The sequence below is a fragment of the Sciurus vulgaris genome (assembly GCF_902686455.1).
Source record: "Sciurus vulgaris genome assembly, chromosome: X".
Lineage (NCBI taxonomy): Eukaryota > Metazoa > Chordata > Mammalia > Rodentia > Sciuridae > Sciurus > Sciurus vulgaris.
In genome coordinates, this window is record NC_136471.1 from 36,737,800 (window position 1) to 37,891,232 (window position 1,153,433).

General features: G+C 36.5%; 3 protein-coding genes, 1 long non-coding RNA gene and 3 pseudogenes across 15 annotated transcripts; 2 read left to right on the forward strand and 5 right to left on the reverse strand.

Annotated features, from left to right (window-relative positions):
* Window positions 1-13,716: 13,716 nt before the first annotated feature.
* IL13RA2 (interleukin 13 receptor subunit alpha 2) lies at window positions 13,717-83,631 on the forward strand. 7 transcript variants are annotated; one of them, XM_079124481.1, is made up of 12 exons: window positions 13,717-13,845; window positions 14,203-14,256; window positions 63,562-63,715; window positions 67,344-67,470; window positions 69,911-70,062; window positions 71,539-71,692; window positions 72,253-72,373; window positions 75,270-75,454; window positions 76,402-76,547; window positions 78,138-78,285; window positions 82,112-82,227; window positions 83,306-83,631. In XM_079124481.1, exons 4-12 carry the CDS (start codon window positions 67,377-67,379, stop codon window positions 83,354-83,356), a joined length of 1,167 nt encoding a protein of 388 aa, XP_078980607.1. In that variant the 5' UTR covers window positions 13,717-13,845; window positions 14,203-14,256; window positions 63,562-63,715; window positions 67,344-67,376; the 3' UTR covers window positions 83,357-83,631. The 7 variants fall into 7 exon arrangements, with proteins under 7 accessions (XP_078980607.1, XP_078980611.1, XP_078980608.1 ...); XM_079124485.1 differs by lacking the exon at window positions 63,562-63,715; XM_079124482.1 differs by lacking the exon at window positions 13,717-13,845 and having other exon boundaries at window positions 14,141-14,256.
* Window positions 83,632-243,710: 160,079 nt separating this feature from the next.
* LOC306651733 lies at window positions 243,711-739,391 on the forward strand. 2 transcript variants are annotated; one of them, XR_013761192.1, is made up of 3 exons: window positions 243,711-244,329; window positions 244,375-245,759; window positions 739,286-739,391. It is a non-coding gene; the product is annotated as an uncharacterized lncRNA (long non-coding RNA). The 2 variants fall into 2 exon arrangements; XR_013761193.1 differs by lacking the exon at window positions 739,286-739,391 and adding an exon at window positions 738,596-738,663 and having other exon boundaries at window positions 243,732-244,329; window positions 244,375-245,054.
* On the reverse strand, window positions 258,327-259,167 carry LOC306652016 (cyclin-dependent kinase 4-like; annotated as a pseudogene). Its single transcript has one exon. The product of its transcript is annotated as a cyclin-dependent kinase 4-like (transcript).
* Window positions 275,439-522,566, reverse strand: HTR2C (5-hydroxytryptamine receptor 2C). Of its 2 annotated transcripts, none has more exons than XM_079124478.1 (6): window positions 522,023-522,566; window positions 500,737-500,794; window positions 394,390-394,503; window positions 390,000-390,313; window positions 313,603-313,803; window positions 275,439-278,916 (listed from the first exon to the last, which is right to left on the reverse strand). In XM_079124478.1, the coding sequence occupies exons 3-6, from the start codon at window positions 394,422-394,424 to the stop codon at window positions 278,084-278,086; spliced, it is 1,383 nt and encodes a 460-aa protein (XP_078980604.1). In that variant the 5' UTR covers window positions 394,425-394,503; window positions 500,737-500,794; window positions 522,023-522,566; the 3' UTR covers window positions 275,439-278,083. The 2 variants fall into 2 exon arrangements, with proteins under 2 accessions (XP_078980604.1, XP_078980605.1); XM_079124479.1 differs by having other exon boundaries at window positions 278,731-278,916; window positions 313,698-313,803.
* On the reverse strand, window positions 595,598-597,022 carry LOC306650630 (DNA-directed RNA polymerase II subunit RPB3-like). Its single transcript, XM_079122740.1, is given in 2 exon segments — window positions 595,598-596,591; window positions 596,594-597,022. Coding segments are annotated over 2 exon segments (825 nt in total). The 5' UTR covers window positions 596,988-597,022; the 3' UTR covers window positions 595,598-596,160.
* On the reverse strand, window positions 674,244-674,880 carry LOC306650888 (rRNA-processing protein FCF1 homolog; annotated as a pseudogene). Its single transcript has one exon. The product of its transcript is annotated as an rRNA-processing protein FCF1 homolog (transcript).
* Window positions 739,392-976,648: 237,257 nt separating the features above from the next.
* On the reverse strand, window positions 976,649-977,669 carry LOC306651351 (transcription elongation factor SPT4-like; annotated as a pseudogene). Its single transcript has one exon. The product of its transcript is annotated as a transcription elongation factor SPT4-like (transcript).
* Between the last annotated feature and the right edge of the window lie 175,764 nt (window positions 977,670-1,153,433).

Genomic DNA, 1,153,433 nt, shown 5'->3' on the forward strand with positions numbered 1-1,153,433 from the left:
TGAATGCTAATGAAGGATTTTAAGCAAAGGAATATTTAGATTGCATTTTTAGAGAGATGGTAAATGGCAGTGTGGCAGATAGGTTCAGAGGGAAGAGGCAAAGAGGAAATTTGGGAGATTAAGAAGTTTGGCAGTGGGGTGGGAGAGGAAGGGGTGGAGTGAGGGATTTCTTCAGAGGTGAAATCAATAGAACTTGATAAATGACTGGCTACATGTGGGTGTGGGAAGAGAAGTCAAGATTATTCTGGGCTTTTTGATTTGAACCATATTGATGGTGATGACATTAATTATATAAGGAAATTAATAGTAGATTCAGATTTGAAAGTGAATTTGCATGAACTAAAGAGTATAATTTTGAGCCGGGCTTGGTGACCCAAGCCTGTAATCTCAGCAGCTTGGAAGGCTGAGGCAGGAGGATCACAAGTTCAAAGCCAGCCTCAGCAAAAGTGAGGTGCTAAGCAACTCAGTGAGACCCTGTCTCTAAATAAAATACAAAATAGAGTTGGGGATATGGCTCAGTGGTCTAGTGCCCCAGAATTCAATCTCCGGTACTCACCTCCCAAAAATAAGAATATGATTTTGTATTTGTCGGGAGCAGTGAGTAAGAAAGGAATCAAGTTTGGTCCCAACAAGTGGATTTTATTCATGCAAGACATGCTCAATTTAACATTCCCAATAATAGCAAGTCAACTTAACATTCCTAATAATAGCAAGTAGCGAGCTGGTAAGCATGTCCTCCGACGCCGCCAGGCCACCGCGGTCCCCGGACGGTCGGGGAGGAGCCGCGGTGGGGCCGCAGAGCTCTGACCCCGCGCCCCGAGGAAAACCCGACGCGGACGCCCCGCCTCTCGCCTGCGCCCCGGGCTCGTACCCCGCGAGGGCCCGAGGCGGCTGCCTGGACATCCAAGGACAGGGCCCCTGCTTGCCGCAAGTAGTCCGCGATCTTTGCTGCAGTGGCCAAACTTGGAGCGGGTTCCGCAACTTGGAGGGCGGCCCCAGCGGTGGCCTGGGCTTTAAGTGCCCCCACCTCCATAGTAATCTTCATCAGCTCGCTCCCGTCCTCAGGCACCCAGACATTTGCTGTGAGAGTTGCCAGTAACAGTTCAGTATGGGGGATATTCTGGCTCATGAATCTGAATTCCTTGGACTAGTACAGGAGTATTTAGATTTTGCTGAATTTGAAGACACCTTAAAAACATTTTCAAAAGAATGCAAAGTTAAAGGAAAACTGTTATGTAAAACAGCAGGTGGATCTTTAAGGGACTCCAAATCATTGATAATTCAGAAGGATCTCGTGGCTGCCTTTGACCGTGGAGACCAGGCGGCGTTCTTGGATTTGTGGGAGGAGTATGTTCCCATCTCCAACCGAGATGGTGACTCCCTTGCTCAGAAGCTGGAATTCTACCTTCACATTCATTTTGCCATTTATCTTCTGAAGTACTCCGTAGGGAGGCCGGAGCTGGATGAACGGATTTCCTATTTCAAAAACTACCTGGAGGCAAAAGGGGCAGCGCTGAGCCAGACCACTGAGTTTCTTCCTTTCTACTCCCTCCCTTTTGTGCCCAACCCCATGGTGCACCCGTCATTCAAAGAGCTCTTCCAGGATTCTTGGACTCCAGAGTTAAAATTGAAGCTGGAAAAATTTCTAGCTTTAATTTTTAAAGCCAGTAACACACCGAAGCTTTTGACAATCTACAAGGAGAATGGACAAAGTAACAAAGAAACGCTGCAGCGGCTGCACCAGCAGTTGGTGGAAACCGAGCGTCGGTCAAGGACATACCTGAAGCGGTACAATAAGATCCAGGTCGACTACCACAACCTCATTGGAGTCACAGCCGAGCTAGTGGATTCGCTCGAGGTCACTGTCAGTGGCAAGATTATCACCCCGGAGAACCTGCAGAGCGTCTGCATCCGCCTCTTCAGTAACCAGATGCGGCAGAGTCTGGCACACAGTGTGGACTTCACTAAGCCCGGGACGGTGAGGCTCTGCCTGGGAAGAGCACCCCTGCTCTGTCCCCTAAATTTAAAATGAATGTAACTAAAGAAAAAAAAAATAATAGCAAGTAGCAAATACATTAAAGATTCACCCTCTTATTCGTCTAGAGTCCAATCCCCCTATCCCCATGGATTTATTCAGTGCAACGCCTCTTAGCCAAGAAGTCAGTCAATAGGACCAAAGGAATTCGTCTCAGCCGTAGTCTCTCTCAGCTCCTTGAATGTCCACATATGTCCTCGGATTGTCTGATGAGTCAGAGGCTGAATGTTCGGGATAGCAGTCATCATCGCTGGAGCAGTGGTTAGCCGTCCAGGCTCGTGGTCAGCGATAGTGTGGACAGCAGACGGGGCAGTCAAGTGACAGAGCAACGTGGAGTCCTCTGGTCGCGGTGCTGCTGACCATTTGCTCCAAAAGTCCAGGGGCTTAAGTAGTGACTTTTAGTCTAGTCATGTTCTGGTCTCATAGACAAAGATTCATATCGACATTGGTAAGGAGTATTGGTCAAGGAGGTGCCTTATCAACCTGCTACACACCCACCACACTTGCTCCATACGGCCAGTGTGTAACAAGTTGACAAGGCATCTGCTACGTTTTATGATTTAATTTTACAAGTCCAGGCAAATACCAAATACAACTTATTATTACTACATAATTCAGAACTATAGCAATTCCTACTATTTTTTCTTTTCTCATTACAGTATTGTAATTTAATTTATTTGTGTATGTGTATGTGTGTAGTACTAGGAATCAAACCTAGTGGTTTCTACCACTGAGCTTAATCCCCAGTCCTTTTTATATTTTTATTTGAGACAGAGTCTTGCAGAATTTCTCAGGCTGGCCTTGAACTTGCAATCCTTCTACCTCAGCCTCCTGAGTCTCTGGGATTATAGGTGTGCACCACAGCTTCATTTGATTTTTTTCCCCCTCATTTTCCATGAAGTCCCAGCTTCCATTTTCTTATATATTCCTACTGGAATGATATGAACAACACAGAAGTTCCAGAAGGGCATGGCAGCAAACTATTTCAACCTAGTGATAATCAGTAATCAATCATTTCCAGGGCTACACATTGACAGTCTGGTTTTACAGTATCTGAGGAAACATGAATTCAAACTCCAAGGAAGACCTGTTCCTGACATGTTTGGGCGCCTATTTGATAATTTTTATGAACTGACTTGAGCCATTTAATTTCTCAAAGAAGAATAATCAACCCCCAGGGTTTACTCTTAAGTGTTAAGGATTTGCAAGGGTTAATTAGACAAAATGTTTCTCTTTCCTTGGAAACCTCCGGTTTGTTATATGAGTCTCAGCAAAGATAAATCAATTATTTCCTTTTTCTCAAATTTCTCGGTTTTTATGTCAAAGCTGTTTTTATTTATTACACCAAATTCCACTGAACTCCTTAATTTCAATGGGTTCTAAAAATAAATCCCCTAGAGGAGGAAAAATAATGAACAAAGGAAGAAAATAAGCCTATGATATGACATTAAGCAGCGTGCACAGCTGGCTATGTACTAATAAACAACACCCAAGAAAACTCCGTGTTCTTAAGAACATTTCCTTAATTATAGTCATGATCTGTGCCTTCCAAGAATAATATCGAATGTGCAGTATTTCAACAACAGTAGAGAAGACATTGGTAACAAGATCGCTGTTTTCATCAAAGTTTTTCAGGTCATGAGTTGTAAACAAAGATGTGTATCTTAAATATTCCTAGGAAAGTGGGATATGAAGCTGCGAAGTGTTGATTATTTTGAAAAGTTTTTAACAGAGATGACAGATTTATGAAATAAAATTTCAGGAGTTCTAGGATACTTGGTGATTTTAAGGAATGGGTGTTCTCCACCCCCCTAATCCAAAACAAGTCCCTTCTTTAGGAAACTCTACTGCCAACTTCTTCTTTGTTTATATGGTGGGCAGGGTTTATAATCAGTCTTCCCAGATGCTTTTCTTTTTGAAAAGCTTCTCTCCCTGAACTATCTCCTGGTTTCTCTTATTCTTTTTTTTTTTTTTTTTTTTTTTTTTTGCAGGAGGAGGGGGTACCAGGAATTGAACCTAGGGGTGCTTAAGCACTGAGCCACATCCCCAGCCCTTTTTATGTTTTCTGTTTTATTTTGAGACAGGGTCTTGCTGAGTTGCTCAGTGCCTCACTGAATTGCTGAGACTGACTTTGAAGTGGTGATCCTCCTGCCTCAGCCTCCGGAGTTGCTGGGATTACAGGCATGCGCCTCTGCACTCAGCTTGATTTCTCCTATTCTAAAGTTTGACCAGTGTGATTTTGATTCTGAAGATCACTTAAAGTGAGAAAACGGATTGAGATTGAAGCATTCCAATGGGAAAAAGATAGACATAATAACTACTGAATAGTATGAAATACTTCATATTTCTCTTCCTTATGACTTGGTTTTCTGTGCTGGTTTCTTTCCTCTATTTGTGCCCAGAAATGTCACACTACATCTTCTTTCAATGTGCTAGATCCTTTAATCTTCTTAATCAACTCTGGATTTGGAGAACAGAGATGGCACAAACAGCAAGAATAGCACAGGGAACTGCAGAAAAAGAAAAAGCAATAGGGAATCAGAAGATCTGGAGTTGGATCCAACCAAATTCAAACAACTTTTTTCTCTTTTTTAATTTAATTTAATTTTTTTTTAAATCATAGACAGACACGTTATTTTTACTTTATTTATTTATTTTTATGTTGTGTTGAGGATGGAACCCAGTGCCTCACACGTGCTGGGCAACTGCTCTACCACTGAGCCACAACCCCAGTCCCTACCTTGTATTCTTGTTGAGCCTATTTCTACCTCCACCATCCTTCCCTTGCTCTTTCCTCTCCTTTATGCCAGCCTGATCTTCCTTTTTATAGAACCTTTGCTTAACAAGGAGGGTTTTTTTTGTTTGTTTGTTTTTTGTACCAGAGATTGAACCCAGGGCACTTAACCACAGAGCCACATCTCCAGATTGTTTTATTTTTTATTTTGAGACAGGGTCTCACTAAGTTGCTCAGGGCCTCACTCTTGCTGAGGCTGGCTTTGAACTCATGATCCTCCTGCCTCAGCCTCCCAAGCTGCTTAGATTACAGGCATGCACTATTGTGCCCAGGTCCACAGGCATTTGTATTTTACTGAATGCTTTCTAGGCCCAAAGAATGAATTCCTAATGGCTTAATGGAATTTGCATCACTATTTCTACGAGGGCATTCTTGGTATCCTCTCCTTCAATATTTTCATATCTGCCTTCCTTCCAAAACTCCTTCTGCCAGCTACCCCCACCTGACCAGACTTTGTTAATGGTCACTTTTCAGAAGGTATTAGCACTTTCAGCAGGATAGTCAAAGTGAAGTGTGGCAGATGTATGGGGGAGGTGTAATACCTAAGTGTACACACACAGATTCAGGGATAGGTGTGCAAACTTCACTGAGAGCTATAATTCCAGTCTCAGAGGAAGACTCTTCCAATTGATATAAACAACCCATCTCAGAAGGGACCCATCTCAGAAGCTTTTCCTCCAATCAGCAAAGGAGGATTTTAGTTTATTTCCGGAAATTCTTCTTGTATCCATGATCACCTAATTGCTAGCTTATTCTCAGATTCTTTTCCAGTGAAATATGACTATCAGATCTGTGATACAGGCTTGAATAAGTTTTTTTAGTTACCCAGAAACTGACTATTCAGTGAATGTCTTTGTCTCTGTGGGCGTTCTCCCTTTGAATTGGTTTTTCTCTGCTATTGCAAGGGAATAGTGTTTATTTCAGGGGCTGATACTTCTGCTTTATTCTCTAAAGAACTGTAAGAAGCAGCCAAGATGGCTTTGGAAAACATGGGAGAAGAAAAAGAACACATAGAGGCTTCATTCTTTTTAAGGACAACCTGATCTTAAAGATGCTCTGGATAAAAAAAAATGAGTCTCGAAAGTACAGACCTTGCCAGACCATGAGAAAATCATCTGCTTTAGCACGAAGTTCTTTTGTGACCCCTTTGGAAAAGAACAGTTTGAATGAATGAAAATGCAGATGTGATTTGTGTTGTGAGACTTCCCTCCAATAGTGGAAGTATGAGTATATCCTCCAGCCTTTTTATAAATTGGTTCACTGCACACAGATATTGTGGGCTCTCTTGTGTTTCTTTTGCAAAAATCAACTGCAGACTGCAAAAATCTACCAATTTCTGTTCTCCCCTTTTCCTTGGCACACAGCTAGACTACATTTCCCCTTCCCTTGCAATTGGTTTAGGCCATTTGACTAAGTTCTCTCCAATGATGTGATACCAGAAGTGACATGTGTCAATTCCGGGACTTGCCCATAGAACCTCCACACATACACTTCCAGACTCCCCATGGAAAGGAGCGCTGACAACCAGCGCAACATCGGAAACTAGGATGATCATAGATGGCTATCAATGATCCCAGTACTCATCTGGACTGCTAATAAGAACTAACCTTCTGTTTTATTGGAACCATTACATGTTGGGGTTTATATGTTAAGGTGGTTTAGTCTACCCTACTGCATTTCTTAAAAGCACTGCATCCCCCATAATATGTGGCACTATGCTTGGCATAGAGTAGGTGCTCAAAAATAATTAATGAATGAGCCATTACACTAGCTCATTCATGGAAGAGCTCCTAGAAGGTAAAATTTCTGTGGAATGCTAAACTAAAGAATTCCCCCCTTTACACATATTTTTATTCATTTTTTGTGTGGTGTTGGGGATTGAACCCAGCGGTGCTCTATCACTGAGTTACATCCCCAGCCCTTTTTATTTTATTTTTTAAATTTCGAGACAGGGTTTTGCTGAGTTGAGCAGACTGGCCTCAAACTTGCAATCCTCCTGCCTCAGCCTCCTAAGTAGCTGGGATTACAGGTGTGAGCTACCATGCCCAGCTTCATTTTCCATTTTAATTAATATTCAAGTACCAAACACCTAACTGCTGTTTTTACAAAAAAATTCTGATAAGGTGGAGTGTATTACTTCCATTTAACACATAAGAGAAACTGAGGCTCAGAGAGTTAAGCTACCTCCCCAAGGTCACACAGTTTCTTTTTTTTAAATATTTTTTTAGTTGTAGATGGACACAATACCTTTATTTTATTTATTTATTTACTTTTATGTGGTGCTGAGAATCGAACCCAGTGCCTCACATGCGCTAGGCAAGCGCTCTACCACTGAGCTACCCCAGCCCATAAGGCCACACAGTTTCTAAACAGCTGGGTCAAGACTCAAATTCAAGCCTATCTGACTATAAAACTTTCTAATACAGAATGCCTCTTTTAAGATGTATTTGATTTAATATGCTATGCTTGTTTACACTTGAATCTTGAAGTTATAATGTGATTCATAGTGAAGTGTAATTACTCGGAACTCAGTAAATCCCCCAATAAAGTCATACATAAGCTATTTAACCTTAGTCAACTATTAGAACCACTTCATTAGTCTTGCCATCAACTTATGACCTTCTCTTACACTCTAGGTCATCTCTAAAAATATAGAGCAAATAGAGTAAAGCTTAACGAGAAGTCTTGGGGATTGAATTTGAGACATCATGGTTTGATGATTTTCCGGTTAAGGATCAGAAAAAAAATGGAAGCAAGATTTGTATTTTTTTTTTTTCTTTCCCTTCTTTCTTTTCTCCTTCCCTCCCTTCCTTTCTTCTTTCCTTTCATTCTTCTTCCTCTTCCTCCTCCTCCTCTTCTTGTTCTTCTTCTTTTTTGTTTGTTTTGGTGCTAGGGATGGAATCCAGGGCCTTACACCTGCTAAGCAGGTACTCTACCACTGAGCTACATCCTCAGTTCAGTCCTTACTTTTTAGGGAAATCTTTCAAAATTTAGAAATTCACTTTCTGACCAAAGAGACTGTTATAGTGATATTCAGAACTAGAGATAGGTACTCTAGGGGTTGTTTTATATGGGCATTGAGGTCATGAGTAGAAATATAAGAGTGTCTATTTATATTACTTTTATAAAAATAACATATCTATGTTTTATTGCACATAATAACAAAAATTAAACAACTACACACACATAAACACTTTTATGTTATATATAAACAAGGTTACCATCACATGACCTGTTTGATGATTGAGGGTCACCTGGGAAGTCATATAATGTTTCTGGAATATCCTAAGGCAAAATTCTAGAGGGAACCATACACCACAGCCTGAAATCTCAGCGACTCTGGAGGCTGAGGCAGGAGGATCATAAGTTTGAGGTCAGCCTCAGCAATTTAGTGAGGACCTAAGCAACTTAGCAAGACCCTATCTCAAAATAAAAAAAATAAAAGGGGCTGCAGATGTGACTCAGTGGTAAAGCACCCCTGGGTTCAATCGCCAGTACACCTCCCTCCCCCCCAAAAAATCTAGAGGAATGTACAAGGACACATTTATTAGTTTATTTTCATCTTATTGCAAGATATTTACATGTCCCTGGTTAGATTTCCCTATCTCATTATCTAGTTAGAAATAAACTAACACTCAGAAAATGGTTCTAAAAAATTCTTGCAAAAAATATTGAAGGTATTACTAGTAGTAAGCACAAGTGAACAACAAATTGATAGCATTCTTGGTCAGACACATCATTAGAATAAATACAAAACAAATCCAAAGCCATGCTGATCTAATCATTCCTGCGAAAATGTCCTTCAAATTTAAAAATTAACAAGAAGGCTGTGACATATAAAATTAGTATCTCGGGGGGAAGGGAAAAAATAACAGAATGAATCAAACAACATTACTCTATGTAAATTTATGATTACACAAATGGTATGCCTTTACGCCATGTACAAACAGAGAAACAACATGTATCCCATTTGTTTACAATTAAAAAAAAAAAAAAGAAAAAAAAAAGAAAAAAAAAGAAAATTAGTATCTCGTATAATAACAGTAAACTCCACCATAAATGTTTTATGCCTTAAGACATTAGCTCATTAGGAGCCTGCATGTACGTGATTTCTAAATTAGCATACATCTATGAGGGGATATGTTCAAAATAAGAAAATGCAGTGGGGTATATCAATGATAAACTTTGGAGACCACTCTCTTAATATAACCCCTCATCTTACAGTATTATAATATATATTTATATGTCCTTCCTCTGTACTAGATACTAATTCCTTGAGGGCAGAGAAATGGCCTTATGTTTGTACCTAGAGAATGTAACTTTGGGGTTGTAAGTCAGTTAATATATGCTAAATGAAAATAGAAATTCAAGTCAGCAGGGGATAAGACATCCTGAGTTCTATTGCAAAGTGGACAATTTTTGGTTCATATTCCTAAAAAGTGTACTTTTATTTTCTTCATCTAGAAAAAGAGGTGAATAGTTCCTGATCTAGTTAATCCTGTGGCTTCTTATGTAACTGAAATAAAAATAAATATAAAATTTAAAGCCATAAAAAAATAAAGCTCTGCTTTATTCCTATTATTTTCCAAATATAAACTACTCTGGAAGCTTAATATCACGAAAAACCAAGAAAAGAAGACAGTGATAGCTATGAACTGGACATTAAAATAAATGTCTTTTGGCATGGTTCCTTTGCAATTGCTGACTCTTTCCTCCAATTGTTTGAGCAAATAAACTGTTTGAACACAGTATAAAGGTTACAGGATTTTTTCAAAAGGGAGATGTAGAAATTTCCAAATGCCTCTTAGAGTCCAAGTGGTGTCAGCATTTTCTTTGTTCTTGTTTTAGTCCATTCTACTTTAAAAGAACTCATTTAGAGATAAGAATTAAAGTGGAGAACACAAAGGGGAAATCAGAGGGGCAGCTCCCCTGTTCCGTGTGAGACCTCATTTCCTGAAATGTGGAGGCACGTGGTCACAGGGCAGTTCAAGTCTAATCCTTCATTTCTATTTTAAGTCAAGTAACTGAATACTTGTCTTTCCTTTTAGTTTCAGGAATACACTCTAGCAGTTTAATAAAGCCAGAGATGTGGTGCCTTGGGAGAAAGGGGATTGGTATTAAAACCTCAGGTTTTAGTAGGTGGGGAATCGTAGGACAGGAATGAGGTTTATGTGAAGAGAGGCTGACCTGTTCTGCCTGATCAAAGTTAAGGTTCATGAAAGAACCAGGTGAGATGTTTTCTGATCATGATCTGATATTACCTCTCAGTTTTTTTCCCGAACATTTTTGTACTGTCCCTTCACAAAACAGCCCATTTGATTCTCACTTTCTTTCTACTATGCTCTTTTTCTCTCCTTTGCTTCTTGCATGTGTGCTCTTGTTTAAGTGTTTATAAATAATACGTATGTGATCATGTATGTCAATATATATAAATCTATATAACTCATGATAAAGTACAGCTTGTAAGCACTGAATCAATGTTTTGGCAACATTTTTATTTTTTGGTACTGGGATTGAACTCAGGGGTGCTTCACCACTGAGATACATCCCCAGCCCTTTTTGTTTTTTATTTTGAGACAGAGTCTCACTGAGTTGCTTAGGGCCTCACTAAGTTGCTGAGGTTGGCTTTGAACTTATGATCCTCTTGCCTCAGCCTCCTGAACTGCTGGGATTATAGGTGTGCGCCACCAGGCCCAGCTTGGCAACATTTCTAAATAAATGAAAGCAATCTCCAATTAGAACTTGTAATTGAATGAATTGTGCTTGGTATTTCTGTTTACCACTTTGTGATTTAACCGATTGCTGGCTTCACTAGTTTATCAAAATAGAACATGTCTGACGAAACTCACTATTCTGTATAATTATTATGCACAAATTAAAAAAATAGAGCCAGGCGGGGTGGCACACACCTGTAATCCCAGGGACTCATGAGGCTGAAACAGGAGGATCACAAGTTTGAGGCCAGACTCAGCAATTTAGCCAGATCCTAAATAACTTAGTGATACCTTGTCTCAAAATAAAAAGGGCTGGATGTAGCTCAGTGGCAAAGTGCCCTTGGGTTCAATCTCTAGTACCAAAATAACAAAACAAAACATGTCACAGTGTCATCTGATATACCAGGTATTCTTCATAGTGGTTGTTCAATTCATTCATTCATTTAGAACATATTTATTGAGCACTTATATCTCTGGCACTGCTTTAGGTACTTAGGATTCAGTCGACGAACAAAATAGATCAAAATATCAGCTGCTTAGAGCTTAGAGTCTAAAAGAGAGAGGCAATAAATCATAAATAAACTAATAAGCAAATAAATTAATATTAGATATTAGAAGGAAATATGTGCTTTGAAAAAATAGAAATAGTAGGTATTTGTTCAAATGGCTATTCACAAAAAGATAAAAGATAAAAAGTGCTGGTGAGGATTTGAAGAAAAGGGAACTCGTGCACAAAGTTGGTAGGAAAGCAAATTAGGGCAATCCTTATGGAAAACAGCATGGCATTTAAAAAAAAAAAAAAAAGCTAGAACTACCATATGATCCAGCTATACCACTAATGGGCATAGATTCAAAGGAAATTAAATCAATATTTTGAAGAAGCATCTGCATGTCCATGTTTTTTTTTTTTTTTTTTTTTTTTTTTTTTTTTTTTTGCGGTACTGGGGATAGAACCCAGGGCCTCGTGCTTGCAAGGCAAGTACTCTACCGACTTGAGCTTTCTCCCCAGCCCCTGCATGTCCATGTTTATTGCAGCACTATTCACAGTAGTGAAGAAATGAAACAACCTAAGTAAGTGTCCATCAACTGATGAATGAATAAAGAGAATATGGTACACAATACACAATGGAAAACAGTTCAACCGTAAAAAAGAAGGAACTTCCGTCATTTGCAACAACATACTGAGAGTTCAGGCATAGAAAGAAAATTACTACATACTCTCACTCATATGAGGAATCTAAAAAACTTGGAACTCTTAGAAGCAGAGTAGAAAGGTGGTTACCAGGAGGTAGTGAGATGTTGGCCAAAGTATACAAAGTTTCAGTTAGAAAATTGATAAGTATGTGAGATAATGCAGATGTTAATTAGCTTGATTTAACCAATACCCAATGTATGTGCATTCAAAAGAGTATATAAAGACACAATAAGTTATACACAATAAATATTTACTATTCTATTTGTCAGTTAAAAATTAAATTAAAAATAATAGCCAGGCACTGAGGCACATGTCTGTAATTCCAGGGGCTCAGGAGGCTGAGGCAAGAGGATTTCATGTTCAAAGCCAGTCTTAGCAACTTAGAGAGGCCCTGAGCAACTGAGCGAGACCCTGTCTCAAAATTTAAAAAATAAAAATAAAAAGGGCTAGGGATGTAGCTCAGTGGTAAAATGCCCCTGGGTTCAATCCCCAGTAGCAAAAAAGAAAAATAAAAAATAAAACAAAAAGAATAGTAGGTGTATTGCTGGGAGTGGGGGTGGTGGTGGAGTTTGCAATTCTAAATAGGGCGACAACAAGGTAGATATTATTGAAGAGACAATTGAGAACCCAAGGAGCAAGTCAGATCCTAAATTAGATTGACTTTTCTTTTTCTTTTTTTTTGTATGCTAGGGATTGAACTCAGGGGTACTTTAGGTAATGCTGAGCTACATCCCAGCCCTTTTTATTTTGAGACAGTCTCATAAGTTGCTGAGGCTGGTCTTGAACTTGCAATCCTCCTGCCTCAGTCTTCCCAAGTCACTGGGATTGCAGGTGTGTGCCACTGAGCCTGGCCTCTAAACTGATCTTTTAGGGATCGTTCAAGCTCATTACAATGGTGATATCTATTCTGCCCATGTTATGGTTGGTCCCCGTGTCAGCATGAAATCCAGCCAACACCATTTCCTTTCCTTGTGAGAATCTGATTCAGCAATGGAATACAGAAGCCCTAGAGAATTATTAGTTCTCATGTTCATGAGTAATATGTTATGAAGACAGTCTTTATACCTTCATAAATTCCAAAAGTTCAAATTTCAAATTTATAACATATGACAAGGAAACCATAGAAATACACCTTGGAATACCCTATGCAATTCTCCAAAGAACCTAACTTTACAAGCTGAAGTGGACTGGAAATAAGGACAGGGATCTAGTGTTCAGCCAAAATATTTCTCTGGTGACCTAAGAATTGGAGAGCCAAGAACCTCATCACCACTCCAGCTTTCTGGCTTCCTTCCAGGCGTCTAAACATTTGTTTCCTGAGAAATACCACTTGAATAATTTCTTGGCCTCTGGACAGGATACCACAAAGTAAAACTGCATTGCCCTTGTTTTCTTTTGTGAACGGGAGCCAGGACTTTTTAATTTGTATTTTTTTTTTTTTTTTTTTTAGCACTGTCGTAATGCAGCTATATTTTTGGTAAATCTGAGCAATATTGCTTAATATTATTCTAAAAAGATAATGTTAAGGAAGGAGCAAATACTGTAGACTCCATCAGAATTATAAATACCAAATTTAGAGTACAAAACACAGGAAGAGAAAATCAAATCCAGGCAGATCTTACCAGAATCCTGAAGTAAGACATTTATCTAAAGAAACAGACACAGAATATAAGAGATGCTTTCTGAGGGAAATATTGAAGGAACTGTATTCATTGACCCAGAAGAGAAGCCTGAGGTATACTTTAATAATTGTCCTAAAATGTACCAATGACTCAGATGCAGGGGAGGGTCAATAAATATTTCTTTTGTTCTTAGATGATTAAATAGACTTAAGAAGGGCCATGGAAGATTTTGGTTACACTTCAAGAGGAATCTTGATTGCGAAATATTGGAAATGGTTCTTGAAGAAATTTGTGGAATCTTTTCTCTAGAGAGGTTCATAAAAAGGCGAGTCTTATCTGTTCGTGGTAGTTTGAGTGTAGCAGCAAGACCCAGTGACTGTAAGGTTTCTTCTGTATGACTCGATTTGGTGCACCAGCACTTTTGGAACCACATTGTCCTTAGATAATGCTGTAGTACACTGGCCTGCTTTGCACTTCAACTATTGGTTAAGTGAAATATTTTTTAAAAAGGATATCTTCTATAAAATCTATAACCTTTAGTTATCTCCTCTCACTTCCAAACATAATATCATGAAAGTCTGAGTAATATGCTCAGAATATTTATTGTCTAAATAATTCTCAACTCATCTGTGATAATTAGTATTAATGTTACTCATTCTCTTTGAAAGGAAGGAATGCAACATGAGCTACACCAGCCCACACAAGTTAGATTACCTTAAACATTTTACAAAAGAAAACACTGTTTATTTGACTATTTTCTTTTCCATCAGAAATTTTACAGATTAAAATTTCTTTTCCTGTAAGTTGGTTTGCCGTTGACCAATATTGCTCTCTTTACATAGGGCTTGTAGAGATAATTCACAAGAACTAGCCGGACCCCATGCACATTTGGAAAGGTAAGTTTTAATTTTCTTAAAATTTATAACAAAATTGTATAAACTAAATGTACTTATCATAAAGTAAAATTTACTTAAAGGTATTTTGTGGAGAGTAATGAGAGTTGGATTTGACACTCAAGGTCATCTAGCTTACATTTTTATTGATGAAAGTCATTGCCTAAGCTAATGGTAGTAGCATTGAGGCCCAAACTCGGGTCCCTTAACTCACAATCTAGAGTTCTTTAAAATGCATATCACTGTGTCTTGCTCCATTTTGATGGTTATTTATCTGGTGAAGTAGCATGAGTTTGTACATGTCTGTTAGGACTAAAAATCCATTAGTCCACAGAAGTGTCACAGTCATATGGAAGTGAGAGATGATTCAGAAGAGGGACACAGGAAAGGTACCCTCTCAACAGGAGACTAATACAGGAGGTACTTCCTGTGACTTTAAAGAGAACCTTTTCCTTTTGGAATTCTGAAATATCTGCAGGGAGAAGGAGAAGGGAAAGATATTGGAAATAGAAACAAATGCTTGGTATAATGAGAATTTGCATCCTATTAAATACCATAGATGATAGTTAAGAAATGAAATGTGGCCTATATTGGCCACAACAAAACCCCATCAAACCTTATTAAAAAGAATGTTCACAACTAATGAATTCTTTTCTAAAATGTCCATTCTAAGTAGCATCTATGCAGCTTAGAGTTAGAGAATCTATCTGTATAATCAAGTGTTTGGGCAACAAAGCAAATGAGATTTGTTAAGCAGTGTGGTGACCTAAAGGGCTCAGGATAATGTGAACGGCTTATGTCATTGATACATTAGGTGAAGAAAAAAGCAGATAACCCAAATTTACACATCATCATTGACTTTTTCCTGAAGAAAAACTATGTTTACTGGACTCATCTCAAATTCTGCCTTTTAAGATGACTCTAGCTCTGTCTACTTTCTTCTCTGACTCATCCTCCCTGGCTCCACCAGATATGCACTAAAAGAACTCAAACATAAATACATATTTCTTATCCTCAAGAATCTCACAGTCCAGTTCCAGTTCAAGAGATAGAGAGATAAATAGACAATTACGATATAGTCTACTAAATAGAAGAAAGCATTTGTTGGTGTTTTTTGGTTGCTTTTTACTTTTGTTTTGTTCCTTTGTTTTGGTACTGGGTATTAAACTCAGGAGCACTCTGCCACTTCCCCAGCCCTTTTTATTTATTTTTCTAAATTTTGAGACAGAACCTTGCTAAGTTGCCCAGCCTGGCCTCAAACTTGAGATCCTCCTGCCTCGGCCTCCAGAATTGTTGAGGTCACATGCGTGCGCCAGGTGAGGAAAGTATTTTTCCGAGAGTCTATGGAAACCCAGCATATGGGTTTCAGAAAAGGGATCATGTCTGAGTGGAGTTTTGAATGATAAATAGGAAAATCTCTTTATCGTCTCCTTTGATTATTAAAAGTATTCTCTAACTAGACTTCTTGTCAATATACTTATCCTCCTATTTTTGTGTGTGTGTGTGTGGTTCTGGGAACCCAGGGCCTTGTGCATGCAAAGCAAACACTCTACCAACTGAGCTACATCCCCAGCTATCTTCCTATATTTTGAAGGAGGTTCTAGTTCAAAGGTAATGGGGCATAAGAAATTCACATAATATTTAGGGAAAGGCAAAGTGTTTAGTATGACTTTATTGAGGCATGAAAGAATTTGAGTAAAGATAAGCAGAGGCTTACACATGAAGTGCTTTGGATACCAGGCAGAAATTGAAAACTAGTTGAATGTGTTTTGAGCGGAAGACTAACCCAGTTCAATTTGCATTTTAATCTGTGGTTGCTAAATGGAGATTGCATTGGATTTGGAAAAAATGACAATGCAATACTAATTAAAGAGTACAAAGACTATTTAAGTCTCTATAAACACCTCGAGAGCAGGCAAAAATCAAGTTAACATGTGTGACTAATTTTACTTAAAAAAGTTGTGGGATTTTCTCCACTACCCTCTTTCCCTAATTTGGTTTTTCAAACCTTTGGAAAGAAGTGGAAATGATCACTGGTTTTCTTCACTGGCTTCCTTAAACTTCTTTATTTCATCTTCTCTATTCCTGAAATTCTGCGACCCATTCTGGCATATGGAATTGATGAACCAGGGAAGGGATCTGGTCCTTGTTATTTGATGTTTGGGTACTTCGAATTATCTACGGATGTCTATCCTGAGATACTCCCTGCTTTGTTTACTCCAGAGGAGGAACCTCATGTTTCAACGGTGAGACTTGAGGAATTTCTGTTAAGCATTTACAGAAAATGGTTCATTTGCTAAGGAAAAAAAAAATATTCAAGAGGTTTCTGCACAGTTGCCAAGTGTGGCAATGAGGTCTTGTGGTGATTTGGCAATTCCCTATCTCCCTCCCTTTTGTTATTTCATCATTATGTTTAATCTCTCTTCTGAGAATTATTATTTCACGCTAACATGCGTTCATGTATTCATACGGTTATTCATTACACATCATTAACATATACCAGTCCTAGTCCCCATCCCTGTGTGGTGCAAAATCCTTGAGACAAGAATCAGTCATGCTGTGCAAATGTGGGAGAGTAACAAGTGCCTTCTTCCTCCCCACATAGCCCTCTTGAGGACTTTATGTGAATATTAACGAGGTTTTTTTCAGAGCAAATAATTCCTCCTTTGGGAGCCTGATACAAAGAAGGGATGCCAGTATTGGGATATACCCCAGTCACAAAGGGGTAAATCCTGGCAAATTAATGGACAGATCAATTTTATTTCATTCACCCTGCTGCCCATGCTTTCAATCAAAATTTTCAATTACATAATTCACACATAGGCTTACTATGTTCCAGGCACATAGTAGGTGCTTTACACACATTAATTCACTTAGTTCTTACTACAATCTTGTAAAGTAAGCTCTATATTATCTATCCCTGTTTTAAAAATGAGGAAACTGAGGCATAGAGAACTTTACTATATTCTCCAGGGTCATATGGTTAGTAAATGATGGAACTGAGATTCAAGCCCAGGCAGAGTGGGCTCTAGATTTAAGGTTCTTAGCCAGTATACCATGGGATAAAACAGGTTTGATTAACTTAGTGTGTACATCTGTAATTCTGTCAGTTATTCCATATCTTTGAAATTTGGACTACATGTATGTGCTAGAAAGCAGCACAAAACCAAGGAAAGTAATTTGCAGCTCAGCTTTCAACATTTTGTTTAGTTTTGTTTTGTTTGTGGTGCTGAGAATCAAACCCAGTGCCTCACACACGCTAGGCAAGTGTTCTACCACTGAGCCACAACTTCATCCCCCTAATATATTTTTGTTTGTTTGTTTATGGTCTATCTCCATTACTAGAATGTAGGCTCAATGAGTGCAGGAATTTGTTAATTGCTGTATCTCAATTACCTAACACAGAATTCAATAACTATTTATTGAAAAAAATAACTGACTACATAAATGAATGAATCACTAAATGGCAGTAACTAGGGAGACAGTAGATCTCAGTCTGAGCAAAGAACTAAAAGATTTCTTCAAAGACATACTGCCAATCTAAAATAGTTAATGAGATCATCCTAATATTAACAGTAAACAATTTATCTGTTCTCTTTTCTGGCAATAATACTACTTCAAAGTCAGTGTTAATATATAGTGAATATGATTTCTAAAATTTTTTTTGTTCTAAATTACATGAAAGATTTGTAGATGAACCTATTAGTAACCCATCTAAGCAGTTTTTAAAACCCATATGCCACTAATAAAATGACAACTTGAAACAATTAATATGCATTTTTGATCTTTTTTTTTTCCTGAAAATTATGGTGTATCCTGGCTGTTAGGAATTTTCTGCTGGTTGTTCAGTCTCCAGCTGGGTCTTAACTTTCCAATTTTATTAAGACTTAATCCTAGGACACACTTGTGTACACTCTGGTTTCCTGTTAATAGTTCATTAAAAACTTCATGATGTGTTTTTTCCTGTCTCAGGATTATCAAAGAGAAACCAAGAAAGATCATGGTATTTTGGTCAAATTCTACACAATTTTTTCTCGGAACTCTTTTGATTGAAAAACTGTTTTATAATACCTTTTAGAAACTAAAAAGGATCAATGATAAAAAGTTGTATTGCAATTTCATATTCTTGGAAAACATTTTTAGGTAGGAAAAGCTCATATCTGCAATGCTGAAGGATAACCTAGTCTGTTTTAATGAATTTGTAGAGAAAGCTTTTACCATATTCTGTGAATTATTTTCAGATGGTTTAAAAAATTAAAGAATATTTAATACTAAATAGTAGTGTGATATAAAGAAAATGGATTTTTATATGGACTTTGTCATCAACTAGCTTGGTTAGATCTCTCCTTTTAGGACCTTCAGCTCCTTGTCTGTCAAAGAGGGAGCTAAAGTGTTTAGATTGTTTCAGTCTTACTAGTTTAAGATTCTGTGAATATGATAACTTCCTGTTTTGTTTTTTTTTTGTTTTTTTTGGTGGTATTGAGGATCGAACTCAGGGCCTTGTGCTTGTGAGGTGAGCACTCTACCAGCTGAGCTATCTCCCCAGCCCAAGTTCCTGGTTTTTGAGAGGAGGTGTAAGAACCCAGAAACCACTCCGGACATGGGAACTCACATAAGAGAGTTTATTAAGCAAACAGGGAGAGTTCTTACCCCGCAGGGTAAGAGAGAAAATGAGAGGAAAAAAGAGAATGCGCACGCGCAAGAGAGAGAGAGTGAAATGGAGGAGAGAGCATGAAAGGAAGGAGGAGAGAGAGAAAATGGGGTGGGGGAGTCATTCTTAAGCAGTGGAATTCTGCGGGCTAACACGGGACCAATAACAGAGAAGGATACTTGCAAGCTGACTGATGAACCAATAGCTAGCTAGGATGTTCACAGATTGACAAGCTAGGTTGTAAAGTCGGGAGGCGGGGAAATGACTGCAGTGGAAAGGGCGTGGAGCAGCTTTATATTATATTATAGGAGGAATATCAGTTCTCATTTCATAATAGATTAGTATTTTGCTATCTTAGTAATTTTGAATCTAGATAATGGATGTATGTAATTTCGTTGTACAAGTTATACTTCTGTGTTTAAATGTTTTCACAATAACAAATTTAGAAATAGAATTGATTAATAAATTATCTGATAGATAATTTACTATATTCAAACTGATCTTCTGAAGCCTATTTTATGTCTATAATGTTTTCCTTCATTGTCCTCTGAAACATTTATAGAACATAGTAATACAACTTGTGATCATTCCAGGACAGCATTCTTCAATTTTTAGGTAGCCATGTCAAGGCTCAGACCAGATTAAGATTTTTTCCTGTGTTCAGATTTTCAAGGCAAAGGTATTCATTGATTAGGAAACTAGCAAATTTAAAAAAAAGATACAATTTGTGCTGATTTGGAAACTCACAACATGTCATTTAGGTTGACTTCATTATAACTTTTTTTTGGTAGTGGGTATTGAACCCAGGGGCACTTAACCACTGAGTCACATTCCCAGTCCTCTTTATATTTTATTTAGAGACAGTCTCACTGAGTTGCTTAGTGTCTCCACATTGCTGAGGCTGGCTTTGAACTCTGGATCCTCCTGCCTCAGCTTCCTGAGCTGCCGGGATTACAAGTGTGTGCCACCACACCAGGCCCATAACTTTCTTAAACCTAGGATCATAGGTTTTTTCCCCTAGGTCATCCTACACATTTCCAGGCTGCTTCTGTAAGAAAATATGGCAGATTACTTTGTAGCTACAGAAAGTTCTCTTTGGATGACAAGCAATCCTGGGTTCAAATCCCCATTTCAGGCATTTCCTAAATGTGAGACCTTGGGAAAGTTATTTAATTTGCCCAAACCTGAGTTTTCTGTTGTGTAAAATAGGAATGTAAATTACAGTAGTCCTTTCCTTGTCTGAGGTTTGGCTTTCCATGATTTAAGTTACCCATGATCAACCGTGGATGAGAAGAAGTGTGAGAATGTAACTGAAAGCTTGGTCCTTGTGCCCAATGCCAATTAATGTCAATTTAATAACGAGATCACAGTTTTGAGAAAAAGGAAAAAGAAGTTTTACTGCTTTGCTGGCAAAGGAGATACACAGGGGACTCCTGTCCCAGAGGCTGTGATTCTGCCCATCAGGGAAAACAGAGGACTTTAAAAGGAGCTATTCAAAGGCTACATTCCAGGTGTGGTCTGGTGGGGGTCCCAGGACACCCTGATGGTGTGTTAGGATTCACTTGTTAATTTGGGAGATATTCACTTCCTAGATCCTGTGGCAGACATCTCCTTCCTGTGGGGCAACAGATAACTCAAGGTAATCTTGTTCCCTGCCCCCAGATTAAGGAGAGGGAGAAGAGGAAAAGAAAAACATGACCCCTTTAAAAATAAGCCTCAGAACTATGTTCAGAAGGTGAAGTGGACCACTGTTACAAGAAAGGTACAATAAGAGTGCATAGCTTTAATTACAATGTATTATTGTAATTGTTCAATTTTATTTAACTATTGATAATCTCTTGCTATACCTAATTTATCAATTAAACTTTATCATAGATATATATGATAAAGACCTCGACGAATTCAGAGAAGCTTTTATTCCTTCGCAGATTCAGGAGCCACTTTCCGGATGGATAAATGGCCTTTAGTTACAGAGGGGATTTTGGTTTTATAGGGTACAATGATGTAATCATTGGGAGGAGTGTACGTGCAGTCTTGATAGTCAGGGGCTAGTTGAACAGGTTAAAACTTTAATTTAGGAAGATAGTTGTAAAAGGGTTGAAACTCAGTGTTGTCTGGGGAGAAAAGAGTCCAGATCCCTGGGATGAGTACTCAAATCTTGCCCATTAGTATTTGCTGTGCTTCCGATTTGGACTAGTTAGCCATGGGGGGAAGGTCATGGTTTAGGGCCCAGCATTCAGTATCTGCCCCTTTCCTCCAGGGACCATTGTTCCTCCCTCCTCCTGAGCCGCACCTCTCTCCATTTTTCTTTGGGGGCTATGTTGCAGGAATATTATTTTCCATAATCCCTCAGATATATACAGGGTTCAGTACTATCTATGACTTCAGGCATCCACTGGGGGCTCTAGATGTATCCCCTGCTGATAAGAGGGGACTACTGTAGTAGTATTTGCATTACAGGATTGTTGTGAGGACTAAGAACTGAGTAATCACTGAACATACTGCCTGACATATAGTTTAGACTAACAATATCAGTCTATTCTGTTATTATTATTGCTTTCCTTTATTTACATTATTAGGATAAAAAATGTGTCCAAGAACTAAAAAAAAAGTGGAATATTGTTGCATTCAATGAATATCTTGCATTATTGAACATCTTCTGTACTCTAGGAACTAGATTTATAAAGGCAAATAAGGCACTATTCCTGCACCTAATGGAATTAAATACTAAGGTGAGAGACATGTGAAAGTTTAGTCAGTGTTGAATTTAAAGGAGTGACAGTAGGCAATTACTAGGATTTAAGGGGAAATCAAAGCAAAAAAATAGAAAACAAACTCCCTGTTATGGTTTATATATAAAGTATCCCCCAAAAGCTCATGTGAGACAATACCTGAATTTTCAGAGGTGAAATGCTTAGATCAAGAGATATAATCCAATTAGTGGACTAATCCACTGATATGGTTTAACTGGGTGGTAACCGTAGGCAGGTAGGGTATGGCTGGAAGAAGCAGGTCACTGGGCGGGACGGGTGCCTTTGAGGTTTATATTTTGTCCCTGGTGAATGGAGTTTTTTCTCTGCTTCTGGTTGCCATGTTCTGAACTGTTTTCCTCCGACATGCCCTTCTCCCATGATCTTCGGCCTCTCTGGGACCCAGAGTTATGGAGTTGGCCCACCATGGACTGAACCCATGCAACCATGAGCCAAAATAAACTTTTTCTCTTCTACGTTGTTCTTGACAGGTATTTTGGTCACCAACAAAAAGCTATAACTGGGTTTGAAACATCATTAACACATTTTTTCCCCCTTTAGGTTTGGTGCATTGTTTGATTTTGGGATTCCATGTATAGATATCCTTGTGAAGAAGAACTCTGTAATATCAGTTGGTGCTTTAATGAAGATTTTATTCTCTATTAGGGTTAAGGGTAAGCTGCTATAATCAAGAGACTTCAAAATATAATGACTTAAGCAACAGACTAAGAGGTGGACAGGCAGCACTGGTACAGGTCACCTAAGGCCCAGGATCCTTCTGTCTTGTTTTTCTGCTATCTCCTAGTTTGTTGACCTTGTGGTCAAATAAGGTGCCCACTTTCACAGCTGGGTTATAGCTTGCTGATTGGGTGGGAGGAGGGAAAGAAAAAGACAAGTATCTTGCTTGCCAAAGCACGACAAGAAAGTTTGCACACATCACTTTTTGCCTATCATTGTCCAAGTTTTAGTCCTCTCTTCAAACCAAGCTGCAGCGAATTCTGCAAAATGCAGTCTCTAACTGGGAGGCTGTGTCCACAGCTAAAACTCATGAGTTCTATTACTAAAAGAAAAAAGAGGAGAATGGATACTGGGAAATAATTAGCAATCTCTGCCACAGTTTTCCAGACAACTTTATCTTAACTTCCTAAAAGATGTAGGCCTTTGCAAAAGGTAGGCAATATGACTGATAAAGAAAATGTTATAATAAAGGCTGACTTCTCTAGGGTATTTTCTGACACCAACCAATTCTCCAAATCTCAGATTCTCTGATATCAACTTGGGGGCCCAACAATTGAATTCAATTTTGATGTGAGCTATGCTTCGTGAACAAAGGCCCCAGAGATTAAAGGCTCAATCCCACAAGATTGCACCTACCTCAGATGTCAATAGCAAGTCCAAGTGTTTCTGCCCAACTGGCTGTAATTTGGGTGTTCCCCACCCACCCCGGGTTCAACAGTTTACTAGAATAACTCCAAGAACTCAGGAAAACGCTTTACTTACCACTACCAGTTCATCGTGAAGGACACAACTTGGAAACGGCCAAATGGAAGAGTTGTATGGGATAGAGGAGTATGAAGCTTCCATGTCCCCTCTAGGCTCATGCCATTGTTCCAGCACTTGGACATGTTTGCCAACCTGGAGCTCTGTGAGCGCACTCTCATTTACTTTGTTTGTTTTTTAGTTTTTAAAAAATTTCCTGGGGCTGGAGCTGTGGCTCAGTGGTAGAGGGCTTGCCTGGCATGTGCAAGTCCCTAGATTCGATACTCAGCACCACATATAAATAAATAAAATAAAAGATCCATTGACAAAAAAAAAAAAAAAAAATTCTAACATCATATTTGTATATATTTATGGGGTACAATATGATAATTCAGTGCATGTATTCAATATGTAATGGTCAAATCAGGGTGATTAGCATTTCCATTTCCTCTAACAATTATCGTTTCTCTTTGTTGAGAAACTTTGAACTCTTAGTTATTTGATTTATATCATAAATCACTTTTAACTATAGTTACCCTTCTGTACTGTATAGGACATTAGAACTAATTCCTTCCATTTTTTCATATCTGTTATCTAAACTCTCTCTCCTCCCCCTCCCCACTCCCTTCACTAGGTTCTAGTGACCACTATTGTACTCTTTTCTATGAGGTCAACTTTTTAGCTTCCACAAATGAGTGAGAATATTCAGGACTTGTATTTCTGTGCCTGACTTTTTTCACTGAACATATTGTTCATTAGTTCCATCCAAGTAGCTGCAACTGACAGGATTTCATTCATTTTTATGACTGGATAGTATTCCTTTAGGTATATTTTCTTTATCCATTCATCCTTTAGGTATATTTTCTTTATCCATTTCTTGGCTATTGTGAATAGTGCTACAATGAACATTGGAGTGCAGATGTATCTTGAACATGGTGATTTCATTTCCATTGACTATAGACCAAATAATGGGATTATTGAATTATATGACCATTCTATTTTTAATTGCTTCAGGAACTTCCATACTGTTTTCCAGAATGGCTATACTAATTTACATTCCCACCAGTGGTGTGCAAGAGTTCCCTTTCCTCCACATCTTCATGTGAGAAATAGAAAGTGTGGTGGTCCATTTTCAGAATATAGTATTTATCCTTAATTGGGACATAAGCTTTGACCATAGCCAGTTTAACTATAGACTTTGTCTTTGTTCTCCTCAATTTTTAAATTAGCTAGTTGAGTAGATTGTAGCCCTGAGCTCCTCCTATCAGAGCAAGGGGCAATTCTGTGTTAGGGATGAAAACAGGTGGACTGCCTACCCAAGTGTGTTTGCTTGCCAGGTTTGCTAGTACACCCTTCTGCAGAAGTAAACTTTGTCTTGCCGAGCTACTTCCGATTCCTTCCAGCACCCCAGTGTTTCTAACACTGGGCAACATTTACCTTTCATCTTTTTATGGTAGTCATTCTAGCTGAGATGACATCTCATTGTTTTTTTTTTTAATTTGCATTTCCCTAATGAATAGTGACATTGAGCATTTTTTCATATATTTATTGGCCATTTGTAGTTCTTTTGAGACATGTCTATTCAGATCACTTGCCCCTTTTAAAACTGGGTTATTATTTTTTTTTTTCTATTGAATTGTTTTAGTTCCTTATATTTTCTGGATATTGATCCTTTGTCGAATGGTTAGTTTGTAAATATTTTCTTCTGTTCCGAAGGTCGTCTTCACTCTGTTAATTGTTTCCTTTGGTGTGCAGAAGCTCCTCAGTTTCATATCCCATTCATTTTTGCTTTTATTGCTGTGCTTTTAGGGTCTTGTCCAAAAAATCCTTGTCTACACCGAAGTCTTGGAGTGTTTCATTTAGGATTTTCATGGAGACTCCATTATGTACACATGCTTGATCAAATCACTGGCTCATGTTGATGGCGTCAATCTGCAGCCCCTCTCCTTCCCTGGAGGTCAGGAGTGAGGCTGAAAGTTGTAACCCTCTGGTTGGTCCCTGTGGCTCCCAGCCTCCATTTTCCTGAGTAGCAGGTGGTAGGTCTGGTTTAAAGGGACTCCTTATGAATAACAAAAGGCATTCCTATTACTCCAGAAATTCCAAGAGTTTTAGGCATTCTGTGCAGGGAACCAGGGCAAAGGCCAAATGTATTTTTTAGTATTATATAACTTGATATTATCAGGAGCTAGGATGGCCCACCAAACCCTCTCTGTCTGAAAATATTTACTCTTTTCACTATGTCACAGGAAATCAGGGAGCTGAAACTCCAAACCTCAGTTCTTATGTTCCTATGAAAGAAAATGTAAAGTCAGACACCAAAAGCCATACAAGAGAACTTTATTATAAGTGGAAATAAAGAGAAAGTGAGGTGAAAGTAAAGTAAAAGCGAAGTGAGGCTCAAGCAGAGAGCACTCTCAAGAGAGAGAGTGGGTCCTGTGAGCAGAGAATGACAGAGGAGACAACACTGTCTCCACATTTATTACTGTTTGAGGTTTGCCTGGAGAGCGGGGGACCACCTTCTGTACTCTTTGCCAATTGGGTGTTCAGCTCCTCCTTCACGTTGGGCGGTGGGGTTTTTGACCTTAGTTGGTGCTCTCTGGAACTGTCCTGGTGGCTGTCCTACTTAGGGGGACTTCATCTACAAGTCAATCCCATGTTCATGTGGGCACTGGGGTCAATAGCCGGTCAGAAGCTACCTTAGTGCGCCTGCGCTACTAAAGGAATCTTCCTTCCCAGACAAATGGAGGCACCTACAGCATAATTCCTAGCTTCAAATCAACATCAACGGACCCTGTCAAGAGTTAGTCCCATTAATCCTTTTCTCTTGATCTGATTTCCAACTAACTCCCTTGCTTCTGTTTATTTTCTACAAATTAAGTACCACCCTTTGCTTTCTCATCTACTTTGGAAGTAGTTTAAAGAAGACCCTAAAGTAATTTAAAGAACACTCTGCAACCTTATCATGCAATTCGCTGCTCATAGCTAGCTACTACCTAACAACTACACAGGGTAGAATTAGTTGTTCTCGCCTCTGAACTCTCTTAGGTGCCAGTGATTCCCTCTGTTATGGAGTATTCTTCTCAACTCTACTGTAAATACTCAATAGCTTCTAGTTTCTATCCCTCTTCCTAGAATGTGAGTAACATGAGACAGCTTTGAACTCATCTTTGTACTCTGGCATCTCTCTTGGTGCTTGGCACATCGTTGCCGTGTGAATGTCCAATGGAAAACAGTGCGACTCTGCTGACCGGTATTCAAGCCTGTTTGGTGTTAAATCCTTATTTTTTGCGGTACTAGTGAATGAACCCAGGGGAACGAACTCTTACCACTGAACTACATCCCAAGCCCTTTCTGCAATTTTGTTTTTTTTTTTTAATTTTGAGATAGGTTTTCACTAAGTTGCCTGGCCTTGAACTTGTGATTCTCCAGCTTCAGCTGCCCAAGTAGCTGGTGGGAGCCACCCTGCCTTTTAGTAATATTTGAATTTTTATTTATTTATGTGATGCTGAGGATAGACATCAGGGTCTCTTGAATTCTAGGCAAGTGCTCTACCACTGAGCTACATCCCTGACCTGTTTGGTGTTAATTCTTACTCCAGACAAGCATTGGGAGACTGCACCCTCATGTTGCTAAGTGTAATCTGCCTGGATCCTGTGGGTTTCTTGGGATTCTTATCTGTGGTCTCCAGACGTTGAGTCTGTGCTAGTCTGGAGAAGATTTTAGAAATTATAAACTGGTTTTGACAAAATAAAAACTGGATTTTGGGGAAAGCAGGCAGACTTTATGCCCTCCATCTCACAGAGTATGTTCTTTACAGGACACTTCTGTTCTGTATAATACGCACCTCTACCGAATAACTTTTCATGTCAATTTTCTGGGAATGTTATGATTTAAGGCTTTTGGAAGTTGGGTGCAGTGGTTTAAGACTGGAATTTCAGCTACTTAGGTGGCTGAGGTAAGAGAGTATCACAAGTTGGAGGTCAGCCTCTGCAACTTAGTGAGTCCCTCAGCAACTTAGTGAGACCCTGTCTCAAAATAAAAAATAAAAAGGGCTGGGGATGTAGCTCAGTGGCATGGCCCCTCTGGATTCAAACCCCAGCACTACAAAAAAAAAAAAGCAAACAGGGCTAGGAATATAGCTCAGTTGGTAGAGTGCTTGCCTTGCAAGCACAAAGTCCTGGGTTCAATCCCCAGCACGGCAAAACAAAACAAAACAAAAAAAAACCCCACAAGCAAAAAATACCCTTGGAATCTCAAAAGTGTACATCTACGTGAATGCTTTGAAATTGCTACCAAATTAAGAATTTTCTTAAAAACCATGTGAGTACATGTATATATACATATATACTAAGTAATCAATGATTGTTTATTTTTCTTGTTTTTGTATATTTAATACTCTTTAATCTCACAAAGGAAATAATAATACCTGTAGGGTGTCTAGTTGGAGTCCAGGTTCCTGGTGTTTCTAATAAAGAACTGAGCAAGAGCCAGGCCTGTGGCACATACCTGTAATCCCAGGAGGCTCAAAGCTAGCCACAGCAACTTAGCCAGGCCCTAAGCAACTTTTTGAGACCCTGTCTCAAAATAAAAAATAAGAAGGATGAAGGATTTGGATTGTGGCTCTGTAGTCAAGCCCCTCTAGGTTCAATTCCTGGTACAAAAAAAAAAAAAAAAAAAAAAAAAAAAAAGAGTAAGATACACCCAAGTAAGAGGCAAAGCATAGATTTATTGAAAGTGAAAAAGAAAACAACACTCTGAAAAGCAGAGTGGGGAAGAGGGAAAGAGAGGGAGAGAGCCTCAAGGCCCCAAGTCTGTCTTTTATATGCTGAACTGTACCATGTTCCTCTCCCCCCAGACCTGACTGAAGGCCTTGCCCTATTCGTTCCCATTGGTTACTTGATTTTCACCTAATTAGAATACAGAACCTATGGCAGAGTTGCCATGGTGTGAAGCCCTTAATGGTGGGAACTCTCATGGTAATAGGACTGTCTTAAAACAGGGACATGATGACTCATCTCCATCTTGTACTCCAGCTGGCCTTTTTCTTGTATCCTGCCTCCACCATCTTGCTATTCCTCAACTCCTACCTCAGTGACACTTTGAGGAGTTAAATATAGTTGTCTCCACCCCTGTATCTTGGATTCCATATCTATGGATTCAAACAAACCTGAATGGAAAATATATTTTTTTAGTTTAATATTGGGTCTGTGCTGAACCTGTATAGACTTATTTTTCTTGTCATTATCCCTTAAACAATACAGTAGAAAAACTATTAGCATAGCATTTGCATTTCACTAGGATAATAAGCAATCTAGAGATGATCTAAAGTATGAGGGAGGATGTATATAGGTTTTATACAAATACTATGCCATTTTATGTAAGGGATTTCTGCACCTTCGATTTTGATATGGGAGGTGTCCTGGAACCAATCCTCCATGGATACCAAGGAACAACTGTATTGGCTCTGCTGATTTCTTCATTTGAACAACAGTTCAGAAATACCTATTTCCTATTCTGGTGATCAACAGAGTACTCAGTGTTATAGAGCTTTTACACAATGAAAGAGATATCATGACCCCTAATAGTCAACAATTTTAGCTAATGAGGGGTCAGAAAAAAATTTGACAGTGTAGTGACCTTGTAGGAAAGCAAAAAACTAGGTGTCAAATCTAGGTGACCTGGATTGTTATGTCTTCTGAATTTTTGACTTTTGGAGAATAACTTAACCTATGGAAACTTTATTTTTATTTTTTATTTTTTTTAATGATACCAGGGTCTCACACTTGGTAGGCAAGTGCTCCACCACTTAGTTGTTTTGAGACTTGAGTTATACCCATTTGTAAAAATGAAGTAGTACCTACTTGGTTATCTGAGGGAGATAATGGATAAAATAGTTTAGATGTTCTTGCTAGAGAAGTCATGGAAGGTACTTGTTTACCCTAGCCCAATCCTAGCTGCACTTAATGATGTCTGACTTAAAAGCATCAGCATTGACCTGATCCAATGAGAACCATTCTCTGTAAGCAGGAAGAAATCTGGAAATGGCCTAGGGTGTGCTCTACCTTTGGAATTGATTTGGGCTCATGGGAACTGTTAGGGTAACTAGCGCAAATATCCACCGGAGACACAGCTCTGAGTTCCAGCAAAGTTTTATTGACAGAGAGAGTCTGCCAGGCTGCCCTGCTGCAAGGCTCAGCAGCCTGCAGGAAAAACTTCTAAACTATACAGTCATGTACAATGGAGTAGATAAAAAATAATCGGTCTGGCCCTGTGACTGTTACTTGACGTCTTTGCTGTGGTTTTGGTAGTTAGGGACTCTTTTGGGGTGGGCCTACTGGGAAGGTCATGCCTGGGTGGGCAGGTGCTGGTTTTCAAAATGGAGTCATTTTGGCCTAAAGACCTAAAAGGAACCTTTGTGAACATCATGCTTTAACTCTGACCCTTTTACCCACCATTTTTGTTAATTGATTCTGATCTGAAATTGGGGCTCAGGTCTATATCTTTTTCCTAGTTTCTGCTGGCCCCTTTCCAGGAATTGTAGACTACTTTCAGAACAATTTGTATCATCTTGCCCAGTTCTAACAAAAGAATGACTTGATCCTAATTGTCCTGGAGAATTTCCCCACCCTGAAGCATGTATGGAAGTCTTCATTCTGGGTCTCTTGAAACACTGATCCTGTTGCATCAAACTTAGGTTTATACTCTCTCTCTCAGCCTCCAGCTAAGGAGGGGCTTCCCCAACTAGTCTTGTCCAGCCTCCTTTCTCTGCCTTATACATGTTACTCCTAAATCGTTTTCTTAGGTGTTACAACATGCCTGGTGTGTGGAGCAGAGATTAATGAATGTGGAGAACCAAGTATAGAAGTATCATTGGCAATTCCAAAGCTAAGAATATATTTTTGTTGACTCCACTAGAAAGCATTCAAATAGGACTTTTAGTAAATCAAAATGAATTGTCTTTTTAATGTATTTCTCTCACCAAGGAGCAAAGTTTAGCTTATACTTTCACTGATTGAGTTAACAAATCAAGAAGAAACTAATGAACTCTAATAACTGAGACATGGTGCATAATAAAATTGTATTTTATTAACTAAATTTAACTTATGGCTTGCGTATCTACAAACAAAGGCATTGTATCATTCCAAGACATTATTATGCTTACATTTCTTTGAATGGTACCTCTCCAAAATTATAGATATAATAAGAATACCATGAAACTGGATCTACAGCACTGAAAGGTATGTAAAATATTTACAAGTGACAGAAGATTTAGGAAAAACAAGAAGCTCGAAGAAAACTTCCTGGAGTTTTTCTTGTTTGTTGGTTTTAAATATTTTTAGTTGTGGACGGACACAATATCTTTATTTTTAATGTGGTGCTGAGAACGGAACCCAGTGCCTTACATGCGGTAGGCAAGTGCTCCGACACTGAACCACAATCCCAGCCCTGTTTGTTTTTAATAAAGAAGACAAATGAGTTCATTGGAATTGAAATTTCAGGAAAAGGAATGAATATTTTGAATCTAGATCTCCTTTTTCTTACTATGGTGTCAGCAAATTTTGATGATAAAATCCCTTCTGTAGGTCTGATAAATAATTTCTTACAAAAATGATTACAAAAGAGCCAAACTAGCTGCTATGTGAAAAGCAAATGCTAAACTCCCTAAACTATTAGTTTCTTCCCACCTTCCCAAGTTCAATTCAGGGAGAAGCATTAACTATGGAAATGAATACAAATGAAGAGACAGGGTAAAAATCATCTTGGGGTAAAGCATGAAGTTCATAATGGAGAAAAGAATGTATATATTTCCCTTTTCAGTCAGACTTCTTGCTCTTTATTTGTTGTTTGCGTATTTAATATAAAATACAGCTTTAGAATCTGAGAAATGATTACGTCTGAACCTGCGTTATGAAGCAAAGGAGATGATTTTTATCCTTTGGAATTTTAGGTGGTATGGAGACTGGATCTAATCTCAAGTCACTCTTATTTTGAATAGACATTTCATCTATTCTAGAAAAGCATCAAAAATGCTCTGATTTCTTATGACTTTGCATGGTTCCTGGGCCTGGAGATTAAATCAGGGGCTGAAAAAATATCTCTCTGGAGACTTGAAGAATGAAAGACAATTTGGTGATGGCCTGAGTCTCTTAATTTTATCTAGGTTGAAGTAAAATATTGTCAGGTTATATAAAGAAAGATTTAATAAACTTTCAGTGGAAAAAGAAATGTATATGTGACACTGAATTTTAATTATTACACCAAGGATTTGGGAAATCAGAAGAAATTTAGACATTATTTAGTTCTTCCAGCTCATTTTACATATGAGAAAGCTGACCATTTCTTAGGCAAAGTGCAGAAGCAACATTTTTGGGGAATGGAAGGTTAGAATGGATGACTTCTGAGATTCCATTCAATAATTTTTATTATCATAATTATTTTTTGTGGTGCTAGAGATTGGAACGCAGGTCCTTAAGTATGCTAAGCAACCACTCTACCACTGAGCTACATCGTCACTCCTACAATGTAAATATATATTTCTTCAAAAGAGTCCCAAAGAGGCTAAGGAAATTGTCCAAGATCATAAAGTTGACCGTGGGAGCCAGCGCCTAGAGGAGAATCTGTGTTTTGGGACTTGTCTGTTTATGACTCTTCATACTTCAAGATATTCGAAACATAAAATGATGACGCCTTGGGTAGTATACTCTGTAAAAACATAAATCTGGCACTCATATACTTACCTTTGGATTATCTTTTAATTCCCAATGTGGTGAGTCATATAGTAAAATAACATTGGCACACCAAGAGGCCATATCAGGAACTAATTAAAAGGGAAAGGAAGTCACTCAGATGAACTTTATAATTTCCTCTGAATTTTTTGCAAATATAACCTTGAATGCTGATCTGCTTTGAATGCAATTTTTTTCATGACAGTTGGTACTTTTCTTGGACAAAGCAAAGCTCCTCCTACATAAAATAAAAGCTTAAGTTGTAGGGTCATTTAAAACCCTTTAAGCAAAGAAGCTGTTTGTTGAGGCAGACTTTAGTGGCATTGCAGAAGAATTTGATTACAACTGGACACATTATTCTCATAGAGTAAGTCTGAAACTTTAAATTGGGGGAGGAATTTTGGGATGAGAGCTAACTTGTTTTGAATAATTATTTTACTTGCTTCATCTTTGCTTAATATGAATCCTTTTTGTGGCAGAAATTATTTGATTTAATATAAAAATAATTTGGGGAAATGCTGCCTATTTGCATTAAGCTATTTTAATGGTTGCTAGACCATCAGTGTAGACAGCAGTATTGCTTTAATTTTCATTTCCTTATTAGTCTTTATTTACTATGAAAATGATACTTCTTTTAAGCAAGTCTGGTCCCTTTTAGACGGTAAGGTTAGTTGCATTTTACAATTCTCTGAGATTATTTTCTGTGTGATTTTTTTCCCTGTAAATGGGCAAGTTCCACTTTGTAATATCTTTTCTCTTTTAAGCCTAGAGATAACCACGGAGCTCCTCTAAAATGAATGATTTTATTTATCTTTGCATGATGTTTTGATTTTGATTTAACTTACAGAACACACATGTGCTCTATATGTATGATTTCACTTGTTCATATATTATGATGATGTATATTGTAGGGTTAGTAAAATAAAATTGCAGTTTTCATTGCTTTTACTCTGAAATGTACTGGCATCTTACACCTTTGATACTTGTTTCCCTCTGAAAGAACACATAGTTAACACTTAATATGACCATCACTTTTACACACTTCACTCACTCTGGATGTTTCCAGATTAGTTTTCTTCTATTAATATATAAGAAGGTATATGAAACCAGGACATCAACACCAAGACTTACTGCCTGTTTTTGATTGAAATTTTATTTAACTATAGAATAGTATAGAGAGTTCCAGACTTGAGTAAATTACATGGATGATTTATTATTATTATTATTATTATTTTAAATGGGAAAAGTACTAAACTAAGGACTAAGAGATCTGGTTTCCAGATCTCCTCCATATAGCTCAGCTAGCTTGAAATAGACACCCCACCCTTCCCTATCTTACTTTCTTCAGCTGTAAAAGAAGCCAGAGTCCTGATTGTGCATAATGTTATGAAAGACCGCAAAACTGTTAGAAAGGACTAAATAGTGGGAGCAAATAAAGGAGAGGCGGAACACCTATAGGATTGATTTGTTTCTTTTCAATGCTAAGATCTTACCTTATGACGAAAAGATGATTTGGTGTTAGTTTTTGAAAATCAGAGAAATATATCACCTGCTACAACTAGGAGGCGCTGAGGCGGGATGGGTGGCTGTTCCTTCAGGGTCTTCAAGGAATTCTTAGGAGGTGGCCCGTGGTTATGGAAGCAGAAGGCAGCTAACAACGGGATTCTTATGCTTACTGTGCCAAAGGCATTTTATGTGCTTCCTTAGCTGTATGGTGGCAAGTGTTATTGCCTTCATTCTATTGATGAGAGAATTGAGGATAGAGCGCTGAAGTGTGCATGTGGGCTGTTTCCATCATTCCACACAGCTTCTACAGTCACGCTGCGGTAATTCCGAGAAGACAAGCTCTGTGGAATTATGTTTCAAATTCTGTCTGTGGGGTCAAGATTTATGCTGGAGGGGATGGGGGTAGAGCCCAGTTGGTAGAGTGCTTGTCTCGCGTGCGCAGGCCTTGGGTTCAATCCCCAGCACCACAAAAAGAAAAAAAAAAAAAAAAAAAAAAAAAAAAAAGATTTATGCTGGAGAGAAGGATAATGTACAGGATCACATAGAGTAGGTTGGCAGGTGCCCACGTGGTATGATTGGGGAGGCAGGTGACAGGTGCCTACCCATAAATATTATCTTCATTGTTCTGTAACAGTCACTTTGCCTGAGAATTTGCCACTGAAATGATTACTTTGGATGTGGACTATTTTTGCCTTTGTTCATTTTCTGTTTCTTTGCCGGTGGGGACACTGAGGAGGGGACTTTTAAATGCATATACCCCTAAGATGGTTTATATACGAAATCTTTTATTGCCTAATCCCTTAGGAGACAGTGTAAGAGCTCAGACTTTGGAGTGAGACAAAACTGAGATTGAATTCTGATTCCACCACTTACTAACTTTTGAAGTTGCGCATGATAACTTAAATCTCTCAGAGCATCACTTTCCTCTGGAGTAAAAGAGATAATAATGCATGTGCATAGGCCCGAGCAAATAACCATAATGCACTGAACATCTGCTATGTGTAGTTGTGCTAGGGTGAGAGTCAAGAGACTCGTTGTTCTGCCGTACCATTCATTTGGGTAAATATTCATGGAGTTTCTACTGTATGTCGTGCCCTGAGTCACTGTGGAAGGCACTGAGGAAACAACAGTGAAAATGTGAAGTCCCTGCTTTCTAATATTTTAAATTTTAATCTGGTGCTAACCTAACTATAGCCATCTCCTGGTCTTGTAGGGAGAATATGTTCTTCACATTTTAGAATTGTGAAACCGTTACTGAAAGCTCGGTCCTTGTCCCCGATGCCAATCCAAGGTTTTGACAAAAAGGAAAAAGTTTTATTGCTTTGCTAGCAAAAGGAGAAATACAGGGGCCTGTGGTTGTGCCCATCAGGGAAAACAGAGGGCTTTCAAAGAAGCTATTCAAAGGCTGCATTCCAGGTGTGCCTGGCAGGCGGTCCCAGGTGCGCCCTGTTGGTGTGTTGAAATTCACTTGTTAATTTGGGAGATAGTCACTTCCTAGATCTTCTGGTGACATCTCCTTCCTGTGGAGGACAGATAACTCTAGGCCCCCAGGTTAGGGAGGGGGAGAGGGAGAAGAGAAAAAGAAAAACTTGTCCTTTTAAAATAAGCAGCAAGGGCTACATTCAAGAGGTGAAGCGGACCACTGCTACAAAATTTAGAGTTGAATGATAGGTAGTGAGCAAAATATATGCTCCCCGGTCCCAGGACCTCAGTGAGTATAGTCTATAGGAGCAGAACTTAATCAGATCATCTCATGGTGAGTCTCTAAAGGAGAGGTAGTCAGGGCTTTGAAAGCATGTGACAGGGCCTCCCACAAGCTCTGAAGAATGAGTCACTGCTAACTAGGTCATCTTCTATGTGTTCTTACTCAGATTCATCTGGATATCCTCAGCTCTTTTACAGCATCTTGGGTGATATGGCAAAATTTTTCTTCTTTTTTTATTGGTGGCGGTGGGGGATCTTTTTGCTGTGCTGGGCGATTGAACTTAGGGCCTTGTGCTTGCTGCCACTGACCACATGCCCAGCCCCCTCTGTTTTCTTTTTAAGCCTCCTACTCAGCTGCTACCATTTATTCTCTGGAGGTGAGCTCATCTCCTACTTTGCATAGAAAATAAAAGCCACGGGGTGTGCCTGAACCTCTTATTCATCCACCTTCCTGTGTTTTACAAACACCTTGATTGGCATCTTCACCCATGCTGTTGGCTTGTCTCAGAGGAAAAACAGCCCTCCCTTAGTCCAAGTTGAATCTGTTTTTGAACCCATGCCCTCCTCTGGTTTTCTCAAGTATCCCTTTTCAGAATTACTCTCTTCCTCTTCTGAATATTTGCCTCTTCCTCTGAGTTCTTTTCACAGTCAAGAGAGAGGGGAGAGAGACATCTTTTCTTGATCTTGACTGTACAACCAAGTCATTTACAACCTATATGACCAAGCTTCAATAGAAAAGGGGTCCATGACACTTCACAGAAGAAATGCAAATGGTCAACAAATATATGAGAAAATGTTCAACATCTCTGGCAATTAGAAAAATGCGAATTAAAACTACACTGAGCTTTCATCTCCAGTCAGAATGGCAATTATCGAGAATACAAATCACGATAAATATTGGCAAGGATGTGGGGAAAAGGTACACTCGTTGCTGGTGGGACTGCAAATTGGTGCAACCACTCTGGAAAGCAGTGTGGAGATTCCTTAGAAAACTTGGAATGGAACCACCATTTGACCCAGTCATCCCACTCCTCACTCTATACCCAAAGGACTTAAAATCATCATACTGTGGTGATGCAGCCACGTCAATATTCATAGCAGCTCAATTCACAACCGCTAAGCTATAGAACCAACCTAGGTTCATGCTCTTCAAAAGATGAATGGATAAAGAAAACATGGTACATATACAAAATGGAATATTACTCAGCCATAAAGAAGAATGAAATTATGGCATTTGCAGGTAGATGTATGGAACTACAGATTATCATGCTAAGTGAAATAAGTCAGTCCCCCCAAATCAAATGTTCTCTCTGATATGTGGATGCTGACACCCAATAGGTGGGTGGGTGGGGGAGTGGAGGTTCACCAGATTGGATAGGAGTGAGGGGAAGGGGTGGGGGATGGGATTGGGAAAGACAGTAGAATGAACAGGACATAACTTTCCTATGTTCATATGTGAATATATGACCAGTGAAACTCCACATCATGTACAACCACAAGAATGGGAAGTTATATTCCATGTATGTATGATATGTCAAAATACCTTCTACTGTCATGTATAGCTAAAAAGAACAAATTTTTTAAAATGGGGAGTCCATGGGACTGGGGATGTCGTTCAGCGGGAGACCGCTTGCCTGCATTGCGGGGGACCTTTTGGGTTTGATCCCCAGTGATGCCAAACAAACAAAAACTGGTCTATACATATAACTGCCTTTACTGAAGTCACCAAATTACTTCTTATTTTCAAATGCAACAGACACATTTCAACTTTTATTTTCCCCATGCACTCTCCCTACTGCTTTGTCATGCTGAGTACTCAGCTGTTTAATACTCTCTCCTTGAAATTTTTTGCTTCATTAGTTTTCATGATACCAGCTTCTCCTGTCCTTTCTGCGTTTTTGGTCACTAGTCTGTCCAGTTGTCTTCTCCATTTCCAATCGGTCACTAAGGCCTGTTTTACTTTCTTACAACATATAGATTCCATCTTTTGTGTGTGTGGTACAGAAGACTGAACCCAGGGGTGCTCTACTACCGAGCTCCATCTCCAGCCATTTTTATTTTTTATTTTGAGAGAAGGACTTGCCAAATTGTTGAGGCTAGGCTCAAACTTGCAATCCTCCTGGTTCAGAACTTGGTATCCTTCTGCCTCAACCTCCTGAGTCACTGTGATTATGAGTTTGGTCTTCTCCTCCCCGCTGTGTTCCATCTTTTTTGAAAACACTATTGGTATCATTGCATGGGCCTTCATCTTCTCTATCCTGAATTGCTGAAAAAGGCTGCTAAGTTGTTGTTTCTCTCTTCTTGCCCCTCTCAGATCTGTTCTCCTCAGGGTGGCAAAAGCCATCTCCCTAAGATTTGTTTATCTTTTAAGCTGAGCTATTACATATAATCTTCAGGTTTAAAACTCCTATACACTTATTTATTTTAATATATATTTATATATAGCTGTCAATGAACCTTTATTTAATTTATTTATTTTTATGTGATGCTGAGGATCGAACCCAATGCCTCACACATGCTAGGCAAGCGCTCTGTCAGTGAGCTACAACCCCAGTCCTTCAGTCCCTATTTATAACTCTCTTGATTAAGTCCAAAATGTTTTAAAGTGGTTCAGAAAGCATTCCTATGTACATCTCACGCTGCAGCCAAGGCAAATGACTTGTAGATCCCTAAATGAGCTAAGCTTTATCAATTCTCTGTATTTGCTTAATCAATTCTCATTGAGGAGAAAGCCTTCCCTCAAATTCTTCATCACCTTCTTTGGCAAATACTCTGTCCTTATGGGTGAGCTAGCAGAGGTCCTGCTTTCCATAAGGACTCTTAACTGACCACCACTCCCACGATCCAAAAGTACCTGTCCTCTGCGCTTCTAATTGCTTGCCTCCTTCCTGGAACTTAATCACATCTTATAATTGACATTAGTGTCAATCTAGTCCACAAACTTGGGTCTGCCAGAAATTCCACACTGCACAATGTTCTTTAAGTTGTCTTCTATTCAATATTCTTCCTGGAAAAGTAAGATATACAATTTTAGTCAACATTGGAGCAGCCTGCTGGGTTATGCAAATATTTGAGGACTTGGGCAACCCCAAAACACCAAGGAGTTCCTTTTGGTTTGATTATGAATCCTCTGTCAACTTCCTAATATACTCTCTGATACGCCATTTTGTCTTAACCTATAAAGGTCCTTTCATATTTGCTGCTCCTGTTCCTGTGCTATGCTTGGGGCACTGGATCATTACTTGAGATGGGGTCACCTTGTGCCTAGGGCCTCGAACATCCATTGAAATGCCTTTGAGCTTCCTCTCCCTTCCTAGGCATGGATCATCAAATGTTGAGCTTTTCCCTGTTTTCCCTGCCACCTGTAAGCTTACCAGACTCATGAATTTTTTTTTTTTTTTTTTTTATCTGAAGCGTGTGTCCCTTCCCTTCCTTTCAATACCCTAAAAGGAATTTCATCTGTTCTCTTGAGACAGTCACTGACAATTCCCAAGCATTATCTCTCCCATGAGCTTGGGTTTGGGAATTTTTGCTTTTGGTGCTGGCAACAGGGGAGCGGGGATTCCATTATATTATGTAAGGAATATAATTATGTAAGGAATATATATTATGTAAGATTGCCCAGCAATCTTCTTGAAATGGGAAGAAAAAGAGAAAAAACTTAAGAGCAACACACAAGGCTTAGCTAGAAATGTTTCCTCATCTTGTTTTTTGAGATTGTCCTCTTTACTAAATGGTGAGTACCTTTATTTCATTTATTTATTTGGTACCAGAGATTGAACCCAGGGTGCTTCACCTCACATCCCCAGCCCTTTTTATTTTGAGATAGGGTCTCATAAAGTTGTTTAGAGCCTCACTAAAGTATTGGTGCTGGCCTTGAACTTTTGGTCCTCCTGCCTCAGGCTTCCGAGTGGCTGGGACAGGCCTGCTCCACCACGCCTTGTGATGAATGCCTTTTAAAAATGTTGGTTTCAGGGGCTGTGATTGTGGCTCAGTGGTAAAGCGCTTGCCTGGCATGCGTGAGGCGCTTGGTTCGATCCTGAGCACTACATAAAAATAAATAAAATGAAGGTATTGTGGTCATTTACAACTAAAAAAAAAGAAATGTTGGTTTAATTCCCTAAAATTTCAGTAGAGAGTACAGAGAAGGAGACTCATACAATCCAGTCTGGAGGAGCTAGCATTGAGAATATGTAGATGGAAATACTACCTGAACAAAATCACAGTGACAAGGAGTGATCCCAATGATTAGGCTATGTAAAGCCTTGGTCCAGAACTTAAACAGGTCCCACTTTACAAGACCTATAAGGAAGAGATGAGTGTGAAAGTGTTAGTGGGCTCCAGAGAGTGAGAAGTTTTGATTGCCATGCTAAAGGGTTTGCATGATATTTTATGAGAGATAATATAGTATAGAGGTTAAAGTCACAAAGTCTGAAAAGACACCATCTGGCTTTGAATCTTGGCTCCATCATTTGTAGTCTTTCAGTGCCTCAGTGACCTTATGAGTAAAATGTGATACCAGTATATGTCTCATGATGCTGTAGTGGAGATGAAGTGATTTAATACCATGGGGTGCTTAGAGAATCGCTGGCACACCATGAGTACATTTAATTGTGAGTTATCATTATAAATTATTCTCTAGAGGAATGGGAAGCCAGTGAATACATTTGGACATATTTGAGTTTTCAAGGTTACAACAGCTACGGTGTAGAAAATGGTTGAGCCATGCTCACTGTAAGGTGGAAAATGCATCTGCAGGTTATTGCAGTTAATCCATTTGTAACCCCAAGACTCAAGAGGCTGAGGCAGGAAGATTGCAAGTTCAAAGCCAGCCTCAGCAACTTATTGAGGCCCTAAACAACTTTGTGAGATATTGTCTCAAAATAAAAAAATAAAAAGGGCTGGGGATGTGGCTCAGTGGTTAAATGCCCCTGGGTTTAATCCCTAATACAAAAACAAAAACAAAAACAAAACAAACAAACAAAACCGCCCCCCCCCCCAAAAAAAAAAAAAAAAAAAAAAACAGAGAGAGAAAGAGAGAGAGAGAGAGAGAGAGAGAGAGAGAGAGAGAGGTGGTGGCTAGGATAAGGGTAGTGGCAGTAAAGATGGAATGCTTAATCAGAAGGGATGGATGTTAACCTAATAATCACAAGAGTAAATAAACAATTATAAATTCTACTATGAAGGAAAGTTTTCCAGTGGCAATATATTATAATGTTTAAAATCATAGGCTATAGAATCAGACTGATTGTGTTTGAATCCTGTTTCTTTCCTTTTACTATCTGTGTAATCTTGGGCCAGTTACTTAACTTGTCTGTCTCAGTTTCTTGTGTAAAATGGAAATAATAACATGAGTTGGCATTAACTAGTCCAAGAGATAAGAGTACTCCAAGTAGATGGAGAACAGCACGTACACAAAACCTGTGGTCAGAGTGCAGGACGGAAAAAGGACAATTCCTAAGAAGCAGCTGAAGAAATAAGTGCTACAATATTTATAACCTTGAGGACCAAGTCAAGGATTTTCATCTTTATCCAAAGATAAGGAAGCCATGATCAATTTTGCATAATTGATTTGCACTTCAAACACCTAAGATGTACACTCTGCCTGCAGTGTGGAAATAGATGGAATGGGGCCAGAGTAAATTCAGGGAGATGTATTAAGAAGCTGTTGTAGGACTGAGGCTGTAGCTCAGTGGCAGAGTGCTTGCCTAGCATGTGTGAGGCACTGGGTTCCATCCTCAGCACCACATAATAAATAAGGAAAGAAAATAAAGGCATGCTGTCCATCTACAACTACAAAAAAAAAAAAAAAAAAAAAAAAAAAAAAGATTTTTTAAAAAAACAAGCTACTGTAATCATCCTGTAAGGCCCCCAAAAAGGAAACCCCAACTCTGTCCCATGGATGGATGGCAACCCCAATCAACCGCAGGAGGCGTCACTTGATGCAAACCGCAAGAGGTGTTTATTCCAGCGTGCTGGGACCCAACTCGAGGAGTCGAGTCCCTAGCAGAAAATCTTGTAGGTTTATAAAGGCAGAGACCACACATTGGGAGGGGTCACACATGAAAGGGAAAAGGGGGAACAAAGCTGCCAGGAAATTTCAAAGGGGGTCTGGGTTTGCTGACAACATGTTTCACAATGTTTTACAACAGGGTGTAGATTCTGGTCAATAGTTTCTGGTAATCCTACTGTTTGAGCACTATCTGGCTATCAGGCTCAATTTACTCTTTTACTCTCTGTTTGGGGCTGTTTCCTGGAACAGCTTTAAGGGCTTTGTTCCCATTACTGGGAGGGAAACCTTAGGGAGTTGAGATAAAACAGACAGCTTAAAAAAATGTCCATTCTTTCATTTCCCCATTTTCTTTTCTGGTAAGTTCTAATCATGGCACTTCTGTCTCTATATACTCTTCTCCAAAGCTATTTCCTTGGCGGAGGGACTGGTATTGTTGCCTAAGCATTAGTACCTGTACAGCACTTACTCTTTCCCTGATGAAGGTGACTAGGTGATTTCAGGCAGGTAAGAGCCGAGGGGGCGGGCCACCAATTAGCAGCCCCTTGTTTGCAGTCCTTGATAAACAGTCCTTGATAAAGGCAGGTAAATTTGGTAATCAATGGCCTCCGGAGATCCTTGACATTCCATTCTTCCAGGAGCAGTCTCCAACTTGCAGAGGCAGATGATCTCATGGCTTCATTTCCTCGATTTGACCCGATCCCCTATTTCTACACTAACTACCTGCTCCCAATTCTGGCCTCATTCCCCCCTTTAGCTTTAGGAACCCATAACTGCTTGTTAAGGAAATGAAAAGGGGCGTCAGTCATTCTGGCTGCTTCGAAGCTGAATGGGGGCAGCGAGGGGCAAGCAGTTTGGAGTTCCTTCTTTTTTAAAAAATCGGGTCAATCGAGGGGTCCCAGGAAAAAGCCTGGTTGGGGAAGAGCAGGTTGTAAAGTCATCTGGGGGTGGCTGCTTCTATGATAGAAGAACAAAAAGACATGAGTACTGAAAGGAGATTAGTACAAAGTAAATGTTGCAGCATCTGAAACATGTCACTGAGTATCATGAAAATGACAGAAGTTAATCTCTCACCAGGAGGTGAAAGAACTGAGAAATTGTTCCCATAACTAGGCCTAGCAAAGGCTGGAGAGGACAAGGCCTTTATTTGGGGACTTTAACATTGTCATAGATGTCCCCAGAAAATATAGTTAAGCTACTTAATGTCATCTGATTTTGTAGAATATCCCTTTATTGGTATAACCTGTGTTTACTAGAGATCTCTATACTTCTGTTACTTAGGAATAGATAATCATACTAGCTAAAAGATGGAGACGGTTGGCAAGTCACCGGAGAAGTCCGCTTTATTACAAGATGAGGCTTACATATATACTCTTGGGGCTTCCGGGTTAAGGGAGAAAGTGACGTGTGGGTTTCTGATTGGTCCGGCTTGCCGCCAGCGGGAAAATAGGTGGCGGGAAGCCGAGACTTATGGGAAGAAGAAGCCGCTCAGGGGCCATCTTTGGTGTGGATCGGACTGCATATGGAACCTTACATTCCCCCCTCTTTGGTTTATGGGAATTCGGGACGTTGATTTTCAATCTGGCTGCTTCCTGCTGATCAGGGGCGTCGTCAAGGGGCCCAGGCCAGGGGGGGTTGGTTGTGAGGGGAGAACAAAGCATTGGCTATTATATTGTATAATAAGCCATGTCAGATCAGAGTAATATATTACTTAGTCCCCCGTAAAGTCCATAAAACTCCCTTGGAGCCATAAGTCCTCAATTTGGTCTAGGAATTCATTGTAGTCATTAGTCGGGTGGAGGAGCCATGCATCAGTGTCCAAGGTCCGTAGAAAGGATATTAGCCTTGGAAGAAGTTGGGGGAAGTCCATCATAGCAGGACGTCACCAGGCGTTGTTCCCAGTAGGTAGCAGTTGATAGTTCCTGAGGAGAAGCTGGTTAAAGGCTTGGTTAGAAATTTTTTGTACTTGGTCTCTAACGAACCTTATGAGACAGGGGAGGAAGAAAATGATGCAAAGAACTCCAATAAGTGGACCTAATAGAGGGAGGCAACTACATAATTTTTCCCTGTGGTGGTCACTGCTCCCGGGGTTGAGGCCCCTTTGCAAGTTGCACAGGGTTGTCCATATAGGGTTTTAATGAGTTCCAGTTTGTTGACAGGTGGACCAAATCCAACTAGGGTCAGGGAAAAGAAGGGGAAAAAAGCAGAAAGGTAGGAAGTTATCATTCCTCCTGAATGGGTGAGAGACGGAGTTTCAAAGGATTAGAGGGATCCACGGAACTGGTGTAGATGTTCGGCTTGCCCGTATTTATAGGGTCAGGATTCAGAGGAGTAGGGGGTGAGTCTCCTTGGTCAGCCGGGCAGGGTTTTAACCTGGAAATATGGATCCAAGGAGTGGTCTCGTTATTAGGTAGGATGAGTTTAGCTGCGGTGGGGGTACTAAGGATTACTGGGTATGGTCCCAGCCATTTAGGAGATAAGGGTTCAGGTGTGGTTGGTGGAGTATAATAGGCAAGATCCCCTGGGTTCAAGGAGGGAGGAGGGGAGGTTGCAAGAGGACGGGGAAGTAACCAGTCTTGATGTTTCCAAAGTTCAGCTCTAAGGTGAGAAAGGAGAGGAAGGCTGAGGGTATTTGGGATGTTTAGGGAGGTAGGAACGATTCCGGGGGATACAGGAGATCTTCCATACATCACCTCAAAAGGGGACAAATTGGTAGGTTTCTTTGGAAGTAAGCGTACTTTAAAGAGTGCCAGAGGGAGGAGGCGAATCCAGTCTAAGTGGAGTTCTAGGGAAAGTTTGGTGAGAGTCTCCTTTATGGACCGATTTGCTCTTTCAACCTTACCTGAGGCCTGAGGATGATATGGGCAGTGTAGATGCCAGGGTAAGGCTAGAGATTGAGAGAGAGATTGGATTACTTGAGCTGTGAATTCCGGTCCGTTGTCCGATTGAAGGGAGGTAGGCATTGTATGCTAGGAGATCCTTTAGATGGTGTGGAGAGCATATAGTTAAGGGGGCTCCAAAAGTAAGTTTAAAAGTTACTGTGGGATCAAGTTGTTTTGATAAATAGGCTACTGGGGCAAATGTGGGGCCCTGCATTTGTCCCAGTACCCCTAGGGCCTGTCCCTGATTTTCATGAACATAGAGAAGAAAGGACCTTGTTAAATCTGGTAAGTGTAATGCAGGGGCGGATAGGAGTTTGAGACGTAGGTTATTAAAAGGCGTTTTAGGGGAGGAGGGGAGTGGTTCTGTCCAAATAGATGTGGGCTGTCCCTAAAACCCCGAGGAAGAACCGTCCAAGTGAGCTGTTCGGAGTGTCGTGTGTGGGGGTCGGTCCATGTGAAGGCAAAAAGGTCCTGTGGGGAAGGGTCTAGAGGTACGGAAAAGAAGGCATCCTTCAAGTCCAGAGCTGAGAAGTGAGTGGAAGAAGCTGGGATGAGAGAGAGTAGAGTGTAGGGATTGGGAACAAGAGGGTGGATGGGTATGACAGCGGCATTTATGGAGCGGAGGTCCTGTACCAAACGGTAGGAACCATTGGGTTTTTTTATACCCAGAATGGGGGTGTTATAGGGGGACTGAGTGGGACGTAGATATCCTTTGCGAAGAAAGTCAGAAATAATGGGAGAAAGTCCGAGAAGGGTAGAGGTGGTTAAGGGATACTGAGGCTGATGAATAAATTTGGTAGGGTCCTGTAATTGGATGGAGACTGGGGGGCACTGAACTATGGAGGGATTGTCCGTGTCCCAACTGAGGGGTTAACAGGGTGGGAGATACCTGGATGTGAGGAGGTAGGATCCTGCAATAGGGCCATAAAAAAGGAAGTGGAGGCATCGAAAAGTGGGAAGGAAATAGACGCCTTGAATTGGGAAAGAATGTCCCGTCCCAACAAGGGAATTGGGCATTGAGGCATGACTAAAAAGGAGTGGATAAAATGTGAAGAGGAATTCTTAAGGCGGCACAGAAGTGGGGGAGTTCTGAGTGGATATATGCGTTTCCCTCCTACCCCGACAATAGGAGTGGAACTAGGAGTGGTGGCACCATGGAACTCTGTCAAAAGTGAGAAGGTTGCTCCTGTATCTAATAAAAAGGTGACAGACCGGCCATCCACTACAAGGGTTACCCTAGGCTCGCGAGTGGTGATGGTAAGGGTCGGGTGAGGCCCAGGGCTCCATCAGTCCTCTTCGGCCAGTCCCACTACTGAAGGACAAGAGGGGGGCATTTTAATGATTGGCCCTTCACCGCTCCGGGAGAAGGGGCAATCGGAACCCCAATGTCCTGTTTGTTTACATTTGGGACAGGGTTTATTGGGGGGCCGTGGCTGAGGACAGGAGCGTGACCAATGACCCTCTTTTCCACATTTAAAGCAAGCTCCAGGAGGGGCCCTTGTAGGGATCGGGAATTTCTGTGAATGGGGAACAGGATGAGGAGTCCCCCTGATCATTTGAGCAACCATTAGTAAATCAGTTTGCCTGGCCTTATGCCTTAGACGTTCTTTTTCGTCACCTGGTCCATGGAAAACCTTAAAGGCCAGCGACAGAATCTCACTTTGAGGAGTTACCGGTCCATGTTCCAATTTTTTTAATTTGGCCTTAATGTTGGGGTAGGACTGAGCTAGGAAACTGGTCATAAGGATATGACGGCCCTCATCTGTGTCCGGGTCCAGTGTGGTATATTGCCTGAGGGCCTGTGTAAGCCTCTCTAGAAACTCAGTGGGGGTTTCATCCTTTTTTTGGATAATTTCCTGGACCTTCTGAAAATTAACTACTTTGCGGGCTGCCTTCTTTAGGCCCACAACAAGACACGAGGCAAACCTATCTCGGGCTTGTATGCCTTGATTTGTATTGTAGTCCCATTGTGGATAAAATCCATTGGAATTCCTTTATGTAAGTGGTAGGATCGGAGGAATAGGAGCCCAATTTACGCTCCATCTGAGATAAATCAGCCAGGGAGAAGGGGACGTGGACACGGACAATACCTTCAGCTCCAGCTACCTCCCTTAATGGGGCCATAAAAGTGGGAGGGGCCGGAGGGGGTCCATGGGAGCGCGTGAGCGGCGGGCTGAAGGAAATAGGCGGAGCGGTGGGTGTAGGAGCTATGGGCGCGGGAGCCAAGGGGGGGGGGGAGAGGGGAGGAAGGTGGCTCCGGGAGTATAGGGTTGAGAGGAGGGGCCCTATAAGGGGGGGGCTCATTGGCCGGGTCAAAAGAATCAAGAGAGGAGGATGGGGGAGGGGAGGACAATGGGGAAGACATGCCAGAAGAGCCTGGGAGGGAGAGCAAGTAGTGCAAAGTGAGGGGTTTTGGGATAGTAACCTAAAAGCTTAGACATAAGGGATCTCCTTCCACTTGTTCAGGCGCTGGCAATAGTTGAAAAGGTCCCTTAAAAGATTTGGATCTAAAGAGCCTTCAGGGGGCCATTTGTTCTGGTTATCTAGAGGGTAATGGGGCCAATCCTGAGTGCAGAATTTTGTCAATAATTTGGGTTTGATGTCAGGCTTAAGGGAAAGAGGTCCTAGATTTTTGAGGAGACACTGGAGGGGCGTGTCTACCACCGGGGAAGATGGGGAGGTCCCCATGGTTAGAGGGAAGAAGGGTGTAGGGAGCGGAAGACCTCGGGCGAGGAGGGAGCAGTCTGCGAGGTAAAGGGCGTCCCCAATGCCTCGAGAGAGACCCGGAGGGGGATCAATCTACAAGGTAAAGGGCGTCCCCAATGCCTTGAGAAGGATCCGGAGGTTCCGGAGACGGAACGGAAGGGAAAGTGCGATGGAGATCGTCACCTCGATCGCTATTCCCAAAGGGGTAAGGAACCCGGATGGCCACGAGGTTACCAGTACTGGATTTAGGCAGTTGGAGAGGAAAGGTGACTGGGGTTCCCCGGGGGTAGATTAAGCTCCTCACTCCTCATAAAGTGTATTGGCCTCTTTTGTGTTCTGACGGAAGGGCACAGGGGTCCACTGTGACCATGAAGGTCGTGGTGGGAGGTTGTCCCCCCTTAACTCAGCGTCGGGAGGCTACCGGACGGTCACGGCTAGTACTCCCGCGTATAGCTGAGGTAAGGTGTGCTCTTCCAGGGGGAAACTTACGAATTTTCGAAGCCGGTGTTGAGTGTCGAGAGCCAGCGCCGGAGCAAGAGGACGAGGGTGGCCTGCCAACAGAGGAACGGAGTGCCGTTGAAGGCTAACTCCGTCCCGGGTTTCGGCACCAATAAAAGATGGAGACGGTTGGCAAGTCACCGGAGAAGTCCGCTTTATTACAAGATGAGGCTTACATATATACTCTTGGGGCTTCCGGGTTAAGGGAGAAAGTGACGTGTGGGTTTCTGATTGGTCCGGCTTGCCGCCGGCGGGAAAATAGGTGGCGGGAAGCCGAGACTTATGGGAAGAAGAAGCCGCTCAGGGGCCATATTTGGTGTGGATCGGACTGCATATGGAACCTTACACTAGCAAACATAGATTAAGTCTACCTGTGTAGCTTAGGAAGGTCTTAAACTGACTAAAAACTTCTGACTCTGGCAGTTTCTTTTGATAGTTATCAGGCACATTTGCTGAAGAATCTTTCTTTCATTTGTAGCTTCCAGCCTTTATTATAGTGGGCTAGTACAAGTGTACATCTTAAGTTACATTTAACTATTATTTCCTTTAAATGCCCAAGAATGGCTATATTTTGGTTTTAACTGTTTTGCTGGGTATCTAAGATCAAGCTGGTCAAATTGACCTGGTTCCTGTCTTGTTAAAGAGTCAGCTGAGTTCCCACAGGGGTCACTCGTACAGAATTTAAGAGCGGCTCCTTAGCTCCACCAGTGACTTTGATTAGGCAGGGTCTCTTGATGAGGTGACTTCCTTTAGAAACATCAAGGGATGTTTCCCCTTTTCCATGACCCTCCTCTGCAGCAGATGCACTGGATAATTTTTCATCCTCTAGTCTCAACAATCTCCTTGATCAGGAGGTTGTGTGACCCAGAGTTGCAACGCTCCTTAGAGAAGTTCTCTTACTCCCTGGGTTCAGGCTAACGTTGAGGGCAAGACCCAAATATGGACTTTTCTTGACCTCTGTATTTAACTCCAATTTCTAAGTTTGATCTTAATTATCCAGCAAGCCAGTCTCACCAGTCATAAATTAAGAGTAATGGGCTTTAACTTTAATGTCCATAACTTTACAGTTTTTTACCCTTTTATCTAACTGGAGTCTGCATTAGTACTGGAAGTTACCACTATCTATTCTATAGGTGATGGCTTATTATCTCAAGTTACCTAGGTTGTATGTTCTTGGAGCAGCTACTTCTGCAAAACATTAACAGGTAACAGATTTACAAAATGAAATTAGCAAGAGTAAAAATATATTCAGCTTGTATAATAGCTATCTTGAATTTTGATTGAGAACTACATTCTATCCCCTATTTGAGATCACAGTACTTTTACAACAAGAACCAATCTTTTGACTATAACTTTAAATAAGCTGAAGTCTAGCTTATTTTGGAGTCACTCTAACATGCAGTAAGGTGGGAGGCAGAGCCTTATCTCAGGTAAGGCAGGGCTCTTTACAGATCTTAAGTGTTCTAATTCTGATGTTGATCTTTGCTTCTTCCTTAAATATCATTAAGTAGTTTACATATACTGTTTCCTGAGTCTATATAAACTTTATAATTAACACAATTTAACATAGTGTCTAAAACATGAATCAAAGAAAGGCTGAAAGAGCTTTTGTTATTTTCCACAATCCGAGAGTGCTGGGACTCGAACCCAGGCCTCCCGCTTGAGAGTCAGGAACTCTACGAGATGAGCTAAATGGCCTGCACTGAGAGAGCTTTTAACTTTCCTTTTGTGATTAAATGACAAAATGTTTTCATGTTTCTTTCATGTTTCACAATATTAACCTTTAAACAAATCAGACTCTAATGTTTAGAAATACATTTACATTTGAAATTCTTTATCCCAGTGTAAAAAGTAACAAATTTTACACATACCCTATTGATAGCAGGTCCTATAATAGAACATTAAATGATAGAAATAAATCCCCAATAAAATTTACTCTTTATAAGTTTAAGATTACCATTACAGACAAGTTTAATCTGGAGGATAGCAGAGCTTAATAAATTCCTTGCTTTAAAAACTTGTGGTCCTGAAAAATATGAACACATTTAATATACAACTAGTGACCATTTCACAATTACCTTGACACTTTTATCTTACCAAATTTAGTTTTTAAAGAAAAATGTAGACTCTGTAACAAAGTACAATACTCTATAACAGTTGTTTAACCATAATTGTATATACCCCAATTTTTAAGATTAATTGTTCTAAAGAATAAAACTTAATAGACACAAAGTTAAGAGTAAATTAGTGTTTCAAATCCTTGTCATTTTACCATGTCATTCTACCATATAGATGAAACTTTGGTTTATATCAGAACGTTAGTATTTCACCTTAGGAAAAACCTTAAATAGTTTTAGCTGTCTCACATACATATAACCAACTTAGTTACACACAAACTTGTTGAAACTTGCCCTTTACTTACACAGACTTTCTTAGCACTTACTTAGACCCTCATGTATTTCATCACACAAGCACTTTCTTACCCAGAAACATTTCCTTTTTCCTTTTACTAAATATATTTCCATACCCAGAACCTTTTATTTTCTCTTTCCTATTCGTTGACCCCTTTTTGTTCACATTCTGAAACAACTCTTATGAAATTTCTGAATTTAGATAAATTACTCTATTTTTATAAGATTAAATATTTTGTTGTTTATAGCACTCTAATTGAAACACAGTGGAAACTTTTGGGACCCTTTGTATATAGAATTATACTTGTTAGGACATAACTCTTAGTAACCTTGTTTTTAGTTTAGTGATGACACAAAGCAAGTTTAAACCCTTTTATTTACCAACCTATGAAAACACCAATATGTTTAAGTATGATACCCCATGGAATTTAAGGAGTTAAAAGTTCTCGATGTTGTTTAACAATTAGCATTTTAACTTTGTAAATTAATCAGATGTCTCTACAAACACATTAGAGTAATCCCATACATGTTAACTCTAATTCACTTATTCTGTAAAAACCAAGATATCAGACAAGTGTCCTGTACAGTATTTGCTGTCTCTTTCCTGTTGAAGAAAAGTCCTAGAAACAATTGATATTAGACACTTTATTAACATCAATATTTTATTAGCTTGACCACCTAGAGACTTGCGAGTTATTTTCAAAGACATTTTACTTTTATTAGTTTACCCAATTTGAACCTTTTTTAAATCACGTGAATTAAAAGTATCTGGATCCATTTTTAAATTTTAATTTTAGAAGCGCTCAGTTTTGATACAGACGAAACATGACATCAGACAGCACAACATACAAATAACACAAAATCAAGCCCTTGTAACTTTATAGGTGAATCTCCATTGCAGTGTAACAGATGTTCAAAAACTCTAGTTGAATAAAAAATAGAACTGATCAAAAAATCATGAGCTCAAAAAAACATATAATTAAAAAAACCCGAGTCCTGGAAAAAAATCATACGGCCGTTAATTACTTTAGTAAAGTACCATAAAATTTACTTTGCTGGAGTTTTAAAGACTCTTTTTACCTTTTCTTTTCCTGGGTTTGAGACCGGTCTCCTACTGAGCCTTTAGGCTTCTTTTATTTATATTTCAATGTAAGCCTGGACTGAGATCTGGAAGGATCTAACAGGTTTTAACAGAAACTCTGTGTCTAAGGCATTTTAGCCATCTCATCCGGACAGGTTGGATGTTAAAGAAAATTATGAGACCTTATTTTTCATTACTTTTGAGACTGAAGCTACTTTGCTAAGTTACCCTTCAGGGCTGTCAGGAGGGGGAGTCCAGAGAAGGAACCTTTGGGGTCCACCCGAGAGTAGCCCGGGCCGAGAACCCGCAGTTGTTCCAACCCTTCCTCCACCTCCGCCACAAACACACAACAGAACCAGATACAGACGGGCGCCAATCTCTGATCCACCAATTGAACCCCATCAGCGCCCTTACCGACGGAGACTACCAGGCGTCCCTGGCTGTCCTCCACCCTTAGGGCGTCCCCCAGGGCTGCAACCTGTGGCCCCCCAGGCACGTCTACCGACCACTGTCCGGCCACTCTCATGAGTCACCGAACGGCTGCCACCGAAACCGAAAGCGCGCTCACAGAACCAGACCAACTAACAAAACACAAGACAAAGACAGACAACTTCGGGGTACCCCTTCTTACCTCCAAGGTCGACTCCGCGGATGAGGGGGGCCGTCTTATCCCGGACGAGCCCCCAAAATGTAAGGCCCCCAAAAAGGAAACCCCAACTCTGTCCCACGGTTGGACGGCAACCCCAATCAACCGCTGGAGGCGTCACTTGATGCAAACCGCAAGAGGTGTTTATTTCAGCGCGCTGGGACCCAAATTATGAAATGATGGTGGAGATTTGGGTTAGTATTGAAGAGGAATTGGACATAAGTAGTTGCAAGGGATATTTAACAAATGACTAGGACTTGATTATGGATTGGATTTGAAGGATGTAGATGTCTAGGGAAACTCTGGTTTTTGGCTTATACTGGTGCATGGATGTTGCAAGAGCACTCATTTTCAGATGGAAGGTCATGATTTTTAAAAGCTTGTTCTTGTTAGTTATATATGCTGGTAGAATATATTTTGACATACATAAATGGAGTAAAACTTCTCATTCTTCTGGAGTATGTGATGTAGAATTACATTAGTCATTTAATCCTATGTACATATAGGATAGTAATATCCGATTCATTCTACTATCTTTCTTATTCCCATTAACCCTTCCTTCCCTTCATTCCCCTTTGTCTAATCCAAAGTACTTCTATTCTTCCCTACCTACCCTCTTATTGTGAGTTAGCATCTGCATATCAGAGAAAAGATTTGGCCTTTGATTTTTCAGGATTGGCTTATTTTGCTTAGCATGATAATCTCCAGTTCCATCCCTTTACCAGCAAATGCCATCATTTCATTCTTCTTTATAGCTGAGTAATACTCCATTATGTATATATACCACAGTTTCTTTATTCATTCATCTGTTGAAGGGCACCTAGATTGGTTCCATAGTTTAGCTATTGAGAATTGAGCTGCTATAAACGTTGATGTGGTTGCATCACTGTAGTATGCTGATTTGAAGTCCTTTGGGTATAGGCCAAGGAGTGGGATAGCTGGGTCAAATGGTGAATCCATTCCAAGTTTTCTGAGGAATTTCCATACTGCTTTCCAGAGTGGTTGCACCAATTTGCAGTCCCACCAGCAATGTATAAGTGAACCTTTTTCCCCACATCCTCACCAACATTTATCATTATTTGTATTCTTGATAATTGCCATTCTGACTGGAGTGAGATAAAATCTCAGTGTAGTTTTAATTCGCATTTTTCCAATTGCCAGAGATGTTGAACATTTTCTCATATATTTGTTGATCATTCGTGTTTCTTCTTCTATGAAGTGTCTGTTCAGTTCCTTCTGTCCACTTGATTGGGTTTTTTTAAATTTATTTTTTCAGCGTTAAGTTTTTTGAGTTCTTTATATATCCTGCAGATTAATGCTCTATTTGAGGTGTAGGTGGCAAAGCTTTTCTCTCTTCTGTGGGTTCTCTCTTCACATTCTTTCTTTCTTTCTTTCTTTCTTTATTGGTAGCTGGGATTGAACTCAGGGGCACTCGACCACTGAGCCACATCCCCAGCCCTATTTTGTATTTTATTTAGAGACAGGGTCTCACTGAGTTGCTTAGCACCTCACTGTTGCTGAGGCTGGCTTTGAACTTTCTATCCCCCTGCTGCAGCCTCTTGAGTTGCTGGGATTACAGGTACACCTGGCATTGTTCACTCTTGATTGTATCCTTTGCTGTGAAGAAGCTTTTTAGTTCGATTCCATCCCATTTAGATTCTTGATTTTACTTCTTGTACTTTAGGAGTCTTCTTAAAGAAGTCAGTTCCTAAGCCAACATGATGTAGATTTGGGCCTGCTTTTTCTTCTATTAAGCTCAGGGTCTTTGTTCTAGTGCCTAAGTCTTTGATCCATTTTGAGTTGAGTTTTGTGCAGGGTGAGAGATAGGGGTTTAATTTCATTGTGCTGCATATGGTTTTCCAGTTTTCCCAGCACCATTTGCTGAAGAGGCTATCTTTTCTCCAATGTATGTTTTTGGCTTCTTTGTCTAGTATGAGAAAACTGCATTTATGCGGGTTCGTCTCTGTGTCTTCTATTATGATTTTGGTATTTGGCATTTTGCATTTGAGGTATGTTTGAGGTTTCCAAATGAAAATGTTGAGGAAACAATGGAATATAAGACTCTGGCACTGAGGATAGTAGTTCAGGTGAGAGATATACATTGGAAAATCATTGGCATACAGATAATAATGGAAGCTGTAGGGATGGAGAAAATTACCCAGGGAGAATGTAGAATAAGAAGAGATGAATATCTTGGACCAAACTTCAGAAAATTCTGAAATTTACTATTAGGTAGGTAAACGATGAGCCTGAAAATGAAATGAAAAGAATGGCCAGAGAAGGAGAAGGAAAACTGAGAAATTGGTGTCTGAAAAACCAAGGTAAGAGAGTTTCAAGAAGGATAATGGCAAACAGGTGAGTGCTATGAGAGATTAAACAAGATTGGAATAAAAAATATTGATTGGATTTAGTATTGTGGAGGGCATTAGTTATACTGGTGAGACCTGTTTCATGAGAATCCTGGATTTGTGGTGAGATGAAGGAAGAACCCAGAAGGGAATGGAGTGATGAAGAACGAGAAGGTTTAATTAAAAAAAAAAAAGCAAGGACAACTCTTTCTGGAAATTTGGCTTTCAAGAAGATGGGAGTATTGGGACAGTAGCTGAAGGTAAATATGTGGGTAAGGTAGTTTTTATTTTTCAGATTGGGGAGAAGTGAGCATGCTTAAATGTTAAGGGGATGTATCCTGAGATGTGTATATTCATACATGCATTTTATGTATGTTGAAAACATATAAGAGAAGAAGAAAAACTGTGAGATCCCTGGAATTGTAATTAGGGTTAGAATTCAAAATACATATGAGGGGCTGGGGCTGTGGCTCAGTGGTAGAGCGCTTGCCTAGCATGTGTGAGGCACTGGGTTCCATCCTTAGCACCACATATAAATAAAATGAAGATATTGTGTCCACCTACAACTAAAATATATTTAAAAAAATACATATGAGGATGTAGATAATAGAAAAATACCTCCTTTATTATAGCAATAGGGAGGAAGAGTGGATGTGGGAAGGTTCTTGCTTCAAATCAGAAAGATGAGGGAATTTCCATCTGTTATTTTTCAGTTTGTTTTTAAAGTCAGAGGCAAGGTCATGCACTAAAGTGGGGGACACGGAATGAGACGTTAAAGAAGGGGAGAGGTTTGTCATTGTCAGGAAAGGAATGAATTTCCAGTCTCAACAACCTAGCGAGGCTCTAAGCAACTTAGGGAGACCCTGTCTCAAAATAAAAAAAAATAAAATAAAAAGGGTGAGGATGTGACTCAGTGGTTAAGCACCACTGGGTTCAATCTCTGGCACCAAAAAAAAAAAAAACAAAAACAAAATGAAACAAAACAACCCCGCCCCCATGCAAAAAAAAAAAAAAAAAAAGTAGGCAGATTGGCAAATGTAGTAATGTAGTTTGGGTGGAATAAAGAAGTGAAGAAGGCAAAATCTGGTTGATGGATTCTGAAAACAACAGACAAGTCTGTGAATTGAAAGTTTTGCAAAGCAGGAAGATGTTCACAGTGGTAATACTTGAAAAACAGAAGCCAGGATCAAAGGAAGTTGTGGGAACATCATTTACCTTCCCTGGCCTCTGTGTCTGCATCTTCAGATAAGCTATGGCAATAGATGGTGAAGGCCAAGTGTGTTTGGGTTTGTACATTTGTATATATACCTCCTGTCTTTGGGTAGTAAGTATCAAGAAAACTAGGAGGGCTAAGGAACTCCTAAAGAGCATTACACCTTCTTCTAAGGAGTGGAGTGCTGGGTTTGCTGGTGCGTGCCTGCAATCCCAGCGGTTCAGAAGGCCGAGACAAGAGGATTGAGAATTCAAAGCCAGCCTCAGTCACTCAGTGAGACCCTGTCTCTAGTTAAAATACAAAAAAGGGCTGAGGATGGGGCTCAGTGATTAAGTACCCCTGAGTTGAATCCCAACTTAAAAAAAAAAAAAAAAGAAGAGTGGAGTGGTTCTGGAGGGTAGGAGGTACTAGTCATTCTGAGAACCCCGTGGATGTTCAGTCAAGGGGAGACAAAGCCCTGCTTTACAGCTGTGATACTTCAAGCAACCACTTCTCTTTTCCCTAGGCATGATTATCTTGCTTATCCAGCACGGATTGACCTCTAATTGTGGAATCAGCTATCTTCTTTAGCACTTTTGCAGGAAGAACAGTGTTCACTGTTGATACACTTAGCATTGATTTAGTGCAAGAAAACTTGAACTCCAGGGCATTCTGACAATAACCAAGCATGTGGGGTGAGCTGTCAGCCACTGGAAAATGTGGAGACAGCGTAGGACTCAAACTGTTTTAGCACACCGTCAGAACGTCATTCAGAAAACTGTGGCAATAGCTGTTGATGGAAGAAGTGCTGCGACACCTGTGAGCAGCTCATAGCAGCAGAACCACCAGGGAAAGGCCAGGGAAGGTTCTCCAGGACTAAGATCCTGGAGAATAGTGAGCACTTTAAAGGCCTCAAAGGAGGACACTGAAGTGATATATCACATTGTATTTTGTCCCCTTGGCATTTTGTGGTTACAATATTTACAAGCAGGGTAGTTCCATATGTTTTATTTCCCAGTTACTTGATCAGAGCTTTAACCAACGAGGTGCTAAAGAGGCTATAATGTGGCCCTGTGCAGAAACGCTACAGGAGCTTTAGACTCAAAGTTAGGTAGATGCTCGGGAGGCTGGGGCAGGAGGATCGCAAGTTCAAAGCCAGCCACAGCAATTTAATGAGGCCCTAAGTGACTTAGCAAGGACCTGTCTCAAAATAAAATATAAAAAAGGGCTGAGGATGTGACTCAGTGGTTAGGCGCCCCTTGGCTCAATCCCTGGTACTAAAAAAAAAAAAAAAGGTCATGTAGAAAAAGATGGGTTGGACCAGAGAAGTGTATTCTTTGATGATTTATAAATCTTGGGGCAAAAGGATAAAAACTTTTAAAAGATTTTGATACATAGTGCTAAATACCCCTCCAATTAGTTTTAAGTTCTGCTTTGATGAGAAAGCAGGTTATTTTGTTCTCACTTAACTGCCTGGGGGCCAGTTGATCTAGGGCCGAGTTTGCAGTTTACTGCACGAGGTCAGCAAGGGCTGAGGGCTGCTCCGAACTTCTTGTTCTGCCATGCCTAGGGTATTTCCCTCATCTGCTTGATCAAAGGTGGCGCAGTACCAAGGCTACATTCTAACAAGCAGGATGGAGGAAAGGGGAGAAAGCCGTAGGGGAGAAAAGATCCATTCTCTTTAAAGACCGACTCAGAGATTAGAGATAACCCTTTCATTTGCATCTCTTAGGCCAGAACTTAATCACATGCCACGTGTGTCCCAAAAGACATTCAGAAACTTGGTGGTCATTTTATGTGGCTATGTGCCCAGCTAAAACTTGGAGGTTCCATTACTACTGGAGGAGAGAAGAATAAATACCAGGGGGCAGCTAGTAATCTCAGCCATAACATCTCCCAAAGTGATTGCATCAATTTACATTTCTACCAGTAACTTGAGAGAAGACACACACTTTATAATAACTATTTTTTGGTCTGTCCCGCCAGAGAACATTGTGTTTTGCTTGTTTTCCTATCTTCAGCATGGGGTACAAAATGGAAGCTTAGGAAATGCCTGAGAAATGAAGATCTGGATGGATCCTGTGACCACATCAGCACTAATACAGTAAGCAGAGGTGAAGTTAGGCCCCGGTTATAAAAGTAGACTCTGAGGCTGTTTTGCTGAGAAGACTCTAAAGTCACTGAGAAAACATTGTCTAACTAGACTCAAAAGAGAAAGTGGGTTGAAGTTTTAAGAAGTTATAAAACAACAAGCCTCTTCAAGCAGGAAATCCACTTCTGTGACAGATGATCAGTCCGCTGAAAAACAATGACGCTCTGCCCACATATGAATAGAAAAGACCTTTTCATCATCACTTTAAGAATGTAAGCTTATGTGGTTACAAGATGGGCTTAGTCTTCAAGTAATGTATGGAATACATTGTTGGAAAGCCAAGAACAAATGAAAAACATATCAAGAAGAGAAATTGCCTTGGTATTTAAAAAATAAGGATAGCCAACAATCCAAAATATATTAATTTCTACCTAGTGGAAAAGAGGAGCATAGGTTAAGGAAAAGGACAAGAGGGGGAAAAACAGGAAAAGAAATGTTAGAAAGAAGAAAAGATGAGAAATAGACCTGAAGAAAGACAGACCGGAAGGAGAAGCAGAGAGCAAGAGACTGAAAAGATACAACTCTCTATGGTCTCCATTCCGAATAGCCTGCCTCTCTAAACCAAAATAAAAATAATCTGCCTTGAAAGCACAAGGCCTTGGGTTCAATCCCCAGTACCGCAAAACAAAAACAAAAACAAAAACAACCCTAAACAACAAAAAACAAACAAACAAAAAACTTGCCTGCAGATAAGCACTTACTAGAACTCATTAGGGATATGTTCAGTTATGTTGTTTGATCCCTCAAAGTCTTAAAAATGCAATAAAAGCTATATGTTCCTATCCTGCATTTCAAAATCAGAACTAGACCCAGAATTTCTAAAAACATAGTTAAAGTTGTTTCTGATGACTTTTACTGCAGAACACAAATTTAGAAAAAAAAACAAGCGAAACTTCAGATTAGAAGGAGAAAGGAGAGGTAGAGTGTGGAGGAAGGACACGTTTCAAAAGTTATATTTGGTTAAGAATGCAAGAAGTTGGAGATAACTTTGTAAAACAATTTGAGCAGCTGGAAAGTATTTATTTAAATAATTACTGGTAAAAGTAAATTTTGGTAGTCTCTAATTTCCTCAGAGAAATGCTTTTCTTGGCATGGTACTCTTATAAATTACTCTGACCTGTTTCCCTCAAATAAGAATACCCCATTATTAAAGAGGAATGGCAACAATCCAAGTGTGGGCAGAATTCGGCCTTCATGTGAGATATTCTCCATATGTACTCATATATATTTTATATATATTTTGTGGCGTTGGAGTTGGAACCCAGGTTCTCACACATGCTAGAGATTTGCTTTTCACTAGCTATAGCTCCTTATGTTCCTTCATAGAAAATTTCTATGAAAAATTTCCTATTTCTAGGAGATGTAGTGTGGTTTGGAAGCCTGCAAACCTCCCCTGGGAGACATTTTCAAGTGATGTGATGGTGAACTGAACTAAGTTGGGATTATAATAACGTGCCCGTATCATTTGACTTATGTAATCATTTTTTGGGGTAATATTTTTTTTAATATATATCTATTCTAAAAATTTAATTATTTATTTATTTTTAATTTTTTTACAGACTGCATTTTGATTCATTGTACACAAATGGGGTACATTGTTTCTGTGGTTATACAGGATGTAGATTCATACCATTCGTGTATCATACATGTACATAGGGTAATGATGTCTGTCTCATTCCACCATTTTTCATAACTCCCCTCTAATCATTTTGAGGTAAGGAATCTGTGTTCAAAAACTGGTGGCTCATTTCTGTGATCCCAACGACTCAGGAGGCTGAGGCGGGAGGATGGCCAGTTCGAGCCAGCCTCAGAAACTTAGTGAGGCCCTATGCTAGTTACCAAAACTGTTTTTTTTTTTTTTTTTTTAAAATTAAAAGAAATTAATTAAAAAGAACTGGGGATGTAGCTCAGTGGTAAAGCATCCTTGGGTTCAATCCCCAGTACCAAAAAACAAACAAACAAAAAAAACCAAAGACAGGGATGAATTGTAATATTGTGAGTTATAAGATTTTTATTTAGAAGTTTGGCCTTTGTCCAGTTTCCTGGCACATACCTCCTAAGACCCTTGGAATCTCTTGAGCAATAAGTGTCTATGTTAATGATATGGCTACTGATGGTTGGGGGCTCCCGATTAGCCTTGGGATGGGGGGTGTTTGCCATAGGAACCAAATATGTCATCAGAGACTTGAAATTTCCAGCCTTTTCCCCATTCCCTCATCTCCAGGGAGAGGAAAGAAGCTAAGATTGAGTCCATCACCAATGGCCAAGGATTTAATCAGCCATGTTGCTGTCACTGAGAAGCAGTCCCATCTTTTCTAAAATTAACCTCCATTGCCTTCTTTCTTGTTATCCTACTTTGCTTTCCTTTACACAACTTATGATTATCTGATATATTTATTGTCTGTCTCCCACACCAGAAATGAGGGTAGGTACTCTGTGTTATTCACTGCTGTAGGCCCAGGACCTATGACAGGGTTTCACATACAGCAGAATCCCCCAAATAACTGTTGAATAATGACAGAAATATTTGTTTTTATTAACATTCTTTTCTATAACTGAAGGTCCTAGATGTAATATAACACCATATTTCCATGTTCTTACAGTCTATACTTTATGGACATAAAATGGCATATTTGTGGACTAATCTCAAAAGATGATAAAACCTGCTATTGCACTTTTTATATTCTGTTTTCACCGAGTGTTGAGAAAGTGGAGCACACCCTACTAGTTACTTTTGAAGTACTTACATGATGTGAATGTTTTGGGTACAGTTCACTGTTGCTCCCTGTCCGGCAACAAGGTCCGATGTACCTCCTCAGGGCCCGCCTGAGGAGAATAGGGGACCGAGCAGGATGATGAGTGTCTCCGGCAAAGGAAACACACCAGAGCCGGGAGGTCTGTCAGCCTACGAAGCACAGCAGGAATCTCGTTTATTGAGGAAGTCACACAGCTTTTATGTAGGGTGGAGGCTAGATGGGAACCAATCAGCTTAAAGGTCAGCAAGGCATGGGGGTCACGCAGGTGAGAGTGCTATGTGGCAAGCACGAGCTGATCATGTTCGAGGAACTGTTGTTAAGCAATCCCTGACGGTGGTCCCATTTATCGTCATTAACTTTTGAAACCGCCTTTGAGTCCTTGATCTTGCTCACCCGCCAGGGAGTAAGGAGTCAGCCTGAGTTAGTTAATGTGTCATTAGTCCCAACGGTACACACTGTCTGCAAACTAGTATTTGGGAGCATCTGGGAGTGTGGAGGAGTGTTGAACAAAAGAGATTGTTTTGCTAGTTCCAGAACAGTGATGCAGGACAGTGAGTGCATTGGTCTTCAGCCGGGACTTCATGTGGATCGAATGTAAGATATATTAATAATAATTTGCTTTGTTCTAAGGAATATTTACTAAGTGATGACTTAGTTTTGTTTTAGGGTCATAAAATTTTTTTAATGGACTGTTGGTGATTTATTAGGTGGCAGATAAAATAACAAAGCTCTGATCTTCTTGGAGTAAGAACCAATTCTGAAATGTATAAATTGCTTCAGGAATTAACACTGTAAAACTGGATGTTGCTATGGTAGATCAAAATCGAATTCTCTAGCTTTGACAGTACCTCAGGAAACTTGTTAGTTGGATGAATTCAGGATATCAAACTAGAAACCATCTAAGCAGTTATGGAACAGAATGACTACTTATGTTTTACAAGATTTATTGAACATATTCCATAAATATCAATAAAATATCGAGTTAGAATACAATCTTAGCAGTGGTGCAAATATAATCATGTTATGTATAACTGGATGTTAAAGTGATATTTGTTAAAAATAAACCCTATGTGTATTTTATTGTCTACACTTACTTTTATCTTTCGCATGTGCTTAAAAACCTGTGTCTTTTTGTAAGAAATGACTTATACTACTTGACTAATGGCAAACATGATGAGTCTGTCTGGTTTAATACCCTTTTGTGTTTGAATGTACGTAAAAATTACCTTCAGTGTTCTTTATAAGCTACTATACTGCAGGATATGTTATTTTAAAAATTAAATTAGGTTTGACTCACCACTAGGTCATAGGCTGATGATTGCCATGTATTGATCTCAGCACGTTGTTAGACCTCAAGACCCGGCAGGTTCCAGACTCTTTGATTATGAGACTGAGTCACGGCCATACTCCAGAAGCTACAAATAGACATTAAATGTGTTGGATGGTCTCCCTGAAGCAAGATTTTTTATCCAGGAAGCTAGTGCTCTTGAGTCACATCCTGAAACCGTAAATGGATACACAGCAGATTAGCAGATGAAATTGAGAGTGTTATCCCAAGGATAACTTATATGAGAGAAAATTGAGACTGGCTGAAAGACAGTATTATATGTTAAAGGAACATGGTCTTTAAAATATGATATCGACTTCTTTTCTTGTTTAAGTTATATGAACTTGAGAAGTTTACTTAAATTTTCGGAACCTCAAATGCCTCATTTGTAAACTTGTAATATTAAGAGAATAATATCCGTGTTCTGGAGACTTAAATGAGCTAATCCATATCAAGCATCTAACACAGAGATGGATACCTAACAGGGACTAAATAAACTATGGTCCCTATTATAATTTTCCAAAGTTGCTTGGCAAAGCTGATGCTAGAGCCCAGGTCTCCTAGTCAATGCCTTCTCATGTGAGAACCTGTTGGTTGATCATTTCACCTGCAGATGCCAGTTAAGTATGCAATCAGCCGGGCAGGAATGTAGGTCAGGGGAAGAGCACCTGCCTAGCATGTGTGAAGTGGTGGGTTCAATCCCTAGTACAAAAAACCGGAAAAACCTGGTACACAATCATGGTACTTTTCCATTTCTCTCTCCCCAAGTTCTACTTCTTTTCTATTTTCCTTTTTTTTCTCCCCAAGTTCTATTCTAAATGTTTTGGTTGATATTTTTAGATACTTTGAAAAATGTGAATGGAAAGTATCAAATTTTGTAACACTTTTTTTTTTTTTTTTTAACTTAAAAGTAGCAGAAAATCATGCCCATATCATTTTTATTTTTATTCATTTGTGTGTGGTACTGGGGGTGAAACTCAGGAAAGTTTTACCACTGAGCCACATCTTCAGCCCTTTTTGTTTTTATTTTTGAGACAGGGTCTCACTAAGTTACCCAGGCTGGCCTCAAACTTGTGATCCTCTTGCCTCAGCCTCCCCACTAGCTAGGGCTCTAGGTGTGTGCCATTGCTCCTGGTTTATGTGCCCCCCTCCACTTTTTAAAAAGAAATCACTTTAGTGACATTGCAAAATTCCACTTATCATTTTCTAATAATTATTTATCTCTGCCACTTGGTCACTTCCTTTAAAATCAAACAAAACCAAAAGCCTATGATTATTTCAGATACTTCAAAGGAAACTTTTTATTTTTAAGCGATATAGAGAAGGAATGTTTCTTAAAAAAAGAAAAAAAAAAAAAAAAAAAAGCATATTGCCAGGTGTGGTGATGCATGCCTGTAATCCCAGCAATGTGGGAGGCTGAGGCAGGAGGATTGCAAGTTCAAAGCCAGCCTCAGCAACTTAGTGAGGCCCTCAGCAACTTAGTGAGGCCCTAAGCAACTTAGCAAGACCCTGTCTCAAAGTAAAAAATAAAAAGGTCTGGGGAGGTGGCTCAGTGGATAAATGCCCCTGGGTTCAATCCTTAGTACAACGAAACAAAACAAAACAAAACAGTGTATTATACAGTATTACTCTTAGAACATTTTTCTGTGCCTTGTTTCTCTTTCTTTTCCTTTTTGTATGGCTTCTACCAGCTGTGGGAGCCTGTGTTAGTCTGATCATTCCTCTAAGTCCTAGTTTTACTGTTCATAAATATTCAATACCAATCTTATACACTTACAGATTAAGAGAGTTCAACAAATTCTTTATAAATTATGCAAAGCTCAACAAATGAAAGAAATTATTGTTATTAAGACAAAGATCAGGAGCTGGGAATACAGCTCAGTTGGTAGGGTGCTTGCTTACCTTGCACAAGGCCCTGGGTTCAATCCCCAGCACCACCAAAAAAAAAAAAAAAAAAGACCAAGATTAATAAGGGCAGAAGAATAGGTCAGCAAGGATGGTGGAAATTGGAGATTAATAATAAGTGCCTGGTTATCAACAGTGGAATATAAAACCTGAATTGTTAGGGACAGATATGTAGGGTAAAACTTATTTTCCAGTTTTACTTAGTGACAAAGTTCTCAGAAGCAAACCTTTAAGTAGATAGAGTAATTTACTGTTCTCAAAGCACTTTCACATACTTACTTAATCTTTAAGACACCCCATGCCAGGCATGTGTCATTACCTCCATTTTATACCTGCAAATTGAGATATAATTTGCTTCAAAGCAAAGTAGTTGAGGCAGTATGTGCCACTGGGCCTTTGATTATAACAAGCTCCTCAGCCATAAATCTGTTACTTTATCCAAAGAATACTTAGTCCCGTCAACTTTTGCAACACCTTGCTGTGATTCTAAATTTGCTTTAGATGTCTTTTAGCACCCCACATAAAATCCTCATCTTGTAACTTGTGGTGTCTATGTTCTGGCCCTCTGGCTATTTCAGGAATACCTGTCTAATTTTTTCGGTGTGCTTGGTTATGAAACAGGAAGAAAAATAGTAGAGATTCTAATGAATGTCTCTGAAGTGGAGAGGAAAGAAAAGGAGAGCCTGTGATAACTGCTTATCATAATCTACTTCTTGAGAAACCATATTATTGGTAAGTACCTGGAGTTTCTCCAATAATGTAAGGATTATCCGGCCAAATTTTTTTTTTTTTTTTTTTTTTGTAGTGCTGGGAATGGAACCCAGGGCCTCTCACATGCTAGGCAAACACTCTACTACCGAGCTACACAGTCCCAGACCCAATCAAGTCTCAAGTGAGGGGATTATGTTACATGCCTTTGAAGAGGTGGGGAAGCATGGCTGAAAAGAGAAAATTGCTTTAGGCTTGCCATTCCAAAGGACATTGACATTGGAAAGCTGTCAGCAATAGTATTACGTGAAACACTATGTTGAAAATATGAGTCTGCTCTTCATATTTAGCCTCGTGTAGTGATGTTCATCTAGGGCTCTGGCACTAGTCTAGATTCAAATCCAAACCTCATCCTTTATGGCCTGTGTGACTTGAGGGAAGTTGTTCACCTTCTCTATCTCCCAATTTCCGGTCTTCGAGATGAAACTAAAATTGTGCCATAATGTCCAAGGCTGACTGAACATTGTATGACATTGTCTGAGTTAATGTGTGCAGAAGGCTTAGCACTGAACAGTGCTTCGGATACTGTGAATGCTGAATAAGGGCAGGAGGTATTATTATCATTCTAGATATTCTGAGTATTGCCGTTTAATCTTGTACCCTATGCAAGATTTATCTGGAATAGTATGTGGCCAAAAAAAAAAAAAAAGGCACTCGAGGCACTCGATTCATTTGTATTGAATTATTCCTCTGCCAGAAATGTCACGATGATAAGTCTGGGTGGTTTGGCAGATTGAGGAAGTTTGAATGGGGGGATGCTTTGGGTAAATTAGGACAGACGCCTCAGGACAAGAAAATTTGTTCTTAGTGCAAAGGGTTCAAGAGACCTGGTTTTCAGTCCTAGCTCTGCCACCAATAAGTTGTGTGTGCTTGGATATCTTATCTTCCTTTCTGGCTGTTATTTCCTCACTTTTAAAAATAAGGGGGCTGGGGAGATAGCTCAGTTGGTAGAGTGCTTCCCTTGCAAGCACAAGGCACTGGGTTCAATCCCCAGCACTGCAAAAAAAAAAAAAATAATAATAATAATTAAAAAATAAATAAATAAATAAAAAATAAAACTAAATAAAAAATCTAAAAAAAAAAATAAAATAAGGAGTTAAGACCAGATGAATGGTTCTTAACTATGGACGGGGAGATACGGAATATACCAGAAAACTGCATTTCCTTCTCCATCTTCCCTGTGTCTTCAGGTCTACCTCCCTTGCTCCCAGAAAGACTCAAGTCTTCTTGATAACCGTACAATACATAAAGCCCCTCACTGTACTAGTGACAACTCCATAACCCAGAAGCCAATGATATAATTTCCTTGAGTTCATTTGGGAAAGTCTAGGTGGGACTCTAGATGTAACTCAGGAAGTCCTTTTGTGGATCTATCCATAAATGACTCCAGAAGCCAGCTATCCTATTTCCTATGCTTTAATGCGTTGAGTGGATCCAGGAAGTGCTTTTTAATAGTCGTAGTCAGATTTCACTAGCCTCTATAAAACAGAAACAAATGACTTTTTAACTCTCTACTTGGCATTTATGCTGTACATTATGCAGAGGCAGGAAAATTTTAAGAACAGCTGGATAGAGCACAGAGAACTTTGTTAAGCTCTCTTTGATAGCATTTTAAGGGAAACTTGAATATATTAGTCCTTATAGGTGATGGAAGGGTTTCTGTGTCAGATCTAATGCCTTGGGACCAACAGAAACCAGTGCGTTCATCTTGATCTCTGGGAGTAGCTCTGGGGAAGAGCTATAATCTTTTGGAAACCAAATCCATCTAGTACTTACAGATGAATTAATGGGTAGCTAGGGGCTGGTGAATGGGGAGGAAGGAATTGAGGAGAGTGATATTCATTGGATCTCAGTAAGAGAAATGGAATCCTCTTGTGCTTCTATGAGGCTTAGAATAAAAAAAACAATAGCTCAGTGTTGCTTCAGTCTGGTTAGGTAATTGAAGGAAAACTTAGACACTGTGGTCCCAGAGGAAAAGCATTCATAACTCTGAATCAAGCATGGGACCAACATGATAAGGTGGAAGTATTACCATGCTGGGAATCATAAGATCTCTGTTGTACATCCATCTCTGTTACTAACTTGCTGTATAATCTTGGGCAAGTTTGAATTTTACTTCCTGTTATCTAAATAGGAAATTGACTATCATTGCCTCAAATGTACCTGCTAGCTCTACCACGTGGTCCCAAGATCCTATTATGTAATAATTGAAGCTTACCAATGTTAGAATAGTATAGATGGACCAGGTTAAATGAAGAGATTGAATCTATGTAGGAGAAAGGAAAGGTAGACCCTGAATGTTGTGAAAGATGACCACTAATCCTTTCCTTTCTGTGAAAATCATTGGTTCCAGGGGTACAGACTCAAAAAGAAGTGTGTGGCACTGGGAATAGTAATTTTTCTTTAAAAGCAGAGCATTTGCTGTGCTTGGTGGCGCACACCTGTAATCCCAACAACTCAGGAGGCTGAGGCAGGAGGATCTCAAGTTCAAAGCCAGCCTCAGCAGCTAAGCCAGGCCCTAAGCAACTTAGAAAGACCCTGTCTCAAAATAAAAAAATACAAAAAAAAAGGGTTGGGGATGTGGCTCAGTGGTACAGTGTCCCTGTGTTTAATCCCCAGTAACCCCCCCCCAAAAAAAAAAAAAAACAAATAAACAAAAAGCAAAAAGAGAACATTTTTTTGATTAAGTAGGTATTTGTAGGCATGAATCCTTTGCATTTTGATCACAGAAACAATATTCTTCAAGGATGAAAGGATGATTATCTTGTATTCTGTGGCAGTGAAATGTTATTATTCTTTTAAAAAAGATGCCCTTCAGAAAGGCCATCCTTATTGTGGGCTGTGTGGACAAGGGACTAGAGGCAGGAAAGACTGGACAAGGAGATCTTTGATGATAAGATCCTCAAGTAATAGTAATTACTTCGTAATTACTTAGCACTTAGTAATAGTGCTAATTGAGTGGATGGATTTGAGGAAGACTTTCAAGTTACTGATTTGGAAAACTGGGAGGAGGTGATACTATTGACTGATACAGGAGACAAAGGTAAAAGTGGAACAGGTGTGAGAGAAGAAGATGATGATTTAATAGTTTGGAAGAAATAGAGCAAAATTCTGAATTATCTAAGACTTTCTCAGTAGTCAGATAACTTCCAATTTTTTTTTTCTTTTCCTCAAAAGAGTGTCAGTGTATTTTCTCTGTTGCTAGGGGAGATGGTTGCTATGGAGACCCTGGGCGCCAATAAAAATGCTCTGGTGGGCCTAATTCCTTCAGGATGAAGGCTATTTGAAGTCATCTTAAACTGTCCATAACATGTAGAAAAGTATGCATGTATGTGGGTGAGGGGTTGCAGGTCTTTTTGGGGTTGTTTTGCTTTGCTTTTACTCTTATTAGAAAGATGAGGCCAGAATTCTCCCATCCCAGTTCCATTGGTGACAGACTTGATTATATCCTTTCCACAGTTCAAGGGGTGGGGGGCATTTTTCCCAATTCTTGGTAAAAAGTACACAGCTCCCCAAAGTATCATTAATCATATTAAGTCACTTGATTATTTGAAATGAAATAAAGTTGCAGTTCTATAATTTTCCTTCCTAGAGAGAAGATTTCAAGATACTAAATCTTAGAGAAATGGCTTTCATTTGTTTGGATATCAGATGCCTATTTATCTTTCTAATTTGCACAGAATTTAGCTATACTTTCTCTTCAAACACGGAAATAAAAGGTAAACCAACAAATGAAATGGATTTTAATGGAGTTGTTTTAAAATCAGGGATATTAACTGTCCTTTCAGTCTGTCTTATGTAAGTGCATAACTGATAGATGGATTATTCTTAAAAATTATTTCAGGAAACCAGGTATGGTGGCCCACACTTGTAATCCCCACTACTCCGGAGGCTATGACAGGAGGATTGCAAGTTCCAGGCTGAGGCAGAGGATCGCAAGTTCAAAGCCAACCTCAGCAACTTAGTGAGGCCCTAAGCAATTCAGCAAGACCCTGTCTCAAAATAAAAAATAAAACAGGCTGGGGATGTGGATCAGTGCTTAAGCACCCCTGGGCCAGTCTCTAGTGTCCCCCCATTTCTTATACAAAATTTCTTATACAAAATAAACCAAATTAAAACACACACACACACTTTTTATACCTCTTGTATAGTCTTTTCTAAAAAAAAAAAAAAAAAAAAAAAATAGGTTACAGATCTGAAAACTTAATGCCTGATATTCAACAACTCCTATCTTTCCTTGATAATTCTCCTCACCTTTTATGAAAATTAGATAAATTAGAACAAATATAACACTTTAAAGTGAAATGTAAAAATAATCACAACACTATTCAACCATGTTTAATGGACTTCTCTTATTGATGAAGATAATTAGAACAATGCACTTGATGAAAATTTCTAACCCTAAGGATTGAAAGACAGGATTGTCATTTCATCCTTCATAAAGATCTTCTTCAGAGAATGGGACTGGGGGGCAGGTCCCAGGTCAAATCATAATGCTTACAACAATTTCTTCCCATGGAATCATTTCCTCACTTAGATATGGATTATAAAGTGAGGAATTAAAATGAATAGCATGGAAGAAATGAGAGGAAATAATTAGCAAAAAGGCCACATGAGAGCACTATTATAGTACTACCAATTCACTAGTAGGAAAGTTTATAGCATTCTTTTATTTAAAAATTTTTTCCTAGTTCTGGATGGACCTTTATTTTATTTATTTATTTTTATGTGGTGCTGAGGATCGAACCTAGTGCCTTGCACATGCTAGGCAAATACTCTACCACTGAGCCACAACCCCAGCCCAAAGTTTATAGCGTTCATGAATGTGTGTGTACATGTGTGTACTACTTTTTAAATCACTAGAAGGGGGAGTCATTGCTTTCCAATGTCTTCCCCACACATCCCCAAATTAAACAGGCTGATTCCTGAAGTTACTCAACTGCTTGCCATTTTTTCTTGAGTCCTTCCAGAGTGCCCTTGTATATCATTTTTGGGATAGCTCTGAAATTTCATTAACTAGAGGATTCAATTAACCAGAAATTGCCAGTAAGATCTGTTCTCCCAATTCTTAAGGCATTTAGCCATAGAACACATATGTTCTATTTTTATATTCCTCTTTTTTGTGTCCACAACAATATTATATGCATACACTAAACATTGAATTAATACTGATTAATTCTTTCTATTAGAGAGATTTATGTAATAAACTGCTCCCATCCTAGACCAAATTCTGGTGTACATGATCACTGAGAAAAATCCATGTTGAATTTTTTATTTCTGAAGAAACATAGTTTCTAGAGAAGCAAAGTTATATTTTGGAAGGCAGCTATACTCATCAATATACTACCAATGCCACCCGGCAAGGTCATGTGTTGCTTATGTGATTTTTATTTTTGGGGGGGTCGAGTACCGGGAATTAAACTCAGGGACACTCAACCACTGAGCCACATCCCCAGCCCTATTTTGTATTTTAGTTAGAGACAGAGTCTCACTGAGTTGCTTAGTGCCTCCTTTTTGCTGAGGCTGGCTTTGAACTTGAGATCCTCCTGCTTCAGCCTCCTGAGCCGCTGGGATTTACCAGCATGTGCCACCACACCCAGCACTTAATGTGGTTTCTTAAAGAGAGAACAACTATATAGCAGCGATTTACATTTTTTTAAAAAACAGCTTTATTGAGATATAATTTGTATAGCACAAAACTCACCTTTTTCAAAAGTACTGTTTGGTGGTTTTGAGTACATTCACAAAGTTTTGAAATAACTGCCACTATCAAATTCCAGAATATTTTCATCACCTTCCAAAGAAACCCATTGAATAGTTACCTTGTATCCCCCTCCCGATAGCCTCTGACAACCACTCATCTACTGTCTATGTCTATGAATTTGCCCATTCTGAATATTTCATATAAATAGAATTATACAATATGTGGTCTTTTGTGACTACCTTCTTTCACTTAGTAAAATATAGATTCTTCCATGTTGTAGCATGTATTAGTACTTCATTCCTTTTTATGGCTAAATAATACCCTCATTGTATACATGTACTATATTTTGTTTATCCATTCAACATTGATGGACATTTAGAGATAATTTGTATTTAGTAATCTTTGTCATAAAATACAGGAAAAAAAGTAAAACTATTTCATTGATTTTATTTTAGTTAATCCTCCTCGGGATTTTGTGATAGTGGATCCGGGATATTTAGGTTATCTCTATTTACAATGGCAACCTCCGCTGGCTCTGGAAAATTTTAAGGAATGCACAATAGAATATGAATTACAATACAGAAATATCAATAGTGAAAGATGGAAGGTAAGTAAAGCATGTACTTGCAATATCAGAGTGGTCATTAGGTATTTTCTTGTGATTCTTCTGACTTCTGTGTCTACTTTAATTCTCATATCTCAGGGGTTCTAATTAGCATAAAACATGCTGCTGTGTCTGCTTGTCTCTCCTATTCATCCTGCTAAATGTTTTCACCCCATCTAGCATTAAGACTACCATTGGAAGTACAGGAGGAAAGATACCTGTTTCCATGGAATATGGACTTGAAGAGCACTTCTTTTACCATATTTTACAATTACTTATTAATTTAGTCCATTTTAAATTGCCGTAATAAGATACCTGAGGTTGGGTGATGTATAATGAAAAAAGGTTTATTTGGCTCACAGTTGTGGAGGCTGAAAGTCTAAGATTGTGTGGCCCATTCATTCAGACTCTGTTGAGGGCCTCATGGCTGATGGCATCACAGTGGGAGCATGTGTGAAAGAGACAGGAAGTCAGACAGTGAGAAGGAACCAGTCTTAATGTTTTATAACAAGTCACTCTTACAGGAACTAATTGGCATCTCAGGAGAATTACATTACTTCCTTCTGAGGGCAGTGACCCAATAACCTGAATTTCTCTTAGACTATACCCTTTAAAGGTTCCACTACCTCCTAATATTGTCACACTGGGGACCAAGCTTCAAACACATGAACTCCTGGGGGACACACTCAGACCATATTTATCCATGGCGCTTATAGATTTAGATATGGGTTTTATATATGTTACCATATTGTAGGCTTTTTCTCTGTAGGAGTCAAGCACTATTTATCTTTTTAATCTGCCCCACCAAATACAACATGGTTCTTTGCACATATTGTAGTAAGTTCTCAATGAAAGTTTATTGAATTATAAACTATTTACATACTCGGCTGTCATGTACATTTGAAAATTCCCGTTGTAGAAAGTCATCCTGTTACTCCCATAATTCAGGTGGTTTCAAAGGACAATCCAAATAAACATTTATTTAGCAACTTTTTGTACTACACACTCTAAGATATCATGAATATAAGAATTAAATAATATATGATTTTCATCCTCCAGGAGCTTATGATTTGTCCATCTTTCTCCAGCTACCTCCAGGATTTTACTTTATGTGATTCCTGAAGGCTTCATATTATATTTGAAGGGTCAAATCTTTTGCCATGTAATATACATATGGTATGTGAAAATTCTCTATTTGTTTCCAAGATGGTTATAGGTAGAACCTTTTTTCCCTTCCAGAAGTTTTTGTTTAGGTTTTGAATGAGATGCTAAGATCCAAATAATCTTATCAAATGATATGATATACAGAGGTGATCTCTGCCACAGATGTATCTGGGGCAGCAGAGCAGATAACCATGAGGAATATCTTAGATATTGTGAACTTTCCAAGGTATTAATAACCTCTTAGTTTTATTAGTGTGGTTCACTATACCATGGCTGTTTCTAAGTTTGACTTTGTCTTGTCTTTTTTTCAAACAGACCATTATTACTAAGAATCTATATTATAAAGATGGGTTTGATCTTAACCAGGGCATTGAAGCAAAGGTACACACACTTTTGTCAAGGCAATGCACAAATGGATCAGAAGCTCAAAGTTCATGGTCAGAAGCTACTTACTGGACATCAGAACAAGGTTAAAACAATGCTCTCTTTTTATATTTAATATTACTAGAACAATCTATGTAGGGAGTAACTTCCTTAAATCTCGGGCACTAGAATGTATACATAATAGATCTGGTGACTGTGGCACAAAATAGAATCCTTCTTAGTAGGGAGTAACTTGCCTTTTTGAATCTTTTAATTCAGCAAAGATGTTTGGACTGGGGTTGTGGCTCAGTGGTAGAGCGCTTGACTAGCACGTGTGAGGCACTGGGTTCTATTCTCAGCACCACATATAAATAAGGAAAGAAAATAAAGGTCCGTCAAACAGCTAAAAACTGTATATTTAAGAAAAAAAGATGTTGGTAAATGTGTATTTGCTCAACTCCTCAGAGCGGCCTAGAATTATCAACTTAATACTTCGACATCTATTAGTGTCCGTGATTTCCAATAACTTCCCTTTGAAATATTCCCATTATGTTGATTGCTAAATGAAGTAGTGAGGCCAAAGGAAGTGAAATAAAATTGCATAATGAGTTTGCAAATAATTCATCATCATGTCTTTCAAGCATTCACAGTTCATTCATTTCTTAGGAAGTCTGGAAACTAAAATTCAGGACATGGATTGTGTATATTACAACTGGCAATACTTAGCCTGTTCCTGGAAACCTGGTATGGGTGCCCAATTTGACACCAATTACACCTTGTTTTATTGGTAAGTATTTTTATACTTGGAATTCCATGTTAGTAAAGTATCTACCAAAATCAGTCTGCAACATGTTTTACTCTATTTCCACTAAATTAAATTCACTGTATTTATTTATCAGATTTGCATTTCTGATGGTGTTAATGATAATTTCTTGGGGTCTTCAATGGGAGTAAGTGGATTTAGGCTGCAGATTCTGTAAGGCAGATTCTATGAGTGAGCTCAGGAATACAGTTTTTGCTTCTGTACTAGATTAAATTTCATATCCTTTAGATAGATAGAGCTATAGTCTAAAATGTTTGGGTGTATTTTATATTCTTGCCTTTTTATTTTACTTTTTATTTATTTATTTATCTTTTGGTACTGGGGATTAAGCCCTGGTATGCTTAACCACTGAGTCACATTCCCAGCCCCCTTTTATATACATACATATATATATATATATACTTATATTATTTAGAGGTTGGCCTTGCTAAATTGCTTAGGGCCTTACTAAGTTGCTGAGGCTGGCTTTGAACTTGGGATCCTCTGCCTCAGCCTCTGGAGCTGCTGGGATGACAGGTGCGCGCCACCATGCCCTGTATTCTTGCCTTTTTTTAAAAAGAAGTTATTAAATGGGCTCCATTTTCTGGTTCCTTACGTTTGTTAATGGTCACTGAGGCTTTTAAATTTAAAGCCATCTTGACTCTTCTGTTTCCTGTATTCCTTGATTGATTCATAGTCGTACGATCACCAAAGTACTCCTTCGCAAAGTTGCACATCTCTCTTTTACTTCCCGTCTACCATAAGGAGCTCACTTTAGGCTCCCTTCGTTTCACACTTGGATGATTGTCGTAGCCTCCCAAATGATGATGGCTCTGCTTCCAACCTCACCCCTTCCAGTCTCACTCCTTGCTATTCGTTCTGCACACTGTAGCCAGCTTTATCGTCCTATATTGCCGTTTTCATATGCCATACCTGTGTTCAAAAACCTCTGGTGGCTACATTTGCCCCAGGGTGAATTCTAGGCTGCCATTCGCGTCTCTGCTTCCCTGTATCACTGCCTCTCCAATAGTACTTTCTATTATCAGCAATGTGAATGTACCAGTCTATTTAGATCCATCTCGACACTGCTTTCCCACCCATGTTATGCCCTTTTATGCCTATGCATGCATTGCCATTTGGAATGCCCTCTGGCTGGCTCTCTTTCACCAACTCCCATTCATCCTTCAAAGCCTGTCTGCCCTCCAATTTCATTGGCCTTTTACAACTTCCATTCAGGTTTTTTCTCAGAACTATTACTTTTCATAGCTCTTAATTATTTATCATTCAGATGGTATTTAAACTTGTATGCATGTACTTTGTCTCTTCAAATTTTTTTGAGTTGGTGGGCATAAATTATTTCTTATGTTTCTTTTGACCACCTCCAGAGTGCTATGCCCACAGTAGATTATCACTACATATTAAACAAATGAAGGAAACAAATGATAGCATTGGTAAATTGGTAGGTAAGTACCAGAACTTATGCATTTACTAAATAAAGTTAAAATCAAGAGAGGACAGAGTGCTGCTATTTGTGAGCTTTAGGCTTAAATTATCATGGCATCTTTCTTTAGAAAACTATATATGTGACTAGGTATAAACTATTAATACTCCTGAGAACTAGGTTCTAATCCCTGCTCTGCCATCATTTAACTTGGTGACCTTGGGTGAGTCATTTCTCCTTGGGGGAGTCTCAGTTTCCTCCCCTGGAATTGAATGGGTAACTTCTGAAGGTCTAACTTATTTGTTCATTAATTCAACAAATATTAAGCATCTACTAAGTGCCAGACACTGTTTTAGAGAAAAAAAGATGAAAGTGTGAATAAGACAAAGGACCTACTCTCATGTACACAGTGGCTCATATTTAATGTAACTTTAACCTCAGTGAAATGGGGGAATAAATATTAACAGTTTAGAGAGTGGAAAAAAGTGGTTTTCCTGGTTTCTTGGTGGGCACAAAGTAAATCTGTAAAAAGTCAAGCCCAGAATTCAAGTCTTCCACTCTAATCAGATGAACTAACCATAAGACTGCAATTTTGCAAACTCTGCCTAAAGTAAATATTTAGCATAAAATTAATTTAGTAGAGTCCAGATATTTTCACTAGTACTTTATCAGCTGCTCTACTGGCTTAATCTCAAAAGACTGTGGCTGCTTTTAAAGCACATGTCACATTTTGCATTGCAAGCTATTTTTTAGGAAAATAAACCAGGCATTTGTTGCTTTAGAAATCAGTAAGGAACCACCCGTTCCTAATTCCCATTAACTGTATTACCGGAATGAGGTTAACTTTAAATGGTATGATAACATTTCTTGTTTAGGAGAATGGGAAAATTAGACATCTATTTGCCAAATAACTTCTCCTTTTCTTCCCCCCGCCACAGTTGGCTTTTGAGATTTATTTCTTAATGTGTGTTGTATATCCAGAGGATTTTCATTCATTTTGTTAAAATAACAATATTTGTAAGTCTACTTCTTGATGTGTTTTCTTCTATAGTAACTTTCCCAGAAAATATAAAAAAGGCAGTATCACGCATGATTATCTATATAAACCCTAGGATTTCTTAGTAGGAATCTTATTCTTTGATTCTCAAGCCCTGTTGGTGAGTCAACATAACCTAAGTACATGAGTAAGAATCCTTGTTTTATCTTTGAGATTGTGTGCAGACTCCCATCAGATTGTAAAGTCCATGAAATTATAGACTTTGTCTGCTCTCCCTACTGTTGTATAGTTAGTACTTACAGCATGCAGCATATAGTAGGTGCTAAATATTTTGTTAGTAAATGATTTTTTTATTCACACAGTATCTTAAGATAATTGAAAATGGAGCACCATGTACTAGCTGATAGTGTTAAACACAATTCTTGCAATACTTCTTTTTACAGGTATGAGGGATTGGAACATGCATTACAGTGCGTTGACTACATCAAGTCTAATGGAATAAATATTGGATGCAGGTTTCCCTCTTTGGAGTCAGCAGACTATAAAGATTTCTTTGTCTGTGTTAATGGATCATCAGAATCCAAGCCTATCAGATCCAGCTATTTCATTTTTCAACTTCAAAATATAGGTGATATAAACAAACAACTTCAAATTCTTTTTTTTTTTTTTTTGTAGTTTAGGCTATTTCTAACCACTTGGGGGGAGAGAGAGACAGAGATAGACAGAGAATGAGAGAAACAGAGATGGAGAGACTCATGGAAGTGCAAAGTCAGAAAAATCAAGGCAGTCTATTGTATGAGAAAGTATGGAAAATAGGAAATGGAAAGAAGTATACAGCATCATTTTCATTTAGAAATCATAATTTATTTCCCAGCATCAAAGAGTCTGTATATAGTACTTTTGTCTAGTGTTAGTGACAGAGTAATTTTGGAATCTCTTATTCCCAGGCCACAATATGCAAATGGTTGGATATTTTCTGAGTCTGTGTCCTCAGTTCTAACAGTGACAAGAGTATTACAGGTTCTTGAGTCACCCAGAAGTAGGTTTGAATCTTGGATTCAACTTTCTAGTTGTGCAACTTCGGGCAAGTTGCTTAACCTGTTTCAATTTCCTTATCAGTAAAACGAAAATAACAGAGGACTACCTCATAGATTTCATGTGAGACATAAATGAGATTATGTTGCAGCATCCTTGGTATAGTCCCTGATGTGTCATGAGCCCAACATCAGGATTAGCATTTAGTACAAGTTGTAGTTGTACTGGTTGTGGTTGCTGGTTTAAAGCTACAAACTGGGAAAATAATCACAATGGTTTGGATCTTCTAACTTTTCTCTTGGATTTAAATATTTATCAGTGTAAGACTTATTAAAAAATGAGTTCCAAAATAGCCAAGTTTCTCAATAAACTCATCTTGGTTGGCAAGTGATTTTGATTTTAATTCATATCATAGGCAATAATCTTGAACCATCTCCTTTATCCCTGGAAGTTTCTGATACTAGATGTCCCTGCTTTTGGATAAGGTTACTTCTAATTTTAACAACCTCCCTGTTAAAATGGCTTCCTTCTGCTTTTCAGTTAAACCTTTGCCACCAGACTATCTTAATCTTACTGTGAAGAATATATTTGAAATTAACCTGAAATGGAGCACACCTAAAGGACCCATTCCAGCAATATGTTTCATATATGAAATTGTGCTCACAGGAGATGATACTTCCTGGATGGTATGAACATTGCATTTATTTGGGAAAGTCAAAACATAGCATTTTTACATAAATTAGGAAACTTCAGAACCCAGATCAGTTACTATCCACATAAGGAATGAAACATGACACGTATCTTAGTTTAATTTCCAGAAACTCAAATCTAGTGGACAAAGGAAAGATATTTCCAGTCTGAAAGTACAATCAATCATACCAATTTTAAAGCAATATTGGACCCAGGAGATAATCTAGTCACTTGTTTCCAATTTTGTGTCAATAAATGAAAGTTGCCAAGGGACTAAAATGGATTGTGAAGAGGCGGCAGGTAACAACAACAACAACAAAAAACAACACAAACAAAAAAGCAATTCTTTTTTTCTTTTTGTACCAGGGATTGAACTCAGAAGCATATAACCACTGAGCAACATTCTCAGTCCTTTTTATATTTTATTTAGAGATAGGGTCTTGCCAAATTACTGAGGCTGACTTTGAACTTGCGATCCTTCTGCCTCAGCCTCCCAAGCCACTGGGATTACAGGTGTGTGCCACCGTGCCTGGCACAAAAGCAATTCTTGAGGAACAATCGTGACGTCAAAATTAGATTATGGCACTGCTCCAAGAGAATGGTTTAACCAGGGAAGAGGGGCTTATCACAGGGGAAGTAGGGAATGGTTCTAAGACTAACTACCCGACAGCATCAACTATGTTATGTTTGTTGCCTAAACCCACATTGTTATATGTTAATTTTATTCATTAGTTTCCAATTTAGAGAGTGGTGGGAAAAAGGAAGTAAGCCACTAGTTCTAATTAATTCATTTCGTATACAGAGGAGAAAACTAGTTGTTGAATTGACTCACAGGTCCCAGAGAGGTGACTTGATGTCACAATTAAATTACACAGCTAGAACTGTAATCAAGATGTGATTCCAGTCGCCTTAAGCCCACACTACATTATGATGGTTCTCACATTATGATGGTTCCCAAGATAAGTTAAAACAAAAGAAAAAGTTGTTTGGGATGGGAAAAGCTTTCAGCTCTTTGAAATGCAAAATTGAAATAATTGCTTTAGTGATTTTTTTCCCTGTGAAATCACCCAATTTTGTGATATTCTTATATCTGAAGTGGTAGTTTCATGTCAATTGGAGCACTATTACACAAGTCTTACAGAGGTTAACCAAAATAAGAAAAGGGGAAAAAAACCAGCTTTCTGTGTATGACCTCTATAGTTTCCATAGAAACAACATTTGCATGATAGTTCTGTCTTTTGGGAACTCAGTGTATATAGCATCTTCCAGTTTATAGGAACAGGGGAATTTGACACTAGTCCAAATACTGGACATTATAAACACCAAGGAATTTTGCCCTGTCACACATGCTGCCTTTATTATCACTATAGCAAAAAATTAAAATACAAATAAGGAAGGGAAGAAAAAAATGATTTAAAAAAACACCCCCCATACAGAGAGATCATCACTGCTAGGATGATACCTTTCTATTCTTTTGATGTATATACTTTATGTCAAAAAAAAAACCCACGTTGAAAATGACAGGTGGAATTTCTTTAACTGCAATTAGATCAAATAATGCATCTCAGTTTTTCCTTGGCTTTTAGACTACCACAGTTGAAAATGAAATGTACATCACAAGGACATCGAATGAAAGCCAACAATTCTGCTTTTTAATAAGAAGCAAAATGAATATTTATTGCTCAGATGATGGAATTTGGAGTGAGTGGAGTGATGAACAATGCTGGCTAGTAGGTATGAGCTAAAGTGACAGTAAGTAACTGGAACTATTTGCTAGCAAAATTAGTTTTCTCTCAGCATATTTTGTAATTATGGAGATCAACGTCTCTCGCATGGTCTATTGATGGAGAAGAAAAGTTAGCAAACACCTTGCCTGAACACAGATTTATTGAAAGTCTAATATTCATGTAGAAATAGAAGTCTTGCTGTGCCTCTGTTATGCACAGTCTTGGTTTTTGGTTGTTGGTAAAGAGAATATGATAGTTCTTTTTTGGTGGGGGAGGGCAGGAACCTATAGTAATCAATATTTTCTTATGCATTCAGATTTCAAGAGAACAGAACTCTTAAAGTAAGAATAGGTCACCACGCACTAGTTTCCAGGTGCCTAGTACTATGCCTAAGAGATATTTTCTAATAAGAAGTTATGATTGGTAAAATACATATTCCAGTCACTAATTTAAAGTGACATGTTGAAAAATTCAAATTATGTAGCAGTATAAAAGAAAAAACTCAAATTTATAGCAGTATAAAAAAATATAGAGAGTGAGATAAAATATGGTCGTGGTTCAGAATATATTAACTTTTTTCATACGAATTACTAATAATGATTCAAAATTGAAGGAAATCAACTCAGCATTGCTCTTTCAGATATATAAATGTTGATGCAGCTATAAATACATACACAGATACACTGACCTTCCTATCGAAATCATACGTTTCCCTTCATGTGGTCCTTCTATAGTGGAATCTCTGACTATTGTCTCCTTGTGAATATAGTGATAGTATTGTCCCTTGTTATTCATCAAACTTATTAAGCAGCTATTGTGAGTCAGATTCTTTGGAACCATTTGAGGTATAGCAGTGAAGAAATCTGTATATTCATGGAATTTATATTTTATTCCCAAGTTGGGTAGACAAGCAATAAATAAAGAAGCCAAATACATAATCACCAAGGGTTATAGAGAAAAAATAAGCAGGACAGGGTAGAGTTCAGTTAACCAAGAGATGTATAGAATCAGAAAGAACATTTCTGTTTCTACATTTTTCATTTTGTCACTGTTGTAAGAAATCTGAAGACTCTGTAATATTATGTTCTGAATTACATCTTGTCATTAGTCAGTGTGTTGTATAAAGTGGATATGGCAAGTTTTTAACCATATCCCTTATTTTTATTTTTGGTACTGGGGATTGAACCCAAGGGCATTTAACCACTGAACTACATCCTCAGTCCTTTTTTGTATTTTATTTAGAGACAGGGTCTTGCTAAATTGCTGAGGGCCTCACTAAATTGCTGAGGCTGACTTTGTACCTGCCATCCTCCTGCCTCAGCCTCCCGAGCCACTGGGTTTACAGGCATGCACCATGGCTCCTGGCTTGGTAGAATCTTTTTGAACTTAGGAACAAAGAATTTCTTGAGTTCCATGTTGTCTTAGTTCTTTAGGATTTTTTTTTTTTTTTTTTTTTAAAGTACTCAGGATTGAACCTAAGAGTGCTGTCCCACCGAGCTACATCCCCAGATATTTTAATTTTTTTAAATTTTGAGACAGAATCATACCAGGTTGCCCAGGCTGGCCTTGAACTTGATTCAACATGGTATAAATTACTCCAAAACAAATGGGAGATTCTAGTTTGGGAAGGACGAACTGATTCCTTTTGAGTTTGTCTAGTGATTCCTTGCTATTCAGAACCATTAAAACCTCATTCCTAAAATAATAAAACAGAAAAAAAAAAAAAACAAAACAAAACCTTGGCTCCCTGTAGTCTCTAAAATGTGAGATAACTTTAAAAACAAGGAAATGTAACCTTGAACAAGATACAAGCACAGGCATGGTGGGCCTGTGCTTGTATCTTGTAAGAAGTTGGACAATTAGATGTCTTCTCATTTAAAGAAGAAGAGGAAGAGGAAGAGGAAGAAGAAAAAAGAGGACCTTGAAAGACTAGCTCCCAAAGCAGAAGTTTGGGGAGGGAGGCAGTTTGTAGGGAGCCGAGCGACCAGCAGCTGTCCAAAAGGGACTTTAGCAAGTTTCAGCAGAGCCACAGTTCAGTAGTTTCTTGAAGAGCATAATGTATTAGGAAACACTGAAACTGTAGCCAAGACCGCTAATAAGGGCCATTTGGTTACAGCCTATAACCATCTTTTTGAAAGTAAGCATTTCAGTGGTGCCAAAAATAAAAGTAAAACGTTCCCGTGAGGGAATAATGTAAGCTTAACTCCAAAGAAACCAAATGTGAAGAAACTCCAGATGAGGGTTCACCCAAGTTCGAAAATCTGTTCTAAAAGAGACAGATAGCTAGGTGTGGTGGCACATGGTGATAATCTCAGTGACTCAGGAGGCTGAGGCAGGAAGGTCTCAGGTATCCAGGCCAGCCTTAGTAATTTGGCGAGACCCTGTGTCAAAAAGCCATAGATGTGGCTCAGTGGCAGCAAGGGCCTGGGTTCAATCCCCAGTACCGCCCAACACACAGAGGAGGAGGAGCAGGGAAATAAAATCAATTTTTCTAAAAAAGGGAGATGTTCACTATTGGTATAGTAGAACACTATAGGACAGGACTGTTGTTTTAGTCAATATTCAAAGGAATCCAAATAAAAAGAAAAATGTCAAGCCTTCAAGGTTGGAATAGTCAAGTTATCAGCAGATGAGATGAATCACTTCTGGCCATGAGTAAAGGAGAAAAGGCTCTCCTGGAAATTGAACCAGAATGGATTTTTGAAAAGAAAGGGCAGCCTGATGCTAAAATTCTACCAAATGCAAAACTCGTTTTTAAAGTAGAATTACTGAATGATGATTGAAATAGCAGCGTTTCAGCAACAATGAAAAAACTTGGTCCTAAAATTTCTATAACTAATTACACCTTGTTACTTGTCCCCTGGAAAATTCAAGGAGTTAAAATTTGTTTACTGTATCCCTACTTTTGAGAAATCTAATCCCTTATAAATTCCTGAAGTTTAAAATAGTTTATTATTTTAGCTTTGTAAACTATTGATTAAGGAGAACTGTTTTTCCTTTTACCTCATGCTGTGAACTAAAAGGCTGAATAAAAAATGATCTACTGTTAAAAAAAAGACTAGCTGCATTACTCATGCACACATATATTTTTATTGAAGACCAGTTCTTGCTCACTAAATCAGGTGATATAAATAAACATTTGACTTACTGAGTGTTAAAAGATATACAGGATATGTTTGTTTAATCACTTGACTAATATTTTATCCTATTTACTTATTTAGTACTGGGGATCAAACACCAGGGCATTCTACCACTGAGCTCAATCCCCATCTCTTTTTATTTTTTATTTTGAATTTTAAGACAGGGCCTCGCTAGGTTACCCTGGTTGTCCTCGAACTTTCGATCCTTCTGCTTCAGTCTTCTGCATTGCTGGAATTACAGGCATGTCCCACACGGTGCTATTTTTAAATTAAAAAATTCACAAGGTCAAATTTTAAACAAAATTATATCAGGAAATAAGAAATGTGTTTAGGGGAGTTATTTTTCTGATCGAAATTAAGAGAAGTCACGGTTCAGGGGCTGGGGATGTAGCTCAGTGGTAGAGTACCTACCTAGCATGCCGAGGCCCTGGGTTCTAGCCCTGAGAGCAGCCAGAAGAAAAAAAAAGTTACAGTTCAGTAACGTAATTGTTCTGTATAAACAACTGGTGCACAAATGAATGGAATGACATATACTCAAATATAAGTGTGGCATCTATGCACTAACAAATACAGCAGAGGCTGCCAGGTTGCCAGGTTTAGTGCAGTTCTTCACCATTTCTAGGACCTTATTCATAAAATAATCCAGTTATAAGCCTCTAACTGTCCCCCTCTATTTGTGATTTTTAATCCTAGATGACGTACGGACGGAAACGATGATATTCTTTGTGATACCATTTACTTTTGTTTCATTATTTGTTTTATTAATAACTTGTCTGCTTTTGTATAAGCAGAAAGCTGTACTGGAAAAGGTAAGTTGTATAATATATTGTTTGGATTGAAACAGTGGATAATAAAAGTAGTCCTGTATTTATAACTGATGGGCCTACATTTTATAGTTTTGCCTCCTCACTGTGGGTGCACAATTGATGCTGTATGGATTACGATATCTTCGGAAAATATAGTGATTAAAAAAATTGACCTATAAGGCTACATTTTGGAATTTGGTGTGGGGGGGTTAGTTTTATCAAAATGGGAGAATAATGTTTTAGAATGTGAAATACTATTTCCTTCTACATTAGAGAACAATGAAAGAGTTACAGGGGAAAAAAGCAGGATTAGGAGAAAGGAGAGGGATGGAAAATGCTTATAGAGTGAAGTATGCTACCAGTGTGGGTCCAGGCACAAGACACAGCCAAGTAATAAAGCATGGAGCCTGCCCTTGGCACTCATGCAAGAATAGGGGGAGGCAAAATCCACATAAAAACATAACCTGTGATACTTTTTTATTTTTATGGTATTGAGGATTGAACCTAGGGATGCTTTACCGCTGGATTCTATCTTCAGTCCTTTTTTTGTAATTGTATTTCACTTGATTTTTTGAGACAGGGTCTAAGTTATAGAGGTTCTTGCTAACTTGTGGCCTCGAATTTGCAATTCTCCTGCCTCAGGCTCCCTAGTTGCTGGGATTATAGGTGTGAGCCACCAGGCCCAGTCTCTGAGCTGAGTTTAAATGATTGCTATTTGAGATGGACAGATAATGTTATAGAATTTCAGAAGATGAAGGGATCACTATGGGGTGGTGGGCTTTAAGAAGTTGTAAGTTGGAGAAAAAAAATCTTAATACCATGTCTTTTAAAGATAAAAATGTGGGGGCTGGGGTTGTGGCTCAGTGGTACAGTGCTTGCCTAGCATGTGCAAGGCCTTGGGTTTGATCCTCGGCACCACGTAAAAATAAAATAAAGGTGTTGTGTCCACCTACGACTAAAACAAAATATTAAAAAAAAATAGCAGTGTGCATGAAATGCTTCACTTTGCTGAATGATTTTTTTGGTCTTTTTTCTGAATTATTGATGATTTGTTAATAACAGAGCTCTTTTTAAATTTCAGATATTTCATACGAAAAAGGACGTTTTTTCTCATCAAGAGACATTCTGTTGACTTACCAAGTTCCAGTCATATGAGTGAAAGTTAAAATGAGTTTTATGAAATAGAATTTTGTCTTCAAATGTTGAATACATTTTAATGTAAAACACTGTTGCATCTAAACAAGTTTTAGAGTACTCAAACCCTCAGCTAGTAGTAAATTTACTGGATTTTATTAAGTTTTTGTTTTCCTCATAAATCTGTAGTAGTGATAGTGAAGCAATAGAGAAGCCAAGGGATAGGTTAAATTTTATTCAATGATGTATTAATGAAATGATGTGATTTTCCAACTTGTACTAAGTCATGGAGATATTACAAAGTCTTGAAAAGAAGATTGCAGTGTTTTTGTTTTTTCTTGTTGTTTGTTTTAAATTGCACTGTGGACGAAAGTATTTACCATTAATAAGATCATTCAGCTTTAAAACTTGAGAAATGGAGTAGTAGGAAGCAAAAAGTTTTAAATACATTCATAGTCCTAAGTATGTGCTTCACATTTCATGAAAAAAAAAAAAAAAAAGTGGGAAGAATGTAGTGCTTGAAGGCTGAAAATAAATGACTAGGGACCACATGTGAGAAATTCAGAGGTCATGAACTACACAGAAAAGCTTGGGAGTTTCCTGTACACGGAGCAGACAGACTTTGCTAATCTCTGATGGTGTGGGTTTTTTTGTTTGTGTTTTACTTTGGTTTGCTTTGGTTCAAGGACAGAAAGGCAAAAGCCTGTGAAACTAGTTTAAGAATCCTTTTAAAAGTACATGCAACCTTCAGAGGCTACCTCGGTGTAGACTACGTAGGTGTAGGCGGTTGCTTTAAAACTTAGGGAATAATGGACTACATATTACAATCAAGAGCCAGGTTTTGGGGCTGGGTTATAGCTCAGTGGTTGAGCACTTGCCTAGGATGTGTGAGGCACTGGGTTCCATCTTCAGCACCACATTAAGCACATTAAAAAAATAAATAATAAAATAAAGGTATTGTGCCCATCTACAACTAAATATATATAGATATATAATTTATATAAATATAAATATATATGTATGTATATATATATATTTTTGTTAAAGAGCCAGATTTTAGTTTGGAGTATTTTCTATTTAATATTATTCAGAGTAGGCATCACCCGGGAGCTTATTAGAAACTCTTTAACCAAGATCTACTCAGCAATTTGCATTTTAACTACATTCTCCAATGATTCATTAGCATATTCAGCTTGAAAAAAACGGATATATAGTAGTATTTTAGGATGAAAATCGCTAAAATAATTTAATGGAGAGATAAGCTCATGAGCAGGGCAACTTCAATTGTGAATGTCATTGCCACTGATCATCTCCAAAAGGAAAAGCTACCTAAAACTGAAGTATAAACCGCAATATTATCCTTTAACTATCACTTGTCATCAGTGATAGAATGCACTGATCTTTCTGTAAGTAGACCTGTCATTGTTAACATTAAAACTCCTATGGTAATACGAATTAAGATATGACATGATAGGCAGTTGCTGTCAAACCAGGACTTGCCAAAATTGTTCTTGGTGTGCGGAGAGGGTAGTGGGGAGGAGGAAGGAATATGGAGGGGAGAGGTCAAGGTGAAGCAGGGAAATGGCAGACAACTCCATCCTGGGGTGCTGAGTAGATTTTGGAGAGCTAGTATTCTAATTTCCCTGTTTAGAGCTTGCATAAGTAATCCTGCTAATCAAAGGATTTTTGGAATGACTGCCATATTCCTAGAAGCCCCAACCAGAATTGCTGCCACCAAAGTGGATATGAGAATCAATATCTACTGAATCTTGGAAAAGTTTCTCCGGAATTCCTGACCTGCTAGCCTTTGTACGTTTATTAACCTTACAATAATGTGGCCCCAAACTTAACGAAGTTGAATTTTGTGAACTGCCTTTTTTATTGCATTATGATGGAGTTTTAATGTATTGAAATTTCCCCAAATGCTGGAGACACAGACTGCCTTAGGTTATGGCCTCTCTCACCCATCTGTCTTCTGCTACCTGGGGCTGCCTCAACCCCTCACTTGGGACCCCCTGATCCTAAGACCTCCCAGATCCGTCAGCTAAGGTACAACACCTATCACAGCAGGACCTTACTCCAGGGCTGAAGTGAGCAAGGATAGTTTCATGGGTATGTGTACTGTGAAATTACACGAGGCCCTGTGCTTGGAATGACCCCAAACATGGCTTAATGATCTACTTTGCCATCTTGAAATTATTAATAATTTTTGAAGAGAAGTCCCCATATTTCTTTCTCCACTATGCCCTGCTAATTATGTAGCCACTCCTGAGAGCATTAGTTCTGATTAGACTGTTAAAACTATACCATTAAAATGTGAACATCACCCATATTTTTTCTATTGATAAATTAGAGATTGCAAAGTTAGAAATCACGCTGATAATTCATTCTTCCATTCATCTCCATCCTTAAATTCAATTCAACATTTATTACATATGGGCTATAAACCAGACACTCTGCTGATGTAAACCAGACACTCTGCTGGATATAGCTATCCAGACTGAGAGTCATCTGCATAACGGGGAGAGACATGACATTTATCACGTGTCGGCTATGAGTCAACTCTGTGCTAGGTGCTTTATATATGCTATAGTCATGCACCACATAACAACATTTCAGTCAATGATGGACCGCATATATGATGGTGATACCATGAGATTCTATGACCTAGTGATATTGAAGCCATCTTAGTTTGTGTAAATGCACTCTATGATGATTGCACAATAAAAAAAAGTCACCTGATGATGTATTCCTCAGAAGGTATTCCCTTTGTTTAGTGACACATGACTGTATTTTAACAATCTTTTGATTCTTACCACAATCTGAGTGGTGTTTAGTGCTCATATTATAAATGAAGGAAAGTACAGTTTAAAAAATGTATCTGAAGTATTGGAGCTAGAATGGGAATTCATTATTATTTTCATCCTTATAATAGTCCCAAGCCATTCTCTCTAAGAAGAAGTTATTTGAAAAAGCATTTTGAGATTGGTGATCTGATGATCTCTGTTGATCCTATTTGTCAGAAGAATAGCCATAACTATTATTTTTTTTTAAAACCCAACTAAATATTTAAGTTCTCTGGAAATTGTCCCCAAAGCTTCCATCAAATAGAGGAGAATTTTAGTAAGAACAGCTACTGAATCTTAGTAAGAACAGCTAGAGTTTATGACATTTGAGCCATGAACTGCTCTCTTCTCCAACTCTTCCAGCTCAGTGAAATGGAACCTACTCTAGGTAACTGTGGCCAACAGCGCAGGGCTCCATCTTTTTCCAGCTTCCAGTAGAAGGTATGGTTTCTCTCCACAAGGGGTTGGTTGCCGACTTTCCTTATCCCTCCCCAACTCTATACTGCAGAAACTGTATTCCAGGAAGAGAAGTCTGAGTCTCCCTCTACCCAGCTACCACTTGTAGGACAGAAATTTATCCCATACACAGCAGGCCAAGAAAAGTGGACCCCAATAGCCCTCACCTCAGCTTTCTTGTAGGAAGAGGTTCCACACTGGGAGGTAAGGACAAGCCAAGAAGACCAGGGATGCATTTCATGTCCATAATCCTGCCTGTAAGAGGTGGCACTGCAAGTGTAATAGATTCCTGCCCCTATCAACAGAGCAACAGCACAGAGTTTCTGCCAACGGGGAGATGAGGCCATAAGAACAGAAAGCTTTGTGGCTGTCCTTAAGGGAAATGACTTTGTTTGCAGTAGACAGTGGGGGTAGTTCAAGTGTAAGAACTCTACTTAGAAGAAGCAGATGTTTCTGGTGAGCAATTAGAAGGAGACTGGTATTCCCATGATGGCAAATGAGAAAAAAAAAAAAAAAAATGTAGAGCAACTTAAAAGAGAAAATACAGCTAAGAAAAGTCACCTTGGTATTGGGAGTAAACCTCAAAGACTGTTCTAACAGTGGGATAACATTTAATTGGACTGCATCATGGAGCAATTTATGCTCCAGGTCATTGTGGAAAATGGAGTAAACAACAAATAATTAGTGTAGGCTAACAACTGGGTATGAGGCAGGCCAACTTGAAACTTAACAGGGAGATCAAGGAAAGAGAGTGTTTTAGTCAGCTGTTTTGCCACTGTGACAAAAATACCTGACAAGAACACATAGAGGAGGAAAAGTTTATTTGGGCCTCACAGTTCAGAGGTCCCAGTCCATAGATGGCTGAATCCTTTGCTCTCGGCCCAAAATGAGGCAGAACATCATGGCAGAAAGGCATGGCAGAGGAAAGCAACTCAGGACGTGACAATCTAGAAGGAGAGAGAGAGAGAGAGAGAGAGAGAGAGAGAGAGAGAGAGAGAGAGAGAGCGCTCTACTCGCCAGGGACAAAATATAAAGCCCAAAGGCATGCCTCCAATGACCCATGTCCTCCAGCCACACCCCACCTGCCTTCAGTTACCACTCAGTTAATCCCTATCTATGGATTAATCCATTCATTGGGTTACAACTGTCATCATCTAATTATTTCACCTCTGAACTTTCTTGCACTGTCTCACACATGAACTTTTGGGGGACATCTCATGTTTAAACCATAATGGAGAGTAAAAGAGAGCTGGGGATATAGCTCAGTGGTACAGCATTTGTGTAGCATGTGCAAGGCCCTGGGTTTAATCCCCAGTACAGTCAAAAAAATATAGACTGTTGGGGAAGGAGAGGTCAGGGCAAGCGCTGCCCTCTGAAGAGCAACATCGGAAGCCACACTTAGAGGAAGGAATATACTATTAAAAAGTAAACAAGTACCTAAACAAATTAAACACGAACATTGAGAGGATCAGAGTAACTACAATATATTATCTAAAATGTCTGGCGTTCAACAAAAAGTTATAAGATATGCAAAGAAACAGGAAAATGTGACCCATACACAGAGAAAACAGGCAACAGAAGCTATAGCTACCTTTGAGTGGTTCTAATGGTGAATTTAATAGACGCAGAGTTCACTGGAGCCATTATATATATGTTCAAAAAAACTAGAGGAAAACTTCCTTAAAGGAAGAAAGGAAGATATGAGGATACTGTACCATCAAACAGAATATAATAAAATGACTTTTTGAAATAAAAAATGAAAATTTTAGATTGAAAATGAATAACCAAAATGAAAAATTTACTAAAGGGGCTAAACTGTAGATGGAAATTTACAGAAAATTTAGTGAATTAAAAAAGGAGAGAGAGAGAGAGAGAGAGAGAGAGAAAGAGAGAGAGAGAGAAAGAGAGAGAGAGAGAGAGAGAGAGAGAGAGAGAGAAAATTTAGTGAATTTGAATGTAGAAGTTTCTTTTGTTTTTTAATTACCTTGAACTCAGGGGCAATTCACTGCTGAGCACATCTCCAGTCAATTTTTAATTTTTTGTTTTGAGACAGTGTCTTGCTTAATTGTTCAGGGCTTTGATAAGTTGCTGAGGCTGACCCTGAACTCATGATCCTCCTGCCTCATCCTCCCAAGTTGCTGCAATTATAGGCATGCACCCCTGGGCCCAGCTGTAGAGCTTTATAAACCTGAAGAACAAAGAGAAAAAAGAAAGAAAATGAACAGGACTTTAGAGAAAAGTGGGAAGCCAATAAAAACATCAGTATTCATTCTATAGGAGTACAAAAAAGAGAGAAGAAAAACAAATGTTGAAGAAATGATTGAAAACTTACAAAATTTGATGGAAAATGTTAATGCATCCAAAAACTCCAAGTAGGATAAACACAAGACATTTATATATAAAGGGAACTCTAATAAGAGTAACGTATGACTTTTAATAAGATAAAAATGAGAACAGAACAGAAAACAGTGGTATGGTATATTTGAAGTACTGGAAGAAACAAAAATATCAAATAAGAATAATCTTATATCCAGCAAAAGTATCTTTCAAAAGTGAGGGCAACTGCACCTACTTGAAGAAAATGTAGGTTCAACACTCCATCATGTCGACTTGGAAACCAACTTGCTCAACAAAACTTCTAAAGAGCAAGAGGTAAAATCAAGAATCAACAAATGAAATGGTATCAAACCAGAAAGTGTCTTCACAGCAAGGGAAACAATGAGGAATGTGAAGAGGGCCCATAGAATGGGAGAAAATCTTTGTCACCTGTAATTCAGCTACAGCAGTAATCTGTAGGATATATAAAGAACCCAAAAAACTTAACACCCCAAAAACAAACAACCCAACCAATAAATGGGCAAAAAACTGAACAGACACTTCACAAAAGAAACTTGAATGGTCAACAAATATTTGGAAAAAATGTTCAGCATCTCTAGCAATTAGAGAAATGCAAATTAAAACTACACTGAGATTCTGTCTCAGTCCAGTCAGAATGGCAATTATCAAGAATACAAGGAACAATAAATGTTGGTGAGGATGTGGGGAACACATATATTGCTGGTGGGACTGCAAATTGATGCAACCACCATTGAAAGCAGTGTGGAAATTTCTTAGACAACTTGGAATGGACCCACAATTTGACCCAGCTATCCCACTCCTTGGCCTATACCCAAAGGACTTAAAATCAGCATACTACAGTGACACAGCTACATCAATGTTCATAGTAGCTCAATTCACAATAGCTAAACTATGGAACTAACCTAGGTGCCCTTCAACAGATGAATGGATAAAGAAAATGTGGTATATATACACGATGGAATATTACTCAGCCTTAAAGAAGAATGAAATGATAGCATTTGCCAGTAAATGGACGGAGCAGAGAATATCATGCTAAGCAAAATAAGTCAATCCCAAAAAATCAAAGGTTGAATCTTTTCTCTGATATGCAGATACTAACACACAATAAAGGGGCAGGGAGGGAAGAATAGAAGTTCATTGGATTAGACAAAGGGGAATGAAGAGAAGGGATGGGGATGGAATAGGAAAGACAGTAGAATGAATCAGACGTAATTTTCTTTGTTCATATATGAACACATGACCAGTGAGACTCCACATCATGTACAACCACAAGAATGGGATCCTAATTAGAATAAGTTATACTCCACATATGTATGTAAAATTATACTCTAGTGTCATGCATATCTACAAACAACAAATAAAAATAAAATTAGAAAAGAAAGAAAATATTTTCTCAACTGTTTTGAAAAACAGTTATATAAATTAATAATTACAGCAATGTATCATTGAGATTGTAAAATATATAGATCATGTAAATAACAACAGCACAAAAAAGGACCAGAACTACAAAGGAATAACATTTCTATATTTTACTGTCATTCAGTTAGTATAAATCTGAAGTAAATCTGATATGATATGATACTGAAAATCCTAGAGTGACTATTAAGAAAATAAACTTTAAAAATATACTGAAAAAAGTTAAAATAATTCAAACGTTACACTAAAAATGTTTCCTTAACCCAAATGAAGGTAACAGAGGGGAAAAGAATAAAATGACTTGTCATAGAAGTAAAATGACCCTTGTAAATCCAGTCATAATAATAATGTGAAATGTGAATGAATTATGCTAATCGAAAAGCAGGAAAAAATTTTTAATTTGCTCTAATTAGTTATACATGACAGCAGAATATAGAAAAAGCAGAAATTTTGAGACTGGATTAAAAGCAAGATCCAATTATACGATATCCATAGAAGACATACTTTAGATTCAATGATATTTGTTTTAATTGAGAGGCATGAAAAAGAGATAGCATGCAAGTATCAATTATCACAGAGCTGAACTGGCTCTGTTAATGTCAAACTAAAAAGATTTTAATTAAAAAGCAACTAAGAATAGAGAGACATTTTATAATGATAAAAGGATGAATCCATTAGGAAGACATAAAAATTATATGTATCTAATAAGTCAGTCCCAGAATACAAGGAAAAATACCTGAGAGAATGAAAGGGAAAAATGGCAATTTAACAATTACAGTTGGATTTCTATAACCTACTTTCAAAAATGGGTACAATAACTAAAGAGAAGATCACCTAGGAAATGCAATACTTGAAAAATAATTTGAATCAACTACACCTAACACACATCTATAGAACCATTCATCTCTACCTAACCAATGGATCAAATAAGAAAACACAAGGGAAAATTAAAAATGTTTTGAGAAAAATGAAAACAAAAACACAGTACATTTGAATTTATGTGACGCAGTCAGAGAAGTGCTGAGCAAGAAAACTATCAAAACTTATTTGTGTATTTAAAAAGAAGAAAGCTGGGCAAGGTCAGGCACACCTGTAATCCCAGTGACTCGGGAGGCTGAGGAAAGAGAATCACAAGTTCAAGGCCAGCCTCAGCAGCAATTTAGCAAGGCTCTAAGCAACTTGGCAAGACCCTGTCTCAAAAAAAAATAAAAAAAAATAAAATAAAAAGGACTGAGGATATGGTTCAGTGGTAAAGTGCCCCTGGGGTCAATCCCTGGTGTCAAAAACAAAAACAAAACAAACAAACAAACAAACAAACAAAAAACCAAAAAACCCTTCTAATTCAATAATCTAATCTTTCACTTAAGATATTAAAAAAAGCAAACTAAATCAAAGTCAAGCAGAAGATATAAGTATTAAAGAATAAAACAAAATAAAGAATAGAAAAACAGCAGAGATAATCAACAACCCAAAAGTTTTATTTGAAAATATCAATAAAATCAACAAATCTTTAGTTAGAATAACCAAAACGGAAGTGAAAAAGAGGGGATGGGGGAGATAAAACGGCGGGGCGGGGTGGGGGGAGACTGAAATTGTTATGGGGCGCAACTTAAGAACAGACCAATCACCACTGAGAAGTCCAAATTTGAGAGTCTTTATTAAGCCGGCCGGCTGACTGTCTCACACAATGTCTCAAAAAATGGCTATTGTAGGGGTTCTTACACCAAAAATCACATCAATCATAAGTGTCTGTTGCTATGATTCGAAATTACAAACTAACATCATGAGATCATCGACAGAGGGGGAAGTGGGTCAAAATGACCCTTTCCTAGGTACAAACTAAAGAATGGTTACTAACATCCACACAATCACTGTTCACATGGTACATTGTTTAGGAGCAATAGGAATCAAAAGAGAGCAATTCTTTACTACATAGGAGTTGCCATTGTATATTATTAAACATGTCACACTAAGTAACTGATGATGGGCACAGAGGTGAGGTGTTCCCATGGGAGAAGCTTATTTCCTACATAAGATGGAGTCTCAGAGCAAAATGGAGTCTGTTTAGTCATTTCCCTTAGAGTCTGGCCTATAACGTTCTCATGGAGTCAGATCTGTCAGCCCATCACAAAATTACTAAAATCAGGAATGGAAAAAGGAAAAACTGCTACAAACTCAAGAGAAATAACCCTTATTAAAGGGAATATCATACCACAAATTATAAAACCTCACCAAAGTTGCCAAATTCCTAGAAAATACAAATGACTCAAACTGACTCAAGAAGAAATAAAAATTCCGAATAGTGGGGAAAAAAAGGAGATTTTATCAATTTAACTCCTCCCGCCCCCCCCCCTCCCCGCCCCAAAAGGCCTGGGCCCAGATGGTTTCACTGGCAATTGATTCTACCAAACATTTAAAGAAGAATTCATACCATATTAGTAAGCTTTCTGTTGCTAGGACAAAATGCCTGGAAAAAAAAGAAAAAGAAAAAAACAGGGCAGGAAAAATTTAATTTGGTTCATGTTTTCAGAGGCTTTTAGTCCATGGTTCTGTCCTTTTGACATGTCGCATTGTTCTTTGACACTTCCTTGCTTTGGGTTCAACAAGATATTCTGGGTCCATGTTGTACTTTTCCCTCCCCAATCATAGAATTAGTTTTTTCTCCATGAATTATCAATTTCTCTCTTTTCCTTCCTTCCTTCCTTCCTTCCTTCCTTTTCTTCTTCTTCTCCTTCTTCTTCTTCTTCCTTCTTTCTTCTTTTCTCTCTCTCTCTCTCTCTCTCTCTCTCTCTCTCTCTCTCTCTCTCTCTCTCTCTCTCTCTCTCTCACCAGGGATTGAACCCAGGGGCACTTAACCACTAGCCACATCCCCAGCCCTTTATTTTTTTTTTAGTTTTTTATTTAGAGATAGGGCCTCACTAAGTTACTGAGGTTGGCTTTGAACTCGAAATCCTCCTGCCCCAGCCTCCTGAGGGATTACAGGCTGCACCACCATACCGGGAAGAATTCTCCATTTTTTTAAGCATAAAATGGAATTTAAAAGCTGCTGTATGTACTCATTATTTTCTAGACTCTGTCATTGGACAGTGTGGGAAATTTATATATAGGTGTGTGTGTGTGTGTGTGTGTGTGTGTGTGTTCTCCTCATTCTACTCAGGCTCTGATGTGACATAAGGCTGGACTGCGTCCAACCCAAGTGAATGCCTTCCTTAACATACTCAGACTGGAGCACCCACACCTGTCCATTCTTTTATAAATATATGTCCCTACCCCTGTTAGCCTTTGACACCCAGCCTGCCTCCTCCTTATAGATTTTCTCCTCAAGCCCTCAAGCTCCGACTCTCCATACCAGGTCAATTTCGCATTGGATACTCCTGACTGAGCTGAATCTTTGCATCAGGCTGCTCCTCTATGGGGCTGACTTCCTAATCCAACGTGGTCACTGACAGCCCATGCCAGTGCAGATTCTAGCATGGACACTCAATTTACTCAGATCAGACCATGACATCTCCTCAAAACCTGCCTGGTCCCATCCACCCTCTGCCCATCTCATCTTGCCCTGAGTTCTGATTGCCCTCATTAGGCTGCTCCGACTGCATGGGTATTCACCTCTAACGTGTCACTCCAGGCCACTATGGGTCTACTCTCCCACTCCCATCATGGAGACCTGCCTTGATCTTTCCCACCTGATGACTTTATGATAAATTGTTCAGCAAGAGGAATAAGAGGAAAGGGGTGCTTGATTTGAATTTTGAAGGACGAGTGCCAATCAAAGACAGATGAGCATAGAAGAATAATTTCCTGTTTGTATTTTTCACCAGTTATCCCACATTTACATCATGATTTATTGAACTGTCTTTTCTCCCATTTGAAATACCTTCTACCTTTTATCATATATTTCATTCATGTGTGTGTAGTTGAGTTGATCTAGACTTTCTTTTCTTTCCTTTTGAACTAGTCTAGTCATAAAGCAGTATCACTCCATTTAATTATGAAACCTAATAGTACACTTTAGTATCCATAAGGATAGCCATCCCTCTTCTTTTTCAGAAATCTTCTGGCGTTCTCTCTCTCTCTCTCTCTCTCTCTCTCTCTCTCTCTCTCTATTCATGCAGTACCAGGGTCTGAACCCAGGGGTGCACCTCTTACTTTTTTTTCCACATATATTTTAGAATTAGCTTGTTTTATTCCCTACCCCAATCCTACTGGTATCTATTTCTTGATAGGCATTGTAATTACAGAATAACTTGGTACAAGACTGTGTTTTCCTACCTAAGAAAATGGATGCCTTCCCATTTTTTTCAAGTCCTATGCTGTGTTTTTTTGGTAGCATTTCAAAGTTGTCTTCAAATAGACATTGCATGTTTTTGTTAAACTTATTCCTAAGTAATTATCTGCTTGTAGCTGTTGCAAATGGTATCTTTTTTTCCCATCATAAACATAATTGGCTGTTAATATACAGGAACATTATGTATTTTTTAATCTTGCCATTGAGTTCAATTCTCTTAAAGTATGTAGTAATTTTTTCTATAGATTCTCTAGATATAAACTTATCTCATCAGCAAATAATGCAGACATTGCCTCTATGACTCTATTTTTTAAAATTTTTTCAGAACTGAGGATTGAACCCAGGGGCCCTTTACAACTGAGCTCCATCCCCAGTCTTTTCAATTTTTAATTTTGAGACATGGTCTCCCTAAGTTCCCCAGACTGGCCTCAAACTAAAGATCCTCCTGCCTTAGCCTCCTGAGTAGAGTCACTGGAATTATAGGCATGTGTCACCAGGCCTGGCCTTCACTTACTTTTTAAAAAATAAATTTAAAATCTAAAATAGTTTTAGATTTACAAAAGATGCAAAGATGACAGGCAGAGTTCCCATATACCTCACACATTATTATTTACTAAAGTCCATACTTTATTCTGACTTCCTTAGTTTTTACCTACTATTCTTCTGGTCCAGGAACCCATGTAGAGTAAAATATTACATTGTTTAGTTGTGCTTCTTTAGGCTTCTTTTGATGATAGCAATTTCTCAGACTTTCTTTGTTTTTGATGGCCTTGACAGTGTTGGAGAGTACTGCTCAGGAATTTTAGACTGTGCCTTAGTTAAGATTCTTCTTATTTTTTTTTTTTTCTCATGATTAGTCTGAGGATATTTTTTGGGGGGAGGAAGATCATAAAGGTAAAGTGGCATTCCCATTACATCATATCGAAGCTCCATAGTACCAGCATCACTAGATCACTAGTCACTGTTGATGTTGATGGTATACTGGTGGAGACCATGTCTGCCATGCTGCTTGACAAGGTCCAAGCATGGGGAAGGGCTCAGCAAGGACACCATTCCAGGAAATTGCCGCTGTCATCTGTCCTAGGAATTGGGTGCTTTTTGTAATTATCATACTTACAACTATGCAACTGCAAATCATATTCCCTGGATTGTTGTAATAAGAATTCAACCTCCATGAGTCTGCAGAGCTTGGAGGAAGATGAGGATGCTTTAAAAAAAGTACCAATATCACACATAAGTTTAAAAGTACAGAGTTTGAGGAGTTCAGAAAACTACAGTTAAAGGAATTGCTTGCTCCTATGCTGACCACACCTGCCCCAGTTAATGCTTTACAGTAAATAGCCTAACAAACACAAAAGGAGATTTATTGTCCCCACAGTACTAGGACTGCCCTACTTAGCTTACAAGACTGGGGGACATTTGTGGTATCCACCTAGAGGGAAACCAGCAAATAAGTATAAGGACACACCTCTCACTCCATTTCTTCTCTATACAGGAGTATACACTGAAAATGATGAATGAATAATTAATATTAATGGTAAATGGACAAACGTCCGATATTTGTCTTTCCTTCAAAGGCTTAGACATCAAGGGACATCCTGGAAATGTAGGACTAAAGAGCAAAGAAATAGCATACACAAACAACTAGAAAAATATTATCTTAAGATCAAATGTCCCTGTTGCATGTTAACTGGTTAAGTAGTTTATGCTGGCTTAGGTCTCACATTTGTATTACAGTAGGTAGAGGATAAGTCAATAACAAAGAATATTAGGATAAAAATTAAGCACTCACACTGATTGATAGTAAATAATCTAATTTAGTTTTAATTGACCTTGTTTAGGTAATAGAGTAGACCTTTAAGGTTAAATAAAAAATATAATAATATGAGCTAAAGATTAGTGCATGTTTTGCTTAGCAGTTTAGTAAAATTAGCTTAAAACGAAATAGAGTCGTTATACTGACAATAGGTCTGATACCAAAGGGTAAACAAAGGCCAGTAGGGTGAAAAGAGGAAAATATCTTTCACTCTAATATGCTTATATGAGTAGTTTTAAGTAAATATAGGAAGTTGGCCTTAATGTAGCCTCTATGTGTTAGACACCTGCTGGAAAGTGTGGTTAATGACAAATCTTGTGGTAATTGCTCTATAACTTTTATCTTGTTTAATCCTACTTTACTTAATACTATAAAAGAAGAGCTAAAATAAATCTGGGCAGCACTTGCTTCAAGTTGCTCCAGGGATTCGCATTATTCCTCTGCGCCGACTCCACCCATCCTTCGGGGACCCTCCGAGTTGCTGGGGGCTGGCTCCCAGCAATATACATAAAGGTGAAATTCACTGTGGTATATCCATATTCATATATGTACATAGCATAGTTTGATCCTTTTTTTTTTGTACTGGGAATCAAACCCAGGGCCTCATGCGTGATAGGCAAGTACCCTACCACTGAGCCACAACACCAACCCCAATTTGGTCAATTTCATTGTAAAGTTCCTCCCTTTTCCCATCCCTCCCCTTCTTTCCTCTTCCTCTACCCTTCTTATCTCCCTTGTTGCTCTTATTGTTGCATTTTGACCGTTGGGAACTCTTTTCTATCTTCTTTTGACATATTCCCATCATTGTGGGGCTCCCTCCCAGTATTTCCTCTTCCATGTTTCTTCCCTAAATCTTGGAGGTAATCATTTCTCTGAGGAATCTGGTCCCTTTTTATTAGAAAGGGATATTAGAAACCAAGATCTGGTCGTTAGATGCATTTGTTGCTACCTGTTCATTTCTTTTAGTTTTTTGAGCGTGTCATTAATTTTAGGCCCTTTCAGATAATACCATGAAGAAATATATGCATGTATACATTTTAGTATATATACACAAATATTTCTATATGCAACCATCTGTGTCTATAAAGGCTAAGCACACATTCATATTGACATATACCCAACAGTAACCTCTCACCATGTGGATCATTCGTACCTTTTCCCCTTGTTTATCTGCAGCCTCCCACACCAACTGTGAGGAACCTGTCCTCCACCATTTGCTGTCTACTTAACTGTTCAGATACAAACATAGTGGTATCAGCATGGAGAACCCATACCCCAAAGAGAAACAACATCATCAGCTACAGTGCTTATGTGATGGCAAAACCAGACTTGTTGTAAATGAAATTGTAAAAATGTTAGGGTAAGAAAACAATGCCTAGGGAAGGGGTCAGTTACCCTCCCCTCTCTCAGCCTTTTTCCAGGGAAGCCATATTGACCTTGGGTCCCTAACCTTTGGGTTGTAGATAACTTCCCCTGGAATTCTGACTACTCTCCTTTGAAGTGTAAAATGCACCTGTGGAGGCTCAGGCCTTATAAGAGGTGCCTTTTCTTCCCCTTATCACACTCTGCTTCTGTAAACATGCTTCCCGCTAGAAATCCTGTGCACAATGCTATATCCGGTAGACTAGAAAATTTATGACACCAGATATCCTATAAATGTTGTGAGAAACTGTGGATAGGAGCTCAGAATTTGGAGTTTTGTTTTTCTCTGGGCACTCTGGCATAAAATAAAGTTTGGAGTTCTCTGATTGCTGCTTGCTGCTTCTTGACCAGTCTGTTTCCCACAACACTTAGATTCCACTCATTTCTAGTTATTTAGGTCAGCCATGTTATTTCCCACTCCCTTCAGTGAGATTGTTTCATACATTTATAATACAGACATATTGTGTTGTCACATTCTGCATTCCATTTTGAGAGTCCCCCAACCTCCTAAATAATTTCTTTAAATGTGCATATATTAAGGTTCATATTTTGGTCTATAAATTTTGACAAATATATAGGGTCATGTATTTACTGTAACAAACTCATACCAAATAAGTTCACTGCCCTAAAATTTCCCTCTCCTTCACCTATTGAACATTCATCCCATTCCCTTTGGATTCCTGGCAATTGCTAATATTTTTATTCTATGGTTTTACCTTTTCCAGAATGTCACAAAAGTGAAATCGTGTCATATGTAGCATTTTCAGACTAGCTTATTTCACTTAACAAGGTACAGGTGAGTTTTACCCATGTCTTTTCATGGTTTGATAGTTTATTTCTTTTTACTGCTGTATAATATTCCATTATATTGATCCACAAGAGTATTTATCCATTCAACTCTTAAAGAATACTTGGTTGCAGTAATCTATAGTAATGACTGTGTTGACTTCAATATTTGGAGTATAATAGCTATGTTAAACATTAACTATTTGGTCTTATTGAAGCCAACACAACTTGTTGCTGTATTTTTTTCTTCAGTGATAAATAAAATACTTAGAGGAAAAAAATAATACTTGGTTGTTTCCAGGAAGGTTTCTTTTCTTTTCTTTTCTTTTTTTTTTTTTTGCATGTATGAATAATGCTGCTATAAAATTTGCATGTAGGTTTTTGTGTGGACATAAGTTTTTACATTAGTTGGGTAAATACCTGTGAGCATCCTTGCTAGATCAAATGTTAAGAGTATGTTTAGTTTTATTAGGAATTGCCAAACTGATTTCCAGAGTGGTTATACCATTTTGCAATCCTCATCAGCAATGAATGAGTGTTCCTGTTGCTCTGTATCTTCACAAGCAATTGGTATTGTCAGATTTTTGTATTTGGATAATTCCCATAAGTATTTAGTAGTGTCTCACTGTTTCAATTTCATCTGTATACTTTTTTCATTGGTGTACTATAATTATACGTAATAATGGAATTAGTTGTTACATACTCATTCATGCACATGATATAATAATATAATTTGATTAATATCATTCCACTTGGCCTCTCTTCTTCTCTCCCCCTGGTCTCTTCCCTTTACTCTACTGATCTTTCTTTCACTTTCATGAGATCCCCACTTTTCTCATCACTATTCTTTTAAAAGTTATCACTTCTATATTTCCATTTCCTGTAGCGTTTGCATTGTGTTTTATTATCATAATTTCAACGACTGCCTTATAATTACTTCTATGTTTAAATAGATTCAAGGCTTACCGGAACTTTTTGATACTATTTCTTTAATTAGTTCTTGGTTTGCTAAATTAATCTTTTGCTAAAATTAATTCATTTTTCTAAGAAGGACTCATTCCTTGAGTTCATGTGTATTTGAAGATATTTGTCTTTCTGATTACCGTATTTTCCTTTATGGAATATTTCTTTGCTCACTAATGTTTAGTGCGTCAATGTAAAAATTTAAGGGTAGCATGATCACCTCCCTTTGTTAGGGAGAACTTGACTTAAGGAACACTATTTTGAAACATATGTTCAATCTTAGAACAACTGTCACCTCAGGGTCACTTTGACCCAGAACAATGGTCAGCCTGACCTAAAAGGCAGATAATACTCTGTAATAAGAATTGTTATCTGGGAGTGAAATCTTTTATTTATTTATTTATTTTTTGTGGTGCTGGGGATCAAACCCAGGGCCTTATGCTTGCAAGGCAAGCACTCCACCAACTGAGCTATCTCCCCAGCCCTGAGAGTGAAATCTTAAGAAACACCCTATTTGACATGGAACAGTGACCACCACAAAGAGACCCTTCCCTGACAATCCCCTAGCAATGGTCAAATTACAATAATTCCCCGACTCCTTCACTCCCCTATAACTTTCCTAGGCTGTAAACAAAAGACCGCTCCAGTCTCACTGGAACCCCCTCTGCAGGTTTGTCCTGAATAAACCTGTGTTACTCTTGAGTCTCTCCTCTCTATTTCCCTCATTGGGTTCTTTCTTTACACCCTTCTTTGCGTGTGCTTGTTTTTTCCAGAGTGTTCAAAGGAGTGTTTCTGTATCTTTGAAAGCCAGGAACTTTACTAGGATATTCTTATTGTTGTTCCTGGCATGTCATGTGTCCTTTCACATATAGGTTCAAATATTTCTTTGAGTTTCAGGAAACTTTCTGAAGGGATAATGCATTAACAAGGCTGCAGCCATTTACTGCTCCCCCGCCATTTTGCTGCTGCCATTATTCTGCCCGCCCCCACCATTTTACCACCTAGATTGTTAGCCCATGAACTTCCTCGTCAGTCATGGTCCAATCGTTATTAGCCTGTGAACTTCCACTATTTAAGAATAGCTCTCCCACCATTGTCTCTCTCTCTCTCACCCTTGAGGGCAGACAATGTTCATCTGCTTAATAAAATCTCTTGTGTGAGTTCCTGTGTCTGGAGTGATTTTCTGGGTACTTTCATTGGTGCTGTGACTCGGATGGGCTCTTCTACCACCACTTAGGCAAGTGGAATCCCATCTGACACCCCAGATCCCTGGACGTTGGTCTGACCTTCCATTTGCCCATATGTTCTATCTTAGAACAACTGTCACCTCAGGGTCACTCTGACCCAGAACAATGGTCAGCCTGACATAAAAGGCAGATAATACTCTGTAATAAGAATTGTTATCTGGGAGTGAAATCTTTTTTTTTTTTTTTTGTGGTGCCGGGGATCAAACCCAGGGCCTTATGCTTGCAAGGCTTGCCTGGCTCCACATCCACCACCAGCCTTCAGATTGGTGAGTTTTCCCCTAGGTTGACTTAAACACTCCTCTGCTGACCTGAGACATGACCACTGATTGCCTGGCACCCTCCAGGTCATTGAGGAGTGGGGGTTTCCCCAGCTACGACTTTTAGTTATGGCTGGCCCCCTTAGTTGGCCTTATCTGATTGGTGGGTCCCCAATCTTTATGGTGGAGATTCTCTCTCAGTGTTGAGGCTCCTCTTCACTTTCTCTCTTGAAAATCCTGGCATCAGGTCCTCAACCCCCTCAGCTTTTTCCCGGCACACACTGATGGGGGTGAAGACTTCCATCATCGTGCTGCCTCTTCATCTCCAGCCAACTAGTCTGTGACCTCGGGATGCCTTGGACACTGACTCAGCTGTTTATTGGTCTCCACCATGGGATCTGGATCCTCCATTCTGGCAGATTCACCCCTGGGGTGTCTACTAGACAATCTTAAACCCCTTCACCTGACCCTCGACCTAAATTCACCAAAACTGATTCATTTGCGTAATGATATTTGGCCACAGGATGGCCAATCTAGATGGCCACTTAATGGCACCCTGGATCCCAATGTTCTATGAAACTTATACAGCTTCTGTGAGTGAGTGGGCAAATCAAAAGAGATTCCCTACATTCAAGCTTTCTCCTTGCACACTAAACCTGATCTTTGCTCTTCCTGCAAACCCAAACACCTCCTTTTGGCTTCTTCCCCCTCCTAATCCCTCCTCCTCCTCTGACTTTGACCCAGCTGACGAACAACCCTCATACCAGTCTCCTGTGGCAGAGCCCCTCTGGCCCCTGCTCCTCCATCTCCTTTGCCCTGTTCTGTTTCTGCTTCCTCCCCCCAACCCCTGCCCCTCCAACCCAGTCCCCTGCCACGCAGTCCCATGCATATGTTCTAGCCCCCCTACAGGAGGTGGCTGGTGTGGAGGGGTGGTCAAATCTATGTTCCTTTTTTGCTCTCCGATCTTTCCCAGATAGAGAAGCAGCTAGGCTCCTTCACTTCCAACCCTGCAAACTTTATTAAGGCATTTCAGTACCTTACCCAGTCTTATGACCTTAACTGACATGACATTTATATGATCGTGTCTAATACCTTGGCTCCCAAGGAGCATAGGAGAGTCGGGGAACAGGTGCACAATTATACAGATGAGGTTCACCAATCGACCCTGGCCCAACCCATTGGGGCTGAAGCAGTACCTGCTAGGAAGCCCCAGTGGGACTATAACACGGGGGTCAGGCGCCTGTGGTGGGACGAGTTCCAAACTTGCGTCCTTGCAGGCCTTCGACAGGCTGCCATTAAATCTATTACAGGACAAAACTGAAAACCCATCCGCCTTTCTGAGTCACATCACAGAGGCCATGCGCAAATATATTATTGGGACCCTGAAACTCCATGACAGCTACTCTTGACTTATTATTTTTCCCAAAGTTACCCAGGCATAAAGGCTAAATTGAGGTGGTTGGACAGAGGACCCCTTATCCCACAGCCAGAGGTTCTAGCAGTGGCATTCAGGGTGTATAATGGAAGGGAAGAAAAAAACCAAAAACTCAAATACCTAATGCTAGCCAAAGCCTTTCAGTCAGCTAGACCTGCCAGCCAGCCACCACTAGGGGCACTCTAGTTCCCAGAAGACCTCCAGACCCATGCTTCAAGTGTGGAAAAGAGGACCACTGGGCACCAGCCTGCCCCAACCCCCAGCAGTCCCCAGGTCCTTGTCCAAAAATGCCACCAACCAGGACATTGGGCAGTGGATTGCCCTGGTGCTCAGAGAAGTGCCAGGTCACCCCATCTCCTTCCCCCAGTGACTTACTGGGATTGGCAATGGATGACTGAAGGGTCCTGGGTCTTCTACACCCCATGACCATCACTGTTCAGGAGCCCCAGGTGACCCTTACAGTGGCAGGCAGGCAGCTCCCTTCCTTATAGATACTGGAGTCACCTTTTCAGAGCTGTGGGAATTTTGGGGACCCACTTTCTGTGCCAAATCCTCTATTGTCAGGGTAGAGGGAAAACCATACCATCTCCTAAAAGCCCCTCCAATAAGTTGCCATATCGGACAAATCTGCTTCACTCATTCCTTTTTAATAATTCTTATGTGTCCCATTTCCCTCCTGGGGAGGGACATCCTAACTAAATTGGGTGCCTCTATTTCCTTCTCACCCACCATGCACCTCCACCAAGACTCCTCTGCTGTTCCTCTCCTCATGACCTTGCAGGAATATACAACCCAATCTGAGTCTTCATATCCCCTTCTTCCCTCTCTTGTTGACCCCAAGGTCTGAGACACCCACGCACCCTCTGTAGTCACATGCTTGCCTATATTCATTCACCTGAAGGACCCAACATCTTACCCAGTCCAGGCCCAATATCCCCTTCAAAGGAACTTCTTAGGGTTTCAACCAGTCATCCCATATTTAAGGCAAAAAGACTTCTCGTACCCCACCAACTCACCTTATAACACTCCCATCCTTGCTGTTAAAAAGCCTAATGGGTGCAAGATCTCCACATCATCAACTGGGCAATTGTCCCCATCCTCCCCATTGTGCCCAATCCCTACACCTTGCTTTCCTCTATCCCCTCCTCCACCACATACTTCTCTGTGTTGGATTTGAAGGATGCCTTTTTCACTATCCCTCTTCATCCTGACTCACAGGATCTCCTTGCTTTCACCTGGACTGTCCCTCTCAGTAAAATTTCTTCTCAGCTGACCCGGACAGTTCTCCCACAGGGATTTTGGGACAGCCTCACCTCTTTGGTCAAACACTGTCTCGTGATCTTGCCTCTCTTACTTTCATTTCCTCCTCTTACAGTATGTTGATGGTCTTCTTCTATGTCTCCCTCTCTCAAGGACTCTCAAGAAGACACTATTAAGCTTCTAAGTTTTCTGGCTGACAAAGGGTATAGGGTCTTTCTAGAAAAGGTGCAGCTTTCCCAATCTTGGGTTATTTACTTAGGAGTCAGCGTCTCACCTGGATTTAAGGCCATCACTGTAGATAGAAAAGCATTGTTGCAGGACATGCTCACTCCATCTACCAAGGAAGAAATCCTTTCCTTTCTAGTGTTAGCAGGATATTTACAATCCTGGATCCCAAAGTTTTCCATCCTGGTGGCCCCTTGTATGAGGCTTCAAAGGGCGCTCCCACTGAACCTCTCCTCAACCTGGTAGAAGCCCCTTTCCAGACCCTAAGGAAAGCCCTTCTTCAAGCCCAAGCTCTACACCTCCCTGACATCACCAGGTTATTCTACCTGTTTGTCTCTGAGAAAAGTGGTTCACTCTGGGGGTCTTAGGGCACATGTTCAGCCCCACCTTTGGCCCAGTGGCATACCTATCAAAAAGGCTAGACCCTGTTGTGGGGTCAGTTATTGATGCATAGTGAGACCACCAGAAATTAAAGTAGGAAAAAAGTTTATTTTGGGAAAAGAGAAAAGAAAAAGAAAAAGAAAACAGACTGACATGTGAGGACCACTACTCCAAGTGGGGCAATAGTGGTGGGGAGTGACTTCAGCAAGCTCGTTTTTAAAGTGAAAACCATAAAAACATCCTGGCAGGCTGACGATAGGGGACTTTTCCCTTTCCCCCTCAAGGAGTGCAAGCAGCCAGCTCCAGCTTATCTATTTCAGGCTGCACCTGGTGGGTTAGCCGGGTCAGCTAGGCGTGGGAGCCAGACTACCCATATCTGAAACGGCAGCTTCTGGGGCCGCTGAAGGGATGGGTTGCTTCACAGAAATGGTCACAATGTCCTTAACTCATGGCCACATTATTTTATCTGAGGTACTATCCTTGTATTTACCACAGTCAGCACAACTCAATGATTTTATTTGCACCCATTTTGGTTTGGTCAATCTTAATTAGATATACTTGTTTTATATCAGAGGGTCTCTACCTTTTTCCTTTTTATAAGGGGGTCTCTATTCTTTTACAACCCCACTGTAAGAGGCTGGGCACCATGACTTAGGATATTGGCTGCAGCATTTTTTTTTTTTTTTTTTTTTTTTTTTTTTTTGTGGTGCTGGGGATTGAACCCAGGGCCTTGTGCTTGCAAGGCAAGCACTCTGCCAACTGAGCTATCTCCCCAGCCCCTGCAGCATTTTTCTTAACCCAGGAATCAAAAAAACTTTCCTTTGAGGCTCCAACTGAAGTGCTTTCACCTCATTGTCTGAGCTTCTTACTTATAAGGGTCTGCAAACTCTACCATACTGTCGGGTGTTAGCTTTGCAAACTGTTCTTGTTGAGGACTCTTCCATTTCCTTTAAGACATGCCCTCCTTTAAATCCAGCCACCCTCTTACCCCCACCTTCTGACATGCATGCTTCAGCAACCCATAGCTGCCTTGAGACTCTGGAAGAGTTACTCCTCTGCCCCTCCAAGGTTCAGGAGGGGGCCTTACACAACCCTACTTTCATATGGTTCACTGATGGCAGCTCTTTTCTTCATGAAGGAATCCGATGGACTGGATATGCCATTGTCTCCCTGGAAAAGCTTGTAGAGTCAGGACCACTACCTAACACCACCACCAACCATCAGGTGGAACTAACCGCTCTCACCTGCACATTCACCCTCGCAAAGGGACAACCCCTCACAATCTACGCTGACTCTAAATACACTTCTCATATTATCCTCTCCCAAGCTGCTATTTGGAAAGAGAGGGGCCTTTTTACCTCAAAAGGGAATTCCATCACCAACTCTAGCTACATCCTAAACCTCCTTGAGGCTGTTCACCTTCCAGCAACTATAGGCCTTGTGCAATGCCGGGCCCATCAGACAGACCAACCATTCATCTCTTCAGGCAACAACAAGGCAGATGAGGAGGCTATAAGAGCGGCCCTACCCTATCATTCACACCAGCCCCCATCATGACTCCCCATGATCCCTTACCTCCACCGCCCCTCAACAGGGAGATACTTTCCCACTTCCATCATCTATTCCACCCCAACCTTTCTTCACTCTCACAATTTGCTAAGACTCATTTGCAACCATTCTCCTCTGACATCTCATTTCTGAAGGAACTCTCCTCCACATGTGAAGTTTGCCTATGAACCAATCCTACTGTCGTCAGGACCCCACTTTTCCGACTCACCAGCCCCATAGTGCCATTCCAGGGATAGACTGGCAACTTGACTTCACTCACATGCCCAGAATAAGAAAATCTAAATATCCCTTGGTCATGGTAGACACCTTCTTGGGATGGGCTGAGCCATTCCCACCTCCAACAAAAGGGCACTAGCTGTCTCTACCTTCATCCTTCATGAAATCATTCCTCGCTTTGGAGTACCTACCTCCTTCCAGTCAGATAATGGACCTGAATTTATCTCTCGAGTTTCCCAACAATTTGCCAAGGCTTTTGGGGTCCCTTGGCATTTCCACATTCCCTTTCATCCAAAGTCATTGGGTAAAGTAGAACGAACAAACAGAACTCTTAAAAAGTTCATAACCAAATTTTGCCTTGACTGGGTTAAACTCCTGCCTCTTGCTCTTCTGCATCTTTGCTCGTTCCCAAAGAAATCTGCCAATATCTCCCCTTTTGAGCCAATGTACCGTTGTCCTATCCTTCCCCCTGGGATAACGCCCCTTCCTTCCCCTCTTCCTTCTCGTGTATTCGTTCCTCTCCTAAGCCACATTCAGGCATTCCTATGGGATTACGCCAACTCCTCCCTGCCTAGACCCTTGTCTGGCCCTCTGACTCAACCTCTTCAAATAGGAGTCCAAGTTCTTATCTCTCCTCAGGAGGCTAGAGCCCCTCTATCTCCCAAATGGCAGGAACCCCATACGGTGATCCTGTCTATGCCAACTGCTGTCAAGGTGTGAGGTTTACCAGGATGGCTACACATTTCTTGGGTTAAGCTCTACTCTCAATCCACAAACTCCTCTCCAGCTTCTAACCCACAGGTCTTTTTCAACCAATACTCTGTCACCCCGGTGGGACTTCTCCACCACAGGTTGAAGGCCATCAAGTCCTCTGCCCTTCTTCCCATTCCAGATGTCAAGGACCAGAACAAGGAGGCACCAGACAACCATGCCCAGCCATGAGGATGGACTGCCAGCTACCTTCTTGCCTTCCCTGCCATTTGCCTATCTGCCATTTTCCTAACTATTGAATTTTTCCCCAGTAGATCTGTCTAGGTGCCAGCCATTTTCTCCCTCCCAGACATGGGATAAAAGCTGGAATCCCCACGCCTACTGTTGGTCCTATCAAACCCACTGGGGAGTATGTCAGATGGACCAAGCATGCCATAAGGAATTGTTCACAGAAATACCCCAGATCTTACACAACCTGTTTCATTCCACCTGCCATTCCCTCAACCTCTCCATTCACTGGAAACCAGTCCTAGAGGATCCACTCTTAACACAGATAGTTACCACCACACGCCACATACTCAATTTAACTAACCCTCTCATGGCACAGGGATGTTGGAAGTGCATGAGAGCAGGGTTCTCTCATCTCCTGGCTAGTGCCCTAGACTTTAACAACTCTTTGACTTTCAACAGCACCCCCTAGGAGCAGGCAGATCTCACCCCAAAATTATCAGGAGTGCTTCTCTTCCAATTTGATATTCCAGGTGCATATTTGCCAATGGAAGCCACCCTGTGGGTTCACTAGAAAAAGGGAAGTGCTCTCAGGAAGAGTGCTGCTTCTATGTCAACCAATCAGGTGTTGTTAAGGACAGTATCAAACAACTGCAGGAGGACTTGGAGAGGAGAAGGAACAAACTTACCCAAAGATCCTCATGGTTGATTTCAGGCCAATTATGGCTACTTATTCTCCCACTTATATCCCCACCCCTTGTAATTGCCATCACACTGGCTTTTGCCCCCTGCTTGTTGAGATTTGCACAAAATCAGATTCAAAAAATTTCTAATCAGACTATTAATCAGCTTGCATTACAGGAATATCAGGACCTCATAAAGGAAGAATTGGAGCCTGGCTACAAGTGCACTCCACAGGGGGACAATTCAGTTCCCAACCCCTGGCCTACTGAGTCAGCTCTATGCCCAGGCCCAGCAGGAAGCAGCTACTGAAGATGGATCTTTGCTCATATGCCCAAAAGGGATCTTCTTATAAAAACCAAAATGGGAGAATGAAGGGACAATGGGTTAACAAAGTTGCGGGCATTTACTGCTTTCCAACCATTTTCCTGCTGCTATAAGGCCCCCAAAAAGGAAACCCCAACTCTGTCCCATGGATCGACGGCAACCCCAATCAACCGCAGGAGGCGTCACTTGATGCAAACCGCAAGAGGTGTTTATTCCAGCGCGCTGGGACCCAACTCAGGACTCACGCAGGAGTCGAGGAGTCGAGTCCCGAGCAAAAAATCTTGTAGGTTTATAAAGGCAGAGACCACACATCGGGAGGGGTCACACATGAAAGGGAAAAAAAGGAAAAAAGGGAAACAAAGCCGCCGGGAAATTCCAAAGGGGGTCTGAGTTGGCTGATAACATACAACATGTTTCACAATGTTTTACAATAGGGCGTAGATTCTGGTCAATAGTTTCTGGTAATCTTACTGTCTGAGCACTAGCTGGCTCAATTTACTCTTTTACTCTCTGTTTGGGGCTGTTTCCTGGAACAGCTTTAAGGGCTTTGTTCCCATTACTGGGAGGGAGACCTTAGGGAGTTGAGATAAAACAGATAGCTTAAAAAAAGTCTATTCTTTCATTTCCCCATTTTCTTTTCTGGTAAGTTCTAATCATGGAACTTCTGTCTCTATATACTCTTCTCCAAAGCTATTTCCTTGGCAGAGGGACTGGTATTGTTGCCTGAGCATTAGTACCTGTACAGCACTTACTCTTTCCCTGATGAAGGTGACTAGGCGATTTAGGATGCAGGGCCCAAAAGTGAGGAGTAAAAGAAGTATAACAAGGGGACCCATCAGGGTGGACATGAGGGTTGGGACTACTCATCGGCAGGAGGTGCGTCAACAGGAGCAGGAACATGGTGGATGCGGAGCTTGAGGGGGTTGTCCAATTTTTCCACGTTTGTTGGGTCTGGTGGTGGTGCAGGCTTGACATGCGAAATGTGAATCCAGGCGGCGATGCCATGGACTTTTCAGGCAGGCAAGAGCCCAGGGGGCACCAATTAGCAGCCCCTTGTTTGCAGTCCTTGATAAACAGTCCTTGATAAAGGCAGGTAAATTTGGTAATCAATGGCCTCCGGAGATCCTTGACATTCCATTCTTCCAGGGGCAGTTTTTTTTTTAACTTCCAGAGGCAGATGACTTTATGGCCTCCATTTCCTCTATTTGACCCGATCCCCTATTTATACACTAACTACCTGTTCCCAATTCTGGCTTCATTCCCCACGTTAGCTTTAGGAACTCCTAACTGCTTGTTAAGGAAATGAGAAGGGGTGTCGGTCGTTATGGCTGCTTTGAAGCTGAAAGGGGGCAGCGAGGGGCAAGCAGTTTGGAGTTCCTCTTTTTAAAAAAAATCGGGTCAATCGAGGGGTCCAAGGAAGAAGTCTGGTTGGGGAAGAGCAGGTTGTAAAGTCATCTGGGGGTGGGTGCTTCTATGATAGAAGAACAAAAAGACATGAGTACTGAAATGAGATTAGTACAAAGTAAATGTTGCAACATCTGAAACATGCCACTGAGTATCATGAAAATGACAGAAGTTAATCTCTCACCAGGAGGTGGAAGAACTGAGAAATTGTTCCCATAACTAGGCCTAGCAAAGGCTGGAGAGGACAAGGCCTTTATTTGGGGACTTTAACATTGTCCAGGTTATGAGGAATGTAAACACAACATTTAACTCTTAATGTCATAGATGTCCCCAGAAAATATAGTTAAGCTACCTAATGTCATCTGATTTTGTAAAATATCCCTTTCAATAAAGGTATAACCTGTGTTTAGTAGAGATCTCTATACTTCTGTTACTTAGGGCTAGATAATCATATAAGCAAACATAGATTAAGTCTACCTGTGTAGCTTAGGAAGGTCTGCAGGCCTTAAACTGACTAAAAACTTCTGACTCTGGCAATTTCTCTTGATAGTTATCAGGCTACATCTTAAGTTACATTTAACTATTATTTCCTTTAAATGCCCAAGAATGGCTATACTTTGGTTTTAACTGTTTTGCTGGGTGTCTAAGATCAAGCTGGTCAAATTGACCAGGTTCCTGTCTTGTTAAAGAGTCAGCTGAGTTCCCACAGGGGTCACTCATAGAGAACTTAAGAGCGGCTTCCTAGTTCCATCAGTGACTTTGGTTAGGCAGGGTCTCCTGATGAGGTGACTTCCTTTGGAAGCATCAAGGGATGTTTCCCTTTTTCCATGACCCTCCTCTGCAGCAGATGCACTGAGTGATTTTTCATCCTCTAGTCTCAACAATCTCCTTGATCAGGAGGTTGTGTGACCCAGAGTTGCAACGCTCCTTAGAGAAGTCCTCTTATTCCCTGGGTTCAGGCTGATTTTGAGGGCAAGACCCAAATATGGACTTTCCTTGACCTCTGTATTTAACTCCAATTTCTAAGTTTGATCTTAATCATCCAGCAAGCCAGTCTCACCAGTCATAAAGTAAGAGTACTGGGCTTTAACTTTAATGTCCCTAACTTTACAGTTATTTACCCTTTTATCTAACTGGAGTCTGTATTAGTACTGGAAGTTACCACTATCTATTCTATAGGTGATGGCTTATTATCATAAGTTACCTAGGTTGTATGTTCTTGAAGCAGCTACTTCTGCAAAACATTAACAGGTAACAGTTTTACAAAATGAAATTAGCAAGAGTAAAAATATATTCAGCTTGTATAATAGTTATCTTGAATTTTGATTGAGAACCACATTCTATCCCCTATTTGAGATCACAGTACTTTTACAACAAGAACCAATTTTTTGACTATAACTTTAAATAAGCTGAAGTCTGACTTATTTTGGAGTCACTCTAACATGCCATAAGGTGGGAGGCAGAGCCTTATCTCAGGTAAGGCGTGGCTCTTTACAGATCTTAAGTGTTCTAATTCTGATGTTGATCTTTGCTTCCTCCTTAAATATCATTAAGTAGTTTACATATACTGTTTCCTGAGTCTATATAAACTTTATAATTAACACAATTTAACATAGTATCTAAAACATGAATCAAAGAAAGGCTGAGAGAGCTTTTAACTTTCCTTTTGTGTGATTAAGTGGCAAAATGTTTTCATGTTTCTTTCATGTTTCACAATATTAACCTTTAAACAAATCAGACTCTAATGTTTAGAAATACATTTACATTTGAAATTCTTTATCTCAGTGTAAAAAGTGAAAAATTTTGCACATACCCTATCGATAGCAGGTCCTATAATAGAACATTAAATGATAGAAATACATCCCCAATAAAATTTACTCTTTATAAGTTTAAGATTACCATTATAGACAAGTTTAATCTGGAGAATAGCAGAGCTTAATAAATTCCTTGCTTTAAAACTTGTGGTCCTGAAAAATATGAACACATTTAATTTACAACTAGTGACCATTTCACAATTACCTTGACACTTTTATCTTACCAAATTTAGTTTTTAAAGAAAAATGTAGAGTCTGTAACATAGTACAATACTCTATAACAGTTGTTTAACCATAGTTGTATACACCCCAATTTTTAAGATTAATTGTTCTAAAGAATAAAACTTAATATACACAAAGTTAAGAGTAAATTAGTGTTTCAAATCCTTATCATTTTACCATGTCATTCTACATATAGATTAAACTTTGGTTTATATTAGAAAATTAGTATTTCACCTTAGGAAAAATCTTAAATAGTTTTAGCTGTCTCACATACATATAACCAACTTAGTTACACACAAACTTGTTGAAACTTGCCCTTTACTTACACACAGACTTTCTTAGCACTTACTTAGACCCTCATGTATTTCATCACACAAGCATTTTCTTACCCAGAAACATTTTCTTTTTCCTTTTACTAAATATAGTTCCATACCCAGAACCTTTTATTTTCTCTTTCCTATTTGTTGGCCCCTTTTTGTTCACATTCTGAAACAACTCTTATGAAATTTCTGAATTTAGATAAATTACTCTATTTTAATAAGATTAAATATTTTGTTGTTTATCATACTCTAATTGAAACACAGTGGAAACTTTTGGGACCCTTTGTATATAGAATTATACTTGTTAGGACATAACTCTTAGTAACCTTGTTTTTAGTTTAGTGATGACACAAAGCAAGTTTAAACCCTTTTATTTACCAACCTATGAAAACACCAATAATGTTTAAGTATGATACCCCATGGAATTTAAGGAGTTAAAAGTACTCGATGTTATTTAACAATTAGCATTTTAACTTTGTAAATTAATCAGATGTCTCTACAAACACATTAGAGTAATCCCATACATATTAACTCTAATTCACTTATTCTGTAAAAACCAAGATATCAGACAAGTGTCCTGTACAGTATTTGCTGTCTCTTTCCTGTTGAAGAAAAGTCCTAGAAACAATTGATATTAGACACTTTATTAACATCAATATTTTATTAGCTTGACCACCTAGAGACTTGCGAGTTATTTTCAAAGACATTTTACTTTTATTAGTTTACCCAATTTGAACCTTTTTAAATCTCATGAATTAAAAGTATCTGGATCCATTTTTAAATTTTAATTTTAGGAGCGCTCAGTTTTGATACAGACAAAACATGACATTAGACAGCACAACATACAAATAACACAAAATCAAGGCCTTGTAATTTTATAGGTGAATCTCCATTGCAATGTAACAGATGTTCAAAAACTGTAGTTGAATAAAAATAGAACTGATCAAAAAATCATGAGCTGAAAAAAACATAATTAAAAAAAAACAAGAGTCCTGGAAAAATGATATGGCCGTTAATACTTTAGTAAAGTACCATAAAATTTACTTTGCTGGAGTTTTAAAGACTCTTTTTACCTTTTCTTTCCCTGGGTTTGAGACCGGTCTCCTACTGAGCCTTTAGGCTTCTTTTATTTATATTTCAATGCAAGCCTTGACTGAGATCTGGAAGGATCTAACAGGTTTTAACAGAAACTCTGTGTCTAAGGCATTTTAGCCATCTCATCAGGACAGGTTGGATGTTAAAGAAAATTATGAGACCTTATTTTCCATTACTTTTGAGAATGAAGCTACTTTGCTAAGTTACCCTTCAGGGCTGTCGGGAGGGGGAGTTCGGAAAAGGAACCTTTGGGGTCCACCCGAGAGTAGCCTTGGCCGAGAACCCCGCAGTTGTTCCAACCCTTCCTCCACCTTGTCCACCACAAACACGCAACAGAATTAGATGGGTGCAATCTCAACCCGATCAGCGCCCTTACCGATGGAGACTACCAGGCGTCCCTGGCTCTCCTTCCACCCTTAGGGCGTCCCCCAGGGCTGCAATCTGTGGCCCTCCAGGCACGTCTACCGACCACTGTTCAGCCACTCTCACAAGTCACGGAACGGTTGCCAAATCAAAACCGAAAGCGCGCTCACAGAACCACAGAACCAGACCAACTAACAAGACACAAGACAAAGACAGACAACTTTGGGGTACACCTTCTTACCTCCAAGGTCGACTCTGCGGATGAGGGGGGCCATCTTATCCCGGACGAGCCCCCAAATGTAAGGCCCCCCAAAAGGAAACCCCAACTTTGTCCCATGGATCGACGGCAACCCCAATCAACCGCAGGAGGCGTCACTTGATGCAAACCGCAAGAGGTGTTTATTCCAGCGCGCTGGGACCCGACTCAGGACTCACGCAGGAGTCGAGGAGTCGAGTCCCGAGCAAAAAATCTTGTAGGTTTATAAAGGCAGAGACTACACATCGGGAGGGGTCACACATGAAAGGGGGAAAAGGGGGAACAAAGCCGCCGGGAAATTCCAAAGGGGGTCTGAGTTGGCTGATAACATACAACATGTTTCACAATGTTTTACAACAGGGCGTAGATTCTGGTCCATAGTTTCTGGTAATCCTGTTTGAGCACTATCTGGCTATCAGGCTCAATTTACTCTTTTACTCTCTGTTTGGGGCTGTTTCCTGGAACAGCTTTAAGGGCTTTGTTCCCATCACTGGGAGGGAGACCTTAGGGAATTGAGATAAAACAGCTTAAAAAAATGTCCATTCTTTCACTGCCATTATTCTGCCCCTGCTCCACCATTTTACAACCTAGATTGTTAGCCTGTGAACTTCCTCTTCATCCATTGGTCCAATCGTTATTAGCCCATGAACTTCCATTACTTAAGAATAACTTCCCTGCCATTGTCTTTCTCTCTCTCTCTCTCTCTCTCTCGTTCCCTCACTCTTGAGGGCAGACAATCTGTCCACTTAACAAAATCTCTTGTGTGAGTTCCTGCATGTGGAGTGATTTTCTGGGTGCTTTCACTTTCTAATATGATTTTGAATAAGTTTTCTGTTCTAATTTCTTCTTGTCTCTTTTTGGGGGAAATCAATAATGTGTTGAAGCTCCTATTTATGTCTTAAAAAGTCAATCATTTCTTCCTAGTTCTTTTGTGTTCTTTCTGAAATACCTTGGATTACTTTTCTCAAGCTAATCTTTTTTTTTTTTTTTTTTTTTTTTTTTTTTTTTTTTTTTGTGGTTCTGGGACTCAAACCCGAGGCCTTGTGCTGGGAAGGCAAGCACTTTACCAACTGAGTTATCTCCCCAGCCCCAAGCTAATCTTCTTTATCCCATATAGTGGTTTCAATGATGTCTCTTCATTCACTGATTCCATTATAGTCTTAATTCTTGCGATAACTTTACTTTTCTCTTTCACTTCTTTCCTGATCTCTTCTGACTATATCAAACTTTTCTTTTGTCTTAGTTTTTCTTTCTTAAGCACTTTTGTGCTGAGTTCTTGTTTTGCATGTGCTTTTTAAAAGGTAAGGCAATTTTCCCCATTAAGTTCTTTGAATTCTTAGCAATATGACTGATCATGTTTTGCCCATTTCCCAGAACAATATATTCTAGTGAGCACTCTTCATCTGTTATTTCTTTATCTTTTTCTTCTCTCTGTTTTTTTTTTTTCTGGTAGTATATTTACATATGCATTGATTCCTTTTAAATTACTCCTCTTTAAATAAGATAGTTCTTCCTGGATCAGCTATTTGGGGGAGTACACAATGGTGCAGAGGACAGGGAAGAGCTCTAGGCCAGCCGTGAATAAGAATAGTCAGTGATGGGCCCCAATTGAGGTCTTATTCAAATACAGAAGCCACAACAGGAGGCTAAATGGGTAGACATATTAAAGAGCACCATCAAGGCTTATTTCAAATGTAAAAGACCTTGAGGCTCACCTCCTGCCAACTCTATTGTCCCGGAGGTGGGGGAAAAAGGGAAGGTGGGGGTGAGCCCAGACGGATGTTATAGGAAGAGATAGCCTTAATACTTTTTCAATGCCTGTTTTACATAGATTTTGCTCCAAGCTCTACCCAGAACCATGTATAAACTCCTAAGCTAGCACAACAAAATGGGCTTTTCTGCTATCAGGTCCCTTCCTGCATGGAAGGAGTTCTCTCTTCTCTCTTAAATAAATTCTATGATGTTTACTGTCCATGGATTTTATTCTTCAGAATTTATGAACCCAGAGGAAATTTGCCCATTTATGGCAAAATGGGGATTCTAATCTCATCTTAAAACTCCAGTTTCAGCAGGATCCTCCAGACTCAGAGTGAAGCCCTGGAAGGCACAACTTTTTGTGTTAGTGGGTGTGTTTGATCTCCTTCTGGTACTCAAGCACCATTCTTGCTCCCTTCCATGACCTCTGTATATTGTGGGTGCTGGGAACTTGGGAACAGTATTTCCCATTTAGTTGAGACTTTGCTTGTAAAAAGCACCTGCATGAGATATGAAAGGTGAAAATGTAACAAGTAGTTATTGTTAGCACCAAAAGAGGGCAGGATGCAAACCTCACGAATCATCTCAGCTGTTTGTTTCGGGAATGAAGTTCACACAGGAACAGGGGATGCAGGTCTGAAATAGCATCAGTGGACCCACTTTCCTGGTGGAAAATGAATCAGTGAACAAAGAAAGGGACTGGGTTTATATAGCTTATTTTGAGAAGTGATCTAGTGAGAGTATCAGTTTCCTTGGGCACTCAGGAATTTGAACTTTTTGGGTCGGAGATCTGTGGACAGTGTCTGGAGAGACTTTACTTTGAAGGAGATTAATGCCTCTTAGAGACTGTTACTCTAGGGGTGATAAAACACCTCCTCCCTGTCTGCAGCAAGCACCTGGGACACATTTGTCTTGGGAGATAAAGTCTGTTAGTGCACGGCCTTCTTTTTCACTCCCTTTTCCCAGGCCACATTTCCCACATCTATTCATTATTCCTTTCTTTTGATATTGATAATTCAGTTGAATAGCTTGGGAGAGGTAGGTTTACATTCTCACCCAACTCACTCACCTCAATGTTTCAGCTAACTGTGACCACTGGTAGTGTTCTTCTCATTTGCTCATTTGGATGACATTAGTAACTTACTGATTTCCTGGAAACAAGTGGCAAAAGTAGGAGCTAGCTATTTCTTTCCTTTACCTGTGCTCCTCCATTGTTTCCAGTGTTGTTTTTTTTTTGTTTTGTTTTGTTTTGTTTTTTTTGAGGGAGGGAGCAGTATCAGGGATTGAACTCAGTGGCCACTGAGCCACATCCCCAGCCCTATTTTGTATTTTATTTAGAGACAAAGTCTCATCAAGTTACTTAGGGCCTTGCTAAATTGCTGAGGCTGGCTTTGAACTCACAATCCTCCTGCCTCAGCCTCCCAAGCTGCTGGGATTACAGGCACGCGCCACCGCACCTGGCTACCAGTGGTTTTATAAGCACCCAACTGCCCTTGAAATACTAGGGTGCTTTCTCTTTTTTTAACCAAACTCTGTTTGGCATACTGTCATCTGGTTTAAGCTTCTTTTCCCTTTAGTAGACAAAGATCAACAACTGAAATGCTTTTTATCACTCAGAATTTCTTCCATCTTCCATCACAATTGCAAATATTATATGTGTTACCATGTTTTCTTATTTAGTCTTGTCTTTCTGCTACTCTCTAATGCTTATAGAGTTTAAGAAGTCTTTATTGATTGGGAAATATTGACACTCTGCACACTTCAGGCTGGTAACAAGCAAGGTACACATGGTTTTACCCTTCATATGCTACTTGTAAGGAATTCCCGGCTTCCCCCACCACCTGTCAATCTGTGTTAGCCCGCCTCTCACGTTACATGAATTTCCGGCTTACGTTGCTGTAATCTTCCTGCCTCCCATGTTACTTCCTAATATGTCATTGGTCCGTCAGTCAGTCTGTAAGAATTCTCCTCCGTGATTGGTTCCTCTCAGCCCACGAAATTCCTATGTCTGAGAGGAACCGTGCTCCATCTTTCTTCTTTTCTTTTCCCCCTTTCCCCTGCAGACGTGAATTCGTCTGCGCAAAATAAAGGGTCTCATACAAGAAACCCTTTATTTTGTGCAGACGGCTAGCGATGAACCATAACTGCCCCTTTTTTACAACCTAACACTACTGATCCTGGAGACCTATTTGTTCTGTTGGCTCTGCATGTGATCTGCAGCCAAGGATATGCTTTCTGCATGTCCTCTGTGATCACAGTCCAATTTTCAGTACTTATGGAAACACTTCTTTAAGTTCATTTGTTAATTTAACAAAAATAAAATAAGTACTTATATGTATTCTGCAATTTTAAAGGAGATGAAGATATTTAGGTCTTCTTTAATTTCTAAGAAATTGTATACTTTATTTGCTTAATCTATATTCATATGTTCAAGTATCTCTTTGGTTTATTAAAGTATATTAATATTTGTATTGTATTTCATATTTCATATCTAATAATTCCAATGTATGATGTTCTAGTTTTCTATTTCTTCTGATTATCATCTTTGGTATTTATTGATCATGGTGCTTTATTTTGTAGACTAGGTTTGTGTGTGTGTGTATGTGTGTATAATCTGCTTATTTGTCTCAGAAAAATTTCTGTGGAAAAATTTTTGAGGGCTGGGAGAAAGAGCATTTCTTCAAAGGAAGACTAATTTTGTCAGGTTGGAATCATTATAAATTAAATTCTTTCGAGTTTTGTGAGACAATTCAGTTAATGTGAAAAGAAGTTACTGACCCATATGAAAGCTGGCTATAGTTATGAATTCTCAGGGAGTTTTCTCTTTTCTACTCATGATCAAAGTTCAAGGTCGATAATTTAACTTGTAGTCCTCCCAACTTTTCTCTCCAGGAGTTGGGATACTGGGGTAAGTTTAATTCTAGTTTTTCCTTAAGTGATTTTTACCACTCAGAATATTAAGCAAATAAAGAAAACTATAAAATTTCTTGGAAATTAAATAAGAAATAACCTCATCATCTTCAAAATTGTAGAGTACATACTACATACTTATTATATATTTGTTATCCTTATACTGGAGATAAAGTTTGCTATCCTTGTTTTATGTGGGGTCTTCTATTGACCTGTAGCACTTAGATTTTCCCATGAGTCTGCAAGTAAGCTTGATATCATCAAATTCCCTTGAGATAGTCAATTTCAGTGTTCTGGGGTTTTACTTTAATTTATTCCTTAACCCAAATATTAATTAATATTTCTTTAAATTTATGAATATTTGTGGAGGCTTAACTAGATCTTTCCCAAATTGTTTACATTTCTCATTTGAAGAGCTAGCCAGTTTACCTATTTCTCTACAAATGACTTACACCTGTTTATCTGTACCTTTCTGTATTCTCTCAATCTTTTTCACTAATTTACATACAATGAAATTCATACATTTGAGCATCAATTTGCATTCTTTTGAAAAAAATGTAAATACTCTGCAGAAGGTTTCCTAAGCATCTTGCCTTGCCTTTGGTATCTTAGTATTAATTAACAATTATTTTAATTATTTTCTCCTCTCCTTAGCAGAGACTGTACTGAAGGAAAGGAAAATTCAATTGATGGATAGTAAATATAGGTTACCGTGGGGCACCAGGCTGGATGTTTCTAGATATTTATCAGGTAGTATGTGAACCTTATGCTTGTAGAGGGAGTTATGTTTAGAAAACAAGTGGGAGGTGCACACCTGTAATCCCAGCGTTTCGGGAGACTGAGGCAGGAGCATTTCAAGGTTGAAGCCAGCCTCAGCAATTTAGCAAGGTCTTAAGCAACTTAGTGAGACCTTGTTTCAAAGTAAAAAATCAAAAGGGCTGGGGATGTGACTCGGGGTTAAGTGCCCCTGGGTTCAATCCTGAGGAACCAAAAAAAAGCAACAAAAACAACAACAACAAAAACACTTGGTAGGGTTGGGCACATAGCTCAATGGTAGAGCCCTTGCCTAGCAATGAGAGGCCCTGGGTTCCATCCCCAGCACTGCAAAAAAAAAAAAAAAAAAAAAAAAAAGCAGGATAGTTTGTACATCTTGCTCACTGAGTGACTTGGAACAAAAAGTTTTACTTCTTAGTGAATCAATCCTCATGAAGATAACAGGAGACTGATGATAGTTTAGCAGACAAATTCAGGAGTAGCTCATCCAACTACATAAAAGTAGAAATCAATAGTTTCAATCCATAAATCTTCTTAAGTCTGAGTCAATAGACAGGGTACTTGCTGCACAGCAGGCCATAGGAATTGCTTGTCCTCAGGGAAACCTAGGGCCAGAGAAACAAGAATCGAGGCAACTGTGCTTGTCTTTCTATGACATAATAATTCAGGTTAGACAATTCAATTATTTATATTATGGGGAGTGATAATAAAAACTGCTGTTCTTTTTTTTAAAAGCGACATCCTGAATCATCTTTTACTGAACTTTGTTTTTTTACATTGAGTACGAAACTCATGAAATTCCTAGGAAGTCGTAAAATATGAACAATCCATATATGCTTGTTTTGTATTTACTTTTTTGCCAGAGCAGATTCCAATTATAATTATACAATTTTTTTACTATGTTAAATGTAAGTAGAATAATGAAAGAATTTACTTATTATTTTTCACAACTTCAACTTATCTTCTGTATTTTGGTGCACAGTATTCAACTATTCTTTGCTTTTTAATATACCAGACACTACATTAGTTTTAAATGTTCAAATTTTAGTGCTTGTTCCAAGACAGGGAAGATTACCCTTTACACATATTAAACAATTCAATCTGATTTATTTTAAATAAATCTGCATTTCTGTGGATAAATTCACAGAAAATTTGTTTTAATTTGTTATAAATGACAGTAGAATGCACTGTTCTACTCTAGCCCTCCCTGCTTATTGCGAATTAGCATCCACATATCAGAGAAAACATTCCATCTTTGGTTTTTTGGGTTTGACTTATTTCACTTAGCGTGATATTCTCCAGCTCCATCTATTGACCAGCAAATGCCATAATTTCATTCTTTTTTAAGGCTGAGTAATATTCCATTGTGTATATACACCATATTTCTTTATCCATTCATCTGTTGAAGGTCAAGGACTGTTGGTTTTTATATACTTACGATATTTTGAAGTGAAATCAGATCTAGACTATTGTTATCCTTTTTAATCCATAAGTGAGTGCTTAGTTTTTGAGAAGTATCATCAAAAAGCCCATCTTATCAGAAGTTCTCTTACCACCAGAATATTAAAACTTGTGAAAGATTTACCCTTAGTTCTTTTCCTCAGGAGAAAGACCTCATTAAAGAGACACATTTTTATTGAGTTAATACCTCCTATTCTGTGGCAGGAGTAACTCAATAACTGGTAGTGTGTTGATAGGTATCGGTTTATTATATAGATAAACTAGTATCAGATAGTGCCACTCAGAAAACAGTGCCATAGAAGAATAGAAACCAAGAAACCAAGTCAGCATTTTTTTAAAAAAGAATTTCACACAAGTATCAGAATTCAAAGACTCTTTAATGATTCTATTCCAGTTCAATTTCTGTCTGTTAAGGATGGGAAAATTGAGGTTCTGAAGTTGGAACCGATCAGACCAAGTTCATCTAATCAGTGAAAGTACTAGAATAAGATCCCCATTTGTGTATTCCTACCCCATTGTTCTTTATACAGCCTAAGTTGCTGAGGCTGGCTTTGATCCTCCTGCCTCAGACTCCAGAGTTGCTGGGATTACAAGCATGTGCCACCATGCCCGGCAAGATTTGACTAGTTTTATGTGCACGTATGTGTGTGTGTGTGTGTGCGCGCAGACCACAATCAAGATATCTGTTCTGTTTCTATAAGGATCCACTGTGCTGCCCATTTGTAGCCACACTTCCCCTCCCCCAAGTCCTTATCCTGAAGCATGCCACTAATCTCTTCTCTAGCTTCATAATTGTAAGATTTTGAGAATGTCATATAAATGAAACCATATGGCACATAAACTTTTGAAATTGACCTTTTTCACTCATTTAGAATAAGTCCCTTGAGATCCATCCAAGTCGTATGTCAACAGTTTGTTCCTTTTTATTGCCAAGTGGAATTCTGTAGCATGAATGTACCACAGTTGTTCTATCTGCTCTTCCATCAAAGGGCACTAGGCTGATTTCAGTTCTTGGCTATTGTGCAAAAAGTTGCTATGAATACTTGTATAAAGTAGTTCCCTCTCACTGACCCTGGATCAACAAGAAAAAGGAAGAGGATGGTACAATGATATATGGAGAGAGAGAGAGAGAGAGAGAGAGAAACATTCATATAACTTCTATAACAGTGTATTGTTACAGTTGTTCTAGTTTATTAGTAGTGATTGTTAGTATCTTACCATGCCTAGTTCATAAGTTAAACTTTATCATATCTATGTATGTATAGGAAAAATGTAGTGCAGTGTATATAAGGTCTGATATTATCTGTGGTTTGAGGCATCTACTGGGGGTCTTTAACGTATACTGTATGGATAGGAGGGAACTACTATATGATTTTGTTTTTTTTCCCTCCATTCTGGAGATTGAACCCAGGGTGACTATACTACTGAGCTACATCCCAAGTCCTTTTTTATTTTGAGACAGGGTTTCAATAACTTGATAAGGCTGACCTTGAACTTGCAATCCTCCTGTCTCAGACTCCTAAGACACTGGCATGCACCACTGTGCCCGGCTCTTACTGTATATTTTAAATTTTATATTTTAAATTTATACCTATAATTCATCTTCAGTTAACTTTTGTCTAAGGTGTTTAGTTTGAGATCCATGGGGTTTGTTTGTATATTTTAGGGAAATGTGTCTCTTTTCAAATTTGTGGATGCCCTAGGCCCTTCTTACTGTGCTAACTGTATAGAAAGCATGCTAGAAAAGAGTGATTTAGCAATGTCAATTTCACAAGGGTTATACTGTGAGGAGGGAAAAATTTGAACCCCATTTCCTCTTCATAAGAGAGCACCAATTTTTGTAGATGGCCTAAGACTATTTTAGGCTTTGATTGACCTAACCTGTGCTCATTCTCAGAATTTAATAAGTGAGGTAGTTGAAAGAACGGGTTGTAGGATTTAAACTCTTCCTAGAAACTTATGGGTAACATAGCATTTGAGAAGGAGTTTGGGACACAGCAAGGTCAACCAATTTCCAAGAATTACCTAGTAAATCCGTTGTAGGGAGGTACAGAAGCAACTCCTCTTTAGACCTGTGTCCATTATATTAGCCTAAAGGAAATGAAGAGGGACTTAGTAAGAGTTAAAATTCTTGGAGTATAAAGGAAGACATAATGACATGATTCAAGTGCTTTTTCATTCATGCCCTTCTCTTGGTAGGAAGATCTTATGATTTGTTTTCTTAATGTGCCACATTGAGCAATTGCCTGAAACAATAATTTTAAAGGCTCTTAGTCTGCAAGTTGTTTACTGTGGGCAAATATAATTCTGACCTAATAAAACACTTTTGAGGCAAATATTTGTGCTGAAAATATGATAGCAGCTGTCTTTTTTTTTCAATTTTTATATTTTTATTTATGCTATTTTTTATTAAAATATTTTTTATTTTTACAGACACATTTTTATTCATTGTACACTAGTGGGGTACAGCTTTTCATTTCTATTGTTGTACACAATGTAGATTCACTCCATTCATGTAATCATACATATACATAGGGTAATACTGTCTGTTTCATTCTACTGTTTTTCCATTCCCACCCCTCCCACCCCTTTTTCCCCTACACTATCCAAAGTTCCTTCATTCTTCTCTTCTCCCCACCAACCCCCTTCGTTGTATATTGTCATGCACTTATCAGAGGAAACATCCGGCCTTTGATTTTTTGGGCTTGGCCTATTTCACTTGGCATGGCATTTTGCAACTTCATTCATTTACCAGCAAATGCCATAATTTTACCATTCTTTATGGCTGAGTAATATTCCATTGTGTATATGTACCAGTTTCTTTATCCATTCGTCTATTGAAGGGCATCTGGTTTGGTTCCACAATATAACTCTTGTGAACTGAGCTGCTATGAACGTTGACGTGGCTGCATCACTGTAGTATGCTGATTTCAAGTCCTTTGGGTATAAACTGAGGAGTGGGATAGCTGGGTCAAATGGTGGGTCCAAGCTTTTTGAGGAATCTCCATACTGCTTTCCAATGTGGCTGCACCAATTTGCAAGTCCACCAGCAATGTATGAGTGTGCCTTTTTCCCCACATCCTTGCCATCACTTACTATTGCTTGTATTCTTGATAATAGCCATTCTAATTGGAGTTAGGTGAAATCTTAGGGTGGTTTTAATTTGCATTTCTCTAATTACTAGAGATGATGAGCACTCATCTCCAAAGTTTTCAAAAAAACTTTACCCCCAAAATACAAAGAACCCAATCAATAAATGGGCTAAGGAAATAGCAGCTGTCTTAATCCTCTCAGGTTGTTATAACAAAATATTATTGACTGGGTAGCTTATAAACTAGAGAAATTTATTTCTCATAATTCTGGAGGCTGGAAATTCAGGATTAAGGTGCTGGCACATTCAAGGTCTGGCGAGAACCCATTTTCTGGTTCTTAGTTGCTGCCTGCTTGCTATCTGGTACAGGGCAAAGACTCTCTCTAGGGCCTATTTATAAGGGCACTAAAGCAATTTGGGAAGCCTCTGCCCTTCTTACCTAATCACTTTCAAAAGGCCCTACCCCCTAACACTATCACACTGAGGATAAGGGTATGATATTTGAACTTGGGTTGGGGATTCACAAATATCCAGACTATAGCACCAGCTAAGAAAGAGGAACTAAAGTACAGATTTGTACTTTTTACAGGACTAATTTCAAAGTCTGCCAGCTTTTTTCTGCAGGAGACACCATCAGTTTGCAAAGTAACTTTCCAAATTTATAAGAGTTATTCTACTCAGTAATAATAACTCCAATGCTTAAAGAGCAGAGGTCACTGGGGGATTGCATATTGCTGAGGTATGTATTATCCTATCTGAGGTTGGTTTGTTCAGCTGTTGAGAACATGCTATTAATGAGGCTAAAGGCAAAAGTCATATTCCCATATAGGCTAGGGAACTTCACTGTTTTCCATAACAGACTTTCCCTCACCTTCCTCTGCTATCTGGCTGGTATGTGCCTCTGACCTTATTATACAGCTGGATTTACTACCTTGCAGTCTCATGGAAATGAGAACTATTTTAAGGGCAAGATTAGTTCCTCCATTTATAACATGGATATTGTGGTAAGGGGAGAAAGGGGTCTTCAGATTAATTCATGTACATGTGCTCTGTGGAACAAAGTTCCTCTGGATTAGTAACTGTTCCACGGAAAAAGGATTCTAGGATCAAATAATTGGAGTAATTCTAGGTTAAGTGAAATCAAATCTTCTATTTTTTTAACCAAGAAATTGGCAGAACCTTTATACGAAGTAACTCTCAGAAAATGGCTGTCAGCATTTTTCAAAATTATTTGGGGAAAAACTCTTTTCTTTCTTTCTTTTTTCTTTTACCACAGCTAACTACATCTTCCAAGAGAGTATTCCAGGGACAACACAGTTCAAGATATATTAATGGCTCCAAGGTCCTTTCACCTTTCACCTCAAAAATGAAGTGACACTAACTTGAGGATGATGTCTGTGTGTCCTGGGCTTAGATTTGTCTACCGCCAATTTAACCAAAAATCTGCAGTAGAGTCTGATGCTGAATGAGAAACAAGATATCCTTTACAATGCTCAAGGATGAAAAATAATTTCAGAAGTGAGATGGCAGTCATTATATGAGGCAATAAAAACAGATCATTGGTCTGGGAGTTTAGCCCCTTGTTTCGGGAACAGTTTTGATCCTTCAGTCTGATAACCTAATATTAGGTTAACTGAGTCATGATGCAGTCCATGGTCAAGAAGAAGCAAGCTAGGGGCTGGGGACATAGCTCAGGGGCAGAGTGCTTACATAGCAGTCTAGCATTTGTGAAGCTCTGAATTCAGTCCCCAGCACCAAAAGCCAAAACAAAACTGGAACAACAATGGTGGAATTCCTATTTCTACTTCTTCAAGTGCTGATAGGACTATGGACAAAGAGCTAAAGTGTGATAGACATTTCATCCTTTAACTTCCCTAACAAATTCCCCCCGGCCCTTGGCCCTTCTGTTACCAAGTAGTCAGGCCCCAGAACTCTGTTCTGAACATCTCTTCGTCCTTTCCCTCCCCCTTCCTTCTCTTTCTTTCTCCTTCCATTTTGTATAATTTCATCCATTGTCTTGACCTTGGTGCCCACTTCCCATTTCTATGTCCTCAACTTAAAGCTCTTTTGAATCTCAGATTTGATTCTCCACCTAGATGTCTCACAGATTTCCCAAATTCATCCTCTCCAAAATCTAACCCCTTGTTCCTTCATATTTCAAACTGATACTTGGAGCATTTCATATTTCTGCTTGGGGTTGTGTGAAAGGGTTGTTCCTGGACAGCAGGTGGGATGGGTCAGTGTAGAAGACATCATCTAAGAGTGTGAAAACAACCATCTCCACCTTTCTTTTCCTTTTTCCTCTCTAGCTTGCACATACGAAAGAAAACATATGACCCCTGACCTTTTATGTTTGTCTTATTGTGTTTAGCATATATTTTCAAGTTCTATCCATTTTCCTGCAGATGCCATAATTTCATTTTTCATTATGGTTGAGTAATGAAAATCAAAGGGAGATCAGTAGAATACAGAAAAGGAATGGGGGAGGAAGGAAGGGGGGATGTGCTGGGGAGTGATATTGGTCAAATAATATGTATGAATATATAGCAACACATCCCACCATTATGTACAACTATAATGCACCACTAAAAAGTGTAGAAAGAAAAAATAAAAAATGGAGAAAGGAAAAGATATTTAACTATCATCCTCAGCTTATATATGTATAAAATACACACACACACACACACATATATATACTGAGTAGTGTGTATATATACTGAGCATATATATATATACACACACACACACACACACTGCTCAGTAAAATAATAACAGAACAGTTAGCAGAACTGTCAAACAAACAACGACAACAACAAAACATCTCGAGGCTCCCTTCTTGATGATGCTCATTTAAAAGAGAAGTGGAGAACTAGTAGTCCCTGGCTAGACACAGCACAGGTCAGAGGTCCTATGACTTTCTGTTTTGTGGGATAGAAACGGGGTTAAAGGAGAGAAATATAGTTGAGATGTAGGCCTAGTTTTGTTAACAGATGGGCACCCCTGGAAGGCTGGGGCTCAGGTACCACATCCTTTTCCTCAGAACACAGAATAGAGAGTGGAGCCTGAGCCAATCTGCTACCCAGAGACTGCTGCATGACAAATATTCAAGGAAGAAAGAGAACACAAATGCCCAGGCAAAGTGGACCTTCCTTATAGACACAGGATCTGATTTGTTGAGTTTGTTTTTCTAAAAATATTTTTACACTAAAATCTTAAGTACTAAAAACACCTGTAACTCCAGCCACTCAGGAGGCTGAGGGAGGAGGATTGTAAGTTTGAGGCCAGCCTCAGTAACATAGCAAGACTTTGTGTCAAAATGAAAAAAAATAGGAAGGACTGGAGATATAGCTCTGTGGTAGAGTGCCTCTGGGTTTAATCCTCAGCACCATGAAAGGAAGGAAGGAAGGAAGGAAGGAAGGAAGGAAGGAAGGAAGGAAGGAAGGAAGGAAGGAAGGAAGGAAGAAAAGAAAAAGAAAGAACAAATGAACTTTTCTTCCACCATATTTTTATGATTTATGTTTTATCATTGTCGGCAGTTGCAATGCATTTTGGGGTTTTAGGTCAGTAAAACTAGTATCAAATAGGCCAGATTGTAAACACTCTGGGAGGGAAAGGTTTCACTAAGCCAAAGGTGATGGGGCACAACAGGGTTTGTCAATCCAAAAAATGAATGCCCAGATAACAACCGTATAAGCAAATTTGTGACATGTATTATTTAAACTGCCACTAAAGAAATGTGTTCAGTGAAGGAGTTCATAAGCTAAATAATAGTCATCAAAATAATAATCATAACTATGACTAACATGTGGTTGACACTTATATGCCAGCATGCAAATCATATTATATCTATTATGTTGTTTAATCCCACAATAATTCTATTTGGTAGCTACTGTGATTATATACGTGACAGCAAAAGTTTTATTATCTCTTGATGCCCTTTGAGGTTGAAACCTGTTATGGTTGGATCTGGAATGTCCCCCGCCAAAGCTCATGTGTTGAAAGCAAGGTCTCCAATGCAATAAGAAGTTTAGAGGTGGGGATTTTAGGCAATGTTTGAATCAGTGGAGTGAATTAATCCATCAATGGATTAATCTGTTGAATGCTGAAAGTACTATTGAGAGGTAAGACCTAGTTGAAGGAATTTGGGGGAGGGCCCTGGAAGGGTTCATCTCTTCCCTGGTCCCTTGACTCTGTCTGCTGGTTGCCATGAGTTGAGCAGCTTTCCTCCTGATGCCCTTCCACCATGATGCTCCTCCTCACCTCAGGCCCAAAGCAACAGAGTTGGCCGACTATGAACTGAAACCTGAAATCATAAAGCCAAGATAAGCTTTTCCTTCTCTAAGTTGTTATTGTCAGGTATTTTGGTCACATTGACAAGAAACTGATTAACACAGAGCCTACTAATAACGGATGGGTTTAACTGATGGGTTCTTTGTTTGTTCAGTAGATTGCTGAGTTCGGGTATGTACGTTTGGAAGACCTTAGACAGAGATAACGCACTTTGTCTAAAAATGTGATAGAAAGAGAAGGAGGATAATGGTGTTGGAAGACAGAAACCAAAACTTGGAAGGCTGAGCATAGAAAGCATAGAAACGGTGTTCTGAGTCCTGCTTTATACTTAGTGCCATGGCAAAAGGAGATGTTTCTTGTTGGTGGGGCTGCAAATTGGTGCAAAAACCCTGCAAAGCCATATGGAGATTCCTCAAAAAACTAAGAATGGAACCACCATATGATCCAGCTATCCCACTCCTCAGTACATATTCAAAGGACTTAAAATCAGCATGCTACAGTGATGTAGCCACATCAACATTTATAGCAGCACAGCTCACAATACCCAAGCTATGGCGCCAACCTAAGGACCCTTGAACAGATGAATGAAGAATATGTGGTACATATTACCAATGGAATATTACTCAGTCATAAAGAAGAATGACTTTATGGCATTTGTTGGTAAATGGATGGAACTGGAAACTATCATGCTAAGTGAAATAAGCCAGTTCCAAAAAGCCAAAGGTCAAATGTTTTTTCTGATAGGTGAAAGCTAATCCAAAATAAGGGGGATAAAGGAAAAAAAATAGAGAAAAGATCAGAGGAGTAGACAAAGTGGAATGAAAGGAAGGGAGAAGGAATGGGATAGGGAAAGACAGTGGGATGAATCTGCCCTAGCATTCCTATGTACATGTATGAATACACCACAGTGAACCTCACCATCATGAACATTTTGAAGACACCAATTTAAAAAAAGTATAAGTGAATAGTGGTAAGATCAGTAGTGCAGAGGGAAGGGAAGGAGAAGGAAGAGTAATGGGGACTGAATTAGAACAAATTATATTCCATGCATTTATAATTATGTCAAAAAGAATTCTATTGCCATGTATAACTAAATAAACCAATAAAAGAGAAGTTATTTCTTATACATACTGCTAATGTATAGTTTATACCATTTCACAATTACAGAAATTGAGTCTTAGAGAGGTTGATAAAATCAATAATAAGGAAGTGAAGGAGCTAAGATTGAAGCGCTATAACACCCTAATGTCTATGATTATTAAAATAGACTACATTTCTGAATGTTAGTTTTAAATGTTTTTATTTATAATCCCAGACTGTAACTTTTAAGGCCCATTATATTCTTCCTGCTCCTGGGAAGTCTATACTGTGACCTCTTTGGCCAGGGTGAAGGGGTACCTTTTGACTTCCCTCCTTTCAGAGAAACTTTGGGAAAAGAAACAAGAGTGTGATCCTCTTTGGAATAAATTTTGGAGTCCTGGCTGTCAAGAGTATAGCTCCTGATTTCAACTGAAGAGCCAAACAGGACAAAATGATCATTGTGAAATGGATAATACAGTGTGAAAGCATATGGCAGGACACTAACCTATTAGTCTGTTTCCTTACTTTAAACATTGAAAAACCATTTCTTTTTCCTCCTGAATAGAAAATGTGGGAAATTTTCCCGTGTTTTCCTCCCAAGTAATTTTCTTCCTTCCATCCCTTTTAATCACAGAAAATTTCAAAGCAACATTTCTTTCTTTCTTTTTTTTTTTTTTGCACTGTGTATTGAACACAGGGGTGCTTTACCACTGTGTTACAACCCCAGACCTTTTTAGTTTTTTCTTCTTTTTTCTTTTGTCTTTTTTAAAAATTTTTACACACTGCATTTTGATTCATTGTAAACAAATGGGGCACATATTTCCGTTTCTTTGGTTGTGCACGATGTAGTTTCATACCATTCATGTAATCATACAAGTACATAGGGTAATGATGTCTGTCCCATTCCACCATCTTTCATACATCCTTCCCTCTCATTTCTCTCTATATAATCTAAAGTTCCTACATTATTCTCTCATCCCCCTCCCCCCATCCCCATTATGTATCATCATCCACTTATCAGAGAAATCATTTGGCCTTTGGTTTTTTGGGCTTGGTTTATTTCACTTAGCATGATATTCACCAATTCCATCCATTTATCTGCAAATGCCATAATTTTATTCTTCTTTATGGCTGAATAATACTCCATGGTGTATACATGCCACAATTTCTTTATCCATTCATCTGTTGAACGGCATCCAGTTTGGTTCCACAATCTAGTTATTGTGAACTGAGCTGCTATAAACATTGGTGTGGCTGCATTACTGCTGATTCTAAGCCCTTTGGGTATAAACCGAGGAATGGGATAACTGGGTCAAAAGGTGGGTTCATTCCAAGTTTTCTGAGAAATCTCCACACAGCCTTCCAGAGTAGGCGCACCAATTTGCAACTCCACCAGCAATGTAAAAGTGTGCCTTATTCCCCACATTCACACCAACATCTATTGTTGCTTGTGTTCTTTATAGTAGCCATTCTAATTGGAGTAAGATAAAAATCTTAGAGTTGTTTTAATTTGCATTTCTCTAATTACTAGAGATGTTGAACACTTTTTCATGTATTTATTAATTACCTATATATCTTTTTCTGTAAAGTGTCTGTCCAGTTTCCAATTAAAATCCCAATGACATTCCTCATAGAAATAGAGAAAGCAATCGTGAACTTCATCTGGAAGAATAAGAGACCTAAATAGCCAAAGTATTCCTGTGCAGGAAGAGTGAAGCAGGAGATATCACAATACCAGACAAAGTATATTACAGAGTTATAGTAACAAAAATGGCATGGTATTGGCACCAAAATAGACAGGCAGACCAATGGTACAGAATAGAAGACACAGAGACAAACTCACAAAAATACAGTTACTTCATACTAGGCAAAGGTGCCAAAAACATACAATGGAGAAAAGCTAGCCTCTTCAAGAAACGGTGCTGGGAAAACTAGAAATCCATATGCAGTAAAATGAAACTAAACCTCTATCTCTCACCCCACACAAAACTCAACTCACAATGGATCAAGGACTTAGGAATTAGACCAGAGACCCTGCACCTAATAGAAGACAAAGTAGGCCTGAATCTTCATCATGTAGTCTCAGGACCAGACTTCCTTAACAACACTCCCAAAGCACAAGAAATAAAAGCAAGAATCAATAAATGGGATGGATTCAAACTAAAAAGTTTTTTCTCAGCAAAGGATACAATCAATAATGTGAAAAGAGAGCCTACAGAATGGGAGAAAATCTTTTCTACATGCACTTCAGATAGACCACTAATCTCCAAAATCTGTTTTTATTTTCTAATGAGCTCAAGTTCCTCAAATGTCTTTTTTTGTTTTTTGTTTTTTGTTTTTATTTTTTGGTACCAGGAGTTGAACCTAAGGGCCCTTAAGCACTGAGCCACATCTCCAGCCCTTTTTATTTTTTATTTTGAGACAAGGTCTCACTAGGTTATTTACAGCCTCACTAAATTGCTGAGGCTGGCTTTGAACCTGTGATCCTCCTGGTTCAACCTCCAGAATCACTGGGTTTATAGGCATGCACCACTATGCCCAGCTCAAGTTCCCATTTGAATCTGACCCCTTTCCAGGTACATTCTGTGGAATTATTGCGCTAACTTAATCTAGACTAACCAAAAGTTATCTGAGAATCGAGTCCTCAATTCAATGGCAAGGATCTTTGGAAGGGAGTATTTGCTGTTGCCGGCGGTAAATACAGTACCTGGAGTTACGGCATTTTCTGTTTTCCGAATGTTTCCACAGTTAAGTGACTGGAATTGCTGGTCAAGATCTGAATCAAGTGATAAGGAGCTTGTGAAATAATATAGAGACTTCCAATGGGTCTACTATAGTTTATTTGCCACAATGCATTTTATAACTAAATGACTTCTAAATCCTTTTATATATATTATATATAAATATATATTAAATTATATATATATACATTTGGTACTAGAAACCTAGCACATACCAAGCATTTCATGCTTGGCTTGCCCACATTGGCAGAGATTCTGGCTGTCTCTGCATTGGCTTCCATAGCGCAAAGCAGAACTCCTTGAAATACAGTTTTGGAAATCATTGTACTCAGTTAGGAAATTTTCTGAAAATAATAATAATAGTCCAAGACAAATTAAGAGCGGATTTGAGGCCAGGCAGTTCATCCCTCTGTCCCCTCTCTTTTCTGTTCCCTCCCCAAGTTCTGGGTCAGGAGATGTAGATATGGAAAGGATCTAACGTTTACCTACCGCTCTCCGCTCCCCTCAGTTGGAATGTAGGTCAGTTATTAAGCTGCTCTGTCCTTTATCTCCATTTCCACATTCCTGGAGATGCTGAGCCTGGGATCTACAAACCACATGTAGCCTTTGCTTGCTTCTATTACGTGCTGCCACAAAAGGGAACTAGAGCAAGCTGGGAAAGGGGACAAGGAAATTGCTCTGTCCTGTTTTGCCTGTTGCTCCTGTCATCATTACACCAGGAAGTGTTCCTCATGGAAGCATCCCAGTCTTCACTCTGTTTTGGTACCAGAGATTGAACCCAGGGGCACCTAACCACTGAGTCAGAACCCCAGCCCTTTTTATATTATATTTTGAGACAGGGTCTCGTTAAGTTGCTCAGGGCCCCACCAAGTTGCTGAGGCTGGCTTTGGAACTTGCGATTCTCCTGCCTCAGCCTCCTGAGCTGCTGGGATTACAGGCGTGCGCCACCATCCCTGGCTAGTCTTCACTTCCTTTTAGTACTCCAGAGCCATCCTCTCTGTGCCCCTCCCATGAGCCAGAATCATGCGGGCAGCATGTCTTCTTCAGAGGGTTGAGGCCCAGCTCAGCCAGGCCTCTCTGTTACCTTCATGTTTCCCTTTTTGCTTTTTCAGCCTTCTGCTGCCTATTTAACCAATTCCTTGTATCAGAATCTATGCTGAGTGTGTGGTGGTGCACGCCTGTAATCCCAGCAGCTCAGGAGTCTGGGCAGGAGGATCGCGAGTTCAAAGTCAGCCTCAGCAACGGCAAGGCCCTAAGCAACTCAGTGAGACCCTGTCTCTAAATAAAATATAAAATAGGGCTGGGGATGTGACTCTGTGGTCAAGTGCCCCTGAGTTCTATCCCTGGTACCAAAGAAAGAGAAGAAAGAAAAAAAAAAAAAAAAAAAAATCTATGTTGAAATACCTAATATGGTTTCTGTTTTTCTATGAAACTGTGTCTATCTTATTTATTTATTTATTGCCATACTGGTGCTTGAATTCAGGGCCTTGCCCACGCTAGGCAAGTGTTTTACTATTGAGTTATACCCCTGGCCCTTTTCATCAATATCTTCATGTTAGAAATAGTTTATTATCTGATCAGTTGGGAGAATTGTGTTTTTCATTATTTTTTCAAGATCTTTGACACGGATCCAAATCCTGGGAACAAAGATCCAAGAGATGGCTAAAAGGAAAAACAAACAAACAAACAAACAAAACAAGCAAACAAAAACCCTGTAAGTCCTCCATTGCCTTCACTTAACTTAATCATCTGCAGTCGGTCTTCAAGGAAGAGAAACGCATGGAGGTCATTTGTGGGTGTATTTTGGTCTATTCACAACTTTCTGACCAAAATAGGTCTCAGAGGACTGCAGGAGTGCTGAGAGGGTGATTCAGCAAACACTCCACTTCTGTGGCCGGTCCTTCGCGGCTACTTGGACCCTCATCCATTTACCTCCCAGTGCCTCAAAAATATCAGCAATTCCCTCTTCTGTGTGGGCTGACAGGAAATGACTGAGAAGCATTGGTCTATTACATTTCATGCAGATTCTCCTAAGACTAGGGATTGAGGATCTTATGTGACGCCCAGATCCCTTTTTTTTTTCCTCTCCCATGTGGTGTTTAATGTTCCCCAAAGTATATTCTGAATGTTGGGACTCTCATGATGTTAGCAGGTATTTGGGTTGGTCAAATCAATTTGGAAAGTTGTGGGCTAAACAGCAGATTAAATACAGGTCCCATTTGCCCAGGACATTTCTGGTATATGCTTATTGCCTTAGTGTAATTATTCATAAAATCTCTGTTGACATTCAGAAATGGTCCAGTTTGAATGATTAATTATAGATCTCATTGTCTTTGAGTCACATAGCTTAGGCAGCAATTCCAACACTGACTTGTCTAGGGAACTATTTTTTCAAGGACTTTTCTTAATAGGCACCATGGATAATATTTAGGAAATATTGTCTTTGGCTCTATGTGATTTCTATGATGTAGGCATTTTGAGGTAGAGTAAAGGACATTTAATTTTCACAAAGCTCATCCCCCTATTTCTGGGCAGAATGGAGGAAGTGTGACCTAATTATCCACCGGAGGGGCTTTCATGACTTGGAATCTGGAGTGAGACATTAGGAGACAGGAAACTTGGCATTGTGACTGTAAGCAGAGGATGCTTCTTTTTTATTTTTTAATTTTTTTGTAGTTGTAGATGGACATCATGCCTTTATTTTATTTGTTTATTTTTATGTGGTGCCAAGGATCGAACCCAGTTCCTCACACATGCTAGGCAAGCACTCTGCCACTGAGCTACAGCCCCAGCCCTGAGGATGCTTCTTTTTGACTCATAGAATTGAACTGTAATCACCACAGAAGAGAGAGAAAAAAGGAATCTGTGCATCCTATAAGATCCCCATCCCTAGAGTTCCTTGACAGATTCTATACCTGGTCTTCAGAGATGTGCTGATCTCAGAGTCATTCTGAATTTTTATTTTTAATTTTTTTGGTAGTTGTAGATGGACAGCATGCCTTTATTTTACTTATTTATTTTTATGTGGTGCTAAGGATCGAAACCAGTGCCTCACATGTGCTAGGCAAGCACTCTACCACTGAGCTACAACCCCAGCCATTCATTCTGAATTCTTATTCCCTAGTCTTATGAGGAAATAATTGTCAACTAATCTCTATTAAGGTACTGGTGGATAAGAATGTGTAGCAAGGGATTTATAACTTGTAAAAAATGGTGAAATAAAACTGGGTGATGTGATGTACACCTGTAATCTCTGTGATTGGGGAGGCTGAGGCAGGAAGATCTCAAGTTCAAGGCCAGCCTCAGCAACTTAGCAAGATCCTCAACAATTTAGCAAAACCCTGTCTTAAAAACTAAAAAGGACTGGGCATGTAGCTTACTGATAAAGCCACCCCTGGGTTCAATCCCCAGTACAAAAAATAAACAAATAAATAAAAAAAGAAAAAGGAAAAGAAAAAGAAATGCTTTTTTCCTTTGAAATCTTAAACACTGAAATATGAAACAGAAAAAGTAGAGTTATACCAGTTGAAGTATAAAAAGATGGGAAAAAAGGTATGCCTTCTCAGCCTCCCTTCTGTTCCCCTTGCTAACTCATCCCTCTACCTTCGTGACCCTTGATCCACAGCCTCAGAATCGTGGAGTTCTATAGGAAATTGCTAGAAACTGCTAGAAATTACCAACTACTAAACGCACAGATTTAGAATCAGGCAAATCTGGATCCAAATCCTCCCTCTGCTTTTTTCCATTCGCATAACCACTGGCAATTTGAATAAAAAAAATTGAGCTTCAGTTTCTTCATCTATAAAATATGAATAATGTTACCTTTTTGATAGGTTAGTTTGAAGGTTAAATGGTATAGTGCTTACAAATTGAGTGTACAATTTCCAGCAGATAGTAAGTAGTATGTGTGATGACTGTGTGACCAGGGTCAATTTACTATGGGTTAACTTCCTTATGTGTCAAACTGGGATAACAGCAGTATCTAACTCATGGAATTTGGTAAAGGATTTTGTACGTACATGAGATAATGAATGTAATGTGTAACACAAAGAAAGTACTACATTATTTTTTGTTTCTAGTATAATTATTAATTATGTTTCTGTAGGGACTCGTTAACAGAGCATTTAAGGCACCAAAGAATGATCGTATGGCATTGCAGTTATATAGGTTCTGTGGCAATTAAGTGAGACAAGGCCTTAGATGGTCGGGTGTTTTCATTGAAATAAATCCTTATGAAACAAATGCTGTTCAGGTAGATTGACTACAAGGATCTTCAAAAAAGTTGTGGTAATGAACTTCCTCAATGTAAGTCCTAAAGTGAGAGAGGCTGACACAACTTCTTGGTGGACAGTTGATTCCATGATAATGATGAGTTAGGATAAATTATGAAAGAAAATGTAAATGTTTCATTTCTACAATTGGAACATTACAAATGTAAACATAGTTTAAAAATAAAATGTCTCCACTGAATCTACTGTCTTACAGAAATGACAAGCATGAGTTTCCTTAGGAACTATACTCTTGGTGATCCCAACTGTGAAATACTTATTGATTTCAGCAATTTATGTTATTGCTTATAAGTCACTGCACCATTTTGGTGTATTAACTTTATCACATTAATTCCTGAGTGATTCAGATCGTCAAAATCTCTCTTTAGACCCTGTAGATTAATATTCAGCACCTGTAGCAGAGATCACATGAAGACAGTAGAAATTAAGCAATAGAAAAATGTGAGCATAATTAAAACTTCCTTTTGTGAGAAAATGTGAATTTTTTTTCCCCTGAGGATTTTTTTTCTTTTTCTTTTTGGTACCAGGGATTGAAACCCAGGGGCACTTAACTGAGCCACATCTCCAGTCCTTTTTATATTTATTTAGAGACAGGGTCTTGCCAAGTTGCTAAGGACCTCTCTAAGTTGCTTGAGGCTGGCTTTGAACTTGTGATCCTCCTGCCTCAGCCTCCTGAGTTGTTGGGACTATGGGTGTGTACTACCATGCCCAGATCCCCTGAGGAATTTTTCTGTAATACAAATCTCATTATATGACTTTCCGACATAAACTTTCTATTGCTGTCATGATAAATTTCATTTCCACCGCATAGAAAACAAGCTTCCATGATCTGATCCCTTGTTAGTTTTTCACTAAGTTGCTTGTTTTTGAGTGTATATGCTTCACCCTAGGCCTCTCTCTCTCTCTCTCTCTCTCTCCCTCTCTCCCTCTTTCCCCCCCTCTCTCTCTCCCTCTCTCCCTCTCCCCCCCCCCCCCCTCTCTCTCTCTCTCTTGCGCGCGCGCTCTCTCTCTCCCTGTCTTCCCTAATGTTGGGACTAATGAAATGTTAACCAACTCAGGCTGACTCCTTACTTCCTGGCAAGTGAGCAAGATCAAGACCTCAAAGGCGGTTTCAAAAGTTAATGACGATAAATGGGACCACCTTCAGGGATTGGTTAACAGTTCTGTGAATGTGATCAGCCCTTGCTTGCCATATAGTCCTAGGGGACTCTCACCTGCGTGCACAACCCACCCCCTTGCTGACCTTTAAGCTGATTGGTTCCCGCCTAGCCCCCACCCTACATAAAAGCTGTGTGACTTCCTCAATAAACGGGTTCCTGCTGTGACTGGGTCTCCCTGATGCAGTCTGATTGTCTTCCCCCTAGAGGGCTGGGTGCGGGTGGTCAGTTGGCCCTACCTTTCCCGGTCTGGCCTTGTTGGGGAGTGTCCCCTTCCCTTGTCACTGGTCGAGAAGAGCAAGGGGGCTAAAGACCCCAACACCCTAATCCCCTCTTTGCCATACTGAACTACTTGTAGTTTAATAGTCATGACATGATCTCTGTTGCCTCTAGTCTTTAAAATGTACTGCTGTTTTTGCCCAGAACGCCCTTCATGCACTCCTGTTTTGACTTGGCTGGCTATTGTTTGTTCTTCGTAGGACTAATGTTATTTCCTTCAGAAAGCCTTGTGTAAGCTGTTATGTTCCTTTCATATATTGTATTTTCCAATCTTTAAAAATCTATACCCGTTTTAGGTGAAGGATGTCATTTTTCTCTTTGTAATTTAAAATCAGGAATAATGTTGGTTGTCTGTCCTTTCGAAATAAAAAGGTATATTTTAAGCTAGATGCAGTGGTGTATACCTATAGTCCAAGCGACTTGGGAGGCTAAGGCAGAGGATCACAAGTTTAAGGCCAACCTCAGCAACTTAGCCAGACCCTGTCTCAAAATAATAAACAAATGGGCTGGGGATGTAGCTCATTGGTAGAGTATCCTTGGGTTCAATCCCCAGTAGAGCAATAAATAAATAACTTAAAAAGGGTATTTTGACATTGAATGTGCTTTACAATACACCCCTGCTTACTCCAGAGACTCCATCAACATCCATCTGGTTGCAAATCACTGCTATAAGAAGGTAAATTTTCCTTAAAAAGGAATCAAACCAGTCATGGAGGAGTGACTCAGGAGGCTGAGAGAGGAGGATACAAGTTCCAGGTCAGCCTCAGCAACTTAGCAAGGTCCTAGGTAACTTATCAAGACAGTCTCAAAAACTAAAAAGGGCTGGGGATATGACTCAGTGGTTAAGTGCCTCTGGGTTCAATCCCTGGTACCAAAACAAAACAAACAACAACAATAATAGCTGCAACAAAACAAAGAGGGAATGAAGGACAGCACCAAGAGCTAATTTGTGGCTATGTTTGAAATGACATCTTTCCTCACAGATTTGGGGACACTAAAGGCAGAAAAGAAGAAAGCTCTAGACTTACAATCTGGTGTAATTAATGCCTGAGTTGTAACCTTAGCTCTGTCACTAAGTTTTGTTGACTTAGGCATTTCACAAATACTTTCGGGTCTTTTTGTCCCCTCATCTTTAACATGGGAGAATTCAACTAGGTTAGTGCTTCTTGAGTATTCCTTGGAGTATGTTTGAGCTGCACTGATATTTTGCTAGATGTTATTCAAAAAGCTTGGTTATTGCTGGCTGTGTTTGGCATGACCAATGAAGCAATGCCGAACAGATTTCTTTTACTCATCCTGTAACATATTAATGTCATTATATAACTTCTCAGCATAAACTTTCTAATGCATTGTTATTGCTGTCATGATAAATTTCATTTCTTTTAAAGTGGAATTTAGTACCAGGTGTTTTTTTTTTTTACTTGTATTAACTATGACTTCCCTCTGATTCAAAATCCCTTTTAGGACTAATATTTTTTTAGTTGAAATTTTTGGTGTTCTTTTCTTTCTCTGCTGGGGACTAAACCAGGAACTCACTCTCTATCACTGAGCTACAACCACAGCCCTAGTGTTCTGCTCAATACAGTTGGACAATGTGATCCCTAGAGAGAGTTTCCAGTTCTGACATATTTTGATTCTTCTTTTTTTAAAATTTTTAAAATGTTTTTTAGTTGTCAATGAACCTTTTCCTTTTTTATTTATTTATATAATATGGTGCTGAGTATCGAACCCAGGGCCTCACACATGCTAGGTAAGCGCTCCACCTCTGAGCCACAACTCCAGCCTCTATATTTTGATTCTTTTAATGAAATTGGTTGCCACTCTGCCCCTGCATTTTGTTTATACTCTTTTCTAAAGCAGCCTTAAGCATTTGTCTCTGATTCATTGATAATTCCATTATTGACACACCCTATAAAGCTGCTGATATAAAATTTTCATAATTCAACTTCTTATGTCTTTTCAAATGACTTGACATTCTTGGAATGCAGAATTTAGAGGATGATGACTAGCTTTGACTAACTGCTTGTCTTTACATAAAAGGCTTTAGGGCATACATGCTTGTAATTTGTTATGCAATCAAGGGGGTCATGTCGAAAACTTTCTGGAGAAAATACTTTGGGAAACCCCCTACAGAATTGTGGAAAAGTCCTGTTGCCTGAAGGCCATGTGTTCCCTTTCCTAGGTTTAGAAAGATTAGCTAGAACAAAACAAAACAGAACAGGTCTCCCTCTCAAACAGTGAAGTGCCTTTTCACTGGGAATAATATTTTTGAAGGATTAGAGTTGAGCAGATTTATTAAATGTCCTGAGGTGACCAAAGAAATTCTCACCTTGGAAGGAGAATTAGGCCAGATTACATTCTTCTTGAGATCTAAGAATGGTCTGCAGTGATGTCCTCTCATTATGAACTGTGATTGAAACTTTTGAGTCTCTCCTATAGATTAGTCTCTAGAGATCCAGTTTAGAAATGGACAGATAACGCTGGGAAATGTGTCCTATGGATTTTCCTTTAGTTTTTAATAGAACTTAATTTTTTTATTTAATCATTCCATCCTAGAAATTCAGGCCATGAAGGAATGGGATATGGGACTATTCAGAAATGCGACAAGATGATCAAGAGTGGTTTATGAAAAAACATGGTGTGGATGAGGAAGACACTGTTACAGATATGTGAATGTCACTTCACATAGCTAGAGGGGAAGAAAACTGGTAGCTGTCAGGAAAGAACACTAGAGTGCCAAATCAAGGGACAAGCAAAACTTGCCCACTCCTTCCTGGGATTCTCTCTTCTCTTGTGTGATTTTCAGTTATCATGTGCCTGGGGAGGGTGAGGATGAAATTCATGAGATATAATCTACATCCAAAAGTAGCTAACAGTGCAGTGGAGTACAACAAGTCAGGCAGTTATAATCATGATAATCATGTAAAATGAGATGCAATAAAATTTTGGAAAGAAGGAATAAGTGTGATGGTTGCTTTCTTTCTTTCTTTCTTTCTTTCTTTCTTTCTTTCTTTCTTTCTTTCTTTCTTTCTTTCTTTCTTTCTTTTTTTGATTTTATTTAAGAAACCATCCCCTAGCCTAAGGTCATAAGAGCATTCTTTTTATAGTTCTTTCTGGAAAATATAAAACTTTGTCTTTCATATTTAAGTCTTACTGCATCTTGCATGAAATGCTGGCTATCGTGTGTGATATCATTCCAACTTTATTTTTCTCTAAAAAGGCAACAGATTTATCCCCATATATCTTATTCAACCATCGCTCCTACCCCACTGATTCACAAGGAGCTCTGCCATATATTGTTTCCGTGGATGAATGAGTATGTGTCTGGGTTTCCTATTCTGTTCCATTCATCAGCGTGTCTCTCTGGTAAAACCACACTGTCTTCATTTCTCTGGTTTTATAATCAGGCTTGAGATCTGGCAGGGCAAATTTTCATACCATGTGGTACCCTGTTTCTCCTTCTCCTCTTTGTTCTTCAGAATGTCTTAACTATTCTGAACCTTTGTTGCCACAAATACATTTTATAATCAGTTTGCCAAGTTTCTTAAGGAAAAAAATAAAAAAACCCTGTTGGGATTTTTATTAAAATATCATGACCCAGGCATAGCGGATCACACCTGTCATCCCAGCGACCCAGGAGCCTGAGGCAGGAGGACTGCAAGTCGGAGGCCAGCCTCAGCAACTTAGCGAGGCCCTAAGCAACTTAGTAAGACACTGTCTCAAAATAAAAAACAAAAAGGGACAAGAATGTGGCTCAGTGGTAAAGAACCCCTGGGTTCAATCCCTGGTACCCAAAGAAAAAAAAAATCATTGAATCTATATGTGCATTTTGGTAGAATTGATATATTTATAATTGAAGACTTCTATCCACAAAGAGAAATATGTCTCCAGACTTCCATCTTCTCTCAATAAAATTTCACACTTTTCTATATACAGATCTTTCACAATTTTATTAGTTTTATGACATTATAGTTTAATATTTTGTCACTATTCAAACGATTTTTTAAAAAAAATGTATGTTTTCTGTTTGCTTTTGGTATAAAAAATCCATTTTTAAAAAAATACATTCACTTGTTTTTCTGTATAGGTTTTATTTCTATTGATTTGTAAGATCTTCACATTTTGTATATTCCTTTCATTTTCTCTATAGGTAATTATGAATGTATTAATTAGGAGTTGCTCTTCTGAAAGGTATACACATAAATCTCAGTGTTCTAACACTGAGATTTGTTATTAATGTAAAGTCTAACGGGCACATTCACGGATAAGTCAAATACAGACACCTTTTTTAAAAAATGTTTTTTAGTTGTTGATGGAATTTTATTTTTATTTATTTATATACAGTGCTGAGAATCAAACCTAGTGCCTCACACATGAGGGGCAAGTGCTCTACCACTGAGCCACAACCTCAGCCCCAGGTAGACACCTTTTTTGTTTTGAAGCTTTATCATCTCTTAGGCTTCTGGAGTCCTTGTTTCTAGGTAAAAGAGTATGCAGAAATCACACCTACTATGTTGACCAAGAAATGACATTCGTCATGTACATGTACATTCTGTTAGTGAGAATTAGTTCCTTGGTCCCACCTAATTGTAAGGGGACTGGGAAAATTCTTCCCTATGGAAAACAAGCATAGATCTTTGTCTGACAATGTTCTAGTGAATACTAGCAGTTACTACTTTTGTTAACCTCATACATTTGATTTGTTTCTCTTGCTTTATTGCTTTGGCTAATTTACTGCATTGTCGAATGGAAGCAATAATAAGAGTGTCATTGTTTTCTATTTGATTTTAAAGGGAGTGTTTTAGCCAGGTGCAGTTGCACTGGCCTGTAGTCCCAGTGGCTCTTGAGGCTAAGGCAGGACAGTCAGAAGTTCAAAGCCAGCCTCAGTAATTTAGCAAGACCCTCAGCAATTCAGCAAGACCCTGAGTCAAAATAAAATACATATATAAAAAGGACTGGGGATGTGGCTCAGTGCTTGAGTGCCACCGGGTTCCACCCGCAGTACCCCCCATCCCCGCCAAAGGAGAGTTTTAATCTTTTATGTATTAAGAATATTAAGAATAATACGTATTGCTGGCCACAGTGGCATATTCCTATAATCCCAGTTACTCAGGAGGCTGAGGCAGGAGGATCACAAGCTCAAGGCCAACCTTAGCAATTTAGAAAGACCCTGTCTCAAAATAAAAAAAAAAAAAATAAGAAGAAGAGCTGAGGGTGTAGCTCCAATGGTAAAGCTCCCCTGGGTCCAATTCCCAGTACCGAAAAATAAAGATTTTTTAAATAGTTTTTTGGTAGTTACTTATTATAAGGTTATCAAAATTCCATACTATGCTTCATTTGGTAAGGTTGAAAAGTTGTTTTTTGAAAACTATTGAATATCCAAAAGTGTGTAACTCTTGAGGTTGTTGTATATGTTTTATCTTTTAATGTATTAAAAGGGTGAACTACATTTATGGGTTTGCTAATGTTAAAATAGACTTCTTTTCTTGACATAAACCTGAATTTAATACTATATTATTATTATTATTATTTTAACCACTAGCTTCTGTTTGCTAATTTTTTTAAAAAGAGTTTTGCATCTATGATCATGGGTGAGATTTGTCTACAGATTCTCTTATATTTTTATTTTCAGATCAGAAATAAATTAATACTGTATTTTCTCCTCTTCTGGTCCCTGGAAGATTTTGAGTATCAATTCAATAATCTACTCCTTGAAAGTGGAATATTATGCACCTATAAACCATCTAAGAGTAGTATTTACTTTCCTTGAAAACCTGAAACTATTGTTTCAGATCTTTAATAGTTACTGGACTATTCAGACATTTTATGTCTTTTTTTTTTTTTTTTTTTTTGGATGGTGCTAGGAATTGAAAATTGAACTCAGGTACTTATGTGCTGGGCAATCACTCCATCACTGAGCTCTATCCCTAGCCACCTTTGACATGTTTGGTCAGTTTTGCTAGGCTATATTTTTGTAAGTAATTGCTCAATGTACAATGTCACGATGATTGTCATAAGTTGGTTCATACTATTATGTCTTAAGTCTTGCTTGTTTCTATAGATATCCACATCTTTAATTGTTTTAAAACAAATTTTAGATTTTTTTTTCTTTTGTGATGCTGGGGATGGAACCCAGGGTCCTGTGCATGCTAAGCAAGCACTCTATCACTGAGCTCCATCCCCAGCCCTTTTTATTTTTTATTTTGAGGCAGAGTCTCGCTAATATGCTGAGGCTGGCCTTGAACTTGTGGTCCTCCTGCCTCAGCCTCCTGAGTAGCTAAGAATACAGGCATGTACCACCTTGACTGACTGGATGTTTTTTAACATTGAAATTATACTAATACATAAACTACCTAGGATAAGGATCACATATCTAAAATGTATAATTCAGTAGTTGTTAGTATATGTACAGTGTGCAACCATAATGTCTAATTTTAGAACATTTTTGTCACTCTAAAAGTAATCTCTTACCCATTATCAATCACCCTTCATTCTCCCTCCAATCTGTCCTTCATTCTGCCCTATATAAATTTGCCTATTTTGGACATTCCATATATGTGATATCATCTAGTATGTGGCCTTTCATGTCTGGCTTCTTCCAATTAGCATAACAAAATAGATGTTACAACTATGTTATAGCATGAATCAGTCTTTCATTCCTTGTTATGGCTTCATAATATTCCATTGTAAGGATATACTGAATTTTGTTTATATATTCATTTGGGCTCTTTGTTTGTTATAAATGATGATGCCACGAATGTAATGCTATTGTTTTTGTTTGTTTGTTTGTTGTTGTTGCTTTTTTATTTGAAAAACTACCAAATTCTTTTTCAAAGTGGTGGTACCATTTTACATTCTCACCTGTAATGTATGAGAGTTTTGATTTCTCTACAGCCTCATCAACAATTGTTATTCTCTGCCTTTTTGAGTGTAGCCATCCTACTGGGTATAGAGCATTCTTACTGTTTTTATTTGCATTTCCCAAATGCTTAATGATGTTGACCATCTCTTCAAGAGCTTGCTGGCCATTTGTGTATCATCTTTAAAGAAACATTTATTGCAGCCCTTTGTCCATTTTTTTAAATTGCTTTTCATATTATGATGGAGTTGTAAGTTTTCTTTAAATATTCTAGCATGTAACCCTAGGTATATACCCAAGATAATTGGAAATAGACGTTGAAACAGAACATGCATTATTTGCAAAAGTTTTTTCTAGGTGGGTTGTCATTTCACTTTGTCAATGGTGTCTTTTAATGGTGCCCTTTAAACCTTGTTAATGTGGATGAAGTTAAATTATCATCAATCACTTATCACTTGTGATTTTGGTTACAAAGATTGACTCTAATGTTTTCTTCTCAGGTTTTTATTTTTCTAGCTTTGTTGTTTAGGTGTATGATTGATTTTGAATTATTTTGTGTATGAAGGAACAAATTTTATTTTTCCCACGTTGATACTCATTTTTCCCAGATTTGTTTGTTGACAAGGCTATTCTTAGCCTGTCGTGGTGGCACAGGCCTTTACTCCCAGCGACTTGGGAGGCTGAGACAGGAGGATTATGAGTTCAAGCCAGCAGGTAACTAAGCAACTCAGTGAGACCCTATCTCTAAGTAAAATATATATTTAACAAGAGGGGGATGGCTCAGTGGTTTAGTGCCCCTGGATTAATCCCCAGTACCAAAAAACGCCCCCAAAACAAAAATCCATTCTTTCCCTATTGAATTATCTTGACTCTTTTGTTGAAAATCAGTTGACCTTGAATGTAAGATTTATTTCCATTTTATCAATTCTGTTCAATGGATTTGTATTTCTATCCCTATACCAGTACCACGTTACCTTTATTTTGGGTAAGTTTATAGTTTTCAAATTAGGAAATGTGAGTCCTCTCTTATTCTTCAAGTTTGTTGATTCTTTGGTAGTTCATATCCACTGTTGAGCTACTTTTGTGAATTTTTAAATTTCAGTCATACTTTTCACTTCCTTAATTTATGTTTGGTAGTTTTATAATGTTTATCTTTTTTTTTTTTTTTTTTTTTTGGTACCAGAGATTGAAACCAGGGGTGCTTAACCACTGACTATATCCCTAGTCCTTTTTATTTTTCTATTTTGATATAGGGTCTCACTAAGTTTCTTAGGGCCTTGCTAAGTTGCTGAGGCTGGTCGTAAACTTGTGATCCTCCTGCCTCAGCCTCCTTAGCCACTGGGATTAAAAGTGTGTGCTCTCTCTCTGCTTCCTGATCACAATGTGAGCTGCTTTCCTCTGCCATACACCTTGAGCCCCGAGGAATAGAACCTGCTGTCTACAGATTGAGACTTCTAAAACCAAATCCCAGTATCCTACCGGATCTCACAGCCTACAGAGACCCTCCCTGGGGGTTTTGGCACCATGTTTTGGCCTTCAAGGAACCAGTCCATGTGAGTAGTAGAGTACACATTTGGGAAGTTTTGGCAAGTTTTCTGCAGCATCTCAGAGAGGTGCTGGGAAGGCAGCAGCTCATCTCCTCACCAATGGCAGGGAACTGCCCAGTGTCCCTGTGTCTCTCTTTCCCTTATCTAGTTGTGGCTTTCCCAACACTTTCTGGGTGTGTGGATTTACTTATCAGTCTTCAGAGTACAGAAACTTGTTCTCCTGTGATGTGTCTAGTTTTATCTGAAAACATGTTTATACAAAGTTATTAGACAAATTGTAAACCAGGTTCTCTTGAAAATAAGAACTGATGTTCGATTGCTATAAGTAAAAGTGTGGTCAGTGGAAACAACCAGTTCCTTTTCTTCCATTTTCTTCTCCTTTGCTTTTGGTACTGGGGATTGAACCCTGGGGAGCTTTACCACTGACCCACACCTCCAACCCATTTTTTATTTTTTGAGATGGGTTCTTGCTAAGTTGCTGAGGCTGGCCTTGAACTTGCAATCCTCCTGCCTTGGCCTCCCCAGCTGCTGGGATTACAGGCATGCACCACCATGCCTAGTGCTGCGACCAGTGCGGCCAAACTTGTGGTTCTGGTGAGGGGTCCTGGGAGCTTAGAAGAATAAATATTCACAAACGCAGATTTTGATGATAAAGCTGGAATCAGGTGGAGTGCTGCTCTCTGATGGAGAAACAGATTTAAAGAGTTACCCCAGCAATCTTTACATATCTCATTTTCAGGTTAAATACTATGCAAACATTATTCCTTGCTCTCTGAAAGTTACAGGACTAGAGATATCTACACAGCCTTTGTGCAGTTGCAATCCACAGTTGCAAAGGTCAATGTTAGGAGCTCTCAAGAAGGTCCACTGTTTAAAGTTACTGCTAAGCAGGCAGGAACAGGAGTAACAGAACTGGTGAAACACTGTGGTTCTCTAGCATGAGAATTCCTCTATTCCCAGGACCTGTGTGCCTGAGATCAAGGTCAAAGCTGATAGGACTCTTGCACAGAGCCTCCTCAATCAGAATTTTACCACAGCGGCTAGGCATCCTGTGCCCTTGCACAGAAACATTTCCAGGCACAAGGCGCGTCACAGCCATGAGGTCATATAGCCATGAGGTCATCAGAGACCCCCATTCTCTGTCACTGCTCTCCACAGCCTAGCTATTCTGTTTTCTTGAATCAACTCTAGCAGTATCTCTGAGCCCAATTCTATCTCTGTGGTAAGAAGAGTTCCCCCACTCTACTACACACCCTGTCACTCGAAGTGTGTGGGGTCCTGCCTTGAATAGTTTTCATCCAGGCAGGGGATGCACTGGGGCCTTGCCTATTTATGTCAGGGTGGCCACCCAACTCCCATAGTTATGGCAGGAAACTCAGCCCCTGAACTGGACAGGGACAGTTTCCCTGTCCTCCCTCACAGAACTCACCGTGAGGGAGCAGAGTCTTCCCAGGACCAGCTTACTGACCCTGTGGTGAGTCTGGATTGCGGGACCCTGCCGTCATTTGGTGGCACTTCAAGGCACAGAGGAATGGAAGTGGGAACTTGTGGTTGACTTTGATTCAATTCTAACAGCTGCTCAGGTAGGCCCACAGGAAGTGAAGGGCAGCCGGGAGAGATATAAGTGGGAAAGTGGGGAGTTGGGGATATAGCTCAGTTGTTAGAGTGCTTGCCTCACATACGGAAGGCCCTGGGTTCCATGCCAGCACCACCACCACACACACACACACACACAAATGGGAAGATCCCCAGCACCACCACCACCACCAACACACACACACACACACACACACAAATGGGAAGATCCCCAGCACCACCACCACACACACACACACACACACACACACACACACACACACACACAAAAGTGGAAAGGTGAAAAGTTCACATGGTATCTGAACACCTCTCCTCTGCACCTGCACACGAGAAGCCCTTTCTGTGCCTCTTCATTTAAGATGTCCTTCCACATGAGCGGAGCTTTTAAAACATGATATCTTTTAATTCTTTCATCATATTTAAAAGAATAGATTTATCACTTTTATCTAAATAAAAATGATTCCTTGGGAATCATTTCTATAATTTCTCATTTTTTTTTTCCTGTGTACAGAATGTATTTTCTTGTTTCTTTGTGTGTCTCATCAATTCTTTTTTCAAAACTGGACATTTTAATTAATATAATGTGTCAGTCCTGGAAATCAGACTCTTGCCCAGCCCCAGTGTTTGCTTTTGTTTTTATTTTTAACATGGTTGCTGATTATTTCTTACTTTACTCAACTCATTCTGCAGAGTCTATATTCTTCTTTGTGCATAGTCACTGAAGTCTCTGCTCTTGTAACTAATTTAGAAACTGATGATTTGACAGAAATTTCCTTAAATACCTGGAACCAATTAGTCTCCCAGTAGAGGCTTTGTTTGCATTCTGGGGCACACTAGGACACTTGGCTAGGAAATTGACAACACTGCTTAAGCCTTTACTTCTTTTTTGTGTGAGTTTTAAGATCAGCCAGATGTGACAGCTTATGGCCATTTCAGATCTTTCCTGAGCATGTTCATGTCTCTGAGTATGTGCTTAGCCCAACACATGCTTGTGGTTTTCTGAATTCCCAGGAATATGTTAGAGGTTTTCAAATCCCCTTTTGGATATGTGGTTCCCCAGTTTTTCCTTTTTAGGTTTTGGTTAGTCTTACATTTGCCCCAAGTCTTACCAACCTCCTTAGGTAGCCTCAAATTTAAATTCAAACAACAACCTCTGAATGCTTCCATCAAACCCAGCGTGGTGGTGCATGACTGTTCATCTGGAATCCCACCTACTCTGGAGGCTGAGGCAGGAGGATTGCAAGTTTGAGGCCAGCCTCAGCAACTTAGTGAGACCCTATCTCAAAATAAAAAATAAAAAGGGCAGAGGATGGAGCTCTGTGCCAGAATACCCCTGGGTACAATCTCCAGTACTGCAAAAACAAAACCAAATAAACAATAAGCTTTCATCAAATTTTCCCAGGCTTTCGGCATTTGGCAAGCTGTGAGTCAGGTCCAATAAAGACAGTCTCCAATTAGACTGTTCTAGGGAATTACCCAGTTATGTAAAGTAATCAAATTTCTCTGGGAATGAGGCTTTAAAGGACTTCACGTCCTGTTCTGCCCCTCCAGTGGTTGCCAGGCTGCTGATTTTCACCATAACAACAAGCTAATAATTTTCAAGGTTATTCCAGAGCTAGAGAGGGGAATAGGTATATTGCAAGTTAAAACATTCGAAAGTGCTTACTTTCTCAAGCTTTAATAAATAAATAAATAAAAATTTCCCTGGATCGCTTCAAACTTTTGGTTGGTTTGCAGAGTTCTGAAAATGCTGATTTTGACCAATTTTGTCAGTTTTCTCATTGCTTTTACAAAGGAGAGAATTTCTTTTTTATCACATCCCCTTGCTATTTTTGTTTTACAATTATTTTCTTCCACAATGTGCCCCTTGCCTCTTTAGCCTATTAATTTAACTGCGTCTTTGTTTGTTTCTTTGTTTAAACAGGCAGGATCTCCCTGCATTGCCCCGGCTGGTCCCAGATTCCTGGGGCTCAAGGGATCCTCCTGTCTCAGCCTCTGGAGTAGCTGGGGGAGAGGAGGCAGGACTGCATCATTGTGCTTGTGTCTTTGATGAACAGTTATTATTTTTTTCTCTTTTGGAATATAATTTCATTCGCTTAAACTGATTGTTTCATTGCTGATTAAATAACATTAAAATCAGAATTTCAATAGCTATTAGCTTCTTTAGTACTTTTAAATTTAGCTTTAAAGAATGTACAATTTAAATTTCAAAAAATTACATTTTCACTGTTGTCAAAAAGAACAATTTTATTATAGTTTAATTCACATACAATAAAATGCCCCCTTTTACAGTATACACTAAGATGAGACTTCAAATATTCCCACTTATGTAAATGTCACCGCAATTAACATTCAGAATATTTCATGACCCCCCAAATTTTCCTCATGATCCTTTTTATTCAAACTCATTTCCCTACCACTAACCTTTAACATTCACCAATCTATGCATGGTCCCTAGGCTTCTTCTTTTTCCAGAGTGTTGTTTTAATGGAACCATTGAATATGTAGGCTTCTGAGTCTGTACTCTTTGAGTTTGCTTAATGGTTTAAGAGTTCACCTCTGTTGTCATATGTGCAAGTAGTTTTTTTCTTTTCATTTTTAAGTGATCTTCAGTTGTTTGCTGTGTTAGTCAACTTTCCATTACTATAACAAAATAACTGAGATGATCAACATATAAAGAGGAAAGGTTTATTTTGGCTCACCATTTTGGAGTTTTCAGTTTATGACTGATTGGCCCTGTCGTTTTGGACCTGTCATGGCACATCATGATAGGAGCCTGTGGCAGAGGAAGTTCACTCGCCTCATGGCTAGGTGCAGAAAGAAAAAGAAAAAGAAAGTGAAGAGACCAGGATCTTATAATTCCTTTCAACAGCATATCCTCAATGGCTTAAAACCTTCCACTAAGTTTGACCTCCCAAATTTTCCACCATGTTCCAATCACTAACCTGAGGACCAAGTGTTTAAACACATGAGCCTTTGGGGGGACATTACAGATCCAAACTATCATAGATATGCAATGTATTCATCCATTCATTGATTAATGAATAGTCAGGTTGTTTTCTGCATCTGGCTATTATAGATAAAGCTGCAATGAACATTAATATCCAATCCACTTATATATATATATATATATATAATTATATATACATAATGAAAATATATATAATATATATTAAATATATATAAATATATATAATATCCAATATTATATATATAATATCCAATATATTATATATATCAAATATCCAATTATATATATATATAATATCCAATTATATATATAATAATATCCAATTTATGTGCAGACATATTTTTGTTTCCCCTAGGTAAAGATTTTGAAATGAATTTTTAGTCTTATGGTAAATGTATGCTTAAATATACAAATAGTCTCTTGCTGGGCATGACACATGCCTGCAATCCCAGCAACTCAGGAGGCTGAGGAAGGAGGACCCCCAACTTAGAGACCAGTCTCAGCAACTTAGCAAGTCCCTGTCTTGAAATTAAAAAAATAAAAAGGGATGGATATGTAGCTCAGTGGTAAAGCACCCCTGGATTCAGTCCCCACTACCAAAAAACAAAAACAAAAACAAAACAAACAAAATCCCAAAGCAAAAGATCAAACCAGTCTCTTTTTCAAAGTATTTGTAACATTTAATGTTTCCACCAGCAATATAAGAGTTCTAGTTATTCTACATAGTCACTCACATTTGGCATTATCAGTCTTTTTAATTTTTCCCATTGTAATGTTTTTGTAATTATATTTCATTACACTTTTCTCTTGCAATTCTATTATTAGTAGTGAGAATGAGGATTTAATATATTTATTAGCCATATTCTTTTGTAAAATACTTAAAGTCTTCTGCTTAATTTTTTAATAATTAGATTGGATTATCTATCATTTTTATTGTTTTTTTTTGAGCTCTTTATCCGTTATGGATATAACTTGTTTACCAGTTATGTGTTTTGAAAGCTTCTTTCACAGTGGATGAGTTTTAGTTTCTTGGGTATGATGTCAATGAACAGAGATCCTTAATTTTAATGTGTTTCACAATCATTTCCTTTTTGTTTAGTATTTTACATGTCCTCTTTAAGACAACTTTTATTACCCCAAGGTCATGAAGACATATTTAATATTATCTTCTCCATAAACTTTATTGTTTTACTATTTACATTTAGATCTATAGTCCACATAGAACTGACACATGTTTCTGGTAAAGTCAAAATGCTTTTTTGTTTTTCATATAGCTAATTGATCCAGTACTAATTATTATTTTTTTTAAGTTCTTTTTCCACTTCTCTTCATTCATTACTACCAATTTAAGTGTTTGAATAGGGTGTGAATCTATTTTGGACTCTTCATTTAGTTCCAGTGGTCTACTTTGCCATCCTTTTGGCAGTGTGTTAATTACTATAATTTTATGAGTTTTGGGGGCTGATTGTGTTAAGTTCTCAAGCTTTCTTCCAAAAATTTGTCTGTATATTCTTGGACCTTAGCATTTTCACATACGCTATAGTACTGGTTTGCTGTCTTCCACAAAAAAATTGCTGGAATTTTTATTGAGATTGCACTGAATATAGATTACTTTGTGAGAGAAGTGTTATCGTTATGATATTATCTTCCAGTTCATTAATATAGTATAACACTCCTGTTTTCTTTCATTTCTTTCCAAAATGTTTTATAGTTTTCTATGTGAATTTCTTACATATTCTTCATGAAATTTATTAATTGGTATTTGTTAACTCTTTTTTTTTTTTGGTGGTCGTAGGGATTGAACCTAGGGCTGCACACACTAGACAAACAGCTCTACTGCTGAGCTACATCCGCTGCCAGTATTGCTCAACTTTTAATTGTCATTGCAAATGGTATGCATTTGAAGCCTTCATAATCTGTTTGTTCTGGATATATAGAATGCATTTTTTAAAAAAGATTGATCATGTGCTCAGCTGTGGTTTAAGGACTAAAATTAAGGCCCAATATTATTTGCTGCCTCGACTTCAGGTAAAACCGGAGGGCCTCTAATGGCCTGACTGCACGTACTCTTCCCGGTTCTGCTCTGTTTTGGATAAGGATAAGTTCCCTTGGATAAGATCCCCTAGCCAAACAACCCTCTCCATCAAATGTCCCAGGCACAGCGGAGTGCATTTTAGTTTCTTGCCCATCTGCAGAATTACTGAAACAAGACAGTCGCTTCCTCTTAAGGAATCAAGTCACCTCATTCTCTTGATATTCTAAAGCCTGCCTTGACAGCCCCGCTGTTCACTCCATTCCTAAGTACAGCTCCATGTGGCCTTGTGTGATGTGCAGTGTTTTTCCCATTGGGCTGTGAGTTCATGGGACCAATAGCCTGCTGTGGGTCTCATCTATCCAGTGTGGATATCACCCGTTGAGCAAATCCCATAATAACTCTAGGATGGGAATCCCTCCCTCACCACCAGGGTGAAAAGGAAGCAATAAAAACAGCTGCATGCTTGCTAAACTCACTTACCTAGTATTTTATCTGAATATGCTTTGGATTTTCTGCATACAGAATCATGTCTTTGAAAATAATGTCAATTTCATTTCTCTCTTTTCAATTCTTATACCAATTATTTATTTTTCTTGAATTACTGAATTCTTTTTTTTCTCTTTTTTTAATTTTTATTTTTACAGAGTGCATTTTGATTCATTGTACACAAATGGGGTACAACTTTTCATTTCTATGGTTGTACATGATGTATATCTATACCATTCTTGTAATCATACTTGTACATGGGGTAATGATGTTTGTCTCATTCCACCATCTTTCATATCCTGGCCCCCTTCCCCCTCTCATTTCCCTCTATGAAATATAAAGTTCCTCCATTCTTCTCTTACCCTCAACACCCCCATCCCCATTATGTATCATCATCCACTTATCAGAGAAAACATTCAGCCTTTGGTTTTTTGGGATTGGCTTATCTCACTTGCATGATATTCTCCAATTCCATCCATTTACCTGCAAATGCCGTAATTTTATTCTTCTTTGTGGCTGAGTAATATTCCATTGTGTATATATACCACAGCTTCTTTATCCATTCATTTGTTGAAGGGCATCTAGGTTGGTTCCACAATCTAGCTATTGTGAATTGAGCTGCTATAAACATTGATGTGGCTATACTACTGTAGTACGCTAAATTTAAGTCCTTAAAAAAAGGTGGGTCTACCAGCTGTCCCACTCCTTGGCCTATACCCAAAGGACTTAAAATCAGCATACTACAGAGATACAGCCACATCAATGTTCATAGCTGCTCAATTCACCATAGCCAGATTGTGGAACCAACCCAGATGTCCTTCAATTGATGAATGGATAAAGAAACTGTGGTATATATATACAATGGAATATTACTCAGCCATAAAGAATGATAAAATTATGGCATTTGCAGGCAAATGGATGAAATTGGAGAATATCATGCTAAGTGAGATAAGCCAATCTCAAAAAACCAAAGGACGAATGATATCGCTAATAAGTGGATGATGACACATAATGGGGGGAGGGAAGGGTTAGTGTTAGGGTTAGAGTTAGGGTTAGGGAGGGGGGCAAGAATGGAGGAAGGAGGGACTGTATAGAGGGAAAAGAGGGGTAGGAGGGGTGGGAGGGGTGGGGGGAAGGGAAAAAATAACAATGAATCAAACAACATTACCCTATGTAGATTCATGGTTACACAAATGATATGCTGTTACTCCATGTACAAACAGAGAAACAACATGTATCCCATTTGTTTACAATAAAAAATAAATAAATAAAATGCCATGCCTTTGGGGGAAAAAAAAAAAAGGTGGTTCCATTCCAAGCTTTCTGAGGAATCTCCACACTGCTTTCCAGAGTGGCTGCAATAATTTGCAACCCCACCAGCAATGTACAAGTGTGCCTTTTCCCCCCACTTCCACGCCAACACCTATTATTGCTTGTGTTCTTAATAGTAGCCATTCTAATTGGAGTAAGATGAAATCTTAGAGTTGTTTTGATTTGCATTTTTCTAATTACTAGAGATATTGAACACTTTTTCATATATTTGTTAATTACCTGTATATTCTCTTCTGTAAAGTGTCTGTGCACTTCCTTGGCCCATTTATTGATTGGGTTCTTTGTATTTTTGGTGTAAAGCATTGTAAGTTCTTTATAAATTTTGGAGATTAGTGCTCTATCTGAAGTGCATGTAGAAAAGATTTTCTCCCATTCTGTAGGCTGTCTTTTCACATTATTGATTGTATCCTTTGCTGAGAAAAAGCTTTTTAGTTTGAATCCATCACATTTATTGATTCTTACTTTGATTTCTTGCGCTTCGGGAGTCTTGTTAAGGAAGTCTGGTCCTAAGACTACATGGAAGATTCAGGTCTACTTTTTCTTCTATTAGGTGCAGCTTCTCTAGTCTAATTCCTTGGTTCTTGATCCATTTTGAGTTGAGTTTTGTGCAGAGTGAGAGACAGAGGTTTAATTCCATTTTACTGCATATGGATTTCCAGTTTTCCCAGCACCATTTGTTGAACAGGCTAGTTTTTCTCCATTGTATGTTTTTGGCTCCTTTGTCTAGTATGAGGTAACTGTATTCATTTGGGTTTGTCTCTGTGTCTTCTACTCTGTACCATTGGTCTTCCTGTCTATTTTGGTGCCAATACCAAATTTGCTGGTTTTTGTTTTGTTTTTTGGTGCCAATACCAAATTTGCTGTTTTTGTTACTATTGCCCTGTAGTATAGTTGAAGGTATGGTATTCTGATACCTCTTGCTTCACTCTTTCTGCTCAGGATTGCTTTGGCTATTTGAGGTCTCTTATTCTTCCAATGAATTTCATGATTGCTTTCTCTATTTCTATGCGGAATATCATTGGGATTTTAATTGAAATTGCATTGAATCTCTATAGCGCCTTTGATAGTGTGGCCATTTTGATAATATTAATTCTGCCTATCCAAGAATGTGGAAGATCTTTCCATTTTCTAATGTTTTCATTAATTTCTTTCTTCAGTGTTCTGTAGTTTTCATTGTAGAGACCTTTCACCTCTTTTGTTTAATTAATTCACAAGTATTTTCTTTGAGATTATTGTGAATGTAGTGGTTTTCTTAATTTCTCTTTCAGAGGATTCATCACTTATGAATAGAAATGCATTAGATTTATGTGCATTGATTTCATATCCTGCTACTTTGCTGAATTCATTTATTAGTTCTAGAAGTTTTCTGGTGGAGTTTTTTTGATCCTGTACATATAGAATCATGTTGTCAGCAAATAGTGACAGCTTGAGTTCTTCTTTTCTTATTCGTATCCCTTTAATTTCTTTGGTCTGTCTAATTGCTCTGGCTAGAGTTTCAAGGACGATGTTGAATAGAAGTGCTGAGAGAGGGCATCCCTGTCTTGACCCAGTTTTTAGAGGGAATGCTTTCATTTTTTCTCCATTAAGAATGATGTTGGCCGTGGGCTTAGCACAGATAGCCTTTACATTGTTGAGGTATGTTCCTACTATCCCTATTTTTTCTAGTGTTTTAAGCATGAAGGGGTGCTGTATTTTATCAAATACTTTCTCAGCATCTATTGAAATAATCATTTGATTCCTAACTTTAAGTCTATTGATGTGATGAATTACTTTTATTGATTTCCGGATGTTGAAGCAAACTTGCATCCTTGGGATAAACACCACTGGATCATGGTGCACTATCTTTTAAATATGTTTTTGTGATTTGCCAGGATTTTGTTAAGGATTTTTGTGTCTATGTTCATCAGGGATATTGGTCTAAAGTTTTCTTTCCTCGATGTGTCTCTGTCTGGTTTTGGTATCAGAGTGATATTAGCTTCATAGAATGAGTTTGGAAGGATTCCCTCTTCTATTTCGTGGAATACTTTGAGGAGTATTGGTATTAGCTCTTCTTTGAAGGTCTTGAAGAACTCAGTTGAGAATCCACCTGGTCCTGGGTTTTCTTGGTTGGTAGGTTTTGGATGGCTTCTTCTATTTCATTGCTTGAAATTGATCTGTTTAAATTGTGTATGTCCTCCTGATTCAGTTTGGGAGGATTATATGTCTCTAGAAATTTGTCAGTATCTTTGATATTTTCTATTTTATTGGAGTATAGATTTTCAAAGTGGCTTCTAATTATGTATTTCAATGGTGTCTGTTGTGATTTTTTTTTCATCACAAATTCTAGTAATTTGAATTTGTTCTCTCCTCTTCAATAGTGTGGCTAAGGGTTTATTAACTTTGCTTACTTTTTCAAAGAACCAACTTTTTGTTTTGTCAATTTTTTGAATTGTTTCTCATTTCAATTTCATAGATTTCAGCTCTGATTTTCATTATTTCCTGTCTTCTACTACTATTGGTGTAGATCTGTTCTTTTTCTAGAGCTTTGAGATGTAATGTTAGGTAATTTAGTTGTTGACTTTTCATTCTTTTAATGTATGAGCTCAATGCAATGAACTTTCCTCTTGGTACTGCTTTCAGAGTTTCCCAGAGATTTTGATATGTTGTATCAGTGTTCTCATTTACCTCTAAGAATTTTTTTAAATCTCCTCCCTGATGTCTTCTGTTATCATTGCATTATTCAATAGCATATTATTTAGTCTCCAGGTGTTGGAGTAGTTTTTGTTTTTTATTTTATCATTGATTTCTAATTGCATTCCATTATGATCTGATAGAACACAAGGTAGTATCTCTATTTTTTTTTTTTTGTATTTACTAATGGCTGCTTTGTGGCATAGCATATGGTCTATTTTGGAGAAGTATCCATGTGCTGCTGAGAAGAAAGTGTATTCACTTGATGATGGATGAAATACTCCATATATATCCATTAAGTCTAAATCATTAATTATATTATTTAATTCTGTAATTTCTTTGTTCAGTTTTTGTTTGGAGGATATATTCAGTGGTGAGAGCAGTGTGTTAAAGTCACCCAGAATTATTGTGTTGTGGTCTGTTTGTTCCCTGGAGTTGAGAAGGGTTTGTTTGATATACATGGATGAGCCATTGTTTGTGCCATAAATATTTCCAATCATTATATCTTACTGGTTTATGCTTCCCTTAAGCAGTATGAAATGTCCTTCTTTATCCCTTCTGACTAGCTTAGGTTTGAAGAACTCTTCATCTGATATGAGGATGGAGACCCCTGCTTTTTTACCGAGTCCATGTGCATGGTATGTTTTTCCCCATCCTTTTACCTTTAGCCTGTGGGTATCTTTTTCTATGAGACGAGTCTCTTGAAGACAGTATATTGCTGGGTCTTTCTTTTTAATACAATCTGCCAGTCTGTGTCTTTTGATTGATGAGTTTGGGCCATTAACATTCAGGGTTATTATTGAGATATGATTTGTATTTCCAGTCATTTTGGCTTATTTTTGGTTTTTAACTTGGCTTGGTTTCTCCTTTATTTGACTATTCCTTTAGGGTAGTTTCTCCCTTTGCTGACTTACATTGTTGTTTTTCACTTCCTACTCATGGAATATTTTGCTAAGAATGTTCTGTAGTGCTGGCTTTCTATTTGTAAATTCTTTTAGCTTTTGTTTATTATGGAAAGATTTCATTTCATCATCAAATCTGAAGGTTAGTTTTGCTGGGTATAGGATTCGTGGTTGGTATCCATGTTCTTTCAGAGCTTGAAATATGTCGTTCCAGGCCCTTTTTGCTTTTAGAGTCTGGGTTGGGAAATCTGCTGATATCTGTATTGGTTTCCCCTTATATATAATCTGGTGCTTTTCTCTTGCAGCCTTTAAAATTCTATCTTTATTTTGTATGTTAGGCATTTTCATTTTAATGTGCCTTGGTGTGGATCTGTAGTAATTTTGTGCACCTGGTGTTCTGTAAGCCTCTTGTATTTGATTTTCCATTTTATTCTTCAGGTTTGGGAAATTTTCTGATATTATTTCATTGAACAGGTTGTTTGTTCCTTTGGTTTATGTCTCTGTGCCTTCCTCAATCCTGATAATTCTTAAATTTGGTCTTTTCATGATATCCCATAGTGCTTGGAGGTTTTGTTCATGATTTCTTACCATCTTGTCAGCTTGCTCAACTTTATTTTCAAGGTGAAATATTTTGTCTTCATTGTCTGAGATTCTGTCTTCCATGAGATCTATTCTGTTGGTGATGCCTTCTATTGAGTTTTTTATTTGGTTTATTGTTTCTTTTATTTCAAGCAATTGTTTGTAGTCTTTTTTTCAGAATCTCTATCTCTATTGAAATATTCTTTTGCTTCCTGCATTTGCTCTTTTAACTGTTTTTTGGAGTAATCATACATTGCCTGAATTTGCTCTCTTATCTCATCCTTTGCCTCATGGATCATTTTAATTATGTACATTCTAAACTTCTTTTCTGTCATTTCCACTGCTGTGCTGTCATTGGATTCTATCAAAAAAGCATCTTGCTTTGTGAAGGATACTTTCTTCCCCTGATTTTTCATGTTGCTCCTGTATCTTCCCCTTTAGTGGTGAAGGTCTGAGGTACTGATGTTTCCCCTCTGCAGGTTTCCAATACCTCTCCTTTGAGGGGGAGATCAATATTAGCAGCACCCAGTACAGACAATATGCAGTCCTAAACCAGATAGCTCCTATAAAGATATTAATAGTATTGTAATAAACAGGATGAGTTCAATTATTATCTACAGTATGGCCAATAGGCTTGCAATGAGCTTTACAATTTCTAATACTGGCCAAAGAGGATGGGAAGGGGTGTAGGATGTAACCATTAATTGGATAAGAAGTGAGTATATAGAGGTACTAGATCATGGGAAGAGTGAGAGCAGGATCAAAAGAAGTAGGTCTTTAGTATGAGAAAAGGGAGAAAGAGACTTTGAGGAAAGAGGTAAATAAAAGGAAAATAGAGTGAGAAAAAAAAAGAAGAAATAAAAAAGTAAAAATTAAAAAACAAAATAAAACAAAAACCTGTGGTACAGTCATCCACCACTGAAACCTCCCAGTCCTCAGTATCCTGATGCAAGTGATGTACCCATCAAAGAACCTCCAGTCTGCGGCAGCCATCTCAGGATGGGAGCTTCCCCACCCAAAGATAGTGGCCACCCCCTCAGGGATAATACAAGATGTCTGCACCAGCTCCAAACACAGTGGGGAACTGCAGCATGGGCACTCAGTCTGCATGGGGTGTGGGTGGTCCAGGGTTCAGGAGCAGCAGGTGGTCATGGTCTGGATGCCTTATTGTTCTGAATTACACTGCTACTTATATATTATAGACCTTTGGACCATTTTGGGGGTCCTTCTCAAACTCACGGGGCAAGCTTTCAACATTTGACATTTATTCTTTTGTCTGACATGCATATGTATGCATGTATGTACTGTATATCTGTATGTATGGTTTTTTGGTGGATATCATTTATTAGACTATTTTCCCTTCTATGTCTAGTTTTCTAAGAGTTTTCACTATAAATGTGAATTGAATCTTCTTAGGTATTTTTTAGCCTCTGTCGAGATGATCACATTTTTCTTCCTTTGTTCTGTTAATATGATAAATTATAATTTCCCTTTAAGCTGGAAGTGATGAGTACAAAACGAGAGGAGTATTTTTATTTTAAATTACTCTTATAACCATGCACAGTGCTGCGTGCTTGTAATCCCAGTGATGCAGGAACCTGAGGCACAAGGATCACAAGTTCAAGGCCAGAATCTTCAGAAAACTTGGAATGGACCCACCATTTGACCCAGCTATCCCACTCCTTGGCCTTTACCCAAAGGACTTAAAATTAGCATACTATAGTAACGCAGTCACATCAATGTTTATAGCAGCTCAGTTCACAATAGGTAGATTGTGGAATCAAAGTAGATGCCCTTCTACAGAGCAATGGATAAGGAAACTGTGGTATATATACAAAATGGAATATTATTCAGCCATAAGGAAAAATAATATTATGGCATTTGCAAATAAATGGATGGAATTGGAGACTATCCTGCTAAGTGAAATAAGCCAATCCCAAAAAACCAAAGGCTGAATGTTTTCCCTGATAAGTGAATGATAATATATAATGCGGGGTGGGGGAGTTGGAGAGGGAGAGAAGGCTAGAGGAACTTTAGATTATGCAGAAAGAAATGAGAGGGAGGGGGTTAATGAAAAATCATGGAATGAGACAGACATCATTACCCTATGTACATGTATGATTACATGAATGGTATGAATCTACATTGTGTACAACCATAGAAATGAAATGATATACTCCATTTGTACAATGAATCAAAATGTAGTCTGTAAAAAATAAAAAATAAATAAATAATAAAAAGGTAAAAAAAAAAAAAAAAGGAAGTTGAAGGCCAGCCTCAGCAAATTAGTGAGACGTTGCCTCAAAATAAAAAAATAAGAAGAATTAGGGATGTAGCTCAGTGGTATTGCACTCCTGAGTTAAATCCCCAGTACCAAAATATTAATTAATTAATTAAGTAGATAAAATTATTGTTTTATTGAAAGGCAGTTTCAGAGTTAAGAGACTGAATTTGAATCCTGGGACTGCTACTTATTAACTGTGTGAACCTGGCCAAGCCATTGAGCATTTCTGTGCCTCAGTTTCCTGACCCATTAAACTGGGATAGTAATAGTACCTGTGTCATAGACTTGAGGTATTGAGCAGCAATTGTGTGCCAGACTCAGAGCTAAGCAAGCACTGGAGGAATATATAGGTTCTTGTACACTTTGCACTGTGCGCTGGGATCTTTACCTATACCTGTGTCACAGAGTCAGAATTCAGACTCACATTCCTGCTGGTTAGCATATAGCTCCTCTATACCTCCCCAACTCACATTGGCTGAAAAGTTTGATTTCTGGCTCAAGCTTTGAAGAATGATAGACCTCTGGGGCTGAAGGATTCCAATTGCATATAAGGTGTACAAACAATTCTTATCTGGGAGGTTATTTCTCCAGTGTTATATAAGCCATATTAACAAAGTAATATTTTGGAGACCAAAGAGCCCTTTAATTTTTTGTTGTGCAACCTAATGAGTTTCAATAGCTATGTCATTAGTTTATTGTTATTCAACTGCATAAGCTGGCTCTTGTGAGCCATTGAACAGGACCTTCTCCCAGTCGGCCATCACTTGGGGGCTGGCCTTAGTGCCTCTACCTGGCCTGGACTCCCTTTAGGGTGTGAATTACCCAGGGATGGCATATATCTTGGGTGAAGCAAGCACTGCACCAGGATCAGGTTACCTGGGTCCTGGCCCTGACTTTGATATTCATGAGCTATTTATCTACTTTGGTAGTATCTTTTTTTAAATCTCAGTTTTGTTCATCTTTGTTGATATGAATTTGTAACTTTTATGTACCTAGACTATTAAGTGAAGAAAAGCTACAGTTCAAGTTACATGTCCATTGTCATCTATTAAGAATAAAGACAGGAGCTAGGGTTGTGGCTCAGTGGTAGAGCACTTGCCTAGCATGTATGAGGCACTGGGTTCCATCCTCAGCACTGCATATAAATTAATGAATAAAATAAAGGTCCATCAACATCTAAAATAATAATAATAATAATAAAGACAGGAGAAGATATTCCCGATGCCAAGGGTGATTATCTCTGGGAGACAGGATTACTGGTGACTTTAATTTTCTTTATATTTTCTCACTTTTTTCAGACTTTCAACAATGAATCTGTATTACTTCATAACCAGGAAAAGAATGATTAATCGGCATGAAGTTCACCAGTAATAGAATTTCCTCATTGGTAAAACAAAAAGATTGGATTAGATTTCAAAACCTGGCTCTGTTCTAGAATCCCCAGCAGGGCTTGCCAAAAACACAGATGACGGGGCCCCTTCCCAGAGAGTCTGATCCCATAGTTTGGGTTTGAGCCCAGGAATCAGCATTTTGGCGAGCACTCCTGGAGGTTCAAATGTGCATCTAAGGTTTTGATCTCTGGATAAGACCTCTTGGGCCCTTACTGCTGTGATCATTTCATTTGGATGTGTCACTTTTACTTTAATGTGAGGTGGACTCAAGGGTTCTGTAACTGGCTATTCCTCTGATTTATGGGAGTTTGTGTATGTTTGTGGTACTGGGGATTGAACCCAGGGATGTTTTGTCACTGAGTACATTCCCAATCCTGTATGTTTTTTGAGACAGGGTCTCTCTAGGCTGCTGAGGCTGGCCTTTAACGTAGCTTCCAGAGTTGCTGGATTACCATTATGACCATTTTTTTAGAATTTTGGTTACTGTACTCATGAGCAATTTAAACATTTTCATTATGGAATATTACTCTTTATATCTAGTGATGACGTTTGCCTTAAAATCTAATTTTTGTGAGATTAATTTTACCACAGTTTTCTTTTTATTAGTGTTTACATTCTATAACTTGTTCCATTCTCTTACTTGTATTTGTCTGTCTTTATATTTAAAGTGGTTCTTTATAAAGCAACATATAGTTGTTAGAAATAACTAGCTTTTAATTGTAGCATTTGGTATATTCTTGTTGATGAACTTACGGATATCGTTTAGTTTAAATCAAACACTTTGCAGCTTGCTTTCTATTTATGCTACTTTTTTGTATCCCAATTCCCATATTTATCTCCCATCATGCTTTAGTAACGACATTTCACTTTGGGCAAGCTGGACTAATTATCATTCTCTATATATATATGCTCTATGCTCTATGTGTTCATTTCTTGATGTCTTTGGGGATTTTTTACCCTCAGTCACAAATGCATCTGCAGTAAATTGCATCTCCTACATTACATTAGTAGGATAATAACTATCTTTAAGTATATGCAATATATCCTGGTCCCAAGGCAGATCACATCTTTTGTAGTCTTTTGCTTTCATCCACCAAATTGTTTATTCTTCAGATCAGGTCAAAATGAATAGTGCCATTTCTTTGAGAGAGAAGTCACCTAACAATGACTTCAAATTTGGCAGAGAAATGCAATAGAAAGGAGGGACTGTTATGCTTAGACTCATAAGACTTTTAATAACCTCCAGGTGAGAAAACTTTGTCTTCAGAGTTGGGAAAACTTCCAAAAAGAACTTGTCACCAAGGCTGCATTATAAGTCAGTGTTCAGGCTGGTTAATAGCAAAATTGAAGTGTAGTTACTAGGCAGAATCCCTTTTATTTTGTTTTTGTCTAATAGACTCTGAAGAAAATCCTAAATGATTAGTTCCAATTATGTCTTGAGCAATAAGGTCATGAACGAAATTATGGTGTGCACCCTCAGGGTGTCTACTTTAAAAAACAGCTCTACTTTGACTCCAAACTTACCCTGATTCTGTTGAGCTTTGTCCTCTCACTTATGGTTTTTCTAATCCCCAGTACCACACTCTAATTTTGGCCCCTGAAATCTTACCACTCCTTTAAGAAAAATTATAGCCACTTTATTTTGAACAATTAATATGAGCCTAATGTGTGCAAAGTAGTTTAATTATACCAATTAATGCTCACAAAACCCCTGTGAAATAGGTTCTTTTATTTTTAAATATATGGGGAGCATTACTGGGTCACCTCACTACTGAGCCACATCCCCAGCCCTTCTTTATTTAGAGAAAGGATCTCGCTAAATTGTTTAGGGCCTTGCTAAGTTGCTGAGGCCTACCTCCAACTTGCAATCCTCCTGCCTCAGCCTCCTGAGCCCCTGGGATTACAGGTGTGCACCACCACGCGCGCGCAGCCTTATCTTTAAATTTTTAAGCATAAAAAGCTAAAATCTTGGAAAGTTTCAATGACCTGCTCCTGGTCTCTCAACTTAGTAAGAGGTTGCGGGCTCCAAGGTCTTGATCCTTAATGACACCAATAAATAAACAAACAAATAAATAAATACTTAACCCCCAAAATGTGCTCATATGAAACAAACACATTTTGTCTAAGCTATCCAATCTTCCTTTCTTTTGGATCTATCCTTGATGGGTCTAGGTTTCTTGAGAACGGGCTTTCAATGGTCCAACATATTGCATAGGTTTTCCAGAAAGACTCTTTAGAAAGAAAACCCCCAAGGATAGAAACTTAAAGGGATCTTCCACATGGAAACAAGAGTTCTTAATCTCAGTGCTCTCCACACTGAAAAATCCCTCTCGGTAGCCCTATTGAGTACTAATATCTTCTCGATTCTGAAGGCTTTATGGAGTTTGCAATGTGCAAATAGTATACTATATGTCTGTGTATGCTGCTTATCTTTAACCACATCATTAACAAATTGATTATGAATATTCAAAGTCACAAAATAAGTAGAAATAATATATTAAATGTTTTGCTCCTCTTTAAAAAATCTTTCTTTTTTTAATTAAAAAAAATTATTTTTAAAATTTTTTCCAGACTGCATTTTGACTCATTATAAATGATATAAGCAGACAAGCAGGCTTGGAACCCATAGCCTATTCTCTACATCTATGTTGAAAGCAGAGACCAAATATTATTTACTTCTTTATATTGTCCAAAATCAGTAGCCCCATGCTTGCACAAAGCAAAGCAGTGCTCACTGAGCAAAGTAGGTGCTTATTTATGGTTCCAGCTATGGAGGATTGGTTGGTTCAAAATGAGAGATAATGTAACCTCATGCTTTGAATATAGACCTTGCTGTTCTGCCACTGAGGCTTATTTTAAAATGAACATTTTTTCTTTTCCTCTCCTCTCTCTCTCTAACCTGGGGGCAGGAAACAGGATTAATTTTTTCCCATCCTAGGCTGAGTTATCTGTCTTTGAACACATACCCACCACAGGAACCAAGCAATTCAGACTTCAGGGATGGTGTCAGAAGATCTAAGAAATGGCTAGCTCCCAAATTAACAAGTGAATCACAATCTCCCACATCGAACACCTGGAATGAATCACTTCTTTAAGAGGAAGTGTTCTCCCTGATGGGCAGAGTCACAGTCTCTGGAACAGGAATCCCTTGTGTTTCTCCTTTGTTAGCAAAGCAATAAAACTTTTTTTTTTTTTCCTTTTTCTCGAAACTGTGTCCTCATTATTGGGGGGATGGGGAAAGGACTGAGCTTTTGGTAGCAATAATTTTTTGCTGTGACATGGTAATAATTTAAATTTGTATCAGATATATTCTCCTCTAAATGAAGTAGAAACAAGGCAACCAACTCTCCTATTTCTACTCCCTGGAAACCACTTGTAAGGTCACTAGAGATGTGGAAGTTTATGCTCTTTGCTGATGTCCTAATCCAAATGTAGCCAACTTGTGTAACAGAGGTCCACTTTATGCTTTGAATATAACGCTTGCTGCTCCGCCACTGCAATTTATTTTTTAGATGGACATTTTTTTTCTCTTCCTCTCTCCGTGTTCCTCCCTAATCTCAGGGGAAACAGGATTACCTTTCTACCCCATCCTAGGCAGAGTAATCTGTCCCTGAGAACACACCCACCATAGGAAGGAAGTAGTTCAGACTTTGGGGATGGTACCACAAGATCTCAGAAATGACTTATCCCCCTAATTAACAAGTGAATTACAACTCCAGACAGAGAACATGTGGAATGTAGCCTTTGAGTCACCTCATTAAGAGCCCCCTGTTTCTGCTGATGAGCAAAATCACAGCCTTTGGGACAGGAGTCCCCTGTTCCTCCTTTGCCAGCAAAAGCAGTAAACCTTCTTTTTCTCAAAAGCATGTCCTCATTATTGGACTGGCATCAGGGACAAGGACCAAGCTTTTGTCATCATTTTACCTATGAAAGCAAAGCAAATGAAGTATTGACACCCAGGATGATAGCATTTGATCAACACTGCAAACTCTGGATTCAAATTCCTTGTGTTCAGATATTTTCTTGACCCTTTGCCAAACTTACTTAACCCTCTGTACTTCAGTTTTCTCAGCCACAGTATTGGAGCTTATATTAGTTCCTACTTCATACAATGGTGAGAATTAAATGAAATGGTGAATATGATGCACTTAAAGCAGCTCTTTTCAAAATAAGAAGTGATGATTTTTTTTAATTTGTATAACTTTTTGTAACCAATGAAGAATTTTCTACATAGTTCTCAATTTCCATATAATTTTGATCCCATTCCCTAAAATACACACTTTGGTAAATCAAACAACCTCTCATAGAGGCCACATTTCCTACATAGCGACGGCAAGATTTGACAAAGTTATTGTAGAGTAGAGGTCTCCAATTGCCGGTACTTGACTATATTTTCACTAGTCTGTGAAAAGTAGGGCAAATAAAATGGTGTGGTTGTCAATTGTCATTTTGTCACCAAAAACTCGGTCTTTGTCCCTGATGCCAATTTGATAATGAGATCACGGTTTTGAGAAAACGGAAAAAGAAGTTTTATTGCTTTGCTACCAAAGGAGGAGCTCAGGGGACTTCTGTCCCAAGAAACTGTAATTCTGCCCATCCAGGATAACAGAGGTTTTATTTTTATTTTTTAAAGCAGTACTGGGGGCTAGAACCCAGAACCCGGAGCATGTGCTACCACTGAGCTACATACCGGCCCCCAAGGAGGTTTTAACGTTGCAGGTGTTCCTTGTGGGGAGGATTGAGATTCACTTGTTAATTGGGAAGAGGAAGAAGAGGGAAAAAAAACACTGTTTTGAGATAAGTCTCAGTGACCAGATCACCAAGCATGAAGCGGACCACTTTTACAATTTCCTGTGAAGGATTGCCCTTGAGACAGATTATTTCATTTCGTGAGAAATAGAAAGTTTGGTGGTCCATTGGCAGGATATAGTATTTCTCCTTAATTGGGATGTAGATCCAATCACAGCCATTTTGAGATCCAATTGTGACCATTTTAATTATAGATCGTCCCTTCACCCACCCCAGTTTTAAAATTAGCCAATTGTGTAGACTGTAACCCCGCGCTCCTCCTATGGGAGCAAGGGGGCGTGCTGCAGTAGGGACAAAAGCAGGCGGACTGCCTGCCCAAGTGTGCTTGCTTGCCCAGACTTCCTTCCGAGCACACTCTTCTGCACAAGTAAAGTTTGTCTTGCCAAGCTACAGAGCACTTATTTGATTCCTTAGAGCACCCTGGTATTTTTAATACTTTCCACATTTGTGGGACTTAAGGATATGACAGAATGGCTAGATAAGTGATTTTAAAAATCGCCATACAGATGCTTCTTGACTTAGAAGGGAGGGGGGGCCCATATCAATAAAGGTATCATAAATGGAAAATATCCTAAATTGAGAACACATTTAATACACTTAAGCTACCAAACATCATAGCTTAGCCTAGTGTACCTTAAATGTATTCAAAATGTATTAGCCTTTGGTTGGGCAAAATCACTTAACACAAAACCTATTTCATAATCAAGTGTGAAATAGATCAAGTAATTTATTGAAGACAATACTGAAAGTGAAGTGATTTTTACTGCATGTATATTGCTTTTACAGCATTGCAAAGTTGAAAATCATGTAAGTCAGGGATCCTCTGCATTTGAAAAAGAAATTTTAAATGTGTCAAACCTATATCAGAACTCTGAGGGTTTTGAAATTTTACTGCTCTGTGAAAAACAACAGTTTAAGAACCACTGTGCTAAGACCTATGATCACTAAAGCCAAAATATCAAAGCCAACGTTCTTGTTTCCTTTGGCTTCCTACCAGTGCAAATACACATTTCTTCCAGCTGTCTTATGAATGTGGTTTTGGTTTTCAGTTGACAGATTTCCTAAAACAGCTGCTGTCTTGACATTAAACACAGCAAAAGACGTTGCTCAGACCTTTTGCAATGGTGACAGTGCTCTCCAGTTGTCATGGTTTCCTTTTTTTTTTTCTTTTCTTTTTTTTTTTTTTTTTTTTTGTACCTGAGATTGGACCCAGGGGCGCTTAACCATTAAGCCACATACCCATGCTCCTTTTTATCTTTTTTATTTTGACACGGGGTCTTGCTAAGTTGCTGAGGCTGGCTTTGAACTCCTGCCTCAGCTTCCTGAGCCTCTGGGATTACAGGTATGCACCCCTGTACCCAGGTTTTTTAGGAGTTTTTATGTACTTCACAAGCAACAAAAGCACTTATTATATGCTTTTAGTACCTAAACAAGATAAGAGAATATTAGAGTGGACTATTGATTCTGTTATTGAATGTTTGCATGCTTATTCTATCAAAAAAAGGAGACAACTTGTGTTGCATTGAAGTTTCATGTAATGTACTTAAAATGTTTTGTGGGCTGGGGATATGACTTAGTGGAAGAGGGATTGCCTAGTATGTGTAAGGCCCCAGCACACATGCACAACCTCCAAAATGATTAAAACACTAGATAAATGCAAAATATTATTATTAGATGGTACCCACATGAAAATGACTTCCTCCACTTTTCCATTTGCCTTCTTTATGGTTTTAATATTACGTGGCTATACCTTCCCATGTGCAAGAGAAAAAAACCTAGCAGTGTATTTGGATACCAAAACACTACCGTTATGATGTCAGTTATGCTAAAATCGCACTAAAAATATTGGAGCTGTTGCTTCCCCCTACCCCCTAGTGCTAGGGGTGGAGTTTTGTTTCCTTTTCTTTTCTTTCTTTCCTTTTCCTTTTTTGTGGTATGGGGATGGAACACAGGGGGCTCTACCTCTGAGCTCCATCCCTAGCCCTTTTTATTCTTTATTTTGATGTAGGGTCTCCCTAAGTTGCCAAAGCTGACCTCAAATTTGTGATTCTCCTGCCTCAGCCTCCAGAGTTCCTGGGATTACAGGCATGCACCACCATGTCCGGTTTATTTCTTAATGACAGGTTAATAAACAATGTTTTCTTAGACATTTCTGAACTTTACCTCAAATCATTAAATGAATATTATGTATATAAAATATAAAAAGGAAAACAAATGTGCCTAAGAGAGTAAAATCACTCACTATAGTTGAAAATAAAAATCACTATATACACCAAGCTTGCTTTTTATCTGATTTCCACTGGGTGTCAGCAATGTATGACTTTCTACCCACAATCTCTTTAGAATAATAGTCCTAGAGCTTATTTTTTGTTAGTATTTCATTTTTTTCTTAGTGATTTTTATTATTGAACTACTCTTTAGCTATCTATTATTAACTGTTTTATTCTCTGGCTAATGATGCTTCATAATCAACCCAACATTATGAGATACGTAAAAATGACACTTTCTTATAATCTGAGAAAGCAAGACAGTGAAAACCTCTAGTAGGTAAAAATAAAAGCATAGTCAAGCTGTTAAAAGTTTTTTTCTTTTTCTCTTTTTTCTTTTGTGGTGGTTGTTGTTGATTTAAGCCATCTAAGTGCTAGATTGAGCAGGACTGCTTAGAAAACACATTAAAGAAGCTATTCATAGCCTGGGTCCAGTGGCACACATCTGTAACCCTAGCCTTTTCAGAGGTTAAGGCAGGAGGATTGCAAGCTCAACAGCAATTTAGGAGGTCCTGAGCAACTCATCAAGACTCTGTCTCAAATGAAACTGAAAAGGGCGGGGGATGTACTCAGTGGTGGAGTGCCCTGGGTTCCACCCCTAGTACCACTCCCCCAAAGAGAAGCTATTCATTGATTCAATCCCACATTCAGTAAATGTGTGTTAAGTACCTAAGTGTTAGGAATTGTTCGTGTGCAGAGGATAAAGTAGTAAACAAGATAGACATCATCCTTGCAAATTGTTCAGACTAGTTGGGAAGACCTAAGTAAAATCACAATTATTGGGAATGTGGTATATTACGTGGATTTTTTTTTTTTTTTTTGCTTATTTGTTTTGCTTTGTTAGAGATGGGTCCTTGCTTTGTTGTTCAGACTGGTCTTGATCACCACTTTGTGTATCCACCAGTGCCATGGGAAAGCCCAAGGCATATTACACATGGACCTTAATAAAGTCATAGTCCCACCAATCCTCTCTCTGACTTGCTTCTCAGCTTCTTGTTAAGATCCCAGTCATCTTGGGACTTCCTTCCCTCACTATGAACTTCTCTGGAACCTATGACTAATAAATTTCATTTGTTTCATGCATTTTGAATTTACCTCCTCATTGTGTCTCACCTAATTAACATACCTGAATCTAATCTTCTCCTGGTCATCTCCTAGAGAGTGGCTATCTTGACTATAGCCATTCTCAACGTAGAAACTCCAAAATTGAATTGGAAAGAAACCACAAGAAGAAAAATCACAACAATGGAGACTATTGAGTCTGAGGAACAGAGCAGAAGAAGAGGAGGAGGAAGGGGGGGGGGGAGGAGGAGGAGAAGAAAGGGGAAGAAGAGGAGAAGGCGGAAAACCACCACCATGACTAGAGGACATAGCCTCAGACACTTGTGTGACCCAATCAAGCCTATTAATATATGCATAAGGGAAGTATTAGAGGACAAGAAGAGAGAAAAAAAGCAAAATATACTCAACAAATAATGGTGGTGCAGGCCTGTAATCCCATCTGCTTGGGAGGCTGAGGTAGGAGGATTTCGAGTTCAAAGCTAGCCTCAGCAACTTTGTAGTGCTAAGCTATTCAGAGAGGCTCTGTCTCTAAATAGAATACAAAATAGGGCTGGGGATGTTGCTCAGTGGTTAAGTGCCCTGGGTTCAATCCCTGGTACCAAAAATAAAAAAAATAAAAATAAAAATAATAAATAAAAGGAAGAATGGTTGCACACTCTCCAAATTTAATGAAATACATTTTTGTACCAACCCAAAGGCTCAACAAACTCCAAAGAGGATAAACTCAAGGAAATTTAGACCTAAAACTTAACTGAACTGTTGAGAACCAAAGACAATAAATCTCGAAAGTGACAAGAGAAAAGTGGCATAGAAGAGATCCTTGTTAACATTAACAACTGATTTCTCTTGAGAAACCATGGAGGCTGGCAGGAAGTCAGATGACATAGTGCTGAAAGAAGAAACTGTCCACTAAGAATTCTGTAACTGACAAAACTGTCCTTCAAAAATTAAGGGAAAATTAAGACATTCCCAAAGAAGGAAAAAACTGAGAGTATTAGCCCCTTAGACTTGACCTATGGGAAATAGTAAAGGAAGTCTTTCGGGTAGAAGTGAGAGGCTACTGGACAGTAACTCAAATCTACATGAAGAAATAAAGAGATCAACAAAGGTAACTACAAAGATAAATATAAGTGACAGACTAAATGTCATTTTTTTTTTGGTTTGTAACTTTTTTCCCCTCTTTTTTGATTTAAGACAACTATAAAATCAATAATTACATAACTATATTTTGGGGGCATAAAACCTACGTAGATGTGGTTTATATGACAAAAACAGCACAAAAGAGGTGGCAACATATTGTATTCTGTTAAAGTTAACATGGTATTTATCTGACTTATTATAATTAACAGTACATAATTATATGTATATAATTATAATTAAGATTATAAAAGAGATGTTAATTGTAATTTCCAGAGCCACCACTAAAAATGTAACTAAAACAAATTATAGTAAAAGAAACAAGGGAATTAAAATCTTACTCTAGAAAATATCTATTTAACACACAAAAAAGGTAGTAATGGAACAATAGAGAAAAACGACATAAGACAAAAAAATGGCAAAATGACACCTATATAGTCTACCTTATCAATAATTACATTAAATGCACATAGATTAAGACCAATTTACACATTGACTGAGACTGACAGAATGGATTAAGAAAATGATCCAAGTCTGTGTTTATAAGAGACACTTTTAGATTCACAGACATGAATAGGTTAAAAAGCAATTGAGTGGGAAAAGATATACTATTTAAACTGTAAGAGAGTGGGAGTAGTTATATTAAAATCAGACATAATAGACTTGGGGTAAACATTATCTGTCGCAAATTCACATCCAAGCAGAATTTTTGAGTGTAGTCTTATTTGGAAATTGCAACTTTGGAGAAAAAATAATCAACTAAAAGCGAGGCCATACCAAACATAATGACCAAATGTCCTGTGGTGTTCTGATTGAGATCCTGGAACAGAAAAAGAACATTAGGTAAAAACCGAGGAAATGGGAATAAACTGTGGACTTAAATAAAAACTACATTTTTTCATTAGTTGTAACAAATATATCATAATAACTTAAGATGTCAATAATAGAAAAAATTGGGTGGAGTTTTGAGAAATCCTGGTAGACAAAAGTCTGTTCTGGAATTTACTAGCGATGTGATCTGACAGGTCCTTTTCTTTCTCTAGCCTCACTTCCTTTCCACTTGTATAACAGTTCCACGTGTTTTGGGGAATTTAAAATGGATAATGTAGGCTCTTAGATATTTTGTAATCTGTATGTTACTACTATCTGTACAGATCTAGATTTTAAAATTTTAATTGTAGAACTGTCTTAGGTTTACAGAAAACTTGCAAATACTGCCGGATGTTGCCGTGTATCCATACCCAGTTTCCCCTATTACTAACATCTTAAGTCATTTGTTACAAATAATGATCCAATTTTCATACATTATTATTAAAGAAATGTCGTACTTTATTCAAACTTCCTATTTTTACTTAATGTTCTTTTTCTGTTCCAGGACCCCGTGCAGAACACCACATTATTAAATACATATTATCATTTAATCACCATGTCTGCTTAAGTCCCTCCAGGCTATTGACAATTTCCATGTGGTTTTAAGAAATTTTTATGGATGTGGAAATTTAGCTTTCTTTTGACACCGGTGATCTCTTTGAAATGAATCAGCACAATCTGATTACTGTTTAAAACATTGTTTCCCAGTTTGGCTGATTATCAGAAACATGAAAAAGAGTTTTTTGAAACACAAATTCCTTAGTGCTATCCAACTTTAGTAAGTGAATACTTCCTGGGTTGAGTGATTAGTGTAGAAATCTTTCTGTTGCTCTTTTTAAAACAAATTTCCCTGTGGTTACGAGACCATTGATCCTGCACAGCTTGTTGACAGGCCTTTGAGATTCACTGCTCTAGAGGGCTTCAATTGTTCATCTCGTTGTTGATACCTAAGTAGCCAGGCGAGTTCTGCAGAAGCTTGCAGCTTGCTTATAATGATATAAGATTCTTGCTGGATAAAAGGGAAAAGTGCTTAATTCTTTCAATACCTATGAATGGAATCTCCATCAATTCCTACATAATAGGGTATCTGTCCATACAGTAAAGAAATAATTCAGTCTGCCAACTAAGTTGGGATCGGTGTTGTCAGACAGAGAAGTGTTTTCCTGTCATTCAGCAATAGTGTGAAATGATAGATTAGACAAGGAGGGCAAATTGTCTTACTTGATGAGCAGTATTGAAGGTGCAGAACCTTGAAAATAAAATATTGTTCAGGCAAGTTCCTAACCAACTTAATGCTTAACGATAAACACGGATGAGCTGTCTATCCAAACTATGCTTCAGACAAAATGAGATGTGTGTCAAAAAGCTTTGGCAAGTACAAACACATAAGATAAGCCAATTTAAACTAAGGCCTTAGGGATCTTCATTCTCTGATCAGTCACGATCATTCCTTTTAGGGAGGAGAGGTTAGTTTACATTTGAGAATATAGTAATTCAAGGACCAGAGCAATTCCCTCAAAGAATTAAGCCAAGAAAATAAATTCTCCTCTAATGACATATTATGCTGAAATAATTTCTCTTCTTTCTTTCCTTTCTCCAGTTTCTGTTTTTGCATTGAAAATTTGAATGACAATTTTAATTCCATAATTGTTAGAACTTGCAAGGATTGTAATATATGTATTTCCACCTCTAAGACATTGTCTTTCTGGTACCAAGAATTTTAAAAATCTTTAGAACAAATTTTTTAAAAATTTAAAGAAAGAAAAAAAAGAATTTTAAAAAAATCAAAGCATGAAGTAGAGTATTGATCTATAAATGTAAACTGAGAACTAATCAAGTTATGAGAAAGTTGGAAAAATTCTCCATTCTCCATATTTGTGTACAACTATCCCTTAATTGGACTATTTACCTTGATCTCTGCTCTGAGTAATTATTTGTTTGCTCTATAGCAAAACAAGTTGTCTTTCCTGGATACCTTTGCCCTTTCCTTTCTGAGCAGATTGGGCAAATTTGAGGCACGGGAATATATTGGAGGGCATTAGGAAGAAATAAGAATTTCTTTTCCTTTCTCTGCTTCCTCTACCATCCCCATCAATGGTTGATTCCCTTCTCTGGCTTCATCTCCCACTGAAGGGTCTCCACTTCTATGGTACCAGCTCTAGCCTTGATTCTAGGTCCTGCGATATTGTCCCAGCTTCTGGGCTGTGGTAATAATAGTTCCTTATGCTTTGTTACTCCTCCATAGACTGAGCACGGCTTCCGGTCATCGCTCATCTCGGAGTCGCCTCACTTCACCTCTTTGGCTTCTCAGCACATCCATCTTCTAACAAAGCTCAGTTTTAAATTGCTTTAATTTGGAAGACCTTTATCCTGGTTGGGCTGTGATATAGTCAGATACACTGTCTCTTGGTTGATGTTAGAAAAACCATGAAAAATTCTTTCTCTCAAGATAAATATTAATAATAATGAGAATACTGACGAAATGGTTGTGGAAAACACACAAAATACAGCCCCAAATTGGGAGGGTACGGGTAGAAGTATGTGCACTGAAGAATTATTTTAACAACAACAACAACAACAACAAAAAATCAGTAAACTACTTAAATGCTGATCAGCCGGGAAATGCTTACTTTACGGTTTATTCATACTGTGGAATATTATGAGGACATTATAAAGAATGGGATTTATATTTATGTACTGAAGTGAAGAGCTTTCTAAAATTTTGTGAAGAGCAAAACACAAAAGCAAAGATCCAGCTATGTTTCAAAACATCTAGATGTGTGTGTGTGTATGTGTGTATATGTGTATTTGTATGTTTATGGATGTGTGTATAGTTTTATACACATGTAAATTAAAATATTTAAATTAAATTTTAAAAACTTTTATTAGAGCTTATAGTTATACATACAAGTGGGTTCATCCTGACAAAATCATACATACATGGAATTCAATTTCAGTTCCTGATCCTGCCCTTTTCCCTCCTGTCCTCACTCCCCTCCCCCCTTTTCCTTTCTCTAGTCTGCTAGACTTCCTTTCACTCTTCTATTTATTCATATTTGATTGGTTCTTTTTACTTATGCATAAATTTGAAAGTCCATGTAGTATATTTATATATGCACATAATGTGATTTTTTAAGAATTCATTCCACATTGCCTCCCCTTTCCATCCTTTCACTCTGGCCTTTTGATGTCCTTCTTCTATCCTACTGATCTTCCCTATATCTTTATGTTATCCTATCCTTCCCTCCCCCTTTCCTTTGTTTTGCTCTGTCTTATGCATATGAGAGAAAACATTCAACCTTTGATTTTCTGAGTCTGGCTGATTTCACTTAGCATGATGTTTTCCATTTCCATCCATCAAATCCAATTATTGATTCCTTTACGTCTAACCTGAGATGAGTGTTCTGTATCTCAGTAAAATACAGTACTATTGACTCAGTTAGTGAAATATAGAATTATTCTTTTGTCCCTGTCTCTCTCACCTGATATTCAATCTATTAGCACATCCTGTTCGATTCGCCTTGCAAAATATATTCTGAATCCAACCACTTCTCACTACCATTAAATTATCTCCCTCTGGAAATGGCCTGCATTCTTCCTTGAATGTGTGCTTCTTACTTTACCCCATAAATATCTCTTACCTAAGATAGTCCACATTCTCCCTGAAATGCTTATCTGCCCTCCTAAATAAGTCTGTGTCTCTTAAAAACAAAACAACAACAAAATAATTACACTAACCCCTAACTGGTATCCTTGCCTCCTCACATTCTATTCAACACAAAAACTAAAATTATCTTTTAAAATCCGTTCTTATCATTCTCTTGTTCAAAACCTTCAAATCTGGAAACCCTATATGATTGTCACTGGTTACTTCTCCAACTTTTTCTCCTAACACTCTCTGGCTGAAATACTGTTCTCCCAATACATTTATATGGTTCACTCCCTTGCATTGTTTAGGTCTTTGCTAAAATATGACTTGTCATAGCGAGAAAGGTCTTGACCATTCTATTTAAAAACCAAAATATACACCAGAGCAGTCATTTGTTTTCTTCCTCTTTCTTCTCCACTAAAATGAGAGGTGTATGACAGCAGGGGTTTGTGTGTACATATATTTGTGTATTGTACTAGAGCTTTATAGTTATACATAGAAGTTGGATTCATCCTGACATAATCATACTATGTATTTAACATAGTTGTAGACCAATGGGAATGAGTAGATAGACATATTTTTTATGTACTTTGGCAATGTCCTGGCAGTACTTACATCATAGGGTTAATAGGTTATATTGAATGGAGGGATAGGGTAGTTTGAGAAGAAAAATTTTTGGCTGGGGCTGTTAATTAGAGAGATATCAGAGGAGGGGTGATGGGGGAATCAAGAAAAGACAAAAAGACAGGGAGAAAAAACTGGGGCCAGGTGGGTAGCCAAGCCCTGGTGAGGCTTGACTGACTCCAGAGCTAGCTCAGCAAGTTAATTATATAGGTTTCATCCAAAGGTTATTTGTGAGAAAGTTTCAGCAAAGTAGGCAATCTGAAGGATGCAGGCAGGACTGGAAAGACATTAGAGTCATCTTTTTTGCTCAGAATTTGCGATCCCTGGGAGAAGGTGCTGAACTCAAGGCTTTGACTGATAGAGCCTGGCGCCTTTGCATGTAGCCACCCCTGACCAGTGTTACCATAGCAACTGGGGCGTCTTGACCTACACCTTTGCACAGACAGGCCATGATTTAGATTACCGCTCTCCACAGAAGTGATTAAAAGTGAGGGATCTGAGACGAGAACGCTTCAATCACAAGGCAATTCATCATCAGGATACTGTCATCCTTACAAGGTAGTAATATTTCATAGTAGCTTTTTCCATTTCTCCTTAATAAAGAGTAGCATAATGCTATGGGTTAGAAGTTGACTTTCCCCACAAACTTATGTGTTACAAGCTTGGTCTACAATGTGGTGCTATTGTGAAGTGGTAGATCTCTTGGAGGAGGGGCCTAGTGGGAGGTCCTTAGGTCATTCGGTGTTGTACCCTGAAAAGGTAGTTCTCATAGGACTCCTTGGTAATTTTCTTGAGAGGATTGTTATAAAAGCCTGAGTTTAAACTGCGCACAGTGATACACACCTATATTCCCAGCTACTCAGGAGGCTGAGACAGGATTCCAAGTTCAAGGGGCCAGTCTTCACAATGTAATAAGACCCTGTCCTGAAATAAAAAATAAAAAGGCTGGAGATGCAGCTCAGTGGTAGAACTACCCAGAGTGACAGAACAATTCCCAGTATTGAGGGAAAAAAAAGAAAAAGGAAAAAGGAAAAAGAAAAAAGCCTGACTTTTGTCCCACCCAGCTCTCTCAGCTCCTAGTTGGAAATGTCATTGCCTACTTGTTTGTGCATATGCAGCGACCATTGCTCTCTGGGCCACGAACTAAAGCAACCAAGAGATGGTCACTGAGCCTGAACTATGCCATTTGCACTTTCATCCTCCAAAACTGTGAGCTAAATAAAATTTTTCTCTTTATAAAGTTAGCCACTTCAGGTATTTTGTTGTAATGAGCCAAAACGGATTAATATATAGAATAATTAAACTCCATTTCTATGGAGTTGTGAAACATGGGAGGTTTTTTTTTCTTTGAAATTTTTTATTGATATGAGATAATTTGGGATTCATTGTCACATATTTGTACATGCACATAACATAATTTGCTCAATTTCATTCTCTAGCACCTTCCCTCCCATCCTCTCTCCCCCAGTCCCTTTTCTCTACTCTATTAATCACCCTTTGATTTTCATTAGATACCCACCTTTCTTTTCCTTTTTCTCTCTAGCTTCCAAATTTAAGAGAGAACACATGACCCTTGACTTTCTGGGTCTGGCTTATTTCACTTAGCATCATGTTCTCCAGTTCCATCCATTTACCAGCAAATGACATAATTTAATTCCTTAAAATTGAATAAAGGCCATTTTGAGACAACAGCCAGGCCCCATAGGACCCCTGGCCAGACTGACTGAGCCCTGTCTAGAGGATCCCTCAGCCCGACCAATCACTCCCTGCCTCTGGGGCCCTCACATCGACTGACTGCTCCCTGCCGCCAGGACCCCCAGACCGACTGACTGCACCCTATCACCGGGGCCCCAGTCCGACTGATTGAACCCGGATTCCAGGATCCCGCAACCACACCAAACACACCCGACCTCCAGGACCCCTGCCTGACCAACCACACCCCGCCTCCAGGACCTCGAGCTGACCATGTCCACACCCTGAACTGCAGCTTCCCATTTGCCAACACATTTCGAAGCCAGAACAGCCATCTTGGATAATCCTGGAAGCTGTAGCTCCGATCTTTAGGTGGGGCAAATCCCATCCTGAGACACCTGCTGGAGACATGAAGCTCATTGTCAGGTACTTCTCATGCATCAGGCTACTGAAGACTGGGAGGTTTCATTACTATATGACTGTTATACTGTGGATTTTCCTTGTTCTCCTTATTGAAAAATTTTAAGTTTTTATTTCTTTACTTTTCTTGCTCTCTTTTCTTTTTGTTTACCTGTTCCCTCAGAGTCTCTCTCTCCCTTTTTGCATGCTAGCATCCAATTTCTTTTGATCACACTCTCACCCTTTCTATTATCTAGGACTTCTGTATATTCTTTTCTTATCCCATTAGCAGCTACATCCTACATCCCTCTGCATCTTCTTTGTCCTCCATTAGAAACTGCAGACCTTATTGAAAATCTGTTTGTTTTACTGAAGATAATAGTTGAACACATTCTGTTTATTATGACAATTTTGTTATTGTCCTCAGAGGAGCTATTTGGTCTAGGATTGCATAGTGTCTGAATTGGGCACTGCTAATATGGATCTCCCCTTAAAGAAAAGGTTTTGGAAACCTATAGGGCCACTATAAGCCTATAGGGGGAAATCTGTAATACCCCAGATCTGCACTGCCAGAGGGGAAGATACATGAACAACATGAAAAAACAAGGGAAGAAAATGATCCAAACAAATCTAGATTAAATATTAACAGAATCCAATGACAGTATGTTAGAAGAAATGTCAGAAAAGGACTTCAAATTATACATGATTAAGATGATTCACGAAGCAAAGGATGAGATAAGAGAGCAAATGCAGGCAATGAATGATAATACCAATAAGCTGAAAGAGCACCTGCAGGAAGCAAAAGATCATTTCAACAAAGAGATAGAGAGTCTCAAAAAAAAAAAAAAAAAAAAAAAATGGAAATCCTTGAAATGTGGGAAACAATAAACCAAATAAAAAACTCAATGGAAAGCATCACCAAAAGACTAGACCACTTGGAAGACAGAACCTCAGACAATGAAGACAAAATATTTAATCCTGAAAACAAAGTTGCCCAAACAGAGAAGATGGTAAGAAATCATGAACAGAATCTCCAAGAACTATGGGACATCATGAAAAGACCAAATTTAAGAATTATTGGGATTGAGGAAGGCACAGAGATACAAACCAAAGGAATGAACAACCTATTCAATGAAATAATATCAGAAAATTTCCCAAACCTGAAGAATGAAATGGAAAATCAAATACAAGAGGCTTACAGAACACCAAATGCACAAAATCACAACAGATCCACACCAAGGCACATTATAATGAAAATGCCTAACATTCAAAATAAAGATATGATTTTGAAGGCTGCAAGAGAAAAGCATCAGATTACATATAGGGGGAGACCAAGACGGATAGCAGCAGACTTCTCAACCCAGACTCTAAAAGCTAGAAGGGCCTGGAACAACATATTTCAAGCTCTGAAAGAACATGGTTGCCAACCAAGAATCCTATACCCAGCAAAACTAACCTTCAGATTTGAAGATGCCAAATTGTTTTTCACAGTGGTTGTATCATTTGGCATTCCTTCAGGTTGTGTTTGAGAGTTCGAATTGTTCTACAGCTTTGCTAAAAGTTGGTGTGATTGGTCTTTTACATTTTAGCCATTCTAATAGGTGTTGGGGGTATAGATTCTGTTGTGATTTTAACTGGCATTATACTAGCACCTAGTAGTCACGTGTTTATCTTCTTTAATTAGGGACCATTTAAAGCTTTGTCTTTTTAAAAATTAAATTGTTTTTTATTGAGGTTTTAGATTTTTTAATGTATTTTGGAATCAAGTCTTTCAACAGATTTGCGATTGGCAAACCTACTTTCCCATTCTATAGCTGGTCTTTCCCTTCTCTTTAACAGTGTTTTTCAGAGGTTGGGGTATAGCTCAGTGGTAGAGTATGTGCTTAGAATGTGTGAGGCCCTCGGTTCAACCTCAGCACCAAAAAAGAAGGAAAAAAAAAAAAAAGAAAGAAAAAACAGTATGTCTTTCAATGTATATAAGTTTTTAAAATCATTGGAGCCCAATTTGTCTTTTTGTGGATCATGTTTTTAGTGTTGTATCCAAGAAGTCTTTTCCTGAGGCAAAATTGCAAATGATTTCTCTGATGTTTCCTTCTAAAACCTTACAGTTTCAGGTTTTAGACTTAATATTTATATATGATGTGAATTACAAATTGAGGTCATTTTTTTCTATCCAAATATGTAATGATTCCAGTATGGTTTGTTTAAAAGTCTATTATTTCTTAAGTAAATTGTTTTTGAACCTGCATCAAGAATCTGTTGCCCATTTATGGATGTTTACTGAACTTCCTATTCTATTCCATTGATTTGTTTGCCTATCTTTACAATAAAGCCTGGAAAACAGGTAGTATCAGTTATAATTTTGTTCTATTTCAAAGGTTTTTGGCAATTCTGGATTCTTTTCATTTCCATAAGAAATTTAGAATTAGCTTATGACATTCTAAGGAAAAGCCTTTTGAAATATCATTTGGGAGTATTATAAGTACATATCAATATGAAAAGAATTAACATCTTTATAATTATGTATCTTCTTAACCCATAAACACAAGATATCTCTCCACCTACTTAGGCCTTCTTTAATATTTTTCAGTCATGTTTTAAAATAAGCAAATGCATATATAAATTTGTCTTTCCTTTTCCTTAGAAGGAAACATACACTCTGTTTGTTGCTTTGGTGGTTTATGTTTTTGTTTTTGTTTTGCTACCAGAGCTTGAACTCAGGGACACTCAACCACTGAGCCATATGCCCAGCTCTTTTTTGTATTTTTTTTAGAGACAAGGTCTCACTGAGTTACTTAGTGCCTCGCTAAATTGCTGAGTCTGGCTTTGAACTCAAGATCCTCCTGCCTCAGCCTCCTGAGCCGCAAGGATTACAGGCGCGCACCACCATGTCAAGCTTGTTGCTTTGGTTTTTCCGTTTAACAATGTGTCCTGGGGATTCCTTCATTGAAAGGAGCTCTTCTCTTTTTTTTTTTTAGTCTGTCATGTGTGTATTATTCAAGTTGAGGTGATGGATGTATTAATTAGCTTGATTTAGTCATTCCACCTTCCACACACACACACACACACACACACACACACATACACACACATCAGAACATCACACTATACCCCATAAATGTCTACAATTATTTGTCAATTAAAATGATATTAATAAAAAGGAAATAAAAATCCCTTTATTTATGGATACTTGAGTCCTTTACAGATTTTTGCTATTATAAATGGAGATACAGGGACTGAGGTTGTGACTCATTGTTAGAGCCCTTGCCTAGAGTGTGTGAGGCACTGGGTTCAATTCTCAGCACCACATATAAATAAAGGTCTATCAACATCTAAAACTTTTTTTAAAAAATAAATAAATGGAGCTGCAAGGAATAAATTTGTGACAGGTGTAGTGGCTCACTTCTGTAATCCCAGAGACTCAGGCAGGAGAATGGCAAGTTCCAAGCCAGCCTGGGCAATTTGGGAAGACCGTGTCTCAAAATAAAAAATCAAAAAGGCTGGGAATGTAGTTCAATGTTAGAGTACTAGTACTGAAAAAAAAAATAGTCTCGTGTACATATAATGTTATATTTTCAGTTTATCTTTGAGATAACTTGCTAGGGCTAGTATTTTCTGTGTTGAGTGATAAATACATGGAGAATTTTACCAAATATTGTCATTTCCTCTCCAGATGAATTGTACCATTTTGATTTACCACTACCATTGTATAATATCCAATTTCCTTTACATCTTGCCAAAAGAGTATGTTGTCAAAATTTTGAATTTTTGCCAATCTGATAAATGAGAAGTGGCTTCTCAATGTATTTTGATTCATATTTGTTGCAGGTTGGTTCCCCAGGAAACAGATTCTGAATTGATAGGAAAGGGCTGGGCAGAGGAAGAAGCTATACTATGATGCTTATGTAACAAAGGCCTCAGCAATTCCCAGGGAAAACTCTGGAACTGAGCTTACATTTAAGGAGTGTTCTGACTTGAAGCAAGTAGTCAGAAGTTTTTATGTGCTCATTGATCATCAATGAATGTGGGCTGTTCTCAGAAAGGGTGTGTTAGCTGGAGACAGGGGCACACACCTATAATCCCAGTAACTGGGGGAACTGAGGAAGGAGAATTACAAGTTGAAAGCCAGCCTCAGCAACTTAGCAAAATCTTAAGCAACTTAGTGAGACTCTGTTTCAAAACAAAAAGGCCTGGGGATGTGGCTCAGTGGTTGAGTGCCCCTGAGTTCAATCCCTGGTTCCAAAAAAAAAAAAAAGGAAGGAAGGAAGACAGAAAAGAAAATGGGTATGACATTAGATAAGGCAACTTTCTTAAACTGAGGTCAATTCCTGGAAAGGGACTCAGTTTGCAGTTATCATTTCAACCAGGGCTTGAGTCCTGAAATTGAAGGAGTTTTAATTTGGATGGCACACTTTAGTGTATACCACAGCATTTCTCTTAATAATTTTTGAACCTGAAAAATGGATACATTGGTGTTCAGTATATATTATTCTTTCTATTTTGGTATATGTTTGAAATTTTCCATAAGAAAAAGTTAAAATATAGTTTTCATTTCTCTTAATATTAGCAAGTTGGTAATCCTTTTTATATGGTGAAGGATCATTTTCATTTCTTTTTCTGTGAATTGTCTCCTCATCTATCTTTTTTCTGTTTTTCCATGCAGTCATTAGTTTTCTTTTCAGTACTGTTTGTATATTAGAGATGTTAACCTTTCTTTGTGATATACCTTGAAAACATTATTTCCAGTTTTTCATTAGTCTTTTATAAATTTTGCTTATGGTTCTCCTTTTCATGTAAAAAAAATTTTTTTTGGTGGTGCTGGGGATTGAACCCAGGGCCTTGTACATGCTAGGCAAGCACTCTACCAACTGAGCTATATCTGCAGCCCCCTAAAATACTTTTTTAATCAAAATTATTTATTGTTTTGAGATTATGATTTTGGGAAAATGTCCCTATTTCCAAGTGACAGTAAAATTTTTCTGTATTTTATTTTAGTACTTGTGTGCATTTTGTAACGAGAACAATTTTGTTTTCCTATGGACATTGAGATGTACTAATACTAATTTTTAAGAAATTCATTTTTCCTCTCTGATTGAAATGCCATCTTTATCATATAGCAAATTTCCACGGGCAGTAGAGTCTGTTTCAGGGTTTTCTATGAAGTCCACTGTTCTACTTCTTTTTTCCTATACCAATTTAAACTCTTATAACTATATAGAGTTTAATGAGCTTTACTATCTGACAAAACTTAAGGGTAACCTTAAAGTCAACTAACTATAAATGTTAATGATATCTACAAAATATCTTTTCAACAACGTCTAGACTAATATTGGACTAAACAACTGGGTAATATACACTGGTCAAGTTGTTATATAAAATGAACCACCACAACCTGTTGAAGGCATTGGGATCATTTCTTGTTTCTAGCTGTTGTGAATAAAGTTGTTACGAATGATCTTATACAAGTTTTTGGGTCATGTGGTAGAGTGTTTAGTTTTATAAGAAACTGCCCTAGTGTTTTCCAGAGTAGCTATACCATTTTACATTCCCAGTGGCAATCCATGAGTTTTCCACATCCTCACCAACATTTACTATTATCACTATTTTTCATTTTAGTCATTCTGAGAGGTGTATGGATATATCTCATTGTGGTGGTTTTGTTTGTATTTCTTTATTTTTTTTTTCTCTTTTTTTTTCTTTATTTTTTTATACAAAAATTTTTCCCATTTTTTATTGATACATTATTATTTGTATTTCTTCAATGGCTAATGATATTGAACATCTTTGATGTGTTTAATTTCTATCTGTACAAGCTCTTCAGTGAAATGTTTCTTCATATATTGTGCCCATTTTCTACTTGAATTCTGCTATGGTTTAGATGTTGTATCCCCCAAAAGCTCATGTGTGAGACAATGAAAGGTTTACAAGTGCAATGATTGGGTTAGAAAGCCTTAACCTACTCAGTGCATTAATCCCCTGATAGGGATTAATTGAGTTGTGACTGTAGACAAGTAAGGTGTGGCTAGAGGAGGTAAATAATTGAGGGCATGCTTTGGGGGTACATATTTTATCCTTATTGAGTGAAACTCTCTCTCTCTCTCTCTCTGTGTCTTAGTGCCACGTTCCCAGCTGTTTTCCTCCACCACACTTCCGCCATGATGTTCTCCCTCATCTTAGCCCTGAGGAATGGAGTTGAACATAGATGGACTAAGACTTCTGAAACTGTGAGCCCCCAAGTAAACTTTTTCTCCTGTATGTCATTCTTGTTAGGCCTTTTGGTCATAAAAATGAAAAAGCTGACTAAAATAGATTCTTTACTTTTTGTTTTCTTTGCTCTCAAGTTGCAGAGTTTCTTATTTATTCTAGATACAATTCTTTGTCAGAAATGTAATTAGCACATATTTTCTCCCAGTCTGTAATTACTCTTTTTTATCCTCTTAACATGCAGGATCTTCTGCAGAGGAAAAGTTTTAATTTTGAGAAGGTCTAGTTTATCAATTTTTCTTTTTTTAAATTTTGCGTTAGCTATCAAATACGATGTTTTTGCCTAACATGAAGGTTTTCATCTATTTTTTTTTAAAGTTATAGTTTTAGGTTTTACATCTAAGCTCCTGATACATTTTGAGTTAATTTTTGATCAAACTGTGAGGTTTAGGGTAATGTTACCATTTTTTACCTGTTGATGTTCAGTTGCTCCAGCAAAATTTTTTGGAAAAAATTATCCTTCTTCCATTGAATTGCTTTTGCACTTCATCAAAAATCAACTGGACATATTTGTGTGGGTCCGTTTCTGGTCTCTCTATTCTGTTTCACAGGGTCCATGTTATCCGTGTGCCCACACTCCACTTTTTTGATTATCATAGTTATATAGAAGGCCTTAATATTAGGGGGAATCTTTCCTTCCACTTTATTCTTTGTTGGGATGATTTAGCTAGTCTAGGACTTGTCAAGATTGTTTTAGCTATTCTGGTGCCTCCTTATACCCTTACATATAAAATTGTGAATAAGTTTGTATCTATAAGATTAAATTTGCTGGGATTTTAATAGGAATTATATTGAATCTGTATATAAATTTGGGAAAAATTCACTTTTTCTTTCTGTTGAAGTTCTCAATTCATGAAAAGAGTATGTTTTTTTATAAGTCTTTTTTTTTTTTTCTACCAGTGATTGAACCCAGGGCCACTTAACCACTGAGCCACATCCCCAGCCCTTTTTTATATTCTATTTAGAGACAGGGTCTTGCTGAGTTTCTTAGGGCCTTGTTAAGTTGATTTCAAACTTGCACTCCTCCTGCCCCAGCCTCCCAAATTACTGGGATTACAGGTATGCACCACCATGCTCAGTGAAAAGCATATGTCTCTTTACATCTATATGGCTTCTTTCATTTCTTTCATTAGTATTTTATTATTCCACCATACAGATCCTGTCCATATTTTATTGTTCATACCTAAATATTTTATTTTCATTGCAGCAATTTTACTTGATATTTTATGTATAATTTTGGTTTGTGCATGTTCATTGCTAGTATATAAAAATGTGGCTGACTTTTTGGTGTGTAGTGGTCTAAATCCTGTGATCTTGACTAATGCTCTTAGTAATTCTAGGAATAACTTTTTGCTAGATTTCTTGGAACTTTCTATGTAGCAATGCCATCTGCAAGTAAAGACAATTTTGGTTCTTTATTTCCATGTACGTATTTCTTTTTAATGCCTTAATGTAGAATCTAGAACTTCAATGATACTAAAATAAGAAAGAGAGTGGAGCTGATAAAGTAGTACACACCTGTAATCCCAGTACCAGGAAAAAAATGGTGAGAATGATCAATTTTGCTTTGTTCCTGATTTTAGAGATATGATGTTAGCTGTATGTTTTCAGTAGACTTTTTCTTTTTTTGTACTGGGAATTGAACCCAAGAGAGCTTTACCAAAGAGCTACATCTCTAGTTCTTTACGTTTATCTATTTTTAAATTTTGAGACAATGTCTTCCTAAATTGCTGAGGCTGGCCTTGAATTTCCAATCCTCCTGCCTCAGCCTCTGCCGTTGCTGGGATTATAGGTGTGAACCACCACAGCCAGCTGTAGATGCTCTTTTTAAGTTTATTAACTTGTAGTATTCCTCTACTTCTAGCTGAAAGTTTTAAAAATATAATACACAAATGTGTATTATATTTTAAATGTTTTTATGTATGAATTGCATAATGTTAAACAAATTATAGGAATATACCTATTGTCCTTGAGAACATCTTTATTGCCTATGATATTGATTTATGTGGTATGTAAAAGGAAGATGTGGGCCAACAGCTATACTGCTGTGTGAATGTATTCTATGGCTTCTGATAATGGATCTATTTGAGTCCTGCAGGAAAAACTATGTTTGAAATGTATATCAGAATGTTGTCTGTGAAGTATATTCCATTTAGAGATATGTGAGATCTTAAGTGGAGAATTCAGTTCTCATCAACACCTAGTTAGATCAACATTGTTTTCTGTCAGGTATATACAAGATAATCCAGTAGAGAAAATTAGAAATGCACTGTATGTTTGTTTGGGTTTTTTTAGATGCAATCAATAAAACATAATTTATCAGAATTTTTGTAGGGCACCAACATGTAACAATTATGTGTGTGTGTGTGTGTGTGTGTGTGTGTGTGTGTGTGTGTGCATCTGTGTGTATGTATGTATTTGTTTTTGGTTTTGGGTTTTTTTTTTTTGGTAGCAGGAATTGAACCCAGGGGTGCTTAGCCATTGAACCACATTTCCAACCTCTTTTTAAAAAATTATTTAGAGATAGGGTCTTGCTAAATTGCTTAGGGCCTTACTAAATTGCTGACGTTGCCTTTGAACTTGCAATTCTCCTGCCTCAGTCTCCCGAGCTGCTGGGATTACAGGTGTGTGGCACCATGTCTGGCTAATAGTAATATTTTTGAAGATAAAGACAGTAAATTTTAAAATGTTGCCTACTTTATTCATCTTAACATTGGGTTATCTTATGTCTTATGCATTGTATCTTAGAGAAGTCTGTCAGTGACAGACAAAATAATACAAAAATTGTCAGGAAGCCAGTAAAGTAGCCTATAGGATCAAATGTTCCATTGATAAAATTTCCTTTTGATAAAAACTCCTTTTCATCAATTATTAATGTATGTAGTATAAGAGTTATTTGATTGCATAATTGTGGAACTCAATCTAGCAGAGCAATGATTTTGAAATGCTTGTGAATTGTTCTGAGTAATTAGTTTTGTCAGTTCAAATAATATTAAGATTAGTTAACATGCAAGAAAGCTTCAGATACCCTAGAATATTACAGTTCATACATAAAAGAGACTTTTAGAAATTTCTTAAATTTGACAGTGATAAAACTTACATGATGTTACTACATTTGATGATGAAGCTATAAAGAAACTTTTCTAGATAATCAGTGATTTAAAAAACATTTTTTCAACCATACTATGACTGAGGTATCTTTCTATACTCTATATAGAAAACAATATTATAGCCAGGCATGGTGGTGCATGCCTACAATCCCAGCAACTCAGGAAGTTGAATCAGGAGGACTGCAAGTTCCAGGTCAGCCTCAGCAACTTTGAGAGATTCTCAGCCAATTTAGCAAGACAGTCTCAACATAAAAATATATAAATAAAAAAGTTGGAAATGTAGTTCAGTGGTAATGTACACACACACACACACATATATACATATAGCAAATTATTGTCATACAAAAGGTTGATCAAAGAATATGAGATAAAAAAGTAGCTGAACACCGGGGTCTGCCCGGAGGAGGAGGAAAAGCATGGCAGGTCGCTTGGACTCGGAGCGACTGTACCAGAGCTACAGGCGGTTACCAGAGGAGGAGCTGCACAGAGAGCTGTTTGGACTCAGAGCGACCACCCCTGAACACCAGGGCCTGCCAGGAAGAGGAGGAGGAGGAGCACGGTGGGTTGCTTGGTCTCAGAGTGGCCGCACCAGAGCTCCTGGCGGCTGCTCGGAGGAGGCATGCAGCGGGTAGCTTGGACTCAGAGAGCCTCAGAGCGACCGCTCCTGAACATGCGGGGGGCTACCCGGAGGAGGAGGAGAGACGGGGCAGGTCGCTTGGACTCACAGTGACTGCCCAGGGCTATGGGCGGTTGGCGGGAGGAGGAGGCATGCAGTGAGTTGCTTGGACTCCTAGTGACCGCACCAGAACACCAGGCGGCTGTCCCGAGGAAGAGGTGTGTGTCGAGTCGCTGGGAATTGGAGCGATTGTATGGGGCTTGAGGTGGCTGCTCAGAGGAGGGGCTGCATAGCCAGGCGATTAGGTGCAGAGCAGGGTCCCAGGACCTAGGCGGCTTTGTGGTGGAAGAGCCGCACAGAGACAGGCTTAGGGGCAGAGCGAAGGTTCCAGGACTGCTGCCAGATTCTCTGAGGAGAGGCAGCCTAAGGAGACTCGTCTGCAAAGGGTGAGGCTCCCAGGCCCAGGAGGTCTGAGCCCCTGGGAACATTGCAGAGGAGGCAGCGCAGCCCAGGCGGTAGTTGTAGATTGAGGGGAACCTCTAGGAGGGGAACTGACCAGCGAGACCTCCCCACCGGGTGAGTCTTCCCTTCTGGGTGAGGTTTTCCCACAAGAACGGTAAAACCAGTGACTCAGGCCCAAACAGGCCTTGCCTCAGCCCACAGCCTAGTTCCCCTTTGGATGACCATTGGTCAACAAGTGGAGGCACCTCTGCCCACTAGCAGGGAATATACCCCACCTGAAGGCCACCACCTCTAGAGAGGCAGTTTCCTTGTGGAGCACCACACTATCAACTTCCTCCAAGACTTCAGCCTACGGAAGGCTAAGAGGGGATATACTAGAAATCTTCAGGGACATTATAAGTCAATAGAGGAAATCTGCAATATCTCAGTGGTCCACTGATACCAGAACAATATGAAAAAACAAGGGAAGAAAATGCTGCAAACAAATCTAGATGTTACATCAATAAAACCCAATGACAGTGTGGCAGAAGAAATGACAGAAAAGGAGTTCAGAATGTACATAATTAAAATGATCAGGGAAGCAAACAATGAGATGAAAGAGCAAATGCAGGCACTGAATGATGAGATGAAAGAGCAAATGCAGGCACTGAATGATCGCACCAATCGACAGTTAAAAGAGCAAATACAGGAAGCAAAAGATCATTTCAATAAAGAGTTAGAGATATTGAAAAAAAACCAAACAGAAATTCTTGAAATGAAGGAAACAATAAACCAAATTAAGAACTCCATAGAAAGCATATCCAATAGGATAGAACACCTAGAAGATAGAACCTCAGATATTGAAGACAAAATATTTAACCTTGAAAACAAAGTTGAACAAACAGAGAAGATGGTAAGAAATCATGAACAGAATCTCCAAGAACTATGGGATATCATGAAAAGGCCAAATTTAAGAAATATTGGGATTGAGGAAGGCTTAGAGAAACAAACCAAAGGAATGAACAATCTATTCAATGAAATAATATCAGAAAATTTCCCAAATCTGAAGAATGAAATGGAAAATCAAGTTCAAGAAGCTTATAGGACTCCAAATACACAAAATTACAACAGACCCACTCCAAGGCACATTATAATGAAAATACCTAACATACAAAATAAAGACAGAATTTTAAAGGCTATGAGAGAAAAGAACCAAATTACATTCAAGGGAAATCAATACGGATATCAGCAGATTTTTCAATCCAGACCCTAAAAGCTAGAAGGGCCTGGAACAACATTTACCAAGCCCTGAAAGAAAACGGATGCCAACCAAGAATCTTATACTCAGCAAAACTTACCTTCAAATTTGACGATGAAATAAAATCCTTCCATGATAAACAAAAGCTAAAAGAATTTACAAAAAGAAAGCCAGCACTATAGAACATTCTCAGCAAAATATTCCATGAGGAAGAGATGAAAAACAAAGAAGAAAATCAGCAAAGGGAGGAATTATCCTAAAGGAATTGTCAAATAAAGGAGGAACCAAGTCGTGTCAAATAAATGAATAAATAAATAAATAAAATAAATAAAATGAGCCAAATGACCAGGAATACAAATCATATCTCAATAATAACCCTGAATGTTAATGGTCTGAATTCATCAATCAAAAAACATAGACTGGCAGATTGGATTAAAAAGAAAGATCCAGCAATATGTTGCCTGCAAGAGACTCGCCTCATAGAAAAAGATACCCATAGACTAAAGGTGAAATGATGGGGAAAAACATACCATGCACATGGACTCAGCAAAGAAGCTAGAGTATCCAACCTCATTTCAAATAAAGTGGACTTCAAGCCAAAGTTAGTAGATGGGATAAAGAAGGACATTTCATACTGCTTAAGGGAAGCATAAATCAGCAAGATATAACAATCATAAACATCTATGCCCCAAATAGCGGCTCATCCATGTATGTCAAACAAATCCTTCTCAATTTCAGAAACCAAATAGACCATAACACAATAATACTAGGTGATTTTAACAAACCTCTCTTACCACTGGACAGATGTTCCAAACAAAAATTGAACAAAGAAATCACAGATCTAAATAACACAATCAATAATTTAGACTTAACGGACATTTATAGAATATACCATCCAACCAAGAGCGAATACACTTTCTTCTCAGCAGCACATGGATCCTTCTCTAAAATAGACCATATATTATGCCACGAAGCTAATGTTAGCAAATACAAGAAGGTAGAGACACTACCTTGTATTCTATCAGATCATAATGGATTGAGGTCAGAAATAAATGAAAGAGTACAAAACAGAAACTACTCCAACACCTGGAGATTAAACAATATGCTATTATACGATGAATGGATAGCAGAAGATATTAGGAAGGAAATTAAAAAATTCTTAGAGGTAAATGAGAACAAAGAAACATCATATCAAAATCTCTGGGACACTATGAAAGCAGTACTTAGAGGGAAATTTATTTCATGGAGCGCATTTAATAAAAGAAGTAAAACTCAACAAATAAACGACCTAACACTACAGCTCAAAGCCCTAGAAAAGGAAGAACAGACCAGCACCAAAAGTAGTAGAAGACAGGAAATAGTTAAACTCAGAGCTGAAATCAATGAAATTGAAACAAAAGAAACTATACAAAAAATTGACAAAATAAATAGTTGGTTCTTCAAAAAAATAAACAAAATTGATCAACCTTTAGCCACACTAACAAAGAGAAGACAAGAGAAAACCCAAATCACTAAAATTCGGAATGAACAAGAAAACATCACAACAGACAGGATGGAAATACAAAACATAATTAGAAGCTATTTTGAAAATCTATACTCCAACAAAATAGAAAATTTCGAAGACATCAACAGGTTTCTAGAGACATATGAATTGCCTAAACTGAACAAGGAGAACATACACAATGTAAATAGACTAATTTCAAGTAATGAAATAGAAGTCATCAAAAGCCTACCAACAAAGAAAAGTCCGGGACCAGACGGGTTCTCAGCCGAGTTCTACAAAACCTTTAAAGAAGAGCTCATTCCAATACTTCTCAAAGTATTCCATAAAATAGAAGAGGAGGGAACCCTCCCAAACTCATTCTATGAAGCCAATATCACCCTGATACCTAATCCTGACAGAGACACATCAAGGAAAGAAAATTTCAGACCAATATCCTTAATGAACATCGACGCAAAAATTCTCAACAAACTTTTAGCAAATCGCATACAAAAACATATTAAAAAGATAGTGCACCATGATCAAGTGGGTTTCATCCCAGGGATGCAAGGTTGGTTCAACATCAGGAAATCAATAAATGTAATTCACCATATCAATAGACTTAAAGTCAAGAATCACATGATTATTTCAATAAATGAAGAAAAAACATTTGATAAAATACAGCACCCCTTCATGCTCAAAATACTAGAAAAATTAGGGATAGTGGGAACATTCCTTAACATTGTAAAGGCCATCTATGCTAAGCCCATGGCTAATATCATTCTAAATGGTGAAAAACTGAAAGCATTCCCCCTAAAAACTGGAACAAGGCAGGAATGCCCTCTTTCACCACTTCTATTCAATATCGTCCTTGAAACTCTAACCAGAGCAATTAGACAGACCAAAGAAATTAAAGGGACACGAATAGAAAAGAAGAACTCAAACTATCCCTATTTGCTGATGACATGATTATATATTTAGAGGAACCAGGAAATTCCGCCAGAAAACTATTAGAACTCATAAGTGAATTCAGTAATGTAGCAGGTTACAAGATCAATGCTCATAAATCTAATGCATTTTTATACATAAGTGATGAATCTTTGGAAAGAATAATTAGGAAAACTACCGCATTCACAATAGCCTTGAAAAAAAAAAAAATACTTGGGAATCAATCCCACAAAAGAGGTGAAAGACCTCTACAATGAGAACTACAGAACACTAAAGAAAGAAATTAAAGAACACCTTAGAAGATGGAAAGATCTCCCATGTTCTTTGATAGGAAGAATTAATATTGTCAAAATGGCCAATACTACCAAAAGTGCTATACAGATTCCATGCAATTCCAATTAAAATCCCAATGACGTACCTTACAGAAATAGAGCAAGCAATTATGAAATTCATCTGGAAGAATAAGAAACTCAGGATAGCTAAAGCAATCCTTAGCAGGAATAGTGAAACAGGGGGTATCGCAATACCAGATCTTCAACTCTACTACAAAGCAATAGTAACAAAAAATGGCATGGTATTGGTACCAAAATAGACAGGTAGATCAATGGCACAGAATAGAGGACACGGACACAAACCCAAATAAATACAATTTTCTCATACTAGAAAAGGTGCCAAAAATATGCAATGGAGAAAAGATAGCCTCTTCAACAAATGGTGCTGGGAGAATTGGAAATCCATATGCAACAGAATGAAACTAAACCCATATCTCTCACCATGCACGAAACTAAACTCAAAATGGATTAAGGACCTCGGAATCAGACCAGAGACCCTGCAGATTATAGAAGAAAAAGTAGGCCCAAACCTTCAACTTGTTGGCTTAGGAGCAGACTTCCTCAACAGGACTCCCATAGCACAAGAAATAAAAGCAAGAATCAATAACTGGGATAGATTCAAACTAAAAAGCTTTCTCTCAGCAAAGGAAACTATCAGCAATGTGAAGAAAGAGCCTACAGAGTGGGAGAATATCTTTGCCACTCATACTTCAGATAGAGCACTAATCTCCAGAATCTATAAAGAACTCAAAAAACTCTACCCCAAGAATACAAATAATCCAATTGACAAATGGGCTAAGGAAATGAAGACACTTCACAGAAGAAGATCTACAAGCAATCAACAAACATATGGAAAAATGTTCAACATCTCTAGTAATAAGAGAAATGCAAATCAAAACCACCCTAAGATTTCATCTCACCCTAATTAGAATGGCAATTATCAAGAATACAAGCAACAACAGGTGTTGGCAAGGATGTGGGGAAAAAGGTACACTCATGCATTGCTGGTGGGGTTTCAAATTAGTGTAGCCACTCTGGAAAGCAGTGTGGAGATTCCTTAGAAAACTTGGAATGGAACCACCATTTGACCCAGCTATCCCACTCCTTGGCCTATACCCAAAGGACTTAAACTCAGCATACTACAGAGATACAGCCACATCAATGTTCATAGCTGCTCAATTCACAATAGCCAGACTGTGGAACCAACCTAGATGTCCTTCAATTGATGAATGGATAAAGAAACTGTGATATATATATATATATATATATATATATATATATATATATATATATATATATATATACACACAATGGAATATTACTCAGCCATAAAGAATGATAAAATTATGGCATTTGCAGGCAAATGGATGAAATTGGAGAATATCATGCTAAGTGAGATAAGCCAATCTCAAAAAACCAAAGGACGAATGATATCACTAATAAGTGGATGATGACACATATTGGGGGGAGGGAGGTGTTAGTGTTAGGGTTAGAGTTAGGGTTAGGGAGGGGGGCAAGAATGGAGGAAGGAAGGACTACATAGAGGGAGAAGAGGGGTGGGAGGGGTGGGGGAAGGGAAAAAATAACAGAATGAATCAAACAACATTACCGTATGTAAATTTATGATTACACAAATGGTATGCCTTTACTCCATGTACAAACAGAGAAACAACATGTGTCCCATTTGTTTACAATAAAAAAAAGTAGCAAAGAGGAATTATAGGATTGGGTCAAGCAGTTATTATTAAAACATTATATTTTATTATGAGTTTTATAATGTCAGCTTAAGTTTTGAAAAGTCTTTCGATTTTTCTCATTTCATATAAATTTTTGTTTCCATCCCTAATTTTATATTTCAAATAAATTATTATCATTCTGAAGTCCCCCTGTTCCCCATGAATCTTACAAGCATAGTTCTAAAACACCTATATATTTCTTAATTACTGTAGTTTTGCTATAAGACTTGATGTCTTGTAGAATGAATACTAAAAATTTATTCTTCTTTAGATATTTCTTATCCATTTTTGACTCTTTATTCTTCTGCATTAATTTTGTTTTATTTATTTTTTGGACTGGGGATTGAACCCGGGGGCACCTTACCACTAAGTTACCTTTTTAGTCCTCTTTAATTTTTATTTTGAGACAGGATGCTGCTAAATTGCTTTGGGTCTTACAAAATTGCTGCGGCAGTAGAATCTGGAACTTTTGATCCCTCTGCCTCAGCTTCCAGAGTTGCTAGAATTACAGGGTGCACCACCACGTGGCCTTTAACATCAATTTTAGAATCATCTTGTCTTGTTGTATAAATAATGCTGTTGGGATTTTGATTAGAAGTGCTTGACTCTGCAGATCAATTTGGGCAGAACCAAGCTCTTTGTAATGTTTTTTTCTGTATTTATTTGTGTTTTATATATTTCTCAATGAGATAATTTCCTCCATACCAGACTTGCACATTTTTTGTTAGATTTATTTATAGGTACATCATATATTTGGTATAATAGCATTATTATAATGCATTTAAATTATTATAATGCATTTAAAGATGCATTATAATGCATTTAAATTATTATAAAGCATTTAAAGATGCATTATAATGGCATCTTTTTAAACAATTTATTTTATTAAGTTTTTATTGCTGCTAGAAATAAGTGAAATTTATTTGGATTTATTTACCTTGACACCTTGTTAATTCCTCTGATTTCCAAAACTAATTATTTATGACTTTGGGTTTTTATTGTAGAAATCATATTGTTCCAAATAATAATTTGTTCATTTCAGATATTATAATTATTTCTGTCATATCATGCTGGTTAAGACCTCCTGATTTATATTAAATAGAAACAATATACATCCTTACTATTTTCTTGACCTTAAAGGGAGTTATAGTCCTGATATTTTCTATAAATTTTTGGTAGACATGCTATCAGTGGGGTGTCCAGTTGCAGTCCAGATCCTTGGTGTCCTGAACAAAGAAATAAGCAAGACACGCAGAAGTAACAGACAAAACAGATTTATTGATGGTGAAAGTGAAAGTAGCACTCCATAAGATAAAGTGAGGGGGATGGTTAAAGGACACGATGTCTAGGAATTTTTGTTTTATATGCTGAGCTGTAAGGCAGTTTCCTCCCGGCATGGACCTGATTGAAGACCTTATCCCATTTGTTCCCATTGGTTACCTTATGATATCGATTAGAATACTGTCCAATTTTCCCCATTGGTTACTTTAAAATACGTAATTAGAATACTATTCACTTTATCCCCAATGGTTATTTTAGAATACCAAAACTGTGGTGTGCATTGTCATGATAATGGGACATATAGTAAACAGGGACATAATGACTCATCTCCCTTTTTGGTCCTCCAGTGGCATTTTTCTTGTACCCTGCCTCCACCATCTTGGTGTCCCGAAACTCCTAACAGATATGCTTAAGAAGTTAAGGAAGTTTTCTATAGGTTGCACTTTACTACATGTTTTTTTCTTCATTGACTGAGATTATGGGAGACCAGAATAAGTCACCCCAAAACATACTTCTTTAGCATGAGGATCGTTTTGAGCTGAAGACAATTGAGAAGAACTAGATGGATGAAAACTCCCTGTCCTCTCTCTATTGCCTAAAAGCAGAAGATAAATGTACAAAGACAGGGCAGGGGATGTAGCTCCTAGGTAGAGCACTTACCTGGCATGCAGGAGGCCCTGAATTTGATCCCCAATAATAATTTGTTTACAAAAATAAACAAATAAATAAACAGATAAATAATTTAAAAATTTTCCAAAGTAAAAAAAAAAATCCTGCCTCTCCTCTCTGCCAGGGTGGACAAAGACTAATCACTGAAAATAGCTTTAGACCTTCATTAGCCTGGAGATGGCACCGGAAGGATTTCTATTAGCACACCTTACCAACTAACCTTCATCTACTCTTTATTTGCCTTCCAACAATTTGCTTCCCCTAGATACTCTGAGTCCTATTTTGTCTTGTCAGTTCTCTAAATACGTACTGTTTTGGGCTGGGGTTGTAGCTCAGTGGTAGAGTGCTTGCCTAGTACGTGTGAGGCATTGGGTTCCATCTTCAGCACCATATAAAAATAAATAAATAAAATAAAGGTATATGGGTCCATAAACAACTAAAAATATTTTTTAAAAAATGTATTGTTCTTTGTTGATGATGCTATATAAGCTGGAACTCAAAGCCAGCTCTTCGTGAATAACTCCCTTCTTGGTTGTCTTCCGTGTATGTCTTAATTATATATGTAATAAACTTATTTTCATTTTCTCATGTTAATCTTTCTTTTGTTACAGGAGTCTTTTCCAACTAAGAACTCTGAGTGTTGAGGAAAAAGTCATTTTCCTCCCTTAGAAGATGATCAAATTTGTTCATTCCTTCAATCCATTAATATAGAGTCATATTTATCTGAGACTGGGCAAAACTATTTTAAATTCTCTCAACTTTTCTTATAATTTGGCACATAATCAATTTTATAAATATCCTACGTATGTTTTAGAAGTTATATTCCATATTTTTGGAGTGTTTAGTTCTGTAGATGAACACTGAATCAAGACTGTTTCTAGTGTTGTTGAAATCTTCTCTATTACTATTTTTCTGCTCAATCCATCAGCCATTTAGAAAATCATTTTGAATTCTTTCACATGACTGTGTGTTTTAGTCAGTTTTTTCACTGCTGAAACCAAAAGATCACACACACACACACACACACACACACACACACACACACACACACCAAAAAGACAAAATATATACTTCCAAAAGACCCACTTCCTCCAGTCACATCCAACCTGCCCACAGTTACCACTCAGTTAATCCCTATCAGGGGATTAATACACTGATTGGATTAAGGCTTTCATAACCCAGTCATGTCTCCTCTAAACCTGCTTGCATTGTCTCACAGGTGAGCTTTTGGGGGACACCTCACATCCAAACTATAACACTGTGTTTTAGTCAGCTTTTTTGCCACTGAGACCAAAAGACCCAACAAGAACAATTTTAAGGAGGAAAAGTTAATTTGGGGGCTCCCAGATCTCAGTCCACATGATAGTGGACAAATAGATGTGAGTGGTAAGAACATGAGGTTAAAGGAATAATTCTATAAGATGGACCCACTATACTGACCCCCACATGCTTTCTTTTCCAAGAAGCAATTTTCCTACAAACCTGCCTGGCCTTAGTGGACAGGATGTGTCACATTATAACACAAAGTATGGATGTCAGGTGTGTTCTTTGTCTCATGAATTTGAAGAATGAAATCCAAGGGTGAGAGCAAAGTAACAGGATTTATTAGAGTAATAGGAACAAAGAAAGCAGCACTCCAGAAGAGGGAGGAGGTCCCAAGAGAGGGATGCCCATGGGTGTCTGTTGTCTAGGAGTTTTTGTGGACTTGACCTGTCCTTGTAGATAACTGGTGGGATATAGGATTCTGTAAGGGGGCCAAGCAACTCTCTCTATTTTGCCTTCCTCAGCAAATCTGGAGAAAAGTGATTTCCAAGCCTTAATCATCACGAGTGGGGGTGAGGGTCTTGTGGTCCAAGAGGAAGTATCTTTTGCAGTTGGTCTTATCTAGGGGTTTAGGAACTATCCTTTTGACTAGGAATAGCTGAGGTCAGAAGCTTGACTTCCCTATTCTTCTCTGAGACCCTTTTCCGGGCTGCCTATGGATGATCTATCCTTCTGTTTCAACATGCCTCAGTAAACTACCTATAATGTGCAGGTGAAATGCAGGACCAATATAATGTTGAAAAGAACAACCCAATTTACTCTGAAGGGGGAGACTTTTTTGACTCTTCATAGACCAGACCTCAAAACTCAGGGAGATAAGGATGATTCCTCCTAACCATAAAATATGTAAGAATATATGGTTAAGAATCCAATTAGAACCAGTTAGCATGGGCCAAAGTGACCTAGAGTTGTGGGGAATTGAAAGTCTAATGTCATTCTACTGTCCATCAAAAGTCAAGAAGTAGACCTGGTGCTACTCTCTGGAAACTTGTTGGTACTAATGACACGTTAACTAACTCAGGCTGACTCCTTACTTCCTGGCTGGTGAGCAAGATCAAGGCCTCAAAGGAGGTTTCAAAAGTTAATGACGATAAATCGGACCACCATCAGGGATTGGTTAACAACAGTTCCACGAATGTGATCAGCCCGTGCTTGCCATATAGTCCTATGGGACTCTCGCCTGCGTGAACCCCCTGCCTTGCTGACCTTTGAGCTGATTGGTTCCCGCCTAGCCCCCACCCTACATAAAAGCTGTGTGACTTCCTCAATAAACAAGTTCCTGCTGTGACTGGGTCTCCCTGACGCATCTGATTGTCCTCCGCCTGGAGGGCTGGGAGCGGGCAGTCAGTCGACCCTATCTATCCCTGTCTTGCCTTGTTGGGGAGTGTCCCCTTCCCTTGTCGCTGGTCGAGAAGAGCAAGGGGGCTAAAGACCCCAACATTTGGCGCCCAACGTGGGGCCCCTCGAGGCTGATTCAAAGAAGCCATGGCCAAAGCGAAGGAGCAGCTACAAAACCGAAAGTACTGGCGGATCGGGCTAAGCGAGTTCCGAGGTAAGGGCATCCCTGAAAGGATGGGGCAAACGCACACCACATAGGATGACCCTGCACTCAAGGCTCTTAAGCTTATTTTGAAGAGTGGGGGCCTTGAGTGGTCTGATATACAGGCAGAAAAAGCCTGGGACACCATTACTCGGGTGGCCCCTTGGCTTCCTGCTGCTAATCTTTTTGACTGGTCCACATGGGATCGTGTAGAACAACTTGTTAGGAAGAGGGAAATCAATTTAGGGGAGGGTCCTCCATTGGGAGTCTGCCCTACATTATCCGCCCTTAAGGCCTGCTTCTCTCCAGGACCTCCCAAAGGGGGCTCCAAGTTTCTCCCCAAAGAGTCACCACCTAAAGAACCGCCGGCTCCTCCCATTGCATCTCCTTCCGGAAACCTGCCACATAGTAAACAACATTGGGAGACCTTTAATGAGGAGCCCAATCCATCTCCATCCGCTCCTCCCAAGGTTGAGGATCTTAAAGGAGAGCCCTTCGACCACTCTGATATCATTTTTGGTGCTTCTAACATGCCGGTGGCCACATCTGATTCTGGGGCCACATCCAGTAAAAGCCCTTGCCCTCCTCCTTATTGCCCATCCTCACCTGGGGAACAGTTACTACTGCCCCAACCAAAGGAACCACAAGGGCAGCCGGCCTCTACACATAGTGAGGGCCCACTTCCGCCACGGGGAGGCTCATTGCTGCCATCTTGTCTGGGTGGCGGGAAATCTTCCTGGCAGCCATTTTATGATACAAGGAGAGAACTCACTGACTCTAACCTCCCCCCTTCCCGGTAAATGCTAACCCAGGGGGTAACCGGCCTGCTATATGGTACCCATGGGAGGCACAAGATTTAAAAGAACTAAAGAAAGCTGTTTCAGAGGATGGGCCCAATTCCCCTTGGGCTGAAACCATCCTCCAGGGCCTCACCCACTAGCAGTGCACTGCTCAGGATTGGAAGAACCTAACTAAAGCTGTCCTTCCTGGTCCTTTATATCTAAAGTGCTGTGCCTTTTTAAATGAAGAATGTCATGCTCAGGCTGAATGGAACCAGGCCGCTAACCCTCCTGTCCCAGTTACTTACAGGATGTTCTTGGGGTCCAGTGACCAATTCTCTACTGACCTCTTACAGGCTGCCATCCCGGCCCCATATCAAGAACAAGTAAGAGCCCTAGGGTTAGTGGCTAGAGGTGGGCCCCTCAGAAACCCCCATCGCAGGGTTTACCCAGAAGGCAACTGAGGACCTAGCAACCTTCACTGAAAGGGTAGAAAGAAGCCTTCAGAGAAAATTTCCTCCGGGGCCCCTAAGAGATCAATTTGTTAAAATGTTAGTTTGGGAGGGAATGACTACTGATCACAAATTGGCCTGTGCAGGGATGAAAGATCGCTCCATGGGCAGGTGGATTGTGGCTACCGAAGATATTGGCATGCAAGTGCACCAGTCTCAATCCTTGGTCGCAGCCCTACAGGCCCAACCTGCCTCACTTGCTGAGGGTCTCACGGCAGCCTTGTCATCAGTTGCAACTAAGGACAAAGGAGTATGTTACGGCTGCGGGCAACCAGGCCACTTCAAGAGGGATTGCCCCACTTGTCGGGTGCATTCTGAGGCTCCGCCCGGACGCTCTATGGGTTCAGCTCAAAGGCCAGCCACCCCGAAGACGCCTTGCCCAAGATGCAGAAAGGGATTCCATTGGCAGAGGGATTACAAATCTAAATTTGACATTGAGGGGAAGCCTTTAAACCAATCAGGGGCCACCCTCCAGCCCCCGTCACACAAAGGAGGTTTCTCCCCTGATAGCCTCTCTGAGGCAAATTAGACTGTTCCCATTGTCCCTGGAGTCAGGCCAAAAATGGACATTTGTATAGCGGGAAAGAAGTTCCGTTGTCTCATCAACACTGGAATGGATAGGACTGTGTTAAGAAAGGAGGAAGTTCCACCTCAATGGAGGTTTGTTCCTGACCCCCAGTTGCTTGGGGTAGGAGGTGATACAAAATCAGAAGAGACCAAAGATTGGCTCAAGTGGCAGGATGTGGACGGTGCCCAGGGAGACGTGTGCCCCCTCATAGCCTCAGGTCTTACTGCAAGTCTATTAGGACAAGATATTTTGGGGGAAGCTGAGGTCTATATAATGAGTGATCACAAGGCAGTGTATGATGACCTCCTTGAGCAGGAGGAATATGAACAACAGTTTAATCTGCCTGTCCCTTTTAGCAATTATAGAGGGGACCCTCTTTTGGAGGCATCTAGGCAAAAGGCCCCAGCCCCCCGGGTAAGGCCACACCCCCAATCCTAAAGGCCACTGTTCCAATGACACCAGCCATCCAATGGCTCCCAGGCCCCCCAGTAGTGGCCATTACCCCAAAATAAGCTCCAACATTTAAGAGATATTGTACAAGAACAACTGACCATAGGTCATATCAGACCATCTCTAAGTCCCTGGAATAGTCCAGTTTTTGTCATCCAAAAAACATCAGGAAAATGGAGAATGCTTCAGGATCTCAGGAAAATTAACAATCGTATGGTTCCGGTAGGAACCCCTTTAAGGGGTCTTCCCTGGTTCCCCTCTATCCCAAGAGATCTCTTGCTTCTTGTTACAGATATCAAAGATTGTTTCTTCTCAATACCACTCCACCCAGACGATTGTGAGAAGTTTGCTTTCTCAGTGCCCTTTACCAATTATCAAGGACCAGATGAACATTATGAATGGGTGGTTCTACCCCAAGGCGTGGCTAATAGCCCTGCCTTTGTCAACATTTTGTTTCTGAGCTCCTTCAATCCCTACAAAAAAGGCCACAAATTACCTTGTATTTTTATATGGATGATATTATTATAGGAGCTACTAATGCCTTACAACTAAGCTCCACATACAAGGAACTCCAAGGCCTTTTGGAGAAAGGAGGACTACATGTATCTAATGATGAGGTCCAAACTGTCCCTCCCTTCAAGATACTGGGAACTGACCTCAAATTGGATTCTCTTTGTCCCCTTAAGCCTCAACTATTCCTCCAATCCTCCTATTCCTTGGTTAATTTACAAAAGTTATTAGGGGAGCTTAATTGGTTGAGACCATGGCTTCCTATCTCTACAGAGGACATCCTCCCTCTCTTTGACCTGCTACAGGACAATGATCCTACAGACATTGTTACCCTAACTCAAGACCATCAACATATACTCCAGAAAATACAAGTAGCCCTTAACTCTACCTGGTTGGCTCGATACCGGCCTGAAGACCCCCTTAACCTCTGCATTCTCCCCAGTTTTCAACTATCCACCACAGCCCTAACTCAGTGGGGAGAGCCCCTTCAATGGATACATGCAGTCATGGGGGGGTGCTCCTAGGTTCTACGCTCACCTTGACCAATTGGCTGACCTTATAATTAAAGGCAGGGATGCCACCCTTAGGCACTATGGAAAAGAGCCTGATGCTTTCACAGTGCCCTATCACCTGTCAGATTTTGAATGGGTTCAAAGGAATAACAATAGGGTATCCTGTGCATTGGAGGGCTTCTTAGGGAAGATTGATTGCCATTATGGGTCAACCAAATGGGTGTCCTCATTTTCCCACTGAAATGGGCACCCCCCTATACTTTTTTCCACTAAACCCCTCCCTAAAGCTGTAAATGTATTCACAGATGGAGGAAAAAAGGGATCTGCTGTTGTAATTTACACACCCCCCCCCATTAGTGAAAGAGGAAGTGATCACCCATTTTGAACCAGTTATCAGGTCAGCACAATTTAAGGAGTTATATGCAATTGCGATGGCCCTAACTCAAGTACAAAAACCCATGAATCTTTTCTCAGATAGCCTATATGTGGTAAACCTGCTACTCACGTTGGTCTCTTCATATATCAAGTTAGATAAAAATCCTATTACCCCCTTGATGATCTAGGTACGGTCCTTGTTAAAGGAGCATGCTGAACCCATATTCTTACAGCATCTAAGAGGACATTAAAATCTACCCAGCTCCCTTGCACAAGGCAATGCTGTGGCCGACCAGTTAGTCACATCAGGGACCTCAATAGCTACGACCCAACCTCAACAGGACTTACAACTAGCCCAAGGCCTTCACGACCTGACCCATTTAAAGTGGAGAGGGTTACATCATAAGTTTCCTTTGGTCCCCGTAAAGGATTTTAAAAAGATTGTAAGAACCTGCAAATCTTGCCTACCTTTCTTACAGATTCTACCTCTCCAATCCCCTGGGGTAAACCCCAGAGGCTTACAACCTATCATTATCTGGCAGACTGATGTGACTCATTATGAACCATTTGGAAAGTTAAAATATATATTTACGTCTTGTTACCGCCCACAGCAACAATCCCGTGGTAATTTATGGGAGGTGGACTGGAACTGAACTACTTCTATTTTCTTTATCTGGGCTGCTGAAGAGAGTGTCGGGGTCTTAAGCCCCCCTGCTCTTCTGGACCAGCGACAAGGGAAGGGGACACTCCCCAACAAGCTCAGACTGGGAAAGGTAGGGCCGACTGACCGCCCGCTCCCAGCCCTCCGGACGGAGGACAATCAGACGCATCAGGGAGACCCGTCACAGCAGGAACTCGCTAATTGAGGAAATCACAGCTTTTATGTAGGGTGGAGGCTAGGTGGGAACCAATCAGCTTAAAGGTCAGCAAGGGGGGTGGAAGATTCATGCAGGCGAGAGTCCCATAGGACTATAGGACTATATGGCAAGCAGGAGCTGATCAAGTTCGCGGAACTGTTGTTAACCAATCCCTGACGGTGGTCCGATTTATCATCATGAACCTTTGAAACCACCTTTGAGACGCTGATCCTGCTCACCTGCCAGGGAGTAAGGAGTCAGCCTGAGTTAGTTAATGTGTCATTACTCCCAACACATCCCCCTTTTTTGTTTTATAGTAAGTGTGTGTCTGTCTTAGGTTGCCCCTGGGAGGGTCTTACCCATCATGGAACATCACCCTAGCAGTTTGGGGGTCCACCTTACTCGAAGGTGTGCCTGTCTTAGGTTGTCCATGGCAGAGCAACATCCTTACCCGTCATTGGACAATGAGGCTCTAGCCCTCATTTCCTGTCTTAGGTCGGTATGAGCTCCCCATGAATCTTACCCGTCATTGACTACCACCTTAGCACTTCAGGTGGGCCCCTCAGGAGGAGCAGGGCTTAAGGGAGAGACACTTAGGCCCCAGTGTCCTGATACCAGTGATCCATGATCCTATAGGGCTCCCAATCATCATCATGAAGGGCGGTATAATGCTGTCGGACCACCATGAGCTGCACAGACTTAGCCTGGCTTTTCAGGAAATGGATAAGCTTATTGATTATGCAAGGCCCAAAGGTGAACACAAGGATAATGGTGATTAGCAGTCCTCTAAGCGGGAGGAGGTAGGGGAGCCACCCGTGTAACCCAGCCCAGAGGAAATTAGAGTGGAGCTCACTCCTAGGACGTTCCAGATCTTGTAGGTTTTTGATTTTATCTTGTACAATGCCAGAGTGGTTGGCGTAGAAACAGCACTCTTCACCAAGGAACAGGCAATGCCCTCCTTCCTTCGCCATTAGAAGATCCAAACCACGACGATTTTGCAGGATGACAGCAGCCAAGGAATCAAACGGCCTGTAAATCTAAGATGGTAGAGCTGCAAAGTGCAATGTTAGGAGCTCTGTGTAGCTCTCAAGGAAGTCCACTGTCCAAAGTCATGAGGTCAGAGACCCCAGTCTCAATCACTGTTGTCCCATTTTTGCTACTGCGCATTACACTCTTTCTTAAATGTCATTTTAAGCAGTTTACATATATTGACTCCTGAGTCTACATGAACATTAGTTAACACAATTTAACATTATATCTAAAACATGAATTAAAGAAAGGCTGAGAGAACTTTTAACTTTCCTTTTGTGTGGCAAAATGTTTTCATGTTTCACAATATTAACCTTTAAATAAATCAGGCTCTAACCTTTAGAAATACTTTTACACTTAAAATTTTCTCAGTGTAAAAAGCAACAAATTTTACATATACCCTATTGATAACAGGTCCTATAATAGAACATTAAATGATAGAAATAAATCCCCAATAAAATTTACTCTATAAGTTTAAAATTACCATTACAGACAAGTTTAATCTGGAGAATAGCAGCTTGATAAATTCCCTGCTTTCAAAACTTGTATACCTGGAAAATATGAACACATTTAATATACAAAGAGTGACCATTTCACAATTACCTTGACACTTTTATATTACCAAATTTAGCTTTTAAAGAAAAATTTAGACTCTGTGATGTAGTACAATACTCTAACAGTTGCTTAACCATAATTGTATAAACCCCAATTTTTAAGACTAATTGTTCTAAAGAATAAAACTTAATAGACACAAAGTTAAGAGTAAATTAGTGTTTCTAAGAAATCCTTGTCATTTTACCATATAGATTAAACTTTGGTTTATATCAGAACATTAGTATTTCACCTTAGGAAAAAAACCTTAAATAGCTTTAACTGTGTCACATTCATACAACCAACTTAGTTACGTGCAAACTTATTGAAACTTGCCCTTTACAGACTTTCTTAGCACTTATTTAGACCCTCATGTATTTTATCACATAAGCAGTTTCTTACCCAGAAACATTTTCTTTTCCCTTTTACTAAATATATTTCCATACTCAGAACCTTTAATTTTTTCTTTCCTGTTCACCCCTTTTAGTTTACATTCTGAAACAACTCTTATGAAATTTCTGAATTTAGATAAATTACTCTATTTTAACAAGATTAAATATTTTGTTATTTATAGTACTCTAATTGAAACACAGTTGAAACCTTTAGAACCCTTTGTATACAGAATTGTACCTGTTAGGACATAACTCCTAGTAACCTTGCTTTTAGTTTAGTGATGACACAAAACAATTTTCTCTACACATTTGAGTAATCCCATGCATGTCAACTCTAATTCACTTATTTTGTAAAAACCAAGATATCAGACAAGTGTCCTGAACAGTATTTGCCATCTTTTTCTTGTTGAAGTCCTAGAAAAATTGATGTTAGACATTTTATTAACATCAACATTTTATTAGTTTGACCACCTAGAGACTTGTGCGTTATTTTCAAGACATTTTACTTCTATTAGTTTACCCAATTTGAATTGAACCTTTTTAAATCACATGAATTAAAAGTAGTTGGATCCATTTTTAAATTTTAATTTTAGGAGCGCTCAGTTTTGATACAGACAAAACATGACGTCAGACAGTACGACATACACATAACACAAGATCAAAGGCCGTGAAACTTTATAGGTGAATCTCCATTGCAATGTAACAGATGTTCAAAAACTCTAGTTGAATTAAAAAAATAGAACTGATCAAAAAAGTCATGAGCTCAAAAAAAAAAAAAAAAGAAAAATGTAGAATTCAAAAGAAAACAAGAGTCCTGGAAAGATGATACAGCCGTTAATTACTTTAGTAAAGCACCATAAAATTTACTTTTGCTGGAGTTCAGGTAAGACTCTTTTTGCCGTTTTTTTTTTTTTTTTTTTTTTTTTTTCTTTTGGCTTTGCAGTCTCCTACTAAGCATTCTGGCTTCCTTCATTTACATTTCAATGGAAGCCTTGACTGAGATTTGGATCTGAAAGGGGCTAAAATGCTCCAGCAGAAACTTGATGCCTAGGTCATTTTAACCCTTATTCCTGGTTAGTAATCAATTCAGGTTTGGACGCAGAAAATTGTGAAACAATTATCTCCCAATACTTGTGGGGACTGGGGCTGCTATATCATACTCCTTACTAGGACATGCCGCTGATGGTTGGGCTGGTTACTCCCTCCACACCGGCGTATGTGGGACCTCATGGCAGGAGGACTAGGTGGGCTGGGTGAGGCGAAGTTGGAGGAGGAGGAGGAATTAAGAGGGGGAGAAGGAGGAGGCGTTTGCAGGAAGAGCAGAGAAGCGCAAGAAAGAAGAGACTTGAAGATAAGGACTCCCTTTCCATCTGCCTGCTCGCTTGCGGAAGCTGTGTGCCAATATCTTTGGTAGCCACAATCCACCTTCCCATGGAGCGATCTTTCATCCCTCCACAGGCCAATTTGTGATCGGTAGTCATTCCTTCCCAAACTAACATTTTACCATTTACCGGGAAGGCCGTACAGGGAGGGGGGAGGTTAGAGTCTGTAAGTTCTTGCCCAGTATTATAAAATGGCCACCGGGAAGATTTCTGGCCATCCAGAAGGAGGAGGGTGAGGGCTTTCATTGGAGTCTGATGTGGCCCCAGAATACAAGATGGCAGCAATGAGCCTCCCCGGGGCGGTAGTGGGCCCTCCCTATGTGTAGAGGCTGGTTGCCCTCGTGGTTCCTCAACCTTGGGAGGAGCGGATGGAGATGGATTGGGCTCCTCATTAAAGGTCTCCCAACGTTGTATATGTGGCTAGTTTCTGGAAGGAGATGCAATGGGAGGAGCCGGCGGTTCTTTAGGTGGTGGCTCTTTGGGGAGAAACTTGGAGTCCCCTTTGGGAGGTCCTGGAGAGAAGCAGGCCTTAAGGGCGGATAATGTAGGGCAGACTCCCAATGGAGGACCCTCCCCTAAATTGATTTCCCTCTTCCTAACAAGTTGTTCTACACGATCCCATGTGGACCAGTCAAAAAGATTAGCGGCAGGAAACCAAAGGGCCACCCAAGTAAAGGTGTCCCAGGCTTTTTCTGCCTGTGTATCAGACCACTGAAGGCCCCCACTCTTCAGCATGAGTCTCAGAGCTGAGAGCGCAGGGTCACCATGTGTGGTATGTGTTTGCGCCATCTTTTCGGGGATGCTTTACCTCAGAACTCGCTTGGCCCGATCTGCCGGTACTTTCAGTTCCAAAACTGCCTCTTCACTTTGGCTGCGGTTCAGCCTTGAGGGGCCCCACGTTGGGTGCCAGATGTCGGGGTCTTAAGCCCCCTTGCCCTTCTCGACCAGCGGCAAGGGAAGGGGACACTCCCCAACAAGGTCAGACCGGGATAGGTAGGGTCGACTGACCGCCCGCTCCCAGCCCTCTGGGCGGAGGACAATCAGACGCGTCAGGGAGACCCAGTCACAGCAGGAACTCATTTATTGAGAAAGTCACATAGCTTTTATGTAGGGTGGGGACTAGGCGGGAACCAATCAGCTTAAAGGTCAGCAAGGCAGGGGGTTCACGCAGGCGAGAGTCCCATAGGACTATATGGCAAGCACAGCTGATCACATTCGGGGAACTATTGTTAACCAATCCCTGACGGTGGTCCAGTTTATCGTCATGAACCTTTGAAACTGCCTTTGAGACCCTGATCCTGCTCACCCGCCAGGGAGTAAGGAGTCAGCCTGAGTTAGTTAACGTGTCATTAGTCCCAACAAGAGAGGCTTTGAGAGGAAGAGATACTTTGCTTAGAGGAAGAGAGACTTTGCTTAGAGGAAGATAGACTTTGCTTAGAGGAAGAGAAACTTTGCTTAATTTTGGAGGTGCTACTCTTTCAAAGAGGCTATGCTTATCAAAGGTCTACTGCTTTTTAAAGGTCAGCTGCTTCTTCTTAGAGGTGCGTGCTAGAGGTGAGTGCTATCAGAGGTGCTTTCTATCAGAGGTGCTTCTTAGTGGTTCGTCCTGTGACCTACAATCTGCGACCCCCACATTCTGCCATCTCCTCCCAGGTGAAGAGAATGTCTTATATGCCTAAGGCAGCCAATCAGCTTAGGATTAAGTAGCACGGTTGGAGCATGCGCCACGGTACCAATCAAGAAAGAATGAGGAATATCTGTTGACCACTAGTGCAGAGGAGACATTAACTAATCAGGCAAAAGTAGATCACGCCGTGTTAACACTAACTATGCGCCTCCTCTTGGCTCAACGCCAGGCGCCATCCTAGGGCTACCCAAACATGTCTCTGCAACGTCTATTGATACTTACTCCCATGCCTGCTGGGCCACTGCTCACTCTGGTAAAAAGACCAAGCATGCTGAAAGCCATTTATTACAATGTTTTGCCATTTTAGGCTTGCCTCAACAGATCAAAACGGATAATGGACCCTGTTTTACAAGTAAATCATTACAAGAATTCTTCAACAATTGGCATATTAAACACACCACAGAGATCCCACATAATCTGAAAGGGCAAGCCATAATTGAAAGACATAACAAAACTTTAAAAGATCAACTAATAAAACAAAAAAGGGGAAATAACCCCCATGATCAATTAAAAATAGCAATGCTTACAGTAAATATTTTAAATTTTTCAAAAAATCAACTCTTAACTGCCTTCCAATGACACTGAGCTAATCAAGTACCTTACCTTAAGATTGAAGTTCAATGGGAAGATCCATTAACTGGATGCTGCCGTGGCCCTGACCCACTCATAAGTTCTGGCAAAGGTTTTGGATGTGTGTTACCAATTGGAGAACTGAACCCTATCTGGGTGCCCGCCAGGAACCTCAAATACCATCAACCAGAACAATATAATTCACCCAAGAGCATACCCTCTTGAGGTATAATATTCCTTCTTTTGGACTCTCTGCCTCATTGTTACTGGACTTATCATCTCTCTTCTGATGTTCGCAGACTACGTTTCAGCTTTAAATCTCACTAAGCCCCCTCTTGCAGAAGACTGCTGGCTTTGCTTTCACAATGGACCCCTTAGGGTCACAGGTCTTCTGCTAACCCCTAATGAAACCATAACCTTCTCCTCCAGTTGCTCAACCTCTAATCAAACTGAGGACATGGGATCTTTGAACCCTAATGTATTCGGGAAAAACATCGCTATTCCCGCTGCAAATACACCCCTATGTGCCCCAAATGGTACCGTCTTTTATTGTGGAGGACCAGCATCCAATGTGCTCCCTGGTAACTGGACAGGAATATGTGCTCTTGTCCTCTTATTCCCAGAGGTCACAATCCTCCCAAATAATCAGTCCCTACCCATACCATCTGTGCAGCACTCCTACCCATGAGCAAAAAGGGCAAAATAGGAGTGGCCACAAGAGTAGGGACAGGAATTTCAGGCATAAGCATGTCTTTCGCTCTCTATAATAAGCTTTCTCAACAGATAATTGATGATATGCAATATGTTGTCAGTACCATCTTAGAACTACAGGCTCAACTTGATTCCTTGGTCACTGTCATCCTGCAAAATCATTGTGGTTTGGATCTGCTAATGGCATAGGAAGGAGGGCTTTGCCTGTTCCTTGGTGAAGAGTGCTGTTTCTATGCCAACCTCTCTGGCATTGTACAAGATAAAATCAAAAACCTACAAGAAGATCTGGAACGTCGTAGGAGTGAGCTCTACTCTAACTTCCTGTGGACTGGGTTACACGGGTGGCTCCCCTACCTCCTCCCGCTTAGAGGACTGCTAATCATCATTATCCTTGTGTTCACCTTTGGGCCTTGCATAATCAATAAGCTTATCCATTTCCTGAAAAGCCAGGCTAAGTCTGTGCAGCTCATGGTGGTCCGACAGCATTATACCGCCCTTCATAATGATGATTGGGAGCCCTATAGGATCATGGATCACTGGTATCAGGACACTGGGGTCTAAGTGTCTCTCCCTTAAGCCCTGCTCCTCCTGAGGGGCCCACCTGAAGTGCTAAGGTGGTAGTCAATGACGGGTAAGATTCATGGGGAGCTCATACCGACCTAAGACAGGAAATGAGGGCTAGAGCCTCATTGTCCAATGACGGGTAAGGATGTTGCTCTGCCGTGGACAACCTAAGACAGGCACACCTTCGAGTAAGGCGGACCCCCAAACTGCTAGGGTGATGTTCCATGATGGGTAAGACCCTCCCAGGGGCAACCTAAGACAGACACACACTTACTATAAAACAAAAAAGGGGGATGTGTTGGGAGTAATGACACATTAACTAACTCAGGCTGACTACTCCCTGGCGAGTGAGCAAGATCAAGGCCTCAAAGGTGGTTTCAAAGATTAATAATGATAAATCAGACCACCGTAAGGGATTGCTTAACAACAGTTCCTCGAACGTGATCAGCTTGTGCTTGCCATGTAGTCCTATGGCACTCTCGCCTACGTGAATCTCCCCCCCCCCCCCCGCTGACCTTTAAGCTGATTGGTTCCTGCCTAGCCCCCACCCTACATAAAAGCTGTGTGACTTCCTCAATAAACGAGTTCCTGCTGTGACTGGTCTCCCTGACGAATCTGATTGTCCTCCGCCCGGAGAGCTGGGACCCGACCTTTTGGCCCTACCTATCCCGGTCTGGCCTTATTGGGGAGTGCTCCCTTCCCTTGTCGCTGGTCGAGAGGAGCAAGGGGGCTAAAGATCCCAACAGAAACTCCTATGGGATCCCCAATAAAACTGGAGTACAGAAGAGGCACACTGTCCCTCTCGTCTCTGAGAGGACCTACTCTTTCCCTTGAGAATGTCCCTTTTCCCTTTTTAATTGATAAAATGTTTAATTGCCAATCCCTTCAATAGACTCATGCCTATTACTCTGAGCGGCATTTCTGAAATCTTTCTGACTTGATCACAAGAATTGGGATTTGAAGTGTTGGGGAGGGTCTTTGTACTGCCTCAGTTCCCTAAAAGGCCCCAGTCCTTTAACATAGAGTTGACTGACTCTATTCCTTGGGAGCCGAGGTGAGGCAGAACATCATGGCAGAAGACTGTGGTGGAGGAAAGTAGCTGGGATCATGGCACCAGGAAGCAGAGAGAGAGAGTGAGCTCCAGTCAACAAGGACAAAATGCAAACCCCCAAAGCATGCCCCCAATGACCCACCTCCTGCAGCCACACCCTACCTGCCTACAGTTATCACCCAGTTAATCCCTATCAGGGTATTAATGCACAAATTAGGTTATACCTTTCATAATAAATCATTTCACCTCTAAACCTTCTTGCATTGTCTCACACATGAGCTTTTGAAAGACACCTCATATCTAAATCATAACTGACTGCAAATTTATTAGTTTTTTTTCCCCATAGTTCTTTCAGTGGTGCTAACATATTTAGTCAATTTCATTTGGTTCATACTGCTTAGGATCATTATGTTCTCTGAGTCAATTAAATATTTTATCACTATGTAATGCCCTTTGTTATCTTTAATAATGTCTTCTTTTTCTTTTCTTTTCCTTTCTTTTCTTTTATTTTTTTAGTACTAGGGATTAAATCCAGGGCCTTGTACTTGTTAGGTAAGTGCCTTACCACTTGAGCTCTACACTCAGCTCATTAAAGTATATTTTGTTAGCTATTAATATAAATATTATAAAGGAGACAAAGTTGTATCTTTTCCTCAGCCCTCACAAAGTTCATGGCCAAAGTAACTATAATAAACAATTATTAAGAGAAAAGCATACAACTTTATTTAATATAAAATTACAATGACATAGAAGCCATCAGAAACGAAGACCCAAAGAGACAGGAAAGCCTGTGTACTTTTGCGCTTAGGTTTTATGAAGATTGTGTAATAGAGCTGGGGATTCCAAGAAACTGAGGCAGCGCAAAGACACCCCCCCTTTTAACCCCAATTCTTGTGATAAAGTCAAAAAGATTTCAGATATATCACTCAGAGTAACAGGCATGAGTTTATTGAAGGGATAGGAAAAGGGAAAGGGGACACTCAAGGGAGAGTGGGTCCTCTCACAGAGAGGAGGGACGGTGTGTGTCTCCTGCACTCCAGTTTTATTGGTGATCCCAGGGAATTTTCCAGAGAGTCCTGCCCATGTCCACTTCTTGACTTTTGGCTGACAACAGTTTGACATCAGATTTTCAAGTATCTGTTGCCACGACAACTCTAGGTCACTTTGGCCCATGCTGACTAATTCTAATTGGATTCTACACCATGCATTCCTACAGGTTTTGTGGTTAGGAGGATTATCTTTATCTTCAGGGATCTGGTCTGTGAAGAGGGTCACAAAGTGTCTCCTTTCAAAGTAACTTGGTTTCCTGCTTTCACTTCCTTGTAGATAACAGGTCATTTGCTGAGGAATGTGACATATCCTGTCCACTTAGACCAGGCAGGGCCACAGGTTAATTGCTTTTTGGCAAAGAAAGCATGTGGGGGTCCAGAAAGCATGTGGGGATCAACACAGTGGGCCCATTTTATAGAATTGTTCTCTTCACCTCATGTTTCCACCAGCTTCATCTGTCTGTCCCCTAACAAGTAGACAGATGTGTATTCGTATGATTGAACAGAAGGTATGATCCAATGGTAAGCACTGGGGGAAACATAGCAAGGTCTTCTCATTCTGATTCTTCTCTGCTCCTGTTTCTTCAGAGATAAAGGTGTTTCCTCCAGATGTAGCATGGACACCTCCAGAATAAGGGTCTTATTGATAGAGAAGATGGGAACTTTTGACTTGGTGTTGATAAAAAATGAACACAAAGTCAAGAGAGTATGAATATACAGGTAAAGTTTCAATCTGAAAAAGAAAAGGAGGAAGAGGGCTTCTTCCAGTGAAAGGGACAGTCCAGACTGAGAGAGTAGTCAAAATTGTCCCAAAACAAAAGAAAAAAAAGGATGGCCCAACCTTTTATTGAAAGGCTGGGGTAGGAAGGGTCCGGTATTTTGATAATTCCTTTAAGGAATTTCTTTCCAGTGGAAGAGACTCTTTTGTGTCTTTTGGCAAGGCTCACACCTGATGTTTATGGTTGATTTAATTAAGAATAGGAGGGTAAGAAGAGGCACTTTCCACACACAGTGAGTGTGGGGGAGTAGGGGAAGATGTTGAGTAGGTAGATTATGAATGAAGACACAAGAATTTGCTATTTTGTCTTATGTCTGGTCCCTGTCTCATGACCACGTCCAAGGAAAGTCTACTTCAGGAAAAAGCACATTGAAAAGGTTAGAGACCTTTTCAACCTCTATGACTCAGAATTTCATCTTTAGCTAATTATTATTCATTTCTTCTAGCTCATATGTTCAAAAATGATATATAGTATATATATATACACTCATGTATATATACACACATATGTGTATACACACACACACACACACACAAAATTTGTTTAGTTATAACAGTTGTTTTTCCTGTTTTTGCTGTTTCCTCAAATCTCAAGGTGTAGTGTGTCCTGAACACCATTGAAATTGCTTAAGGCCTGGACACACCCAGACTCAAATCCCTTAAGTTGTCTTCCAGGAAAAGTCTCCAGGTCTTTCACTAATGATTCTTACTGTTTGGAACCCAATTTTCAAGAATGGATATGAAGCCAGATGGGGCAGCACATGCCTATAATCCCACTGAGTCAGGAGGATCACGAGTTCGAGGCCAGCTTCAGCAACTTAGCGAGACCCTAGGAACTTAGTGATACCCTGTCTCAAAGTAAAAAAATAAATAAGTAAAAAAAGGTTGGGAATGTAGTTCAGTGGTAAAGTGCCCTGGGTTCCATCCCCAGTACCCAGCCCCCCAAAAAGGAAATGAACAGAAGCCAGGTGTCCCAATCAGTGATGTCACAAGCTCAAAATCCCCTATGCAGTACATAATTCCCCCTTGAAAAGAAACATGCACCCCTTCTTGTCACCCAATAAACAAGCATCTTTCCCCCCTCTTCCTTCCCCAAAACTGCCCCACTACCAAGCAGTCATGGAGGAAGATTTGAGCTATATAACTCCTGATCTTCTTACCAGTTGGCTGCACAATAAAAAATTTTCTTTTTGCAAAATCAGGTGTCTGAGTATTGCCTTCTATGCCCATCGGGCAGGAAGTCCTTGTTTAATAACACCATCACTACCCAAGATAGGGGTGTGTGTGTGTGTGTGTGTGTGTGTTGGTCTGTCTCTCTGTCTCCTTGTGTTTTAGTTAGTAAACACTTGGTAAACTTCTTTTTTTACTGTCAATCTTTTCTTGTCTCCCCACCTTGTTTTTGACAAAGGCATCATCTATCTCCTTGGTAGCAGGATATTTAACATGCAGGTTTCATAATTACAGCCATGGAGAGGGCTCCCAGGGAAGCCACAGGTCCCAGTTTAAGGTAGCACTTTGGTTTCTATCTTCCTTTTTGTTTCTGGCTTTGGGAATAGTTTATCTTTTGTTTTGAGTGCTGTTATACATTTGAAACAGTTGTTATCAACACTGGTAGTGTGTTTTGAATCATGCGATGAGTTTTTTAAAAATCCTAATATCTGCCCCCCCCCAAACTAATAAATTCCAAATGTCAGGGACTGAGAACAAGGAATTCATCCTTATTAAAAGCTTCCCACATGATTATAATAAGCAGCCAGGTTTAAAAACTGCATAATTAAAAGGATGTTTATCATCTTTTTTCTAAGATATTTATATGTTGCATTGTTTTTTTAAATTACTGTGTTGTTCTGCCAGAAAGATTTATTAAATTCAAGGTTTATGTTTTAAAAACTGTAACCTTAAAATTTGAGTAGAGATTCTGATAAAATATTTTCGAGTACTTTTAGAGGGCAGATGGCTTTTGTTAAAGCACTGACATCTCAAAAGCTAATAAGTAATGAAAATATCTTTGATCATAAAAGTTAAAAATTTCTTTGGACCAAAATCCCATTAAAAATGCAATTTAAATATAAAATTAAGGAAAAAATTTGGGGATGAGCATGATAGAAAAGAGGCCTACAGATAAATATAAACTAATATCCTGATTAAAAAAAAATGAATGGTGTCATCTGAAGGGTTATGGAACATAACATTCCTATAAGACAGCTTCCCAAGAAAAATGGAGGGACAGTGTGACTTGGAATGAGGGAGAGAAAATTGGTCACCATTAAACCTCTCCCACTGCATTCTTTCCTGATAACAATGGGCCCTGGGTGTCTTGAGCAGTGAGTAAGAGAGGAATCAAGTTTGGTTCCAACAAGTGGATTTTATTCATGCAATGCACACTCAACTTAACATTCCTAATAATAGCCAGTCACAAATACATTGAAGATTCACTCCCTTGTTCACCTAGAGCCCAATCCCCATGGACTTACTCAATGCATCGTCTCTTAGCCAAGAAGTCAGTCAGCAAGACCGAGGGGATTCTTCTCAGCCGTAGCCTCTCTCAGCTACTCGGATGTCTTTGAATGTCCTTGGGTGTCTAATAAGCCGGAGGCTGGGTGGCAGTCATTGCCACGGGAGAGGTGGCCTCGGTGACAACAGTCGATCAGCAATCAGCGATAGTGTGGACAGCAGCTAGGGCAGTCAAGAGACAGAGCGACATGGGGTCCTCTGGTCACGGTGCTATTGAAAGTTTGCTCCAAAAGTCCAGGGGTTTAGGTAGTGATTTCCAGCCCAGTCATGCTCTGGTCTTCATTGATAAGGACCAGAACTCGACTAGACTAGGAGCCACCACTCAAATCATAGATAAAGGTTCATATTGGCATTGTTCAGGAGTGTCATCTTGCCACACAGCAAGTTTGTCACCAGGTGCCTTTTATGATTTTAATTTTACAAGTCCAAGAAAGTACCAAATACAGCTTATTATTACTACATAACACACACACAACTATAGCAATTCCTATTATTTCTTTTCTCATTACACTGGTGGAACGGGGCGGATACAGAATGCTGGGCCCTAAACCTTGACCTTTCCCCATGGCATATTAGTCCTAAATGACAATGGGCAAGATGTATACTCATCCCTCAGGGTCTGGTTTTAACCTGTACAACTAGCCCCTGACAGTCAAAACGGCACGTGCACAGCTTCCAATGATTACATCATCCTCATTGTACCCTATAAAACCAAAATCCCTTCTGTATCTGATGACCATTTTTTGCATCTGGAAAATGTGTCCCTATGGCTCCCAAGTCCTCAAATGAATAAAGGCTTCTCTGAATCCATTGAGGTCTGCTTCCCGGCCTTTTGTGCTTACATCATCTTCATATCTGAAAATTCAAATAAAACATAAATGAAATTATTACAGGGCTTGGGCCTTCTAGGAAACTGAGGTAGTGTGTAGAAGTTCCTTCAAACCCTGATTCTTGTGATCGAGTCAGAAAGATTTCAGACATGTCTCTCAGGGTAACAGGGATGAGTTTATTAGAAAGGATAGGAAAGGGGAAAAGGGGTGCTCTCGAGGAAGAGGGTGGGTTCCCTTTGAAAGGAGAGGGACAGCGCACCTTTCCTGCATTCCAGTTTATTGGGGGGTCACAGGGAAGTTTCCAGAGAGTCCCTCCCAGGTTCACCTCTTGACTTTTGACTGACAGCAGGAGGACATTGACTTTTAAGTCCTCATTGCCATGACAACTCTAGGTCACTTTGGCCCATGCTGACAGGTTTATGGATAGGGGGAATTATCCTTATCTCCCTGAGTTTGGGAATCTGGACTGTGTAAGGTTCCTAACCACTCTCCTTCAGGATTGTGTTCAGGTCTGCATTTCTCCTGCAGATAAAAGTAGTTTGCTGAGGAATGTAACATATTCTGGCCACTTAAGCCACGCAGGACTGAAGGTAAAGTGAAGGCAAGCTGAGGACAATGATGCACACCTGTAATCCTAGCAACTCAGGAGGCCAAGGCAGAAGGATTCCAAGTCAGAGGCCAGCCTCAGCAAAAGTGAGGTGTTAAGCAACTCAGTGAGACCCTGTCTCTAAATAAATTAGAAAAGAGGGCTGTGGATGTTGAAAGAATGAACATTTTTTTAAGCTGTTTTAAAGAATGAACATTTTTTAAGCTGTTTTATCTCAACTCCCTAAGGTCTCCCTCCCATTGTCTTAACTCCCTAAGGTCACCCTCCCAGTAATGGGAACAAAGCCCCTAAAGCTGTTCCAGGAAACAGCCCCAAACAGAGAGTAAAAGAGTAAATTGAGCCAGATAACTAGATAGTGCTCAAACAGTAGGATTACCAGAAACTATTGACCAGAATCTACACCTGTTGTAAAACATGTTGTATGTTATCAGACAACTCAGACCCCCTTTGGAATTTCCCGGCAGCTTTGTTCCCCCACTTTTTCTTTTTTTTCCCTTTTTCTCCCTTTCATGTGCGACCCCTCCCGATGTGTGGTTTCTGCCTTTATAAACTTGTAAGATTTTCTGCTCGGGACTCGAGTCCTCGACTCCTGCATGAGTCACGAGTCGGGTCCCAGCGCGCTGGAATAAACACCTCTTGCGGTTTGCATCAAGTGACGCCTCCTGCGGTTGATTGGGGTTGCCGTCGATCCGAGGGATAGAGTCGGGGTCTCCTTTTTGGAGGTCCTTCAATGTGACTCCATGGTCAAGTGCTCCTGAGTTCAATCCCTGGTACACAGCCCACCACTTCCCTCAAAAATAAAAAGAATTGAAAGGGCTGTGGATGTAGCTCAGTGGTAAAGTGTCCCTGGGTTCGATCCCCAGTACCACAAATTGTACAAAAGAAGAAAAAAAAAAAAAGAAAGGAAATGAGTGAGTATATTCTAAATAAAACTGAATAGGGATGCAATAAAAGTAAAAGAAGAAATCAATAAAATATGTAATAAATGTTCAAAAGATAAAATTAATAAAGATAAAAGTCACTCAATTGAAAATATTAATACCACTAATCCTACAGAAAGTAAAAAAAGAAATTTTTTTACATAAATTTTCTATACCACACACTAAAGAGGTGACTCGAATTTTACCAATATAAATATTGAAGAGAATATTTTTAAAAAATTGTACCAACAATTTTGAGAATATGGCTGAATGGAATAATTCTTTTTTTTTTTTTTGTACTGGGGATTGCACCCAGCGGCGCTTTCCTACTGAGCTACATCTCTTTTTAGTTTCTGAGACAGTCTCACTAAGTTTCTTAGAGCCTGGCCAAGTTGCCTAGGCTAGCCTAGGCAATCCTCCCGCCTTAGCCTCTTGAGCCACTGGGGTTATAGGCCTGCGCCAATGTGCCTGGCTCAGAATAATGCTTTTTAAAATGAGTTAATGCAATTCACTGTATGACAGGAAAAGGATAAAAATCATAGTCTCCTCTCAATAAGTTAAAGAAAAGAACTTGAATAATTCTAACTCGGAATACAAAAGAACTTCCTTAATGTGATGAAGAATACCTATTTTTAAGGGTACAGCACTTCCTATTTCAGCTTTAATACTGCTCTGGTTTGGATATAGTTTGAATGTGTTCCCCAAAGGTTCATGTATCGGATGCTTGGTCTACAATGTTGTGGTGTTGAGGTGGTGGGCTCTGTAAGTCATGGGGCCTTGTGAAAGGTAGTTACATGAAGGGAACTTTATCCTTGGAAGAGATATAGTGGTTGGGAGACATTGGTTAGTTTCCTTGAGAGTGGGTTGTTATGAAAAGTGTATGTTTGGCCCCTGAATCTCTCTGGCTTCCTGTCTTTGCATATGATCCCTTCCAAATGTTCTCTCACCATTGTGATGCTGCCTGTCATGAGGTCCTCCCCAGAGGTCATATTCATAGGGCTTCCATCTTGGCCTTTCAATCTTCAAAATCGTGAGCTAAATAGACCTCTTTTATAACCTTGGGTAATTTGTTATAACAAGAGACAACAGTACTGATATGTAAACAACTTAGAAGCTATCATACCCAACCTTACACTACAAATAAGCTGGACAATAAAAAATCAGTGACTTTTATTGGCTCTGTCAAAGAGTTGGGGTTGTAGGATGAACTGTCATCTTGAAAGCCATAGAAACAAGAAGCTCCGGCTCCCTTACCTGGAGCAGAAGTAGCCAGAGACATAAAAGCCAGTAGGAACATTACACTTGTCAGTTAATTTAACAAAATCTCAAGGTTCAAGGTCAATACACAAAAATAAATTGTATTTCTGTATATGAAAAACAATAAAAATTTCATGGAATGACATCAGTGGCAACAATATAAAAACACATGTACAAAACCTTTACAGAGAAAACTACAAAATGTTATTTAGATAAATCTAAGAAGACATGTTCATAGATTGTTGTTTCATCTGGTCAAACCTGGGAATGGAGTCACTCTCAAAGCAGTGGCAGAAAAGTTCTCAGAAGGGACTGCCCCAAATCTGTCTGAGACAAGGCTATTTGGGATTCCAAAGGAGAAGCATTAAATAGCTGGGCATGGTGGTGCATGCTTGTAACTCCAGGGATTCCAGAGACAGAGGCAAGAGGATCAGAAGTTCAAGGTCAGCCTGGGCAATTTAGCAAGACCCTGTCTCAAAAAATAAAATGGACTAGAGATGTAGGTTAGTGGTACTAACCTGGGTTCGATCCAGTACTGGGAGAAAAATTAAAAAGAAAAAAAAGGAAGAAAAGGGTACAGAGTTTATGTGAATGTTTAGGGAATTTGGCTCAGAGCTGGGGTAGTGTCATTCAGTAATTTAGATAAAAATTTAAACACCGTTTCAGAGCCTGGAACTGTTCAAGGTCTGGCTTGGGCTCAAGCCTGTAGGACAAATGTAAGTTGTTAGCTCATGAAGCAGTCAGGGTATCCTGTTTCTCAGTTAGGACAACAGAAAAAACAAGAAGACTTGGAGCACCTACAGCTGAGATGTAGTTTCTCTTGTGCCAGGCTAGCTCAGATGTGGGGTAAGGGCGCCAAGTCAAGACCCAGACTCTGGGAGTTGGGTGGAAGCAGGCTTGTGGCGAACAGCCTGCAAACTTGTTTATTGCGGGAACAGCTATACATTTTATAGGTTTCTTGCCCAGTCACAATGTGCCATGTGGGATCAGACCACCAGGCTCCTATACGGGTTCCCTTGGTAACACTGAGTGAACTTGGGGCAGTTGTTTACTTTCCTAGGTAGCCGAAAGGGAACGCTCCTCCCTGCAAGTTTTCCTTTCAGACTTGAGACGTTTCCTGCTGCCAGTCCAGGAACTAGGATTTCTCCCAACACTGAGTTTCTTGGCATTGTAGACATGCCAGTTCTTTTCATATTAATCTATAGATTCATTGCAATTTCAATCAAAATCTCAATAGAATGTTTTTTTTTGGGGGGTGGGGGCAGAAATGGAAGTGCTGATTCTAGTATTAATATATTATTAGTTCCATTAGTATACATTCCAGTATCCTGCCATGGTTTCCATGTGGGTAGGTCCCCAAAAGTTCATATGTTAGAAGCTTGCTTCTAAATGTGGCAATTTTGAGGTGGTTTAGCTTTCAGAGGTAGAGCCAAGTGGGCAGTTTTACTGGACCTTCCCTGTTCTGGCTTCCTGTCTGGCAATGTAATCTCTCTCTCCTGCATGTGTTCCCACCATTATGATACCATTTGCCATGAGGGCTTCACCAAAGTCAAGCCACAGCATCCTGTCCTTAAGCCTCCAGAACTGTGAGCTAAATAAACCTCTTTACTTTATGAAGCACCCATTATCAGGTATTGTGTTACATTAATAGAAAACGAACTAATACAGATCCCTGATGGATGTCTGAAACTACACATGGTACAAAATCCTATAATTTAATTCCCTTCCATGTTAAGTAATCATCACACAGTGTGGCTGTAATTTTTGCATTTTGAGGTATAATAGCAAAACCACTAAGAATGTCCTCCTTTTCCTCCTCCTCCTTTTCTCCTCCCCGACCCCCACCTGCTGTCAGGGTCCTCTCTGCCATGTCCTACATGGAGGGGGAAAGGGTTGACCGCTGGAGGAGGATGTTGGTGGTTTTTCCATCTATTACCCAAAAAATATATCTACTCAATAAACACATGAGAGCCAATACTCTTTTTATGAGACGGGGTGTGATGGGAGTCCATGGAGTCGCCCAACTCTCCTTTATTTATAACATACAGGTAAAGGGGACAAGGACCAGGAGGAGCTTCTTCTGTGATGGACAGGATAGGGTAGAGTTAGGGAAGCCATCCTTTTAGGGGGAAAATTCCAGAAGGAGACAGGGAACCACTCCCACACAGCATCACATACTTCCCGCGTATGATTCAACCTAGTCTGATTCTCCTGAAGAAGAACGGCTTCCCACAACCTGCAGCCTTTTTTATTTTTTTTATTTTGAAACAGGTCCTCTCTAAGTGACTGAGACCAACTTCAAACCTGGTGTCCTCCTGCCTCAGCCTCCTGAGTCACTGGAATTACAGGCACACACCTCTGTGCCCAGTTTCTTTTTTCCTTCTTTACCATTCTACTGATAATTTGTTTTTATGGTATGTCTTGGTGACCTCCGCATGATTTTTTTTTCTTTCCTTATTAAGTACAGAACTTTCACCTTTTTACCTAAAGGAAGTACTTTGACACGTCCAAATTGCCAGCATCACTATTTTTGCACTTGATGCCATTTTTAAGTAAAATAGGGTTACTTGAACACAAGCACTGTGATACTGTGATAAGTGATGTGATAACTAAGAAGGCCACTAAGTGACTAATGGACAGATATCATTTACATTGTGAATATGCTAGACAAGGGATTATTCACATCCTGGGAGAGAGGGAGCAGGACAGTGTGATATTTCATTATACTACTCAGAATGTCATGCTGTTTAAAACTGACAAATTGTTTATTTCTGGAATTTTCCATATAATATTTTCAGACTGCAGCTGACCACAAGTAAAATGAAACCATGGATAAGGGTGGGACCACTGTATTGAAATGTCAAGTTCCAGCTGGGCATGGTGGCACATGCCTGTAATCCCAGCCACTCAGGAAGCTGAGGCAAGAGGATTGCAAGTTCAAGGCCAGCCTCAGCAACTTAGCGAGATTGCAACTTGGTGAGACACCGTCTCAAAATAAAAAATAAAAAGGGCTGGGGATGTGGCTCAGTGGTAAAGTGCCTCTGGGTTCAATCCCTGGAACCAAAAAATAAGCAAACAAAAATAGTCAAATTCCACAATAGAGATATTGAAAAAGAACAAAGTAAGATGAGTTATACTTCCACATACTAAGACTATCCCAAAATACACATACTATCCCAAAGCTATAGTAATAAAGACGGTGAAGTACTAATCTTAGTAATCTGAGATTACTAAGGGAAGAAGCGATTTCTAAAACAATCCTCTTGATTTATGATAAAGATCATTTGTAGTGCACTAGGGGATGGGATGGTCTTTTCATTTTTGTAATGGAAAGAACATATTTTGGTTCTTCCTTCACCAACATACCACAACAAATTACGAATGGTTTTCAGACCTATATATGAAAGGTTAAGCAATGGCTTTTAGGATGAAATATAGGATGATGTTTACTTTGAAGTAAGCAAAGATTTCTTAAAGAGCCTGTGAAAATTACTAACTCTGAAGAAAAAGATTATTTGGATCACATCACTCTGGAGCACATCTCATGAAAAGACAATATTAACAGAGTGAAAGTTCAGCCCTATATTTTCATTTAATTTATTTGTTTGTGGTACTAGGGTTTGAACCCAGGGAAGCTCTCCCATTGAGTTACACCCCTAGTCTTTTTTTATTTTTTATTTGGAGACAGGGTCTCATTAAATTGCTGAGACTGACCTTAAACTTGTGATCCTCCTGCCTCTGCCTCCCATGTCACTGGGACTACTACAGAAGTGTGTCACTGTGCCTGGTCAAATTGGATGCCTTATAATCCATTTTCCTCTCCCTGTCTCATTTGTCCACTACCCTATATTTTCCTTCTATATAAATTATATGATGGGAAAATATCCTGAGTTTGCACATCTCATAAAAGGTGATATGTGAAATATTATATAGAGTTTTCCTATTAATAATGTAAGGGACATTTAAAAATTTTTCATTATGTATCAAGTATGGAATATTTTATAATAAATAAATATTAGGGTTATATTAAAATATCAATATATTTTTCACAAAGAATAAAAAGAACATGCATTTACTCTAGGCAAATATTTTGTATTTATATAACTAAGTATTACGGGGAAGCAGTTTGATGCATTTCTAAATTTTCTTCTGAGTTTTCAAAACAAAATATGAGTTCACTACTATTAGAAAAATACAGTGTGTGTCAGCTCTTCATCACCATAACATATACTTGAGATAAACAATTTATAAAGAGAAAAGTTTTATTTTCTTAGAAGCTTTATTTTCTTTTTTTGATTTTTATTTTTTACAGACTGCATTTTGATTCACTGTACACAAATGGGGTACATCATTTCATTGCTGTGGTTGTACATGATGTAGATTCACACCATTCGTGTAATCATACATGTACATAGAGTAATGATGTTGTCTCATTCCACCATTTTTCATACCTCCTTCCCTCTCATTTCCCTCTACATAATCTAAAGTTCCTCCATTCTTCTCTCACCCCCCACCCCCCTACCCCCATTATGTATCATCATCCATTTATCAAGGAAAACATTTGGCCTTTGGTTTTTGGGGATTGGCTTATCTCACTTAACAGGATATTCTCTGACTTCATCCATTTACCTGCAAATGCCATAATTTTATTCTTCTTTGTGGCTGAGTAATATTCCATTGTGTATATATACCACAGCTTCTTTATCCATTCATTTGTTGAAGGGCATCTAGGTTGGTTCCACAATCTAGCTCTTGTGAGCTGAGCTGCTACAAATGAGGCTTTATTTTCTTAGAGGCATTCTTAAAGGCTTCCATCCATTATTGATTAACTGCCTTACTTTTGGAGTCTGTGGTGCCATAGCACCACATCATACTACATACTACATAGCACATGGCAGACCCAAACTGCTCACTTCATGGCTGGGGAGCAAAACAGAAAAAGAAGAAGAAATCAGGGACCCATAATCTCCTTTGAGGGCACACCCACCATGACCTGAATACCTCCCAGTATGCACCACCTTGTGAAGTTTCCACCACCTTCCAGTATCACCAAACTGGAGACCAGGCCTTTAATACACAGGTCTTTGGGGGAATATTCCAATCCAAACTATAGGATAGTGCAAACAACACTGTTATTTATTGTTACTTCTTTCTTCCCTCTTGGCATGGTTATCTTTATGTCATGAAAAATCTCTCCCTATAAAATGTTTTAAAAGTATTGATATCAAAACATTTTATTTGAGGATAGAATGAACACCAATGTTTGATAATATTTACTTATTCATTCATTTATTTCTTGCAGTGTTGAGAATCAAACCTAGGGCCTCATACACGCTAAGGGAGCATACCACCACTGAGCTATATCCTCAGCCCTTAAATAGTATTTAAGTACCACAAACTTAGTCTACACTTGTTACACTCTTCCCAATAGCAGACACATTGCATGTATTATGAGTGCATTTAGTTGTATGAAGTACACTTTCCCTTGCTTTTCTTAACTATCCCCCCTTTCCATATTTCTATCTTCATATTTTACACAAAACATATGTTCTATATGTCTCCTAATTCCTAATGCAAATATTGTCTGCTTCTTATTACTGTCTTAATGTTAACTGCATTTCACATGGATGAATTGAAGGTCCAGAGTGCCCAGAATATCATAAGCTGTTGGGTTTTGACACAGTTTGAATATGAAACTGTGTTCTTGTTCACCACTGAGGAGGGAAGCAAACAGACAGATGCAACTTATGTTAGTTCTATGACTTCTTTTGATTTTTTTGTCTAGATTTAAGACAGTTCTTTATGGGCTGATTTCATCTTAAAATAACAATATTAGTGATTTCTTTTTGTAATCTGCACACACGGGGACCAGATAATAAAAACACTTCTGTGAGCAAGTCAAAAAGCATGTATTTGGTACTTCATTTGCTTTTGCAGAGAACAACCTACACACAAATAAGTGAATGTTGATTACAATAATAAATCACATAAAAATACTATTTTATCTTTTTTATGAGCATACTGACAGGCTGAAGAAAACATATTTTAGGATTGGGATTTGGAGTTAATATTAAAGAACAAAAACCAAATATTAGGTCAAATTTCACAAGACTGTATAGGGGAGGAAAGTTTCCTCAATCCTCCTAAATTTCCCAGCTAGGTCTGAAATAAAATTGACAAAGAAGGTTAACAGGAGAAAACATACAAATGCTTGTATTCAAAATTTTGTGTGACACAGGAGCCTTCAGAAATGAAGACCCAAAGACCCAGGGAAAACTGTCTATTTTTATGCTTAGATTCAGTAAAGAATGGACGGCCATGTGGAACTGTGATTATAGAAAAGGGTATGTTTTGATGGCAATAGATTGGGGGGGGGTAGACAGAAAAGGACTGTCCAGATTCTTCTTGATTTCCCTGTGTAGCATTGTGTTTTGGTCAGCTATTTCCCTGTTGTGACTAAATGAACTGATTGGCACAATTATAGAAGAGGAAAGGTTTATTTGAGGGCTCACAGTTTTAGAGGTCTTAGTCCACAGAAGGCCGGCTCCATTCCTCAGGGCTCAAGGTGAGGCAGAACATCATGGCACAAGAGGGTGGCAGAGGGAAGCAGCTCACATCATCAGGAAGCAGAGAGAGACTCCACCTTCCAGATACAAAATATATACCCCAAAGCCACGCCCCAATTCTCACCTCCTCCAGCCACACCTACCATTTCAATTAATCCCATCAGGGATTACTTCACTGATTGGCTTAAGACTCTTACAACCCAAACATTTCTCCTCTGAACCTTCCTGCACTGTCTCACCTGTGAGCTTCTGGGGGACACCTCACATCCAAACCATTACACATTCCTTCCTCCTGGTTATAAGGCAGAATGCTTTCAGCAATAAAAACCTTATGATCTTCTCTTATACAAAGTGTAGTTCAGAGAATTTCTTTCTGACCAGCTCCTATGCATTAAGGTGGAGGTAAGTTAGAGTAATAGTTCTAGGTTTTATGGCCGTCTTTGGGTGAGAAGCATTTTAGTTCCTGTCCTAGAGAAGAGGTATTCTAGTTTCTATGGACTGCCTTGGGAGAGAAAAGAGGGACAGCAGCTGGGCAAGCTGTGCACAACCGTAATCTCAGTCACTCAGGAGGCTGAGGCATGAGGATCACAAGTTCAAGTCCAGCCTTGGCAATTTAGTGAGATCCTATTTCAAAATATAAAATAAAAAGGGCTGGAGATGTAGCTCAGCGGTAGAGTGTCCCTGGGTTCAATCCCCACTGCCAAAGGCAGGGAGGGCAAAGGGTGGGAGAAAGGAGGATGGGAGAAGGCCAGATTGATCTTGCTTCTGATACCCTTTGAATCTACTTCAATTCAAAGTACTCTGATTGACAAGGCAAAATACTTTGAAGTTTCATGGTGTGAGCCCCAATAGCTGTAAACCCCTGAATAAGATCGAGGTATTCATTTTACTGATTATGAATAAGTATCTAGCTTTTTAAATGACATCAGATATCATAAATTCAAGGACATAGGATTAAAATTCACCTTCATGATAATTTATCCATTGATTTTACAATTATTTTTAAGCTTCTTCCATGTGCCAAATTCTCTTCTAAGCAATGTGGTGAATACAGCAGCAAAACAGAGAAAACACTTTCTGGACCTCAGGTAGCTTATATTCTATTGGGGCAAGGTTCAAGGGTAGTTAGTCCTGAACCTTCTATTTTCTCAAATAAATATGAATCAAAGTATGAGGAGAGAAGGGGAAATTTGAGTATTTAAGAAATGAGAAAAATGAAATAGGGTAGAAAACATACAGGGAAAGCATAGTTGGCTTATTAGATATTATGGATAATCCATTTGAAATGCAGTCATAAATTTAATATGATCAACATTGTTCATTCATTCAATAAGTACTTATTTAAGTATTTACTCTGTGCCAAGCACTGCTTTAGACCTATATTATATTAGAAAGAATTGCACAATAAAAATATTGGTAAATACTCTTTTATGTTATAGGATGATCCATGCTACAGAGAAAAGGAAGCAGAACAAAAAGATTGGAAATGCAGGGTTTCATTTTAGGGGAGAGGTGATACACAACTTGCAATATAAGAATATATCTGGTAGTGGGGTATGGTGGCACACATTGGTAATCCCAGTGACTTGGGAGACTGAGGCAGGAGGATCACACATTCAATGCCAACCTCGGCAACTTGGGCCTCAGCAACTTAGTGAGATTCTGTGTCAAAATGAAAAATAAAAAGAACTGGGCTGGAGATGTTGCTCGGTGGTAGAACTTTTTCCTAGAATGCATGAAGGCCTGGATTCAATCCCTAGTACAACACACATACACACATTCTCTCTCTCTCTCTCTCTCTCTCTCTCTCTCTCTCTCTCTCTCTCTCTCTCTCTGTCTCTCTGTCTCTCTCTCCCTCAAATATTGTTTTCTCTGTTTTTTGAGTTTCATCCTGTTCTAAATTATACCCCTTATGGGGGTGGGAGTGCACTCCTATAATCCCAGGGACCCCAGAGGCTGAAGTTGGAAGATTGCAAGTTAGAGGCCAGCCTTAGCAACTTAGTGAGATCCTGTCTCACAATAAAATAAAAAGTGCTCTGAATGTAGTCCAGGGGCAAAATGCTCTTGGGTTCAATCCCTAGTATTGTCCCCTCAACACATACATTGTACTCCTTTACCACAACCCTCTATATTCCTCTTTATTTTTAAAATAATACTCACACTTGTCATTATATAACATGCTGTGTAACCTAGCTAAAAATGTCTTGTATGAATATGCCACAATGAAATCTATTGCACAGTGTGATTAATATGCACTAATAAAAAAGTATGAATCCCACGGCTAGGGATGTGGCTCATCGATAGAGCACTTGTCTAGCATGCATGAGACCCTGATTCCATCCACATTACCATGAAAACGTCTCTTCTCAATGGCATGTACAGACTACATAGAATTCTTTTTAGTCTGTTTCATTCACATTGTATTCCTACTGCCTTAATAAGTGCCAAGTAAGTAGTAATTGTTCAACAAATGTTTGTTGAATAGAATAAATAAATATATGATGATTGAGTTAAAGCTAAATGTGAATTTTTAAAAATAGTTGATTATCTTTGGATATGTCTTGTGAAGTAGAAAATAAACACCTACCCTTCAAATACTGGAGAGTAGTTCCAAAGAGGAAATTGACTGTCACCTCATAAAATGTGAAACAGCAGTTTTTGTGAGAACTTGAACATTAACATGCAAACCTCATGCACTTGACTGTTTCAAATCTCTTACATAGTGAAGCTGATTACATAAAAAATGTACTTCTAATATTTAATTTGAATTTTTACTTATTGGTATGAACTTCCCTAACACCTCATATGGACGATGTGTGCACAATTACAGAGGTTAGTGAAATCAACTTTTAATTACTAGTGAAAATGTTATGGTTTGGATATGATGTGTTCCTTAAAAGTTCCTATTAATGCAGGAATATTCAGAGGTGAAGCCATTGGACTGTGAGACCTGTAACTTAATCAGTTCATCCTAGTTTGAATGGACTGACCGGGTGGTAGCTGTAGGCAGGTGGGGCATGGCTGGAGGAGGTGGGTCACTGGGGGCGTGGCCTGGAAGGGTGCATCTTCTCTGTGGCTCCTCCCTCCTTCCTTCTCTCCTCTTGGTCCATAGATGTCCGACTCTATTGGTCTGGGCCCAAAGAGAGGCAGCACATCATGGGGGAAGGGCATGGTAAAGGAGAACTGCTGAGCTCATGGGCCCAGATAAATAGTAAGACATCTATGGACAGAAGTCTCTGAACTGTGAGACAAAATAAATTTTACCTCCTCTAAGTTGTTCTTGTGTCTTTTGGTCAAGGTGAAGAATAAGCTAACAAAAACAGTCTTGAAGTAGTCTGAAGATAATTTAGACAAATTGGTCCAAGAATTCCAATAGTTCAGCAGGTAAGGGAATAGGAATCTGTACAGTTTGTCACGTCAAATATTTTGGGTAATCCTATATTGCATTGGCCACTTTGCATAATAGGCTATTAGTGACATAAAGAATGAAAAAAAAATGATCATCCAAGTACAGGATTTAGCACTACATAATAGTCCTTTCTTACAATTTTGTGTGTGAGTGTATGTGTGTGTGTGTGTTTGCTACTGGGGATCAAACCCAGGGCCTCACACATGCTAGGCAAGTGCTCTACCATCAAATTACATCCCCAGTGTCTGTTCAGCTCATTTTTATATCAGTACTCTAAAGTATATATTTATTGTGTTTATTTTAAAAGGTATCAATAAATTTCCTATAATTTCTCTAATTGTTTTATTTATAATATGTGATCAAATATATTTCATTTTTTGATGATTTTTTCAATGATACTATACTTGATTGGCAGGAATGTATTTTGAATATAATTCATAGGCAAACATTATTTAGTGATTATAATTTCTGCAGTTTATTTCTTATGCACTCTATTTGTGGCTTTTTTTTCCCAGGGGGGTCTACCAGGGATTGAACATAGGGGCACTGGGTCACTGAACCACATTCCCAGCCCTTTTTATTTTTTTATTTTGAGAAGGGTCTCTCCAAGTTGCTGAGGACTGAAGCTGGCTTTGAACTCATGAACCTCCTGCCTCAGCCTCCAGAGTAGCTGGGATTACAGGCGAGAGCCAGTACACCCAACATATATATGGCATTTTAATAAAAGTCACTAGGATGTCCTGTTCAAGATGAAAATTATAGCCTCATATTTAACATTTCTTCCTCCTGAATTCTTATTAATGAAAACAAATTCTATATAAGTACTTAAGAAAGTAAGGAAGATGTATAAAGGATGTGAGCAAATATAGGGGTTTTGTCATTACCTTGATATTCCAAGCACACAAAAGAAAAAATTTACAAAGGAGGCAATTACAGGGACTGACTAGGAGAAAGCAATAGGAGCTGATTGGGAATAAGAAATCTATGTGTATTAGCATCCTGAGGAGTTGGTCCCATCCTCCAATCTGACTTACTCTTTCAGATAATCTACTTAACCTTTACCAAGGGATTTTTGGAAGTTGGTTATGTGAAAGTTATTCCTTCTCCTAGTAAGAGATGACAGTGAGAAACTGTCACTATCATTTCCAGTGCATAATATTAGAAAACTCTGAGCATTCAACTCCAAGAGATGATTTCTATATGTTGAAAACAAGGGCAAGAAATGGATCCACATTAATATGCAAACATCCCAAATATCTCAATCTCCAAAAGTCATGTATGCATACAACTTTTTAGCATTTCCGCTATAGAATAGGAAAAAAAATACTTGCCTCATGTGTGTCTGTGTTACCGGCGATTGCCCAGGGAGCACTTTACCACTGAGCTACATTCCCAGCCCTTTTTAATTTTTTATTTTGAGGCTGGGTCTCACTAAGTTACTTAGAATCTTGCTAAGTTGTTGAGGCTGGCCTCAAATTTGCAATCCCCCTGTCTCAATCTCCTATGTCACTGGGTTTACAAGCATGTGCCACTATTCTCAGTTGCCTGCCTTCTTTGAATGAAGATAAGATATGTAAAAGCTGAAGTTTATTATTTTCAACCAATCCTGCCTCAGTTTAGAAAAGTCAACATCAGAATCCTGTCCCTTCAAAGCAGTTACCAGCACAATTTGTCTATGAAGTCTGACACTGGGGCTATCTTTTACAAATAGTGAATGAATTAGATGGATCCAACATAAAGTTGGGAGGCATTCCAGATTTGGGCAATATATTCAACTATGGGAACTCATAATAACTAAAGTGAGATCCTCAGTTATAATAGATTCCCAATTACGAACAAACATGCCAATTAAATAGAAGGCTTACTGCCATAGACATTGGAGATGGGAACTCTGACCCAATGACAATAGAAATGAAATCCAGTCAAAGAGTATGAATACAGGCAAGGCATTAATTGGGAAGAGAAAGGGGAAGAGTTCACCTTGAGGAGAAAGGAAACAGCCATGATGGAGGAAAAATTCATGCTGGGCCTTTAACAAAAGAAGGGGTTAGCCTTTTATTGAGTAGCTGAGGTGGAAGAAGATCCTTGGAGGCATCTTGGTGCCAACCCACACCTGGTCTTTGTGGTCAACTTGACTAAAAATAGGAAAGTGAGGAAAGGAACATTTTGTAGACTGTTCAAAGAGTCGAGAGGGTAAGGAAGATTTTCAGAGGGTTATAGATTATGAATTAGGCCTGAGAGTTTATTTCCCATTTTGTCCCTGATTGTCTCACCATAGCCATCATACCTGACTCAGCGGTTTTGCAGTCATGCAACTTTGTGGCCTTGTATACTTTCTCAGTTAATTCAGGGCTATCCTAGAGAACACGTGTCTGTCCTTGTTGTGTATCCTTAAACAGATAGGTCCCCCTCAAATCCAATCAAATTAAATTACAGGATATACATTTTGATATAATGTGATATATGTATTAGCTAAAAATAAATGTCACATACCACACAGTTTTGTTTTCTTGTTACTGAGGGTTGAACCTGAGGCTTGTACATGCTAAGCAACCCTCTACCCTGGAGCTGTATCCCCTGTCCCAAAGCACAATCTTTCACTAAAAATAAATTATTGTTGAATAAGGTAGGAGCAGGTGACTAAACATTTTTACAACAATGTAGCTAGTGTACTCACTAGTTAGATAACAAGTCTAATAATTCTGTGTAGTGTAGCACAGTTAAAGCCAGCAAGAGAACATTGCATCGACAAAAAGGGATCAGTTTGAGATTGGATAATGACATTTAGATAAAAAACACAAAAATTTTAAAAATACACTCCATAATACATTGGTTAATTCAGAACTTAAAATCAGTAAATTGAAGTTCAGTTTGAGTAATTAGGGAAGCAGTCAGAAAAAAATAGGATGTATAAATGAAAATCATGAGTAAAAGGATGAGACATGAGAAATTATTCAGATCATCTAACACGCACATTATAGGCATCCTCGAAGTGTAAAACAGAGTACATGACTCAGAAGAAAGTAAAAAATAATGGAAAATTTTTTCTTGGCAATAAAAATGAGGTAAGAATTTAGGGATACAGAGAGAACACTGGGTCTCAAGTGTCCATAAACCTTTGGAATGAAAAACTGGTGAGCAATCAGCCTATGTCCTTGTACTCACATTGTCCCTGTTTAAAAAAAAAAAAAAAAAAAAGCAACAAAATCAAAGGATAACTACAAGGCATCTGGATGGAGGAACCACTCCTTTAGGGAGCATGCGCATTAAAGACTTGGGTGATAGAGAAATAACCCCAGCCTCATTATAATAGTAAGACCCCACCCCTGGGGTAGATCTAAGATGCAGGATTAGAATGTGCCAGGGCAATGTAACAAACATAAGGAAAACTGGTACAAAATTGCATAACCCTGTGCGAATTCCACTCAGTTCAGACTCTTAGCTATCTAGCTATTCTCCCTCTATAAATGTTAGAACCCCGGAAGAAGACTGGGCGGCACACATGCTCTCTTTCTGACTGCATTCCCATTTCGGAGTGTGTATTTTCTTTTTATAATAAAATTCTCTGCTACTCATACTTGATATATCCTTAAACTTTTTCCTGCTTTGTAGAAGGTCCAAGTAGAGGTCTCCTTCGTTCCTGGAGACCTCTTGGATGCACCTACAATGACATATTCTAAGTAGAGGGCTCTTCCACTCCTGGCTACTTCTTTGGATTCCCTCTATGGTGACACAAACACTTGTGTTTACAGAATGTAAAGTCTACTGCTGGCTGTGGTGGCACATGCCTGTAATCCCATGAACTTGGGAGGCTGAAGAAGGAGGATTGCAAGTTGGTGACCAACCTGGGCAATTCATTGAGACCCTGTATCAAAATAAAAAATAAGAGTGTGGTGGGAACACGGTGGTAAAGCACCTCTGGGTTCAATGCACAGTACCAAAACAAAAACAAAAACAAGAACAAAAAAACTTCAGAAAACTGAAAATGAAACTAAATCAAGATCTTCAGAAATAAGGACATAGCTGAGTACGGTCGCATAAACTTGTAATCCCAGTACTTGGGAGGCTGAGGCAGGAGGATGGGGAGTTCAAAGTCAGCCTCAGCAAAAGCAAGGCACTAAGCAATTCAGTGAGACCCTGTCTCTAAGTAAAATACAAAATAGGGCTGGGATGTGGCTCAATGGTCGAGTGCCCCTGAGTTCAATCCCCATAACTCCCCCTTCCCTGCCCACCCACCGGCCAAAGGGGAATAAGGATTTAGCATTAAAGCAATGGCATTGGTCACTACAAATAGTAAACTTTAGTATTAATGGATAATGTATATAAGGTTATGAAAATTAATATGAATGATCCAAACACTTCAAAACAATCTATATAATTTACAAGAGAAAAATTATAATATTGTAACAGGGCCCCTTTGAAATTAAAAGCCTCCAACTGGTCTTTGTTCTTTCATTTCCTGGTTGTTTTTCTCCATCCCATATTCCAATCTCACCATAGTGAAGCCAGAATTAAGGACAGGTAGTTAGTGTAGAAATAGAGAATCGGGTCAAATCCAGGAAATAAAGCCATCTGCCTCTGGAAGTTGGAGATTGTTCCTGGAAGAATGGAATGTCAAGGATCTCTGGAGCTCATTGATTACCAAATTTACCTGCCTTTATCAAGGACTGCAAGCATGGAGCTGCTAATTAATGCCCCCTGGGCCCTTGCCTGCCTGAATCACCGTGGCCCTCCCCCTGCCCATGGCTTCTCACTTAATGCAAAAGCAGGCCTAGTCATGTAGGCAGGAAGGAGAGATAAGGGGGGAGAGAACTGGAGAACCAAAGAGAATTTAACCTATAAAAGATGTAGGGGTGCACTCACTTCTTGGGACTTTAGAACATCAGCCATGGCCCCCTTCTTCCTGCCGGGAGAAGTCTGTATTATTACCTTTAAGTAAAACCTGCTTAATCTGCTTGCCTTGGCGTGCTTCTCTAGTGTTCAAACTTCAACATTAGAAGGAGCAGAACTCCTCACCAGTAAATGGCGGTATCAGATTTGGAGGTCCCACAGAGATTTACGCCAAGGTAAGTAAGCTTCTCTCTCCATGCACCCCACATCTGTTTGAGGTGCATCTTTCTGTCTCTTTATTTATTTATTTATTTATTTTTATTGTAAACAAATGGGATACATGTTGCCTCTCTGTTTGTACATGGCGCAAAGGCATACCATTTGTGTAATCATAAATCCACGTACAGTAATGTTGTTTGATTCATTCTGTTATTTTTTCCCTTCCCCCCACCCCTCCCACCCCTCTTTACCCTCTATACAGTACTTTCTTCCTCCATACTTGCCCCCCTCCCTAACCCTAACTCTAACCCTAACATTAACACTTCCCTCCCCCCCTTTATGTGTCATCCTCCACTTATTAGCGATACCATTCATCCCTCGGCTTTTTGAGATTGGCTTATCTCACTTAGCATGATATTCTCCAATTTCATCCATTTGCCTGCAAATGCCATAATTTTGTCATTCTTTATGGCTGAGTAATATTCCATTGTGTATATATACCACAGTTTCTTTATCCACTCATCAATTGAAGGGCATCTAGGTTGGTTCCATAGTCTGGCTATTGTGAATTGAGCAGCTATGAACATTGATGTGGCTGTATCTCTGTAGTATGCTGATTTTAGATCCTTTGGGTATAGGCCAAGGAGTGGGATAGCTGGGTCAAATGGAGGGTCCATTCCAAGTTTTCTAAGGAATCTCCACACTGCTTTCCAGAGTGGCTGCACTAATTTGCAGCCCCACCAGCAATGTATGAGTGTACCTTTCTCCCCACATCCTCGCCAACACCTGTTGCTTGTATTTTTGATAATCGCCATTCTAATTGGGGTGAAATGGAATCTTAGGGTGGTTTTGATTTGCATTTCTCTTATTACTAGAGATGTTGAACATTTTTTCATATGTTTATTGATTGCTTGTACATCTTCTTCTGTGAAGTGTCTGTTCATTTCCTTAGCCCATTTGTCGATTGGATTATTTGTATTGTTGGTGTAGAGTTTTTTGAGTTCTTTATAGATTCTGGAGATTAGTGCTCTATCTGAAGTATGATTGGCAAAGATATTCTCCCACTCTGTAGGCTCTTTCTTCACATTACTGATAGTTTCCTTTGCTCACAGAAAGCTTTTTAGTTTGAATCTATCCCAGTTATTAATTCTTGCTTTTATTTCTTGTGCTATGGGAGTCCTGTTGAGGAAGTCTGGTCCTAGGCCGACATGTTGAAGATCGGGACCTACTTTTTCTTCTATAATCTGCAGAGTCTCTGGTCTGATTCCAAGGTCCTTAATCCATTTTGAGTTGAGTTTTGTGCAGGGTGAGAGATATGGGTTTAGTTTCATTCTGTTGCATATGGATTTCCAATTCTCCCAGCACCATTTGTTGAAGAGGCTATCTTTTCTCCATTGCATATTTTTGGCGCCTTTGTCTAGTATTAGAAAGTTGTATTTATTTGGGTTTGTGTCCGTGTCCTCTGTTCTGTACCATTGATCTACCTGTCTATTTTGGTACCAGTACCATGCTGTCTTTGTTACTATTGCTTTGTAATAAAGTTGAAGTTCGGGTATTGCGATACCCCCTGCTTCATTTTTCCTGCGAAGGATTGCTTTAGCTATTCTGGGTTTCTTATTCTTCCAGATGAATTTCATGATTGCTTGCTCTATTTCTGTAAGGTACACCATTGGGATTTTAATTGGAATTGCATTGAATCTGTATAGCACTTTTGGTAGTATGGCCATTTTGACAATATTAATTCGGCCTATCCAAGAACATGGGAGATCTTTCCATCTTCTAAGGTTTTCTTCGATTTCTTTCTTTAGTGTTCTGTAGTTCTCATTGTAGAGGTCTTTTACCTCTTTTGTGAGATTGATTCCCAAGTATTTTATTTTTTCCGATGCTATGGTGAATGGGGTAGTTTTCATAATTTCTCTTTCTGAGGATTCCTCACTTATGTATAAAAATGCATTGGATTTATGAGCATTGATCTTGTAACCTGTCACTTTACTGAATTCACTTATGAGTTCTAACAGTTTTCTGGTGGAATTTCCTGGTTCCTCTAAGTATATAATCATATCATCCGCAAATAGGGATAGTTTGAGTTCTTCTTTTCCTATTCGTATTCCTTTAATTTCCTTGGTCTGTCTAATTGCTCTGGCCAGAGTCTCAAGAACGATATTGAATAGGAGTGGTGAAAGAGGGCATCCCTGTCTTGTTCCAGTTTTTAGGGGGAATGCTTTCAGTTTTTCACTGTTTAGAATGATATTAGCCATGGGCTTAGCATAGATGGCCTTTACAATGGTAAGGAATGTTCCCACTATCCCTATTTTTTCTAGTGTTTTGAGCATGAAAGGGTGTTGTATTTTATCAAATGCTTTTTCTGCATCTATTGAAATAATCATGTGATTCTTGACTTTAAGTCTATTGATATGGTGAATTACATTTATTGATTTCCGGATGTTGAACCAACCTTGCATCCCTGGGATAAAACCCACTTGATCGTGGTGCACTATCTTTTTAATATATTTTTGTATGCGATTTGCTAAAATTTTATTGAGAATTTTTGCGTCAATGTTCATTAATGATATCGGTCTGAAATTTTCTTTCCTCGATTTATCTCTGTCTGGCTTGGGTATCAGGGTAATATTGGTTTCATAGAATGAGTTTGGGAGGGTACCCTCCTCTTCTATTTTATGGAATACTTTGAGAAGTATTGGAATGAGCTCTTCTTTAAAGATTTTGTAGAACTCGGCTGAGAACCCATCTGGTCCTTGACTTTTCTTTGTTGGTAGGCTTTTGATGACCTCTTCTACTTCATTACTTGAAATTGATCTATTTAAATTTTGTATGTCCTCCTCGTTCAATTTAGGCAATTCATATGTCTCCAGAAACCTGTTGATGTCTTCGAAATTTTCTATTTGGTTAGAATATAGATTTTCAAAATAGCTTCTAATTATGTTTTGTATTTCAATCGTGTCTGTTGTGATATTTCCTTGTTCATTCCGAATTTTGGTGATTTGGGTTTTCTCTCGTCTTCTCTTTGTTAGAGTGGCTAAGGGTTTATCAATTTTGTTTATTTTTTCAAAGAACCAACTATTTATTTTGTCAATTTTTTGTATAGTTTCTTTTGTTTCAATTTCGTTGATTTCAGCTCTGAGTTTAACTATTTCCTGTCTTCTACTACTTTTGGTGTTGGTCTGTTCTTCTTTTTCTAGGGCTTTGAGCTGAAGTGTTAGGTTGTTTATTTGTTGATTTTTACTTCTTTTATTGAATGGGCTCCATGAAATAAATTTTCCTCTAAGTACTGCTTTCATAGTGTCCCAAAGATTTTGATATGATGTTTCTTTGTTCTCATTTACCTCTAAGAATTTTTTAATTTCCTTCCTAATATCTTCTGTTATCCATTCATCATGTAATAGCATATTGTTTAATCTCCAGGTGTTGGAGTAGCTTCTGTTTTTTACTCTTTCATTTATTTCTAACTTCAATCCATTATGATCTGGTAGAATACAAGGTAGTGTCTCTATCTTCTTGTATTTGCTTACATTAGCTTTGTGGCATAATATATGGTCTATTTTACAGAAGGATCCATGTGCTGCTGAGAAGAAAGTGTATTTGCTCTTGGTTGGATGGTATATTCTATAAATGTCCGTTAAGTCTAAATTATTGATTGTGTTATTGAGATCTATGGTTTCTTTGTTCGATTTTTGTTTGGAAGATCTGTCCAGTGGTGAGAGAGGCGTGTTAAAATCACCTAGTATTATTGTGTTATGGTCTATTTGGTTTCTGAAATTGAGAAGAATTTGTTTGACATACATGGATGAGCCACTGTTTGGGGCATAGATGTTTATGATTGTTATGTCTTGCTGATTTATGGTTCCCTTAAGCAGTATGTAATGTCCTTCTTTATCCCTTCTGACTAGTTTTGACTTGAAGTCCACATTATCGGAAATGAGGATGGATACCCCAGCTTTTTTGCTGAGTCCATGTGCATGATATGTTTTCCCCCATCCTTTCACCTTTAGTCTGTGGGTATCTCTTTCTACGAGGTGAGTCTCTTGCAGGCAACATATTGTTGGATCTTTCTTTTTGATCCAATCTGCCAGTCTGTGTCTTTTGATTGATGAGTTCAGGCCATTAATATTCAGGGTTATTATTGAGATATGATTAGTATTCCCGGTCATTTGGTTCATTTTATTTATTTATTTATTTATTTATTTATTTATTTATTTATTTATTTATTTATTTTGAGATGACTTGGTTCTTCCTTTATTTGACAATTCCTTTAGGATGGTTCCTCCTATTGCTGATTTGTTTCTTTGTTTTTCATCTCTTCCTCGTGGAATATTTTGCTGAGAATGTTCTGTAATGCTGGCTTTCTTTTTGTAAATTCTTTTAGCTTTTGTTTATCATGGAAGGATTTTATTTCATCATCAAATTTGAAGGTAAGTTTTGCTGGGTATAAGATTCTTGGTTGGCATCCATTTTCTTTCAGGGCTTGAAAAATGTTGTTCCAGGCCCTTCTAGCTTTTAGGGTCTGGATTGAAAAATCTGCTGATATCCGTATTGGTTTCCCCCTGAATGTAATTTGATTCCTCTCTCTTGCGGCCTTTAAAATTCTGTCTTTATTTTGTATGTTGGGCATTTTCATTATAATGTGCCTTGGTGTGGGTCTGTTGTAATTTTGTATATTTGGAGTCCTATAAGCCTCTTGTACTTGATCTTCCATTTCATTCTTCAGATTTGGGAAATTTTCTGATATTATTTCATTGAATAGATTGTTCATTCCTTTGGTCTGTTTCTCTAAGCCTTCCTCAATTCCAATAATTCTTAAATTTGGCCTCTTCATGATATCCCATAGTTCTTGGAGATTCTGTTCATGATTTCTTACCATCTTCTCTGTTTGTTCAACTTTGTTTTCAAGGTTAAATATTTTGTCTTCAATGTCTGATGTTCTGTCTTCCAGGTGTTCTATTCTATTGGTTATGCTTTCTATGGAGTTCTTAATTTGGTTTATTGTTTCCTTCATTTCAAGGATTTCTGTTTGGTTTTTTTTCAATATCTCTAACTCTTTATTGAAGTGATCTTTTGCTTCCTGTATTTGCTCTTTTAACTGTCGATTGTTGCGATCATTCAGTGCCTGCATTTGCTCTTGCATCTCGTCATTTGCTTCCCTGAGCATTTTAATTATGTACATTCTGAACTCCCTTTCTGTCATTTCTTCTGCCATGTTGTTGTTGGGTTTCATTGATGTAACATCTAGATTTATTTGCAGCATTTTCTTTCCTTGTTTTCTCATATTGTTCAGGTATCAGTTGACCGCTGTGATATTGCAGATTTCCTCTATTGTCTTATAATATCCCTGAAGATTTCTATTATATCCCCTCTTAGTCTTCAGTAGCCTGAAATCTTGGAGGAAGTTGATAATGCAGTGCTCCACAAAGGAGCTGACTCCCTAGGGGTGGTGGCCTTCACGTGGGGTATATTCCCTGCTCGTGGGCAGAGGTACCTTCACTTGCTGATGAATGGTCATCCAGAAGGGAAGTAGGATGTGGGCTGATGCAAGACCAGTTTGGGCCTATGTCTCTGATTTTACAGTCCTTTTGGGAGAACCTCACCCAACAGGGAGGAGTCACCCGGTGGGGAGGTCTCGCTGGTCGGTTTTCCTCCCAGAGGTTCCGTTCAATTCACAACTACCGCCTGGGCTGGGCAGCCTTCTTCTGCAATGTTCCCAGGGACCCGGACCTACCTCCTGGGCCTGGAAGCCTCACCCTTCGCAAACGAATCTCCTTAGGCTGCCTCTCCTCAGAGAAGCTGCCTGCAGTCCTGGAGCCTTCGCTCCGCCCCTCAGTTTGTCTGTGGTGCCCTTCCACCAAGAAGCCGTCTAGGACCCTGCTCTGCACTTTTCGCCTGGCTATGCGGCCCCTCCTCTGAGCAGCCACCTGGAGCCCCTTACAATTGCTCCGAGTCCCAGTGACCCGCCACACGCCTTTTCCTCCGGCAGCCACCTGTTGTTCCGTGCAGTCGCTCTAAGACCAAGTGACCCACCGTGCACCTCTTTCTCCACCAGGCAGACACCCAGAGATCTGGTGCGTGGGCCACACAGTGCACAACACTCCCGCACATCCACTCCCTCCTGGATGCTCCTCTTCCCTTGCTCATCAGACATTAGGAATTCAAACTATAAGATTAAGTAAGGCCTGGGATGATTAGTATGAAAATGCCCAGGTTCCCTTTGTTCACATAGTTGGCAGTCACTAGTCTAGACATCTAGAGTCTCCCCTTACTGTTCCTGTGCTTAAATGTGCTCACTGTGTTCTCTTTAAGCTGCAAGAGGGAGGCATTTAAAAACCCCTCCCGTGAGACCCTCCAAGCAAAGGGCGTTATATGTCTAACCACCAATAGATGTCCCCTCACCCTCCGGAGATTCCTTTAGTCTACAGGGCAAAAAGATAGGCAAAAGGCACACGTTTTACTTTTGTCATCGTTTTTCATAATTAGGAGTTTATAGTGGCAGGAGGAAAGCAGTAATGCCCTTAAGTCTGAATCCTCCCAGGGTCTCTAGCACAGGGCAAACTAGGACCCTAGCACTTTTCCGAAGAAGGACAGAAATAACTTTGGCAAAGCCAGGTAATGAGAGACCAGTTTTTCTGGACTGTAAGGAAGCTCAGAGTTAGGGAGACATCCCTAATACTTCTAACTCAGAAGGGAGCTTCTCTCTCAACAGTATTGCCAGGTTCACCACTAGCCTGCATACTGCTAAACTGCAAATGATCAAGAAAAGTGCCTTTCATATGTTACATGCTTGACATCAATAATCTCTACCATGAGAGGAGAAAACCTTGAGGAATTGCCTACTAAGGGAGGAAAATCGAGGGGACCCTCCCAACTTAAGACAGACAAAAATAAATTTAAGGAGGCTTTTGGAGGATCCTAATAAATATTGAGATGTTTCAAAACTTATGCCAGGTATTTGACTTCACCTGGAAAATTATGCTATTAACCATCTAGAGAACAGGCAGTTCCCAGAAGCCATCCTAACTGGGATTCAAATGATGAGTAGGATGCCTAAAAAATTATTATGTGGCCTTCAGGAAAGTCCTGCTATTTTCATGGAGAGACTTAGGAAAGCAATAAGAAAACACACCACTCTGAATCCTGAATCCATAAAGGGCCACCAACTTTTAAGGTACAAATTTATGATTTAGTCAGCCCCAAATATTTAGAGGAAATTACAAAAATTGGCACGTGGCCCTGATCAATCCTTAGATGATCTTCTCCAGCTTGCACCTTCCATTTTTAATAGAGATCAAAAGGAAAGAAAAGGAAACATAAAGACAAGAAAAAGGACTTATTAAAGATCATTCAAAATGACAGAAACTTTTAATGCCTTGCAATAGCCCATGCAATTCACCCATTTTAGGAGTTAAAAAGCAAACTGCCTAGTCCAAAACCTTAGAATAATGAAGCAGTAATTTCCCCCACCTGTAGTTCTTAATCCATGCACTTTTATCTTGAATTCCAACTGCTGCTTTGTTTACTAAGTTAGATTTAAAAAATGGCTTTTCCTGTTTATGCTAGATTCTGAATAGCAATTTCTGTTTGCCTTTGAGGAACCAGCTACTGTATCTCAACTAACCTAGACAGTGTAGGCTCAGGATTTAGATGGCCCTCACCTGTTCCGGACAAACCTTAGCTAAGGACTTAACAAAATTCAGAGATAAAACATCTGTACTTGTTCTCCAGTAAGTAAATGACATCCTTTATGTGCCTCCACCCAGGAGGAATATCAAAAGGCCATTGCAGAACTCCTAAACTTCTTAGCTAATAGAAATTAAAAGATCTCAAAAAATAAAGCTTAATTATGTCATCAACAGGTTCAAAACTACAGGAAATAGCCACCATAGGACAATATTCTGCCCCAGGAATATCAAGAAGGGTCCTCACTTCAAGCTCCTTCCTCAGTTTACCTATGAAGCAAGATTTAACCTGTTTGTCACAAAGGGGAAAATAAATCCTGGATAAGCAGCCGTAGGCAGCTCAATAACCAATGGCATATCTCAGTGAGGAACTTAGCAAAGTAGCTTCATTCTCAAAAGTAATGGAAAATAAGGTCTCATAATTTTCTTTGACATCCAACCTGTCCTGATGAGGTGGCTAAAATGCCCTAGGCACAAGGTTTCTGTTAAAACCTGTTAGATCCTTCCAGATCTCAGTCAAGGCTTACATTGAAATGTAAATAAAGGAAGCCTAAAGGCTCAGTAGGAGACCGATCTCAAACCCAAGGAAAAAAAAGGTAAAAAGAGTTTTACCTAAACCCCAGCAAAAGTAAATTTTATGGTGCTTTACTAAAGTAATTAATGGCCGTATCATTTTTTTTAAATTCTATATTTTTTTGAGCTCATGATTTTTTTGATCAGTTCTATTTTTTATTTAACTAGAGTTTTGAACATCTGTTCCATTGGAATGGAGATTCGCCTATAAAGTTACAAGGCCTTTGATTTTGTGTTATTTGTATGTCGTGCTGTCTGATGTCATGTTTTATCTGTATCAAAATTGAGCGCTCCTAAAATTAAAATTTAAAAAATGGATCTAGATACTCTTAATTCACGTGATTTAAAAAGGTTCAATTCAAATTGGGTAAACTAATAAAAGTAAAATGTCTTTGAAAATAACTCGCAAGTCTTTAGGTGGTCAAGCTAATAAAATATTGATGTTAATAAAATGTCTAATATCAATTGTTTCTAGGACTTTTCTTCAACAGGAAAGAGATGGCAAATACTGTTCAGGACACTTGTCTGATATCTTGGTTTTTACAAAATAATTGAATTAGAGTTGACATGTATGGGATTACTCAAATGTGTTTGTAGAGACATCTGATTAATTTACAAAGTTAAAATGCTAATTGTTAAATAACATCGAGTACTTTTAACTCCTTAAATTCCATGGGGTAACATATTTAAACATTATTGGTATTTTCATAGGTTGGTAAATAAAAAGGGTTTACAATTACTTTGTGTCCTCACTAAACTAAAAACAAGGTTACTAAGAGTTATGTCCTAACAAGTGCAATTCTATATGCAAAGGGTCCCAAAAGTTTCAACTATGTTTCAATTAGAGTACTACAAACAACAAAATATTTAGTCTTATTAAAATAGAGTAAGTTATCTAAATTCAGAAATTTCATAAGAGTTGTTTCAGAATGTGAGCAAAAAGGGGTCAACAAATAGGAAAGAGAAAATAAAAGGTTCTGGGTATGGAAATATATTTAGTAAAAGGGAAAAGGAAATGTTTCTGGGTAAGAAAGTGCTTGTGTGATGAAATACATGAGGGTCTAAGTAAGTGCTAAGAAAGTCTGTGTAAGTAAAGGGCAAGTTTCAACAAATTTGCGTGAAACAAAGTTGGTTGTATGTATGTGAGACAGTTAAAACTATTTAAGGTTTTTCCTAAGGTGAAATACTAATGTTCTGATATAAACCAAAGTTTAATCTATATGATAAAATGACATGGTAAAATGACAAGAATTTTTTAGAAACACTAATTTACTCTTAACTTTGTGTCTATTAAGTTTTATTTTTTAAAACAATTAGTCTTAAAAATTGGGGTTTATACAATTATGGCTAAACAACTGTTAGAGTATTGTACTATGTTACAGATTCTAAATTTTTCTTTAAAAACTAAATTTGGTAATATAAAAGTGTCAAGGTAATTGTGAAATGGTCACTCATTGTATTTTAAATGTGTTCATATTTTCCAGGTATACAAGTTTTTAAAGCAGGAAATTTATCAAGCTGCTAATCTCCAAATTAAACGTGTCTGTAATGGTAATTTAAATGTATAAAGAGTAAATTTTAATTGGGGATTTATTTCTATCATTTAATGTTCTATTATAGGACCTGTTATCAATAGGGTATATATAAAATTTGTTACTTTTTACACTGAGATAAAGAATTTCAAATATAAATGTATTTATAAAAGTTAGAGCCTGACTTGTTTAAAGGTTGATATTGTGAAACATGAAAACATTTTGCCACTTTGACACACAAAAGGAAAGTTAAAAGCTCTCTCAGCCTTTCTTTGATTCATGTTTTAGATACAATGTTAAATTGTGTTAATTATAAAGTTTATATAGACTCAGGAAACAGTATATGTAAACTACTTAAAATGACATTTAAGAAAGAAGCAAATATCAACATCAGAATTAGAACACTTAAGATTTGTAAAGAGCCATGCCTTACCTAAGATAAGGCTCTGCCTCCCACCTTACTGCATATTAGAATGGCTCCAAAATAAGTCAGACTTCAGCTTATTTAAAGTTGTATTCAAAAGATTGGTTTTTGTTGTAAAATTACTATGATCTCAAATAGGGGATATAATGTGGTTCTCAGTCAAAATTCAAGATAGCTATTATACAAGCTGAATATATTTTTACTCTTGCTAATTTCACTTTGTAAAACTGTTACCTGTTAATGTTTTGTAGAAGTAGCTGCTTCAAGAACACACAACCTAGGTAACTTGTGATAATAAGCCATCACCTATAGAACAGATAGTGGTAACTTCCAGTACTAATACAGACTCCAGTTAGATAAAAGGGTAAATAACTGTAAAGTTATAGACATTAAAGTTAAAGTCCAGTACTTTTTCTTTATGACTGTTGAGACTGCGTTGCTGGATGATTAAGATCAAACTTAGAGACTGGAATTAAATACAGAGGGCAAGATAGACCAGTATTTGGATCTTTCACCCTCTGTCAGCCTGAACCCAGGGAACAAGAGAACTTCTCTAAGGAGCATTGCAACTCTGGGTCACACAACCTCCTGATCAAGGAGATTGTTGAGACCACTAGAGGATGAAAAATCACTCAGTGCATCTGCTGCACAGGAGGGTCATGGAAAAAGGGAGACATACCTTGATGCTTCCAAAGGAAGCCACCTCATCAAGGAGACCCTGCCTAACCAATGGCACTGGTGGAGCTAAGAAGCTGCTCTTAAGTTCTCTACAAGTGACCCCTGTGGGAACTCAGATGACTCTTTAACAAGACAGGAACAGGTTAGTTTGACCAGCTTGATCTTAGACACCCAGCAAAACAGTTAAAACTGAAATATAGCCATTCTTGGGCATTTAAAAGAAATAATAGTTAAATATAACTTAAGATGTACACTTGTGTTAACCCACTAGAATAAAAACTGGAAACTACAAATGAAAGATTCTTAGGCAAATGTGCCTGATAACCATCAAGAGAAATTGCCAGAGTCAGAAGTTTTTAGTCAGTTTAAGGTCTACAGACATAAGTAAGTTGAATCTATTCTTGCTAGTAACAGAAGTATAGAGATCTCTACTAAACACAGGTTATACCAATAAAGGGATATTTTACAAACATCAGATGACATTAAGTAGCTTAACTATATTTTATGGGGACATCAATGCCATTAAGAATTAAATGTTGTGTTTACATTCCTGATAACCTGGGCAATGTTAAAGTCCCCAAATAAAGGCCTTGTCCTCTCCAGCCTTTGTTAGGCCACTTTATGGGAAAAATTTCTCAGTTCTTCCACCTCCTGGTGAGAGATTGATTTCTGTCACCTTCATGATATTCATTGGCATGTTCCAGATGCTGCCACACATACTTTGTACTAATCTCCTTTCAGTATTCATGTCTTTTTGTTCTTCTCTCACAGAAGCACCCACCCCCAGATGTCTTTACAACCTGCTGTTCCCCAACCAGACTTCTACCTTGGACCCCTCGATTGACCTGATTTTTTAAAAAAGGAACTCCAAACTGCTTGCTCCTCGCTGCCTGCTTCCAGCTTTGAAGCAGCCAGAACGATTGGCACCCCCTTTCTTTTCCTTACAGCAGTTAGGAGTTCCTAAAGCGAAATGGGGGAATGAAGCCAGAATTAAGGACAGGTAGTTAGTGTAGAAATAGAGAATCGGGTCAAATCCAGGAAATGAAGCCATCTGCCTCTGGAAGTTGGAGATTGTTCCTGGAAGAATGGAATGTCAAGGAGCTCCGGAGCCCATTGATTACCAAATTTACCTGCCTTTATCAAGGACTGCAAGCAAGGAGCTGCTAATTAATGCCCCCTGGGCCCTTATCTGCCTGAATCTCCTTGGCCCTCCCCCTGCCCATGGCTTCTCACTTAATGCAAAACCAGGCCTAGTCAGTAGGCAGGAAGGAGAGATAAGGGGGGAGAGAACTGGAGAACAAAAGGGACCTTAACCTATAAAAGATGTAGGGTGCGCTCACTTCTTGGGACTTTAGAACATCAGCCATGGCCCCCTTCTCCCTCCGGGAGAAGTCTGTATTATTACCTTTAAATAAAACCTGCTTAATCTGCTTGCCTTGGCTGCTTCTCTAGTGTTCAATCTTCAACATTAGAAGGAGCAGAACTCGTCACCGGTAAACGGCGGTATCAATAGTCACTCTGAGAATGGAAGTTGAGGAACAGTCCCCAAAGCCTGGTGGGGCACCAGAAAGGCTGGAAAACTGGAATTATATTCTCTGACTGGCACAGTCTGCCTAAATATACATATGTGTCTTTCCTGCCTTTTGTTCCTCTAAATTTTAACATTCCTGTAGGATGGGCAGAAGCAAGTTAGCTGACCTTTCCAGTTTTGGCCAAACTCTGATTAAATTCATTTTTCCTTTTTTTTTTTTTTTTTTTTATGTCATTTCTTCTTATTTCTAGTGTGGGCTGCCAGCAAAATCCAATCCTGGGGATCCCTAGCAGTGCCTCTGGCCTGGGGTGCCAATAACAATATGTATAACACGACTCCTTAGAATATTAAGAAAGCTTGCTAGAAAGCAAAAAAAAACCAAAAAACAAAAAACAAAAAAAAACGAGAGACTAAAAGTCTAATTTGCATCTCATGATGTGGGTGACAAAGGGAAAAGTATTCTTCATGTCATGAAAGAAATACACATTAAAATTTAAAAAATTAAAATAAGCATTAGGAAATTAAACCAACTCTCATAAACACTGAAAAAGAGCCCGTGAATTAAATCAATGTATCAAGAAATATAATTTGTTAAATATGGAAGTAGCTATCTGTCTAAAATTGTCAAGAAGTTTATGGAGAAAGCATAAATGTAATTTGAACCAAATATGGGGAAACAATTATAGAGAAAAATTTTAAACAATTAGATTGTACTTTATCACATTTAAACAAATGTATTTGAAAGTAAGATGAAATTAAAGATTTGAAACTAAAATTGTCTCAAGAAGAGATAGCAAATAAGAAGAAACAAATTTCTATAGAAGATAATTGAGAATGTTGTCAAAGAGATTTTCCTTTGACCTCAAAGAAAATCCCCAGGGCAAGATTTTAGAGCCCCAAGGATAAGATTTTATAGGAGAGTCTTTCTTCAAAAAAATGTCGTAGGGCTGGGGCATTCTGGGAAACTGAGGCAGTGTGAAGGCTCCCCCTTCAAACTTAATTCTTGTCATCAAGTCAGAACGATTTCAGACAAAACACTCAAGAGTAACAGGCATGAGTTTATTAGAACAGTAGGAAAGGGGCAAAGGGGACACTCTCAAGGTGGAGAGTGGGTCCTCTCAGAGAGAAGAGGAACAACATGACTCTTCTGCCTTTCAGTTTTATTGGGGCTCCCACGGAAGTTTTCAGAGAGTCCCACTCAGGTCCACCTCTTTGGCTTTTGACTGACAACAGGATGACATCAGACTTCCAAGTCCCCACTGCCATGACAACTCTAGGTCACTTTGGTCCATGCTGGCAGGTTCTACTTGGCACCTGTTCTTACAGATTTTATGATTAAGGGGGATTATTCTTATCTCCCGGAGTTCTGGCATATGGTCTGTGTAAAGGTCCCAAAAGTCCCCTACTTCAGGGTAACTTGGGTTCCTCTTACTGGCATGATTATTTTGGGCCTGCATTTCTCCTGCAGATAGCAGGTAGTTTGATGAGGAAAATAATATATCCTGTTCACTTAAACTAGGCAGGGCTGCAGGTAAATTGTTTTCTAAAAGGGAAAGCATGTGGGAGTCAACACAGTAGGTCCATTTTATAGAATTTTTCCTTTAACCTCATGTTCTCACGGCTCATGTCTGTGTGTCCCCTGTCAAAAAGGCTATACTTGTGCTATTTGAGCTATTCTAGAGATGTATAGTTCAGGAAGAAGACCACTGAACTCATTAAACGAAATACTGATAATAAACAATGAGAAAGACAATATACCAAAAACTAAGTATTGGTTTTATTTGCATCTGACTTCCCTGACATTGCTGAATCACCCACTTTTTAAAAATACTTTTGTTTTATTTATTTATTTTTATGTGGTGCTGAGGATTGAACCCAGTGCCTCACATGTGCTAGGCAAGTGCTCCACCACTGAGCTACAACCCCAGCCCTGAATCACCCACTTTTATAGTCTCATAATGACATGCACTTCTGTTACACACAGACACACACCCCCTACATGCACATTCACACATATACTCTGGTCTCATACTACCATATGTGTGTGTGTGTGTGTGTGTGTGTGTGTGTGTATCCAAATATGCCTTCTTTCATAAGGATTATTTTGAGGTAGTTATTTTGAGAAACAAAAAACATGGGAGAAACTCTGAAAACAAGATCACTAACTACCTTTTTGTAAGAGAAATTTACTTCTTTAAAGGAAATCTCCACTTTTGTCTGTGCCTCTAGCTCTCTGTACCCCATTGAAAATGCTGACTATAAATCACTAGGCCCTCAAGAATGGAGAAGGTACTGGCTTAGTCTGCATTGAATACCTTTCCCTTTTTTATCCTGCTTTTCCTGGTCACCTCTCCTTTAATGGTCTCTCCAATGCCCTTTTATTCTTTCTTTCTTTCTTTCTTTTTTTTTTTTTTTTTGACTTAATGGGGGGTCTCTTTTCATTTTATTTTTTTAATTTATTTTCTTTTTTTATTGTAAACAAATGGGACACATGTTAATTCTCTATTTGTACATGGAGTAAAGACATACCATTTGTGTAATCATAAATTTACATAGGACAATGTTGCTTCATTCATTCTGTTATTTTTCCCTTCCCCGCCACCCCTCCCACCCCTCTTTTACCTCTATACAGTCCTTCCTTCCTCCATTCTTACCACCCTCCTTATCCCTAACCCGAAACCTAACCCTAACCCTAACGCTAACCCCCCCACCCCCCATTATATGTCCTCATCCGCTTATCAGCGAGATCATTTGTCCTTTAGTTTTTTGAGATTGGCTTATCTCACTTACCATGACATTCTCCAATTTCATCCATTTGTCTGCAAATGCCATAATTTTATCATTCTTCATGGCAGAATAATATTCCATTGTATATATATGCCACAGTTTCTTTATCCATTCATCAATTGAAGGACATCTAGGTTGGTTCCACAATCTGGCTATTGTGAATTGAGCAGCAATGAACATTGATGTGGCTGTGTCTCTGTAGTATGCTGATTTGAAGTCCTTTGGGAATAGGCCAAGGAGTGAGATAGCTGGGTCAAATGGTGGTTCCATTCCAAGCTTTCTGAGGAATCTCCATACTGCTTTCCAGAGTGGCTGCACTAATTTGCAGCCCCACCAGCAATGTATGAGTGTACCTTTCTCCCCACATCCTCACCAACACCTGTTGTTGCTTGTGTTCTTGATAATCGCCATTCTAATTGGGGTGAGATGGAATCTTAGGGTGGTTTTGATTTGCATTTCTCTTATTACTAGAGATGTTGAACATTTTTTCATATATCTGTTGATTGCTTGTAGATCTTCTTCTGTGAAGTGTCTGTTCATTTCCTTAGCACATTTGTTGATTGGATTATTTGTATTGTTGGTGTAAAGTTTTTTGAGTTCTTTATAGATTCTGGAGATTAGTGCTCTATCTGAAATATGAGTGGCAAAGATATTCTCCCACTCTGTAGGCTCTCTCTTCACATTGCTGATAGTTTCCTTTGCTGAGAGAAAGCTTTTTAGTTTGAATCTATCCCAGTTGTTGATTCTTGCTTTTATTTCTTGGGCTATGGGAGTCCTGTTAAGGAAGTCTGATCCTAAGCCAACAAGTTGAAGGTTTGGACCTACTTTTTCTTTTATAAGATGCAGGGTCTCTGGTCTGATTTCAAGGTCCTTTATCCATTTTGAGTTGAGTTTGTGCAGGGTGAGAGATAGGGGTTTAATTTCATTCTGTTGCATGTGATTTTCCAGTTTTCCCAGCACCATTTGTTGAAGAGGCTATCTTTTCTCCATTGCATATTTTTGGCACCTTTGTCTAGTATGAGAATATTGTATTTATTTGGGTTTGTGTCCATGTCCTCTATTCTGTACCATTGATCAACCTGTCTATTTTGGTATGAATACCATGCCGTTTTTGTTACTATTGCTTTGTAATAGAGTTGAAGATCTGGTATTGCGATACTCCCTGCTTCGCTCTTTCTACTGAGGATTGCTTGAGCTATTCTTGGTTTCTTATTCTTCCAGATGAATTTCATAATTGCTTGCTCTATTTCTGTAATGTACATCATTGGGATTTTAATTGGAATTGCATTGAATCTGTATAGCACTTTAGGTAGTATGGCCATTTTGACAATATTAATTCTTCCTATCCACGAACATGGGAGAAATTTCCATCTTCTAAGGTGTTCTTTAATTTCTTTCTTTAGTGTTCTGTAGTTCTCATTGTAGAGGTCTTTCACCTCTTTTGTGAGATTGATTCCCAAGTATTTTATTTTTTTCGAGGCTATTGTGAATGGGGTACTTTTCCTAATTTCTCCTTCTGAAGATTCATCACTTATGTATAAAAATGCATTGGATTTACGAGCATTGATCTTGTAACCTGCTACTTTACTGAATTCACTTATGAGTTCTAAAAGTTTTCTGGTGGAATTTTCTGGTTCCTCTAAATATATAATCATGTCATGAGGAAGCAGACATAGTTTGAGTTCTTCTTTTCCAATTTGTATCCCTTTAATTTCTTTGGTTTGTCTAATTGCTCTGGCTAGAGTTTCAAGGACGATGTTGAAAAGAAGTGGTGAAAGAGGGCATCCCTGCCTTGTTCCAGTTTTTAGGGGGAATGCTTTCAGTTTTTCACCATTTAGAATGATATTGGCCATGGGCTTAGCGTAGATGGCCTTTACAATGTTAAGGGATGTTCCCACTACCCCAATATTTTCTAGAGTTTTGAGCATGAAGGGATGCTGTATTTTATCGAATGCTTTTTCTGCATCTATTGAAATAATCATGTGATTCTTAACTTTAAGTCTGTTGATACGGTTAATGACATTTATTGATTTCCAGATGTTGAACCAACCTTGCATCCCTGGGATAAAACCCGCTTGATCATGGTGCACTATCTTTTTAATATATTTTTGTATGTGATTTGCTAAAATTTTGTTGAGAATTTTTGCATCGATGTTCATTAAGGATATTGGTCTGAAATTTTCTTTCCTTGATGTGTCTCTGTCTGGTTTAGGTATCGAAGTGATATTGGCTTCATAGAATGAGTTTGGGAGGGTTCCCTCCTCTTCTATTTCATGGAATACTTTGAGGAGTATTGGAATGAGCTCTTCTTTAAAGGTTTTGTAGAACTCGGCTGAGAACCCATCTGGTCCTGGACTTTTCTTTGTTAGTAGGCTTTTGATGACCTCTTCTAGTTCATTGCTTGTAATTGATTTATTTAAGTTGTGTATGTCCTCTTCGTTCAGTTTAGGTAATTCATATGTCTCTAGAAACTTGTTGATGTCTTTGAGGTTTTCTGTTTTGTTGGAGTATAGATTTTCAAAATAGCTTCTAATTATGTTTTGTATTTCACTCGTGTCTGTTGTGATATTTCCTTGTTCATTCCGAATTTTAGTAATTTGAGTTTTCTCCCTTTTCTCTTTGTTAGTGTGGCTAAGGGTTTATCAATTTTGTTTATTTTGTCATAGAACCAACTATTTATTTTGTTAATTTTTCCGATTGTTTCTTTTGTTTCAATTTCGTTGATTTCGGCTCTGATTTTAACTATTTCCTGTCTTTTGCTACTTTTAGTGTTGGTCTGCTCTTCTTTTTCTAGGGTTTTGTGCTGTAGTGTTAAGTCGTTTATTTGTTGATTTCTACTTCTTTTGTTGAATGTGCCCCATGAAATAAATCTTCCTCTAAGTACTGCTTTCATAGTGTCCCAGAGATTTTGATATGATGTGTTTTTGTTCTCGTTTACTTCTAAGAATTTTTTAATTTCCCTCCTGATGTCTTCTGTTATCCATTCATCATACAATAGTGTATTATTTAATCTCCAGGTATTGGAGAAGTTTCTGTTTTTTATTCTGTCATTTATTTCTAATTTCAATCCATTATGATCTTATAGAATACAAGGTAGTATCTCTATCTTCTTGTATTTGCCAACAGTAGCTTTGTGGCACAAAATATGGTCTATTTTAGAGAAGGATCCATGTGCTGCTGAGAAGAAAGTGTATTCGTTCTTTGTTGGATGGTATATTCTATATATGTCGGTTATGTCTAAATTGTTGATTGTGTTATTGAGATCTATGGTTTCTTTATTCAATTTTTGTTTGGAAGATCTGTCCAGTGGTGAGAGAGGTGTGTTAATATTGCCTAGTATTATTGTGTTGTGGTCTGTTTGATTTCTGGAATTGAGAAGGATTTGTTTGATGTACATGGATGAGCCAATGTTGGGGCATATTTATGATTGTTATGTCTTGCTGATTTATGCTTCCCTTAAACAGTATGTAATGTCCTTCTTTATCCCTTCTGACTAGTTTTGACTTGAAGTCCACATTATCTGAAATGAGGATGGATACTCCAGCTTTTTTGCTGTGTCCGTGTGCATGGTATGTTTTTTCCCATCCCTTCACCTTTAGTCTATGGGTATCTCTTTCTATGAGATGAGTCTCTTGCAAGAAGCAAATTGTTGGATTTTTCTTTTTAATCCAATCTGCCAGTCTATGTCTTTTGATTGATGAGTTCAGGCCATTAACATTCATGTTTATTATTGTGATATGATTTGTATTCCCAGTCATTTGACTCATTTTTGTTTTTCTGACATGATTTGGTTTCTCCTTTATTTGGCTATTCCTTTAGGCTAGTTCCTCCCGTTGCTGATTTGCATCGTTGTTTTTCATCTTTTCCTCATGGAATATTTTGCTGAGAATGTTCTGTAATGCTGGCTTTCTTACTGTAAATTCCTTTAGCTTTTGTTTATCATGGAAGGATCTTATTTTGTCGTCAAATCTGAAGGTAAGTTTTGCTGGGTATAACATTCCTGGTTGGCATCCATTTTCTTTCAGGGCTTGGTAAATGTTTTTCCAGGCCCTTCTAGCTTTTAGGATTTAGGTTGAAAAATCTGCTGGTATTCTTATTGGTTTCCCCCGAATGTAATTTGATTCTTTTCTCTTGCGGCCTTTAAAATTCTGTCTTTATTTTGTATGTTAGGTATTTTCATAATAATTTGACTTGGTGTGCGTCTGTTGTAATTTTGTATATTTGGAGTCATATAAGCCTCTTGTACTTGGTTTTCCATTTCATTCTTCAGATTTGGGAAATTTTCTGATATTATTTCATTGAATAGATTGTTCATTCCTTTGGTTTGTTTTTCTAAGCCTTCCTCAATCCCAATAATTCTTAAATTTGGCCTTTTCATGATATCCCATAATTCTTGTAGATTCTCTTCATGATTTCTTACCTTCTTCTCTGTTTGATCAACTTTGTTTTCAAGATTAAATATTTTGTCTTCAATGTCTGAGGCTCTGTCTTCCAAGTGTTCTATCCTATTGGTTATGCTTTCTATGGAGTTTTTAACTTCGTTTATTGTTTCCTTCATTTCAAGGATTTCTGTTTGTTTGTTTTTTCAGTATCTCTAACTCTATTGAAATGATCTCTTGCTTCCCGTATTTGGTCTTTTAACTGTTGATTGGTGCGATCATTTAATGCCTGCATTTGCTCTTTCATCTCCTCCTTCAATGCCTGCATTTGCTCTTTCATCTTCTCATTTGCTTCCCTGATTGTTTTAATTATGTACATTCTGAACTCCCTTTCTGACATTTCTTCTGCTGTGCTGTCATTGGGTTTTATTGATATAGTATCTAGGTTTGTTTGGGACATTTTCTTTCCTTGTTTTCTCATATTGGTCAGATGTCAGAGGGACTCTGAGATATTGCAGATTTCCTCTATTGGCTTAAAGTGTCCCTGTAGTTTTCCAGTATATCACCTCCCAGCCTTCAGTAGCCTGAAGTCTTGGAGGAACTTGATAATGCAGTGCTTCCAAAGAAAGCTGCCCCTAGCCCGCTACTGGTTCCATGGCTTGGAGCTGGCTCTGTGTGGAAAGGCTCTCACTGGGCGGTCTGCTCCAAGAAGCTAGCCTAGAAAGGCGCTTCCCGCCAGAGGGAGCAGGGCTGCTTGGGGAAGTCCCTGCGTGCCCTGTCCTGGTCCCTGAAGCTGCCTGTGGGCCGGAGCTCGCCGCTGGCTCCGGGACTTGGAGCTGGTTCTGTGCAGAAAGGCTCTCACTGCGAGGCCTGCTCTGAGAAGCTGGCTCTGTGGCAGGAGCCCACCACCAGAGGGAGCAGGGCTACCTGGGAAAGACTCTAGCTGCCCTGTCCTGCTCTGTTAAGCCCTATCTGGGCCTGCTGCCCAGGCCGAGCTTCACCCGGTGGGGGAGACTCACCCCGTGGCTCTATTTTAGTCCGAGTCTCTCAATGCCTCCCTTTCTTGGATCGCTCCCCCCCCCCCCCGTTTTATTTTTTATTTTGGTTGAAGATGATATTTTAGCTTGAATTCCAAGGCACCACTTTGAGGTTTTACTTATTTCCCTGGGTGTCTTTTATATTTACATTAGCTATACATGTTAATGAACTGCTGTTTGTTTTTTTATTTTATTTATTTTATTTTTTATTTAATTTTTTTTTTTTTAGTGGTCGATGGACCTTTATTTTATTTATTTTTATGTGGTGCTGAGGATTGAACCCAGTGCCTCACACATGCTAGGCAAGCGCTCTACCACTGAGTCACAACCCAGCCCTGCTGTTAGTTTTTGTCTTGTTCATCTGCTTTTATTACAGAGGTCAGTCACAACTAAGGACTATGAATGTTAGTAAGAAAATTGTATTTTCCTTCTCTATTATGTATGTGTGAATGTGTGTGTGTGTATGTGTGTATGTGTTATAAATTGGGTAAGTTGTTAGAATCATATGGGCTCACTTATGTCAAATTATTACAAAATGAAGTTGGGAGGCCAAGAAAAGAAGTCCTTATGCATATTTGTTTGATAACAAAAACTATCACAAGATACTGCCAAACCACAGCTTTGTAAAAAATCCACCAGAAATAAAACACTTCTTTGAGCGTGATTACCCAGAATCTGCTTGTTCCACTTTGGACTTGTTAGAAATACTGGTGCTGCAAGGAATCAAACACTGTGCTTGGAATTAGCTCTGGGAACACAAACTTTACTACTTCTGTAGAAAGGTGTGCTACTGACTAAAGTCTGGCAAACAAACATGCTTGACCTGGTGGTTCGCCTATTTTTATCTCTAAGGGCAGCACTGCCCCCTAACCCTGATAGAAGGACCTTGGTGTTACAATCTATGCAATTGGCTAATGCGAAAATTGGGGCAGGCAATGGGAAGGGCTACAGTTAAAATGGATACAATTGGATGCAAGCTGGGAACATGAAAATGGCTACATTTGGATACATTCAGGCCATCCTCTGGAGACTGGATCCAGGAATTTAAATAGACTATACAGGTTGCCTTTCTTCCATCCCAATTTTACATTTAAGGTTAAATACTGTATTCTGAAAATGGACCACTGAACTTTCCATTTCTCACAGACTGACCACTCTTCTTATTGATCTTGTAGCCAAGGATTATTGTTTCATGATAACTTATGTAACATTCTTATTCTACCTTTAAAAAAAAATTGCCTTCTTTTGCCTTCCTGGATATGTCCATGACCCACCATGGCATCCCTTGCCATTTCCAAATTAAATCTTTTGTTGTTGTTTGGTACTGGGGATTGAACCCAGGGGCACTTTACCATTGAGCCGCATCCCCAGTCCTTTTTTTGTCTTTAATTTTGAGACAGGGTCTTGCTATGTTGCCCTGGCCAATCTCAAACTTGCAATGTTCCTACTTCTGCTTTCTGAGCTGCTGGGATAATCCACATGCACCACTGGGCCTGGCTTAAATCTTCATTTTGAAGAGTTGCTCTCTTTGCTCTTCATTTTAGGTTGACAAAATACATGTATATTTTAATAGCTTTCTTGAGTTTTCATTATATACATAAAATTCACCATTTGCCTGTTTTAAGTATACAGTTGAATTTTTTAGTTTTTTAGTTGAATTTTTTATTTGTCCTGATAAGATCTCACATTTCCATTTATAATTAATTCAGGTTCCTATCCTCAGCCCTAGTCAACAGTTAATCCACCACAAATATGGTGGGGGTTTCTGCTTACTTATGGTAAGGGTCTTCTGGGTGGGGGGGGGTCTCTGATCTGCTTCAATTCCTTTTTATTGCCAAACATTTCATTTTATAGATATAACACAAGCTACTTTTGCATTCATCAGTTGAGGGACATCTCGATTTTTTTCCACTTTTTGGCTAAAATAAGGTTGCTATGTATGGTCATGTGGTCACTCTGTGTTTAATCTTTTAAAAAACTGCCAAACTGGCTTTAGTGAATGTTTTATTTCAGTTCTTGTATTTTCAACTAGAATTTCTCTTTGGTTCTTATTTGTAATTTCTATCTCTTTATTAACTTTCTTTTTTCAGAGCAGTATTATTTTTTTAAAGTCCATATTTCTTTGTCTTGTTTTGTTTTCCTGTATAAAAAATGATCCCAATATCAAGGTAGGGAAAGGGAGTAGAGATAGACCCCCTTAGTGTATAGGAATAGGGGAGTAGAAGGATAAGCCTCCAAAGGAGGGATGGGTGGAAAATGTCTTTAAGGCAGCCAAATAGTCTCTGTAAAAAGTTGGAGCCTTCACAGCCTCAGAGAGAAAGGCAGAGGTTGCCTTGTTTCTCAATGGGGTTCTCTCCACTCAAGTGTCCAGAAGAAGGAGAAAGACAGCATCTCTTCCTTCTGTGGCAGCCACTCCAGAGCTCACTCAGGATCATCTTATGTAGATGAGTGTTGCAGGGCTCAGAAGGCAAAGATTCACTTGTGTGGATTAAAAGTCAGCATTTCCAGCAGTAACTGAGCTCCAGACTCCTCCATTTCAGGCACCACCAACTGCACCAGGTGAGGTCCTCTGGGGGAAAAGGGTCCTAGTGGGTAGAGATACATCTCAGGGCCAATCATCCTCTGGAGGCCTCCCAATTAGGTAAAAGATTTTGCCCAACTGGTCAGCTTCAGAGTTTACACTGAAGAGAGGCTCCCTGTGAAACATCTCCGTGAAGACACAGCCAATACTCCACGTGTCCACAGGGGTTGCATATGTAGACTGTGGAAGAACTTCGGAAGCACGGTACCAGAGTGTGATACCCACGGGTGTAAGGGCCATCTGGTAGCTGTATATTCTGGTTAGGCCAAAGTCTGCCAGCTTGACCGTCCCACCACTTGTCACCAGAATATTCTCTGACTTCAGGTCTCCATGAATGATGCAATTGGCATTAAGGAAATCTAGTCCTCTTAGAAACTGGCATCAGATCCTTGATGGTCTCAGCTGGAAAGTCTGGTGATGGTGCCTGCCTTGTCCTTAGGTCTGAGTCAATATGCTCAAACTCTACGGTCATCTTGATCTTCTCATCAGTCTGGGAAGTAGCACAGACATCCATCAGCCAGACAACACTGGGATGTTCAAAAGCCTCTAGGCACCTCAATAAGGCCACCTCATGATCTGTGGTGATGGGGAGGCCCCCTCCAGCTTCTCCTTGGCTGGGATCTCTCACACTCTTGAGGGCTACAAAGTGGCCACTGTGGAGATCATGTGCTTTGTACACTGTCCCATAGGCACCACACCAATTTCAGCCACTGGCTCATATAGTGAGGTAGCCATTCTCAGATCAGGGGAGACTCTCATGCCAGACCAAGAGCTGTGAGGACAGGCCCGTTATTGGGATTCCAGAGCGGGTTCCTTTGGCGCCATACACTTGAGGTGGGTGGGGGCTGGGTCCAGGGCAGCTGGACTGTATGGGTGGGACCATAAATACAGACTATAGGCTAGAGACCCCCTCAACCGAATCCTCACCAGGTGACCAGCTGTAGAGCAGTATTATTTGTATAGTTTAAAAATTTGTAGGCATGCTTTTATTCTAGCAAACTTCAAAGTTTATGGGATTTTTGTTTGTTTTGCCCTTTGACTAGCACCTGAGCCCTCACAGTTAAATTCTATTACCTATATTTTTCCTGACCACGGAAATATATAATTTTTTTTCAGTCTATTTCCATACACACACAAACACAGACACACACTCCTTTTTTTAGTACCAAGGATTGAACCCAGGGGTACTTTACCACTGAGCCACATCACTAAGCCCTTTTGATATTTTATTCTGAGACAGGGCCTTGCTAAGTTGCTGAGGTTGGAACTTGCCATCCTATTGTCTCAGCCTCTTGAGGCCCTGGGATCACAGAAATGTGCTACTACATCTAGCCTGGATTCCATAATATATTGTGGCAACTCTGCATTCTAATAATCCCCTAGGACTCGAGGGATTTTTTCCTTTGCTTGCATGCAAACAATTTTTCTGAATGGCTTATCCAGGCTTTTTCTGTGAAATCAATTTTTCCCACAGTGTGCAGCCTTTGATGATGCAACTACAGTTTTTTCCTCTTATCTTTATTATTATGCCTGGTTTCATAGAAACCATCCCTAGGGTCAATATAGCTGAGTGTTTTGCCATTGATCTGTCATAGTTGTTGCTCCAATTCCTTGAGCCAGTAAAACATCTACCCTTTATAGAGAGATGTGTGTTTAGCTTGGGGAATTCATTTATGTCATTTATGTGTGTCCCATGTTGACCAGGAGGCTCTCAAGTGCCTGCTGTAGTCACTCCTGAGTTGATACAGCCTACCACATGTGAGTAGCCTTCCAAAAACTCCAGATGAGTGTAATCTTAGGGCCCTTTTTTGTCTGTTTTTCTGGTTCTGTCTGTTAAACTCTATCTGGACTACTATTTCTTTTGTTGCTGCTGGTTTCATTTAGTTATCAACTTTTTCTAAACAGTTGGCCAGCAAAAAAGACTTCTGTGTAAATTCAATGACCACATCTTGTTATTAATGTGTAAGTAATATACTATTTTCTGTTCTTCAATCACTTAAGGGAAAGTGGTGTACATCTGGGAGCAGAACAACTGTTGATTGACTTATAGCAGAGAAATGAGCCAAGACATTCACAAATTGAACCAAAAAGTGTTCTCTACAACAATATGAAGGACTCAGTGTTTTCTCTTGAGATAGTATCTCTTTGAGACAGCTTTTGTCCCATGATATCACTTGGAAGTCTAGGAGAAAGGACTGAGAAGCTGTGTAGAAATGTAAGTATGTGCTTTTCAGCTACTTTTAGTGAAAGTTCTTCCTAGGCACTTGGTTCTCACTCCAGTTGTTAAAGTCACCATATTCCTGAAGTTTTATTTCTGAATTGAACATCAGAACCAGAAGGCAACTGGTTGGTTTATGTCTATTTTAAAAACCCTGAAGACTGGAGTGCAGTAATCTAGTGTAAAAAAGTGAAAATATTTTGGAGAAACCAACAGAAATGCTAAAATCTTTGGTCTTGATTTAGATAAGAGATCCAGGTTGTCTTGAGGGCTATTTCACCCAAAGTTTGCCAAAACCACTATGGTTGTGTCTTTGGATTCAGTACTTAGCATAGCGTGTTGCTCACAGAGCACTTACTCAAAATATAGACATAGTTCAGCCATTTTTAGTAGATTATTAGAGTTGTGCTGCCATGACCACAATCTAGTTTTAGAACTTCTCCATCATCCCCCAATTCCCTCATACCTATTTGCTATCTATCTCCACTTCTGCTGTTAGCCCCACACTTACAGACTATACCTCAATAGAACTATGAAAAAAAAAACTAAATAAAATACTGTCATGTATTGCTTCTTGCAATGTTGCTTTTATTTGTTGCTAAAAAATAAAATTAAAACAAAACTGTGCTACAGATTAAAAGGAAGAAAAGAGTGAGCATTTGTGGGTGAGTGGAACTTACAGATGTTTGAAAATGGAGTAGTCCACATTTTAAGGATGAAAAGGCAGAGGGTATCTCCTGTCATCGTAATGGTCATAGCTGATAACTGTGACAAAATGGAGGTTAATAAGAGAAAAGCATAACAGATTTGTTTAATCTAAGTTTTATATGATGCTGGAATCTTCAGAATGAAGATATAAAGATATAGGGGGAAATGGCCTTTTTATATTTAGGTTCAGTGAAGCAGGTACAGCTATGTAAGAAATGTGATTGAGTCTCTAGTTTTGTTCACATACCGTGTGGGTGAGGGAAAGGGTTTCTGTTGGAGGGATGGGCTGCCTGTAAATTAATGGCTAAAAAACTGAACCACAGGAGACAATTATCTCTTTTGATTCAGGGGCATGACTGATTGAGCCATGCTAATCTAGCTCTAATAATTGGAAGAGCCCACCTGTCCTTTATTTATAATCATACAGGTAAAAGGGAGGACAAGGAGGAGCTTCTTTTGTGAGGAACAGGATGGAATGGAGTTAAGGAAGCCATTTGCTCTAGCGGGTTGTCCCAGCAGGACCTGCAAATTCCAGTCAGTGAGCCACTGCATGGATACCACAAACTCCAGGCAATTTGGAACTATCTCTTAAAGCTTGCCAGTTCCTGGGAGCCAGATTTCTGGATCTGACAGCTCACTGAACCTGGTTTCATTTATTGGCCATGGATGGCTTCCTGCAATTGGACACAAAGGATCAATCTTTCTTTCTTTCTTTTTAGTACTGGGGATTGAACCCAGTGATGCTTAACCACTGAGCCACATTCCCAGCTCTTTTTGTTTTTTTCTTTTGAGACAGATTCTCACTGAATTGCTTAGGGCCTCACTAAGTTGCTGAGGCTGGCCTTGAACTTGCCATCCTCCTGTCTCAGCCTCTGGAGCTGCTGAGACTATAGGAGTGCACCCTGGTGCCCAGCACAAAAGATATAATCTAATAGACTGGGTGGGGAAACCCAGCAAACCTTGTCTGTTCAGATTCTTCTTGGCCTCTTACTTGTAGCATGTTTTCCTCCCAAGTATGAGGCAGGACACCTCTGGAAAGAGGGTCTTCTGGCCTACTGCCAGAGAAGAGTAGGTCAGAAAATTTCATTATTGCAAGCTCTTAGACAGAAATGTGGGGAAGATTAGAATGATATTTTTAAGCTTTATGACTGCTTTGGGGAAAAGGAGTTCTAGTTTCTATGACCTGCCGAGGGGAAGAATAATTCTGGTTTCTATTGTTCACTCTGGGGGAGAATGAAGGGTTTCACACAGGAGAAAGAAACCTTGAGTCTAAGAATGCTTCTGAGGCCTTTTACTGTTCTTTTTTCCTTTTTGGGACTGGAGATTAAAACTAGGGACACTCTACCACCAAATATATCACCAGTCCTTGTTATTTTTATTTTGAGTCAGGGTCTTGCTAATTTGCCCAGGCTGGCCTTGAACGCGTGATCCTCCTGCCTCAGCCTCGCCAGTAGCTGGATTACAGGCATGCACCACACCAGGCAGTCCAACGCCCTTTAAACAACATAAAACAGATTAACAAGAGAAAAGTATGAAAAAATTATTTAATAAAGTTTTATATGACATGAGAGCCTTCAGAAACCAAGACCTAAAGACCCAGGAGAAGTTGTATACTTTCATGCTTAGCTTCAGTGAAAAATGGAGAGCCATGAAGAAATGTGACTGTACAAAAATGGTATGATCTAATGGTAATAAACTGGGAGGAACTTTAGCAAGGCCTGTTTCTTCAGATTTTTCTTGACCTCTCTAGTACTCCTTCTCCTCTGGGTGTGGGGTAAGGCCCTTGTGAAATGAATGTCCTATATTCTGTGTTCAAAGGAGGTGGATCAGAGAGTGACCTTTCCAGATTTTATGGCTGGTTCTGCAGGAGGGAATTTCTAGTTTCTATGATCCACTTTGAGAGAGGAAAGAGGGTCAGAGAAGGTCAGAGGGAACTTCCTGTTTCTAAGAACTTCTAATCTCATTCTATTCAAAGTACTTAGCATGCTAAAGTGCCATACTTTGGAGTATAATTTCTGAACTCCAACAGAACCTAGACCCCTTGTAAGAAATAGAAAATCCCAGTGGTCCAATTTCAAAATGGAGTATTTAGCTTTAAATGTAAAATGACATGGAACATAAGAAAGGCAACTGGAGGGGACAGCAGAATAAAAAGTTACAAACTGTTAACACCAGAGTGTAAACATTTATAGCCCCTTAACGAACAGGAGGTGAGAAAGAAGCACCCACCCCTCACCTCACCTGACCCACAGAGATAAACTCTGCACATGCCAAAGGCACTCAACCCAGGAGGACTTTCCGACCACAAGGGAACAAAGGTAGGTGGGGACAACTAAAGGTATATTTCTTTAAATAACACAATAGGAGACAGTAAAACCTAGGTGATGTTCAGGAAGATTGTGCATCCCATAGTACTCGTCCAGTGAGGAACCCAAAGAGTAATCTTGCACTTGAGGGTATAAAACACATGTTGTTTCCAATCTGGAGCTCCCTGACCACCCAATCATGCAAGACTCATTAAAGTAAATCCTTGCTTTTTACTGTTCCTTGTGTATTTTAGTTCCTTCTTTGGTTTTGGACAAGTGAGCATGTTTCTCACACCCTGACACTTATTAATTTGTTAACTTGTCTTTAAAACCCTACAGTGGGTCTGGGCATGGTGGTGGACACCTGTAATCCCAGCAGCTCCGGAGACTGAGGCAGGAGGATAGTGAATTCAAAGCCAGCCTCAGCAACTTAGTGAGGTACTGAGTGAATCAGTGAGACTGTTTCTAGATAAAATATTTTAAAAGGGCTAGGAAAGTGGTTCAGTGGTTAAGCACCCCTGGATTCAATCTCTGATTAAAAAAAATACAGTGGAGTGGGGCTGTAACTCAGTGGTAGAGTGTGTGCTTAGCATAAGTGAAGCTCTGAATTCAATCTCCAGTACCAAACAAAAACAAAGCAATAAAGAACAATGATGACAAAACCCCTGACCATGCAGTAAAGACATCCAAATTAGACTCTAGAAGCACGTTTCATGTAAATAATTGCCAACTCCATAATCTAATGTTCTAGTAGGTTTTAGAATTGAATGTTTCATCTGTATGTTAGTTTTTGATTGCTATAACAAGGTACTGGAGATAATCAACTTACGAAGACAAAAGGTTTATTTTGCCTCACAGTTTTGGAAGTTGTAGTCTATGATCAATTTGCCTCATTGTATTGGTCCTGTGGGGGAAGCCTATAATGAAACAGAACTACTCGTATCATGAGCTAAGGATCAAAAACAAAGAGGAAGAAGCCAGTGTCCCACTATCCATTTCGGGGGCATGCCCCCAGTTATCTAAGGACCTCATACTAGGCCTTAACTCTGAAAGTTTCTTCAACCTCCCAGTAGTGCCAAGTTGGGTCTAAGACTCTTAGGATCTTTGGGAGACATTTCAGATCCAAATTATAGCATCTTGGTTTCTTTTTCCCTTTGAGTCTTTACATTGACTGCCTCTGTTATAGTCTTCTACACAGAAAGAGTACTCCAGTTAATAGGACTTAAGATTGTTTTATGCATAAAAGTATATATTTAATTAATGAATTAAACATTTAGATAATGTATTAGATTTTTTATTCATGTTAGAATAAATTTGTTGAAATAGTAATGGTATTTTCTTTTATGTTAGAGCAGCATTTACTTCTTGATATATATCATCACTATTATTTTACTGTGTTTCCAACACAATAAAATTATCTTTCATCTTAAGTATAAACAAGTCTCTTCTGAGAGTGGAGTCTTTCGGGGATTTTATAGTTGCCTTGTTACTGTGAATCTCATGTTACAGCAGTTCAGTCCTTGTCTCTGTTTCTGACTTCTTTCAGGGCAGGTCCTCTTCAAGATAGGATTTACAGTAAGATACACATGATCATTTATTAATTTTAGTTGCAGCAGTGAATGAATTTTAAAAGGCTGATTTCTCTCTTCTACACTTAGGTACTTCCTCAGCCCATTTTGCAATAGTAATACTTGGTAAGATGTACTCTGAGATAGTTACATTTTCTGTTCTGGGAAAGCCAGTTTTGTGTAAGTGACACTAAGAAAGACACATACCAGACTAGGAACAGCATGAGCTTAGAAATCAGACAGTTCCACCTCTGTTCCTTTCAGCAGTATGACTTAGGCAAAGTATCTTTACCTCTGTGATCCTCAGTTTCCCCAGTAATGAGTCAAGTGGAAATTTTAAATGTACCGAGCTATCTACTTAAAACAAAGCATATTTGTGTCTGGTACATTGCCAGTGCTCAATAAATGACAATTATTATAAAATTAATAATAAAAGGATATTGTGTTTTGGATCACAGAACCAGGGAACAGGCCAAGTGAAACTGGTTTTGGTGTAATTGTTTAAGACAGAAAGGTAAAAAAGGGATCATAAAGTTTCCCTCTGTGTGTTTCAGTCCAGCTTCTCAAGATCTTCACACTTGAGAATCATAGACTTTGGGACGGGAGTCCCCTGTATTTCTCCTTTGCTAACAAAGCAATAAACCTTTTTTTTCCTTTTTCTGAAAACTGTCTTCATTGGATTGACATTGAGGACAAGGACTGAGCTTTTGGCAACAAATTCAGTGACCATAAAGGGACCCAAGAGCAGTCCCCCACTGCAACTTTCTTGGACAGGCCTGGCTCTCCAAGGAACCCCACTTCCATGCTGAGGATTCATGGTGCTGGTGAACTTGATGAGAGCCAACTTCTGGAGAGTTAGAAGACAGGGGAGTTTGCCTATGGTCTAACCAGAGGAGCTATTCCTGTGAGTAAAGGGAGGGACTGAAGGAGCATCCCAGCAGTTGCTGAAGCTCTTTTTGCTTCAGAGAACTCCCGCCTTCTCTCCCTGAATGGTACAGGTTGCTCCATCATAGTCCACTTTGAGAAAAAGGAAACTGAACTCAGTAGAGACACCCATGGCCATTTGGTAAGTCCCCCAGTGTGCATACCAAGACCCTTGGTTCCACATATCTGATTCCTCTTTGTGGGACCATCTGGTCCCTCTTTCTGGGGACATCTGTGGCACCACTGGTGTAGGAGTCATGGTTAAGTGGGACACAAGAACCTAGGGATCCTTCTTATTTGTTCTAGGTTCTTATCTGTTTGTTGGCCTTGGGTTTGGGAATTCCTTCTGGTTGTCTTTTTTTTTTTTTTTTATCTTTTACTGCCCCTTTTAAGACATGACCAATACTACATTGATCCTGTAGGAAGTCTCTTGGGAAAGATCTTGACTGATAAATGTAAAGGTGTCTATCTGTTGGTCATGGTTTTGGGGCTTCTCTCTGGTTGTTTCTGTGTTTCTTTTTTGTATAATCTTGCAATTAGAGTTGGTGTGTCAGAGGTAAAATGAGTTGAAGAGCCACCTATAGGTATAAACCTGTCTAAGATGTTTTACTGTAATGATCTGGCTTTCAAATAGCTTTCTGGATTATTATACAATCTTGCAGGTGGAGTTGGTCTGGCAAAGGTAAAGTAAGTGGAAAAAATTTGTATGTGTAGGTCTGTCCGTTTTAAACATTCCTCTCTGTTAGCACTGGTTTTGGTGATCCTCTCTCATCTGTGTGGTTGGTGTGTGTGTGTGTTTGTGTGTGTTTGTGTGTGTGTGTGTCTGTGTGTGTGTGTGTTACTGGCCCTTTAAGACATGGGCCATACTGCATTGATCTTACCAGTAGGGTCTTGAGCAGAAAGATCTTGACCAAATGGGCCACTTATAGGTATAAGCCTGAATAAGAGAAAGACAGTTTACTGTAACAATCTGACCTTTGAATGGTTTTTCTGGATTATTATACAACCTTGATGTTGAAGTTGACCTGTCAGGGTTAAAGTATACGAAAAAGATTTTGCATGTACCTTTATGCAGTTGCATGATAAGGGGTCTGAACTGTCAGGATGTTGAAGGTGCCAAAAGGCACTCTGCCTCTGGTGTGCAAAGATTAGCAGGACACCAGAAGAAAGGGTTAAAAAGATCTAAAAATTTTAAACCCAGTGCTGGCACTTCCAGCGGTTTTTCAGCCTGGCCCCAGGAAGCTACTGAAAGAATGGACATTTTTTTAAGCTGTCTGTTTTATCTCAACTCCCTAAGGTTTCCCTCCCAGTAATGGGAACAAAGCCCTTAAAGCTGTTCCAGGAAACAGCCCCAAACAGAGAATTAAAGAGTAAATTGAGCCAGATAGCTAGATAGTGCTCAAACAGTAGGATTACCAGAAACTATTGACCAGAATCTACACCTGTTGTAAAACATTATGAAACATGTTGTCAGCAAACCCAGACCCCCTTTGAAATTTCCTGGCAGCTTTGTTCCCCCTTTTCCCCCTTTCATGTGTGACCCCTCTCGATGTGTGGTCTCTGCCTTTATAAACCTACAAGATTTTCTGCTAGGGGCTCGACTCCTCGAGTTGGGTCCCAGCGCGCTGGAATAAACACCTCTTGCGGTTTGCATCAAGTGACGCCTCCTGCGGTTGATTGGGGTTGCCATCCATCCATGGGACAGAGTTGGGGTTTCCTTTTTGGGGGCCTTACACTACAGATCATTCCACTGTGGTCAAGAACAATAGCCCTAAACTAAAAAACAAACAGCAAACAACAACAACAATAGCAGCAATCCCCCAAAAGTTGTCTAGCTGTAGGAAAATGGCTAAAGAGAACTTGGTCTCTGCCCTGCCTTCCAACCCCTTTTGCCCATGGAGGGCGGTGACTGCCGGCCACAAAGAATGTGGTAATAGGTTCCAGAATTGTCGGTTTATGACCTGGGCATAGGAATAGTTTCTCCTTTAAAGATCTTGCAGGACACCCCATTTGGCCAGGGGATGTTTATCACTAAGGCAAAACAATTCTTGCTATAATAGTATCCCATCAAACTAAATGCCTGGGGAGACTGGCAGAATAAATAACTGTACCCAGAAGAGAAAAAGACAGAAACAAAGGCCAAGTCATGTTTTGTAGGCAGCATCTGTAAAAGGATCTTCAAGGAAGCCCAAAGTAAAGGATGGAAAGGGCCTCCTCCGTTGTATATCAATATTCCTAGTATAAGAAAAAGCCCCAAGAAGCCTCTGGATACAATTGACAGTGGGGAACTCACTAAAAGTCGATGGCATCATAATAAAGATAAGGCAAACAGGTCAGGCTCAAAAATATCCAGTGTTCCAACCTCTTGGATGCTACCTGTGAGAGAAAAGATTAAGACACAGTTTTTGTATATGTCAGATTGTCTGATCCCTCTCCTGGGATAAAATTTGTTGTGTAAATTAAATGCACAGATAACATTCATAAGGATTATTTCAGAATATGAATTTAAGAAAGGATCCAAAACTAGAACATAAAAAAGAAACTTATAGGTATCAAAGTAGATTTTAGTTTGGAAAATTAGAAGGTAAAAAAAAAAAAAAATGTTTCTGGGTGAGAAAGTATTTTGTCTGGTAAAGTAATATTCTTGGGCTAAAGTCCAAGATGAAAGAAGATGATAAAACTAAGTATGTAAAGTTGTGAATGTCTAAGTTGCAGAAGGTTTGAGGAATGTAAATCTTGAAAAGTTCTTGTTTATGATTAAATTGGCTATAAGTAGCATAGTCAAAATTATTTGAACTTTGATGTACTGATATGAAACAAAGTTTGAAACATTGATCTGCTTTTATCTATCAAAATCATTTTCTTGTATTTGTTAGGTTTTATTACTTGGGGAAACTAAGTCTTAAAGGAATTATGGCTTGTACCCATTTTAAAGTCATGAATGATTACTTTGTAACTGGTTAAATAACTGTTTCTTAGGTTATAATAATATAATTGACACCCTAAATATATGTGAGTAGGTATATGTATGTATGTGTGAACTCTACCTAAGCCTCATCTAAGTGTTATGTAAAAGTTTATAAAATGAAAATTTATGTAAGTTTACTGGCAAGATAACCAATAAATGCTTTTATACATTATATCTGACATAGAAGGGCCACATTGTCATTTGAAAACCTGTCTTATATCTTTTTACTTTGTGTAAGTCAATTTCTGATCATTAACACTATTTTCTAAATGTATAAGAGATTTAAGACTATCCTTTGATTTTTTTGTTAACCCATGCAGACCTGTGATTATTGTTACCATACATTATGGATTCTAAATTATACTTTCAAAGTTACACTTAGTTAAATGTAAAGTTTAGGAGAGCATTTTGCTAAGTTGGTGTTCTCCAAACTAAAATCATCTGTAGCAAAAGTCTCATATTTGTAGAGAAATAACAAATTTGATTGGTATTTATTTGTGTTTTTAATATTTTATAACTGGATAAAGTAACCTGTTGTCAACACATTATATATACAATTTGTGTTACTCTTCACACTGAAATTGGAATTTAAATACATTTTTGGAAGATAAAGAGGAGAGCCTGATCTGTTTAAAGGTGACATTGTGAAACATGGAAGCATTCTGCCATTTTTTCCACAAAAAGAAAGTGAAAAAAATCTCTCTTAGCCTTTCTTTGATTCATGTTTCAGATATAATGTTGTATTGTTATTCATGAAAAGCCTCACCTTACCTGAGATGAGCATCTGCCTCCCACCTTACTCCATGTTAGAATAACTCCAAAATAGGCTAGACTTCAACTCATTATAGTTGTGTTCACAAGATTGATTTTTGTTGTAGAAATTACTGTGTTCTCAAACAGGGAATATAATATATAACTAAGCAAATGTTCAAGATTATAAAAGTTGTTTTTCTTCCTTCATAGCTATTACACAAACTGAATATGTTATTGCTCTGTTAATTTCATTTTGTATTTTCCTTGTAAACTTTATAACTGTTGCTCGTTAGTGTTTTGCAGAGGTACTGCTTAAAAAAAAAAAAAAAAAAAAAGACTACCTGGTTAATGTGAGATAATAAGCCATCTTCTACAGGACATATAGTATATAATGTCTTCCAGTGCTAATACTAACCCCAACCCCAATTAAATCCAATTAAATGAAAGGGGTAACTGTAAGATTATAGATATTGAAGTTATAACATGTTACTTCCTCTTTAAGACTGATGAAACTGGCTGGGTGTTTAAAACCAAAAATGTGGAGACCAAAGTCAAGGAAGTAAATGGGCTAAGGAAAAAGCAGCCAATATTTTGGCCCTTGCCCTCTAAGTTCAGCCAGAGTGCAGAGAATGATGGGACCCCTCTCTGGGCCCTGCAACTCTGGTGAGTCATCTGATTTGCTGATCAGGAAGATTGAGAGGACCCTAGAGAACAGAAAGCCAACCAGTGCACATTCTGCAGAAAGAAGGTCGTTGGAGAAGGAAATGCCCCTGATGCTTCCAAGAGAAGCCACATATGATCAGATGACCCTGACCCATCCTGGCAGATGGTACCACTGTTACAGGAAAGCTAAAGGAGCCAGGACACTTCACACACATCCCCAATAGTGATCTCTGAGGAATCTCAGCTGACACTTGAGTAGACAGGAACAAGGTCAGTTTTGACCAACTTGGTCTTAAACACCTGGCAGAAAGTATAGCCTAACCACAGTCCTACATAGACATTTAAAAGGAAAAACAATGTTTTTTTTTTAAACTGTAACTTAAGATGTACACTTGTGTCAGCCCTTCCAAAAGTAAGTAAAGTTGGAGGCTATAAAGGAAGTGTTCTTGTGTGGAAATGCCTAATAATAATGATCACAAAGGACTCCAGAGTCACAAGTTTGTCCTGAGTTAATTTGAGCCTGATCTCATAGACCTACAAATTTTCCTAATCTCCTACATTGATAAACTTGATCTGTTTTCCACTGATATGAGTTACTGTCTTCATGGTTTTCAGAGACTGTCTGAAATACTAATTGTTTTTGTGCCAATTGTTTACAAAAGTGTAATGTTTTGCTATCTTGTTTATTGTTGTCTTAGCATGATCCCTGCCCTATGTATGCCCTGTCCAGTCACCTGCCATCTGCCACTGTGGACCTCTGGACTGTTCTGATGGTGAATACCCTTAACTGTCCATATCCCACCTGATAGAGAACAAGGACCTTGGATTACTCCCCGCCAGGTTTGTCCCCTTTCAGTGGGAAGCAGTTTGGAGATGTCATCATCCATTTTTCCATAGAAATGGAATGTAGAAAATGACAGTGGGGAAATGTAACAGTGTCCACTCTATGCTTTGAATATAGCCCTTGCTGCTCTGCACTGCAACTCCTCCATAAAATTCCTAAACCATAAGATTCAGAGAATTCTAGATTGGTGAACTCATACATGGGTCAGGAGGTTGCACCCTAATTCCATGTAGATAGAAATTCTCACACTTGGGACCTTTCCAGACCTTGTCCTGTATATCTCTCCATTTGGCCATTCATTTGTATCCTTTATAATAAACTGGTGAACATGATTAAAGCATTTCAGTGAATTTTATGAGCTATAATAGAAAATTATAAAACCTGAGGATGAAGGGGTTTATGGGAACCTGCAATTTGTAACCAAGGTGGATGGAAGTGTGGGTAGCCTAGGTACTCAATATTTGCAAGTGGTATCTGAAGTGGGAAAGAGGCAATCTTGTGGGACTGGGCCTTTAACCTATGAAACATGTGCTGACTTCAGGTAGTGCGAGAAATTTCAAGGAGGAAAAAGGGTTAGTATTGGTTTGGGGCAATTAAAATGGAGTTTGGGGGGCCACTGTTAATCAGATCTCAGACTTCTCTGCAGCTGAACCTTTGAACTGGGCTACAGATATTTATCACCCCACTTCCATGCAGGTTGACCTTTGAAACATAGCTTACCACTGCTGGCTTTCTGTACAGTGGTCCCTTTCCTCCAAACTACCCACAAACTGAAACCACACTCAATCCTGTTCTTACAAATTGGCTTAACTTTTGCCAGCACCAATCAATTCCTGACTAACAAGTTATTGTGTTTGGATATGAAGTTCTCAAAAGCTCCTGTTAATGCAGGAGTGTTCAGAGGTAAAGTGATTGGATAGTGAGAACTGTGACCTAATCAGTCCATCTTAGTTTGCATAGACTGACTAGATGGTCACTATGGGCAGGTGGGGCATAGTTGAAGGAGGTGGGTCATTGAGGGTATGCCGGTGAAGGGTGTATCTTCCCTGTGGCCCCTTCTCACTCTCTTACTCTCTGTTTTCTGACCCTGCCTTCAACTGAGCAGCTTTCCTCTGCTGGGCTCACCTCCCATGATGTGCTGCCTCACCTCAGACCCAGAGCAATGGAGTCAGCTATCTATGGAATCAAATCTGAAACCATAAACCCCAAATAAACTTTCCCTCCTCTAAGCTGTTCTAGTCAGCTATTTAGTTCACAGCGATGAAAAGTTAACTAGAACACAAGTGATGTAATTTCCAACCCCTCCTGAGGTTTAAAGCTATAAATGCAGGTGCCATTTTGTAAAACCTCAGAGCATATTTTCAAAACCGCTTGAGTCTGTGTTTTTCCATATGGTCATCCCAACTAGCCCAAAATAAATGTGATTTTTTTGTTCTTTGATAGATTGATTTTATTCTTTTAATTCAGAAATGAAGTAAAATGTAGGCTATCTAGTTAGTATATATGGAAAATCGGAGAATTATTTGGTGGGAAATACCACACTTTTGTTGTCAGAAGTCAAGTCTTTCAAAAACAGACCATGGTGTGATGAATCATCTTCTACCCAATAAATACCTCGTTTGTCATGGATGCTGTGATTCTCTGCCAGGATGTCACCTAAGTGCTGCCATGGTTATGGGCTGACAGCTCTCAGTTATGTCAAGTCCTCTTTGAGAGTTGCCACTGATGAAGAGCCTTACCTAAGGTTTCACATTTCTCTTAAAGACAGTGGCACCCTTCTGAACCTTGTCCTCTGTACCTCTTATTGTGGCTATTCATTGGTATCCTCAACTTAGAAAGACATCGAGAGGATATCCTCAATTCAAAGCTTCTCAGGGAAGCCAAGCATGACTGTTTTTGTTGTTTATATTTCTTAATTGTCCAACTTTTCCCCAATGAATATCCTTCACACTTTTCTTTACCTCAGAATTTTTATTTAGGGACCCAACTTACATCTTAAGAGTTTACGGTGGTTTGGATTTGAGGTGTCCCCCAGAAGGTCATGTATGAGGCAATGCAAGAATGTTCAGAAGTGAGATGATTAGATTACGAGGGCCTTAACCTCATCAGTGGACTACTCCATTTAATGGAGGTATATATATTTTTTTCTTTTTTATTTATTTAGGTCCCAGGGATTGAACTCAGGAGCACTTAACCACTAAGCCACCTCCTCAATACCCTTTTTTTTTTTTTTTGTATGTGTGTGATGCTGGGGGTTCAACCCAGGGCTTTGTGCATGCAAGGTAAGCAGGTAAGCACTCTACCAACTGAGCTATATCCCCAGTTCCCATTTTTTTGTATTGTTATTTCGACACAGGTTCTCGCAGAGTTGTTGAGGGCCTTGCTAAGTTGCTGATGCTGACTTTGAACTCTCCATCCTCTGGCCTCAGCCTCCTGAGCTGCTGGGATTACAGGTGTGTGCCACCATACTCGGCCTGGATTAATCATTTGAATAGACTACTGGGTGGTAACTGTAGGCAGGTGGGGCATGACTGGAGGAAGCGGTTCACTGGGGGCATACCCTTGGGGATTATATATCTTGTCCTTGGCTTTTCTCTGTCTCTCTCTCTCTGCTTTCTGGGTGCTGTGAGCTGAACATTTTTCCCCTGGCATGCCCTTCCACCATGGTGTGCTGCCTCACCTCAGGCCCAGAGTGATGAGTCAGCTACCCATGAAATGGACATCTGAAACCGTGAGCCCAAAATAAATTTTTCTTCATTTAAGTTGTTCTTGTCAGGTCTTTGGTCACAGTGATGAAAAGCTGACTAACACAGAGCTATGTATGCTTCAAGTGTGTCTTACGGATTCCATGATATTTGGGAACGACCATGATGCTACCTATTCTCATTGATAGGCAAAAATACCTCTTTTAAATATATTTAGCTCTCTAGGTGATATGTTAACACATGTGCAGGTAAAATATACAAGGAGAAATGGGTCTCATCATTGGAAATTGCACTGGACTAAGTGGGAGATGAAAAACTGTATATTAGAAACCCACTGCTAAGTGATGCCAAGAAGCATCTTTCTCCCTTTCCTCAGACCATAAAGACCTTCCAATGCCATGGATGGAGGTGTCCACCCACCCACATTTTCTTTCAGTGGTGGTACTGATCCATTAAGTACAAGGCCCATCGAGAAATTTCAGCCCCTCTCCATTGCCTCAGCTGGGCATGGGTAGCCCCTAGCTACCATGGTACAAGATATTTCTGGCTTCAAGTGACCATTGCTTCAAGTGTCAGTTCAGTCTTTATCTCTTGACCTTTCTGGGAACCAAACTACTCAAGGTTACAAAGGAATGAGATATTGGTGTTTTTTTCTTAGGACACAATCGTCACACCAGCCTCACAGAGGCTCACCCAACACAAGGAAGGTATTTACCTTGAGAGAAAAAGCCAACATATTTTTTCATCCCTGACTCAAGATACAGAGGGAAAGAATTGCCTAACACTGTGGCTCTGATTTCAGAGGTGTCCAAAGTCATCTGAGAAAAGAACTCATTTAAAGTGATTGTACCACACTGCGTGATTGAACAGTGGGGAGTTGTAAGACCAATTTTAGCTACAGGAAGAGGTTATACAATGCCTGCCCATATTACTGCTCAGTGCATATCTGGTAAATGTAAAGTAGCTGCTAAATGTTGGAGATAAAACCATCAATAAGACCTATTGCCCTTTCCACCCTTGGAGACCTTAGATTCTGGTGGAAAGACAGTAATGATACCTACAGCAAGGAGAGGATGTGAGCCACCCAGCCTCTGATCAGGGAAGGAAGGTAGGATAATTTGGAAGTGCAGCTAGTTTCCTCATGAGGAATTGGAGATGCTCTTTTGATATTGCTTGTGTCGGTCATGCCTCTTAATTTTTTCCTCTGATCTTGAGTACATACAATAATGGTGTTTGTCTTGGTGAACGTATTTTATAGGGTTTGATTTTATTTTCAAGAAATTGCAGTGAAGGGGTATATTTTATCCTTGAATGATTCGGAGGGAAAAAAAGACACACGACATCATAGCCAACATTTAATAAATTTAATAAATTAATAGGAAGTATCACAAAAACTTGGAGTGGATAACATACAGGAATCAAGAATAAGACAACACTTTGCAACCATTCACAAAAAGTACCATTTGACAAAGGAGAAGAATTACAGGAAATAATATAAGGCAGTCTGTTGCACGTGTCTTAACAGATATACATATATAATAGTACATCAAAATGATTTGACAGTAAATTCACCACTTTTACATTTATCACTCAGACTTTTATTTTAAAACATTTATAAAAGTTTGTAGATTTAACATTGAACTGTAAGATTTATATCCAAATGAGTATATTTGTTTCATACCAAACTGCACAGAACTTACGAATAGCACACAATTTGAGGATAATTACTGTGTTGGGTACTATTAAGTACTACTACTCGATGACATAAGAATTATTAACAAATGTGCTATAAGCTATTACCATCCAACTTATTGCTAGTGCTTTTAGAAATCCATGGTTTATATTTCAATTCTCTGTAAAACATGTGCTATGAGCTTGCCCTGATAGTTAAGAAATCAGATGTTTCCAATTTTCTCTCATACTCACGCTACTTTAGATCTGAATGCATGGTCTTTGTAAGGACTGCTGGAGGATTTTCTTCAGTCCTTTTTATATCAGCTACTCTGCCCTACTTTAATACAAATCAATGGATTCATGCAACATACATGGCATTCATGCAGGGCACCAACTGTATGTGCAGAACTCATGCTGGATGCATGCGTGTCTTCAGACAACTTCATTTCAGTAAGAATTAGATCACCTCATTCAATTTCAGGTAATGTTTTAACATGCAGTTCAACTGACCTAACAGGCAGGTAGACTTTGCTTTCATGTTATATTTGGGCATGCTCAAGCAATTGATTGACATCTGGCAGTGTTGTAAATCAAATAGAGACTGTATGAGTTTGCTCGAATACAGCCGCTCTCCACTGCCCCCGTGGCAGACTGTTGGATTTATCTATGCTGTGTGTTGAGGACACAGACCAGGGGTTTTGGAAATTCAGATTCTGCATTCGCCAATGTTAAGAAACTAAGAGGCACACTCCAAGGTGCACAAGTAACTGTCAGGCATAAGAAATAGCATCATGAATTCTTCGGAAGTTTATCCACAGTTGTGTAAAATGGACACACATGGAAACACAGTTACTGGAAACACGTGTATACTCTGCACACAGCATAGACTTAATGGTCTGACTTTAGCAATGCTTGAAAACCTTTCACGGTTTACAAACTACTAAAATGGTACTGAATTCTTAGAGAGCAGCAGGCCCACGAATGAAACGATGGCCAACACTTATTGTAACACAACACTATATTTGAACAAAGATTTAAGTTTCTGGCACGGAATTGCAGTACAATGAAGAGCTTGCCACTTTCACAAATAAGCTGCAGCCTTTTCCTGCACTAGAGAGTTTGGAAGGATCTGAAAATGAGATAAATTTTGTTTAAAATCCCAATGGAAACTCTGTATTTCTGTTATTCCCAGAGTTCAGTAAAAGCGTCTTTTTAATTACTTTTTTCACATTCTAAGGGCCTAATTCGGTAGTCCTTGATCAAGTAAAACTTCCTAGGTTCTCAACATCTACGCTTCCTATCCAAGTTTTACTTAAAAACGGACTGCTAAGTTAGGTCCTATAGATAGAGGTACCATAATTAAGAAAATATTTTAATAAGGCTCAAAATACTAATTTCACTTTGTGTGTAGCACACGAATTTCCAGAATTCTGAGATCAAAACCCAATTGATGTTGAATCCTGGAATGGGAAATAACTCTGGGGTCTCGTTTCCCAGTTTCTTTACGGAATTAGGTATTTACTAAGGACCAGAATGAAAACACTAATTCCAGTTTGCTTGTCATAATAATCAGAATTTGAACATTGTCCTTAAGAAGTGAAAAGCTTTTTGGTGTATATTTCTCTTTATCATCCTTCCACTTCTGTAGTCCTGGTTAACCAGCTGCTGTGTTAAAATACCACTATGTTTGGGGACGGACATTGCAGCAAAATACCGACACAACATTCCGACAATGTCAAATTTTGCCCCTATATGTAACATCAAGGCTAAGTTCTGCCTTTGACTCACTGATGGATGTTGCACTAGGCAGAACCTATTTTACTGTGTTTATGTGTGTGATGAGCAGAGCAAGAGTTTAAAGTGTATATTTACTGTTAACCCGGAAAGAGATTCCACTGAATTTGTCAATTTAGGTGTGGTTGAAATGTAACCACTGTCACGTGCATCATTCTGGTCTCCTGCAAATGCCACCTGAGAGGAACATCAACGTTTCCACAAGCACAAAGGAAACAGAGAGAGAGAGAGAGAGAGACAGGAAGGAAGAAAGGAAAGAAGGAAGTAAGGGAGGGAGGGAATGGAAAACACACACACTGTGTTCATCAAAGAATCAAAATAACTTAGTCTCCATCTATATAAACAGTAAATATAGAACCCTAAATCTCACTGTGGTAGGCATGATTGTAAAGTACAGGGTTGCAAAGCTATATATAAAACACTCTTTTAGACAGCAATATTTACATTAGTTATGACCGACAAAAATTAAAGAAGAAATTTTTCCTACACGTGTAGCCTCACTGTAGGAAGACTGTGCTGCTCTTTCTTACACACTGCTAATCCTCTCGCTAACCACATTGGAGGGATTTTCTGGGAGCTCCAGATTCTCAACTTGCATCTCTATACCTGGCTCGCTGTCATTAGCTTTCCTAACGGCAGGTTCATTGGTATGCCGATAAATGTTAACGTTAAGCTCCCTCCCGGACAAAGCAGTGGCGGCAACTCTCGGTATCTGTCTGACAGGAGGCTTTTTGTCAGCCTTATAATTGCAGCGCAAGTAGTTGGAGAAAGCCCTTCGGTAAACTTTGTTGAACAGAGTGTACACCAGAGGATTAATTCCTGAACACACATAGCCAATCCAAACAAACACATTCAGAAGCTTTTCCATGAGCTTTTGGTTACAGGCTTTCCCGCAAAGAACCGACAGAATATTGGTAATGAAAAACGGGCACCACATGATCAGAAACACAAAGAACACAATGCCAAGGACTTTCGACGCCTTCCTTTCATTGTTGATCGCCTGCATGGTGCCCCGGGGACGCCTTTCCTTCTTCTTTCTTCTGCGCACAACATTCGCGTCGGGGTTGGGGTTTGCCGGGTGCTCTTCCTCAGCGGTGTTCCTCGTGCAGCACTTCAATAAATTCAGACTGATTCCCGCCAGCTCCTCCTCGGTGTGGCCTTGCAGTAGCATCTGAGCTTGTCTGCGCAGGACGTAAATCGTCAGGCAATACGTGATCACCATGATCGTCAGCGGTATGAAGAACGCCACGAAGGATCCGATCAGAACGAAGTTTGGGTCGTTGAGCACGCACGTCGTGTTGTTCACGAACACTTTGTCTTCATCCCTCAGTCCAATCACGGGGATGGGAACTGAGACACCTAAAGGAATAAGAAGGTGGGCCGTTGTTAAAGCATCTGGAAGGATTGGAAGGATTTGTGCATCAGCGTACATTCATTTGCATTTTACCCAAGGCGATTCAGAGGTTGTTTGTTGAAAGCATTATTCATAGTCGCCAGAAACGGTAGCAGAATGATAACACAAAATGATAGCTTTCTTCTTAGGATTGCCTTCTCCTTGAATTTCTGTAGAAGGCGCGGAATCACCATTATTGACATAAGGTATTAGATTGAGTCTGTTGTCTTATTTCCATTTCTTAGGACTGTCCCAGCTCAGAAGGCACTCAATAGGTATTTGTTGAAACTAGGAATAAATTTGCATCTGTCCACAATGACATTACTAAGGCCGATCATTCTTTTTTTAGGATACTGTCTTCTAAATTTGATAAAAAAATGATATGTTTATCATCTATAATAGCCTAAAAGGGTTGACTGGACTGTGTCTGACCATTATGCTCAAATGTAAGCAGAAACCAAAACGATTCTCTTTTTAGCAAGGTTTTTTGTTTGTTTTTGAGTATAAGGGCATAAGCAGCATTTGTGTCAAGGTCAAGAGACAGAGAGAGGCTGGGGTATAGCTCAGGGGTAGTATAAGTTAATAAGAGGCCCTGTGTGCAATCCCTAGGGGGGTGCGGTTGTGTGTGTGTGCTATGGGGGTGGGGAAAGGGAAAAGCCCAGTTGGGAGAGATATGGTTCTCCCATTTCAAGGTTGAATTTTGAGCATTTTTGTTCATAAGAATACTGAGAGATAATAAGATTGCCTTCAGTAAATACACAGAAAATATCAATGAGGCCGTTGGGACATAAGGTGATCCTGTGCCTAGGCCTAAGTATGAAATTTACAAATTTTCAGAAATAACTATGGTAGATTTTGAAGAGGTCCTATATTAATAAGTAGCAATAACTTGCAAGTGAAATTCAAATTTTACTGATAATTTACCCTATCTTGTGCCCACAGGAAGTTGTGGGTGGGCAGGATTCAGACTGCACTTGTGGGATGCTATGACAGATCCTTAGGAATCCTGGGATGTTGGGTCTCCACATCATGAACCGTGGCAGAAAACAGAAACAACATGTGCTCACAGAGATAGATGCTGACTTCAAGGAACACAAAAGACAGTTGGAGGAACCTGGTGCTGAAAGGCCCTACTTGTTTTTACACTTCTAGTTCAATCTCGAATGTCGGGCTGCATGATCCAGGAGGAACAAATGGTCAATATTTCTTTGCTAGAGCTTGCTGAGGATGTTGGTGTTTAATCCCAGCAAGATATAAGAAAGTGTGTTGGGATAATGATCTTTAAGTCTTCTTCCTCAGACACTGAATTTCTAGACAAAGTGTGAGGAGGAGGAGCAGCAGATGTGGCAAGAATCCTTTGAGTATTAGGGTCCATGCCTACCTACGACTCTGAACCTAGACATGCCATTCAAGAAAATAAGACCATAAGTCTCTGGGTGACCCTGCAACACAGTGCCGCACACCAGTAAGGAGACCTTCGAATCCTGGCTGGGAAGACTGACAGGTATCTGAAGGGGAATAGAAAATATTATTTTTCACCAAGTTTGATAAAATACCTGCGAGAATATCAGCAGGCATTTGGGAATATAAAGTACAGCAGAACCACATGGGTTATATTTCTTATATTTCTTAAGGTAAAAGAAGCAGGTAAGAACGCTACCAGCTGTATTGCTACATCCTATATTGAAAAAGTCATAAATGTAAGATAGTCTCTAGAAAGAGTATAGGTCAAACTTGCCTGAAAGAAGTCAGTATTAGCTTATCCTTAATGAAATGTTTTAGCAAAGGGTTAGGTTGCTGGAAGTTTTCTGGAGTTAAGGAAGCTAATTTGAGATTAAGAGAAAAGGGATTCTCAAAAACTTTAGAGGAGAAAAACTTGGAGAACATACAAATTAAGACATACTTAAAAAGATCTACTGAATAATTATTATGTGGACCTGCTTGGGATCTTGATGCAAAGAGAAATTTTCAAAAATATCATGACTTTGAACAATTGATCTTTCATTAATACTCTTAATCGTTATCATGCATTAGTTTTTAGGTGAGATGTTGATTTTACACTTGTTTAGAAAAAAAAAGCTTTTATATTTTCAGGTAGACATATTGAAATATTTAAGAATGAAGTATTTTGATGTCTGAAATTTATTTCAAGATAATGTGGGAGGAAGAAATAGACGGGAGTATGGATGAAACATGATAGTCCATAAACTGATAAACTAATCCTGGAACTGGATGATGAGTACTTTATTATATAATTCTACTTTTGTAATCTTTGAAAATCTCCATTACAAAATGATTAATAATTTTTTAAAAAGTAGAAAAGTGGTAAGAAGACCTGGAGGTCTTTTCTGAGACAGATAATATGTCTATTAAGACTTTGGACCAAGATGTCCCCAAGACTTTGTGACCACTGCTACCTTTGGAAGTGATGACATGTGGAGCAAAAGACTTGGACTCCTGAGTAGAAGCACTTAACATTTCTGTAGAATCATAGGGAAGAAGGCTACTTTGTGTGTGTGTGTGTGTGTGTGGTGCTGGGGATTGAACCCAGGGCCTTGAGCATGCGAGGCAAGCACTCTACCACTCAAAGGCTATTTTTGACAAAATGTTTTTGGAAAACTATTACACCTTCCCAGGATCCTCCAGCAAGAGCATCAGAGTGTGCAGAAGAGGCGATTCCCCTCTCCAGTCCCTGCCCGCTCCTCTCTCCCAGCAATGTGGAAACTATAGCCTGAGGCTGAGAAATTTGCCTTCACTCTGGAGGAATCCTCACCAGAGTTAATACACTGAGATGTGGAGATTCAACTTCCCACAGGAAATGCTGCACAGTCTTCTAGGTATTCCTAGAGACACCTGAAGTCTCTGGGGGAAGGCTTCATCTACTGGCTGTAAAATCTGGAAGTCAGCATCACTCAGAGCCCAGCTCCAGAATAGTGTTAGCTTTCTTCTATTAGATTTACTCACTTTCTTTTTTTTTGGTGGTGCTGGGGATTGAACCCAGGGCCTTCTTCATGCTAGGCAAGCACTCTACCAACTGAGCTATATCACCAGCCAATTTGCTCAATTTCATACAGGACTCTTGGGCCTGAAAGTAGGCCTTGTCAAAGAACAACAGAAGAGGGGAGCACAGCTGAAGCTGTTACTGGATATGTCAGGCCAATTTTATCCCTGGCATGTATTTGTATAATTTTATGTACATTGAGGAAAGGGTGATTCTTTTTTCCCCCCTCAGTACTGGGGAATGAACTCAGTGGCGCTATACTACTGAGCTATATCCCCAGCCCTTATTTTTTATTTTGAGACAGGGTCTTGCTATTACCTAGGTGGTTCTGGAATTTTCAAGCTTCCTGCCTCAGGCTCCCAAGTCATTGGGACTATAAGAATGTACTACAACGCCTGGTTGAAAGGGCAATTTTAATAGTTGCCATTTATTAAGTCTATCTTCTGTGCCAGGCACTAAGCCAAACATATTATGGACAACACAGAATTAAATGTGTTATCTCAATTTGGGTAAACACACTATGTGACAGATAATATTTGGTAAGTAACTTAACCACTTTACCAAGTCTATACCATCATAAGTTTTGTTTTTAGAAACCATGTATGCAGTCAACAAACATGAAAAATTCAATATCTTTTGGCAATATCAGATTATCAATAACGAAAATGACAATAGAAGCAGTATTAATAATAATATATCATGCATAGACTCTTATGCAATACTCTAAAAAAACTTAAAAGATAAGTACCAGCAGTTCTCAAACTGTGGTTCAAGAACCTTGGGGCCTCAGAGATTTTCAGAAAGTTTTTTAGCTTTTGCTTTTCCAGCCATTTGTCTTTAAAACAGCACTTTTTTCCCCCCATAAATTTCAGCCAAACAATGTAGCATAATAGGTCCAATGCATATGCATATATGAATCCAGATCTCTTTGTATCAAATTAGACATTAAAGAGATGTTCAAAGATATAAAACAAGGCCTGTCTTCCGATTTTTTTTGAAATTATAGTTACCTTTCATAAAAATGTTAACGTTAACCCGATTATTATTGTTATTATTTAAAATAAAATGAATTATCAAAATTTTAAATATTTCTCAGTTTTAATTTCTAATACCGTAATAGACAAAACCCATGTAAAAATAAAGCTCTTTGTAGTACTTAATTATTTTGAAGGGTATAAAGGGGTCTTGACACCAAAGAGTTTGAGAACTGCTGTTCTTTGTCAATAGATAAAGTTATTCAGGCTCTGAAGAATCCACCCAGCAAATGTGTAAAGTCTTCCTCAGCATTTTAAATTCAAACAATAGTAATTCATGTGCTATGATAGTATCAAACAATAGTCATTCACGTGCTATGATAATATCAAATAATAGTCATTCATGTGCTATGATAATACCAGGTAAGTATAACCCACAGTGATACTAGTAATAAAACACTTTAAATGCATTATCATTCATTTTCATAAAATTTTGAAAGGCATATATTATTTGATGAAGTTAACTTCAGAAAAATTAGTAAATTAAGCAAATACAATGGGGTATTTTTTTGATTATTTTTAGAAATACTTGATTTGGCCAAGGAGGAAAAGTAGAAATGAACTACCATCGAAAATACCATGTATCAATAACAACAATTGGAATACTTATAACTACTTTTTATTGAGTAATTCCTATTTGTCACACACTGAGCCAGGTATTTTATAATTGTTGTATACTTTCATGAACTATTGTATTCAACCCAGACAAAAAACACACTAAGAATTAAATGGAATCACTTAATGTTTCTGAGATTAACTTCAATAACTTCTATTACCATCTTCCTTATAATGTTAGAAACAATAAAACAAGTCATAATTCACATCCCGCTGCAAATATCAGGTACTACTTCAAACCATAAACAGTCAAATATCTGCATGCATTATCTTATTCAGTTCTTGCAAAATCCTGAAAAAAGGTTAGTATTTATTAAGGTCACTTAAACTCGGAGAGAAAAAGTATCTTCAATAAATATATAAGATCTTACTTAGCACTTTAAAAACATTGAATTCAGTAGTATATAGTTCAAATTTTATTGAAAGTATCTCATGCTACTGCTACTACTATTTTATTGAAAATATGATACATTAGTACTACTACCAAAACTACTTCTGCTACTACTGCTACTACTACCAACTGTCATTCATTGAGTGCTTATTATGAGTGTTTATAGTTAAACTTTATCTGCACTACATACTTTACATGCATTATCTCACATACTTTACATGCATTATCTCATTCTAATCTCAGCAAAAGCTCAGTAGTCATTATTCAATGAAGTTATTTTACTGCAAAGAAACTAAGTTCTGAATATATATAAAGATGTTCCTATTGTTTCCTAAAGCCTTGAATTCAAGCAACACAGATTAGTTTTCTTCAAAACATCAGATGATAATACCATTTGCTCATGATTTTAAAATGCACATTTCTTGCAATTTTTAATATCTTTGAACTTAGGATGCATCTTACAGTGGTAGTGTCTAGCAAGCATTGTTGGCCAGGTAGCTGTCATTAAATAGCTGTCATTGTGAATAAACTTGGGCTGAAAAACTTCTTTTGATATCTTATGGTAAGATCAAAACCACCTGTAGTAAAATTTGCAAAATGGGTATCAGTAGCATGGTAATAATTCTGTGCAAATGAAAAATTATGTCGTAACAGCCAAAGGGAGGGAGGGTTCTGAAGAAAGTCCTTAACAGCTTCAGATGCCACAGAGAGGTCTAGAATTTAAAACATTTCCTCTGTCTTTGAATATGAGAAGGTAACTGTTGATTATAGAGAGAACAATTATGGTGGAGTAGGAAACATTGCCAAGGAATAAATAATAAGAAAATGGTGATATAAAAGGTAATAGAATAAATTTCCTAGGACATCTTAGCCAACATCAAAATGAAATATAGATTAGGGAAATTATTGTTGACCTGCAGATATTTCTCAGAGGAATCTGAGTTGTTTGGCATAGAGAGGAATTTTTCTCAAAGCACCTAGGAGGACCATATGATATCAGGCTGGCACGAGTGGTCCCTTGCCTCACAGAGTCATAAATGAGTCCCTTGAACATAGTAATTGACAGCAGAAGATGAAGGACTACTTTCAGGGAACAACACAGAAGACAAAACAGACAAGTAGGCCTATCTCAGTTCTCAGAAGATAAAGTGTTATGAAAGTTGGAGAAAGAAGCATTTTGTATGCTTTGATAAAGAATCTGGTATCATGTTGGTATGGCGAGAATTTTGAGGAATTCAGACTCTGAACCTCAAGAATTTTTAGTTTGGGAAAAGTAGGAACATTAGGCATGCATGAATAAATGACAGGGACCACTATAAACGATAGTGCTAAGTCCTTAAATAACTTTGAGGAATTTGACCTAAAACAAGATGACTATAACAAGGAAAGTATGAGAAGTCAATTCATGAGCTGATAAGAGAAATGTCCAGGGATTGTAAATATGCTCGGATAGAAATTTGTGGGAAAGTGGGTGAGGTTCTGGTACTCAACCACAACATGGCTGAGGGCATGAGGAAGTGAAATTGGAAATAGCACTGAAGGATGGCCACACTACTACTCACAGCTAATGAAGATTGAGGGAAGTTTGTATTTAATGTGCCACAAGGAGCCCACTCCTTAAAGATAATAGAGGGGAAGAATTTAAAAATAGAAAAGAAAGTTTACAAATGATGGTTGAAGGTTCCCTGAGGAGGCAAGTTTAGAAACAATGGGAAGAATTACATCAGGACGGAAGAATGGCTATTACTTTCTATGAGAAGAATTGTTCCAATAGGTAGCGTGAATGGGTGGTAGGAGTTATCAGGGTTTATACAGAAAGGTAAGAAAAAGACAGAGATGAAAATTAAGTGGCAAAATTAGCAGAATTGTTAACTGGATGCACAATGTAGTTGAAATGGATATTTGTTTTTTTCCTTTACACCACCAGAAATAAAGTGAGTGAATACAGAGCGATGGTTATGGATAAAGAACTTTTCTTGAAAATAAAATTAGATCATCAGTAATTCAATTGATAATTCATATGCTACAGAGAAAATATTCAGAAGAGGGATTTGAAGACTTAAGAGAAAAAGACAATAGACAATGGAGCAAAACCCTGGGAACCTGAGAAGAGATGGGATGGACTCCGGGGTGTAGGTAGAAAGTAAAGCATCAGGTAGAAGGGTGGCCTCAACTCTCTTATAATAGGTTTAACAAAATAAACGCTTATTATGCAAGGGAAAGGAAAAGTCTAAATTAAGGGAAGAGTAGAAGGGATTATAAAAGGAATGGATGGGTTTCTGAGATATTTAGGAAGTTCCATTGTCAGTCCACGGTGATTGATTGGATGTGGCATGTGAGGGAGAGGGGACAGTCAACAACTAATGGCAGACTTCTAGTTTTTGCTGTGAGAAAGATGGGATTGCCATCAATCATTAACACGTAGGTAAAAGAGTGGACTATAACAGAAACTGTAACTAACTCACTTTGAGCTGTGCTAAGTTAGAGGTGCTTGGGGGTGTCAATATGGAAATCTAATTGGCTCCAGGTGTTTGAAATTTCAGAGACAGGTATGGGTTGGAGACATAAGGGGAAATCTTAAGGTCATTATCTTCTAGGGAGAACTTTTATGGAAAAAAAGGAGGAATGGAAAATGAATCTAAGGTAAGGGTTCTAAACCTTTTTGTACCTATGGGTATCTTTTCAGAATAATGATTTTGAATGCATAAAATGATATACAAGAGATTGCAAAGGAAACAAATTATTCTGACATTCTGAAATTAATTCAAAATAATAATTTTAGAAATGATTATATATGTGTTTTGTGTGTGTGTGTGTGAGAGAGAGAGAGACAGAGAGAGAGAGAGAGAGAGAGAGAACATGTTCAGGATTAGGGTCTCACACACTAGACAAGCACTCTACCACTGAGCTAAAATTTCAGCCCTATATATGCTTTTCAATTAGCATGTTAAATAACAAGTTCTAGTAGTGGATATAATAACTATTGAAATTTGGAAATAGTGAAGAATATCTGTCATATGTCACTATATCAACTGCAACTGAATGTTTCGCAAATACCTGTGATTCCTGTTGGTGACAGTAATATAGATACTTCACATTCTGTGTTATTGCCTACATTTGTAGTTGAGGCAAGTCTCACATTTCAATTATTGCTTACACACGAACTCTCAGTTATAGTCATGATGCAGTAGCTGGTGTCAAAATCAGGTTAAATTTCCTGACATAAGCAATTCTAAAAACTGGTAACGGAAGGCTCTCATTTTCTAATGATGGTGGAGGAACTTATGGAACAGCAGCACTCACACTAATAACAATCATAAACTCTGAACAAACTTTAGAACAACAACAACAAAACTATTTGAAGGTATTGAACGTGAGCAATAAATGTTACATAATTTACCAGAAAAGACATAGTGGTTGTAGAAATGAAAATCTATAGAGGATAGATGTGGAAACTAAAGAAAAAAGGAAATTTTACAACTGCAAAAATATATTATTTTAAAATTTAAAAAAAATGGATGGAGTTAACAGTAGAGGCAATGATCAGTGAATTTGAAGGTCAGTGGAACTCATTCAAAAGTAAGCACAATGATAAAAACCATTCTAAAAAGTTGGATTCATGTTTCTAGCCATGGTATCAGACTTGGATGGAATTACGAGACAATCTTTTCACACAATTGGCAATAATTGGAATAGAACTGTGATTTTAACTATAAGGGGAAAACATGAAACTTATGTTCACCCCACTCTTTCTAACTGGAGGTAATTTCTTGACCATCATAACAGGGACGTGAAGCCTAAGCAGGGACTGGTTGTCCTACTGAATACCGAACCCAAGAATCACTAGACGACATAATTGCAGATTTTGAAGACCAAAAGAATCAGTGAATAGACAGTGAAAGGAAAAAGAAAAATACAACCTGAGTGCCAACATATGTGTAACTGGGGTCCCAGACAGAGAGGAGACAAAGGGGCAGCAAAACAATTTGAAGAAATAGTGGCCAAGAATTTCACAAATTGGTGAAAAATCTCAATTCACATTTCTTAAAGCTGAATGAACCCTGAATATATCAAACAAAGACGTCTATGGCCATACCACCCTGAATGCGCCCAAACTTGTCTGATCTTGGAAGCTAATAAACAAAGAAGTCACACCTAGAAGCATCACAGTTTACTCAATTTAAAAGACAGTGAGTGAGTTGGTGGTATAGCTCAGCAGCATGGGACTTGCCTAGCATGTGTGAGTCTCTAGGTTCAATCCTCAGCATTGCAAAACAAACTAATGAACAATCAAACAAAAGAGGGTGAGAAAACTTTGAAAGCACCAATAAGAAAAGATATATTGCATTCAGGGAAACAATAATTATCAGCTGACATCATTAGAAAATATGAAGGCCAGAAGTCACATGCATGTCAAATTCAAAGAGCTGACAGAAAATATCAGTCAATTGATAATTCTATATCCAGTGAAACTATCCCTCAAAATTGAAAGTGAAATGAAAACATTTTCAGATAACGAAGAAAGACTTACTGGTTGCAGATCTGCACTATGAGAAATGCTAAAGCAAGTCCTTGAGGATAAAAGGCATGACATGAGCAAGAAATAATGAAAGGCGCAAGAAATAATGATGGCACAAGAAATGGTGAGTGAATATGTGATTATGTGTGATACAATCTTTTAATTTTACTATTACTTTTACAAAGACATTGTTTAAAGTAAAATTTATGATATTCTATAAGTGGGTTTGTAACATATACACGTCATTTATTTGACAACATACAAATGATGGGGATAGTTAAATGTAACTATACTTTTGTAAGTTTACTGTATTTCTCATTCTGGGAAGTAAATCAAGATGAATATTTAGTAGATTCAGGTAAATTAAAAAGTTATGTTGCATTTCCTAGTATAATGATTTTAAAAACAATGCAGACAAATATGCCTAAAAATCCAATACTGGAATTCAAATGGCTTACTAACAAATGTATTTAAAGTAAAAGAAAACTAGGAGAGATGTCTATGAAAATGGCCGAGTTAGGATCTCCAAAACTTTGCTCCTCCCAGAAAAACAGCTGAAGACATGGAAAAAACGCCAACATTTTCAGAACTATGGAAACTAACCAAAGAGTTGCTGCAACATAAGAACCATTCATTCAAGAAAAATGTCTCAATATTGGTAAGAACGAATCCTTTTCTTATTGCCTGCACAAGAAATGGTGAGTGAATATGTGATTATGTGTGATACAATCTGACATGCCTGATATCAAGGGAGGCAAAATGGAGTAGTTGATCTTTCAAAGTCATGAACCCAAATAATTGTCATTATTTGACTTGCCGGTAGTATCCTCAAGGACCCAGCTCAAAAGGCTTGTCTTTTTTGGACATGATTAGGAGTTCAAGCAGGCCTTAAAACCTGTCCCTGAGGACAGTTCTGAGAAAGATTTACTGGCAAATATTTTAACACCCCAGCTGGCAGAAGCAATGATAAACAATTGGGTAGAACAATAGACTATGTAAAGTTGGGGGCGGAAAGCCAAGGAACAACATGTCCATAAAGGCGTTATTTAGATCAAAACCTATGGGTGTGGGTGTAGGGTGCATTCCTAAGGAAGGCTATGAGATTGCTTAGTAAAGACCTGAGGAGGCCCTAAACTCTCTGGCTAAACTGGAGGCTCGCTGCAAACAGGAAGTGAGGCCATAGCACATTTGCAAACTGCCTGAGTGAGTGCCAAAGATGTGCCCCAACCACAATACAGCTTTTGGCAAACACTGGGGAGTTTATTGGTTCCTGGCATTTAAAAGTAATCTCTATCCAGTAATTAGCTGGTTATTAAGTTAAGGGAGTAAAGGCTTCACTGACTAAGAATGTATACTTTGTAAAATTATTTCAGAGAAGTTATGAAACGAACAATAAGTAGTGGAAACAAAAATCTTGGGAAATGGGGAAAATCTAATTTCCAGTATTGCTGTGGCATAACATTTAAAATGTCCAGATTGCAAAATAAAATACAATAAAATAAAAAGAATTTCAAAGAAACAAGCAAGTATGACTCATACATAGCAAGAACAACAATCAATAGAAACTATCCCTGAGGAAGCCCAGATATCAGACTTATTAGGCAAAGACTTTAAAAGAGATTTGTGTGTGTGTGTGTGTGTGTGTGTGTGTGTGTGTGTGTATGTGTGTAGGCAGGACTGATAGGGATTGAAGCCAAGTCCTCACACATGCTAGGCAGGTGCTCTACCTCTGCGCTACATCCCCAGCCCTAAATAAGCTATTTTTAAAGTGTTCAATGAACTGAAGGTAAGTATATATATCCATAGAATGGAATATTATTCAGATATAAAAAAGAGTGAAATAAGATCCATTTTTGGCATGATAGCATGAGTAGTTCCACAGATTTGCTCTCCAGAAAAGTGGTGAAAATTACAAAAGGACAATTGAAAGTTTCCAGAAATGGTACAACATATGGAAAAACATTTGTTCAAGAAAATCTACTAGAGTTCTCTAAGAATGGTGAGTCTAGTGTTCCATCAATGACCTATAATGTTTCTCTTCGCTTCCAATTCAGTGAGACAGAAATTCTATTCAGACTTATGTAGAGAATTCCCCCACCCCCGGTTTCCAGTTAAAATTGTACTTATACTAGGAGTTTTCGATATTAAATTCTAAGAAAGTAATAGAATGAATATATAGAAAAATAGTAAATGTATAATGATCCTGAATTGTACTATGAAGCAATTGAAAACATGATAGAAATCATATTCTGCTGTTGTGTGCAATATTTTATAATTATTAATTTCTATTCAAGTGTCTATGCAATACTAGTCAGGAAATACTGCAACATGTCTCAAAAAATTTCATGGTACAAAAGAACTGAAATCAAGTAAAGCCTGTTCTCTTACCACTGTGGAATTTTGTTAAAAATTAATAACAAAAGATATCTGGCAATAACCCACATATTTTCAAGTGCCCAGTGGAATATTCTGTTAGAGGGATCTTTAACCCAGATATTTAAAAATATCAATAAAGATAAAAAGATTGAAAAAATACAGAATGTATTGCAGACAAGAAATAAATAAGGCAAGATAACTTGGAAAACTCCCATATACTTGGAAGTTGAATGCCGCACTTTTAAATGATCTATGTATGGGCCAAAGCAACAATTAGAAGGGAAATTTAAAATTATTAGGAACTAAATAAAAACAAAAAAATTATCAGAGTTTGTTGAACACAGCTGAAGCTACTCAGTGCAACTAAGTACAATGTGCAATCCTGGGTAAGGTATGGAAACAATGACCATTAGTGGAAAAATTAGTTTCCATTAATGGAAACTGTAAAAATTAAAGAAAATTTTCATTTTAGTTAAAAATATCATACTGTAATATTGTTTTCTGGTTTTTCTTTTTCTTTTTCTTTATTCTTTCCATTTTCTTTTTCTTTTTCTTTTTGTAGTGCTGGAGAATGAACCCCGGTTGCCTTACATGCTGCCTTTCATCTTCAACCCTACGTGAGTTCCTATCTTGCCAATTGTCCTACAGATATGGATATATAAAAAATTTAGTAAAGATGGATAAAGGATGTAAAGAGATTCTATAGAATTTTACAACTTTTCTCTAAAATTAACTCAATTTTTAAAAAATCTGTCACAAGAGGCAAAGATCACCATATAATGACAAAGTTCATTAAGAGGGCATAATAATTATAAATATATGTAACCCAATATTGGATCACTTAAATATATAAAGTAAATATTAACAGAATTGATGGGAGATGCACAGCACAGCAGATATATAATAATAGCAGGGAATTTCAATATCTTACTTTCACAATGGATAGATCAATGAAGCAAAATTAATAAGGAAATAATAGACTTGAACAAAACTGTATACCAAATGAACCCAATAAACACATAACACAGAGTGCTCCATTCAATAGCAATAGAATATGCATTCTCTTAGGTATGCATGGAACATTCTCCAGTGTAGACTATATGTTAGACTTCACAAATTTAAGAAGATTGAAATCTTATCAAGTAATATTTTCAAACCAAAGAGTATGAAGACTGGAAATCTATAACAGGAAGAATTTTGGAAAATTCACAAACATATGGAAATGAACATATTTCAGAACAATTAAGAGGTCAAAAAACTCAAAAGAAAAAGAAAGTATCTTGAAAAAAACAAAAATGGAAACACAGTATATCCAAACTATGGGATTTGGAAAAACCAGTTTCTAAAAGAAAAGTTTACAGTGAGAAGCATCTATAAAAATAACAAACATCTCAAGTAAACAATTTTATATCTCAAGGGATTAGAAAAAGAACAAACTAAGCCCAAAGTCATCAGAAGGAAAGAAATAATAAAGATAGAAACATAAATAAATGAAATATAGACAAGAAAGACAATAAAAAGATCAACATAACATGTTAATTATTTGAAAAGATAAGCTAAATCGACATACCTTTAGCTAGAGTAACCAAGAAAAAAGAAGATTCAAATGAATAAAATAACAAATGAAACAGGAGACACATACAGAAGATCATGAGACTCATGAACAACTTATATGCCAACAAATTGAATAACTCAGAAGAAATGTATAAATTCTTCAAATGAAACAACCTACCAAGACTGAGTATTGAAAAAATAGGAAATCAAAATAGAACAATAATTAGTAAGGTGATTGAGTCAATAATGGAAAATTTCCAATAAAGGACAACCTAAACACCTGATGGTTTCACTGATACATTTTACCAAATATTTACAGAGGAGATAAAGATAATCCTTCTCAAACTTTTCTCCAAAACTGAAGAGCCAGGAATATTTCTAAACTCATTTTGAGAATAGCATTACCGTCATACCAAAGCCAGATAAAACGAGTATGAGAAAAAAAAGAAAAAAAAGAAGAAGAAGAAATAAATTAGTCCTCAAGAGAGCCAGCCTGGTCCTACTCTGACTTCTCTTGCGTTGTGACAACTCTTTCTTTCTCTTTTTCTCTCAATCTTGTACATGTGATGCCATCTATCATGTTTCCATGCAGTCCTGGGGCCCTCACCAGAAGCTATAACCATGTTGTTTTCTAGTCACCAGAATTGTAACGCCTAATAAATATTCCTTTCTATATAAAAAAAGAACAGTATGAGAAAAGAAAACTACAAACCAATATTACTAATGAATATAGATTTTAAAAATCTCAATAATACTCAAAGAGCAAATTAAACATTTATATTAAAAAGAATCATACATCATGATTAAGTGGGGTTTATCTTTGGGATGCAAGGAGGGTTTGATATATGTGGATTGATAAAAGTGATATACCATATTGACATATGAAAGATAAAAAGTATATAATCTCAAGAAATGCAGAAAAAAACATTTGACAAAATTCAACATCCTTTCATGATAAGAAAAACTATCAACAAATTAGGTATAAAATGTATGTACCCCAATATAATAAAGGCAATATATGACAAGTTCACAACTGACACCATGATCAATGGTGAAAAGCTGAAAGCTTTTTGTTTAAGTTCAGGAGCAAGAAAAGCATGCCCCCTCTCAAGGCTTCTGTTTAATATAGTACTAGCTATCCTAACCAGAGCAATAAGGAAGGAAAAGGAAATAAAAAGCATCCAAATTACAAAGAAATAAATAAAACTGTTTGTTTGCAGATAGCATGATTTATTTATAGAAAATGCTAAAGTCTCCACCAAAAATCTATTAGAACTAATGAACAAATCCCATAAAGTCACAGAACACAAAATCAACATACAAAAATTACATTTCTAGATATCCACAATGCACTATCCAAAAAACAAATGAAGAAAACCATTTACAACAGTATAAAAAAGAATAATATACTTAGGAGTAAATTTAACAAAGAATGTGACATATCTGTACACTGAAAGCTAAGACATTGACAAACAATGAAAAAAGAAGGAAAGACAAAGATAATCCGAGGAAGCAAAATCTGAGGACATTTATTGCCATCAGACTTATTCTACTGGAAATGCTAAAGGGAGTTCTTCAAACTGAAAGAGATGCTAATGAGTAAGAAGAAATGATCAGAAGGCATAAAATTCATTGATAAGAGTAATTATATAGGCAAAGTCAAAATGCTCCTGATATTATACATATGGTGCATAAACAATTCATAGCTTTAATATGAAGGCTAGAAATAAAAACAATTAAAAATAATAACAAATATGTTAAGAGGTAGGCAATATATAAAGATGTAAAATGAGATATAAAAAATTCAAATATGGTGAGGTTTGGAGTATATGTGTGCAGGGTTTTCTTAATATTTTTTAATCTCTTTTTTTGTTCTTTCCCTATTTTTATGATCAATGTTAAGTAATTATCATTTGAAAATAGCTTATTATAAACAAGAGAGTTTTTTTAAGCCTCATGGTAACCAAAAGCAAAAATTGATCATCTGCATCAAAAACAATAAGCAAGGAATAAGACACACCTTGATAGTAAATTACTGAACCACAAAGGAAGACTGTAAGAGAGTGAGAAAGGAACTACAATAGAACTAGACAAGAAGTAGCAAAATGGCAGCAGTACAACATCATCTATTGATAATTACCTTAAATATAAATGGATTAAATTCTCCATTTAAAAGGCATAGTGTGACAGAATAGATTAAAAAATATCCGACTATATGCTTTTTACAAGAAACTCACTTCATCTCTAAAGACACGGACAGACTGAAAGTAAAGGGATTGAAAAAGATTAACCCCAAAAAAAGATTAGTCACACTTATATCAGATAAAATACTCTTTAAATCAAAAATAGTAAAAAGAGACAAGGAAAGTTATTATGTAATAATAAAGGGACAAATTCAGCAAGACAAAATAATAATTATAAATATATATGTACTCAATATCAGAATACCTAAATATATAAAAGTTCTAAATATATAATACCTAAATATATAATAGTTCTAAAAAGAGAGATAGACTCCAATACAATAATAACAGAGGACTTTAAGGTCCCACTTTCAATGATGGACAAGTCATGCAGACAGAAAATCAACAATGAAACAGCAGAGTTAATCTGTACCATGGACTATGAGGAAAAAATTTCCAAATGGAACAATAAGAAGTTACAAGAATGAATCATTAATAAGAAGTTTCCCATTAAAGAAAAGCCTAGGACCAGATGGTTTCACTGCTGAGTTCTAACAAATGATTTTTAAAAATACTAATAATATTGGGGTGGGAGAGTAGGAGAAGGAAAGTGGAGGTATTGGGGAATGAAATTATGTTGTGTACATGTGTTAGTATGTAACAAAGAGTCTCTGTTATGTGTAATTATAATGCACCAATACAAAACTTTTAAAAGAACTAATACCAATTATTCTCGAATTATTCTAAAAAAATGAAGATGAGAGAATTATTCCAAACTCATTCTATGAGGTCAGAATTACCTAATTCCAAAATCAGACAAGAATGTATCAAAAAAGAAAGAAAGAAAAATACAAGCCAATAGCTTTGATGATTATAGATGCAAAAATGCTCAACAAAACATTAGCAAACTGAATCCAAAAGCATATTAAAAAGATTATTTGCCATGATTGAGATTCATCCCTGGAATGTAAGGATGGTTCAACATGTTCAAATTTATATGAAACACCACATCAAGAGGATGAAGAGGTAAAATTATGACAATGTCAATAGAAGAAAAGGCATTTGTTAACATTCGGCATCCCTTTATGATAAAAACACTCAATAAATTAGGTATAGAAGGAATAAACCTCAACATAATAAGTCCATATATAGCAAGCCCACAGTAAACACACTGAATAGGGAAAAGCTGAAAAACTTCCAAGTTTTGTAACGAGATAGGGTGCCCAGTTTTATTACATTTATTCAACATACTACTGGAAGTCTTAGTGAGAACAATCTGGAAAGAGAAAGAAATAAGGTGTATCCAGATAGGAAAGGAGGAAGTCAAAATGTCTGTGCAGATAATATAATTCTATATACATAAAATCATAAAGGTTGACAAAAGCTATTCAAACTTGTAAAAACAATTCAGTAAAGTTGCAGGATACAAAGTCAAAATATGAAAATCAGTAATGTTGCTAGACCTCAACAGCAAATTACCAAAAGAGATCAAGAAGGCAATTCCATTTTCAAGAACTATGAAAAAATTAAAACACCTAAGAATAAATTAAACCAATGAGGTGAAATATATCTACCAGGAAAGGAAGAAGACACATACACACACACACAAATGGAAAAATATCCCATGTTCATGGATTGGACAAATCAATATTGGTAAATGATCACACTACACAAACATGACCTTTTAACAGAGTGAAGGGAAAACCTACAGAATTAAGGAAACCATTTTCACACTATACTTCTAATGAGGGGTTAACATCCAGAATATTAAAAAACAAAACAAAACAAACAAACAAACAAACAAACAAAAAACCCTTAAATAATCCAGTTTAAAAGAATGGGCAAAAGACCCTATACAAATATTTCCCAAAAGAAGACACGTGAATGAACAGCATGTATATGAAAACAAAATGCTCATCACCACTAATCATCAGGGAAAAACAAATCAAATCATAATGAGATATCACCTTACTTCATTTAGATGGCTATTATCAAAAAGAAAAAAAGGATAACAAAAGGTAGTGAGGATATGATGAAAGGAGAACAATTATGGATGTTATGTAAATTAGTGCAGCCATTATAGAGATTAGTATTGAGTTTTTTTTTTTAAATTAAAAGAACCATCATATGTTCTAGTGATTTCACTACTGAGAAGATATTCGAAGGAAGTGAAATCAGTATGTCAAAGAGACATCTGCACTCCCATGTTTACTGAAGCACTCACTGTTCACAATGGCTAAGACATGAAAACAATCTAGATGAATGGATAAGAAATATGTGGTACATATATAGTGGAATACTATGCAACCATGTATAAAGATGGAATCGTGCCATTTGCAGCAACATGAATGAAACCAGAAGTCATTATGTTAAATGAAATAAGTTAGGCACAGGAACATAAGTAACACATGATCTAATTCGTATGTGGGATCTAAAGAATTTGATCTCACAGAAGTTCAGAGTGGAATGGTTGTTACCAGAGGCTGGGGAAAGCAGACAGAAAGGAGAGATAGGAAAAGGTGAATCAATGGGTTCAAAGTTATAGTTATATAAGATAAATAAGTTCTGGTGTTTTATTGCATGATTAAATGACTACAGATAATAAGGTACTATATATTTAAAAAAAGCTAGAATAAAGGATTTTAAATTTTTTGTACCACAAAGAAATAAGTGTTCGATGAGATAGACTTAAACTTGATTTCCACATTGCGGAATGTACACATATATCAAAACATCATATGGTGCCCCATAAATATATGCAATTTTCATGTATCAATTAAAAATATACAAATAAAAATCAAAAGATAAAGTACAGGTTGCTGAAAAAATTATGAGACATGCTACAAAAGTATGGCCCATACAATGGAAGAAAGCAATCAACAGAAACTGTGAGGAAATCTCAGACAATAGACTTATTAGACAATGACTTAAAGGCGTTTAAAATGTAATTAAAGAAATAAAGGAAGCTTTTCCTAAAGAACCAACAGAAAGTATAAGGATGATATCTCACCAAATAGAGAATACCAACAGACATAGAAATTATAAAATTATGTGAAGTAGAAATTCTGAATTTGAAAACACAATAACTGAAATGAAAAATTAACTAGAGGCTCAATAGCACAAGTGCAATATCATGATAAACTGGGTGTGGTGGTACATGCCTATAATCCCAGCAACTTGGGAGGCTGAGGCAGGAGGATCACAAGTTTGAGGCCAGCTTCAGCAACTCAGCAAGACCCTAAGCAACAAGTAAGACCCCGTCTCAAAATAAAAACTGAAAAAAGGGCTGGGGATGTAGCTCAGTGGTAAAGCTTCCCTGGGTTCAATCCCTAGCAGTGAAAAAACAAACAAAACCAACCAAACAAAAAAACCCAAAACAACAAAAAACAAAAAACTGAGAATAAGATCTCCAGCCAAGCTATTTTTCAAAAATGAAGAAATTAGATGTTCCTACCTAAGTAAAAGCTGAGATAATTTGTTCCTTTTTATACTGATAAAAGCATCTTTCCATCAAGATGATATACTGAAGACAGAATCAGCAAATGCAAAGATAGTTCAACTGAGATAATGCATTCTGATGAACAAAAGGAATAAATAATGAAGACAAATCAAGAGAGCTTCAGAAACCTGTGGAACACCATCAAGTGTAACAAAATATGCAAAATGGGTGTCCCATAAAGAACGTCAAAGACAGAAAGGGGTGGAGAAAATATTTGAAGAAATGATTACCAAATAATTGCCTAATATGAACAAAAACATTTTTCTATGAATCCGAGAAGCTCAAGGAAGCTTCATTTTTCTATGAATTCAAGAAGAATGAAGTCAAAGAGGATCACATGTAGACAAAGCATAAGAAAACTGTCAAAATCCAAAGACGATGAGCAAATCTCAAAAGCAGCAAGAGAGAAGCAACTCATTATGTATACAGAATCCTCCACAAAATTAACTGATTTCACAGGGGTATCAGAAGGCACTGAGAGCCAGGCACAATGGCACACACCTGTAATCCCCATCATTCTGGAGACCGAGGCAGGAGGATTACAAGGTAGAGGCCAAACTTAGCAACGCAGTAAGACCCTGTCTCAAAACTAAAAGGGGCTGGGATGTAGCTAAGTGGTAGAGTGCATTTGGGTTCAGTTCCCAGTATTCAGGAGGGAGGAAGGGCAGGGAGGCAAGGAGATGATATATTCAAAGAATTGAAATGAAAGTGCTCTAAATCAATACTACTGTATCCAGCCAGGCTATTTTTCAAAAATGAAGAAGAAATAACATGTTCCTAGCTAAACTGAGCTGAGAGAATATGTAGTTTTTTATATTGATAAAAGTGGCAATCCATTAAGATGATATATTGATTATAGATACACATTTACCCAATGAGAGAGCCACAAAATTCATGACAAAAAACTAACACAATAATAGTCAGAGACTTTAATACTCAACTTTAAATAATAGTTTGAATAAACAAATAGAAAATTAACAAGGAAATAGAGAACTAGAACTGTATTATAAATCAACCAGACCTAACAGATATTTATAGAATATTCCACCTAATAATAGCAGAATACATATTCTTTTCCAGTGAACCTGGAACATTTTCCAGACAAGACCATGTATGTAAGTCAAAAACAATTCTCAGTTAATTTAAAAGGATCAAAATTATTCAAACTATGTTTTCCTACCACAATGGAATGAAAGTAGAAATCAGTTACAGGAAATTTGGAAATTAAGCAACACAATTCTACAAAACTAATGATCCAAAGCAGATTAACACAAGAGATATTAGAAATATTTTGAGATAAACAAAATAAAACACAGCAGAAGAAAACTTATAGGACGCAGTGGAAAATGTGCTTAGAAGATATATCCCATAACTGTAATACTTATCCTGAAAAAGAAGAGCTCAAATTAATCCTGATCTTCCCCTTTCAAAAAGTGGAAAAGGAACAACAAACTAAACCCAAAGCAAGTAAAAGGAAGAAAATACCAAAATTGAATCAGGATGAATGAAATTGAGAAAAACAATAAAGGAAATCAATACCAACACAACATTTTTTCCCCTGTGAGAGATCTCTAACATCAATAAATCTTTATACTGACCAGAAGAAAGAGTGAACACACAAATTATTATAAACATGAATAAAGAAGGGGACATGAGCAAAATAAAGTGGACTATAAGGGAATACTATGAATAACCAAATACCAAACTATTAGAAAATCTACATAAAATGCACACATTTTTAAAAATGCAAGCCACTGATTGAATCATTAATAAATACAAAATCTGAATAGATCTATAACAAGTAGAGTTTCAATTTGTCATAAAAAGTACTTTCCCACAAAGAAAAGCCCAGGCCCGGATTGCTTCTTTGGTGAATAAAGTGTCTAAAGAAAGATGGACACCAATCATTTTAATACTTCCAAAAAATAGAAAAGGACAGAATGTCTCCCATCTCATTCTAGGAGACCAGTATTATCCTGATACAAAAAATAAAGACATCCCAAGGGGGGGAGGAGAACACAAAATGATAACTTTTATTAATATAGACACAAAAATTCTCAACAAAATACTAGCTAACCAAATCCTGCAACATATAAAAATGATTATACATCATGTCCAAGTGGGATTCATCCAAGGAATGCAAGGTTGTGTAAGCATGTGAAAATTAATCAGTACAATATGCCACATTAATGTGATAAAGGATAAAATACAACACGTTTTATGATAAAACACAGGAACATGCTAGAAGGAGTGAATTTCCCAATCCTAGAAAACACATTTACGAGCCCATCTTAATGGTGCTCACCTATAATTTCAGTGACTCTAGGGGCTAAGGTAGGGGGATAACAAGTTCGAAGTCAGCCTAAGCAACTCAGTGAGGCCCTAAGCAATTTAGTGAGATTCTAACTCCAATAAAATACAAATAAAATATTTTTAAAAGACTGGGGATGTAGTTAGTGGTAAAGCACCCCAGGGTTCAATCCCCAGTACCAAAACAAGACAAATCTACAAAAGACCTACATCTAATAGCATACTTCATACTTGAAAGATTTCCTTCTAAGATAGGAACAAGTCATGTTTCTTTGCTTTGACCACTTCTCTTCAATATTGGACTGGAGGTTTTATGTATGGCACGTAGTCAAGGAACAGAAACTTAAGGGATCTTGATTTTAAAGGAAAAAGCAAAACTATTTGGAGATTGCAATGATTTTGTACTAGAAAATGCATTCAACAGTTGTTAGGACACAAGATCAATAAACAAGAATCATTTATATTTGTATATGCTAGCATTGAACCTCCAAAAATGAAATAAGAAATCACCTTCATTTATGAGCATAAAAAAATAAAATACTTAGAAATAAATTTAATAAAAGAAATTCAAGACCTAAATATTGAAAACTACAGTTTTTGAAAGAAATCAAAGAATATTTAAATACTTGGAAAAGTATCTCCTGAATTGGAATGGTTAATATTGTTAAGATAGAAATACTTTTGAAATTAATCTAAAGATTGAACTAATTCTTATCAAAGTTCCAGATACTTTATTTACTTATTTTGAAATTGACAGATTGTTTATGAAATTCACATGGAACTGCAAGGAACCCAGAAAAGTTGAATCAATGTTTACAATGAAGAACAAATTTGGAGTACTCATGCCTCCCCATTTCAAAATGCACTATGCAGTTGCAGTAATTAAGACTATAATACTGAAATAGAATCTTACAGATCAATAGAACAGAACTGAGAGTCCAGAACTGAACTTCTTTTTGTCAATTATTTTTTGACAAGAATGCCTATATAATTCAATGGGTAAAACTGTCTTTAACATTGTAAAGAAAGTTTCACCTTTTCCACACAATGTTTATAAAAACAAAATAAAATGAACGAAAGACTGAAATTAAAGAGCTAAAGCTGTCAAAACTCTTAGAAGAAAACATAGCAGTAACTATTTCTGATCTTGAGCCAGATAAAACCTTCTTAGATAAGTCACCAAAAGCAAAGTCAGCTGAGGAGAACACAGGAGATAATTTGACTTCATCAGAATGAAAATCTGTATGGTACAAATACCAACATGAAGCAAGCGAAAGGAGGCCTGAGATGTGGCACAGAGGTTGTGAAAAGATAACTAATAGACTAGGAGAAAGTATTTGCATGTATCTTATGCATCGTATATCTTTTCAACATTTTTTAAATCTAGGACTTACAAAGAAGTTTCACAATTCTATAGTTAAAAGATGAATGACCCAATTGAAATTAAGCAAAGAATCTAATGATACATTTCTCGAAAGGAATAAAAAATTAACCAATATGCATATGAAAATATACTCAATATATTAGCAATTAGAGAAATACACATCAAAATTGCAAAATGAGATATCACTTTACATACACCAGGATGAAAATAATTATAAGGACAGGCATGGTGAGGATGTAAAAAATTGGCATCTCCTGCGTGATTGATGGGAACTTAAAATGGTACAACTGCATTAGAAAATGGGGTGGCATTCCTAAAAATATTAAAAATATAGTTATCATCTAACCTTGGAATTCCACCCACGAGAACTGCTAATATTTCAATGTCTATATGCCTACGCAGAAACTTGTAAATGTCTGTTCACAGAAGCATTATTCATAGGAAGAAAACAATGACAATAATCCAAATGTCCATGAAAAGAAGAATGCATAAATTGTAGTATATTCAAAATATAGTATTCCATTATTCAGAAGAGCCATAAAGACAAATGATAAAGCATGAATGAGTTTTGAAAACACTATGCTACTTGAAAGAAGTGAGAAGCAAAAAGACTACACAGTATATGATCTTTATAGGAAATGCACAGAATAGAGTCACTCATAGAGACAGAAAATAGACAAGTATTTGCCTAGGCCTAGGGAGAAGGTGAATGAATAGTAATCACTAAGAGGTAAGTAGTTTCTCTTTGGGGTGATGAAATGTTGTCAGGTGGGCTAATGGTGATGGTTGTACAATTTTGTGAATCTTATACTTTAAAAGTGTGAATTTAGGGCTGCAGTTCTGGCTCAGTGGTGGAGTGCTTGCCTAGCATGTGTGAGTCGCTGGGTTCAATCCTCAGCACCACATATAAATAAATGAATAAAATAAGCGTCCATCAACATCTAAAAAATATTTTTTAAAATGTGTGAATTGATGTGAATTATCTCAATTAGAGGAAGGTAAAGGTTGAAAAAATTTCCAGAATGTTAACACTAATCAAAAAAACCTGGAGTGGCTATAGTAATATCATAACATCTCAACTTGTCAAGAATGTATGTGAGTTCTAACTATGCACCTATTGGTATAGGTTAAAAATTCATGAATCTGGTAGAACTGAAAGCAGAAATAGAAAAATCCACAGATACAGTCAGAGAACTAAATACCCCTCAGTCAGCAATTCATGGAATGAGTATAAAGAATCTAATACAAAAAAAGAAGACTTTGACAACATGATAGGACAACATGTATGATTGATAAGTAAAGAATAATCCATCCAAATGCAAATTATTTGTCAATTTAAAAAATACAAACCAATCCAAAATAGGAAAATTCATTTTTTAGGGGCACATAGGACATTTAGCAATGTTGACCACACTCTTGACTTTAATAATTATCAACCGTTTTCTGAATTAAAATCATACAAAAGTTTTCTAAGGATAGTAGATTTAAGTTGAGATCAGTAAGGAAAATACATAAAGAAAATCTCCAAATATTTGGAAACCAAATAGTAGCCTTATGACTACTTGTAATGTCAAAGGAGACATCACAAGAGAAAGTATAAATTTTAAATGAAAATATGCTGTCGCAAGATGTATGCAGTTAAAATGCTGCCTAAAAGGAAATTCATTGCATTAGGTGCTTATATTAGTAAAAAGAAAGGTCTTAAATAAAAGATCTGAGCTTCTATCTTAAGGACCTAGATAAAGAATGGCAAATTGTACCCAAAGTAAGGCAGAAGAATGGAAATACTAAAGACAAAAACATAAAGCATTGAAGTATATAGAAACAATAAAGTCAATGAAACCAAAAGATGGAGAGAGTTGATAACAATCCAGACCGATGTGTACAAAAGTAGATGTTACAAGGAATAAGAGAGGAGAAAGTACTACCGATCCTAGAAATTTTAAAACAAAATACTAGTACGAAAACCTTTAAGTCAACATGTTTGACAACTTAGATAAAATGGAAACGTTCTTTAAAAGTCACAAACTTTTAAAAGATCACAAGAGAAGTTATAGAAAATCTAAATAGCTCTATTCCTATTGAAGAATTGATATTATAATTCAATAGCTTCCTACCAGGAAAACTCCAGGCATGAATGGATTTCACTGTCGAATTGTACCATACTTTAAGAAAAAATAATTATGATTATAAATTCTTCCTGAAAACAGAAGAAAGAGCACTTTCCAGCCCACTCCATGAAGCCAGTATTATTTTAATTCCAAAATTTACAAAAAGGTATAAAAATTGTAGCCGTGTCCTTTATGATCTCAGGTATATACAGTTTAAATAGAAAATTAGAATTAGCAAACTCTAATCTAAATCTATCAATAAATAAAAAGTTAAGACATCAAGACCAAATGCAAGTTTCATTAACTTTCAAAACTCAACGGATGGAATTTTCTAGTACAAGACATGAAAGAAGAAAATCCACATGATCATCTCAGGGATACAGGAAAAACCACATTTAAAAAAACTCAACACATATTCGCGATAATAACTCTCAAAAAATAGGAATGGCCAGGAACTTCTTTACCTTTTCAAAGAACATGTACTAAATCAGACAAAGAACAAACAAAAATATATAGCTACCATCATACTTAATTGTGAATGCCTTTTTTCCAGTTAAAGAATGAAGTACGTTTGTCTGTCTTCACCATTCTTTTTAACATTGTATTAGAAGTGCCAGTTAAGGCAATAAGCCAACAAATAGAATTTTACACAAATTGAAAGTGAAGAAGCAAAATTGTCTTTATTTACAGATTTCATGATCATCTATCTATGTCCAAAACTACAAAAGTACACAGAAAGCTGCTGGAAATAGTAAATGAGCTTAGTAAGTTTGTAGTATAAATTTAATTATATTTCTGTGTAATAACAATGAAAAATGGGGGCTGGGGTTATGGCTCAGTGGTAGAGCACTCTTGCCTGGCATGTGTGAGGCCCTGGGTTCAATCCTCAGCACTGCATATAAATAAATAAATAAAATAAAAGATCTATTGACAACTTAAAAATATTTTTTAAAAAAGAATGAAAAGTTGGACTTTGACAGTAACAAGAACTAGGAATAAATTAACAAGAATTTAATAATTTAACAAGAATAAAGTAACAAGAATTAGGAAAAAATTTCAGCACAATATGTGAAAAAATATGAGCCACAAAACAATGCCAAAAAAGACATTAAATATACTGTGTTCAGGGATCAGATTATTCAAGTCTCTTCAAATCGAATCATAAATTCAATGCAATCCCAACCAAAATTCCACTAGGATTCTTATTGAAGAAATCTACTATGCAATTCTATAATTTATATGGAAATGCAGAGGTCCAGAATGGTTGAGTTTTGAAAGGAACAAAGTGAGAGTCTTTATGCTATATAATTTCAATATTTGCTATTGCTACATTAGTCAAGAAAATATATAATTGGCATGAATGTAGACATAGAGAGTATAGACACAGAGAATAGACAGTTCAGAAGTAGACCAAAATGAATAGGGCCAGTTGATTCTTGACAAATGCAACATTGATTACCCTTTAATTCAATGTGAAATGGATAATCCTTTCAACAAAATTTGCTAGAAGTCCTGGATAGTCACGTGCATAAAAATGAACCTCAACCCTTACCTCATACCCTTACCTCATACAGTTTTACACTTGAATCATAGGCTCAAATATTAGAGAAAATCTTAGTGACCACAGGTTTTGCAAATATTTCTTAAATATGACTAAAAGCATGAAATAAGAGAAAAATCTTAAAAGTGTGGATCATATGACAATTAAAAATACTACTCTTCCAAAAAGACTATTAAAAATTTAAAGCAAAGCTGCTAACTGAAAGAAAATATTTTTAAATCATATGTAATAATTTTACCTAGAAAAAGCAATTAAAAGTCAATAGTATGAAGAGAAACAATCTAATAATAATGGGGAAAAGAATAAAATAGACATTTCACCATAGATTATTAAAAATGGCCAATATACTCATGAAAATATGTTCAATATCCTTAGTCATTTGGAAAATACAAATTAAAACCAGAATAAGATATCCCTACACACCAACTAGAATGGCAACAATTTTAAAGAATGATCATACCAAATTTGGGGGATAATATAGAAAACTGTAACTCTTTTTTTATTTTATGGTACCAGGGATTGAACCCAGGGGCACTTAACCACTGAGCCACAACTCCAGCTCTTTGTTAATTATTATTTTTATTACTTTTACTTTTTATTTTGAGATAGGTTCTTGCTAAGTTTCTTATGGCCTTGCTAAGTTGCTGAGGCTGGTTTTGAACTTGCAATCCTCCTGCCTCAGCCTCCCCTGTCTCTGGGATTACAAGTGTGTGTCACCATGCCCAGCAAGAACTGTAACTCTTATGTGGTGCTGGTGGGAATATGAAATGGTACAACCACTTTGGAAAACCTTGGAAGTTTCTTAAAATTCCACACTTAAGTTATTTAGCCAAGAGATTTGGAAGAATATGTTCACCTAAAGACTTGTGTATAGATTTTTCAAAACATCCAAAAACTAGAAAGAAAACAAAGGTCTATAAATAGTAGAATTTGTGAAACAAATTAAACATCCAAAAATGGAATACTACTCTACAATAAAAACAAACTAATTATGGATACACACAACATTGATTACTCTCTAATAAATTTCACAAATGAGGATATATTGTATTTTAGAAAGTACAAACACATATGGTGACAGAAAGTAGAGAGCAGTAATTGATTGCCTAGGGACAGTGAAGTGAGTGAGGCAGGAATTCTACAAATGGGCCCAAGAAAACTTGATGAAGATGGATACCATTCTAATCCTGAGTGTGGTGAGTTTTTAATGGATTTATACGTATCTTAATACTTATTAAATTGTACACTTTTAAAAAGTGCAGCTACTGTACATGAAACATTGCAATTAAAAAAAGAATAATGAAGAAAAAACAAGAGACTTGTGGAAAACAATAGCTATGGATTAAGTGTATCATTTAAAGAGTCTAAAAATTCCAACTAAAAACTAAATATTTTCGGATTATATTAAGAATTAGAAATAGCCATATTCTATTTATAAGTGATTTGCCTAAGATATAAGAACAGAGAGTTTAAGAATAAAATATCAAAAGATGATATGCTACAGGAACTAGCATAATTAACTGACAAGAAGTTGGTATATCAGAAAAATTAGATCTTAGGAGAAAAAAAGTATTAGGAGGGATAAAAAGAAACATTACTTAATGATAAGAACCTTAATCCTATAGGAAGACATTTCTTAAAGAAACAAAATAGCATTGCCTCCAAATTTATAAAGCAAATGTTAAAAGAACTAAAAGCAGAGATAGACAAATCAAGGATGGAAATTTCCCCACAACTCTTGAAATAACATAAGAAAGGCTAGAAAGTCTGCAAAACACCAATTCTCTTACCACATCCATCAACGTCAGAAAACACTATTTTGATGCATAATGAAGAGAATTTATCCTGAGAATCTATATGCTGGGTCAAAATGACATTGTCAATGACAGTCATATAATAGAAACATACTTTATAGATACAGATAGAGATATTCTGACCACTGTGGAATTAGCGACAACTCGGTAAGAAATATGTCTTAAAGTTTTCCTCAAATATGAAATTAAGCCATTTACTCATAACCTAAGGATTAAAGAAGAAATCATTAGGCAACTACTAAATATTTTGAATCAAAATGAAAATGCATGGCAAAATCTGTGGGTTGTAATTAAAAGAGAATTGAAACTGCTGAATGGGTTAACTTGTCCCCAACAAATCTTTCACTTTGCTTTCCTTGTGCCTTATCCCTAAATAATTGACTGCTAGAGTCAGCTTTGTCAGAAAAAGGGCAACAAGAAGGACAGCAGTCCTAAGAACCCTTGATCAGTAATCCTTCTGTAGATTTACAGGAACCAGGAAGGTCCATGACCTTTAAGATAACATCAAGACATCAGAGTTGCTGGTTGCTGCAGAATTAATTGACTATCCTGGCGCCCTCCTGGCTATGGCTAAAAATATACGTCTGCAAAGTCCCTTTATAAGCTTAGCACCCATGACCCCTAGGCGAGATCAAACTTTCAGGAAAGAGACCTCCATTTTCCAACTTGCTGGCTTGTTACCAAAGAAGTTTCTTCTCTTATCACCGTATCTCACGATGAAGTCATCAGCCGCATCTGATGGCAGCGTAACCGAACCTTTTTTCACACTTACAGAATTTCGAGGAAAATTTACAGATTTAAGTGTTTGTACTAGATAGTTTAGAAAGGTCCAGGGTCACTGAATCAAATTTTTTCCTTAAAAATTTAGAAAAAAACCAAATTAAGCCCAAAGTAAACAGAAGGAAATAAGAGCATATATAAATAGTATAGAAATGGACAATGAAGAAAGTTGATGACCAAAAGGTGTTTATTGGAGAAATTAAATAAAATTTACAAACTCTTAGTAAAATTAAAGAAAAAAAGAGAAAAGTGAGATACCCATTCTCAGGATGAAAGAGGAAGTCATTACATATTGTAGAGACCTAAAAGGACAATTTATGATATACCACTTTATGCCAATAAATTGGAAACTTTAGATGAAAATCCTTGAAAATCACAATTTACCAAAAGTGAAATGAAAAGAAATAGAAAATGGTAATATTCCTATTCATTCTGAAGAAATTAAATCAATAATCAAAGCCTTTTACATACACATCTTACACACACACACACACACACACACACACACACACAGGACCCTGCAGACTCAGATGGCTACACCATTACATGATTATATTTATTAGTTCTTCCAAACATTTAAAGAGGAGAAAAGACCAGTTTTATACAAACTTAGAAGGTGGGAAAGAGGAGGCAGTTTAGAATTCATTTTATGAGAACTGTATAATCCTGAAACCAAAAACCTGGCGAGAATACTACCAAAGAAAAACCTGGCAAAATCTTTCATGAGAATGGAGGCAAAAATCCTAATTAAAACAAATAGAATCCAATGATACAGAAAAAAGAAAGCTCTCATTATCCGGTGGGATTTATTCCAGGAATGCAAAGATTGATTGCAACTTAAAAATTTATACAAAAATCTCAAGAACTATACTCCAGAAATTAGTGAATGGGTTAACCAAGGGAAAGAGGAGGACTGACATTTCTATCTCAACTATTTGCTTAGTTTTGACTTTTAGAACATCATATGAAGAGGCTGGGCATGAGAAAGAGAGAGGGAAAGATTATGAAGTTCAAGGCCAGCTTGGGCAATTTAGCAAGATTCTGTCTCAAAATAAGAAATAAAAAGGGCTTGGTACGTAGCTTAGTTTGGAAAACCTGAGTTCAATTCCCTGTATCAAAAACAAAAACACATGAAAGAAAAAGAATTGAAACTAACGCTAACATTTTTGAACATGATGCTTTCACTATAAACTCTCAGTGCAAAACATTTTGTAGACACACACACATACAAATTCCAAGGAAATTTTAGACACTTTTTTTTTATTGATAGTGGTATGGGTATATTAATTCTAAAATGCACTGTGGGCTTTTGAAAATAAATGAATAAGCAAATGAATGCTTTTGCAATCAGGTTTTTCCACTATGAGAAAAATGAGGGAAAATAAGGAATTGGGAATTAACAGAAGAATCCTGTGTTAGTGGATTGTGATTAAAGGTATGGATATAAAGGAGCAATAATATCCCAATAGCAACAAGCATACCTAATGTTCATATCCCAGATTATAAATCAATTGCCCACTAAAATGGTTCCTTATAAGAAATGGCTAATTTTAGGATTGGAACATGGGAAGTGAAAGGTAAGCCTGGCATAATTTATGTCAGAAAGTAAGAAAGCACTCAAAAACTGATGGGATATATCAAAAGGAGTTCTCATTGGGGAAACCTGGGCAGTTTGAGCATAAAAATAATTAAAGGCAATAACGAATCATATATGCTACATTGAATCAAAACAATCCAGAAATCCCTACTAATATGAATAAATAACAAAGAATTAGAGGTAAAAAAAATTCTTCCTTGGAGTACAATGCCAACTAATAGTAGCAGAAAAAATGATACATTGTGAAACATTATCACTATTCAATCACCTTAGTAATAAATAGTTCAGGGAAAAATCATCAATGAATTCTAAAGCCATGTGGTCAGAGTTTATTGAGAAATAATTTCTTAATTTACAAATACATGGAGATTTTCTAGTTATCTGCCTGCTAGTCATTTCTATCTCATTTGAATTCCAAAGAAAATGCACTTTATGATTCCCACCCTTTCAAATTTATTGAGGATTTACTTATGACCAAATGTGTTGCCAATTTTATAAGTATGTTGTATGCAAATGGTGGGAATATGTATTTTTCGCCTGGAAGTTCATGTTTGCTCACTGTCCTCATATAATCCCTGAGAAAGTTTTGTTAAAATCTTATACCATGACTTAGAGATTGTAGATTCGTTTATCTGTCCTTGTGGTTCCGTCTTTATTGCTTTCTAAATCTTGAAGCCATATTATTATGTACTTATAATTCATTCTATTTTCCAGGTTAATTTAAATCTTTCATCATCATGAAGCGACCTTCCTTCTATAGAATAATTCTCTTGTCAAAAAGTCTATTTTCCATTGGGTGGAAGACCTTTGTCTCTTATTGCCCCTCAATATCCTTAAGCTTTTATTTACCTTATGTTTTAAATATGTTGAATTATTTCTTTTCAAATTCTGACAGTCTTAGAATATTTAGTTAACTTATAATTAATATAATTAGGGATACATTTGGTTTTAATTCTGCCATTGAATATGTGCTTTCTATTTTCTATCCAGCTCTGTTTCTTTTTTTAACTTTAATGCTTTCTTTTGGATTTGTCTTAAATAATTTTAAATTTGGAAGTTAAACGTTTCTTTCCTACTGTTTTAGAGGTTGCCCTTCAATGTGCAAGTTATACTTTATTCATTAAAGTTTAATATTAAATATCACTTTTTCTTTTTCTCCTGGACAATGAAAGAGGCTTATTTTCGATGCTCTTTACTTATTTGCTTTTATTTTATGCATTTAGGTCCATAAATACTTTGAAACCCAGAAGACATTATTGTTATTGTACTCTACAGTCAATACTTATTTATATTTAAGAACACATTTACCATTTTCACTGCTCTTAATTGCTTCCTCTATATCTGATCTTCCGTCTGTGGCCATTTTCCTCTGCTCTAAGAACACCCATTAGTATTTCCTTAAGTAGGAGTCTGCTACTGGCATGTTCTCTCAGTTTTTGCTTGTGTGATACTGCCTCCATTTTACTGTGATTCTTGAGGCCAAATCTCCTGCATATGTAATCCTAGCTTAATATTCTTTTTTCTGTGCATTGGCACTACGATCCCAACATCTGGCTTTTATTGCTGCTTATTGAGAAAACATTTGTCCATCTTGTGATTGCTCTATTGAAGTCAATCTCTCTTTTTATTTTATTTTTTTTTAATCTAAGGCTGACATTAATTTTTTTCTCTTTTTTCATCAATATTAGTCTGATGGTTCTAGATATTGATGGCTTTTTGCCCATTGTGTTTGAGACTTGGTGAGCTTTTAAATATGAGAATCGATGTCTTTCATCAATTCTAAAAACCATTAGCTCTTCTAATATTGCTTTTCTGCCTTCTCTCTCCTTGTGAAACTCTTCTCATTCTGTACTGTATGTCCACTATCCTCTAGTACTCTAATTTCTGTTTTCTATCCTTTTCATTTTCCATGCTTCATTCATCAGAGTTTCTTCTTGCAAATCTTTAATAGTTCTCTCTCTTTAGCCATGTCTAATTGGCACTGAATTCTTAGGTTTTCATATTATGCTTAAGCTCCAAATTTTCTAGTTGTTTCTCCGATTTCAATGTTACCCTTCCTAGTTTCTTGCTGAAAGATTTAGGTTTAGCTTATAATTGCTATGTTCACCTTACAAATGGTCATTTAAAGTCTATGTCAGATAATTCAACCATACCAAGTACCTTTAAGTTCATTTCTACTATCTTTTATCGTCCCATGTGTAGTTCATTTATTGTTTTTCTTTTATATCTGCTTATCACTGTATTTCAGTGACTACATTTGAAAATTATTGAAAGAAGTAATTGGAGTTTAGAATGATTTTTTTTTTTTTTTGCTTACACCAAATAAATTGTAAACATGGACAATATGAAAACATGTTAATCCAATTTCAAGGTTCCAGAGTTTTCTTGGTTATATAGATGACTTGAACCAGGGTTGAATTCCATGTCACAGGTGATTGATCTTTCATCTTTATTCCTTGACTACAGGTCTTTGGGATCACGAAATTAAATTCAGGTTGGCTGACCCTTGCCAAACTCTGTAGTCTTACTTTGGTCCAACTTTGTGTATCAAAGATGAGGCAATGAAATGTTTCCCAATCTGTCGGTCATATCTTCAGATTGACAATTACATCTTTGGCAAAAGTGAACCAAACATCATAGTTATTCCTGGACTTCTGTCTTTTTCTGAATCTTGGACGCATAAACACTACTATTTTATTAGATTATCTGGGCTTTTAGTATTTTATCCATATTTTTAGTTGTCTTTGTCCCAAGAGTCATTGCAAAATACCCAGTCTGTCATTTCTAACAACTGATGATCTTAGTATTCTAATTTCACTTACATGTGTATTTTCTTTGTAAGTACCATAAGAACTGGATTCTTTTTAGATGAGCCCCTTGGGGGGCAGGCAGAGAGATTAAAATCTTCAAACCCTTAAAATTTTAAGTCAAATTGTATATATAGAATCCATTTATATTTGGGAAAAAATTTCATGGCTTCTTATCCAAAGGTGTTTGTACGTGTATACTGATAGAACAATCTACAAAGAACAATGTTAAAACTTAAAATGAATAACTTAAACAAATTAATTTTATCATCAATAAACCCAGAGACAAATCTTCTGAAGATATCAGTGAAAATTGTGGAGAAGTCTTAATCTTGTTAGAAAATTTACCTAAATCTTTTACAGAAACATGAGTTTGAAGAGAAATTATTTAATGGGACATAATGTAAGCTCAACCGGAAAGAGGAGAGAGAATTGTAAAAACCCTAAATCCAATGAATTAACTTTCTTGACTTTACTATTAGCAGTTATAGTATTTATGAATCTTAAATATTAGCAAAAAATGGTCATTTTTGTCTCTTTAAATTTCCCCAGATCTCAATAAAAAATTCGCCCAAATCCTTAAAGAAATCAATAGCTTTCTTAGAATTCAAGAAGACAAACTTAAGGAGAAATAGTATATTTTAGGTTTAATAAATTTAGCAAAAATTTCCATGTTTTCTTCATAAAGATTCAGATCAAATTTTTAATTTTCCACTGGAATGGATGTGGAATTAGAATTAAAATATTACGTCTAATATTATAGGATAGATATATCTTTTCCAAGATTTAGATTTTTTTAAAATTTAGACTTTAACTTATATCTTTGTAATGGTCAACACATTTTCAATATCTCAAAGGTTCTGGATCTGTGTTGCAGAATTCGCTGGCATACTAACCTAGCAGGATAAATGAAAACTTTGCACCTATGTATTCATATCTGTCATGTTGGTTTCATTATTGTTAACCTAAATATCAGATAAATAGGTTAAGAATAATTACTAAACAATCCCGATTAAACGCAAAGTTACCAGTCGACGTCTGTACGTTGTTCACAGTACATAATCCGAAGGTATTGAGCATAGCCGCTGCAATTCTAATGGCCAAAAGCATAATTACCTATCGAAATTGCCCAAACAATAGCAATCTTCATGATGGCCTTAGTCCGCGAATTGAAACGGCTATGCTCAATAGGATTACGTATTGCTACATACCGATCCAGCGATATAGCGCAGAGGTGCATGATGGACGCTGTAGAAAATAAAACATCCAAAGAAATCCAGACGGGGCACAAATACCTAGGTAATGGCCAGACATAATCTGAAAGAGAACAGAGAGAAGAGGAAAAAATGTTATTCAAATGGTACTAAATCTACTTTTCAATTTTAGCATTCTAATTTTTTATTCTTAATTTCAGCATTTTAAAGAAAGTGAAATTTCAGAAGCATTAATTTTTGTAATGATGACCACGATGATACTTTGCATTGCATGAATTTTTATTGTCGTAAACTTTATACGACATAAAACTGCCAGGCGCTGTGGCGCTTGCCTATAATCAGGAGGTTGGGTCAGGAGGATCATGGAGGCCAGCCTCAGCAATCTAGCTAGACCTTGTCTCTTTTAAAATAAATGAATAAATAAAAGAGGTGGGAATATAGCTTAGTGGCAAAAGGCCCCTGGATTCAACCTCCCTCCCCAAAATGAATCACTTAAAGTGTATAATCCAATGGCATTTAGTACATTCACAGTATTGTATAACCATCACCTCTTTCTAGTTCTCAAACATTTCATCACTCGAAAAGGAAATCACTTCCCATCAACCATCAGCTCCCTCCCATACTTCCTTTAGCCAGCCCAGGGCAATCTCTAATCTGTTTTCTGTTTTTGTGCATTTACTTAATTTAGATATCTCATAACTAGAATTTGTAACCTTTCATGCCAGCTTTCTTTCACTTAGCATAATGATTTTGAGGTTTATCCATTTTGCAGCATGTATTAGTACTTCATTCTTTTTTCTGAATTGTTGACTGCCGTGTATATAACTAGATCTGATTTCTGATTTTCATGTGTAAATCTTGTCTCCTGTGACTTTGCTGAATTCATCTATTATGTCTTTTGTTTTTTGGGGGTTCTATACATAAGATCATGTCATCTGAGAATAAAGATCCTTTTATTTCTTCTTTTTCAATTTTCCTCTTTTATTTCCTTTCTTTGCCTAATTGCTCTTGATACAATTTCCATTACAACACGGAATAGAAGTAATGAAAGCGGGCATCTTCTCTTTGTTCCTGGTCGTAGAGGGAATTCTTTCAGCTTTTTTTTTTTTTTTTTACTACTGATTATGAAATTATGATATTTGCTGGATTTTTTTTAATCCCTCTTATCATGTTGAGGAAGTTTTCTCTTTAATTTGTTGAGTTTTTTCATCATAAAAGAGTGAAGGATTTTGTCAAATACCTTTCTCTGCATCTATGGAGATGTGGGTGTGGCTTGTTTGCCTCTGCTCTTGCATTCCCTCTTAGGAATGGTGCATAATATTATGCTGAATTGAGTTTATTGGTGTTTTGTTCAGAATTTTTGCATCTATATTCATAAATGGTCTTGGTCTATGATTTTCTTGTGATATCTTTATCTGGCCTTAGTATTAGGATAATGCTTGTCTCATAAATTGTAGTTTGAGAATGATTAGTGCTGATTTTTTATATGTTTGATAAAATTCACCAATGAAGCCATCTAGTCTTGTGTTTTCCTTATTGGGAGGATTTGGTTACTGATTCAAGTCATTACTCGTTATAAGCCTCTTTAGATTATTTCTTCTGAAGTCAGTCTTTGGTAGTTTGTATGTTTCTAGGAATTTGTTTCATCTGGGTTTCTACTTTGTTGGAGCATGATTGCTCTTTGTATTTTTTTTCTAATTGATTTAATTTCAGTAGGCTCAATAGAAATGCCCTTACTGTAATTTCTGATTTTCATAATTTGTATGCTCCTTTGTTTTGCTTAGTCATTCTGGCTAAAAGATTTGTCAACTTTTTTGAAATTTTCAAAGAATCTCAACTTTTAATTTTGGTAATATTCTTTATTATTTTCCTACACTCTGTTTTACTTGTCTTTATCATTTTAGTTCTTTTGCTAGTTGAATCAAACTTACTCTTCTTTTCTAGTTCTTTTTCTACTTTATATCTTTTTTTTTTTTTTTTTTTTTGCGGTGCTGGGAATTGAACCCAGGGCCTTGTGCTTGCCAGGCAAGCACTCTACCAACTGAGCTATATCCCCAGCCCTTACTTTATATCTTAAAGATATAAACTTATCTTTTAAGGGTATTGGTTTGAGATCCTCCTTCTCCTTTTTTTTTTTTTTCTTTCTTTCCATTCCTTTTTTTTTTTTTTTTTTTCTTTTGTGGTGCTAGGGATGGAACCCAGGGACTCACACATGGTAAGCACATGCTGCACCATTGAGCTACACTCTCAGCCCCTTTCTTCTTTATAAATGTAGCCATTTGGAGCTATAAATTTCCCTCTGAGCACTGTTTTGCTGTATCCCATAATCTTTGGTAAGTTTTTATTTCACTTTTTTCAAAAGATTTCTAAAATTTCATTTTTAATTTCTTCTTTCACCCATTAGCTGTTTAATAGTGAGTATGTTATTTAATATTTACATATGTCCAAATTTGTCAATTTTCTTTCTAAAGCTGATTTCTAGTTTTACTCCATCATGGAGAATATACTTTGAATGATAATAATATTTTAACTTATATTTGTTTAGTAGCCAAACATATGGTCTATCTCAGAGAACAGTCCCTGTGTTATTAGATGGAGTATTCTCTAGGTCTATTAGAATTATCTGCTTTAGAGTTTTTGTTTTGTTTTGTTTTTGTTTTTGTTTTTGTTTTTTTCCAGTAGTGGGGATTGAACCCATATATGGTAGGCAAGCCTACCTTACCACTGAGCCACATTCCCAGCCCTTTATAGAGTTTTTCAATCCCTCTATCTTTATTGATCTGTTTTGTTGGTCTGTACATTGTTTAAACTGGGGTATTGATGTCTCCAAGTACGTATGTTTTTTTTTCTTGTTTCAATTCTTTTACTTTTTGCTTCCTGTATTTGTTGAGCTCTGTTGTTAGGTGCATATATGTTTATAGGTTTTGTATCTTCTTGGTGACTTTATCTTTTTATGAATTTGCAATGTCCTCTGTCTCTCATAATAATTTTTTGTCTTAAGTTCTATTTTGTTTGATATTGATATAATTCTCCTTTTGTTACTATTTGCATGCAACATTCCTTCACTGTCAATATACAGGTGCCCTGAGATATTAATTGAGCTTCTTATTGGCAGAATATAGTTGGATGATGTATTTATGTTCATTCTATTAGTCTCTGCCTTATAATTAGAGTTTAATCCGTTTCACATTTAAATTAATTACAATTAAGAAAGGACTTACTTCCATCATTTTCTCTGTAATATATACCATCGTTTCCTCCATTAATGCCTTAATTTGTTATTAACTGACTCTTTTATAAGATACTACTTGATTCCCTTCTTGTTTTTTTCCCTGCATAATGTTTTAGATTTTTCCTTAGTGGTTAACCTGGGGATTACAATTAATATATTTTCCTTATAAAAATCAAGTTTTAATTATGTATACTTTTAATAGTGTACACAAATTTTATGGTCCCTCTATCTCTAACCATTCCTAGATACTCCCTCACCTTTCAGTTTTGATATTTCCTCAAACTATTTTCTCAGGTTTTTAGGCCACAAAAACTGAAGATTATTTATTGGATTTTAGCCATCTATCATGGCAGACTATGTCTTCAACTTAGGTTATAGTCATGAAAGTGGGAAACTCAACTAAGGTTGTGACTTCCAAGTGTTGGACCCTCCTCCCAAAATTCTGTATTGGGTTATTCTCCAGTACAATCAGATAGTTTGTTTTTGTGTTTTATTCATTTATCTGCTGAAAGGTTGATCCAAGAGAAGCTTACCTGGCCATAACATAATCAATAGGATTTAACTAGTGCAATAAAATAAAAGACATCACTAGAAATTCTTTGGACCAAATGTCTTTGTGAATGCTCATTATTGATCATTATTTTCTTTTACCTTCTTCATATTGTATCCATCATCAAAGTTGATTGTGTTGAAGATTTGGATACTCTACTCAACATGCTTCACCTGCAAAATTGCTTTCCCAATTGTGCACAAGTATCTCTTACTATGTGGAAGAATTCTGTTGCCATAATCAGTAGAATATAAGTTCCATTGGGTGACCAATTAGTGTCTGTTTTTCTGCTACTCAATCCATACTGCTTCAAATGATGGGTAAATTTATGTGATCTGGGTATATTTCAGACAATGAATGTATGGAAAGTTTGGAAGAGTTATGTAATGAAGAGAATGTTGCACATTTTCCATGGGGCAAGTAAATTCATAGTTAGATGAGATAAAAATCTGATTTTCAGAGGAAAAAGTTGTGCACAGTATTTCAGAAGATATTTTATATGTTCATTCATTAATTTACTCAAAGATTACATGATTTTTAATGACTTTAGAAATCACAAACATATCCATCAATATTGAAAAAAAGTAAAGATGGAGTAAATAACACTCTCATCTTTCATTTCTCTTGTTTAAAGGAAATATAAAAGGTCTTATTTCTATGAAGCAATGGAGACAATCTTTGCCTTGGAGAAAATAACAGTTCAGTAGTCTGACGATATGATTAAGAGGTATAGTACTTTGGGGAAAATTGTGAAGTAACACCAAAGCAATAACTTGGAAATTAGAAATAAAATTAATTTCTCTAAGTTAATATGCATGAAAAGATGAGTGACCATAACAAAGTTTAAAAGTTCCTCAGAGTATTTCATAAAACAATATATTGTCAATAGCAAATCTGAAAAGCACTTAACAAAGGTTAGAAATAAATAGCATTCATTGATATAGATTCAAAGTTCCAAATAAAATATTAAGAGTCCATTAAAATAACAAAGAAATAATACATCATGAAGAAACAAGTTATTCCAGAAATTCAAGGGTGATTTAGTGCTACAAATTTACTAATATAATTCCTTATGTTAACAACTGTGAAGAAATTTTATGATCTTTTAATAGGTATTGAAGAATAATTTGGTTAAATGGAGAAACTACTTCTAATTAAGATTTCAATTACAATTTATTTATTTATTTGTTTTGATTCATCATACACAAATGGGGTACAACTATTGTTTCTCTGGTTGTACACGAACTAGAGTCACACCATTTGCATAATTATACAGGTACATAGGGTATTGTCTCATTCTATTATTTTTCCTTCCCCCAGCCCCTCCTCACCCCTCATTTTCCTCTGTGCAATCCATCCTTCCTCCATTCTTGCCTCCCTCCCACCCCCCATTATTGATCATCATCCACTTATCAGAGAAATCATTCGGCCTTTGGTTTTTTGGGATTGACTTATTTCACTTACCGTGATATTCTCCAACTCCATCCATTTTCCTGCAAATGCCATAATTTTATTCTTTTTCATGGCTAAGTAATACTCCATGGTGTATATATACCACAATTTATTCATTCATCTATTGAAGGGCATCTAGGTTGGTTCTACAATCTACCTATTGCGAATTGAGCTGCTATGAACATTGATGTACCTGTGTCACTATAGTATGCTGATTTTAAGTCCTTTGGGTATAGGCCAAGGAGTGGGATAGCTGGGTCAAATGGTGGTTCCATTCAAGTTTTCTAAGGAATCTCTATACTGCTTTCCAGAGTGGCTGCACTAATTTGCAACCCCACCAGCAATGTATGAGTGTACCTTTTTCCCCACATCCTCGCCAACACCTATTGTTGCTTGTATTCTTGATAATAGATATTCTAGTTGAGGTGAGATGAAATCTTAGGGTTGTTTTAATTTACATTTCTCAATTACTAGAGATGTTGAACGTTTTTTCATATATTTGGTTAAATGGAAAAGCTACTTCTAATTAAAATTTCAATTACACAGGGATAAAAGGAGATGTCTTATAAATATAATGAAGATAATTTATCAAAAACCAACAACAAATATTAAAAACAGTAATGCAGTCAATACACATTAATTACATTAAATTTGGGTAATGGACAGGATGCCAACTTATCCTATTAACTCATTATTATTAATTTTTAATTTTTAACAAAATAAATTGTGAACAATTCATATAACCTTAGAAAGCAAGGGATAGAATTATCTGTTGTCTATTATTGGTGTGACTGTAGGCCTAGCAAATCTCACACTCTTTTAAAAATAGTACTGAATTTACTGAGTGAAAATTACATGATATGAGATAAATATAAAATAATCTAGAGGTTGAAATAGTCCAAGAACAAGGGCTAGAAATGAAATAAAGGCAAAATAGTCCATTAGTAATAGTGAGAGAATTCTTAAAATATCCTACTAAAACTTTGATAAGATAAATTCAGGATTTATATTAGAAAATAACCTTGAAAACTTAGGGAAATATACAAATTTACATCTAAACAAATAGAAGGGTATAATACCTTTTTTTTTTTTTTGCATGGGAAAACACAGATACAAATCTATTTACTTACTGTACCAAATGTACATGAAAATAACATTGAAAATATACATTCTTTGGGTAAATATGGGGATTATTATTACTTCCCAGTGGCATTCATGAAGCAAGACTGACCTCGAAAAGAAAGCTTGAAAGTGTGTCATTTTAAATAAATGAAAATTATCCTGTGAATAATTCAATATATGCATATTTTTTCCTTTTCCTATTTTAATCTGTTTTCTATTCATTCATTTTTACTGACTGTATATTATATTGACTTTACCGAAGGCTGAACTTCAATATTCATGTGCTTCTTCCATGTTAAAAATTATATGTTATAACTGTACTGGCATAAAGATAAGTAGTGTGCTATATTAAAATATTTTCATCAAAAAAATAAAGATTTTTTTGAACCCTTCTACTTGAGTGAGTTGTAGGGACACTGTACACTGTACCTACTTTTTTTTCTTTATATGTTCTTTATAGTTATACATGACAGTAGAAAATATTTTGACATTTATACACACATGGAGTATAACTTCCCATTCTTGTGGTTGTACATGATGTATGCATATTGTTTTCTATAATTCAATGTGATTCATGATAAAATCAATTTCAGGAAACTAGATTGAGTCTTAATTCTTATTCTCCTAAAGAATATTCACCAAATATTTATAACATATACTATCCTTTGTAGTTAAATGTCCAAGTCTTTTCTTTGAGTTTGCAAAGAGATAAGAATGTCCACTATCACAACATCCATTCTGCACTGTACTAGAGTTACTTATTAATGTACTATGGTAAGTAAAAGAAGTAAAAATATTGAGGATTTAAGCAGAAAAATGAAAACATGATTGTGTACATAGAAAAATGAAACAACTCTGCATATAAGTCTTGAGAATTAATAAGTAAATTTACAAAGATTGTTAGATAAAAAGCCAACATGTAAAAAAACCAATTTTATTTTCATAATGCAAAAAATAAAATGATAAAATGACTTTTTAAATTTTTAACAAAGTTGCCCATTAAAAGTCTTCCATTTCTGGCAAAATTGGAGTCAGCACATTCAGCCTGATCTCTCCTACAGAATAAAACTAAAATCTGTGGGCAAAAATCAAAGAACAATCATTAAGAGTGATTTTCCTGTTCCCTCCACCTAACTTATTTCCTGGACTTAGATTTTAATGCAGCCAGTATCATTAGAATTATGCAGATGTGAAGAAAGAAACCTCCCAGAAACGTGCTCTTCCCAGAGAACAGAGAAGACAATACTACAAAGCAGAGAGATTATTTAGAGGACAGAGAATGCAGGTGTACGACAGAGAGATTGTTTTCTTTACTTTTCTTTTTCTCTCTTGGCATGAATGGCATGCATCAATCACTAAGATGCCCACCTATACTGGCAACACCAGGAGGAGCTGTGCAGGTAATTAATCGTTTGAGAGGAAAAAAGTCCTTCCCTTCAAACACATGAACTAGAAAGACCACCAAGCTCTGAAGACTGTGGAGGTAATACCCAACTATTTTTTTCTCTTTCATTTCCCCTGAGTTTGTCCCTGAGGCAGACTCTATAGCAATAAATACACAATATATGAAGAATCTAAAAATCTGACTTTCTCACCAGAGTTCCAGGAAATGTGAACTGTACAAGGAGATGAAGAGGCTTGAGAATAGGTCACCTAAATCCTGGGCTCATCTATCAGCTACACATATGTAAAAATGACCCAAAGCCATGTAACAAAAGACTGAAAATTGGACTAGGATGTATAGCACTGTCCAGGTCCCATATGGGACCCCTAAATAACGCACATGGGACAGATTCAAGAAGCATTCCAAATGCTTTGAAAATCAAATTGACATTGGAAATAAGGCCCACAGAAAGAGGGCTGAGACTTGGGTTCTAAATCCGATGAGGCTGATGACCTATTACAATCCTAAAAACCAACATTCTCAAGAGAATGTTTGAAAGATTCAGGGGTAGGAGAGGAAAGATGATGTAATAGGGAACTCTGGGGGATGTCTATTCCATCAAACACCAAAGAAGGGACAAGACTGTCAACATCCACCTTACTAGAACTCTAATTGTCAAAGGTTTATAGCAACCAAGGAAACATGTAGCAGGGGGAAAGCTAAATGAAATATCATATGGGGGTCTTTGAAGTAATTTACTTATGGTAATCCACTCAATTCCCTAGTGGGGGACAGTCTTGAGATGGCAGTCTATATGCCTCGTTCTAGAGGGAACACGATGCACATTTTGGCCAAGGATATGTCTGTTTTGATCTTACTGTGGTTTCTCTGAAGGACTGCTAAAAAGGACTTCCCTTTGTTTCACTTAGCCTATTAAACACACACACACATACACACACATATTTGGGAGCAAAAAATAGACATGCTGAAAGCCTGGTAAGAAATTCAGGGAGTGACATTTTGAGGGTATGAGAGCTTTGAAAATTTCCTCCATATTCCAGGGACTCTTAAAAACCATGGGCATGTTCAGACAGGATATATTCTTGCCAAAGAACTGAAAAGATGCTGAGATTCACCTATGACAGATATTTAACTTCGGTGTATGGAAGATACGTAAACAAAGACAAAGTTTTTAAAAGCCCAAGTGTAAGGATTAACTTAGAGAAAATCTGAAAAGACCTGGTACTATAGTCTGAATATTTTTCCCCCCAAAGTAATATGTTGGATTCTAATCACCAAAGTGATGGCATTAGGAAGCCGGGCCTCTGGGAGGTGATGAGGTCATGGGGTGGAGTTTTCGTGAATGGGATTAGTGGCCTCATAAGTGAGACTTGAAAAAAGACCAGGAAATGGACCTTCACCAGATGCCAAATTTGATGGTGAGTTGATTTGGGATTTCCAAGCCTCCAGAATTATGAGAAATAAGTTTCTGTTGTTCATAAATTCAAAGCAATCTACAGATTCAATACAATCCTTACCAAAATCCCAATGACATTTTTTATGGAAATAGAAAAAAAATCCTAAATTTTGTATGCAACCTCAAAGAACTTCTAATAGTCAAAGCAATTTCAAAAGTATAAAGTTGAAAGATAAATATGTCATGATTTTAAAACATATTACAAAGCTATAGTAATCATAGCACTATGATATTAGCATTAAAAAAAAAAAAAAAAAAAAAAACCAAATGGTTTAACGGAATGGAATAGAGGGCCCAGAAATGTATGGTCTTCAATAAGGGTGCCAAGATAATTCAATGGAGGAAAAGACAGTCTGTTAACAGTGCTGAGAAAAATGAATAACCATTTGCTAAAAGAATGAAAATGCATCCATATCTTTCACCACATACGAAAATCAACCCAAAATAGATTAAAGACCTAAATGTAAGACCTAAAACTGTAAAACGCCTTAAAGAAAACATAGGTGAAAAGTTTCATTACATTTGACTTGACAATGATTTCTTGGAATGACATCAAAAGCATAGGACACAAAAACAAAAATAGATAAAAATGACTACATTAAACTTTTTGCATCAAAAGACAACAGTGAAAAGTCAATCTGTAAAATTGAAGAAAATTTTGTAAATCATATCAAAGGGATTAGTATTCAGAATATATAAATAATTTCTACAACAACAACAAATAATCAAAAAACCTGATTCAAAAACAGGCAAAGGATTTGAATAGATATTTCTCTGAAGATGATATACAAGTGGACAACAAGCTCTGATGATCACTAATTATGAGAAAAATGAAAATCAAACCCATTGAGTTGGGTGTGGAGGTGCACGCCTATAATCCCAGTGACTTGAAAGGCTGAGGCAGGAGGATCACAAGTTCAAACCCAGCCTTAGCAATGGTGAGGTGCTAAGCAACTCATTGAGACCCTGTTTCTAAATAAAATACAAAAAAAAGGTCTGGGGATGTGACTCAGTGGTTGAGTGCTTCTGATTTCAATCCTGGGTACCACCCCCAAAAAATTGGGATATTGCCTCATGCTAATTAAGTTGGCTATTACAAAAGTACTTAAAACTTAACAATGTCTAGAAAACTTGGGACACTTGCGCAGTGTTGGGATTGTAAAATGGAGCAACTACTACGGAAAAGAGTATGGAAGAGCCTAAAGTTTAAAAAATAGAACTATCACATAATCCAGTAATCCCATGTCTGGATATATACATATCCAAAAGAATTGAAAGCAGGATCCCAGAGGTATTTGTACAATATATTCATAGCAGCAGTAGGTCATGATAGTCAAGAGATAGATACAATCCAAATGTCCATTAATTGATGAACTGATTAAAAAATGTGGTATCTATGTACAGTGAGATAATACTGGATTAAAAAAGTAATGAAATATTGATTAATGCTGCATCGTGAACAAAGCTTTAAGATATTTATGCTATGCTAAATCAGTCAGACAAAAGAAGATTAAAAATATGCAGAGTTAGTTCTTAGACACTGATAGGAGACTAGTGTTTTCTAAGGGTTGGGGAATAAGGCAACGTAGAGCAACCAATTAATGGATATGGAATTTTGGGGAACAGTGATAAAAAATTTCTTGGAACTTGTGGCTGGGGAGGTAGCTCAGTGACAGAGTGCTTCCATAACATGTATAAGACCTCAGGCTTAATCCCTAGCACTGCAAAAACAAAAACCACAAGACCACACACACACATGAGTGGACATTGCTGTGAGTGTATTAAGTACCATTAAACTGTACACTTCTAAGTGGCAATGGTTAATTTATGTAATGTGAGTTTCACATCAATTAAAGAAAAAAGACCAATGATCTCAAAACATAATACTGAAAGTATCAAGGATACAATATATTTTACTCAGATATCATAGAACTAGAAAAATCTCAAAAAATTTGAAGGAAAAAGAGAATTTAAAAAACAAACAGAAAGAAACAACTCTAAGATGGCCCAAATGTTGGACTTTACAGACAAAGATTTTTCAAAGCAGCTACCATAACCATGCTTACTGAAGGAAGGGAGAGTTTCTCTTCAAATGAATAGGAAGATAGGAGTTCCTAACTAGGAAGAATTTTAATGAGAACCAAATGGAAACCTTAGAGCTGAAAAAATGCAATATTTGAAAGAAAAAAAATCATTGAACAAGTTCAATAAGAGAACAGAGACAACAAGAGTCATGGAAACTAAAATTAGATCAATATAAATTATTGAATCTGAACAACAGTAGGAAAAAAATTTTAAAAAATGAACATATTAGGCACCCACAGGACAATATCTATGCTTAATATTTGTGTCATCGGAATTCTATATGAAAAGGAAAAAGATTGGAAAGAAAAACTATTTAAAGAAATAGTGGTCCAAAGCATGCCACATTTGGTGCAAAACAAATTGACAGATTTAAGAAGTTCTGCAAAACCGAAATAGTTAAATTCAAAAATTCATACCTGGATACATCATGATACAATTGGTGAAAACAAGAGATAAAGAAAAAATCTTGAAAGCAGTCTGAGAAAATTACCTATTACATACAGCGAAGCCATGATTTGAATGACTTCAGCTTTTTTATCAGAAAATATGGAAGCCAGGAGTCAATGTAAACATAATTTTAAAAGGTTGAAAGAAAGGAACTACCAATTTAGAATAATATATCCAGTGGAAATACCTGTCACAAATGAGTGTGAAAAAAGAAATTCTCAGATGAAGGGCAACTAAGGAACTCACTGTCAGAAATTTACTCAGAAAAATGTTAAAGGGTGCTCTATAGGCAGAAGAAAATTATACTAGAGAAAAACTCGAAAATTTCAGAAAGGAAGGGGGTCAAATGAAATGGTACACATATGGGAAAATATAATAGACTATTTTTCTTAAGTCTTTAAAATACATATGGCTGTCAGAAGCAAAAATTATAACATTGTCTAATGAGGTTCTCAAAGTATATGGACATAGTCCATATTACAACGAAGACAAATCAGGGAAAGGTAAGGAAACCTGTGATTGTAAGTTTTTTATATTTTACTCACAATGATAAAATATTAGCTATAAGGAAATTGTAAATCATTATATATATCTTTACATAATATATATGTTTGTTTTGATCCAGAGCACAATTACTACCAAAATATCATCAAAAATCCAATCAATCAATGACATGGAATATTCAAATTAAAAAAACACAATTCAAAAGTGGGGAAGAAAGCAATCAAAAAAGAAGGGATAAATAGAAAAGAAATTTTAAAGTGGTAGAAATGAGTCCAAACAAATCAACAGTTTTATTAAATGCAAACAGTTTAAAAATGACAATTTAAAAAAAGAAACAGCCATCCTGGATTAAAAATGAGAATGAAAATAAATAAGACACAATTATATGCTATCTATAAAAAAACTCTACAAATGTGAATATAGTCATATAGATAGGTATATAGTAAAAAGATATAAAAGGTGTATATTGCATATACTAATCAAAAGAATGCTGGGATTACTATATTAATAACAAAAAAGTAAATTTCAGATCAAAGAATATTACCCGGGATAACAGACAATTTTATAGTGATAAAGTTGTCAATTCATCAAGGAAACATAATAGTCCCAAATATGTATGCACCTAATAACTGAGCTTCAAAATTCATGAAGCAAAAAGTGATAGAACAAAAGAAAATCAAAATTACAATCACAATAATACTTCAAGATTTTAACTCCCCCCTCAGTAATCGAAGTACAAAGATCAAAAATTACCAATGATATAAAAAAAGCTGAAAAACATTCACAACAAAATTGATCTAATTGATATAACACTCTGCCCAATGACTGGAAAATATACAATCTTTTCAAGATCTCATGGAAAATTGACTGGGAAAGACCATATTTTGGGACATTAAATAAACCTTAAGAAATTAAAATGATTGCAATCACACAATATTAGCCTGACACCAATAGCAAAATTAGCCTGACACCAATCACAAAAAGTCATTTTAAAAACATCAGAAAATTTGGAAATCAAGCGGCAGGCACACTTCTCAATAAACCATGTTTCAAAAGGAAGAAGCAAGTAAAATTAGAAAGTAGTTTGAAGTAAAAGAAAATGAAAATAATGTATATCAAAATTGGTGTGGTGGAATTAAAGTAGAACTCAAAGGAAAATTTCTAACATTAATGGCCTATTTAAAAAACAACAACAACAACTCAAATCCATGATCTAAGCTTCCAAATTAAAGTCTAAGACAAATGGGGACAATTAAAGCCAAGTACTTGGAAGAAAGGAAATAATACATATAAAAGCAGAAATCAATGAAATTGAGAAAATACACTAATACAAAAAGTTCAACGAAATCAATTTTTTTAAAAATCAACAAAATTGATAAACCTTAACATAGATGGACCAAGAAATAAAGGCAGAAGACACCAATGACCAATATCTCTGGCCAAAGAGGGGTTTCTCTATAGATTCCACAAATATAAGACAATATTTGAATTTGCACACATTTGCATGGAATTTGGGGATTTTTCGGTAGGAAACCACAGATTTTGGGGCTGTGCACTAAGCCCAGAATTCAGTGGAAATTCTGTGCTACTGAGGAAATTAAAAGAATATAAATGTTCTAAATTCCCGAACTTGAGTCAGTCTTTCTGGGCATAGGATTGGCCTGCTTTCCATCCTTTAAAGAGTGCCAAAACCAGGGTAGTTGACTAGAAACTTAATCCAGATTTGAAGGCACAGCAGATAAATACTTTTTAGAACTCCAGAGTCTTTGGAAATGGCCTTGTTAAATGATTGCCTGCATTTTTCTTTATTATTTTATTCCTGTCCCCATGTTTTTGAGAGCTAGTCCCTACTCTTGATATTTCCTGTGACCTTGCCCTTGACAGGGTTCCCTGAATTTGATTGGATACTACATCTAACATGATTTGGGGGACATGTCACTAACTTTCTCCCTTGCAATCAAATCCACTCCCACCCCTTGTAACGATTCCTGCCTGAATTAGGTTCTACCCAATTTAGAACTATTGGGTCCTCTCTGGACTACTGCTCCCAAATAGCCCACTTATGACTTTGAGGCTCATTTCATTTTCTATTTCTACTTTTCCATCTATAAACTTTCTTTCTTCAAGTAGGATTTCGATTCTCTCTTCCTGTAGCTACTCTGCCTCTGGCCACCTTAAATTTGTGTCCCCAATTCCTAATCTCCCAAAGATGATATAGTGCAGAGAATACAAGGCACAGCTCTGAAGACATTCCCTGTGTGGCTAGAGGTAATTGATAGCTTGCCATCCCTTTGGCCAGCTAATATTGTTCGGTGCAGACCTGCTGGCCCCAAGTTTACAGATTCACACACATATTCATTGCTTCTTATGATCCAAAGTCATAACACTCAGTGCTATGCCCTCTATTAAAATACATTTATCTGAGTACCTTTCTACTCATGTAGCTCAACATCACTGTATCCTTGACTGGTGATTTTATGGTTCTTCAGTGAAGCAGAGTGATGTTTCTGGTGTCTGTCACGATGAAGTGGGCCGGGAGATGGGACATCCTACATATGCAACCAGCTGGCCCCCTCTTAGTATGGAATAGGGATTTCCTGGCAGCACTATGCAGGATGTTCAACCTCCCAGCCCATGGGAAGATCAACTGCCGCACCATGAAGTTGCTGTTTCTGTTGAATGACTTGCCGTTGATGGATGCTCTTGTGTGTGAATGACGTTGCAAGGACTCCTTATGACCTTGTCTTCTGTTCCTGGTGAACTGGCTGTGAATCGCCAATATGATCTAGAAGGCTGGTAACTAATAAGCCACCTCTTCCTCAGATTCCAACCCCGTAACTCAAAACTAGCATTTCTCACCGATCTAAGTAAAAGGAGAAAATCCTCCAGACAGTTTCAGGTGCCAAGATATTTCATGGGTTCCCTTCTCCAGCTCCACTCCCAATTTGGGCACCCCAACTGCTTGCCTTTCTAAGTAATATACACAGAGGTGTCTTACATGACAGCAAAGGCATTTCTATTGCTGGAAGACTCTAGATGGCTGTACACACTTTTTTGTCAAGTCTATCCCAGTTGAAACAAACCATCCCACAAGCCCTTTCTTATATTTTATATAGAGACAGGTCTCGCTGAGTTGCTTAGTGCCTCACTGTTGCTGAGGCTGGCTTTGAACTCGTGATCCTCCTGCCTCAACCTCCCGAGCCGCTGGGATTATAGGTGTGTGCCACTGCGCCCAGCAGAAATCAAGTTTTTAGATCACTCAATGTAGTGTTAGTTCAAAAACACCGTCTACAACCTTAGATTCCCTTATTAGTTGCTGTTTATTATCTCGTAACTTATATTCACATTATTTTTCTCTAGTTAGTGATCCTGTTGTTTACTCGTAGTAATCATCAAAGGCTTGGAAATACATCTTCTAATGAGCCCCAATTACTCATGAATGTTCCCAAGATCTCCTATCTTTTGCATCATGGGTTGAAATCAATGCTTCTTAATTAGTTTTCATATGTTCAATTTGCAAACATTCACACATCCTAAATTTTACTAATGTGTTATTCTTCTACTCTTTTAATTTATTCTGTATTCAAACAGTTCATTCTGCAGAATGAAAATAGATTAAAAGTGACTATGAAATTTTAACAGAATATAGAAACTCCTTAAAGCTTCTAAAAGGGACCAGAAAGTGATAAGTGATATTGATAAACATTTTCATAGAGTATTTCTAGATATGCTGTGTGTGTGTGTGTGTGTGTGTGTGTGTGTGTGTGTGTGTCTAGTTTGAGGGGTTTTATCCATGTAACTTTAATTTACGCATTTAATATAGTTAATTCTTAATATATACTAGATAGAGGGAGATAATGATCCAGATGGTTAATGTTATGCTTATTATCATGGTTTTATAGTGAACAGTATTAAGTAATAAAAAATAAATCAGGCAAAAGGAAAGCATACATGGACTAGAATAGCATTTTTTAAAAATTATAGCAATATAGAGAGAAGAAAGCCAAATGAAAAGCAAAACAAAATGAAACAAGCAAACAAAAATGTTGAGATTCTGGAACTTCATCTTAAACCAGAGAATGACAAATGTTTTCTGTAAAAGGCCACATGGTGTAGATTTTGTCTTGCTAGTCCATATGTTCTCCATTGCAACTATTTAACCCTACTGTTATTGGGTGATAGCAACCATAGACAATCCTCAAAAGAATGGGCGTGGCTCTGTTCCAATAAAATTGTATTTATCAAAGCAGGCAACCTGAAAAATTTGGTCCATTGCCCTTAGTCAACCACTGACCTAGAGAGCTAGGAAAAGAGGTGACATATAGTAGAAGGATGGATTCATTGTGATGATGCAATCTTATGTTCAATGCTGTTGCTTGAAGGTATCAGGGATGGAATTAACACTGGGAATTGAAACAAGAATTCAGATATACAAAAAAGTTTCTATTTTAGCTATATAAAATAAGCATATTAGTAAGAATAGCCATTAGCTTTCTTGAAAGACATTGCTATTCAGAAGAAAAAGGGATTTAAAAAGCATTTCACCCAAGCCACTAAAAAAATTTCATAGAGAACTTGAACATTTGGAGTTTAATTTCATTAGGCACTGAGATACTCTATTTTCAATAGGAAACATGAGTCTCTAATACAAATAAACACAACAAACCCATATGCACACATCCCTCACTTGACACAAAGCTTCACTTTTCACAAAGTTTTTTATCAGGTTGCGGAACTTCTCTTCTATTTTTAGTATGTTGCTTTTATCACGGAAGGGTCTTGAATTTTTGTCAAATTTTGTATGAGTGTGTGTGTGTGTGTGTAACAGATAGTTTTTTTCTCCTTTACTCTTTTATTTATTTATTTATTGTACTGAGGGATTGAACCCACGGGCACTTAACCACTGAGCTACATCCCCAGCCCCTTTTATTTTATTTTTTTACCTTGAGATTGCTTAAAGCCTTGCTAAATCCTTTACTCTTAATATGGTGCATTATATTGATTGATTTTCATATGCTGAGTCAACATTACATTTGAGGAATAACACCATTGTTATGATGTTCAATCTTTTTTATGAATTGCTAAATTCAGTTTGCTATTACATTGTTATGAATTTCTGCATGTGTAGTTGTAAAGGGGTATTGGTCTGTGGTTTTTTTGGTGGTATCTTTGGTTTCGATATAGGATAATACTGGCATTATAAAGAGTTTGGAAGAGTTCTCCCTTCTTTTATTTTTTGGAAGAGTTTTGGAAGGACTGATGTTAGTTCTTCTAGGGAATTTGTTTGACTAGACAAGTCAAATAATGACTATTTTCTGGGAATGAGACTCTGGAGGAGTGGCAACCCCTTTCTCCCCGCTCTAGTAGCTGCTAGGCTTCTGGTTTTCACCATGATTGCAGACTGGTTGGTTTTCAAAGCTACTCTGGAACCTGAAATGAGGAATGGGAATAGAAGTTAAAAACACCATAGAGATTGATAGTCTTGCCAATATTCAGGCATTTTTCTTAAACACTCTCTGGGTTTTCAAGCTTTTAGTTAATTTCCAGAGGCCTGAAAAGATTGGTTCTTGAAAATTTTTGTAAATTGACTTGTTGTTTTGTGAGTGTGTTGTTCAGGATTGAACCCAGGGCCCTGCTCATGCTAAAGTGCTCTACCTCTGAGCTCCATCCTTGGCCCTCTTGTTGCTTTTATGGAGGAGAGAATTTTGGAAGTCCGTAGTCTGTGATTTTTTTGCTGATATATCATAATAGTCTATAATCTCAGAGTTTAGAAACTACAATTATAGAAAATTCTGCTCACTAGAATCATATTACTAATATACAGAGTAGAGATGGTGATTCAGAAAACAAATATGAAGGAAAATATGGAAATACCATATATATGAGATTTTAAGAAGAGTCTCCAGCACTTTGCATACTCTGTCACTTTAAGTTAATGCAAAAGGAACTGTTTTAGTTGTGCTCTGGTACTAAGAGAAAGGATCAAGGAAAAAAGGATACCTAATTGCTAGAAGTAGTATCATCTCATTTTAGCATCAGGAAAATATCTCTGACTTTTCTAAACAGGATACATTGGTTTCAAAAGGGGACAATGAAAACTTACAGTCACATAGACTGAAATAGGCAGTGCAGACAAAGAGAAACAGAAATGAAGGATACACAGAAAAGACAACTATTAGCTGATATTCTTTGAAAAACCTGACAGGTTGGTTAAAACTTTATTTTAGCAGAGGGAAAATGCCTATGAAGTAGAATACTATTTATTACATGAGATTACATGTACATTGTGTATGTTACATATTACACATATAATGCTATATATTATATGTTCTGTGGAACTTAATAAATGGGCACAGATTTTTCTTTTAGTCAATAATTTGAACAACATGGCTCCAGTATGGATTAGGATGATTTATGGTTCATTAATATTTGTCATTCTATTTATAACTCCACAACATTATAGATGTTGATTACTAATATTGTCCTGTTTTCATAGTAGTACTCAAATCACATTTTGATTTCTTACTTATTAATCTCTCTCTCTCTCTTTCTTTTTTTTTTTTTTTTTTTTTTTTTCCAGTGCTGGGGATCAAACTCAGGGCCGTGTGCTTGTGAGACCAACTTAAGCTATATCCCCATCCCCTTATTAATCTCATAAAGTGGTCTGCTGTCTTATAAATTTCTAATACTGCCTAGGTACATACTAAGCATAGTTTTAGGTTCCAGGACTTTATAGGAAAAGTCCCTATGATGATTACAAGTGTTATGAAAATAAATCAATAGAATTTCATTAGTTTGTGTTGCTTACCTTTTAAGGAACTACAACATTGATGATGGCTTACAAGTATCCTTACGCAGATATTTCTTCAGTTCATCAAGAAAAAAGTTTGAGTAAAGAGGTCATCATAAGCCATAAAGAATTAGGCTACTCTGACTTCTGATATTATTCAGATTTCATCTCTCCTACAATCTCCAATGTATTCCAATCTACTCCAATCTCATCTCTAGCCATTTTCCCCTTTCATCTTTTATATTTTGTCATTTTTACCCAGAATGACACAAGTGTCATCTCTGATATTTTGCCCCCCCAACACCTACCTGTGATTGAAGACCCAGTTGAGGCAGTATTGCACCTAGGAAACCATTTCTAAAACTCCACAAATATAGTTAAGTACTTATTCCTAGGTGCTTCCATAGTTCGCTCATATTTGTGTCCTGTAATTTTGTTTATATCTCCCAGTATACTATAAACTTTTTGAGGTTACATCCTGCCCTTGCGTCCTATGTAATGTTTCCCACTGGACAGAAAATACCATAGATATCAGTATTTGCATGCCGTGATGACGTCACAATTCACTTTACTATTGACATCATCAGCCCCGCCCAGACTCTCAACCAATGAGAGACAGACCTAGTAGCATATTACCGACCCCTGATAACCAACTCTCTTTCTGTGGCCAGGCTACTTAGTAGCCTTTCTCACCACATAAATTCTTGGTTGCCTTGCTCTTCTAGCATCATTGCTTCAAAAAGAGATATTTGGGTGACCAGAGTCATAATTTGTTGTTCTGCTTGGAGGCAGAGTATCTACTTTTGACTTTTCACATCTCATCTCAGTTCCAGATTCTTCTGCATTCACATTTTTTGCCTGGGTTAAATCTTCTCTCAAGACGGAGTATCAAAAATATTGAAAACACATGATGTGACATCACAGCCAGCTCCCTTGGACTGTCCAGATACTCCAAGTTTCAACTGTACACCTTTGCCTTAGATTGGCGAATTTGGACTCAATCTGCTGAACCAGACTTCCAGATGGGGATAGGATTTTTTGCTCGTCTATTTTATCCTACTCTGGAAGAAATTTACGAAGGTATTAATGGACCACCTCCACCAAGATTTCGTCAAGTATTTCCAAATCCTTATTTCCTGAGCCTGTTTCTGACAGTATTTAATCACCAAGGGCGAAGTTTCAAATGCTTTCATGCATTAATAAAGGAGATTGTGAAATATATTTTGGGTAAATATAAGTGTTCATTTTTGTTAGATTTTCATCTGTGAGGTGGACTTTCTATGAGTATAAAGAATTTAATTAGATGAAGCTACTTTTTGACTTCATAAGTCTATAATGTGTTTTTAATCACTAGTCTTAAATTTAAATGCTTAAGAATTTCTTGTCTATCATATGCAAATACTTGTTATACTATTTGATATTTTTATTTTTACTTAAAATATCAACTAGTGACCATCATTATTCAATTTGTATATTGGTATTACTCAGGGAAAGATTGAAAATTAGGATCAGCTAGTTCAGTTCACTACCAGGTCACTGGGGTTTAACGATACAGCCTTCCCATCATTTTATTTAAACATATTCTGAGTCTGAGATATTAGAGAAGATCTTCATAGGATACAGCCTGGTTTCTAAAATGTAGATTTACTAAATGTATAAACCAGGCATGGGGTGGGGAAACAAAACTGGGATAACCAACAATTTGCTGGAAAGCAAATGAGATGTGTCAAAACGCATTCACAGACCATCCTTCCTCCATTCTTGCCTCCCCCCGGCCCCCGTTATGTACCATCATCCAGTTATCAAAGAAATCATTTGGCCTTTGGTTTTTTGGGATTGGCTTATTTCACTTAGCAGGATATATTCTCTAACTCTATTCATTTACCTGCAAATGCCATAATTTTATTCTTCTTTATGGCTGAATAATATTCCATTGTATATGTATAACACATTGACAGAATAGCAGGGGAGCAGCCAGGCACTGTGATGCACACCTGGAATCCCAGTGGCTTGGGAGGCTGAGGCAGAGGATCTTGAGTTCAAAGCCAACCCCAGCAACTTAGTAAGTCCCTAAGCAACTCAGTGAGACCCTGTCTCTAAGTAAAATATAAAAAAGGACCAGGGATGTGGCTCAGTGGTTAAGGGCCCCTGGGTTTCAATTCCCTGTACCAAAAAAAAAAAAAAAGGATGGGGGGGGGGACAGGAAAGAAGCTTGTGGGATGAAAAATGTCTCAAATTTTGTGTCTGTGTGGAGAAGTAGAAAAAAAGAGGACACTAAGAAAAAATGGTTGTCTTACCAGAAGGAACCCTCAAGGTTGAGAGGATGAGCTGGTGTTTGTAATGGATTTAATGAAAGCACATGCTGGGTACAGGTAGTAACTAATCAGAAAATAACAAAGTTTCCCATGAAGATGCTTCCAGCAATATCTCTCTTCCTATCTTCTATTTGAACTATGGATTTAGAGAAACACTGATACAACATTTAGTTTTGATAGGCAAATGGAAGATTTAATATGATAGTATATTTCTCAGTGAACTAATCTTTATAATGGATGCCTGCAATGGGGAAATATTATCATGACCTTGTCTTTGCCATATGGCAGATATTGCCAGGAATAGTGGAGGGAGAAATGTCATGTAAAGGTAACACAGGAAATGTGTAAGAGTTTCCCTGATACAAGTGTCCCATAAGTATATTTGACATCTGTATGCTCTTTGAACATCGTACCATATTACTATCACTGTAAAGATTCTTTTGTTATTAAAAAATTTAATGCTTCACAGCAGTCTATAAACATTAATGTGTTAACTTTCTAGAACACACGTGGGATAGCGTTAGGAAAATTATGAAAAGATGAAATTGGTCTTTGGGTACTTTTAAATTTCTTTCTCTCATTACTAATATCTATATTTTAGTTAGACATTTTGAATTAAAATCAAATTTCTATTATTTGAAATTGTAAGGGACTTGGGATAGAGCTCAGTTGGTAGAGTGCTTGCCCCACATCTACAAGGCCCTGGGTTCAATCCCAGCACCACAAAAACACAAAAACAGAAAATGAAAAATAAAAAACAAAAAACAAACAATTGAAATTATAGGAATGACAGATTACAGGGGACATTTTGGTTGGCATGGGAAGGCAAGGCACCTTTAGCAGTGTCACTCAAATCATACCCACTCAGAGGCCTACTTTGAACTTCAGGAATACTAAGGTTTCCAAAAACATGCTTAGCCATTCTATCTAACATCTACAAAAGAAGTTTATTAGTCTTTATATTATATTTTGTCCACTTAAATTGACTCATAGTTTATCTATTTGTTAAGGTTTGAATCTGAAGTGTCCCCCAAAGGCTATGTGCAAAAGACTTGGTCCCCAGCCTGTGGCACTATTGGTAGGTGGTTCATCCTTTGGGAGGTGGGACCTAGTTGGAGGAAGTGAGCATTGTGTGTGTGTGCCTTTGAAGGATATACTGTGCCCCCAACTCCTTCCTCTCTATTTCTCACCTGCCTTGAGCTGAGTAGCTTTGCTCTACCACATGGTCCCCACCATAACGTTCTGCCTCACCATAGGCCTAAAAGCCAGTCAATTATGGACTGAAACCTCTGAAACCATGAACCAAAATAAGTCTTTCCTTATTTTAAGTTGATTTCCATCAGGTATTTTGTCACAGTAACAGAAAGCTGACTAACACTAATACACAATTTAAATATTTACATAAGTTTGTTTTAAAAATCAGAAAATATACATTTTAGCTGGAAAATCACTATCATTTAATCACTTTGTGGTGAGGCATGTGGGAAGTCATACTTATCTAGCAGAATCAAACAAGATTGAGCCACAGGACACAGAGGCCTGACTTCTCAGAACTGGCAGACACAGAGGTCTGTCCCAGGTTGCCAGGGAGTATGTGGTGCTGTGTGGGAGTGGTTCCCTGTCTCGTTCTATGATAGTTTCCCTGAGAAAATGGCTCTCCTAATCCCACCCCATCCTGTTCATCACAGAAGAAACTCCTCCCGGTCTTGGCCCCCTTTACCTATGTGTCTATAAATAAAAGAGTGGTGGGCTACTCCATGTTGTTAGAGTCCAGATCTGGTATGGCCCGACCCATCACACCCCCTCTCATTTAAAAAGAGTATTGGCTCTTGTGTGTTTATTGATTAGATAAGTTTATGGGTAATTGATTGATTTACAGCCAACATCATCCTCTGACAGTTAACCCTTTTCTCATCCATGTGGGACGTGGTTGAGAAACCCCCATAGAGGCACAGAAATTTTTGTAAATTTTTTTGGTGGGATGAAATTCTTGCTTCCAAATTGAAATTGAGGACAGGAAATGACAAAATAAAAAACAAAAAAAAAAGAATGGAGACAGATACAGGATTGCAATAATGGATTGACTATGGCACTATATCATAAGCAAGGGCCTTAGTCCAACAAAGTATAGCCAGGAAATGAAGCTGTATTCAATATTTACAGCTGGAGAAACAGAATAATCATATGAAAAAGTTTGAGAACCAGGCAAGCAGGAACCAAAAGAAAAACAGATTTTTAAAATGGCTGTGGAGATGGGGGTGGTGGCTCATGCCTATAATCCGAGTGACTCTGGAGGCTGAGGCAAAGATTTTGAGTTCAAAGCCAGCCTCAGCAACTTAGCAAGGCCCTAAGCAACTTAGTGAGACCCTGTCTCAAGATTAAAAAATAAAAATACAAAGGGCTGTGGATGTGGCTCAGTAGTTAATTACCTCTGGGTTCAATCCCTGGTACCAAAAAAATAAATTAATTAAAATTAAAAAAAAAAAAATCAAAGACCAAAATGGCTATGGAATAAAATTGAACAATCATGATATCCCATGAGACACACTAAGATAAATATAACAGGAAAAATTCTCATTTAATCCATTTGGATTTATGGTGAATCCCCCTTTATGCTCTGTTTCCTTTAGATTAAATGATTTGGTTACATAACTAACTCGCAACCTTTATATCTTGTTCCCTGGATACTGACCAGCTTCTTTTGTCTTTGACATGCTTTTTTCATAAACAGATAAGCCTTCTTCTTGGCATAAGGTCCAAAGTTAACGGACTCAAAGTGTGAAAAAAAACTTGTGGCCTGGATTTCAGATTTGAGTGTCATCAGCAGAGAGTAGAAAATATGAAAGTAATTGGATTGCCTCGGGAAAGAATGGAGGGAAAGGAGACGCCAGAACAAGGACTTTGAGAGTTTTCTGGATTACTTTCTGTCTGAAATTTATAGCCACAAGCTGAAGGCATTAAAGGGACCACTAGCACAGGACACTGTGGGACAAAAGGTGAGATTACTTGCCACTTCAGATGACTGAAAAGTGATTTTATAGTCCTTTAGTGTAAGCAATCATTTGAAAAGTCAAAAACTTTATACTTTTCTCCTAAAAAGTAGTTAATAGGAATTTGATCCAGCATCCATACACTAAAGCTGAAGGACTTTATGTTTATATTTTATTCTTTTTGATCACTTTGAAGTGTCTTAACTTTTGAAACTTTTGCAAAGACAGGAAGTAATCATATACAATGTAAATACTTCATCATTTTGGAGGGGATGATTTCTTAATGATTTTCATTCTCCCTATTTCTACAACTTTATGGCCACCACGGCTGGTCAAAATATTTTCTTGCTGGAAAAATTAACATACTGAAAATAAAGCTAAAAGTTTTCTGCCCCTGAAATTTACTAGTTTCAACTTTGAGCTTCAAGAAAATATCTTTTGAAGTCAGGTGCAGTGGCGCATGCCTGTAATCCCAGTGGCTTTGGAGGCTGAGGCAGGAGGATTGCAAATTCAAAGCCAGCCTCAGCAATTTGGTGCGGTCCAGAGCAACTTAGTGAGACCCTTTCCTTAGATAACATATTTAAAAGGGCTGGGATGTGGCTCAGTATGAAAGTACCCCTGGGTTCAATTCCCAGTACCAAAAAAAAAAAAAAAAGAAAAGAAAAGAAAGAAAGAAAGAAAATGTCATTTGAGTTTGCTAATGTCTCAGTAAGATCGTCTTTGACCACTAATCTTAAGCCATTCCTTCATTCTCTTACCTCACATGACACTTATTGTACATTTGCCATTTGATCTAGACTATTCTATGTTGTTTTGTTTTGTTTTGTTTTACATCTCTTTCTGTACACATCCAGGGTAAGAATCATGTCTTATAACACTGTCACTTGTGCCTGACACCTAAATGAGTATGTATACACACACACCCACCCACTCATATGCGTGCCTGGCACCTCGGGTTACTTAACATCATGTAAATGTCTTTAGCAAAATACTTCATTTGGTAGTTACCTACTGAATTCAAACAAAATGGTTTCTAATTTTTAGGAGTCAAGGATTTAGAAGTGTAAGATAGAAATGTAAGGCAGATAAGTGCTAAGATAATACATTAGGGCTGGGGATGTAGCTCAGTTGGTAGAGTGCTTGCCTTGCAAGCACAAGGCCCTGGGTTCAATCCAAGCACCGCAAAAAAATGAAAAGATAATACATTATCTTTACCATGATCAACAACATCATAATATGGTTAAGTAGTGTTTTTATGTGATAACTGACATCACAGCATATCTGACTTTGTATATATAGAAAAGATGGGTTTTCATTTAATTGACTCTAAAGAACATGAGCATTATTTGACATTTCTTCTTGTTGTAAGCAACAATTCACTGGCCTGAAACATCAGTCAAATCCATTAAGTTACTCTTCTGTTCACATTCCCATTTAAAAAATCGTCACATGCAGCTAAATGCTTTAGACACTGAAGTCCCTATGCCTAAATATACACATACTATGGAAAGTTAAGAATTAGGTGTTTTCTGACATTAAAACCCAAACATTATGAATTTGTCAGATTTGTCAGTTCCTGGCAGAACCAAGATCAACTATGTTTGGGAAGCCCTAACTGCCTTGTACTCTTTTAATTTTAAAAGTCAAGTTCAATGGTTAGACCCTGGATATGGACTTCACTCCTAGTTCAATATTTAGTTCTGTCATTCATCAATTCATCTCACTGAACCTTAGTTTCCAAATCCGTAAAACAAGGGAACTGAAATTTGAATTTTAAGTTCTCTTCTAGTTCTCAGACCTTGCTTATAAACTCATAGTTACCTTCCCAATTATCTGAGGAATATAGAGATGTCCAAATCATTGTTACAGTCTCAGTGAAATTACACTAACAGGCAATGTTTATATTAATAATATTAATCTACAGCAAGATTTATACCTAGACCTGTTTGAAACTACATGAAGAAAGCAAATATTCTGAACAGAATTTGGCTGAGGATTTCAAATATGTAATTTCCAAAGAAATTCTAGTACATACACACCATAACATCTGATATATGACAAGTACATAGTTAATTTTACTATTTTGTCCCAGAAGCACATTTTCTGTCCCTGTTTTCCAATTGCTGATGATGGCTCAGTCTTCCTATTCCAGCAATTATCTTTTTAAATTTATACTGTTCTGTGCTATCTCTATTTATGAGAACAGATCTCATTCCAGTCTGACTAGGGGTATTTCAGTCACACACTGTGTGCTTGGCAAAATTGTCTTTAACTTGATTAAATACTTATTGCCAACTTCCCAAATGAGAACATTCATGGAACAATGTGCTCTTTCAAATCCACTAGCCCTATTTAACCTTGATTGCACAATAATTGATTTAATTCTTTAATTAATTTAAGGCTAAGAAGTAAAATCTGAAGTCACTTTTGTTCCCAGAGATGTTTAACTTGTACATTCTATAGCTTAGGTTAGAAACATAAGACATAGTGCCGCCCAATTAACTAAACTTTTGTTCCATATTTTTATTGATACATTATAATTATACATAATTGTGGGATTTTTTGTTACATCTTTGTACATGCACAGGATATAATGATACAATTTGGTCAATAACATTCCCTAGTATGCCCCTTTTCTGTCCCCTCCTCCCTCATCATGGTCCCTTTCCTCTACTCTACTGATCTTCCTCCAATTTTCATGAGAACCTCCCCCACCTCTGGCTTCCACCCACTTATGAGAGAAAACATACAACCATGTACTTTCTGATAAACTCAGCTCTTAATAATCAGAAAATCCTGATGGGAATTTACCACAGGCCAAATACAAGTGGATTGGAGTTTAGCGGGCCACAACTTGGCAGAAAGACTATCTCTAATGATACCCTCCTGAAAATCTGGGTTGGGTTCTCATTCCCCCAGTGCTGAAGATTAAACACCCAAGAAATGCCAAGGCAAGAGTAGAAAGCAAGTTTTGTTTAAGAGAACAGAGAGAGAGGGAGAGAGAGAGAGATTGATTCCTCTGGAGAGGATCCCAGGACCCAGAGCTGCAGAATAGGGTGGTCTTGTCTTTTTATAGACCCCAAGTTTTCTTTCTTTCCATTCCCCCTCATCCTCCTATCTTGCCTATGTGACCAAAAGGTGGGAAGAGAGCAGCCCAGGGGGTACCTCTCCATATCCTCTATAACTGCCCAAAAAGCAAGAAAAGACCCTCCTTGTGTTGGGAGGAGTGTTTCCCTGGAGGTGTTGGTTACCTTGGTAACCAGTTGAGGAGGGGGGAGCACTCTGGAGATGTTAGCATTTTATTTCCTCTTCTTTGAATGAGTCTCCCTCTTTCCTACCCCAATCACTTATTATCTATGCTATCTGTCCTTTGCCCCTATCTCACTAAGAAGCTTCAAAATTCAAGATATAGGGAAACAAAAATAGTACCATGTGAATTTAAAGTGACAACATATTAATACTATCTGAACAGGATTTTTTAAAAGTATCTTGCTTAATTGAAGTCTCATAATTTGCAACAAGCTGTAGACAGGAAAAAATGATAAGGAAAGTAAGCTACAGGAAGTCAACTAACTTTGGCTTTTGCATCAATACGATGGTCTTCCTTCAAGATGACCTACTTCACCACAACCATTTCCTGGCTGTTGATTTGCAAAAACCTAAGTATTTGGAATAGAATTCAATGAAACTAACCTTGCAAGCATGAATTGCTTTAGGAACATATCACATTTATCTGAAGGGCATAACCCAATTCGGTGGACATTCTCCTAAGCATATTTAATACGCTCTTTCACCAGATGAGAGTCACATTTTGTTGGAGTGTTCATCTGAGAGACCAGGTACAACTAAGTGAACACTTATTCTCAGTAGATTTTGCCATTGTATATGATCACTGGGTGGTGGAAGGTGAGGCACAGAAGGTAAGGAGTCAAGAAATCAGGTCTCGGTAAATCAGAGAGCTAAGATCAATTTGCTGAATGGGAGTCGTATGGCATTATAAAGAGCTAACAGAAAGAAACAATTATAGTCATATCTGAGGAATTTGTGAGATAGTATCATTGTGTTAAACATGTAATGCTTAATAACTAAATGTGGTTTGTCTTCTTTGGAGTTTATAGAATTTTTTTAAAAGGTGAGGTTTATAGAAGTTTATTTTTGTGGCGTTGGGATTAAACCCAGGGCTTCTAGCATGCTAGGCAGGTGCTCTATCACTGAGTTACATCCTTGACCCCTACACCTGCTTAAAATAATATAATTATGCAGCAGGAATTAGGACTTGAATCCGGGAATACCCATCTCCAGGTGTAACATTCTTAACTGTCCATAAATGCATTCATACTACTGTAACAGTGGTCCACTTCACCTTTTGAACATAGTTCTGAGGCTTATTTTTAAGGGGATCATGTTTTCCTTTTCCTCTTCTCCCTCTCCTTAATCTGGGAGCAGGGAACAAGATTACCTTGAGTTATCTGTTGCCCCACAGGAAGGAGATGTCTGCCACAGGATCTAGGAAGTGAATGTCTCCCAAATTAACAAGTGAATCCTAACACACCATCAGGGTGTCCTGGGACCCCCACCAAACCACACCTGGAATGTAGCCTTTGAATAGCTTCTTTTAAAGTCCTCTGTTTTCCCTGATGGGCAGAATTACAGCCTCTGGGACAGGAGTCCCCTGTGTATCTCCTTTGCCAGCAAAGCAGTAAAACTTCTTTTTCCTTTTTCTCAAAACTGTGACCTCGTTACTGATTTGGCACTAGGGACAAGGACCGAGCTTTCAGTTATACTACCAGGTATAGGAGATATAGGTGTAGAATATGCATGTGAATTTATTTTTCATTTTCATTTGTTCTGAGTTGTTTCAATCAATGTTCACAGACGTACTTTTCTACAAATCCAAGAAATTTCCTGTGATTTTTCAATATCTAACATTTAAGATTTCTATGAATTAGAATTTTGAAAAGTGTCAGCAATTAGCATATCAGCATTCGTTCCTTGTATCTTCCAGATGTTTGCAACCACTCGCCGATAACCACAATTCTCTCATTGCAAATAAACATCTTAAGATCTTGGCATGAAGGTATTAAGGTGGCTCTCTCCAAGCTAGAAAGCATCTTTCATCTTAAGAAGAAAATTCAAGGCAAAACAACATCATTAGCTCTGAGGCAATGTTATTCTACAGTTCTGACACCCAGGGCTCTTAGCTGAGACACAAGAGCTCTTTGTTAGCAAGACAAACATGAGAAATACTCTTTCAGTCTGTAACAGAGATCATTGTTCCTGGTGAGTGGCCTGTTTGATGTGGGGCCAGAATAACCTCTTACATTTCAAAGAAATGTGGCTAAGATAGACAGCAAATAGAAGAGGAACATATCTTTAGAATATTACCTGACTCCATTCTGCTGCTTAAAAGACACAGCCCCAAAGTAGCAAGAACAAACATGAAAGGTGCTGATTATTGTTTGCCTCTTACACAAGCAACAAAGAATCCATCTAGGAATAAGATGTAGACATTTTGGTTATATAATTTTGGTTTTAATCCATCAATGAGTCTTCTTTAAACTTTTGCTAACTTGAGAATCATGGAAGAAGGATAGCATAGTTTAAATTGTCATAAACATAAACCTAATGCTGAAATTACTGATCAGGATCATGTAATCTTGCACAGGCTCCATTAACAAAACATGGTACGCGTATATTTTTCTCTCTCCCTCTCTGATTTTCCCTATTAACCTCACCATTTTATTTTACTTCATAAAATTGATTAGCACCTGACCTACTCCACACTTCACTCTATTTATTGTTGATCTTTTCCCATCATGTAAATTTCATGTCTGTTTGTTTTCCCTGCTTCAGCCACAGTGCATATATGAATATGTCACAATGAACCCTGTTATTGTGTACAGTTATGATGCACTAATGACAACATAAAAATAAAAGTGTCTGATACAAAGTAGGCGCTTGGCCAGGCATGGTGGCTTACATCTGTAATCCCAGCGGTTCAGAGGCTGAGGTAGGATTATTGTAAATTCAAAACCAATCTCAATCTCAGCAATTTAGCAAGGTCCTAAGCAACTTTGAGAGACCCTGTGTCAAAATTTAAAAAATATATATTAAAAGGGCTGGGGTGTGGTTCAGTAGTGAAGCACCCCTGGGTTCAAGCCCTAGTACCAAATTAAAAAATATATATATATCTGATACAAAGTCGGTGCTTAATATATATTGGTTGAAGGAATGAATAGATAAATGGATAAAGAATAAAGGAAAGAATAAAGACTAGGGAGTTGTTTATTGATTTGCTAGTGTTTATGCATCATTCAGTAGTAGAGAGAGATCGAGATTCCAGATCTTCTAACTTTCAACCCTTACTCCTTATCAACGAAAGAGAAAGGTAACTAAAACTCTATAATTGCCTACTGAAGGAGGATGGGAATGGGATGATACTGGTAATGAAAAGTTTATGCTTTGAAGACTATGTGATTTGAACTTTAATTAATTCATTTAAATTACCTAGTAATATTTATCTAGTAAAATTTGCTATGAAAAGTAATTTAATTTACTTTATTAATTTATCTAGTAAACTTTCCTATGACAAGTAAATTGTCCTAGACCCAAGGGACAATGAGAAGCCAGTAATGAAAGTTTGTATAACTGAAGTATGGAGATGTGTTAGGTCACTAACACATCAATATCTTCTTAAGACCTTAAACTTTAAAAACTTTTTAAAAAGGATTATGAGAATTCTCACTCTTCTATATATGCTGAGATGACTATATTACTCTATGGGATCTTGGTCAAGAAGATAATAATACAAAGTGACCCTTAGGCTGAGTGCAGGCATACATGCCCATAATCCCAATCACTTGGAAGATTGAGGCTGAAGAATTGCAAGTTGGAGGCCAGACTCAGCAACTTAGCAAGACTCTGTCTCAAAATTTAAAAAGACAAAATGAAACAATAAAAAGGGCTGAGGATGTAGCTCAGTGGTAAAGCACCCCTTGGTTCAATCTCCAGTACCAAAACAATAATGGATAGATCTTGCAATTTAGTAGGAAGTGTCTTTATAATGAGTGCATGTAGCTCAGTGGTAGAGCACATGTTTAACATGCACGAGACACTGGGTTCAACCCAGCATGGCTGGGAAAGAGAGAGAGAGAAAGAGAGAGAGAGAGAGGGAAAACAAGCAAGAAAGACAACAAAAAAATGAAAGGTCACATACATCAGTGAGTCCTGAATTTTAAAATGCATCATAATGACCTGAGGAGTTTTTGAAAAAGTTAATTCGGACAGGTGTGGTAGTACAAGCCTGTAATCCCAGCAGCTCAGGAGGCCGAGACAGGAGGATTGCGAGTTCAAAGCCAACCTCAGCAAAAGCAAGGCACTAAGCAATTCAGTGAGACCCTGCCTCTAAATAAAATACAAAACAGGGCTGGGGATAAGGCTCAGTGGTCAAGTGCCCCGAGATCAACCCCCAGTACCAAAAAGAAAATGTTAATTCAAATACCAAGTAATCCTGATGCAGATGGCACATTCTAAGAACTGTGGCTACAATGAATTAGAATGACCATTTAAAGATCACGGGTCAAGGTTAAACACTAGAAATAGAGGCTGGTAAACTCAAATCTTCCAAAATTCCTTAGGTGCTTCATAATAATTTATTCAAAACATTAGCTCATACTTCCTTTGCACTATGTGCACCTATTTCTATTTATGTGTGTTTCTAATGTCCGTGCTTCTCTACAAGATTTTCAACTCCTTAAAGTTAAGGACAATGTTGGTTTTGTTCAGCATTATAAACCAAGCACCTACTGTAGATACTCAGTAAGTACGTGAAGGAATGAATGAATTCGCTATCCATCTCTAATTGACAGATCCTGAAGAAAATTTGACTCAAGCTATCCCATTTTCTCACTTATAATCTGGACATGAAACAGCCATAAATTTGGGAGTGGAAAGAAAGCTTTCCAATGTGTTCTGGGATGAGAGGAAGAATTTGTTTCTTCTACCCTATGCCCTCCATCTTTCACTTTAATGCAATGGATTATCTCTTCTTAGAGTAATTCTACTCTGACTTCCTGTGCACTAAGGAAGAGGCTAAGAAGCTGGGCGTGGTGGTACACACTTATAATCCCAGCTGCTCATGAGGGTTTGAGGCAGTAAGATCACAAATTTGAGGTCAGCCACCACAATATAGGTAGATCCTGTCTTAAAAAAAAAAAAAAAAAAAAAAAACTGGGGATGTAGCTCAGTGGTGGAGCATCCCTGGCTTGAATCCCTAATACTGAAAAACAACAAACAAACAAACAAAAAAACACCTGAGAATTTTTTGTAGACTGTTCCGTCAATTTTTATTTATTTGCACATTTTCTGTAAGTATGCCCTCCTACACGCAAGCATATGCTCATATGTAAATATGCATAGCTGTGTTCAGATTAATGTACTGGAACATGATAAATGTGTTTAGCTACTTAATTTTTCTGTCAACCTTATGATCATATCTGCAATGTGACTGAGTTCTTATTATGTGCTATGCAGTCCCATTTATGGGTATGGTTCATGTGTTTGTGTTTGTGGTTTGTTGATTGTTATAGTCAGAAAGCTATAGCTGGGGGCTGGGGTTATGGTTCATTGGTGGAACGCTTGCGGTGAGGCACTGGGTTCGATTCTCAGCATCACATGAAAAAAAAAAAAACTAAACAAATAAAATAAAGTTAAAAAAAAAGTGATTCTGTTCAGAAATTCACAGGGTACTGGCAATGTCTTTTTATTGCTATTGCTAGAAAATTATATTACACATTTTGTTTGCTTATTTAAAAAATTCCAAACACTACATGATAAACCAAGTAAGCTTCAGTATGATGAATATTTCTTATTGTTTCTATCATAAAACTTGTGATTGAGAAGAAATTTTTCGTGATTAAAGCTTCAGCTAGTTCATTAATGCAGATAAATGAGAGTCATAGCCTGTTCAATATATTTGTGGGACAGTAAGTAGTGTTGTATTCTAAATGGGAAAAAGAAAATAAGTTTTCATTTTCTACCTTGTATCTCTAATACTTGTTTATATTGGTTGGTGTGCTTATGTTGCAACTTAACATCCAAAATGAATTTTATAAGTGCAATACAAAGTCTATTTATCTACCTTCCTATCTTTATCTATTAATCATGTATCCTATTATAATGAATTGCCATAAAATAAAAATTATTTTTGCTATAATGACGTGGTTTTAACTCAAGTACTGCCTAACCTATATGGTTCATTGGTTGGGACTTGGAAGTTTTTTTGATTTTGCAAAATATTTCACTGTAATGGTATTCTTGGACCTCTTTCCTTTAGACATTTGATTTAATACTTATAGAGGTCTATGCAACTAAATATATCTATATCACAGGGAAATATTTGCATGTAAAACTCATTATTAAGACAATAGAATGGCTAGAAAGAGTTAGGCTTTGGAAGGATATAGATGTGAATATTCTCATTTGGACTGATTGTGGAACTTTTTCAATACCACGAGGTCTTTGATTATCCTGAAGAAAAACAGCAGTGGGGTGGACTCTGTCCCTAGATAATTTTAAAAAGGGACAAACATCTAACTACTTGTACTATATAATATTTTTAGGTACTAACATGACTGAAGAGCAAAAAAGTAATACAATTCCATCACCTACAGTATATTGAAGGATAAACTAAAGTCATTTTATGCAAAAGGTAACTGGGATATAAACAATTCAAAGTGCAAACCTAGCTAAGTATTGTTGGAAAGACATGTTAAGGACCTGTAGATGAACATAAAAACTTGATTGTAACTATAACAAAATCCTTAGAATGCTAAATATAGTATTTTACAATTAACAGTAAGCAACAGTAAACGTGTGGTTTACTATGTGTTAGGCACTGTTCTAGGTGATTTTTTTTATCACATTGCTTACTCCTCACATCAAGTGAGGCACATACTTTTATCATTTCCATTGTACAGATGAGGAATCCAGTGTGTACTCGAGCCACTGGAAAAGAGACAAAGTTCTTCCCTCCTTTCTTCTTATCAATATTGTCCTTGGTCATGGGCATGTTAGTATTATTTTCTTTTGTGACCTTTATGGTGTCTGCGCTCTACTCAAAACCTACTTTTCAAGTTCTTAGAGGTCTCTGCCTTTTTTTTTTTTAAACCTAAACATTTAATATCACTTCTAGCTGGGCAAAGTGGTAGATGCCTGTAATCCTAGTGACTCAGGAGGCTGAGGCAGGAGGATTGCAATTTCGAGGCTAATCTCAGCAATTTAGCAAGACCATCTAAAAAGACAAAATAAAAGGGGCTGGGTATGTAACTCAGTGGCAAAGCACCCCTGGGTTCAATCCCTAGTACCCAAACAAAACAAAAACCACTTCTAATTATCCATAATTATTCTTTCTGAGAAAGGTATGGAACAGATTAGCCTTCCTTCAAAAATCACTTCCTCCTTGCTGGGCACAGTGGTGCATGCCTGTAATCCCAGGGGCTCAGGAGGCTGAGGTAGGAGGGTCATGAGTTCTAAGCCAGGCTCAGCAAGTTATTCAGTGCCACTGAGTTCAATCTCCTGTATCCCCTGCCAAAAAAAATCAATTTTTCTAACGTATATATCTAAAGAAAGCAAAATCAGTTCATCATACATCAAAAGAGACATCTGTACACCATGTTCACTAGCACTATTCACAATAGCCAAGAAATGAAAATAGCCTGTGTCCGTCAAGTGATAAATGGATAAAGAAAATGTAGTCCATATACACAATAAAGTATTAATCAGTCATCGAAAGTACAAAATCCTGTCATTTGCAACGATATGGATGGAACTGGAGATCATTATGTTAAGGTACAGGAAGACAAGTACTGCAGTATCTCACTCATATATAGAATCTTAAAAAGTAGATCTCATAGAAGTTGAGAGTAGAACGGTGGTTACCAGAGTCTGGGGAGAGTGGAGGGTGGGGATGGGGAAAGGGGATCAATGGGTACTGTTAGTGCTAGATAAGAACGACAAGTTCTAATAGGCGTGCTATTACACAATAGGGTCGCGACAGGTAGCAAGAATGCACTGCATATTTCAAAAATTGGAAGAAAAGATTTTAAACATTTTCCCCATAAAGAAATGATAAATGTTTGAGAACATGGGTGTGTTTAACCTCATCTAAACATTATGTAATACATATAAATATTGAACGTCGCAAGGTACTCCATTAACATGAACAATTTTTATGTTTTATTTATCTATTAAAAATAGTTTTAATTTTTTAAAAAGATGAGCAAAATATACTCAAATAAATTGGAGGGGGAAAACAAAAAAGAATTAAATGAAAGAATTAACAACACTTTGGAAGATTTTTGCTTCCACGAAGATGCTGAAGCCCTGGCAGATCTGACTCAACATTTTATGGGGGATACACCTCCAATTAATGAGAGCCCCTGGATATTCTGGTCCTTTTAAGTGTTAAGTACAGAAAACATGAATCATAAATCTTTATTGGGGGGAGATACTAGGGATTGAACTCAGGGGCACTCGATCACTGAGCCACATTCCCAGCCCTTTTTTGTGTTTTATTTAGAGACAGGTCTCACTGAGTTCTTAGGGCCTCACTTTTGCTGACTCTGCCTTTGAACTCGCCATCCTCTTGCCTCAGCCTCCCAAGCTGCTAGGATTATAGGCATGCACCAACCTGCATGACGTCAAAATGTATATTTTCAATATATTTCAAATAGCAGTTAATGTATTATTTTCAGATTTCAGATTTAGCTTTAATTTTTTTTTATTCATGAAAAGAAAATTCAGCTTTGAATCCTTCCAAAAAGGAACTCCGTTTAGACCAAAATTGAATGCCATTTTTAATCTTTCCATATTAATTTAATTCAATCTTTGTACTTAAGAAGTCTCCCAAACATTTAAAACTTTTAATTCATTTTTCTCCTTACCCAACAGATAAATATTCCTGACCTGTTAAATCATAAAGACTTTCTGTGACCAAAGTTTTCATGACCTGTTTGTCATCCTCTTTTATGTTCTACTATCTTCTTAAAACTTTAAAACACAATCCTGAGAGAAATTTCTCTGTGGTGTGTTTATTTATTGGCTTTCACGAAATTTGAAAAGTTCCTTTCAGTTTCATTGGTAGGTTTTTTGTTGTATGAGGTCATGTGGGGAACCAGGCCCAAGGATAGGTTATTCATTCTCATTCGGGATACAGAACCACCCAGAAGAAGATTCTTTGGGTCCTTGAATTTGGAATTCTCAGCCGCCCAGAAGTAGGAGACCAGTACAAATGCATGCCAAAGACTGTATTTTTTGCAGATGTAGAAAATTCTAGTTGCTGCCATCATTTCCATTCCTTTTGGTTAATGTTTTGTGTTTTGAGCCATAATCACTCAGAAAATAAAACCAGGATAAAAAAGTAAATAAACTTTTTTCACTGCTGAAAGACAATTCAGAAAAGTCATATTAAGTGAGAAAGCTAGAGAGAAGTAGACTGCTTTACTAAGTTAAGTGTTTTCAGGCCAACAGGGCTCAGAACTTGAAGAGAACTATCAGAATATAGAAAGTTGCTAATATTCAGCTGCATTGACCTACAAAACATCATTTCAACCTGATTTTATTCCTTTCCTCCAGAACAAATTTAAGAAGGTAGTAGAGTATAATAGCTAAAGGCTTTAGCATTAGATTACTTGGAAGTAACGCTACCACTGCCACTTAAAAATCTGTCATTTTGAGTTAAAATTTGCCCTTTTTGCCTCAGTTTCCTCATCTGCCCAATATTCAATTGTACTTTGCTAAAGACATCAATTTAAATATCCTTTTTACTGCTGCTTATACAATTTATTTGGGGTAATCACTAGCAATATGGCTACAAATAATTGTTATATGTATCTTGCTGCTGGGGAATAAGTCTTTCCCTAGGCTATATGCCCAAGAACGGAATTTCTAGACCATTGGGTGTATACTTTTCTAACATTATTATATTATGCTAAGTTGCTTTTCAATATAGTTGTATCAATTTACATTCCCCTGGGAAGTATATGAATTCCTCTTACTTTCCATTCTTGCCAACCCAAGTATTGTCACACTTTATTTTTCTGTCGATCTGGTATTGAGTGGTATTTAATTGTGATTTTAATTTATCTGATTACTGAGAAGTTTGAGCACCTTTACACATGTTTATTGACCATTTGGATTTCTTGTCTGAAATAGCTCTTCAAGTCTTTTGTCTTTTTCCCAATTATATTCTTGCTATTTCCTTATTAATCCATCAGTGTTTTTTTTATTTACTTTGGTTACTAGTGGTGTGTTAAATATTTGTACAATGAATATGTGGCTTATGATTTGATTCTGCCAGGTGGCACGGTATATATATTTTCCCCATGTTTATTGAGATATAGTTTCCATAAAAAATTCACTTTAGTGTCTTCCGATGAACCAAAGTTCTATATTTTAATGTAGTTAGATTCAGCATTTTTTATAATTACTGCTTTCTATGTCTCATTTAGTAAATCGTTCTTTACCACAAGATTATGAATATATTCTTCTACAAGATTTTCTGAAATCTGAATAATTTTGCATTTCCACATTTAGGTTTTTAATGCAACTCATTTTGTGTGTGGTAGAGGGAGTGATCTAATCTTAGTTTTACATATTGATATCTGATTTTTCTAGCACCGCTTATGAAAAATTCCATCCTTTTCGTAACAATCTGAAAATCGAGCTATATTCTATATCAGTTTATATTTTTGTACGTGGATCTGGATACCTGTGCTTTGGTTCTGATGCTTGACTGTTTGGCTATTACTCTACAATATCACATTGACTTATTTATTCTAGGTTTATAGTATGTCTTCCATTTCTGGTAAAACAAGTCCTCCTATCTTGTTCTTCTAGTTAAGGAGTGTCTGGAATATTTGGAGTCCTTTTGTATTGTCACATACCAGCACAGTCACAGTTAAGACTTTGATTACAATTATGCTCCATCTATGGATCAATTTAGGATAACTGGAATCCTTGAAGCATTAAATTTCCCATCTGTAAGCATGGGATATGTTCTCACTTATTTAAGTCTTCTTTACTTGTTCAATAAATGTGATGAGTTTTTCCAGAGGTCTTGTATAAGTTTTGTTAAAATGACTTTTAGGAATCCAATTCAAACTTTAATGTTATTGCAAATGGAATCATTTTAAAATTTAATTTTCTTATTTTAATTTTTTATTAAAATGCAATCGATTTTATAAATTTATTTTGTATTTTACAAATTTGCTACATGTTCTGATTAAATGTCATAATTTCTCTGTAATTTTGGGGTTTTATATAACTAATGTATCACATGTGGGTTTTTTGTTTTTGTTTTTTGTTTTTTGTTTTTTGGTACTGGGGATTGAACTCAGGGGTCCTGCATCACTAAGCTACATCCCCAGTCCTTTTAGTTTTTATTTTGAGACAAGGTCTGACTGAGTTGCTGAGGCAGGCCTCAAACTTGTAATCTTCCTTCCTCAGCCTCCCCAGTTGCTGGGATTACAGGTCTGCACCACCTCAGCCAGGTTTACCTGAGATTTTAATAGTATTATTTTCTTTTAAATCTCTGTGTATGTATCTATCTAAATTTCTTTCCTCTCTCTCTTTACCTAATTCTATTGACCAAGGCAATCACTAATATAATATTGAATAGCTGTGTCATAGCCAGAGTCCTTACTGATGGGCAATCTCAAAAAGAAAGGTTTCCCCTATCTCTCACCCTTCACAAACTCAACTCAAAATGGATCAAGGACCTCGGAATCAGACCAGACCCTTCATCTATAGAAGAAAAAGTAGGTCCACATCTTCAACATGTCGGCTTAGGATCAGACTCCTTAACAGGACTCCCATAGCACAAGAAATAAAAGCAAGAATCAACATCTGGGATAGATTCAAACTAAAAAGCTTTCTCTCAGCAAAGAAACTATCAGCAATGTGAAGAGAGAGCCTACAGAGTGGGAGAAATATCTTTTGCCACTCATACTTCAGATAAAGCCCTAATTTCCAGAATCTATAAAGAACTCAAAAAACTCTACACCAAGAATACAAAAAATCCAGTCAACAAATGGCTAAGGAAATGAACAGACACTTCACAGAAGAAGATGTACAAGCAATCAATAAACATATGAAAAAATGTTCAACATCTCTAGTAATAAGAGAAATGCAAATCAAACGACCCTAAGATTCCATCTCACCCCAATTAGAAAACCAATTATCACGAACACAAGCAACAACAGGTGTTGGTGAGGATGTGGGGGAAAAGGTACAGTCTACATTTGCTGGTGGGGTTGCAAATTAGTGCAGCCACTCTGGAAAGCAGTGTGGAGATTCCTTAGAAAACTTGGAATGGAACCACCATTCGACCCAGCTATCCCACTCCTTGGCCTATACCCAAAGGACTTCAAATCAGCATACTACAGAGATACAGCCACATCAATGTTCATAGCTGCTCAATTCACAATAGCCAGGCTGTGGAACCAACCTAATGTCCTTCAATTGATGAATGGATAAAGAAACTGTGATATATATATATACAATGGAATATTACTCCGCCATGAAGAATGATAAAATTACGGCATTTGCAGACAAATGGATGAAATTGGAGAATATTACGCTAAGTGAGATAAGCCAATCTCAAAAAACCAAAGGAAAAATGATCTTGCTGATAAGTGGAATATGACACATAATGGGGGGTGGGAGGGGTTAGTGTTAGGGTTAGGGTTAGGGTTAGGGTTAGGGAAGGGTGGCAAGAATGGAGGAAGGAAGGACTTTATAGAGGGAAAAGAGGGGTGGGAGGGGTGGGGGGAAGGGAAAAATAACAGAATGAATCAAACAATATTACCCTATGTAAATTTATGATTATACAAATCGTATGCCTTTACTCCATGTACAAACAGAGAAACAACATGTATCCCATTTGTTTACAATTAAAAAAAAACATACAAAAAAAGAGAAAGGTTTCATTATTATCCCATTAATATGATACTGGTCACATGCATTTGAAGATGTCCTTTATTAAATTAATGAAATTCTCTTCCATTTCTTATTTGCTTAAATATTTTATCATGGGAAGATGTTGAATTTTATCAAATCCTTTTCTGTATCTATGGATCATCATTGGTTTTTATTCTCTAATCCAATAAAGTTGTGAATCCATCAATTGATACTCTGATGTTAAAACAACTTTGCAACCTAACTTGATTGGGATGTATTTTCTCTTCATAGTTTCCTTCTATTTTATGAATTAGGTCATTGAGGCTGGCCTCCAACTTGAGATCCTCCTGCCTCCACATCCCAAATTACTGGGATTATAGGTGTACATCACTGTACCTGGCAATTTGTATAATTTTTGACACAAAATTATTTATCTTTCTGTTATATTTAAAATTTCTGTAGCATTTACAGTGAGATCCTTCTTTTATTCCTGATATATCTTATACTTTCTCTTTTAAGCTTTGCTCATTAATTTTCAGCTTTGTTTTTTATAATACATGAGTTTTGTCTACATATTCTATTATAAATATTTTAAATTTATGTCACAAATTTGATATCAAATATTTTGTTATGTTCAGTTTATAATTATTTTTCTAATTTTCAATATGATTTTTAACCCACAGGTAATTTCTAAGTGTTTATTAATTTCTAAGCACAAATTTTCTAGTGATTTATATTGGGTTTTTAGCTTATATGCTTTAAGTCTGAGAACAGGCTCTGTATAAATTCTATTTTCTAACTTGGTTGAGTGTAGAAAGCAAGCTGTGCCCTGCTCTGAATTACTCTTTGTATATAGAACAGCTGTTTTTCAGGTTGTGCCTAACCCTGAGTTACTCCACTTTGTAAAGCAATATATTGCCATGAACTGCTCCATTTTTAATACATGTGTGCCAAGGTAGAATGATTCCATACCTTGTTGTACACGCAAACAATCCACCATCTGCCTGGCACCACCATAAGGCACAGATTGAGAAATAAGTTCTGCGTGCCAACTATCAAACTACATCAAGGAGTACCTGCACATGGTACATCCCAAGCATGCCAGGAACACCAGGCATGGAAGTTTATCAACCTCACCAGATGAGGACCCCTCACTTGAGATCCATAAAAGAAGGAGCACACCAAGATTGAACATGGTAGCAACTTGACCCTGTCAACTGTCACTCATCACAAACCTTCTCCAGGAAATTGGCACAGTGACAGACCTCTGATTTTCTGTACCTGCCAGGCTTCAGTAAAGGTGGTTTTCTCCTGCCTGTGATGACGATGCACAGCTCACTCCAAGCTGACACCTGGAGCTGACACTCTGAAACTGCCATCATTCTATCTGGACCCTCTGTTTGGGCAACTCTGTGGAACTGGTTCCTTAAAATCCTTTCTGACCACCTACAGCAACTCTTTGACTCTGCATTCATATTTCTCTCTGCCCATGTTCTTGGCATAGCATCCTGTAACCCTGTGCCTGCTTAACCTTTCTTCGTCTTTCTGCGACCTATTTATATTTCCTAGTGTGAAGCAAGTGTGACTTGGGGTGTTGTAGATGTTAGAAATCAAGATTGAAATAAAAGTTGTGTTTGCCAGCATCTGACTACCAGTGACCCACAAGTATTCAGTGAACTGCCACTGATGAACATGGTGTAGCCTGTGAATTTTATTGTTATTCAATAAATTCTGAAATCCTGGAAAGACACAAACATGTTTTCATCTATGTTAATGACAGCTTGCTCCTGACATTGAGACTTTCAAAATGATCATTAGAGAGTAGTGCAGAGAGGCTGGGCACAGAAGCTAACACCTGTGATCCTAGCAACTTGGGGAGGCTGAGGCAGAAGGATCACAAGTTTGAGGACAGCCTCAGCAATTTAGTGAGATCCTGTCTCAAATTAAAAAAAATAAATCAAAAGAGCTGGGATGTAACTCAGTGGTAAAGTGGTAAAATACCCCTGCGTTCAATCTCCTGCAACTAAAACAAACAAAAAAGTTAGAGGAAGGGGATAGAGAAGGAGGGAGGAGGGGAAGAGGGGGAGGACATGGAGAAGTACTAACTACTGGGGAATGAATTACCAACTATGCTATGACCATGACCATGCTATGACTATGACCATGTATGAAGACAGCACAATGAATCCTGTTTATATATATCTATATATATAATGCACTAATTAAAGTAATAATTATAGAAGGGAGATCAATAAAGTAGAGCAAGAGGATAGGGTAGGGGAAAGGGGGAGAAAGTGAAGGAACTAGGGAATGAGATTGATCAAATTTGTTATGCATGTACCAGTGTGGCATAATAAATCCCCACTATTACGTATAATGATAATGTACATACTGTATATATAATATATATTTTTAAAAATTTTAAGGAAGATACATTAAGGAGTCAGCTTTGTTAATATTCCATGTATGTTAAAAAATAATTAGTGTTCTGAATATGGGTGAAGTATAGGCTAACATTTCAAAACTCAGATCTTTGTCCCACTTGTTCCATCCATTAGTGAGACTTTCTATATTCCTGTGAAATTTTAATTTAAATATTCTGTGGTCATGCTATAAGTACATTCAAATTTAAAATTCCACACTTAAAAAAATTTTCTTTTTTTAATTTGAATTGTTTTCATACAAGTATATAGGATAATGTCTGTCTCACATCTACTCTCTTCCCATCCCCACCACCTGCCCCTCCTCCTCACTCCCTCTGCATAATCCAAAGTTCCTTCATTCTTCCCCTACCCACACCCAAATACGGATCAGCATCCACGTATCAGAGAAAATATTTGGCCTTTGGTTTTTTGGGATTGACTTATTTCACTTAGCATGCTATTATCTAGTTCCATCCATTTACCTGCAAATGCCATAATTTCATTCTTCTTTAAGGCTGAGTAATATTCCATTGTGTATATATACCACAGTTTCTTTTATCATATTCATACTGTTGAAGGGCATCTAGATTGGTTCCATAGCTTAACTATTGTGAATTGAGCTGCTAATAAACACTGATGTTGGCCTGTGTCACTGTGGTATGCTGATTTTAAGTCCTTTAGGTATAAATCAGGAGTGGGATAAACTGGGTCAAATGGTGGTTCATTCCATTCCAAGTTTTCTTAGGAATCTCCATACTGCTTTCCAAAGCGATTGCACCAATCTGCAGTCCCACCAACAATGCATGAGTGTACCTTTCCCCCCACATCCTCACCAACACATTGTTGCTCGTATTGTTGATAACTGCCATTCTGACTGGAGTGAGATGGAATAAAATTCCACATTTTTTGGTAAATAAAACCTTGTATAGCTATAAAGTGAATACCTGAATGTCTAATAATGTCTTTTACTCTTAGCTTTTTTACCTCTTTATGTAGCTATATCATCTTTTTTTAGCTATTACTTGTGCGATATGTATTTTTCTATATTTTTAATTTTAATATTATATATCCTTATGCTTTAAATGTATTTTCTGATAGACAGAATAGTCGCAGATTTCATTTGCATTTTGTTTTAACCCAGTTTGACAAGCTCTACCTGAACTCTTAGATCACTAATATTTAAATCGACCATTGACATGTAAATAGTGGTTTATTTGCCACTACCTTACTTAATGCATTTTAGTTATTCAGCTTATTTTTGTTTCATTTTTGGTCTTTTTTTTTTTTTAATAGTGATCACTTTCAACATCTCAATTTTTCTGTCTACCTCCCTTTCAAAGTCATACACATTTTATTCTCATTTTGCTGATACCTTTATAAAGTATTATTTTTAACAAAGTCTAAAGTTAATAGCACCTTTATTCTTCTCCTGGACAATATAATGAATTTGTGACATTTATACTCAATATTTTTGCCTGGTTTTTTATATTGGGGATTGAACCTAGGGATGCTTAATCACTGAGCCACATTCCCAGTCCTTCTTTTTTTTTTTCTATTTTTAATTTTGAGATAGGTTCTCGCTAAGTTGCTTATGGCTTCATAACTTTGCAGAGGCTGGCTTTGAACTCGCAATCCTCCTGCCTCAGCCTCCTGAACTGCTGGGCTTACAGGCGTGAGCCACTGCACCTTTCTGGAGTTTTTATTTGAAATAGCTGCTAGTGTTAACTATAAGCACACCCCACTAGTCTTCTAGATCAGTGGTGAAGTGAATGTGAACGAGCTCAGGGCTTCCCTGTCCATGTGAGGCAGTTATCCTGTTTAAGGAATTTTTGCTTAGAATAAATAACTGGATTAGAGGTGTTATATGCAAAATATCAGTACTGATCAACAGGTGTTTAACTCTGCCTCCACCCTGAAAGAGAGGAAAAAAATATTCTGTGGTTCTAATGGGACGGGAAGAAGATGACTTGTTTTAGTACCTGCTCTGATATATACTGTCAATTAAGAACATGACATTCATACACAAAACTCTAATATTCTGCTTCATCATTTGGCCATACATACTCTCCATTTCTTCTGTTTATAAGGAGTCTGAAAAGATAGTAAAGAGAATCAAGACAGGAAGCACTACCAGCCTGGAATTTGAAGCATTCCTTTGTTGATCTGGAATAGCAGTTTTTCTTTACTGAACAGAACAGTCTTTTATTTATTTATGTCCCAGAGAATAAGTCACTGTCTCTCATGGTAAGGGGTGGAGGGGTGGGGGTGAGGGTAAGGGTCAGGTAGGAGTGGGAGCGTGTGGGAGTTATCAAGGTAGCTCTGTTTTCAAAGTGAATGGCAGACATAAACTTTTTAAAATAGCAAAATGATAGAAAAGATATACGTGAAAGGGAAAATGAAGTATGTATGACCATTACCCTCTAAATCAAGGCATATATGTTACATATCAAAATATTAATCAAATACCGTTCAGTAGATTGGAAGGCATTTCCATTTGCAAGTTGACTTATGAGATGTTTTCCTTGTTCCCTTTTTATTTTTTAAGTATTGATTTTTCTTTTTTCTTTTCTTTCCTTATTTTTCTTTTCCTTTTGGTTAATACTGGGGCTTGATCCCAGGAGTGCTTGGCCACTGAGCTATATCCCCACTGCTATTTATTTTCATTCATCCCCATCTTTTTTATTTTTTTAATTTTGAGACAGGAACTCAAAAGGTTGAACTGCTGAGGTTGGCCTTGAACTTATTGATAGATGAAATGACAGATGAATCTTTTCGGGAAAGGAAATCTTTTTGGGAAAGGAAAAATATTAATTCCCACATTAACAAATGGTTATAGCACTTTATTTCCTGCCCAACATTTTCTGTCACGTAAACATGCATTATGCATTTCTGCAGGAATTCATCTTGTCCACTAAGGAATGTAGCAAAACCACTATCTGCCTCAAGGATTTTAGTTGGAACTGGACATTTTAGCTGTCCAGTAGCTCCACTGAATGTAATCATAGCTGATTTTGAAAATTCTTCAGAAGTTATTAAAGACTGATGTTGAAATCAGATGCTCTACCTGAGTTAAGAAATTTAACACTATTGCAATGTTTTTAAATTATTGGAATATTTTCCTAAAAGTGAATAAGTCTCTTGGGGGACAGGGCTCTTGGGATTTACCTCTGCATTCCTCCAAGCACAGTACCTAACCATAGAGTGGCCATTCATTCAATATTTGGTGAATTAAAATACTGACACATGATCCAGGAAAGTTCCTTCAAAGGCCATTTACCCCTTAGAACCTTTTGAACTGCTCAGAGTAAGGTATATCTTAGAACATAAACAAAACTAACTGGACTAGAAGTAGAGAACTATGAATGCAGAGAAGGGCAATCAAGAAAATTTCCAGAGAAGGTATGGAGAACAGTCAACTTTTTAGTACCTAGATTCTACATTTCTTAATTGTAATTAATAGGATAGAGCTTAAACATAATTAATAGGGACTACAGTCCTTGGAAGGACCTTGGTATATTTATTTTTCATTTTATCCTTGGTCATTTTACATAGGTTTTGGTGTCTTTTTTTTTTTTTTTTTGGTGGGGGGGATACCAGGGATTGAACTCAGGGGCATTCGATCACTGAACTACATTCCCCAGCCCTGTTTTAAATTTTATTTAGAGACAGGATCTCACTAAGTTGCTTAGGGCCTTGCTAAATTGCTGTGGCTGGCTTTGAACTCAAGATCCTTCTGCCTCAGCCTCCTGAGCTGCTGAGATTAAAGGCATGCGCCACCACACCTGGCATGGTGTCATTTTTTAATGCAGTAGATGGTAGTTGAGGTAATATTTTTACCAATGTATTTGGTAAATTTTATCATAATGTTCTTGCTATCATTTTTCTGTTCCATAGTATTTTTCATGACATTTTAAACTATACTAACTTTGCCCCACAAGAGGTAGATAACATTGTGTTAAGGATGTATCTCTAAAAGTTAAAGATATAAGTACTTATATTTTTCATAAACTTTTGGTAGAAATCTTGAACATATAATTAAATTGAGTTTCTTTATTTCCCCTCACAGTTGGGTTGAGTTTATGATATATTTAGCAAGTATGAAAAGAACCATTTCTGTGGTCATTTGGGGACTAGAAAAATGTTCCTGTACTTTATTATAGTCATTTAAATACTAGCATTGTGAGCCTTATTTTCATGGATTGACAAAGTTTTTCCTCTGAACTTCTTGACCACCATTAGCATATAAAATTACATTATTAATCATCTTTTTATATAAATTTCTGCCTCCATCCAATACACAGAGATATACACACAAGAACATATCTAATATTATAAACTCCCTAGTAGGCAGGGTTAAGATTAACACATTATGATATACCACTATGTATTTTTCAGTTTGGGCAAAAAGCAGATAGTATCTTTATATTGATTATAGCTTGACTTGTGAGTTACAATAGTTTGACAATAATTTTTGGATATTATTAGGATATCTGCATCTTGATGGCTTTCTAGTTACTTTTGAGTGCATAAGTGTTAAAGATGGTGGAGTTTGGGCACAGGGTGGGGTGAGGTGAGATGAGAGAACTCTGGGTAAAATAAATGCTGTGATTTCATTTAAATATGTCTTTCAGAAAGCATTTAAGAAACCCAATCTAAGTGAACAGGGCAAAAATAATTTTGGGATTATCTGAGTTATTTAATCAGTTTATAAAGAAAAATAATTAATTCCAGTCCCTGGATAGATTCTGTGGTTGTAGTTATCTGATTTGGCTAAATAAAAAGTGTATAAATGAATATGCAATTGTAATTCCAGTTTTTGGTACGGACTATCATATTGTTAATCAAAAAATGATCTCTGAAATATTTGCTCTATATCCCAAAAGCACACTGATGAATAGAACTTTTATTGTTGATAAAAGATATAACTGTGTAGTATCTGCAAAAGTATTTGTTTTGAGAAGATTTAAGAGTCCATGTTCCAATTTAAGCAAGATTAATCTAGAATTTAACATTTGGAAAACTGACACATAAACTGAACATAGATATTCTGAAGCACAACACATTATTTTCCGACTCTCTCAAAAGCTGTTTGTTGAGATAGTTTCACTCATGAAAGTAGCTCACGCTACATAAACCAAGTGCTGCTTAGGATAGCAAAATGGTTTGCTTCAGGGTTGAGTAGGATGAAGGGTGATATTTCTGTCTTACTAATATATAGCCTATACCAGTTTTAATTTGGATTTAAGATTCTTTCCATAAAATAGGTTTTGATGGCAAAGGGAGAAAGAAAGCTCTTGGGTACCTGATTTTCAGGATAAGGAAAGCATAAAGGATAAGCTCAGCATTGAAGATAATCTTTATTACATCTACCTGCCAAAGGAAACCTTAAAATAATCATATTTTAGAAGCAAAAGCAATAGCAATTGTAGAGACATCTAACCTAAACTTCTCATTTGAAAAATCAAAGTAGGATCAAAGAAGCCAAGTCATCCAATGTTGACCACAGTTACTCAACCTTGACACAGGTACTGGCAAAAGCTGGAAACATATTGTTCATATGTGTATATTTCTGTGTATTTGTTGGAGATAGACATTCCTATAGAAAGATGATCTTTCTACTATCATTAAGGATTAACCAATGGAAAGAAACTGCTAAAATGCAACATAAAGAAAGTTCACAAGAAAGTGTAATCTGCCCAGGGTCTGGCATTCCAAAGTAAACCCAAGTTACATTATTGATGATTTGTTCAAGAAATTTATATTGCAATTCCCCTCTCCAGCTCTCCTGTCTGACCTGTACCTTTTAAAATGAATCATTTTCATGGTTAGCTTTTGCTTCTCTTGAATGCCAGGCTAACCTGAAATTAACAGCTGTTGTTAGACAAGACATGAATAAGTTTGTTTTGTAAGTCAGAAACTGTAGTGATTTCCTTGGGACCTATAAACATGCACAGCTCTCTTTCACAATTAAAGAACTTCATTGAGTTGTGTCTCCTTCTAATAAATGTTCCCACTTTGAGGGCCAGAATCAAGCCCATCAAAAAATGGCTCCATAGAAACCCAATACACACAATGGAGTTTTATTCTGCCATAAAGAAAAATGAAATTATGTCATTTATAGGAAAATGGATGGAACTTGAGAATATTGTGTTAAATACAATAAACAAAACTCAGAAGGTCAAGGGTTATGTTTTCTTTCCTATGTGGAAGAAAGAGAGGAAATAGGAAAAGATGTGTGTCAGGGAGAATCTCATAAAAATAGAAGGGAGATCAGTAGAGAAAAGGGATTGGGGGAGAAAGGAGGCAAGGGAAAGGGATATACCGGGGAATGATATTGGCCAACTTACACTGTGATATTGTGTGCATATATGAATATGTAACATCAAATTCCACCATTATGAACAACTATAATGCACCAATAAAAACATGGAAAAAAAAATAAAAACAAAATTTGCTCTCTAAAGAAATTCTTCAAGGATCTGTCAAATTTAGGAATGCTCTTCAAATCTGAATTAGATTATAATTTGATGAATTTATTACTTTTCTAACAATGATATGGAAATTATTGGACTGTAGGCAAATACCAGATAGAGAATTTTCTAAAACTTCTTAACTCTCTAAAGTGGGGTTGAGATAAGCATGAAACATTAATTCCAGAGAACTGTGACATTTAAAATGGAAGAAATATCTAGAAAATTGGCTGAAGCAGATGTCTTAGTAATTCTGAATAACACAACTGAATATCTGTTCCTAAAAAGACCATAGGCTACAGGATTGAGTCAATCCTACTTTTGGAGAGAAGAAGAATGATCTCTTGAAAGATAAGGACAGTAAATTACTAAGATTTGAAAGAATACAGGCAATTGCTCTTTTTTTTCTGTAAGTGACACTATTACTTGCTAAATGAATTTTGAAATTCAATCTTGATAAGGGGTTAAAGGAAGAACACTGAAGATAATAGAAGCTTTTCTCTGTATTTGGAATATGTCTTTCATGTTTGTTTATGATATGTTAAGTCACAAAATTTTAAATAAAGCAACCAGAGTTCAGAGCCAAGTGGAGGAAATATGTTAGCACCTTTCTTCTGCAAATGCTGACCTCAATAAGTGGGGTTTATTAAAATTCTGCATATTGGAAAAACTAATCTTGTCTAAAATATGTACTATTTGTACTATTTTACTTTTCTAACTTGTCCTCTAGCTTTAGATTGTATAATTTTTGGCCCATCTTCAAGTGTACTGATTCTTCTAAATTGTTGTCTACAGTTTTCTCTTAATCACATTTATAAAATTTTTAATTCCACAAAAAAACAAAACAAAAAGGAGAAAGAGAAAGAAACCAAAAGCAATGTGATAACCTTCTTTGAATCATACATTTAATTGAAGCCAATTGTTTAAGTCCTCAAGTCAATTGTGAAAAGTGAATACAGATTTGGTAGTAGATAATATTAAGTAACTACTTTATTAGATAGGATAACTTTATGATATTGCATTTAAAATGTTGTTGTATTTGAAGCTGGATAAAGAAGTATTTACAAGAGCAAGACTTCCAAGATAGCAGAGTGAGGACCTGAGTGAATCCTTTCTCTCACAAAAGTAATAAAAATGTTTGCAAGTACAAAAACCAACCATTTTAGAATTCCAGAAATTAATCAAAGACACAGAAAAATATTCATTGAAAAAGCTCCTACTGAACATTGGTAAGAAAAGCGGGGTTTGTATTATTTTAACTTGGGTATATTTCCATTCTTTCACCAGAGCAATGGAAGACAAGGCTCTTGAAAAGTTGGCAGCCAGTAAGTAGAGTGGGGGCTGATTTGTTTTGGGACTCCCACATAAAAATGCCCCTCCCCCAGAATGCTCTCAATATTTGCAATATCTACATCAGTTTCTTTAAAATCATCCTATTCTTCCCAGGGCACTGGGCTATTTGACCTGACTCTGAGTTCAGTTCCTTAGAAAAATCCTCAGGGTATTATTGAAACAGTAATAGTAAGCTGAATTTAGTAACACTGCAGTTTGCCTAAGACTGAATTTAGTTGGAATGTAAGACATGCTGGCTAACAGTTAAAAGAAAACCTTGGTAATGGGAATAGACAAAAACATAAAGGAATTTTAAATGCTCCAATATATCCCAGGAGATCTAAAAAGTCATGTAGCACATGTCTGGGCACATGGCCAAAAAGTTCAAAGAAGACACCAATAAACTTATGCCTTGATGTTCTTGATGTTCTGCTCAAGCGGGCAATAAAAGGTAAGACTGACTCTAACATCTGAAAGTTGAGGGTGTGACTTCTTATAAAAGTCCCATTGGAACAGGGGTGGAAGAAGAAATTTCCAGGTGTCGTACAACATTGAATAAAGTATTCTGAACAACCATTGGTTAACCACAACTATGCTGATTCAGGGGGCAACTCTTACTACACAAGCCTAAAAATTTAAAACAAGAATTAAAGAAAAAACTAGGAGAATAGCAGCCAAGGAATACCGAACCTACTGAATTATTCTTGGAAGGTCCCACCCAAGTAAGCAGCAATGAGGGGAAAAGCAAATAAAAAACAGTAGCAATAAGAACACTGAGGGGGAAAATGAGATCTGATTCCAAAGTCACCAAAATATATTACTTTAAGTGTCTCAGCTGTCAACAGGAAATTATAGGACAAACAACAAACAAACAACAAAAAAAACGGGAAAATGTGACCCATAGACAGGAATGAAAGCAGTCAATAGAAAGGTATGGGGGTGGGGGCAGATGTTGGACTTTTGGGCAAAATTTAAACCCGCTAACTAAATGTGGTTCAGAAGAATTAAAGAAGGCCATGTTAAATAACTAAACTCTGATGATGATGCTTTGCCAAATAAAGAAAATCAATAGCAGATTACAAATTAATATGATATTTTATTTTAAAAATAAAACAACTAAGAATGCAGGAGTTGAAAAGTACAATGGCAAATTCATAGATGGGCTTAATAGTAGATTTCAGTTGGTAGAAGAAAGAACTAAAATGTGAGTCAAAAGAGAGATTATATCAATATGAAGAACAGAAGAAAAAAGAAGTAAAAAAATAGAGCCTTAGAGTCTGTGGGATTCTTTCAATGTATGCAAAAATAGAATCCAAAAGGACAGCAATAAAGGACACAGAAAAAAATTTAAAGAAATAATAACTGAAAATTTCCCAAATTTTATGGAAAACATCAATTTTCATATACAAATCTCAATGAACATCCACTTGGGATAAACTCAGAGATACATACTGAGACACATCATAGTCAAACAGTAAAAAGATAAGGACAAAGAGCAAATTCTAGAATAAGTAACAGATAGATGACTCAGTATGTACAAGAGAACCCAAATAAGATTAACAGCTGACTTCTCATCAGAAGCTATGAAGGCCAGAGGTATTAGGAAACATATGCAAACAACCAATAGACAAAGTCGGTTAACAAGAATTCTGGTGCTGACGATATAACCCATCTCGTAGAGTGCTTGCCTAGCATGTGCAAGGCCCCGGGTTCGAATCCCCAGCACTGTGGGATTTCGGGGGGTGGAGAAACCCAAAAAACAACCAATTCTGTATCTGGCAAAATTATCCTTAAAAATGAAAGAGAAATGAAGACATTTCCAGACTTTAAAAAAAAAAAAAAAAAAAAAAAAAGCATAAATTTGTGACCAGCCTACTGACCTATAATATCTACTGAAGTTAAAATCCCTAATATTGCTTGAAATGAAAGGCTAGATGGCAACATAATCTACAAGAATTAAACTTTTAGCCTCCTAAATGTTTAAAAGACATAAGTATTTTAAAAGTTGCAAAATTATTTTGTGTATCATAATGCATAAAGATGTAATTTATATGACAATAATATCACAAAGGAGAGGTAAAGACTAAGTATATTGGAGCAAGTTTCTATGTACCAGTTGAAATGGCGAGTATTAATCTTAAGATTGTTTTAAGAACTATATTTGGGGAATGACTGCTAATGGCTCAGGTTTCTTTTTTAGAGTGATGGAAAATGTTTCTGGAACTTGATAAAGTTGATTGCCTAACTGGGTGAATGTACCAAAACCATGGATGTGTACACTTCAAAGGGTGAATTTCACAGTCTATTAAAATTATATTTCAATTTTAAAACTAATAAAAATTAGTTGGGTGTGCTGATGCCACACCTGTAATCCCAGCTTCTAGGGAGGCAGATGCAGGAGAATCACAAGTTCAAGGTCAGCCTGGGTAACTTGGTTGAGATGCTGAGTCAAAATAAAAAAGGCTGGGAGGTAGCTCAGTGTTAGAACACCCCTGGTTCATTCTTCAGTTACCAAGGTGGGTGGGATGAAAATTTAAAAGATTATATTGTAAACCACAGAGTAAAACCATTAACAACAACAGAACATTAACAAATTTAAAAATCCAACAAACAACTTCACTGGTACCCTAGAAAATATCCCTATCATCTCCATTGAGTTGACAAGTGGAAAAAAAATTATTAAGAATTTTCTGTGAGTAAGAGTAGAAGGTCTTTCAAAATCCATACAAATGTTGCTACAGTGGTAAGAAATTGTGCAGAAAAAGAATGACTTTTTCCCCCCAAAATGTGGTTAGTCTTTATGTCAGGTTGTTGACTTCTTTAGGGGAAAAAAATGTTTTGAAACTCTTGTATAATTTTTTACATACCTATTAGCACACTGTTTTCAAGTCACCACCTATACCTTTTTCTGCCAGATTTAAAAATTATGGGATAATAACACCTGTAACAAATGACTTCTCTGTAGTTTTGATGAACAATATAAAGGAAAATGTTAATCTCAGATACTGCTGTTATTTGTGTGACACAGCTGGGCAGGTTGGAGAAAGTTGAATCTACATTCCCCAGTGTACAACCTGAAGCTAGGTTTCCTCATCCTGTAAAAGATGGATAATAACACCCACCTTATGTAATTGTGTTAGGGTTAAATGCTTGGCACAGAGCAGGTTTGGGATATAAAGTACTATTAACCTTATTTTTGTTATTGCAAAAAATAGCATACAATTTTTTTTTTTCTTAATGCCATAGCTTTGCTCTAGTTGGCACTGAATTAAAAAAAAAATGTAAGGAAGTAAGGTGACTCTAGGATTAACTCTGCTTTCTTAATATTTTTCCTTCCTTTACTCTTCTATTTTTCCTATTAACTATCACTTTTGTATACATTTAAGCTAATATTTTAAAAGTAATTCCACATCTAGAAAAAGCTGACAAGGAATATCAGGTAGGTCTAGAAGTATCACATAATGGCAAATGCAATATCTTCTGAACTTTTCTGTATATTTTGAAATCTAAATTGAACAGTTCTTAATTGCCTTGTTTTAATATTTTGCACCAGAATTAAATGCAGTCTTGGACTCACTACATTTACCTTCTTTTGTTCAGTCACTTACATAACTAATGTAACATTTGGTAATTATGTGTACAATAATATCATGACTTCCTTAAAAAGAAATTTTAAGGAAGATAATTCACAGTAAAACCTAAGTGAGTAAGCTGTCATGGTACTGCAATGTAAAAAATTTATTTGAGGGGCTGGGATTGTAGCTCAGTGGTAGAGCATTTGCCTAGCATGTGTGAGGAACTGGTTTGATACTCAGCACCACATATAAATAAATCAATAAAAATAAAGGTCTATCAACATCTAAAAATATATTTTAAAAATTTGTTTGAATGTTGATCTTCAAAAATTGCCTTAAATTTTTTGAATGAAATAAAGTTAAGGAAATACCCATTTAATTTTTCTACTCTACTTAAATATAAGATGCTTAACTTACTTCACCATATTTAAACTGAGAAGATATGTTTCTATTATGTATATTTAAACCAAGATACTCTTCCAGATGTTGTTTTAGTGCATGTGGAAATGCATAATTTATATTTTTATATGTGTGATATCTTTCTGCTTTCAGATAGAGGTTGGTTTCTTCTAACGTTAAAAGTAATAATAAAGTTATATAGAGAATTTATCATTACATAGAATAAATTGTATAGAGAATAAAAGTTTTCTAAATATTTTACTTTCAATCTTTAGTATTCACAAATATCTGGGAAGTACATGCTAGGTAGGTTAAAATACTTACTTAGCATGAAAATATACAACAAAAGCTAGTCATTAGACATTCTAGTTCTTAGAGATAACCAATGAGCTGCCCCAAAATCACAATCTTATATGGCATTATTTTAAGAGTCATTTGATCAAAAAGATTTAATTAAAACAGAATTTCGTCACCAACTTTAAAGCTAAGGACTATGAAACTATCAAAATTCAAGTAGATATATGATTAACTTATTAATGTTTTAGCTTTTATGCTATTTTTCTACTCACAAGTACCTTTTTATTGGTGACAAAACAAACTACACTACAATGATAGTGAAAATAATTTGTCCTCTTGATTTTTTTGTCCCAATTGCCCATCTAGAGAACACAGAGGCTGATTACCACGGTTTATATGTGCCACCCACTGGCCACATTCATGTATTCACAAAGATTGTAATCAGGTTTTTGAGGAATTGGAAATTGTAGACTTCCATTTCTCCCATCAGGAGAGACACTTCAAAGAACACAAGAAATTTATTTTTCATTATTTATATTACATTTTGAATACATTTTTTCATTTGAAATTAAACACATGAAAGTTAGCTATAGCTATCAGTTCAATAGCACATATTCCTCTTCTTCCACTGTACTTGTTAGTAGAACAAAAAATCCATGCATATTCCTTCTCCCTATAACTGTGAAGGGGATATTAAGCTGAAAGTGTATGAGATGGGCTTAAGCTAACAGAAAAACAAAATGCTAATTAATGCTGAATGCCTTTACTTTAGTTGCCCTTTAAAAGTTTTTTTTTCTACTGAATTTAAAACAGAAAGTATGGCTTTTATCAGCCTCTGTAATTCTTTTGGGGTTCTAAAAATGATCTTAATCTAGAATAAGGAAAGCTCCTACTCTATAAAAGATAGCTTGACCTGGCTCTCCCATGTGTACTAAAAATACTAATCAGAAAACTTTTTTCTGCTCCTTTCTGAATAAGATCAAAATTCAGTTTTCTGTGATCCTACAATTACTTTGAGAAGAGCAATATGGAATCTACAATGCCTTGGCTGATTTGCAACTGTATACATTTCCATAAAGACTCCAAATATCCAATCACATGTAATGAAGAATAAGAATAGAGATAAATAGAGCTGATAATTATTCTATCTTTACTACCCTATTTATTAAATATTTCTCAGTGAGTAAAACTGGAAGAAAAAAAAAAAAAAAAACTCATTTAACCTTTCATTGTCTTGTTGATGATCAGGCACTCAGATCATGGAAAAACCGAATTCATTAAGTTGGATTTTGGGGACTTAGTGTTTGGTGAACTTTGGATGAATGACTTGTCTCTGCGATTTTTTGAATGCAGAAATGTATTTATTTGTTGTTTGTTTGTTTGTTTATGGTACTGGGGATTGAACCTAAGGACATTTTACCACTGTGTTACATTCCCAGCCCTTTTTATTTTAAGACAGAGTCTCACTAAGTTGTTTAAGGTTGGTCTTCAACTTGTGATCCTCCTCTCTCAGCCTACAGAGTCCCTGGGATTATGGGTGTGCACACCATGCCCGGATGAATGCAGAAAAATTAGACAGCAAAGTTTTAGGATATTTTTTCTTTTTGTAGTGCTGGGTACCAAAACTCAGGGCCTTGCACAATGCTAGTGTAGGACTTTTACCACAGAGTTACACACCTAGCCACATTTTAGAATTTTGATGCTTTATTCAAAACCCAAAATACATTTCAACACTCAGTGAATATAGAAATTTGACTAAAGAGTAAAAGAAAGAAAACTTTTGATGGTCTAAGGATCCCCCCCAAACCACAGTTAAAGCACTAACTTAGGAGTTTATACAGATAAATGTGGAATTAAGATTTGTAGTTGTAAGAGGTCTCATTTAGTGTAAGGAAGGACAACTTTCAAGATTGAATTATTGCCCTTTGAAAATTAAGGCTTAAGGACTGTTTTTATTTGTCTTAGAATGTTTAGAGTAAGGATTATGGATATAAAGTCCATTCATTCTAAGCAAATTTTCTTTATGTTCACTTTAATGGTAACAAAAGATAAAATGTCTTCTGAGTTATTAAAATAACATATAATTAATGAGTAGGTTTTTCATCCAGAGCTAACTAAACTGATTATGCACATATGAAATGTAACACTATTATATGAAATAGTAATTCTTCCTTTCATCTCCTAATCTTTTACAAAGTCATTGTATATCTATCTTTATAATGCTGATTTCAGACTCCAAGCAACTTGTTCTAAGTCACATAACTAGGTAAATTATAGAATACAGAATTTTAAGGCAGTAGAAAATATCTAGTTCAACCTCCTATCCATTTCAAAAGTTCCTGGCATAACTCTAGTGATGGGAGAGTTTCTCTCTGTGAAAGATACAGTTTTTCATTTTATTGAACTCTAATTTGCTTCTTTCTGTATCTTATCATTTATCATGCTTTTGCATTCTGAAGCACAGGAAGGTGAAATATCTGTCCATTACTGAATATATATTACATCCCCCACTTGGTCCTTAATTCTATTTTCCTGATCACACGGCAGCAGAGGCATTGAAGCGTAGGCCTTTAAACTTTGTCTTTAAGGGGGTGGTACCAGAGTCTGATTCCGCACTAAATGAAATCATTTTTAATAAAGCTATGGTTCTCAAATAATGAAGTAAAATCAGAATGTGTCAGCTCAAAATCTGCCTCTTTAGCCTAATGCCTTTAAGTAGAAGTGAATTGAAATGTTGGGGAACGCTGTCCCTTCAAAAACTGTTTACCTAAAAAATTGGGGAAAACAAGTATACAAACAGAAGGTCTTTTTATTTTCCTCCTCCATTTGCCCACCTAAAGACAGAGAGAACTTCTCACTTATCATTTGAGAGACAGTGACAGAGGAATCACTGTCTTTCTTCAGATAAATTTACCTTCCCACAAGTTTTTCCACCTCTGAAGCTTGAGAGTGCTTCCCCATGTACTGCCATCTCTCTAAAACGTTGGGCTCTAGTAGGGTTTCCAATGGCAATGGCAGGAAGTGTGTGGCAGAGCAAACTGCTTATCTCATGACCAGGAAATAAAAGAGAAAGAGGCCAAGTTTCCATCATCCCCCCACAGGGGCACATCCACAAAGCCCCTCTTCCCGAGGGTTCACAGTACCAATAGGGCACCTTGGGAGCCAAGCCTTAACACACAGACCTTTGGGGATATTCAACATCCAAAACTACAGCATCTGATATGACATTTTTCCCCTGTAGGTTAAAGAGTATGTAGTGAAATGGTTAAGTGTGTTGATAGAAGGAAAGAGGATATTAGGAGAAGGCATTTCAACCAAAAAATTATTATTCTCAAGTATAGACGTGTGGTGTTGGGAAATCCAAAGTATCCAACTTCATAATTGATTTGCAAGAGGAAAGGATGCTTTTGTTCAGTTATCAAAAATATTAGTGGCCAGATAAAGGGCTAAATGCTAGTTATACAAATACACAAGATTAACAAGGTCCTCCAATTGACCTTCAGAGGGAAAGTTTTGTTTGAATGCCCAAGGACGGGAATTAAGGCCTCAGTACATAAACTCTAGATCAGTCTAGAGTGATCACCCAATGTGTAATCCCTGAGGAGATAAAGTAAAAAAAAACAACAACAACAACAAAAAAAAACACAGAACTGTTTTACAGAGAAACTTTGTGAAGGGAGAGGGACAATTTTAAAAACTTTTAGATAGCAAAGTGTGCTATAGTTAGTTATAGGGGACATTTTTCTAATTTGTGCAAGAAACATTGCTGAGTACAACAAAGACTGAGGAAAAATGCAGCACCGTGGTATCTTGAAGATCTGTAGATTTGGCAGCACCAGGTGACAGCACCTTGGACCTGTTAGCAGCATTCTCATGGAAGTCACTGGTGGTGAAATGGCAGAGTATCAGCAGAGACCACAATGCCTGGTGGGAGACTGTGGATGCCCAACAGACATAGCGGTACTCAACAGATGCCCAGCAATGATGATGGATACCCAGTCGCCCATGATGGAGGCCCAGTGGGAGATGATGGAGGCCCAGTGGGAGATGATGAATGCCCAATGGGATATGATGTATGATCAGCAAATACTGTGAATGATAGTAGGTGATAGTGGATACATATATGCTCCATGAAAACCCAGAAAAGTTGCAACAGTGTGTGATACAAATTAATTTATTCATAATCATGTGAGATCACTCCTCAAGTACATGGGGGGATTGGTGTATTTTCTATAGGGCTGGAAGACCTTTGTTGGCATATGGAGATTAGAAGGGGATCAATATCAAGTTTGTCTCTTTTGGGCTCACATCTGTGAGGCCTCTCATAAACTCAAATGCTTTTAGAGGCTAGGTAGATAATATCAATGAGTAAGACAGCTAGATAAGAGAAGATGGTGAGTGGTAGAAAACACAGCAAAATTGGAACCCACACACTATTAAAAGAGATTCAAATTACAAAGTTTAAAAATTGTTGGCTAAGCCAAAACAAAAATCATTTGTAGGCAGAAGTCAGCCAAAAGGCAACAACTTGCTGATCTCATTCAGATGAACAACCACCAATGTCCTAAAGCAGCTTGCTGTATCACTTATCTAGAAATGTGGTACTACCTTTATACAAATAAGAACAATGTTTCATTCAGAGAATGAACTCTAGATAGACAAATTTTAGAGACATATAACATAAGAGAAGATTGTCTTCTGTCATTTGTTAATCAAGTCAAATAAGTCAAGGGGATTCTATTTACCATGTTTTGTTTTAATGAACTACATATGTTTTCAGAACAGTTAAGACAATTTAGACTCCACTCAATGACTTTTGATGTAATTCCTAAAAATGCCCAGGAACGACACTGAAAAATAATGAGAATAGATCTCTACTTTTGATAATTATTCCCAAAGCCACTTTCCCAAGTAAGCATATATTATATTTTAATGTAATAATTAACTGCCAAAGTTATCTATCTACATATACATATATATACATGTGTGTATATATATATGTGTGTATACATATATATAGTCATATGTATATGAAACAAGTAGTAATTTTTTATTAGGAGGGGCTGTGGCTAATTTAGAGGTTCCATGTTTTAATATTCATTAAAATAATGCTCTAAGTGACATATCGCATGAAACAATGATAAAGAACAAGGACTTTGGAATTTGTTGGATCTGTGTTTAAAAATTAGTTGTGCCTCTGCCAAGTTCTGAAGTCTTGGGCACATTACTTAACTTCCCTAAATATTAGTTTCTTCATTTTTTCAATATAAAAAATATTAATAGGTATTATTTTATGAGGAGTACATGAGTTAACACACACAAACTCCTTTGCAGAATGCCTGGGGAAATAGCATGTTCTCAATTAAGCCTACATATTATGAATGTGAAGATGAAATGAGGAGATTATAGTCTAGGCCTTTATAGAGTTACAAGTCAACAACTAGTAGTTTTCTCCATTTCCAGTCCTTACATCCTTCTCAATTCCTATTAATGTACTTAAACAGTTGGTTAATTTTCTTGTACATAGACAATCCTATATCTTGGTAAACACAGACACTTTAATAACTTTTATAGGAATTTTAGCCACTAGACTTATTTCTGATTAATAGATTTCTTGACTCGAGTGGAAAAAAAACCAACTAAACCTAATACACTTACTTTCTCAAAGAATTCAAATTTAAGTAATTATTACTACTAGCCCTAATTTAGAAAGATAAACAAAAAAACTATAAGGAATTTTAAAAATTGTGAAAAGAATTACATTGGTGCTTCCTTAATTTAGTTCATTAAAATGGCTGTATATAAATTATGTTGTTTTCAAGTTATGAAAGTACTTCCCTTAAATAAGGAAAAATTAGCCAAGTGCAGTAGCACATGCCTGTAATCCCAGTGACTCAGGAGGCTGGGACAGGAGGATCAAAAGTTCAAAGCCAGCCTCAGCGAATGAGTGAGACCCCATCTCAAAAGAAAAAAAATATAAAGGGCTGGGAATATGGCTCAGTGGTTCGTGCCCCTGGGTGCAATTCCTGGTATTAAAAAAAATTACTAAACTAGATAATGCATTTCCTCACTAAATAACCTAGAATCTATTTTTGTACACAGACATGTGATTTCATGAGTTAAATTCTAGTAGCGCAGTGAGAAACCTATTTCCCCAATGTGCCTAGTTTGGTTGAGCTCTTGCAAATAAATTACAAAGACAATGCTACCCGAAAAGAAATAATGGCTATCAGAGGGAGGACCTGGAGTGGTATAATTCCACTGTGATAAATAAAATATATACATCTTAAAGCATCATGAGTGCCCAGTGGCAAATATTATGATAATGTCTGGATAGAGAATCAGAAATTCAAGACTGAACTCTCTGTACTTGTATAAATTCATCCAATGACTTTAAAGGATACTCCTATCAGGGGACCCCAAATATTGGTAGGTGAAATCATCCAAGAAGAGGGCTGACCTGTGGGAACTTGGCTGAAGATTCTTTCTTTTGGAGGATATCTATTTCATAATCACAGAAATTTGTAATTAAAAAAATAATGATTCACAGTTTAAACCTGCAAAGCTATGTAGACCTGCAAGTATATTATTTAAATAACTAAAATTTTCTTTTTGCCTGTTGTTGTGGGAAGAGTATTTTTCCCAGTTGTCCCCCACTCCTTATTAGCAAAGTATATGTGCCTTTATGAAGTAAGTGTGCCACCCAGATCTTTGCTTACTGTCCTGCCTCTACTTCACCAACTAGATTGTAAATTCCATAATATCGTGTCCTTATTTATTTTTGTACTGGGGATTGAACCCAGGCTTGCTCTACCACTGAGCTACATTCCCAGTCCTATCTTTATTTTTTTATTTTGAGATAATGTCTTGCTAAGTTGCTGAGGCTGGCCTTGAACCTGCAATTCTTCTGTCTCCATCTTTCATGTCACTGGGATTATAGGCATGCGTCCCAAGCCTGGCTCATATCTATTTTCTGTTCTTGCTATATCATATTGTCTAGTAGGCACCTGATGTATAGTGAGTAGTCAAAACTGATGAATGAATGAATGAATGAATGATTGTGTTGAACCGATTGCCACTCAATCTGAGTGGATGGCAATAGGTAGGTTGAGGACAGCCATGGGTAGAGAACGAGGTGTTGATTTCTAATGCTCATTGAAGTGCGCTAGGAAGTTGTTACTCCATAAAGTGCAAGAGAGAATGTAAGCAAGGTGCCAGAGAGCATGACTCCATTTCATTCATCAATGACTTCTTCCTAAGCACTAAAAATACAGAAACAATTCAAGGAGTTGAGACTGACAAACTGGGACCCTGTATTAAATTAAGTATGACTTAAATTTTGAAACTTAGTGAAGAAAATCAAGGGTAAGGATCATTTTAACCATGCAAGATCTATGTTTAGGTTCAGTTTTTCAACCAGTTTTCTTCATTTAATATTTTAAATTTTATATGCAGTTAAATTTAAAATATATAACCTCAATACATATTTATACACATATATGTTTTAATTTTAAATAAATATAGGGAAGATTGAGTCTAAACATTAAAATGTATTACTAGCAGGGACCTCACAAAATTAGAGGGAACAGCCAGGCGCATAGTACAGGCTTGTAATCTCAGTGATTCCTGAGGCTGAAGAAGGACAATCACAAACTCGAAGCCAGCCTCAGCAACTTAGCAAGACCCTCACAACTCAGCAAGGCCCTGTCTCAAAATAAAAAATAAAAAGAGTTGGAGATATTGCTCAGTGGTAGAATTCTTTCCTAGCATGGGTTCAATTCCCAACATGACACACACAATTTCAGAGGAAGGCAATGTGATCTCAGAGGTAGAGAGTAGAGACATGTGGTTACAAACCAAGAAATACTGGCAGCCACCAGAAACTGGGAAAAAGCATGTTTCCCTAGAGTCTCTGGAGGAAGCATGACCTTTCAGTCAACTTGATTTCAGCCTAGCCGTACTAATTTCAGACTTTTGGCCCCTGAACTATGAGAAAATAAATTTTTAAATTACTAACCTCGTAATAATTTCTTCCAACAGCCATAGGAAACTAACACACTGTTCTTTTGTTGGCTACATGGTTTACAAATATTTCTCCTTCTCTGTAGATTGTTTTCTTAAAGGGTTGGTTAGGACAGCAAAAAATCTTAATTTTCATTAGGTCCAATTTATACATTTTTTTTTAAATAATGGATTGTGCTATTGTGGTCAAATCTAAGAACTCTGCCTAGCCCTTAAATCTGCAAGTATTTCTATAGTTTTTACCTAAAGTTTTATAGTTTTATATTATCTGTGGCCATTTTGTGTTCATTTTTGTATGAAGCATAGGGTTTAGATCAAGGTTTCTTTTATTTATTTAATTTTTTGCCTATAGATGATCAGTTTCTTTGGCATCGTTTGTTTATCCAATGAATTATACTTCAGCATCATTTTTGTCTCCAGAACTGTGAGAAAATAAATATATTTTTTAAGACACCTAGTTTGTGGTATTTTGTTAGAGCAGCTCTATCAAACTAATATAGGATGAAGTGACATGTTTACTATGTTGAGTTTTCCAATCCATGAACAGATTATGTCTCTTGATTTATTTAGGTCTTTGACTTCTTTCATCAGCATTTTAAAATATTAACTATACACATTCTGTATGTATTTTTTTCACATTCAGACCTGAGTATTTTCCTCTGAATGACAGTAAATGATACTGAACTTTAACTTTTGTTTCCATATAATCACTGTTACTATAAAAATGTGATTGATTTCATTGTGTTCTTGTATCTTGTGACCTCGGTGGAACTCACTTAGTTCTAGGATTTTTATTTTATCTTTTTTTAAATAGATTCTTTAGGATTTTCTACAAAGATAATCTTCATCTGCCCATAGGAATAGTCACTTCTTCCTTATCCATCTATATGCCTTTCTTCTTGGCCTTATTACAATAGCTAGAACTTTCTAAGCAGTACTATGTAACAAGTGGTAAGAGCAGATACCCTTAGTTTATTCTTTTTTCTTTATTTTTGAAAGGCTTTCTTTGCATATGATTCATATAACATAATTACATTTAAGCTAAATTAAATTTATTTAAACTAATATATAAAAATACAAAAACTGTATATGGGGTGTCATGTGATATTTATACATGTATGCATTGTATAATGTTTCAGTCAGATTAAACACATTTATCTCTTCAAACATGTATCACCTTTTTTTGTCATATTTGGGGTTGAACTCAGGGTACTCTATCACTGAGCTATATCCCCAGCTCTTTTGTTTTATCTTTCTGACAGAGTCTTGCTGGGTCTCCAAGGATGTTCTGGAACTTGAGATTCTCCTGCTTCAGCCTCTTGAGTAGCTGGGATTACAGGCATGTGGCACCACATCTGGCAGGTATCAGTTCTTTAAGGTGAAAACATTAAAAATTCTTTCCTCTAGTTTTTTGAAATCTATAATCAACCTATTGTACAATAACAAACCAGTATTTCTCACTTCTATTTAATGATATTATTCTTAATCTTAGGGGGAAAGCATTGAATCCTACACCTAGGTTCCACTATTTCCATTGTTGTGACCAGATGAGCCTACCCTGTCACCACTACAGAATAGTATGACTATTACTATTACTACTACTAAAATCTTCTTGAATACTAGTACTACAATATATTATCAGGCCAATTTATAACTACCTCATCTCTTTTCCCTCCACATGGAATATGAGATTTTTAAAAATTAAGAATCATAAGCATAGCTGGGCACGGTTGTGCATGCCTGTAATTCCAGCGGCTCAGGACACTGAGACAGGAAGATCTCAAGTTCAAAGCCAGCTTCAGCAACTTAGAGAGGCCTTAAGCACCTCAGCGAGACCCTGTCTCTAAATAAAATATAAAAAAGGCTGGGGATGTATGTAGTTCAGTGGTTAAGTGCCCATGGATTCAATCCCTGATACCAAAAAAAAAAAAAGAATTTGTTGATGCCATTATGTACCCATTCCCAGGTCTCAGTCTGGCATCTCTTCAATTTAATGGTCCTCACCTCTTTACAAGAAGTTCCCTTTCATTATGAAAGTAGAGTTATTACCATAATATATCTTCCCAGAAGTTTTAAGTGAGTGGTAGTTTTGAGGGAGGAATAAGAGTATAATAATAGCTTAGCAATTATAGCAATAGTAATATTTTAAAAGTAGAGACCTAAGGTCATCATTAAAGTATACAACTGAAAAAAAAATTCTTCATATGATTACAAGGATAAATATTTTGAAGCATACTGTGAACTAAATACCTTAAAGACACCCCAAGGCCTTAGACACCAAGACTACTTTCATTTCTGTCAATACCTGGAGGCCGATTTTTAAACCATCGGACTTACCTTCTTGGCATTCTGGGGTACAACTTGACTTCGAATTTTCTTCCAATTTAGCTTCCATCCATGTCCTTTATGCTCCCAATAACCGACCCCCCCCCCCCCCATTTTTTGGCAGTGCTAAGATCCTGGTGCATATCTAGCAACTGCTCACCCACTGAGCTATACTCCCAGTCCCTTTCCTGACTTTTTAAAAGTAAACCATGAGTATCAAAATGATATAATAAAAATACAAATGATGAGTGTTAGAATCAGCTAGATCCAGGTTCAAATCCTAATTCTCCTATCTGCTGGTCTCTTCATGTGATGTTGAGCAAGTCAGAGCCACTATGTAAGCCTCATGAGGCCAGGAATTTATTGTTACTATTTCATATGCCAACCACAGTACCAGGAAGTGTGCTTGGTATACAGGAGGTGTTCAATAAATCTCTGCTCTACAATATCCTAACTATGTGACCTTCTATGAATTAATAACTTCATTCCTCTGTTCTATCATGTATAAACTAAGGATGACAACAGAATCTAAATCTTAATGGTTTGTCAGAATTAAATGATTTCATACATGTAAAACAGTACCTGGCATATAGGATATACTCAACAAATATTATATGTGATTATTGTAGCTTCCTGTAAGGCTCCATACACTTAATTATATGCTCTGCAACTTGCATAAAGAATTGCTTCTAGAGAGTGTCAATGAGCTGAATAACAAACCTTTTTATAATAAATTCACATAAACATATATTGGGTATATATTCTAATTTCTTTAAAATGATGGAAAACAACACATTAAGCATGATAGCTCAAGTATACACACAATGACAGGATAACAGGATGTGATATGAAAGCCAGAAATTATTTGAACAATGACAGGACAAATATTACAAATTCAGTGTCTTCAAGTTTTAAGAGTTCATTGTGAGTTGAAATGCACGGATTCTGTGAATAAAAATACATATAACGAAATATCATGTAAAAGTAAGAAGTAGTTTGAGGTTGCATTCAATTTTTTATGAAAATAAACTTGGGGCCAGTAATGATTTTTTCTTAAATAATGTATGATTTGCTATCTTTTTGGTTAATGACTATAAATGCTTTCTTTGACATTTTATTTTTATTTGATATCTACAAATCCTTCTTAGTGAAGTGTCTGTTCAGATCTCTTGCTTATTTTTTATTAGGAGTTTATTTTTCTTGAGTTTTGAGAGTCCTTTATCTATTCTAGATACAAATCCTCATTAGAAATGTTATCATTGAGTAGTCTGTACCATTCTGTGGTTTCCCTTTCATTGACTCAAATGTAATTCAAGGAGCAAAAGCTTTTGATTTTGATGAAGTCCAATTTAGCCATTATTTTCATGGCTCATGTTTTGTGGAGACTTAGCTAAGAACTATTAGCCCAATCTGATATCATAAAGATTTTACCCTATGTTTTCTTCTAGAAGTTTAGTAGTTTGTATTTCACATTCACCTCTATATTCCATTTTGAGTTAATTTTTAAGGTGTGGAATACGGATTGAGATTCATTTTTTACATATGATTGTCCAATATTTTAAGCAACATCTGTTGAAAAGACTACTTTCACCATTGAAATGACTTTGCCATATTTATCAGTTCTGGATCTTCTATTCTGATCCATTCCTATATGCATTTGCCTTTCCAAAATACCATTATTTTTGATTACTGTAGCTTGACTGTATGTCCTCAAAGGAAGTATTATAAATTCCCCAAATTTGTTTTTTTCAAAATTGTTTTGATTATTATAGTTCCTGTGCCTTCCCACATAAATTTTAAATTAGCTTGCTTTCTACAAAATAGTGCTAGTATTTTTATTGAAACTGTGTTGAATCTACAGATCATTTGAGGGAGAATTGATATCTTAAGAATATTGATTTTTTTTCCAATTCACGATCAGGGTATATCTCTCCGTTTATTTGGACCTTCTTTAGTTGATTTCTTCAGGGTTTTGGAGTTTTCAGTGTATAATTCCATCACATATTTTGGAAGATTCACACCTAAGTTTTGCATGGACTTTGATTATATTAAAATAGTACTCTTTAATTTTGCTTCCAATTTCCTTTGCTAGTTTATAGAAACACAATTTGTGTATATGAGCATTGTATGCTAAGGTATGAGTTTAGGCAAGCTAACCTCACTTATTAGTTGTTCTAGTTATCTGTGAACACATTTTGCTGTCTTAAACTTTTCAATTTTTTTATATTTTCTTCTGTTTTGCTATTGAGAACTTGCATATTTCTGTTAATTTCTATTAATTACTACATGGAATATTGTTACAGTAGCTGCTTGAAAGTTTTCGTCTGATTATTCCAATATCTTGGTAATTTGAGTTTGCGATCTGTTGATAGTTATTTCCTTTAAGTATTTTTTCACATTTCCTGAATATTTTTTATGTCAAGCAATTTTAGAATAGTTTATAGATGTTAGGTCCTGTTAAAATCCTTCCAAGGATAGTGATTTTGTTAAATTGCTTGTTTTAGTTGGCAATGAATCCAGGTAGGTTTCAAATGAAAGTTCAGTCTTGCCTGTATGGACAGGGGATTCACCGTCCTATCTATTTTCCTAACCTTGGCTGTGCTGCTTGAGACTGTCATGCCAATGAAGGCATGGTCTGAGACTTGAATGATTGTTCAAATATATTTAATTTTGTGAAGTGTTTCTATGCTTTCTTGGGGTCTGTTTTGTTTATGTATGTCAGAATTGACACTGGTACCTATTTAGGTTCTTACACAGAATTAAGGAAACCTTTCTTCAGCTTTCTACTCCACAGGATTCCCTCCCATAATTTTTGGCCCACAAAGGCCTCCTTTCCTGGTCCACTGGCCAAAAAGTAAGGTATCAGGTTTTCGTTTGTTTGTTTGTTTTCAAATATTTGTACATGTGCTACCAAAGCATAGCTCTTTGACTAGAGTCTTCCCTCGGTCCAAAGAAAAAAAAAATGGAGGAAAAAGAGCCATTTCCCCTACATCAGGGAGACTACAGAGGCCCCTTTGTTAACTCGGTCCAGAAAGACTGAATTTCTCTAAGAGTTTCAGCCACTCCTGAACAGCCAGCCATGTGACAGTCCTGCCCTCCCCGGAAGGCTACTGGAAAAAAGAGGGAGAAAAAATGGAAACCTCATTACCATATAAGTTATTTCTCTAAATTTTTATTTCTCTCCCTCTTTGCTATTTTGTTTTAGTTCTAGTAGTTGTTTTGATTTTTTCCAGAGTTACTGATTAAATACCCCAGAAGAGACAGTCTTCAGCACACTTAACTCTGTTTTTGTTGGCATTAGAGCTTACATTATCAACCTTAATCTTGAACATTCCCAGATTTGTAGGGGTACTGCTAAGTTAGATCCTGTGTCTTTCTGAAATGTTCCTGTTACTCTGTGAGTACTTCCTTACTTTTTAGCTCAAAAGATGTTCTAGTCTGATGTTATAGTCTTCCTGCCCCATTTCTGGAATTAACCTTTTCTTCAAGGAGTCCCTGTTTCTGTTTGTGCTCATTCTATTTATGTAACGTTGTTCTATGCCCCACAGTGGAAAGAGCTAGGAAATAATTCAAAGTATGCATACATCTACACACACATATGTATATTTATCTATCATCTATTATCATCAATACTATGTAGCCCATTATTTCCTTTCCCCCTTTCAAATTTCTAACTCCCTTATGCAACAGAGACACACCTGGCTTCTTTCATTGTTAATATGTTTGCATACTATAATTCTAGATCACACAAATAATCATTTCAGAATTTCTATTGTATACCACTGATAAAATCAAACAGTATTTAGAGTTTATTTTCAGTTTTCTTTATCTTTAAACTGAGTGTATACAATATGAATATTGTATTTTAAAGTTATTTGGATTAGGTTTTTTTGTACTGTTCATTTCAGTAGTTATGTTATTAATATCAAATAGGGTTAGGTTCTTTTGATTCTGTTAACAATCTGTGTCAGTTAATAGAGAATTTCCTTATTCTTTCAAAGTTTCATGGTACTCCATTACATATATTCTGGAATATACAGTCATATGGCACATAATGACATATGGATCAAGATGGACCACATATATAACGGAGGTCTCCTAAGACTGTATAGCCTAGTGACATATGGCCATCTTCGTTTGTATAAGTATATGCTATGATGTTTCCATGATGAAATCTCTCCAGTGTCTCATTACTCAGAATGAGTCTCCATCATTAATCAATGCATAACTTTAAGTAATCTCCTATGTATGGAACATGGGTTGTTTCAAATATTTTGCAATTACAACGCTCATATGAATTACTCTATAGAGTTTGATATTATCAGAGGTTTGTTATCCAGAGTAAATTTATATAAGTTAGCTTGCTGGGTTAAAATGCATATGTAGTTTTATTCAGCATTGCCTAATTAAACTTCATAATAGTGGCACCAATTGACATTACCACCAGCAATATGGCAGTACCCATGTCCCAACAGCTTTGACATAGTGTGATATTAAGCTTTTCAAACTTTACCAATTTAGTAGGTTAAAAATGGGTATCACAGTGTCATTTATTTTGCATTTCCTTTCTAATTACTGAAATTAAACACATTTGCTTCTACTTACAGATTAAATATATAAATGTGTGTATATATTCTAATAGTCACAAATGTTTTTAAGAATATAAAATACAGTTTAAAGATCATGAATATACCTACTCAGAGTTTTAGCTCATTTTTTTCTATTGAGTGTTGGATTTTCCTCTCAATTTTAAAGAATTCTTTATATATAAAGGGTATTAGCCCTTTATGATATATGTAGCAAATATTTTCTGTGAGTTTGTTTTTGAACTTTGCTATTGTTAGTTTTGCCATGTATTATTGTTTTTATTGTTATTATTGCTATGTCAAAGATATCAATCTTTTACTATCTCTTTTTTTTTTTTTTGCGGGGGGAGGTACCAGAGATTGAACTCAGGGGCACTCGACCACTGAGTCACATTGCCAGTCTTATTTTTTGATTTTTTAAATTTAGAGACAGGGTCTCACTGAGTTGCTTAGCACCTCACTTTCACTGAGGCTGGCTTTGAACTTGCGATCCTCTTGCCTCAGCCTCGGGATCCGCTGGGATTACAAGCATGCGCCACTGCTCCAAGCTCAATTTCTTACTATCTCTTTTAGATGTGTTTTAATATTTTTCTTGGATGAGTTTTATACATTTTTTTCCTTGTAGTCTCTTTCATTCTATTTTATTTTCTAATCTATTTTATCTTCTATTTTTGCAATGCTGAGATCTAAACCAGGGTCTTGAACATGCTAGGGAAGCACTCTAGCATTGAGCTACACCCCAGCTCTTTTCTTGCTATTTTAAATGTGGTTTTCTTTAACTGGTTATTTTTGCATATTAATGTTACTGACTTTTGCATGATAATGTTGCACCCTGTTATCTTATTGAATTAGTTTTAGTAGTTTTATCCTTGATAACTTTATTTCTTCTGCTGACATTCTTCTGTTTCTTTCCATATCTAAAGGAGTCAATTTTGTTAAACTGAACTTCCCTGAGAAATTATCTATGGTTTTGTTTTCAATTGATATGAATATAAACCTACAAAGTAATTTCATGATTTTAAAAATTAATTTTACTTCAATAGTTGTTCCCTGTCATTTCTTCTTTTATATATTTACGATACTTCATTTTTCCTTGTTTAAATTGGTTAGAGATTTTCCATTTTGTTAAAATCTTATTAAAAAAAAACAGATTTGGTTTACTAATTAGATCTATTGTTCTTCTATTCTGTACCTAATAACTTATTATCTCTTTTTCCTTTTTCCCTTTTTCTGTCTTCTTTGCCTTTCTTTTAGTTCCTTTTGTAGATTTTATTTTGTAGTCATCCAATCTTTCTTGTACTATGATATCTAAAATCTCCCATTATTTTAATGTGTCTCTAACCGTATCCTTCCACCTTTGAATGTTTGCTTTATAAAGACTACTGATGTGTTCTTGAATGCATAGATAATTCTTTTATTTTGTACTGGAGGTTGAACCCAGGGGTGCTCTGCCACTGAACTATATCCCCAGTCCTTGTTATTTTTTGAGACCTTGTCTCACTAAATTGCTGAGGCTGGCCTCCAACTTGCAAACCTCTTGCCTCAGCCTTCCCAGTCACTGGGATTACAAAATGGGCCACTGTCCCTGATAAATGCATAGATATTCTTAACTACTCTATATTTGGTATTATTGTGGCTTTTATTATTAATAGGCATCCTTTTTCATTCTTGTTGCTTTTATCATTTGAAATCTACTTTGTCAGACACGAATATTACAGTTTCTGTTTTCTTGTTACCATTTTACTGGCACACTTTTACCTATCCTTTTATTTTTAGCTGTTACGAATTACTGCATTTTAAGGGTTTCTTTCCCTCTTTCTTTCTCTTTCTTTTTTTGGTAGCAAGGATTGAACTCAGGGGCACTCAACCACTGAGCAACATCCCCAGTCCTTTTTATATTTTATTTAGAGACAGGGTCTCACTGAGTTGCTTAGCACCTCACTAAGTTGAATTGCTCAGGGCCTCACTTTTGCTGAGGCTGGCTTTGAACTCGCGATCCTCCTGCCTCAGCCTCCTGAGCCATGGGATTAGAGGAGTGTGCCACTGCACCCACCTTAAGGGTTTCTTTTGTGAAATGAATATGGTTGGGTCTTTCTTTTTAAGCCAAATTGAAAATATGCTCTTTTTAATAGTGTGCTAAGTTCATTCAAGTTTATTTGTTGTCATTAATGATAAGTTTGATTTCAACTTTATCATATTATATCATTTTACAATGTAAAATGCATTGTTTTATTTTCTTCTGTTCCTTTCTCTAGTTGATTGGTTTTGACTCACTATTAATTATGTTTCTTTGGGTATTTAGGAAGGTTTGTATTTTGTTTCCAGTGATTAACTTTGTATTTATATCATGTTTAATTACCTTCTACCAATGCTTTCTTATCAATTAATTCTATTTCTTGGTTTGTCAGATTTTCTTATGGCATTATTTAACTTCAACTTTTTTAAATTAGAAAATTAATTCTATTTTTAGTTTTCGGGCTTACTACTTTAAGGTACTTTCTAATACCTTAACATGTTCATTTGAAGTATCTTATAGTTTCCTTTTGCTTGACAATTCTTTATTAGTAGACATTTTCATCAAATGTCTTCATTTGTTTCCCATATTCTAATTTCTTTTTTAAAAATAGAAACTATAGTATAGATGGAGATTGGTTGTATCTTCGAACTTCTTTGAAGATGGCTGGTAGCTTGTGGGTAGTTTCCTAGATTTCAAGCTAAAAGAACATCTTTTTCTCTCAAGTTATCAAAGTGTGGTTTGTTTACCGGAGGGCTTTGAGAGTGAGAGACCATAGTGGGAGAGGTGATGAGTCCTCACATGCTGATATTTTTTTGTTTTGAAACATAAAAAGAAAATTTCAAGACTGCTGTCTTAAGATTTATGGACACTTCAAAGTCCCTTACTTAAAGTCTTATATTTGAGAGAAACTTTTCAGTAGTTTCATATCTAGAACAGACTTTCTTTTTATCTTTCTTTCTCTTTCTTTAGAAAAAGGAAAAAAGTTTTATTGCTTTGCTAGCAAAAGAGAAACACAGGGGGCCAGGTGCAGTGGCACAGGCTGTAATCCCAGCAGCTCTGGAGGCTGAGGCAGGAGGATCTTGAGTTCAAATCCAGCCTCAGCAAAAGTGAGGTGCTAAGCAACTCAGTGAGACCCTGTCTCTAAATAAAATACAAAATAGGGCTGGGGATGTGGCTCAGTGGTTGAGTGCCCCTGAGTTCAATCCCTGGTACCAAAAAAAAAAAAGAGAGAGAGAGAGAGAGAGAAACACAGGGACACAGGGGACTCCTGTTCTAAAGGCTGTGATTCTGCCCATCAGGGGGAATAGGGGATTTTTAAAGAGGTGATTCAAAGGCTACACTCCCTGAGTTCTCTGTTGTTAATTTGGGAGATAGTAATTTTTGAGATCTTCTCAGTCATCCCCAAGTCTGAATCACTTATTTCCTCTGGTGGGTGTGACCTCAGGAGAGATAACTCTTCCTAGGATGGGGAAGAAAGGTAATTCTGTTTCCCATGAGATTAGGGAGGGGGCGAGATTAGGGAGGAGCAGGGAGAGAGGAAGAGGAAGGAACATGTTCATTTTAAGAATCAAAACTACCCTAAGATTCCATCTCACCCCAATTAGAATGGCGATTATCAAGAATACGAGCAACAACAGGTGTTGGAGAGAATGTGGGGAAAAAGGTACACTCATACATTGCTGGTGGGGCTGCAAATTAGTGCAGCCACTCTGGAAAGCAGTGTGGAGATTCCTCAGAAAGCTTGGAATGGAACCACCATTTGACCCAGCTCTCCCACTCCTCGGCCTATACCCAAAGGACTTAAAATCAGCATACTACAGAGATACAGCCACATCAATGTTCATAGCTGCTCAATTCACCATAGCCAGATTGTGGAACCAACCTAGATGCCCTTCAATTGATGAATGGATAAAGAAACTGTGGCATATATATGTACAATGGAATATTACTCCACCATGAAGAATGATAAAATTATGGCATTTGCAGGTAAATGGATGAAATTGGAGAATATCATGCTAAGTGAGATGAGCCAATCTCAAAAAACCAAAGGACGAATGATCTCGCTGATAAGTGGATGAGGACATATAATGGGGGGTGGGAGGGGTTAGCGTTAGGGTTAGGGTTATGTTTAGGGTTAGGGATAAGGAGGGTGGTAAGAATGGAGGAAGGAAGGACTGTATAGAGGGAAAAGAGGGGTGGGAGGGGTGGGAGGAAGGGAAAAAAATAACAGAATGAATCAAACAACATTCCCCTATGTAAATTTATGATTACACAAATGGTATGCCTTGACTCCATGTACAAACAGAGAAACAACAGGTATCCCATTTGTTTACAATAATAAAAAAAAAAGAATAAGTCCCAGTGGCAGAGCAGTTAGAGCTATATTCAAAGCATGAAGCAGACACTGTCACATTTCCTCACTGTGAGTTTCTACGTTCCCTTTCCATAGAAAAATGGGCAACTAACATCTCCAAGCTGCTTCCTGCTGAGAGAGGCCCGAGTTGGGGGAAGTCCCTGTTTTCTATCAGGTGGGTCATGGACAGTTAGGAACAGACTTTATAACAGTGATTTTATATCAACCTTAGACTTCCCAGTAGCTTTCCTTTAGCCTCTGTCACCCAGTTTTTCCTGGAATGGTCCTCCCCTATACAATAGCCTGCAGTAGGACACAAAATGTAGCTCAGTGTGATTTCTTGCCTGTTTTTGTTCTTAAGGATAATTAAAAATTGGATAGTTCTCCAAACTTGGTGGTGGCGCTATGTACTTTTATTTGTTCTTGCTGTTCTTTATGGCTTTTGGAGGGGTGGGGTGGGGGGGCAGCAGGTAGATGTGTTATGAGATTTGGATTTGGGTTAATGTCATTATTTGGCTTTCCACATATTTTTTTAAGGGAGAAATTTGCAAAATGGAACAGACACCATAGGACAAAGTCTACCTTTTAAATCAACAGTTTTGCTTCATTCCCATCACCTTTTCTCACTTAATTTTGGAGCTATAGAGTGGAAAAAATGCCCACTGAGCAGGTCAAACAGTGATGCTTTGAAGATAATGCATTATTGAAATAGTAAAGATAAGAAAAGCCTATTTTCCAAGAATTACTTTATAAAATACCTATTAAGAAAATGCATTTCCGCTCTATATTCTTTGTATTTAGAGCAAGCTAATTCAACTTTAAGTTTCACAAAAGATGATTTTCTAGGTCCACTGAACTTCCTTTTTAGGATTGGAGAACTTTCAATAATATTCTTTCTACTCTAGTTCCTTTAGAAACTCCAGGGAACTGGAAGTCTGTTTTACTCCATTGGAAGATGAACATATCAGCAATTAAATTCATACTGGGCTCTCCAACGTTTTAGTAAAGATATTTATAGAGAACTGAGCACAGTGGTGTGCTCCTAGGGTCCCAGCTACAGAGGAGGCTGAGGCAGAAGCAGGATCCCTTGAGCCAAGGGATTCAAGGCCAGTCTAGACAACAGAGCAAGATCCTATCTTTAAAAATATATTTTTTTCATTTAAAAAACACTTGTAGATTGTATGTAATTTTGATTGTTTATTGTCAATATTAGCCAAGCTAATATTGGTGGTGCACACCTGTAATCCCACAGGGAGGATCACAAGTTTGAGGCCAGCCTGGGCAACTTAGCAAGATCCTGTTTCAAAATAAAAAATAAGAAAAGACTGGGAAGGTAGTTCAGTGGTACAATGCCCTTGGGTGCAGTATCAAAAATAAATGTTAGCCAAAGAACAAAACTTAGGTTTAAATGAACACAACAAAGAGCAGAAGAATCAAAAGAAAAATTTGAAACCTCTCTACAATCAACACACTAAATACCCAATGCCTGAATCTTTATGGTGATGATGTGAACTTATACCTATATACTTAGTAAATAAGTTTGTTACCCCTGTCTGTTTGTACAAACATGAATTATAGACCTCATGAAGAAGAATAACAACTATTGTTAAATAACCATTTGGTCTGTCTACACTTAAAAAGATCACTCAGATCTACAGGGAAGCTCAGTGGTAGAACACTTGCTTAGCAGACCCCAGGCCCTCAGTTCTAGCTCCAGCACTGCCAAAAAAAAAAAAAAAAAAGATTACTTAAAGTATATTTTTAAAAGATGAGCTTGTTTTTCTTTTCTTTTTTTTTATTGAAGATGGTACTTACAGTTTGGGTACTGTCCAAAGCACAGGTGTGGAGGATATTTGTCACTGCCCCACTGTGTACATTGTAAGGCAAATACACATTCATATTTACAAATGACATTGAAGAATAGAGCATCTATGTATAATTTTACCATGTTATAAAATGTCTATTTTGTTTTTTGGAGACTCTACTACTGATTTAATAAATCTAAAGACACACAATCGATTCCTTCTGTCAGGCAATTTGCCTTTCTCTTCATTTTCCAAATGCCACAGGTAAAATAAATTACTATATCAGTGTTTACTATGCTACTTGACACAAATTTACACTATTAGATTTAAAAACTAATAGATTAAGAAACTAATTTTAATTAGATTAAAAACCTATAGAACCGTACTTACCGTAAAGGATTGCAAGCAGAGACAGTGGCATGACAAGTAGTCCCACTAGCATATCAGCAATGGCTAGGGACATTAAGAAGTAATTGGTGGCATTGTGCAGTTTCTTTTCCATGCTAACTGCCATGATAACGAGGATGTTGCCACCTATTGTCATGATTATTATTACGACGATTGAAAGTGCTGGCCAGTTTTGTACCCCGTCTGGGAATTTAAAGCGTCCACCATCGGAGGTATTGAAAATGTCAGTTACTATAGCAGCTACTGGACTCACAGAAATATCAAATTGCCAAACCAGTAGGCCAACCAGGTGCACACTGAAAATTAAGGAGAGAAAACCCCAATCAGTACATATTGTATTGCTTATATATGGATTACCTATATATAATATTTATACTCTAAAATAATACATATGCTTAACAAAACAGTTGATTCTCCTTCACCATCCATGATGATGAAGAGTTCCGCTCTCCTAATGAAGCCTCTATTTCTTTCTATTCAAAGGATAGTTTTACTGAGTGACTATTGAGTTAGGCACTTTGTTTACCAAAATACATATAGATAGCTCCTTTGATTCCTTATAACAACCATATGAGCTCAGTACTGATATAAATCCATTATGTAGATGAGAAGACTGAAGTTAAAAGAGGTTTAGTAACTTTTTCAAGCCAATTCAGCCAGTAAACAGCAGGGCCAGGGCCCACTGCAAGCTCTTATTGATTTCAAAGACTTTTTAAACTTTTACTGCAATCCAAAACCATAGTATTGTTTGCTTTGTAGTGATGATTTACTCTTTATATTTTGTGAAATTAATTTTTTTGAGATATTCTTTTAGATAGCTGGTAAGACAATGAAGGGAGATTTTCTTATAGGGTCCTGTAACTGACAAGAAAATTAGAAGTTGCCTTCTTTTGATCCAAAGCTAAGAAGGAATAAGTTGTCATCAGATCAACTTCGGGAAGGCGTTCGAAAGAGACACAGTAAGTGGGTGGCACAGGTCTGTAATACCAGTGATTTAGGAGGCTAAGGCAGGAAGATTGTTAAATTTGAGGACAGCCTCAGCAACTTGGTGAAACTCCGTCTCAAAATAAGAAATAAAAAAGGGCTGGGGGTGTAGCTAAGTGTAAAGTATCCCTGTGTTCAATCTCTAGTAAAGAAAGAAAGAAAGAAGAAAGGAGATAGCAAAGTGGGTTTTGACAATAGTACATGTTGATTTCTTTTTAGAACTCTCCCTATCCGCTCACATTTGCAAAATGACTATGTTGGTCAGCAATCTGATCATATCCAAACTACTTACCCATGCACATGTGATTGTTGACCAACATACAGTTCAGGCAATCGAGGCCAGCCTGGGTAACACAGTGAGATGCTGTCTCTTAAAAAAAAACTGTGTGTTATAAACTGTGATTGATATAAATTAAAAATTATTGAAATGGACCAAATAAATCGAAGGAAGTTATTTGCTGTCAGCTTTGGTTACTCTGTCACTATATTTGGAATGTGGCCAATGTCCTGGTCATATGACCTCCAGGATTTTTTTTGATCAGTCACTTAACCTTTCAAAATATCAGTTTCCTCATCTGTACAAGGATGATCTCTATCACATGGTTGTTGTGAAAATTAAATGACATAATATATGTAAAGTCCTGAAAACACTACCCAAGTCACAACAGGACCTCAGTAAACATTAAGGCTTACCTTGTTCCTGCTTTCAAAGTGGGATTTTTGTTTTTGTTTTTGTTGGTGCTGGGGATTGAACCCAGGGCATTGCACATACTAACCCTACATTCCACTACTGAGCTATACCTCCTGCCTGCCTTCGAACTTGAAAGTATTTTATGATTGCTATATGCCAACTCTTGTATTTCAAAATATGCCAAAAATTTGTCCTTATTTTATTTCAAGATGACATCTATCTATGCAGAGCTGGTCTCAGATTGTTTTTATTTATTTTATCATTGCATTGTATTGTGTTTTGGTGCTTGAGAATTGAATCCAGGAATTTGCGTATGCTATAAGCACGCATTCTACCAGTTAGCGACACCACCAGTCCCTTTAGGCAGTGATTTTAAATCCAGTGTCTTTTTCATGATCTTTTCTGGCCTAGCCAATGAAATACCTGCCCTACTGAATTAAATTTTTTTTTTCTCATGTCAATTAGCTGATGATCATCTCAAGTGCTCTCATGTGACAGTGTGCTCAAATAATATGTTGTATCTTCAGTGTTCAGTTGTAGAACCACAAATATATTTATCCTTAAACCCAGGAGAATAAGGTCCTAGGAAAATATGAAGTCCAACTTCCAATATTCTGTCAATTTTAAAAAACATCTAAATATTTTCACATCTCTAAAAATGGTAGAGGAGTAGAGGACACAATTGAACATGAAAAAAACCACATTCAATTTTGAATTTTGTAATCTGAGTATCTTAGAATTAGGGGTTGAAAAACACTTCAAGTAGTTATCTTGCCTATCTCTACTGATCAGAAATACTTTTTTATATTAAAGAGTCCATGAAAGAAATACTGAATTACTGAGAAGTCTTATAGAATTTAAATATATCTGGTGTACATTGCAAAATAAATTGATGGTGCTGGGATAGATTTTGAAAGAACATTTACTTCAGTTTCCTGGTTTCAATTAAATTCAGTTTAATAAAATCTTATTGAGCACCGTTTATGGTCAAGGTTTTATGACTTTTGTTGCACTTCAATCCTGTTTCTACAGTTTTATAATCAAGAATTGGCTTTATTATAATTAAACCTAATTTTTAATACTTATGTGCTCGGTGAAATATATAAAGTCCTTTTGCAAAGAAGGAATAATTTAGGTTTTGTTCTTCGGCTTACGCGAAGTGTTATTAAGCTCACAGGAATCTCATAAAATATGTATTCAACATCATAATTTCTCTCTGAACAATGCAAATAATTTACTCATTGCTACTAAAATTTTAATGAAAATATAATTTTACACTTAATAGATAAAACGATAATTTCTAAGTCTGAATACACTTTAAATCTACTGAGCTTCTGCATGACATATGACAATGGACATTAGTACGAGAGATGAATGGTCTCCCATTTTTCTCAAGAGAACAGAAAAAAATTGAATATGAATTCTTTAATTTCATAGTAGAATACCTTTAAGGCAGCCCTACATAGTATGTGGGCCAATGTCTAGATACTCAGTTGGCATAGACTCAGAAAGGAGGAACATTTGCCCTTTCATTTTCCCATACCTTTTTTTTTTTTTTTTTTAAGGGATTAAACCCAGGGGCTCTTAACTTCTTTTTTTCCTCTTCTTTATCATTGTTCTTCACCTTTTCCTTTCTCTATTGTATGCTCTCATTCTCTTTGAATCATGCATACTTGAGACTATCATCACTACAATGCCATCTGAGATGGGCTACAGTAACCATATTCCGGAGCATCTATGCTGATGCTTTTTATGTTATATTGTAAACTTTTCCTGCAGGGAACTCTTTCACGGGAATCACAAAGGAGATTATGTAGGCACCAGGAGATTTGGAGCTTCTCAGAATTGACACAGCTTTGGATCTCTTTTTCTGTGCCGTATTCCTCAAAGAGTAGATTTGGATTAGATGAAATTTAGAATGGCTTTGTTCTTGAATCTGATTCTTCACTTGCCCCTTTTATGTTGTATTTTATATACTTCATTGCTGGGTGATTATATCAAGAATTCCCTGGATGGCACTGTTTTCTTCTGTCCAGCTACATCCCCCCAACCTTAATCCTAACTTCTGATCTTTATTTTTGCAGTCTTTTTTTGGTGGCGGGAGAGGTACTGGGGATTGAACTCAGGGACACTCAACCACTGAGCCACATCCCTATTTTGTATTTTATTTAGAGACAGAGTCTCACTGAGTTGCTTAGTGCTTCGCTGTTGCTGAGGCTGGCTTTGAACTCACCATCCTCCTGTCTCAGCCTCCCAGCCCCTGGGATTACAGGCATGTGCTACCACACCCGGCTATTTTTGCAGCCTTATTTTTCACAAAATCAAAGGCTTACAAAGGCTTTGTATTCTCTTGACTGCTCAGTTCATGCAGGAAGAAAAGGGAAAGAACCTTCCTCCTTTGTAAGTTTTACCCATGGAGAAAGCAACCATGAGACCTGGGATAATTTGAATTGAGGGTATCATCACCATATTATTTGTTTGACAACATGAGCATTAATGTTTAATTAGAATCCAATTAGTCTTTCCCCATTATTTTTAAATAGGAAACATCCATAATATTAATCTTTTGGTGTACAAGTCATTTACACACATTGAGTCAGATATTGCTGAGTAATCACACAGAAGCATTTTTAACATCTTTAAGAAAGTTATCATAAGAGTTACTTTTACTAAAATAATAAGAAATAGCATTCTTACAGGAACGAATGCACCGCGTTCCTCAGGTTCACCATGATTGCTTCGGTCTTTAGCAACCACAGTTTAAAATTGAGGAGAAGAAACTAAAAGATTGGATTTACCATCTTCTCCTTTCTGGGGAGAGAAAAGAAAAAAAAAAAAAAAGAAAAGAAAAATTAGTTAAAAGTCCAAAGAACTTGTACAACAACCAATTAAGTAATTTTAAATATACTTATTAGTGATAAGAAACAGTTAATACTTAATTTAGGAAATAGGTAAGCAAGTTATATTGGAAGTCATAAAGAATGCAAAAGAGCAGATTTTTTCTTTTTACCTTTATACAACTATCACAGTTTTCCTAAAATTTCTTGTGTAAACTTTATTTATATGGGGCTCTATTAAATCTTCTTGTTAGAGTACATAGTTTCAAATCAATGTCTTGAGAAAGGCATTAAGAACATATCCTTGATTTGCAAAACAAGGAGAATGTATGATCTCATAATTAATTAACACGCCTGAAATGAAAAGGTTTTGTGTTATAATAACATGGAAAACTAAAACAAATTTTAAGAGTTTTTATAAAGTAAACACATTTCATACAATATTTCTAGTTTTCTTTTTCTTGAAAGGGAAGCATTCTGCATTCACATAGAAAGTTCTATTTATACTTTTGCATTAACCAACAATGCTCTCCAGAGGGCAGCAACAACAGGTTTATGCCAAAATAAACAAATTCATCAAGTTTGCTATATTAAATACAGCAACAACCCTATGCACTAAATAGTAGCCAGAAGTTAGTACGTTACCAACAGAGCATATGGAGTAACATTGAAAATTGCAAACAAAGGGTCAGTTGCACTAATGATTGAAAAAAAATCACTAGTTCTTTTGTGGATTATGAATACAGGACCAATGTAACTCCACATCACATACAACCACAAGAATGGGAAGTCATACTCCATGTATGTATGATACATCAAAATACATTCTACTGTCACGTAAAACTAAAAAGAACAAATAAAAATTTAATTTTTTTTTTAGTTGTAAATGGACACAATACCTTTATTTTTATGTGGTGCTGAGGCTCGAACCCAATGCCTCACACATGCTAGGCAAGTGCTCTACCACTGAGCTACAGCTCCATTTCAAGCAAAATTTTTTTTTAAATATGATAATACATCTTCCAAGGTAACGAAGAAAGAAACATGAAATTCAAATGATTTATCAAAGAATTTCTTATAGGCTATTTTCAAAGTTATTTGTTGTAGCATACAACCCAACTGAATAGTTACATAGTGACTTATTCATCACCTACTCACTACATTTGGTACGTGAAAGTGTTGGTCAAGAGTGGACCAGAAGCAAATTTTCTGAGCATCTCTAGTGCTCTCCTTGTGAAAATACATCTTTACAGAGTGGAACCTGTCACTATCCATTTTTACCTCCACGTCGAAGAAATACACATTGTGAATTCTAGTGACTAATATGGAGACACTTTGGTTTTTCTGTTTAGAGATTTCCAACTGGGAATAGTGTAGTTAAATTTTGTTCTCTATTTTGTCTTTTCTCTGTTTTCTATTTAGGATTTTGATTACACTCTCTTCCCACACCAAACATCTAACTATATTTCTTTCTGGGATTATAAAGCTATTCTAAGAGTTGGGACTGTGATGCTAAATTTGCAAGCACTCAGCTGTCAATGAGAAGAATTTGGGGGTATGTGTGTGTGAAAGAGAAAGAGTTGAATACTGAGAAAGTGGTGTAACTGAAAATTGTCCATTTTGTCTAGTTTGTAAATGTTTTCAGGGTGTATGATAATGAAAATCTGTCTTGATAATCTTTCTTTGGTGTTTTCTAGCTCCTTTCAGAAATTTGGAAGTAAAATTTCACTAGAACAAACTGCATCTCCCTATGTTTCCCATCTCATTTAAAGAGCACTGTTTTTCTAATGACTAGCTATCGACATAATGTTTTCTCTCAACCTTCACTTTTCAGTTCTCTCAGTACTAGGACACAGAAATCTATCTCAAAATCATCCCTTAGTACAGGAAATATATAAAATATGGCCTCTCAGCAGTTAGGAACTCAAAGTGTTTTGTGGAAGAGAGTAATATCAGTCAGACTATTAGGCCATTTCTCGCCTGTAAAATCCTACCAGACAATACATAAATTCTTTTTTCTGGAAGGCCTGGAACTAAGTGACAGAAAAAATGGTAAGGAAGACCAATAAATATCAATATCCTTTACCCTTTTCTTTTTAGTTCTCAAAAAATATCAAAATCCTTCCTTTTTACTAGTGCTAAAAGTCATGAAATGGTTTTTGGTATTTATTTTTCAGGTGTCCAAAAAGGTTCAAAGATTGAGCAAAATATACTGAGCTTTAGTGCACTGTAATAAAACAAATGAACTTGTATTTTCCATAGCTTGATATAACATGATAATCATCTCACTGAACATATTATTATTCACATTCTCAGCCATGGTAGAATTCCACAATTGTTACTCAAAATATTATATTCTCTTAAAAATTAAACTACTAACTGATGCTTTTTACATTTTCCTGGGAAGTACAGAAAATATAAACAAGATTAAACAGCAAATATTTATTTTTCTAAGTTGCAATTTCATTAAGAGCAAGTAATAATCACAAGTCTATTATGTGCATAGATTTTCGATCTACTAATTAAAATGTTTTCCTGTTTTATTAAAGTTTGTATTCTTTTATTTATTGCATTTTTTTTTTTTTTTTTCTGTAGAACCAAAGATCAAACCCAGGGCCTTCCTCATGCTAGGTAAATGCTCTACTACTGAGCTACAACTCCAGCCCCAAATTTGCTCCTGAACTGATGGTAAAAGTTTAGGAATATAGCCAGGCACGGTGGCGCGTGCCTGTAATCCCAGCGGCTTGGGAGACTGAGGCAGGAGGATCACAAGTTCAAACTCAGCCTCAGCAAAAGAGAGATGCTGAGCAACTTAGAAAGACCCTGTCTCTAAATAAAATATAAAATTGGGCCGAGGATATGGCTCAGAGGTAGAGTATCCCTGAGTTCAATCCCTAGTACCCTTGCCAAAAAAAAAAAAAAAAGAAAAAAGAAAAAACAGTTTAGGAATATAATATGAGAGGAATAAATTATATAAATTATGTAATGTAAATTATGCTTCATTATATATTTCCCCAAATAACTAGCTCATTATGATATTTTGCATTGAGAAATGTTCTGTGAGTAATTCTACAAAAAGGGAGGGGCATGAAAAATCTCTTAAGCCTTGGTTAAGGTCTATTAATAAGAGAAACAAAAAAACCATAACAAAACCACTCAAAAATTACTGATCTGCACACCTCTCAGACTCCAATCTTTCATAAATGGAACTCTCAGAGTTGTGCAAGTACAAAAAGATTACCTATATTAATTTCGGGGAGAATCTGTGTTTTCTAAAATAAAAAAAAAAAAAAATCACTTGTGAGATAACTGAGAGAGTCGAATAATTTTTAGTGAAGATTTATAGGACTCACATAGAAACTGTGTTAAAATACACAATACAGGGTTCAATGGTAGAGTCTCTGCCTAGCATGGGGATGTGGTTAAGCATCCCTGGGTTCAAACCCTAGGTCAAAAGTCAAGAAATCCTACTTAAGGATAAAGGAAGAACTATTATTTTGTCCAAATTGTCTCTGGAGAGGATAAAAGTTTATGGTTTTCTTGAAAATCCTGAATATTTCCTTTCATCCTCTGAAACTGATCGTTTAGAATTCATTTTTACCTTTACCTTTTCCTCACTTTGGCACTGAAGAAAGATTGGTCATGTTTCAATTACATTTTCTTTTAAAAATCATCTATGTTTGTATGTATGTATCTATCTATCTACCTATTTAATCTATGTATATATGTAGTTGATGGACCTTTATTTTATTTATTTGTATGTGGTGTTAAGAATCAAATCCAGTACCTCACACGCTTGCTAAGCAAGTGCTGTACTACTGTGCTACTACTCCAGTCCCCACATTTTCTGTCCTTAAACTGTTTCTTTGTCTTTCTTTCCCAGATCTGAGGAAACATAATATTGAATTGTTTAAAGAGAAAATGCCAGCATTTCTACTGATGCTTTAACAAAATTGGAGGATATGGATTAACTCACAACAGATAGAGTTTACATTACATTTCTAGAAATTCCATGAATTCATCTTAGTGATGTAGCAGGTTATTTTCTATCATACTGAAGAGACTAATTTTGAACACATGATCAACAGAAGATTTCTGACTGGCTTTTTATAATAAAACATTTAAGAATTTGATATGTAATATTGCATATACAAGTGTGGCTTTTGTCAGTTTTCACCATTCAGAAATTATGGACTCATAATTCAATAATTTTCCCAGTAGATATTATACCCACTGAGCTTTTAGCAGATGGCTATATGAAAAACGAATTAGTCACAAATGTTCAGATTAGTTCTGGAAAGATAAAGTTAATGGAGCACAGATTTATGACAATTTTGAATATACTCTTCTAATTCAAAAATTACCCTTGGGACTAATAAATATTTCAAGAATGTTCCATTTCAAATGTACTCTAGAGATTATTTCACAAAAAACATATTTGTCATAGTAAAAACTCGCCTTTGCAAAATATAATCAAATCAGGTAACTATTTATGATTTTTGTGGAAATTTTCCTGGTTATTATAATCAAGACTGCCCTTTCACCAGTAAACAAGGGGTCTTCCAAAGTGGTAAAATTTGGAAATATATTCTCTAAAGTTAAATAAAACTCAAGCTTTTAATCTTCAATTAAAAAGTTTTATTGTATTCTATAGAATTCACAGGGCTGAAAAATTAGAAGTGATTAAATAATCTAGTGCCTTGTCTTTAGACAGGTCTACATTTAAGCCCCTTCAAGAAGTTCGACAACTGATATTCTTAGAGCAGTCTTCAGGAATGGCAATTTCATAACCTTCCATGGTTCAGCCATTTGCTCTCTCAGAAAATGTTATTTGGTAGTAGGCAAGTAGGCAAAAAGCCTCAGGCTAATAGACTTCAACAGAAGTGATTAGTTCAAAATCAAGTACAAGATCTATACCATACAATATTACCATACTAGCAGGTAGGTTATTGCACTTTTTATTGACTTGCTCCAGAATGCAGTGCTTTGGACATAAATAAAACTGGACACTTCCCCCAGAAGTGTGCCATTGGGAAATCTAACAGCTCTGAATATGCAGCTCTATATGTTGGGTGGTCTTACAATTTCTTCTCCAGATGCAGGGAGCTTAATGCAAGAGATTATTGAAACAAATATGACTATTCCTCCTGTAGTTGGAATAAAACACGTTCTCCCAATTTGTATTTTCTAAATGCTTCTGCTTGACATATTTTGTGAGAGGGTTTATTTTTGTGTTTTTACAATGCTAGGCATGGAAACCAGGGCCTCAAGCATACTAGGCAAGTGATCTACCACTGAGTTATACTCCCAACCCCTCTTGAAAAGGATCATTGTGAAATTGAGTGAAAATTAATGAGACAGTTAACTCATAAAATCTACAGTGGGTAAAATCCTAAGTTTTGCACAGCTAGACCTATTAAATTAGAGAGTTAATGTAGCTATTGCAAATCATTCCATCATTGTAAAAGACACTAGAAAATCTGTCTTAGTGGGCAACATGCCCAGCAATTTGAAGATGCTTTCTCCATAGGTGGTAGTAGAACTATCCCTAAATTATCTCAGCTTAAGTATGCAAATAGCAGAGTAAACTGAAGGCTTTTCAAGAGCTGAGTTAATGGGGAACCCATATGTTCCATTTTTGTGTTTTTGGAGACCAACTCCAACTGATTTCCATGACTGAAGACTGTAAACAGTACTTTCATGTGTTGGAATATTTGAGTATTGCCTGTTACTGTTAGGCATTACCCAGGAGCTAAGCATGCGGTAGTAAACAAGGTAGACAAGGGTCCTGCTCCCATGGGGCTTACATTCTAGCAGGAGAAACAGGCAGTAAATACGTGAACAAACAGGTATGGTGATTTCAGATAGTAATAATTGCTATGAATACAATGAAATTGCATAATGGGATCAAGAGCGACTGGAAGAAATACATTAGATAGAAATGCATTAGAATACATAGAGAAATACATGTAACCAAAGCTTGAGGATTTATTTATTTATTTATTTATTTATTTATTTGGTACTGGGGATTGAACCCAGGAGTGCTCAACCACTGACCCATATCCCCAGCCCTTTTTTTATATTTTACTAAGAGACAGGGTCTCACCGAGTTGCCTAGGGCCTCGCTGAGTTGATGAGGCTAGCTTTGAACTAGAGACCCTCCTGCCTCAGCCTCTTGAACCGCTGGGATCACAGGTGTGTGCCACCATGCCCGGCTGAGGCCATATATTTAAAAAATATGATATACAAAAAATGTTAGCAGGTTCCTGTGAGCTATTTTCAATCATAATAAAAAATAGTTATTTTATACTGGTGAGGTAGGCACATGATAGGGGTCACCAATGGAATTGTTCAAAATTTTCTGTTGGCTGGAAGCTAGGAAAATAATACCATATTTATCTTTTGACAAGACATTTGCATTCCGTTTAGCTGTATACTAAAATGCATTCCTATTCCCAATTAAAATGGCATCTCCTCCCTCATAGGCAACTTTCACTTCACCATTCATTGGATTAAGAGATCATGAACTAGGGGTACTCCAGCAAGCCTTTCCTTTTGGGTTGTAGAGGGTTCCAGTTGAGGCACGAGAAGCGAAAAGTTCAATCAGTTGCCCGGATGTATTTATTGCCAAATAACTGGGTACTTGGATACATCTGGACAGCCGAATGAACCCTTCACTCCCCATTTCTCCAACAGCTCTTCGTTTCACAGCTTCAGAAAGTCCTATATAAAGGGGAGAGAAACAAACAAAAAAGCCACGACGGAGCTGAAAGATCAGTGTTTCTGGTTTTGCTGTCCCACCTGAAAAATGAACCATCTCTGCCATTGTTTTCTAACTTATTCTTATAAAATGTATATAATTCTCAAAAATTCATGATGCTTGTAAATAACAGGTTAATAATGCAAACTTAAAATTTGTCACAAATACAGAAAACTGATTCAAAGTCAAAATGAATTAATTTGTATAAATGATAATTTCAGTAATGCATAATTCATTCTAGTATCTTTCAGCATTCCAGATAGTAAATATGTGTGGGGTAGCATGTTGGTCATTAGGTTGGGTCGTCAGAGGTGTGGATTTCAGTCCTGACTCTATCACTTGGTTGATGTGTGACTTAGAATAAGTCACTGAACCTCTTTGGGTCTCAGAGTTTTCATCCATGACATTGAGGGTTCACAATAGAGGGCCTCTACTCCTCTTGCTCTGAATTGCTGTGATTCAAGTTCTTTGAATACATGCTTGACATTATTCTGTACTATTTTTCAAAGAAGATATTTCCAAATAGCTAAGTTTGGCTGCACCTAGAGTCTACTTGTTATTGTTAATTAAATATAAAACATGACATTCACCTGGAAAAAATATATATATAGGTTGGAGATGGACATAATGCCTTTATTTTATTTATTTACTTTTATGTGGTGCTGAGAATCGAACCCAATACCTCACACGTGCTAGGCAAGTGCTCTACCACTGAACTACAACCCCAGTCCTCATGTCTTATTCCTAATGAGTTAGAACACCTTCATTTAACATGTAAAAGGTCGCGGATTTGATCCCATGAAAAACAAAAACCAACCAACCAAACAAACAAACCCCACACAGAATCACAAAAATTTAAGACGAAATTATCTATTTGTGGTTTACTAATTAAAAAAAAAAAAATCTTATACCTAAAATACCTATAGAAAAGTGAAGTGTAAGAAGTAATGGTTTTGTGACTGTCTAAAGCCCAACTTCCACTTTAATGCTTGGCTAGCATCTGTTTAAGGCCTTATGTTGTCATCTACCATTTTTTTTTTTTTTTTTTGATTTATAGGAAAAAATAGTACTTCGGTTTGACAATTTTGAAAATTCTCTATTTCTCATACCAGTCCATAAACTTCAAATCAGGTGATGTCAACATTTAAAGGAACACATATACCTATTTTAGAACTCCCCTCAGTGTGATTGAAGCTGAAATATCAGAGTACAAATGATGCATAATATATTTTGACTTTTCAAATTTTCTAACTACTTTCATAGAGAATTTGGTTAATTATTCTCCCAGAGTACTGCCCATACAACTCAATTTACAAATAAAACCTGTCAAGAAGTTCAAAGCAATGCAAATCTTCAAGTCCTTTTGTTCATGACTTCAAAGTGTGTGTGTGCGTGTGTGTGTGCGCGCGTTAATATGTGCGTATGTGTATGTGCATTGGGGAGTGTGGAATGAAAAGAAAGGTGCTACAAATTCATGAATTTTATTATTACTGTCTTCCAAATCGTCACAATTTACTAAGTTGAAATCATTTCGTGATGATCCACAGCCCTTTGAATGATTGAATATGTTCATTCCTGTTTATCGAATGGGAGAACTAACCTACTTAATATTAAGAATCTATGAAATATTGATCACCAAAAATTTGGAAAAAAAACTCATTTATGAAACAGCAGATGCTTCATAACAGCAGCAACTTTTACATGCCACTGAGACATTATTCTACCTGTAGCTATTCACCCTTGTTCCACCTACCCAAGTGCAGTAGAGATGTGTCCTCCAATCACATAGACTCATTCTGTCATATAGATCAACTGTAGTCAATTTTGCTAAGATACTAACGTGTTCTGCAGTCTCATCCAAAGTTAATTTTAAAAAAGAAAATAAAATTAAAAGGCATTTCTGAGACAACTGAGAAAATTTGAATATGGATTAGCACATTAAATAATATTAAGGAATCATTTATAAAATGGTTAGGTGTGATAATTGCACTGTTTCTTTTTTTTTTTTTTAAATTAGAGCTTTATAGTTATTCATAGTAGTTGGGTTCATCCCCACAAACTCATACAAGCATAGAATTCAATTTCCATTCCTGATCTCCCCTTTTCCCTTCCTCTTTGCCCCCCCTTTCCCCTCCCGGCCTCCCTACCTGCTCCCATTCTCCTTCCTCCACTCTATTAGACTTCTTTTTGCTTGCCTATTAATTTATATTAGATTGGTTCCTTCCACCTATGCATAAAGGTGAAGTTCCCTGTAGTATATTTACTAACTACATGCACTAACATGGTTTCTAAAGAATCCATTCTGCATTGCCTCCCCTTATCCATCCCTCCACTGCTGCCTCTGGATCTCCTTCTACTTTACTGATCTTCCCTTTATCTTTTCACTGTGGTTTTGTAAGAATATACCCACAATGTTACAAAAGCATGCTGAAGAACTTTAAAGTGATTTAAGTTCATTCAATAGAAGAATGGGAAAGAGATAGGGATAGGTTAATCCAGTGTTATGAAATCTCAATCATGATTGAATCCAGGTGATGGCATTAGGAAGGATCATTATAATATCATTTTTACTATTGTGTATGTTTGAAAGTTTTTTCCAAAGAAATTGTAGCAATAAATGAAACGCTTTCCTGTTATATGGCATGAAAAATACTTTCTCAAAAATAGAAATCTTCATTATTTTATGCCACACTGAATTTTTATTTTTAGCATCATAATATGCCACCAGTCCAGTTGTTAAAAACAAAAGGAAGCCAAACAAAAAACACTATTTTAGGGGTTGGGGGTGTGGCTCCGTGGTAGAGTGCTTGCTTGGCATGCAAGAGGACCTGGGTTTGATCCCCAGCACCAAAAAAAAGAAATAAATGACAGTGATATGCCTTCCATACTAAAAGGTTAGTCTTTCTCAATAATATAAGATCATATACTTATCTTTCATCTTTGATGACTTTCTCCCCAGTGGGTGTTATGATAATGCATTTTGAGAACAGTGGTCCTTGGGTAAACCATGTTACCAATAACAAATTTTAATAGTCTTTTTGTCAGTTCCACCTTCTCCACTTAACAGTTTAGAAGAGTTTAAGCTCTCTAGGGAAGTGAAGTAAGAGCCATTCACCACGTACAGGCCATAGGTATAATTTGCTGAGGGTCTTAAACATTTTCCAGGACAACTGGTTCCATCATGCATGACTGGGTATAATTTTTCAATATCTGTTCTTAATATATTGAAAAGCAGCTTTCTCATCGGAAACCTATATTCACAGACATGGCATTTAATAATGCTTTACTTATCCAAAAAGTATATAATGTATATAATGATTTATATATATATATATACATATATATGTATATAATTTTATATATATATATATATATATATATATATATATATATATATACACACACACACACACAGGGGATTGAACCCAGGGATGCTGTGCTAAGTTACATCCCCAGTGCTTTTTTTTTTTATTTTTTATTTTGACATAGGGTCTTGCTAAGTTACTGCGGGTCTCACTAAATTGCTCAGGCTGGCCTCGAACTTGTAATCCTCCTGCCTCAGCTTCCCAAGTTACGTGTGCCATCAGGCCTGGAAAATTATGCTTTTTTTTTTTTTTTTTTTTTTTGTACACTGGGGATTGAACCCGGGGTGCTTAACCACTGACCCACACTCCAGCCTTTTTTTATATTTTATTTTGAGACAGGGTCTTGCTAAGTTTCTCAGGACCTTGCTAAATTGCTGAGGCTAGCTTTGAACTCACAATCCTCCTGCCTCAGCCTCCTGAGTTGCTGGGATTACAGGCATGCTCCACGGTGTACCACTAGCAAATTATATATTTTTTGACAAAAATATATTTTTTGACAAAAATATATGCATCAACATGAAAATTAGTAAATCATATATGGTGTTGTTACTTCTATTTGTTTCATTTTAAAAAATGTCACAAGGAGTGGTATTTTCTTATATTATAAATTACAATTTTTAAACTGGGTTTAGTGGTATACTCCTATAATCCCAGCAACTCAGGAGATCACAAGTGAGGTAGGAGGATCACAAGTTGGAGGCCAGCTTCGGCAACTTAAAAAGCACCTAGGTAATTTAGTTAGAACTGTCTCAGCAAGAAAACACTAACAAAACAAAAGGATGGAGATGTAGCTTAGTGATAAATGTGCATCTTGGTTCAATCTTCAGTATCAAAAACAAAAACAAAAAAATTATAATTTATAGGTTTAATTTATAGGACTCTTTTTTAAAAATGCAAGTACTGCCTTTACGAAACAAAACACAGTGTGATCATTGTACTGTTTTTTTAAAGAATCTACACACAATTTTTAGAAATACATGCTGAAGTGATGTGAAATGATTGAAAATAATTCAAGAAAGAGAATTTATTGACCACCTACTACTTGCTAGGTACTGTGATAATTAATGTTTCAACTAATTTTAACAGAAACTCATTTTACAGAAAAATTGTGAGTTTCAAAGAATTTAAGCTATTTTTCTTAGTAAGTGACAAGGTTAATATCAAAGAACATTTGGGGGATTATTAAAAAATCACCATGTTAAAGAAAACAGTATCAGTAGAATTTATGTGTTCACCACAGTTTTGTCCATTTATCCAACACATTTATTTAATGCCTACTATGTGCCTGGCAATATTCTAGACACTTGGAATATGCCAGTGAATAAAGAAAAGACCTTTCCCATGTAGAGGTTGTACTCTTGTTTTTTTATTATTAATTTTTTCTTAACTGACAAGTCATTGGAAAATAAATTGTTATAATTTCTAAATGTTTTCAAGATTTTATGCATGTTTTCTGTAGGTAAAGGAATGAAAGTTATTTAGACTACTTTTGGCAAATTACCTCAATCTCTAAGGGAACTGCCTAACATATTTGTGATTTTATATTCACTACTGTTCTCTGTTCAAACTTAATTTTTTCTACCATCTGCTGGTATTGGAATTCTAAAACAAAATCAGTTGTGATTGCATTGCTTGTTATTATAAGAAAGATTCCTTGAGTTTTAGAATCTTATTTTAAATTACTAAAATATTTTGGTCCAAATTAAAGCCATCTGTAGAGAGAAACAACTAAATGAAAGCTGAAGATAGAAGAGTTGGCAATATAGTGCCTTCATAACCAATCATATTATATTACATATATATAATATATATGTATATATTTCAAAAACTCTACAGATTCCACAAAACATCTGCTACTCAGAGAAAGCCAGAAATTATTCTAAATGGTCATTACAATTAACTTGCCAAATGTTGGGAAGTTATATTCCTGAATCAAGCACCCAGTTCATACCAATACTTATGGAAACTTACTCATTAGTTTCCCACAAAACCTTTTATCTTGATACCTTGCATTCTGTCAGTAGAGCACCTGTTAGTACAGGACATTGTGAAGTTCATGCCACTGGATCGGTCATGGTGGTACACCTTAGGAAGTGTTACTATCTAAGATACCATCTGTTGCCCAAAGATAGTAGGGGAAAGAATAAAGGGTCTTCCTGATTGAGTCATCCCTGTACAAACTGCTCAACATAAAACAGAATATAAAAAAGTAGATGTATAATACTTGTTTACATTTACTAATTTATTACTCTATATATCTTTTCTCATTTAATCTTTTTTTTTTTTTTTTTTTTTTGTACCAGGAATTGACCAAAGGACGTTAACCCCTGAACCACACCACTATCCCTTTTTATTTTTTTTATTTTGAGACAGGGTTTCACTCAGTTGCTTTTGGTCTGCTTAAGTGGCTAAGGCTGGCTTCGAACCTGCGATTCTCCTGCCTCAGCTTCCTGAGCCATTGGAACTACAGGCGTGTGCCACCAAGCCTGGCTTCATTTCATCTTTCCTATGACAGCAATGCAATACCAAAATAAAAACTAAGCTGAGATCTTAAATCACCGCATACAGCTAGTCAGTGGCAGAGTCAGATTCCACTTCAGATTTGTCGCACGCCAGTATCTATTCTTTTTAACTCTACACAGCTACCCCTTACAGTGTTTCTTTGATTCCTGTAAAAGACTAGAAAATTCTCCAAATTGAACACTGTAACTGTCAATTTCCATATCAAATAAGCACACTCTCAGGGAATAAGTTCAAAAGGGGCACTTGAAGATCATCCAACTTCCTGTTTTGATAGTTGAAGAAACTGATCCAAAAGAGACAAATGCATTGTTCACTGTCTTTATGTGAATTTTTGTCTGTGCCAAGATTAGAAGCCAGTCTCTTGTTTCTTTTCCAGGCCTCTGATTCTAAGCCATACTGATAGCAAAAGGTCTCTGAGGGCCACAGATGAGTCTCACTAGTTTGTGCATAACTTCTAGTACAGTTGTCTCATGTCCTCTCTTTACATGAAAGAAGAAATGAAGGAAATGGCATAGAATACAACGTTACTATGATTGAATATATACACCTATATGCATTATATGTGATTGAACCAAGAGTGCTTGACCACTGAGCTACATCCCCAGCCCTTTTCTTTCTTATGTTGAGACATGATCTCACTAAGTTGCTTAAGTTGCTGAGGCTGGCCTTGAATTTGGGGTCATACTGCCTCAGCCTTCTGAGTTGCTGAGATTAGAGGCATACACCACCATGCCCAGTTTATAATATTCATTGCAGTAGAAAGCTACTTTGGAATGCCTTCTTGGCATTCCCTGGCTCTGCAAATATTCAAAGGAGGAGGCCTGGCAAAAAGACCAGGAAGAAATTAAAAGAAGAAGAAGAAGAAGAAGAAGAAGAGGAGGAGGAGGAGGAGGAGGAGGAGGAGGAGGAGGAGGAGGAGGAGGAGGAGGAAGAGAAAGAAGAAGTGAACAGAAGGAAGGAAGGCAAAGGAACTTGTCCTTGAATCTGTATTAATTTCTACATGTCTGGAAGCCCCACATGGTTATGTTATACGAGCTGTTCAGGGACAAACTCTGGCAGCAATAAGCTGGCAGGACTATTCTCAAACATAAGTTGTTTATGTAAAAACTTTTTAAAATCTCACAGTTGCTTTCTTGAGCATTTAATTTACCCACAACAATAGCAGTGGGACAAAGTGATTTTAGGTACAATTAACACTTCCACAACTAGAGCAAATATTTAAAGAAGGAAATTTTGTTCAGTAGAAAAACATACCAGTTTATTTATTTAAACAAATAGTATGGAGATAATCTTATCAACCAATATTCCTAGATTATTATTTTCTATAGTTTATAAATTTATCATAACTGACTTAGTTGTAGGCAGAACAAAACCCCCTAGGGTTTTAAGTAGCAGTGAAAGATAGCTTTTGGTGTTGACTCACTAGGATTAGCCCAAGTGATTCAAAAGTTGACATTGCCCTTGATGTTACTAACATTGTTCAGTAATACTGTTTTGAAAGAACCTTCTTTGAAAGTTGCCAATAATGCCTTCTTCCTCTAAGCCATACAGCTAAGTACCCATTGAAAGGCATTTTATCCATTATATATAAAGCTGAATAATGCTAAAACTTTTGAGTCAGGAAACAAACACGTTTTTGTTTTGTTTTCTGGCACTTAGGGTTGAACCCAGGGGTGCTTGACCACTGGGCCAAATCCCCAGCCCTTTTTATTTTTCATTTTGAGAACAGGGTCTTTCTAAGTTGCTTTGGGTCTTGCTGAGTTGCTGAGGTTGCTTTAGAACTTGCAATTCTCCTGCCTCAGCCTCTGAAGTCGTTACGGGCATGTGTCACCATGCCTGGCAAACATTATGTTTTTAAATCTTCATGATAAGATATATACAGTAATTGAATAAGTTGGTTTTAGCTGTTATTAAAGAATGAAATAAGTATGCTGCACTTGAATAGGTATACAGAGCTTCGAGGTGCAAACATGGAGAGCTGAATTTATCTTACTTCTTAGCTATGTATCTTTGGGTAACTCATTTAACTTCTTCTGTGCCTTTGTTTAATCTGGCATGTGACCCAATAGCTGATATATGTGAAATTGCTATGTGAAAACCTAAAGGACTGCAGAGTTAAAATAAAGAAATATGTTGACTTCATAAGTAAATGGATTTTCTAAAATTCATCAAAAGAATTACCTGATTACTTTGAAATCATGTTTAAGGTAACACTATTAAGTATTAAGACATATTAGTTAATATCGATTACTTACAATTCAAATAAGATAGGCAGATATCTTTACCCTGACACAGAGCTAAGGATCAAATCCAGGGCCTTGCGTGTACCAGGCAAATGCTCTGCCGCAGAACTAAATACCCTACCCCTAAATATATTCTTAATGAAACAAACTTAACAACAAATACTTATTTTACCTAGATTTTTTTTAACTTGCAGTTTGTCTTCATGAAAGAATGGAAAAGATAGAAATAGTTACGATGCATTTCTCTAAATATTATTGCCCTGTAAAAAAAATGGAAAGTTAACAACAGAAAGGTTGAATTGACTGCATTTATACTGAACTAAAATTGAAATTAGTAGAGTTTCCTTGACATTCAAATGAGAAAGACTTGCTACCCTGAGAAATTACATGGAAGGAAAGTTTCTCAAGTTCACGAATTGCAGCCTCAGAATAAACAGCCTGGGAAAGAAGAAATTACTTCCTGCAATGAAGAAAGAGCTCTTCATTAGCAGGTTCAGCATAAATACACTCTCCAGTCCGTTCCATCTTTTTAATAAGGTGCATTCTAATGATCCTAACCTGAAATCTACAACTTTGGGCAATGCAGTTAAGAAAAGGTAGTAACCAATCACAGTGGTCTGCTAAACAAGCACGTTTTCAAATTAATGGGTCTTTTCTGTGGTTTTCAAAGTGATGTTTAGATCTTTAGGTTTTATAATCTCATCAACAGAACACAGTTATAACAGCTTCATAAATGTTTTTAATCTAAATGTCAGCAATGATATTGTGAATAGAAATTCCCTTCAGAAGTTCCTATCTGTTACCATTTTCTAAGCAGACACATACTATGCACTCAAAAGTAGCTCTTGAGTTTGATTGAGGTAAAGTTATAAGAATAAATAGTTCTTAGAATATTTTTCTGGGTTGAAGTTAGGATGGCTGGCTGCTAGACATCGATGCTTTGTAGTACTCTATATAATAGTAACTGAAATCCTTTGTATTGTTATGTTGTTTTTAATAAAACCTTTTTTAAACACCTAGACAAATATTCTAACCTTGCTGAGAGTGGTGGTGCGTGTCTGTAATCCTGGCAACTCGGGATGCTGTGGCAGGTGGATGGAAAATTCAAGGTCAGACTACGCAATGTAGCAAGAGCCTGTCTCAAAATAAACAAATAAAAGGGCATGGGGATGTAGGTTAGTGGTAGAGTGCCCCTGGGTTCAAGTCTTCGTATCAAAAACAACAACAACAAAAAACAAAAGAAAACCAAACATATATATTGGCCACTTACATTTTTTTTAGATAAATTCCTAACATTTTTTGATGCTCCTATAAATTTCATTTGTACTTTTAATTTTAATTTTGCATTATTCATTTCTAGAATACAAAAATAAATACAAATGATTTTTGTAAGCCGATCATGTCTTGCGACCTGCTCTTTTGCAAATAAACAGTTTTACTTCTTCCTTTAAGAAAAAGCAAAAATTACCATCTTAAATATTTGTTAAAGACAGATCAAATTCTAAGTTATTACCATGTAATATTTTTATTTTATAAAATTATGCCAGATATATGTGATTGTTTAGTTACTCCTTTTCTCTTGATTGGATTACCAAAAGCAATAGATTTCATTTTAGGATGGTTCTACAATCCAGCTGATTACAAGAAGGATAAAGATAACTGGAGAGTGGATTTATGCAATCCTATTTTTATAATTTTTTTTTTTTTGCTCTTAAATCTTGAAATGAGCATTAAAAAGTCAAATACCTGTGCCATTTTTACTTTTAAGATCAGAAAAAATCAGGACAAGCAAGTGTGGAAGAAATGAACATGCTCAATCCATTTAGTCTTCCTGTTGATTTCAAAACCCATCAGGAAAACTTCCCGGAGCCTTCTATTTCAGCAAGGCATTTGCTACTCCAATAAAATAACAATAATAAAATAAAGATCCAGTGAATTAGGGAAGGTGTATTATGTCCATCAAAGTTTAGAACATGATAAAATGCTTTTTTATTGATAAAGGCAGGTGGAATTACATATCTTCACATCTATTCATAATGATTTAGGGTAGCATGTCAGCCTTATTTACATTTAAGCATAATTCATATTCCACTTAATGATCCAATGCTTCATTATACTAGTTATGTTATCATAAAAGGAAAAGTGAATAAGTACAAAATCACCTGTCAGTACAAATTACTAGAGTGAAATGGAGGTATATTTATTATGTTTATATTATATATTCTTTCAAATCTGTACACTCATGACCTCCTTGCCAAGCAATTCGTAATTGAATCATAAAGAATGCATTATAGCAATGTCTGTGGCAGTGACCTTTGACTTTAATGAGGGACATGGCAGTCATATAAAATCAAATGCATCACAGAAAATAGAGATGCAAGGAAAAACACATTGGATAGAAGCTGCTATTTCTTTTCTACCAAAAAAATTCTTAACACAGGAAAATTTTTCAAAATCAACACTTTCATTTAAAAATGTCGAGGTAGACTTTCGAAGTACACCTGTGTATGGTTGTCTTCCATTGAAATGATAATAACCGGAATTACAAAGGTGATTTCTTTTTGCCTTGGTACCCTTTGAGTAAAAGCTCACATGTACCTAAATATTAACAAGGTGTCTAACAGAAACACTTGATGAGGAAAAAAGAAAAAAACCCATACTCAAGTTCATTGTTAATTTAATGAATTAACCTTAATCGAGAGCCTTTCCTGTGTCAAACACTGTGCTAGGTACTAGACATGATGATAGACAAAAGCGGCATTCTCCCTTTTTTGAACGGAGAATAAAATCTGGTGTATGTAACAGGCCTTTTATAAATACATCAGTTCAATATTGTCAGAGATTAGGATTATTGCTAAAAAAGGAAAGCACAGGATCTTATGAGAGAATTTATTATAGATCAATTGGTCAAATATAGCTTCTTTGGGAAATTAACAATTAACTGGGACCACCATTTGACCCAGCTATCCCACTCCTTGGCCTATACCCAAGGGACTTAAAATCAGCACACTACAGAGATATAGCCACATCAATGTTCATTGCTGCTCAATTCACCATAGCCAGATTGTGGAACCAACCTAGATGCCCTTCGGTTGATGAATGGATAAAGAAACTGTGTTATATATATACAATGGAATATTACTCAGCCATAAAGAATGATAAAATTATGGCATTTGCAGGCAAATGGATGAAATTGGAGAATATTATGCTAAGTGAGATAAGCCAATCTCAAAAAACCAAAGGACGAATGATCTCGCTGATAAGCGGATGAGGACATATAATGGGGGGTGGGAGGGGTTAGCGTTAGGGTTAGGGTTATGTTTAGGGTTAGGGATAAGGAGGGTGGTAAGAATGGAGGAAGGAAGGACTGTATAGAGGGAAAAGAGGGGTGGGAGGGGTGGGAGGCAGGGAAAAAAAATAACAGAATGAATCAAACAACATTACCCTATGTAAATGTATGATTACACAAATGGTATGCCTTGACTCCATGTACAAATAGAGAAGCAACATGTATCCCATTTGTTTACAATAAAAAAACAAAACAAAAAAACAATTAACTGGGATCCAAAGAATGCACACCATGACAGTTTTTCATCAGGCTACAGGTTTGGGGGGAAAAACTGTATTTCAGTCCTAAGTCCAGCAGATCCAAAGCTACTTTGGTGCTATACTTAAAGCAATGAGTATAGTAAAAAAAAAAAAAAAAAAGAAAAAAAAAAAAGTCAAAATTTAAAGGAAAAAAAACTATAATAAATATTTCTAAGAGAAAACAAGTGGATGATAAACATTCTAAGCTTTACTGCATTAATATGTTTTATTGTTGATCAAAAGAACACAGAATAGCTGAGGTAAAACTGTAGTAGTTAATAAATGAACTTCCCTTCTGTGGCCACCTTTCATCTAAACAACATATTTTAGAGCTGCCATCTAGTGACCACCATAATAACTACTACAAAAGGTCATTTATATTGGTGGACATTGTGATCGCTTTTTGTACAGAATAAAATGCTTCATCCAAGATGCAAATTGAATTCCTGACCTTCTTTCACATTAAAGCTAATTCTGAGTGTACATCACAAAGGGAGAACTGGAGAAGTTAGTATTAAAAATAACAAATAACTTCAAATGTGATCTCATTCCCGTTTTGATAGATCATTTTTGTAGAACATCAAAAATTATAAATGGGTTTCTGAAAAGAGAGACAAAAGTGACTGTCTTCCCAATCTGTTTAAAACAAAACAAAAGACAGTAGGTTTTGCCATAAATTTTGTGGGTTAAATGAATCTTTTCTTGTGATGAAATGGAAGAGAATTGAGAATAGCATCATTTATTGCACAAAGGATATTCTTTTGTAAAAACCTTATGTCAATGTGTGTGTCTGTGTGTGTGCTGGGTTTCAGAGTACAATATATTTTAATGCTGCTGATAGCAATCAAAAGAATGTGAAAGGTACTGAAAAGTTTTCCCTGATTATGGGTTAGTATGGAAGGCAAAATTCTAAGAAGGATCTCCAATGACCTTCACTCTTCTATAACTCTTCTTTGAATGTGAGTAGAATATGTAAATATGAGAGATCACTCCTATAAGCTTGTTCCTTCATATGGCCAAAGGGGTTATCAGGTGAATTTGATCTCACTCTTTTATCCCTTTAAAACCAGGTTATTTTCTCTGGCTTGTAAGTGAAGGAGGTTTCAGAAAGAAGTGAAACATGAAAAGTTTTCTCTATGTAGTTGCTGGGTTCGAAGATTGAGGGCGCATGAGGTAGGAACATGGGCCGGGGCTAAAAACAGTGGTCTACAGCTGAACCAAGGGCAAGAAAACAGGAACCTCAGTCCTACAACCCTAAGGAACAGATCCTGCCCATGACTTGATTTAGCATGAAGGCAGATTTTTCTCTAGAGCCTCCAGATAAGAGATTGGTCCAGCTGATACCTTGACTTTAGACTTGTAGTGACCCAGGACTTCTGACCTTCAGAACAATGAGCTAAACAAATTATTTCTATTTAAGTCACTAGGTTGTCAGTAATTTGTTACACAGCAATGGAAAAACTAATACTGCTAACCAATACAGTTAATATAGATGTAAGAAAAGGCATGAGGAAGAGAGTAAAGCAAAAAATAGAGTCTTTGCAAAATAACGTTGAGAGCAGAGATGAAGAACAAAAGAATTTCAGGATATAGCAGGTAAAGGCTAATTCTTGCTGTTAGGTAAAACTATTTCTTCACTGTGATGAAATAATTTACATTTCAACTGGTTTAATTTCTTTTTTTTTTTTTTTTTCTTTTTTCCTAGAATTTTTCTAAACACAAATGTAAGATTCGGGTTCCAAATATTCTAAAGATGTTCTGAAGGACAAAGATGTTTGAGAAAGAATTAGAAGGTGCACATTGACCCAATCCATCTTAAGAGGAAAGCTTTATTGGATTTGAATAAGCATGAATAGGAATTGAATTAAACATATGCCAAAAAAGCAGAAGACACTTTGTGTGGATTGATGCAGACTAATAAATCAAGCAATTGAGTCAGTACGTTGTTAGATTGGTGGCACAGAAGAAAATGGAAACACTGAAAAGCTCTGCTTGCTTAATATACAGAATCAGGTGAAACACTGATGCAGCCAAAGCAAATAGATGGGGAATTTATCCCATAATGCACAGATTGAAATTCCTCTGAGACTTTGGATAATGAATTTAATCTGCTTAAGGAAAGCTTCTGAGAAATCAAAACCCTGAGCTGTCAGATCATGAACAGGAAATTTTGGAATAGTCTGTAATTGTTATTGAGACACAGAGGCAATTAAAATCTTCAACTCAAAGAAAGGCAGAGATGATGGCTTCCCAGGAGAATGTCCTAAAATTTTAAACATCTCCTGTGATCTAAACTGCTCAAAGAACAAGCAGGATTATTAAGTTTTTAAATTCTTTTCTTGCAGTGTTCCTTCATAGAAATCCATTATAAACAACAATGAACATCATTTTCTTCATTTTAGGATTTATGCAATAAAGAGCCACAGAGAATTAATAACCTAAGAAAGTAAACATGAACAAGAAGTATGATCCACAGTGTATAGTTTAATCAATGATTATCAAATCCTTTTCCTCTTACTGTGTTGTAAATCTTTAACAGAGTCCAAAACAATAAAAATAAAACCACTTTCAACTGTTTGATAAATGAAAAAAGTAAAAAAAAAACCTGTTATCTGTGTATGTACTTTCATTCAGTTTTGTTCTTTTAACTTCTGTTAGTGTCCATGTTTGTGGACTTTCTTTGCTGAAGAAAAAACACTTTCATAGTTTTTAATCTTGCTTTCATATGTGTAGATGAATGCTGCATTTAATTTCATGATTTTAAGTACCATAGCTGAGACTTTGTTTCCCACAAATACATTTTGATTTCTCAGTAAATTTGAAGCATCCTCTTAGTAGGGGCTATGGAATAAATGTAGATTTTAGTTCCAGGTAGGGGTGGAAGGAAGAAGTGAAAGCAGATGCAACTACAGCCTAGAACTATGTTGCAAAGGATGATGGGTGATCTGACAGTTACAGATAATAAGAGGCACCAGCAAATCAAATTTGACTGCAGCCTTTACAGGATAGGTATATTTTCATTTTTTTTTTTTCTGATTTGCTGAGGTTGTGGTCTTGTCTAAAGTCAGGGAGAAGGACTAATGCCAATGTAGTCCTGTTCAATACTATAGGAAACACGCTCATTTATGACTTTGAAAAATTGACTTACATCTTGAAAGCACGCCGCTTGAACAAAACTGTTTCATTAGTGGCATTCGTTTCCTAGTGTGAATATATGATTCCTGCTGCTAATGAAAAGAAGAAAATTCGCTAAATTCGATTTTAAGATATAATTAAATGGGGAGCATAACATTAAGCTCCACTGCAACTGATTATTATTGTTATTGGGGTGCATTTATGTGGCACTTCACATTTGCGTTTTGAAAGATAAACGACCTCATATTAACTCTCCTACTGAGTTTGGGAAGTCAGGGTGAGCACATAACTCAATTGTTCAATTAACCAAGTGAAAAGCTCACAAAATCTCACAGGAATTACTTGTTCATTGTAGCTATAATTTGCACAGCATTTGTAGTTCCCACCTAATATTTGCTACTGAATGGAAGAGGAATGAAATTCATTTTTACAATTCTGCTATTAAAAATTCATAGTTCTTTAAAATGGTTCAGTGAATAAAGATTGCGGTGCTGGGAATGATATAATAAATGTTTTAAATGAATCTGTAGTATTTATTCCAATGAACTTGTAAAGGTAAAGAAAGAGAAACATGACAAAGTTGAAGACAAAATTGAAACAGACAGCTGATTATGTAGGAAAAGTGAAGATTCAACATTAGGAAAGTTGAAGAGTTTTTTTTGTTATCTATTGTCTCTTGTCCTTCACGCATAATTAAGCATTTTAAACCTCCCAATCCTAAGCTCACCTCAAGGGTCTGAATCAATAGTATCAAAAATAAAGTCAATACTGCTCCCCACCACTAAGCTTATGTTCCCATCACATAAGAATGACATAGTTTCTTTTTCAAGGTTCCTTTTAGGGTTTTTAATGACGCTAAAGGATCATTTTTATTTAAAACTTATCAAATAATCTTTTTTCTTTGTCAATGCATTGGCAAACACATTGTAGTCATCAGACTCTTATTTTTACTTACTTATTTATTTTGAGGTGCTGGGGATGGAACCTGAGGCCTTGTGCTGCTAAGCAAGCTCTCTACCACTGAACTACATTCCCAGCTCTATTTGTTTACAGTCAAATTTTATTACAAGATAGGGGATCACAATCCAAGAAGATAGGTGATGTCCATTTTAAACACACTATGGGAGAGCTACAGAATAGTATGACTATTACTATTACTACTACTACTACTACTAAAATCTTCTTGAATACTAGTACTACAATATATTATCAGATAAATTTATAACCACCTCATCTCTTTTCCCTCCACATGGAATATGAGGTTTTTTAAAATTAAGAATCATAAGTATAGCTGGGCACAGTGGTGCACACCTGTAATCTCAGCGGCTCAGGAGGCCGAGGCAGGAGGATTGGAAGTTCAAAGCCAGCCTCAGCAACTTAGTGAGGCCCTAGGCAACTTAGGAAGACCCTGTCTCTAAATAGAATATAAAAAAGGGCTGGGGATGTGACTCATCAAAAGTATGGGTCACCTTTCATGAAGATACTGTGTTGATTACTTATTTTTAATCCATCATACTGATTTAAGAATGTGAAGTGCAAATATGAATAATGAATGAGTTTGGGGAGTTACATTGTCCTTGTGTGGAATTACTGATGATCCTATTAGTACAAATCACCCTGATCAGATTTAATTACCAGGTGACATTTTAAGTAAGTTGAAGCATGTATGCAAGTATTTTCACTGCATTCATATTCAAATACATAATTTGACAGATATATGCTTGGTAAAGAATAGTGACATGGCACTATAATGCCAAGTTTGGGTAGATCAAAAAATATTTAAGCTTTTTCTGACATTACTTTAATGGGTATATCAAATAGTATCCCCAAAGCAGGCAAACGACAATGTCTAATACTTTTTGCTTATGTTTGCCAGGAGCACTTTTCCAAGGACAATCTGAGAGACCATAGCATTACTGGAAATTTAAAAGGATAATTAGAGAAGAACACCAGGTTAGTATTGAATGTGAGAAAGCATTGATTCGAAGTGATTTTTTATTTATTTATTTATTTATTGTTTTTTTTTGGGGGGGGGTGCTGGGGTCGAAGTGACTTTTTAAAGGGGAGACCAAAAGAGTAGAGGAAGAGGATCTGGAGGGAGGAACAGAAGGCAAGGGGAAGTAACTAGGGAATGAAACCTAGCAAATTATGCTTGGATCATGTATGAATGTACCACGATGACTACCTTTATATATAATGATAACACTCTAATTAAAATAATAACAATAACAGAGGGAAGATCAATAGAGTAGTGACGTTGATCAAATTATACTAGGTGCATGTATAAATATGGCATAATAAATTCTACTACTATGTAAAATAATGATGCACCAATAAAAAAATAAAATATGTATTAGTGACTTTTTCATCTCCAACCCCAAAAAGTGATCTTATCTTATTATGAACTATGTCTAATATATAAAATATGGAAAATATCTTTTTTATCCAAAAACAAAAAGATGAAAAAAACAATCTCATGAAGCCATTTTCAACATTACAAATACCAATTCTTAATACTGCAGAAAAGAATGTATATAATTTTGTATGGGAGACAAATTATTCACAAAAATGTCCACATGAATAAGCACACTTATTCTTTCTTTGTTCACTGTGTTTCAGGCACATAGTGACAGGCCACAGGGCATCAACATATAAATAAAACACAGTCCTTATCAAGAAGGTATTGAAAATATAGTGTAAAAAATTGTAGCAAAGATCAATATCTACTTGATGACCTGAATTTTTTTCTCTACAAGTTAAGGACTTTTGGGGGATTGTTCTCACAAAGCACAGGGCTCAGTAGAGGATCCTGAATAAATTCAAGGTAAACAACCTTAGGGGAATCAGGTGTGGTGGTGCACACCTGTTATCCCATTAACTGGGAGGCTGAGGCAAGAGGATCCAAAGTTCGAGGTCAATCTCAGCATCTTAGCAAGACTCGGTCTCAAAATAAATGAAAAGGGGTGGGATGGAGCTCAGTGGTAAAGCTTCCCTGGGTTCGATCCCCAGTACCACCCCCGCTCCACACGCACACAAGAACTATGGGGAAGAAGCCTCTGGAGAGCCTCCAAGCAGATATACTGGGCTCAAAATACGTTATTCATGTCAGGAGTGGTGGCACATGCTGGGTGGTAATCCCAGCACCTTGGGAGGCTGAGCAGGAGGATCACGAGTTCAAAGCCAGCCTCAGCAACTTAGTGAGGCCCTAAGCAACTCAGTGAGATGCTGTGTCAAAAAGTAAAAAAAAAAAGTACCAAAAACAGGTTTTTCATCATAATTAAAGAATGGGACTGAAAAAGTCAAGAAATAAGATAATAGGCAAAGCATCTGGCAGAGTTCTTACCACAAATATGGTTCTTAGAATAATAAAAGTAATGAGACAACTATGAAGACTATGCTTCGGGTTGAAATAAAACAAACTAGGATTCTTTCTCAACTCCGAAAATATCGTTCATTAAGGCTTTGCTAAAAATCTAAAGATACAACAGAGATATAAAATTATTGCTTTAAAAAAGTGTAGTTAAAATATTTGTATCATTTCTTTCATTTGTCCCCACACAAGCTTAGTCCCCCACAAAAACAGAAAAAAATTTTATTAACAGCTTAAAATTAAGCCTACAGTTTACTGAATACCCCAGGATATCAGAAAATGTGTAATGATGTGCCTAAGTCACAGATGTTATCATTTCTAATGCATTACTTCCTAAGAAGCTGCTGAAGCAAAGAAAAAGTAATAAATGGAATTTTTACTGAATATTAGTTTCATAAAAGGTCACATAAAATGTTTAAAATAATTTTTATATTAAGAAAAGACATATTTGGCTCTGATAATATCATATTTATATGCTTATATAGAAATATGATTAATGCTGACTTTGGGGTGAATATGATACATATAATTAAATTTTTCTGCAGAGCAGACACTTTTTTTAGCTCAGCTGAAATTCTGGTATCTTTCTTAGGGAAAAGTTTTAGGGGGTCAACACTCTTTTATTAAGAGGAGCATTCGTTTTATCCAAAAGAACTAAAACCAGAATACTATAGTGATACAGACACATCAATATTTATAGCAGCACAATTCACAACAGCCAAGTTATGGTACCAGTCCAGGTGCCCATCAAGAGACGAAGGGATAAAGAACATGTGGTGTATACACATAGTGGAGTTTTACTCAGCCATAAATCAGAATGAAATTATAGCATTTTCTGGCAAATGGATGGAACTGAAAACATCATGCTAAGTGAAATAAGCCAGACTCAGAAAGTCAAGGGTCTAATACTTTCTCCAATATGTGAAAGCTAGAGCAAAATGAGAAAAATTAAAAGGGAGGGACCAGTCCTCATGAAAATGGAAGGGAGATCAGTGGAGAAGAGGAAGGGGATAAGGGAGGAGGGACAGGAAAAGGGAGGAACTGTGGAATGGAATTCACCAAATTACAGTATGTATACATACAAATACACCACAGTGAATTTCACCTTTATGTATATCTATAAAGCTTTGATTAAGAAAACTCCAATAACTAAATAGAAGGAAGACCTGGAGAGTAGAGGAAGGAGAAGAGGGGGATGGAGGAAGTACTGGGACTGAAATGGAACAAATTATATTCCATACATGTATTTTTCTGACAAAATGAAATAATATTATGTATAACTATAATGCACTAATAAAAACATTTTATAAAAAGAGGAGCATTCCTTACCTATATTCTAGAGGAAAATCTAAAGCACACCTCTAATCTAGACTCTTGAGTTAGAAGACTGAACATTTTATTAATATTATATATTCTCCTGATTTTAGCATAAAAACCTCACAGTATTCTTCCCACTGGAAAGACACTACCACTTGGATGAGGGATAGTTTTTGCAAATTTTTGAGGCTTCATAAATATTGAAAAAATGTAAATTCCAGAAATATATATTACATACATATATCCAAAGACATTCTTGGGTAATTGAAAGAAATTTTGCTTATTCAGTGCCAAATAAACACTCTAGCTATCCAAAAACCAATTCATTAAGTGGAAAGAAAAATCTTCCAAAGTATAAGGTATGATCCAAACAACTGTGATTTTATTTCATGATGGAAAATTTTAGACCATTGATAAACATTGCAAGCCAGATATATAGAATTCAATGAAAACTGACAGAGAAAGAAAACTACATCTGTTGAGAAAATGAATTCTTTCATAGAGTAACAAATTATTGCATCTAAAAATTAATCACCTTGCTGACTACATTATTTCCAATCTGCGTATTTCACATAAATCACCTTGAGTTGGCTGTTGTTTGTAAAGTGATTCCTTTGTGAGATGGCTTAAAAGGAGTGAAAAAGGAATGAAAATAAATTTAAGATGACTGGTTAGACCGGGTTTATAAAACAACAAAATAGATGATGTAGTTAAGCATGCAAAATGGAGTTTAGTGGGAAACAATATGTCCCCTGATCTGTCTGAATATTTTTTGTTGGACATTCCTGCACTAAAACTGTCTAATAAATATTTAGTTGTGAAATAAAGTGAACAGGGTTTGGAATATGTAGAACAGGGCTTGGAATACATGCAATCCATGGTTTTATAATACACAAGCAGACAGAATTTATTTCAGGGTGTTCAGGTTTCAAAAAAAAATTCTGTGAAAAAAACACCTGGATTATACTACATGGAAATTAGTAATAAGCAGAAGCTAAGAAAAAAATTATGGAGTAGAATTTATTCTTCCTTGAACTTTTAACTGTGAAGGAAAATAAAGAATTTTATTAATTATCTTATTTTTTTCTTTAGCTAAACAACATTATCTTACCATAGAAATGATAAAGGGGAAGACTCCAAAATTTGAGGTGAGAAGATCTCAAAATATTCCTTGTTAAAACTTTAATACTTACAGAAAAAAAAATGTATTCACATTTGATTGGGAATTATAATCATGTACTGACACAAAATAACATTTTTTTCTTGATTAGAGTTTTACTTATTTGCCTAGCTTTTCACAGGTAGAAAAAAATACATAAATTTCACACATAAGTTATTGCAAACTGCACAAAAGAACAATATGCCCTTATGACTCTTTTTCCTTCTTGTTTTTATTTTTAATTGGAACATCTTTTATCCTTACTGGCAACTTCAGACATCCATCTTAGTAACTCATGGTGAGGGAAAAATGACTAATTGACAAAAATGAACAACTAAACTTAGTTTGTCAAATTGCAACTAAATATTTTGTGGAGTTTGTCCTAATTTCTTCTGGCACTTTCACCCTGATTCAAGTCAGGCTGGCACTAAAAAGGGCGTTAACTTGGGTCTGCAATAAATAGGAAGCTGCTACCTCCGCTGGATTCTCGCCATCTTGAATACGGAAGAATTGCATCTTTCAAGGTTAGGTAATCATTCCTGGTCTTATGATATTCATTTTGTGGATATCTTCTGGGTCTAGTGATCATCCTTTGTCTTCTAAATTTCTTCTTCATTCCACCTGAAATGTTTGTCTTCTAGGTCAGTAGATCTCAGTTGGAGATGATTTTGCCCCTGGGGGCATTTAGCAATGCCTACAGTAGACAGCTTTGCTTGCCGTAATTGGAATAGCATTGCTAATGGCATTTGGTGGATAAAGGCCACAAATGCTGCAAAACAACCTACAGTGTGCGGGACAGCCCTCCACAAAAAAAGAAATATTTTGCCCAAAATATCAATAGTACCAAGGTTCTGGTTTAGTTTTACCTTACCAGTGACCTAATGACTTTTTCTTTACTGAGGAATCTTAGGTGTCTGTATTGATTAGATGATTCACATGTATTGGATCTTTGTAATCATCTTTTTGGTATCGTCTTTTAGCCAGTGGCACACCTATAGTACCAGATAATTGGGAGGCTGAGGTAGGAGGATCACTTGAGTCCAGGAGTTTGAGGCCAAATTGGGCAACATAGTGAGACTTTAAAAAAAAAATAAAAATAAAAATAAAAAATAAAATAAAACAGAGAGAGAGATTGACTGGGGGCATAGCTCAGTGATAGAGCATCTGCTTGGCATATGCCAGGCCCTGAGTTCCATTCCCAGCAATAAACAAACAAACAGGAAGCATACAGACATTCCATATAGAGCTTTTATACTAATCATCTGAAGCTATTTTAAAATACTTAATATGGACATGCTTCTTGTTAGGGAGGTCTGAGCAGTTGTATGGGGGCGGGCCAAAGAATAACCAAGCAGACGCCTGCAGATAAACCCTAATGGCGACTTGCAACTGCCCATCAATCAACGGAGTCTCCAACCAATCCCAAGGGGACATTAAACCCTCCAGCCTTCCACCAGTCAATTCCCGACTATAAAGACCCCGGCCAGTCGGAGCCATGCGGGATACCCCAGGCCTCCACTCTGGCCTTTCACCCAGGAGGACTGGTGAATCTTGCCCAAGAGTCAAACCCAGTAAAGCCTTGTTCAGCCTTGGTCTGACTCTTTAGGCCACCGCATCTGACCTTACACTTCTCTTTTCTCTAGATTTTTTTTATCCTCCTTCCATATCACTTCCGTCTGTCCATCCTTTTCACTTCCCTTTCTCTATTCTGCCCTGTCTTCCTCAATCTTACCTAACAAACATAAAACTCTGAAAAACATGCTTTCCCCCACCTTCCTCAGCATATACATGGAAAATTTTATATTTTTGTTATTAATTTAAAAATTAGTTGAGGGAATACTGCATTATTTATTTCTAATAACAGACCAACAGCCTACTTTCTATTCATGTGTCCTTGAGAGCAAGAAATCTATCCTACCACTGAACTCCCTTCAGCCCTTACACGTGATTCTTTTTATATTCTCCCTTGTTTTATTTCTATGTTGCAAAGTCTCAGAATGTAGTGAGAACTCGAGAAATATTCGTTGAATGAATTTACTGTAGATATTGGCTTTCAAAACAAGTACTGTGTCTTCTGAGATAAAAATGGGTAAATAATGGTTTGTATGTGAATTAATTTTTCAAATTTATCTTCTAGGCAGCATGACCAATGATCTTCTCTAGTCCTAACACTAATTCTTATAATACCTATATTATTTAGCACTTAAGAGGCTGTTTTGGGCAGGGGAATGTAGCTCAGTGGTAGAATATATGTTTAGCATGTGTGAAGCTCTGGGCTCCATCCCTAGGACTGAAAAAAACAAAAAAACAACTATTTAGCATTGAAAGAAAAGTTTCACCAGAAGTTTTAGTTTATGCAAAATCTTCCATACTAACAGGTGAAAAAAGCAGACAAAGGAAGTTGCAAGAATATATGGAGGTGCTAACTCCTTTCATGATGTCCAAGTCATTTGTCTCTAGTTAATAAATGTATATGTAGAAAAGACATCACACTGGATTCCTAAATCTTTTCATTAACATGTGATTGGGTAAAGCTACTTAATTTAAAAAAAAAATTTTTTTAGTTGTAGATGAACATGATACCTTTATTTATTTATTTATTTTTATGTGTTGCTGAGGACCGAACCTAGTGCCTTAATTTTTTGAGAGAAAAAGTTAAGCATGATTATCCTCTTTGGAAATGTTCATAAGAACTGACATTTTCTATACAGCTGACTATAGAACTAATTGCCTTATAATAGGCCCTGGATTACTTGAAGTCTTATGATGAAATGAGTAGGTAGAAATAAGTATTTTTTTTAAATGTTCTACTTTCTTTTTTGGCAACAAAGTGATTATGTTCAGTAATGATATCTAGGGACTATTAAAATTATCTTCTTTTTGAAAAAACATACATAACTTATAATTTATCAAATTTTAGAGATAAGTGAATTCCTTTTTCTGGGATTGTCTAATAGTCAAACTAAATACTTCCAAAGAACAAAAATACTTTTGAAAAGAAAATTGATAGTAATTTCTCCTGAGAAAGTACTTTCTCTGTGAAAATGAAGACAATAACTTAGGAAAAATATAATATTTCTCTTTTAGGGAAGATTTAGAATCTTCCTTCATCAGGAAAATAAAGCCTCAACATTGTTCTGTTGTAGCATTTTCTCTCTTAAATTTCAAGAATTCTAAGCTTGCAGTAATTCTGTCAACAAGATACACAGATGTTACTTTTTGTTTTTTCCTAACAAGCAATAACTCTCCAGGGCAAACACATTTTATGAGATAATCTATTTATTTGTATCAATATATTGGAGAAGAACTTAAATATGTAAAAATGCCAAATAAAAATGATCAGGTGAATCCAAACTAAGTCTGTAACTATCAATACAGATAGTTGATCTTAAATTCCCAAAGACAGGACCTGATTTATAGTAGGAGTTCAGTGTGTCTGTCAAATGAAGAAACTACTGAGTAGTTGGGATTTTGTTAAGAATATATACAGAATTAAGGAAGCATTTAAGATAAAATCATAAAAAAAGACATTTCATATAATTGTACAAAAACTTACTTTGTCAAAAATAAAGAGCTAACAAAAAAATCAAGGGTTAAATGATAAAAAGTTTATCTTGCCAGGCACAGAGACCCATGCCTGTAATCCCAGCGGCTCGTGAGGTTGAGGCAGGAGGATGGAGAGTTCAAAGCCAGCCTCAGCAAAAGTGAGGCGCTAAGCAACTCAGTGAGACCATGTCCCTAAATAATATATAAAATAGGCCCAGGGAGGTGGCTCAGTGGTAGAGTGCCCCTGGGTTCAATCCCTGATACCTCCCCTCTACCCATCCCTCCTCCCCGTTTATTTTATGTTTTTCCTTTGGGTACTGGGAATTGAACCTAGGAGTGCTTTACCACTGGGCTACATCCCTAGTCCCCTCCATTTTTTAAAAATTTTGAGACAGGGCTTTGCTAAGTTGCCAAGGCTGACCTCAAACTTGGAATCCTCCTGTCTCGCCTTCTGAGTCTTTGGGATTACAGGCATGCATCACTGTGCTTAGGTTTAATTTTATGCAGAAATTTGTCTAAATTACATTTTATGTCAGTCTGTGACAGTGCACAATAAGCTTAATTTCTTACTTCAGTTGACTACATCCCTACTACTGTTTTGTCATTTATTAACATTAGTCATTCGTTAGTGTGATTTGCATTTTGTTGCTGTCCTGTATATAAGACTGGAGAGCATAAGCCCATTTCTAGTTCACAAACACTTGTTTGTCATTGATTTCCATATAATTAGTATTTCACTGCTAAGTAAAAACTTGCAAGGCAACGAGAGGGAAGCATTCTAATATTTCTTTTAAGGAAAATATCTATTGTATTGTCAGATCTTTTTCTTCTATAAAATGGAGTTAGTAATAGTGTCAGTCTTATAGGGTTGTTATGAGGATTGAGAATTACAAAAACTATAATTCTTAATTATGATCAATATAATTGTGGTACTAAAATAAAAGCATCCATACTCATTCAAGGGATAACTGTTTAATGAGCTAACTCTTTTGTGTCCATCATAGGATGTCATGTAGTTTATCAGTCTACATTGTAAGCCACCTATTTTTTCTTGACACAAAAAGCTTCTTATTCTCAAAATTTCCCTTAGTATTGTGTTAAAGTATTAGGATTTCATTACAGAGGATGAGTCAAGTAAAACTTTGCATGCTTATTGTTTTTAATCTGTATTAACTGCATTCTAATCTTATAAAGTTCATCTCAAGCTAACCATCAAATAATAAGACAGCACATGCTCTATTAACCAGAATCAATGATTTATTATTTAGTGACTAATTTGCTCAGTAGAGTAAAGGAATCTATTATGGCTCATGGCTCATTTAATCTTGTTTGTGACTTATTTCCTATAATGTATGTAGTCTTTTAATTATAATTTTCTCATTATGTTGTAGTTTCTACACGATTTTTTTTTTGTTGTTATTACAATGAGAGGAAAATGAGAAGAATATGATACTAAAGAATAGAAAATATCTTGAAGTGCATTGGAGCAGATGGAGAGCAGACAAGAGATCAAAACTATGTTGTGCTAATCTTAGTCTCTTTCTAGTATATTCTGGAAGGGAAAAGAAACAAAGAAAGGCAGACTAACATGCATTGAATACCAGACACTGTGCTAGAAACTTCCATGTTTTAACACATATAATTCTTGCTCCCAACATTTGGAGGAGGATATGGTTGGGTTTCGAGTTGCAAGTTCTACCAGCTATCCTTATCTGCATCTCACAAGTCAAAAATTGCCATGATCATCTTTAGTACTCCAAGGAAAAAGGAGGCCTTTCTGGGAGTGCTGCTCAGATGTACTGACCAAAATAATTCCTCACCCAGGAAACAGACTTTTCAAAATAGTGATAGACATGACAGATGCTTTAGTTGGAGATTACGCAGAAAATTGCAGCATTGCTGTTCCTATTATTTGAATAATTTTTAAAAATGAAACATGTCTTCAGAGCTGTCAAATTGATACCTTTTATAAATACCGAATTTTTTTTTTTGAAAAAATGAGGGATGAGTTATCTCACAAATGACAGTCAGTGTTCCCAGGAATAACTGCAAATCTAATTAATTTCATTTTAAAAAATTACTGCATCTACCATATTGTATTTCCATTCTATTAGGTTACTAGTAGCAGGATTAGTACTGTATTACAATTACAATTAAAACTGCATTCTCCTGTCATGAATAACTAATTAGAACAAATAAAAATACATATTAAAAATTACAATAAATACTAATTTATGGTCTAATGTCTTTGCATTGTTTTGATTATAATGAATCATTTTATATATTACAAAACCTATGCTCACCTCCATTGGAAGGAAATGATGTTACCTTCTCAGTTGCACAGAATGGAAATTTGGGACACCACAGGCAAGTCTTCCCAATTTTCTCTTTAATGATAAGGTTGTGCCAGCCAAATTGTAACAGAAAACTCCATGGAGTCTCCTGTAGTCCCAGCTAATTCAGGAGGCTGAGGCAGGAGGACTGCTTGAGCTCAGGAGGTTGAGGCCAGCCTGAGCAACATAGCAAGACCCCATCTCAAAAAAAAAAAAGAAACCCATTTACTATTCATGTCTCTTTATTTCAAGAAACCGAATTCATGTCATCCTGAAAGCCAAATTAATGTAGCATTAACAAATACAGAATGACATTATATTAGCCTCAAGGTGCACTTTCTATTCAAATTAAGTAGACCTTCTATAACCACACCCATCCTTAGAGGATAAATCTGTATAGTAAGCTACCATGGGCAATATAGGACATTTATTACCAAAAAATCTTGCTCTTTTAAATTGAAGTCTCCCTCGCTCGCTCGCTCTCTCCCCGTTTGGTGGAATTTTTTTTTCTAAAGTAAAGCTGTCTAAATTTTCAAAACTATTTATAAAATAAGCATTTGTACAGATTTTTCCCTTCTAAATTCATTATTAAAAAACAGTTGTCCAAAACACCATTTGCTTGTGCTTCTAATGCAAAGAAGAGCTGTTTCAAATAAAATACTACTAGGTTTGCTCTGATTCTCAAAGACTGTGATACCCTTCCTCTTCTCTTTCTTGCTCTCCTGTGAATTATTGTCACGAGAGGAAAGAAAGGTATCATTTTTCTATTTGCAATTACTTGAGTAAAAGATTCATTGCTTCAGAGAAAGAGTTGATTAAAAAGATCTAGTTACTGATGCAATCTTTCACTCCAATGCAGCTTCTTTAGAGATTCTACTACCTTACCAAGAAGCATCATCCCCTAATGATAGTACAACTGGGAAAAGTCAGCCATTATGGTTGGTAAGGACAGTACAGTACCCCATGACACAGCAACAAAAGCTATATATCAGCCTTATGTGTCTACTTTATAGCTTTGTATAATAAAAGTTAAGTATTAGAAATTAGTAGTTCTTTGCCGTTTTTATGAAGTTTCCTGTGTAGTAACTTCTGGGGATAGGAGATCAAACGATTCTTGTTTTAGGGAAATGTCTAAAGGAGAAACAAAATAAGTCGGAGATTGCAAGTTCTAGAATGGTGTTATGGACCAACTGTTCACGAGTACTGAGAAGAAAAATGTCTCGTTGAGACGTGGGAATTTTAATTTTATTTGTAGTTTTATTTATATATGATCAGTTGGTTGTGCAGTCCTGGGGACCAAACCCAGGGCTTTGCCCATGCCAGGCAAGTATTCTACCAGAAACTTAGGAAGTTTTAAAAAGCTTCCTCGTGGTAGGGGAGTTTTGAAGGACAAATAAGAGTTGGTTAGAAAAGAGATTTAAGATGAGGATAAGGAGTGTTATCTGAAAATTCAGTCCTTTCTCTTTTTTTCTCTTGCCTTTTCAATACTTTTCCTTTTAATATTATATCTTTCATTTAGTAAGTCCGAGAATGAAATTCTCATCCACATTTCTATGGCTAGGAAGAAAAATCTGCTAAAATTTGAATTCTCTTCATTAATTTATTATTTAATTTCTCCTATTTTAGTGACACTTTCATCATTAAGGAGCAAATGATAAAATGAGTTTTCTAGTCCCAGGCAGCAAAAGCAAAACTAACACCTATGCACATTGCTTGAATCAAGTGTAACAACTTATTAAACCTGACTTTTAAATTATAAGACTTAAAAGATGACATCTTGCTATATGATGGTTAGTTACATATGTTTATTATTAACTGATAATCAAAATTCACTTTTTAGACAGCTATGTGCTCCGTAGGCCAAATGCTAGTGTCCATATAGCACTTTGCCAAGGTTTTGGGGGTTTTAAAAAGTGCTGTGTTTTATGAAGCAAATGGAACGGAGTTCAATATTTATGACCACTTTTTAATATTTATAACCTTCCTACAGAGAACATTAATGAAGATCAGGAGCAGAGTCCAGAAGCAAGAGCATGAGACACTAAAAACTGCCAAAGAATTGAACTGATATTTATAGAGGAAAGCTAATAAACCGTGTATTAAGAGTCCATAATGTTAAAAATCTCAATTGCAATTTACATTTATGTGTGAATTGTCTCTCTCATTATTCAGTTGACTAAATAATCATACTTTTCAAAACTGTAATTACTGTAGAAGTATACTGTTAAACTTTATAAACCATACCAGGTTGATTCTGAGGTTAGAAAAACCCAATCATAATTGGGAGCAATATAAAAAGAATAATAAAATAAAGATTTTAACCACTTACCTATTTTCTGATAAAAAAGAATTAACAAATATTTTCAAAGAAAAGATACCTCCAAAGTTAAGTGATGGGCTAAGGAGGTAGCTCAGTGGTAGAAAACTTGCCTAGCATGTTCAACCACTGAAAAAGAAAGCAAGCAAAAAAGATGAATGACATTTTGTAAACACACACTATTAAATGCTATGGCATAGGATATTATGAGATGATGTTGAAAGATGTTCATATTCTCTGATCAATGAAAAGATGTGAAATGTATAAAACATGGTTACATTATTAAACAGTGTACTGCAAAAACACAAATATCATTGTGTCTATGAACCAGCCTTAGGCCAAATTGTCTTCTGAACAAAGATTTTTTAAATTGTTTTTCATTTATATTTCCAACTTTATATCTTTTAACACATGCTAAGTAACTGTTCTGCATAGTAGTCTCCAAAGCAAGTTTTAAACTCTTACTGCAAGTAAACATAGCTGGTGTAAATGACAGCAATAATCTTTTACATTTACAAATCTCATCTCAATTTCAGCTTACTGTCTGTAGTCATTGTCATGAACTCCACTATGGCTGCAATTTTCAAAATGATGTTTCAGTCACTGACTTTACATACAAATTTTATTTAACTTAAGAAAAGCTTTGGCTATGGAAGCTACATTAAATATTAAAAGAAAGTAATATAAGAAATTTCCCACCTTCTTCCAAAATGAAAGCAAATTGAACTTCATGAGTTTTTTGTTATTTAATTTATTTTGTTCTTATGTGACACATTATAAAAGCTCTGCCATTTCTATTTAAGATAAGGATATGTATGATATCATTGTACAATGGCTACATAATTTATTTTACAGTTATATCCTTGGCATGTTGCCTATTTTAAAGTTAAATGAAATATTTTAAACAGTAGACCATTTAAAGAACTTATATCTTTGTTTTAAAGAACTTGTCTCTTAAAATAATTCACAAAACATTGTTCTGATTAGAAATAACAACCTTGCCCAACCTAATAGATCTATGATCCTCTCAGAAATAAGTTCCTCAAATAGTCTTATATTGAAACTCCAGCCTCAACTGAATGTTCTCAAGATGAATGTTCTAACAACAACAACAACAAAAAAATCATCAAAAATTACCACTGGAAATACCCTTTGAATATAAGGGTAGAAAGTACTTTCTGACTGGGGGAAATTTTTTTTCTAAGATGTGCATTTGTTCAGTCGCATCAAACAGCATACATTCTTTGTTTCTCTATTTGCCCACGAAAGAAGAGCTCTGGGAATCTATTGCCAGCCCCTGGAGAATTATTTTCAGAATATGCTAAAAACTAGGGAAGTTAAAAAATATTCCTTCAATGGAAGCGTCCTCATACTCCAATCTGGTCATTAGTTTTAGATACGAAGTACTTTTTATAAGAGATTCATTAGAATTGGGTCTGAGAATAATGAAATATTTAGAGTAAGTGGTGAGTACCAAAGGGAAAGGGGACCATGAAAGTTACCAAAATGGTCTTAATTTATAGTGTCGCTTTGAAATAGATTTGCTCTCTATCAACTGCCCTTTATTGAGGGTTTGGTATTATTAAGCCTCATTGACTTAACTAATAACATTTTTAACAGATGAAAAAGTAGGGGCCGGGTAGAAATAATCTGATCTTCATTTTATTGACTGTAGAAAATGATTTGACTGGATCCCTTCTATTTCTAAAGTCCTCTGAATCTATGATAAATGTATGGCACTAAGCAGATACTGGACACCTAGGCAATCCGGGCATCGACAATCTCCCTGGGGGTGGGATACTTTAATTTCAGGTTTATTTGCGTTAGACAGAGAATTCAAATCCTGAAAGGTGTGCCAACCTACAAAAGCACACAAAGAATACAAACTGTGCCAGTTTCAGTAGTAGGTTCACACTTCATTGATTCATTCAGAAGTCACGTTCAGTCCAATGGAACACCACAAAAGCAGAGACTGTTGTTTGTATTGTTGGTTTGTTCGTTTTTTTTTTTTTTTTTTTGGTACTGGAGATAGAACCCAGGAGCAAGTTACCACTGAGTTACATCCTCAGTCCTTTTTATTTTATTTTATTTTTTTATCTTGAGATAGGGTCTCACTAAGTTGCTGAGGCTGACCTTGAACTTGAGATCCTCCTGTCTCAGTCTCCAGAGTCACTTGGATTACAAGGATATGCCACTGTGCCCAGTCAAAAGGGATTGTTTAATTGGTAGGATCCTCATACCACTGAATGCGTGAAAAGAAAATATTCTATTAACATCTTTTTTATAAACTATGTAGTCAAGGTAGTTAAGCATTGTTCTAGTAGAATGAGAAGATTTAATTAGTCCAGGGCATTTAGAAACTCAATAAAAGTTTAAATATTCATCAATCTTACAGCTATTGTTAACAAGATCACTGATATATTATGATGGCATTTACTAATGTTATAAATTAATGGTATTTATGATATAAATTAATGAAAATGGTTTTTTAAAAAAACTTGATTATAACCTTAAGAGAAAAAAAAATACCCATCAAATCTGAAGGTCATTGAAATGTCATGTCTGTAGTACAAAATTCTATTATTGTTCACCTAGTATTCTTTCAAATGCATCAAACTACATCTCATTATGAATTGAAAGATTTTGGTTATTTAAACTTCATATCTATTCATGTACTTATATAAAGGTCTTACCTCTCTAGCCTTAAAGAAAAAAGCTTTTCACAGCAGAAGGTTTTGATAAAAAAGATCAAATTCTGAATGAAACTTTTTAAATAGAAAATTCATTTATTCCAGTTATTTTTTAAAAGATATTTTCTTTAGTCTTTTCCTATAAAGATGTATTTTTAAAGTACCATAGTGAGGACAAATACAATCCTCCCACTTCTGTTCCCATTTTCATAAATTTGGTATTTTGACGAAAAAGCTGCAATACTTTATATGCCAAAAAAGCTTTTGCACTTATTCTTAGTGTATGTTTAAATAGTCTCATGAAAGCAGGAATTATCTATTTTCCTTTGTAAAAAAAAATCTCCCCCTTCCTAGAAATAACCAAGAAAACCAAGGTGACTGCTAAATAAGAGTATCTTTAAAATGTTTTAAGACCATGAAATAAGAGAGGTATTGCTGTAATTACATACCTGGCTTCTAAGAAGAAAATAAAGCCGTTTCAAAGCATACTTTCTTTACTTCTTGTGCTGGGGATGGAGTCCGGGGTCTCCTGCACAACAAGGAGGTTCTCTGCCACTGAGCTGCAACCCCAAGCACAAGCAGCCTACCTTGAAGAACTTGTTTCTTTTTAAGTAAGCATAATCTTTGGACTCTCATCCAACTACATTTAGCTTTTGGCCAAATGTCCTTAGAACATATCTTTACTCAAGGTCAGTGAATAATGTCATGTTGTTGAGTTCTCTAGTCCTGATTAGCAAACCATTTTACAAGATATGAGAAGCAATTATGATACAAAATATATTGGGCTGCTTCAGTGAAGTTCTAAGATAAAGCCGATGCAAAAATGTAAAAGATACTAAATTCATAGTTACAATAACTAAGAAGCTTATGAAATCTGTCAATATCAATCTCAAAGGAATTGCAATATTATGTTTCTTGCTTAAATCATTAAAAATTAAAACATAATTTATATTAATTAAACTTATTTATTTATTTATTTATTTTGGCATAAGGGATTGAACCCATGGTTGCTTTACCATTGAGCTCTATATATCTCCAGCCCTTTTTATTTTTTATTTTGAGAAAAAATTCTCACAAAGTTGCTTAGGACCTCAATAAATTGCTGAGTGTGGCCTTGAATTTGCAATCCTCCTGCCTCAGCCCTTGAGTTGCTGGGATTATAGGCATGCACCACTGCGTGCAGCTAATTAAATATACTTTCATTGCTGCCAATGGGCCTTAGCAGCTGCAGAGAATGTTATTTTAAAAGATAATTCTCAAAACAAATTTTAAGTGTTAAAAAAAAAGATAATTCTTAGAGATCTATCAGTTTGAATTAGTAAAAGAATTACAGCTAATTACAGAGTAATTCTATTACTAGGTCACCACTGTTGTCTGAGAATCCTAAAGGTTTATTCTTTGCCAGTGCCCAAGTTTCATGGAGGATGAGTCCTATAACCCACCTTTCCCAAAGACCAAGATGAGACTTGGACTTAACATTTACTAGGGATAAAAAAAAATATGCAGAAAAAAAAATATTTAAAAGTCTAAATGTGGGCCGGGGATATAGCTCAGTTGGTAGAGTGCTTGCCTTGCAAGCACAAGGCCCTGGGTTCAATCCCCAGCACCGCAAAAAAAAAAAAAAAAAAAAAAAAAAGTCTAAATGTGGCATTCAGGGACAGTCATATGTGAAAGTACTTGTTTTGATAACTAAATGATATATTTGCATAATTGAAAAGCAGTATAAAGAAAAGCTCTATCTGCAATCTATTATACTCATCATTTGTGTTTCAACATGTGTTATGAAGAACATCACAAAGGGCACATTTATCTTTTGTGAATGTAACAAATACTGACGGATTAAATAGTTTAAAACTCAATCTTGCTGGGCGCAGTGGCTTGGGAGGCTGAGGCAAGAGGATTGTGAGTTCAAAAATAGCCTCAGCAACTTAGTGAGGCCCTAAGTAACTCAGTGAGACCCTGTGTCTAAATAAAATTAAAAAAAGGGCTGGGGATGTGGCTCAGAGGTCGAGTGACCCCGGGGTTCAATCCCCAGTACCAAAACAAACAAAACAAAACAAAGCAAACAAATCTCAATCTTTCCCACGCTCAAGTGTTTCATCAGACTTGAAAGAGTGATACAAAGTTGTGACACCTCCACATGCTTGGACCGATCATTTTATAATGGATGGCAATAACAATCTTGTATTTTGACATCTCATCAATAAGAGAGTCAGCTCTGCTTGCCCAGTGTCATCGATATAGGTGCACATTTTCCAATTCGGTAGAAAGGGGCGCTTCTAAGAACATTTGAATAATGTTAAATTAATGGAAATCTTTGAAGTGCATAAGCACCAGCTGTTCCGCTTTGAACAGTTATATTCATTAGACTGTTGCCCTTGTTAAAAGAAGCTGAAGGAGAAACAGGATGAGACCTGCAATGCACAGGTATTTTATAGGGTTTCAGAGTCATGAAGAAAATGTACTGCAGATTTCTCTTCCTTCCCCAGATTAATGAAAAAGAAAAGGGTATTTCAGAAAGAATGACAGAAGCCCTTGCTATAAAACTTAATAAGCAGCAGAAAGCTCATGGAGTATTCTTTTTGCTGATTTTTAAAAAAATTTAAATTGTTTCGCAGTTCTGGGGAAGAAACCCAGGACCCTGCTTCTGTAAGGCAAGTACTCTACCACAGATACACCTCCAGTGCCCCAAATAATCTTTTTAGAGAAATAAAACTCAATCTCGGTTCAAGACAATCTCATTTTTCTGAATGACAAAATCCTAAAAAGAACAGCATAATAAATAAGATAAAAACACATTTACGTATGGAAAGGCCATGACGAAATTCCAATATGAATGTGTTGCCACCCACTATTTATAGATACTAAATAGTCCAGTTTTATACAAGGTTCAATTTCTACTTAAAATAGTACTTTTAATTTTAAAGTTGTATCTAAAAAGTTATTCTTGGCAGGAAAATGCCAAATTTCAATCTATAACAATTAAATGTCAACCATAGCATTTAAAAATATCTTTCTTCCTTTAATACTTTTAACATTTGCTTCCTTATGGTTGCTTGTATTCACTTCTTGCTCTATTTATTAAGAAAAAATAAATAGCCTGTTAAGTGAATTTCCTAATCTTTAAATCCTTTATTTGAAGAAAGCGTGCTATATACACACAATGGAATATTACTCAGCCATACAAAAGAATGGAATTATGGCATTTGCCAGTAAATGAATGGAACTGGAGAATATCATGCTAAGTGAAATAAACCAGTCCTAAAAAACCAAAGGCAGAATGTTCTCTCTGATATGCGGATGCTAACGCAAAACAAGGGAGGGGAAGATTAGAAGTTCATTGGATTAGACAAAAGGGAATGAAGGGAAGGGAGGGGGAGCGGTAATAGGAAAGACAGTAGAATGAACTGGACATATCTTTCCTATCTTCATATATAAATACACAAGCAATGTAACTCCACATCACGTACAACCACAAAAATGGGATCCTAACTGGAACAACTTATACTCATTCTATGTATGTAAAATATTTCAAAATATACTCTACTGTCATGTAAAAAAAATATATAAAATAAAAATAATTGAAATAAAAAATAAATCCTTTATCTGAATGCAGGATATTTATGAACTAATAGTATGTATATATACTAAAGAATTTTTAATTCTTTTGTGGTACTGGGTGTTGAACCCAGGAGTCCTCTACCACTGAGCTACATCCCTAGCCACCATCCTCCCTGCTTTTTTAAAATTTTGAAAGAGTGTCTTGCTAAATTGGAGGCTGGCCTTGAACTTGTGATCCTCCTGCCTCAGCTTCCTAAGCATCTGGGATTATAGGATACATAACATAACTGAATTTTTAAATTAAAAAATTCTTAATTTAAAATTGTTCAGTTACTCAAGATTAAAAAATCCCTTTAGATATTAAAATAAGAAATCCATGTGTCTCCTATTTATTTTATTGGATATATTTTAGTTGTTGCTTCTTTTGTAACATTGCTGGTAAGACAAATGTGTTTGAAGCCTCGTGTTTAAAACAAGGTGAACATAGTTATAGAACGCAGGCAGACAGAGGGGGACATGTTTTGACAATAGAAAGCTCTAATATATTCTAGCTTGTCATAAAAGCACAAAAACATTAAGGCTAATCCATTTCAAGCATTGGTTTACATTATAGAAAGAAAAAGACTGACCATCAAGATTTGATCATCTTAAAAACAGATTATCAAAATACCTGAGATTTTGCAAGAGTGTGTTTTTCACCTTCATCTGAGAGGTAAAAGGAAACCCAGAATACATCTTTAAAAGGGGAACTTTTTTTCTCTCTCTTTGAAGCTAGCAGTCAGAAAAGCCAATTGCAAATCTTAACTTGAATCCCCTTATCCTACTGTTTCTTCTAGTGTTACTCAGTCCTGAAGCTTGATCTTCCATTAGTTGCTTTAAGACAAGTCATTCTCTCGAAGCATCCATTTTCTCATGTTTAAAATAGAGGGAATAAAGAGTTGCGGGAAATACGAAACCCAGCAGGAAAAAAATGGATAGCACTGCCAGGTGCGGTGGCCTGCACTTGTAATCCCAATGACTAGGGAGGCTGAGGCAGGAGGATCGAAAGTTTGAGGCCAGCCTCAGCAACTTAGCAAGACCCTAAACAACTGTTGGGACCCTGTCTCAAAATAAATAATAGAAAGGAGTAGGAATGTAGCTCAGTGGTAAAGTGCCTCTGGGTTCATTCCCCAGTATTTTGCCACCCTGCCCCCCACAAAATGCATAGTACCTAGGGAGAACTCAATAAATGTTCATTACAAATATTATTAAGATTGGAAAGTCCAGGGGACATAATGTAATAATGATAGCTAGATCTAAGTAATAATCTCAACTAGAATAAAATGACTATCCTCAGTTTCTATTTGGGATGAAATATGGAAGAGGTTAACTTTTTGGTGTAACCTACTTTGTTATAAGAAAGGAAGATGCTAAAAATTAATCAATATTGAAATATGTTTCTGGATGGAACACAGGCCAGTAATCAGACAAAATGAGATTTCCACGTGGCTGTCACCAGCATTAACAAGTATATTGCTTTCTCTTCCAACACAGAAATTAATTAATAAGGGCACCATGATCTACATGGCAGTATTTGATCCATAGAAGGTAACTGCAGATTTTTTTCCTGTGAAATGTATTAAGTTTGAAATTGCAGAGTTTTGAGAGAAATAAGATGTAGGAAGATACAATATTTTTTGTCACCACCAAAGATTGCCTTAAACAAAGAGTCAGGGAACATGTCTCTGAGTTGTAGAAATTACATCCCAGAATATGCTGGTCTCATATTGACTATCTTGAGTAAGATATTTGAAAAACAGGAGGTGCAAGGAGATCACTCTGACCTTCATTCTCTTTCTTAAAATCAGGAGACAAAATTACTGTGTGAAAATACTGTGTGCCCTCCCTTTCTCCCTAGAAGAAAGGTATCATTATTAAGGACAAGAAGTTGAGGCCAAGGGAAATCTGTACAAGCAAATGTTGTTAGGCTGACCCTTATCTGCCTGCCCTCTTCCGCACCCAGCCAAATACCTTAGCCCAACCTTTCTGCATTACCCCATTTTTTCAATTTACTACTGTAATTCAGGATATAAGTGTTCAACTCTCACTGCATCTTGGGGGTTTTCCTTTTCTTTTCTTTTTGTAGTCTTGGGGATTGAACCCGTTGGCGCTTTACCCCTGAATTTATTTTACCCCGGCCCTTTTTTATTTTGAGACAAGGCCTTGCTGAGGATGGCCTCGAACTTGTGGTCCTCCTGCTCCAGCCTCCTGAGTTGCTGGGCTTACTGGGTCTTCAGTCCTGTGTCAGGTAAATCTTGTTATATACTTGTATGTTTTTCTCTGTTGTTCTGTCTTATGTTGATTTGATTCTCAGTCTCATTCAGGGAGGGAAAAAAAACCCTAATAGGGTAGAGGTGAATTTTTCCTCCCCTGTGGTGTGTGTATATGTGTACATTTCACTTAATTAAGTGCTTTTAATTTTCACAGACTTTTTTTCTTCCTTATGCTGGTGCTTGAACCCAGACCATGCACTCTATCACTGAATTCCAGCCTCAGTCCTCACAAAATTTATGAGTTAATCTTATGCATAATTTTGTTCTAGAGATTTTTTTCCTTTAGCTTTCATTGTTGGCAAGATCACTGAGAAACTTCTTGGGTATTAGAAGTGGTTTTAGATCTGGTAAGTAACTACTTCGTGTCTTAAGAGGAAACAATTCCTTTTCTGTTATTTCAATCATCTAATTCTGTTTATTTTCTCCAAGGTTTCAAATTTAAGTAAATAAATGTTAACCAAATATTGTCCAATTATAAAACCAAGTGAACTGGTTAGAGTTTGTAACATGCTTAGATAGATCAGAACACATTATTCTAGAACTTAAATTTTACTGATTAAGGAAGCTCAAAGTAGCATGATGGCAAAAGTCCTGAGCTAGGAGTGAAGCACTAGAGTCTAGTTTTGTGACCTTGGTCAAGTCCCTTAAACATTTTACAGTTCAATGTTGCCTTCCATCAACAGGGATTATGTATTATGTACATGCTATTAAGTTTAGGGGTGGAGTTGTGGGTATGAAATGGCTTCTGATTATGGACTTATGGAGCTGACATTCTAGTTGGTGTGATTTTTCTCACTGAATAATTTCTAAGGTCAACTTCACTTTACCAATTTTGATGCTAATATTGTTCGAAGATGGCTAAGGATAAGCTGGCCTTGTGTGCAGGAAAAGGAAGGACACCTAACAACTGCGTATTAAGTGTGGAATGAAAAAGGAAATAGTCAAGCCTATGTTTAAAGAAGGGGTACAATTCATAATTGCTCATAAAATCATCTGACTTCCAGGCACAGTGGCTTACACCTGTAATCCCTGCAACAGAGAAGGCTGAGGCAGGAGGATAGCAAGCTGGAGGCCAGCCTCAACAACTTAATGAGACCCTGTCTCAAAATAAAAAAATAAAAAGGGCTGGGGATGTGGCTTAGTGGCAGAGTGCTCCTGGGTTCAATCCCCCCCGGTATGTCTGCCTTTGATTTTTGTTTCTTATTATCTTTTACATCTGATTTTCTTTTTTTGTGGTGCTGGGAATCCAACCCAGCACCTTGCACATATACTTTTATTTTTTTTAAAGAGACAACATCTTGCTATGTTGCCAAGCTGGCATGGAACCCCCGGACTCCAGCGATCCTCCTGCCTCACCTACCTGAGTGACTGGGACTATAGGTGTGCACCACCACACCGTGCTATTATTTATTTATTTAGGAAACTCTTGTAGAAGTCTAAGAAAATACCTTATTTGTCCTTCTAATTATCACGTTACTTAGGAAGAACATTTTATTAGCCTAATCCATAGCTCTTCTAACTAGTTACATAATAAAATAAAACAGCTAACATTTTCAAAGTGATGTGTGGGTAGCTGAAAAACTAAATGGGGAGGGGAGATGAACACTCTCATATCTTTTGAAATGTCACCTAGACCCAAATGCATACCGTTCCTACAATCGAGGCTACTTTAGAGTTTGCAAAGCACTTTGACATGCTTTATCGCATTTGAGCCTCACAAGATGGTGATCACCAAGATCTGGAACAGAGTGGCAGAGGAGTTTAGGGGTGGCAGTGGAAATGTCACCTTTCTTATTCAACCACCAGACTTGAGGCTCTCTTTATTCCCCTTAGGAGTCTGGTTGCTAATCTTGGGTACCACTGCCATTCCAGAGGTTGGGTTTCTCTCTATTGCCCCAACCCTCACTACTACATCAACACCAGCATTGTGTCAATTTACCTATTGCTTTCTTTCCAGTTGGAGGGAAGAACATGGAAATAAGAATACAGTGGGAAGATCGACAAGACTTGAGAGAGGTGAGTTTGAGCCTTTTAATTGAGGTCTGTTTTGCATCAGACTTCATAAATGTGGTTGAGAGGGCTGGGGGTGTGGCTAAATGGTAGAGCGCTTGCCTAGCCTGCATCAAGTCCAGGGCTCATCCAGCACCGGAAATAAATTTTAAAAATGCATTTCTAAGTGTGTGTGTGTGTGTGTGTGTGTGACCAAATAATAGTCTCTAGATCTTACCTCAAGCACATTCTGTCTGATCAACCTTTAATATTTGTTATAGGTGCGGAGGAAAAATCATTCTGCCCATACTCCAGACACAGGGTCTATTTACCTTGATGGATGCTGGCTTCAAAAATAATTCCAAGTCCAGAAGAAAGGGAGAGGAGAGTAGCCAGGCCTTCTTGTTCAAAAGTAATTTTATATTATAAACTGGCGTGGTTTCAAAGCAGTACCTAATGACCTTATCTTCCTAAGAGTTCCAGAAAACAAGAAAACAAAGAGTGCTTTAGGACACCTATTCTTTTAGCCGTGGCATTAGAGGATCATTGCGATGATCTGGCAAGCCACAGACGGGAAAAGCAGTGACGTTAGAAATGGACATAATATTTAATTTTTCCCAGCCTAGGGTACTTAAGACCGAGCTCTCCTATATCCTATCTAGGGAGTCAGAAAGTAAATGCAAAACGTATAGCCTGCTTGTAATTATTTTTCTCTTTTACTGGCAAGTGCTCAAGATTGTTTATGCATCATAAAGGCCAATGTGATTTATTATTAATGAGGGATTACCTTTTGAGCTCTTCATATTTGAAAATTGCCAAGTCTTATGTTATTTTAAGATATAAGGCTTTGTCATCAAGAAGCTGGTGACTGAAAATAGTGTCTTAAATTCTGTCCAGTATACTGTTTCTTTGTACCATGGTTAAAATGCCAGAAAGTGCTTCATTATTATTATTATTATTATTATTATTAGGACTAAATGTTTTCTGATAGTTAAATGAAGTTTGTCCTCCGGCGAGAAGACAAAAGCTACTAATATTTCATTGAGGTGTTATGCCCTGGTGGTTTTCCCAGATGTTTTAAACTTAAGAATTATTTTGTCAGGTGTGCATGTCTATAATTCCAGCAATTTGCAAAGGTGAGGCAGAAGGATTCCAAGTTCAAGGCCAGCCTCAACAATTTAGCAAGTCTTTTTTTTTTTTTGGTACCAGGGATTGAACCCAAGGGCACTTAACTACTGAGCCACATTCCCATTCCCAGTCCTTTATTGTATTTTATTTAGAGACAGGGTCTCACTAAGTTGCTTAAGGCCTCTCTAAGTTGCTGAGGCTGGCCTTGAACTTGACATCTTCCTGCCTCAGCTTCCTGAGCTGCTGGGATTACAGGCCTGTGCCGCCACCCCTGTCAAGGCCTTTTCATTTTAAAAATAAGGAACAAAAATAGGGCTGAGGTTGTGGCTCAGTAGCAAAGGGGCTCTGGGTTCAACAAAAAACCCAAAAAGTACCAAAAAACAACAATAAAAGAAAAAAGAATTGATTCACCAAAATGTGCCTGAATCTGCTTCCTCCTGTCCATCTGGCCCTCTTCGACTTTCACAGGGACTATTCCAACAGTCTGCGCATGTTTCTTCCTGCCTCTCCATTCTTACCCACTCCAATTCAACACTGCCCATTGCCCATTGTTCACTTCCTATGTGAGCTACACCATGTTATCCATCACCTCAAGAAATCAATATTGACAGCAAAGGAAAACCCAAGCTGTTGCTTCTCCAAGTCCCCACAGCCTACCTTCACTTACCCCCTCAACTAACACTGGGCTGACTTGCAAACACACAACACATGCACGCACATGTATCTGACAGGAGTCGCATTATGTACCTTGAGCATGCCAGGCACCTTTATGTCTCTATGCCTTCATTGCTATAGAGAGAAAAGCAAATACAATTGCTTGAGGTTTGAATGCAACTCAATTCAATCACTGAACTGGAGGAGGATTCCAAGTAAGCAAATCTCCCCTTCCTTCTGTCCCTTGAATTTCACATTTACCCCCTCAGGCCACCTGTTATCAGAATAGTTTTTAGCTCAAAAGCAAATAACTTCAGGGTGATCACTTGATGGTTTTCTAAGGATTGAAAAGTACTTCGTGCAGAGCATATTTCTTCTTGTCTAAAAGTGAAAAACACACAAACAAAAAACAGAGCACCCTTTACTTATGACTTGACTCTGCCCATTCCAATTTAAAAACTCGGGAGTCATTCTTTTAACAATTGATAAGTCCTATGCAGAAAAAAAACAATCTATACTGCAATTCAAAAGTTGTTATTCTTGCAGATCGCAATGAATTCTCTCTTTCCAAATGATTTCTTACCACTGGATTGTTCAATATTCATAAAAATGGAAATATTTCACAGCCCAAATGGTCTTTTTATTTTCCTCTTCAAAAGTGGGTCTTTTCTTATCTCAGAAAGGGAAAGTGGAACACATCTCCCTTTTCAGAATGAAATAACAGCTATGGACAATCGAAGGTAATTATATTGAAAGATGAAAGAGAATTCTGTATGTTGGAAAGGGAGGCTTTTTGTAGTCATTTAGCTAGATTAGATTGGTCAATCTCATCTATTACTTATTTATTTTTATATTTGTTAGGAATCCACAGACAAAATTTAGGATTGCCAGCAAATGATTTTTCAAGGATTGATACTTAGCTGCTCAGCATTAGGTGTGATGATCAAAACTACCCTTTAAAAACTTTTAAAATCTCTTGGGGCTGGGGCTGGGGCTGTAGCCCAGGGGCAGAGCACTTGCCTAGCACATGAGAGGCATTGGGTTCGATCCTTAGCACCACGTAAAAATAAGCAAATAAAATAAAGGCTCTCCATCCACAACTACCAAAGTAAAAAATAAAAAAAACTTTTAAAATCTCTTAATCATTACAAGAACTTTTCTTGTTTTTTGGCAACTGCCACTACTTTAGATTTTTGTTTATCAATATCAAGACATCAGGGCTTAAGTTATTTGTCTGTCTATCACCTTTGGGAAGCTATAGCAATGATTTCAGGTCATCACATATTATATGATGAATCATTATTTCTCTGTACTACAACAAACCCCAGGGAAATGAAAAGAATAAAGCAAATGTCAAAGGTGCCTAATTTGGAACTGTCAAGAAGAGAATATATAATAACCTTCCAATGAGTATGTATTAGATTAAGTACAATGTGAAGAAAAAAAAATGAGACTGCACCAATGTCAAAGGTCCCATTCTACTTTTTTTCTTTCATGCTTTTTCTCTTTTTGGAGACACAACCTCAGTATCTTGCCCAGGCTAACCTTGAACTCCTGAGTTTAAAAGATCTTCCTGCTGCAGCCCCCTGGTAGCCGGGACTACAGGAACATACCACTTTACCTGACTCATTACTACTCTTAAGGGCCCATGCATATAGGTTTAATGACCTCTTTGGTATCCCTTTGAATTCTCCCATTAATGTAAATGACAGACTGGATCTTTGACTTAAATCAGAACAGAAGATTTATGCATTTGAGAGGAACGTACAACTCTAAAGATTAAGCCAGGAGTCCTATTGTTTGAGTGTTCCAATTTACCAAATGCTGGAATTTACCAAATGCCGGGAGTATGTTTGCACCTATATTATATGCATACAACCCTTTAATCTTGTCTCACTAAATTATGCAGAAGATTTGCTACTGAATATGCAAGTTTTCTCATAATTATGTTTCTAGATTATTTATTAGTATTGTCTATGTTGCAGAAAATGTTAATTTAATATTTACAAAGCCTCTAGTTTGCTTGTTTTGTAGATAAAATGTAGGAACAAAAGGTGGCAATTGGTACAATACATAGAAATATTTAGTTCTAATGCAACTAACTATGGTTCTATATTTCTTTGAAGTTCAGATAAATGTAATTTGACATTCAGGGTCCACTGTGAATGGAGAATGGAACTGAAACGGGATCTATGACACATTCATCTTTCTAGACCATAGTAGTGAATATAGCATCAAGAAAACTATCTGGTAGTATAGACTCTTAAGTTTGTAAATGAGAGTTCTAGAACCACCTCTGCTTTTTAACACACCTGTGATCTTATGTAAGACACTCCCCCATAACTTAATTATCCATCTGTACAATGCACAGAATAACTCTCCTACATATTTCAAAGGATCATTGAAAGTATTAAATGAAATAATAAATATTAAGGTTTAAAGATTAAGACACTATGCAAAAGTATCTCATCATACTATGCATTTCTACTTAAGGGCATTGATCAACCTCCATTATATATCACAAATACATCATTTCAAAATTTTAGATTTATAATTTGGGAAAATATAAGCCAAAGCACAATGACAACACTGCCTAAAGTGGGAAAGTAGTTAAGGAAAAGAAGTTCCAGAGGAAACCTATACGAGGTCAGAAGTTTCCTTGAAAAAGTTTATTGTTAACATGAGAAATGGTAACTATGGAGTTCTTCAAATTCTAACATTCAGGCTGTTACCGTTGCCATAGAAACACAGCTTCAGACACTGGATAGAATGAACCATATGTTATTCCTTTTTTTTTCCTAAAGATTTTCTTAGTAGACTATCCTGAAAAATCTAGACCATGAAATAGGTGAAGAGAGATGTTATGAAGCTTTTGGCTGGACTGTGATTGCAGAGTCTGAGCCTTGAGTTAAAAGGTGTCCTGACACTGACCTGGGGCACTGTCTGGCAAAACACAACTGCAGAGGACGGAGCTACTGTCCATAACAAGCTAGGAGTTCAAAGACTTGTCAAACAGCCTTAAAGCAGCTAGTGGCTGATGTGATTTCTCATTAGAATATATTATAACATAATATATTATTGATGTGAGTATTTTCAGAGATTTAGAAACCCAAAATTTTAAAGTAGAAATTGTGATTCCTTTTACTCCTTGCAGCAAAGAAGTTCCCATTTTAGAATATCATTTATTATTCCCCTGCTTATAAATAATATACATATTCATTGTTTGAAACTGGAAATGCAAAAAAGAAAAAATCCCAGACCATTTTAACATCCACGTGTACCTAAAGATAATATTTTTTGCATAGCTGAAATCAAATATAATAGCTTTATGTCTGTGTTTTTCAACTTAATATCAAGATTTTTCAATTAAAATATATCCTCACATTGCCATATGAAGACAGATACACTGTAAAGAATGGTAGGATTCAAGAATATCAAATGGGCACTGGGGACATAACTCAGTGGTAGGGTGCTTGTGTGGCATGCACACATAGGGGCCATGGGTTTAATCTCCACCACTGCCAAAAAAAAAAAAAAAAAGCATCATATGCCAAATAATGCACGTCTTTCTTCTTGGCTGATTTTATTTGCACACCCTTTCTTGTTGACGAAGACCCTGAAAAGAGTCAGTGCCCAAGAGGTTTTTCTAAAAGTTTGTAGGAAGGAAATGTCAAAGTTTAATGACCTTGGATTTCTTAACTTTATTTTCAAAATCTGTTAGTTTAGATTAATATCATACATATCTATTTTATTCATTCACATGCATAGCATCAAATCCGCTAAAAATAGAGGGAAACAAAGATTCAAATTAAATTTAAAATACACAATGTAATCATTTTAAAAATGTAATAATTTGGTGAAACAATTTGTTTTTGTTGTAGTTTTCTTGGAACTCATTATTCAATATAAATGTTACCCCAAACTGAAATTAATTTCTAGTAAATTCACGTCTTTAAAGTGAGATAGAGTATATTATTGCTCTGGGCAATCTTAAGAGTTATTATACAGGTTTCAAATTTATCTATTTAACAAGTATAGAACAGTTCCACCCTGAAAAAAACCGGTCTGGTTAATGAGAATCACATTATTTTAAGGTCTAGTTATACATAGAGAAGCAGAACTTAAACTAAATCCTGCTGATCTTAATGACACAATCAGATGAATTCCTGGATCCATATTAGTCCAAATACAGTTAAATTAAGATAACTCTCCTAGTTGAGCTGATTTTTAATAATTAGCATTTAAGGTAGAAAACACTGACCATACAATGCAGTTAAGAACAGCAAACTATAACATAATAGTCTGATAATTTCAATTTCTGCATATTAACCTCAGTATACTTGTTTATATGACTGCTCTATTTTCTAAAATTGTATTTGAAAATCCACGGACTAGGTGAATTTGAGGTTTTGGATGTTTGTGTGTATTAGTACATGCTGCAAATATTCTTTTTTTTTTTTTGTACTGGGGATCAAACTCAGGGGTGCTCAACCACAGCTCTTTTTATTTTTTTATTTTGGGACAGGGTATCGCTAAGTTGCTTATGGTTTCACTAAATTGCTGAGACTGACTTTGAACTCTCAATCCTCCTGCCTCAGTCTCCCAAGTCACTTGGATTACAGGTGTGCGCCACCATGCCTGGCCTCCTTGTTTATTTCTTATTTGCTTATATCTAATGGAATCCTGAGAGTTTTTGATACATATTTATATAGATTATAGTGACCTTTTTCATTTCTGTCATTGAGAAAGAAGATAAATATTAGAGAACGTCATTCATTTCCTATGAACAGGCTCTCTAACAAGTGTATATTAGGTTCATACTCAACCATGTTGCAAGTGAGTACAACTATTTCTATTTTTAAAGAAGAGATTGAATGGTATCTGAATATTTTACTTTACTTTCCAATGAACTGCCAACTGAATAATGTTAATGCTTCAGCCCATTATGGTACATGCCAATTTCTTACAAATACAGTCCACATCAATAAATTCAATGACTATAGTATAAAAATTTTAATGATCAAAGAAATATTCTGAAAGTTTCATGGTATTTTAAAATATTTACACACTAAGGAATATTACATACTTTCAAAGTTGTCATAGATCAATTTAATCAATGAAGAAATAAACATTGTATTGTTGTGCAATGCCAATCATAGGGGAAATGTAAAAAATAGTTGAAATAAAAGTTAAAGGAAGCTGGGCACGGTAGCCTGTAATCCCAGCAGCTTGGGAGGCTGAGGCAAGAGGATCATGAGTTCAAAGCCAGCCTCAGCACCAGCGAGGCACTAAGCAACTTAGTGAGACCCTGTCTCTAAATAAAATACAAAATACAGTCGGGGATGTGGCTCAGTGGTTGAGTGCTCCTGAGTTAAATCCCTGGTACCCACCCCCCCCCCCAAAAAAAGTTAAAGGAAATGTCAAATCCTAATCTTGTAGTAAAATGCTACCAAAAAGTTTCTGAATTTTCAGTTTATTAATTAAAAAGTACGACTTACCAGTAAAATAGCAAGATACTTATTTTAATATTTGTTGTTGATATTAATATTAATTTTGATTTAATCTTGGGATCTAGGATCTGAAAACAAGGTTTATAACCATATTTACATGTAATTGCTTCTGTTGTTTTAACTAGGTGTTCATTTAAATTATCCGAAATTGCTGAAATTCATTTGTAAAGATCATCCATAATTTCAGTAGAAAAAGTATTCTAGGATATTTTCCTTCTGTCCTGTGTATACCAATGCACACACATGAAAATTTAAATATTAATATCAGTATGATTTCTCCCACGTGTATTAGGAACTGTACAAAAATTGTTGTGCAAAGTGAAAAACATTAGATTTTACTGATGAAAACTATTTCACAAATCAAGTAAAGGACTTAAGTCTGATCATGAGGCCAATCTATGGTTTACATGGCAGGCCACCATGCATATTTATAAAATTTATAAAATGAGACTAGATAATTCAATGAATATTTCCTGTAACTTTAAATAGGAATGAACTTTAAGTCCATTTTTTATTCAGGTCTGTTCTTCAGATAAACTCATACATTAATTATAAAACTGACTACTTTGGTGAAAGAATGTTTTGCTCCTGAATATATTTTATTCAGGCAAACTTCCTACAAGCAAATTCATTATAACAGTCTAAGGGCTTGCTCGCAGGAAGTATTAATCATTTCTTTGCCACAAATTTATATATTTAATTAGAACTTTAATGTAATGCATAAATTTGAGTTTTGATCAGTACACATTCATTATACACATTGAACGCCCACTATTAGATTAGTAATAGCATGCTAGGCTTAGAAGAAAAACAAATCAATTCCTTTTTAACTACTTATTTCAGGTAAGAATGTAGTTTTGCATTTTGCTTTTGGTCAAGGGTCAGAATGATATTTACATAGTGAATAAAGACTAAATAGAAACAGAATGATTTTCTTAGCATAAAAATAGCAAACTTTATACAATAAATCACTAAAGGAATTGTCTCAGATTTGCCACTTATAAGCTATGTGATCTTGAGCCAATTACTTGACCTCCTGGTAATTTTCCCCTTATCTTTTAAATGGAGAGATTGACAAAATTTACCCTGAAGGGTTGTTTACAGAGACAGTGAAATACTCTTAGACTGATGTTGGGCACATAGTAAGGGTTCAATGAAATGATCTTTTTTTATTTTGTGCCCCGGGGTGGAACCCAGGGGCGCTCAACCACTAAGCCACATCCCCACCCCTTTTTAATATTTTATTTAGAGACAGGGTCTCACTGAGCTGCTCAGGGCCTTGCTAAGTTGCTGAGGCTGGATTTGAACTTGGGATCCTCCTGCCTCAGCCTCCCGAGTCGCTGGGATTACAGGCATGCACCACCACACCCAGCTCAATGTATGTTCTTACCAGTGTAAAATGCCACCTACTTAATTGTCCAAAAGTATTCTATCAACTCAGTGCTTAAAAAGTAGAGATGCAAGCTGGGCATGGTGGCCCACGTCCTGGTGGCTGGGAAATCTGAGGCAGGAGGATTGCAAGTTCAAAGCCAGCCTCAAGGAAAAAAAAAAAAAGCGATGCAATAAAATAGTTAATATGTCTTTTTCTGGTACTATTAAGGAATAAACTCTAAAAATCTCTATAGAGTTGCTTCACAGGATTCTCAGTAAACAGAGGAAGAAATAAACACTGCATGGAAAAATGTGTAACTCAGAAGTTCAACTGATTCACAGTCTTTAAGTTAGGAGAGTCTAGAAACAACTAATTATTGTTACACCAAAATAATTTTTCTTTTTTCTCTCTTCAAAGAAAATATTAAAGAGAAAAAGAATTTTGTTAGGCAAGCATTGGATGGGAGAGGTCTGTTCTTGGTGGTAATAAGTTTAATCATTCCGTGGTCTGGTTCATACTGGTTTGCCTGATGATTATTATACTCAATTAAAAGATTTGCTGATCATTTGATCATCAAAATTCTAATTAGTAGACAAAGGGAGATAAGCAAGTATTTGGGTACTATTACATAAATCACCAGGGAATTAGACTTTATGACGTCTTTCTACCCTAATAAAAGTGCATTAATATACCAACCAGCTCATCAAATTAAAGTAATATTTCACATGCTGAGAAAACTAATTTATTACTGGTAAATTATTTATGCGTGAAGATAGCTCAGCTTAGTTTGTAGGATAAAAGCTAGTCTATGACTGCTATCATTTTTATCAGTTTTTATGAAATCTATCAAAGTGAAATTTATAAAACAACCTGTTGATTAAAAAATGGGGCAAAAAAGACAAATTAGTCTTGTTCTCCTTTATATGTCAAATATTGACACATACGTGGAAAATGTATCATAGATAGTAGTATGATACACGTAGTTTTACTTCGAGATCAGTAAGTCATTTCAAAGAGACTGTTCATGTCTTGACACATCAGCAGTGCCACTACCCAAGAAAATTACTTATTTCAAAACTAACCTAAACTAGCTGGGTGCAGTGGAAGAGATGTGTAGTACTAGCTACTTGGAGGTGGAGGGGGAAGATCACTTGGGCCTAGGTGTTCTAGACCAATCTGGGCAACATTGCCATGACCCTCATCTCGAATAGTAATGATGACAATAATTTGTACTGTATCATATATATAACATATTTTGGTTGAAATAGAGGGTTTTTTTATTGGCAAAATATGTAACACTATTTGAAATTTCTGAATAATTCCATGGGAAATTGTGGATATACATTCTACCTTCCATTTTGTATTTTAGACTTTCCCAAGCAGAAGGGTTATGCAGGAATATTTTCATGAAATCCTACAAGCAAAGAAAGTAATTCTTGGTACCTGTTTTTTGTGATGATTTTATCATTTCAATGGTGATGAGAAATACAAGTTACAACTGTACAGTAAAATGACACTAGATATTGAATATTTGCAAAAAGGAAATGTATGGAGTAGAATTGATTTATGGGCCACATACTATAAAACCTATTTTTATTCCCTTTTTCCATGCTTTTCCAGGTTCTACACCCACTATTTTGAATTTTAAATCTAGCCATAAATACACTTTATAAGATAATTATAGGATTTTTGGTCCTTCAGAGGATGACTTCCCTCACAACATCTCACAGAGCCGAGTAAAAAATTTAAAGCAAAAATATGTGGGTGAGGTGTAATAGTACATCTCAGCATTCAGTATTTTGAATTAGGATGATTAGTCATTAATTTCAGGTATACTTAACACATGTTCTCAAAGTACCTTCAGACTTATTGTGGAAAGCTATTATTGAAAGAATTTGTTTTAAGCTAAAAGGAGCACAGATCAGACATCTATGCTAGGACAATAAACCCAGTAATTGTCTCACTTTAGAAACGTGGGGCAGGCTGGTTGTGATGGTGCACATCTGTGCACACATGTGTGCTATTGACTCAGGAGGCTGAGGTAGGAGGATCACAAGTTCAAGGTTAGTCTCAGCAATTTAGCAAGTCTCAGCAACTTAGCCAGACCCTGTCTCTAAATAAAAGATAAAAGGACTGGGGATGTAGCTCAGGGGTAAAGCACCCCTGGGTTCAATCCCCAGTACCAAAATACATAAATACATAAATAAATAAGGAACGTAAGGCAGTATTTGTAGAAAGAAAGAAGTGGTAAGAAAGAAAAAGGTCATGGGACTTGTCACTGAGACAATTATATCAGAACACTTCCATTACAAAAAAATCAGATACGTTTGTGTTTTGGATATATGCATAATTAAAGTTTCCATGTATCCTTTTTCTTCCAAGACATGACAGATACTGGTGACAATTTTTACCACACTTACAGGAAAATAATTTTTACCATACATAAGAAGAAAGAACATACATGAATTTTGCTGAAGTTATTTCAATTCAAGCATTAAATAAGTCTGTGGATTTCTTATAAGTACTGTACACTTAACCCACTGTAGCACTAGAGCTCCAAGCTGGTGGATTTCTAGAAATATCAGAACATCTAATTAATATGTCACTGCCTTTCAAGAGAGACTACACTTCTGACTCATAATCAGTACTCACACTCTAATTTCTTCTCTAGCTGTCTTGGGTTTGTGATTCACATTGAAAAGAGGGTCTGTGTACAATCTGTGCTGATGAGAAGCTAATTTGGTCCAATTTAATTCCTTGGCTTTGGGTGCTGGATTAGTCAATTAGCTAAGAAAAAATAAGCTAATGATAATTTAATTGTTTATGTTAGATTACAAGCAGACTCGGTACCCATTACTAAAAAGATGAGCCATAACTAAAGAAATTTGCTTCTTCAAAATTTACCAATGTCCAATTTCAACATCTCAGGAAAACAAAGAAAATTAAATATCCAGATAAAAGTCACGTGTAAATAATTGATTTTTAGCTGTTCTCTAGGTATTTTTGTCAAACACTAACCAATTCCATAAATTTTACTTCTCAGATTAGCCCATAATCTAGTATTTAGATATGTTGCTTTGAGTTTGAATATATTAAGCTCCCTAGAATGTGGTACTATGGCTTCTTCTATTGGGTAAAACCCAGAGTTCACTTAAAATTCAAGAGAATCAAACAGACTGAATTTGGGGCTCCCCATCTGAAATCAAGAATGGCTTCCTCCTGCTGAGAAAAAAGTTGAAGGGCTGTAACAACCTCACCCCAACAGGTACCAGCGAAGATGGAAGCAGAGAGTGCCCACGAGGCCTGTGTCAAACAGGCTAACTGAATCTACATGTGTACATTTCCCGCATTTGGTCACTCCCCTGCCTCCTCTCCTTTAAAAAAGTTCTGCTCAATTTCAGGAAGTTCGGAGACAGAACCTTTGAAACAATTGTTTCTTTTATCTTCCTTCAAAGCTGATTTTCAATAAAACCTATTTTCCTACCAATTTAACTCCGAATATTTCTGGAGCAGCCAGCATTATAGCCCAGCTTCTTTCTTCCTGGGACGGTATTAGAACAACTAAATAACAAAACAAATAAATGATTAGACGGTTAATAAAACTGGACTGCAAAAGCCCACATGTGTGATCCCAGTGACTCAGGAGGCTGAGACTGAAGGATCACCAGTTCCAGGTCAGTCTCGGCAATTTAGTGAGACTCTCAGCAACTTAGCAAGGTCCCTGTCTCAAAATAAAAAATAAATTAATTAATTAAAAGGGCTGGGGATTTAGCTTGGGTAAATCTCACTTGAGTTCAACCCCCAGGACCAAAAAGTTTAAAAAATAAAAATAAAAAAAATTACTGATTCTAATGATCCATATGCCATAGAATGCTATGTAGAATACTATATAGCATAGCAAAAAATAAATGTAACTCAGGGCTATTTTGTGGTATCCATATTATCTATGTCATTGCTACTGTTATTGTGTCATTAAGTTTTTATTTAAAAAAAGTAGAGTTATTCAATATGTGTAGGAAAGTGACTTAGTGACAGTACATTTTCTGAGACCGGGAGTATGCTTTTTGAAAAAGCTTTCTCTCAAATAATTTACTCATTATATTTTAGTATACAATATTGCTATTAATTGAACTTAAGATGTTTTAATTTTTTTGAAACATTTTAAAAAGTGACTCTAGGGCTGGGACTGTAGCTCAGTGGAAGCACATTTGCTTAAGCATGCATGAGGCACTGGGTTCGATCCTCAGCACTGGAAAAAAAAAAAGAAGAAAACAACGACTATACAATAGATTATACTTAAAAAAATAAAAGTAATATGTATGAGTTACAAAAGAAAAAGCTAATATAAATGACCTTTAAAACCAAATCAAGAAGAAAAACAAATGTGTTCAACTATTGATGTAAATAAACACAAAGCTCATATTATGAATCTTCTCAATGTTATTACAAAATCTAAAATGTAATTTTTGCTCTGACCTCAGGTTCTTTACTCATCATACATAATTTAACACCTAAGCAACATGAATATGCCAAAGTTAGATTATCATAAAAAATAAGATAACTAAACTATTAGAAAGATTGTTCTCTGAATTAACTTTTTAAAAAAGCATGTCTTGCCAGGCACAGTGATGCACACTGTAATCCCAACTCTGGAGGCAAGAGGATTACAAGTTCAAGGCCAGCCTTAGCAATTTAGTAATGCCTTAAGGAATTTAGGGAGACCCTGTCTCAAAATAAAAAATAAAAAGTGCTGGGTTAGGGAGGGGGCAAGAATGGAGGAAGGAAGGACTGTATAGAGGGAAAAGAGGGGTGGGAGGGGTGGGGGGAAGGGAAAAAATAACAGAATGAATCAAACAACAGTACTCTATGTAAATTTATGATTACACAAATGGTACGCCTTTACTCCATGTACAAACAGAGAAACAACATGTATCCCATTTGTTTACAATAAAAAAAAAAAAGTGCTGGGGATGTGATTCAGTGGTGAAGTGCCCTGCATTCAATTCCCAGACCTCCCAATAAATTAATTAAAAATCAATTTTAAAAGTGTCTTACATACTCAGGTTGACTGTGAATTCAATTTCTCTGGAAAATTATTTTTGTAACTACTGAATCTGTTCCTTTACAACATTCCTTAAAACTATTTCTGATGATTGATTATTTACATTTGTTCCATTTTAGACAGAAAGCTGAGGCAAAGGAGCAAGCTCTGAACAGAGTTGAGTTCAAAATTTACAATTGTAGTTTCTGCTCTTGATCTGCTCTTTTTTTTTTGATCTGCTCTTTGATTATTTGTAGTTTCTTATTACCAATATATTTCCCTATCTTACTATATTTTATTGATAACTAAGTATATTGCTTTCCCTACTATCATTATGAATCTTTTATTCTTTTAATTTAAAAAATCGATTAAAAGATTTTTTGATTTATATTAATTACACTCACCAGTGGTGTTCACTGTGATATTTCCAAACATGTATACTGCATGCACTGATCAAATTCAGTTTTCCTCACCTCACCTCAGTTCCACCCCTCCTCAACATTTAGTGGTCACTATTCTATATTCAGATAGACTTTTTATTTTTTTAATGCCATATATGGTAGGGAATATCAATATTTATCTTTCTTTGTCTGACTTATCTCATTTAATACAGTGTTCTCCAGTTCCATTCATCTTGGGGCAAATGACAGGACTTCATTCTTCTTTATGGCTAAGTAATATTCCATTGTGCACATAAATTATGAATATTTTGAGGAGCACGAAGCAAGAGAGCATATAAATGACTTCTAGTCCAAGAAATAGTTAGATTGTAAAAAAATACGGATGGAAGAGAAGCAGTGTTACATCAGAGAGAGATAAAGAAAACTTTTTTTCTTAAGAAAAAAAAATCTCTTAAGGAAGAAATAATGTATAATGGATACTAATGAAAGAATGGACATTTTTTTAAGCTGTCTGTTTTATCTCAACTCCCTAAGGTTTCCCTCCCAGTAATGGGAACAAAGCCCTTAAAGCTGTTCTCTGTTCCCAAACAGAGAGTAAAAGAGTAAATTGAGCCTGATAGCCAGATAGTGCTCAAACAGTAGGATTACCAGAAACTATTGACCAGAATCTACGCCCTGTTGTAAAACATTGTGAAACATGTTGTCAGCAAACCCAGACCCCCTTTGAAATTTCCTGGCAGCTTTGTTCCCCCTTTTCCCCCTTTCATGTGTGACCCCTCCCGATGTGTGGTTTCTGCCTTTATAAACCTACAAGATTTTCTGCTAGGGACTCGACTCCTCGAGTTGGGTCCCAGCGCGCTGGAATAAACACCTCTTGCGGTTTGCATCAAGTGACGCCTCCTGCGGTTGATTGGGGTTGCCGTCCATCCATGGGACAGAGTTGGGGTTTCCTTTTTGGGGGCCTTACACTAATAGGAGAAATTGGGTACTCATTTCCTACTTGATATACATGCCAAGAAGAAAGTATTTAAATTATATCTTTGCTAAACAAAAATTATGGGAGGACTTTGCTTTGGATTGAGCTCTTATACTAGGCCTCAACAGACCAAACTAAAATGGTATCTCTCATGCTAAATGCCACATAATCAAACTGAAATTTTAAGAAAGCAGACTCATCCCCAAACAAACCAATTTCCTGAAAACAGAAATTAACCCTTATTAAAAAAAAAAAAGTAACCTGCAGTAACCTGATGTTAACCAATCTGGTTTTGTTTTGTTTTGTTTTTTGTTTTGTTTTTTTCCTATTCTTCCTTTTTCTTGTCTCAACCACATGAAATCCAATGTTTTGCCATTTCCCAGTGGGGATGCTCATTCTGTTTTGTAGTACGGAGGTTGTCCCATTTTTCACAAATCATGAATAAAAGCCAATTATATCTCTATCTAAAAGTGTTGTAATTTTGTCTTTTGACACCTCAATAAAGGTGCAAATAAAGAAATTAATCAAAAATTTACACAAATATCAACAGCAGAAAACTAAATACTTCTCAGTATTGTGGAAAATTACACTTTTACAGAATAGCTTGAAGCACTTGGGTAAAATAAGGTCATTTGCCAGATGGGACAAGGGTGCACCTATATTCTCAGCTACTCAGGAGGCTGAGGAGAGAGGATCCCTTAAGCCCAGAAGTTGAAGGTCACCCTAGGAAACCCAAGGGCATCTTTTCTGAGACAGAGAGAGAGAGAGAGAGAGAGAGAGAGAGAGAGAGAGAGAGAGAGAGAGAGAGAGAGGGAGAGAGAGAGAGAGAGATATCAGAGGACGTTTGCTGACTTATTGTAACTTATGCCTGATGTAAAGGTTGGTCTTCTGGAAATAATTTTCTTACCTGTCTGGGCCTTCACTTTTGTTCGACTTCTTGACCATCTAGTCAGAGGCTTTCCTACCAGTTATCTTAGGACCTTAGTCAATGACCTGCTTCACCTAGTTCCCTGTGTTCTACTTCCTCTTTCAGAGAGACCTACCTTCTAAGACCAGGGCCTCCTCTGGCGCGAGAGATAAAAATGCATAAGAAATGAGTGCATTGATTGCCCTTTCTGCATGTCTTCTGGAAAAAAGGGTAGGCTGGTAAATAAATTATTAAAAGCAAACACAGTTTGGAAACATTTTCCCCTCCCTCGGAAGTGGTTAAATTTGGAAAACGGCCCCGCTGTTCCAGAGATCTTAGCATCATATAAAATCAATCCACCCCAAACAAGAGCAAAACAAAACCCTTCAGGAGCTGGATGAAAATAATTGTTACAAATGTGTTTGGTTTTTGTTAAACTGAGAGATTTAAATGAAAATTGCAAGCATAAATGCCAGTTGGTCCTGATTCCCTTCTTGCCATACCTTTGCTCAGAAGTTTCATTAAGAATATGACTACATGTCCTACACCAATTTTAACTTAATATTTTAACTTTTTTCATTTAAAATGAATGTCAATGAAGATTTCATATCATATTATCCTATGTTTCATTCTCATTCTTCAATCAAACTTGGAATATCAAACATGTCACTAGTGAGGTCAGGAGGAAGAGAGAAGGCTGGACAATGGGAAGGGGACCCTGGGTAACCACCTGAGCAGCAGAGCACAGACAGCAACTACTGAGAAACTTACAAAGAGGTTATTTTTAAATTGGGACATATGTGACCTGGAGTCCATGGCCTCTCCAAAGAAGGAAGCCACCTAATCAATACTTTGATTGGACCAAAGTTTGCGTGAATGCCTCGTGGACACTGACTGTCTTATCCAGGAAAGGACCCGGAGCTGACTTTCTTAAACCCCATTGACAATAGTCATTCACTGACAATCCACTTGGGTCCCCTTCCAGAGGAGGGAGCTTTGCTTTACTTTGCTTTAATAAAATTCTTATACTGTGCTTTCATCTACTGCTGTCTGTGAATCTCACTCTTTGAATTCAGGAGACAAAGAACCCACCAGTCTCCATGCTCTGTTACACTAGAAAAAATACACTAAATACTTCATTAGGTTCTACCGGCAATTGTTGACTATTGATTAAAAATTCAATACAGCCCTAGGTAATGTGGGAGATAAAACACAAGAAGTGACAGATGATGAGGTAGGAGAGCTTACAATCTAATCAGAAAGGCAAGATCTTCAACAGTGAAAGAACTCAAGAGGGGCCTGTAGAATAGACTCAATCAAGTAAATCCATGACTAGTATATATTACATGAATTATATCATATATATATATCTATATGTATCTATATATATATGCTTCTTTCTGTATTATAGAGCACTGAGTACCCTGTACTTGGATTTAGCCACTATTAGTAAACGTAGGACATTTACATTACCCACAAATTTTTTTTTATTACTTATGCAAGTCCTTTAAAATCAAGGTCAATACAATTGTCTGCATTTTATTTTAGGATGACTTCTCTCTTCTTCTCTGGTTCCTCACTCATTCCTACCACAGAACAGATACATTGTGGACTTTGTTGATAATTTCAAAATGAGTCAGAGGCCATCTCTCCTGGCAAGATTAACGTTGTTTATTAAACTATGTGAACAATTACCAGCTAAAGAAGTCATTGGTCCCTTCAATGCCTAATGCTTTCTGTATAGGTCTGCAGAGTCATTTAAAAAGAAAGTACATTTCATTGTGTTTTAAAATCCTTGGAATATATTATATGTGCAAATACCTATAAAATGTTTTCAAATCAGTTAGTCATCTTAAGGCTTGATTTTAAGTCCTAAATAAAAGGAACAGAAACAAATGACCAAATATTTACAGAGATACAGAGTATTATAGTCAGAGTATTATAGTCAAGAGATTTTTTTTTTCCTTGTGGTACTGGGGATTGAACCAAGGGGTTCTTTACCTTTGAGCAACATCCCTAGCTCTTTTTATTTTGAGATAGAGTCTCATTAAGTTGATGAGCTTGCCCTCAAACTTGAGACCCTCTTGTCTCAGCCTCCAGAGTTGCTGGGATTACAGGTGTGCACCACTATGTCCGGCCTATAACCAAGAGATGTTAGGCCAGGATATGTTGTGTTTTAATCTAGATGGATTAGGTCTTCGTGACATGATTAACTACCTCCAAACCACCAATTAATTGCCCAGGTCAATAGTTTTACAGAAGGTACCAAAATAAAAGAGCAAACTGTTGGTTTGTTCTTTCAGAGCTTTATGCTATTGTTACCAATAATCTATTTCTATCATAGAAATTACGAACCCTAAAAATATGAACATAAAATAAAATAATTACCTCCCTCGAATTTGATTAAGTGGGTCAAAAAGTATAGAAACATTCATGCCTGCTCCAGATAAACTGTATCCTAAGAGAAGTAGATTTATCACATTAAAACAGATTTCTTCTATTCATTGAAATTGATTACTACTTAAAATCACTAAACGTTTTCCATGCAAGTTACAAACATTAATTTTGGAGGTGTACTGCTGAATTTGCACAAGTTATTTATAAAGAGGAAAACTTTTACAATGTCCTTTTTATTATGGGTTCTGTGCAAGCATCCTGCTGTTAATTACCAACAAATAGAAAAGTAATGTCCTTCTCAAGGCAATTTAAACAATTAAAGACAAAAGGTAATTACAGTAAATACTTTAAACATCAATGATTTTTAAATACATAAAATGCCACATGTAAACCAGACATGGTGGCACATGCCTAGAATCCCAGCTGCTCTGGAGGCTGAGGCAGGAGAATCACAAGTTCAAGGCTAGCCTCAGTGAGACCCTGTCTTAAAATAAAAAATAAAAAGGACTGGGGGTGTAGCACAGTGGTAGAGTGTCACTGGGTTCAATCCCAAGAACTGCAAATAAATAAATAGATAAATAAATAAATACCATATGTTTAAATATTTTCTGGGAGGCGATTTTTGTAGTTTCCTTTCACCATTATTTTGGTACAAAAGAGCAATCAGATTACGGGAAATGTATGGCAATAGTCCACCTTTTTTATTTTTTATTTTTGATGATCCTGTGCATATAAAAATGTTAGGTGATTCTATGATAAAAGAAATTCAGAAAAGATAATAAAGCAGCTAAGAAAAGATTTGAGGTTACTCAAAAGTAACAGAAGCAGAAATCAATCTAAGTGGATGAAACAATGAGATAATTCATTTTCTTGCACAAAGCCACCTAAATGAAGGTAAGTCGACTGAAATTGCCATGCAAACAAAAATTAAATGCAGTTTTGAAATGATAATGACACTATGAAGAAAGCCAGGATGGGAATAATCAAAATAAATGTATTGTGATTCAGCAAGTCATTTTTGCAAACTTAATTAACAGGTTGATGCAAATGAGTAGTGCTTTACAGCATTAAACTTGAGAAGGTACAGCATCTTGCAGAAGAATCAAACAAACCAATGGATTAAGAGGTAAAAAAGATTTCTACAATGTGTAGCTTCATCAGCTCCCTAATAGGCAAATGTAAGTATGTCTCCTCCGGTGTTGTAGTAAGGCAGGTCACGTACTGACGTTTTGGGCTGGTATATGAGATAGCTGTAAAATGACTTCTTATAAAAGGTCCAGTATGGTGGTGCACTCCTGTAATCCCAGAGACTCAATAGGGAGGCTGAGGCAGGAGGGTCGCAAATTTGAGGCCAGCCTCAGCAACTTGGCAAGATCACTAGGTACTGTGCATTTTGTGGGGGGCAGGGCGATAGAATACTGGGGATTGAACCCAGAGGCACTTTACCACTGAACTACATTCCTACCCCTTTCTATTATTTATTTTGAGACAGGGTCTCAACAGTTGTTTAGGGTCTTGCCAAGTTACAACCATATATAACAAAGCTTTTGATCTGAATTTGTGTTTAGAAATGTCATGGATTACACGCTTCTGACAGATGGTATTAATCAGCATTACTGGGTAGGTGTATGAATTCTTAGTTTAAAAAAATAGATATATAAAAATTACATACTCTTTTTAAGTTAAGAGGTTTTGGAATCTCATGTGGTTATAGTAATTTATTAGCTTTAGTAAGCAACAAGCAAAAACCTCAGCAAATATTTTTCCAAATAGATTTTTAAAAATTTTCTTCACATCTTCATTCATTATTAGTTAAATCAATAGATTTTTCTTATCTAATCTACTGCCTTCAGATAGACAAGATATTATTAGTCACATTTTATACTGAAAGAGTCTGAGGCTCAGGAGGGTTAATTCCCTGGCTCAAGGTCACACAGCAAATAAGTGTTGGATGGGAGTGAGAGGTAGGCTCTAAATCTCTGTTCTCTTAATCAAGAATAGGAAGAGTAGCAGTAGAAAGATTCAGAAACACTGAATAAAATAAAATCTATTCGCAGGCTGAAGCAGGAGGATCACAAGTTTGAGGCCAGCCTCAGCAACTTAGTGAGGCCCTAAGCAACTGAGTGAGATTCTGACTCCAAAATTTAAAAAAATAAAAAAAAAAACAGGCTGGGGATGTGGCTCAGTGGTAAAGCTGCTCTGGGGTCAATCCCCAGGATGAATAAATAAATAAATAAATAAATAAATAAATAAATAAATAAATAAACTATTTGCACTTTATTTCAGTATGCATTAAATAGTTTAATATTCAGAAGTCAGATCAGTCTTCCTACACTGTTTTTCTTAGAATGGTTTATTTAAATAAGTTTACGTTTCCAAAGTAGGTGGTTCATAATTGCTTTAGCAAACATTTCTAGAGATCCCCATTCAGCCTGCGGATTGTGTGAGCAGCTGGATATAGAATGGTGATCAAAACCTGCGTGATCCTTGTACACCCAATAAATGAGAAAGATGAAAAAGAAGAAGAAAGGGGGATGAGGAGAAATTGGAAGAGGACACAGTATCTAGATTCTGACTGATGAATGGAAAAGTGGGTTAGGAACAAGCTGCAGGCAAAAGGGGTGAGAAGACTAGCTCAGAATCAGTGATACTTGCATTGTTCAACGGGTTTGCTCTTCTCCTAACACATCTCTCTACTCTGGTGAAATCAACATTTCCTGATACCAGACAAACATTAAGTTCTTTGCTCTTCTTGGAAGAAAAATATGTTAAAATGGCCAGGTGCGGTGGCGCACTCCTGTAATCCCAGCAGCTTGGGAGGCTGAGGCAGGAGGATCACAAGTTCGAAGCCAAAGCTAAGCAACTGATTGAGACCCTGTCTCTAAAAAAAAATACAAAATAGGGCTGGGAATGTGGTTCAGTGGTTGAGTGCTCCTGAGTTCAATCCTGGGTGCCCCCCCACAAATATTAAAATAAATCATCTATTGTTCTACATCCTTAATAGAAATTTTAAAATTAGAAACTAATAATGTTGTCTGCATTATTTAAATTAGGTTTCAGTAATTTAGGCTCAAATTATAATCTGCAGAATAAAATGACGGGCAGAGTAATTTCTGAAACATTTTGGAAATGTTGCACTATAAATGATGTATATTACCCATTTAAGAAAAAAAAAGCTAAATGATACAAAAGTTTATAGGAATCCAAATTATTTCATATTCTATTAATATAAAATGCAAGTGGAATTAAGAAAGAATGATTATAACAAGATTTCTGGATGATCCATTAATTTTTGTTTTTAGTTTATAGAATGCCATAATATTGATTAATAATCTTTGTATATTTGCTTAAGTTTTTTATAAGAAGTAATTGTGCTACCTTAATTCTTATAAATCCGAGGCTCAAGTCCCTTTTTTTCCCCCTAAAATTCTACTGAATGGGAAATGATCTGGGCTTCTTATGATCTCTTTTGATATAGTGATTTTTATCACACACTTTCAGATATAGTGATCATTTGTGTATTTTCCTTGTATTCCTTCTCTCCCATAATAGATCATAAGCCCTGTCTGGGTCGTAGTTTTTGATCCTCCACATAACAGGAGCTCAAAGAAGACTTGTTGGTTCATTTATTCTTTCAACAAATACTTTTTGAGGACCTGCTACATGCCAGGCATGAGGAAACACAATGTGTTGAATATGTCCTGACATTTTCTTTAAAACTATTAGACCATAATTTTGTTTAATGACATTACAGAAAATGTCCTGGTATTTCTAATCGGCATTTGTTAAAATTCTTTTAACAAAGAATTTTAGGTGGGTGCAGTGGCGCAAGCCTGTCATCCCAGTGGCTCAGGAGGCTGAGGCAGCAGGATTGCAAGTTCAAAGCCAGCCTCAGCAAAAATGAGGTGCTAAGGAACTCAGTGAGACCCTGTCTCTAAATTAAAAAAAAAAAAAAAAAAAAAAATACAAAACAGCGCTGGGGACTCAGTGGTCAAGTGCCCCTAAATTCAATTCCTGATACCAAAAAAAAAAAATTCTTTTTAAACCCATTTCCCATCTCCATTCTATGGAAATTTTCACCCAAGTATACTCCAGTTGTTTTTCTTTGAATGATAATAGTTTTGATTCATGTTTTAAACTAGATTTCTTAAGAAGTACTTGTAAATGTTTATAGTATTTATTTTTTTGGTTCTTAATACAAGTAAGGAAATGACAAACAAGAATAAAGAATTAAATTTAAAAAATTTTTAGTTTGGTATTGGGGATTGAACCCAAAGGCACTTTACCACTGAGCTACATCCCCAGCCTTCTATTTATTTATTTACTTTTAAATTTCAAGACACAGTCTGCTAAGTTGCTTAGAGTTCCATTAAGCTTCTGAGGCTGACAAACTTATGATCCTACTGCCTCAGCTTCCAGGTGTCTGGAATTACAGGCACGTGCCACCCACCACACCCAGCAAGGAATAATTTTCTAATGACAAGGAATATCATCATGATAGGAGTAAGTACGTTAAAAAAAAATTCTGGACAATGCCAGTTGTAAGTTTTATTTTTGTTTTATTTATTTATTTATTTATTTATTTATTTATTGCCACTCTAAGGATCAAATCCAGGGCCTCATCCATGTAAGGCAAACACTACCACTAAGCCACATTCCAGCCCGCAAGTACATTTTATATTGGAAATTTTGTGCAAAGATTGCATAGCTTTCAAACTCAAATAATTCATTCTAATATTCCAGGAAACTATTTTTCCTATTTCAGATGAAGGATATATGATCTATTTATAATGGTTAAAGTACTAGATTCTGATTGTAAAATTGGAAATTATGGAAAGTTTTAAATAAGTAGGTTAAAGAAACATCCGGCGAACTGATTTATCAGATAATAAGTTCAGCAATATCATCATGGGACAAAGCATACTATGGTAACTTCAGTTATCAACTGTAAACAGAATGTATCTGATGTGTTATCAAAAGAAATTTCAACGCCTGATGGAAAATCATAAGAATTATGTTCTTCCAAATATGTTTAATAGTGATATTAAGAAAACATTTCTAATTGCTACTTGACTCTCCAAGTGAAGTGTTAACAAACTTTTCATCTGTCTAAAAGAGGAATAACAAGTCAAATACAAAAATAGAAGTAATATGCAAATTCAAGTTGTGGGTTTAGAATCTAGGTTGCAGGATTGAGAGTTTGGAATCAGAGTTAGTAAAAAGCTTAAAATGGAGAGTTAACTAATCTATACCAAGTACAGAGTTACTCTTTAGAAGCATTTATGATTTGTCCTTCTGGCTGTCTTTCAATCTCTATTATGTTCACACTGCATGCTCTGGGTATTGAATAAAAATATACACAGTCCATGCAATGAGCACATCCTAGAGCCAAGTCCAGTCGTGATATACGGCTCAAAAGGTGGAATCATTCAGTCACATTTTATATATTATGTAAATTAGAAATGATTAATTTTTTTAAGTTGAAAATTTAGCCAAAAGATCATAAAATCTTAGTACTTGGAGAAACCATATCTAAGTAATACCTTAACCTCTAACAGTTCTATCTACCCTCTTCCAAAGCATACCAGGAAGATGAATACCTATTCCAAATGAGTCAAAGATATTTGAGAACTATCAGAGATAACTTACTGGCATTTACAAATTCCAATAAAAATTCTTTTTTTAAATCAAGGTGAGCTCCTATTTAAGTTATTTATTTTGTGATGTTGAATGTTGAACCCAGGGATCACACATGCTAGGCAAGTACTCTACCAGTGAGTTACATCTCCAGCCCATAAGAATTGTTTCTGATCATTTTATCCAAATCTAATTCCTTGCCCTGCAGTCTACATCAGTGACTAAGGGATATCATGAAAAAATATCGGACGTGGGACTAAGAAAACATGAACTACACCTCCTAAGTATGTGGTTTTGATCAAATCAGTGAAATTGTCTGAGTCTCAGTTTCTATGCCTGTAAAACAGGAATTATAATAACAAATTTACATCTAAATTTATCCTCTAAAAAATTAAAGGAGTTTTTACATGCCAGAGAGCTCTATAAGTTGTAAAAAGGAATTAATATGCCAACCATATCCTCATGTCCTCTTCTTTATAGGTATTATTTGTAATCTTTATTTCTCTTCTTTTGACTGGGGATTGAACCCAGAAGCCCTTAACCAAGCCACTGAGCCACATCCCCAATCCTGTTTTTATTTTATTTAGGGACAGTTTCTTCCCGAGTTGTTAGGGCCTCACTAAGTTGCTGAGGCTGGTTTTGAACTTCCAATCCTCCTGCCTCAGCCTCCAGAGTTGCTAGGATTACAAGCATGTACCACTGCACTTGGCTTCTTCTCTGAAATCTTTCCATCAAGTTTCTAATTCATTGTTCAATTCCACAGCCTTGAAATAGATCTAAGACTTAATGAGAGTGGGGGCTGAGGTCTATTTCTATCACTTACATTCTTCAATAAACAAGCAAACTGATTGCTTGGGGTACAATTGTGAACTAGACAGATGAGGTCCTGGCTATGGGGGAGTTTAGAATATAGGGCCAGGAAGAGAGTTAATAAGGAAGTACACCAATAAGCAAGATCATTTTATAGAGTAATACTGCTGTGAAAAATAAATGAAGCAGATAAGCAAGAGAGATGGCAAATGAATAGTTTGGTTGGTGTGATCAGGGTAGAACTCTTCTGAGCCAGTCACATAACTATCCACTGTGGCAGGGAAATAAAGAAGGAATTATATAAGAGAAGGTTAGAGAGGAGGCCTGGGATCCGACCGTGAAGATGTACGAACGCATCGACAGTTTTAAGCACAGAATGATGTTTTATAAAATGTTCTAAAACCAGGCGCAACAGACAATAAACTCCTTTAATTCCAGACACTTGGGAGGCTGAGACAAGAGGATGGCCAGGTTCCAGGTCAGCCTCAGTGAGACCCTGTCTCAAAAATAAAAATAAAATAATAAAGGGGCTGAGGATGTAGCTCAGTGGTAAAGTGCCCCTGAGTTCAATCCCAGTACCCGGGAATAAAAAAAAAAAAAAAGCACTAAAAAAAAACTAACAGTTTACAGAGTGATTCTGAATCCTTTCAATACATTCAACTGAACATCACCTGGAGCCTCTTTTACCTTCTAAATAATCTGTATTTGGGACATGGAATTTTCTTTTCATCTGTTTAGGAAGCATTAATTAGTTGCTTATATGGTACTTTGCAATAACTACTGACTGACATTAAGTTTAGCCAACCTAGAGACTTCTGCCATCCCTTTGTGCTCATTCTGCAGATCTGCCAAAATAGAATGACATGTCAGGCGCATGCTATTTCCATTTCATAGGAAGTCGTGCCAAATTATAGAGCTATTCTGTACATGGATAAAACCATGTTTCCTACTCCTCACTGCCATTCGTGATGTTATATAAATAAATCTTCAAAACTAAAGACAATGGACTGAAAGATCACCTTTGCACTGTGTACCAGAGAAACCGTTAGGTTCTGCCAGCTAAAAGCTTTGCTGACGTTCCCCACTCCAAAGAAACAAAGCATTATTTCAGAGAAAAAAGAAATGCAATAGCAGTAGCATAAATACTTTGTTTCTCTGTACTAAAAGAAATCCCGCTTTATCGTATTTTATTTAGAATTATCAAAATAAAAACCACAAGGATAAAAACTATTCTTTGTACTGTTGAACAAATAGACAAAATGTGCTCCCAACTGTTAAAATATCTGTATAGCATTTAAATGATATTGAAAAACCCTGAATTTGATAAGTGAAAATATAATTCCCTCCCAAGTGCTTGAAAAGGTATTGTGGATTTAGTCCTATGGTTGTCATGAATATATGTGGAAAACACTTAAAGGTAATCATGGGGGCGGGGAAGAGGAGGAGAACATAATGACTGAGGCATTATTATTCTCTTGGAGCCAAGATTTTTCATGTTAAAGTATCTAAAACCGGTATACAGTAGACAATAAATTACCAGTGCACTAAACTCCTTGGTATATATGAGTTTGCACATTTTAGTAAGGAAAGTTTTGAAATACTGTGTATCTAAAGTTTGTGGAAGGACAGAATCCTAAAAGTTTACTGAGTTAATTAATATACCAGTCATGTTTCTGAAAATTGGCCTAAAGCTGAAAATATGGGGGGAAAAACTATTTAGAATGCTAGAGCTCAGCACATAGCAAGCAATAATAATAATAAAAAATAACATCAATCTGTTAGCTTATATTTTTTTTTATTTTTTATTTTTGTGTAGTACTGGGGATTGAACCAAGGGGTACTCTACTGCTGGGTTCCATCCTCAGTCCTTTTTATTTTTTATTTTGAGATAGGATCTCTATAAGCTGCTGAGGTTGGCCTTGAACTTGACACCCTCCTGCCTCAGCCTCTGGAGCTGAGGTGTGTGCCGCTGCATCAGGCTAGCTTATATATCTCTAAAAGGAAAAAGGAGGACTCTAGAAGTACTATAGCGTAAGTCCTGGGGTTCAGGACACGTCACCCCCAAAATAAGATACCTTGATATTGGCATTGAGGAAAATAGAAGCAGCAAGGTCACTCTCACCTTCCCCTTAGCTTTCTTCCTTGAAGCAGGTGGGAAGACCTCATTTGAGAGGTACCTTCCCTATCAGTAGAGGACAGGGACATCCTTATTTTTGAAGATACAAGGTCACGGAGAGGAATCTGAACAGACAGGCCTTGCTGAGATTCCTCCAGGTTGTTATCATTAGATCATTTCATTATGTCATTTTTACCCGGTCATACTTCTCCACTACTACCATTTCTCCACCAACCCATCCATAAAAATATACACAGACTTACTTATTTCTTTGGGGCCCCATTTTTTATGAAACCTCCCTTATCATGTAAACTTTGTATTAAATAGACTTATGTACTTTTCTCCTTGTTAATCTGTCTTTTGTTAGGGGGGCTCAGTCATGCCATAGGGTGGGGAAGGACCACACTGTTTCTACACATCTCTGCCTTGGCACACGTATTTCCTCTGTCTGGAATGACTCTGGCCTCTTTCTATACTTGGCCAACTCCTAGTATTACACAGAACCCTAGTAGTTTTCAAACTCTCTTGTGAAACCTACCCTGACTAGGCCAACCATTCTCTAGATTACTTGCATACCTCAGACTTAACTGCCATTGTTACATTCCTGCAATTTTGTTTTAATTATTTTTACACCTACCTCCTCTGAAAGAATGGGAGTGATTATAATTGATTCAGCTTTGGTTCCCCAACACTTGGCACAGTGCCTGGCACACTGTAGGCTAAACTCTTAGCAAACTGAACAGTGCTAAGCAAACCATTTACAGATATGTGGAGTTGAAGAAAATAGGTTGATTTTAAAATTCAGTGCTAAAATGTTATTTTGCATTTTGGAAAATGTGAATCCTTCTGAGTTTCTTTTTATAATTTTATTTTATTTTTAATTGACAAATAATAATTGTTTATTTTTATGGGGCATGATGTGCTGTCTTGATAACATGCATACATTATGGAATGATTAAACCAGGCTAATTGCCATATCCATCACTTCCAATACTTGTCATTTCTTTGTGGTGAGAACATTTTAAATACTTTCTTTTTGTTATTTTAAAATATGGCCTTATTAACTATAGTCATTATGCTGTGCAAGAGATCACCAGAACCTCTTACTTCAGTCCCACTGAAACACTGTACCCTCCAGTCCTCCCCTCCCCCCATCCTCTGGTAACAATCTTTCTATTTTCTGTTTCTATGTATGCTACTTTTTTAGATTCTCCTGTAAGTGACATCACGTGGTGTTTGTCTCTGTGCCTGACTTATTTTACTTAGCATGAAGAAATGGGCAAAAGGACATGAAGAGAAGTATCTCTAAAGAAGACATACAAGCAACCAACAGGTATATGAAAAAATGTTTCATATCAACAAGGAACTGTAAATCAAAACCACATGAGATATCTTTTCATCCCAATAGAATGACTATTAACAAAAAGAAAAAAGATAACAAATGTTGGAGAGGATAAGGAAAAAGGGGAATTCTCATATGCTATTGAGGACTGTAAATTAGTAGAGCCATTTTGGAAAACAGTATGGAAACTCCTCAGAAAACTAAAGACAAAGTTAGCATATGATCCAGCAGTTCCACTTCTGGAGATATGTCCAAAGGAAGTGAAATCGGTATACCAAAGAGACACCTGAATTTCCATGTTCAGCACTGCTCACAATAGGCAAGATATGGAAACAATGGAAGTGCCCATCAATAGATGAATGGGTTTAAAAATACAGCATATACACAATGGAATAGTATTTAGCCTTAAGAAAGAAATTGTGTCATTTGTGACATGGAAGAATCTGGAGTACATTAAGCCAATTACTTTTCTTTATATATAAAGAAGAGTCCCTAAGGTTATATGTTGAGTAGCATGCATATCTTAGAAAATTTGCACTTCTAGCCAGGTGTGTGGGTGGTGCAAGCCTGTAATCCCAGTAACTCAGGAGGCTGAGGCAAGAGGATCGGAAGTTCAAGGCCAACCTAAGCAACTTAGGGAGACCCTGTCTCAAAATAAAACATAAAAAGGACTGGGGATATGACTCAGTGGCTAAGCACCTCTGGGTTCAATCCCTGATAAAAAGAAAATTTGCACTTCTGGATAAAAAGGCAAATTTGTTTAGGACCATTAATGTTGTGCAAATTTAACCCACTGTAGTCTATTCAGGAGGCTGAGGTGGAAGGATCGTTTGAACAGAAATTTGCAGTAAAATAGAAAGACCACGTCTCAAAAAATCAAAATTAAAAAATTAATAAAACTTGCATGGATTCAGAAAAATATTGTAAAGTCAGTTTAAATTTAGTCTAGTGCCATAAAATAGACATTGAAACCTAAAATTGAGGACAATTTACCCTTCATTAGCAAATCTCTGGTGTGCACTAAAAATAAAACATTTAAACATATGGTCAAAACAAACACATCTATGAATATCACAAAAATATAAATATATTTTAAGTGGTTTTAATAACATAGACAATTCTACCTAGCAGTTTCAAACACTGATTATCAATGAATTAGACCTTTGAAGAACTTCTCTGAACTAATATAAAAAATGTAACTAATCTATCCCATATTAACTTTTGTAATGGTTTCAGTCGGTCTGAAAACCAATAACATACAAAATTTTTTAAAATTTAATTCTCAAGAGTTCTTTTTTTAAGACAAGTATAAAAATCCTTGGGCTTTTGACTGTATATAAAATGAGGCAGTCTCATTTTTTGTGGTATATATGATTTACAAACTTGATTTTGTTTTTCCTGTTTGCCATTTTATCCACAAATATTCATTATTCCTCCTAGATTTACTACACTTTAAATAACTCCTTCATGTTCGTTTTGAAAAGAAATGATCCCATCTTGTGATTGATAAAGATCTTTTAATTTGTTAATTAATTGGGGTTATTTATTTATTTAAGGTTCTCTGGGGATTGAACCCAGGGGCGCTTAATCATTGAGACCCATTCCCAGTCTTTTTAAACATTTTATTTAGAGACAGGGGTCTTGCAAAGCTGCAGAAGCTGCAATCTTCCTGCTCAGCCTCCCGAGTTTCTGGATTACAGGTGTGTGCCTCTGTGCCAGGCTGATAAAGGTGTTTTAGAATTGGTCCACATCCTGCCCTTTTTCATGAAAACATTTTCTTCCCTGTTAATCTGATTCATTGCCCTGACTTGCATTAACCACCACAACCTAATTCTTGCCTTTTATTCTCACGGCCCCACACCGACCTCTCCCCACCTCGCCCTGGCCCACGAAATCTGTTGTTTCAGGCCTTTCAGGTTTTGGGGGGTTTTTCCCCCCATGTTCACTCATTCCTCATCTTATGGATCTCTAGTGCTATTTTCTCTAGGCATTTTTCCCTGACTGAGCCTTCATGTGTTAATTTTCTTCCATATTTTTCATTTCTGTCCCAATCTGATTTTTTTTTTTTTTCTTTTTTCTTTTTTCCAAGAGCTTCCTCATGCTTTGTTCCCTGTTTGGACCTAAGTGGCTTTTGGGCCCTCAATAGAGTGGAATTTATGTTACCAGCTCAGAAATGCCATTTGCCCCCAAAACAACAAAGGTATTATGTGCTGCCTTTTTTTATGCTTTGAGCTGCCTCCTGGTCTTTCCTCTCCAAGTCACCCAGTCTTTTCCTGAAATAGGGTACTGTCTTTTCTCTTCATCTGAATTGCTTTTCATAGAGAAAGTACTGTGGCAAAATTCTAGAGGCTTCATTCTCTGTTGACTCATCTTCTTTTCACTATAGGTCTAGCCCTTATTGAGGCCGTGGGGTCACTACATCCCAATGGTGGACCCAGCACAATTTAGAAACTCAGCATTAAGAAAACCTTAAACCAGCCAGGTGTGATGGCACACACCTATAATCCCAGCAACTGGAGAGGCTGAGGCAGAAGAATTGCAAGTTTGAGGCCAGCCTAGCAGTTTAGTGAGACCCCCGTCTCAAAATAAAATATAAAAAAGGCTGGGGATATAGCTCAGTGGTTAAGTGCTCCTGGATTAAATCCCCAGTACCCAAAAACAAAACAAAACAAAACACCAGAGGTGGTGGTAGGTGGAGATGACTAATCCCAGCAACTGGAGAGGCTGAGGTAGAAGGATTGCAACGGTCAACCTCAGCAACTTGAAGCCCTAAGCAATTTGGGGAGACTCTGTTGCAAAATAAAACAATACAAAAAACAAAACACAAGAATAATAAGACCTTCATTAATATGCTCTTTTCATTTATTTTCTACAGCATGCTGCCACCTATTCCTAAAACTTCAAATTCTGAGAAAATAATCTCCAGGCCTCTAGCAGTACTAATTTATATCAGAAGCATACAACTCTTACTAACATGCTCAAGCACCAAAACCTTCAGATCCCATAGGTAGGTGATACGTCAGTTTAATAAACTTCTAGAGAGTAATGATATTATCTACTTTTCAAGAATAAAATATTAATCTGATTATAGTTCAAGGGGAAAAAATTAAAGGAAATAAAGCAATAGTTCCAGTAATCTTCCTATGTGAATCTAAGAAGCTCATGAAGTTCATTAAATAGTGTCTATGGGCTTAAAATATGACTGACAAAAGTTTAATTACATACAACTTCTCAGAAATATATCTATAGATGCTGGGCACAGTGGTGCATACCTGTAATCTCAGTGATTCAGGAGGCTGAGGCAAAAGGATCCCAAGTTCAAGGTCAGCCTCAGCACTACAGCGAGGTCATAAGCAATTTAGCAAGACCCTTACTCAAAATAAGAATTGAAAAGAGCTGGGGATGTAGCTCAGTGGTAAAGTGCCCCTGGATCAATCCCTGGTGTCAAAAAAAAAAAAAAAAAAAAAAAAAAAATTAAAAAAATATATTTATCACCTAAAAACAGATAAACTCACACTTATTTCCCACTAGTTACATCAGTTTTTGAACACCCTATTTACTTAGGTAAGTATACAAGCTTCCAAATTGTTCCGCTAATTACAATTGTTGGAATATATAGCGAAGGGAATAAGACCTCTAAAAACACTAGTCTAAGAATTTAAATCTAAAATATGTTTTCTTTACACCTTATATAATAGTTATTTCTCAGTGGGTACTTTGAGGGATTATTTGTCTCTTTAAGACTAAAAACTAACTGAAACTTTTTTTAGTTTGTTTAGCAGTAAATTGCCTAAAATGTAGCCAGCCCAAGAAAATGTAATTAGTAACTGTCAGTCCATGCAAGTAGCTCAGTGCTCTAATTAACTTGTGCTTTGATAATTTCCTAGCAAAGTACTTTCACACTGAGGGTTTTATTCTGTTAAAAACCTGATTAATTTGGATTTTGCAGAGAAGACAGAAAGTCAGAGCTCAAAGACTCCCTCCCACCCCATCCTGTTTCCGCCCCCTTAATGCCCAGTTTAAATCTTCCAATTTATTTGCGGTCCATGTTATATCAAGATATTAATAAATAATATGTAAGAGCTGACAAAGCATTATGGCAAAAAGAAGTTTCCATAAAAAATACCAATAAAAAATACCAACACATACATTACAGAAGACAAAATAAAGACTACAAAGTAATCAATATTGCTGCATTCATTTCCCCTAAGACAAAATCAGTAACCTAGCTTCTAAGGCTCTTATGAAAAATAAAAGATATACATTTTTAAGTGCTCCATCAACTGAAAAAAACTCATTATCCAAGAACTTCACTTACATAGAATGGAATGATAAACCAAAAAGGAAGCAACAATAGTCTGATATCACAAAGTTTATAACCAATGCACTGACAAGATTGTTTCTCCTTTTGAAAAATTGTGTCCCCTAGTTTCAAATTATTTTCTTAGAAAATGAATCCCATTTTGCAAACTCCATTGATTTTTTTTCTGGATTTGTCAATAACATCACCATGCAAAAGTTTGGGAGTTCAGTATCAAATCTTTGGGGGCTAAAATCATTGCTAACAAGAAAATGAATCTGTCTGTCAGTAATAAACTGACAATTCATGGGCAGGCCAAGAAATTTTTCTCTATAAAACTAATTTGTTAAAAACTAATTCCTATAAAAACTAACTTCAGTGCCCTACATTACAACATCATACTTCTCTAAAGAAATTCAGAAACTGGGAAGCTTTAAGTTACAGCATTCCTACAAATAAAACAAACCAAGTAAAACCAATGAAAAACTTATGTATCAAAGCTAAATAAAAACATATATCAATATGCATTCTGTATGAATCTGAATGGCATCTATCCGTGTTACATGAACTTGTGGGGCTGGAAATGGAGCTCAGAGGTAGCACACTTACTCAGCATGCATAAGACTCTGGGTTCCATTGCCAGCACTGCAAAAACAAAACCAACCAACCAAACAAAAAACCCAATGCTGTAGGAATGTATATTCCTACAGTAGATTCAAAATGAGATATGTAGTCAAGTTTTTTAGAACATTTTTCTGGTTTTTTTTTTTTTTTGGTGGTGCTTAAAATAGAAACTGGGGTCTCATGCATGGTAAGCCCACTCTGTACCACTGAGCTGCATCCCCAAGCCCAAGTTTTTAAGAACTTTTGATATAAATGATATCACATTACTAATTAAAAACTCAAAGTTATAATTTATAGCAATTCTCTCTTTTCGGCTTGGATTGCATCTTTTTTCATGTAAGGTCCACTAATAAGAACTAAGCTAACTTCAATAGCAGATTTGATATTTCCAAAGTTGTATGGAAATTAATACAATTTATTTTATGACCACCTGAATGAAGACCATATCCTGCTGGAGGAGCTTAACCTCCTTTCTCAATGATCTTTTTTTTCATTATCATCTGCTGAGAAACATAGTGTTTGTTCTTGAGAGCAATTTGAACTTTAATGAGGAAAAAAGTAAAATGTCAAAACTACTTGTTAAAAGAAAATTAACTTTTCCTTGTTGATCCTATATGGATGACCATCTGCATCTAGCCAAGTTTCTAAAGACATGGATTTATTATTTTTATGTTTATTTTTTTTTTACTTCAGAAGCTGATGAAATCAGTATAAGAGCTAGTCTGAAAGTCACTTTCATTTCACAGAATTGATTCTTCATCTTTAAATGAGACTATACTAACCGAAACCATGACATCAGAAGAATTTCCAATAGGGTACAGAAGTCCTGATTTCATGTTCTTAAATATAAAGACCAAGCAAAAGCACAAAACTGGTTTTTGTTAAAAGAAAAATGTCAGTCTGAGTTTTCTATGCCAAAACAGTCCAGTGTGAGTTTATGCAGAAAATCTACTATCAATGAACACTTAATCTTATGAGTTTGAGAAACAAACAAAAAACAGAAACTGGGGATGTGAATGAGTGACAGAGCGCTCCTCTAGCCCACGAGGCCCTAGGTTCCACCCCCAGCTCTGCAAAAAGCCAAAAAATGGAAAGGAAAATAACCCAGAAAACACAATAAAATAAAAGATGATGTAACTCAAATGCATAAATGTACAAGGTAGAAGGGTCCTAGTTTGAAAAGATGTCAGGAGATCTGACCTGCCAGATTGTAAACTGCCTCAATGTACAGAATATATTTTTGTCTTCATTACATTTAGCATAGAGTCTGGTATTTAATAAGTCTTCGAGACACTCTTGCAAATTGCATTGGAAGTCAAATTCAAGTGAATTTCAATAATGTTTGAAATACACATAACTTGCTATCAAAAGTGCAATATTTACTGTTAAGCTTTGTTTCGATATAGAACAGTCTGAAAACACTCTGTAACATACAGCTTTTGCGTAGAATGAGTTTCGAGTCTCCTAAGATCAAAATGTGGATGGAATTCTACCCGTGGTGGTGTAAATAGCACAATGTGATTGGGAAAATTCAGTGTTCGACTCCCTGATCTGCGTACTTCACTCGAGCTAGAGTTGCGTGTCTTGTAAGAAGCTTTCCTTGATGATTCCTACTCAATAATCGTGCCTAACAATATCTATGTTTCACCTCTTCATTCAAAGCAAGTGTAAAGTACATTTAAGAAGGGATGCTCAGAGTGATAAAATCCAATCCTATTTTTCGTGGTTCAGGGATGCATTATCAGCATTCAATTGAAGGTAATACTACTTCTATTCCTGAATTTGCTGAGATAATTATCATTAAGGATAGATTATGAATAGAAAATACTTGCAGATATTAGGTAGTTATGTAAATAGTTGTCAAATAAATGAATGCTAAGTTTGAATTTTAATGATGATTACATTTACTTTGTAATTATTGTGATTTCAGTATTATGGTATACCACAATCTCTTCAGATGTTGATTTTGAGAGTTACACAGTTCCATAAAACCATCTTATTATTGGCTTGAGCTTCAGCTGTAGTACACTTCAAACTCAAGAATAGGAAGATTATAAAATATCAAGGTCATATATTAATCTTCTCAGACCTATTTATACTCTTACAAAAAAATTTTGATGTTACATTATACAAGGTTGGATACAAAATTAAAACAAAGAATGCCAGTCCTTTTATCACTCTGTATTTTTATCTTTGGAGTTTACATTTTATCACTGCAGCATTATAATCACGGAACAACACATGCCTTAAAGATTACATTGTGTTGTTAGAACAAATGATAAAAGTGTCTTGCATTTCAAGAATCTTTAAATTTCAAAACAGTACTCTTTTTTTCTACCTTGAGGAGTTTAAATGTATCAGTTTCACTGTTGTGAGATTGATTGCAACCAGCTGGTCAATCTTCTATCCCAACGAAATCAATCATGGTGACAGTTGCCACTATGGCCTCCTCCCTGTATTTTCGAAGCATGGAGGAGGACAAGTGAGCACCTGCCTCCTAGATTTTAGATTGAAAACATTACCCGAACAAACCAGGATACCTTATATTATGGCAGAATATAACCTTCTGGAGAGGTGAAGAATTGCTTAATCAACATGCCCATACCATGATCATGATGCTTTCCTTGAAAGCCAAATTCCTCAATGAAATTATAAATAGCATTTAACAATATTTATAATTTAGTCATCAATAAACAGTATTTGAAATGTTTATTTCACATATTTTATCACATAAATAGAAATCAAAGAATGTTTGATTAAAATACTTGTAGAACTATTTTTTGTAACAAGAAGAGCTATTTTTCTTTTCATAATAAATATACCAAATCAAATGTTCACTTACGGAGTTACTCAAACAAAAGCAAAACCCCAAATATTAAGGATATTTGTTCTTCCTATAGACTATTAGTGAAACAATTGATAAAGAAAGCATTATTTAATGGTCAAAAACATAAGACAAACGATCACTTTGTAAGGAATCATTATTCCATGGGCAACATATTTGATCTATATGTCTACTAACCCAAAGGCCTTGGTAATGTAACATTTCATGCCTCTTCACTTCAAATATGGAGAGTGACAGATTTCGTTAAATCTCTACTTGAACGATCAATATTGATGAACGCTGTGTTTAATTTGTGAATTTCTATATTGTACTGTACTCCTGTTGCCCCTTGGTTGGTTTTCGCTGCATGGTTTGGGACAGCAGTAGGTACACATTTGCTCCTCTGAAAGAGTACTCCCTGTTTCTAAAATTCCACGAGTAGGATTGTTAGGAAAAATCAGTGAAGCATTCCATTTAATTGGTCATTTCTTTCCACATTAAGAAGGCAAAATTATCTGTAACTTCTGTATAGGGCCCAGTTAGTTGCCTTGTAACACAATGGGTGCAAATGATCTTTTATTATCCTTTCATATAGGTGGACACGATATCTTTATTTTTATGTGGTGCTGAGGATCGAGGCCAGGGCCTCACGCATGCTGGGTGAGCATGCTACCACTGAGCCACAACACCAGCCCACTTACTATCCTTTCTGTCTCAGGAAAGTTTCATCTCTCTTCAGGAAGAAAGGAAATACCCACCATCCTATAGGTCTCAATTCAGTTTCCTTCCTTTTTGTAATTAGGCAATCTTAACTTTCCTAATTGAAAATAAAAATAAAAATAAAAAAATAAAACAAACAAACACACACACACACACACACACACACAAACAAAAAAAAAAAAATGAAGTCTTGCCACTGCCTTTTTAAAAACAAGTTTGCTTTGGTCAATGTTTTGGTCCTTTGGGTTTTCTAAGGCTGATTGACCTCTTTTAGATGCCAGTGTAAGTTAACATCTTAATTTCCCTTCCTATGCCAGACCCCTTGTGATGGTTCAGTAAGATGTCACCAATCTTTAGGAAGATCTGGAATGAGGCACAGAATTAGGATCTTATTCTTATTTTGGATCTTACTAGTATTTTGCCAGAACAATTAAACACGTGCGCGCGCACACACACACACACACACACACACAAAGTGAGTAGGGATTTGAATTGTTTGCTTTCAGATCCTGAAATAGTTGAGCTCATTTTCAAAATAAATAATCTACTTTCAATTTGGTTTATATTTTATGCATACACTTAGAGATTTCTGCAACTTAATCTTTCAGCACATTGTCAACCAAGTCCATATACTTCTTGCTTGTCCTCTTCCTATTTCTCTCCTTTTAGTCAGAAGTTTTCAAAGTTTTAAGGGCTTTATAAAGTTAGGGGGTAGAATAGTCTAACAGAGCTGGCAGAATAAAACAGAGATGGATTTATAAATCTTGTGCTGTGTATTTGAAAAGACAGATTCCCAGCCATTTACTTATAATGCTATTTCTAGCTGCTATCAGTTAGTTTTCAGACGTTCATATCTCTGATTTAAGGCTTTATGTAGTTGGTTTGGTACATTTACAGATTTAAAGGAGCTTTTCTGAAAAAAAAAAAAAAAAACTGAAAGTTTAAAATTTTCCATAGAACTATGTGGAATACTAGTAGAAATTTCTTATAACTTAGAATTCACGTGTGTGTGTGTGTGTGTGTGTGTGTGTGTGTGTGTGTGTGTTGCTGGGAATTAAAGTCAGGAGCTTTAACATGCTAGGCAAGTGCTCTACCTCTAAGCTACATCCCCAGTCCTTTTTACTTTTTTATTTTCAAACAGGGTCTCATTAAGTTGCTGAGGCTTGCCTAGAACTTGCTGTCCTCCTGCCTCAGCCTCCCAAGTCTCTGGGATTATAGGAGTGTGCCACTATGCCCAGCACACTTTTTTTGTTTTGTTTTGTTTTTTAAATTAGTGAATGATTTTGAGTATTTTCCCAGAAGGACTTCATTTGCCTAACTACACCAAATGTAAGGGGAAACTCTTGTAGTAATGTTTATAATCATTCTGTGTATAAAAGTGAAATATGGAGAAAATACGTACCCTCAGATTAAAGTTTCCATTATTTGCTTTCCTTGTAGCACTCATTTATGATCCAACATCTATTACAGTCCCCTACTCTTCTTATTTATAGTATTACAATTCTTTATAAAATCCTGAATTCTTTCCAACCCATGTCCTATTGCTAGCACTATGACCACTAATATCAATACTGAAAGCAAACATTAGTCAGAGGTGGATTTCCAGTTGTACTTCAATACATTCTGGCACTTCTGTCCTGCCCATGCCCCTCAAAATGTCTCCATTCTTTGATAAACAAAGGTAAAAGAACAAAGAGTCAATTTAAATATCTTGTATTTTGTATGTACTATATTAAGAAGCCTCTAGTTATATTTATGGATAAATATATAGCCACTTTTCTCATAGCACAATTTAAAAATACATAATAAAGATCAGACGAGTAAAAATAATGTCTCCTGCTCCTTAAATTTATTTCCAGCTTCTCCAGTTAATGGAGGGGAGTGTCCATGCATATCATCAAGAGTGATGTATGATCCATTCTGATGGTTTAGGGCCACTTTCCCCACTCCCTGCAATAGAAAAAGCTGTCAAGGGAAATGGGCCTGCAGCCTTGAACCAGCTGGATTCACAGACGACATCTCAACTTCTTGGACTTGGTAGAATTCCTTGCTGCTCAGTTGCTATAACTCCACTCCAGAGAGCATGATATCTCCTGGTAGGCGATTATCATTGGGAGTAAGAGCAAGATTCCTGGGATGGGAGGTCCAGCAAATGGGGAAATGCCCTCAGTTGTGAAAAGGGACCAAGAAGAACACTGCATAACATTCATGCTTCCTAGCTGAGTTGGCTGTAACCTCAGTTACGTGTAGTACAACGCAGCTTTCACTGTGAAAATATGCAATGCCAACTCTTCATGGTAGAGTACCCTAGTATTCTGGGTTGCTTCACTATGGCAGGAAATGAAAATATGGTCCTAATCCAATTAGGAAATAAAGAGTATTTAGAAGGAAAAAATTCAGTTTAAGACAATGAATATTTGTTAGTTTGTGGTCACTTACCTGCAAGACATGTTCTTCTTTAATAGAAAAGCACATGATTCCAAACTGACTTATAACTATGAAACTGGAAACATAGGTGAAAAGAGTGTCTGCCATAAAAGTTAGAGTGGGAAAGGAACTTTCAGGCTCATTTACATAGTCCTTAGTGTTGTGCCTTGCACAGAGTAGTTTCACCATGAAAAAACTGAAGAATGAATAAATCCAGTCCAATCCCTCATTTTACAGATGAAGAAACTAATGCTAAAGGGAAGAATAATGTACTTGATGACATAAAGTTAACTAGTGGCAAAGCTGGGACAAGAAACCATATATTCTGAGTCCTTATCTGTTATTCTTTCCACCTTAACTTTCTTCTATACCCAGTCTTTTCCACTGTTGGTTGATCAGCTGTAGACTATATTTTATATTTATTTCCATCCCTGTAACTTTGTCCATTTGACTTCATGCCTACAACACCTTAAAGTACAGTGATTCCATTAAACAAGCCTTACCTAACTAGTCTATACCCATTGATCTTTTCTCTGAATTCCCAGACAGTACTTACTGGCTGTACCACAAATTTAGAGTTTTGATACAAAAAAGGGGGATTATATGCAATGATTGTGTGTGTGTGTGTGTGTGTGTGTGTGTGTGTAGTGTCATTAATATGTTCTGCATATTCCTCCAGATAAGGGTCGCTTGTTCAGTTTCTTTATAGATGACAGCATGTAATACCTTTTATGTGGGTGCATAAAGATAAGCATGTAATTTAGCATCCGAATTAGGATACTTTTGAGAGTCAAAGAAATTACTATTGATAATAATGCAGTAAGTATAAACTGTGACCTTCATGGAAACACTGGAATGTATGGTCACTATAATAGTAGTGGATTTTATCAGCACGTGTTAAATAAGAATCATTCCACTGTTGATTGTACAACTGTCCAGTTATGGGATATTGTTTATAATTTGTGGGTTATGTTGAGTAGAATTATTTCTAAAGTAGTAAGCATTGAAAAGTCATGATGAGTTGTGGAATTCTATTGATAAAATTCTTATGCGTACATATGATTTCTGTAAAAGTTATTATGAATATTTCTGCAAAGTATTCATTTGTTGCCTTACTTTTCAAACTGTAAGGATAAAGTCAAATGTAAAACTTTTGTGGTTCAGTTTTAATCATTTCAATATTGAAAATAGAGTTGAGAGTAAAAAAAATTGGCATTGCCTTTAATCCCTTTCTAATGGTAGAATATGAAATCTGATGGCTTTCTATGTGGAATGGATGAGGGGGAATGCTATTAGTATCTATGAATATACAGACCCAAATTTGAAGTTTAAAAATATATCTAGATTTAAACAACTTATTCACAAACTATGGAAATATACATCATGATTTTTAATTTATTTGGGAATAAATTATGGAGGAATTAGCAAAGGAAACAAGTCTATGATCAATTCATATATAATTAATGACTTAAAATTCTATACCATTTATCTACCATCATATTATTATATTATCTATATCTAGTTATCTGAGAATACCTTCGAATGTCTTTTTTTTTTTTCTCTTTTTCAAGTGCTGGGGATTGAAACCAGGGGTGCTCTACCACTGAGCTACACCCCTAACCCTTTTTTTTTTGAGACAGTGTATCACTAAATTTCCCAGGCTGACCTTGAACTTGCCATCCTCCTGCTTCAGTCTCCAGAATTTCTGGGATTATGACTGTGTGCCACCATTAAGATGCCCAGCTCTTTGAACATCTTAATGATATAAATCTTAACATTTGTTTTCTATTAAGAAAAAATGATGGTGGAGCACACCTGTAGACCCAGCTTCTCAACAGGCTGAGGCTGGAGGCTCACTTGATCCCGGGAGTTTGAGGTCAGCCTGGGCAACATAGTGAGATCACATCTCAGGGAAAGAAAAAAAAAGTTTCTTTTGATAGAATTTTCATGATATCAAAATATACATTTTGCTGGGTGTGGTGGCCCATGCTTATAATCCCAGGGGCAAGAGGATGGCAAGTTCAAAGTCTGGCCTCAGCAATTTAGAGAGGCCCTAACCTACTTAGTGATACCCTGTGTAAAAAAAAAAAAAAAAAAAAAAAAAAAAGGTCCGGGGATGTGGCTTAGTGGGATGTGGCTTAGAGGTTAGGGGTTAAGCACCCTTGGGTTCAATCCCTGGTACCAAAAACAAACAAAGAAACAAACGAACATTTTTATGTTCAGATATATAACAAAGGTTTAGACATCCTAGACAGAATAATCCATACATTCAATTTATTGATATGGTTAAATGAGACATTTAATGATAAAAACACCCTGCGGCAGAATGAATTTTAAGTACTCGAACAATAGCAGTTACACCATCTGCACCAGATAGAAATTTGCTAACTCAACAGTAACAAAAACAAACAGGCAATACAGATACAGCAAGCTAGCAACAGGGTAAATGTAAGAAGGGAAGAAGCATTTCTCAGATAAATGGTCTTTCTTTTGAATATCACATTCTATACTAAATAACACTTCATTCAACTATAGGCAGATGTTTGTAGCAAAGAGAATTCATCCTCTTTATTACAAAAATGGCTTATATTACAAAATTATCTAAATAATCACATTTTTCCATCTCCTCAAAGTTTCAAATGTAATTAAAGTAGATCAGCAGGAAAAAAAAAAAAAAAAAAAAAAAAAGCAAAAATAATTACAAGAGAAACAAAATAGCATGTTTCCCTTAGGAAAAATGTTGAGAAAAAGACATTATGTTGACAGATTCTCACCTACCCACATGAACCTCTAAGACAAACCCCGAGACTATATTATTTTAAGAATTTAAGTTTTAAAATTTTTGTTTATTATTTTAAGAAATTCAGTTTTAAAAATCATGCTGTTATCAGTGGAATATTTGTGTGTATGGCTGGGAGAGGGGATATTCAAGTAGCATTTATTCTATACTAAAAAAAACGGTAAAATAATAAAACTATCATTATGACACATTCACTCACACAGTAGGTCATGTGAGCACCCTACCTTGCCATATTTCTAAGGAAGAAGATACTTATTTTCATCTCAAAAAGGAGGCAAGACTTGGAAACTCAAAGACGAGGAGGTTTCTATGAAGGCATGTGACCTGTCTTCTCCCATTTTATATCACCCGAGAACTTGACATTCAAATTCTTTTTATCCCTCGTCCAGTAGTATTAATAAAAGCTTTAGATGAAAGAACAATAATTTAAAAAAATATATCCTGATACTGGATATAAAAATCATTATAGTATATTCTTGCTGATTGTTGGGGAAAAAGTATCATCTTTACTGGGTTTTCATATATTGATCAATAAGGATTTAATTATTTAGGCAAATATTTTTCACTAACATATTTCATCTAATTGTCAAAAAATAATAAATCGTAATCTTTCTATTGAAGGTGCAAGTTGTGTACATTCTAGTGCAATGTTGACTTACTTTTCAGAACAAAAATATAACTTGGAGTTAGACCTAAGAGCCCTGTGTTCTTCCTGATAGAGGACCCTTAAAGCTACTTCCTAGGAAGGCAAGTTAATACAAGAAAAATGTGAGTGTCCTTTCAGCATTATTATTTTACCTAGAGAATTTATCACTGAGTCACATTTTACAAATTAATCTTTTCTAGATTTTAAGTGAGTTTTTAGTCTATATTTTATTTACCATGCAAAACAATGTCTTGTTTTATTTTACACGGTGCTAAAACTATAGTTCTCAGTTTTCTAGAGATTTCCTCTAGTTCTGATTACAAAAATTGATGACCAACTTCATAGATAATGAACACAAATTTATCCATCGATAATGATTTATTGAGCTGTTACTTTATGTAAGACACTGGGCTAGGTGCAGCACTAAGTACTAAGATGTATGAGAAGTTAAGTGTGCTTTCAAAGAATGTACCCATTAGCTAATAAGATAATAAAATAAATGAATACTTAAAATGAGAAGTTGATCATTACCAAACTGGGTGCGAGAAGGAGAGATTAGTGGGGACTTGAGTATTTGAAGGTATATTGAAGTAAAGAAGAGGATGGGAAAGGTCCTTGAATGTAACGGAAACTTCTAAGAATTGGAAAGGGAAGCGGGTTAGGACTGAGTCTAAGTCTACTGTTTATTTATGGGGGCTGAAGAGGCTAGGGAAGGCTGATTTGTCAGGAATCTAGGAGGAATGTAGAACAAATAAAATCTATGACTCGACATTTGCAAGATAATTAGAATTTTATCTTCATCATATCAAAAAGGAGAAAACCACTTCTCTCTCTGTCCTCTTAACATTTAATGAGCAATTTTCGGAAAATTTTAAATGGGTTTATATTTTCATGTAATCGCCATGGTCTTCGATCATTTCAGTAGTGTCAAACTTCTTTTGTGGACTACCACACTGAGTCTAAGAGGGGATAGAGTAAATTAAGAGCTTCACAGCTAGTAATGATGATAATAATGTAATAGCAGGGATAACGCTGAGTATTGGCTATTGGCCTGGTGTGGACACAGTCACCTTTGACTGGTAAAAGTCACTGAGCTGCTTCATTTAATTTGTTTCTCCACCCTCTCACTTTTCTTAGGCAGGGTCACAGGACCCAAGAGATATGTACCCACCCGCATGCAGGAGTAGCCCACAGTGTGACTCTCCCAGCTTTTGGAGGGATTTGCTTTTGCACTGCTCGATGCCCAATTGGTCAGGTGAGAGCCCAATGGGTCACTTGCCAGTGCTGTAGGCCGCAGAGCTAGGGTTGGGACCCTGTGCTCTACGCAGAGGAACAAGCTGGGTGGAGAGAAGCCTGTAAACACCTCAGAATTCCTTGCTGGATTCATTCAGCATGGCTACTAACCACATGGTTCAACTTCAGGGAAAGGGAATAGGAATCGAGAATCAGGCAGGTCTCTGTTCAGAATCCAGGCTCTGCCACTGAGTAGTTGCAGGACCTTGGCCCACTACCCTTTTGGCCTCTGTTTGTTCATATCAAATGAGATCAGTAATAAATACTTCATTGATTACTGTCAGAATCAGAAGAAAAACTCAGAGAATTCAGTCCAGTGTCTCACATGAAGTACTGTTTAATAAAGAATCAATACTGTCACAACTAAATATCTCCTTACTTGTCACAGGCAATTCTCTTTCTCTTTTTCCAGTCACCATTTGTGAGGAAATTGGTTAAAATTTTGTGGAATTATTTTTTAGTTAATAAATCCACATTTTTCTACTCATAATTTCCTCTTTACAAAAGAAACGTTGCTTTATACCTAATTCTTCAAATGGGCTTAAATGGTGATGTACTATTTAGAATTGGCTAACGTTTCCTGACAAGAATGTATAGATCATTGTCTTTGAATTATCTGAAAGGCAATGACACATGTTATCTGTGCATCTGGAAAGAACTCACATTCTCAACTGGATAAACTGGAAAACTAACCATCTGATGCACTGCCCATATTTTCCTCTTGGTTATGACTGAACATTTGCCAACTCAAGCAGGCACTCTCAGTCGGGAATGTAATCCCAGTGACTCGGGAGGCTGAGGCAGGAGGATCGGGAGTTCAAAGCCAGCCTCAGCAACTTAGCAAGTCCCTAAGCAACTCAGTGAGACCCTGTCTCTAAATAAAATACAAAATAAGGCTGGGGATGTGGTTCAGTGATAGAGTGCCCCTGGGTTCAATCCCTAGTCCAAAAGAAAAGTAGGCGCTCTCAAGTAATTATTACTTCTTCCTCCATTTTTTGCTTCATTAGATCAGCAAATATTCACTGAAAATTAATAGGAACCAAACACTAATATAACAGTTTTCCCAATAAAACAAGACTGCTACCCCCAACTTCTGCCCTACTGGCATGCTGCCTTATAAATGATGCCTACTTGGGTGATTGGTTGCCTTTGAATTCTTAGAGTCTGGCTTCAAGTGTACAGAATGGTGTGTGAATTACCATTAGCATCTCATCACCCATGACTCCCTTGATAAAACTGCTTCATTATTGAAACATTAAAATAATACATTGTATATGCATTATGAATATTCAATTTTAGGAGATAAGGCCAACATTTTCCCAAGTATTTGGACAAATTTGTACTTCTGCCTGCAATGTACAAAGAGATACAGTTGGTTCACATTCCTGCAAATGTTTGGTTCTTTCAAATTTTTAAAATTTTATCAATATAATTGATATAAAATGTTCCCATTTCTATCTTGCCTGCCCTCCTGTATGATGAAGATGTTTTCCCAAAGTTAAATTTTGAGACTTTTCTTAGACACTTGAAACAGAATAGAATAAAATACCAGAACTTTCTCAGGAAAAGGAGAACTACAGGGGAGATTCTAATCCCTTCATGGCTAAAACTTTTTAAAATAAGGAGGAAAAACATAATTTAAAAATAAGGCTTACCCAATTTTAAAGTTGAAAAAGAAAGTTTATTCCAGGAATTAAAGTGTATTGGCTGATCTGTGACTCAGATCAGAAAAAAAAAAAAAAAAGACATTTCCTGCCTAAAATTATAAATAATGCTAAATTAAATTAGAGGGAAAAATATGAATCAACCCTTGTTTCAACCCAGGGGTATTTACCACTGAGCTCCATTCCAAGCCCTTTTTATTTTTTATTTTGAGACAGGGTCTCACTAAGTTGCTGAGGCTGGCCTTGAACTTGCGATCCTCCTGCCTCAGTCCAGGAGTCACTGCGTGTGTACCACCCCCCCTGGCTGCCCCCTCCCCCCAATGCTGGGGTTTGAATCCAGGACTTGCACATGCTAGGCAAGCAATCTACCATTGAAATACATACCCAGCTCAGCTTTTTAAAAATTTATTTTGAGACAGGGTCTCACTAAATTACCCAGGCTGGCCTTAAACTTGCTATCCACATGCTTCAGTCTCCCAAGTAGCTGGGATTATGAGCATGTGCCACAGCGCCTGACCTAGTTTCTGTTTTTCCAGTATAAGAGATCTATTTCCAGAGTGTTGGTTAACCAGTTAGGAGATATTACTTTCTTGAATGTACAGATCATTTGGTGAATATAAATATAGAGATGGAAAATAACATATGACTAGTTGTTTATTAATTGTTGATTTTAACACTTTACATCTCCTTCACAAGACCACTCATTTATGAAATTGTGGGCCTATCTAATTCGTCATTTAGAAAAATACATGTTCTTTATTTCAGTTTTGAAAAGCTGTTGCAGTTCCCAAAGTAATTGTTTCATATGTAAGTCTGATTTTAGCAGATGTAATCCTAAATTATAACATTGTTTTCAATTTGCATACACATCAAAATGCAACTTTGTAGTAGAGATGATTCACCTACAAGATATTCAGCCAAGGTTTTTATTTGATTAATGGATGTCATTTTATCCCTGCACTTGATGATGTGCCATTATTCTAATTACATCTATGTCCCAATAAAATTATGTAATTGCTTAACACTATTGCAATAATACAGATCAATGTCATTTTTTTGGAGGATAAAAATTTAAAGGGGCTGTCTAACAAACAACAGTTCCTTAAGATAAGGAGATCAAGATAAAAGACTTTTGTTTTTCTTAGACATAAAGTAGATACTATTTAAATACTGCTCCAATTTTTATATTTAAAAAGGAGAGTAAATTTGCATAATTTAAATATCTACAAGAAATTTTGGATATACCAAGAATTAGAAAAACATTTTCTACCGAAAAGTTAGCTGTTGGCTTTACAGAACCTTGATGTTAAAGATCGGGACTAATTTGATCAGACCAGTGAACCAAAATTATTCCCAGAATCCAATAGACATTCAGTTTTGACCTTCATTCTTCAATGCTGGGAGGTGACAGTACAAGGCACTAGACTTTTCAAGAAGCAGCTCTATAAGATCTACTTTCAGATTGGCACTCTGAGCTTTGCATAAGGTACTTTGTCATAGTCAACTCGGAATTTTTCTCAGACAACTATGTATTTGACAGAAAATCAGAATGTGTCTCTTTTGTTTGCTTTTACTTGTCAAAAAAATTTTTGATCAAGCAGCAAATATTTGTAGAGTGCCTACCATGTGCAAGGTACAGCTGCAAGGGCTTGGATGGAGCAAAGAAAGAAAAACAGACTGCTTAATGGAATGGAAGAGATGATGATGGAAAATAGAAATACAATACATTCCAATTGGGGCTGAACTGTATACCTCAGTGGGAGAGTGTTTGTCTTGTTTGTAGAAGCCTTGGGTGCAACCCCAGCACCCTTCCCCGCTGCCAAAAGTCCCAACTGTTTAATGCACTTCCTGAAGGATCTTCTGCTGAAATGCAGGCTTCATTAATTCCTCACCTCTTATAATTCTTATTGCTTAGAGCACACTATTCTCCCTTTCCTTTGCCTTATGTTAATTAATCTTATCTCACCGATCACATTGTCAGCAACTTGAGAGGTCAGAGATCTTGGCCAATACTTTATCTGCAACCTCAGTAATTCCTGATAGTGTCAATCATATAATAGTTCTCCATAATTATTTTGGTAATAATCAAGAATATATTATCCTGATACTTCAGTTCACTCATTCTTTGTTATAACCTCCAGAGACACAAATAGAAGAAAGGAAAAAAAGATAAAATTTAGTGTATCAACACCAACTACTAGTTCTGGACTTTTCTGTCAGTCAGATGTTTAGAGCAAATTGTGTGAAAATTTCTGAATAACTTAGAGCAATTAAAAGCATCCTTTCCCTGTGACAGGGGTATTTCGATATGCTAATTGCAAGTGTTTTGCTTTTTAAAAACTAGGTTACATCATTTTTAGTTCTAATGCAAACTTAATGCATTGCCTATTAATATGAAGTGTCAGAAATAATGATCTTGGATTTGTATCATTTTTCCCAAAAAATAAACTGAAAACTTCATGTGCTTTGGGGCATGATATCATAAAGTATAATGAAGAGAGAGCTGTTGGATCTGTATTCTGCCAACTACTACTATTCAAATTGCCACTGACCTTCCCCCTGAAGGCTTCAAAGAGCCTTATTATCCTTTTCTTCTAATTTGATGAATATCCTTTCTTGCAGTGATAACTCTACCATGGGAAATCTCAATCAATGAATTGTAGAAGAGGAGTAAAAAAATTATTCTTACAACAGATTTCATTGCTGGCCAGATAACAATGACAACAGAGAAAATTGTCTGAAAACAGGTCATGGATTATAATGTAGGGTAAATAGAAAAAAGATACACATCCTATTAATTCCTTCTATTTCATTTGCTTTAGTGTCTCCTTTGGGAATCTAACATATAGATCAATTCCCTAAACCTGTGGATATTGAGAAAGGGTGAACTCAAATTTTTTCTCAAAGGTTATCTAGATAGTAGATAGGACATTAAATAGGCTGTCAGTTTATAAAATTTGTGACTTGGAAAACCTCACCATCACCAGTCCCAAACATCTGAAAACTTCCCTGGCAAGGCATGACTCTGTCGCCCCCTGGTGGTAGGGGATATCTGTTGCAGGTGTACTAAGGAGAACACTAAACCAAAGCATCAAAACTATGAGACAAAGATGAGAAATTCAGTCCTGTATTTCCAAGTACTTAGAGGAGTTTCCCTTTGGAAGAGCTATCATAAATATTGTCAAAACCCCCTAATAGGGGACTGGGGATATAGCTCAGTTGGTAGAGTGCTTGCCTCACAAGCGCAAGGCCCTGGGTTCAATCCATAGCACCGCAAAAACAAAAACAAACCAACCAACCAACCCTAATAAGCGTCTTCCTCTTGCTCTCTTCTCCACATTGACCTCACTTTACCTCTCCCACATTATCTCCTCTTACTGAGTCTAAGCCAATATGGCCCCATCAGTCCTGCCTCCTTAGATGCTCACTGGTTTCCAAGAAGTGCTCCCTCCACATTCAACACACACTTTGAAATACTCTTTCCTCTGCTCTCTCCACATTCTAAATCCAACTCTCTTCAATACGGTGCACAGCTGCTTCTTACACCCAAATAAAATATAAGTGCATTTTACCCTCTTCATCTGTTTTTCTCCTCATTGTCCTTATTTCATCCTTTCCTTGAGCTGTCCTTTCAATAAGGTCTCAAATAAACATTTTCCCTCATAGAATCACTATCTCTAGAAATATATTTTGTAGTTCTGGCTGTAGTTGACAAACTTGGAGAAGACCTTGAGATAGTAGGTTTCTCCAGTAAGCAAGAGATACATGGTCATGTTTTTTCCTTGTAGAATCAGAGATTACTGTTAGCCAATATCATAAAGATCTACTTGTAGACTGAAAATGTGGTTTACCCTTTGAAAGCACGAGGAGTACCAGAATTCTTCAAAGTGAATATTAAATAAGGAGAAGCACCAAGAAGCAAATATGTAAGAAAGTTGTGCACATCAGGTAAGGTACCCAACTCAATTTTATTTTTTATTTATTTATTTATTTATTTATTTATTTATTTATTTATTTATTTATTTATTTATTTATTTGCGGTGCTGGGAATTCAACCCAGGGCCTTGTGCTTGCAAGGCAAGCACTCTACCAACTGAGCTATCTCCCTAGCCCCCAATTCAATTTTAAATATAATCATAAAAAATAAAGTGTAATAAAGACCAATTAATTGGTGCTTTTATATCCAGGAGAATATGATGTGGTTTCTTAAAATGAGTTTGTAAAGAAGAGTTTATATCTGATTTGAAGGAAGCTTTCATTGCAGAAATTTATAGATATGAAAATTACAAAGAATGGAAATGAGTCAGTCATTCATTCACTCTCTTACCTAACACTTAGTGAACATATTTATTGAGCGCTTCCGTACTATCAATGAACACTGCTTTAACTATTAAGAGTCAACTTTTGAACTGAGAAACGAAATGAGGTAGACTCTAAGTATTATGAGTAATGCTATTTTCTTTAAAAAACAAGAATATTAAGAAATGTCTGTCCTAAGTCCTTAGACAAATTATAGGTTGATCGCAAAAGGAAGTAGTACACGGTAGAAAAACCTCCCACACTGTGGGGAGAGTCTTTCCAGTCATAAACTCTAACTTCCTGATTGCAGGTGCTTGTACTATGGTCATTTTCTTGACAAGCCCTGTTGTCTGAAGGTAAACAATAAGTTCATTACCCAGTTCATTACCATAAGAGCTGAAAGTTATCAATGTCTACGGGGACACCCAAACCGGAGGGCAGAGAGGAGCACCTTCTCCTCTCCTGAGAGAACCCACTCTCTCCTTTGAGAGTGTCCCCTTTACCCTTTCCTATCTCTTCTAATAAACTCATGCCTATTATTCTGAGTGACATGTCTGAAATCTTTCCGATTTGATTACAAGAATTGGGGTTTGAAGAGGAGTCTTTGTGCTGCTTCAGCTTTCCAGAAGGCCCCAGCCCTATAACACCTTGACTGTAAAAACAGAACCAAACCTATAAGTTTCCTACATCTAGTCCTACTCTTCCCAACTTTCAGTAGTAAAGCTATGCTGCCTTTCCTCTCACGACTTGCTAGTATTTTAAAATCATTTACAATTTTCTAACCAAAATCTGCATGTAATTGTTTTCAATCTGAACAAAGCTGGAGACAAATCTTTTCTTTACATCTAGAAGAGAAACTATCCCCCCCATCCCCCCCTCATGGAAAACCAGGAATTATCCTTTTGCTTTACCACCCACTCTTCTACCCTGGGTTACTATAGGAAGCCACAGCTACTGGTAACTGTACTGCCTATTTTACGGGAGAACTAGATAAATAATGAGACTTCCAAGTCTCACTTCAGTTAAGATCAAACAAAATTCACCATTTATTAGATTCTTGAAAGAATTTTTTAAAAATTGTGCCCCGTGTATAGTAAGTTCTCAATAAATCTTAATTTACTTCTGGTGATTTCAATAAAACACACCCACAAAACAGCTGGACAAAGAGCTTTGGGGAGGGGACCAGTGAGATGGGACATGGAAAGAGAATCGGGGAAGGAGTTCCAAAAAGTATTAGGATCATGTTAAGTGTTAATTTTGTGCTTGATATTCCATTCTTCATACTTTCTGATTCTGGTGGGGTTTTTTTTTTTTTTTTTTTTTTTTTTTTGTTATATTCTATCACCTGACTTCACTGTCACCTTCAGAGAATGAATAGAAACATCATCTATAAAATCTATATGCTCCTTTTACCTCTCAGCATGTATGCCTACTCTGTAACTCATCAGCAAATCAGGCCCATGCTTCAGCAAATGTAGAGATTTTTTTTTTCCTTACATCTTCAATCCTCAGTTCTTAGTTTCCCTTTTCATCTGCTGTGTGCTTTATAACAATAGAAAAACGGCTTGGCAGGCTTGCTCTGCCTGGCTGTAGGATACTCATTTCATGTTTCATCAATGAATTTGCAAATCCTGATCATTTATATAAATGCATCCATCAAGCTTTCATTTGAGAACAGTCTGCAGCCACTTTCCGAGAGTTCTGACCTTTCAAAGGTAGTTTTTTGGGCTTTCCTCCATCATTTTCATTCTCTTTCTCCCTCCCAACCAGACCTGGTCCTCTCTGGAAATTCCAAAATGCAGAACTTAATAGCATCCCCCACTGCTCACTCTGCAGGCTCACCTGATAGCACTACTCATTAAAATGTAAAACTATTTGAATATGCACATAAGGTAATCCCCTTCTCAGCCCAGAGGGTCTTGTTTTTCTCCAGCAGTCCTCCACGCTTTCGATTCTGAGCACACACTAATACCACTGCTTGCTTTTTCCTTTTCCGTTTCCACTTCTCCCACCTGCCTGTCCAGAAAAGTTTCATTTCTAGCTCAACTGCAATCTTTTCTACAGAGCCTAACCTTCCAACCCTGCCCAACCCAGCCTTAACCATCAGTATCTAATACTATAGCAAACTATAGACTGTTTTTGTATCATCCAGGAGTCAAGAACGAACTTTACAGGTTTGCAGAGTTGGAAAAAAAAATCGGAAGATGAATAATATGTCATGATTTGTGTAAGCATTCAGATTTCTGTGTTCATAAAGTTTTACTGAAACCTACCCTCACCCCTTCATTTATGCTGTCTTTGGCTGGCTTACAATGGCAGAACTAAGTAGCTTCCACACAATCCATATGGTTCACAACATCCCAAATATTTACTAACTGACTCTTTACCAAAAAAGTTTGCTAATCTCTGCTCTATGACCTTGCTACTGCCAGTGTATGCCAGTGTACAGTCCATGGACACCTGAGAGCTTGTTGGAAATGCCGAGTCTCAGACCCCCCTCCCGGAACTACTAAATCAGAATCTGCAGTTTAGCAGGATCTGCAGAAGATTCCAGCCACTTTGTTACACTAGTCTAGCATTCATCATGCTGTCTGAAAATTGTTCCTCGATATTTTAACAGATGAAAAACGAAAACATGACACGGGACACATGTGGGTCATTGCGAATTAGCTAAGCACAATTCTGTGAATAAAAACAAAAAACAATGTAAAATTAAACAATAAGAAAGCTTAATCAGGAGAAAATATGAAGTAAGAATTATATCACTTTGCAACAAATTCATTTACTAACATCACATTTCAATTATATTTATATATATTCAATATATATTACATATATACATTGATACTATTATGCGTGTATATATATATTGTTTTTCTAGGGTGAAATATAAGCCTCATTAGCAATAATCCTTACCTAATACTTTACAGGTTATACCATCAGAAATTTGAATTTGCTTGTTTAATAAAGCACAGCAGTGATATGATCTCATCATCTGATGTTTTAAAATGTCAATATGAAGCTCTTGGTGTATGAAACAGGGTAAACCCTTTTTTTGAACCCTGTTCAAGAATCTCTTTTCCACAATTCAAATGTGGCATCAGGCATTTATAAGTGGCTGCTTGTATATCTAACATTATAACTGAAATTATCATACTGTTTCTGCTACTCTCACAGTTATCAGTTGACAGCTCACAGGCGTAACCCTGGGTTGAGGTCTGAGCCCCTTAAGGCTTCATTTTTTTCACCAGGTTGCAATACTGAAAGTTGCCACTTGGGAAGAGTAGAAAAATATGGTCTGCAATTGACCATTCATAGACTGAACAACCACAAACATTACCCACATGATTTTTTTTTTTTTTTAAAGCCCTGGAGATTGAACCCAGAGGTTCCCTACCACTGAACTACATCCCCAACCCTTTTTATGGTTCATTTTGAGATGGGGTCTTGCTAAGCTAATCCAGAACTTGCCATCCTCCTGCCTCAGCCTTTTTAGTAGAGGGGATCACAGGCGTGTGCTATGTGACTTTTTAACCAATAATGACTACTTGTTCATTTAATTATTCAGCCAGCAAATATTTATTGAGTCATTGATATAAGTGAGGCACTGGACCAAATATTAAAAATACAATATTGAGCAAAAGCGAAAACTGTTCCTGATATCTTGGAATTCACATCTAATAGAGAGGAATACAATCCTCAAGGAATCAGAAACCTAAGAGTGTAATTATCAAGTGTTAAGTGCAGGGGTGGAAAGTGACCTGGTGTTATGTATGAGAATATATAACAGGATGCTAGTCTCAGGGGGTCAAGCAGACAGGAGACTTTCCCTGTACTCTGAAGAGGTGCTTTTTACCTAATGCTCTGAAGGCTTAATATGAGTTAACTGGTGACGCAAGTGTTCGGGAAAGTGGGGAAATCAAGGCAGCACTCATGAAAGAAGGTACAGTCTCTGGCAAGAACCTTTGATCAGAGGGAGCTTGTTTTCAAGGAACGGGAAGTAGACCAATATAGTAGAAGCATTCTTTCTTTCTTTTTTTTTTTTTTTTTTTTTTTTTTTTTTGCGGTACCGGGGATCGAACCCAGGGCCTTGTGCTTGCAAGGCAAGCACTCCATCAACTGAGCTATCTCCCCAGCCCGGGCGAAGCATTCTTGATGGAGGTGAAAAGATAAAATTTGACACCCAAGAGATAAACATGGGGCAGATCAGATTGCTTCTTAGAAACCATGATACAGATTTGGGTACATTGCCTAAGAACAAAACAACCTGGGATAATGGATTTGGGAGTACGGTTGTGTCATTGGGAGTACTAGTTAGAAGGCAATTCCAGTACTCGGGCAAGAGATGATGGAAAGCCAAACTGATACAACGATTGTTGAAAGGGAGTGAAGATGCTTAGGAGCTAAAACTGACAAGTGTTAGTGATAAATTTGGTTATGGAGGATAAGAGACAACAAGATGTTCAAGGATGATTCATAGTTCCTTGCTTAATTTAACTATCCAAATGATGGCATCATTTCCCGTGATGCTAAGAAACTTGCAATGCAATGATACTATTTTTTACCTTCTTCATAATTAAAACTCTATGAAGGGGTTGGGATGCAGCTCAGTAGTCTAGCAGGTTCTATCCCCAGCACTGCAAAAACAACAATTGAAACCCTATGAAATCAATGAGACTACTCAAGAGAAGAGCAATTGATTATATATGACTTGTAATTGATATATACTTTCAGTGGATGTGCCACAGATATGATTTGATTTCCATATTTTACTAGTATCTTTACCATGAGTTACTATAAGTTTATTAGTATCTCTAAAAATTTACTTTGGGCTGGGGAATATAGCACTGGGTCGTGGGTTCAATTCCTAGCACTTCCAGAAAAAAAAAAAAAAAAAAAGATTTGTTTTTTTTTTTATTTTTTTTATTTTTGTATTTTCTTTTTTTTTTTATTGTAAACAAATGGGATACATGTTTCTCTGTTTGTACATGGCATAAAGGCATACCATTTGTGTAATCATAAATTTACATAGAGTAATGTTGTTTGATTCATTCTGTTATTTTTTCCCTTCCCCCCACCCCTCCCACCCCTCTTTACCCTCTATACAGTACTTCCTTCCTCCATACTTGCTCAAGATTTGTTTTGAGAGAACTAAATGGGCAACAGTACATACAGGGTGAATATTTCAGAAAGCAATTGTTAGGAATGTTGCTACTGGTCTGGGCCACATATTTATTTTAGTGTGGGGAAGGAATGATTTTTAAGTAAGTTTTGGGATGGGAACATGATACAATAGTGAAATATTCATTTCAACAGCACCCTTTCCCTCCCATCATAAATGCTTCCACTACATTGGTCTACTTCTGGTTTCTTGAAAATACGTTCCTTTCCATACCACTAAAATATCTGAATTTTATTTAAAAGATATATACTATTTTTAAATTAAAGTAATATATACCTAAGATGAATAAATATTTTCATAGTGAAATAAAAAATATTTTGATGTCACAAACTCTTTGATCATGATAACCTCTTACATGGCATCTATTAATTTACGTGTACTTATTGAAGATATATCTTTATTTTTACACCTAAGGGAATACATGTGTTCTGAAAATACATATACATGTTCTGGAAATTCCTGACTTAAAAGTCCAAGTATACTTCTGTTCAAAAACAGGAAACACACATATAAAATTATTTTAGTATGGATGGACTTTCGACTTTATTTTGAAACTGGTTACTTTCTTTACCACAACAAAGTTACTTTCACTTATTTTGCAGAATTTGAAATATTTTAGAATGTATGCATTCTAAATTGTGTTGTTAGACTTGTTGGATTTTGGCACAGGCCACTCCAAGTGAAGATGTATATATATATGGTATACAAGTTACCAAGTGGCTCAATTAGATTGTTGAATATAAAATAATTACCTCTTTTTCATGAATAATAATTTAAAAACTGTTATTATAATTATACATGTTTATGGGGCAATAAATGCTTCTTTAAGTATTTTGGTTGTCTCATGTCTTGAGTTCAACTGATTATTATAAAGGACCAATCAAAATTTTAGTTTATCAGCCTAGTGCAGTGGTGCATGCCTGTAATCCTAGTGGTTCATGCCTGTAACCCCAGGGCCTCAGGAGGCTGGGACAGGAGGCCTGCAAGTTTGAAGCCAGCCTTAGCAAACATAGTGAGGCCCTAAGCATCTTAGACAGTGTTTCAAAATAAAAAAGGACTGGGGATGCAGCTCAGTGGCAAAGCACCCTTGGATTAAATCCCCAAAACCAGAAAAAAAAATTTTTTTTTTAGATTATCAATAAAAGTAAAAACTATGCAGAATGTAGAATTGTAGTATCAGGTTTTCCTATGTCTTAAATGTAGGAATTCATTTATTAACAGCATGTTTGACTGAGTATCTCTCTTCTGGAGGTGCTATTATTTTATCATTATAAATTCGATAGTTATTATTAATTAGATTATTGAATATATATTATGTGCAAGAAACCCTGTTAATTCTTGCAGGTGATAAAAATGTCTGTACTCTGCATAATACAACCTATATTCCATTACTTAACACCCAATCCTGTGCTCCTTTCAAAGGTTTTTGGTTATATATTATTTAATTTAAGCTAATGAAGAGTTGAGGAGAAAAATACATAGTAATTTTATGAAATACAGAAAATGAGAATATTTGTGAATAAAACAAATTATAATAAACTGCAAAGTGAAGTAATGGAACTATATCTTTGTAGGTAATAACTGATTTGTTATAGTCTATTTATATTTTTATTAGAGTAATTTGGTAGTCAGGCATGGTGGCACATGATTGCAATCTCAGAGACTTGAGAGGGTAAGGCAGGAAAATCCAAGTTCAAAGCCAGCCTAAACGACTTACAAGACCCTGTCTCAAAATAAAAAAATAAAAAGGGCTGGTGATGCAGCTCAGTGGTAAAGTACAGCCTGGTTTCAATCCCCAGTACCAAAAAAAAAAAAAAAAAAAGTAACCTAGAATAAAGAACTCTGGAATAGATACAGTACTCAGTTACACATCAGAGAACTCATTGAAAAAAAATTCTATTCATTGAGCTTGTACTTATTTGTAGCAACACAAGGCCACATAATTGAAAGAAAATATCTTAAATTATTCACATAGATTTTAAGAGAGTGACAAACATAAATCCTGTCATGATGGTGGAGAGCTGATTTATGTGCATTATTTCTTCATTACAGTAGTCATTTTGTGAAAAATTTTAAATGCTGATACGGTTTTACCAAAAAAAAAAAAGTTTACCTTTAATACTTACTGATATTACAAACCTTATCCAGCTCAGGAGGAACAGAGTTGTCCAACTGATCATTTTTCACAGGAGACATTGAACATATTACCTACATAGTTACCTTGACTATAATATAAATACACATATATCTTTCTTACAGTAGCATACACCTATGTATATACATAAGTAGGGCTTTAGGGAAGGTATTGCTAATTTGAAGGACAGTAGAGACAAATGAAGTCAACTGATTTTTTTTTATTCACATCCATTGAATCATGTACAGCTTAAAATAGCTACAGAAATCACCAGGAGTCCATATTTCAAAAACTCAAAGAAGGGGCTGCTTAGAGCATATCACTAACAGGCATGAAGCCCTGGGTTCAATCCACACACCACGAAACAAAACTAAACAAAACCCCTCAAAGAATATCAGATTGTGGATGTATACGTATTATAACTAAAACTCTTGTGATTCTTCTATATACAGTGAAAATTAATACCTGTAACATTATTAACAATACATAGCCAGTCTCTGATATGTTTCACAGATATTTTTCATGTCATTAGCATACCCTGAAAAGGCCAGCCTTACGGAAAAGTGAAGCAGACAAAAACCTTACATACCTACAACGAGGTGATTTCAGATGTATCTTTCCTCTCTGCCCATCAAGGGGTTTCATTATTGGAGCTACATTTTAGTGTTAAAATGTGCCTCCCTCTGGAGGGGGTAAGACTTGTCAAACATTGCCACTTTAGGAAAAATTTGTGTTATCAAGTCTCTAACTGACAAGCTGGATAAGAACCAAATGTTGGGCTGGGGATATAGCTCATTTGGTAGAGTGCTTGCCTTGTATGCACAAGGCTGTGCTTCAATGCCTAGCACCACCAAAAAAAAGAACAAAATGTCAAAAGTTGGGTGTACAAGGGGGTACCCAGGACTTGGGAGAGAAGCAAAGAGCACTCATTATGAAGTTGTGGATATTTGGCACACAGAGGTGGAGAGACAGATGCTGAAGATGAAATTAGCTGACTTCACATTTTAGTAAGGCGGACCTTGGTCTTCACCTCAGGGCGGGGCTTACAATGCCATTGATGAGATGATCTTGTGTGAGCATTGTTTCAGACTTGAGAATGTAAACTTACCTGCACATCCATGTTGACCTATTTCACCAATGTGGTGAAAACATCTTGTAGGCACACTTGATCTTCACAGGCTTACAATGAGTGATTCGCTATGCACTCTCGGTACAGCTGCTAGGGCTCTTGAAAATTTTACACTTTACACTTTTTGAATTTTGCCTGTGGATTCCCTTTTTGAATTTTTTTCCCCTATGGAAAGCTGCTTAGAGCATCAAGAACTCTTAAGACATATTCAATAAGGGAAGTATTACCTTTTTCATCTTAAGCAGTGATTCGTTAAATAGCAAAGCAGGACCCATTCTGTATTTGAGTACATTTTGATGCACCTGTCTTGATGCAAAATCAGTTGTCTTTCTTTCTTGTAGTGTTTGATCAGCAATAATGTGTATGACAGACACTCCTAACCCTATTCCATCCCTAACTTCTCTTAAATTTTAATACGTTTCCATGCTCCATTTTGGGTTTTGTTGCTTAATTTCTTAGTACATATTAATGTTATATTAAAAGTGTATATTAAGGGCTGGGGTTGTAGCTCAGTGGTAGAGTGCTTGCCTAGCACGTGTGCACAGGGTTTGATCCTCAGCACCACATAAAAATAAATAAATTAAAATAAAGGTATAAAAAGTGTATGTTAACACTTTACTGTAAACATGAGTTAGTGCGTACAAACGTATCAATTACCTCTCCAAAACCATCATTCTAAAAATACTTTGTGGTATTAAATATATATAACTATGTGAATAATCGTAAATTTAATTGAGAAGTCCCTGCACAGTCTTTAAAATAAAGAATCCAATTTTGACCCACTTGCCTAACTTATAGTATATTTATTCAATCGAATAATCATGCTATAGGACTCAGTGGTAGAGCGCTTGGCTAGCATATCTGAGGCACTGGGTTGGATCCTCAGCACCACATAAAGATAAATAAAATAAAGGTATTGTAACTATCTACTTTAAAAAAAAAAAAAACATGCTATAGAATGTAGAGTCCTCCATCCTCTACTTTCTAGCATTTATGACTGATAATCCTTTATTAAGAAACAAAATTTTCTGTTTCCTTTCCCCCTTATTCTGGTTTTTAGGTCTATCCATCAAGAATTTTCTTTCCCTCCCTTCCTCCCTCCCTCCCTCCCTCCCTCCCTCCCTTCCTTCCCTCCTTCCTTCCTTCCTTCCTTCCTTTCTTTTTTACAATGCTGGGAATCAAACCCAAGGCCTTGTCCTACACTCCAGCCCCCATCCATCTACAATATTTTGAAGAGCTTCATTCTCTAAAATTTATCATAGGGAAACAATACATAGATTTCCTACCCCATTCCCCATTATTGATATGAATTTGTCACTGAAGGAGAAAATGAAACATTCATATTTTGTCTTCACTAAGATAACTGTCTTGATTTATACAATCATTTATTTACTATAAATTTGGGATGGTAGTTAACTTGGTAAGGGTGTCTGTATCACACAATTCTTGTTAATCAAAATAAACAGATTTTTTTTTTAGGTTGCATCAAAATGCTGTTTACCAATTAAATAATATTCTTCTTCAGATATGGAAGCCATTAATGAGATAGGTTTTTAGTAGCTCAGGAACAGGACTAAGTTAGCAAAATAATAGAAATCACCTAAATATAATAGTTGAATACTGCTACAAAATAAAAGTCCTGAAGCATGCTTGTGGGTATACTTACAATTAATTTTGAAGGATTGTGTTCCTTGGCCTGGGCTCGCGGGTATTAGCTGATAACCCTAAAAAGCAAATGAAGAGGAAAATGCAATAAGAATGCTTTGTAAGTAAGGTGTACTTTAGGGCACTTATATTATTTTCATATATAAAACATGACTGAAAATAGATGGGTTACTATCCATAAATTCCAGAAGAAAGACAATTCCACATATACAAAATAAAAAAAAAAAAAAGCCTGAAATATTAATACAGCAGATATGGCAGTGACTGTCTTTTTGCTAAAGAGATTAAATATCAATTAAGTATCCCGAATACATCAGCAAAATTTTAAATTATTCTGGGTGTGGTGGCACACACCAGTAATCCCAGTGACTCTGGAGGGTGGCTGAGACAGGAGGACAGCAAGTTCAAGGCCAGGCTCGGGCAACATAGTGACCTTGTCTCAAAATAAAAAAATAAAAAGGGCTGGGGATACTGCTTAGTGGTAAAGTCTCTCTAGGTTTAATCCCCAGTACTGAAAAAAGGAAAAGAATTCTAAGTTAAATGGAACATTAAAACATTATTTCATATAAAACATTTCACAGAGCAGGTGTAGTTAAATAGTATTTCACTCATAGGTACTAAAGCCATGAATGACTCTGGAAGGGAAAATAACATTTGAAAATCACCATTTTAGTATCAATTATTATAAAAGTATCAGTTGCCAGTATCTGTTTACAATGCAAAAGCAAAATTAAAACAAATATTAGCCAACTACATTTTTGTTAGGAAAAATAAATTTGACATAATAAAGTTAATGTCCAACATATGTAAGCATGAGAAGATTCCCAGAACATGCAAAGCATGACCAGAATGTTTTAAATACAGGGATTTTCTTCAATTCTAAAGCAAACACTTCCATTGGATCAAGTAAAATGGAGTGATGTGAAGACTATAGAGAAATACAAAGGGAATGTCAATTATTATTTTACTGGAGGATGTTTAGATAATTTTATTTGCTTGTATACTTATTAACATGTTTGTGGCATTGCATAAAATATTTATATGATAAATTTTAAAACCATGATTTAAATAATTGAATGTGACTTTCTCCTACTTCATCCACGATAAAATGTACTATACCAAAAAATATTACATTTTTCATTCCTTATGATAGTATAAAATAGTTCTGACTTCAAATTAGTAAAAAACAACTTGGCCAAAACTTTGCTGTTTAACCTAAATTTCAGAAAATACATCTGGTATTATAAATTTGCTCCAATATTTTCTTGCTGCTCTTTCCACTCCTAATAGTGCAAAAATTTATTGAAATGACCAAGTGAGAATAAATGGTCAACATTAAATCTGTATTTTAATGAAATGGTAAGAGACCTATAGTAAACAAAAATAATCTCCAGGGGTAAAGGGAAATAAAGTTGGTTCTATCTAACATATTTCAAGAAGCAGAGATTCAAAACAAAATAATTAGTAATGTTGGTGCAATGATGAGACTCTATGGTTGGTGAAGAAGTTGGTGGCTAAGTTAGTAATTGGTACAATAAGAATTTACATGGCATTGCAGTAGAGCACAAGAGCATCCCAATACACTGTAATGATGCACTGTACCTGTTGTAGCTCCCACTTAATTTTTCCTAACTATGCAAATACCCTTGAAGGGAATAAAATGATCGGAACCAGAGAACCGGTGCGAACGGAATTACGGCCCCCTAGTGGTCAACTGTGATTACCACAGTTAGAAGAACGCAAGCTATGATTAGATCATTTGTTATTTAGGATTTATGCGGGTTCCTCCCACCCACCGCTCCTTTGGGGCAGGACTGAGATATAATGAAGCATTCCTTCATTCATGAAGTTTTTTTTTTTAATTAAAAATCATCCAATCTGGTAGTTTGAAAAAATTTTCTCCAAACTTACCGTTTTTCCAATGTCTCTAAACTTTTTTGTGTATATTTCTAAAATCAGTTAATTTTGAAAAACTATGGAATACCTTAAGTAAAATTAAATGTCTCCTCAATTTGTCTCTCCCTCCTGACCATGACCTTGCTTATATATTAATATGCTGACTCTGTCATACTCTCTATTTCTCCTCTCAGCTAATTATGAATAAATTTGAAATGTTACTACTGATGTTCTGTCATTTCAAGTTTCTCACCACTTTACTAAACTATCATTTTTAAAATTCTTATAATGACTTTGATTTTTCTCCTTTGTCAACCAGTGACTCTATAAAAGAAAGATCACTGTGATCACACTCTCATTCTACATGTTAATCCACACTATGTAATGCCCTGCTTAAAAAAAAGATAGTGCATAGCATATTTTAAAAATTTCACATGTGCAATCCTATTACTTTTGACACTATTTATAATTGTTTTATAAAGTGACATTAAGTATAATCTTGTTATTGCTTAAGACAGATATAACTCTACTTTTCCTAAAAAATTATTGCTACTTGCTTCTAGGCTACCCTTAAAGACAAACAAACAAAAAACTATAAAAGAGTAGTTTCAAAAAGCACAATTATGAATTGGAACTACTAAGAACCCAATGAAGGTTTAATGGATAAATTTGCTACCTTATTTCTCCTTCAATTGAAATAGGGGAAAAGGCAGCTTTTAAGGTGGAAAGTCTATCAAAGAAATTCCTATCTTACTGCCGCTGAGTCATCATTAAAATGTCAGTACTCAATCCTGAGCAGGATGAGGAAATGCCAGCGTTACAAAAGAGCTTAATATACTTCTTTGGATATTCATGGATAGGCATTCTTTTTTAAAAAGAAGGGGCTTCTTCCATTCAAGATTATTCAGGATTAAAACTAGACCACAGATGGATGGGGGGCGGGGCAATTCAGGGTATGTGGGTAACAGCCTAATTTGAGTTTTTAATAAGCTATTTTAATGAAGTACAATTTAAATATAATACAATGCACACATTTGAAATGTAGTGTTGGGTCAGTGTTGATACATGTTTGCACCCAAGATATAAAACATTTCCATCCTCCTGCTCCTTTACCCCCAAAACACGTTCAGACCTCTATCACCATTATTATTTGCCAGTTCTGGAAGCTCATCTAAACGGGACCATAAGGTAGGCCCTTTTCTTTCTCTATTTCTTCCAATGTCTGTCAAAACACTTTTGTTTTCTTTCAGTGAATCTTATTTATAGATTTTATTAGGCACATGTATTCCTTTGCCTTATTGTGTCAATCTCTCTCTTTTTCCTTGTGGGTGTGGCCTTGTACTGCTAGGCAAGTGCTTTACTACTGAGCCACACCCCTAGCCCCTTGTGTTGATTTATTAACTTAAATTTTCTCCATTTTCTTTTCAAGTTACTGTTTATTCTTTAAAACCTCAACTTTTGTCTAACATCCTGCCCTTCAAACCTATTCTGTCCTGTGTCATGTCAAAAGAGCAATGAAGAGGATGATCAGTGACACTTCTGATTATCTGATGACTGGAGTAGAAGTTTAATGGAATCTGACAAACCAAAGGAGCAATTACAAAAGACGAAACCATTGGGGAAAGTTTTCAAATACAAGATAGTGCCTCGCCCATTACTTCCTTATATTTAGCACAATACAGATAACAGACACATTCTTCTAGTATGCATAGGGAACATACATTGAAGCCAAAAAAGGATTAAATGTTATTAATAGGATCTATTTACATTATTGGATATGAGATTATTTTTATGGGGAGTATATTAAATAAAAGATACCACATTTTAGGTAGAAGGCCCAAGTTTCGTATTCAGATTTTGTGCATTTTTTAAATTAGTGATGGCAGCTAAATTGGAAATCAACTCAAAGTTCCTAGTAATGTGTTATGTTACTGTACTACTGTGGCATAAGAATAATGCAAAGCCCAATAGAATAACAGGCAATTTTCTTTCATGAAAGTCCCCTAAACAGGTGTAATTTTAAAGAGGTGTCTTCCACATTAGAGATTTAGAAAAAATACAGGTGGCAGGCTTCAATCAACTGATTTTTATGGCGTTCAATGGATGGCAAATAGCATGTATACAGAAGATTCTGGGGCAGATGCCTGCTTTCTGGAATAAGTAATTGTCTTGAGGAAATCTTGATTGGGGAGAATGAAAACAAATAAAAGAACTGAACTGAAAATTGAACTTTCCTGAGTTTGAAACTTAGGTTTTCCTAACCAATTGATTTTGAGCAGAAGTACTTGGAAGATGACTTCCTTGACTTCCTTTTTATTGATTCTGCAGTACTAAAATAAACTTGAATAATGAAGGATGATAAAAGCTCAGACACAACGTTTTATTACTTTCAGAAGTGTGCAAAAATTAAGGATTTATCCACATAGATCACAACCCTATTGCTCAAAACTGACTACAAATTTTCTTTTTACCAGCCCCTCTTAATCTAAAGCCACCTCTTTGATATACTCATAAAGTACCTCTGTTAAAAGTTTGCAGGTTCTCAAAATAATCAAAACTACAAAGATAGAAAAGGATTGCGAGTTGCCTAGATCTGGGTGTGGAACAAGTACTGGGAGAGATTGCTAACGGGTAAAGGTTTTCTTTTCTTGGGGGCGGGGGGGGTGATGAAAATGCTCTATATTGTACAATTCTGTGATCATACACATTAAAATGGGTGAACTGTATAGTGTGTGAATTATATCTTAGTAAAACCACTAAAAAATAATTTGGGGTTGAATCTATTACTTCAAATGAAAAAACAGATCTTAATTTTTAAAGCTGGGCACATGCCTGTAATCCCATTGACCCAGGAGGCTGAGGAAAGAGGATCACAAATTGAAGGCCAGCCTTAGCAACTTAGCGAAACCTTGTCTCAAAATAAAAAATAAAAAGGGCTGGAGATGTAGCTCAATGGTAAAGCATCCCTAGGTTCAATCTCCAGTACAAAAATTAAATAATTTAAAAAATTGAAAGATAGACTGATTATATTACTATAAAATACATGGGAACTACATTCATTTCACATAATTAAAGTGTAAACATTTCATAAATCTAATATTCATGAAAGGATGAGTTTTAATTTAAGAAAAATCCTAACACCTGAGGCTCTGCATGTATATATAAAATATGCCAATAAGTATAGGGATATGGAAGCTGGAGTAGGACATTAAAAAGAAAAGCTAAAGTTATGAAGAATAAAGAAAGACAACTGAGTCATTATGAAATCTTTCTAAATTCAACACATTTAAAGGTAAATTTTTGGGGGGTGATACCGGGGATTGAACTCAGGGGCACTGGACCACTGAGTCACATCCCCAACCCTATTTTGTATTTTATTTACAGACAGGGTCTCACTGAGTTGCTTAGTGCCTCGCTTTTGCTGAGGCTGGCCTTGAACTTGCCATCCTCCTGCCTCAGCCTCCTGAGAGGCTGGGATTACAGGCGTGCTCGCACTGCACCCAGCTGAAGATCAATTTTTATCGTGCTCTTTTTCTCACACTGGCAAATTTACAGTGCTCATATATAATCCAAATGATGAAAACTTTTTTGTTTGGGATAACTTTTCAATCACTGATCCTAACCCTGAACCATACGTTCCAGTGATTTCTCTGGTGAGAAAGATGTCAGGTTGATAAACATCTAATAAATGGCCAACTTGAAGAAACTCCCTACCATCTTTGTCATGGATAAAAACTATATTTGACCCTTTGTTTTAACTTCTCTGTTCATGGTTGGTACTCATTAAAGGTTATTTTGGAGGGTTCTATAATTTCTTTTGCAAAGCCTGTCCCTCTCAACTTTCCTTTTATTAAAATTAGACTGGCATATATACAACTAGTGATTTCCATTTTTAAAAAGTTAAAGCTAATGGATTCAGAATGGAGTAAAAAAACGAGTGACAGTTTCTGAATACTCTATAAGCTTTTGCTCTGAATAGTATTTGAAAATAGATTCTTAAAATACTCAGGTATCAGTGGAGTTGTTTGATATGCATTATTTTTATTAAAAATCATTGAATCTTAGTATTTACTCAATTTAAAATGACAAACTTTACTGTAAAAATCACAGGAAAAATTCAACGCAAAATATATTATTACTAAGAAGTTATGTAGCAGAAGAAAACATTTTAAAAGTTAGGAAAATACATAAAAAGGGGCTTTTAAATTTAAATGCAGGTGCCATGCTTAGATTAGAGCTTGTTAAATTATGAAAATATACGACTATTATACAGGAAACTTGATTAAGATAGAATTATGTTACAAAAAATAAAGGTAGAGGAATTTCACAGACTATGCAGTCAAAATATTTCCTGTTATACCTGGTTTTTCTTTCCTAGGAAATGTGATTTTGGGGAACTTGGAGTGAATCTCCCTGGCCTTTAAAAAAAATATATTGATTCATTTCTTCCATTTTCCTGTTTGGTTGCCAATTATTATTATATAACACTCTGCACATTTTTCATCCTTATTTCTACTAGAAAATGGCTTTTGACTCACTTTTAGAAATGAACTAGGATCTTTGAAAATATACATATTTTTGACATGTAGAAGTGAATGTATTGATTTGTCTTCCACTTAGTACTTTGAAAACAGCGTCAAGGACTAAGTAAATGTTATACTAAAAGTGTGTTTTGTGTATGACTATTTGCCATATTTTTGAAACTTAAGGCTGTTAATCAGAGTACCATGAAAAAAGTACACACCACCCTTGTAATCAGAACTGGATTTGAATCCTGGCTCAGCTTCTTAGCTGTTGTGTTTGGGAGTATGATTTAATCTCTGTCACCATTTCCTATTTCTTATAGTTGTAAGAATTACATGAAGTTATGTATAGAACCTGCCAAATGCAGTCTAGGGTAGGGGCTCAGTATCTGTTAATTCCTTCCCCTTTTCATCTTGTTTTTTTTTTTTTTTTTTTTTTTTTTTTTTTTTATTAGAAATGCCCGTGATTTCTTCCCTGAACCTCCTCTTACCTCAGAGATTCTGCTCTGTATTTACTAGATCAAACAGTGAACACAAAAAACAATTTCAGTAATACTACAATTTAAAAGTTTGGTCCTAAGGTCGAATAAACAGAAACTTTAAACCACTGATCAAAACATACTTTGAAGATGATCTTGGGCTATGTATTTTCTTTCTCAGCACTGTTTCTTCTTGTGCACACCTGAATTAAAGTGAATTATTTAAAATTCGATTGGAAGATAGGTGAATGTTCCAATTTAGTTTCAAACCAATCTGGTATGTGCAAGGCACGCATGCAAATGAGTAATGGAAGAAGAGTAACAGAAATAAACAGATTTCATTCTGTAAAATGCACCTTTGTCTTTTACCTTTGAGATCATCCCATTGAGCTCATTTGATTGCTTGTATTATGATTTCATTTTTCATATACTCTGTAGTTCACAGTCATTGTCCTTAAAACCACTTGAAGGTCACTGGTTTGTTTCCTTATAAAAATGACATAATGGATTAAAGCTGGAATTCTGTAGCTAGTGACTCATGCTTGCACTTGTACATTTTAAGAGATGTAATTTATAGAAAGGAAGCATCTAGCCTTGAGCTGTTTCAGACTTCAGTTGCTCAAACAAATTAGGAAATAAAAGCTAACATAAATAAGTGCACACAGACTGTCAGCTGGTCAGTCATCTAATTTAAAACTCAAAAATACTTTTTTTTTTTTTTTAACCTTTTATGTGCTTTCCCTTTCCTGTTGTGAACACACACACCCACACACCCCATATATATTGTCTACCTATATGTCAGTAAGGATAAAAGTCATAATCTTGAAAGTATTTAAACACTTGTACTAACTTTCTAATTTTCAAAGCCAAGAATGCAAATGCACTTTCTGTTCATTCTGAATTTATTAAGCGTGACATGATGCTCAAGGACAGTCAAAATTTTAAAAGCTTTCATTTAATATGCCACATAGCCTTCAAGATGCAGTGGACCATGGAGGAAAAGAACCCGACTTTGGAGTGAGATTTGGGCTCTTTCTGTAGCTTTACCGATAATTGGTTGTGTGACCGAGAGTCCGGCCTCTCTCTAAACCTCAATTTAGTTTTCTTTAAAACATAAATAATATTAGGTCACTTATGAATGCAATCAGTATATTTTAGTTATTATTGTTTTCATAACATTATCAGTGCACTTATGAATTAAAGAACTTTGCTAATATTCGTAAAATAATTCAATAAAAACAAATGGCTTTTTCTGGTATTGGGAATTAACAGTCACATGGTATTCAGATAATTGATTTTATCAGGGAGTCTAACTTATAGCTTCACTATTTACCTACCTATACCAGAAATTAAGGTATCATTCAGATAACTAAGGGCTTATTAATAAAGAATTCACATGACTCCTGCATATAGCAACTTTATTATTTCTGTTTACATTGCTCAAGTAACCTAATGCATTGCTGGACACACAGAAGGTGGTCAATTCCTGGTAGCTGATGTTTAAAAATATAGTTATGAGCAAATGAATAGGATTGAGCACAAATGAGTCCAGACTTATGGAAATATTCTCTTTTTATTATTTTTTACAAAAGTCTTTTCCATCTGAAAATCTCTGTAAGTCAAAAGGAGATTTGGTCACTAAATGTTTACAGGTGATAGTGAAAATTGCACCTAAGAGAGTTGATTCAAATTTATGTTCCTTCTTTGGGCTCTGGAACAGGAACAGTGTTTTCTTTACATTCAATGTCTTTTTGGTTTTTTAAATCTACTCTACTCCCTGAATTTTCTCTAAATTAAGTGAATCCTCTTTCAAAGTTTTTATGTAGAGCTCGTAGACTAGATCTTGAGGTACTAACCAGATTCCAGACCACTGAATATTAGAACTACACATTGTTTCCTCTTCTGGCAGGCTCTGAAGTACCCAGTCAAATGTCTTGCACAGAGCAGAACCTTAACAGACATCAAAGGTAATAATTTATAAAGTTAGGGAAAACACAGAGAAAGGGTTCATTTTGAACGTTCGGAAACAAATGCAATCCTTAAATATTCCCCAAAGCTTTACATAATTAATGCTTCATCTTTGGACCTCAGTTCTCTTCTCTCCATAACCTTCTCTTCCTTGCAAAGGTTTGAAATTTAGCTAAATCAGCATAGCCTGAATTGCTCCAAATTTATTTTACCATCACAGATGACCTAACCCCAGAGATAAAATATCATATTTTCAGCTATCCAAAGAACATCTAATTTTGTATGTCTCACCATTATCTTAAATATAGCTAAATCAAAGGTCATTCTCTTACCCCCATTAACTAGTTCCTAATTTACCTTTTCTCACACTGTGAAACATGAAAGTCCCACAGCTTTTTGAAAAGTTGCCCTTCTTCTGTGTCAGTCTAAATCCTACTTGTCCTCAGACTCCAGGTCAGTTTCTATCTATTCCAAAAAAGATTCCTTTAATTGTTTCTCTTTCTTCATTTGTATATGGCACATGATTTGGTACTTCATTATATAATGTCTGGATTTTTGCAGTATGTCAATATATTTTCTCTTCCCAAATGGAATACAAGCTCCTCAATGGTAGGAATCATACAATACAGGAAACGCTCATTAAATCCTGGGTTGACAGTTCTGTTACTCTAAGAAGAAATGCTATCTTCTCTGCCATGCTTTTACAATGTGAGGCATAATTAAACTTCAAACTATTTCTTCAATGATGATGATGATGATATAAATCTATATGACTACTCAGATAGATCAAAAGCAGGCTTGAGTGCTATGGGTTAAGATCTAGCTGCAGACAGGTTTTGAATAATTTCTTTGAAATTATTTTATACCAACACAAATGGTACGGCTTTAAATTCATTAAAAATGGAGATAAGGGATCTAGATATTATTTTCAGGGAAATAATTAGAAATCAAAAGGGAACTCTGATAGGAGTCATGAACAAGCTATAAATAACCTTTCCTTTTCCCCTTTCTATAATCTGGGGTCACCCCCCTAAAGGCTCAAAGGAGTTCTGAATACAATATCAGGAAATCGAATACTCATAAAGACAGGTTCCAAGGCAGGGGCAAAAAAGATCATATGAAATGTAATTTAAGGCTGCTAGATGGATATTTTCTGAGGACTTTATAAAATAATAGCCTATGTACTCAATTAAATATGAGTATATTAAAAGAATAAGACAATTTCTAATCAAGATGCTCAATCATAAAGTAAGAGTTGACAACACTGATATTCAGTAAGATATTAATGAATTCTCATTTAAAATTCTTCATGAAAGTTGACTTCAGGATAAAATAATTCAATTTTATCAGTTTTTTAAGCAAAGAATAGGACTACTCTATAATAACTAGAGTTTTCTCCTGGGGGTGGGGATTTTTTTCCAACACTTGTATTTAATACAAACATTGCTACTTTATCCATACACACAGTGTTATTTTAAAGGAAAGATATTGGAAAATATTTTGAAGCGTGGAAGTTACCACTTGTTTTCTAGACTCTGGATATCACAGTAAACAGAGGTAAGCCTAATAGTTATAAAAGTAAGGAGAAAAAAAATCATGTTGAAGCACTCTTGGAAAATTTGAAGGGGAAATCAAACAGGGCTTAACTGATTTTTAAGAAATCTTGCTCCACTAAAGTACAACTGGATAACTAGTCTTCCGGTTATTCTACAGAAAGTGATTTAGATTATTTTCAAAGGTTTTCATCAAAGTCATAGGCTTATCAATCAGCCTATTTTATTTAAGGCTCGATCCGTGCAAATGAATATCTACTCCTCTGTAGAAAAATACACGTTTTTAAAAATCATCCTAGAATAATATTTCTGTCTCTCTCTTTTACACATCCATCTACATAAAACTTTTTTCTTTGTTTTTTGTTTGCAGTGCTGGGGACGGAAGCCAGGCCCATGTTAGGCAAGCACTCTACCACTGAGCTACAACCCAGCCCATAATTTGTTAATTGTGTATTTATATGTGAGCATCTAAAGTTCTGTGGAATTAAATATTCATGATATGAAGGGAAGGGAGAAATACTGGAAATAGTATGGAATGTTGAATGAGAAAACGTGAGTTTGTTTGAATCTGGCTACAGAATTATCTGTGTGACCATGGGTAAGATATTTAGTCTTTCTTACCCTTAGTTTTCTCATTCGTTAAGTCAATATAATAACACTGGCCCCAATTAACTGAAAATCATTCTTTGAAAGGAAAAATGAGAAAGATATATAAAAACTATAAACTCTAAAATATCTACAAATGTAAATTTCATTATGGTATAAAAAGTGGATATATTGGTAAGGATGTTCTGTGATTTATTAAACATTTCCAGCTGTACATGACCTTTGTTAGAAAATAAGAGAAATGAGAGGAAAAAAGAAGAAACGAAAATGTAAGAATAGCTGTTAGACTGAAAAAAATTATGATAGAAAAGAGCAAAAATTTTAAAAACATATAAAATCAGGCACAGTGGCATATATCTATAATCCCAGTGGCTCAGGAGGCTGAGACAGAAGGATGGCAATTTCAATACCAGCCTCAGCAATTTAGCAAAGCCCTAAGTGATTTAATGAAATCTATCATAAAATAAAAAATAGAAAGAGCTGGAGATGTAGCTCAGTGGTTAAACACCCCTTAAAAATAAAATAAATGAACAAATACAAATAAAAATATATAAAGTAGAAAATGGAGTTAATAGATAATATAAAATAGACATTAGGATGACTCACAAAAATGCATCTATATAGGAAAATCTGAGCAAAATCAAGAAACTTGGGATTCTCTACATGTTATATGTAGTTACTCTTCTTGAAGCTTCTATATTATAGGAATTGGCATAACATGAAGTTTTTAACATAATGGGTCATAAAAGACAGGCTTAGTGCCAGGTAAATGGTGCAAGCAATATTTTCCTTCAAATTTGAAATTGAAATACTGGTGTTCTTATGTGTGTGAGTGTTACTAGATAGCTAGTCGATTTTTTACCCTGTCTGTACATAAAAAAATCATAACAGATTTGAATTTTAAGCATTACTTCTTGACTTTATAGTTTTCACAATACCTATTTTCCTTTCTCCCTCCAATAAAATGGTAATTTTCCCCTGAATTAAGCACAAGAATTTGCAGTAGTTATTTTCCAATGTCTCCCATCACCTGAAGATCTTTACTCCATAACCCACCTTATAGTCCCTTTATTTCATCTTAGTATTTGACAGCTACTTTGGCATCTCATTACTATTAACTCTATAGATGCTCTGCTTGACAGTTGGGTAACATTATTTGTGCATTGTGGTAGAAATGAGGGCTGTGTAGAGTTCAAATATGGGATGGACAGTCGTCCCAAATGAGCCAGGTGTGGTGGTACCTGCCTGTCTTCCCAGCATCTAAGGAGGCTCAGGCAGGAGGATTGCAAGTTCAAGGCCAACTTCAGCAATTTAGTGAGGCCCTAAACAAATTAGCAAGACCTTGTCTCAAAATAATATAAAAAGGGGCTGGGTATATAACTCTGTGATAGAGGGCCCCTGGATTCAATCCCCAGTACCAGGAAAAAGAAAAAAAAAAAAAAAATAAGCATAAGACATGGGCCTATTAAACCTCCAGGAGTCAATGACTAACCAAAATATGGTAAAACAATCTATCTACAATCTACAAAGCACAAAATTAATTTTAACAGTTTAAGATTACAAAAACCAGCCGGGAGTGGTGGTGAATACCTATAATCCCAGCGGCTTAGGAGGCTGAGGCAGGAGGATCACAAGTACAAGGCCAGTCTCAGCAAATTAGTGAGGTCGTAACCAACTCAGTGACACCCTGTCCCTAAATCAAATACAAAAATGGGCTGGCAATATGGCTCAAAAAAAAAAAAAAAAAAAAAAATTACAAAAACCTAGCAGATTCATCATCTTATCCTTCAAAGCAATTAATAGTAAATTCTAATTTCTTATAAAAGCAAGGCAATAAAGCTCTATTTTTTTTTTTACACATTTATTTGTTGAAAAGACATTTTGGAATTATTTTAAAAAGAAAAAGTTTTGCTTCATGCTGAGCCATCAACCCATACCACGAGTATAGACATTTGAATTTACTAGTAAAAGGTCAAATAACAAAGAGATGCTCTCTTTTCTTTCTTTCCCAGCCCCGAGCGGACACTGGTCGTCCACCTAATAAAATATCTGGTATGAAAAAAACAAAAAAACAAAGAGATTATGAAACAAAAATGTGCAGAATATAGAACCAATCCTAAACATTGATCGTATCTTCACAGACAGTTTGTAGCCAATAGGATGGTCTCTCATGTATTCATGTATGGGTACATATATGTCTATGTGTACATATACACACATACAGATCATTTTCACTGTGAAATGGAAAATAAAACTCACTATGCTAGGGTTAAGCTTCAGCTAATCTAAGATTTGCAATTTCCTTTTTTTTTTTTTTAATTCTGGCACTGGGGATTGAACCTAGGAGTGCTTTATCACTGAGCCACATCCCTAGCTCTTTTAAAATTGTTTTATTTTGAGATAGGGTCTCACTAAGTTGCTGAGGCTGGCTTTGAACTTGGGATCTTCCTGCCTCAGGCTCCCAAATTGCTAGGATTACAGATGTGTGCCACCACACCTGGAAAGATTTGTAATTCCTTAATTTCCCTAGAATATGTTCAGAAAGGTCACCTGAAATGATTTCAGAGAAATCTGTAATTCTGTTTGATGCCTTGAATGTACAAGTGTACAAAAAATTGTACTTTAGGTCTTCCTTCATCTTCACTTGTAAGCGTTGGAACTTAATTCCTAAGAGTGGCAATTCAATCAATCAAGATTTGTTCATTGATTACCTACTATGGGAAAGGAGTTTGCCATATATGTGGGTTAATCAGCAAAAGCTCTGTGCAGGTGTTGGAGCTTCAACCAGACCATGAAGATCAGGTATATTTTAGGGACATTTGGGAGGGTGAGCTATATACCTCAGCTATAAAAGTCCTTAATATTCTTATCTCCAGCATTTATAGCAATAAAGTATTTTAGAATCACAAATCATAAATCATGTCATTTAAAAATTGAGGTAATAAATAGAAGTAATCAACTAAAATAAGCTTACAGATTTTTTCCTAAGTATGTTCTTTTTATCCTGCATGAATTTTAGAGTATTGTATTCTATACACAGGTTCAGATCAGTAAACCAAAAAACTGTCAGTAACTTTTTACAGTCCCTATTTTCCAAATGAGTTATCAAATTATTTTTCTTGATTGCCCTATGGAAAGGTCATACATGGCAAGTGGGATCAGACAGTACTTCAGACCTGACGCAAGATAAGTAATTTTTAATGAACCTTTTGTCACTCCAGTCTCAGACTTTTAGGACTTCAATTTTCCTGTCTGAATTTCAAGTGGGCAACCTCACATAAATGAACAGAGATATGACTGGCTTTTGTGGTGACACAATCAGTACAAACCACACACACTTCTGAGTCCTACTGACTGTAGTACCCTGTGCCCTGTCCACTCATCTTTCTATATATTACTTCCCTAATTTTGTCTTTATAGAGTAACTTGCCTTGAGCTTCATTCAACTTCTTGTCCCTCCAGCATTAACAATACTATCTCATTTGCTCTCTCTTTCTCTTTTTTTTTTTTTTTTTTTATTGACAGCTGAAACTCCAGAGGAAATGTTGCATGTCTATCATATTGCCTTGCCAAGCATCATGTTAAGGATTAATGGACATTGTCAGTAATAATATCCTCACATTCACATGCAAATCTGTTCTGTCCAAAGACTAGCAGTTATAGTATGAAAGAAAAATTAGCCAGTTCCTAAACAGAGACAAGAGAGTTTATTGCTTCACAGCAAGGCCTCTGGAATCAAAACTACATGCTTTTGGGCTTGACCTTGTTCATTTAACTTAAGCAGGTTATTCAACCTTCTTATATGCCTCCATTCCCCCATCTGCAAACTGGATAATCGTATTACTTTCTCATGGGGTATATGTGAGTAAGTGCAAGCAAATCCCTTAGAAATAGGTATCTTATAGTAATTTTCAATTAAAAATGGTTATTATTATCTTTCATTCCTGTCTTATAAAGAATAAATACGTGCTGACTTGGGCAAGTCTTCTTGCCTTGATTATAGGAAGATGTACTTGAAAAAAGCTGTACTTCGTGAGTTTCTATTCCTGAGCCAAAAATGGAAGATAGGTGAGTTTAAGATACACTTACAAGCTGGGCTTGGTGGTGCACGCCTGTAATCCCAGCAGCTCAGGAGGCTGAGGCAGGAGGATCATGAGTTCAAAGCCAGCCTCTGCAACTTAGCAAGGCCCTAAGCAACTCAGCAAGACCCTCTCTCTAAATAAAATATAAAAAAGGGCTCGGAATAAGGCTCAGTGGTTAAGTGCCCCTGGGTTCAATTCCTAGTACCAAAACACAAACAAACGAAAAACACAAAAAGCCAGCCTCAGCAAAAGCAAGGTGCTAAGCAACTCAGTGAGACCCTGTCTTTAAATAAAGTACAAAATAGGGCTGGGGATGTGACTCAGTGGTTGAGTGCCCCTGAGTTCAATCCCTGGTACCCTCCCACCCCCCCCCCCAAAAAAAAAAAAAAAAGTCCCACAAAAAGATGTAAACATGTGACACTTACTCTTTGGCATTTACTAATGACTTTAATGAAGAAATCAATTTTTATAAAAATGAAATGATAAAGAAAACCCTTATCAATTCTTTCAGTGCTATTCTAATCTAGACATTGGTTGACATTGACTTTGGTTTTAGTGATGCTTGGTTTTCACATTTTATTTTCATATTGCCATTAACACTGAAATTCAACTCCAAATGCTCATCCTCTTTGCCTCGCTCCTAATCAAGCTACTTCATCTTCTGTAGCTCATTCTCACTCCTCACCTTTCTTCCCAGGCTCTGCTAACTAACTAGTACACTAGTATAGGTTGCCCCCGAGATGCCTTGAGCTCACTTTCTCCACTCTGCTTTCTCTACTGTTCACTCCTTTGATCAGAAATGTATTTCCTTTGTTGTTCACCAGAGGATATCTTGTTCTGACAGTCCTGAATAATGAAAAACATGTTTAGCAGACAAAATGGCCATTGTCGATCATGTCTACACTTTCGAACATTTTCTGTGGGCCCAAAGAAACTTTCATATTAGAAGGTGGTTTGGGATAAAATGGGGAACAGTCTCGTGAGGGCATTGAGTGGCCAATTAGTCAGAAAGAAAGCTTGGTTTTTTTAATAACTAGCTTTCTGAAATGTATTAATGAGATTATCATTTGTAGAACTATAAAGTAACCATCTTATTTTCTTCTTAGCATTGGATATACATTTTAATATGTATTTAGAGTCTTAAGTTAGAGTATCAGAAAGATAGGAGTGATAGCATTAGGTCTTTTGCTTCAAATTCCTGATGGTTATCATTTTGTAGTAAAAATGAACATGAGTGTCTTGAAGCGAATACTTAGAAATCCCTGGTGTATATTTCCTTGCAATGACATGATGAAATTTTGACTGAATTATTACAGTTGAATTGGTTTTTCTCTTCCCTCAAAGGCCTAAAGATAGATTTTCCACATACAATTATGGGAATACTAACCAGGTCTATCAACAATTTAGGATATGACTGTAAGTTCTCCAAACTCAAGCATAAGTACACTTGGTTAAGCAGTTGGAAACATTTTACCTGATACACTTCCTTACTTCCTATTTTCTCTGTGAAGTGTGCAAGAAGATTGCTGAGAGTCGCAGATATGGGAGTGTAATTGAGAAACTGAGAAAAGAAGTGTGGAATATAAGTCTAGGAACATAGGAAAGGAGACTGACCAAGAGCAAAAAGGATGCTGAACAGTCCAGCTGGGACTGGAGACAACAGTGTGTAGTGTCAGTTTTTCTCCACTAATATTTAGCAATCAAAGTAACAAATAGGGCACTTTAACCCCAAAGTGGGGAGGCATAAATTAGAGGCAGTAGGCCATTGAGAAGTGTGCATTCTGGGTGATGATCTGCAACAATGACACGACTGAAATAAGGGTCAGACTGAGAAAAATAGGAAGTGAAGCCAAGAGAGGGTATTGTTACTAGAAGCTTTTAGAAGGGCTCCAGAAGTCTTGATGGGCTTAAGGAGCAGGTACAAGGGAAGAGGAGGGGGAGGTAGAGATACTGAGAATCATAATCTGACAGTAATATTTCTGCACATAAAAGCTTAAAAATTGGTGCACTTCAGATGTGGTTGTGGGCTTGAAACTGAGAACAATGAAAAGGAAGAGGTCAAGGAATTATGAGGTTAGACCATGATTTGGCAATTTTTCCAGATACCAAAGTCTTCAGAGAAAGAGATAGGTGTCAAAAATTTCATGAAGGTGTAGACAACTGAAACTAGAAAATGATGTTGGAATGGCATACGCTTCAATAGAGAATTATTTGAATAAAAGTAACAGATACATTCCAGTGCCTCGGAAGTTAAAGAGGAAAAAAGAAAATAGTTTCAGTCAGCACTCTAAGCCTTCACATATAAGAGTCGTGAAGTAGGGAGAGAAAGGGATAAGAGTTAACTCCATTTGGAAGATATGTCAGGAAGCAGGAAAACTTCAATGGAGAAAATCAGGTTTTGGTTATGGCAAGGAGGTGGAGAAAATGTTCAGTTAAAAAGCCGAGGTCTGTGCTTTCTAGTACACTGTTGTCCAGTGGAATGTTCTGCGGTGATGAAGATGATCTGTGTCTGCCCTGCTCAGTAAGTAGTCACTAGCTAAAGTGTGGTCTGCGAGAGGGAGGAACTGAATTTGTAAATTTCATGAAATTTAAATTTACCCACATGTGGCTGTTGTTGTTTTACGGGACAATGCAGTTCTAAAGGCTTCTGAGAGTAGCCAATACTTTTATGCTTAGTTGTTAATAGGCAATAACAATATGTTACTCCTCTAAGGGGTATCTGTATTTAAAGGAGACAATGACTAAAATTAAAGAAGGAAATTCTTGAATGTAGAATTTCAAGTGCCACAGAAAGCCAAAAGGATGTCAGGTTTGGGGACCAAAAGGCTTAGGCCATGTAAGCGGCCATCTATAAATCAGGTTAACTCTAATTTTCAAGACTGAAAAAATCTAATGCCAGCTACAAGTACAGTGCTGTGACGAGCAAATGTCATAGGAAACAACAGATGGCACAGTCTTAGCCATAGCTGAAAGGAGATATTAAGAGAAGGATGAAGTAGAGATGCTGGGTAGAGGGACACGAAAACAGAATTGATTCCTCTCCTGGCATCTTATTTGAAATCCTGCTTTTACTATGTCATCCATGCATTAAAATGTCAGAAGTGATTGCCAATGAGTCAGTGAAGGTGTGCTGTAAAATATTAAACCTCCCAGCAACTGGTTAAGGTGCAGCTTAACACCTTGGTTGGTTTCAATGTTATTTGTCTAAAATGGTGATTGCTGGGCTGTTTTGCAGCAATGCGCTCAGTATATGAAGAATTCTTCTTAAAATGTTTTGATGAGTGTCAGTGATTACTGGTGATTTCTTTCTCAGGTCCAATAGAACATTATGTAGACAAAATAACAGGTATTCTGGAATACTGACACATTAATAATCTAATACAAAATATTGCTTTGTGCAATAATTTAAAAATTTCTGAAGTGCTTTATAGTCATCTATTTCACAACAATCAAGTGGAGTCAATACATTAGATTACTATTAATTTTTATATTACAATATCTGATTAACCCCGATTTATGGTCAAGTGTTCCTAGTTTGCTCATGGCTACCTTGGCAGTTAATGAGCCATAATTAAACCTTTCTCTTTTTTCATATTTTGCAGTGACATCTAGCATGCAGCTCTGCATATGATGGCTGCTAAGTTCTTCGTTTATTTGTTTTAGTGGTCCTGGGAATGGAACCCAGGGCCTTGTGCATGCTTGGCAAGTGCTCTACCACAGCTACACCCCTGGCACAGGCTTTTTAGATATTATTTTTACTGTTAAAGAAATAAATGCATTCTTCTTGGGTAGCCTTGCAAGCACAAAGAAATATTTCTTCTTCTTTTGCCTTTGAGAAATGGAGGGGAAAATCCAACGCTACCAGTAAAATGGAAGATACTATCTTCCTGTTCACATACTGATACAAAGACTATGTGAAATAAGATATATATGTAATGCTCCTGAATCTATGCCTGGCACCTAGGAGATTCACAAAAATATCATTTCTCACCTTGAATTCATACTGCACCAAAACCTGTCATGTTATTTTCTGAAAAAGTCATTGCTGTCATCCATGACAACTCTAGATGGAGATAAGCCTCTCAAGAAAGCATAGGAAGGGTTATTAACCCCTTCTACTTAATGCAAATAGAACAACACTGTCAGTGTTGGCTTAAGCACCCCAAGTCCTACCTTGACATTGCAATCACAAGCCATATCCACCTTCTGAATTTCAGGACTTGCGTTGGGCTTGTTGCTGCAGATGACAGACGCTATCAGGAAAGAAATCATGCGGGTGAAACAAATATTTTCTTCCCTTCCCAAGAGGATCAGAAGAACATATTTGGGGAGTGAAAATAAAATTAAATACCAATAACCTACCTTCACAAAACAGAAAAAATCAATTCCCCTTACCAATGGGGTGGGAAGTTGTAGATGGATGGTTTCCAAACAGTGAGGTGCCAAGGAAAGTATACACTTCCAAATGGGCAATATTCAGTGTGATTTAAATACTGCAAAAGAGATGCAATGACCATGGTAGAAATCATTTCCTGTGGGGCATGTCAGTTGGCCTTTATCATTGTCTACAAATATGTAGCCAAGTCCGGTAATACCTTCTTTCCATTGCATTTGTATTTTGATTACCAGAATGGCTGGCATATATGTAAACTTCTTAATGAAAAATTTAAACTCTGGAACCCAGTTGTCATTTTAAAAATTATTTTATTTTATTTTATTATTATTATTATTATTATTATTTTTTTTTTTTAATGCAGTGCTAAGGATCAAATCCAGTGCCTCACACATGCTAGGCAAGTGCTCTGCCACTGGGCTACAGCCCCAGTCCCTGTTGTCATTTTTCACCATTGTGATGTGAGGTCACAAATGTCTGGAAACTGGGGAGCTCAGAGATTATTCACTGCGCAGCATCTCCCCACACCCCAATCATTTGAGCTCAATTTGATTTCACCCTAGAGTGAGCTTCCCTCGGTTAGCCTACCTAAAATGTATGTATGTGGTAGGGCCATATGCACTTAGCGGCTCAGTGATCCGAGGCTTCCTTGGATGGGGCTTGTACTGGTAAATATTAATGAAGAAGCTGACTGGTACTGGCAATGATTCTCAACCAAATTAGACATCCTCTAAATGCTGAATGTCGTCGGCCAAAACTGAGTTGGGGAGCAGTGTCGCTTAAAATGCGGGGTCTCCAACACAATGCACAGTGTTGTCACCTCAATCACATACTACCCAACAGGAGGCAAAAGGCAAAGGGCACGGCGCAGTAAATGAACAGACACACAGACACGTTTTGCAGCGACGAACTTTATGTGGCATCAGGAACGGCAACCTGTTCTCATGTTTAGCAATTCCGAGGTACGCTGTTAAGACTGCTTGTCAGGTTAAACTGAGCAAAGGAACCGGAATAAGAGGCAGCGCTGGAGACTTTTCTGCAATCCTTTTCAAAATATAAAACTGTCACCAAATGACTTAGGTAGGCTAATAAAAAGACTCGCTGGGTGCGCTTATACTCCCCTCTTAAACTTACGTGACCATCAGCAGCACTGTTCAAATTCAGCCAACAGCTGTTAGACCAAGACACAGATCCGCAGTGTGTATCTTTCAGAGTTACGGGTGTTCATTGAGACCCACCGAAAATTAGGGTCGGTTTCAATGAAAACATACCAGAGGTCCTTAGCCCCCCTCTGATCCCACTGTCCCAAGCTCTGAGACCCAACCCACTTGGCCCCGGTCCGATTTCTTAAGAATGTGGCTCATTCGTATCCCCCAACTCAGTAGCACCTTCCTCAGTCCGACCCTCGCCCAGAGACACCCGCGTTCAATCTCTCTCCTCCCCTCCCCTCACTTCTTGAGACCCCGCCCCCGCCTTCCATTTCTTTCTTGGCTTCCCCCGCGCAGGGTTCTCCAGACCCTCGCCTCCGCCCAGCGCCTTCATTTGGAGTCCCAGCGGCTCCCCACCTCCTTCGAGACTCCTGTCTCCAAGAAATCTAAGCTCCTGTCTCCTTCCAGAGACCCCAGTCTCCTTGCGATCTGCGCGTTCAGAGTCCCTCCCCACCCCCAGCCCCGGCCAGTGCGGTCCCGCAAGCTGCAACCATCCGGGACCTGTCCCCGCTCCCCACCCATCCCCCGCCTAAATCATTAGGGTCTCGGCTAGCAATGTCGCCCGGGGCTCCAACTTACCACTAGCGTCCGGGAGGAAGACAAGGCAGCGGTCGCCGCGGCGGCAGCTAGACGAGAAACGGACTCGGCTGCAATCGCCCAGCGGAGCCCGCGGCAGTCAGTGCGCTGCGCTGCGCTGCGCGCCGCAATCTCGCGCCTCAGCGGAGGGCGAGAGGGACGGAGGGAGCTCGGCGCGATGGAAAGCGCCGGCGAGTCGACCTCCTGTGGGCGACCGTGCGCCCCCCGGCTAGGTTTGGCTGGTTTTGTTCCTATTCTCTGACTCTAGCATAGTAACTGACCACCTCCAGCATCTCTGCGCTAATCGCGTCTTCTTTCTTCTTCGAAGGCCCCTAACTAACTACACTACTCTAAACGGACGAAAGCCATCACATGAGCGCCACGACGATCTCGACGACTCCGACGACAACGGTGTGCAGAAAGAAGAAAAGTTCATGTGCCATCTGCAGGTAAGGGGCAGGCAGGCCGATGGAGCAGCAATCTAGCCGCTCCAAAGGCAGAATCGGAGAGATCCGTGCGCCCGAGGAAGTGTCCTCGGCGCGCACCGGAGCGCCTACCCGGCGCTGGTGAAGCTGCACCGTGCTCTTGGGCCAAACGCGGGATGAGGGGAGGAGCCAAAGGTAGCCAATCAGAGCTCAGCGTTACGCTGCCCTGGGCTTGTTTGGACCAGTCTGTTAGTGCATCTGGAGCCTGCTGGCAGGGGGCGCGAGACCCCGTGGCGTGGGCGGGGGTGGTGATTAACTTCATTCGTAGACTAGGGGGAAACTGGGGTCAGCCAAGGCACTGGGTGGGGGTGAGGTGGGGTAAAGCTTTGTCAAGAATGTACCCCCCAAAGGCTCAAAGGAACACCCATCCCCAAACACACGAACGCGGCGCGCACACACACACACACACACACACACACACACACACACACACACTCCCGCTCCTGTACATTTCAGTTCAACAAACACAATTCCCAAGTCTGGCAAGTTGCATTGAGCCTTGAAACTCCCTTCGAGGGTCTCCGACTCTTGCCCCTTTCTCCTGCAGGAGCAACTCAAGCACTCACAGGGTCAAACGTTTAAGGGTGGAAAGGCCGCAACCCTGTTCGAAGGCCCTGCTACCCTACTCTTGCCCCCAGCCTCAAATACAGAGAAGGCTGAAAGGAAAGCCCTTGGCCTTCAAGCCCAAAGAAGGCACAGTTTGGTTCCCTTCTTGATCCCTAGACCTTGCTAAGGGCTTAAAAAGACACCTTGAGGGCAGCTCATTCGGTTTTCTGAGGGCGCTGCATTATATCTTCTGCACGGAGCCTGGGCCCACAGTCAGTCGGTTCCCCAGTCGCCACAAGGGCTGTCAAAGCACGGACAAGGGCAGCAAGCAAGGATGAGCCAAAAAAGCCCCCTTTTTGACAACTGCCGGGATGATCAGCTGCAACCCGGCAAGCAAAGCTTTCTCCACCGGCTCTCAGGCGCCGCGGGGCAAGTGCCTGCCGTGTCCCGGCTGCAGCGCAGAGATTGATAGGGGACTCCTTGGCCAAGACGCCTCGGAGGCACCAAGACCTAGCTTGGGAATGGAGATGCTCCCACCGAAGAGAGTAGCACAGATTTTTCCTCAGAGGGAATGAGAGTGGGGGGTCTCGGATCTGAGCCAAAGGCTTCGCAGCACTGAGCCGAGGATCGCGGGTGGGAGAAGTGAAGATTGTCTCTTCCGCTGGTCGGAGGTAGCTGGACCAAAGCAGGAGACAGAGGCTTAGGTTCAGTTACTTTCGACCGGACGGCAGCTCAGCGACTACATAGACTGGGCTACAAAGAGGCAGTGTAGCGGCTTGGGGGACCAAACCCGGAAGAACGCAGAAGGGAAGGGAGCAGTCAGCCGCCTCAGGGACTTTTTGCGGTAGCTTCAGAAGTTAGGAATGAAGAAAGTGGGAGAACTGATAAGAGTCGGGTCCCTTCCTTATTCTGAATGCCCCAGGGCCAATAGTTTCTCTCTGTGCCTCCGTTTCCAGATTTGGAAAAGAACTCTCGGGTCTGTTCCAAAGGGGCATTTGGGTATCCTGATTCCCTCCATCCCTGATCAATGCAGACGCTTCGCAGGGCTCTGGAATGTAATCTGACAGTCAACATACTGTCCACACCTAAGTTCTGTTTCGCAAAGCAAAAAGCCTTCGCAGTTTTCTTGAAGCATCTGTTGAATGCTACTGTATGATGCCGCACAGGTGGCGGCGACAGCGCTACCAAGTCCGTTGACAGCACAATGCTCCCATTTTCAGAAATGCTTTATTAGCCAGCAGTAATGTGTGTACATCGAAGAGAAAACGTATGTCTTATCTTTAAATAATTGAGCACTTATCTTTAAAAACTCCCCAAGGGTCCTCTTTCTCTATCCCAAGAACGTGAAATTTCATCCTGCCTTTTCCGGTGCGACTTAAATTTATTTTGTCGGAGACTGAGATATTTGCATTGCTCAAAAAATGTAAATATTAATCCTTGTGATATATTCGCTAAGGCAAAATAGACTGCCGAGCCTAGGGCGGGAGATAGCATCCACCAAAACCTGTTCCCTCTTATCAGTTCCCCGGGGAACCGGGTTGGAGAAATTGATCACAATAATATCAATTTGAGGATGAGGGTAATGATGATGACAATAATTATCATCATTATTATTACATATCTAGCTCTTAAGGTTGTTCTATCCTTCTTCCCGGGAAAGGCAAAACTGCGAATAGGGACCAGGAGTGAAGCCCACTCTGGTTGGAAAGGTTCCCGGTACAGCACAAAGTTATCTAGCAGGGCAGCGTGCGGAAGCGCCCTTGGGCTTCGGAGCTCGGGTAGGCACCTGCAGGCAAGTTTGCCTTTGAGCGGCGCTCTCCGAATGGTGGGGAGCCGGTAAGACTGAACCCGAGCGGAGTGCAGCCGGGCTCGGTGCTCAGTGCTCCGGGTTCGACCGCGAGCAGCGGCTCGGTTTTCTGCGCATCCCGCCTGTCCTGGTTCTCTAGGTTATGGCTTGGCTTAGGGCTGGCGGATCCGACGGGCTTTGGAGGTTTGGGGAACATCCGCCGAGGAGAATAGAGTGTAAAGAGAAATTTAAGCACACTTTAGCACTGGGGAAGCAAACTCAGAACAAGTACATGCCGGCAAGCTTTGCCGTTGTCGGAGAGATTTTCTCGAACCCCTACCTTACGAGGCTTGGGGAATCAATCAAGGGTTTTCCTCGCTTTCCTTCCCTTCTTCGGGTCTATAGAAGTTGTCCCTGAGAAAAGGAGTGATTTGCAATGCATTCCTCGGGTTTGTTGCAAATCCTCAGTGACCCCCAGAACAAGGTTTCCAAATATTCGCCCCGGTTTCTCAAGATAATGGACTTGCTTTTACAACTTTCACAGTAGGGGGATTTCTCTCCAACCTGAAATAAAGACCTTTCCAAAACTACTGATTTAAAAGTTCAGGAGGGAATTAAAGAAGATTGTTACGAAGTAGGGGAAAGTTCCTCATCATTTGAGACTTTTGGGAACTTTCTTATAAATAACAGTAACTGTCTGGCTACCATTCATTATTACTTCCACTCTTGACCAAACAGCCCCATTTTAACACATCCTAAACGATTATAATACTGAGATTTTAAAATGAGTAATTAGCTACTAGTAAAATACTCCAAGGCAGATACTTTGAGAGATCAAAAGAAACTACACAAAAATTCTACCAGATTTTTTTTTAAGCCACAGAACAAAAAGGCAAGGCATTTTGACAATCTTTCTACCCATATTTTCAAAGTTTTAAAGCAAATTCTGATAACCAGAAGTTTTTTTTTTTGTTCCTGTAACGATATAATTGCATCAAGTGGTATTTTCAGCATTTTCATTTTTGTTTAGCTGAAAATCAGATCCATAATGCTCAACGTGGTATACCTAAAATTTTATAGTATTTAACACAAAAAAACTTCTCTTATGTTCCTCAAGCAGGGAACAAGGAAACTGGGGAACTGGGAAAAATATATTAGATATTGATAGCTTATTATACATGATAATAAGCTATAAAAGTTGGTAGGATTATTTTTAATGAAAAACAAAGCAGTAGAATTCTATGTGCTGTGTAGGAAGGCAGGGGGCAGTCTCTGATCATGTCAGTCTTTCTCTGAGTGCAACTTCTTTTTGGTATGATCCTGTCTTAGGGAAATAACAGCAATCAACTCTGGTTCTCTGACACCCTCTCTGACAGGAGGAGAAAGAAACTGAAAGCTTTTTGGGTGGATTTGGAAGGTCCCATCATATACTTTTTCTACTTCTCAGAAAAAAATAAAAAAGGTATATAATGATAAAGAATCTGTGCTTATTTTATTGCAACAAATCTCATCTATTTAATTTTATCTGATACTCTCCTAGTAAGCAAATAAATAATTTGCATGATTTTTAATAACCAAATATATATCTTAAGAAACAACAAAATATGCATACAAGTTTGAGTAGGGACTAAGGGTAGAATCTAATAACTTCAAGGAGAAAAAGCTAGGAGTTACTTTGATGTCGGTTCTTTAGAGAGATGTTTTTGCTGTCTGGAACACATTTATGTTATGATGAATGCATTTTGTATTACAGGCGTGCATTTTACTCTTCCTGTTTAAGATGAGAAGGGTTGCAGTTAGGAGCTTTTGTTTAAATTAAGCTAAGATTGAAAGGCCAGAGCAATAGGGATTTCTCCTTTAGCTCTAGCTCAAGCCTACTAGGTCCCTGATGCCTACCGTTCTTATTACCTGTACATCTCGTTTTGACTCTCAGACCATTTTTATCTCCACTTTACATCCGTACACTAATTAGACATTTTACCATGCAACCAAACATTTGATTCTTTGAGAGTTATCTATAAAGTAACAAGTTTCTTCTCTTGGCCTGTAAATCAATACCATTACATTATTTCAAAGTATGCAATAGTATATTATTATCTTTTTCCTTCCTTCCTCTTTCTTTTCCTCCCTCCCTCCTTCCCTCCCTTTCAAGAACTGTCTCCTAAACCAAAATATGAGTACCCCTGGAGCAAACTTTTAACCATTTATTTTTCTTCTTCTCTTTTTTTCTTATCTATACTGATACTGGGCACAAAGAATATAAACAATGATAACTATTAATTACTGATCCAAAAAAAAAAAAGTTTAAAATGAAAGGTCAAGAATGGCAGAACTGCTAAAGCTTGAATTTCTCAATGACTTGAATACAAATATAGAAAGGATTTTTCCAAACTGACCCATCATGCAAGGAGATCACGACTGTTTGAACTGAACAAGATAAAATTAAATACGAATATATGTGAGATGCTGAATTTGGGTGCACTAACTTAGGTCATGTAAGCTGGAAACATTTATTTGACAAATACTTATGGACTTTAATTGGCATCAGGATCAACAAATCCTCAGTGTGATATGGTTGCTGGGAAACCTAATTTTATCTTGGGCTTTTGCAACTTTCATAGAAAGAGTCAGGATACAATCGTGCTCTATTTGGTGTTTCCAGGCACATTAAGAATGGTATCAAAGCTGGGCACAGTGGCACATACCTGCAATCCCAGCTACTCAGGGGCAGAGGAAGAAGGATTGTAATATCAAGGTCAGCCTGGGCAACTTAGTGAGACTCTGTCTTAAAATAGAAAGGACTGGGGTTGTAGCTCAGTGATAAAGCACCCCTGAGTGTGTGTGTGTGTGTGTGTATATATATATATATATTTATGTATGTATCAGAAGATAGTTCATTCATTCACAAGAAGACTCAGGTGAATGGATTAAGTGTGCTAGTGTTCATGGGTGCTAGAATAATGTTATATGAAGAAAAATGGGTTTGCATTATTTGGAAGATATGACTCTTGGAATACATGCTAGCTTCAGATATTTCAGGGATTTGAGGGATTTTCTTAAGAAAAGGGATTTGATTTATTTCCGAGGTCAGTATTCATACTTATTCGTGTCTGTTAGTGCCTATGGTGATGTCTGACCCAAACTAAGCATTCAATAAATATTTAGGAAAACACAAGCATAATAGAATAAACCTGAAGTTAGTGATGGAGCCCACAGTTTGCCTCTGTAAGAGGATTTTTTTTTTTTTTTTTTTTTTCATTCAGACCTGGAGAGATCGAATGAGCTGTTCCTGGAGGTTCAACCCAACAGAGGTTAATCACTTTGTGGAGATGTTGCAATTATGTGTGAGGATAAGGGAAAAACACATGGTTAATGAAGGATATTTAATGTTCTTTCAAATCTTGCAGAATCCATAAATGCTGCCAGTTTTTCTGTTTTTTTCCCCCCTTTCTTTTTTTTAAGCTATGGATTGAACCCAGGGGTGCTTAACCACTGAACCACATCCTCAGCACTTTTTATTTTTGAGTTTGAGACAGGGCCTCCCTAAGTTGCTGAACTTGTGATCCTCCTGCCTCAGCCTCCAGATTTGCTGACAAGATCTAGTTTTAACAGACAAAAAAGATTATACTTTCTGAAAAGAAAAAGACACAGGAAGATTGGCCTGAGATTCAGGTTTGTTGTAGGAAAGGAGTAGCCTCCTACCAAGTCCACAGGACACTTTTGTTGGGTTTCCTGCATTGCTAACTTCTGACTTACATGGAAAATAAGCTCTAGGAAGCTCATTATCATGAAAATAACAGTATTATGTTGGGATATACTATACAAAAATGATCAAATATCAGGGTATGATTAAAAGACATTAATTTAATGGAATGTTATTATGGGGAATTCAGTGAACACAAACTAAATTTTAGCTTCAAACAAAAGGAGAATTCGTTTTTTATTAACTTTTGTAATACGTGTGTATGGACTTCCGTATTCTCCAACATCTTTGCCTAGGACTCTCGAGATTTTCACAAAGACAATTTCACTAAGAATTTGAATAGAGAACAAATTGAAGCACACCTGGAAATGTTTTGGACAGCTTGTCTCCCTATTAATCATTTTATGTAACTTTACAAATTAGCAGGAATTTCAAGCTAGCTACCATACCAAAGAAACCTTTGAACCCGACTCTGATTACACTATTGTTTTGTGTCAGAAGTGCTGTAATTCACTAAAATGTGATAAACTGGAGTGAAATTACGTTGTCGAACATGCTCAGATGAAATTTAGAAACTAGGATTGAGGAGTTTTGAAAATATGTACCTTATCATGTATAGTCTGCATAACTGAGTGACCTGCTTTTGTTTACTTAACTTCTTATTCGTGTCCCAAGTTATTATTCGTTATTAATTCTTTGTTGTCAGATATTTAAAAGATAGCATTTAAATTAACATTTGAAACTGTTTCCTGGAACTCAATAAATAATTTTATCACCACATAAAGCTGTATTACAAGTGAGGCTGCTTGTTCAATATGATGTAAAGTTAAGCTCAGTTTAGACAGCAGTAATTTCTTGATTTCCCTGAGGCCTCAATGAACACATTGCACATTTAAATAGACACATTCATAACTCCAGTCCACATGGGAGACAAGCATACATCTCAAAGGTGGGAAAGTGATCTTTAAACTAGAATTTGTAATTCAAAGAGGAAAAACAAGCTTGAATTTTTAAATCTCCTTTGAATATTATTAACAGTCACCTTATAGATAGGATAACAAATATAAAAGTGAATTCAGCTTATCACAAATGGAGCTTTTTCCTCCTAGAATACCCTCCCTGGAGACCTTTCAGTACTTTTTAAAAAAAATGTTTCCCTCCTTTGTGTATAGTCATTAGACAAATATATGTGTAACAAAACAGACATTTCATTGTAAGATGCTACCTGACAGAAAAATCTTAAGCATGAAGTTTAAACAGTAATCAGTTTTGCTATTGAACTCACCCAGCTTTATTATTTTTTCCTTTCTTGGTATCCATACCTTCCCTGATAAATAACATAATCAACTGAGTTGAACTAATTCATTTGGATAAGTGAATAACAAACTCTATCTCCCACGTTCTAATTCATCTCTATAGTAGCATACAATTTGGCATAAGGGTTTTGGCAAACCCTTAACATCTGCCATATCTTAAAAATAACGTATATTAGAAGGCGCTAGATATAGCATGAAAGAACGAAACCAGCAATTATAAATACGCTATTACCTCTACCACTGCCACCACCAACCTCATGATCTTTTGCATCATCCTCTGGAAGCTTGCCAACAGAAATTATTTAGTTGATTAATAAGCACAATTATTTGCTCTATTGATGGAAACATTGTCCTCTTTATCAGATTTTTTTTTTCAGTACTAGGGATTAAAGCCAGGTGCCCGCTACCACTGAGCTATATTCCCACCCCTTTTTATTTTATTTGAGACAGGTTCTCACTAAATTTTGAGACTGGCCTTGAATTTGTGATCCTCCTGCCTCAACCTCCCAAGTTGCTGGGATTACAAGTGTGTGTAACTGCACACTTACAGCTTAGACTTCCTTTCTGTCTCCTTTCATCATATTTGGATAGAATTAAGACCTATATCATTCCTCTACCAAGTGACTCCCTTCTCCCCACGAAAAGGAAAGAAAAACAGAAAAATCTGTCAGTTTATCAACTTCTGAGAGATTAATGAAAATACAGCAGACTAAAGGATATTTTCCTACTTACCCTACTATCGGTAAGTGATTTACCATGCTCATTAAAAAAAAAAAAAGAAATGTTTCAGTGAGGCTGCATTGCTAAATGTAAAGCAGTCTGCCACAGATTGTTGTATTATAACAAAGAAATGAAGATTTTCTTTTATTTTCACCAACAAATTTGAAGTACTAAATCTCCCCACAATTCAAAGCTAAAGCAACACAAATTCACTCAAAATGATGCTTTGAAAGCAAATTATAGCAAATGTCCTGTCTTTCAAGATTAAAGAAAAAAGGCATCTTCTTACCAATAAAAAATTACATATACTTTTCAAAACAAATATAGAAATCCTTCCATCTTTCCAGATGGAGCTCAGTTAGAAGCAAAAGCCAATATAACAGTGACTAGTTGTGTGTTGCCGTCTAACAACAGCTTTGGAGAAGAACTGCCTGACTCAAAGTTTGTTTTCTGGTCTTTGGGTTGGTTTTTTGGTACTGGAGATTGAAACCCAGGGGTGCTTAACCACTGAGCCACATTCCCAGCCTTTTAAAAATTTTTATTTAGGACCAAAGTCTCATTAAGTTGCTTAGGACCTCACTAAGTTGTTGAGGCTGGCTTTGAACTCATAATCCTCCTGCCTCAGCCTCTCAAGTTGCTGGGATAACAGGTGTGCACCACCATATTCGGCGGCCTTTGGATTTTTTAATTTACAATACTGTTTATGCATCTTCTGGACATTAGAAAGACAATGATAGGAACTCCTTTACTAGGTAATCTTTAGTGGAAAGTGGTGAATGGTTACATTGTTGGGAGAGCAAAGTTGCTGGGCAGTATTTACCTGAGAACCCAACCTTCTCAGCCTTCCATTTGCCCAGTAATCTTCATCAACTAAGATATAACACAAAATTAAGCCTTATATTTTGAAGTGTAATACATAATAACCAAGTAAGGCACCAATAAATGCTAGATGGTTTGGTTCATCATTGTTGATTTTATGCATTTTGACCTCAAAAAATCTTATTGTTAATATAACTTGACTGAAGTTCAGAAGAAGCAAGGAAGGAAGTTAAAGATACAGACAAGTACTGATCATTATATTACCTCAAGCCAAGTGACAGAAGGAAGCAGCACTATTGTCTGGTTTGGTTACAAAGTAAGTGGCTGGATTTCATCCTGATAGGTTGAGAGCTAGCTTGCTTTCCTTCCTTCCTTCCTTCCTTCCTTCCTTCCTTCCTTCTTTCTTAACTTTGTGATATCAAATAACATGGAATTAAAAACATTACATCAAAACATACATCTAAAAAGGGTTTTGCCTTTCAAAGACTAGACATTAATTCCATTGATGCTCTGATTCATCAAATAGTTCTCAACGTGCTTTGAAAGTGCCTTCAAAACCTGTGCCACATTCCAATTTTGGGGAATAGTGCCAGGTCACTGAGAGTTGGGTCTCTTCATTACAATTTTATGATCCTAATATTTTGACTAATCAAGCAAAAGCATATGACTCTAAAACCCACTGCAGAGACAAAAAAAAAAAAAAAAAAAAAACACAAGTGTCTTTTTACAAAATTTTTTGTGAGTGACAATTTATCCCAGGGTAGCTAAGAGTTTTCTTCTCTTTGTTCTGCCCCTTTATATGTCTGGTCTAGTAAAAAGTCAAAATGTATGTTTCCCTAGAAGTTTGTACTCCACAAGCATGACCCTGGGGGCAACATTTCAAAAGTTATAGCAAGAGAAATAATATTTCCACAGGAACACATATCTTAAATCTGATTAATATCTGTATTAACATAATAGAATTGGAATGGGTATGGTCCATTCTCTCACCCTCTTCCAGAAGAATAAACTAATGATCTAAGTTAGAACTTCTGAGCTCTATTCAACATTCAGATACATGCTGTGTAATGTAAAATATTCGTAAATTCACAGATGACTAGAAATCTTTCAAATTTGAAGGTTTAAAGTACTATGTTGATGCATATGATTTGGAAACATGTAAAAGACCCAATAATATGTATATAATGTTTTACAAGCTAATTAGTAAATTTAATTAAGATAGCTTTACTCTGTAAAAAATGTTCACTAAGTGATTTAGTGACCAAATCCCAAATTAATACACAAACTGACCTACAGTTTTGATCTTGACTGTTGGTTTGTCTGCTGATTGCATTTAGAGTGGCAAAGAGGCTTAAAGTACAATATTGGATTTATTAAAGAGGTATTTTCTCTGGAAAAAGAACACCTCTGTGTTATTGAAGATAGTGTACAACAATTCAGTCATCTCTACTCTTAACAATTTTTAAGTGCTTGACTTCTTACTTTGTTGCAACGGCTGAGTTCCGAGTGCTTATCTAATGATGACTAAGGAGAGACAATTGGATCAAATACCACATTACAATGCAAATCCAGGTTGATTTAGTTTTATTATAGATGAAATGCAATCTAAAACTTTTTTAAGAATGACAAATTTTAAAAGCCATTTAAATGAAGAATCCATCATTGAATAACTTTTCCTTATTTTCTCTGACAGTTGCATGAATAACTGCAGGTGTAGACCTTAGCTTTCCTGATGTTAAGTTTGTTGCTAAACCAGGAACTGGATTTTAAAAAATAGTAATGAGAACTTGCTTGAGTCTTCTCATTGTTGTAGGTGTTTACTGCTATAAACTTCCCTTTTCCTACTTCTTTTGCTGTGTGATACAGGCTCTGGTATGTTCTGTTTGTTTTTATTTGTCTGGAGGTATTTTCTAATTTCCCTTTTGATTTCTTCCTTGACTCAATGGTTGTTTAAGAGTGGTTTGTTTAATTTCTACCTATTTGTGAATGTTCTGATTTTTTTTCTTTTGGAAATAGAAGTTAGAGTTGTTAGAGTTGACAACTTTTTCCTGAGTCGAGTTCATTAACTGACATAAGTGGCTTTTCATCTACAAGCAGTTACAGACATGTAGATCTCTGTGTCCCTTGAAGTCAACATTACACCAGTAATAGCAGCAATGACTTGTTTGTGTTCTGTTCACTAGTGCATAAAACACAATTTTTTTTAAGTTTAATATTTATTGTTATTGAAAAAAAGTGTTTCGGGGACATTACGGTCATTCATATGACAGCCTAACCTTCTGTTGACATTTTGTTTCCATACAAAGAGGCTAAGGAAGTCTGGCATTCTGGGAAGACTGAATTTACTTAATGCCTCTCTTAGAAGAGTTTGAAGTTTAGTGTCTAATTTTCCTTAATATGAGCAGGAACTATAAAACATCATAAGAATTCTCAACTAGAAAACATTTACCTTAAAATAATTATAGAACATGCATGTGGCAGTTTACCCTATCAAAGTCTAAAAACTTGGTATTCCTAATATCCCCATGATAAGCTTTCCATCTAATAACCAGGGCCAAGGTCAAATTTCAACAAATTTGATGGTGAATCAACTGAATATTAAACATAAGAAATTTCAGATGAACCACTCTAGTAATTTAAAGGTGGGTAAAGCTAAATTTCCATATCTATACAGACAGTGCCAATCACACTGCCTCTAAAAAGGAGGAGAAAACTTCAATTCTTTTGCTGTATTTTCAAGTTAGAAAGTGTGGGACTGTTCATATCAGCATAAGCTGGGATTGATTTCAGGAAGTGGAAATAGCAATTTAGATTCACAATGGTTTCTCTTGATGTGGTCTTCCATTGATCATTCCATTCACTGTTCACTTTCCATTCACTGTTCACTTTCTTAAATTTTATGGTTTCTCTTTTGCATTGTCCTTTAAAGGTGATTTATGCATTTTCTGTATTTTTTCCCATAACTTTAGATTTAAACTTAGAAAGAAGAAGGTAAGTAATAAGAGCTCTGGAGATCACCTAAGGCGATGTTAATTCATTCTTTTTTTTCTCTCTTTTTGGTACTGGGGATCAAACCCAGGGGCACTTAACTACTGAGGGATATCCCCAGTCCTTCCCTTTTTTCTGTTTAGAGACAGAATCTCGCTAAATTGCTGAGGCTGGCTTTAAACTGTGATCCTCCTGCCTCAGCCTCCTGAGCTGCTGGGATTACAGGTGTGCGCCATGCCACCACACCCAGCTGTTAATTCATTCTTAGTTAATAAAAGTTTGGATCACTAGAGTCCATCATTTCCTCCTGTTTCTCCTCTCTTCTGCAATCCCCATGCCTTTCGAATGGTAACTGGGAAGTAAAATGTTTCGTGTAATTTTATAGATTCTAACAATTAGACCTAGGTTATTTGTAATTTGGCTAGATTTTACTTAGGAAAAAGGCCTACATGGAAAATGTTTTTAATGTGCTTGAAAAAAAATCTGTTAAAATTATCCCGTGCCTTTAAGTTTACAAACACAGGTGACAATTCTTTATTTTTTGCACTACAGGAATTCAAATAGGAGTTTTTTCCTATTACTCTTAAGTTTGGCTTCTAATTTTTTAATGGCAACTTTCTTGAAATACAATTTGCAAATCACAAATTCGCCCCCTTAAAGTGCATAATTCAGTGTTTTTAAATATATTTACAAAGTTGTGCAATCATTACAATCATCCAATTTTAAAATGCAACTTATGACAATTAGTTTGACTGGTAATCACTTTACAATGTGTGTATATATATATATATATATATATATATATATATATCAAAACATCATGATCTACACCTTGAATATACACATTTTTATTTGTCAATTATACCTCCATAAAGCTCAAAAAACAATTTAAAATTAAATTTAAACTAACTTAAACATTTAAGGAAACATGTAATGCAACTTATGGGAGACATGAATTTTAGGAGCTTTTATAGTGGTAGTAGCTTATTTTGGAGATAGCTTCTCTGCTAGAATGATGGTTGTATTAAAACATTAAGCTATAATTTGCAACATTATTTTCCTAAATTATTGAGTAATATGTCAAATACATCAAATCTGGAGAGCCAGAGTGGGCTTCTAAGATATTAAAATTTAGTACTGCCTTTAACAATATCTCATTGTTGCATAACTTATCCTTTGGTGCATAGAAATAAAATATGCATTGAATGATGCATAAGAATTTGGAGCATTCAATAGCTCAAATGCTCTATCAAATATATTGTGAGCTGTTGCTTTAATCAGCAATTTGCATCTAGTCCCACTGGTGATTTGTCATCTCTATCATTTCTTCTGGAATAATACTGAGTGAATTTCATCATTACCATCTTGGAAGACTGAATAGAAGCAGTAGATTTAAGCTGCCAATATTTAATAAATGTCACAGATCTGGAGGTTAGTTTAGAAAGGGATTCAAAGATGCTGTTAATCATTACTCCTTTCATAATAGCTTATACTGTGAGCTGTGGTAGTTTGGTCACTTCTCAGTGTGATTTAGAATTCAAAAATCTTTTTCCTAGTTGACTCCCAGAAACATTCTCTGAAGGGAAGAATGTAGGCAGATATATTTGAATGTTCTAGAAAACATTACATTCATAGCTAGGTATTTGCATATGGGTTGAGGTGGGGGACTTCAGATGTATGATCAGTGTACTCAAAAAACCTGCAATCATAATGGAATAATAGAAAATGTAGTACTAAATGAGCAAGAAAACAAAACTAATTAAGAAATAGTATAATTGATTAAGTATCAATGAGGCTATAACTATAAAAGACCTGAAACTTGGAAACTATTAGCAGAAAACATAGAAGAAACAATTCAAGATATTGGCACAGACAATGATTTCCTGGATAGGACTTCAGTAGCTAAGAAAACAAAAACGAGAATTGACAGGATCAACTCAAATTAAAAAACTTCTACACAGCTAAAGAAACAATCAGCAGAGTGAAGAGACAACATACAGAACAGGAGAAAATCTTTACTAGCTATTCATTTGCCAGAGGATTAATAACCAGAATATTTAAAAATTAAAATCTTAACTACAAAAACAATTTGATCAAAATGTGGGCAAATAACCTGAAGAGGAACTTCTGAAAAGAAGTACAAATCATCAGTGAATGTGAGAAAAATGCTCAACATCTTTAATCATCAGGGAAATGCAAATCAAAACTACAATGAGCTGGGTGTGGTGGTGTACTCTGTAATCCCAGGGAATCAAGAGACTGAGGTAGAAGAATCACAAGTTCAAGGCCAGTCTCAGCAACTTAATGAGGCCCTGTCTTAAAAATTTAAAAAAAGGACTGTATTCAGTTTTAAAGCACCCCCGAAGTTCAATCCCTAGTACCAAAAACAAAAAACAAAACAACAACAAAAATAAAAAACAAACAAAATCGCCAAAAACAAATGAACAATCTACATCGAGATTCCATCTCACCCAGTTAGAATGGCTATTATAAAAACAAACAAAGAACTTCCAAAATTAACAAATGCTGGTGAAGGTGTGGAGAAAAGGGAACCCTTATACTGCTGGTGGGATTATAAATTGGTACAGTCACTATGGGAAACAGTATGGAGGGATTTTTTTGTAATTTTTTGATTCATTGTACACAAATGGGGTACAACTTTTAATTTCTCTGGTTGTACATGAAGTAGAGTCATACCGTTTGTGTAATCATAAGTGTAATGATGTAATCATAGGGTAATGATGTTTGTCTCATCCATTATCTTTCCTTCAGCATGGAGGTTTTTAAAAAACCTTAAAATGGAACTACCATATGATCCAGCTATACCAATCCTGGGTACACATCTAAAAGAAATGAAATCAGCATACAAAAGAGGCATCTGCATACCCATATTTAGTGCAGCCGTATTCACAGTAGCCAAGATATGGAATCAGTCTAGGTACCTATCAGCAGAGGAATGGATAAAGAACATATGGTATATTCACACAATGGAGTATTATTTAGCCATAAAAATGAATGGAATCCTGTTATTGGCAGGAAAATGAACGGATTTGGAAGACACTATGTTGACTATAAAAAGTAGGACACCAAAATACAACTATTAGATATTTTTGGTCACATGTGGAAACCAAGAAAAAAAGGTGACCAGAAAGTAGAATAGGGCTAGTAGGGACTGAGAAGTGGTGTGGGGATGTAGGGGAGAGAGGGCAGAGTAAGAGGGAATAGAAGGGAGGATGGGCATGATCAATGCATGCTATATTACATTCATGTATGCAAATGTCACAAACACATCCATTAATTTGTACAATTAATACAAATACATGTTAAAAAACATAAAAGTCAAATGCTAAACACAAAAATTTGTAACAATTTGGTATTATTTGCTAAGGCATTTGACATGCATTATTAACATTTAAGCAACATTAGACCCTATGTTATTAGTATCCCCCTGTTACGAGTGAGGAAACCAAAGATTAATTTGTGACTTGACTTAAGATCATCATAGAACCAGAATTAGAAACCCAAATCTATTTAACTGCAGTATTGGGATTCTTAAACACTTTTAAAACAATTTACTTGATAAAGGTCATTCAGTAAGCCTTGAAACGTGGAATCATGTGAAGGTCTAGAAATAGTTACCATGGTCATGTGTGTATTTGGTGGATGTTTTTCAATTTTGTTTCTGACTCCCCTCTACAGCTCACACACATAGGAAATGAAAAGTTCATATAGCAAATAAGTTCATACACATAATTTAGATTATACTGGTAGCATATGCTTTTATTTTTATTTTTTTTTTATTTTTTTTTTTTTAGCATATGCTTTTATATTACGTGTGGCCTTCTAGTTCATGGGGCATTTTCAGGAGAAACATTTTTGGTTTGTGCACTATCTGCACTAGAGTTCAGCCTACTTAGAACACTGTAAAAATTACTTAAATTTGAAAATAAATAAAGACTGCCTTTGAAATAGAGCATCCATACATTTATGTGTCCCTGTACATTCCTTCTGAACCCTAGGCAAAAGGTTGAAAGTGACCAAATTTAGCTAACAATGAATAGAGAGCTCTGTTAGGTTCTGAAAATAGGGAATATTATATTTCAAATTCAGTTAGTCACAGCTACCAGAGGGGATAAATTATATTAAAGTCAAGAAATCATTTTCTCCTTCATTTCTATCTTCATTTATTACCTGTTCCTGAAATCAGCAGGTGTGGGATGGGCAAATACAAGCAAAGACAAATTTTAGGACTGTAAACGTCAATCATGTTATCTCTTAGGAATTGTATAAAATTATTGTAATTTATCATTTCATTTACAATGTACATAAAGTATATGAATACACCACAGTGAATCTCAGTAAGACTGGGATCCTAATTAGAATGAGATATATTTTATGCTCATATAAATATATCAAAATAGATTCTACTGTCATGTATAACTAAAAAGAACAAACAAAAATTAAAGAAAATAATAAAATACACATAAAGACCAGGCATGGTGATGTACTCCTGTAATCCTAGCAACTTGGGAGACAGGCTGAGGTAGGAGGATTGCAAGTTCAAGATCAGCCTCAGTAACTCAACAAGGGCTTAGGCAACTTAGTGAGATCTTGTTTAAAAAAAAAAAAAAAAAAAAGGGGCTGGGATGTGGCTCAGTGGTAATGCACCCCTGGGTTCAATCCCCAGTACCAAAAAAAAAAAAAAAAAAAAAAAAATGCACATAAGCTTTTAGTACAAACAAATTTTATAGTTGAATACAATATGAGAGGTTCTGAAGATTACAAGGAGGAACGGAAATAGTGATTTATTTTCATTTTTTACTACTACTCATTTTGTGAGATCTGTATGGATTAAAATACTTTCACATAGTTTGTCCAAACATATTTAATCATATTAGGATTCTTAGAATATCATTTCAAGGACAGTATGTGGAAATCTAAACACTGTTTTATCACACTTCCATGCAGTTGGAAAAATATTGTGATGAATCTAGTTTATATTTGCCTGCTTTAAATTCATAAATATTGCCAGTTTCATAATTCAGTTAAAATCTAAAGTGTGTGTTCAACAACATTAAATTTGTTGATGTTGTCATTAGCATTAAACGGCTGTTCTCCATTTCCACTAGGATAAGACCAGAAAGAAGGAACTATACTTGCAGCATGAAGGATACAGGCTAGGGTGGCAAAATCTTCCTCTCAGCCTGGTGAGATGCTTGTATTTGTTATCAAGGAAGTTATTAGTCATTTATGCCAGAGATTTTAGAGAAGTCAGTAGTGTTTCTGGAAATGCATTAGGTGCAGGTTTTGATTCAAAACAAAAAGATGAATATAATAATTTTTGAAGTTTCTTTCAGCCCTGTTATTCTATGCACATTTTATTGTAATAAATATCTTGCTTAATTGTAGTATGTCATCATCAGAAATGGGCAATGTTGTATTTCAGGACAGCAAACGCATTAACTTATACGGCCATTTGAATATAAAAACAGTGGGTAATTAAGAAGTCACATCGAGAAAGGAATATTAAACTCCAGATATACAATTCCAACTTCCTAGTGGACACTTTTATTAAAATACATGCATATGTTACAGGCACCACCAAACCTCAGAAGGACTTTTAAAAGCAAAACTATTTATAATGCTCTCGAATTGGTTGTTCATCTTGAGTTAATGCTTCTTCCACCTACCCAACTGCCTAAGAAAGAATAATGAGTCATACATGATATAATTCCATCATCCTTTCCTTCACCCTCATCTCCAACTTTCAATTGTTTGATAAATCCTATCTCAGAAACAGACGCACTAAATTCTTTCCTCTTCATCTCCAGTGTTGTCGCTCTACTTCAGCTCCAATCCTCCTGTAATATTTCAGCTTTAGTGTCCAAGCATCTCTCCTGGCTTCCAGTCTCACCACCTCAAGATAATTCTCCACACTGCTTCTAAAATGACCTTTCAATTGTACAAATTTCTTTATGTCTCTTTGTTTCTTAACATCTGTCCATGGATCCAACTTGCATACATAGGCTCAAGTTAGAAATCCTAATTAACAGTTTTTAAAAATCTCTTGATCTGACCCTTGACTGTATCTCTTGCCTCATCTTCTGTCACTTCTCCATATTCTAAAGTGACTCATACTGGAAGGAGGAACTACTCATGGCTAGGTGTGGTGGTGCATACCTGTAATTCCAGCTGCTTGGGAGGCTGAGGCAGAAGGATCACAAATTCAATGCCAGCCTCAGCAACGTAGACAGGCCCTAAGCATCTTAGAGAGACCCTGTCTCAGAGTAAAAACATAAAAAATGGGCAGGAGATGTGGCTCAGTGCTCCTGGGTTCAATCTTTGGTAATAATAAAAAAAAGAAAAGAACAAGTCATGGACTTTCAAGTGTTCTGGTTTGTTGTATCTCATTCCTTCTGAAACTTTCTGCGTTGTCTGTCCATCTAATTGTCTTCAAGTGTAACCTTGTCATAACACCTTTTTTCACTCCTTCTGTTTTCTGTGCTTGTAGGGACACTTGAATAGTAATTGCCCCTGCTGAGGTGCATTTGCATCATATTGTCATTACCACTTGTCTGTCTTTCTCACTGGACTGAACTGCATGGGTACATAGTGACAGTCAATATGTTGCTCATTTCTGTATCTCCAGTGCCTACATAGCTCTATTACATAGTTAGGGTTTAACATGTTTATTAATATTATTACTGATCAGGTATAATTTGAGAGATGGAGGGGGTTGAACTTCAAGTATGCTGGGATTCATATGGTTCCTTGACTTTCTTTAGGTTTCATGTTGATATTTAACTTTGTTCAAAGGTCAACTTGGAGAACAAATTAGCCCAATTATAGCAATAATTTTAGATGTAAATCTGCAAACTAGACTAATTTCTCACAGGCAGTACTTGACCTTGATTTTCAACATGACTCACTGAAGCCTAGTCTATCTCCAGCAAGCAGAACATTGGATTTTCCTGGAAGAACTTCTCAAAATTCTAAATTAAAATCATTTTAGAATGCTTGAAGACAGAATTAAATTTTCTTAATATGATACAGATGAATAAATGCTTTCCTTCAGAACTCAATTTTTAAGATATAAGCTTAATATAATTAATTTATATCATTGATCTGTGGACAATAAACCATGGCCTAAAAAGAAATTAATCTGTAAAAAATCAGATTGTATGAAAATAAGATTTATGACCAAATTTGAAAAGAAATAGGGTTAGTGACATGAAGTTTTCTTTTTCTTTTTCTTTTTCTTTCTTTTCTTTTTTTTGTGGTCCTGGGGATTGGACCCAGGGGTGTTCTACCACTGATCTACACTCCTAGCCCCTTTTAAAAAAAAATGTTATATTTTGGGACCAGGTCTCCCTAAATTGTCCTGGCTGGCCTTGAACTTGCAATCTTCCTGCCTTGACCTCCCAAGTGGCTGGAATTATAGGCAGGTGTCACTGTGCCCAATGATATGATGTTATTTTGCAAATTAGTTATGCTCACTTGAATAAAATGCACTTATTTTCTAATGTTCTGAGTATGGCAAAACATACAAATTACCATTTTACCTGCTTTTAAGTGTACAGTTTAGTGGTAGAAAATAACATCCATCTTATTGTGCAACCATCACCATTACTCATCTCCATAACTGTTTTCATCTAGCACAACCAAAATTCTATACCCATTAACCAATAACTTCCAATTCCCTCCTTCTTCTAGCCTCTGGTAGCCACCACTCTATTTTATCTCTATGATTTTAACTATTTAAATATCTCATATAAGTAGAATCATATCATCGTTGTCTTTTCAGGATTGGCTTATTTCTCTTAGCATTATGTTCTCAAGATTCATCCATGTTGGAACACATAACAGAATTTCCTTCCTTTTCAAGTTGAATAATATTGCATTGTTTGTATATACCACATTTTATTCATTCATTCATATGTTGATAGACACTTAGATTGCTTTCATGTTTTAGTTATTGTAAATAACCCTGCTGTGAATATGGATGTGCAAATATCTCTTTGAGATCCTGCTTTCAATTCTTTTGGATATATAACCAGAAATAAAATCCCTGTCTCATAGGGTAATTGTATTTTTGATTTTTTGAGGAACTTCCATACTGTTTTCCACAACAGCTGTCTGTTGTTGTTGGATAGAATGTTTAGTATATGTTGTGAGATATATTTGGCTCATTGTGTTTTTTTAAGCCCTTTGTTTCTTTTTGTCTTCTGTTTGGTTGTTCTATCCATTATTGAGAGTAAGATATTGAAATCTCAAACTACTATTGTAGAATAATCTCTCCCTTCATTTCTGTCAATATTTGCTTTGTAAACTTTGAAGACCTGTTATTAGGTACATAAATGTTTATAGCTTCTGGCTATGTTGACACTTTTATTAATGTATCATGCCCTTGTCTCTCACCATTTCCTTTGATTTAAAATCTATTTTGTCTGATATTAACATAGTCATCCATGCTCTTTTTTTGGTTACTATTTGCATATACTGTATTTTTCCATCTTTCCAATTTCAGTCTATTTGTATCGTTGGATCTAAAATGATTTTCCTGTGGACAGCATATGGTTGGATTGTGTTTTTTATTTTTAAAATCCCTTGCCTTACCTGTCTTTTGATTGGAGAGTTTAATCCATTTACATTTAAAGTAATTACTGATAAGGACATACTTACTTCTGACTTTTTCCTGATTCCAGCTATTCTGTCCCTGATTTCCTGCACTACTGTCTTTTGTATTTGATTTTTTGTAGTGAGTGAAATGTTTAAATCTCTTTCTCATTTCCTTTTATGTATAGTCTACAAAACTCAGCTCCTTTACAGCTACATCCCCTCCTCTTTCAGGAGTTGATGCTATGAAATTACATATCTATACATTATATGTCCCCAAATATAAAGTAATAGTTAATTTAAATTTATTACTCCCTTAAATTATGTTTAAAATGTGGAATTACAAACCAATATTACAATACTAGCTTTTAGCTAGTATTTAGTATTTTTTTGAAAATGTATAGACTCCTAAATCACATAGAAAGCAAAAAGAACAGATACAACCATTGTTACAATAATTCCAATTGCCCATGTATTTACCTATTGAGATCCTGATTTGTTCACATAGATTTAATTCACTGTCTAGTACCATTTCATTTCACAATGTAGGACTTGCTTCAGCATTACCTGCAGGACACATCTAGCGGTAACAAGCTCCCTTAGATTTTGTTTATCCAGGGTTGTTTTAATTTCTCCCTTACTTTTGAAGGATAATTTTGCCATGTGTAGGATTTTTAGTAGACTTTTTATTTCTTTCAGTCCTTTGAACAAAACCAGTTCATTGCTTTTTGGCCTCTGAAGTATCTGATGAAAAATCTGCTAATAATGCTGCTGAGGATCCCTTGTATGGGATCATTTATTTCTCCTTTGCTGCTTTCAAGATTCTCTTTGTCTTTCAAAAGTTTGATGCTAAGGTGTCTCAGGGTGAATCACTCATTTCATCTTATTTAGAGTTTGTTGAGCTTCTTAGATGTTTTTATTCATATCTTTCACCAAATTTTGGAAGTTTCTTCAAATATTCGATTTCCTCTCCTCCTTTTTTTCCTCTCTTCTTCTGGAACTCCCACAATAAATAAATTGGTCGGCTTGATGGTGTCCCATAGGTCCCTGAGGCTCTGTTCACTTTTCTTCCATCTTTTTTTCTTTCAGTTTCCCAGACTCAATAATATCCATTATCTTCTAATTCACCGATCCATTTTTTTCCTGCCTGTTCAAACCTACCTTTTAATCCATCCAGAGAAGCTCCATCGTGTGTGTGTGTGTGTGTGTGTGTGTGTGTGTGTGTGTGTGGTGCTGGGGATCGAACCCAGGGCCTTGTGCATGCAAGGCAAGCACTCTACCGACTGAGCTATTGCCCGAGAAGTTCCATTTTGATTACTGTACTTTTGAGCTCCAGAATTTCTTTTTTGTTTCTTATAGGTTTAATGTTTCTTTAGTGATATTTCCAGTTTGTTCAGACATTATTTTGTTGACATTTTTCACATCTTTTAGTTTCTTGAGCATGTTTAAGATAGTTGTTTTAAAACCTTTGTCTAGTAGATCTGCTATTGGGTCTTTTTTAGGGACTGTTTCTATTGATTTCTTTGTTTTATTTTGAATGGGCCATATTTTCCTGTTTTTTTGTGTGATTTTTTTAAATTGAAAACTGGATATTTGAATCTAATATTGTGATAACTTTGGAAATCTGATTCTTTCCCTTCTCTGGTATTTGCTGTTTTTGTTATTTATTATTATTATTATTATTGTAGGCTCTCTGTTTCAAGGATAAGACAGATATAAACTTAAAGTCTTCTCACATCTATTCTGAGCCTATTCCTTTGTGTGGTCACTTTTACATTTTTCATATATGCAGTTGCTTTATTGTTTTGCACCCAAAAGGGAAAAAAGGAAAAAAGGAAGGAAGTTAAAAAAAAAAAAAAAAAAAAAAGAGTTCGGGTGTCGGCCCTTTAAGTCCCTGGAAGTCACTTCAACCAAGAGAGAAAGACTGGCAACAAGCAAAAGAGAAGCAACAAAATGACCACCTTCCTCTTTGTCTACACCCATGTGATCAGAAATAGCAATCAACAATCAGATCCCAAATCCCTGATATTTGGAGGACAGGGTCCTTTTTGCCTGCCCTCATTCCCATAAGCTATTTGTGGCTATTCTAGGACCATGTGCACAGCTGATTGCCATGGGATTGGGGTTGGGGACTGGATAACTCTTACTGTGTTGGGTCTGAAACCGATCAAAATTGACCACAATTTACCATCTAAGTGTTCCTCTACGAATTGCAAGCCTTCAACAGACTCCAGAGTTTCAAAATAGTTCCAATTCTGCACTATAATTGTCTAGGTGAAGTGACAGTTTTCTGTGGTTTCCTTCTCCACCATCCTCCCCCCAAGTCCTTCTGCATAAAATGCATTTTTACCTTGACAGTGGGAAGGAATTGGAAAATCTCTATAGATTAACAAACCATATGAGGTTATTTGAACCTTTTTGTAACCATCCAGTAGATAGTCCTGTGAATTTTGCTGATTTAAAACAATAACCAAATTCCATTAATGTCATTGAATCACTGTATTCTGATGAATTTACTTAGTGTGAACTAGAACACGGTCAGTGTTAAGTTACCAGCTACCTCAGGAGGTAGCCTGTTCTTTGGTTTATACTTTTGATGTTCATAAGGGGTTTCCTCACACTGATTTGATATTTCATTCAGATTCATCCTCTGAAGTTTCATGGAATAAGTACATTCCTCCTCCTATATGATAGATGTTTGATAATGACTATCAAATGTACCCTGTTTCTTTTCTTCTGCCTAAGGATTGTAGAATTTCAGGCTGCCTCACAACATTCGTTGCTTTATTCTGGAAATACTTATTTTCAAAGTGTGATGCCAAGAATTGTATATCATACTGCAGATACAGTCTATCTTGCGGTGGGACTGTTTCAACTCATGATCATATTTTATATATGTGACTACAGTCAAATTCTGGATTAATAATTTGTAATTCTGTGAAATTTTCAGAAGAAATATTTTAATGCAACCTGATTTATATATGGAAATGTAGGGCACTTGCACTCAGTTTCTATTTGAATTTCTTTCACACTTTCTTGCAGAATTTCCCCTTAAATCTGAAACTAATTAATTTCCACTGTTGCAAGTTCTGACTGTTTTAATCTGTTTCATAAGCTCACATTAAAAACTCCATACCCTTTTTTGATGAATCTACCCTCTCCACTTTACCAGTGTTCAACATATTTAGGTTTTGAAGTTTTCCTGCTGAGTTAGCACCTTGTAAAAACTTTCCCATCGTGGTATCAACAACCTGTAAAAGAGTAAATAAGAAGCTTAAGATAAGCAGAGAAGAATTTAAATGTCCAATAATAGCAAGCAAAAAGCTGTCACATAAAGAAGCATTATCAGAAGGGAATTTTGCTTTCTTAATTAAGAATAGAGTGAAAAATAGCCTATTACTTTGAGAAAAATGTCATGAGGCAGTTTTAATTCTTAAGTAGAAACATATTCCTAATTGAATAATTAACTTTGAAAACGTAATCACTATGTTTGTATCAAGCACAGAAAATAGGCTATAAATATTTATATTTTTCTCTATTATTTCAATAAACTTTCTAGCAAAAATATAACCATGGAATATTTCCTACTTACTAACAGGGATATTGTTTTATATGAGAACCTGAACTGATAAGAAAACAAAGTAGCCGAATACTCGATTATTTGCTTTACCAAACAATTCACTGCATGCTTTCTCTTGCCTTTCATAAAATGAGAAATGAAAATCAGAAACGTCTACACTTTTTAGCTGCACATTTATTACCCTTAACAATGAATACCTGCCTGAGATTTCTATTCATTCAATAAACATCTGTTTATAATGATTATTTTTAACTCTATTTAGACTTTGGATACACTTCTAAATTCTAAGAATACAGTAGAGAAAACAGATTTGCTCTTAATTGAAAATATCTTGTAAAATTTTTCTGTAATGAAGTATTAAAAGACTAATATCTAATTTTTATTGAAGTATGTTATTAAAAATGGCTTGCCCTATTTGTGACTTGCCTTGTGCCTTTGTAACATACTTTGATTTTTTTCTAGTTCATTAGCACATCAGTGGGGAACTGAATTTAAAGACCATGTTTTTCGCACAGCACTTTTCATTATTTTCCTGGCAGTTTTGAAATGAAACATGAACTTTGCTAATGCTAAAATATCAAAACATGATAGGTTTTTTCCCAGTACATTATTGGAGAACTTTTATCTTTCTTTTTGTTTAATTGACATATGACAAATCTATTTATTACAGCCATTTTCTACTACATGGGAAAATTGTTAACCTGTGGGAGTGACAGATGATTTTGAAAATGTGTAACTTTAATTGTTACTTCTTTTGTTGCGGTGTGAAGACGTCATTACATAATGCAGATGCTTTTTGTGACATTTCAATTTTCTGTCAACGTTTCTATGATAATCTCTCGAATCGAATAATTCAGGTTTATTAACTGCATATGTTTAGTGTAAGTTAAAGGTTTCCATGAAAGAAAGTTTTTGAAATTTCATTTCAACTTTTCATCAAAAGGGGGTTTTCTTTGTGCTCATCTTTTCTCCCAAATATTTATGAGGCTTATTCCACTTATTTATAAGATCAAAGTATTTTCTAATAATTTTTTGAGACAATAAATGTGGTCTTGATTTGCATATTTATAAGTTTATGTATACTTTGTAATTCGGTGAAGACTGGTAATTATGACTGCATACACAAATCAAGAAACACTAATTTCTGCAGATGCACAGATTGAAAATGAATCTTCTAGCTGGACATGATGGCGCTTGCCAGTAATCCCAGCAGGTCAGGAGGCTGAGGAAGGAGGATTGAGTGTTCAAAGCCAGCCCCAGCAACATAGTGAGGCCCTGACCAAGTCAGCAAAACCCCGTCTTTAAATAAAATATAAAAAAGGGCTGGGGATGTGACTCAGTAGGTAAGTGCCCCTGGGTTCAATTCCTGGTACAGAAAAAGAAAGAAAATGAATCTCCTGTGTATTTTGTTTTTCAATCACTCCATCTTTTACCACTTCTCTCAATTTACCTTTCCACCAAATACACATGTTGAAAGCTATGATCATGATCATTCTCCAATGTGAAATAATTCACATTTCCAGATTCTACTCACTTTAGTACATAAAGGATATTGCTCATAGCATAAAGTGAATTTATTGCTAATAATTTAAAAATGCTTAAATGGTCCAGTTAAACTTTTAAGGTACTGTTAAATGCAAATAATTCCTAGTACTAAATACTTTTTATGCAGTAAGAGCTAACAATTTTAGAGAAGTGGGCTCTAGATACCTAGGACAACAGTACTTCTTTTTTGGGGGGCTACCAGGGATTGAACTCAGGGGTACTCAACCACTGAGCCACATCTCCAGCCCTGTTTTGTATTTTATTTAGAGACAGGGTCTCACCAAATTGCTTAGCGCCTCGCTTTTGCTGAGGCTGGCTTTGAACTCGTGATCTTCCTGCTTCACCCTCCCAAACTGCTGGGATTACAGGCGTGTGGCACCGTGCCCAGCCCAGCAGTACTTCTTTTAACAAGATTCAAAATAACTTTATTGTAAATTAACCAGAATTTTCCTTTCTTCTCATTCAGAAGAAGAAATTTAAGTAAAGGGAAAATGGGAAACTTTTTGCTGAATATTTTGGAATCAATTAATATTCAATTGCACATCATTTAAACCTTATACAATCATATAACTCTACCATCAATTTTCAATTCAGCTTATATCTACAAAGTCAAAGCAGAGAGCTAGATCTTATCCTGAGTGGTTGCCAAATGTTTGGTGTAAGTAATGAGAATAGTAGGCTTAGCTTCTTTATAGATTAGAAAAGCATTAAGATATAATCTGAAATATGGGTATTAGTTTCCAGTAGGTAAAGGGAGAATGGAAAGGCATTCCAGTGAATTGTAATGGTCTAAACTGAGTCCTACTGACCAAGATTCAAAGACATAATAAGAATATGGATTTGGTTGGAGCAAAATATTCTTAGAATGAGAAACAACTGTTTAGATACTTGAATCAGGTTGTCCTCCAGAAAAATGAATAGTCTAGTGCTGTGCATGATGAACTTATGGTAAGGAGTTAAGACAGATGGATCAGCCAATTAGAATATGCTGTATTTGTTCTGGTGACAGTTGACAATGTCCAGGAATTCGGTTGTAAGAAGCAATGGAAATTTAAAGAATGGTTTGGGACTGATTATAACTTGAAATTTGGTCCTGGAAACCAAGGGAGAAAAAACCAGAGATATGCAGTATTTGCCCAGCTAAAGTGATTTTGTACTGTGCTTCTGGTAGGCTGCATGACGTAGTGGTTAAGAATGTGGACTCTGAATTTAAGATCCCAGAGTTCAGTCTCTTACTGCCTCAGTATCCTCAATTGTGAAGTGTAGTTCATGGTATGGTCTATCTTATAAAATCCTTGTGAAGATTACTTGGGTTACTTTGTATTATGTTCTTAGAAGGGAATTTTGGTATAAAAGGAGTGACTGTCAAAGTTAATGAATCACTGACAGAAATCAGAAAGTCATGCAAGACCCTCAACCATGTACTTGCTCAGTGGGAATGTGAACTAGCATATTTTAGAAAGCTTTATAGCTATGAGATCCACACAAAACACGTTTTATTCAATTGCATATTAAACAGAGCACCCGATTTCCATCCAGTAAAATTTATTTGACTTGATCCATAAATCACACTTCCTATTATACCATTAAGTGTCCCTGCACTGCACTGAAGAGTAGCTGTACGTGTTATCTTCATGAGTGAAGGACACCTAGACAAAAATGATTCCAAGGCAATGTGCCATGTTCTGAATCGGGCTTGGCATATATGACTGTAGGAAAGCAATTTTCTTCAGTTTATGTGAGGCCTGTTGATATTATTGCAGTTTATTTGCCTGCAGAGTAAATTTACATTGCCAAAAGATAAGTTTGACACTTTCATTTGTACTGACACAGTCAGTGCATATACAATTTTTTTGTTCTGCATCACCTAGTCTCCTTGATGCAAAGTCGCTCAGTGAAGATTTTTTTTTTCTCAATCAATTTTCTATCTGAAAACAAACATTCACTGAGCCAGTGGGGTTTTTTGTACCCTAACAACAGATTTATACCCGCTGGGTTTTCACAATGTGGCATGCTTTGCAAGGAAGTTGGTATAAATTAAGAAGAAAATCAGGGACTGCCCAAATAGCCATGTCTTCCAGTCTGGATACCAGAATGATTGCTTCTGAAGATTTGTTATCATTCCACACATCAATAATTCACTTTACATGTGAAGGCAAAAAGTACATAGAAGAACTTTTTAAAAAATATGGGCCAAGACCAGTTTTTCACAGGGTTGTTACGACTCAAAATTTTTGTTTTCTTTTCTCTTGCTCCCATATGTTAAGTCAAGATTCCTAAAATATTGGGTCCAAGCTTGACCTTCAAAACCTGAATCTTTCATTCGGAAAATAATGGAGGTACAGGTAAATGTAAATATACAAAGACTATAAGAGGAGCCAACAATGCCTCCTGAATTATAGAATCCTCAAGACCCTAGCCATTTTTCACGTAATGCTTAATCAAACATACATCTTCCTCTCTGATCATGTCAGGGACTCTTTTTCAATCTTTCATGAAGGATACAAGTTAATTGAAAGTGTCTTAGAAAACTTACACATCCATCCAGAAACATAACTTGCCAGGCTTTGAGTAATAACTAGTGACAGCCATAGTGGCAAATTAGATTTATTCTAAGAGACTACTACTCAAGATAGGATACTCTTTCCAAGACTGAGAGAATGCTAGTGTTTCCATTTCAGACCATATCTTTCCTCAACTTTGCTTAATCTATGAAAACAATTGTTCAGGCTAGTTCATTAAGTAAGATCCACTGTGTTCCTGTGGATATAGGGATTTTGTGGTGGTGTTAATTACTGGCGTCATAAATAAATATTCTATTTATAAATTTAAACTTATAGGAAGAAGCTATTAAAGTAATAGGGGGGCTTTAGAATGCTTACTGAAAAGTAACTTGTTTTTGGTTCCAATTAGTTATACATACCAGTAGAATGCATTTTGACACATCATTCATAAATGGAGTATAACTTCTCATTCTTCTAGTTGTACATGATGTGGAACTACACCAGTCATGTAGTTATATGTGCACATAATGTCCAGTTCATTCTCCTCTCCTTCCTAACCCCATACTCCGTCCCCTCCCTTCACTCCCTTCTGTCTAATCCAAAGTACCTCTATTCTTCCCTAGTACTCCCCCTTATTGTGAATTATTATCTGTATATCAGAGAAAAGATCCTACCTTTGTTCAAGTCACAAGAGCCCAACTATGGAACCAACCTAGATGCCCTTCAGTAGATGAATGGATAAAGAATATGTGGTATATATACACAATGGACTATTACTCAGCCTTAAAGAAGAATGAAATTTGACATTTGCAGGTAAATGGATGGAGTTGGAGAATATCATGCTAAGGGAAATAAAAGGAACTTTTTAAGACACTCCAGCAACTTCCATTACAACATCCATGCCTTGGTGGAGATGGAAAGCCTGACTATGGTGCATCACTCTGTGATGACTAACTATGCATATGGAGCTTCCCACACTTAGAAGAGATGATAGCCAATCCATCAACCCATGAAGTTAAGTATGTGCTTCAGTCCTCCATCAAATGGAAGTGGAATACGTAGGACCATACTCAAACCGGTCCCTAAGTCACAAGCAGTTTGCAGGAACATGATGCACTTAGTTCAGCAGTAACTAATTCTAAATCCCCTCCATATCTTGGAGGATCTGTCAGCTACCTTCCATCATTGTGGGGAGAATTTGTAGACAGAGAGTTATCTTCATTGGAATAGAAAGATATTTTGGGTGTGGATTTTCCTTTATCACCCACTGTGCTTCTGCCAACATCACTGTCCATGAAATTATTATGGAAGCCCAGGTCACCATCATAATTTGCCATCCAGCATTGCTTCCAAAAGAGGAATCAATTTACAGTGAAAGCATGGACACCAGTGAGCTGACATTCCCAGAATTCCCTTCTTGTATCCTATCACTCAGAAGATTATTCCCAAGTCTCTATCTTTAGTCTCTCACATTTTCAAATGTACTTTCCAATTTCCTATCTTCTTGTTTCAGCACATGCAGTTCCATTTGCCTTCACTGCCATTATTTCTTGTCAAATTTCTATGTCTTTTGAGGTCAACCCCAAACACAGAACTTGTTCCTTTGAGCTCTTTTGGAACTTTGCCCCATCTCTCTTGATACTTCATTTAATCAATATTTTGTTGTCATTTGCATAATTGTCTCATTGCCTTACTAAATTGCAAGCATCACACAGGCAATAACTACTTTTTACCCTTCCTTGCATCCAGCATGATCCTTGAGCCCAGTAGGTTCTCAATGAGTATTTATTAAACTGAATTGTATTTAACAATGAATAGCTTTTGTAATAATGCACAGATGAGTAACAAGAAAAACAAATTACCTAGTGTAATATTTCTTTCAATAAGTGTTTATTATATGCCTTTACTTGTTAAAGAATTTGGAATAGAGAGTCATCCTTTCTTGTTTATCCACCAAAAGTTGCAAGGAGGAATGAAAAAGTGGCAATAGAAGCATTTCTCTACGGAAATGTCTAAGATTCTCTACACACAAGAGAAAATGTACAGAAATTAAGAATGATTTTTTTTCCAAGCTACAGAAAAATGCTATGGAGTTGAAAAGACAAATTTTATTCCAAAATTTAAGTCAAATTTCCAAATGTGTGATTATCCAGAAAACATATTTCTATTCCTTTGTTCATATGAGAGATTTGTTACTGTAGGTGAATAGAAAATGTACAGATTCTATTTTTCAGCAAATCTAGAGCAAGAAGGAATTTTTTTGTTTCTAGTGTCTAGGGGAGAAAATTGAGGGTGCAGTATAGAATAAATGAACAGTTGCTATCCTGGGCTTTGATTTCTGATATCTTAATTGCTTGTATTCGTGTGTATGTGTGTGTGTGTGTGTGTGTGTGTGTGTGTGTGTGTGTGAACCACCCAGGGATTTTGTGAAAATAAGTAATTTAGCAGTAATTGTTTTCACTCTTGAATTGAATGCAAATGTAAAGTAGAAAGCTTTTAGTATCACAACTTAGCTAACAATTAAAAGAATTTAAGCTATCTATAGAACAAATCATAGACTCAAGTAATATACATTACACTGACAGCTTTCTTCAAATATGTCAAAACTCACTAGTGATACTTTATTTGCTTTCTAGAGTATCTGAAAGTAAACTGATTCAGTTACAATGAAATTTGCCCAAGCAAAATACAGCTTCAGGTTAGTAGAAAGCTGATCACCACTAAACATATAAATGCATATTGGATATTATTCAATGATGGGGCAAGATGAATGGTACTCAATTATATCATAGACACATTTGAGCTGAATGGTCTAAGGCAAAACGTAGACATAGAGGAATTTCATGGTGCTAATAAGACATTAGATTGGTTTAATGACATCCACTGTTTCCATGGGAATTATAAAAAAGAAACCTATGATCTAAGGATAATCAACCACTTTAGGATTCATATTTTTTTTTTCAAAATGTGTAATTTTATTTGGGAAGAAGGGCAGAAAAAATAATTATTTAATGTGACTTTCGTTACTCAGAGGCAAAGGGGAGGCATGATCTCAAGGCAAGAATATAACTTTGTCTCCCTCCTCAGCCAAATTGGTTAGTGGATAACTTGCATGGATTTTAACTGTCAAAAATGTGCATTTTATTTACTGGGATTACCCATTAACATCAATGGAATTAACTGGAAAATTATTACTGCTATTTATTAGACAGGTCATATCCAAATGAAAACCCTTTAAGGTAAAGGTGTTCTAGGGGGAAAAAAATGTATGTTTCTTTTTGAACTATCAAATTAGGAAGTCTAACTGAATCAGATTTGAGAGGTAATGTTGAACAAGCAGAGGTTTAAGTCACTGCCTGAAAAGTTATCTAGGAATTTACTATTATTTTTTATGAGGGTTACATTTTTGGCTATAATGCTTCGTCTTTATCATTCATGCCTAGGGTGAACTTTTCTCATACATATGGCGCAATGAGAAATGGAATGAAGATTTTAAGCAATTATTTGTATGATTCACTACCATAAAATATGCTTTAAGGGAAAGTAGAGTGTGCAGATTATTATTATTCATGTTATTGATCTAGACAACGTGAACTTCCTGAGACTGTGGTTTGAATTTCCATACTGGCTAGTCGTAAGCTTATCTGTGGCTATTTAATAATATTTGATAACTCTATCATGAAACTAATAAAATGTCATCCTGGTTTTACTTTCTACACAGTCTCTTTCATTTTCCTCCTTAACAGCATCAAATGTTGATCAAGGTCTTATAACAATGTCTTAAATATACTAGGTAAAAGATATAGTCTCTGTATATTATCAGTGTAGTTATGGAAGCAAGCTACATGTGTAAAAACATAAGAATCATCAACAGTATAAATTTTCCAATCAAGTAGAGTGAATGGAAGAGCTATACTAACTCTGGATTCCAGGGTCAATTGAAACCCTGGTCAGCTCCCTGGAAAGGAAGTAATAAGGGCAATTAAACAAAAAATTTTGGTGAAATAAATACAAGTATTTTACTGCCTTTGGAAAAAAACCAACAGGGCATGTCCAAATGAAAACTGGCCATTGGTTTATTTTTTTCTGTCTTATGATCTAAAAGAACTTTATATAATGTGTGATTTGTCTTCATTAAATACAACTTTGAACATAAACTGCATTTTGTTTTCTTCTTCATGCTAATCTTTTTAAATGCATATTTACTTCCCTTTATTTATCCTCACAGATTTTGTGTTTCTGGCCATTGGTATGGTTTCTTTTCTTTTTTCTCTTTCTTTCTTTCTTTCTTTTTTTTTTTTTTTTGATACTGGGGATTTAACCCAGGGGCACTTTATCACTGAGCTACATTCCCAGCCCTTTTAATTTTTTGAGACAGGATCCCACTAAGTTGCAGAGGGCCTCGCTAAATTGCCAAGGCTGGCCTCTAACTTGTGATTCTCCTGCCTCAGCCTCCTGAGCTGCTGGGATTACAAGCACGTGCCATGACACCCACCTTATTGATAAGGTTTCTTTGATAAGTTTCATAAAAAGCTTCATGATTTGCTTTCGTTATTTTTTCTCATTTTTTTTTTTTTTTTTTGCAACAGTTTGATGCTTAAAATGCTGTTGGATTACCTCACTGTGAATTTTGTGATTTTATGCTTCAGCATATCCCAACATTTTAGGAATTATTATCCATATTCCTTGGGGAGAATGAGATTTCACTATAGAAGTTTCTGGGGGAAGCTAGAACTTGAGTCCCTTGTCAGTTTCTTTCAGAAAGGATAGAGATTCTTACCTACTATAAGGTTAATCCTATTCCCTCCAGGTTTTCTATTCCTTTCTCCACTTTTATTTTTCCTTCCCACATCCCCAAACCTTGGTCTCTTTCTGTCCTAACCTCTGTCAGAGATTCCCAGATACACATTTGATTTTTACTGATACCTTTGTGACTGCTTTCATGAGAATTTAATGACTTTTTATGCTCTAACTGCCTGTTAGATTATTTCTCTCTCAGGATTTGATGTCTCTGACAAAGAAACATGTCAATGGAATATATAGCAAAATTCGATAAAATGCTATGGTAGTAAAATCAAAATAAGTTAAAATTCTGAACGGACTTTTCACCCTTCAAATTGGTTGGTATTGTGACACCAAACATGGCATATTTACTCCTAATAAGAAAGCTGGTTCTCATTTTTGGTTGTAATAGTTCAACAAATGTTTGTGTGTGTCAAAAAGGCATTGATTAAAAAAAAAATAAACCATGCACTGTCAACTCACTAGGTGCACAGAGCCAATTAAAATGACTTTTACAAGCAGCTGTAATATGTGTGCTTATTATTTTTCCCATGTGAGCAGAAAAATGAGAATATGAAATTTTAGCCAAATTAAAACAAGATATATGGATGGAAAAGTAATAGTGGTTTGGGAATGAGTTGAAAAAGGAATTAAAGGTGCATACAATTCTTGAGTAATCAGAATTAAAACTTATGATTAAATACCACTGAGATGATTTCAAAGTATTTCACCACTTTCTCACAAAATAAGGAATTGGGTGGCTTATTCAAAATTCCATTAGGACCTAGAAAATAATGATAAATTTCTAAGAGCAGCAGTATATATCTTGTGACCTGATGTACTTTTTTTTTTTTTTTTTTTTGGTACTGGAGATCAAATTCAGGACCTTGTGCTTGCGAGGCTAGCACTCTACCAGCTGAGCTATGTCCCCAGCCCCTGATGTGCATTCTGTGTGCTGAGATTCTTGTTCTAACATCTGCTTTTTTTTTTTTTTTTTTTTTTTGGCCTGGAATGCCCTTGATGGCAGTTATAACAATGTAATTGTTTAAAAGTTGTTTTAGTCCGTTTTATGTCACTGTAATCAAAATATCTGACTAGAACAACTTAGAGGAGGAAATGTTTATTTTGGGCTCAGAATTTCAGAGTTCTCAGTCCATGGCTAGCCAGCTCCATTACTCTGGGCCAGAGATGAAGTTGAACATTATGGTCGAAGAGCACGATGGAAGGAAACTGCTCAGCTCATGGCAACAAGGAAACAGAGAGTGAGGAGTCAGGGACAAGATATAATTCCCAATGGCATGCCTTCATGCCTTCTTCAGCGGCCTTCCTCCAGCCATGTCCCACCTGCCTGCAGTTACCACCCAGTAATTCCATTTGCTTTATTAATCCATCAACTGGATTAATCCAGTGATCCAGTTACAACTCTCATAATCAAATCATTTCACCTCTGAACATTCTTGCGTTAACACATGAACTTTTGGGGGAACAACTTATATTCAAACCAGAATGAAAGCAACAGAGGTTCAGCACTTTTGAAATTCATAAATGTAACCTAATTCCTCTAAAATAGTATAATAACTGTCTCTGCTAAGTTGTTTTGTACCAAATATGAAGATAAAAAGGCAATAGTGGTGAAGCTGATGGGGGAAATGATAAAGCCAAGGGAAAAAATGAGGCTCAGTAAACAAAACCACTTTTACAGATGCTAGAGAAGTGCATTATCATCCTATGGGTCTATGTCTTAGAAATTACAACCATATTTTTAGGGTGTAAAAATATATTTGAACTCTTCAGTAGTATATATGTCACAGAGATCAGAAAGATGTGAATGATTTTATGGTGTCTTACATGCTAGTTAGCATTTCTTCTTTCTATCCATTTTGTCTATTTCATTCTGTCCTTGCATAATGTTTTTACCTTTCCTTTTTTTTTTTAAACATTCTTTTTAGATGTTGATAGACCTTTAGTTCATTCATTTATTTTTATGTGGTGCTGAGGATAGAACCCAGGGCCTCTCGCGTACCAGGCAAGTGCTCTACCACTTAGCCACAACCCCAGCCACACCTTCCTTTTTTTGAAAAAAAAAGGGGGATTTACTGAGGCTGGCCTTGAATTTGCGATCCTCCTGCCTCAGCTTCCCTAGTCACTGGGACTACAGGTGTGCTCCAGTATGACCAGCTAACTTGTCTTTTTATTGTTGAGTTGAAATAATTCCTCATATACTCTAGATACCAGACCCTTATAAGACATATGATTTTCATTTTTTATAACATTCAGGGGGTTAGTATTTCATTTTCTTGTTGGTGCCTTTTGAAGCACAGATGCTTTAAAATTGTATGATATCCAATTTTTCTGGGTTTTCAGTTTTTCTTCTGTTGCTTGTGTTTTTAATGTCATATAAAAGAAAATATTGCCTAATCCAAGGACATGATTATTTTCACTTATACTTTCTCTTAAGCTCTTTATAATTTTAGCTCTTTTACTTAGGCCTTTGATTTATTTTGAATTTAATTTTGTATATGATATAAAGTAGGGATCCAAGTTCATTCATGCAGGTATCCAGTTATATCAACACTATTTAAAGGGCAATTATTTTCCCCATTGAACTTTAGGATCTGCACGTCAATTTCTGCAAAAAGGCCTTTGAAATTTTGGTAGAGAGTGCATTGTATATGACTATCAATTTGGGGAGAATTGCCTTCTCAACAATGTTGTCTTCCAATCAATCAATGCACATAAGAAGTCTTTCTTGTATTTAGATCTTCCTTGATTTCTTTCAATGTTTTGCAATTTTCAGTGTAAAATATTTTATCTTTATTGGTTACATTTATTCCTAATTTATTATTTCTCATGCTACTGATAATGGAATTGTTTTCTTAATTTCACTATCAGTTTGTTGATTGCCTAGCTAGGGAGACTGAGGCAGGAGGATTATTAAGTTCAAGCTGGCCTCAGCTATTTAGTGAGGCCCTATGCAAATTAGAAAGACTCCGTCTCAAAATAAAAATTACATTAAAGAAAAGGACTGGGGATGTGGCTCAGTGGTTAAGTGCACCTGGGTTCAATCCCTGGTAATCACCCCCCACCCCCAAAAAAGAAATAAAGTTGATTTTTGTATATTCATTATTAATGTATTTTGTGACTTTACTGAATTCATTTTTTAGTTCCAATAAAATTTTCTTGGAATCGTTAGGATTTTCTATGCACAAGATCATGCCGCTTACCAATAGAGATGCTATTACTTTTTCCTTTCCAATATAATTGTCTTTTCTCTCTCCCTCTCCTTCTTTTCTTCTTCATTGACCAGACTAGAATCTCAAATGCAATGTTGAATAGAAATGGCAGCAACCAATGTTCTTGTGCTAAATCAGGGGAAAGCATCTATTCTTTCACTATTAACTGTGAGGTGAGCTTTGAATTTTGCAAAGATGTTCTTTATCAGATTAAGGAGGTTCACTTCCACTCATATTGTTGAATATTTTTACCATGAAGGGATTTTGAATTTCATCAGAAGGTCTTTGAGCATCTTTTGAAATGATCATGTGGTTTTGTTCTTTATTCTATTGATATGGTATATTATATTAATTTTCAGATTATTTTTTGCAGTACCAGGGATGGCACCAGGGCCTCATGCATACTAGGCGGGTAGTCTTCTAGTGAGTCACATCCCCAGCTCATTAGTTTTCAGATTTTAAGTCAACCTTGCATCCTTGAGATAAATCCCATTTGGTAATGGTTTTATTTCCTTCCCATGTGTTGCTGGATGGATTTGGCTAGTAATTAGATGGATTGTTCACATCTATATTCATAAGAGATCTTGATCTATAGATTTTGTTTGTTGATTTTAGTATCAGGTCATATAGAAAAAATTTGTTTCACCCCTACTTAATATTTGTAACAGAGTTTTTGAAAAATTGGTGCAAATTATTTTTGATCTTTGATAGAATTCACCCATGAATCCATTTATGTCTGTAATTTTCTTTATCAAATTTTTAAAAAATACTAATTTTTAAAACTTACTAATTCAATCTTTGGGTTACTATAGGCATATTCAGATTCTCCTTCTAGACTCAGTTTCAGTATTTTGTGTCTTTCTATAAATTTGTCCACTTAATCTAAGTTACCTAATTTGCTACCATGGAGTTATTCATTGTGTACACTTGTACTGTTTTTATTTCCTTAAGGTCAAGAATAATGCCCTCTGTCCCTTTAATCCTGATTTTAGTAATAGAGTCCTTCTTCTCTTTTGGATCAGTCTTGTTAAAAATTTGCCTTTAAAAAAATATTTTCAAAGAATCGTCTTCTAGTTTTGTCAGTTTTTCTGTATTATTATTCTCTTTCATTAATTTCCACTCTAAACTTTTATTATATGCTTCCTTCTGATCAATTCTGGTTGGTTTAGTTTCTCCATCTCCTCCTTCCTCTTTCCCTTCTCCTTCGCCTTCTCCTTCTCTTTGTCCTTCTCCTTCTCCTTCAGGTGATAAGTTTGAGATCTTTTTCTCTATTATGTAGGCACTTGTAGCTCTAAATTTCTCTCTGCACGCTGCTAATGTTGCATGCCCTACGTTTCAGTATACTGCGTCATCAGGGTCATTTATTTCAATATATTTTCTAATTCCCCCATCATTTTTTTGTTGTTCCATTGTTTGAGTATGCTGCTTAATTTCCACATACTTGTTAATATCCCAGATTTCTTTCTGTTATAATTTCTCATTTCCAAGTGTTATTAATAAGCAAATGTGTTTTATATATTTCCATCTTCTATAATTTATTGAATCTTATTTAATGATCTAACATTTGATCCTGGAGAATGTTCATGAATACTTGTGAAGTGTTTGTCTTCTGTTTTTGCTGAGTGAATGGCTGTTCACTTAAGATCTCTTTTTTTTTTTTTTTATAAATGTAGGCATTTATAGCTATATATACCCAGTTATTTTGATATGCTTTGTCCTCATTTTCATTTGTCTTAAAAGGTTTTCTTCTATTTTTCCTGGTGATTTCTTTCTTTATCCATTGACTGTTGAATAAGAGTGTGTTACTAAATTTCCAGTCTTCCTCTGTTAATCTTTACTTTTATCCCATTGTAACCAGAGATGATACTTCATTATTTCACTCTTTTAAGTTTTTGAGGTTTGTTTTATAGCCCAGTATATGGTCTATCCTGGAGAATGTTTCATATGAGAATATATATTACATTGTTGTTGAAATGTTCTTTAGACGCTTGCTAGATCTACTTGGTCTATAGTATTGTTCAACTTTTTTATTTTCTTGTATATCTTCTTCCTAGTTGTTACTTGAATGGGGTAACAAAGATTTAAACTATTGTTGGTTTCTCTAATTCTCCCTTCACGTCTTTTAGTTTTTGCTTTATATATTTGAGGGCTCTATTTTTAGGTGTATGTATGTTCATAACTGGTATATATTCTAGCTCTATTAATGTGTTTATCATTAAAAATATCTCTTTAGTCATATCACTTTTAACTTTTTTTGACTGATACTAGGAAAACTCATGCAGCTTTCTTGTGGTTAATTTTGAATGATTTATCTTTTTTCTAATTTTTAATCTATTTCTTTCTTTGAAAATAAAATTGTGTCTTTTATAGACAGCATATAGATACCTCTCCTTTTAATCCAGTTTGACAAGCTCTGCCTTCTGATTGAACTTCTAAGATGCTTGTATTTAATGTTATTAATGATATATTTAGATTTGTGTCTGCCATTTTACTTTTGTATGTGTCCCATGTTGTTTATTCTCTGTTCTTTCTTTCCAACTTTGTTTGCATTAATATTTTCTAATGCAATATTTCAATTTTTTAAATGATTTTTAGACTATATTTTGAAGTTAGTTTCTTAGTGGAAACTTGGGAGCTTATGATATACATCTTAATATAAAATAATCTACTTGAGATTTATGCTAATTCCAGTGAGATATAGAAATTTTGCTTCTCTGTCTTCTCCATTTTTGTACTATTTTTGCTAAGCATGGTATATCAATGTATTTTAAAAATTGACGTGGCTTATATCTGTTTGCTTTGACTAGGTCTATTTCTGGTCATTAACACTATTTTCCAAATATATTTTACAAACTGAATATGTTGTTATCCTCACCACTTTGCATGATTTTATACCTCTCAAGGAACCTGAAGGGAGAAAGAAGAATAAATGTATATTTATGGTCCGTTATATTAACATTTTATTGCCAGAAAATACTTCTGTGTTCATTGTTTAATATAATTGTTTTTATATCAATTAAGAAAAGGAAGGATAATAAACATACAGTTATTCTGTCTTTTATATTTACCTATATGATTTCATTTACCAGTAATCTCTTCTTTTTTTGTGAACATTTGTGTTATTCTCTGAGGTCTCTTGCTTTCAGCTTGAATAAATTTCTGTAGTATTTCTAAAAGACACATCCAATAGCAACAAACACTCTCAGTTGTTATTTTTCTGGGATGTATATATGTGTATATATATACACATATATACACATGCATACATATATAGGTATATATATATATATATATATACACATATATACATATAGAGAGAGAGAGAAAGAGAGAGTTTATGTTCCCTGCTTTTCCCCCCTTTGTATAGGTTACACATTCTTGTCTCTTTCCATATTTCTTTTTTGTTGAAAACTGGTCATTTTTGGTAGTATATCAATTATGAATGCTGATTTTTTAAAAATTACTTGGATAGAGTATTTTAATTGTAGTCTATTGCCTGTTCCTATGACGTCTTTGCTGTCACTCCTCAGAGGGCAAGACCTTTGGTGTGCACCCAGTCATCATGGGATGACGGTGTTTTTAGCTTGATCTCTTTCACGGATCTCCACTTTTATTTGTCTGCCTCATTTGGTGTCACACATATCTGCCATCTTCCAATAATTCTCAGCTGATTTCTCTATGGTTCTTAACAATGCCTTCAGTAACCCATTTTTCTGCAATTAAATTTAGGCAAAGGTAGTTTTTAAGGTTTGCTCTGACATCAGAAGGGCCAAGAAACCATCTCTTTCCATAGCTTTCTCTGGTAAACTAACTAGCCTGTAGTTTGACCAACTCTTAACTAAGAGAAGTTATTATTTTTGAGAATTCCTTTAAGCCTGAATTTCCTGTATTCTGTTCAAATAAGATCACTTCCTTTAGGAAGAGCTTTAGAGCTTTCTCTTCATATTGACTCCCTCTTCCACTGTACAAAATCTCTGAGCCACTAGTTCAATTGCTTGACCTTCTTGTCTTGTTTAACTTACCGTGAAATTTTTTTCCCAGCAAGTTGGGGTGATGGCAATTGAGGCCCCTGCATTTCTTGGTCTACTATTCCTGGAAGCTGGATGGAGGAAGGTATCTCCTGATCTTTTGGCTTCACTAAGAATTAAGCCTTTGTAACAAATATTCAGAAAGGGTAAGGAATGCTGGTAGCCAGCCCCTCCTGATGAGATAGATACCTTATTTATTAACTAGGAGCTGGCAGGGGGGAGAGAGCATCATCTTCACCACACAAGCCTAGATCCAAACTTTTGTTATGCTGAAGTGAGGGCAAGGAGAGGGAGCAGGCAATGCTGTTACTACCAAGTTTCAGTAGATTTTTCTGCACAAATATTTCATTTACTGTAGGTCTTCAGGACATTTCAGAGATCTTGTGTGTGTGTGTGCGTGTTTGTGTGTGTGTTTTGATAGTTTTACCAGTTAAGCTTATTTTACTGGGGAGTGGAGCTTCTCACACTGCCATACCCAAAGGGGAACCCTCAAGGGGTGAGGATGTGGCTCAGTGGTAGAGCACTTGCCTAGCATGCATGAGACTCTAGGTTCCATCCTCGGAACCTCAAAAGGAGAGAGGGAGTGAAGTGAACACTTATTTCTCCTTTACTTTTCCTCTTTAAAGAAACTGTCACCTGGGTATCTTAAACTGTGTACATATATGCCTAATATTAATCACTGTGGAAAAGATTGATGGATATAGAAAGTCCATTATAATTGCTTTTTATATCGTAAGCATTTTATTTTTTAACATCATTAGTATCATTACAGTATTTTTTTTTTTCACAGAATGTATGTTACTTAGCATTCTTCTTTGTTCTTTAACTTTAGACTATTGTTGTGCCTTATTTTGATTTTCCAATCACATTCAGCAGTTAGGTAAAAATTTACATAGAAACAGAGGAAATCAATCATATGGCAAAGTTAATTTTAGCTATTACCTTAGTGGAAGAGGGTAAAAGAATATGTATGGTTCTAAAGCATCATAAACATAAGGTTTTGAATTATTAATATAATAAAATTCATGATTTAGCTAATGAAGCAGGAAAACTCCCTATATTATAGAAAATTAGTATACTAGTAACTTGCACAAATCTTTTAAATCTTTAAGTGTCTTCTATAATCTAGTGCAGACTTTTTCTAATTCAGGATGAACTTTCAAGACTGAACATTAAATTCCACTTTTATTTATTTATCAAATTCTCTCAGGTTTCATAACCTCTCTGAGCCATGGTTTCCTTGGTTGCTAATGAGGATAAATAATAACTGTCCTTTGTAGTTTGCTATAGGGACTTGAAAAAGTAATGAAAATAAAAGCTCTCATAAAGTGATATACAAATATTAGAAACCATTGAAATATTTCTGTGTATAATATCACAGTGACTTAGAATATGTCCCCATAAAAAGTACTTTATTGCATAATCTTTGCATGATACAAAATACATTGTAGTGTGTTTCAAAAACAAAATAAGATCTCATAGTAGAACTTCATTTTTGTATTTAAAAATTTGCAAGTATTTCTAAAATCAGTAGCTTGGAGGCACAAAAAGGGTAGGTTTCTTTAATAATAGCAGTTAGTAGAGATTGTCTGAGACACAGAAAGAAGAGCAAATAAAAATATTTAATATATTTGGTTCATCACAGATTTTTTTATTTTTATTCTATTTCTTTAAAAAATATATTCTAAGGAAAAGAAGAATACTGTTTCCACCCTTCTTTTCTATTCCTTGCTTTGGGCTTTTGAGTTTTCTGACCAGCCACAGGGTATGAAATTCAATATTTATAGTCTATGTTTAATTAAAGATTATATTAATTTCTGAGAAACTAGTTTTCTTTTCAATAGCACAAATATTATAAAAGGAAAAAGAAAAGAAAGCAAGCTGAGGATATAGCTCAGTTGGTAGAGTGCTTGCCTCCCATGCACAAGGCCCTGGGTTCAATCCCCAGCACCACAAAAGAAAAAAAAATTGTTAAGAAATTTCAAGTGTCCCTTAAACTTAAGAAATATGTTTGTTATTTGCCTTTAAGACCCTTGGTGTATATTGTGTAACATTTGCTATATAGAATAGGAAATAAGTTTATAAGAAAAAAACACACAAATTAGACTATAGTAAGATACAACTGAATATTGAAAATAAAAATTTTATTCATGTAAAGTTGAGCTTACTTTTCTTTAGAAATAAATCTTTTTTTTCATTACTAGGAATCTTTTTCATTACTAGGGGGGCACTACCACTGAGCTACATCCCACCTCCACCCCAACACACACCTTTTTATGAGACAGGGTCTCTCTAAATTGCCAAGGCTGGTCTCAAACTTGCAATCTTCCTTCCTAAGCATTCTGAGTTGCTGGGGTTATAGGTGTGTGCCACTGTACCAGGTGAAATAGATGTCTTAAACTTGAAGTTTACCAAAATATGAATGTTCATGGGAATTCGCTGACACATTAAAAACAATGTAAAAGTTATTATTCTGATAGTCTGATTTTATTGATAAGCTTTAATGCTTCTTTTCTGTTTCTGTTTGTTATTTTCTTTTGTAAACTCAACTGAACCCCCCCACCCCCAGATATTTATGTAAACTCCAGCATTTGTTTTTAAGTTAGCCCAGAGGTTTGCCAGATAATTATCTCTCTCTCTCTCTCTCTCACACACACACACACACACACACACACACACACACACACACACGTATTTCTCACACACACACGTATTTCTAATTATTGTTGCAATGGTGATGTTTAATACCCTATTGTCCATCTCACTAAGGCTCTTTGCCTTGAAAATGACACAATATTCTTTCCTTAAAGTATGTTTTTATTTGCAAATAAAAATATATGCTGGCCGGGCACAGTGGCACACGCCTGTAGTCCCAGCAGCTCAGGATGTTGAGGCAGGAGGATTCTGAGTTCAAAGTCAGCCTCAGCAAAAGCAAGGCCACTAAGCAACTCAGTGAGACCCTAAATAAAATACAAAATAGGGGTAGGGATATGGCTCAGTGGTTGAGTGCCCCTGAGTTCAATCCCTCGTATTCCTCCATCCCCCCAAAATATATTTATATACTGTATGTATGCTTGATGGAAGTTGATAGAGTGGGGAGCTATTATTCAATTAAAGTCACAAGGAAACCAAGTAAAGGGCTACAATCATTTGATGAAGAGCAAGAACTAATAGAAAAGGCAGAAATCTTTTATACAGTAAAACCTTTTTTTTTTTTTTTTGGTACTGAGGATTGAAACTAGGGGCATTCTACCATTGAGTTACATTCCTCGTCTTTTTTGTTTTTTTATTTTGAGACAGGGTTTTGCTAATTGCTGAAACTGGCCTCAAACTTGTGATCCTCCTATTTCAGCCTCCCAAGTTGCTGGAATTACAGGTATACACCACAGCACCTGGCTATAGAGCAAAACTTTTGAACTGGATTCTCGGAATAAGGTTCTCAGAAGTTTGCTTGTTTGAGAACCTGAAAATGCAATTGCCTACATTTAGCTTAAAGGTAAGTCATACATGACTAGAATATCTTGTTATATTTGATGTTTTCCTGAGAGAGTTCATGTTAGAGTAAAAAGAAACAGACTTAAATTTTATTTTACTTATCTTTTGAAAATTACTTCTTTAAAAAAATTTAATCACTCTGATATAGAATTCCATTGTTTTTAAAATGCAAATAATAATACCTATCTTAAGGGTTGTTGAATCAATGATTGCCATTCAAATGTTATTTTGTGTAATTATCAAAGCAAGGGTAGATTGTATTAATGGCAATACTTTGTGATATATTCTAGGATGTGAATATTATCCTATGAATATGATATTGAAGCAATATTCTCATGATAATGTCTTTATTCTGTGCTTGCTGTGAACAGAATAGGGAACATAAAAAATGACTAAACAATATTATGATAAAAAAGATACAATAGTAATTTTATCTAAACAATATTAGATAAAAAAGATACAATAGAATAATCTAAGTAATATTCAGATAAGACACAAGTTACCTATTAGGATGAGCTGTGGATGTCAGAAAGGGCTTTATATGGGATTTGCTTCGGTTCTTTGGCCACCTTTTAATGACTACTTTTTAATATCTGTAGAATAATAATAATGTAAATAATGTCCCGAAAGGACTCTGCCAGAGACTTACTGCTTTATACAGTATAAATGGGCATTAAAAAGAAACTATTTGTTGTGATAAAAAAGGAATAAGCACCAGTTAAATGACATGTGTATTAACAGAGCTAATGCCCAGTAGAAATCATAAACATCTCTACATGATAAGTCTATTTGGGACTTGGTTTATTAAAGTTATTACTCTAAAAGTCAATAGAAAAAAAATTTATTTTTTGAGCATTAAGTGATTTGTGGGAGGGCTTGGTAAAAAGAAAAAATATATATATTAGTACTTTGGAAAAGAAAACCCATCCAAATGTAATTAATTTAAAAACCAGTACAATTTGGTCTTTAAAGTATCTTCATTAAGTTAGAAAAAAAAGCAGGAAGAAAAACTCAAGACTGGGAAGGTGAAGTACTTGCTCAAGGTCATATTAGCTAGTTTGTGCCAGATCAGGGAGTAGGATCCAGGCACTTTCCTTCTGGCCCGTTGCCCTTTTCGATATATTATGGTACCTCACATTTGCATGAAATAAAAGAAAACGTGTAATATATTAGTTATTGTAAACATCTACAATATATACAGGCCCTACAAATATTTTAGGAAGAAACTAAGAGTTACTTTATTTATTTTGAAATAATGAATCTCTGTCCTTTAAATCCATGTTGTCCAATAATACAGTTGATACTAACTACATGCAGCTATTAAAATTAAAATTGAAATTAACTAAATATTATAAGTCCCTCAGTGACACTGGCTAAATACCTAGTGTTTAATAGCTACATCTACCTAATGGCTATCATAGTGGATAGTACTGATGTAGAACATTTCAAATATTGTAGAAAGTTCTATTGAGTAGTGCTGCTGTAGATTCTTTGTTAGGGGAGGGGGAAGTGACTAGCAGGGCTGGCCTTATGACTACTACTATTGCTGATATTTCTATTATTGTCTTACAGTTTTAACAAATTACTAGATGTCTTTATTTCCAAGTTTCCTAAAATCCCTCATATCCTAATGCTGCTAAGTTTATTTCAAAGTTGAAGAGAATCAAACAACTATTTAGCATCAAACAATTATCATGAAGCTCAAATTCAGATGTGGGGCTCCATGTGGGCAGAGGTTTCAAAGGCTTGGTTTCCTTATGTTTAAATGGCAATAACATCAATAACAATACCTCATGTAGTTGTAGTGAGAATGAAATAGATTAAACATAACAATGTATGTTTTGGGCTTGATATCAAAGTCAGTAGTTAGGGGCTGAGAAATATAGTTCAGTTGTAGGATATGTGCGTAGTGTACATGAGGCCCAGGGTTCAATTCCCAGCATCACCAAAGGAAAAGCAAAGCAGTTCATAATGGTAGCAATGGTTAACGACTGGTAACAGTAAAATGTGACCCCTTTTCTAGGATTTCAAGCACTAAGAGTTAAAAATGTCTTAACACAAAAGAAAAATGGTAATATAGCCTGTACCTTTGTTACACTTTGCAGAAAATAATTATATACATATAATAGTGAATAAGTTATATGTATATACAATCTTTCTTTGATTCTCACAACAGATAAGGAAATTTAATGCTGACAGAAAATAAATAACTTGCACATGACTCATAGTTCTTTTAAAATATATGCATCCAGTTCTTCTGAAGTCCATTTCTATGATACTGAACTGAAACTGTTGGTAGAATTTTAGACAGTATGGTAAACAAAGAGATCATTTCTGGCTTAAATATATAAGACCAAACCTTGGATCAGCCAGTGTCTGCTCACTCTGTGTGGTTTGAGTAATCCTAGACAAGTGCAGTCTGTCAGGTTCAAGACTCCTGATTCTCATTGTAGCCAGAAAAGCACATTCAAATTCTGTAATAAATTGTTAATTTCCACTTTTTCTCCAGCAAAGTAAATGCATTCCTGAAATAACTTCTACGAAGGTGAAGTATAACTTATTCACTATTATTTGAAAGATCATTTTATATATGCAAATTCTTAAGTTGTTCTTTACTACCTGACGCATCTTGAGTCTCTATAGATTTATGCCTGTCTTCATTTACAAAATTCAAAAGGACAAACCCATGATTTATGTAACATTTCAAATGTTATCAGAGAAAACTGAAATCCTTGTTTGTAGCAACCAATGTAGTCATATCAACTTAACTAAGAAGGATTATTTCTGATTAAGGACCTACAAGAAGCTATTTAATATCATAGCTGAAAACAGCAATAAAAAATAGGTTTAGTAAAAGCCATAGAGGACCTGCTGTCTCAAGCATGATTGAAAACTACAGATGAAATTTCTTTTACAAATGTTAATCACCCACTGCATTTGACTTGGTCCCATTGAGTCACAAGCCCAGGTCATCATCTTTTAAACACATACTGGGAAACGTTGGTGAACATTACTCCAAATATTGGCATCACATACAAGGTGATTTTGGTAATCTTAATTTTTAAAAATTTGGAACTTCTTTTGAACTTTTATATTTAGGAATAGCATGAAGTAATTGCAGATCAATGATTCTGGAAATTTTGTGATGGCATTTAAAGGTCCTAGTAAACTTGGAATATAAATTAAGGCTGACTAGAAATGTAATTTAGTTGACAGCATTTCACTAAAAGATAATTTGGTTCTTTGACTGCCAACGCACATTGTGTGATTCTGGAGACAAAACACACACACACACACACACACGCGCGCGCGCACGCCCACAAATATACCACAGATACCTCATCAGAAACAGTGCCAACCATGTTGGACTTACCAGTCCAGCTCTTTCACACAGATGGAAATAATACTGCAGAAAAATAAAATCTCTTATTAGAAAACTAGAGTTGCTTATTTTTATTTTTAAAAATATTTTTTGGTACCAGGGATTGAATCCAGGGGCACTTAACCACTGAGCCAGCTACATCCCTAGCCAGTTTTATTTTTTTTATTTTGAGACGGGTCTCACTAAGTTGCTTAGGGCCTTGCTAAGTTGTTGGGCTGGCCTTGAACTTATCATCTTCCTGCTTTAGCCTCCCGAGCTGCTTGGATTATAGGTGTGCACCACCCTGCCTGGCCCCGAGTTGCTTGCTTTTTAATGTTTCAAAGTACTATACTTCTACTTGCTAATTTTTAACAAGAACACCAAGAATCCTTAAACCATATTGATTTTGTGACTGTATTAATTATTAATAAGATAGCTAAAGGTAAGCAGAAAACCTAGTGTTTGACTTCTGTCCTTTCCTCCCTAAAATTCTATCTTGAGCCCCTGTGACCTCTTTGGGTCACCATTTGGCATTTTACTGTATATCAGTATTATGTTATCTGAACCAAGCTAGATGTTTCAAAAAAAATAATGACAAACTCAAAGGGATAATCCCAGGATAGTTCTCTCCTCAAGACATCTCTTTTTACTTTCACCTATGTTAGTCATTAATGTAATTGTACAAAATAGGATTTAAAAAAATTAAGACCCTCTAAATCCAGTTGGCAAAATTTGCAATGAGAGTTCATCTTCAGATTAAATGCTGGAATCTAAATTTACATGATTTTACTTTTCCATATGAAGCCAACATTTCCTAATGAGATTGCTTTATCTGGCTAATCTAGTTTTCCCCTTATTGTTTCTCTACCTGGACATAAAACAAGATATTTCAGAATGTAAGACTCGACCTATTAACAATCACATAGGTAAATTTTTGAGAAGGTTCTCTTAATATAGCATACTTTTTAACAAAACAATATTCACATTTGAATTTTGATTTTTCAATATTTGTTTAAAACTGTATATAGATATTTTCCTCAAATATTTACTATCATACAAATGGGAAGCTTTAAAATTATAGACAGGGTACCATAATGAGATAATTATGACATATAACAATTTTGAAACATTGATTTGGATTTTCCTTGCGGTGATATCAGATTCAGATTATATCCTACATCTAGATAAATTAAAGCATTAGACAATCTGATTTAGGTGTAGTTGTTCATTTTCATTAGAAGGGGAACTATAAGCATTCATTCATTCATTTGTGTGAGAGACCAAAAGCAAGCAATTTCATATAAATCATGATATTTGAATAAAACTCTTAGAAGTTTTAACATGTAAAATTCCAAAGTTCTATGGGACCAATGTTACCTGTATCTGGGATATTAATGAAGTTTTCAGATCATGTTGATGATAAAATAAATTAAAAATTTAATTTCATTCTTTTGGTGTATCTATATATTCCATAATAATGATTACTGTATAATATGAACTATCCGATTTTCTAAACTAACAAAAAAAAAAAAAAAGAACTTTGGCTTGGTTTTCTAGTACCAAAGGAACAAAGCACAAGGACATATTAACCTCCCATAAATATCAGAACTATGAAATTTGCTCTTGTACGTACATAAGTTATGAGTGTGTGTGTGCATTTATTTGCACGTGTGTGTGTGTGTGTGTGTGTGTGTGTGAGAGAGAGAGAGAGAGTCAGAGAGAGAGAGACTCTAAGAGACAAAGAGAAAAGAAAGAGCAGAGCTGTTCTTTTTCTTTAACAGTGAGACATATATGAATATGCATGTTTTGGGTATTTAATATAGCCAACTTTCCCACATATATTAAAAAAAAATAGAAAAAATCTATTCAGTTCCTAAGACCAATTTTCACCAGACCTTTGATTTCCTTTCTGACTTTTGGTAAGTACTGTAACCATTCTGTTCATAATCATCTATAAACTGGAAAATGAGATGTAAGGCCCTGACATTAAAAATAATCTTTAATAAGTATACCTTTGATGCAAGAAAGCAACTGTTTAAAAATAATAAATGATAACTTTGGCAGTATCCATGTCATTGTTTTCTTTTGCATATTTCCACAGCAAGGTCATCCGTAACTCAGATTCATTATTTCACAAAGTATACTTTAGACCACACAACTTATGCAAGCAAAATTTTTTCTCCTTTAAATTAATTTCACTTGTAGCACATGTTTTTATTTTGTGTGCCAGCTAGGAATACAGAGAAACAGTTTGTTTTGCCATGGCACAATCTTGCACACACTTAAGTCAAAATTAGTCTAATTGTTGTGATTCAATGTATTTTGATGCTGTTTTATCTAGCTTATTAAGCAAGAGAATTAGATAAGTGCCTTGCTAATAAGTTCCTAAAATCAGTAATCTGATTTGAAAGCATTGTTTTATAGGAAAGCTGTCATTGACATTAAATTCTGTTTTTTTGGAGTGAATGAACATTTTCTCATTATCCAAAATGGCATTTCCAATTGCAAGGTTGCATCTATTCTGTTACACTAAGTAAGGATCTTCCAAGAACTGTTGGTCCATGGAGCAGTCTCATGAGCACACTAGGCTTCTTTTCTTGTCCAGTTATAGTCTTTTAGCAATGAAATTACTATAAACCCTATGCACAACATCAGTTTTTATGGAGATAAAACCCTCCAGTAAGAATGTCTGGGAGAAAGCTACTTCAATATCAGCTACTAGTCTTATGCTCCCATTATCAATCCAACCAAACAATGCCCAATTTTAAAAAGCTGCTGTTGAGAACACCTGGGATTGTTGAATTTTCTGTACTGTTTGCCTAGCAGTACATGGTAGTATTCTCTGCCAATTCAAATAATTATTTATAAAAAATAATTGGCATTACCTTTCTCTTTCTTAGCCCAAAACTCTGTTAAATGCATTCCATCTGAATAATTTTGGCTCTCACACAGCCAGTCAACCTTGGTGCCTGCTTTTCCTATGAACGGTACTGTTAATTGACTTAAAGCTTTCTATTTGCTTGAAATGAAGGACCAACCTGTTTCTATTTCAAAACTCAGCATGTGTTTTGATACACAGGCTATCTGAAAGAAGAATTTGTGGTCTGCCAATGAATTGACACAAATCCTCAATTCAGTCTCCAAAAATGTTCAAAGCAGAGACAAGATGGAGTTCAATGGGTTAGCCTGAACTCTTCCTCCACTAATATCTATAGATTACTTTTTAATGCCTTCTGATTAATCATATTTAAAGCCTATCCAATTCAATCAATATGCCTTGAATTTTTGTAGTGAATGATATATGCATCTTTTTGAAAGAAGTAATTACACTTCTGGAAAATAATTTTCCATTATTCTTTCATTGCTAGACAATATTCAGTTATAATTAGTGACGATTACTCAAATGAATAAGCTATATTTGTAACTTTTTTGACAGCAATGCAAGTACAAAATATCTGTAAGTAAATAACAGAAAAGTAGGAAACTAGGAATCAGAAGACTTAACTCGCCAACTACAAAATTTTGGTATGTAAATTGACATCAGTGGGCTTCATTTCTCCCAATTGTCTAACTCAGAGAGTTATCATTAACAAATACTATATTTTAACTTTTAAAAACATTTCACTGTGGATAGACAAAAGGTTAGTTTATAGTCTACCATTTGTTAAGGACTATGATTCCAAAGATTTTGCTGTGGGGAGCATTGTATTACACTAATTATGTACAAAAATATAAATAAATATAAATGAATTGAAAAGCCAAGAACCACCTATTTGTCATTCATCAGTTGAGGATAGAACTGCCTTATGACCTGATCTTATTTCTTCTCTCTTGCTCTTGTCTAATCTCTTTTTGTATTTTATCTTGTCTCCTGGGAACCTAAGTAGAATGGTTATATCAAGTTTTAATAATGCATATGAATTACTGTTATAACTCATTCAAGTTTAGGAAATTCATCAAACTGCACAGGTAAATACAAATTCAGAAAATATGAGAATCATATAAAAGTGAATTATTCCCAACATGAGGTGGTTACCTCAATCAAAACTCAATTTCAATTTCTTATTTACTACTTTGATACAGGCTCATCTTGTGTACAGCATTTCAAATGATCAGTTCCAACTGAGCAAGATGTTTTAATATACCATTAGAAGTTAAGGATCTCAGAGATCAGAATAAGTGAACAACAAGGTCAATGAAATTCCTATTATTTCAAACCATTACAGACAAAACCAAAGAAATTGAAATTTAAGTGGAAAAGAGGGAGAAAATTCTTTAATCCTATATTTTCAGGAAATGAATTTACCAGGACTAACCATGTTTGGGGCTTAGCATATTAAAGCCATTCTAATAGACTGGAGTTTTCAATTAAGAGCGATGGAGATCCCAAAGATATAAATTCCACTTAGTGGAGCCAAAAATATTTTAAGCATCTATTGGGAAGTAATAATCCTCTTTTGCATGTTGCAATAACAAGATGTTTTTGCAGATTATTTGCTAAAATCTTAAAGGCATGAATTCAGATCGACCTTTAGACTCTAAAATATGTTATGCTTAGGAAAATGATCACTTTTGTCACAATATTTTTTAAAGCTAAAAAACTAATTTAAAACCAATGCAGAGATATTAAAACACTTTACACCTGCATAGGAAAACTTCAAATTTCATAATGGGTTTTAATATATTATTGGTATTCAATAAAAATTTTAGTAATCCCTCTTCAGACTTTGGGACAGATTAATTAGTGACATCTTTATTTTTCCCTGTGGTGAAAAAGACAAAGTGAGATCTACCTTCAACAAATGTTCAAGTGCACAGTGAAGTATTATTTACTATAGACACAATATTATGCAATCGATTTCTAGAACATTTCCATCCCTCATTACTAAAACTCCATGCTCATTGAACAGCAATTTCTCATTTTCTCATGCTCTCAGTCTTTGTCAACCATCATTTCACTTTGTTTTTATGTCTTTATATTTCTTTCTTTTTCTGTTTCTACAAGTTTTACTAGATATCTCATAAGAGTGAGATCATGCAGTATTTGTCCTGAGGCTGACTTATTTCACAGAGGCATAATGTTCTTAAGGTCCATTTAGATTGTAGCATGCAATAGGACTTCCTTTTTAAAGGCTGAATAATATTCTGTTGTATGATGTACCATGTTTTCTTTCTCCATTTATCAGTAGATGGACTTTTAGGTTGTTCTCACATCCCATAAGGTTTTTATTTATTTATTTATTTATTTATTTTTTAGTTGTAGGTGTACACAATACCTTTATTTTATATATTTATATATGTGGTGCTGAGAATTGAACCTGGTGCTTCACACATGCTAGGCGAGTGCTCTACCACTGAGCCACAAGCCCAGCCCAATCCCATGAGTTTTGTTATGTCATGTTTTCATTTTTTATTTCAGAGTTGGGGATGGAGCCCATGGCCTCATGCATGCTAAGTGTTTTTACCACTGAGCTATTCCCCTGCCCCCCACCAGCCCCGCAACATATATTTTAAACTTTTTATTATTTTTTAATTTTTATTTTATGCTTTTGTTGTAGTAAGGATTTAACCTAGGAGTGTCTACCTCTGAGTTACATCCCATCCCCAGTCCTGCTTTTTTTTTTTTAATCTTTATTTTGAGAACAGGGTCTCAATATGTTGCCCAGGGTGGCCTCAAATTTGCAATCCTCTTGCTTCAGGCTCCTGATTTAATGGGATTACAGGCATGTGCAGTCATGCCCAGCTTAAATGTCATTGTTTAACTAATGATACTTATACATGTGTGGGATACAATGTGACAATGTGATGTTTTGGTATATGTGTATACATTTTGGTATGATTAAATCAGGCTAAGTAACATATCTATCACATCACTTGCTTATTAATTTCTTTCTATTGTGAGAAACTTTTAAAATCCACTCTTTCAGCAATTTTGAAATATACAATAATTATTAACTACACTAACCGTACTGTGCGATAGAACATATTCCTAAAACATTTCCCTACTGTCTAATTGAAACGTACTGTTTGACCAACGTCTCCTCTTCCAGATGCCTCCTTGATCCTCTAACCTTTGGTAAAAACCATTCTACTTTCTGTTTATGAGTTCAATCTTTTAAATTCTACATATAAGCAAGATCATGTAATATTTGACTTTCTGTGCCTGGATTATTTAACTTAGTATAGTGTTCTCCAGTTTCATCCATATTGTCCCAAATGACAGGATTCCATTGTACATACACATTTCCTTTATCCAGTCTCAGGTGATGGACCATTGGGTTGATTCCATATATTGGTTATTGTGAATAATGCTACAATGAACATGGTAGTGAAAATGTCTCTTCAACATACTTATTTCCCTTCCTTTGGGTGCATAACCAGAAGAGGATTTGTTGGATCATATGTTAATTCTGTTTTTTATTTTTTTTAGGGAACCTGCATACTGTTTTCCATAATGCCCATACTAATTTACATTCTCACCAACAGCATACCAGGATTCCCTTTTCTCCACATGCTTGCCAGCACTTGGTATTTTTCTTTTCTTTTTTTTCATGGTAGTCATAAAGTGATATCTCATTATGGTTTTGATTTGCATTTCCTGATGATTAGTGATACTGAATATTTTTAAAATTTATCTGTCAGCCACTCATATGTCTTCTTTTGAGAAATGTCTCTTTAGATCCTTTGCCCATTATTAATCAAATTATTTGATTTCTTGCTATTGTATTGAGTTCCTTATATTGTGTTGAATCCCTTATTAGAAGTACGATATGCAAATATTTTCTTCCGATCCATAGGTTATCTCTACTCTCTTTTGTTTTCTTTACTATGCAGAAATTTGTAGTTTCCTTTTTTTGCTTATGTTGTCTATGCCTTTTACATAATGTGCAATAACTCATCATGCATACCTATGTCATGGAGTTTTCTCCTAGTAATTTTATAGTTTCAGGTCTTATATTTAAGTCTTTAATCCATTTTGACTTGATTTTTTTTTATGTGGTGTGAATTAAAAATCCATATTCATTCTTCTTCATATGGATATCCAGTTTCCCCAACACCATTTATTGTAGAAATTGTCTTTCCCGTTCTGTGTTGTTAGCACCTTCGTTGAAAACACTTGACTGTAAATGTTTGAGTTTCTCTATCAATTTTCTATCGTGTTCCATTGGGCAACCAGTCGTTTTATATGAGAAAATCATGCTATTTTCAATACTATACCTTTGTATTGTATTTTGAAATCAGGTATCGTGATACCTCTAACTTTCTCCTTTTGCTCAAGATTCTTTTGGCTATTTCTGGTATTTTGTCCTTCCACATGAATTTTTGCATTGTTTTTCCTATTTCTGATAAAAATATCATTGAAATTTTGATATAGGGATGGCATCAAATATGTAGATTGATTTGGGTAGAGTGGACATTTTATCGTATTTATGTTTCCAATCCATGAACACAGAATATCTGTTTGTTTCATCTTTTGTGTCTTTCATCATTATTTTATATTTCTCTGTATAGAGATCTTATACCTCTTTGGTTAAATTTACTCCAAAATATTTTTTTCTTGCTATTGTAAATAAGATTGTTTTCTTAATTTATTTTTTAGATAGCTCATTGCTCATATGGTATATTAATTTTGAATTCTGCAACTTTACAGAATATTTTTTGAAGATCAGTTCCAAGAGTTTTTGAGTCTAATCTTTAAATTGTTTTTTCCTGTATCGGAGATGGAACCTAGGACCTCACAAATTCTAGGCAAGTGCTCTACTGCTGAGGTTCATCTCCAGCCTGAAGGCTTTCTATAGATAAGATCATGTCATCACCAAATAAAGACAGCTTAAATTCCTTCTTTTGGATGTGGGTGCCTTTATTTCTTCCTCTTGCCTAACTGCCTAATAGGACTTCCATTATTGTGTAGAACTGAAGTGGCAAGTGTAAGCATTCCTGTTTTATTGATTTCTAGTTTCTTACAATTTTAGTTGGAAAAAATACTTGATATGAGGGCTAAGGTTGTAGCTTGGTGGTAGAATGCTTGCCTAGCATGCGCAAGCCTTCATGTTAGATAGCCAGCAAAAAAACCCCAGACCAAACCAAAACAAGCAAACAAACAAAACAATATGATTTCTTTTTTTCTAGTTTTTATTTGTTGTTTATAGACATACATGACAGTAGAGTGTATTCCGACATATTATACATACATAGAGTGTAACTTATTCTAATTAAGATCCCATTCTTGTGGTTGTACATAATATGGAGTTTCCACTGCTGATGTATTCATATATGAACACATGAAAATTATGTCCAATTCACTCTTCTGTCTTTCTTATTACCACTGCCCCTCTCTTATCTTCATTCCCCTTTGTCTAATCCATTGAATTTCTCTTCTTTCCCTCCCTCCCTTGTTGTATGTTAACATCTGCATATCAGAGAGAACATTCAACCTTTAGTTTTTTGGGAATTGGCTTATTTCACTTAGTGTGATAATCTCCAGATTCATCCATTTACCAGCAAAGAGTCATAAACTCATTCTTTTTTATAGATGAGTAATATTCCATTATGTACATATACCACATTTTCTTTATCCATTCATCTGTTGAAGGGCACCTAGGTTGGTTCCACAGCTTATCTATTGTGAATTGAGCTGCTATAAACAATGATGTGGCTGTGTTACTGTAGTATGCTAATTTTAAGTCCTTTGGATATAAACCGAGGAGTGGGATAACTGGGTCAAAAGGTGGGTCCATTCTAAGTTTTCCGAGGAATTTTCATACTGCTTTTCAGAGTGGTTGCACCAATTGCCGTCCCACCAGTAATGAATGAGTGTACTTTTTTCCCCATATCCTCGCTATCATTTATTGTTATCCTTGATCATTGCCATTCTGACTGGAGTGAGAAGGAATCTCATGTAGTTTTAATTTGCATTTCTATAATTGCTGGAAGTTGAACTTTTTTCATATATTTGTTGACTGATTATATTTCTTCTGTGAAGTCCATTTATTGATTGGGTCATTTGGGTTTTCTTTGGTGTTAAGTTTTGTGTTCTTTATATATCCTGGAGATTAATGCTCTATCTGAGGTGCAGGTGACAAAGACTTTCTCCAAATCCATAGGCTCTCCACATTCTTGTTTGTTTCCTTTGCTGTGAAGAAGCTTTTTAGTTTGATACCATTCCATTTATTGATTCTTTTGATGTTGCTTCTTGTACTTCAGGAGTCTTGTTAAGGAAGTCAGTCCCTAAGCTGACATAGTGAAGATTTGGGAGGTCATTTTCTTGTAGCAGTATTAGGGAATGGACCCCACTTTATCATGGCACACTATATATTTAATATATTTATGTATGTTTAAGTATGTGATTTGCAAATAATTTGTTAAGAATTTTTGCATCTATGTTTATCAGGGGATTTGGATTAAGTTTTCTTTTCTTGATGTGTCTTTGTCTGGTTTTGGTATCAGGGTAATACTAGCTTCATAGAATCAGTTTAGGAGGGTTCCCTCCCTTTCTATTTCATGGAATAATTTGAGGAGGATTGGTGTTAGTTCTTCTTTGAAGGACTGGTAGAACTTGGCTGAGAATAAATCTGGTCCTGGGTCTTCTCTTTGGTGGTAGGCTTTTTATGGCATCCTTAATTTCATTGCTTGATGGTGATATTTGAATTTTCTATATCCTCCTGTTTCAATTTGGGTAGGTCATATGCCTCTAGAAATTTGTTGATGTCTTCAAGATATTCTATTTTCTTGGAATATAAATCTCAAATTAATTTCTAGAGTTGTGGAGAGAGCTGGTGGCTGAGTCAGGCTGCCTGCATCACGGAGGTAAGCGGCGGGCAGATAACCTGCCCAGCCAGCAGGCCAAGGACAGACGTCATAACTGAGTGACACCGCTTGACCCCTGCACCTAGGTTGGTGCCATCACTGGTTGGTCACAGTCACAGAGTGAGCTGGTGAGCATTCAGGCCTCTTGCATCTCAGAGGTAGCATGTGGGCACCCAATCCGCCTGCCTTGTGGAGCTGGGCAGCAGGTAGCCAACCCGCCCAACCACCAGGCCAAAGACAGACGCCATCACTGAACAACCCCGCCTGACCACCATGCCCAGGATTTTCACCAACACGGAGGTAGCCAGAGGCTTCTTTATAGGCCAGTGCAGGCATTTGGAATTACTCCTGAGGGTGTGGTGATCATAATTGGAAGGGCAACTCCCTTCCTGAGACAACTACAGGAGGATAGAGGACTTTTGACAAGACCCAGGAGCCAAGAAGAGGAGGTATTGAGAGACTGAGGACCAACTCAGGGACACTAGGGAATATACCCCACCTGAAGGCCACCATCCCTAGAAGGCCAGCTTCCTAGTGGAGTACTGCATTATCAAGTTCCTCCAAGACTTCAGGCTACTGAAGGCTAAGAGGTGAGTTATTGGAAATCTACAGAGACAATATTAGTCAATAGAGGAAATCTGCAATATCCCAGAGTTTCACTAGTAGAAGGGTAGATACCTGAGCAATATGAGAAAACAAGGGAAGAAAATGTTCCAAACAACAGTAATAATGGTATAGCAATAATATCCAATGACAGCATGGCAGAAGAAATGTCAGAAAGGGAGTTCAGAATGTACATAATCAAAATGATCAGGGAAGCCAGTGAGGAGATGAAAGAGGAAATGCAGGCATTGAATGATCACACCAATCCACAGTTAAAAGAGCAAATACAGGAAGCAAAAGATCATTTCAATAAAGAGTTAGAGATATTGCAAAAAAGCCAAACAGAAATCCTTGAAATGAAGGAAACAATAAACCAAATTAAAAACTCCATAGAAAGCATAACCAATAGGATAGAACACTTGGAAGACAGAACCTCAGATATTGAACACAAAATATTTAATCTTGAAAACAAAGTTGACCAAAGAGAAGACGGTAAGAAATCATGAACAGAATCTACAAGAACTATGGGATATCATGAAAAGGCCAAATTTAAGAATTATTGGGATTGAGGAAGGAGTAGAGAAACAAACCAAAGGAATGAACAATCTATTCAATGAAATAATATCAGAAAATTTCCCAAATCTGAAGAATGAAATGGAAAATCAAGTACAAGAGGCTTATAGGATTCCAAATACACAAAATTTCAATAGACCCACACCAAGGCACATTATAATGAAAATACCTAACATACAAAATAAAGACAGAATTTTAAAGGCTGCAAGAGAAAAGAATCAAATTACATTCATAGGGAAACAAATACGGATATCAGCAGATTTTTTCAATCCAGACCCTAAAAGCTAGAAGGGCCTGGAACAACATTTTTCAAGCCCTGAAAGAAAATGGATGTCAACCAAGAATCTTATACCCAGCAAAACTTACCTTCAAATTTGATGACAAAATAAAATCCTTCCATGATAAACAAAAGCTAAAAGAATTTACAAAAAGAAAGCTGGGATTACAGAACATTCTCAGCAAAATATTCCATGAGGAAGAGATGAAAAACAACAATGTAAATCAGCAAAGGGAGGAACTACCCTAAAGGAACAACCAAATAAAGGAGAAATCAAGTCGTGTCAAAAAAAAAAAAAAAAATGAGCCAAATGACCAGGAATACAAATCATATCTCAATAATAACCCTGAATGTTAATGGCTTGAACTCATCAATCAGAAGACATAGAATGGCAGACTGGATTAAAAAGAAAGATCCAACAATTTGCTGCCTGCAAGACTCCTCTCATAGAAAGAGATTCCCACAGACTAAAGGTGAAAGGATGGGAAAAAACATACCATGCACATGGACTCAGCAAAAAAGCTAGAGTATCCATCCTCATATCAGATAATGTGGACTTCAAGCCAAAGTTAGTCAGAAGGGATAAAGAAGGACATTTCATACTGCTTAAGGGAAGCATAAATCAGCAAAACATAACAATCATAAATATCTATGCCCCAAAAAGTGGCTCATCCATATATGTCAAACAAATCCTTCTCAATGCCAGAAATCAAATAGACCACAACACAATAATACTTGGTGATTTTAACACACCTCTCTCACTACTGGACAGATCTTCCAAACAAAAATTGAACAAAGAAACCATAGATCTCAAAAACACAATCAACAATTTAGACTTAATGGACATTTATAGAATATACCATCCAACAAAGAGTGAATACACTTTCTTCTCAGCAGCACATGGATCCTTCTCTAAAATAGACCATATATTATGCCACAAAGCTACTGTTAGCAAATACAAGAAGATAGAGATAATATCTTGTATTCTATCAGATCATAATGGATTGAAATTAGAAATAAATGACAGAGTGAAAAACAGAAATTACTCCAACACCTGGAGATTAAATAATATGCTATTGTATGATGAATGGATAACAGAAGATATCAGGAAGGAAATAAAAATATTCTTAGAGGTAAATGAGAACAAAGAAACAACATATCAAAATCTATGGGACATTATGAAAGCAGTTCTTAGAGAAAAATGTATTTCATGGAGTGCATTCAATAAAAGAAGAAAAAAAATCAACAAATAAACGACCTAACACTATGGCTCAAAGCCCTAGAAAAAGAAGAACAGAGAAACACCAAAAGTAGTAGAAGATAGGAAATATTTAAAATCAGAGCTGAAATCAATGAAATTGAAACAAAAGAAACAATAGAAAAAAATTGACAAAATATATAGTTGGTTCTTTGAAAAAATAAACAAAATTGATAAACCCTTAGCCACACTAACAAAGAGAAGAAGAGGGAAAACCCAAATTACTAAAATTCAGAATGAACAAGAAAATATCACAAAAGACACGACTGAAATACAAAACATAATTAGAAGCTATTTTGAAAATCTATACTCCAACGAAATAGAAAATCTCAAACACATCAACAGGTTTCTAGAGACATATGAATTACCTAAACTGAACCAGGAGGACATACGCAATTTAAATAGATCAGTTTCAAGTAATGAAATAGAAGAAGTCATCAAAAGCCTACCAACAAAGAAAAGTCTGGACCAGATGGGTTCTCAGCCGAGTTCTACAAAACCTTTAAAGAAGAGCTTATTCCAATACTCCTCAAAGTATTCCATGAAATAGAAGAGGAGGGAACCCTCCCAAACTCATTCTATGAAGCCAATATCACCCTGATACCTAAACCAGACAGAGACAAATCGAGGAAAGAAAATTTCAGTCCAATATCCTTACTGAACATCGATGCAAAAATTCTCAACAAAATCTTAGCAAATACCATACAAAAATATATGAAAAAGATAGTGCACCACGATCAGATGGGTTTTATCCCAGGGATGCAAGGTTGGTTCAACATCCAGAAATCGATAAATGTCATTCACCATATCAACAGACTAAAAATTAAGAATCACATGATTATTTCAATAGATGCAGAAAAAGCATTTGATAAAATACAGCATCCCTTCATGCTCAAAACACTAGAGAAAATTGGGATAGTGGGAACATTCCTTAACATTGTAAAGGCCATCTATGCTAAGCCCATGGCCAATATCATTCTCAATGGTGAAAAAGTGAAAGCATTCCCCCTAAAAACTGGAACAAGGCAGGGATGTCCTCTTTCACCACTTCTATTCAACATTGTCCTTGAAACTCTAGCCAGAGAAATTAGACAGACCAAGAAAATTAAAGGGATACGAATAGGAACAGAAGAACTCAAACTATCCCTATTTGCTGATGACATGATTATATATTTAGAGGAATCAGAAAATTCCACCAGAAAACTTTTAGAACTCATAAGTGAATTCAGTAAAGTAGCAGGATATAAGATTAATACTCATAAATCCAATGCATTTTTATACATAAGGGATGAATCTTCAGAAAGAGAAGTTAGGAAAACTACCCATTCACAATAGCTTCGAAAAAAATAAAATACTTGGGAGTCAAACCAACAAAAGAGGTAAAAGATCTCTACAATGAGAAGTACACAACACTAAAGAAAGAAATTAAAGAAAACTTTAGAAGATGGAAAGATCTTCCATGTTCGTGAATAGGCAGAATTAATATTGTCAAAATGGCCATACTACCAAAAGTGCTATACAGATTCAATGCAATTTCAATAAAAATACCATGATGTACCTTACAGAAATAGAGCAAGCAGTCATGAAATTCATCTGGAAGAATAAGAAACCCAGAATAGCTAAAGGAATCATTAGCAGGAACAGTGAAGCAGGGGGTATCGTAATACCAGAACTTCAACTATACTACAAAGCAAAAGTAACAAAAATGGCATGGTACTGGCACCAAAATAGACAGGTAGATTAATGGTACAGAATAGGGGACATAGACACAAACTCAAATAAATACAATTTTCTAATACTAGACAAAGGTGCCAAAATATGCAATGGAGAAAAGATAACCTCTTCAACAAATGGTGCTGGGAAAACTGGAAATCCATATGCAACAGAATGAAACTAAACCCCTATCTCTCACCCTGCACAAAATTCAACTCAAAATGGATCAAGGACCTTGGAATCAGACCAGAGATCCTGCATCTTATAGAAGGAAAAGTAGGTCCAAACCTTCAACTTGTTGGCTTAGGATCAGACTTCCTTAACAGGACTCCCATAGCGCAAGAAATAAAAGCAAGAATCAATAACTGGGATAGATTCAAACTAAATAGCTTTCTCTCAGCAAAGGAAACTATCAGCAATGCAAAGAGATAGCCTACTGAGTGAGAGAAAATCTTTGCCACTCATACTTCAGATAGAGTGCTAATTTCCAGAATCTATGAAGAACTCAAAAAACTCTACACCAAGAATACAAAGAATCCAATCAACAAATGGGCTAAGGATATCACCAGACGCTTCACAGAAGAAGATGTACAAGCAATCAACAAACGTATGAAAAAATGTTCAACATCTTTAGTAATAAGAGAAATGCAAATCAAAACTACCCTAAGATTCCATCTCACCCCAATTAGAATGGCGATTATCAAGAATACAAGCCAAAATAGGTGTTGGCGAGGATGTGGGGAAAAAGGTACACTCATACATTACTGGTGGGGCTGCAAATTAGTGCAGCCACTCTGGAAAGCAGTGTGGAGATTCCTCAGAAAGCCTGGAATGGAACCACCATTTGACCCAGCTATCCCACTTCTTGGCCTATACCCAAAGGACTTAAAATCAGTGTACTACAGAGATACAGCCACAACAATGTTCATAGCTGCTCAATTCACAATAGCCAGATTGTGGAACCAACCTAGATGCCCTGTTGATGAATGGATAAAGAAACTGTGGTATATATATACCATGGACTATTACTCAGCCATAAATAATAATAAAATTATGGCATTTGTAGGCAAATGGATGCAGTTGGAGAATATCATGCTATGTGAGATAAGCCAATCTCAAAAAACTAAAGGACGAATGAACTCACTGATAAGCGGATGATGACACATATATGGGGTGGGAAGGGGGCAGGAATTGAGGAAGGAGGGATTCTATAGAGGGATAAGAGGGGTGGCAGGGTTGTGAGGGGGGAGAAAAAAAACCAGAATGAATCAAAAACTATTACCCTATGTAAATGTATGATTACACAAACGGTATGCCTGTACCTCATGTGCAAACAGAGAAACAAGATGGACCCCATTTGTTTACAATAAAAATGAATTTAAAAAATTCTGATTATCATCTGTATTTCAGTAGTGTCCACGGTGTTATTTCCTTTTTCATCATGAATTTTGGTAGCTTGAGTTTTTTCCCTCCTCTTGGTAAATGTGGCTAATGGTTTATTAATTTTATTTATTTTTTCAAAGAACCAACTTTTTGTTTTGTTGATTTTGTTGAATTGTCTTTTTGTTTCAGTTTCATTGATTTTGGCTGTGATTTTAATTATTTCCTGTGTTCTGCTTTTGATGTTGATTTGCTCTTCTTTTTCTAGGACTTTGAGATGTAATGTTAGATTTTTTATTTGGCGATTTTCTAACCTTTTAATGAATGAGCTCAAGACCACTGACCTTTCCTCTTAGAACCGCCTTCATAGTGTCTCAGAGATTTTGATACATTGTATCACTATTCTTATTTACCTCTAAGTATTTTTTTAAATTTCATTCCTGATTTGTTCTGCTCTCAGTTCGTCATTCAATAGTGCATTATTTAGTCTCCAGGTGTTAGAGTTGTTTCTATTTTTTATTTTATCATTGATTTCTAATTACATTCCATTGTGATCTAATAGAATGCAAGGTATATCTCTATTGTTTTTGTATTTGCTAAGAGTTGCTTTGTGCCCTAAGGTGTGGTCTATTTTAGAGAAGGATCCATTTGCTGCTGAGAAGAATTTGTATTCAGTCATCAATGGATGAAATATTCTATATATATTTGTGAAGTCTAAATTATTAACTGTATTTTTTAGTTCTATGGCTTCTTTATTTAGTTTTTGTTTGGGGGATCTATCCAGTGGTGAGAGAGGTGTGTTAAAGTCACCCAGTATTATTGTGTTGTGGTCTATTTGCTTTTTAAAATAGAGAAAGGTTTGTTTGATGTATGTAGATGCTCCATTGTTAGGGGCAAAAATATTTACAATTGTTATGTCTTGTTGATGTATAATTCCTTTACACAGTATGAAATGTTCTTTGTCCCTTTTGATTAACTTTGGCTTGAAGTCCACTTTCCTGATATGAGGATAGAAACCCTTGCTTGTTTATGAGATCTTTGTGAATGATGTGTTTTTTCCCATCCTTTTTACCTTCAGTCTGTGAATATCTTCTTCTAAAAGGTGAATCCATTGGAGACAGCATATTGTGGGGTCTTGTTTTTTAATCCAGCCTGCCAACTTGTGTCTTGATTGATGAGTTTAGGCCATTAACATTCACTATTATTATTGAGATATGATTATTATTCCATTATTCTTATTCATTTCTGATTTTTAATTTGAATTAGTTTCTCCTTTGATTGACTATTCTTACAGAGTAGTACCTCCCTTTGCTGGTTTTCAGTTTTATTTTTTATTTCTTCTTCATGAAATACCTTATTAAGTTTTGTAGTGCAGACTTTCTAATTGTGAATTCCTTTTTTTCCCCCTTTTATTGTGGTGCTAGACATTGAACCCGTGGCCTTGTGCATGCAAGGCAAGCACCCTACCAACTGAGCTATATCTGCAGCCCCTCTAGTTGTGAATTCTTTTAACTTTTGTGTATTGTGGAAGGTTTTATTTCATCTTCAATTCTGAAGCTTCATTTTGCTGGTTATAGTATTCTTGTTTGGCATCCATTTTCTTTCAAAAGTTGATATATATTATTCCAAGACCTCCTAGCTTTTAGGGTTTGAGTTGAGAAATCAGCTGAGATCTGAATTGGTTTTCGTCAAAATGTGAGCTTTTTTTTTTTTTTCTCTCTCTAGCAGCATTTAGAATTCTATTCTTATTTTGTATGTTGGGCATTTTGCTAATAATATGCCGTCATGTTATCTGTTGTAATTTTGTATATTTGGGCTCCTGTAGGCCTCCTGTATTTGATTTCCATTTTATTCTTAAGATTTGAGAAATTTTCTGACATTATTTCATTGAAAAGATCGTGCATTCCTTTGGTTTGTATTTCCAAGGCTTCTTCTATCCTGATAAATCTTATATTTGGTCTTTTCATGTTATCCCATATTTCATGGATAACATGTTCAAGGTCTCTTAACATCTTTTTTCCATGCTCAACTTTATTTTCAAGATTATATATTTTGTCTTCCTTGCCTGAAACTCTGTCTTCCAAGTGGTCTAGTCTGCTAGTGATGTTTTTCATTGAATTTTTAATTTTATTTTTAATTTGGTTTATTGATTCCTTTATTTTGAAGATTTCTGCTTGATTTTTTTTCAGAATCTCTGTCTCTTTATTGAAGTGGTCTTTCACTTCCTGCATTTTCCCTTGGATTTCACTCCTTATATCATCCTTTTCCATGGAGATCAGTTTAACTATGAACATTTTAAACTTCTCTAACATTTCTTCCACTTGTGGTGTCAATGGATTCTGTTGTTGAAGTATTTTGGTTTGTTCGAGGTGATTTGTTCCCCTGCTTTTTCATGTTGTTTGTGTTACCCATTGAACAGTATGAATCTGAGGGAGTAGAGTTTCTACCCTGGGGACTTACAGTGTCCCTGAAGGTTTCCAGTACCTCACAGTTTAGGGGGACATGAGTAATAACAACCACCAATGCAAACAATATACAGTCTTAAACAAAATAGTTCCTGCCATGACATCTACAACGTCAATTGTCATAATAAACAGAAATGATATGATCTGTTATTGCCAACAGTAAAAACAGTGTTTGTAAAAGGATTTACAATTTTGAACAGTGAACAGGAAGAGAACAGAAGTGATATAGGATGTGATGATTATGTGGGAAGAAGAAAGAAAATAGAAGTAAAATATTAAAGGAAGAGTGAAAGAGAACAACAGAGATTGGCTCTTAGCAGAAGAAAAGAGAGAAAGAGAAGGGAAACAGATAAGTGAGAGAAAAAAATTTGAAATAAAAATTTAAAAATGTGTAAATAAAAAATGCAAGAATTAAACTGAAATATAAAACATCCTAGTCCTTAAAAATACTGATCCATGAAAAATAACTGAAAAATAACTGCCTTCAAAAAATGCTAGAAATGAGAAAAAAGAAACAAATATGAATATATATATGTGTGTGTGTGTGTGTGTGAGTGTATGTGTGTCCATGAACCATTCACATCACAAGTGAACAGAGAAAAGATTAAAGAAATAAAATTAAAAGACAAAAAAGATCTCGATGTAAAGTTAAAGAATTGTTTCTGGAGTTCAAAGCCAGTCTCAACAACCTAGTGAGGCACTAAGCAACTCAGTGAGAACCTGTCTCTAATAAAATATAAAAATGGACTGGAGATGTGGCTCAGTGGTTAAACACCTGCAGGTTAATTCCCCAGTACAGACAGAACCAAGCTTCAGTTCCCTGAACCAGGGCAGCGAGTTCCTGCCCACAGGTTGCCTCAGGGACCAGGACAGGGCAGCCAGGGACTTCCCCAAGCAGCCCGCAGCCCGGCCCCCTCCAGCGGGAGGCGCCTTTCCAGGCTAGCTTCTCGGAGCAGACCGCCCAGTGAGAGCCTTTCCACACAGAGCCAGCCACAAGTCCCCAAGCCAGCGGTGACCTCCGGCCCGCAAGCAGCCTCTGGGACCAGGGCAAGGCAGCCAGAGACCTCTCCAGGCGGACTTGCCCCCCGGCCGCAGGCTTTTTCCACAGGACAATCCAAGATGGTGGACAAGAGGGTGACTGCATCTCCAGTTGCTCCAGAACCCAGGATTCAAGAAGGGGAGGCATTGAGAGACTCAGACTAAAATAGAACCTTGGGATGGTCTCCCCCACCCGGTGAAGCGGTGAAGCGCTGCCCGGGTGGCAGGCCCGGATTCGGGTGGCTTATTAGAGTAAGGCAGAGCAGCAAGAGTCCTCCCCAGGTGGCCCTGCCCACTCCGGTGGTGGGCTCCTCCCACAGGGCCAGATTCTCCAGCATCTCGGAGCAGGCCCCCCCGTGAGAGCCTTTGTGCACAGAACCAAGCTTCAAGTCCCTGAACCAGGGCGGCGAGTTCCTGCCCACAGGTTGCTTCAGGGACCAGGACAGGGAAGCCAGGGACTTCCCCAAGCAGCCCGCAGTCCGGCCCCCTCCGGCGGGAAGCACCTTTCCAGGCTAGCTTCTCGGAGCAGACCCCCCCCAGTGAGAGCCTTTCCACACAGAGCCGGCTCCAAGTCCTGGAACCAGTAGAGGATTAGGGGCAGCTTTCCTTGGAGGCACTGCATTATCAAGTTACTCCAAGATTTCAGGCTACTGAAGGCAGGAAGGTGATACACTGGAAATCTGCAGGGACAATATAAGCCAATAGAAGAATTCTGAAATATCACAAAGTCCCACTGATATCCGACCAATATGAGAAAACAAGGGAAGAAAATGTCTCAAACAAACCTAGATACTATATAAATAAAACCCAATGACAGCACAGCAGAAGAAATATCAGAAAGGGAGTTCAGAATGTACATAATTAAAACAATCAGGGAAGCAAATGAGGAGATGAAAGAGCAAATGCAGGCATTAAATGATCGCACCAATCAACAGTTAAAGGAGCAAATATGAGAAGCAAGAGATCATTGCAATAAAGAGTTAGAGATATTGAAGAAAAACCAAACAGAAATCCTTGAAATGAAGGAAACAATAAACCAAATTAAAAACTCCGTAAGAAAGCATAACCAATAGGATAGAACACCTGGAAGACAGAACCTCAGATATTGAAGACAAAATATTTAATCTTGAAAACAAAATTGACCAAACAGAAAAGATGGTAGGAAATCATGAACAGAATCTACAAGAATTATGGGATATCATGAAAAGGCCAAATTTAAGAATTATTGGGATTGAGGAAGGCACAGAGAAACAAAACAAAGGAATGAACAATTTATTCAATGAAATAATATCAGAAAATTTCACAAATCTGAAGAATGAAATGAAAAACCAAGTACAAGAGGCTTATAGGACTCCAAATATACAAAATTACAACAGACCCACACCAAGGCATATTATAATGAAAATACCTAATGTACAAAATAAAGACAGAATTTTAAAGGCCACGAGAGATGAGAATCAAATTACATTCAGGGGAAAACCAATAAGAATATCAGCAGATTTTTCATTCCAGACCCTAAAAGCTAGAAGGGCCTGGAACAACATTTACCAAACCCTGAAACAAAATGGATGCCAACCAAGAATCTTATACCCAGCAAAACTTACTTTCAGATTTGACGATGAAATAAGATCCTTCCATGATAAACAAAAGCTAAAGGAATTTACAAAAAGAAAGCCAGCATTGCAGAACATTCTCAGCAAAATATTCCATGAGGAAGAGATGAAAAACAACTATGCAAATCAGCAACGGGAGGAACTAGCCTAAAGGAATAGCCAAATAAAGGGGAAACCAAATCATGTCAAAAAACAAAAATGAGTCAAATGACTGGGAATACAAATCATATCACAATAATAACCCTGAATGTTAATGGCCTGAACTCATCAATCAAAAGACATAGACTGGCAAAATGGATTAAAAAGAAAAATCCAACAATTTGCTGCCTGCAAGAGACTCATCTCACAGAAAGAGACACCCATAGACTAAAGGTGAAAGGATGGGAAAAAACATACCATGCACACAGACACAGCAAAAAAGCTGGAGTATCCATCCTCATTTCAGATAATGTGGACTTCAAGCCAAAACTAGTCAGAAGGGATAAAGAAGGACATTACATACTGCTTAAGGGAAGCATAAATCAGCAAGACATAACAATCATAAATATCTATGCCCCGAACATTGGCTCATCCATGTATGTCAAACAAATCCTTCTCAATTCCAGAAATCAAATAGACCACAACACAATAATACTAGGTGATTTTAACACACCTCTCTCACCTCTGGATAGATCGTCCAAACAAAAATTGAATAAAGAAACCATAGATCTCAATAACACAATCAACAATTTAGACTTAACTGACTTATATAGAATATACCATCCAACAAAGAACAAATACACTTTCTTCTCAGCAGCACATGGATCCTTCTCTAAAATAGACCATATATTATGCCACAAAGCTACTGTTTAGCAAATACAAGAAGATAGAGATAGTACCTTGTACTCTATCAGATCATAATGGATTGAAATTAGAAAAAATGACAGAATAAAAAACAGAAACTTCTCCAATACCTGGAGATTAAATAATACACTATTATATGATGAATGGATAACAGAAGACATCAGGAGGGAAATAAAAAAATTCTTAGAAGTAAACAAGAACAAAGACACATCATATCAAAATCTCTGGGACACTATGAAAACAGTACTTAGAGGAAGATTTATTTCATGGGGTGCATTCAACAAAAGAAGTAGAAATCAACAAATAAACGACTTAACACAACAGCTCAAAGCCCTAGAAAAAGAAGAGCAGACCAACACCAAAAGTAGTAGAAGACAGGAAATAGTTAAAATCAGAGCCCAAATCAATGAAATTGAAACAAAAGAAACAATTGGAAAAATTAACAAAATAAATAGTTGGTTCTTTGAAAAAATAAACAAAATTGATAAACCCTTAGCCACACTAACAAAGAGAAAGAGGGAGAAAACTCAAATTACTAAAATTCGGAATGAACAAGGAAATATCACAACAGACACGAGTGAAATACAAAACATAATTAGAAGCTATTTTGAAAATCTATATTCCAACAAAACAGAAAACCTCAAAGACATCAACAAGTTTCTAGAGACATGTGCATTACCTAAACTGAACGAGGAGGACATACACAACTTAAATAAATCAATTTCAAGCAATGACATAGAAGAGGTCATCAAAAGCCTACCAACAAAGAAAAGTCCGGGACTAGATGGGTTCTCAGCCGAGTTCTACAAAACCTTTAAAGAAGAGCTCATTCCAATACTCCTGAAAGTACTCCATAAAATAGAAGAGGAGGGAACCCTCCCAAACTCATTCTATGAAGCCAATATCACCCTGATACCTAAACCAGACAGAGACACATCAAGGAAAGAAAATTTCAGACCAATATCCTTAATGAACATCAATGCAAAAATTCTCAACAAAATTTTAGCAAATCGCATCCAAAAATATATTAAAAAGATAGTGCACCACGATCAGATGGGTTTTATCCCAGGGATGCAAGGTTGGTTCAACATCCAGAAATCGATAAATGTCATTCACCATATCAACAAACTAAAAATTAAGAATCCATGATTATTTCAATAGATGCAGAAAAAGCATTTGATAAAATATAGCATCCCTTCATGCTCAAAACACTAGAGAAAATTGGGGTAGTGGGAACATTCCTTAACATTGTAAAGGCCATCTACGCTAAGCCCATGGCCAATATCATTCTAAATGGTGAAAAACTGAAAGCATTCCCCCTAAAAACTGGAACAAGACAGGGATGCCCTCTTTCACCTCTTGTATTTAATACTGTTCTTGAGACTCTAGCCAGAGCAATTAGACAAACCAAAGAAATTAAAGGGATACGAACTGGAAAAGAGGAACTCAAACTATCCCTGTTCGCTGATATGATTATATATTTAGAGGAACCTGAAAATTCCACCAGAAAACTCTTAGAACTCATAAGTGAATTCAGTAAAGTAGCAGGTTACAAGATCAATGCTCATAAATCCAACGCATTTTTATACATAAGTGATGAATCTTCAGAAAGATAAATTAGGAAAACTATCCCATTCACAAAAGCCTCGAAAAAAATAAAATACTTGGGAATCAATCTCACAAAAGAGGTGAAAGACCTCTACAATGAGAACTACACAACACTAAAGAAAGAAATTAAAGAAAACCTTAGAAGATGGGAAGATCTTCCATGTTCTTGGATAGGCAGAATTAATATTGTCAAAATGGCCATACTACCAAAAGTGCTATACAGATTCAATGCAATTCCAATTGAAATCCCAATGGTGTACCTTACAGAAATACAGCAAGCAATTATGCAATTCATCTGGAAGAATAAGAAACCCAGAATAGCTAAAGCAATCCTCAGTAGAAAGAGCGAAGCAGGGGGTATCGCAATACCAGATCTTCAACTCTATTACAAAGCAATAGTAACAAAAACGGCATGGTATTGGTACCAAAATAGACAGGTAGATCAATGGTACAGAATAGAGGACATGGACACAAACCCAAATAAATACAATTTTCTCATACTAGACAAAGGTTCCAAAAATTTGCAATGGAAAAAAGATTGCCTCAACAAATGGTGCTGGGAAAACTGGAAATCCGTATGCAACATAATGAAACTAAATCCCTATCTCTCCCCTGCACAAACTCAAGTCAAAATGGATCAAGGACCTCGGAATCAGACCAGAGACCCTGCATCTTATAGAAGAAAAAGTAGGTCCAAACCTTCAACTTGTTGGCTTAGGATCAGACTTCCTGAACAGGACTCCCATAGCACAAGAAATAAAAGCTAGAATCAACCACTGGGATAGATTCAAACTAAAAAGGTTTCTCTCAGCAAAGGAAACTATCGGTAATGTGAAGAGAGAGCCTACAGAGTGGGAGAATATCTTTGCCACTCATACTTCAGATAAAGTGCTAATTTCCAGAATCTATAAAGAACTCAAAAAACTCTACACCAAGAATACAAATAATCCAATCAACAAATGGGCTAAGGAAATGAACAGACACTTCACAGAAGAAGATGTACAAGCAATCAACAGATATATGAAAAAATGTTCAACATCTCTAGTAATAAGAGAAATGCAAATCAAAACTACCCTAAGATTTCATCTCACCCCAATTAGAATGGCGATTATCAAGAACACAAGCAACAATAGGTGTTGGCGAGGATGTGGGGAAAAAGGTACACTCATACATTGCTGGTGGGGTTGCAAATTAGTGCAGCCACTCTGGAAAGCAGTATGGAGATTCCTCAGAAAGCTTGGAATGGAACCACCGTTTGACCCAGCTATCCCGCTCCTTGGGCTATACCCAAAGGACTTAAAATCAGCATACTACAGAGATACGGGCACATCAATGTTCATAGCTGCTCAATTCACTATAGCCAGATTGTGGAACCAACCTAGATGCAGTTGATGAATGGATAAAGAAACTGTGGCATATATATACAATGGAATATTACTCCGCCATGAAGACTCATAAAATTATGGCATTTGCAGGCAAATGGATGAAATTGGAGGATATCATGCTAAGTGAGATAAGCCAATCTCAAAAAACTAAAGGACGAATGATCTCGCTGATAAGCGGATGAGGACATATAAGGGGGTGTAGGAGGGGTTAGTGTTAGGGTTAGGGTTTGGGATAAGGAGGGTGGTAAGAATGGAGGAAGGAAGGACTGTATAGAGGGAAAATAGGGGTGGGAGTGGTGGGGGGGAAGGGGAAAAATAACAGAATGAATCAAACAACATTGCCCTATGTAAATTTATGATTTTTAATTAAAAAAAAATTCCCCAGTACACCCCAAAAATGTTCCGTTGGCAGTCAAAAGATTCTCAGTTTCCCTTCTCAGCAGTGTTAGGTGGAGTTCCCAGAGGTGGGCTTTACACTTAGGTAGGCTCCAGGTTCATTGAATTGAGATTGCTCTGAAGATTTTAAATCAGTGCAACTCCTGGACTCAGCAGTTGCCCTTCCAAGACGAGAGGCTGCACCTCAGGAATCTCCCCTGCGTTCCGTGGTGGAGGAAACAATCCTTAGTCCCTTCTTTCACCCACTTACCCCATGTTTCTTGATTTCTCAGGTTCAGCCTCCAATCTCAATCACTCCCACCCCAGCCCTTTCGAATTCCAGGCTGGACGAGTCTCTTCAAACCAGTCCTGCAAGCATTCAGATTGAAGGGGAGTGAGGAAATAGGGACCACGACCAGGATTCCTCTGTGTAAACCCCTCTCCATATTTGATTTTCTCCTGGTCACTTAGGCACACCTTGTCATGCTGTGTGGGTTTGCCAGGCCTGCATTTAGGGTTAAACTCAGTTGCCAGGAATAAGTTACCCCAGCTGTTGACCCTGTGCCAAAGCTGCAGAATGGTTCCTTTCTCTATCCTTCTCAGGCAGCCAGGAGAGTTGTAGCTTTTGTTGTCCCCCTACTTCTGCCCATACACAAGGGCATTGTGCAGCAAACTTGTCAGGTTAACTGAGCTGTGTCTTTGATCTCTGATCTCTCCATTGCCAGACATACCTCAGGCCTTCTAAAAATGCAGATTCCTTTAATTTTCTTATCCCTCCACTTTGTTCACAGAGGAGAGGGAGGACTGCTCCAGCAGGTGCCACTTGTGTCATTGGTGGTGGCAGTACTGGAATTTCTTCCTTATTTTATTATATCCAACTCCCTGAGTTACTGATCTGCTTTAAGTGTCCAGAATTAATTGCCGTTAAAATTCCTTTCTTTTTCACCCACCTTGCTGAGAAGCTGCATAATTGCTTTCTTGGTTTTATACCACAAGGCAACCAGGAAAGTGACCTCCTCTATTCTGCCATCTTGGAAAAACACCTTGATATAATTTCAATCTTAAATTTGTTAAGACTTGTTCTTTTGTCTCACATATGATTTCTTTTTTTTTTTTTTTTTTTTCTGCAGGCGTTCAAACAGCATGTTTATTTGTGGGGGGTGTATCCTAAAGGATTACTTCTCAAATTAGGGACACTCAGCAATTTGAAGTGCCAGTAGCCTGGACCTGGGGGAAAGAACCAGGAGCATTTATCAGCTGCCTAAATGAAGGTTCTAGCACTCAGTAACACCAAAACCCTAAGATACAGCTGTGAGAATTCCTTCTTTTTGGACAGAAAGGGTATTAAAGAGCTGGAATCACCAGGAGTCCAGCTCAGTGGTTCTCAGAAGGGAAGCAGTATGGCCCTCTGCTGGTGTGCTAGGAAATGGGATGGAAGGGATGTTTTGGGTTCTGGGGAACACTATTAGCAATTAACAGATAGGGTCAGGGATGCTCAATATCTCGTAAAAACTGTCCTACCCTAAATTCCAGTGGTGTTCCTGGTAATCTTATCTGCAGCCCCCTATAGCCAACACTGATGGCCTGTCATGAGGCATGAACAATAGTCCAGAGCTCCGAAACCAGAAGGTCTCAGAGACCTGAAAGCTAGCTACTGTCTTGAATCCTCACTTTTGCTGAAACAGGTGAGCTGAAGCTAGTTTATGGTTAGCACATCACTTTGGATCTCGTGGCTTAACTGCGTCTGTAAATCACTCAGCTTCTTCTTTAATCCAGAGAGGGCTGAGAGGACAATGGTTTCAGGGCGCAGAGAACCACAGGACTCCACGTTGTAGTAAAACCTTTCTGGCTTGCCATTGGGGTCATAGGGAGCCTGTGACTCATCCTCATCCAGCTCTGAGTATTCACTCTTTGGCCATTCCTCAGGCTTGGGGTACACTGTGTGCCTCAGGGCATTGTCTGGATCATATTCAAAAGCCACCCCTGCAGTGGGGTTCCACTTGGCATGTTCCTTGCCAAAGCCCTTTTTGGCATAGGCTCGAAGTCTCAGCTCCTGGCCTTTTCTCAGCTTCACGATGAGGATGTCATCCTGCTCCACGTAGTCATTGGGGTCATTATCTCGGTTCAGGATGTTACCGGAATGACCCGGGGGCTGTGGGAGATGAGGTCTCGAGACGTGACGTGCCGTGTCTGGTCTTCATTACACCGCACGTCAAGGGTGAACTCCACGGAGCACTCAGGGCAGAACTCGTCACACGTGCAGTCCCGAGAGTACTGCAGCTTGTCCACAATGTCATCACTAGTGAGGGGAATCAGTCCAAGCCTGTGAGCAATGAACTCATCATGAAGGACTGAGGAATTGGCATCAATCTGAACCCAGTGAATAGCTATTATGGGGACCTCGGCGATGAAGACTCTCGGAATAGAATTGGCCACTGCCAGGTCGGTATTCTCAATGATGAACTTGACGTTCTCGTCGGTGAGCTCCGTGATCCGCACCGTGGGCTGGTTGGCGTGCGGCATAGCGCCTTGCGGCCAGTCGCCCCCTGCATCGGCCCTGCTGCTCACATATGATTTCTTCTAGGGAATATTCTATATGTACCTGAGAAGAATGTATATTCCCTCACTGTTGGATAGAAGATTCTATAGGTTCTATTTGGTCTAAAACTTTAAAACTAATGTTTCTTTGTTGGTTTTATGCCAAGATGATCTGCCTGTTGCTGAAAATGGAGTAGTGAAGTCCCTTACTATTATTGTATTGCCATATATCTCTCCCTTTAGATTTGTGTGTGTGTGTGTGTGTGTGTTTATGTGTGTGCGCACACACACATACAAGTGGGGACTAAACCCACTTCCTTGCACATGCTAAGTATGCATTTTACACTCCAGCCCTATCTGTTAGCCTTTTAGGTCTTTTAATATTTGCATTGTATATTTAGGGTCTCTAATATTGGATACCAAGATATTTATAATTGTTTTATCCTTTTAATTAATTTTTAAAATTTGTTCCAATTAGTTGTACATGACAGAAGAATGCATGTATACATTTTGATAAATCATACATAAATGAAGTATAATTTCTCATTTTTCTGATTGTACATATTGTAGGATCACATTGGTCATGCAGTCACATATGTACATGAGATAATAATGTCTGTTTCACCCTAATTATCCTTCCTACCCCCGTACCCCTTCCCCTCCTTTCACTCCCCTCTACTCCCCTCCAATCTAAAGTAGCTCTGTTCTTCCCTAGCACCACCTCCCCTTATTGTGAATTAGCATTCGCTAATCAGAGAAAACATTCAGTCTTTGGTTTTTTGGATTTGGCTTATTTCATTTAGCATGATATTCTCCAACTCCATCCATTTACCAGCAAATGCCATAATTTTATTCTTCTTTAAAGTTGAGTAATATTCCATGGTGTGTGTGTGTGTGTGTGTGTGTGTGTGTGTGTGTATGTATATGTATGTATATATATATATATATATGTATATATATATCACAGTTTCTTTATCCATTCATCTGTTGAAGGGCATCTAGGTTGGTTCCATAGTTTAGCTATTGTGAGTTGAGCTGCTATAAACATTGATGTGGATGCATCACTGTAGTATGCTGATTTTAAGTCCTTTGGGTATAAAGGGAGGAGTGGGGCAGCTGGGTCAAATGGTGGATCCATTCCAAGTTCTTTAAGGAATCTCCACACTGCTTTCCATAATGGTTGCACCAATTTTCAATCCCACCATCAATGTATAAGTGTACCTTTTCCCCCACATCCTTGCCAACATTTATTGTTGCTTGTATTCTTGATATTTGCCATTCTGATTGGAGTGAGATGAAATCTTAGAGTAGTTTCAATTTGCATTTCTCTAATTATTACAGGTGTTGGATATTTTTTCATATATTTGTTGATTGATTGTATATCTTCTGTGAAGTGTCTGCTCAGTTCCTTAGCCCATTTATTGATTGGGTTATTTGGGTTTTTATGTTTTTTTTTTTTTTTTTTTTTTGGTGTTAAGGTTTTTGAGTTCCTTATTTATCTTAGAGATTAATGCTTTATCTGAGATGCATGTGGTAAAGATTTTCTTCCAGTCTGTAGGCTCTCTCTTCACATTATTGACTGTTTCTTTTGCTGAGAAGAAGCTTTTTAGTTTGAATCCATCCGATTTATTGATTCTTGATTTAACTTCTTGTGCTTTAGGGATTTTGTTAAGGAAATCAGATCCTAGGCTGACATGGTGAATTGTTATATCCTCTTAATTGACTTATTTATCAATGGCTTGACTTACTTTTTCTTTCTTTCTTTGTGGATTGAAGATCAAACCCAGGTCCTTGCACATACCAAACAAACACTCTACCAGTAAGCTATACCTCTGAAACCCCTATGATGACTTTCCTGTTTCTTTTTATCATTTTTGTCTATTTTGCCTAATATAACTATAGCTACATATGCTATCTTTAGATTTCCATTTGCACAGAGTATCTTTTCCATTCCTTCATTTTTAGCCTATATGTATCCTTAAGGGTGAAGTGAATTCCATATACATAGCATATAGCTGAATCTTATTGTATTTTTATCCATTCAGTCACTTCATGTTTATTTTAATTTTAATTTTATTTCTTGCAGTATTGCTGATTGAACCCAGTACCTCATGCATGCTAGGTAAGTGCTCTACCACTGAGGTGCATCCCCATACCAGTCCTCTTAATTTTTTATTTTGAGAAATGGTCTCACTAAGTTGCCCAGGCTGGCCTCAAACTGTGATGCTCCTTAACTCAGCCTCCCTAGTCACTGGGATCACAGGTGTGCACCAACACGCCTAGCTCACCCCTTGTCTCTTAATCCATTTACATTCAAGATATGATGTGTATGTAAGCACTTACTTCTGCCATTTGTTGTTTTCTGGTTGTTTTGTAGGTTCTTTCTTTCTTTCTTTCTTTCTTTCTTTCTTTCTTTCTTTCTTTCTTTCTTTCTTTCCTTCCTTCCTTCCTTCCTTCCTTCCTTCCTTCCTTCCTTCCTTCCTTCTTTCTTTCTCTCTTGCTATTTTTTCTTAGTAACTTGATGATTTTCTGTGGTAGTGTGCTTTGGTTTCTTTTTAAAAATCTTTTGTGTGTCTACTATAGGTTTTGACTCTAGTTATCATAAGGCTTACAAAAAATTTCTTATACTTAAAACAGACTAGTTTAAACTGATAACATTTTTCTTTTTATTATTTCAAATTTATTTATTAGTATAATTATGACTTATAGAATGAGCATCATATTCTGCGGTTCTTTTTGAAAAAATTGTTTTTGTAGCTGCAGATGGACAGCATGCCTTTATTTTATTTGCTTACTTTTATGTGGTGCTAAGGATCGAACACAATGCCTCACACATGCTAAGCAAGCACTCTGCCACTGAGCTACAGCCTCAGCCCCCATATTCTACAGTTCCTCTGCATATACTCCCAAGATTTATTTAAAAAAATATTTTTTTAGTTATCAATGGACATTTATCTTATTTATATGCGGTGCTGAGATTCGAAGCCAGTGCCTCACACATGCTAGGCAAGCACTTGCTCGAACACTGAGCTACAACCCCAACTCCCAAGATTTATTTCTTAATTTATAAAACATATATTTCATTTTTTAGAATTAAAAATATTATTTTTAATGCAGATAATTTCCAGCTTTTTAAAAATTTTTTTGTGATAATGGGGAATTTCCAGCTTTGAGTTATTTATTCATTTCTTTTTTACCATCTTTGAGTGGGACTATATCTATATAGAGATATATATAGTATATCTTTACATCTCTATCTATCTATCAATCTATCTATTTTTTGTACTAGGGATTTAACCCAGAGGTGCTTAATCTCTGAGCCACATCCCTAGTCCTTTTTAAAAAATATTATTTAGTTGTAGATTGACATGTCTTTATTTTTTTATTTTTTTGTGGTGCTAAAGATCAAACCCAGTGCCTCATACATGCTAGGTAAGCACTCTACCACTGAGCCACAATCCCAGTCCCATCCCCATCCCTTTTTTTATCTTTTATTTTTTAATTAATTAATTATTTGTGTGTGTGTGTGTGTGTGCTGGGGATTGAACCCAGGGGCCTTGCACATGTGAGGCAAGCACTCTACCAACTGAGCTGCATCCCCACCCCTTTATCTTTTATTTTGAGATAGGACCTCAATAATTTGCTTAGGACCTTGCTAATTTGCTGAGGCTGGGTTTGCATCTGCAATCTTCTTGCCTCATCCTCCCAAGTCACTGGAATTATAGGCATGTGCCACCGAGTCTGGCTGAGTGAAATATTTTGATATTCCTACTTCTAATATTTTATTTTCAATTATATTGAAATACATATATTTTATGTCAGCATTGTATAAAGACCTTGCTGGTTTTCTCTATGTGTAAGCTGATAACTTTGATTACCTAAATGTTCTACACATTCACTCCCCTTTCAATATTTAGTGTTTTGGTATCACAACATGCCTTTTGATGAAATGAATCTCTTAAAAAATCAGAGTTATGGTTGTCTTCAATAGATTTGTTTGTTAACCTCCATATAGTTGAAATATATTTGACATATCTTTATAGTACTCAGGTTTTCCAAATTTGACTGTTTGCTTACTGTTTACACTGAGTTTCATACTTCTGTGTGTTACTAATAAGAATCCTTTTCTTCCAGGTTAAAGAACTCTACTTAGAATTTTCTGTAAAGCAGATCTAGTGGTCATAAACTCTTTTATCTTTTGTCTGGCAAAGTGTTTATTTCTCCCTCATTGCTGAAGGACTGTTTAGCTGGGTATGCTTAGTTAAAGGATAATCCCACTCTACACTGGCCTGCAAGGTTTCTGCTGAGAAATTTCTGATATCCATACCTAATTATCTCTTGTACGTAATATGTTTCTATTGTCTTGCTCCTTTCAAAATTGTGTTTGATATTATTAGTTTGATTATAGTGGGTGTTGGGGAAGTCTTCTTTGTGTTGAATTCAATTTGAGGCCACCGATATTCCTGTAGTTGAATAGTTATTTCTTTTCCCAATTTGGGAAATTTTTAGCCATCATTTATTTAAATAAACTTTTTGGGTTTTTTTTCTCATTCTTTTCTCCTTCTGAAACTCTTATTATGAAAATATTGGTTTTCTTGATTTTGTATCATCAGTCCTGTAGACTTTCTTCATTCATTTGTGTGTGTGTGTGTGTGTGTGTGTGTGTGTGTGTGTGTGTACCAGGGATTGAACTCAGAGACATTCAACCACTGCGCCACATTCCCAGCCCTATTTTGCATTTTATTTAGAGACAGGGTCTCACTGAGTTGCATAGTGCCTTGCTGTTGCTGAGACTGACTTTGAACTCAAAATCCTCCTGCCTCAGCCTCCCCAGCCGTTGGGATTACAGGCATGTGCCACCGTGCCCAGCCATTCATTTTTATTCTTTTTTCTCTTTCTCCTCTGAAGAGATCATTTCAAATGATTGGTGTTCAAATTCATTAATGTTTTCTTCTGCTTGATCTAGTGTGCTGGTGAAGCTTTCTGTTGCAATTTTAGTCCAGTCATACTTTTCAGCTCCAAAATTCCTGATTTTTAAATGTTCTCTATATCTTTTTCTTAGCTTCTTTCACTTTTCTTTTTCTTCCCCATTGATATTGTTATCCTGGCTTCATTAAATTGTTTGCATTCTCTCACACTCAGGGGTTCTTGGCAGGCTGTAGCAGGCTGCAGGACTGCTGTTAATGCCACTGAGAGCCTTAGCAGAGAAGCCCACTGGAGATCATGGCAACTCCTATAACATGGCTGATATTGAAAGAGCCCATCTCTCTTCTTTTTTCTCCACAATCTCCAGAATGTTTCATCTATTCTAATTCCCCTAGAGATCTGGGTGGGATGAAACTGAAGCTGGTCAATCAGACAGCATCTTGAAATGCAGATGATAGTCAATATTTACCCTGCTCTATTTTTCCCTGGAAAGTGAATGCACAACCCAGGGGGTTCTCTGCACTGGGCAATGCTGGCTTTAGAAATGGGATGATGTAGATCAGGTGAAACTGTCCTTCCTACCCTTTTTATGTGGTTCTTTTTATATTTTTTCTTCCATTGTACTGTTGTGACTGTGTAAATGGATCCTAAACTTTTCTAGAATTCTTTATACTTATGGATACATGCCAAATTCTTGCTCTGTACAGGGAAGAAGGAGAATGGATCTCAACTGCATCAGCATGCTAACTGAATTGGCAATCTCTCTTCATTTTTAAGTAAACTTTTACTGGGTTCCATGTATTATCTATCTACCTATTTTTTTTTTTTTTTTTTTTTTAGTGAGATGTGGCCTAGATATGTTGCCCAGACTAGCCTTGAGCTCATGATCCTCCTGCTTCAGCTCTCCAAGTTGTTGGGATTATAAATGTGTACCACTGTGCCCAACTGGTTACAATATTCTTGGTTGACAAAGGTTTTCTTTTACTATTTTATCTTTGCATTGCTTTTTTCACCTTCATTGATTCTGACAAGAAATCAGAATGTTAACCACATTGGGGATCCCTTTAACATGATAAGTCCATCTTTCTTTCACTGATTTCAAGGTTTTCTTTTTGCCCTTTAATGCTTTCGCTGTAATGTCTTGGTTTTGATATCTTTGCATTTATCATCCTGGGGTTTGTTGATATGCATAGATGTAGAGTTTTCATGATATTTGGGAAGTTAACAGCCATTATTTATTTAAATATTGTCACTGTTTCTTGCTTCTTCTACCTCATATTACCCTTATACATGTTCTGGTTCACTTATTGCAATTGAGAATAATCAGCAGTTCCATGAGAGCCATAAGGGTTTTTTTGCATACTAGGGATTGAACTCAGGGGCACTTGACCACTGAACCACATCCCCAGCCCTATTTTGTGTTTTATTTAGAGACAGGGTCTCACTGAATTGCTCAGGGCCTCGCTTTTGCTGAGGCTGGCTTTGAACTCTTGATCTTCCTGCCTCAGCCTCCCAAGCTGCTGGGATTATAGGGCATACAGGAAGATATCACCACATATTACAAGCCATAAGTTTTTTTCCCATATGTTCACCATTTTTTCTTTCTGTTCTTCACATTGCATACTCTATCAATCTCCATTCACTTTCACCATTTCTTTTTTCTAGATGCTCAAATCCACTATTGAATCCTTTTAGTCAATATTTGATTTTGTTTAATATAGTTTTCAACTACAGAATTTCGTCATGACCGTCTTTTTATACTTTCTATTTCTTTATTAATCTTCTCTGTTTTAACATATTTTTGTAGTGTACTCGTTTACTTCTTAAACATGATTTCCTTTTGTTCCTTGAACATATTCCTCTTAGCTGCTTTGGAGGCTTCATATACTAATTTTCGTATTGGGCCTTTTCAAACATTTTCTCTTGTCCCAATCCCCTATATGGGACACATTTATCTGTTTCTGTAACTGAGTCTTTTTTTTTTTTTTTTTTTCCCCCAAACTGGATGTTTTATATAATATAATGTGGCAAATCCTGATCCCCTCACCCAGGGTGTGTCCTTGTTTTATTTTTTATTTTTTATTTAGTGACTTGGTTGAGCTATTTCATTGAAATGTACTTTCCTTTCAATGTTCAGTTTCTGATATTTCTCCTCAAAAGACAGGTTTGATAATTTGCAGAGTCATCCTGCAATGACAATGGCTTTAGTAGGTTTCTCTTTTATTGAGTCTTTCCTTGATGTCCCTGTTAAGCCATCTGCCTCTCTGAATATTAAACCTAACTGCTCACATCCACTAATTCCCTGTTGATTACTCTATTGTTTTTGGCAATCCCCTGGATCATAAATTATTTCACAAGCTCATCCAACTAAAATTTGATCTTCTTTCCAGAGACAGTCGGTTAGAGCAGTCTTTGAGGATTAATTCAACCTCAGAAGAACTCTTATTGGCTGTCTCCTTTTCAGATACTTTTAGACTTCTTCTTGGTCTATGAGTTTAGCTTATGGCTCTCTCATGGAGCTACCAATTATTCTCAATTGCTTAAAAGAAAATTATTGTTTCTACAGTACCATTAGGCTTCAGCTTACCCTCAATGTGTTTCACATAGTCAGTTCTTCTGTGGAGAGCTGTTCAGCTTTTGTTCTTATGGCCTGCCTCTCCTACTGAGTGAAATCTTTGTGTCACTGTTACTGTTCTGGAACAGTACATGGGCAGTGGCTCACCTCTCTTTGAGTGGTTTCCCTACTTCATGAGCAGGAAACTGTGCAGTAGTGGTAGCCTCTGGTTTTGCCAGTTTACCTCTCTTGATATGGAAACTGTGTTAAATGAGCAAGCTGGGGTGTGAACATGTGCCCAGTATTTCTGACATGCTCCACCTGAATTGTGGCTTCCATTCTGCAATTATGGGATAGGTCTCCTAAAAAAGAGCCAAATCTCTTAGATGCTCTGACCTTGGTTTATTCACTGAAACAGCTGGGTCAGCTGGTCAATGGACTTGTCATCTTCTCCTTCTCTGGCTACAGCCACAAATTTGTGTAATGTGGTTCTTTGTTGAGGATATGCCTTGGGTCGAGGTCACCACAGCAAAGACTTGTGAGTTCTAAAATTAAGGGGCAGGAGTTGTGTGGGGCAGTGGTCTCAACACTGACAGCTTACCGCATGAGTGGGGAAGTGTTGGACCACAAGACTGTCTTTGCAGAGGCCTCACCAGACTCTGCGCATGGAGCTGACCTGGAATAGTTTCTGCAAGGCAAAGCAAGTTTCATGATATCTGCTGATGTCCTGTCCTCTTCTGGGTAGACACTTCAAGGTTTGGAGTTGAGAGGGAGTTCTGCATTTTCTTCTGTACCTGTGAAGTACAGGGCTTATGTCACACTGAGCTGGAAGTGGGCAGCTAGCATATCATATCATAGGCTCTTACTGTTCTTACTGAGATTTAGTAAATTTTCTTGAACAAAAATTTTTCATTTGGTCTACAACTTTAGGACAATTTTCAAAGTCTATTTTTTAAAAATTTTCACCAGTTATTTGTTTTTTCACTGATCACAAGTTCTGTGGAGCTCCTCATGACATTATGGAAATTGTTTTTCTTCTGCTTTCTTTTGATTAATTTTGCATGATTTGGTTTTCCATTTTTTTACTTTCAATCTGCCTATATGGTTCTATTTGAAGTAAGTTTCATATAGACAGCGAACAGTTGGCTCCATTTTAATATACTCTTTCAATCTCTTTCAGTCAGTGTGTCCTGACCATTCACTTTTGGTGCAATTTTGATATGTTAAGTGTTAAGTTTTCCATTTTACTTTTCCTTTTTGTTTTTTATCTCCATTTTTTCGTTGTCTTTCTTCTGCTGTTGTTCTGTTATTCCTGACTTTCTCTTGGTTTCCTGAACAATGTTTACAATGCCATTTTTATTTATCTGTTGTGTTTTTGAGTTTATATATTTGTATAGCTTGTGTTAGCAGCTGCAGTAGGTATTCCTCATATATACATAATTTAGCACAATCTATTGGTGTGATTTGACCAACTCAAGTGCAGAAACTTTACCTCCTTTTATATTCACTTGCAATATGGTTGTCTTAAATATTTCCTCTCTCCATATTTAGAATTATATCAGACAGTGTTATATTTTTTTTCTTCAACCCATAAACATAATTTAGAAAACTCAAGTGGGGAAGGAGTGCCTTTTATTGAACCCCCATCTTTGTTTTGTTTTTTCTTCCCTGGTACCAATTTTTATATTCCAGGCTTTTTCCTTTTACAATATTGCTTTTCTTTTTAAGAGAATTTCCTTCAGTCAGTCTTTTGTTGTAGAACCACTTTGATGAATCCTCTGAGTTTTTTTCTTCATTTTGATTTTCCATCATTCATGAAGGATATTTTTACTTGATATAGGATTATGAGTTGATAGGTCTTTTCTTTCAACAATGTTATGCTATTTTCTTCTTGTCTCCATTATTTTTCTGATTTTTTAAATTGACAAAATTTATATGCATTTATCATGTAAAATAGGATATTTTGAAATACATATACATTATAGGATGGCTAAAAGGAGTAAATTAACATAGGCATTACCTCATATACTTACAATTTTTTGTGATGAGAACACTTAGAATCTATTCTCCATACTTTCCAAGGACACAATACATTATTATTAACTGTGACTACCCTGTTTACAAGTCATCTTTTGACGTTAGTATTCCTATCTAATCTAACTGAAATTTTGTATCCTTAGACTAACATTTCCCTAACCTCTAGCTCCTGGTAACTATAAGTATTATTGTTTTTGATGAGAAATTCACTGTCTTCCAAATTTTTTTTTCCTCCTATAGGTATCTTTTCTCCCTGCTTGTTTTCCTTTTTTTTTTTTTTTTTTTTTTTCTTTTCTTTTAGTACTCGGGATTGAACCCAGAGGCAAAAAAAAAAAAAAAAAAATTGAGACGGAGTCTCTCTAATTGTTTAGGGCCTTGCTAAATGCTGAGGCTAGCCTTGAAATTGTAGTCCTCCTGCCTCAGCCTCTGTTTCACTGGAATTACAGCCATGTACCATTGCACCCAGCTCCCCGACTGCTTTTTAAAACTTTAATTTGCATTAGTTTTCAGACTATCACATATTTTGTGTGCATTTTTTATTTATTTATTTTTGCAATTCTCACAAATTTTCACAAATTCTAAATTAGTTAACTGTTTGGGAATTACTCAGACTCTGGAATCTGTAGGGTTTTTTTTTTTTTTTTTTTTTTTTTTTTCTTGTCACATTTGGGAAGTTCTAAGCCTTTATCTCTTGGAGATTTATTTTTAGTCTCCACACTTTATCTTCTTACATGACATTGTTGATACAGTCTCACATATCAGTGACAGCACCACATAATTTAATTCTCATTAAGCCTCTGTATTCACTACATACTTAATTAGAAAATGGATTGAAGAAAAAGTTTCATTGAGAATACAGGGATGGGAGGGGATCCAAGATGGCGGACTAGAGGGTGATGCTCTCTCGTTGCTCCAGAACTCAGGATTCAAGAAGGGGAGGCATTGAGAGACTCGGACTAAAATAGAGCCACGGGGTGAGTCTCCCCCACCTGGTGAAGTGCTGCCCAGGCGGCAGGCCCGGATTTGGGGGGCTTATTAGAGTAGGACAGGGCAGCTAGAATCTTCCCCAGGCAGCCCTGCTCCCTCCGGCAGCAGGCGGGGTCCACAGCCAGCTTCTGGGAGCAGGCCACCCAGTGAGAGCCCAAATCCCGGACCCAGCGGTGGCCCCGCCCGCAGGCGGCTTCTGGGACCAAGGCAGGACAGGGAGAGGCTTTCCCCGAGCAGCCTGGCTCCCTCAGGCGGGGGCAGGCCCTGTCTATAGCCAGCTTCTAGGAGCAGGACCGCCCAGTGAGAGGATTTCCACGCAGAACCAGCCCCCAGCCCTGGACCCAGTAGCGGGCTAAGGGCAGCTTTGTTGGGAAGCACTGCATTATCAAGTTCCTCCAAGACTTCAGGCTACTGATAGCTGGGAGGTGATATACTGGAAATCTACAGGGATGCTATAAGCCAACAGAGGAAATCTGCAATATCTCAGAGAATACAGGGATGGCCTTAATGTATAATTCTTCTCCAAAGAATGTATCTCCTCCGGTCCTACAGTTCTTACTTTTCTCTGAAACTTTTAATCAGTTGTTTAGCTGTTTATATTTTTACTTCATCCTCACAGTGCTTCTTGGCAAGATGGTTAGTTTGATAATAACTGCTCTAACAGGAGGAAGACAAATACCTCTACATAGGATTTTTATCTCTCAGACAATTATTTTTCTTAATCTACTTGAAAAATCTGGTGGAAGAAAAAATTGAATGAAGTAGTCATTTAATTTACTATCAAAGACACACTGGAAAGGGGAGTATGCCTCACTTACTCCTGTTTCACAAACATAATGTCTGTCTCAGGGATTCTGGCTTAATGAATATTTGTGGCATGAATGCATGAATAAATGAGAGAACTGGCAAGTATTTCCATTTACTAAGTAGCCTGGGGGAAGTCAGACTGAGAGTTGTTAATGGAATAATATGTATCCTGAAATTTTCATGAATTCTAAATTAGTTAACTGCTAAATATTTTGTAATAGAAAATAATGTAATTAAATGAACTCTATATAGGGAGCCAGCTTTTATCTCTGCAGTTTGGGAATGATCATTTGACTTCTTTTAAAGGAAAGTGTTGAACAGGAAGACCTCAAAACTTCAAACTTTCCACCATATTATCTGTGCCATCCTGTTGATAAGGAGGCAATTACCATATCTTAGATGCCATGGTGACAGTAGGTAGACAATTGTAAGGATAAAGACCTCTTCACTTTTCTTGTTCATTCTCAAGGCTAAGGTGAGTCATGTAGAACACATAACTTATCATATACACACATTTTACACATACAATGTTCATCCAACAAACCCTCTTAACATCTATAGTGTGTTCTAGATTGAAGAAGACATAGTATCCATAGATTAGGATTTAGGAACTTAGTTTTAAGGAAAAAAAAATGAAGAAGAAAAATACTACATTTTATTCACATATATTCATACATGTATATATGTACATATGTTATACATACATACATACAAATACCAATCACATACATGCATGTATATTATATATGTGTGTGCTCATGCATTAGTGTGTATACATATATATGTAATGTATATGTGTGTGTCTGTATATATGTAATTTGTTTTCCAGTACAGGGGATTGAACCCAGGGCCTCACATGTTAGGCAAGTGCTCTCCCACTGATATACATCTCCTGACTACCCTTTAACATTTTTATTTTAGAGACAGGATCATGCTAAATTGCCTAGGCTGGCCTCAAACTGTGATCTTCCTGCCTGAACCTCCTGAGTAGCTGTCATTACAGACTTAAGTCACCACACCCAGCTGGAACATTATATTTTAACAATATGTCCCTTACCTTTGGGCTGCATTCTTTACCTGGAGACTGAAAGAAAGATAAGTACCAAGGATGAGAATTAGATCTGAGAATAATATGAACCAGGGCATCAGGAGAGTATAATATTTTATACTAGTAATGGGAAGAGTGCAAAGTTATGCTTCAGTTTTAGCAATAGTGGGGTTCATTGGTGAAATGTGTATTTGGAGATGACTGAGCTAGACTTGATTCTTTTTTTTTTAACCCAAGAATAATAACAGCAGTGCTAGATGTACTAAAAAAGAAACCAGTCTTGTTCAAATCTGAAACTTAAATAAGGTCAAGGTATTGCTAACTAGTGGGACATATTCTTTCTCCATGGAGGATCCTTTCTTAACCCTTCTACATTCCCAGTGATGTGTTGCTTCTGAGACAAATAAGACATGTCTTCATGGCTTTGGCCCAAAGTATATCATCAATTTGAAATGTAATTGAATTTCTGTCATGCTGTTCTGTCTGTGAGGATTAGATAGTTCAAAACATAAAAATCAATGTGCTGTAACTGAATTTGAAACAATGTGACACCATCAGCAAGCAGTAAAACACAGCAAGAGGATTTAGTAAATACCTGCCTATCTAGGACTTCTCCCAGGAATGATGGAGCTCAAACTTTGGCAAACACACTGAAATTTTTAATGGGATCACCTTTGCCGAAATCATATTTTACCATGTAGATAGAATCAGCATCTTGGGCTTAGGGCTACCCATATACTAGAGTAATATCCCCAGGTGGTGAGAGCATTAATTTTTGACCTGCCTAAGACATTTTGTTCACAGTTAACTCAGCTTAGTTAAAAAGCTTTCTTTTACATTTTATTCTTGCACTGGGCTTGGTTGTTTAATTTCTACAAGAGACAGCATTGAAGAAAACATAAAGCATTTCATTTCCCTGTCCATTTATGGGTGTTAGCAAAATTATTATCAAAATGAAACAAAATGTGGTTTATAATTTTTTTTGTGATAAAGAGAAGACAATCCAGTTTTTCCTTAATGAGCACAAGTAAACCAAGCCTCTCAGAAATAGTAAAACTTTTCTATCTTGTTATCATCCTGTGTTCAGGGTTTGAATATTTGTAGACTTGATGCTTTTACTTATTTAAGTGATCAAAAATTGAAATCTACTTCTTCAAATCCATAACCTTTGAACTACTTAACTTGACAATTTATTTCCTTATATCAGTCCTTAGTACAAAGATACTTATTTGTGCTTTATGTTATTCTCTTACAGGGACTTATATACTAAAAAAAAAAAAAAAAAAAAAAAAAAAAGCAAAAACAAACACAAAAACCTAGTATTCTCACTATGCCATCCTATTTAAAGAGTTTGTTTTTCTTTTTCTTTTTTTTGTATACATCTAAATTTTGGATTAAATCACTGCAAGTTCAATTCTGTCATTGTTATCAATTGCTTTGTAACAAATTATCCTGAATATCAGACCTCAAAACAGCAAATGGTAATTACCTTAGTTCCTGTGGATCAGGATCTAGGCATGGCTAAGCTGAGTGTGCCTGACTCAGGGTCTCTTGGGTGACTCTAATCAAGACGTTGGCCAGGCTACAGTCACCTCCAGGATCAACAGAGCAAGGATTTACTTCAAGTTCACTTGTGTGACTTTTGGCAGGACTTAGGTACTCACTGACTGTTGGTTAGAAATAATAGCATGTTACTTTGTAGATCTTCTCATATTAAGAAAGGTAACTTTTTCCAGAGGAATGTTTTGAAAGAGAGAGAGGAATAAGAGTAGGCATCCAAGATGATAACCATAGTGTTTTCTTAGTCTAGTCCTGAAAGTAACATCCCATCACATCTGCCATCTTCTGTTAAATAGAAGTGAAATAATAAGTTCAACTCACACTCAAGGGGAATTATATGTGTGCAAATGCCATAAAGTTGAGATCACTGGAGGCTATGTTAGTGATTGCCTATTACAATACTACCCCACCAAAATCTTTTATCCTTCTATCCACGACCTTTACAGATGCTTCAATGCTTATCTTAGACTTCTCTTTCCCTTTGAAGCTTGATTGACTTTATTGAGTATTATTTTTGCCCCTTTGAAGAGTCACCGGAACTTCTGCTTGATGCTCATCTATGTACTTGGCATGTATTACCTAGAACTATAGATATTCTTTCAGATATGCTTCTCTCAATATGTCACTCAGAATGTAAGCTCCTGGAGAAGAGACCACATCTCAAATTCATCTTGTACCACCACTCTACCTCAGTGTTTGGATCAATGCTTTTCACTTAGCAGATATCCAGTAGGTACCTCTGTCTGTGGCTAAGACCTTTAAAAATACCATGGGGACCTGAGAAGTACACTGAACTGGAGTTCAATCATTTCTAAAGTGTCACTAATGTAACATTCTGGAACTCTTCCAATAAATCCATAGAACAGTTAGTATTCATCTTGGCACAAGAATGAAGGCAATCCCAGAAGAGACAGCAATTTTAAAGAAGATACATGAACTTCTCAGAAGCTGCTCTGTAACGTCTGTCACTTTAAATCCTAGGCACTTTTGCACTTCTGAGTTCTGGCAAAATAGTACAAAGGAGACATAGAAGATGTATTCTCTCTCAAAAAGAGGTCCTGACCTAAATTCAGACCATCCTGGCTGTAAGCTTGTGAACTTCCCAGTGCTTGGAGGCATTCAAAGTTGAAAGCACTTATTCTTGAAAGCCTGGGTGTTCACACAAGTCAAAAATGAAAGCCAGTAAAGTGACTCTTTCTGGAAGACTCTCCTTTTGCAATCTCTGTACTTTGTAGCATCAAAAGGCCTAGAGGTCACAAAATTAATATCCATTCTTCTTGATGCCACCTCCATTCAGACCATTTTCTGTCCTTTTGTGCCCTGTGTCCTGCTGCTCCATCCAAATAAACCTCTTCAGAATATTCAAGTTGGACAGTTTAAAAAATAGTCTCGAGGTTCCGTAGTTAAATGGAAGAAAAGAGTTGATCCGAGAGGGCCACATTTCTTGCATACACACACTTACACACACAGACTTACAGTAAAGGCTGCTAGCATTTGAGAAAATGGCATTCGTCATATTGTCCTACAAAAATCTTTGACCTGGCAACCAAAATGAAATAAATACCATTAATTCTCTACTAAAAAGATAAATGTGTGGGATAAATGTGTACATGGATAGGCTCATTCTTAGTGACTAGATTTATAGAATGGCAGTTCTACATAAGGACAGTAGAGAATAAGAATAAGTGAGAAATGCAAGTTCCTTGATGTCTAGACCTGCAGAATCCAAGACAAAGCATAATTAATCATGTATGGTGTGTTTAAACTTCAGTCAAGTAATCACCTTCCTTTACTCTCTGGGGTGACCTGCTTTTCTCAGGTGAAGAAAATTTTCTTATATATCAGGGGACAAAAGGACTAGGGTCCTATGTTGCAAACTGCCCCAGAAAATCTTGCCACCATCCGGGCACAATGGTGCACACCTATAATACCAGTGACATGGGAGGCTGAGGCAAGAGAATCACAAGTTGGAGGTCAATCTTCCTGTCTTAGAAAGACCCTGTCTCAAAATAAAAATAAAAGGACTGGGGATGTATTTCAGTGCTAAGGTGTCAATCTCCAGCACTAAAAAATAAAAATTAAAAAAAAAAAATAAATAAATAAAGAAAAGAAAAAGCAAATTTCGCCACTGATTAGTGATTAAAAGGAGATGGATAACAAATTGAAAAATAGGAAGACAACAGCAAATGCTATTTTAAACCACACTCTTGAGTAAATAACATCCAAGATGACTCACCATAGAAAGACAATTTTTTTTTTCACGGAATATAGATCATTATACTTGGTTTATATAAAATATTTCTGCCATTCAAATTACCTTCACATATTTATCTCATTTTATCCATAGCACTTTGCCATTGAAGATCAAAATGGGAAAAAATGGTTTTATTTATTCAAAAAATGTTATTTATTTCTATAATGTATGTGAGAAATTCAAGCAGAGTTTGTTTTAAATAATATAGAGAAATCTACACAAATAAGGAAAAGACTAACATAGGAATACCCAGAATAATTGAGTATGCTCTGTAGGAAAACTCTGAGTTAAAACCCACCAAATAAAGACTGCTGCTTTTTTTAAGAAATAACTACTCTCTCTGTCTCCCCTTTCTTTCTTTTCTTTTCCCTTCTCTCTCTCTCTCTCTCTCTCTTCCTTTCTCTTCTTTCTTTCCTTCCTTCCTTCCTTTCACTCCCTCCCTCCTTCTCTCTCTTTCTTTCCTTCTTCTTCCTCCTCCTTTTTTTTCCTTTTCTTTTTTTGGTAGTGGGGATTGAACCCAGGGGCACTTAACCACTGAGCCATATCCCAGCACCCCCGCACATTTTTTGTTTGTTTGTTGTTTGTTTTCACATTTTGAGACAGGGTCTCTCTAAGTTGCTGAGGTGGCTTTTAACTCATGATCCTCCTGCCTCAGCCTCCCAATGTGCTGGGATTACAGGAGTGTGCCACACCTGGCTCCTACTGTGTCTCCATTGCTTAATGTTAAGACAGTTTCAACACACTACACCAAAAATGTCTCTGCTGCCGAAGGGTGGGCCTCTCAGATTCCTACTACTTATCCTCTATTTACCAGTTGCCTCTGTCTCCTCCATTTCTGCACCTTTTCCACAAAAGCCTGAACCATCCTACTAGTTGAAAGTCACATCTTCCTTGTAGCGATTTCCATAACATTTCATTTCATTTCTACTTGCCTCATGATGTTTATCCTACATTGGAAATGCATTTGCATTCTGAGCACAGTGGCACATACCTGTAATTCCAGTGACTCAGGAGGTGAGGCAGGAGGATCATGAGTTCAAAGCCAACCTCAGAAATTTAGTGAGATCCTAAGCAACTTGGTGAGACCCTATCTCAAGATAAAAAATATAAAGAGGGCTGGTGATGTGGTTCAGTGGGTTTCATCTCTGCTATCAAAAAATAAAATAAAAAGCATTTGCATATGTGTATATATGTACATATGTATACATATGTGTATGTGCATGTGTGTATTACTCTGCTGTATTCTACCAAGTAAGCTTCCCTGAGGGAAGGATCTGTACCCCAGGCATCTTTTTGTTTTCTCTATAATGTTTATTACATGTGGTAGACATTTAATAAGTGTTTTCAGGTGAAAAAATTCAAACACATGGATGATACATGTAATAGTGCCCTTTAACTTTTTAAAAAAGGTATAGTTTCTGTTTTAGGATTACCAGATCAGATACTGTCAAAACATATTTTCAATGTCACCTTTTGGAGATCAAGCTCTTTTCCAACTGTAGAAGTTCAGGGTGTGAAAAGAGAAGTCACTGGTTCAAGGTCACAAAATCAGTCAGAAAAGACCCATGGGTAGAACCCTGAGATGCTGACACTGTATCACGTGCGCTAACATCAACCTCTCTGGCCTTTCTCAGGAGCTGAGACCTCAGGCAACTCTTTGACACAGAATAGATTAAATTACATGCATGTATTATTTATCTTATTCATTTTCATTCATTTCTTTGATAAAGTATCAGCTGATGCAAGAAAAATCTTAGTAGCACAATTATAGGATTGATATTCACTGTGACTGAAAACTGTAGACTGGAATGTTGGTTACTGGAGAAACAAATCAAAAGAGAATGAATGATGCACTGAAAAGAGATTTGTACCTTAATCCATGGATTAACACATAATCATGTTTATGCAGATGATTCTAAAAACTACAACATCTATTTTTAAAAGTGATTTCACACTGGGGCAAAAAGGGATGACTTAGGATCTAAAGTGCTATAAGAGATATACTGATGGGAAATTTTTTCACTTTGATAATGTTGCATGGGATAAACTGCATGTCATGGAATTAATTGCCAAACTGAGATTAGTTTTTAACTTGATTATTTACTTTTGACTGTAGTAAATGGGTTGAGGTGGGGTACAAGGGCCCAGGGATACCTAAACTCATTATAGAATAGCCCCATGTACTGAGAACCACTGGAATAAATGTGTATCTGCTCAGATTGAAACACTGTCACTAAGTATCTTTTCAAACTTTTATTTTGGCCATTTGATAAATTTTTTACATGACATTAGGCAATTGGGGGATGGTGGGGAGCATTGAGTCAAGATGGCAAAGAACATTAAAAATGTGAATAATCTGCAATAACTTCCTTCTTGAGATTCCTCAAGATGTGACATACATATAAGCCTACATAATCCTTGGGGAGAAAGAAATATACATACTGTACTCCTTGTCTTATTTGCTAATCTTTTGTTATTCCCTTTCACAAATTCAGTGTCTCTTTTTGTCTTTTTAATAAGGAATCAGAAGATTTCTACAATTGGAAATGGTTCTTTAGATAACTCTCTCCAGGTTTCATCAATAACATGGATTTCTTTACCCTAGCAGAGGCTATTAAATATTGCTGTGTTCATCTTTTTCTTGGGAAATACCAAGGCTTTCTACCCTTTATATTCCATGCTAACCCTTTTGGGGGCTTTTCTGCATAGAATCTGTGTCCAAGATTTTGACATTCTTGGCACCCATTCCCCCAAACTCTGGTTACACTGGTGTTTTTCAAAATGTAAACTATTTCAAGGATTTCATTCATCATTATAGAACAATGAAATTGAAATCTCTGTGGAAATGTCTCCAAATCTTCAAAAGTCCCAAGTATTCTGGAGGAATGGCTAATGTCAAACACAGGGATCATGTTGTGCTATTTTTTAATATCCACACTAGAATTCTTACTACCTCATGTAGGGAACCAGAGGATTCACATCTTGGTAAATGTTCTCAGCCAGATATGTAAACTTCATTAAGATAAAATTATGTTTTTTCTCTACTCTAAGATTTGAAATAATATTCAGTTGAATTTGGTCTGCCTTGCTATTTTCACTACAACAACATTTTATTGCCTTATTCCTCTTATATTGCTAGTATGTTCATCTCCTTAGAATAACTAATTTAATTATCCCTTTCAGTGTGATGGACAGACTTAGTTTTTCTAAGTTACTGAAAAAGAATAAGAGCTAAATGACTCCCAGTGCCTTGAGTATGTGTTCCTACATAACCCTGGCAACATGGGGACTGTGCATTCAAACCACTGAGCCACTGTATTCTTTTTTTTTTGGATAAGGGATTGAACTCAGGGGTGCTTAATCACTAAACCACATCTCCAGCCCTTTTATATTTTTAGACAGGGTCTTACTAAGTTGCTTAGGGTCTCGCTAAACTACTGAGCCTGGCTTTAAATCTGTGATTCTCTTGCCTCAGCCTCCTGAGCTGCTGGGATTTCAGGCGTGCGTCACCGGCCTGGCTAAGCCACTGTGTTCTCTATGGAAAGAGTTCCAGTACAGCTTTATAGTTGTTGTTTTAAGTTTAATACTAAACTAATTGTGAAATTTATCAATGAGCATATCATTTGTTCTTTATTAAGATGGATGCAGAGATTTGGCTAGAATTTTGTTGATTGGGGACTTGGTAACTAGGATTATATGAGGGGTTGGGAATATGTTATGTAAAATTGGGATTGCCATAGTATATATACAAGAAACAAGGAGGAGGTTGTCTTTGACAAGTAAGATTTTGGAAAAACTTTTTAATCTAGTTTGTAATTGATTTTGCACAAGACCGAACTCACTGGCAGGAAAATGAAGACGAATCAATGATTACTTTTAAAACCCTCTCAATTTTAGTAGTCGAATGTTTTGTTTGATCCACTTAAACTGTGTCTCTTTATTATGCAATGTCTAGATGAACACAAAAATAGTAACAATAATATATTAACCTTGCAAATTCTCATCAAAATGCTTCAATAATCCTTAATTTATCATAAACTTTGTTTCTTCTCTCACCTATTTCCTTCCATCACATTATTTTCAAGCAAATACCAGGTGTTTCATATGTATAAATATATATGTTTTATATATAAATGTGCATATTTATATATAGTATTATATATATTTGGTGTTGGGGATCAAACCCATGTGAAGCACATACACATCATGCATGCTAAGCACACACCCTACCATTAAGCTACATCCTCAATCACCAGATATTAAATCTTAATACCCATGTTTCAGTATGGATCTCCAAAGACAAAAACTATAAAAGAAATCCAGCTTTATTGAGATACAATTCATGTGTCATTAATTCACTCAGTTAAGGTGTACAGTTCAATGCTATTTAGCTTTTTACTGAGTTGTGCAACCATCACCACGATCAATTTCAGAATATTTTCATTGTACAAAAAAGAAACTCCATATCTAGTGGTAATCATTTTCCATTTCTTCCTCTCACCTACCCCCATCAATCATTCACTGTCACTATAAGGCACGTCTGTATTTCTCTAGAGATGCAAATGTTTTTAAACACAAAAATAAGACAACTGTCACAACTGAACATTTAAAATAATTCCTTAATATAATCAAATATCTAATCAATGTTCAAATTTCCAAATATGTCACTGACACAAATTTAATTTGTGTGGGAGATTGTTTGAATGCATGTGCAAATAAAGGTCACATGATGTGACTGAGAAATGTCTCTTATGACTCTTCTTTAAAAAATTATGTATTTTATTTTGAGATAATAGTAGATTCAAATGCAGCTACAAGAAATAATGCAGAGAGATTCTATGTATCCTTTGTCCAGTTTCCTCCAGTAGTACTATCTTACAAACCTATAGTATAATATCACAACCACAATATTTCATTAATGCAATAGTGATACAGTCCATTTCCATCACTGAAGGATCCCTCCTGTGATTTACTTATGTGCACTTTTATAACCACACTCATTTTCCTCCATCCTCCTCCTCTCAACTCTTCTTTTACCCTGATGACTATTAATCTGTTCTAACTTCTGTAGTTTCGTCATTGCCAGAATGCTATAAAAATTGAATCATACAGTGAATAAACTTTTGGGATTGGCCTTTTTCCCCAGTATAATTCTCTGGAGATTCATTCAAAATGCTGACTATATCAACAATAGTTCATTTTTATTGTCCAGTAGTATTCCAAGGTATGGATGTCAAAAAATAGATTTATTCATTCACCCATTGAGGGACATCTGGGTTATTTCCAGTTTTTGACTATTGTGAATAAAGCTACTATAAATATTTATGTACAGATTTTTGTGTGAACATAAGTTTTCATTTATCTGGGATAAATGCCCAGGAGTGCATTTGCTGGGTCATATGGTAGTTGAATGTTTTGTTTTTTAAGAAACTGCCAAACTATTTTTCCAGAGTAACTGGACCATTTTACATTTCCACCAGCAGAGGGTTCCAGTTTCTTGACATCCTCACCAGCATCTGGTGGCGTCACTATTTTTATTTGCAGTCATTCTAATGGACATAATGATATCTCATTATAGTCTCAGTTTGCACTTTTAATGACTATAGTGATGTTCATGTGCTTATTATGTGTGTATTCTTCTTGGCAAAACTTCCCCTTTACACTTTTTCTGATTGATTTTTTTTAGAAACCTTTGAATTTACAGATATTTTTTATATATTCTAAATGTTAGTCTTTTGTTGGATACATGCAAATATTTTTCCAAGTCTGTAGTTTGTTTTTTCTTCTTCACATCTTTTGAAGAGCTGAAGTTTTGAATTTTCATGAAATGAAATTTCTCAAGTTTCCCTTTTGTGGATCATACATTTGGTGTCAAGCCTAAGAAATTTATGCACAACTCTCAATAATGAATATTTCCCCCACCCCAAATTTTAGTTCCCATATCTCTAAGTCAATGATAAATTTCAAATTAATTTTTGTATAAAATGTTATTAGTAGGTCGAAGTTATTATTGTTTTGTCATAACTTTACTATTTTATTCTAAGGTAATAAAACTCTATTTATGTTTCAGACATTTCATTTTCTAAGATTGTTTTGTTAAGATGATTTTCCCACACCGTATTTTTATTGATCTATAATTCACATATTGCAAAATTCACTCTTTTAAAGTCTACAATGTGATGACTAAACTTACTAAATTGACAAAGATGCTCTACCATTGTTACTACTAATTCCAGAAAACTTTTATTATATTGAAAATAAACCCTATACCCATTAGCAATCATTTTTATTTATCCTTTCCCCCACCTACTGGAATTCACTATTCTACTTTAATTCCTTATTTATTTGCTTGTTTTAGATTTTTTTGTATAAAGGAATTTATGTCATATATGATTTTTTATACATGTCTTCTTATATTTAGAATATTTTCAAGATTCATCCATAGATTGCAAGTATAAGTGCTTAATTCCTTTTTATTATTGAATAACAAATCATTATATAGGTATACATTTGTTTATGCATTCATCAGTTGATAGATGTTTTGCTTGTTTTAACTCTTTGTAACAAATAACTCGGCAACAAATGTTCATGTATATCTTTTAGAGAAGTGTTTTTAACTCTCTTGAGTGTACAGCAAGGAGAGTAACTGTTTAACCTCTTGAGAAACTATCAACTGTTTTGAAAATCAGTGGCTTCTTTAATTTCTTTTAAAAATGATTTGTAGTTTTCAGAGTACACCTCTTTTACCTTCTTTATTTTTCTTGCCTGCTTACTTTGTCTAGGATTGCCAGTAATATATTGTATAGAAATGGTAAGAGTGCAAATCCTTTTCTTGTTTCTGATATTAAAGGAAAAGTTTTAAGTTTTTCACTGTTGAATGTAGTGTTAGCTGTGGACATGTCATTTCTGGTGTTCATATGTTGAGATAATTTCCCTTAATACATTGTTTATTGAGAGTATTTATCACGAAGAGATGTTGAAGTTTGTTAGATTAGTCTGCATAATTGTGATGATCATATAATTTTTATCCTTCATTTTGTTAATGTAGTGTTTCACATTGATTGACTGGCCTTTGTTGAACCATCCTTGCATTCCAGGGATACATCAGACTGGATCATGACATATGATCCTTTTAAGATGTTTGTGAATTTTGTGTTTCTAGTATTTTGGTGTGGGGGGGGATTTTTATGTCAGTGTTCATCAGGGATATTGGTCTATAATTTTCTTTCAGAGTCTGTCCCATTTTGGTATCAGTGTAATTCTAGTCTCACAAAATGAGCTTGGATGTGTTGTTTCCTCTTCAATTTTTTTAAAGAACCTGAGAAGGATCAGTAACAATTTTTCTTTTTAAGTGTTGGGTAGAATTCACTAGTGAAGCTATCTAGCCCTGGACTTTTGTTTGTAAGGAGGTTTTGATTATTGATTCAATCTCCTTACTTTTTATTGGTTTGTTCAGATGTTCCAGTCTTTTCTAATTCAGTCTTGATAGGTTATATGTTTCCAAAAATTTATCTAATTAGAACAAATTAAAAAATATTAAAAATAAAATGTTTCCCAATTAAATAAATTTATTTATTCTACATTATTCATTGTTGGTGTGATTCCTTGTTTAAATCTATTTTTCATAAAATTTATATTTATGTTATTGGATGTTACAGGTGCATATATAGTGTGTGTACATGTGTGGTGTGAAATCAAAGTTTTTATGACACAAAGATATAATGGAGCAAGATTAATAATTTGGAAACATATTTTAGAAAGTATGCCAAATGGGAAGTTTGGAAATGAGCTTACATCTTGCAAAAACTTTTAGCAGAGAAGCTACTTTACCATGTGGATTAAATAAGCAATAAATACATTGTAGTGATATATTTTTAATTTTTAAAAATTATAGATGGACGTGGTATTTTTATTTATTTTATTTATTATTTTTTTAGAGGAGAAAAAATTTATTTGGGGACCCATACTTTCAGAGGTCTCAGTCCATAGATGGCAGGCTCATTTAGGGCTTGAGGTGAGGCAGAAAGAATATCATGGCAGAAGTGAAGTGGAGGAAAGCAGCTGGAAGCATAACATCAGAGAGAGTTCTGCTTAACAAGCACAAATATAAATCCCAAAGGCATGCCCCCAATAACCTACCTCTTTCAGCCACACTCTACCTGTCTACAGTGACCCATCAGTTAATCCCTATCAAGGGATTAATTCACTGATTGGGTTGAGACTCTCATAACCCAATCATTTCATCTCTAAACCTTCTTGCATTGTCTCACACCTAAGCTTTTGGGGAACATCTAACACCTAAATGTTCATGATTGATAATGACTTAATGGGCAACCCAATCTATTCAAACAAAAAAAATTCTTGACAAGTTAAAATAAGTGTACAATGAATCAAAATGCAATCTCTAAAAATTAAAAAAAAATTTTTAAAAATAAGGGTTAAGAAGACAACAAATCAGAAATTGAAATTTAAAAAATGCCTTTTTTTATAATTTATTTATTTTGATTCATTGTAAACAAATGGGTTACAACTTGTTTCTCTGGTTGTACATGAAGTAGAGTCATACCATTTGTGTAATCATACATGTACATAGGGTAATGATGTTTGTCTCATTCTGTTATTTTTCCTTCCCCCCTCCCCTCCCATCCCTCTTTTTCCTCTATACAATCCATCCTTCCTCCATTCTTGCTTCCCTGCCCCCCCCCCATTATGTATCATCATCCACTTATCAGAGAGATCATTCGTCCTTTGGTTTTTTGAGATTGGCTTATCTCACTTAGCATTATATTCTCCAACTTCATCCATTTGCCTGCATATGCCATAATTTTATTATTATTTATGGCTGAGTAATATTCCATTGTGTGTGTATACCACAGTTTCTTTATCCATTCATCAATTGAAGGGCATCAAGGTTGGTTCCACAATCTAGCTATTGTGAATTGAGCAGCTGTGAACATTGATGTAACTGCATCACTGTAGTATGCTGATTTTAAATCCTTTGGGTATAGGTCAAGGAGTGGGATAGCTGGGTCAAATGGTGGTTCCATTCCAAGTTTTCTAAGGAATCTCCATACTGCTTTCCAGAGTGGCTGCACTAATTTGCAACCCCACCAGCAATGTATGAGTGTACCTTTTTCCCCACATCCTCACCAATACATATTGTTGCTTGTATTCTTGATAATCGCCATTCTAATTGGGGTGAGATGGAATCTTAGGGTAGTTTTGATTTGCCTTTCTCTTATTACTAGAAATGTTGAACATGTTTTCATATATCTGTTGATTACTTGTAGATCTTCTTCTGTGAAATGTCTGCTCATTTCCTTAGCCCATTTGTTGATCGGGTTATTTGTATTCTTGTTGTAAAGTTTTTTGAGTTCGTTATAGATTCTGGAGATTAGTGCTCTGTCTGAAGTATGTGTGTGGCAAAGATTTTCTCCCACTCTAAAGGCTCTCTCTTCACATTGCTGATAGTTTCCTTTGCTGAGAAAAAGCTTTTTAGTTTGAATCTATCCCATTTATTGTTTTCTGCTTTTATTTCTTGTACTTCTAGAGCCATTTTAAGGAAATCTGATCATAAGCCGACATGATGAAGATTTGGACCTACTTTTTCTTCTATTAGGTGCAGGATCTCTGGTCTGATTCCTGGGTCCTTGATCCATTTTGAGTTGAGTTTTGTGCAGGGTGAGAGATAGGGGTTTAGTTTCATTTTGCTGCATATGGATTTATAGTTTTCCCAGCACCATTTGTTGAAGAGGCTATCTTTTCTCCATTGTATGTTTTCGGCAACTTTGTCTAGTATGAGATAACTGTTATTTATGTGGGTTTGTCTCTGTGACCTCTATTCTGTACCATTGATCTACCTGTCTATTTTAGTGCCAATACCATGTCGTTTTTGTTACTATTGCTTTGTAGTATAGTTGAAGTTCTGGTATTGCGATACCCCCTGCTTCACTCTTTCTGTTAAGGATTGCTTTAGCTATTCTGGGCCTCTTATTTTTCCAAATGAATTTCATGATTGTTTGTTTTATTTCTATGAGGTATGTCATTGGGATTTTAATTGGAATTGCATTGAATTTGTATAGCACTTTTGGTAGTATGGCCATTTTGACAATATTAATTTTGCCTATCCAAGAACATGGGAGATCTTTCCATCTTCTAAGGTTTTCTTTAATTTCTTTCTTTAATGTTCTGTAGGTCTCATTGTAAAGTTCTTTCACCTCTTTTGTTAGATTGATTCCCAAGTATTTTTTTTTTTTAAGGCTACTATGAATAGGGTAGTTTTCCTAAATTCTTTTTCTGAGGATTCATCACTTATGTATAAAAATGCATTTGATTTATGAGCATTGATTTTTTTTATCCTGCTACTTTACTGAATTCATTTATCAGTTCTAGAAGTTTTCTGGTGGAATTTTTTGGCTCCTCTAAATATATAATCATGTCATATTGAGTTCTTCTTTTCCTATTCATATACCTTTAATTTCTTTGGTCTGTCTAATTGCTCTGGCTAGAGTTTCAAGGACAATGTTGAATAGAAGGGGTTAAAGAGGGCATCTCTGCCTTGTTCCAGTTTTTAGGGGGAATGCTTTCAGTTTTTCTCCATTTAGAATATTGGCTGTGGGCTTAGCATAGATGGCCTTCACAATGTTGAGTAATGTTCCCACTATTCCTATTTTTTCTAGTGTTTTGAGCATGAAGGCATGCTTAAATTTTATCAAATGTTTCTTCTGCATCTATTGAAATAATCATGTGATTCTCAACTTTAAGTCTGTTGATATGGTGAATTACATTTATTTGTTTCTGGATGTTGAACCAACCTTGCATCCCTGAGATAAAACCCACTTGATTGTGGTGCACTATCTTTTTAATATGTTTTTGTATGTGATTGGCTAAAATTTTGTTAAGAATTTTTGCATCTATGTTCATTAGGAATATTAGTCTGAAATTTTCTTTCCTTAATGTGATGTGTCTCTCTCTGGTTTTGGTATCAGGGTGATATTAGCTTCATTGAATGAGTTTGGAAGGGTTCCTTCCTCTTTTATTTCATGGAATACTTTGAGGATTATTGGATTGAGCTCTTCTTTGAAGGTCTTATAGAACTCAGCTGAGAATCCATCTGGTCCTGGACTTTTCTTTGTTGGTAGATTTTTGATGACTTCTTCTATTTCATTGCTTGAAATTGATCTATTTAAATTGTGTATGTCCTCCTGATTCAGTTTGGGTGGATCATATGTCTCTAGAAACCTGCTGATGTCTTCGAGATGTTCTGTTTTGTTGGAATATAGATTTTCAAAATAGCTTCTAATTATGTTTTGTATTTCACTCGTGTCTGTTGTGATATTTCCTTGTTCATTCTGAATTTTAGTAATTTGGGTTTTCTCTCTTCTCTTTGTTAGTGTGGCTAAGGGTTTATCAATTTTGTTTATTTTTTTAAAGAACTAACTTTTTATTTGTTAATTTTTTCTATTGTTTCTTTTGTTTCAATTTCATTGATTTCGGCTCTGATTTTAACTATTTCCTGTCTTCTACTACTTTTGGTGTTGATCTCCTCTTCTTTTTCTAGGGCTTTGAGCTGTAGCATTAGGTCATTTATTTGTTGACTTTTCTTCTTTTATTGAATGCACTCCATGCAATGAGTTTTCCTCTTAATACTGCTTTCATAGTGTCCCAGAGATTTTGATATGTTGTGTCTCTGTTCTTGTTTACTTCTAAGAATTTTTTTGTTTCCCCCCTGATGTCTTCTGTTATCCATGCATCATTCAATAGCATATTATTTAATCTCCAGGTGTTGGGGTAGTTTCTGGTTTTTATTTTGTCATTGATTTCTAGTTTCATTCCATTATCTATAGAATACAAGGTAGTATCTCTATCTTTTTGTATTTACTAAGAGTATCTTTGTGACATAACATATGGTCTATTTTAGAGAAGGATCCATGTGCTGCTGAGAAGAAAGTGTATTCGCTCTTGGTTGGATGGTATATTCTATAAATGTCTGTTAAGTCTAAATTATCACTTGTGTTATTGAGATCTATGGTTTCTTTGTTCGATTTTTGTTTGGAAGATCTGTCCAGTGGTGAGAGAGGTGTGTCAAAGTCACCTAGTATTATTGTGTTGTGGTCTATTTGGTTCTGGAATTGATAAGGATTTGTTTGAGGTACATGGATGAGCCATTGTGTGGGGCATAAATATTTATGATTGTTATGTCTTGCTGATTTATGCTTCTCTTAAGCAGTATGAAATGCCCTTCTTTATCCCTTCTGACTAACTTTGACTTGAAGTCCACTTTATCTGATATGAGGATGGATACCCCGTTTTTTTGCTGAGTCCATGTGCATGGTATGTTTTTCCCCATCCTTTCACCTTTAGTCTGTAGGTATCTTTTTCTATGAGACGAGTCTCTTGAAGACAGCATATTGTCGGGTCTTCTTTTTAATACAATCTGCCAGTCTGTGTCTTTTGATTGATGAGTTCAGGCCATTAACATTCAGGGTTATTATTGAGATATGATTTGTATTCCTGATCATTTTGCCTTATTTTTGGTTTTTAACTTGACTTGGTTTCTCCTTTATTTGGCTATTCCTTTAGGGTCGTTCCTCCCTTTGCTGACTTACATCGTTGTTTTTCATTTCTTGCTCATGGAATATTTTGCTGGGAATGTTCTGTAGTGCTGGATTTCTATTTGTGAATTCTTTTAGCTTTTGTTTATCATGGAAGGATTTTATTTTGTCGTCAAATCTGAAGGTAAGTTTTGCTGAGTATAAGATTCTTGGTTGGCATCCATTTTCTTTCAGAGCTTGAAAAATGTTGTTCCAGGCCCGTCTAGCTTTTAGGGTCTGGGTTGAGAAATCTGCTGATATCCATATTGGTTTCCCCCTGAATGTAATTTGATTTTTTTTCCCTCTCACAGCCTTTAAAATTGTATCTTTATTTCGTATGTTAGTTATTTTCTTTATAATGTGCCTTGGTGTGGGTCTGTTGTAATTTTGTACATTTGGTATCCTATAAGCCTCTTGTATTTGATTTTCCATTTCATTCTTCAGATTTGGGAAATTTTGTGATATTATTTCATTGAATAGATTGTTCATTCCTTTGTTTTGTGTCTCTGTGCCTTCCTCAATTCCAATAATTCTTAAATTTGGTCTTTTCATGGTATCCCATAATTGTTGTAGATTCTGTTCCTAATTTCTTACCATTTTCTCTGGTGAACTTTGTTTTCACAATTAAATATTCTGTCTTCAATATCTGAAGTTCTGTCTTCCAGGTGTTCTATCCTATTGGTTATGCTTTCTATGGAGTTTTAAATTTGGTTTATTGTTTCCTTCATTTCAAGGATTTCTGTTTGGCTTTTTTTCAGAATCTCTTTCTCTTTATTGAAATGATCCTTGCTTCCTGCATTTGCTCTTTTAACTGTTGATTGGTGCGATCATTCAATGCCTGCATTTGCTCTCTTATCTCATCGTTTGCTTCTCTGATCATTTTAATTATGTACATTCTGAACTCCCTTTCTGACATTTCTTCTGCCATGCTGTCATTGGATTTTATTGATGTAGCATCTAGGTTTGTTTGGTACACTTTCTTCCCTTGTTTTCTCATATTCTTCATGTGTCTTCCCCTCTAGGAGTGCAAATCTGAGGTATTGCAGTTTTCCCCCTATAGACTTATAGTGTCCCTGCAGGTTTCCAATAACTCGCCTCCTAATCTTTAGTAGCCTGAAGTCTTGGAGGAACTTGATAATGCAGTGACCCAAAAAGGATGCTGCCCCTCTAGGAATGGTGGCCTCCAGGTGGGGTATATTCCCTGCTAGTGGACAGATGTGCCTCCACGTGTTGACAGATTGTCAGCTGCAGGGGCACTAGACTGCGGTCTGGGATCCAGGAGGTCTGGGCCTGGGTCTTGTGGCCTACCTCCCCAGCGCAATAGTCTCTCCCAGCTACTCTGCACTGGTCCCAGCTCTCTGGGCCCACCTCCCCAGCTGGGAAGTCTTGCCAGTGACTCTATGGTACTTTTATTATTTATCTATTTTTATGTGGTGCTGAGGATTGAACCCAGTGCCTCAAACATTGCCAGGTAAGTGCTCTCCCGCTGAGCTACAACCATAGCCACTATAGTGATATCTTATTGGAAGAACATAAATGCAACCCCTGTGATGGATAAAATTCTTTATTGAGGAGAAATGATCATCATATGCATAGTAGGCCATACCTCTTCCATCACTTGATTTTGTTGAACTATGTGTAGCAAAAGTTAGTTTCTACATTCAGTAAATAAATGGAGGACAGTTACCTCTTTTCTAGCTTTATTGTGGTATTAGTGATAAATAAAAGTTATATATTTTCAAGGTAGACAAGGTGATAATCTGATACACAAATATTATATAATGATTACATATCAGATTAATTAGCACGCATATTACCACAGAATTACTGAATATTATGTGTTTGTGGTGAGGACACATATGATCTACTGTCTTAGCAAATTTAAAACAAACAAAACAAATATTATTAACTTTGGTCACCTCGTTGTACCTTAGGGGATAGTTACATATTCATAAGAGTTAGGCAGCAATTAGTAGAAATAGAAAGCCTATGGTCATCAAAAAACTCCTATTAAGACCAGAAGAAATGTTATAGTGCTTTTAATACCTCAAAGAGGTGGAATTAGGTGGATAGGAGTAAAGTTATGCCACGGAAAAGTCAATATTAAACAGGATGTCTTCTCTAGTTTAGAAATAAAGTCAGTGTTCACATTTAAATAGTCATTGCCAGCAATTATAGTTGTTTTGGAAATGTTATTTATGAACTACACTTGACTGTTTTTCTTTAAAAATGCTTTAAATACTTATCTATCAACTAGACAAATAACAAAATACATAAGTAACTAACTGAAGAATAATTACAGTGCTTCCTGCCAGGCATGATGGTGCACACTTATAATCCCAGCTACTTGGGAGGCAGAGGCAGGAGGATCACAAATTTAAGGCCAGCCTCAGTAACATAATGAAACACTGTCTCAAAATAAAAAAAAAAAATAAAAATGATGGGGATGTAGTCTGGTGGTAGAATGGCCTTGGTTCTATCTCCTCTTGTACAAAAAATAAACAAACAAATGAACAAACAAATAAATATATAGAAATCTTAAAACCATAGGCCACTCTATAACATAATGATTGCAGTTTAGCATTAAGCTTCAGTTAATATGGCTCTGTTTCAATGAAACAAATCATGAGTCTCTGGGACAATATAATCTCTTTGATTTAGTTACCTAAAATCCTTTTGAAATTTTCTATTTAAGCCATATGATCACTGCCACCCACATGCCATCTGGCGGCATGTCTCCAGACGGCACATAGGAAGTAGTAAGCCTCTAAAATTTCACCCTATAAATCCAAACCAAGAAAGTGCTTATAAACATCTTCACATTGCTGAATAATGATGTAGGATTTTCTGGCTTTTAGGAAGTATTTTTATTATAGCTACTTAAACAATTAATACAAACCTTTACTTCTACTCAGTATTGTTTGAACTTCTGGGCCTTCTAGCAAAACAACTAGCAACCATGCAGACAAGACTTACCCTCCCAAACTCAATTCTTGTTTTGGGTGGGTCCCCAAAATATAAGAGCTAGTAGGACAATATAGTTACATCACAACTTATCAGTCATGATGTTGCTTCAGAAACCTGTCTGGTTTTGGTCAACTCTTAGAGAGGGGTTTCTGAGCTTTGATTATATATTAGAACCACTTGAGGTGCTATAAAAAATCCTCATGTCAGATCACATACCAGAGGAATTATTTTAAACCTTCTGGGAGTATGAACAAGGTATCTAAATTCTTTCCCCCAGAGCTGTAGATCAAACTCAAGCCTCTCGCACACTAGGCAAATGTTTCATCACTTAGTTACACCCCAGACCCAGGCATCCAAATTTCTAAAGCTTTCCAGATGCATACAATGAGAAGCCACGTTTGAAAAACACAATCCTAAAAGAATGTCTTTATTTAACATAAAACTGTATATCTGTGGAGATAAAGTACTTTGAAGTTTTTAAATATGACAAATATATTGAAAATAATGCAATGAGATCATAATTTTTAGTATTGGAACAAAGAAAATTTAAGAGACTGATATACTTTTGGTGGTATATTGAAATATAAAACAAACTAAAAGCTATATTATGTGGTTTAGATTGAATGGTATTTTCTAAGCAGTGTTAGTCATCCAGTTCTGAAAAATAATATATCACCAAAAGGTTATGAATGGTATCAGCTATTTAATACAAATAAGAAAAATGAAATTCTTTTATAGAAAGAAAATGTTTCTTAAGGACCTAATAGAAATTCTTAGATTGAATGCAACAAGCCTTTTTTAGAACACATGAAAAGAAAGTAAATATAAATATAATAGGAGAAACAGATTATTCATATACTGGGTTTTCTCCAAGCACAAGTATAGAGTTATTCTATTCATTTATTTTTTATAATGTTTTGTCCATATATTTCTCTGCATGAAATATTTGGCTTAAAGTTTACATAATTTCAAATGATTCATTATTTGATGTTTTTTTTTGCTATCGCTTAAAATTTTTATTTACTTTTCTAATATGAGTTGGATCTGGAGTTTGATATAAATAGGACATAGGTGTTAATTACAACGGAAAGAAATCTTTTTTTAATTAAAATTAAAATTTACCTCTGCATGTTCTCATTATTTCTTTTTAGGACCTTACCATCTAAGCAGAAAATAACAGCACTTATGTTTCAATTTATGCCACAAGTTTTGCACCTGCTATATATTTATATCTTTTATATATAATTTCATTTGAAATTAAAATGCTATTCACCAACAAAGATTAAAAGGTGCTTCATATGATGCCATCACTTAGAAAAACCTTCCTTTAACACTAAATTTAATAGCAGTTAGAACATCAAAACTTAATTTCAAATATCAAAATAAGTATCATATTCATAGTAAGTATTCTAATGCATTTACATATTAATTTGATGATTTCATAGTATAATTTCAAAGTCATTATATATGTGACTATATATAAATATATAATGAGATTGACATTATCAAATTCATGTATTTATATTTGGTAATATAGTTTCTACCTATAGCGTCTATTATATCTGATGTAATATAATAACAAATATATATATTTGGTAATACCAATCCCATTTCATCTCAAAAAGAAAAAGAGATTAGAAAATGGATAGTTTAATTAAAGGTTTTCATTTTTTAGTCCCACATAATCTTCCATTTATATTTTTTGTTAAACCTTGAAAAGTGCTGTTCATATTAACATCATCATTCCTGAGTTTGGCCCACATTTTTCTATTTTAATATTTTGGAGGCATTATCCTCCTTTCACTTGTAGTTCAAAAGGTCACAAAGACTAATTTGGAAAACCAAAACAAAGCAAAACAAAAAACCCCAAAAATGTATTCACTTACTGAAACAAAAATGTGACAGCGATATAACAGAATATTTTTGGCCATAATAGGAATGAGGTATAAATACATGTTCCAACAAAGATGAATAGTGAAAATATTATGCTAAGTGATCCAATTTATATGAAATGTCTAGAAGGAAATATATGCATATACTTTTCTCTCTCTCTATTCTCTTTCTATGTATACATATGCACGTGTGTGTGTGTATGTGTATGTGTGTGTGTGTGTATGTGTGTGCCTTCTTTATATAGAGAGAGAAAGTAGAGTGGTAGTTGCCTAGGGCGGAGGGGTTGTGGAGAGAAATGGAAAGTGACTATTAATGAACATAGGCAGTGTTTCTTGTTGGGATCATGAAAACATTCTAAAATTAGATTATAATGAGTTGTACAGCTCTGTAAATATACTAAAATGATTGGATTTTATAATTTAAATGGATGAGTTTTGTAGTATATTAATATATTATAAAGGTGTTGTTTTAAAAAAAATAGACAAATTTTGGAAGATGCTAAAAGATTGGTACAAGGCTCAGCTTTATGAAATAATTTACATAGGACATGATAGACTTACTTCATATAAGTAATGCTGAAATGAATAATGTGGTTTTGATAATAGACATTCCAGTTAGGATGAGATGGAATCTTATGGTAGTTTTGATTTGCATTTCTCTTATTACTAGAGATGTTGAACATTTTTTCATATATCTGTTGATGGCTTGGAGAGCCTTCTCTGTGAAGTGTCTGCTCATTTCCTTTGACTATTTATTGATTGGGTTATTTGTATTCTTGGTATAAAGTTTTTGAGTTCTATATAGATTCTGGAGATTAGTGCTCTATCTGAAGTGTGTGTGGCAAAGATTTTCTCCCACTCTGTAGGCTCTCTCCTCATATTGTTGATTGTTTCCTTTGCTGAGAAAACTCTTTTTAGTTTGAATCCATCCCATTTATTGATTCCTGCTTTTATTTCTTGTGCTATGGGAGTCATGTTAAGGAAGTCTGGTCCTAAGCCAACGAGTTGAAGGTTTGGATCTACTTTTTCTTCTATAAGATGCAGGGTCTCTGGTCAGATTCCGAGGTCCTTGATCCATTTTGAGTTGAGTTTTGTGCAGGGTGAGAGATAGGGGTTTAGTTTCATTCTGTTGCATATGGATTTCCAGTTTTCCCAGCACCATTTGTTCAAGAGGCTATCTTTTCTCCATTGTATGTTTTTGACACCTTTGTCTAGTATTAGAAAACTGTATTTATGTGGGTTTGTCTCTGTGTCCTCTATTCTGTACCATTGGTTTACCTGTCTATTTTGGTGCCAGTATCATCCCATTTTTGTTACAATTGCTCTGTAGTATAGTTAAAGTTCTGGTATTGTGATACCGCCTGCTTCACTCTTCCTGCTAAGGATCATTTTAGCTATTCTGGGTCTTATTTTTCCAAATGAATTTCATGATTGCTTTCTTAAGAATACAAGCAATAATAGGTGTTGGCGAGGATGTGGGGGAAAAGGTACACTCATATACTGCTGGCGGGAAAGCAAATTGGTGCAGTCACTCTGGAAAGCAGTATGCAGATTCCTTAGAAAACTTGGAATGAACCACCATTTGACCCAATTATCCCACTCCTTGGTCTATACCCAAAGGACTTAAAATCAGCATACTACAGTGATGCAGCTACACCAATGTTTATAGCTGCTAAATTCACAATAGCTAGATTGTGGAACCAAACTAGATGCCCTTCAATAGATGAATGGATAGAGAAACTGTGGCATATATACATAATGGAATATTATTCAGCCATAAAGAAGAATAAAATTATGGCATTTGCAGGTAAATGGATGGATCTGGAGAATATCATGCTAAGTGAAATAAGCCAATCCCAAAAATCCAAAGGCTGAATTATTTCTCTGATAAGTGGATGATGATACATAATCAAGGGGAGGGGAGGCAAGAATGGAGGAAGGATGGATTGTATAGAGGAAAATAAGGGATGGGGAGAGGGTGGGAGGAAGGAAAGTTAATAGAATGAGACAAACATCTTCACCCTATGTAAATGTATAATTACACAAATGGTGTGACTCCACTTCATGTACATAGAAATGAGAGAAAGTTGTACCCCTTTTGTGTACAATGAATCAAAATAAATAAAAAAAAAGAAATGAATAATGTGACTAAGTAAAACATGATGCAAAGTATAAGAGAAAATTAGGGCAGGGGTACTATTATAATGTAAGATGGAGCGCCCATATATATAAGATACAAGATATGAAGTGTCTTGTATAGTATCTGGTACGGTAATAATATGTTTAATGAATGTCAGTTATTTTTATCATCTTTATGCTCTTCAATATCATTATCATCATTACAAAATTTCTAATAGGAAAGTATATGGAGATGCAGATCCCGTCTCATCTCTTGAAGTTATCCTCAGTTGAGTGTGTAAGTAATCTTGATGCCATGATCTATCTGGTATTAGCTCCCCCAATTACAAATAGCAAAATAGCATGACACTGGGAAAATTAGTAATTTCTATTTGGCTCATCTTTAAAATTCAACCCAATTAAGTTTGAGGAAAAATCTCAGTTTTCCTGCTCATATTTGAGAAAATTTACATTTTTGGAAAAAAATGGAAATTGTAATCAGGAAAATAAATATTAACAAAACTTTCTCCTTCAAAGTCAGATTCTGATAAAACTTCAGGAAGAATGAGTAGAGAATATAGCTCAGTAATAGAATACCTGCCTGGCATGCCCAAGGCCTTGAGTTCTATCTAAAGCACCACAAACAAACAAAAAGCTTCCAGAAGAATACTATAACTGAGAAAGGAATTCTAAACATAGAGGTAAAAAAATTTTTTTTTTGAGGTAAATTTTTGATTTTGGAAGACAGAAGTCTGGAAGTTAGCAGTAGTAACAAATAACTTCAAATTCTATACATTGCATTTAGTAAATGGAAAATGCTGATTGAGTATACCTGGAAGTTGTACAAAGATAATGCCATCTTTAGTTTACTCAGGAAATAAAAATCAATGAACCACTGTGTTGTGAAGGATGAAAATAAATTTCAAGATAACAAAACGTGAGTTCTTCATAGTCAGCTACAGTTCAATTTAATTAAAAAGTCCAAAGTTTTCCACCAAAAGTCATGGAATTTTGAAAGCATTTCAGTAATACCTTTAATAGACTATTTCCCTACTCTGGACTTTTGTGAGCACAAAGCTTTGTAGAAGTATTAATTATGATATTGAAAAAGTAATTTAAAGGTCACCTAGAGGGATAGGGACATAACTCAAGGGCAGAGAGCGCTTGCCTAGCATGTGTGAGGCCCTAGGTTCAATCCCCTCACCACACACACTCAATAAACGTCATTTAGTTTTTATTACCTTTATCAATATTGAATACAGAAGTATTGAATGTCCTAAATATTGTATATTCTGAATAAAGATTCTAAGTATTCCATCAATATCTAATATCTTACATGACAATTTATTCTTTGGGATTATGTTTTAATGTGGAGTGCTCCTTCATCTTCTTCTTTTTTTTAAAATATTATGTTATAAATGGACATAAGGCCTTTCTTTTATTTATTTTTATGTGGTGCTGAGGATGGAACCTAGTGTCTTACACATGCTAGGTAAGCACTCTGCCACTGAGTCACAACCTCAGCCCTTCCTCCATCTTCTTTCAGAAAGCTTTTCCAAGATTTACCTGCTATGGCTGAAGTTATTTCCTATCAGCATTTACATAAATAACTTTTATGCCCTACAGGCCAGTGTGTTTTTGTAATTCTTAGTTTTTGTTCTAAGTCTGATTTTCAACTTCTAGGTTTGTGAAGAAAGTTTTTCAGACCATCCCAGACTCTCTGACTCTCTTCTGTTCCTATTCTCCACCTCCCTAGTTTTTCTTTTCCAAAAGTCTATTGTAATATGACTCAGAATCAGAACCACAAACCTTCTACACCTTAACCGTGAACACAAGAAGGAGTCCCCAGAGTGGATGCAAAAGACGCATCCTTTCTCATTATACAAAGTTACTCCAAAGAGAAAGAAAGCAAGGATTCTTTTTGCCTTAGTCAGTAAGAATGGCTTTGTGAAAACTTGCGTCTCCAGTTGTTATGGTTTGGATCTGGAATCCCCCAAAGATTTATATGTTGAAGACTTGTTCTCCAATGCAGAAATGTACAGAGGTGTGACTTTTAGGAAATGATTTGATCATGAGGATTCAAAGCTCATAGGTAAATTAATCCATCTGATGGATTAAGAATTTGAGCAGACCTACAGGCTGTGGTGGAAACCGTAGAAAATGGAGTCTAGTAGAAGGGAGTGGGTCCCTGGGGGTATGCCCTTGGAGATTATACATCTTGTCCCTGGTCCTTTCTCACTCTGCTTCCCAGCTTCCTTGATCTTCCATGAACAACTTTCCTCCACCATGCCCTTCTATCATGATGAATAATGATAGAAAGAAGTTCTATCTCTGGCCTTATCTTAGGCCCAAAGCAGTGGAAATAGCTACCATGGACTGAAACCTCTGAAACCATGAGCCAAAATAAATCTTTCCTCTTCCAAGTTGTTCATGTCATATATTTTGGTCACAGTGACAAAAAACAGACTAACATAACATACCTGTCAGACAAAAGTCAGATACCTTCAACATGGACCCACTAATTGGTGATACTAGGCAGGCCATTCTAAAAGGAATTAAACCAAAATTAATGTGGCAATGATGAAAGAGACAACAAATGCCACTTATGCATTGAGACCCTTTATTTAGACAAACTCTTCTAGGAGCTGGGACAGTTGGTAGGCAAGTTTCTCAGGCCCCCAGTCTATGGCTGGCCACTTGGAGAAGCAGATGTGACAATCTGTTCCTCCTGGCATGGAGAAAACCAGAAAGACAGCTCTTACTGGATCCAAGTTAAACTCCCAGAATACAAGACAGGATAATTTCATTCATTTTTAAAAATTGCATTCCCCCAATAAAGTTTGTACAAATAGGCATTGGTCCTGTGAGAACTGTACTCTCCAGAATGTAAGGCAGGCTTAAACAATAGGCTTACAGGACCTATTCAGGTGTTCTTCCCTATGATTCCTTCTTAGGACAAATGCCACAAAGAACAGTTATAAATGAAAACTGCAGCTACCGCTGGGAGGTAACTCAATGACCAATGAACACTCAAAGCAAAATTCACAGGAGTCATAATACCCAAAGTAATAATTCTTACAAATATTTTCTCCTGGTAATCTAAATTTGGAAATGAAAAGACAAAGAGAAACTTACTACTCTCATTTGGCTGGATCCCTCAGAGGCAAAAATCTGGGACTGAGTTAGTAAAATATTTTCCCTTTTCAAGCTTTGTCAGATGGCTTTTTATCTCAACTATAGCCTCTGGAACAAGAGAGATTTCCTAACCATTCTTCATGTTTGCCAGTATTGTAGGGGAGGAAAATATCTTTCATCTATGCTCTTATATTCTGCTACCGTGTGGCCTGTGAATTAAACTGATAAAAGACAGATTAACAGTAGAAAAGGCATACACATTTTATTTGATGTTAACACTTTAATTTTTACATGCATGGAGACCTTCACAGAAAAGAAGTGAAGAAGACCTAAAGAAGTAGAGACCCTGGGGATTATATACCATTTTAGCAAAAGGCAATAAATTGTACAGAATTGACAAGATAAAAAAGAAAGGGTTGGAGCTTCTAAGAGCAGTAAATGTTGGGAAGGTAACAAAAAGGGGAGATTATTGTGAGATAAGAGTTACTTCTAAAAGATTTGTTTGTGCTGGGTGTGGTGGTACATGCCTATAATCCCAGCAACCTAGAAGGCAGAGGTAGGAGGATGGCAAATTGGAGGCCAGCCTCAGCTACTTAGTTAGATCCTGACTCAAACATAAAAAATAAAGGCTGGGAAAGGAGATCAGTGGAAAAGTGGCCTGTGTTCAAGCCACAGTATGCACCCCCCCAAATAAGGTTTGTTTATATAGACCCATCTCAGTGCAACTTTCTTCCTCCAGTGATAAGGGTTGTTGTCTTCCTTGTATAAGAAAGAAAAAGAATATCTTCACAAAGAGAAGTTCATTTCTTGCTTTTTAGGCAAAGAGAGGGATGCCAAAGAGCTCTTTTTATGTTTGTGGTTTCTTAATTGCTTACAGCTCAAAATAATCCTCAGGCTAACGTGGAATATTTTGGGGTGGTATATTATGATCCCCTTCATAGACTTGTCTGCTTAGTAATGGGTTGCTTAAGTCCCAGTGATATTTATTTATGAAAATAGTGATAAACAATTTCCAACTTGTTGAAAATTCCTTGACTGAAAGTGGGTGTTTTCAGAGAACTTTCCTTGCTCCTCAGCATCACCATCTGGTGGCAAAAATCTCAAAGAGACTATAATCTTTCAGGGACCCTAAGACTAATAGGATGCATGTAGCTAATTCACATGTTGCACAAGTGATGCACCTACCACAATATTCTTTAAACATTAACACATTTTTGTCTGAATCAAGCTATATAACTGAGAAACACTTTCTATACTTGTGTTAGAGGAAAGGATTTATACTTTTAATTAGGTTGTTAGTGTTATATGAGAAGTTTTGCCATTTAAAGAAACAACTGAATCCATACTATAGTCTGTTTGTGTATATTTGCATGTACACTTTAGTGATAATTTTAATGGTTTGATCAGTGTTATTAATTTTCTGCTTGGAACATTGGTCCCTTCATCTCCCAGAGAGTTTTTTTTAAATATACACTGCTCAAAAATCATAATCATTGTATCCTTATTTTCCTTTTCTCTTTAATATTAGGACTTCAGAGAAGTTCTACTCCTACCTAAGGCAAATGTTCCTCCATATGGAATTGAGCCACCACCTGGGCCCATGAAATATCATTCAAGATTTGAATTTTTTCATATGAAGAGGGAATTTTTTTTCTTTGATTTTTTTTTTTCAGTAAAGATTCACAACCCATTTCCAAAATCCCTCCTTGACTTTCCTACCCTCTGCTTGCTTAGACTCTTCTGGAGCAAACTTCTACAAGATCTAAAATGTGCTTAATGCTTTGACCTCCTTGCCTTGAACACATTCCTTTGGCCTTCACAATCTGGCATCTGACTCTGTCATCCTGCTGGGATTTCTCTCTGAAAGTTCAACAATAGTCTGGCCAAATTCAACAGCCTACCCTTAATCCTATCCTTTATGTCAAAGTCTCGTATTTTACACTTCATTAAGCAAATACATACTATGTAATATTTTATATATAAAAAGGTATAAAGAATAACGTCATGATCATATGATTTCCGACTAATTGGCTTAAAAATAATACAGCACAAATATTTTTGAAAATCTTATGTACCCCTCTACTCTCTGGTCACATTCTCCTTTATCCTTCTTAATTACCTCTTTCTCCTCCAAGAAATCATGATTGTGAATTTTGTATTTATCTTTAGTATTAATTTTTATACTCTTACCACATTCATTTGTATCTCTAATTTATATTAAAATGTTTTTCCAAATGTTTCAAAATGTAATTTAAATGGAATTCTTATGCAATTTGGTTTGGTATTCAACTGTGTTGATAGTTGTAATTGTGTAATGTTTATTTAAATTGTTGCATGGGATTCCATTGCACGAACAATCAGCATCTATCTCTTCTCAAATTGGTGGCCTTTTAAAGTTTTTAAATTTAAAGCGATGCTACTATGAACACTCATATATGCTACCATTGCAAAATCCTCAATAGTGAACCATGAAAACCTTTCATAATTGTATGAGAAAATTTGTTTTTCTACAATGAAGAAACTGACTGGAATTTTGGTAAATTTGCATTTCTGAAAATACCTGTTTGCTCATTTTTGAGAGCCAGCGTTTCTGAAATATGTATTATTTTAGAAAACTTTATGGCCAACTAATCTTCTTTTTCTATTTTTTTAAATTTAATTGACAAAAATTAGATATACTCAGGATGTAAAATGTGATTTGATATATGTACACACTGAGTACTACTTACCACAGTTTAATTAACATAGCTATTACAACGGATAATTTTCATTTTGATTGTGTGAGCACAAGCATGTGTATGGTAAGGACCTGAAAAATGATCTCTTGGTAAATTTCAAGTAAACAATACAGTATTTATTGTAGTCACTATGTTACATGTTAGATCCTCAGAACTTGATTTATCAAGTACAAGATACTTGATAAAGAAAACTTGTACCATTTGACTAACATCTCCCCATTTTCCCTATCCCTTCAACAATTTCATTTGTAGTATTCCTTTCACATTTTCTTTGATTTTTGTTTTGCCAAGATTTATCATATTTTTTCTAAATGATTCCATTAGATGAGTTTTCTCCTGATCATAAACATGGTCTTTTTAAATTTTTAAATTTTTAAATTTTTTTGGTAGTATGGCCTTTTAGAAATTTATTTATTCTTATTTATTTTAATTCATTTTATACAAATGGGATACAACTTTTGTTTCTCCGGTAAACATGGTATTCTTAAAATGTAATCATGTGCTATAATATATTCATTAATTTTGTTATTATTATTCCTAGAATTGGTTGACATATAACAATGTAGGCATGCATATGCATGTATGTGCATATATACATAAGCTGTATTCTGCTTAATATTTTGTTTAGAATTTTCATCACTTTATTTAGTGTGATTAACCTATAATTTCCATTTTCTATGCAGTCCTTGTGTTCCAATTTTAGTATGAATTTATATTGACCTCATAAAGGGAGCTGGCAAACAGTTTTCTTCTTATCTGGAATAGTGTGTAAAAATTGAAATGATCTATCTCTTGAATGTTTGGTAGACTCATTATGTGAAGCTATTTAACCCTGATATATGTGTTCTGTGTTATATCTGGGAGAAATGATTTTGAAATACTGATTCCTTTTATAAAATCAAGTACAGGCTTATTAACTTTCTAGCGCATTTTGAGCCCCCTACCCATGTTACACAGTGTTGTAGCTTCTAATTTCCATTTACACTCTTCCTCCTCTTAAGAGAACTTCACTATATAGGTGAACTTAATGCCACTTTGAATGAAAGACTCATTTTTCAATTCTTCCTTGATGCCAAGTGACTAGATTTTGACCAATGAAATGTAAATCAGAGTACAGTATGGGACTTTGAGGATGAGTGCTTTGAAAGAGCTGATTTAGGAAAGAAAGTCCCTTTATTCGGCCTCTACTGCATTTTCTCCATCTGCTGGCCTGAAAGAGACCAGATGACTAGGACTCTATTTTGAAGCATGATACGACTCTGGGGATGCCAGTCACATACTAGGATGAACAGAAAGATAGGGTCTGTATCCCTAATAACACCTCTGAGCTGCCTCCTTAGTGCTGAACTGATTATTTCTGTAAGTAAAAGTGTTTATTTACTTTTATGATAAAGAAATAAACATAAAATTTAAATTAGCATTTTTATTTTTATATCATGTGGCAAGAAACTAAGATATTGTACATATTATTGTATTATTGTATTATTGTACTTAGAAATGTACTTATTTAGAAACTTGCCATTGAATCTAAATTTTCAAATTCATACATATTTTTATAGCATTTTTTGATATTTTACATTCCTGCCTTATATGTAAATAGATTTCATTTTGTCTTCATTCAATTTATCTTGCAGAGGATCATCTACTCTATTATGTTTTTCCTTGTACAAACTTTTGGTTTTTTAAATCCTTCCTATTGTGTACTTTCTCTTTTCAATTTCCCTAATGTTTGCTTTTATCTTCATTATTTTATTCCAGTACCTTTGAGTTTATTCATTTTTTTCTGACTTCTAACTGATTGGTTCTTTGTTTTTACCTTTCTCTTTTTCTAATAAAAATAAAGTTAGCCATTTCCACCTTTGGTGCACATAGTGAATTTTATTTTTCATTTTTGTTTAGGTTTAAGTTTTGTGGGTTTTAAACATTCTCATTTTTACATGGATTAGCTAGTAATTGGTGTTTTATTTATTTTTTGGTTTTTTTTAAATATTGTATTTGCTCTTAAAAGAAAATAATTGTCAATTTATGTCAGAATTTTATTCTCTTATACTAGGACTCAAAAAAATGTCAGATAAAGAGATTTTCAAACAAAAAATGATACCAGTAATGTGCTGATGAATATTTAAATGTTCCAAATATGTGGGATCTTCTTTTTTCAACTATATTTCATGATGTTCCAGGATGTGTCCTAAGTGCTTTCACATATTATGTCAATGAATCCTCTAAATGACCTTATACGTTAGGAACCTTTATTATCTGCATTTCGGATACAAGGATACTTAGACACACAGGGATTGATCTAATGACATTGTGTTTCCTTTGACAAATACTTGGTATATATATTTTCTCATTCTTTAATTTGTTTTTTCTCTGTCCTTATGTTTAAGTATATGCCCTTTGTAAAAAGTGTATAATGCATGTTTTGAACACCAATCAGAGAATGCATGCTTCTTTAAAAATGGATTTGTTTATTTATATTTCTTGTGATTATTGTCATTACTGGGTTTATGGATTTTGAAATTTTGTGTTTTCTTTTTAACATAATTTTCTGTGCTTCTTTTGGCTTCTGTTAGTGCTTTACTCAAGGATTTTTTTTTTGTTTGGTAATTTAACTGTTCCACTTTACTGGTTTGTCAGTTATATATTCTTTTTTTTTTAATGATTTTCATTAAAATTTTAGCATATATACTTAATAAAATATAATACCTCCCTCCTCCAGAATTAAACAAAAATCTTAGAAAGTTTCATGTAATTTCTCCTTTCCATCTTACATACTACTATTGTTTCTTTAGTTTCATCATGTTTTGTTATCCACTAAAATAGGCATAATTATCAATGTTTGTCAAATTGATTAGTTATCAATTTCCTTGCACACCTTTTTTTTTTGTGTGTTTCAGAGCTAACTTTGGAGAGCATTAACATTCTCTAGAAGTTTCTCTGGTAAAAGTTGCTTAGAAAATAATAAGTGCTGTGTGTGAACTGGTGTGGACCAACCCTCAATAGCCAAAGGCTAAATTTTCAGCAACTTTGCAAGCTGGTTGTAAAACACAGGCATTATTAAAAATTAAATTAGGAACAGTTGCAAGTAAATCAATTATATTTAAAAGAAAGTAATAAATATTCAAAACTTTCTCTTATGAATTATTTCACTGCATTTTTCTGTTATGTACGATTTTGAGACTTATTTTTTCTGTATGTTAGAAATACTATGTAACGTTTGTTAATGCAAATCTCTTCTCAAATGTGTATTCAGTGACCTTCATTGGTCATTCCTCCATTTTCCAGAGTAAGCGATAAAATATTCATCAGCACATTACTGGTATCACTTTTTGTTTGAAAATCTCTTTATCTGACATTCATTTTTTTGAGTCCTAGTATAAGAGAATAAAATTCTGACATAAACTGACAATTATTTTCTTTTAAGAGCAAATACAATATTATTCCATTGGCTGTTAGTTTTACTATTATTGTTGAGACAGCTACTGCCATTTTAATTATAATCTCTTATATTTGTGGTTTTTTTTTCTCTTTTTGAGTTAGTTTTGAGATCTTCTATGGTGTTTGTTATTGTATGTTTTTTTCCATAATGATGTAGTTGTGGATTTCTTTTCTTAAAAATCTTGGGTTTTTTTTCCTTACATAGAAGATCCATATTGTATGTCAGTTCTGCATACTTCTCAGCCATTAGGTTTTCAAATATTTCTTCTTTCTCATTCTATTATTTTATTCCAGTATTTCTAATAGAAGTATGTTAAAAATAGTTGTATTCTATCCTCCTGGTTGCTTAAGTTTTCTTCCTTGTATTCCATCTCTTAGCCAATTTTTAATACATTCTGTGTAATTTATTCAGACCTATTTTTTTAGTTTCTGTTATGGTTTGGACATGAGTGTCCCTCCAAGATTCATGTGTGAAGACTTATTCCCCAATGCAGCAATGTTCAGATGGGGATTTGGAGAAGTGACCGAATCATAAGAGTTGTGATCTCATCAATGGATCAGTCCGTTGAGGGATTCATAGCTGAATGGATTATTAGGTGATGGTGAAAAATGAAGGAGGTGGAAACTAGTTAGAAGGAGTGGGTCCTGGGGGTGTGCCCTTGGGAACTCTTTCTTGTCCTCAACCCCTTTCTCTTCTCACTCTGCTTCCCAGCTGCCACAAGGAGAGCAGATTTCTTGTGCCATGCCCTTCTGCTGTGATGTTCTTCCTCATCTTGGGTCAAAGTAATGAAGCCGGCCAACCATGGATTGAAATCTCTGAAACCATGAGCCAAAATAAATATATAAATATCTCACTCCCTCTCCATATATATATATATATATATATATATATATATATATATATATAGATGCATCCTATATATATATATATAAAGATGCATCACATCACTACTTAGCAGGGAAATGCAAATCAAAACCACAATCAGATATCATCTCACAACTGTCAGGATGACTGTTATAAAATAGAACAAAACAAAATACAAAAAAGAAATATTTGCAAGCAAGCATGTAGAGAAATTGTAACCCTGTACACTGTTGTTAAGAATGAAAAGTGGTGTGACCACTATGGAAAATAGTACATTTCTTGAGATTTCTCAGAAAAATGTAATAGAGCTGCTATATGATCCTGCAATCTTTTCTGAGTATTTGTTTAAAAGAACTGAAATCAGGATCTCTAAGAGATAATAACATTCTAATGTTCATTGCGGCGCTATTCAAAATAGTCAGGAGATATAAATAACCTAACTGTTCATCAATGGAAGAATGGTTAAAAAGAAGGTACATACATACATTGGAATATTACTCAGCTATAAAGAAGGGAATCCTGTAATTTGCAACAAATGGATTAATGTTGAAGATAACATATAAAGTGAAATAAACTAGTTGCTGAAGGACAAATCCTATATGACCTCAATTATATGAGGTATCTAAAATAGTTAAACTCATAGAATCAGAAAAATAGAATGGTGGTTACCAGGGACTGGAGTAGAGGAAGAAATAGGAAATTGCTGATCAGTGGGCATGAGATTTTCATTATGCAAAATTAATAAGTTCTAGAGAACTACTGTAAAACATAAACTCACGTAATAACAAGAGTCCACTATACTGAACAAGTTTTTAGGAGGAGCGCGCGGGGGGGATAGCCCAGTGGCAGAGCAAGTGCTTAGCATACATGAAGCCTTGGGTTTAATCCCGTCACCAAACACACAAAAATCTGGTAAGAGACTAGATCTAATGTAAATTGTTCTTTCCACAATAAACTTTATAAAAAAGTCAACACCGATATCATTTTAATCTTTCAAAATCAACTAATATTTCTTAATATCATTGATAACTATTGTGAAGTTTCCCCAAATATCTTCACCATTTTATTTTTAGGATTTATTTGTTCATATCATGTTCCAAAGTTCACAATTTTATTTAGTTGATATATATCCTTTAAGATACATTTAATCTATGACAATTCCCCTTTTACCACAAAAAAATGGATCCAATTCCAAATATCCAGGTGTCCCAAGACCACTTATGAAAAGTTCTTTTTTTCACACTAATTTGAGATATTAGTCTTAGCATGCACTACATTTTCTTATGCATTGGGTCTTTGGAGTGTTCTTTTTTGTTTAATCTCTATTTTTGGTACAGAGGGATATGTTTTGTGATTTGGTATGACTGATCATTTTCTGCCAATGCCCTCTATTTTTAGCAATTCTTCTGCATGTTTTTGCTTGTTTGATTTTTAAATGAACTGTATAAGTAACTTATTTAACACACAAAACACCCAATTGTAATTTTATTGAGACATACTAATTTATAAGTTAACTTGAGAAGAATTACTATCTTCATAATATAAAGTCATCAATTTGTTCTAGTTTACTTGTGTTTTTTCAGAAACATTTTATAGATTTCCTCATAATTGAATGAAGCCTATGCTTTATTAACCTCCTGTCAAATAAAAGAATATTTTTGTATTGTATATGGCTTATTTTCCCATTATACCTTTTGATTGGTTATGTATATGAAGCCTGTTGTGTTCTCTGTTCTAATTTTACTATTCATTGCTACTTTATTAAAATTTATTTTAGTATTTTCCCATTGATTCTTTTTGGGTTTTCAGCTATAAAACCATACCATCTGTTTTAGACTCATGCTTTCAATTGCTTTCTCTTATATAACTACTTTACACCGAATACAAAGTAAGTAGTAGCAGAGATCTTAAGCATATTTCAGCATGGAAATCTCCAATGTTTACCAACTGAGAAATATGCTGGTTTGGGCCATGTGCTTATATGTATGGAAGTATCCTTCAATTCCTATTTAATTTAGTATCTTTAAAAATTAATGGTTTCTGAATTTCATGACATAGCTTTTATGCATCTTATAAAGATGATAATGTGTTTTTTCTTCTTCATTCTATTAATATGATAATTGTGTTCATTTTCTCTTCATGTTGAACCACCATTGAATTGTCAAATAAACCCCTATTAGTTATGTAATCCCAAATAATACGTTATTTTTTAATGTGCTGCTGAATTCTGTTTGCTAATGTTTTATTTAAGATTTTTGCATCAAATATTTATAAGTGATACCAGACTGTAGTTTTCATCAGGCTATCAATGTTACACTTACCACATTAAAAAGCATTTGGAAATTATCTTTCTTTTTATATGCTCTGTAATTGTGGTAGAAGCATTAGAATCAGCAGACCTCCAAAGATTTGGTAGAATTCCCCTGGGAAGCCATATAGCTTTTGTGCTTTTATACAGGTCAATTCTTTATAACTGTCTATTTTTATGTGGGAAATAAAAATATGTTGTATTCTTATTTGGACTGCACTCAAATTTTATAAAATGCATTTCTTAGGGAAGTAATTATTTTTCTAGGTTTTAAAATGTAATTGCATATATTTGTGCAAAATAGTCTCATTTAAAACAGATGATGGTCATTCTCCACTTGTCATTTCTGATGATGTACACTTGTGGTTCCTTTTCCTGTTTTATTGGGATACCTAATGATATAGGAATTCCCCCCTCCCCAAGAGCTAGTTTTTTATTTAGTTGTTATTTCTACAGTTTTCTACCTTCTATCTCATTAGTACTTGATTTTGTCATTATTTCTTTAATTATGTTTTCTTTCATTTTATGTTTTATTCTTTTTCTGGGTTTTAAAAATTCGAATAGTTTATGTATTTTGATTTTTTAGTTTAGTTTTTGATTTTTTAGATGTAGAGATTCAGTTCCATAATTTCTCCTTTGATAACTGTTTTTACTGTATTCCATTTTTATTATATAAAAGAAATTCTGCAATTTTTGTTTTGTATTTCGACTTTGACCTAAGAATTATTTGCTAGCATGTTTTTCAATTTTTTCAGGTAGATTTTTTTTTTTATTATTTTGCTATTAACCTGTGTACTTCTCACACTACAGAATTCTGTAACATTTCCTTCTTTTTGGAATTATTGAGAGTTTTACTATATTATAATACACAATTCAATTTTTACAAATGTTTTACAAGCACTTTTAGAAAGGATATAGTCTCTGTAATTCAGGGTGCCAAGGATAATATTTTGACACATGCATTCTTTATTGCTGATGCATGTGTCAAAATATATAGTTATATATGTTAACTGGAACACTATTCACAATAGCTAAAATGTGGAATAACCTAGGTGCCCACCAATAAGATCAATGGATAAAGAAACTATTCCATTTTCCAGTCTTTCTCACACTTCATTTTCAGTTTAACAAATTAATGCATGATTTTTATATATCACTGCAGTAATCATGCCTTTCTAAAAGTTATTTGGACCCCTATTGCCAACAGATGCTTTAGTCTTATTCAAAATTCTACTGTCTGATCTAACTCACCTTTGCTCTCTAGTTGACATTTTTTGTATTCTTTGCATTGCAGCCAAAATCAGTTAGCCTTTAGTTGTTTACAATTAATTGTCTAAATTGTTTCCAACTTTAATTTCACTATAATTTTGTTCAAACTGCTTTCTCTGACTGAAATGCACATTTCTACATTCCTGTGTTTCTAAATCCCTCTGAGAGTGCCAACATGATATGTTCCATCAGGGCGATTGGAGTGAAACAGGCTTGAATTCATTTGCCAACTCTGCCACTTTTCAGGTGTGTGTCTCAACCCGTGTTTTTATCTATGAAACAGGGAAAATGTTTATCTAATTTTATCAGATATATTCTGTAACCTGAAAAATGCTATAATCTATAATTATTAGCTTGCTTTTGCTTCACATTACTTATTCTTTAATGCCAAGTTCAAATACTACCTTCTTTTGAAACATTTCCTGACTCCTTGCTAGCACAGTTAGCACTTTATCAGTAATTACCACATTTTGTTTTGTAATGTGTGTGTGCATGTATGTGTATGCGTGTGTGTGTGTGTGTGTGTGCATGCATGTGCATGTGGTAATGGAGATTGAACCCAGAAAGGCTCTACCACTGAGCCACATCCTCAACCCTCTTTATTTTTTATTTTGAGATAGGGTCTTGTTAAATTGCGGAGGCTGGCCTCCAACTTGTGACCCTCCTGCCTCAGCCTCAGGAGTTGCTGAGATTAGAGGCATGTGCCTCCAATCCCAACATATCAGTTTCTCAATTTTTTAAAACAAATTTGTGAAAAGGTTTTTTTCTGGTCCTTTGGCGTAGCAGATGTGGTAGGCTGCCTCATTCAACATCGGTTTCACCTCTTAAGAATATTCTCTTGAAAGGCAGATGCTGATCAACTGAAAGGTTACATTTCTGAACTCTTTTATAGCTGAGGTTCCCGGTTTCCACCAATCACAGGCATTCGCCCAACACTTCTATTCATAACAGCATTTAACATTAGGAGAGACATTAGCATATAAAATAACCACTTTGCTGGTATAGATCTAGTTAGCATAGTGTGATTCTGCATCCAACAGATCTGTCGGTGGCTCTCTGATTTCTAGTTCATAGCACAGGAGATGTGATAACTCTTGCACTTTACTTCCCGATTGCTGGCTGTGATGTGCCCTGCAGCTTCCTGTAGAGGGACAGACAGGTTGTAGAAGTTTAGAACAGTTAGGTTCCTAGTTCTTAGGAAATCTTGCTCCCTTAGTCCTTCTAACGATTTTGTAAGCACAAAATATCATGTATTGAACATTTCTTTGTTCAAAACGGCCAGAGTGGTTTGTCTTATACGTGGACTTCCCATAGCCATTTCAGAATGGTTCCACATCATTAATGATATCACATATGTGAAAAAGTTTACATATCCTAATTTCAGTATTTAAAAATTTGAGTTTTCCTCCTACTTCAACTTGCATAGACCAGTTTTCCAAAAGGATTTGTTTTGTTTAGGTAGGATGGTCTCAACCAGGTAGTATGATAATTTAAATACGTAAATCTCTATTTTACTTAAGCTTTGCTGCCTTGCTTAATGTAGACTGTCTTAATATTAGTAACGCAGTAAATCATCCTGGAGAGGATAAGAAAAAATAGAAAATGAGTTACAAAAATGTTAAAACTTAACCAGTATAAAATAGACAGAGGTTGAAGAAAAAAATAAATAATTGTAAACAATTAGATGATAATTACCATTTGATTAGGATTAGTCTGTCAGATGAGTTCCCACTCTTTTTTTTTTTAAACAAAACAACCTTTTTAAATGTTGAAGAAGAGCTTGATGCAGCCCTGTGCCTACATTTTGAGTCATTTATGTCAACGACTAAATGGGCGGTGATCAGAATGTCAGTCTGTGCACAAAATTTTTTTGTACATCTGATGTTTTGCGTGTGCATCTTCGTGTTCAATTAGGCATGCAAGAGTGTGCACAAAATTTTGTTGCAAATTGCACTCAGTGGCTTAAATAGCTCTTTTGAAAACGATTTCTATGTATTTACATCTTAGACTTCACCTTATATCACACTTAGAGGCGTTCTTACAAATTTTCTCTCAGCATGACTGTCAGCAGTTTTGCAGGACAAGGGGAATATGCATTGATTTTCTCAGAGAGGTGGACAAAATAATGCAAGGGGGTAGGTTAGAAAGAACAGAACTTAATGAGTTAAATCCTTTTTGAAGGAAGCTTACTTTTTATGCCTCTACAAGAACCTTAATAACTACAGGCAAATAATCTCACTTGAAATCCTTGACAAAAAGAATGCCACAATAGCTCAGAATGGATTGATGAGTGTGTGAAAGCCTTTTATTAGAATTCTGCAAATTGGCAACTCTTCTTTGAAGAAATCTCCCAAAGCAAGAGTTTTTTCATTTGGCTGCCAGAATAGGCACAACAGCACCAGCCTCTTCAGCGTGTAATCACAGAGATACCTTTTCATAATCTGGAAGCCTTATAAAAACTTTGCTTGTTTTTTATCTTTGATCCATGCCTTTAGACCTGATTTTGGGCCTTGCTCTCATCTAGTCAAGTTAGCTAGCGAAATAGAAAGCCAACTATTACTATATCCTCTTGTTTTCTGTCTCCTGGACACATCTGTTGTGGTTACTCTGCTCCTAAGCAACTCACAACACAGGAGTATGAAATGTGCATTAAAAATGCAACTCCTTCCACTTAGGAAGATTTTGGGCAGGTTACATATACTCTCTAAACTTTAGTCTTCCCTACTGTAAAATGGGAATAATAAAAGCATCTACACCAATGTGTTCTTTTGTGGACTCAATGAGAATTGATGTTAGTAAATCACCTAACACACTGTAGAAAAAAATAATCAGTAACTTTCCTTCCATTTTCTATTTCTCTTTCCATAGACATGACCTTTAGTCTTTTTTTTAACCTTTATTTTAATTATTTTTATGTGGTGCTGAGGATCAACCCCAGAGTCGCATGTGCTGGGCAAGTTCTCCACCACTGAGCTACAACCCTAGTGCATGACCCTTAGTCTTTGGGGGATGTTATCGTAGGTATTTGTTGTATGATGTAAATTAGGATGACGAAGTATCTTTAATCATGGTCAGGGGGTTGTCTTGATCCCTGAGCAAAGGAAGTCGGTTACCCAAAAGATATGTGACATGTACAAACCTCAGTGCAGGAGGTAGAATTTTCTAAGAATGTCAGTTCTTTCACCTATTTTCAAATAAAGACAAATAATCTCTATGAATGTATCTTATTAGTTCTTGTAGCACCAAATAATTCTCCCACCTAAAATTCATTTAATGACCATAAAATTTTCATAAGATAGGTGCAGAAGTATGTGGAGGGAATACTTTCCTTAAATCACCCCCCCCCCAATTTTCTTTTCCAATAATTCCAACTCAGGTGCTAAGAAATATTTATTTAAGACAGTCCACAGTTTAAAATCACCTCGGTATGTACTACAAATTATACCTTCGACTGTAATAAAGGAGAGATTTGGTCACAAATCACTTATCTGAAACACATTTTTATGGATTCTAAACTAATTAAATGAGAAAGACTCATCATCTCCAGAAATCCATAGAGGAGGAAAATACTTCTTCATAGACAAAGGAGTTCTTAAAATCTAAAATCAAGTTTTAAAACCTCCATCTTACCATACTGGACTCGCTTGACCTCTTCAAGTCATCAAATGGAAAAGACCTAGGACTGGGACATTAGGAGGCTGGGGCTCAGTCCATGGTAGTAAACTCTATGCCCACAGAGGCCAGCAAAATTACATAAATGAGTGAGCTCAGTCAAATGCAAGGTCATGGGAAAGGGTGGAACTTAGAGTACATTTAATGGAATGGCATTTACTTAGCTCCAGTCAATTGCCGATTTGTGGAAATATAAATCTAACACTTCCAAATGTTTCAATTTTTAAGAAATTCTGAATATCCAGATATTTATGCAAACATTCTCAATTTTTACATATTGACAAACAGTTCAAGTCTGTTTATAACTTCCTGTGGACCCAAACAAAACATATCTGCTGGGACTATATGACTATAATTCTTTTTTTTTTTTTTTTTTTGGTACCAGGGATTGAATCCAGGGGTGTTTAGTCTTTGGGCCACATCCCCAACTCTTTTTTATATTTTTAAATTTAGAGACAGGGTCTTTCTCAGTTGCTTAGGGTCTTGCTAAATTGCTGAGGTTGGCTTTGAACTCATAATCTCCTGCCTCAGCTTCTCAAGATGCTGGGATTAGAGGCATGTGCCACCACACCTGACTGACTGTAACTCTTGATCCCATTTAATCATCAACTAGTTATATGATCCTAGGTGAATTGTCTAAGTTTCTTATGCCCCAATTTTCTTATTTTCCCTATGGAATAGATTAGGGGCAGAAAAACTATGGCCTGTTTTGTGAATAAAACTTTATTAGAACACAGCTACACTCAAATTTGTTTACATATAGTCTATGACTCCTTCCATGGTACAACAGATTTGAGTATTCATGATAGACATTACATGGCCCACGAAGTCTAAAATATTTAATATCTAGCCTTTTATGGAAAATGTTTTTCAAATATTAGATCATTGCTGCCTTGTGTACCCAAAGTATTACTGGAAGTATACACATGTCGACATTCCTCTAAAAGAAAGTTTCTGAAAATTTGCTGTGGTAGATGGGATTATTAGTCCCAGTCATTTGATTCTTCTTTATGATGCAACTCTGCAATGCCTTTCTCTTTGACTTTGGGCTCATGGCTCAGGCATGTGACATGCTTTGGTCAATTGGACATTAGCAGATGTGATATAGTGAGTCTCAAAAAGGACTTATGGGTTGGTTGTCTACTCTTTTATATCTTTATCATCAATTGGACATGTCTAGGCTAGTCTTTTAGAGCAGGTGTTTGGCAGATGTTTTCTGTAAATATTTCAGGTTTTAGTGAACTGTATGGTATTTATCATTACTACTTCGTTCTGCTGTTGTGGTATAAACACAGTCATACACAATATATAAACAAATGGGCAGGTCTTTGATCCAATGAAACTTCAGTTAAAAAAACAGGTGATCCCTGAGTTCCATCCCCAGTACCGCAAAACAAACAAACAAACAAACAAAAAAACAGGTGGTGGGGATGGGGGTTTAGCTCACAGGTAGAGCTCACGCTTAGCATGTGCGAGGCCCTGGGTTCAATTCCCAGCACTCCTCAAACGAACAACAACAATATCAAAAAGGAGATGATAGGCTGAATTTGGCCTGCCAAGCCCTATACTGGAGGTAAAGAGACATGGAGCAGAGCTGAGTCACCCTATCCACCCCAGCTGAGATAGCAGACCAGCCAGCTAACTCACAGACATATGAATAAGAATAGACACGCAGACTGCCTAGCCTCATCTCAGGTGCATGAGTGAAACTGTTTCAGAATTATAGTTTTAAATAGACATTTAAAGCAGATCAAACTCCTGTTTAAAATATTTGACAATCCCATCCCCCAATACACACACATGCAGGAACTAATAGAATTTTAGATACCTTGTATCTATACTAATAAAAATATCTACAATTTATAGGTCACTTATTATGGGTGAAGCACTGTGTTATGCGCCAGTACATAATCACAAATCTTCAAAACTTCCCTGTGATGTAGGGTTTTTTTTATTATCTACATTTCTCAGATAAGAAAAGTAAAGTTTAGCAAGTAGAATGAACTTGGTCAAGGTTGTGTAGATGTGAACTATCAAGCTGGATCTACATCTAGATATCTTAAAGTTCAAATGACCAGACACACTGTAAATATCTGAAAACTCAGATAATACTTCCCAATTCAATGTCGTCATTTCATTTCCTTCAAGTATATATTTTTAAAAGCATCTCTTAAGTAAACAGTGTTTGGAAACATCTTGATGGAAATGAAACTCCCACTAAAATACAACCAATTAAGACATTTCCTACCTTCCAGGATGAATCTTGGGCATAAATGAAATGGAATTGTATTTTTCCTGGAGTCATCAGTAGAAGAGCTTCTTAACACCTGTGCCAAAGTCACATCCTGTCTTCTACTGTAAGTAAAATGATGGGTTAATTTCAATTTGTACTTGATAACTGAATATAATTTCTCTGTTACACTTTAAAAATATATGATAATGATGCTATTTATATATATAGAACTTGTATATTTGTGTATTTTATCTCTCAGCTAAATACAAAAAAGGTTCAGGAATGTCTCCCAATTAGCCTGTTCAATCTGCCCTCAGCACACACAAAAAACAAGTAAATGACAACACGGCTGCAGTTATTAGGATCCAAAAATATATACTAAGGAGTAATTAATTCTTTAGTCCTTAATTAGAGCAAAATTCAAATAGCAAAAATAACAAGTCTAAAAATTTGACACATAATATCAATGTCTCAATAATTCTCTTTTATTTATCTGGCTTCTGAAGCTGAATTTTGTTTCTGATGTGAATGGTGACTGTTTTTAAAAAAGTTATTTTACTAAATTCTAATCTGATTCTGAAATTTAATTGTTTGACTTTGAGAAAGTCATTTAACCTCTCGGAGACTGAATTTCCTACGCTGTAAAATCCTAGAAATGGCAATAGTACCTACATGTTTATAATTACTATGAAAGTTAAAAAAGAAAAAACGAGCAATACTAAGTGTAGTAGAAGTCAATGTCTGGCTTGTACATAAAAATTACTCATTAGTTGTTTGTTGTATCTGATTCTGTTGCTGAAAATAATGGTAGTCAACACAACTGCTTAATCTTTATTTGTACAATATTAGTAAGTACTTCAAAACATTAAACAGTAACTAAATACATGATTTAGTGAATGGTATATGTGGAAAAGGTGTGCATGTTATTATTTTCTCTGTGTAGAGGTTAGGAGGAGACAAGGAGCTATGTTTCTGTTTATATAGGACCACTGATTCCAATCATAAACTCATATACTTATTTTGCTGTCAACAAAAATGTTTCTAGAGACAAATGGAAAAGCATATGAAAGGTGAGTTGACCTGTCTCCCAAGTAGTAAATTATTATGCCTCATATGCTACCACTGATTACTTATGTGATGTTAGGCAAGTCACTAACTCTGTTAAGTTCCTGATTGCTATAAAATGATAATCACCCTCCATTCATTTAACAAATACCAATTATATCTGTATGACCTACACTATGGTAAAAAGGTGGATGAAGGCATTTTATATATATTCCTTGAAAAAATTTAGCATAGTGTCTCATATTTTGTTCAAGAAATGATTTTACTCTTCTTGAAATATTTGATATTAATTGAAAGTTCTTGTAAGCCTCCAGGTCTAGTTGTGTGTAGACACTGAAATGGTCTGTTTGCATTAACTAATAATAAATTATCCCTCAATCAGTAAGTGGTGACCTCTGAATCATTCAGCACATAAAAATACCCATATAAAAATAAGTTGTACTGCATATATTCTTCTGCTGCTATTCAAAGATGGCAACCCTCAGAGCATTTAAGTCAGCCATATCACTGTCATCTACCTTGTAGAGGAGCTTCAATATGGTACCATATCTGCTCCCTGATAACCCTGTAGTCATTATATTTTTTATGGGATGACAAGTACATTGGATGACAAATTTCATTAAGGGCATGATGATGTTATTTTGTTTTAAATATACCTTCCTCCTAGCTATACCGTCCCGCTATTCTGTTAGTAAGATTAAATACAAAGTTGTTTCTTCAAAAATGTGGGTGTTTGAAAGAATAGGGTATTTGTAAATGTATGACTGATACCTGGTTAATCTATCCATCTATCTATACTGTGTAATTACTATCTATATTATCTATCTATTCATCCATCATCTATCCTGATGGTACTATGGCAAGCAAATTTAATCCAGCATGTGATTACCTGAAATCTGAAGAATAAAGGAATGGTAACCAGTTTTGAGTTGGCAAAGGGAGAGGGGCAAAAGGAGACAGCAACTTGTACCAAGGTACTGACTTGCACCGTAGCTTGAGTGTCGAGTGGGAAGGAGAAGACCAGCAAAACGTGAAATTTACAGAAGTCAGAAAGGACAAAATGATACACAGACTATATGGGAAGCCCTTGAAGGGTTTTAGAAGGACATGGCATAATGTAACTTTCATGCCCTATTTTTCCTTTTCCTATTCACAGTGGTTTTATTTTTAAATGTGTTAAGCATTTCTGAACTCTTTTTCATAGTTATCAGTTTTATTACTGTCAACCACAAAATGGTTCTTTTCTCTTTTGTCTTTTAGAATTCCCCTGTATGTTTGATTCCGAAACCTACCAGAAATAAGTTACTTCTGAGAAACATCAATGGTTATTAGTTCCTACAGTTACTGATAAACACTTTTTTTTTTCTTAGCTGTAAAAACAGATTGATATTTTTATTACTTCTTTCCCCATGTACCAGGGCTTTAAAGGATGTATCCAAGGTACAAAAGAAAAGCACACTCACGCAGAATTAAATGACAGTTAGGAAACGAACATTTTAATATACAGTTTTTGTTGAAATGCTCCCAAGGTTCTTTTCATCTAATGCTTTTAAAACTGAATTGACTATGTTATGTATTCTATTTCAGCAAAAATTTCACATAGTGATTTCTATACATTCTGCTTCCACCTTCTCCTTCTAGTTCCTGTGCCTTCTAGAATCAATGAGAAAAACTCTCCTGCTCTCTATGACCACGATAACTTGCTTTCTTTGCTTCTAAGTTGATCAAGATAAATTCTTACTCTGTACCACTTTAAAGCTATCTCCTCTGGCCTCATAGTGGCAGGAATCCTCCCTACTAGAAACAACTCACAAATATTTCCACCCATTTGCTGCGGGTAAACACTTTCATCTAAAACTTCAGTTGATTCAGTAGGAGACTAGACACATACAACAGACTTGCTCTGTATTCTTCCTAATAAGATTTTATCCTCATCTTTTTTAGATACCTTAGTTGTGCACAAATTCAACTGGTGTGTGTTGTTTCTGTAGTTCTGTTTCTTACAGTAAGTGAAGGAATGTGACAGCTTGATGGGGGATAAAAATAGGGAAAGCAGATGGTGTAAACATACACGCAGAAGGAAGGAGACAGCCTCTGATACTAGCATAGTCAATGTTTTTAATGGTTGTAATGACAAGGACACCTGAAGTAGGTGGAGAGAGAAATGTTCCTAACCTCTTGCTTTTTGTATTATCCCTTTGGAGCCTTTCCCTCCAAAAAGACTCGCTCTTCTCCCCTTTATCTTATTCCCTTAAATCTCTACTGGGTTACTGAAACAAGATATTCTCAGGACTGAGGTGATAATGTTCAGTAATGGGTAATTGTTTTAAGAAGGCCCTGATAGTATGTCTATTTCAAGCAATAGTTTCAATATCATAGCTTACGAAGGATAAATAAAGGGACACATTTAGACTAAGTGGCAAACACAGGGGAGTGATATGTACAGTCAAAATAGCCTTTCAGGTGCCTTGTAATGTCTAGCATTTGTCTGGACATGCACAAGTAGAAGGTTAGATCACGTGCATTCTTTGTTCATAGGAAAACAAAAAAGAAAAGGAATAGTTGGACTTACTTTCATAAATGAAATAAGATGGTAAAGATGGGAATCATCTTTAAAACGGAGGAACATAAATACTTTTAATATAGATAAAAGAGAATAATAAGAGTGACTAGTAAACAGAGAAATGGGTCAATCTCCATATTATCTTTTGGATTCTAAATGTCTTTGAAAGGGCCATATGCTAAAGGCTTGGTTGCCAGCCTGTGGGGCTATTGGGGGGTGGTGCAACCCTTAGGAACCGGGTCCCAGTGGAAATAAGTTAGGTCACAGGAGGGGTTGGGACCCTAGCCCCTTCCTCACTCTTTTTCTCACTAGCCACCATGAGGTGAGCAACCTCCTCCGCTAAGGGCTCCCCACCATGATGTTCTGTGCCGCCATAGGTCCAGAGCAACATGACCAGGTGACAGTGGGAAATCCATGAAACCATGACCCAAAATAAATCTTTGCTCCTTATAAATTATTTGTATCAGGTATTTTGTCACAGTGAAGGAAAGCTGACTAATACAGTCCATCTAGTCCCAAGTATTTTCTAGGGTTTAAGCCCAGAAGCAGAAGGTTAAAGGTTACAATGGAAAATTGTTGATTCTTTTCAGTAAGTGACCACTATTTCTTCAGTCCATACAATCATCATCTTAAATTTTAATCAATCTTTCCTACATTTACTTTTTTGGGGATGGGGTAGCGGGGATTGAACACCGGGGCACTCTCAACCACTGTGCCACATCCTCAGTCCTATTTTGTATTTTATTTAGAGACAGGGTCTCACTGAATTGCTTAGCACCTTGCTTTTGCTGAGACTGGCTTTGAACTTGAGGTCCTTCTGCCTCAACCCCTCCTCCCCCAGGTGCTGGAATTACAGGCATGTGCCACCATGCCCAGTATTTACATTTAATGCGCATGTAAAATATACACAGCAAATGTATATTTTAATTTAATTTTATCTGTTGAATATACTAAAGCTCTAGAAAATGAAATGAAATGTAGACCAACATCACAGAAAGAACTCATTCTCAAAGTGTGGTCTGAAAGTTGGATTTTATAAATGGGGGAACATAGGATTTTGTCCTCAAAACTTGTATTAAGCAAAATGTATGATAATGTATAAAATGAATTTGTTCAAGGAATTCTCATTGATAATCCCCATATTTCCCAAAGTAAGAGTCTAAAGTCATATTTTAATAATATGGTAAGTGAGCCTCAGGATAACTTGGAAAACTTATATTGTGGATAAATCGAGATTGAAATTTACAAAGCACATTTTGAAAGATTGTATTACAAATCCAAAGAGGTTTTGTGTGTCACATATGCTCTAGTTCTGTCTCAGCTGCTTCTCCACAAAGCTCTGCTGGGAACCAGGTTCCTGGGGCAGCTAAGTGAATTATTGCACCGAGGTGCTGGTGTTCTTCTTTTTCTTCTTTTTTAAGAAAATGCTTTTATTAGTGCATTCTAACTATACATAATAGTGGGGTTCATTTTGACATAATCACATATGCATGGAATATAATTTGCTCCATTCAGTCTCCAGTACCACCTCCCTCTCTCCCCTTCTCCTGCTGGTGTTCTTTTATCTCAAAGCTAGGCCTCATCTGTAGGAAAACAAGCAAGAGTATCAAAGAGAAAGTAAGGTGAGGGAAATGAGAAAAATGAAAAAAAAAAGAGGGGAGTAAGAAAATGAGAGGGAAAAATATACAGAAAAAAGGAGATGGTCTCTGTCATCTTCAAGACAACTTCCAGCGTCTTCAGCACCTAAACTTGGTGGGTACCGTGCTCTGCCCTTTCTGCAGTTGGCACCAGTCTTTGCCGCTACTATTTTTTCTGAATGCTCCCAGCCTGACATCTCGTAGCCCCAATTTCCGCCTTCACCTTCTGGTAACCTGACTGTACAACTTTGCAACTGGCCTTTGGGACCCATGATGTTATCTTATTTCTGTTACTTTCAACAGTCCAACATTTTAGTTTTCCAAAGAGCAACGATTCAAAAATAACTGACTAGACCAGCACCTTTTAAGGTGATCAGCCTGTTAGCTTCATGCTCTGTTCGCTCATGGTTTTTACACTCTTGCCAAGTTTTCAACATTTTAAGAGAGAAAAAAATGAACTTTGAAGTTGTTTGAAAATAAAAGAGCTATTTCCAAGTTAATGCTAAAAGAGAAGGAAATAACTTCAAATATCTGAAAAATTAATATTGGGAACATTTGGCAATATTTTAAAGCACTATTAAAACAAGTCTCCTACAGCGTAACACTATAGAAATATGGGACAGGATTTGAAGCAGCTTAGGAGGGACTAATATATTCATATTAAACTTTTTAAGTAGGATTTCTTTCTGTTTTGCAAATCAGCTTAATTGCCATAGGGAAGAAGCATAAAAGTCACAACTTGCATATCAAAGTATTTAATTCGCATGGTCACCCAAGGACACCATTTGTGTAATTAATTACTCTGCTCTCTAAGAAACTAGAATATTTTCTTCCAAATTTGCCATGGTTTCAATGAACAACGAGCCTAATTTTTCCTTCACAGGTTATCTATTTTATGAAAATAGGGAAAAACTGAAATCTTTAGGAAAATCTTGCGTTGGGTGAACTTAACCTCGTATAATTCTTCTGTAAATGAATTCTCATTGAGAGGATCTGCTATAATCAGGAAAGGTTGTCAGTTCTACTTTTTATTATGGGCAAATATTTTAGAAAGTACAAATGGGTATAGTGATTTAGCTATTTATTCACTTGGAGTAGGCTAAAATTATGGGATTTGTCAGATAGAAATTCAGGATAAGCAGTTAAATTTTAAATTCAAAATAAACAACAGTAAACGACAAACAGGTTTTTAGCATATGTCCTAAACATTGTGTGAGACATACTATTTTCATTTTTTTAAAGTGTGAAATTCAAATTTTACTTAGTATCCTGCATTTTATCTGGCAACCCCAGTTAGGCTAAAAAATATTACCTTCAGGTACATTTCTTCAAACAATAAATCTTGCTATTCAATTTGTGAGCACCTTGGTTTTTATTCTTCTGTGTATGATTTCCTTACATACGGATATGTCTGAGATTTCTTTTCTTGAACTAAGAATCCTTTAAACACAATAACAGAGATTGTGACTATGTTGGAATGTGCATAGATTGGGGTTACCTTCACCATATATAGATTTAAAGAATTCATTAACTGAGAAAAAGATCATAATATTTATGATTTTTAAACTCAGTGATTCTAAAATTTAATTATTTCCCATTCTACACATAAATATATATATATATATATATTTATATTGTGTGTATACACACACGCAGATTTTAAACTAAAGGAACATTCCACTCAATTTTACTTATATCTGTATGACTTTTTATAGGGGCGCACATATACATATACTTTTAGTTTATACAGGTAACAGGTGGTGTGATACTTGCTTAAGAATTAAGAGGATCTCAAATGATTAATTTGTTTTATTCTATTTTGTAAAGATTAGACTTTTTTAATGTCTTTATTTCATGATTATTATGCAATGAAAAATTTAATTTTCACATTACTTTTACAGAAACTGATAAAATAATTTTAATGTTAGACACTAAATAAGCTTGCACACTAATTTTTTTTGCAGGGTGGGGGTACCAGGGATTGAATACAGTGATGCTTAACCACTGAGCCACAACCTCATCCCTTTTTTATAGTTTTTACTTAGAGACAGGGTCTCCTTGAGTTGCTTAGGGCCTTGCTAAGTTCCTGAGGCTGGCTTTGAATTTGAGATCCTCCTGCTTCAGTCTCTTGAGCCGCTGGGATTACAGGAAGGTGCCACGGAACCAGGCTGCACAGATTCTTAAATGAATATGAATAAAATGAAATATTTGGAGAGAAATTGTAACCTGATTCTACCCATTTCATTAAGTCATGACTTTGATTCTTCCTGAACAAAGAAAGAGTAGGAAAGAAAGGGAGGAAGTAACAATAAGGGTCTAAAAGTTTTCATGACTCCCTAAACAAATTTCTATTCTTAAAGTAAAAAGATATGCATTTTACTCAAAGGAATTTAGTATATTGGTTAATTTCTGTCTCATAAAATTAGTTTAAGTAAGAAGTATCAAATATCTACAACTGCTTATGTTACAATTTTTCATTGGATTTCTTCCTTTTGAGATAAAATTATATGTAGACAATTAAGCAAAGTAATTAGGTATATTTCCCTTTTTGACATCTTTATGGGAACTATTTTATTTTATTTTCAAAGTTTGTTAGAGGGAAACTAAATAACCAAAAATCATAAGATACTCAACTTCAATATTTAGTGCACATTAAAACCATAATGAGGTACTTTTTCACATCTACAAGATTTGTAACATTTAGAAGTCTGAGAAGTCCAAGTGTTGGTGATGTGCCAAAAAAAAAAAAAAAAAAAAAAAAAAAAGAATCTTTAAACATGGCTGGTGTGTATGTGTATTGTTAAAAATCACACTAGAGAACAATTTCAATATAAAATGAAGCTGGTATTCAAATACTCTATGACCTAGCAATTCTACTTGTGGGTATATATCTTTAAAAATTCTCATACATATGCCCAAGGAGATGTAGAAGAGAATATTTATTGTAGCAATTATTTTTCCCCACTGTGCTGGGGGATCAAATCCTAGCCCTCACATACGCTAGGCAATCATTGTACTCTTGCTCTATGATGTTTTTGGTAGGGAAAAAAAAGTGGGGGGATCTTCTAAACAAGTGTTCAAAGGCAAAACTGTGGATAAACAAACAGTGTTTGTGGATAAACAGAAAGATTTGAATAATTAAATTTCTTAGTTATGAATATTTTTGCTGGTGAATTAGAATACTGGCTTTCAAATTTTGTAAGTGAGGGCTGGGATTGTAGCTCAGTGATAGAGCACTTGCCTAGCCTGTGTGAGGCACTGGGTTTGATCCTCAGCACCACATAAAAATAAATAAATAAAATAGAGGTATCGTGTCCATCTACAACTAAAAAGTATATTTAAAAAAGAATCAATAAGAAACTTTAAAGAAATTTTAGATGAGATAATTATATCATATGACATTAATTTTATATGTAGGAACCAATTATCTTTTTCTGCTAGAGGTTATAAGTACTATAATTCAGTCAGATTTATAGAATACTACTTACAAAATGCTGCTGTTAGTGGCTCAGTGGTTAAGCACCCCTGGGTTCAATCCCTGGTACAAAAAAAAAAAAAGAAATTCTATAGTTCAGTGTCAATTCTTTATTTTTCAGAGGAAAAAAAATGAGTTGATAAGGAAATCTTTGTGCCCTCAATTAAAATTTGAATTATATGTACTGACCAGCTTATCATTCTGCAGTTTGTTTTTCTTGAATATATGCTCCCCAGATCATTGCAAGGCTTTCATTAATTTCCAGAGTTCTGAAAAAGTTGTTTCTGGAAAGTTTAGTCATTCTTTCTTTTAGAAAAAATGAATTTTCAAGGATCCTTACTCGACCATTTTCACTGACATAACTCCAAACTCTTCTTAATTGCAGCAAAAGCTTTGAGCTAATAGGTAAAGGGCAGGAAAACTTGGTTGTGGCTAGGGAACGTGAAGAAGAAAAGAATGATTTCCTGAGCATGAACCAATACCATTAGATGTCACCTACCACTGGATAAGGGGCAGGACAGGAGATTCTCTGTTGCATAAAACCACCTCAAATAAAACACAGAGTCTGGCTTCCGGCAGTAAGAATGAGGCAACGAAATGCCGGGAAAGCCATACCTTTGAAGCTTAGGCACTTTGCACCTGCTTACAAATGAGGCTGGATCAGGACAAAATGTATGTGACCCCTACTGCCTCCACTGTAAACCTCATTTCTCTAACAAGTTATAGCTGACTATTGCTAGGGACTGAATAAGACTAAAGGGAGAGTCGTTCTCTGAACCATATGTGTGGACATTTTCGTGTACATGTTGGTCAGAGGACACGATTATAGTTAGAAGGAATAAATTTCAAGAGATCTATTGTATAGCAATATAGCTATACTTTATAATAACAATGTATTCTTGAAAAATATAAAGAGAGTGGATGTTATGTGCTTACCACAAAAATAACTACATAAGATAATGCATTAGTTAATTCATTAGATTACCCATCCCACAATGTACACAAAAAATATGATGTTACTTGTCAATTAAAAATGTTTGTAAACAAAATAAAACACTTCTGAGAAAATTTTTAAAAGTGCTAAAGGGTATCCTTCAAATTGAAACAAAGGTATATACTATACAGTAAACTCAAAGCCATATGAAAATATAAAGTACTCTGGGAAAAGTAAATCAATGTACCATTATCAGAACCAGTTTTACTGTAATGTTAGTTTATTACTCCACTTTTTATTTTCTATAGAATTTAAAGAACAAAAGCATAAAGTAATTATAAATATATGTTAAAGTGTGTACCACATATAGAGATGTACTTTGTGGCCTCAACAATACAAACCAAGGCACAGAATGACAAAGAAAGAAATTTTTTTTTTTTTTTTATCCAATTGAAGTTAAGTTGATGTCAGTTTAAAATATGTTATTGTAACTTTAGAAAGTTAGATGTAATCTCCATGGTCACCACAAAGAAAATATCTATAGAGTATACACAAAAAGAAATGAGAGAAAAACAAAATGTGTCACAGAAAGTCAACTGAATGCAAAGGAAGGCATTAAGGGAGAAAATAAGGGACAAAGGAATTATAAGCCAGACAGAATACATAACAAAGTGGCAATAGTCTTTCCTTATCAGTTAAATGTAAATGGATTAAACTCCAAAATAAAAGCCAGTTCTATAGAATTGATAAAAATATAGAATCCAACTATTTCTTGTGTGTAAGAGAATCATTTAGAAATAAGGATTTGTATAGTTTGAAAATTAAAGGATGGAAAAATACATTCTACACAATTAGTAACCAAAAAAAGAGTAGAAGTGACTATATTAATATCAGACAAATTAGATTTTAATCATAAACTGTTATAAGAGATAAGAAGTATGCTACATTTTGATGAAAGTATAAATTCATCATTATAATAATTATAGACAAAGCATCAGAACTCCTAATTATATTAAGATCCACAGAATTAAAGGAAGAAATGCACAGCTATAAATAATAGTAGAAGACAAATATTCCACATTCAATAATGGATAGGATACCAGGCAGAAAAGCAATAAATAAATGAAGTATCTGAACAAAACCATACACCAGTTGGAACTAAATAATACACTCCATTCAAGTAATAGCAGAATATACCTTTTTCTTATGTGATCGTGGAATATTCTCCAGGATAGACTATATGTTAGGTCAAAAATCAAGCCTTAAAAATTTAAAAAGATTGAAATTACACAAAGTATTCTCTGTTGTCATAATGGAGTAAAACTAGAAATTAATTGCAGAAGGAAACTGGGAAGTCTACGGATATACAGAAATTAAATAAAACATTCTTAACCCATGGGCCAAAGTTTTTTGCTCATGGGTTAAGAGTGTTTTGTTTAAGTTATAAGGGAAATTAATAAATATCTTCAAACAAATGAAAATGAAAACACAACATGCCAAAACGTATGGAACACAGACAAACCAGGCCTAAGAGAGAAACAGCAGTGCTCAGATTAGAAAACAAAGATCTCAAATCAAAAACCTAACTCTACATCTTAAGTAAGTGGATAAGAAAGAATAAACTAAACCTAGAATTATAGGAAGAAAATAATAAATATTAGAGCAGGGCTGCAGTGGTGGCTCAGTGGTAGAGTCCTGGCCTAGTATGCATGAGGCACTGGGTTCAATCCCCAGTACCACATAAAAAAACTAAATGAACAAAATTAAGGTATTGTGTCCATCTAAAAAATAAATAAAGATTAGAGCAGGGATAAACAAAAGAGAGAATAGTAAATATGAAAATCAAAAAAAAAAAAAAAACAAGATTTGTTTTTTTAAACAAAATATACAAAATTTTAATTAGATTGACTAAGTCCTGAAAGGAGACTTAACTAATACTGTTAAGGAAAAGAGGATATTACTAGTGATTTTACAAAAAACAAAAGGATTACAATGAAGTTCAATGAACAACTGTATGCAAATGAATTCTATAATATAGATGAGATGGACAAATTCCTTGAAATACACTATCTACCAAAACAGAAACATGAGGAAATAGAAAACCTAAACAGACCTATACTTATAAGGAGATTAAATCAGTATTCAGAAACCTTTTATCATGACAAGTCCAGGACCAAACAGCTTCACTATGAATTCTTCCAAACTGTAAAGAATTAATACCAGTCCTCTTCAAATTCTTCCAAAAAATTGAGGAGGAGAAAATACAAATTCACTTTATAAGGCTAGCATTATACTAATACCAAAACCAGAAAAGACACTATAAGAATAGAAATCTATATTACTTAAGGTATTTATGCAAAAATACTTAAGGAAATATGAACAAAACAAATTGCAACATATAGTAATGATTGAACACCATGATATTGCTAGAATGCAAGAATGAGTCAACATAGGGAAATCAATGATCTATCACTTTAACAGATGAAGGATGAATAAAGCCACTGAATCATCTATATATTCATGCAGAAAAAAAGAATTTGGACACATGCAACAACTTTTTGGGAGAAAAAATCTTTAAAAAAACAAATTAGAAATACAAGGAAATAACCTCAACATAAGAAAGATCATATATGAAAAACTTACAGCTGACATCATACCAAAAGGTGAAAGAATGAAAATTTTTCCTCTAAGATCAAGAACAAGGCAAGGATGCCAGATTCAGCTACTTCCATTCAATAAATTATTGCTTCAATACTAGCCAGAGAAATTAGGCAAGAAAAATTCCATCCAATTTTGAAATGGAAAAAAGTAAAAGTAGCTCTGTGGATGACATGACCTTTTACATAGAAATCCTTAAAAATGCCACACCAAAAATTGTCATTAGAAATAATGAATACATTCAGCAATGTTGTAGGATACAAAAAGCAATATTTAACAAATCAGTTTCAGTTGTATACACTAACCATGAATATTCCAAGAACCAAATTAGGAAAATAATTCCAGACTGGGGTAGTTCAGTGGTAGGAGTGCTTGCCCAGCATGTGTGAGGCACTGGGTTCAGTTCTCATCATCGAATATAAGTAAATAAAATAAAGGTCCATTGACAACTAAAAAATAAATAAATATATAAATAAAAAAATTCCATTTACAATAGCCTCAAAAAGAATAAAATACTTAGAAAAAAACTTAATCATGGAAACAAAAGTTTTATACACTAAAAATTACAAAATGTTTCTGATAAAACTAAGGAAGACACAAATAAACAGAAAGACATGTGTCCGTGAATTGGAAAACTTAACGTTAAGATATACTGTCCAAAACAATTTACTAATTCAATTAAATGCACCAAAAACCCAATGTTTTGTGCAGAAAGAGAAAAATAAATCCTAGAATTCATGTGAAATCTCAAGGGACCCTGAGTAGACAAAATTATATTGAAAAAGAACATTATGGAGGTCTTATAATTCCCAACTTCAAAACTTATTACAAACCTGTAATAGTCAGTATGGCACTGATATAAAGGCAGATGTATAGACTTAGGGAATAGAATAGAGACCTCTAAAATAAACCCCTCACATGTGTGGTCAAATGATTTTCCACAAGGGTGCCAACCATTCAATGAGGAAGGACAGGCTTCAACAATTGTGATTGAACACTGAATACCCACATGCAAAAGAATGTAGATGAACCCTTAGCTTATGCCATACACAAAAATTAACTCAAAATGGATCAAATGAATGTAAGCTAAAACTATAATGCTCTTAGAAGAGAACATAAGCAAAAGCTCCATGACATTGGATTTGGCAATGATTTCTTGAATATGACACCAGAAGTACAAGACACAAAAGAAAAGAAAGATAACATTAACTATATCAAAATGAAACAAACAAACTTTTGTTCATCAAACAGCATTTAGAGTGAAAGGACAACCCTTGTAATGGGAGAAAATATTTGCAAATTATGTATCTGATAAGTGGTTAATATCCAAAATATATAAAGATCTTCTATAATTCAACAACATGAAAACAATCCCCCAAATTGAGGAAAGAACGTGAATACTATTTTTCCAAAGATGTACAAATTACCACTAAGCATATGAAGAGATACCATCACTCATTATTAGGGAAATGAAGTCAAATTGTAATAGGATACCATTTTTACACACCCATCATGTTGATTATTATATACACACACATACTCCCACACACACAGCAGAAACTGACAAGTATTGTCCATGATGTAGGGAAATTGGAAACCTGTGTACTGCTGGTGGAAACAGAAAATAGCCAGTGACTGTAGGAAACAGTAAGGTGGTTCCTTAAAATGTAAAAATAGAATTACCCTTTGATCTAGCAATTCAATTTATTAAGATTTTCTTTTAGCTGTAGATGGACACAACACATTTATTTATTTGTATGTGGTGCTGAGAATCGAACCCAGTGCCTCACACATGGAAGGCAAGCGCTGTACCACTGAACCACAACCTACCCTTTTCTCTCTCTTGCTGTTGTCTTTCCATCTCTCTCTTTGCCTTTTTGCCATGGGATTATGCAGCAAGATGGCCCTCTCCAGATGTCAGCCCCTCAGTCTTGGACCCTCCATCCTCCTGAACCATAAACCAATAAATTTCTGTTCAGTATAAATTATCCAATCTGTGGTATTCTGTTATAATAGCAAAAAATGGATTAAGAGATGATCATGTCAACAGATGCAGAAAAATTATGAGGTAAAATCCTATAGCATGATATATATAAATATATAAACATATATATTTTACATATTTTGATAAAATCACTCAGTAAATTAGCAAGAAAGAGGGACTTCCTCAAGCTCACAAAAGGCATCTATGAAAAACTCAAAGCTAATATCACACTTCATAGTGAAAACCTGGATGCTTTCCTAAAAATGTCAGGACTAAGACAAGAATGTTTACTCTTGTTTTTACTATTGAACATTGTACTGGATGTATTAGATGGGGTAGCTAGCAAAGAAAATGAAATAAAAGGCATTCAGATTAAAAAGGAAGAATTAAAACTATTAACAGATGACTTGATATTATATTATTGTATGTAGAAAATCCTGGAGATTCATTAACAAAAGTTATCAGATTTATTAAACAACTTAACAAAGGTTACAGGATACAACGTCAATATTTCAAAACCAATTGTATTTCTGTATACTGGTCATGACCAACCTAAAAATGAAATTAAGAAAATGATTGTTTATTAGAGAATCAAAAAATAAAATACTGTGGAGCAAATTTACCAAAAGAAGTGCAAAGCTTATACTCTGAAAACAAACAAACAAACAAAATCATTGAAAGAAATTATAGATCCAAATAAATTAAAAGAAATCCTATACTCATGGATCAGAAAACTTAACATTGTCAAGATGACAGTACTTCCTAAAGTGATCCACAGATCAGTGAGAGTCGTCTCAGAATCTCTCTCTCTCTCTCTCTCTCTATATATATATATATATATATAGATTATATATATATTTATTATTATGTTATATATTATTATATATATTAGATTATATATATAGAATTATATATATAGAATTATCTGATATATAAATATATAAGCATATATTTTATATATTTATCATAAGTAAAATATGATATAGGATTATATATATATAGAATTATCATATATATACACATTCACACACACACACACACACACACACACACAGAGCAATTTCATTCTAAAATTCACACAGACCTAAAAGGACGGAGAATAGGAGAAACAGTATTAAAATGGAAGATCAAAGCTAAAAAAGACATTTAGTGATCCCAAATTAATTGCAAAGCAGCAGTAATCAAGACTGTGGTAGTATTACAATGGCAGGCATAGAAAAATGGAATAGAAATAAGCCTATAGGGATAAACCCAGATGTACAGGAAAGCATTAGCTCAACATGCCTGGATCATTCAAAGCTGGAATAGTCCCCAAATTTGCCTGTTTCAGGACTAACACTTTACTGGTACCTGGGAGATGATCTCTAAGCTCTTGGAATATTCTGCCTGCTAAGAGTGTTTTTGTATGCCTTAGGCCATGGGCCAAGTGGTATCAGTGTGAACAGATTTTTTATGCTAACAATATTATGTATGATGAATGCCTGCTCTTGCTCTTAGATATGAAGTCTGAATAGCTGAGGTCATGCAGGTATTGCATGCCTACATGGCTGACGTTCAACAAAAACCCTGGACACCACAACTCAAGTGTACTTTCCTGGTTGACAACACTTTTCATGCATTCTCACATATCTTTGCTAAGACAATCAAGTACCTCTGTGTGATTCCACTGGGAGGAGAAATATGAAAGCTTGATCCATTTTTTCCTGGACTTCACCACTTGGATGTTTCCTGTTTCCTGACTTTTTTTTTTCTTTTTTTGATACTGAGGATAACACAGGGACACTTAGCCACTGAGTCACATTCCCAGACTTTTTTTCATATTTTATTTAGAAACAGGGTCTTTCTAAGTTGCTTTGGGCCTTGCTAAATTGCAGAGGCTGACTTTGAATTTGGGATCCTCCTGCCTCCACCGCCTGAGTCACTGGGATTACAGGTGTGCACCAGTGCTCCTGGCCCTGATTTTAATCTGTATTCTTTCACTGGAATAAATTGTAACTATGAGTATATTGAATTTACTGAACCTTGTAGTCCCTTCCAACAAGTCATAAAGCCTGAGTGTGGTCTTAGGGACATATAACACACAGTGTACTTGTGGTCAACTGATTTGTGTGAAGGGTGCTAAGACAATTCAACAAGGAAAGAATGATCTTTTTAATAAATGGTACTAGGACATTTGGATATTCCATATGCAAAGAAAAAATTTGGAACTTTATCTCAAGTGATAATTAAAAAATTAGCTCAAAATGCATCTAAGTCCTAATGTTAAGAGGAAAAATATAAATTTATAGAAGAAAAATAGTGATAAATCTTCATGACCTTGAATCTGGCAGTGATTTCTCACATACGACATCAACACAAACAACATAAGTCTAGATAAATTGGACTTCATCAAGTTTAAAAACTTTTGTGCTTCAAAGGATACTTTCAAGACAGTGAAAAAACAATCCTCAGAATGGGAGAAAATATTTGTAAACCCAGATATCTATAAGGCATTTTTATGTAGAATAATTGAAGAATTCTTACAACTCAATTCTAAAAGCATATTCCTATTAAAATGTGGGCAAATGATTTGACTAGAGACTTCTCAAAAGATAATGTACAAATGGCCAATATATGAGAAGGTACTCAACAAATAGTCACCAGAAAAATGCAAATCAAAACCACCATGAGATACTGCTTTACACATACTTTGATGATGATACTAAAAAAAAAAAAAAATTAAGAAATTAACAGTGCTGGAAAAATATATGGACAATGGAACCATTTTTTCATTTCTGTTAGGGATTTAAAATGCTGCAGTTTCTCTGGAAAACACTTAGGCTGTTCTTCAGTACGTTATACATGGCTGTTCCTCAGTAAGTTATACCACTCCTCGCTGTGTACACAAGAAAACTGAAGACGTTACGTCTACACAAAACTGTATATGTATGTTTCATAGCAGAATTATTAGCAATAGCTCAAATGTTAAAACAACCTAGATGTTCATCAACTGATGAATGAATGAACAAAAAAGTGGGATATTCACAAAAATGAATATTGCTCAGTCATAAAAAAGAATGAAGTACTTAGGCATGCTACAATATGAATAAACTTTGAATTCATTAGTTTAAATGAAAGAATCTAGTCACAAAATACAGCATATTATATGATTCCAACTATATGAAATGTCCAGAATAGGAAAATATATGGAGACAGAAAGTTGATTAGTGGTTGCTTAAGGGTGGAGGTGTGGAGGTATTTGGATATGAAAGAGAGCTAAAGCATACAAAGTTGTGGGTTTTTTTTTTTTTTTTTTTTTTTTTAGGTGATAAAAATGTTCTAAAAGTGATTATGGTGATGGTTGCCCAATACCAAATACTAAATATATACTAAAAGCCATTGAAATGTGTACTGTAGATGGATAAGATATATGATATGTCTATTATATATCAATAAATCTGTTACTAAGGGGAAAATAGACAAAGGTTTAAACAAACATTTTACAGACCTAGAAATAATGATGGCAAAAAGCACATGAATGGAAGGATAATTGCAAAATAATAGCATTGCGAGACACAATGATACAACTTTGACAGGAGAAGAGATGTCTTCAGAAAAGGTCCAGGGAGTTCCCAGAGGAGAAGAGGAACTCAACTCAGGACCAGCGGGGTTCTTGGCATATATCACAGAAAAGATTTCAGCACGTGTCAGGCAAAGGCATAGACAGGGATTTATTTAGGAAGGTAGATATAATTCAAGGGAGAATGCAGGCTGAATACAGAGTGAGAAGTCCTGATATGGGCTGAGGGTCCAATATTTATAGAAGGGCTATATCAGGGACCAAACTAGAGGTGAGTCCATGGTGGTACTGCACAATTTCATGCCAGTTTTCCCTGTCCTTGCATATTTCCTTCATTTTATAAGAGAATGGACAAAGGGCATGTCACTGAAGATTTACAACTATGCTTTTTCTACATCTCAATGGTTTGTGGGTATTTCCTTTAAGATTCGGTATTTATCTCTCTTTATCCTAAATCCCTATCTTACAACTATTAGGAGGACTACAAACAACAACAAGAAGCAAAAACATTTTAAAAACTCACAATACTAAGCTCTAGTACGGATGTGAAATTAATGGAATTCCCATGCTTTTTAGGATGCAGAAAAGTAATTTTCTTTGGAAAAGAGTCTGGTGATTTTTTTTTATGAAAGAATGTATACTAAAGCTATGACACAGCAATCCTGATCCTAGGTATTTACTTAAGAGTGTGGGAAGCCATTTATTTAGCAGAATCAGACTAGATTGAGTCATGGGACACAGATGCCTGGCTTCTAGGAACTGCCGAGAAGCCTGTGGCACTGTGTGGGAGTGGTTTCCCATCTCCTTCTTGAATTTTCCCCTAAGAGAATGTTTTCCCTAATCCCAACCTATCCTGTCCATCACAGAAGAAGCTCCTCCCATTCCTTGCCCCCTTTACCTGCATATTATAAATAAAGGAGAGTTGGGTGACTCCATGTTGTTGTAAGAGACCAGAGCTGGTATGGCCAGACCCATCATGCCCCTCTCATTTAAAAAGAGTATTGCTCTTTTGTGTTTATTGAGTAGATAAGTTTTTTGGGTAATTGAGTGATATGCCACCAACATTCTCCTCCAGCAGTTAACTCTTTTCTCATCCACGTGGGACATAGCAGAGAGGACCCATACATAAGAGGAAGTAGAATGAATTGAACATAACTTTCCTATGTTCATATATGATTTCATGACCAGTGAAACTCCACATCATATACAACCACAAAAACAGAATCCTAATTAGAATAAGTTACACTCCATGCATGTATAATAGGTCAAAATACACTCTACTGTCATGTATATCTAAAAAGAACAAATAAATTTAAAAAGACACATGGGAAGGCAAAGAAATATTCTTAAACGTTTATAGCAGTCTTATTCATAATCACCCCAAACTAAAACAACCTAATGCACATCAACTGAGGAATCCATAAACACGTGGATGCACATCAATATAATGGAATATTCTTTAGCAACAAAAATGGACAAATTATTGTCATATGCAACAATGTGGTTGAATGTAAAAAGCATTATGCTATGAAAAAAAGAAGCCAGATCCAAAAGGCTGCATATCATGTGATGATATTTGTACTATACTCTTAAAAAGATAAGACTATAATGACAATAAAGGGATCAGATAGTGCCAGAAGCTGGAGATGGGGGAGTAGGGGAGGGTATTAATTATACAGGGGCATAAGAAGAGATTTTGGGCTGGGCACAGTGATGCATGCCTGTAATCATGAGTTCAAAGCCAGCCTCAGCAATTTGGCAAGGCCCTAAGCAACTCAGTGAGACCCTGTCTCTAAATAAAATACAAAATAGGGCTGGGGATGTGCCTCAGTGGTCAAGTGCCACTGAGTTCAATCCCCAGTATCAAAAAAAAAAAAAAAAAAAAAAAGAAAAAAGAAAAGAAAAAGAAAAAAAAAAAGAAAGATATTTTAGGTAATCAAGATTTTCTAAATCTTAATTGTGGCAGTGACTATACATTTGTCAAACTTCATAGAATTGTATAACTTTAAAAGATGAATTTTTTCTGTAAACTACATGTCAATCTAATTTTTTGAAAATAATTATGCCTAGTCACATGTTAATTAAGGACTGGGATATAATCTAGCCCAGTTGACTCTATATACAAAAAGTTTCATAAATATTTTTTCAGTTGAATTAAAAATATTTGTGCTATTTCACTTACAATATTGATCAGATATAATTTTTGCTAGGGAGGCAACTGGTGCCATTGTTCTGTTCTTCTAGGGAGATGTTGTTACCTCCCCAAAGTTACCCCACAATAAAATCTGAAGCAAAAGCAAGACGCAGTGCGAAGGAAGTATTCTTCAAAGACATTCTTGCTAAATAGTAACACAAGAAAATCTGTTTTGAGTGGAAGGCACTGGCATGTTTACCATACTTTCATGTAATGAAAGTGTTTATTAGATCCTTCTAACCAGCTAGTAGCAAATTTGCTTTCATGTCTAGTGTCTACTCTCTGCATTAGTCAGGTTGGGCTAGTTTATGCTGTGGTAGCAGTTCAGTTTAAAATCTTAGCTGCTTGACACTAAATTTTACCTTCATTCACATAAACTTCACTATTGGCCTGAAAAATTCTGCAAGGCAGCTTTCCTGAAGACAAGGGGCTTATTATTCCATACTACTGCAACCTTATGGTACCAGTATTTGCATGTTTCTATGACTTTGGGGAAAAGAGAAGTGTGCTTGAGAGCGATATACCAGCCCTTGCATGTTCTTGAGCAAAACTGACATGTCACTTTCAATCATATTCCATTGGTCAGAACTAGCTATATAGTCACACTCCACTATTCAGGAGCTCTGAAATATAATCCTTTGTATGCTCAGTAACACAGGAGTATACAAAGGTGAGTTATCAGTGTCTACCACTCCACTAATTAAAAAGAAATGATACTTGAATCTATTAACAGAGGTAAATAAAGGTTTTTTTTTTTTTTAATCCTAAACCTAGTACAAATGTTTTTCTTTGGTTCTTTCATGTTTTATATCTGCAAAACTAAGCATTAGGATTCTGAAGAAGGGATTAAAAATTCAGTGTTGGAAGTTTCTCAAATAAAAGACATGACTACATAGTCTGGATACCATGCACCACCAATAACAATTTGAAATGGTTATCCTTGCATGATCAACTTGATATGGACAGTCAAATCATGTCATTGTCAGGAAAATGGGTGGAACGGGACATCATAACGTTAAAGAAAACAAGCCAGGCTCAGAAAGACAAGTGTCACATGTTTTCCCTCATATGCAGGATCCAGGGAAATGACAACAAAAAAAAAGAACTGAAAATAAGGGCAAGACTATTAGTGAAGAGGAAGGGGATTGGGGAGGGAAGGTAAGCGAGGGTATAGGAGGATGAATATGATATATTATTTGCATATAAGAATATGCCACGGGGCTGGGGAGATAGCTCAGTCGGTAGAGTGCTTGCCTTGTAAGCACAAGGCCCTGGGTTCGATCCCCAGCACCCAAAAAAAAAAAAAAAAAAAAGCCACAATGAAATCCATTATTTCTGTATAATCAAAAGGCAATAATAAAAAAAAGCTAACCTTTGGCAAATTGTGTACAGGTGACTTATCATCAGAGCTCACCACCTACGTTTCTGTTTGGTCCTCAAAACAGAGGGAAGAATGCTTCCCCTTCCTGCATTTTAGAGTATCAGTGTCTTCTTGGCTTTGTTCTGTGCTCTCCTTTCTTCTCTATTCAAACCCACAAAACTTGTTAAAGTAAAACTTCAGGTATCCTGGAGTTAACAGAATTGTTAGGTTTTAGTTTTTGGAGCATCTGACTTATTAAAAATATACAACAAATTTTTAAATGAAACAAAATATTTTCAAAAAGCATCAAGAAGTGAGTATATTTAACCATACTCAACTCATAAGAGAGCAAATCATTCATGCTATATGAATTATTCTATGTTCTATAGCATGTTTACTGAACTAGCAACTGAGAAAATTGGTTGAAGGAAGGTAGAGGAATTTTTGTTAAGAATCAGAACCAAGGGGCTCCATAATCATCTGTCATACACTCGATGTTGTATTTGTGGTTAGAAATGTACATGATAGGAACTCCAGGGATCTTCCAGATTCTTTCTTTAAGGTCACTGTCAACTGTGGCCATGATGTAACATGTGCTGAGTTCCTCTTCATACTAAGCAGTCATCTGCCTAGGTTCCTTTATGCATCCATGGTAATCCTTCAAATCGTGGATCCTTTGCAATCCTTAAAGCCACTGGATACTTGTGCCCCAATTTCTTAATTTCAGCCAGTAAGCAATCAGTTACACAAGGGATACACTTGGTATACAGACAGTCCATCATTGACTGCACTAAGTCCAGTTTGGCTTTAATGGAAAAATTGATAAAGTTGGTATCAACCAGGATAGGATAAGGTGGACCCAGTTATGTATTATATTGGAAGAATAGCAGGAAGGGTGTTGGGGAAATTTTCTTTCCTTAAGTGCACTGGGATGTTTCTTTTGCTTCTTTTTAGGGTTTGATCTGTCCTTTATTTTAAGCCTTTCATCTCTGAGACTAAGCATTCTGCTTCATGTCGCATACTCCTTTGCTTTCTTTTGCTTTCCCATGTCCACGCCCAGACACCGGTTTCTTTGGATATACCAATTACATGACACTTTTACTGAGAATTGTTATTTTGTGTCAGAGTATTTCTTTGGAATGAAGACCTAGCATTGCGAAGGAAGGAAGGAAGGAAGGAAGGAAGGAAGGAAGGAAGGAAGGAAGGAAGGAAGGAAGGGAGGGAGGGAGGGAGGGAGGGAGGGAGGGAGGGAGGGAGGGAGGGAAAAATTGGGAAGGGAAGAAAGAATGTGTGGAAATCAGCCAATATTCTCTTTATATGGAATATAGATACATGTGATAAGAAAGGGCACAGGACTCTTACTGCTATGAACTCAGAAGGGAAGGCTGACTTCAGCATCAGTCAGAGCTATTAATGTCTATGACTTATTTTCAACCACAAACATCAATCCATCTGCATACATTTGCTGAGTACCTATTATGGATCAAACATTGGGTTAAGCCCTGAGAACATATAAATGAAGATCAAAAATTCTTCCCTACATGAGTTCTTGTGTTTCTCAGAAAACGTGAGGAAGAAGAAAGTCACATAAGGAGCTAGGGAAGCATTTGACTTAAATGTTGGGGGAAGAATTTAAAGCTATGGGTATGCTTACTTGAAATCTGTGAGGAAAAGGTAGATACTTTTTCTAGTGACTTTCTACTAAAAGGTCATGCTATACAATTTTAACTGAACTTTGTGAAAGTTTATTTTCTTTGAAAGAACTGCTGAGTATAGATTAACTCTTCTTCAACCATATGTGCCATACAACAAAGAACCACAATTACATGAATTTAAAGTGGGGGGGGGCACAATTTCATAAACTTTCTGCTCAGGTTATTAGGTTCCATATTCAGCTGCCCATTTAATTTATGTCTCTTTCAAAGAGGCTGTATCTACTTCATTTCTTAGACCAAATGGATTGTTTAGAATGAACTTTTGAACACCCGGAAAATCCACTTTGTGGGGACTTTGCTTTCTGATATATATGTTCAAGATTTGCATATGAAGAAACTTTTTCTAATTCTGGACAATAAAGCAAAAGGAAAAGGTTAAGAATGCCCTTTCAATATCAGAAGGAAGCAATGATTCTCAGGTGTACTCAAGAATTATTTGTAGTTATTTGCTTTGACTCATTGCTTACCCTTGGCTAAAGTTCCCAGATTTAGGGAAGCTAAGTTAGCAAGTAAATTTTTGTCTGGTAGAGAGAGATATAAGCAATTTTTCTTGATAGAAAATTAACCCTCAAAGTTTATTTTTATTAACTTTTAAGAGCACTGACTAGTTTGGTTTCTACCCTAACAATGATATCCTAGCTTTTTAATTTGCTTACAACTACCTCTCTCCAGATTATCTTGAAATCAGTTTACCATTTTATTGGTTCCCACATCAATGAATGATTTGAATAAAATCTTTAGTATATTAGTTCATATTCATATGAATCATGTTTTTAACTTTTGAAAAGTTGATTTTGGTCAGAAAAACAGAAAGGTTAAAAAATGTTGTTTTAAAGAGCTGCCCTATAAAATTATTATGTTAAAGAGGTTTACTTGCTCAGGAATGTGGCCATTTTCATGTCTGATAAAGGAATGAAATTTAATTTCTCCCCTGGCCTGCATGGTGAGCTGCAGTAAACAAACACATTAACACGGCACTACCTCAGAAAAAGAGGATTCCTTTCTGCCATGTTGATGTCAACAAAAGTCAATTATATTTGCCACAGAGGTGAATGATATCATACCAAACTTTTCTGTTCTATCGGTGTTTAGAGAGACATTGACATAATCAAATCTGAGTTCTAACCAGTGATGTTCTGAAACAGCTCTATAAGAGTTGTTTCAGTTTTAGTGAGAACACACACAATCAAATGCAAAGGTAAACGTCTGCATTTTCATAAATGAAACCCACAATGTGCATTAAAAAAGCAGAAGAAATATCTTAAAACACTGGTTCTTTATAAATGTTCTTAGATTATTTTTCCTGCCAGTATTGATAGCAGTGGGACACCAACTTTGTTTCTATGATTGAAAAAGAAAAGAAAAATGCTACTGCCTTTAAAAAAAAGTATTAAAAAATGGTTTAAGAAAGAACAAGTTATCTAGCTGTTATAACTGCCATGTTTTTCTTCACGATAACAAGGTGGTATCAAGCCTATTATACCAGCAGCTACTTATTATGATACTTATTATGCACCATGGGGTATTTAATTTTTATAAATAAACCCTTTTTAAGAAATTAAAAAGGTTAACTGCCTGACTGGGGGAAAAATCCTGACATCAATATAAGTAACTCCAAACTATTAAATTTTACCTATTTGGCAAGAGAAGTAGATAGTACGTTCATAAAACAGGAAACAAATCCAAGCTGAAAAGAAAAATCATCACTATTTGCAAAGTTGAGGGAAAAAATATGGTATGAAAATAAATAAATATGACGTGTCTTTTCCAACTGCATTATGTAAAAATATAGTCATTATAAATTATATAATCAGAATTAAGTATGCCGTTGAAACAATGAGTCCTGCAACTGGTCTCCATATCCACTTCTATAACCTACAGTGTCTGTCATTAGAATGAGTCTTGATGATAATATGCTTTTTAAGATTGTAGCATTTAATTAAATTTACCAATAAAATTACAGGAAACAGGAAAAGAGCAGCATCTTCCAAGCAACTGAAATATGTTTTAGTCATTTGTTTGTATTTCCTTCTCTCACTTAAGAATAATCCATAATAGTTGAGGAAATAGTCCCTTTGTCTAAGAAGATGACAGCACTTTATTAGTCCTTAGGGTAAGTGCCATAGATAACATATCTTTGTTGCAAAACACTTACGTGTACATTTAATTCTGAGGCAGGGCCACCACCCCAGATTAAAACCCTAGGCTAAAATTTGTTTGTTTTTGGCTGCCTGTATGGAAGGCCCTGCTCATACTCAGATGCCCATACATTCTGTTGTTGCTCCAGGTTTCCTTGACTACCCTAACATTAGTCAACCCCAACTAGATGTTTTGAACCCATTTTTTTTTTTTATTGTAAACAAATGGGATACATTCTGTTTCTCTGTTTGTACATGGCGTAAAGGCATACCATTTGAACCCATTTCTTTTACGTAACAAGTACAGGACAGACTCAGGTTAACAAACACATTAAGCCTATTCCCATTATGGGAATAAAAAATTAAAATAGTGTACTTTCATTGAGTCAGAGAAAGAGAACAATCAAGGAGGATCCTCCAAAGGCAGGTTAGTTCTTCATCAAAACAGCATAAAAAGCCCTAGACAGAGAGCCACCAATGGTACCCTTTTTGGGCACCTCCCATATTTTGGGATCTTTCCTTGCTTTCTTCTACTAAATCTTCAACTGAATTCTCACATTCCACCATCTGTGTACTTCATTCTTTGGGTGCATGAGATAAGAACCTTCCAGTGTTCCCAAGACCACTGTCTTACAATTTTAGATACTCTATGGTCATAGTAAGGGAATTTTCCTTTACATCTCTTGGCTGATTGGATTCTACCATTTCATTTAGGCTTTGTTTCTAAGCCTGGTAAGAAACGCACACTGATTTAGTAACAAGATAATGTTGAAGTCTTTTCCCTTCTACATAGATTTATATATTTTGAGTATGACAACTTGAACTTACTTTTACACTTTTAAAAAATTTAAATAGCATATATTTAAGGTGTACAACATGATGTTTTGATATACATGATGAAATTATTATAGTGAATAAACATCCATCTTTTTATGTTGGTAACTATTTTCTGGTAATAAAATCTGAAATCTACTCTCATAATAATACTACATTATTAATTCTAGTTCTCATGCTGTATGTTTATCTAGACTTAGTCATCCTACATAATTATAACTTTATACCTTTGACCAACTTTATTCACCCCTGGTAACCATAGAATATTCTGTTTTTCATTTTTACAGATATCAGTGAGTCATATAGTATTTTTCATTCTGTGTCTAGCTTATTTTGCCTTGGGTAAGGTCCCCTGGGTTTCTCTATCTTGTTACAAAGACAGAATTTCCTTATTTTTTTAAGGTTCAGCAATTCCCCTCCCCTCACCCAAAAAAGACATAAAGGGCCAATAGGCATATGAAAAAATGCTCAACATTGCTAATCATCAGGAAAATGCAATTCGAAACCATAATGAGGTACCACCTCACTTCTGTTAGAATGGATATTATCAAAAAGATAACAAGTGTTGACAGGATGTGGAGAAAAGGGAATCTTTGTACACTGTTGGTAGGAATGTAAATTGGTATAGCCATTATGGAAAGCAGTATGTAGGTTCCTCAAAAAATTAAAAATAGAACTACCATTATGATGCAGCAGTTGTACTTCTGGGTATACAACCATAGGGAATAAAATCAGCATGGTAGAGTTATCTGTGCTCCTGATAGATGAAGATGGTGGGAATATAGGAGGTTAAGAGAATAGTTCTATAAAATGGGCCCACTGTGCTGACCTCCGCATGCTTTCTTTTCCAAGAAGCAACTTACCTACTTACCTGGCTTAAGTGGACAGGATATGTCACACTCCTCAGCAGACTACCTGTTTTCTGCAGGAGAAATGCAGGCCCAAAACAATGTCTATTAGAGGAACTCAGGTTACCCTGAAGAGAGAGACTTTTGTCACCCTTTTCTCAGACCAGATTGCAAAACTCAGGGAAAGAAGAATTCCTCCTAACTGTAAAATCTGTAAAAATTTGTAGTTAAGAATACAATTAGAACTAGTCAGCATTGGCCAAAGTGACCTAGAGTTGTCGTGGCAGTGGGAACTTGAAAGTCTGATGTCATCTTGTTGACAGTCAAAAGTCAAGAGGTGGACATGGATGGGACTCTCTGGAAACTTCCCTGTAACCCGCCCCCCAATAAACTGGAGTGCAGGAGAAGTGTACTGTCCCTCTCCTTTCTGAGGGAACCCATTCTCTGCCTTGAGAGTGTCCCCTTTCCCACCCCTTCTAATAAACTCATTACCTGTTACTCTGAGTGACATGTCTTAAATCTTTCTGATTTTATTGCAAGAATCTTGGTTTGAAGGGGTATCTTCACACTGTCTCAGTTTCCTGGAAGGCCCCAGTCCTATAACACTTCCATGCTTATTGTGGCATTATCCACAGTGGCCAGTATGTGGAAATAGCTTACATGCTTGTTGATAGATGAATGGGTAAAGAAATTGTGGTGCCTATGTGTGTGTGCTTGTGCACACACATCTATACAATTTACTATTCATGCATTTATATAATGCAAATATAATATATAACATTCATATATTTAGCATTCATATACATACTAATATTGAAGTTATATTTTTCACTCTTACCCATTCCCTTCTTTTTAAGTGGCGTGGCATTTCAAATTTATTTTTATAATCAGTAAGGAAAAGTTCTTTTTGCAAATTCCAACAAAAATTGGAATTTTCCAGCAAGTCTGCCTCATCCTGTAGTGCAGCTCTCATACCTGGCACAACACCGGAAGAATTCCAGCTATAATTATAATTTGTTTCTTAAATCCTACTTCAAGAAATTCTGCATTACGTAAAGTGAAATAAGCAGACTCAGAAAGTCAAGGGTCCTAGGTTTTCTCTCAATGTGGAAGCTAGAGAGAGAAAAGAGAAAAAAGGTGGGAACATCTCATGAAAATAGAGGGTAAACCAGTGAGGTAGAGGAAGGGGACCAGAGGGAGGGAGAAGGAAGGAAAAGGAGACACGCTGGAGAAAGAAATTGACCAAATTCTATTGTTATATTGTGTGCATGTACAAATATGTAATAATGAAACCCGCTATTGTGTATAATTATAAAGAACCTATAAAATTTTTAAAAAGTCATATTTGACAAACATGGAATCAAACAAAAAAGATGCTCTACCCGCATGAATAAAACTATTCCGTGACCATTTTCCCACCTGTAGTTGTCACTGGAGATATAGTACCTATGAATAGAAAAACATTATTCATTCCCTTTACTTCATTATCATCCCATACATATGCCATCAGACTGCATAAGATTTTTAAAGACATTCAAAATGCTAATGATAGCTTTTTCTAACAGCATTTTGAGTGTGTTAAATAGCTTGCAGTTTGCATCCCATCAAAAAAGTAAAGCAATAAAAAGTACTTTTTCAGCTCTTTCATTAATAATACCAGTTAGTTTCAAGGTATACAAGTGCCACTAAAACCAGGAAGAGACAACTTTTCTGGTCCAGGAAAAAATACCATCCATCATAAAATTTTCGCTTTCCAAAAGTAAAGCTTAAAAGATTTCCAAAGACAAACACCCAGTGTTATTCTTTCTTGAATCACCCAGTACTGAGCAACAAAATGTGATTTAATGTAGTTTTATGGTTTGGATGTGAGGTGTCCTCCAAAAGTGCATGTGAAACAATGCGAGAAGGTTCAGAGGGGAAATGATTGGGTTGTGAGAGCCTTAACCTAGTGAGTTAATCACTGATTTAATTGGGTTTAATTGAGTGGTAATTGAAGACAGGTAGGGTGTGGCTGGAGGAGGTGGGGCATTGGAGGCGTGCCTTTGGGGCATATATTTTGCACCTGGAGAGTGATGTCTCTCTCTGCTTTCTGATGGTCATGTGAGCCGCTTCCCTCCACCACACTCTTCCTCCATGATGTTCTGCCTCACCTCGAGTGGGAGGAATGGACCCGGCCTTCTAGGGACTCAGACCTTTGAAACTGTGAGCTCTCAAATAAACTCTTCTTCCCTAAAATTGTTCTGGTCAGATCTTTTAGTCACAGCAGCAAAAAACTTGACTGAAGCTTGTAGTGTCTTAGAGCATCAGAGTACAGCTAATATTTCTGGATATACAGATATGTGAAATTTCAACATAAATTTTGTTACCTAAATTCCAAGAGCCTTATCCTGAATAAATCTGCAATTATTTGGCCCCCTTGTTAGAAATACTGAGGTGCCACAAGAAATCAAACAGTACTTGGAAGTGTGTGGGCAAGGTAAACTTTACTTCTGTCAGAAGGGTGTACCACCAAACCTGGCTAGCAAGTATACTTGAGGGGACAGTCCACCTGCCTTTATCCCTAACACAATGCTCCCTCTTGCCCTGATTGGAGGAGCTCTGAGGTACAATCTACATGATTAGCTAATTTTAAAATTGAGGCAGGCAAAGGGAAGGGCTATAATTAAAATGGCTACAATTGAATCTTATATCCCAATTAAGGCTAAATACTGTATTCTGAAAATGGACCACAAAACTATTTCTCATGCCCTCCCCCACGAAATTAGATATAAAAAAGACAATAATAATTATCTTTAGGAATAATTTTTTGCTAGAGTATTTTTAGGATACCTGTGATTGTAGACTTAAAAGTCCTTGCTTATTCTTGGAGGTGGGTAGGTATTTAAAAACTCAAGATTAGTATTGTGTTTCAATTGCAGCTGTTTGAGAAAATTATTTAAGACAAGACAATTTTTTGTAGAAGTTGTAGAATGTATAATCACAAATGCCACTTTTCATTGCCTCATATGATGTAAAATGAAAGTTTCTTCAGCTTTCTAAATTTCTTTTAATATTGTCCTATATGTTTATTTATATTTACCTGCCTTTTTTTTTTTACCTGCCTTCTTTAGATATTTCTCTCCTTTAGTACAGTTGTCTAAATTTTTTTTTTTTTTTTTTTGCAGTGCTAAGGATTGAACCCAGGGCCTTGTGCTTGCAAGGCAAGCACTCTACCAACTGAGCTATATCCCCAGCCCCCTAAATTTTTTTAATTAAATTTTTTTCTGATTCATTGTACACAAATGGTGTACAGTTTTTCATTTCTCTGGTTGTACACGATGCAGAGTCACACCATTTGTGTAATCATACATGTACATAGGGTAATTATGTTTATTTCATTCCACTTTCCTTCCCCTCACCCCCTCCCCTCCCCTTATTTCCCTCTGCACAATCCAACGTTCCTCCATTCTTCCTTTATACCCCCCACCACCCCTTTAATCAACATCCACTTATCAGAGAAATGATTTAGCCTTTGGTTTTTTGGGGATTGGCTTATTTCACTTAGCATGATATTCTCCAACTCCATCCATTTACCTGCAAATGCCATAATTTTATTCTTCTTTATGACTGAGGAATATTCTATTATACATATACATATATACCAGTTTCTTTATCCATTTAAATTTTTTTAAATTTTATAATTTATTTATTTTTATGTGGTGCTGAGGTTCGAACCCAGTGCTTCACATGTGCTAGGCAAGTGCTCTACCACTGAGCTACAGCCCCAGCCCTAAATTTTTGTTTTTGATAGAGATTTGTCTTTATTTCCTGTTTTGTTTTAAGTTCTTATCAAATTTGGAAAACCTGTATCCAATTTCTTTCCTACGTGAGTTATAAGATTAAGGAGAACGTTTTGTATATTAGCTTTCATTGTGCTTCTACTATTTATGTTTCTAGTGCTGGGAAAAATAATCTCTGTCCTTGCCCTTGTTGGAATGCTATTTGGATTGCAAGATGGGCAAGACTATTCATGGAAGCCTTCTTAGATACTGGGACAGGTAGCAGTAACTCAACGACTCGCCAGAATGATTGAGAAACACACATACATATGCCACTAAAGCCAAATTAAATCCATTTCTCTGCTACTTTCCCTTAGGTCTAAAATTTTCTGCAGCTACTGTAATATGAGCGGCAGGGTAATAAATGAGAATACATAATAACAATGATCTTAAACAGTTGGGGTTAAATTATCATTGTATTGTGTGATTCATTCTCAACTTTGATTTTTAAAAGCTAAGAGTTGCCAACAACTTCTTTTGATTCTAAATTAAGTTTTGTGTGACAAAACAGACCTTGTTACAGGAGGCCACTGTTACGGATTTGGAGTTTTCTTTGGTTGGGTGGAAATTTTGCCAGGCTGGACTCTGCTGGACTCTTTCTTAAATACTAACAGGTGTTACTAGCATAACATTCTCTACTTTGGTTCTACTTGGCTGTTGTCCAAATTGTACATTTGTTACCACATATCAAGCTGTGGTAGCTGACCTTGGACATAATTGCCTTTTAACTTTGGAATACAGTGCCCAACAGATGAAGCTGGTGGGGTAGCCTTCTCTAGGTATATGAAATCAAAGAGTCATTGACAGTGAAAAGACAGGAGCTTCAAATAATTGTGCAGCTGGATAACTGAGATACAGGGCTTAAGAAATGATAGTGTAATTTAAAAGTTCATTTTGCACTATAGTTGCTTATCAGATGTATCTCAGAGAGAATGGCCACAATGCTTATTTTTAAAAATCAATCATGAAGTGTAAAAGTCTCTTCTTATCTCCCTCATTGAAATAGCATAGCACCCAATCGGTTTTTAAAGTGACTGCAGGTACCTTAGTAGAGAAATGAGATTTTGTGAGCTTTTGGCAACAAAACAAAACAAAACACCAAACAAAAAAATGAATATATAACAAGGAGTATAAAACATTTTCCTAACCAAGGAAAGTACTACTTTTCTAAAGCTGCCCCTTCCCATAATATTTATTCCTTATAAGAATAAGACTTTTCTGGAAAGCTTCCCTAAATTACTATTTGTTAATGGCACTGGAGACTAATTTGTAACCCCAAATTTCAAGTCAGGTTTGAAACAGCTTGAATCAGACATTAATTCAAGGGCTTAATATCAAGGTGTTGAGTCAGTTTCATAACTGAAATTCAGATTTAACATTGTAGAAGTAAGAATATATTTTATTTTTACTTTCTAACATATGTGTTAGGGCATTTTATGTATGGGTATGTTTCTCATGATTATTAAATTTAATGAAAAATTAGGGAATAACCAAATTGTTGGCAGAAATATGTCCCATGAAGTCTTTCTTTATTGTTATCTATTTTTGTGGATTTCAAAGACTATATTTGTTTCAAAGTGTATCGTTCCCGGACTTGAATTTTTCTCAAATGATTTGTTTAGCATAAAAACACATCAAACATTCACTGAATCATAATATTGGCCTGGGATTATGGCAATTATGTTACTCCGCATCTAGAAACTTTCAGTGCTTTATTCAAAATGAAATAATACTCTCTGAAAAATTCTGGAGAAGACATCACAGTTTAAAACTAAAAATAAGCTTTTGTTGTCAATTTTTAATTACTAAAATGATACAAACTGATTTGAAAATTTAAACTTAAAGCACTGGAGTAATAATACCTAAAGCAGAAAATGAAACTTCTTTGTAATTTATACCCTTAAAAGAACCACTCAAAACAGAATTTCCAACTCAGACTACCAGGGATCAGCTAAATAGAATTTAGGCAGGGAATTTTTTAAATTAAACGCTTTTTCAGTGAGACTCTTTAAAACAACTATAGTCTAAGGAAACAAACTTCTCGAATAAATAAAAATTTGTTATTCAATTAGAACATTACAATGTATTCTATTATTGGAGGAATTTCTACTTGTGACAGTGCTCCTAATGTTCTGTATGTGTCAATATGGGGAAATTACGTAGTCTAACATTCTCCACAAGTGTTAAAATGATGCATTAAACAACACCAAGGCCAGACATGGTGGTGCATGCCTGTAATCCCAGTGACTCAGGAGGCTGAAATAGGAGGATTACAAGCTCGAGTCCAGCCTCAGCATCTCAGCAAGACCCTATTTCAAAAATAAAAATTAAAAAATAAGGACGGGGACGTGGCTCAGTGGGTTAGGGTTCCCAGGTTCAATCCCTGATACCACACAAACAAATAAACAAAAACACCTGGATATACACTTTAGTTGCAGTATGATTTTTAACATAATGTGTGAATTTTCCAAAGGAAATTTTAATGATGTATGACAGCAGAGTTTAGCAAATGTCTAGATCTTGTGAATCATGGTGATCTATTTGTAGCTGGTTTATAGCCAGCTCAACCTTTTTCTGGCTCTATTTCTTCATTTTCTAAATGATCATATTATTATCTACCACAGCCAGTTTATAAGTGTTAGATGTAGCTAATGAGTAATATATAGGTGATTGTTTTTAAATTATTTTGAGAAAAACAACAAACCCTGAACAATCTCAGCCCTCCTTTTCATTTTAATTGCAGTACTGGTGATGTTATTTCAGTTACCTGGAGCTAGCATTCTAATTGCTAATCTCATTATGCAAATCTAAAAACTTACAGCAAATGTCCTTAGAGTACAATTACACAGGACACAAGAGCTGGTACTTTTTCTCAACAGTCAGCCACTGTAAAATATAGAATAAACACAAGATTGCAGCGACTCATCAGACTTTGGGTTGAGTTTATGCTCTGCCCCTTTGTAATTATGACCTTGGGCAAGTCACATTCCACAGGGGACTTGATTGCTTCATCTTCAGAATGGATATCACTGCACTCTTCCAAACTCTCTCAAGAAGTACTAGATGAAAATGAAGTAATGTCTATGCAGGAGTATTGTAATCTCTAAGATGCGATCCCAACATAAAGTATTATGAATTAGATACTGTAACCTGACTAGAATGTAACTTTTCACTAAGTCAGAGAAGTGGAGGATGGACATTCTGAATAAAGGCAGAACATGAATTGACTCAGGTGAGAAAATCACAAATGGAAGTACCCCTTTCTTTGACAGTGTAGTGGAAAAAGCAGAGACTTGCCTTGGGAGAAATGTTGTGGCAATTCCCAAACTTACCTATAATCATGGAAAGGTAAGGACATTAAAAACCTGTGAGGGCTGGCATGGTAGGTCAGTGGTGGAGTTCTTGCTTCGCACGTGTGAGTCACTGGGTTCAATCCTCAGCACCACATAAATAAGTAAAATAAAGGTATTGTGTCCATCTACATCTAAGAATATTTAAAAAACAAAAACAAACATAAGAACAACAACAAGATCAAAAAACTGAGAGACTGAGAGTGGGAAATGGACTCCCAACTCTTCTGGCTCAATGCTATGGTTCTTATGTTGCTGTCTATGGAGTGAACATGTACATAGCAACTGCCTAATGGCATTTTTTTAACTGGAATATCTCAGGGACTTCTAGGAATTTAAGGTCTGAAACAGAATTCTTTATTTCCCTTCTAAACACATTCCTTCCTTCCACTATAACCCCATTTCTTTAATAGTTCTACCTCCATTCATTTGCTCTTGCAAAATCCTGGGACTTCATTCTAATATAAAACCATTTTTACTGTATTAGGTATTATAAGTAATTTAGAGATTATTTAAAACACACATAAGGGTGTGTATAGATTATATTCAAATACTATTCTATTTTATACAAGAGATTTGAACACAGAAGGGGAGTGTCTTAGAATCAATCTCCCATGAATACCTACAAAAAATTGTATTAAGCAGACAAAAGAAAAATATATATAAATTATAAAGAATAACACTGTGTTTATGTTATGGACTGAATATCTGCATCTCCCCAAAATTCGTGTTTTCAACTTCTAACCCCCAATGTAATGGTATAGGAGGTGGGGCCTTTGGGAGATGATTAGATCATAAGGGTAGAACATTCATTATTGGGAATAGTGCCCTTATAAAAGGGAGCCAAGAGAGCTCATTCTTTCTACTATATAAGAATACAAGGAGAAATTGGCTTTCTGCAACCTGGAAGAAGACCCTCATCAGAACCAATCATGCTGTGACCCTGATCTTAAACTACCCACCCCCAAGAAGAACTGATATACATATTTTTTTAAGATACCTAGTTTATGAGGCTGGGAATATAGCTCAGTTGGTAGAATGCTTGCCTTGCAAGCACAAGGCCCTGGATTCAATCCCCAGCATGGCAAAAAAAAAAAAAAAAAAAAATTATGGCATTTTGTTATAGCAGTTCAAATTGACTAAAACTTATTATCTATATACCTACCATCCTGGTTAAGAAAAGAAGAATGTCTCAGAAATTTCTTCTGTGATCCCATGTTTTTCTTTCTGACTCTGAGTAACTCACTAACTTGATTTTTGTGTTTATCATTCCATTCTATTTATTTATAGTTTCACCATGTTCATAACCCTGAGCAATTCATCATTGATTTTGCCCGTTTTTTACTTCCTTCACACAGACTCATACATGTTGCATTCTTTTGCAATGTCCATTTCTCAATCACCTGAAATTCATTCCCATATTGTTGTATGTACTTATAAATTATTCATTTTTACTACAGCAAAATAGTAATATACAGTGTGATATACTACCATGCATTTATTCATCCTATTGTTGATAGATATGTGGGTCATGGACTTTTTATAATATTCTAAGTGGTTCTCCTTGATGCATTTTGTATGAGAAGGTTTTTTAAGATTGGAGTTTTTAACTGTGCCATAGCCATTTATGGTAATCTGGTGAATTCCACTGAATTTTTTCTTAGAGTAAATATTTAAATCTACAAAATAAAATGATAGGATTACAAAAGTTATATTAAAATAGGAATCAAGTGTGTTATGATTTGGATCTTAAATGTCCCCCAAAAGCTTACATGTTAAAGGCTTGGTTCCCATTGTGGTAGTGTTCAGAGGTGGGACCTTTGAGAAGGCATTGGACCATGAGGGCCCTGACCTCATGCATGGATTAATCCCTTTATCAATCCTTAACTTAATGGACAACTGAGATACAGTGGAAACTTTAGGAGGTGGTGCCTAGTTGGAGGAAGTAGTCCATCGGGGGTGTGGCTTTAAGGGTGTTATTTTGTCCCCTGTTGGGACTAATGACACGTTAACTAACTCAGGCTGACTCCTTACTCCCTGGCGAGTGAGCAAGATCAAGGCCTCAAAGGCGGCTTCAAAGGTTAATGACGATAAATTGGACCACCGTCAGGGACTGGTTAACAACAGTTCCGCGAATGTGATCAGCTGTGCTTACCATACAGTCCCTATGGGACTCTCACCTGCGTGAACCCCATGCCTTGCTGACCTTTAAGCTGATTGGTTCCCGCCTAGTCCCCCCCCTACATAAAAGCTGTGTGACTTCCTCAATGAACGAGTTCCTGCTGTGCCTTGTGTGCTGACAGACCTCCCTGCTCTGGTGTGTTTCCTTTGCCGCTGACACTCATCATCCTGCTCGGCCCCATATTCTCTTCAGGCGGGCCCTGAGGAGGTACATCGGACCTTGTTGCCCGACAGGGAGCAACAGTCCCCAGTCCCTTCCTCTCTCTCTTTGCTTCTTGGCTGCCATGAGGTGAGCAGCCTTCTCTGCCACATGCTGCTGCCATCATGATATTCTGACTTACTCCAAGTGACTGGGTTAAACCATGAACTGAAACCTCTGAACTTGTGAGACAAAATAAATCTTTCTTCCTTTTAAGTTGTTTATCTTAGGTACTTTGTCACAGCAATGGAAAACTAATACAAGTGTTAATAAATTTATCATATAGAATTAAATATCTTCATTAATGTGTTAAAGAACAAGATCTAGGAATAGGCCTGATAACCTCCCTGGTTTTGAAGTAGTGATGAATGTATGGATGTTTACATTCTATCGCCTTTTATAACTGTAATGCGATATGAAACTATCTTTGTTTCTTTGGTGACAGAGTCACGGGCACTTCTAATACTGCTGAGGTTTACTGACCACATTCACAAATAAAAGAAATGCTAAATTTCATTTAGGGATTACTAAAAGTAAAGAAATAATTTTTTCCATTTAAGTTCACATGGCCTTTAAATTCTATCCATGAATCTCAGGATAGGAAACCTCTATCCTAGGATGTATTCCTAGGATGGGAATTGTTTCATTAGGGTGGAGGCATCTTAAATAGTGTGTCATTATTGTTGTGCCTATTTATGTTCATGTCTCAGTCTGTTTTAACAAAAATCATGTGCCGGTTAATTTATAAACAACATAAATATATTGCTCACACTTCTGGAGGTGGGAAGGACAAGATCAAGTCATGAGCAGATTTGATGTCTGGAAAGGACTCCCTGTCTGCTTCCAAGATGGTGTCTCATTCCTGTGTCCTCACATGGCAGAAGTGCAAAGATGAGAACACAGCAATAAGCTCCCTCAGATCTCTTTTATAAAGGTACTAATCAATTCATGAGGGCCCCATCTTTTAATGCCACATTGGAGATTAGGTCTCAATATACTGAATTTTAGAAGAACACAATTCAGACCATAGTAATATCAACCTATATTTTTATCAGCATTTTGTATTAATAGATTTCTTAATTTACCAATATGAATCATATGAAATATTATTTTATTATATGTAAATTTAATAGTACTCTGATTAATGCTAACACTGAGAATATTTTGGTATATTTGTTGGCAATTTTGGTTTCCTCTTCCATAATATGCCTGTTAATCTTTTGTCCATTTTTTTCTATTAGGTTTGTATTCTGCTTAATTCAACAGAATTCTTTATACACATTTTGGACATTAGTTCTTTGTTGGTTTTATGTAAATATAAATATATGAAACATCTTGTTTCATTTTGTGTCTTGTTGTCTCTCTTTATATTTTGAGCAAATGTCCTTAATTGTAATGAGATTGAATTTATGGATTTTTTTTGGTTTTATGTTTTACAAATTTTGTGTTGTAGTTAAGAAATCCTGACTTCCTACTTAGTAACAAATATATTCTTCTATATTGCTTTATAATGTTTTATGGTTTGGAATTATGCACATCTTTTATTTTATAACTAATTTTAGCAAATTATATGAAGTAGAGATCCAAATAATTTTTTCTAGCCAATAGTTTCAATGACTTTTTTGTAAATTCTGGTTTTCTTTCCTACTGACCACAGTGACAGGACTGTCATAAAATATCTCCATTCATGAGCGAGTCTGTTTCTAGGATCTTTATTATTTTGGTTAGTTTATGTATTCCTGCGCTAAGACCAAAAAGCCTTATTTTACCTCTATAATAATTATATGCTGTTCTTTTTCAGGAATATCTTGGTTATTCTTAGCCCTTGATTCATCTATCTACATTTAGAATTAGCTTGCCAATTTCATTAGTACAGTGAACAACAACAATAGCATAACTTCTGGGATATAGGTTGATATCGCATTGACTCTTTAAGCCAATTTACATCTTTACAATACTGAGTCATATAGTTTAAGAAGAAAGAATATCTTTCCTTTTAAATGGACCTTTACTAATACTTTTAAATAAAGTTTCATAATTTTCTTCCTAAGACCTTGCACATCTTCTATAAGATTTATTTCTTGGTAATTTGAATTTCTGATACAACTTAAAACATTTAAAAATTTTGCATTTTGTTTGATGCTAGTTTACAGAAATTCAAACTTTTACATATATATATATATATTTTAAATCAGCAGATTTGTTTTTCTCTGTCTCTCTCTCTTTTTCTTTTCAGTGCTGGGGATCAAACTCAGGGCCCTGTGTATGCTAGACAAGTACTCCTCCACTGAATTCTATCTCCAGTCCTTTTTATTGTTATTCTGATACAGGGTCTTGCTAAGTTTTTCAGGCTGGCCTCAAACTTGCAATCCTCCTGCCTCAGTCTCCTGAGCAGTGTAATGGCTTGGGCTACTGTTAGGTAGTAGCTAGTAATGAGCAGTGAAATACATGGCAAGGTCACAAGTGTTCTTTAAATTACTTTTAGAGTTTTCTTTAAACTACTTTCAAAGAGGATGAGAAAGCAAATGGTGGCAGTTAATTTGTAGAAAATAAACAGAAGTGAAAGAAGCTAATTGGGGAAATATGTCAAAAGAGGAGGATTAGTAGAACTAATTCTTGATAAGGTTCATTGAAATTGGTATGGAGCTGTGAGTTATAGTTATAGGTGTCTCCATATGTCTGGGGAGGAAGATTCCTTTAGTAGCCCAAGTACACTAAGGTAACTTCTGACCAGCTACTGAGCCCAAGGCCCACATTAACATGAAATTGACTTATAGTGGAAGCCCCCCTAAATAGGAGGGCCACCAGGACAGTTCTGGACAGGATCAACTAGGTTCAAGAATTCCCACCACCCAATGTGAAGAAGGAGTTGAACAACTGTCTGGTGAAGAATGCTGAAGGTGGATCCCAGTTTTAGAGTCGACCATAAAATAGCAATAAATTTGGAGACAACACTGTTTCCTTTGTCGTTCTCTGCTAGGAGATGGCCCATTCTCTCTCGAGAGTGCTCTCTGCTTGAGCCTTCTTTTGCTTTTACTTTATTTTTACTTCACTTTCGCTTGTAATAAAGTTCTCTTGCATGGCTTTTGGGGTCTGTCCTTAAGTTTTTCTTTCATCAGTACATAGGAATCGAGGTTTGGAGCTGCAGCTTCCCACTCTCCTGTGACACCACCATGCCTGGCTTATTCTTAATTTTAATAATTTCTCAGTAGATTTGGGGAGATTTTATAGTGGATAATCATATCATTTGAAAACAATAACAGCTTAATTTCTTCCTTCCTCATTCTTACCCTTTTATTGGGAAAGGTATCTATCTATCCCTCCGTACAATTGTGTTAAATAAAGAGGTAATAGTGAAGACGTCCATCTTGTTCCTTTTCTCCAATGGAAAAGTTTCATTGTTCAACCACCAGATATCATGTTTGCTGTAGGTCTTTGTTTTTGTTTGTTTGTTTGTTTGTTTGGTACTGGGGATTGAACTGAGAGGCACTTAACGACTGAGCCACATCCCCAGCCCTTTTTTATATTTTCTTTAGAGACAGAGTCTCACTGAGTTGCATAGGGCCTCACTAAGTTGCTGAGGCTGGCTTTGAACTCAAAATCCTCCTGCCTCAGCCTCCTGAGCTGCTGGGATTACAGGCCACCACTCCCGGCTGCTGTAGGTTTTTGGAGAATACTCTATCAGATAAAAATTTTCTCTGTATTATTAATTTGATAAAAGCGATCTTTGTTTTTGTTTTATATATATGTGTGTGTGTACAAATGGGTATTGTTTTACTCAAACCCTATTTCCCCCCTACTCAGCCGATCATGTGATTTTTCTCTTTTAACATGTCAATGTGACAAGTAAACTATATTATGTAATTGATAGCCCTGATGTAAGTAATTAATGCCCTCTTGATGTTCCTACATTTTGCCCACTAATTTTGTTATCCCTAACCACTCCGATTCTGGACAGGCCTTGTGACTTTGTCCAGTAGAAAGTGGCAGAAGTAACAATGTGTCAGTTCTAAACTATGACTCAGTAGGCTTTGGTTCTACTTGCTGTCTTGCATTTGGGGCTTTCTAACTCTTAGAACTTAGTCTCCACCTTGAGAGCAAGACCAGGCCAGTCTGCTGAAGAATGAGAAATTTCTTAAAGCAATCCCAGCAGAGACCATCTGACACCATCTAGCCTCAAACTGACCTGCTGCCACATATACATAAGGGTGTCTGCTGAAATTAACTAAATCTGGTTTCGATTAGGGAATATCACCTAGTAGACGTGCAGACTTAATAGTATGTTGTTTTAAGTCATTAAATTTAACAGTGGAGTTCTGCACAGCAATAAGTAACTGAAGGACAATGGATTAAACCCAACTTAATCCTGATGTATCGACTTTTCAATTCATAGCTACCTCCATTTGCTGATACGTTTTAGAATTTCAACATCTATGTTTGTGAATTATATCAGTCAAAATTTTTTTTCCTAATATAATTTTAAAGTTCCAGCCTAAGATTGCACTATACACTTGAACCAACTTGGGGAATATATAGGTCAGGGCAAGCCAAGATATAGCTCTGTGTTTACCCACATAGGTTTAGAATTAGTTTGCCAATCTCATTAGATTAACATAGTAAATGTTTATGACTTCTTCATGCCACATTCTATTCAAGTGTTCATCTAACAACCTTCCATATGTCAATTCAACAATAGAGGCCCTTTCCATGGCCTGGTTCAGGGATCTTCAAAACACAGACAGGAAACAAGTGGAAAAAATATAGAGGGTATGGAAAAGGCACACTCCTAACTGATTTGGGACAAAAGTGATACCTAATTTCATCTTGCATTCATTGTTAAGTAGTCACATGGCCCCACTTAGGTCCAAATTGGTGGGAAAATGTAGTTTCCTACTTCTCATTAAAAGGAAACCATTTTTGTGAGGTTTTGGGTGATTGCCTAGAAAAAAGTTTTGTGTATAGCATAATTAACTGTTCCATGAATGTTTCTTAAAATCTGCCAGTCAAAACTTTTGGTTGGCAATTTTTATAGGAATATTTTAAACTATTGGTTCAATATTTTAATGGTTATCAGATTATTTCAGTTCTTTATTTTTTATCAGTCAGTATTTGCAAATTATATATTCTAGGAACCTTTCATATTTCTTCTAAGTTTTTACTCATTTGTATGGTTTCTGATGGTTCACTTAATCTTCATAAAATCTTCAAAATCTATACTTACATCTTTCTTCTCATTTCTTAATCTTATTCTTTTTTCTATATCAATTTCATTTACTTTTTTTCAAAGAATGAAATTTAGAAGATTAGAAATGTTAACATTTTCCTCTTGAAGCAAACATTTTACTTTGTGGTAATCCTTTTTGAACCCTAATAAAACATTTTGCATTAAAATTTATTTCGTCTAGTATTAATGTAGACACTCCAGCTTTCTTTCACTTGTCTGGTAATTATGTTCTCTTATTTTAATTTTGAACTTTTTATATCCTTAGGTTTTCAGTATATTCCTTGGAATATAATATGTAGCTCGATTTTGTTTTATTATATGCTTTTCCAGTTTTTGTCCTTTAAATGGAGAATTTAGATGATTCTCACTAATTGTGATTACAGTATGATATTTCTTCTTTTTATAACTTTATTTATTTTTTTAATGTGGTGCTGAGGATCGAACCCAGTGCCTCACATGTGTTAGACAAGTGCTCTACTGCTGAACCACAACCCCAGCCCCCCAGTATGATATTTCTATCACCTTCTCTTTGCTTACCATTTATTCATTTCTCCTATACTTTTCTTTGCTTTATTTTGCCTTAATTTGAACTATTTTTTTTAGTCCAAGCATTTCCTTGTCAAATTTTGGAATGTGTCCACTCTGTTTCTTTTCTATTAGTGGTCATACTATTAATTTTGATGTGTATGCATAACTTACCAAGGTCTAAATTTTTCCCTCTGAAAGGCACTGATTTTTTCTTAAGGTAAGCAATTGGTTTGTCTCATTCAGACTCTGAACTGGGAAATATCAGTTCAGTTTTTCTCATTGTAGTTTGGCTGCTTGAACTCTGTCCTATGTATGCATGGTTCAAAAGTCAGCTAGAGGTTTGGGATGAGCTTGTGGAAAGAACTGGCTTTTCCTAACTATGGCATTATCCTTTCTGAAATTTTCCTTCTCTTTTTCCAACTGGTTTGATTACTTCAGGCTTTCTTCTCAGGTATTTCAAGTTGGTAAAAGTGTAGGATTTTTATCTGCAATTTTAGTTCCCCAATACTGGGTCCTCTTCTCTGGCTAAAAGGTCTAGAAAATGGGAAACTCACTTAGTATCATTTCTTCCATGGAGGTATCAGCCCCCTCTATCTATGATCTTCCTGCTTTGTTACCTTGCTAATGTCTTCAAGTAGTTTTAAAAGTATACATATATATATATATATATTCTCCAGAGTTTAAAGTTTTTATCTACAGGATAGTTTAATATAATATATTTAGCCATTCACAGAAATATAATACACAGTTTAAATTTCAAAATGGCCAGATCATTTCTAGATCACTCTGTAAAAATGACTTTATTTTATTTATTTATTTATTATTTTTTTGGAGGGGAGGTGCAAGATGTATATGGTGGTCTCATATTAGTCTCTATACCTTGGGTAGGTACAGTGATTTATGGCCTGCCTCTTAAACCCCAAGAGGTCATGAAAATTGAAGTTAAAATTTATCATATGTGGAAGATCCTTTACATTTATAAGCTTTTTTCCGTGTTTATTTTTTTCAGTTTTCGACTTTCCTTTAATTTTTAATTTTTCTTTTTTACTGTGTATTTCTTAGTTTCTCACCAATGCACATAGAAAAATAATAAATCCAGCATTTTTAGATGGGATGATTTGGGGAACAATTTATCTATTGTATTATAAAAGAAAACCCGAGAGGGGATTTTTACATTAGTAAATCAAATTATATGAACTGATCACTGAACTGCTTAAAGCCTTTCAAAAATTTCTGACAAGATAAAAATTCATTCTTTTTAATGTCTTATAAGATTATGTGTAATCTACCTATTTCCTTCTGTGACATCATCTTGTGTCACTTTCCTTCTCTGCTCTAGCCATGGAGAACATTTATGTGATCTTCTCATCACAGATCCTTTCTACATGTTATTTTTTCTACTTGGAGTCCTTTACCTTTTCATTCCACTCTAACAAAATTCTAATCATCCTTCAGTACTTTTTAATTTCTTTCAGGAATTTTTCCTTGACCTTGTAGACCAGCATGGGACCTTATTTCTTTAATATCCTTGATCTCTTCTACTTCGATAATATTCAGATTCTGTCTGATCTACTGTACTCCATGGAGATAGGAACCATATCTGTCCTATATCACTGTTCCTCAGTGTCTAATGCAAGGCCTCGATATAGATGGAGGCAGTGCTCAAAAATTATTTTCTGAATGATTTTGTTAGAATCAGTCACATAAGAACTTTATAGTCTTTGGGGACACAACTTTTTCTTATGCCTTTGGGTATGAGAACTGACCTTGGATATTGGTGAAATTCTCAAAGTCATGGCAGGCTTAAAACCCCAGTTGCCTGGCAGTGTCTCCCATTCTTGTTGATTGAGCATAATTCCTTATATTAACCTTCCCAGTTATTTTATTATGTTATTCACTTACTCAAAAAGAAGTGTTCCTATACATTATGTCAAAATACACTCTACTGCCATGTATATCTAAAAAGAACAAATAAAAAAATTGGAGGATCATAAAAAATAAGTGTCCCTATCCCTTCTTGTTTACTGTAGTCTAAACTCTCTTTTGGCATTCTCTCCTGCCTACAGCATACCTATTTACCTATTCAAGTCTGTCTTCCACTACTTCCCAATACAAACATTTCAAATAATATCAGTTAAATCATTCTGTTAATTGTCATTTGTTTTTGTACATCCTGTTCTATTTTTCAGCTCATGTCCTTCCTGCCCATCTGCAATGCTTTTCTTCCTTCTCTCATTCCCAATCTGACTCATCTGTCAAGGATCAGCATAGATCCTAAGAACACAGACAATGTGGCATATCACTCAAGAGCATTTTCTCCATTACTTGCCAGCAGGGCATAAGCTTGGATAAATTTCTTAGATTTCTGTGCTGCCATTTCCTTATTTGTAAAAATGAGATCATAAAGGTAACTTATTTTATAGTGTCTTAGAGGTTATTTCATGGATTAATATATAAGTATATAGAATGAATCTTGACATATAGAAAGACATTAATATGTTTTAGCCATATTTAACTACTCCATGAAACCTTCAAGTCCATTCATCATCCCAATCTTATGGTGAGTTTATTTTGTGCCAAGTTGTTCACGAAGCATTGTGTATAAAGTAAACAAGAAACTCACAGAAGAATTCCTAAGAGATAAGTACAGAATGCTTGAGAGTATGGGACAGGGGTACCAAAAGCGTCCCAGAGTAAGGGCTGGAGTGTGAATTGTCAAGAGAAGTCTTCTTGAGAATGGTGAACTGAAAGAGACTTAATACAACAAGGTGGCAGGGGTGGGGTCAGCAGAAAGGGCTAAGAATGGAAGAAATGTTTATTCTGGCAAGACAGGCAAAACCCTCAGTGATTACAGAGAACAAAGCAGGTTTAAGAGAACCACAAATAGTTCTCTGAGAATGTGGTTCATGATAGGAAGAAAAGAGAGGCAAAAGATAAACTTGAAGAGATTGCAATATACACAAATGATCATAAATGATCTCATAAGCTTATCGTGACATGATCTGAGATTCATTAGTCTTGTCGGTTGGACTATTGGGAGAAAAATTTGTTGGCAACTTATTGTTATGAAGTTGTAATGATGGAAGAAATGCTCTTGGCACTGATACAGTATTCATTTTTTTCTGTTTATTCCTCAAATGTTAATTAACTTCATGATATATACTATACCACATAGTAGATGGGAAATAGAGCAATAAGTAAAGTCTGGTGTCCACTTGCAAGGAACTCATATTTCATTGAGGGACACAGACAATCAAACAGGCAATTATAATACAAAAGATGAGGAACTTTGTGTTACAGTTACAGGCAAGTGCAAGATGCTGAAGGAATACAAAATGAGCACCTAAACCCATTTGTGTGTATATATATGTGTATATACACACACATATATATACCATTGTGGAGGCTGAAGAGGGAATAATTCAGAGAAGACTTTCTAGAGGTTTCATCAATGCAGAGGCCTGATATTAACCAGATGGAGGGAACAGAGAAGAAGGGAAATTCAGGGTTTAGAAAACTATGTATAGTCTGGCTCTCCTTCATTTCTTTCTTTTTCTAGATCACTGATCTCATGTATTGTCTGAATGGCTCATTTTGGTACCAGGTCATAATGCATCTTGCACAGCCTTGTTTTGTTTAGAATGTCTATGTTATTTTTGTCTTCCTAGTGAACATATAAACTTTGATAGAAGAGGTAATGTGGTGTAGTTTTTCCTAACACAGTAGCAAATGAAATTAGGTAGAAAATACATATTTATGGCATTTATTTACTGAATTAGTCAAAATTCTCCCTTCTCAGTCAGGGCTGGGGATGTAGCTCAGTGGTAGAGCATTTGCCTAGATGTGCAAAGCCCTGGGTTCCATTCCCAGCACCAAAAGGCCACTTTTCTAAAGCAACTGTGTAATCTCCTCCCCGTCCCTCTCTACTCCCTGTTCACCAAAGAAAAGGGTGCTTTAAATTTCTTCTCAGTCACTTAGGTATCTTTCATCTCCTGTAGTTGCAGTCTGTGAGACAAGTATATAACACCTACATTGTTTTCCAACTACAGACTAAACTAAATGCAGTTCTCTATTCCACTATAAAGATTTAGTCATCCCAAGTGCAGGCAGATTTCTTACCGGGCTTCACTTATCACTAACTTAATCCATTATGTTCAGTTGTTATATTCTTTTTTGTGGGGGGCGGGGAGGTACCAGGGATTGAACTCAGGGGCACTCTACCACTGAGCCACATCCCCAGCCCTATTTTGTATTTTATTTAGAGACAGGGTCTCACTGAGGTGTTCAGGGCCTTGCTTTTGCTGAGGCTGGCTTTGAACTCCTGATTCTCCTGCCTCAGCCTCCCAAGCTGCTAGAATTATAGGCATGCAATACCACACCAAGCAGTTGTTATATTCTTAAGTCATGTAGATTATACATTCTTTACTTCTAAGTAATTTTTTTTGTCATCTAACATCTAACATCAACTCTAACATCACAAATTGGCCTTGTACTTCTTTGTTCCTGCTTTAACAATAGAACAGAGATATTAATTTCCTGGTTCAGTATGAATTATGGTATTTTCTTCTTCCTCCTCCTCCTCTCCCTCCCCTTTCCAAATTACTGTCCAGAACCAGTGACTCCGAGAAAACTGAGGCTCAGTAGGATTTTTTTGTTCCCTGCCCGAGGTCATATTACTCTGGCAGAAGCAGAGCTGGGACCTCCAACCAGGCCTTGCTTGTTCTTTATTCTTGTTTTTGCAGCGATAGGAATCAAATCCAGGGTCTTACACATGCTAGGCAAGCACTCTACCCCTGACACACCTCCTTAGCCCTGTTCTCTTGTCTTTTTAATGTTCATATATGAAAACTGATTAATGTCTGACACAGAGTGAACAGTATATCTATGTTAGCTATTATTCATCATCATCTTCATTTCAAGCCATTTTTTACATAACTTTTACTTCCATTTATTTGTGTTTGTGTCACAGTAAATTATGATGCTGTACTTCCCTTAAACAAACGTCACGTATTTAATGAATTAGCTTGAAATAGTGTCTTGAATGTTACCCAATGTGTTATTCAACTTTCCATTACTGTAACAAAATACATGAGATAATGAACTTATAAAATAGGAAAAGTTTATTTTGGCCCACAGTCTTGGATGGTTTAGTCCGTGGTTGGTTGGCTCTGTTGCTTCTGGTTTCTCTGACAAGGCAGGACAAAGAGTGCATGGTGAGGCATGTTGCTCACCTCATGGGCAGCCAGGATGTGAAAAAGAGAGAGAAAGGAGCTGAGGTCTCAATAGTCCCTTCAGGAGTCCACCTGGAATGACTCAACTTCCATCCATTAGGTCTTACCTGTTATAGGTTTCACAACCTCCCAGTAGCACCATAGGCTGGGGACTAAGGCCTAAAATATGGACCCATGGGGAATGTTAAAGATCCAAACTATCATGCCTATTTTCAGTAATAGACTCAGAGGACAGGAAGAATATCTCAATTTCTGCTACTGTGGAAACAGACTCAGAAAAGAATAGTAACTTTCTCAAAGTCACACAGCTTTTCAGTAGCATTTAAAGAGCTTTAAACCAGAGAAATGAAGTACTAAATATTAATAGCTTGCTTTGTAGAGCAACAAAAGTTTCCCAAGGTCTCTGAAATAATACCATAACTACCTATTGTGAAGACTTTCTTAAAGAATAACATGGGAAAAATTATGACTTGATAAGATGAAAATATTAAAATGGTATTTGTGGGCATATAATGATTCTTTCTTCTCTCTCTATAAATGATATCAATTTGGTAGAGAGGGAAACAAAATGTGCCTGATGTTTTGTTCTTTGTGAAGTCATGCTGCTCATTATTCAGCATTTTGTGCCTCTGTAGGTATTTTCAAATTGATAGTATAATGATTTTTTCCACTATCATTCCAGGTACCAAAGTTAAGGTAACAGGTCCACAATCTTCCAAGATCATCCTTTTAGTAAAATTGAACATTGAGCTCTATTTAGGACTTCTGGCACTTCTGTTCTGAGCTACTTCCTCAAAATAGCAGCAAAGAGCTTTGCAATAACATGCACCATTGACTTTAGAATCCTGAGTCACCAATCATTAGGACCCGGTGATTTCAGTACCATTCAGAGTTTTCAAGTTGTCTCCAACTATTTCCATTCTCAACTTACTTTGTCTCCATGCTTTTACAATCATAAGGACGGTTATCTAACTACCTCAGACACAGGAGAAAGAAAAAGTGAAGAATAAAAACTGTATTTCTAAGCAACAGAGCAGAATTTCATTTTTTTGAAAGTCATTGTAATTTCAGATTTCTTTGTTTCTTGTCTTTTTAAAAAAATTCTTTTAATAAAAAATTCTTTCTTATTAACTGTTGTGATTCCTATAGCGGTTCCCCCAAAAGAAGGGATGAATATTTTCTTATCAGGGACCTTCAGTTAGTTCTGCCCCTGTTCTTCTGGTTGGCATAAGTAAACTTTTATGTGACTCATCTCATGGCATACAGGCAGATTTGGATAACAGAATAATTGTTAGAACAAAAGCAAAATATAATATTGCTTTACAACTGTGCAGCAAATCACTTTAGGTCCAAGGATACAAAATGTTTCCCTCTCAGTTGGGGAAATTTCCCGATGTTATTAACAATAGGTGGGCTTTCCTAGTGTTCTTTGAATCCAGTTATATCTTGAGTGATCAATTTTAATTACATTTTTTCCAATTTTCAAAATGTTTCCATCGTGCTCATATAGGAAATAAACACATTTTCCATTTCATAATTAGATCAGACTATCTATAAAACTTCAAGACATCTAATCAACACTTATTATCCTCACCACCAGAAAAGATAATTTCAATTGTTATTCCAACCAGGGAATATTTGGATGAGATAATTAAATGTTGTAGAGTTAGTGATGAAATTGACAGTGAAAATTAAAATGTGTTTTAAGAATTTCTAGCAAAAAAGTTTAGTAAATACCAAACCATAAGCTGGTACATAACTCTATAGGATTACTTAAGATTTTCTACTTATGCAAAAGTCTTGAAACTAAAAAGATAAGTTAAAGGGAAAAATTTACCTAAAGATTCATAAAATATTCTACCAGTTAGAAATATTTAGATTAAATATTTGAATGGTGGTTAGTGTCATGGTAATAAAGTTTCTGTTAAAGATAGCATACCAAATTAAATCAGGCAATATTCACAATAAACAAAAAGTCCTATCTTAACATTCTGAACTCTGAATCATTAAGTTGGTTGATGACTGCAAAGAAAAGCTCTCAGTAAACTCAGGATTACAAAAAGAGCAAACTCTTTCTTGGATCAGTGGAAAGGAATAAGTGATAGAGCAAATTAGAGATGGTACAATTGTCCTAATATGGTGAGTCATAATACATATTTTAGGCTCTGACTTTGTAATCACAAAACACATTCTAATTATTTCTAGTCCTTATTGATCATGGGAATTTGCATGAATGACCCAGAGGTGAAAGTAGCTTTCATTTGTCTTTATAACATGATCATCCTTTTCTTCTACCATTTGAAACAAAATTCATTTTTATTAATAATATTTACCTGAGTATGACCTAGTAAAAGATAAACAAATGGCATTTTACTTAATCTCAATATAACCAGCTTCAGGCATCAATAAGTATTTTGATATTTTGTTCAACAACTAAAGTATGTTATTATATCTATTAGTTTTTAATTGAAGTCAATATGCTTTCCCTATTACTAATGATTTCTTGATGAAGAGCACTATACTCCCCACACACTCAACTATTAGGCAAGAATACATTTTAAAATTTACTTTGTTTAAATGATTATGAGTTGTCTGAAAACTGAAATCATAAAATTATTAAATTATATCCCTAGAATTATGGATAACATTCTGTAGGAAAACAAACTAAGTCCATTGCCTCTCATTGATATTTTTACTAAATTTCTCTTGAGTTTTACAGGGTGATAGTTACAATAATAGTTTCTGAAATAGTGAGGAAATAAAACTCAAAGTATTTCATAATCAGGAACACAAAGTATAAATGGCATATAAACCCAAATAATATTTTTACTTGTAAATATGCCATATATTTGTGGGTTGCTGGTAATGTAGTTACTTGGGGAAAAAAGTTTGCAAACCAGTAAAAATCAACAGTCTGCCAACTTGGAAAACTCAAATGGTAGGTTTTCCATTTATCGTATACAAATGAAAAAGAGTATATGTATACTATTATATATGCATATTAGTTCTATGTGTTATACTGATTTGTAAAAGAGGATAATAACTTCTTCACTAATGATTGCCTCACAAAAATATGACTAATAAGAAATAGGTTAACTTCCAGGTAAGTTTTCTGTGGCTTACATTTAGTTTCAGTACTTTTTTCCAAGAAGTTTTTGGTTGGAAGTATATTCCATGAAATGCCAGGAGTTACACAGTCAAATTAACTTGAAAGGTACTGCATTCTCTGTCTTCCCTCTTGGTAATTCATTTCACATTGGCATGTTACAGGTTTCTAGAAATATCCAAATAAATTCATTTCACTTTAAGTAATGAGACATTTCTCAAACTCATTTGACCATGATGCATTTTTTCTATCATCCTTAATAAACAGCCAACAAAGTCCAGTTCCATATACTAATACTAATGATTTCTTGATGAAGAGCACTATACTACCCACACACTCAACTATTAGGCAAGAATAAATTTTAAAAATTTACTTTGCTTAAATTATTATGAGTTGTCTGAAAACTGAAATCATAAAATTGTTAAATTATATCCCTAGAATTATGAATAACATTCTATAGGAAAACAAAGTAAGTCCATTGCCTTTCTTTGGTATTTTTACTAAATTTCTCTTGAGTTATATTAGATATATATATATATCAGTTTGGAAAATGCTGCTATGAAGAAAAGGACATTTAGCCCAAAATATATTTTTATTAGTTTACAGATAAGGAGACTGAATCCTATGAAGTCTCTCTCTTTTTTTCATATATATGTATGTGTATATGAATCTCTCTCTATATATCCCTGCCCCACAGACACATGATGGCTACTTAAATTGTGTCAGATAAATGAATGGGGGAATTAATGCTAGAACTAGAACTCAAAACTCATGCTTCTCAGTCCATTGAACTTTTTTTTTTCTATTAAGGACCATGTAATCAGATCACTAGCTTATTTTATAAAGGAAGTTTTTAGCTGTGTAGCTTTTGGCACATATTCTCTTTGAAGATCAGGATAATACCTCTCAAGAGGTTGTTTGTCAGTATTGAGATGTCACACGTGGTGAAGGGCTTACTACACAATACATATTAGGTTCAGCAAATGCTCCTCTGTGTACGTTTCTCTAATCATGTCTATGAAACTGGTGGTATCTATCATAGTATCATCCCACTTGCTAGATATGTCTTATGGATATTTAAGATTATGACATAGCATAAAGAGCACAAATCGTAAGTATACCATTTGCTGAACTTTATTTATTTTTTGTGGTACTGGGAATTGAACCCAGGGGCTCCCTAACATTGAACTACATCCCTAGTCATTTTTATTTTTTAATTTATGAGTTAGAGGTTTAGGCTGGCTTTAAACTTGCTATCCTCCTGCCTCAACCTTCAGAATCACTGGGATTACAGGTGTACACCACTGTGCCCAGCTGTTTGCTGAACTTTAACAAACTGAACAAATCTGGGTCATCAGAACCCAGGTTAGAAAACAAGAGTATTACTAGAACCCCAGAAGATTTTCTCATGCTCCTTTCTATTCAGTACTCATTGGGGGTGTTTTATGTAAATACAATGATGCAGAATATACTCTTCTGTGTTTAATTTTTTAACTTAAATTATGTTTGTGAGATCCATCTATTTATCGTGTGTAGCTGTAGAGCATTCATGGACATTGCTATGTAGTATTAAACTATGTGCATTACTATAGTTTATTCAAGTTCTCCACTATTGATGGGCATTTTGACAGTTTTTAGTTTGGAATCAAACAAAGGTTCTGCAGTGAACATTCATGCACACATATACACATTCTATTGGCTTACACGTAGGGATAGAATGTCTGAGTCATACAGTGTATGTTTGTTTAATTTTAGTAAATATTGTCAAAGAGTTTCCCAAAGTGTTGGAAAAATTTAGATTCCCACTAGTAGTGCATGAGACTCTCAATACTTTTCCAGAAAATTGAAACTAAAATTATAGCCAGGGATTTAACATAGAACGACAAAATACAAAGTATGTGAAGTGGAGGAAGCAGTTATGGAAAGAGCACTGGGTGTTAACTGGTGGTGTCTTGGGCTCTAGCATAGGCTTTTCCAGCAACTCACTGTAGGATCTTGAAAAAAAACTATTAGAGCACAGTTTTATCATCAGTAGCTTAAGGAATTTGAAGGACTATGTGAGTCTTCTTTTCAGAAAAATCCGTAATTCATAAACAAATAATTCCGTAAATAATGGAAGAGGGGTTCACTGAATCATAATGGGGAGTGCTAATGAAGACGTCATGAAATTTAGTTCAGAATATCTTAACTAGTTGATATTATTTAAAGTCTCTTAGAATGGTAACAACAGTAACAGGGATTTTTTTTAAAGCTAACATTTTTTATAAAGCTAACATAAAAGCATGAAATATTTTAATGTTCTGTTTCATATATGTATCTGGTATGATAAAATAGTTCCCAGGTAAATTCTAATTGAAGGTACCAGCAGAGATAACTATTTCCAAATTAGTCATTGTTTAAAAAGATATTTGAGTCACACTCAACAAATACGGTCAGAAGATCACAAAAACCCATTCATAAAAACCTGAAACATAGATAATACTCTACCACTATTTTTGAATATCAATTCATTACATCATTCCAATAACTTTATGGGGCAATATAAATAACTAGGGTTTCAAGAAATTAATCTTGACATGATCCATTAAAAAAAAAAAAAACAGGATAGATTTGATATTGTTTCAAACCAAGGGAAATTTAACATTTTAAAATATTTTTTGATTGTTCTTTTTAGTTATACATGACAATAGAATGTATTTACATACATAGAGTATAACTCTCCATTTTTGTGGTTGTACAGGATGTAGTTACACTGGTCATGTATTCATATACAAAGTTTGACATTTTTTTAAGTGAATGCAACTGACTGGCTATTTCTAGAGAAGGCTCTCATGATATATTCAATTGAGCAGTTTCCCTGATTGAGCAATTTTCCTGATAACACTACCAAGTTTTGTTAATTTTGCACTTAAATATGAAAATATTTCCTTTACACAAATATCTTTAAGTCTTTCAACCTAAAGTGGGTTGATTTGAAAAGCAAACAGAGGTCTTAGTACTCAAATATTTGCACCATAGTTCCTTTTATTGCTGTCAGCATTAAAAAATTAGTCACTCTTTAAAGACTTTTATGCACATTAAAAAAATGAAACATCAAAGACAATATTTTAACTAGTCATCGAATGATCCAGTATTCATTTGCCTGGTTACCTCATTATGGCTCATCCTAATGTTGATGGACAATAGATCTCTAAAAGATTTGGATCCTGGACAGGAAAATACCAAAGGGAAGAGAGTTGGGGAACATGCAACTGGTATGGAAGATTGCTCTTATAATGGATTGGTTAGCATGAGAATAAATAAGTGGAATAATGTATAAGGGAGTATCCTGAAAAGAGATATGATTTCCAAATTGCTCAGTAGAATAAACTCATTTAAAACAAATGCTTAAAAAGAGAACTAACTCTATCCTGTATTCCCAGGAACATAAGACTAATCTGATATATGATTTTTGGAGTTCAAAAGTAGCATATTGGAAGTGTGCCTTTCCACAGTAGTGTTTAATAATGAAATAACTAACTCTAGTTAGATGTTATCTTACCTGGGAACAGGTGGCTGGACTATTTGAATTCTCTAAGTCCCTTCCACCAGAAGGATATTTTAATATGTTTTGCTTCTGGGACAGAGTAAAAAAAGCACACCTGGAGGTGTCAGAAAAAATAAACCTCTTGCAATATCTTTCTACATTATTCTAATAAGGATAACATTTCTCCATATAAAATTACTGACTGTCCATACTTGTTTTCACAACCGAAATCGCTAAAGAAGGATCTCTCAGACTCCCATCATCTTCAAAACCTTGGAAATCAATGGGAACCAGAAAATCATTTCATATATGTCTACTATGAAAAAATTTACAGTTTATTTGTGACCAAGGGAATTTATGAAACATCAGTGACTTTTTCCCTCTCTTATAGTTTCTGATGGTGAACACATTACATTATGAAATTTTCAAAAGTGAACATATTTAGAAACTTAAGTAGAAACAAACATGAATGAGCAAGTAGAATCAATATTTAGGTATCATGATAATGAAAATTTGTGACTAAACATTTGGTATTCAAGAGACAAACAACCATTCTATTTCTTCCATGATTTGTTGTATATCATGTTATATGTGTGTGTACATATGGGAATACTTCCTTCAAAACTTGCCCTCTTCTGCCCTCAAGCCCCCCAGTTTGTACATTGCATTATTATATCCACTCCTACCAATGCCTGTGTTCCAGACTGTACCAACCACTATTTTATAATATGTCCTATCTTTCTACCCGTATGCTTTTACTCACATTTTGTTCTCAGTGTTTTTTCCTCTAGAACTTCCCTCTTCCCTTCTAATTTTATTTCTATATATGACATATTTTCACAATCTAATTCCTATTTTATGCAGCTTATCTGGTCCTTTGCTTAATCAATATGTATATAAAGAAATTAAAATCCTCATGGTTTTAAAGGATGATGAAATTTGGATATAATTACAAGTTATGAAAATTTCATTCAATATCTTTCCACCTCCCCTTTGAGTTCTTTTTGTTGTTTTCTCTCCCCTTCGGAAACAAGCAGTAACTAAATTCTCTGTGTTTTAGACCAACCCCGTTCACTATCCCATCAAAGGCTTGGAAGTGAGTTGAAAATGACTTAGGTTTTTATCTACTGCTTCTAATGCCTTTCATGCTATATCCTGTAACCTTCTGAGAACAACTTAAAAAGCAATACCAGCTAATTTACTAAAATGTAACTTTTTTTCCTAAAATGTAAAATATAAATATATATATAAACAAATGTATATAAACGTATATATATATAACATATATATAGTGAGTTACTTATAGACATGTAATTTCTCCTTAATGTTAAGTATTTATATTAGTATATTGCTTGCATTTGAAAAAATACTTTAATGACTCTAATTTATTTTGTATTATATATAAAGAAGTCAGAGAGGGTGTATTATTATTTCCATGTTGCTTAAGAGGAAACAGAGACAGAAAACTTAAATAATTTGAATAAGATCACACAGCTAATAAGTTATTGTGCTCAGATTAATGGTAAACTTGTCTAACTTCAACTAATGAATCTATTTGTGGGGTTTTAGTTCATTGGGGCAGGGGGAGAAGTGTTTTAGGTCACGTAGGTCTTTCTAGTGTCTGGCAGTCATGCCATGTAGTCTCACATCTACATAGAATATGGATTCTGTTTGAAAGCATGAATGAGTGTTATAAAATATTTGATTTCTGCTGTAAAGTAATGGCAAAAAGTTAGATTTTCTTAATGGCTAAAGTTAATAAATTAAAAATGAAACTATATATTTCTGACATTAATTCCAAAAGTATTACAGCATAATTAAAACATCATTGACTTCTTAGTACAAACATTTAATGTTATTAAGAAAAGGAATTGTAGTTTATTTCTTTCAAATATTATTTTAAACGAAGTGAATCTTCTATTTCAAGTTAAGTATGGAGATAATGTCTCAGAGTTGGCATTTTAGAAAGTCCAAGGGCGTTAGTGATAAGTAATATTCAGCTAATTATTCTCTTGCAAAATACTATTAAAAGTTCCATAAATGTATAACAAAAATTAACTTTGAACAGAATGCTTCAATCTTTTCATGTTTTCAATCCTGAAACTTCTCAAATCCTTCTCCAGTAAGTCAATCTTGATGTTATATTTCTGGTCTGCCCCTCCATCCCTGCCAAATAAAGCTATGACTAGACCTGTAAATTGGAAATTAATCAGGAACTAAGGAAGCTCTGATTCTTATGCTCACTATCCACATACTCCAGACAGGTGTTATATTACACCTTACCCAACAGTAATTTCTTTCATTTTGTCTGCTAACACAACCTCAACTTTATTCAGGTGGCAAAATTTGTTCAGGGGATGAATCATGATAGATCAAAACCAGAGTATATAAAGGTCTAAGAACTAAATATTTTAGGCTTTGAGATTTCTGTCACAACTTTTCAACTCAGCTCAACTTAGAGACTCATAAGGTCTCTTTCACAACCATAACACAGCTATGGTACCACAAAAGTAGACATGGATAATATAGAAATGAATGGTTTTGGTTGTATGCCAATACATTTTTATTTACAAAAACGTATGGGACATAGTTTTCTAAATCATGATCTGAGCCAAGGATCTCTATCTCATTCCTCTTAGTCTGTGATAGAAGTGGAAATGGGCATGATCCTCTGAGGGGGCTTCAGCCACGTCCAGCATGGACGAGGGAAGTTTTAGCTGCCTGAGGATGGTGCTGGCTATAAATTAATTACTAATAAGCTTATTTAGTCAATAAACACACAAGAGCCAATACTCTTTGCAAAAGGAAGGGGGTGTGATGGATCAGGTCATACCAGATCTAGCCTCCAACAAGATGGAGGACCCCACCTTCAATCTTATTTATAGTCACACAGGTAAAGGGGCCCAGATGGGCAAGGGCTTCTTCTGTGAAGAACAGAATGGGGTGGAGTTAGGGAAGACTTTGCTTAGAGAATTAGCATATCCTCAGATATTAAGCCACTCCCATACAGGGCCACTTACTCCTAGGCTATCTGAAACAGTCTCCCTTGACCATCAGTTCCTGGGAGTCAGACCTCTGTATCCCATGGCTCAGCCAAGTCTGTTTCTGGTAGGCATGGATGGCTCCCCAGAATCCTGAATTCTAATCAAAGACAGAAAAGGAGAACATTGCTATAGGTTTCTGGAAATGATTTTCAACTCTGGTAAGAGAAAAATGGGAAAAGACAATACTTACCTTTCCAATTCTCTCTTCCTTCTTTGAGTACTGTTATGTGCAGCCTGGAAATGCAGTGATCATCTTACCTGATTAATATACGAGCTATTAAAAAAACTTGAGACCAGTTAAAATTTACATGATCAGGAAACAGGTTCTAGAACTGACCAGCACTCCAAAACGACAGTGGTTCAGAATGCCCTGCCCCGCCACATATATAGTCATAATCAGAGAAAAGAGACTGAGAAATAAACAACAGGATTGGCTGCACTTGGCCTTTACCTTATATGGTCATCTTTCACACCTTTCAGACTCTGATTGGCTGGAAATTCAGTTACTGTGGCTTAGCTTCAGTCACTACATTATAGGGGTACACCTTTAGGTTATAATTTGCTTACATATCAAGCTAGGTTGTAATTCACTATGTACAGAGGTTGCTTTGGATCAAACTTTGGATCATCTATAGAGACTGGGTTAGGCCAAATTTATTTCCATTAGACAGAGAATGAACCCAAGGGTGGAAAATGGGGACAATGGTGTTAAAAAAAGAATAAAGCTAGGTCTGTGATGACATTACAGAGCTTCTGAATTAACTTTGGAAATCGACCTCTGGGTTCATAGTTGAGTATAAGATAAATGTATTTATTGTTAAAACCACTGTTGATCGGTCAAAATGGCACTTTTTTTTTTTCTTTGGTGGTGCTAGGGATTGAACCCAGGGGCTTGTGCATGAAAAGCAAGCACTCTACCAACTGAGCCATATCCTCAGCCCTCAAAGTGGTACTTTAAATGCTTTCTAACAAATAGATATTTGGTAATCGGCTCCATTTTGCTTATTTCATTAGCATGCTGTGTATTACCTAATTTCTATTCCTCACATCTTCGTTTTGTATATACAGCATTGTGCCATCTTTTGGATGCTTTCGTCCCTTATTCTCTCTCGTGGCATTCTCTCAGCTTCATTTCATGCTGGTAATTGTTTCAACTTCATAGTTTTCCAGTTGAAAATTTTTGAGAAAAAAATTGTCCATTTCCCTCTTTTTCTATCAGAACACATGGATCATTGGCAAACCTCTGAATGGACCACATGTAGGTCATGTTCAAACCCTTGGTCCAATCAACAATGGGATGAGTGAGGAAAGGCAATTGGAAAAACATTGGCCCCTTTCCCTGGATAGTTCTGAGTAAGGCAATTTGACTTCCAAAGGGGAGGAGGGTTGAGGGAGTGGGTCTCCTACCTACATTCCTGGCTACTGGGAAGGTTGAGGCAGGAGGATCACAAGTTCAAGGCCAGCCTGGGCAATTTAGTGGGACCTAGTCTCAAAACAAAAATTAGGAAGGTCTGGGGATGTAGCTCAGTGGTAGAGCACTCCTGAGTTCAATCCCCAGTATCAAAAAGAAAGAAGGGCTGGGGATATAGTTCAGTTGGTAGAGTGCTTACCCTGCAAGGCCCTGGGTTCAATCCCAGGTACTGCCAAAAAAAAAAAAAAAAAAAAAAAAAAAGTGTGTGTGAGTGATACACAATAAAATATAACTAGTATAATAACATTATTTTATGTCAATGTACAACTTTGTTTTATCAGCAGGTTGATAGTAGTCTTCAAATTTTCTTATGAAAACGTTCACTCATTTCATATGTTAAAAAAGGAGACATTTTTGTCATGGTCCTGCCTTTGGTAATTTCCAGAGAGGCATTATCAATGGTATCAATTTCTCATGCCATATTGTCAAACAGAACCTTTTGTCTGCACTGATTTGGGTCAGTAGGTTGATAATGAATTCCTCTCTCTCCGTGTATCCTTAGAAAAGTAACATGTGTTTTATTGTTCCAGTAGAATTCTGCAGGTAGTTGTCTTGGATACAAAGAGAGCTGAGTTACTTTAAGAGTACCCACTGTTTTTCAGGAATAAATTTTTCCACAAAAGTACATTTTCACGGTAACTTATCATGGAAATACTAGAACAATTTTAAAATTTTAACATTTTATTGGGAAAGCTATCTAAAAATTTTATACTTCTTTATGCAACTAAAATATATATTTTATTGCTTTCTTAGATAAATGGCATTGAACATAATTTGCTGACACCTGGGTTAATAATTATAAATATCATCATCCTACAATGTCTATAATTTGTTATGTCTTTTCTCTCACTTTTATAATGTTCTTGATAAGAGTTTATCATGAAGTCCCTAGGACCCTGATTTCTGCTTTTTCTTCTTCTTTGTAACAGGGACCAGATAAATAAATGTAAGAGTTTTTTGTTTATTAAAAGTTAATAGGGGCTGGGCTTGTGGCTCAGTGGTAGAGCTCTTGCCTAGCAAGCATAAGGCACTGGGTTCAACCCCCAGCACCACATAAAAAAACTAAATAAGCAGAAGAAAGGTATTGGGTCCATCTACAACTAAAAATATATTTTTTCAAAAGTTAATAAAACCCAGGGATGGTGGCTCATGCCTGTAATCCCAGTGGCACAGCAGGATCACAAGTTCAAAGCCAGCCTCTGCAAGAGCGAGGCACTAAGCAACTCAGTGAGACCCTGTCTCTAAATAAAATACAAAATAACACTGGGGATATGACTCAGTGGCCAAGTGCCCCAAGTTCAATCTCCGAAACCTCTCCAAAAAAAAAAAAAAAAAAAAAAAAGTTAATAAAATATTAGAAGGGAATGAAATTCTAAACTTCAAAGTAGAAGACTTGACAATGACCATTTTATCAACTTGAAAATATTTTCCCTTTTTCTGGGGAACATGCTCTAGCTGGTTAAATTCATCCAGAGACAAACCTCCAAGAATTTTTCTTTAATACCTCATAATGTTACCCAACATTTGTTTACAGGTATTCCACCTGTTAAAATTCATTCTTTCAAAAATAAAGGAAAATTCATTCTCTCTCTCTCTCTCTCTGTGAACAACTCTTATTTTTTATTTTTACAGACTGCATTTTGATTCATTGTACACAAATGGAGTACAAATTTTCATTTCTATGGTTGTGCATGATGTAGATTCACACCATTCATGTAATCATACGTGTACATAGGGTAATGATGTCTGTCTCATTCCACCATCTTTCCTACCCCCACCCCACCTCCCCCACTTCCCTCTACATAATCTAAAATTCCTCCATTCTTCTCTCTCTCTCTTTTTTTTTTTTTTTTTTTTTCGGCAGTGCTGGGATTGAATCCAGGAGCTTGCGCTTGCAAGGCAAGCACTCTACCAACTGAGCTATATCCCCAACCCGAGATTGACATGTATTTTAAAAGTTGGTTTGGAGATTCTAGTGGGGGAGCATAGTTCATTCCTAGGATAGAATAATGCCTTTCTCCAATATAATAAGATTTATTTTTTTAATTTTTGACAGAGCAAACATATTTTGCAGTGGGAAATAAAATGTGTCAAAGCATATAAACAGAAAAAATTGATTCTAGGAATATTTTGGGTAACAGGCATCAATTCAGGCAATCAGTGTAATGACACTTGCCAAAGAAAGTTTAGTTTCGCACTCAGAATGTGATTTCTCCCAGCCCACTAAACCAAGTGTCCTACAAATTTGTGATTGTAGAACATGCATAGAGTTATGGTCTTTTGAATTACCGTATTTGTTTGACTTGGTGATGTGAACAGTTGTTTTTATTGTTATTTTTTTGTCTATGTCCTTATATTCTTACTATATAAGTTTTATGAATATACTGAATGCGTATGTCTTAAAATGAGATAGATATTTGGCTTAAACTAAATACTATCTTGTGTAACTATATGTATATATTGCAGTATATAAATATAGATAAATATAGTTATAATAATATAAATATATTTGTAATTATATGACTATACATGTATATTACACATCATGCTTATACGTAATAACTGAATTGCAAGCTAATATATTTTTAAGACAATGACTCACATAGACCTTTTTTTAATTTATTGGTCCTTTTAAGTTATACATGACAGTAAAATCCATTTAGATATAATTATAAAAGCATGGAATGTGTAAGGGATCCCATGGAAACCACGCCGGACATGGGAAATCACATAAGGGAGTTTATTAAGCAAACAGAGTGTCTCCCTGCAGGGTAAGAGAGAAAATGAGAGGAAAAGAAAGAGAATGAGAAAGGGCACATGCTAGAGAGAGTGTGAAAACCAGGAGGATAGAGAAAGTGAGGGGGAGAGACAGAAGGATGAGAAAAGATGGCAGGGGTATCTACAATAAAGCAGTTGAATTGCGCCTGGGCTAACAGGGGACCAGTAATGGAGAAGGATACTTGCAAGCTGATTGATGAACCAATAGCTAGCTAGGATGTTCACAGACTGACAGTAGTTGGGAGGCGGGGAACATGGCTGCACTGGAAAGTTCAGGGGGAGCAGCTTTGTACATTACATTCACCCTTTTCTGTTTTTATAAGAAAATCTTTTGTTCTCCAGTTCTTTCCGAAGCCTTCTCTCTCCTTCCTGCCTAAGTGACTGGGGCTGGTTTTGCAGGTGAGATGTAAAAAGTCCATTGTCCTTCCAGACTTCCAAAGGCAGATGGTTTTCATGGACTTCATTTCCTCGATTTGACTGATCCCCTCTTTCTACATTAACTGCCTGTCCCCAATTCTGGCTTCATTTACCCCTCTAATTTTAGGAACTCCTTCACTGCTGTAGGGAAAGGGGGTGATGACTGATCTGGCTTCTTCGAGCTGGAAGGGGACAGCTTGGGGCAAGCAGTTTGGAGTTCCCTTTTAGAAATTGGGTCAATTGAGGGGTCCATGGTAGAAGTCCAGTTGGGAAGAGCAGGTTGTAAAGCATCTGGGGATGGGTGCTTCTATGAGAGAAGAACAAAAAGACATGAGTACTGAAATGAGATTGATACAATATAGGTGTTGCAGAATCTGGAACATGCCATGAATATCATAAAGATGACAGAAGTTAATAATTCCTCACCAGGGGGTGGAAGAACTGAGAAGTTGTTCCCATAACAAGGCCTAGCAAAGGCTGGAGAGGATAAGGCCTTTATTTGGGAACTTTAACATTGTCCAGGTTATCAGGAATGTAAACACAACATTTAGTAGAGATCTCTATACTTCTGTTCCTAGCAAACATAGATTAAGCCTACCTGTGTCTGTAGGCTTTAAACTGACTAAAACTTCTGACTCTGGCAGTTTCTCTTGATAGTTATCAGGCACATTTGCCTAAGAATCTCTCTTTTGTAGTTTTTAGTCTTTATTCTAGTGAGCTAACACAAGTGTACATCTTAATTTACATTTAAGTATTATTTCTTTTAAATGCCCAGGAATGGGTATATTTTGGTTTTAACTGTTTTGCTAGGTGTTTAAGATCAAGTTGGTCAAAGCGACCTGTCCCTGTCTGTTAAAGAGTCAGCTGAGTTCTCACAGGGGTCACTCATAGAGAACTTAAGAGCAGCTTCTTAGCTCCATTAGTGCCATTGGTTAGGCAGGGTCTTCTCGATGACGTGGCTTCCCTTGAAAGCACTAGGGATGTCTCCCTTTTTCCTTGACTCTCCTCTGTAGCAGGTGCACTGAGTGGCTTTTCCTCTAGTGGCCTCATTAATCTCCTTGATCAGGAGGTTGTGTGACCCAGGGTTGTAAAGCTCCTTGGAGAAGTCCTCTTGTTCCCTGGGTTCAGGCTGACTTTGAGGGCAAGACCCAAATATGGACTTTTCTTGATCTCTGTTTAATCTCAATCTCTAATTTTGATCTTAACCCTCAAGCAAATCAGTCTCACCAGTCATAAAGTAAGAGTACTGGGTTTTAGCTTCAATGTCTATAACTTTACAGTTATTTACACCCTTTTATCTAATTGGGGTTTACGTTATCTGTCCTATAGGTGATGGCTTACTATTCCAAGTTAATTTATGGTGTACTTCTGCAAAATATTAATCAGGCAACAGTTAAAGAGTTTACAAGGAAAATACAAAATGGAATCACCAACAGTAAAACATTCAGTTTGTGCAATAGCTATCTTGAATTTTGGCTGAGTTATTCATTATATCCCCTGGTTGAGATCACAGTAACCTTTACAACAAAAATCAAACTTTTGAACACAACTTTAAATGAGTTAAAGTCTGGCTTACTTTGGAGCCATTCTAAAGTGCAGCAGGGTTGTGAGGCAGAGCCTTAACTCAGGTAAGGTGGGGCTTCCTCTTTTGCTATGACCAGTATGACCAAATTCTCAAGTTCAGTGAGGGACAAAGGAGTATTAGAAAATAAAGGTTTATAAACACAGATTTTGAAGATTAAGCTGAGATCAGATGGATCTCTGTTCTCTGATGGAAATTCAGATCTAAAGAGGTATGTCAGCAATCTTTATATATGTATATAAGCACTATTCTCTGTTATTAGGAAGGTTACAGAGACTAGGACATTAACTTAACTTTTTTCAGAGCTGCAAAGTGCAATGTTAGGAGCTCTGTGTAGCTCTTAAGGAAGTCCACTGTTCAAAGTTACTGTAAGGTGGGCAGGAACCAGAGAAGGGAGCTGATGAAACACTGGTTATCTAGCAAAAGAATTCCTTCCTGCCCAAGAGCTGTGTGCCTGAGATCAATGTCAGAACTAATAGGACTCCTATATAGAGCCTCCCCAGGGAGGGTACTGCCACAGCAGTTAGGCATCTTGTGCCTCTGCACAGGAATACTCCCAGGCACCAGGCATGCCACAGTCATGAGGTCATCAGAGATCCCATTCTCAGTCACTGTTGTCCCATTTTTGCTACTGCGCATTACACTGTTTCTTAAATGTCATTTTAAGAAGTTTACATATATTGACTCCTGAGTCTATATGAACATTAGTTAACACAATTTAACATTATATGTAAAACATGAATTAAAGAAAGGCTGAGAGAGCTTTTAAGTTTCCTTTTGTGTGGCAAAGTGGCAAAATGCTTTCACATTTAACCTTTAAACAAATTCGGCTCTCAATAACTTTTAGAAATACATTTAAAAAATTTTACATATACCTTATTGATGACAGGTCCTATATTGAATATTAAATGATAGGTTTACCATTACAGACAAGTTTAATTTGGAGAATAGCAGCTTGATAAATTTTCTGCTTTAAAGGCTTGTATACCTGGAAAATATGAACACATTTAATATACAAAGAATAATGTTTTTAAGTATGTTACTCCATGGAATAACTTTGTAAATTAATTAGATGTCTCTAACAAACACATTTGAGTAATCCCATACATGTCGACTCTAATTCACTCATCTCATTGTAAAAAAAAAAAACAAGATATCAGACAAGTGTACCAACAGTATTTGCTGTCTCTTTCCTGTTGAAGAAAAGTCCTAGAAAAATTGATGTTAGACATTTTATAAACATCAACATTTTATTAGTTTGACCACCTAGAGACTTGTGAGTTAATTTTAAAGATATTTTACTTCTATTGGTTTACTCAATTTAAATTGAACCTTTTTAAATCACGTGAATTAAAAGTATTTGGATCCATTCTTTTAAATTTTAATTTTTATGCGCACTTATATTTAACACAAAAGTAAAGGCCTTGTAATGCTTATCTCCATTGCAATGTAATGGATGTTCAAAAATATCTCTAGAGTTGGATAAAAAGAACTGATCAAAAATCATTAACCTAGGTATGTAGGATCAAAATTGAGAGCTCAAAAATATAGCATTTAAGAAAAACAAAAGTCCTAGACAAAAAATGATAATGGTCATTAATTATAGCATGAGAAAATGAGAAAGGGAGAAGAGGTGAAAGGGAGAAAAGTATTCTGAGTTGTAGCCCAGGAGAAATTTAAAATGGACACTTTTTTCTTTAGGTTTGAGACTGGTTTCCCACTGAGCATTCTGGTTTCCTCCATTTACATCTCAATGTAAGCCTTGACTGAGATCTGGATCTGAAAGGGGCTAAAATGTTGTAGCAGAAACTTGATGCTTAGGGCCTTTTAACCCTTTTTCCTGATTAGTAATTAATTTAGGTTTGGATGCAGAAAATTGTCAAACAATTATCTCCCACTACTTGTGGGAAATGGGGCTGCTTATATTATATGGGGAATCAGGGGAAGACGGAGAAGCAGGGTCGGAGGCGCTTGGGCCTGCAGGAAGAGCCAAGAAGCAAGAAAGAAGAGACTTGAAGATAAGGAATCTCTTTCCATCTGCCCGCTCACTCACGGAAGCTGTGTGCCATTACACAAATGGATTTTGATGGCTTTAAGTCGGGGGTCAGACGAAGGGTTCCCAGGGTTGAATCTGCCAGATTGAAGGACCCAGATTCCATGGTGGGGACTGATATGGCTGAGTCTGTGCCCCGGCATCCCGAGGCCACAGAGTAGTCGACTGGAGATGAGAAGATGGCAGATGGTGTTGTCACACAAACATCAATGTGGGGCCAGGCAAAAGCCGAGAAGAGTTGAGGATCTGATATCAGGGTTTTCGATTGTGAATGTGAGTATGAGATGAGCCTCAACCCTGAGAGAGAATCTCCACCATAAAATCAGAATCCACCCGGCAGATAAGAGCAACTAAGGGGGTCAGCAGTGACTGGGGGTGAATCGGCCTAGGGGAATCCGCCTGGGGGACTCACCAATCTGAAGTCCAGTGATGAATGCACAGCATAGCGTCTGGGCAGGTAGGAAGGTGAGGCTGTGTCCGGGGGGCACTGGGGCTCAGATGGGGTTCCACTCGCTGAAGAGACAGTGGAAGATCCCATCCCAAATCATGGCACTGTTGTAAGGGATTCCACGGAAACCACGCCAGACACGGGAAATCACATAAGGGAATTTATTAAGGAAACAGAGTGTCTCCCTGCAGGGTAAGAGAGAAAATGAGAGGAAAAGAAAGAGAATGAGAAAGGGCACATGCTAGAGTGTGAAAGCCAGGAGGATAGAGAAAGTGAGGGGGAGAGACAGAAGGATGAGAAAAGATGGCAGGGGTATCTACAATAAAGCAGTTGAATTGCGCCTGGGCTAACAGGGGACCAGTAATGGAGAAGGATACTTGCAAGCTGACTGACGAACCAATAGCTAGCTAGGATGTTCACAGACTGACGGTAGTTGGGAGGTGGGGAAAATGGCTGCACTGGAAAGGTCGGGGGGAGCAGCTTTGTACATTACAGAATGTATCTTGTCCTAATTCAATTTCCAGTATCTCTCCTCTCCTTCCCCTCCCCCACACCTGCTCCCTTCCCTCTACTCTACTCATGTTTCTACCATTAACCCACAGTTATTTTTTTAAATTAATATCTTATGGATGTACGTGATGGTGAGATTCACATATGTACATAGGAAAATTATCACATACATTTCTAAGTCTACCTCCAGACACAGTAAGTATGCAAACATCTCTAAAAACTAATAGATAATATTAAGCACATACAGAGAAGTTTATTAAAAAATGTATTTTGTGGGGCTGGGGAGATAGCTCAGTCGGTAGAGTGCTTGCCTTGTAAGTACAAGGCCCTGGGTTCGATCCCCAGCACCCCCCCCCCCCGAAAATGTATTTTGTTGAAAACATAATTTCACTAACATGAAATACTTGTACATAAATCTAATATAATATGTACACTATTTTTAAGTGAAACTACAAGGTCAACAAAATAAATCAAAGAACTAAATAAATGGAGTGATAGTCCATGTTCATAGACAGGGAGACTCAATATTGGCAAGACGTCAGTTCTTCCCAACTTGATATATAGATTCAATGCTATTCCAATCAAAATCCTAGCAAGTTATTTTGTGGGTATAAGCAAAATGATTCTAAAATTTATATGAAGAGGCAAAAGACTTAGAATACACAACACAATATTGAAGGGGAAGAACAAAGTCAGAAGACTGATACACAATCCAGGAAAGAAAGAATAGATAAGCTAGACTTTATTACAAGCAAAATTTCTGCCATGGGAAACATGTTACCAAGAGAATGAACGAAGGGCACAAACTGAAGGAAAGTATTTGTATAAGACATGTGCAATGAGGTTTGTTTATTTAAAATATACAACAAACTCCTAAAACTCAACAATAAGAAAACAACCTGATTTTAAAATGGGTCAAGGACCTTAAAAGACACTTCACTTTCTCAGAGAAGATACACATATTGCAAATAAGCATATTAAAAGATACTTTGCATCATATATGTTCAGAGAAATACAAATTATAACAGTTAGATACCATTACACACTTATTAGAATGGTCACAATCCAGAACAGAGATAACATCACATCCTGATGAGTATGTGGACCAACAGGAACTCTCGTTCATTGCCAGTGGGAATGAAAAATGGTAGACATTTTGGAAGGTACTTTGGCAGTTTCTTACAAAACTAAATATGCTCCTCTAATTTGATCCAGGAATTGAGTTCCTTGATATTTATGCAAAGGAGTTGAAAATTTATGTCCATTCAAAAATTTGAATATATATCCATATATTTATAGCAACTGCTCATAATTGCCAAACTTGGAAGCAAAATGTCCTTCAGTAGGTAAATGGATAAATGAACTGTGGTGCATCCAAATGATGGAATATTATTTAGCAATAAAAATAAATGAGCTATTGAGTCACAAAAAGACATGGAGGAGACTTAAATGTATGATGGAAGCTAATCTGTAAAGGCTACTTAGTATCTGATATCAACTATACAACATCCTGGAAAAGTCAAACTACACAGACAGTGTATAGATCATTGGATGCCGGAAGCAAGGGGAAAGGGAGAGATGAAGAGGCAGAGCACAGAAGATTTTTAGGGCACTGAAAATATTCTGAACAAGATAATGGTAGATAGATGTCATTATACATTTATCCAAATTCATAGAATATACAACACCAAAAATGAACCCTAATGTAAACTATGGACTCAGAATGATAATAATGTGCTAATGTAGGGTCATTGGTTGTAATAAATATATCACTTTGATGGGGGGTGTTGGTAATGGAGGAGGCTATGTGTACATGGGAGCAGGGTTATGTTACATGGGAAACATCTGTACCTTTCACTTAATTTTTCTTATAAGTCCAAAAGTACACTATAGAATCATAATACTTTTAAAAAAGTATTATGGGTTGTCTCCAAGTCCATGGATTCTGGGGAAGTTCACTTAATCAAAAGATTAATTGAATGTTAGGGAAGGAAAATTATAATGGCTAATAATTATTAAAATATTTTCTTTTATATTCTAATTATTTCTTTTATATATAGCTAAGGCCATATTTTTCAGTTTAATTGAGGACTTTAAAAAATCTAATTTCATAATAATGCCAAAATTTTTTCTTCTTTTGCATTAAAAAAATGTAATTCCTAGAACTTTTCCTTCAAAATATCAACTATCAAACTATATATCATTTGTTTCTGCTTATAGATTTCTTCCTCTCTAAAGTTAGGTTGTTTGAAAATGAATGTCAGATCAGGGCTGTAAATTAAGCAGGATTATTGTCAAGTTGTCTAAAAGCATTCAAGCACAAAGGACTAGAAATTTGAAAAGTATCCTGCATTTATTTTGTGAAAAGTGTACAATTATGCAAAAGAATGGAGTTGGACTCTTACCTCCCACCATACATAAAAATTAACTCGAAATGGATCAAAGACCTAAACATAAGAGCCAAAACTATAAAACTCTTAGAGGAAGACATAGATAAAAATCTTTGTGACATTGGATTTGGCAGTCATTTCTTGGATATGACACCAAAAGCACAGGCAGAAAAAGAAGACATAGATAAATTGGACCATATCAAGTTAAAAACTGTTGTGACCAAACCACTCTACCAACAGAGTAGAAAGTCAATCCACACGATGTGAGAAAATATTTGCAAACCATCTCTGAAAACAGATTAGTGTCCAGAATAATTAAGAATTCTTTACAAAAATAAAAAACCAACAACCAAATTTTAAAAATGGGCAAAGTATTGAGCAGACATTTCCCCCTCTAAAATATACAAATGGCCAACAAGCACATGAAAAGAGGCTCAACAATAATGAGATCCTACTTGTTATGTTTTGGATGTGAGGTGTCCTCCAAAATCTCACACGTGAGATGATGCAAGAAGGTTCAGAGGAGAAATGACTGGGTTGTAAGAGTCTTAACCCAATCAGTGAGTTAACTGGGTGGTAACTGAAGGCAGGTGGGGGGATTTGGGACATGGCTTTAGGTATATATTTGTATCTGTTGAGTGAAGACTCCCTCTACTTCATGATCACCATGATGTGGTCTGTTCCCCGCCCCCACCCTTTCCCGCCATGATGTTCAGCCTTACCTTGAGCCCTGAGGAATGAAGCTGGTCTTCAGTGGACTAAGGACTCTGAAACTATGAGCCCTCAAATAAACTTTTTCTCCTCTACAGTTGTTCTGGTCAGATCATTTAGTCACAGCAGCGAAAAAGCTGACTAAAACACTACCTCATACCCATTAGGATGGCTATCATTTAAAAAAGAAAGTGCTGGCAAGGATGTAGAGAAATTGAAACTCTTTTTCACCACTGGTGGAAATGTACAATGGTATGGCTGTCATGGAAAATGGTACAAGTTTTCCTCAAAAAATTAAAAATACAAATAGCATATGATCCAGCAATTCTACTTTCAGGTATGTACCCAATAGAATTAAAATCAGGGACTGGAATGGATATTTGTATATCCATGCTCATAGCAGCTTCACTCCCTATAGCCAAAAAGGGGAAGCAACCCAAATATCCATCAATGGATGAACTGATTTTTAAAAATGTGGTATATCCAGACAATAGAATATTATTCAGCCTTAAAAAGAAATGGAATTCTGATACAGGCTACAACATGGATGAACCTTGTGGACCATATGCTAAGTGAAATAAGTCATTCAAAACCACAAATATACAAATGCAATTAATTTAGGTACTTAGAGTAGTGAAATTCATAAAGGCAGAATGTAGACTGGTGTTTGTAGGGAATGGGGGTTAGTGTTTAATGGGTACAAGATTCTGGTTTGGTAAGATGAAAACATTCTGGAGATGGGTGGTAGTTAAAAGTTGCACAACAATGTAAATGTACTTATGCCACTAAAGTGTACACTTAAAATGGTTAGAAAGGCAAATATTATGTCTATTTTACCATGATAAAAACCAACCCACATGGACACAAGCACTCTAAGTATGTAAATCAATATTGTCTCATCAGTTGTTTCAAATAGTGCAAGATGTTAATAATAGGGGAAACTGACCCCTGAGAGAAGAGGTATAAGGAAACTGGGTGCCTTCTGCTCACTATTTCTGTAAACCTAAAACTGCTCTAAAAATAAAGTCCATTATTGTTTTTAAAAGTGTCTCTACATACTAAGCTTTTTATTGCCTCAACAAGGATCACTTTTCCCTCAATCAGGATTCTCCAGTCATACCAGCACATGGTGAGTTTGTTCCTGGCTCTAAGCCAGTCCATTTGGCAGCCAGTAGTGATGAATGAGCCAGACACCCTAGATCAAGGGCAGAAAGGCTGATGTATGAGGGCCTCTTTGATTCCATTTTTTCTCTCCCCTCCTTCTCTCTCCTACCCCTGCTATATTTTTCTGTAAAGTTATGGTTGAATTTCTTGCTGCCTGGCCCAGATGCCACAGCTATTTGTTATTACACCAATGCTTAATTAGGATCTGACCAATTCTGAAAATTCAAAGAAGATATGTACATTTAGATTATTCTCCTGGAGTATAACCCTTGGTGGCTTACATAAACAGTCATACATTTCTCTTAAATATTTGTTTCCATTTCAACAAACATGTTTTGGTAACCTGCTTTGTACCAGATAACTTAGAAAGTTCTAAGTATACATTTTTAAAAAGAACTGTTTTAACTGGGCATATTGGTATACAGCTGTAGTCCCTGCTACATGGGAGGCTGAGATAGGAAGATCACTTAAGCCCAGGAGTTCCAGACTAGCCTGGGCAATATAGTGAGACCCACTTCAAAAAGTAAATCATTTTTAAAATTTCTAATTAGTTATATATGAGAGTAGAATGCACTTTGACACATCATACGTAAATGGAGTATAACTTCTCATTCTTCTGGTTGTACATGATGCAAGGTTGCATAGGTCATGTAATCATATATGCACATATGGTAATAATGTCTGATTCATTCTACTATCCTTCCTACCCTCTCCCCTCTTTCTCTCCCCTCAACCTATTTGAAAGTACCTCAGTTCTTTCCTAGCCACCCCCGCCTTATTGTGTATTAGCATATCAGAGCAAATATTCTGCCTTTGGTTTTTTGGGATTGGCTTATTTCACTTAGCATGATATTTTCCAGCTCCATCCATTTACTGGCAAATGCCATAATTTTATTATTCTTTAAGGCTGAGAAATATTCCATTGTGTATATATGCCACATTTCCTTCATCTAGTCATCCGTTGAAAGGCACCTAGGTCGGTTCCATAGTTTAGCTATTGTGAATACAGCTGTTATAAACATTGATGTGGCTGCCTTACTACAGTATGCTAATTTTAAGTCCTTTGGGTATAAACTGAGGTGTGGGATAGCTGGGTCAAATGCTTGTTCCATTCCAAGTGTTCTGAGGAATTTCCATATTGCTTTCCATAATGGTTGCTCCAATTTGCATTCCCACCAGCAATGTAAGAGTGTACTTTTTTCCCACCAACATTCATTGTTACTTGTTTTCTAGATAATTGCCATTCTGACTGGAGTGAGATGAAATCTCAGTGTAGTTTTAATTTGCATTTCTCTAACTGCTAGAGATGTTAAACATTTTTTCATGTATTTGTTGACTGTATTTCTTCCTGTGCAAACTTCTTGTTCAATTTCTTCCTGTGTGAACTTCTTGTTCAGTTCCTTGGCCCATTTATTGATTGTATTATCTGGTTTTTTTGGTGTTGAGTTTTTTGAATTCTTTATGTATCCTGGAGATTAATGCTCTATCTGTTGTGCATGTGGTAAAGATTTTTCTCCCACTTTGTAGGCTCTCTCTTCACATTATTGATTACCTTTGCTAAGAAGCTTTTTAGTTTGAATCCATCCCATTTATTGATTCTTGATTTTACTTCTTGCACTTTAGGAGTCTTGCTAAGGAAGTCAGATCCTAAGCTGGCATGGTGAAGATTTGGGCCTACTTTTTCTTCTATTAGGTGCAGGGTCTCTTTTCTAGTGCCTAGTCTTTGATCCACTTTGAGTTGAGTTTTGTGCAGGGTGAGAGATAGGGATTTAATTTCATTTTGCTGCATATGGAGTTCCAATTTTCCCACACCATTTGTTGAAGAGGCTATCTTTTCTCCAGTATATGCCTTTGGGACCTTTTTCTAGTGTGAGATAACTGGATTGATGTGAATTTGTCTCTGTTTCTTCTATTCTGTACCATTGGTCTACCTGTTTTGGTGCTAATACTACACCTTTTTTGTTACTATGGCTTTGTAGTATAGTTTAAAGTCTGGTATGGTGATGCTTCCTGCTTCACTCTTTTTGTTAAGAATTGCTTTGGTTATTCTGGATCTTTTATTTTTCCAAATAAATTTCATGATTGCTTGCTCTATTTCTGTAAGGTACGTTACTGGGATTTTAATTGGAATTGCATTGAATCTGTATAGCACTTTTGGTAGTATGGCCATTTTGACAACATTAATTCTGCCTATCTAAGAACATGGCAGGTATTTCCATCTTCTAAGGTCTTCTTCAATTTTATTCTTTAGTGTTCTATAGTTTTCATCATAGAGGTCTTTCGCCTCTTTGTTAGATTGATTCCCAAATATTTTATTTTATTTCTTAGGCTATTGTAAATGGGGTACTTTTACTAATTTCATTTTCAGCAGATTCATCACTGATGTGTAGGAATGCATTTGATATATGGTTGTTGATTTTATATCCTGTTCCTTTGCTGAATTCATTTTTTAGGTCTGGAAGTTTTTAGGAGGAGTTTTTTGGGTCTTGTAAATATAGAATCACGTTGCCAGCAAATAGTGATAGTTACAGTTTTTCTTTTCCTATTCATATCCCTCTAATTTCTTTCATCTGTCTAATTGCTCTGGCTAGAGTTTCAAGGATGATGTTGAATAAAAGTGGTGAAAGGGGACATCCTTGTCTTGTTCCAATTTTTAGAGGGAGTGCTTTCAATTTTTCTTCATTTAGAATGATGTCGATCTTGAGTTTAGCCTAAATAGCTTTTACAATGTTGAGGTATGTTCCTACCATCACTAGTTTTTCTAGTGTTTTGAATGTGAAGGGATGCTGTATTTTGTCAAACACTTTTCTTGCGTCTATTGAGATGATCATATGATTCTTGTCTTTAAGTCTATTGATGTGATGTATTACCTTTGTTGATTGCCATATGTCCAAACAACCTTGCATCCCTGGGATGAGCCCCACTTGATCGTGGTGCACTATATTTTAAATATGTTTTTGTAGGTGATTTGTCAGAATTTTATTGAAATTTTTTGCATCTAAGTTCATCAGGGATATTGGTCTAAAGATTTCTTTCCTCAATGTGTCTTTGTCTGGTTTTGGTATAATGAGTTTGGAAGGGTTCCCTTCTTTTCTGTTTCACGGAATACTTTGAGTAGTATTGGTGTTAATTTCTTCTTTGAAGGCCTTATAGAACTCAGGTGAGAATCTTCCTGGTCCTGGGCTTTTCTTGGTTGGTAGGCTTTTGATGGCATCTTCTATTTTATTGCTTGAAATTGATGTGTTTAAATTGTGTATGTCCTGCTGATTCAGTTTGGGTAGGCCCCATGTCTCTAGAAATTTGTTGATGTCTTCAAGATTATCTATTTCACTGGAGTACAAATTTTCAAAATAATTTCTGATTATCTTCTGTATTTCAGTAGCGTCCATTGTGATATTTCCTTTTTATCTTGAATTTTAGTAATTTGAGTTTTCTCTCTCTTTTTGATAGCATGGCTAAAGGTTTATCAATTGTATTTATTCATTCAAAGAATCAATTTTATGTTTTGTCAATATTTTTGTTTCTTTAGTTTCATATTCATTGATTTCAGCTCTGATTTTCATCGTTTTCTGTCTTCTACTGCTTTTGGTGTTGATTTCTTCTTTTTCTAGGGCTTTGAGTTGTAATATTAGGTCATTTATTCATTGACTTTCAATTCTTTTAATGAATGAGCTCAATGCAATGAACTTTCCTTGTAGTACTGCCTTCATAGTGTCCCAGAGATTTTGATATGTTGTATTGGTATTCTCATTTATCACTATGAATTTTTTAATCTCCTCCCTGATGTCCTCTGTTATCCACGTGTCATTCAATAGCATATTATTTAGTCTCCAGTTGTTGGAATAGCTTTAGTTTTTATTTTATCATTGATTTCTAATTTCATTCCATTATGATCTGATAGAATCCAGGGTAGTATCTCTATTTTTTGTATTTGCTAAGAGTAGCTTTGTGACATAACATATGGTCTATTTTAGAGAAGGGTCCATGTGCTGCTGAGAAGAAAGTGTATTCGCTTTTTGATGGATGCAGTGTTCTATATATGTCTGTTAAGTCTAAATTATTACATGTATTAATGAGTTCTATAGTTTCTTTGTTTAAGTTTAGTTTGGAAGATCTATCCAGTGGTGAGAGAGGTATGTTAAAGTCACCCTGTATTATTATGTTGTGGTCTATTTGATTCTTGAAATTGAGAAGGGTTTGTATGATGTATGTTAATGCTTCATTGTTTGGGGCATAAATTTTTACAATTGTTTTTTCTTTTTTCTTTTCTTTTTTCTTTTTGTGGTGCTGGGGATCGAACCCAGGGCCCTGTACTTGCAAGGCAAGCACTTTACCAACCGAGCCATCTCCCCAGCCCAAACTTTTACAATTGTTATGTCTTGTTGATGTATAATTCCTTTAAGCAGTATGGAATGTTCTTCTTTGCCCTTCTGATTAATTTTGGCTTGAAGTCCACTTTATCTGATGTAAGGATAGAAACCTCTGTTTATGTACGCAATCCATGTGAATGATGTTTTTCCCCATCCTTTCACCTTCAGTTTGTGAATGCCTTTACCTATGAGATGAGTCTCTTGGAGACAACATATTGTTAGGTGTTGTTTTTTTATCCAATCTGCCAGTCTACATCAAAAAGTAAGTGAATTTTTAAAGTTTTTCTATCTTATTAGATACTATACTCTAGTGTGGGAGAGAAACACTAAGCAAATGAGCATGTAAAAAATATAAATATATATATAAATACTTTCTAGGAAGGAAACGATTAGGTGCAGTGAGAAAGAATAATCATATGATGTACTTTTGGTTAGATGGTCAAAAAAGTCTCTTTGTCGAAAGTAAATTTTAAACTGAAACTGGAAAGATTAATAGGGACCAGGCAGGTGAAATGTAGGGGAGAAATTTAGGCAGATAGAACATGAGCAAACTTCCTGGGCAGTAATGTGCTAAATGAATTTGGACAAAAAAAGCCAGAAAGGCCATTGGGGCTGGAGTAACATGAGTGGGAGAGTGGCACAAGATGAGGCTTGAGAGGTTAACAACTTTCAAGTAGTACAAAACGTTATATGTCATGGGGAATGTCTCAGTGTTCTGGTTGAGTTTCTCTTATCCAAAATGCTTGGGACCAGAAGCATTCCAGATTTCAGTAGATTTTTGGATTTTGGAATATTCACACATGCAGAATAAGATAAATTGGAGATAAGATCCAAGTCCAAATATGGAATTTATTTATTTTTCATGGACACCTTGTACACATAGACTAAAGGCAATTTTGTATAATATTTTCCATAATTCTGTGCATGAAACAAAGTTTCATTGTACAAAATTTTCTGCTTGTGGCATCATGTCAGTACTCAAAAATTTTGTGTTTTAGAACATTTCAGATTTGGGATTTTCTGAATTAGGGATGTTTAACCTGTAATAAGAACATAAAACTATCAGAAATTGTGTTCTAAGTGCTTTACTTGTATTGTCATATTGACTCCTCATAAAGATTCTGGGAGGTAGGGTCTCATTTTAATATTCTCATTTTGATGATAAGACAAGTGAGGACCAGAGAGGCTAAGTGACTTCCCATAGACATGGTAAGTAACAGAGACAATTCAAGTGGTCTGGCCCTAGAACTGAATGAAATTCTTTATCCTTCAGTATAAAGTATGATGGGAAGCGACAGAAACGTTTTTTGCTGTTGTTGTTTGTTTTTTGATACCAGGGATTGAACCTAGGGGCACTTAACCACTGAGCCACATCCTCAGCCCTTTACTTTTGTTTAATTTACAGACAGGGTCTCAGTAAGTTGCTTTGGGCCTCCCTAAATTGCTGGGACTGTCTTTGAACTTGGAATCCTCCTGCCTCAGCCTCCAGAGGCACTGGGATTACGGGCATGTGCCATGAGCTCTGGCTAATAAAGCTGTTTTAAACAGGGGGCTTGTGTGTTGAAATTTTCACACTTCAATGATAATTCTGAGTGAGTTGGAGAGAACTGTTGTAATGTGAGCAAAAAGAAAGTAGAGAAAATGGTTATGAGGCTGTTATAATAATCTAAGCAAATGATAACTATGGCTTGATTTCTGGAGGAGTAAAAAAATGAATGGATAAAAAGTATGGAATTTTAAAAATTTTGTTTAAATGTATAAGAAGAATGGATGAGATTTAGTAACCCCATTCATTGTAGATAATCATGATATCCTTAGGTTATTCACAGTCATAGTTGAACTCAGTTAATCATTTTTTGTGGTAACCTTCCAGTTGGTACTACCCCTACTGCAACGATGGGCATTTTACTAATATGTTTTTCCCAACTTTTATTATATAAAATCCAGTTTAGCAAACTGAATTTCTTAGGATTTCATTTTTTATTCCTAGAATATTAAACAACAAAAAAGAAATGAAAAATTCCAGACTTAGTTCATACTATAACAAAAATACCAAAAATTAGGGGTAGTTTATGGAACAACAAACATTTTATTTTTCACAGTTCTGGAGGTTGGAAACTAGCACATTGGGTGTTGAGGTCCTATTTCCTGCTTCATAGATGATCCTCTTTTCATTGTAACCTATTGTGATGGAAGAATAAGGGAGTTCTCTTGAACTTCTTTTAAGGACACTGATCTCATTTAGCCCTAATCACCTTCTTAATATCCTTACATTAGGGGCTGAGACCACAACATATGATTTTGTGGGCAACACAGACATTCAAACCATAGCATAGCCTAACTCTCAATGTCATGGGTAACCTTAAATCATGATACATCAGGATTGACACCTGAAGGACATCAGTTATTTCTTCCTGATACCTAAAGACTCGCATATTGAATCCTTGGTAATTATTATGTGTCATGGATTTATCTACCATGCTTTTGTAGATATCTAATTCACTGTTTAATAGCCATTCGATGACTAAGAGAATTTTACATTTTGTGGCTAAAAAGAATCACACTTGCCATGTAATTTCCGAGTTAAGTGTCAGTGATCTATAAGTGGCGTAGAGGAAGATATGATCCTTTCCAGTCCAATTTTGGGAATTGAATGTTAAAAGTCATCATGTACTTTTGGAGACATTATATGATCTCTGCACTCTTCGATCTCCATAGAATCATGTATTATCAGTGCATACCAGCAAATATACAGGAGGCCCTGATTTTATTGCTTGCTTTCTCAGTATCCTTTTATAAAACACTATTATGAGCAGTGATAATGGAATTATAATTTTTGTAATATTTATAGTACCATAAATTTCTTTAGTTTGTACCTTGATCCTTTGCTTATTCAAAATATGACTCTCAGTTTAATATGCCCCTGTAATCTATGACATTCTATGCTTCCTAATTTTCTGAAATCATACATACATGTATGTGTATAAATTGGGCGTTGATGTTGAGAAATATTTTAGTTTATTTGAAAAATAATTCCTGTTTTAAAAATCCAAGATAAAGATCTATAATCACCAAAGTCCATATCCATCACTAACTTTGGGTGGGGTTAAGCTATATGCAGTGTAAGACACATGGAAGCTTTTCTTCAAAATTGTCACTATTTTGGGGCATCTACACCTCTCCCTGTATTTCTCTTATTTATTTAATGTTATTAAAGGCTAATTGTAAATGCAAAAGGACAGGAAGCAGACCTCAACAGATTCAGAGAAGCCTTTATTCCTTCACGGACTTGGGCGCCCTGGGGACCCATTTTCCAGATGGGAAAATAGCCATCAGTTACAGAGGAGATTTTGGTTTTGTAGGGTACAATGAGGATAATACAATCAATGGAAACTGTGACCTTGCAGTTTTGACCGTGCAGTTTGACCATCCGGGGCTAGTTGTGCAGGTTAAAACCAGACCCCAAGGGGTGAGTACTCAGATCTTGCCCATTGTCATTCAGGACTAATTTGCCATGGGAGAAGGTCAAGGTTTAGGACCCAGCATTCTGTATCTGCCCCTTTCCCTCACGGCCCATTGTTATCAGGAAAGAATGCAATGGGAGAGGTTTAATGTCTGGCCAATTTCTCCTCCCTCCATTTTTCTTGGGGAGCTGTCTTATAGGAATATTATTTTCCATAACCCTTCACTAATGCTACAAGTGGAGAAACAGTATGTGCGAAAATTAATTGATTCACCCATCTGCCTAATGGATTCTCATTTGATGAGTTTCGACACATTAGTTATTTTACTAAATGGGAAATTATTTTATCTTTATTTAACTAATCATGCCTCCCCAGTACTTACTAGGTACAATTCAACCTTTTCAATGTGGCATTCAATGTCCATACACAACCTAGGGCCTTTGCCTCTCTAGCCTTACTTTCTATTTTTCCTTTACCCGATGTTACCGAAATCTCAGTCCTTGTCCCTGATGCCAATTAAATAACGAGGAGGTGGTTTTGAAAAAAGGAAAAGGAAGTTTTATTGCTTTGCTAGCAAAGGAGAAACACGGGGGACTCCAGTCCCAGAAGCTGTGGTCTGCTCATCAGGGAAGACAGAGGGTTTTTAAAAGAAGCTATTTAAAGGCTGCATTCCAGGTGTGCCCTGGGGGAGGGGGAGTCTCAGGTGCGCTCTGATGGTGTGTTGAAATTCATTTGTTAATTCGGGAGATAGTCACTTCCTAGTTCTTCTGGTGACATCTCCCTCCTGTGGAGCACAGATAACTCAAGGATCTTATTCCCTGCCCCCAGGTTAGGGAGGGGGAGATGGAGTAGAGAAAAAGAAAAACGTGTCCCTTTTAAAATAAGCAGAGAAGGCTATATTCAAAAGGTGGAGTGGACCCCTGTTATTCTGAGACTTCTCAGGTTAATCCAGGTTCCTAAAGTATCCAGAAATTTTAAAAATTATATGTAACAAGCATTTACTGTATCCCTAGAAAATCCTTTTGCTCATTGTACTTGCTTGTCTTATATGGCCAATTCAAATTTGTTCAATTAGTCATTCATTCAATAAGTGAAACCTGCCTAGTGTGTGGCTGTAAATGAGCTAGCAAGATAATTCCTAGGATTTCTTTTTTGTTGTTGTTGTTACTTGGAATTGAACCCAGGACCACTCTACCACTAAGTTATATTCCCAGCCTTTTTTATCTTGATATGGGGTCTCACTAAGTTGCCCAGGATGCTGGTCTCAAAATTTTGACCCTCCTGGCTCAGCCCCCTGAGTAACTGGGATTACAGTCATGTGCCACTGTGCCTTGCCTTAGATATTTGAAAATTACATTTTTTTCCCAGCCCAGTGAAAACGGGGTTCAAAGATCCCAAATAAATACTGTGAGTTGTTTTGCTTTTTGTTTATCTGATTTCCAGCTGTCATTTTGTAAGTATGATACTGCTGTTTACCGGTGATGAGTCCTCTTCCTCAGGTGTTGAAGTATAATGCCAAGGCAAGTGTAGAGTAGAAAGTAAGAAGCTTTATTAAAGAAAAGTAAAAGCAGACTTCTCCCGGGTGGAAGAAGGGGACCCAAAGGCGGAATCCATCGGATTGAGCAAATCTTATCCTTTTTATAGATTTTATTCTCCTGTTCTTTCCCCCTTATCTTTTTCCTTCCTACCTATGTAATTAGGCCCGGTTTTGCATAAAGTGAGAAGCATGTGCAGGGGGAGGGCCAAGGTGATTCAGGCAGGTAAGGGCCCAGGGGGCATTAGTTAGCAGCTCCTTGCCTGTAGTCCCTGAAAGGAGCAGGTAAAGTTGGTTATCAATGGGCTCTGCAGGTCCTTGACATTCCATTCTCCCAGGGCAGTCTCCAACTTCCAGAGGCAGATGGCTTTCATGACCCCCATCTGACCGGATCCCCTATTTCTACACTAACTGCCTGTCCTCAATTCTATCTTCAAGTATATATCTATTTTAGGACAAGGTAATGCCTTTGCTAGTTCTTAATCTCACATTCTTTCCTAATCTTCTTTACTACAGGTGGTTTACATTTTTAAAATTTTTTTTTTAGTTGTAGATGGACACAATACCTTTATTTTATTTATTTTTATGTGGTACTGAGGATGGAACCCAGTGCCTCACATGTGCTAGGCAGGTGCTCTACCACTGAGCTACAACCCCAGCCCCTATATTTTTAAAAATCTAAAAAAAAAACCCTCAACATGAGCACTATGGACGCCATAGAAATTCTGTTTGGGTGACTAGATTGTGAGTAATATGCATCCAGAAGTGGCTAAACTAGGAACCAGCAAGGTAATCTTAAATCTATGTGTTTTGGGATAATATACAACCCAAAAGAACAATGATTATTAGTCAGGTTAAGAATATCTTGACCACTCCTATTAATTTCTAAAACAGCTTAGTAACGTCTTAGTATAGTATATTCACATATATGTAATAACCTACAATTGGACAAATCAAAGTGACCACCAGTAAGAGAATGGATAAATAAGTTGTAGTGCTTTCATGTTCAAATATTACTCAGAAATAAAATTAGTAAATTAGTAATGTGCATGAATGTGGATGTATCTTATGAATATGGATTTTCAGTATTTTTTGCTGAGATAAAATTCTCCATTTTACAGTGTATAATTTAGTGGTTTTCAGTATATCACAAGATTGTGACACCACCATCACTATATAATTATATGTAATTCCGAAACACTTTATTATCCAAAAAGGAACCTGATACCAATTATCAAACATTCCCCATTTATCCAAATCCCCTTCCTGTTATTTTTTTATCTCTATATATTTGCCTATTCTAAAAACTTCATATAGATGACATACATCACACAGGAAGTGATTTTGTGTCTAGTTTCTTTCACTAAGTATGATATTTTCAACATGATATTTTCATCCATGTTGTAGTGTGTGTTTTAGTCAGCTTTTTTGCTGCTGTGACTAAAAGATCTGAGCAGCACAATAAAGAGGAGCAAAAGTTTATTTGGGGGCTCATGGTTTCTGAGGTCTTAGTCTACAGGAGGCTGGCTCCATTCCTTGGGGCTGGAGGTGAGGCTGAATATCATGGTGGAGTGTGTAGCAGAGGGAAGTGGCTCACATGAGATCAGGAAGCAGAGATAGAGAAAGCAAGTCTCCACTCTCCAGATACAAAATATATACCCCAAAGTCACGCCCCAATTCCCACCTCCTCCAGCCACACCCTAGCACTTCAGTTACCACTCAGCTAATTCCTATCAGGGGATTAATTCACTGATTGGGTTAAGACTCTTACAACCCAATAATTTCTCCTCTGAACCTTCTTGCATTGTCTCACATGTGAGCTTTTGGGGGACACCTCACATCCAAACCATAACAGTGCGCGTTTTACTTCCTATTATGACTAGATACTATTCCGTTGTGTGGCTATAACACTGGAAAGTTTAGAAAAATACTTATATGTATACAGTAACTAAACAAATGTGTAGATAATCCTATAGGAGTGGGAACATATTTTCAACAATAGTGATGACAACAAGTTAGCAAAATTGGGAAAAAGAAGAAGGAAATAACTTTGACCTTTAAATATCAGAGACAAGCAAACTAAAGCCCGATGATTGCTTTTGTAAATAAATTTATTCTGGAACACAGTCATGGTCATTTAAATGTGATCTGTGGATGCTTTCCCTACTACACTGGCAGAGTTGAGTAGTTGGGAGAAAACATATATGACCTGCAAAGCTGAAATATCATCTGCTCCTTTATAAGAAAAATTGCCAATCGTGACTTAAACCATATACAATTATTCACATAATGTGGACCTAGACTTCAACATAGGAGCTAAGACTATAAATTAATTATAAATAAACACAAAAGAAAATCTTTGTTACCTTGGGTTAGGGAAAAAATTTTTGATAAAATATGGGAAGCATGAATCACAAGAGAAGACATTAAAAAGTTGGAGTTTATGAAAATTAAGTGTATGCTTTTCAAAAGATAACCTTAAACAAAGAAAAATTCAGCCACATCCTGGGAGAAAAATATGTACATACATATAACTGGTTTGTAACTTGCAATATAGACAAAAACTCTTAAAGCTCAAAAATAAACAAAAGGACTCCAATAAGATGACCAAAAAATCTGAACACACCCTTCACCAAAGAAGATGAACAAATAGCAAGTAAGCACATGAAAAGATGCTCAACATCATAAATTTTAAAGAAAACACAAATCACAGTTAGAAGTGACTACAAACCCTCTAGAATTACCTTTAAATAGACAATCAATACCATGTGTAAGCATGAGGAGCAAGTGAAAATCTGAGTAGGAATGCAAACATGGTATAGTCACTTTGAGAAAGAATTGGTAGTTTCTTAGAAAGGACCCACTATATGGTCCTAATAATCTCACTCCTGGTATTTATCCCTCAAAAAAGGAAAATATATGCATACCCAAGGTTCATATGTGACCAATCACAGCAGTTTTATTTACAAACAGCTTATATCCCTCTATAGGTAAATAAATACATCATGGTCCATCCATATGATGGAATTCTATTGGGTGAATGGATATACAAATTGGAATACATTCATACAATGGAATGCTACTCAGTGGTAAAAAGAAAACACATAAAGGTGTAAGACCCCCAAAAAGGAGACCCTAACTCTGTCCCACGGATCGACGGCAACCCCAATCAACCGCGGGAGGCGTCACTTGATGCAAAACACAAGAGGCTTTTATTCAAGCGCTGGGACCCAACTCGTGACTCATGCAGGAGTCGAGGAGTCGAGTCCCTAGCAGAAAATCTTACAAGTTTATAAAGGCAGAAACCACACATCGGGAGGGGTCACACACAGAAGGGAAAAGGGGAACAAAGCCGCTGGGAAATTCCAAAGGGGGTCTGGGTTTGCTGATAACATACAACTGAAAGAATGGACATTTTTTAAGCTGTCTGAGGTCACCCTCCCAGTTATCTTAACTCCCTAAGGTCACCCTCCCAGTCATCTCAACTCCCTAAGGTCACCCTCCCAGGAATGGGAACAAAGCCCTTAAAGCTGTTCCAAGAAACAGCCCCAAACAGAGAATAAAAGGGTAAATTGAGCCTGATAGCCAGATAGTGATCAAACAGAATGATTACCAGAAACTATTGACCAGAATCTACGCCCTGTTGTAAAACATTGTGAAACATGTTGTATGTTATCAGCAAACCCAGACCCCCTTTGAAATTTCCCGGCAGCTTTGTCCCCCTTTTCCCTTTCATGTGTGACCCCTCCCGATGTGTGGTTTCTGCCTTTATAAACCTACAAGATTTTCTGCTAGGGACTCGACTCCTCGAGTTGGGTCCCAGCGCGCTGGAATAAACACCTCTTGCGGTTTGCATCAAGTGACGCCTCCTGCGGTTGATTGGGGTTGCCGTCCATCCATGGGACAGAGTTGGGGTTTCCTTTTTGGGGGCCTTACATTTGGGGGCTCGTCCGGGATAAGATGGCCCCCCCTCATCCGCGGAGTCGACCTTGGAGGTAAGAAGGGGTACCCCGAAGTTGTCTGTCTTTGTCTTGTGTTTTGTTAGTTGGTCTGGTTCTGTGAGCGCGCTTTCGGTTTCGGTGGCAGCCGTTCGGTGACTCGTGAGAGTGACCGAACAGTGGCCGGTAGACGTGCCTGGGGGGCCACAGGTTGCAGCCCTGGGGGACGCCCTAAGGGTGGAAGGAGAGCCAGGGACGCCTGGTAGTCTCCGTCGGTAAGGGCGCTGATGGGGTTCAATTGGTGGATCAGAGATTGGTGCCCGTCTGTATCTGGTTCTGTTGTGTGTTTGTGGCGGACAAGGTGGAGGAAGGGTTGGAACAACTGGGGGGTTCTCGGACCGGGCTACTCTCGGGTGGACCCCAAAGGTTCCTTCTCTGGACTCCCCCTCCCGACAGCCCTGAAGGGTAACTTAGCAAAGTAGCTTCAGTCTCAAAAGTAATGAAAAATAAGTTCTCATAATTTTAACATCCAACCTGTCTGGATGAGATGACTAAAATGCCTTAGACACAGTTTCTGTTAAAACCTGTTAGATCCTTCCAGATCTCAGTCCAGGCTTACATTGAAATATAAATAAAAGAAGCCTAAAGGCTCAGTAGGAGACCAGTCTCAAAGCCAAGGAAAGAAAAGGTAAAAAGAGTCTTTAAAACTCCAGCAAAGTAAATGCTATATTTTTAATTATATGTTTTTTTGAGCTCATGATTTTTTGATCAGTTCTATTTTTTATTCAACTAGAGTTTTTGAACATCTGTTACATTGCAAGGGAGATTCACCTATAAAGTTACAAGGGCTTGATTTTGTGTTATTTGTATGTTGTGCTGTCTGATGTCATGTTTTGTCTGTATCAAAACTGAGCGCTCCTAAAATTAAAATTTAAAAATGGATCCAGATACTTTTAATTCACGTGATTTAAAAAGGTTCAAATTGGGTAAACTAATAAGAGTAAAATGTCTTTGAAAATAACTTGCAAGTCTCTAGGTGGTCAAGCTAATAAAATATTGATGTTAATAAAGTGTCTAATATCAATTGTTTCTAGGACTTTTCTTCAACAGGGAAGAGACAGCAAATACTGTTCAGGACACTTGTCTGATATCTTGGTTTTTTACAGAATAAGTGAATTAGAGTTAACATGTATGGGATTACTCTAATGTGTTTGTAGAGACATCTGATTAATTTACAAAGTTAAAATGCTAATTGTTAAATAACATCGAGTACTTTTAACTCCTTAAATTCCATGGGGTATCATACTTAAACATTATTGGTGTTTTCATAGGTTGGTAAATAAAAGGGTTTAAACTTGCTTTGTGTCATCACTAAACTAAAAACAAGGTTACTAAGAGTTATGTCCTAACAAGTGCAATTCTATATACAAAGGGTCCCAAAAGTTTCAACTGTGTCTCAATTAGAGTACTATAAACAACAGAATATTTAATCTTATTAAAATAGAGTAATTTATCTAAATTCAGAAATTTCATAAGAGTTGTTTCAGAATGTGAACAAAAAGGGGACAATGAATAGGAAAGAGAAAATAAAAGGTTCTGGGTATGGAAATATATTTAGTAAAAGAAAAAAGGAAATGTTTCTGGGTAAGAAAGTGCTTGTGTGATGAAATACATGAGGGTCTAAGTAAGTGCTAAGAAAGTCTGTGTAAGTAAAGGGCAAGTTTCAACAAGTTTGTGTGTAACTAAGTTGGTTATATGTATGTGAGACAGCTAAAACTATTGAAGGTTTTTCCTAAGGTGAAATACTAACGTTCTGATATAAACCAAAGTTTAATCTATATGGTAGAATGACATGGTAAAATGACAAGGATTTGAAACACTAATTTACTCTTAACTTTGTGTCTATTAAGTTTATTCTTTAGAACAATTAGTCTTAAAAATTGGGGTGTATACAATTATGGTTAAACAACTATTATAGAGTATTGTACTTTGTTACAGAGTCTACATTTCTCTTTAAAAACTCAATTTGGTAAGATACAAGTGTCAAGGTATTTGTGAAATGGTCACTATTTGTATATTAAATGTGTTCATATTTTTCAGGACCACAAGTTTTTAAAGCAAGGAATTTATTAAGCTCTGCTATTCTCCAGATTAAACTTGTCTGTAATGGTAATCTTAAACTTATAAAGAGTAAATTTTATTGGGGATTTATTTCTATCATTTAATGTTCTATTATAGGACCTGCTATCAATAGGGTATGTGTAAAATTTGTTACTTTTTATACTGAGATAAAGAATTTCAAGTGTAAATGTATTTCTAAACATTAGAGTCTGATTTGTTTAAAGGTTAATATTGTGAAATATGAAAGAAACATGAAAACATTTTGCCACTTAATCACAAAAGGAAAGTTAAAAGCTCTCTCAGCCTTTCTTTGATTCATGTTTTAGATACTATGTTAAATTGTGTTAATTATAAAGTTTATATAGACTCAGGAAACAGTATATGTAAACTACTTAATGGTATTTAAGGAAAAGAAGCAAAGATCAACATCAGAATTAGAACACTTAAGATCTGTAAAGAGCCACGCCTTACCTGAGATAAGGCTCTGCCTCCCACCTCACTGTGTGTAGAATAGCTCCAAAATAAGCCAAACTTCAGCTTATTTAAAGTTATAGTCAAAAGATTGGTTCTTGTTGTAAAAGTACTGTGATCTCAAATAGGGGATAGAATGTAGTTCTCAATCAAAATTCAAGATAGCTATTATACAAGCTGAATATATTTTTACTCTTGCTAATTTCATTTTGTAAAACTGTTACCTGTTAATGTTTTGCAGAAGTAGCTGCTCCAAGAACAAACAACCTAGGTAACTTGTGATAATAAGCCATCACCTATAGAATAGATAGTGGTAACTTCCAGTACTAATGCAGACTCCAGTTAGATAAAAGGGTAAATAACTGTAAAGTTATGGACATTAAAGTTAAAGCCCATTACTCTTAATTTATGACTGGTGAGACTGGCTTGCTGGATAATTAAGATCAAACTTAGAAATTGGAGTTAAATACAGAGGTCAAGAAAAGTCCATATTTGGGTCTTGCCCTCAACATTAGCCTGAATGTTTAAGGAAGGGAATAAGAGAACTTCTCTAAGGAGCGTTGCAACTCTGGGTCACACAACCTCCTGATCAAGGAGATTGTTGACTAGAGGATGAAAAATCATCCAGTGCATCTGCTGCAGAGGAGGGTCATGGAAAAGGGGAAACATCCCTTGATGTTTCTAAAGGAAGTCACCCCATCAAGAGACCCTGCCTAACCAAAGTCACTGGTGGAGCTAAGGAGCCGCTCTTAAGTTCTGTATGAGTGACCCCTGTGGGACTCAGCTGACTCTTTAACAAGACAGGAACCAGGTCAATTTGACCAGCTTGATCTTAGATACCCAGCAAAACAGTTAAAACCAAAATATAGCCATTCTTGGGCAATTAAAGGAAATAATAGTTAAATGTAACTTAAGATGTAGCCTGATAACTATCAGAGAAACTGCCAGAGTCAGAAGTTTTAGTCAGTTTAAGGCCTGCAGACCTTCCTAAGCTACACAGGTAGACTTAATCTATGTTTGCCAGTATGATTATCTATTTCTAAGTAACAGAAGTATAGAGATCTCTACTAAACACAGGTTATACCAATAAAGGGATATTTTACAAAATCAGATGACATTAAGTAGCTTAACTATATTTTTTGGGGACATCTATGGCAATGTTAAAGTCCCCAAATAAAGGCCTTGTCCTCTCCAGCCTTTGCTAGGCCTAGTTATGGGAACAATTTCTCAGTTCTTCCACCTCCTGGTGAGAGATTAACTTCTGTCATTTTCATGATACTCAGTGGCATGTTTCAGATGCTGCAACATTTACTTTGTGCTAATCTCATTTCAGTACTCATGTCTTTTTGTTCTTCTATCATACAAGCAGCCACCCCCAGATGACTTTACAACCTGCTCTTCCCCAACCAGGCTTCTTCCTGGGACCCCTCGATTGACCCGATTTTTTAAAAAGGGACTCCAAACTGCTTGTCCCTCGCTGCCCCCATTCAGCTTCGAAGCAGCCAGAATGACCGACGCCCCTTTTCATTTCCTTAACAAGCAGTTATGGGTTCCTAAAGCTAAAGGGGGGAATGAAGCCAGAATTGGGAATAGGTAGTTAGTGTAGAAATAGGGGATCGGGTCAAATTGAGGAAATGAAGCCATGAGGTCATCTGTCTCTGCAAGTTGGAGACTGCCCCTGGAAGAATGGAATGTCAAGGATCTCCGGAGGCCATTGATTACCAAATTTACCTGCCTTTATCAAGGACTGTTTATCAAGGACTGCAAACAAGGGGCTGCTAATTGGTGGCCCGCCCCCTCGGCTCTTGCCTGCCTGAAATCGCCTAGTCACCTTCATCAGGGAAAGAATAAGTGCTGTACAGGTACTAATGCTCAGGCAATAATACCAGTCCCTCCGCCAAGGAAATAGCTTTGGAGAAGAGTATATATAGAGATAGAAGTTCCATGATTAGAACTTACCAGAAAAGAAAATGGGGAAATGAAAGAATGGACATTTTTTTAAGCTGTCTGAGGTCACCCTCCCAGTTATCTTAACTCCCTAAGGTCACCCTCCCAGTCATCTCAACTCCCTAAGGTCACCCTTCCAGGAATGGGAACAAAGCCCTTAAAGCTGTTCCAAGAAACAGCCCCAAACAGAGAATAAAAGGGTAAATTGAGCCAGATAGCCAGATAGTGATCAAACAGAATGATTACCAGAAACTATTGACCAGAATCTACACCCTGTTGTAAAACATTGTGAAACATGTTGTATGTTATCAGCAAACCCAGACCCCCTTTGAAATTTCCCGGCAGCTTTGTCCCCCTTTTCCCTTTCATGTGCGACCCCTCCCGATGTGTGGTCTCTGCCTTTATAAACCTACAAGATTTTCTGCTAGGGACTCGACTCCTCGAGTTGGGTCCCAGCGCGCTGGAATAAACACCTCTTGCGGTTTGCATCAAGTGACGCCTCCTGCGGTTGATTGGGGTTGCCGTCCATCCATGGGACAGAGTTGGGGTTTCCTTTTTGGGGGGCCTTTCACAACATGTTTCACAATGTTTTACAACAGTGCGTAGATTCTGGTCAACTGTTTCTGGTAATCTTATATCCTGTGTATCTTAACCGTCTGAGCACTATCTTGCTCAATTTACCCTTTTACTCTCTGTTTGGGGCTGTTTCCTGGAACAGCTTTAAGGGCTTTGTTCCCATCACTGGGAGGGAGACCTTAGGGAGTTGAGATAAAACACACAGATTAAAAAAATGTCCATTCTTTCAAAGGTACATCTATTTATCAGTATATATCTCAAAATCATTATGTTAAGTAAAAGAATCCAAGTACATAAGACTACATAATTCATGATTAAGTTTATAAGAAATTGTAAAACAGGTAAATCTAAGGTATAATAACAGAAAGCAGATCAAATTGCATTGGGCCAGAGTACAAGAGGTAACTTGACAGAAGAGTGGCATTAGGGAGCTTTCTCCCATAATGGAAATGTTCTCCATCTTAATTGTGATGATGGTTACATGACTATAAGCATGTTTTAAAATTCATTGAAACATTCACTTAAGATGGGTGATTTTAATTTTGTATTATTTATAGTTTTATAAAGTTTGTTTAAGAACATGTTGAAAAGGTCTGTGTATAAGTAATTTTAATAGCAGATAGGACTTGTCTTGTGTATGTTTTACTTCATGGAACTACATTGATGAATGCTTAGGGTGATTATATTTTTTTCTACTAAAAGCAATATGGCATCTGAATATCTTTATTATCATTGTAAACTATTGAAGTTGTCCTTTTAGTGGAATTCTCTAAGGTTAATTTCTAGTTGTAGAATTGTTCAGTGGATGGACACTACAATTTTTACACATATTACCAAACTGTTACACAGCGAGGTTATACCATATTGCATTCTAGCCGTCAGTGCATGAGATCACTCACTTCCCCATCCTTCCACCAATACAGAGTGAAAGATAACTAATTCTGATTTACTTTGTACTTATTTGATTAATAATGGAATCAAACAAACTGATACCATTTTTGTCATTTCCAGTTTTTCTTTTTTTTCAAGTAGTCTGTATATGCCCTTTGCATATCTTCCCACTTTTTTTCTTTCTTATATTTATAAAATTATGATGGATTTTTATATGCACAATATGTAACTTCTTTGTCATATGAAAATATTTTCCAGTTACTCATTTGCATTTGAATCCTGACTATTTTCTTTCTTGGACATAAAGCATACAGCTGCTTAACATGTTCATATAATGGAATCCATCAGTCTTTTTCTTAATGATTCCTGCTTTCAAATCCATATTTAGAATCTCCATTGCCCTCTCTTTATGAATAAATATTCGCTAATTTCCAGTTCTTTAAATTTTTTACTTTTAAACCTTTGTCCTTTTATTTTATTTGGAATTAATTGGATATATAATATTAGGAAGGGGCTTAATTTTGTGTCAAATATTTCATTGGTTTTTCGAGCACTACATACTAAAATAATTCTTCCTTTTCCTACTGATTTTAAGGTACCTTTAGCATGTATTATCTTGTAAGCTTGCATGTGGGTGAGTCTGATTTGGATCTTTCTTTTCTATTCCAGAATTTTGTCCTTGGAGCAACAAGATTTTAAGTATTTTATTTCCTTTGATGAATATGTTTTAAATATCTGTCAATAATTTTTATTATTCTTAAAACACAGTTCTTCATTATCTTGTCATTTTTAATTCCAAATAAATTGAAATATTTAAAATCTTAATGTTTTTCAATAAAATTGTTTAGTCTCTGCCATGAGCTTGGTACGTATTAGCTTTTTATTCTTTTATGGTGTTGGGGATTGAACCCAGGGCCTTGTGCCTGTGAGGCAAGCACTTTACCAACTGAGCTATATCCCTAGCCCTGTATGAGCTTTATGTTAGGGATTTTGCTTTGTGTGTATGTGTGTGTGTGAGTGTGTATTTCATATGAAGGAGACTTTCTTTGCTATGTTTTATAATGATTTATTCCTGATATATAGTTATTGGAAATTTTATTACCTAGGATTTTATTGTCATCCAATATTATCACATGGTTTTTCTTTTGTCATCTACTAATGTGACCAGTGAACTCCTAATACTTTACCATTCATGCTATTCTTTTCTAAAAATTCTTGTAGAGGTTTTTTTTTAGTCTATTAAATTAGTCATGAATTTTAAAGACCACAAAGTGATAACCTGGAGTTGAAAATATACTGTAAAACAGGGGTTATGAAAATATGATTACCATTATATTTTATGAAAACGCATAAATCCAAATCTTTGCTGAATGAGGTTGACCCATGAAAGGCCAAAGGAAAGCTTGACCATATTGCCCCTTCTTACCCTTTCTTATCTTTAATTCTTTACCTCTAAAGAAGGGCTCTGTTAAAGTATTTCACTGATTTCAATGCTGTTTATAAGTACTCTCAGAGATTTGTATGCATATTTTTATGTTCATCAGCACCCAGCTACGTGCATGCTATGTAAACTTTGTTTTTTAGAACAAACTTTTTTCTCCTCTAGCCTACTGGTGTTGCTGTCCAACTGATTCAAGGCCCCACTGGAACCTTTTAGGGTTTCCTAGGTTACATGTCTAAAACATTGAATGGCTATTTGTACTTTTTTCCCCTAGTCCTGGAAAACGAGAGAATCCAAATAAACCAAGAGAAGCTACTGTATTGAACACAATGAAGGTTTCTCTGGTAACATAGGACTCTTTCCCTCACCATCTACTCCTTTCCTTTTCAACTCTGTCCTACTCTGATCTGCCAATCAGATCCCCACTTCTTAGTTCATTTATTCTTTTATAATAAGTTAATTGAAATAAAATAATCAACTGATCCAGTTAGACTTCTGAGCTCCACTCAAGCACCATGATTGTCTAAATTTTTAGTTTGTCCAAAGAGCAAATTTCCTTTTAAGAGTTCTTAAGAAAGTTTACTTTAAAAAGTAGAAAATGTCTAAGGAAAATGGCATATAGCACATTACTAAAAAGACATACTTGTTTCTTTTTCTCTCCCTAGAATTTTTTCTAAATGTCCACTTTAATGATACTGCGTACAATCCATCTAGCACAGTAAATGATTATATTATTAGTGTGTCAAATCATTCAAGAGGAAGAAGTTTCAATGTGTTATCTTTGTAATCATCTATGCATTTTGTTAATTCAATATAGCACTTTCTCTTAAGAACCTTTTAAAGCCTCTACTATAAACCATTAATCACAAAATATAACTTAGAGATGAATTCAAGAGGTGCTAAGACACATTAATTTCATGTTTGTAAAGCAAAAGCATAAAACATTTCTGAAGGCCAATTTTAAAATGAGGCAAAAACACATTAAATACAAATCTCTTGTGAGTATTTAAATCTACCTGCAATGTATGCTATAATATATAATCCCTCCAGGTAATTACTTATACTTAGAATAAATTTCAGGCCTATATTTCCCTCTTGTTATTTTTCTGTTATGTATTCAGATTTCAAGTGCAACAGAAACAATAAGTCACTGTATGTAGGCAGCAATTAATGTTCCTTGTTTCTCATATTTTCCAAGATTGTCAGCATTGCCAGACTAAATTGAATCAGTAATATTTTAATACCTTCTTATTGCATAGTTCATTTTGTTAATAAAGTAGGAATAACATAATGTTTGTCGGGTTCATGGCAGTGTGCATCAAAGTTGAAAAAAGAATTCTCGTGAGGTGGCTTTGTTTAAATTTGGCTATGATTTGAAAAAAATTCAGAGCTACCTGGAAGTGGATCTTAAAATACTTTTATCAGTAGAGGATAAAATTGTTTTATTGTTCTTGTAATGCTGTCATGTAAGAAAACTATAATTTAAATTCAGACAGATCTTCTACAGTGTATTTGTCCTGACAATGATTGCTTCTGAATTTAATTAGTTGGTATCAAAGAATGATCATAAGAATTAATTCTACAATATCAATATGAATTACTTTTTCATTTTAAGGGTTAGCTGGAATCCTAAATGTAAGTCATTTATAATAACATTTCCATGGTTTTTCCAAAGAATGGAGATAGACAAAACAATATGAATATAAATAAGCAAAATATTTCTCACTGACTCTACTTAATGATTCCTTTTTCCTTACACATTGTGTTAGTTTCTGTCACTATACAGAAATACTTGAGATAATTAGCTTATATAGAAAAGAGATTATTTTGGCTTGCAGTTTTAGAGGTCCCAGTCTAAGAACTGGTGGATTCGTTGCTTTGGGCCTCTCGTGGGCTTGCCAGGTGTCAATGGCAGAGTAGGTAGTAGAGCAAACTTCTTACCTCATGGCAAGGAAGCAAAAACAAGCAAGAGAAAGGGGCCAGGGTCCCACAATCTCTCTCAGGGGCACACCCTCAGAGACCTAAGAACCTCACCCAGGGCCCCTCCTCCTAAAAGCCCAGAGCACCTTCCAATAGCACCACTCTGGTAACTAAGCTTTTAATACATGGATTTTCAGAGGACACTCAACATCCAAAAATAACACAATTAGGTCTTCCATTTTGTTTTCCATATTGGGTTTTGTGATTCACCTGCATTAGCATCACTTAAAATATCTTTAAAATGAAGATTCCTGAGTTCTATTCCAGATGGATTAAATCAGAATCTCTGCATGTAGGAGTCTGCATTTTTCCAGTCTCAGAGTGATCATGAGACTCGGTAAGGTTTAGGAACCACTGTCTTAAGAATAGGGCTGGGGATATAGCTCAGTTGGTAGAATGCTTACCTTGCAAGCAAAAGGCCCTGGGTCCGAGCCCCAGCACTGCAAAAAAAAGAATAAAGGTTCTGATAATACCCTCTATGCATTCTTCTTTGAGAAAAGCCAACCATGCTCATTGAAATGCTGACTCCAAAAGTTGTATCTGTAGCAAAAATCTCTTCCGAGATCCAGACCTATATATAGACCTGCTTATCTCATATAACTGAGACATTGTCATAAGGGATCTCTACCTTTTTATCTGACTCAGCACATACAGACACACATGCACCCCTCTTCCCTTGTCTTGTGCTCCTTCTTTGGAAGCCTAATTTTGACCAAACACTACAGTATTATGTCAACCACATCCACTTGTTAATCCCGTCAATTCTGTCTCTTTGACATATACATATCTTTTGTCCATATTCAATATTGAGCTCAGCGTCTTGCACATGCTGGGCAAGTGCTCTCCCGATGAGTTTATGTTTTTAATTCACCCACTTTCCTCTTCATTCTTATTGTCCTATCTTATTAGTAACCACTGTTATCTCTTGTTGGAAATTTTCCACATCTCTTTTACAGATTTCCTTACTTTCCCTTGGTCTGTCCTCAAACTTTTCACCAAGAAACAATCGCAGTAATCACTCTAAAATACAAATATGGTCATGTGACTTTCCTGCTTAAAACTCTTAAGAATCTCCTATGATCATCAATATGAAAGTTCACATTTCTTAATTTCTCATATTGTTACAGGGCAAAGTTCTACCACAGAGCCAAAGCAGCTACGGTCATCTTCTCTCACTGGTTCTTGTGATCATGCCAGAAAGATTTCAGAAATGCTGTTCAAATAGCAAGTGTGAGTTTATTAGAATGGATAGGAAAAGGGAAAAGGGGACACTCTCAAAGGAGAGAGTGTGCCCTCTGAGAGAGGAGAGGGAAAATGACCCTTACCAAGTCAGGGGTTTCTAAGGATTTTCTGGATCCCATTGTCCTTCCTCAATTTCTCATACCCCCCCCCCCCTTAATTTGTTTATTACCCTTCGAACAACCCTCAGAAAACCTTTTTTTTTTTTTTTTTTTTTTTTGGTAAGCATCTAGGATGTCCTGGTGACAAGGAGTGATTTGTAACATAGTTTGGTGATAGGGAGGGTCACAGACACCCAGTAGGTTTTCTTAAGAAGATGTAATTAATTATCCTTGGGAAAGATTTTGACATGCCAGGTCCGCATCTTCCAGGTACTTGCCTACCTGATAAGGATCCTTGTGGCTTTCAGTCACCCTTCATTATCCTTTCCCTGGTCATGTCTTTCCCTGTATGGCTGACTAGCTACCTAACAATGCTACTCTTCATGACATGATTATTCCTTATCTCTTTAATCATTTCTTCTACCACGCCTCTTTCTCCACACTGGCATATGTTCATTTGGTTCCTGTTTTTCAAAACTAGCAATTTTCAGTTTGAGGAACAAACCATAGTACCTGTTTACTCCATAGCATGTATAAAGTCATTATGAAATTTTTCATTTGTCCTTCCTTGTAGACTTGGTTTGTTCATCTCTATATCCCCAATGCCACACACAGGTCTCAGTACCTAGTATAAATTTTTTTGTTGCATGAATAAATAAGTAATGGGTAACATAGCATTTATTTATAACTATTAATAATATGCAATATAATATAGTATAAAAATAGGTTCTGGAAACAGAATCTCTGGGTTACTCTCTGGCTTTGCTACTTATTATATGACCTCAAACAATTTACCTAAAAAGGTCTGTGCTTTAGGTCCCTAATCTTTAAAGTGGTTCTGTTAGTAGGCCCTACTCCCTAAGATTTTTATGAAGATTAAATGAGAAAATAAAATATATTTTTTATAAATATAAAGTTGTCAGAAAAGTATCTGGCACAGAGCAAGTCCTCAAAAAGTATTAGCAATCATTTTTTGTTTCTTTCATGTTTCAAGAATTATTCCCCACTACTGAGAGATATCATCATTTTACTCATTTAAAAATTTATTTCTCTCCTCTCAGCTATCATCTTGAAGGAATCACATTTGTTTTAGTGTAACTGTAATAGATGCCCTTCCTTACCCTGTCTCATTTTAGAAGTTCTTCTCTGGATTTTCCCTAGCTCTGACATTGCTAAGTGTGAGGACCAGAATTTTAAACAATATTTTTGGTGAGAATATAGACTCAAATGAAAAATATGTTTAGTTTCTACAGAGTTTCCTGATAATAGCCATCATTTTTCTTGCCCTGGTAACCACATTGACACTTTGGGATAATATCTTCAGGGAACAGTCTACCAGAACTTTGAGATCATAATAATTTTCTGCAGGCATAATTGATAGCTCTAACCCCACATCCCAAATCTTGTGCTTGAATAAAAGCTTTGCTGACAACAGAAGGAATTTTTGTTATTTATTGTAAAGAAAATTAATAAATGGTTAGCTTTGGGGCAGACTTATACCAATACACTATTATTTCTCACTTGGTTGATTCTTAAAAAGATTTGTTAGGGCCAACAACTTAAGTTTTATAAGATAAGGGAAATGGGATTTTTATATAAATTTGTATATGAAATTTTTAAGGTTTTCTAAGATTGATGGGATTGAATTCTTATTTTACTTTGGCTATTTCAGAGTGTAGATTATAATTTCTAAGTTGGAAAAGAAGAGTTACCTAATTAAATACTGTGTTTATCATTTTATAGTAATATTTTGAATGAAAAGTTTGAAGAGGCAAGTTTAACTTTTTCTGAAACAAATCAGATAATCAGAATTTTAGAGGTGGAAAAGATGCACAAAGTTATCTACTCCAATGTACACATATATGGAAACTGGGACCTAAAACCAATGTCACACAAGTAGGCAAGTGTCAAGCTAGAACTGCTAAATGAAGTTTATGTGGGGCTATTGTTTTGGACTTGCTTCCTACCCTAGGCCCCAGCAGACCAGATCAAATGAGAATGGAGCGATTTGTGGAGCGATTTGTTGTGCTCAGTGTCACATAATCAAATTGAATTTTGAAAGGGGCCCATTTAAACAACAAAACACCAGGAGATTCCAGTCAACCTGACTTGGCATAATAAGAAAGTCTTCTCTGTTTTAACCCTCTAAGTAACTGAAATACCAATGTTCGTTCCTTCATTCTACTGGCTTCAGCCTTTTTCTGCCTACAAAGCCAACCTCCTCCACTCAACTCAGAGGAATACCGATTCTATTTCACAGAGTGAAGTGTTGCTCAATTCTAGAATTTCAAATACAAACCAGTTAGATCCTTAAAATTAAATGTGTTATAATTTTATCTTGTGGCAGAATTTATATGTGCTGGTTATCAATTTGTCGTTTTGTTACTACATGATAACTAATTAAAACAGTCAATTACAATAGAAAATCATTTACTTATAATTAGAAAACAACAAAGAAGAATTGATATGAAAAGGAGAATGCTAAACCATGGGTTAAAATTACTAGAGTGGGGTAATTACATTAATAGGATTTTATAATGAGGAAGATAAGTTTACATCATGTTAAGAACTCCAAAGTTACAGGTAAATTCAGTGGGGAAAAAACAATACTCAAACAACCTTGAAAGTTGTAGTGAAGTAGGTCTTTTCTTTGGGAGGACAGGTGTTTCCATACAGAGATAATACATAAAATTAACCTTAAATTTTCAGAAGATTTGTTCTTTCAAGGAATCTTATAAAAATGTGCTATAAATAGGAATCATCTTATAAAAATGTAGTCTGCCGATCGCCCACATCAGGATCACAGGGGAATATTTTAGAAGAAGCAGTTTTTCTAGGACCTCATCACAGACTCAGAATTGCAAAATAAGAATTTCTGAGGACAGAGCCTGGGATCTTCATTTTAACCACTATGCCCCTCATCACCAACTTCATTCAGTTGCAACATAATGGTTGTGTTGTTTTGTTTTGTCTTTTTTTTTTCTTTTTTGTACCAGGGATTGAACAGGGGCACTTAAACACCAAGCCACATCCTCAGCCCTTTTTAAAATATTTTATTAGAGACAGGGTCTCACTGAGTTGCTTAGGGCCTCACTAAGTTGCCGAGGCCGGCTTTGAATTCATTATCCTTCTGCCTCAACCTTCCAAGTCGCTGGGACTACTGGTGTGCTTCACAGAGTAACATAATATTTGAGAGTCACTAAATGAGTCTAAGAAACATTTTACAAATATTGATATTATCCAATAGAGTGAAAATCCGGGAATTAAATTCTATTTAACAAAATTTCTAGTTTAATATGTGCCAAAGGGAAGTCACTCTTTCTGTATTACTTACAAATAAATTTTTCTTAAACTCTTTCCTACCTTAGAAAACTGGATTATGCCTACCACATCTTTTCTGTTGCTTTGGTGATTCTGAATTTTGGCATACCATAGAACTAATCTTTGGCATTTTACTACTCTTCAGAAGATACAGAGATATAGAACGGAATCTATCTATCAATGCCATAGAATCTATGTGGAAAATTCCACATTTATATTTGGTTTTATTTGAACATTTCAACTTTAAAATGAACAAAGATAATTTAGAATTTCCTGTGTTTTCAAAATGAACACATCCCTGACCCCAAGATTCTCCTATGTCCCCCCATCTTCTCTTCTTCCTCTTTTAAGTCCTTCCCTAAGAGTCACTTCTTTAAAACTAGAAGGTCTCATCTCCATGTTAAAACATCTCTATCCACTTCTGTGGCTTGTTTCGCATTAACTTAAGATTAAAACAATTATTTCATTGAAAGTTTATATGAAGGCTGGGGCTGTGGTTTAATTGTATGGTGCTCGTCTACCTTGTGTAAGTCCCTGAGTTTGATCCTCAGCACTATCGCGCCCCCCCACCCTGAAAAAGTAAAAGTTCACATGAGTTGACTTTGTATTTGCAATGCCTTTCAATATCATGTTGGCTTAAAGTGGAGGGAATGGCTGATTGTGAAAGCCCTAGGCACAGTTGCACATAGCTAGTCATCCCAGCTACTTGGTAGGCCAAGAAAGGAGGATTGCAAGTTCAAGGCCAGCCTGGGGAACACAACAGAGCAAGATTCTGTCTCAAAATAATTAAAAATACATACATACATACATACATACATACATACATACATATAAAAAATTTTAAAAAAACAAGAATGGTATCTATCAACTGAAAATGGAATTTTAATTTTTTTTTTGTTCTAATTAGTTATACATGACAGCAGACTGCATTTCGATTCATTGTACACTAATGAAGTACAACTTTTCATTTCTCTGGTTGTACATGATGTACAGTCATGTCATTCATGCAATCATACATGTACCTAGGTTAATGATGTCAATCTCATTTCTCCATTTTTCCCAATCCCATGCCCCAACCCCTCTGCTCAATCCAACGTTCCTCTATTCTTTCCTTACCGCCCCACTGTTAGGTATCAGCATCTACTTACCAGAGAAAACTTTTGGCCTTTGGTTTTGGGGGATTGGCTTATTTCACTTAGCATGATATTCTCCAACTCCGTCTATTTACTCCATCTATTTACCTGCAAATGCCATAATTTTATTCTTCTTTATGGCTGAATAATATTCCACTGTGTATATATTCCACAGTTTCTTTACCCATTCATCAACTGAAGGGCATCTAGGTTAGTTCCACAATCTGGCTATGGTGAATTGAGCAGCTATGAACATTGGTGTGGCTGTATCCTGTAGTATACTGATTTAAGTCCTTTGGGTATAGGCCAAGGAGTGGGATAGCTGGGTCAAATGGTGGTTCCATTCCAAGTTTTCTAAGGAATCTCCACACTACTTTCCAGAGTGGCTGCACCAATTTTCAGTCCTATCAGCAATGTTTGAGGGTAACTTTTCCCCCACAGCCTTGCCAACACTTATTGTTGCTTGTATTCTTGATGATTGCCATTCTGATTAGAGTGAGATGAAATCTGAGGGTAGTTTTGATTTGCATTTCTCTAATTACTACAGATGTTAAACAGTTTTTCATATATTTGTTGATCAATTGTATATCTTCTGTGAAGTATCCGCTCAGTTCCTTAGCCCATTTGTTGTTTGGGTTATTTGTGTTTTTGGTGTTAAGTTTTTTGAGTTCTTTCTACATCCTGGAGATTAATGCTCTATCTGAAGTGTGTGTGGTAAAGATTTTCTCCCACTCTGTAGGCTCTCTCTTCACATTATTGTTTCCTTTGCTGAGAAAAAGCTTTTTAGTTCGAATCCATCCCATTTATTGATTCTTTTTTTGTTTTTCTCTGAGGTGCATGGGGATTCGAACCCAGGCCCATGCACAAGCAGGGCAAGCGCTCTACAGGGTGAGCTATTTGCCCACTCCATTTATTGATTCTTGATTTTATTTCTAGTGCTTTAGGAGTGTTGTTAAGGAACCAAGTCCTAAGCTGGCATGAGGAAGATTTGGGCCTATTTTTTCTTCTGTCAGGCATGGAATCTCTGATCTAATTCCTAGGCCCTTGATCCACTTTGAGTTGCGTTTTGTGCAGGGTGAGAGATAGGGATTTAATTTCGTTTTGCTGCATGTGGATTTCCAGTTTTCCCAGCACCATTTGTTAGAGAGGCTATCTTTTCTCCAATGAATGTTTTTGGTGTCCTTGTCTAGTATGAGATAACTGTATTTATGTGGATTTGTCTCTGTGTCTTTTATTCTGTACCATTGGTCTACCTGTCTATTTTGGTGCCAATACCATGCCTATAAAATCCCAATGACATTCTTCATAAAACTCGAAAAAAAAAAATCATGAAATTCATTTGGAAAAATAAGAGACCCAGGATAGCCAAAGCAATCCTTAGCAAGAAGAGTGAAGCAGGAGGCATCACAATACCAAACCTTAAACTATACTACAGAGCAATAGTAACAAAAACAGGATTTCTTTCAACTGTCTGATTGCTCTGACCAGAATTTTAAGGACTATGTTGAATAGAAGTGGTAAGAGAGGGCATCCATTTCTTGTTCCAGTTCATAGAAGGAATGCTTTCAATTTTTCTCCGTTTAGAATGATGTTGGCCTTGGGCTTAGCATAGATAGCCTTTACAATGTTGAAGTATGTTCCTACTCTCTTCATTTTTCTAGTGTTTTGAACATGAAGGGGTGCTGTATTTTATCAAATGCCTTTTCTGCATCTATTGAGATGATCATATGATTCTTATCTTGAAGTCTATTGATGTGAAGAATTTCATTAATTGATTTCTGTATGTTGAACCAACCTTGCATACCTGGGATGAATCCCACTTCATTGTGGTGCACTGTCTTTTTACTATGTTTTTGTATGTGATTTGCCAGACTTTTATTAAGAATTTTTGCATCAATGTTCATCAGGGATATTGGTCTGAAGTTTTCTTTCCTTGATGTGTCTTTATCTGGTTTGGGTATTAGGGTGATACTAGCTTCATAGAATGAGTTTGGAAGAGTTCCCTCCTTTTCTATTTCCTGGAATACTTTCAGGAGTATTGGAATGAGCTCTTCTTTGAAGGCCTTATAGAACTCAGGTGAGAATCTTCCTGGTCCTGGGCTTTTCTTGGTCGGTAGGCTTTTGATGGTGTCTTCTATTTCATTGCTTGAAATTGTGTATGTCCTGCTGATTCAGTGCGGGTAGGCCATATGTCTCTAGAAATTTGTCAATGTCTTTGAGATTTTCTGTTTTTTTTGAAGTATAAATTTTCAAAAGACTTTCTAATTATCTTCTGTATTTCGATAGTGTCCATCTTGATAGTTCCTTTTTCATCACTAATTTTAGTAATTCAAGTTTTTTTTCTCCTCTTCTTCATTAGTGTGGTTAGGGGTTTATCAATTTTTATTTTTTTTCAAAGAACCATCTTTTTTGTTTTGTCAATTTTTTTGAATTTCTTTTGTTTCAAATTCATTGATTTCAGCTCTGATTTTAATTATTCCTGTCTTATACTGCTTTTGCTGTTGATTTGTTCTTCCTTTTCTAGGGCTTTGAGTTGTAATATTAGGTCATTTATTCATTGACTTTCAATTCTTTTAATGAATGAGCTCAATGCAATGAACTTTCCTTATAGTACTGCCTTCATAGTGTCCCAGAGATTTTGATATGTTGTACTGGTATTCTCATTTATCACTATGAATTTTTTAATCTCCTCCCTGATGTCCTCTGTTATCCACATGTCATTCAATAGCATATTATTTAGTCTCCAGTTGTTGGAATAGCTTTAGTTTTTATTTTATCATTGATTTCTAATTTCATTCCATTATGATCTGATAGAATCCAGGGTAGTATCTGTATTTTTTGTATTTGCTAAGAGTAGTTTTGTGGCATAACATATGGTCTATTTTAGAGAAGGATTCATGTGCTGCTGAGAAGAAAGTGTATTCACTTTTTGATGGATGCAGTGTTCTATATATGTCTGTTAAGTCTAAATTATTACATGTATTAATGAGTTCTATAGTTTCTTTGTTTAGGTTTTTTTTTTTTTTTTTTTTGAAAAATTTATCCAGTGGTGAGAGAGGTATGTTAAAGTCACCCAGTATTATTGTGTTGTGGTCTATTTGATTCTTGAAATCAAGAAGGGTTTGTTTGATGTATGTAGATGCTCCATTGTTTGGGGCAAGACTCTGTCTCAAAAACACAAACAAGAAAAGAAAAGAAGGAACGAATGACATCTATTAGGGCTGGAGTTATGACTCAGTGGTAGAGCACTCGTCTAGCATGCGTGAGGCACTGGATTCGATTCTTAACACCACATATAAATAAATAAATCAAATAAATGTTCATCAACATCTTAAAACACACACACACACACACAAAGAATGACATCTATTAACTGAAAATGAAAATTGGAAAAATAATTTTTAAAGTCCTGATACCAGATATCGATAAGAAGGTCTTCAACTGCAACTTTATTATATAAAAACAGGTAAAACTGAAAGGAAGACTATAATCTGACAGAATGGGATTCTGTCCAGCTATAGAAAATATTGTTTGCATATTTACTATATAATATTGCAATGCATTAGAAGCATTATTAACTTTGTTGGAGCAACAAATTATATTAATCATTAGTTAGTATAATTGAGAATTATAGACCTTTGCCTTCTGATATGCTTAATATACCAGTTAAAATTTAGAATTGTTACTTTAATATTTAAGTTTTTAATTAATATAATATAAAACTAACATTTTGTTGTAATAGTCCTGAGCTGAATACATTAATATATTTTTGTAACCATCATGGCAATTAGTATACAAGGCAGTTCAATCACTCTAAAAAATTCACTTACACTGCGTCTTTGTAGTCAAAATCTCTTCTCACTGCTAAACCCTGGAAACCACTGATCTCCTTTCTGTCTACAGTTTTGCCTTTTCCAAAACGTCACATAAATAAATACATACAAAATATATAATCTTTTGAAATTGGCTTCTCTCACTTAGAATAATGGCTTTGAGATTTATCCATGCTGCTTCACAGGTCAATGATTCAAATCTTTTAATTGTTATTCCACCATTTGTTTGTCTATTCTATTTATTTCTTAAAAGACATTTAGAATGTTAGTCTGTTAATTATGAATAAAGCTATCATGGACATTCATGTACAAGTTTTTATACAGACATGTTTCTATTTCTCTGGGTTTTATACCTAGGAGTATATTGCTAGATAACTGTCATACTATTTTTCAAAGTGGTTGCATGCTTTTATATTCCTGTCTCCAGTATATGAGAGTTCTAAATTCTCAATACTCTCACCAATGTTTGTATAAGTTTTTATGTAAATAGAAGTTTTTCTTCCTCTAAGGTAAATACTTAGAGTAAGATTTATATGTCATTTGGTAATTGTGCATTTAAGTTTGTAAGAAATCGCTTTCCAGGGTGGCTGTACCATTTCGCACCCACACCAGTAATATAGGAGTTTTTCAGTTGCTCTGCATCCTCACAAGCATTAAATATTTTCAGAGATTTTGTTTTCCATTTTGATAAACCTATAGTGGTATCACATTTGCGGTTTAATTCAAATTTCCCTAATGTCTAATTACATTGAACACCTTTTCATGTGCTTATTTGGCATTCATACAACTTGTTTGGTGAAGCGTCCATTAAAATCATCTGCACATTGATTTATTAGTTTATTTTCTTACCACTGAGTTATGAGAGGTCTTTTTTCAGATATAAAAATTCTCCGTTGGATATGAAATTTCTTACATACTTTCTCCCAGGCACTGGGTTGTGTTTTTAATTTCTAAAAAGTGTCTTTGTGCAGAGAAAAAAGGTTAATTTGGACAAATTATAGTTTATTGATTTATAATGGATCATGCTGTTGCTACCATATTTGAAAACTCTAACTAACCCAGTCATATTTTTTCTACAATTTCTGTTAAAAGTTTTTGAGTTTTTTTGTTTGACATTTATATCTATGACCTATTTTCAGTTAATTTTTATATAATATGTGTGATATAATTTGAGATTATTTTTGCGTATGGATTTTCAATTTTTCCAACACCATTTTTTGACAAAGCTAGTCTTTCTCCATTGAGTTGCTTTTGCTCTTTTGCCAAAAACCAATTGAGAGAAAATGGTACATAATGAGCTCCAAAGTCTCTTTTCCCAGCAAAATATTCATATTCATTGAAAATTATTTTTAAAAGCAACCACCATTTAAAAATCTATGCAAATGATACTAAGGACATACAGTAAGAAAAAAAAATGTGAAGAATTATCTACTGAATCTTGGTAAGGATAGTGGGAATCCACAATAAGTGGAATTTATCTTAAAGTAAAGTTGATTTGACATGTGAAAACTAACCATCTTAAAATGTATTAAAAGAATAAAGGGCAAAACCTAGATGATGATATCAAAAGATGTAGCGAAAGCATTTATGAAGTGCATCACAGGTTAATACGTATATTCTATTTAGTTCATTGGGCTTCTTTGTTGTACAGATTGGTTTCCATTGAATTGGGGGAATTGTGATACTTATTTTCTACCCCTCCTTTCTTTCCTCTATTCTCATAATATGTATGTTGATATATCTAATGATGTCTTACATTTCTCCGAGGCTCTGTTGGTTTTTCTTCAGCCTTTTTTCTTTCTTTTCCTTGGTGTGGATAATCTCAACTGATCTGTTTTCAAGTTCACTGATTCTTTTTTCTACAAGTACAAATTTACTGTTGAGTCCCTCTGGTGCATTTTTAATTTCAGTTACTGTAATTTTCAACTCCATAATTTCTATTTGTTTAATTTTTTATAATTTGTATATGTTTATTAATATTCTCTCTTTGATCAGTTACCCTTTTCATGCCCCCCCTTAAATGATTTGCTTTAGTTTTTTTGGACATTTGTAAAGCTGATTTAACTTTGTTGCCTATTATGTACAACATTTGGGCGTTCTCATAAATGATTTATACACATTGTGATTTTTCGGCTGTGTATGGGCCTTATTTCCCTGTTCTTTGTGTGTCTCATGATTTGTTGTTGCTGAAAATTGCATATGTTGAATAATAAAATGGAGGAATTGTATATGTATCACATCCTTCCTTCCTAGAATTTGTTGGTTTTGATGTTTATTTCTAGTTTTGTTGTTTAGGACTTTCCTCAACTAACTGTGAAGTCTGTATTTTTGTCCTGTGTGGGTACTGAAATTTCAGTTTAGTTAGCTTCGTGGTTGTCAAGCGATTGGACAAATATTTCTTTAAATGGTTTGAAACTAATATCTCTCCCACTCTTGCAGAGGGGATCTATGAGTGTTTGGAGGCATGTTACCCTTCTCTCTTGGCTTTATTTTCTTACTTGTAAAGATCCTCAAGGTCAGCAAGAGGTGAGAAATTATGGCCTTTTCAGGTTTTCCTTGGACATATGCATATTTTTATGATCTTTTAGAGACCCAAGAATACTTTGCAACTTTTCTATGTCCCCTATGGTCATGTCATTTCCCATGGTTTCCTTTTAAGTTTTTTCATCTTCTCATTTGCCTTATTATCATTATGTTAGTCAGCTGTGATGTTAAACAATTATCTAATTATATTCAACATATACCCCCAGGAAAAGGACGGTTTCTGCTGACAAATCTTTGAATTATGTAAGACAAATACAACTCCTGTGAGTGGAGTTCTAGGGAGTTGCCCACATAGGTCAAATAATGACAGTTCTCTGGGAATGGGGCCTATTAAGGAGCTCCAAATACACTATTCCCCCTCCAGTGATTGCCAGGCTACTTATTTTCATAGCTACCATGATTACAAGGCTAACATATGTTTTTCATCTGGTACTCATGATTTTTGTTCATCTGATTTGTGTGTGTGTCTATATATATATATATATATATATATATGTACATATATATGTATATATATATACATATATATGTATATATATACATGTAAAATGTATGTATATATGTATATATCATACATGTAAAATGTATGATATATATATATATATAAAATTCCAAATACCTTTAAGAAATAGATAGAATGAAGAAACAATAGAATAAATAGAAACAAGAAATAAACAGAATAGTACAACATGGAACTGAGGAAAAGTGTGTTCAAAAGATGCATGTTAAAATGACACAAAATTCACTGTTCTTACCAAGGTCCACCTGTTCTCTCAAACCAATACAAGCCTTCAATTTTCAGAGCTCTGTAAAAGTTGATTTTGACTGTTTCTGCCTGTGTCTTCATTGTGTTATTGGAGAGCAATTTTTTGAAAGTCCTTACTAAGGGAGATTTTTATAAACAATTGAGCCACATGTTTCAACATGCTTTCATTTGGTTGTGGTTCAAATGTAAGTTCAGTTTCCGAAGTTTTAAGTGGTATTATTCAGATCTTTCCACTGTACACCACCCATGGGCCAATCTGAGATCTTCGTTGTGCTATATATTGAAATATCAAGGTATACACAATTCTGATGTGGCTTCAGAATTCATTGGCAACCTTGTGGGATTTCATTTTTAAGCTCATCCTCCTTGGTCTTCCTCATGTTCTCCATCTCCCAAAATCCTGTTTCGTGATTATCACACTAAAATGTAGGAGTCCCCCCACCACCCCACAACCCCACTTTAGCACAAACTCCCTGATCTGGTTCTTGAGGCAAGTGGCAGGAAATGGAGAGAAAGTAAGCAACAAACTTTCCCTCTACGCTCTTTGGACCATCATTCTTCTACAAGGAGTGTTTTTCCTTCCTCAGAGTTTAAGGTACTTGTGTGCTTGCTGATGTACCACTACTGGAGGACTGCGACACCAAGAATGGGGCTTGATTGCAGGCCAGTTCAGAGGGGAAATGTAGAGAGAACCTGTGCCATTCTCTGTACTTTGGTCATTCTCCTTCCTGATTCAGACCAGAAGAGAGGGGGGGCTTCCCTTGGACTTCTTTCCGTCTGCACTTGGTGTAGTTCCAGGGCATAGTCTGCATTCAAGTCTAAGTTGGGACCTATAGAAGTGGAAAAAAAAAAAAACAGAAAGGGAGCTCAGTGCTGGTTTGTTTGTTCTTTCAGTTCTGGTTTTTTTCCCATTGTTCTTGCTACCATTAACTTTTCAGATGCCCCAGAGAGCTGTTGTTCTCAATATGTCCATGGATTTCAGTTACATTCATTGATAAAGTCAGAGTGGAGTATACTTACTCCCTGTCAACAGGAAGTGGAACTCTTCAATTTTTGAGACACTGAGAATCATATTATATTCCTTCTTCTTATTAAATATATTAAACTTTAAATGCATTCAAGCTTACCATAGAAAACCTGCTTGTGATGAACTTAGAAGAAAGGTATAAACAGCATCTTTATTAACAAATAGATTAAAAAATTAAAACCTTCAAAAAAATTCTCTTCAATAGAGGAGAATTGAGAACATTTTCAGAGATATTATTTTTTTATTCATAGGTTAAAATATGGAATGAAACAGGCACTTCTTCTCTTTTCTAAGTTACAAATAAGCCCACCCTAAATGAGAACAGTGAGTTTTTCTGTGAATTGAGGAAATGGCCAAAAATTTTTAGCCTTAAATCTTCTCCCAAGTAATCTTAGCCATTCAAGACACATAAGAGACACCCAAGCATTACTCTACAAGTAACTGTAATATTCATATTTTCAGTTTTATTCAAAAGATGACTATTTGAAATCTAAATTCCTCATTTGTGTATTATAAGTAGATATTATATTCTGGGAAAAAATTCAAATCAGCTTTCACTCAGTAAAAACATAACCCAAGTGCAAACAATGCTCCACTTTCTTTTTTTTTAAGTCTAAAATAACTTTTTTTCTTCTATTGTTTGTTGTATTCAATTATACATGACAGCAGAATGGCAGACTGCATTTTGATTCGTGGTATACAAATGAGGTGCAACTTTTCATCTCTATGGTTGTACATGATGTGCAGTCACACCATTCACATAATCCTACATGTACATAGGGTAATGATGTCTGTCTCAGTCTACTATCTTTCCTTCCCCCGGCCCCTTCCCCTTCTCTCATTTCCTTCTCACAATCCAACATTCCTCCATTTTTCCCTTACTGTCCCACTGTTATGTATCATGATCCACTTATCAGAGAGATCATTCAGTTTTGGTTTTTTTGGATTGGCTTATTTCACTTAGCATGATATTCTCCAACTCCATCCATTTACCTGCAAATGTCATAATTTTATTCTTCTTTATGGCTGAGTAATATTCCATTGTGTATATATACCACACTTTCTTTATCCATTCATCTGTTGAAGGGCATCTAGGTTGGTTTCACAGTCTAGCCATTGTAAATTGAGCTGCTATAAACATTGATGTGGCTGTGTCACTGCAGTATGCTGATTTTAAGTCCTTTGGGTATAGGCCGAGGAGTGGGATAGCTGGGTCAAATGGTGGGTCCATTTCAAGTTTTCTGAGGAATCTCCACACTACTTTGCACAGTGGCTGCACTATTTGCAACCCCACCAGCAATGTGTGAGTGTACCTTTTTCCCCACATTCTCACCAACATTTATTGTTGCCTGTATTCTTGATAATTGCCATTCTGATTGGAGTGAGATGGAATCTTAGGGTAGTTTTGATCTACATTTCTCTAATTACTATAGATGTTGAATATTTTTTTCATATATCCGTTGATTGCTTATATATCTTCTGTGAAGTGTCTGTGAAGTGTCTGCTCAGTTCCTTAGCCCATTTGTTGTTTGGGTTATTTGTATTTTTTGAGTTCTTTATAAATTCTGGAGATTAGTACTTTATCTGAAGTGCATGTGGTAAAGATTCTTATTTTCAACCAGCACCAAAATTTGTTGGTCCATCTGGGGGTCGGGGATCGTTTAAAAATAAGAAGAAATCTAGGTCCATTTGCCCAGAAAAATACCCACACAAATTTTTTCATCTGATATTCATGAATTTTGTTCATTTGATTGTAATAAAATATGTCATATAACCTATACAACATATATAATCAGATGAACAAAGGTCATGAATATATATACACAATATTTTGCACACATTTTCAAAGGTTTTGCATATTTCCAAAGCCTGGATTAAGAACTTTTCACCTAGAAATGAATGATGAATAAATCCGTATTTTCAGTCCCTCTCTCCTGAGTCCAGAATTTTATTTTCAATTATCTATGGGAAACTTCACATATGTGTACTGTTGTCACTTCAAATGGAGCTGTCATCCTAAACTTGTCACTTTCCTGTTTTCCTTTTCTCAATTAATGAATTTACCATCTACCTGGTCACCAAAAGTGAAATCCTAGCAGTCATCTCAGAATCTCTTTCTCCACACTTCACTTACAGTCAAAAGTAGCCCCATGCATTTTCCCTTCTAAATGTAGCCTAACTCCATCCCCTCACCTTCATCCTCACTGAGACCTGAACTGAAGCCCTAGTTATGTTCTACTTCATCTGTTGTAGGGGGCTCTTAAGTTGGCTTCTATTCCGTATCTGACATATCCTTCACACTACTGCCAGTTACATTTCTAAAATGTGACTTTGTACATTGCATTCCCTTTCTGATGCCGAAAGTGGTGATTTGCAGAAATAAAATAAATTAAATAAAAATCAGCAGACTCCTGTCTGTCAAGTGAGATAGCTGTGGAAACTCAGTATATTGAACAGAAAAAAATGGGATTAAAACTGGTATACAATTGTTATTCCTTAAACTTGCCTTATGAAAAGTCTCCCCATGTATAGGGAACCTGTTGAAATTAGTACTTGCTAAAGACTCATTCTAGACTTTAATTTCTATCAACAAGGTAGAATTTTCTATAACAGGAGTGATTCTAATAGGCAAGTTTACAGAACACTTGGGGTTGAGGAAGGCATCCAGTCCAAATGATTTTAAGTTATAAGAAAGGGACATTACAAGTTGACCCCAATTAAGTTTTCTAACTTACATTTTTCATGTAGCATATGTTCCAACCACATCAATATATTCATCATTCCTTCAATTTGCTACACTCATTTTTTGTCAATATGTCTTTACACGTCAAATTTCCTTTTCCTGGAATGCCTTTCCTCGCCTTATCCACCTGTTGTCTGTTGCCTTGAAGAAAGTCAGCTTTTCTGTGAAACACTTCTGACTTCTCTTTCTAGGACTTATTAAGCACATTATATGTCTCGGTCTCTGCCAATAGCTTGATGACAAGCACTATGTCTCATCTCTATCTGTATCCTCTTTAACACATAATGCAATATCCAGCACATAACAACCACTCAATAAGTGTGGTAAATATTGAATGAGAGAATTCATGAATTCATGAATAAATAAATGAATAAATTCATGAATAAATGAACAACCAAGTTCAGCAAATATGCTATTTTAAAAAGAAAGTATAATTATTTGCATAAAGGAGGAAATTGAGCTTTTATTAATTTGTAATTTACTTTAAAACACTTTGGTATATGTAATATGATGAAGATATGGGTAGAAGTCTATTAATGTCTAAGTCAGGCACAGGTTGTTAACATTTGAAGTACTCAGGGATTCCACATTCCTGTGCTGGGTAGTTATTATTCCAACAGTATCCTCCAAATTTTTGGTCCTAAACATATGAAATAGGAGTTTTCAATTAGTATAAAAAACAATATTTCACTTGTGAATTTACAATTGTTCAAATTTTATGGTTGGCTAGAAAGTTGTACAGGAAACTCCACCCTTGTATACAAGGATCTGGCAAGCTCAGCCAACGAACAACTTCAAAGAAACTCCCAGATTCAAGACATTGTTGGGACTGATGCCAACCCTCCACCCGCAGCCTCCATGCTTAATATGGGAATCTGCTGTCTGATGTAATTATAAGAGTTGCTGATCCTGCCATCAGAATGTTGGTGCACCCGTTTCCGAGTGAAATGTTCACGCAAAGTGCCAAGGATAGATGATGAATTCAAAGAACACAGAAGAACAGGTTGTATGACATTTTTTGCCTGCTCGTTAATGTTTTAAATGTGGCGGAATGCAGCCTTGCTTTCGTTTTAATATACCATCTGGTATATATACCAGCAGAATGCATATAGTTCCTACCTATATTTTCCTTCCACAACTTTATTTTAAAAAGTTTCAAACCTACACAAAAGTCACAAGGATAATGTAATGAACTACCATGTACCCTTTACCTTGATCTACTAATTATTAATATAAAAAGACATATAAAAACTGTATGGTCCTTTCCCCCCCACCATATATATTTAGTGCTTACTTTTTAATTAGTGTATTTCATTACAATGCACTCCTATATTCTTTACCATACGTGTTATAGGAACAAGGGCATTCTCGTATATCTTAGCAATACACTTCACATTCAAAAACTTTCACATTGATGCGATACAATTATCTAATAAACACTCCATACCCGTATTTCCTCAACCCACCAATGTCATTTGTAGATCTTTACTTCCTGATCCAGGCTCCAGTCAAAGATCTTGAATTACATTTCTTTCTCATACCTGTTCAACCTCTTTAATCTAGAATAGCTCCCCAGCCATTTTCTCTTTTTATTTGTTTTTCAAGAAACTTGATACTTTTGAGGAGTCCAGGCCAGCTGTTTTGTGTAATGGTTATAAATCTGGGTTAGTCTGATTGTTCTTTTTGATTGGACTTAGGTTAAACATCTGTGACAAAAATATCACATAGATTATGTTTTATTTGGTTAATGTGGTATCCAAACATATTTCTGCTATAAGATGTACCTTTCTCCTTTGTAACTAAGTTGTATTGTCAATTGATACTTTCAGACTATGTCAATGTGTTGTTCCTTAAGCCTTTGCCCATTGGTGATTCTTGATATCCTTAGTTGAAGCAAATATTATTATGGTATTTGTAAAATTCTGGTTTTCAAATGCCGTCATTTTTTTTCATTAGATAGAATTTTCTGTAAAGAACCCCCACCTCATATACACCTTTTTAGTATGACCATGTACTCATGGGTTATGTTTTCTTAATATGCTTTAACCCACTGTTATCATTATTATTTTTAATGGTCAATTTTGTTTTAAATGATCAAGTGGATTCTTCTTCAGGCTGGTTCTCATGTGTTTTGACAGATCTCCTTCAACATTTGAGTAGTTTCTTGCATTCTAGCTCAATAAGGTACTCCTAGCTCATCTATACTTTCCCTCCCCAGACCTGAAATCAGTCATTTCTCCAAGGACTCATGGTTCTTTTCAGTGAAGAAAACAATTAGGGACCAAGATCGAGATACTAGATATTCTTATTGTTCCTGGGACATCACTGCTTCTAGGATATTTCATTGGGCAAAGCTTTTAATTCATGAGTTCACACTGATATCTCTATGTCTAATCTAATACCAGAAGGGTTCTTTGCCCATTCCATATTTGTCTTTTCCTTTTCCTTTAGAAACCTGGTCCCACCTAAATACCAATATATTTATTCATTTGCTCAGTTCCATAGTTCACACAAAATGATTTCAAAATTACTACTGCATGCCACAACAAGAAGTCTACTAAGTAAAGTTCTTGATGTCTTTGTAGTTCTTTGTGTTTTTAGAATATATCTTAGGGAGGATGTATAGTTATATGTTCAAATATTACTTGGATTAATTCTGTGTGTTTTGTGCTTTGGTTATGAATATGATTAGTAATTATTTATTTACCTTAGTATTCAATTTTAGCTTTCTTCACTCTTGCTAATTAAATGACACTTTTTTTGAGTATGTAAAACAATATGGTTTGTAAAGCAAAATTATATACAAACATGATACTCTGAGAAGTCCCACTCTCTTCCCTACTACTCTTACTCCATTACCACCTACCTGCTGTAGATGCCAATTTAATTCATGTCTTGTTTATCTTTCCTGAGTCTCCTTTTGCAAAAATAAGAACACAGATAGACACACACACAATGTAATATATAGTATTAAATAGTCTTTCATACCTGATTTTTTTCACTTAATATTCTAAAAATTACCCAATGTTAATCAATTGATATTTTCCTTATTCTTTATAGCTTTGATGTACTAGATGTTATTCAAGTAATCTGCCCGAATGTGGACAAGTAGGTTGTTTTCCAGTATGTCATGATTATAAATATTGCCACCATGAGTAAAATGTACATATGACTTTCCTCTCCAAATTAGTCAAGAATTGCCTGGAGGTAGGATAGCTAATGTAAAGGGTAAATGCATATTTAAAATTTTGTTAGACATTGCTGACTTTTCCACCCTAGAGTTTGTACTATTTTGCATTCCCATTGGCAATGCATGAGAGCAAAATATTTCCCCACAAATTCCAACAAGCACGTACTGTGAAGTTTTTGAATTTTTGCCAAACGGAGATGTGAGAAATGGTATTCAGTAGAGCTCCAATTTCCATTTCACTTTTTATGAGTGGAGGTTAGCAATTCTTTTTGTGTGTTTAAGGCTATCTGGGATATCCTTTTAATTAATTGTTCATGCCTTTTGTGCTGTTTTTCTATTTAGTTTTTGTAGTTTTCTCAATTATATATTGTGAGATTAGCCCTTTATCTGTGATCTCACATTTTTATTGTCCAAGACAATAAAATATGAAAAGTATTAGGTATTGCTTACATTTATTATACTAACGCCCAGCACCTTATACTGATCCTGGGGTAGGCTGTGACTTGAGTCTTACATGACTTAAATAAGAGGAGGTGAGTTCACGTGGACTTACTAAGATAATCTTCAATTAAGTCTTCAGTTGCTTGCCTGAAACTCTTAGAGACAGGTGTTTCTCACAGCTTAGACCTTTTCGAATTTTAGAAAGGTAATAGGTGCACATGCTACGTATATAATGTAAGGACATCCATCAGCTCTGGAACAGCACCACATAATCAAATACATAAATATTTTTGGAGCAAAACTTATCAATATGCCTAATAGAATAACTAAAAATAAAAACCATTAAGTACCTTTATATCTGCTCGGGTCAGGTTTTATGGTCAGATTGGTTTTGGTAGTATGAGATTCTGCCACTAAATGCTTTATGACTACACTTTTTGGTTTTCAGAGTTTTTTTTTTTTTTTTTTTCCCCTGAATTTTAGAATTGTGAATAGCAAACTTTCGACCTGTAGTTCATTTAACAAGTCACTTTTAATAATTTTTTATTCAAGAAAGCTGGGTATTATTCAATAAGGCTTTAAGAGAATCATAAAAAATTCAAGGAAAATGTCCACTTAAATAAACTATAAGAACAAACTGCTTATACTAGATCAATTATACTGAATAATTGCCTTAAGCTTTATCAACTCTACCTAATTAGTATGAATAGGAATTAGAATTCTGAAAGTGCATGAAATAATTTTTTTTCTTTTGGGGAAATATTTAATGTGAATTTTTTAAAGTTACTTAAGTAACTCTTTTTATCTCAAATTACATATTTATTTGGTTGCTTGTATATGATTATTGTCCCGTAAGAGTCATTTCATTCACTACTGTACCTCTAGTACGTGACACAATGTCTGATTAGCTGTAGGTGCTTCATAATTATTTTTGAATGAATCAAAGAATGAGAAGGGAGTATTAAAAGGAGACATAATGAGGGAAGCAAATACAATTTTTTATCCATATACAATAAAAGTATAGGTTTAAAACAACCATTCAGAGTGGTAATACTTTGCCTCTTATTCTATCCCCACCCAGGTTTATCTAGAAATCAACTCACATGTATCTGGAATGAATGACTACTCATGCAAACAGAAGAGTCAGTTTTACTTGAAAAGGTGCAAATTAGTTACCTCAAGATGCCATTACTTTATGTCCCCTTCATTCCCCAATTATCAGCCTAAATATGATCCTAAAAATGGATCATGTGAGTAAAAACTAAAATATGCAATTCCTGCCTATTTTTATTCTATCCTCAATTTGCTGAACTGCCTTTGTCTAATAATACACCTTTTTCTTTCTTAAATATATGCTTTATTATTCAGATCATAAAATAATAAATGTTCATGACAGAGCATTTAAAAAAATGCTAGATCATTTGAGAAATAAGGGAAGATAGGAAGAAGGAAAAAACAATCCCCCAAATTTACTTCTCAAAGGTAGTTCATAGTGTTATATTTTCTTCTAGTCATTCTTCTAAGGCATATTTTAAAATACTCTGGTTAGACGGTTTAAATACTTCTTAACACTTTCTATAATAAAGATGTTCTATGTTTTCACAAGATTTAAATTAACATTTAAGAGGCATAATATTCCATCACAGAGACATCAACATTTTCTGAACTTTTACCCTATTATTAGATATTTCGATTGTCTCTGATGTTCAGATATAACACTTTAAAGAACTAATTGTAAATATTTGGCATTGATTGATCAGGATAGTCGCTCAGGTGTTGATCAAATGGAATTTAAAATATATAGGCAATAGGGCTGGGAGATAACTCAGTTGGTAGAGTGCTTGCCTTGCAAGCACAAGGCCCTGGGTTCAATCCCCAGCACCGCAAAAAAAAAATTAAAAAAAAAAAAAAAAAATATATATATATAGGCAAGAAAGACATTCTTAAGAAAACTTTAAGTTTTCTAACAAATCTAGATAGCCAAAGGTATCTAGCCAATGAGACCATTTTAAATTCAAACAAGTACTTCATAACATGAACCTTGAAATATTCAACAGAGATTCCATTACTCACTTGTAATATATGGCTTTTGTTCTGAACCACTAATTGCACTCTGACTGAAATGGAGGCTGTTTTTGTCAAAGCAATGTATTCACAAATTGCCAAAGAGATGTCTTCATCATTTTTTTTTGGTTTAGCTTCAGTTTACCTCTTAACTCACTGATACAGCTATTGCATTATGTCTTAAAACAGCTGTATTTCTCTTCTTGCTGCCTCAATCCTAGAATCCTATTAGAATTCCTTTTGGGGGTTCTGAAAACCCAGCAGCGTCATGGCTTACTGTTGCACATTTGCCATCTAGTGGCTAAAGTTGGAAATTGCAGACTTACACCCTCTCTCCAATTGGTGGAAGATATTTGGAGCCTGTTTTTCACATGAAATACATAGCGGTGGAACACGAAAACTGTCAGTATTACGCAGTAGGAATGGGAAAAATTGCTTTACAGATTGTATCCATGTTCATTTAGGAGAAGAATCTGCCCAAAAGGGAGGTAGAGCTCAGAGAGAACTATGCAAAGCTTTTCCCCAACCATCTTACTCTATCATCCTTATCTCCCAAATACACACTGCTCTTCATGAATTAGAGTCAAAGGAATATTAAGGTCAGCCTTGGAATGCAAAACAAATCATCAAGGGCACCATGATGTTATATATGGAAGGAGGGAAGGTGTCTTAGTCTGTGCTACTATAACAGAAAACCTGAGACTAGGTAGGCTATGAAGAACAGAAATTAATTTTCTCACAGTTCTGGAGACTGAGAAGTCCAAGATCAAGGTACCAGCAGGCTTGGTTGTCTGGTGAGACCTGCTTTCTCCTTTCAAGATGGTACCTTGTTGCTACATCCCTGAAGGGGAGGAGTGCTGTGTCTTCATGTGGCAGAAGGTAGCAGGGCAACCTAACCAAATGCTGCATGAAGCCTCTTTTATAATGACTTCAATCCCATTCTCCAGGGATGGACCCTCATGGCTTAATTACTTCTTCAAAGTCCCACCTTTTAATACCATTATATTGACAATGCCTGAATTTTGGAAGAGACATATTCAAATCATAGCAGGATGGTACCTCATTTAATTTACAGTAGAGGTATTTATTGGATGATTGTTTTAATATGAGTCCCAGATCTTTTATTTACCTTCTTATAGTTTCTCTTTTTTTCCCTCCTGGCAGTCTGAGTTAATTTCTTATAAATTACAAAAGCACAGTTGTCCAGATTTACTGTTCCTTAGAATTAGATAAATTTGATAACTTTCCATCTGCTATCCTTTTTTAACAAATTATCCCAACCTAATCAAATGATGCATAATTTTGAAACTGTGAACCATGCAAATTATACAGGAAATTTTCTCTAAAGACATACAATGGACATGCTCAGATTTTGGAAGGTTAAGAAATATAGGGATGGAGTAAGTGGTGGTGGAGGAATGTTTTTTCAAAAATAAATTGTGAAAAATGTTAAAAGCTGAACTGATGTTCGGATTCATGAGAAATTTTCTTTTGCTTTCAGACTTACAGATGTAGGATGAATGAAGAATATATGAAAAAGTGAGTGAAGTCAGAAGTAGTGAAATACTTTCAATTATTGCAGATTTATCAACCAATATTGAGTTTGAAGAACTTCTTGGTAGGCAGTTGCACATCCATTTACATAAATTTATAAACTATTGAAAGGAAACATACCACAAAATGAGGCAAATGCAGAAGTTCCCCCACCCAACCTCAAAAATTTCTATAAATATTTCAAAATCATTCATCACTAGTTATTTGATATAAATCTACTAAATGTACGTCAAAATAAAAAACTTGAAATATATATGCCTTGATCTAACAAATCCATTGCTTAGAATCTACTCTTTGATTATATTGACCAAGTATGACCAGATATGATTGCCTTATGTTTTGAAACATTGTTTAAAATAGCAAAAGACTGTATGTAATCCATCTGTATGATCAGGTTAAGCTGAGATTAAATGAAATTAAAAGTCATCACTATAATGGAATAGTGTGCATCCTTTAAAAAGGATGAAGGTGATTTCTATATTCTGGCATAGAAAGCTGGGTAAATCATAATACATAAAAGGCAAGGCAATTAATTCATTATCAATTTTATACACATGAAGTATGTACACACATATAAATATAAGTGTATGGAGTCAGACATTTGTTAAGATAGTTTCCTATTGCTGGAGGCTCTATAAAAATGCAAGAAGTACAGTCAAATCAAAGCCATATTGAGCAAGATTTTGAAATTCTTGAAGATCTTCAAAGCCTGTTTTAAGAAAGCTTGATCCTTGGTCCTTCTTCCATTTGAACTGTGCTGAAAACGGAGGGGGTTTCATCCTGTTTAACTCACAGTTGGAGTCACCCTAAAAGTTCTGGCGGGGAATTTCTCATAAAGGAGTGTCCCAAAATATCTCTGGATGAGGTCAGTTGGGAAGCACTAAATGCCAGGGTGATAGTCCAAATCACTTATTAGGGGAACTTACAGAGTGCTGTAGCTTGTCTTCTTGAAGGACAGCTGGAGAGAGGGATGATGTTCTACCTAGATATGGTCTGCCAAGACGGGGTCAGAGGATGGAGTTTACATAAGAGTTTTGGGAATTTTGGATCAGGGTTGAGGCCAGATTCAGTGTTTTGGGCAAGAATCTAAATAACCTTATCAGTGCCTGGGAATATTTGGGGCCCCAGCTGGGACTCAGGCCTGCAGGCAGTTGGCTGGGTCATAGAGCAGGCCAGACACTCTATTTTCAGTTATGACACAGAAAGAAAGTGGGGGGAACTGGAAGACCCTACAAGGAGTAAGTGGAAACAGCAAGTATTTATCCTGCCTTTCGTGAATGAATGAAATTCCGAGTTAACCAAGTCTAGAAGCACAGAAGCATTTTGAGGGGATGACCTAGGGCCCAGGATCTGCCTTTAGCATTCAAAGTGAGTCCAAAGTCCAGTGACAGAATTTGTATTCAGCATCCTCTTATACTTTGGAGTTTCCTCTTCACTTACCTTGAGTGTCTGATTCCATTATGTTGCTCAACTCACTACAATTAATATTCATTGAAGGAAATTGAGTGCATAACACTTACTGATTGCTTACTTAATTACATGCTTTATGCTAAGCACTCATTAATCTCCACAGCTATCCAATGAGATAGGTACTAGCACAGTTCCTACTTTACAAATGAGAAAACACATTTTGATGCCCCACTTCATGATAACCACTCCAAGAAGCATATTTATGGCCTGGACTCTCTTGTCTTCTTTCCTATTTCTATTAAAATGTTTTGGTCCTGTTCATTATCTCAGGAGCATGTTCATTTTTCAAAGGTGATATATTAATCTGCATAAAATTCTCTGTGTTTGATTGGAGGTTAACATGTCATCCTTATTTGATAATGTTTACTTATTTAACAGAGGGTTTCTGCAGACTAAGCACATATTTAGTTACTCATTAATTAGCCAATTTGCTGATGGACACTAGAGATATCTTGCAGCTTAAAGTTTTGTGGAGCATAGGGACTCATCAAATAATTCATGTAACTTTCAATTCTTATAAATGCACTAGAGATAAACCAGAGAAATGAAAGAAGACATGAGTGGCTACAACAAAGGAAACTAACCTGACCATGGCGAGTGAAGAAGCTGGAGAGTTAGACAAGATCAAAAGTATATGCAATCTGGAAGAAGTCAACAGAAAATTAAGCATTTAAGTAGATAATTAAGCATCATTGTGTTAAGTGCTACAAATGAGATAAATACCATGGGATAATGTAATGGAGGCATCTGAAACATACTTTGAGGTTCAGAAAGACTTGCCAGAAAATGTGAGCTAAAAAGAATGACCACAAAACACAAATGGAAATAAGAGGAAGGGGAAGCAGTCAATAGATTTGCAGGCAGAGGGATCAACAAAGTCTTGGAGGTGAGAGACAGCATAGAAAGTCTAAGGGGACTCGGATGGCTTTATTAAAATGCTGATGTCAAAAACTGGTCCTTGCTAGCAGGGGGGAGAAAGATGGAGGCAATAAATACATGTAGGGCTGGGCATGGTGGTGCAGTTCAGGAGGCTGATTCTCGAGGATCGTGAGTTCAAAGCTAGCTTCAGCAATTTAGCAAGACTAAGCAACTCAGTGAGATGCAGTCTCCAAAAAAAAAAAAAAAAAGTACGTAGAGGGAGGGAAAAAGACTTCTGGGATATTTGACATTTTGGGCTAAAACAAGATAAACGAAGGTGGTGGATTGATGGAAGAAAATAAGAAATATGTAGATAGCAAAAAGAAAGATGACTGCTTGGTTAACTTGTGGGAGAAAAGTTAGGAAGATGAAGAAGCCAGGTTTCCTGTGAGGTGGCTTAAAATGCTATTAATTGTAGTACAGCAAAGGAGAAACATACTGGGAAGTAAGAAGTAAAGGAATTTAATTTGGAGCATATTAGGTGTTATGCATCTACAGAGAGAACACTCAAGTGAGTATGTCCTATTGAGAGAAGCGTTCTTGTGTCTATAAATGAGGACAGACATGTAGGGTAGTGTTAAGATTTTGGTATCGTCAGTATAGTGAAGCCGTGGAAGTGGGTGAGATGGCTCTGAGACAGTAGGCAGAATGAACAGAGGGCTTAGAACAGATCTTTGAAAATAACAGCGCTTAAGAATTGAAAAGGAAATGAAAAGACCCGGAAGGAAAGTAATTAAGCAGCTGGAAGAGAAAAGCTAGGAGAATGGGATGTCATTGAATCTAAAGAAGGCAACAGAAGAAAGAGGTAATGATCAGCATGGACAAATATAAGAGAGAATCAAAAAAGGTGAATACACACAAGTATCCATTAGGCACATGACAAAGAATTTCTAGGTGACCTTTGCGTGAGCAATTTCATAAGTGTGGCTGAAACCAGGGAGTAGTTGAATTAGGAGTAAGTAGGAGGTAAGATAGTGAAGACCTGGTGACTAGATAACCCATTCATGAAATTTGATTGCATCAAATATGACACACTTGGAGTGTGTGGACGTGTTTGTTTTTTTAATGTAGAAAGAGCCTAGAGAAGATATAAATGGTGACGCAAGAAACCACAGGTTGAAGGCCAGGGAAGATGGATAATAAAGATAAGTTGTTGAAAATGAAGAAGTGAATAGGAGGTAGATCCTTATAGTTGGAAAGATCATTGTTATAAAGGATTCAGGATACTGTTTTGATTCTAAAAACTGGGAGGAGAAAAATACACAGATAATATTTTGGAACTGATAGCAATCCCTTAATGAAATATCTCTGTTCTGTGTTCTCAGTGAGGAGTAATTCATATTTATCTAATCAAAGAGAGGGAAATAAGTAGTAAAGTAGAAATTTGAGGTCAGTGGAGGATAGCCACTGTGTGGAGAATGTGTAACAGAAAGTGGATAAGGAAAGGAGAATCATTTGGTACCATTATGGCTTACTTTATGTTGGAGACTAAATCTGTGTCTGCAACAGATGGTGGTGTGAATTTTATCTCATGTCCAGCAATCAGAAAATAATTCAGAGAATAGTATGTTAGAACCAGCTATGGCAACAGCAAATGGTTATGCAAGTTGTGCATTGAACTACCCGGAAGAGAAACAATCTCATTGTAGTCTAACCTGCATGACATTTGAACAACTTACATACACACACCTGGTAGTTCCAGCAATATTGGCTTCTTGCCCTGTGAACAGAATGAAAGAATGAAAAGCGGAGTTGAGAATATTGTAAAGACAATCACGTGTTAGTGCATGGAAACTAACCTGGTTAGGGAAGGAATTAATGCCGAGAGAGAACATAATAGGCTAAAAGTACTGTAAGTAACTATAATTTGAAGAACACGTGTAATAAGCATTCCTATAATATATCTGGTATGTCTCAAGAGGGCAATTCCAATATTTTCCCAAGGACCCTAACGCTATTCCTGACCCATATTCATTTGTGGTACTAAAGCACAAATGTCAAGTTTGAGATCTCACAAGGAAATTTGCTAGATACCAAGTAAGATCACAATACCTGATGAATATGATATGTTCAAAGTGCAGCTTCTGAAGAAGAGTATTAAAAAGCAAACAACAAGTTTAAAATACAGTTTAGCTTCTGAGTTTTGGCATAGAGTATCTACATAATTGGAGAAAAAGGATCTTGACCCTTGTCTTTCAGTTTTCTTACTTCCAAATGCTTAATCCATGTTGTTTCAGAAGTGCAATAATTTCATTTTGCTTTGCCAAATGTTTCATTTCTCAAAGACATCTCTCAGATAAAATTTGAACTCTGAGAGGTACATGTTGAATTTAATAGCAAAAATAAAAACAAAAAACTGAGTTGATACAAAAAGGTCAGGAAGACAAATATAAAGTTATCATTTAAAATGTGTGATTGAATTATCATTTACCAGCCAATGATTGAGAGCAATTATATTATTGATCTATTGTGATTGATGAGATCATTTATATATCATAACTTATATTCTCAGTGTTATGGTGAAAAGTTTTAATAAATCTTATAAATATGTCACTTAAAATAATTATTTTTAAAAAATTTACATTCTATGATGTTTTAAAAGTGTTTTAACCATGATTTTACTGTCTGTTCTATTTCTTCTGTGTTTGTGCTACATGCAAATAGAATGTTGATCAAAGATTTCATGGTCCATTCCTTCAGATTGAATGATTCTAGAAAACATAAGATCAGATTCTTGTGTTCATATCTTTATACAAACCATATGAATGATGTCTGTGGATTTTCTTTCCTATTAATCCTAATTTAGAGCCACAAAAAAATAATAAATTGAAGAGTAAACAATTTGGCGTAAACCATTTATTTGAAGTCACAGAAACCAGAGAAGACAAATTGGGACTTCTGTAAAGGAGAAATTAATTAAATTGTGTTTTGCATGTGTGTGCAGACCAAAGATAAAGGTTATTTTCCTCTCCTCAGTCTTCTTCAGATTCATGACAAAGGAAGACAAAAACATGGAAAATTCTTCTTAGAAGGGTCAAATATTATTATTGGATTTGCTACAGAAGAGACAGTAAGAAACAGCAAATAAACAATTTTTGGTATAATGATTGAGATCAATCTTATTTGATAATATTCTGCAATGTGCTTTACAATAATAGGAGTGTGTAAACAACAAAATTTCTTGCAACATAATAATGTAATTACTCCTACCTATACCAGATGAATCAAAATATATGGTTGATGATAGTAAATAATTATTTTAACAATATCAGAAAGTGAATTGTATATATGCTGTTCACCAATTTGTGTGTTCGTGTGTATGAGAGAGAGGGAGAGAGAGAGAGAGAGAGAAGTAGAGAGATTAATTTAGAATGGATTTGAAAGCAGGAAACCATAATCTTGAGTTTCTCAATTTTGTAGATTATATGGTATGACTACCTCTCTGTGACTCTGTATTCGAAAACTTTCTATGAAATTTTTATTATATATAATTAATTTTCCAAACTGAATAGTTTTCTAAAAGTAGCCTATTGAGAATTTTATCTAAATATTACACTTAAATTGAGATTTCAAAGAAGGCTATGAATGTATAAGTCATTGACTATGAAGAAAAATTGTTCACCATATATGACAAAGCATTTCTTCCTTCCATGTGACCCTAGACTTTTTTCTTCTTCAATTTAAATTGGCACCCATGGAGAAATGTATCTATGTTATCTCTTTTAAGGGTACCTACACACACACACCCCTTCCATTAACTTTCATCACCTCTGAGTTTAAATGTGAATTCTGAGACTACATGACTACCATTCTCTTAATTTGGAAGCATAAACTAGTAGAAGGCAATTGTACTGGAAATTCTGGCAGAAATCCAGACTTATTAAACAAATTATTTGTTGCACATCTTTGGCTTATCTACATTTTTGTCCATATGTTTGTATGGCATTGTGCCACTCATTATAAAATTTGCCAGTTTTACTAACTGTTCAGAAAAGATAGATCCAGATGGGTTATCTGGATAATGGCATTAGTGCTATTACCTTGGGAAAATGCCACCCCTCTGTGATATCTCCCTCATCGATAGCCTATGTGTTCATAATTGCACAATGGTTTTATATATATATGATCTTTCATCATGGAGGGAAAACTACCTTGCACTTCATGATGTCTTCTGCACCCCTACGTCTGGAATCATTAGACAATGCATGAGGAAACTATCAAAACGGAGTTGACGTGTAAGAAAATATTACTAATTGGAATGAAAGATAAACAGCATTTGACAACAAGACAAACAACAGAGACAGAAAAGAGGAATAAGTAGTACCTGGTTTCCATGCCCATTCAACAGTCTTCAAAGGATATTCATTTGGAAGAAAAACAGGAGAGAAATGTCTGCTGGTGCACTTTATATAATTTTTATGAGTCGGGAATAAAGTATAGCAAGAGCAGAAGAGTGAGGATTATCTGTTACATTAAGAGGATAGGAATACAATGGCCTGCCAACTTGATGGTAATTTAGTAAGAAAACATCAGTCTGCCTTCTTTTATGTGTAAATGGCATGACTCTGCCTCTCTATGACAAAACTAATGGATAGACTTATCAGTGACACTGAAAAAAATACAACTGTATTCACCAATGTTCAACTACCTACTCGGGAGAATAGTGCACTGGATGTAATAAATAAACATTTTAAGCTGTAATAGAGCCAAAAATTCCCCCCAAATGTTGTAAACAAACTGTCAATGCCGTTCTTTTAAACAGATAACTTCAGGAGTGATATCAGCAAGATGGGGAGTAGAATTCAACTTGAATATCTATATCCACAAGAAAATACTTTCACAAGATTTGAGTAGTCCAAATGATAGATTACAGCACTTGAATGGAACATCGAAATAAAAGATGCAATGGAATGGACAGGAGGGACTGTTTCACTTTAACCACATCAACCCTCCCTGAAGCCTGACAGCAGAGCATGAAGAGAAATACCCTTCCAATGGAAGAAAGGAGAGTGGAATGAGAACCCAACATCACTTTAGGCACCAACATCAAGCTTGCTCCTGTGAACCCTGGAACCAATGAGCTCTGGCACTAAGACAGTCCCTAGAGCTCCAGGCTCTAGGCTGGCCCCAGTGATCCAAGACTCCAGGCCTGTCCCACTACTACGTTGTCCTTCATGACCTGACTAGGCTAGCTACCACAGCACCTAGCTTCAGAACAGTACCCATAGACCCAGGCTTCAGGCCCACTTCTTTGCCAAATGGCTCCTGTGGACCAAAGCACAAAGTTAGCCCCATGGACACAGTCTCCAGACACTCCTGCAAGGACCCAGGCTCCAGTTTTATCCCCATAGATCCTGGTGACAGGCCCAACTCAGTGCATTTTGGCACTACATCAGCTCTGGAAGGCCCAGGATCAAGTCCTGTCCTGATGAATCTAGGTTTCAGGCTTTTCATCACAGATTTAGGTTCCAGGCCTCTTCTGTGGTTCCAGGTGCCAAGCCTGCCCCACTCAGCATGCCTGAGGACTCCAGCAACCAACCTTTCATGGACCTCACCAGTTAGCTCACTTGGAACCTCTAAACATGCTGACTAATAAAGGACTTTCCCTCCTAAAGCCAGTCTATAAAGATTAGAGAAGTGACTACTAATCCAGATATGTAGATGCAAGCACAAGGCCACGAGTATCACAAATAACCAGTGAAACATCACCCTAACAAAGGAATAAAATGAAGCACCAATAACTGATCCTGGAGAAATGGATATTTAAGAACTGCCTGACAAAGAATTCAAAATGATCTTCTTAAAGAAATTTGGTGAAGTATAAGAAAACACAGCTAAACAACTAAATCATATCAGGAAAATAATACCTGAACAAAATTAGAATTCAACAAAGAGATACAAATCATAGAAGCAGACCTAATCAAGCAGAAAAATGAATCAGTGAGTTTGAAAAGAGATTATTTGAAGTTATCTAGTCAGAAAAACAAAAAGGAAAAGAATTAAAAAAAAAAAAAAAAAGAACAAAGGAAGCTCACAGGATTTATGGGTCAACTTCAAGTGAACCCATATATCCTTTATGAGTGTTCCAGAGGGAGCAGAGAAAGAGAAAAGGGAAGAAAGCTAATTTGAAGACACAATGACAGAAAACTTCCCAAACATGAAGAGGGAAAAAAATACGAATGAAGCTTAAAGAATCCCAAAGAAATTAAATATACAGAGATCTTCATCAATACCTATTATAATCAATTTCTCAAAATTCAAAGACAAACGGAGCTTTGAAAGCAACAAGAGAAAAGCAATTCATCATGTACAAGAGAATACATCTGTAGCTATTGGCAAATACATTAGCAGAAACGTTGTAGGCAAGGAGAGAGTGGGATGATGTATCTAAAGTACTAAAAGATAGAAAACTACCAACCAAGAATATTATACCTTATGAGTCTGACCTACAGAAATGGTGTAAAGATAAAAACTTATCAGATAAACAAAAGTTATGGGAGTTCATCACCAGTAGACTTGCCTTACCAGAAATGCTAATAAGCATTCTTCAAGTTGAAACAAAAATTGCTAATTAAAAACTTGAGAACATATGAAAATATAAACTCATTGGAAAGATAACAGTACAGTCAAATTCAGAATACTCTAATACTGTAACGTTGGACATAACATCACTGTTAAATAATATAAAAGATGGAAGACAAAATATTTAAAACAAGTACAGTTATGATAATTTGCTAATGAATGTACAACACACTAAAGATGTAAACTGATGTCAACAACATAAAATGTGAGAATGGGGAAGTTAAAGTGTAGTTTCTGTATGCAAAGTTAAATTGTTAGCTTAAAATATTATGACTATAAAATGTTTAGTGTGAGTCTCATGATACTATGAAGAAAAAATGTGTAATAGATGCAAAAGAAAATATAAAGAAACAAAGCATACCAGAACTAAAAATCATGTCACAAAGGAAGACATCCTAGGAGAAAGAAACAATCTATAAAACACTCAGAAAACAATTAGCAAAATGGCAGTAATAAATTCTTACCTGTCAAAATCACTTTAATGGGTTAAATTTTCTAAGAAAACAAAAGGAAACAACCAATATTCAACTATATGCTGTCTACAAGAGACTCACTTTAGCTGTAAGGACCCACAGTTGAAAGGAAAATGTTAGAAAAAGATACTTGAAACAAATGTTAAACAAAAGCAAACAAAACTGAGTAATATAAATAATATCCATATTAGATGAAGTAGGCTATAAGTGATAAACTATCATAAGAACAGCAGCTCAGTTGTTCATGCCTGTAATCCCAGGTACTCAGGAGGCTGAGGCAGGAAGATCACAAATTCAAGGCCAGACTCAGCAACTTAGTGAAACCTTGTCTCAAATTTTGAAAAAAGGTGGGAGGCTGGAGACATAGCTTAGTGGTAGAGCACACCTGGGTTCAATTCTCCATACTGTAGAATAAATAAATAAATAATAAAAAGAAATAATAAAATGGACAGGATATGTAACTTAGTAGTAGAACATTTGCCTAGTATGCACAAGGCCCTGGGTTCAATCTCCAGTACTGCAAAAAGAAAAAAGAAAGAAAACAAATAAGGCATCAATTAATCAAGATGTTATACCAATTATAAATATATATAGACTCAAAAAGGAAAAACCTAAAGCAAATTTCAACAGATTTGAAAGGGGGAAACATACAGCAATACAACAATATTAAAGTTTTTTTTTTTTTTTTTTTTAGTAAAGACTTTAATACTCAACTTTCAGCAATAGATAGATCATCCAGACAGAAAATCAATAAGGTAACAGTGCACTTAAAAAACATTATAAACCAAATGGACCTAACGGACATATACAGAACATTCTTTCTACCAGCAGTAGCCTAATACACATTTTTTTAAAGTGTGCACAGAATATTCTCCAGTGTATAGCATGTTAGCTAACAAAAAAAGTTTTAGCAAATTGAAGATTGAAGTCAAAGTATCTTTTCTGATCACCATGGTAAGAAATTAAAACTCAACAACAAAAGGAAAATTGGAAAATTCACAAATACATGGGAATTAAACAACATGCTTCTGAACAACCAATGAGATAAAGAACTTACAAAGGAAATTTCAAAAATTTTGAGACAAATGAAAATGGAAACATAACATACCAAAATTTATGGGATGCAGCAACAGCACTTTTAAGAGGAAGTTTATAGTAATAATTGCTTACATAAAGAAAAATGTCTCAAATGACCTCACTTTATAACTTCAGGAACTAGAAAAAGAAAAACCAAACAGTGCTCAAAGGTAACAGAGGGAAGAGTATAAATAAATAGAGACTAACAAAGCCATAGGAAAGATTAATGAAACAATTAGTTGGCTTCTTGAAAAGGTAAATTACAAAGTTTTAATTAGACTAAGAAAAAGAGAAGGCTCAACTAAATAAAATTATAAGTAAAAGAAGAAATATTAATTCACTAGAATTATAAAGGATCATGGGAGCACTATGAACAATTAAATGCCAATAGATTGAATAATCTGGAAGAAATGGGTAAATCCCTAGATACATACAGCCTACCAAGAATGAATCATGAAGAAATAGTGAATCTGATTAAGGAGACTGAATCAGTAATGACAAACATCAAAACAAAGAAGAGTCCAGACTACTGATGGCTTTACTTGTGAATTTTACTAAACATTTAAAGACATGTTGTACTCAGAGCAATTAAACAAGGAAAAAGAAATACAAGGCCTCCAAATCAGACAGGAAGAAGTAAAATTTTCTGCAGATGACATGATATTGAAGACTGAAAACCTCCACAAAAATTTCTAAGAACCAAGTCAGCAAAGTTGCAGGATACAGGGACTTCTCCTGTGATTTGCTTTGGACTGTGGTCCCATGTGCTTCTTTCATTGGTGCTGAAACCCGGGAGGGAAACTCCTCAAATATGAGGACCCCCTCCATCTCCCCTGGTCAAAGCTTCTCGCCCTCGTCCACCTTCTTGAGTGCTGGCTACCCTGCAACCACCACCAGTCAATTTCTAGAGCTGGGGATGGATTCCAGGGCTTCTTGCTAGAGCAGAGGTGAAGAATGAATCTGAAGCCCAGAGGCAAAAATTGATAAGTGACATAGCCCTCCCCGCCCAGCCTCAGCCCCTTGGGCAAGGCTCTCCTTTATAAGATGGCGGCGCTGAGCGGCGACAGCACAGAACAGGGCCGGGCTCTGTTCAACGGGGACATGGAGTCGGAGGCTGGCGCTGTGGCCTCTTCGACTGCGGATCTGGCCATCCCCGAGGAGATGTTGATCATAAATATCTAAAAATAGATCAGATGTTGAGAGTGACCAATCTTCTGGAAGTCATCTGATGAAGTCCAGTCACCGACAGGAGTTTGTCTCAGAAATCATAGATGGATCTCAATGGAGCCAGAAATGGGGCTTGAGAAATCAGAAACGTACATCAAATTAGAAAAACTTGGAAAGCTTCACTCTTAAAGGATTTAAAACATGCAAACATAGTAACCTTACAAGACATCATTTACACACATAAATCTTTGACTCTGGTCCTTGAGTATCTGATGTTTCTATACCAAATTCTACATGGGTTAACTTATTGCCACGGAAGAATGGTGTCCCATCGAGACTTGAAACCACAGAACCTTCTCATTAATAAAAAAGGGAAATCTGATCCTGGGCCAACATGTTGAAGATTTGGACCTACATTTTCTTCTATAAGATGAAGGGTCTCTGGTCTGATTCTGAGGTCCTTGATCCATTGTGAGTTGAGTTTTGTGCAGGGTGAGAGATAGGGGTTTAGTTTCATTCTGTTGCATATGGATTTCCAGTTTTCCCAGCACCATTTGTTGAAGAGGCTATCTTTTCTCCATTGCATATTTTTGGCACCTTTGTCTAGTATGAGAAAATTGTATTTATTTGGGTTTGTGTCCATGTCCTCTATTCTGTACCATTGATCCACCTGTCTATTTTGGTGCCAATACCATGCTGTTTTTGTTAGTATTGCTTTGTAGTAGAGTTGAAGATCTGGTATTGCAATACCCCCTGTTTCATTCTTCCTGCTAAGGATTGCCTTAGCTATTCTGGGTTTCTTATTCTTCCAGATGAATTTCATGTTTTCTTGCTCTATTTCAGTGAGGTATGTCAATTGGGATTTTAATTGGAATTGCATCGAATCTGTATAACACTCTTGGTAGTATGGCCATAGACTTCCTTAACAGGACTCTCATAGCACAAGAAATAAAAGCAAGAATCAATAACTGGGATAGATTCAAACTAAAAAGCTTTCTCTCAGTGAAGGAAACTGTCAGCAATGTGAAGAGAGAGCCTATGGAGTGGGAAAAAATCTTTGCCAATCATACTTCAGATAGAGCACTGATTTCCAGAATATATAAAGAACACAAAAAACTCTACACCAAGAATACAAATAACCCAATCAACAAATGGGCTAAGGAAATGAACAGACACTTCACAGAAGATCATCTACAAGCAATCAACAGACATATAAAAAAATGTTCAACATCTCTAGTAATAAGAGAAATGCAAATCAAAACTACCGTAAGATTTCATCTCACCCCAATTAGAATGGCGATTATCAAGAGTACAAGCAACAACAGGTGTTGGCGAGGATGTGGGGAAAAAGGTACACTCGTACATTGCTGGTGGGGTTGCAAATTAGTGCAGCCACTCTGGAAAGCAGTGTGAAGATTCCTTAGAAAGCTTGGAATGGAACCACCATTTGACCCAGCTATCCCACTCCTCGATCTCTACCCAAAGGACTTCAAATCAGCATACTACAGAGATACAGCCACATCAATGTTCATAGCTGCTCAATTCACAATACCCAGATTGTGGAACCAACCTAGATGCCCTTCAGTTGACGAATGGATAAAGAAACTGTTGTATATATGTACAATGGAATATTACTCAGCCATAAGGAATAAAATTATGGAATTTGCAGGCAAATGAAATTGGAGAATATCATGCTAAGTGAGATAAGCCAATCCCAAAAAACCAAAGGAAGAATGATCTCACTGATAAGCGGATGATGACATATAATGGGGGATGGGAGGGGGGCAAGAATGGAGGAAGGAGGGACTGTATGGAGGGAAAAGAGGGGTGGGAGGGGTGGGGGGAGGAAAAACACAATGAATCAAACAACATTACCCTATATAAATTGATGATTACACAAATGGTATGCCTTCCTCCATGTACAAACAGAGAAACAACATGTATCCCATTTTGTTTATAATAAAAATAAATTTAAAAAAATAAATAAAAATAAAAAAGGGAAATTAAAGGTAGCAAAAAAAAAAAAAGAAAAAAGATAAGTGACAGCCCCTGCTACCCACCTGTGATCTATCAACTTCCATGTGCACCCTTCTATACCCATTTGAATTCTTGTACAAAAAGCAACTTTATTTATAGCTAACAAGATGTAGCTCTCCTTATAAGAGAGGAAATTATCATCTTTTCCCCAAATAAGTAGACACATGAGTCCCTGGAGTCATTGTGTCATCATTGTCTATATTAATTACTCCTCATTTTTAGTCATGACCTCACTGATATACTATCACCTAAAGACTAAATTGTAAAGTTAACTTCCAACAACTACTTCCATCTAAAATAAAGATGGACCTTTTTTTAAAAAAAAAAAAGTTGCAGGATACAAAATAAACATATATGCTACACATGGTATTATAAATGGATTTTAAAAAATTCCTTTATTTTTTGGATACTTTGTTGACAACAAAAATTTAAAAATCCATTTGTATAATAAAATAACTATGAATAAATTTAGCTAAGAAGGTAAAAAAATCTATACACATAAAACTATAAAATATTGATTAGAGATATCTTGGATTCATGGCCCACATGAATTAATATTGCAAAAAATGTCCATATTAATCAAAGCTTTTTACAGATTCAGTGTAATCCATACATTTACCATGAATTTATTTTTGACAAAGATTCCAGGAACACACAATAGAGAAAGGACAATCCTTTTAATATATGGTGTTGGGCAATTATCTATTCACATGTGGAAGAAGGAAATTGAAATTAGACTATTATATTCTATCATATATAAAAATCAACTCAAAATAAGTTAAAACCTTAAATATAGGACTAAAACTACCAAAAGAAAATGGGGGAAACCTTCTTGGTATTGGTGTGAACAATGACTTTTTGGCTATATCTTCAAAAGCCCAGGGTACAAAAGCAAAAATAGACAAATGGAACTGTATCAGATGAAAAGGTTTCTACACAGTCAAGTAAATACTTAACAGAGTGAAGGGACAAGCTATGAACTGGAAGAAAGTATTTGCAAACCATACATTTGACAAATGGTAAACATCCAAAAAGTATAAGAAATTCCAATAACTCAGTGGAAGAAAACAACCCAGTTAAAAATTGAGCAAGAGACTTGAACAGACATTTCTCAAAAGAAGACATACAAATAGCCAACAGGTATATGAAAAATTATCCAACATTACCAACTATTAGGGAGATGTGAATAAAAACCATGATGAAATATTACTTCACATCTGTTAAAATGACTACTATTAGAAGGACAGAAGGCAGCAAGTGCTGGCAAGGTCCAAAGAAAAAGGAACTCTTGTACACTGTCAGTGGGAATGTAAAATGGTACAGTCAGTACAGAAAACTGTATGGAATTTGCTCAAAAAAGTAAAAATAGAATTATTATGTTATTCAACCATCTCACTTCTGGATATATAACTCCAGAAAATGAAATCAATACCTTGAAGAGACATCTGCTCTTCCATGTTTACTGTAGCATTATTCACAATAGCCAAAATATGAAGTCAACCTAAGAGTCCATGGATGGATGAATAGATAAAAAATGCATTGGAGGGTTATTCAGTCATAATAAAAGAAGAAAATCCTGTCATTTGCAACAATATGGATGCACTAGAAGACATTATGGTAAGTGAAACTAGCCAGGCACAGAAAGACAATTATTACATGATCTGACTTATAGGTGGAATGTGAGAAAGTCAGTCACAGAAGCAAAGAGTGAAATGGTGGTTGCCAGAACCTTCATAATTGGAGAAATGGGGAGATGTTCATCAAAGTGTACAAGGTTAAAGTTAGCAGGATTAAGTTCCTGAAGAGCTAGTGTTGAGCTTGCTAACTCCTGTTAATAATGCTATATTGTAGCTTGAAATTTGCTGAGAGGAGATCTTAAATGTTCTTACCACAAAAAAGGTAAATATGGGAGATGATAGATATGTTAATGAGATGTGGCGATCATTCATTTCACAAAATATATATATAAATCAAATATGTCAATTATGCCTCAGTAAAACTGGAAAAAATTAGACAACTCTAGTAGTGAATTTTTCCATTAGTGTCATGAATCCCCTTGGCTCTCCTTTCACCATACTTGGTGGAGTGGATGGAGACGCTTGGCAGTGATGCAGCTCCAATACTGTCTCAGAGATGGACCATATACTTGGCAGTAGACTCCTTGCCAGGTATTTGGACATTTTTAGTCACGCTGATCTACTTGACAATATTCCTAATATTCATGGTGTTTTTCAAGCAGTGTTCATTGATCAATCACCTTCTATGTGCAAGACATAGTTAAGGTAATAAATCATGGTTGACTCTTAAACACATGGATTTTAGAATAAGAAAGGCTCAGGTTAAATTCCCAGTTCTACTTGCTTTTTGTCCTTGAGCAGTTTACTTAAATTATTTGGCTGTTTCTTTGCTGATAAAATTAGAGAATAAAAATAACCACCTCAATAGGTTCTTGAAAGGATTTATACAGGAAATGTATACAACAGCACATATTCATTTCTAATACAAAGCAGACATTCAAGGAAAATAAAGTTGATTTCCCTCTGATAAAATTATCTACAATTTCATGCTACACAATTTTTATTCAAAAATTTGGATCATTTGTTTAACCAAAATTTTAGATTTTTTCAACAGATTTATTTACCACCAATTTTGTAGAACTATTATGCCCCATCCAATAATAACAAGAAAAAATGTCTAATGTAATACAAAATTCCTTACTAATGAAAAGCCAGTGTGGTGGCCCATGCCTATAATGCTAGTGACTCAGGAGGCTGAGGTAGGAGGATCACAAGGTCAGTCAGCCTCAGCAACTTAGTGAGGCTCTAAGCAACTTAGTGAGACGCTGTCTCACAATAAAAAAATAAAAAGGGCTGGGGATGTGGCTCAGTGGTTAAGCACCCTGGGTTCAATTCCTGGTTAAAAAAAAAGACAGACAGAAAGAAAGAGACAACACACAAGACAAAAAAAAAAAAAAAAAAAAAAAAAAAAAAAAAGCCAAGGGACATAAATTCAGAGATGGGAAAAAAGTAGTTATAATAAACACAAAAATTACTCAGCCTAACCCACCTTCCTCTCTCTCTCTCTCTCTCTCTCTCTCTCTCTCTCTCTCTCTATCTCTCTCTCTCTATCTTTCCTCTGTATTCCCCAGACTGGCTTCAAATTTCTTGGGTAAAATATTACTCCTGCCTAAACCTCCCTTGTAGCTGGCACTTCAGGTGTGTGCCACCATGTTTGGTTAATTTTAAAAATTACTATCGAACACTTTTTGGAGTATAAACTTTAGCCCTCTAAGAGGTAAAGTCTTAAATGATTATATATGATATCTATTTTTATAATAAATGTAATAAAGATATTAAAACATAAATAAATTAAAATTTGGCATAAGGAAAGAAAATATTTTCCAGTGAGTAAAAACTATTGTATTTGGTGGGAAAAAAATTCTGCCCTGATTTTAATAGTTTCACTAATTTCCTCTCAACATAACATAATGTAGCATCCAAACAGGTCTTGTTTTTAGGTTGATAAACTAATTAATATTGCCCTAATACTCTTATAGGGAAATATCAAGTAATTCTTCCAGATGGTCATCTCTATTTTTGAAATTTAGAGACACACTGATAAAAATGCTTATATTCTTATAATTTGCTTTATTTATCCAATCCCCAGCCATATTGCTAAAAGTAAATGAAATAAGATTACACTGGGGACATTTGAACACTGAAATTTCATCCCATCCTAAATCAAAGAGTTGGGAAGGTTAACACAAATGCAGTACAATTAAATATTTAGTCCTTGTGTTTAATTTCACAGTATGTGTTCATCTCTGTCAGATTTTGGTAGTAGTGAAACAGAATAGATTTGTCTTCTAAAACATGATACTGACCTAGAAGTCATTGCATAAATGTCAAAAGACAGAAGTGTTTATACAAAATTAATCGTATCTCAAGACCATAGTTCTAAATCAAAAGAATCCTAGGATGACTTTCAATATTTTTTCTATAAATATTTTCCTAGCACTTAGTATGTAAAAAGATTTACATGATAATGAAGAAAAATAAACTGTAAGCCTATCTTTTAGCCCAAGTCACCTTTCTGAGTAGGTGATCTGATGAGTGGGATTTTAGGAACAGTGATATTGAAAGAATTTTCAGAAAGTTTCACCATTTGTTTTGGGTCAAAATTTCCCATCCTCCCATGTCAGGGATTAGGTTTCAATAAAATTTTCAAGTAGGCAATATTTATCATTAAATATTTATCATTAAATATATTATTATTTTCAAGTGTCCTTATGCCTTCCTGTCCATCTCTGTTCCACATTCAGTGTCTAGCCTTCTCTGCTACAATGTCCAATGCATAAGTCCCTCTCTCCTTCCTTATGTGTCACTGAGAAATGATACTTTTCTTTAGAACAAAAATAAAGATCTTTCACAATAACTAAGTGATTGAGGATAAGATACATTCTGCTTCCTAGAATAAAAGGAAGATACAAAGAAGGCATAGCATAATTGAAAAGCTATAATTCTTTATAAATTATAATTATAAATTTGCATAGAGTGGATGTAGAATTTTCTATGCCCACCAAATCAACCACAGAGGTAAATAAACATCTTTATGAATAAAAGTGGACCTTGGGCCTAGTACCTACATGTTTAGATGTATTTTCTTTATTAAAATTTATTTTGGGAGGTTTCAAGATGGCAGCCTAGAGGGTGGCTGCATTTCATGTTGCTCCAGGACTCAGGATTCAAAAGAGGAGATATTGAGAGACTTGGGACCAACTCAAAGCAGCCGGGTGAGTCTCACCCGTTGGGAAGGCGTCCCGGATGGGACGGTGGTCCCGGAACGCAGGGAACTTTGTGAAGTAGAGCTGCCAGCGAGACACCCCTCCCCCCCGCTGGAGCAGTGAAGTCGGACAACTAGGAGCCCCGTAAAGGAGGCCGCTCGGCACAGCGCTGGGACTCGGAGCAACCACTGGGGCTCCGGCGGCTGCCCAGGGGAGGAGTGGTGAGGAGAGCTGTGTGGATGCAGAACACCGGGGCCTGCCCTGAGGAGGAGGAGGAGGAACGTGGCCGCTTGGGTTCGGAGTGACTGCACCAGAGCTACAGGCGGTTGCCAGAGGAGAAGCCGCGCGGCGAGCAGTTTGGACTCAGAACGACTGCTTCTGAACCCCGGGGCCTGCCCTGAGGACGACGAGGAAGAGGAGCGTGGCCGCTTGGATTCAGAGTGACTACACCAGAGCTACAGGCGGTTGCCAGAGGAGGGGCTGCGTGGCGAGCTGTTTGGACTCAGACCACTTCTGAACCCTGGGGCCTGCCCGGAGGAGTAGTAGGAGGAGGAGGAGGAGCGCGGCGGGGCGTTTGGACCCGCAGTGACTGCATTAGCGCTCCAGGCGGCTGCTCAGAGGAGAAGGTGAGTGGTGAATTGTTTAGAATTAAAGTGACAGCTCCTGAACACAGGGGGGCTGCCTGGAGGAGGAGCGTGGTGGGTCGCTTGGTCTTGAGTGGCCGCACCAGAGCTCTGGGCGGTTGCCCAGAGGACCCGTGCAACGGGTCATGTCGATTCAGACCCACTCAGAGCTACTGCTCCTGAACACCCGGGGGGTTATCTGGAGAAGGAGGAGGAACGGGGAGGGTCACTTCGACTCGGAGTGATTGATTGCCCCGGGCTACGGGTGGTTGGTGGGAGGTGGAGGCACTCAGTGAGTTTCTTGGACTCCTAGTGACCGCACCGGAATACTGGGCGGCTGTCTGGAGGAAGAGGCGTGTGGCTGGTCTCTGGGACTCAGAGCGATTGTACGGGGCCCCAGGTGGCTGCTCAGAGGAGGGGCCGCATAGCCAGGCGATTAGTGCAGGCAGGGTCCCAGGATCTAGGAGGCTTCTTGGTGGAAGAGCCGCACAGAGACAGGCTTAGGGCGGAGCGAAGGTTCCAGGCCTACGGGCAGATTCTCTGAGGAGGGGCAGCCTAAGGAGATTCATCTGCGAAGGGTGAGGCTCCCAGGCCCAGGAGGTAGGGCCGGGCCCCGGGGAACTTTGCAGAGGAAGGCAGCCCAGCCCAGGCGGTAGCTGTAAATTGAGGGGAACCTCTAGGAGGGAACTGACCAACGAGAACTCCCCACCGGGTGAGTCTTCCCTGCCGGGTGAGGTTTCCCCACAAGGACGGTAAAACCAGAGACTCAGGCCCAAACAGGCCTTGCCTCAGCCCGCAGCCTAGGTCCCCTTTGGATGACATTGGTCAACAAGTGGAGGCACCTCTGCCCACTAGCAGGGATTATACCCCACCTGAAGGCCACCACTCCTAGAGAGGCAGCTTCCTTGTGGAGCACCGCATTATCAACTTCCTCCAAGACTTCAGCCTACTGAAGGCTAAGGGGGGATATATATAGAAATCTTCAGGGACATTGTAAGTCAATAGAGGAAATCTGCAATATCTCAGCGGTCCACTGATACCTGAACAATATGAGAAAACAAGGAAAGAAAATGCTGCAAACAAATCTAGATGTTACATCAATAAAACTCAATGATAGCAGGGCAGAAGAAATGACAGAAAAGGAGTTCAGAATGTACATAATTAAAATGATCAGAGAAGCAAACGATGAGAAAAAAGAGCAAATGCATGCACTGAATGATGAGATGAAAGAGCAAATGCAAGCATTGAATGATCGCACCAATCGACAATTAAAAGAGCAAATACAGGAAGAAAAAGATCATTTCAATAAAGAGTTAGAGATATTGAAAAAAAACAAACAGAAATCCTTGAAATGAAGGAAACAATAAACCAAATTAAGAACTCCATAGAAAGCATATCCAATAGGATAGAACACCTGGAAGACAGAACCTCAGACATTGAAGACAAAATATTTAACCTTGAAAACAAAGTTGAACAAACAGAGAAGATGGTAAGAAATCATGAACAGAATCTACAAGAACTATGGGATATCATGAAAAGGCCAAATTTAAGAATTATTGGGATTGAGGAAGGCCTAGAGAAACAAGCCAAAGGAATGAACTATTTATTCAATGAAATAATATCAGAAAATTTCCCAAATCTGAAGAATGAAATGGAAAATCAAGTTCAAGAGGCTTATAGGACTCCAAATACACAAAATTACAACAGACCCACACCAAGGCACATTATAATGAAAATACCTAACATACAAAATAAAGACAGAATTTTAAAGGCTGTGAGAGAAAAGAACCAAATTACACTCAGGGGGAAACCAATACGGATATCAGCAGATTTCTCAATCCAGACCCTAAAAGCTAGAAGGGCCTGGAACAACATTTTTCAAGCCCTGAAAGAAAATGGATGCCAACCAAGAATCTTATACCCAGCAAAACTTCCCTTCAAATTTGACGATGAAATAAAATCCTTCCATGATAAACAAAAGCTAAAAGAATTTACAAAAAGAAAGCCAGCATTACAGAACATTCTCAGCAAAATATTCCATGAGGAAGAGATGAAAAACAAAGAAGCAAATCAGCAAAGGGAGGAATTATCCTAAAGGAATTGTCAAATAAAGGAGGAAACAAGTTGTGTCAAACAAATAAATAAATAAAATTAAAAAAATGAACCAAATGACCGGGAAACCAAATCATATCTCTATAATAACCCTGAATGTTAATGGCCTGAATTCATCAATCAAAAGACATAGACTGGCAGATTGGATTAAAAAGAAAGATCCAACAATATGTTGCCTGCAAGAGACTCACCTCATAGAAAGAGATACCCATAGACTAAAGGTGAAAGGATGGGGAAAAACATACCATGCACACGGACTCAGCAAAAAAGCTGGAGTATCCATCCTCATTTCCGATAATGTGGACTTCAAGCCAAAGTTAGTCAGAAGGGATAAAGATGGACATTTCATACTGCTTAAGGGAAGCATAAATCAGCAAGATATAACAATCATAAACATCTATGCCACAAACAGTGGCTCATCCATGTATGTCAAACAAATCCTTCTCAATTTCAGAAACCAAATGGACCATAACACAATAATACTAGGTGATTTTAACATGCCTCTCTCACCACTGGACAGATCTTCCAGACAAAAATTGAACAAAGAAACCATAGATCTCAATAACACAATCAATAATTTAGACTTAACGGACATTTATAGAATATACCATCCAACCAAGAGCGAATACACTTTCTTCTCAGCAGCACATGGATCCTTCTCTAAAATAGACCATATATTATGCCACAAAGCTAATGTTAGCAAATACAAGAAGACAGAGACACTACCATATATTCCATCAGATCATAATGGATTGAAGTTAGAAATAAATGAAAGAGTAAAACACAGAAACTATTCCAACATCTGGAGATTAAACAATATGCTATTATATGATGAATGGATAACAGAAGATATTACGAAGGAAATTAAAAAATTCTTAGAGGTAAATGAGAACAAGGAAACATCATATCAAAATCTCTGGGACACTATGAAAGCAGTACTTAGAGGGAAATTTATTTCATGTAGCGCATTTAATAAAAGAAGTAAAACTCAACAAATAAACGACCTAACACTACAGCTCAAAGCCCTAGAAAAAGAACAACAGAACAGCACCAAAAGTAGTAGAAGACAGGAAATAGTTAAACTCAGAGCTGAAATCAATGAAATTGAAACAAAAGAAACAATACCAAAAAAATTGACAAAATAAATAGTTGGTTCTTTGAAAAAATAAACAAAATTGATAAACCCTTAGCCACACTAACAAAGAGAAGACGAGAGAAAACCCAAATCACTAAAATTCGGAATGAACAAGGACATATCACAACAGACAGGATTGAAATACAAAACATAATTAGAAGCTATTTTGAAAATCTATACTCCAACAAAATAGAAAATTTCGAAGACATCAACAGGTTTCTAGAGACATATGAATTGCCTAAACTGAACGAAGAGGACATAAACAATTTAAATAGACCAATTTCAAGTACTGAAATAGAAGAAGTCATCAAAAGCCTACCAACAAAGAAAAGTCCGGGACCAGATGGGTTCTCAGCCGAGTTCTACAAAACCTTTAAAGAAGAGCTCATTCCAATACTTCTCAAAGTATTCCATAAAATAGAAGAGGAGGGAACCCTCCCAAACTCATTCTATGAAGCCAATATCACACTGATACCTAAACCAGACAGAGAAACATCGAGGAAAGAAAATTTCAGACCAATATCCTTAATGAACATCGACGCAAAAATTCTCAACAAAATTTGAGCAAATCACATACAAAAACATATTAAAAAGATAGTGCACCATGATCAAGTGGGTTTCATCCCAGGGATGCAAGGTTGGTTCAACATCAGGAAATCCATAAACGTAATTCACCATATTAATAGACTTAAAGTCAAGAATCACATGATTATTTCAATAGATGCAGAAAAAGCATTTGATAAAATGCAGCACCCCTTCATGCTCAAAACACTAGAAAAAATAGGGATAGTGGGAACATTCCTTAACATTGTAAAGGCCATTTATGCTAAGCCCATGGCTAATATCATTCTAAATGGTGAAAAACTGAAAGCATTCCCCCTAAAAACTGGAACAAGGCAGGGATGCCCTCTTTCACCACTTCTATTCAACATCGTTCTTGAGACTCTGGCCAGAGCAATTAGACAAACCAAAGAAATTAAAGGGATACAAATAGGAAAAGAAGAACTCAAACTATCTCTGTTCGCTGATGACATGATTATATATTTAGAGGAACCTGGAAATTCCACCAGAAAACTCTTAGAACTCATAAGTGAATTCAGTAAAGTAGCAGGTTACAAGATCAATGCCCATAAATCCAACGCATTTTTATACATAAGTGATGAATCTTCAGAAAGAGAAATTAGGAAAACTACCCCATTCACAATAGCCTCGAAAAAAATACAATACTTGAGAATCAATCTCACAAAAGAGGTGAAAGACCTCTACAATGAGAACTATACAACACTAAAGAAAGAAATTAAAGAACACCTTAGAAGATGGAAAGATCTTCCATGTTCTTGGATAGGAAGAATTAATATTGTGAAAATGGCCATACTACCTAAAGTGCTATACAAATTCAATGCAATTCCAATTAAAATCCCAATGACGTACCTTACAGAAATAGAGCAAGCAATTATGAAATTCATTGGAAGAATAAGAAACCCAGAATAGCTAAAGCAATCCTTAGCAGGAAGAGTGAAACAGGGGGTATTGCAATACCAGATCTTCAACTTTATTACAAAGCAATAGTAACAAAAACGGCATGGTATTGGTACCAAAATAGAAAGGTAGATCAATGGTACAGAATAGAGGACATGGACACAAACCCAAATAAATACAATTTTCTCATACTAGACAAAGGTGCCAAAAATATGCAATGGAGAAAACATAGCCTCTTCAACAAATGGTGTTGGGAGAATTGGAAATCCATATGCAACAGAATGAAACTAAACCCATATCTCTCACCATGCATGAAACTAAACTCAAAATGGATTAAGGACCTCGGAATCAGACCAGAGACCCTGCAGATTATAGAAGAAAAAGTAGGTTCAAATCTTCACCTTGTTGGTCTAGGATCAGACTTCCTTAACAGGACTCCCATAGCACAAGAAATAAAAGCAAGAATCAATAACTGGGATAGATTCAAACTAAAAAGCTTTCTCTCAGCAAAGGAAACTATCAGCAATGCGAAGAAAGAGCCTACAGAGTGGGAGAATATCTTTGCCAATCATACTTCAGATAGAGCACTAATCTCCAGAATCTATAAAGAACTCAAAAAACTCTACTCCAAGAATTCAAATAATCCAGTCGACAAATGGGCTAAGGAAATGAATAGACACTTCACCGAAGAAGATCTACAAGCAATCAACAAACATATGGAAAAATGTTCAACATCTCTAGTAATAAGAGAAATGCAAATCAAAACCACCCTAAGATTCCATCTCACCCCAATTAGAATGGCGATTATCAAGAATACGAGCAACAACAGGTGTTGGCGAGGATGTGGGGAGAAAGGTACACTCATACATTGCTGGTGGGGCTGCAAATTGGTGCAGCCACTCTGGAAAGCAGTGTGAAGATTCCTTAGAAAACTTGGAATGGACCCTCCATTTGACCCAGCTATCCCACTCCTTGGCCTATACCCAAAGGACTTCAAATCAGCATACTACAGAGATACAGCCACATCAAGGTTCATAGCTGCTCAATTCACAATAGCCAGATTGTGGAACCAACCTAGATGTCCTTCAATTGATGAGTGGATAAAGAAACTGTGGTATATATATACAATGGAATATTACTCAGCCATAAAGAATGATAAAATTATGGCATTTGCAGGCAAATGGATGAAATTGGAGAATATCATGCTAAGTGAGATAAGCCAATCTCAAAAAGCCAAAGGACGAATGATATCCCTAATAAGTGGAGGATGACACATAATGGGAGGAGGGAAGGGTTAGTGTTAGGGTTAGAGTTAGGGTTAGGGAGGGGGCCAAGTATGGAGGAAGGAAGTACTGTATAGAGGGTAAAGAGGGGTGGGAGGGGTGGGGGGAAGGGAAAATATAACAGAATGAATCAAACAACATTACTCTATGTAAATTTATGATTACACAAATGGTATGCCTTTACGCCATGTACAAACAGAGAAACAACATGTATCCCATTTGTTTACAATAAAAAAAAAATTTATTTTGATGTTCTTGATTCTTTCAATTTCCATGCAGGATTGATAACAAAGATTTCTAGAAAAATGTCTAATAAAATTAGGATTTAGGATTCAGTAAAATCTATAAATAATAGGGAAAGAATTGTTGTCTTATCAAAACTGAGACTTTCAATTCATGAGTAATGTGTATAATTCCATTAATTAAGATCTTCTATAATATATTCTTAACATTTTGTCACTTTCAGGATAAAGGTTACACATAAAATTTTTCCAATCAATTCTTAGGCATCTTGTATTTTTAATTTTTGAGTAACATAATTTTCCATATTTAAATTTATGTTTACTTTTTAACCTGGTATCCTTTGACCTTGCTAAATTCATTAATGCTTGTCCTGGTGGTAGATTCCTTAGAATTATTTACACAAGGAATCACATCATATGTCAGTAAAGAGAGTTTCGCTTATTCTATTTTATTGATTTTTATACTTATTGCTCACTTTAGTATAATGAGCAGAATCTTCCAGACAATGCTGGATAGCTGTCTTGTGAGTGGGCACCATTGCCTTACTCCCAATCATCAGAGGAAACTATTCACAAATTCACCATTAAGTGTGATGTTTGTTATCAATTTTTTTTTTTTTAGTATGGACTTTTTTTAAATTGTAAACAAACGGGATACATGTTGTTTCTCTATTTGTACATGGAGTAAAGGCATACCATTTGTGTAATCATAAATTTACATAGGGTAATGTTGTTTGATTCATTCTGTTATTTTTTCCCTTTCCCCCACCCCTCCCACCCCTCTTTTCCCTCTATGCAGTCCTTCCTTCCTCCATTCTTCACCCCTCCCTAACCCTAACTCTAACCCTAACACTAACCCCTCCCACCCCCCATTATGAGTCATCATCCACTTATTAGCGATATCATTTGTCCTTTGGCTTTCTGAGATTGGCTTATCTCACTTAGCATGATATTCTCCAATTTCATCCATTTGCCTGCAAATGCCATAATTTTATCATTCTTTATGGCAGAGTAATATTCCATTGTATATATATACCACAGTTTCTTTATCCACTCATCAATTGAAGGACATCTAGGTTGGTTCCACAATCTGGCTATTGTGAATTGAGCAGCTATGAACATTGATGTGGCTGTACCCCTGTAGTATGCTGATTTGAAGTCCTTTGGGTATAGGCCAAGGAGTGGGATAGCTGGATCAAATGGTAGGTCCATTCCAAGTTTTCTAAGAATCTCCATACTGCTTTCCAGAGTGGCTGCACCAATTTGCAACCCCACCAGCAATGTATGAGTATACCTTTCTCCCCACATCCTCGCCAACACCTGTTGTTGCTTGTATTCTTGATAATCGCCATTCTAATTGGGGTGAGATGGAATCTTAGGGTAGTTTTGATTTGCATTTCTCTTATTACTAGAGATGTTGAACATTTTTCCATATGTTTGTTGATTGCTTGTAGATCTTCTTCTGTGAAGTGTATGTTCATTTCCTTAGCCCTTTTGTTGATTGGGTTATTTGCATTCTTGGTGTAGAGTTTTTTGAGTTCTTTATAGATTCTGGAGATTAGTGCTCTATCTGAAGTATGATTGGCAAAGATATTCTCCCACTCTGTAGGCTCTTTCTTGCATTGCTGATAGTTTCCTTTGCTGAGAGAAAGCTTTTTAGTTTGAATCTATCCCAGTTATTGATTCTTGCTTTTATTTCTTGTGCTATGGGTGTCTTGTTGAGGAAGTCTGGTCCTAAGCCGACATGTTGAAGATCTGGATCTACTTTTTCTTCTATAATCTGCAGGGTCTCTGGTCTGATTCTGAGGTCCTTAATCCATTTTGAGTTTAGTTTCATGCATGGTGAGAGATATGGGTTTAGTTTCATTCTGTTGCATATGGATTTCCAATTCTCCCAGCACCATTTGTTGAAGAGGCTATGTTTTCTCCATTGCATATTTTTGGCACCTCTGTCTAGTATGAGAAAATTGTATTTATTTGGGTTTGTGTCCATGTCCTCTATTCTGTATCATTGATCTACCTGTCTATTTTGGTGCCAATACCATGCTGTTTTTGTTAGTATTGCTTTGTAGTAGAGTTGAAGATCTGGTATTGTGATACCCCCTGCTTCGCTCTTTCTGCTAAGGATTGCTTTAGCTATTCTGGGTTTCTTATTCTTCCAGATGAATTTCATAATTGCTTGCTCTATTTCTGTAAGGTACATCATTGGGATTTTAATTGGAATTGCATTGAATCTGTATAGCACTTTTGGTAATATGGCCATTTTGACAATATTAATTCTTCCCATCCAAGAACATGGGAGATCTTTCTATCTTCTGAGGTTTTCTTTAATATCTTTCTTTAGTGTTGTGTAGTTCTCATTGTAGAGATCTTTCACCTCTTTTGTGAGATTGATTCCCAAGTATTGCATTTTTTTTGAGACTATTGTGAATGGGGTAGTTTTCCTAATTATTCTTTCCAAACATTCATCACTTATGTATAAAAATGCATTAGATTTATGTGCATTGATCTTATATCCCGCTACTTTACTGAATTCACTTATGAGTTCCAAAAGTTTTCTGGTGGAATTTCCTGGTTCCTCTAAGTATATAATCATATCATCAGCAAATAGGGATAGTTTGAGTTCTTCTTTTCCTATTCGTATCCCTTTAATTTCCTTGGTCTGTCTAATTGCACTGGCTAGAGTTTCAAGGACGATATTGAATTGAAGTGGTGAAAGAGGGCATCCCCGCCTTGTTCCAGTTTTTAGGGGGAATGCTTTCAGTTTTTCACCATTTAGAATGATATTAGCCATGGGCTTAGCATAGATGGCCTTTACAATGTTAAGGAATGTTTCCACTATCCCTATTTTTTCTAGTGTTTTGAGCATGAAGGGATGCTGTATTTTATCAAATGCTTTTTCTGCGTCTATTGAAATAATCATGTGATTCTTAACTTTAAGTCTATTGATATGGTGAATTACATTTATTGATTTCCTGATGTTGAACCAACCTTGCATCCCTGGGATGAAACCCACTTGATCATGGTGCACTATCTTTTTAATATGTTTTTGTATGCGATTTGCTCAAATTTTGTTGAGAATTTTTGCATCGATGTTCATTAAGGATATTGGTCCGAAATTTTCTTTCCTCGATGTGTCTCTGACTGGTTTAGGTATCAGGGTAATATTGGCTTCATAGAATGAGTTTGGGAGGGTTCCCTTCTCTTCTATTTTATAGAATACTTTGAGGAGTATTGGAATGAACTCTTCTTTAAAGGTTTTGTAGAACTTGGCTGAGAACCCATCTGGTCCCGGACTTTTCTTTGTTGGTAGGCTTTTGATGACTTCTTCTATTTCAGTACTTGAAATTGGTCTATTTAAATTGTGTATGTCCTCCTGGTTCAGTTTAGGCAATTTATATGTCTCTAGAAACCTGATGATGTCTTCAAAATTTTCTATTTTGTTGGAGTATAGATTTTCAAAATAGCTTCTAATTATGTTTTGTATTTCACTCGTGTCTGTTGTAATATTTCCTTGTTCATTCCGAATTTTAGTAATTTGAGTTTTCTCCCTCTTTCTCTTTGTTAGTGTGGCTAAGGGTTTATCAATTTTGTTAATTTTTTCAAAGAACCAACTATTTATTTTGTCAATGTTTTTTATTATTTCTCTTGTTTCAATTTTGTTGATTTCAGCTCTGAGTTTAACTATTTCCTGTCTTCTATTACTTTTGGTGCTGGTCTGTTGTTCCTTTTCTAGGGCTTTGAGTTGTAGTGTTAGGTTGTTTATTTGTTGAGTTTTACTTCTTTTATTGAATGTGCTCCATGAAATAAATTTTCCTCTAAGTACTGCTTTCATAGTGTCCCAGAGATTTTGATATGATATTTCTTTGTTCTCATTTACCTCTAAGAATTTTTTAATTTCCTTCGTAATATCTTCTGTTATCCATTCATCATATAATAGCATATTGTTTAATCTCTAGGTGTTGGAGTAGTTTCTGTTTTTTACTCTTTAGTTTATTTCTAACCTCAATCCATTATGATCTGATAGAATACAAGGTAGTGTGTCTATCTTCTTGTGTTTGCTAACATTAGCTTTGTGGCATAATATATGGTCTATTTTAGAGAAGGATCCATGTGCTGCTGAGAAGAAAGTGTATTCCCTCTTGGTTGGATGGTATTATTCTATAAATGTCTGTTAAGTCTAAATTATTGATTGTGTTATTGAGATCTATGGTTTCTTTGTTCAATTTTTGTTTGGAAGATCTGTACAGTGGTGAGAGAGGTGTGTTAAAATCACCTAGTATTATTGTGTTATGGTCTATTTGGTTTCTGAAATTGAGAAGGATTTGTTTGACATACATGGATGAGCAAATGTTAGAGGCATAGATATTTATGATTGTTATGTCTTCCTGATTTATGCTTCCCTTAAGCAGTATGAAATGTCCGTCTTTATCCCTTCTGACTAACTTTGTCTTGAAGTCCACATTATCTGAAATGAGGATGAATCCCCAGCTTTTTGCTGTGTCCATGTGCATGGTATGTTTTTCCCCATCCTTTCACCTTTAGTCTATGGGTATCTCTTTCTATGAGGTGAGTCTCTTGCAGGCAACATATTGTTGGATCTTTCTTTTTAATCCAATCTGCCAGTCCATGTCTTTTGATTGATGTTTTCAGGCCATTAACATTCAGGATTATTATTGAGATATGATTTGTATTCCCGGTCATTTGGTTCATTTTTAAAATTTTATTTATTTATTTTTTTCGACACGACTTGGTTCCTCTTTTATATGATAATTCCTTTAGGATAGTTCCTCCCTTTGCTGATTTGCTTCTTTGTTTTTCATCTCTTCCTCATGGAATATTTTGCTGAGAATGTTCTGTAATTCTGGCTTTCTTTTTGTAAATTCTTTTAGCTTTTGTTTATCATGGAAGGATTTTATTTCATCGTCAAATTTGAAGGGAAGTTTTGCTGGGTATAAGATTCTTGGTTGGCATCCATTTTCTTTCAGAGCTTGAAAAATGTTGTTCCAGGCCCTTCTAGCTTTTAGGGTCTGGATTGAAAACTCTGCTGACATTCTTATTGGTTTCCTCCTGAATGTAATTTGATTCTTTTCTCTTGTGGCCTTTAAAATTCTGTCTTTATTTTGTATGTTAGGTATTTTCATAATAATGTCCCTTGGTGTGGGTCTGTTGTAATTTTGTGTATTTGGAGTCCTATAAGCCTCTTGAACTTGATTTTCCATTTCATTCTTCAGATTTGGGAAATTTTCTGATATTATTTCATTGAATAGATTGTTCATTCCTTTGGTTTGTTTTTCTAAGCCTTCCTCAATCCCGATAATTCTTAAATTGGCCTTTTCATGATATCCCATAGTTCTTGTAGATTCTGTTCATGATTTCTTACCATCTTCTCTGTTTGCTCAACTTTGTTTTCAAGGTTAAATATTATGTCTTCAAGTCTGAGGTTCTGTCTTTCAGGTGTTCTATCCTATTGGTTGTGCTTTCTATGGAGTTCTTAATTTGGTTTATTGTTTCCTTCATGTCAAGGATTTCTGTTTGTTTTTTTTCAATATCTCTAACTCTTTATTGAAATAATCTTGTGCTTCCTGTATTTGCTCTTTTAACTGTCGTTTGGTGCGATCATTCAATGCCTGTATTTGCTCTTTCATCTCATTGTTCAATACCTGCATTTACTCTTTCATCTCATCATTTGTTTCGCTGATCATTTTAATTATGTACATTCTGAACTCCTTTTCTGTCATTTCTTCTGTCATGCTGTCATTGGGTTTTATTGATGTAACATCTAGATTTGTTTGGGGCATTTTCTTCCCTTTTCTCATATTGTTCATGTATCAGTGGACTGCTGAGATATTGCAGATTTCCTCTATTGACTTATAATGTCCCTGAAGATTTCTAGTATATCCCCTCTTAGCCTTCAGTAGTCTGAAGTCTTGGAGGAAGTTGATAATGCAGTGCTCCACAAGGAAGCTGCCTCTCTAGGGGTGATGGCCTTCAGGTTGGGTATGTTTCCTGCTAATGGGAAGAGGTGCCTCCACATGTTGACCAATGGTCATCCAAAGGGGAACTAGGCTGCGGGCTTAGGCAAGGCCTGTTTGGCCTGTGTCTCTGATTTTACCGTCCTTGTGGGACAACCTCACCTGGCAGGGAAGACTCACCCGGTGGGGAGGTCTCGTTGGTCAGTTCCCCTCCTAGAGGTTCCCCTCAATCCACAACTACTGCCTGGGCTGAGCTGCCTTCCCTGCAACATTCCCAGGTTCCGGAATCTGCCCGCAGTCCTGGAACCTTCGCTCCACCCCTCAACTTGTCTCTTCCACCAAGAAGCCTCCTAGGTCCTGGGACCCTGCTCTGCACCTAATCGCCTGGCTATACGGCCCCTCCTCTGAGCCGCCACCTCGAGCCCCGTACAGTCGCTCCAGTCCCAGCGACCCACCCCATGCTCTTCCTCCGGGCAGCCACCCAGTGTTCCAGTTCAGTCGCTAGGAGTCCAAGCAACTCACTGCGCACCTCCTCCTCCCGACAACCGCCCGTAGCCCTGGTGCAGTCACTCGAGTCCAAGCGACCCGCCGCGCTCCTCCTCCTCCAGGCAGTCCCCCAGTGTTCAGGAGTGGTCGCTCTGAGTCCAAGCAACCTGCCACTGCCTCCTCCTCCGGGCAGCCCCCCGGTGTTCATGAGCGGTCGCTCTGAGGCCAAATAACTCACCGTGCGCCTCCTCCTCTGGGCAGCTGCCTGTAGCCCTGGTGCAGTCACTCCGAGTCCAGGTGACCCGCCGCTTTCCTACTCCTCCTCCTCCGGGAAGCCCCCCAGTGTTCAGTAGCGGTTGCTCTGAGTCCAAACAGCTTGCCGCGCAGCTTCTCCTCTGGGCAGCCACCCGGAGCCCCGGTGGGTTGCTCTGAGTCCCAGCGTCATGCTGAGCGGCCTCCTCTACGATGCTCCCAGTTGTCCGAGTTCACTGCTCCAGTGGGGGGAGGGGTGTCTTGTTGGGCAACTCTATTTCACAAAGTTCCCTGTGTTCTGGGACTACCGCCCCATCGGGACGCCTCCCCAACGGGAGAGACTCTCGGCGGCTTTGAGTTGGTCCCAAGTCTCTCAATATCTCTTCTTCTTGAATCCTGAGTCCTGGAGCAACATGAAACACAGCCACCCTCTAGTCTGCCATCTTGAAATGCCCCCGTTTGTTATCAATTTGAAGATAATTTTCTGAAATTTGTTTTCAGGGGTAGAGATTGAATTTGTCAAATGCTTTTTTCTTAACATTGAAAATCCTCCTGAACTCTCCTGAAAATGCTCTTATTGATGTCACTTTTCCTAAAAATCCCATTGAAATGGTCGTGTGTTTTTTCCCACTTTAATCCTTTAATATGGTGATTTGCATTGGATGGTTTTCACATATTAAGTCAACTTCGCAATTTTAAAGGATGCCTGAGAAAAACCCCAGGTAACATTAAGAGGGAAACCAATCAGTTCTCAATTTATTTCTCAACTCAGACCCTCAAAGCTAGGAGGCCTTGGAATAACATACACCACACTCTGAAAGAAAATGGATACCAACCAGGAATAATATACCCAGGAAAATTAGCCTTCAGAATTGACAATGAAATAAAAATCTTTCATGGTAAACAAATGTTAAAAGAATTCACAATTTAGCCTGCACTATAAAACATATTCAATAAGACATTTCATAAAGAATAAATGACAAATAAAAGTGAAAATTAGCAAAGAGATGAACCTCGCTAGAAAAATAGTCAATCAAAGGAGAAAGTAATTCAAATTAAAAACCAGAAATAAATCAAAATGATACAGAATAAAAATCATATCTCAATAATAACATTCAATCTAAATGGCCTAAACTCATCAATCAAAAGACATAGACTGGCAGTTTGGAATAAAAACAACACCCAACAATATGCTGTCTCCAAGGGACTCACCTCATAGGCAAAGTATCCACAGACTGAAGGTAAAAGGATGGGGAAAAACACATCATTCACATGAATCTCATAAACAAGCAGGAGTTTCTATCCTCATATCAGATAACGTGAACTTCAAGCCAAACTTAGAAGGGACAAAGAAGGACATTTCATACTGCTTAAGGGAATTATATATCAACAACACATAACAATTGTAACTATTTATGCTCCAAACAACAGAACATTTAAGTACATCAAACAAATCCTTCTCAATTTCAAGAAGCAAATAGATGACAACACAATAATACTGGGTGACTTTAACACATCTCTCTCACCACTGGATAGATCCTCCAAACAAAAATTAAATAAAGTAGCTATAGAACTAAAAAATACAGTTAATAATGTAGATTTAAAAGACATATATACACTATTTCATCCATCAATGACTGAATACACCTCTTCTCAGCAGCACATGAATCCTTCTCTAAAATAGACCATATCTTAGGACACAAACCAATTATTAGCAAACAAAAAATAGAGATAATACCTTGTATTCTATCAGATAATAAAGGAATGAAATTAGAAATTAAAAAATAAAAAATAGAAGCTAATCTCATATTTAGAGACTAAATAATATGCTATTGAATGACCAATGGATAACAGAAGAAATGAGGGATGAAATAAAATATTTAGAGGCAAACAAAAATATTGACAGAACATATCAAAATCTCTGGGACACTGTGAAGGCAATGCCAACAGGAAAATTCATTGCATTGAGCTCATTCCTTAAATGAATAGGAAGCCAAGAAATAAATAACCTAACATTACATCTCAAATCCCTAGAAAAAGAACATATCAACACCAAAAGCAGTAGAAGATAGGAAATAATTAAAATCAGAGTCAATCAATGAATTTGAAAGAAAAGAAATAATTCAAAAAATTGACAAAAGAGAAAGTGGACTCCTTAAAAAAATAAATAAAATTGATAAACCCTTAGCCAAGCTAACAAAGAGAAAGAGAGAAACTCAAATTACTAAGATTCATGATGAAAAAGGAAACATCAAAATAGACATTAATGAAATACAGACAATAATCAAACTATTTTGAAAATTTATACTCTAATGAAATAGAAAATCTTGAAGTCATTGACAAATTCCTGGAGACATGTGACCTACCCAAACTGAACGAGGAGGACATACACAATTTAAACAGACCAATTTCAAGCAATGAATCTGAAGACACCATCAAAAGCCTACCAAGAAAGAAAAACCCAGGACCAGATGAATTCTCATCTGAGTTCTACAAGACCTTCAAAGAAGAGTTAATGCCATACTCCTCAAATTATTCCATGAAAGAGAAAAGGGAGGGAACCCTTCCAGACTCATTCTATGAGGCTAATATCACCCTGATGCCAAAATCAGACGGACACATCAAAGAAAGAAAACTTTAGACCAATATCCCTGATGAACATAGATGTAAAAATTTTCAATAAAATTCTGGCAAATCACATACAAAAACATATTAAAAAGATAGTGCACCATGATCAAGTGGGGTTCATCCCAGGGATGCAAAGTTGGTTTAATGTATGGAAGTCAATTAACATAATTCATCACATCAGTAGACATAAAGGCAAGAATCACATGATTATCTCAATAGATGCAGAAGAAGCATTTGATAAAATACAGCACTGCTTCATGCTCAAAAACACTATAAAACTAGGGATATTAGGTACATACTTTAACATTGTAAAATCTACCTATGCTAAACCCAAGGCAACATCATTCTAAATGGAGAAAAATTGAACGCATTCCTTCTAAAAACTGGAACAAGACAGGGATGTCCTCTTTCACCACTTCTGTTCAACATAGTTCTGGAAACCCTATCCAGAACAATTAGAAAGAAGAAAGAAATTACAGGGATATGGATAGGAAAAGAAGAACTCAATCTATTCCTATTTGCCAACAACATGATTCTATATGTAGAAGATCCAAAAAAACTCACCAAAAAAATTCTGGAACTAATAAATGAATTCAGCAATGTATCAGGATACAAAATTAACACCCATAAATCAATACATCAGTAATGAATCCACTGCAAGAGAAATTAGGAAAAGTACCCCATTCACAATAGCCTACAAAAAAAGTATTTGGGAATCAAAGAAGTGAAAGACCTCTAAAATGAAAACTATAGCTCTCTAAAGAGAGAAATCAAAGAGAACCTTAGAGGATGGAAAGATCTTTCATGCTCTTGGATAGGCAGAATTAATATTGTCAAAATGGCTATACTACCAAAAGCACTATGCAAATTTAATACAATCTCTATTAAGGTTCTGATGGCATTCTTCATAGAAATAGAAGGAGCAGTCATAAAATTCATTTGGAAACATAAGAGGCCCAGAATAGTCAAAGCAATCCTTAGCAAGAAAAGTGAAGTAGGAGACAGCAAAATACCAGACCTTAAATTATACTACAGAACTATAGTAACAAAATGGTATTGTGGGGCTGCGGTTGTGGCTCAGTGGTAGAGCATTTGCCTGGCATGTGTGAGGCACTGGGTTCGATTCTCAGCACCACATATAAATAAATGAATAGAATAAAGGTCCATTGACATCTAAAAAAAATAAAATTAAAAAAAATGGTATTGTATTGGCACCAAATCAGACATGTAGACCAATGGTGCAGAAGACACAGAGACAAACCCACAAAAATACAATTTTCTCATACTAGACAAAGGTGCCATAAACATTCATTGGAGGAAAGATAGCCTCTTCAACAAATGGTGCTGGGAAAACTGGAAATCCATAGGTAGCAAAATGAAATTAAACCCCTATCTCTCACCCTGCATGAAACTTAACTCTAAGTGGATCAAGGACTTAGACATTATACCAGAGACCCTGTGCCCAAAAGAAGAAAAAGTAGGCCCAAATCTAATTAATGTTGGCTTAGGAACCAACTTCCTTAATAATACTCCTAATGTGCAAGAGATAAAATCAAGAATCAACAAATGGAATGGAATTAAATTTAAAAAACTTTTTCACAGCAGGTGAAACAATCAAGAATGTGAGGATAGAGCCTACAGAATGGGAGAGTCTTTGCCACCTGCACCTCAGGTAGAGCATTAATCTCTAGAATATATAAAGAGCTCAAAAAATTTAACACCAAAAAAACTCAAACAACCCAAGTCAATAAATGGGCAAAGGCACTGAACAGATAGTTTGCACAAGAAGAAATACAATCAGTCAACAAATACGTGAAAAAATGTTCAATATCTCTAGCAGTTAGAGAAATTCAAATTAAAACTACACTGAGATTTTACCTCATTCCAGTCAGAATGGCAACTATCTAGAATACAAGTAACAAATGTTGGCAAGGATGTGGGGAAAAAGGTTCACTCATACATTGCTGGTGGAACTGTAAATTGGTGCAAACACTCTGGAAAGCAGTATAGAGATTCCTCAGAAAATGAAATCACCATTTGACCCAGTTATCCCACTCCTCAGCATGTACCCAAAGGTCTTAAAATCAGCGTACTATAGGGACTCAATATTTATATATTTTATAATATATAAATTTATAATCTATAGTATTTATAGCCACATCAATATTTATAGCAGCTCAATTCACAATAGCTAAGCTTTGGGACCAACCTAGGTGCCCTTTGACAGATGAATGGATAAAGACAATGTGGTACATGTACTCAATGGCATATTCCATGAAAAAGAATGAAGTTATGGAATTTGCTGATAAATGGATGGAGCTGGAGACTATTATGTTAAATGAAATAAGCCAATCTCAAAAAACTGAAGGCCGAATGTTCTCTCTGCTATGGGGATATTGACTCTCAATAAATGATGGGGGTGGGGGGAATGGAGGTTCACCAGATTGCATGGAGGGGGGAGAGGGGATGGGAATGTGGAAGACAGTAGAATGAATCAGACATAACTTTCCTATGTTCATATATGAATACATGACCAGTGTAACTCCATACCATATGCAACCACAAGAATGGGAAATTATCCTCCATGTATATATGATAGGTTAAAAATACATTCTACTGTCATGTATAACTAAAAAGAACAATAAAAAATTTAAAAAAATATATAACAGGAAAAAAAGTCATTTTTGCATTCCTGGATAAAACGGACTCAGCTACAAGGTATTGCTCTTTTTATACACTGGTAAATTAAATCTGGTAATATTTTGAAAAAATTTTTGCATTTATATTTATGAGGACTATTGCCATACAGTCTCATTTTAGTAATGCCTTTGTTGAGTTTTGATTTTAGTGTTATGGTGGGCTCCCAAAATGAATTAGGGAGAATTTCTCTACCTGTGTTTTCTTGAAGTATTTTTGCAAGATTGATGTTATTTTTTTCTTTTAGAGATTGAAAGACCAGTGAAACCATCTGGATCTTGTTTTTTTTTTTTTTTTTTTTTTTTTTTTCCTATAACAGACTCACTTATTGTTTTCTGGACATAAACTCAAATGGTTCCCAAGAAGTTTACTTGCATAGCAGCCCATGGTACCTTGTCAAAATTAATCTTTCAGACTCGACTACTCAAATATTAAGTCACTCTTTGGCTCGTTCATTTTTTCTCTGATTTCTACTTTGTTCTGATCTGCTTTTATACTTAGTATTTATGTTGGTCTTCTTTATCTAATTTATTAAGGTAGAATGTTAGTCAGAGATTACCAAACTTTTTTTCTCAAAGGGACATATAATAAATATTTTAGACTTTGAAGACCATATAGTCTGTACTGCAGCTACTCAACTCTGCCACTGCAGCACAAAAGTAGCCATAAACAACACATGGGTGATGGTGTTCTGATAAAACTTTATTTATCAGAATAGGTGGTAAGCCTGGTTAGGCATACAGGCTTTAATTTGTTAACTGATGCTTTTTGGGTTTGCTTTGAGATCAGTCTTCTTTTTCTAGTATAAATATTGTAATCTACTTATTCTTCTGTAAGCACTACTTCAGTAATATTCTTCAAGTTGCTACTTAGCAATTTAATAATTTTACTCAATATAAAACTTTCTTTTCTATTTTCTCTTGGAATTTAATAATATATATATTATATTAGAAGAGCATTGCATAATATCCAAGTATGCATAGATACATTGTTATTGAGGTTTAATATGATTCCTTTATGATCAGAGAATATACTCAAGGATTTTAACCCTTTAAAATTTATTGAGACTTGTCTTATGGCCTAGAGTATGGACTATCTTTTTTTTTATAATTTATTTATTTATTTTTACAGGATGAATTTTGATTCATTGTATACAAATGGGGTACAACTTTTCGTTTCTATGGTTGTGCATGATGTAGAGTCACACCATTCATGTAATCATACATGTACATAGGGTAATCTTGTTGAATGTAACATGTGCTCTTAAAAATAATGTATACTCTTCAATTGTTGGGTGTTGTGATCTATAAATGTTAATGAAGTCGAAGTGAGAGATCATGATTCATATCATCTATGTATTTTCTGAGTTTTTGTCTTGTTATTCTACCTATTTCTGAGAGAATTCTTAAAAACAAAGCCCTCATAGCATTGTAAGAGGAACTTTCCTAATGAAAGGGTCATAATATGTTTGAGAAGAAGGAAGCCAAGGTGAAAACTAGCACCATTAAAGATAAGGTTGCAGGTTGACTGAGGGGTGAGCAGAGCACAGAGTTCTGTTTAAGAGACAGAAATGAATCTCAGGTTTAAATAATTTTCAACTCTGATTATCCACTCTAAACCCCTAGGTAAATCTCTATTTTTCCATTCCTCAAACACAACCATAAGGCAACAGGATGTACAAACCTCCTCACCCTTATCCCCTGCCAATGCGACTTCTTTCTAATGACCATTGAAAGAACCACACTCCTATGAAGTATAGTGGACAAAGAAAGTTCTCCCATAGAGCTAAAACAAAAAATAGGAAGGACAACAGACATATGGAAAGTCTCCTAAGGCATAAGGTGCAATATCATCTGATGAATGAATTCATTACATTTGTCAGGATATTGAACCCTCAGTATTTTAGCCAACAGAAAATGATATATGACATCAACCAATATGTTGTTTACCATTCTCTTCTTTTCTGAGTGGGATTTTTTTTATTACTTATCCAAATCTTTTGCCACCACTGTATATTGAAAGCCCTAGGAGTGAATAAATTGTCAATTTCAGGATATGTCACCACACTATGAAGTAACTACCTCTGGGCTGGATAGCAAGAACAGTAATAAATCAGAGATCTAGGTTGTGTTTTCAGTAACTGTGTGAGATATTAGATAGTTTCCCTTGGAGGCAGGATGTGAATGTGCTTCAGGCACACTTTAAGTTTATAAAAAAGAAAGTATGTATTCAAGGTACATAGCCAAAAGGTTAGTTGTTAGAGCATATTCCCAAATACTCATTTCATCTCACTCATTGTTCATCTTCCACACAGCCTCTCTGATTGTCCTAACCTCATTAGGGTAAGTCAGTTACCTTTGTCAAAGGTGGTCCACTTGAAATGAATTTGAGACTTCTGTTCAATATGTTTGGGGAAGAAAGTTCTTTCTGCCCTAGATATGAACACATTGTCCCATGGATACTGGGAGCTATCATGTGACCACACATTTGTCATTTTTATATCGTTCATACTTCTTATCTCAGCTAAGATGAACATCTCCTTTAACATTTTGGTAGCTCTTTGTGGAACAATCTAATTTGTCTGTTTTTCAATGTTGCAGTACTTTGAATATAGTTTTATTAAGGCAGTGGAACAAGATTATCTACAGAGAATAGTTTCTGATGTACAGAGAGTTGGCTAAGATCCAAGATCTTGCTGACCATAGACATCATAATACATCCCCTTATTTGCAGCACAGTGTGAATAATTTAGACAAATAGATTTTATTTTTACCCCTGGCTTTGTCCCTAAAGCCCTATCAGGTGTAATCCTGATGAACCCACCTGGCCTTCATATGAGTTCAAGTTTCCTTCTGCCCTCCAGCTAAGGGCCTGAATGAGAGACAGTCTAAAACCAGTTCCTTGATCATTTCCCTGCAGTCCTTACATTTGTCTTGACAGAGTAACATAATACTGACAGCAAAAGATGAAACTCAGTTCTCTGCTTCTGTTGGCGTGTGGGGTCTGTGTAAGCTGCTCTTCTATAGCTGAGAAAGCCCATTTTAATGTTACCAACTAATCACAGCAGGAGATGCCTACTGGCATCAGTTCTGAATTCTTCTCCACTGTTGTCCACTACTATCTAGTGGTGTGTTGCAGCTTCTTTCTAGGTTCTTGTGTCACAAATCCAAACAATGAAGCGCACAGGATGACAGAAGGGATGAGTGAAAAGAGTATGATTTGTTCAAGTGTGAAGAATAGAAACAGAACTCTCATGAGGACACGAGGGGACCCAATAGCAGGTTGCTGCTTGAGTGTGCTAGTCTATGGGTTTACATAGCACTTGGGTCAATGTTATTGGTCCAAATTCATGGTAATCAGGGTTTTGAAAAGTACCAATGTTACTGGTTAAAACTTATGCTAATCAGACTTTGGAAAAGTATTAACACTATTGATTACACCTCAAGTCTGAGCTTCCATTCAGGTCTTCCCCACATCCATTTCTCACTGCTTTTTGGGAAGAAGGAGGTTAACGTCATGGGATTGTGGATGCTGGCGGTTCTGAGCTGTGGTACTGTGCAGAGCAGGTATCTGCACCTGGCTGGACATGGCTGCCTCCAAGTACCCTGGTTTTCCTTACCCTGGCTTGTGTGCCTCAGGTCTGCATAAGCATGGCAGACTCCATGCATCCTTGTCCCATGCTCACCACTCACTGGGACTGTTATTCCACATCTCTGGGACAAGGGCTGGCTTCAAAAGGTACATGGAAAAGGGAGTACACAGAAAATGAGCTCATTTTCTTAAAACATTGTCTCTTAATCACTTAAATATTTTCTTTCCTCTGAACCCAATGTTTCTTTTTCTCTTGTTCCACAAGCCAAAGATGAGGGAAGCACATCCTAAACAGAAAGCAGGTGTATGTCCATCTTATTCCATTGGATTCAGAAGCAACCAGGCCTTATGGGGATATAGCATTAGGAATTTCAAACCAGTCAAGGAAAAGGGCAGATTTTTTTTTTTTTTTTTTTTTTTTTTTTTTATCATTCCCTCTCTTTCTGAAACCACAGGATCATTTGGCTCTTCTTTCTGCCTCCCCTCGACCCCATCTCTCTTCCAGCCATGCTTTCTCTTCTCTACTCAAACACTGTCATTGTCATTTCAGCACCAACTTTACGTAATCAATCCAATGCCTGATGCTCACTGATTTCTCTCCAGGTACAAATTCCAAATGCCAAAAGAGAATGTAATTGGGCCAGACAAAATTTGGGACAGCTCTTCTTGGCTGAGATGTCAGTTCTTGTCTGAACATGTTTCCCTATGGAGGCCAGTCCTTGTGAACCATGAAGAGACTGAGTTATTTTAGCTACTTAACTCTGTTCTTTATCAATAATCAGAATGGCTTCTTCTTGCAAATCAAATGAAGATGGTGAGAGGAATAAAGACTTGCAGATATTAGAATATCCCATTGAGATAAGGTCACATATAAAGTCATTATCGGTCTTAATCTTGATTTGCTTATCAAATTAACCCTAATGAAGAAGAAGTCTATTAATAATGGAATGTAACTTCAAATAGATTTGATAGGAAACAAGGAAAAAGTAAGCATCCAAATCACATGTTGTTGTCCAAAACAGGTTTTGGGCATATGGTTCTGATCTCATCTACTCTCATGATTTCAGATCACTAACAGGCCTGTTACTTATTTTTTTCTAAAATCTATTTTTTTAGTTGTAGGTGGACACAATACCTTTTATTTTATGTATTTATATGTGGTACTGAGGATGGAACCCAGTACCTCACACATACTTGGCAAGCACTCTACTTCTAAGCCACAATCCCAGCCCCTGTTACTTCTAAATCTGTGTTTCTAAAAAAATTCTCTCATAGGATCATTTGGTTTTATGTCTAAAACCTCCAGTAGACTACTACTATTTGACAGAAGAGAACATGAATTATTATCTGTTGCCAGCCTGTAACTTTCTGCCTGAATGATAGTAGATAAGCAAGTTTGCTAAATGGATGATTTAATCAAAAGCTTCATCAACTACCAGAGCAATCTTAGGATGCAGGGAAAGGGAGGAGAAGAAAGCAGAAACACATGAGGATGGGAATGAGGTTTGAAGTGATGTGAAAACATTAGTTTTGCTTACTTAACATTTGTTGATCCAAGAGTGAGAAGGAGAGAACTACCTTGCAAAGCTGTGGAGTTTTCCATCAACTATCTTTAGTTAAATGGATCCTCCAAGTGAGGTTCTGTTTCCATGTCACTCGTATCTACCACAACTTTAGATTGTCAAAGTCAGCTTTTAGTGTCTGATTATTTCCATTCAGGCACTTTGCCTCTGCATTGAGTGTCTGCCTTCTGGCACTAGGTACAGTTACAAGCTTGACTGCATATGCTCACGTGTTTGTTTATTAAAAAGCAAAACAGCAAATTTTAAAACAGAAATATAATTCATATTTTGTCAGTGCTTTTACTTTTAAAAAAATATTTTTTGAAAATGCACTACAGATTACTTAACAACTGATTACAAAAAGTGATATTTATGGTAAAACGAGATTTACATGAAACCTGTTTGCAGCCACCACTTAACTGAATCTTAGCTTTCCTTTCCTATTCTAAATTGTCTTTATTGCTGTATACATATATAATAGTTTAAATGCATTTGATTGCAAACATTATAGACAAAGTTGAAGTCTGTTGACCTCTTGAATTATTTTTCTACTCTAAGGATGACCACTTTCTATCACCCATGCTGTGACTTATTTCTGAACCTCCACTGTTTATCTTACCTGCTTGGGGGGAGGGTCTATCACAATCAGGTCTCACTGCCTTGAAAATTCGACAACTCCCCCTGCCCCATGAGCTGCCTTTGGTAACTCGTGTTTAACCAACTTTGTGGACCATACTAGCCTGATCCTATGTGTATTTATTCCCTTAGCCTATCATTCTTTTCCATTTCTTCTCCAACTGGGGTACTCCAATTCTCCTTTCCCTGCTGTGATCAAATCTTACCAAAATGTTTACTATGTCTATAATGTACATCCAGTGTATATAATGTATGATCATTGTCATGGTTTAGATCTGGAGTATCTCCTAAGGTTCATGTGTTGAGGGCTTGGTCGTCAATGCAGCAATGCTCAGAAGTGGAGCTTTGGGGAGGTGACTGGAGCATGAGGGATTAATCTTATCAATGGATTAATCCATTGAGGGATTCATGATTTGAGAGGACCACATGGAGATGAAGGAAGTTGTAGAAGGTAGGGCCTAGTTGAAGGGAGTGGATCTTTGGGGTTGTGCCCTTGGGAACTATATCTTGTCCTTGGTCCCTTCCTCTTGTTCTCCCCACCCTCCCACCCTCTCTCTCTCTTTCTCTGTCCTTCCTGGCTGCCATGAACTGAGTACATTTAATCCACCATGCCCTTCTACCATGATGTTCTGCCTCACCTCAGGTCCAATGCTATAGAGCCAGCTGACTATTGACTGAAACCTCTGAAACCATGAGCCAAAATAAATCTTTTCTCATTTAAGTTGCTTTCCTTGGGTATATATATATTTTTTATCACAGTGACAAAAGGCTGGCTAACATAATTGTATAATAATGAACCCTGGAAAAACTAAGCCTATGAGATTTTTGAGCCAGATCACTTGGGTATGACTCTGGGTATTGTCTCTTAAAAGCTACCTTAGACCTGTTATTTAACCTCCTTGATTCTAAGTTCCCCATTTGTAAAAATGAGTATAATATTAATATCTACTTCATAATACAGTTATCAGGATTAAATGATATGTAAAATCATTAATATTTTACATTTACATTAATATATGTAAAACATTGACATCATGCCTCGAAGACAGTGAGCACTTATAACAGTTACTATTGATATTGTAACATCCTTAATTAAATACTTTTCCTATTTTATTCTGACCTTTTCCTGTCTGCCTTCTTTCTTCAATCCTCAAGGGTTGCACCCATGTCATTATTTAAGTTGTCTCACTCCCACTTTACCTTGTCCCTACCTTTAACTCTATGGCATCCCCTCTTTGTGCAATGCCTGCCACTTAGCAGGTGCTGAGATGAAGGAGAAAGCCTGGTATGGCGTCAAGCTCCTTGGCAACAGAATTCTTCAATCTGGGATATTACATACTGTGCTTTTAGAAGATTCTGCATTCTAGCTCTCGACCTCCAAGCTTTTGTTCTTTTTCCGTCCTTTGAGACCAATGAAAAGAGAGGCTTCAGCTTTCCATCCATCCTCCAGATACAGTGAATGGTCTTCAACTTGCAGCCTACTTCAGGAACAGGTTTCTTTGACCCTTACCTATCTAGATGCTTCTGTGCATTTCTCACAACTCATTTTCTCATTCCTTGCAATTCCACCTTCCTGTTCACTTTTTACTGTAGGAAAGTTTCCTGTAGAAGCAGTCTTCTAAGCAATCTTGACAGAGTGCCTCAGCCCTCTGGGCCCAATTGATTCTGGTTTAAAGGTTTATGCTTTGTGTTTTTTTTCCCTCTCACTAAAATGTTGGAGATGGTCGAACCAAACAAAACAGCTTTTCCGCTAGGTTGCACCATGCTTGCCTCACAGCCAACTTGAATCAGGCCTTGTAGTTTTCAACTCACGGGAATGACATTTTAAAAGTTTCTCTTATTGGTGCATTGCAATTGAGTGAATTCTGAATTTAAAAAAGCAAAAATGCACCTGCAAGAATCACAATTAAGGTAAAGAGAGATATCTCATTAAATGCTTCTATTAAGCTATGCTAACAAACAGATCCTACTTTACTTTGTGGTTCCTCGCTCTAGGTGAAACCACTGGAAAAGTGATAAGTGGCAGTGTACGGGGGTATTTATGTGGAATGCTTAAAGAAATGGATACGGTTAATATTTAATGAATTCGTGTTACTATAATGTTACCATAAAATTAGCTAAGCTGATAGGAATATTTTAGAATGAATCTTCTTTTATAATGGTCAATTAATTCAACAGTATGCTTTATTTTAAAAGCCTAGAAGTATTTTAAACTATATTATATACATACTCCCAATCTAGCTGACTGCTGTTGCTCATTTATTTTCTACTTCGTATTTTCTTTTCTACTAAAGCAGGATGGTGGGCTGGAGATGTGGTTCAGTGGTCCAGTGCCCCTGGGTTCAATCCCTGGTACCAATAAATAAATACATAAATAAAAGTAGAATGGTATTTCCATTCACTGTAAAATATTTTTAAAGAGACTTTTGGAAGAATTAATAAAGCATTTAGCAGAAAAAGAAGCAGAAATATTATTTAGTTTCAGAGCAAACCCCTGGCAGTTTTGGATGTTACTAGTGTTTCTGATTTAAGCATTTTTCAGGAACATACAGTTCAACCTTTCTCAGCTGTTCTGGCTTCTAGAAGGATGAAATGTTTATCTCAGGCTATCTTAGGATCCCAGGCTGAACAGGTAAGTAGCTGTTTATCAGAGAAAAACAAAAGAGCACTTCTCTAGGTTGGTACTAAGATCTGAATTTTGGCTGCTAGATACTGGGGGTTATGCCATTTCATTTTACCACAAAATGAAGATAATATTGTATTGTTTTCATAGGCGAACTGTCTCACATGAGAAAATGGATGTATAAATATAATGAAAAACAAGTAGTTTAAGAAGTATTACTTTATCGTTGGTATTATTTATTTCAAATGCCACCATGATTACTGTTTTTTGATGATTATGGGATTGGCATGTGTCCAATACTTTGATAGGTCCTTATGAAAATATTTTATAAGCAAAGATTTATTTTGAGGGTTGATGTATACTGACCTAAGCTAATTTTGGCATGCGGTGAGTGACAGGTTGTTTTTATAAATATTGGTAGTGTCCTGTAGTTATATGCAAGTTGAACCTTTATATCTGCTCTCCTACAAATTTGCCAGAAGTGCCACTTTCTGCTCTTGGCCTTCCAACTTGTACCTTATGTGAAAGATTCCTTGAAAGGTGGACTATACCCAGAAAGGTGATGTTCTGACCACAGGATTCAAGAATAATGGAGCTGTAGGCCTCAATTACTTCAGAAATGTTCTTACATCCCCTTGGTAGATTATGGGACTTGTACAAATCTGCATAATCACTTAGCTATTTTGAGCACTGTGCATTTTTCCAGTGGAAAAATATTTCTAATATCCCTTATGCTTAGTTGATAACTCCTTTCATGTAGATTTCAATTATGATATCTGAAGTGCCAAGTAATCACCTCTCATTGTTGCCTCCTAATTAGGATATTTCTAAGATACAGAGTTTTTGTGCACATTCACACATCACATGGCTATACTAATGTATTTAATGTAAATTTAATGCAGACTACATAATGAGTACCATTTTTTTCATTATATGGAAATGTACTGCATTCTATTCTAACTACTATTACCAAGGTCTCATATGTTTTTCTTTTTTTAAAAAAAGTAGCTTAGAAAAAAGACATAAACAGTGTTCATTTTAATACATATTTATTGAGTACTATATGGCAAGCACTATGCTAGGTCCTGGGGTGATAAAGACTAAGCATGTGGGTGTGGTGGCACATGCCTGTAATCCCAGTGACTTGGGAGGCTGAGGCAGGAGGATCATGAGTTTGAAGCCAACTTCAGCAATTTAGCAAGGCCCTAAGCAAGTTAGCAAGACCGTGTCTCTAAATAAAATATACAAAAGGGCTGGGGATGTGACTCAGTATTAAGCTCCCCAAGTTCAATCCCAGGTACCAAAACAAAAACCAAAGAAACAAACAAAAATGAACTAGACATGACTTAAGTTCTTACAACTTAATAAGGAAGGAAGTGTTAAACTGTTAAGTACCAAAAATACAATGAAAGTCGGGCGTGGTAGGGCATGCCTATAATCCCAGTGACTAGAGAGGCTGAGGCAGGAGGATTGAGAGTTCAAAGCCAGCCTCAGCAATTTAGCAAGACCCTAAGTAACTCAGTGAGACCCTGTCTCTAAATAAAATATAAAATAGGGCTGGGGATGTGGCTCAGTGGTTGAGTATCCCTGAGTTTAATCCACGGTACACCCCCTAGAACAAAAACAATTAAAATTAAAATAGAATATTATAAGATCTTTTAAAATATCATAAGACATTATTGAGAAAAACCTATGGAAGAAGGTAGAAATGATATATCTTATAAATTAGAACTGCAAATACTGAGCATCATAATTTCTTTCCCTTAACACGTTTTTACTTTAAAGATGAAGATAAAAAGCAAAAACATTCAGACTGAGAAAATAACTTTATGTGCCATGGGTGGTTTGGCTGACTAAAACTATAAAGTATTTTAACAGCTGAATGTCATAAGAATTAAAGGCCCTTCTATTGAGTCAATAAGTCAATACTTTGCTCCTGTTACCCTGAGAAAACCAGCTTACTACATGGACAATTCAAGATATAGTCATATTTTTCAGTAAATAGTGAGGATAATAACCCTGGAAAAGAGACAAGTTTAGGGCTTAATTTTTTTCTGATTTTTTCACTGTACTGTATTGTAAACGTAAATGGAAAAATCACCATAGACTTCTATTATACTAGGAAAATACCCTTAAAGGCAGTTTTTGGTTGTATTGAGTAAATTCTGTTTGTGGTAAGACATGATTTCTTAACCTATTCAATGCTTTTTTAATTGAAATTTTCCCTTGACATTATTTAGTACATAATCTCAATGCTTTTCATTACAGTTTTAGAACTCCATAATTTTTATTTACATCTTTATATATTACATACTATATTAAGTATACATAACTTTAATGTTTTTACTTTAATTATTGAAATGTAATATTGGACATGAGAAGTTTACTGATTAGCAGAAAGCCATTAGATAATGTCTATTCATTTTAGTTTTCTATAAGATGATGAATAAATGAATACTGCAATCGTTAACAAAAGAAACTATATTCAAGTTATTCTTTAGGTCTTCAGTTTAATTATTAAAATGCATTTTCATGCACTTTGGTTCATTTGACCTTCCAAGATTCTTGCAAACAATATTGAAATCAGGAAAATGCATTATGACAATAAAAGCTAAGCTAGCAATTATATCATGATTGATTCTGAACATTTCTTACTATTTTTTCTGTTAACCAATATTTTAAACTCACATCAGAATAAGAATGCATTGAAAATTGTCATAGAAATTGAAATATTTAGAATACAAATCCATGTATAGATGAACATAGCGACAAGAACATCTCTCTCTCTCTCTTTCTCTGTCTCTCTCTCTCTCTCATATCACTATTTGGTATCTTTCCCTGATATTTAAGATGACATCACTGTAATGTTGACATCAAGAATCTCATTGTCTCTCTAATTTTTTAGGGGGGTGCATACTGGGGATTGAACTCAGGGGCACTTGACCACTGAGCCACATCCCCAGTCCTATTTTGTATTTTATTTAGAGACAGGGTCTCACTGAGTTGCTTAGGGCCTCGCTAAGTTGCTGAGGCTGGCTATGAACTCTCAATCCTCCTGCCTCAGCCTCCCGAGCTGCTGGGATTACAGGCATGTGCCACTGCACCCTGCTCATTGTCTCTATATTTTGGCAAATGATCATTCAGCTTACTCAATGACTCAAAGACCCTCCATAAGCCCTTTTTCTTTTATATCCCTTGATGTATTTTACAATATTTATTGAATGCCAACCATGTACCTGGCAGTATGCCAGGTGTTGGAGTTAGAATAGTTAACAAAGCAGGTACGGCTTCTTCCACCATGAGTTTATGTTCTAATGAAATCCTCAATTTCTCAGACACAGAGACAGATGATGAACACAAACAAATTATGTATATGTATTTTATTTTTAGTTGCTTGACAAAGATGTGACAGATACGTGGATATATAGATATAGATGTGAATAGGTTCATACAACAAAGGTATGTTGACTCACATCTGTTCTATTGTCTGATTTTTTTTCTCTGTAACCACAGAATTGGTGATCAAAATCATTGAGTAGGATACAAATGCTGCTAACTACTTCCATTTTCTAAAAAAAATACCTCTTTTTAAACACCAGTTGGGGTTCACATTCATAATTGGAGAATTTTCTAAGAGGCTTTATACCATCTCTACCTCTAGGAGTCAATCAGAAATGAGAAAAATTGTGAGTGGGGAGGGAGTTGTGCAGGGTTTTAATAAAAGAAGAGTCTTTCTCTTCCTTGGTCTTCTCTGTGTATGCCATGTAAAGGGAGAATCCCTGAAGATGATTTGGAGATTGGACATGACTTTGAAGAAGGAAACAGGACCCAGCAATTCGGGAGGTTGAGACAGGAGGATCACAAGTTCAAGACCAGCCTCAGCAACTTAGCAAGACCCTCTTTCTGAATAAAAGCCAAAAAGGGCTGGGGATGTAGCTCAATGACAAAGCACCCCTGGGTTAAATCTCCAGTATGAAAACAAACAAACAAAAATCAAAAAAGAAGAAAACAGGAGCATCACTCTCTTTGATTGAGATGCTTGTGGAAAGCAGCAGACTCACCTGGGGTTCTCCTGAGAAAGAAGCAAGAAGACAGATTTCTTGAAATTGCTTTATAGTTCTTCCTTGAAGTTTGGGAACCCATAGAAATACAGAGATGGCATCCATTTCTGGTCTAGAGATTTCTGGAAGCAGGAGTCCTTTTAAAGTAACTCATGCCAGCAATGCCTGAAGGGGCCATGGTTTAACGAGCCAAGAGCAGGAAAACCAGTGAGGACTCCATCCCGGTTCTCTGTGACTTTCAGAGGCAATGAAGTAAGGATGCCCATAGCTTCCACAGCTCCTCACGAAAGTGTATGGAGATTAGAGGACCAAAGTCACTCCCAGAACATACATTTATATGATATATGTATTTATATAAAAATATTTATACACATATTTATGTATAATTTATTCACATATAAATTTATACATACATAAATTCTTATTTATGCTTTAAGCAGGGAAAATATTACTTTTACTATTTTGTAGATCAAGAAAGTAAAACTTAGAATGAAATTGACCAAATTATGTTATGGGTAAGAACAAATATGGATAAATGAAACCCACTATTATGTATAATTATAATGCACCAATATAAAAGACACTGAAATGTATAAAAGTTAAATCATATCACTAATAAGTGGCATATTGATATTGGAGCTCATGTCTTCCAATGCCAATTATTGTCTCTTCTCGATATACCACAGTATCTCAGGAGTCTAGAAAAGTTTCCTCCCCAACGTCCTGCAAATTCTAGTTTACAACTTAAATCTTCTAGAAAGTATTGCCTAATAATCCCACTTGACCTCAGATCATGTGTTTTCCACTTATCTTCTGTGCTTCTGTTTCCTGTGATAATGATGGCCGATCTAAATCTACCATGTAGCCAAGTTTTCTAGGCATTACGAATGCACTGATTCACTTAGAGCTCACAGCAACCTCTTGAGGTAGAACTTATTGCAGTTCCCATGTTACCGATGAGAACACTGAGAAATAGATCGTGTGATTTGTCCAGTATTTGAGTACTTGTAAGTTAGGAAACCAAGTTGTGAATGCAGACAATCTGGCGCTGGAGGACCTGCATTCCTAACCATTCCATTTTATACTACTTGCGAATTATTTCACTTCACTTTGTTTTTGATTAAATAATGCTTTATAAGTCTTATTCGATCTTTTTTTCATGTCTCACTCTTAATGCACAGGCTACAACCCTGGTCTTTGTACTACATAAGCAGGATTTGGTACTGCACGTAACAAGTGATTGGAAAGGAAATGGTAGCTTCTTGAGCACAGAGACTACAGGAATCTTCTCCAGAGTAGATAAAAAGTCTGAATAAACTCCTCTTTCCTTTTCTTTCTTTCTTTTTTTTTTTTTTTAACCCCACATGTCAGGGATCATTTCAAAATACCATGGTGTTGTATATACTAAATTTGCTTCCCCTGATTGATGTTGAAATTATTCTTCAGGAATGAGAATGGTTTTGACCTGATGAGTAATAACCATTTCATCCACTGCCCCTGGTCATCAAAAAAGAAAAAAAAATTCTGATTGACAACTTATTTGCAGAAGTGAGTGTGACATTTTGTGTGTGACTAGGGACTACTAGAAAGCAAATGAGTTCACAGAAGACTTAAACCCAATTAGCCTTTCCACTTCCAGTCTCTCCCCATGTTATACATACATGCTTGCCAGAGTTATATCTCATCTGCAAAGAGCTGATATTGCCATCCACCTGATTTAAAATATTCAGTGGCTCTCCTATGCTTATGACAGTGTTTTTCAAATTTAGTTTACATAGAAATAACCTTGAAAAACTGTATTTTCCAAGGCCAAAGAAATTGTGTATTTTACAAGCTCTCTGAGGGATTTTACATCTTTCCAAGGTTGAAAAACGCTGGCCTTTTGGGATTGAGTACATGCTCTTGATATTTGCATTCAAGACCCGCCTTTCCATTGTTCTGCTCTGGCATTTCTAGCCTTATCTTCTAGTAAGACTACATTTCAATCATCTTTATAGTCCCCCAAACCCTAGTACTGACTTTGCACAGAGCAGGCAGCAGAATGGCTTATAAATTGACCTTGTTATTTCAGTGTTCTAGTCCACTAAGCTAAGTAGCCACCATGGTGTTGTAGGAAATTATATTGGTCTGTGTCCTTTGCTTACTCTGCTACTTCTCCCTTCTTCCCCCATCAAACTTGGTGTTGCCTGAAAAATGAAATTTCAAAGTGACATTCAGTTTTTCCTTCGTCATTGAGCTTCAGAGAATGGTCACAGCAGAGTGGAAATGTAGAAGGCAGAAATATTCCTCATGTGAGAGAATAGTAACCTCAAGGCATAACAGAAATCGTAATTCAACCACTTCCCTCATGGTTCCACATTAATAATTGCAGTTGTCAGGTCCAAAATACCAAGTCTCTGCTGTTTCAAGAAGGCTTCAATTTATCCCCATCCCCATTTCCTTCCTGGATTCAAAAGGAAAAATGTAGTGCTAGCTTTTACTTTTTCTTTAGTCCAAAAGAGTGCCAGTGTTCATAACCCATACCAAATGGTTTCATTATTCTTATTCATCTGTCAGTCTGTTGATGTCTTATTGTCTCTTGCACCCTAGAAAACAATGCCATCATCTATAAGATCATTTAGCTGTGTCCTGCTCTTTGTGTGCTGCTAAAATTCTCTCTAGTGGAAATGGGGATTTTGCCAATATGAAAAACCATAATATTAAATCATTTGATGGGTCGACTTGACATTATGGGAAGATGAATGAGTTAAACAAATGAATGTGCTCATGTGTATTTGTGTGTGTGTGTGTGTGTGTGTGTGTGTTTATGTTTTCGGTGCATCTGTGTATACGGTGTGTGTGTGTGTTTGTGTGTACGCATGCACAAAGGGCCAGATATGCCAAAATATAGTCTGTGGTCCACATGTACTTTGGTGCAGTGGTGAATGATGCCAAGAGGAAGGATTTTTTCTTTCTCAATGGTTACATTTGATCACCAAATCATGTGTCTGAGGGCTCACCTTTTTTTTTTCTAATTCAACCATTAATTGAGTTCAGCTTTTTCTAATTTTTACAGAAAGCTATATAGACTAGCACAGTCTGTGAGAAAGTATATGTTCATGTATATATATCCATATGCAGGCACATTTGTGTGTGTATGTGAGTGAGAGACCAAGGTAGAGACAGACTGTAAGATCACGCATGTATAGACCCAGAGAGTTGGCATTCTGGATAGATAAGTAAGCTATACTTCTCGTGGACAGAACAAATGTTTTAAAAGGGTGGTAAGGAAATGCTTAACTGAAAAGATAACATTTAAACAAAAACAAGAAGGAGGTAAAGGAGTAAGCCATATGATATATGAAGGACAGTTTGGCACAGTGGAATTGAACCAAAAGCATTCCTGGCATATTCTAATAACAACAAGGAAGCCAATGTGGCTGGAGCTTAGAGAGAAAATGGAGGCTTCCAGAGAGGTAAAGCAGCAGCCTATTTTATGGGACCTTATAGCAAAGGCTTTGTATTTTACTCTGAGTGAGAACAGAAACCACTGGAGAACTTTGAGCAAATAAGTGGTATATTAAAGTTTACTTTTTATAAGATCACCATAGTTGCTATGTTGAGAACAGATTGTAGGGGCCAAGATGTAAGTACAAGGATTATTTAGAAAACAACTTTTATAATTTAGATGAAAGAATGCTGGTAGCTTGGACCAGGGCAATAGCAGTAGAAAGTCATAAAAGGGGTTGATTTTTAATATCTGTCTTGGATATACAAACCAAATGATTTGTTTGTGCATAGGATACAGGATATAAGGGAAAGAACATCATCCAGGATAACTCTAGGGTTTTAGGCCCAATAACTGAAAGTGTACAATTTCCATTTACTTATATGCTCTTCACTGATATGGGAAAGATAGTGGAAGAAGTAGGGATCTTGATGGGAAGATCAGGGATTCGATTTTGGACACTCTGGCTTGAGATGCTTATTGAATATCCTAGAGAAAATGTCAAGTTGACAGATTGACTTATGATTCCATTTCAGGAAAGATGTGTGGGCTGGAGATAAACTTTAAGAATAATTAGAAAATAAATAGCAATTCAAAACATTACACTAAATTTGATGAGATGACCAGGGAAGCAATTTGGAGGTAAAGAAGTCTGAGCAAGGTCTGAGTCTTGAAACACTATGATGTTAACAGGAAGGGAAGAAAAGGAATAATGAGAAAGTAGGAGTGTGGGACGTTTGTAGAAAGGATCAAATAAGGGTTTTACATTGATGGAAGTGTTTAACTATATCAAATGTTGAGGAAGGTAAGTAAGTTGCAGTGGACAAGTGCATTTAACAGTGTAAAGATATTGGCAATCCAAGCAAGAGTAGTTTGAGGGTAGTGTGAATATGAACCCTTGATTTAAATGAGTTCAAGAAAATAGGAACATAAGAATTTCCAATGCACCTTCAAAGAAGTTTTGCTCTAAACGGAAGGAAAAATGAACAGTAGCTTGAGGATGTCTATGAGATAAAAGGAAGTTTTTTCTTTGTAATGAGTGAAATATGATATGCATGCGAATTATCAATTTTTATTTATAAATAATTATACTGAGGACAACTCAAATACCACCACCTAAGTAAAAAAATAGATCATAAACCGGACATGGTGGCACATGCCTATAATTCCAGCAACTGTTATCTTGACCTGCTCCATCATTTCCTTAATATTCATTATATTTCTGTTACAACAGTTGTATCCCTAAATACCAGTTGTTTAGTTTCACCAGATTTTGACATTTAGTCAAGTGCAGTCACATTGTATGCATTGGTATTTTGTTTCTTTCCTCAATATCATTTTTTGTATTGTAATTTTTAATTGTACTTGGTTTGCTTTTACTACTCTATGACATCCTATTGTCTGATGATACCATAATTTTGATATGTATTATTTTAGTCAGCTTTTTCACCACTGTGATCAAAAGACCTGACATGAACAATTAGAGGAGGAAAAGTTCATTTGGGAGCTCACGATTTCAGAGGTCTCAGTTCATAGATGGCTGACTTCATTTCTTGGGGCCTGAGATGAGGCAGAACATCATGGCAGAAATGTGTGGTGGAGGAAAGTGGTTCAGGACATGAGGATGAGGAAGCAGAGAGAGAGCGCTCTGTTCAACAAGGACAAAATATATACCCCAAAGGTACATCCCAAGGACTCACCTCCTCCAGGCACGCCCTACCTGCCTAGTTACCATTCACTTAATCCCTGTCAAGGGATTAACGCACTGTTTGGGTTAAGACTCCCATAACCCAATCATTTCATGTCTAAACCTTCCTGCATTGTCTCACACATGAGCTTTTAGGGGACACCTCACAGCCAGACCATAACATATATCCTGCGTTGGTGGATGTTTGGATTTTTCTGGTTTATTCCCTGCACTACATTCCTGTGGCCAGCATCAGATTTCATTTAGAGTTGTGGTCGGCAGTACCCTCCCTTTCTAGAACAGAAGCCAGCCAACTGAATCAGTGCTCACAGTCATTCTGGATTTTTGTTTTCTCTTTTGTGTTAGTCCTATTTCCAAATCTCAGTTGATTGCTTGGCTTGCTAGCAGGGCAGTCTAGAAGAGCATAGGTGCTACTGTTTAATAATGCAAAGTTTATGTGTTCTCCCTCTTTTCCTGAATCATTCTTCCTCCTTCCTCAACTGTACTTTCTGAGATCACCTCCCAAATAAACCACCTGAGCTCAAATTGTGGTCTCAATCTCTGCTTTAAGAGAAATAAAAACAAAGACAAGGTCTTCATGAATAATGCAACAGTGAACACTCTCTTTTTATGGTACTGTGGATCAAACCCAGGGCCTCATACATTCCAGGTAAGTGCTTAAACACTGAGCCACATCCCCCCACAACCATGAATGCTCTTATACATACCCCTTGGGGTGTATGTGCACAGCCATAGAGCTCCCCAAACATTTTCTGTGGAGTGCTAGATAATAAATATTTTAGTTTCATCTGTCCACAAACAATCCATCACATATTTACTTATTATCATACTATTTTTCATAAGCATATAAAAAGACAGAAACTTTTCTTAGCTCATGGGGCAAATTGACTCAAGGCACATAGTTAGTCAATACCTATTAGAAGGTATATTCTTTTGAATATAATCACTAGATCAAAGGGTACACATGGGTGCAGCTTACTTATACTGCGAGACTTTTTTCTGAAAGGATTTTACACTCTTAGTAGCAGGGTGTAAGACATCCAATTATACCATAACCCTGCTCACATTTGTATTTGACAGAATTTTAAATTTTATCACTTCTCTTGGGAGTGTGGTAGTATCACCATGAGGTTTTATTTTGAATTTTCTTCAGGACTAATCAGGTTGAGAAATTTTTCAGATGTTTAATGACTAATTGGTTTTTTATGTTCAAATAGTACCTGTTCAAGCCTTTTTTTCTGATTTTCTTTTGATTATCTGTTCTATTGGAGTTCTTTACATATTTTGGATATGGATCCTTCCATCCCTTCATACTTGCTTCAAGTTTCTCCTTTTAATTCCTGTCTCACACTTTCACTCTTTTGATGGTGCCTTTTCAATGAGCAAAATTTCTTAATTTTATTGAGAAATTATCAATCCTTTTGTGATTAGTGAAGTTTGGGGTTTATTTAAGAAGTTGTTCACTATCTTAAAGTCACAAAGATATTCTGTGTTCTCTTCTAGAGCTGTATCTTTTTTCCCCTTATTACAGGAAAGTGTAAAAATCTAACAGGAGCTATTTTTGTGTATAATGTGAGGTAAAGAGTTAATTGCCATTTTATTTCCATTTGGATATCAACTATTCTAAGTAGCATTTGTTTAAAAGATTATCCTTGCCACACTAGTTAGAACAACCACAGCTGTGTTCTAACTTAAGTATCTGCATTATATGTGAATCTGAACCTGAGATCTATTCTGTTCCATTGTCTTTTCGATAATCTTGTACAAACAACAATTTGCACAACAATTTTTTAATCAGATATCAGTTCCCTCAAACACAAAGAAAACTATGATTTTCATGATGATTGCACTGGGACTATGGATTACATTTGGAGAAACATTAGTTTTAGAATGTTGAACCTTCACATGTAAGGATATATACATTTCTTGATTTATTTAAGGCTTCTTTATTGTCTTTCAATAAGTTTTTCAGATTTCCATGAAATTTATTGCTTGACTTTGAGAATGTTATTACTATGGTAGATTTTTGTCTATAAAACATTTGGGTTTACATTTTTTTCTTTTTCCAGTTTTATTGAGGTATGGTTGACAAATACAAATTATATGTGTTTACAGTCTACAATATGATGCTTTGATGTGTGTATACATTGTGAAGTGTTACCAAACTCAAGCTGACATATCCATCACCTCACCCAGTTGTCCCTTTGTGTGCGTGTGTATGTGAATGTTGAGAACGCATTGAGATATATTCTGTTAGCAAATATCAAGTACGTGTAATTAATAATAGTCACTATGCTGTATCTTCACTCTTCAGAACTTATTAATCACATAAGTGAAAGTTTGCATCCCTTTTTTCCCATTCCCCCATCCCTGGTAAACACCATGCTAACTTTTGTTTCTATGAGTTGAACTCTTTAAAAAAAACAAACAAAAAAAAAGATTCCACATATAAGTGAGATCATGTAGTATTAGTCTTTATGTGTTGGCTTACTTTTCTTAGCATAATGTCCTCCAGGCTCATTTATATTGTGGCAAATGAAAAAACTTCCTTTTTAAGGTTGACTAATACTCTTCAGTGCCTGTGTGTGTTTGTTGCTCTTTTCAAGATAGATGGGAGGAATAAGTTTTGAAGTTTTATTGCACACAAGGGTGACTATAGTTAATAGTGTTATATTGTATATTGCAAAATATAAGATTTAGTTTGAGGTGATGGACGTGCTAAGTACTCAGATTTCACCATTGTGCAATGTATATATTTATGGAAAGACCACAATATACACCATAAATATGTGTAATTATGTGTTAATTAAAAACAAAATAAAGATAAACCAGTTTAGATTATTTGGAGTTCCTTGCATTTTCCATATGTATTTAAGGGTAGGTTATCAATTTCTTCAAAAAAGGCACCCAGAGTTGGATAATAATTGACTATAGATTAATTTAGGGAGTAATTTTTAAAATATTTTTTGTCTTAGATAGACACAATACCTAATTTTATTTGTTTGCTTGTTTGTTTATTTATTTATTATTTTTATGTGGAACTGAGTATCAAACCCAGTGCCTCATATGTGTTAAGCAAGCACTCTACCACTGAGCTACAATCCCAGACCCTGAAGGAATAATTTTATCCTAACAATATTATGTCTTCCAATCCAAGAACATGAAATATTTTTCCTTTTATATAGGTCTTTTTACATTTTCTGCAATGAGATTTTATAGATTTTAGCATTTTAGTCTTGCACTTTTCTGTTAAATTTACTAAGAATTTTATTTTTTTTGATGTAATATTACATGTAATTATTTCTTAACTTTATTCTTAACATTATTAGAGTATAAAATACAATTGAGTCTTGTATATTGATGTGTATATAAACTTGCTGACCTTTTTTATTAGCTCTAGGAGTCTTGTGGGTTTGGAGAATTTTCTGTATGTAAGATCATGCCATGTATAAATATAATTTTACTTCTTCCTTTCCAATCTGACTGTTATTATTTAGTTTTCTTGCCTAACTGCTCTTTCCAGAGCCTCAAGTACAGTATTGAATAGTGGAGATATTCCTAATCTTAGAAAACATTCTTGTTTTCACCTTTAAATATGATATTAGATGGGCATTATTTACAGATGTCCTTTATCAGGTAGAATTATCCCTATTTGTTGAATTCCTTAAAAGTGAGTTCTTTTTATTTATTTATTTATTTATTAACTTATGAGCTTCGTCTTGGTGTTATTTATATATTTATTGAGGTGCTGGGGATAAAACCCAGGGCAGTTTCCCACTGAGCCACATATCCAACCCTAAAAATGATTTTTTTTTTTTGTTTTTTTTGGGGGTATCAAGGATTGAACCTAGCACCACTTAACCACTGAGCCACATCCCCAGCCCTTTTTTATATTTTATTTAGAGTTTCACTGAGTTGTTTAGGGCCTTGCTAAGTTGCTGGGGCTGGCTTTGAACTTGCAGTCCTCCTGCCTCAGCCTCCAGAGCCACTAGGATTACAGGCATGCACCACTGTGCCTAGCTAAAAGTGAATTCTTAAAAGTGAATTTCATCAAATGCTTTTTTGAAATCTATTAAAATAACTATGTATTATGATATGTTACAGTGATTGATTTTTTATGTCTAAGCAATCCTGCATTCCTGGGATAAATCCTACTTGGTTAAGTTGCATAATACTTTTTATATAATGCCAGATTTGGTAGAATTTTGATGAAGATTTCCATTTCTATATTCATAATTCACGTTGCTTAGTAGTTTTACATTCTTGTGATAACTTTGTCAGGTTTTATTATTGGACTAATGCTGGCATCATAGAATGAATTGGGAAGCATTTCATGTTCCTGTCTCTGAATTCAGAATTTGAGGATTGGTATTTATTTTCCTAATGACTGCCTAGAGATTAGTTAATATCCTAATTTCTAGCAAGTGTATTCCTAACGATTTTAAAGTTTTGTCTAGTAATGCAATGTATGGGTTTCCTCATGGCTAGTTTATAATGACAATTTTTCCTGCACGTATGAGTTATACTCTCCAGTTTCTTTGCACGTCTCATAATTTCTTATTGCAAACTAGATATTTTGTATAATATACTATGGCTACCCTGGAAATCAGATTTTTCTTTCCTCCCCAGGGTTTGTTGTTGTCACAGTAATTTGTTTAGTTAGTTTTCTGAACTAAGTTTGTAAATTCCGCCTTTTGTGATGGGCTGACGGATCTGGCTCCATGAGAACGTTATAGGCCAGACTCTAAGGGAAATGACTAAACAGACTCCATTTTGCTCTGAGACTCCATGTTATGTAGGAAATAAGCTTCTCCCATGGGAACACCCTGCCCCTGTGCCCATTATCAGTTACTTGGTGTGACATGTTTAATAATATACAATGGCAACTCCTATGTAGTAAAGAATTGCTCTCTTTTGATTCCTATTGCTCTTAACCAATGTACCATGTGAACAGTGATTGTGTGGATGTTAGTAACCATTCTTTAGTTTGTACCTAGGTAAGGGTCATTTTGACCCACTTCCCCCTCTGTCAATGATCTCATGATGTTAGTTTGTAATTTCGAATCATAGCAACAGACACTTATGATTGATGTGATTTTTGGTATAAGAACCCCTACAATCCTGTGGTCAGGGCTGTTCTCCCAATAGCCATTTTTGGGGCATTGTGTGAGACAGTCAGCTGGCCAGCTTAAAAAAGACTCTCAAATTTGAACTTCTCAGTGGTGATCGGTCTGTTCTTAAGTTGTGCCCCATAACACTTTGTCATGTCTCTCAGTGTTTTCCTAGGGGCTCTGTGTTCATGTGGAGACATTCCTTCAACACTCAGCCAGGTTGTTTCCAACTTTGCCTTACCCTGTACTAACTGCTTTTGTAGAGTCATTTCCATTTATGTCATCCTTTCCTTTTTTAACATATTATTGTTTGAAGTCTTGGTCTGGGTCCTTCATTTTGCATGTGTCATATCATATCACATTTTTCTTCATGATATCTTTTTTAAAATAGGGAATAATGCTGTCATAATGATAGAGCTAAATCTCAGCTATGTCTTTAAAGTGACTGAGACAGGTCATGAGTCCAAACATGACTTAAGAACCCTATATGAATTTCTTAAATAGGAAATCAATTATACTATCCTTTCATTTTAGATCAAGGAAAGCATTTTAATCTCCTTCTCACAGTGAGAAGTCACCCATTGAAAAATTGTTTGTATAGATTCCTGAGGGGTGGGAAATTAGTTTTGCAAAGTAACAAGACATTCAATTTCCCCCAAGTGCCATAGTATTCAGCCCCTTATATTTTCTTATATTCACAATAGTTAGTGGTAACTACTCTCTCCTTGTTGGTTATAGCTTCAACTTTCCTTCATTACATCTTAGAGTATACTTTTGTTTCCTCTAAACCCACCAATGCCTCTCCTCTTTCTTTCTCATCATCCCTGTGGATATGTGTGATTGTGTGCCTCACAATCTCTCTCCTGGAGACAAATCTTACCAAAATCTTGACTGGGAGTTTAAATAATGACCCCCCAACCTTCATTCATTAAGATATTTATGTCACATCCAAGATTTATATTCCTTTTTTATGATTTGGAGGAAGCTATGTAACATTATAATGTTAGTTTAGTTCCTCCATGAAGCACATACCAAGATACAATTAAATGTGAAAGAAAATAATTGGATCCTATGAAGGATAAATAAGGAAGATGCAGGAGTAGACAGCTTTCTGACTGTGAAACAGATATGGCATCTGTGAAAGAAGAGTGGAAAGAAAGTAAGATTTGGCAGGAAAGAAATCTCAGCAGTACAGTTGCAAGACAATTTTGTCCAGGTTGTCCATAAGTCAAAATGTTCCATTGATGGGATCATATATTCCACAGAAATGGTTCAACCATTAGCCTTAAAGAATCCAAAGTAAATATACTCTTGACACTAACATGATTTGGATTCAGAGAGTCAGCAGATGGGGCTATCACACAACTATGCTCCCCATAGCAGGATATCTATCTGGTACACAGCCTTGGCTACTATAATCCAGCATACCAAGATTCATATCTCACAGGGTCATTTGTCGCTATAAGGCATTAAGGCTTATTAAACTGATTAAAGATAGGCAAAAGCAGTGAAGAATTCTTAATAACCAACAACACAGAAAAAAAAAAAACAAAAAACTGTACCTGCAATAATTGAAATGTATACTTTACATAATTATAAAGAGAATCTTATTTATTTATAGTTTTTTTATTTATTTATAGCTTTAAAAGTCACATAAATCTCTCCATGTATATAACAAAATGAGCTTAGTAGTGACTCATAATTATATTCTATGGTAAAAAATATTGATCTTTAAAAAATAGAGATTATAAATTTATAGACTACTATTTAGGGATACAAGAAATAAATATTAAGATTGTGTTTATACTTCTCAGGGAAAAGAAGATAGTTTCACTGTTTAGACTAATTTGACATTTTCTATAAGAGAAGAAAGAGCAACCAAATAAAAATCATATTTCTTTATAATTATATAATTTAAAATCTTTTTTGCTGCAAAGGACACTGTCAAGAAAGTGAAAAGATAACCTACAGAATGTAAGACAGTATTTGTGAACTATAGATACGATAAGGGACAAGTACCTAGAATACATAAAGAACTCTTAAAACTCAATAAAAAAAGGAAAAACAACACAGTTTTAAAAATCAAGAAAAGAATCTGATAGACATTTGTCGAAAGGAGGTAAACATGACCAATAAGAACATAAAATGTCCTCAACATCACTAGCCAGGGATATGCAAATCAAAACCAAACTAAGATAACCTCCTCATACTGACTACAATGGCTATTATCAAAGATTTTTTTAATAATAAGTGTCAGTGAAATGTTGGATAGTTGGAACACTTATGCATGGCTTGTTGTTTTAGGAAACAGTCTAGGGGTCATTCAAATGACCAAACTCCAAGTTATCCCATGACACAGTTGTATTTTTTGGTGTCCACTCAGGATAAATGAAAACAATTTCAAATAATATTGGTTCATGAACATTTATAGTGGCATAGTAATAGCCAAAAGTTTAAAACAAGCCAAATTTCTATCAACCAATGAAAAGATTAATAGAATGTGGTAAAACATATAGAAAATTATTCACCCTTAATGGAAAATGAATTAATGATACAAATTATACATGAATGAACCTTGAAATCATTATACTAACTGAAAGAAGCAAATCCCAAAAGCAAATCACAAACGTCCAGAATAGGTAAGTTTATAGAGATAGAAAGTAAATTAACTGTTTCCTAGAGATAGGGGATGTGGAAATGAGGGGTGATGGCTCACAGGTTCATAATTACAGAGGATCCTAAAACTACCAAACATTCTAATACAATACAAAGATGTTAGCAACACACTTATTAATTCTGCATAATAGAATGTTTTCTTTAACTGCTGAGAGGCAAGTTCAAATTATCAAGTGCAATGTGTCCATATGGACATTTCAATTCAGAAATGTAATTGCATTTAGAAAAGCCATTAGCAATATTAAACGAGTTTCAGTGAGCATGATGTTCAGTAATTATCCTGGAAAAGCAATATATGTTATCAAAATGAAGAGAATCCGTGATTCTATGTAGAAAGTAGAAATCTTTGTATAAAATGAGATGTAACAAAGGCACAAGAGTAATTAAACCCTCTATACTGGAGCAACTAAAAGTACAACAATGTTTAAGTCGGAACATTTATTTCCATGGTGGCAACATAGATATTGAAACTGAATTTAAAGTATATATTTTTCTCAAAGCAAGGTTACATTTTCTATTTTATCCTTTTACTCTCCTATCTTTTGTATTCAAGAGCAGAAACTCTTTTAACATTTTCTCCAATGTGATATCGCTTGAGTTCAGTTTATCTTAATGTAAGAAACAGAAAACTAATCAAATGATCTCAGAACAAAGTTTATGGTATATGAGTGCTAAAACTGAAAATTTATCAAGGAATCAAGGAGGCTGGAGGGTATGGTGGTGCATGCCTGTAATCCCAGTGTCTGGGAAGGCTGAAGTGGAAGGATTGCACATTCAAGGCCAGCCTCAGCAATTTAGTGAGGCCCTAAGCAACTTAGCAAGACCCTGTCTCAAATTTTAAAATAAAAAAGGACTGGGGATGTGGCTCAGTGGTTAAGCACCCCTGGGTTCCATTTCCATCTCCAGTTTAAAAAGAAAGAAAGAAAGAAAGAAGGAAAGAAAGAAAGAAAGAAAGAAAGAAAGAATGAAAGAAAAAAGAAAGAAAGAAAGAAAGAAAGAAAAGAGAGAGAAATCAAGGCAGATCTAGCAGAGATTTTCACTTTTACTCCCTTTTTCTATTATAAGTTCCTTCCTCTTTGGATATAAACCGAGGAGTGAAATAAAGGACTTAAAATTAGCATACTACAGTAATGCAGCCATATCAATGTTTATAGCGGCTCAATTAACAATTGCTAGATTGTGGAACCAACCTAAATGCCCTTCAATAGATAAATGGATAAAGAAACTGTGGTATATATACAATGGAATATTATTCAGCCATAAAGAAGAATAATATTATGACATTTGCAGATAAATAGATGGAATTGGAGAATATCATGCTAAGTGAAATAAGCCAATCCCAAAAAACCAAAGGTCGAATGTTTTCCCTGATAAGTGGAGAATGATATATAATGGGGGTGGGGAGGCGGGGGGTAAGAGAAGAATGGAGGGACTTTAGATTATGTAGAGGGAAATGAGAGGGAGGGGGGTATGAAAAATGGTAGAAAGAGACAGACATCAGTGCCCTATGTACATGTATGATTACACGAATGGTATGAATCTACATCATGCACAACCATAGAAACAAAATCATGTACTCCATTTGTGTGCAATGAATGCAGTCTGAAAAAAATTTTAAAAAAGAAATTCCTTCCTCTTTGATAGTCTGCTCTCTTCTCCATTGCCTGGCATCTATACTCTCGCTATTTCCTTTTTGTTCCTTAATAACCTTGCCTTTGGCATGGCTTTAGTCAGTATGTTCTCAGCTTCAGTTCCAAGTGGGTAACTACTTTATGCTTACAATTTCACATAAATTCCTCAACGGCGAATCTGACTAGATTGAGTCATATTTTGCTTTTCATTTTGTTTTTAAAGTAGATTAGAAATCATAGCTTAGGGGCTCCTCCCACACGGCCAGCTACTCGGAGCAGGCCCCCAGTGAGACACTTTCTGCACAGAACCAGCTCCGAGTCCCAGAGCCAGCGGCGAGCTCCGGCCCGTAGGCAGCTTCAGGGATGAGGACAGGGGAGCCAGGGACTTCCCCAAGCAGCCCTGCTCCCTCCAGCAGCAAGCTCTTTCCACAGTCAGCTTCTTGGAGCAGGCCCCCCAGTGAGAGCCTTTTCACACAGAGCCAGCTCCAAGCCCTAGTAGCAGGCTAGGGGCAACTTTCCTTGGAAGCACTGCATTATCAAGTTCCTCCAAGACTTCAGGCTACTGAAGGCTGGGAGGTGATACACTGGAAATCTACAGGGACACTATAAGCCAATAGAGGAAATCTGCAATATCTCAGAGTCCCACTGACCTCTGACCAATATGAGAAAACAAGGGAAGAAAATGTTCCAAACAAACCTAGATACTATATCAATAAAACCCAAAGACAGCACAGCAGAAGAAATGTCAGAAAGGGAGTTCAGAATGTACATAATTAAAACAATCAGGGAAGCAAACGAGGAGATGAAAGAGCAAATGCAGGCATTAAATGATCGCACCAATCAACAGTTAAAAGAGCAAATAACGGAAGCAAGAGATCATTTCAATAAAGAGTTACAGATACTAAAAAGAAAAAAAAAACCAAACAGAAATCCTTGAAATGAAGGAAACAATAAACCAAGTTAAAAACTCCATAGAAAGCATAACCAATAGGATAGAACACCTGGAAGACAGAACCTCAGACACTGAAGACAAAATATTTAATCTTGAAAACAAAGTTGAACAAACAGAGAAGATGGTAAGAAATCATGAACAGAATCTACAAGAACTATGGGATATCATGAAAAGGCCAAATTTAAGAATTATTGGGATAGAGGAAGGCTTAGAGAAACAAACCAAAGGAATGAACAATCTATTCAATGAAATAATATCAGAAAATTTCCCAAATCGGAAGAATGAAATGGAAAACCAACTACAAGAGGCTTATAGGACTCGAAATATACAAAATTACAACAGACCCACACCAAGGCACATTATTATGAAAACACCTAACATACAACATAAACACAGAATTTTAAAACCCGTGAGAGAAAACAATCAAATTACATTCAGGAGGAAACCAATAAGAATATCAGCAGAGTTTTCAATCCAGACCCGAAAAACTAGAAAGGCCTAGAAAAACATTTACCAAGCCCTGAAAGAAAACGGATGCCAACCAAGAATCTTATACCCAGCGAAACTTACATTCAGATTTGAAAACGAAATAAGATCCTTCCATGATAAACAAAAGCTAAAGGAATTTACAAAAAGAAAGCTGGCATTACAGAACATTCTCAGCAAAATATTCCATGAGGAAGAGATGAAAAACAACAATGCAAATCAGCAATGGGAGGAACTAGCCTAAAGGAATAGCCAAATAAAGGAGAAACCAAATCATGTCAAAAAACAAAAATGAGTCAAATGACTGGGAATACAAATCATATCACAATAATAACCCTGAATGTTAATGGCCTGAACTCATCAATCAAAAGACATAGACTGGCAGATTGGATTAAAAAGAAAAAGCCAACAATATGCTGCCTGCAACAGACTCATCTCATAGAAAGAGACACCCATAGACTAAAGGTGAAAGGATGGGAAAAAACATACCATGCACACAGACACAACAAAAAAGCTGGGGTATCCATCCGCAATTCAGATAATGTGGACTTCAAGCCAAAACTAGTCAGAAGGGATAAAGAAGTACATTACATACTGCTTAAGGGAAGCATAAATCAGCAAGACATAACAATCATAAATATCTATGCCCCGAACATTGACTCATCCATGTACGTCAAACAAATGCTTCTCAATTCCAGAAATCAAATAGACCACAACACAATAATACTAGGGGATTTTAACACACCCTCTCACCACTGGATAGATCGTCCAAACAAAAATTGAATAAAGAAACCATAGATCTCAATAACACAATAAACAATTTAGACTTAACGGAGTTATATAGAATATACCATCCAACAAAGAACAAATACACTTTCTTCTCAGCAGCACATGGATCCTCCTCTAAAATAGACCACATTTTATGCCACAAAGCTACTGTTAGCAAATACAAGAAGATAGAGATAATACCTTGTATTCTATCAGATCATAATGGATTGAAATAGAAATAAATGACAGAATAAAAAACAGAAACTTCTCCAATACCTGGAGATTAAATAATACGCTATATGATGAATGGATAACAGAAGACATCAGGAGGGAAATAAAGAAATTCTTAGAAGTAAACGAGAACAAAGACACATCATATCAAAATCTCTGGGACACTATGAAAGCAGTACTTAGAGGAAGATGTATTTCATGGGGCACATTCAACAAAAGAAGTAGAAATCAACAAATAAATGACTTAACACTACAGCTCAAAGCCCTAGAAAAAGAAGAGCAGACCAACACCAAAAGTAGTAGAAGACAGGAAATAGTTAAAAACAGAGCTGAATTCAACGAAATTGAAACAAAAGAAACAATTGGAAAAATTAACAAAATAAATAGTTGGTTCTTTGACAAAATAAGAAAAAATGATAAACCCTTAGCCACACTAACAAACAGAAAGAGTGAGAAAACTCAAATTACTAAAATTCGGAATGAACAAGGAAATATCACAACAGACACGAGTGAAATACAAAACATAATTAGAAGCTATTTTGAAAATCTATACTCCAACAAAACAGAAAACCTCGAAGACATCAACAAGTTTCTAGAGACATATGAATTACCTAAACTGAATGAAGAGGATATACACAACTTAAATAAATCAATTTCAAGCAATGACATAGAAGAGGTCATCAAAAGCCTACCAAAAAAGAAAAGCCCGGGACCATGGGTTCTCAGTCGAGTTCTACAAAACCTTTAAAGAAGAGTTCATTGCAATACTCCTCAAAGTATTCCATGAAATAGAAAAGGAGGGAACCCTCCCAAACTCATTCTATGAAGCCAATATCACCCTGATACATAAACCAGACAGAGACACATAGAAGAAAGAAAATTTCAGACCAATATCCTTAATGAACATCGACGCAAAAATTCTCAACAAAATTTTAGCAAATTGCATACAAACATATATTTAAAAGATAGTGCACCATGATCAAGTGGGTTTTATCCCAGGGATGCAAGTTTGGTTCAACATCTAAAATCAATAAGTGTCATTCACCATATCAACAGACTTAAAGTTAAGAATCACATGATTATTTCAATAGATGCAGAAAAAGCATTCGATAAAATATAGCACCCCTTCATGCTCAAAACACTAGAAAAAATTGGGGTAGTGGGAGCATTCCTTAACATTGTAAAGGCCATCTATGCTAAGCCCATGGCCAATATCATTCTAAATGGTGAAAAACTGAAAGCATTCCCCCTAAAAACTGGAACAAGGCAGGAATGCCCTCTTTCACCACTTCTATTCAACATCGTCCTTGAAACTCTAGCCAGAGCAATTAGACAAACCAAAGAAATTAAGGGGATATGAATTGGAAAAGAAGCACTCAAACTATCCCTGTTCGCTGATGACATGATTGTATATTTAGAGGAACCTGGAAATTTCACGAGAAAACTTTTAGAACTCATAAGTGAATTCAGTAAAGTAGCAGGTTACAAGATCAATGCTCATAAATCCAATGCATTTTTAAACATAAGTGATGAATCTTCAGAAAGAGAAATTAGGAAAACTACCCCATTTACAAAAGCAATGAAAAAAATAAAATACTTGGGAATCAATCTCACAAAAGAGATGAAAGACCTCTACAATGAGAACTACAGAACACTAAAGAAAGAAATGAAAGAAAACCTTAGAAGATGGAAAGATCTCCCATGTTCTTGGATAGGCAGAATTAATATTGTCAAAATGGCCATACTACCTAAAGTGCTATACAGATTCAATAGAATTCCAATTAAAATCCCAATGACGTACCTTACAGAAATAGAGCAAGCAATTATGAAATTCATCTGGAAGAATAAGAAACCCAGAATAGCTAAAGCAATCCTTAGCAGGAAGAGTGAAACAGGGGGTATGGCAATACCAGATCTTCAACTTTATTACAAAGCAATAGTAACAAGAATGGCATGGTATTGGTACCAAAATAGACAGGTAGATCAATGGTACAGAATAGAGGACACGAACACAAACCCAAATAAATACAATTTTCTCATACTAGACAAAGGGGCCAAAAATATGCAATGGAGAAAAGATAGCCTCTTCAACAAATGGTGCTGGGAAAACTGGAAATCCATATGCAACAGAAAGAAACTAAATCCCTATCTCTCACCCTGCACAAAACTCAACTCAAAATGGATCAAGGACCTCGGAATCAGATCAGAGACCCTGCATCTTATAGAAGAAAAAGTAGGTCCAAACCTTCAACTTGTTGGCTTAGGATCAGACTTCCTTAACAGGACTCCCATAGCACAAGAAATAAAAGCAAGAATCATACTGGGATAGATTCAAACTAAAAAGCTTTCTCTCAGAAAGGAAACTATCAGTAATGTGAAGAGAGAGCCTACAGAGTGGGAGAATATCTTTGCCACTCATACTTCAGCTAGAGCGCTAATTTCCAGAATCTATAAAGAACTCAAAAAACTCTACACCAAGAATACAAATAATCCAATCAACAAATGGGCTAAGGAAATGAACAGACACTTCACAGAAGAAGATCTACAAGCAATCAACAGATATATGAAAAAATGTTCACCATCTCTAGTAATAAGAGAAATGCAAATCAAAACTACCCTAAGATTCCATCTCACCCCAATCAGAATGGCGATTATCAAGAATACAAGCAACAACAGGTGTTGGCGAAGATGTGGGGAAAAAGGTACACTCATACATTGCTGGTGGGGTTGCAAATTAGTGCATCCACTCTGGAAAGCAGTATGGAGATTCCTCAGAAAGCTTGGAATGGAACCACCATTTGACCCAGCTATCCCACTCCTTGGCCTATACCCAAAGGACTTCAAATCAGCATACTACAGAGATACAGCTACATCAATGTTCATAGCTGCTCAATTCACCATAGCCAGATTGTGGAACCAACCTAGATGCCCTTCATGTGATGAATGGATAAAGAAACTGTGGCATATATATACAATGGAATATTACTCCGCCATGAGGAATGATAAAATTATGGCATTTGCAGGCAAATGGATGAAATTGGAGGATATCATGCTAAGTGAGATAAGCCAATCTCAAAAAACTAAAGGACGAATGATCTCGCTGATAAGCGGATGAGGACATATAATGGGGGGTGGGAGGGGTTAGCGATAGCGTTAGGGTTAGGTTTAGGATTAGGGTCAAGGAGGGTGGTAAGAATGGAGGAAGGAAGGACTGTATAGAGGGAAAAGAGGGGTGGGAGGGGTGGGGGGAAGGGAAAAAATAACAGAATGAATCAAACAACATTATCCTATGTAAATTTATGATTACACAAATGGTATGCCTTGAATCCATGTACAAATAGAGAAGCAACATGTATCCCATTTGTTTACAATAAAAAAAAAAAAGAAATCTTAGGTTACTAGCAAGCCTATAAACTGGCTATATTTTTGGCCAGTTCCCAATTTGAGTCTATCTAATCTGCCATAAATTGTGAAAAGGTCACATGATGGAAAGCAGCCTATGCAGAACATGCTATAAGATAACTTCATTAGAAAGGCATGCAAGTGTGACAGAGCATTTCCTTTGCCTAATCAGTATAGTAGAATATTAAGTAAAAGTTCTATTTCCTAGTCTGTTGTATGAATAGTTTAAAAAGTTTCGCTTATAATCTCAAAATATTTCACTCAATGAAGATGTTAACCACAGACTCCACCAATAAAGCTCATATAAATTTATTTGGAGGACAAGCACTATGTAAACTTGGTTAAACATTGGGATACCTAAAAGCCAAGGCTTTATTTATTTTAGATCAAAAGAAAATCCTAAATTTTCCTCTTTCCTTAAGTCGGATATGACGTTTTGGTCTATAGACACACACCATTCAGAATGCATGAAGATACATGAGCAATAGCCTATAAAGGAAAAACTGTGTAGGAAGCATTGCATTCAGTTATTAAATAGATGTGTTAACTCTTCTTAAATTTAAAAGATTAATTTGTTATGACTTTATTTTATCTAAATAAAAATCTTCAGTGTAATAAGTTGCTCTCTACTTATAAGTATTTTTTGTTAGGGCTATATATATTGTCTACTGATAGAAAACAAATTTTCAACTGCTATTCCATTACGTGATTCTAAGATCACTGATATGGAGTCACAAAAATTCAAGTTGTGTCAATGATGAGTAACTTTGGAAACTTATATGTGCTACACATTAATTTTAGCTCATTTTTGTATGTTTGTTGCACATGAAAAATAAAGGATCAAGGTCCTAAAGTAGAACATCATATGAAATATAAGAATGAGCTGAGATTAAAACCACACAGTAACAACTTGGGAGTATGACTCAGGAGATTGATTCTAGTCCTGGTTCTAACATGTATTACGTTTTATCTGTATGAACAAAGCACTGCTTCTTTGCTAGGTGTCAGATAATTCAAGTGTCAAATGATGACAGTTAGATGAGATGATCTCTAAAGACCCTTCCTCCATGGCAGACACCAATTATGGTCACAAATATGTCTGCTTATCTTGTCCTTCCAGAATCATAAGAGCATTTTCTTAAAGCTATGTGATTACTTCAGCTAATGAAATGTGGATAAAAACAATATGTGTCACTTCTTGGTTGAAGCTTTTAAGAGCATGTGGTCAATTCTCTATTCTCCTTTCCATTATTGCAACTACCAATAATGTTACAGATGGTATAAAACTGGACCCTTGAGTGGAAACAATATGGAGCAGAGATGCTTGTGAACACAACATGACAGATACATAGAGAGAACAAGAAATGCACTTTTTTCTTTATAAGCCACTGAGAGTTGGAGATTGTTTGCTCCTTGCTCCTTCTAGCGTAACCCAACCTTTCCTGATTGATACAAATGATGGTACCAGAAGAGGAGTGTTTTCATTAAAACAACAAAAATTCCTATGATGGATGGCATTAGCTTTGAAACCTGGTAACATTTGGCAGGGAGAAAAAACTGTGATCTGAGGCTGGAAAGATGAGAATGCATTGACAAAACATTTGCCAAATTGATATTCTCTTATAGATTGGAAGGCAATTTATGTACCTAATGAATGTGCGACTTGGAAGGTAGATATGGGAAAACAGAATGTTAGTAGCAGGAGTTAGTTGCCTTTGGCAGTGTTTCACAAGAAAAGACAACTAAACATCTCAGGAAAAGAGAAAAAGGAGAGAATTAGAGATCGTGGTTATTACAAGGCTAGAAAAAGTAACTATTTTTTTTGAAGAGAAACAATAGGAGAAAAAAAATTAAGAGAGGCTTTGAAATACTAAATCTAAATAAAACTGACTCTTGACCCTCTGCAAACAGATTTAGGTACTTCAGAAGGGCGGGGGCAGGAAGAAATTAACAGGGACTTCTAGGGACTAGAAAGGGTACTGGGTGGAAGGAGGGGGCGTCAAGGGTAAAAGGGTGAATGGACATGATCAATGTGCAATGTATGAATGTATGGAAATATCACAGTGAATCTCACTAATTTGTACAATTAATAGATGTTAATAATTGTAATTATAAGGAAAAATGCAGCTCAGGTCGGGACCAACGGTTCCAGCCCCTCCTGCGGAACTGCCGCCCTGCACGCCAGTCTCAGTTGCGGCTTGACAATAGCTCCCAGAAAAATCCACAGCGGACACAAGGCCTCACAAGAGACTTTATTATGCGGATGACTAGCACGGCCGCCCTGGGGTGAAAAGAAAGGAAAAGAGAAAGATGATGTGGAAGCTTCTCCCAGATATTGGAATCTCCAGGGCTGGAAGGATCCAATAGCAGAGGAGAATACTTGCAAGCTGACTGATGAACCAATAGCTAGCTAGCTAGCATGTTAGGAGGTAATGTGGGAAGCAGGAAAATGGCTGTAGCATAGGCCGGAAATTCCTGTAACTAAGAGGTGGGCGCAGCACAGATTGACAAGTGGTTGGGAGGTGGGGAGAAATGGCTGCACCTGAAAGAGCGGAGTATGGGTTTTGTATTACAGTAACAATAATAAATTAAAAAGCAAAGGTCAAATCAAGAGAGTGTGTCCAGTCAATTTTTCCCTTGGAATGAAATGATTCAAGAAAAAAAGAGTCTCAGAGAATATCTCTCATGCTGTATCTCTACAGGCAAAGTAACTGGCCATTGATTTGAGAGATAGAAAGTATAAAAGCTAATATAGTATTTCTAAAGACTATTTCTTGAACAGAACTGCTGTTATGGTTTGGGGCACATTAAATTGATTGTGGTAAAATAGATAAGAAACTTATGAAGATTTTTGTGAGAATTATATTACCAACTGAAGCATGCCACTAGATTTTAAGATTGTAAAAGAAACTTGGATTGTTAGCTATTTATGGAGATTAAATCGGTTAAGAAACCTACTCAGTTCTTAAGTAGTGCATACAAGATGTCACTCAATTCATATGTGGCAAATTCTGTAGAGTGTGACCAGTGATAACAGAGAAGAATGGGTTGGGAGGCCTTTCCCAGAGAGCAAGATGATCTCTTAATCTCTCGATTTGGATGATGATATGTGAATAATTGAAGTTTGTAGCTGTGGGAGTGATCAAGTGGCAAACACATAAGATTGCTCAATAAATATTTAAGATTTTGGGCTGGTGATGTAGCTCGGTGATAAAGCACTTGGCTAGTGTGCACCAGGACCTAGGTTCAATCCCCAGTAGTGTAAGAAAAAAAATTATTAACAAGCACATTGAAGAAGCCTTCTGGAAATTTTCCAAGGGGAAATTATACCCTTAGAAGTTATAATTAATATATGCTTCTTCTGACAATGTGCAGATGGTTAATTAAATTCTAACTAATAGAAATTCTAAGTTTTGTCAGAATTATTGGCTTTTCCTTGCAGGGAGTTTTCTTAACCCAAAATCTGAAACAGTGTACTTGAATTTAGGTAATGGTGAGTTGGGTAGTTCATACTAACCCTCTCACTGAAAACAAGTAGAATACCTGATTAAAGTACAAACATTATCTGTGTGTAAGTAGTTGTGAAATGATAAAAAAATAGAATTGTGTGAGGATTTGGTATAGTATGAAAGATTTGAATGTAGATGGACGTATGAAATCTTTTTCTTTCCCTCTGAAAAATTGGCAAACTATTATATTTAGGCTTTATTGAGCCTGTCTTCTGTTTTCATAAATTAAGTTTTCTTGTAACATATCTTGGTCATTTGTTTATGTATTGCTTATGGTTGTTCTCATGCTTGACAAAAAAGTAGGTATAATAAAGACCCTACCATCTGAAGAGCATAAAATATTTACTCATTGACCATTAGGTTATTGGGTGATTCTAGAGGAGGCAATTGAGAGTCAGAAATGCTGAGTAGCACTTTTGAATGACTATCAGATTTAGGGATATAGGATTTGGAGTCCAGCACCCTACAGTGGATAGAGAGGCCATCTCATTTCTTAAAATTGGATTGAGGTGATCTCAAGTTGCAAGTGCTAAGAGACACCCAGCAGAAGCAAATACAAATCCTTTCTGGTAGAAAATAATTTCTGCAAACAATTGTACAAGCATAATGCCCAAAATAGCTAAAAATAATCACATACAAAAGAAGAGAAGGCAACTTGACATAAAGGAACATTTTCTTATCGCCAGTTCATTGAATTTGTTAAATTTTTTTTAACCAACTAGTGAAATGATTAGCATGTGGCGAGTAAGAGGAAGTGGTGCTTTCTTCATAGGGTTTTAATACCTTGAAGTATTATCTATGTCATATCTATTCAACTCTTTCTGTCCTGCTTTTGTATTCTCAGAGGCATGAAATGTATGTGCCTCACCAAATGGTTTTTTTTTAAGGGCACTATTACCTCTAATGCACATTTTATTTTTTTCCCTTCTTTTTAAATTGTTTTTAGATATACATGACAGTAGGATGTATTTTGACATATTTTACGTACCATTCCAATTTTGATCTCATTCTTTTGGTCGTACATGTTGTAGAGTTACAATGGTCGTGTATTCATATATGAGCATAGGAAAGTTATGTCTGATTCATTCTACTGTCTTTCCTATTCTAATCCACCTTCTGAGGCACCACCAAGTATCCTGTCTCTTGCCTAGCCTAGCATGCATGAGGCCCTAGTTTCAATTCCCAGTATCACAAGAAAAAGAAAAAGTATATTGTCTCACGAATGACTCTTTGTAGCTTCTAAAACCTGATCTAATAGCAAGCTTTTGATGGGCCAATAAGATCAATTATCTATTTTAAGTAGGCAATCAAAAACAAACTTATTCACATCAAATAAGTGCAGCTAAGTGAAGTTAAAATACTTACAAAGTTGGAGCATAAAGAAAATTGCCTAAAAGAAACATCATATCTGTTTGACAAGAGAAATGGAATTATCTAAAATCACACAATCTAAAGGCTGAATTATTTTAAATTGGTCCAAACCACCTTTGAATTTATTAAAGGCAAAAGGGAAGTGGAAGGAGCCAAAATTAGCTCCAAAAAATGCTGATAGTGAGAACTTGCTATGGAGGAGTGTGGAGTAGGTGTCAGCCTAAGCCTTAACTATGTAGCAAGGTGAGTTCAAGTTCATGAGTCCAAGCAGGTGAGTCTAAATTTGGGGGCATAAGCCTTCAGCTTAAATAATGCTGTCTCAGACCAAAGGAGATATTTTGCAAGCATGAGGCATATCATCATAATTTTTCTGCATTTTATGTGTTCTGTCTCTCAGTTGGCACATCAATAGCTCTGACCTTTTAAAGTCATCCTTTATTGAGCCAGAGAAATGAAAGGCCAGCCAAATCTTTGAGGAGGAATGGAGAGGAAAGCAAATGCTTTGCAGATGTAACCCTCTTCCTTCTCTGACAACAGGCATCGTCTTTTAGCCCTACTACACAATCTGGACAATTTTTAAATATAATAGAAAGGTAGTTGACAAGTACTGTTCCTTTTTCTCTGATACATGTCATTTTCTTGATCCTTGCAATATTCTTTTTTTTTTTTTTTAATTTTTTTCTTTTGGTTGTCAATGGACCTTTATTTTATTTATTTACATGGGGTGCTAAGAATTGAACCCAGTGCTTCACACATGCTAGGCAAGTGCTCCCATTGAGCCACAACCCCAGCCCCTTTCCAATATTCCTTTAATGTTAAATATTTTACCTTCTTAAGGAGGATTTGTAATATAAAATGGGAATTAATTATTTTACTCTCAATTACATAAATTACCTTTTAAAATTTAAATTAAACACGTTTAATGGACATATAAAAACATAAAAGTTATACATATTAATGGAGTACTATGCGATGTTTCAATACATGTATGTTGTTTAATCCTCATTTATCACTTTTTTAACAGTGAAAGTATTCAAAATATTTTTTCTAGCTTTCTGAGATATATAGTACACAAACACTATCTGTATTCACCCTACTATGCAATAGTACATCAGAACTTCTTGCTTCTGTCTAACTGGGACTTAGTCCCCTTTAATCAACTTTTTCTTATTCCCCTCCATACTTTTCCCAGCCTCGGGTAATGACTATTCTACTCCAAACTTCTAGGAGATCAGCTTTTTCAGATCCACACATGAGATGAAGTATTTGTCTTTCCGTGCTTGGCTATTTCACCTAACATAATGTCCTCCAGGTTGTAATGTTAAAGGGTTAAGTATGTTTGCAGCTGCTGTTTTTGGCAGATCAGATCTGATAGACAATAAAGGCACTCTCTTTATGCAAGCTACAGTTTATTTTAAAAATAATATGGAAATGAAAGTAAAGGTGAAAGGCAAGATAGAGAAGAAAATACATAACCAAACTGGGGAAAACACCAACACCTGAAGTCATGTAGCTGGGGAGTCCCAAGGCATTATTCTTATGTTGAAGGCTGAATAATATTTCATTATGTACATTGTTATGGTTTGGATGTAAGGTGTCCCCCCCAAAACTCACATATGAGACAATGTAAGAAGGTTCAGAGGAGAAAGTTTGGATTTTGAGAGTCTTAACCTAATCAGTGAATTGATCCCTGATGGGATTAACTGGGTGGTGACTGGAGGCAGGTGGGGTGTGGCTAGAGGAGGTGGGAATTAGGGCATGGCTTTGGGATATATATATTCTTATCTGGTGAGTGGAGAAGTGGAGTCTCTCTCTCTGCTTCCTGATGATGCGAGCTGCTTTCCTCTGCCAGCTCTACCACCATGATGTTCTGCCTCACCTGAAGCCCCAAGGAATGGAGCCGGCCTGCTATGAACTCAGACCTCTGACACTGTGAACCCTCAAATAAATTCTTCCTCCTCTATAATTATGCTGGTGAGATCATTTAGTCACAGCAGCAAAAAAGCTGACTAAAACATATATATACATTTTCTTTATCCATTCATGGGTTGATGGACGTTTAAGTTGTTTCCATTTCTTGGCTATTCTGACTAGTGCAGCAATGAGCATGGGCGTGCACACGCCTCTTTGACATACTGACTTTGATTCTTTTGGATACATAACTAGTAGTGAGATAACTGGATCATTTGGTCATTCTATTTTTAATTTTTTGAGGTGCCTCCATACTGTTTTCCATAATGGAGTTACTAAATTACATTCCCATCAACAGTGTACAAATGTTCCCTTTTCTCCATATCATTGGTAACGCTTGTTATATTTAGCCTTTTTGATAATAGCCATTTTTGTTGTGATGAGGTGTTATTATGGTTTTGATTTGCCTGTCCCTGATGATTAGTGTTTTTCATATATTGTTGGCCATTTTTATTTTTACTTCTTAATTTGTTCTTTTTTCTTATACATAACAGTATAGTCTATTTTGACATACTTATACAGACTTGGAATATATCTCTTTCTAATTAGGATCCCATTCTTGTGTTTGCACATGATGTGGAGTTACACTGGTTGTGTATTCATATATGAACATAGGAAAGTTCTGTCTGATTCATTCTATTGTCTTCCCTATTCTTATCTCCTTCCCTTCTCTTCATTCCTCTTTGTCTAACCCAATGAGCTTCTATTCGTCCCCTCCCCACTTGTGTGTTAGCATCCACATATCAGAGAGACCATTCAACCTTTGGTTTTGGGGGGATTGGTTTATTTCACTTAGCATGACAGTCTCCAGATCCTTTAATACACCAGCAAATGTCATAAAGTCATTCTTCTTTAAGGCTGAGTAATATTCCATTGTGTATATGTACCACATTTTCTTTATCCATTCATCTGTTGAAGGGCACCTAGGTTGGTTCCATAGTTTACCTATTGTGACTTGAGGTACTATAAACATTAATGTGGCTGGGTCACTGCAGTATGCTTATTTTAAATCCTTTGAGTATATACTAGTTATCCCTAGTGGGATAACTAGGTCAAATGGTGGTTTCATTTTTCGTTTTCTGAGGAATCCCCATACTGCTTTCCATAATGGTTGCACCAATTTGCAATCCCACCAGCAATGTATGAGTGTACCCTTTTCCCCACATCCTTGCTGTTGGTCATTTTTATGTCTTACTTTGAGAAGTGTCTATTTAGGTCTATTGCCATTTTTTAAAGGAGGGCTTTTTTTTCTATTGAAGTTTTTTTTTTTTTTTTTAATTTTCAGCATATTCTGTTTATTAACCCCTTGTCAAAAGAATAGTCTGAAATTTTATTCTCCCATTCCGTAGGTGGTCTCTTCATTCTATGGGTTGTTGATTGTTTCTTTTGCTGAGCAAAAGTTTTTCAGTTTGATGGAATTCAATTTGTCTATTTTTCCTTTATTTTCCCATACTTTTTGTAGTTTTGTCCAAAAAACAAAATCCTTGGCTGTTTCAACATTTTAAAATAGTTCCCCTATGTTTTATTCTAGTAACTTAATGGTTTCACATCTTACATTTAAGTCTGTAATCCATTTTTGGTTGATTTTTGCAACCAGTGAGAAATGAAAGTCTATTATCATTCTTCTGCTTGTGGATATATAATTTTACCAACACCATTTATTGAAGAGCTCATCCTTTCTTCAATGTATCTTCTTAGCAACTTTATAAAAAATCAGTTGGTCATAGATATGTAGGTTTACTTCTAAAATTCACTCTCCTGTTCCATTGGTCAATGTGTCTACTTTTATATCAAAACCATGCTGTTTTGATTACTACAGCTTTATAACGTATTTTAAAGTCAGGTAGTATCATGCCTCTTGCTTTGTTCTTTTTGTTCAAGATTGCTTTGACCATTCAGTGTTTTTTGTAGTTCTGTACAAGTCTTAGAATTTGGGAGAAGAGTTCTATAAAGAATGTCATTGGGATTTTCGATAGGGATTGCATTAAATCTATAGATCACTTTGAGTACTATGGATGTTTTAACAATACCAACTCTTCCAACCCAAGAATATAGGATGTCTTCCCACTTCTTTTGTGTCCTTTTCAATTCCTTTCATCAATGTTTTACAGATTTCATTGAAAAGATCTTTCGCCTCTTCGTTGGTCAAACATATTCTTGGTTGTTTCGTTTTTGTTTTTGATAGTTATCGTAAGTGGGATTGCTTTCGTGATTTCTATTTCATGTACTTTATTAGCACCATATAGTAGTACTACCAATTTTTATATTTTGATTTTTTATACTGTAATTTGATGAATTTGTCTATTAGTTCTAATGATTTTTAGTGAAGTCTTTAAGGATTTTTACATATAAGACCATACCACCTATAGTGTCAATTTTACTCCCGTCTTTTCCAATTCATATGCCTTTTATTTCTTTCTCTTGTCCTATTGCTCTGACTAGGACATCTAGTAATATGTTGAACAAAAGTGTTGAAAGTAGGCATTCTTGTCTTGGTCCAGATCTTACAGAGAAAGCCTTCAGCTTTTACCCATTCAGTGAAATGTTAGCTGTTAGCTTAACATATATATGGTCTTTAGTATGTTGAGGTACATTTCTTCTGTACCTAATTTGTTCAACATTTTTATCATAAGGGGTAGTGAATTTTATCAAATGACTTTTCTTCATTTATTGAAATGATCTTATGATTTTTGACCTTTTTGTAATGCAATGTATTGTTTATTGATTTACAAATGTTCCAATAAGTTTGCATCCCTGATATGAATCCCACTTGAGAATGGTGAATAATATTTTTAATATGTAATTAGATTATATTTGCTTATATTTTGCTGAGATTATTTTAATCTCCATGTCATTTATTTCTGCTCTGATATTTATTATTTCTTTCCTTCTACTAATTTGGTGTTTGGACTGTTCATGCTTTCCTAGTTTCTAAAGATGCAGTAATAAGTTGCTTATTTGACATCTTTCTGCTTTTTGATTTAGGCATTGATTTCCATAATCTTCCTTCTCATTACTGCTTTTTCAGCCTCTCAGAGGTATTGGCATGTTGTGTCTTAATTTTTGTTTTCAAGAAATAAAAAATCCTTCTTGATTGCTTCCTTGATCCATTGGTAGTTCAAGAGTAAGTTGTTTAATTTCCATGTTTTTGGATAGTTGCAAAGTTTTCCTTGTTATTGATTTCTAGTTTTATTGCATTGTGGTTAGAATAGATGTTTGACATGATTTTGATTCTTTAAATCTTGATGAGAGTTGTTTTGTGGCCAATCATATGATGTATCCTGAAATGTGTATTATGCAATATTTGGATGAAATGTAGTTCCATTTTGTCTAGGATACAATTTAATTGTGTTGTTTTTGCTGATTTTCTGCCCAGGTGGTCTGTCCATTGGTGAAAGTAATGCTTTAAAATCCTCAACTATTATTGTATTGGAGTCTATTTCTTCCTTCAGAACTTTTAATATTTGCTTTATATATTTGAGTATTCTGGTATAGGGTGCATATATATTCAGAATTGTCATTTCCTTTTTTTATTGTAAACAAATGGGATACACGTTCTTTCTCTATTTGTACATGGAGTCAAGGCATACCATTTGTGTAATCATAAATTTACATAGGGTAATGTTGTTTGATTCATTCGGTTATTTTTTCCCTTCCTCCCACCCCTCTCACGCCTCTTTTCCCTCTATACAGTCCTTCCTTCCTCCATTCTTCCCACCCTCCTTATCCCTAACCCTAAACCTAACCCTAACCCTAACACTAACCCCTCCCACCCCCCATTATATGTCCTCATCCGCTTATCAGTGAGATCATTCATCCTTCAGTTTTTTGAGATTGGCTTATCTCACTTAGCATGATATTCTCTAATTTCATCCATTTGCCTGCAAATGCCATAATTTTATCATTCTTCATGGCAGAGTAATATTCCATTGTATATATATGCCACAGTTTCTTTATCCATTCATCACATGAAGGGCATCTAGGTTGGTTCCAAAATCTGGCTATGGTGAATTGGGCAGCTATGAACATTGATGTGGCTGTATCTCTGTAGTATGCTGATTTTAAGTCCCTTGGGTATAGGCCAAGGAGTGGGAGAGCTGGGTCAAATGGTGGTTCCATTCCAAGCTTTCTGAGGAATCTCCACACTGCTTTCCACAGTGGATGCACTAATTTGCAAACCCACCAGCAATGTATGAGTGTACCTTTTTCCCCACATCTTCGCCAACAACTATTGTTGCTTGTGTTCTTGACAATCGCCATTCTAATTGGGGTGAGATGGAATCTTAGGGTAGTTTTGATTTGCATTTCTCTTATTACTAGAGATGTTGAACATTTTTTCATATATCTGTTGATTGCTTGTAGATCTTCTTCTGTGAAGTGTCTGTTCATTTCCTTAGCCCATTTGTTGATTGGATTATTTGTATTCTTGGTGTAGAGTTTTTTGAGTTCTTTATAGATTCTGGAAATTAGCACTCTAGCTGAAGTATGAGTGGCAAAGATATTCTCCCACTCTGTAGGCTCTCTCTTCACATTACTGATAGTTTTCTTTGCTGAGAGAAAGCTTTTTAGTTTGAATCTATCCCAGTTTGATTCTTGCTTTTATTACTTGTGCTATGGGAGTCCTGTTAAGGAAGTCTGATCCTAAGCCAACAAGTTGAAGGTTTGGACCTACTTTTTCTTCTATAAGATGCAGGGTCTCTGGTCTGATTCCAAGGTTCTTGATCCATTTTGAGTTGAGTGTTGTGCAGGGTGAGAGATAGGGGTTTAATTTCATTCTGTTGCATATGGTTTTCCAGTTTTCCCAGCACCATTTGTTGAAGAGGCTATCTTTTATCCATTGCATATTTTTGGCCCCTTTGTCTAGTATGAGAAAATTGTATTTATTTGGGTTTGTGTCCATGTCCTCTATTCTGTACCATTGATCTACCTGTCTATTTTGTTACCAATACCATACCGTTTTTGTTACTATTGCTGTGTAATAGAGTTGAAGATCTGGTATTGTGATATACCTGCTTCACTCTTTCTACTGAGGATTGCTTGAGCTATTCTGGGTTTTTTATTCTTCCAGATGAATTTCATAATTGCTTGCTCTATTTCTGTAAGGTACGTCATTGGGATTTTAATTGGAATTCTATTGAATCTGTATAGCACTTTAGGTAGTATGGCCATTTTGACAATATTAATTCTGCCTATCCAAGAACATGGGAGATCTTTCCATCTTCTAAGGTTTTCTTTCATTTCTTTCTTTAGTGTTCTGTAGTTCTCATTGTAGAGGTCTTTCATCGCTTTTGTGAGATTGATTCCCAAGTATTTTATTTTTTTCATTGCTTTTGTAAATGGGGTAGTTTTCCTAATTTCTCTTTCTGAAGATTCATCACTTATGTTTAAAAATGCATTGGATTTGTGAGCATTGATCTTGTAACCTGCTACTTTACTGAATTCACTTATGAGTTCTAAAAGTTTTCTCGTGGAATTTCCAGGTTCCTCTAAATATACAATCATGTCATCAGCGAACAGGGATAGTTTGAGTGCTTCTTTTCCAATTCATATCCCCTTAATTTCTTTGGTTTGTCTAATTGCTCTGGCTAGAGTTTCAAGGACGATGTTGAATAGAAGTGGTGAAAGAGGGCATCCCTGCCTTGTTCCAGTTTTTAGGGGGAATGCTTTCAGTTTTTCACCATTTAGAATGATATTGGCCATGGGCTTAGCGTAGATGGCCTTTACAATGTTAAGGAATGCTCCCACTACCCCAATTTTTTCTAGTGTTTTGAGCATGAAGGGGTGCTATATTTTATCGAATGCTTTTTCTGCATCTATTGAAATAATCATGTGATTCTTAACTTTAAGTCTGTTGATATGGTGAATGACATTTATTGATTTCCGGATGTTGAACGAACCTTGCATCTCTGGGATAAAACCCACTTGATCGTGGTGCACTATTTTTTAATATATTTTTTTATGCGATCTGCTAAAATTTTGTTGAGAATTTTTGCGTCGATGTTCATTAAGGATATTGGTCTGAAATTTTCTTTCCTCAAAGTGTCTCTGTCAGTTTTAGGTATCAGGGTGATATTGGCTTCATAGAATGAGTTTGGGAGGGTTCCCTCCTCTTCTATTTCATGGAATACTTTGAGGAGTATTGGAATGAGCTCTTCTTTAAAGGTTTTGTAGCACTCGGCTGAGAACCCATCTGGTCCTGTACTTTTCTTTGTTGGTAGGCTTTTGATGACCTCTTCTATTTCATTGCTTGAAATTGATTTATTTAAGTTGTGTATATCCTCTGCATTCAGTTTAGGTAATTCATATGTCTCTAGAAACTTGTTGATGTCTTCGAGGTTTTCTGTTTTGTTGGAGTATAGATTTTCAAAATAGCTTCTAATTATGTTTTGTATTTCACTCGTGTCTGTTGTAATATTTCCTTGTTCATTCTGAATTTTAGTAATTTGAGTTTTCTCCCTCTTTCTCTTTGTTAGTGTGGCTAAGGGTTTATCAATTTTTCTTATTTTTTCAAAGAACCAACTATTTATTTTGTTAATTTTTCCAATTGTTTCAATTTTGTTGATTTCGGCTCTGATTTTAACTATTTCCTGTCTTCTACTACTTTTGGTGTTGGTCTGCTCTTCTTTTTCTAGGGCTTTGAGCTGTAGTGTTAAGTTGTTTATTTGTTGATTTCTACTTCTTTTGTTGAATGCACCCCATGAAATAAATCTTCCTCTGAGTACTGCTTTCATAGTGTCCCAGAGATTTTGATATGATGTGTCTTTGTTCTCCGTTACTTCTAAGAATTTTTTTTATTTCCCTCCTGATGTCTTCTGTTGTCCATTCATTATATAATAGCGTATTATTTAATCTCCAGGTATTGAAGAAGTTTCTCTTTTTTATTCTGTCATTTATTTCTAATTTCAATCCGTTATGATCTGATAGTGTACAAGGTAGTATCTCTGTCTTCTTGTATTCGCTAACAGTTGCTTTGTGGCATAAAATATGTTCTATTTTAGAGAAGAATCCATGTGCTGCTGAGAAAGAAAGTGTATTCTTTCTTTGTTGGATGGTATATTCTATATATGTCCCTTAAGTCTAAATTGTGATTGTGTTATTGAGATCTATGGTTTCTTTATTGAATTTTTGTTTGGACGATCTATCCAGTGGTGAGAGAGGTGTGTTAAAATCACCTAGTATTATTGTGTTGTGGTCTATTTGATTTCTGGAATTGAGAAGGATTTGTTTGACGTACATGAATGAGCCAATGTTCGGGGCACAGATATTTATGATTGTTATGTCTTGCTGATTTATGCTTCCCTTAAGCAGCATGTAATGTCCTGCTTTATCCCTTCTGACTAGTTTTGGCTTGAGGTCCACATTATCTGAAATGAGGATGGATACTCCAGCTTTTTTGCTGTGTCTGTGTGCATGGTATGTTTTTTCCCATCCTTTCACCCTTAGTCTATGGGTATCTCTTTCTATGAGATGAATCTCTTGCAGTCAGCATATTGTTGGCTTTTTCTTTTTAATCCAATCTGCCAGTCTATGTCTTTTGATTGATGAGTTCAGGCCATTAACATTCAGGGTTATTATTGTGATATGATTTTTATTCCCAGTCATTTGACTCATTTTTGTTTTTTGACATGATTTGGTTTCTCCTTTATTTGGCTATTCCTTTAGGCTAGTTCCTCCCATTGCTGATTTGCGTCATTGTTTTTCATCTCTTCCTCATGAAATATTTTGCTGAGAATGTCCTGTAGTGCCGGCCTTCTTTTTGTAAATTCCTTTAGCTTTTGTTTATCATGGAAGGATCTTATTTTGTCATCAAATCTGAAAGTAAGTGTTGCTGGGTATAAGATTCTTGGTTGGCATCCATTTTCTTTCAGGGCTTGAAAAATGTTGTTCCAGGCCCTTCTAGCTTTTAGGGTCTGGATTGAAAACTCTGCTGATATTTTTATTAGTTTCCGCCTGAATGTAATTTGATTCTTTTCTCTCGCGGCCTTTAAAATTCTCTCTTTACTTTGTATGTTATGTATTTTCATTATAATGTGCCTTGGTGTGGTTCTGTTGTAATTTTGTATATTTGGAGTCCTATAAGCCTCTTGTAGTTGGTTTTCCATTTCATTCTTCAGATTTGGGAAATTTTCTGATATTATTTCATTGAATAAATTGTTCATTCCTTTGGCTTGTTTCTCTAGGCCTTCCTCAATCCCAATAATTCTTAAATTTGGCCTTTTCATGATATCCCATAATTCTTGTAGATTCTGTTCATGATTTCTTACCATCTTCTCTGTTTGGTCAACTTTGTTTTCAAGATTAAATATTTTGTCTTCAATGCCTGAGGTTCTGTCTTCCAGGTGTTCTATCCTATTGGTTATGCTTTCTATGGAGTTTTTAACTTCGTTTATTGTTTCCTTAATTTCAAGGATTTGTTTGTTTTTTTTTTTTTAAGTATCTGTAACTCTTTATTGAAATGATCTCTTGCTTCCCGTATTTGCTCTTTTAACTGTTGATTGGTGCGATCATTTAATGCCTGCATTTGCTCTTTCATCTCTTCCTTCAGTGCCTGCATTTGCTCTTTCATCTCCTCATTTGCTTCCCTGATTGTTTTAATTATGTACATTCTGAACTCCCTTTCTGACATTTCTTCTGCTGTGCTGTCTTTGGGTTTTATTGATATAGTATGCAGGTTTGTTTGGAACATTTTCTTCCCTTGTTTTCTCATATTGGTCAGATGTCAGTGGGACTCTGAGATATTGCAGATTTCCTCTATTGGCTTATGTTGTCCCTGTAGATTTCCAGTGTATCACCTCCCAGCCTTCAGTAGCCTGAAGTCTTGGACGAACTTGACAATGCAGCACTTCTAAAGAAAGCTGCCCCTAGCCCACTACTGGTTCCAGGGCTTGGAGCTGGCTCTGTGCAGAATGGCTCTCACTGGGCGGTCTGCTCCGAGAAGCTGGCCGTGAAAGGAGCCTGCCACTGGAGGGAACCAGACTGCTTGTGGAAGTCCCTGTCTGCCCTGTCCTGGTCCCTGAAGCTGCCTGAAGACTCTATCTGCCCTGCCCTGCTCTGAGAATCCGCCCCTATCTGTGCCTGCCACCTAGGCCAAGCTTCACCCGGTGGGGGAGACTCACCCCGTGGCTCTATTTTAGTCCGAGTCTCTCAATGCCTCCCCTTCTTGAATCTTGGGTTCTGGAGTGACTGGAGTTGCAGTCACCCTCTAGTCTGCCATCTTGGATCACCCCGTGGAAAGAGCCTGATAGAGATCGAATCTCTCAGCTTTTGTTTGTCTAGCAATGTCTTACTTCTCCTTCATTTGTAATGGATAGCTTTGATGAGTACAGTACTCTCATCTGAAATATTTTTCCTTCAGTACTGTGAAAATCTCAATCCACTCTCTCCTGTTTCTACGGAGAAGTCAGCTATCTGGTGAACTGGGACACCCTCATTTGGTATTTGTTTTTTCTTGACAGCTTGAGAATGTTCCACTTGTTTTTTACCTTTGAGAGATTACTTATAAGATCTCTTGGGGTTTGACAATTTTGAATTAAATTTTTCTGGTGATCTCTGATATTCCCATAGCTGGATATTTGTATCTTTCTCTGGTTTTGGGATGCGTTCTGTTATCATCTTGTTGAATAATCCTACTCTATTGGCATTCTTAAGTCCCTCTTGAACTCTAATGAAACAATTACTTGGTCTTTTCATGCTGTCCCATAATTCTTATAATCTTTCTTCTTTATTCCTTTTTATTTTTTCTTCTCCAACTGTGTATTTCCAAATGACATGTCTTTGAGCTCACTAATTCACTCTTCTGTTTGAGATGTTCTGCTATCTATGCCCATTAATGTGATTTTTTCCTTTATTTCGTTTGGGTTGGGTTTTTAAATTTTTGAGATGGGATTTCACCTTGTTGCCCAGGCTGGTTCCAAATTCCTGGATTCAATCGATCCATCTGTTTCAGCCTCAAGAAGCTGATACTACAGGTGTGCAACACCATGCCCAGTCTATGATTGTTTTTAATTTCACTTTGTGCTTTTTTTCAGTTCAAGAGTTTCTATCTGAAACCATAGTTCCAAATACACTTTTCCCTCCCTAAGTTGTTCTTGTCAGGTGTGTTGAACAGTGATTCAAAAACTGACTAAAACAGTCTTCATGATGCCAAATAGATTCCTTAAAGTTAGTCCTTTTGTCTAATTGAAATGTTGTGTGCTTTGACCAATATCTCTCCAATCCTATCAACCCCAAGTACAGGTAATCACCATTTTATATCCTACTTTTATGAATTTTAATTTTTTTAGATTCCACATATAAGTAAGATTAGGTGGTTTATTAGCCAGCTCTCCATTGCTCTAACAACATACCTGAGATAATTAAATCATAAATAGAAAAAGGTTTTATTTCTTTTAGATAAATACCTAGGAGTGGGATAGTTGGGTCATATAGGTATTTATCCAAAAAAACTAAAATCAGCATACTATAGTGATACAGGCACATCAATGTTTATAGCAATACAATTCACAATAGCCAAGTTATTGAATCAATCTAGGTGACCATCAACAGATGAATAGATAACAAGTATGTGGCATACATACACAATGAAGTTTACTCAGGCATAAAGAATGAAATTATGGCATTTGCTGGTAAATGGATGGAACTGAAGAACATCATGCTAAATAAAAAAGCCAGAGTCAGAAAAATGTTGAAAGATTTCTCTCCTATGTGGAAGCTAGAGCAAAATAAGAGGGAAGAGGGGGAAGAACCCATGAAAATAGAAGGTAGATCAATGGAATACAGGAGGGCATAGGAAGGGAGGGAGAAAGAATGGGAAAAGGGAGGAACTATGGAATGAATTTGACTAAATTATGCTATGTACATATATGAATATACACAATGAATTTCACCTTTATGTATATCTATAAAGCACCAATTTAAAAAAAATTTAAAAAAAGTAATTAAGTAGAAAGAAGATCAGTACAGTAAAGGAAGGGTAACTGAGCGGGTATTTTTCTTTCTGTTCCTGGTTTATTTCACTTAGCACAGTGTCCTCTTTGTTCATCCATATTGTTGCAAATGGCAGGATCTCCTGCTTTTTATAGCTGAATGGCATTTAATTATGTATTTAGAGTATATTTCCTTATATTAATTTTAAGTTTTATTGTTTTTCTTTTGGAAAAAAGTATGGATTGGATGTCAACAAAATTAAACCTTTTGTGCATCAAATGACACCATCAAGAGAGCAAAAAGATAACTCAAAATGGGAGAAAATGTTTGCAAAGCAATATCTCATCAGGGTCCAGTATCATTCCTATATATGTGGGTGTATATCCCATATTATATATTCTATATATTATAAATATAGCACATGTACAAAATCTATTTTTTTCCAGAGAAGGTATATAAATGACTAACAAGCACTTGAGAACATAATTAATATAATTAATTGCAACATAATTAATTGCTAGGAAAATACAAATCAAAACCACAATGTCATACCACTTCATATCCACTAGATGGACTATAATGAGAAATACAAAACATTATAGAGAAATTGGCACTGTCATATAGAGCTGGTAGGAATATAAAATGGTATAGTTGAAAAATAGTTTGGTGGAGAAAGTTATATAAAATTGTCATTAATATCAAGAAATTCTACTCCTAGGTATACAATATATCCAAAAGAATTGAAAGCAGGTGTTCAAACTAATATTTATATAAAAATGTTATAGTTGCATTATTAATAATAGTCGAAAGGTGAAAACAATCCCAATGTCTAACAACTAATGAATCAATCAAAAAAATGTTGTATATTTACACAATGGAATATCATTCAGTCATTAAAAGTAATTAAGTATTAATATACGTCAAAACAGGGGTAAACCATGAAAACATTGTGCTGAGTGAAAGAAGCTAGAAACAAAGGGATATATATATATATATATATATCATAGGAATTCTTTTATGCGAAATATCCAGATTAGGCAAAATTATATAAATAGAAAGCAGATTGGTAGAGAGGCCAGGGCAATGTGGAAATACAAAATGACTGCTACTTATAGGGTTTGGAAGTTCTGGTGGATTGATAAAAATGTTCTAGAACTGGATAGTAGTGATGTTTGTTAAATATTATGAATTTATTAATACCACTGAATTGTATACTTTAAAAGCCCCTGAAATATTGATGCTTGCTTTTTGCTTTGGTGAAAGAATCAGGATGAGAACTGATAAGTGATTTACTTTATAGTGGTATAAGTGGTAAATTTTATGTCATGTGTCTTGTTCCACAGTAATAAAATACACAGAAGAAAAATGTAGATTGCATCTGATATGCTAGTATTCTAGAGTTTATATTTGTTACTTATAGTAGGGTTAGCTCCATAAAAGGTAACACTGCCATTACTGGATGTGGAACATGACCTACAACCTTGTAATCTGTGTTTGTGTACCCTTTGTGTCTAGATATTAAGTGCTAATTATTTCTCTTATTGACATGCATTTGGTTCAGCAGATTCCTCCACTGAGGACCACTTAGGAGAGTTCTGAGATGTAGACAGTATTTTTCCTAATTGACCTCTTATGATTTCTTTTTATCCCAACCCTATTTCAATATTCTTTGTTAGAGGTCATCAACAGTGCTCTCGAGTGGAATCTGTTTGAAGACAAAAGTTTTGTTTACTTCAACTGTTCCACCATGAATGTGTACCTTTGCCATATCATTGCTGGAAGTGATGGTCACTCTGAATACTTTTCCCATGTTCCCTCTACTCTGCAGCCATAGGCTTATCAGGCCCAAATTTTCGTACTGTTAATCTTTTCTCAAAAAAAAGTTTGGGGGGAGTGGGGGAATCTTCCTTCCTTTAAATAATTTGGCAATGAGTGCTTTCTGTTGATAGGTCTATTTTAAAAATATCTTATCACATCACAATATGTTAGTATGGTTTAATCCGCCATCTTACTTTAGCAGTCAGGTTATTTGACCCTATTTTGTTTTCTCTCAACTTTTAAGTCTTTGATATAACTCCAAATCAACAGAAAAGTAACATTTAATACCCCGTTTTGTTAATAAAAATCCTTCTTGGTATTTCCTTCCTCCCCACATTTTATTTTTCTTTTATTATACATATCCATTTAATTTTGCTTAACTTTTCTTATATTGCTGTTTTGTATCATCACTCTGTTTATTAAACTAAGAAAATTTTAAGATACATCACTTTCAGCAAATCTCAAAGGATTATAAATAACAACTTCCCCTCATATAAATAATTATTCTCTAACAATTCAGTCCTCTGTGTTTTTTTTTAATTAAAAAACTATACCTTCTAGGCAAAGTATCACTAAGAAGGCTGTTGCTTTAGAAACAATATGTCCCATTTTCTCTGCTGTTTCCCTGTTTATAGTTTATAAATGCCTTATCTGACAAATGTCTCATGTACTGTGAAATAACTGTGGATTTTTCACAAACTGTTGCCATTCCAGGATCAAAATTAGTTTTAAACAATCTGAAGTCTTTATCTCGCTCTAGTTCTAATATTCCTTCACACCAAATCATTGTAAAAAGCACCCAAAACATTGTTGTTTGTTTTGGTGAAAGAATCAGGGTGAGAATTGACAATATGATTTACTGCATACAGCACAGAAGACTCATTAACAGAGTCAACATGGCGTCCTGTTATTCCCAGTCACCATTCAGGGTGAATTATCTTACCTGTAAAACTTAAATAAGAACCAAATATTATCTGGAAATTATTTGGAACTGCTTTTTAACTTTAAAGAAAAGGACATAGTTTCTTTACTTCAACTTCCCCAGATTTCTTTTGGACCAATAATCGCAGTCAACCTTGTGATTTACTTTGCCCTTCTGAAATGTGATTCTTATACTTCATTGTGCCTCCTGAATGAACTGCTTAATTTGGTTCCAAAAAAAGAAAAAAAAGAAAAAAGAAAAAGAAGGAAAGAGAAGTCTGCAATATATTAATGGACTATTTCTAATTATGTACATTATTATGATGTAATGAATGTAATAAGTAGACAAAGCTGTAATATTAAATATCCTATACAACATATTCTCACATTTAATGGAAATGGTAAAATTTATGGATTTGATAGCAAATCTGTCACATACTCAGGCTAAGTAAAAGAAGGGGAAAAGGCAGCAGCAACTTTATAGGTTCGAGTGATTGAGAGTGCCTTAGGTGACTCTCTGATCTTTAATATATACTGTCAATCAAATAAATCTTGAAGTACCATGACTAGACTGTTAAATAAGTTTAGTTTTGTTTGAAGATTTTCCCAGGTTCCTCCCACTGTCCATGAATTGTTGTAGGCGTATCACACCTACAACATAAAAACAGATCAACATAATTCAGAGTATCATTAAGTATGAGATATTGTTTAGTCTGGAGGTATTGAGATAATTTTATCTAATAATTCCCACACATCAATGTTAACTGTGAGTCTTTCTAAAGCCTAGACACCTATGTCCATACATAGCAAAATGATTATGATTTGTTTTGGCCAAGGTAGAGGGAGGAGGTTAGGTGAGGATACCACTGCTTTAGTACAATTTATTTTTAGATTGTGATGAAGCACACCATTGCCTATGGTCTGAATGTGTCCTCAATAATTGTATGTTTTGGAAACATAATCCCTAAATTCATACATTAATGATATTTGGAGCTAGAGCTTTGGGGATATCATTTGAATTAGATGAGATCCTGAGGGAAAGACTCTCATGATGCTATTAGTGGCTCTATATAAGAAAAAAAAAGACCTGGCTAGCACCCTGGCACCTTGCTTCCTGGGTCCATGTCTCTCAGCCTTTTTGATTCTATGGCTCTTTCTCCAAATCATTAAAAATAAAACTAAAATTATAATTTAATAATTGACACTTTAAAATAAATCTGTGAAGACAAAGTGATCAGCTTTAATATAATTTTAGGAGAAAATTATTTTTGTATTAAAACTATTTTTCCTTTGAAAGTATAATATGAATGAGCCTAGGTAGACTGTTTTCTTGCCACAAGCTCTACATTCTAACAATATAGAACATATTTTCAAGATAAAACTTGCTGCTGCATAGTTTTTATTTTTCAGAACAAAAGTACAGTGATTAAATTAATTGTTCTTGTTAATTTCTGGTACATATCCATCATTGGTTCTTTGGAATCTTTATTCTTATTGTTTACTAATTCTTTTATCTTCACCTGTAATTCCTGTAGTCCCCATAGATAATCACTGGTTAAATTATATCTTTTATGTAAATGGGTTCAACTGTCTTTTAAGTTTGTATGTGAGATTTAGAAATCCTTAATTTTGAATTAATTTTATCACTTTGCTGCTTACGGTGTATGTTTTTGAGGTTGTACTTCACTTCTCCTTCCCAGATCCTATGTAACAAAGTATTTTTTAAAATATTTTTCTGTTAAATATATAGTTAACTTTGATATTGTATTTAATTGATTTATTTATAGTAGGTATAAGCCAAGACCTAGTTTCATTTATTTCAATTTAATGAACCAATTTTCTCAACACTGTCAATTAAAAAATACCCATCTTTTCTTCATTGATTTACATTGTTCTCTTTATCTTATAATTTTATACACACATACACAATACACCACATCAGTTTGCCTCTGAGGGCACAATTCTGCAGTGGCATTTTTCTCCTTTTGTGGCTACCACAGAGGATTTTGTTTTTGTTTTTTTTGTTTCAATTTTTTATTACTGAGGTTTAAAAATATGTGTTGATGCTCAGGCATGTCTTCCTCCATTAGTTTTAATTTTTAAGATTGAATCGAAGATCTTTAATCCTCCATGTAAAGTTTATACTACATTTATCATATTGCTCAAAAAAAAATCTAGCTTAAACTTTGAAGATGATTTTCTTGTATTTACAGATCATTTTTAGATATCATGATCATTAGAATATCAAGTCATCTCTTTTAAGAGTGTGGAACACCTCTTTGTAAAGTTTATGATATTTTCTGTGTCCTTTACTATTGTTCTGAAGTTTTTGCCAGAGAATTCATTTATATTCTTATTTAATTCCTAGATAATTTGTTGTTTTGTTACTATTATAAATATCATTTTATTTTAATTGCATTTTCTTTTTGCTTATTTCTGGTATAAAAATGTGATTGATTTTGTGGGTTGCTCTTAAAATTGGCAACTTTTTCATACTCTTAGTAGTAGTTTTAACTAGTTTCTCACTTATTTTGTGAAAATTAATTCTTTCTAAATTTCTAAATTCTTTCCAAATTTATTTCCACAATGCACAATCTCCTTTTAAAGGAGATAATATGCTTATTACTCATCAACCTTTCTCCTTCTTAGAGGTTGATGAGTACTCCTTCTTAGTGTAGAACAATATATTTGTAGAGATTTTATATATTTTATGTATTAATTCCTCAGATATATTTGTTAAGCAGTTGTTATACTCCAGGAGCTATGAAGATACAAGGGTGAGCATGACCAACATTATTGCTACACTAATGGAGCATTTAGTCCAGTAAGGGAAACAAGCAATCAAGTGAGTAATTACAATAAAGTTGGTTGTACTATCATGAAGGAAATAAGGTTGCTATATGGGCATACTGCAAGGGCAAGTAACCTGCCTTAACCCATTCTGTCCAATCATCCCAGATGTGGAACTTATATCAAAAACTTAAATATAATGTAGAATATATAATCATACAATACATAATCTAATTACATAAGAACTATCTAATCATATAATGATATTAATTAATATTATGTAATATTGATTAATTTAATAATATATAAAATTCTAGATTATGATTTATAATCTATTTTAGTGTATCTGTGTTGATTACATTAAAATACTTGCAGAATTGAAAGCTGGGATTTTTTAATCTGAGAAGTATTCTTGAAGGAAGTGTTTCAGCTAATACATGAAGGAGTGTTCCTTATAACAAATTTTCAAGAATTTATAGTAACTGAATGAATTTTCTTATGACAATACTGTAAGTTGTGGAAGAATTTTTGTGCAGGATGAAACTGATGTGATAGGACAGGTTCAAATCACCATCTAGTCCCAAGTAAGGAAATTTGTTTTGAGGACAAGGAAGAGCTATTGAAATACATCGGGCAAGGTAGTGACGTGATTACCGTTATGATTTAATATTGTAATTATTTCCATTTATAGGCAAAGTATATAGTGTATGCTTTGATCTGTAGCAACTCCTCCTTCTGCAAGAATTTCTCAATTAAGAATGTAAGGATTATGGTGTTTTGCTTAGGCCTATATAACAGAATGATTAAGTAGCAAAGAAATGTTATTACACTATAAAACAAGATGAATGAATACAGTGTTTTCAGTGTTAATTCAGTAACTTAGTAACTTGAGAGCTTTATGTTAGAATCTCTGCAATTGCATTGTTTCTAAATTTACAAGGTGGGTGAAGCACACACAATATTGTTCACAGCAGAGAGTTTCTCCTTATGAGTGTATTTTTTATCAAAGAAAACAATCTGAAAAGCTCCCTTGGAGACATTGGATAGTATTGCATCACACGTCCATTCATAGGTGGACCAATCACGGAATGGTCATGATTATCTTAGACCAATCAACCTTCAACCTATAGAGTCAGGGAGGGAAGCAGAGAGGCCATGTTAATCGAGCACAAAAATTAGAACTTTATCAACAGTAAAGAAAGGGAGGAGTGGTAGATTTTGGGTAGGCAACCAATGGTGTCTGCATTACCATATTGTGAACAAAAAGACCTTATGCAGTCTAGTTCATACCTGGTCTGTCCTCACCTTCTGCCTTCACTTATTATTCAGGTGTATTATCAGCCAAGCCAATTACCAGAATTAGAAATAGGCAAATCAAGGTGGGTCAGTTTGATCACCACCTTCCTACAAATCCTCACTGTGATAACCTGGCTCATATTCTCTGTCATTCTTTCCTAATACCTCATATTAGTGAAGCCAGAATTGGGGACAGGCAGTCAGTGTAGAAATAGTGAATCGGGTCAAATCAAGGAAATGAAGGCCATGAAAGTCACCTGCCTCTGGAAGTTGGAGACTGCCCCTGGGAGAATGGAATGTCAAGGATCTCTGGAGCTCATTGATTACCAAATTTACCTGCCCTTATCAAGGACTGCCAGCAAGGAGCTGCTAATTAATGCCCCCTGGGCCCTTACCTGGCTGAAACACTTTGGCCCTCCCCCTGCCCATGGCTTCTCACTTTTTACATCTCACCTGCAAAACCAGGCCTAGTCACCTAGGCAGGAAGGAGAGATAAGGGGGGAGAGAACTGGAGAACAAAAGGGACCTTAACCCATAAAAGATGTAGGGTGCGCTCATTTCTTGGAACTTTAGAACATCAGCCATGGCCCCCTTCTCCCTCCCAGGAGAAGTCTGTATTATTATTACTTTTAAATAAAACTTGCTTAATATGCTTGCCTTGGCGTGCTTCTCTAGTGTTCAAACTTCAACATTAGAGGGAGCAGAACTCCGGTAAACGGTATCATTAGTAGAGTGCTTTGTGTACCTCATTGCCTTCTTACATAGTTCCTCGTTTAATGCTTACACAATACCCATAAGGTAGGCAGCCTAGGGAAATGAAGGAAGTCTCCAAAGTCATCCACATGTCTCTTGGATCAAAAATTACTTCACAAAATTTTAACTCCCCTGGCATTGGATTATAAATTCTTTCGAGTTGTCCACTATTAATTTTGATCATACTCTCATTTCTTGCATTTGAGAAACATTGCAGAAGATAATAACAGGGTATGATGTGAACAAAAGAGCTGAAGGTAAAGATAGAAGCAGAGTGAATTAAGTTGGAAGGGAATAGAAGACAAATCATGCCTGAATCTCAGTGCTCAGGCAGTAGGAAATCTGAGCCCACAGTCCAGTTAAGGCAGCTATTTGCATAAACCTCAGCAGGAAACTCCAAAATGGCTTTGCACCTGCTCCAAAATATTGGCAATGGAATTCTTTCAAAACAGGCAAACCAGGGTGCACTGGAATTAGGCTTCAGAGGATCACTCAAGCCTAACTAGTTTGCAGGATAATGGCCGTGAGCCCAGATGGTCTGCATACTGTGTTGCATAGATTGTACTGGATGGCTGTGGATGCTGACATTCAAATATCCATTGTAACATCCATTTTCTTTATGTAAATTCCCTCTCTTAAAAGCAAAAAAGAAAACAATCTTTCTCCCAACTAAAATCTGACTAAAATCAGATATTAAAATTGTCATTACCTTTTATCATGAATTGTGTATTTATTGTTTGCCTCATTATTACTTAAGACATCCCAATATGCTTATAGAATCAGACCTGAGAAGTTCTTTTAATTCAAACACATCACTAAAAGAAAATAATATCTTTATTTAAATATGTGTGCTGAAATGTTTATGCCTAAATGACCATGTATTTTGTACTTTATACTTTTGATGTACACAATGACTTTTTTTTTATTTGAATCAGAGTGTGGCTAACAGTATATTTATATGACTATAAATGAGCTTCATCAGAAACATGCAATTAATACCATGAGTTTTATGTTTAGCTTCTTATATACTTACCAATGTGCTGCTCCCTGTCTCCCTAAAGCCCCATCTGGAAACCCCACTTCTATCTCCACACGCACTCTCCATGTTATATTTGAGTCAAAATATAGCTTGTTGTTTCCCTTTGCCACTGTAGCAAATGCTTTAAATTCTTTAGTTTGATTTCAGAGAATTCCTTTTTTCTTTCTAAAATTCAATTATTTGAAGACCTACATTATGGAGTTTAGTGTTAAAAAGTAAAATATTCAATAAAGCAGAATAGTTTATAATTAGACCTATGATTAGGCTCTACTGGTTACTAGCTGTTTGATTTAGGGTAAATTATGAAACTGCCCTGGGTTTCAACTTCCCATTAGTGAACTGAGAATACTGATCCTTTCCTAAGCAGGTTCAGTGATTGAATACTCACAGAGCATTTACCATTGTGCTGGACACATAGTGAGTCAGAATCATTATTTACACAGCTTACAAAAAGAAAGCACAAAACTTAGAAGTCATTTAAAAAGGTAAAAATTATGCATATGCTAGGGAAATGTTCATGTTACATACCAAATCAAAAAAGAGGTGAAAAATAATTCATTCATGATTCTATTTTTGTTAGCTAAATTAAACTCTTCCAAGCTGGAGAAAAGGTAAATATATCTGAGCTCAAAAACATGTAAATCTTGCATAGCAAAGAGCCCTAAATCCACTCATTTACCTCCAACAGATGCATTACAGTTTGTACAAACATTTTGTGATATATTTCCCAAATAACACAATGCATAAAAAAGAAGGTTTTGTGCAACTCACTAGTAAGTAAAAGAAAAAAATTGATGAAGATCTCCAGAGAATAAGGAACAAAGACTACGAACAGGTAATTCAAATAAAAAGAAGTTGAATTAACCAATATATGACAAAGTACTCAAACTTTATTAGCAATTAGGGAATCTTTTGAATCTTGAATTCTGCTCCTTCCACCACTTTTCATGGTGTGATGTCAACAGGAAAGGAAATGTGAGTTAATTTTTGTAGTAATGAGCTAAATGGTGCATCCCCTCTCCCTCAAAGTTAATGTCCATGTTCTAATCCTCAGAACCTGTGAATATTATTTTATGTGGCAGAAGAACGACTATACCCATGTATGGTGAAAGATGGAATTAAGTGAAGGATCTTGCAGAGTTCATTATGAATTATCTGACTGGACCCTAAATGTAATCACATGGATTCTTATCAGAGAGAGACATAAGGGAGTTTTGATACACACAGACGAAAAGATGAACACGGAATCAGAAATTTGAATGATACAGGCACAAGCTAAAAATACCAAGGAATGCAGACAGTCACTAGATTGGTGAAAGTGTTTTCACCTAGAGCCAGAGGGGAGATGCTCTACTAACATCATGATTTCTGATATCATGTCTCCAGAACAGTGAGAGAATGGATTTCTGTTGCTTGGAGTCACCAAGTTTGTGGAAATTTGTTATGACTACACTAAGAACCTAATACTCTGATGATATTTAGTTTATTTAATCTATTGAAGGCAATAGAATCAGCAGGTGTTATTGTGCTCCTTCAGTGCAACAAAACTGGTTTCTGCTTTCCCCATCTGAAAACAATCATTTTTCCTTTTAGTTCAAAATATTAAAAATTCATACTATCTTGTATTAGTAAAACGTGAGCTGAATGAAGTTCTATCTCACACACTCCTGTGAAAGTGTAAATCAGTACAGTCTTCTATAAGAAAAATGACAATACTTATTAAATTTTCAAGTGTGTGCAGAAATTTCACTTGCACATCTTCACAATGAGGCACTTATACAAATGTCCATTATATTATAAAGAATATAAAAATATATTTACCTAAATTCACCAACAGGAAAATATGTAAATTGAATAAGTCTTGAAATACTATGTTCTGGCTAAAAAGAAGGCAACTGATCTATATAATGGACATGGAAAGATTCCTAAAATATATTATTTATCTAAAAAAGCAAGTCAGAGCAAAATATGTATAAATATATTTATGAAAGACCTTGTATGGATCTGCAGCAAACTGGTCCCACTCTAGTCCAGTGCACCATCTTGTTTTTTCCTGTACTGTTGCACAGACTCCTAACTATTCACACTGCTTTCACTCTTGTCTCCTTCAATAATACATTGTCTATATGGTTCATTAAGAAATGCTTACAAAATGTAAATTATATCAGTCACCCCTGCTTAAACCCTGTCCATGGATTCTCTCTGTTCTTTGTTAAAATAAAAAAGAAAAGTTGAAGAAAGAAAAGTGAGCCGGGTGTGGTGGCACACGCCTATAATCCCAGTGGGTTGGGAGGCTGAGGCAGGAGGATGGCAAGTTCAAAGCCAGCCTCAGCAATTTTGCGGGGCCCTAAGCAATTTAATAAGATCTTGTCTCAAAGTAAAACAACAAAAAAATGGGCTTGGAATGTGGCTCAGTACTTAAGTGCCCCTGTATTCAATCCCCAGTACCCCTCCCAAAAAAAAGGAAAAAGAAAAAGAAAAAAGTGGAAAAGCAGCCAGAAGAAAAACCTCTTTACCATACATAACCTGAAAAACTCTGCATGATTTCATTCCGGCCTCCCACTTAAACCTACCCTCATACTATACTTTCCTGCAGACTAGAGCCTCCTATACTAATCCTGGGTCAGATCACCTCCTTCCTAACTCAAGGCCTCGGTACTGGCTGGACTCTCTGCTTAGGAAACACTTTCACAGGTACTTAGAATGAGTGGTTTATTCTCATTATTAGAATCTTAAGTTTCTTTTCTTCAGAGAGATTCTTGTAGACACCATGTAAAGCAGTAACAAATAAGAGAGTGGAATTGACTAGCTGCCCTCTGCCCTAACCCCAACCTATGCTATAAAATCATCACCACCATATTGACAGTGAGCCATTACCCAGATGTTAACAAGGATGCTAAATCAGGCCCCTTCCTGGGAGATGAGGACTCCTTTGCTAGGGAACTTGAGCTTAAGGACTCCCTATCAGATGAAACTTTAGTTTTATAACTTTCTCTCCTCTCCATCACAGATTAGAGCGGCATTGTTACCACTAGCAAGCGTCTCTCAGCTTCCTTTCACTCCCTCTGTTCTTACAGGCAATAAACCTCTCACACTTCCAATCCCACCATCTTTGTTTCTTGGGGAAGCAGAGTAATGGCCGTATCCTAAGTAGACTCTCCTCTAGTCAGAATCTCTTTCCCTTGTTTGTTTGTTTCAGATTATCATTGCAACCTAAAATTATTAATTACTTGTATACTCATTATTTGTACTCACTCCACTGTCAACTCCATGAAGACCTATTTTTTCTTATTTCTCTGTGTCTCCAGCATAGTGTATGAAACTAACTAGACACTCAATGGCTAATTGTTGAATCAATCTGTTCATGAATTTTCAGGCGGACAAATATAAGGAGAGAGATTTGATGTTCTAATAGTTGTTACCTATAGTCAGGGAAGGAAGTTTAGGGGACAGGACTAAAAGAGGACTTTAAAGTTTTACTCTCTGTATTCTGTTTTTTAACAAATATACATTTTTCTTAATTTGTAATTTTGAAAAATTTGTTTTAAGTAGAAAAAAATGAAAATATTAATAACTTGGGTCAATGTAAAAATATTTAATCCTGAAATTCAAGTGTAAATCAAAATGATTCAGTATTTTTGACTCTTAGTTAATCCTATTTTAATGAGATTTTAATATCTATTATCAACATCTCCTAAATAATCTGTATTTGCTTTATAAATCCATAGTTTAAAGAGAATGGCTATTAAATTGAATATGTGAAGATAGGATGAGAAATGCTTCCAGAGTCACTATGTAACTAGACACAAAATAGTGCCGAGGTATCTCTAATACTCATCTGTGATCCTACTACAATTGAAGAAAAGAGTTAATAATTAGTAGGAGACTTTAAGAAAGGTAATGAAGTTGAATACTGGATACTAAAACCAGTTAGTAACAATAAGTTCTGGTGTTTTTCACCACAATGGGGGAGGTTATTCTTTGATTCTGATGTAGTCCCCAAAAGCTCCTGTGATATTATAGAAATGTTCAGAGGTGGAATTATTGGATTATGAGTGCTGTAATTGAAGGGAGTGGGTCCGTGGGGTATGAGCCAGAAGGATGCATCTTCCTGCTGGTCCCCATCTTTCTCTCTGCCTCCTGGCCACCATGAATAAAGCAGGACCCCTCTGCCATGCCCTTCCTCCATAATGTTCTGCCTTACCTTGAGCCCAGAGCAATAAAGCCTCTGAAACTGTGGGCCAAAATAAACTTTTCCTCCTCTAAGTTGTTCTTGTCAGGTATTTTGATCATAGTGACAAAAACCTGACAATAGTTCACAATAACTTATTATATATTGTTTGGGTAACTAGAAGAGAGGAGCTCAATGGCTCCAAATATTAAGTAATGACAGGGAGATGGAAAGGTTGATTACTTTGATTTAATTAGTACGGATTATATACATTAATTGAAATGTTACACTGTACCCTATAAATATGCAAGTTACTACATTAATGAAAAAATTTTTTAAATGTTTCAGGAGACGGAAACGTTAACTACCCCAATTTGGAATTGATCGTTACACATTGAATACATGTATCAAATTATTACATTGTACCCCATAAATAAGCACAATTAAAATAATAATTAGTAAAAAAGAAAGACAAAACTTGTTTGTTGTCAAGTGAACACAAGGATGCTTTTCTGAAAATATGAGACCCCAGAGAACTGAGGTTGTACAACTTCAGCAAAAGAACAAGGTAGGCAAGAAAGGGCTACTTGTGTAAGGCGATTCTAATGTGTAGCCAATGTGGAGATACTTTTTGTAGAAATCTTTGCGATCTCAATTGCTTCATATCCTCTCTTTCAATTAGTTTGTCCCCCAGATTATCTCGATCACACACTCCACAAATTGTATCCTAGACCCTTTTATTGCCAAAAAACTTGTACTCTCTCCTTCTTAATTTCTAAACATCCCACTACTCTTCAACTACTACTTACCATCTTTTTGTCTAATTTCTTCTAGAACCTTGATTTCAATAATTATTCGATTATATTAGGAAAATTCATTCCAATAACTGCTTTACTATATCTGTTGTTTCTACCATCTTTTGTATTGTCCCCCAAACATATCCTATTTCAACTTGCCTCTTTATACAGTGCAAATTCTATGGATAATTATGGTACTCAGTTCTTGGTGTGTAATTCTACCTCTCTTACCTTTTTCTTCCTTTCTCATTTTTACCTGCCAAGTCTTTAACTCTACTTAAATTCAACTCTCCAACTATCCTTGACTTTCATGCATGCAGTTGAATATGGATGGAGAAAAATCCCCTGTCATAATGACTGAGCTCACTTTAATGCACAAACGTTATCATGTGAACTAGTTTATTCTTATTCCACTACTTTTGAAAATAATATCATACCATCTTCTCACTCCTATTTCCAATACTTCTTTCTTCCTCTCCAGTCTTGAATCATGATACCTACTACTCTTTAACAGAGAAAACTAAGGAAGCCATAAGAGAACTCGGGCAAACTCTCACAGGCAATTTGGTCACAGGGATGAAAAGCTGACTAACACATACACAATGGAGTTTAACTCAGCCATATGTAAGAATGAAATTATGTCATTTTCTGGTAAAAATGAATGGAACTGGAGAACATCATGCTAAGTGAAATAAGCCAGACCCAGAAAGTCAAGGGTGGAATGTTTTCTCTCATGTGTGGAAGCTAGAGGGTAAAAAAAGAAGGAATAAAAAAGTGATCTCATAAAAATAGAAGGGAGATCAATAAAATAGAAGGAGATCGTGAGAAAGAAAAGAAGGGAAGGAATCGGGAACTACTGACAAGGAAACCTATCCAATTATGCTATGTCCGTGTATGAATATACCACTTTTGTATGTAATTATGATGCACTAATTAAATTAAATTATTGTCATCCTGGTCGTTATCATCATCGAAGGGAGACCAGTAGAGAAGAGCAACAAAATCAGTAGGAAGGAGGAGGAGGAGAAAAAGAAAGGTACCAGGGAATGAGACTGATCGAATTATGTGACGTGCATGCACAAATATGGCATCATGGATCTCAATATTTTGTATAATTATAATGCACCAATAAAGCACAGAACAAAAATTGTGCTTTTTTACCTTTTGCTATACCTCATAGGTTTTTCTTGATACCTCTGATTTGAGGTACTGAGTAAAAGAAACTACTATAAACAGGCTTTTAGTAACATTGCAGTAAATTACTAAAGTAATGCAGAGGAATAGAAATGCTCTACACTCCTCTGACTAATTTCCAGTCTAGTGAGCCTGTGCCCCTGGGCTATAGACTTTACAAGTGCTTCTCAATTTTTATTATCCCCTTGCCTTAGGTAATACAAGATGACTGGAGGGAACTGGAATTGAGTATTTCCCTTCTTCCAGGTCATTCAGGCACTAATGAAACCCTAGTAGTATAGGCTTGAGTTAGTTTCTCCCAAGGGCAGGACTTGTAAGAAGAAGAGAATGCTCTAGTACATTTCAAAATTGACACTTATGTCTGCCCTGCCAGTGATGTTTTTCTCCAATAGTCACTGTGAGAACCTGGTCGAGTTCCTGATGGAAAACTTACAAAAGTGTATGGAACGTCTCTTCCCCATGAATGAATCCCCTGGAGATTTTGGTCCTCACACTACATCTCCTGCAATCTGTCAGTTGCATTTCAGCTTTGCCTAGATAGATACCAACCCACACTCACAAAGGTTTCTGCCCCAGTAAGCTGTGATTCTCTATTCAACTGTCTCCCTCCGGTTTAGGGGACAGCACGGCATTTCTCTTACAGATCTAAGAAAAGTTATTGATTTTTTAGTTTGTTTAGCTTTTTACTTATTGTTAAGATGGAGGGGAAACTTCCAATCTCCTTTCTGACTGGATCAAACAAATTCTTTGATTTTTTTTTTTTTTTTTGCCCTTTTTATTTTTTTCAGTAGTGATGTGGCTCAATGATTTTCCTCTTGACAGTGCTATTCTGTATCTTGAGGCTTTTTTTCAGGCTAACTTCATTGCTTCTCTTTGCAGACTTCTACAAATAAATTTTTTAAAACAAACTTTAGGATTTTTTTCCAGTAACTTCTTGTGTACTTAAATATGTTATAAAAAATACCCATTGTTTTCTGCAGTTATTTGATTATGGAGCTCCCTACCTCTAACAAACTGGAGATCATCTTAAGAGGCTATGACCATGTAACACATATTGGGAAAGTGTTCAAATCACTAGATTCTTGCCAGGTTTTCTATCAGTCAGCTATTGTGGAATGACAAAAATCTCAGTGATATATAATAATAAATACTTATTTCACATTTACATTTTAGCTAATCTAGGCTGGTCCAATGATAGTATCAGGGAAGATCCTTTTCCATGCATTTCTCATCTTCTTCTGGGACAAATGGCCTAACTAGAGCACAGTTTTCCAATGGCAATGGCATAGGCAAAAGAGGTCACAGCCAATTTTGTGAACACAAATCAAGTACCTGCTTTGTATTACTTGTATTTGCATCGCATTGACCAAAGCAAGTCACATGACCAAATCCAAATTTAAGGGGCTGGGAAGTATATGATTCCATCTGTGTAGGAACTGTAAAGTTAAATGGAGGCTTGAGGGCATGTCGTAGAATTGGAACTTATAATTCAATATACTAACGTTCTCAAGGTTATCATTTTGAATGGCACTGCACATGGGAGTCATAACACCTACACTTGCCATGTTTCTAAATGGGGGCTCCATTTTCAATTTACATGAGGCAATCTTTCCTGAATATTGTCTTATTTAAGCATGGATGGCTCTCATTCACTAAATGTCAGCAAATATTCTGCTGGATTTTTCCAAATATCCCCTATTTAATCAATGGCACCCCTAAGTTGTGAACTACTGGTAGATTCTGCTGCTTACTCATTGTGTGAACTTGTGCACATCATGGAGCATCTTGCTTTTCTCAGCCATAAAGGTTAGCAGTAACAAACTTTTAAGTTCCATTTCAGTGCTAAGATTTGATGAGTTGAAATAGAGACAGAGGCAACAAGAATAAAGTGTGCAAATACCAGCATATATGCTTCAGGCCAACTCTTCCACCTCCAAGTCATCCTGGGAATGTATGATTCCATTTTCATACTTTAAGATGACAGTAACAAGCTAAAAAATGTCAGAGGAAAGCAATTAAAATGGTTGTTGAGAACTGAACAATATGTCACATTAGTGATGTTTGATCCAACTGGGTTTGTTTAGTCAAGAAATAAGTAATGAACTTGTTGGAAAAGAGAATTGGAGCATGAGGATGAGAACCAAATTAAAGTTTTGTTTGCTCATTAGGCAAATCATTACTGAGTACCTGATATACACTAGATGAAATGTTGAACCTTTTCAAATTTGTCATAAAGATAGACTTTTATTATGTGTTGCTCTGAAAGCAAAGCCAGAAACTGTGAAATTGCAGGTAAATGACTTTTGACTTAATCTAAGACAGAAAAAGATACAATTATCAGAGAGTATGAAAAGAAGAAGTGAATGATTTCAGGAGTCACTGAGGTCCCGGTGGTTAGAAACATTCAGCTTTTCAGAGAGTCAGAAATGAATGTTATCAGCCTGCTGCGGTGGTACACCTCTGTAATCCCAGAGGCTCTGGAGGCTGATGCAGCAGGATCACGAGTTCAAAGCCAGCCTCAGCAACTTAGGGAGGCCCTAAGCAACTCAGTGAGACCCTGTCTCTAAATAAAATACAAAAATAGGGCTGGGGATGTGGCTCAGTGGTCGAGTGCCCCTGAGTTCAATCCCTGGTACTCAAAAAGAGAAATGAATGTTATCCATCTTTGAATCTCTGATACCTTTACACATGGCTGGGCACCGTTAGGTGTTCAACAGGAATTTACTGAATAAACAAATCCATCAAATGGGTAAAAAAGATTATTTCTAAAGTTATTAAACTTGAAAGTTCAGTTTTGTTAACAATACATGAGATCTTACAAGTTTGTTCTGTTTTTTTTTCTTCTCTTTTCCCTCATAAAGTATATTTAAGGGAATTATCTCATCAAAGAAGTTCAAGGACAATGTGAAGGATAAAAAATGTTACCCAGTGGTAGACAGATGAGGACTGAACAATATGCTACATTAGTGATGTTTGATGCAACTGGGGTTGTTTAGTGAAAAGAGATGTAAATAGTATTGGCTTTACATGGCGAGATCTGGATGTGGCTGGAAGTGCGCATATGATTCATCATTCCTTTTTTCTACCATCTATAGTACTTTTGAAAGCACTAAGATAAGTTTTCTAGAGAATTTGTCATAATTCTTCATTTCCTTCATTACTTTTGAATGGATATAGCAACTTATTTCTTGTCATTAGTTTCCTTCAAACAAATAAAATCAAATAGAGGAATAATAGCAGAGGAAAATAAGTCAATTACAGGCTTAGTTAGGTTTTGGTTAACCAAGATTTTATTTTAGGAAAGGACATTCTTATTAATGAGAAGCAAACAGTTGCCAGACATAAAAAAGTGAGTGGGAACACATATTTGAGTCACTCATGTCTCCCCAAGGAAAATCTGAGTTAAAAATGACACTTCTTAATGCGACTGATCACTTAAATTTAATTTGTATCTCCACAACATAATAAATTCTAATGTCAAAACAGGAAATTCAATCTAAAATATGATCTCTTGCCAAATCAATAACCTGTTCAGATATGAATTTAGGGCTGGGTCATAATTATTGAAATTAAAAGATAAAAAGTCCTGATTGTCTCAAAGTCATCTCAACTTTGGCACATCTATTCAGTAGTTAGCATGACACTAGAAATGTGCTGTGGGTGATCAAAAAGAGGATAACATGTGCTTCTTATTTCTAGATATGATGAAATAAATACCAGAGACTGAATTTATTTTGCCAGTGAGAATTAACTAGAAAATTGGGCCCAATATAGTCACATACCACATAGCAATGCTTTAGTTATTGATGCACCATGTATACAATGGTGGTTCCATGAGGTTATATCACCAAGTGACATCATGGCCACCTTAGTTTGTGTAAGTACACTCTATGATGTTGGTGTGACAAAAATCATGTAACAATGCATTTATCAGAACCTAGCCCCATCAATAAACAGCACATCATTGTAACCATTGTCACACATTGGACAACAGGCAGCACAAGAAAAATAAATGAGGTAAGCCCTATGATCACATTAGATTTCTGTTTGAAGGCACATCCCACAATATAAAGCAGTAGGGGGAGTACATCCCAAACTGGGTGGTGTCTCTGAGTTGAAGAGACAGAGATGAGGGAAGCTAAGAAGACTGGAACATATGGGGCAGAGTTCTGAGAAAAGAGAACTACCCAGAAAAAAGAACTCTGGAAGTTTACTTGATGAAAATATTTCCCATAAATGAAATGAAGATGGACTCAAAATAGCCAAATAAATGACAATGAGGTAATGTTCATGAGTAGACTTGAACTAAAAGAAATGCTGAAAGACTTTCATTAGGCTAAAGGAAAGTTATACTTGGTAGGAAATCATATCTAAATGAAAAAATAATGAGAACCAAAAAATACATATGTAGGTGAAAACAAAAGACTCATTTCAGCTTTTCTTGATTTACTGAAAAAAATTGATATTTAAATCAAATATAATAATGTATTTGGGATTATCACATATATAGAAATAAAATACATGACAGGAATAAAAAAGACAAGAGGGATTAGTGGAAGTATACTGTTGTCAGGTGCTAAGGGTGTTATATAAAGTGATATGATACTAATTCAAGGAGCAGAATAAATGAAGGATGATATGATTACTAAAGTAAGTGCTAAAATCTACATCAATAAAAATGACAGCATGAAGACAACTGAAAATTAACAATAACATTGGCAAAAATTGTCAGGATCAATGTTTTTAGGATGCTGGAAATTAACCAAAGTCTTTCAACAATTCAGGGAGCATTTATTCTAGAAAATAAGCTGAATCCCAGCAAGAACAGTGAACTCTGTGACTTTTTGACTGGTTCAATTCCTATGCCTCTCCACTGAGGTCTACAATAGCCTTGAAAATCGACAACCCACAATCATGGTGAAAACCTGCAGTTTGGCAGCCCCTGGAGGGTCAGAACAGAGTTGAGTTCCTTTCAAAGCCTTGGTTCCAGAAAATAGTCATTATTTCCCTGTCTGGTGATTCACTGGAAGACATCAATTTTTAAGCTGTCTTTGTTTGACTTTCCTTGGAGCTAGCCCAGGAAAAGACCTTTTTAGTGTATTTATCAAAAATATTTAGAGGAAAGTATTTAAAAATTCACAGATACTCATGGCAATGCATATCATTGGGGCAAAAACGAATAACCAAAAATCTTAAAAGGAAAGCCTGGGGAATAAGATGTCCATAAGGACTTCGAAAAGATCTTCCACATCACTGGAATCTAGAAGGTGATGTGAATGTCATATCTATATATAACACTCCATCCTAAAACAAAATATACAAATTCTTCTCACATGTACATGAAACAGTCTCCCAGATACACCATATGTTAGGAAACAAGTCAATCCTCATTAAATTTAAAAAAGCTTGAAATCATATGAATGTCTTCTTTGACCACAATGGAATGAAATTAGAAGTCGGTAGCAGTAGGAGGTGTGGAAAATTCACAAGTGTATGGAATTTTGAAAGTGCATTTTTAACCAAGGGGTCAATGAAGACATTATGAAGTAAATCAGAAAACACTCTGAGATGAAATGAAACGAACACTCAGCATATCAAAACTTATGAGATGCAGTAAAAGCAATAAAAGCAGTGCTGAGAGATAAATCTAAAGCTGCAAATGCCCACAGTAAAAAAGAAGATAGATCTCTTCTTTAGAGACAACACCAAAAGCATAGGCAACAACAGAAAAAAAATAGATAAATTGGATTATATCAAAAATAAAAAAATATGTGCACTACGAAAATCTGAAGAGTGAAAAGGCAACTGAAGAAACTAAAAAAAATATTTGCAAATCATACATATGATAAAGACTAATATGTACAAAGAACTCCTACAACTGACTAACCACAACAAAAGCAAATAACTTGGTTACAAAAATAGGTAAAGGGTTTGTACAGAAATTGTTCAAAAGAAGAATACAGATGGTCAATAAATGCATGGAAAAACATGCTCAGCATCACTAATCATTAGGGAAATGAAAACCAAAACCACCTTGAGCTATTATCTCACACCTATTAGAGAATGGATGCTGTCAAACAGAGCAAATGAAAAGAGTTGGTAAGAAATTGGAACCCTTAAACAGTGCTGATAGGAATTTATAATTGTGTAGCTGCTACAGAACATGGTGTAGCAATAATGCAAAAAGTTCTACATAGAATTACATGTGAGCTAACAATTCTGTTTCCAGGTATACACCTAAAAGAATTTTAAATAAATTTTCAAATAACTGGAACGTAAATATTTGAAACAGTTTCTTCCTATACGGCCCCAAAGTGTTTTGAACAAAACTTAAATACCTATCAATTAACATCCATTAAATTGTTAATGTGATATATTTATGGAATAAATGGAATGGAAGTATTATTTGACCATTAAGGGGAGTGAAGTACACGTTCAAGCTACAGACTAGATGGATCTAGAAAACAACATACTAAATGAAATGTCAGATACAAAAAAGCTATATAATGTATGATCCTATTTATAGAAATGTCCAAAATAGGCCAGACCATAGAGACACAAATCAGATTAGTTGTTTCTAGGGAATAGGGACAGAGAGGAATGGAAAGTAACTGCTTAATGGGTACCAGATTTCTTTTTGCAGTGATGAAAATATCCAGGAATTAGAAATTATTGATTATTCCTTATTGCAAATGCACTGGAAACCACCAAACTGTGTACTTATAATTATGAAATGATGAACTTTATTGAATTGAATTTTACCTCAATAAAAAACAAAAGTTAAGTATAGAGATATCATATGACCCAGCAATTCCATCCTTTGGTGTATGTCCAAGAGAAATGAAAATGAATGCCCAAATAAAAACTTGCCAACAAATGTTCATTATGGCATTATTCAGAATGTGTAAAAAGTGAAAATAATGCAAACATCCATCAAGTGATAAATGGATAAGAAAAATATGGTATATCCATGTGATCAATTAATATTTAGTCATTTAAAGGAAGTACTGATAAATACCACCAAAGCATGAACCTTGAAAACTTGCCAGGAGAAATAAGGCAGTTAAAATGCCTTATGTTATGGTTTAGATATGAGGTGTCTGCCAAAAGCTCTTGTGTGACGTAATACAAGAAGGTTCAGAGGTAAAATGATTAGATGATGAGAGTTGTTACCCAAAAGGCAAATTAATCCACTGATAGGAATTAACTGGGCAGTAACTGAAGGCAGGTAGGGTATGAGTGGAGGAGGTAGGTCACTGGGGGTGTGCCTTTGGTGTTTATATTTGTCCCTGGTGAGTGGAACTCTGCTTCCTGATTGCCATGTCCTGAGCTGCTTTCCTCCTCCACACCTTTCCACCATGATGTTCTGCCTCGCCTTGGGCCCAGAGCTATAGTGACAGTCATCTATGTATTGAGACCTCTAAATCCATCAGCTAAATCAACTTTTCCTCTTCTCATTGTTCTTATCAGGTCTTTTGGTCACAGTGGCAAAAAAGCTGACTAAAACACCTTATGATTCCATTTACAGGAAATGTCCAAAATAGCAAAACTATAAACACAGAAGATAATTCATTGAACCTAGGCCTGGGAGGTTGGGATAAATGGTAGTGACTTCTAATAGGTGTGTGGTTTCTTTTTGGGGTGATCAAAAGTGTTCTGAGAGTGTCAATTGCTACACAACTTTTTGACTATATATGCTAAAATCTACACATAAACTAAACTTTATATACTAAAAACCTTTGCTCTGTGTACTTTAACCTAGATGCCCTTCAACAGATGAATGGATAAAGAAATTCTGGTATATATACACAATGGAATACTATTCAGTCATAAAGAAGAATAATATTATGGCATTTGCAAATAAATGGGTGGAATTGGAGAATATCATGCAAAGTGAAATAAGCCAAACCCAAAAAACCAAAGGCCGAATGTTTTCCCTGATAAGTGGAGAATGATATATAATGGGGGTGGGGAGTGGGGAATGAGAGAAGAATGGGGGAATTTTAGAATATGTAGAAGGAAATGAGAGGGAGGTGGGGTATGAAAAATGGTGGAATGAGACAGACATCATTACCCTATGTACATGTATGATTACACGAATGGTATGAATCTGCATCATGTACAACATAGAAACGAAATGGTGTACCCCATTTGTGTACAATGAATCAAAATGCAGTTTGTAAAAAATTAAAAGCTAAATAAAAAATAATAATAAAAAAGATGAATTTTATGGTTTTTGAATTCTACCTCAATTTAATAATACACGATAAAAAAATCTACGTCAATAAAGAAGAACAAATGGAGTTCTAAATACTCTATCCAAAGAAGGTAGGAAAAAGGAAAAAAATAACAAAGAACAGATAGAAGAAATAAAAAAAACAAATCTGGAGATGATAAACTAGATCCTAGAGTGTCAATAATTGGAATAAAAGTAAACAAATAAACTTGGCAGCTAATAAGTAGAAATTTTCATAAAAGATATAAAGGAAGATTTGTTAATGTATTGATTATAAGAGACTCTCTCTGAAATAAAAATCTTGGTTTTCAACTTTCTGTGTGTGTATGAGATTAAGCATATGGGGCTGATAATGCTGCCATGAAAACATAAACTACTTAATGAAATGCAAACCCATTCTCTGAAATCCTGCCAGCATTTTCCAAGGAATATTACTTCTTACTACTTTCTTTCTCCTCTTTTGAATAAATAAATATTTGATAACAAAAGAACTTTCTCACATACTCCTTGAAGTCTGACATGTATTTGGACTGTGTACTGGCTATCAGCTTAACATTATCACCAAAGTGCTTTCGAATTAGTAATGTCGTAATGTCTCATATTTCGATAGCAGTAACAGGATACGAACCTGATGAAGACAATTATCTTTCTGCTTAGCTAGAATACATTTCCATCTTCAAGAGGAACTTATCTTTTAAATCATTTTGCTCATAGAAAGTTTTCATGCAGCATTTCATATTCTTCACTTAGCAGAAGGCTTACATGATATCATTGGGCCATTTGGGAATTATATTACTACATTAAAGTTTAGCAATGAAAACTGCTGAAGAAAATAGTAAGTCTCCAGGTTTTCTCACAAACAAGAATTTGAACTGCTAGCTTAGTAGTCAACGTCACCTTAAAAATGAATTGTGAAGGGGATTTCACATTACATTGCTTCTCCTTAGAGTGTGAGAAATGGATTATTACTGCAAAACCACATAAAGACTATGGTGAAGGCCGAGAAACTGGAACTGCCACTTTGACTTATGCTTAAGCAAATGGATATTGCAGCCTCAGCCTGAGCTTGAAGGCTAGTATTCACTTGTGATTTTTCCTTGTTCTTTGCATCAAGGGCAAACACTAAGGCAAAACCTTGGTTTTACAGTGGAATACCCTTGCTGGTGCTCATATCCAGAAACCAACCAAACATACGTCACTTTGCCTGTGTAAAATTCTACACTTTGATCCTAACCTATGAAAATCCTAGTACTGGACTAGGGTCCTACCATTAAATGGGACTTTTCTATGTCTTATTTAAAAAGTAATTACAGGTGGACATGCCTGTAATCCCAGCAGCACAGGAGGCTGAGGCAGAAGGATCACAATTTAGTGAGACCCTAAGCAACTGAGTGAGACCCTGTCTCAAAAGAAAAAATAAAAGGGCTGGGGATGTTTCTAGGTGGTTAAGCACCCCTTTGTTCAATCCCCTGTACAAAATAATAATAATAATAATTACATTAACTGGACATGGTGGCACACACCAGTGTCTCGAGAGGCTGAAGCAGGAAGATGACAAGTTTAAGGCCAGCTTCAGCAATTTAGCAAGGGCCTCTCTCAGAATAAAAAATCAAAAGGGCTGAGGATGTAGCTTAGCGGTAAAGCGCCCCTAGGTTCAATCCACAGTACAGGGAATACAAAAATTTGTTATCATTAATTCTCTTATGATACAGACATCGAACTAATATTGTTTCCTTAATATTTCTCTGATTGTGTCTAAACACATAAACCAGTAAAACGAAATATAAAGCAGTTGACTATTTCCTGATCAGAAATTTTAGAACCCTTTGAGGTAAGGAACTTATATTATTTAACTTTGCATCTTCAGTGCCTAGAATAGTGCCTGTTATGTGACTATTAGAGAAATTTATATTTATTAAACAAGTATATGAATGAAGTAAAACAGTTCTGCTTTAAAAATATTCAATGTCCTCCTAGCTGATTTCACTGATATTCTTCTCAGTTTTAAATGCACGTGTGTGTGCGTGTGTGTGTGTGCGTGAACGAGAGAGAGAGAGAGAGAGAGAGAGAGAGAGAGAGAGAGAGAGAGAGAGGGAAATTGATTTTTTCAGACAAAGTCACAGTTTCCAACCTATCTAATTACTGCAATTCTCCTGTTCAAAGGTAACGGGATGAAAATAGAAGTGATCTTTTCTGTGTGTCTGTGTCTTTATATCTGGAAAAGTGATAGTCAGTTCTACTGAAATCAAGCATGCAATGTCAGGATCATTTTCCACTCCCTGCCACACATCCAGAACATAACTCAGTCTACTGCTACTGCTTTATCTTTTCCCTAGCCCCTTTCCCTGTCACTAAGTCTACAGACTGTTCATGCTCGGGTTACCAAATTACTTCCTTACAACTTTCTGACTTTCTTTGCCCTTGTGCCTGTACTCTAGTGTAATGAAATGACCAGGGCTAACACCAGTTTCTTCTTATCTCATTACACGCTCTTCATGTTCTTATGATGGTTTTCTAGTTTGCCTATTTACATTCTGCAATATCTATAACAAAAGATAGTACAGGGCAGGAGCTGATGTGAGTATACACATGTTTGTGTAGATAGAAAAAAACAGGGTCCATAACCTCGAGAAAATGATGATAATGGAAAGTAGATATAAATGCTTAAAGGCATATTTGTAAGCCAGCCATCTCATACTCCTTTGTGTGTTAATGAAAATGCAATCCAAATTTTATACACGTGTACTTCAGAACTAATTAGAAATCTTAACCAATTTTGATAACAAACAACTTTCATGTCCCCTGCAAATATCATTTCTCTCCAAGCTCACACTTTTCTTGATGACCTTAAAATGTACAATAAGTAGACTATCATACAATAATGTGTGAATTAGTTTTGTCCTTCATTAGATTGTAAGTATTTGAAAATGCATACTTCTTTATTTTCCTCGTATCTTCCTGAAGCCTCAAATGCAGGGCCTTGCTCAGTAGTTTTTTTATTTAAAGCATTTCAACAAATGCCAATTAATAGACCACACATGGGGCCTATACCAAAGGATCACAGAATAAAAATATGATTAGCATTGATTCATATCAATTAGGAAAATTGTTTGGTAGAGGTAAATTTGATTCAGTTTTAAGATTGTGAATTTGTGAAGATGTTAGCCTAAGTTGTTGCTTCTTCCCCATCCATGGTTTTCTGACCTCTCAAGTTCATAGTTCTCAAGGACATTTTTATTTTTCCAGGTATTTTTCTCATTTCTTTATGTCAAGCCTGAACTAATCTTACAGTATTTATACCACTTACTATCGCTATCATTTTTTTCTTTTATTTCTTTATTAGAGCATTATAGTTAAACAAAATAGTTGGGTTCATTTTTGACAAAATCATACATACATGGAACTTGATTTCAATCTCTCTTTCCCTCCCTCCTCCATCCCCTATTCTCCTTCCTCTCCTCTACTTATCTTTTATTTATTTATTTACTTATTTACTTACTTATTTATTTATTTATTTATTTATTATTGGTTCTTTCTGTTTTATAAATGAAGGTGAAATTCCCTGTGGAATATTTATATATACACATAGAATGATTTTATTAAACTTATTATTCATTTCCTCCCCTTTCCCATTCCTCCTCCCTCCATCTCAATCTCCTTCTATTCCAGTGATCTTCTCTATATCTTTATGATATTCGATCCTCCCATCCTTTCCTTTATTTTGCTCTAACTGCCACTCATGAGAGAAAACATTTGACCTTTGACTTTCTGAGTCTGGTTTATGTCATTTAGCATGTTGTTCTCCAGTTCCATTTATTTACCAGCAAATGACATAATTTCATTCTTCTTAAGGCTGAGTAAAACTCCTTTGTGTGTGTGTGTTGTATGCCACATTCTCTTTATTCATTCATCTTATTGCTTTAATTTAAAGATTTTGTCTTTTGCTCCATTTTCTCTAACAAAAAGAAGTACCAAAAATCCCTGATTGTCCTCTCCAATAAATTAAATAATGATAATCATTTTTAAAAACTGACTTTTGGATCAAGGTTGAACAATGTAGTGTATACAATAAAAATCAAAATTACTTACAAATGAAGTGAATGCATTTGTCAAATTAATAATAGTGCATATGAGATAAGAAGTACTCATTTTAATAAAAATAACACAGTGAGGCTAAATTTTCATCTTCCCTACCTGGAAAATTGATATGTGGGGTTGTAGCATGTAGTTATGTAAACAAACATGGTACTGCTACTTTCTGGACAAGTGAATTGATAAAATTACTTACATTGGATGGGCTTCAGTGTCTTCATATTTTTTTAAAGAAAGAGCCAGAATCACAAAATTTTTGAGGCAGAAATGTGATAATGAATGGAAAATATTTTTGCAACTGTAAAGTGTCATACATAAGCAATGAATGATTCTTTTCTTGGAAAATCTCCTTGTGCAATGTTTGCATTCATTGGAGAAAAAGCATCTTTGAAAGTTTCTCTGAACTCTTTGATGTTCTTCTAATGAGATGCTTGATCAAGGGTGGCAACATGCTCTCAGGAAAGGCAGCTGATAACATCTGAGTGATGCTCAGTCCCCTCTAGATACATCTTCCTCCATCTGTGTTACTGCAGTGCACAGTCTGTATCTCAGAAGTCATGATTAAGTATATGCTTTGCTTTACACTGAGCTTCTCTGTTGGGCTTTAGTTGACAAGAGAAATGAGCCTTCTAGGTCTTACTTGTTTGGGGTAAAGGAATATCTGTTCACATTTTTTCCCCAACCACCTGCAATCAAGATAGGCTAATCGGTGATAATTTTGCAAGAAAAAATACTATTGTGCAGCTTAGGTAGGATTTCAAGGTGTGATATTTGAGAAAAAAATGATGGTAATACTGAAAACCTGAATGTTTTACATGTCACATTTCTAAACTCCTGTAACATTAGCCTGTACCAACCAATCTAACATTTTATTATGAAGTTTGTATGATCTTCTGGCTATTTCATAAATTTATGGGAGCCATGATTGTTGGAAAGGAGACTCAAGCAATCAACTGTGATAATTCAGCAAGACATATTCTGTTCTCAATTTCATCATATTTAGAATGAGGAAACTGGTACAGAATCAGAGGTTGTAAACAATATTTTGCAGTATTATTTAGTTCAGCATAGTGTTGGACATTTTTAAATCCATTTAGGTGGGACAAACACTTTCCAGGTATACAATAATGTCCCACTCCTCACTGTCTTGTACCCAGACATTTAACACATTTATGTTACCACTCTGACCTCTCGAGATGTCATAGTCTTGTATTTCTGGAATAGATCCTATTTTGATTTGTATGTCTAGTTCAAACATTCTATGACAGTAATAAAGTTGACCTTAATCCAGATCCTTGAGAACTGGATAATTTCAACAGGGACTTGGGATAATTTTGATATGGTCATCTAACTAATCTGGAAATCATACTCCCCAAATATTTACATATAATTGATAAAATATAATTTAAAAACCTTACAGGAAACACTACAAAGAAGAAAAAAATAAATGCTATATGCAAAATGTGAAGAAGTACAAGAGCAAGAAGGCGAGGGAAAAGAAGGAGGATGAAAGAGAACAGAAAGTGAGAATAATAAGCGAATTAGCTAACACTACTCAAATTCTTTCAGGAAAAGATGACAGAGAAAAAATGTGACATTATTGGATGATGAAGTTAGGTATAAAAAACATGTAAAGGAAAGATTCAAGGCTTTGGAGCCATGCAGCCGGGAAGCTGGAAATGAGATTTCTGAATAAAGATGGGATCCTTAAAGTTCACACTGTAAGTAAAATGGGAAATTCAATAAAATCCATTTACTGACTACAAGACATAACAAGGGAACTGGTTGCACTGTATTAAAGAAAACAAAAGCTTTCCATTAGTATTCAGAACCTGTGTCCTACTCCTGACTTGAGGTTAGAACAAAAATGGCATTGGGGGGGCGGGTACAAGGAATTGAACCCAGGAGCACTTAATTAATGAGCTATATCTCCAGCCCTTTTTATTCTTATATAGAGACAGGGTCTCACTAAGTTGCTTAGGGCCTTGCTAAATTGCTGAGGCTGACTTTGAATTCTCAATCCTCCTGCCTCAGCCTCCTGAGCTGCTAGGATTATAGGGGTGTGCTCCCACACCTGGCTCCAAAAGGGCCATATTTATATGGGCCATGCATCTAAGAAATTGACTTAAACTTAATTCTGTGGCAGCAGTAATCTAGGAGTATGTGATACAAGCAAAAGCAAAAGCACTCTGGAGGGACGTTCTCATGATCAAGGTAATAGGGGATTCTCACAGGATGAAACTGGCCCCATTCAAGATGAACTACTTTTTCAAATTACAAAGCATGCAATGAAATAACCCAACCACCCACAAGTGCTGGATAGTGCTTCTGCTCAGAATCTTAGGCAACAAAAGAACAATCTGAGAAGGATGGCAAAATAAATACTTTAAATGGTTAACTGCATAAAATAATGAATTGAAGGTTTTAGAAAAAAATTAGACACTTAAAAATTGGATGATTTGGCAAAATTAAGAGTATACATCTGGGGTTATGGCTCAGTGGTAGAGCGCTTGCCTAGCACGTGTGAGGCACTGGTTTCCATCCTCAGCACCACATTAAAATAAATAAATAAATAAAATAAAGGTATCGTGTCCATCTACAACTTAAAAAAAATTCTGAAAAAGAGTAAACATCTATAAACAAAAGTGCACTCTTTGATATAAGAATCCTTAATGCGTGGGTTAAATAGCATACTGGACAAGTCTAAACATAGAATTAATGAATTAGATATAGAATTCAGCATAGCATGATAAAGATAAAATGTGAAAGCAAGATTTAAGAGTCAACACAAAGTTAAAGTGCAATATACCCCTTGTAGGAGATTTTGAAAAATGGAATAGAGCGATTGGGGCAGGGGCAATATTCAAAGAGATGAGGAAGAAAATTCCGTAAATATGAAATACATGCGACATCAAATTCAAGACGTACAAAGAAAGCCTCAGAAAAAAGCGTATGTTTAGAGACCATTCCAGTGAAATGACAGAAAACTGAAGGAAAACAAGTGATCCTAAAATCAACCAGAAAGAAAAGATATTTCTCATAAAGCACTGAAAATGTACTACATAGTATACTTATTCCCTGTGGATTCCAAAATATCTATGATAGCAACTGTTCCTAGTATATTCATTACAAAGCTCTGGTTTCAGGGGCTTGAACTCAGGGGTGCTCTACACCAAGCTACATACTCAGCCCTTTTTATTTTTATTTTGAGGCAGAGTCTCTCTGAATTGCTGAGGTGGTCCTCGAACTTGCAATCCTTTTGCCTTAATCTCCCCAGTTGCTGCACCCACCAAAGCTCTGAACTTTTAAGTAGGAGAGAAAACTATACTTTCACAAGATGGTTTAACAATTTTGAATAAACAACAGTCCTTTCTAAAAATATATACTGAGTTAAACTAGAGAATGTAGCTTGTTATAGTAAATTTTCCAACCACAGTGAATAATTTTCATTTTCTCTTTCCCTTACAACATAGCAGAATGAATACTCATGAATGAGAATACAACCATTCTAGAGATTATTGTGAAAATGTTCTAAGCTATAAAAAGATAATAAACCATTACAGTACTAATTAAACAGTAACAAATTATGTATCAATGTGACTTGACACTTCTTTTGAGAAGCATTTGCATAAAGACATATTCAGCCTTGACAGCCTAATAGTTCACATATACCTCTACTAAAGGATTGTCATACTGGTGTTCTTAAAATGTACTTATTTGACTAGGTGCTAGTGGAGAGTAAGGGAACAAATAGCACTTTTTTAAGTTAAAAAAAAATCTAACAAGAAGGTTAGAACATTTTCTTGATTGATTTATTTTCCCTTGTCCTTTACAATTACAAAGGCTTATAGCTCTGAATTAGACACTATTGATCACTGAAATAGTTCTAGTCAGTAGCTTTATTTACAGGAGTGAAATGCCAAACATTGTTTTCATTAATGTCCACATGAGGTTCAGCTGTCTAAGTTACAAATGTACTCTTAATTCTTGAGGTTTTTCACATTATTGATCACATAGGAGAAAAAAGGTATGCTTTTTGTTTGTTTGTTCCTTAAACCCACATCACACACCACTCTAGATATTAAAAATTCGTTTTGAACACACTTAAGTTGAATATCCTTTGAAAATTTGGTGTCTTTTCTCCATAGAAATCTTAATTCTAAAAGTCTAACAACAATGTATTAGACACATGCAGATGATGTGGAGGAGTTAGAAAAAATTAAAATGACTGACTGTTTATCATGCACAGATTTACTTCAAGAAAGTGAATAAGTGGGTTGGGGGTATAGCTCAGTTAGTAGACAAGGCCCTCGGTTCAATCCCCAGCACTGCAAAAACAAAAGGAAAAAAAAAAAAAGTGAATAAGTGAATATTTGAGATATTTCATAACATCAAACTTGTTAATAGCACAGTTCAAATATTCTTTATCTTTATAATATTTATTGTAAATTATAAGTTACAAAAAGGGGTTTGTTAAAATGTCTTATAAGTGTGGATTTCTCAATTTCTCTTTATAGTTCTATCCATTTAGTTTTATATATTTTCATTCTTTGGTGGTAAACTGTGCATAATATTTATTTTAGTTTTTGTTCATTATTGATTTAATTGTACCATTTTTAGTTGGCTGTGTTTGTCTGGCATTGATGTTTATTTCTGTATTTTTGGCCTTTATGATTTATTATGCTTTGAGAGTTCTACTTGTGACATCAGGGAATGAAAACTTAATTACCCAATATTCCTGCATATAAAAGCTATGCATTCTATGTAAGTACATAAAAATAACTACCTGAGTGTTTTTCAGCCTGAACAAATGAAAGTAGGGTTTTTGGGAAAGTGATCCAAATGGAAAATGTATTCCATTTATTTTTTAGCAGCATTAGCCTCAGGGAAGATAGAATCATTGTGGTTGATGCCCCGACCCTACTTTTTTTTTTTTTTTCCTTGAGATTATTCCAGTGAAACAAGCCAGGGCAATGAAGATTGAAAGAGAATGAGGATTAATTTAGGAAAGGAAATAAGAAGGGGTGGAAACAATATTCTGTGTTTATATTCATAGTCTCTGGTTAACCTCTAAATCATCCATGCATGGGGAAAGCAGAAATCAGTTTTTAGACAAGACCTAACAAACTGAGCTGAATTCTGGGATAATAGTTACAGCTCATATAACAGCTTTCAGCCTGGATCTAACCAGATTAATTGCCCGCTAAAACCAAAATATCATACAGAGTAATATAACAAAATCCAGAATCTCCAAAACATATAAGCAAAATGTCCAGAATATAATTCAAAGTTACCTAATGCAAGACAATGAGTTTAATCATCAGTACTGTGATAAAGAAAAAAAAGAATATTCAAAGTTACCTACCTGTCCCAAAAGTCAGGATGATGTAACCCATCTCAAAGGAAAATATAAGGGATAGATGCCAGTCCTGAGATTACCCAGATGTTAGAATTATCAGGCTGAGACTTCAAAGCAATTCTTATGATATGCTCAGTGATTAAAAATGCTATAATGAATGATAAGACAAGAAATCACAGAAGAGATATACTAACAACATAAATAAAACATACAATTTTCAAACTAAAAAATATACAAAATTAAAATTGTACTGGGTCCACTTAATATAATGGATATGACAAAGGAAAGAATAATGAACTTTTATATAGTTTAGTAAAAACCATCTAATGCATAGGCATAGCTTAAAAACCACTGAAAAACGAAAATGGAATTCTAAAATTCATTAACCAATCCAAAAAATGTCAGGAAATGGGGACAAATGAATAGAAAAAACAGGGAGTCAACCTAAAATAAATAGCAAAACATTAGGTCTGCATCAAACCACATATATAATCGCATTATGTGTTAATAGCCTAAACACTCAAAGTAAGTGCTATGGTTTGGATATGAGGTATCCCCCAAAAACTCACGTGTGAGGCAATGCAAGAATGTTTGGAGGAGAAATAATTGGGTTATAGTTTGAAACTAACCAGTGGATTAATCCCTGAGTGGTAACTGGAGGCAGATGGGGTGTGGCTGGAGGAGGTGGGGCGTTGGGGGCATGGCTATAGGGTATTATATATTTTGTATCTGGAGAGTAGACTCTCCCTCTCTCTGCTTTCCGATCATCATGTGAGCTGCTTCCTCTGCCATACTCTTCTGCCATGAAGTTCTGCCTCACCTTGAGCTCCAAGGAATGGAGCCAGTTGTCTATGGATTAAGACCTCTGAAACCGTGAGCCACTAAATAAAGCTTTCCTGCTCTACAATTGTTCTGGTTGGGTCTTTTAGTCACAGTAGTGAAAAAGCTGACTAAAACAGTAAGAATTAGATAATATCAGAACAGATAAAAGAGCAAGAATCAACTGTAGGTTCTCCATAAATATGCATTTTAAGTAAAAAGCCAGATCAGTTGAGAGTACTTCGATGGAAAAAGATATATGATAAAGATATTAACTATAAGAAGGCCTCTGTAGTTATATTAAGGTCAGATAAAATAGACTTAAAGGGGGATGGGTGGCAAATTTCAGTGTTTTTGCTTCTTGCGTCCTTTTAAGTTTCTGTACCCTTGAAATATACTTTTGTGTTAACTAATCCAAATTCATTAAAATACATCCCTCCCTATCAGGCAACCCCCCCAAAAATATAAAGAATATTGTTAGAGATACAGAGGTATATTTCAAAATGATAAAGATTCAATTTTCCTAAAAGTCCCAAGTATAATTATGTATATTCTAATAACAGATTTTTAGTGTACACAGGTATACATTATTGACAGACCTAAAGGGAGAAATAGACATTTCCATAGAGTAAGCAATTTTAACTCACATTCATAATCAATTGACAGAACAATTTAGACAAAAACTCAGCAAAGACACAGAAAATCTGAATAACTCTGTTAAATACCTTGACCTAAACAATAGTGCTAGAATGCTATACTGACAACTATAGAATTCACCTCCTTAAAATGAATATGGTATGTTTCATTAACATAGACCCTTTTCAGCATCCTTACAAGTCCCAATAAATATAAAATCACTAAAATGTTGTAAAACAATTTATCTGATCATGATAAAATTAAATTAGAAATTAATAATAATAAAATGTCTAGGAAATTGCCATTATGGTTTTTTAAATTTTTTTGGTTTCAGTAATTCTAGATTTACAGGAAATTGCTAAGAACTTTACAGAGATATGTGCATCCTTCACCTGGTCTTTCTTCATGTTAACATCTTGCATAACTATAGTACAACATCAAAATCAGAAAATTGGCATTGGTGCATTCCATAGAGTTCATTCATGTTCCTCCAATTATACATGAACTCATCCATGTGTGAATGTGTATAGTTCTGTGCAAATTTTTCACATGTGTAACTTTGAATAAGTTACACATGATAAAGATACACAACTATACCATCACCACGGGCTCTGCAGTGTTACATCTTTATAGTATTTCGGCCCATGCCCCATCCTGAATCCATGGCAACTCTAGTTTATTCTCTGTCTCCATAATTTTGTTATTTCAAGACTATCATATAAAAATTGAATTATATAATATGTAATCTTTCAGCATCAGGTTATTCACTTAACTAATAACCCTTGAAGTTCATTCAAAATCTTGCCCACATCAATCACTGTTGAGACTCTGATTGTTGAGTGGCATTCCACGGTAGGGATGTGCCAGTTTGTTTACAAATTTACCCCTGTAAGAAAATCTGCACTATTTCCACTTTTTGGCTAATATGAATAAAGTTGCTCTGAACACTTCTGTTAAAGATTTTGCATGATCATAAGTTTCTGTTTCTCTAAGATAAAAGCACAAGAGTGCAATTGCTGTATCATATAGCAATCGCAATTTTAATTTTGAAATAAACTGCAAAACAGCTCATTTCATATCCATCAATGATGTATGAGTGATCCGGTTTCTCTACTCTCTACATCTTCACCAACCTTCGGTGGTGTCATTTTTTCATATTTTAGCTGTTCTGATAGGTGTAGAGTTACAAGTCATTGCAGTGTTAATTTATCCTTTTCCAGCAGCCAATGATATTGAATATCTTTTCATAGACTCATATACCATTAAGGTAGCCTCTTAGGTGAAATGTTTGTTCATGTCTTTGCTCATTTTCTGATTTTTTGTTTGTATTACTGTCGAGCTTGAGAGATGCTTATATATTTCAGATATTATTTATCAGATATAGGATTTGCATATATATAGTCTCCCAGTATGTGATTTGTCTTTTCATTATCTCAACATCATCTATCACAGAGCAAAAACACTTTTGTAATTTTTTAAAGAGGTTCACTTTAACCATTTTTCCTCACATGAATCATGCTTTTGGTGTCAAGAAAAGGAAATATTGACCTAGTCCTAAATTCTGAAAATATTCCTTTTTTAAAAGTTTCATAATTTTACATTTTGTATTTAAGTTTGTTTCTTTTGGGGGGATAACAGGGATTGAACTCAGGGGCACTCAACTACAGAGTCACATCCGCAGCCCTATTTTGTATATTATTTAGAGACAGGGTCTCACTGAGTTGCTCAGTGCCTCGCTTTTGTTGAGGCTGGCTTTGAACTTGCTATCCTGCTGCCTCAGCCTCCCAAGCTGCTGGGATTACGGGAGTGTGCCACCACACCCAGTTTAAGTCTGTTTATTTATTTATTTATTTTTTAGCTAATTATTATATAGAATATTAGTTTAAGGTCAAATCATACATTTTTTTCTTATGAATAGCCACTCCGGTACCATTTGTCCTCCATTGAATTATTTTTGCACCTTTGTCAAAATTCAATTCGCTACATTATTATAGGTCTATTTTTGGGGTTTCTTTCTTTCTTTTGGTACCAGGTTTTGAACCCAGGGTCACTTAACCACTGAGCTACATCCCCAGCCCCTTTTTAATGCTCATTGTGAGACAGGGTCTCACTAAGTTGCTGAGTCATACATTGAACTGGCAATTCTCCTGCCTCAGCCTCCCGAGCCACTGGGATTATGGGGTTTCTTATTTTATTCTATGATCTATGTGTCCATCCCTTCTCCAACACCATGGTCTTGATTACTGTCTCGCAATAAACCATAACATCATAAAGAACAACTCCTTCTTTTCAAAATTGCTTTTGGCTATTGTAGAATCTTTCCACTTATATGTGTGTGTGTGTGTGTGTGTGTGTGTTTCAGAATGAGCTTATCTAAAAACAAATCTTGTTGGGACTTTATTAGGAATTACCTTCACCTATAGAACAATTTGGGGATAATTGAAACCTTTACCATTTTGAGTATTTCAGTCTATGAAGGTGATCTCTCAATTATTTATATCTTTGATTTATTAAAAACATTTTAAAAAGTAAAATGAAATTTAAAAAAAAATTCAACCTTTTGTAGTTTAAAGTATACATATCCTGTTCATGTTTGTTAGATGTATAAGCAGGTATTTCCTTCTGTGGAGTAATTATAAATGGCATTACATTATTTTAGTTCAGCTGTCACTTGTTCTTTGTTGGTATGTGGCAATGATACCGCCGTTTACCCGTGACGAGTCCTGCTTCCTCAGGTGTTGGAGTATAACGCCAGAGCAGCACACCGAGCAAGAGGCAAGCACAGAGTAGAAAGTAAGCTTTACTAAAGAAAAGTAAAAGCAGACTTCTCCCAGGTGGAAGAAGGGGACCCAAAGGCGGAATCCATCGGATTGAGCAAATCTTGTCCTTTTTATAGGTTTTATTCTCCCGTTCTTCCCCCTTATCTCTTTCCTTCCTGCCTACGTGATTAGGCCTGGTTTTGCATAAAGTGAGAAGCAGATGGGCAGGGGGAGGGCCAAGGTGATTCAGGCAGGTAAGGGCCCAGGGGGCATTAGTTAGCAGCTCCTTGCCTGTAGTCCCTGATAAGGGCAGGTAAAGTTGGTTATCAATGGGCTCTGCAGGTCCTTGACAGTCCATTCTCCCAGGCAGGCTCCAACTTCTAGAGGCAGATGGCTTTCATGGCCCCCATTTCCTCCATCTGACCCTATCCCCTATTTCTAGACTTACTGCCTGTCCTCAATTCTGGCTTCAGCAATATGACTGATTTTTTTCACATTGATTTCATTACCTCTAATATTACTGAGATTATCAGTTTGGGGAGGTACATTCAATTATTTATTTATTTATTTTAGATTACTTGGTATTTTCTAGGCTATGCTTTGGGTCTGGAATGTCCTTCCAAAGCTTTATGTGTTCAAGGTTTGATCTCCAAGCAGCAATGTCCAGAGCAGAGGTTTGGGGGAAGTGATTGGATCATAGAGCTCTGATCTTATCAGTGGATTAATCTGCTGAGAGCTGAATGGGCTACAGGGAAGTGGGGAGGTTGTGGTAGCTGGGACCTAGTTGGTGGAAATAGGTCACTGGGGGTGTGCCCTACAAAGATATTTCTTGTCTTCACCCCCTCCTCTTGCTCTTTGCTTCCTGGTTGCCATGAAGCAAGTAGCTTTCCACCATGATGTTTTTATCTTGCAGCCAGTCAGCCGTGAACTGAAAACTCTGAAACCATGAGCCGAAATAAGTTTTTCTTCCTAAATCATTTTCCTCAGGTTTTTTGTTCCATTAAGGAAAAGCTGAGTAACACACCGTGCACTGTTATATTATCATGACGTTTGCAATTAGGGATCATTTTATTTCTTCCATCCCAACCATTGTGCCTTCTTTTCTCTGCCCAGATGCTAGGCATAAACTCATGGCCTTGAACGTGTTAGAAAAGTGCTCTTCCACTGAACTGCACCCCCCAGCGTCCCCTTAAACATTTTACTTATCTTTCTCACCTTAACTGCACTAGATGAAGAGTTATAGCCTTGCAGTACACAAAACCCTAGAAGAAAACATTGTCTTTAATCATTAAGTATGGTGCAAATCGTAGGGATTTTTTGGCAAACTACTTAAAACATTTTTTCTTTTTCTTTCTTTTTTTTTGCAGTGCTGGGGATTGAACCCAGGGCCTTATGCTTGCAAGGCAAGCACTCTACCAACTGAGCTATATCCCCAGCCCTATTTTTTCTTTTCATTGGTTCTGTCTGGTTATACATTATTTTTAGAAAGTTGAAGAAGGTTCTTTTTGTTGCTATGTCACTGAGAGTTTTTATTATGACTGAGTACTGAATTTTGTCAAATGTTGAAATATTTTTCTATGAATTGATAGGATCATATAATTTTTCTTCCTTTTTTCCCAGCTTTATTGAGGTTTTGACAAATTAAAATTTGTATATATTTAAAGCATAGAATATGATGATTTGATATACGTTGTGAAATGATAACTAAAACCAAGCTAATTGGCATATCCATCACCTCACATTGTCACATTTTCCCCGAAGATAGACTCTTTTTAGCAAATTTCAAGAACACGATGCAACATAATTAACTGTATTACAGTACCATGATGTATATTGGTTCTCCAGAAGTTATTCATTTTATGTAACTGAAACTTTGTACCCTTTGACCAATATCTTGCCTTTGACCACTCCTCAACCCTCAGCAGTCACTACTTTATGCTCTGCTTCTATACATTTTACTTTATTTTAGATTTCACATGTAAATAAAATCGTAGTTTTTGCCATTCTGTGGCTAATTTCATGTAACATACAGTCCTCCAAGTTCATTATGTCACAAATAACATGATTTGCTTTTTTAAGGGCAGAATAATATTCCTTTGTGTGTGTGTGTGTGCGCGTGTGTGTGCATGTATGTTTTCTCTATGCAGTCTTCCATTGACAGACACTGAGAATAATGCCGATGTGAATGTGAAAGGGAGGATATCTGTTTATAGTACTGTTTCCAACTCAAAAGCAGAAGTGGTTTGGTTTGATGCAATCCCATTTGACTATTTTTGCCTTTGCTGTCTGTGCTTTTGAGATCATACCTGAAAAATCATCACCCAGTCTATTGTCAAGAAGCTTTTCCCCTGTTTTCTTCTAGTAGCTTAGCTTTTGTGAAGGCATTTTCCTGCAGCAATGCTTGTGCAAACTGACATTGCTGTGAAATGAGGGTAGGAAACTGCTGTCATGTCATCTTGCCAGTGTCACTTTTTCCTATTCTGATTTTTCTTCTTTAAGTTGCTGACAAAATGAATTACATAAATTGATTTTTGAATGTTGAGCCAGCCTTACGTACTTGGAATAAATCCCATTAGGCCGTATTGTATCATGCTTTATATATATTGGTGTACTTCATATATGTTTTATTAGGGTTTTTTGCATACCGCTGCATGAGATATATTGGTCTGTAGTTTCTCTTTTTATACTATTTTTGTGTAGTTTAGGTGTCATGGCTGTAAGAAAACCCACGAAAACCACACCAGACACGGGAAATCACATAAGGGAGTTTATTAAGCAAACAGAGTGTCTCCCTGCAGGGTAAGAGAGAAAATGAGAGGAAATGAGAATGGGCAAGTGCAAGACAGAGTGTGAAAAGTGAGGAGGAGAAAGAGAGTAGGGGGGAGAAAGCATGAGAAAAGATGGCGGGGTAGCCACCCTTAAGCAGTTGAATTCCGTAGGGCTAACAGGAAACCAATAATGGAGAAGGATACTTGCAAGCTGACTGACGAACCAATAGCTAGCTAGGATGTTCACAGATTGACAAGTGGTTGGGAGGCGGGGAAAATGGCTGCACCGGAAAGGGTGGGGGAGCAGCTTTCAGACTGACAAGCTAGGTTGTGATGCACCAGAAAGGGGGGGGGGGGGGGCGAGCAGCTTTGTATTACAGTGGCACTATTAGCCTTTAAAGTGACTTGGGAAATGCTTCCTACTCTTCTGTTTCCTTTAAAAAGTTGTATAAAATGTTTAGTAGAATTCTCCACTGAAAACATGTGGGCTGGGCGATTTCTTTTGGCAAGTTTTTTTAAATAAGAAATTCAAGTTTTAATGAGTATAGGTCAATTACATTTGTCAGTTTCATCTTGACAGTAATTTCAAAGTTTTTGAGTTATAAATTAGTCCATTTTTCTTATTTTGTTGAATTCATAAACATGAAATTGTAATGTTCCCTTATTAACCTTTTAGTTGTTGCAATGTTGTGGTATCTCTAATGATATTCTGTTTCATTCTTTTTTAATTTTATTTTTGCAGACTGCATTTCTGTTTCGTTCTTGACATTAGTGGCTTCACTCTTTCCATCTTTGTCTGTCCTGCTATAGCCACTATAATTTTTTAAAATTTATTTTCAGGAACGAGATTTGTGTTTTACAGATTTTTCTCTATGGATTTTCTACTTTCACAGTCATTTAACTTCTGCTCTTATTTTTATTCTTTCCTCTCCTTTCTTGGAACTCGGTTGTGGTCTGATTATTCGTGTGCCCCCCAAATTCATATGTTGAAAACTTAATCCCCAAGGTTATGGTATAAGGAGTTGGAGGCAAAGCCATCATGACTGGGCTTGGTACCCTTATCAAAGAGGCCAGAGAGCTAGCTTGTCCCTCAACCATGGAAGGGAACAGTGAGAAAGTTCTATACGTGAAGCAGAAAAAACTTGCAAAACACCACATTTGCTGATGCCCTGATTGTGGATTTCTCAGTCTCCTAAACTGGGAGAACTAAGTTTTATTATTTATTTCTTTATTTTTTTTAATTAAAAATCATAAATTTACATACAGCAATGTTGTTTGATTCATTCTGTTATTTTTTTCCCTTCCCCCCCACCCCTCCCACCCCTCTTTTCCCTCTATACAGTCCTTCCTACCTCCATTCTTACCACCCTCCTTATCCCTAATCCTAAACCTAACCCTAACCCTAACGCTAACCCCTCCTACCCCCCATTATATGGCCTCATCCGCTTATCAGCGAGATCATTTGTCCTTTAGTTTTTTGACATTGGCTTATCTCACTTAGCATGATATCTCCAATTTCATCCATTTGCCTGCAAATGCCATCATTTTATCATTCTTCATGGCGGAGTAATATTCCATTGTGTGTGTGTGTGTATATATATATGCCACGGTTTCTTTATCCATTCATAAACAGAAGGGCATCTAGGTTGGTTCCACAATCTGGCTATGGTGAATTGAGCAGCTATGAACATTGATGTGGCTGTATCTCTGTAGTATGCTGATTTTAAGTCCTTTGGGTAAAGGCCAAGGAGTGGGAGAGCTGGGTCAAATGGTGGTTCCATTCCAAGCTTTCTGAGGAATCTCCATACTGCTTTCCAGAGTGGCTGCACTAATTTGCAACCACACCAGCAATGTATGAGTGTACCTTTTTCCCCACATCCTCACCAACACCTATTGTTGCTTGTGTTCTTGATAATCGCCATTCTAATTGGGGTGAGATGGAATCTTAGGGTAGTTTTGATTTGCATTACTCTTATTACTAGAGATGTGGAACATTTTTTCATATATCTGTTGATTGCTTCTACATCTTCTTCTGTGAAGTGTCTGTTCATTTCCTTAGCCCATTTGTTGATTGGATTATTTGTATTCTTGGTGTAGAGTTTTTTGAGTTCTTTATAGATTCTGGAAATTAGCACTCTATCTGAAGTATGAGTGGCAAAGATATTCTCCCACTCTGTAGGCTCTCTCTTCACATTACTGATAGTTTCCTTTGCTGAGAGAAAGCTTTTTAGTTTGAATCTATCCCAGTTGTTGATTCTTGCTTTTATTTCTTGTGCTATGGGAGTCCTGTTAAGGAAGTCTGATCCTAAGCCAACAAGTTGAAGGTTTGGACCTACTTTTTCTTCTATAAGATGCAGGGTCTCTGGTCTGATTCCGAGGTCCTTGATCCATTTTGAGTTGAGTTTTGTGCAGGGTTAGAGATAGGGGTTTAATTTCATTCTGTTGCATATGGTTTTCCAGTTTTCCCAGCACCATTTGTTGGAGAGGCTATCTTTTCTCCATTGCATATTTTTGGCCCCTTTGTCTAGTATGAGAAAATTGTATTTATTTGGGTTTGTGTCCATGTCCTCTATTCTGTACCATTGATCTACCTTTCTATTTTGGTACCAATACCATGCCGTTTTTGTTACTATTGCTTTGTAATAGAGTTGAAGATCTGGTATTGTCATACCCTCTGCTTCCCTCTTTCTACTGAGGATTGCTTGAGATATTCTGGGTTTTTTATTCTTCCAGATGAATTGCATAATTGCTTGCTCTATTTCTGTAAGGTACATCATTGGGATTTATTTGGAATTGCATTGAATCTGTATAGCACTATATTGGTAGTATGGCCATTTTGACAATATTAATTCTGCCTATCCACGAACATGGGAGATCTTTCCATTTTCTAAGGTTTTCTTTAATTCTTTCTTTAGTGTTCTATAGTTCTCATTGTAGAGGTCTTTCACCTCTTTTGTGAGATTGATTCCCAAGTATTTTATTTTTTTTGATGCTATTGTGAATGGGGTAGTTTTCCTAATTTCTCTTTCTGAAGATTCATCACTTATGTATAAAAATGCATTGGATTTATGAGCATTGATCTTGTAACCTGCTACTTCACTGAATTCACTTATGAGTTCTAAGAGTTTTCTGGTGGAATTTCCAGGATCCTCTAAATATATAATCATGTCATCAGTGAACAGGGATAGTTTGAGTTCCTCTTTTCCAATTCGTATCCCTTTAATTTCTTTGGTTTGTCTAATTGCTCTGGCTCGAGTCCCAAGAATGATGTTGATTAGAAGTGGTGAAAGAGGGCATCCCTGCCTTGTTCCAGTTTTTAGGGGGAATGCTTTCAGTTTTTCACCATTTAAAATGATACTGGCCATGGGCTTCCATAGATGGCCTTTACAATGTTAAGGAATGTTCCCACAACCCCAATTTTTTCTAGTGTTTTGAGCATGAAAGGATGCTGTATTTTATCAAATGCTTTTTCTGCATCTATTGAAATAATCATGTGATTCTTAACTTTTAGTCTCTTGATATAGTGAATGACATTTATTGATTTCCGGATGTTGAACCAACCTTGCATCCCTGGGATAAAACCCACTTGATCGTGGTGCACTATCTTTTTCATATATTTTTGGATGCGATTTGCTAAAATTTTGTTGAGAATTTTTGTGTCGATGTTCATTAAGGATATTGGTCTGAAATTTTCTTTCCTCGAAGTGTCTCTGTCAGTTTTAGGTATCAGGGTGATATTGGCTTCATAGAATGAGTTTGGGAGGGTTTCCTCCTCTTCTATCTTATGGAATACTTTGAGAAGTATTGGAATGAGCTCTTCTTTAAAGGTTTTGTAGAACTCGACTGAGAACCCATCTGGTCCCGGACTTTTCTTTGTTGGTAGACTTTTGATGACTTCTTCTATTTCATTGCTTGAAATTGATTTATTTAAGTTGTGTATGCCCTCCTCGTTCAGTTTAGGTAATTTATATGTCTCTAGAAACTTGTTGATGTCTTCGAGGTTTTCTGTTTTGTTGGAGTATAGATTTTCAAAATAGCTTCTAATTATGTTTTGTATTTCACTCGTGTCTGTTGTGATATTTCCTTGTTCATTCCAAATTTTAGTAATTTGAGTTTTCTCCCTCTTTCTCTTTGTTAGTGTGGCTAAGGGTTTATCAATTTTGTTTATTTTTTCAAAGAACCAACTATTTATTTTGTTAATTTTTCCAATTGTTTCTTTTGTTTCAATTTTGTTGATTTTGGACAGGATTTCAGATTCAGAACCTTAAAATGTTCATATCTCTTCATTCAGCTATTTTAAGAATTTATCATGATGAAATAGATAGACATCAAGATTGTAAGAATAATATCATGTTATTTTTTATAGTAATCAGAAACTGAAAACCACCAAAAACTCCAATAGGGAATTAGAAGGGAAATAGTACAATTAAGTAAAAAAACACTGAAGTAATAAAAAAAAATTTTGTTGAATTTGGCTCTGATTTTAAGTATTTCCTATCTTCTACTAATTTTGGTGTTGGTCTGCTCTTCTTTTTCTAGGGCTTTGAGTTGTAGTGTTAAGTCGTTTATTTGTTGATTTCTACTTCTTTTGTTGAATGCACCCCATGAAATAAATCTTTCTCTAAGTACTGCTTTCATAGTGTCCCAGAGATTTTGATATGATGTGTCTTTGTTCTTGTTTACTTCTAAGAATTTTTTTATTTCCCTCCTGATGTCTTCTGTTATCCATTCATCATATAATAGCGTATTATTTAATCTCCAGGTATTGGAGAAGTTTTTGTTTTTTATTCTGTCATTTATTTCTAATTTCAATGCATTATGATCTGATAGAGTACAAGGTACTATCTCTATCTTCTTGTATTTGCTAACAGTAGCTTTGTGGCATAAGTAATGGTCTGTTTTAGAGAAGGATCCATGTGCTGCTGAGAAGAAAGTGTATTCGTTCTTTGTTGGATGGTATATTCTATATATGTGTGTTAAGTCTAAATTGTTGATTGTGTTATTGAGATCTATGGTTTCCTTATTCAGTTTGTGTTTGGACGATCTATCCAGCAGTGAGAGAGGTGTGTTAAAATCGCCTAGTATTATTGTGTTGTGGTCTATTTGATTTCTGGAATTGAGGAGGATTTGTTTGACGTACATGGATGAGCCAATATTCGGGGCATAGATGTTTATGATTGTTATGTCTTGCTGATTTATGCTTCCCTTAAGCAGTATGTAATGTCCTTCTTTATCCCTTCTGACTAGTTTTGGCTTGATGTCCACATTATCTGAAATGAGGATGGATACTCCAGTTTTTTTGGTGAGTTCATGTACATGGTATGTTTTTCCCCATCCTTTCACCTTTAGTTTATGGGTATCTCTTTCTATGAGATGAGTCTGTTGCAGGCAGCCTATTGTTGGCTTTTTCTTTTTAATCCAATCTGCCAGTCTATGTCTTTTGATTGATGAGTTCAGGCCATTAACATTCAGGGTTATTATTGTGATATGATTTGTATTCCCAGTCATTTGACTCATTTTTGTTTTTTGACATGATTTGGTTTCTCCTTTATTTGACTATTCCTTTAGGCTAGTTCCTCCCATTGCCGATTTGCATCATTGTTTTTCATCTCTTCCTCATGGAATATTTTGCTGAGAATATTCTGTAATGCCAGGTTTGTTTTTGTAAATTCCTTTATCTTTTGTTTATCATGGAAGGTTCTTACTTCGTCATCAAATCTGAAAGTAAGTTTTGCTGGGTATAAGATTCTTGGTTGACATCCGTTTTCTTTCAGGGCTTGGTAAATGTTGTTCCAGGCCCTTCTAGCCTTTAGGGTCTGGATTGAAAACTCTGCTGATATTCTTATTGGTTTCCCCGTGAATGTAATTTGAATCTTTTCTCTCGCGGCCTTTAAAATTCTGTCTTCATTTTGTATGTTAGGTATTTTCATAATAATGTTCCTTGGTGTGGGTCTGTTTTAATTTTGTATATTTGGAGTCCTATAAGCCTCTTGTACTTGGTTTTCCATTTCATTCTTCCAATTTGGGAAATTTTCTGATATTATTTCATTGAATAGATTGTTCATTCCTTTGGTTTGTTTCTCTAAGCCTTCCTTAATCCCAATAATTCTTACGTTTGGCCTTTTCATGATATCCCATAATTCTTGTAGATTCTGTTCATGATTTCTTACCATCTTCTCTGTTTGATCAACTTTGTTTTCAAGATTAAATATTTTGTCTTCAATGTCTGAGGTTCTGTTTTCCAGGTCTTCTATCCTCTTGGTTATGCTTTCATTGGAGTTTTTAACCTGATTTATTGTTTCCTTCATTTCAAGGATTTCTGTTTGGTTTTTTTTTTTCAGTATCTCTAACTCTTTATTGAAATGATCACTTGCTTCCTGTATTTGCTCTTTTATCTGGTGATTGGTGCAATCATTTAATGCCTGCATTTGCTCTTTCATCTCCTCCTTCAATGCCTGCATTTGCTCTTTCATCTCCTTGTTTGCTTCCCTGATTGTTTTAATTATGTACATTCTGAACTCCCTTTCTGACATTTCTTCTGCTGTGCTGTCATTGGGTTTTATTGATATAGTATCTGGGTTTGTTTGGGACATTTTCTTCCCTTGTTTTCTCATATTGGTCAGATGTCAGTGGGACTCTGAGATATTGTAGATTTCCTCTATTGGCTTATAGTGTCCCTGTAGATTTCCTGTGTATAACCTCCCAGCCTTCGGTAGCCTGAAGTCTTGGAGAAACTTGATAATGCAGTGCTTCCGAAGAAAGGTGCCCCTAGCCCGCTACTGGTTCCAGGGCTTGGAGCTGGCTCTGTTTGGAAAGGCTCTCACTGGGGGGCCTGCTCCGAGAAGCTGGCCATGTGAGAGGAGCCCACCGCCAGAGTGCACAGGGCTGCCTGGGGGAGACTCTAGCTGCCTGTCCTACTCTAATAAGCCGCCTGAATCCGGGCCTGCCACCCGGGCCAAGCTTCACCGGGTGGGGGAGACTCACCCCGTGGCTCTATTTTAGTCCGAGTCTCTCAATGCCTCCCCTTCTTGAATCCTGGGTTGTGGAGTGAATGGGGATGCAGTCATCCTCTCGTCCGCCATCTTGGATCGCCCCATGGAAAAAGCCTGTCACCGGAGGGGGCAGGTCCGCCTGGAGATGTCTCTGGCTGCCCTGCCCTGGTCCCAGAGGCTGTTTGAGGGTCAGAGGTCTCTGCTGGCTTGGGGACTTGTGGCTGGCTCTGTGTAGAAAGGCTCTCACTGGACGGTCTGCTCAGAGAAGCTAGCCTTGAATGGCACTTCCTGCCGGAGGGAGCCGGGCTGCTTGGGGAAGTCCCTGGCTGCCCTGTCCTGCTCTCTGAAGCAAACTGCAGGCCCCGGAGCTCGCCGCGCGCTGGCTCAGGGACTTGGAGCTCGTTCTGTGCAGAAAGGCTCTCATTGGGGGGCCTACTCCGAGAAGCTGGAGTATCTGGCCCTGTGGGAGGAGCCCACTGCCAGAGTGCTCAGGGCTGCATGGGGAAGACTCTAGCTGCCCTGCCCTACTCTAATAAGCCGCCTGAATCCGGGCCTGCCGCCCGGCCGAGCTTCACCGGGTGGGGGAGACTCACCCCGTGGCTCTATTTTAGTCCGAGTTTCTCAATGCCTCCCCTTCTTGAATCCTGGGTTCTGGAGTAACTGGAGATGCAGTCACCCTCTAGCCCGCCATCTTGGATTGCCCCAAGAACTAAGTTTTATTTATTTATTTATTTCCACAGGTGTAAAAAACATTGTTTGAATCACATTATGAACATGAAACCTGTAACAATCTCAATACAGTCCAGACATTAGTAGTTAAGCTGGTCTTCTAATCACATTAATAGTATAAGTATAAGCACAGAGGGACCAAATGGGTACAAATCTTTTAATTTGAGTCTTTCAAAGGAGTTCATTTAATAAATACCACTTTGGGTATTACATCAAACAGTAGAGTCCAGAGCAAGACACAGGACTGACATGTGAAGAAATATGGGCATGGTGGTGATCCCAGAGACTTGGGAGGCGGAGGCAGGAGGATGGCAAGTTGAGGCCAGTCTCAGCAACTTTGTGAGACCATTTAAGGCAATTTCACCACACTTGTTAATTACTGCAAGACCCTGATTATGAATGTGTGTCTCCAGAGTTTTTTCAACTCTCCTAAGCCATCCTGGATTCTAGATACAAGCAGGAGGATTGCAAGTTCAAAGTCAGCCTCAGCAAAAGTGAGGCACTAAGCAACTCAGTGAGACCCTGTCTCTAAAAAAAATACAAAATAGGGCTGAGGATGTGGCTCAGTGGTTGAATGCTCCTGAGTTCAATCCCCCAAAAAAGTATAAGTATTTATTATTTAAAACCCACCCAGTTTATGATATTTTGTTATAACAACCTAAGAGGACTAAGTAGACAGAAAATTGGATTATTGATTTGAGATATTTCTCAATTTTTAAAATAAGTAATTGCTATGGTTTGAATGTTTTTGTCTCCTCCAAAATTCATGCTGAAATTTAATTGCCAGTATAACATTATGAAGAGGTGGGGCCTTCAGAAGGTGACTTAGCAATGAACCCTTGTAAATAGAATCTGGTGTTGTGATAAAAGGTCATGACCAGGGAGTTTGTTTCTATTTCTTTTCTACCTTCTGTCATGTAAAAACAGCTCTTCTCCTTTCAGGGGAACTCAGGGTTCAAGGAAGTATCATTGAATCAGAGACCAGACTTTCACAAGACAGCTACCAACTTGGTCTTACAATTCCCAGCCTCCAAAACTGTGAGAAAAATTTATATTCTTTATAAATTACCCAGTCTTAAATGCTTTGTTATAGCAGCAGAACAGGATCTAAGATGGCATTAATACTGTAATTTTCAATCTTTGTATGGTTTTAGCTATATCACACATTTGGATGTCTTCATTTTCATTGGCATTTAGTTCTTTATATTTTTAATTTTTTTCTTTAAGAGTTTATTTTTGATCCATGGATTATTTAGAAGTTTGTTGTTTAATTTCCAAGTATTTAGAGATTTTATTATTTTCTTTCTGTTTGGTATTTCTAGTGTGATTTCATTTTGGCCAGACAACATACTCTGTGTGATTTCAATTCCTTTAAGTTTGTTGAAGGTTGTTATGTAGACCAAATTATGATCTATTTCAGTGAATATTGCATGGATGCTTAAAAAATACATTCTGTGACTGCATATGTGACTCAGTGGTAAAGTACTTGCCTAGCATGTACAAGACCCTGGTTTTAATTTCTTGTACTGAAAAAAAAAATGACTTCTGCTATTATTGGTTGAGATGTCCTACGTGCAAAAAATAGTCCAGAGAGTTGGTGGCATTGTTAAATTCTTTATCCTTTCTAATTTTCTGTCTGGTTGGCTTATCAACTGTTAAGAGGGGTCCTTAAATCTTCAAATGTAATCAGGATTTTGCAGTTTTTCACTTCAGTTCTATCAGTTTGGGTTTCATGTAGTTTGAATCTCTGTTGTTTGATGTCTACACACGGAATCACTATATATTTTGGTAGATTGATCCTTATCATAATGTAATTGTTCTTTGTCCATAGTGATTTTCTTTACCATGAGACTCTAATCTACTTAATAGCAATATAGCTACTATTAATTTTTGCAAGGCATATCTTCTGTTTTAGATTTGTGTTGCTATAACAAAATACCCGAGACCAGGTAATTTGTAAAGAAGTTTATTTGGCTCATGTTTCTGGAGATTGGGAAGTCTGATCATGACCGCAACATCTACCCAGAATCTTGTGAGGGTCTTCTTGCTGTGTTATAACAGGGAGGGAGCATCACATGGCAAGCCAGAGCAAGAATTCTAGCTTGTAATTCTCTTCCCTTCCTTATAAAGCAACTAATGCCATCATGCAAGCCTACCTTCATGACCTAAACTAATATTAGTTAACTCCAAAGATTCCATCTCTGGATAACATTAGCACATGAATTTGAGGATTAAGTTTTCAGTACATGAACTTTGGGAGGACACATTACATTTAAACCATAGTATTCTTTTTTCATGCTTTTATTTTTAATCTACTCATGCCATTCTATTTTAAGTGAGTTTCTTGTAGACATTATGTAGTTGGGTAATGTTTTATTATTTTCTCTTTTAATTGGGAAATTTAGACCATCAACTTTGAAGAAATTATTAATATATCATGTTTTAGGTTTGTGATTATATTGTTTGTTTTGGGTTTATACCCTCTGTTTCTCATTCCTGGTTTCTAATGTAGATTCCTGTGAGTTACTTAAATAGCTTTTAGAATCCTGTCTTGTTTTATTTGCACACTATTGAACTGATCACAGCCTACCAGTATTGATGTTTTACTGCTTTGAGTGAAGTATTGAAAATTTGCTTCCATCTATGTGCCTTTATTCCTTATCTCACTTTTTAAATTTTTCGTCACTTTATTTCATGTCTCCTTCAAGATGGAGGCATAGATTTCCCTGAGAGATAATGTTAATAGGATTAATAAACTGTGATGTATATGTTTCAAAGTGTCATTTCTTCATCCTCACTTGGTACAAGAAACTATGTATTCAGACAGCCTCGCTGAAATCCGTACTCTTTTCCAGCTTCTGTGATTTGTAATGAACATAACCCATTTTTTTTCCTTGATGGTGCTGGGGATTAAACCCTGGGCCTCACTCATGTTAGTCAAGTGCTTTACCACTTAGCTATATCCCTGACCCTGAGCCTAACTCACTTTTAGGGTATTAAGTAATTGTCTTAAGCATATTCTCTAGACATATTGAGTACCACATGAAATGGTAATCTAACTTTTATTTCATTCACTAAATATGAATTTAAGAAATGCATGAGGTAAAAATGGTGTATTATTTTTACCTTTTCTATAGTTCTTTCCTTTGTAAAGGTTTCAGCCTTCTTTTTCTCTTTGCGTAGTTTGTTTTAGCTATCCCATAAGGGTAAGTATGCTAGTGGAAAATTCCCATGATTTCCTTTCATCTAAGAATGTCTTAATATTTTCTATGTTCCTAAGAGTTGTTTTTGCTGGATATAAGGCTCATGGTTGACAGTCTTTCACTTTAAGTACTTGAAAACTGCTATGCTAATTTCTTTTGGTCTGCATCATTTCAGAGGATGAGTCCAATGTCATTTGAGTTGGTTTTCCCATGTAGGGAACGTATCAGTTCCCTGGCCACAAATATTTTTTTTCCTGTAGTTTTTGGAGGTTTATTTTATATGTGTCTTCACATGGACTTCATTGAATCTGCCCTATTTGGGCAGATTTGAAACTGCCTGCTTCTTGAATCTGTAGGTTTGTGTCTTTCACAAAATTTGATAAGTTTTCAGCTGTTGTTTCTTTGAGTACATTTTTTTTGGCCACAATTGTTTGCTTCTCCATTTGGGACTGCAGTGAGACTAATGTTAGACTATTATTATGGTCATACAAGTCCCTGAGGCTGTCTTCATTAGTTTTTCTACTGTTTTTTCCCTGTTGTTCAAATTAATTGAGCTCAATTACTGTGTCCTCAAATTCACAGACTCTGTCCTCTGTCACCATAACTCTGCTCTTGACCTCATGTATTGAGTTTTTTAGTTATTGTATTTTTAATTTTATAATTTTGTTTGTACTTTTTAAATAATTGCTATTTCTTTGTTGAGTTTTTCCTTTTTTGTAACAGAACTCATAATTATTTGTTGAAACATTTTTATAATGACTATTAAAATCCTTTTCACATAATTGAAACATCTGATTCATTTCAATGTTAGCTTCAGTTGATTGCCTGTTCTCATTCAAGTTATATTTGTCATGGTTCTTGGTATATGGAGTGATCTTTTCATTATATCCTGGACATTTTGGCTATTAAGATAAGTGACACGATCATCTATTTGAATCGTTTATTTCAGCATACAGTCACTGCACTGGGGTGTAGCATATGTGTTCTGGCTTACTTTTGTGATCTGTAGCTCTGAGGATAATGACATTTTTACACCCCTTGAAGTGTTTTTTTGCTCTGCTTCATTCTAGTACTCCTACTCATACCCATAGGTTCTGTGCTGCTCTGTCTCGTGCTGTGTATTGGGAGGCTTTTCTTTTCCTTTTGTGTATGTATATTTATGTCTGTTAGTAAGGTGTGGCACAGGACTCTTCAACACCCATTCTCAAATGTGTGAGAAATGCAACAAAAACACAGGGACTGAGCCATAGTGGTTTTTTTCTCATATTATTAGGTCTCTCTCCTATTGGAAAATCCTTTTATAATTGACTATTGCCTTATTTCCAGATACTTAGTTGTATTTAGAGAGAAAAGGCTGAGAAAAGAAAGTCTATGACATCGTTTCCAGAATGGGAACCATTGTTTCAGTGTGTATGTTAGTTAGGGTTTTGTCACTGGGACAAAAATACTTGACAAGAACAATTTAGAGGAGGAAAAATTTATTTTTGGATCATGGTTTGAGAGGTTCAGTCCTTGGTTTTCCAGTTGCATAACGGGACACAAGGTGAGGCAGAAAATCATGGTGGAGGAAAGCTGCTCTGCTTATGGCAGCCCGGAAGCAGAGAGAATAAGAAAGGAGTCAGGGACAAAATATAATCCCAAAGGGCATGCCCTCCAACCATGCCTCCAACCATGCCCTACCTGCCTACAGTTACCACCAAGTAATCCATTCAAATTATTAATCAACCAAATGGATTACTCTGCCGATTAGATTATGGTCCTCATAATCTACTCCCTTTACCTCCTGTATTAACACAGGAACTTTTGTGAGACACCTCATATTCAAACCTTAACAGTCCGTCTCTTACAAATATCAGTAATCCAGATTTAAAATAAAAATTAAATCTGTTCTGAGGATTGCTGCTATTTATCAAGTCATGCTACTTGTACTAAAAAGGAAGGTGGGATTCATCTCGTTAATTTTTTGTCTTATTATTTTTATTGAGAAATCTGTAGTCAGGTTATAAAGCTTGTATTGGAAATTTGTATTATCTGTATTATCTAGATGACTTTATTAATTTCTTGTTGTAATATTCTTCTATTTAACTGTGATATGGAAGATGTGAAAATACTTTGCAATTTGGGTTGAGAGATGATTCCATAGAGTCAGTTTTATTTGCTTTCACCAAACATATCAGTAGTGTCACCGGCCCGGGATACATTTTAGTGTCAGTTCTGGCATTGGGAATCTCTGTCACAAGCATGGAGATACTATACATTAAATATTAAATCTATCTGTGGTTAAGGTACAGAGCTTCAAAGAAAAAGATTTTTCTTTTCTTTAAACCACAACTCAGGCCAAGAAAGACAAAATTCATTGTCCCTCTTTGTTCATGGACATATTTTTATCTTGTCTCTATTCTTACAAAGAATACAGTCTTTCTTGTGTGCCAACATTTCTTTGCAGATCTGTTCTAACTTTCTGCCACAGACTTCATCTGGGGGCAGACTGTGGGGAGAATTAACCCAATCCCCAAGATTACTGAAAATAGCATTGTATACTCAAGTTTTCTCAGACTTTAGAGATTTCTTCTGTGTCTTAAAAGCGCAGTTACTCATTGAAATAATTTTCTTCGGATTGAGAGAATTTTTAGGTTACCTTACTTATAAATATTGCCAGAACCAGAAATCCACAGAATTTAACATCATATTTTCCAGGGATTACATATGTACTTGTTGAAATTTGCTGATCCCCTTCTCATGGTTTATGCAATTTTCCTTTTGAGTATAGCTAAATATATTATCTTCAGTCAAACCCACTCATAAACATACCCTTCCATTTTGCTATAAAATGGTTCAAATATCTTTTTTTTTTTTTTTTAAGCTTGAATTTCTTTACCCTCCACATAAAGTAGAACAGATCTATTTTGGGTCAAGTAGAAATAATGACATAAGCCGGCTTCTTTTTTTGGTGATAATGATTGACAAAACCTTAAAATGTTCCAGCAAGATTTAGAAATGCTCATTCAGACAGAGTAGTGGTAAAGGAAATTTTGAACTGTGGGCATCTTAGTGCTTAATGAGCATAAAAATAATGCATATTGAAAATGATAAGAAGTCCATTAAATCTAGTTTTTCAGTTGATTATTTAAAAATATGTCACTTATGGTTTCAGAGTAATCATGTAATATCAATATTTTTTATTCTTTATTTTTTTGGAAGGTAACTAAAAGCAATAAGACAACATGAGAAAGATAAATACAAACTTATTTTTTAAATTATAAACAAAATGTTGGAGCAACAACCAAAAACTAATTGGAATTGTTTCCAAAAAAGGAAATCAAACATGGCTGCAGCAGAAAAAAACTGAAAGGAGAAACATATGACGGTAAATCTTAAAAAAGAGTCAGAAATTTTGTGTTCCAAAATTTAAGAGGGGGTGTTTTGAAGAATGAAATGACAACTCCTCAGTTGCCACAGCAAGAGAAGTGGGCATACATTGGCAGTGTGAATTTCACTGGATCTTGTTTACTCCTGAGAAACACAGGGGGTAATATTAAATATCAAATAACAGACAATTCCTATTTCCAGAAAGCAACCTGCACTTGTGGCACTGTAATTGGTATTATAAACCACCTAGAGCTGTCTATTTCCTTTGGCTAGGAAAAAAAAAATTAAAAAGGAAAGTTAAAAGAACGCTCACAAAATATACTGAGACAAATAAATCTACTTGTAACTTAGAATAGAGTGCTATCCTAAAACAGAGCTTCTTCCAAATAGCTTATCTAGAAAAAAAATTCGACTCATTCCAAGATAGGAACATGCTCGGCATGGTAGTGCATGCCTGTAATCCCAGCAACCTGGAGGCTGAGGCAGGAGGATTGCAAGTCTGAAGCCAGCTGGGCAATTTTGCAATCCCCTGTCTCAAAATAAAAAAAAATTTTAAAGTACTGTGGATGTAGCACAATGGTAGGAGCAATTGCCTAGCATGCAGAAAGCCCTCGGTTCAGTTCCCAGTATTGCAAAATGTAAAAAAATAAAGTCATGTCAGACAAAGAATTCATACAGTTATACTTTAAGACATATGAAAAATGGGGATCGGAAAGGCACATGGCAAATTAAAAGAAAAAAAAAAACCCTGAAAAATATGGCAAAATATTTCACCATAAAATTTTAAAAATCTTCAAGCAATATTATGTCCAGAAGAGCATAAAGAAGAATCTAAGAGGGATCGCAATATACGGACAACAGACGCAGATATGACAAGCTTGAACCCTTTAGGAAAATAATCAATGAAAACACACCAGAGAAATGAAGGCAAAATGAGAATAGCACAAGGAAATGTAGATACTGCAGTAAACTCAGTGAGTTTCAAAGAGGAGGAAAAGAATAAGCAGAGTTTAATGGAAAAAAGTGCTGAGAACTAAAGAGAAAATAACATAGAAGAAAGAAATTCCAGTATACATACAATTAAAGTCTCTGAATAAGATAGAAAAAGCAATAAAATATAACAAATATATTATGTTATAAATCAAGAAAAGCTAGCAGGATGTGGTGGTGCAGGCCTATAATCCCAGTGACTCAGGAGACTGAGACAGGAGTACCAAGAATTCAAGGCCAGCCTCAGCAACTCAGTCAGACCTCATCCCCAAATAAAAACATAAAAAGGCCTGGGGATGTAGCTCAATGATAGAGCACACCCAGATTCTATCCCTGGATATTGCAATAAATAAATGAAAACTTACCCAGAAATAAAGATAAAATTAGAATCCACATATTGAAAGTTATACACTATATCTCCTGGGACATTGACACTGAATGGTCAACACTGATATATATCCTGGTAAAATAACTGAATTTTAATAATGAAAAGTCTTTTGGATATTGGGCCAGAATTGCCAAATAACTTATATAGAGAAAATAATTAGGCTGGCTTCATATAACTCCACAACAGCAGTCAGTTGTAGAAGAAAATTTTTCTAAGATCTTCAAGGAAATAAAGACAGCTCCAAAATTTTACTCAATGATGAAATAACACTTAACAAAAAAATTAAGTATTTACCATATAGAAATAAAATTAAAAGAAATGTGAGTGCTATTGCACCAGATATAATATAAATGCTATAATCTTTGAAGACAGAATTCGATAGGGCAAGGAAGAGAGGTGAGTTCATTTATGTTTACTTATGTATTTTTAATATTCAGGCCAAAAGTAACATTCAAATTAATGTATAAAGTAATAGAGTCACAATATTACTTATCATCATGAAGTCTAAAACTACAAACAATGACATAAAGTTGGGTGAAGTGGCTCATCCTTGTAATCCCAGCAACTCAGAAGGCTGAGGCAGGAAGATTGCAAGTTTAAGACCAGCCTCAGCAACTGAGCAAGGCTGTAAGCAATTTAGCGATACCCAGTCTCAAGATTAAAAATTTAAAAAGGGATGGGGATGTGGCTCAGTGATTAAGCACTCCTGGGTATAATCACTGATAGACCTCCACAAAAAAAAAAAAAAAAAAAAAAAAAAAAAAAAAAAAAAAGAAAGAAAAAGAAAAAGGCCAGATAAAAGGATTTGAAAGTTTTGCCATAAAGGATGACAGATCTTTGAGAGTTAGATGTGTTTAACCTGATTTAAACATTACACAATATATACATGCATTGAAATATCAGATGACCCCCCCATTAATATGTACAAGTTCTATGTATTTATGTATCAGTTAAAACTAAATTTAATTTTCAAAACATTAAATTAAAAATAAAATAATAAGGCTGCTCGATTCTGGGCAAATTTGAATGCCATTCAAATGTGAATGGATGATATTTTAGATATATCTAATATTTTAAAACTCACTCAAGAAGATAACAGAAAATCTGTCCTAAAACAAACATTGGGACTGAAAGATTTCACAGCATTTCTACTTGGCATTTATCTTGCAGATAAATTTGCATATAGGAAAAATGATATATGCAAAATGTTGTTTACCAAAAATTGTTGGTAATAGCAAAAAATTTGAACCACCTAGATGCTATCTGTAGGTAACTGCTTAAAATGATTATGAATGTGGAATACTGGGCAGATGAAACAAGAAACACATGGAGGCTTTTGAATTAATATGAGATAATCTCTAAGATATATTTTAAAGTGAAACAGTGAGGTGCACAAATGAATACACAATATATTAAACAACAGTTAAAAAAGAAAAAATTGTGTTTTCATGTTTATTTATATGAATTTTATATGTATAAATTTTTTTTGGAAGTGTAGGAAGAGATTAATAAGGTTCTACTTCTAGAATGGAGCTGGGTGCTTAGAAATAGAAATAAGAGTTCTTCCAAATATATGAAAAAATGTTCAACATCTGTAGTAATTAGAGAAATGCAAATCAAAACTACCCTAATATTTCCTCTCACTCTAACTAGAATGGTTATTATCAAGTAAACAAGCAACAATAGGTGTTGGTGAGGATATGGGAAAAAAGGCACACTCATACATTGCTGGTGGGGTTGCAAATTAGTGCAGCCACTCTGGAAAGCAGTATGGAGATTCCTCAGAAAACTTGGAATGGAACCACCATTTGACCCAGCTATCCTACTCTTCAGTCTATACCCAAAGGACTTAAAATCAGCATACTACAGTGACACAGTCACCTCAATGTTTATAGCAGCTCAATTCACAATAGCTAGATTGGGGAAACAACCTAGAGGCCCTTCAATAGATGAATGGATAAAGAAACTGTGGTACATATACACAATGGAATATTACTCAGCCATAAAGAAGAATAAAATTATGGCATTTGCAGGTAACTGGAAGGAGTTGGAGAATATCATGCTAAGTGAAATAAGCCAATCCCCCAAAACCAAAGGCTGAAAGTTTTCTCTGATAAGTAGATGCTGATATATAACAGTGGGGCAGTAAGGGAAAAATGGAGGAATGTTGTATTGTGTAGAAGGAAATGAGGGAAGGGGAGAGGGTGGGGGGAAGGAAAGATGGTGGAATGAAACAATGGTTTACCCTGTGTACATATATGATTACAAAATGGTGTGACTCTCCTTCATGTACAACCAGAGAAATGAAAAGTTGTACTCCATTTGTGTACAATGAATCCAAATGCATTCTGCTGTCATATAAAACTAAATAGAACAAACAATTTAAAAAAAGTAGTGCCGGCTCCCATTTAAAAGAGTTTAAAAAAGTAGGAGTTTTTCATTTTTTACCTTTTGTACATTTTGAATTTTGAATAATAAAAATATGCCACCTACTTTAAAATAAATGATTTAAATTTTAAAATAACAAGGAAGAGCAGCAACAACAAAAGGCTCTTTATCAAGAGAAGATCTGAAAATGAATGGTTGATTCACATATTTGGGCTCCACATCCTGGCCCTCCTCCTATAATATACCCAAAGCAAAATTTGAGTCTTTTACTTTTCCATTTTCCAAAGTCACCTTGTCCTCCAGGTTCCAAGTGAAAAGGGAAAATTCATACATGTGGAGACGAAATGGACTATATTTTTAAAATTCAAACAATCTTTTAGAATGATTGAAAGTCATTAGAAATAAAACCAACTTCAAAATTTAACTCAAAAAATATGCGTAGTATTTTTGGCTACATAGAGAAAAGGTTTTGCTATGGAGACCCCAATTTGCAGTTCATACCAAAGAGTCATTGAATCTTAATTCAGGATTAACAACACCTTTCCAGTTTGGAAACTTCCAGCTACAGTTCCTGTACTGTATGGAAATTAAAGACTTCTAACAGACCTTTCCACCTCAATTATAGTTGGCTTTCAGGAAGCAGGGGAGAACTAGTACAAAGTAGAACAAGGTTTGGTACATCCTAACCTTCCCTGATATTTTATTAACATGTCATTAAGAAAAGGCAGTTCTTGGAATCTAATTTTTTTTTTTTTAGAAATGTAATGCAATTTGCACTCTAAGTTGCTCTGTTTGGTGGTATGTAATATGGATTTCATTTAGCTATTGGAAATAAAATTCTTCTAAGGTTTAAAATGTCTGGTTTTATTTCCAAGTTTGCAAACAGCTTGCTCTATACCATTGGATGACTTAGACTATTTTGATTTCCAAGTCCGAATCTTCCAAACTGGGCTGATAATAACAGTGGCTTACAGCCATGTCTTTGGATTGTTCTTAATGAAATAATGTTTCAGTAATGGATAGTCCTGGGGTCTGGAACAATCCCTTAGATTTGAACAATACAAGTTAAGAGGATTTAACCCACTGAAGCTAGAGTAAAAACACAAGAGTTTTAGCCTATTATGAATCATTTGAGCTATAGCCAAGCATAGGACCTAGTTTAACTATTTCATATAAATCGATTGGTACAACAGTTAAGTCCACCAGGTGACTCATTAAAAATGTACTGCTAATTGCCTAATGAGAAATTAAGGACAAATTATTTTAAATTGGCTAGGGCTTTTTTATGTATAACCTTAGTGGATTTTTCTTTTAATTTCCTTGTTATTCTGTTTACTAAGAAAAAAAAATTCTTATTTAAAACAGCCACTTTAAATAATGTCTGGTACTTTATAGTGTCTTTCACGGACAGTACAGGTATCCCACTTGATAGTTTTTGGCCAAATTTTTCATCTTTATTCTGCAGGTTTAAGTACTGTCATTTTTAAACATTTTTTATTGTGGCAAAATATACATAAGATAAAATCTACCACCTTAATTTTAAGTGCATTCATATTGTTATACAACTGTCGCTATTATCTCCTGAACTTTTGCATCTTGCAAAACTGAAACGCTGTACCCATTAAATACAAATTCCACATTTTCTGCACCCTACCCACCAGCATCTGGCAACCATGATTCTACTTCATCTTTGTGAATTTGACTACTCCAGGTATCATATATAAATAGAATCATACAATATTGGTCCTTTCATGATTGGTTTATTTCGCTTAGCATAATGTCCTCAAGGTTCATCCATATCATGACCTATGCCATTACATATACCCATTGTATGGGTCCATTTTTTGGCTATTATGAATAATGCTGCTATGAACATGGACATACAAATATCCGAGTCCCTGCTTTCACTTCTTTTTGGTAAATATCTAAAAGTGAAATTGCTCAGTCATATAGTGCTTCTGTTTAATATTTGAGAAACTGTCAATCCATTTTCCATAGCATCTGCATTATTTTATATTCCCAACCGCAATTCACATGAGTTCTAATTTCTCCACATCCTCACCAACACTTTTTATTTCCTGTTTTTTTTTTTTTTTTTTTACTTATAATACTCACTGTAATAGATGTGAATGTGTAACCTTAATGAATATTGATGAAATGAATGGAAATTTAAATGATGTTCAGTGTTGCTTATGAGCTTTTAATTCATGAAACCTATAATGCATAAGTTCATACTCTGTAAAAAATAACAATGTGGCCATTATGTTAGAAATGAGGGTGGAAGCAGTCATTTTTCCAGGTTCCTATCCTTGTTCTCCTTGTAAATTAGACACTCCAAAGCAGTAAACAGTGACAAGCAGCTCAAAATACCACTATTTGAAACCTCTAAGCATTCAGAATTGTAACCTTGTTTTGGTGACTGGGATAGCCACCATTTCAGCCTTATAAAGTTAGTTTCAAAAGTAAAGGCAAAGAATTAAAAACTCAGACAACAGAGAAAGCTGTTAAACATACTGTGTAACACGACAAGTGCCCTCACAGTTCCTTGGTATCTCAAAGTATTTGGCAAATCCATATTATCCCTTAATCCTCTCAAATTGACTTGAAATCCATTGACATCATTTAAAAAGTAATTTCAAGCCGATGAACCTTTTACTGTCCTTGTATTCTAAATCTGAATAGTGTGGAATCTAAATTGCTTGAATACCCAATCATGCTTAAATGCATGATTTTTTTCAACAAATATACTCTATGGGAGTCACTACTTAGGGGGTTCCCAATACCCCATTACCCTTTTAGTGGAATCCACATTCACGAATGCTTTTTAAATATGTATAAGAGTTTCTCAGTCTCAGACAGTGAAGAAGCAGAATAATGTAATGGTCAAGAAATGAGCTCTGGAACCATATGGTCTGTGGTAGAGCCTAGTTTTACTACTTAAAAGTTGTGCAATCTTAGGGAAATCAAGTGATTTCCCTGGGCTTCAACTTTTTGATATGTTAAACAGGGATAATAATAATATTGGAACCTATGTCATAGAATTGCCATAAAGATTAATTGGACTAATGTTTATAAAGTAATTAGAATGATGCTTGGCACATAGTAAACACTATAAATGAAATTAGATGAAATTTCCTACTTTTCTCACAAAACTTACATTATCGTTGTATTTCCCTAGAGATCTGTTGAGTCATAACATACATCATCTATGTGCATGCCATACTTCATTTCATAAAGCCCATGAGCTGCATGTGGACTTTGTCAGTGTCTTTCTACATAATGTTTTCATGCCAGTGGAATGGAAGTAGGTTACAAGGAGCACTCTAAAATCTGGTACCTGCTACTTTTCTTGTTGCCTTCCATCAGTCTCTTTCATGTCTCTTTGATTAAAACCATAATGAAATACTTATGATTATTCAAAGGAGTTGGGCTCTTTCAAAAGGTCTGTACCTTTCACATCCATTCCTTCCTCCTGAAGTATCCTTGCAATGGTTCCTCTTCTAGCTGAACCACATGAGATTTCAATACTGATTGACAATTGTGATTAGTGACTTTTATTTGAGTTTGGGGTATGATGATAGTGAAAGAATGGACATTTTTTTAAGCTGTCTGTTTTATCTCAACTCCCTAAGGTCTCCCTCCCAGTGACGGGAACAAAGCCCTTAAAGCTGTTCCAGGAATCAGCCCCAAACAGGGAGTAAAAGGGTAAATTGAGCCAGATAGCCAGATAGTGCTCAAACAGTAGGATTACCAGAAACTATTGACCAGAATCTACGCCGTGTTGTAAAACATTGTGAAACATGTTGCATGTTATCAGCAAACCCAGACCCCCTTTGAAATTTCCCGGCAGCTTTGTCCCCCTTTTTCCTTTCATGTGCGACCCCTCCCGATGTGTGGTTTCTGCCTTTATAAACCTACAAGATTTTCTGCTAGGGACTCGACTCCTCGAGTTGGGTCCCAGCGCGCTGGAATAAACACCTCTTGCGGTTTGCATCAAGTGACGCCTCCTGCGGTTGATTGGGGTTGCCGTCCATCCATGGGACAGAGTTGGGGTTTCCTTTTTGGGGGCCTTACAATAGATTACCAAAAGAATCCCTCCATCAAGAGAGTCCATGGAAAGGCAAAAACAGAAGATATTACAAACTAGCCTTTTCAGTATGTGTTATAGCATAAAATTCATTTAGCCCAATAGGATGGATATACATATATTTTTTCTAGATATCAATCCTCTACCAGAAGAGTAGCTAGAAAAGATTTTCTCCAAATTCTATAGGTTCTCTCTTCACATTCTTGTTTCCTTTGATGTTCAGAAGCTTTTAAATTTGATGCCATCCCATTTATTAACTCTTGACTTTATTTCCTGAACTCTAGGGGTCCTATGGAGAAAGTTATTGCCTGTACCTAAAAGCCGGAATATTGACCCTATGTTTTCTTTTACGAGGTGCATAGTTTTGGGCCTAATCCTGAGGTCTTTGAACCATTTTGAGTTAATTTTTGTGCAGGGTGAAAGATATGGGTCTGATTTCATTCTTCTGTGTATGGATATCTGTTGTCCCAGCACCATTTGTTAAAAAGGCCAAAAGTGTTTTGGCACCTTTGTCAAGCATCAGATGACTGTAGATGTGTAGGTTTGTTTCTGTGTCTTCTATTCTGTACCATTGGTCTCTGTGTCTGTTTCTATGCCAGTATCATGCAGTTTTTGTTACTATAGCTCTGTAGCATAATTTGAAGTCAGGCATTGTGATGCCTAACGCATTACTTTTTCAGTTTAAAAATTGCTTTGGCTATTCTGGGTCTTTTATTCTTCCAAAAGAATTTTAGGACTGTGGTTTTTTGGTGGTTTTTTTTTTTTTTTCCTAGTTCTGCAAAGAATGTTATTGGTATTTTGATGTGAATTGATTGAATCCATATATTGCTTTGGGTAGTACAGCTATTTTAACAATATTAATTCTGCCTATCCATGAACATGGGAGGTCTTTCCATTTTCGATTTCCTTCTTCAGTGTTTTATAGTTTTCATTGTAGAGGTTCTTCACCTCTTTTGTTAGATTGACTCCTGGGTATTTTTTTTTTTTTATGCTACTCTGAATGGAATTTTTTTCCTGATTTCTTTCTCAGCAGATTTGTTGTTGGTATATAAGAATGCTATTGGTTTCTGTATGTTGATTTTGTAACCTGCTACATTGCTAGATTTGTGTATTAGTTCTAGCAGGTTTTTTTTTTTTTTTTTTTTTTGTAAATAGAAAAAGAAACTAGGCCACCATGATCATCATGCTACATGTAACCAGAGCATTAGTCCCTCCTCTGCCTTGTCCATTCATCCTCTCCTTTCTCTGGTCTCTTAGTGGTGTTCCTTAATGCTTCTGGCTCAACTATAGATCATTATCCACCACTTGTCACCCCCTTAGAAATTCTGGGCACAGTTTCTTCATAAATTTCCTTTCTGTGCATGCTAATGGCAATCCCTGACTGTATCAGTGTAACTACCAACCAGAATAAACAAAAGAACATATTCACAACCCTCAGTGTACTCCTCAGTCAACAGCCCCCTAGTATAATTATTATTTTGACTTCTATCATCATATGTAATTGTTGGCTCTTTTAAAACTTCATATAAATAACATTCATAGTATGTACTCTTCCACTGAACATTAATGTAAATGATATACATTCATGGTGGTCCATGTTGAAGTAGTTAATTCTTTTCATTGTTGTTCCCTCATATGAGCTCATAGAAATTAATTTAAACATTATATAGTTTAGATTTGTGTTATCTTCAGTTTTTACTATCATAAATAAAATTTTTTGGAGTTTCTTTACATCTTTTGGTACAAATATGCATTTATTCTTTTGGAATGTACCTTGAAGTAGAATTACTGGGTTATAGAATTACACAGACACATACACACATACCCACACACCTCCCTCCCCAAGAAAAATAGTGATTCTCAGAGACATGATTCTAAACCTATAATGATTAAGAGAATCAACAATCGTTTACTAAATGCCTACTGTTTTCCATGGCCTATGACTATGACTTCCCTATAATTTGTAAGACAGATTGTTTTCTAGTAAAAGGTATATTCAACAGAATAATGAAGATAGTCTTGGCTCCTTTCTTTCAGTGTTCATACTTTTCTACATATCTCAAATTTTGTCCCTTCAGACATGGTTTAGATATGAAAGGATCATACTATTTTCAAAAATGTCTCTTACTACCCATTCTTTTAATTAGGAAAATTCAGCTAAGGAAACATCAGATGTCAGGAATTCCTAAACAAGGATCTTTCTAGTTCTTAGTCTCTGAATAGGAGGGGAGGAGGCATGTGGTATCAAAGTAAGAGGTAGTTTAGTTCTTCTGGTTAAATAAGGTTTTATAAGTGTATATAGTAAAAGGCATAAAGCATTTTCCTAACCTTGTTTTTAAAAGTATAATTGTAAGTATTACAAGGGAAAAGAATGTTCTAGAGCTATGGAAAATGATGTTCTCAAAAAATTAAGCAGGTTTATTTATGACAAGAATTATTGAGGCTTTTGAAATTTTAATTAATTTTTAAATTTTTAATTGGCATATAATATTTATACATATTTATGGGGTGCAGCATAATAGTTCAATATATTTATAAACTGTGCAGTGATCAAATCAGGGTAATTAGCATTGCCATCTTCTCAAACATTTATCATTTCTATGTGTTGGGAATCTTGAAACTCTTTTCTTCCAGTTATTTTGAAATATATAACAAATTGTCATAGGCTATAATTACCCCACTGTGCTTTAGAACACATTGAGGCTTTAGATGTTTTGTGAAGTTCTTAGTAATGAAGACTTTATAAATTCCCAAACGTGAAACTATTTTCTCATACTGCCTAGTAATATTTTTTAGAATCAATGATCATCAGAACTCACTTTAAGAAATACATCCATAGAGGAATAAGGATGCTGATACCGCTGTTTACCAGTGACGAGTTCTGCTCCTTCTAATGTTGAAGATTGAACACTAGAGAAGCAGCCAAGGCAAGCAGATTAAGCAGGTTTTATTTAAAGGTAATAATACAGACTTCTCCCGGCAGGAAGAAGGGGGCCATGGCTGATGTTCTAAAGTCCCAAGAAGTGAGCGCACCCTACATCTTTTATAGGTTAAGGTCCCTTTTGTTCTCCAGTTCTCTCCCCCCTTATCTCTCCTTCCTGCCTACGTGACTAGGCCTGCTTTTGCATTAAGTGACAAGCCATGGGCAGGGGGAGGGCCAAGGTGATTCAGCCAGTCAAGGGCCCAGGGGGCATTAATTAGCAGCTCCTTCCTAAAGTCCTTGATAAAGGCAGGTAAATTTGGTTATCAATGGGCTCTGGAGCTCCTTGACATTCCATTCTTCCCGGGGCAGTCTCCAACTTCCAGAGGCAGATGGCTTCATGGCTTCATTTCCTCGATTTGACCCGATCCTCTATTTCTACACTAACTACCTGTCCTTAATTCTGGCTTCAATGCCATGTGCTCAAATAAACTGAGTGAACTGCTTTGCTACATAGGGGATGGACAAAAATACCATGAAGTTTCATTCTGCTCAACAGTTATTTTCTGCTGGATGTGGTGGCGCATGCCTGTAATCCCAGCAGCTTGGGAGGCTGAGGCAGGTTGATCATGACTTCAAAGCCAGACTCTGAAACTCAGCAAGGTCTTCAGCAGCTTAGTGAGACTCTGTCTCAAAATAAAAAAAATAAAAAGGATTGGGGATGTGACTCAGTGGCTAAGTGGTACTGGGTTCAATTCCCAGTACAAATTTTTTTTAAAGTACTGTATATTGTTAAGTAGAGTTACCATGCTGTGCAGTAGATCTCTTAAAATCATTCCTTGTGTTTGACTCAAATTTTGTATTCTTTGTCCAAAATCTATCAAAACATCTTCCCCTCCTCCCTCCAGTAACCACCATTTTATTTTTTACTTCTGTGAGTTTGAATTTTTAGATTCCACATGTAAGTGAGATCATGTGTCTTTCTGTCAGGAGCAGTGACTGAATGATGGGTCTTGAACTGTCCTGTGACAGAGGCAATGCCTCTCTTGGTAACTGTGGGTGGGAAGGCATCGATTTCAGACTGCCCAGGTTGCTATGGCAATGCCCTGTTCAATAGGAGGTTCTATGCCAGGCACAAGCTATTCAGTTCTTGACCTTGAGGTTCAGATGCCAGCTGCACTGGGATAGAAATCTATGTGTGCAAGCTGATAATCATAATTGGGCTAATCATGCTCATGACCTTGTTTCTGATTACTTTGCAGAAACTTTCTCACAATAACCTTTTGATGTTTATACTTATGTAATAAACATGCTGAGCTTGTCATATGTCACTACTTCCCTACCAGGGTTGTAGTCAACCACTGAGACCCACCTTTTTCTCTATTTGTGTGTCTGTTTGTCTTCTTTCTATCCCCTCTCTGCCTAGTCTGGGAACTTGAATTAATGGCCGTATAGGCTGTGGCATCTTTTTGTGTTTGATCATGTCCCTTAGCCTCCAATTCCATCCATGTTGCTGCAGACAACAGGATTTTATTCTTTTTATGACTGAATATTTTTCCATTGTATATCTGTACAACACTTTATTCATTCATCTATTGACGGATCCATAGATCAATTTCAAATCTTGTTTTTTAAGCAAGCAAGCAGGAATTTCATTAAAAAGGAAAGTGAAAGAAAGACTCAGAACTCCCAACACAGTGTGTTGGGAGGGGCAAGGGTGTTCCAAATCTTGGTTTTTGTGAAGAATGCTCTAGAACAGCTTTTTTACCAGATGATGTACACAAGAATAAGATCTTCTTGGGACTGACTTGTTCTTCCTGTTTCTTTATGAATAAAAATATATATTCCTCTTAATTCTGACCAGTGTTTGTAGTAGTACTTGGTTCTAAAAATACAAGATACTATATTTGGATAGTACCTCAATTTTTGGAACAGTTCATATGTTCTTTATGTCATTTGAACCACACAACTCTTGTGATTGTTAGACAGCTAAGAGATTATTTCTATTAGATATATGGAGAAATTAAGAGAAAAAGGTAGTATGGAAGTCAGCATGATGAAGTTGAAAGAATGAACATTTTTTTAAGCTGTTTTAAAGAATGAATATTTTTTAAGCTGTTTTATCTCAACTCCCTAAGGTCTCCCTCCCATTGTCTTAACTCCCTAAGGTCACCCTCCCAGTTATCCTAACTCCCTAAGATCACCCTCCCAGTGATGGGAGCAAAGCCCCTAAAGCTGTTCCAGGAAACAACCCCAAACAGAGAGTAAAAGAGTAAATTGAGCCAGATAACTAGATAGTGCTCAAACAGTAGGATTACCAGAAACTATTGACCAGAATCTACGCCCTGTTGTTAAACATTGTGAAACAGTTGTATGTTATCAGACAACTCAGACCCCCTTTGGAATTTCCTGGCAGCTTTGTTCCCCCATTTTTTCTTTTTTTTCCCCTTTTTCTCCCTTTCATGTGTGACCCCTCCCGATGTGTGGTTTTCTGCCTTTATAAACTTGTAAGATTTTCTGCTAGGGACTCGACCCTTGGACTCCTGTGTGAGTCACGAGTCGGGTCCCAGCGTGCTGGAATAAACACCTCTTGCGGTTTGCATCAAGTGACGCCTCCTGCGGTTGATTGGGGTTGCTGTCGATCCGAGGGATAGAGTTGGGGTCTCCTTTTTGGAGGTCCTTCAAAGTGAGAAAAAGAACTGAGCAAGAAGCAAAAAACACACATCTCGATTCCTTTGCAGCCATTAAATAGTTGCATGACATTTTAGTTATTTATGCTCAGCAGTTTTCAAATGATCTCTTCTATGCATTAATTGGGGTTATTGTGAGGCAAAATAAAATGTAGGTATGATACTTTGGGAAAATAAAAGAACTTACGCCAGAAGCAGTGGCAAATACCTATAATCTCAGCAACTCTGGAGGCTGAGACAGGAGGATCACAAGTTCAAGGCCAGCCTCAACAATTTAGCGAGGTCCTAGCAACTTAGCGAGAACCTGTCTCAAAAAATAAAAGAGAACTAGAGTGGAGTAGTAGAGCACTCCTGGGTTTATTTACCTGTTATATGTATAACGCATATACATATATGTATAACATACATATATATCTCACATGTGAGATTGTGTGTGTGTGTGTGTATACATATATATGAGATGTATATGAATTTAGGCTAGCATGACAGTGTTTACCTATAATCCCAGCTACTTGGGAGAATGAGGCAAGAGGATCAAAAGTTCAAGGTCAGCCTGGGAAAAGTAGTAAGACCCTGTTTTAAAATAAAATAAGAAGGGCTGAGTGTAGCTCGTGGTAGACTGCATGTCTATTATGTGCAAGCCCTAGATGCAGTCCCCAGAATCACATAAAAAAGCATGTGTAGGCTAGGCATGGTGGCACACACCTGTAATCCCAGCAACTCAGGAGGCTGAGGCAGGAGGATTGTGAGTTCAAAGTTGGCCTCAGCAAAAGTGAGGCACTGTGCAACTCAGTGAGACCCTGTCTCTAAATAAAATACAAAATATGGCTGGGGATGTGGCTCAGTGGTCAAGTTCCCTGAGTTCAATCCCCAGTACTCTCCCCTCAAAAACAACATGTGTACACACATATATACATACATACATACATACACACAAACATATATATACACACATATATGCACTAAACAAATATAAGATATTCTTATTGACTTGCTTGCAGCTATATGCTTCACCAGAAATAAAAATACCTTGGGATAAATCTAGTGCTTGTCTACAATATTATGATGTGGGGAAATAAAGCAAACATCGATTCTCAAATATCTTCATGAATATATTTTCTAATTCCATACTTGATCCTCAGCAACCTGAGCAAACTTCAAATGTGAAATTTTTGATTATGTCATTCTTCTGCCAGAAATTTTGATGACTTCCCATTGTACTAAAAATAAGATGCACACTGCTTTCCTGATCTACATGATCAGGCCTAATCTGACTGATGTCTATCTAACCAACCTGTACTTACTAATTTTGTTATTTACTACCCTTCAAACACATTTTGCTTCCATGAATTCTCTAAGCTCTTCTTTCCTATCTTAAAGCTTCCGTATATGCTAGTTCCTTTGCCTCAAATGACCCTTCTGCCTTCACCTGGCTAATGGCTCCTCATATTTTGGAACTCAAACTAAATGTCACTTCATTAAAGGCCATCTGTGTGTATTATATGCCCCATGCATACCCTCCTAGCACTCTGCTTTCTTAATGTCATACTCTTTATAGTCTTTATAATCTTTATTTTTTTCAAAAGCAAATGAAATATTGATTTGTGTTATTGTGTTTTAAATGTTTGCTCTCCCTGATGTGCTGTAAACTTCATGATGTTTTCATGAGCTATGCACAATGCTTATCACAGTAACTAAAACACAGTAGTCATTCAATAAACAATTGTGTAATTAATTACTAGCTTGACTACACACTGCTTTTTATCAAAAGCATCAGTGCCCTCTTTGATAAAAGAGAGAGCACTACTTTCTGAGGATAAACAATATATGACTAAGCATTTATTTTGAAAGAATGACCACTAATAGCATCAAATATGTTTAGATTATGTTAGTAACTTTTTAACCTTTGATCCTCATTTGAAGCATGCTGGTATTTCTTCACCCCCTGCAACTCACTGGCAGCCACTCTTCCCTTTGGCCGTTATTATCAACCCCCATTTCTCTGGTTTCACACAAACTTCAGGAGAATGTAGAACTTCCTGACAAATGTAAACCAGTTGGGCAAGAAAACAGAGCTACCACTAATGGGAAAGATGTACTAAGTGTAGCATATATACTTATACTATTTTTAAAGGAATTCTTTGCCATCAAACATCTTCTGTAATCACATGCCACTTTGATCATTGTTTTAAAAGAGGGAAAAAATGTAATTTTATTTGCATGATATTTATCATAATAAATGGCACCAAAAATAAAAATCAAACACTGAGGCATCCAATGGAATTTCCTTTCACTCCTTTCTCTCTTTTCATGTCCCAAGGGGATCAGTCCTTCTTTCCAATATTGCAGCTTGATTTAAACAAATGGCTCACAGACCATGCCATTGCTGAGGATGTCCTGCAGAGACCTGTAGGTTTTGTTAATTGTTGAGCCCATCTGTGGCCCTCTTGTGCCAACCTCAGAAATGATCTGTAAAACATAAACATCTTCGGTGCTTCAGAATTCCCAGTGATCCCAGGATATAAGACTTGATATCTTATATGAGAAGAAAAATTAAAGTAAAATAAAGCATATTTTCAATTTTCGTTCTTTTCTTTATTAACACCTTCTCATCAATCAGGGATTCAGTAGAGTTGCTGGCCTGTGCATTCACTCATTCACTCATTCTTTCATTTTGTTACTTTATTTTGAAAGAATTTTAAATGCTCTTGGTAGTTGCAGTGATACAGAGGCTTCTCATATACTCTTTACCTGACTTCCCCCAATGATGCCTAACAAAACCACAGTACAATTGTCAAACTGGAAAATTGACATCAGTGCAAAATCGTTCATCTACAGATTTTATGCAGATCACGATTATCTATTTATTTGTTTATTTTTGGAACTGGGGGTTGAACCAGGATCAGTTAACCACTGAGGACCTCACTAAGTTGCTGAGGCTGGCTTTGAACTCATGATCCTCCAGCATCAACCTCCAGATTGTTGGGATTGCAGGTGTGCACCACTGCGGCAATGATATTTATATTCATCATTTTTTCTGTGAAACATTACTTGGATCTGTGTAACCAGTACCATGACACAGAGATATTCAATAACTCTAAAGAAACTTTCTCATATTATCTCTTTATAGCCATGCCCTCCAGATAGCATTACCCCTGGTAAACACTGATCTGCTATCCATCTATAATCATGTTATTTTAAGAGTTTTGTAAGGAATCATGACAAGGTAATCTTTGGAACTGGCTTTTTAAAATTCAGTATAATGCTCCTCAGATCCAAACATGTTGTCTATATCAATGATTTGTTCTATTTTGTTGTTAAGTCATATTCCATTACAATCCCTTCACCTGTGTGGGACATTTGGGTTGTATTCACTTTTTGACTATTGCAAATAATGCTACTATAAATATTTCTACAAAGCAGGTTGTGTGAACATGTCTTCATTTCTCTTGGGTAAACACTTAGGAGTAGGGTTGCTGGATCATTGGCCTTTATAAAATCTGCCAAAATGTTTTCCAGAGTAACTATTCCACTTCGCACTTCCACTGGCACTTCATGAATGATCTGCCTTTTCCACGTCCTTGACAGATTTTGATGTTGTCAATAAATTTTTATTGTAGCCATTCTTTTAGGTGCATAGCAAAAACACTTTTTGGCTTTAATTTGAACCTCTCTAAGGGCTAATTGAAGTTGAGCATCCCTTTAGGTACTTGTTTGCCATCTGTATATGGTAAAATGTCTTTTTCTGGTTTTTCCCATTGTCTAATTGCATTGTTCTCTTGTTTACTGTTGATTTTAAATAATTGCTCAAATATTTAGACTATAAGTGCTTTTTTGGATATTTTATCCTAGTCTGTGGCTTGCTCTTTCATTCTCTTAGCAGGGTTATTTCACAGTGCAAATATTTTTAGTTTTAATGAAATTTGAATTTCAAGTTTTCCTCTTATAGATCATGCATTGGTGTTCAGTTTCAGAACTCTTTGCCTAATCCTTAGTTTGAGGTTTTCTTCTATTTTTTTTTTTTTCTAAAAGTCTTATAGTTTTATATTTCGCATTTAGAACTATGATCCATTTTGAATTCATTTTTATATATGGTGCAAGGTTCAGATTGAACCTTTTAATCTTTTTACTTTTTCTTTCTTTTTAACCTATGGGTATCCACTTGTTCAAATATTATCCTTTCTTTGAATTATTTTTGTACTTTTGTCAAAAATCAATTGACCATCATAAAGAAGAATAAAATTATGTCATTTACTGGTAAATGGATGGAATTGTAGAATATCATGCTTAGTGAAATAAGCCAGACTCGGAAAGGTTGAATGTTTTCTCTCATGTGAAAGTTGAGGCTTGGGGCTAGGGGTGGTCTGTGGGGGTTAAAAAAGGATCTCATGAGTACAGAATGGAAACAAATAAAGTAGAGGAAGGAGATGAAGAGGGAGGAAGGAGGGGAGGGCAGTATAGGGTAACAAAATCTACCAAATTATGCTATTCCCATGCATAAATATGAATATGAATCATATATATAATTACAATGCACTAATTAATAATAATAGATGATCAGTAGAATACAGCAAGGGGATCGGTAGAGGGAGGAGGACAGGGAAAAGGAAGGTACTGGAAAACAAGATTCATCAAATGATGCTATATGCATGTATAAATATGGCATAATCAACCCCATTAATGTGTATAATTATAATGTGCCAATAAAAATATCAATTGGCCATACTTTTTTGGGTCAATTCTGATCTTTCTATTTTGTTCCATTGATGTATGTGTCCATCCATTTGCCACATTCCATCTTGGTTACTGTAGTTGTAAGAGGAGTCTTAAAATCAGGTAGTGTGATTTGTTCAACTTTACTCTTCTTTTTCAAAATTCTTTTAGCTGTGTCCACATCCTCTACTTTTACATATGCATTTTAGAAATCAGCTTTTTTATAACTATAAAAAATTCTGCTGGAATTTTGATAGGATTATGTAAAATCTATGGATCAATTTGGGGAGAAACACAATCTTTACTACTTTGAGTCTTCCAATCCAAGAATGTAGTAGGCCTGGCCATTATTGAGTTTATTAAGTTTTTCTTCTTTACTTTCTTCATTTTATAGTTTTTAGTATATAGATCATGTATATGATTTGTTAGATCTATATATACCTAAATATTTCTGCTTTGGCTGTTGTAAATGATATTGTAATTTTAATTTTGATTTTCATTGCTAAAATTTCATTTGCTTATTACTGGTATATAAAAATATGATTCATTTTTTATATAGTAATCTAAAATTCATGACAATGTTAAATTCACTTGTTGATTCTAGTTTTTGTACATAGTATTTGTGGGATTTCTGACATTGGTAATCATGTAGGATGACTTCCATTTAAAAAAAATTATTTTAGTTATAGATAGACACAATACCTTTATTTTATTTATTTATTTTTATGTGGTGCTGAGGAGCAAACCCAGTGCCTCACATGGGCTACTAGGTAAGCGCTCTACCACTGAGCTACAACTGCAGCCCCATGACTTCCTTTTTGATACTCAGTTTTTATCACAACTTAGTGAACGGGATACTTATCACGATATTTTTCTCATTTTTACAGATTGTTCAAAACTTTAAATCTTTCTTCTTTAATTCTAAGGCTCCAAATCAAGTAATAACCTTATATAAGGCTTTGCATCTCTAACACTCTATTCCTAAACCAGAAATTCATTTTCTCCTCCTTCATTTTGACCTAATTTTGATATCAAAGGTTATATTGATGCCATCTTCACAACTCTGCAGAAAAGAGTTTTGAAGCGTTAAAATGTGGAGATAAGAACCTCATGATAAAAATAGCCACGGAGGCAAATCTTTCTCTCTTGTGAAAAGTATGACAAATGACTACGTGTTTCTTTCAAATATAAAAGTGTGCTTTTTATTTAACTATTAGATGTTACAACAATGAATATATAAGACTCCCCTTATATTTGCTTTTCTGCAACATGTACTATATCCAGCAGCAGAAACATTTCTTCTCAGATGTTCTCATTAGATGTCTTCATTGCAGAAGAAATTTATGTCAACAGTTGTGTCCTTCATCACAAAAATTGCCACCATTCACCCACTCAGTCTTCCTTACCATAGCCCAGCTTATATTTTCTGGACAATTATACATTGCAGGTGGGAAATGTCGCTCAAAGCTATTGCGTGTTTATTTTTGAGTTGTCAGGAGACATTCTCTCCTTGGAGGGCATCTGAATCCTAGGAAGTGAATTGGGGTATGTTGATCCAATAAGTTACTTACTGATCAGCACTATTCCCCACTTAAGAATTACTAAATAACATTTCATGTATTTGGGGTTAGTAAGAGTATTTTAAACTTAATATGCATTGTTATTGAAGGCCTTTATTTTCCAATTGAATTAATGCTGGATTTAAAAATTCCACAAGGGAGCTGAGCTTGGTGGCTCATACCTGTAATCCCAGAGACTCTGGAGCCTGATGCAAAAGGATCACAGTTGTTGAAGCCAGCCTCAGCAATTTAGTGAGGTCCTCAGCAATTTAGCAAGACCCTGTCTCAAAATAAAAAATAAAAAAGAATTGGGGATGTGGCTCAGTGGTAGAGCATCTATGGGTTCAAATTCCTAGTACCAAAAATAAATAAAAATTTAAAAATAAAAATTTCACAAAGCATATCTACTACTCATTGTTCTCTGCTGAGTCTTTGGTGAACTACACTATGACCTTCCTGGTACCAAGATAAGATGAGCATTAGTCTTGAAAAGTAATCCTTGTACAGAAATAAAAGTTGGTTCTCTTTCTCAGTCTGTGAGGCATCTTCATTTAGAAAGTAAACCTTACTAAAGACAATGCAATAAAACTGAGCTAATTAAATTAAAATTATAATTCATGATATAGTTCAGAGACATTTGTTAACACCCACTTTCTGGAAGATTTGTATTTATACCACTTGCTGAGCTTTGAAACTTAGGGCTAATTATTACTTTTTGTGTCCTTTCAACTTTAATACCCTGTGAAAAAGCCCTATCACCATGTTCTAGTTCTACCTCTGCCTATGAATCAAAATATGCATTTGTTAACTAGAACTCAACTAACCAATATACTGGACTTACTGATCTCTTATCTGCACTCCACCAGAAAAGAAGAGTTTAGAGTTTTAATCTTTAAAGGGTCAAAAAAAAAAAAAAAAAAAAAAAAAAAAAAGAAAGAAAGAAAGAAAAAGAAAAACTAATCCAGATGGTCAACCTGGGGTCAGCACATGTTCACTTCAATTTCCTAAATGTACTTCCTCTACTTATAATGTTCTGAATAATGAGAATTGATCTTCAATCAACATGATAGCCTTAAAACCTTCCTTAATTAGGAAGTTAGACAATCTGGCTGACACATTCTATGGGAGATGAAGAAGAAGGGGAGAATGTGCTCCCCAAGTATTAAAATGATTGGAGGAAGCCAACACATATGTGGGACATGACATGTATGAGAAATCTGTTACCTTTTGTTCAATTTTGCCTTGAAACCAAAACTGTTCTAAAAAATAAAACCATTAAAAAATAAAGTGGCACTTTCTTCTGATCTTTGGCTACTGTTGTAGGTTGGATATGAGAAGTCCCCCAAATGCTTCTGTTAATGTGGGACTAGTCAGAGGTGAAATGATTGGATTGTGAGAGCTGTAACCCAATCAGTTCATCCTAGTTTGCATGAACTGACTGGGTGGTAACTGTAGGCAGGTGGCCAGAGGAGGTGGGTCACTGGGGGCATGCCCTGGAAGGGTATATCTTCCCAGCAGCCCCTCCCCAATCCCTCTGCTTCCTGACTCTTTCATGAACTGAGCAGCTTTCCTGTACCATACCCTTCCACCATGATGTTCTGCCTCATCTTGGGCCCAGAGAATGGAGTAGGTCATCTATAGACAAGACCTCTGACACCATGAGCCCCCATTAAACTTTTCCTCCTCTAAGTTTTTCTTCTCAGATATTTTGGCCACAGTGACATAAAAGCTGACTAAAACAGCTACCCAGAAATTTAAAAAACAAACAAACAAACAAAAAGAAAACAGAATCAAAGCCTCACAAGTATGTCCCAGTTAAATAAAAATTTCCCCTATATTTTAAGTCAAAAATGATAAATTATCAATGCTCTGTGCCCTAGGTATAGCTCTACATCAATAGAGGTTGTTAAAGAATTCTACTGAAGGCTCATGAAGCTGTTTAACATTTGGTAGTGATAAATACGTTTAGCTGACAGTAATAAACACTCATCAACACTTGGACATTGAGTTTCATTCAGCTGACACTCATAGGAGGAACAGCTTCTAAAACACTTTTCCATGCATTTGTGTTTCTGTGTCAGTGAAGAAAAAGCATTCTGAGTATTTTGGGGTAGCTCAGCAACAGGTACAGGAAGCTCTTGTCTCCCAAATTTAGGAATCCATGTTTAAAATCACAGTTCTGATATTTCTCTCTTTCCCTGATAGCTAAATATGCTGTTTGTTTCTTGGTATTTCTTCTGCTGTAGTCTGGGAAAAGCCTCCTTACTAGAAAAGAGATTAGTTAGTATTAATGTCAGCTTTTCAGATTGGTAACATGGGAAAAATCAAAAGACATGAAAGGAAGGAGGAACAATAAGAAACTAAATATCTACTTGTGGAAACCCATACCTTAACCTGTGGGAATGAATAGGGCAGCCCATACTCTTATAGATGACAAAGCCTGCAATACAAAATGATCCCTGTTTTCTTTCCTTGAACTATTCTAATGGACAAAACACTTGCCGTATAATTGGTTTTAAGGATGGCAGTCAGGAAGCTGATTTTTGTCAAAATGTTGTTCCAATCCTAGAGCCAGGCCAATTTCCATGGCAGCAATATCATAAAGACAGTTGAGACTGTTTCAAAACAATATTCTAGATTAAAAGAGTATGCTAGAATAAAAGAACCAAACCAATAACTGCAAAGAAAATTAGAACTAATTTTTAAATCTCCTTTCTTTCAGAAAGCATGTGAATGTATAGTGAAATAAAAAAAGAAAGGCATCTGTATCTTTTACAGACAGTCAAAAGAAAGAGAGCCAAACAGAGGTTGCTGGCAGATGTTTTGTCTCCACTCATTAATCTGGACAGAAACAGATTTTAGCAATTGAATTCTATGTGTGCTTCCCATAATCCTGCAAACACATTTCAAAGTACTGTACTTATATTGCACTTCCAGGGTTGTTGAGGAGAAAATATGCCTGGCATGCTTTGGAGCTGGCATAGCCAATGTTTTTCAAAAGGGACTAAATCCCTGGCATCTTTCCTAAGCTTATTAAAGTGTTGTACTTCCTTCCAAGTGTCACTTTTTAACCAGCACACTCTCGTAATTTTACCCTAACTCTATGACAGCTCCCATGTTTTAAGACAGCTAGAATTTTAATGTTTTGTACATATAACAAGGGAATAAATGGCCCCTCCAAGAATAATTTTCATCTTTGCAGGATGAGGTGATTAAACAGAAAGCTGCATTAGACCTGCCTTCATTGTTTTAGAGATGAGAAAGAAAAATAATATTCAAGGTGACATGCCTAACTGCCACTGAACCACTATAATAATCCTCATTAACTTTCCGTGAGTGGCCATAGATTTTAAAATCCATTCTAATAAATTAGGAAAAAGTCTGTTCTGAGTGGATTGTCTTAAAGACGCTTAGTCATGTCACAAACATAAGATAAAAATACAAAATGAACTGACAAAAAGATTCTCAGACAAATGAATGAGATATGGAATCAAGCCTGTTACAATGCCTGTTTGGAGAAAAAAAGACAGCAGTTTCATTAAAGATATTCTATATGTCTGGGGTTGAGTGTAAGAAAGGGAGAAAATCACACAACCAGGTGTTTAGTTGTGGACTGCACTTGATCTGTAGCATAAAGAGGCATGGAAAACTGAAGTTCTCTATATTGGGGGTTTATTTTATAGTCATGTGCTGCAAAGTGGTGTTCTGCTCAGTGACAGACCACATATAAAACTGTGGTCCCATAAAATTATAATGGAACTGAAAAATTCCTACTATACCTTTTCTATGTTTACATATGTTTAGACTCACAAATTCTGACCATTGTGTCTCAGTCACCTAATTATTTGATACCACAACATGTTGTGCAGGTTTGAAGCTGAGGAGCAATAAGATATACCTTGTACCTTAGGTGTGTAGTGGTCTACACCATCTTCATTTGTGTAAATACATTTTATGATGTCAGCATAAAGGCAAAATTGTCCAATGTTCCATTTCTCAGGATGTATCCCTACCACTGTGTGACACATTACCATATTCCCATAATAGTAACAAGAAGCAGTGAGGATGAATTACCTTTTTTTTTTTTTTATATGGGGGATAAGATGAAATCATGGGCTGCCAGAATTGCCCTCTATACTTCTCAAAAAGACATGGATGGTCTCCTGGTTGCCAGAGAAACTATTACTTTGGAGGGGGAAAAAATAAATCCAATATGCATTCATTGCACTAAATAGAAATATTATGGTCCTTTACCCATAGTTATAACTTTGAAACAGTAGTTTTCTTGGAGAGAAGACAGGATAGTTCCTTTTGTTATTCTTTTCCCTTACCATTTCTCACTATCATTATGCTGTTAAAAAAATGGTTATGAGACATTATATCTGATCAAGCCCCAAATGTTATTTCTTTCAAAGCCATTTATCTTTTAACTAGGGATCAAAAAAATAAGTAAAAAAAAAAAAAAAAAAATTAGTTTGGGGGTTATGGTATATTTTGGAAAAGAGCTTTCCTAGCACCCATAGAGTTGTGAAATCATTAGCACTGTCTCCATTTCTTTTTTTTTTTTTTTTTTTTTTTCTTTGCGGTACTGGGGATCAAACTCAGGGCCTTATGCTTGCAAGGCAAGCACTCTACCAGCTGAGCTATCTCCCCAGCCCTCCATTTCTGAATACTGCCATCTGTTCATACACGGACCAGGCTCCATTCTTCCTTTGGGTACAAAAGTGATAGCTCTGATAGTGCATATAAAGAAAGCTACGCTGAGCACCGCAGACGTAAACCCAGCAGCTGGGTAGGCTGAGACAGGAGGATGTGGGTTCAAAGTAAGCTTCAGCAAAAGTTAGGCACTAAGCAACTCAGTAAGACCCTGTCTCTAAATAAAATACAAAATAGGGCTGGGGATGTGGCTCAGTGGTCAAGTGCCCCTGAGTTCAATCCCCGATACCCACCCCCCAAAATACAGGCGCACACCTGTAATCCCAGCAGCTCAGGAGGCTGAGGCAGGAGGATCACAGGTTCAAAGTCAGGCTTAGCAACTTAGTGAGGCCCTAAGCAACTTAGGAGACCCTGTTTTAAAATAAAACATCAAAAGGGGTGGGGATGTGACTCAGTGGTTAAGCACCCTTGGGTTCAATTTCTGGCATCAAAAATACAAAACAAAACAAAACAATAAAAAACTATACCTCAGGAATAGATACCAATATCCTCCCAGTACATACAAAAGGCAAGAATAAAGCCCTTTAGCAGAAGTTAGAGATAACTATAAGATCCTGGAATCTTGAAGGAGCCTTGGAGATCCCCTCTTTTAATCAGCCTTATTTCTTACAAAATAGAGAAATCGAGGTTTAGGGATTGTACAAGAGGACTCTGCTCATTAGAGGTAGAACCAGGATTGGATCACATACTTCCTGATAACCAATACAGTAAGATATCCCACTTTTCAGTCTCTCATCCAATGTTGGTGATTACCTAAACATGATCTGCAATATGAATTTCTGCTTATAGAATATGTAATATTTCTATTGAAGATAAAAGAGTACATATTTCAAGACGAAAGAGAACCATATCTTTTCCCTATGGCTTTCTTTGAGGCTAATATTTTCATATTCTAGAAAGACTAAATTGAACAAACCTCAATATTTAATATTAAAGCATTTCCTATTATTCACTTGTTGATTTAAAAGTTTTTAATGGCACAGGTCATTTTTATTTAAAGCCCTTTGACCATGAAGTCCCAAGAATAACACTATTAAATTCTAAAATGGGAAAAATATAAAATGCATAATTTGATTTTTGAGCACTGGTCCATAAAATATTTCACAGTGTTTAATATTAGGATTTAAATGGCAGATCTCTTCAAGTGCTATTTGCATTTTAATAAGAACTCAAATTCAGTTTCCTAAAATCTGTTAGTCTAAAGCAGGCTAAGGTGGCTCATACCTATAATCCCAGCTATTCAGGAGGCTGAAACATGAGGATCACTTGAACCCAGGAATATGAGACCAGACTGAGCAACATAGCAAGACTTTTTGTTTTTAAATTGAAACCAAGGGTGCTCTACCACAGAGCTACATCCCTGGACCTTTTTATTTATTTTTTATTTTGCAACAAGGTCTCCCTAAGTTGCTTAGGCTGGCCTCGAACTTGTGATCCTCCTGCCTCAGACTACTGAAGTAGCTGGAATTCCAGGCATGCCCCACCACACCCAGCCTAATGCATGCATTCTTATATTATTTGTTAGGGAACATCCTTCCCATCTCCTCAGCTAGATCACAAGCTCCTCTAAGTGTAGGAATCACTTCATCCAACTTTTCCTATATTCGTTCTTATGCCCAGCACAGGGCTTATCATGTAGTTAGTGCTCCATATATTTTTCTAGAATTTACAGATTTAATACTTATCTACAAAATAATGCTTATTTTTTTTTTTTTTTTTTAAGAACATGAGACTTCAGAGGCAAGCAGTCTTGGGTAGGATGATAAAATTCACCAAATATCTGATCTTGCAGAAATTACTTGACAAGACTGACATTCAATTTCTCACCAATAATACTGAGAAAAATATCAGTGATTATGACTACCTCACTAGCTTGTTGTGAAATGAGACTGCATTTGTGAAATGCCTGCTCAAAGCAATGGACATAAGCAATGTATGTTCACTTCCTATTTTCTCCATTTCTGTTTTTTATTTAGAATCAAATAATTAATAAATGACCTGTAAAGACACACAGAAACAATTGGGGCTATGAAACCACATGCAACAGGTCGCTTTACCTCAATTCATTGTTTACAAAATGAAGACTATAAACCATCCTCACCAAACTAATGGGAGGATTCAGTGAACATAATCTAAACCAAGTAATTACTCAAATACCTGGTTTAAAGTAGATGTTCAACATGTGAAATTTAATGTTAGATTGTTTATTCAACCAAAGTTTTTCATTAGTATGACCTCAATTAATTTTTAACAAATTTATCATCGAAGATTATAATTAAGAGGCAATACTGCCTGAATATATTTGTGGTATATCCATGGCAGAATCTGTAGTCCCTTGTACATAATGTATCTATGGCTAGCTTTCAGATTTATTTCCAGCCTATATTTGTGTGTTCTCACGTATATATTGTCAATATGGACAAAGAACACCACTAAATATACTACTGAGGGAGATGGATGGATGAGATACAGGGGCCATAAGAAAGAGAAGAAACATTGAGGATGAGAAGATTAAGCCTTTATCTTTCCAAACATACAGAAAAGTAGACAGAATAGTGTAAAGAACTCTTCTACCCATATTACTTAGTTTCAACAGCTATGAAAATTTAGGGCTCACTGGGAGAGAGAGGGCTTGCCCAGCATGTTCAAGGTCCTGAATTCAATCCCCAGGACCAAGAAAAAAAAAAAAAAATATATATATATATATACACCGATTTTTCTTTCTCTGTTAAGTCCCAATTATGTGTGTGTGCTGCATTATTTTAAAAATAATACCAGACGTGTCATTTCACCCACAAATATTTTAGTACAGAGTTTGTGTATGCCATTATTACAACTCCCCAAATCAACACTAATCAACATATTATCATCTAATATCGAATCCATATGTAAATTTATCTGATAATCTCAAAACTTTTGTTTACCACTGATTTTCTTCCAACTCCAGCAAGATTCATACACTACATATAGTTGTTATTTCCCTAAAGGCACTTTGATTTTGAAAGAATTGTTTCATTTTCTTTGCCCATTTAAAAGTAATATGAGTAAGGTTGTAGCCCTAATTCAAAGGCTTTGTCTGCAACCGGAAAAGCAGAGAACAAATCAGTCAATTACAATGGCTCATTGTAGATGCTCAAATATGGTGTATATGTATTTTCAGTGAACACTAATAAACACTAAAAAATTGAGTGCACCTGCTGAACTTTGATATCAGTTACACTCTAAAATAAAAGAATAGAAAAACAAACTAAAAACCATCCTATTTTTGTTGCTTCACCCTACTCCTATGATTCACCTGTCATTTCACTTTTCGAGTCAATGAGATTCTCTAGAGTGATACTGGATATAACACCGAAGTGGTTAATGTATTAGTAATAATTTTTTTCAGTTTATTTATTTTCCCCAGACCTACCCTTTGGTGGAACTTAGCTCCAAGCTTTTATGTTGAAGCATGATCCAGAGTTTCAAGGTGAATTTAATTGATAAACCCCCAAATGATCTGCACTTTTCACTGTTTAACACATTAGTGCAATTTTCTTAACCATTCTTTATTGCCTTTCAGCTTCTATAAGCTTAGCAATGCCCTGCATGATATTATTTATCCATATCAAGCATTTTGCTGCAAACTGAGATAGTAGTCATTGTATTTGTAGGTACCTAAATATTAAAGTACAGTATCTGAATATGATAATGAGTACCAAACTATCATGAATGATCAAATACATATAACCATGCCTTTAGCAAAGTTTTAAAAACATTTTATGGTTTCTCTGTTCTCATTTACAGAAGCATATTCTTAGAGGTAATAGAAGTTCATCCCTAGAAGAGCATTTGCTCTTTGGCCACTAGCACATTACCTCTTACAGACATTTATACTAGCATTTACATTTTTTAAAATTCACGTAGTATTTTATATTCTCTAGCTGCTATCCATTATTCACTATATCTCACTCCTTCATCCAATATATCCCTTAGGGTCACTTTCCTCATTCTGGCACCCAAAATACTCAAAGATCTTACCCAGAGGTAGGATCGCTCAGAAGCTAATAAAGCTTAATCTCTGGGTCCCACACTTGCATGGGGTCCTGTCGAAATCCTGGCAGACCCTAAGCAATGTAGTCACATGGTCATATATTTCTGGAATAATTGCACATGCATCCAGTTAAAACCACTGTCTCAATCTGCTCAGGTTTTGCCTCATCTCAGGTGGCATTAGTGGGGTCATAGTCATAGGACTTTTTGCAGTCTGGCTTAAAGGGAAGTTGACAATCTGATGCTGGCAAAGATAACATAAAACTCAGAATTTGTCATTGCTGTGAGGACACCGATGACAATTTGTAAATGAGTGTCATCAATTCAAAGAGTGTCTAAGATTAGTCATTGCACTAGAAAATTTGAAATGCCAAGAAAGTTTGATAAAAGTTTTACCAAATTTGATAAAACGATTCTAAAAATTTACATGACATTATTGATAATGAGTTTTGAAGCTGAAAGAACCTTTTTTAAACCAGCAATGCTAAAAGATAAATTTCTTGAATCATCTCTATTCTCTCCATACACATTCGTATTACAAAACCCTTGTCTTATGAAGAGGCAATCAAGAAATATCAGTCAAAACCTGTATGAAGAAAGGTATTACAGCAGTGTTCAAGTCACATTTTAATAAATAAGTGCTATTTTTCTGTTTTTCTTTTAAAAATGCTTGTCAGCTTTCTGAAATGTGAAACTTGTGACTTTCCATTTCTACATTGTTTTGTTCATACCTAATATTGCATTCATAGTTTTATAATTATGAATAGATGTGTCCCTGATGTGACCACTTAAATCATCCAACTTTGCAAATATTCTTAGTCCTTAAAGACTTCACTCAAAAACCATCATCTGCGGGGCTGGGGTTGTGGCTCAGTGATAGAGCACTCACCTAGCATGTGTGAGGCACTGGGTTCAATTCTCAGTACCGCATATAAATAAATCGTGCCTGAAATCCCACAGGCTCAGGAGGCTGAGGCAGGAGGATAACAAATTCGAAGTCAGCCTCAGCAACTTACAGAGGCCCTGTCTCAAAATAAAAAATAAAAAAGGGGTGAGGATGTGGCTCTGTGGTTAAGCGCCCCTGGGTTCAAGCCCTGTATGGGGGCAGGGGTGGGGTGTCATCATCTACAGGAAATTATTCTTGATTGGATTATCTCCTTAGAGGCAATTGGTCTGTCTTTTCTCTGACTCAGCTTTTACTCTATATTTCAGGTAGGAGTTGAGAACTTTAAGTCGATCCCTCACTACATTGCGATTGTTCACAGAGCAGGAGGAAGCGCCATTAAGTTCGTGTCTGCCAGAACTCCTGGTTCATGATTTTCTTCACTGTGGGCTTTCAACTGATGATGGTTGAGTCAGTAGGTGGGTGCCTAGTAAAATCCTATTTTTAGGACACAACTGAATTTCACCTCTCTGAAGCTATTTCTTTTCCTGTCTGCTCAAAATCAAATTGATTTTTCTTTTTAAAAATTCCCTTTGCATTATGATCCATGTATCGTGATCATTTATAACATCATGATTTACATGTTGTCTTCCCATTTGAATTGAGACTAGGAATAATGACACAGAATTCTGTGGAGCTCTCATAGACCTTGGCTATTCAATGGAATTTCTAAACTGCATTTTAAAGCACATTATATTTATTTCTCTACCACAAAATGTTCTCCTACCTATTTTCATTGCTGATGGCATACAATATCCATAATCATTGCCATGACTTCCCAAAATCTGTACACCCATTTACTAAATGTTTTCTCTTAGCATGTTCACATCTTTTTAAAATTGCATGACTTTAGTTTAAAATAAAACAGCTTAAATAGAAATTTAGGGTTGCTAGTCATGAGGAGCAGAAAAAATTTCCAACTGTGGTTTTCTTCTGCTAAATGTTCTCACCCCATACCTACTTCTACTCTACTAAAACAAAAGATTAAACACATGCTACTAAGGCTAAAGACTCACAAGCACCAAATTGAGGCTCTTCTTGAATATAATCCACTCATTCATTCATATGATTGGTATTTGTTGGACTCCTGTGTATATGGTTACTCAAGATACCCAGTCTCATTAAGATCCTACATTGACCTTGGCATGGTGGCACACCCCTGTAATCCCAGCAGCGACCCAGGAGACTGAGGCAGGAGGATCACAAGTTGAAGGACAGCCTGGACAACTTAATGAGATCCAATCTCAAAATAAATAAGAAGGGCTGGGATGTAGCTCAGTGATAGAGCAACCTAGGTTCAGTTCTCAGTACCAAGTACCGAACACACACAAAAAATCCCTACTGGGAGAACATGGTGGGAAATGATCAACATAAATAAATAATACAAGTTATTTTGAGCTAGCCCAAATTAACCAAAGAAAATAAAAGAGTTATATGAAAGAAAGTGATTTGACTTGGATATGAGTCATTTTTGATTGGGAAATTGGAAAAATAAAAAGAAATTATAATAGCTTTCCACTGAAAATATCACCTGAAATAATCATGTGTATCACCAAGCTACCAGTCTTACATTTTGGCAAACACTAGCCCTTGTTTACATTTTTGGAGTAGATAGATCTAAATAACAATCTCAGCTCTAAAACTTGCCAATTGGGAAATCTTGACCAAGTTACCCAATCCCTAAGCATTAGTTTCCTCATCTGAAATATAAGGATAGTAAAATAAAAATCATATGATTGCTCTAAAGATTAAATAAGAGAAAGTAGGCAATATCCTTAGCAGAATGACTGGCACATTGTGATCGGTCCTTTGTCAAAGTTTAGCAGTTTTGATCTTGAATAATTATCAGGTCTTTGGGGTATTGAAGAGTCTTTGGTAGTTTGCATTTAGTGGAGGTTACACATTTCCTACCCCAAAACTTCGCCACCAAGTTAAGCTACATTGAAAACCAGTCCTAGCCAAAATTCCATCATGTGAACAAAATATTTGCAAACCACAGAAACAATTGTAACTGCATGTAGTTCAGGTTCATTTCCATTCTCTGCCATACAGGCTAACCTCTTGCAAAAAAACCTGGCCTCTTGGGCAGACGCAATGATTTCCCTACAGCAGGAACAGCCAATGCATTACTTACATCAGGAAGCAAGCAGAGTCTTCTATAAATGGGATACAGAAGGAATACAGAATCAATGAAGTCTTCAAGATACTGGGCTTTACAGAGAATCATAGGTTGCTGGACTTGCCAGATTCTTATATAGTATCTGATTCACGCAAGGTCAGTGGGACCTGTATTATCTTTCTAACTAGCTATCTGTCTTGAACACCAAGATGAAGTATACTTCTAACATCTCTTATTCTAATTCCAAATGCTCAGGTGTGAATTTTGATAATAATATTTGAAATGCTAAATAGCTTTTCTTGCTGATTCCAACTTAAAGTATTTCAAATGTGAATTAACTGCCCATACAATGAAGCTGTCTTAATTGACATACACATTTATATCACACTGGATCTACCGAATTATTTTTAAAGTAAAATACCCTTTCGTACAGCAACTTGGTAATATTTACTGCTATTTTCATCGTAATACATGAAAGTGGAAACTTTGTTGAGATAATTAGAAAACCCAATTATCCTAGTATGAGTTCATTATCCTATTCTTTTATCCCTAGTCTGTGAACGTGAAAGAGGCTATTAGGATGAGTGACTGAACTCTTTCTGTTCACCCGTTAGCCAGAATCAGTAAGCCATGTTGGGCAAACAGTAGGTGTGTAATGTATTCTTGGTATATATTTCTGGATAAATGAGAATAGTCTCAAAATGCTGATTATTAATATTATTATGATAAATTCTATAATTATAAATGAAAAGAGAAAATAAAAATCAATCCATCTCTCTTATTTTTTGCCCTCTTTTTTTCCTTATTTCTAGAAGAAGCAGCATGGTATACAACAGCAATATAAAAAGCTCTTATTCTGGCTCTGTCACTAATTAGGTGTGTACTCATGCACAAGTCACAGTTTCTGTGCTTCAATTTCTCATCAATAAAGTGTGGATCCTACCCACTCTCCCTCAGTGGCAGAGCTCTTTCAAAGAGAGAATGAAATTGTAGAAATGGACAGGTATTGAAAAATTTAAAAGCTCTACACTAATTAGGCTGTTTTTATTATTATTATTATTTTTCTTTGGCTTGATTCCCAGTAAGACAGCATAATAACACATTGGCCTCTGATAATAGCATTAGTGACAATAGTCCAATTAGACATCACTAGATGGCAGAAAGTAAACTACAAAAATACATCAGCATATATAGAAGTCATTCATTTTTCATAAATGCCAAAGAGGAAGAGAGTTCTGTTTTCTTCCATTGAGAAGCTGATGCTATTATTTATAGAAATGTAATAAGTTATTCACTAGTTTTTCATCTCCAACTCCTTATATTTATATCCAACATACAAGCCTAGCAGATATATTTTCTTGATGTTTTTGAATTCTATTCAAGTTCACCTGTCAGTTTCAATTCTGTAGGATAGGTAGCTGCCTACAATCTTTACTTTGAAAAATGCCAAAGGCTCCTTTATCTCCAGTTTTACTTCCACCTTCCTGAAAAGTCCAAGACCATTTGCATTGACTTTTATGAATTTTGTTGAGAAAGTTTTGCCTGAATTAGGTATTCTCTTTTTGTTGTTATTGTTGTTTCCTCTTTTTATGGTTCTTTTTAGTTATACATGACAGTAGAATTCATTTTGATACAATTGTACAAGCATAGGCTATATCTTATTCTAGTTAGGATGCCATTCTTACAGATGTACATGATGGTGGAATTCACTATGGTTTAGAGGTGAAATATATCAGTAACCATAATAGTAGGGAAATTCGTTTTCTTGTTAATTTTATGTCACCCTCTAGGGAACAATTTTCCTGAGAGATTAATGACAATGGAATGGGTAGAAAAATATAGAAAAAGCTCTAGACATAATGATCTGTCTTGGTCTAGTAAGATGCAGGGTAGTAGAGAAAAAGAGGAGGAACAGCAGGGAACTGTATGAGAACGTCAAGGAATGTGGAATTGGGGATAAGCAGGCAATCAACTTAATATAGTTAACTATTTTGCCTAATAAAGATTGAAAACAGTTAAACAATCAACTGAGAAACTATGTGTGTCCAACGTATGCTACTGAACTAGCTCTTGGCTTCTGACTAGATCCCAGCTTGTTCACTGAAACTGAAACCTTGTCTGGAATCTGAATACTGGATGCTACAGCATGTCTGGGGCCTTGAAAAACTTGCCACATATTGCCAGTTGCCTTCGTCTCTATTTCTGCCATGTGCAATGAGTCTTGCTCCAAACTGAACATACCACCTACAATCATGGTGTTATAATAAGACTGAAATTGCTACTGGGTGTGGTGGCACATGTCTATAATCCCAGCGACTTGGGAAGCTGAGGCAGGAGGATCATGAGTTCAAAGCCAGACTCAGCAACTTAGGGAGGCCCTAAGCAACTTAGCAAGATAAATAAAAAATAAAAAGGACTGAGAATGTGGCTCAGTGATGAAGTTCCCCTGGGTTCAATACACACACACACACACACACACACACACACACCACACAAAGACTGAAATTGCCAATCACCACTTCTCTGAAACTTCCTGTTAACTGTGATCTTATCCACTAGATCAGACTCCCTAGGACTCAAGTGACTGCCAAGATCAAGCACAAGTTAACCACATTTGATTGACTATTCTAATTTAAACAACTGATTGTACCTACCTTTTGGGAATTATTCTTATACTTATGTCAGTAAAACATCCCCCATTGTACCTGCTTACTTACTGTTTCCCCACTAGCTTTGAAATTGAGCCTGCCTGGGTCATTGGAATTCATCTCAACAGTCAGCTATTTTCCAAATCATAGTCACAGTATGTACACAAATTTTCTACTGTGCCTTGTCTGTTCCTACAATCCAAAAGTGTATGTTATTTTTATTTTCTTCACTTCCTTAAATCAAACTATTAATTTTTTTTTTTTTTTTTTTTTTTTTTTTTTTTTTTTTTTTTTTGGCGGTGCTGGGGATCGAACCCAGGGCCTTGTGCTTGCAAGCACTCTACCAACTGAGCTATCTCCCCAGCCCAAACTATTAATTTTTGATGGCAGAATTACCTATTATTTCTAAGCATTTTCTAATGAATTTAGTGATAACAAAACAAAGTCAAACAAGGAAGGAAGGAAGAAAGGAAGAAAGAAAAGAAGGAAGATCTAATTAAGCACAGTGAAAAACTCAGTATTTTGGCTTGTTGGCTTGAATCTCCAAGTATATGTCAAATGGAACATAAAAATCTACGATTTGTGACACTACTATGAAAATTTCTCCCTTGATGCAAACTCTCTTTGGTGTTTGTCAGCTGGAACTAAAAACCACACTGTTCTCTAACTAACTGTTCAATGAATATGCTTATTTATTATGCTATGTAGACACCATTAGTGCAGAAATAAAAATTCTTAACATTAAAAATTTATCTTTGTGATTTACATGAAATTCTGCTACATGGTGGATAGCATCATGTGCTCTTGTGATTAAAACATGTGTCTTAAAAACACTGCCCTGGATGGCAGAGGACAAAAGGCTAGCACAAGGAGGAATACAAATTAAAGTACGAAGGTGTAAATTACCTCCAGAAATCAAGTCTAGAAAAAGAGGTTAGAAAAGAAATCTCATTGTACTGGTTGAAATGGGATCCAAATTGAGGTGTAATTACAAGACAATGAAAGTTATTTTCTTGTGTGATCTGTCAACTGGCTTTGATGACAGCACCCTCAATTGAAATCCACACAGATTTGCAGCAACATCAACGTTGTTAGAATGTGTGTGTGGCCTCACAGGTGATTGTGTGAATTAAGCAAAGCATTTATTTGGTTAAGAATGACAATTGTGGGCTGAGGTAGAGAACTTGCCTGGCACGTGTGAGGCACTGAATTCGATTCTCAGCACCACATAAAAATAAACAAATAAAATAAAGGAATTGTGTCTGTCTCCAACTAAAAAAATATATAAAAAAAGAATGCCAATTGTATTGTTTGTTAAAAATCATCCCATAAACCATTAAATGATGTGAAGATGGAGAAAGAATCTATGGACAAGATTACAGGCTTCTACTCTCATGAGAAATTGTGAAAATATCAATTTTGAAGTCATGTAAAAAATTCGGGGAGCATCACAAAAGCAATACATGAAGAGATTTAAATAATTCCTCTTCCTTTATGTTATATGAAGAGCAAGAACGGATAATTCATAATGAAAACAAAATCATTGCCCAGATGATCAATCAAAATATGCAAAAAACAAAAAGCAAAGTAAAAAAACCAGCAGTGAGGTGCCACTTATCTTTTTTTTTTCCCCCCAGTGGTGAGGATTGAACCCAGGGCCTAATGCATAATAGGCAAGAGCTCTACCACTGAGCTACACCCCATACCTCATTTGTCTTTCATAAGGCTTGTGAAGATGGAAGAATAAAATAAAATTCTTTCTCTGTGAATAAAGGTCAGACCAATTGTGATTGTGATATAACCAAAATAGAGTGTAGGATACATTCCAAGAAAAAAGTTAGTATAAATTCAGGCTCATAACACCACTATTGATGAAGGGTAGGAAAATAAATACTCATTCTTGCTCTTTGGAGTTGCTTAAATAATTATAAACTTTCCAGAAAACAATGTGTCAATAAATATAAAAGTTCTTATCTCCATAGTTAGCCACCAATTAATTCCCCTATTAGGAATATAGCTCTAAAATTATTAGGAAAGTAGAAAATATGCACAATATCTTTGTATTGTTTCTCAATGCAAAAAAATTAAAATACTCAAATGCTTATCTATAGGGATTTGATTAAATCACAATGCTTCCCTATCAGAGGATATCTGAATGCTGTTTACAAATGATGCTGTTTTAATTTATTGCATAAAATTCATTGACTAGAAAAAAATGTCAACAACAATATACTGCATGTGAAAACAGATTGTTAAACAGCATGTAAAATGTGGTAGTTATATGTGGTTGGAAGAATTTCACAGGTTAAAAAGAATCATGTTCATAATTTGTTTTTATTTGAATTTTTGTAAGCATTTTTTTTGTAAAGGACAAAGGAAGCAAAAATGATAGAACTGACTTGGTCTTAAGTAGCTGGTGAAGAGGGAATATAGACTTTTCAGGACTACAACATTAAGATTAAAGCAGTTATGAACATTGATGTGGCTGCATCACTATAGTATGCTGATTTTAAGTCCTTTGGTTATAGGCCAAGGAGTGGGATAGCTGGGTCAAATGGTGGTTCCATTCCAAGTTTTCTAAGGAACCTCCACACTGCTTTCCAGAGTGGCTACACTAATTTGCAACCCCACCAGTAATGTATGAGTGTACCTTTTCCCCCACATCCTCGCCAACACCTATTGTTGCTTGTATTCTTGATAATTGCCATTCTAATTGGGGTGAGATGGAATCTTAGGGTAGTTTTGATTTGCGTTTCTCTTATTACTAGAGATGTTGAACATTTTTTCATATATCTGTTGATTGCTTGTACATCTTCTTCTGTGAAGTGTCTGTTCATTTCCTTAGCCCATTTGTTGATTGGGTTATTTGTATTCTTGGTGTAGAGTTTTTTGAGTTCTTTATAGATTCTGGAAATTAGTGCTCTACCTGAAGTATGAGTGGCAAAGATTTTCTCCCACTCTGTATGCTCTCTCTTCACAATTGCTGATAGTTTCCTTCAATGTTCATAGCTGCTCAATTCACAATAGCCAGATTGTGGAACCAACCTAGATGCCCTTCAATTGATGAATGGATAAAGAAACTGTGGTATATATATACAATGGAATATTACTCAGCCATAAAGAATAATAAAATTATGGCATTTGCAGGCAAATGGATGCAGTTGGAGAATATCATGCTAAGTGAGATAAGCCAATCTCAAAAACCAAAGGACGAATGATCTCGTTGATAAGCAGATGATGACACATAATGGGAGGTGGGAGGGAAGCAAGAATGGAGGAAGAAGGAACTGTATAGAGGAAAAAGAGGGGTGGGAGGGGTGGGGGAGAAGGAAAAAATAACAGAATGAATCAAACAACATTACCCTATGTAAATGTATGATTACACAAATGGTATGCCTCTACTTCATGTACAGAGAAACAAGATGTATCCCATTTATTTACAATAAAAATAAATTAAAAAAAAAAGATTAAAGCAGTGCCTTAGTGCATCATATAGGAGAAGCACTGCTAAGGAGCATCTTGCTGTAGTACAGGTCAAAATATATATACCTGTGGACTTAGGAAAATTTGGAGAGACATGGAAACTGTCAATAATATAACTTGATTCTTAACTAATTCTGGGGACTAAAGAAATATATTTTATTTTATTTATTTATTTATTTTATTTTTTTAAAGATATAGTTTAAAAAAAGTGCCCTCCAGGTGTGGTGGTGCATGCTTGGAATCCCAGAGACTCAAAAGACTGTGGCAGGAGGATCTCAAATAGGGGCTGGGGATGTTGCTCAGTGGTTAGCTCCCCTGGGTTCAATCCCTGATACCACCCCTCCCCCCAAAGAAAAGAAAGAAGAGCACAAATACAAGACTCTTGCCTCTTGGCTCTAACCATGACTAGTTAGAAATCAACTAGAAATAAATTCAGACTTTGGGTGATTTTAGGAGATAAAGGATAAGAGATAAAGAGAATAATGTATTGATGTATTTAATCCTTCCTACAATGCTATGAAGAAAGGATTTTTTTTTTTTTTTTTTTTTTTTGTATTTCCCAGATGAGAGCACTCTCAAGGTAAAGAGAGGATAAAATAACCTCCCAGGGTTATACAATTACTAATTAAATCCCCGGCCTGAGGTGTTTGGGATGGATGTATATTGGTACTTCTGAAATTTAATTTGTAGCATGTGGGAGAATTGAGAATGTTGGCAGAAGTCACATACAGGTGGTCCAGAGGCAGATCCAGCATGCAGATTGTTTTGTTTGGCCAGCACAGTGTTTTCTGTTTGCTCATTTATTTCATTTTGTTTTTAAAATATGGTAGATATTTTAAAATCAGAAATTTCCACATAAAAATTCAAATCACACATTTGTTTGCTTGCTTGCTTTTGGGAGAGAAAAAGAAGATCTGGCAACACTCATTACCGTATTACATTTGTCAGGTCTAAATTGAGGCAATTCCCTTTAGAAGAATCGTGTATCCTCCGCTCACCTGGCCTCACTTTTCTATATCACCTGTTTGACCCTTGTGTGTATTAGAACCTAAGGCTTCTGCTGTAGAACGCATAAAGACCTTTTAAAGTACCCTTAATTGTCTTTAAAAGCTAAAGATGACAATCCCTGGTGTGGTGACACATGCCTGCAATCCCAGTGAATCAGGAGGCTGAGGCAGGAGGATTGAAAGTTCACAACCAGCCTCAGCAACTTATCAACATCCCAGGAACTTATTGAGATCCTGTTTCAAAATAAAATAAAAAGGACTGGGGATGTGGCTCAGTGGTGAAGCACCCCTGGGTTCAAACTCTGGTACAAAAAAAAAAAAAAAAATGGCAGTTCACTTTTTTGGAGCTCAGATAATAACTGCTATAGGATGAATATGGAAACTATGCAACTGACCCTGGAATACCTCGTTGCACTCTCTGCATCCTGAAAAATATCCACTCTACTAGCACTATGAAGAAATTGCTTTTTTTTTTTTTTTTTTTTAGGAGAGTGTAGGTCAGTGTTGCATCACACAACAACAAAAAAAATGATTTTTTAAAAAAATCAATGAGGACTGTCAGCTGTTCCTCCAAAGTTTTCCTTTAGCACCAGCATCTGCATCAGGTGTGCCTCACTGGTTTGGATCCCCCAAATCAAGCACATCCCAACCCCAAGTTTTCCCTTTTCTTTTGCAGACTGGTTTAGCTAATTCTTTTTTGGGGGGGTTGGGGTGAGTGTACTCGGGATTAAATTCAAGGTTTCTATACCGTTGAGCTACATCCCTAGCCCTGTTCCCTTTTTCTTTTGAGACAGTGTCTTGCTAAGTTGTTTAGGGTTTTGCTAAGTTGCTCAGGCTGGCCTCCAACTTTCCATCCTCCTGCCTCAGCCTCCTGAGTCTAGCTCATTTTTATTCCTTTATCTTCACAACTATAATAAACTGTTTTCAAAGGGCCCATTTTAGGACCAACTATACTTAGAAAACTGCAGGGTAATCATAAATTTCATATGATCTATCCCCATTTCCATTTTTTTTAATCCACTTTCACACTTGTACTTCAATGTCTCCAAACTTACGACTGTCTACACCATTAAGGTAGTAGTTGGCTGAGAACAAAAAGACCCACGCTTTAGTCCTGTCTGCCACTTGACAAATGGATTTGTTTGTTTGGGCAATTTGCATATGTTCCAGGCTCTCAAGATCAGTCATTTGTAAATGAAACCATAATAAGTACCTTCCACATAGAACAGGGTCATTAATATCAAATATAGTTTTTAACTTGAACATACTTAGAAAATAAGATTATGTGTTTTTTACTAAGTACCTTTAAAACTATTCTGGAACTTAGGTTTCACACAACAAATATCTTTTCTTGAACACTTAGTATATTTCAAGTTCTGTGCCAGATTTTTTTTAACTGATTAACAAAACATAACATTTATACATCTTAATGGGGTACCATGTAATGTTCTATATATATATAAACACTGTAACATTTAAATCAGGTTAAACATTATCTCCTCATTTATCAATCCTTTGTGGTAAAAATTTTCAAAATCTTTTCTTCTAGCTTCTTGAGATGCAGTGGACATTATTGTTATCTAAAGTCACCATACTGTGCAATAGTACCTCACAGTGTGCCAGATATTTTGTAAATACTTTCTATTTTAATCTCTGTAACCCCTTGAAGCAGCAGTGGTATGCATTTTCCACCCAAAGAAATTTAAACTAAATACCTGCCAAAGGTCATCTCTCTGAGTCAAAAACCCATGTTCTTTTTTGCCATGCTGGGGATTGAACCCAGGGCCTTGTGCTTGTGAGGCAAGCACTCTACCAACTGAGCTACATCCCCAGCCCCCATGTTCTTTTGATGACATCACACTGCTTCTACAGCTCAGTTCTTCCCCTTGGATGCCATGCTGCACTGCCCAACTATCAGTTTGGAACTCTCTGGATGTAACTAGGGAGGATTACAAAATCATCTGACCTTGCAAAAACCTTTTTGGATACTCATATACACAGCCTCTGGGTTAAAAACATTAATCAGTTTGAAAATATTTTATATCAAGGGCTTAGCTTTTAAATACAATATTTAAGGCCCGAGGTTGTAGCTCAGTGGTAGAGCACTTGCCTAGCATGTGTGAGGCACTGGGTTTGATCCTCAGCACCACATAAAAACTAAATAAACAAAATAAAGGTATTGTGTCCATCTACAACTAAATAAAATATTAAAAAACAAAATATTTAGTAGATGGTATTTATATAGCAATCAATTTTATTTACAAATAGTGTTTTCCTGTTCTGGCTTACTCCATCGATCAGTGCTAACTTCTTGAAAGTGAGGAAGCAACCATAGGAAATCTAACTCCACAAAGTTGTAGGAACAAACTATTAATTACAGTTGATTATTTAATATGCTAGAAAAATACATTTTGATCAAAAAACTGATGGAGCTGGTAAATTGGTAAAGGCTGAAATTGAACACTTGAAGTGTCAAAAATGACCATCAATGCCAGGCATAATGGTGCACATCTGTAATCCCAGAGACTCAGGAGGCTGAGGCAGGAGGATTGTAAGCTGGAGGCCAGTCTCAGCAACTTGGGGAGGCCCTAAGCAACTTAGCAAGATCCTGTCTCAAAATGAAAAATAAAAAGGACTGGGGATATAGCTCAGAGGTTAAGCGCCCCTGGGTTCAATTCCTTGTTCCAAAAAAAAAAAAAAAAAAAAAAGACTACCAATACACCAAAACTATCTTGATTCTTTTGTTTAATTTTCCTTTTCAAATGAGCTGACATGGCAACGCAGTCTCAGAGTGCACCCTCTCTTGCTCTCTTCTTTGAATAAGTGCTTTGTGAAGCTCTTTGAAGGTCAGCAGTAGACTAAGACAGAGTGATGTAGCTCAAGGAACTGAAAAGAGTTCCCCTTGGATTTCTTCCAGCACTATGGAAGAGAAATTTGCAAGGGGGAAAAAAGAGCTTATTTCTTCTTAGTAGGTGAGATTTGAGTTTTTGATTTGATTGGCAGTGTTGTAATATCATTATAAAATTACATTTGTGTGATAATAAGGTACATTGCCTATTTCATTTTTCTACTAATATTTCTAGGCCTCTCAATTCCTTTTTGGCTGAAAGCAATAACAAGGAACTAAAGTAATAATTTGGTTTTTCCCACTCCTCTATTCACATTCATCTATTTTCTAAGGCACTCGTCATTTGGATAAAAAGTGCAATTCTTTAATCTTAAAAAGACTGGAGAGGATAATATCTTTGATCAGCTGGTTGATGTTGTGTATTTGTTACAAGTGGCTCCTCATTCAGACTGAATCTGGGAAAACTCCCAAACACTGGTGAATTCTGCATTTATTTGGGGGGTCTCTGAGGGACGTGTTAGTTTGGCAAGTATAAACACGATACAGTCTGGGCAAGGTGGCGCACATGCCTGTAATCCCAGTGGCCCGGGAGGCTGAGACAGGAGGATCACAAGTTCAAAGCCAGCCTCAGCAATGGTGAGGCACTAAGCAACTCAGTGAGACCCTGCCTCTAAATAAAATACAAAATAGGGGTGGGGGTGTGGCTCAGTAATTGAGTGCCTCTGAGTTCAATGCCCAGTACTCACCCCCCCTAAAAAAAAAAGATACAAGTGAGCCTGAATGGTTTCTTCTGACCTGTGAACCATCAGCCATCCCCTGTTCGTACCCTCCTCATGTTTGAGGTCACAATATAGTCAAAGAGAGGAAAAAACATGTTCAGTTGAAGATACTTCAATTTGTTGAAAGTAAGTACTCTAGGACTGGGGATGTAGCTCAGTGGTACAGTGCTTGATCAGCATGCGTGAGGCCCTGGGTTCAACCCCCAGCAATGCAAAAACAATAAAAAACAAATGCATAACGAACACCATGTAGGTATATGGAGAAACTGAAGCTCCTTGGAGGAAAAAAGATCTAAGCTGCTGACTGTATCAAGAAGAAAGCTGAATCTTGGCCTCTAAAATAAAACAGTCAAAATAAGGAAGTCAAAAGGGCTGGAGTTGCTTTTATTTATTTTTTAAAAATATAATGGTTGTGAAAAAAGAAGTACTGTCACAGGGATAATGGTCTCCTATAGCTATATAAATGTCAAGGGGTAATCAGCATATCTATTTCCTGGAAAAAAAAAATCGGATTGATCTTTTGTGAAAGATCAGTGACAAAGATTATCATTATGCCAAATGATAGATGTACACTGAGCCATTTTATCTGATTATATAGGTGTGGTTGAGTAACAACTGTACCAAGGTCTATTAATAATTACCTTTTTTGAATACAGAGGAACATGGAATTATTCCCTACAGTGACAACCTATTAAGTCTGGAGAAGAAAACAACAGATTCAGTCATTTTGCTATTTTTCTCTTTTTAGGGCATCTTACATGCATTAATACAAGGTATAACTATAAAAGACTAAGACTAGTGTTTAAATAAATATGCACACATAATTGTATTTCAGTGAATTTTGTCCTCTTCAAAATAACCATCTTGGCTGTATGCATGATAATCATCAGTACCAAATTATTCAGGATGGACAATCCAGATGTCCTGTAATTGTATTATTGTCAATAAAGGTGATTCATTAAAGGCAGAATGAAATATTACTTAGTCTGGATGATTTTATGAGACTTTTCATGGATAATTATAAATCAGGAAAAATCCTTGGTTGACCCATGTGCTGTGAATTGGGGTTCAGCAACTATGGCTACAAAAGTTATGTAGATATTCTGGCAGTGTGTAGACTCTTTCTGGCAACTTCCTCCAGAGTCAGCTTATGAGTCACACAAGGAAATCACTGTTATTACTTTATCTCACTGTGAGATATGTTCTTACAGCTGAGCATAAAAGCATTTCAGCATCCCATTTTCTTTGCACAGGTTTCCCAAGATGACCCCTGAGTACCATGCTTCTATATGAGACTGAAATTCTAAAATGTTGCAAAGACTATGGTTCCCATTCTTAGAGGTTTCATTACTAAAATGCTGTAATTGTGGGATTCTGAGGGCAGTACTATGGTGAACTATAGCCCATTACATTAAATGCAATGGAAGCTTTTATCCCAGAGATTTAAAATACCCTCCACATTCCACATGTAACTATCCATGGATCAACCCATTAACTTGCAGGTATCAATGAAGTGTACTTAGTGCTGTTGTAGGTATGGCCAACTAATTTGCAGAAAAGCATTGTTAGTTTCAATTTTTAATACTGGAAAAAAGAAGAACCAAAAAATTAAGTCATTAGCCTGAATCCATGTGATGACACACGGTAGATCTAGTCAAGGAAACCAACTTTCTTAATCCTAGCTCAGTGATCTTTCGTGAATAACTCTCTCCCACTCTCTCTCTTATCCTACATACACACCACTCTGTAGATGTCTTTTCTAAAATACTTAATAGCATGGTGATTCATAGTTTTGTTTTTTTTTTTTTTTTTTCTGACAATCTTCTATCTACTTGAGAATGTTCAGGATGGGGTATGTAAGTGCAAAAGGACGGGAGGCAGACCTCAACAGATTCAGGGAAGCCTTTATTCTTTCGGGGTCTTGGGCACCATGGGGATCCATATTCTGGGTGAATAAATGGCCATCAGTTACAGAGGGGATTTTGGTTTTCTAGGGTACAATGAGAACCATGTAATCATTGGAAACCATGCAGGTGCAGGGGCTAGTTGTACACATTAAAACCAGACCCCAAGGGATGAGTACTCAAATCTTGCCCATTGTCATTCAGGACTAATTTGCCATGGGGGGTGTCAAGGTTTAGGGCCCAGCATTCTGTATCACCCTTTTCCCCCAGGGCCCATTGTTATCAAGAAAGAATGCAATGGGAGACGTTTAGTCTGGCCAATTTCCTCTCCCTCCACTCGAGCCGCCCCCCCATCCCTCCATTTTTCTTGGGGAGTTATCTTATAGGAATATTATTTCCCATAACCCTTCAGGGTATAGGGTTTTAGGAAGTGGGGAGTGAAGGATACCAGAATTTACCATCCCCAAATATGCTTTGGTATGAGTATAATTTTGAGATAAAGTCAATTGAGAACCAGCAGAAGTGGAACTCTTTACCTCCTCCTAACTGCCTAAAAGTAAAATATCAATCCCCCCCTTTCTTTGGTGGAAGGCTATTTGTGGGCCATAGCCTTAATGACTCTATTTTGCCACATAAGTATTGATGTATTGATTCCCCAGACTCACTGAATGGGTTATGTAATACAAAGTATATATCCATATTACCTTTCAAAAATCAGAAATATTCTGAATATCAAACATCCAACTCAAACAGGAAGTTTTCAAAAATAGTGACTATCTACCTGTATTTCCAAACTTTAGATTATGTAGAGGGAAATAAGGAGGGGAGGGGACGGGGGTATGAATGATGGTGGAATGAGACAGACATCATTACCCTATGTACATGTATGATTACACAAGTGGTATGAATCTACATCGTGCACAACCATGGAAATGAAAAGTTATACGCCATTTGTGTACAATGAATCAAAATGTAGTCTGCAAAAATAAAAAAAATTTAAAACAGAGAGACAAGCTCACAAACGGCGTACAGATTTAATCTATATAGATAATTCCCAAAACATAATTTTGGGGGCCTTAGTTTTCTAAGTTATTATTCTAATTAAAACTCCCTTTTATAAAGGAAATTTCCATTTACAAAGGAAATTTCCATCTGTAAAGATGTCTCTCACCAGGAAGTGAACTCCTTTTCACAGGGGACAGAGAGAGAGAGAGAGAGAGAGAGAGAGAGAGAGAGAGATCCACCTAACAAAGACAACCCTTATTTATCATAAACTTCCTCCCCTCATCTTCTCATAAATTCTTTCCCTTGCCCCCAAGTCCTGTAAAATCAGATGCAGGTAGCCAAAAAGGAGTCAGACCAAAAGTGGCTCAACAGAGCTTTATTGGGATCCAATCTCAGGTAAGATTCCAGTCCTCCAGGGTGAGGGCCGGGGAAGTCGCACTTAGCCCAGATAGGGTGGCGGTTTTATAACCTGGGCTAGGTGGGGGAAGGCTTGAAGGTTTAGTGTCCCCCTGGGTTGGCTGGGACTCCTGGATTGACCGGCGGTTGTGAGAGCCACTAGGGTTTATCTGTCAACGTCTAATTGGTTGTTCTTTGGCACGCAGGCTCCCTGGTGCCCTGTCCCCATCCAGCCACCTCAGACCACCCTAAGGAGTCCAAACCCCTTTCCCTTTGTTTAACTCATGATGGTACATAAACATACTCAGTCATCTGGCCATCTCCAGCGAACACATTCTTTTTCCTTGCGGATCTCCACAGATTAATTTTCTTGTTAATTTGTTCTTCAATCACACAGTCCCCAACTGTTGAACCTGGGAGGATGGAGAAGAAAAGATTTTTCCTGCCTTATAGAAAGAAGGATGGACTCATAACATGAATTATTCTAGATCTTTTAAAAGATGTTTAAAAATGACTGTAAACCCACTAATAATCCTATTGGGCTCACCCACTTGAAAGCTTAAGGAGAAGAGCTCTCTCCTACTTCAGTTGAGACAGAAGGATAGAGGGTATCAATAGAGAGAAGTTACCCATGGGCCAGGAGAAAAAATGAAAAAAGTCAGAATCTATAATGTGAGTTTACAGTTGTAACACAGGGTGGTGTGAGCACTGGAGGGTTCTTATCTTGCACCCAAAGAATGAAGTACACAGCTGACAGAGGGTGGGATGCAGTAACAGATTTATTAGAAGCGAGCAAGGGAAGCTCCCATAGCATGGGATGGGTCCCATAGTGGGTACTGTCAGTGACTCTTTGTTAAGGGTTTTTATACTGTTTTGATGAAGAGCTAATATTCCATTGGACAGTCTTTCTTGATTGTTCTCTTTCTCTGACTCATTTGAAAGTGCACACTTTTAATTTGTTATTCCCATAATGGGAATAGACTTAATGTGTTTGTTACCCTGAGTCTGTTCTGTACTTGTTTCTTAAACCAAAAGAAATACTTGGGTTCAAAACATCTTGTTGGGGTTGACTAATGTTAGGGTAGTCAAGGAAACCTAGAGCGACAACAGAATGTATGGGCATCTGAGTATGAGCCGGGCCTGCCAAAAACAAACAAGCTTTAGCCTAGGGTTTTAATGGGGTGGCCCTGCTTCACAGTTGGCTTACCTCTGACTGACAGGCCTTCACACTTATACTCTGAATTCTCGGCTGAGTGAGGTATTGCTTACGGATCACTAAAAAGTAGGGGGAAGGGGTGATATAAGAACTTCAGTTCCATGGTGTCCACTTAATGAAAAAGCCCAAAAGCCAGTGAATGAGGTGTTACACTCCCCAAACTTCCTGCCAAGACGCCAAAGGCAATTTTTCAGACTTCTTCCAATCTGTATTGTCCTTTTGCCTGTGGTCCTTGAACCCCAAGGACAATGTTTATTTATTTGGCTTAAACAATCATAATGTTGCTGTAAGCTCAGTCCTGGTCCCCATGCCCATCCAATAATGAGGGCACGGTTTTGAGAAAAAGGAAAAAGAAGGTTTATAAAGGAGAAACTCAGGGACTCCTGTCCCAGAGGCTATGAGTCTACCCATCAGCAGGTTTAATAGAGGTTACTCAAAGGCTACATTCCAAATGCTGTGTTCTCTGTTGGAGTTGTAATTCACTTGTTAATTTGAGAGATAGTCATTTCTGAGACCTACTGGTTCCATCCCCAAAGTCTGGATTACTTGATTCCTCTGGTGGGTGTGTACTCAGGAACAGATAACTCTGCCTAGGATGGGAAAGAAAGGTAATCCTATTTCTCCTGAGATTAGAGAGGGGGAGAGATTAGGGAGAAGCAGGGAGAGAGGAAGAGGAAGAAACATGTTCATTTTAAAAATAAATTGCAATGGCAGAGCAGCAAGGGTTACATTCAAAGCATAAAGTGGAGGACCACTGTCATGGCCTCAGCAGATTATCGAGGCCCTCATTAACTTAGTGAGGCCTTGTCTCAAAATTTAAAAAAACTAAGAAGGGCTGGGGATGTAGCTCTTGGTAAAGTGCCCCTGGGTTCAATTCCCAGTACCCAAACAAACAAATACAAAATAATTTTGTAGAGTGGTGGAGCATGCGCTTAACATGTGTGAGGCCCTGAATTCCATCTCCAGCACCACCATCACCCCAAAAACAGCCACAAAAATAATCTCCCTGCTCAGTAAGCATCTCAGCAAAGGTAGCAGAGGAAGAAAACAATTTTATTATTGAATAAGCAATAAATTAGAATGTGATGCACATCACAAGCAACCCACTGAAGAGATTGCAAAGACAGAAAGAAATCTCACTCTCTTCTATAACTAATCTTACTTCCAGATAAAATTGGTAATTTTCTCCTATCTCTGATTCAAGTTAGGCTTTGCCTTTTGGAATCAGGGGCCCGCTGAAGTTTGGCTGGTATCCTCTTGCGGAAACTGGGAGAGAGGGCATTATCTTCTTTGATGATTACATTTCAAAGAGATGGCTCTCAAGTCCTTGAGGAAATATTCCTGAGTTGTGAGATTGGCAAGAGGCTTATTTAGCTATTAAAAAGATTTACATCCACTTGAAAAGGACAAAGAAATTCTGAAAGGAAAAGAAGGGAGGCCTCTTAACTTTCAGTGAGGATCATTGAAGCCTTTATTTTAATTTGTATTTGCCCTAACATCTTTGGATAGGGAATGATAAACAATAAACAAACACTTGCCTAAATTTATAATTATGTGTCTGATAAAGTCTATAAAACCAGTATGCTGTGAGAGAAAATAATAAAGGGACCTTAAACTGGACTAGGGATTGTTCCCCAAAGAAGTTCCTTTCAGGATGCATCCTGAGCAATGAGCAGGAATTAATTTCTTGATAGGTAGGAAGAAGACCTTTCCCGAAGCCAACAACATGCATGAAAGTTCTGAATTGCGGTAGTGATGGTGCATGCCTGTAATCTGTAACTTGGAGGCTGAGGCAGGAGGATCACAAGTTAGGGGCCAGTCTCAGCAACTTAGCGAGGCCCTAAGCAACTTAGTGAGACTCTGTCTCAAAATGAAAAATAAAAAGGACTGGGTTCTTGATAATAGCCATTCTAACAGGAGTTAGATGAAATCTTAGGTTGGTTTTAATTTGCATTTCTCTAATTACTAGGGATGATGAGCACTTTTTCATATATTTGTTGATCACCTATATATCTTCTTCTGTGAAGTGTCTGCCCAGTTCCTTAGCTCATTTATTTGCTGGTAAATGGATGAAGGTGGAAAATATCATGCTAAGTAAAATAGGCCAAGCTCCAATAACTAAAGGACAAATGTTTTCTCTGATAAGTGGATGATGATATATAACCGGGGGGTGGGGGGGGAGAGATGTAGCTCAATGGTAAAGCTTCCCAGGGTTCAATTCCTAATATATAAATAAATAAATTAATTAATTAATTAATTTAATTAAATAAAAAAGAAAAGGAAAAGGGAAAAAAAGTTCTGAGTTGGGAGAGAGCTTATTGAATTCCAGAGCAAGTAACATAGCTAGAGTCAAAGCAGGGTATCTCCCAACCAAGGGTAACATGGAAATAAGGAAAACATGAATGCCCTCTGAAACGGAGGCTTTAAAGATAATACCTACTCATTGAGAATAGAAAGTAGTGCATACAACTGAAAGAAAGAAAGATAATGTCTCCCAGACTTCTAAGTCTCAACAGTGATTAGACTGAAATTATAAGTACATTCAAAGAGAAAACTTAGCAGAGAAATGGAAACCAAACATCCCTAAGATAAGCAAAGATAATCCTAAACAAGCAGTATTCAGAATGCCCTAGCCCCAAGATAAAATACTGTGTTCACCAATTAAAATTTTGCTAACAGTTACCTTACATAGCGCATCTAAGGGGAGAGAATCAACTGGGGAGTGAAGCCGTCTGGTCTCGTGGCTCTTCAATTTCTTAATGTCAAATTACTATAAAAGAATAACTTGAGCTTAATTAACGTGAGTCTGTTTTGCTGAAAATTATGACTTTTATGTTTGCAAAGTTGAAAGCCCCTCTGTAAGTGCCTGTCTGGCAGCTCCTGGCCTTTTTCTTCATTGCTATCTGTACCACCATTCAATTGCCAGTGGAAACTTCTATAGTCCATGAGGATGGGTCTGTTCACCTATTTTTTTTCACCTAGAGGATTTTGATCCATCTCTATCTTGGTTGCCATTTATTTCTCCATCTTGCTCCTTCCCTCCTGGGTGGCCTATGAAACATTATGAGTACATTGCCATCTTTCCCCCATACGCAATCATTGCTTAGAATTGGTATGATAAAAAAGAATTATTGCTACTTGTCTTAAAGGGTGAGATGACTTCTTATCAGGTTCACCTTCTATCTTTTCTCCATCACCTGGATTGCATTGTTTACTCATGCACAGAGAGATAAAATCTCTTTCCTAGTATCCATATGGATTCTCACTGGCTCAGAAGGTGACATCTTTCCTGACTCCCTTTTTAAACACAATTTTTGCCTCACTCATGTTATTGTAGTTAAGTATGGCCATGCATATGTAGTCAAACTCAGTGGACAAGTATGTATGTATGTATGTATGTATATATGTATGTATGTAGGTGGGTTTCCTTAGGTTCAAATGCAGGCTCTAGTCTTAGGTCTCAGACAAGCAAGTTGGCCTTTTGTACCTCGGTTTCCATATCTGAGAAACAGGACTAGTATAACTATCTTCTTTGTAGAGGACTGAGATAAAACACCACAAGCACTTGAATGTGTTCAAATAATAGTAACGTACTTTTCTATATTTATTCTTCTCTGCCAACTTTTTTCATATTACACAGAGCCTTCATGTATGGCATACACCTCTAGCAGGTAATCAGATTTTGATGATGTCTTCCCCTTTCCAAATGGCAAGGAAGTAAAGCACTCTTAACACATGGAATCTCCCAGTGGTTTACATTAGTAATGGACATTTATATAGACTGTGGCATAGAAAAAGATAACTTTTGGGTTCCGGGAAATTGTTCTTTGAACTGTAGGACAGGAAAATCTTTTCCTCTACTTTCTTGGGTTCTGTACTTAACACTTGCGAATTAAACTGACAAAAGGTAGAGTCACAGGAAAGAAGACAGAAATTTTATCTCACATGCATGGGGGCTACAGAGAAAACCAGGGGGAGACCCAAAGAAGTCATTAGACAGAGGGATTTATATAAATATGTCATTTTAACAAAGGGCAAAAAATTGTGGAGAAGTGACTATGTGAAGGGAAAGAAGGTTTGGGCTTCTTAGGGCAAAGAATTAAAGGAAGGTAAATATATAGGGGAAACTAAATGGGTTATATATACAGGAAAAACTCTAAGGATTATTTAGTAAGATTTGTTTCTCTAGTCTAGTCTCAGTACCTTCTTTGTCTCTGCTGCTAAGGGTCATTCTCCTCTCCCTTGTTCAAGAAGTGAGAGTAGCTTCACAAGGGAAATTGATGCCCCAGTTTTAGGCAGATGGGAGAAGAGCAGAGAACTCTTTTTGTACCTATTTTTTTCCCAGTTTTCTTCAGTTCAAAATAATCTTCATACCGAAGTAGTATATTTAGGGTAGTGTATTCTGATCCTCTTCACAACCAGCAAATGGTTTTGGAATATTTTTTGTATGACAGGCACTAGACTTCATAGTGCTGACTTTTTGGTTAGGGAGACAGAACATAAGAAAGAGAAAACATATGTGGTATTGAAAAAAAATGAAAAATGAAAGAAGGTAAGCGACTGAGCGTGATGGAAGGGGAACACTACTGGGGTGTACTGGGGATTGAACCCAGAGGTGCTCTACCACTGAGTTACATCCCCAGTCCTTTTAACTTTTTTTTATTTTATTTTGAGACAGGGTCTCTCTGAGTGCTAAGGTTCTGGCTAAATTGCAAGGCTGGTCTCAAACTTTTGATCCTCCTGCCTCAGCCTCCCGAGTCACTCTGATTACAGTTGTACACCACCATGCCCGGCTGCTATAGTAAATTATTAACCTGAAGTAACAACACAATTTTGATCTGGTAAGTTAATGGACTGACTAAAAGCACATTACTTAGTGACAAATCTAGAAATTGAAACTAGAGTTCCTCTTAGAAAAAACAAAAAGCATGCTGAACTCTAAAACAGAACCACAGGCATCCCTAAAAGAAAGCAAAAGAACGTTTCTCTGAAAATGTCTAGTGCTTGGTAGATTCTTCTTAGTATGTAGGACTCGAACAGTCAGTATAGGACAATAGAATTTGATAAATTGGAAAAATTCTGCTGGTTCAGATATCACTTCCCAAGTAGGGAACAAATATTATTTTCATCTTGACACAAGATTCATCAAATCCTTAAATCCTTGGTCACATCTGATCCAACCAAAGACACAGCCAAGGTCTTCATTTTTACCAAGATAAAGTTGTCACCATGGAAGTTTCCCATAAACTCTGCAGAATGAAGTGGCCAGTTTCCTTCTGGAAGGGGGAAAGAGCATCACTGACACAGGAAAATGGAATTAATTGGATCTATATTCATTTCAGACCTCTAAGTCATTGCTGATAAAGGAGTCTTTAATCTCCAATATAGGACAACTCTGTATTGCAAGCATAATTGAAATCTATTCACCAAAACTAACTCTTTGAAAAATGTACCCTTCATAACCTCACCAGCATTCAGGGGAATCATTTCTTACCACCTGCATTATCAGCTCTATCCCTTTTATTAGGAAATCTGTCAAAAATAAAGTCTAGTAAGATGGTTATGATTTTAATTTCTCTGGCAATTGGAAAAGGAGGACAAATGGTTTTGATTGCAGTCAGAAGGCTTTGCTAGAAATCATTTCAGCTTCTGCCTCTCACTCTCTTAAGCAAATTAATAAAACTCAATTTAACAAAAAGCTAAGGTCTCAGTATTACTTTTGTAACACCAAGGTAGTCTTTCAAATAATGAACAGGTTCTGAAACAATGACTCTTTCCTAATTGTCTGAAAAATGTATGAAAGCCAAATAGCCTTGTTCTCTAAAACACATACTAACTCATGGGTCAACATTTAAATATATTTCAGTGTGCATGTGTTAAATGTATGCTATGCATATTACAGGATATATGGATATGAACGCCAAATGGATCCCCAGAGTTATGCATGTTTGTGAATTATCCGTGATAGCAACAAACAGGAGGGAACAACATCTGGAGTGCTCAAGGGCATGACAACAGATATGAAAACTACAGCGGTACAGAGCACATTGTACTACATGAAAAGACAGTCATGCCTGCATGAGCTAAATATCATTCAGAGAGGGACAGTTTTTTTTTTCTCATGAATTTTACTTTCTCGTAACTTCTGAGAATGAAAAATGTAAGACAATTGGAGGGTGAGGATGTGTGTCCCGTAAATGCTGTGGGCCTTCGTCCATGCTGATAGACACATAACATACACAAGACTCAGTGAGATTTCTGGAAGGCAGTGGAATTTGTTCTGGCATTGTTTTCTGACACCCCACCTCCTGGCATGCTGTGTTCTCTTGCAATAGATTCATTCAGTCCAGAGGAAAGCTGTTTACAGATGCCCTCTTACTTAGTGGAACTCGTTTCATGTGTAAAAGAGAAAAGGAAAAGAAGTCATGTAATGGGGAAGTAAAAAAGAATGAGGGGATGGGAGGAAGAGCTGCTTGGAAACACTTGGACCCCATGATTTTCTTAGTCATGTCTGTGTCAATGATACTTTCTCCAGGTACATCAGGCCCTCTTGGATGTCAAGATAGCAAACATATTTGATGCCATTCATTAATGGAATCAACATACCTTTCTAGACCCATAGGTATGTTCTTCATCAGTACTAGAATTTTGTGCTTCTAAGGCTTTAAAAATTAGCTTCTTTCACATATTCCTATTCTACTTGATTGGTTCATTTAAGGTATCTCTCTTTCATTCAAGTTTGGTTTGGGTTGATTTTCAGTCCTTAATCCAAAAGTACCTGAATTCTTCTTGCCCATCTTCCTTCATCTGTCTCCAGAAAGGCTAATGCAAGGAATCTTCCCTCTTCTTGTCCTGGAGTTTCCAGGGAAGGAGTAAATCTGATGCGCTCCTTTGAATACCACCTGCATCTAAGTCGTCCTCCGAAATTTTCTTACTCTATTTTATGCTGATTTTGATGGCTGAAATTGCAATCCCAGAGCTCCTTGTGGTCTTCCAGAGAACTGATTATGCATGAAAGCACATCAGCCCTTCTAGCATTTTATTTACTCTAAATATGCTGTTTTGTTGTTGATTGTAAAAATCAGATGCAAGAAATACCTTCCGTGCCATTTTTTTTATAATAACTACATCTATTTTATTAAGTTCATTGAATTATGTTTATCCATTGCAGAAAAGAAATCTGGTAGATCAGCTTTAAGTAACCACATCTTTGAGCAACATTCCAAATAACCTTATAGGTGACATTTGAGGAAACAGTTGTGACTAAGAAAATGTATCAGAGTGTTCGATACATGATAGCCATATAAGTTTTGTTATATTCTCTAACCAGAAAATATTGCATTCCAATTAAACCACTATTAAATGACCTTTACTGCTCATAATTTGAAACTGGTACTCCTACATCTCCACCTCAACTATCTGTGCGGATTAAAATAATCCTTCTCACCCTTATCTACATATGCAAAGCACAGAAAGCATCTCCAAAATGTCAGATTGACTTCAAATTTCTTAAGTCTATTTTGGGGGGTGGGGTAGGGAGCAGGAAGACTAGGAAGGTTATGCTAGGTGAAGAAGTATAACCTTTTTTTTTTTTTTGGTACCAGGGATTGAATCCAGGGATGCTTAACCAGTGAGTCATATACCCAGGTCTTTTTAGATTTTACTTTGAGACAGGGTCTTGGAAAATTGCTTAGGGCCTTGGCTAAGTTGATCCTCCAGCCTCAGCCTCCAGAGCTGCTGGGATTACAGGCCTGCACCATCACACCAGTCAGTATAACCTTTTAAAACGAGCTTTGTATAAGCAAGAAAATGAAGAAGAGGAAAGTAGGTAGATTGAGAAGATGAGGCTAAATCCATGAAAGACTATGAGAAGAAAAAGGCAAAGGAGTAAAGAATAAAAGAGAGCAAAGGTGTTGGAGCAGGAAGAAATTGGACAATTAGAGGAGACCACAGCAAGAGGAAGTAGGCATGGGGAGTGATTATATTTTCAATCGATACTTCTTTATTACTTGGATTATATGGAATAATTATCTCTCATTTACTGTGCATATTTGTGTTGATATTCAGAAATATGGGGCTCTGATCTCCAACATTTTGAAATCCAGTAATATAAAATCCAACACAAGATAATGCACTATGATGAAAGCAGTTTTGCCCAGGCAATTCAATCACAATATTGGCAAGAAAAGAGGTAGTTTGAGAGGGAAGAGGCAATGTTGAGTTTGGGGACAGAGTTTATTTGAGGTGGTGGCAGCATTTCGTAAGAGAGAGATCCTGGCAATAACAGCAAGCCAGCAATTGGAGGGTTGGTGAGAATTTGTGGCTAGCAAGTAAATAGGAGGATTATCAGCAGAGAATAGATAGTCAAATCCCAGGGAGTTAGTGCAGACAAAAGACATATACTGAAAAAATGCATACGACTTATGGACTAGAGTACAATGTGGAGCCATCAAAAGAGAAAGATCATTCAAATGATATTTCAGTGTTTTTGTTTTGTTTTGTTTTGTTTTTAGTACTGGGGATTGAACCTAGGGGCTCTCAGCCACTGAACCATATCCCCAGTCCTTTTTTATGTTTTATTTAGAGACAGGGTCTTGCAAAGTTGCTTAGGGCCTCACCAAGTTGCTGAGTCTGGCTTTGAACTCATGACCCTCCTGTCTCAGCCTCCTGCGCCACTGAGATTATAGGCATGCACCACCATACCTGGCCCTTCAAATGGTATTCTGCACACAATTAGTTCTATTCTAAATGTTGGGAATACAAAGATGGCTAAACTATTTTCTCTGCCCTCGAACATACAGCATAGTCCAGGGAAACAACTATTCTGGCAGCTACTTGCAATACAGATTATAATGAACATTCATGACAAGAACAAAGTGGACACAGAAAATGCATACTCATACAGCACTTGATATGTGCACAATGAGGTGCAAAGGCTGCGCATGGTACTGAGGGCATAGTTCAGTGCTAGAGCATGCGATCAGCATGCTCAGGGTCCCGGATTCCATCCCTAGCACCAAAACAATATAAATAAATAAGGCTTTGTGTAATTATTTATTAAATCTGCACAAGTACATCATGAAGCAGATACCGTCAGCCCTCTGTACCCACAGGATTCAACCAACCGAAGAAAACTGGGGGAAAAATTATTCCCAAAAGTTCCAAACGGCAAAAGTTGAATTTGCCATGTACTTAGTATTATGCTGAATCCATGTAAATGAATTGATGTGTATGATTGTATTAGGTATTATAAGTAATCTAGAGATGATTTAAAGTATACAGGAAGATGTGTGTAGGTGAAATGCAAATAGCCATGCCATTTTGTATAAACAACTCCAACATCTTCACATTTTGGTGTCTGCAGTGGATCTTTGGATAGATAGATCCCTCATGGTTACTGAGAGACAACTGTGTAAGAACACCTTGCTGACTTTATAGATGAGGAGATCTTGGCACAGAGAATTAAAGTAACTTGCCTACTATACCATACCCTTGAACTAGCAAAACTGGCAGGTACTCCGGCTTAAGAAGGTTTACACATACCCACCACACTTTAAAAGAACAAAAAATTCAGAATGTGAGGTGTTTGGCTTGGTACTGAGGAATGTATTGGAAACTTGTCAGGTATTCAAGGTTGGAGAAAGGCATTTTAGACACAGAGAAAGTGTGTTACAGAAGCACAAAACCATGCCACGGAATAGCAAATTCAGCTAAAGAAGTTGGTACAACCTGGCTATTAATATGTCATCCTGTTTTGGAGCCTAGCCCTGATGGTCCCCTAAGAAAATGCTGCTTTCAGCTACTGTATTATTTATAGATTTATTAAATTATCAAAATTATTTCCTATTCAGTTGGGGTTCCATCAGCCTTACCTTTAATTAAATGTTATATAAAACTGTCTTCTCAATCCCAGACTTTTTATAAAACTGTGTCCAAATAAAATAAAGGTAGAAAAGCAGAGCAAAGTCCAAAATTAAAAAAAAAAAAAAAAATTAACACAACTCAAAGCGGCTTGGCTTATTTTGATTTATACATTAATTAATGTTACCTGTCCAGGCCCAAAGCACCTTGTAGACTCTGCCCAAACAGAGCTGGAAAATTGCAGTTCTAATTCAGCATGTAGCTGGTGCGTCTGCCTTCCCTTGTAACCTTTATATACCAATTACCACTTCCAACTTTGCCTCTTGAGCCATCATTTTCCATCCTCCCCAGCTAGTCCTGTCATCTCTTCCCCTTTCCTGTTCACATTTGCTCAATTTCCTTTTGTAAAGGAGCTCTTCCAAATTCCCCAACCATTCTCAATGACAACCAACAGCACCAGCAATGATAAGGCGCAGAACACAAAACTGGGAGGTTGCTTTCTATGCTGATGTGTGACAGAGCAATGATTATATTTCATTTAGCTGACTAGTACAGAGATGAGGTTGGAGATTGGCTGTCATACCAAAGTTTAGGTTCTGAAAGATTTTCTATTGTCGTAGGGAGGTTTTGCATGAATTTCTTTTTGATTTTTCCTTTCCCCTCGGAGAGGGCGGTGGAATGAAACTGTCCTGCTACATCTTTAAGCTTTTTCCTCTTTTTCTGCTTCACCAGTCTTGTTTCAACAAATTGAATTAGAGATGAATTTGTTGTGTTTGCCTATGGAAAAACACTGCTTTAGAGTAGCAGCAATCATCAAGAGAGGCGAGAGAGGATGGCTTGCATATTTATTATACTTCCAAATGACTCATATGCTAATAAAATGAATGCCTCCGGGTCAGTTGAGAACCTTCTGCATAGATTAGAAAAGGATTAAGACCAGCAATTAATTTTGTAACAAGGATAAGTGAAATGGGAGTTTTTCTTAAGGGAACTACTTTTAGAAAGGGTATTCAATTCATTCCCAGTTTCAAGTTTCCTTTTGTTACTTTTACCTGTTGGCTTTTAAAAACTCAGAATTTGTTCTCCTACATTCAGCTGACCTTATCCTTGTGTTATATATGTTTGAGTTCAATAAGGACTGTGTTGTTATTCTCAAGAAAGACGAAGTCTCAGGGGAGGGCTATCACATCATATTGCAAGTACCTGCTTATATAAAGAGCAACAGGATATAGGATGTTTCTGTGGGACATAGGAAAGCCACTCAAAGTTTCTTGTGTAAGCCAAGCTTAACTGAGTTAGCCAAGAAAAGTGAAGTGTAAGGCAGTAATTAAAAGTGCATGCTTTAGATATCCGGGCACAGTGGTGCACACCTGCAATCCCAGCAACCTGGAAGGCTGAGGCTGGAGGATCACAAGTTCCAAGACCAGCCTCAGCAACTTAGTGAGGCCCTAAGCAACTTAGTAAGGCCTTGTTTTGAAATAAAATATAAATAGGGCTAAAGATGTAGCTCAGTGGTAAAGCATTCCTGGGTTCAATCCCAAGTACCTCCCCCAAATATGTATGCTTTGGGAAAATGCAGAGAGATGACCTTAGTATATACATCCCTTTGTAAAAGCAACAAAAATACTGGAAATTGGTCAAAATTAACTTTTTCAAAACTCTGGAAATCAAATGCTTCCAACAATCCAAGGAGTATTTGTTTAAGAACAACTGCTGAATCCTCATAGAAACAGCAGGGTTTGTGGTATTATAACTTAACTTACTCCCAGGCCTTGAAAACTAGTAGCCTCACATACTTGATATCTGTGAGCACCAACAGCAGCACGCATTCAGGAGACAGCCTGGATTTGGAGCTTCTCAAAAACTCTCGTCTTCAAACCATTTACATCATTTTGTCCTGTACAGCAGTTTCCTGGGCAGGCAGTAGGGAGGACCCATTCATAGGATGTTACTTGATTCAACATCCTAGCTTCAGCATAGGACAAAGTATCCTGAGGCAGTTCTTTACCATTTCAGTTGCCAAATTCTTCATTGTAAGTTCAAGCAATCAGAAGGCTAACCAAAATGGAAGAAGAAGATCTGGGGAAAGACATGTCCTTTAAAGACTGAAAAGCTCTGGCACATTACCCAAGATCTAGAAGTCTATACATGTGAATGACTGTGGGTGTGCCCCTCAAAGACTTTGAAAGACCCCAATCTCTTGCCTTGGGTTTGACTTGAGGACCCCTGTACAAGCAGCAGGAAAGGCTAAATAAAAATTTCAAGAACATTAAAGGCGTACTCCAATATATAAACAGATGTTCTCAGAAAATAAGAAAGAAATATTGATTCAAGGCATTTTAAGATCTACGTTCAATCACTAACCAATCACTTATGGTCACTAAGCAAACAGAATTCAATGCCTGAAATGACATGAAATACAGAAATCACTAAATTCGTCCATAAAAATTACTAAACAAACAACATCAATAACAGCAACAATAAATCCTAGAAAGGGGAAAATCTGATTTCCAGAGCTGCCACATTATGTTATTTTAAATGTTCAGTTTTGAATAACAAAATCTATTGCTAGATGTACACAGAAGCAAGAAAGTGTGGTCCTTCCCTGGGGAGTAGGGGGAGGAGTGAGTAGCCGATACTGTTCCTGAAACAGTCATGATTTTTTTATTTACTAAAAAGAACTTTAAATCCACTATTATATATATATATACATATATATATATAAATCCACTATTTTATATATATATATTATATACACACACACACATATATACATATATATATAAAGAGAGAGAGAGATTGAAAGAGAAAGAAAATGCTGAAGAAACCATGTCTGAAGAACTAAAGGAAAATATGACCCCAATGACACATCAAATACCAATAAATACAGATAAATTATATTAAAAAATAACCAAATTGAAATTCTGGAATTAAAATTTCAATAAGTAAAATAAAAATAATTGAAATTTCAATAATTAAAATTTTTAAAAAATCGCAAAACTGTCTCAAGAACAGATTTGGGAAGGCAGGAAAAAGAATCAGCCAGCATACCCGAAGACAGGGAATTAAAATGACCCAGTCTAAGGAACAAAAAGAAAAATGACTGAATGCCTCAGGGATCTATGGGATCTATGCGATACCACCAGACATACTTACATGCATACCATGGAGATCTCAGAAGGACTGAAGCAGCAGAAAGGGCCCAAGAAATAATGAATAAATAATGTCTGTAAGTTTCCCAAATTTGATGAAAACCAATCTATGTATCCAATTCCAAGTAGGATGAACTCAAAGAGAACCATTCATAGAAACATCATAGTTAAGCTCTTAAAAGACAAAGACAAGAGGAGAATTATGAAAATAGTAAGAGAATAGCAACTCATCATGCACAAGGGATTGTCAATAAAAGTTCGTCAATAGAAGAACCAATTTCTCAACAGAATTCATGACCCCAGAAGGCAGTGGCCAGACATATTCAAAGTGCTGAGGAAAAAAAATGATCAACTGAAAAGTCTATATCCAGCAAAATTATTCTTCAAAACAGAAGAAATGAAAATACTCCTAAGTAAGTAAAAACTAAGAAAATCCACTTTTAGCAGACCTTTCCTACAAGAAATTCACATGAGGAAATAAAAGACTACTGGTGTAAGTAATTAAGTAAAGCAATATAATTTTAAGTAAAGCAATATAAATGTAGTTTTCTTTTCTTGCCTGATTTAAAATACAACAGCATAAAGCAATAATTATAAAAAAAATTGATGGGCTTATATAACACAAAGGAAGACAGGAATGGAACTCTGATGAAAAAAAACTATATTCTACTGCAAATAAGTTGATATTAATTAGAACCATATTGCTTTAACTTAAGATCTTAATTGTAATTTCAAGCAGAACCATTCAATCACCAAGTCATCTAAATATACAGGAAAAAGAAAGAGAAAATTTAGATGATACACTAAAAACAAACAAAGAAAACTAATGTGAAAGAACAGTAATGAAATCATAGAGCAAACAGCAATATAAGATGTAGAAAACAAATAGCAAGATGCTAGACCTAAATTCTATCAACAAGTATGTCAACATCAATGGAATAAATTTCTGAACAAAAGCAGAGATTGGCAGAATGGATTTAAAAAAATAAATATACATAATTCAACTATTTATAGTCTGTAGGAGATATACTCTATATTCAAACATACAAACAGGCTGAAAGTAAAAAGAAAAAGAAATATATGCCAGGCCAACAGTAGCTGAAATGGTAAAAATGAAATCAAGAACTTCTAGTTTCTTTTATATCACATATAAACACTCCTATGAAAGTTTTCTCTTTTAAAAAATTTTCTTTTTGGTGTTGATTTCTACCTTAGTTGAATTATGTTCAGAAAATATGGTATAATAAAGTTCTTTAAAATTTGTTAACAACTGCCAGGTGGGGTGGCACATCCCTATAATCCCAGCTACTCAGGAGGCTGAGGCAGGAGGATTCCAAGTTCAAGGCCAGCTTCAGCAACTTTGCAAGACACTGTCTCAAAATTAAAAACAAAAAAATTAAAGGATGGGAATGTAGCAAAGTGATAACGAACCCCTCACTTCAATCCCAGTACCAAAAAAATAATAATAAAAAATTGTTCAAGACTGATTTTGTGAATTAATACATGGTCAGTAATTTTTAAATTGTCTATATGTGTTTGAAAAAAATATGTGCAGCCTAAAGCAGGAAGGATAGGGTGGACGAAACGCTCTTTTCACACCCATTCTTTATTAATCAGAAGAAAGGATATAGATTTGAGGGACCTGTTGAATAATCAAGAGGAAATAACCAGAAGGCAAGAATTCATAAAAAACTGGAGTGGTCTGGACAGGGATAGAGGTTTGGAAGTTGTTAGAAAAGGCCTGACAATTAATGAACAGAGAGTGGGAGAGATGTAAATGAGTGCTATCTTGGAGGAGTAGATAGGTCAACAGTGTCATATCACAGGGGGTTCAGTAAATTTGGCTCATTCATCCATTCAGCAAGCCTTTACTGAGCATCTATTAGTTGTCAGGAATTATGTTCATTCTAATGGTTGACAAGAATACAGCCTCTCACAGATTCTTTTTTGGGCAGAATGTGTACTCCATATCCCTGCATCTGTAAGCAGTGAGACTCCAGGTCATGGACAGGATGTGGAATGGAAACAGATGATCTGCATTAAAGTTTTAAAGGCTCTGACCTCTTGAGGCTGTTACAAATGTGAAATGTAGTCTGGTCAAGGGACACTAAATTTAGGTAAGACAGCCCAGTACAAAGGCAGGCTCCCATATTCTACAAGCACAAAGCTCTGCTTGCAAACAGTAAAGTCCAATAAACCTTTTCAAACCAGGCATCCTAAGATTATTGCATTAAAGTATGGCACTGATTTAGAAGAGTCAGAAACTTGAGTTGATTAATAACTCAAAGGGTGCCTAGACCATGGAACTACATTGTAATATTCACATACTTGTCCTCAGCTGTCACAAGGATCAGAGGACTTGGATTAATTGATCAGTGCTTTCTTTTTCTGGTAAGAAAACCTACTTGGGTAACTAAAATAAGATAGGAGATTGTCTGAAAATGAAATGATTTTAAATATCCTACCATAAAATTAGGATATTTAGACCTCTGAGATAATTAAGAGCCTGTGACCTGTTTTCTAGTACTAGGCTGGTTTAGATTTGTTGTGATCACAAATAGGGTTTCACAGTAGACTCAGGGTAGGACAATGACATCCAGTGAAACCCTATCTCTCTCTCTTCTTTTTTCTTTTTTCTCCTCCCTCCCTTCCTTCCTTTCCTTCCTTCCCTTCCTTCCCTCCCTCCCTCCCTCCCTCCCTCCCTCCCTCCCTCCCTCCCTCCCTCCCTTCCTTCCTTCCTTCCTTCCTTCCTTCCTTCCTTCCTTCCTTCCTTCCTTCCTTCCTTCCTTCCTTCTTTTCCCCTCCTCTCCCCTTCCCTCCCCTCCCCTCCCCTTCCCTCCCCTCCCCTCCCCTCCCCTCCCCTCCCCTCCCCTCCTCTCCTCTCCTCTTCTCTCCTCTCCTCTCCTCTCCTCTCCTCTCCTCTCCTCTCCTCTTCTCTTTTGTCTTCTTTACTGATACACGGATTGAACCCAGGGACCCTTAACCACTGAGCTACTTCTCTAGCCCCTTTTTTATATTTTATTTTGAGACAGGGTCTCTCCAAGTTGTTTAGGGCCTCTGTGCTCAGCTAGTGGAACCCTGTTAGTGGTAATTATTGACTGCTTTGGACAGGCACCATGTTAAAATTGAAAGGAAAAACAAAACCTTCTCAATAAGTTTATGGCATATAAGGGAAATTCAACAATTACAGTAGTTATCCATTTAACAACTTAATATCTAGTTAACAATTCTATTAAATTATCTTTTCAAACATATGAATTTCTTTTTTTTTTTTTGCTTGTGTGGTTTTTGTTTTTTGAACTGAGGATTGAACCCAGGGGTAATTTACCACTGAGCTATATCACTAGTCTTTTTTATTTATTTGTTTTATTTTGAGATAGGGTCTTGCTAAATTGCTTAGGGCCTCACTAAATTGTTCAGGCTGGTCTTCAAATTGTGATCCTCCTGCCTCAGCTTCCCGAGTAGACAGAATTATACAAGCATATGCCACTGCACCCTTCTCAAATATATGAATTTCTTTAATAAGAAGGTTGATATTTTAAAAGAAGCAACTCAATATTTATGTGATGCAAATATATATTTATGTGATATTAAATATATACACATATATAATTTTTAGAAAATACTCACTACTTAATAATTAGAAAACCAGGTCTGGAGGAAGAGGGGAAATGCTGGGGCATGATTTGACCAAATTTTATTGTTATATTGTGTGCATGTACTAACATGAAACAATAAATGCCACCATTATGTGGAACTATAATTCACCAATTAAAAAATAGGGAGGAAAAAAAAAGGAAACCAGGTCTGGTTAGGTATTTCATGTTATGCTTCATATTCTCTGCTGGGTGTTTTGTGGTGGTTTTGTTTTATTTTATATTTTTATTTTTGCTTTTCTGTAATGATATCACTGAGGTCTCGGTTAAGTACTCTATTGTTCCATTCTAACATGAATTAGTAAATAACAAATAATATGCATTTATCATTAATAATTCACAAATTACATATTACATGGTCATAAAATAAGGATTACTACATAATACTCTATAATTATATTATAGCAAATGTATATTTATCATTATGGGAATTTTCTGAGCACAAAACCTGTTGTTAACCTTTAGCAGAATTATATGTATATGCTATCGCTTCTCAGCCTTTTGGCTAAGATCAAGTGTAGTATCTGTTCTTATCAGTTTAATATATGTATATGCATTTTTCAACATCATAAAATAGAATGAATAAATTATTAGCTAATATGTCATTTATTTCCGATGTCAAAAAGAAAATCAATGACCTCAGTATCAGAAAATATAAAATTTAAAACCCTTAAAGAAGAAAATTGTTTAGAAAAAATCAATTTCTGAAACAAATAGATGAAAAATGAAAAAAAGAGTTCAGGAACTTCTAGTCTCAGGAGAATATAGCAGATAAATCACACATGAATTAGTTTAGGGATTAACTTCATTCTCCACATTAAGGATAACTAAATATTTTTTAAACTGTAAATTATTAAACCAAATGGACTTTCTGTCAATTCAGGTAGATGAGCATATAATTTTTTTTTTTTTTTTTTTTGGAATTTTACCTTTTACAAGATTTGTTACAGAATTTCCATATTGCTTCATCTTTTTCTTTTTGATACCCAAGGGTGCCTAACCTTTGAGCCCCAGCCCCAGCTTTTCTCACTAGATTCTTTACAGCCTAAGTTTCTGAGGCTGATTTTGAACCTGTGATCCTCTTGCCTCAGCCTCCTGAGCTGCTGGGATTACAGGCATGTGCCACCAAACCCAGCACATTGCTTCATTTCTTATCACAAGAATCCTGAGGTAAATAGAGTATAATCACTCTCATTTATGGATGAACTTAAATCAAAATGGGGATACTAATAGGATTTCTGTGGACACTTAAATACATGAGAATTTACAGTAATTTTTAAAATTTTAAAACAAACAACCCACCTTGGCCAACATAGTTACCCAAAGCCCCCTACCAAGCTAGAGAAGGAAAGGCCAACTTCCCACAGAGGCACAAACTCCCAGACAAGACCCAGGAGCCACCTGAGGTTGGAAGGTCTCCAGAGAGGGGAATGTAAGACGAGGATAAAACTGTCCAAAGGTATAGGAAGATCAGTAAAAATAAAGACACAAAGAAGCAGTATGAAACAAAGTCAAGGGGCGAAGAACACTAAGAAGCTTCAGGATTTCAAGAGAGACTAATAATGCCAGGTCTAGGCAGTAGGATATAAGCCCTAGACTATGGGACTACACTGAGGTGTTACGGTGCCTCAGAACAGCAGACCTTCCAATGAAGCTCAAGCAAGTACACTAGGAAGGCTGCACCCCTGGAGGCTCAGAGACAGGTGACAAGAGCAGAAGAGACTCTACTGTGCTGGGATGGTGCTTACTGGGCACGTGAGCCCTTATTGTGCCGAGCTAAGAGAAAGGAAGAGGGAGACAAGCCATGTGTCATGGTTTTAAGAATTTTCCAGTGGTTCATGTTAATTGGAACTTAACCCAAAGTATTGCTCATGGGCAAGGGCACAGCCCTGGACGTGGGCAGGAAAACCGACTCCCTTTCCCCTCAATTCAGTCTCTGTAAACCTTCCAGCCCCAACCCCTCCACCTCCACCAGTAGTCCCAGGGTGAAATGGCCTAGAGACAGGATGGGCTGCTCTCTCAATGGTCTGCTGATTCTCAGAATTGGAGGATAAGGAGTATTTGAAGTTCTGTTTGTTTAGTTTCACAACAACAACAACAACAACAACAAAAAAAAAAAGCAGAGGAAGGAGGTGGAAAGCAAAGATGTTGGCAGCCTGCATCTTGCTAGGTCTTTATAGCCGTGTCTTTGGATTTGTAGGCCACTCCTTGACTTTTCAGCTCCCGCACTATTCCTTGGGGCAGGCAACCAGTGACTGACACTGCATATACACCTGGCTTAAAGTTACTGACTCCCTGCCACTTGGAGACCCAGCTGTCCTCTGGACTTATCATCGCAATGATTCCATCAAAGGAAGAGCTGGTGCAGTCGTATACCATCTATCAATTACCTTTCATTTGTAGGTGTGCATCACAATTATCACAGCCATCATATTCAAACTGGTCTATTGTCTTGACCAGCGAACACAGCAGACAAGCTCACAGATGTCGCAGGTCCTTGGGCACAGTCTCCAAGGCCATCCTCTTGGATACAAGAACAGCTGCGGACGTGGCCACAGCCTCCACACCACAGGAAGTAAACAGTTCACCTGAGCATATAATTTTAATATTAAACAATAGACAGTCTTACTAGAGGATATGATGGTTCAAATTTTAGGAAACTTATTCTATATGAATTCTTCCTAATGACAAAAAAGTCGCTTGATCCTAGTTGCCACATTTTATCTTAAACAATGCTATATTTTTTCACACTTCCAAACTCTTTGGAGATAGAAAAATATCAATTGAAAGAACAGAAAGATTGGCAGCATAGATCTCAAATGCATACTGATCTCAATGAAAGTGAAGAGCACATTAAATTAGTCTTTAATACTCAAAATTTAAATCCAGTGTGAAAACAGACATCATGTTATAGAGCATTAACAAATATGAAAAATGAAAAATATTATCATGCTCTTGTTGAATCCATAAGTTTATGCTTTCAGCAAAACTATAAGTTAGCCCTCAGACTAAGATTATTCAGGAAATCTTATAAGCATGATGGTGGCAATTTTTTTCATTTGGCAGAAGCATTTACATCTGATAACACTGTAAGTACAAAACATTTATGCAGAATCCAATGACACCAAATACTATTTGAGGTTTTAGGGGATGAAATTCAAACTCAAACAATTAAATGCATAATGGATGTGATAAAATAACTTCAAATTAGGTAAGAAATTATAAGTATTACTTGATTATTTTAGTATAACAGAAGGGCACTGGGTAAGAAAATGACATGAAGTGAAATACAGAATAAATGAACCTAACTATTTCAAGTTAATAACAGTATCACACTGTAGAGGTATGGTACATTTGAACATAGTATTTTGATCATGTGCCCTTTGAACAATGATAATTAGAACTGTAAGCAGTGGATATTTAGTTGACAAATTTGTTTTCCCTATAGATTGAGTTAGCAATTTGAAAATACAAATATTGTAAAACTGATCAAAAACTAGATATATTGGGAAAAATGAGAGCCAGGTTTTCCCCTCCTGATGAATGGAGTTAAAAATATGGAAAGGACCTGGGTATGGTGGTACTTGTCTATTCCAAAAATAAGTAAATAAATAAATAAATAAAAACTTAAAATATATACATGAGAAAACAAAAAATAACCCTGTGCTCTTGTAATTTAGTGGATGAAACATCAGTATTAAATTCAGCTTTTATATATGTGCAGACGCACACACACAACCTAGAATCAATGATGCACTAGTAGCAATAAATGAGCGCCTCTTGCACCCTGACCCTGGTTTCTAAATACAGTTTTCCAGTAGGAACCAGGTGCCTTAGACAGTTTTGGAGCACAGAGAGTACAAAATGAGCCTGCACAAACTTGTACCTGAAAACAAGGAAATGCTCAAATAATAATAAAGTCATGTTAAAAGAACACAGAAATCAGCTTGAAAGAACTAACATGGGCCAAATCTGGGATGATTTGAGAATTACAATGAATAATGCATAACAGAATAACCAATAGAATAAAATATGAAATCATAATACATAGTGAAATAAATAAATGAATAAGTAGGAAAGTAGGAATACTCAACTTCAGAATCCCAACTAATAAGGAATGATCAAATTTTAAAACTGCCATTTGGCAACTATCAGCAATAATGACTCTGGAAAGAAATCTTCAATGGACAGCAAAGTTGTGAATGATGGGAAATAAGTTATGTAATTAGTCTCAAAATATCTGCCCACAAGGTATCTATTACTTACAAAGGGAATACTAGTAATTGTGTAATAGTGACACCTGGCAGACACCCCTTTAACCAATGACCAAAGTTAACATCCTGAGGATTGGGACAAATTGCCACCATGGACTTCATGATATGATGAGAATTCATAATAATTCTGTGATAATGGGTCAAAATGTATAAATTGGATCCAATCAAAAGGAAATATCAGGTAAACCTAAACTGAGGGACTTTTGGCAAAATAACTGGCCTGTAATGTTCAAAAATATCAAGGTTATGAAAGGAAAAGAGACTGGAAAAATGTCCTAGATTAAAGGAGACTGAAGAGCTATGATTATGAAAAGCAACATGGGATCCCAGGAATGGATCCTGGATCAGAGTTTTCTTTTCCTTTCATATAAATGGCATTAGAGTATTCATCGGCAAAATTCAATAGGACTGAAAATTACATGTTATTTTTATTATTTTTAAGATTTTGATCTCAGTATGTGTACTGTTTATCTAATTAAATATGCATGCTTTGTTTGTTGATTGCTTTAGTACTGGGGATTGAACCCAGTGTTCAATTGAACCACATCCCTGGTCCTTTTTATTTTAAGTCAGGGTCTCTCTAAGTCACTTAGGGCCTCACTAAGTTGCTAAGCCTGGCCTTGAACTTGTGATCCTCCTGCCTCAGCCTCCTGAGCTGCTGGGATTACAGGCATGCACCACCATGCCTCGCAAAATACCCTTGTTTTAAGAAAATAACAATTGGTATACTTAGAGGGCAATTGTATCTCTAACCTTCTCTCAAGTAGTTCTGGAAAAATCTGTGTGTGTGTGTGTGTGTGTGTGTGTGTGTGTGCCCGCGTGCAGTGTGTATAGAAAGAGAATGAGCATGCAAATGTAGTGAGGTAAAATTTTAATATTGGGGGACTTTAATAAGAGGTATATAGCAATTACTTGTAAATTTTTTGTAGTCTTTAAGTCTGACATGATTTCAAACAATAAGTTAAAGAAAAAAATTTAAAATATAATTTAAACTCATCTCTCAGTTTTTAAATACAATTCCTGATGTGAACCAGTTAAAACAAAGAAGTTATTATATCTTGGGGACACTAAAACACAAACATTTTTAGATAAAAAGTACATGTGCGAATGAGGTGGGTGCAGTGATGCATACCTGTAATTTTAGTGACTCGGGAGGTTGAGGCAGGAGGATGGCAAATTTGAGACCAACCTCAGCTACTTAGTGAGAACCTATCTCAAAAAGAAAAAAAAAAAAAAAAAAGCCTAGAATGTAGCTCAATGTTAACGCACACTAGGGTTAAATCCCTAGTACCAAAACAAACAAACAACAAAAACCAACTAAAGAAAAAGCCAGGGCTGAGGAGATAGCTCAGCTGGTAAGAGTGCCTGCCTTGCAAGTATAAGGCCCTGAGTTCGATCCCCAGTACCACAAAAAAAAAAAAAAAAAAAAAAGCCATAAGTGGAGAATTGTACATGTTTTTAGTATTCTGTTTTCAAAAACTAAATCTTAACAACAAAAAAAGTTCAAGAAGCCAGGGATACTATAATGCCATAAATAAATATTTATCAAAAGCATATATATTTCAGTCAGTCCTTAAAAATCTAAATATCTCGAGTATAGGGATCCAGCTTGATGGGACTACTGCTATTTTGGTCATAACCACTATCTTGTCATCTAGGTGACCCCGTCATGTATCCTAATTCCTATAAGATAACCAAAATCATTAAGATAGTTAGCAGGGCATGTTGTTCAAGCCACTGATGCCTGCATTGTTTTACAACTGGCACTGAACATGTTAATAGTTTTTGAGAAAGCCCAGATACATTCCAGTTTGACTGTGTTCCTTTTGTCTAGTTTAGCACATAAACTTCTTCCTCTTGCTTTGGGGTATAGGGATCTATTTTGCTGCCGACCAAGCTACATTTCTCTCTAAGTCGTCAATGAATTTCACCTTGTGCAATCCTGGATCTGTGCCTTCAGCAACCAGTCCTTATATACTGGGACCAAGTTTTGCTGAAAAATTAGATATTAAATTTCCATTTTTTCTGTATATGGAGAGAGAGAGAACATGCTCTTGGGATCAAACCTAGGGCCTCACTTGCTAGGCACATGCTCTACCACTGAGCCCCCATTTTTAGATACTTTTTTATTTGTTCTAATTAGTTAGACATGACAGTAGTAGATATTCTTGACATTAATATATAATATATATGTAAAATATAATATATAATAATATATATATTCAAGAATGGAAGTCAATCTTTTACTTTGAAAATATTAACTCTAGGCTGGGATATAGCTTTAGTGGTAGAGCAGTTGCTTAGCATGCACAAAGACCCAGGATCAATCCCCAATACCATAAAACATAAATAAGTAAATAAATAAAATACTAGGTTTAAGTGCCTTTTCTCAGTACTAATTTTACCTAATGACGCTTAGGAGGTCCCACACTATTTCAGTGCCTTGGGTATCTAAGCAGACAATTAGAAAGGCAGGCAGAGCTTCCAGTGGTGTCTACATTAGAAAGATTCATTAGAGGGATTCACATTCCCAGAATAGGATGTTTTGGCTCTGCTTCCCCTGCCATCTCCCTACAGTCCTCCTGCTCCATACATGCATACAAAGAAAAACCTTTATGTTTGCCTAGAGGTATCATATTTTTCTTGCTTAAGAATGTTAGCAGCCAGGCACTGTGGCGCACGCCTGTAATCCCAGTGGCTTGGAAGGCTAAGGCAGAAGGATTCCAAGTTCAAAGCCAAGCTCAGCAAAAGCGAGACCCTGTCTCTAAACAAAGTATAAAGTACAAAATAGGCTGGAAATGTGGCTCAGTGGTCCAGTGTCCCTGAGTTCAATACCTGATACCAACAAAAAAAAAAAAAAAAAGAAAGAAAGAAAGAAAAGAAAAAGAACGTTAGCATACGTTGCAGTGAACATGTACCACTCTCTCCATTCTTGACACTCCTGGATTGCCCTTCCACTCTGCTGACCATAGGCTATCCTGTAATACTGCAGCTTTCCATTAGTTTTCTAGGGTTGCCATAACAAAGCACCACAAACCCAGAGACTTAAATAACTGAAATGTATTGTCTCATAGTTGTGAAAGCTAGAAGTCCAAGATCAAGGTGTTGTTGGGATTGGTTCCTTCCAAAGGCTATGAGAGAGAATCTGTTCTGTGCACTTCCCCTAGCTTCTGGTGAGCTCCTGGCTATTTGGGCATCTCATGGCTTGTAGAGGCATTGCCTTGATGTCTGCCTTCATCCTCATATGGCATTCTCCCTGTATACACGTTTCTGAGTCCAGGTTGACCCTTCTTCTAGGGACACCAGTCATACTAGATTAGGGCCTGCCCTAATGACTGCACATTAACTAATCACATCTACAACAACCATATTTCCAAATAAGGTTACCTACTGAGGCACAGAGGACTTTGACAATGAATTTGGGGTAGTGGGGGTGGGGTACAATGCAACTCATACAGCCATAAATTGCTTCTGACTCAAAAATAGTGTCATTTCCACCATCAGCTCAGCATGATTGACACAAAAACTTTTTTCTCATTGTAGGAGTTTGCTTATTATTAACTAGAAATCTGGAAGAAGCATAATAAATACTGATGTTCTCAGTTCAGGTTATGTTATGCTTTATCCATTGGATGTTCTAATAAGATGTTCTCTATGACTTATTCCTTTCAGGCTGAACAGATGATATGAATGGCCTGCTTTTAAATTGGATGTGGACTTTTGTGACTGTAGAAAAAGTCATTGAAGGGAATCTTTCACAGGCTATTATTAAGTTATCATTGAAAATACCTTTTTATAGAGAAACATCATCTTGTACCTGGAATAAACTTCACATTTTGCTGCCTGTTTCATAGTGTATATTCAGAAAACTTTGTGTGAAGGTACTGCCTAGAAATCATCTCTTGGCATTGAAATTTATGCAAACATCTACCATCTTTTCTTACCACTCTTCAGCAAATGGTTCTAGTAAAAAAAAAATGGTGTAGACAAATAATAATGTTTTTGAACAGATTATTTTAAAAGAAATTAGACACTATGGCAAAGATGGCTATCCATCCACCAAAGATTCTTGCCCCTGATCCATATGGTAGATTTATGGCTGCATAATGACTGCCCAAAGACTATATTTCTGTTTGTCTTGAAATAAGATGGGTGATACAATTGAGTTCTGGTTAAACAGGGTTAAAGCAATTGTTATTTCTGTTCATGGTCCATGGTCCATAAGAACTTCTTGTGTAATAGTAGACTCTCTCTTAGTGCATCTTCCATCTGATTTGAATTCCAGGGTAATATTGGAAACTTCAAGTTGAAGATGAGAGAGCCTCTATCATGGTTCTAGACTAACTACCTGGGCATACCTTCCCATGATTACCAACTGGACTTTTTGGAGTGAGAACTATATTTCTATTATAATGCATTGAGGATTTTTATTTTAATCTTCTGTCACCACACTAGCATTTACCTTTGCTAATGCAGACACACATACACACACACACTTTATCATATTTATTACTGTTCGATGGTTATATCTCGTTTGGCAAAAGTCCTAGATTAACTTGATATAGTTTGCCTTTAAAATGACCTCCCAGTCAAGCATGCCTGTAATCCCAATGCTTGGAAGGCTAAGGCAGGAGGATTTTAAGTTCAAAACCAGTGTAAGCAAATTAACAAGGCTCTAAGCAACTTAGTGAGATGCTGTCTCAAAATAAAATATAAAAAGGCTGGGGGTGTGGCTCAGTGGTAAAGCACCCCTGGGTTCAATCCCTGGTACCAAATCAAACAAACTACCTCCCAAATTTACAAAGATCTTCTTTTTATTTTTTTCCCCCATTTTTCCTCTGTTGAGGGGATAGTGATTTTTTTTTTTTTTTTTTTTTTTTTTTTTGAGACTGCATCATACTACGTTGCTCATTGTTGTGGCTTCAAACTCACAGTCCTCCTACCTCAGCCTCCAGGGTAGGTGGGATTACAGGGATGTACCATTGCACACGGCTGCTTTTCCCCATGTTTTTAATAAATGCTAATCTTCCTACAAACCATATAGTGAGATCAATGAAGCTATTGATGTTGTGATTGAATTCCAAGGCCAGAGTTTGCTATTTTCAAGTTGTCGTATGTTGAGAAGTGAACAAAGAGTGATTTATAGAAAGAACAGAGACTTATTTCATATAATTCTGGAGGCTGGGATGTCCAAAGCCAAGAAGTCCACATCTACTGAAGTCCTTTTTGCTAGGTCAGCCTATGGTGGAAGGTGAACTGGCAAGAGTATATGTGAGAGAGAGAGAGAGAGACAGAGAGAGAGAGAGAGAGAGAGTGCCCTTATGACCTAATGAACTCTTAAAAGTTCCACCTTTCAGAACTGTTGCATTGAGGATTAGGTTTCCAACACATGAACTTTGGTGGATATATTCAAACCATATCAAAATGTGAATCATAAGATTCTCCTTTTGCCTGTGTGATGACCAACGCCTATAATCCCAGCAGCTCCAGAGGTGGAGGCTGGAGGATCCCAAGTTTGAGACCAACCTCAGCAAATTAGTGAGGCTCTAAGCAACTTAATGAGACCCTGTATCAAAATTTAAAAACTAAAAAGGACTGATGATGTAGCTCAGTGGTAAGCACTATGGGTTCAATCTCTAATACCAAAAAAGAAAAAAAAGAAAAAAAGAAAAAAAGTGGGGGAAGGAAAAAGAAAGAAAGAAAAAATGGTTTTCCTCAAGGACAAGATCAATGTCTTATTCAAATTCGTCGGTTTAGTATCTAGTACATGATACTCAATGGAGTTTCTCGACTGAATGATAGCTCAAAAGGATTTTTAAGATCAAAGTGGCAATATGAGGTAATTCTAGACACTTTCTTTGAACATGGAGAACTGATCATAATATGATACTTAAAGCTCTATTAGAAAAGAAAGCTAGGGGTCGTTGTGATCCAATGTTAAGCCTTGCTTCATTTGTTATCTACTGACCTAAGCTTAGTTTAGAATAATTTTATAGAAAAAAATTCTTTACCTTTGAAATACAATTTGTTCTTTGCTTGAATTTATCACTATCAATATGTCATTATCCTAAATTGACCTAAGTCTCATCCTGCAGAACAAGATTTCTTTGTATTGTTCTTCCTGCCTGAATATGTCACTAAATCTAAATCCTGCCTTTACTTCAGAGACTAGCTCAAATTCTATCAATTTCCCCAAATTATTCAGACCCAAGTGATCTTTTTCTTCTCTGTGTTCCTCTGACTTGATATTTCCTGTATCATCCCATGAATTCTAAATCACTATTTTGCTTCTTTATAAGTTGGCATATTGTTTCTCCAATTACATTCAAAATTTTGTGAGTGGACCCCATGATCTCAGAAAATTTTGAATTGCCAGCACCTAACAGAGCACTTTTGCCTTATACATAGTATCAAATAAATGTTTAAAAAGAGGCAGACATAAGGTAGTGGAAAAAATACTCTAACTTGTTTTGGGGAGTGTAAAAATGGCTTCCCTCCACCTTCCTAGATTCCTTGGCTAAGCTATGAATTAAGTTGATACAAGACAGATTAACAGGAGAAAAACCATATTTAATTATGTATACGCGAGAATTCCACAAAATATGAGACTTGAAAAAGGGCCAAATGATTGAAGCTTATATAACATCTTGAGCTATAGAAAGAAATAGGGGCTTGAGGCTTCAGTGGGGAGAGGGCGTAGACAAGTTAAATGTATGGTGAATAAAGGTTGCCTCATCATGGAGACCAAAGATCAGAGGTTAATAAAAGCTGTCTAAGAGTACCCTCTTTCTGACACAAATATTTCACTAATGTAGATTTCCTTTACAGACATAAATTTCTTTTGTAAAAGAACAGCTTTTCAGAGGCACTTCTGTGGCTAGCTTCTTAGAATAACCAGCTCAAAATATGGTAAAGAAATATATTTTAAGGTGGTATATTCTGGTCTCCTATAGGCATATTTTGGAGTGTCATATCTTCAGCCACAACACTGGAAACAAAAGATGTAAGTCTGGAGACAAACTCTCATTTTAGTTACCTTAATAAACTTGGAGAAGGCATTCAACCTCATTGGCTCTCAGTTTCTTCCTTTAATTTTTAGCAGAGTCCTAGGCCAAAGGCCTGACTCTTTAAGAGTTCCAATAAATCAGATCTTGCTGTTACATGTGGGCTATCCAATTGGAATCCAGGTTCTTGGCATTCCAAAGAATTGAGCAAGACACATAAAAGTGACAGACAAAGCATAGAAAATAACTAACGGTCCAACTGGGTTCAGTGGCGGATGCCTGTAATCCCAATGATTTGGGAGGCTGAGGCAGGCGGATTGGAAGTGAGGGCCTAAGCAACTTAGCAATACTCTGTCTCGAAATTAAAAAAATTTAAAAAGGGCTGGGGATGTAGCTCAGTGGTAAAGTGCCCCTGCCTTCAATCCTTAATACCCTCCCCCAAAAGAAAAAAATGGTCCATCAAATAGAAAAAGTACACTCCATAAAGAATAGCAGGCCAAGAAAAAGAGAAAGGGGATCTGGGTCCTCATATTAGGAGATGCTTGTCTTTTATGTTGAGTTGTGAGGTGTTCCCCTCCCCTATGGACCTGATTGAAAACCCTGCCTCATTTTTCCCATTGGTTACTTTATGATACCCAATTAGAATACTGAACCTGTGGTGGTCAGTGCTTTTAGGAAAAGCAGTTTCTAATTCACATTATATAATAATGATTAAAAGCACCTACTCAAACTACTGCACAGATTGATTCTGAAGATCTAATGAGGCAGAATTTGTGTGAAAATGCTTTGTATAATGAAAAGAAGTATGCAGAGGTATTTTTTCTCTTAGTGTACTGTGATATAGTTTAGTATATATCCCTGTTACCGAAAGCTTGATCTTTGTCCCCCATGCCAATTTAATAAGGAAGACATAGTTTTGAAAAAAAGGAAAAAGAAGGTTTATTGCTTTGTTAGCAAAGGAGAAGCACAGAGGACTCCTGTTCCAGAGGCTGTGGTTCTGCCCATCAGGGAGAATAGAGGGCTTTTAAAGAAGCTCTTCAAAGGCTGCATTCCAGGTGTGCCAGATGGGGGTCCCAGGTGCTTCCTGATGGTGTGTTGAAATTCACTTGTTAATTTGGGAGATAGTCACTTCCTAGATGGATATCTTCCTGTGTTGGATCTATACTCAAGAACAGATAACTCTAGGTTGTTCTCTGCCCCCAGGTTAGGGATGGGGAGAGAGAGAGAAGAGGAAAAGAAAAACATGTCCCTTTTAAAATAAGCAGAGAAAGCTATATTCAAAACGTGAAATGGACCACTCTTACATCCCCACAAAGCCTGGCACTTAGTAGACCCTCAATAAATATTTGATAAAAGAATAAATAATTTACTGATCAGCAAATTAAAGCAATTAATTCTTTTTCCGTTGTTGTTGTTTTAAATTTTTGAATATTGTGGTGTTGGGAATTGAGGTCAGGGCCTCAGTGCATGCTAGGTGTAGCCATTGAGCTACACCCCCAGCCCCAGTTTACTCTTTTCACTAAGATCCCGAAGTTACCTTTCTGAGATAACCACCTTTCATTTCATTTTTAATTTTTCCTCACTGGAGAGCAAACAGTTTACCTAGATCTTTACTTCTCCTCACTGGTATAGTTCCAACAGGAGGAATATGCTGGCTTTGTTGGGGCTCAAGATAAATCACCCAAAATATTACTTGAAGTAAACAACATATCACTGCAAACTCTGTCTTTTAGGAATATTGATCTTTTGCAGCTGGTTACTTTGAGAAACTGCAAGACATAGGAGTGGCTAGAAAAGGTGACTTTTAGTAAGAGAAATCTTCATCCTAAAGGAAATTTACATTAATAAAGGCATCTGTACCAGGAAAAGAGCTACTACCAAACAACTTTTATCACCTGAGAGACTTTTACCTACATAACAAGAAAACTTTTATTCATTATACTGTTTTCTTTCCTTATCCTTCCTTAAATAATCTCCACCTTCTTCCCACAGAAACCCTAAGGCCCAGCTCCTTTCTGTAGCTCAGGATGCTATATATAAGTTTAAAATGTGTAGTCTAGATTGTGATGTTTCACATACCCATTCTGCCAATTAGCATCTTGGTGACTGTGACCAAATGCAATGAATTTGCCTCTTGGTGAGTGTAAAACCAACAAGCATAACCAGGAACTAAAGGAGTAGAGAGAGGTTTATTACCTACAGCAAAAAAGCAGAGCACTGGAGTTAATTTGCAAAAACAGATGAGGATGGTGGAAACACGAGGTTGAGAGAATAATTCTATAAAATGGGTCCACTGGGCTGACCCCTGAAGGGTTATGGAAAATAATATTTCCAAAAGACAGCTCCTGAAGAAAAATGGAGGGACAGTGTGACTCAGGAGGAGGGAGGGGACATTGGCTAAACATTAAACCTCTCCCAGCGCACCCTTTCCTAATAACAATGGGCCCTAAACCATGACCTTCCCCCATCGCAAATTAGCCCTAAATGGAGGCACAGCAAATTCTAAAACTCTAGGAAACAACAGCTCCCAGAATAGGAACAATGAGTTTCAACCTTTTCACAATTACCCTCCTAAATTAAAGTTTTAACCTGTACAAGCAGCCCCTGGCAGTCAAAACTGCACATATATGGCTTTCAATGATTACATCTTTGTACCCTATAAAACCAAAATACCCTCTGTAACTGAGGGCCACTTTCCCATCTGGAAAGTGGGTCCCAACGGCACTGGAGTCCCCGAAAGAACAAAGGCTTCTCTGAACCTGTTGAGGTCTGCCTCCCGTCCTTTTGCACATACAACCCCCACATACTTTCTTTTCCAAGAAACAATTTACCTGCTGTCCTGCCTCCTGCCCGGCTTATGTGGACGGGCTATGTCACATTGCTCAGCAAACTATCTGCTATTTGCAGGAGAAATGAAGGCCTGAAATAATTTCAATAAGTTGCCCTGAAGGGGGAGACTTTTGTGACCCTTTTCACAGGTCAGATCCAGAAACGCAGGGAGATAAGGATAATTCCTCCTAACCATAAAATCTGTAGAAATTTATGGTTAAAAATCCAATTAGAACCAGTCAGCATGGGCCAAGTTGACTTAGAGTTGTCATGGCAGGGGGGAATTGAAAGTCTGATGTTACTCTGCTGTTGGTCAAAAGTCAAGGGGTGGACCTGGTCCAGACTCTCTGGAAACTTTCCCTGGTACCACCAATAAGACAAGGACAGGAAAGGCACACCTTCCCCTCTCCTCTCTGAGAGACACTCTCTCCCTTGAAATAGTCCCTTTTATCCATTCCTATCCCTTCAATAAACTCATGACCATTAATATGAGCAACATGTCTCAAATCTTCCTGACTTGATCACAAGAATCAAGGTTTGAAGGGAAGTGTGGGTCTTTGTGCTACCTCAGTTTCCTGGAAGTCCCCAACCCTGTAACATTGGGAAGACTCATCTTCACGTGCAGAGATGGGCACATTTCCTGAGCATGCTCAGTTGGAGGTTAATCACACAGAAAGAAAGAAAGAAAGAAAGAGAGAGAGAGAGAGAGAGAGAGAGAGAGAGAGAGAGAAAGGAAAAGAAAAGAACAGAAAAGAAAAGAAAAGGAAAAGAAAAGAAAAGAAAAAGATGAATGGCAGGCATATTTGAGAGCATAGAATTTAATCCTTGCAAATTTCTCCAAAAAGCCATTGCTGAAACAAAAAGAAAAACAACTTAGAAGACGTGTTAACAGTCTTTAAAGGAGCAGCAGCTCCCCAATCTCTACAAGTATAGAAGCCTGCCCCTAAAAGTGCCTGCTCTGCCTAGTAGCTGGCATGACCTTCACCAAAGTACCTACTCTCTGTGCCTCAGCTTCCTCAATCCTGAATTTGGAAATGATTATAATAATATCTCCTTCATAGAGTTGTCAGAGATAATAATTAAATAATATATTATATATATGTATGTATATGTGTGTTTATTTATATATATATATACACACATACATTTATATATATATATATACACACACATACATTTTTTTTGGTACCAGGGATTAAACCCAGGGGCACTTAACCACTGAGCTACATCCCTAACCCTTTTTGTATTTTATTTTGAGACAGACTCTCACTAAGTTGCTTTGGGCCTCACTAAGTTGCTGAGACTGACTTTGAACTTGCCATCCTCCTGCCTCAGCCTCCCCAGTTGCTGGGATTACAGGTGCCTGCCATAGCACCCAGCACTAATATAGATCTTTAAAACTTTAAAATGCTGCCAGACTGATAGTAAATGTTCAAGAAATGACAACTATTATTATAAAATAAAGTAAAAAGGTAGGATAGAGGAGGAAAGCTTTTTCATCTCTCCTAGGGTTCCTGGATAGGTCTGAAAATAAAAACAACGAAGGCAGATTCAAAGATGAAACCATAAAAATTTACTTAATAAAAAAATTTTACATGACACAGGAGCTTTCAGAATGAAGATCTCAACACCCAGAGAAACTGTTTTTATGCTTAAATTTGATCTAACCATCATGCAGAAATGTGATTGGATGAAATTGACTATGAGTGGAAAGCCAACAAGGTCTCATTTTCTAGCATTCCTTTCTCCTGGGTATGGGGAAGGACCTCTCTGAAATCAGGGTCTTCAAGGAAGAAGGGAGAATGTAACCTTTCTAGGTTTTATGGCTGTCTTTGGGAGGGAGGGGTTCTAGTTTCTATGGCCTTTCTTTGGGGAGTTAGGGAAAAGGAAGATAGGAGAAGATAAGAAAGACCTTGTTTCTGAAGTCCCTTCAGTTTCTTTCAGTTCAAACTACTCAGTATGCCAAAACAACAGAGTTTGGGGTGCTATGTTCTATGGAACCTTTAAATAACCAGTAGGTGCTCAACCATATTCTTAAAGATTGCCTACTAAACCAACTGAGTTCTTAAAATAGCATTCTCCTCTTCTGCATCCCCTCTTTCTAGTTTGACATGGTGAAGTGAAACTGAGTATTTGTTAGAAAAATAGTCTGAAAATTGGACAGATCTGTATTTTAATTCTTCCCCTGTACTGTCTAACCTTACGAATGCTAGTTAACTCCTTTAAGCCTTCACACTTAAAAGGGGGTAATACCACATCTCATAGGATTCTGCAGAGGATTAAATGGTATGATTTTTATTTTAAATAAAATAAATACTCAGTCCAGTGGCTGGCACATAGTAAATGCTCAAATTTTATAACTGTTGCTATTAAGTATCATAGTAATTTTAAACTAGTTTCTTTTTTTTTTTGCGGTGCTGGGGATCAAACCCAGGGCTTTGTGCTTGCAAGGCAAGCACTGTACCGACTGAGCTATCTCCCCAGCCCTTAAACCCTTAAACTAGTTTCTGATAGTTTTTTCACAGTAATATCTCAGGGAAAATTTATTATACATTAAACAGTAAAAGAAGCACTTGATTTGGACAAGAAAGCAGATGTAGCAAAATAATCCAGTGTCACTCCCTCTGCAATATCCATCAATTAAAAATTATTCTTGTGCATATTAGACTAATTTGGCCACATTTAAATTGAGCTGGTGAGTGTTCTAGTTGGTGCAATTGGTAGGTGAATTGACGTAATAGTAAGCACTACTCATGATAATGAAATGCAAATACAAGAATTTACTTTTAAATTCACTGTAGACTGATTTGAAGTATTAATTAACTCAGCAAGTATTTATTGAATACAAATATATTCTAAGTGCTGAACTGGTACTTGGTATACACTGGGCATTAAAACATATGCTTACTTTCACACTCCCTAGCCTTTTTTATTTTTTATTTTGAGACAAAAGCTCACTAAGTTATCCAGGCTTGTCTCAAACTTGTGATCCTACTGTGATCTTGCTGAATAGCTAGGATTACAGGTGTGAGCCACCACATGTGGCTGTATGTACTTTAAAAATATACTTTAAAACTATTATATATTAAAAAACTTATAACACTACACCAAGAATACAAATAATCCAGTCAACAAATGGGCTAAGGAAATGAATAGACACTTCACAGAAGAAGATCTACAAGCCATCAACAGACATAAGAAAAAATGTTCAACATCTCTAGTAATAAGAGGAATGCAAATCAAAAGTACCCTAAGATTCCATCTCACTCCAATTAGAATGGAGATTGTCGAGAACATAAGCAACAATAGGTGTTGGCAAGGATGTGGGGAAAAAGGTGCACTCATACATTGCTGGTGGGGTTGCAAATTAGTGCAGCCACTCTGCAAAGCAGTATGGAGATTCCTCAGAAAGCTTGGAATGGAACCACCATTTGACCCAGCTATCCCACTCCTTGGCCTATACCCAAAGGACTTAAAATCAGCACACTACAGAGATACAGCCACATCAATGTTCATAGCTGCTCAGTTCACCATAGCCAGATTGTGGAACCAACCTAGATGCCCTTCAATTGATGAATGGATAAAGAAACTGTGGTATATATATACAATGGAATATTACTCTGCCATGAAGAATGATGAAATGATGGCATTTGCAGGCAAATGGATGAAATTGGAGAATATCATGCTAAGTGAGATAAGCCAATCTCAAAAAACCAAAGGACGAATGATCTCGCTGATAAATGGATGATGACACATAATGGGGGATGGGAGGGGTTAGTGTTAGGGTTAGGGTTAGGGTTAGGGAGGGGGGCAAGTATGGAGGAAGGAAGGTCTGTATAGAGGGAAAAGAGGGGTGGGAGGGGTGGGAGGGGTGGGGGGAAGGGAAAAAATAACAGAATGAATCAAACAACATTACCCTATGTAAATGTATGATTACACAAATGGTATGCCTTACTCCATGTACAAACAGAGAAACAACATGTATCCCATTTGTTTACAATTAAAAAAAAAAAAACTTATCCCCCACCACCAAAATCAGGAAAGTATAATGTAATTTTTTTTAAAAAAAGAGCTTTACTAGTGATGTAGTGAAATTCAGGGGTAGGGTGCTTACCTAGCATGTGCTAGGCCCTGGATTTGAGCCTGAGCACTGAGGGGAGGGAGGAAATTAATAGCTGAAAATGTTTCCTTTGGCCCACAAATTGTGAAAGTCATATTTAGCCTTTTTTTTTTTTTTTTTTTTTTGGTACCAGAGATTGAACCTAGGGGCACTTAGCCAATGAGCCACATCCCCAGCCATTTTTATTTTTATTTTTTAATCTTGAGACATGTTCTCACTAAGTTGCTTAGGGCCTTTCGGGCCTTTCTAAGTTGCTGAGGCTGGCTTTGAACTCGTGATCTTCCTGCCTCAGCCTCCCGAGCTGCTGGGATTACAGGTGTGCACCACTGTGCCTGGCAAATTTAACCATTTAAAACCATAATTCAACTAATATTCAATACTTGTAAGTAACATTTGATTATTAAGAAATAATTCTTACTCAAAGATTGAAAGGAGCCAGGAGCGGTGGCTCATGTCTGTAATCCCAGTGGCTCAGGAGGCTGAGGCAGGAGGCTTGTGAGTTCAAAGCCAGCCTCTGACCCTTTCTCTAAATATTAAAAAAAGGGCTGAAATGTGGCTCAGTGATTAAGCCCTTCTGGGTTCAATCCCCAGTGCCCCGCCCCCCAAAAAAAGATTGAATGGGAATTGTTTTAATGTGAAAGACATTTTTATAGCATAAATACCTAGAAAGGATGCCTTCTAATACCTATTATAAATTATGCAAATTATAGAAGAAAATATCAATATGAACTGTGTTAGCTTGAGATAATCTACTTATAAAGAGAAAAGGTTTTTTTGGCTCACAATTTTGGAGGTTTCAGTTCATGATTGGTTGGCTCCATTGTTTGGGGGCCTGTAGTCAGGCAGCACATCATGGTAGAAACATGTCGTAGAGTAAATGCACTCACCTCATGGCCCAAAAAATAGGAAAAGAAGAAAGAAAGGGAGAGGGTCTCACTATCCCCTGTAAGGGCATGTCTCCAATGACCAGAACTCCCACCTGGCCCCACTTCTTAGAAGGGCTTCAGATGGAGCTCAGTTTTAGAGCAGTACCAAATCTGCAGTACCAAAAAAAAAAAAAAAAAAAGAAAAGAAAAGATCCAAACTATAGCATGAATATTAAAATCCCACTGGCACCTATATTTCCAGTTCCATTCTTTGCCGAGTGCACAGATTTTCACTTTACTGGGGTTTAACCGTGTCTTTGATAGTATGAGGGAGAAACACTAGGATTTCTTCAGCTTTCTGATCAACCTCTTATTATCACTTATCTGTATGTGTTTCAACTGCACTAGCATGTAGAAATGGACAGTGACAGGTCATATGGCAGGCCTCATCTGGTATCATCATGGTGACAAAACAACATTAAATATCTTCCTATGATTAATTTGAAAATCTGATTTCAAAAATCGAAATTTAATTTATACCATAGTTTCACTCCCTGAAATTACTGTCATATGTAAGCAAAGAAATATGTATGGGGATGCTATTTCTGTATTTTCTTAATGCTAGCTAAATATTAGAAATAAATTAAATGGCAGTCAATAAAAGACTTGCTAAATGAATTATGAAATAGAGTATTTTGAGCCATTCAAAGACAAGAAGCCTGCTTTTTATATACATTTAGGAAAGGGTCTTTGAAATACATATGTGGTGGGGGAGAAGCAAGATAGTATGTATGATACTCTTCATATAAGAAATTTTACACTGCTATAGTCATAACATTTACGAGTATATACAAGAGATTGTTAACTAATTATTTTGGGGAAATAGAAAGGCAGGGGCTGGAGATATAGCTCAGTAGGGGAGAGCTGCCACACATTTGCGGTCCCCAGTTCAATGCATATTATGACAGGGGGGTGAGAGAAAGAGAGAAAGGACAGCAGAAATACCTACAGTTCTTGTCCAGCACTATGGTGCATACCTGTAATCCCAGTGACCAGGAGACTGAGGCACGATCACAAGTTCCAGGCCGCCTCAGCAACTTAGTGAGGCCCTTAACAACTTAGCAAGACCCAGTCGCTCCCTTCCCCTACCCAGAAAAAGGCTGGGGATGTGTTCAGTGGTTTAGTGCCCCTGGGTTCAATCCCCAGTACTGAAAAAAAAAAAAAAAAAAAAATTAACAACAACAACAAGATCCCCTATACTTCTTAAATCCCTAGCAAGATTTTGGTTAGACAATTTGTCTAAATTTCTATAAAAACTAAACACATGCATATGCCTATATACATAGGTAATTGCCATCTACCTCTCTGACAGTCGGCAGGTACATCAGGGGCAATAATAGTCAGAAGACATATTAGCTCAGCTTTAAAGGACCAGCAGTTGAGGTGAGTACCTGCTAAACTTCTCAGCTCTCTTCTCAATTGATTTGCAATGTCAGTCAGATTGGTAGTAAGTGCAATTTTAAACCCACACTCAAAAACAATTCCTTACAAAACTGTAAAAGCTAAGCACTTTTCCTAAGGAAATTCCTGAAACACTGAACTGATTAACAAAAGTCCTCTCCACTGGAAGGTTTTGTTATTATTCTTAAATCCTCCCCAGTTCCCACAGCTCCCACCATTCCTTAACAAATTATAAAGTCTAATATTCAAATAGTTCAATAGAGGAGACCTCTACTAAGGGATTCCTATCATATCAGAAATCACATTTGCCTTCCTTGTTTTGACAGCAAAAGAGACAGAATACAATTCTGGAAAACTAGGAATTTGTTGCAAAGCCCAAGGAAAAAAAATGTACTGCTTTGGCCACTAGATGGCCCCCAGTTATATTTTTCTACTATTATAATGAGAACATGGAAGAAACAGAACAAGTGAAAAAGAAATATTTAATATTTAATAATTTATGGACTCTTCATGAATAATCATCTAAAAATTATGAATCCTCATTTGTCACTTATTTAGCATATCTGCATATTGTGGAACTAGTAAAAGCTCCTACATTTGATCAATAACATTTCTAATGGAACCTCTGAAAAGATTTTAAAAATTAAAAGTTCTGATTTTTAACTTCTTCTGGGACACATTGAAGTTCTTCATCTAATTTTGCCCCTAATGGCTAGTAAAAGCAATTATTGTCTTACTTAGAGATCTGCATAGCTTTCTCTCATTTAACATATCAATGCATTATTTATATACTATTTTAAATATAATTAAATATTAATATTCTAGTAAATATATCAAATATCATATTAAAATCCAATGCACTATTTTGTGTGGAAATGACAGTTAAAATATTAGGTGATTTGTATTTGATTTAGCTCATAACCCATTTAACAGTCAGCTGCTTCTAAAGAGGCACTTTCATTATTGTGCATTTATAATGGAAATATCTGAGATTCCTAAAAATAGTAAAGAATAAATGATTGCCTTAATGATTAATCACCTGTGGTTGGGCTGGTTACAGAATACCAATGTGTATCACATTTCACTAATGATCATTACCTTGATTTTCTCGTTTTATGCTTTCCATAAGAAAGAACTAATCAGTCCCAGGTCCTGTGAAATTTTAAATGGAAACAAATTTAACTTCCCTTTGCAAATTATATTTTCCCCATATGCCACCCAATTCAGGGACTGAAGTCTGGTTCAGCGTAGCCTAAAAACATGCCAGAAAAATCACCTGTTTAGAAAATCTGCAATTCTGACTTCATGTTTTAATTGGCAATTTCCTGTTAGATTCTGTTTCCTAGGGGCATTGGGCACTATTGAAAAGACCTGAAATGCTGCAGGCTGCTATTACCACCTCTTTTCTACTGGGTGGGCAGGCTTGCTGCCTTTGTTCCACTCATTTTTGTTTCTGAGTCCTGGAAATCTGCTTAATTCTGAGGTTTTAGAGTTTGAGAATTAAAAACTATTGTATAACATAAACACAACCCAGAGGCAGCCTTCCTACTCTAACATTTGATCTTTGGAAGAGGAGAGGCTGAAAAGATGATCGAGGCAATTCTTTGAATTTATGGAAGATTTTTATTTTCCCTCTTTTACTGCTACATTGGCCACGAGATTCGGAAACGTCACTGCAGGGCTGGAGATGTGGTTCAGCGGTAGAGGGCTTACCTAGAATGTGCAAGGACCTGGGTTTCATCCCCAGCATTGCAGAAAAACATGTAAACAAACAAAAAACCTGTGTGGCAACAACAACATCATCAGGTTTTGGATGCACTTAGAGCTTCCTCTTTCTACAGAAGTATTACATGAAGAATAAAATAACCCCAGTTTTGTTTCCTTGTTTGTTTTGCAGTTAAAAAGTCATCACATCATATCTGACTATGAAAAAGATTGTCTATAGATAGATAAATGTTGCTCTTTGTCATGGTCTCTGTCTAGTTTTTAAAAGAAGCTCCTAGATTCTGGTGGGACACTGGGACACTTCAGCCTCCTGTTCGCTCCTGGAGTGATTTCCAGGCCCTCAAAAGATAATACTCTTTTTTCTGTTATTGTTCATTTTATTCTTTTGTATTTTTTTATTTTTCTTCATTTCTAAATCCTGAATTGAAGGGTTAAGAATAATATCTGCAAATAGGTGTTTCATCAGGGGGAAACTTTGTATAGAGAGTCATTTGAAGGACTCTTACTCTTTTCTTTGAATGGCTTATCAAAAACCGTTCAGAAAACACATTCCCTCAGGCAATTTCAATCTATTCAAATTCCCAGAGACCTTTAAAGGTGTTAGTTCCTAAACTGTTTTGCTCTGCGAGGTTTCTCAAGTGGCCTTGGAGGAAAGGGATATGGAAGAGAAGAAAGGAGAAGAGTTCATGACTCTCCCCCACTCCTCAATTTACAAAGACACTCTGAGAAATGACCTTTCATCTGCACAGGCTGTATTTACCTGTGAATTTGAATTATCCGGCAGGCTGAGGAAGAATTGTGAAAATCATTTAGTGTTGATTCCTCTCGGCAATGTCCTCTGGCCTCTCCATAACCATGTTCAGTAACAGGGAATTAACCACTTTAGAGGCAGAGCTTCCAAAAATGGTCAGGGTCTCAAAGATAAGATTAATACACCTTACTCTGTCTCACTCTCCATTGCATCTGATTCCTTTAACAGAGGTACGCTCCATTTCAATTTTCTATTGTTCTTCCTGGCCTTTTCCTATGCTTAGCAACATATATTAAATAGTCATAAAACATATATAATATTACTTTTTTGCCATTTTTATTGAACAATATGGCTTGGGAAACTTTCCCTGCCATAAAGACTTACTACATTCTTTTTAACAGCTATGTACTAATCTACAGTATGGACCACAGTTTATTTTGACATTTTTCTTTCAGATTTTCCCCTTTATTTCTCACTATTCCAAACAGCACTACAAAAGTTCTTCCCCACGGCTCCTTCTATGCGTGTTCAAGTGTTTCTCTGGGGTAGATAAAGAGATTAGATTTGGGTGAGGGAAGGTAACTAGCATTTTCTGAAGCTCTTTCACTCAACAAATTCTTTCAAGAACTATTTGGTGCCTACTCAGTTGCTCACATGATTCTAAATACTAGATATATAGCAAGGAATAAGGCGAGGTTTCTCTCTCTTTTTTCCTGTTCAAATGCAATTATAACCCCTTATAGCTTTCTGTTACTATTTTAGAACACTCTTGTGGGGAGGGGTGAAGTCTCATCCCACTTTCACATTACAATCCTTAAAAGAAAATAGTAACAGCTATCATTGTGTAAGTACCTACTTACCATCCATCAACCCCTATCCTAAATGCCTTCAATATAGTAAACAATTTCAATCGTAAATAGAGGTGAAGTAATGTGCTTGAGATCACTGTCAGTCCTCAAACACCATATTCCAAAGTATGGCACCATGGCAGGCTGAGAAGTTTCAGCCAAGAGATTGGGAAGGCCACAGAGGTAAGATGATCTCTCTGACCTTCTCCCAGACCCCTTTTTTCATGAAGTGGATCATACAGACCAGATTTTTTCTCTCCTGAAGTAAGCCATAAAATTTAAGACGTTTACTCTCTGACTTCCTCATTTTCCCTTGTAGACCTTTATGTGACAGGTGTTCTGCTCCATACTAGAAGGAAGGAATGTCATGGAAACAAAGAATCTGAACAAAAACACCTTACTTGAATCCTCCCCTGCCACCCCTCCATTTATTACCATCAGACCATACCCATTTTGTCCACTTAGGTTCCTCCACAACTATCCACTTCTTTGATCAGACTTGGCATAAAAATATACAGCTTTCCCTCCATCTTTGAATCTTAGATTCTGAAGTTTCCCACATCATGTAAAACTTTGGTTAAACACATTTATTATGCTTTCTGTTTGTTAATCTATCTTTTGTTATAGGAGTGTCAGCCAAGAACCTCATAATAAGTGAAGAAAAGGCATTACTTTGTTTCCCTTAAATGGGAAATTTGGGAAGTGGCAGAGTCAGAATACAAATTTAGGCAAAATGTCTCTAGAATCTACCTTTCTACCTCTTAGACAGGATGTGAATCCCCTTTACAGGATCCCCCAACCTATCTGGTCAAAGAATTTATAATTATAAATCCTCAGACTTGATGAAGACTATTTAGAGTATAAGATGGAACTTAGACACACTTGGTTTTGCCTGACCAAACTAGGCGGTGAGCTGGCAAACTTTCTGCGTTGTGGTCTAGAGTGCGTATGCTTTACAATCTCTATGATACATCCATTTTCTTCCCTTTTCCAGCTTCTGCAGTCCACCCACATGATTTGGTTCATGAATACTTCCTCCCTTTGCAATGTCAGCAACAATAGGTCAGGGTCTTTTCACATCACAGTACTCTGACCACTTCCATCTCCTTGCTCTCCGTTAAGGACACTTGTGATTACATTGAACCCACCAGGATAATGTTCCCATCTCAAGATTCTTAAATTTGTCACATCTGTAGTTGTAAACGAATGTGTTGGTGCAGTTTCCAAGGATTAGCACATGAGCATATTGAGAGGTCATTATTCTGCCTATCACACCCTCCTTCTAGTCTGAGTTGTGCTCTCTTTCTTTTGGAGTTATTTAACATCTAAGTAACATTGCTATTTATGTGATGAAAAGAGTTGTTTGCCCTTCTTTTGTATCATTCCTGCTGTGTTGTGGACTCAGCACTATTCACTGATGTCAGATCAGCTTCCTTTCCACTCTCCCAATTTTCACCTTTATACCTGCTCCTCTGGACCTTTCCAGGTTTTTTCTTGAGTCAAAGGAACTGTATCACTAGTAGACAGGTAACAAACACCATGAACAGTCTTACTTCACCTCTTCTGATATTTTGGTTTCTGAAATTACCTGCCCCCCCCCCCCAAACGTCAGTGTTGCCCTGCTTGGCAAGTATGAACATGAAAGATGTAAGAAGGCAGGTCACAGCATATCTGAGGACTTCATGTGTGTGACAAGATAACTGGTCAGTGTCCACAGTCCTCAGAAAATAGGATTTTTTTCAAGGGTGCTTATGGTGATGCTAATGGTGGTGATGTGTGTGTATGTGGGTGGGGGGAGGCTAACAGAGGGAGAGATATAGACTTGGCAGATTTGCTTCCCACTTTACTGCTATGGCATATCCCGTGTTTATCTGTGAGAACATGTTATTGGGCCATGATCTGGGCTGCTTGCCTATTGAAAGCCAATATTCAATATTCAGGAGGCAAGACTTGTGAAGGAGTCACATCTGTTTAAATTCTGGCAGTTCAGAAGATAGACTGAGTTAGCACGCTCAAAGATCCATCCTGGGGGAATCAGTACTTTCACAGGGAAGGAAAGGAGGAGCTGGGCAGTAAGGCTACATGTATGGTCTAGGTCATGAGTCTCCTTTTTCTTCTATTGAACACAGGTTAGTCTTCTAGTTAAAATTCAGAATGCTGGGCAAAAGGGAAAAAACATAATCCTTGCAAAAGGATTACGAGGGGATGAACTTTGTGGAAGGGCAAAGGGAGAAGAAGCAAAAGTAACTCTGCCAAGGACAACTCCCACAGGAGTAGTACTGTTCCAGTCATCGATTTTCTTCCTCTTTATGCACCCCTTGGTTGTACCTGTTTACTCGTTCCCTCCACAGGCATTCTGCTAGATCCTGAGTAGCCATAGACTGCCATCTACCACTTAACCTCACTGAGCTCTATCCAGATATGATAATGGATTTTCTTGGTGGAACTTTCTGCTTTAGTTTCCTATATGACATTCCAGTTAGCTGCCTAGTGCCGCTAAGGTGGCCATGCCATTTGTTCTTTCAATCATTCTATTTTGTTCTTTCCTTTTACTACTTTGATTGTATCTTGACTCAGCAAAACCCTATACTGACTGGCACTAGGGAAGGTAGCCACATTCTGTCCCCGTCCCCTGATGATCATTGCCATGTTTCATTGTTGTCATTGTCATTGTTGTTCTGTTTGAAGTGTTGGGGATCAAACAGAAGGCCTCACACCTGCTCTACCACAGCTACATCCCCAGCCCCATTGCCACGTTTTGTTAACATTGTGTTCAAAGCTGAATTTGTTTAGGCACCATGTTCCTCTGGCACATCCTCAAGCTTTTGAGAAAATGATTTCTGCTAAGTTTTGTGTGATTTCAAAAAGGAAAAAGCATCAAAGCTCGACTTCCATTTGGAATTTGTGTATAATACTAATCAGCTCTATAAGTGGAGAGATTTCTTTGCATGCAAATTCTGTGTACACGTGAAGGGGAGACTTACATTAACCATATGCTAGGCCTGAGATGGGAGATTTAAGCCTATCATTAGTAACTTTTTACTCTACTAGTTTATCCAAGGTCAACTTGCATAGCCTGGGGGAGGGGCTACTATGAGTTTTACAAAAGTTTGAAGAATACCTTTCAAAAGTCTCCTCAAAACCAAAGAAGTCTGCTTCCAAAAATATACTTTTATACATGGAAATAAGTCAACAATAACTTTTGGGTGTCTGGAGGTAGTAAGAACTTTTTGAGTATTCAAACTAAATCTCATGTTTTTACATTTTTAACTTTGGGCTAATATTCAGAACCATGATATGTAAGGAATTTTACCCTCCACTAAACATTTTGAATTATCTGGTGCGTCTAGTTGACCCAAGGGGAGAGAATAATGTTCAGAAACTATCCCTGACATACATTTCTATTTTTTGGCACCAGGAATTGAACCCAGGGATGCTTAACGACTGAACTACATCCCCAACCCTTTTTATTTGTTTATTTTGAGATGGGGGGGTCTCACTAAGTTTCTTAGGGCCTTGCTAAATTACTGAGGCTAGCCTCAAACTTGCAAACCTCCAACTTCAGCTTCTCCTCCATACATTCTTTTTTTTTTTTTAACCTCTTTTTACTAATTCTTATGTGGTGCTGAGGATCAAACCCAGTGCTTCACATGTGCTATGCAAGTGCCCTACCACCAAGCTACAATCCCTCCATACATTCTTTTTTTTTTCATACATTCTTAAAAAGAAATAGTATTTATTGAAAGCCTAATATATGTTCTGAACTCTGCTAGGCAATTAACATGTATACATTTATTGGTATGTGTGCCCAAATAAGACTGGGAAAGAAGTGTCATTCTAGGGAGAGCAAACAAGTTCGTAGACAAAGCCTGAATAAGATCGACTTTTCAAATAAAGATGAGTGATTCAGGGGAGGGGTGATGGAGCTGTTACTATTACTCTTCTCTCACCATTTTCCTAAATTTTAAATTCCCTTGCAGTAACATGCAGTACCGCTCAGACCTGTACTGTTTCCTGCCCTCTGGAGTGTGTTCATAGCAATGTTATGGGCAAATGCTTCTTTATCTTGACAGAGAGTATACTTTGTAACCATCATCTGTAATCACACTACTATTCTCACACCACATGAGAGATTTCCTGGTCCCTGATAATCAGGATCTTTTCTAAATGAGTTCCAAATCTGCCTTTGTTTCTCCTCGGAACTACTTTCTTCATAAAAAAAAGAAACTCTTGTCTTGGTGGCTCACTGGATCAAGATATAAACACATAAATTACCTATGAAATGTAAGCTTTCTGAGGGAAGAATTTTTTTTTTTTATTGTAAACAAATGGGATACATGTTGTTTCTCTGTTTGTACACGGAGTCAAGGCATACCATTTGTATAATCATACATTTACATAGGGTAATGTTGTTTGATTCATTCTGTTATTTTTTCCCTTCCCCCCACCCCTCCCACCCCTCTTTTCCCTCTATACAGTGCTTCCTTCCTCCATTCTTGCCCCCCTCCCTAACCCTAACTCTAACCCTAACACTAACCCTTCCCTCCCCCCATTATGTGTCATCCTCCACTTATTAGCGATATCATTCGTCCTTCGGCTTTTTGAGATTGGCTTATCTCACTTAGCATGATATTCTCCAATTTCATCCATTTGCCTGCAAATGCCATAATTTTATCATTCTTTATAGGGAAGAATTTTTAATTGTTCTATTCATAATGCCACTTTTAGACATGTCAGGGGAGACAAAGTATCTCCAGAGAAAGGTCAGAGTGAGGTAAGATAGAAGGAATAAGAAAAAGATAGAAAGGAGACATAAAGGAAGGACAAGGCAATCAGATTTTAATTCAGAAGTTCTGCATAATATTCCTGGCCTGTCCCTCCCTAAGCCAGTTACTTCCAAATTCTATAAATCTACCTATGCACTATTAATTCACAACCTAATAAACAGATTAAGTAAAGAGAGATATAATATCTTGAGGAACCTATAATTTAGGGAACTTTCCAGCACTATCTACTGCTCAGAAAACGATGATCTCATCGGTCTGAGGATCCCAAGACTGACCAGATCACCAGAAACCATTTTGAAATGACCAGTCTGATATCATTCCTACATACCTTTCTATACCCATCCCTCACTAAGTTTCATCTGAAAGGAGAGCCAAGAAACCCCAAAGCATGTCTCTTTTTTGAGATTGTCTGCATTCTCCCTTGAACGTCTGTCCACTTTCCCGAATAAACTGTTGTCTATGCCTTTGACTGGTCCATGCTGAAATTCTTTTCCATCATGTATGCTGAGTTCAGTTCCCCTTCTCTTTAGGAACTCCTTGCATCCTTCTCCAGAGATGCCTCTTCTCCCCTGACACCAGGAGTTCCTGGGGAGAAAAGAGAACTCTACTTAGGACCAGGGGGTTCTTGGCATATGTGACAGAAAAGAGTTTCAGCACATGCCAGTTAAAGGAATAGACAGGTGTTTCTTTAGGATAATAGATATGAAAAAATTCAAGGGAAAATGGGGCTAATCTCTAGAGAGACACCTTTAGAGTAAAGCAAAGAATATACACTGAAGGGAAAATGTGGACTCTCCGGAGATGTATTTAGGAGTAGGGGTGGGGTGGGGGGAGGGTTCTGGTTCTTCTTTTAAAAGAAATTTGGTGAGGGGTGGGTATGGGAAATTATGTAGAAATGATATCAGTCCAGTGATATCAAGATGGTTTCTGGTGGTCTGTCAGTCTCAGGATCTTCAGACTGATGAGGTCTTTATTATCTGATCCGTAGATAGTGCTAGAAAGTTTCCTAAATTATAGGTTCACCAAGATGTCACGTTTCTGCTTAATCTATTATTGGAGGATTAACAGTGGATAGGTAGATTTACTGATTTCCTAGGAATTTGGGAGTGACAGTCATACACCCAAAAAAATATGTAGAAACTCACATTAAAATTATATTTCTTTGTCCTTCCTTTATATCTACTTTATATCTTCTCTCTCTCTCTCTCTCTCTCTCTCTCTCTCTCCCTCTCTCTCTCTCTCTCTCTCTCTCTCACACACACACACACACACACACACACACACACAAAAATCCTTTACTTCCATGTAGATTAGTTCCTAAAATCAACTCTACCTTCTGTATTTGGTACTGGTGATTGAACTCAGATGTACTTTACTACTAAGCTACATCCCCAGTCTTTTTATTTATTTTTTTTTAATTTTGAGACAGGGTCTCACTAAATTGCTGAGGGTCTCACTAAGTTACTGAGGCTGGTCTTGATCTTGTGATCCTCCTGCCTCAGCCTCCCAAATTGTTGGGAGTACAGGCGTGTGCCACCATGTCTGGCTATATATAGCCTTATACACACCTTTTTCACTACTTTCTTCATACACTCTGAGGTAGCAAGTAAATAGAACATCAGAGACAACCAAGTAATTTTGCATTGCATAAGCCTGCAAGAACACAGTCTTTCACATGTAACTTTCAGCTGATGTCTAATCATCCTGTTTTATACATTAGGTCTGCTTTATACATTGTATTATGTAACAAACAATACTAGTATTCACAAAGATTTTTGGTTCTTTGTTATTTTCAAACACATTTCCCCTAAAATTTAGGTACATATGTGTCATTCCTTTTGGCCAATGAACTGTCACTGGAAGTACTACTTTTCATAAAAGGCATTACAAGCCTGGGCATAATCCTCTAGGCTGTTCCTTTCCAGATCCTAGAAACCATGGAAACATGTGTTCATTAGATGTTGCAGGATTAAAGCACTCTGGCATAACATGTCACTATAGGGAACACAATTTCCCTGCAGATTCACCTGGAACACATTAATGAAGGAAGAATATATTTTTCTCGTATTAAGCTGTAGGAAGTATCAAATTTACTCTTTTCTCTCTGAAGCATCTATAATTTTAGTCCATGAGATAAACTAACCATAGTTCGATAACAGGAAAATCACACAAAATGTATAGGAATATTAGAATTCAAGATCCACAAGGTAGCTGACCCTTCTGAAGAGCTTAAAGGCTGTGGGGCTTGGGCTTCAGGGGTGAAGGGAGAGGGCCCATTCTCTGGAAGGCACAGCAAGCAAAGGTTGTCTTATTATGCAGATGAAGTCTCCAAGGTAACCCACCTATGCTAATCTCTGTCTGAGTCAGGTGTCAGTCTCCCATCTCTCTCTCTCTCTCTCTCTGTCTTTGTACTAGAGATTGAACCCAGGGGCACTTAAGCACTGTGCCACATCCCCAGATCTTTTTTGTATTTTATTAAGAGACAGGTATCTCTTCTTCCTGTGGAAAGATCCCTCCTAAGTAGAAAAAGGGAGATGGCAGGTAGGAAAATTCTCTGTGTTTATTTTACTAATGTAGATGCAGATATTTTTTTCAAAAGGACAGCTTTTCAGAGCCATTTCCTTGTCTGCAAAGGTCTGCGTTTCTCTGGATAAACAACTTGAAATATGCCAAAGGGGTGGGATATTTTCCTCTGCCACAAAGCTGATAAAATCTCGGTGATGTTACTTCACCTTGACACAGCTTATCTTGACCGATAGAGAAATTGGAAAAACAGAATTGGCATGTTGCAAAAAACATAATTCTATCTGCGGAAGCTGCTATCAAAAACTGCCAAGATTGTGATTTAGTACACTGTTGATGGGAATGTAAATTAGTACAGCCATTATGGAAAACACTATGGAGGGGGGGCTCAAAAAATTAAAAGTAGATCTACTATATGATCCAGCAATTCATGGCTGGGTATATACTGAAATGAAATCAGTATGTCAGAGACATCTGTACTTCCATGGTCATTGCATCATTATTCACAATAGCTAAGATATGGAAACGACCTAAATGTCCATCAACAGATTAATGGAGAAAGAAAATATGATATACACAAGCCTAAAAAAAAAAAAAAAAAAAAAAAAAGGAAATTCTGTCACTTGTAACAAGATGGATAAACTTGGAGGACATTATGTTAAGTGAAATAAGCCAGGCACAGAAAGACAAGTACTGTATGATCTCATGCATATGTAGAAACTAAAAATATTGATCTCACAGAAGCAGGGGATAGAATACTGGTTACCAAAAACCAGAGGGAAAAGGTTGTTGGGGATACAAAAAGATACAAAATTTCATTTAGAAAGGAGGAATAAGTTCAAAAGAAGTGCCTATCATTAATAACGATGTATTATATACCTGAAAATTGCTAATAGGAGATTTTAAGTGTTCTCATCTCACACACACACACACACACACACACACACACACACACAATGTATTTGAACTAATAAAAAGGTAAGTTTAATTTAGCCACTGCACAATGCAAGCAGATTTCAAAACATCATGTTGACCACTATAAACATGTACAATTTCCTCTTTCAATTTAATCCCTAGCCCTGTAAATAAATTAATAAAATAAATATAATAATAATTATCTATCCAACCATGCAGAGAACCAGAAGTACTTCTTGTTACCTTTGTTTCTTTACCTTACACAGTCCATAAATAAGCCTCATCTATTGTGTACTCCTTAAATAATTCTGAAATCCAGGTACTTTTCCCAACCACCAGGGCTACCCCTTCATGAGGAATTTTCATGACTTTCTTAAAATCCTATAGATATTCATTCTTGTCCCCTTATCCACTCTCCTTATTGAATTCAGAGTGATCTTTTCAAAAGATAAACCTGACTATGTCACCTCTTTTATCTAATCAAAACCTATTCATCCTTCAGATTTCAATCCACATGTTACTTTTTCAAGGAAAAAAAAAAAAGGATTGTGATGTAACTGATACAAAAAGTATTTTTTTTTTCCCCCTGTGATACTAGAGGCTAAACCCAGGGCCTTGTGTTGTCCAAGCAAGTGCTGTGCCACTGAGCCACATCCCCAGTCTGGAAAATAATTCTTATTCTGTGATAAATGGCAAGGGAGATCATGTACTAATTTACTTGTACCCTCTAGGGAAGGGTACAGGAAAATTGAAGGTATTACAAGAAGGATTTGAGCACAGCAAAATTTGCCCAATTTGTAAACAGACCTGAAAATAAATAGATGGTTCAGAAATTCAGATCTGGTGAATGGAGAAAGAAAATGTGGTATATGTACACAATGGAGTTTTTTGTTTGTTTGTTTTTGTATTTTATTGAGAGACATGGTCTCGCTCAGTTACTTAGGGACTTGTTAAATTGCAGAGGATAACTTCGAACTCAAGATCCTCCTGTCTCAGCCTCCAGAGCCACTGGGATTACAGCCTTGGGCCACTGCACCTGGCTACAACGGAGTTTCATTCAGCCATAAAAACCAAAATTATGTCATTTACCAAAAAGTGGATGGAACTGGAGAGCATCATGTTAAGCAAAGTAAGCCAGATTCAGAAAGAGAAGTGCAGTATGTTTTCTTTTACATGTGGAAGCTAGTGGGGGAAAAAGAACACCATGAATGTAGAAGGCAGACCAATGGGATAGAGGAAGGCAAACGGGGATGGAGAAGGGGAAGGTTTGGGGAGTGAAACTGATCAAATTATGTTATATGAGCGTACCAATATGTTACAGTGAAATATACCATTCTCTATAATCAATATGCACCAATTAAAAAAGAAACAAACAAAAATTCAGATCTGGGGCTGAGAGTATAGTTTAGTGATGGAGCAATTGGCTAATATGCACAAGGCTCTGGGTTCATTCTCCAGCACTGGGAAGGGAGGGGAACGGAAGGGAAGAGAAGGGAAAGGAGGGGAGGGGAAGGAAAGGGAAGGGAAGGAAGGGAAGGGAAGGGACTTGAATTCAGATCCTTTTTGCAATTAAAAAATAAGATGTCTACTTCCAAACTTAAACATCTTCAATTTCGAAAAAGATAATATTGAGAAATCTTTTTAAAAATAACCATTCTGTAGAGGTGCTTTCTTCCAATTTAATTTCCTCGAGGCAAATCAATTACGGATATGGGTACCCAGTAACTCTCTTTGTATGAAATGACCCAGAGTAAAAGCTTAAGGACATGCTTTAAAGTCTTAGGCTTAAGTTTCCAAACTTTAGATCAAGACTGAGGGTTTAGGGGAAAGGAAATGAAGAACTGTATCAGTTCTGTGAATAACTTTTTGAAAAATCACTGTGGGTTCTTGGAACATAGACTTGAATGCAGTCAAATGATTACGGAGCTATTATGCTTTTAACAGATTTGTACTATCATGAAAGCCATAGTTATGGACTACAATTATAAACACTTAAGACAAAGCAATCCTTGTACTTCTTTCTTTTTTTTTTTTTTGTGATGCTGGGGATTTGAACCCAAGGCCTTGGGCTTACAAGGCAAGCACTCTACCAACTGAGCTATCTCCCCAGCCCTGTACTTCTTTCTTTTTGAGTAAGAAAATTTTCTATAGGTTTGAAAACTCTAGACCTTGAGTTAGATGTGTTTTTCCAATGCCCATTCACTTAGAATCAAAAATGATGAGGGAAAAGAAAAACTTCCTAAATAGCAAAGCCAAGACAGCTGGGTCTGAGGAGACCCCTTTCCAGCTTTAAATCATCACCTAAGTGAAAGATTATCCATCTCCAGGGAATGATGACCCATTAGGATTTCAGTGACTGCTTTTGTCTCCCTTTTGTAATGGAATATTAATTATGATTATCCTGCTCCTGTCCCATCAGGGAGTGTTGACTTTGTGAGGAGCACAAGATTCACCTTTTTAATTTTTGGAAATATCCTGGTCTCTCACGTAGGCAATAGCTCAGAAATCCTAAGCTTTCAGATCAATTCTCTGAAAGTATGCCCTTTCTGTTTGTTTTCCTCAGGGACAGAGGGAATCTATTTGGTTGCAAGAAGGATAATGAGTCCAATATTTGTGGAACCAGAAAGGTGAATTGTGGTTGTCACTTATGCTGCTTGACAAATATGTGAATTCTCTTTTTTTCTTTTGGGCATATATGAACTTCAAATAAGATTGTTAGGCAGCAAGTGGACACGAGCAGCGGGAAGACGGAGTATAAAGGGTTAATTCTATAGGCTGAGTCTAAGTGCTAAATGTGCCTACCCTCAGCATGTCTTTCTTGAAAGAAGCTCATACAGGGTCATTCTTACATAGCTGTGGTTAAAAAGAGCAGCATATTACAACTCTTGATTAACAAGCTTGTTATTTCCAGGGTTGTTCTTCCCTCTCAAGGTTGAGGGGCGCATGTCCAGAAACTCCTCCACTGATTAAAAACAAAACAAAACAAAACAAAACCCAAACAAAACAAACAAGAAAATACAAATTACCCTGATTTGGGCTGGACTCTGATAGAAGAGGGTCTTTGTGACCTTTATGCAAATCAAAATGACCAAGAATTGCCTTTAGGTAAAAAAATATAGTAGGGACTTAAAAATCTGATACAATTCTGCTATTAATCAAAAGTTATGAGATAGCACTGGGGTCGAATTCTCTAGAAACCTCCCCTCCTACCCCAATAAAACTGAGCTCACAAAGTGAGATGTTGCTCTTCTCTTTGAGAGGACCCACTCTCTCCCTTGAGAGTGCTTCCCCTCTCTTCTTTCCCTTCTAATAAACTTTAATCTACTTTTACTAAGTCTTCTGTCTTGTTTGAAATACTCTTTAAGAAGATACAGGAGGAAAGAACACAAGGCAATCTCCAGTAAGATCTCTTCTCAGGTACCTTATCTTCATTATCAAGATGAAGCCTTGTTTTGGATAATTCAGGCCTATTTTGATTAAAACTTATCCCCAGTGCACAGTACTATACTATGCTTGATACACATATGCATATACATATATATATCTCATATATATGATATGTGTGTATATAAATATACCTATACATATACTTATATGTGCGTGTGCTATTTACTGACTGAATGAGTAAAATAATGAATTTCATACTTTACCCTCATCGACTATTCTTACTTAGAACATACAAGATAACATTCACTCTGTGACTCAATCTCACAGCAAAATCAGAGTCCCTTCTATCCCAACCTATCTTTAAGTTATGATTTGATCCTTGTAAGTTTCCAGTTGAAAGAATGGACATTTTTTTAAGCTGTCTGTTTTATCTCAACTCCCTAAGGTCTCCCTCCCATTGTCTTAACTCCCTAAGGTCTCCCTCCCAGTAATGGGAACAAAGCCCTTAAAGCTGTTCCAGGAAACAGCCCCAAACAGAGAGTAAAAGAGTAAATTGAGCCTGATAGCCAGATAGTGCTCAAACAGTAGGATTACCAGAAACTATTGACCAGAATCTACGCCCTGTTGTAAAACATTGTGAAACATGTTGTATGTTATCAACTAACTCAGACCCCCTTTGGAATTTCCCAGCAGCTTTGTTCCCCTTTTTTCCTTTTTTTTTTTTTTTTTTTCCCTTTTTTTCCTTTTCATGTGCGACCCCTTCCGATGTGTGGTTTCTGCCTTTATAAACTTGTAAGATTTTCTGCTCGGGACTCGACTCCTCGACTCCTGGACTCCTGCATGAGTCACGAGTCGGGTCCCAGCGCGCTGGAATAAACGCCTCTTGCGGTTTGCATCAAGTGACGCCTCCTGTGGTTGATTGGGGTTGCTGTAGATCCATGGGACAGAGTTGGGGTTTCCTCTTTGGGGGCCTTACACAGTCTAATTTTATTAGTTGCCAACTATAGTGCTTTGAAATGGCTACAGATTTTTTTCCCATTTTAAAAATTAATTCAATTTTGTAAATGAAAATTATTTGTGAAACTATCATTCATTCATTTATTTAAAAAACATACCTATTAGGAACCAATCATGTGCCAGATAGGCATTATTCAAGGAACTGATGTGTATAGCAGTGAACAAGAGAAAACCCTGGGTTTAGCAAGTTCACATTCTAGAGGTAGGGGAAACAGTAATAAAAAATGGAACTACATATGATTACAAATTGTGCTGAATCTTGTGAAGGTGAGGTACCTAGTGCTATGAGAGAAACTAATAGAAAGGATTTAATTTAAATTGAATGTCAATAGGGTATATTAGGATAAGCCTGTTGGGGGAAGCGACTCTTTGCCAAGATCTTAAGGATGACTATAACTGAGCAAGAATGTTGGGAAAGGTTATTTAGTTATTTCAGGGAGAAAAAAACCAAACAAACTCAAACCAGTAATTTTTTACTAGTAAAACTTAAAATGACAAAGATTGATTGATTGATTGGTTGATTGTTACTAGGGACTCTCTGAGTTGCTTAGGGCCTAAGTTGCTGAGGCTGAGTTTGAACTTTCGATCCTCCTGTCTCAGCCTCCTCAGTCATTGGGATTATAAGCATGTGCCACCATGCCTGGTAACACCAAGGAATTTTTTTGCTCATTTATTGTTTATTTCTTTTTAGTAGAGAAAATGTAGGTTATTTCTATAACTTTGACTTTCATTCTGATAGATCCTGAACAAGAAAGAAATAGATGGTATTGTATTCAAGGAACTACAAAATGTGCCTAAATAATTCTGGGTATTCTGTAGTGTTTTTTAAGTGTAAATTTCATGATTGATAACCACTGGTACAGAGACTGATTTTAGAGTTTTATAATCTTTTCCATATTTGTTTTGTTGTGATGTAATGCTACGTTGCTTTTCAAATATCTAGAGCATTCTTTGTGTTGGGCTTCCAATTTTGCTCCCTTTTTCTTAGTATTTTAAGCTTGATTTTGTTTTGATATTTTTTCACTTTTGTGTTTTGAAATTCCCTTAGTTTAAAAAGTGCTTGCTGTTGCTTTAAATTCTTCATGCTTTAGTACTTCAGTATTATATGAGGGAAACAAAGCAAAACACTGTGCTGTCCTTGTAGTCTCAGTCACAGTACTTTTGACACTAGGTGTGTGGGTTTTTTTGGCACAGTTAATTCTCTGGTGGACAGCAACTAGGAGTCCTATAATTCAATTCAATTCTGGTACTAGCTACCTGGACTTACAATCAGATCTCACCAGTCAAGGGCTCAGTCCCACCAGATTGCCTCTTCCTTCAGATGCCAATCACAAGTCCAGGCGTCTGCTACTTCTGACTATCAACTGGGGTTTTCCATGATCCCCTCCTCAGGTTTCATCATCTGCAAGACTGGCCCAGAGAATTCAAGAAAACACTTTATTTAATGTTGATTATTTGTTATATGGGATTCAGCTTAAGAATATCCAGATGGAAGTGATGCATACTGCAAAGTTGGGGGCAAGGAACTCAAAACTTTGATGCCCACTTCAGATTCACCAACCTCCTATTACCTCCATATGTTCAGCAACATGGAACCCTGTCCTTTTTGAGTTTTTATGTAGGTTTCATCATACTGATTAAATCATTGACCATTGGTAATCAAGTCAACCTGTAGATCTCTCCTCCTATGAAGATGGGGGCCAGTAGGGCTGAAAGGTCCTGTACTCTAATCATAAAGTTGATTCCCCTGGTAATCAGCCTCATTCTGAGGCTATTTAGGAGCTGCCAACCAATAATTATTCATTAGCATACAAAAGGATGCTTGTCATTTTAGAGACTCCAATGGTGTCAGAAGCTGTGGGCCAGGAAATGGGGAGAAGATGAAATTTCTTGTTACAAATCACAATATCAAAAGAATTTTTAGATTTTCTGAGTTTTTAAATTAGTTTCTGTTCTAGATCCTGGAATGTTTTCAAGTTGATTTCATTGTGTAAACTGATATTTTTTCCTGATGAAGCTTCTGATATTTGTATGTGTGTGTGTGTGCGCTCCTGGGAATTAAACCCAGGGCATTCTACCACTGAGCCACAGCCCTAGCCCCCTCCTCCTTGTTTTGGGTACCCAGAATTGAATCTAGGGGTGCTTAACCCCTGAGCCACATCATCAGTCTTTTTTATTATTTTTATTTTGAAATAGGGTTTTTCTAAGTTGCTTAGGGTCCAACTTGCTGTACTGGTCTCAAATTTGTGATCCTCCTGCCTCAGACTCTGGAGCTGCTGGGATTACAGGCATGCACCACCACACCCAACTGACCATGTATTTTGAATCAATTAATAACAATTTAAAACTGTAGACATTTTAAAACAACAGGTTTAGAACTTTTTCAACTGTTACCACTGACTTCCACTGAGTATGGATACAATCAAGTCAGAAAAAAAATGAGCCAAATATGAATCAGAATAATCATTATCAACTAACCAAAACATAAACCCATAAACAGATGTATTAGCTCTAACATTCTTGAAATTTATGGCATGGTTTTCAAGTATATTAATGCCTTAAATGTGGAAAATTTAATTCTCAGAACAGGGGAAAAAAACCTGCAAAGACCCCATTTCAATGAGCAAGACTTATTCAGCTTACTTATGTATTTAATTCTAATTATCAAGGGAATATTCACTAAATTCCTTTTTTTTTTTTTTTTTTTTGCGGTGCTGGGGATTGAACCCAGGGCCTTGTACTTGTGAGGCAAGAAAGCAGTCTACCAACTGAGCTATCTCCCCAGCCCCACTAAATTCTTTCACTTGATAGCTAATAAGCTCCCAACAAAATGTAATGCTAAATTAAATTAACGATAGATTATTTCCTCTCAATTAACAGTGCAAATAGAATATGCTTTCTTCTGACTAAAACTGATAAAGACAAGATGACTCATATTAAAGAGAACAATGATACTAAATGTTCAGACATTTATTTCTATTAACATTTAATCACAAGGCCACAGTAAAATATTCTAAGAGTATTTTTTTGTTTTTGTTTTTAATTTTAATTTTAAGTTTTGGTACTGGGGATTAAACCCAGGGGTGCTTTACCGCTGAGCTACATCCCTAGTCCTTTTTATTTATTTTTTTTTAAATTTTGAACAGGATCTTGGTAAGTTGCTAAGGGTCTTGCTAAATGGCTGAGGCTGTTTTCCAACTTGTGATCCTCCCACCTCAGCCCCCCAAGTTGCTGGATTTATAGGCATGTGTAACTGAGCCCAACTTTCCAAGGGGAATTTGAAAGGCACTGTATAGAGAGAGAGACCTGGCTGTACCCCGCCGTAGGTTACTCCATGATGTACAGAATAGTAGTTCTCAAACTTTGCCTTAACCTGTGTTATTCCAGTTTATAAAGCAGAAGTTTGCCATAAGGTACTGCATTTTGAGTGCTGAGATGGAATGACTCCCTACCTTGTTTGTACAAGTAAACAAATACCATCTGCCTAGCACAACCATAAGGCACAAAATGATAAATAAATTAATCATGCTAATAAAATGACCACCTGTGAACTTATTGAATTAATCAGAAGCATATGGATGCACGGGTATATCAAACTCATATAGGAAAAACGAGGTCCTTGAGCTTATCAAACACACTAGACCACTGAATAAAGCAACCCTCTCACTCAAGGCCCATAAAAGGAGGAGCACTCTGAACTGGACACAGTGACACCCTGACAATGTTATCTGGTCACTCCTCATGAACCTTGCCCAGGAAAATCACCACAGTGACAAATCTCTGAATCCCTGCCCTTGGCCTTCAGCAGAATGTACTTTCTCCTGTTCACGATGATCACACATGGCCCACTCCAAGCTGACCTCTCGAGCTGACACTCTGAAACTGCTCCTCCTGGACTATGGCCTAGAACAGGTTCCTGTACCTTTGACAGCTCTGTATTCTGAACAGGTTCTTAGGCTGCGCTCCCAATCTGGTTCTTATGAACCAGATTCCTCATTCACAATCTTATCTGACCACCTACAATGACTCTCTTAATCTTTCTTTAACACTATATATATATGTATATATATATGTATTAGAAATATAGATTAAATATATAAATGTATAGGTTATATATAAATTAGAAATACATATTTATAATATATTAGAAATTAAGATAGGAATAAAAGAACTTGTGTTTTGCCAGTTTATGACTACCAAGTGACACATAAGTATTCAATGAACTACCACTGATGAATGTGGTATAGCCTGTGAATTTATTGTTATTCGATAAATTCTAACATTGTGGAAAGACACAAATGTTTTTGGTCTATGTTAATGGCATAGCTCACTCACGACAGGTATAGAACTCCTTTTATCAGAGTGGACAAATAAAATGCATTTAGCATCTTAGGCATCAAATGTTATAGCAAAGTTCTGTTATGGTAATAAGTCCAGGATAGAGTTGGAACTCAAGTGATAGGCTCAGAGGTTCAGAGAAACCCCTAAGCAGTTGAGTGTGATGGCGTATAACCTCTAATCCCAATTACTTGGGAGGCTGAGGCAGGAGAATGCCAAGTTGCCTGGGCAACTTAGTGAGAATCTGTCTAAAAACAAAAAACAAAAAGTGTCTCAAAAATTTAAAAAAAAAAAAAAAAAAAAAAAAAAAAAAAAATATATATATATATATATATATATATATATAGCCGAAGGGCTAGATTATAAAGGGCTAGAAGACAGCTCAGTGGTAGAGGACTTGCCTAGCACGTTTGAGGCCCGGGGTTCAATCCCCAGCATTGCAAAGAAAAAAAAAAAAAATCCACAAGTAATTCTTACTCCCTACTGTGGCAGTTTGAAAATAACTGCCAAGTTGAAAGTAGAATACAGTGGTTACCAGAGACTAGGGACAGTAGAAGGGAGGCAGGGAGGGGGAGGAGTTGGTCAATGGGTACAACGGTATCATTTGATAGGAGGAATAAATCCTGTTGTTCTTTGGCACAGCTGGATGACTATAATTAACAATAATGCTTCATATATCTCAAAATAGAAGAGAGGAATTTCACTGTGTTCACCATAAAGAACTGATAAAAATCTAAAGTGATGGGTATGCTAATTACCCTCTTGAGCACTACTCAATGTATATATGAATTAAAACATTGCATTGTACTTCATGAGTATATACAAATATTAAATGTGAATCAAAAAATAAAAATAGGTTAGGCACAGGGGCACGTGCCTTTAGGTTTCAGCTACATGAGAGGTAGCAGGAACACTTGAATCCAAGAGTTTTAGACAGGCCGGGGCAGCATAGCAAGATTTCCTGTCAGCACCCTGACACACACACACACACACACACACACACACACACAAAATAAGAAAGAAAGCAAAAAAAAAAGAAAAATGTTAAATTAGGAAAAGAAATAAATGCCAAGATTTTAACTATAATTCATTTTAACATATATTCATATAATACATAATTTTCCCTTCCTTGACTATTAAACTGGCTTCATGAATAGAATTTGGTAAATGTGAAAGTTTGGTTTTTCTTTCTTTTTTTTTTTTTTTTTATGATACTGGGGATTGAATCCAGGGGTGTTTTACCACTGACTCCCCCGCCACCCACCCACCCACCTCAGCCCTTTTTCTTTTACATTTTGAGACAGGATCTCACTAAGTTGCCTCAGGCCTCTCTAAATTGCTGAGGCTGACTTCAAACTTGTGATCGTCATGGCTCAGCTTCCTGAGTCACTGGGATTACAGGCATGCGCCACTATGCCTGGCTTATCTTTAAATTTTGAGGAAATTTTGTACTGCTTTCTATAGTGGCTGTACCATTTTCTATTTCCAGCAATACTGTACAGAATTTCAATTTCTCCACATCATTGCCAACACTTCTTGTCCTTTCCCCCCCCCCAATAATGGTCATTCTAAACAGTGTGAGGTAATACCTCAGTATGATTTTGATTTCCATTTCCCTAATTACTAGTGATATTGATCACTTTTTCCAATAAATGTTGTCCATTTCTATGTCATGTATGGAGAAATGTATAAGTCCCAAGTCCATTTTTTTCTTATTTGTTATTCTACAATTGAGTTGTAGGATTTCCTTACATCTTTTGGAAATTAACCTCTTTTTTAAAATTATTTTTATTTAGCTTTTCATTTTTTACAGACTGCATTTTGATTCATTGTACACAAATGGGGTACATAATTTCGTTTCTATGGTTGTACACAATGCAGATTCATACCATTCGTGTAATAATACATGTACATAGGGCAATGATGTCTGTCTCTTTCTACCATTTTTCATACCCACCTCCCTCTCATTTTCTTCTACATATTCTAAAGTTCCCCCATTATTCTCACATTCCCCACCCCCACCCCCATTATATATCATCCTCCACTTATCAGGGAAAACATTCGGCCTTTGGTTTTTTGGGCTTGGCTTTTTTCACTTAGCATGATATTCTCCAATTCCATCCATTTACCTGCAAATGCCATAATTTTATTCTTCTTTATGGCTGAGTAATATTCCATTGTGTATATATACCACAGTTTCTTTATCCATTCATCTATTGAAGGGCCTCTAGGTTGATTCCACAATCTAGCTCTTGTGAACTTCCTTAACTCTGTATTGTCACAAAAGCATTGGGCGGTGGCGGATGGAGGGAAAGTCTACTTCTGCAAGTCTTCACAGATTGGCTTCTTAAAGGAGAAGACTACCAATCAATCTGGCCAGAACTTTTGTGAGCCTCTCAAACCTTCATATTAGTCCACACTTCTGTTACAGTTCTTTGTTTGCCCCAGACATCTACAGTATGCTGGGTCCTGTCAGCACTCTAAGACAGGTGAGACAGAAGTCATTTCTTCAGATAGTACCAAAGAAGCTGGAGCACTGGGGACAAAGACTAACTCTTTTCTTCCAAGAAGGAAATTGGAGTTCATTCCTTTCACTTTTCACTAGATTGGGGGTGGGACGCTGTGGTGAGTGCTTGCATATTGATTCAAACCACCTTCTTTGTTCTCAGTGGCCCCCAGGCATCTAGAATTTGCCAGGTGCTATAACTATTCTAAGATAAGTGAGATGGAAGCCAGTCCCTAGGAAACTTCAAGAGAAGTTGAAATGTGTGATGTGCAACCTTATCCTTATCCTCTTCAAGGAGAAACCGGAAGCTGGGTTTGTTCATCTGTTTTGCCTACTCATTCTATAGTGATTCAAGGGAAGGAGCTGTGTTGAATGTCCACATGCTAGTTCAAACCTCCATCTCTGTTTCATGTAGCAGTATGCTGGGTACTGTTAGAGCTCCCAGAGAGATGAGATAAAAACCTGTTTTTCAGGCAAGACTTGGAAAAGCTGGGGTATTGAATGCATGCTTCAAGTATTTTCTTCCCAGGAAAAAGCCAAGAGCTGGGGCATGTCTCCTGATTATATGGTGCTGTGTTCCAAGGGCGGAGATTATGTTAAGAGGGGTTTTTTGTTTTTGTTTTTGGTATGAGGATTGAACTCAGCGACACTCAACCACTGAGCCACATCCCCAGCCCTATTTTGTACTTTATTTAGAGACAGGGTCTCACCTAGTTGCTTAGTGCCTTTGCTGGCGCTGAGGCTGGCTTTGAACTCGAGATCCTCCTGCCTCAGTCTCCTGAGCTTCTGGGATTACAGGTGTGCACCACTGTGCCCGGCTAAAAGTTTGGTTTTTTTTTTTTTTTTTTTTTTTTAGTATTTTTTTAGTTGCTGATAGACCTTTATTGTATTTATTTATTTATATGTGATGCTGAGAATTGAACCCAGTGCCTCACACGTGCTAGGCAAGTGCTCTACCACTAGGCTACAGCCCCAGCCCACTTTTTTTTTCTTAACTTCAATTTTTCTGTTGGTTTCAACATGGGTGGTTTTGCACTCATGCACAGTGCAGGAGACTCCCAACTAGTTTCTAGATTTCTCACAAAAGGAATTAATCTGCATAGTGCTGTTGAACCAGTGTGTCCATTGGGGAAAGTCCAGGGCTTCCATTTTCATCATATTGTTGATGCCACTCTGGGAACACTTACTCTTGAAGCCCTGAGCCAATACATATCAAATATGCTTATATTTGAGTGCTCTGCTATAGAGATCATGTGAAGAAGCCCTGGGACTACAGAAGAGAAATCCCCAGCAGAGTGAACTCTTCTAGATGTCACCATCGAGGTATCAGGCAAATGAATGATGCTCTCTTGGATCTTCTAGACCTGCTGGGCTGTATATCACTGAATGGCCCCAGCTGACACCACAGAATAAATGAATCACCAGTCAACTACTGCCATAACTATTAACAAAAACAAAACAAAAGCAAAACAAACAAAACCATAAGCCATAACAAGGCTTTTTTCCATCAGATTTATGTCAAAAACTGCAGAAACTGGGATTTTACATGACTTGCAAGCTAACAAGTTGACAGAAGACCTGAATCAGAAACAAAGGACTTTTTTGTTCACAGCAAAAGGAAGTCATCAGAACTTCATGTCGGTTTGTGTACAATCCTCATGCCAACCATGTCCCACTGGGGTAACATGAAGGGCTCATGCTGGAAGCCTCTATAGTCAGTGGATTGTGAAATAGGAAAGTAACCCAAAGCTCAGAGGATTCAGTATTTTATAAAAAAGTGGAAGCTGATCTACTTTTTGGGAGGAGATATTGTCTCATCTGTAAGGGCTTCTTCATGTAAATGCAGCTCCAAGAAATGCACTAGGTAAAGAGTGATTAGGGCCTTGCATTTTTGGTATACCCAGTGCAAATGTGCAGAGGTCGACATGCTGAATTGCTTCTTGCAACAGATTGCCACACAACAGATTGCTTGCTTCATTTTCAGTTGGACTTTTTCACTGTATAACAGGTGCATATCCTGGACCCTGGGTAATGAAAAATAAAACTTAACAGTTGTTTTCATGGAATCTCACAGGGAAAAGAAATATTGTAGGATAGAGATTTGCTATCTCTTTGCAAAACTTCTGGTCTCAAGTCTAAATAAAACAAATGACTTTTTCCTTTCAGGGTGGTTTTCACTTTTGGTCTCTCTTTCTTCCCGTTAACGCTTACTGTAAAACAGTGCATTTTAATATGGTGTCTTAGTTTCATCACGAATTTAATGGAGTATGTTAATGTCCCCAAACTGTGTACAAAATATTATGTATGTCAAAATATTATGTATTTCTTTCCCTGAGGAGATAATAGTTCTTATCAGACACTTTAAAAGTGCGATTTAAGCAAGACCATAAAATACCAAAGATATAAGGAAATTCACTTTTAAATTAACCAACCTAAAACTTTATCTTTAAGGCCCTAAAAATGACTCACTTGCCATCACTAGAAAGCTAATCTTTAACTATTAACTATTCCTAAATGGTTTGATACTGTACTATGTGAGATAGCCATTTTAATGCCTCTGGAATATCCACTTCCAGTGTGTGTATTCAGTGTGGAATTTTTACTGGCATAATTGGAGTAGCCATGAATTAGAACGAGCATGTGGATTATCTGGTATTAGAGTTCTCAATTATTGGCCCTACATTAACTTTACAGTCTTCATAGAACTGGATAAAATATGCCTTGGGAATATAAACTGTATTCATTATAAGGAGTCAAAGATCTCAGAGTATATCTGGTCCCTTTGACCTGATACCTGCATTAATTGCATTGAAGTTAGCAACATACCAAAAATCAGGTGTCAGTATAAGTTTCACTTTATCTTCCTCACTGATGAAATAGTTCTATGTGCATAGTATATACCTTGTGTTCATATTTATGGGTCTCATTGCCTCCTTAATACATGCAGGAGTATACCACATATTTAAAAACCATTATGTTTTTGTCACTCTGATTCCAGACAGATGTGTACAATGAATCAAAATGTAGTCTGTAAAAATAAAAAAAAAAATTAAAAAAATACAAATAATTGGAAGACTTAGGGGTTCTTTTTGGGACAGATTAATATTTGAATTGTCAAAGTCTTCTGTTAAAGTGAACATATTTTTTTTGGTTTGAATTATAAAGTAAGTCCTTTCTGGTCCGGCAAAGATTCAGTTACTTAACACATTAAACTAGAAAATAACACTATTAAATAATTCTATACATTTTCTACAACAAAAGATATAATTACAATGAATTATAATACCCTCACCCTCCGTTAACCAAACTCCCTCCCTCACTCCATCCTGAATTCATCTACATAGACAAACACAAAACACCTGAATATTAAGAAAGTTGATTTTATAATAATGAAAACAAACTGAATGTTAAATCTCGAAACTTGATAAAAGTACTTGTAGTATTTTTTAGAGAATTCCATTGAGGTTATTTCCTCTAACATATATCAAATCATTCTAATTCACATGTACTAGATACCATTTTTGTCTTTTCAAAATGATTTTTCATAGAGTTTAAATGTTTTCCAAATTATTTCTATTCTGCTGTTCACCTGTCACTCAATTAGCATTATTTTTCTGAAAATGAACTATTGAATTATTTTCACTTTATTAAATATGCAAATGTAGCTATAAACACTGTATATACTTATTTAGATACCTAGCATTTATTTAACTAACTCAAACAATTACAGTGATTATTCCAGTAATTGAATGCCACAAAAGTTAATATGCATAATTGCTTCAGGCTTTGAACATTTTTTCTCTATTTTGGAATGTCTACAGAATGGTAGTACATAAAACTTATGACACTTTTTAAAATTTTACAACCAAAACGGAGATGATTCCTGGTGTATATAAAAAGTTCCATCTCCATTAATATTCTCAACTAAATCTGCTGCAATGTCTTTTATGTAATATACACAGGTATTATTTCTTCTCTCTTAATGAAAAGAGACATTTTCTGTGATTCACAGAAAGTAACTTAATCTCTTTGACCCATTTGTCAAATGGAGATAATAATATCCAGTTTAGACTGTTGTTTTAAGACCTTAATGAGTTGTTGTTTAAAATAATTTTCATTTCTTAATTATTTGCTGTTATCCAAGAACATGTATGATTTAATATTCAAAAGACTGGCTGAATTTAAGAGATCTTTATCAGGGTTTAGAATAACAAGTGTCTAGAATCTTTGTAGTAGATTGCAGGAGAAGAGAGTGTTTTGGAGAATGAGCTCTGAGAGTATGAGCATCACCTTCATGTCCTTGGCTGAAAGATGCTCTGCAAATACACAGGATTAGACTACCTAAGGCTTAGCATTGTGGTTACCATGGGATCATGAACAGAATCATGATATTGGAGGTCCTTAAATGCTGGAGGACTCTAGAGTTCTTGTTTAACCATGGAGGCAGGATATGCTTAAAATATCCTTAGCATCCAGCTGAGACACCAAGAAAGGTCTAGGTCTTTAGGAAGGAGCACACTCTCAAGAAGGGACAGGCAGAGATGTTTTGTGAAGAGTCAAGCAATAAAGATTTTAGGCTTCATGCACTATATATCTCTCTCACTTTTTCTTCTCATTATTTTTCTCTTACTTGTCCTCTTACTTCCCTTAAAGGTATAAAAACCATTCTTGCTGGGAGTGGTGGTACATACCTGTAATCCAAGCGGCTGGAGAGACTGAGGCAGGAGGATCGCAAATTCAAAGCCAGCCTCAGCAAAAGTGAGGTGCTAAGCAACTCAGTGAGACCCTGTCTCTAAAGAAAATACAAAATAGGGCTGGGGATGTGGCTCAGTGATTGAGTGCCCCTGAGTTCAATCCCTGATACCCCCCCAAAAGAAAACAAACAAAAACCCCATTCTTAGTTCAGTGGTATAGAAAAACAGACCCATATAGTTTGCTGACACCTTTTCTAGAGTAAGGTCTAACAGAGAATCACATTAAGAAAGCCTAAAACCAAAACTCTGAAAATTTTAGGTGAGAGGAGCTCAAAAGTTGAGTTCTTTCTTCCATATTTTGGGGGCTGTGAGAACACCTTAGGTTTTTCAGAAATTTACCTCAATAAAGTGTGAAACTGAGCCTATCCAATTTCCTGGTAATTAGGTAGTAATTGAACTGCTCATAAATAAATCTACATTCTCCAGAGCAAGATAAAATCATACAGATTCTGTAGAACATCCAAATCAGAAAGGTCAATGTCCCCCTCAAAAAAATACTAGACAATAAAATAGGAAATGTGACCTATTATCAAGAAAAAGCAGTCTATAAAAAACAATCCTAAAGTGTCCCAGATGTTGGGTTTAGTAGACAATAAATTTTAAACATTAATAATGATAATAATAATTTTTTTTTTTTGGTACCAGGGTTTGAACCCATGGGTGCTTAACCACTGAGCCATATCTCCAGCCCTTTTTATTTTTTATTTCAAGACTGAGTCTCACTAAGTTGCTGAGGCTGGCTTTGAATTTGTGATCCTCCTGCCTCAGCCTCCTGAGCTGCTGGGATTACAGTCTTGTGCCGCCTTGAGCGATTTAAATACTTATTAAAAATATGTCTAGAGTATTTAAATGTAATTCAAGCAATTAAAGGAAAACATGGTATTAATGAGTAAATAGAAAAGAAAATATTATTCATGTGAAGTATAATTTTACTTTGCTTTTGATTTGTATTTTCCTAATGAGTAATGATGTTGAACATCTTTTCATTTGCTTGTTGGTTAATTTGTATATCTTCTTTAGAGAAACGTTTATTAAAGTTCTTTGTACTTTTTTTTTGTACTGGGGATTGAACCCAGTTGGGCTTAATCACTGAGCCACACTCATAGCCCGTTTTTTAATTTTTTAAATTTTGAGACAGGGTCCCAATAAATTGCTTAGGGGCTTGCTAAGTGGCTAAGGTAGGCCTTGAACTTGTGATTCTCCTGCCTTAGCCTCCTGAGCGGCTGGGATTGCAGGCATGCACCACCATGCCTGACTGGAATGACACTCTTTTCCAAACCCATCCTAGCTTATTTACCTACACGTGATAAAAAATATACATGAAAATTGCCTAGTAGAGTATATAACACATATTAGGCTCTCAATAACAACAAATAGGAAATATCATTGTGATTAACTGGACACTAGTCCAAAAAAGATAACTACATACATGTTCACCTGCACTATAGAGTTCGAAATTTATGAAGTAAAAACTGACAGGAATAAAAAGAGAAATAGAGAATTGTGGCATATATAGCTGGATATTTGTACACATGTGTCATCAGTTAAAAAAACAACTAAAAATAAATTTGACTAATGACATAAGATCTCTACAACACTATAAAGCAACTTGAAGTGATTGCTATTCACAGCATATTACAACAAAACCCAGGAAGCACAGTTTCAAGTGCCCGTTATTAACCAAGACAAGATTCTGAGCCAAGACCAACTCAGTTAATTTTATATAGTGGACTTTCAAATTTAAAATTAAATTTGTTTCATCATTTTTTAAAAATATAGTACTGGAAAAATCCTAGACAGAGCAATTAGACAAGGGAAAGAAAGAAATGGTATTCTAACAAAACAGCAAGAAATAAAATAGCCTCTATTTGATGATGACATGAGCTTATATACAGAAATCCCTAAGGATTTTATATATTAACAAAACTGTTAGAATTAATAAAGGAATTAAGTAAAGTTGCAAGATACAAAACAAACCTACACAAATTAGTAGTGTTTTTGCTGGGCATAGTGGTCCATGCCTATAATCCCAGCAACTTGGGAAGTTAAGGCAGGAAGATCTCAATTTCAAGGCCAGGCTTAGCAACTTAATGATACTCTGTCCCAAAATAAAAAAGGGCTGAGGATGTAGTTCAGTGGTAGATCACATAGTTCAGTGGTAGATCACCCTTGGGTTCAAACCCTGGTACCAATATACAAAACAAAACAAAACAAAATGGCAAAAATAGAACTTATCACAAGATCCAGCGATTCCACTTCTGGGTATATATCCAAAGGAACTGAAATAAATATGTTGAAGGGATATTCCTATTCTTGGATTCATTACATTATTCATAATGGTCAAGATTTGGAATCAACCTAAGTGTCTATCAATGGATGAATGATAAAGTGTGGTGTATAGATACACCGTGTGAAAGTCAACTTTCCATTACTATACAAATACTGCAGAAAATCAACTTATAAAAAGAAAAGGTAGGTTGGGAATTAGCTCAATAGTAGGGTGCTTGCCTAGCATGAACTAGGTCACTAGGGCCTGAGTTCCATCCCAAGTACACACCCCTGACACACACACAGGTATAATTTGGTTCATGGTTTTGGAAGTTTCAGGTCATGGTTAGTTCGTCACATTGCCTTTGGGGCTGTGGTAAGGCAGTATATCATGGCAGGGAGAATGTGGCAGCACAGTGATGCTCACCCTACATCTTTAACACAAGAGAAAGAGAAAGAGGCTGGGGTTCCACTATCCACTTGGAAGGCATCCTCCAATGATCTGAAGATCCCTGATAGACCCCAGCTCTTAAAGTTTCCACCACTCCCCACTAGTGCCAAGCTGAGTACCAGGCTTTTAACACATGAGTCTTTGGGAGGTATTTCAAAATATAGCACAGTGGAATACTATTCAGCTTTGGAAAGAGGGATATCCTGTCATTTGCAATAACAGGCATTATCTGGAAGACATTACGCTAAGTGAAATAAGTCAGGTACAGAAACACAAATACCTCACTTACATGTGAAATTAAAAAATTGAACTCATGGGAGTAGTGAGTAGACTAAAGTAGAAGATGCTCTGCTTCACTGTTAATTGCTTCATGACCAAACTAGAAACTGCCAAAGTTTCTAGCTATATGTGAACACATTAAAAAAAAAAAAAAAAAAGTTGTCATAGAATAATATCTTGAGACACTGTTCAGCAATCAAAAGAAACAAATTCTTGATATATGCAAATACACTGATTAGTATTACATATCCATCAAAGGAAGGAAGACACATGAGAATATATACTATACTGTAAGAGTCCATATATGTAAAACACCAGAATAGTCAAAACTGGTCAAAGGTGATAGAAATCAGAACAGTGGGTAATGCTGAGATAGGGTTGCTTGGTTGGAGATAAAAGATATTTGTGACATTTTTGTTGTGGCAGTAGTGGTTTCATAGGTGTACACATTTGACAAAATTCATCAAACTAGAAGTTCAATTATATGAATTCTCTTGTGTATTAATTATGCCTCAATAAATTTTATGAAATGATACTTTATGAGATTGTTTCTTTGGTTCCTGACAGAATTTACAGTGGCTAAATTCTGGTACCTATTGGCAGAATGGCATGCAAGTTTTCAAAATTTACCAGTTCCCCGAATTCTCTAAATTTTCTGCTCTGATGTTCAGTGTCATTATCCTATATTGGTAGCCTTGTACATCTGTTTATGTGCTATCAGAATTCTTGTTATTAATGGTATCAGTTTATTTTTCTTATCCATATAAATAGTATTATTTAGATTTCATGCATTTGATTTAAGCTATTTAAATATCCATTTCAACAAGATAAAAAATGATGGCATAAATGACAATTTACATAAAACATCAGAAAAAATTGAAGTAAATAAAAAACAACATAAAGATTGTAAAAAGATATTTGAAAATATGCCTAAAATGATAAAGCCTTAATATTTAAAATGTAAGAGGATCTGTAATGAATCATCAGAAACAATGAATGATTTAACAGCAACTAACATTTCCTAGACAAGGAAATACCAGATTTATAAATATTTGAAAATATTCTCTGCTTCACTATTAATTGCTAAAATATAAGTTGAATTTAAAATGATGGTATTTCACACCAATTGATTGGCAAAAATTTAACGAGTTGGTAAATACCAAGTATTACTATGGAAGTGAAGCAAATGAACTGTTGTCCACTGCTAGTTGGAGTAAAATTAGTATAACCACTTTGAAAAATGATTTTGTGTTGCTTAAATAAACTTTAACCTACTGATAGCCCATAGTCAAGCAAATCTGCTCCTCTAAGTGTAGACCCTTATAAGAAAATCTTGACCATGTGTGCCAGAAGACATGTCCAAGAATTTAATTTAATGTGGTGCTGGGGATTGAATCCAGGTCTTTGTGCATGGTAGGCAAGTATTCTACCCCTGAGCTATACCCAAGAATCACCTTAAAAGTACCATTTGTAGTATCAGAGAACTAGAAACATCGCAATTGTCCTCAACAGTAGAGTACAGTATTTTCAAATAAAGAAAAACTGGTTAGCACAGTGGTTACCAGAAACTCTCTTGCCAGACTGTGTATATATCACAGCTTCTCATTTAGTAATGCAAACTTGAAGCAAGTTTCTTTCTTTCCTTTTTCTTTGTCTTTTTTTAGGTGCGGGGGATGGAACCTAGCGTTTCATGAATGCTAGACAAGCACTCTACCACTGAGCTATATTCCTAGCCCCTTGAAATAAGTTTCTTATTCTCTCAGAGACCCAGTTTCCTCATATATAAAAATGAAGGAATAGCAGTACATATAAAGTTCCTGTGAGGATTAAATTAATTGATGAATGTGTTTTAATTTACACATATATATATATATATGAAAACTGAATCACTGACAGGTTAAATTTACTTGTCCAAGTTCCCACTGGTATGTATATGTGTATGTGTGTACACATGTGTGTATATGTTATAAAAATCTTAGAGGAGTGCTAATAGGTAATAAAATTCTATGTTAAATATTATTTTTCTCAAATTGTTAGACAACTAAAATTGTCCTTATTTGTAAAGCAGTTAAAATAGACCTTAAAACGGATTTTTTTTTTTTTGGTAAGCAAACAGCCATAAATCTGAGCTAGAATTTTTATAAAACTCACCAACAGGCAAAACTAAACCACTGTCACTTAAAGATCAGACATAGGTGGCAACTCGTTAAAGAATGCAAGTGAACAATCAACACAAAAACCAGGATGGTTAAAAATCCATGGTTTGGGCCAGGCACGGTGGCACGTGCCTGTAATCCCAGAGGCTCAGGAGGCTGAGGCAGGAGAATCACAATTCAAAGCCAGCCTCGGCAATTTAGTGAGATCCTGTCTCAAAATAAAAATTAAAAAGGGCTGAGGATGTGGCTCAGTGGTTAGTTAATGCCCCTGGGTTCAAACCTTGGTACTAGAAAAAAAAAAAAAAAATCCATTGTTTGGACTGGGTGTGGTGTGGGCCTATAAGCCCAGCAGCTCTGGAGGCTGCAGTTGAGGCAAAAGGATTAAATGGGTTAAAGATTGGGGAGGAGCATAAAGGAGACTCCTAAACAGTAGAATGTTATCACTTTATCCTGGGTGATAGACATATAGGTATTCATTCTACTATTAGTCTTAAAACTGTGTGGATACATTTCATAAATATTTATATGTATGATATAATCCACCATTTAAAATAAGTCTAGTCCAGGAGCTGAAGAAATAGCTCCTATTGGAGAGCGCTCGCCTAGCATGCGCAAGGACCACGGTTCAAATACCCGGCCGCTCAAATGAGAAAAAAAATAAATAGCTATAAAATAAGTCTAGTCCAGTTTAAAACTTGAGTCTCATATGTAATTACAAGCTTTTTTCTTGAAGTCATGGTGACACACATAGCTAGTTCTAAGGCCAGAAGCCAAGAATAAGCAAGCTCTGCTAGTAGCCTCCATTCCCTTTCTTCTCAGTTGTTTCTCCTCTGTTATCAATTACAAGAAGAGGTAAAATTAAAAAGAGTGTTTCTTTAACTAAGTGACAGCCTTTTGCAGAGTTCTTGGTGTCTTAGTCATTTGGACTACTATAATTGAACACCAGAGACTGGGTAGTTGATAAACAGAAATTTATTTCTCATAGACCTGGAGGTCTGAAATCAGAGGTCAGAGTGCCACCATGATCAGTTTTGGTGGGGGTCTTCTTTCTGACTGTACACCATCTTTTCTCTGTGTCCTAGGGAAAGGTGCAAGAAGCTCTGTGGGGCCTCTTTTAAAACAATTTTTGTGTGAATTTTGATACTGGGGATTGAATCTAGGGGTGCTTAACCACTAAGCCACATTCCAAGCCCCCTTTGTTTTATTTTGAAACAAGTTGCTTAGGGCCTTGCTAAGTTGCTGAGGCTGACCTTGAACTTGTGATTCTCCTGCCTCAGCCTCCTGAGTTGCTAGGATTACAGGTGTGCCCCACCGCACCCCATCTTCTGGGGCCTCTTTTATAAGGGTACTAATGGTATTCACAAGGGCTCCACCCTCATAATCTAATCACTTCCTAAATGTCCCACCTCCATACCCCAGTGCCTATCCAGAAATGTTGTGTTCAAAGAAGGAAAATGGTTTGTGAGTCTAGAATCCTGGAGAATTTTTGACAGTCATTGTATCAATCTTTGCACTGAAAGGTGACTATGTTATTTTAGCTTGAAAAGTATCCAATCATTGAAAGATATTTCATTACCATATTTTCTTACTTGCAAGTAAAGAAGTTCAACTTTTAAAATTTGTCAATTTTATCATTATCATCATCATCATTATTGTGTGGCAGACGAAAGCTGTCATAACAATTTTGACTTAATTAAAAGTTTGAAAATTTTGCTCTTATCTTTACTTTGATAGGCTTGAAGAACAAACCTTCGTATTACTGTTTTAGTCAATTAGGGGCTGATCTAACAGAGTACCATAGCTCGGGTAGTTTGCAAACAATAGTAATTTATTTCTCTAGAGCTCTGGAAGCTGGAAGTCTGAGATCAGGGATCCAGCACGCTTGGTTCTGATTACAGAAGCCAACTTCTTGTATCCTCACATGAAAGAAAGAGAGCCAGAAAGTTCTTTGGCAGTCCTTTCTAAAAGGACATTTCAATATACCTCTCATGAGGAATCCATCCTTATCACCCATTCACCTCCCAATACCACCACACCTCCTAATACCATCAGCTTGGGGGTTAGGATTTAGACATGTGAATTCTGGGAGTAGACAAACATTTAGCCCATAGCAGTTGTTGTTAAAACTCTGGCTTTCTGTGTTCTCTGTGATACAGGCACGCAGATGTTGACTTTTTCATGACAAGCCCATGTGAATATCCCTAAGAACTCTTGGGACTTCACCTCTGCACTTGCCCCAGCCTCTTTTATCCTTCAACCAGCAGTCCACTGGAGAACCCACACCAGAATCTTTCCCTGATGGCCACTTAACTATAGATATTCAGGGGCTATTCCTACGATGAACTGTAGAAGTACAGGTTGGGCCTCTGTTCTCTTCTTCAAGTCTTTCCTTCTTTCCCCAAGTTTCTTATTTTCCTGATCAGGTAGGTACAGAGTCATAACAGTGAGCCTGTTGCCTAAACAAACATCTAGCCAGGGATCACAATGCCTCTCTACTCATTTTACATGAACCCCCAATTTTATGACTGTTTTTTCTTAGAGCACCACACAATTTGATTTTGAGCCTTTTCCCCACTACCACGAAGAGGCAGAGGAATCACTTGGATGACCTCTCTACCATCCCTGGTTTCTGGAACTCTGGGGTGCAAGAGTAGTGCCGGGTTGATTATGGTATCGGTTGAGCTGGGACACCATTTAGGAAGCCCTGCAGTATGACAGCCAGAGTTGAGTTTGGGTACCTTATGGGAGACTTCTTTTAGAATAGGATACTTCGTGCCTTAGTATCATTCTGAATTTCTTTTTGTTTCAACTGTGGGTTTTAGTAAACAACCCTAGAGAAACAAGAAACCTACCATTAGATGTCTAGTAACATCAGATTCCCACATTTATTAATTGTGTGCTCTCAAGCAAGTCTCCTAAATTCCCCAACTTCAATTTTCTTATCATTATTAGAAATAATACCATATCTACCCTTTCAGTTGCTTTCTAATATTAAAAAAGTACACAGGCAAAGGACTTGTGCAGACTAAATGTTTAAGAAAATTTAAGAGAGCATTCTTAAATGATCATTTGGGGAAAGGCCTGATTTTGGAAGAAATTAACCTGATACAATAAATGGAATGTTCCATAACTTTGAGGAATAGATCTCAGAATGTAGATTTTACTACATATCCTAAAGTAAAAATAAATTACATCATTAGTAGAAATAACATATGAATTAATCATACAACTGTAAATTATCCTTTAGTGCAGTACATTGTCTTAATTTTATCTTTAGCTTTACATTTCATTATTCCATTAAAATGAAGTGGTTATTCTTTGGAATTTTTTTTTTTTTAACATAAAGATTTTCATTGCTTTCCATTATTCTCTTATCCATACGAAAGGCTATTGATACTGGATAACTCAGCCTGGAAATAAGTGCTGAAATGATTCATTATGATATATGTTTGATACAAAAGTAGGCATAATAATCTACTTAATAATAGTATGTTTCATAGTTGAATGTTAGTTTGAGAGTTGTGAAAATTAAAGTAGCTTATTCCTATAAGGCTCTCAACAAGGTGACTAGCATAAAGACTCGAGATACTACTATTATGATTATAAAGCTTTCTGCAAAGACTTTTTAGTATTGTTATGATGCCAGATTAAACAATATAATAAAATTCCAGTAGGAGAAAAGTAAAGTTGGATAATGATAAGTGAAATTTATATTTGTTCACATGACTTCTTCATTTTGAAAAGAACATATTTCGTGCTATTAAGATAGTTTAATGTCACGCACAGTGGTGCACACCTGTAATCCCAGTGGCTCAGGAGGCTGAGGCAGGAGGATCACAAGTTCAAGGCCAGCCTCAGCAAGTTGGTGAGATGGTAAGCAACTTAGTGAGACTATGTCTCAAAATAAAAGAAAAAAAGGGCTGGGGATGTGGCTCATTGGAAATGTGTCTCTGGGCTCAATTTCCAGTACCAAAAATAAAAAGATAAAAAAAATTCAACAAATAGGGTAACTCTTCTCCAAATGGCTGTCGGGCTACAAAAATTTCATGGCTAATCATATATCAAAGGACATTAATAAACCTTTTCTTAATTTCTGTGACATGGGAGTAGTTTCTTGTTTGTTTGTTTTTTGATTGGAAAAATTGAGGAAACAAAAATACTGGAACATGCTTTCACTTTGGGTTGACTTCCAGAATATCAATCACATGTTTGCCTGTTTTTACTTAGGCCTTTTCCTTTGAGTATATAAAATCAATAATTTGAATTCCACATTATCTTTCTTACATAAACTGTATCAGATAATTTTTTAACAGTTTGATTTTATTTAAAGCAGATAGGGACCTTAAAATTGGCAAACAATCTTAGTTCAAAAATCTTTTAAATGTTAACAAGATTTTCCCTATATTTACAGTTCTCATTCACACCAACTTTAAAAGCAATGTTTAAAGATGCATCTTTAATAATATTTTGCAAAGCAGTCAAGTTAGTTTTCATGGAAAGAACAATTCTTTTTGCATTCCTGTGTTATCATACTATTTCCTTAAATTAATTATCACATTAATATGTACAACTTGCATAAATAGGTTTTAGAATGAGCTCAACAGATTCTTTGTAAGCATCCAATTTGAATGATGGGAAGAGAAATATGAGGTTATTAAGAGTATAGTCAACTAGCAGTGAGTACTTTAGCATTCCCTAGGTACTAATTTGAATGCTTTATAGAAGAAATAGAGAATACTTATTATTTTGGTAAATCGGTTAACTGGTAGTCTGATAAGGGAACTGCTTTGTATTATATTCTAATAAGATGACCCTTTAAATGACTATAGCTGAGATAACTTAGTCACCACATTTAGGTAGTATAGACCTATATCAATGATTTTAGAATTTTAAAATTCATTTTCATTGAATTGAAAAAACTAAATCATATGGAATGAAAAATAAGCTCCAAAGAACCACACATGCATTATTTTCCTCAAGGTTTTCTAAAAGATGTCCCTACCAAGGGTAAGTAATTTAAAATGTACCTAGAACATACTATCAAACTATTCAAATCATAAAATAGTTCTCTTAAAACAAACAAGTGGTGGATTTGTCCCTCAAGTACTGTGTATTTGGGAGGTCCCTGTTATCTATGAACTTCCTCTGATCCCCATGCTCAGAGTCTTTCTACAACCCTGTTGATCCTTAAATGTATATAAAGCCCTTCCTCCTGAATGGATTCAGGATTCCAGATGCCATTTACTTTCCTCAAAAAAATGATCCACATTTCTTTTTGTCATTCTGCTTTTACTTTGGGTTGATTTCCAGAAGATTAAAATGGAAAAATCCATGTTTACTCCCCCATTTTAAAACCAAACTTCACTTCAGATCATTGTAAGACCATTTAATTTTTTTATTTAATTTTTTTATGTTTTACAATTTGTTCTAATTAGTTATATGTGACAGTAGAATGTGTTTTGATACATTGTACACAAATGGAGCACAAGTTCTCATTCCTCTGGCCGTGCCTGGTGCTGAGTCACATTGGTAGTATAATCATACATGTATATAGGGTAGTAATGTCTGTCTCATTCCACCATCCTTCCCATCCCCCCACCTCACCCATCCCATCACTCCCCTCTGCACAATCCAAAGTTCCTTCATTCTTCCCTGTCCCCAGCCCCATTATGGATCAGCATCCACTTATCAGAGAAAACATTCAGTCTTTGGTTTTTTGGGTTTGGCTTATTTCGCTTAGCATGATATTCTCCAACTCCATCCATTTACCTGCAAATGCCATAATTTCATATGTTTCTTGTATTTAAGTCAGTTGATGTGACGAATTACGTTTATTCATTTCCTTATGTTGAACCAACCTTGCATCCCTGGGATGAACCCCACTTGATCACAGTGCACTCTTTTAAATACGTTTTTGTATGTGATTTACCAGAATTTTATTGAGAATTTTTGCATCTATGTTCATCAGGGAATTTGGTTTGAAGTTTTCTTTCCTTGATGAGTCTTTGTCTGGTTTTGGTATCAGGGTGATACTAACCTCATAGAATGAGTTTTGGAAGGGTTTCTTCCTTTTCTATTTCATGGAATGATTTGAAGAGTATTGGTGTTAATTCTTCTTTGAAGGTCTTATAGAACTTGAATGAGAATCTATCTAGTCCTGGGCTCGTCTTGATTGGTAGGCTTTTGATGGCGTCTTCTATTTCATTGCTTGAAATTGACCTGTTTAAATCATGTATGTCCTCCTGATTCAGTTTGGGTAGATCATATGTCTCCAGAAATAATATGTCAATGTCTTCGAGATTTTCTATTTTACTTGAGTAAAAATTTTCAAAAGTTTATAATTATCTTCTGTATATCAGTAGTATCCATTATGGTATTTCCTTTTTCATCATGAATTTTAGTAATTTGAATTCTCTCTCTTTCTCTCTCTCTCTCTCTCGCTCTCTCTCTTTGTGAGTGTAGCTAAGGGTTTATTAATTCTATTTTTTTTTTCAAAGAACCAACTTTTCATTTTGTCAATTTTTGGAATTGTTTCTTTTGTTTCAATTTCATCGATTCTAGCTCTGATTTTAATTGTTTCTTGTTTTCTATTGCTTTTGGTGTTGATTTCTTCTTCTTTCTAGGACTTTGAGATGTAATGTTAGGTTACTTATTTGTTGACTTCTTACTTTAAGGAATGAGCTCAATGCAAGGAACTTTCTTCTTAGCAAGACTTCAGAGTGTCCCAGAGATTTTGATATGTTGTATCAGTATTCTTATTTACCTCTAAGTATTTTTTTAATTTCCTCTCTGAATTCTTCTACTATTCATTCATCATACAATAGCATATTTAGTCTCCAGGTGTTGGACTGACTTCTATTTTTTATTTTGTCATGATTTCTATTTTCATTCTGCTATGATCTGATAGAATGCAGGGTAGTATTTTTTTTTTTTTTTCTTTTTTGTATTTACTAAGAGTTGCTTTGTGGCATAACATATGGTCTATTTTAGAGAAAGATCCATGTGCTGCTGAGAAGAAAGTGTATTTGCTCGATGATGGATGAAATACTCTATATTTGTGTGTTAAGTCTAAATCATTGATCATATTATTTAGTTCTATAATTTCTTTTTTTAGTTTTTGTTTGGAAGATCTGTCCAGTGATGAGAGAGGTGTGTTAAAGTCACCCAGTATTATTGTTGTGGTCTATTTGACTCCCGAAATTGAGAAGGGTTTGTTTGATGTATGTAGATGTTCCATTGTTTGGGGCATAGATATTTATGATTGTTATGTCTTGTTGATGTATGATTCTCTTATGTGGTATGAAATAGTCTTCTTTATTCCTTCTGACTAACTTTGAAGTCCACTTTACTTGATATGAGGATGGAAATCCCTATTTGTTTATGCCGTCCATGTGAGTGATATGTTTTATCCCAACCTTTCACCTTCAGTCTATGGATGTCCTTTCCTAGAAAGTGAGTCTCTTGAAGACAAAGTTTGGGGTTTGTTGGTTTTTAATCCAATCTCCCCATCATTGTGATTGATGTGTCTTTTGATTGATGCGTTTAGGCCATTAACATTCAGTGTTAATATTGAGATATGATCTGTGTTCCTGGTCATTTTGGTTTAATTTTTGGTTTTAACTTGACTTAATTTCTTCTTTGATTGAGTTTTCTTTTAGTGCAGTTCTTCCCTTTGCTTTTTTTCATTGTTTTCATTTTATTTCCTTCTCATGGAATATTTCTCTGAGAATGTTCTGTAGTGCAGACTAACCAGTTGTGAATTCTTTTAACTTTTGTTTATCATGGAAGGTTTTTATTTCATCTTCAAATCTGAAGCTTAATTTTGCTGGACATAAAATTCTTGGTTGGCATCCATTTTCTTTCAGCGCTTGATATATGTTATTCCAGGACCTCCTGGCATTGAGGGTATGAGTTAGGAAATCAGCTGAAATCTGAATTGTTTTCCCCCTATATAAGATTTGATATTTTTCTCTTGCAGTCTTTAAAATTCTATCCTTATCCTGTTTGTTAGTCATTCTCATTATAATATGCTTTGGTGTGGGTCTGCTGTAATTTTGTACATTTGGGGTCCCATAAGCCTCTTGTTGTTGATGTTCCGTTTCATTTTTTAGATTTAGGAAATTTTCTGGTAGTATGTCATTGAAAAGATATTGTGCATGCCTTTGGTTTGTATCTCTATACCTTTGTCTATTCCTGTAAATCTTAAATTTGGTCTTTCCATGTTACCCCATATTTCTTGGAAATTCTGTTCATGGTTTCTTACCATCTTCTCTGTGTGGTTGACTTTATTTTCTAGAGTATATAGTTTGTCTTACATTGAGTGAGGTTGTCTTCTGAATGGTCTAGTCTTTTGGTGATACTTTCCATTGAATTTTTTAAAATTTATTTTTATTGTGAACAAATGGGACACATCTTGTTTCTCTGTTTGTACATGAAGTAGAGGCATACCATTTGTGTAATCATACATTTACATAGGTAAATGGTGTTTGATTCATTCTGTTATTTTTTACTTCCCACCCACCCCTCCCACCCCTCTTTTCCCTCTATACAGTCCCTCCTTCCTCCATTCTTGCCCCCCTCCAAACCCCCATTATGTGTCATCATCTGCTTATCAGCCAGATCATTTGTCCTTTGGTTCTTTGAGATTGGCTTATCTCACTTATCATGATATTCTCCAATTTCATCCATTTGCCTGCAAATGCCACAATTTTATTATTCTTTATGGCTGAGTAATATTCCATTGTATATATATATATATATATATATATATATATATATATATATGTATGTATGGTTTCTTTATCCATTCATCAATTGAAGAGCATCTAGGTTGGTTCCACAATCTGGCTATTGTGAATTGAGCAGCTATGATCATTGATGTGGCTGTGTCACTGTAGTATGCTGATTTGAAGTCCTTTGGGTATAGGCCAAGGAGTGGGATAGCTGGGTCAAATGGTGGTTTCATTCCACATTTTCTAAGGAATCTCCACACTGCTTTCCAGAGTGGCTGCACCAATTTTCAACCCCATTAGCAATGTATGAGTGTACCTTTTTCCCCACATCCTCACCAATACATATTGTTCCTTGTATTCTTGATAATTGCCATTCTAATTGGGGTGAGATGGAATCTTAGGGTAGTTTTGATTTGCATTCCTCTTATTACTAGAGATGTTGAACATTTTTTCATATATCTGTTGATTGCTTGTACATCTTCTTCTGTGAAGTGTCTATTCATTTCCTTAGCCCATTTGTTGATTGGGTTATTTGTATTCTTGGTGTAGAGTTTTTTGAGTTCTTTATAGATTCTGGAAATTAGCGCTCTATCTGAAGTATGAGTGGCAAAGATATTCTCTGTAGCCCACTCTGTATGCTCTCTCTTCACATTACTGATAGTTTCCTTTGCTGAGAGAAAGCTTTTTAGTTTGAATCTATCCCAGTTGTTGATTCTTGCTTTTATTTCTTGGGCTATGGGAGTCCTGTTAAGGAAGTCTGATCCTAAGCCAACAAGTTGAAGATTTGGACCTACTTTTTCTTCTATAAGTTGCAGGGTCTCTGGTCTGATTCCAAGGTCTTTGACCTATTTTGAGTTGATTTTTGTGCAGGGTGAGAGATAGGGGTTTAGTTTCATTCTGCTGCCATTGAATTTTTAATCTGGTTACTTTTTCCTTCATTTTGTGAATTTGTACTTGATTCCTTTTTATAACCTCTACCTCTTTATTGTAGTGATCTTTCACTACCTGTGTTTTGTCTCTGATATCATCCTTTATTTCAAAGATCAGTCTAACTGTGTACCTTCTAAACTTCTTCTCTGACATTTCTTCTATTGTGTTGTCTATGAATTCTGTTGTTGGAACATCTTGGTTTGTTTGAAGTGCTTTGTTCCTTTGTTTTTTCATGTTGTTTGTGCATCTTCCCATCTAGTTGTATGGAACTGAGACAGTACAGTTTCTACCACGTAGTCTGATAGAGTCCCTGAAGACTTCCGGTATCTCGCCTTTAAGGGAGAGACAAATATTAACAGCACCCAATGCAAACAATATACAACCTTAAACCAAATGGTTCTTATTAAGGTATCTACTGTTTTGTGTCAAAAAACTAGAAATGATATGTTCAATTATTGTCTGCAGTACAAATAGTAAGTTTACTAAAAGGTTTACCATTTCAAATAATGGACAGTGAGGGAACAGAAGTAGTGTAGGATGTGATGTTTATGAGAGAGGAGAGAAGACAGAGGTAAAATTTTATAGTAAGAGCAAAGGAGAAATTAATAGAGGTTGGCTGTTAGCATGAGAGAAGAAAGAAAGAGCATCCAGGGAGACAGATAGATGAGAGAAAAAATATAGATGGATTTTTAAAATATTAAAAATATAAAAATATACAACAAAACTGTAATATACTATTCAGATGCCCCATTCCTCAGCCAAATGATGCATAAAAATATTTGAATTCAAAGATGGTAGAGATGTAAAAGAGAGGGGAAAAACACCCAGAAAGTCTCAATGGAAAATTGGATGATTGTTTTTGTTGTCTTTCAAAAATTTTCCCAGCTTCCTTTCTCCATTGATAGGTAGGGGTGTCTGAAGTTTGATGGTAGTCCAACCCAGTAGGTGCCAGATCAGTTGTGTGGGTAAGCTGATTGCAAGATGCCCTCACATCCTCTTCTAGTCTTCCCACTTCCAACTTCCAGATGGAAAGTTGGCCCTTTCCATCTCCACACACCTCAGGACTCACAGAGCTGGAGAGAGCTCGGATTTCTACAGTTTCTCCAACCTATGCTCCCCCCAAGGAACTGCCCCCAGTCTCTGGCTTTCCACACACTTGCCAGACCCAGACTGTTCCATGCAGACTCAACTGCAATCTGATGGACCTTGGTTTCAGCTTCCCCAGGCTATGCCTAGCTGCAGTCCCAAGATCTCAATGCTATTCCAACTTGCAGAGAGACCGCTAGGGATGTGCTCATACAAAGGAGTGCCCCTGCAAATAGGCAGCCAGATGGTGGCCACACCCTACAGGAAGACCTCAGGTGCAACCAGACCTGAAGGTACACTGACAATAATCTCCAGGCCCTGACTGGTGTCCTGAGAGTAAAGTGGCTGCACCTGAGATGGAGGCAATGGTGGTGGTAAACCTGCAGGCCTCTAGGTCCTGAACTCCCAGGCCCTGGCTGGTGTCCCAAGATGGCAGCAGCCTTGTGTAAACAAACTTGTGGGTCCTCTGACGATAGATTTCCAGGCAGCAGCAGACGGCAGACAGCAGGCAATCTGTGGGCAGTCTGCAGGCGAGCTGCATGCAGAAGGTGGGTAATATGCTGGCAGACAGCAGTGATCTTGATGGATGAAAGGGGGGCAAACAGCAGGGGATCAGTGGACATCGAGGGCTACCTTGCAGAAAAACAGTATTTCCTCTACTTAAATCCCTAGTCATGGAGCAACAAGGAATGCAGCCTCCCTCTAGTTCACCATCTTGGACCTCCAGTTAAATTTAAAGAGGTTTAAATAAGCATCTATAATCCAAATTATTCCTTTACACACACAAAGCTTTCATTAATGTCTTTGGAACTTATATCTTCATGCTTGATGCACATGATTTCAAAGGGCATACATACAATGGTCTCTGTGAGTGTCCCAAAACTCCAGTGAACAGAAGTGAGATATGAGAACCACTTATTGCTTAAAATGATAGGGACCATGTTAATATTTTGTTTTGTACTGAGTTATGAATTACAATTTTGATTTAAAAATATTTTCCCCATTTTCTTTTGGTATTGCTAAATCTGAATAATTTTCTCATTTCTTATGATGCAGTTCTGTTAAAGTTTTCTTTATCTGGAAATGCCTTTGTTTCTTCCTTCATTAGTGAAAGGTGAATGTTACATGTTTCCCAGTGCTTGAAGATACTTTTCCACTGTGTACTAATTTTCATTGTTTTTAATGAGAAGTCACTATTCACTGAATCATCTTCCACTGACTTCATGCATCATTTTTTTCTGGTAGTTTTCGAATTTTCTCTTGATCATCTGTGATATCTCTAATTGCGTTTTTTTGTTGTATTTCTCCTATGTGCTTCATTGACTTTCATGAATTTGTAAATTTATATGTATTTCCAACTTGTGATTTTGCTTGCCACCTTTTTTTTTAATGTGCCTGTCTCGTCTCCCCATCTAAAACGGGGGTTCTTGCCAGGTGTGGTGGAGTTCACTGTAATCCCAGCAGCTTGGGAGGCTGAGGCCAGAGGATCATGAGTTCAAAAGCCAGCCTCAGCAATTTATCAAGGCCCTAAGCAACTTAGTGAAACTGGGTCTCAAAATAAAATAAAAAATAAAAAGGGTTGGGGATGTGGTTCAGAGGTCAAGCACCCCTGGATTCAATCTCTGGTACTCCCCCATCAAATGTGTATGTATGTATGTATATGTGCATACATATCTATATATATAAATACACACATATGTACATGAATATATAAGTACACAGATATGTACATAAATAGGTACATATGTATATGTACATATGCACATATGTATAGGCATTCTTCTGGAATTCAGATTATATGTGTGTGAAATCTCTGTTCATTTTTTTCACATACTTTTGTTTATTTTTCACATAGGATAATTTCTATTGGTCTATCTGCAAATTTTACTTTTTTTCCTTGGCATTTCTCTTCTGCTGTTAAGCTTATTAAGAAGTATTTTTCTTTAACATGTTGTATTTTTTTTAATACTAGACGTTCTCCTTTGTTCATTTTATGGTTTCTATGCTTCTGCTGAGATTTCTTTTCATTCATAACAAGCATGTCCCTGATCATAGTTATAAAAGCTGTGTTATAAAATGTTTGGGTTTTTACATAGTTATGACATAGGTATTACATAGTTAAAAAAAATCTTGAGATTGGTCTTCATTGATTTCTTTTCTCTTAGAATCACTAATTTTTTTTCTTGATTCTTCATATTCTGAACAGTTTGAATTGTACCCTGAAGTAAACTGTATGTTGTATTGATTTTTGAAAAATGTTTTTCTAAAGAGTGTTTATTTATTAATTTATTTAATCTATTTATTTTTAGTATGAGGTACTAAACCCAGGCATGTTTAAGCACTGAGCCACATCCCTAGCTTTTAAAATTTATTTTGAGGGAGGGTGTCACTAAGTTCCTTAGGGCCTTAGTGTGTTGCTAAGAGAGGCCTCAAACTTGCAATCCTTGTGCCTTAGCCTCCTGGGTCACTGGGATTACAGGCATGTGCCACCATGCCAGGCTCATTTTGTTTTAAGCAGATATTTAAATTGGCAGAACTCCTCAGTGGTGGGTGGCAGCTGAAATGTCAATTTAGTGTTTTTACCTTAGCTTGGTTCCTTGCAATCTGCTTTACCCATATGCATTTCATGATATGATGGGCTATATGGGCAGTTTATTCATATATTTGGGCATCTCCCTCGCTGGTTCTCTCTGTTCTGTGATATTTTCCTCAGTCATCAGTGGCTCTGATTGCCTAGAACATCTTCCTCTGATTTTTCAAGCCAGTTAGACTACAGATTTTTTTTTATCAGGATATTATCCACAGTGGTGACCAACTGTGACCTGCTCTCAGGCTAAAAGTTATTAAAAGAAAAAGGAGTCTCATATAGTAACTTAACTTTCTTGCAAGCATCAGATAAACTGCAATTCCTCCATGCTTTTGGTCATAATCTACCTCCTTAATTTTGTGCGTATGTATGTGTTTGGTCTGGAGTTTATAGTGTTATAGGTGTCAGGATTGCTCTGACAAGAGACACTTGGCCATTACTAGAAGCTGAACCCAAGAATAGCAAATTCAGTTGTTCTGTGAGTTTGAACTCAGTAGAAACTACAGGGAGTAGTCTCATTCTTCTAGATGCTATACATTTCTCTCCAAGATGAAAATTATGGGAAGAGGGAGAATCGTGTGTTATGTCTTCAAAATAAAGCAAAGAAAGTAGACTATATTTGTGAAAAAATAGATGTGAAAACAGATGGGATAGTTTTCTAGAGTAGTAACAACATGTTACCAAATGCATTTTCATACACATAGAAAATTCTGAAGGCATTAATAGAGTGAAGAAAATTTTAAATTATTCACATATCTGTACATCTCTGTGTGTTTGTGGAAAGAGAGGGAAAGAGAATTAAGGTATACATCCTTCACATTCCTATTTGACTTAATTTAAAATGCAAGGAGTTCTAAGATCACAAGTAATCTATTCCTTATCTTTGAGCATATTGTACAACATCTTGGTTTAGAAAATGTGAACTTAAGTCTTAAAAAAGTAAGATTATTTAATACAAGATTTGTTCTGTATAGATCATTAGGTAATTGAAAGACTTTTTAATTTGGTAAACAATCATAATTATTCCTTACTGTTTGATTATGTTTAAATGTATGTAGTATAAATGAAGAACAATGTATGTAGTATAGATTTTTCTCCAAAATGTTAGTAGTATAACCAGAAATGGATAATTAGATTCTAATGTGTCCTCAGCCAATAAATTACTAATAGTTGCTATAAAGGACTAGTTTCAGTTTTCTATAATATTAAAAGTTATTTTCTTGCACATTGACTCTTAAATGCAGGGAGTGGTTTCACGTGACTGACTTGGGTAGAAATATAAGAGAGGGTTATAATCGTATTTCTTGGATTGCTGATCAATTTAGAGGAATTGCAAGAACAAGGTAACAGTTTTTTTTCTCCTACACTTTTATATAGTAATTTATGAGCACTGTTCCATCAAGCTAAATGATGGTGTTCCACCATAATCAGTGAACCCATTTTTGCCAATTATTCAGATTCAAAATCTGAGTCACTTCTACCTTCCGTCTCATTCTATCGAAGTAATCCAAGTTCTACTTTAACTTACCTCACAGTGACCTCCATGTCTATTTTTCCTCTTCGATTATTGTTGAAAGTGACCTAAGTGACCTAATCCTGATGCTAATGACTCATGTGTGTATTGCTACCATAAAGTGTACTATTCCTTGTTATTGATATAACCCACTTCCAATTCCTCCTGTTCACTGCTGCTACTAATGGTAGTTCTGTGTGTTGGTAACGTAAATATCGCCAATAATCCTCAAGTGTTGCTTTCTAAATATAATTGCTTAATCACTAATACTTGGTGGTTCATAGTTATATAAAGAGTTTAAACTCCTTAACCTGGTATGAAACATCCTTCCAATTGTAACCATCTGCTTCACCATGACTTGAGCATGCGAGGCAAGTGCTCTATCACTGAACTACATCCCTAGCCCCATTCTGCTTCGTCAGTTTAGTCTACTCATTACTCCCCCCAAGAATGACATGGTCTTCCTCTTGCTGCAGGGAAGGGACAGTGTAGTCTGTTTTAAATTTTAAGGCTCTTAGTGTCTCTTCATAATTCAGTTTAGGTAAGAATCACCGGGTACGTTCCTAGGCTTCATCCAAAGGTTCTGATTTTGTAAGTCTGTACGTGAAACCTAAAATCTGTAACTTTTGCAGTAGCCTTAGTAGATTCTGATGAAGATGATCCATGGAATATAATGAGAAATATAACTCTGCTTATTAAAACTCTAGTCATTCTCCAAAAATTTATGTTCCTCCATACTCCCTCCATGGATTGAACCCAAGGAAGGTTCTGAGCATCCTAGGCAAGCTCGATCACTGAGCAGCATCCTCAGTCCTATTCCATTTATAAATATGAAGCCTTCAGACTTACTCTAGTCAAGACAGATACTCTAGATTGTGAAGCATACAGTAGCTCTCTGTAACATTCATTCGTTCATTTCAAGAGGACTGCCAACCTTTTGTGGAATAGCCATTCCTTCCATTTCTAGTCCCTTTCCTACTTAATTTTCCTCTATAGCACTTAATATTGCTTGACATTACAGTAAATGTATTAGTTTCTTTTTTTATAAAGGATTTTCCCCATTTAAAAATAAACTTCATGAAGGTAGAGACATAGTGATGCTCACTCCTATACTATCATCTCATCAGAGCTTAGAACACATAGTAGATCCTCAAGAAATATTGTCGAACAAATGAATTTAACATTTAGCATATAGACTTTTATTGTTTATCATCTTTTGATGAATTTTCCTGATGATCCAACAATATAGTGCACTTCTCTTTCCTGCACTTTATAATACCCAATGCAGAGGTTTGCTCAATAAGTGCACAGTGCAGATTTGTTGATATAAATCTGAAAATGACATTAATTGATCATTTATTTAAATTTCATCATTTTTGTGTATGTGTGTGATGCCAGGGATTAAACCCAGGGCTTTGTGCATGCTAAGCATGCCACTTTACTACTGCACTACATCTCCAGCCCTTATAAGTAATAATGTGGAAGATACAATAACGGCCCCTAGAAGATGTCTACATCCTAATTCGCATAACCTGTTAATATGTTGCTTTGTGTGGGAAAGGAACTTTGCACATGTAGTTCAGGTCCAGGACCTTGAAATGGGGAGATTTTTCTGGGTTATCTAGGGAAATTCAATCTGATCTCAGGAGTCCTTAAAAAAAGCTGAGAACCTTTTCCAGTTTCAGAGAACCAGAAAGATGATTGCACAAGAAGGAACAAATTTGCTGCTGTTGGCTTTGAAGGTGGAGGAGGAGGGCAAGAAGCCAAGGAACGTGGGTGGCTTCTAGAAGTTGGAGAGGGCAAGGAAATAGATTCTTCCCTACAGCTTCAGAAAGGAAGGCCACCCTGTTGATGTCTTGATTTTAGTCCAGTGAGATATAAGATAATACATTTATGTTGTTTTTAAGCTGTTGACTTTGTGCCCATTTGTTACAGCCACAAGAGAAGTAGATGTAAACAATTACAACAAAAAATAGCCCTTCAACATTGCTCCTCTCTCCATATGAAAAATGAAGCAGATTGCTGCAGGCATGGGCATTTTTCATTTGTATTCATTCATAATATACTTTTGAATTTAAGAAATTTTTCTGTTTTCTGAAGGAGAAAAAATTTTGTAAATTGGCCTTATGGCTAAACTTGAATATAGAAAATTGTGTAAATAGAATATGTACTTATACTATTGGCTTTGCAAATATTTATTAATTACACATATGTATTTAAAATCACATAATTAGAAATGCCATGTTATCCCTCTCTCATGTTCCATGGAACAATTTTATTCATACTCTACTGATAAATTTAATATCAGTTGTTATTATCACTGAAAATTTTTGAGTGATCTGACAGTTTTCTAGAAAACAGCATATTCACCTCCATCTAAGATATTTTAGAGAAAGCACTTATTTAATCTGTAAATGATGCTGTCACTAGAAATTTTATCTCAAGCCACAAGTATGTATCTTTCATTCATCACTCCATGAAGAAACCACTTATTATATATTTGCCTTTAAGATAGTTTCTAAAGGGTTGTTTACAATGATATCACAAATCTGTAATTCCAAGGTTATCTTCCCTGTCATCAACAATTTAAAAATTATTGTTGATTATTTTGTCTCTTTTTCCTCACCAATTATGGATGATAATTTATATTAACATACAAAACTAGCATTGATTTGGGTCATTTTGGACTAATGTATTTTCCCAAAGTAGTAAGAAGGGTCCTTTAGTAATGACAGTGACTTTTACAAAGATCTCTTCTGTGAGAGAAAATTATAGAGCTGAAAATTCAGCTTTTATTCAGAAAGATAAAAAATGTTATTCCCCTCATTTGGTTTTCTTCCCTTTTTATGGACAGAAGGGTTCGTAGGAGACATCCTATTTGTAGTTTATTGTTGTTCAGTACTACCTCAAGTACTCCTTTCTATGATAATATGTGTATTTCAACAGCATCTGATTTAATTGGCATATGCTATTTTTTCACTCCTCTTTTTAAATTACTTTCAAAAAAATTTTTTTATTTTTTTGGTGGCACTGAGGATTGAACTCATAGGTGCTCTACCACTAAACTACATCCTTATCCCTTTTTATTGTTGTTTTTTTATAAATGTTGAGACAGGGTCTTGTTAAGTTGCTTGGGGCCTCACCAAGTTGCTGACACTGACCTTGAATTTGTGATCCTCTTGTCTAAGCCTCCCAAGTAGCTGAGATTATAGGCATGTGCCACCATGCCTGGCTACCTACATTTTTTTTTTATTAGCAAGTACTATCTGTACTTTTTATGACATACAATGTGAGGTTTTGATTCACATATACATTGGTAATGATTAGATATGGGTAATTAATAAGAAACCCAGAATAGCTAAAGCAATCCTCAGTAGAAAGAGCAAAGCAGGGGGTATCGCAATACCAGATCTTCAACTCTATTACAAAGCAATAGTAACAAAAACGGCATGGTATTGGTACCAAAATAGACAGGTGGATCAATGGTACAGAATAGAGGACATGGACACAAACCCAAATAAATACAATTTTCTCATACTAGACAAAGGTGCCAAAAATATGCAATGGAGAAAAGATAGCCTCTTCAACAAATGGTGCTGAGAAAACTGGAAAACCATATGCAACAGAATGAAATTAAACCCCTATCTCTCACCCTGCACAAAACTCAACTTAAAATGAATCAAGGACCTTGGAATCAGACCAGAGACCCTGCATCTTATAGAAGAAAAAGTAGGTCCAAATCTTCAACTTGTTGGCTTAGGATCAGACTTCCTTAACAGGACTCCCATAGCCCAAGAAATAAAAGCAAGAATCAACAACTGGGATAGATTCAAACTAAAAAGCTTTCTCTCAGCAAAGGAAACTATCAGTAATGTGAAGAGAGAGCCTACAGAATGGGAGAAAATCTTTGCCACTCATACATCAGATAGAGCATTCATTTCCAGAATCTATAAAGAACTCAAAAAACTCTACACCAAGAAGACAAATAATGCAATCAACAAAAGGCCTAAGGAAATGAACAGACACTTCACAGAAGAAGATGTACAAGCAATCAATAAACATATGAAAAAATGTTCAACATCTCTAGTAATAAGAGAAATGCAAATCAAAACTACCCTAAGATTTCATCTCACCCCAATTAGAATGGCAATTATCAAGAATACGAGCAACAACAGGTGTTGGCAAGGATGTGGGGAAAAAGGTACACTCATACATTGCTGGTGGGGTTGCAAATTAGTGCAGCCACTCTGGAAAGCAGTATGGAGATTCCTCAGAAAGCTTGGAATGGAACCACCATTTGACCCAGCTATCCCACTCCTTGGCCTATACCCAAAGGACTTAAAATCAGTATACTACAGAGATACAGCCACATCAATGTTCATAGCTGCTCAATTCACCATAGCCAGATTGTGGAACCAACCTAGATGCCCTTCAGTTGATGAATGGATAAAGAAACTGTGGCATATATACACAATGGAATATTACTCTGCCATGAACAATGATAAAATTATGGCATTTGCAGCAAATGGATGAAATTGGAGGATATCATGCTAAGTGAGATAAGTCAATCTCAAAAAACTAAAGGATGAATGATCTCGCTGATAAGCGGATGAGGACATATAATGGGGCGTAGGAGGGGTTAGCATTAGGGTTAGGGTTAGGTTTAGGGTTAGGGATAAGGAGGGTGATAAGAATGGAAGAAGGAAGGACTGTATAGAAGGAAAAGAGGGGTGGGAGGGGTGGGGGAAGGGACGAAAAAATAACAGAATGAATCAAGCAACAGTGCCCTATGTAAATTTATGATTTTTAATAAAAAAAAAGAAAAAAGAAAAAAAAAGATATGGGAAATTAGCATATTTATCACCATAGACTTTCTAATTTCTGTAATGAAGAGTATATTCAAAGTCCTCTCCAACTGTTTTGAGATATACATTATTGTTTACTATACTCACCCTACTTTGCTAGAGAACACCAGAACTTATTACTATCTAATTATAACCTTGCAATTGTCCTGTCCTCTATTGATGAATCTTTAAATTGATTCTAATTTTTAACAATGACAAATGATGATGTAAGAAATACTACTTTCCATACATCAGTTCGGTTTTGTATTGCCAAAACATAAATTCCTAGAGGTAGATTTGCTATGTGAAATTACAAATTTGAAAACTATTGCCAAATTGACTTACAAATATATAAATACATTTTTATTGCCAGGCATAGCAGCATGAAAATATGCTTCTCATTGCTCTGATGACAGGGAGTGTAATTGACCTGTGACCCAGCTGCGCCACTTAAAATTCATCATATTCCTTGTGCTGTGCACAGACCACTCTGCAGAGGTCCCACAGACTGCTCCCAGCCAGTAAATAATTGAGCACAGCAGAGATTCTAAAGTAGGTCCACTCCTGAGACATGCAGGAATTCTCTGATGGGGGAGTTTGGCTCGAGGACTCCAAGCGACCCTGGAGAAGTCTCTTAAACCACAGTTTAGTCTGCAATGCTTTCACCTAACCTTTGATTCTTCCTTCTTTACCTTTCGCTTTCACTCAGAATCAATCCCTCATTGGATTCTGGCAGTTCTCCCAGATTCTTCCACTTCTCTTCCCAATTACCTCCACAGGCATTTCTCCTAATAAATCCCTTGTGTGAATAATCATATCTTAGTCTTTGCTTCTCGAAGGAGCTACACTAACATAATATGTAAGAATATCTATGTATATACAACATCCTCAAAGTTTATGATAGAAGTAGGTCATATTTCATATTTAAAATTTGCATAGTTAGTTGTATAGGTTAGCATCTCTTGCATACTTATTATTTTATACATATATATTTTATTTTCTGTGAATTGTAGGTTCATGGAATCTATCGTTTTGTTTTTCTGTATGATCTGCTTTTTTTTTATATTGATTGGTAGAATCACTAACAATAATGAAAGCAATAGTTAGTGTTAATTACAGACTTACTATGGGCAAAGCATTGTAATTAAGTCTTTAATATTAATTTTCAACTTAACAATAATCCTATAGGATAAATGATACTCTTTGGCTAATTTTACAAAGGAACAGCACAGGACAGAGAGAATGCAGAATTTCACTAAGTGCATCTATGGTTCATGTGGCAGAAGTGGGATATGGTCTGACTTCAGTCAAGACCAATGTTTTATTACACTATGATTCCACTAAATTATGCTGCTCCTTCTAGAAAGAAATTGTGTTTCCTCTGTGCTTTGGTCCCCATGCAATGCTATAAATGAATATCTGAGATTAGGTAATTTATTAAAAGTAAATTTATTTGACTTATAGTTCTGGAGGTTGGGAAGTCCAAGATCAAGGGGCCACATCTGGCAAGAGGCTTCTTGCTGCATTATAACATGGTGGAAGGCATCACATGAACAAGAAGACTCATGTGAGAGAGAGTAACACGGGCTGGACTCACATTTATAACACATTTGCTCTCATGATAATGGCATTAATTTGTTCATGAAGGCAAAGTCCTTATTACCTGGTCACCTCTTAAAGGTCTCTCCTCAACACATTAAGTGTCCAACACAAGAACTTTGGAGGATGTATTAAAGACATAGCATCTGCATATCAAAATACTTTCTTTTAAAAATTAATTTAAAATTAAATTAAAATCTCTAGCAATTAGAGAAATTTTGTTTAAAATATCTTTTTAAAATTTGTTCTGATTAGTTATAGATGACAGTAGAATGCATTTATGCACTTCAATGTATCATATATGAATGGAGTATAATTTCTCATTCTTCTGATTGTACATGTTGTAGAATCATATCAGGCATGCAGTCATATATGCACATAAGGTAATACGTCAGTTTGATTCTACTATCCTTCCTACCCTCATTTCCCCTCCCCTCCACCTAATCTAAAGTAACTATTCTTCCCTAGCACTCCCACCCCTTACTGTGAGTAAGCATCTGCATATCAGAGAAAACATTCATCCTTTGGTTTTTGGGGATTGGCTTATTTCACTTAGCATGATATTCTCCAGCTCTATCCATTTACCAAAAAATGTCATCATTTCAATCTTCTTTAAAACTGAGTAATATTCCATTATGTGTATATATACACCACATTTTCTTTAGCCATTCATCTGTTGAAGGGCACCAAGGTTGGTTCCATAGTTTACTATTGTGAATTGAGCTGCTATAAACATTGATGTAGCTGCATCACTGTAGTATGCAGTATAGATTGAGAACTGGGATAGCTAGGTCAAATGGTGGATCCATTCCATGTTTTCTGAGGAAATCTCTATAGCTTTTGATAGTGGTTGCACCTATTTGCAATCCCATCAGCAATGCATGAGTGTACCTTTTTCCCCACATCCTTGCCAATACTTATTATTGCCTGTATTCTTTATGATTGCCATTCTGACTGGAGTGAGATGAAATCTTAGAGTAGTTTTGATTTGCATTTCTCTAATTGCTAGAGATGTTGAAATTTTTTTTATATATTAGTTGGTTGATTGTATATCTTCTCCTGTGAAGTGTCTGCTCAGTTCCTTTGCCCATTTATTGACTTATTTGTTTTTTTGGATATTGAGTTTTTTTAGTTCTTTATATATCCTACAGATTAATGCTTTATCTGAGGTGCATGTGGTAAAGGATTTTTCCCAATCTGTAGGCTCTCTCTTCACATTATTAATTGTTTCTTTTGCTGAGAAGAAGCTTTTTAGTTTGAATCCATCCCATTTATCGATTTTTTTAGGACATAAAATATTTATTGCCAAATATGGAAGATGGTTCAGTGGCAAAAACTGACTGAGGAATATAGTTAGTATTTTATCACTGACTCTAATTATTTGCTAATTCTAAATTGAACTTCAACCAAAACTGAAAACAAAGCTTTTTTTGAACTCTCAAAAGATAAACAAAAAATAAAAGAAAACCTTCAAATGAACATTTCATATTATCATTTTCAGCTGCCTCAGATCATCACAGATAAAAAGTGCTGTGACATGAGAAAGTTGCAAAAAAATGTAAATAATAGAATCATATTTATATATCAGAAAAGGAAAACTGAATGTATCTATACGTGTTGATTTTCATTCTTTATAATTATACATTTTAAAGTACATAGTTAATTATTGTATTCTTAGTTTTTAAAACACAACTCAATTATTGATTCTTGATTTAACTTCTTCAGCTTTAGGAGTCTTGTTAAGGAAGTCAGATCCTAGATCAACATGGTGAAGATTTGGGCCTACTTTTTCTTCTAGTAGGTGTGGGGGTCTCTGTTCTAGTGCCTAAGTCTTTGATCTACTTTGAGTTTTGTATAGGGTGAGAGATAGAGATTTAATTTCATTTTATTACATGTGGTGTTCCATTTATCCCAGCACCATTTATTGAATAGGATGTCTTTACCAAGCATAATTTAAAAAATTTGTGTCATTATATCTGACAAGTTTTTCATAATAATTGCTATTATTTACTTTAATAATAGTAAAATTATCACTTAATGGTAATAAAACTTTTCAACTGTTTTCTTCTTCTAGTTTCACTATTTTACTTCTATGTTCAGACTTAAGTTTCTAATCTATATAGGTTATGGAGAAAAATAGGTTTATGTCCCTATTCCTTATTCCTCTCTGTCTCTTTCTGCCACATGCATATGCACAAATATGTCTATTATTATACAAAACTTAAAAATGAAAGGACTCCACCCATGAGGTGGTTGGAATTAAACAATCCTAAGAATGTTCAGTGCTGAGAATCAAACATGGGGCCTCACTCCTGCTAGGCAAGTACTCTACTGCTACTGAGCAACATATCCAACCCCAAGCATATTTCAAAGTTCATAGAACTCAGTGGTGCATGCCTGTCATCCCAGTGGCTCAGGAGGCTGAGGCAGGAGGATGGTGAGTTCAAAGCCAACCTCAGCAGAAGTGAGGCACTAAGCAACTCAATAAGGCCCTGTCTCTAAATAAAAGAGAAAGTAAGGCTGGGGATGTAGCTCAGTGGCCCTGAATTCAACTCTAGTACCACCCCCCCAAAAGTTCATAGAACTCAACACCAAAAAGAGTTAATTTGATTGTACATAAATTTAAAAATAAATTTAAATAATACAAGGGATAATTTGAGGATAATTCAGTAAAATAATGTAGGTAAAAACTATACAATCAAGAAAATAGAGCAGTTTAATTATGAGTTAGCTAAGTAGAGTTACTTCTTCATGAATTCCAGAAATGAATAGAAATTCAACCAGTGATCCTTTCTCAATAGAGTGTCACTTATTTTTTTTTTTTTTACTAATATGAGGGGAAGTTTCTTTTCTCAGTATATTTCTTCTAAGTCTTGATCTCTCTCAATTTTTGATCAGAGCAGTTAAGCAGACCATCATTTTTTCTGTGTATCTCTTTCAGTTGAGTTATAGAGATCTACAACTGCTTTGTGTTAGCAGCCTCTATATCTTATTTCCTTAATGGGGCAGTGCTGGGAGATGGGGCCTAATAGGAGGTGTGTAGGTCAGGGGGGTGGAGCCTTTGTGAATATATTAATACTATCTCACAGGAATAAGTTCTTACTCTTGCTAAACTGGATTAGTTACACCAAGAGTAAATCATTATAAAATGAATTCAGCTTCCTTGATTTTGTCTTTCTTCCTTTCTTGCCATGCAATCTCTTTCTTTTTGGACCAGCACTTGCTTTTCCACATTTCTAACCATGCACGGCACAAGACCCTCACCAGTAGCTGAGTGGATGCATTCACCCAATATGAGAAATCTAGCACCTGGAACTGTGAGCTAAAGTAAACTTCGTTTCTTTATAAATTATCCAGTCTAATGTATTATGTCATAGCAACAGAAAATGGGCTAAGACAGAGGCCCCAGATGGGATTAGTAACTTTACCAGAAAAGAGAGAACTAAGTTTGCTCATCCTGCTTTCTTGCCTTGTGATGCCCTTTGATGTTATGACGCAGCAAAAAAAGCCAGTGATGGATGCTCTTGAATTTCCCAGACTCCAGAACAGTAAGAAACAAATCTCTGTTCTTTATAAATTACCTAGTCTCAGTTGTTTTATTTTAGCAGCATAAAATGACTAAGACCTTCTATAAGCAGCAAGAAGAAACCAGGATGTACCTTTAGCACTTTGCTTAGAAATCTCCTCAGCTGAACATCTACATTTATCATTTATAAAGTTTTGCTTTTCACACAACTTGAGGACACAATTCAGCTAAGTTTGATGCTCGTACATAAAGAAGGTCATCTTTACCCTGGTTTTTAAAAATCTGTGTCCCACTTCATTCCATTACCAGAAGTGCCTTTAATGTTCATATCTCTTTTTGGTGAGAGGTAATACAGGTAATTTTACAAGAGGATAGATTTGCTCTACTCTGCCCCTTACTTCCTCCTGAGTTCTCACTGGCAGTCTTTAACATCTTTATTCTGTTAATGATCTGTTCAAGGCAACCTAATCTTTTTCAATCATGTTTTGCAAAACTTTCATTCTACCCATCTGTCAACACTAGAGTCAATTCCACATCTTAGAATATTTTTTATATCAACAACTCATTTCCTGGTATCAAAACCTATATTAGTTTCCTATGACTTCTGAAATAAATTACCACAAACTAGTTGAATCATTTAAAAATGAATAAATTTATCCTCTAACAGTCATAGAGGTCAGAAGTTCAAAATCAAGGTGTTATTGATACCGCTGTTTACTGGTGACAAGTTCTGCTTCCTCAGGTGTTGAAGTATAACATCAGAGAAGCATGCCAAGGCAAGCATATTAAGCAGGTTTTATTTAAAGGTAATAATACAGACTTCTCCCGGAAGGGAGAAGGGGGCCACAGCTGATGTTCTAGAGTCCCAAGAAGTGAGCGCACCCTACATCTTTTATAGGTTAAGGTCTCTTTTGTTCTCCAGTTCTCTCCCCACTTATCTCTCCTTCCTGCCTATGTGACTAGGCCTGGTTTTGCAGGTGAGATGGGCAGGGGGAGGGCCAAAGTGATTCAGTCAGGTAAGGGCCCAGGGGGCATTTATTAGCAGCTCCCAGCCTATGGTCCCTGACAAGCTCAGGTAGATTTGGTAATCAATGGACTCCAGAGATCCTTGACATTCCATTCTCCCAGGGGCCAACTCCAACTTCCAGATGCAGATGGCTTTTATGGCCTCCATTTCCTTGATTTGGCCCGATCCCCTATTTCTACACTAACTGCCTGTCCCCAGTTCTGGCTTCATTATCAGGGATGTGCTCTCTCGGGATGAACTGGGAAATCTATCCCTTGCCTCTTCCAGCTTCTGGTGACTGACAGTATGTCTTTACTTGTGGCTACATCATTCTAATCTCTGCTTTGATCTTCACATTACCTTCTTTTTCCTCTTTTGCGTGAAAGAAGTGTCACTCTTGTGATGGCATTCAGGTCCCTCCTGGAAAATCTAGGACAATCTTCTCATCTCGAGATTCTTAACTTGAGCTGAGGATGTAGTTCAGTGGTAGAATATTTGCCTAGCATGCTCCAGGCCTGGTTTTAATCCCTGGAACTGCTGAAAACCACCACTAATAACAAAAATGATTCTTAACCTCATCTAAAAAAATCCTTCTCCAAATAAGGTAACATTTGTGTATTTTAGGAATTAGGAGCATCTTTGAAAAGGGTCACCATTCAGCCTACTGAGCTGTGTAAGAGAGGAATCCGCTCTCATTATTATTATTATTATTATTTTTTTGTATCAGGATGATTGAACTCAGGGACACTCAACCACTGAGCCACATCCCCAGCCCTATTTTGTATTTTATTTCGAGACAGGGTCTCACTGAGTTGCTTAGTGCCTCACTTTTGTGGAGTCTGGCTTTGAACTTGCCATCCTCCTGCCTTAGCCTCCCAAGCAGCTGGGATTATAGGTGTACACCAAGGCACCTGGCAGGAATCAGCTTTAATTAAAGAGAAATTATACATTTTATTCTTGGGCCATGTTTTAGTCATCTTTTCATCACTGTGACCAACATACCCAACAAGAACAACTTAGGAGGTAAAGTTTATTTTGGCTCATGGTTTGAGAGGTTCAGTTCGAGTTCAGCTGACTTCATAGCTTTGGGGGCCTAAGGTGAGCCATAACATCATGGAAGAACATGGCAGAGGAAAGCAGCTCAAGATATGACAGCCAGGAAGTCGAGAGAAAGCTTTGCTCCCCAGAGACAAAGTATAAACCTCAAAAGAGCACCCCCAGTGGCCTACCTTTTCCAGTTACATCCTACCTGCTTACAGTTACCACCTTGTTAATCTCCATCAGGGGATTAGGTCACACCTCTCATAATGTAATAATTTTACATATGAACTTTCTGGCATTGTCTCACACATGAGCTTTTGGGAGACGCCTCATATCTAAACCATAAGAAACCTACAATCACTTGGTCTATTCAGGTGTTATGTTATAAATAGCAGTCTCTATGCTGATAAGCTGCAAAATACAAATTATGTATAATGAGGGAATATAAACAAAAAATTACTATTAAAACTGAGGGAACTTGAAAATAATATTAAATGGTTGTATGCTGTGTTCTTCATTTTACTTAAGAAATTGCTCTACCATTTTTGGCATTCAATATAGCTCTCGTCAGATTTTTTATTATACTTCCTGTCTTTACTCATATGAAATGTAGATATTCAAGTTTTATTGAAAGTAAGCCTAAATCAGGCAAGGTGGGACACACTTGTAATCCTAGTGGCTCAGGAGGCTGAGGCAGGAGGATCACAAGTTCAAAGCCAGCCTCAGCAAAAAGTGAGGCACTAAGCAACTCAGTGAACTCTAAATAAAATGCAAAATAGGGCTGGAGATGTGGCTCAGTGGTCGAGTGTCCTTAAGTTCGATCCCTCCCCCTAAAAAGAAAGTAAGCCTAGCAAAAGGTGTTATAGGCAATTTTGAAGAGCCATAAAATATGGCTAATGCAGAAGACATTAATGGTTTATATATTATCCCTATTGTTTATCATATCAGATGTATTTACATTCATTCTATTTTCTCCTTTTCCACCTTAAATTCATATACACTAAAAGTTCAATGTAACTTATGATTTTTGAAATGCTTGTTAAGATTTCTTTTTGCTATCTATCTGTAGTTGTTTATATGAAGCTTGAGTTAGTTAAAAAGTGCTTATGACAGTTTCTAAGCTTGAAATAAAACAGGTAGCTTTGTTATTCAAGAACTTCAAGCTTAGAATCCTGGGATATTCTGCTGGTGCTGAGATACTGGCAGTGTCTTGAGTCATTGATATCCTACTTTTGAATAAAAGCTATTAGAAGTTTACTTAAGTTCTCTTTGATAGGAAGGTATCATGAGTTAGAAACCAGGAGTGCATAAGAATTCGACAGTAGAACAGGGAAGTGTTGTGCATGGCAGGAAAAGGCTGTTCTGGGAAGAGGTGGACACATTGGAAAATGTAGGGTGGGTTCAAGTTCAGCAGAGTAAGGATGGTTTGAGAAAGGCCAGGAGGTGTTGAATAGGACTTTTTGGTAAAAGTAAAATTTGGAAAGAGTGGGATGAAGTACAGCATGGTAGAGATGCCAGGAGCAAGGAAGAGACGAACTAGACATGGTAGGAAGAACGTGGCATGGTCTGACACAGTGTATCAGGGAGTGCGTGGAAAGGGAGGTGAGGCATGGTTGGATAGTGCTGGCGAGGTGGAGTAGAAATGAGTCAAGGAATGGAGAGGCTAAGTCAGCTTTGGGCAGGACATGTTAGCAAAGGCTGGGATAAGATGAGGTGAGACAGGCAAGGGCAATAAATATGTTGAGTTCATAAAGAAACTGAGTTCTTGGTGATACTAAGAAAAAAAAAAGCCTCTTCCATTAACTTGTTAGTAAGAGTTATATTGAATATAGTTGTGATTAACATGAGTTTTCAATATTGGCTGCATTTATTAAGCAGGTCTAAATTTTCATTATCTCAAATTCTAAGGATCCTACATCTGTACCCATGTTACCAATCACAGAATTTTGTCCTTCCACGGGTCCTTAAACTGGCCAAATTTGTTTTTAGAGCATACTGTAAATAACTCAATATCGATTATCATAACGAATTCCCATGTGTTCATGATTTTAAAATGTTTCCCTTCTTGATTGCTCTTAAGAATGACATTTGGAATATGTGAAAAGATATTTTAAGTTTCCACCTGCAATACCATGTCTGCTGAGATTGGTTAGTGCTATATTATTCTTACAGATTTCTGCAGTTAGAAAAAATGAAGACTAGTAACGTGTAAAGATTTATGAGGTGCCATCAATACCACATCTGTCATTAGTTACATCTGTACCGAAGAGAATGTCCAGAATGCTCTTCCCTGGTATAGAGGGTAGGAGAATAGGGATTATATTTAGTGGGTGCAACTCTCTTCTTCAATTAGTAAATTTATTTTTCCCCTTTTCAATGTGCCAAGCATTTGAGTGTAAACCATGCAGAAAATATAAAAGTAGTCTATTACCTTGGTAAGGATTTTATCATCTCTTCCTTGGAATAATTACAAAAGCATCCTAAGTGACCTCAACATGTTAGAGTGGAACAGCAGTCGGTTCTAGACCACTAGTTATGGCTAAAAATTCTCTGTTTTCCTTTTTCTGGGTCAAATGGCCATACACTAAGCTAGAATCTACATTTCTCAGCCTCTCTTGCATGTAGGTATATGATTAATGGAACACAAGTGTAAATAACGTGTGTAAGAACTACACCCTTTCTCCTTGAAAGACAAATTGATTTTGCTGGAGTTTCATCTTTTTAAAATCCTTCTCAAAAGCTAGTTTGAATATCGTGAGCAAGGCTAATACCCTAGGGAGCAATGACATGGAAAGAATTTTTTTCTTTTATCTGTTCACTCACTCTGGACTTGACAGAGAAATAAGTATATATCTGGTAGAATAGTTATCACTGTGAAATCCACTGTAATTGTGGAAGTATTTGTTTGAGTAGTATAACCTTTACCCTAACCAACAATCTGCTGCTACTCTTCTTTATGAATCTGTGTATGGCTTACAATATGTCTCTTGAATGAACAAATGGTAATGCATTAATACTGGTCCATCAGGTGGGAGCAGGCATGTGCTACTGAATATACAAAAATACATGCCATCTGTTATGTCTTGCTACATTCCTTGCTTACTAGTTTACATTACAATTAATAAAGTTGTTTTGTGTGACTGTCATTTTTTTAACAAGATTTTTTTATTTGTTCTTTTTAGTTATACATGACAGTAGAGTGTATTTTGACATATCATATATACATGGAGGATAACTTCCCATTCTTGTGGTTGTATATGATGTGCAGTTACACTGGTCATGTGTTCATATGTGAACACAGGAAAGTTATGTTTGATTCATTCTACTGTCTTTACTGTCTTTCCCATTCCCAGCCCCTTTCCCTTCCCCCATTCTCTTTGTCCAATCCAGTGAACCTCCACTACTCCCTCCCCACTGCCTATTGTAAGTCAGCACCCACATATCACAGAGAACATTTGGCCTTTGTTTTGGGGGGATTGGCTTATTTGACTTAGCATGATAGTCTCCATTTCCAACCATTTACTGGCAAATGCCATGATTTCATCCTTCTTTATGGCTGAGTAATATTCCATCATGTATATGTACCACATTTCCTTTATTCATTCATCTGCTGAGGGGCACCTCAGTTGGTTTCATAGCTTAGCTATCATGAATTGAGCTGCTGTAAACACTGATGTGGCTGAGTCACTATTGTATGCTAATTTTAAGTCCTTTGGCTGTATGCTGAGGAGTGGGATAACTGGGTCAAATGGTGGTTCTATTCTAAGTTTTCTGAGGAATCTCCATACTGCTTTCCAGAGTGGTTGCACCAATTTTCAGTCCCACCAGCAATGTATGAGTGTACCTTACCCCCTACATCCTCACCAACATTTATTGTTGTTACTTTGCCCAGGATTTTTGTTGGGGTTGCAGCCTTGAATAAAAATAGATTTGATAGTCTCTTGTCACAGACTCTTTTGTGGTACCATTAGAATTAAATCCTCTGCATCAGTTACAGGAGCTCTAGAAAGTCCTAACATATTAAGCCACACTCATCCATTTACACCTTGAAAAAAAATTAGTCATAATATTACTTTCAGACAAAATAGTTAGGGTTTCTAAATCCCAAATAACAGGGAAGATGACAGGAGAATCTGATTGGATAGAAAGGCAGACAAAGCAGACCAGGTTATGGAGTCTTTCTGGCTAGCAAAGGTCTACCCAGGTCTCAACTCTGCCTTTGTCACCAAGTGCTAAAAGTCTAAAGTTTATAACTAATAAGTATTCACTGCCATTCATGTGGTCAGATTAAAAGTTATTTGTTATTGGTTGCTTGAGATTTTTCTTTAAGAATAATATCACTGTGGTAGGTAATTAAAACAACTCTGTTCACATAGGCTTTATCCACATAATGTTAACCAAGAGAGACTTACAAAGTAAAAATATGATAGCAATTAAATATGGAAGAAAAAGAGAAATGTATGCTCAACACTAACTGGCAATATCTAAAGTCAAAAAAGAAAGATTGATATTTTACTTAAATTTGTAAAAAAAATAGAAAAATGTAAGATAAACTGAAATAAGTTACTTTCAGGAACATTATAAGCAATCTACAGGGTTAATTCAGCAGCATTCCCTCAATTGATGAATACTTTTTTTGAGAAATGAATGGTTTTGATTTTCTTTCTGAAATTGAAGAGTTAAATGGTCATATTTGCAATTTGGATAAAAGTTGCTATGACCTTGTCTATGAATCAATGCATGAGAGAGTGAAGAACTAGATCTCAAACCATATTTTCCACTGGAGAGTAATTTCATAAGCTAAAATGATTGCTCATAACAAAATTGTTATTCTCTTTGGAGGATTTTAACCTTTCCATACAAGAAAGGGAAGTCCTGCTGTTGAATTTTCAAAGTACGTTATTGGTCATTGATTTCATTCATGTAAAGTTGGAGTTTAAAACCTGATTATGAGGTGATACACGATAGACAATTGGCAAGCTCACTGATAGGCGATTTTACTGACAATTTTAAGTGAAATAACAAGCTGCAAATATCTTCCTAGACATTTTCAGTGTCTGGTTGCCATTAACTTGATTATGCGAATCCAGTCCTCTCCTTGGGGCTGTTCTTTATTGAAATCCCTTCTCTGATCTTCATGTTCTGCCACAAGGACTCTTGAGTGTTTGTACTATCTCTGACATTGATCTTACCCTTGAGATCTGAAAGGATCAGTGAGTTTAATAAGTATTTCAATATCAATAGAATGAGGGAAGAGACATTTAGGGTTTCCTCTTTCTTTGGTGTCCTTAACTCCACATGGCTTTCCAGTTAGAGACATACTCCATCACATAAATAAGAAACACAAAGTGGTAACCCTCTTTCTCCACCCCATACCTCCACTTGGTTAACATCATCCCAGTGTGAGCTCAGTCTTGCCTAACTATCCAATAGCCTACCTCTCATTAAAAAGCATCATCAACTTTAATCAGTTCATTTCATCCCCTGTATCACAAACATGATCATTATCATGTTACTTTATTTTACATGACATATTTTAAAAATATGCCCATACAGAGAAGACATGTAATAAGTATTGTTGAATCAATTAATCAATGGTAACTCATTAAAAAAGGGGGGAAATGTCCTTCACATATTTGTTAAAACCTCAGTTAATGATCATGATTTCTGCTTTGTGATTTTCATGTGGAATTTGCCACACGTATTGCTGCACAATAAATCATCCCAAAACTTACAGGGTTAAAAGAGCAAACATTTGTTTTTTCATGATTTCTGAGCATTAGGAATCTAGGAAGGCTTAGCTGCCTGAGTTTCATTCAGGGTGTCTCATGAGGTTGCTGTACAGATAGCAACTAGGGATGCAGTCATCAAAAGTCTTAACTGATGTTGACTGATGTTCTACTAAGTTCATTTGCTGACTCATGTGCTTATTAGCAGGCCTCAATTCTTCATGGGTTGTTGGCTAGAAACCTTGGTTACCTGCCATGTGGCCCTTGCTGTAGGCTGCCTGAGTATCCTAACATGATATCTTCCAGAATCAGTTACCAGAGATAATCCCTAAGATGGAAGCCTAGCCTTTGTATAAGCTAATATGAGAAATGTATACCATGTATATCTCTTGTGCTGAATTTTACTGGTAACATAGACCAAACATGGTCAAATGTGGAGCACAACCGTAAGAAGATATGTATATTAGGAGGTGGAGCTTATGAGGGGCCCATTTGGAGGCTGTTCCTTACCATACTTCTATCCCTTCTTTTCACTTGTTACAATATCAAATATTTTTCAAAATCGATATGCTAAAGAGTCCTTGTTCTAAAATATGGAAATTCAGGGTCCATCCCCAAAGATTTTAAGGCAGTATGTCAGGAGTGGAGCACTTTTATGAAGCACCCTAGGTTTCTTTAAAATTTTATTCATTTCAGTACTGGAGATTGAACTCAGGGGCTCTCTACCACTGAGCTACATATTCAGCCCATTCTATTTTTATTTTGTGAGAGAGTCTTGCTAAGTTGCAGAAACTGGCCTTGAACTTATGATCCTCCTGCCTCAGCCTCCTGAGTTACTTGGATTACAGGTGTGCACCACTGTACCCAGCTACTCTAGGCATTTCTAATGCAAGTTATGTGAAGATTGAGCATTCAAAACAGTACTTTCAGCATAACCCAGAAGAATCTCCTCTCCTCCTATGGGTTTAAACTACCTCTTATATGACGGTGACGTCCTGATTACACACGCACACACACACATATACATATATATATACATACATATATATATATATGTTTATGTATGTTTAGCTCCAGCACAATCTAACATAAATGTTTCTTTCACTGATAACTCAAATTCATTTCTTGTATTCCCTCATCACATTATGCTGTAGTTGCAACTCCCCCCTGAATTACTGAACTTGGTAAACAAAAATAGCATTTTCTCGATAGCTCAAGTGAGAACTCCATTTTCCTGAAACTCCTCATAGCTACAGATTGCAAAATCTGTTGATTCTATTTTCTTATTTTTTATATTAGTCTTTTCCTTTTCCCTTGACAATGCCTTATTTCATGCCTTTACCATTTCTTCTGTAATGATGAGCAATAGCCTTTTACCTCGTGTACCTGCTGCCAATCCCATCCTTTACCAATGGTACTTTCCTACTCCACTGCTGACTTTTTTAAAGAAATAAAGTGCTGATTGTTTATCTTATGTTCTGATCACAACTCTTCAGGTATTTTTTCTCCTTCTTGATAAAATACAAACCTTGTACTGTGATATAGAAGGTCTTATTTATTTGTTCTAATTAGTTGTACATGACAGTAGAATGTTCTTTATGATCAAGCCTTTGTGAACATCTCCAGTTTCACCTCTTGACATTTCACCAATGCTCCATAAGCCCCCTTTACCCATTAATAGAACTACGTAACTATCCCAGAAGTCACTGTAGTATCTCATGTCTTCCTGCTGTTTGTAATTGAATAAATTCCTATTCATCCTCAGTTCAGGTTTGCTCCTCTTCCATAAATCTTTGACTATGTTCTTCTACATAAAAGAAAAAAAGACTTCCATTTACTGAATGGATTAAGACACTGTACAAAGTAACATATGTACAGAAGCAGGTTTTAAGCAGCAGCTCTTTGGAATATGGGAAACAGCACTACTTCAGGACCTCAATGACAAAGCATAATACATATCAGAAGGAAGTACATTTTCCAGTTTCCGCAAGGAATATGTCTTTGACTCATTTAGGATTCCAAATGACAATGTATCATCTTGGCATCCCCATAGTTTTACACCGGGAAAGAATTGGGAGCTAAACCCCTGACATTCATACTATGGATTTGAGAAAAATACACTATGACTAGGTACCTTCTTCAAAGGTTTTATTGGGCATGGTTGAAAAATCAAGAGCAGAAATATAATAAAAGTATTCCTATGAACATATGTAGAGACACTCCAGTTTGGATAGCTGTTTTAAGAGACTTGGAGGTACTGCATGAATAACTGAGGTCTTAAACTAATAAAATGGTTTATAATTGTTATTTCAACATTATTATTGGCAGATAAGGCCTGCAGAAGCTTAAGTTACAGGTGTCTCTGTGAAATCTGGAGAATGCCAGAGCATCATGAACTGGCTTTAGTGTCCTTAACTGCAGTATGTTTGTGATTCAGTCAGTTGTGTATACAGTCTTGGATTCACCTAGGATGTACTTGTTACCACCTCTTCATGAGTCAAGGCTGTGTTATTTCAATGGATCATCTGACTTGTACCTAGGACCCAAAACTTAGCAAATGTTCACAACCCCATAAAGTCATTCTTTGCTAAAACAGTGTAAATGCATATCCTTATGTCTAAATTCCTTAAGTGCACATCCCTAGCATATTTATCAATTATCGGAACATTATGCATGGCTTATATTAGGAGGTGGAGCTTATGAGGGGCCCATTTGGAGGCTGTGTTCTATACCTTACTTCTATCCCTGCTTATCTTCACTTATTACAATATCAAATATTTTTAAATTTGATATGCTAAAGAGTCCTTGTTCTAAAATATTATTATTATTGGAGTGCTCCTTGTTTCTAACCCAACATGAATCCATTTTTTTAAGGGCAATGGACCATACTATATTTGATACTAGTGTCTTTGAGAACTATAGTACAGTTGATAATTCTTCATATATTCTATATGATATCTGTCCTATCTTCTAGTTCCTTTGTAACTGTGATGAATGTCTGTTTTTACCTATTACCAACCTTGCTCCAGAACTCAGTCCCCCATCAATATCACTGAAAAGAATGTAGAGTTTACTGAATACTACAGAGAAGTACAAAAACCTGCCAGCATTATGCTTGAAGCAAATAAAAGCAAATCTGTTTAATCTAATTAGATGTATTTTAAAAATGCAACTAAACTTAAATACCAAATGTTCATATTAGTCCCATCCCAAACGTAACTCTTAAGTTGATAGTATAATCCTTTATGTAGGCAAGTAGTCAATTTGTACAAATGTCATAAAAATTTATAACATGGAGCTACAGAGAAGATAATTATATGATACAACAGTTTCTTAAGTCTAAATTTCATTCAGGGATTGAAGTTGTAGCTCAGTGGTAGATCACATGCTTAGAATGCATTAGTCCCTAGGTTCAATCCCTAGGACCAAAAATAAAATAAAATTCTTTCAGCTCTGGAGTCCTAAACTCTTTTACCATGACGCAATCCATAATGCAGTACTTACAAATGAATTCTCATATATTGCAGTGGATTTCATTTTGGAGCATGCAAGAGAAGAAAATGCTTCATCATTGTAGGTTATTGCCTATTATGGCTACACTGAAATTTCATTTCTCACCATTTGTTTGTTTGTTTGTTTATTGATACTGGGGATTTAAGCCAGGGGCGCTTAACCACTGAGTTACATTTCCAGCTTTTTTTTTTTAATGTTCAGAGTCTTGCTAAGTTGCTTGGACCTTCCTAAATTGCTGAGGTTAGCTTTGAACTTACAATCTTCCCACTTCAGGCTCCCTAGTCTCTGGGATTAGAGGCATGTGCCACCACACCCACTCTCAATGGTTTTTAAAAGGTGCCATATTGGAAATTTGGGTAGGTAAGTTTTTGTTATATGGGACTCCTTGGCAAGGTTAGTCAACAATTGCTAAATGGTAGAATGGTACCATAGTCATTGAATAATGGAAAATATCACCCAGACATGCATGTTACTATTTTCATTTGAGAATTATAGGTAAGGCAATAACCAAGAACAATAGCATTTAAATGGCACTGCTTTCATGGGAAGTTAGTAAAATCATAGAAAAATATGCACAGTTTCAAGCAATGTAGACTTACATTTGTTGATCCCCAAGCAGTATAGTAGAGCTCTTCATAAGTAACTTCAAACTGGAGATTTCCCTATCATTGTGCCTTTTATGCACTGAGGGAGTCATTATGGTGATAAGTAATCCCCAGAAGATCTCGAAATGTATATTTTTGACACTTACGCTTTGTACATTTTACATTTGAATATCAATTTTAGGGTAATTTAAAGTACCATAATAATCAACAATGTGAAGAGAGAGCCTACAGAGTTGGAGAAAATCTTTGCCACATATACTTCAGATAGAGCACTAATCCCCAGAATATATAAAGAACTCAAAAAACTTTACACCAAGAATACAAATAATCCAATCAACAAATGGGCTAAGGAAATGAGCAGATACTTCACAGAAGATCTACAAGCAATCAACAGATATATGAAAAAATGCCCAACATCTCTAGTAATAAGAGAAATGCAAATCAAAACTACCCTAAGATTCCATCTCACCCCAATTAGAATGGCAATTATCAAGAACACAAGCAACAATAGGTATTGGCAAGGATGTGGGGGAAAAGGTACACTCATACATTGCTGGTAGGGTTGCAAATTAGTGCAGCCACTCTGGAAAGCAGTGTGGAGATTCCTTAGAAAGCTGGGAATGGACCCACCATTTGACCCAGCTATCCCACTGCTTGGCCTATACCCAAAGGACTTAAAATCAGCATACTACAGAGATACAGCCACATCAATGTTCATGGCTGCTCAATTCACAATAGCCAGATTGTGGAACCAACCTAGATGCCCTTCAATAGAGGAATGGATAAGGAAACTGTGGTATGTATACACAACAGAATGTTATTCATCCCTAAGGAAGAATAAAATTATAGCATTTGCAGGTAAATGCGTGGAATTGGAGAATATCATACTAAGTGAAATAAGTCAATCCCAAAAAACCAAAGGACGAATGATCTCTCTGATAAGTGGATGATGATACATAATGGGGGGTGGGAGGGAGGCAAGAATGGAGGAAGGATGGATATTGTGTAGAGGGAAACAAGGGGTGGGGAAGGAGAGGGGGAAGGAAAGACAATAAAATGAAACAAACATCATCACCCTATATACATGTATGATTACATAAACAGTGTGACTCTACTTCATGTATAACCAGAGAAACAAACATTGTACCACATTTGTGTACAATGAATCAAAATATAAATTTTTAAAAAGACAGAAGAAAAAAAGTACCACAATAGCTCCATTAAAGATCATTCTCAGGGCTGGGGAGATAGCTCAGTTGGTAGAGTGCTTGCCTTGTAAGCATAAGGCCCTGGGTTTGATCCCCAGTACCCCCAAAAAAAGATCATTCTCAGGCCAGGTTTCCTTCGGCTAAGCAAGCTCTAATGAATGTTATTTTCTTGTACTTCATTTAACTGATGATTAACTTGGAACAGCTCAGTAGAGTACCTAGACAGCAAGAGATACAGAATCTAAGCTCAAAAATCTTTTTGCTACAAACAAAATAGTGGTTTTATTTATTTTTGTTTGTTTGTTTCATGTTCCTGCAGAAGCCAAGGTATCCAGATTCTGGAATAGACAGCATCATCTGGAAACGAATGGCCATTCATTCTCATTGGTTATCAAGTAGGAAACTCACATTACAAGGTGATGTGTGTTCAAACACATCACTTAGAGACCATACCCGAGAATTACATTTGGGTTGCTTTCAAAGATAGTAAGTTGAAATTTCTTTGGAAAAGACAAATTGAAATGAATCTGAGAATCCAGTTTTTCTAACCTTCTGGGATCTTGCATATTAGATCCATCTGGTCTGAAGAATGCTAAATGCATAATCATTGTATTTGCAATATGTGTTATTCAGACTTCAGCAGACTATCATAAACATTCTGTAACTGTCTATATTGCTTGAAAGAGAAGTAAACAGCAAGCCTCAGGCCTTGCAATAAAATTAACCTTGTTGACTAATAGCCAGAGGGGATGAATGTGTGTATGTGTATTGTTTTGGGGGAAGGCAGTGAAATGAGAACTATTACTATAAAAGTTCCCATAGAATTACCTCTCCCTGCCTCAGCATAAGACATGTTATCTATGGAAGCTGTGAAACTTGTCTGAAAAATAAAAATTCAGTAAACTCCTACATTTAGATATATGATCCATTTTGACTTAATGCTTTACATGGCAGGCATTGTGTCAAATTTATTATTTTGCATGTGGGTATCTAGTTGTCTCATTTTTTGAAAAGACCATTTTTTCCCTATTGAGTGATCTAGTGGCCCTTGTCAAAACTCTGTCCCTGAATTATTGCCTTGAATTTATTTGCATTTAAAAAATTATTTCATTGTAAACTGACAACTTTTGTAGTGCTATATATTTATCAGGTAACCTTATTTTTTATAAAATTGGTATTTTCTAGTGTACCATTTTGCTTTTCTTTTTATTTCTCCTATTTATTTATTTATTTGGCTATTTTCTTAATGCTTGCCGGTGATAATAATTATTTTCATAATATAAAACAAATGTGTTTAGATTAATGCTAGTTTATTTTGATTAACATACAAAACTATCATTTTAATATAAAGGAAAAAATGAAAAATTGGTGTGTATGAAAATAAAAAAAAACATTTTGTGCTTTAAAAGTTCACATTCACAATCATATGGAAAGTGGTATGGAGATTCCTCAGAAAACTTGGAATGGAACCACCATTTGACCCAGCTATCCCACTCCTAGGTTTATATCTAAAGAACTTAAAATCAGCATACTACAGTGAGGCAGTTACATCAATGTTTACAGCAGCTCAATTCACAATAGCTAAACTATGGAACCAACCTAGATGCCCTTCAACAGATGAATGGATAAAGAAAATGTGATGTATATATATACACACACACACACACATACACAATGGATATTTTTCAGCCTTAAAGAAGAATGAAATAATGGCATTTGTGGGTAAATGAATGGAGCTGGAGAATATCATGTTAAGCAAAATAAGCCAGTCCCAAAAAACCAAAAGCCAAATGTTTTCTCTGATATATGGCTGCTAATTCACAATAATGGTGGGGGGGATAGAATTATTTTAGATTAGGTAGAGGGGAATGAAGGGAGAATAGCTGGTATGGGGGTAGGAAGGATAGTAGAATGAATCAGACATTATTACCCTATGTACATATATGACCTGTGGGATTCTACATCATGTACAACCAGAAGAATGAGAAATTATACTCCATTTATGAATGATTTATCATAGTGCATTCTATTGTCATGTATAACTAATTACAATAGATTTAAGAAGTTTTTAAAAAGAGTAAAAATATAACCCATAGAATGGAAGAAACTATTTGTCAATCATGTATCTGGTCAATGACCTATATCTAGAATGTACAATAAACTATTACAAATCAGCAACAACAAGGCAGATAACTTAGTTTACAATTGGGCAAAGGATCTGAATAAACCTTTCCTGAAGGAAAATATATAAATGGTTAAAAGCACATAAAAGGATATTCCAAGTAATTACCCATCAGTATAATGGAAACTTTTTGGTGGTGGCGGTGGAGGAATTGAGCCCAGGGGTGCTTATCCACTGAACAACATTCCCAGCTTTTTTATTTTGAGACTTTCTCTGAGTTGCCTAGGGTCTTTCTAAGTTGCTGAGGCTGACCTCAACCCTGTGATCCTCCTGCCTCAGCCTCCATAGTTGCTGGTATTATAGGAGTGTGCCACTGCACATGGTTAGACACTGCTTTGAGATGCCATTTTGCACCACAAGGATGGCCATCATCAAAGAAAGGGAAAGAACTAGTGTTGGTAAGGGTGTGGAAAAATTAGATCCTTCATCCACTGGTGATAGAACTGTAAAATGGTTCATCTGCTTTGGGAAACATTTTGGCTGTTCTTCTAGAAGTTAAACAGATTTGATTACCTATGATTCAACAATGTCATGACTAGGTATATGCTCCAAATAACTAAAAACAAATGTACAAATAAAAGCTTGTATAGGAATGTTATCAGCAGCATTATTCCATAATAACCAGAAAGAGGAAATAATCCAAATATACATCAACTGATAAAAGGCTTAAAAATGTGACACAGTCATACAATGCATTATTATTTGGCAATACAAAATAATAAACTACAGCTACTTAATACAACATGGTTGAGTCATGAAAATGTTATGCCAAGTGAAGGAAACCAGTCACAAAAGGAAACTTTATTTGATTCTACTTCCTATGAAGTACCTAGAATAGACTAATTTACGGAGACCAAAATTTGCTTAGTGATTGCCAGGGGTTGGAGGTAGGGAGAAATGGTGTATGACTGCTCATATGCCCGAGTTTCTTCTCAGGGTGGTGAAAATGTTCTAAAATTCAATGAGGGAAATGTCTATACAATTCTGTGAATACACTAAAAACTATTGCAATATACACTTTCAAAGAGTAAATTATATGTGTGAATTTTGTCTCAAAGTTGTTCTTAATTGCTGATAAATCTGGTTTAAAAGAACATTCATGGCTGGGTACAGTGGCGCCTGCCTGTAGTCCCTGCGGCTCAAGAGGCTGAGGCAGGGGGATCATAAGTTCAAAGCCAGTCTCAGCAATGGCAAGGCACTAAGCAACTCAGTCAGACCCTGTCTCTAAATAAAATACAAAAAGGACTGGGGATGTGGTTCAGTGGTTGAGTGTCCCTGAGTTCAATCCCTGGTAACCCCCCCCCCCCAATAAAAGGCTATTCACAGTCTTTTAATGATGTTAGTCCATCACATGGATAAGACGTTTTCTATTAGGCCACTTCTATTGCTGAGAGAATAGGAATATATCAATCTGCCTTTTGTATGATAATTATCAGTAATTCCATTTGAATTCCAGGTTTTTTTCTTTTACTTGTTAATCAGCTATAGTACTCTAGTTAAATATTGTAATCCCTATCTGAAAAGAAAGGCTTTCAAAGATCTCTAATGAATATCAGGAACATGAGAACTTTGAAATCACAAGGAAACATGAGTACTAATGACAATGAGTGTCAAAAGAAGTTAGTCAGATCTTTATCAGTTGTCAGACCTGACTTCTTTCATTCAAATTTTGGTACAGTCATGTAAAAATAACAACAAAAAATAATAGGGAAAATTTATTGAATGCTTTGTGTATAACATATTAAATAACAATTATTACAGGTTGGCCAAAAATTCAAATTCTGAAATGTTTCCAAACAGACATGACACCACAAACAGAAAACTGCACATCAGATCTTATGTCAAACAGGTCACAAACAAAATATAGGTGCACTAAAAATATTGTATAAAATTACTTTCAAGCTATGTATATAAGATGTACATGGAACATAAATGAATTTCATGTTTAGACTAGGGTTCCATTGCCAAGATATCATCAGATATATGCAAATATTCCACAATCTGAAAAAATTTTGAAATCTGAAATAATTTTGTTGCCAAGTATTTTGGATAAGGGATATTCAAACTTTTACTCATTGTTTTACAAATGTGGAGAATGGGAACTTAAAGGTGGCCTCAGGCCCAAAGTCACTTCAAGTAGCCAATGGGAGAATTAAGGTTATCTGAGGTTTTCAACATCTGACATATCTAGTCCTTTTAAACTTGGTTTTCAGTAACTAGTTCGCAAAGTTAAGTATTTATTTTAATATAAAAACTATGATAAAGTAGCATGAGATTTTCCAGCTCTTGAGGTAAACAAATATAACATCATTTTATATATACATGCATATATAATATCTATACATATGTATGTATAGATATGCACACACATATATATATTTTAACAGAAATTTAACAACTGAGGTCATCTTTCAATGTCAACTTTCTCAAGAGATCATATATAACAAGAAACATATTTGGTGGTAATGAATGATTGTTTCATTTGTTTTCATATCTCCAAACAAAATGTACTATAAGTATATAAATATATCTTTCAAATATGAATAATATACCTAGGTTGAAGAATTGGGTGTATAGACCAATGTACTTCATTCTCAAGTTAAAAACTGTTTTGATATAGTACTAGTTTTGTGAATTTTTCATTTATAAACACACATGAATATTTATAACCTCTAGATGAATCAGGCATGTGCTAAGTTTTACAATGATATGATCAGACAAAATGATGAAAAATGGTGAAAGTTACCGACTGCAATGAGCATTTCTTATTAGGAACATTCATCTTCCCCATATTTATAATTTATAACATTTAGCTGAACAAGCAAGTCAAAACATCTTACAGTGTTTTAACATAAGGTATGTCTTATATTATCCCAATCTCCCCTGGGAAAGAATATTACTAGTGCACAGATGAAACAGTTGAGTCCAAAGTAGTGGGAAAAATTGACCCATGATGTGCAATTTCCAAACAGTTACTATATTAGTTAAAAAAAATTTTTAACTTTTTGTCACTATAATGAAATACCTATGACAATTAATTTACAAAGAGAAAAGACTTCTTTTCACTCATGGTACTGAGGTTCCAGTTCAAGCTTAAGTGGCTCCATTTCTTTGGGTGTCTCATGAAGCAGAACATCATGGTGGGATTGTTCGGTAAAGCAAAGTCCCCCACTATATAAGCCAGGAAAAAAAGAGAGCGACAGGAACAGATCAGGGTCTCTCTAGGCCCTACTTCCTAAGGGCACTACCACACTGGGGACTAAGTATTAACAAATGGACTTCTGGAGCCCACTTAACATCCAAAGTGTAGCAGTTTCCATATACACTTGATACACAAAGCTTTTTGATTTCAGATACTGTGCCCAGAATTTCAAATAATACAAGAGTCATAGGACTTGCTACAGTAAAAAAACAAAACAAAACAAAACAAAACAAACTCCAGTATAGGAAAATGATTTATAAGGCATAAATTTTGAAATTCCTGTGTAGCTTGGCTTTTGACCGCAACAGGCTTTGAAGGTAGCATCAGGCATGATAGTATTATACTGAATTATTGGAGCAGTCAAGTTATATTCCATCTATGTATAATATGTCAAAATACACTCTACTGCCATGTATACCTAAACAAATAAAAAAATTAAAAAAGAAAGATCAGGAACTGGAAAAGAAAGAGGAATATCAACTGATCAGTGCCATTAAAAAAAAAAAAAAAAAACCTATGATCCAATTTCAAAAGACTTACCAGTCCCAAAAAACCAAAGGCCGAATGTTTTCCCTGATAAGTGGAGAATGATATATAATGGGGGTGGGGGGTGGGAAGAGTGAGAGAAGAATGGAGAACTTTGTAGAAGGAAATGGGGGGGGGTATGAAAGATGGTGGACTGAGACAGACATCATTACCCTAAGTACATGTATGATTACACGAATGGTATGAATCTATATCATGTACAATCATAGAAATGAAATGATGTACCCCATTTGTGTACAATAATTCAAAGTGTAGAGTATAAAATTTTTTTTTAAAAAAAAGACTGCATCCTAGAAATTTTGTCCCAAATCTTATGCCTGAATATCTCAAAGAAATTTTAGGGAAAAAAATCATGGAAAATGATAATTAGATATCTTCCTTTTACAAATATATGAGCTGCTTTTCTAATGGCACTTTTGATAAAATGAGGTTAACTACGTCTTCTTTAAAGTAGGGATTCTATCTCAAAACATGGTTTATTATGAAAAGTTCAAACATATAGCCCAGTAACCTCTTTTGGAATGGTTGTATTACATTTAGGTACATGATTGCTGTGAAAGATCACTACCTCTTTGGATATTAATTCCCCTGCTTATTCCTGTCAAATGCCTCAGATTCCTTCAATATCAGAAAATACTTAATCAGTTTTTATTTTCCAACTTTTTCTTATATTATTGCTGTTCATTGATCTGTGTTGTTTGAGTCGTATCCAAGAACATCTTAGAAAATACCATTCTGATGTTATTTCAGCAAACTGAATTACACACACACACAAGCACAAAGTAAAGCTGTATAGCAATTAGCTCAATTTCCTTCAGTGAACAAGAAAACAAATATAACTTCCAGTTAATTTCCTTTCTTATTGGATATATTAATTTATTTTTATTCATTTTCTGCTTCTCTCTGGGGTATTTTTGGTTATATATTTACTATATATTTATTATATATATATATAATTGCATAAAAATAATTTTTAAATACTACTTTTTTCCCATGCACATTGAATTCATTATAAGATAAAATGATATACAATTCTAATTTTTTTATTTTACTTATTGACATAATAATTCCACAAACTGTTGAGGTAAAATATGATGTTTTAGTACATGTGTACATTGTGTGATGATCAAATCCTGTTTTCAATTCCATATTACTGTGTTTCATATTTTCAGGTAAGTTCTCTCACATCACTTGATTGCATTTTTGTTTTTTTAATCTCCATATGATGATCTGAATGGCAACTTTCAGCTCTTTTTACCTTAACATAATGTGGTATTTAATTCAAATATGAATCAGCCATATGTCTATTGCCTACAAAAGTATTTTCTGCCTGCATAAATATTGCCCCTACTTGTTCATGACTTCCCTTGTACATTTCTTTTTTATTTTTAATGTTTTTACTTTTTCAATAGACACATAAACATTGTACATATTTTTGGGGTGCCATCTGATATTTCGATATGTGACTATATTCAGACTAGTATGTAATTCTTTTCTCAGAGGAACATTAGCCATGAAAGTGAAGACAGATCAAAAAAACTCCTGGGTGTATATAAGGAAAGGAAAAGCCCTGTGGGGATAGAATTTATTTAAATCATATTTTGAACATAGTTTTGCCTCAAAAGATGGAACTTAGAAGGCAAGCTTATATTTTGCTCTCCTTGCAGAATTTACGTTTCTAAATCTATGAGTAGGGAGAGATGTAGATGACATACTAGCAAAGAAGTTTGTGGCAACATTTTGAGTGTCAAAAAAAGCATGTCTATATCCAGTGTGAGTTTTTTAAAGATTTAATCTATTCCTATTGCAATAAATTAGGCTATTCAAGCAATTCAGGGCCTATCCATCTAGTCTCATGCTTTTGAAATGTAAAGCTTTCAGTTCTGTTGCTTCTAAAATCATATGGTGCTTTCATTCCAATTTATGTTGATTCAGTTCAAATAATGGAAATTTTAAATCGCATCATGGCTATATTGACAGGTATACAGACCATGGTGAAATGATTTTAGGCATGTGTTCAGAATTCTAAAAGCAGGGGAAAAAAATAAATAGAATTCCTCATCTAAAGGGGTTGCTATTTGCAAGAAATTAATTTCTAAGCAGTTAATTTGTAAAATATTTATATAATGTGCATTAAAATAAGCATAGTATAAATATGTTGAGTGTCCTATCAAGTTCAGTTATCGAATCAAAATTCTTATAAAACAATGCTGCCCTTCTTTTATACAGAACAGACAATGACTGTTATGACAGGAGATTGTGAGTTCTGATTCCCAAAGATTCAGTGAGTTCCCAGGGCTGTGCATTCCATTAGATTACAGACATAATTCTCTTGATTCCAACAAGCTTGGGGTGTCTTGACCACAAAGAGTTTTCTGCACAGAACTAAAATTGATTGGCAGGTTTGTAGATCAAAGTTGCTTTTCTTTTAACCTTACATTATTTCTATTCCAGGGTTATCTGAACCCCAGAGGCTTCCTGACTCCTAGGGAATGGTAGTTGTAATTATTGAATTTTGAAAAATTGAGTTTTCTGATCATTCCCAACCACTTGCTAAGGGCTCAAGGAAGGGTTGTCCTTACACCAGTAAAATAGGTAATTGGGATGTAAAGAGTGGAATCTCTTACTGCCTCATTATGGAAACTTTCCACCAGTGAGGATTTCTCCTTTAAAGCTAACCTCTGAGCAAAAGTAGCCTCCCTAATGAACAACTACACACTTCTAAAGGACAATAGTTTGGAACTGAAATGTACAAAGCTAAATAGTTTCTTTTCCCCCGTCTTGTTGCATTTAGATTATAAAATCTTAAATCTAAATTTCAAGACAAAGGTCCTTAAGAAGAGGAAATTCCTCTGGTATTGAGCAAGGAAGATTAGCAGTAGCTATTATCCCTTTTTTGTAATCATATAGCTACTTAAAACAAAATGAAAGAAGCCCCCTGCCTTGCTCACATTGCAAACACATGGGAAAGATGGCATTACATGCCCAGGCAGGTCGCATGAACTTGAAGAGCTTTGTAAAGTCCTATACCCCACCACCCATCTGCCTTGGCAATCACAAGTCTCTCTAGATCTGTTTTAATTGGAAAAAAAGACTTTGAGGGCCTAGGAACACCAGGATCATCCATTCTCTAGTTCTAAGGAAGCTCTGTGACATTACTGAATGGTTGACTACAAGAAGTGACAAACATATGTAATGGATGCTCACAATATGCCTGATAGTTCACATTTATCTAAGTTACCTCAATTGTGGCAACAATTCAGTTAGGTATGTTTATTATCTTTCTTTTGCAGATGTAGATATAGGCAGGGAAAGGTTTTCTTATTCCCTTAAGGTGTCACAACTTTGAAGCAGCTAAAAATGGGCATGGATTCTAGCAATGTACCTATAATTGTCTATAATTACTTTTACTCCTGTATACTAAGTTGTGAGTAGGCAAACAGGACCCAAGGAAGTGAAGGTGACCAATGATGTAACTGAGCAGTAACTGAGGAGTCAAACTTCTAATTGAACAAAACACTTATATTACCAGTGCCAAAACATTGGGAAGGGAAAATGAAAAATGTCATTGATACCTCAGCACATTGGAAACAGATGTATATTTGGCATCCTGGAGACAAAATATCCAGATAGGAGAGGTAATATTTTATTTTGCATCTGGGTATTCTGACATCAGAGGAAGCAAAACAAGTAACTTCTGTTCAGTTATTTACCATTCCTGGTGATGTCAGGACTCCACCAACTGGAGGAGAGAAAATAAATACTAGTGAGAAGGATATATCTATTTTGTACTGAAACATGCCTGTGACTTCAATCACTTGCTTCAATGTATTTCAGTGAGGTGACACAAGGGCAGCCTCAACAAAATTGTAGAAGTTAGATTCATCTTTGGTGCCCTTTTGTATCTTTGGAGATGTACTGTCGTTTTGTCTCCACCAGGCGAAAGGTGGTTTCTTATTTTATATATCCCCCATTGTCTGCATGCTCTTAAAAATAAACCATTCATAAGAACATATTGAAAGAGGTCAAAATTTTAAGTAACCCGTGTAAAACCGAGGTTAGAATTTCAGGTGCCTGTCACAGTTATGCAATCTGGAGAGTGGCTTTCTAAGGCCCATATAAGGCCCCTGAAAAAGTCACCGGATTATATGATTCCTAGGCTTATAAATCTTAAAACTCCTATATAGAAAAAAATGTAATGCTCAAATAAACTCAAAGATGGAGTAATTACTAATTATGTAACTTAAGAAGAATGAGGACCCAAAAAGTACTCATGGTAATGAGTTAGACTAGGGATACTGTAACAGGGATTTAGAAGCTGCTTTTGCTAAAAGCACTGACTCTTTGCTTGGGCCTGCAGATGTCTGACGGGCAACTGAAAGCAGGATAAAAGTTTGGCATCTCTGCTTTCATTTTGCATCTGTCTCCTTTGTTACCCTAAACTTTGTGTAAGATTCCTACTCAACTCTGCACACATTAATCGTGTGGACATGTTAATCACTTGAGTGTTTATCGAAGCTGGCAATCCTCCCCCTTTAGGGCAGAAGGCACCATGATAAGAGTGAAATATTTTCAAGATTTGCAGGGGCTTCATAATCAATAGATTGTCAATTGCCATTCTGTACCAAACCATCAGAGAGGCGCCTAGAAATCTCCAGACCTTTCAATTGTCTCTGATTATGATCAATCAGACCACAGTCTGACCAACACTGCTTGTCTATGCCTACTTCTTGCTACCTGTTTTTGTTCTTTCCCATACTTAATCCCAAAATTCTTCTTTGTTCCTTGAAGACAGGCCTGAGGATACTTGGTCATCCTTGTTCTTCCTGGTATAGCTATACTGAACAAATTCCCTTCCTACTTCACCATTACTTTCTCCATTTGATTTTTTGGGACAAGCAACTGGACCTACTCTGCTGGGACTCCCCCAAGTCAGGCCCCTCTGATTTAGGACTCCGTAACAGTATTTCTTTGAAATTGACATCAATCAGAATACTGTCACTATGCTATTGCTTTCAAAAGGCAATAAATTGGGACTAGGATTGTGGCTCAGTGGTAGAGCACTTGCTGAGCACATGTGAGGCACTGGGTTCGATCCTCAGCACCACATAAATAAAGTTTTTTTAAAAAGGCATTTGTAAAGACTACTCCAGTGCTGGTTACTATGAATCAACTATGAAGCACCATCTCTGTTTTTCCTTTTAAATTGTCTTGGAACTACAGGTATTCAGACTTATTGGTGTAGCGTGGAGGCATTTATAGGCAATCTGAAAACAAATTGATGGAGTTGTTTTCCAATAAAACTTCATGCACGAAAAGGGGCTGTCGACCTACGTGCCATCAAAATTGCTGACCCTTTCTCTAGAAGTGTTTTAATTTTAGGTTTTACACTTGACTTTAAATACCACTTGGAATTAACTTTGTATGATGCACATATGAATGAAAGGTATGAATTAAAGTTCATTTTCTTGCATATAGATATCTAAGTGAGCAGTAACATCTACTGAAAAAAGTATCCTTTTCCCATTGATTTGCCTTTGTTAAAGTCCATTGTCTTTCTCAACTTGCTACTCTGTTCGGTTGATTTATTTGTCTATCTTCAGGCTAAAACGACACTGTTTTATAAATATATAATGAATCTTGAAATCAGATAGCATTAGCCCTCCAAGTTTGTTCATCATTCCCGGGCTGCTTTTTTCTCTCTTCATTGGTGGCTTCAAGCAATTTGATTCTGACATGCGTTTATTGCATTTTTGTCATGTTCTTCTGCTTGAGGTTCATTGAGCTTGGTGGATTTCTGGGTTTATAGTGTACATCAAATTTGGAAAAACAATTTTCCCTTTTTACAAAATTTTTTTTTTGCAGTGCTGGAGATTAAACTCAGGGCCTTGCACACGCCAGGTAAGTGTTCTATCACTGAGCTATCTCCCTGGCTCCTTTCCATTCGTTTTGAGCATCTTTTATTTCTTTTTTCTCTCTTTTCTTCTTGGGTCCTGAATTATATGTATATTAGGCTTCTTGAAGTTATTCCAGAGCTTAAGAATGCTCAGTTCTTTTTCCCTTTCTCCAAGACTTTCTCCCACTTTATTTTTGCAATTTTTTATGTCTTCAATTAATTTCTTCTTTTCTTTTTGCAGTGCTGGCAATAAAGCCCAGTGTTTTACACATGCAAGGCAAATACTCTACCACTGAGCTCTAATATCAGCTCATTTTTTTGTCTTTAATCTCTACTGTGCCATTAATCTCAAGTAGCAGATTTTTCATCACACACATCGTAGTTCCATCCCTAGATAGCTCACTGAAATCTGTTTAAACATTTTTCATGTCGCTACTTACTTTTTTGATTTTATTTAATAAAATAATAACTGGTCAAATATATTTGTCTGCTATCATCTAACATCTAGACTAATTTAAATTGTTTATTTTTTCTCCTCATTATGAGTTGTATCTTTCTGCATCTTTCTATACTAGGGAATTTGTACTTTTTTTTTTTTGTAAACAAATGGGATACCTGTTGTTTCTCTGTTTGTACATGGAGTAAAGGCATACCATTTGTGTAATCATAAATTTACATAGGGTAATGTTGTTTGATTCATTCTGTTATTTTTTTCCCTTCCCCCCACCCTGGAATTTGTACATTTTACCTTGTCAAATATATGTCAGACATGGTGGTGCATGCCTGTAATCCCAGCAATTTGGGAGGTTGAGGCAGAAGGACTGCAAATTGGAGGCTAGCCTGGGCAACTTAGAGAGAACCTGTTTCAAAATTTAAAAATAGAAGGGCTGGGGATGGAGCTTAGTAGTAGAGCATCCCTGCATTCAAACCCCCAATACTGCAAAATAAATGAATAAATAAATAAATATATTCACACATATAGGAATATATATTTATAGGAATAAATATTGAAAAATATAAATATTCTTGGGCTTTGCTCTGGGATGTAATAACATTACTTGGAGATGAATTTATCCCTTTATGTCTTTGCTTTTAAGGAATATCAGGACCAGAGCAGTGACTGTCTGATTAATTTAGGACTCTTTAAGCCCCACACTAATCAGTCAAGATCATTCTGAACACTTAACTCAATGACCTGTGAACATTTTTCCAGTCTGACTTGTGAGAAAAGGCACAATTCCTGGTCCCATGTGGGTGCTAGGTACTGTTCCTCTGGGATGATTGTATTCCCTGCCTTAGTTTCCTTACACACGTGATCTAACCATGTAGTCAGAACTCTTCTCAATACTCTAGAGTTCCTCTTTGCATGGAGGATAGAAGTCAGGTCTGAGGGTTGGCTACCACAGGTTTCTCTTCCATGGATAATCATATGTATCTTTAGTACTCATGTGTTCCCATGTGATTTGTAACCTCAGGTTCTGGCCATCATTAGAACAATTAACATTATTTTCTGCAGTGCTCTGCCCTGTGCATTCTGATTTCCTTAGTGTAATACAAAGCTGATCTCCCGCCCCTTCCGTTGCACCACAACCTAACTTGCCAGTCTGAAAGCTGCTCTGCCTGCCCCTTACCATTGCAGAAATTTCCGGCCTATGCTACAGCCATTGCCTGCTTCTCACGTTACATCCTAGCTTGTCAGTCTGAACATGCTAGCTAGCTTTTGGTTCATCAGTCAGCTTGCAAGTATTCTCCTCCGCTACTGGTTCCTTCCAGCCCGGGAGATTCTAATATCTGGGAGAAGCATTCATGCCATCTTTCTCTTTCCCTTCTTTCCAACCCCAGAGCATATACTCTAGTCATCCACATAATAAAGTCTCTTGGTGAGGTCCTGTGTCCATTGTGCTTTTCTGGGTGCTGTTGTTAGACCGCAACTCAGACCGGGCATACGGAGTGCCAGATCCATAGGATTTAGGAGCCGGAGACACCGCGGTCCGAGCTGAGCTGCATTTTTCCTTACACTTAGTTTCCTCAGACTTTCAGCTCCTCTACAGAAACTTTCAGACTTTCAGTTCCTCAATGCAGAAACTTCCAGCTTGGCTTCTGCCCTACTTGCAATGAGGTCAAGAGACTCCCACAAGGCAATTAACTGGGACCTCGGTGACTCATCTTTTCTGTTTACTCTTTCAGAGATCATTGTTCTTGATTGCTTGATATCCACTGTTGATACTATTGTTTAATTTTCTTTTCATTCTCATTTGTATGTTTGTTTCTTGCAGGAGGATAAATCTGGTCTTTATGACTCCACATTTGCCAGAAGTGGCATTCTCAACCTGTTCAACCTAATATTTAAATGTAAGAAAGACATCCTTATTGCTTAGAGTTCTATCAGTAACCCAGAAATTCTAGCTCTGCTATGTGTGAACTCATTTAGATGGCACTCAAAAGACTTAGAGTATTCTAGTCTTTACTTGGCATACAATAGCAACTAAAATCCTCATTTTGCTTATTTCATAGCTTAAAGTATTGAAAGCTAATACAGTACTTCATATTATCATTATAAATTTATATGGATACTCACCAGAGTATTATTTAAACATTACAGAAATATAGAATATCACAAATACCCCATAATGGGAATATTAACATAAATATGCAAAGTAGAATATTATACAACCATTAACTGACTTGTTTAAAAGCATTTACATTGTTACTGCAATATTAAGTACAATAAAATTATATATATACATATATATATTTGAATGCAAGTTTCATGAGTAATATATAAATAGGCATTTTACATTGGAAGAAAACACATTTGCTTCTTAATAATAATGGTAGAATAATGGTGGTCAACCAAGTAATGAATGCTGCCATCACTTGTTAAGTTTTTTGGTCTTGCCAGCACATGATGGAACTGCATTTCCTGGCCTCCCTCGGGGTGGGTGGAAAAATAAAACTATTTCTGGCCAATGAGCTGTGAGAAGAAATAGCATGTCATTTCTGGGATAGAGCATGCAGACTGTCCGAAATACATTTGTGCTATGACATGAATGACAGTAATGTTTAGTGGCTGTTCCGTCATTCTTGGTGCTTGAATTACTATTATGAGTAGAATCTCCTTGCCATAATGGACAGCTGGCACAAACCAGCCATAAAATTTTATCATTTTAACAACTAATATTTAGGGCTGGGGAGATAGCTCAGTTGGCAGACTGCTTGCCTCTCAAGCACAAGGCCCTGGGTTCAATCCCCAGCACCGCAAAAAAAAAAAAAAAAAAAAAAAAAAAAAACACCAAAAAAACTGTAACAACTAAGATTTGGGCATAGCTTGCTATAATAATATAAACTAGAGTGTCTTCACTGATACTGGGGGAGTATGAAAGATTTCACCTTTATTATATAAACATTTTGGTATTTTCCAAATTTATGCTATGAGTTTAAATTATTCTTGTGTATTAAAAACTATTATTAACATATTTCATGTTTTTTCCTTTTTTTTCTTTTCGTTGTGACCCTAAAGGTTCATGGAAATATGTACATATCCATATTTGTTTTTTTCTCACTTTTTGAAGCCAGTTATTTTTCATGAACCAGTTTTTTGAGGACTAGGATGTTTTATTTTATATTTTTTAATTTTACTTTTAATTTCTTAAATTTTTACTATATATATATATACACATATATATGTGTGTGTGTGTATAATTTATCTGTTTCTCTTGATTCTCTCTCTTTTCTTCTGCTAACAGTCAATCTCTATTGTTCTCTCTTTCACTGTTCCTTTAAGTTTTTACTTCTATCTTTTCTCCTCTTCCCTCGTAATCATCACATCCTACATCACTTCTGTTCTCTCCCTGTCCACCATTCAGAATTATAAACCCTTTTGCAAACACACTGTTTTTACTGTGGGCAAAAACTGATCATATCATTTCTGTTTATTGTGACAATTAGCATTGCAGGTATCACAGCAGAACTATTTGGTTTAATGTTGTTTACTGCTTGAATTGGTTGTTGTTATTATTTGTCTCTCCCTTAATGATGAAGTACTGGAAACCCTCAGGGACCCCAAGGATTCCAAGTATACAAAATTACAAAAGACCCACAACAAGGCACATTATTATGAAAATGCCTAACATACAGAACAAGGATAGACGTTTAAAGACTGCCAGAGAAAAACAACAGATCACATTTAGAGGGAAATCCATCTGGATCTCAGGTGATTTCTCAAAGCCAGGAAGTCTTGGAATAATATATACAAAGCTCTGAAAGAAAATGGATGCCAGCCAAGAATATTATGCCCAGAAAAATGAAACTTCAGAATTGATGATGTAATAAAAACCTTACATGATAAACACAATTTAAAAGAATTCACAACTAGAAAGTCTACACTACAAAATATACTCAAAAAATATTTCATGAAGAAGAAATAAAAAATGAAAGTGAAAACCAGCAATGGGAGGAACAAGGAAATACACTAGAAGAGTCAATCAAATGAAAAATGAATTCAAATTAACAACCAGAAATAAATCAAAATGATACAGAATAAAATTTCTCATTAATATTGAATGTAAATGGTCTAAACTTATCAATCAAAAGACACAGACTGGCAGATTGGATTAAAAAACAAGACCCAACAGTATGCTGCTTTCAAGAGACTCATCTCATAGGCAAAGACTGAAGGTGAAAGAATGGGAACAAACATATCACTCATATGGATATTATGTACAAGTAGGGGTTTCCATCCTCATATCAGATAAAGTGGACTTCAAGCTGAAGTTAATCAAAAGGGACAAAGAAGGACATTTTATACTGCTTAAGGGAATTATACATCAGCAATACATAATAATCACAAATATTTATGCCCCAAATAATGGATCATCTATGTACATCAAATCCCTTTTCAATTTTAAGAATCAAATAGACCAAAACACAATAAACTCGGAAACTTTAACATACCTCTCTCACTATTGGGTAGATCTTCCAAACAAAAGTTAAACAAAGAAACTATAGAACTAAATAATACAATGAATAATTTAGACTTAATGAACATATATAAAGTATTTCATCCATCAACAAGCAACTATACTCTCTTTTCAGCAGCACATGGATCCTTCTCTAAAATAGACCATATCTTATACCACAAAGCAACTCTTAGCAAATAAAAAAGAGAGAGAGATAATACCCTGTATTCTATTAGATCAAAATGGAATGAAATTAGAAATCAATGATAAAATAAAAAATAGAAGTTACTCTAACACCTGGAGACTAAATAATACACAGTTGAGTGATGAATGGATATCAGAAGAAATCAGGGATGAAATAAAAAAAATACTTAGAGGTAAATAAGAATAGTGATACAATGTATCAAAATCTCTGGGACACTATGAACATACTTCTAAGAGGAAAGTTCAGTGACCTTGAGCTCATTCATTAAAAGGATAGAAAGTCACCAAATAAATAACCTAACATTACATCTTAAAGTCCTAGAAAAAGAAGATCAAAGCTATACCAAAAGCAGAAGACAGGAAATAATTAAAATCAGAACAGAAATCAATGAAATTGAAACAAAACAATTCAGAGTCAATGAGATAAAAAGTTGATTCCTTGAAAAAATAAATAAAATTGATAAACTCTTTGCTAATCTAACAAAGAGAGAGAAACTCAAATTACTAAAACTTCATTGACTGAAAGATGGCTTAAGCTGTAAGACACAGTATTATTTTATGTACTCCAGAGGAAGAATAAGTGATATAAATCTATGACTCAATGCCTTAATGATAGTTCTGTTTTCTTCCTTTCCTTTCCCTTCCCTTCCTTTCCCCTCCCGTCCCCTCTCTTCCCTTTCCTTCCCTCCTATCTTTCGTCAGGTATTCAACCAAGAGCTTTGCACTCACTAAGCACATGCTCTACTGCTGAGTTATTCCCCCAGCCTTCTGCATGTGTTACTTGAATTGTTCGCACCAATCTCGTTACTTTGAATTTTCTTTTATCAGGTCCTGCCTTTCACCTGCATTATTAGACATGTGCTAAATAAGCATCAGCAAGTATATAATGAGATATAATGTGAATTCATGTACATGTAGGTATCTTTATTTTTTAATTTTGTTCTTTAAAAATTAGAAATTACAATCATTTCTCTACTAATTACTAATATAAATGTATTAGGTTCCTATTGCTGCTATAACAAATAAATGACAAATCAGTGGCTAAATACAACACAAGTTTATTACCTTATAGTTTTGGAGATCAGGAGTCCTACATGGGTCTCCAAGAGCTAAAATCAGATCACACATGGTTGTTGGTAAGATGTCATAGATTTTTTAGGCATGGCTGCATTCTTTTTAGAGGCTGTGGAAGAGAGCCCCTTTTCCTCAACCTTTCCAGCTTCTAGAGGTTACCCACATTCTGTGGCTCACAGTTCCATTTAAACCAGTGATGTCAGGTCATGTCTTCTTAGTGTCATCTCTTTGATTCTTTTAAGTCAGACTTCCTCCTAACTCTGACTCCTCTCCTGCCTCCATCTCCCAATTTTAAGTCCCTTTGTGATTCCATTGGGTTTACTCAATAATCTCCCTCAGTTCATCTGATTAGCAACTGCACTCCTCATTTGCCAGCTAAAGTAGCATATTCACAGGTTTTAGGGATTAGGATTTGGACACTGTCTTGGAGAGGAGAGGGACATTATTCGGCTTACTCTAAGCACTAATATCAAATTCATGCCCCCTGTTTTATTCATCTGTTCCTTCCTGTATACAAAGTAACTTTTACTTCAATGAGGAAATACATTATAGTCTTTTAGGATATATTTTAAGTTCAATGTGTATAGTATCTAAAGAACATATAACAACACATGTGATGAGCACAATAATAACTGTTATCAAATTTCACCATGTAGCTGGGCCCAGTGGCGCTCGCCTGTAATCCCAGAGGCTCAGGAGGCTGAGGCAGGAGGATCATAAATTCAAAGCCAGCCTCAGCAAAAGCAAGGTGCTAAGCAACTCAGTGAGACTCTGTCTCTAAATAAAATACAAAATAGGGCTGGGGATGTAGCTCAGTGGTCGAGTTCCATACCCAGTGTCCCCCGTAGACAATGACAACCATGTTGCATCTAGTTGATCATAAGGTGCCATAGATTTCTAGGTTGTACACTTTCAAAAATATTTAAATGTAGAAAATGTGTACATCTTAGAAGAGATGAACTAAGTTGTATACAAAGGAATAATCAACAGATCTACCAGTTAATCATCTAATAGATTTTTAACAATGAAATACATACAAGGTACAATTTCATAGAAAAGAAGAAAAATAGAGCATATTCCATATCGAATATTGAAAACCTGGATTAAGAACATTACAAGTCTGTGGAGGAGACAGTGAAGGGAGCATTGAGATTGTGAGCAAATGGCCTGTTTGGGACTTACATAATCCCATGCTCACAAAAAGAAAGACAGTAAGAAAAAGAAATAATAATAACTAATATATTTTCAAGTTTTCCATTTTTATAAACAAATTTTATTTTCTACATGTATTTATGTATTTGGACATTTTGAATTGCACTGGAATGAATGTGCTTTGGAGAGTGACTAATTTAAAAAAAAATCATGCTCTATAAATCAGAAAATAGGTATAAAAGTTTTTCACAGCCTAAAATAAAAAAATCTTCAAGGGAACTTTTCTAAGAGTAATTTTTCTTAGTTAAACTTTCTTCACCTTTATATCCATGGTAGGGACAATGATTTATTAACTATGCTGAAATGATAAAAATATGAAGATAGAGAATGTGAACAAAACTTTAACACCAAAACTAAATTACTACTTTGAAAAATAGCATAGCTTTAAGATGCAATGAGAGATAAAACTTTAGTAATTCATAATTGAGGGGAAGACAATTCTGATATAGTAAAAAATCTAAATCATATTTTTGAGAAATATAGCTGGGTTATTTTCAAGCAGTGTAATAAAATGAACTTTTATAAAAAGATAACCAATTGGTGACCTCATTTTAGTAAAAATAAAGTTGTGATTATACTATAAATGGATAGCAAGAGAGAGCTGGAAATACCCAGCGGATGAAGAGACAATACATGCATATCCTGCTTCTAGATATGGAGTATGTGTGCTCTCCATTTCTGTATCTATAAAATGAGGGGATTAAAACTGATTATATCTTAGTCTCTGCAATGGTAGATACACTCTTTGCCCTGATCTGATCTTCACACATTGTATACATGTATTGAAATTTTACATTGGACCTCATAAATATATGCAACTACTATGTGTCAATTAAAATAGACATATTTAAGAAAAAAAAAAGAGAATAGGTCATAGCTGAGATTTCTCGAAGGTCTACAATGCTTTGAGTATTATTTAGCAGTAAATAGAGGTTGCTAAAGTGGTTTTAAAAGAGCTTAAATCTGTAATTTAGGCATGCCTCCTATAGTCCTCTTTAAAATATTAATTTGTTTAGCAAGCTCTTTTTCTAGAGAGTTTGTTTTTGTTTCTATTTTGGAATTATTTTTATGCTATTCTCAGATTATATTCACATTTATATAAACATCAACTTAAGCAATTGATAAAGTTAACCATAATGGGAAACATGACAAAGGAAGACATTAGAATTTCAACCAGCTGGGCTGGGGACATGGCTCAGTGGTAGGGCATTTGACCAATATGTGTGAGATCCTGAGTTAGATCCCCAGTACTGCACAAAATAATAATAAAATAAAATAAAATAGAAAGGGCTGGGGATGTAGATCAGTGGTAGAGTATCCATGATTCGATTCCCAGTAACACACACACACACACACACACACACACACACACACACACACACACACGGAATTTCAACCAACTTTCTGGCAAAGCACTAAAATTGTTATTTTCATAAAAATGATACAACATAGTCATTTTTGCTATCAATCAAAATGTGATCAGCACTTTACACTGAATGACAACAAAGATTAAAGGGACAGATCTAGTCTGAAATGTGTGGGGGTAGGACACAGGATGCACGGTGAGGGAGGAGTTAGTTTACAAAAATGAGGTTCAAGTTTTTTGGTGTATTCTTCTGGGGGCTGACCTATACTACTATTGTGCATTTGTGCAGTTGCAAACTTTCCCAGAATTCCTTCCCTGTCTTATTTTCATTTCCTTCATTTCCCCAGCTCATGACTTCCATTTCTGGCATTCATCACTATTGAGAAAGACAAATCTAGTAGAGATAAAATGATGCCCATTTTGCCTAATACATGCTAAAATTCCAATGAGAATATGAAAATGGGATTAATCTGCCAGCAGTTTTCTCCTTCTATTTTTTAGGACCACTTTTAATAAAAGAAGCCCATAAACTTTCTTTTATGGTTTTACATTTAGTTCCTTGTTTGTAATAGAGAATTCATTTAAATTGAAGAAAAAAATGAAGCCATTTGCATGCAAACACAGCAATAAGGAGAGACTGTACAAATAATGAATATGGTATATTAACCAATCTTTCTGCAATCAATGACCAGGAATGTATTCATTCTGAATAATTCTCTGACTCATTCAAATTATTACCATAAAAGTACCCTAAGACATGTATATCACGTTATACTAAATAATAGCAACTCACAGCATACTTTCCTCACAACGCAAGAATAATAAGGGTAGTGCCTCTATTGGATATGTTCAAAAACAGTATGCCATTAAATTACATATTGCCAAAGTAGAATGTACTGGGAAAATTAACATTAGCGTTTATTAAAGGTTTATGGGTGCTGTTAGTCAGCTTTTCATTGCCGTGACCAAAATACCTGACAAAAACAACTTAGAGGAAAGATTTATTAGGGCTCATGGTTTCAGAGTTTTCAATCTAAGTTCAGCTGGCTCCATTGCTTTGGGCCTGAGGTGAAGCAAAGCGTAGTGGTCGAAGCCTGAGGTGAAGGACGCTTCTCAGCTCCTGGTAGTCAGTAAGCAGAGAGGAAAGAGGGCAAGGGGCCAGGGACAAGATCCGATCCCTGTGAGCAAGCACCCAACGACCTACTTTCTCCAGCTAGGCCTCACCTGCCTAGAGTTTCTACCTTTCAGTAGTCCAAATTATTAATCTATCAAATGGATTAATTCACTGATAAGGTTAGAGCCCTCATGATCCAATTCCTTTCCAAAAGCCCCACCTCTGGATGTTGCTGCACTGGCCACCAAACCTTCAACACATGAGCTTTGTTGGGACATTCCATATCTAAACCATAACAGGGTATTTTTCTCTATAGAATCATCCTTCCTAAAATTGAAATACTACTTACCAACCATGCTGAGAAAAGGTTTGTATGTCTTTGACTTTGAAAACAATGAAGTACCTATAATGGTTTCAGCTAGAGATAAATGAGCTATTAACAAGAAGATGACAAGTTTGCTGCCAGCCATGACAATAACCATGTCTCTCTTTTGCATCAGGCTTTCTGGAACAGGGAGGATCTTCAGATGTAGTGTTTCATTTTCTTTTCAGCACTTCCTTGTGAAGAAGTAAAACCTGCACATTTATCTCTGTTTTACAGCAGGCGACTGTATTACTTAGAAGCTATATAACTTATCCAAGGACATTCAACACATCCAGTCAGAGTTGGTAAATCAGTGTTTCTGAGGTGCTAGTAAAACAAGTGGATGAGTGAATGTCTTCAGTGGGGAGATAAAGTCACCCTTTCCTGTATTAATGTGTTTACAATATTTAATTTATCTTGAAATTACAACTAACATTAAGGACAATTTAAAACTTATATCTATCAAAGGAGCGTGGCTTGCAAAAGTATGCTAGATATTTTGAGAACTTCTGGTATTAAAAGATGCCCGGGGGAAATATTGTTATATGAAATTAGTCAGAAAAATCATCATTTTGTTTTTTTTCTCCCATTCATTTGTAAAACCCTTGTGAATAGTTTATATTTTTTTAATGAATTGCTATGCTTAGAATACAGACACTCATTATGACAGCAATCAACTAGATGATATAATACAAACAGTAACAATTGCTACCATCTAAATAATACTTTGTGCCATGTATTATTCAAAAAGCTTTATGTGTTTACTCTTTTGACTTACAAATTCTTAATAACCCTTAAGAGGTGAACATTGTTATTATTCCATTTTATAGATATGGAAACTGAGGCACAGATGGTGAACATACTTTCTCATGATCACACAGCTAGTAAGTGAGACAAATAAAATTACAGGATTCAAACTCAGGCCATCTGTCTCCAGAGTAACTTCTCTTAACCATAATAGATGTTGCTTCAAAAAGAGAGAGGTTTCCACACTTGATTTTAGCCAAAAGGCTGAGAAGTGATGAAAGAAAGAAGTATCTAATCTGTCTACCCGGGCTTCAGTACTGGATCTATACTTACTAATCATAGTCAAGTTATTTAATATCTCTAAGCTGAGTTTCTATGTTTGTAATAGTGTGATAATAAGACTAACTTCATGGAGTTAATGTAAAGAGTATATAAAATTTAAAAATTAATAAAAGTTATAACTTACTTGGAATCTAGTTGTTAATGAATGTTAATAATCACTCTCAAGGACAAGTTGAATATTGCCTCACAATAATCGTATTTCAGAATTTTGACATTATTTTAGACATATATATATATAAGAATGTCTCACTTATGCCTTCTGTCCCCCAAGAACTACTTTTACACCATTAAAAAGTACCAGGATAAGAATGTGAAAAATTCAGACAACCAAATTTAATCAATTTATTTGAATGAATTATTGATTTGATTTTTTTTTTTATCTTGACTAATCTGACTTTGGACTAAGATTCCCCAAGAGCCTGTTAGGTTTGGTCTTGTGTATAGGTTGAACAATCACTGTTAAAGGGCACTATATGATTAGTGTCCACCTTTGAGAAATGAATATGTACACCAATTAAGAATTGTCCAGATTTTCAAAAGTGCCTTGGGTTGAGAAATTTTAAAATTCTAAACCTCTGTTACATTGACCACTTTAGTGGAATGTGATTTCTTGGCATCCATCCACTGATCAACAAATACCACATTTGCAAGAATTTTTAAAAGATTAAGTGAAATTTTTTTATAACATTATCTATCTATCTATCTATCTATCTATCTATCTATCTATCTATCTATTTTTATGTGGTGCTGAGGATCAAACCCAGTGCCTCACACATGCTGGGCAAGTAGTCTCTACCTCTGAGTCACAACCCCAGCTCGTGAAATTATTATCAAGCCCCTATGGTAGGCAAAAACTGTGGGGGCCTTCCAAAGATTCTAGAAGCTTTACAACTGTTGAATCACTTTTCTGAAATTTGATTATCATGCGTACTCTATAGTTAGACCAATTTGGAAGAATGATGGCCTGAAAGGATGTTTCTGATGGATTTCAGAATTCTTATCCCAAATCCAGTGCTGAGTTCCTCAAAACTGAAACTCAACTCATGTTTCAGGCACCTGCGGAGTAAGGTTCAGCTTTGATTAATCGATACAGATTTTTTTAATTCTAAAAAAATCAAGAGAGAGAAATGTTTTAATTTTAATCACTGAATGGGTTATATTCTGGAACAAGGTCTTAGAGTGAAGTTACCTTAACCATTTTTGTTTTTTGCAGTGCTGGGGATCAAACCCAGGGCCTTGTGCTTGCAAGGCAAGCACTCTGTCAACTGAGCTATCTCCCCAGCCCTACCTTAACCATTTCTAAGTAGTCTTGGTAAAGGTGACCTTCAAGTTAGCATTAAACTATAAAAGCCATTCAATTTTTAATTTCCAAACTTCATTTATTTATGAACTGTTAGAGCCCGACACAAAAAGCAGCATTGGGAAAGCAGTTGGTTCATTGCTGATTGATTACTTCTGGGCCTGTTTTATACAGCTTTTATAAGAGCTGCCTGTAACCACAACACAGGCACCTTACTGATTTCCCTGCTCAGGTAGACCAGCCATTGTTCAGGGAAGGAAGCCCCTTCAAGCACCCTTGAAAGGCCTCTTTGGAAACAGTACCTTGAAAACCCTCACAATTTTCTATTCCCTTGGATGCCAATTGATTCATAAGCCTGATGGATTTATGAAAGGTAGCTAAAATTCCAAGTTGCTTTTGACATATTCAAGTACCTATATGGATAGAAATTTCTAATTGAATTTCTCTTTAGAATGATTTAAATTTTTTCTATATAGTCCTGGTTTTTTATTGCAGAGGTTGAGGTTGAATATAGCCTTTTGTGAAATGGGCGTTAATTGCCTGTTAACAGATTCGGGCTATTTAAGGGTTTCTCTTTAGGAGGCAGAAAATAGTTTAAATATACAAAAGACCAAAAAAAAAAAAAAAAAAAAAAAAAAAAAAAAAAAAAAGCGCAGGGGTGAGGCTTCACCTTTCTCCTGTATACATACCCCTATGGGCATAGACCTTTCTTGAATTATATAAAGAAACACACAATTGCTAAAATTAACTTTGCCTGAGGTGATCCCAGGCTCACGAATTAGAATTAGTTCCCAGAAAGTTTTAACTACACCACAGAGATTCACAGGTATAAAGCATCATACACATGTACATAGTTAAACATGTGAAAAAAAAACTCACTTCAAAAAATAACTTCAATATCTACTTGACTTTTTGTGGAGTCAACTTATTTTATTTTTACTCTCTACTCATGAATAGCTTCCCTTCAAATCACCATTTTTTTTCAAGATGCTGATGGCTTAGTAATTTAGGCTGCTATGCCTGACTAAATGGATGCATGCACAGGAAGAATAGTTTAGAATCACCCACATTGTTTTTCTCTCATCTCTAGCTAGAAAAACATAGATTTCTTCAGAAGGACAATTCCCAGAATTGTTCAGGAGTGAGAAGAAAACTTTAAAACTGTTTTAATTTTATAAGCACGTTAAAGCAATGTCCATGGGTTTTCATAGATGGCATTATTAAAAAGTTCCAGTCAATGCATACTCTTTTAAAAAGGAAGATTACAAAAACAAATTAAGATAGATATGTTTTCCCCTTTTCGCTCTTTTCATAAAACAATGAAAAGTAAAATAAAAAGTAAGCACATTTTAAACAAATAGGAAATAAAACAATAATAGATGTAAAACCAAAGAAAAGTTTCTCTTTAGGTAGGCATTTTCTAATAATGTGCATATCTACTTAAGTTTGAAGAAGTCTTTTCTATTAGTAGGACTATATATATAGTTTTACTTAATAGTTATGTTTGTTTCTTTGGATAAATTCACTCAGAGCTATTAATAAACATTACAGAGATGTCGAAAAATCTATGAAACAATAAGATTCATTTCATATTAAAGAAGATTTCTTTATGTAACATAAAACCCATCAGAATGGTCACATGTGAACCTACTGAATGGAATTGTGAAGATTAAGGTGATAGGCCATTCTCAGCTCATGTTACATCTGATGGGAAAAACTTTCAACGACAGGAACAACAGTAACGTCTTGATGCCTTGTCAAGGAATCACCACTGAAATCCTTACAAATATATTCACAATGCTGCACAGAGAAAACAACAAACCTAACCTCTATATTGAAGAGTTGGCACAGAGAGCTTTGTTCAGGTTGTTGGGCTAGAGAATATTTTTATTTTGACCCTCTGATTATGATTCAGATGTGTGTGTGTGTGTGTGTGTGTGTGTGTGTGTGTGTGTACCTCACAATGGGAATTTTGAGAGTGTATTGGAGGTGGGAGAAGTTTTCCATAAAATTAATATTTCATCCTAGCTAAGGAATGGAAAAGGATGGACAAAAAAGTAATAGGATGAAATCAAGTTGGTAAAATTCTAAGAGACTTAATTGGCTTATACATTTGGAGCTTTCCTGGGAAATTTTCTGTTCAAGTTTGCTAACATCAGTAATTTATGAGAGGCTTATTATAAACAGTAAAAATGTCTACTTTTAGAATGTGATTTTTCAAATTACTTTTTGTGAATCAGAACTACTTTCTTTACTTATCTTTACATAATAAGCTATGCATATTAGAATACCTGCAAATATAGCATCTGACTCCTATTACAGAAGTAGATTGTTATATTCTTCATCATGTCGTAGGAGGGAGTGTCTAAGAGCAGCAGTTTATTTTGTCCTAAATATTTTCATTTTAATTAAAGGTAAGCTGCCACCAGTGGTATTTTTACAATAGTTGGGACTCCCTTATGTCCCAGTTTGCCTAGGACAGATATAAATTATGCCTGGTCTCCCACTTTAATTATTAATGGCACTTCTTCTTGCTCTCAAAAGCCTCCAGGTTTGGATAATTAATTTTTGGCTGTCCTACTGATAACTTCATGGTCTAAAACCATTGCTAACTCTAAGTTTGAATGAATGGGTTTAGGTTCTTGCTATAATGGTAACTGAGATAAAGAGCACAGCATTTGTCTTAGTCCATTCAGGCTATTTTAACAAAATACCATAGACTAGGTAACTTAAAAACAAGAGAAATTGATTTCTTACAGTTTTAGAGGCTAAAAAGTCTAAAATCAAGACACTGGAAGATTTGTTGTTTGGTAAGGGCCTGCTTTTTGCTCTGTGTTCGTCACCTTTTCTTTGCTGTGACCAAAATATCCAACGAGAACAACTTAGAGGAGGAAAAAATTATTCAGCCCCATGGTTTTGAGGTTCAATCCATGATTGGCATACTCCATTGCTCTGGGTCCAAGGTGAGAACAAACATCATGGTGAAAGGGCATTATAGAGGAGCACTCCTCCACTCTTAGTGACCAGGAATTAGAGAGAGGAAGGGGATGCAGGGAAGATTAACCCTTCTGGGAAACAACCTCAGTGAACCAAATCCTCTAGCCTTGCCCCACCTGCCTACAACTACCACCCAGTCCATTCAAACAAGGATGAATGGATTAGATCACAGCTCGGAAAATCTAATCATTTAATCTGTGTTAACACAGGAGCTTTGGGGGGATACTTCACATCCAAACCATAACAGACTCACAGATGACTTCTTCTGTGTCCTCAAATGGGTGGAAGGGCAGAACTCTGGTATCTTTAGTCCCTTAACATGTCACTGATCTCATTCATTAGGCCTCAAACTTTATGACCTAGTCACCTTTCAAAGGTGCACCACTTACTACCATCACATTGGGTATTAGGTTTCAACATATGAATTTGGAAGTGATACATATTCAGACCACAGCAGTAGTCTTGGTTATGTTTCTTTCAACATACAGCATTTTTTTCCTTAGACTTAATAATTGCTATAGGTTTTTGTCTATTTTTTAATGTATGCCTAAATTTTTCCAAGGTCTCTAACATGCTTAAGCCAGTCTAGTAATCTGTACATTCTATGTATTTTCCTGGAGCATTCCATCTTCCATTCTAGCCCTTTAGCTTGTACTTTAGCTCTATTGAACAACTGCCATCCAAGGACTTCCCTTGGTTATCTTTAATGGAATTCCCTCTATCTCTCTCCCTTCCTCTCTGTACATTGAAGCAACTGCTTCCTGGATACTTCACTGGGGTTTTTCTGGTTTGGTACAATACTTTGTCAGATGACTTCCCAGGAAAGGATATAGGAAATTTTTTTAGGGTTTTAGTGCGTGAAAATATACATCTCGATTGAAATTTGACCACATGAGGGATTTTAGATGAAGATCATTTAACTCAGAATCTTGAACATCGTCTTCTAGCTTCTGGTGTTACTGTTGAGAGGTCAGAAGCTATTCTAATTCTTCATAATTTGAAAGTAACCTATTTTTTCTTCTTTTGGAAACTCCTTTTTGTCCCCTAAACCCTAAATTTTACAAATGTTTGCCTTGATGTGGGCCTTTTAAATATTTTTTATTGTTATTTAATGGGTCCTTTCAATCAATGAGCTGGTAGATTTCAACTCTGAGAAATATTTTTAGATTATTCCTTTAATAATTTCTGACTAATTTTTATCTGTCCTCTATTTTATTATTAAAAGCTTTTTTATTTTTGCAGATTGCATTTTGATTCATTGTACACAAATGGGCTACCACTTTTCATTTCTATGGTTGTACACAATGTAGATTCACACCATTCATGTAATCATACATGTACATAGGGTAATACTGTCGGTTTCATTCTACTATTTTTCCATCCCCCACCCCCTCCCACCCCATTTTCCTCTACACCTTCCAAAGTTCCTTCATTCTTCTCTTCCTCCCATCACCGCCCCCCCTCCTTATATATTGTCATGCACTTATCAGAGAAAACATTCAGCCTTTGGTTTTTTGGGCTTGGTCTATTTCACTTAGCATATTTTCCAACTTTATCCATTTACCAGCAAATGCCATAATTTTATTCTTCTTTATGGATGAGTAATATTCCATTGTATATATGTACCACAGTTGCTTTATCCATTCATCAACTGAAGGGCACCTAGGTTGGTTGCACAATCTAGCTATTGTGAATTGAGCAGCTATGAACATTGATGTGGCTGTATCTCTGTAGTATACTGATTTTAAGTCCTTTGGGTATAGGCCAAGGAGTGGGATATCTGGGTCAAATAGTGGTTCCATTCTAAGCTTTCTGAGGAATCTTCGTACTGCTTTCCAGAGTGGCTGTACCAATTTGCAACTCCACCAGCAATGTACGAGTGTGCCTTTTTCCCCACATCCTCACCAACACTTACTATTGCTTGTATTCTTGATAATCGCCATTCTAATTGGAGTTTGATGAAACTTAGGGTGGTTTTAATTTGCATTTCTCTAATTACTAGGGATGATGAGCACTTTTTCATATATTTGTTGATCACCTGAATATCTTCTTGACGTAGGACCAGACTTCCTTAACAAGACCCCTATAGCGCAAGAAATTAAAGCAAGAATCAATAAATGGGATAGATTCAAACTAAAAAGTTTTTTCTCAGCACAGGAAACAATCAATAGTGTGGAAAGAGAGCCTACAGAGTGGAAGAAAATCATTTCCCACACACACTTCAGACAGAGCACTCATCTCCAAAGTTTATAAAGAACTTAAAAAACTTTACACCCAAAATACAAAGAACCCAATCAACAAATGGGCTGAGGAAATGGGCAGACACTTCACAGAACAAGATATTTGTCCTCTTTAATAGTTGATTTGAATCTTTATGGTAGTGCAACATGCCTCTTCAGTGCAAATATCTTTCAAGAGCACTTTTAAAATCATTCCTGAGGGTCTCGCACAGTGCCTGGCAAAGATTTTTAAACAAAATAGCTAAAAGTATGTTGAATAAATGGCAACTCTATGACCTAATGGAAAGTATTACAATGCAATCTTTGCTAATGGTCAGTCTTACTCCATAGTAATTTGTCTTCTTTCCCTGGCACCATCTGTGTCAAAGGAGATGTAACAGACATATTCAGAGAATGTGATTTTTATCCTCCCCTCATATAAAGCTCCAATTCTCCCTGGAGCTATATACTGGAAATATTTCCTAACATTTGGATCTTCCTGGGGCACTTATTCACTCCTTTGGCTTTTATGTGCTACTGTATTCAATGATGATCTCTAGTGGACCATAATTTTTGAAAGACATCCAGTTGGTGTCTCTGAAAACAGTCTCAAGAGCTAATTTTGGATAGAACTATAATTGAGTACCCTGTCAACTAGAACTCTGCCAAGAAGAGGTGATTGGTACTTAAGCAAGACACATGAGATCAAATATAATTCCGAAAAGGTTGGCTTTTTTCCAGATTTCTTTCCCTTTAACATTAAAAAGTTTAGTACTAACGAATCACATTTCAGAATCCAAAAACTGGGTCTATTGTAGTAATGCTTGAAATAACATTTCTGAGAGGATCTAAAAGCTATTTAATACTTAAATTTAGCTTCAAGGTGAGCTTTCATCCTAATAAGTTAGGCACCTTCCTATCAAGAATTTTGTGAGTTGGGGGGATCACTTCCTTCACAAACAAGCATGGAACTTAACTACCACCTGCCCATCTGCTACTGCAAGTCAATTCTCATCATTAGAGTATTTAGGGCATTAACATGGGAATCCCCAACAGAGTAATTTTGGGGTGATCTGAGCTGCTTATCTTCTTTCTATGGTAGGATATTTATTAAAAAGGAGGTCTTTGCAAGAAACTATGCTCCATAATTTCTTTGGGAATTCAGAGAACCAATTCTCTTTAACCATCAGTAACCACCTACCATCCCACAGTGCGTGCACACACACACACAAATATACACACACTCATACACTTACAAAATTCTCAACTGATATCTAACCATAAGAAAAATAAAGAATGCTTCTTTACTTGGTATTATACTGTCCAGAAATGATAAATACATGCCAATCTACAAATTCTTGAATCCAATGAAACCTAAGTGGGGTATATAAAATATATAAGAATAAATTCAAACTAGGACACATTATATTGAAACTGCAGAACACCCAAGGCAAAGAAAAGATTCCAAAAAGTCACAGCTAAGATAACAGTTGACCTCTCAAGAGGAAGTCAATGGAAGTCAGAGGACAATGGGATAATATTTTCAGTGTTGGAAAAAAAAAAACCCTGTCAATCTAGAATTTCATACTCATTGGAATATGCCCCTTTTCCAATGATTAGGGGGAAAGAATGACATTTTCAGACAACCAGTCTTCCTCATCAAAGGAAATTCTAAAAAATGGATTTTAGGCTGAAGAGATCCAGGTACAATAATAATCATAAGAAATAATGGTGCAATACTAAGGTACAGTAAAGAAAGGAGAACACAAAAGAAAAACTTCTCTGTAAAAATGTGGCACCTGCTGAGTTAAAATATTCCTTGTTAAATACAAATACACTATAAAAAGGGATGATGTATTATGGCATTAACATTTTCTAATGCAATACGTGTTCTAATACTGAAAGCTTGTCTCTAAGAGACATTATTAAGTGTGCCTTGGAAACATGGTACTAAACAAAGTGAAACCCAATTCTTAACTGCTGGACTTCCTAGCACCTTTAAGTACATTAATGTACATTTTGAATTTCCAAGATAGTGATACAGTATACAACATTTTCCAATTTTATTTAACCATATCTTTTTGGTTAAATAAGAACAACTCAGTAGATTGGCATTCCACAGATCACATTAAAGGTCACTCTGTTTTTAGCATTTTCCCCGAGATGATTTATCAAAAATAGATAGATGTTGACTTGAAAAGCAACAAATAGTTACTGACATAGGGGAGCACTGGATGAGAAAGTTCTTGCAGAAAAAAGAGAAAAAGGATAAGATTAGGAGTATGAAAGGGTTTTTGAAATGGAAGATCCAGATCAGGTAGCTCCCTGGTGAGTTATCTTTGATATCTTATGCAAAAGTGTGGAGGGTCAAATGGCAAAGGGTGACATCACGTAGCTCAAACTTGTGCTCCTACCTCTGTTGCTCAATTGCATGGATCATTTATGAGTATATGCAGCCTTTTGTCAATATAAAATTTGTTGAAATGTAGAATAAACATTGCTAATGTTGCTGAGACTGGCTTTTTTTTTTTTTTTTTTGAAGGAAGCCGTTTATTAAAGACAGTGTTCAGCTGGGTCACAGGGCACGCCTGTAGTGCCAACTACCTGGCTGAGGTCAGGGGATTCCCAGTGCAGAGAGCCACCTCCCATGCTCATCTCAGCAGTGGGAAGCCTCCTGCATGTTCCCACACTCCTAGTCCTTTCTGGGGGCCCAGTGGCAATCAGGATCCAAGGCACATGGGAACCCAGAGAACATCTGCAGCCTGTAAAAACCCTGAAATCCCTTTGCAGCTGAAGGGTTAGGATTGGAAATTTCCTAACTCTCAACATTAATGTCAAAACCATTGGCCATTAGGCATTAGACATTAGGCATATGGAAAAGAGGCTAGAATTACAGGTGACAGCAGGGTCCCCAGTAATGATGGCTCTAGAGGAAGCCATATTCCCTCATCACCCCAGCAGAATAGTCTCTCTGACCAGGATTTTCTCTACCCCCCACTCCTGACCCTCTGTTGTCAACATGCCAACTGGGCATGCTGGCTCCAGCCTGTAATGCCCAGAGACTCAGGAGAGACCCAGGGAGGCCTGTAGCATTTCCAGGCCAGCGGGACAATGGAGCCACATCTCCTCTAAAGGGCTGGACATGTCACTAGGGGTTAGCACCCCTGGGTTCACTCCCAGGAACCAAAGAAAGAATCCTCTTACTATGGGGGCATGGAGTCTTAGTTTTGTAGGCTGGACAGCGGTGCAGAAGTCAAGGATATCCAGAAGCGTGGCTGTCGCAGGTCACCTCAAACAGTGTGAGACTGGCTTTGAACTCATGATCCTCCTGCTTCAACCGCCCGAGTCACCGGGATTATAGGTGTGGACCAACATACCCAACTCTTAGGGTAATTCAATCTTGACTTTTTTTGAGGAACATTCAAACATTTCCACAGTGGTTACAGCATTTTGAAAAACCTGCATCAAGAAGTTCTTTCTGATGTATCTGATCAGAAAGCAGTATCCATCAACTATTTTTACAATCATATCTAGAAATCTCAATGGTAATTTTTTGCTTTATTACAAAATACAAAACTAGAAGAACCATGTTTCCATTATGTAACATAAATAGACTTTATATACAATGACCAAGTATTTGTTATATAAAACAATCTTCATTGGAGTCTTATGACTATTTCTTACTTGTCAATACCATTCATGACTATGTTAACTTTAAAAACAATAATATATTCCCAACTAATGAATATTTCTTTGAATAAGTTTAGAATTAAAAAATAAATTTTTAAATTAGTATTCAGGTTATGAAATGTCATTAAATTTACTTAAAATAATTTATGCAGGAGTGTTGTATAGATTCATTTAATTGTTGAGAATTTTCAGTTAATATATTTTCAAATGACTCATATACACACTATATAAATCATTTTCACATAAAACTTAAAAAAGTCCATTAAGGCGATCAAAGATGGCGGACTAGAGGGTGAGTGCATCTCCAGTCGCGCCAGAACCCAGGATTCAAGAAGGGGAGGCATTGAGAGACTCAGACTAAAATAGAGCCACAGGGTGAGTCTCCCCCACCAGGTGAAGGTCGGTCTGGGCGGCAGGCCTGGATAGGGGTGGCTTATCAGAGTAGGGCAGGGCAGCTGGAGTCTTCTCCAGGCAGCCCTGCACACTCCGGCAGAGGGCTCCTCTGAGCAGGCCCCCCAGTGAGAGCCTTTCTGCACAGAACCAGCTCCAAGTCCCAGAGCCAGTGCGGTGAGCTCCGGCCCCGCAGGTAATTCAGGGACCAGGACAGGGCAGCCAGGGACTTCCCCAAGCAGCCCAGCTCCCTCCAGCGGGAAGCGCCTTTCAAGGCTAGCTTCTCAGAGCAGACTGCCCAGTGAGAATCTTTCCACACAGAGCCAGCCACAAGTCCCCAAGCCAGCGGAGAGCTCCGACCTGAAAGCAGTCTCTGGGACCAGGGCAGGGCAGCCAGAGACCTCTCCAGGCGGCCCTGCCCCCTCCGGCTGCAGGCTCTTTCCACGGGGCAATCAAAGATGGTGGACTAGAGGATGACTGCATCTCCAGTTGCTCCAGAAACCAGGATTCAAGGGGAGGCATTAAGAGACTCAGACTAAAATAGAGCCACGGGGTGAGTCTCCCCCACTGGGTGAAGCTCGGCCTGGGCGGCAGGCCCGGATAGGGGTGGCTTATCAGAGTAGGGCAGGGCAGCTAGAGTCTTCCCCAGGCAGCCCTGCGCATTCTGGCAGTGGGCTGCTCCCACAGGGCCAGCTTCTTGGAACAGGCCTCCCAGTGAGAGCCTTTCTGCACAGAGCCAGCTCCAAGCCCTGGAACCAGTAGCGGGCTAGGGGCAGCTTTGTTCAGAAGCACTGCATTATCAAGTTACTCCAAGACTTCAGGCTACTGAAGGCTGGTAGGTGATACACTGGAAATCTACAGGGACACTATAAGCCAATAGAGGAAATCTGCAATATCTCAGAGTCCCACTGACATCTGACCAATATGAGAAAACAAGGGAAGAAAATGTCCCAAACAAACCTAGATACTATATCAATAAAACCCAAAGACAGCACAGCAGAAGAAATGTCAGAAAGGGAGTTCAGAATATACATAATTAAAACAATCAGGGAAGCAAACAAGGAGATGAAAGAGCACATGCAGGCATTGAAGGAGGAGATGAAAGAGCAAATACAGGCATTAAATGATAGCACCAATCAACAGTTAAAAGAGCAAATACGGGAAGCAAGAGATCATTTCGATAAAGAGTTAGAGATACTGACAGAAAAAAACAAACAGAAATCCTTGAAATGAAGGAAATAATAAACCAAGTTAAAAACTCCATAGAAAACATAACCAATAGGATAGAACACCTGGAAGATAGGACCTCAGACATTGAAGACAAAATATTTAATCTTGAAAACAAAGTTGACCAAACAGAGAAGATGGTAAGAAATCATGAACAGAATTTACAAGAATTATGGGATATCATGAAAAGGCCAAATTTAAGAATTATTCGGATTGAGGAAGACTTAGAGAAACAAACCAAAGGAATAAACAATCTATTCAATGAAATAATATCAGAAAATTTCCCAAATCTGAAGAATGAAATGGAAAACCAAGTACAAGAGGCTTATAGGACTCCAAATATACAGAATTACAACAGACCCACACCAAGGCACATTATTATGAAAATACCTAACATACAAAATAAAGACAGAAATTTAAAGGCTGCGAGAGAAAAGATTCAAATTACATTCAGGGGGAAACCAATAAGAATATCAGCAGATTTTTCACACCAGACCCTAAAAGCTAGAAGGGCCTGGAACAACATTCTTCAAGTCCTGAAACAAAATGGATGCCAACCAAGAATCTTATACCCAGCAAAATTTACTTTCAGATTTGACAATGAAATAAGATATTTCCATGATAAACAAAAGCTAAAGGGATTTGCAAAAAGAAAGCCAGCATTAGAGAACATACTCAGCAAAATATTCCATGAGGAAGAGATGAAAAACAACGATGCAAATCAGCAACGGGAGGAACTAGCCTAAAGGAATAGCCAAATAAAGGAGAATCCAAATCATGTCAAAAAACAAAAATGAGTCAAATGACTAGGAGTACAAATCATATCACAATAATAACCCTGAATGTTAATGGCCTGAACTCATCAATCAAAAGACATAGACTGGCAGATTGGATTAAAAAGAAAAATCCAACAATATGCTGCCTGCAAGAGACTCATCTCATAGAAAGAGATACCCATAGACTAAAGGTGAAAGGATGGGAAAAAACATACCAGGCACACGGACACAGCAAAAAAGCTGGAGTATCCATCCTCATTTCAGAAAATGTGGACATCAAGCCAAAACTATTCAGAAGGGATAAAGAAGGACATTACATACTGATTAAGGAAAGCATAAATCAGCAAGACATAACAATCATAAATATCTATGCCCCGAACATTGGCTCATCCATGTACGTCAAACAAATCCTTCTCAATTCCAGAAATCAAATAGACCACAATACAATAATACTAGGTGATTTTAACACACCTCTCTTACCACTGGATAGATCTTCCAAACAAAAATTGAATAAAGAAACCATAGATCTCAATAACACAATAAACAATTTAGACTTAACCGACATATATAGAATATACCATCCAACAAAGAACGAATACACTTTCTTCTCAGCAGCACATGGATCCTTCTCTAAAATAGACCATGTTTTATGCCACAAAGCTACTGTTAGCAAATATAAGAAGATAAAGATACTTCCTTGTACTCTATCAGATCATAATGGATTGAAATTAGAAATAAATGACAGAATAAAAAACAGAAACTTCTCCAATACCTGGAGATTAAATAATACACTATTGTGTGATGAATGGATAACAGAAGATATCTGGAAGTAAATAAAAAAATTCTTAGAAGTAACCGAGAACAAAGACACATATCAAAATCTCTGGGACACTATGAAAGCAGTACTTAGAGGAAGATTTATTTCATGGGGTGCATTCAACAAGAAGTAGAAATCAACAAATAAACAACTTAACACTACAGTTCAAAGCCCTAGAAAAAGAAGAGCAGAACAACACCAAAAGTAGTAGAAGACAGGAAATAGTTAAAATCAGAGCCGAAATCAACAAAATTGAAACAAAAGAAACAATTGGAAAAATTAACAAAATAAAGAGTTGGTTCTTTGAAAAAATAAAAAAAAAATTGATAAACCCTTAGCCACATTAACAAAGAGAAAGAGGGAGAAAACTCAAATTACTAATATTTGGAATGAACAAGGAAATATCACAACAGACACGAGTGAAATACAAATCATAATTAGAAGCTATTTTGAAAATCTATACTCCAACAAAACAGAAAACCTCAAAGACATCAACAAGTTTCTAGAGACATATGAATAACCTAAACTGAACGAGGAGGACATATACAACTTAAATAAATCAATTTCAAGCAATGAACTAGAAGAGGTCATCAGAAGCCTACCAACAAAGAAAAGTCCAGGACCAGACGGGTTCTCAGCCGAGTTCTACAAAACCTTTAAAGAAGAGCTCATTCCAATACTTCTCAAAGTATTCCATGAAATAGAAGAGGAGGGAACCCTCCCAAACTCATTCTATGAAGCCAATATCGCCCTGATACCTAAACCAGACAGAGACACATTGAGGAAAGAAAATTTCAGACCAATATCCTTAATGAACATCGATGCAAAAATTCACAACAAAATTTTAGCAAATCGCATACAAAAATATATTAAAAAGATAGTGCACCACGATCAAGTGGGTTTTATCCCACGGATGCAAGTTTGGTTCAACATCCGGAAATCAATGAATGTCATTCACCATATCAACAGACTTAAAGTTAAGAATCACATGATTATTTCAATAGATGCAGAAAAAGAATTTGATAAAATACAGCATCCCTTCATGCTCAAAACACTAGAAAAAATAGGGATAGTGGTAACATTCCTTAACATTGTAAAGGCCATTTATGCTAAACCCATGGCTAATATCATTCTAAATGGTGCAAAACTGAAAGCATTCCCCCTAAAAACTGGAACAAGGCAAGAATGCCCTCTTTCACCACTTCTATTCAACATCCTCCTTGAGATTCTAGCCAGAGCAATTAGACAAACCAAAGAAATTAAAGGGATACGAATTAGAAAAGAAGAACTCAAACTATCCCTGTTCGCTGATGACATGATTATATATTTAGAGGAACCTTGGAAATTCCACCAGAAAACTCTTAGAACTCATAAGTGAATTCAGTAAAGTAGCAGGTTACAAGATCAATGCTCATAAATCCAATGCATTTTTATACATAAGTGATGAATCTTCAGAAAGAGAAATTAGGAAAACTACCCCATTCACAATAGCATCGAAAAAAATAAAATACTTGGGAATCAATCTCACAAAAGAGGCGAAAGACCTCTACAATGAGAACTAAAGAACACTAAAGAAAGAAATTAAAGAAAACCTTAGAAGATGGAAAGATCTCCCACGTTCTTGGATAGGCAGAATTAATATTGTCAAAATGGCCATACTACCAAAAGTGTTATACAGATTCAATGCAATTCCAATTGAAATCCCAATGGTGTACCTTACAAAAATAGAGCAAGCAATTATGAAATTCATCTGGAAGAATAAGAAACCCAGAATAGCTAAAGCAATCCTCAGTAGAAAGAGCGAAGCAGGGAGTATCACAATACCAGATCTTCAACTCTATTACAAAGCAATAGTAACAAAAATGGCATGGTATTGGTACCAAAATAGACAGGTAGATCAATGGTACAGAATAGAGGACTTGGACACAAACCCAAATAAATACAGTTTTCTCATACTAGACAAAGGGGCCAAAAATATGCAATGGATAAAGATAGCCTCTTCAACAAATGGTGCTGGGAAATGCAACAGAATGAAATTAAACCCCTATCTCTCACCCTGCACAAAACTCAACTCAAAATGGATCAAGGACCTTGGAATCAGACCAGAGACCCTGCATCTTATAGAAGAAAAAGTAGGTCCAAACCTTCAACTTGTTGGCTTAGGATCAGACTTCCTTAACAGGATTCCCATAGCCCAAGAAATAAAAGGAAGAATCAACAACTGGGATAGATTCAAACTAAAAAGCTTTCTCTCAGCAAAGGAAACTATCAGTAATGTGAAGAGAGAGCCTACAGAGTGGGCTACAGAGAATATCTTTGCCACTCATACTTCAGATAGAGCGCTAATTTCCAGAATCTATAAAGAACTCAAAAAACTCTACACCAAGAATACAAGTAATCCAATCAACAAATGGGCTAAGGATATGAACAGACACTTCACAGAAGAAGATATACAAGCAATCAACAGATATGAAAAAATGTTCAACATCTCTAGTAATAAGAGAAATGCAAATCAAAACTACCCTAAGATTTCATCTCACCTCAATTAGAATGGCGATTATCAAGAACACAAGCAACAATAGGTGTTGGTGAGGATGTGGGGAAAAAGGTACACTCATACTTTGCTGGTGGGGTTGCAAATTAGTGCAGCCACTCCGGAAAGCAGTATGGAGATTCCTCAGAAAGCTTGGAATGGAACCACCATTTGACCCAGCTCTCCCACTCCTTGGCCTATACCCAAAGGACTTAAAATCAGCATACTACAGAGATACAGCCACATCAATGTTCATAGCCGATCAATTCACCATAGCCAGATTGTGGAACCAACCTAGATGCCCTTCAGTTGATGAATGGATAAAGAAACTGTGGTATATATATATACAATGGAATATTACTCCACCATGAAGAATGATAAAATTATGGCATTTGCGGACAAATGGATGAAATTGGAGCATATCATGGTAAGTGAGATAAGCCAATCTCAAAAAACTAAAGTACAAATGATCTTGCTGATAAGTGGATGAGGACATATAATGGGGGGTGGGAGGGGTTAGCGTTAGGGTTAGGGTTAGGTTTAGGGTTAGGGATAAGGAGGGTGGTAAGAATGGAGGAAGGACTGTATAAGGGAAAAGAGGGGTGGAGGGGTGGGGGGGAAGGGAAAAAAATAACAGAGTGAATTAAACATTACCCTATGTAAATTTATGATTACACAAATGGTATGCCTTGACTCCATGTACAAATAGAGAAACAACATGTATCCCATTTGTTTAAATAATAAAAATTAAAATTAAAATTAAAAAAAAGAATTTTCAAGCAGTGATTAATATGACCACTATATCAAACTTTTAAACATTTTAATTGTTCTATTATTATCTTCTATCCGTCTGCTTCAGTTCCATATTGCTTTTTTCGTTTTAAAAATATTTAAGATTTTTTATTCATTTTTTATTTGTTCTTTTTAAATATAAATGATAGTACAGAATGTATTTTGACATATTATACATACATGGAATGTAACTTATTCTAATTAGGATCCCATTCTTGTGGTTGTAGTATCATACTGTTTTGTTCTTAACTCAAATTCAGAAACAGAATGTATTATTTGTGAATAATACATATATGTACAGAAAACTACATAAACATGGACTAAAAGGATGTATGCTAATGTTAATGTATATGTTTGAGGAAGGATTCCGAGAAAAACATGAAAAACTGTAACAAAAAGCTCTCAGGCAAATATGACAACGTGTGTGTGTGTGTGTGTGTATATATATATAAATATATATATAAAATCTTATAAAAAAAAGTCCAATAATGATTAGCATAACTGATGTATTTCAGAAAAGAGAATGGTCATAACAGTCATAACATAGATATGTCTGATTTTTTTGCTTTAATTTTTACCTCTTTAACTATTTTTTCTTTTTATTTAAAAAAAGTTTAAAGAACATTTAACTCAAAACTTATCCTTCTAACAGATTTTTTCTTTTTGTACTGAGGATTTAACCAGGGACACTTAGCCACTGAGCTATATCCCCAGCCCTTTTTATTTCGAGACAGAGTATTGCTAAGTTGCTTAGGGCCTTGCTTTTGAATTCCTGGCAGCAGTGCACAAGACTTACATTTTCTCCACATCCTAGACAATACTTGTTGACTTGAAAAAAATTTAACCATCCTAATAGTTGGGGTAACACTTCATTATGATTTTGATTGGTATTTCTTTGATGAGTAGCAATGTTGAGTATCTTTCCATATATCTGTTGGCCAGTCACATGTTTAGCCTTTTTGGAGAAAAGTCAATTGAAGTATTTAGCCCATTTAAAGATCAGGTTATGAGGTTTTTGCCATTGAGTTGTAGCAGCACATCATATATTTTGAAGGTAAACTCTTTATATGTATAACTGATAAAATACAATATATGTAATTGACAAATAGTTTCTCCCATTGCATAAACTGTCTTTTTGTTCTGCTGATCATTCTCTTCACTGTGCAGAGAATTTTAGATTGATGTAGTCCCACTTGTCTATTTTTGCTTTTGTTGTCTGAGATATGTGTGTTATATACATGAAACCATTGCCTAGACTGATGTCATCAAATTTTTCTTCATTTCTTCTAAGATTTATCCAATTTTCAAGTCTTATGTCTTTAATTCCTTTTCAGTTTTTTTTGATATATGGTATAAAAGCGTTAAATTTCATTCTCCTTTGTGATATTAAATTTTCTCAATATCATTTGTTAAAGAAACAGTCTTTTCCCCATTGTGTTCTTGTTGCCTTTGTTGAAGATTGGTGTTTAGTATATTTTGAGGTTTTCTATTCTGTCCCATTGGTTTATGTCTGTCTTTATACCAGTACTGTACTATTTAATTATTGCAGCTTTTTGATATATATTGAAATCAGGAAGTGTGGTGCCTCCAGTTTTGTTCTTCTTTTTTGAAATTGTTTTAGCTATTTAGTCTTAGGTGATTTGATATGAATTTTGGAATTGCTTTTCTCTCTTTCTGTAAAACAATGCCACTGTGATTTTGAAAGGGACTGCACTGAATATATAGATCACTTTGGGTATCATGGAGATTTTAACAATGTTCGTCAAGGTCATGATCATGGAATATCTTCCATTTATTTGTGTCTTCTTTAATTTATTTCACTGATGCTTTATAATTTTCAGTGTACAAGATCTTCACTTTTTTAGTTAAGTTTGTTCCTAAATATTTTATTCTTTTTAGTGCTATCATAAAAGAAATTATTATCTTAATTTCCTTTTAAGATAGTATGCTATCAGTGTATAGGAATACAACTGATTTTGGATTGTTGATTTTTTTCTTTAATCCTGAAACTTTACTGAATTTGTTTATTAGTTCTAGTTTTTGTGTTATTTTTTGTTTGTTTTTTCTTTGTGAAGTCTTTAGGAGTTTCTATATATAAGAGCAGATCATTTCCAACAGGGACAATTTTACTTCTTGCTTTCTTACTTGGGTACATTCATTTCTTTTCTTGCCCAATTACTCTGGCTAGGCCTTCTAGTACTATGTTGAATAGAAGGGTTGAGAGCGAGCAACCTTGTCTTCTTTCTGATTTTAGTAGAAGAGCTTTTAGTTATTCACTATTGAATATGATCATAGCTATGAACTTTTTATATATATATATTGAGGTAACTTGCCTCTATTCACAGTTAATTGAGAGTTTTTGTCACGAAAGGGTGCTGAACTGTACTGACTGCTTTTTCTGACTCTATTAAGATGATTATGTGATTTTTATCCTTTATTCTGTTATGGTGGTATAAGAATCAATTAATTTGCATATTTTCAATCATCTGTGCATCACAGGAACAAATTCCATTTGATCATGTTCTATTAACCTTTTAATGTGCTATTGAATTCAAGTTGCTATTATTTTCTAGAGGATTTTTTGCATCTGTGTTCATTATAGATATTGACCTGCAGTGTTCTTTTGCTGTGTCTTTATTTGACATCCAAGTAATGCTGGCCTTTTGAATTGAGTTTGAAAGTCTTCCCTCCTCTTCAGTTTTTGGATAAGTTTAAGAAGGATTGGGATTTTTTATTTAAATGCTTGGTTGATTTCACCAGTGAAACCATCTGGCCCTGGCCTTTTCTTGTTTGGGAGTTTTATTGTGTGTGTTTATTACTTAATCACCAGCAAAATTTCATGTCTATTTTAATACTGTAAATAATGACATATTCCAAAGAAATAATAAATTATTATCTTAGTAACTTCAGAATTTTAAATAATGTACATTACCAAATTTGTATTCAGAGTATAAAATTTTATAAAATAAATTTTATTGAAATATTTTTATAGAAGAGAGGGAGTTCTACAGATATAGTTAGTTGGTTTTAAAAAAAAATTTTACACTTCTTTGTATGTAACAATTCTGAGAAGTAGACAGAACAGGTGTTATTTTCCCTGATTGACAGGTTGTGTGATTTGCCTAAGGTCATGTGGCTACTTAAGATTTTTAAGGATTAAAAGATTATAGGATTATATAAAGATACCTAAGGATTATAAACTGATGTTCTGCTCTAGATACTTCTAACTAAATCATATTGCTGTATTATTTTTCTTTCCATGAACTAAAGTCTATGCCAGAAACATCTCCCAATGTATTCATCCATGGTGCTGAGGAAGAAAGTTACTTAGGTTTTCTATTTAATTGTTTTCTTCAGAAAGTCTCAAACTGTTATAAATCTCACATATTTCTCCACATGTGGTATCTCACATATAGGACATTATAGAAAGCACATATAGAAAGCACAGGTGAATAGCCCAATATTACCTGCAGAATATACATGGAATCTTTGACTAGAAAGAAAGGCATGGTTGAAAATGTCTTTAATATTGTGTGGGAATATGCTTATATACGCTAACGAATAGGGCTAATTGTTAATAGATACATAGTCTCTGAGTTTCAAGAGTCAACAAGTTCCTGCACCACTGATGGATAAATATCCACATCCAGAAATGGGGTTAAGAGAGGAGAAAGGAGTAAATATTTAAAAATATCCTTTGGTTGACTTTAATTATTTATTTATTTATTTTCAATGGGCAATTGAATTCAGCACTAACCACTGAGCCACATCCCCTGCCCTTATTTTGAGACAGGTTTTGCTGAGTTGCTTAGGGCTTCGCCAAGATGCTGAGGCTGGCTTTGCATTCAGGATCCTCCTACCTCAGCCTCCCAAGTTGCTGGGATTACTGGCATGTACCATCATGAGTTGAGTTTAAAAGGAGCAGAGACTAAGGAAGCCAACAACGATGGGAGTAAAAGCATATATTCACATGCCACACTTTGGGTCAGGTGAACCAAAATTGGGAAATGCTGTTTTATCAGTGGGCAACAGCTCAGAGAAAGTTCAGGTTGTACTGACAGTGGAAGCATGCAAGCATGTGAGAGCAAAAGGAAAAGGACTTCAGATTTCTGGGAAGGAATCCAACTAGAAACTAACTGAATTCACACAGGGAAGCAAAGACATTGTTCTAAACTGAACTAGGGTTATTTAAATTTTACCAGTAGATGTTAAATGACATATGTTATCATTTTCTTCAGATTATATAAATGTAAGTGATAAATGTTCAGGTGTCATTCCATGAGTTTGGCTCTTAACTTCAGGCAAGATTGTCACTGGCACTCTAGTGTTCCATACTCATCCCTTCTCATAGTTCACTGGTGGTTTTTAAGCCTCCTCAAGTGGCTACTGTAGATTTTAGATGGAAATCTACAATACAGATTCTATACTTCAGATTACCAATTTAAGCTCTATAAATTATTAGCTGTGTGATCTTAGTAAGGTTATCTAAACTTGATGCATCTCAATCTTGATGTAATCTACCATCTAGATTGTAGATTATAGAGTTTGCTCTCCTATGGTTACTCTTTAATCCCTTGGAAATAACTGGATCATTGCTTTTCTCTGTTACCTACAAAATTGGATCACTAGGGTCACTATAGCTATTTAAATTGACTTCGAATTGTCTGATCCTTATGTGGCTATAGCTAAGTTATTCATTTCCAAAGTATATCCTCTGAGCTTAATTTTTTCCTTTGTCTCTACCAAGAATGACACATTTATGACAAAAAGAGAAAGCAACCTCTCTCCTGGTACAACACCAAATATTGCAAATTAATTTCATGGTTTCTGCCACAGGATCTAGGCAATGATGACAATATAGCACTTAGGCCAAGTACCATTATAAATACTTTTAAGATACTAACTAATTTCATTTCCAGATCAACTTTGTAAGATAGTTTAGATAATTTTACTGATCACACAATTAATAACCTATATGGTCAAAATTTGAATCCAGGAATACTCTTTGTGTTTTGCCACAGGTGCTATATTACCTAATACTCCCTAAAAAAAAGAGCTTACATGCTTAACCCAAAATGGCCACAAGCTTTATTATTATGGATCCAGCATTTCTCCCACTGATGTAGGAGAGAAGAAAGTAAATGAATAGCATGATAGCCTCATCCAGTTATAGCTTTCCCTGGATGTCTTGCCTGAAAAGATGTTGAGTAAGGAATAAATATACAGTTATCCAACAGTGAATTAAATTATGGTACACAAACTTGACTCTTTAAACCTGGGACCTACCATGAAAGTTCAGTACTGCATTTTAGCTTCCTGATGTGAAGTTCACTGTGAATGATTCCTCAGAATTTGGCTGCTGCACCCCATATTTCAGGGTCTGCAGTGCTATAGGGCAGGGGGAATAATAAAATTGGAACAGTGCTTTCAATGAACAGTAACAAAACAGGTGCAAAGATTAAGAGGGGCTTCTAACAATTACCAGTGACAGAATGGGTATGTTAGGAATCCATGGCCAGGGAAAATAAGGACTAGGGTTCTTCTTAGGACAAGTAAGGTTTTGATGTCTGAGGTCTCAGGAGTGGAGAAAGGAAAGAGAAAGTTAAAGGTCAAAAGAAAATGCATCTGAAGATGCTAGAATGCCAAAACGTTTTGAGAAATCTAAGCCATCAGGCAACAGTATTGGAGAACACTCTATTGCCAGAAGCCAAGATATGTCAAAGGTGAAAACAGTCAAGAAAACCAAATGGGAAAACTTGCAAACTAGGGCAGTAGTTGAAATCCAAATATTCCTGACTACCCTGCAAGCAGCATTACTCTGCACACTTTCTCATAAAATATTCTGGCTTTAGAGGTCTTATTTATTAAATGACAAATGTTAGACTGAATCTCTAGACACTTCCAGCTTTATCCTTCTATGACTCTATGATTCATAATTTTCTAAAAATTTGGAATGCTCACTTCTCTGAACTTCACAGTACAGTCACTATAAAAGCATTGTTTTTGGCAGGCTGCTAAGCTGAAAGAATTGAATTATTACCAGACAGACTGTATCACCTGGGAATTTTCCCCCAACATCCTACCACAGGAACTCAGTTAATCTCAGGGCCACTGCCTTTGACTTTTCCCAAGAGGCTTTGCAACCTGCCATTCGGTCAACCAACATTTTCTGAATTCCTACAATACGTGTGGGCACTGAGTTAGGCATTTGGGAAAGAAAGATGAATAAAACAGAGTTATGGTTTGAAAGGCAATTGCAGTATAGTGGGAGACAGAGAAATGTACGCCATATGGACAATACCATGACAAAGACATAAACAGGATATTATGGGCAGAGGGGAAAGGAAAACACAAGTGAACTTGAGAATGATGAGAATGGAAAATTTTCAAGTAGAGATTTTTACCTTATATGGTTCTTCAAGCTGAGTCTGTCCTTGGGGGAAAATATTGGGTACAGGATTCAAATCAAAGAAAGCAGCATGAACAGACAGATGAACAGAAGTGAGGAAAAGAATTATGGAAAAGATAATTTTTTTTTTTTTTTTTTTGTATTGGGGATTGAACCCAGGGGCACTTAACCACTGAGCCACATCCCAGGCCCTTTTTATTTTTTATTTTGAGATGGGGTCTCACTAGGTTGCTTCAGGTCTCGTTAAGTTGCAAAGGCTGGCTTTGAACTTGCAATCCTGCCTCAGCTCCCAAGTGTTGTGCACCACCACACCCAGTAAAGATGAACTTGTAATGCATTTGTCTTCCCTGCACCTTTTTCTTCTTTCTTGTCTTATGTTTTGGCATATGTCTTAGCATATGTTTTTCCCTCATTCTAATCATTTGGTGGAACTAGTAAGTATATAACACTGCCACCTTGGGGAGTGGGCATATGATCTAGACACTGCCAATCATAATACCCCATTCCCCCATTCCCCCATTCCCCTGGCCTTAGCAGTTCATCCATAAGAAGGCAATATGACTCAAATCAATCAGATTCTTTCCCTAGATTTTGTTTGTGGTTTGTTTGTTTTTTGGTATTCAGAATTGAAACCAGGAGTGTGATACCACTGAGTCACATCCCCAGACTTTTTACTTTTCATTTTGAGACAAAGTCTTTTCATTTTATTTTATTTTTTCATTTATTGTACACAAATAGGGTTCAATGTTTCATTTCTCTGGTTGTACACAATGTAGAGTTACACCATTTGTGTAATCATACATGTACATAGAGTAATGATGTTTGTCTCATCCCACCATCTTTCCTTCTCCCTTCCTTCTCCCCACTCCTCATTTCCCTCTACACAATCCAGTGTTCCTCCATTCTTCCCTTACCCCCTGCCCCCATTATGTATCAGCATCCACTTATCGGAGAAATCATTTGGCCTTTGGTTTTTTTGGTTTGGCTTATTTCACTTAGCCTGATATTCTTCAACTTCATCCACTTACCAGCAAATGCCATAATTTTATTCTTCTTTAAGGCCGAATAATATTCCATTGTGTATATATACCACATTTTCTTTATCCATTCATCTGTTGAAGGGCATCTAGGTTGGTTCCATAGCTTAGCTATTGTGAACTGAGCAGCGAACACTGATGTGGTTGTATCTCTGTAGTATGCTGATTTTAAGTCCTTTGGGTATAGGCCAAGGAGTGGGATAGCTGGGTCAAATGGTGGTTCCATTCCAAGTTTTCTAAGGAATCTCCACACTGCTTTCCAGAGTGGCTGCACCAATTTGCAATCCAACCAACAATGTATGAGTGTACCTTTTTTTCCACATCCTTGCCAACACCTGTTATTGCCTGTGTTCTTGATAATCACCATTCTAATTGGGGTGAGATGGAATCTTAGGGTAGTTTGGATTTGCATTTCTCTAATTACTAGAGATGTTGAACATTTTTTCATATATCTGTTGATTGCTTGTAGATCTTCTGTGAAGTGTCTGCCCAGTTTCTTAGCCAATTTATTGATTGGTTTATTTATATTCTTGGTGTTAAGTTTTTTGAGTTCTTTATACATCCTGGAGATTAGTGCTCTATCTGAAGTCCATGTGGCAAAGATATTCTCCCACTCTGTAGGCTCTCTCTTCACATTGATTGTTTCCTTTGCTAAGAAAAAGCTTTTTAGTTTGAATACATCCCATTTATTGGTCTGTGGGCGTGCACGGAGATCTGCGCATGCCAGCTGGGCCTGGGCCTTGAGACAAAGTCTTGATAAGTCGTCCAGCCTGGCTTCCAACTTGCAATCCTCCTGCTTCAGCCTTCCAAATCGCTGGGATTTCAGCTGTGAACCACCACGTAGATTCTATCACTTATTAGCTGTGCTCAGATAAGTTACTCTACTTTTCTGTACCTCAGTTTCCTCATTTGTAAAATGGACATCACATCATAGTATTGCTGTGAGGTGGAAGCACTTTGAATGTTTTCTGGAAAACAGTCTTTGTTAAATGTTGTTGATATTATTGTTGTACACACTCTTGTGGTATTTGTTATATGTTAGTGATCATTACAGAATTCTTAAGTTGGGTTGATGTGAGCTTCGAATCACCCCTAGAGCAAGATTTCTCAACGCTGGCACTCTTGAAATTTTGAGCAAGATAATTCTTTCTTGTGGGCAGTTGTCTGCTCATTACAGAATATTCCTGGCTGGTACTCACAGATACCAGTAGCATTGACCCCATTGTGACAACCATAAATATTTCTAGAAATCCTGAAATGTTGCCTTGGGGTCAAAATTGCCTCGAGTTGAGAACCACTATTGCTCTTTTACCTTCCCCCAGGAGAGAGACGATTTGCTATAGGAAAGAATGAAGTCAATATGTTAACAACAATGGAAATGAGAAGGGGAGACGCAGAGATAGTTAATCCTTAGGCAACTACATCTTCAGTTCCAGTCCCTGAAACTTCTAAAACCTTCTGATGCTTGCAACTCATCTTTTGATTTTTCTCCATACTTCTAGTTAAAATTGTTTGTTTTGGTAAATTAGTTTACTTGAGAGTCTATCACTTGCAGCTAGAAGGAATCCAAATATTGGTGCATAGAATTATTACAACAGATATGTATATTCGGTGTCCCCTCTGGAATTTAAACGCTACGAGAGCAGAAACTTTGTCATGTTCCAAGCTCTAGAAGTGACTGGAATGTAAAAGGAAGTAAATGAATATTTATGAATGCATCAGAGAAGAAACTACAAGTAGTTGGATGTCCTTACAACAGAAACTATATGAAAGTGACCCTGTTGTACATTATAGGGTCAGTTAAATAATATTGGAAGTGCCCCTATTGCAATCTTCATTACAGGTATGGTCAAATTAGCACATGAAATACTATAATAAGAACTCCTAGAATTATAGAAAAGTTTATATGGATTTTTTATGCCTCTTTCCTAACGCATATTTGTTCACTGCATGAAATTTAATTTGAGAATTTCTTTCACTGTAACATACTATCTAAAGGACAAGATGTGGGAGATATAATATATAGTTTCCACCTACCTCTTACTGCCAGGGGCTACCGATATTTCCAAAACCACAAAATGAAACAAAAACTTGACATTTACTGAATTATTTTCCTCACTTGTAGCTCATAGATGTGGACTTTAAAAGAAAAGTAGGGTGGGCATGGTGGTGCACACCTGTAATCCCAGCAACTTGGGAGGCTGAGACAGGAGGATCACAAGTTCAAGGCCAGCCTCAGCAAATTAGCAAGACCCTGGGGAACTTAGTGAGACCCTGTCTCAAAAAAAAAAAAAAAAAAAAAAGTTAAAAAGAGCTGGGGTTGTGGCTCAGTGGTTAAGTGCCCCAAAAAAAGAAAGAAAGAAAAGTAGGACAGGATTAGCTCTACCACGTATTGGTAAAGGGCTATAAAGAGTTTAGAGAAAATTCTAAGTGTAGATGTCATTCAGTTATTAGGGTAGTGTATATTTATGATTCCAGCTACTCAGAAGGTTGAGGCAAGAGAATTGCAATTTTGAGGCCAAGTTGGGTAACATAGGTAGACTCTATCTCAAAATAAAATCAGAAAGGGCGGGGATGTAGCTCAGTGATAGAGTGCTTGCCTAGAATGTGCAAGGCTCTTGGTTTAATCCCCAGTACTGAGAAAATGTGTGTGTGTGTGTGTGTGTGTGTGTGTGTATTTATAAAATGTATATATTTTAGATGTCACGTAACTGTGTGAGCAAAGGACCTAAGGAGGGAAAGAGAATGAAGGCAGGGAGATTAATTTGAAAGTTTCCAATCCAGGCGAGAAATGAAACTGGGCAGTAATTACTGGGGAGAGGAGACACAATACAGTATTTATAAGTAAATGATTATTTCAGAGGCAGGAAGTAAAGAAGAAGGAAGAATCAGAGATGCTTTCTAGGTTTCTGTCTTGCATTGTGCATAATAATAGTGGCACCAAATAAAATAGGGAATACAAGAGGAGGTGCAGGGACCTGTGTGCGTTTCTTGATTTTTGGGTGTATTTTGTTTACGCATCACTGTCGACTTACTGTCAGCCTCCTTTGATTGCCGAATTCCATTTTAACACACTGACCTCTCAACTGACTTTCCTGTAGCTATGGAAAACATTTACTTTTCAGTCCTCTTAGAGTTATGTCTACTCATAAATCATTTTGACAATAAACAAAATAAAACAATAGTTTTATTCAACCAGAAAAGGCTATTAAAAAGAACAACATTGAAATAAAGCAATATTGAATTGCAATGACTTCTGGTGATTTATTAACATCATCAACATTATAGTCAACATATATATGAGTGCTAACTCAGTGCTAAGCACTATCCTGGGCCTTCCTTATAGAAACAAAGACTCAGAGAGCATCCCAGCAGAGTGGAAAGTGCTAATTTGTTTTTCCTTCTGATACTGGGAATTGAACCCAGAGGCACTTTATCACTGAGCTACATCCCCAGTCCTTTTTATTCTTTACTTTGAGGCAGGGCCTCACTAAATTGCTGAGGCTGGGCTTGAACTTGCAACCCTCCTGCCTCAGCCCTCCCAGTCACTGGATTATAGGCATACACCACCGTGCTCAGCTGAGAGTGCTGATTTTGAAGTCAGAACTGAAGAGGATTTCTGCATGCACCATCTACTAAGTTTGTGACTTTGGGCTAGTGGTTAGCTTCTAGAGGCCTCATTATTGAGTTAAATACTAATCAGTGCCTAGGAAAGCTTGCAGTAAGATAAAAATCATAAAGAAAGTGATAAGAAGGAAAATGGAAAGGGGAATCTGGCCACTTCCCTCTCTCCAATCTTTAGGAGAGGATCTGAAGAGAATGATCTTGATTGTAATGTGAAAGAATGTACTCAAGAAACATGTGAAGAAATCCACTTGCACAGTGGGCTTGCATACTATCCTACATGTTCCCCTACTTGTAGGCACGGGGCAGCCCTCCATTGTATCCTAGCCCACCACTGTCAAAGAGTAAGTGAGTAATCAAATGTCCAAAATCTTTCCATTGAATCCTCCAAGTTCTTTCTTCGGGGTTGGAAAACACCATGCTGGGGCATTTGCAGTCCTGGGGTTGAACACTCTTTCATTTCCATCTATAAACTGAAGATGCTTGCGTAATACAGAAATCATTAAGTGTCCTCTTAAGTGAGATGATAAATCTAACAGCACAATAGCTGACATATTTTAAGCATGTGCTCGATGTTAGTTGTTGTGGAAACAAAATCATAATTGTGCTCTCAGGAAGCTTATAGTCTATTAAATATGTTTTGTCTTTCTACATGAGCCTCTCACATCCTTTTTATTATCAGTTCAAAGAATGGAACATCATGGCATTGTATTATCACAGAGAAGGCATAATGATCCAACTGTCAATGCTTTATAGTCTTAGAACAGCATTCTGTCAAACTCTTAAGTATAGTCAAATATAACATTTAAAGTCTTTTGAGACTTATTTGAATAATCCAATGAAGAACAGAAAGGAAAACAAAAGCAAACTCTTTTAGATCAATAATAAAAATGTGATATATTACAAACAAGCAGCAAAAACGTTAACTGACATTAAGTGTAGCACCAAAGATATGATGAGTTTCTGCCAGATTGGGTTATAACGAACTTACTGTGTTTTAATGACGCTGGTAACCGAGTATCTTATTAAATTTCACTAGACTCCATCACAGACCATTCTGTTAACATCTTTTATGAACTCAGAATCATGTCAGATATTACGAAAAAGAAACCTTAACTGCTGACTTTACTCCCGTGGCAAGCTAAAGAAGTCACTAGAGTTAATAAACCACATTCTTCTTCATCTTAATATTTTGGTTATAATACAAGAAGAAAAGTGTCAAAAAATAAAAAAACTTGCATTGAAAATACTCTTTGCTGCCATAAAATCAGAAACTAAATTTTGAATAAAGCATATGTTTTAATAAGGTTTTAAGTTAAAGAAGTAAAAATGCTTTGGGCTTAGATTTTTAAAACTCAATGAGTGGGATTTTGCAAAGTCCAAATTTATATATTCTATGCAAACCTGGGTGAACTCTGCAGAATAACAAATGCCAGTAAAACAGATGGCAATGACTCCTGTGTGGGTTTGTCCAAGTGATGCTTTTCAACATTCAGTAATAGATTCTTTGACCATTCACATGGAAGGCCAATGCTTGGCAGTGCCATACAGTTGGCAAATTCTTTCTTTGTTGTCTACTATTCCTGGTTTTGTACCCTTTCCCAGACTTCCAGCTGCCTTTCCATTTATTGACAGTTAGCAATCCTGGCTATGCTGCTGTCCCCACATATTCTCAATTGAGAATAAGCAATCAGCCATTTTCCCAAGAGTATTTTTATTTCATAAGTTGATACCTCAAGAGTCTTTACTGAACACAAAGCATAAATATAAATTGGTTTGAATCTTAGGCAATTTCAATGGAGCATTGGACATGTGTATATCTTCTATTCAGATATTTTATCCACAGTAGGCAATTCAAGATTCTAACTATGCCCAGAATTCACAATATTCCTCTTCACATGCTTTCCCAATCACCATTCAAGGCAGAGCCTCAATCACTTCTCTGTCCCACTCAGGAATGCTTTCTCTAAAGGCCCTTAAATAGGACATTCCCAGTTTGGGTGGAAGAAAAGGAAAGACATGGTATTTGTGACCAGTTAACTCTCAAGCAGACCATTCCATAATTTATAAAGCTATGGACAATCTTATAAGTCAAGATGAAGAAATGGACTGGTCAACGTTATCAGTGCTCCCAAGAGGTGAAGCTAGTGGATTTATTGATAGTATTTTATATAAGTGAGGTAAAAGTCAGGAAGAAAAATGGAGAAAATATTTCATCTATTCTTGATGCATTGTGGGGAAGAGAAGGGGAAGAGAGCAGAGGGACAGGTGGACAGATGTCTGTCCAATCATTCCTCACTCTGTAAAAGTCCTGGAGGGAGAGGTTCATAGGACAAATTGAAGAGAATTAAAAAAGGCAGGATGTTTCTGTCCCACTTCCTACTGATTGGAACTCTGCAAAGAAACCAGGGGTCCTATCAAATTACATAAGCTCTGAGAGTTAGAGATGATCAATGGTCTCCTAAGCATACTAATTTTCTCTTTCTCTAGGGAAATAAGCCTCATGGGTAGGCTTGAAAAGTAGACATCTTCAACAGGGCAAAATTCAAGAGGAATATTAAAGTAATTGTAATCAAGACAGTGTAATTCTGGCATAAAGACAGAAATAGATCAGTGAAGTAGAATAGAGATCTCAGAAGTAAACCCTCACATACATACATTTTTTTTTTTTTTTACAAGATTTCAAGACTATACAATGGGTAAAGGATCTAGTCATTTAGCAAATGACACTGGAAAAAATGGTTCTGGTAAACCTGAATATCCACACTCAAGAGAATGAAGTTGGACCCTTACCTTATAACATTAAAAAATTAACTCAAAGTGGGTGGCACATGTCTATAATCCCAATGATTCAGGAGGCCGAGGCAGGAGGATTGCCAGTTCAAAGTCAGCCTCAGCAACCTAGTGAGACGCTAAGCAACTCAGTGAGACCCTGTCTTTAAATAAATTATAAAGTAGGGCTGGGGATGTGGCTCAGTGTTTAAGTCCCTCTGAGTTCAATCCTTGGTACCCCCCAAAATTAACTCAAAATGGGTTAATAACCTAAATGGAAGAGATAAAAATATGAAACACACTAAAAAGAAAATGAAGGGAAAAAACTTCATGACATTGGACTTGGTCATGATTTCTTGTTGACACCATAAACATAGGCAACAAAAGAAAAGATAAATTGGACTTCAACAAGGTCAAACTTCGGAGCACCAAAGGGCACTCTCAACAGAGTGAAAGGGCAACATGTAGAATGAGAGAAAGTATTTGCAAATCATATATCTGATAAAGATTAATATCCAGGGGAAAAAAAACACTTCTGCAATTCAACAAGAAACAACTCAATCAAAACCTGTTCAGTTAAAGGTACTTCAACTTGTTGAAAGTAAATAGTCTAGGGATGGAGATGTAGCTCAGTGGTAGAGTGCTTGACTAGCATGAGTGAGGCCCTGGGTTCAATCCCCAGCACCACAAAAAAAGGCAGAGAACTTTATTGTATCCCACGGGGGCTCGTGTAATGGGGGGTGAAGGGCACAGTGTCAATAACCATCCAGACACTGGGAGCCAGGTAAGAGTAGGCCAGAGCTGCTGAGTCCTTTATTGCGCAAGCTGCTTCTTCTTTTATTGAGTACCTATCCAATCAGTGCGTCACACCACTCGAGACCACCGATCATTTAGTCTCCTAGAACCACCAATCATTTGAGGGTTTTGTATTTTGCACCAATGGGGATATATTACTCCACAGAACTTAAATAGATTTTTGTCCAAAGAAGATACATATATGGTTAATAAGTGCACAAAAAGATATTTAAAATCACTAATCATTAGGAAAATTCAAGTCAAAAACACACTAAGAGATTATTTCACACCCACCAGGATGGTTAGTTTATTTAAAAAAAAAAAAAAACAAATTGGTAAACATTGGCAAGGATGTGGAGAAGTTGTAGCCCCTGTGCACTATTGATGAGTTGAAAAAATATGTTGTCACTATGAAAAACAGGTAGGGCTATTCCTCAAAAAATTAAACAAAGAATTGCTGTATGATCTAGCAATTCCATGCCTGAATTTATATCTAAAATAATTGAAAGCAGACACTCAAATTGATGTTATATATCCACATTCACAGCAGAATTATTCACAATAGTCAAAAACTGGAAGCAACCCAAGGGTAATTGACAGGTGAGTAGATAAACAAAATATTATATATATATACAATGAAATATTATTCAACCTTAAAATGGGATAAAATTCTGACACATGCTACAATATGAATGAACCTTGAGGACATTATGATTTGTGAAATAAATCGCAAAAGGACAAATGCGGCACAGTTCCTTTTATATGAGGTATCTTGAGTGGCCAAATTCACAGAGACAGAATATAGGTAGAATAGTAATTCCCACCACCTGGGGGAGGAGCAAATGAGAAATGACTCTTTAATAACCACGGAATTTTGGTTTGAGAAGATAAGAAATGTTGTGGAGATAGTGGTAATGGTTCTACAACATGAATATACATAACGTCAGTGAACTGTACACTTAAAATAATTAAAATAATATATTTTATGATGGGTATTTTACCACAATTAAAAAACAGGGACATTAAGCCAGGTATGGTGGTACATGCCTGTAATCCCAGCCTCCTGGAGGCTGGGGCAGGAGGATTGCAAGTTCCAGGTCAGCCTTAGCGTCTTAGCGAGGCCCTAAGCAACTTAGCAAGGCCCTGTCTCAAAATTAAATATAAAAAGGGGCTGGGGATGTGGCTCAGTGGTAAAATATCCCTGGGTTAAATCTTCAGTAAAAACAAACAACAACAACAACAAAAAAAACCAGGGACATTAAAATGAATCAGTTACATGTTTTTAAAATATCATCCTGTTACAAGTGTCTCGTCATCTGCAGCACTTGCTCCTTATGTCACCTATTCATACAGATATTCTCCTTAACTCTCACCAGATGCTGCCTGCCTTCTCAGAGGCCTTCATACAGTACCCCATCACCTCCACTCCATAGCTGAATGTGCATCTATCCTTACATCTTGCTCAGAAGAAGCAGTTTCTCAGAGGAGAAAGAGATTTTCTAAATTTCTAAGGAAAGTTATGATCAGAGAGAAAGGGAAAAAGAAAATTCTACTCCCACGAAACCCAGTGGGATACAGGGATTAGAAAGGGAAGATACAGGAAAGAGGCAGGCAGATGAATCCCTGTTTCTTCTTCCTAGACTGGAGTTTCAGAAAGGAGAGGTGACTAGGTAGATAAGAAGTCATTCCCATGAATCCCTAAGGGGGATTCTGTCTCATCTCTTGCTTGGGATTTTGGAAGATTCTGGAAGGGGAAGTTCATAGAAATTGCCTCCTTAGCTGAGTCTCCCTGAGTTTTCCTGTGCTGTGAAAGATATTCAGAAGTTATAGATTCCTAGAAGAAATGTAGGATACAGCCAAGGGCCCTAATATATGAGAATTGTGGAACAAATAAAGTAGCCCTAAATCCTATGGCCTTGGCTTGTGATACCATTCTTGAGGCCTTATTGTGCCAAACATTGTTCTAAGCGTTTACATATTTGTACTCATTCACATATCACAACATTCTCCTGAATTAGTATCACTATTGTTATTATTTCAACATCTCAAATTTTATACAACTTAATCTTGAACATCACACCTGCACAATACACTCAAAATACAACATTAGTGGAACATCCCATAATACATTTCAGAGATTATGATGGTACACTGCAGAGGTCATAGACATAAAGCTTTACTGCATTCATCTTATAGTTTGGGTCACTAATGTAATTCAGTACCTTTGATTTCATTTCCCACTTCACTGAATAATTGCAAGAATCTTGGCTTTTATATCTCAGTTTCAAGTGGAGATCATATCCTTCAAATAAACTTAAATCCTTCAGTTGGCTGACTGTCATTATCTGTTTCAAAGTAATTTCCCACTGAGGGAATGTCCATTCTTTTTGTAGACTCATCTATGTATTCCCAGGTGCTGGGATACTCAATCCTTTGTAATGTTGCAATTGTGACTGTTCAATCTTTGGCAGGGGGCATAGTTGCAAGATGGCCTTACTGCTTAATGTACATAAAAAAAAGTTTCAGTAGCATAGATCCCTTCCTTCAATTGTTAGAGAACCACAGACGGTCCCTAAAGAGCATTCCCTACAAAAATTTCACGAAATATAAATTACCTGAATGATACTTGGAGAACGGCCAGAGCTATTTCTCATTTCCATGTTCATTCTCAAAGGCTGAACCCATGAAATATAAAATTTCTGCGTAAAGAAACAAAACTGCTTTTCTCACCCCTAGGTGGTTCTAAATAATTACTCTTTGATATGCACTCATCTTCTTTCTCTCATCAATTGCTTATTACACAGATGTTACTCTTGTTTGCCAATCACAGTTCTCTAATTGTGTTCCACTACATACTTTTCATTTGTTTCAGAAAAGCAATGATGTTTACTCAATTGGACATCCCTCTGTCTTGGATCCAACATCATTCCATTCAGCATCTGTGTGGTATTTGATGAATCATGTTTCCTTTCTAAATCTGACCTGCATCCATATACCTTCTTAATCTTTATTATCTCTTCTGCAAAATAAATTAATAGAAACATGTTGATGCTTGGATGTAACTTCTGTTTTGAATTAGCATGTGTGAGATCATCATCCTTAACTAAATTATTACTTTTTAGTTGATTCTAATTCCTTGGAAATAGATTTATATTTGTTTTTTTTTTTTTTTCCCAGAGTATGTGGAAACAAACAAATGACTCTTATGTTGTTGCTTTACACTTCCAGATTTTATCTGTACTCAGTTTGCCTTGAAATATTTTCATATATAAGTGTCTAATGAAGTGACTGCTTCATATCTTTTTGATTCTCTAGAGGGTAGGATCTAAGTTTTAGTCATTCCTTAGAACCCAGCACAGGTCTTTGAATACAGAATGCATTTAATAAAGCTGTAGGTGATTTACAATGAGTGATGCAATTTGGTCAACAACAAAGTAATATCTGTTTCTTAAAACAATCATTATTAGGCAGGCACAGTGGCACACACCTAATCCCAGTGGCTTGGGAGGCCAAGGCAGGTGAATTGTGAGTTCAAAACCAGCCTCAGCAACTTAGCAAGGTCCTAAGCAACTCAGAGACTCTGTCTCTAAATAAAATACAAAGGCTGGGGATGTCGCTCGGTGGTTAAGCATCCCTGCATTCGATCCCTGGTATCAAAAAAAAAAAACCTCACAAAAACAAACAAACAAAAAACAACCATTATTTCCATTCCCTCTCTCCCTTGCTTTCTGCTAACATATTTGGTCAAATTCCAGTAGTTTATCTAGCCCATATTTGTTTTGCGGGACACAGCTCAGATTAAGAGGCCAAGTTATGCACAGGCTTGAGTACAAGGAATCTATGGTTCCCTGTGTTGTTATCATGAATGTGTTATTATAATTGTGGCAGTCATAATCATTGGGTTAACTAATCCTTTTGTAGCCCTTTGCATTCCTACCTATTGAGTAGCAATTACGTGCTCAGAACTTTATATACTACTATCTTCACAGCAGATATAGGAAACTATTATTATGCCATAACAACTTATACAACATTTATTGATACCAAGCTTTGTTTTAAGTGCTTTATAAGCATCTTCTCACTGAATTCTCATGACAACCTTATAAGGTTACTACTATCAATATATTCATTCTACAGATAAGTGAGCTGAATGAAGTTCAGTTCATTCAGTTAGCAACTTGCTTAGCAACTTGCCCAATATCACACAGCAGCTACAAACAGAAGAAATGGGAAAAAATAATGAGCAAAGATATAATAGAATGAAAGTTTAATGAGTTGAATGAAGATTAAAATCTATAAATTGAAAGGACTTATCATCAACAAGAAAAATAGACAATAGATTAAAATCTGTGCCAGTCTACATGAAAGTTCTAAATTTCATCATCAAAAAAATAGTTCTAAAAGAATTCAGCACCCCAGCTCCTGGGTTAGATTACTTTAAAGGAGAAAAATCAGGGTAGGCCTCAGATTTAACCTCCACATCCTCAAATGACAGAAGACAATGTAACCACTGGACATTTATCTGAGCTGATTATGTACCCAACACTAGGCTATATAATATTGCTTGTCTCATTGAATCTTCACTACAAACTTGTGAGTTTGGTTGTTTTTTAAAAATCACTATTTGAAGGTGAGAAAACAAAGTACGGCGTTAAGTAATTTTTCAGATTCATGCAGCCAGGTTAGTTGCAGAATACAAACTTATAGCTACCTGCTTGAATCCAGTACCTAGCTTCTTACCCACTTCAGTGTTCTCTAGAACATTCTTTAACATCTCTGTTCTCAATTGCTTAGAGTTATGCCTTATCTTACTTCTTGCCTGGTCTAACCCAATACATCTATTATGTCCTCATGCCAAAATTTAGGTGTTTGTTTCAACACTTACTCTTTTAGCACATTCCACACCTCATGTCCAAAATGGCTTTAGCTTTAGACTTTAAACCGATTCTTAGTGTTCAGATTCATCCCTGACAGTGATGAGAAGATCATTTATTGCAGCTCATTTATGTGCTCCCTTTATCCCCACATCTACCCTCACTCCTCCACCCTCTGCCCCAGCTAGGCCCTCCAGGCACTACTTCCGGCCTAAAACATTCTGCAACATTCTCCTTAAGAAAAGCTAGATCTGGTGACCAAAGAGAATCTGCACGTTCAATCTATTAAAACACTGCTCTGTGTATTACTTTATTGAATGAATTGTGTTTTTTCCCTCAAATATTTGTCATACTAAAAGTTTCTATTTTGACATAAAATCAATACCAAAATATCAGGACTTTGAGGACAGTGCTGTGAGTTCTTCTAACAGACTGTTTCTCAGGCTTTCAGGAAACAGAGTGGGCTTACAAACAAAACAGTAGTGAGTAGAAATGATTTGTGTTAATACATGTATTCTGTATTTGCAAACATGCCAATTTATAAACCAAATACTTCAATTCATTTCTACAAAATCTAATAACAGCCTACTCTAGGCAAAGCTATATGTATGCCTTCTGAAATTAGCCAACAAACTGCTCCCTAAATAGACCTTAGTTATTCCCTAAAAGCAACATGGTTCCAGAAGAAGATAGACTTGAACAGAATTTTGACTCTTACTTGATTTTATTTTTTTTTCTTTTTCTTTTTCTTTTTTTTTGGGGGGGGGGCGGGAATTGAACTCAGGAGACTTTACCATTGAACCACATCCCCTGCCCTTTTATTTTATTTTATTTTTTATTTTGAGACAAGGCTAACCTTGAACTCACAATCTTCCCGTCTCAGTTTCCCAAGTCACTGGAATTATAGGTGTGAACCACTGTGTCTGGCTTTGACTTTTATTCTTAATATTAATGTGACCTTGGGAAAACACATTAAAGTCTATGATATTTAGGGTCCTGATCAGACAAGACTTGAAAATTTTATTACTTACTTCATGATGTGATTGCACAGATTAAATGAGATAGTACACACCAAGGCATTCAAGAAAGTTCCTGATATATGCAAGCATTCAAAATATGTTACTTTCAGTCTGCTCTCCCACTTGGTTATTTTGAACCTGTCAGACAATGGCAGCTGAGTCAGTGGGAACTCCAGAAAGGAGTTAATTCATTCCACTAAGAGATATAAATAATACACATAACAGGAAAAAATATAAATAATATACCCAGGAAAAATGATTTAGCATACACACAATGCCTTCGTACATTTCAAAATGCCTTCCCTTACATTGCTTCATCTGGAGTTTACAAATCTAGCTTTTCTGCCTGGGTAAAGTTATTTTGTTCTGCTCCATTGTATAATTCAGGTAAATGTAAGTGAAATGACTCATGTAAATTACGGGGCCTAGTGAAAACTGGGTTAGTTCAGTTCAAAGAGAGAGCTCTGAAAATTCCAAAATCGATTCAAGGTTTTGAATTTGAGAAGTTTGAAGTTCCCTACTGCCAGTTGCCAACAAATCATGTGTTATCTGGCTACAGCCTAAGTTATTCCATGTCATAGGGATTGTGCTAAAATGCAATCTGGAGATGGGAATTAAAGGATGGGAGGTTGACTATTTGAGGTAAGGCTTATAGACACAACGATATTCTGACATCAACAAATTAATTTTCTTAGTTTCTTATACTAAACAGTAGGTATGGGGGAATAAAATCTCTTTGCAATAATTTGTTGTACATTTTCCTGCAGGGCACAGGGGAGCCTGGGCAACGGAGTAAGACACTGTCTCAAAGCCCTGTGGTAGAACACCCCTGTGTTCAATTCCCAGTACTAGAATGAATAAATAAGTAAATACATACAGACATACATAAAAAATAAAAAACAAATTATACATTTTCCTGGCTTTGATATTGTATCAAAATGTTACCATTTGGGAAAACTGGGTAAATGGTGCATGGGACCATACTGCACTTTTAATTTGTGCAACTGCGTGCAAGGCATAATTATCTCCAAATAGAAAGTAAGAAAGATAACATCACACAGCACAATCTTGTGCTATTTGATAATTGATTCTTTTTTTTTTTTTTTTTTTTTTTGCAGTGCTGGGGATTGAACCCATGGCCTGTGCCTGCAAGGCAAGCAGTCAACCAACTGAGCTATATCCCCAGCCCAATAATTGATTCATTTTTTAACAGTAGTTTTATTGAACTGGGATTGGAATTTAATATTTAAAGAGCTTAGGGTTGATGAAAAAAAAATAGAAAAAGAGAGAAGTCACCTCCCTAAACACAAGGTAAACTTTGAAATTAAAAAAAAAAAAATGAAAAGTAACAGCAGAGTTAAAATGTTCCCAGATACTAGAACAAGCTGGGTACCATGTGCATGTACTCAAATCTGCAGGCACAGATCAGAGTCCCAGCAAAAGAGTGATAGGTGGTATGGCACACTGTTATTGTGGATTGATAGGGTTCCTCAGATATCTTTTTACCTTATCAGCTACATTTCTGGCTTGAACACAATTTATGAAAGAGACTATCAGCTACAGTGGCTATTAGTATTATACTAATTAGGCAGGACTCTTATCAGAACTCAAATACAAAGCTGAAATGCTCTGTTTACTTTGCTCGGTTGGCCCTGCTGCTTTCTTCTCCTGTTCTCATATGCCTGCACTCATTAATGATCCTGTTACCAGCTATTGAAGGTTCTAGCAGTTCATTGCTCCACTAAAGCTTGGGAATCAGAGGTTGGTGGGGAAAAAAAAAAAAACAACAGATTTATTCAAAGCAAGCCTTGAGGAAGATAAAAAAAAAAAAAAAAAAAAAAAAAAAAAAACCTTTTCTGTCTCAAATCTCCATCTTCAGAGGGTTCAGGGGCAACACTTTTTGTAAGAGAAGAGGGGGGCTGGGTGTGATCACACTCCTGTAAGCCCAGTGACTAAGGAGGCTGAGCAGGAGGACGACAAATTTGAGGCCAGCCTAGTCAATTTAGCCAGTAACTCTCTCAAAATGAAATAAAAAGGATGTGGCTCAGTGGTAGAGTGTCCCTGGGTTTAATTTCCACTATAGAGAGGGGGTGTGGGGGAGAGAAGAAGGGGTCTGGTGGGATAAAAGGCAGGAAATACACATATGCAGATTTATCCTGGGCTGTACTAACCAGTGACAATGTCACAATTCCTTGGTGCCTTCCTGGGCCAGGGGGTAGCTTTTCAGTTTCCATTCTCAGCATGAGGAAGTTCAGAGAGAGGGGAAAAAAAAATTCCTCTGCAGGAAATTGGAGGAAAAGTGTAACTTGAGCATTCAATTTTAATGGGACCCCACTATAATCCTCTGCCTCCAAATTGCTTTTTTCAAAAGATATTCTTACCATTATGTCAGAATACCACTCTTATCCCAGTTATCATTCTTTTAGCAGGAATTGTCATTGGTGACTTCACACAGGTCCCTGGATGCACAAGGCTCCATACTGTGGATTTCCACCCTGATTATCTTGATCTGGTCATTCATCCCATGGTCCTTTCTCTCGACTCTCCACTGATCAAAATTGAACAATTCTGGGTCTCATTTATATGGCATAAGTTTTCTTCCTGCACATACTAGACGTGGGTGACTTCTGTTGCTAATCCATATTATTGTCCAGATAACCAGAATATTCAATGAAATGCATTATGTTTTGTCCCAACAGTCTGAGGAATCTTAAACTGTCTGGGTAAAGTTTTTTTTTTTTTTTTTTTTTGCTCCATTGTATAAAAAAAACTTTGTCTTGAATATCAGTCAAGACAGTCACTTTTAATCAATAAAAATTATGAGTGACAGTCTTGCCACCTCTAAGCTCCTTTAATAATAACTGGTTTAGCTCTTAAATCTCACAGTCTATCCCTTACCCTTTCCCCAAAGTTCTATAGCAAGATATCTTTTTTTTTTCCCTTCAAATTTTCTGCCTCCAATGTCTTTTCCAACAATTCTTCTTTCTTCTCTCCATTGGTCCTTAAGCCACAATCACCACCTCCATTTTGTGTGGGATATATTATTCTTTCTGTTGCTGAAATACCGAATTTGATCATTCTATGTCAAAACATCTCCCAGTGATTATGAATTCTGTAGACTTTTCACTTGGTTACTTGCAATTATGGTTGAACACAATCCGGGGTAGTTATTCCTGGATTCAATTACTGTGTACATGCACATAGCACATTTGGTTCAGTCAGGTATAATACCCAAAGCATTTGTATCTAAGATTTAGAGTTCTAAAAGGGAAATTTGGGGGTAGCAATTAATTTCAGTGATCTCCTCAAGCTGCCATAAAGTTTTATTTGTAAAGAATTGGTAATTAGAAAAATACATTTGGACTATAAATTGTGGCATCTATTTTACCTTAAGAACCAGGCTTCTTTTGTTACACACTTTGATTCAAATAGCAGTTTATAAAGACAAAATAATTCCTAAACGAGTTCAAACACTAATTTAGGAAGGAGTATTACACAATTTGCTCCATCTGTTATTTCTGATTCGGTGAAAGCATGGTGCTCCATTAGAATATAATTGGGTATATAGGTGGAAACTGAAAAGTTAAATTAAGCTGCATTGTTTTGAACTAAATTTAAATTAATACATGTCTTTTATCATGGATAAGACCAATTTCCACTCCTTCCGATTATAAAACATGAATGTATCTGAGATATTAAAACCTAACAGGGTTATGAGTCAGTCTCCCTGTTGATAGGATACAATTTTATTTTGTTAGAGTTTAGGGACTGAGGCCCTGAAAGTATTTGTGATACTGAGTGACACAGTTCATACATAGCATTTCAAATTTCAAAATAAAGCCTTGATATGATTGACAAGAAGACTTCCATATACTGGGAATAATAAAGAACTTCTCTGCTTTTGTAACTCCGAAAGTGTATTCTAACTCTACTTACTGTAACCTTGCTGCTGCTGCTTGGGGTTCTTGGAGTTATCTCTAATGTGAAGTTTTTTTTTTTTTTGCTCCTGCTCTGTTTCTAGAGTACTTCACTCACATTTAGTATAGTACCTAAAAGACTTCACTGTTTTTTATCTATCATAGGTTCTTCTTCACTGAACTTTGAGAGCAGGTTCTGTGTTCTATCCAACTTCCTATTCCCTTGTCTAGTGCTTGTACCAAGGAGGGACTCGACACATGTCAATGGAATGAATAAATTAACAGATGGATATAAAAGGACAGAACATATGTCACTGTAATTTTTCCTTTCACTGTAAATCACTTTCAAGGGATGATATTTCTGGTAATTAGAAATATTGAACATCCTGGAAAACCTGAGAAATTCTTAGTCTCTGCACATGAAAGACACCTAAACAAATCATAAAATCTATACTAATTTTCTCAGTCATAAATCATTAAACCTGACCTTGAGGACATGTCTACTGATAGGATTAGAATTGCTATTTCATGCTAATTTATTATCGATCCACATAATTATGAACAACACTAACAAATAAAGCAGAATATGATATCAAGTTCTAATGTGATACCTCCGAAAATGTAATAAATTGGGATACCACCTTCCTTTTGAAGTTTTGAAACTAGAAATTATGTTCCTCTAAGGAATGGTTGATTTATAGTAAATAGTCAACTCATGCTACTAACTTGGATTGATAAAATCTAATTGAAAAAATATTATGCTGCCTTCTGTTTAGAGAATTTCATCTGAAGTTGTAAATTATATTTGAATTATCAATGGGGAATGTACTGGTTTGTTTGTTTAGCTATTTACAATAGTACAAATATCCTTTATCTTGCCAAAGAATATAAGACTACAACTTCAGAGAGGTAAAACAGGGCTGACAAAGTCCTTTGGGACTTAACTGTAGGTTATCTAGGTAACATAAGTCTGTAGATCACTGCTCTGGACTGGTGCTTAAAGACAATACTCAAACCCTTTATATTATTCACTTTGTACAGTGGTCACATCTTATCTGACTATTGTGGATAAATTGTAATGAGTTCTTTAACCTGGAAATCAATTACCTATGGCAACTCTATCATATGAAAGAGCAGTATCAAAAAGTTAAAATTGACCAGTAATTTGACTTAGGATTTCTGGATTAGCACATATAATACGATTCACGGTTTTTGAAATGAAATTTTTGAACTGCCTCTTGTTACGTCAATACTAGCCACATACAGTAAATACATGAAGGTATCAAGACCCTATTGTAATTTTTTGATCATGACATGAGCTTGCTTTTACATGTAAATATTCTTTTAAAAAGTTGAAAACCAGAATTAATCCAGAACAATACTTTTTCTTAAACAACAGATACTCCCTGCCTTTTCCAGCAGCCCTCTAAGAACGATACAGGTATTGGCTAAGCTTTTTCTAGGCCTGATGTTGTTTTAGTCAACTTTTTTGCTGCTGTGACTAAATGATCTGACCAGAACAACCATAGAAGCGAAAAGTTTGTATGGGGGATCACAGTTTCAGAGGTCTTGATCCACAGAAGACTGGCTCCATTCCTCAGGGCTCAAGGTGAGGCCAGACATCAGGGCTGAAGAGTATGTCAGAGGGAAGCAGCTCATACGACGATCAGGAAGCAGAAGGATAGACTCCACTCACCAGATACAAATATATACCCCAGCCACACCCCCAATGCACCAGTCCCTCCAGCCACACCCTACCCGCCTTAATTACCACTCAATTAATCCCACCAGGGATTAATTCACTCATTGGATTAAGACTCTTACAACCCAGTCATTTCTTCTCTGAACCTTCTTGCATTATCTCACATGTGAGCTTTTGGTAAACACCTCACATCCAAACCATAACATATGCCAAGGGAAGAAGAAATTACATTGTTTCATTTCTTTTTCCTTTTCTCTCTCTCTCTCTCTCTCTCTCTCTCTCTCTCTCTCTCCACACACACACATACACACATTAGGCCAGCATTTCTAACATTTGTTTCATGAGAATATACATCTAGCAAAATATTAATATATGTGCTATAGCAGGGGGTGGGATGAAAGAAGGAAGGAAAAGATCTGTGATAAAGTATATTTGGGTTTCTCTAAGTTAAAAACAAAATGAACAAAATGAAACTTTAGGCTCCAATAATCCAAAACCTTTCATTGATTTAAAATGTGTTAATTATACTAATGATCATTGAGATGATTTTAAAGATCCAGTGTCTCAAAGGATATTAAAATTTCAAGGAACAGATTTTAGGTAACATTAGAGTAGACAGTAAATTCCTTTGAGGGGAAGAATAGTTTCTAATTCATTTCTGCATTCTTAATTGCTTAGCATAGTGCACCAATTCATTCTCATTTACAAATTCTTAAGCACATATCATAGGTCACAAATTTAGAAGGAAACACCTGTACTCCTCTATATAGCCAATGGCTGCATGCCAAATTGAAAGTGTAAAAAACAATCACTCTTACAAAAGCAGCACAATAATGGGACCAGGATATGACTTGGTGAGTCATAGCATGCACGAGGCCCTGGGTTCATTCCCCAGCATGGCAAAAAAGTAGACCAACAAGAAAAATTGAAACTGTGAAAATGCTGAATATTAAGCTACGAAAGAACACGGGAAGCTCCTGGGAGGCTGAGGCAGGAAGATCCCAAGTTTGAGGCTAGCCTGAGTGACTTAGTGAGACCCTATCTCAAAACAACATTTTTAAAAAGAACTGGATGTACAGTTCAGTGATAAAGTGCTTGTCTAGAATGCAGAAGGCCCTAGGGATATTTTTTTATCTGAAAAAAAAAAAAAAAAAGAATGCTGGAGATATTCAAATAAAATGGTAAGAAATTTGGAATTATTTTCTTCAAAACACCTATTTACTTTGGTAATATTTTGCAACCAAGTTGAATCTTGGAGCAAAATAGCTAAACTTCATTTTTGTATCATGAATACAGATGTTTACTGTAAAACTGGGACCACTATTAGCTTTTGAAATGGATACTGATCAGATTGAAAAACTGAATGCAAACAAAGGAACCTGTTCCTGATAACCTAGGCAGCTTTCTGAGCTGGATCTCATCAAGGGAACCCATGTGTCACTCAAGACTTCCTTAAGAAGACAAAAATGGAGCAACTGTAAGATGAGCTTTAGTTAATCAATTGTAACATTTCTCAAGTCATATTGGCAAAATAGAAGGAGGTGTGAACATAGGGTTCAAATAAAGAAGTGTCAGAGAGAAGTGTGTTGTCATATGTCAGCAAGAAAGTTCTTAAGAAGCAAAGCTAGAGACCAGAGAGGAATCATCACATTACCAGAGAGAATGGCTTTACCACTTCTGGTGTTCCACAAATACTTGGGAGGTAGCTGGCAGGAAAATCGTTTTACTCAAAACCAGCTTTGAAGAAGACAGAGATTTTTCTCCATCTCTGGGGGCTTCAGGGGCCTGAAAAACTTTTATATGAGAATAGGAGGCCAAGTGGGACAAAAGGCAGGAAATATACATATGCAGATTTAGTTAACGGAGAATGTGTCATTCTTAATTTCCCTAGTGGTTGTCCTCAGCAAGAGGAAGTGTTTTATTCTCAGCATGAGGAAATTCAACTCTGTTTCAATGAGAGTGTTGGTGTACAGCTCTATGCTGGATTTGAGAACATGAACTTCAGAGTCAGGCAATTCTTTAAGAGCCGCTCATGCATATGGGTTGTGTGATTTGGAAAACATAGCTTTCTAAACCTGTTTCTTCAATTGGTAAAATGAAGATAAACCTACTAACTGTAAGCTGGGGGGCGGGGGGCACGGTTAGCAGCCAAATAAAATCGGACAGAAAGTGGCCGAAGCAAGCTTTATTGGAATTTGGCTCTGGGGCGTAATTCCCAGACCCCCGGGGTACAGCTCAAGTAGGGACCCGGAGAAAATCACGTGGCCCTGGCTGCTCAGGGTTTTTATAGGCCGGAATGGGCGGGGGTCCTGCTGAGTGACAGGTGGATATTAAGGGTCAGTGGAATTTTCTAGCCCACTTGATCGGTCACCATTTGGTGGGCTGGCCTTTGTTTCAGCTGCTCTGCTCTGTCCCCTACAGTCGCCTAAATTCCGATGTAACAGTAACTACACAGAGTTTTGTGAGGGATAGATTAAAAAGTGTGTCTAAAATGCTTTGTGCTTTGTGCAGGATCTGGCTCTAGCATGGCTCAATTATGTTAACAGAATCATTACTTCTGCTAAGGCTCTCAATGCTAGGTTGTCTGTGTTTCAATCTGCCTCCCAATTTTTAACTATAGCATGGGTCATCACTGCTTTCTTTCCATGGTGTCTTAAGTTGCATTATTTCTTGATTTTTCTCTTTGAAGCTAATCATCTCTTCTATTTGGGCAAGCTGAGGGTATCTCTGGGAACAAGCCTTCTTACATCCAAGGATTGTTCTGCTATGTTTTATTCCTGGAATACCCTTTGCCCAGTTCACTAAATGTACTCCCCGGTGCGAGAGATTTTGATGTCTCTACTCCCTGTACTTAAAACCCCTGTTAAGTTGTGTTTAAATGGGCTTTTAAATATGCCGTTTCATTTTTATGTCATATATTTATTATTTATATACCACTCGCTTCCAGAAAAGATTAGAAGTAGCTAAGTAATGTTCCAGTAAGCTTCAATCTAATCTGTGTATTAAAAGTAATTTATTATCTAAGCAACGAAAGGAGTTCTTTGGATGGTAGTGGGAAGAGATGTTTACAGGGAGAGGATTCAAAGTAAAGGAGGAAACATACCGTTCCTACTTTTCAAGCACAAAGATTCAAAGATTGAGCTTGTCAAATGTTAGAATCATAAAATTAGAGGACCTGGAAGGCCTTTGAACATCAGCATGGAAGAAAGCCTCATTTTAACAATGAGGAAATGATAGCCCCCAAAGCAAAGTGCTTATAGTCACATAACCAATAGTGGCATTATCTTTCTGTTTTAAACAATAATAGTTAAGAAAAAGTAGATCTATTGTATTATTCTAGTTATCTATAATGCTAAGAAGGTGGGCTGCCTTCTTGTATCATTATCTGCCATATGTTTTCAGCACGTCTTATTTGAGGCAAAGTACCTAGAAAGAAGACATTTCTTGAATGTTAGACTCATATGCTTAAAGCAATAAATAATTCTGAGCCCACAGCACCACCACTACGAGTGAGAGGGGCAAAAAAAATCAACAACCCATATGATACTCCATGCTTTCAATAATTCTTAGGACTCCACTTCCTTCAGAAAGAGCTCGTGTTGATCACATTGCCAAAAGAGAGCTTTTGGTCTCCTTTATTTTCCAAATTTGTTCCAAGTCTGAACTTACTATTTTCCCATTTTTAGAATTTATTTACTTCTGATCAGCAAATGAAAAAATGTGCATGGCTACTAATATTTCACTGTAAAACCATGGAATTTTAGAAATAGAAGTTCTGATACCATTATTCTACTAGGTCCTATTCCCGTACTTTAAAAAATTATTAGTGCATTATAGTTATACATAGTAGTAGGGTTCTTTTTGACATATCCATAAATATAACATAATTTTCTTCATTTTAATCTCCAGTACTTCCTCTTTCCCTCCCCTCCTCCCTCCCCCTGATCCCCTTCCTCTGCTCTATTGGTCTTCTTTCTATTTATTTGTAATCAGTGCATTAGAGTAACTATAGATAAAATTGGAATGAATTGTGATCTATACATACATGAACATTGTATAATTTTGTCCTCCTTTTACTTTCATATTAATCATGAGATATGTCTATCTTGGACTATAAACTCCTGGATGGAGGGAAACTTTTCTTTCACTCATTTACTCTTTCATCCAACAAATAGCTATTTACTACATTGTGTATCAGATCTTGAACATCTAGAACCAAAAAGGACTAGGAAAGAGAATTCAAATTCTCAAATCTTGCTTCCTCATTAGAATTATGAGTAATTCATCACAGAGGTATGCAGTTTGGTGGATAATATAACTTCAACCTTGATGGCACTGATGTTGCTGATGGTGATGGTGAATTTCAGTGTCCACAATTTGAAGATAAAAGGAATGTTTTTCTCTATGCTTACTGAGTCCCTTCATCAAACAAATTCAGGAGAGATACCCTCCTTTCATTTAAAATGGCATCAAAGTGACTCAAGAATTTGCTTCAAAGTAGCCCTTTATAATATCAAGTTCAAACACTGGATAAAACTTTAGAATTAGCAAGACTGGCATTATCTCAACATACATTCTCTGAATTTGCTAATGTTTTTGTCAGCCATTGGCACGGAAGTGGTGGGGGCGAGAAGCTTTCAAAACTCAAGCACTTTATTATTTCTTTAATAAGTAAATTCTAATCTGGGAGGCTAAGTACAATATTGTTTTGTCATGTATTGAGCCTGACTCTATAGTGCAAGGATGCATTCTTCCCTCAAATATATATATGCTTAATTTCCCCTGAAAATAAGAGTTTTGCTTGAGTGGTTACAAAATGTGGTACACTGATTACTTCCTACACGAATACACAGCTCTTGCTTGGGTTCACAAGATTCATAATATAATCATATCTCTTGGGTTGTACTCCTTTTCTGTAAGCTTACAGGTTTAAAGGGACTATTAGCAAAATTTCTAGCTAATTTATAGTATCTTCTTTGACCTTGGAGTCTCATAAAGTCCAGCATTCGCCTTGCTGTGGAACTCAGTATTGGTCCATAGGAGAAACAAAATTTTCTATGACTCCCAGTATCTCCAGAATGCTACTTTTCCCACTTAGAGCTTACCCAGGGCTCTATGGAGGTTTTTAACTAAAGGAATAAATCTGACCCAAAAAAATAGTTGTTCACAACTTTCCTAGCCCTAAGATTTCACTTCTTTCCTAGTTCTGCAGTCTCTTCTATAGGGCTTCAGCTGAACTTCCTAGTTCTTCAGAGAGTCCATTTGATAGGGGACAGATGTAAGTGGTAGGAACGTAAGGGAATAATTCTATAGACTGTGCCCACTGCGCTGACCGCCACATACTTTCTTTTCCAAGAAGCAATTTACCTGTAGACCCACCTGGCTTAAGTGGATGGGCTATGCCACTTTCCTCAGCAAACTACCTGTTATCTGTAGGAGAAATGCAGACCTAAAATAATGCTGATAAGAAGAACCCAAGTTACCCTGAAGCAGGGGACTTTGACCCTTTTCCAGAGGAGATCCCAGAACTCAGGGAGATAAGGATAATTCCTCCTTAAACATAGACTCTGTAAGAACAGGTACCAATTAGAACTGGTTAGCACGGGCTGAAGTGACCTAGAATTGTCCTGGCAGTAGAGACTTGAAAATCTCCTGTCATCTTGCTATTGGTCAAAAGTCAAGAGGTAGATCTGGGCAGAACTCTCTGGAAACTTCTCTGGGGTCTCCAGTAAAACTGAAGCACAAGGAGAGGCATGCTGTCCCTCTCCTCTATGAGAGGACCCTCTCTCCTCCCTTGACAGCCTCTTTCTCCTTTGCCCTCCTTTCTAATAAACTCATTCCTATTACTCTGAGTGACATGTTTGAAATCTTTCTGACTTGATCACGAGATTCAGGGTTTGAAGGGGAGTTCTTTGAGCTGTCTCAGTTTTCCGGAAGTCTCCAGCCCTGTAACACTTTCAGCCCCCTGGCTAATCTGCCCTTGACAACTCTGTTTCTCAAAAAAGTCTGCAGAGAGAGAGGATCAGAGATACACATTGGTTTATTTGGCACACTTTGCAGGAATAGAGACTTCATTTTATTTTCTTCCTAGTCTGAATGAATCAGTGTGAAACACATTTTCTTGTAATGAATTCCAGCATCTTCACCTAGGTTAACATCTGGCACTCATTGGGCTGAGTTAAATAAGCTGCTGATGTGCCCATAATTCAAGTATTCATTCAACAAAGTTCACATGATCTGGCTCCTTGTTACTTAAAATCACAACTTTTAACACTCCTTGCCTTTTACGCTCAATTTTAGACACATCAAGTTTGTTCCCACTCCAAGGCCTTTGCCTGAACTGTTCCCTTTCTCTTGAATGATCTTTCCTATGACTTGTTCCCTTGTTCTTTTCAGGTCTTCGTTTATGTCACTGTCTTAGATAGTTCTTTTCTGAAAATCTTGTCTAAAATGAGACCTTCATCTCTCATAACCTTCTTTCATTACATCTTACTCTTTTTATCTTCATGGAACGTAATTGGCTCCTTGAAAATGTACTACATATTTGTATTTCTTTTTATAACCCTACTAGAATGCAAGTATAATAAAAATGTAAGTAGGAATATTTCCCAACTTGTTTTCACTGTTCTTCCAATCCCTTACTTCTGTGCCTGGCCCATGGTAGGTGCTCAAAAATACTTTTTGAAGTTGGGTGTAGAAGTGCATGCCTGTAATCCCAGCAGCTCGGGAGGCTGAGGCAGGAGGATCAAAAGTCCAAAGCCAGCTTCAGCTACTGCGAGGTGCTAAGCAACTCAGTAAGACCCTGTCTCTAAATAAAATACAAAATAGGGCTGGGGGTGTGGCTCAGTGGTTGAGTGCCCCTGGGTTCAATTCCCAGTACCTGCCACCCCCCAAAAAAATACTTTTTGAATGAATGAATAGGATAACAATTGAAGGCAGGCTATGTGTTTGGCAGTGTTTAAAGTTCTGAGAATTCTGTGATGAACAACACTTACAAAAATTCTAGCTTTTGTGGAACTTGCATTCTTTAGGGATTGTTGCAAATATCCTGGTAAGAGATATGAGAAACTTCACTAGAATTACAGTAATGAGGATAACAAAGAAAGGTTGAATTGGAAAGATAATTAATGGATATGACAAACAGCCTTTGCCGATTTTCAATATTGTGATGGCAGTTTGTTGACATCAGGGTCTGCACAAAGTTTTAATTAAGCTGAAGACCTTCTAATCTTCTTTTCTATTCTTTTGATATTATTTTCTACACTCTCCCTAAATTTCTACCTCCTCATTCAGTTGAAATTTCTAATTCCTGTGCCTCTCGGAATTCAGATAGTCATATTAACAGATAACTTCTCTACATTTGGAAAGCTCTTGCATTTTACGCAACAAATAGTTCTCAGCACAGTTATGTGCTAAGCACTAAGGATATATAATTAAACAAGACAGACAAGATCCTACCTTCTAGAAATAAATGGTCAGTTCCTGATCAGAGTCATCAGATGAGCTGTTTTCCTTTTAAAAAAGCCTACACATTTTAGTCAAACTATTTCTCAGAGTTTTCTTTCTTATGTGAAGAATGTCACTACTTCCTGGTTGACTGATATACCCAAAGCACAATTACTGTTCAAACCTCTTCCAACTTCACTTACACACCAGAGGTCCTTATTCACTGAGTTCCACCCCATGTGCTCTTCCCATTACCACTTATACCCAGAAGCAGAAAAAAATAATTTAAACATGCATTAATAAAGCACCTAACCACCAGAAGACTGGGTTTCTTCACAACAGATTAGCTTTGCAGCCCTCCTCCCATTTATTATTGAAGGATTGCAATATTAAGCTAGACATTGATATTCCAATGTAACTCTCTCATTTATTTCTAGGTCAGGCTTCAATGAACGTCTAGATTGTTTTTCCCCCTACTGTTGACTGATATGTGCAGTTTCTAAAAGCTTCGAATGCAGTAACTCAAATTACTGTCTTATTTTTTTTGAAAAAATTAGGAAAATACCCACAGCAATAATACAATGACCATATATACTTTTACCTCTGAAAAGGTGAAATTGTGGTTCATAGAAGATATACGGGATGTCTTGGAATGTTTCATGAGTAGCCAACTATAGACATAGGAACACCTGGGAACCATTTGATGAAAACCTGGACATTTTTAACTAATCTGTAAAATACAAACAGCTTTACCGTTCAGATGACAGGGCTAGAGGCAGCAGCTAGGTAATTGTGTGAATACTGTGATTTATAATTTTAGTATAACTTTCAAAACTTAATATTGCAATCACTAGTAAAGACTAAAATGAGGTTTTAAAAATCTGAGCTGGAAGCATTAATTTTCTATTCTCCTCTTGGGGTAATATAAATTTCTGGTTACATATGTTGTTCATGTAAACCACATTCTTTTTTCTAAAGGGTCTGAAAATCCAACACATGTTAGAGATGTATAAATGGATGGAATTAAGAAAAAATATAATTTTACAAGTTTCAAGGGGTTGGGGTTGTAGCTCAGTGGTAGAGTGCTTGCTTAGCACACGTGAGGCACTGGGTTTGATCCTCACCACCACTTTAAAAAAAACAAAATAAAGATATTGTGTCCATCTACAACTAAAAATATTTTTTACAAAGTAAATTTCATGGATAAAATACCCAATGAAGGACTTTAAAATAGCACAGTATATTAGTGTTTCTCTAAACTAATGAATCTGTAGTACCAATTTAGCTTACATATTGTTGTGATTTTAATGATAAAAAATGATCTAAGTGTGTGAATTTGATTTTTGAAATCTTCTAAATAAATTTCATTGAAATTCCATTATTACTATGTATCGTGTGTTAACAGAAAAATATAGATACCTACTTTTTCTCACACAGTAGTACATATGGAATCCTGCCAATTTAAAAGACAGGTCAATAATAGATGAATGTCAGGAGGTATGCTTATCAAAAATTTTTTGCACAAAGTGAAGTAGGGTGCATAATTCTATTAGTATAATTAGTAATGACTAACCTTTATTGAGCACCTCCTATGTCCCAGACAATGCGTCAAGCATTATCTACGAACATTATCTCATTTAATCATTATAATCCTATGAAGAATCTGTCATTATTAGTCCATTCCTTACATAAAGAACCTGAGGCATCAAGAAATTAAAAACCCTGTTCAGTTTTACACAATGAATCAGAAAGATAGGATTCAAGTCTGCTTAGCCTGACTTTGGAGCCTGGACTTCTATCCATGTGTTCATAAAACACTCAAATCTCAAATCTCAAATCTCAAAAGCTCCTGTTTTCCAATTTCACGATGCTGACCTGAGTTCACATAGTTATATGTAATCTTTCCCCAAATTTCAATAAAATATATTTTTTGCTTAAATAAATGTTTTTGAGTATTTGGAATTCTGGGCACTAGAAGGAAAGTGGCAATTAAGAATTTGTGGTCCTGCCATTAAAGAGACCGATACGGTTGTTTGAAAAGGGTGGCAATACTGAAGACAGAGGTAAACAAATGGAATTGAGAGGTATTTAGAAGGCAGATTAGCAAAGACTTGAAGAAGTAGATGACAGTGTTAAGGAAGAAGTTCAACTCAGAATGAAGAAGTTGGTTGGTGGGTTTGGAGGAAAAATAATAAATCTTGTTTAAACATGCTGATTTTGAAACAGGTGTGGAAATCACAGTTGGATAACTAATAGAGAGTTCAAAATTCAACTCTAGATCTTAGAAGAAAGCCCTGGACCAAAGATACTAGAATGTGGAGCTATTTGCATATAAATGATAAATTAAGCCATGCAGTTATGAGGTCACCCAAGGACAGGGAAATGAGAAAATTTTTAGGAAAAGACCAATATGTGAGAGACAAGCAGAAGAATTATTCCAGATCCTTATATCTAAGTGCTCTCAAGATATTTCCTTTCTAGAAATCGCACTGATATCTGAAATAAAATATGCAGTTTCCACTTCAGGCGATGATATACTTGTTTGTTTCATACCAAAACTCCTGCTTAGAACAGGAGGGAAAGCTACACAAACCTACCTGAAGGTGTAACAGTGGTCCACTTGCCCTTTTGAATATAGCTCTGAGGCTTATTTTTAAAAGGGACAAGTTTTCCTTTTCCTCTTCTCCCTCTCCCACTCCCTAACCTGGGGGCAGGGAACAAGATTACCCTGAGCTCTCTGTGCTCCACAGGAAGGAGATGCCTGCTGAGGATCTGGGAGATGACTATCTTCCAAATTAACAAGTGAGTGTTAACACAACTTGGGGGGGGGGGGGCTGGGACCCCCTGTCAGGGCACACCTGGAATGTAGCCATTGAAGAGCTCCTTTAAAAATCTCCCTGTTCCTCCTGATGGGCAGAATCACAGCCCTTGGGACAGGAGTCCCATACTTTTCTCCTTTGCTAGAAAAGCAATGAAATTTTTTCCTTTTTCTCAAAACTGTGTGTCCTCATTATTGAATTGGCATGAGGACAAGGACAGAGCTTTGGTTTACATGACCACATTCCAAAAACAAAATTATGAGACATTCAAAGAATATCTTATCCATTTGTGATTTTAAAAATTCTTTTTAAAAATTAGGAATGAAAAGAAACTTTCTTAAATATCTAGAACAACTACCACACATTTAGGCAAAATGTTGAAAGCCTATTCATGTGATATTTGAGACAACCTGTATTCAATATTGAATCAGAGATGAAAGGAAGCAGGGCCCAGGACTGACCTAACTCCATTTTGTCTCTCTGACTCCATCTTGCCTGTCTTAACATTTTTTCCCTTCTGAGTTCTCTAGAGTCATTCTCTCTTGCAGTCACCTTGGATTCCAAACAACAAGTCTGATGGATAAGCATATTGTGACAATAGTCAAAACTATCCCCGAGTCACCAGCAACTTTCTTATCAGGAAAAGGCCCCACCTAACTGATCCTGAGGAAATTATGAACCAGATCTGCTTTACTAGCAATGCAAGACACCCAATCTTTCCTTCTCCTTTCTATAAAGCCTCACAGATCTTGTCAATTCCTTGAAGTCAGATCTCTGAATAGAACACTCTGCTCTTCCCAGTGTGGTGACATTGAAATTAAAACTTTTTTCCTGCCCCCACAATGCTCACCTCTTTGATTGACTTTTGGGGATGGATGGCCAAACCTGATCTATTGGAATCCTTGGAGACAGGGCTTTCACCTTAACTCTGGTATCATTATCCAATGCAATAATAAAACAGAAAAAATTTAAGGTATTAAAAAAAAGGGAGGAAAGAAAGAACACCATTGTCTCAGAAAATCAGATCATTTATAAAGCATTTTCAGAAGACTCTATGATTAAACTATTAGAATTAACAAGTGAACCTTAGCAAGATTGTTGAATATGAAGTCAAAATTCAAAATTAAAACATACTGTAGTTTTCCCATTTTAAAAAATAGAAAATAAAAGTTAAAGCACAGATACCACTTATAACAACATCAAATTATGACCACTTATATAGGAATAAGTCTAATGAAAACTCCATAAGACACTCATACATGCAAAATTATATATATAGTATATGTATATATATATGTATATGTTTTTAAACACATATATGTATTTGAAAACTTTTTTTTTGTGGCACTGAGGATTGAACTTAGGGCCTTGCACATACTATGCAAGCACTCTACCATTGAGCTACTATCTATAAAAATGTAAAGACACTTTGTCCATAGATTGGAAGGTCTGTAGATTCAACACACTTGACAAAGTGGATAACCAAATGTCCAACGAACTCATAAAAAGGTTTTACTTCATCAGTCATCATTAAATGCAAATTAAAATCAAAACAAGATGCACCTATTATTCCACCAGAAGAACTATAATGAAAAATACTGACCAAATCAGTGTTGGTTAGTTTGCAAATAAATTAGAACTCTTCATGTGTTTGCTCACTTGGCAAAGCTATTGGTATATATCAAATCCTAGAAAACCATATACAGTTGTCTGAATGAATTCCCTCAAATTTATATGTTGAAACCTAACTACTAATGTCATAGCATTTGGAGGTGATGAAATCATAAGGATAGAACCCTCATGAATGAAATTAATGACCTTATAAAAGAGGCTGACATAAAGAAGAATAAAATTATGGCATTTGCAGGTAAATGGATGAAATTGGAGAATATCATGCTAAGTGAAGTAAGCCAATCTCAAAAAACCAAAGGCCGAATGTTTTCCCTGATAAGTGGATGATATATAACGGGGTCAGTGTAGGGGGTTGAGAGAAGAATGGAGGAACTCTGGATTGTGTACAGGGAAATGAGGTGGGGAGGGAGTGGGGGTAGGAAAGACAGTGGAATGAGACAGACATCATTACCCTATGTACATGTATTATTATATGAATGGTATGAATCTACATTGTATACAACCAGAGAAATGAAAAGCTGTACCCCATTTGTGTACAATGAACCAAAATACAGTTGGTAAAAATAAAAATAAATAGATAGATAGATAGATAGATAGATAAAAATAAAAGAGATTGAAAGGAGAGCCCCTTTGCTCTTCTGTCCTGCCACATGAGGACACAGTGTTCCTCCCCGCTGGAGGACGCAGTATTCAAGGCACCATCTTGGAAGTAGACAACAGCCCTCATCACTGAATCTTCAGATGCCTGATTTGGACTTCCAGTCTCCAATAATGTGAGAAATATATTTCTGTTTTTTTTTTTTTTTTTTGCCATGCTGAGGATTGAACCCAGGGTCTTGTGCTTGCAAGGCAGGTATTCTACCAATTGAGCTATCTCTCAGCCCTAAATTTCAGTTCTTTATAATTTACCCAGTCTCAGATATTTGTGAGAGCAGCACTAACAGACTAAGACACCATTTGCCCCAGAAATTCATATCCCAGGTATGAACCTAACAAATTCATATATGTACTTAAAAACCATATATATATATAAATGTGCATGGCAATGTATTTGTGATTTTGGAAATGAACCAATTACCCAAAAAAGTAGAAATGTTTAATAAATTTTTTATGAAAATAAAGTCATGATACCTACATATAAAAAATGTGAATGAAGGTTGGGATATAGCTCAGTTGGTAGAGTATTTGCCTCAAATACATGAGGCCCTGGGTTCAATCCCCAGCACTGCAAAAAAAGAAAAAAAAATGTGGGTGATTTTGTTCAGCCAAAGAAATCAGACACAAAAAGTATACACATGATTTCTTTATAGAATTAAAATAGGACAACACTAAACTATGATTATTACCATTCAAGTAATATTTAATTTTGGGAAAGCAGGTCATGATGATGACCAATAAAAACATAAGAAGGCATAAGGGAATCTTTGGGATGCTAATAATGCTCTTTTTCTTGCTCCTTGTATTTATTATATAAGCTCGTTCATTTTGTGATAGTTCAGCAAACTCTATGCTTAATGATATATGATTTTTTTTGGCTATTGTGTTCAATTAATATTTTTTAAATTAAATTTCTGAAAGCTGGAATTGACTTCTCTCTCTTACTCTTTCTCTCTTTCTCTCTCTCCCTCTCTCTCTCTCTCCTTTTTTTCTTTTTTTTTTTTAGTAGTGGGAATTGAACCCAGAATAATTTTTTTGTAAACACTGAGCTACGACCTCAGCCCTTCTCATTTTTTATTCTGAGATGGGGTCTCCCTAAGTTGCTGAGGTTGGCCTTAAACTTGCAATCCTCATGCCTCAGCCTCCAAAGTTACTGGCATTACAGGTGCTGCATTTTATCCTTTGAACTTTCATGTCCCCCAGTGTGTACCAACTCAAGCTAGGTAGTCATTCTTTTTTATTCAGCCTTTCAAATCAACTTCTTTTTGTTGTATCTACAAACTAAATATGTCAAAATATGTCTGAAATCCAGCTACCACTTTTCTCTACCCCACTTCTATTATTGCTGTATCTTCAACCAACGTTATCTCTTGCCTGGATCATTGCAAAGGTTTTCTCCCAATTCATCTTCTTTCCTTCATTTTTTTGCCCTTTCATAACCCCCTTCTCTATGGTATCCAAATGGATTTTCAAAAGCACTAATAAGAAGACTGGATATATAACCCTTCTATCAAAAACTTTCACTTCTCCCCTGTTTCTCTCAGGTTAAAGTCCATTGAGTCTAATGTAACTCATAAAGTGATTGGGCACCTGCTAATTTCTCCAGTCTCATCTCCTGTATTCATTGTTTATTCCTTCTTCTTATCATATGCTTACAGAATGTGCTGCATTGATAGTAAATAATTTGCCACTATTAAAATATTTTATGCTATTTCTTCAAGAGATCTTAAGTTGAAAGGCTTTAGGGGGAGCAATACTGTTGGAAGATGGTGCTAAATCTGTCCTGAAGCTATACTTTTATTACTAATGAACCTTTTTGTGTATGTGTTTTGCAGTGTGATAGCGATACTAATAGAGTTATGAGAGGTTAATGCTTCCTTTATCCATCCCTCTTCTCCAGACCTTTGCACTCCTAATTCTTAAATTCTAGAGCATTTCTTCTTTCTCCCTCCTTCCACTTAATCATCAGATCATTCTTACAGTTCAGATATTCCCTCCTCCAGCAAGTCTGCCCTAACTCTTCAGTGCCAGACTAGGTGTCCCTCTTCAGGTGTAACTCCAACACTGTTAACTTGGGTTTATTACAACACTACAATATCTTGGAGTCACATGTTAATCAGTGGAAATGTTTAAAAAACCCTTACCTCCTTCTCCAGTTGGCAGTGTGATGATTACAAGATGATTGTAGAACTAAAGCATTAGAATGCATAATACCTAGTAGCTGAGAAAGCGAGATGAGGATTAGTGCCTCAGATATTTGTATACTCAGTAATTTTACATAGACAATAGAAAAATGACTGGAGGAAGAGTGTAGGTAAAGCACAAAAATAAGGTGAAAATTATAACATGAAGTTGGAAACTATATAGTTCAAGACCACGTGGAGCCATTTTAACTTTGCATTATTAAGGAGTTTTTGTCTTCAATTTTCATGAAACAAGATGTTGTAGTTGCAGAAGGATTTTTTTTTTCTGTGCTGGAGATGGAACCCAAGGCCTCCTGTATACTAGGCAAGTAAGTGCTCTACTACTAAAGGATATTTTTAATCATTAGAACATTTCTAAGCTGTAGTAAGTGAAAAAAATCAAAGTGCAGAACATAGTGTGCAGAAGTTAACATTTGCTAAAATAAAATATGTATGTCTAAATAGAAAATTTTTGAAAAACATATAATGAACTGATAAACACTGTTTATTGCCTTTAGGCATGGGAATTTATGGCTTGGCATGGTAATTCTCTTTTATATTGTGTGTGTTTCACTTGAGTCCATCATTACTTTTTCTATTAAACAAAAACTTTTTAGAAGCCATGAATTTTTTATCAGACAAAGATGAGTGAGAACTTGATCTGCTTTCTCATTTTGTGATTTCATATCTCTGAACCACAATTTCCTCATATGTAAATAAGGATGATAATCATGCACACAGGTTGTTGGAAGAATTAAATAATTAAGAAGAAATGTTAGAGACCAAGCCTGACACAGAGAAGGCACTTACTATATATATATTAGTTGTGTGTGTGTATATATATATATATTAGTTGTAGATGGACACAATACCTTTATTTTATTTATTTATTTTTGTATGGTGCTGAGGATCGAACCCAGTGCCTCATACATGCTAAGCAGCTGCTCTACCACTGAGCTATAGCACCTGTCCCCAAGAAAGCACTTACTGTATCTGAGCCATTACCATTACTTTTGCTTTTAGTGAAACTCACACAGGTCAGCAGAACACAATAGTTAAGACCTTGAGTTATATAGATGGAACCAAGTTCAAAAATCTGTTTCTGTTTCATACCTATAGTATGACTTTTATCTGGTCCCTTCTTTCTTTAAGACTCTGCTTCCTTATTGTTAATGTGGATAACTTGAAGATGATACTCATCTGATTGACAGATGGCTGTATTGTACCAGTTAGTCATTGATTCTTCCTGTACATGTCCTAAAATTCAAGGTCTCATTGGCATACGACTCACTGTATAATTCAGATAAATAAAAATACATTAGCTTAGTACATTATGAATTTCCACTGACTTCTCTAAACTCAAGAGAATCTTGATTCCAACATAGGTGGTAGAAGCTATCACTCTTCTCAGCAGGTCATGGGTCCAATTTATGAAGCCATGGAACCTGTGGATTTTCTGATCAGGCCTGGACCCAGTCTCAAGCCCAGATGGTATTGTCTAAGCAAATGAAGCAACTCAGTGTGTCCATCTGCTCAGCCATTATACCACTCATGATAGCCTGTGAGCTGAGTATTATGAAGAAAAATGTGGTCACAGGGCCAAAATAGCAGCTGAAGCTCATCTAGACTCTGGAACGGCTGCACCAGTCTCACTTTACTAATCTAGCCACTGCAACAGATGTAGTCATCTTCACTTCTAGAAAATAGGTGCTCAAAGAAAATCTTGGACCCAACCATGTTGATCATAAGACCAGTAAAGCTCAAGAACTTAGGGCTGTTCCATTATCCAGCTTGTTAAAACAAGATGGCGGGGGCTGGGGGTCTGTGTGCATCATGGATAGAAACAGAGAAGACTGGAAGCAGTAAAACCAGTTAGGAGGGTGTGGTATTTCAATATAATAAGAAATATATATTTGATCTTTATCTTTGTTCTTGATATGGAGCTCCTAAAACCCTAGAAATTTTCTGAGTGACAGGAATGTCCTTTGTTATTCATAATGAGCCCCTTTCATCTATATCTGAATTTACGCTAATAAGGTGACTCTTGGAGGATCAGGACTGGTTGCCAGAGGCACCAACCACATGATTAGTGGGTAGGAACTTTTAGGCCCACTTCCTAACCTCTGGGGAGAAAAGAGGGAATGGAGATTGAGTCAATGACCAATACTTAATGATTCAATCAATTATATCTATACAGTGGAGCCTTCATAAAAACCATAAACCATGAAGTTCAGAGAACTTCTAGGTTGGTGAACACTTGGAGCCATGGGGAAGGTGGCATGCCTAGAGAGAACATGGAAACTCTGTGTCTGTCCCCCATACCTTGCCTCATGGATTTCTTCCATTTGGATGTTCCCAGGCTGTATCCTTTAAGATAAACACAGTAAGGTAAAATATTTTTCTGAGATATGTGACCCATATAGCAAATTATTGAACATAAAAAGGGAGTCAGGGAAACCCTTGATTTGTAGACACATTGGATGAGGTATGGGTACCCTGGAAACCTACTACTTGCTATTAAACAAGAGGGTAGTCTTATGGAGACTGAACCCTTTATCTATGAGGTTTACATTAACTCTGAGTAGTTAGTGTCATACTTGATTGGAGGTTACCTTCTCAATGTCCAGAAAGAAGAATTGGTTGATATAGAAAATTCACAGATTTGGTGTTAGCAGTATATGCATAGAAAAGGAGTTTTTCCTTAAGAGGTTATTATATTAATCTAAGTAGGAAATGTCATAATCTGAATAATGCTGTGGCAATGGAAGAGAGTGTTTATGTTTGTATACAAATTTTTTTTAATGAAGACTTATGTATTAGTCTGTTTTTGTTATTATAGCAAAATACCTGAGGTATGCTACATTTTAAGGAAAAAAGGATTTTTGGCTTATGGTTCTGGAGGTAGTGTTGAAAGGCCATCATCTGGTGATGGCCTTCTTGCTGGCCATCTTATAAAGTCACCAGGATTCAATCCTGGGAGCTTCACCCTAATGACCTTATCTAATCCTAACCACTTCTTAAAGGCCCCACTTCTAAACAGGAGAATCAGATTAAGCAACACCCTCTTTTTTAAAATATTTTTTTAGTTGTCAATGGATCTTTCGTTTATTTATTTATTTTTATGTAGTGCTGAGAATCAGACCCAGTGCCTCACACATGCTAGGCAAACCCTCTACCACGAAGCCACAAACCCAGTCCCTAAGCAACACCCTCTTAATAACTCAGAATGCAGGTTAAATATTAATGCATGAAACCTTGGGGGACATGCAAACTATATCCAAACTATAACAATTTGAAAAAGTATTACATGTACTATTTCAAGTGACAAATGCATTCAATGCATTCCACTATGGATGAAGTGGTCAGGCATGGATTCAAGTAGAATCCTTGATCTGAATCCTAAACAGAATAGTCTTTCTTTGTAGAGAGGTGGGAAGAAATGGGAGAAACAGAATGAACAAATGTGTGGGTATAATGAATTTTAAGAAGGTGCTTAGGGCCAGGCATGGCAGAGCATGCCTATAGTCCCAGTGACATGAGAGGCTGAAACAAGGAGGTTTGCAAGTTCAAGACCAAACAGCATCTTGGCAAGGTTCTCAGCAACTTAGTGCGATACTGTCTCAAAATAAAATGTTTAAAAAAGAAGAAGAAGAAAAAGGACTGGGGATGTAGGTCACGTAAAGAGCCCTTGGGTTCAATCCTCAGTTCCAAAAAAAGTGCTTAGGAATCACTAATGAGCAATTTAACTAGAATAAGTAGGTTATTTTTAAGGGCATGGTCAAAGTTTATGCTGGTAAGATAGATTGGTGCCACATTGTGGAAGTCCTTGCACATGTGGCGAGGTAGCTTTAATTTGATTCTTTTGGCAATGGGAAATTATTCTTTTTTTTTTTTTTTTTTGTACTGGGGATTGAACCCAGGGACACTCAACCACTAAGCTACATCCCCAGCTCTTTTTATGTTTTATTTTGAGACAGGGTCTTGTTATGTTGCTTAGGGCCTTGCTAATTTGCTGAGGCTGGCTTTGAACTTGCCATCCTCTTGCTTCAGCCTCTGAATAATCCAGACTGAAGCCTCTTGTTTCAGTCACTGGGATTATTGGTATTTAAGAAAGATTAACCTGCAAGTGTAGGTCAGAATACTAAGAGCCTAGAGGTAGGGAAGACAATTAGCAAGTGTTAAAGAAGTGTGAAAATCATCAAAATCAAAATGGAGTCACTTGAGTCAACAACAACAGCAACAACAAAATAGCAATTAAACTGAGAGATTATAAAGAAACAATTCTTATGCATGATTGCCTGATAGGAACTATCATAAAAGACTTTGTCTGTAAGAACCACAAGTTTGTGTAGATGCCACCACCTTGTACTTCTTCAAGGATGTGAACAGCTACTGTCTACTCAACCTTGAACTGATTACACTCTTGTTATTAATGATTGTGCCCAAGGATTATTGTTTCAAAATATCTAATGTAATACTCCTATTTTTGCCTTTAAAACCTTCCCCTTGCCTCAACCTCCTTGAATATTTCCATAGTTTTCTATGACATGCTTATTCCCATTGTAATGCTCTGCCACTCCCAAATAAATATTATTCTTTAGAGAATCTCTTTCATTTTGTCTTATTTTGTTTTACTTTGTGGATAAAAAATTATCATAGTATTCTGGGCACACATGTCTGGTTCAAGATAAGTAAATAAATAAAGTCTGAAAATTGATTAGATTGTAAATGAGATAGTCTTTTGCATTAGCTGGATGACAGCAAGAAAGAGAAAATTCTGTTCCAAAGTCATTAGAAAGGATAAATTTATAGGATTTTGAAAGTTATATAAATTCTTAAAGATCTTTTTTTAAGGCAGTTTTAGGTTCACAGCAATAGTGAGAAGCAAATGCAAAGATTTTTCCAGAAACTCCCTACCCCCCCATATCATAGATAACTTGCCCCATTATCAGCATCCCTCACCGAAGTGGTACATTTGTAACAACTTGTCATAACCCTACATTGGTACTATCAATCATTGTCATGTTGGTTCCATAGGATATATTAGGAATCACTCTTGGTGTTATATATTCTATGGATTTGGATTAATGTATAATGACATGTATTCATAATTACAGTATGATGCAGCATTTTCATTGCTTTAAAATTCCTCTGTTGGGCTGTGGATATAGCTCAGTTTAGTGTGTTCGCCTTGCAAGCACAAGGCCCTGGGTTCAATCCCCAGCACGAAAGAAAAAAAAATTCCTCTGTGCTCTGCTGCCTCATCAGAACTGATCTGATCCTTTTTACTGTCTCCATAGTTTTGCCTTTTCCAAAATGTCATAAAGTTGGAATCACACAGTATATAGTCATTTACAGATTGACCGGTTAAACAAAAATCTTCATTGTTATTGTTCCTTCATGGTCCCCAAGTTTGAGGCCATTTGCTATTGAAAACCTCTGCCTGTATTTCCTTCATATACCATTGTGGGTATCTGAATTTGAATCATAGAGTATCTATCTGTTCCTCTTGATTTAATTCAATTACCTCATCATCTTTCCTCTGTTTGATTCTTACTTTGGTAGGACTACCCACCAAAAGTCAAAATTCTAGTTCTCTTTGCCTTATTCTAGATTTACTCTTTTCCTTTCTCCTGACAATAGAGTGACAGCCTAATTCTTGCCAATTAGTTGTCAGATATCCACAGATGCTTTTGCATGACTATACCTATTTTTTCTCAGTGGATTTACTTCTTAGCATTCTTGACAAACAAGATAGTTAAATCCCTAGACTGACTTCCCAACCTCCCAGAATGCTCCACTCAGGCCTGATACCTTGTGCAACACCCTCCTTTCTGGACATTTCCTACCACTTGTCTCCATCAAAACTTACTTTTTGGACTGGAATGTAGCTTTAGTGGTAGAGTGCTTGCAATGGTCTCAATGTGAGTGTCCCCTCAAAATTCAAATATTGGAACCTAATACCTTATGGCATAGTATTAAGAGGTAGGGCCTTTGGGAAGTGATTAAGGCATACAGGTTCCTTTCTCTCAGTGAGATAAATGCCATTATAAAAGAGGTTCTAGTGAGTTTCCTTGCTGGAGGGTGAGAACACAGTGTTCACCCTTTCTGCAGTATGAAAATGTAGCAACAAGGTACCATCTGTGAAGCAGACAGCAAGATTTTATCAGACAACCAATCTGCAGATGGCTTAATCTTGGATCTCTCAGCCTCCAGAATGTGAGCAATAAGTTTCTACTGTTTATAATTTACTCAGGCTAAGGTATTTTGTT

Bases quoted from the DNA above. Each gene is read 5' to 3' on its own strand.
- IL13RA2 (XM_079124481.1), top strand. From the start codon at position 67,377: ATGGCTTTCATTTGTTTGGATATCAGATGCCTATTTATCTTTCTAATT. The intron at 71,693-72,252 runs GTTAAAACAATG...TTCATTTCTTAG, and splicing joins TTACTGGACATCAGAACAAG to GAAGTCTGGAAACTAAAATT. The intron at 72,374-75,269 runs GTAAGTATTTTT...TTCTTTTTACAG, and splicing joins AATTACACCTTGTTTTATTG to GTATGAGGGATTGGAACATG.
- HTR2C (XM_079124478.1), bottom strand. From the start codon at position 394,424: ATGGTGAACCTGAGGAACGCGGTGCATTCGTTCCT. The intron at 390,314-394,389 runs GTAAGAATGCTA...CTTAATTTTCAG, and splicing joins AACGCGGTGCATTCGTTCCT to TGTGCACCTGGTTGGCCTAC. The intron at 278,917-313,602 runs GTAATTATGCTT...TTATTCCTTTAG, and splicing joins TGTTTGGGCAATTTCGATAG to GTGTCTCAGTTCCCATCCCC.